The sequence below is a fragment of the Apodemus sylvaticus genome, chromosome 10 (genome assembly GCF_947179515.1).
Source record: "Apodemus sylvaticus chromosome 10, mApoSyl1.1, whole genome shotgun sequence".
NCBI lineage: Eukaryota > Metazoa > Chordata > Mammalia > Rodentia > Muridae > Apodemus > Apodemus sylvaticus.
Window position 1 is genome coordinate 29,693,626 of NC_067481.1, and position 1,153,433 is coordinate 30,847,058.

At 39.7% G+C, this 1,153,433-nt stretch overlaps 1 protein-coding gene, 1 non-coding gene and 2 pseudogenes across 2 annotated transcripts; 1 reads left to right on the top strand and 3 right to left on the bottom strand.

The window, feature by feature from the left end:
• Positions 1–99,766: 99,766 nt before the first annotated feature.
• Ca10 (carbonic anhydrase 10) lies at positions 99,767–620,229 on the bottom strand. The gene is made up of 10 exons (XM_052197168.1): positions 619,881–620,229; positions 618,332–618,973; positions 520,266–520,340; positions 389,103–389,245; positions 206,106–206,291; positions 123,181–123,276; positions 119,107–119,179; positions 103,746–103,900; positions 101,575–101,749; positions 99,767–100,673 (listed from the first exon to the last, which is right to left on the bottom strand). The coding sequence occupies exons 2-10, from the start codon at positions 618,390–618,392 to the stop codon at positions 100,651–100,653; spliced, it is 987 nt and encodes a 328-aa protein (XP_052053128.1). The 5' UTR covers positions 618,393–618,973; positions 619,881–620,229; the 3' UTR covers positions 99,767–100,650.
• Positions 620,230–820,149: 199,920 nt separating this feature from the next.
• LOC127695704 (small nucleolar RNA SNORA48) lies at positions 820,150–820,287 on the bottom strand. Its single transcript, XR_007980072.1, has one exon. It is a non-coding gene; the product is annotated as a small nucleolar RNA SNORA48 (small nucleolar RNA).
• A 140,251-nt stretch (positions 820,288–960,538) lies between these two features.
• LOC127695332 (synaptobrevin homolog YKT6-like) lies at positions 960,539–961,133 on the bottom strand (annotated as a pseudogene).
• Positions 961,134–984,154: 23,021 nt separating this feature from the next.
• LOC127694781 (60S ribosomal protein L15-like) lies at positions 984,155–992,389 on the top strand (annotated as a pseudogene).
• The last annotated feature ends 161,044 nt before the right edge of the window (positions 992,390–1,153,433 follow it).

Genomic DNA, 1,153,433 nt, shown 5'->3' on the forward strand with positions numbered 1-1,153,433 from the left:
TGTCTCCTATTTTCAAATAAAAATTGAATGACCTACTCCGAACGTCAAGAAATTTCTCCCCATTCTAATATTTTATGTGAGAGTTTGAAAAGCTTTTTTTTTCCTCCAGGTTTATTCATATTAAATCTTTGGCTGTAAATTCTCAGCAGTTTTGCCAGTGGATTTGAGGAGCTTCCTGTGCTAAACGGTTGAACTGTGAATGAATATGAATGTGAGTATGCAGGAAACGGGTTTTTGTCTGACACATCTTAACCATTCCTCAGCCTCGTAACAAGGTCAAATTCATACTGAAAAACAATGACTTATTTATTAGGTTATCTACATTGGGAAGAAGGACAAAGAGATCCAGCAACCTACCCTCACTCACTCTCTTACACCACCCCCACCCCAACCCTAACACTACCCCACCCTCAGTCCCTTACCACTGCTACCAAAACATCCCCATGACACCATCACCCCTACCCTCACCCCCAGTAACAAAACCATGTAAGTGACCTGATATAAGGTTAAGGTAGCAGTCCTGGTGAAGTCATGGTCTCACCCACACCTGACCCCTCAGAGTCTATTATCCTGAAATGTGAACTTAAAAGCTGTCAAACTCTCTCAGGGAGAAAAAACTTGACGTTCTACCTGGTCTAGGTTTCTGGATTTGTCTTCTCTCAGGATGATATCTCTGAGGAAATTTCAGACTTTTGAGGTCCATTATTTGGATATTCCAGAAACTAGAGGGAATGGTACAAAGTCCTTACCCGCAACCCCAAGACTGGTTAAAGCATCTCTCTATAGAAACTCATCTGAAACTCACAGCAAAAAAACAATGTTTGCCTAACCTTGCATTATTTACATTTAAATATTTATTACAGTTTTCTCATTATTCTTTTAAAAATAAAACTGAGGTTATTGAGAGGAAACACTACCTAAAAAAAAAAGATTAAAAATAGTAACAAAAGACATCATTCTAGTACATTCTTTACAGAGAAACCCTGTCTTGAAAACCAAAACAAACCAAAGCAAACCAAAACAAAAACCTGAAGTCCGAACAAATCTAAAAGTATAATATTAATATTGCAAATTAATTACTACCTTTTATCCCGGCATGGAACTCAAATATTATGTGACCTGTCAAATGCCTGGCACCTGGCCATTCTGGCCAAGGAGAATTGAATGAATTTGTTTTTGACCTTGTACATTTATTTCCACGAAACTCCCAGCATTTCCTTCTTTCTTCAGCTAAAAGTCCTTCTAGGTTTTTAATTTTTAAAATTTTAATAAATTTCCATTTTTCAATCATTTTCCTGGCAAGAGGGAAAACTGGGGATTGAACCTAAGGCCTCTGTGTGCCAGACAAACACTCAACAACTGAGCCACATCTGCAGCCCTAAAACCCCTCTATCCCCTTGGGTACTTAGCTTCCTCTGGCTAGCATTTCTCCTCCTCCAACTCCAGCATCCAATCAGTTCTCAAATTTTCTGTGGATGGAACACAGAGGGACGTGTCCAAGAGTGGCATTACCCGGTTGTTCTCTGTGACCTCAGTCGCACGTGGTTTTTGCTCTTGACCATTCATTAGATGCTTGTGTGGAAAATGTCAATTTGTATGATGGTGACATTTGAGGCTTATGTGGTTGCTTTGATGTATTAGTTTTGGAGACCAAGCACCCAATTATAGCCAAATAGACCACTTTTAATTGGGACACAGAGGTAGCAGGACTTCCCGTTGTCATAGTTTCAGAGGCACATATGTGGTCAGCTGTCTAATGCTGGATTTATTTTCAGATGTTAGATGCTACCGACAGTGAGCCCTGGTGACTCAGGGACATCTGCTGTTCTGGAAGGAGCGGCGTGCAATTTGCAGTCCAGCAGAAGCCCAGTTCTTAAGCAGAGCGTGTTCTGGAATGGTGCTGCTTCTCACGTGTTTACTTACAGATTCTTGACTTGTGAGCCGCCGACTAAAAAGGCAATAGTAACCTGTCCCTGATGAGCGCTGTGGCGCCTGTCCCTTAATGAGAGCTTTGGCAATAGATTGCTGTTCTGAGTGGCAGGGGAGAAGAAAGGAAGAAGAAAAAGGCAAAGGGGACTTAAAAGCAGGTTAGTGATTTCGGCACCTGGATCCACCGAGGAATCTCATGGAAATGACCAAAGGCACAAAAGGAGGGAGAAATGTGCACTGGACGCTGGTAATGAAGATTGGCGCATAAACGCCAGCAACAGAGAGCCCCTGATGATACAGCTTAAAAGGGCCGATTATATCTGTTACTCCTTTTATATTTAAATCCAGCTTACCTGGAATGTGAGTAGGAGAAACTTTATCTGAATTCAGTAACTTTTTCCTTCTGAGGGGAAAAGGAAAGGAATACCTTCCCACTGTGGCATCCTGGGCACTCTAGTTCCATGTGTATTTTCATCATCCCAGAGACACTTTGGTGCCCTCTTAGTTTCTTCCTCATTTACTCCTTTTATTGTGTCTTTTTTTCCCCTCTGGGGAGGTATAAGGAAACACCTGTTTACCCAAGATAGGGCACAGATAGACCAAAGAAAGGATTCTATCCAAGATCAGTTTGGTGAAGCAATGAGTTTTATTAGGGCTACTGAGGAGCATGGCAGACTTGAAAAAAGTACAGTATGAGGAAGTTCACATGCAACTTATAGTTAGCTACACCCTAATGTGTGTGTGTGTGCACAGGAATGTGTATGTATGGCAGGGAGTGTGTGTGTGTGTGTGTGTGTGTGAGAGGTATGTATGTAGGTTGTATAGGTGTGTATGTAGGTTGTATAGGTGTGTATGTAGGTTGTATAGGTGTGTATGTAGGTTGTATAGGTGTATATATCTACATGCACATTGAGGCCAGAAGACAACTTCTGGTGGTGTTCCGGGTGCTGTCTTCCTTGATTTATAAGACAAGATCTTTCACTGGCCTGGGACTTATCAAGAGGACCAGGCTCTTTGTCCAGTGAGCCCCAGGAATCCAGCTGTTTTCACCTTCCAGAGCTGAAATTACAAGTGTTCATCAAGTCCAGGTTTTTTATTTTCAGATTTGATTTTAACATTGTTTCTTGGGGATTGAACTCAGGGAAGGAGCAGCCGTTGTTTTCGGTAACTGCTTCTTGGCTTGCTCTTGTATCTGTAGCCCAGCACAGTTTCTGGCTTATAGAAAGTGTCCAATTAGCAGACATTTGTTGAATAGATGACTATAGAGGGAATGTGAGAAGGGATATCTTGGCTTGGAGATATTTTCCAGAACAACGCCAAAGCAGTAGTTTACAGGATAGGAAAGACAAGGTTCTCTTCCATTTCCCTGTCACTTAGGAACTCAAAGCTGTTGTTAGAAGTCTCCCCTCATTTCCTAGGTTCTAGCTCTCACTAGTGACATTCAAGGGCATATGTGATAGTCAGTTCACTGGTGATGTGACAGAATAGCTGAGAGAAATGAACTTAAGGAAAAAAAATAATTATTTTGGTTCATGGTTTCAGTCTCTGGCCACCTTGCTCTGTTATTTTAGATTAGGATCAGATGTAATATCATTGTCATCATAGATAGGGGAGGGGATTATGCAGCCCTAGGCATCTCTTAGATGCTATTGGTATGTAACAGTTGCCAAGGAAGAAGGAGGAATTTCTGCCCCCCACCCCCACCCCCTAATGTTGTAGTCCTGCAAGACTCATCACAATAAAAGACATGAAAGTAAGAGGAGGATTAGTGGTGAAGAAGGGGTCGTCAGAAGTGGGGTAAGAGATGATAATGGGGGGCAGAATAGGATCATAATTCATTGTGTAGATGTATGGAATTGTAAAAACAAAAGAAAATTAAAATGAAATCAATGTTTCTATTTTCATGTCTCTCCTCACTTTTAGCTCATTAAGCAATTTGCTTGTTTATATGAACCAGAAAGGCAGATACCGCTCAGTATTAAGGAGCCTTCTGGGTTTCAAAGAAGCTTTGAGACAGTGTGGTGGCACTGGAAATTGATAGGCAACTACTGTGAGCTTCCATTTGGTGGATGTGTGCAGCCGAGTGGAACAAATAATACTTTTGTTTTGGAAATTGTCCAGTCTCCCTCCCTCATTTTTAAATTTATTAAAAATAGCTGGAGGTTAGAGAACAAACCACTTAAGAGACACAATCTATAAATAGTCTCTTAAAGATGGAAATGTAAGCTAATGTTTATTAAAGATTTATATTTTCCAGTTTTTTTGTTTGTAATTTGAACTTGATTGAATATTTGCATCTATTTTAAGATCTAGACTTAATTGATCAAAAATGCTATTCCATGTACAATTTGAAGTCCAAATGGTCCCCAGACACTTACAAATCTCTTTGGGACTTAAGTTTTCTGAGCACCCTTTTTAACACTGAAGAAGTTGAATGATTGAACCATCATGTATTGAAGTAGATTTGAAATACTTTTCTCTATAGTCTGCTCTAAATCTGAACCTGATGTTAGGAAGGGCTTTTAAGCATGTGCAGCTGGCCTCACTGAAGGCTGGTGTATTAGTGTTCTTCAGAGAAACAGAACCAATAGATACATAATAATATAGATAAACAGGAAGATATTTATCATGCGGCATTGGTTCACATGGACCCAAAAAGATCAGTGATCTTCCACCATCAGTCTGTAGGATAGAAAATTCACTGTTACAGTTTCCAGCCAAAATCTCAAACTCCTAGAGCTAGGGGAGCCAGGGTCATAGGTATCAGACTGAGTATAAAGTCCCGAGGGCTGGCATCTAGGCATTTAAGCCTTGAACTAAATCTAAAGGCACAAGAACCATAAATGCTAACATTCAAGGGAAGGAAAAGATGGATGCCTTAGCTCCAAGAGCAATCTCACCTTTTCTCCACTTACCTACTTGGTTTCTGTCCTCAGAGTATTGGATGATCATATGTGTTGGTGAAGGTGATCATCTTAACTCATCTCTTTAATTCCAATCATATTTTCTAAAACCAGCTCCACAGACACACCAACAAAAAATTTTTTCACTAGCAAAATGGACATCTCTTAGCTCAGGAAAGTTGATACATAACCTTAGGCACCACAGTTAGGGAGGAGTTATGTGTGGTGTGGACTACTTCAATTATAATATTAAATTCTTATTTTTGTCTTTTGTTGTCTCTTTAGACATTACTAAGAGTTTGATAGTCAAACCAGATCATGTTGCTCCTGGAAAGCTCACTGACTTGTCTCTCCAAGAAAATTTCATTCAATTAAGTGGTTTAAAGTCTATTATTTCCCCAATTAAATTAAACATATACTAACATTATATCCTAGTTTTATTTATGTTGCTATGATAGAATACCACAACAAAACACAATATAGGGAAGGAACAGTTTATTTGTCTTGTAATTCCAAGTTACAGTCTATCTTCGTGAGTAAATGATGAAAGAATTTCAGTCAAATTAAATCCATAGTCAAGAGCAGAGAGAAATAAATGCATGAATCTTCCCTTGGCTCCTTGTTTGTGTTCTGCTTGATTCCTCAACCCTCATATAATCCAGGAACCTCTGCCTAGGTAATGGCGCCACCCACAGTGGATTAGGTCTTTGCACAACAGATGATTCCAGGCAGTCTTTCACAGACTAGACTTGTCTAGGCCAAGGCGGACAATCCCTCATTGTGACTCTTCCTTGGTGATTTTAGATTCTGACAAATAATGCTAACCATCACACGTACCAAATACAAGAAGAATTATGTAAAGCCATTGTTTGCATTTTCTAGGAATTAATTGGAGTCTGGAGAGGGTAAATGTGTTAACAGAGGTCTGATACTTGATTTTTGAAAAACTGGATTTCAGACAGCTCTGAAGTTTGCCCTCCTTCTGTCTTTCTTTACAAGTTACAAGTATAATTGCCTTCAAAGCAGTCAAAAGAAGTTAGAGCTTCTACCCTAACAACACAAGGAAGCCTGGTCTTCGAAGTCACCATATTCCTGTGTTGACTCACTTGTTCGTTGTTGTATCCATCCAAATGTAGTTCCTGAGCACCTTTCACTACGTGCTGAGCTGTGTGATGCGTGTCAAATACCACAAACACTCCAGAGATAGGACTGTGGAGAAGGAGGTCATGGGTGGGACAGTTGTTACTTAGTTAGCTTCTTCTGACCAACCAAAGATCAACTCCTGGGGGTCTCCTGTCTCTATGTAAGACTCTGTGTATTCAGAATAGATCACATGTGAGGGGAGCTCCTTCTTTAGCATGTTAGTTAATCTTCACCAGATCGGGTACAATGGGACAGTGGAGAAGTTGATTTAGGGACAAACATGAAAACTCTGAATGGAGCCGCACCTAAGTTTTTGGGTCAACCTGTGGAGGAGGGTCTCTCAGTACCAACACATCTCCTTTTTCTCCATGTATCATAGCTACATCTTAGCAACCAGGCATTGCTAAGAGAAATTTCAGAATGCTATAATCCCTATTAAGTTGTGGACATAAAAATGGATGAGCTATTGGGCATCTGTACCTTGGGGAACTTAAAGGTGAAAACAGAGTTCCTAACTAGGCATGCTGGCACAGGCCTTTAGTTCCAGTGCTAGGGAGGCAGAAGCAGGTAGATCTCTGAGTTCAAGGACAGCCTGGTTTACGGAGCTAGTTCCAGGACAGCCAGGGCTATTCAGAGAAATCCTGTCTTGAAAAAAATCCAATGAGAGAGAGAGAGAGAGAGAGAGAGAGAGAGAGAGAGAGAGAGAGAGAGAGAGAGAGAGAGAGATCCTACAGGAAAACTTATACAAGTATACAAAAAAGCTTGTAGGAAGTGAGGTTGTTTAGCTTGAGGAAGACCATGGTTCCTTTGCTAGTTGTTTTTTGCTGATGCAATACAGGCCAGATTAGACCAGATTAAAATAGATAAAGGCAGGTTTATCAGATGCTGTTCCTGGTGGATTCACCAGTCCCAAATGAATAGACCACCTGGGGCTAAGGCAAAGCAATTTTGTAGTCTTAGGTGAGGGATGATGATGTGTCAGCTAGGAGCTGGGATTTTGTTCATGTATGGTCAAAAGTTGAGCTCATGGGTGGGTACTCTTGGGTAGTTGCCAGAAACCTGGAGGAGAGGGATATATTATTCTGGGGGCTTTCCCCCAGTGGCAGGATTGAGGGAGGGAAAGCAGACAGGGCGTGAGCACCAGCTTGTACAGGTGTGAGCAGGGCTTCCAACTTACCAGTTTCTTTAATATAGTTGGCCAATTTTTTGGTCTTAAGCTGGGCATAGTAGCACACATCTGTAATCTTAACATTCAGGAGACTCAGGAATTAGAGGCCAGTCAAGGACCCATAGTGAGTTCCTGTTAAGTATGGGCTGCAAAGTGAGACCTGGTCTCAAACCTACCCCCTCAAATTCTTATTCTCCACCTTAGTTTTGTTTGCAATTCATAAGAGAGTTCTGGGTTCTTCTAGATCTGACATTTTCTAATTCTTCCACAAATTCTAGAGACAAATCCTTGTCCACTGTTGCCTGGGAAGACTTGGTGCTGTGGTGTTACACAAAGACATTTATTTTCCTTTTTGGTTAAGTTCTTAGCTCTGGTCTTTTTCCCACTTGATGGATTTCTTGTCTCTCTGCTGGACTCACCTTCCATTTATTTCTCCCCCATGTCTTCCTATTTTGTCTTTCTATTGACAATTGATGGAGAAACAGCCCCATGGCCAGAAGCGGAGTTGCCTGTGACTCCCAGAAGCTCTGCTAAATCGCTGTGACATCCTTCTGTGTGCCATTGGGAATATTGATTTTGATTTTATTTTCTCCTTTTGGTTAAGAATCTTAATTGAACTGCAGGGTAGCCACAATTACCACAGGCTCACCCCTATTAAGTCCTAAACACAGTTTCCTGAAGTTTCTACTCAATTAATACTACCTAGTTTCTATGAGACGAGAAAGGTTACAAATTTTATATATAAAAGTGGTATTGAAAAATTCCTCTGGTCAGCTTCAGGTCAACATTCAATTCACAGTACTTTATGAGAGTAAATCTTTCAGAGTGAGTTTTTTTTCTCTTCCCCAGCCTCGAAGTGACTTTTAGAAGCAATGGGGGCAAGTTGGGATATCAGTTGGAAAAATTCCTCTTTTTGTAAAAATCTGGTGGGGGTAGGAAGAGGCAGCCAGTCCTACCTGTATTTGGCTGGAGTTGGAGGGAAGAAGGGTTTGGTAATGCCTGTAGGAAACCTGCTCACTGCTCCTTCCTTTTTTCTTTTTAAACTACTAGTCTCTATACTGGTCATAAAACTTTATTTCATTTCATGTACTCAATAACTGCTACATACATACTACAAGCCAGCGTATCCAGTGGTGATTTGACCATGTCAGGCAGCTTAACTCCTACAACCTTTTATGTTAGTTATTAACTTCATCACCATTTCCAAGACTCGGATTGCTCTCTGTCCTGATTAGGGTTTTATTGCTGTGAACAGACAACATGATCAAGGAAGGCATCTCTTATAAGGACAATATTCAATTGGAGCTGGCTTACAGGTTCAGAGGCTCAGTGCATTATCATCAAGGCAGGAGCATGGCAGTGTTCAGGCAGGCATGGTACGGGAGGAGTTGAGAGTTCTACATCTTCATCTGAAAGGTGATAGGAGAAGACTGGCTTCCAGGCAGTTGGGATGAGGGTCTTAAAGCTCACACCCACAGTGATACACCTAATTCAGCAAGGCCACACCTCCTAATAGTGCCACTCCCTGGACCAAGCAAATACAAACTATCATACTCTCTTGTGTTATATTTGGGAGTACTTCATTTCCTCAGTAAGATGTGTTTATGGGGACTCTTCAAGAAGCAGGAGCCATGGGAGCTCACGAGGGAAAATAGCAATGGGAGAAAACGAGAAGGACATCAGAGAGGGCTGAGTGAGCCATCCGACTGTGTCCTGGCCCTGAGAGGGAGAAGTCCCAAGAAGGAAGGAAGAAGAGAAGAAAGGAAGGATCAGAGGAAAGAGGGGACAGAGGCAAAAAGAAAGGCTATTATGCCAAAGAAGAGTCACACAGGCAGAGAATGCAGAGTCACGAGCCCTGCCTCAGCTGTGAACAGGCTGTGTAGGCCTTAGGACTACACGCAGTCAGAGTGGGATCCACCCACACAGTGTGTAACTATGGGAACATCATTGTCAATTGCAGCATATAGCATCAGTGTTCTGGGTCAATTACCCTCCCAGCAGGAGAAGATCTGAGAGTCAAGGCCTTGAACTGAATATCTGTTTCGCCTATGATCTAGGCCATTATAAGCAAGCTAAGTGATTTCTCTCAGCTTTCTTTTTCTCAGTTTCAAAGAAAGAGAATTCATATTTCATGAAATCCTATGAAGGAACAAGTAGTGTGATGCTTATATAGACTGCTTTGAACAGTGCCTGGCAGACAGTGAGCTCTCAGCGAGTACTAACTGTATACTTACACATTACATCATTGTCTCAAGCTTCAATGTTTACAAGGGAAATATTCCCTAAAATTAATTATGAAATACAAATGAGAGTGGAGATTTCTAGCTTAAGGGAAACAGGAAGTCTTATTTGGTTTCCACACCTCTACCCCAACCTTTTTCTGGTGCATTTCTGGGGTAACCTGGGAACTGAATGAAACATAATGAGGAATCACATCACACATATTTCATGTTAATCACATCACACATATTTGAATTTTTATGATGAATAAAAACTTATTTTATTTATCTTAATAGTATTCTTCTCAATATTATTAAGAGTATATAGTTTTCTATATTTAATATACGTATAGGTTTGTTTCAGTTTTTGAGACAGGTTCTCACTATGTTGCCTAGGCTAGCCTCAAAGTTGTAGGCTCAAGAGACTCTTTCTGCCTCAGCCTCCAGAGTGGCTATGATTATAGACGAATACCACTACATCTCACTGTGGATTGTGTGACTGCTACCACAGTGGAAATACTATACAGTTTTATCAATTATTCCTATACTGCCACACTCTCTGCTCTCCTATGTCTGGCAACATCTGATCTCTTCTTATCATCATAGTTTTGTCTTCCTGAAATTTTTGAATAAATGGAGCCATTCAGTCCTCTGGGACTGACTTCTTTCATTTAGCACAACAAGCACAAATTGTCTATCCAAGTTTGTCCATTCTTAACTGGCTCCTTGAATTGCCAAGAGCTTTCCCATGCTCTGGATGCATCACAGTTTGGGTAAGTAACATTGGGCTGTTTCCATTCTAGAAGGTCACCTGGCACATAGTTACAAGTAATCCGTAAATGCATGCAGTTGTTATGGGGGGCTAAGACTGGGAATCTACAGTTGGTGTCCTGCAGAAGGTTCTTCCACATCCTCTCCTCCTCTTCCACTTCCTCCTCCTCCTCCTTGTCCTTCTTGACTCTATACTTCAGTTTTCTGTTACATTTTTTTTCTTATAAATCATCAATGGCAATGTGTTTAAATTCATTTTCTTTGGGCCCCAGTAAGCAGTTAGTGGATGCAGTCACCTAATATGTCACTTTCTTGCTAGTTCCTTGCCCTCAGGACAATTATGTCTCCTCTGTGTAAGCCCCCAACTCCCAAGTCAAAAGCAGCGGCTTCAAATCAGACCCGTATAGTTGACTGTCACTGAATGTGGATAGAGGGCTGGAGCTTCGCAAGCCCGACTTTCTCTCAGATTCTTGTACTTAATATTCCTCAGTCACTCATCTCCGCTGACACTTCTCACGCGCCTGAGCAACGCTGACCTCGTTCTTTATTTAGCGAATTCATAATTCTAGTCCCAAGCTGTTAAACATCCACCTTCACTAATATCAACACCATCAGGATCAGTTTGAATAATGAAGGCACAAGTCCTACTGACACTACAACTGGCCTCAAAGGACAAGGAGCTGCTTAAACTGAAGGCTGCCCATGCCACCAAGTCCCCAGAGGGAGTCGTGTAGAGATTGTATGACAGCCTGGTACAGGGTTTATGCTTAGGGAGCTGAGGAAGCTGAACGCCTAGGGAGCATTCCTAGAGGATGTGGCACAGAAGGAACAAAGGAAGAAAAGCAACAGATGAGGTACTAGGTTGGGACCACAGGGTTCATCAGTGAAAAATCCCGGGGGAGGCATTTCTACTGCTTTCCCAGTGTGTGTGTGTGTGTGTGTGTGTGTGTGTTTTAAACTTAGGATCTTTAACACTGAAGGAACTCCTTTAGTGATGTGAGAGACACAAACTGGATTCACAGTTTATTGCTTATAGGTCCTTAGGGTATGCACAGCACACCTGAGACCATACACTGAGGGTCAAGGAGTCCAAGCAGGGAAAGGGCGAGAGAGGAGAAGGACCTATGGGCGTAGGCCTTGTTTAAGTACAGAGCCTTATTCCAAGTGGCCTGCAGAGTTCTCCCTATGAGTTTAAAGCGAGCAGGCAGGAGCTCCAGGTTGTGCTCCGTGTAAGGTCCGAGGGTGAGCAGAGCGGTTCAGACAGGATTCACCTGGTTGCCAAAAGGGAGGTAGGAATAGAGGCAGTGGTACGCATTCTTTTGTGGTGTTGAAAAGATGAGCTATGATGTACCATTTGGTCTGCCCTCGGGGCTCTAAGTGGTTGAGAATAGATAGTCGGAGTCAAATGTGCTAAGACTGCTCTCCTGAGAAAAAGAATGTCTTAAGTTGTTCACCCAGACTCCTCTTCTGTGCTTGCTGACCTCAGATCTCTTAGTAGCATCCAGTAGCATTCACTCTTGCGGCTTCTGAGAATAATTTCTCACCCTGGAAGACACGTGGTCGGTTCTTATTTCTATACCAATAGCAGTGGAACAAAGGGAGTAGGTGCTGGAAAGGGGACACACTGAGTAGAGTGACTCGGTGTAGTGAAAACAGGGCTGTCTCTCTAATCACTTCCTCATCCCCAACCGCCTGCCTCACCTTGAGGAAAGATGAGGGATTTTCCAGACTGAACTGTGTTTCTTTAGAAGTCAAGTGTTACAGTCTGGATCTGTCCTCTTTAGATTGTGACTGTATTGGGAATAGGAACTTAAAGAGGTCATTCATATTCAATAAGATGGAAAGGGTGGGCCGCTATTCCATAGGATTAGTGTCCTTATAGGGAAAGGAAGCCATATTGAGGCTGCATGGACACACTAAGAAAGAAGATACCCTCAGGTCACAAGAGAGACCTCAGGAGAAACCAGTCCTGCTGGTACCTTGGTGTTGGACTTCTGATCTCTGTAGCAAAGTGTCTTCTGTGAGGAGTGTGTTCTGCTGGCTAAGTTACCAGCCTGTGGCATTCTTCCCTGGACATTCTTATGTCTTCCCTGGACAACAAATACAAGTGGCTGGGCGATCTCAGTTGGATGTCAAGAGCCAGGAAAGACTCAGCAGATACCAGGGTGTATTTAGAAACAAATGGTATCTCCATTACATATTACATAGAGTATGACAAAGAAGGGGCGACTGGGGTGCAGAGGCAAAGCACTGAGATGTGGCTGCTGACTCGGCTGGGGCCTGCTGAGTCAGTAACCTTGGGCAGCTATCTTCCTGAGTCTCAATGTCCTCCTCCAGCAGCAGCAAGTGGGCAGTAAGCCTTGATGACTGTTTATGGAGCTATCCGGACACATAGAGCACACATAGACTTTTTATCTGTAGGAAGGTGTGGTGGCTTGAATAGGTTTGGCCCCCATAGACTCCTGTGTTTGGATGCTTGGCCCTCAGGGAAAACCCTATTAGGAAGTGAGGTCTTGTTAGAGGAAATGTGGAGGTGGGTTTTGAGTTTTCCCATGTTCTAGCTATGCCCAATGTGGAACCAGAGTCTCCTCCTGGCTTCTTTTGGATTAAGATTTAGAACTCTCAGCTCCTCCAGCACCATGTCTGCCTGCACGCTGCCATGCTTCCTGTCATGATGATAATGGACTGAACCTCCAAAACTGCAACCACCCCCAACTAAATGTTTTCTTTATAAAAGTTGCCTTGGTCATGGTGTCTCTTTACAACAATAAAACCCCAACTAAGACAGAAGGCATGGGATGACTGATAACTTTTAAAATTTCAGTTGTCTCCTACTTAGGATCTGTTGGAAACATTAGATTGTTGGATGAGGAATAATTAGAAGCAAAAGTATCATATTGAAAATGACCAACTTTGGTTAGACTGTCGTCCCTCTTACTTCTAAACTGTTGTTACCAGGCATGGATGTTTTGTCTGCTTTCATAAATAATATGGCTTCTTTTGGTTAAAAAAAAAACTTTTCCAAGAAGCAGTTTGAACAAATGTATCAAGATCTTTAAAAATAATCATGTTGCTTGACACAGCAGTTCTGTTTATAACAATTTATTCTAGGAAGATAATTTGAAATGCAGAAAGCTGTCAGCTTAACACGAGGTGTTCCCTTGCAGCTTAGTTAACTATGGTATAAATTTGAAAAACTCCTAAACCCATACTGTGAGGGGCGGGGTTAAATAAGTTGTGGCACATTCGTGTGATGAGAGATTATGTAATCACCAAGCTATGTAAGCAACCCATCAGTAATTGAAAGACACAGAACACAAACCAAACTGGACTGGATACAATGTAACAATTGGCGGAAACTAGGATTTCTGACCTTTCTCTTTTGCTTTCTGCTGTATACTTCTGATTTTGATAAATTTTCTGTGGTGAATATGCCTTAGATTTGTAAGCTGGAGGAAGACACAAGGAAATAATAGTCAAACAGGAAGATGGAGAGGATAAAGGATAGTGCATTAATAATGTCCTCACCGCTGGGCAGAGGCGGTGTGCGCCTTTAATCCCAGCACTTGGGAGGCAGAGGCAGGTGGATTTCTGAATTCGAGGCCGGCCTGGTCTACAGAATGAATTCCAGTATAGTCAGGGCTACACAGAGAAACCCTGTCTCGTAAAACCAATATATATATATATATATATATATGTATATATATATACTGTATAGCATATAGGAAATATGAAATTTAGTTTAAATGAAATAATGCATAAGATATGTGCTCTGTCCCCTTGTCCTGATTAGAGCATAAGTTGGGTAGTGCCTATGACTCTTTCTTAAGTTTCAAGTAGCTTTCTTGTGACTCACAGACACAGGGGACACTTTACACATTGACTGCAAAGAACAGGGGAGGACACATGCAGTATGGGAGGGAGGGGTAAGGCAAGGCAGGTAGGAGGGGTGGCGGAGCCCCCATGCCTTCTCAGTAGTCCCCACCCACCTGGAACCCCCACATCTTCAGCTACTAGGAGTTTTTCTGATCGAATCTTTTTGGGTTTCTGACAGAAGCTTCATAACATGGGCAAAATTAGCAGAATCACTATTAATTGACTTATTATTAATTAGCCACTGGGATCAATTCAGCCTTAAACCCTTCTCTACTCCTGACGGCAGAGAGAGAGTTAGCCTTTCCCATAGTTGAGCTTCCTGATTGGTTATGCAATACAGAGTGGCCAGCCCTGAAACTCTATACACACAAACAGTGGAAAGAAACTTAGAAGGTTGTATTTGTGTTTTTGTGTATACACACACACACACACACACACACATCAATGATAATAAAAGGGTATCAATTTGAGAGTATTGGGACATGGGAGAGGTTGAAGAGAGGAAAGGTATGAGCCAATGTGATGTAATTATATCTTAATTAAAAATATAAAAAGCAAGCAAATAAAAATGCTGTTGAATAGGTAAAAAGAAACAGGGACAAGAAGCCAGGGTCTGGGTGGTGAGAAACAGCCTTCTAACTACATGGCTGGCCCTCCTGACCACAGCTTCATTCTATGCGACCAGGAGCCCATCAGTGTCAGACACTAGGACAAAGGGTCCCAGAAAGTTTCAAGTGATTTAGGAACACTGTATTGTCAGAACTTGGGTCAAAGACCAAATATCTGTGCACAAGATTATTCAGTAAGATAGCATGGTCACAGATTATATATCTATTACCTACCTACCTACATGTCACCTGCCTATCTCTCTCTCTCTCTCTCTCTCTCTCTCTCTCTCTCTCTCTCTCTCTCTCTCTCTATCATCTATCTATCTATCTATCTATCTATTTATCTATCATCTATCTATCTATCTCTATTTACATTTATTTATATAGGTCCCAATATCGCAGACAGGAGGTAGCACTCTTGAGACTCTAAGATGGAGTGATCATTTGGGAAATGTTACATGAGACTAGAAATGTATACTGGGGTCCTGAGGGCTGTGCTAATCACTCCGACTTCTGTCCTAAAACCATCCTTACAACCATTAGAAAATGTATGCAAAGACCACACCTACAGTTCAGTGTCTGAGGGAGATGCAGGTGCCTGTGTTCTGTGTGGGCGCTCAGCCTATTGGCTGTACGAACCCAGACAGCACAGCAACTAACCCTTTCATGCACTGCCTGCTTTCTCCTATGTGAGAATTCTCTTCCATCTCTACGCCTCTTTTATCTCTGTTCTTTTCTTTCTTTCCTTCCTTCCTTTTTCTTTCTTTCTTCCTTTATTTCCTACTTCCTTCCATTCTCTCTCTCCTCTCTTTCTCTCTCTTTCTGTCTCTCTCTTCCCTCTCTCTGCCCCTCCTCTCTGTCTCTGTCTGTCTGTCTGTCTCTGTCTGTCTGTCTCTGCCTCTCTCTCTCTTTCTCTCTCTCTCTCTCTGTCTCTGTCTCTCTGTCTCTGCCTCTCTCTCTCTCTCCCCCCCCCTCCCCAGAAATTTAAGAAAGAACTGAGCCTTCACAAGCAGAACACCTAGTAAGGCTGTCTCCAGGCACACCTGTCAAGTGGTTATTTTCAGTGATACCGTCAGCTTCCTCCTGCCTTGTCACACTTTAGGGTCTCCTCTTCTGGCTTTGTAAAGACATTTCACAGTTTTCCTCTACCAGCTCCTTCTTTGAGGGAAGTGGAAAGGCTGCCCTTTCCACTGGGACAGAAGCTGTGTCACAACTGAAAGTCTTGCTGCTTCCTGATGAATGTGTTTTCCCAACAAAACAAAACAAAAAACAAAACAAAACAAAACAGAACAAAATCCTTAAGCTAGTCTAGTGAGTCAAGCGTGATGGTTGGGCCTGAGCCGGTAGGTGACAGAGAGAATCACTCAGTCACGGAAACATTGCCGAGGTTCTTAAAATCACAGTGCAGACTGCTGTCTAGGCTGCTGCTGCCTGCATGGGTCCCACACCATGGTGTGAGTGACCAGGTATGCATGTAGCATGAGCGTGTGCTGTCCAAGAGCAGAATCTCTAGGGGAGATGTTCCCATCTGTCTTGTGTACTGAGTTGGTGATAGCTTTTCAGAATTCCTCTGATGTTCCTGTCTGTCTTGTGTACTGAGTTGGTGGCAGCTTTTCAGACCCGATGAGTATGGAGAGTGAGGAGGTCCAAGGGATGCCTTGTTCCTTCTCTTCTTCATCCCCCTCCTCCCTCTCCTCTTCCTTTGTCTGAGCAAACTCCTCTGAACTATCACCAAATGCTCCTAGAAGAGCGACACCAATGTAAATGTGCCTTTGAGCTATTGTTTTTGGAATACAACCTTATAGGCCCTGGCTACACACATTTCCTTCTCGGTCTATTTTGTCAGATTTACAAAAACAAAAAACAAACCAAGTACCAGCTAGGTTCAGAGAAATATGCTAGATGCTTAGGACACCAAGATAAATAAGGTTAACAGATGCCCATGAAGGTGTCCTCATTCAGGGTGATTACGTGATTTTGAAGTAGGCCCAGGGCCCAGGAACTCACAGAAAGGGCATCTTCTAAGAGTCCCTTGGCTTGACTTTGGCACTCTGAAGGTCTGACCCAGGAGAGGCAATTTGTAAGGAGTGAGGAGAGGAGGTGTGTTAAGGGGTTGAAATGAGAACAGAATGAGGGAATTAGAGGACAATTGTAAATTACTCTTTTGAGAGCTTCAGCTGAACAAGTGCAGTGAGACTGGTTATTAGCTGGAGGAGCACCATATTCCTTGTGCATTTTAATTTAAACCTTAAGAACCTAGAACACTTGATCAGCGATGGGAGAGACAACAATGAGAGGTAGATTTTATGGCTTACAGGTAGTAGTGCATACACAGACATCTGAAGACACACACACACACACACACACACACACACAAAAGACTCAGGATGGGAGAGGGAGAGGAGGAGGGACCAGTGAGACAACCTTGGCTGAATCTGTATCCTTAGTCAAATAGGTTTCGAGAGGGTTTTCATTGTAGATTTAAAGCAAGCAGGCTTCAGTTTTCAGTCACACGGTGACCGAGAAATGTCACCACGGTCTGTGTGCATTGTCCATGTGGGATGTGAGGTCAACAGGACCAGCCACCCAGGCTTCCTTCTGTTGCCTGTAGCAGGGGATAGGGGATGTAGGTGAGTGTGAGGGGTGGGGGTGAGGGCAGCAAGGAAGCTGTCCCCGGAGATATTTATGCTCACACTTTATTATGGTGTTACAAACACAAGGTACAATCTACCACTTTGCTCTTACCATGCAAGTTGATGGACATTTATATTATTTTTATCATTTTATATTGTGAATGATCAAAAGTGGAATGGCTGGATCATGCGGCTGGCAATATAGAATTTTACTTTTTGAAGGAGCTTCCAAGTTTGCCAACGGTGCCATTTTACACCCTAACAGCAATTCTCCAGGGACTCTGGTTTTCCCATCCTCGCCAACGTTCATTATTGCCTGTCTTTTTTTATTGTGGCCATTAGTGGGCATGAAATGCCATCTCATTGTGTTTTTAATTTGCATTTCCCAAGTGACTAATGGTTTTGAGCATTTTTATGTGCTTTACATTTTTAAAATTAAAGATATTCATTGTAGAAAATTAAAAATACCCAGAAAAAGTAAAGAAAAAAAACCCTCTTGTGTTTCCACAATCTAAATATAAATTCTGTCATGTTCTGATGTGGCTGTTTTTCATGTATGTGTATGTGTGTGCTGTGTACAATGCGCGTGCATATTTGTAGACATGTTTGCATATGTGTGGGTGCTTGTTACATCCATGTGAAGGCCGTAGGTTGATGTTGGATGGTTTCCTCAGTTGCTGTAACCTGTATCTATTTAGGGAGTGTCTCTTACTTGAACCCAGAGCCTATTCATTCGACTCAGTTAGTCTGGCTAGCCAGCTTCTTCTGGGGAATCCCTGAATTTGCCTTCTACCTGCTACAATTACAGGCAGGTTCATGTGCCCACCTGGTGTTTACGTGGGTGCCAGGGATCTAATCTCTGGGTTCTATATTTGTGTGGTAAGTGTTTTACCTTCTGTGCCATCTTCCTAGTCCTGGTGATATGTGTTGTATTAAAGGTTACATGTGGGCTGGAGAGAGGGCTCAGTGGTTGTGAACAGAGTTTGATTCCCTGTACCTACATAGCTCACAACCTTTGTAACTTCAGTTACAGGGGATCTGACCTGTTCTTCTGACCTTTCTAGGCACCAGGCATATGTGCAAACATGGTATACATAGTTATAGGCAGGCAAAACACCTATAAACACACACACACACACACACACACAAACACACACACACACACACACACAAAACCCTGAAAAAAGCCTCATGTATGTGATCTGTGTCTTTTCAAAAATGAAACGAATGAAGTTAGGGTCTTGGTGTATGTCCTATTTTGCAAAGATTTTCTCTATATATTTCCTGATACCTAAATTCTTTTTTGAAACATTTCCTCCTATGTACCGTTCAAGTCATCTTTATAGTTGAACTCTGCTGTGAACCCTGATATGCAGAGATGAAGAGTAGGGCCGTGGGCTGGGTTCTGGCCCTGACCACTCTGTGTTGCTACTGAAGGGCAGTTTTGAAGCTGCTTTTGTGTGTGTGTGTGTGTGTGTGTGTGTGTGTTGAACCAACTCTCTACTCTTGAGAATTGAGATTTAGAAGGTGTTAAGAAGAGAAGAGGAGGTGGGCTGGGGAGATGGCTCGGTGGTTAAGAGCACCTGTTGTTCTTGCAGATGACTCAGGTTTAGTTCTCAGCATCCTTGTTGGTAACCACCTGTAACTGCAGCTCTGGGTGGATCTGGTACCTCTGTCCTCAGTGGAGACCTATATGTATGTACATCCCTCATACCATACCACATATCCATAATTACAAACAAAAATACATCTTAAAAATATAAGGAGGCTGCTGGCACTGGAGTCTCAGCTGTACTGTGTGTTAGAATGTGTTTCCTGGTGTCACCTGCTCAGGCTTGCTGTTCTTGTGTGAAAGATGGTGATAGTGACAGGGCCCACTGCTGTGGAAGAGCAGTAAAACCCCTCAATCACATGCAGAATGATTTTGCCTGCCTCAGTTGTGAATTACTTAATTTTACATTTGCATAACATCAGATTCAAAATGAGCAAGTTTGAAAAGGAACCTTTAAGTGAACACAGCAACAACCATTGTTTCCCTTGCTAGACCACTCTGGCCAGTTTATGTTGGGGGTGAGGCGGGGTGGGGGTGGAAATCAGTTTATGTTGCCTCAATATAGATATGAAATGTGGTTTTGCATCATCTATCTTTAGTGTGATGAAAATTTCCGCAGAAGCACTTCTCTGGGTGATTTTATGAGGTAAAATAGTTAAGAAAAGGCCACCAAAATGTTTAAATTCAGAAAAGACATTGAAAATGTTATCTACAGAGCCCTAAGATGACATTTTGAAGATGAGTCCCAAAACGCTCTGGTGTTTCTGCAGAGTTTATTTTCTTTTCTCCCAGTGTGTTATATAAAGATATGTGTACTCGTTTGTGTGAGCACATATGTAGACCATGGTCAACCTTGAGTGTCCTTATATGTTTTCCTCTTTGATTTTGAGACAGGATCTCTCCCTAAAACCCCAGGGCTTATAGAGTTGGATTGTCTAGCTGGCCAACAACAAGCCCCAGGGTTGCTCTTGTCTCCTCTTCCCCAGAGGTATGTTTATGAGCTCATGCCACCATGTTTTCTCTGTGGGTCCTTGAGGATCAAGCTCAGGTTCCCCAGCTTGTTCATCCATACTTGATGACTGAGCCATTTCCCTGGACCACACAGCAGGCTTTCTTAAAAAATTTCCATAAAAATATTTTCTCTTAAAGAAGAATTTTAATACTAACACATATGCCTTGGCACAGAAGGAAACAGATTCTCCAGTGTTGACTCAACATCCTTTATATGATGCATTGACATCTAAGTCATGGCTATCTTTCTGGTTGACTTCTCCTTATCTTTCGTGAGACAGTTGTTTAACCAAAGTCTGTTGACTGACTATCTTATTCCCTCAAATCTGTTATGTCCCTTTATAAGCATCTACTGCTTCTGATATAGAAATCTTGCATGTTTGCTGTATTGGTGGGCATTGTATAATTTATTATTAATGTTATTTACCAATATTACTATAATTGTTATTATTGGAAAAAGGATTACAATTTTTTTTTTAATTTTGTGTGCATATCTGTGTACTACCTATATGCCTGGTGCTCTTGGAGGCCAGAAGAGGGTGTTGGACCCCCTGGAACAAGATATTAAGACTGTTGTGGGCTACCATATGGGTACTGGGAATTGAATCTGCATTCTCTAGAAGAGCAGCTAGTGCTCTTAACTGTTGAGACATCTTTCCAGCCCCTAGAATATTATCCTGGGTCATATCACTGCATTTTGGTTGTTTATTTTTGGTATTTACATTCAGGTAAATCTCAACCATCATACTTCAGATTTTAGCAGTGGCCCACTTAGCAGAACACAGGCTGCTATATCAAAGCATCCAAAGAAACAATCCAATGATACTTTTTCCTAAAGGTTCACAAAATAGTGTGGGGGAAGTATTATGCTGCATAGCGCTCAGTAAAATAGACCAGATGCCCATTATCCATTTTATGCGCTGTGTTTGTTATGTGCCCTTTTCTCTGAATTCTCTTCAGAGATAGATCTGAAGATCTATCAGAAGATCTATCAGAGGTAGATCTCTGCCTGCTTTTGGCACTCACACTACTTAGTCCTACTTTCTTCCAACTCTGCTGTCTACACGTCACTCTGATGAGCACTACCCAAGCTGCTGAGTGCTTGAGTGGGGAGCATCCTAGCGTAGCTATCTTGAGGAGTGGCAGATTGCCCTAACGTTAGGGACCTGATATACTTAACTCACAGAGGAGCCTGGGAGCTGCTTTGCTGCTGGTCCACAGGAATGGTGTCAATTTCTATGTTTGCATTCATTTTCTTGCTTATTAACTTTTTATTAGATCCCACAGTTTCCATTGAATTTCTTTGCACAGGGGTGGGGGGTGGGGGGGGGGAGGGAGGCAGGGACAGGGGGAGTTCTAAGTATATAATACAGTCTTTCCTTTCTTATGACATTTATCTTATTTTCCCCAATCATTGACTAGAATTATCCAAATAATGAATAACAAAGACAAATAATGGTGGTGTTAGTTTTGTTGTTTCGTTCCTCAGTTTAATGGGAACGAATCTCATTAATCAGAAAAATCTAAGAGCCTGTAATGCTTAAGTATTACAATAAAACCAAGCTCCCCAAAACAGGTAGAGCTAAATATCTTGGTGAGCCACCATGCGAGGGTACCCTGCCAACACAAACTAAGAACCATCATTCTTCCTGATGATACACTGAAGACACACCCACAGGAGGGTGTGTAAGTCTACCTGCTTACTTTGTGTGTGTCTGGGTGTGCATGAAGGCCATGGGTTGATGTCAGGTGTCTTCTTCAATTCATCTCTGTCTTAATTACTTTTTGAGAGAAGGTCTCTTACTGAGCCCAGTGCTCATTGCTTCATTTGACCTTGCTGGCCAGCAACCCCAAGGCACCTCCCACGTCTACCTCTCCAGCACTGAGTTTCTAGGTGTACATCACTAAGCTTGGACTTTTATGTGGATGACAAGGTCCAAACTCAAGTCCACATGACTGTGAAGGAAGCACTTCATTGGATAAACCCTCTGCTGAGACTTGCTGCTCCTTCTTTGAGGCTCTGATCCTTCGTAGCTGATGTCTATTTCCTAGGGTGTTGGTGATGTTTCCTGGTGACTCAGGCTATTCCATAAGGCAAGACCTTTTCTAGTCAAGACAGTGGTCAATGGGTGTGCTTTTACTATTGTCTTAGGTGATCAAGGCAAACTGGAGAACACCTGCTTACTAGTGGGCAAAATGGACTTCTTGGCGGAGTTTTCCTCTATTGTGACAATATCTCATAATTAAGCAGAGGCTATCTCTTTGAGTCTCATTCTTTTGGCCTTGTTTTTTGTCCTTTGTCATTTTCTTGGCCTACATCCCGTTTTCCTTTCCTTCTGTGATAAGTGTGCCATTTCAATTTGCAATTTCAGCATGGGACAAGGAATTTGCAAGTAAATCTGGGTTTAGTGAGACAAATTAAAATCCAATTAAAGAAATAGAAGAGTGAGCGGTGGCATGTCTGTGAGAGGCTGGTGCGGGCTGGGCTGGGGATTGGTTTGAGCTCAGAAAACATCCGAAAATTACCCACGGGAGGGAGGGAGGATGAACTCCACTGTGAAGGCTTAGGAGGCAAAGCTGAAAATAGGGGGTAATTATATGAGTCCGCAACCCACTCGGTAGAGAAGATGTGAGGAACAAACGGGTTGCAAGGGAAATGCACTTGATTAAGAAGCAGCTTAAGCCCACTAAGAAGCCTGGATTGAAGAAAAGTCAAAAGCAAACTACAAAAGCTACTGGTCGACCTCACAGGAGAGACCGAAGTGAATGTGGCTGCACTTGTATGTTTTCCCAGGGACTCTTAGGTGCATGAAAGCAAATTTGACTACACTGTCTGAGACTGTCTTGTTGCAGGCATTGGGCTGAGGGGTGCAGCCACCAGGAGAGGAAAGGACATTTCCTGCAGGTCAGTGGCAGAGGTGGCCAGCAGCATGGGGAAGAAGGCTGCCATGATAACGTACCTTGGAGTAAGTGGCTTACAGACAACTGGTATTTATTCCTCTTGGTTCTGTCCAAGTAGGGTAGCAACATGGTCAGTGGACCATCGACTTCCTGCCATGTCCCCAAATGGTCGAAGCAACCTCTTCCTAATTAGTGGGGGTGAAGCCCTCCCTTCCTAAAGGCTCTGCTCGGTCTGCTTACACCCTGACATCAGAGGTTAAGATTTCAACATGTGTATTGGGACGAAGAAGGAACAAATATCCTACCTATAACAGTTGCCTCGTTACCATGGCCTACAAGGGCTGGGGAGGGTGGGCTGATTCAGGGGCCTGTTCTTTCTGATGAGCATGTGGGACCCAGTTATCTTCTAGGGGAAGCTGCACAAAGATCTGTATCTTAGTTACAATTTTATTGCTGTGGAGAGACACTATGACCAAAGCAACTCTTATAAAGTCAAATATTTAATTGGGGCTGGCTTACACTTTCAGAGGTTCTCTCCAGTATTATCATGGTAGAAAACATGACAGCATAGAGGCAGACATGGTGCAGGAGAAGCCAAGAGTTCTACATCTTGATCTGAAGGCAGCTTGGAGGAGACTATCTCCCACAGACATCTAGGAGACTCTCTTCCTCACTGGGCAGAGCCTGAGCATAGGAGGCCTCAAAACCCATTTACACAGTGACACAGTTCCTCCAACAAGGCCACATCTCCTCTAATAAGGACACACATCCTAATAGTGCCAATACCTATGGAGCAAGCACACGAGTCTGGCGGGGGAAGCATACTTATTTGAACCACTATAATCTGAGAGGAGGAGATTTGGGGTATATTATAACAAATTCTATATTATAATATATGGCATTTATATATTATAATACACATAATATATAATTATAGACACATTGTATATTATATGTAACATGCAAAATATAATATAATATATGATACATGATATATAAGAGGAATATGTAATATACAATATATAATATGCAATATGCAATAACTAATATATAATGTATACTATATAATATATAAATATTTATCTTGGTCATTAAGTTTTGTGCCAATACATTATGATTTGTATAAGTCCAGCCTTTTTGGAGAGTGACAGTGTTTGTCCTCCAGGTAGCTCTCTAGGCTTCTCTGGGGCTGTCTGGGATGGGAACAGATGTCATTAGAGGCCAAGGGATGATTTAAGTAGGGTTTGGGGAAGCAGAGTGACAACAGGCCCTGTGGTAAAGGGTGACAGAGCCCTGAGCAAGGGATGTTGTTCTCATTTGACTTAGGAAACTCATGGTAACTTCATATAGTAAAAAGGCATCATGGGGGTTCTGGGGCTGGCAGCTGTGCAGCCTCTTCAGAGCACAGTCCTGTGCAATTTGCGCATGGGTACATTCCAGCTCAGTAGCTCCATTTCTTAGTACACAAAGACACTCATTATTCTTAGAATGAGAGGATAGATCCAGTTCATACATGTTCTGCCTGTAGCTGGTCATCCTCGAACCCATAGAGGAGATTTGGGAAAGATCTGGTTACTGTGAAAACCTGACAACCCCCTGGTCTCTGAAGTACTGAGAATGCTTTCTTACTATATTTAAAGTTGTGGTGAAATAAACTCAGCCTAAGGTGAGCCACTGTAAGCACACTTTTGAGCCACTGAATGGCATTGACTACATTCATATTATCATCCAACCATCACCACTACCATCCATCTTGAGAAAGATTTTGTGTTCTCAACCAGAATCTCAACAAACAATTGCTTGCCAAACACGAGCTTCCCCATTCTTTCTTCACACTGACCCCTGGCAATTGTCATTGTGCCATCTTTCATGAACCCCACGACTTCAGATACCTTGTGTAAGTGGAAGTAGCTATACACTATAATTCCACTTCTAGAAAGCACGTAGATTGTAGCTGTTCCACTTAGCGTCTGGTCCTGTGTCTAGATTTTCTTCCCATAGCATGGGTTTTTATGTTCCGTTGTACCACAGGCCTCCTTTATTTACTCGTTCACCCAGCTGCTTCCATATTCAGGCTGCTAGCAAAACTGTTGCTGTGAGCACTGTCTCATTTACTCTTGAGACAGGAGAGAAGATGATGACCTTGCAGGGCAGAACTTAAATTCGTTCCATGTCACTCTTTGTTCATAGACTTCACCTTAGGAGCAATCAAGTAGGTCACATATGATTCCTTGAAGACTTACTGCGTTCTAGGTACTAGGCTTGGCGATGCATACACAATATTAAGACAGGCCCTTTCCTCTTTTAAAAAAACTCGACTTAGCGAGAAGCGCTTGCTGTTAGGAGCCTGGTAAAGCTCTGTCTGAGAGGCTCTGCCAAAGGCTGGCCAATACAGATGCGGATGCACACAGCCAAACATGTGACTGAGCATGGAGAACACAATGGAGAAGTTAGGGCAAGGACTGAAGTAGCCGAAGGGGTTTGCAGTCCCATAAGAAGAACAACAATATCAACCAACCAGATACCCCAAAGCTCTCAGGGACTAAAGCACCAACCAAAGGCTACACATGGAGGGACCCATGGCTCCAGCTGCATATGTAGCAGAGGATGGCCTTTCAGGCATCACTGGGTGGGGAGCCCCTCGGTCCTGTGGAAATGCTAGGGCGCTGAGGCAGGAGTGGGTGGGCAGGTGAGAGAGCACCCTCATAGAGGCAGGGGAGAGGGAGGGAGTTCGTGGAGGGGAAACTGGGAAGAGGGATAACATTTGAAATGTAAATAAATAAAATAACCAATTAAAAAACTCCAAAACAAAAATCTCTGCTTAGAGGGAGGCAGGATAGAGGAACAACAAATGATTCTTTCCAGGTCTACAGTCAGTCAGAGAAACAACTGTTCATTATTTTAGTCCTTGGGAGTGGAGAATTCTCCCAACAGAAGTAGATTTCGCTCAAGGAGGCATTGTAAGAAATGTGGACTTGAGGGAGACTTTGGCGACTTGGTCAATATCTCCCTTTAAATTTACAGACCATTCAAAAGAGGTGACTATTTCCAATACTGTGACTTAGAGGTTGTGATCATTGACTTTGGCACCTTGTGTCTCAAGGTTCCCAGGACCAGGAGACAAAGAAACGTCTGAGGAGAAGACTCTGTGCATTACACTTCCTCTCTTGCTCATCAACACACACCTGTTTCCTGGAGCAAGCTGGGCTTCCAAAAGTCCTTGAAGCTAATGAAGAGCCCATTGGCTGATTCTGCCTGAATGCCCCACAGCCGCGAGCAAGCCATCCAGCCCACTGAAAGTCCTATACCCCTTTTTAATGTGGATGATAAAACTTTAATTAAAGTGGTGATTAGAAACAGAATAATAATGACCACTAATAAAGTAGTTTATAGGGATCGATAGCTTTATAAAGAGCAGCCCATTTGGTTCAGGAGGGCGGTTGCAGGCAGCCCTAAAGCATGGGCTCTGGGCAGGGTAAAAGGATTAGGGGAAGGGTTTACTGGAATAGAGAGATAACATAAAAGGCAATTTATAATGTGTGACTTGGAGCAATGAGCTAGGGAAAATGGAACGCTGCGATGTGGATGGAATTCGTTGTACCTTTGCATTATGAATGAGCATTACAAGATTGCAGCTACAGCATGGATTCCGCTACTTATGTAGGAGCAATGCTATCTGCATTGTTTTTCCTTTCTGTTGTGGTCTATGTATCTTAGGATGAAGAGAAGCGGGCTACATAAAGGCAATGTCTGGGAAAGCCTTTAGCAACTGGTGCCCATTAATCATAGTAATAATAACAAAGGCTTGGCGATGATAATAACAATAACGACGTAGCAATAACGAGCACCTCCTGGGCTCCGTGTTCATATTTCATCCTGATGACTTCTGACAGGGTAAATAGGATCACGTTCCCTTCCCTAGATCCTGTAGACAGAGAAACAGGATTGCAAAAGAAACCCGGAGATGTCCTAGAGGGTAAAATTTTAATTTAGAATGAAAAGGCAGAGAATAACTTGGTTCAGGAGAAGGATCAGAGACAGGCGATTTTCCCGCTGGAGAAAACTTCAGGAAGATACCTCTGACTTTTCCTAAGTCTTCCCACCTAAATCCCTAGATTATAAATGCAGCATAGAGATTATTGAGAAAGTGTCTGACTATGTAGAATTAGGAAGATGTGAAGTCAGAGGGTAGCTCTGACAGTCACTGCCTGCCAGACCTTGGGTGACTCTTAGGTTCCTCAAGCCTCAGTATTGCTGCCAATAAAAGAGGACTACAATTTATCTCACAGGGTTCTCAAGAGGATTAGATAAGGTTTTAGTAGGAGACCGTGTCTCAAGCATCTATTGGATGGATGTTACTTGAAAAATACTATTTTCACAAATTATTTATCACCTCAGGAGTCAAGGTTCATATCCAAAGTACCAAGACAGGATTTACATCACTGGGCTGTGGTGACTAATATCTTAATGGCTTTAAAGACAAGGAACAAGAGGAGCTGCAGAGAGACTAGGAAGGAACCTGGTATTTGGAGTGAGCTAAATGCTGCTGGGAGACCCAACAATGTTATCTCCGGAGACTTGACCTTTGTCTGAAGTTGGCCGTTGTCCCTGGTAATTTGCCATAGCTAGTTTCCATGGAGAAATAGAGACAGCCACCTAGTTGAGGAGTCATGAGAAGAAAACAGAAGATCTTAGAATGGTGAGTAGAGACCTCTCTGTCTTCTCATGAAGAGAAACAAAGGGATGGGTTAAGAGTTTGAAGATGCTAGGGTGCTGGGAGGATGAGATCTTTGTTCTGCTATAAAGGTGAATGACAGATTCACCTTTATGTTCTGCTGGATCAGGCTCCATAGACACAGACAGGTATCAATCATAGACATAGACTATCAATCAGGTAGAGGGAAGTGGGTAATTGATGCTTTAAGCATCATACTTGAAGAAGCAAGGACTGAATAGAAGTCTCAGTCTTGTGTCAGGTCAGAGTGACTCTGACAAGCTCATTTCTAAAGATTAGTTGGAGGGTATGTTGGTTTGAATACACTTGGCCTAGAGAGTGGCACTATTAGGAGGTGTGGCCTTGTTGGTGTAGGTATGGCCTTGTTGGAGGAAGTGTGTCACTGTAGGCATGGGCTTTGAGACCTTCCTCCTAGCTTCCTGGAAGCCAATATTTTCTTGTTTGCCTTTGGAACAAGCTGCAGAACTCTCAACTCCTCTTGCGCCATGCCTGCCGGCAAACTGCCATACTCCTGCCTTGATGATAATGGACTGAACCTCTGAACCTATAAGCCAGCCCTAATCGAATGTTGTCCTTTATATGAGTTGCCTTGGTCATGGTGTCTCTTCACAGTAATGGAAACACTAACTAAGACAGAGGGAAGGGCCACAGACAACACAATGGCTCCAGTTAATAAACAAGGATGTTTATAAGAGCTAGATAAGAGCTAGAAAGAAGCAGAACAACGCAGCCAAGACTGAGAAGGCACCTTACAGAAGACAGCCCCATCTTTCTCACTTCTCAGGGGCAAACCCTGAGAAAGAACTCTTGACACACTTTCAAAAGCATTAGTATAAACCTATGGACTCTTTTTTTTCAGTTTGCCCATGCCTCGTAGGACCACCCAGCACATGTCATGGCTGTTCCTTGCTGGAGTCCACCTCATGGTACTAGAAATCCAACTCAGGGTCTTACATATACTAGACAAGTGCCCAAGCACTAACCTATGCTCTGGTGCCTTACAGGATGCTCACAATGGCCTCCCAGCAGGTCTCTTCGTCACCATTTCTTCTTCTAGCCTTCCCCTGCCCATCTTCCATAAAGTAGCTAGAAGGGATATTCCAAAGTAGACATTAGATCATAACAACTTCTCTGCTTAATGAGGTGGTTAACACACACACACACACAGAGAGAGAGAGAGAGAGACAGACAGACAGACAGACAGACAGACACACACAGACACACACAGACACAGACAGACACAGACACAGACACACACAGACACAGACACACACAGACACAGACACAGATATACACAGACACAGACACACACAGACACAGACACACACAGACACAGACACACACAGGCACAGACACAGACAGACACACACAGGCACAGACACAGACACACACAGACACAGACACACACTGACACAGACACAGACACACACAGACACAGACACAGACACAGACACAGACAGACACAGACACAGACACACAGACACAGACACAGACACAGACACAGACACAGACACAGACACAGACACACCCCTCTGTTCTGTTTCATGATTTCATAGCAGGCTTCCTGACATGTAGTCCTTGCTCACCTGTCCAGTCTCACCTATCTGTTTCCTGTTGCTCACCCACACTGGCTTCTTCCAGACCCTCAGAGGCACTAAGAGTCCATTGCTGCCTTCGTTTGCTGGTGGGACTTCCTCCTCTGTCAAAGATCTCCTCATGGATCTGTCCCTCACCCCTCAGCTCTTGACTCAGTTGTCACCTCCTTGGAGAGAGGCCTGCTCCATCCACCCTGGGTAGCTCTTGTTCTCTAATCCACTTCTTGTCTTATTACCCCATTTTGTTTTCTTGATTGTACTTAGTGCCCAAAAATACTGTGTTTATTTCCTTTTACATATTTGGCTTCCCATCCGTAAACTATATAATCCTGGAGCTCTATGTCCCTGGGATCTGTAATATTTATTACCTTGCATACACCAGGGGGTTCAGTAAATACATGTGGAATGCATGAATAAAAGACCAAAGAAGTTGCTTGCCCTCTCATGCAATATAAAACTCCCATTTACCTCGACCTCCTCCTCTCCACTCCCCATGTCTTTCCTGCCCTTCTTTATTCACTGAATATAAATTTCATAACCATTTGGATCATGGTATAGACCGGCTTGGGAGGAAACACTGTTTAATCTAGTGGTTTTTAAGAGTCCCCAGGTTCTAATTAGCACGGTGCATGGCAGTGATGCTAAATGAACTGTAAGAGTCTTACCAGGTCAAACCCCAGCTTTGTAGGGCAGCCTAAAATAGAGGCTGTGCTCTTTTTGTCTTGAGCAGGGCAGTCTGTTGAGTCTCCAAAGGTACATGAAAGTTTAATAGACAAATAATGTACTTGGTAGACTTGTGTGCTGAGAGAGGTACTTCCTAGCTCTGTGGCGTGGCTCCCGGATATTAAATTTTCCTTCAGGTGCACTTGGGGCCTAGATATACGGTTTCAATTAGAGCTCAATTAGCATCAATCAAGGTGAACTCTAGGGGCAGCCAACTTATCCCAAGTGCTCCTACCCCAGTTCTTGCCCAGGCCTCCCTTCTGTCTGGGCAGTTTGGAAGCATAGCTCAAGTGTAAGAGCAGAGATGAAAAGGGGGTGTCCTTGAGTTAGTTCAGTGTGGGAAAGCATGCTTCATCCTCACAACCATTGTCATTTGGGAGACCAGCTAGCCCTCATCATGACACTTTGGGTTGCTGGGTTTATTCCGGGTTGCTCAGCGAGCAGCTAACTTCTAGCATTGTCTTCTTATCCAACCCACTGGTTCTACACCTTTTAGCAATGAGCTGCCCCCTCACTTCCCCCAAATAAAACCACCTGATGACAATCTTCCCCAAGTGTCCCACTTAACTATTTTGGCATCACTGGATTTGACTCTGAAACTGCCTCTCATCACTTGATGTCTCTACGTTTTTCTTTTTTTCTTTTATTTATTATATGTAAGTACACTGTAGCTGTCTTCAGACACTCCAGAAGAGGGTGTCAGATCTCATTACAGATGGTTGTGAGCCACCATGCGGTTGCTGGGATTTGAACTCAGGACCTCTGGAAGAGCAGTCAGTGCTCTTAACCGCTGAGCCATCTCTCCAGCCCTCTACGTTTTTCTTTATCTAGTCATAAACACAATGACATTACTGTGTGTGTAACTATATTTAAGCACAGTATGGTTTTGTGGGAGGAACTTAATCTACTTGCTCAAGTGCTGCCCTTAGATCAAAGGAGCCTGTCTACAGTGTGCTACTTGCCTGGTGATTTTGTAGATTTGTTGGGAGATTTTTGGAAGAATACTTTGAAGACAATGGTTGGAGTTGAAAAAACCAAAATATAGCCTCTGTAGCGAGGAATGGAGCTCTATTTTCTACCCCCAGAGATGCTCTTGGCATGACATAGAATTTCCCCTCGAAGTAGAAACCTGTACTGTCTTGAGATACCAGATGGTTATGAACACATGGGTGTGGTATAGAGTATCATCCAGTCCAGCTTCAGAGAGGAGCTTGCTTTGGGTCCCTTAGTGAAGAGTAGACACAATACCCTCTTTTCGGGAGTTCAGTTCTCTCATATTACCCCAGGAAGAGAAGACTCAGTCTCCCCCATCTCTGTGGGGTCAAAGGGTATGAGGACAGGAACTTGGGTAGTTGAGGGGTCTACTGGTGATGGACCAAAGGACTTCAGAAGCTCCCTAGGGAAATCGTTAGGAGAGAGGCCCTAGATAAATGAATGTACTTTTATTTGAAAAAATATAAAATGGCAAACTTCCAGGTTCTTTCCTACCCCTAAAAAATTGAGTGGCTTCCCCAGAGCAGGAACTTCTGGGAAGTGCTTTTGAGTTTCTTACAAGCAGACTCTTTTGCCAGAGGGAGGAATTAGATACCTATCTCATATTCTAAACAGAAGTTCAGTCCCTCCAGAAGGAACATGGACTCTGGCTCGGGATCCCTTCTCCTTGCTGGTAGTATGTTTCTCTGTGTACTGCATACACTGCCTACTTTGTCTTTTAATAAACGTTGAGTGCTGTGGCTGCAAATTTCCCAACTTTTAATTATTTAATTTAGGAAGGAGAATGAACCTATTTCAAGACTCTCAGATGGCAACACCAGTATCAACAGTGTCAAGTGATTAAAATACCCTTCAGCAGAACAGTTGTGCACCCCGTCCCCCCACAGAAGAAGTGCGTAAAAGATAAAGGGTTTCTGTGGCCATGAGGGGATGCTTCTGGATGGAAAAATTTAAGGACTGTGCAGGTGAGGGATTACAATCCTACTGGATTGCTTTGTCATCTCCCTTCTTAACCATAGAGTCTACAGATTTCTTTTTATTTGCTTGTTCATCTTTAACCAACCTATCATCTCTCTGTTGCCTTCCACAATGCCTTTGCAGCCATTGCTGCCAGCATAATGCTGAAACAAAAGCAGCTACATGAACTAGGGCTACTGGCTGAGACTGAGGGCACTCTAGGCTTCCTGAGCAAGTTCACCATGTGGTGAATGGCGTGCATTTCAGTCTTTGCTCTTCATTGAGAACCATGGCTCTGTCACAAAGCCTGTAAACACAGAAAGACATAAGACAATAAACCGAGGTCAAAGGCAACTGCTTTAGGCTTAAGCTTTCCCCTGCTAGCCAGTACTTGAGAAAACTCCCAGGATGCCAGGATCTAGGGGATCATAAAATGCTAGTAGCTATCTGGTTTGCAAAGATGAGTCAGCTCCATAGAGAAGTGGGAAGCATGGACTAGCAATTAAAGAGAAAATGTCAAAAGAGGCAGGGTGTGCCAGAGGCATCTTGGACTGGTAGCAGGTACAATGATGAGTGAGATCTTTATGGAACCCCAATAGTTTGGCTTATGTATCAGCTGGTTTTGTAGGTCAACTTGACACAAGCTAGAGTCATCAGAGAGGAAGGAGCCTCAGTTGAGGAAATTCCTCCATGAGATCCAGCCTTAGGACATTTTCTCAATTAGTGATCAGTGGGGGAGGGCACTACCCATTGTGGGTGGTGCCATCCTTGGACTGGTAGTTCTGGGTTCTATAAGAAAGCAGGCTGAGTGACACCAGTCAGAATGGCTAAGATTAAAAATTCAGGAGACAGCAGGTGTTGGCGAGGATGTGGAGAAAGAGGAACACTCCTCCACTGCTGGTGGGGTTGCAAATTGGTACAACCACTCTGGAAATCAGTCTGGCGGTTCCTCCGAAAACTGGGCACCTCACTTCCAGAAGATCCTGCTATACCACTCCTGGGCATATACCCAGAGGATTCCCCACTATGTAATAAGGATACATGCTCTACTATGTTCATAGTAGCCCTATTTATAATTGCCAGATGCTGGAAAGAACCCAGGTATCCCTCAACAGAAGAATGGATGCAAAAAATGTGGTATATCTACACAATGGTGTACTATTCAGCCATTAGAAACAATGAATTCATGAAATTCTTAGGCAAATGGATGGAGCTAGAGAACATCATACTAAGTAAGGTAACCCAGACTCAAAAGGTGAATCATGGCATGCACTCACTAATAAGTGGATATTAACCTAGAAAACTGGAATACCCAAAACATAATCCACACATCAAATGAGGTACAAGAAGAAAGGAGGAGTGGCCCCTTGTTCTGGAAAGACTCAGTGAAGCAGTATTCGGCAAAACCAGAACGGGGAAGTGGGAAGAGGTGGGTGGGAGGACAGGGGAAGAGAAAGGGGCTTATGGGACTTTCGGGGAGTGGGGGGCTAGAAAAGGGGAAATCATTTGAAATGTAAATAAAAAGTATATCCAATAAAAAAAAAAGAAAAAATTTTGAAAAAAAAAAAAAGTAAGAAAAAAAGCAGGCTGAGTAAAGCCATGTGAAGCAGGCCAGTGACAGCATTTTTCATGGCTTCTCTATCAGTTCCTGCCTCCAGGTTCCGGCCCTGCCTGAGTTCCTGTCCTGACTTCCTCAATGATGAACTATGATCTGGAAATGTGAGTCACTGAATAAGCTCTTTCCTCCGCAACTTGCTTTTCATTGCAGCAATAAAACCCTGACTAAAACAGGTTACTTTTTTTAATCATTCTTATTGGATGATATCACAGTGTGGAGCAAGGTCACCTACCAGATCAGTGTATTTAAATGTTGACTCCTGATAGCTGAGTGATGGGGGTAGATGTACACGTTGAGAATCTCTTTCGTCACGTGTAAAATGGGGACAACAATGCCTCTCATAAAGAAAGTGTGATAGCGGGGAGGGAGGACATCCTCCCATCCTCCCTTCACCATCTTCTCTGTTATGCTTACTGTTATGACGGTTGACTTGATCCAATGGTGAGATTATCACCTTGGCAAAACTTTGTCTTTTTCTGGGACCAATGAACTGTGATTCTTGTGTAGTTTTCTCCAAGGTTAGAACCTTCCATCTTGGAGGGAAACTTCTTAAGACATAGGATGTAAAACAGAAGTGAAATGAGGAGATGTTTTAGGTCAGATATTCAACTTTTTGCAGTTAAATAACAGTATGTTCTAAGGGGAGGTGAAACATTAAGATGGGAAATAAGCAACTCAAAACAGGAAGTCCCTGAATCCAACCAGTTTTATTAGGGCACTCTGCTCAAGGGTATATAAGCAATAAAGACTGAGGAGTAACACTCTCAGACCACCTGAAATGCTTGAGAGAGGCTGATATTGAGCAACTTGGAAGGAGCAGAGATTAGCCACACAGCCTGGAAGAGAGAGAAACAAAGATCAGCTGAACTGGCTGGGAGGGGCTCAGCCCAAATGAGTCACCGGGAAGGGACACCCTCCAGCCTGTTGAGCTACCTGCAATCCATTCAGTGGGCTCCAGGTCTTTAGCTTGCATGAATTGTCTGTCACCCATGCTGAAGTGTGTTTGGTGATGGAGCTGCTGCTGAGTCGTTTCTCTTCTTGTAAATAACCCTTCACTCACATTTTTATAATTAGCTCCAGTAAACCTCATTGGTTCACTAAGTTGGACTTCGGTAGTATCTGTACTTCGGTCAGTTGTTGGTTTCCTGTCTGGGGAGAGTGACATTTTTTCCATGTTTCTCCAGGAATATTGTTAGATAACAGTAATCTATTTTATTGTCTGCCCTTACATAAAAAATTAAAAAGAAAAACTGGTAGCAGCGTTGCCATAGAAACCCCCATTGTTTGAATGGGTGGAGACTAAGATTCTTCAGCAAGTTTGTCATGGTTAGTAATGATCCTTGCAGTTCGTGATAAATTTCTGTTTTCCCTTTGAGCTTCTCTGGCCCTTCTCCTCTATTTTCTGTTCACTAATCCCTATCAGAGAGGACTTGTCCTAGCTTGCCTGATAGCTTACAGGGGTTTCCACTAGGTTCATCGCAGGGACCTAGCAAAGGCTTACATCATCATTTGCTGCTAGCTAGCACCTGCGGCTGCCTGGAGCACTAGGTGTGGACTGCCCGATGCCATTGCAACTCACCCATGCCCCACATGTTTCTGCCTAGCTCTCCCTTCCTTTCCCTCTTTGTTCCACCCGCCTAGTTTGCCCTAATAGCTCTGCTCCATCTGTCTACCTGCCTACAAGTCCACTCGTCTACTTCTACCCCTTCTCAGGTCCTCACGCCTCTCCCTACCCCGACTCAGCCTCCCTTTATACTAGATCTGTTCATTGAAAATTAATGAGTAAAGTGGTAGACATGTAAAACATTGCTAAATTAATTGAAATATGGGATACAAACATCTTATGATAGAATTGAAGATTTACATAGAAAATATTTCTGATAAAATTGTAGAAAAATATAGAAAAACATGTTAGAATAGAAGATTGTCATGGAAAATTTTATATAGATATAATAATAGTATTCTTAAATTGATTGAAAGTGGATTTATAAACATTTTCTGATAAACTTGAAGATTTACATGGAATATATTTCTGATAAAATTGAAGAAATATATAGAAACACATGTTAAAAATTAAAGATTATCATGGAAATTATACAGATAAAATGATAGGAATAAAGATAATTCTAGATAAGTTGATTGAAAGTAGAATTATAAACATTTTCAGATAAGAGTGAAGATTTACATGGAAAATACTTCTGGTAAAATTCAAGAAATATATAGACAAACATTAAAATTGACTATTTCATGGAAAATTTTACATATAAAATGGTAGATATAAAAATTTTCTAAATTAATTGAAGGTGGAATTATAAACATTTGTGAGAAAATCAAAGATTTACATTGAAAACATTTTCTGATAAAGTATGTAGAAAAACATATTAAAATTGAAGATTATCATGAAAAATCATGCAGATAAAATGTTAGACATAAAAAATTACTAAATTAATTAAAAGGGAAATTACAAACATTTTCTGATAAAATTGAAGATTTATATGAGAAATATTTTGTTAGTCTTTGTCATTTTATTGGGGAGTTGAGTCCATTGCTGTTAAGAGATATTAAGGAATAGTGATTGTTGCTTCCTGTTATTTTTGATGTTATTTTTATGTTTGTGTGGGTATCTTCTTTTGGGTTTGTTGGAAGATTACTTTCTTGCTTTTTCTAGGGTGTAGTTTCCCTTCTTGTGTTGGCATTTTCCATCAAATATCCTTTGTAGGGATGGATTTCTGGACAGATATTGTGTAAATTTGGTTTTATCATGGAATATCTTGGTTTCTCCATCTATGATGATTGAGAGTTTTGCTGGGTATAGTAGCCTGGGCTGGCATTTGTGTTCTCTTAGGGTCTGTATGAGGTCTGCCCAAGATCTTCTAGCTTTCATTGTCTCTGGTGAGAAGTCTGGTGTGATTCTGATAGGTCTGCCTTTATAAGTTACTTGCCCTTTTTCCCTTACTGCTTTTAATGTTCTTTCTTTGTTTAGTGAATTTGGTGTTTTATTATGTGCCGGGAGGATTTTCTGTTCTGTTCCAGTCTGTTTGGAGTTCTGAAGGCTTCTTGTATGTTCATGGGCATCTCTTTCGCTAGGTTAGGGAAGTTTTCTTCTACAATTTTGTTGAAGATATTTACTGGGCCTTTAAGATGTAAATCCTCACTCTCATCTATTCCTATAATCCTTGGGTTTGGTCTTCTCATTGTGTCCTGGAGTTCCTGGATGTTTTGGGTTATCAGCTTTATGTGTTTTGCATTTTTTTTGACTGTTGAGTCAATGTTTTCTATGGTAGCTTCAGCACCTGAGGTTCTTTCTTCTATCTCTTGTATTCTGTTGTTGATGCTTGCATCTATGCCTCCTGAATTCTTTCCAAGGTTTTCTATCTCCAGAGATGTCTCACTTTGTGATTTCTTTATTGTTTCTACTTCCACTTTTAGATCCTGGATTTTTTTGTTCAGTTCCTTCACGTGATTGTATTTTCCTATAATTCTTTAATGGATTTTTGTGTTTCTTCTTTAAGGGCTTCTGCCTGTTGACCCATGATCTCCTGTATTTCTTTAAGAGAGTTATTTAAGTCTTTCTTGAAGCCCTCTGTCAACATCATGAGATACAATTTTAAATCCAACTCTTATTTTTCCAGTGTGTTGGGGTATCCGGGACTTGCTGTGGTGAAAGAACAAGGTTCTGATGTTGCCATGTGGCCTTAGTTTCTGTTGGTAGGGTTCTTGTGCTTACCTTTTGCCATGTAGTTATCTCTGGTGCTAGTTGGTATTGTTGTCTCTGGCTGGAGTTTGTTCCTCCTATGGGCCTGTAAGCCTGTGTCTTTACTCCTCTGAGCTCTAAAGAGAAAGCACTGCTGGGAGATCTCTCTCTCCTGGCGGGCTATGCACAGAAGGCTACGGTGTTTTCCGGATCTCTGGTGCAAATGGCAGTGGGAAGACTTCCGTTCTGGCTGCTCCACTGATCTTATGCCCTGTGTGCTCCTAGCTGGTACCCTCCAGAGAGAAGGTGGAGATCTCACCTCTCTGCCCTCAGAAGTGAAAAGTAAAGGAATGTGGGAGACATCACTGTTCAGTGTCCTTCTCGGGATCTGCTCCTTTATGAACTCTCATTGCCTGAGGTTTGTAGTCCAAGGCAGAGTCAGGGTAGCCGCGGGAACCAGACAGGCCCCATCCTTACCCTCCTACTCATGGCTACTGGTACTTGAATTATGAGATAGAACTGTGAAACAAATGTTGAATTTTAAAGACACAGCATGGAAAATATGAACACAAATTATCCTATTAGTATTTACTCACACAGATATATAGACATGATAATATTTAGCTGTATTAAGTTGAATAAAATATATTCCTAAAATTAATTAATTCCATTTATTTCTTTTTGTTCCAGGATAGCAATGGAATCTGGGTGGATTTTTTTATTTTTTGTTTTTTTAAGGGGGGGGCACATCTCACAATTCTAATCACAGAATTTTAAAGCACATCTCACAGTTCTAATCATTTAATTTTGCTGAATTTGTATGAGTATGGGTTAGTCAATAGTAAGTGTGAATTGATATTATTAACCTGATTTTTCATAAAACTGAGACCCAAAGAACTTATGGTAATTATTTAAATTAAATTAAATTTAATTTATTTAATTACATTTTTAAAACGAATTTTAATGTTAGCACACAGAACAATGGGTTTTATTACGACTTTTCCCTACACATGTATTATTAGACTTTGTTCTCTTTTATTCTCATTCCCCACTGGCCTCTGATGTCCCCCTCACCTGCTCTGGCTGATTCTCTTCTTTCCCCCAGGTAATCTCCCCATGTGCCCATTCTTTCATGTCATATGCATTCATCACAATCTCTTTTATTCCCCTCCCTAATGATCTGTTCTCCCTTTAGTAATTTCCCTCTAGTATCATGATCTCCTATATATGAATCATACATGTATATATATGTGTATATATGCATATATATGTACCTATAGACACACACACACACACACACACACACACACACACACACATATATATATATATATATATATATATATATATATATATATATATCCATTCACATGCAGATCTAGAGTGTGCTATGAGAGAAAATGTGGGACTTGTCTTTCTGAATCTGGCTTTATTCGCTTAACATAATGAATTGGGGTTCCATATTTTTTGTACATGTGATGCTTTCATTTTTCTTCACAACTGCAGACAATTCCATCACATAGGCCATTTCTTTACTCACCTATTTCTTAAAAAACACTTAAAATATGGCTAGGTTGAGTGAAATGACTCAGTGACTTTCACATTTGCTATGTAATCTAATGATCTGAGTCCTGCAAGTTGTCCTCTTCTTGACATAGACAGACAGACAGACACACACACACACACACACAGATACACACACACACACACAGATACACACACACACACACAGAGAGAGAGAGAGAGAGAGAGAGAGAGATATGGATATATACAGTCACAGACAGACACATAGATACACAGATATAGAGATACAGATATAGAGACACAGATACAAAGACACACAGATACAGACACAGAAACAGACAGACACAGAGAGACACAGAGACACAGACACAAAGACACAGATACAGACACATAGACACAGGTACACACATACACACAGACATGGATACATACAGACACATAGACACAGACACATACACATACACCTACACATACACATACACACAGACATGGATACATACAGACACATAGACACAGGCACACATACATACACATACACATACACACAGACATGGATACATACAGACACATAGACACAGACACACACACACACACAGACATGGATCCATACAGTCACAGACAGACAGACACATAGACACACAGATATAGACACACACTGATACAAAGACATACAGATACAGACAGACACAGAAACAGACACAGAGAGACACAGACATACAGACACACAGACATACACATATACACACACACACACAGACATACACATAGATACACCCAGACAGACACCCAGACAGACACCCAGAACACAGACAGACACAGAGAGACACAGAGACACAGACACCTAGACACAGATACACATAGACAGACACATAGACAGACAGACACAGAGAGACACAGAGAGACACAGAGAGACACAGACAGACACAGACAGACACAGACAGACACAGACAGACACAGACAGACACAGACAGACACAGACAGACACAGAGACACAGACACATAGACACAGAGACAGATACAGACACACAGACACTCACAGACAGACACAGAAAGAGAGAGACAGAGACAGAGACAAAGAGAGACAGAGAGGACGCTGGTACCTCTATACCCTAACATGCGCACACAAAGTATAGAAAAATTAAGAACCAGGGATACTAGAAATTTAAAAGTTATACATGGCTAGAATTTGTTTGCTTTCTTTTTCTCTTGTGTAGTATTATATTCTAAAGCAGAGTTTGGTAAATGTGTTTATGAGCCAAATCGTGTCTTCTCTCTATTTTAAATCGTATGCCCTAAGAATGCTTTTAAATTTTTAAATTGTTGAAATAATTAAAAATAACATCTCACAAAACAGTACATAGAATTTGAATTTCAATATATCTAAATAAATCTTTATTGGGACCTAGTCATGTCCATTTATTTCCTTATTGTGTATGGCTGCTTTTATGCTATAATGACTTGTAAAGTCATGGCAAAGATCTGTCTCACAAAGCCCAAGATGTCTACTCTCTGGCTTTTTGTTGAGTTTATTGACCTCTGTCCTGGACCACTGTCTCAGGGTTACACCCTTTCCTCTCTCCTGACATCTGGCATCTGGATCGCCCTCTACTCTCCCGAGCGTCCTGTTGTCTGTACCTTGGTTTGGATGTCCGTAGTACTCTGGTGACCCCGCCCCCTTTCTCCCCCACCCCCCACCCCACCCCCCCACCCCCACCCCCCCGCTGCCGTTCTTTCTCAGTCACGCATAGCTATGGAGGGACTTGTGTGTGATTTCTAAGTGAGCCAGTCTGCTTGGGCAGTTGTCACAGATGCCGTCTTGGTGTTTTGCTTTACGTGCGTTGTGGCTTTCCATAAACCGAGCACAGACATGTTGAAAACACTATGTTCACAAATCGCTGCGGAAGACAGACAGATTGCCGCCGTGATGGGGATGGCCATCTGCTGTTATCAGTGTGGAGGAGATTGCTCAGAGAGTGCAATGCAAATGTGTTTTTAAGCTTGACTAATGCTCCAAAGAAAACCCTGCATGGTGACAAGCAAAAAGGTTCTGGGTTCTAAGAAAAACCTTACTTCCTCTCTCTGTAGCTTCTGACCAGAACATCCACCCTTTCTTTGAAAAAAAATATTTTTAACGAAAAATGCATAAATAAATATAATCACCATTTTTAAAAAGGAAGCCATCTGGTTTGGGCAGGTAGGATCCTGGGACCTGGTTCAAATTTGCAGGTAGTTTGTACTGACGCCCAGATTGTCTCTGCAAGTCATCAAAGGGTCCACCAACAGCACTGGCTTGTTTCCTCATTCTATTTCTGTAACATAGATTCTTTCTCAGGAGGTTTTTCCCCCCCCCCTTCAGACTGACCCTCCCCACAGCTCCCATTCCTTGCCTAATCCCTCTGGATCCCAGTGGTAAGCAAAAATTAGGCTTCACGTTCATTTTGTCCAGTTTAGCTTTGCAGTTCTTGGGATTCCGAAATTGCAGATTCAGTGTGGTATCTTGATGTCTAATACAGAGCCTGTCTGTGTTGCAGTAAGTACTCCTGTATATGAGTCTCTTCAACAACAGGTGACTTAGCGACAGTCAGTCAGTATCCTGAAACAACCCATATCATCTTGGCTCTACCCCCTCTACTTCTTCCTTCAGGTTCCTTTCTCAGCTGTTCACAGCCTTATGTTTCGGTTCCTTCTGGCCATTCCTCTTAAGCCTCTGTTCCTCTGAAAGTGTCCCTTGACTTCTTGTAAAACCAAACTTACCCCCTGCCCCATGTCACAGTTGCTCAGAGCCAAGGTCATAGCTGTGATAATAGGAAAATCTTCCAGGAACTAAGTTGCTAGAAGCCAAGAGGAGTTAGAAAAACAGACCTATCTAGTGCCTGAGAGGTGGGAAATGAAACCTGTGTCTTAGCTCCGAGAACCCTTAGGTTTCAGATGGACTATTTGGACCTATAGAGTAAACTCCCTCCTATTGGAATTATTTGAACTTGGTTTGCTCCTTGGCACTCCATGCACCTTAGCTAGCACAGCAGGCCTGTTGGCATTTAGTCTGGTAATAGCCAGGTCTATCTGACTATAAAATGGGCTGCTTGTCCCTCCCTGCCTCTCTCTCTCTCTCTCTCTCTCTCTCTCTCTCTCTCTCTTTTTCTCTCTCTCTGCCTTGCTCTTGCTTTCTCCTCTTGCTCCTGCTCCCGGTCTCTCTCTCCCCATTCCCTTTCTCCCTCTCTCATGGCTAGCTCTTCCTTCTCCACTTCCTCCTCCTCCTCTTCCTCCTCCTTCACTTCCTCTTCCTTCTCTACTTCCTCCTCCTCTTCCTTCTTCTTTTTTTTCTTCTTCTTCTTCTTCTTCTTCTTCTTCTTCTTCTTCTTCTTCTTCTTCTTCTTCTTCTCTCTCTCTCTCTCTCTCTCTCTCTCTCTCTCTCTCTCTCTCTCTCTCTCTCTCTCCTCCCCTCCCCATGTCCTGAATAATAAACTCTATTCTCTACTATACCATCTTGTGATTGGTACCTCAGAGGGAAGGGATGCCTCAGTAGAGGCCCACAGAAGCACCCCCTTATCCCACACTCTACTACACCTACACCAAACACATCCCTTCTTTCTTATCTTTTTATAAAGCACAACAAGGCCAACAAGGCCTTCTTCCAGAAAACACACAGACAACTTCAGAGGTTCCTTTGTAGTTTTAGAAAGTTTCACTATGGTCAATTCCCTTAAGAAGTAGGAACTAATGGTCTTATGTTGTTGACCAGGTAAAGAAAAGTCACTTAGAGACTTATTTGTGTATTATATCTCTGTGACTCAAAGCAAACTAATGAAAATCCCATGTTATTCTTTGGGAAAAACGGAGAACTCGGCTGTTTTAATCTGGATTCCTCATGACCTCAGGTCTTCCTTTATTCTTTCATCTCCTCTATTCCCTCAATGAATATCTACCAACACACACTATTTATGTGTGGCAAAATGTGATGAGACTGGAGATAGTTTGTGAAGAAGATTCCTGCTCTCACAGACACACTCTGCTAATTGATGGCGTACGATAATTAAGCCACCAGAAAAGCATTCTGTACAAAAAAAAGGCAGAACAGAGAATTAAAGCAGAGCGACCTACTTGGGATGTGGCTATTTTGGACTGAGCTGTCAAGGAAGTCATTTTAAGAAGTTGGCATTGGTTTAAACCCTGGGCAGCCTCTTAGCGTACATCCAACGCCTGTTCCGAATAACCTTTGGCAGGGAGGAATCCTCCTGATTAAAGCCTCTGACCCCAGAACTTCATACTTACTGGTTGTTGGCCACACTAAGCCTGAACTTAAATCCTGAGAAAGGGACCCAGATAGGAGTAGACTTTATCAGAGCAATTCTGTCCCATTTTCCCAGCCTGCTGCAGAGCAAAAAGGTGAAGACAGAAGCTATTAGGAACAGTGAAGGGCAGGCTTGTCTGAATGTCGGTGGTGAAATGGGATCTTGTCTCTGTCAGATAAAACTAGGAAGCCTGCTCTGTGAAAGAATCAGAGGGGTGAAAGGCTGCCAAAGCGGAACAATGAAGGGCAGCTGGCACACCTAAGCACACAATGACATCAATAGTGTGCCTTTTAGGAGGGTAAATTAAACTGCACAGAGGGTGGCAGAGGCCCTTGGAGAATAGGTGTGGCCCACCAGCCCACTGAGACAAGAGGCCTCAGGCGTGGAGATATTATCTGGTGTAGGCAGCCACCCTAGGTCCTTCAGTGCAGCAGAGAAAAACCATGAGCTTTCTGGGGGCTGAGTCAGACCCTGGTTTGGATATATAGATTCTGTGGGAGGAGTGTTTTCAAGAGGCCCCTGCAGAAATATTCCCTCTTAAAGGGGGGAGGGGATAAATGGTGTTTGATCCCCTTGCCCGTTCCTGTTCTATTATCATCTTGGGTAAATGTTCTAACACAGTGCACGATACAGAACAACTTTCTGTTGTTGCTGCTGCTGTTAGACATTTCTGTTGTGACCCGTCCAGCAGGTCCAGTTATTCCCGGGTCCCGAAGGGGTACTACCTGAGGGTCAAAAATGGGGGGAAGAGAGAAAGGAAGCCAAGCACGCTAACAAAGTCAGAGTCAGTCTGGGTTGTGTCAAGGCTTCATTCAATGTCGGGGAGGTAAGTGGGTTTTAAGGCTTACAGAGAAGGAAATAACCTTCATACCAGACAAAGGAGGGAAGGGCAGAGACACTCCTATCGATGGAAGAGATGGAAGCGGGAAGTGAGGAGGTCATCTGGTCATCTGGAGTTAACGCAGGCAGGAACATTCCGCGGTTAGGGCAGGAACATCTTGTGGTATTCTCGGGAATCTTCTCGCACCGCTCATGAGGAACTCTCTAGTTACTTGTTCTCATATTTTAGCAGCCACCACCTTAGGGCCATGAGTAAGCATAAGTCCAAATAGCTCAGGATGGCTTCCCACACTGTTGGCCTTGGATGAAGCTGAAGTTACAGACTATGGCAGGAATCTAGGAGCTTAGAGACCGAGAGCCAGCTCTGTTGTTATCTGGTGAGTCAGATTAATCATCTAAGCCTTAGCTTCATCTAAAATCATTTGGATTACCTTTTAATCTTATGCTTTGAGACAAAGGCTCACTATTTAGCCAAGGCTGGCTCAGTGGTGATGTACCCACTGAGTGTTTGATGCATTTGTGGGGAGGGCCTTGAAGGTGTATTGAAGCATACAGTTTGAAGCTATAATAGCAACACAGGGCAACCAAGGACTGCTTGTATCAAAAGACTTAGAATAAAGTAGAGTAGACACGGCATTCTAAGTATACAGGGTAGATTATATCCTGGTTCATGATAAGGAATAGTTGCAGTATCACAGAGAGAAGGAAATGGCAGAGAAAAACTAAACAGACGCTCAAAGCCACTCTCCAGGTTCTAAAGTAAAAGATAGGAGTTGAGTGTTGTTTAGCGGATGCATTGAGGTGTTTTGGATGACGCAAAGATTTGGGAGTCCCAAATAAGCATTTTAAAAATATTTATTTAATTTTTAAGTATTGTGTGCATGTGAGTGCAGATACCCAGAGAGGCCAGGGATGCTTGGTCCCCTTGGACCCAGACTCTCAGGTAGTTGTCAGTCACCTGACACTGGATACTGAGTACCAAATCCAAGTGCTTTGCAAGAACAGTATACATTACTCACTGAATGCTCTCTCTTGCCCTGAAGTACATTGTTTGTGTAATGGTAAAATGAGAGACAGTTTCAGGGGGAGTCAGAGGGGGAAGGGCTGTAGGAACCAAGAGAGGGGTCTCAATACTCAGGTATAAGCAAACGTTTTATTTGCTTGGTATTTTTAAAAATCTTATTTTAGTCATTTTATTTTTTTGTTCAGATCTTCTGATACACACGTGCCACTTTCTCCAGGGATTTGAAAAATTTCACCTGGGGGGTTTTGGGGGGTAGATGGAAGAGAATCACCAGAGAAAAAAAGAGGATGATTTTTAATCAGAGACGTGTAAAGAGAAGAGACACTGCAGGTGACTGGAGCAAAGCCAGAATTCCACTTCACAGCATCATAGCATTGTAGCATTGTAGCCTAGGGACTGCTCAGGACTCTGCTAAGCACCCAGTGTTCATGACCCAGGAATGCCTGAACAAATGAGGCTGGGGTGGGGATAGGAGTGCTCAGTAGGTTTAGATGGCTGGGCAATGTTATTGGTCTCTCTCTGGTCATGGACAGAAAGAATGGAACAACTCAAAAGTCTCTAAGGACAGGATAGCATCTTGTGCGCTTGACTGTTTAGGTTAATAAAGTCATTTAATTGACAAAGGGGGCAGAAGAGGCCGAGGTCTTACTGTCTTCTTTGGTATGGACAAACGTTGCCAAATGTTGAAATTTACTGGGCTAGAAAAGTAACTCCAAAGTTCCTTCTTATCTGTGGCCTTCAGGATAACAGAGCAGCTTGGATCTATGCAAACTGGTGACCAAACACAGACAAGCCCTCTCTCTCCGTTAAGCTCCCCGAGGACTCTTCACTTGGAGTTTTAGAGGAGCTTTGAGAAACAGAGTAGTTTAAAACCTCAACAGCACCCTAACACTATCAGTTGCTATCATTTAGCCATTCATGTTATGATGTATGGTCTCTCTATACACACTCACATGTATGCTCACACACGAATACACATACATGCTTATAAGGTTTACTGGATTATTTGATACTAGGTTACAGACATCACACCCTTTTCCTTGTAGTTGATGTGTTTCCTAAGAATAAAACATGAATCTTTGATCATATGTCAACGTCAGTAATTCAGCATCAACATACATTTGTGAACCATGCATATTTTAATTTTGTCAATTGACTCGATAATGTTCTTTCTAGAGCCCCTATCCCCCGCCTCTCTCTCCCCCTCTTCATTCTCTAATACAGGGACAAATGGAGGACCAAGCGCTTCATTTGGTTCCAGTCTCTTTCAACTTGTAATGCCTTGCAATCTCTCTTTGCCACTTATGACACTGGTGTTATTTATAAATACAATTCCAATTTTTTTGTGTGTATTTAATGGAAAATTCTTTGCTTTTAGGGTCTTGTGATGTTTTCTCTTGGCTAATCTATCTCTACACACTCTATGCTTGATTCTGTGTGCCGTTCATGCCGTCATATCTGGAGGTACCTGATGTCCACCTGCCCATCATTGATGTTAACTTTTACCATCCAACTTTTACAAAAAGAATTTGTCTGATTTCTGCTCTGCAGAATGTAGTTTTTCTTTCATGAACATTATTCTTCATTCTAAATCTAGATGTTAGCCACTCCTGTGACTTCAGACCTGTGTTCTCTGTGCGGCCATGAGCAGGCAGAAGGGTGGCTTGTTTTGGTTCTATTTGCACTTCAGGAGAAGGCTTTTCCTGATCTTAGTTTTATGTCAGACTTCATTTCTGGAACCAAACCAGTCTCTGAATATTGCTTGGTACTTGAGTAAAGAAGTAAAAATAAATGAATGAATGAATGAATGAGTGAATGAATGAATGAATGAGTGAATAAATATATTTATAAATAAATAAATAAATAAATAAATAAATAAATAAATAAATAAATAAAAAAAACCAAGAGCCCAAAAAGCAAAACAAAAGTCCCAGAAGCTGTCTTAGTTGCTCTGTTTCCTTTGCTAGATGAGATGGCGGGCTTTCACGGAGTCAATCACCCCTATGGCAGTATCATGCTGCCTGCATTTTGAAGAGAATTTGATGGAAAGATCTCTGTGAAAATGAGAAGAGAACAGACTAACAGCACAAGGATTGAACAGCAGAGGAAAGAAAATAAAATTCCCCAGTTGTGTGCTCCCATCCAGTGCATCCCGCAGACAGGCAGGGTAGTCTTAGAAATGATGTAAATACAGGGACGGAATGTGGGAATGCCAATGGCCAATCAAAACAAGCTTGAGACAAAACAAGAAAGTAAGTTTGAGCTGTTTCTCAAGGACCAGCCCAGGTATAGGACATGCTCAACATTGTAAACAGAGACCTATAACCATTTCTTATACTTCATAGCCTTTCTGTATTTACCTCTTCTCTTAGCAAGTTTCTCCTCTACCAGATACCTTAGCTTTGCAGTGCTCTGTGGTCACCTTTGATCTTGTGTTTTGGTGCCAATTCAGGCCTTTTCCTATCTTGGTATAGAGTTTTCGTGTAAACCCATCACTGATAATGAGCCTCCTACTTGTCCTGCTTTTAAGACATGTAGACGTTGGTTGATAACCTTGCGAGAATTCCAACCTTACCCTGCGGAGTCAGGAAGGGAGGCTTTTGAAATGACCGTGTTGAGAAACCCCATGACATCTTAATTCCTAACATGAGTGACCATGTGTAAGGCTCTTCTCCCGCGGTGGATGTGGACAGGGCAATCCACGACTTGGTGCCTTTAGGAATCATGTATACAATAGAGGCAAATGTGTGGCCCCTAAAGAGTGCTAATCTTAAGTGTGGAGTGTGTGAGAGGAAATGCAAATGAAGGGACTAAAGTTTGCAGTAAAATGGGCCACACAATGGCAGGAGATAAAATGGAGGAGAAAGCAGAAGAGGAGATGAGATTTCTGCAGATCAAATTAGTGAGCAGGATGTTGCTTGGATAACTTTTGGAGATGGGGCTATTAGGTTGAATTTCTTTTCTACAATGCCAAAGTACAAGTTGCAAGATTAGGCTGGGTCTATTGAGCGGATTTTTAAATGCTGCACGGAAGTTCGGTGATTGATAGATGTGAGCGGAGAAGCTAAATGAACAGGGAGAAGGCAAATTCCTTTGTGAGGCTTAGGAGTAGGATGATTATAAACCATCTTGCTGATGTTGAAATGTACCATGGGCATGGCGGAATGTGTACCTTTGATCCCAGCAACACTGGAGAGACAGAAGCAATCTGAGATTTGAAGGCTAGCCTGGCCTATACAGTGAGTTCCAGGCTAGCCAGGGCTGTGAAGTAAATCTATAGCATTGGAAGGCTGAGAAAAGTGGATTCTGGGAGTTCACTGGCCAGCCAGCCTAGCCAAAAAGGTAAGCTTCTGGTTTAGTGAGAAACCTCCTTTTCAAGGTAATAGTGCAGGATTGAGAACTGGCATATCCACTGTCACTAATGAGCATGCAACACACACACTCAACTCTACCCACACATAGATACCCCCCACAGAAGCACACAAACATACCCAACCACACACACACACACATACACACACACATACACACACATACACACACATACACACATACACACACACACACACACACACACACACACACACGTGTGTGTGCAATCAAACACACAGAAACATACACATATACACATATACAAACACACAGGTGCAACACTCACATCTCTTAACACACATACATACACAGATATACCCAGAGATAGCCCCCACATATACAGTACACACACAGATATACACATACCCAGACATATCCACACATCCATCCAGATACTGACATATATTCACCCACCAACACATATACCCCCCACATATACACATACACACACAAATACACCCAGACACACCCACATATATACATATATACCTAGACGTTCTGAGACATACACACCCACCAATATACAGACACCCACCCCACACACTCCCAGACATGCACCCAGATATACTCACCAGACACACAATTTCTTACTTTAAAATTCTGGAATGTTGGATGAGTGAGAGAAACATACACTAAAGAAGCAACATTATCTTAGTCTTCCCAATGCACTGTGGGAGATGAACAGCCAGAGACAGAGGCGGGTAGGGGGAGAGGGAGTGAGAGGTGGCAAATCACCATCAAATCCACAAGTGTCCCTAACACTCTGGCTGAGTTGGGAATTTGGAATGCTCCAGACCTTTTTAGGAGCCCAGGTCACTACCAGTCATGCCTCGTTTTCACAGAACCAGGACCAGGTTGTGCTGTTTATCTATTTATTTATTTATTTATTTTGGCATGGGTCTCATATTATTCCAAAGAAGTAGGTACTATCATTTCTTTTAAAGATGAGGATGTGCTTAATACAAAGCCCCGTTTCTCTGCTGTGGGACTCCTTTGTCTTTTGAGCAGTGGAAGGATCCTCAGACAATGTTATGCTCAACATTTTATCTGAAGATCCTGTGGGAGCCCACAGAAAGACCTAACAATGTGGATATCTGAGGGTCTTTGCTGGAGATAGCCCTTTCTAAGTTTGTTACAAGTTTGGGAACCATTTCAGCCCTCGCACATGCTGTGTCTGTCTCCCTTGGAGTTTTCTTGAAATCCTTTTCATAGTTGTCTTAGGGTTTCTATTGCTGTGACTAGATGCCATGGTAACTATTATAAAGGAAAACATTTAAGTGGGGCCGTCTTACAGCTCAGAGTTTCAGTCCATTATCATCCTGGTGGGAAGCAGCACACAGGCAGACGGAGCTGGAGGAACAGCTGCGAGTTGTTATGTCTGGTTCAGCAGGCAGCAGGAGTGGGTGACACCAGTCCTTGCTTGAAAACCTCAAAGCCCACCCCAGTAACACACTCTCTCCAACAAAGCCACACTTCCTAATAGTGCCACTCCCTATGAGCCTTTGGGGGAACATTTTCATACAAACTACCACAATAATTGATGACGCCATATAATATATATGTACATATCATAATGTTATCTATCTGTCTGTCTATCTATCTATCTATCTATCTATCTATCTATCTATCTATCTATCTATCTAGCAGTAATTGCTTTAATTACTGTTGGAGTTTCTTTCTCCTGACTCTATCCTGAGTGACACAGAAGTGTCATAGAACAGGCTGATGGACCAGTGCAGGACAGAGGGACCTAGGATGTTTGTGGACATTTGTTGATGATAAAGTTCACCCCGTAGAGCGGTGTTTCCAATATGCAGAACTAACGTCTGACGGTACCGCCTTCCCCGGCCTTGCCTTCCTCTATTCCGTTGCTAGTGTGGCTTGGTGTGCTATGCAGCAAGCATGCTCAGGCCTCAGAACTTCAGTGGCTGCTGTCCCCTTGGGTGAAACTTAGCCATCTGCCCAAATTCCATTCCTTAGAGGAAAATTTCCTTTAGAAAGAAATAAATCAAAAATATATCCAGACATTCCTTAGTCCCTTTTACCATTTTATACTTCCTCAGAGTTCCTTTAGCACCAAACTTTAAATATTTATGCTTGTTTATTGGTTGTCTCCTTAAAAATGTAAGATTCACCAGGAGACAGAGTTTTGCTCCATTTATTCTGCTATGCACAACACTGAATTTTCTCTAAGTATATGTCAAATGAATGAATGAATGATATTGACATGGGTCCAGGGGGCCCTGGGATTTATTTGGGTTACAGACACACGTTCTCTAGGTGCCTGTTTTAGTCACTCTCTAAAGGAACATCTGGTGTTTACCGGCATTGGGATTTTCTCTAAGAACATCTGTCGGGCTGACTTCCATTATGTTCATGATTTTAAAACTTGACTTTGAAATTATAAGTCAAAGTCTTGCTTTCACACTTAAAGCCCCAAATGACTTTCTGTTATGTGGGATAAAACTCTAGCTTCTTCCTCTGGCTGCAGCCTTTCTCCCCTCCTGCTTTGCTTTTCTTTTCTTTTCTTTTCTTTTCTTTTCTTTTCTTTTCTTTTCTTTTCTTTTCTTTTTTTCGAGACAGGGTTTCTCTGTGTAGCCCTGGCTGTCCTGGAACTCACTCTGTAGACCAGGCTGGCCTTGAACTCAGAAATCCTCCTGCCTGCCTCTGGCTCCCAAGTGCTGGGATCAAAGGCGTGTGCCACCACTGCCCTGCCCCCTCCTGCTTTTCTGACCCCTTTGCTAGCTTTACTTTTATTCTATTTCCTCTGGTTACATTTGGGTTCCTTCTGTGCAAACACCCCCTCCCCATCAGTTCATCCCTAGTGCTCACAGCTGAGGTCTCCTTCTGCGCAATGCACGGGTCTGGAGCTTCAGTTTTTCTTCATTTTCATTCTTGTATAAGCTCGACCGACCGTGCAGGGAGCTCTACCCCCACTCTGCAGGCCTCGCTCATGCTCTATGCCCTGCTTGATCCTCTCCCCCTAGCCCTCATCACTGCCTAAAATGATCTTCCTTATTTAATTAAAAAATATTAGATTTTCATTGTGCATATTCATTGCATACAATGCTGCATTACCTAAGGACACTTTTATACAGATAGATGTTGCATGTGCAGTGTATTTCTCTCCACACCTCTGCTTCCCTCATCCCCCTCTGCCTTCTCCTGTTTGTCCTATCTGTTCCCTGTGGAGATTTGAAGGGACAACGTGCCCCAAAGGCTCATGGATTTGGATCCTTGGCCTTGGTTGGCAGTGCTGTTTTAGAGAACTTTATGGAACCTTTAGGAATGGAACCTTGAGGGAAGTTTGTTACCTGGGGCAGGCTTTGAGAGTTTCTGGCTTAGCTCCACTTTTCATGGGCTTTCTCAGCTTCATGTTTACCACTGAAGATGTGGTCCCTCAGTTTCCTCCTTCTGCTACCTACTGCCATGCCAAAGCCCTGCCATTTTGGACTCACCTTTTGGAACCATTAGTCAAAATAAACTTTCTTTTATAAGTTGCTTTTCATGGTGTTTTATCACAGCAATACAACATAGCTCATACATCTGTCCAGACATTTGTGTTTGGTGTACACACACAGACACACACACACACAGACACACACACACACACATGACTTGGATGTCTAGGCATATATATATATATACATATATATATATATATGTATATATAGTATACATATATGTATACACACACAAAATCTGGGAATCAAAAGGAAAGAAGACACAGTATACTTTATTTTCATCTTCCTTTTTGAGTGGGGTTTTATTTTGTTTTGTTTGCTGGCCCTTTCCTAGAGCTTGGTACTTAACAAGAACTCACTCGGTCAGTATTGCTGGATTAATAAATATTTCATTCTAATGTCATTTGCAGGGTGAAATGGTAGCCTTGGGGGTATGGATTCTCTCAGAAGCAGGGTGAACACTTGGGAACTTTCAGTTTGCAGTAATATAATAAATTGACTTTCTTCACACTTGCTCCTCTGTAGAAGCCCTTCTTTATTAAAGAAAAAGAAGGCATTAATTTCTAGCTGCCGCTTATAAATAAGGTGCATTTGTCTCTCGTGCTCTTCCTTTGAAGACGGCTGTACTCTGTTCTGTCCTCATGTGAATATTACCTTTCTTTATGATTGAAAGATGGCTAATGCCTGCCTCTCATCCACCGGTCTTTTCACTTGGCTTCTGGCTTATCAACTTCAGTCTGTCTCTGCCACTGTTAAGAGGGGGAGTACTAATCTTTTTTATTTATTTTATGCATTATTTACACCCCACCTGCTTCTCAACCCCATTTGAGGCTGCTAACTTCTCTTAATTACTTTCTACTCTTGTCTTTTGAAGCTTCCTGGCTCTGTAAGGGTTCTCAGCAGCACCACTGGGACTTTGATTCCCTTTCTTTGAAAACCACAGTGCTGGTGGGTGAAGTGGATGATCTCTGGGCTCCTTTATAGTCGTGACATTTGAAGCCACCCTTCAGAGTACAGGCAGTGATCTGTTTTCTAGGGATTCTCCATTACCTACACACCCACTTCTTCTGCAGTGTGTGTTTTCATCATGTCCAGATGTGCTTCTTACAGATGCCCATTTTGAAACATGATGTATCTGTAGTCAATCCTCCATGTAAATGAATTTCACATCTGTGCTGTCAAAAAACCATAGAAAAACACATTTGTAAGAACAAGGGGAAACTCTTGGAACTACATTTTTTTAAAAGATGTATTTATTTATTTATTTATTTATTCATTTATTCATGTATGTATGTATGTATGTATGTATGTATGTATGTATGTAAGTACACTGTAGCTGTCTTTAGACACTCCAGAAGAGGGTGTCAGATCTCATTACGGATGGTTGTGAGCCACCATGTGATTGCTGGGATTTGAACTCAGGACCTTCAGAAGAGAAGTCAGTGTTCTTAACTGCTGAGCCATCTATCTCTCCAGCTCCCTGGAACTACTTCTTAATTAATGCAGTATAGCAGCTGCCTTTACAGTATCTTGGTCTGTTTTATACTGTGGTAACAGAATACCTGACACTGAGTACTTTGTAAATAAAAAATGTTTTATACATACATATATATATATATATATATATGTTTAAACTTTGTTTCTTTGTTTTTAGTTTACAGTTCTGGAGATTCAAATCATGGTGCTGGCATCTGCTTAGCCATTGGGAAGAATCACTGGGACAGTAACACAATGGTGGGTCAATGTGCAGAAGAATGGCCACATAGCAAAGCAGGAACCCAAAGAGAGCCAGGAGAAGAGTCAATTTTGCTAACAATGGCCACTTTCATGACACTAGGGAAAGCTTCAATCTTGTTGAAGACCTAATTGCCTCCTATTAGTTACCACCTTTTAAAAGTCTCTCAATATGGCTACCCTGGGGATCAACTTTTTAGCACATGAACCTCTGGGGGACACTCTCAAACCATGTCCAGACAATGCTTCATAGTACTCACATCATGTTAGTATTGAAAGTAACATGGACATGCTTTGAAACAAACAGAAACATACAACTCAGCGCGCGCACGCACACACACACACACACACACACACAAATAAGCAAACAAGTGTCACGGTGTGTCCCACAGAACACTCCCTTTTGCCCACACATTATTACTTGCAAATGTTTGTTGCGGTGAGTCCTTGGTCTGGTTTGAGGCCTCTGCTTCTGCTACATTATCAATACTGGATCCTTACCAGGACTCCTCTCAGATCTCCTGCTGTTGTCCTGTGTCATGGAGATCCTGCAGCTTTGGATCTGCAGGACACGCCTCTTCCCATGCTCCAGCAGTTCATAGATACGATAGATGTTGGGATGGGCCAACTCAAGAGTTTTGAATCTGGGCCTGGGTGGTAGCTGAGCTGGTCAACACACTGGCTCTCCTGCACTCACACCACCAGGGTGAGCTCTCCAGCACTGTCCTGCTAGCTCACCCAGTGCCACAGCCAGCAAAGGGTAAAGCCAGGTCTTCTGGACTCACACCCTTGGGGCCAGCTCATACCCTTTTTTTCATCCCTGCTACCAGGGCCAACTTTTGAGCTATATAAGAAATGTTTACTACTGTTCATTGAACACCCATTGTATGTCAGGCCGTTTAGTGGCATTACATAAATTATGCTAATTTGCATACTGTTTCTACAAAGTATCTATGAATGATCATAATCTTTGTAACTTATTGTAGATGGAATAATAATAAAGGGTGGGGCTAGGATTTGAAACCACAACTGTCTGGTCCTTAAATCAAACACTCACAGGCTGGCCTTTGCAGATTTATTTACTCCTGTAGATGCAAATCATAGAAGAAAAGTGTAACCTGGCATTGATTTAGAGATGAGTAAGGGAGGCCGAAGCAGCTGTAGCAGAAATACCTTCTCAGCTTCTGGGTTACACATATGTATATGATGATGTTGATCATGAGGGGGTGCGTGTGCATGCATGTATACATGTGTGCTTGTGTGTGCATGCATAATACAACTGTTATGAGGTAGGCAAATAATGGATGGATGGATGAATGGATGGGGTTCACATTTAGCTAGAGATTTAAGGATTGAAAAAGGACTAGCCTTGACAACAGTGTGCCATTTGAGTTGACGGATTTGCTTTCTAGACAGAACAAATAGCTAGCACAAATCCCGAAAGACGTGGTGCACTTGAAGACCGTGAGTTCATATGGAAGGTCCATCTGTGGATTGGAGGAGGCTTGGGTGTGAGTCTGGAAAGGCCAGCTGAAGACAGCCTTCTTCCTGGGTAAGGAGTTTAGAATGAGTCCCACAGGTGATGGAAGACCACAGGAGAACTAAAGAAGGGTGACGAGATCTGGTTTTATTTTAGAAGTTTGCTCCCCTGCATATTATCTCTAACGTTTGTGACCTGTCATTCTATTATTGTTCAGATATGCAGAGAGAACTCCTTCAGGGAGAATACCTTATTCTCTTGTTGGGCTGGGACTTTCCCAATGGTACCCAGCATGGTGTATGGAGGGTCATACATCCAGGACAGATGCTGTCAGAGATTGGGTGGAGTCCACCACAAGAGGGGGACCCCAATGCTCATGCTTAAAGGGTGTTTTACTCTTCTTCAGATCAGAAGAGAGTCTGTCTTTGTCTCAAATGCTAAGACATTCTGTGGGTGAATTGTCTGCAGAGGTGAATCGATGCCTATTTGAATTCACCTAGTAAGCTCTAGAAAGCAAAATAAAATTAATTATTGGCCTTCTTTCCCCTAGCTGCTAAATGGAACCCAACATTGTTGCCTTGTGTTCCAATGCCTGGAAAAAAACACAAAACTTTGGGGGGTGACAGAGAAAGTGATGGGAACCCTGAGGCAGAGGATTTGTCTGTAACTTCTCAAGGTCCAGGCAGGCTCGGAACACTGCGCACCACTCTGCAGGCAATGCTTTTTTCCATGGAAGTGCATCATTTGTAAACTGCTTGCCAGTTAGGACAACATTTTTCAAGTGAGTAGCCTACGCTACCTTGCACAACGCTCATCAGTTATCAGCTACTAGAAAGTGCAGTTGGAAACCCTTAAATAATAAAACCACTCATTGAGACTTAGAAAGAAATCAAAACCTATTTTTTACATACTTTAATTTCACATTATAAATTTATTTATAAAATAATTTTATTTATTTATTTATTTGGTGCACATGTGCACATAGATGTGGGTGTGGGTGTGGAGGTAGAGGGCAACTTGTAGGAGTTTGGTTTTCTTCTTCTATCACATAGATTCCAGGGATCAAACTCATATGGTCAGGCTTGGTGACAACTACCTTTATGTAATGAGCATTTGCATCAGCTTGTGTGTGTGTGTGTGTTTGTGCACACGTGTACTCATGCACACACATGTACATGTGCATGCATGTGCGTGTATATTAATACATTTTAATTGAAATAGAACTATATCACTTTCCCCTTCCAGCTATACTCTCTGTTGATCCCCTCCTATGTTCTCCTATTCTCAAGTTGATAACTTCTTTTTCTTTATTATTACACACACATGCATGTGTATGTATATGTATATGTATAAGTATATGATATATTTATAATACAAGTCTATTTTTGTTGGTAGTGTATATGTGGTTTTAGGTCTGACTATTGTGCTCTGGGCAGCCATTAAGGGAGTTCATCTCTGGGAAAGACTAACTCTCCTTTTCCCAGCAGTCACTAGTTGCTTATAGTTCTCTGTCTAGGGCGCCCTACTGAAGTGCCCGCCCCACTGATGTGGCCATTGCTCTGGTCACACTTATGCCGCCATTTCTAGGTGAGATTGTTTCCCAGCAGACTTTCCTCTATTCTGGTTCTTACCATCTTCTTGTCTCCTCCTCTTCCATGTTCCCTGAGTCAGAGATGCAAAGGCCAGCTGATATATTTAAAAGACTATATTTAATATTGTTCATGAGAGTGCATGCTATGCGTATGTGTGGGTCTGCAAAGCACAGTAGCATGTGGAGGTCAGAGAGCAACTTTGATGAGTCTCTTCTTTCACATTTCATGGGGTCTGGAGCTCAAACTCAGGGTGGCAGTTTTGCAGGTAAGATGTCTTTACCTGCTAAGCCATCTCATGGACTCTTAGATTCCATTTAGATTCAGAGTTTGAGGTTACAGAGCAGCAGGGTTTTGTGCAATCTATTTCCAGGCTGGTGAACATGTTAGTTGTGTGGGAGAAGCTGTGTGTGATGGGTATCGGGATGTTTCAAGGTTTTTATGGGTTTAGGAGCCAGACAAAACTGACTTGGGTTTGCTTCTCTAAACTCCAGTATTCTTCTGCATGTTACTCCATCTCTGTAAGCATTGGTTTCCACCTTTATTATGGGGTCAGCTCTACATGTGTCATAAGGTTCTTAGGACTGGATCAGAGAGATGGGAAAGCTCTCGGTGTTGTGTTTGGCGTGGAATAACCACTTGATAATAGACTTTGCTGGTGTGGTTGGTGCTTTTAAAACTCAGGTGCTCTAGCAGCAGCCCTGTACCAAACTGATTCAGGGCCCTGTGCCTTGACTCTGGCTCTCTCCTTAAGCTGGCTCCAGGTCATCTGCCCATCCTCTCCTGTTAAGTACTTCCAGTTTTGCTACCAGCTTACATGACCAGCCCTGGGCATTTATCTTCCTGTCGCTTCGGTTTATTCTTCTGCTCTGAATTCAGAGTTCATAGATGTCCTGATAATGAATGTCCCTTCCTCACCTACACCCTGCCTCTTTTCTGGAAGGTTTGGGATATAGAAAGGTTTGCCTTCCTGTATAAACTGCCCAGGCGTGTCCAGGTTGTAGTTACCAGAACCTATGAATATGCTGGTGTACAGTACAGAGGCTCTACTGCTACAGATGGAATGGGGCCAACAATCAAGGTTATCCCTGGAAGAAGGATTATCCTGGATCACATGGTAAAACCAGCAGAAATCCTGAAGTCCAGGCAAATGAAAGGAGGACAGGACAGCAAGGGTCACAGTGTTGCTCATGGACAGAGAGCTGGAAAGGGGGAAGTGGAATTGTTCCTTTAAACCTCCAGGAAAAAAACACTTCTGCTAATGTCTTCGGTTTTGCAGAGGTGGGACACTTTCTGACCTCCTGAGTGTAAGATAATAAATACAGGTTGTTTCAATGTAGCTAATTACAACAGCAATGGGAAGCTAATATTATACCCCCAAAGGCAGGCTGTGGGCCTTCTGGAGGTTCAGCCTAGACTTAATGACTCAGCAACAAAGTGAGGAAGATTCCAGAACATTTCTAGAAACATGGGTGGGCCCACAAACAGTCATGGCAGACAGCACTGGTTCCAACTCAGTCCTCACTACCGTTTTTTTTTTTTTTTTTTTTTTTTAATCTTAAAGTGGAGAGAAACACACTTTTCATCGTTTTTCACTGAATACCTTCATATTTTCCCGGATCCATTCTTTTGATTTTAATACTAGGCACTTCATTTTCATGGCAAAGACTTTTTAAGGTGATTTAAATAATTTTCAAGTTGTAGAAGCATGAAATAGTGATGAGGATTTTCACATTTTTTTTTATCTCCTTAATCTATGGTCCTTAAATTATGATCCAAAAAAATGACACTTGGGTAGGAGATGTGTAAACAGATGGGGAGACACTGCTCAGAAAGAGATGAATTTTGCCCACAGGGATTTTGCCCTCAGTGTTTGGCCTCATTTCTGGGCCCTTAGGCATCTCCCTGCAGTTACACCAAAGCTCGTGTCCTCACGAGCTTGTATCTGTGAGATGGGCGAGCAGTGTTCTGTTAAGAGCAGAGCAACCACAGGGGCACCATGTGAGGAATTAATGCCAGGATGAAGAAATGAATCAGCTGTGTGGGGCTGGTTCTCAGGCATCCCTTTCTCTCTTCTTCCTCCTCTTCTGCTTCTTTCTTCCTCCTTATCTTTTCTCCTTTTTTTTATCTCTTCTTCCCTTCTTCCTCCCTCTCTATCTCCCTTCTCTTTCCTTTTCCTCCCCTCCTCCTTCCTCTCCTCTTTCTTAGAAAGGTTCTTACTATGTAGCCTAGGATGACTTTGAACCTGTAACCCTGTCAGCCTCCTGGATACTCTGTTCCAGGAGTGTACCACTGTGCCTTACTCAGCTGGGTTCTTTGCACCAAAATACATTGGCTTAAAAAAAAATTCTTGTTTTGTTTTAGCAGTTTGTCAGTGGTAAAAAGAGCTACCGACAGGATGGGTAGTCCTCACCCAGGAAGTTCAGCTGCTACAACTATTTGTTCTGCTGTACTCTTTCTATAGGGAGATTCAGAAAGGTTAGAATACCGCATCTGTCCATTCTCAGCTGGGACTTTATCCCGCATGCAGCTCTTCTCATTAGAGGCAAAGAGAACCTTTTCTTCTTTCATAGTATGGAAATGGATGCTGCCAACCTTTGCATCCTGGGGAAAAATGAGTCAGAGAGATAAGACTGGTGAAACACGGATACTCAGCATTGGATGTTTATTGGAATATAGCAGAAGAAGTGCCGTCTGTGGAAGTCAATGAAAAATGACTAACCTTGTTGGGGGATGGTTTATGCGCTATGTATTCAGGTGCTGATTACTGTGCCCAGACATCTGGTTGCAGTCCCCACAGTTGGTATTGTCAAGTATCTTCTGTTTTAATGTTGAGTAAAAATTGTTTTCTGTCACCTCTGATTGGTTAATAAAGAGCTGATCAGCCAATAGCTGGGGAGGAGAGGAGGAGGAGGCGGGACTTCTGATCCCAGTGAGGATTTCTGGTGGGGCTCAGAGGGAGAGGCAATTCACTGTGAGGTTGCATGGGAGTGTCTTGGGGAGGAGACTTATGGAGCAGGAGCAGCCGGGCAAGACCAAGCGGGCAGGTAACACCATGTGGCTGGGAAGAAAGCCAGGCCAACATAGTTGGGTTGGAATAGCTCAGTGTCTGCCCAGTTATAGTGCAAGAAGATCATTCATAAATATACCAGGGCTCCGTGTCATTATTTCAGAGCAAGGGCAAGTGTAAAAAAAGCCCTGGACATTTACATAAACTCTTCAAGGTTTCTCTTTGGGAAGGTGGGATTAGACAGGAGAGCGTATAGAAAAAAACCACAAACGGTTCTCAAACCCGCAGGAAGGTGGATCCATCCTAAGCCAACAATGAGCCATCCTGGGCCCTTCCTGGTGATCATGGATACGGGAACTCATGTTTCCCCCTCCCCCAACACCTGCACATTTAATACACGCATGCACAGAAAAGCAATTCTATCCCAGCCTGAGACTCTACTATACTATTTCCCCCTAAATCCACCCAGGCATTGCTGTGCCTCATGTTGGAGCAGGTGGTACACAGGTATGGCTGTCCAGCAGGCGTCTGTTCTGACTGACGGGGGGTTGATGCTATGGCTACAGCTGTTCCTGGCTGTTTGGAATGCTATCACTGATAAAAATAATACCAGAATCAGTCAAGGTTCTGATGCTTCCAGCGAGTCACACCAGGTAAGCTGGGTCGCTGATAGAATTTGTTCCTAGTAAAGTTCATTTCGACACAAATGTACTTGGAAGCGATGGCACAAGATTCAAAACCTCCTCTCCCCGGCCGTGCTGCTCTGCACTTTTTAGCCCACCGAGCTGCTTGTGCCTCAGGTGATGAGAAGCATTTTTCAATTTGATGGGTTTCATCTGCATTTTATTAGTCTATTTCTGGAAAAAATACCATTTGTACATCATTTTCTTTGCAGACTTGTCTTTATTATGCCCTTCCCCATCCCGGGTGGTGGGACCAGGATTTGATTTTCTCTTAGTGCTCGGTACATTTCTCATCCTCAGAGCAATTTACCCTGGGTGACAGTCCATCTGTCTTTCCTTTCCCCACTTAGGGATCCTCTGCCTTCTCCAGCGTTCCTTATTTCTTCTTTCATAGCCTCTACCTCATCTCCCCTGACCTTTCTCAGCCCTTCTATTCTTTATTGAGGCTGCGTGATGGGTGGGAATCTCCCAGATCACACCAACAGCATTTCTCCTATCTCTTGCCCTGTTCTTTGCCTTAATGATCTTACTGAACAGTAGTTGAATTTTAGTGGTCTGTGGTTTTCTTCTTGATATATATACATCAAGAAGATATATATATATATATATATATATATATATATATATATATATATATACACACACACATATATATCAAGAATATATATACACATATATATGTGTATATATATACATTACAAACTCGAGCATGTGTCATAACCTGAATATTCCCATTTGAGAGAGTAGCTGCACATCCGTTAACCCCTTTGCTATATGACTGAGAGCGTGGATGGTAGGGCTTGCATAGGCTTGTGGCTTTTAGAGGCTTCCTCTTAAGCTTATGAGGATGGGTTAATAGCTTTGGGATTGAGGTCACCAAAAAGGGAAAGTACTCATCTTTTCACCATGAATCAGCAAACTTTTTCAATAAAGGGCCAGATCTTAAGGATTTTCAGTTTCTCCCAGCCATGTCGTCTGTTGCAGAGATTCAGTTCAGCAATTGCAGAACTGAATTGCACAAAAACAACCAAAGGCAGCATGTGAAGATATGGCAATGACTTGTTCCAATAAAACTTTATTAAAAAAAGTTTGTTGTGGGTTTTTTTTTTTCTTTTCTGTCTGCCATATTATATTTTCCTATATATTTGTTTATTTCTTATTTATATCAAGGTACTTTTTGGAAATGTTAACATTGGTTATGTGCTTTAACATAAGATCCCCTGAAAGGCTATTCATTATTTATTTTGGTGTGTGAGTGTGGAATATGTATGTGGTATATGTGTTTGTGGGTTCATGTACCTGTGCACGGGTTCAGAGGCCAGAAAAGGATGTTAGGTATCCATCTCTATCACTCTTCATCTTACTCCCTTGAGACAGGGTCCCCTGAGTAAACCTGAGATGAGACTGGCAGCCCGGAAGTTAAAGTGATGCTCTTGCCTGTGCCTCTCACGACACTGGGTTTTTACATGCTAAGTATTTGAACTCAGGTCCTCACTCTTGTATATCAAGCGCTCTCATCACCCATCACCTCTCCAGTCCAGAGTGCCAAAGTGCTGAAGTCTTTCTCCCAGCTGGTAGATCCAACCACCCAGGAGTGATTGGGTCATGCAGGATCTGCCTTTTTTAGTGGTGTATTCCATGGCTTCACAAAGTGCTGGCATTACTGGAAGTTAGAATTTGGAGGAAGTCATGGTGAGTGTTCCTTGGAAGGGTGCCTTACCCCTGTCTCTGATTCGCTACTTGCTGGTCATAGAAGGTGAGAAGCCTCTTCCACATACTCGCACCACCATAATGCTCTGCCTTATCATGCCTTAGAAACAACAAAGCCAGCCCACTTGAGGCTGAGGCTGCTGGAGTTATGAACCTGAATAAGTCTTTCCTTCTGTAAAGCCGTTTGCTCAGGCATTTGCTATGGTCTAATTGGTACAGCATCCCATCTTGGGCTCCTTTAAGAATCCATCTTGGGAGGGAAAGAGATGGTGGCCTAGAAAGGGGTGTTTGGGGGAAAGATGTTAACGTGCATTTGTAGCATTGACAAATTAACCTTCATTTAGGCTTTTTGTGGGAAAATGGCTGTGTTGCAGGTTGGTGATAACTTGAATAGAGAGATGGGAAATATGCTGCTATTTTGCTTAGGAACTGGGTGATCTTGAATCACTTTATGTTTTTAGATTTTAATATTCTTTTCTGAAAATGAGATTATTTTTATGATTACTTTATCATTAACTTTACTCTTCTACACAATGTCATCCCACAACTCTGGTATCAGTTGGCTGCTGGCACACACATTTGTATCTTCAGGGAATTGTCTTTTAATGTCTTTTGAAACATTTTAAAGATCCACTTTATTTTTAATTACGTGTATGTGGATATGTCTGTTTATGTTGGGGAAGTGTATACACATGACTGGAGGTGCTTGTGGAAACCAGAAGGTATTCCCCAGAACTGGGTGGCTGTGAACCACACAACATGATGTTGGGAACTGAACTTGGTGCTTCTGGAAGAGCATTACAAACTCTTAAACACATCTCTCTAGCTCCTCTTTTAATACCTTAATGATATTGAAGATTATGAATCATCATGAAGTCAACATGTAGTAAAAAAATCTAAATATTAACAACTTATGATATGGGTGCTTATTTTTCTTGTAGTTTGTCTCATCTTGATGTAATCTTCATAATGTCAACAGAGACCCAGAATCTTGCGATCTCTCTGTTTTCCTAGTCTTGATATATAATTTTTTTTTAATCTTTAAAGTCTCTCCAGAGTCTTGATATGGCCACTTCTCTGCAGCCATCATATCTATCTGCCTGGTACCAGGTCATAGAATGTGTTAAATGCAAAAGAGAGGCTTTTTAAATAACTTCCTTGGATATCCTATCTAATAATTTCCACTTATGCACCATTAAACTCCTCATCTTCAAGTTAATATAGCATTTGAGCTTGTCACAGTTCTGCCACACACAGATTTATATAGTGGCCCCAGGTGAGAAATGCATAGTTGTCTGAAACCACATCTCTTATTTCTGTCTCACCTTAGACATTTCCCCCACAATAATACAAGTAAATGTATACAATAGGCAGGTGTGATGGGTAAGATTAATTGTCAACAGGATCTGGAAACACTGAAGAGTCAAAGCTTTGTGCATGTGTGTGAGGAATAATCTAGGTTAGGTTCATTGAGGTGGGGCAATCCATCTTATGTGTGGGTGGTACTATGCCACTCTCCGGTGTTCTGGGCTTCATAAAAGGAGAAAGACAGCTGTGCACCAGCATCCATCTCTCTGCTTCTTGAGTACAGAGGTGAACTATGTCACAGATGTGTACAGATGTCACAGTATGCAATGGGACTAGCTAGCTGGCTTTCTGCTCCTGTTGCCATGTCTTTCCCCACCATAATGGACGACATCCCCTCAAATGGTAAGCATGAACCCTCCTTCCCTTAAATTGTTTCTTGTCAGATATTTTGTCAGAGAAATATGACCATTAACTATTACAGAAGGGCAACCACATTATTTTTTAAAGAAGTCATTTTATAAGTGATATTGCAAAATGCAAAATGCAGAAAGCTTGTAACCTAAAACATCCAGGAAATCCAGGACAGAATGAGAAGACCAAACCTAAGGATTATAGGTGAGAGTGAAGGTTTACAATTTAAAGGGCCAGCAAATATCTTCAACAAAATTATGGAAGAAAACTTTCCTAACCTAAAGAAAGAGATGCCCATGAATATACAAGAAGCCTACAGAACTCCAAACTGACTGGACCAGAACAGAAATACCTTCTGTCACATAATAATCAAAACCCCAAATGTACTAAACAAAGAAAGAATATTAAAAGCAGTAAGAGAAAAGGCCAAGTAACATATAAAGGAAGACCTATCAGAATTATACCAGACATCACACCAGAGACCAGGAAACAAGTCGGAGTAGCCACTCTAATATCAGATAAAATTGACTTTCAACCTAAACTCATCAAAAGAGACATGGAAGGACACTTCTTACTGTTCAAAGGAAAAATCCATCAAGAAGAACTCTCAATTCTGAACATCTATGCTCCAAATGCAAGGGCACCCTCATTCATAAAAGATACTTTACTAAAGCTGAAAGCACACATTGCACCTAACACAATAATTGTGGGTGACTTCAACACTCCATTCTCATCAATGGACCGATCAGGAAAACAGAAACTAAACATGGGCACAGTGACACTAATTGAAGCTTTGGACCAATTGGATTTAACAGATATATATAGAACATTTCATCCTAAAGCAAAAAAAAAAAAAAAAAAAATCCTTTTTCTCAGCACCTCATGGTACTTTCTCCAAAATTGATCATATAATTGGTCACAAGACAGACCTCAACAAATATAAGAAGATCAGCCTAATCCCATGCCTCCTATCAGGTCATTATGGAGTAAGAGTGGTCTTCAATAGTAACAAAAACAACAGAAAGCCCACAAACACATGGAAGCTGAACAATACTCAATGATACCTTGGTAAATGAAGAAATGCAGAAAGAAATCAAAGACTTTTTAGAATTTAATGAAAATGAAGGCACAACATACCCAAATTTACGGGACACAATGAAAGCAGTGCTAAGAGGAAAACTCATAGCCCCGAGTACCTCCAAAAAGAAAATGGAGAGAGCATACACTAGCAGCTTAACGGCACACCTGAAAGCCCTGGAACAAAAAGAAGCTAATTCACCCAGGAGCAGTAGAAGACAGGAAATCATCAAACTCAGGGCTGAAATCAATCAAGTAGAAACAAAGAGAACCATACAAAGAATCAACAAAACCAGGAGCTGGGTCTTTGAGAAAATCAACAAGATAGATAAACCCTTAGTCAGACTAACCAAGGGGCACAGAGACAGTATCCAAATTAACAAAATTAGAAATGAAAAGGGGGATATAACAACAGAAACTGAGGAAATTCAAAAATCATCAGATCCTACTACAAAAGCCTATACTCAACACAACTGGAGAATCTGGAGGAAAATGGACAATTTCCTAGACAGATACCAAATACTAAAATTAAATCAGGATCAAATAGATCATCTAAATAGTCCCATAACCCCTAAAGAAATAGAAGGGGTTATAGAAAGTCTTCCAACCAAAAAAAGCTCAGGCAGGACCAGATGGTTTTAGTACAGAATTCTATCAGACCTTCAAAGAAGACCTAACACCAATACTTTTCAAACTATTCCACAAAATAGAAACAGAAGGAATACTACCCAACTCGTTCTACAAAGCCACAATTATGCTGATACCAAAACCACACAAAGATCCAACAAAGAAATAGAACTTCAGGCCAATTTCCCTTATGAATATCGATGCAAAAATACTAAATAAAATTCTTGCCAACCGAATCCAAGAACACATAAAAAATGATCGTTCACCAAGTAGGCTTTATCCCAAGGGTGCATGGATGGTTCAATATATGGAAATCCATCAGTGCAATCCACTACATAAACAAACTCAAAGAAAAAAACCACATGGTCATTTCATTAGATGTTGAAAAAGCATTTGACAAAATTCAGCATCCTTTCATGCTAAAAGTCTTGGAAAGAACAAGAATTCAATGCCCATACCTAAACATAGTAAAAGCAATATACAGCAAACAGGTAGCCAACATCAAACTAAATGGAGAGAAACTTGAAGCAATCCCACTAAAATCAGGGACTAGACAAGGCTGCCTCTCTCCATATCGTTTCAATATAGTACTTGAAGTTCTAGCTAGAGCAAGTAGACAACATAAGGAGGTCAAAGGGATACAAATTGGAAAGGAAGAAGTCAAACTATCACTATTTGCAGATGATATGATAGTATACTATGTGACCCAAAAAAGTCCACCAGAGAACTCCTACAGCTGATGAACAACTTCAGCAAAGTGGCAGGTTATAAAATCAACTCAAGCAAATCAGTAGCTATCCTATACTCAAAGGATAAACAGGCTGAGAAAGAAATTAGGGAAATGACACCCTTCACAATAGCCACAAACAATATAAAGTATCTTGGAGTAACTCTAACCAAACAAGTGAAAGATCTGTATGACAAGAACTTCAGGCCTCTGAAGAAGGAAATCAAAGAAGACCTCAGAAAATGGAAAAATCTGCCATTCTTGTGGATTGGCAGGATTAATATAGTTAAAATGGCCATCTTGCCAAAAGCAATATACAGAATCAATGCAATCTCCATCAAAATCCCAACTCAGTTATTCATAGGGTTTGAAAGAGCAGTTCTCAAATTCGTCTGGAATAACAACAAACCCAGGATAGCTAAAACTATTCTCAACAGTAAAAGAACTTCTGGGGGAATCAGTATCCTGGACTTCAAGCAATACTACAGAGCAATAGTGTTAAAAACTGCATGGTATTGGTACAGTGACAGACAGGTAGACCAAAAGAATAGAATTGAAGACCCAGAAATGAACCCACACACCTATGGTCACTTGATCTTCGACAAAGGAGCTGAAATCATCCAGTGGGGAAAAACGATAGCCTTTTCAACAAATGGTGCTGGTTCAACTGGAGGTCAGCATGCAGAAGAATTCGAATTGATCCATTATCTCCTTGTACTAAGCTCAACTTCAAGTGGATCAAGGACCTCCACATAAAACCAGACACACTGAAACTAATAGAAAAAAATTGGAGAAGACCCTTGAGGACATGGGCACAGGGGAAAAGTTGTTGAACAGAACACCAATAGCTTATTCTCTAAGATCAAGAATTGACAAATGGGACCTCATAAAATTGCAAATTTTCTGTAAGGCAAAGGACACTGTCAAGGGGACAAAATGGCAACCAACAAATTGGGAAAGGATCTTCACCAACCCTAAATCTGACAGAGGGTTAATATCCAATATATACAAAGAACTCAAGAAGTTAGACTCCAGAGAACCAAATAACCCTATTTAAAAATGGGGTACAGAGCTAAACAAAGAATTTTCACTTGAAGAACTTCGACTGGCTGAGAAGCACCTTAAGAAATGTTCAACATCATTAGTCATTAGGGAAATGCAAATCAAAACAACCCTGAGATTTCACCTCATACCAGTCAGAATGGCTAAGATTAAAAACTCAGGAGACAGCAGGTGTTGGCAAGGATGTGGAGAAAGAGGAACACTCCTTTACTGCTGGTGGGAATACAAGTTGGTACAACTACTCTGGAAATCAGTCTGGATGTTCCTCAGAAAACTGGGCATGACACTTCTGGAGTATCCTGCTATACCACTCCTGGGCATAAACCCAGAGGATTCCCAGGCATGCAATAAGGACACATGCTCCACTATGTTCACAGCAGCCTTATTTATAATAGCCAGAAGCTGGAAAGAACTCAGATGTCCCTCAGTGGAGGCATGGATACAGAAAATGTGATATATTTACACAATGGAATACTACTCAGCAATTAAAAACAATGAATTCATGAAATTCTTAGGCAAATGGTTGGAACTGGGAAATATCATCCTATGTGAGGTAACTTATTCACAAAAGAACACACATGGAATGCAGTCACTGATAAGTGGATATTAGCCCATAGGCTCTGAATACCCAAGACACAACTCACATATCAAATCATTCCCAAGAAGAAGGAAGGAGAGGGCCCTGGTCTTAGAAATGCTTGATCCAGCATGGTAGGGGATTACCAGGACAGAGAAGTGGGAGGGGTTAATTGGGGAATGGGCAGAGGAAAGAGGGCTTATGGGACCTATGGGGAGGGGGGAACTGGGAAAGGGAAAATCATGTGGAATGCAAACAAAGAATATAGAAAACAAAAACGTAGTAGCTAAAAAAAAAAAGTGATATTGCTTTCCTTACTATAGATGCTAGAATCTTGAGTAATACCAGTATTCATATGAATGTTAATAATGAAAAGCAAAACTGTATGCTAACTCAAAAAATAAAAGAATTGAATCAGACTGATACGTATGTCCACATTTATGTGATGAATACATATGTATAAAAATTTGGTGAAGGATAACTTAATTGGAAGATATTTATATGTTGCAGAATTTATCTCTGGAATAAAGTTATATATGAAAACCAAACCAAACAAAACTGATAGACCCTAGCAAACAGTATTTGTGAAGAGTGAGTCTTATTCTGTAATAGAACCATTCACCATACATGTTTACTGGAAGACATACCATTGCCGCCAGCTCTTAGAGCAGTGGTTTTCAACCTTAACACTGTGACCCTTTAATACCTCATGTTGTGGTGACCCCTAACCATAAAATTATTTCATTTCTGCTTCATAAATGTAATTGAGCTATTGTTATGAATCATAATATAAATATCTGACATACAGGATATCTGATATGTGACCCTGTAGGGGTCATGGCACACAGGTTGAGAACCACTGGTCTGAGTCTCTTCTCAGAGGTGGTCTGTTGATGCTTCTCCAACTGTGTGTGACAGATCCTTCTTCCTTCAGGGAAACATGATTCCTTCTGCTGTTACAGTGATCTTACCTGCTCTATAAGGCACCTGTAAGCCTCTAGTCGTTATGCATTGATTTCTGTGGAAGGGGACACTTTCATGTGTCCCTGGGAAACACACAGTGCTAGCTAGAGAATCCTGTTTCTCTGACTCTTCTTCGTCAGATGTTCAGGTTGGTGACAGTAGTCCCCATACTGTGCAGATGGAAGAGAGAGATCTTTGTTATTCCATGTCTGAGCTGGCCATGGAGATCCTTTCTCACAATCCCATCACCCCCCCTCACCATCTGCACACAACATTGGCAGCTGTGGTTTAACTAAGCATATTCTACTGAGGGAGCTGAGTCAGCTACCTGTGTGGATACATGCACATATATTATGTATAGTTATAATGCCATATGTGTATGTATATATACCTATGATCATGTAAGGACTAATCCTTCACCTTTCCCTTTCTGCCTTAATGTGAGTTTGGCTGTGGAATCAGGAAACTATAGCTAGTGTTGAGAAGGGCATGGGAGAAAAGAAGAAATCAGTGCTAGGCTAAGAGTTGGAAGGCTGGGCATGGCTGGGAGTAGAAAGAAAGGCTTTTAGAAGTAGCCATTCTAGAGCATGCTCTCTGAGCTGACTCAGATAGAGAAGGCACGCGAATGAATGTTTGGCTTTTGCTTGTTCGATTGTTCTTTGGAACATGATACTTTCCGTGATCAAACAAACTATGAGGATAATGTCTTAACAGAAAGTAAACTTTTAATCAAAATGCAATGCACATTCATAGCAGAAAAATTACTGGAAAGGAGTATTAACTCATGTTCTGTGGTTAATAACATAGCACAAGGTGGTTAAGTTTTAACAAAAAGAACGTGTGGTTTCTGGAGGTTGAATCTGATGGCCGTTCTGTTGACAGAGTCCAGAGATAATCCAGACTGCAGTACATGTCAAGAGACAGTGATGTGCCTGCAGCCAGTGCCTGTGGGTCCTCTTAGTTTTTCTGTCTCTCAAAGTAAATTATCTGGATTCAACCATGAGGGTTCTACCCTGATAACGTTATTTAATCCTAAATGCTTCTTGAGGCTCTGTGGCTAAACACTATAGCTGGATTAAATTTAAGCTCTCTTAATACCTTACAATGGGGATTAAACTCCAGTAGAAGATTCATAGGGGACAGACCATATTTGAAATGAACCGTAGAAAACAGTAAACTATTTTTTTCAGATTTTAAGAAGTTTCTGTAGTTTGTAGTTTTCTTGTTTGTATGGACAGACAAACAGACTTGGAGTAGATTTTTCTTTAAGGAGGAGTTCCTCAAGTAGAAGATTGATGATGTATTGATTGAGTTTGTTGTTGTTGTTGATGATTTTTTTTCCATTAATTTGTCATATGCTCATTTAAGAAGAGGGAACTTCAACTGGGAAAGATGCCCACCAGCAGACTGACCTATAGGGAATGTTCTCGATTGATGTGAAAGGGCCCAAACTGCTGTTGCTGGTGTCACACTTGGGCAGGCAGTCCTGAGGTGAATAAGAAACCAGATTGAGGGGGCTTGGGAGATGACTCAGTGGTTAGGAACATTTGTTGCTCTTACAGAGGTCTTGGGTTCAGTTCCCAGAACTCACATGTTGGTTCATAACCACCTATAACTCTAGTTCTAGTTGAGGATCCAAAGCTCTCTCCTGACCTCCATGGACACCAGGCATGCACATCATGTACAGACATACAGGCAGGCAAAACATGCATACTCATATAAAAAAATCTACAAAATGTTTAAAAAAAGAAAGGAAGGGAGGGAGGGAGGATGGGAGGGAGGGAGGGAGGGAGGAGAGCTGAGCAAGCCAGCAGGAGCAATCCAGGAAGCAGCATTCCTTCATGGCCTCTGCTTCAGTTCCTGACTCTAGGTTCTAGCCATGGCTTCCCCTGATGACTGTAATCTCTAGGTCAAATAACCCCACTCCTCTTCAAGTTTCTTTTTTTTTTTTTCTGTGACCTTTACCACAGCAATTGAAAGTAAACTAAGACAGAGGCTGTCTTCCACCCTCAGGAAGGGAGGTAAGGCTCCTCCAGGAAGTAGCCTTAAATCTTCATAGCTGGCACTATGAAGAAGGGGTTCCATTTACATGGGAGCTAAGGCATCACTGGGGAGAAAAAGATCCAAGGACCAGCACTTTCCTTTTGAGGTCCCAAGTTAGCAGATACTCCCAGATGCATTGCAGTGGGTCCCAAGACAATGTGCCCACTGGGGAAGGGAATGGGAAAGCTGGAAAGCATGGCTAGGAGAGGCACTGAGCCTGGAACAAAGGCTCTGCATATGACTGTGACATTCCGAGCGCCCTCCAGTGTAAAATCCAGCTGAGCCTCAGTGGAGTTATCAACCATGACATCCAAAGGTGCCCTTTGCTTGGGGTCAGGGTCTCTACCAGCAAGAGGGACAGCCAAAAACCATAGAGTTGAGCAGGCCATGAGCACAGAGCACTGTTGGTCACTGGGTCCGGTGGCTGTCCGTTTTCTTTTTATTTAGCATCTGGTGCAGAACTACACAGGCAAGTCTGAAGATTCCTAAGTCATTCAGGAAGAGGGTTTCTAGTTGAAGAATGGGAAAAATAAGCAACTTGCTAATTCAAGCCTTTGGCTTACTTGTCTTTCATGGTGGTGGGGGCTCATATTCACTATATTAGCAAACAGGCATCAATTCAAAGAGCAGGAAAATGTCTTTGTGTACTATAGCACAGCAGGATGACTATGGTTATTAATTTTTGGATATTTCTTTTCTTTTGGGCATATATGTGCTGTGCACAGTGGTGGGTTTGCTCAGAGGCAATCTTTCTGGTCCAGTGATCATTCAGTCATACGAACAAGAATCACAACTGGGACTTTGTCGGAAGGGTTATAGATATGCATACAATAAGCTCTTATCTTGAAGGAAGTGCAGATTTCCTTATTACTTTTGCTATCCTAACTCTAATACTGAAGGAGTCTCGAAGGCTAAGAGTTCTGCTGGTATTTTTAGTCTGGGCTTCTCTGCAACGCAGGCTGACAGCTTGTGGGTGACAGTTCCTCTGAGAAACAATAAGTAATTTGAGTGTATTCCTTATTCAGACATACCCTGTGTAGATAGCTAGAGAGGCTTCAGGGACAGCATTCTAAGTGGGTTGGTAGAACTTTAGTTTTAAAAACACCTTGCCAGGGCCTTTCTTCTAAGACATTTTTATCCCCGGCAGTTTGGGTTCTAGGCTATATTTTTTCAAAAGGCTTTGGGAAACACACATAGGTCCTTTGGGAGGCTCACATAGGTCCCTTCTATGTGTCACATGGGCCATTGCTCCTATCTCAAACATTCCTTCCCAAGGCCTCTATCAGAGGGCCTCTGGCCTCCTGGTTCCCAGGAGTCACAGATCTTGCAGGTCAGGTCTTGGCACTGACTATAAAAGTAAAAGTTAATACCGTGGAATTCCAGACCTGGAGAAAAAAACACAGCCAAATCTTTTGGGACCCACGGTGTGGGGATTGATGGCTAGATCACAAACTGGAAGGCTATTCTGAAGGGGTTGAGATCATGGATCTGACACCATGCTGCCTGGGTGTGAAACTAGGGCTTTACTATTAGCAGTGGGACCCTGGGGAAGGAAGTGTTGGTTGCCTAAGGTGTAAAATACTGTGGATCTAGGACAGGACATGGCACTAACGATTGAGTATGGGCACATTCTCCACTAAGAAGCAGTGATTTGCAATAGTTGCAGACCAACTGCTCTTCCCCTCTCTCCAGAGCACCATTCTCTGCATACTCAGCTTGCATGTGACTACCAGTGCCTGGAAATTTGCACAACTACTGGCCCGAATGCATGCATGCATGCGTGATTTCTGAGACGCTCCTCAGCCCTCTCAGCCATTCTATCTGTTCGTTCTACATTGGTTGGGAATGTATACATACCTGGTGTTATGTTTGGTACTCAGACAACAAATAAGACATGGTGGATTGGCCAGCCTAGGGGATGAGAACTCAGCAATTACAGATGAGTGCAAAAGAGTTTGTGATACAGATACACACAAGGGAGGGATGGGAGCTGATAGCCCTATTGGGAAGTCATGGAAATGTGGAGAGGTGTGCTTAGCTGGGGGAAGGTGTGTCAGTGGGGGTGTGCCTTTCAAGGAGATTTTGAAACCCTGGGTCCCCTCTACTCTACTTCCTAGCTGCTGTGGTTTGAACAGCTTCACTCTTTCACAGCCCCTGCCATGCTGTTTGATAAAAGCAACAGATCCAGCTGGTTGTAATCTCTGGAACTGTGAGCCAGGGAGCGATAGGGGGAAGGGAGGAAGGCAGGCACAGGAGATGCTGCCTGTGGTGACATTGTTCTAGAACTATAAAGGAGCATCCCAGAGGCTCCTTCAACCAGGTAGCTGTTTGCCTCTGCAGCCAGGACATGAGGCAGCACTCTCTCTCTCTCTCTCTCTCTCTCTCTCTTTCTTTCTTTCAATACAAAAATATAAAGGAAAATGTCACTTACACTCTGATGAATGTTTTGCCCAGGGCAGAGCTGGCTGTCAGGCTCAGAGACACGATGCTATATGAAATGGGATGCTTGGTGTGGACGGGCAATTACTGGTCCTAACTGTATCATAGAAAACTCAGAACCGCAGACCGGGACTCCTTCTGGGTGTGTGTCCCAGTTCCTAGGTTAGACCCCTGCTTTTTGCACTGGGTGTTTTTGTGTATCTTGTTGGTTCTCTATTGGAGTCCTGACCTGTCTGGAAGCAGGCACAGGTTCTCAGAGAACCACAGAACATTGTAGAGTCTCTTGTGCATGGTAGATGCTTAATTAATATGCATGTTGCGAAATTTGGTTTACTTTTTTTAAAATCTCCCTCTTTTTAAGTAAAGAATTTAAGAGTGAGTTTAAGAATATAAGAGAAGAGTTCTCTATGGAAATAAATCAGAAAGAGAATGGAAGGTGGTATCTGGTCCTTTATCGGAGAAGCCTGGATCTCTTAGAGATGAAGAGCTGTGTCCACTCAGTTGGCTGGTGAGATTAAGAGCCACAATAGGAACCCACCTTTAAATCCCCTTCTCTGTTCTCTTTCTTTCACTTGTAATTGCAGTCTCCTTATTGTAATCATCTCTCTATGTCTTATTTCTGCTCAGTTTTCTACATTGATGATATATCCATTACTACATTGATGGTTATACAATGTGATGGCCAATCTGGGTTGTCAACCTGACTAGATCTGGAATCAACTAACAGACAAGCCACTGTGCACACCTGTGATGGACCTGTGCTGATCTTGCCTGCTGAGCCTGAGATCTGAAAGAATGGGGCGGACTATAATCTGGTGCTGCAGGGGACCTGGCTTCAGTTTCAGTGTATCTTATACACAAATCTACTGAAGAAAGCAGTGGTACAGGGAAGGTTTTCTGAGTTCAGAAAAATAGAAATAAATGTCAGTGAGCACATCCATGATATTAACAGAGCAGCCCTTTCCTAGAACTTTCTCAGGACTGAGCAATTTCAACACAATTGCTTGGCAAGTACTATAGATTGTATCTGGGAGAGCAGGAGAGCAAGGCAGAAGGCCGGCTCCAGATTCAGGACACGCTGACCAGATTGGGTTCGACAGCTATGCTCTGGCATCCAACAGGAATAAACATGGCTTATAAATTGAATGTAAATGTTCGTCACAGGAGGCATGGAATCGCGGCCAAGAACAATTCAGGGAACAGAATGCACCTAAGGTCACAGGTCCTCTGCCTTGTTTCCCGGCACCTCTCCCACAGTTCCCCCAAGGCATTGATCACCATGCATCGTTCTTTTGATATACCAGTGAGGGTTTTGTTTGTTTGGTTTTTGGTTTTTGATCAGGTTCTTTGAAGTGGGAGGACAGACCCTAAGTATGGGTGGCCCCTAATTGTGGAAGCCCACATCAAAGCAGACCCAAAGGAAGGCTTTGCTTTTTCCTACTTACTCTGTTACCAGTGTAATCATCTACTTTGCTGCTGCATCCAACCGTTTCTGTACCAAGCTCCATTGGGTTTCCAATGGCTGTGTGAGATTCTTTTAGGTCTTCAGTGCCAGATTGGGACTGCTCTGGTATCCAGCCTCACGGGCTGGGGCCTGAATCTGTCTAGTGGGCAGATAGTCATTGTTGAGCTACTCAGACCATTCTATGGAAGCCATTCTAATACATTCCCCATTGGTTCGGTTCCTCTAAGAACCTCAGGACTGAGAAGCCACCCATATACCAGCAGTGGGATACCCAAACCTCGGGACTGGGCATACATAACTGGTGTACAGGGTATTGGCATATAGATTTCCAATTTTGACTCAAATTAAGGCCATACCTATTTTGCTTCTAAAAGCCACAGATTTAATAATTGTTCTTTCTTCAAAATCATTAACTCTTGTAGAATGTCTTTAAGAAGTCCAAGTACCAGCGGGAGAGATTGGTGTGCTCCAGTGAATCCAGCGGGCCCCAGCAGGAGCCTTCGAGTGCCTGCTTTGAGATCTGAACAGCCTGGGCCACAGCACTCGGTCTCCAGGAAGTGCGGGGGACCTGGTGTGTGCCCAGAGGCAGTCTGGGTGCTCACAGCACAGCTCGGTCCAGCTTAGGCTTCAGTCCTGAGGCCTCTGGCGGTAGCCCTCGGACCTCTGCGCTTCCGGATCCAGATCGGCCTGAGCAGCAGCGCCACATCTCCAGGTCCTGAAAGAGGCAGGTGGGGCTTCCGGGCGGCCAGCGGGAGAGGTCGGTGTGCTCCAGTGAATCCAGCGGGCCCTAGCAGGAGCCTTCGGGTGCCTGCTTTGGGATCTGAACAGCCTGGGCCACAGCACTCGGTCTCCAGGAAGTGCCGGGACTTGGTGTGCACCCAGAGGCAGTCTGGGAGCTCACAGCACAGCTCGGTCCAGCTTAGGCTTCAGTCCTGAGGCCTCTGGCGGTAGCCCTCGGACCTCTGCGCTTCCGGATCCAGATCAGCCTGAGCGGGAATACCACATCTCCAAGTCCTGAAAGAGGCAAGTGGGACTTCCAGGCGGCCAGCAGGGAGAAGTCGGTGTGCTCCAGTGAATCCAGCGGGCCCCAGCAGGAGCCTTCAGGTGTCTGCTTCAGGGTCTGAACAGCCTGGACAACAACATCCTGTCTCCAGGCAGTGCAGGAGGTAAGCTGTGCACCAGAGGCCACCTGGGAAGGGGCAGCTTGCACTGGTGAGTCCAGCATTGACAACACCAACTAACACCAGTGAGAACTAGATGGCAAAAGGCAGACGCAGGAACGTCACTAACAGAAATCAAGGCAATATGGCAACATCTAAACCCAATTCTCCTTTACCAGTATGTCCTGGATACCCCATCACACCAGTAAAACAAGATTTGGATTTAAAATCACTGGTCATGATGCTGGTACAGGAACACATGAAGGACATACTTAAAGAAATTCAGGAGAAAATGGATCAAAAGTTAGAAGCCCTTGCAAGGGAAACACAAAAATCATTGAAAGAAATCCAGGAGAATACAAAAGCCAATAATGAGGAAACACAAAAAACACTTAAAAAAATACAGGAGAACTTTGGTCAACAGGCTGCGGTCATGAAAGAGGAAACACAAAAATCTCTTAAAGAATTACAGGAAAGCACAAACAAGCAAGTGAAGGAGCTAAGCAAAACAATCCAGGATCTAAAATCAGAAGTAGAAACAACTAAGAAAACTCAAAGGGAGACAACTTTGGAGATAGAAAGACTTGGGAAGAAATCAGTGGACATAGATGCAAATATCAACAACAGAATACAAGAGATAGAAGAAAGAATCTCAGACGCTGAAGATACCATAGAAACCATGGACTCAACAGTTAAAGAAAATGCAAAAAGCAAAAAACTTGTGACCCAAAATATCCAGGAAATCCAGGACACAATGAGAAGACCAAACCTAAGGATTATAGGCATAGATGAGAGTGAAGATTTACAGCTTAAAGGGCCAGCAAATATCTTCAATAAAATTATGGAAGAAAACTTCCCTAACCTAAAGAAAGAGATGCCCATGAATATACAAGAAGCCTACAGAACTCCAAACAGACTGGACCAGAACAGAAATACTTCCCCTCACATAATAATCAAAACACCAAATGTACTAAACAAAGAAAGAATATTAAAGGCAGTAAGAGAAAAAGGCCAAGTAACATATAAAGGAAGACCTATCAGAATCACAGCAGACTTTTCACCTGAGACTATGAAGGCTAGAAGATCCTGGGCTGATCTCATGCAGACTCTAAGAGAACACAAATGCCAGCCAAAACTACTATATCCAGCAAAACTCTCAATCACCATAGATGGAGAAACTAAGATATTCCATGACAAAACCAAGTTTACCCAATATCTATCCACAAACCCAGCCCTACAAAGGATAATAGGAGGAAAACACCAATACAGGGAGGGAAACTTCACCCTGGAAAAAGCAAGATAGTAACCTTTCATCAAACCCAAAAGAAGTTAACCAATCAAATTTAAAAAATAACGTCAAAAATGACAGGAAGTAACAATCACTATTCCTTAATATCTCTTAACATCAATGGACTCAATGCCCCAATAAAAAGACATAGACTAACTGACTGGATATGTAAACAGGACCCTACATTTTGCTGCTTACAGGAAACACACCTAAGGGTCAAAGACAAACACTACCTTAGAGTAAAAGGCTGGAAGACAATTTTACAAGCAAATGGTCTCAGGAAACAAGCTGGAGTAGCCATTTTAATATCAGATAAAATTGACTTTCAACCTAAAGTCATCAAAAGAGACCTTGAGGGACACTTCTTGCTGGTCAAAGGAAAAATAAAACAAGAAGAACTCTCAATCCTGAACATCTATGCTCCAAATGCAAGGGGACCCTCATTCGTAAAAGAAACTTTATTAAAGCTCAAAGCACACATTGCACCTAACACAATAATTGTGGGTGACTTCAACACTGCACTTTCCTCAATGGACCGATCAGGAAAACAGAAACTAAACAGGGACATAATGAAATTAATTGAAGCTTTGGACCAATTAGAGTTAACAGATATATATATATATAGAACATTCTATCCTAAAGCAAAAGAATATACCTTTTTCTCAGCACCTCATGGTACCTTCTCCAAAATCGACCATATAATTGGTCACAAGAAAGACCTCAACAAATATAAGAAGATCGAACTAATCCCATGCCTCCTATCAGATCACTATGGAGTAAAAGTGGTCTTCAATAGCAACATAAACAACAGAAAACCTACATATACGTGGAAATTGAACAATATTCTACTCAATGATACCTTGGTCAAGGAAGAAATAAAGAAAGAAATTAAAGACTTTTTAGAACACAATGAAAATGAAGACACAACATACCCAAATCTATGGGACACAATGAAAGCAGTGCTAAGAGGAAAACTCATAGCCCTGAGTGCCTCCAAAAAGAAAATGGAGAGAGCATACATTACCAGCTTAATGACACACCTGAAAGCCCTGGAACAAAAAGAAGCTATTTCACCCAGGAGGAGTAGAAGGCAGGAAATCATCAAACCCAGGGCTGAAATCAATCAAGTAGAAACAAAGAGAACCATACAAAGAATCAACAAAACCAGGAGCTGGTTCTTTGAGAAAATCAACAAGATAGATAAACCCTTAGCCAGACTGACCAAAGGGCACAGAGAAAGTATCCAAATTGACAAACTTAGAAATGAAAAGGAAGATATAACAACAGAAACTGAGGAAATCCAAAAAATCATCAGATCCTACTACAAGAGCCTGTACTCAACACAACTGGAGAACCTGGAGGAAATGGACAATTTCCTTGACAGATACCAAATACCAAAATTAAATCAGGACCAAATAGATCATCTAAACAGTCCCATAATGCCTAAAGAAATTGAAGGAGTCATAGAAAGTCTTCCAACCAAAAAAAGCACAGGACCAGATGATTTCAGTGCAGAATTCTATAAGACCTTCAAAGAAGAGTTAACACCAATACTCTTCAAATTATTCCACAAAATAGAAACAGAAGGAACACTACCCAATTCCTTCTATGAAGCCACAATTACGCTGATACCAAAACCACACAAAGATCCAACAAAGAAAGAGAACTTCAGACCAATTTCCCTTATGAACATCGATGCAAAAATACTCAATAAAATTCTTGCCAACCGAATCCAAGAACACATCAAAACGATCATCCACCATGATCAAGTAGGCTTTATCCCTGGAATGCAGGGTTGGTTCAATATACGGAAATCTATCAATGCAATCCACTACATAAACAAACTCAAAGAAAAAAAACACATGGTCATTTCATTGGATGCTGAAAAAACATTTGACAAAATTCAGCATCCTTTCATGCTTAAAGTCTTGGAAAGAACAGGAATTCAAGGCCCATACCTAAACATAGTAAAAGCAATATACAGCAAACCGGTAGCCAGCATCAAACTAAATGGAGAGAAACTTGAAGCAATCCCACTGAAATCAGGGACCAGACAAGGCTGCCCCCTTTCTCCTTATCTTTTCAATATTGTACTTGAGGTACTAGCTCGGGCAATACGACAACATAAGGAGGTCAAAGGGATACAAATTGGAAAGGAAGAAGTCAAACTATCATTATTTGCAGATGACATGATAGTCTACCTAAGTGACCCAAAAAACTCCACTAGAGAACTCCTACAGCTGATAAACAACTTCAGCAAAGTGGCAGGTTATAAAATCAACACAAGCAAATCAGTGGCCTTCCTATACTCAAAGGATAAGCAGGCTGAGAAAGAAATTAGGGAAATGACCCCCTTCACAATAGCCACAAACAGTATAAAGTATCTTGGGGTGACTCTTACCAAACATGTGAAAGATCTGTATGACAAGAACTTCAAGACTCTGAAGAAGGAAATGGAAGAAGACCTCAAAAAATGGGAAAACCTCCCATGCTCAGGGATCAGTAGAATCAATATAGTTAAAATGGCCATTTTGCCAAAAGTAATCTACAGATTCAATGCAATACCCATCAAAATTCCAACTCAATTCTTCACAGAGTTAGAAAGAGCAATTATCAAATTCATCTGGAATAACAAAAAACCCAGGATAGCTAAAACTATTCTCAGCAACAAAAGAAATTCTGGGGGAATCAGTATCCCTGACCTCAAGCAATACTACAGAGCAATAGTGTTAAAAACTGCATGGTATTGGTACAGTGACAGGCAGGAGGATCAATGGAACAGGATTGAAGATCCAGAAATGAACCCATACACCTATGGCCACTTGATCCTCGACAAAGAGGCTGAAAACATCCAATGGAAAAAAGATAGCCTTTTCAACAAATGGTGCTGGTTCAACTGGAGGTCAGCATACAGAAGAATGTGAATTGATCCATCCTTGTCTCCTTGTACTAAGCTCAAATCCAAATGGATCAAGGACCTCCACATAAAGCCAGACACTCTGAAGTTAATAGAAAAGAAAAGGGAAGACCCTTGAGGACATCGGTACAGGGAGAAAGTTTCTGAACAGAACACCAATAGCGTATGCGCTAAGAGCAAGAATTGACAAATGGGACCTCATAAAATTACAAAGTTTCTGTAAGGCAAAGGACACCATCAAGAGGACAAATCGGCAACCAACAAATTGGGAAAAGATCTTCACCAATCCTACATCAGATAGAGGGCTAATATCCAATATATATAAAGAACTCAAGAAGTTAGACTCCAGAAAACCAAACAACCCTATTAAAAAATGGGGTACAGAGTTAAACAAAGAATTCTCACCTGAAGAACATCGTATGGCGGAGAAGCATCTTAAGAAATGCTCAACTTCATTGGTCATTAGGGAAATGCAAATCAAAACAACCCTGAGATTTCACCTTACACCAGTCAGAATGGCTAAGATTCAAAATTCTGGAGATAGCAGGTGTTGGAGAGAGTGCGGAGAAAGAGGAACACTCCTCCACTGCTGGTGGGGTTGCAAATTGGTACAACCACTCTGGAAATCAGTCTGGCGGTTCCTCTGAAAACTGGGCACCTCACTTCCAGAAGATCCTGTTATACCACTCCTGGGCATATACCCAGAGGATTCCCCACCATGTAATAAGGATACATGCTCTACTGTGTTCATAGCAGCCCCATTTATAATTGCCAGATGCTGGAAAGAACCCAGGTATCCCTCAACAGAAGAGTGGATGCAAAAAATGTGGTATATCTACACAATGGAGTTCTATTCAGCCATTAGAAACAATGAATTCATGAAATTCTTAGGCAAATGGATGGAGCTAGAGAACATCATACTAAGTGAGGTAACCCAGACTCAAAAGATGAATCATGGTATGCACTCACTAATAAGTGGATATTAACCTAGAAACCTGGATTACCCAAAACATAATCTATACATCAAATGAGGTACAAGAAGAAAGGAAGAGTGGCCCCTTGTTCTGGAAAGACTCAATGAAGCAGTATTCAGCAAAACCAGAACGGGGAAGTGGGAAGGGGTGGGTGGGAGGACATGGGGAGAGAAGGGGGCTTACGGGACTTTTTGGGAGGGGGGGCTAGGAAAGGGGAAATAATTTGAAATGTAAATAAAAAATTCCTGAATTAAAAAAAGGCAATATATAATAACTTAAATGATGTTTTACTAAGGTATAATCATATTCAACAGTCCTCATATACAACAGAACGGGGCTGTGTTTTGAAGAAAAAAAAAAAAAAAGAAGTCCAAGTAGTAGTTTGAGTCTTTGATCTCAAATATGGGCTGAGCTGGCTGGTTGCTTACAAATAATATTTCCTTCTTGAGGTTTCTTAGAGGCTGTCTCTGTCTCTATCTCTGTCTCTTTGTCTCTCTGTCTCTCTGTGTCTCTCTGTCTCTGTCTCTGTCTCTCTCTCTTCACCCCCAGTAGGTTCTGCTCTACTTCAAAGATTTTCTCAGTGTCTCTCTCTAGGGCAAGCCTGGGTTGTTTAGCACTTGAGTGACGGCTGAGCTGTGTGGGTTCCTAGATATAGACTATATTACTACCATTTTCTCTTGTTGGTGCCTGCTTTCCTCCTGAAGAGATTCATTATTCCTTTTCTGTCCTCAGCCTAATGTGGGTGTTTGATAGATCTTTCCTTGCCCTTCTTTGTTTCCAACCTTTGGACACTGCGGAAAGGAGTCTGAGCTCTCTCTCTCTCATGGTTAGCATCTTGCTAGAATTTGGTCTGGGTATTTATCATGCAAGGTTCTTTCTGAATAGTTCTCTAGTCGGAGTCCTGGAAATGGCCACCAAGACTTGACAGGTATTTTAATTTACTGGAAACAAAAAACAATTGCTCAGAGCACTGGGGATTGTTTTTTTTTTTTTTTTTTTTCCTTTTCTGGTTGGTAGAGAACATTAGCACGCCTGCGCAGACTGCATTTGCTTGCTATGGCTGTCAACCAGGGAGCTTTAGAGACAGCTACTGCAGAGCTTGCTCTTGCCTTTCTCTGTCCAGAGGACTTAAAGCAGTGTTGCTGAGATGCTGGCAGTAATGGTTCCCTGGTCTCAACCCTGGTGTTAGGAGGGACTCTAAATTCAGGGATAGAGAAAAGAAGGTAGTGAGACTCAGCGTCAAACAGCTTGAGAGTTCTGAGTTTGAATCCCAGATCTGTCACTGAGAACAGGCTTATTGGGCAGTCATTTAAACACTTCCAACCTCTGGCTGGATCATGGTGCTTGGGGAATAACATAGTCATGTACAACAGTTAGGATGTTAGATAAGTTGTGCCTGAAAGCTCATCTCATAAGGCCTGGAACATGGGATGTTTTCAATGAGAAGACACTTCCGTTTACTGTGTTTCCCCGCTAACCAAGTAAGGAAGGCAGCAAAATTGGTTTAAGGAACGCTCTGAGTCATGGGCCAGAGTCTGATGATATCTATTCTCTATCATTCCCTATATAGGCTCCTCTGTCATGTCCTCCTCTACAGCAGGCCCTTCACTGGTAGCATTGCCGATTTTGAGTTTTTAAACGAAGACAAGTTCCCATCATATAATGTTAGCCATTTGAAAGTGATTAATTCACGATGTTGTACAACGTCTGTCTCTGTCTGGTTCCAACACATTTTCCATCACTCCAAAGCCAAGCCAATGCTAAGTTGATTTGTAGTTATTTATTTCCCCTTTTCATTTTCATGTGTGCCTGTATGTATGTACATACATTTGCATGTATGTGTGCGTGTGCATGTGTGTGTAGGTGTGTAAGTGTATATGCATGAGTGTGTGCATGCATATAGAAGTCAGGGTTGATATTGGGAATCATCCTCCTTTACCTCATTGGTTGAGGCAGGATGTCTTAAGCAAACCCTGGAACTTGTTATGTGGCAAATCTCCCTAGCCAGAATCCTCTGCAGATCACCTTTCTGTTTTTTGAGAGTGGAATTACAGGTGAGCAGCCATGGCCATGGGGCATTCATGAGGTTCCTGGGGACCAAACCTCTGGTCCTCATCCTTACATAAGAAGTGCTTTAACCACTGAGCCATTTTTCCAGATACTCAAATTAATTTATATATTTATTATATATAAATGTATATGAATATATACACATATATGGTACATGTGGCATGAAATTGAAAGGGTACACGTTGGGGAAGGGAGGGAAATGAAGATGAGAAGTAGAGACAAACCAACAAAATATTATGTATAGAAATGGCAGAAATGAAACTTTACTTCTTGTACACTAATTACAAAACAGAGCAGAAACCCTGTACCTGAGCCTTCTGGTCGCCACCTCTGGATCGGGAGCAGCCTGGGCCACCTGCCCCATCCCCAAGCAGTGCAGAGGGCCAGCGGTGCATCTGGAGGCCGGCTGCAGGGAGACAGCTTGCACTGGTGAGTCCGTCTGACCCGGCAGAGCAGAGGATCCAGTCAGAGGCCTCTATTGGAGCCTTCCGGTTGCCACCTCTGGATCGGGAGCAGCCTGGGCCATGCACCCTGTCCCCAAGCAGTGCAGAGGGCCAGCGGTGCATCCTGAGGCCAGCTGCAGGAAGGCAGCTTGCATGGGTGAGTCCTGCATTGACAACAAGTCCAACCAACACCAGTGAGATCTAGATGGCAAAAGGCAAACGTAGGAATGTTACTAACAGAAATCAAGGCAATATGGCAGCATCTGAATCCAATACTCCGTTAACAGCAAGTCCTGGATACCCCAACACACCAGAAAAGCAAGATTTGGATTTAAAATCACTGGTCATTATGCTGTTACAAGAACATATGAAGGATATAAATAAATCTCTTAAAGAAATTCAGGAGAAAAATGATCAAAAGCTAGAAGCCCTTACAAGGGAAACACAAAAATCACTTAAAGAAATTCAGGAGAATATGGGTCAAACGATAGTAGCCAATAAGGAGGAAATGCAAAAATCACTTAAAAAAATACAGGAGAACTTTGATCAACAGGCAGAAGTCATGAAAGAGGAAACACAAAAATCTCTCAAAGAATTACAGGAAAACACAAACAAGCAAGTGAAGGAACTGAGCAAAAACATCCAGGATCTAAAAACAGAAGTAGAAACAACTAAGAAATTGCAGAAGGAGACAACTTTGGAGATAGAAAACCTTGGGAAGAAATCAGGGGCCATAGATACAAATATCAACAACAGAATACAAAAGATAGAAGAAAGAATTTCAGATGCTGAAGATACCATAGAAACCATGGACTCAACGGTCAAAGAAAATGCAAAATGCAAAAAGCTTGTAACCCAAAATATCCAGGAAATCCAGGACACAATGAGAAGACCAAACCTAAGGATTATAAGTAGAGATGAGAGCGAAGATTTACAACTGAAAGGGCCAGCAAATATCTTCAATAAAATTAAGGAAGAAAACTTCCCTAATCTAAAGAGAGAGACGCCCATGAATATACAAGAAGCCTACAGAACTCCAAACAGACTGGACCAGAACAGAAATACATCCTGTCACATAATAATCAAAACCCCAAATGTACTAAACAAAGAAAGAATATTAAAGGCAGTAAGAGAAAGAGGCCAAGTAACATATAAAGGAAGACCTATCAGAATCACACCAGACTTCTCACCAGGGACTATGAAAGCTAGAAGATCCTGGGCAGATCTCATGCAGACTCTAAGAGAACACAAATGCCAGCCAAAACTACTATACCCAGCAAAACTCTCAATCACCATAGATGGAGAAAACCAAGATATTCCATGACAAAACCAAGTTTACCCAATATCTTTCCACAAACCCAGCCTTACAAAGGATAATAGGAGGAAAACACCAATACAAGGAGGGAAACTTCACCCTGGAAAATGCAAGATAGTAACCTTCTTTCATCAAACCCAAAAGAAGATAACCAATAAAATATAAAAGATAACATCAAAAATGACAGGAAGTAATAATCACTATTCCTTAATATCTCTTAACATCAATGGACTCAATTCTGCAACAAAAAGACATAGACTAACAGACTGGATAAGGAAACAGGACCCTACATTTTGCTGCATACAAGAAACACACCTCAGTGTCAAAGACAAACACTACCTTAGAGTAAAAGGCTGGAAGACAATTTTACAAGCAAATGGTCTCAGGAAACAAGCCAGAGTAGCCATTCTAATATCAGATAAAATTGACTTTCAACCTAAAGTCATCAAAAGAGACACTGAGGGACACTTCTTGCTGGTCAAAGGAAAAACACACCAAGAAGAACTCTCAATCCTGAACATCTATGCTCCAAATGCAAAGGCACCCTCATTCATAAAAGAAACTTTACTAAAGCTCAAAGCACGCATTGCACCTAACACAATAATTGTGGGTGACCTCAACACTGCACCTTCCTCAATGGACTGAAAACAGAAACTAAACAGGGACACACTGAAACTAATTGAAGCTTTGGACCAATTATATTTAACATATATATATATATAATATTTCATCGTAAAGCAAAAGAATATACCTTTTTCTCAGCACCTCATGGTAACTTCTCTAAAATCGACCATATAATTGGTCACAAGACAGACCTCAACAAATATAAGAAGACTGAAATAATCCCATGCCTCCTATCAGATCACTATGGAGTAAAAGTGGTCTTCAATAGCAACAAAAACAACAGAAAGCCCACATACACATGGAAACTGAACAATACTCTACTCAATGATACCTTGGTCAAGGAAGAAATAAAGAAAGAAATCAAAGACCTTTTAGAACACAATGAAAATGAAGACACAACATACCCAAATCTATGGGATACAATGAAAGCAGTGCTAAGAGGAAAACTCATAGCCCTGAGTGCCTCCAAAAAGAAAATGGAGAGAGCATACACTAGCAGCTTAATGACACACCTGAAAGCCCTGGAGCAAAAAGAAGCAAATTTACCCAGGAGGAGTAGAAGGCAGGAAATCATCAAACCCAGGGCTGAAATCAATCAAGTAGAAACAAAGAGAACCATACAAAGAATCAACAAAACCAGGAGCTGGTTCTTTGAGAAAATCAACAAGATAGATAAACCCTTAGTCAGACTAACCAAAGGGCACAGAGACAGTGTCCAGATTAACAAAATTAGAAATGAAAAGGGAGATATAACAGAAACTGAGGAAATTAAAAAAAATAATCAGATCTTACTACCAAAGCCTATACTCAACACAACTGGAGAATCTGGAAGAAATGGACAATTTCCTAGACAGATACCAAACACCAAAATTAAATCAGGATCAAATAGATCATCTAAATAGTCCCATAGCCCCTAAAGAAATAAAATGGGTCATAGAAAGTCTCCCAACTAAAAAAAGCACAGGACCAGATGGTTTCAGTGCAGAATTCTATCAGACCTTCAAAGAAGACCTAACACCAATACTCTTCAAACTATTCCACAAAATAGAAACAGAAGGAACACTACCCAACTCGTTTTATGAAGCCACAATTACGCTGATATCAAAACCACACAAAGATACAACAAAGAAAGAGAACTTCAGGCCAATTTCCCTTATGAATATCGATGCAAAAATACTCAATAAAATTCTTGCCAACCAAATCCAAGAACACATAAAAACGATCATCCACCACAATCAAGTGGGCTTCATCTCAGGGATGCAGGGATGGTTCAATATAAGGAAATTCATCAATGCAATCCACTACATAAACAAACTCAATGAAAAAAACCATATGATTATTTCATTAGATGCTGAAAAAGCATTTGACAAAATTCAGCATCCTTTCATGCTAAAAGTCTTGGAAAGAACAGGAATTCAAGGCCCATACCTAAACATAGTTAAAGCAATATACAGCAAACCGGTAGCCAATATCAAACTGAATGGAGAGAAACTTGAAGCAATCCCAATAAAATCAGGGACTAGACAAGGCTGCCCTCTCTCTCCATATCTTTTCAATATAGTACTTGAAGTTCTAGCTAGAGCAATTAGACAATATAAGGAGGTCAAAGGGATACAAATTGGAAAGGAAGAAGTAATTATCACTATTTGCAGATGACATGATAGTATACTTAAGTGACCCAAAAAACTCCACCAGGGAACTCCTACGTTGTTAAACAACTTCAGCAAAGTGGCAGGTTATAAAATCAGCTCAAGCAAATCAGTTGCCTTCCTATACTCAAAGGATAAGCAGGCTGAGAAAGAAATTAGGGAAATGACACCCTTCACAATAGCCACAAACAATATAAAGTATCTTGGTGTGACTCTAACCAAACAAGTGAAAGATCTATACGACAAGAACTTCAGGTCTCTGAAGAAGGAAATCGAAGAAGACCTCAGAAAATGGAAAAATCTGCCATTCTCGTGGATTGGCAGGATTAATATAGTTAAAATAGCCATCTTGCCAAAAGCAATATACAGATTCAATGCAATCTTCATCAAAATCCCAACTCAGTTCTTCACAGAGTTAGAAAAAGCAATTCTCAAATTTATCTGGAGTAACAAAAAAACCCAGGATAGCTAAAACTATTCTCAACAGTAAAAGAACTTCTGGGGGAATTAGTATCCCAGACCTCAAGTAATACTACAGAGCAATAGTGTTAAAAACTGCATGATATTGGCACAGGGACAGGCAAATGGACCAATGGAATAGAACTGAAGACCCAGAAATGAACCCACACACCTATGGTCATTTTATCTTTGACAAAGGAGTTGAAATCATCCAGTGGAAAAAAAGATAGCCTTTTCAACAAATGGTGCTGGTTCAACTGGAGGTCAGCATGCAGGAGAATGGGAATTGATTCATTCTTATCTCCTTGTACTAAGCTCAACTCCAAGTGGATCAAGGACCTCCACATAAAACCAGACACACTCAAACTAATAGAAAAGAAACTGGGGAAAACTCTTGAGGACATAGGCACAGGGGAAAAGTTCCTGAACAGAACACCAATAGCTTATGCTCTAAGATCAAGAATTGTCAAATGGGATCTCTCATAAAATTACAAAGTTTCTGTAAGGCAAAGGACACCATCAAAAGGACAAAATGGCAACCAACAAATTGGGAAAAGATCTTCACCAACCCTACATCTACATCCGATAGAGGGCTAATATCCAATATATACAAAGAACTCAAGAAGTTAGACCCCAGGGAACCAAATAACCCTATTAAAAATGGGGTACAGACCTAAACAAAGAATTTTCACCTGAAGAAATTCGGATGGCTGGGAAGCACCTTAAGAAATGCTCAACATCATTAGCCATTAGGGAAATGCAAATCAAAACAACACTGAGATTTCACCTCATACCAGTCAGAATGGCTAAGGTCAAAAACTCAGGAGACAGCAGGTGTTGGTGAGGATGTGGAGAAAGAGGAACACTCCTTCACTGCTGGTGGGATTGTAAGATGGTACAACCACTATGGAAATCAGTCTGGCGGTTCCTAAGAAAACTGGGCATGACACTTCCAGAGGACCCTGCTATACCTCTACTGGGCATATACCCAGAGGATTCCCCAGCATGCAATAAGGACACATGATCCACTATGTTCATAGCAGCCTTATTTATAATAGCCAGAAGCTGGAAAGAACCCAGATGTCCCTCAATGGAGGAATGGATACAGAAAATGTGGTATATTTACACAATGGAATACTATTCAGCAATTAAAAACAGTGAATTTATAAATTTTTTAGGCAAATGGATGGAACTGAAAAATATCATCCTAAGCGAGGTAACGCAATCACAAAAGAATACACCTGGAATGCAATCATTGATAAGTGGATATTAATTAGCCCTGAAGCTCTGAATACTGAAGATACAATTAGCATATCAAATGATTCCCATGAAGAAGGAAGAAGAGGGCCCTAATACTGGAAAGGCTTGATCTAGCATTGTAGGGGAGTAGCAGGACAGAGAAAAGGGAGGGGGAGAGATAGGAAAATGGATGGAGAGAAGAGGACTTATGGGACATATGGGGGGGGACTGGGAAAGGGGAAAGTCTTTAGAATGTAAACAAAGAATATAGAAAATAAAAAAATGCAATTCCCCCCCCCCCCCAAAAAAAGAAACCCTGTACCTGTTAAGATGGTGTCCTGGTTCCCTTCTCTCTCTGTTCCTGGCAACCATGAATCCTCATTCTGTCACTGTAGATTTCTAAGCTCAAGTGTTGTATTAATGGGATCATAGAATTGGTGGCCCTTTGTGTCCAGTTCCTTTCTAGCTTCCTTTCATAGTGCGCTTTGGGTTCACCCATGCTGTATCATAGGCAAACAGTCTGTTATTGTTTATGGACACACAGTGGCCCATTGCATGAATATGCGACTGTTCACTTATCCCTTTGCTGGGCGTCTTTGCTGTTTCCTCCCTTTGGCCCTTATGACCACTGCTATTATGGACACATGTAGATGTGTGCTTGTCTGAACACCTGCTTTTAGTTCTTTTAGAATATAGTTGTTATTTATTTTAACTCACCTCACCTCTGCCCTATCTTTTTTTTTTAATTTTTCAGCACCTGGTGAGGTGTGAGGGCCCTAGCTACCACAGACTTGCTTTTTCATTGCTAGGTGAATCATAATTGACCTCTGTAAAATGGAGCCTAAAATGACAGTCCCCACCTTATAGGAAGATCATACAGTTCCATGGGGATTGATCCCCCTTGCTTCTCTCTAGGCAAGGACATTGAGAACCTGGACCGTTGCTTTAACTCATGGGTCCTCTGGAGTCTGGATGGTCAGGGTTTTGGAAACAGGAAGAAGACATCAACCTACTATAGACTTCTGAATGAGCAATAACCCTGAGCTTCCTTTTTCTTCCTTCTGTAGACCCCCAGTGCCTACAACATTTATTCCAAGACAAGATGCAATGCCATCTTCCTGCTCAGACTCACAACAGACTCCTATTGTCTGTCAGGCTAAGAACCCAGGGAGCAGACAGTTCTCTTTGCTACTGTATTTCTGAGTATTCACTTGTAGATGGGTTAGGGAATTTCCTATTTTATTTATTTTTTGTCATAACAGTCTTTATTTGAAAGTAGCAGAACATCACAATGGAAATTCATATGTTTCATGAGCTACTAGCAGACTCAAGGAGGCTGAAACAAAAGGAAGTATTTAAAGGCCATTGCAAGAGAATCACGTAAGATATTTTGAAACAAACACGAGCAATAATGGTTGGCTACAGGGATCAATCGCAAGAGCCTATCACCTCAAGATTAAATAGGATGCTGTTGAGCAGGTATCCTTGGAGAAGTGTGTGTGTGTGTGTGTGTGTGTGTGTGCAAGGTTATGGTGGCCTTCATGGAAGGTTGTGGTTCCAGTTAGTCTTTGGAAAACAGGTTTGTTGTCATCTATACAGGCATGGAATCCCCTCATCTACAACATCCTTGTTCTCCATCTCCATCTCTGTTTGTATCCCCTATCTCCCATTAAGGCTTGACAAAAGGGACTTCCTTTGGATTCTGATGGTTTTCACATACAGTTATCAGATTTGAAGCGTGTATTGGTACTTTGTTCCTATTTCTGATCAATAATATTCCATTATACATATATCACAATGGGGTTAGCCGTTTGTCTACCATTGTCATTTGGGTCTTTTTTTTACCACTTGCCTTCTATGGATCCCATAGAAGTGGTTTTTATGTATAATTTTTATTTATTAATATTTATTTTTCAAGACGGGGTTTGTCTGTGTAGCCCTGGTTGTCCCAGATCTCACCTTGGAGACCAGGCTAGCTTTGGACTCACAGAGATTTGACTGCCTCTGCCTCCCAAGTGTGCCACCGCCCAGCTACAACTTTTGATTTTTTAATGAATGAAAAATCTCAGACTGAGAGGCAGAAGATCATTGCTAGGTGCCGCAGACACAGGAATTGTGGAGCTCAGAATTTATCAGGCCGGTCAGGTCTAGGAACACTCAGCTCTTCTGCTGGGTACACTGCCATTCTCTTTGCTGTCTGTGCACACCGCCACCCTCCTTGCTTTGCAAACCACCAAGCCTCCTGCTTTGCACACTGCCACCCACTCCCACCCTGGATCCCTCCCACTTTCATGTGATCTGTATGGAGACTCCTGAGTGTTCATTATCCCTAGAGTCCCTGCTGGGCTTGTTGTAACCTCAGCTCTGAGCCTGGTTCTCTTGCTCATCTGGCTGGCTCACCATTCGGCCTCCTACTCACTCCAATCCTGCTCCCCGTGGATCTTATTGAAACCCAGTTTCCTTTACTAAAGCGCCCCGCAGAGCTTTTCAATCAAGACCTTGTTCTTCATTCCTGAATTTCCTATCATTCTTAAAGTCTCTGCTCAAGGCCTCACCTAGCACAAGTGGCCTCTTGTGGTGAATTACAAGAAGGTGTTCATTCCCTGTAGGCTGATGAATTGCAAATCACTGTCCTTAGCCATCCCCTCAGCTGGACACTTTTGTGCTGTGCGCAGGCTGTACAATCGCACTCAGCCAACTTGCCTGGGGGTTCCTAAACAATTCTGACTTAGACATCTCCAAGTCACAGGTGCCAGGAGCTCCGTGCTCATTCATAACCACTCCAAAATGGACCTTAAACTTCTTCAATGCCAGGAACTGAACTGGGGCTTACTCTTTAGCTTTTCACCATTGTCCCTGGTCCAGGGTCCAGCACAGAACCTCCAGCATCCAGCAAATGAAGTAAATTAGGGGAAGGGTTGGGTCAGTCCTCAGCGCTGAAGGGACACAACAAAATTTTTGCAGATGAGAGCTAGCTGACTTTGCAGGGAACTCGGGCCACATTGACCCCTATGGCACATGACTCTGCTGATCCTTTACGTGGTTTCTCTCTGGAGTGCCAGCTTCTTTCTTTTTTCACTTGACCACACTTTGAGGTTCATCAACTCAAGTGAGCTTGTTAGAAGTGATGGGGTGCATTCAGGGTGGTGTGTTATAGCAGCCTTCTCTCCCAGAAGCCTCTACCAGAGCCAGTTTTTCCCTTGTACAATTCCCTACAAGGTTTGTTCTCTTCAATCCCCAATCCCTAGCCCTTAAAAACATTTCGTGAGACAGTGCTAGTTTTCATCTCTAACATTTGTACCAGTGAGGTATTTCCTAAAATAGGCTGTGGCTACATCTCCTCTTTTATTCCCGCTCCTTAGAGGATGTGGTTTGTGCCTAAAACACTGGGCGCTCACCCGATGGCTGTAGAATCAGCGTTTCTAGATGTGCATGCCTCCCTCTCTATTCACAGCTGCAGAAGCATCTGCCTTCTTTCTCTTAGCTCTTTCCGACATTTGTTTAACACTCTCCCTAAGCTTTTTCTCACCTTGTCTCTGGGTTTGTTTTCACAATCCGTTAGGATATGAAAAGTAATGATTATATCCATTTCACTCGAGAGGCACCTGAAGACCAGGAGGCTGGAGCATCTTGTCTTGTTGTCTTGTGATGGGGTAAATCTGCCACTCACTTGGGCAGAGCGCTTTGGACAGAGTGACAGCTTGCCTGTTCTTTAATCCTTTTAACTTCTGCCTAAAATTAACTATTCATGATTCTCAGAATCCTGATGAGTCTGAACCCTGGGGTGAAGAGGCTGCCTTTCTCTGTCCTCCCCAGGTCCCAGCATCCAACAGTGAGGAGTTTGCTTATGTATGTATGTATGTATGTATGTATGTATGCATGCATGTAAGTATGTATGTAAGTATGTATGTATGTAAGTATGTATGTAAATATGTATGCATGTATGTATGTAAGTATGTATGTAAGTATGTGTGTATGTATGTAAGTATGTATGTATGTATGCACACATGTATGTATGTATTTAATCATCTCACTGTCATTAACTACTCTGTCATTCTAATTGAGTGTTTGTTTGGGGGTCAGTTGGCTTAAACATACCTGGATGTGGCTGGCAAATTTCATGGTATGGAATAGTGGCATTCAGGTTTATCCAGAGAAGATTTAGATCTAGCAACACCTATCCAGGTGTTACTATTATAAGCATACCTAGATGACTCAGATGGGTGGCCAACACTGCAGACAGCAGCATGGACTAACTGGTGGCTTTAAATATTCCCCAGATGGCTTGGATTCAGAAACTTTGATTCAATTTGCTGTGAGCCATTGACACAGTTCCTGTTGAGTCCCACTGGTAACTATTTGGACAATAATATCATACACTGGATGCTTTACAAGCTAAGGAAGTTCAAGGTTAAGGTTGATTTAATTTTGTTAAGACCTACTTTCTGGTTTATAGATGATTCTTTTTTGCTATGTCTTTCATTGTGGAAGGGCAAGAAGTCTGTTTTGGTCTTGTATCATAGGAGCAGGCATTAATTCCATTCATGAAGACCCACACTCACGACCCAACCATTTCCTAAAGGTCGTACCTCCTGACATCTTGAATTTGAATTAAGAATGTAATTTAGGTCAGGGGCCAAACATTCAGATCATAAGCTGGTCTGCTAGGGTGAATTGCATGATGCTAGCCCTACATGGAAGAATCCTTCTATTCTAGCATCAGCCAAGAGTATGTTCACCTGAGGTTTCTCTAATCTCAGCTGGAAGGCTTCTAAGCCATCCTTTTCCGTAACTTCCTGGTTCCAGTCCTCTCCAACTCTGTGAACCTGGGTATGCATTGTTAGTTGCCCGATCCTTAATTTCTTTTGTTAAATAAGCCCAGAATTGCTTGGCAGATCTTTGAGACCTTCTACTAGAATAACCTTTAGATTAGTCTCTATCCTCCAGGAATAATCTGTATATTGTACTTTTGCAATACCTACTATTTGCAGAGCACTATGACTGATTTATTTTTCTGTGCATAGGAATGAGAGATGCAAAGATGAGTAGAGAGCTTACCTCTGCCTTTAGGAAACTTCAGTTTGCTACAGAGACAGACAAACATAGGACCACATGTAGTTCTTTATTTTATATACACACACACACATATATATTTCTTTTTAAAATATTTATTTTTATTTTGTGTGCACTGGTGTTTTGCCTCCTTGCATGTCTGTGTGAGGAACTGGAGTCACAGTTCCTGAGGTGCCATGTGGGTGCTGGAAATTGAACCTGGGTCCCCAGGAAGATCAGCCAGTGCTCTTAACCACTGAGCCAGCTCTCCAGCCCAGTTGTATATATTTCTAATATTGATATATTGAAGGTGCAATCTATATGCTATGAGCTCAGATGATGGAAGAATTCTTCCAAGTACATCTTGAGAGACCAAGAAACCCTTAATCTGACATGTGAGCTGTCTTTTCAAGGTTGTGTAGCATTTTCACAGATGAAGAAAAACTGGAACAAACACTGGAACCTCAGTGGTGACATGAGTCCAGGTGGCTGGAGAATGTAGGTGTCTGGAACACAGTCAAGAATATGGGATCATTGGCCTTCTGCATAAAGGGACCTAAACTTGTATTTATTTAGCTTTGCTGAGAACTCATTAATGAAGACTTTGCTAAAGAACTTGGTTTTTTAGTCTGAAAACCACTGGGGACCACTGAAGTTATTAGTCTTGGAAAATGTGCTCAGGTTGAGGGTTTTGGCTTATTGGCACCAGGTATTGTGTGGGGGTAGGTTGGCAATGTCTAGGTGGGGATATGTCCCTCTGACTTCCCAGAAAGTTCCTGAGCGACTTCTCGTGCCAGTTTAGCTCTAGATCCAGTGTGACCCGTGTGTGCTATACCTGAATCTGTTTCACTACCAAATTGATTTCAATTACCATTCCCCAGATTTTCTGTTTAGTTTTGTATTCATGCCAATAGAAAATGTTTTGTTTGGTTAGCTACTCAGGCCCCAGCCCAGCCTACATTTCTTACAACCTCTTTTCAGTGTGAACACAAGTTGTTTCAAGCAATATTGGTATTTTTGAGTTGTTGATATCCAGAGACTTGCCCTTACCTGGAAACTAGAGGCAGCAGACCTGCTTGGTGGATATTGCCATAGTTTGGGCCTGAAACAGGGAGGGGGTAGGGCAGGACGTGACACAGGGCTGCAGTGATATGGGCAGGGCATGACACAGGACTACAGTGATACAGGGTGGTAGTGTTGCCTGGGAAAGGCACAATAAAGTAAGAGTTGGCAGGGCTGTAACGTGCCCATGATTTTATTTAATTATGAACATATCTCATCTTCTCAAGCACTTGACTTTCAGCTTGTTTTTATTTGTTCAAAAACAGCTTGAAGAAACCTGCAAGCTAAATAATTGAGAGTGATGATCTATGGTGCCTACATGCGCACACACACATACACACATACACACACAGATGCTCACACAGACACATATACACACACAGACACACACATCACTATAGTAGAAATGGAGAAATAAAAGGGAAGGAAGAGATCTAAGGTGAGAGGTGTCTTATTTTTCTGTTGTTGTGACAAAAACAAAATACCAAACCAAACCAAACACAGACCAAGGCAAGTTATAAATGAAAGCATTTGATCTAAGGCCCATGGTTACAGAAGATTAGCATCTCTAATCACCATGGCAGAGAACATAACAATAGGAAGGCAGGCATGGCAACTAGAGAAGTAACTTAGAGCTCACATCTTGAAACAACAATCATGAGACATATATGTATATACATATACACATATGTCTCATGATATACACACACATGTATATATATAAACACACACAAACACACACACACACACACACACACACACACACACACACATATATATATATACATACATACATACTGGGAATGGAAAGCTGCCTCTCAGTAATATATCTCCTCCAGCAAGACCACAACAACCATAAAGAACAGTGAGGAATAAGAAAGGATTATGGAATACATATGATATGAAAGTAGGGGGAAGGACTAACTGGGGAGAGGAGAGGAAGCTATGGGGGGGGGATGGAACACAGTGTGTGTGTGTGTGTGTGTGTGTGTGTGTGAGAGATGAATAAGAATAAACCTTGTGGCCTATGCATTGAAGCCATTGAAGCGCCCTAGTGAAATCCATTGTTCTGTATGCTAAATAAAGGGAAGGGGCTCCTTGCAGTTTCTGTAACCTGGATGGAAGTGGAGGGCATTGAGAGTAAGTGACTCTAGCCTGTACCAAGTTGAGTCTTTCTAGAGCGGGAGTTAGCAAGACTGAACGGGTCTCACTCGTGGCTCACTAGGATGTGCTCTGCTTCCCCCTTAGAGTGTGACCTGCTCTTTGGTGAGCTGATGAACTGCAGTTTTCAGCAGTCCCAGCGGTCGATGGTGGTTGGAAGCATGTTTTAGAACATGTCTGGCTTTCCCACTGATGAGCTACATCCCTGACTTGATCATTTAATCTCTAAGAAGCCAGTTCTGCATTTCCAGTATGGGAACAGCACTGGGGATTATGTCTCAGGTCCCTGAGTGTGTGTAATAAGGCCGATGGAAACACTTAGCACGTGCCCTGGGCTATAGGAAACGTGCTTTCTAGGATGCGAGGTATAAATGCTTCTTTTTCTGGAGTCTTGGCAGATCTTCCTTTACATTTAAGCTGCTAGTCATTGAAGGTATGAGAATGAGTTTGGACTCCCAGAATCCTACTCTTAAGCTTTCTGGAGCAAGAAAACTAGGGCTTCAGCACAGAGGGTTTACTCCAGGGATGTTGGTGATGTCTTAACTACATGGTCTATCAGACTCCAGCCCATGGATAGCTCTCCTGCCTGGATTCCGGGTCACCATCACACAGGAACATTTAGTACATCCAGCTGTGGTTGTCCTGTTGTTACCATGGAAACCGAACTGCTACCTAGAGAGATGGGACCAAGGCCTTAATGGCTTTAGAAACACAACATGTGTTCACCAGAGACAACTTCAGATTTTCATTTCTTTCTGTCACTCAGTTTTCTCCACTTGCTCTTGTGTGCATGGTTACCCCTTCCCCCCGCCCCCTCCATATGACTGAAGGAGAATGATAGTGCACCCCGAGTTTCAGATCCCTTCCAGGAGAGAGGGACATCCGTACCATCCAGGGCTCTGACAGTAGAAACCAGATGTCGGGCAAATTCCACAGAACACAGCACAGTGTGCTCAACCCACCCTTAGCTTCCTAGATGACAAAATGTGTTCATAGGCTTGCTTCTCGACATTCCCGTCAGGACAAGTTCTAGGAACTTTTATATTTCAAACACTTTTGTTCTTGGAGATCAGCGCGGTGTCTCAGGCCTGTAATCTAACCACTCAGAGGACACTGGTAACAGAAAAGGGCCTGGGAGCCCAGGGTCCCTACTGTCCAGCTTTCTCGTGCTCCTCCTTGGCACCTCTTTATCCAGTCTGCAGAGCACCTGTTTATCTTGATGTTAGTCTAACATCTCTAAGTGATCCATACCAACCCCTTCCTGAAAGCTAAGGCAGGAGAATTATGAGTTCAAGGTCAGCCTGGGCTACTTGTGTCAAAGCAAACTAAATCTGAAAAAAAAAAAAAAAAGGTTTATTTTTCATGTAAGTACTCATGCAGCCCAAACTCATAAATGGATTCCCTGACTTCCACCTCCCTAGTTGGTGCTATGACAGGAATGAGCCACACTGTCCAGGCTCATTCTGTTATGAGGTGCTGGAGATCGAAACCAGGGCTTTGTGCATGTTTAGGTAAAAACCAGCTAACTGAACTGCATCACCATCTGGCTAATTTTCATTGCTCCCATGTGGTTTGAAGGTGGAATTGAAGGCTCTCTTGTCTTATACTTTAGGACCCCTAGGGCATGTGGAGAAGGTCTTTTTTTTAATTGGTCTAGAAGATAGAAGACAGAGACCACTTAGTTTGTCCTATTACAAGTTCATTCAGTTGAGGTAAAATTCTCCCAAGGGTTAGGGGCATCAGGGACAGCTGGTGACTTGGGTTTTCTTTAATCGGCCCCCACCTTTGACTAAAGGACCGAGAGAGAGACAGCTGGGTTGGGGAATGTCTTTATGTGAAGGTCATGGAGGATGTTCTGTCTCAGCCTCAGCCCTGGGGAGAGGAGCCAACCTGCTCAGGTTCTTAGACAAGGACCTGGGAGCCCAGCTCCCTGTAGTCTGCCTTCCTTGAGTTCCTCCTTGGCACCTCTTTGTCCTGTCTGCAGAGCACCTGTTTCTCTTGATATTTAGTCTAGTATCCCCACATGAGCAATACCAACCCCTTCCTGTGAAGGAAAACATCATATGCTTTTAATAAACTTCTGGTGAGCAGGACACACCATGGCTCCCTGGGCATTGCATGCAGGGCAGTCAGGTGCTGGCACTGTGCTGTCGTGGGTAGATATATAAGATAAGAGCTGTGTCTTCAAAGACTGATGGCTTGATTGGAACAGCAGTGGTGTTGAGTAGTTGGAGAGCTTGAAAGGTTGCAGGTCCAGGGCCCAATTACCTTGCCCTTGGGCTAGCATTAGCCCCCCTAAAAAACCATTCTCTTCCCACCTGTGTGTCAGAACTAACATCTTGTGACAGACAGGTAAAACCCCTTTTGAATTTGTCAACTTAGCAGATCACTAGCTTCCACCAACGCCAAAGCTAAGAGTGCCATCAGATAGTACCTGAAACCTATAGGAGAGATTCCTTCTTCTGGCTGTACCGCCTATGAGACACACCCACCCATGCATGTTACATTCTGTCTTACATTGTACCTTTCTTTGGTCTGCTGGGATAGAACTTCATGAAGCCGCTTCTATGTGGTGATCCAGGCCTGTTTCTCAGGCCCTGGCCACTCAAATTTGGCTCTAGAATACATGATCTCTTACTCTGCTTTTGGTAATAGCTATGTTGTTGTGGTTTGTATCATCAGAACTCACAGAACTAATGTCTCCACTGTACAGATCAGAAAAAGAAAGTAGCCTACAGAGGCTCATGTGCTAGGCGGGTGACAGGATACAGTCAATTCACTTGTGTATTTCTCAATGTCATTCTGTGTCACTGGCTCCTGACACAGACTAAGGGAGACTGTGACCCAAGAGCAAGCGACCAGCCATGCAGTGCAAGGCTGCTTCCTTCTCACCCTAAACCTTTTGTAATTATTCGTCTTCTGTAAAAATGCAACTGCTTTCAAGTAGGCCTAGATTGCCGTATGGCTCAGGCTGTCCTATAACTATCATTAATGTAAAAAGTGGAGAGAAAGATTCAGCTTAGCGCAGCATTGTAATTATGAGAGAGCTGATTGTTTGAAGTTTTCATTACCAGCGTACCTTGCCCCTAGGTGAGGTTTCCAATACACCTACCCTGTTGGTGCTGTTTGTACAAGCCTACCTGTCGGTGCTTCCTCTCTTGTTGGCGATTGTGACAGGGAGGAGAGATGAAAGTTATTTTTAATTTGGCAACCAACCGGACATCCAGCCTGTCCCTTCCAGCAGCAAAGCCTATATGTTTTCTCAACAGGGTATTAATTATCTGGTTCTGGGACTGGCCAGACAGCCTGTTCCAGGGGCTCTGGTTGCCCTGCTGGCTGAATGCAACTGCAAGGTGAACCCAGCAGGACTCAGGGAACTTAGGCAGGAGGCATCCTCTTTCTCAATAAATTCAGACATGGGCATCAGGCAACTTGTTAAACACATTTATTGATTTTTTTTTTTGACAGTAACCAAACACAGTGAGTGACCATTATAAACAAGAAAAGAAAGGCATTCTTTTGTACTTTGTGAGATCTGGCTGCACCTGGAGAGAAAAGATACCCCAATTTCCCAGGAATTTACAAGGCAAAGTGCATTCCTTTGGGAGCATCACAGGGGTTGGGGGAGGGCGGGGAATGGCAGTTTTGAAACGCAAGGAATCTGTCGCCTGCTATGTCAGGCGTAGCTCACCTGGGATGAAGTATCAGCCATGGAGTGGAGTGAAGGATAGATAGATATACCTGCTTAGCAAATGCATTCCTGCTTGTCACAAACTCAGTAAAACTGGCTGCAAATGAACAAAACATGGAGATGAAGGGACACAGGAGGGAAATCCAAGAAGACAGCTGTGTGGGGCTAGGGCTTAGCCTGGCAGGAAGGAGAACAGACCAAAGCCAGAAAAATGAAATCAACGCGTTAAACACATTTATTGGGCTGTTAACAATAACCAAACACAATCGATGACCTTCGGAAAACAAGAAACAGCGGATGGATCGATTCTGATCTCGGGCAAGTCCTAGTACAGTTATGTGACAAAGAGGGAATTAATTCCATTCTTATAGTCTGCGGTGATAAATATATACAACGTATAGCTCTTTGATGTCTGTCCTTTTATTTATTTATTTTTTTGAAGATTTTCTTTTTAAATCATTGAGTAAACAGAAGAATCGTAATCTAGAAATAAGTGTCCTTGGTCAGCTTTGTCCTGCTTCACCTGTCACAGCACCCTCGGAGCAGCCTAGGACACTGTCAGGGACGGTGAGATGCCAAGTCCACTTGATGCTTTTAGAGCAGTGTTTTTCTCCCCACTCTCTTTTGGAAGAATTTTGTATATACAAAGGCTGAGAAGTCCCATTGGGTTGAGTTATTAGTTCAGGAAAACAGTATCAAAATTGTAATCAGGTTAACTGGTTGTTTTCTTCTAAGACCTTTGATGAATGAACCTTTGTTTCTGAAACTTGGCTTTCCCATCATGGAGGTGCTGTGTGTGTGTGTGTGTATGTATGTACTTGTGTTTACGTGTGTATGTGTGTGTGTGCGTGTGAATGTGAGTATGTACTTGTGTTTTCATGTGTATATATATATGTATGAGTGAGTGTGTGTGTATATAGAGAGAGAGTTGCACTCCTCTGAAACATTTTTGCAGACAATTTTCATGAAAAAGGGGCCAATCCAAAGAGTGAAAGGCTTTGGGGAGGAAGGACAGGGAAGGGGGGGGGCATTCTGGGTTACGTCAATTCACAGTTGTAGAATTTCACTGAGGTGGGATTCTTCTTAGCTTGGTTCCCTACTTGAGGAGCCATTCGTTTACTGGAAAGAGAGAGAGAGAGACAAAACCGAACACACACACATACACATAACACAAAACAAGGCACAACTGAATTAATCGCATACAGTGCAGGGGACTTACTCCAACATATTATTCCCTGCCCCAGGGCTTTTTAGACTTGTGCTTTCCAGGAAGCCATGAGCTTTTGGTGGCTACTATGAAGTCAAATGGGTGAGAAGAATAAATGTACTGGTGTTCTCATTCATCTACTCATACTTCAAAGGACCAGGAGCTGAGAGAGGTATAGACTATTTTTGTCAAGTACAAAATTCCAGTCTGGGATACTGGTTTAGACCAGAGACGGGAAAACTTTAGTTCATAGCCTCAGACTAGCACATACCCCCTTTATTTGCATGTCATGCTACCTCATTTGCACGCTACCTGTGGCTGACTTCACACTAGGTCATTAGAGTTGAACAGAGAATATCTGATCCACAATGCCTAAAATAGTTGATCGCTGCTTCTCTATAACAAAAGTGCCAAACCCTACTTTAGGCTACAAACTCTCTATGGTTAGGGTCATATCTATTTTCATTACCACTGTACCATGACCACTAAGTGTGCCTGAATCACAGTAGGTGCCCAATAAATCAGTGAGGAATAAAGGGAAAGGTCAATGATAGAATTGGGTACTTGTCCAGTAGTGGTGGCTGGAAGGGAACAAGGACTCTATTGTGTAGGTATCCTATGAGTGTCTAAGAGAGAAAAGGGATGAAAAGAACCCAGGGGTAAGAGGACCAGCGTAGTAGTTAGGGTTTAGGGGCAGCAGTGGTATCAGGTGTGGCAGTGATTTTCCTGTAAGAGCTCCTCCCACGGGAGACAGGCCTAAGCTAAAAGTTGGACCTCTGGCCTGGGTGCTCTTCCTGGGGCCACTGCACTCACCTCTGTACTGCAGCTTCTGGGCCCTGTTGTTAGGACAGTCCTTCCCCTGTAAACTGAAGTTGATGTTGGTGCGGATACAGCGATTGTTGAGTGGCTGGACAGGCCTGAAGTTGTCACTCATGCTCAGAAAGATCTGCGATGGCTGATTCTGGCTGAGGAGGCGTAGAGAATGCATCTATGAAGAGAAAGAACGGTGAGATCCAGCCACTCTGTAGATGTGCTGGGGAAGAAAGGCCAAGTCGCCTGTTGCCTGGCCAGGCAGCATTGACTATGTGCAAAAGGTCAGAAGTTCTCAGAGCTCCTTTTTGCAGCTGAGCTGAGCTGAAGGACCATACATAGATGCTTCCAGACACCCAGTGTGCATCTGACTTGCTAGCTCATGGATGTCAAACAAGTCACTGATTCTCATCCTTGAATGAGATGAGTTTCTGTAGCGTGAGTCTCCAGTTGGCAGTTTTGACTTTCTCTGATACCTTGACTCTTCCTGATTACTACCCAGTCCATAGTGGTTGGTCTATTAAACTAAGCTAGAGCACTTCAATTTCTTTCTTGTGAAAACCTGGGCTGTTTTAACACAAGACAGTGAAGAAAAAAAAAGAGTAAATCAAATATGCTGGAAGGAAGAGGAGGAGGGAGGAGAAGGATTAGTAGGATGAGCAGGAACAGGGAAGAAGAAGGGAAGAGGAAGGAGAGGAGAGGGGGAAAAGAGAGGAGGAGGAAGATGGGAGATAGGGAGGAAAGGAGACAGGGGAGGAGGAAAAGGGGGAGGAGAGCTCTGACATTCTGTCTAGTGAATCCCTCATATCAGTTACTGATCTTGAACTCTGAGATGCTCCCAGTATCTCTTGAATATGTCCCATTTCTGAGCTTAAGTGATCTGGAGGGAGTTATTGTTTGTCTTCCAACAAATATGATCCAATAGGATCAGGGACTGGGACGTGCATGTTGTTAGGCTGTGAACATTAGATCTTGTCAAGGAGATGTGTTTTGCCTCACTTGCTCACCCTCCCTCGGAGGCTTTCTTAGATACTGGCGATCAGGTCCTGGAGCTGGGACAGATGTATGCAATCCACCCTCATCACAGGGGAGGGGAGGAGGGCAGCAAACCTGGAGTGAGTCGCTGAGCAGAGCTGGCACAGGCTGCTTCCCGTGCAGTTCTTAAACGGTTCCCACATTCAAAACATGTTTGTGAAATGCTATGTACTGTCTTACCTCCACTTGGAGAATAACATATATATATTTTTTAAAAGTTCTGAGAAGTCCCTGCATAATGAAATGGACATAGGTTATTCTTCTCATCTGCAGTGCTGCAGGATGAACCCTGGGTCTTGTCAATGTCCGGCAAGCACTCCAACACTGAGGTTTATTTTAGCTTGTATAGGTTTTAAAAAAGAAATGTGGCTTAAAAATTGTTATGTTTTTGGGACAGGCACCCATTCTGCAGCCTGGGCTTATCTAGGACCTGTGGTGATCCTCCTGTTTCAGCTTCATTACAGGAGTGGGCCATTATATCCATTTGCATCTCTAGCTGTACACTGTCTATAGAGTGTGATTTTGGAATGAACTCTGCTATCTTATTTCCCTCAGGCAGGTGGAGTGTTTTCATAAGCAGTTCATGTTAGTCCATTTCATATGCTGACTCTGTAAACATAGGTGCTGTGGGTTTAATTGTGTGTGTAAATTGGAGACACTGGCAATCTGTAATACTTAGGATGTGACCTCACTTGGAAGTGGAGCTCCTTCTGATGCAATCAGCTAAGTTAATATGAAGTAATGGAGGCTAGTGTTTTCGTTCAGTGTGACTGGAGTCGTTTTAAAGAGGGCAGATTTGGACATAGATGCAGTCACACAGAGAACATCAAGTAACAATGACGGCAGAGTCCTGGGGGTGCTACATTTCATGCCAACGAACACCAGAGATTTCTGGCAAACCACAGAAGTCAGGGAACAGGCATGGAGCAGATTCTCACATTCCTCTGAGGCACCCAACCCTTCTGACTTCTTTCTTGGGGTTTCCGTGAGGCAATCATGTTTCTGTTGTTGGTGCCACCCAGTTTGTGCCTGATGGTTGCACAAATCCTAGTCGATCAACACAACAGGCTCAGAACTTTCTCTGCCAGTCCTCACACTTTCTTCTCATTGGCTAACAAACTGAATGAAGGTAAGCTTACCTGCATCCTGGTTATGTACACAGGCTTGTTCATTATTATCCAACTCGCTGTCTCATAGCAGGGTGGGATAGTCATCGACCCATCGTAAGTGATGAAACTAGAGGTCTCTGGATACAGTTCCTCTATATTAAGTCCCTGTAGTAAATATGCATCATCTGGAAAGGAAGGTAGTCAAACCAAAGCTTAGTATCTTGATAGAGCCTAGCTGATACATCTTTATTATATATAATGTTAAAATATGTATGTTTTCAGAAGACTGTATCTGCTAACATCTTCAGTAACAGTTTCCTTGCTATTCTCCTCACATAGCTAGTGTTTGATCCTTTATTTCCAAAAATAGTTTTAAACTACAGAACTTTGTTTATTGTTCACAAACAGTCCAGGTGGCTGAAGGCTCCCTTCTAGGTCACAAGTTGTTCACACTTGTGACTCAGACCCTTCGAATGGCCATTGGCTGGTTGCACTGTGGTTTGGAGATCACAGTGATTGAATGAGAAGTCATATTGCACAAGGCCAGAAGCAGTACATACCACTCACGTAGGCACACATTTTGGTGGTCAAAGGAGTCACATGACTAAAGCTGATGGCAGGGATTTAAGGGGGAAAAATTAGACTCCCCTCCCCCTCAGTCCGATTCCATCTTACTGTGGCTTCTGTGCATGCACCAGAGAGTACAGGTCTGTCTCCAGAGGTGGTAAATGTCCCAGTGTGCTGGGAGCACCTACCATTAGAGCCAGTCCAGGAGCCTGGAGTGTACTCAGTAGGGCACCAAAGCCTGGCTGCCAGAGAAAGATGAGACCAGCTTGCCCCTGATCCCCTCTGGATGTGTCCAACTCCCATTGGGAAAGGACTCACTCGATAGTGGCTGGTGTCATCACTCAAATGGTGTATAAGAAGAGAAGATGTTCACCCATAGCTAGAACCTCATGCTTCATATAGTAAAACATTCACATGGATGGGGAGAATAAAGACCAGAGAGACACAGTCCACAGCCATAGAGGAAGTTGATGCCTGCAGAGTCAGAATGGGAAAACTGCAGTTTTCCTGACCTATAAGGGAAGGCTCATTCATTTGCCAGATTATTCGCTAAGTACCTATTTGAGCTTGGTCCAAGGTTGGGCTCTTAGGACACAGCAATGGACAGGGAGATACAGTGCCTGCCTCATTCTAGTTGAAGACCCAGATAGCACAGGGCAGTGCACGTATGTAGAGGTCAGTGCCAGGGTGAAGAGCACACTGACTGCTGCTGGGTAGGCATTCACGCTGTCCATCTATTTTTATAGGCAAAGACTCTTCTCCACTTCTTCCTCTAAGAGTTGTTTAAACTTTCTCTGATAAGAAAGAAACATCTTTGCTGAGGGCTTTGAATTTTCCTGCTCCCCGACTGTCAAGGGTGAGCAGACCAATTGAGTTAGTAGTTTAAAATAATGTAAGTAAATCTACCATTTACCTATTCCATCTAACACCTTCTTGTAGTGGGTTTGGTCTAATGTTGTTTGTATTCTTATGTTAGTTTGGATCCCCAAACTGGTTTACATGAGAGTCTACACATCCAGATGTAAGACAGTCAGGGACCCTGCCTCTTTAAATTAGTTGCCAATAGCTAATGGTTGGGCAGGGCAGACAGAGGCGGGACTTTTAGGATTCCCAGGCTAGGGATCAAGGGATGAGAAAGAGATCTGGCATGCTGGGTGAAGGGGAAGGAGAGAAGAAGATGCCATGTCTGAGAAGGTGCAGGACGGGGAGGCATAGCTGCCGTGTAGTAGCCGGAAAAATGTGGCCCAAGAGGGCTGCCCAACTGGGTCCAGGGCAGTCCAGGTAGAATATGAAATGAAGTAAGTGATAACTTGGGATTATTGAAGGGAGGTGGGTTAGCCGTGTGGAAGTTAGGTGGTGGCCCAGCCATTGAGCTGATGAAGGCATCTCAAAATATAAAGGTTGTATGTATATTTTTCATTGAGGAACCCAGAACGCTGGAGCGGGGGGGGGGGGTGGTAGTGTGGACCGCACAGCCAGGATTTATTTAATTATTTTAATGCTATACCTTCCTTCCTCTACTGTGCTACAAGCACCCTCTCCAGATCTCCATCAATGTACCAAGAGAGATCAGTCAACCTGGGCTTGGAGAAAATCTTGACTGACCCTTAGATGAAGGATTTCTCCCTTACTCTCTTCTACTTTTCCTTTTTCCTCCCATTCTTCCTTCTTCCTCCCCCTTCTTCCTTCTTAAAAATGATTTAGTTGAGCACTTAACATCATTAGTCATTAGGGAAATGCAAATCAAAACAACCCTGAGATTTCACCTTACACCAGTCAGAATGGCTAAGGTAAAAAACTCAGGAGACAGCAGGTGTTGGCAAGGATGTGGAGAAAGAGGAACACTCCTCCACTGCTGGTGGGGCTGTAAGATGGTACAACCACTTTGGAAATTAGTCTGGCAGTTCCTCAGAAAACTGGACATGACACTTCCAGAGGACCCTGCTATACCTCTCCTGGGCATATACCCAAAGGATTCCCCGGCATGCAATAAAGACACATGCTCCATTATGTTCATAGCAGCCTTATTTATAATAGCCAGAAGCTGGAAAGAACCCAGATGCCCCTCAAAGGAGGAATGGATACAGAAAATGTGGTATATTTACACAATGGAATACTACTCAGCAATTAGAAACAATGAATTCACAAAATTTTTAGGCAAATGGTTGGATCTGGAAAATATCATCCTAAGTGAGGTAACCCAGTCACAAAAGAATACACCTGGAATGCAATCATTGATAAGTGGATATTAATTAGCCCAGAAGCCCTGAATACCCAAGGCACAAATCATATAACAAATGACTCCCATGAAGAAGTATGGAGAAGGTCCTGATCCTGGAAAGGATTGATCTAGCATTGGAGGGGAATATAAAGACAGAGAAAAAAAAGGAGGGAGATCATTGGAGAATGGATGGAGAGAAGAAGGTTTATGGGACATATGGGGATGGGGGATCCGGGAAAGGGGAAATCATTTGGAATGTAAACAAAGAATATAGAAAATAAAAATATTTATAAAAAAATTATTTAGTTTTGCTTATGTGTCTACGTGTATGCAGATGTGAGTGCAGATGCCCATGTAGGCCAGAAGAGGGTGTCAGATCCCCTGGAGTTAGAATTATAGACAGCTGTGAGCCATCTGATGTGATTTCTAGGAATGAACTTGGGTTCTCTCCAGGAGCAGCAAGTACTCTTAACTGCTGTCTAGCCTTCTTTTTTTTTAATTAATTAATTTTTTTTTTAAAGACATGATGTCATTCATGCAGCCTGGGCTGGTTTTGAACCACTAATCATCTACTTCTCAAGTACTGGTTGGGATCTCAGGTGTATTCTACCATGCTTGGCAACTCGTAAACATTCATCCATTCAAATAGAAGTAAACACTTTATGGGAACCCTAAGGACCCAGGACAAGCCAAAGAGGGAAGTGGTAACTGGAATCTGCCTGGAAGAATCTTTACTGTGCCCGAAAATATCAAGGGTTCCTATCACAGAGCCATGGTGTCCCCAGCACACACCCAGCCAGGTGGTGGTGGCGCACACCTGTAATCCCAGCACTCTGGGAGGCAGAGGCAGGCAGATTTCTGAGTTCGAGGCCAACCCGGTCTATAGAGTGAGTTCCAGGACAGCCAGGGCTATACAGAGAAACCCTGTCTCGAAAAAAAAAAACAAAACCAGAAAAACAAAACAAAACAAAACAAAACAAAACAAAAAACCCCTCAGCTCCCCCCCCCCAATGCTGATCCTTCTGAGTTTGACCAGTCAATAACATAATGAGATGGGTATCCATCTCATCTTGTCTGCAACAGTTCCTAGGATCTGCTGAACCTGTGCTCCTAGCACCAGGCTCAGAGCAGAGGAATTGAGCATAATTAGGGGAGTGCAGGTAGGAGTCACAGTGATGTAGTGATGTGCAGGCTCAGAGAGAGGCTGTCAGCTTTATCTGGAGTGGGGGAAGGGCACACAGGCAAAGATGAATGGAGGAGCTGCCTTGAACTGCATCCTGAATGACAGGACATAATCACTGTGTGACTAGCAGGGGTTGAGGTGTCAAGGGTACTGCAGATAGACTGAGGGAGCTGAGGGAGGTTTGAAGGGCTACGGTACATAGAGACTGCTTGAGTGTGGGCAGGATGGAGGGACATTGTGGGGAATGAGGCTAGCGAGATCAATGCAGGCCACATCCAGGAGGCCCTTGCCTGTGCTGTTGGGAGTTTGGGCTTCAGCCTGGAGGCAGTTTGAAACCACTGAAGGCTTTCAAGCCAGAGACTGGCATGATCAGATTTGGACTTAATGAGGCTTGCTCTGACGGTGGTTTGGCCTGAAGATTAACATATTGAATGAGAGAAGGAAGCGTTCGGCACATTTTTTTATTAAAGGTCAATGTGATTTGTTTAACCAAGCTTGTATGAGGAACATATTGGGTACTCTAGTGTGCTGCTATTATTATATTTTATTTTATTTGGGGCGGTGGGGAGGAGGGAAGGGTGGATGCAGTAGACATCAGGGATATTCTAGGCAGAACTGGAGCCAAGATAAAGAGCATTTATATTTTCCTGAAATTAGACCAGCCTCTAATGTTACAGCTATATTTGAGGAAAGGGTTGAGGAAAACATAGGCTAGAAACAAGAGATATGATATTTTATGTGTTTATCCTCCTTGTGGGGTACCAGCCTGTCTACAAAACACCATAGCATTCACATTCCAGTCTTGATCTGCTGGGGTTCTGGTGGGAAAGTCCTTTTGGTCACTCCTCTGTCAGACACAATGGCAGCACTCTGGCCATTAGCAGCATACTAGAGGACCCAATATGCTCCTCATACAAACTTGTTTAAACAAGGTGGCCACCATCTTGAGATCATCATCAGCCACTGTTCTAACAATCCCTTTCCAATAATCTTTTTAGTCTGTATGCTTACTCTTAATTTCCCTCTACAAAAATTGAAACCATCCAGCTTGAAGAATCTGGGCTTGGGGCCCGAGTTTGAATAGTTGCTTTGCTGCTTGTATCTGTAAGATCTTGGACCCGTAGGTAATAAGAGCCTCTGTTCCCATGTCTACAGCATACAGATAGAACACTTGCCTCACAGGCTATTAGAGGAACAAATAGAACCATGCTTTACAAACACTGTCTACTACAAGGCTCGATCCAGGAAGGCACTCAGCCATGTTGGATTGCATGTTACCTTTGTGACCCACAGTGTCCTTGCCTAGCTTCCCTGGTAAATTCACTGTCATTCCCAGGACTCTGACTTTCCCAGCTAAATCATCTTCCCAGGAGTTACTTAGCTCTCTCTTTCCAGGAAACTATGAGCCTCAGAGGGATGTGTTTGCTTCTTTTATTGTGGATTCCAGTCTGAGGTCTACCATATCAAAGACTGTTCAGTAAACATAAAACTAAATGATCAAATATAATGCTTTCTGCTCAGAATTTTTACCTGGTGATGGAGCTGAGTAGAAATCAAGTAAGGAGTAGCCAACATTGGACAGGTAATAGAAAAGCAGGCTGAACCATTAACTTTAATGTAATGTATACTGCACCTGCCATCTCTTATACACCACACCCAAGACATCAGCATGAGGCTGTTGGCCTTGTTTCAAGCTTTATATAGTGACATCATGTTTCTACATCAACCATGAATGAACTTTTATAATTATATTGCTGAAATTGGCCTGAACTTAACATATAACATTGTCTCAAAGACTGATATTAAAACAGTGCTCTTTCTTCTAGACATTGGAATTTGAGAAGTATGGGCTTGCTCGATGAATTTGATAAGTGTGGTAGCTTGAGAGAGCATGGTCCCATAGGCTCATCTGTTTGAACAGTTGATCTGCAGTTCATGAAACTCTTCAGGAAAGATTAGGAGGTGTGGCCTTGTTGGAGGAGGTGTGTCACTGAGGAGGGGGGCAGGATGTGAGGTTTCATAACCTCAGTCCAGCTTTCTCTGTCTTGTAGTTGTGTCTCAAGATGTGAGCTCTTAGCTGCTTCTCCAGTACCATGGTAGCCCATTGCCATGACAGTCATGAACTCTAATCCTCTGAAACTTTTAAGTCCCAGATAAACTTTCTTCTATAAGTTGCCTTGGAAAGGTATCTTATCACAGCAATAAAAGAGTAACTAAGACCACAGGAGAGAGGTAGTGTGAATACCCAAGAATAACTATGGGTAAGTCAGAAAATTTCAGCCCCAGCCTTCAGAAATGTCTCTCAAAATTTCTCTTATGAGAAAATGATTTATAGAAGGCAAAGCCTCAGACTTCAAGATGGGAGTCATAATTCAAGTGTAAGTTATAATTATATATTTGACAGTGACTTACTGTTTCTTCATGGATAAATCAAATAACTTTTTCTTACCTGGAGCAATGGACAGTTATGGATAATTACTAAGGCTTTCTTCAGGTAACAAAAACATCCCATGGATCCCAAAACATCTCTCAACATCAAGGAGCTTGTATAGTCAAATTTAGGCCAAGGTTTGGCCTGGAAGCATTGCATTGTTAACCTGTCTGATATTTATTTGGAAGGACAGGAAGATCACCCTTGGACATTCAATATATAGCCTTCTACTGTTCTGGATGACTGTGGAAGTTGACCACTGTGCCTTTGGTTTTGTGGAACACTATGTTGAATCTAGAATTTATCTTATTCCGAGTTCTCAGAGTTACAACCAAGAATCCCCCAGCTTCTTGGGGGAAGTATTATGGGAGGGGTTGACTGGGAGGGGGCAGTGAGTGGTATGTAAAGTGAATAACAACAACAAAAAATCCCCAGCTAACTTCTGATTTTTTTTTTTGTTGTTGTTGTTCAAGAAAAACATTTCATCGTGATGAAAGGTCTCAGCCAACACAATGGGGAAACATTTTTTTCAGTCTAAGCTTTCACTGGGTGCCTTAGCCAAGTGCATGGGGCTGACTCACAAGGACCATTGCTGATAGTCAACATCTCCTGCTTCCTGCTTATATGGACCCTATCAAAGCAGACCATACCACTGAGAAAACATCACAAAAAATCAATACTGGCTTTGATCAATATTAAATTACCAGGCAATTTTAGTATATGGAATAAATAACATTCCCCCTTGTAATCTGAGGCAAGTTCAACAGAAACAGGAAAAAAAGGCAATTCAATAGAATAGAAGTAATCTCATGTTTTTGTTTTACACAGACAACAAATGAAGAAAGGGGCCTCTGAGAACTGTGTTCTTAGAGGTAAGTTCTGTCTCATCAGTTTCTTACTACTGTGTCTACTGAGACAGCAACATAGAAATAGGTGGGCGGTACTTCCCATTATGTGAAAACACTCCCAGGTCTGTTCCTCTGAAATGAGAGTACACATTCACTTGAGCATTGAGAAAGGCACTGGGGGCAATAGGCTTAAGCTCTTCGGTGATCCTTCAACACACTTAGCACTGGGTTCTCTAGGGAACTGTGCGAAGAACTCTCCCTGAGAGCTGTGAAGTAGAAAGCAGTTACAGGATAGTCTGTGCTTGCCAACACATCCATATTTTACTAGGAAATTCAGGAGGAGGTGTGACTAACTTGAAATTATAAATAGGCTAATAAAAGCACCTTTTAAGGGGCTTGCTCTGTGTGACCAATGGCATGTTTATAAGCTCTCCTCCATATACCTCCAGTAATGTGTCTTTCCTGCTTTGGGGAGGAGGTCTGTTAACACAGTAAGCTGATGTCTTTATATTTGGATGTGGTGGTCCCCTGCATTGTTTGTTATATCTAAGCTCTCCTATCCATGACTTAAACATTGTCTTAGTTACTTTCCCTCATTGTGATTGCAAACCTGGGAGACACAACTTCAGGGAGAAAGGATTTCTTTTGGCTCACAGTTTGAGGGACTATAGTCCATCCTGGCAGGAAAGACATGGTAGTGAGAGTGGCTCATAGCTCTGACAGCAGAAGGGTAATATAGGTGGGTTCATTGCCTCCACAGTCAAGAAACAGACAGGTCAGGATTGAACAAGGGTTGGGCTAGAAGCCCTAATAACCTAATTCCTGCAGTGAGGTCTCATGCCTAACGATTCCACCACCTTCCAAAACCGTGCACAGACACTCAGGCCTGTGGGGATGGTTGACATCTAAGACATAACAAATGAGGACAGGCAATTGAGAGAAGATAAAGTCACCAGACAAACAGACTGCCGGAGGATTTGAGAAGAGAGTGTCCGTTTCGGCACTGCTCTGATAACTACTCCTTGTTATCCATTCTAGGATTCTTTGCAATCCATTAATCATTAGTTTTGTCTCTTGAAAATACTGTAGGAAAAGGTGCTGGTTCAATGAAATCAAGTGGTACTAAAATGATACAAATGTTATCTTTCATGTAATTGAGGTGCCAAGTCTACTAATTAATTAACAAGGGAAACGGGCTTATAAACACCATACCCGCACAGTGCATTAAAAATTAAAATACTTCGGGCTAAATTACCAATATCTCCTCAAGAGAAACCTTTCTGAAAAATCCATTTTTTAATGTCATGCTTTGAGTCTTGACCCTCACTCTGTTGAAGTAGAATTTGACTTTAATAAAATGGATTTTCTTTAGAAGACTTTTAAAATTCAGCCTGAAATTAATTCAGGCTGGTCTTTTCTATTGTCAGTCATGGTTAGTGAGAATATTTTACAAGTTCCATTCAGATGTATGAAATGTAAGCTTCTGGGGCTGGCTCAGAAGTTAAGAACACTTGCTGCCCTTCCAGAGGATCTGGGTTCTACCCCTAGCCCCTACATGATGGCTCAAGACCAGCTGTAACTCCAGTTCCAAGGGATCTGACTCCCTCTTCTGAACCTTTGGGGGCACTGCACTCAAACGATGCACAGACACGCTTGAAGGCAAAATGCCCATGCTCACAGAATAATAATTTAAAAAATGAAATTTAGGTTTCCATGGAAAACAGTAACATCTCATGAAGTCCTTGTGTGTGCTACTACAACATGTGTGCTTCTCTGAAAGCAAGCACCCTCTTGCCACTGCCTGCATGGTCTATACTGGGCTCATCTTTAGAATAAAACTGTTCTTGGCATGACAATGACTTGCCGCTCAACCTGAAGGAGCTAGATTCAGTAGGCATCTGCCTTAAGACAGTGTGGGATCACAAATATATTGCACACTGAGTTCATATTAGTCACTGTCCAGGCAACTGACCTTATTTAGTCCTCACCCAGCCCTTTGAACATTAGCTTACTGAGGTACATCAAGTTGTGCTCCAGACTTCCGCTGACATCAGAAAGCAAAGACAGTACTAATGCTAGGAGCCTAGTGTGATGGCTAACCTTGGCAACTTAATGGGATTTCAAATCATCATGGAAACAAACATTTGACTATGACAACAAGGTGGGTTCTAGAATGGGTTTATTGAGATGGAAAGAACTACCCTAAATGTAAGTAGCATCACTCCGTGGGCCAGGATCCTAGAGAAATAGAAGAAAGAGCTGAGCTCAAGCATTCGTCTCTCTCGGTTCTTCTGACTGTGCAAAGTGTGGCAAGCTGCTTCCAACCTTTGCTGCCATGATCTCTCACCCACCATGGGACCATGAGCCAAAATCAAAATTTCCATACTTAGGTTGCTTTTGCCAGTCATTTTATCACCACAATGAGGAAAGAACAACACACCAGGTCTGCTCCATTTTATCTTTTTGCAAGAATGCATTGTTACCCGTGATAATGGTGTCCTTTATCAAATGGCATCCAAAATTCTTCCATACTTTGGCAAGAGTACCTTTGCTTTTAAATATATCATATATAGTATAAATATATAATATATTATAATAACACAATATATATAACAACATAATAATGACATAATATAATGTATATGATGTATATGTATATATAGTACATCTTGAAAGAATGATTTTTCCCAAGTTTCCCTTTTCTCAGTTATTCCTGCCATCGACAAACTGTCCTCAGCTTGGTGGACTGTCTCTACTCCTTCCATCTTGTGCCAACTGGCTTCTGTGATTGTTCCTTCTTCCCTGTACCTCCTCATCTGGCTGGTGAGCTGACCACAGAGGAGTCTTTTCCATAATAGGGCCATAAAGAGATATATTTAGAAGTGGTTTTCCATTCCAAGTCATGAAGATATGAGTCGCCCTTTACAGAAGTGAGGACTTGTCCCTCCTCTCTCTTGTATTTATTCTTACTCCAATGACTTCACCCAAATTTAAATGCCATCTGGATGTCAACATCGTCCACATTTGCAGCTCTGGTTCTCTCTCCTGAAAACCAGACTCATACACCCAACTGCCTACACCACACCTCCTCTTGAATGCCTAATAGAAATCCCAAGCACGACATGTTCAAGATCCCTTCTCCACCCACAAACACGCTTCATCTGAGTTGTCCCCATCTCAGGGGATGGAAATATCTTCCTTCCAGTGACTTGAACTAAAAACTTCATGGGAATCCTTGGCTCTAATTTCTCTTGTACATTAAAAGAAGATTTAGCAAGAAAGCTTCTGCTGCTGATTTAAAATTTATCCAATCACTCATCACCGCCTTCTCCCCATTGACCTGGTCACCTTCAGTACTGTTGCTCCATCATTTGATGGTTGCAACCACCTTCAATTTTTACCCTTGCAACACTGTAGTCTATTTAAAAGGTTTTCAGACTTTTTAAAATTTTATTTTATATGTATGGATGTTTTGCCTGCATGCATGTATGAATACTGGGTGCCAGCAAAATCAGTCAAAAGAAGGCTTTGGATTCCCTGGAGCTGAAGTTATGGATGGCTATGAGCCATCATGTAGATGCTAGGAATCGAACCAGGGTCTTCTACAAGAGGATTAAGTGCTCTTAGCCACTGAGCCATCTCTTCAGCCTTTGTCTATTTTTAATCAAGAAATCATAGTATATCTTTTTTCTATATGTATGGTAAATGTATATTATATGTGTATGTGATATGTGTGTGTATGTATGTGTATGTGGTATGTGTGTGTGTATGTGTGTGTGTGTATGTGTGTGTGTGTGTGTATGTGTTGTGTATGAGCATGCATGAAGACGCCATTGAGTGTTTATCTTGCTTTATTATTCTCTGCTTTACTTCCTAACATGGAGCCAGGCTAGCAGCCACCAATCTTCAGTGTTCTTCCTGTCTCTGACCTTCACAGTGATGGGGCTACAGGTGAAAATGCAGACATGCTTGGCTATTTTTATAGAAGCTGAGGATTCAAGTGCTTTCACCCTCTGACCCATCTACCTATCCAGAGTGCTCCTTTTGGTAGAAGATGGCAGTCTGCTTGAAGGCTCGGAATGGCTTCCAGGCTAGGATGCCTTCTCTGGCCACTATGTGTGCCAGTTATGACAGTGTCCTCTGGAGGATGCCAATTTCCATAGGAGATCTTTATGTAAAATAACATGCATGTAGGAGTTGGAGATAACTTAGAGCAGGATCAGGCCGAGCTGGCCTAGTGTCACTGTGTTCGTTCTGTGGCTAGTTGACGGCCCTTCTAAGTGGAAGCAATTGTAAGAAGTGATGTGGAAGCTCAACCCAAGCTTCAGTTAAGAGAAAAGCATGCTGAAAGGTTTTCACCGTGTCAAAATTCAAAAATTATAATTAGTTTTAAGACCTCAGAGTTTATCCTTTCTTGCTTCCTTAGGAGAGAAGCGTGAAAGGACGTGACATAAGAACGGTGCCCAGGAATATCCAGGTGTGAAACTATGCTCTTAGTATGGAAGGATGGGTTGAGGCTCAGGAAGTTCCTTCTCCTCAAATCCCTATCTCTGTGGGAGGGTTGTGATGTTGGGCATCTTAGTCATGGGGCAGGTACTGGGTAGAGCAAAGATAGTGAGAAAGAACATATTTCAAGACCAAGCCTTACGCAGCATCGCATGAATTCCTGGGCTGATGACAAAGATACTTGTTCTTTGTTCTTCCAGTGCTGGAAAGATGAGACACATGTGGATCCTTCTGCCTTAGCTGACCTGGGGAGCTTTGACTGCTGAGAGAAATCTTGCCTAACCTGCACATATAGCAGTGAGAAGGGAACACTTAGTTCTGAGTGTTTGTTCATTCATTATATAGAAGTCCTTGACTGTACTGCTACCTTCCATCGACCTTGGTCTCATCTGTGTACTGTGGATAGCAAACATGCCCACTCAGCAGGCTCAGGTGAGGACCACATACCTAAGAAGCTACATTTACAGCCTACATTCACAACAGAGGTGTGAAGAGTGACCATTCCACATCACCTCTACATTTCTGATGCTCAGTATACTGCAGAGTGGCTACTTCATCTAAGTGAGCAAGTCAAACTGGAACTCTGCATTGAAATGGGTAGTTTAGCGATCAGGGAGGGATGTATTTGTGCACTTCTGGATAGAGTGGTTGAAACAGTAGCATAGTAGTAGTAGCACAGTAGTAGTGTGCTGGATAGTTTTATGTCAACTTGACATAAGCTAGAGTCATCTGAAAGGAAGGAACTTTGGCTGAGAAAATGCCTCTATAAGATTGAGCTTCAGGAATTTCCTTAATTAGAGATTGATACATGAAAGCTCAGACCATCGTGGGTAGTGTGATCCCTGGTCCTGGGTTTTATAAGAAAGTAGGCTCAGCAAGTTGTGGGGAGCAAGCAGGTAAGCAGCACTCCTCCATGGCCTCTGTGTCTGCACCTCCGGGTTCCTGACCTGGAATTCCTATCCTGACTTCCTGTGATGATGAATAGTAATATAGAAGTATAAGCCAAATAAAGCCCCCTCCCACCCCCGCCATGTTTCTCTGGTCATAGTGTTTCATCACAGCAGTTGTAACCCAAATTAAGACAGAGGGAGAGGGTTTACTTTTCCCTGTCATTTAGTAGCATGGTAGCAGGATAATATAATAGGTGCATGAAGCAGGCTGCAGCACCATCTTCACCCTGACCTGAGTTTGTAGGCTGATGTCAGAATAGCCCTGCTACCTCCTACAGAGACTCAATGCTAGGAGATGCCTAGGCTGTGTGCTTGAGGGGTGATTCCTGTTTCAGGCCCCCTACCTGCCACAAGGCCAACCTTCCTCTGCTGGAGGCTGTAGGAAATTTAACTGGAGGGAAGAGAGCCCTGCTTTCCTGCTGAGCAAATCATTCCCTTTCCGCCAGTGTTCCGGACATGGTGGTGTCTGGGACAATTCTGTATATCAACCCATCATTATCCCTGTGGTGAAATTCCTTTCAGGTGTGTGACAAAAGTCACCATGGGGGACACCTCTCTCATAACATCTGCTCTCAGAGAACCCATTATCGTGTCTCACCATGAAGATCACAGTATCTTGCTTAATTTCCCCAACACCTTTTTTTTTTTTTTTTTTTTTTTTTTTGGCCAAGGTAGATGTATTCCTCTTTCTATATTTCTGCTTCCATGGTGGAAACATTATAAGCTCCCGATCAAGGCATAGAGACTTGGCTCTAGAATCCTTTTCCTGCTCCCTCCATGATTGTGACTGAAGAAGGATGTTTGTTTCTTAAGAGACTCTTAGATGAAGCATTGATGGTACCAGATTCCCTCTTTGAATGTTCAGAAAGTTTTTTAATGCTGATCCTTTGCCTCAAGTAGTGTATTGGCTTCTTCCTTTTGGCTTGCCTTCCTTCCTTTCTTCCTTCCTTCCTTCCTTCCTTCCTTCTTTCCTTCCTTCCTTCCTTCCTTCCTTCCTTCCTTCCTTCCTTCCTTCCTTCCTTCCTTCCTCTCTTTTTCCTCTTTCTTTCCTTCCTCTACCTTCCCTTCTCTGTCCTGTAACCACTTAATATTAATCAGGTGGGTGTAGGGGGAGGGGAGGGAAGCAAAGGACCCCTAATGATCCTCTATGCAAGTGGAAATCAGACAGATTGTGTGTTGGGGTTTAATGTGCAATTTCATGGCTTTTCACGGTCTCTAAACTGCAAATTCAAGATGATTTGAAAACATTTTATTTAATTTTCATGCTCTTTTTTAATCAAAAAAGTTAAAAGAATAATAATCTTTTATGGGCAGTTATAAATGTGCTATTTACACACAAGACAGAAATATCTCCCTTAGCTGAGCAATCTGAGTGTGTGCTTTAAGAGAAGACCATGAGAATGCTGATGAGGGAGGGAAAGGCCTGTGCAGAGAGGATGTAAGTCAGTCTTACAGGTGATGGGTATTGAAGTGGAATGATCTTGGGTTCACCAGTAGGTCAACCCATTGGTTCCCAACCTCTTTGTATATAGGAGTGACCTGACTGTGCGCCTCTTGTGGGGTCACAGGTGTCTCAATCATTTTTATGGGTCAACTCACAGAAGGTGTGAGTTGAAAGAAGGAGCCAGTGCTCTCTATTGTGCCTTTCCCCATCACACTGGAGACATAGGGAACAGGCACAGCTGAGGTACAGTCTCAGGTACAGGAAGGACTCAGCGGGTATATGTGGGAAATAAAATGTCCACATGTTCTATCTTCCTTTGGTGAAAATCATTACGTACCTGTTGTTTGATTCACAAATCTACACCTTCAAGATTTCAAAAACCCGAGGATGAACTTTTTCACTGTGAATGAAGCAGCAGCATTGAAGCAAGGGGCTCCTCAACAAAACAAGTCCAAAACAAGACTTGAATTCTAGTTTCCCATCCACTCCTAACTAGACACTCCTATTTTTCCATCTGGACTTTTCATCTCTTGGTATGTGAACCAGTCACATGGTTTCCCCAAGTCTTACAGCTTCTAGGCTTACTGCGCATGGCAGCAGAGCCCGCTAGGTTTACTGCGCATGGCAGCAGAGCCCGCTAGGTTTACAGCGCATGGCAGCAGAGCCCTCTCTGCTCTTTCGCTTCACCTAGGCACAATTTCTTCTTTTCTGATTAAGGAGTTTAGGATGAAGCAATCTGAAAGTCTGGGAAGTTGGCAGAATCCTACAGATCCCCAGGGCATGGAGAAGGAAGGAAGATGCCACCCAGCCCCCTCCTATAAGGAGATCAGACTTGGTTCAGGTGTGGTTCTGAAAAGGTCACATTGGGTCCAAAGTACCTGGTGGATTTTTTTTTTTCATCATATAGTTGGCAAAGCCTCAACGATGGACAGCTGACACAGTAGAGTGAGTCAGGCAGTAGAATCCCCCAGCTCATTACCAACCCACGGGCTAACGATGACCACATCATCATAATCGTTATTGCCTTAGACAGGCGTGGATGACAAAGACACTCTGGGGACTTGTGCTTAAAATGGGCTGCTTCTCAGCCAGCCCTGACTTTCCAGAGTGACTTTCTACAGAATTAAAGGATCATGAAGCAGAAAGGGGCCCACGGAGCTCATCTGTTCTGGCTTCTTGCCTTCTGACAGGACTAACCTTTGTAGAAATAGATGCTGTAAAGGAAATTGAACCAAACTTACTTTTATATGTTATTCTTGTGATAGTATCTCTGTTGAGCATTCGATTAAGAAATGGGTTTGATGAATCAGAAACCTATAAGAGAAGAGAAAGTGTTGATGACTGGGTGTCACTCTCCCAGGGCAAACATTATGCATTCCTTCATTCCTTCATATTCATGGATTGCTGTGGGTCCAAATCTATGATGGCTGGCAATTCAGAGATTAGAGACACACATTCTACTCGGTATGGACACCTCATCTTGAGAAGGAAGAGAGGTGGACAAATATATTGTCCTTATGTGGATTAAGGAATGCTCTGATAGAGACGTTACGGAGATACCAACCTCTGTCTAGGGAGTCGGGGCTAAGTCTGGGTTGGATTGGAAGGATGGGTATAGGAAAGGAGGAAAGGCAAGAAGGCCAGATATAGCATCCATGCTGAGGACCTGTTCAGGAGAGGCAGATGCACATACAAATATCTAGTGGAATTGAAGGCTTTGGGGAAGGCAGGATGGGGGGCTAGGCCATGTTAAGCTTTGAATGCCAAGCTAGGATATATTTAATCTTTATTCCTCAAGGATGGGGAATCATCAAAGGTTCTGAGCAGGGAATATGGAATGAAATGCCAGGAGAGGGGTATGTGTCTAAGTAGAAAGAGTATCTAGAATAGGGGTACCAGAAGAGGGAGGAAAAAGAGAACCTTGTAATTCCACTGCTCATTAGCATATGAATATTATAAACCACAACATTCAATCTTCCTTCCATCCACCCATCCATCTACCTATCTTAGATATATTTATCAAGTTCCTATAATGGGCTAAACATTGTACTGGAGATGAATTCCCATTTTCGTACTTATGTTCTTCCATGTCCAGATTCTTCTTCTCGGAGAAGCAACTGAGTGACAAACAGGCAAGGATCCGAGAAGCAGTCTTTATAAGACCATGAGGCAGCCTCATGCAGCCGTGGAGTTTCCTTAACAACACCCCCTTTCCTCAGTCTTTCCTCAGGACCACCATTCATCTTAGTCATTTCTCTCCTATCTTGCTCAGCAAGGCTGTGCAATTTGCTTCTCAGCTGCTAATCAGATGCTGTGATACATCAACATTTTAAATCTGATTTATTCCGTGGGTTTGGGGGGGGGATCACAACAGATGAACATTGCTATTAGATAAGCAACAGGTAACTTTAGTTTGGAGAAAGCACAGACTGTTTATTTTGCTTCCAGCTGGCTTTTTACAGGGTTTCCTGGGCGTGTTGTAGAGAGACATACAACTGACAGGTGCCGAGAATGAGGGTGCTCAATGGAGGTAAAAACCCACCTCCTATGGGGGACAAGTCCCAAATCAAACACTGCTGCTCCCTGGAAACATACACGCCAGATTCGGCTTCTGTTGTGACATACTCTCGAGCATTCAAAGGATAGCTCTCCGAGGCTTCTGTTTGGTCTGTGTACTCTGTGACAGCGGGAGAGCCATGAAGGTGTCTGGCAGAATCGGAATCTGCAACTGGCTCCTAACTGCTGGAGGCGCCGGCCTTCTGGTACCTGACAAGCTAGACGATACTGAGGTTGAGCGCAACCCCCATTTGGATCTGATTAAAGATTATTGAAATATTTCCAAAGTGCACACAGATGATTTGTGGGCACAAGTGTGCTGGCCGTGTGGGTGAGAGGATGGAATATGTACTTGATCTAAGTGAGAGTATGTGGGAAGTAAGTGGTGTGTGAGATCAAACAGCTATTACCGCCAATCTCAGCTCCCTGTGGTCATGGGAGGAAGGGGGTGTATGTGTACCCATGTGTGCCTGCATGTGTGTCTCAAAGAATGTCTCGTGCTCAGAGGCCAAGTTGTGCGAGGCAGTTCTCTCTTTCTACCCAAGTCCCTGGGATTGAACTCAGATCGTCAGGGTTGTTAACAAGTGTCCTTAACTGCTGACCCATCTCCTTGTACCCCCAAGCCTTCATCCATCTTTGATCAGGGTGACATTTGTTCAGGTGAACTACTCTCATGTGAGGATTTCAGCTACAGGGAGCTGGGAGAGGGAGGCAGGGGCATCATAAGAGGGACTGGTGAGTATCAGAGGCCACACACCGTTAGAGACTAAGGATTCAGTTCCTCTCATTTCTGGGTATTGATGTCTGGCAGATGGTGGGCCTCTGTCCCATGCTCACTTGGAGTTTGGAGATGAATTAATGGCAAGCCAGAGCTCGCTCTGGACCTGGCAACCTGGGAGTTGACTTTGTAGAAGGAAGAGAGGCTTATTCTGAGACTGAGCCAAAAAAGTTTCTTATTTGCTCAAGGAGAGAATGGGAAACTCTCCAGGGTCCAAACTGGCCTGAGAAGAGTCAGGAGCTGACCCCTGCCATTTATTGGCCTACGGCTTTAGAATAGGTCCTTTTCCCCTGGAGCTGCAAGCCTGACTGTTGGCTGGGATGTCAGTGTAGTACACATTTCTGAGTGAGCCCATGGAACGCCGGCAGTTTGCAGTGGAGGAAGTTGGATGCCGGTCACTCCATCAGTCACTGTCAGGTGTTACACGCTTCAGCTTCCAGGACGGCATTTACTGACTAAGAAACTTTAAGCAAAGGGAAGCAAAGTCAGGGACTGATGCTGAGATGCTCTTCAAGGGACAAGAAGCATTGGGAAAGGCAGGCTGGCCTCTGGATATCACTCGCAGAAGGCTTGGCATGGGGAAACCACAGGAAGAGGTAACTCCTTGTCACATGACAAGATGCGACATACCCCTAGGCTTCACAATGCGTTTGGACTAGACTGATGGTGTGGATTGCCCGTATGTGTTATAACTGGGATAGGAGTAAGAATTTGCTCCAGGCTTGTGGGTACCAGTGGGACACGGCTGGGGGTGTGTGGTTGTTTAAGTGGTACCTTCTCTCTTCTTATGTTCAGTTCCTTTCTCAGCTCTGTTGAATTGACACACAATGGGGATACACTAATGAGCACTAAAGCCAGGCAAGGCTTGGGGTGTCTTTCCTGGCTGGGCTATTACAAGCTCCATGAATTTGGCTAGGCTCAGATGAAGGTTAGGAAGTTAGCAGGAGACATGGAGGCTGGGAAGAGGGCAAATACCTGTAGCACGGAGTCTGTTTTGGTGGGGGTGGGGTAGAGTGGGAGATGGGGTATGTGGGTGCTTTTATCTAAGGGGTCCACAGAGACTCCCATTATTCCAAGAGCTCTGTTAAAACTCCTTGGTGGCGAACGCTAAATTTCTACTAAAATTCTTCATCACATTTCAAGTTCTGGTTGGTCTAATTTTCTTTAATGATTTATGCACAAACCTCTCCAGCAGTCAGCATAGCATGGCACATTTCACCTTTGTAACTAACATAGTTACTGAAATAAATTTTCTTTCTTACAGTTGGAAAGGAAATCTTACTTTTTAATTAAAAAATGGGCATATCTGCATCATTTTACATCTGCTAAAGTATTAAAAGGTAATTAAAGAACCAAATCAGAATTTGTCCACTTTGACATTTCATATTGTTCTTGCCTATTGGCTATCTGGGGACCGTGGCTGAAGATCATACAGTCAGCATGAGGATTTTCATCTTCATCCCCTACACCAGGATTATGGATCAGCCTTCGTGTGGGAAAGGAAGATGAACTTTATAGGCACTGTGGGGAAGCCCAGAGGTTTATGGTGCAGGGCCTACGGGGGAGGATCAGCCCACACTTCTTACTCTCTGGTGTCAGCAAGTGATGGACAGTCCTTCAGTCCTAGAGGTATCAACTCTGTAGCTCTTCCGCTGCTGTGCCCTTGTTCCACTGTACTAGGTGGGGCCTAAAGCCTGCTCCAGAAAATAGCAGTTGCTTTCTCTCTAGGATGGAGGTCACCCAAACCTTCATGCCCCAAAGCTCTGAAATGGAACCGGTCTCTTCTGCACCATGCTTTTGGAGCTCCAAATCTTTTACAAATCTCACGGTTATCAAAGTCCTAAGACCCCAATGCTATCTCAATTCTGGACGTGAATTGACATTACTTCTTTAACTTTTTAAGATTCCAACAGAGACTGTAGAATGATGCTCTGGTTTGTATTGGGATGTGGCAAGCAGAGTCAAGAAAGGCAAGACTTACTTTTATAAATATAGAAACTACCACCAATCCGTTCGGGCTCTTCGCAGCTTCTGTGACATTTGTGTAGAGCTCGTGGTTATAGTGGATGAGCTGTACCTGGCAGGAAGGGAAACCAAGAGTAAGAACAACCATCCGGCCTTGAAAGGTATAGGCACAGCTTATCCTCCAACACAACGGTGAACTACAGACAGACAGACAGACAGACAGTGGAAGACTGTGCTTTTTCTTTTCTCTCATATATTACATCCCAACTGCAGTATCCCCTCCCTTCCCTCCAAGTCTCTCTCCCTTACTTCCTGCATCCCCTAGTCCACCCCTCCTCTGCCTTTCTTCAGGTAAGAGCAGCCTTCCCGGAGACATCAACCAAATATGACATAACACGCTACAAAAAGACTAGGCATGTACCATCACATCAAGGCTGGATGAGGCAACCTAGTAGGAAGAAAAGGGTCCCACAAGCGAGCAAAATAGTCAGGACAGCCCCTGTTCCCACTGTTAGGATTCCCACGAGAACACCAAGCTATTCAGCCATAACATATATTCAGAGGACCTAGGTCAGACCCCTATAAGCTCCCTGATCTCTGTGAGCCTCTATGAATCTGGGTCATTTGATTTTGTGGGCTGTGTTCTTGTGGTGTCCCTGACCCTGTTTGGTCCCTCCAATCAGAAGGATGTGCTTTGAGCTGGTGAAATTTCAGAGGGAGGTGTAAATAGAATCCATGCATATAAAAATGTATATATATTTATTTATATTATATATACATATATAACGCATATATATATGCACAGATATGGACATAACTATACACATTTGCAAACATGTTGAGGTAACAATGATGCTTTTAATAAAATTAGTACCCATCTGTTTTTTCCTCCCTTCCAGGACAATTCTCCTAAAGTGTTCTTGAAGTGAATTTTCCACATTAGGAAATGGAACAGCCCTTCATGGGTGGACATCTCCCAGCAGCGCCAGCAGTTACCACTGGCACTGAGTCAATCTTCTTGGTAGCCTTGGGTGAGCAAGGAACTGTTAGGCCCAAGCCAGCCCCATGGCTCTGGGAGGAGATTGGCAGTGCGGAGGACGCTTGGCTCTGCAGACGGGAGTGTGGATGGATCTGTCTCATGACGTGCCAGCCCGTTCATCTGGTTCACTGGGTTTTGCAAAGTTTTGTTTCCCCATTCTCTAACCCAAACCTGTGACTGCCTGTTAAGACTGGCACAGAAGGAGTCCTGGATTTGGGCTGTGGTAAATGGGTTTCCCTCCACTACCCTATTCTTTAAAATTCCCATTGTAGAATATGGCATGCGCGTATGCCTAAATGAACACACTACAGACTTTTATCCATATGATCAAATTTTTACCATTTCACCTATTCTCTTACCACAAATAATTAATGTGATTATCCCTTTTAAGGTATAAGGTTTATAAGTGTTGTTTAAAAATATATTTTTATAATAATATGAAAGTACACTTTTGGTAACAAAATTAAAAATGTAGATGTGACTAACATTTTCCTTGTTCTCAATCTAATCCTAGCTTACATAATAGGAAAATTAGCAATTCAGTGTAAATCCTTCCAGACGGTTTTCCTTGCTTATAAAGCACAGAGTTGCACACATGTGAATAACCTTAAAAGAAAGAGGTATGGACACAGCTCAGTTGGTAGAACTCTTGCTTGATTTGGGTTCACGATCTAGCACCATATAAACTGTACTTGGTGGTGAACCCCTGAAATCTCTGCACTTGGGAGGTGGAGGCAAGAGAATTGGGGTTCAAGGTCATCCTCAGCTATTCAGTGAGATTGAGGTCAACTTGGGATACTCAAGATGTGTCTCAGAAACAGCAACGGCAATAATAGCAGAAGCAATAAAATGAAATAATTTACAATTGCGAATCTAAAGTTTATTTCATACTGCCTTTCATTCAAGTCCACACATATAAATCTACCCAAGCTCTCTTAGTAGCGCCAGCCTCCTCCCTGCATGGAAACTCCATTACGCACTGGCCAGCTCTCATGCCTTTCCATAGCTCTGCCCTTTACAGCACTGTCACAGCAAAAGCATCATGGGTTTCTCTGTGATGGCATCAGTGCTTCCTACTGACTGGTTTGAGAATCTAACAAGGTAGTGCCTGGAAAAGGATTTGTGACTCAGAATGACAACATTCATTATTGTCAGTATCCCATTAAAGGGGAAGGAGTAAAGTTTTCAAAGTTAAGAAAGATAATGGGCTAAATAGAAACTTTCCTTTGAGAACAAGCCATTTTTTTTTTTTTTTTTTTTTTTTTTTTGGTAGTGGTGTGCAGGTGTTGCTGGGCATCCAGGTCACCCGGAGCTTTGAAACTCTCCTGCGTGTGCTTACACCACTTTAGTTATGACAGTTTGGGGGAGGAACCAGCAGGTGCTGTATTGCTTAAAGCTCTCCAACTAGAGGTCCGGTGGGGTTGCAAACCACAGAAGCATCGGTGGGCATCAATAATGCAGTCACGCCCTCTCAGAGGGTCCCAGGAATCTGAACATCCGAGTCCACTGGGGCAGGTCACAGAGGGGGCGGTCACTATGGCTGCTGCTGGCCTTCTCATTTGCTTTTTAACTTCTTATACATTTTGCCAGTGGGGCCAGGTGGTTACACTGCAGTTACTCTCCCATCCAAAAGACAACCAACCACCAGCCAGGGCTGGAGGACCATTTGCCTGGGCAGTGTTCTGTCTAGCCTATGTTCAAAATTTTAACTTACAAAGGAAAAGGCAGTGGTGGGAAGAATGGGGTGTGTATAGGACTGGAGGGAAACATCTATTAGTATAGCTAGTGAAAGGCTTTTTGCAGAGAGGATATTTGAGCTGAGATCTAATGGTGAAGGGGACTGAGGCCTGGGAGATCAGAAGGAGGCATGTCAGTCACAGAGATCACAGATTACAAAGGGCCCGAGACAGTGACAAGCAGCTCAGAGGGTTAGGGGTGGATAAAAGTGGCTCAGGGTGGGACCAACTCACGAAGGACTGTGCAGACCATGGTGAGGGTCTTGGCAGCAGGAACTCGCTGGTGTGAAGCAAGTTAACTGACTCCAGTGTATTTTGAAGACATCTCTTTGGCCACCGAGAGGAACATGGTAGAGACAGATTGCCTACTTTTCTTTACATCATGGTCATCCATTTTCACGCCTTCTCTAGGACACCAGTGACATTGACTGTCAAGTTCTTCTCTGTTCCCATGGTGTTCTCACTCAGGATTTATTGTGATGGTAAACTAGCTGGCAATGATTGATTTTATGTGTCAACTTGATTGGGATAAGGGGTGTTCAAATAGCTGGTAATACTTCTGTCTATGTCTGTGAAGAAGTTTCTGGGCAAGACGGATTAGCATTTACATTAGTACACTGAGTAGAACTTATCTACCTCTTCAAACATGGGTTTGTATCTGCCCATAGAGAATAAACAGATAGAGGTAGGGCAGATTTGCTCTTCTTGGGTTAGAACACCCATCTTTATCTGCTCTTGGAAATCATAGCTTCTGGTTCCTGGGCCCTCAGACTTTAGCATCTAGGATTCATACCACAAATACCACTTAAATGCCCATGGGTCTTCAGACTTTGTCTTTGTCTTGAGATCATGCCGTTGAATTCTTGGTTCTGCAGCTTGAATATTTCTTACCCACTATAGTCAGGTGGGCCAGTTTCTGTAATAAATCTCCTTTTATAAATATCTCAATGTATTCTGTTGATTCTAGCTCTAGGAGACTCATGACTAATGAAAATTCAAAGTATCTTACAGTCCAAACAGCATGAGTGATCAGTATAGATGCAAACCTGGCACAGAAATGTGGGAGCTGAACATCACTGTCGGAGTTATTCATCATTATTATCATCATTTATTGATGATAATCATTAACATTTTTGAGCACTAATCATCTACAATAAATGTAGGAGTAGAATTGTGAAGCTTGTTGCAATGGATGAAAGGTAAAGCACTTGGAGAATGTGTCTGGAGATCTTTCTCCAGAGCATCCCTTCAAGCAGAGATGTACAAATACAACATTTATACATAGGACATAGGCATAGAGATGTGTCAACTGCAATGCCATCTCATTTACCTCTCAAAAACTCCATGAGTTAATGTCATTATCTGCTTTTGATTCATAGAGACACCAGAACTCTAGTCTACCACTTGGTCAAGGGAGATAGGAGGTTGGGGGGAACACTCCAGAATGCACCAGAGACTTGGGAGGTGAGAGACTCACAGAACTAAAAGGGAGGGACCTTAGATGAAATGCCTAACAGTAGGGAGAGGGAACTTCTAGAGCCTACCTCCACAAGGAAGACAGGGCTTCAAATGAGGGAGAGGGAGGCCATCCCACAGTCATAACTCTGACCCATAATTGTTCCTGTCTGAAAGAATTACAGGGATGGAAATGGAGAGGAGCCTAAGGAAAAGAAGGTCCAGTGACAGACCCAAAGTGGGGTCCAGCTTAAGGGGAGGTCCCAAGGCTTGACACTATTACTGAGGCTATGGAGCGCTCACAAAAAGGGACCTAGTATGACTGCACTCTGGAAGACCCAACAAGCAGCTGAAAGAGTCAGATGCAGATATTTGCACCCAACCCAATGGTCAGAAGCAGCTGACCCCTGCTGTTGAATTAGGAAAGGTTGAATTAAGCTGAGGGTAACCCTGTAGGAGGACCAGCAGTCTCAATTAATCTGGATCCCCAAGATCTCTCAAACACTGGACCACCAAACAGGCAGCATACAGCAGCTGATATGAGGCCCCTAACATATATACAGTAGAGGACTGTGGGGTCTGTATTCCTTCAGAGATGATGCACCTAACCCTCAAGAGACTGGAGGCTCCAGGTAGTTTAGAGGTCAGGTGGGGTGGGAGGTAGGGACATCCACATGGAGATGGGGGAGAGGAGGAGGTATGGGATGTGGAACAGTTGGAGGGGGTACAGAGGTTGGCAGGGTGGGGAATAAAATATGGAGTATATAAAAATAATTAATTTATTTAAAAAAAAGTAAAAAAAAAAAGGAAGTGCTGATTGGTAATTATGCTCAGTTCTTATATAATTCAGACCAAAATACCATGTTACTTCAAAACTATTGGCTTTATATCTGTTTCGACATTTAGGTAAGCATCTCATGTAATGGATGCTATTCATTCTCTTGCTCCTAATGGAATCTGGATCAGTGTAGAGGGTTAGCCAATGCTTGCTGAATGAATTATTCTACTCATAGAGTCTGAGTCCTGGGAAGAGCCTTAAAGAAAACCAAGACCAGCTCATTTCTTTTAAACATGAGGAAGCTTAGGATCAAGAGGGTCTATGTCTTGCTTATTACAATATGGTAATTCATGTTCCATTCATCAGATGCGTGGTAAAGGAGACATGGGATGGGATAGCAGAAGACCATGGGGAGTCTCACAGGCACAGGTAATGATGAAGTCTTATGCCCATGGTTTTCAGACATTTTGCTCTTGGACTGAGCCTCTTGCAATCAGATGCAGAACTACATTCACATTCCAGAATTTTCTAAGAACCAAAGTCAAAGCTTTCTCAAAGCTCCATACTGAAATTCAGCTTTAGAGCTAATTCCCAAGTATTTGTCTTCGCTGAATGAACACTTGCTGTGAGCAGGCCTCTGAGTCCGCAGCAAGTTGTCCCGGTCATTGATCCAGCTGGGAGCAGATTCGGATAGGAAGCATACTTTTCCCTTTCCAGGAGTGTGAGCCACCAGCATGTGGGGGGCCATGTTCACTCACCCCTCATGTCTTGGGAGAGTGACCACACATCTCTCAGGCTTTGTGCACATGCTATAGTTTACCTATACTCTGTTCCTTATTAAACCTGAGTCAACTTGTGTGTGTCATGTGTCAGCATGACAGGGCACTACATTAACTTCTGTGTGGCTTTCACTGTCTCTAAGCTAAAGGCCTAATCTGAGCCCAGCCATTGTACTGGGCCTGACTTTTCTAAACGTCTCAGTGGTTACAATGCCTTACCAGCTTTCTCCACAGCACATATTGCATGTAAATTCTGGTCTTTCTGCATGCTATATCCTGTTCTTCTCTCTTTATCTGACTTTGGTGAACTCCTTTAGAACTCAGTTCAAGGGCCATCCATGGAGAGGGATCCCGAGAAGTTATTATTACAGTCCTGTCTACTTGGAAAATGCATTGCAGCCGTTTCTGTATTTATTGTGAGAACAATCAGTTCTTTACCACTAGACCCTAAGTTTCATCGGGTAGGACATGTCCAACATCCCCAGTACTTGGCACTCTATCTATTTACAGTAGAAGTGGAGAGAGGAAGCAAGACAGGCTGTGATCAGACCATAGAATGTGATGTCATGAGAAGCAAGGAGAGAGGGCTGCTTGGCTGAACTGATAGGAAACAGTCTGCATTCCAGAGGGATCCCCCAGAGGGAACCAAGACCTTTAGCATCACATAGGACTGTACAGATGTCAAAGCCCGGCTTCATCACCGAACCCCTGGGCAAGCCAGGGTCCCATCTTTACACAAGGACTGTAATGCTACCTACTTCCTAGAACTGTGGCTGTGCTTTCATGAGCTGGAATGTAAAACATTTAGTGCAGGTTCTGGAATGCAATAGGTACTCAGTAGTCAGCTGCTAGCACGCTTGCTGTTGTTGATCCATGCTTGCTTGTGCAGTAGACAAAAGAGCCTTGGCTCCCGCAGAAATAACGGTTAGCTGTGTGCAGTTCCTTCTTCTGCATCCCATCTTTGATGAATGAAATGATGTCTTCCTGAGAGACCCTGAGAAAGGTGCTACCTATGGGGGAGAACTCTGCGTACTCCCTGCACTGGATGAAGTAAGAGCTTTAAGGGGGAGTGTGTTCCCAAAGTGGCTCAGACTGTGATTTAGCAGGTAACAGGCATTTAATGCAATGAGTTAGATAGCGAGTCTTCCCATCCTCGGGGTCTGCAGAGCTTCTGTCACAGTGATTAACTCTGCTTTTTGAGCATTAACCTAGTCAAAGGGTGAGGGTGGGGGTGGGGGGTGAGGGAGTGAGGGGGGGGGAAACAGAAATGGATGGGTGTGGCTAGAGTTCAGGAAAGCTTTATTTGCAACAACACACCGTGGGTTGGATTTGGTTTGTGGCTCTAGCTTACCCACCATGGCTTAAGTTGAGAGCCAGGCAAAGAACTTCCATGGTATTCATTTTCCAGTTAGTGGATACAGCTGGGAAGAGATGCAGGCTGGGAGAAGATGAGCATGAGTCTGTGCCTCCCCCTCATACAGCTGCCATTCTTATATTTCTACAGTCCTTTAACCTTTCCAAAGCACCATCAACTCAAATGAGTTTATTTCTGTCGACACTTATGTCCCAGGTGCCCACCCTGTGCTGGACCCTAGGAACACAGAGATGAAATCCACAGCCCCCATATCCCCGAGGCACTCATACAATGTATCTGTTTGTTCCTGAAATAGACAGAGGATAAAAACAGAGGCTCGGGGAGGTGACACAGCCAGTGACAGCATTTCGGGTCCACTTCACTTTCTCATAAAACAGTGCAGAGAAAAGGAAGGTGTTTGATTCTTGAGGGTAGATTACATCTCAGCAGCTTTTGCTGGAACAACAGTTATAAGCGAGAACTTATTTATAGAAGTCATTAGCAAGTTTGTCTTTATGTGTAAGAGCACACAGTCTGTAGAGAGGAGCACGGCTTGATGTTTACCAAGCGCCACATTCTCACCCTAAGCTTTGGCAATTATCACTGGTCTGTCTGGTGATGATGGTTTCCTGCATCCTAAGACATGCGATGGAATTAAAGTTGCAGATGAAACGAAGCATTTATCATTTCATTGACTGGAGACCCTAGATGTATCATGGCAATGTAGAACACTCAAGTAAGGGGATATTTCCCCCCCAGAAGAGAAACACTACTTAGATTATTAAAGGTGTGATGCTTTGCAGTAAGGTATTCTGCAGTCTGAACAAGTGCAGGGTGTGACCCTTGGGTGCAGGGCAGTGTAGGAAAATTTGAGGCTTGGCTTATCCAGAGAAGTCATCTGTCTGGGTAACACAAGGTGAGATACTTGACCTCTCTGTGCCATCCTTACTTTCTTAGAGCGTCAAGAATGCATCTGAGAGCTGTTACAACAAGGAAACAAGACAGTTTACAGCATCCTCTTTTGGAGTCTGGGCAGAGTCTATGCAAATAGTCACAATAGATGAGGTGATACCATGGAAGAACTGGAATGTTCCTCTGGTACCCATCCCTATGACATAGTCTAAAATAGCTGCTTTCTGAAGCCAAACTATCCTTCTAGGGTCCTTTCCCCCAAAGTATTTGCATCCCTTCTGCCTCTCAGTAGTGAAGCCACTGAAAGCCAACACAGGATATGCCTCCTGTAAGACATCTGCCTCCTTCCAGATCTGACCTCTGGGCTGAGGCTGGAACCAGCTGGGATTAAAAGGTGAGGTCTGAGAGGGCTTTCTGAACCTTGTCTGTTTTGAGTGTGAGTTCCCCTCAGTAGCATCCTGAAGCTAGAGACTTCTTACTCCCATCCTTTCCTCTGCGTTCTATGAGTTTCCTCCCACCTCTCACCCCCATACTCACAGGACCCTAGTCTCCTCCTAGCATTGGGCCCAGGAAAGGGCAGCTCATTGATTGAGAGTTGAGCATCCTGGGTTCAATTCCTTGGTTATTTAGTCTCTTTGAGTTTCAGTTTCTTCACATATAAAATGTGATTGCAACCTGACCGCCCAAGGAATGCTTGTGCTGATTAAATAACTACAACATGCAAATGAGATCAAATGTACGGACGAGATAGAACAGGCTTCAAATGTAGCATCTGGCCCAGAATACATGCTCATTAAATGGGTGGTGTGATGATTCTTATTAGAGACGCCTGGCTGCTGGGGCTCAGACAAGGAAAATGAGGGATTTAGAGACTTTGAAGTCACTTAGAAAAATGTCAGGCCATCGACTTCTTTGGAGTGAGTGTGTGTGTGTGTGTGTGTGTGTGTGTGTGTAATTTGTGAAGTATCAATGGATTATTCATTTTTGTATCTTATTTTGCCTTATTATCATCTGGCTGCCAGATTTTGCTAGTTTGCTTCGTTTTGTAGTTGGTATTATAAAAACAGCAGCTCTACCAAGACACATCCTCGCAGGGCCTCACCTTTCTTCAGGTCGTTATCATAGCCACAGAAGAGACTGTCTCTGGATGACAACCATCCTATTGGCATGTCCAGATCATTTATGTCAGATAGATATTGATGGATATTCCAGAGCTCAAGGAGTCAGCATTAATGAAGGCTCACTTTGTTTTAATTAAAGTAGAGTCCAATGTTATATAGGTCATTCGAATTAAGTCAAGAATCATTTTCCTACTTCTGCTCGCAAAAAGTCAAGAGCAAGGTAATGTTACAAGTATGTTTCTGGGAGACTTTTGGGGGCCAGAAAGTCCACTGTCTCTTATAATTACATATTCCAAAGTTTATGTTAATATTAGCTGATAGTAATAATAGAAATAATTATTGCAATCAAGCAGGGCTCATACCAGGAGTTAGAGTCCATCATTACTGGAGAAAACTGCCGATGGAATTTCCTGTATTGGTTGAATGAAGGAGAATAAAAGAGAGCTGTGAACATGTCAGTGGGACTGCTTGGCTTTGGTCACAGCTGTAACACATTAGCGCCCATTCTGGTGGAATTTTTCCCATGCCAATAGGATGATTGTCATCCAGAGACCGTCTCTTTTGTGACTATGATGACCTGAAGAGAGGCAAGGTCCTGAGAGGACGTGTATTGGTAGAGTTGCTGTTGATGTGCATCTGCTACAGGGTGTGCATTGTTAGTCCCCGTCTATATAGTGTGAGTAGTTTGTGGGCCCCTCAAACAGTTGAAATTGTTTCTACTTCTCTGGTTTTGCATGTTTCAGCAATGTGACACCCTGAGTCATTGTGAAGCCACCCCAGGGACTATGATATAAGGCTTTATCCTCTTGCAGTTGTTTACAGGGCTGTATGAATTTGCTCTTTTAGATACCACTGAACTTAAAGGAGACAGCACTTGTTGACCACGCAGGACGGGGACTAACAATGCACACCCTGTAGCAGATGCACATCAAAGGCATGGCTGAGAAGACCCACCTCACCTACACTTGGTCATCAGTCTCCATCATGGAGGATGGAGGGATTAAGTCCTGATCTTCAGCTTGTCAGAGCCCTTACTTGTTTATTGTGCATTTATGTTAGGTGACTCGCCTCTTACCTGCCTCTCCATGAGGCAACAGGAACATCACTCCTCTTCTAAGCCAAGCTGTGGAACAATTTGAATAAAACATCCACAAAGTCAAGCTTGACTATATACTTCGATTGCCTGAAATGTGATACTTAATAACTGGCAACACACACCAGGTCCAATGCCATTAAGTACAATCTATCCACATGGACTGGTCTAGAGGAGAAGCGGTGTTAAGCAAAGAGTCAGGAGGACATATTTTAAATTTTTCTTGGGACAGCGTCTCACTGTGCTGCTTAGCCTGGTCTTAACTCCCCGGCTTTAGTGATCCTCTTGTCTCAGCTTCCTGGCTGAGTGAAGCAATAGGCATGTGTTGCTGTACTTGGCTAGGGACTGGAATGTAACTGATGTCTCTGCTACTGGTCAGTGGGTGATGCTGCTAAGTCAAAGGTCTTTGTGTGGAAAATGTGGAGATTTTAGGAGCAAGGTTTCATGATTCTTTGAAAAAATAAACACTTATCAGAGGAAGTATAGGATGTTGTCTGCTGAGCATCCCTCAAAGTAAATGGAATTGTGCTATATGCATCAAAGTTTCAGCAGGCAGCACACGGGTGTGGGATTGGATTGGACATGGGTCACAGTGGCATTGGACTGGACTTGTCAATAGAGGAGGCTAGGGCAGGTACCTGATTCAGTGGCGTAGATCAAGAACAGTCTCCGCCTCCTGACTGCCAGTTTATGACGACCTTTCTTCGCCTTTTCCATTTGATGGTGACCGGCTCAAATCAAATGAAGAACAAATCAAACAGACTTTCCCAGTGCTGAGGTCTGCCACCCAAGCCTTTCATCCCTCAACACAGACTTACTTGTGCTTCTTGGGTGCCAAGCGAAGCGCTGGTCAGGCAGAGCTGAGAGAGGGATAAATCTGCAAAGTGTGTGTGGGGGGTGCAGATGTAAAGCCCTGCCCCTGGGCATAATGGAGTGAGAGGAAGTGTCAGAGACCGGAAGTTATGGGTCATCAGGGTAGGGTGATTCTGGAGACAAAGGCAGGGACAGTCCACACTCAGTCTTGAACATATTGATGATAATATTGTCTTTAAGAATAATGAAAAGGTGACAATGGAGGTGTGTGTGTATGTTTGTGTGTGTGCGTGTGCGTGTGTGTGTGTGTATGTGTGTGTGTAAGGGATAGTGAGGAGGCATCAGTCTTGCTTTTAATATAGATCACTGAGCCCAAAACTACAGTGAGCAGTGACCCTTCACCTTGGAGTGTTCCTTTCTCACTATGGTGTCTAATGCTTTCAGAGATCAAATGGCTGACTACTGCCAGACTTCCCTGCCCTGCCTTCCTAAGCTTGCCTATAAACCACAGAGTCAGGCCACCTAAATATCATAGTACATCTCATGCCATGATGCTTGTCAAGTTAAAGGCAGTAAGAATATCTGCCAAAGTATTTTAATAATCAAAGAAATCCCATCAGTATTGATTTTTGAGTCAGGGTCTCATGTAGCCTGGGCTGGTCTTGAACTTACTCTATAGATGAGGATGACCTTGAACTTCTGATTCTCCTGCTTCTACCTCCCAAGAGCTTGGGTTATGGGTATGGACCACCACCTGTTTTGACTGGTGTAGGGGATTAAATCCAGGGCTTTATATATGAAGATGAGCTACTCTATCAAGTGAACTGCGTCTTCAGCCCCAGATCATAATTTATTTGGCAATATTTTTCTTAATAAAAACATAACACACAGATTTGGGCGAATGAATGGGAGATGCCCAACCAGGCTTCTGAAACACAAATGGGAAATTGTTAGCTTGTTCCAAAAAAAATGTGATGTGGATTGTCCAATTATTGGAAAACAAATGTCAAAAATTATCAAGAAAACCCTCCTAGTCACATGGAAAAGCATAAGAACATTAATCCAGAAACCAGGATCAATCCAGAGATGACCATAGGAATCATGGTCGGTGAGTGCGTTAGAGATGAAAGCAAAGGCTAGAGGGCAACAGGGTCTGTGACAAAATACCGAAGAGGAGGTGAGGCTTGCGGGAGAAGGAGGGGACTTTGAATTCTGACAAATGCACTTATGGGCTAATGATCCCAGTCAGTGGACAGTGTGTGACTGTCCCATGTACTATAAGGCCTTTGATTGTATACCCCTCCTGATAACTGTCTACAATTGTCTCATCACAATCACAATACCAAATGATGTCCATAAAAATTCAAACTCTTGTGAGATGCAGGTGTGTGTGTATATGTATGTGTATGTGTGTGTGTGTGAATGTGTGTATGTATGTGTCTGTACATGTGAGTGCAGGTGTGAGTATGTGTGACTATGTATGTATGTGTGTGTTGTGTGTGTGTGTGGTGTGATATGAGGATGTGTGAGTGTATATATGTGGTTGTAAGTGAATGCGCACATGTATAGTTTGTGTGTATGTGTGTGTGGCATCTGTGTGTGTGAGCAAGTGTGTGTGTGAGACTATGAGAGTATGTGTGGTGTATATGTGAGTGTGTGTATGTTTGTGTTTATGTGTGTGTTATGAGTGTGTGAGTATGTGTGTGTGGTGTATAGTATCAGTGTGTGTGTGGGGTGTGGTATGTGTGAGTGTATATGTGTGTGTGTGTGTGGTATTGTGTTTGCATATGTGTGTGTCAGTGTGTGGTGTGGTGTGTGTGTTTTTGTGTGGATGTGTGATTGTGTGTTTGTGTGTGTGGTGCTGTGTAGCAGGGACAGTCCATCAGTTTCCATATCTGTAAATTGTAGGAACTGTAGAGCTCTCAGGATGCACATCTGTGGTCTACATTTTCACATGGAGTCAAGCCAATGGCCTCAGGTAGGGGAGGTCCTTCCAGCTGCACCCCTTGTATTTTGATTATCATCCATGCCAACTCATTGCAGGATGTGACTAGCTCCCATGAATTTTGGTTTGTTTGCCTCTAAGAGGTGAGTGTGGGCTGACAGTGGTGAGAGGAGACAGAAGGCAAGAAAGCCAAATTATTTTCGCCATCCTTCAGGGAACTCCAGATGGTGCCCTTGTCTCAGGCTCCCAGAATACACTCTGGAAGAGGAGTGGAGATAGCATTTTGCTGACAGCATTTGGGAAGAGGCGTGTGGACAGTCTATATTAAGACTTTAGCATCCTTCCAAGCCTGTCTGTGAGCACGAAACAGCTCTGTGGTGTTACTTGGAAACCACTGGGCCTAATCTCTCTGGGGGCAGATGACAATGTGTTGTCTTTTCATCCTAGTCCTGGGATTGAGACCCAAGCATTCAGCAAGGGCTTTCCCCAAATGTCATGGCTCTGCCTTGGGACTACTGTCATTTACCAAGGAGAAGGCTGTTTCTAACAGAACAGGGTCAACCAGGGAATGGGTAGGGTCAGCAGCAAAAGTCTCTCTCCTTCCTATAGTCGGTATGGGGTGTTCCCAAGGTGTGTGTGGGGCACAGTGTGGTTCTCATCCGCAGAGAAGAAGCAACTTCCCTTCTGTACCAAGCACTGTGTTGGGGAATGGCAGTCAACATGGGGAATCAGCCTTGACCTCAAGCATTTCTAAGCACTGGATGGAGAAACTAGCTCACACTTGAGGGCCTTGTAATTGTGAGGTTTCTTTAGAAACTTCCTCCTTGGCCCACACAATAACCTTAATTCTAGGATTAGGCCAGAAAACTTTGAAACCTATCAAACAAGAGAGACAAAGGACCCATAATGACTCAGCTGCTAAACAGTGGATTCTAGAATTGAACCCATCTCCTCTTCCCAAGCACAGTTGCTTCCTAGCTTGAGACTTTTGTTGCCACCAGCCTTTCATCTGATATGCCCCACCTCCTTGTATCCCCACATCTCAATTTCTACTTAGGGAAATTATAATGCCTTCCAAGTAGTAAGAATTTCTCATGTGCTAGTGGGGTCCCAAATACTCTCCAGATGTCATCTCATCCAGTTCTAACAACTGATGTGCAGGTAGACATTGCCTTCCCATGACACAGGTATGAAGCTAGGGACCGGGCCATGCTTTTGTCAGGCTCTGTCCTACCCATAGTCCCCCAAAACTGATTTCAGATCCACATCGAAGCCTCGTCATCATCATCATCATCATCATCTGCAGCAGTAGCAGCAGCAACAACAACACCACTACCCAATATTATTGAGCCAGCGATGTGAGCCAAGACTGGGCCAGTTATATCCCATACACAACCTCACTTAATCTTCCCCCAAAGCCCATGTATGTCAACCTTATCACTACCTTTCATTTACAGAGAAGGAAACTGAGGCAGGGAGATGTTAAATAAGGCATCTGAGTGACAGAGTCATTTATACACATGTCATATGCCTGAGCTTGAAGCAAAGGGCTTAGTTGTTAAGCAACATAGTCCCCCTATAACTGTATATGCTCTGAGACTTGTAACTACCAAGAGACTTGAGGCAGAGGCCAAAGACACATCCCCCACTGTGGAAAGAGACCTCCTGCACTAGAGGGCTTTAGTTCACAACAGCTGTGTGTGTGTGTGTGCGTGTGTGTGTGAAGCCACCAGCCCACTGTGCCCTCTCCTCAGCAACAGCTAACATCGGTCCTGCTAGGCAAAGAGTCAAAGGAATATGTTTTATTTGTTTATTTTTTTTCCTGAGACAGACTCTCACTATGCTGTCTAGCCACTGAGCCTCTTGGGTGTTCCTTGTCCTGTGCCACTGAGTAAGGACCCCTGATGCCAAGGCTAATCCGAAGCAACCTCACACCTTTGTACTGACCGCTGGGGAGCAGGTCACTGTGTCTAAGGCTGGGAGACTTATGAACACCCATGACATTCTTAGCCCACCCTAGGTCAGGCCAAACTCCCTGTTCTGCCACCCTGAACTCTGAACTCAGATTGAACCTCACCTCTCCCTCCCCCTCCCCCCTCCTCTTCCCCTTTGACAATGCACTGTCATCCCAGATGTGTGCCTTAGGCACTGAAGGAGACTCTTCCTTTGATTCTTCTGGTGAAGTCCTGCGGGGGTTTTGCACCTGCCCCCTCCTCATCCCTGGCCTCCTTATGACCAGTGCTACCACGCTGGCTCAGTTAATCTCATCTGTGTTACTGGATAGGTTCCGACCTGGCTTCATGTTCCTCCGAGCCTTGCCCCCAATAACAACCACCGGGGTGGGTAAGTCTAGACATTTCACTCCCTGGCTTGGGGGCTCTTCTTTGTACACCTCACTCTCCCGAGGCAAACCGCATAGGCTCTTTCCCTTGGCCTGAAAATGACCTTTCTCTTCTCTGTTGTGTCCAGTGACGTGCATTAGCTTTGCCATGGCTTGCTGGCCAGACTGTCTGCCTGCACATCTGTATTTTGGAATCACTCTTCCTCATCACTTGAAATGTCTTTTATCCACGAGAAACATCTGGTGAGCTCTTATTTATCTTTCACAACCAGGCTCAAGCCTTACCTAAAGGAGGAGATAACCGCATTCACCCCTGTGCCACTGTCCTACCCCACATCTTCCTCTAAGGCCTTCCCTGTTCTGTCTTCTAACTCGTTTTGCTCAGAGGAACTTCTCCCCACAGCGGGAGAGCTACTCAGAGTGGGACTGTGGCTTTCAGAAACCCTTTTACCCAATGCCCTTGGCACACCATAAGTCCTAAATACAGCTTGTTGATGTGTAGGATAATGCTGGTTTCCCCCACAAAGCAAGCTTCCTCAGGGGGAGAAAAACAGTCCCCTTACTTAGGGGGAAAAATGACTTCATGTGTCTTAAAACTGTAAAACCCTGCAATGAGCCTCTTATTCTTGCTTGGCAGTTCTTTTGTCTTCTTTATTGTGTAGCTGTGGCCTGGATTAAGTTGCTTGTGTTTCTTTCATTTCCCACCTCTGATCCTTATCTGGGGAGTGTGTGTGTGTGTATGTGTGTGTGTGTGTGCATGTTTACTGGCTACAGTAGCAACAATACATTGCAGCTTTGTTTATTCCCAGAGATATATACAAAGCAGCCTCTGAAGCAGTCTTAGTATCAGGCCAATGCTATTATCTGCATTTTATTAATTAACCCATACATCTCCCTGCCAGTCTTCCTTTTCTATGGGCTTCCTCGAAGCAATGCTGTGTGCTTCTTGCTGTTGGTAAATTGGCACAATAAATCTGGTGAGGCCACCTCTATTTCCAGCGACTCACTTAACATTTTATCACAGGGCTGTGGTCTCAGGATTGAAGTCGGTTAAAAAGATTAATACCGCTTAATACCACCCAGAAGGAAGATGCCAGAAATGTGTTTAAGGTCCGGTTATTCATGTCTTCATTTTCTCTGTGCGTGGATCGTGATAAGCAGAGCTATCCTTTTTAGGCTGATGTTAATAACTACTTAAAATGATTAAGGTAACTAGTTATTTCCTGTAAGAAAATTGCTCTGCTGTCATTAACACAGAATTAACACTGCTCCCATTTCATCTTCTGGGCGTGGCCTTTTGCCCCCAGTTGCCTTAAATAAACAGAACACCTCTCTACGGGACTGTGAGCTCTTTCCTAAAAGATGGGCTGAAGAGACAAGAAAGGAAAATAAAAAGCTTTTCAGAGCCCATCGCCTAGGGGAGGCACCTGCTGGGAGTGGCCTTTGGCTTTGGGACATCCTCTTTGTATGCACATTTTTCTTATTTGCCCTGAGGGCTGGCAGGGGGAATTAGCATTCCTCCTATTACATCTGTATGGACTAAGCAATGCAGATGGCATCAGTGGCTCTTGGCGCTCCTAATCTCCTGGGGCAATGGTTCTAAAACCTTCTCTCACCTGGATACCTGGCTGAGACACAGTAGTTCCTGATAGGAACACAAAGCACAGATCATCAGTAGTGTCCTAATTGTAAATGGTCAGTCACTATCCAGCAATGGAGGTTGAAGGGTTAAGCACAATCCCATGATCACCTTGGTCCACAGAGGATGGACTGTTCCACACGGAGTCTCTGATCACTCATGTACAAGCTCCTGTCCTTTTCAGTCTTTTTGGGGAAATGTTTATGAGCAAATGTTCTGGTTCCTTGTGAATTTCGTGTTTAACTTCTTAAACACCAACACAATGATTTCCTGGGTATGTATACTGAACGTTTACCCACAATTGGCACCGTGTTAAAACCCACAGGGACACCACGTTTTTAGGAGTAGGATGACAACAGAGGAACAGAAGAGGTTCAGCAAGTCTTTGGGAGTCTTTCTCACACTCTGTGGCTACCATTCTCTCTATCCTACTGTGAGTGAGTGGTGTTGTTTAAGCCTTAGATGTCACCTGGGAGCTGATTAGAACAGGAGATTCCAGGGCCCTGGCTGACTGACTACATCAGCCTGTCTAGGTGCTTGATTTTTCAGATCTGCTAGTGTTTCAGAGGCTCACCGAAGCTTGCAGAGTTCCGGGCTGGTGCTGGGTACAGACACCCACTCTCTGTTCAGATCAGAAAGCCCACTGGCCACAGAGTGAATGAGAGATACTGTCTGCAGAGGACAGATGTGGATCTGCTATAACTTATAGAAAAATGCATCTTATATAACATGCTTTAAGGAATTTATATGTGTACCACTTTGCCTACAGCAGTACACCTACCAGTCCAGCAGTATCACACGAAGCATCACCTCTGTCCATATCATGCCATGGGCTCGTAGCTCATTACTGATGAATAACCTAGGATTTCTTTTTTCAGTAAATTCCCAAGCCTGGGCTTATCTTTAGGATCTAAGTCAACCTGCAGGAACTGGTCTACCACAGGATTCCCTACCACTGGTGAACCCTATGTTCTCCAACAGCCAAGAGTAGCCATGATATGGGCCATAGGGCACTTGTCTTAAGCCTTTACATCTCTGCTGGCCAAGAGGTAAACAATATTGAATAGCCTGATTCTGCCACTTGAACCTGAATATGACTTTTAATTTAGCAAATTTTCTATACGGAGCCTGCAAAATGAATAATAACATCTATCCTACAAAATAGCACTTGCACAATTAATAGTAGCTGTTATTAATCACTGCTAGAGGTGTGTGGAGAACTCTCCATGGTCCTTCCCTGATCTCCCTTTGCCCTCCCCCATAAATAAGTACACAAAAAGAGGCAGACAGTTAAGTGGGGGTATAGAGACCAAGAGAAATTGAGAGAGATTTGTGGAGGCAGGAGCTGTCACAAATTCCTAATTGACTTCAGGAGCTCTGGTCTCTCCTTGTCTCTGAACACACAGCATGCAAATGCATTTTGCAGTGAATGCTTTAGTACAGTATTTGGGGAAGGCAAGAGCTCAATTAAAATTGTAGGAAAACCATTTGGCAGCTCCTCAAGAAGGCAAACAGAATGGACATACGACTCTGCAATTTCTCAGCTCATATGTATGCATCCCAAAGAAGCAAAGACGTTAACCTAACAAAAACTTGTCCAACCATCCATGCTCAGGGTAGAATTGTTCTCAGCAGCCCAAAGTAGAAAGAATCTAAACATCCACCTCTGCCCGAGTTAATGAGTAGACAGACTGTATGTGCACTAGTTAGATGTGTCTGTTGTTATGATAAAGGTTGGGACCAAATGGGTTTGTTTGACTTACTCACCCCAATCACCGTCCCTCATTGAGGGAAGTCAGGGCAGGAGCTCAAGCAGGAGGACAGTTACTCACTGGCTATCTCTTCCTGGTTTGCTCAGCCTGCTTTCTATACAGTCCAGGGTCACCTGTCCAGAAGTTACACTGCTCACAGCAACCATCAGTCAAGAAAATACCCTAGAGACTGACCCACAAGCCAATCTAATGGAGGTGTTTTCTCACTTGAGGTTCCCTCCTCCCACATGACTTTATCTCGTGTCAAGTTATCAAACAAGCCAAAACCAAAACCAAAACATCTCTAACCAGCATAGAACATATTGTCAATAGAAAATGACTAAATTACACAAAGGAATAAAGTCCCTTGTTGGCATCAAAGGACTACTTTTGCAGATCAGCTCCAAACTCAGGATGTCACACCTAAGTGTTACCTGTTCCTATGGTTACCACATAACTTCCCAGAAACCGCCTCCCACACTCACCTGAGAACAGATTATGTCACAGCCTATATAAAAAGACAGACCTTTCCCCACTTTGGCCCTTCTTTTCTTTCCCCCCTCTGTCTCTCTCCCTCCTCTTGTCCCCAGTAAAACTCTTGCATGTAGAACTGTTTTGGCTCAGTGTGCTATGTTCAGACTTGAGCCACTATTCTAACACCTCAGTACTGATACTTGCTACAAGATGGAGGAACTGTGGACATATCATGTTAAGTGAAAGAAGTCAGAGAAATGCAAAAAGTAAAGTATTATAATACTACTTCTATAAGGCAGTCATGGCAGCCAAAACCACAAAGGCAGAAAGCAGGTTAGTGGTGACAGTGGCTGGGAACTCGAGTGGTGAGGTCTCTGTTTCATGGAGACAGGGTTTTCTCTGCAGGTGGTGAATGTTTTGGAACTAGATAAAGATGGAAACCACAGGAACCTGTGAATATACTGTGTGCCATGAAGTTATTCACTTTAAAGTGCTTCATTTTGCTATTAATTTTTTTAAAAAATCATATACATATGTGTATCGGGCAAAGAGGGTGAATGGTAGAGTTCTTGCTGACTGACAGAAGTATTCTTGAAGAACACAATCATTTAAAAGCGCTCTCTGTCTCTCTCTCTCTCTCTCTCTCTCTCTCTCTCTCTCTCTCTCTCTCTCTCCTAACTCTTCAGTCCATGTGGGGAAGTTAATATGCTTATAAAACAGCCTGGCTGGTCAGGGTTTTCAGATGAAGGTCAGGAACTATGAATGGTCTAAGACAGGTGAGGAGCATGTGAGACAGAGCCACAGGAATGGCTGAATGCCGCTGGGTGGTGGTGGCACACGCCTGTAATCCCAGCACTTGGGAGGCAGAGGCAGGCAGATTTCTGAGTTCGAGGCCAGCCTGGACTACAGAGTGAGTTCCAGGACAGCCAGGGCTATACAGAGAAATCCTGTCTCGAAAAATCAACCAGCCAACCAACCAACCAACCAACCAAACAAACAAATAAACAGGGATGGCTGAGTGCAAGCAGGAAAGAAATATAAAGGAAACGACACATAGAAGCTCTCCTAAGAGGCAAGTCCAGGGCCATAAAATGGATGATTCTTTTGCATTAAATGATTTGGGATGATCATGTCTTCTCTTGAGCTCCTATTTCTCTCTCTTAACAATTGTAATAAGTTCTACCTCCCATAATGGATTGGCCAGTAAATAGGATTTCTGAGGAGAGACTGAGGATTGAGAAAAAGATATATATATATATATATATATATATATATATATATATATATATATATATATATATATATATATATATATATATATATATATATATATTTGAACAGTTTATTACTTCATTCATTTATTCCTCACTCCAAGCACAATTGAATGGGGCCTGGGAGACCTGGAGCTATAGAGGAGACTTGGAGCAATGTCTAAAACGTGAACATCTCGTCTTGAGACCAGCAGGAGTAGGACCATTCCCTCCCTTCCCTGGGCCTGCAAGTCTCAGCATATACAGCCACCCTTGAGAGAGTCAGAGAGTCAGAGAGACTGGTGGCCAGATTACAGGTTAAATGTCCTCTTTTCTTATAAAGTTATGTCCACCAAGCGCCTGTTCATGCAAATAAGGCAATGCCAGCACCTTAGCCCTGGCCAATTATGAACACTCACCCCATAACACCTCATCCCCCAAAGGTTTAAATAGTCTCTGAGAGCTTCTCAACGACGCCTGCCTCCTGAGAGTGTTCTTGTAGTGCTCATAGCGGCTGGGCCGGAGGTCTCCGTCACCCCTGGCCGTGCTGCCTAGCTTTACTTCTCTGACCACTTGTCTGATGGAGGGTGACACACTCCAAGGAATCAAAGGTGCACACACCAGTGTCGTTCTTAGAAAATTACCAGGCAAATGAGAGCACCGTCAAACACTTGGTGCATACAATCCTATAGCAATCCTTTTTTTTAATTATATATTTTTTATTTTCTATATTCTTTGTTTACATTCCAAATGATTTCCCCTTTCCCAGCTCCCCCCTCCCCATATGTCCCATAAACCTTCTTCTCTCCACTCATTCTCCAATCACCTCTTTTCTTTTTCTCTGTCCTTATATTCCCCTCCAATGCTAAATCAAGCCTTTCCAGGATCCGGACCCTCTCCTTACTTCTTCATGGGAGTCATTTGATATGCTAATTGTGCCTTGGGTATTCACTGCTTCTGGGCTAATTAATATCCACTTATCAGAGATTGCATTCCATATGTATTCTTTTGTGCTTGGGTTGCCTCACTTAGGATGATATTTTCCAGATTCAACCATTTGCCTAAAAATTTCGTGAATTCATTGTTTTTAATTGCTGAGTAGTATTCCATTGTGTAAATATACCACATTTTCTGTATCCATTCCTCCATTGAGGGACATCTGGGTTCTTTCAGCTTCTGGCTATTATAAATAAGGCTGCTATGAACATAATGGAGCATGTGTCTTTATTGCATGCCCGGGAATCCTTTGGGTATATGCCCAGGCGAGGTATAGCAGGGTCCTCCGGAAGTGTCATGTCCAGCTCTTTGAGGAACTGCCAGACTGATTTCCAAAGTGGTTGTACCATCTTACGACCCCATCAGCAGTAGAGGAGTGTTCCTCTTTCTCTACATCCTTGCCAACACCTGCTGTCTCCTGAGTTTTTAACCTTAGCCATTCTGACTGGTGTGAGGTGAAATCTCAGGATTGTTTTGATTTGTATTTCCCTAATGACTAATGATGTTGAGCATTTCTTAAGGTGCTTCTTGGCCATCCGAATTTCTTCAGGTGAAAATTCTTTGTTTCGATCTGTACCCCATTTTTTAATAGGGTTATTTGGTTCCCCGGGGTCTAACTTCTTGAGTTCTTTGTATATATTGGATATTAGCCCTCTATCAGATGTAGGGTTGGTGAAAATCTTTTCCCAATTTGTTGGTTGCTGATTTGTCCTTTTGACAGTGTCCTTTGCCTTACAGAAACTTTGTAATTTTATGAGGTCCCATTTGTTAATTCTTGACCTTAGAGCATAAGCTATTGGTGTTCTGTTCAGGAACTTCCCCCCTGTGCCCATGTCTTCAAGGGTTTTCCCCAGTTTCTTTTCTATTAGTTTCAGTGTGTCTGGTTTTATGTGGAGGTCCTTGATCCATTTGGAGTTGAGTTTAGTACAAGGAGATAAGAATGGATCAATTCGCATTCTTCTCCATGCTGACCTCCAGTTGAACCAGTACCATTTGTTGAAAAGGCTATCTTTTTTTCCACTGGATGTTTTCTGCTCCTTTGTCGAAGATCAAGTGACCATAGGTATGTGGATTCATTTCTGGGTCTTCAATTCTATTCCATTGGTCCACTTGTCTGTCACTGTGCCAATACCATGCAGTTTTTTTTTTTTTTTTTTTTTTTACACTATTGATCTGCAGTCTTAAAGAGCAGATTCAGACCTGTCATGTGTGGTGCAGGGCTGAGAGTGTATTTCTAAAAGAATTGAGATGGTGCTCAAACTACATCTTGGTTTTGTGTAGATCACAACCTAAGGTTACATGTCCATGTATTGAGTTGAGACAGTCTTTAGTCCAGGCTGCCTTCAGACTCAGCACATAGCAGAATAGGATTTCCTCTTCTTGTCTATACCCTCTAAGTGCTGGGATTAGATGCATATACAGCCATGCCTGGTTGATGTTGTACTGGGGCTCAAATCTAGACTCTGTGCATATGGGGCACATTATCTACCACCCAAGGCACATGCCCAATCCTTAAACTACAGTTTAAAATGGTTAAGGAAAACTCCTCAGTATCGAGTAAGACATCTGCATGACAACATGCAAAACAAGGAAGATTCAGGTGTTGGCATCCTTCAGTGGGATGGATCCCACACCATCCATTTCTGCATTGTCCATCGAGGCAGGGTGGATTAGTTGCTGTGGGAAGCACGGTTGTTGACAAATTCTGAAATAATTACTGCCTGGCTCTTCACAGGTAAGAGTTTGTCGATGCCTGGTCTAAAGTTATTTGGGATGTAAAGAGGCAGGGCGAGGCCACTTCCTGCTGGGCTGAGCAAGGATGAAGTGCGTTCAAGTGTCACAGGCAGGGTGGGCTCGGAAAGGCATCTTCTGGGAGAGGAAAGAAACTCAGCAGGAGTACAGACTGGGCAGGAGGAAAGCAGGCTTTCAGAGCTTAGTTTTAAAGCCCTTAGCCAGCCAGCCCTCTCCACAGGCTTCCTGAAAACATCCTTAAAGCTTCCCTCTGAGTGGGTTGGAGAAATATCCCAGCACAAGCAAATTGCCTTCCTGACTGGGAAAGGGTGGGTCAGTCGTTTACCATGAATAATGAAGACGTCCAGTTAGGACATTGCAGCATATAACATCAATGATGTAGGTTGGTGCCTAGTGGTTCCTAAAGCTGGGGAATGATACTACTCTCTGGGGACATGTCTGGGCACATGTCAGGGTGCTTTGTATTGTCTCAGCAGTAGGGGAATGTCTCCTGTTGACTACTGGTCAGGGCATAGGGATGCTGAAGGGTTTGCTGTGAGATACAGAAGGCTGCCATGCTGCCTGAGGTTGAATGGTCTCTCCTAGAAGCCAACAGTGCCCCTCCGCCCCACAACAAGCTTATGTTAGAGGCTCTTTAGTGATACAACATGACCAGGAATGGAAGAATTGAAAGGTCTGAAGAAAACAGGCCACTCAGACACTGATGAATGGAGACCAAGCTTGGCTAGTTGGCTTAAATAAAGGTTCTTGTTTCCCCGACACATCCCAAGAAGGCTATGCTGTGAGTGTCCTGTACAAATCCAAAGAGAATCTATGCTTGAGGATATAGTGTTTATGAAAGGTATTGACTGTCATTTACTCTTGAATGCATTTTCAGCCTTAATCTGCATAGTAGCTAAATGGCTAGTTTTGGAATCAGGACGAGCTGGGGCTAATCAGCCATGTCTCTCCTTAGCTGGGTAACATGGACAAACTATTGACATATCCTTAACCTCTATAGTCTAGCCTGCAGAAATGATTGTAATAAAAGACTGCTATAAGGATGGATTGTGGTCATATTCGTGAAACCCATAGTGATGCCAGAGAGTGTGTATCGTTTTCTCTTCGCACCAGTGAGCACAAAGTGATTTTGCTATCAGGGTGTTGCCTTCATAGACCGGCTCAGAAATTAAAAAGGAACAAATTTTAGCCAAGCGTGGCATTGCTTTAGCTAAGCAGGTCTTCTCAACCTTGGCCCTGGTGACATTTGGGGGTGGGCAAGCTCTTAGTGGGGCTGCTGTCTTGTGTGCAGCAGAACCTGTGACAGCATTGTTGGGTACCTACTTCATAGACACCAGCGGCGCTCTCCACCATCCCTAATCATGACAACTCACACTATCTCTAGTGTTGCCAAATGTCCATTAGGGCAATATTATTACCCTTGACTGAGAAGCTCTGGGCTTATAATGGGGAAAACAAAGAAGCTGAGGTTTCCTTGGATGAAGGGCAAAATGTGAAATTGACTTATGTTTTGTCTAAGCAAAACTCTCAAACCATAAATCTCCGAACTCTATGACCTGCATATATCACAGTGTCCCAGGTTTTCACTCAGTTCCAGGGATGATCTGGGGTCTGGGGACAGACCAAAATGAGGCATAGCTCCTGTTCTTCAAGGGGGGAAACATATATTCTTTTATTTTTCTCTTTCCCCTCTTTTTCCTTCCTTCCTTCCTTCCTTCCTTCCTTCCTTCCTTCCTTCCTTCCTTCCTTCCTTCCTTCCTTCCTTCCTTTGCTCCTTCCTTCTTTTATCATGTGTGTGTATTTGTGCATGTGTGTTCATGTATAGGTATGTGAATATACATGCATGTGGATGTCAGAATCCAATCTTGGGTATGGTCCGCACCTTCTACCTTGTCTGAGACAAGCTCTTGCTATCCTCTACTAGATACACAAGGCCGACTGGCCTATGAACTTCTGGGGACTCTCCTGTCGCCACCGTCCATCTTGCTACAGAAGCACTAGAATTATAGGTATGTGCTACTGCACCCAGCCTTACATGGGCTCTGCAGATTCACACTGAAGGTTTCATGTCATGTGGCAAGCATTTTACCCAAACCCATAGCCTACATCTTGCAGTGTTGTACCTGGAGGAGAAGATTCTGAAGACTCTGGCCATCCAACAGACAGACAGCCCTCACTCTCTGAGTCAGGGTGCTGTTGGATCTCTGAGAATATGTGACTGGACAGCTGAACTGATAAGATGAGAAGCCGGGTGGATTTATGCAGTGTTTATTCTGAAAGCTGGGCCATGGCACAGATGAACCCATGAGCCAAATAAAAGTTCTCCTTGCCACCCTGGGGAGACTGGATTTATCTCCAGGGATGTTATTTGACTGTGGGATGTGTTGTTTATATGAGTGTGATATACTCAGAGCCCTAGATGGAGGTGCATTTTATAAACCAGCTGATATATAAAATAAAGGCATTGGACGAGGTAGTTTTGCCTCCTGGATAAAGGTGAAAGGATATAGGGAATGTGGCTACTCAATGCAGGGGAATTCGAGAAACTCACTGGATTCTCCTTTAAGCCACCATCGTTTGCTGCCACCACCGAAAGGCTCGCCCCCATCCCAGTGAAGAGAAGACCATGTTCTCTTTGAGAAAGCTTTGCAGCTCTGTAGAAGAGGAGGAGCCGCATTACTTGGGAGTAAACGAATGAAAAGACAAGGCCTTCCCATGAAAGTGGGAAAAACAGAAAGCCAGTGTGAAGAAACAGCTGAGTGTGTGTGTGTGTGTGTGTGTGTGTGTGTGTGTGGCGGGGTGGGTGGTGGGTGGGAGGGGGCAGAGCGGGGCTGGGCAGAGTGGGGCCAGGTTGACCTGTACAACCCATTGAGTCATGAAAACCTTTTGTGACCAGGTTTTTCCCAGGCTTGTTTGTCTATGTGAACCACCAGGTGTGCAGGCTACAAATCCAGGTGTCTTTGCTTTACCCTCAAAACTACTGAAGCCACAGGTTGAGGAAGCATGAACATTTGTACTCTTGTCTTTTAAAAAAGTAATCATCACACTAGGGGTTTCTAATGGCCAGGTTAGTTTGGAAGACACTTCATTCAACTGTAACTCAGCACCTCCAAGTTACAGATGTAGAGGCTGGGCTCATCTGTCTGACCTCTGCATCTAAATCCCTTTCAGGGCTTCCTGCTGTCTCCACAGATATGAGAGATCCAATTAAAGCTTGGGTGAGAAAGGTTGGAAACAGCTCCCTGGTTTGCATACAGTCTCCTCAGAGACTTCAGAATCAGTGCACGGAGAAGGCAGAACTGCTGGTGCTGATGTCCAAGGACCCAGGCCATAACTCCGAAGTTTATCAGTTCTGCGACCTTGGCTAGGCTAATGAAGCCCTACTGTCACAGTGTTTTCATCTGTAAGATGCAATAAAAATGATATTCCAGCTCCTCTCCATTCATGGTGTTGGTATTCTGTCTAAGCTCCACCCCACACTTACCTGGCAACAGCCAGGTATGCCCTGCCCCATACACCTGGCCCACTTAAAAGGGGCTACTTGCCCCGCCCCCTCTCTCTCATTGCTTTCTCTCATCACACTCTTACCTCTCTGCCCCTTGGGCTCTCCTCCCCTCCCCCCTCCACGTGGTCATGGCCGGCCTCCACTCCTCCACTTATCTACTCTCTACTCTCTCTCTGCCTTTCACTGCCTCTCTAACTCTCATCCTCTGCCCTGAATAAACTCTATTCTATACCATGTCTGTGTGCCTGTGGTCCCTCAGGGGGAAGGGGTGCCTGGGCATGGGCCCGCCTAAGCACCCCCTTCCCCCATACTGCTGTGCCACATTCTCTAACCCCCCTTCTCTCTTGTTATGACCCTTCACATGGTGTGGATGGAGAGAATGCTTATGAAAGAGGTTTGCAGATGGGAAGGCTGCTGCCTTTGTCTTATCACCATGTCCTGAAGAAGTTGATACCTAATTATCTGTCTAACTCTCCTCTATGTCTCTATGTCTCTGTCTCTCCCTTTGACTCCCTCCAGTCTCTTACCCCCTCCTGTGTGTGTGTGTGTGTGTGTGATATGCAAAGCTCTCACCTTTCCCCTTTACTTTGGGATGACTCTCCCATGAGTGGTTGCTATGAAGACATTGATGATTATTGACAGATTACCTTGAATAAGGTAGGAAAAGTACTTCTCCCCAGAAACTACACCACTGGTTCCAGTTGCCTAGGAATGTGAGTCTGAGCTCTGACCACTCAGAGTAAGGTAGGACTTCTTTGTGTTAGGACCAAGAACCCAGCAGAGCCTTGGTGGGTGTGCTAGCGAGCTTATTTGCCTTGTGAGGTTGTGTACCCTTTAACAGATGTAAAACTTGTTTTGTGAAACACTTTGAGTTATAAGGTTATTTTCTTGAGATGCCCCAAAGTCATTCTTACAAGGTTGGACCACCATCCAAAGATGTTTGTGCCAGTATGCTCAGACTCTCCTGTGGATCGGAGAGTGCTCCAGGGGATTAGTTTGGGTAACTGCTAACTGCATTACCATTTCTTAAAGGCATCCCTATCGTGTTAGGGTGCCCTCTAGGGTCTGATGCCATCAGTGCATCATTCAGACCCCTAAATATTTTACCCAGTGGATGCAGGCAGAATAATGGCCTGTTAACAAGGTTGACTTTTAATGCCTGGAGTCTTGATGAATGTGTTGCCTTACATGGGAAGAAAAGCAATTTTACAGACGTAACTAAGGATGTTGATTTGGGGAGGTGGCCTGCGATTATCTAGTTGAGCTCAATGTAATCACAAGGCTCCTTATGATAAGGGAGGGAGGTAGGCAGACAGTCATGGTGGCAAAGGTAGAAGTTGGAAGGCTGCAAAGTCTAGCCTTCCATTCCTAGATTTGAGGGATGTTTCCCCTGGAGCCCTCCCTACCAAATCCCCTAATGTTAGCCTCAGGAAGCCAGCCCTCTTTGGCTTTCTAGTCCCTGGCATTATAGGATTAATGTGTGTTAAGCTGCAGATGGTATGTTGGGGCAATCATGTAAAACTAGAGAAACACCTTGTTCCATGTTTGTCAGATGGGGGGACAGTATGGTGCACTGCAGGCACTAACTACTAGTCTTTGTCCCAAGTCATCCCAAAGGCTCTGTGGAGGCTGACATGGCCCAGGCTGGAGAGCATTTGGGGAACAGATTTCAGAAAGGTAGAATTAAATATCTATATCTATATCTATATCTATATCTATCTATATATACTTAAAGCTCATTCTTAATTTGAGTTTGTTCACTATGAGATAAGAATCTTTATTTTTATTTGTCTATCCCTCAACCTCAGGGCTGAGAGTGCACACCCCTGTGCCTGGCCTAGAGTAGGTGTTCTCTAAGTGTTTGTGAAGAAAATGAAGATTCTTTGGTTAATTGTTTCTCAGAATTCCCAGAAGGGTTTATGATGCCTTAAAGTATTTAAAAGTGTGAGTTGAAAAGAATTAAGTGAAATGTCATTAAAAGAAATGCCACTGGGGAAACAGCCGGACCAGTGGCATGCTCACTGTACAGGTGTGAGGGCCTGAGCCTGGTCCTCAGAATCCACAATTAAAACCAACAATGGCAGTGGGGGTGGCTTGCACTTCCAATCCCAGAGTTCAGGAAACAGAAACGGGTGGGGTTCTGTGGCCAGCCTATGTGAGCTCCAGGTCCATGGAAGTAGTCTGTCTGAAAAAACCATGAACAACAGAAGAAGGGGAAAAGAAGGAGGAGGAGGAGGAGGAGGGGGGGGGGAGAAGGGGTAGGAGGAGGAGGGGGAGGAGGAGCAGCAGCAGCAGCAGCAGGTGGATTGTATTTGAAGAACAACATCTGATGTTGTCCTCTGGCCTTCAGACATACACATATAAGTACACCCTACCCACATCCACATGTGCCTGTACACATAAGAACACACATACATACATGGGAGCACCTAGAGCCGGAGGAGGTTTGGACATTTAAAGGGGTAGGGGTGGAGTTCTTTGTGCTTCATAACTGTACCTTTGACCTTGGAATTCCTACCTGAAAAAGCTACATAATATCCTCATAAACACGTCTTTGCATCTCACATGTGGGAAGGCAAAACTGGAAAAGCACTGGTAGAAATCAATTGTTTACAGATGTGGCTCCCTGGAGACTCACACGTAAAAAATGTCAAGGGATGTTGGATCTCTAGAAATGTCCCTTGGTCACAGATGATTGGAGAAAACACACAGCTTGATTAGAGATAGCCAGAGGCATGCTATCATGAGTACCTTATTAAATTATTGATAATTTCTGTAGGCCACGAATGCTGGGAGGGTAGAGTGAACACTCCAGCTTGGAGACTGAGGATCATTTGAGATAACCTTGGTGTCAGTGTGTGACAGGAGGGGACATCCTGATGGCAGGATGAGGGAGGGGTGCTGGGGCTCTCTTCTTGGGAATGATTACACACTGCAAGTCATACCTCTCCCATCTCCTCCCTCTGCAGAGCTACCAGGTACAACTACTCCGTGTTATGGATGCTAACGAGCCACGTAATAGCCCTGCAAGAAGGATTTCAAATCCGCACATGACAGCTTTTGCAGGCACCACAAATCACTGAGCCTTGCAATCAAATGCAGAGGGGCCCAGATCGTTGAAAGACGTGGGATAATGGATGACAAAACGCAATTTAATATGGACAAATGTGGAATAATAGGCATTGGAACAAACAATCAGAAGGAGAAACAGCTGCTGAATGAATTGATTTGCATCCCACTGACCAGGGAACCGAAATGAGCCTGAGCAATAGCCAGACAGCTGAGAGAATGGGTGGGGGGGGGGAGGGAGAAAGAGGGAGAGAACAGAGAGCCAGAAGATAAAGAATTTCTTTCTTTCTTTCTTTCTTTCTTTCTTTCTTTCTTTCTTTCTTTCTTTCTTTCTTTCTTTCTTTCTCTCTCTCTCTCTCTCTCTCTCTCTCTCTCTTCCTTCCTGTCTCTTTCTTTCTCTCTCTCTCCCTTCCTTCCTTCCTGTCTCTTTTCTTTCTTTCTCTCTCTCTCTCTTCCTTCCTTCCTTTCTCTTTCTTTCTTTCTTTCTTTCTTTCTTTCTTTCTTTCTTTCTTTCTTTCTTTCTTTCTTTCTTTCTTTCTTTCTTTCTTTCTTTCTTTCTTTCTTTCTTTCTTTCTTTCTTTCTTTCTTTCTCTCTCTCTTCCTTCCTTCCTTTCTCTTTCTTTCCTTTTTTCTTTCTTTCTTTCCTTCCTTCTTTCTTTCTTTCTTTTCTTTCTTTCTTTCTTTCTTTCTTTCTTTCTTTCTTTCTTTCTTTCTTTCTTTCTTTCTTTCTTTCTTTCTCTCTTCCTGCCTTCCTTCCTTTCTCTTTCTTTCCTTTTTTCTTTCTTTCTTTCTTTCTTTCTTTCTTTCTTTCTTTCTTTCTTTCTTTCTTTCTTTCTTTCTTTTCCTTCTTTCTTTCTTTCTTTCTTTCTTCTTTCTTTCTTTCTTTCTTTCTTTCTTTCTTTCTTTCTTTCTTCTTTCTTTCTTTTGTCCTTCCTTCCTTCCTTTCTTTCTTAAATAAAGAGTCTTTTTTCTTGTTCTTTTTTAAGTGTAAGCTTACTTGCTTGCTTGCTTGATTTATTTATTACATATAGTGTTCTGCCTGCATATATACCTGCAAGCCAGAGGGCAGCAGATCTCATTATAGATGGTTGTGAGCCACCATGTGTTGCTGGGATTTGAATTCAGAACCTCTGGAAGAGCAGCCAGTGCTCTTAACCTCTGAGCCATCTCTCCAGCCAGGATTTTTTTTATTTTTATTTTTCATTCAGCCTCCAGGTGTTCAGGTTCCCCAGGGCTTGAGAGTTCTCTGCTCAGAGATGCTCAAGGCCTTGACTTTGTTTTTCTTCAGCCTAATGCTCTTGACAGACAAAATCTTAATTGGTTGTGTGTGTGTGTGTGTGTGTGTGTGTGTGTGTGTATGTGTGCATGTATGCTCATGTATGAATGGCTGTATGTATGTGTGGAGACTAGAGGACTTTAATATATGTACGTACATATGTATTCAAATAACAGGTCTAGGTCTTATTGATTAGGCTAGATAAACTGGCTAATGGAGGCCGCAAAGTCTGCATGTTCTGGGTTCTGACATGCAGGGATTACAAACTTGTGCTACCATACCAGGCTTTTTAAGGTGGAATTTCAACACAGTTCCTCATGCCCACACTGCAGACACCTGACCGACAGAGTTATCTCCCTGCCCAACTCCCTCATGTTTAAATATTATCTGTACTTTGATGATCATCTAAATGAGATATTGGCTTGCCTACTTCCTAGAAACAGGGAAGTAGGTGTGCCAGTTAGCTTTTGTCAACTTGATACTTGAGTTTGATGACTGGCCTAGTGAAAGAATCCAACTCACTGGGCAAGGTGTCATCCTTGGACAGATGGTTCAGTGTTCTAAGAAAGCAGACTGAGCAAGGCATGGGGAGCAAGCCAGCAAGCAGCATTACTCCACTGTCTCTGCATCAGCTCCACCTCCATGTTCCTGGTTGAGTTCCTGCCCTGAATTCTCTCAATCATGCAAGGTGACCTCAGAGTTGTAAAGCAGAAATAAACCCCTTTCTCTCTAAGTTGTTTCTGGTCATAGTGTTTTGTCATAGCAGTTGAACCCAAACTGATAGAGTGGGTCTCAACATTTTCTACATTTGAATATCACCTGGATGTTAAAAAAAAAAAAAAAGGCCCAAGTGTCCATACCCTAGGTCAATTAAGTCTGGCATGCTGTGTGTGTGTGTGTGTGTGTATGAATGCACACATATGCTTGCATATGTCCCAGGATGCGTTCCATCTCTGCAGGCCATTCCAATATGTCACAAAGGCTGAGAATAGTTGCTGGATGTGTCTGTACTCAGTGGCCTCTTGTTAGTGTCTGAGTGTGAAATGGTACCCACAGGCTCATATGTTTGAGCACTTGACCATCTTTGGTTGTCATTTTGAAACCCCATTTTGGGAGGTTGTGAACCTTTATGATCTGTGGACCACCAGGGAACAGAAATGGATTTCTGGGCTCAGGCTTTCTGGGATCATATCTTCCTCTGTTCCACCTGAGCTTTCTACACTTCCTGGTTTGTCAAGATTGAAAATGTCACTCTGCAAGTGTCACCCACTCCTGTGCCCCCAATGGACAGAACCAGTCCCTGTACCTTCTCTGCTGTGGTGGAATGAGTCCTCAGAAACTGCCAGCCAAAGTAAATCTCTCTTTGTCTCTCTTGTCTCCATCATGCCTTTCATCAGAGTGGCAAGAAATATAACTAACATGCCTCCTGCCTGCTCCACGCAGGAGTGTGATTTGTCTCAAATGTAATATGAACAAACAAGCTTGATCATCATTTCCACTTCACACCTCGGCCTCACAACCTTCTCACTTCCAGTGTTCAAGTCTCCTTGATTCTTGGAATCAAGTCTCGAGATCCTGGAATCTCGACTGATTCCAAGTTTCACCCATTCTCTCTTATTACCTCTGTCTTAAGCTAGGAGCAAATTCTCCAGCCCTAACTAAAACACCTAAGTATCTTCCTACCACCAAGCCCAACACCGATCCCTACACATTACCTCGTCTTCACTCAACTGGCTTCTCTTACATCCTATCTCCATCTGGTCTCCAAAGTGAGCTTAAATGAAAAGGATGACGTCATACCTCTGCTGTTTGGCTTTTTTCTTCTTTCTTTTGTTGGGGGTGTGTGGGTGGGTGGGTGGGAGGATAGGGGTGGGCCCAGGAGTACTGGGAAGTGAGTATGATCAGAGTATATGATGTGAAGTTTCCAAAACTCAATAAAAAGATGGAAAAAATAATAAAAATAAAAATAAATCTTTGTTACAAAACAAAACAACCTCAATGGCTCCATCTCACACAGTGACACCCGGGCTCTAGCTTTTTTGTATGGTGGGAATGATATTCATCCCTATGTCTTAGGCTGTTGCAAAGAATACATGATATAAATGATGCTAGTGTTGGGGACTGCCATGAGTTGTGTCACTTCACCCACTGTCATTACTTGTTCTACACTAGTGCTATGGATGGCCTGTGGGACGTTGATGAACTATTTTATTTTCCCCTGTCTTGCAGCCATTTTCCTCGTGCTTGCAAAAGTACTCTTTGTCATGTCTTCCTTAGCACCCTAGGGAGGTGGTCTTTTCTTCTTGGGTTCATTGATTCCTCCGTTAAAGGCACACCCCACTTCACATTTTCAGTTACTTATACTCCTCTCTTGTATCATATGAAGTCCTGTTGAATACTCCTTCAGCCTTGATTATGGGTCAGATGCTGTCCTAACACTTGAGTTGAATCACGGTTCTCTTATTAGGCCTACAAAACAGGCTGCTGGTATCATTTTAATTTTATAAATTATAAAAAGAGACATAGAAAGGGTAAGTGTGGCAAAGCTTGGACTCAGACCCAAGCATTTCGGGTCAAAACTATGTTTTCAATCATAGTATCATGTGCCTTGACTATAGAATGAGCCCTTAATGGACAGCGTGCTGGCTGATTTACTCCAGCCCTTTCAAGATCTCATAGAGTTTTCAGAGCATTGAAACTTGCAATCAAAACAGCAGCAGCCATTTACCACCTGGGTAGAAAACCACTGTGCTGAACTCTCTCTCGCTCTCTCTCTTTCTCTCTCTCTCTCAAAAAGAAGAAGAAGAAGAAGAAGAAGAAGAAGGAGGAGGAGGAGGAGGAGGAGGAGGAGGAGGAGGAGGAGGAGGAGACAGGGAGAGCTGAGAAAGAAGCCATAGTCCAGTCAGTCCAGGGCTACCTGACTCCAAGGGTCATTCTTTTCCCATAGCATTCTGTATCCCCAGTAATCTTTGAATGGATAACTACACCAAGGAATGCCATGTTGGGAAATGGCAACAGTAAGAAGTGGACGCTGCATGTGCACTTACTCCTACTGTGAGAGAATTATACTATGAAGTAGTGATGGAGCCTCTAGCACGTGAGGAAATGATATCCTAGGAAGGAGAGAATGGGCTGTGTGCTGCCAGCTCCTGTCATATGTGGTGCAGTGTGTGGCCGCGACAGTGTTCAGCACACAGGCAGGTCCAGTGAGTGAGCGCGCCCTGGGATCTTCTCACCTTCTGTGTCTCTCATGGAGCTCAGGGGAGAGGCCCACATGCCCTCCTCTCATTTTTCCTGCCCTCCTTGCTCTCGGAAGCAGTTGTTTCTCTCACCCTTTTGACTCCTCCAACCCTCTCTCCTTCCTTCCTTCTTCTTTTACATTATCGTAAGGTTATTCATTTTAAATGAATTTAAATTTAAATGAATTACAATTTTAAATTGTAAATGTACAAAGGCTTATCTCATAAGCATTTTTGAAATACATTGTATAATATCTAAACACATCTAACATTTTTGTGGGTTATGATTTTTTTTGTATTGAGATTACTTAGAATCTTTTCTTAGAAATGTTCTAGACTCTAGTACAAGTTACCCACCCTCACAGTGTTGCACTGCAGATCTCTTGGACTTAATCTTCTGTAGGACTGAAATTTTTACATTCTTTGGCCAACATCCCCCTAATACTCTCCTCAATCCTAGCTTCTGGGAACAATATTTTACTTTCCTCTTCTATGTATCTAATGCTCAAAGAGTCAACATGTAGGTGAGATCATTGGACATCGGACCGTCTGTCTATCTGTTCATTTACCATAAGTTCTTGTCTAGTGTGCTTTCTGTTGCTGTGATAAACATTATGACCTAGACTTAGGGGAGAACAGGTTTCATTTCATCTTATACTTCCTGATCACAGTTCATCACTGAGGGAAGGCCGGTTGGGAATTCAGGCAGGAACTAAAGCAGAAGCCATGGCTGAATGCTCTGTAGGGACTCCCTCTCAGGTTCTCTCTGTCTTACTCTTGCTGTTTCTCTAATATAGCCCAGATCCACCTGCCTATGGAGCCTAGGACCTTCTACATCGACCATCAGACAGACCTCCACAGACATGGTCACAGGCCAATCTGCTCAAATCTATTCTTCAATGGAAGAATCTCTTTCCAAGATGGTTATAGGTTATATCAAGTTGACTAACCAGTACAATATCCTCCAGGAGCATTCATATTGTTGCAAATGAAAACTATTTTCTTATTTTTTTGAGCTGGAACATGTGTGTATGTGTGTGTGTGTGTGTGTGATGTTTGTCTCTTACATGTGTATGTTTCATTATTTATACATTCTTCTGTTGATGGACACTTGGGTTAGTTACATATCTTGGTTATTAATGTGAGGGTGCAGATGTCTATTTTATACATTAATCAACTATGACAGTTCTATTTTAATTTTCTAAGGGATTTTTTGCACTATTTTCCATAATGCCTTTACTAATCTCCATTCGCAAGTATGGTATTCTCCACTTCCTCTTTCTCTATATCTTTACCAATAGTTTTTATCTTTCATAGTTTTGAGGATTGACATCCCTTTGATGATAGGTGATACTGAATGTTTCCTCATGCATCTCTTGGCCATTTATGTTTTCTTTTAAGAAACATCTATTCATGTGTTTCAGTCATTTTTTAATTGGATTACTTCTTTTCTTAGTATTGAGTTCCTTATATACTTTGGGTCTGAACCTCTGTCTTACTGGGGTTAATATTGTTGTGATGAAACATTGTGACCAAAAGGGACTTGGGAAAGAAAAGGCTTGTTTGGCTTATGTATATAATGAGTCTTGGTCCATTGAGAGAAGCTAAGGCAGAATTCAAACTGGGTGAAAACCTGGGGGCAGGAGCTAGGGCAGAGTTAGGGGTGCGGATTACTGGCTTGCTCCACATGGCTTGATCAGCCTAATTTCTTATGGTATCCAATACGCACAACCAACCCAGGATGTCACCATCAACAGTGGACTAGACCCACATCAACCACAAAGTAAGAAAATGCTCTGAAAGCTTGCCTATGGTCTGATCTTATTGGGGTAGTTTCTCAGTTGAGGATCCTCCTCTGTGATGACCGATGCTAGCTAGCTTGGGTCAAGTTGACATAAAATCTAGCCAGTACAACCTGTGTTCATAGATATCATTAGCCTGTCGAGTATCAATTATCCTGTTGATTGCTTCTCTGGCTTTGGCTTGATGATGCAGTCCCTTCTATTCTTGCTTATATTGCCTATACCTTTAGATCTGTGTCTAAAAAAAAATCATCACCTATACCAATAGCTTGAAACTTTTCCTCTTTGTTGTCTCCTAGTAGTTTCACATTCTGTTTGAATCTTTAGTATATTTAGAGTTGATTTTTGATCGCGATGTAAACAATTCTTTCCTTCTTCTGCATGTGGATAAGCAGTTGATCTAAGACCATTTGTAGTAGAGATTATCCTTTCCTCAACGTGAGTTCTTGGTACCATCAGTTCTCTTCCTTATTGGCCTTAGCCACTTTGAAATGTTGCTAAGGGAAGAGGTCCCAAACAAGACTAACAATGAAATGTGGCTTTATAAAAACATGATCTAAAGGCACCTATGTATCTGTTACTTTTAGCCACAAGGAACAGTTTAGCTAACCATAAGATCTTGATTGCTATGTGTGGGTAAGTATCCTGTAGATCATGTCTGAGCTGGACTTTCTATCAACTTACATGTGACATCCATGCAGAGAAATCGTACACTCTGCACTCATCTTCTCAGTGGTCACACTGGGATGCAGACACGCATACATTATTGTACAGATCAAGCCTGTGTGGTTCCACATTATCTGGATGCCGGTTCTTGGAGGGTAGGTTCTGTGATTCCTTCGCCAGTGTATATGCCTCTTTAGTAGCCTGGCTTGTCTAGCTATTTCTTAGCAAGTACTGCCTCAGGGAGTTTTGCACCAGCTCCTCTTTGTTTTCAGACACCTCGCCCTCAGATGCACATGGGTCAGCTTTTTAAGTTTCTGCTGTCGTAGGGACTTTCCTGACTCCTTTACTTTTGCTGTTAATGTTACCAGTCACTTTGCTCTTCTTATTTACATAGTAGCTCACATCTTCCTGTGTGCCAGACATTGCTTTTTATTTATTATTTATCTAGTTTTCTACTGCTAGAACGTAAGCTACCTGAGGACCAATCTATTTGATCGATTACACTGAGCTATCCCATGTAATTATTAGAGGCTATCGCACAGAAAGCATGCCATAAATATCTGTTGAGTGAATAAATCTACAAAGGAATGAAATGATTCATTTCAATATCTTGCATATTGAAGGCATACAATAAAACCTAGCTATTATTATGGGAAATTGGTTATCCATGGATCTACTTCATCCTGGAGTAATACATAGTATAAACACTTTAGTTTCATTTTCAATCCTGAACACTGGCAGGATGCCATCACCCTCCCCACCATTACCATGTCTCCCTCAGTCATGTATGTAAATTTCCCCCATTCAAGGGATCAGTACCCAGTCACTCCTGCTCTCCAGCTCAGACCTGCGGTGGCATCAAGTACCTGAAGTCATGTGAAGGTGTGCCCTGACTCAGTAGGTGATCTTTTCACACCCAGGAGGTTGCTTTTTTTTTTTTTAATCCCATGACAGACACAGAAGATGTCACTCCAGTTGATGGTATTCCTCTACTCTCTCTGCTGCTCTACCCAAGTACACAGAAAACATGCCCCTCCCGGTTCTCCATTGTTCAGATGTGGCCTGGGCACTCAGTCTCTGAAATCATGTTTGGTCAGTACCTGACAAAGGGATGCATTTCTGCCCTCTATATTTTTTCTTTCAGCTCCATTTAGGTATATTCTATAGGTCAGAACTACATTTATGGAAAATGTACAACTTGATACTTTGATATTTATACAGATGGTAGAATAAGCTCCACAAGCAAGCTAGTGAGAGTATTATTCCTCAGTCCACATTGTCTTTGTTCCTTCCTTTTCTTTAGATGGTGGCAGGCCGGTGGGCGATGAGAAGATTTAAGATCTACTCCGCTGGCAAAATTTAAAATGATTTTTATTATCTCTTTAATAATAACTTTTTATTAATTTCTTGCAATGTCTTTTGGTCATACTCACCCATTCCATAAATTTTAAAGACACATCACAGAATTGATAGTTGAGCCACACTGCTGTACCTTAAATTCCATAAACTTTTCCGCATGCACGTGGGATTGAGCAATATTTGTCTTTCTGTGTTTGGCTCTTTTTACTTAGCACAGTGCCCTACCAATTCATAGGTATTGTCACAAGTGGCAAAATTTCTGTACTTTTACATACATTTTAATTTAATTTTAGCTTTTGAAGCCCAAGAACAATTTTTAACATTAAAAAATAATGATTCGTACACATGTGTCTAGGGTTGTGCATGTGAGGGCAGTGTCTGAGTAACCAGAAGAGGACATCATATCTCCTGGATCTGGAGTTATGTGGGTGGTTGTGAGTTGCCTGATGTTAGGTGCTGTGAACTTAACTTGGGTCCTCTGAAAGACTGTGCTCTTTCTTGCCCATGGAGTGATTTCTCTAGTGCCACGGTTTCCTTTTGTTTTGTTTTGAGACAGGATATCACTATGTAGTCCTTTTTGGTCTAGAACTCACTGTATAGGCAAGGGTAGTCTAGAACTTATGGCCATCTGCCTGCCTCTGTTTCTCATCTTCTGGATTAAAGGCATGTGCTACCACATCTGGTCCTAATTTTAAAGGCTGAATAGTATCTTTTCTGTCTGTCTCTGTCTCTATCTCTCTGTGTCTCTGTCTCTGTGTCTCTGTGTCTCCACCCCCCCTTTCACACACACACACTCTTCTATGATCCACTCATACACTGATAGAAATTTAGGCTGTTTGAATGTCTTTGGTTTTATGAATAGTTCTGCAATGAGCAGAGGTATAAAGGAAATTTCATTTCTTTTGAGTTTATTCTTAGAAGAGAATTTGCTTATCATAAGGCAGTTCTATTTGGAATGTTTTAGGAATCTCCATATTATTTTACAACATCCTCCCTCTTCTCACAGCCCAGAGGCATGTGTAGTCCTGACCCTATCATATTATGTGAACATCTGTATCCCAGCAGGTTTTCTGGTTCCTTTTCTCAAATTCTTTTTCTTTGCTTAGCTTCAGCCAAGGCATCTTGCTTGAGCATAAGAAAACAAAGCCATTCATCATTTAGAAAAAGTATTATAGAAGAAGCAGATGACTTAATTTATGGCATATTGGCTGACTATGGTTCTTTCGGAAGGTCCAGTTCTGCATGACAAGGCTACTTGTACCACCCAACAGATGGCCCATGGCAAAAGAGCATCACTAATCTTGTCACAGTGAAATTGATTCAATGAAAAACTCCTCATGGCAGATGTATATATCAGTTTCCTCCCCACATGGGGATCAGTCCCTTCATGAGACATTGCTTCTGTTTATATTTATAGGTTAATAGTTGTTGGGTGAAGAGAATCTGACTCTTATTAGTATTAATTACAATCACTTACATTTATTTAGTGCCTTATGCTTTTTTAATAACTGTTTCACAGATGTTCCTTCATTTGAGTCTTGCAGCATTCCTGAGACCTCGTCATTACAGTTGAGGCAAAGAACCCAGGATGGCTTCTAATGCCTTAACATAAATATTGATTGATTGATATTGGTCATAGGTGCCACAGTAGAGAGAAAAACTCTCTAAGATGCTAAGCCTTTATTTCCTGAAGGAGAAGAGGGGTTCAGCCTTCTTAGAAAAGACTGACACCCAGCTCACTCACTCCAGTTACTTTATTCAAAGAGTATATAAGGTTAATTGAAGCTGGGAAATGTTCCAGCTACCAAAGTTGTCTTGCATTTGCTGCCCTTGAGAGCAGGCAACCCACACAAATCCCAGTCCATTTTGACCATGGCAGCCAGAATCAGCAGTAAGAGCTCCAGGTTTACTAGGGGTGTCTTAATATCCAGGTTGGTGTAGCTGCAAGCTCTCACATAGCAATGAGTACAGATTCCTGAGAGAGCCATTTCTTCAAGATTCAAGCAGTTGCAAAACAATTTCTCAGCCTTTACTGATTGACCCAAACATAGCAAAAGGCTTTGCCGAAACATTTCACTCAAAGTCAGACATAAAGACTTTGCTATACATTTCACTTAAAGCCAGACATGAAGGCTTTACTGTATACATCGCTACAAATATTCATCAAAGCTATGGTGTGTAGGGGGGTGAGTTGGTCTTTGGGTGGTATGCATGGAGGCCACTTGATGCTGTGGAAGAGAACCAGCTCTGTCTGCTAACCAGAAAGCATCTTTGGAAAGCTTGGGAATCTCCTCAATGCACTATTCTTAGCAGGACTGCAGCAGAGGCTCCCTTAGGAGGTCTTTCTGCTTCTGTCCTTGCTTTTCCATTGGTCTTCAATATAGCAGCCAGGAGGGGGACATTCTAAAACAGATTTCTGGTTGAATCATGGCAACGTCTAGAATCTTCTCCATGCTCTTCAGGCTACTCAGGGTGAAGGCAGAAGCTTGTGAAAGGCCTTCTGTGAACCCGCCCCGTGGTCCTCTCCAGCTGTCTCCTGCTTCTGCTGGTTTACTCTCTTCCTTGGTGTTCTGTGAACGTGGTGCATTCCACCTTAGGGCCTCCTGGGCAACTACTGCCTCCATCTGTCTGGTTGTTATTCCACTTTCCATTTGCTTTATTCCTTTGCTAGCTCCCCACCTTCTCAGTGAATCCTGTCTCCACTACTCAGAACCTCCCTAGCCTTCCCTCCTTACCTTTCTTGCTCTTTCCATACACGCTGGTCAAAAACACTTGCCTTTATGTATATACTGTATGCATTATATTCTTAGGGCTGCCATGAACAAATTACCATAAGCCATTTTAATGACTTAACATATCAGAAATTATTCTCATAATTTTAGAGGACTCCAAATTACGTTAAATTAAAAAATGGATGTGTGGGCAAGACTGGTTCCTTCCATAGAGTAACTGCCCCTTGTCTAATCCTAGTTTGTATTGGTTGCTGCTAACTCTTGCCCTTCCCCTTCTCTTCTTACAATTTTCTTTTTAATTGGAAGGTATTAGAAGGGTCCACCCTAATTCACTGTAACTTACTAGAACATATCTATACAGATCTTATCTTGCTTCCAAGTAAAGGCACAGTCACATGTACTGGGTTCAGAAACTGATGCCTTTCTAGATGGCACGATTTAGCCCACAACACTATATATTTATTTTCTTTCCTTTCCTTGTTTGAGACCCTTTGTTAAATAAGTTCTGTGAAGGCTTAGGGCTTTGGCTATGTGGACTAATTGAGTCCTAAGATACTCAACAAATAACTGTTTCCCTCCCTCAAATTCATAATCCTTTAAATATTATTCATATTCCCAAAGGATAGCTACATCATAGTTAATTTTACATTATTCCCCATTTTTTGGGCGGGGGGCGGGGATTCAGTCATTTTTCTAGTGTCTCACCAGGAGGATACCATTGTGACAAATTAGACAGTTTATCAGACTTTTTGGCTTACACATGATTTCCATTTCCATAGAGGCTGCTGCAGCCTACAGAAACTTATGCAACTTAGCTTTGCTGTCTCCACGAGAACCTCTTCTCTCTGTGGTGCTTGCAGTCAATGTACTGGCCTGGAACCACTCATCCTATCCAGGGTCTCACTTTGAGTTGTTCCCAGTCCTTCTCCAGAATAACTTAAAGGAGGATTGATCCAAAAGATAGCCATTATATTCCTCAACAGCACCCCAGCCTACCAATGGATCACTTCCTTACCTAGGTCACATCTTCTACAGTTCCACCATCTTCTAACAGTTTATTCAAATTCTAAATCTACCAATAGCTTAAACTGTGGATTAGGTTAAAGCTGCCACGATTTAATCACCTCTAGACTTGGTTTTTCAAGCAGAGCCAGAGGTGTGCTCCACTAATCCAGGCCTTTCTCAACCCAATCTACTTGACAAGATTAAATATCATAGTGTTGGAAGTTAAAAGGAAAAGACTATTTGATTGCTCTGAACTAAGCATTTGCTAGATATCCTATAAACAGTAGACAGTCAATAAAGGCTGGATGATGATAAATGACTCTTCTTTATTCACATTTTAGCTATAACAGTCATATCTTAAATAACTATAACCAGGAAGGAATGCCTCTTGGAATGTCATTGTCACTGAAAGCAAACTGGACAAACCCCCTATAGATTTGCTCCATAATATTGAAGTGAGCAAGGCATTTAAATACTATGGTCTCAGTCTTTCTGCTTATAAAGTTGGTATAAAACTTCCTCCCCAGTAGAGCAGTATGAATTAAAGCAAAGAATATCTTTTGGCAAAAAACCCTGAGCCATTTTCCAAGTACCCCTATGTGTGTCTCCGGAGATAATCTTGCATCAGTCTTTGATTTAGACCCCCTCCCCCTTTAATGAGGTGTGGACGAACAGGGGTTGTGGAGTTGCAAAGTATGAGCTCCCAAGGAAACTGGGCTTTCAGCCATTAAAAAAAAAAGCAAATCTTTATGGTGACCTAATTAGAGTTTTTAAAATTCAATTTGGACAGTCAGCAAGCTAGGCTCCTTTCCAAGAGGAATAAGGAGACAGTGCATGACCTAACTGATTCTGGGCTGCTCGCCATCCCAAACAACTAACATGGTTGTATCAGTTTCTTCTAGGACCAGAGACTGTCCAGACACTGACATAAGGAGGTCTTTTAGGGCCTCATGGATATTGTGGGACAAAAATGGTAGCAATGACTAGACATGATGTATATTTAGGGAGGTGGACCATGAAGTATGGCTCTCCCTAAGCTAGTGTAAAAGTAACTCTCTTTCAACTGCTGTATGGAAGTTTGTGGAGAACAGTAGCAAAAGCATCCATCCATCCATCCATCCATCCCTCCATCTATTCACCTATTCCTCCCTCCTGCAACCCACCTATCTGACACACCTGGAGTATGTCCTCCCACCAAATACCAGAGGTTTGATACTAAATACAACAGAATCTATATGTTGAAGGAGTCCCAGTTTTATACAAATGATGAAATGGTTACAAATTTGAGGAACTAGGTCAAAAGACTCAAATTTGATCCCTTGTGTAACTGCTCCTTTCGGTAACCTCAAACTTTAGCTCTTTACTTGCTACTCACAGCATACTAAATCCATGGACTGCTGTCTCTTTCTTCTGGATTTATTCAGGTCTACTGTTTCTGTCTTCTTCCACAGCTACTGCCCTGGCCTAAGCTGCCAGAATCTTTTCCCTGGATGACTGTAGTGGTCTCTTCTCTGGCCCTCCTGTTTGAGTCTTTCTTCCCTTTGGCCTATCAGCAAGAAAACTAGACTGAGACAGCTAAAGACTACTCTCTGAAGTGAACTTCTGATGGCTTCTGTCACACTAAGAACATAGCTCAAACCCAGATGTGATCTCAAATCTTTGGGGTCTGTTTCAGCTAAGAACTTTTCTGACCACACTCAATTTTCCCCAAACACACAAGATCTAGTAGCAACTTGCCAGGCACCAGGCATACTTCTGCATGAGGGCCAGTTGCCCTTTACCAAGAAGCCTGCAAGCTGGCCCTTCTTGTTCCTGGCAAACAGGAAAAGTCACCAAGCCTTTATTCACTTGCCACATTCCCAATGAGGCATTCCCTGGCTACTTTATTTAATGGTGTAATTCCTGTAAATGCTGACACATACTCAATACTAGACCTTCAAGGAAATAACATACCTGTGGTTTATTAAATACTTATGTGAATGAATGAATAGACACCACACTTCTCAGGATATGGATGCCTTCTGTGTACAAATGTTCTCACACTTAAGATGGTTCAATGCACAACCTTTTGAGTTCATGATGTCATAGAAGTATACACAAGCAGCCATTCTTCCTATTACTTTCAGTACAGTGCAAAAAAAAAATACCTGAGATGGTCAGTACTCTAATCTATATAAAAGCTTTTGGTTGATTTTGCTTGACTGTGGATTGATGTATATGTTATGAGCCTGTTTAAGGTAGGCCAATATAAATGATGTTCAGGCGGTTAAAGACATGAGAGGCATTTTCAGTTTGCAAGATTCTCAGCTGATAATGAATTTATCAGATGAAATCCATATCCATCCATACACATACTTAGGGACTGACTGGATTATGGGGTTTTTGTGAGTCAGGATCTCCAAGCCGTCAGTTTATAAGAGAATCTTTTGGGCTGTAGAGTCTACCTGTGACCTTAGATAGCTTTGATAGCTGCTCAAAATTCAGCCACTGTGACATACTAGCATTATAGTAGAGTATGAATCAGACTCTAATATGGGATAAATATTCAGCCTCCCACTTCCTGAAGGTGAATTAGCTCCCCCAGTCACCAGACTTAGTTTGGGTTCTGTGGAGCAGAAGTATACTTTCTGGTGGATATAAATAGCCAAGACAGATTTTAAAAAAGTAGCACAAGTCTCTGCTTTCCATCTTGGTCACTAGGCATTATGTCTCCTGGGCTAAAAAGAGGATAAATGAGTGTGTGGTTTGAATGAAAATACCCTTTATAGGCTCATATGTTTAAATACTTGGTCCCTACTTGTTGGAGCTGTTTGTGAAGGATTGGAGGTATGGCCCTGTGGGCGGAGCTATGTTACTGGGGGTGGGCTTTGAGGTTTCAAGAGACTCACACAAGTCTCTTTCTTTCTCTGTCTCCAACCTGTCGATCAAGCTGTGATCTCTCAGCAACTCTTCCAAGCCCTGCCTGTCTGCCTGCTGCCACATTCCCTGCCATGATGATCATGGACTGATCCTCTGAAATGGAAAGTCCCAACAAAATCTTCCTTGTATAAGATGTTTCAGTTATGGCATCTCCTCACAGATATAGAAAAATAGCCAAGACAATATGTTTCTCATGTTCTTATCCTTAAGTAGGAAAGTATACCCCCTTTTGGAAGACTTGATAGTCAGATCTGAGGCTGTGCCTCCTTTCTGGTTTAGAATGGAGTGTTTTGACATTGGTGGAACACCTCAAGTGGGCTCTGAGGAAAAGAATATGGGTGGTGTTGGTACCAGGAAAGCTCATCGGGCTTCCTCATGTTGAGATACCTGTTGGTCAAAAATGTGTTTGGTGTGATGATGACAATCTCAGATATAATAAGGAAGCATGAAACGCAGACGTGGACACAGAAAGGAGATGAGGGTAGAGGGAAGCGAAAGATGGCACTAGTAAAGATGCGCGGGGATCCCAGGAAATGCTTTCTCCATGATATATTTTTTTTTCCATTTTAAAATTTTATGTGTATGGGCATTTTGCCTGCGTGCATTTCTGATGCCTACAGAGAACAGAAGGACCACCAGATCCCCTACATAACTAGAACTTCAGATTGTTGTGAGCCACCATGTCAGTGCTGGGAATTGAACCCAGGTCTTTTGGAAGAGCAGCCAGTCCTCTTAACCACTGGGCCATCTTTCCAGGCCCTCTTTCCATACTTTCCCATTGGGAGTCTATCAAGTCCTTAAACAAAATACTTCCCCATGGGAGACTAGAAGGGAGGGAGGGGAGCGGTTGGGCATCATGGTGTAGTAAGGAAGGAATAGGACAGTAGAGTGTTGGCTTGCTGGCCCACAGACATGTGTCCGATGGGGCACATGAAGAATAGACCATAGATAATCTAGAATCTCATGAAATCCTCAGTACTGATAAGCAGCCTGTGAGAGTGAGTTGCAGATTTTCTGCTATTTATATTTTTACATCTTTCTGTTGAAAAACAAAAGGTAGAAGCTGATGGTTGTCTGCAGAATGGCTGTCTTTTCCTCAGGAGTGATAGGGGTGTCTCTCAGTAAGTGGAGTACAGCATCAACGATAGTAACCTAGACTCTAAGGACAGAAGTTTATTTACTCAAGCACCATTCTGTTCATTCATTCAATATATGTATTCACTTATTCATTCCCTAATTTAGAAACGACCTTTTGAGTGATTACTGTGTATCATGCACACATCCTGGTGATGTAGAAGTCAACAGGACTTGATCTCATAAGGCTTGGCTTCTTCTTGGGAACACAGATAATTATCTAATAAATAGAGGTTAGGGAAGATAATTTTAGAGAGTGATGAGTTTTATGGGGGTAAAGAGGTCAGCAAGTAATGTAGCATTTTAGGGAACAGAGTTCAGACTGCTTCAGTTGCAACGATGAGGGGCTGATTCTCTGGAAAAGGATGCTGGATTTGAGACTTGAACAACAGGAGGGCTCAGCTGCATAAAGGTGATGGCTCACAACTTTTAAACTGCTTAATACCACCATCCTGGGAGCTTTCAGTCAATACTGATGGTGGACTCCACCTCCTAAGGTTGTAATTTACTTGATCTAGCAATAGTGATAAAGTCTAAGTTTCTTCTAATATGTTCTCAGGCTTGCAAACCACAGACTAGAGGACTGTGCCAGGTAGGACTGTATTTGCAGAGAACCAGTGATAGAGAAAAGCTCAGGTTGGTCCCAAGGAAGAAAGGAAGTGGGTGTGGCTGGGAGGGAGTAACTGATGCAAACAGAGTTGGAGAAGGGGGCAGGGATCTTACTGATGAAGCTAAACTAAGAGCTGTAGGATTGACTGGAATCTCAGCAAAGGCTCATGGCTGCTTGGAGAGGCATTGTCTCAGCTTGGAGACACCGCCCACCCCACCCCCACCCCGCCCAGCATCCATCCTTCTTCTTCCATGTCACCTCACAGCAAACTAATCTCAATTGTAGAATTCTTCCGGTGATCAGCTGCCTGTTTTCCTGAGGTGATCAATCTCCAAAAAAAAAGTTTCCAAACTGTGTTAAAACTGCCAGTGTCTTAGCAAACAGCACAGAGTGTGCTTTCCAGGAAGAGAAGTTCAATAATTAAAATGAGCCAGCACCGAGGAACTGGAGGGCGGTTTGATCTAGTTTAGAAGCTGACATTTTCTTAGCAGAAAAAAAAATGCAATATCCATAATACATTATTTTGTGCCCAATGAAGTCAACTAGAACAGAATTGTCTCAGGAGAGACCAAGATCAGATTGCCAGAAAACCTTTTTGAAGGCAATAGGAAAGCCAGTCTTCAGAAGCCCAAACAGGGAGGGGGGCTCAAGGCCACTTCTCAAGTGCCTGCAGGGCGGAGAGGCTTCCTCGGAAGCCTTGACACTGGATCCCCTCCCTGTAAAACTTTAAAGGGCAAATAAACACAGAGTAACTCCTAGGTAGCCTGAACATCTGGACCTTGAAAGTCCAGCCTCTCTGCTCATTGCCTGAGGATAGACTTGCTCAACAGATGGCTGTATTCTAGGGATGAGGTTTGCATGTGCCTGAGGGGTGGGGTGCGGGTGGCTAAAGGAGGTACACTGTTGTTTTGCTTCTCTAAGATAGGAGTTGTCAAAAGAGAAAATCACTTTCTCTAGGTCCCTGAAAAAGATGCTCCCAAGTTGAGTTTCCCAGGAAGAGTGAAAACTGTCAGATTTGAAGTGGCTTGCCTGGAAATTCAAGTCCTGGTGATGGGGAAGAGGTTGGTAAGTGCTTACTCTCTGGGCCTGCTGTAGTGCTTTCTTCCTGGTGCTGCCTCTCTTTCTTCAAAGGAAGCAGAGAATTGCCTCCATTTGGGCCTCCCCCAAGTTCATGCAATTATGGGCTGAAGTAAATTTGTGTTAGATTATGCCAAAGACTAAGCAATATTTTGCTTTTTATTTGAACAAATATTTCTTGCCTCACTGACAATAGTCCAAGTGAGGAAGCCTTCAATTAGAGGAGCCGAAAATACTGATTAGAATCAATCAACACCTCTAGAAGTTTAAACACTTAAGTTAATTAAATGGTTCGGTAGACTTGAAGCTAAACTCACAAACAGAAATCTCAGTATATGAAAGGATGCTTGGAGTTTAAAAAAAAAAAAACCAAACAAAAAAAAATCCAGATAATTATCTGAGAAGCTCAACATTAGCTTCACCAAAGGCTCTAGGAAAATGATCAGGCAGGTGGTACATTAATTTTCAACGCAGCTCACATGCAGGTTAACTCCATAACTCAAAAGCAAAAGCCCGAGGCCCCCACCAGCAGATGGGATGTTCTCACGAAACTCAGAGATGTGCAGTCTGAAAAGTGGCAATGACTGGGTGTATTTAGCAGTCCTGAATATTTTAGGAGACCAGTTTCCTTACCCTCAATGCCAACAAAACCAGTACAACACAAATAGATCTTGTTGGTTTTAACTTCAGAAGACACATTCCCAATGGGCGAAGACATGACACGGGTGCTTATTTGAGAATCTGATATAGAAGAAAGACCAGTTGCATTCTCTTTCTTACAAGTCAGGAGATTTGCTAAGGTCGAGAAAGTCGACTTTCTCAGAGGAGGGAGGGTGGAGAGGGACAGAGCAGGAGTCAGTGTGCAAAGCAAAGCTCTCTACTTAGCCACAGATATCTGAGTCCTGTGGCAGCACTGGAGGAGGCAGAATGTATGCTAGTCCCACTTCAAACCAGGTAAGAAGCCTTGGTTTTCTCCAGTTCTGTGTCATGTAGTTGTTGGCTCTGGATTTCTGTGCTGGTGGTAGAGTTGTGTGTGGGGGCGTTGGATAGCCTTCCAGGCATGTACCATTATAGCAGTTTGCCAGGAAAAGGATGCTTTTAGGTTGTAAGGCATGACCAGAATCACAGCATGGATTCTCTTGGCCTAGGTAGGGGCGGGAGTTCTATAGTACTGCACTAAGTAACTCTTGCCTCACTGAGATTTCTGAGTGATTACTGGGGAAAATCAGAGTCCACATTTGCCTGGGATGAGTGAGGTTGATCTGTAGCTTGTGCATCTCCAGGCTCCAGTCCCTCTTTGGTTTACATATTAAGAAGGATGTCAACCCACGGAGGAGTACTATTTACTGGCTTGCTCCCATAGCTTGCTTCAGCCTGTTTTTTTGCCTCCTACTACTTCTTTTTAAAATTTATTTTGTTTTTTAAATCTTTTTAATGTGTATGGGTATATGTATGCAGTGCCCAAGAAAGCATCTGATCTCCTGTAGCTGGAGTTACATATAGATGGTTATGAGCCTCCATCTGGTTGCTAAGGATCAAACTCAGGCTCTTTGAAAGAGCAGCCAATGCTCTTAACCCCGCCATCTCTCCAGGATCCCAACCTTCTTTCTAATACAGCCTAGGACCAGTCCATGGATGGCATTACCCATAATGGGATAAGCCCCTTAACATCAATCATTAACCAAATAAATGCCCTGCAGACTTGCCTGCAGACCAGTCTGATAGGGTAGATTTTTCAACTGAGGTTCTCTCTTTCCAGATAACCTTAGCTTTTGTCAGGTTAATAAAATCTAGCCAGTATGCAACGTGTTTAATTGATAACAAACAGGTTCTGTATTGCGCTATCTGGGTACAGAAGTCTTTTCATGTCCCTTCCAACTGTTTTACCAACATCTTTTGAAGAATTTTGCTTGTGGTTGAGTCTCAGCAGAAGGTCTGGCTTTTAAAACCTTGGTATAGTTTCTCATTAGCTATGAAGCTTTGTATCTTAAAAATAGAGACAACACAGCTTCATAGGGTTTTTGTAAAAACTAGGAAATACAGCACATGAAAATGCTTAGTAATTTGGCTGTTTCCCCCCATCCCCCGAAATACTTTTCTTTGGAAGAGAATCTTGTAGTGCAGAAATAGACACTTAAAACTACAAGATTAGATGCCTGTAAGAATAAAAGTTTGCTTTGTAAAGAGAAGTTGAGTTCCAACTGGGGTTATGCTGTTGATAGGTACCATGGATTAGTATTGATCTACAGAACATTCTCTCAGGAATGAGGCTGCTACATAAAGCAAGGAGACTTAGTGAATATTCCCAACACAGTGTGTAGGCCAGGCTCTGAACTCTTAGCTGGGGAAATCATGAGCTGTGTACAAAAACATGTGTACAGTATTATTTCTAAGGTCTCTGTGCATAGACAGGGCTTACTCTACTATCTCTCACAGCATGTGGAGTAACTTCTCCTCTCTTGTGTTGGCCCAAACAAAATAACATAACCTACCATCTGACATACATGCAAAGGGAGAGAGGGAGGATTTGTCTGGATGGGACACAGAGCTTACTTTCTCCCCCACATCAGTGTCACAACTGCCTGGCGATCTGTTACCATCACCATAGACTCTGTCTTTCTGCTCAGGCTGGGCAGCTTTTTGTGGACTCAGAATAGGAGGTCGTTACAGAGACTTAGCTGAGCAAGAACTCAGAGGCTAGGTTCTAACTGTTTGGGAACACAAAGACTTCCCTTAGCTGGTAGGATGACTTTGTAAGGAGATGTTTTCCCATTTTAGAATTTCTGGAAGAATTGGGTGCTGCTTCTCACGATGATGCTCTCTCGATGAATGGTGTTATTGCCATTCTTGGTTAAGGGACTGAGCCAATGGCTGGGATTCAGGCATGATTAGAAGGAGGAAAGAGGCTATCACACACTTGGGCTTATTCGTGCACTGGCAGCAGCCTGAGGCCTCCACACAATGTATTTCTGGAATGTCGTGAGTTTGGGAGGCAGGGCACAAGATTCTGTGTTACCATCTCTGTCTCTAAGAGGAAGTGCTCAGTAAGGGATAAGCAGATTTTATAGAAAAAGGAGGTTTGCATTGGGCTCTGATTCCACACATTTGTTCTATATAACCTTTGTCAGGTTAGACATCCTCTCATTCCCCTCTCTTTGGGTGAGGACAGTGTCTTTTTCACAGGGCATACAAAACTCAATTAGGGCAACATATAGAGAAGGCCGAACATGGCATTTCAACCAAGAGAATAATTTGCTTCTTCCTTCTGGGGCTCTTTGGGATATCTTACAATGTCGGACTTTCTTCAGATATGTGACAGGGATAACCTTTAGTAGAGACTGCCATGGTTTCTACATAGGTGACAGGGTTGAGGAGGCAACAGGTGCTATTGTTACTGCTCTTCTCTAGTTCTGGGATGATGGGAGAAATGGAATTAAATGTAGGCAAGAGTGTACTTGGATAGAAAGCAAAGGGGTCAGTCCACCAACAGAGAAGATCTTCAGGGAGCTAACTAGGTACCTCTTATTTACACAATAAAGCCATAACACAGCCCGTCAATTCCAGAGCCCTCTCTCCAATTATTTATTTATTATCAGGGCTCTGGCTTTTTAGCCTTCTTATTCTCATTGTCTAAGTTCACTCTTGTAATGGGAAGTTAAAACACTTTGTGGAAGGATCCAGATTCTAAACTGTTGCTCTTAGAATTTTGTATTTTATAACAAATACAATATAATAAGCATACAGAGCAATATTAGCATGGCCGCCATTTTCTTTCCTTTAGCCCCCTGTGCTCCTACCTCCAGGATAGGTAGGCCACCAGGTTCACCTCACTCTGGGATTCTTCCTCTATATTTGATACAGAAAATGAGCTTGGGCCTGGGCTACAGACACCTTTGTCTCAAAAATGTGAACATTTTCCTCTTCCTCTTCCTCCTCTTTTTTCCCTCTTCTTCCTCTTCTTCCTCCTTTTTCTCCTCTTCTTCCTCTCCATTCTCTTCCTCCTCCTCTAGTAAATGCATGTTTTTTTTTAAATTTTGGGCAGCTGTTTTATCAAATTAAGTTTAAGGGAGTATTTGTAGAAATCTCATAGCACCAATCAAGCACAGATCACAATTTGGGTTTTGTGACTGGCATATGACATGGAGACAGTGTTGGGAGACCGAGTCCTCAATCTTTGGGATCTGGTATTATATCCATTTTGATATTATCATGACAGAACTGACCAAGAAAATGTCTGGCTGGCATCTGCTGTGGAACTGATTTCTCAGTTGCTGGTGAGGAGAAATCCCCTTATTATTTGTCAACCAGAGATCCCAAAACTTGATCCCATTAAGTGAGACAACAAGGAAAAAAAAATGGACATTTCACACAGTGGTGGGGAGGGAGTCTTTTGTTTACCGCAGTAGCCTGGTGCTGTAGACCAGGAGCTGTGGGTGTTTCAACAATCATCAGACCTTTCCCTCTGACCTCACGTTAGTCCCTGAGTGCTTGGCTCAGCATTCTACACATCAGCGTGTGTATCGAATTACACTACAGAGAAGATGGATTTGATGACTTGGAAAGACTTGCACAACACTGGGAAAAGTTCAGGATAAATGGCCTTTGAATAAAACAAATGCCACCAAACCCCCACATAAATGATGCATGCCATCGCTTGCAAATTGATGTATGTGAACATACATTTTTAAAATTTCAGATGGCTCCCTTTCTGCTCTTTTCAACCCATCCTCACTAGACTTGTGAAATCATGCTATTATTCATGCTAAGGTATCACTTAAACTCAGACTGTTGCTGCCAAGATGACTCAAAAGCTGAATCACCAAGAAGACTACAAGGCCAGGTCCATGCTGTTCTCCCCTGGTAGCTCCAACACCTAGCACGGGTGTGGGACACAGTCGGATGGAGGAGAGCTCCCCTAGCCCTGTCCAAGACCCACTTTCACTCACAGTGTCTCAATCTTACGTTGGAGGATTTAAGGAATAAAATACATGTAGACAGCAATGCATCTGGGCTTCCCAGCCTCTCAAGGAAGCAGCGAGGTGGGCTATGAGCTCAGACAGGACAGAGTGCGGATCTCAGAGCAGGACGGAGACAGACGTGCCATCTCTGAGCTCTGTTTTTCCCATCCCCGAGATAATAAGAAAAGCAGTAATAATTTAGTGTAATAGGAAATAACATTTGAGCTACGCCCCTGGTTCTTGGTGTATGACTCTTAAATCTTTTGAAATTTCTAGTTTCAAATATGAATATGTATAACTTTTAACTATTTTTCTACCATGTATTAATTAGATGTAATGATGGGTTTGGTTATGTAACTTTCATATAGGTATATAAAACAGTTTGATCACATTTATCCCAGTTACCCTCTGTGCCCTTTCCACTTGCACTGATCTTCCCCTTTCCACCTTGTCCCCTTTCTACTTTTGTGACAGCTTTGGCAACCCAATGACTTTCATTAGGCTTGCTTTCAAGAGTGTGGGTAAGAGGTTATTTATAGAAACCTGGACACCTCGCTAGTCTTTATGTCCCTGGAAAGAAGTGTCTTCCCATCCTTAGCAGCCATGAACTCCCTAGGGAGGGGACATTTAGAGTAAGTGGGGTGGAGTGTTGTGGAACTTGGTCTTACCGGGGTGCCATGGCCGTGGACCTCTTGATCTCACAGTTTCTGCTTCAAGATCCTGCCTTGAGTTTCTGACCAATAAACTCTTTTCTTCTCCCCAGGTAGTTTTTGGTTAGCGGTTTATCATAGCAACAAAAAGCAAACTAGGACAGTTTGTGACATTTCTTGTGTGTGTGTGTGTTTATGTGTTTTCGTCAGTGAGTGGGTATACGTACCCACATCTATTACAAGTGTATACGGAGACCAGGAAACAACAACCTTAGCTCTCCTTTTTCTTTTTGAGGCAGGATCTCTTGTTATCCTGGAACTCGTAGAATAGATTAGCAGGCTAGGACCCTTGTGTTTCCATCTTGCCAGTGCTGGGATTACAACATGAGCATACACACACACACACACACACACACACACACACACACACACACACACACACACACACACACACACACACACACACACACACACACACACACACACACACACACACACACAGCTTGTATGGATTGAACATAGGTTCCATCCACACAAGCGCAAAACAAGCACTTTACTGACACCCCTAGCTCTCCAGTCCACATTTTTCTTCTATCAAGTATCAGTTCATGTAGGCTTCCTGTGAATCTGGAAATACTTTGTATGCATTGAAAACATTCTTTAATTGGTCAAATGAGGAAGAGGAGTTCATATTCACAGTCACAGCTCATACAAGGAACTTCACAGAGGAGCTGCACGTTGCATGATGGCTTCAGGGCCTTCCTATTCCCTGCCCACTCACCCAAATTAACAATGTGCCCCGGAGTTTCATGCATTTTCTTATTTGACACTTACAATAGCCCTGAGAGGAAATTTGGACTAGACATATTATCATTATTTTCCAAATGAGAAAATGGAATCTGAGAAAAACAGACTTGTAATAAAAGATCAAAGTATATTAAATCTGGAGGGCATTTGGAAGATTGTGTGGTGCAACCTTTTCATTTTATGAATGGAAAATGAAGCCTAGATCAGCAAGTGACTTGCCCAAGGCCTCATGGTCATTGGCAGAGCTAGGATTTAGACTTATTTGCCTTTAGTTTTTGGTCCTTTCTCATTTGGTTACACCAGTCAGTTCTTAAAGACAGACTGTTGTCTTAACAAATCTGGTTACCCATCTCCCACCCAATTATTGTCAACTAGGAAATAAAAGCTCTGTATTCTTTTCCTGTCTATATAGACAAGCATTCTTGACTGATCAGGAAGATGTAGTTAGAATACCAGAATTTATTCAGTTTTTATTAATGAGTCATTAAGAGTTTCCACGCATAGGACTGAGACACATGAGAGAGTGTTCCAATAGATAGTGCAGGCAAATGATGTCAGGGCCCAGTTAACCCCAGGCACATGTGTTTTCAGGCTAACCCAGCACACATAGATGGTGAGGATGGCGGCTCAATGTTGGCAGAAGTATCGAACGTTAGGTCCAAAGGGTGAGACTGAATCTGATTGGTGAGTCATGACTTTGAAGCAAGAGGCCCAAGAGCAGGATGCATTCTATGGAGGCATACACAGTTAGTGAGTGCTCTTAGTGCGTGGGATGCAGTGTGGGACAGGCATGCCACTTGGTATCATGTGGGGACTGGCATGTTGTCCACTAAATGATTCTACAGTTATCTATGGAAAAGACACATATTAGGGAAGTGATGTCTTGTAATTTCAAAGAATTACCAATGTGTCTATATTTTTCTAGGTTACTGGGGAAAATTTTCTTTCTTTCCTTCCTTCTTTCCTTCCTTCTTTCCTTTTTCTTTCTTTCTTTCCTTCCTTCTTTCCTTTTCTTTCTTTCTTTCCTTTCTTTCTTTCTTTCTTTCTTTCTTTCTTTCTTTCTTTCTTTCTTTCTTTCTTTCTTTCTTTCTTTCTTTCTTTCTTTCTTTCTTTCTTTCTTTCTTTCTTTCTTTCTTATGAAATCCAGTCAGTTCATCTTTCCCTTGATGTGAGAAAAACAGGATCAGACCAAAATCTTTTTTAAACAAACTTGCCATTCATATAGTGTTCTTGCTGACCCTTTTATCTTCTCTGAAATCAGAATCCTTTATGCTTGACGAGCATGCTGGTGTAGCGCTAGCTGGGCCCTCCTTGTGAAGCTGTTTTCCCCCTCTGCCCTCTTCTCCATCTGTCCTCCTATTTCTGAGCACAGATAAAAAGCCTGGCACTCATTAGCTGGGCACCACTGCAGCCAGTCAGCTTGTGTTTACTGGGTGTCCACAGCATGCACAGCATCGCTCTAGGCACCTGGGAGACAAGCCAATGGCTCTGACATCTTTGCCCTGAGTCCCAGATTCCCGTAGTGCTGCAGGGCTGTGTGGGCCTGGGGCAGAAGGGTAGCAACAGGCCGGCCTGATGGAGTGTGAGATGGTGGGGAATTTGAGAGGTGGGGAATCTCCAGCCGGAGAAGAATGATAGCATTAGAAAATGGGAGGGATTTTGAAGAGGGCCACTTTAAATGGTAGAAATAAGTGTGGCCATATAGCTGTCCTTGCAGGGTGGTAGCCACACCCCATTCCAGTGAATTAATGACTATATAAAAGAATCCTCTGACCAATTAATTCTTTGGCTAGGACTTATGCTACCATCAAGTGGTTCTTTACACTTACTTTCTACTTAAAGATTTTTTTTTGTTTGTTTTGTTTTTTTTCTCATATGAACTAGGAAGGGCTACTGGGCTATCAACTAACATGAGTGTTTGGAATACATTTGGTTCTCTGCAAGCATCAGCTAGGCACCCACAATGAGATAGAGTGGGTCAGAGTTCCCATCTTCTGGGTCAGGAACAGGGAAGTCCTAATATCCCCAAATGAAGTATCATTATTCATTTTTGTCTTTGCCTAAAATACCTTGTAGCTGAACTTGGGAAATAAAAAAAGCAACTTGATTTGTTGAGTTGGATGTTCATGGGTAAATTTTTCTTTCTATTTTGTTTTCTCGTAATATTATCACGCTAGCTCCTCAACGTCAAAAAACAAATTCCGTACTCTCTAAAGGAATGAGGATTTTGCAAGTGAAAATACAACTTTGAGGGACTGACTTGAGAATAAAATCAAACCATGCCTGTCCCTTAAGACCCACGGGAACTCCATCTCCTCTATGAGATTCCAGTCCTAAGCCTCAGGTATGTTCCTGTTCTTTCCAAGCCTTCAAGGCTTGGGGAATAGGTGTTTGAATCTTCTGGTCTCTCTGCAAACACGTGATGAAGATGACAGGCATAGGAATGGCTAAAGATAATGGTGAGAGTTTTCACTTGAGTATTGATCAGAGAAACACTCCCTTGGGAGCTGCTTTAAGCATCAATTGTTAGGATTCTGTCTAAGCTCCACCACACAATTACCTGGCAACAGCCAGGAATGCCCCTCCCTACAGTTGCCTGGCAATAGCCAGGTAGGCCTGGACAATAAAAGAGGGTGCTGGGCCCCCTCCTCTCTCTCTTACCTCTTGGCACTCTCACCTCTTACTCCCCTCTTGGGCCCTCCTCCCCTCCCCTCTCTCTCCACATGGTCATAAACGGCCTCCACTTCTCTACTCTCTCCCTCTCTCTGCTTTTCTCTGCCTCCACTACCCCATTAACTCCCATCCTCTGCCATGAATAAACTCTATTCTATACTATGTCTGTGTGTGTCTGGTCCCTTGGGGGAAGGGATGCCTTCTGGGGCACCCCCTTCCCCCACACTGCCATATCCCATATTCTCTAAACCTCTTTCTCTTTTTATGAACAGTGGTGCTGAAACCTAGGGAAAAATATTGTCGAGCTATCTAGGAGCTGAAACTTGGGAAATAACATCAATAGTCACCATCTCTAACCCTCCTGATAAGCAAGCAGGAAGGGAATTTGCTCTAGCTTGTATCTGCAGTGCCCCCTACAGGCCTAGTGATTAAAGGCTTTGTTCCCAATGTGGCAGCAATGTGAAGCTTTAAGAGGCAGAACCTTCTGGAAGCTTTCTGGATAGCCTACCCTTCCCTCTGTCTCTTTTACTTCCGAGGTTATAGGTCATAGAATAAGCTGTTTCGTCACCCATTCCCATGCTCAGGTGCTGTGGTGTCACAAGTCCAGAAGCAATGTAGTTGATCAACCTTCAAATGAAACTTTGAGAACTGGGAGTCAAATAAACCCTCCTCTTTGTCTGTTGCTTATCTTAGCAACTTGTCTTTGTGTTGCAAAGCAGATTAGCACACATTATGCATCATTCTACAAACAGTCAGGCAAAGACTCAAAGACATGAAGCCTATAGCCATAGCAGCAGCAAGTGTCAAAATCAGACTCCATTCCACGTTCCTTAGATTCCAAAGCTCTGTTAGTCATCTCAGGGTATCAGTAGTTTTGGGGACAGAATAGACATTTGTAGAACTAGCTAATGTGACCCTCTTTCCTCTCACATGGAGAGACCAAAGATTCACTAGCATATCAGATCTCCTTTGAAAATAGTTCCTGAACCATCCACACAAGAAAAGCTATGTAAGTCCATTTGATTTCTTGGTTTCCCCATTGCGGGGGCTCGGGCTTTAACAGAATACAGATCTTCCTCCTTTCCGCTTTTAGTAAATGTCAAGGTTTTATTGGCACGAGCCATGCTCTTCAGGGAGTGCAGTGTAGGTGGCTGCCCAGCATATCAACAAGGCAAGGGAAGAGCTTTCCTGGTAACCTCTGCCCGATGAGGCCAGCAGCCCAGCCCTCCGCCCAGCAAGGCCAGCAGCACAGGTCTGCTGGGCATTCCTACACATCCTCAGGATGTGAACTGGACACAGGGGAGTGCCCAGTAACCACTTGCTGGCTGATAGGTGAAAGATAATTTTGAGTTTTTATTCCTCTCCCAGTATCAAAGGGAATAAATCTGTCTCTGCGCCAGAATTGTTGTTCCTTACAATTTCTACATGCTGTTTATTTCCCCATTGACCCTGTATGCCTTTTCTTCAGGGCTGAGTAGAAGGCAGACACCTATAGTTCTCTTTGGTTAGAGCTTGCTCCCGGCCATTATTACTGTGTTTATTCACTAGAGCATTAATTAATTAATTCGCTGATTATATATAGTCTCTATTTTCTGCTAGATACAGTGTTCTTTGTTATAGAGAGAAACCTGGATCAATCTTGAAGATGGAAGATACCTTAAGATGGAACAAGTATGTGATGCTCAATAAAAATATATTGTATGCACTGTGTGGGAGTCCCCAGGGTCATTCACCTTGCCTGGGGATGGAGGTGGTGTTTCTGGAAGGGCAAGGGCTAGGTGAGGTTTTCTGATGTACCATTCTTCCTCCATTGGCTGCCCCTTTCCATGTCTCCTGACAGTGGGCTTTCTCCCACCAGAGCCTCCTAGGAACACCTCTGTTAGAGCAGCTGGCATTTAGGTGAAGGGGAAGAGGAAGGGAGAAGGATGTAATTTCATGCTATTACTTTTAGTTCTTCTGGAAGAAAGGTCTCCCCTTGTCTTTAGTAGCTGTTTACAGAATTGTAACCAGCCATGAAGTAGGAGAGGTCTCCTACACATTTTTGAGTGAAACTAGATTAATAAATATCATCAAAGTGATGATGATGATGATTAAGGAAAACATTTGAATGATGTTTTTTTTTTCATCTCAGAATCATTCAAGAAATCTTTATAAATAGATGGATGCCGGTTGCTGATGATCAGAAATGATTTGCTCAGATTCAGTGGCTTATCCTAGCCCTGGGCTAAATTGTTACTTTTTGAAGTTGTGCCTCAGGAAATGGGCAGTCCTTCTCCCATTAAAATAACCAAATAGCAATGACACTCCCTTGTATTTGTAAATAGCTACTTGCAAAGTACTTTGCACTTGGCAAAGCGCTTTAATTGCTTCAATTATATTTTTTTAGGATGCCATTATTGAGTTTACTGAAGATCCACCCCATTTATTTATTGAATATTTATTAAGCAACTATTATTCTGAACACCAAAGAATCAGAACAGAAAAGGAAGACAATGCCCTAACACTGAAGGAAGCTTAAACTTAAAGAAATTAATTTATTATTTTATACGTACACGTGTTTTTCCTGCATGCATGCCAGATGATGTATCAGGTCCTCTGGAAATGGAGTTACAGATAGTTGTGAGCTGCCATGTGGGTGCTGGGAATCAAACCTGACTCCCCTGGAAGTTCAACCAGTGCTCTTAACCACTGTGTCATCTCTCCAGAATCCAGACTTTTATATCAAGATATTTTTAGATTTATAGCTGTTAAGGTAGTATAGGAAGCTGTATCCATTTCATTCACTGTCTTTTAGTGTTTAGTATCTTAAATTATGTTGCAATATTTTTTTGGTCAGGTTAAGAAATTAATATAGTGCTACTCTGTTAACTAGATACCGTAATCCAACCATGTTCCCAGCACCATGCTATCCCTGGTCAGGATCTACCCCAGTCTTCACATTTCTTTTGTTGCTGTCTCTCTCACACTCTCCATCAATGTGTGATAGGCATCAGCCTTCCCTTCATTTTCACAACCTTAAGACATCTGAAGGGTTCTTATCAGTCACGAAGATCCTCAGTGTGTGTGTTTTTCTGATGCTATCTCATGATCACACTGGCCTTGTACATGCCACAAAGGCAGAGTTCCCTTCACATCACACCGGAATCTGTCTGTCTATGGGCCTCTGCCTTGAGGCACTTGCCAGATCCTTTATAAATGTACTGTTTTGTTTTCTTTTCCACCTTCTTTTTTTTTTTTTTTTTTTTTTTGGAAAGGAGTCCCTATGTACCTTTCCCTTGTTAAAGGAATTAGTAAAGATTGTTTTTACAGGAAAAGAGATAGGAAAAATATTTAAGGAAATGGATAAATGGACAAGAACTGTGATCACTGAACAATCAAGGTTGAACTTATTGTAAAAACAAGGTGGTACAACGGAGAGTGAGTGGGTGGATATGGACAAGTTCAGCTCTGATTGCATTGGTCATGACAAGACCAAGGGAAGAACAGGGCAGGGAGAGGGCACAGCTTCCAGTGTTGGAAGAAACAGGATACTGCCTGGACTGTCATACCCGTTCTCAAATACTCTCACCCACCAAAGGGAAAGTGAGACTCCCAGTACTGGCCCAGAAAGATGAAACTCCCAATCCTTCCTCAGAAACACTGTCCAATCTTTCCCTGTCCCATTTCACTGTTCCCACTTCTCAAACCTCTTTCCATTCCAACTCCAGCTCTCCTGAGCATTTTGAACACATCTGATATGCTCAACACCATACTTAAGCCTGGCATTGGATTCTCCAAATAAGGATATCAGGTTCTCCAACCATGCCTTCACAATCAGCCACACCATGTCTTTTAATGTTATGATCAATGGTTCCTTCCAAGGGATGCCTAAATTGGACTTCTTATGCAAAAGAGCACTCCACCCTCACTTCTCATATCCCCCAAACTGCCTATCCAGTTAGCTCTTCTTCCCCTATTTCACTAACAGGGTCTTTAGACACTAGAATAGCAGCTCTTGGAGTAGGGGGAAGTTCAGAGTATATATTTATATCTTAGGCACTTTTTTTTTTTTTTTTTTTTTTTTTTAGCTAACTGGGTTCTTTAACAAGTGAATAGGCAACTGTGACCCTTTAGTGCCCATCCACTTGATGCTAATTTTTTCCTTAAGAAAAGAGTGTTAGCACTCTTAGGCTTATAGGCTTCTTCCCTTTCATTACAGGTTAGATAGTAGAGGATTCTATTGTCTTCTCTACATTGTCTGGTGACAAGAGAGCTGTGGATGTTGAGGCTACATTCTTTGTAGAAATCAGGAAAGGGAGGCCAAGTTACACCATCAGGGAAGGCGAAATAAGTTGGGGATAGAAATCTCTGACAAATAACCAAGGCATTGGGGCAGAAGCAAAGCCAGTGAGGCACAGACCGCACCACTATGGGGCTTGTTTTATAGAACAGGAAATGGTGATGGACAAGTGCAGGCAGGCAGGCACTCCCGGTGTTCTCACAACTCCTGCTGGCAGCTCCAGTGAGAACACAGCAGTTCCTGTCCACTCCCATGGCAGTCATCACCTTCTAGCCCAGTATGCAGCTGAAGAGACTCTGGAACGAAAGGTTTCCTTCTCAGGCCCTGGGCTGAACCTCATTCATGCATACTGTGAAGGTTAGCAGATTCACACAGTAGGAGCTCAAGCACGCTTTTCGCTTTTTATGGGGGAACAGATAGAATTCATCATGCCAAATGGTGGAATTAGGGATCCTTCTGGATTAGTCATTCTTTCAGTTCTTTGACAAAAGAGGTATTGAACACACTGCTCAGACTCTGGCAAACCCTAGGAGGCAGGAATGCATTTCCCAAATTGGATTATTTTTCTGAACTTGTTGGTCATTATTTCCTGGTTGACGTGTTTTTGTAAATCTGTCTAGAGAATCAGCAGGGACTTAAGGGAGGTTAAAGGGATTGATGCATGCTTGAAATGAAGCCTGTCATACTGCAGCGGAGGAAGCAGTGCTTTACAAACTTAACCTTGATCCCCAGCTTTTCACCCAAGCATTCGTTCTTTTACTTGTAGAAAACAAATAAAATACATGTCTATATTGAAAAAAAAAATCCGGCACCTATAAAATTAAAGATTCATTGCAACTGAACTTTCCTTTTAATTAAAATGACAATTAAAATGAAATAACCTTAAATAACACCTTCAATGTTGATTAAGCTTGGTCTTTGCTCAAGAAAGCCACGTGCTTCTAACCTGTTAGCATTTGTCAAAATATTAATAGTGAGAAAACTATCCTAGGGAGGCTAACGTGGTCTTAGCTACTGAAAAGGCTTCTAGAAAGTGTCCTATAGTGGGGACTTTGAAAAGACAATTCATCATGAGGGACAGAAGAATTCCTTGGGTTTTCCACTGCCTAGTTATGGTTGTTATAGATTTGTGACTTGTAGTCCCCGACAAAGGTGACCAAGAGGGAGCCGGTATTATTGTTTATACAAGATGGCCAAGAATGTGAAAATGGATTTCAGTCCACAAGTCACTGGGGGCAGCCAAAAATAATCCGTTTTGCTCTGAATTGTGGACTCTGACAGAGATGTGAAGTGAAGATATGTCTGGCTGCCACTGGTTATGGTAGAAATGTCTCTTTACTTTTCCTTTCTTTTCTTCTTCTTTCTTTTCTTTTCTTTTTTTCTTTCCTTTCCATTCCTTTCTTTTCTTTTTTCTTTTAGTCAGGGGAAGGTGGCACCCTCTGTTAAATCAAGTTGTCTCTTTCTGAGCCTGCTGTTTTTTTCTCTTCCTTTAAATAAATAAAAGTCTTCCAAGTAACTAACTACTGGAGAAGAAGACAAATAAAGAGGGAAGGGGTAGGTAGGTGGAGAAGTCACACTTGAAACCTCTTCTGTCCAGACACTATGCCTCTGTTCCATAACTGATGTCATTTCCTTTCATTCAGTCAGGAATCCCCAGAAGCTGATGCTGTTATAAATTATCATTGTTTTCATTTGGTGAAAGCCTGTGTTGTTAAAGGGCATACAGAAAATGGGAGAGTTGGTATCCACATAACTGCTTGACACTAACTCGGGGAGTGATGTATTTGGGCCAGCACTGGTAGGAAGGAAGGGTTAGACAATGTTAGTAGATAGGATGAGGTCAGGATGGCCAGTTATCCCTGTGATGAGTCATAAGACACTAAATCTTTGCCTGTTTTGGGTTGCCTGCATGTATGATTTCTGTACTAACAGAAGGTGATTCTGTTTGTCTGGGATACTCTGATTCTACGTCAGCCATGTGCATACTTCTGCCTTCAGATCCTCCCTAGGGGCTGGGTGATGGCTTCATGGGTAAAAAGCTTGCTATACAAGCATGAGGACCTGGGTTTGAATTCCCAGCACACATGTAAAAGCCCAGTGTAGTGATGTGTAACCTTGGAATTAAGGTCAGAGAGGAGGCAGGGTGGGATGGAGAATGGGATCCTGAGGTCTTGTGGGGATAGCTAATCTATTGAAATGTCAAGCTTTAGGCTCAATGAGAGACCCTGCCTCAAAAAGTACGATGGAGAAAAATAGTGAAAGACATCCAATATTGACCTCTGACCTCTCATATGCGAACATGCGTGCACATGCATACTCTCCCCCCCCTCTCTCTCACACACACACACCAGAAAGTTTTCTTTGTTTTTAACTTTTAGATCTGGATGTGATGTTTCCTATTTCAGTTTCTGAATTTTTGTCAAGTTAATCAGAATAGGGTGATAGATATACTTTTTTTTCCCACCATGGTTGGCATATTTTGGCATGTCAGCATAGTTTGTGGCATCTCTCTTTGCCAGATAAATGTCCTTCCCACCAGTCAGACAGGTCTCTAAGACCTGGGTATAGTCATTACTATGCCTAGCATGAATAGCTTATTGGGCAAAAGGGGATATTAGATATATGCTGGGAAATTCAAATGTCTTCTTTGAGGACTCTGGGATTGGAATGAGCAGCCAGCTAGCTAGCCAGCTAGTTCAGGAACTAGAGACGACCTTGTGTGAGGATCTTCTCTCAGGTGACTTCAAGGCTGTGTCAGGGTGACAATTAAAGCTGACTACTATAACAGTCCGTCACCCTGAGTCCTGTGGCTTATTTTAAAGGTCTCTCATCAAGTTCTTCTGATAGCCTACTGACCCTCAGCTGAGAGCATTTCTGTGATTTGCATATGCCTCACTAAAATACCTTTAGTTATATATGCTCTTAAAGGACAGACAAGACATACCACAGGCTGGCATTGTTTGTGGCTCAGAGTATTTGTTTAATCTCCCAGACTAGATGTAGCTGTTTCCTCTCTGAAATACAAGAGATACCACCTGATGGTCATCTCCAAGACTGCTGCATATTCCAGCACAGAAAACCTGGCTTATTGGTAGAATATTTGCCTGGGTAGAGGACATAATTACCTGGGGTTGATTCTTATTATCATAAAAACTCGCTATGGCCATGCTCACCCTAATCCCAGCACTCCTGAGGAGGAGGCAGAAGGGCCAGGAGCTCAGCTTATCCTTGGCTATACAAGAAGTTCATGGTTAGCTTGGTATATATGTAGCTTACCTCGTCATTTCATCTCTGCTGGGGATAATTTTATGTCAACTTGACATAAGCTAAAGCCATCCGAGAGGAGGGAACCTTAATTAAGAAAATGCCTCCACTGTATCAGGCTGCAGGCAAGCCTGTAGTGCATTTTCTTAATTAGTGTCTGATAGGGGAGGGCCCTGCCCATTGTGGGTGCTATCCCTGGCCTGGTGGTCCTGGTCCTGGGTCCTATAAGAAAGCAGGCTGAACAAGCAATGGGGAGCAAGCCAGTAAGTAGCATCATTCCACGGCCTCTGCATGAGCTCCTGATGCAGATTCCAGCCCTGTTTGAGTTCCTGTATGACTTCTTTTGATGATGAACAGTGCTGTGGAAGTGGAAGTTGAATAAATGTTTTCTTCCAGAACTTGCTTTGTTCATTCTGGGGTGTCTTCATTCTGGTGTGTCCTCACAGCGACACAAACACTAACAGGGACAATGTCCTTTCTGCTCTGAGGAGTCAAGTGCTGCAAGAATCTGAGAAGCACTCAGGAGAGAGACAGAGAGCAGCAGTAGGGAAAATGATGAGAGAAATGAAGATGGGAGGGGCGGGGCTCACTCTGAGTGCTTTGGAACCAACTTGTTCTTTAATTAAGGGAGGAAAAAAAAACCCAACACCCTTCAGGTAGTAAAGATGGCCCTAAGAAATTTAAAATACTGTAATTTAAGCTAAGTGAACACTCTACAAGTACCACAAGAGCTTGGTGGGATCCAGGGGTTTGGATGCCCCAGATGTTTTAAAAGAGGAGTTAGCGAATGCTTTCTGTAGCACGTGACCAAGAAGGCTAGATGCCCACATCAGAATGGATACAGAAAATGTGGTATATTTACACAATGGAATACTACTCAGCAATTAAAAACAATGAATTCACGAAGTTTTTTAGGCAAATGGTTGGATCTGGAAAATATCATCCTAAATGAGGTAACCCAATCACAAAAGAATACTCATGGAATGCAATCTCTGATAAGTGGATATTAATTAGTCCAGAAGCTCTGAATACCCAAGGCACAATTAGCATAACAAATGACTCCCCTAAAGAAGTAAGGAGAGGGTCCTGATCCTGGAAAGGCTTGGTCTAGCATTGGAGGGGAGTACCAGGACAGAGAAAAAGGAGGGAGGTGATTGGAGAATGGGTGGAGAGAAGGAGGTTTATCGGACATATGGAGAGGGGGTAACTGGGAAAGGGGAAATCATTTGGAATGTAAACAAAGAATATAGAAAATAAAAATATATAATAAAAAAGTAGGAAAAAAAAAGAAGGGAGGTACATAGAGTTTAAGGTGACGTCATCTGCTGCACTGCTTCTCTATAGACTAGAGCAGAAATAGCCTAATGAGTGATGATGGTGATTCCCTGGCTTCCTTCCTTGGGCTGCCAATGCAGAGAAATCAGTTAATTTGTAATTAAAACATATATAAAATAAAAGTGTTCAAAGGGAGTCCATTGTGCCTAGTGAAATACTCTATTAACCACAAGGGCAGTGAGTTACAGAGGTGTGATAGAATATGTGTATGTCTGTGTGCATGCATGCTAATAGCATGTTGATGGCAACAGGAGCGGGAAGAAGCCATTCACAAATTAAATAGTAGCACAAGATCACATGGTCAGGACAATCTGAGCATTAACGTCTGGTGTCGTATACAACGATGTAACCTCGAGAGTTGCCCTAAGGCAGGTATAAAAGTGACTGCTTACAAAGTGTATACCCAGTCCTCAGAGGAAGGTTTCCAAGGTAACACAGGGGTTTTATTACACAACGGTGGTTCTGTTGCTTCGGGTAGCACTGTCACCCTCAATTAAAATTGATATGGTGAGATTACACAAGAAGATTTTACCTCTACCATGGATGGTGGTAAATGTCTTTAACACAACATACAGAAGGCTGAGGCAGGAGGATTGTGAATCAAGGCTAGCCTGGGCTTCAAAGTGAGACTCTACTTCTATAAGCCCATAGGGGGACATGGGTGGACTACTCTAACTCTTTAAATTCCTGGGTGAGGAAAGTGAGAGGTTACCTGGTTTGCATAAGGCCATCTAGACCTAGAATTACCTTGTGCTTATCAACCAACTAAGTCCGAATACTTACTTACTCTAATTTATTTAAGTTTTGAGTTTTTATGCAAGTATATTTTGCACTTTGAGCACATCCTCCCGTCTCCCTCTATTCTCCCTTCCCCTCGCCCACTTCTCACTGGAACAGTTTGACTCTCTAGACCGTTTAACTTCTACTTCCTGTCATATCATAATATGTGATTGGATGTATCTCTATAAAATCTTAGGAACCATGGATGAGAGAAAACAGATGATAATTGTCTTTCCAAGACCGGCTTAATTCACTTGATACAATTATCAATTGCAGTTGCACCAGCTTTTCTGCAAACAACACAACTTTGTTCTTCAGGGCTGAGTAAACCTTTAATTGTGTACATTTATGTTATACTTTCTTTATCCATCCCTCTGCTGTTGAGTACTAAGATTGGTTCTAGAACTCTGCTATTGTGAACAGCGTTTGCAATAAACAGTGTTTGCGAGTGTCTCTGCGAACTATTGACTTGGAGTCCTTGATGATCATTGAAAAAACAAATAACGCAGGCTGGTGAGCATGTGGGTGAGGGGAACCCTTACACACCACTGGTGGAGTGAACACAAATGTGGTCACCATGGAGAGTAGTACACAGGTTTCTCAAACCAGGGTCCTTCTGAGAGTGAATGCAGGAGCTGTTACCATTAGTCTAGGTCCACCTGTTGCCAGGGGAACCAGGTCAGGTGATTATCCTAGTTCAACAGCTGAACTTGGGTGAGGTGGGGCCAGAGACTCTTCATTACTGCCATTTGTAAGAATAGCTTAACAACAGAGGGGATGGATAAAGTATGACATAAATATAAACCCACTGGGGACTTGGAAGGGCACCCCCTGGTGTCTGGAATAGGGAAGCACTTCCTCAACTGCCCTCCACCTCTAAAGTCTTCCTAGCACTCAGTCCTAAGTAAGTTAGTCCAGTTGTTCTGTTAAAATGGAATAACTGAAGCCGACTAATTACTATGAAAACTTCCTTTGGCAGTTTTGGAGGATATGGCATCTAAGAAGGAGGTTCTAATGAATTTGGTTGTTGGATAAGGGCTATATTTTTCAGAGATGGGGGAGGTGCTGTATTTTCTCATGGTGGAGGTGGAAGGGCAGGCAGGTCAACCTTTCCACGGTTCCTCCTTTATAAGGCTCTTATATTCGTGAGGGAGGAGTGTTCATGGCTTCACCATGCTGTGATACCACAGGTAGTATCGAAACTCTATAAAGCACCCCAGTGGGTATTAGGACAAGTCACAGTCCTGACGAAGACACATGCCCCAGCAGGAGGTGGCACCTTTTGCAAAGATGGTGGGACTTCTTCCTCCAGGCAGCATTGATGACAGCTCAAGGAAAATGTCAAGCAGCGAAGTGCCCTGAGTGTTGATGCAACTCACAATGGCAGGTGTGGTTCATAAGATGCTCACTTCCTGCCCGGGTGCTGCTCTGGATTCTTGTTAGATGGGGTGAAGGGTTGAAGGAAGTCTGAAGAAGCCTGCTGTGTTTGGAGCAGCTGCTGAAGCAAGGCCTTGGCTGGACAGACCATTTTGAATCTTGTGTTGCTGGCTGTTCAAGTGTTCTCCCTCTCTCTCTCTCTCTCTCTCTCTCTCTCTCTCTGTTAGAATTTAGAGACACATTCTCCAAAAGAAAAACAAGTCAACTTGACTATCCATGCTGTGTGATACTTCCTCCTGAGGAATCTGTGAAGAAACATCTACCCACCCAGACAGATCAAAGAAAGAATTCCACCAAAGTCTAGCTTGGTAAATCACCAAGTTTAATTGGGGTTACCTACAGGAGTATGGCTAACCACCAAAGAGTAAATGCCCCCTATCCCAGCAATCCTCAATGGGGAATATATCCCTATAAAGAAATGGGGTCTTATATGGTTAGTGGGCTGCCCTTTGAGCCTTCCTTCCTCTCTGTGATGGGCCCCGTCTCCCATGGATAATCACAGTTGCAGAGAGTCTAGGAGACAACAGCCACCTGGTGTCTGGATGACAGCATTCTACAGCAGTGTGCTAAAAATAAAAAAGTTTGAGCATGTTAAAGGTATAGTTATAGCTTAATTATCAGTTAAGTTGCTAGGGTCGGGGGCTTAGAAGGTTGATGGTGAGGTGCTACAAGCTCTTAAGAGTGATGGAAATATCTACATGGTTATGGTGGTATTAGTGGGAGTATTTGTGAGGCCACGTCACACTGTACCGTTGAATCGCTGAATAGTTTTTATACACCAAATTCATTAAACCTGTGGAGGGGACAAAAATCTCCTTATAACACAGGCATCGCTATTTGTTTTGTGTCATTAATGAGCAAACTCATTATTGAGGTACTAGGAAGTTGAACAACTTGCCCAAGTGTAGTAACCAGTAAGCAATGGAGAAGTTAAACCCAGGAACTAATAAGCTTACCCATTGGTACCTCTAAACTGTTAGCAGCTGCTCATGCAAGCAAGTCACAGTTCGGCATATAGGCCAGGGGAGTACATCAGCCCTCAGAGGCAGGTGCACTGGACAGGAAACATCTGACCCCTGATACTGGACCTTACAGAAACAGCATCTGTGCTGAGGTGGCCATTTGGGTCTATACACAATTAGTCATAGTGGTTTGCTTTGAAGATCTGGCACAGGAATACTGGGTCCTGGTGCAGAGTCCTGTGATCCCTGGGGAGTTTCCCCTTCTGGCTGGAAGTGTGATTTAAAAACCTCCAGGCTAAGCTCATTTTTGCCAAATTGCTCCTGCAGGATTTAGTTTCAAGGCCAACTCCAGGAATTTCTAGCTCAGCAAATACTATTCAAAGCAAGAGAATGTATCCATCCAAGCTACCTTCGAAACAGAGCAATACAGTTTCTTGTGCCTTGGCAGGAAGCAATAAACATGTTTATATACAAATTTACAGGTATATAAATACCTGTATACAATACCATGCTTATTGTATTTGAGCGAAGAGAGAAAATTACAACTGTATCTCTGTGCATACCTGCCTGCTTGCTATCTTGCTCCTCTGTATGGGGAACTTGGGAAGGAGCCACAGTCCTCAGAAGCACACACAAGGAGGTGGGTTGTATTTCATATCAGACTGTGCAATTCAGAGAGGTAGGCTCCTGTCTCACTTTACAGTAGGGGTGGGGTGGGGTGGCAGCAGAGGCTATCAACTGTTTTAAAGCAGAACTCAGAGGAACCAAAAGATCACGTCAGGCCTCAGAGTAGGACATTCAGTGTTAGAGAGATAAGACTTAACTGTAATCAGGGAACTACTTAAGAGTGAGAGCCAGAGATGTCTTCATTGTATAAGCTTGAGTCAGAGATCAGGGTTCAAATCCTAATTCTTCCCTGTATCCACCAGGGGTAGGGCTGAAAGCAACCCCTTTCGCTCTCCAAGTTACTTTTCTTCATGCATAAAATGGTATGAATGGGCACTAATTCACTCACTTATTACATGGATTGAGTATATTATATCATACCCAATAATATAGTATATGCTCAGTAAATTACAGCTAACACATGTAATTATTCTAACATATCTGCAAGAAATCTGAGCACTGTTAGACTGGCCAGTAAATGACTCAAACAGTCCTTTCTTTATCACTTAAATGGCCCCACCACAGGAAGGGCTTCTGTTGTCCTGTCATTGGTGCTCAGTAGATACCCTGAAATACATACAGGGCCATCATCATGATTGATTAAAAAAAAAAAAGGCTAGAGATGATTTACCTGGCTCTTCCTTTACCAAGACTGCACAGCCACCAAGTAACAGGACAGGCTCTTGAAATCAGATACTCTTGAGTTAAAATGTCGCCCTGTGTGGTGTGCATGACTGACTCATAGGTCAATGCCCTTTCCCCTTCGCCTGCGTCCCTCCAGCCTGCTCCCAGCAGAGGCTCCCAAGGTTCTTGGAGGTTGCCTTAAGGAGCAGAGCCAATGAATAATCATGAGTGTGATCCTAGTGTTACCGTTCAGCACTGAGCTAGGGATAGATTTATAGACACTGACTCTGGCTGGTACTTGGGAATGGATAATTACCTTCACTTACTATAGCCTACGCTGCTTTGCCTCAGTATTTACTGCCCAGAATTCTGCCCTTTTCCAACTGATTCTCAACAGGAGCATGCCGCAGGCAGCTAAGTGGCATAACTCATATGAGGTGACCATAAATCTAAGGCTTCCACCAGAAATGATGCAAAAAATAAAAAAATTAATGGAACATGAAATCAAGTAAATGGAATTGAGTACAGTAATTAGTTCATATTTTAATCCTCAGGTCTGTTTATTATCTGTCAACTGGTGAGCAATTAAGTCAGTGCCGTTGAGATGATTAGCTTTGTTTCAAAAGAGGTTTATCGATATGTCAGCGCAGATGAATCTAGGAGTTTTAAATGGCTTTATTTTGAATTGCAGAGCAGTACATTTACAAGGTGCATAGACAACATTAGTACCTAGATGACTTTTATTTACTGTCACAGAGCCATTCTGGAGGATACTGGTGCATGTAGGTGGGAACACTCAAACTGCACAGACACTATTTACAGCTCTAGGTTCTTTTATTTTCCTGAGCACAATTGTGTGCATAGTATGCATACATGTGTTCACATGTGTATGGCACATATGTGTATGTGAGTGTGCATGTGTGTGCATGTGAGTACATCTGCATGTGTGTCTGTATGTAAGCATGGGAACCTGGAGTTGACACTGGGTGCTGTGCTGGCTGGTTTTAATGTTAGCTGGACACAAGATAGAGTCATTTGGAGAGAGGAAATCTCAATGGAGAGAAAAAAATAAAGATTTTGGCCGGTGGGGCATTTTCTTCATTGATATGGGAGGGTCAAGTTAATGGCAGGCTGTGCTACCTCTGGGCCGATAGTCCTGGGTTTTACAAGAAAGCAGACTGAGCGAGCCATCAGGAGCAAAGGCAGCCAGCAGTAGCAGTGTTCCTCTTTGACATGTGCTTCAGTTTCTACCTCCAGGTTCCTGCCTTGACCTTCTTTGATGATGGACTGTGATGTGCAAGTAGAAATGAAGTAAACCCTTTCCTCCGCAAGCTGGTTTTGGTCAGAGCATTTTGTCACAGCAGGAGAAACCCTAAATAGTAGAAATGTCCTCCGTGATCACTCTCTGCTTTATTTACTGGGACAGGGTGCTTCCTGAGCCTGGACCTCACCAATTCTAGCTAGTCGAGTGAACCAGGGATTCCTTGTCTCTGCTTTCTAAGACCTGGAATTACAGATAACTACTACATCCAACACACTTTTATAGGTGTTGTGGGGATCCAAACTCAGGCCCTCAACTTCTGGGGGTGAAGACTTAGTGAGCCATCTCCACAGCCCTGTCTCTAATTACTGAATGCAACAGTGTGATTGAGTTTTCCTTCTGAGACCTGGGGAAGCATTACCATGGATTGCATTTCCTGGTTTGAGTTTTCTGAACTTTATTTCCATATTTCTTGCAACCAAATTCTGTTTATGGTTTGGCTTGATCCTGTTGGTCCTTTTTTCTGGAAGGGGTAATTTGGTGACTTCTGTATGCATCTTTTGTGGATATTTCTCATTGCGTTTGTGAATAATTGGCCCATGTCTTTCTTGTCTTGAGGCTGCATCTATAAAAATGGTGTTCTGCTTGCTGATGCAGGAAATATAATTTTGGGGGAATCTCCCTACTCTCTATTGGGTGGCTCACCTAAATTACCTAAAATGTCTCCTGAACCCTGGAGTTTGGTAGAACTGTAAATTTAATGTGACACATTAAAAATTGAAACATTGTGCCAGGAAAAATCAGGATCTGCTCCTAATTCTACCTCGGAATGTTGGTGACCTTTGGCAGGTCGCTTGTCTTCCCTGGCATTTGGTGATGATTCTGCAGGTGTGTTGGAAGAGATGACCCCACAGGTGCTCCTGGCACAGCCACCACACATGGAGACTGAGTCCAAACGCTTGTTTCAAGTCCAAGTCTGTACCTTCAAGTGGAAGACGTGATTTTTCCTTGAATCTCTTCAGGTTTTCATGAACTGTTGACATGGTTCAGAACAAGGAATAAGCCATTCAATGTCCAGTTTTGGAAAAGATTTGGAAGGGAGATTCTTCTTGCAAAGTCTGGCTGCTTCACAGCAGTGCTATGCACAGGACTCATCCCTTTAGGTGGACTGTCACCGGCTTCTTTAAAAGATTTATTAATTTAATTTATGTGTATGTGGCTGAGTACATTTATGTGGACTGCATGTGTGCAAGTGCCTGCAGAGGCCAGAGAGGGTTTCAGGTCTCCTAAAGCTGGAGTGGCAGGCAATCGAGTTGCCCGATGCTGGAAACAGAACAGAGTCTCTGCAAGAGCAGTGAGCGCTCCTAACTGCTGATCTAGTTCTCTTTCACCGCTTCCTAAATAAACCAAAACTTCATTCAACACTTGTAAAATGATGACAATGACAGTTGCCATGGTGATGGTCACATCTGAAGCTGAGCTTCAATCAGATCGCAGTTTTTAAAGTCTCTGTCTTTAAATTTTACCTTGTGCTACAGCAACTCCCTCCTTGCTCTGGGGCAACAATATAAAAGGGTATTGGAAGTCCAAGGGAAGAGGGTGGTAGCCATCATAATGTCATCTGAGTGGGACAGACCAGAACTGTAGGTTAGGATGGAGTGGGTGGGATACTTCTTTCAAGGCAGTAGTAGACTACCTTCAAAAGCCCCAATGTGAGCATCTACAATTGACAACCCAGGAAGTTGCTCAATGAAGTGAGCTCTCCTTCTCCAGACGTAAATGTGAAACTGTCCCAAGAAAAACTCCATGAATAGGGTACCACCCTTTTGTACTTGTGTTTATTCTGGGCGTGGTCAGCATCAGGGGTCTCCATTCCTGCTTGCTAGGCTTTTCAAAGGCCACCTTGCCCAGTCTGGGTAAGCTTGCTTCTCAGAACTCCACACTTTGGCTTCTAACACTGTCAAAGACAAGCTCCCTGCCTTGATCTGGGGAGCAATTCCAGGGCTGAGATGAAGAATTGAAATGAATTATTCTAACACACTTGCTCTCAGTTATTCCACTGCTCTTCCCAGGTGCCCTGAAGAATTCACTTACCTTGAATTTGTGAATAATTTAACATATAAATTCAAAAATCTCTGTTAATATTGACATTAACTTCATTAGGGTTGACATTATGACTATAGAAGTTTGATTATGACATATTGGGCATAATTTAGGCACTTTGAAAGCTCTAGTCTATATTATCTTCATTTACTCCTTCCATTTCTTTGTTCAGCAGTATTTACCCACAGCTCATTATGTGCACAGGGAGGTATTTTTAAGGAGTACAACCCACTCTGGGACTGCCAAGAATTAACAGTCTTATCGGAAGACAGGTTATTCTGCTAGATCACAGGCTCCTTAAAGAAAGTCCCCACTCACAACGGCCAGCTTTGCTGTCTTTGAATTTCCCTACTGAGCTCGAGCTAGGCAAATAGCCATTTGTGTGGAGCCAAAGTTTGCAGAGAAACCTTGGCCCACCCTAAGCATTGTCAGGATATCAGAAGTTCCAATTTAAATCCAGCCTGGACATTCTTGTTTGGATGACCTTGGACCTTCATCACCCCAGGTGAGGCGCTCACATTAAGAGCAAACTCACAGAACTGATGTTGGCCCATTAAAAGAGAATTCTTGTCAGTGTGCTTTAAGGAAGACTTTCGGTAAAAGCCAATGACCACACTGAGTCAATGATAGGAGGACCCATATGTTTTCTCCATCAGCCCCAGGACTCACATACAAGCCTACACAGTTTCTGCTACTGTGTAAGTGCTCATAGCTCTCTCCCACTCAGAGCTATTGTGCTCACCTAGGAGACTCTTCCCTTGGCCAGTCTTCCTCTCCCTGTCAACCTAACACATACTGTTTTCTCAGTGAGACCCAGGCTGGCCACCCTGTTTAGATTTGTATCTCATGTCTTCATGCTTGTGTCTTCATCTCCTCTCTCTGCTGTTGAAGTCCTCAGCCTTTGCTTCATTCTGATGTTACAGATGGGCTCGTTTATTCTTCTCATTATTTCTTATCTGTCTCCCCACCACTGGATGGGAAACACCTCCTAGATAGGGATCTGTAGCTGTCTTATTCATGGTGGTTTGGGTGGTTTGTGACAGATAGTCTCTCTATCTGTTCTTTGGATGAGATAAACGGGAGTTACTTTCAAAGCAGGTAGGTGACAGTGGCCATGTATTTTCAACCACATTCTGTGGCCATTTGTGAGTCATGTCTGTGCCTTGCCCCTCTAATGGATCTGAAATCCCTTCGGGGTAACACTGTTTAATCCCTCTACATCTTCCCCCCAAATAGACATAGATTGGTACTTTATAAATCCATTTTTAAAAATTTCACAAAGTATATTCTCCTAGAGAAATTCCTTAGTAATAATTACCAAAAATTCTACCTCTCTCCCACACTCTGATTTCTAAGGGCATTTGAAGCTTTCAGTAACTTTTATCCAAACATTTCATCTTAATCAATTAATTAATTAGTATTCTATACTTGGGAGTATTTGTCTTGTATGCATGTGTGTGGGCCATGTACAGGCCTGATGCCCATGGAGGCCATAAGAGGGTCTCATATTGCCTGGAATTGGAATTCTAAACAACAATGTAGATGCTAAGAATCGAACCTGAATACTCTGCAAGAACAGCCAGTGCTCTTAACTACTGGGTTATCTTTCTGGTCCCTCTAGCTTCAGTTGAAATGGCTTTATATAGTTCCTGTATAGTTAACACAGCCTAGGATTTAAAAAAAAAAAAAAACACTGCTAAAGTCTTTTTTTTTTCTAGAACACTGACAGTTGATTGAGTTGTTCATTCAGTGATTGACTCGTTTCACAAACATGACTACTGTATGTTGGACATTGCATTCAGCACACAGTGTCTAGGGCGGAATAGGTCTTTGCTTAAGAGGCTTACCCAGATGACTGGCCTGTGTTGACTGGCCTCATGTGCTCAGTGTATAAAGTGCTGGGAATACAGCTCTGGCCAAACAAAATTTCCCATCTGTTCCCACACTAGTGAGAATAAATAAATAGATACAAGACTCACAGTGATTGGTAACCTTATATTGGTTGACCCCATAGCTCCCAGGGACTAAACCACCAACCAAAGTGCACACTTTGGTGCTTAAGAGGCTTACCCAGATGACTGGCTGTGTTGACTGGCCTCATGTGCTCAGTGTATAAAGTGCTGGGAATACAGCTCTGGCCAAACAAAATTTCCCATCTGTTCCCACACTAGTGAGAATAAATAAATAGATACAAGACTCACAGTGATTGGTAACCTTATATTGGTTGACCCCATAGCTCCCAGGGACTAAACCACCAACCAAAGTGCACACATGGAGGGACCCATGGTTCCATCTGTGTATGTAACAAAGGATGGCCTTATCTGGCTTCAATGGGAGGGGAGGCCCTTTGTCCTATAAAGGCTCAAGCACAGGGGATCACCCTGCCGGGGGGAATGCCTTGGGGGTGAGCACTCTCATAGAAGTAGGGGGTAAGGGGATGTGATGGGGGTTTTTGGAGAGGAAATTGGGAATTGGACTAACATTTGAAATGTAAATGAATAAACCAATTAATTTAAAAAATTTTTAAAAGATGGAAAAAAAAGTAATATTTTAAACTTTTCCAGGTCATGCATGATCTCTGTTCCTTACTACTTCTGATACTCTCTTTGGTTATTTTTGTGAACAAACTTTTAAAAATTTAAACCATTCTTAGCTCCTGGGGTTGACTTGACCTACAAGGTAATACTTCCGCAAGGTCTCCCATTCAGGGATATACAACTTTCTCTGTAAGGCAAGAAGAGGCGGCACCCGAGTTGCTGGGGGCGGGGCAGAAGGGATCTTGGGAATCTAGAATAGGGAGACTGAGGTAGATGATGGCTGGAGAGATGAGTCTGACATTCACAGTGGAGGGAGGAGCTTAAGTGTGGCACACGCCCGCCACATGGCAGCGTTTTCATGTTTATTAGGCACATTCTTGTTATATGTTGGTACTCCAGTTCTTTTTTTTTTATTCGATATATTTTTTATTTACATTTCAAATGATTTCCCCTTTTCTAGCCCCCACTCCCCGAAAGTCCCATAAGCCCCCTTTTCTCCCCCTGTCCTCCCACCCACCCCTTCCCACTTCCCCGTTCTGGTTTTGCCCTATACTTCTTCACTGAGTCTTTCTAGAACAAGGGGCCATTCCTCCTTTCTTCTTGTACCTCATTTGATGTGTGGATTATGTTTTGGGTATTCCAGTTTTCTAGGTTAATATCCACTTATTAGTGAGTGCATACCATGAGTCACCTTTTGGGTCTGGGTTACCTCACTTAGTATGATGTTTTCTAGCTCCATCCATTTGCCTAAGAATTTCATGAATTCATTGTTTCTAATGGCTGAATAGTACTCCATTGTGTAGATATACCACATTTTTTGCATCCACTCTTCTGTTGAGGGATACCTGGGTTCTTTCCAGCATCTGGCAATTATAAATAGGGCTGCTATGAACACTATGGCCACTTGATCCTCGACAAAGGGGCTGAAAACATCCAATGGAAAAAAGATATCCTTTTCAACAAATGGTGCTGGTTCAACTGGAGGTCAGCATGCAGAAGAATGCGAATTGATCCATCTTTATCGCCTTGTACTAAGCTCAAATCCAAATGGATCAAGGACCTCCACATAAAGCCAGACACTCTGAAGCTAATAGAAAAGAAACTGGGGAAGACCCTTGAGGACATTGGTACAGGGAGAAAGTTTCTGAACAGAACACCAATAGCATATGCTCTAAGATCAAGAATTGACAAATGGGACCTCATAAAATTACAAAGTTTCTGTAAGGCAAAGGACACCATCAAAAGGACAAATCGGCAACCAACAAATTGGGAAAAGATCTTCACCAATCCTACATCAGATAGAGGGCTAATATCCAATATATATAAAGAACTTAAGAAGTTAGACTCCAGAAAACCAAACAACCCTATTAAAAAATGGGGGTACAGAGTTAACAGGGAATTCTCACCTGAAGAACTTCGGATGGCGGAGAAGCATCTTAAAAAATGCTCAACTTCATTAGTCATTAGGGAAATGCAAATCAAAACAACCCTGAGATTTCACCTTACACCAGTCAGAATGGCTAAGATTAAAAATTCAGGAGACAGCAGGTGTTGGAGAGGGTGTGGAGAAAGAGGAACACTCCTCCACTGCTGGTGGGGTTGCAAATTGGTACAACCACTCTGGAAATCAGTCTGGCGGTTCCTCTGAAAACTGGGCACCTCACTTCCAGAAGATCCTGCTATACCACTCCTGGGCATATACCCAGAGGATTCCCCACCATGTAATAAGGTACTCCAGTTCTTATTTCACCTCAGTCTCTAATTGGGTCAATAAAGTGCCTTTACCAGGAGGTCCCAGTGAAGCAGCGAGTCATCAACAGTTTGTCTTTCCGTCCTCTCATCCTATGATGGCTGCGCTTACTGGGGCCCTGGTTCTCAGCTGTTGCTCCTTAGCACTCCCCACATTCTAGCGCATGCCAGGACAACTTGGTTTCAGTTGCTTATGCCTACCACTTTGTGTTGTTTATGTGAAGCTGTCTCTCAAGGATGCAGATAATTGGTTCCTTGAAGAGATTGAGCCTGCATTGTTTGTTTCTCTTACTGATCATGAAATAGTCTCTTTTCTGATTCAGAGACACAAAACATAAACCATCCTATATTTCACATATGGTTTTTAGTCTCCCTCTTTAACGAAAACTACAATCGACATCACCATAGCAACACCTATGGACTTTTTCCTCCCTGTCTTTGGAGCAGAACTGGAGACTCCAGAGATGCCCAAGGCTGAGATCCAGGAAGGCCAATGCTGCTGCTTCACCTTCAGAGGGAGCAGCGAGCGTGACGGTCTGAAGGGTCTGAAGGGCTGCTTGCTGTTCTTTCTTATTATGAGCCAAGACAGCTGCTTCATCATTTTCTCCTGGAATAAACCTTAAATATAGCCACACTACTAGTGTGTACAACCATGTAATATATATCTATATATATCAATGAAATGAGTTTGCTTCTGAAAATGGTGAACTCCTATTGCTCGATTTATTAAGCCCTGAACACTTCCTAAACAATGGGTGAACTATTAGCTTTAGTGTACCTTCTAATTACTAAACGCTACACAGTCCACAGCTTTCTTCCAGTTATATATATATAACATGGTTGTACATATATAACATTCTTTAGTTATATATATATAACATGGTTGTACACACTAGTAGTGTGGATATTATTTAAGGTTTATTCCAAGAGAAAATGATGAAATATATATATATATGTATATGTATATGTATGTATATATATATATACACACACACACATACATGTATATTCAACGTATGTTTTCCTCAATAGACTTGAGGTGTTTCTGAGTAGAAATTGGGTGCTGTGTGCTCAGAGCCAGCATATGGCAGGAACACAATAGCCACAGAGGGGAGAAAGCAAATCAGAGATCAGGCCAAGGATGCCCTGTGAAGTGCTGAGCACAGTTTTCAGGGCACTATGTTGTCTCTTGGGAATGAAGAACTCAAAGGAGGTTTTGAAGATGACATTGTCGGATTTCTCCCAAGTAAGGGAGAGATTTTTTTCTTGTCTAGGCTTACTATTGGAACTTAACCCACAAACATGATTCTTTTCTAATATTATCTTACATCCTACAAATAACCCACTTTATACTAGATATTAATCTCAGCACTTAAAATGATCAGCAAGCTAAGGAGCTTGATTATTAAAAACAGTTAATCCCTACCTTTTAAAAACTGAGACATCTGAAGCCCTGAATGCACTCATTTATCACCAACCTCCAATAAGGCATCCAGGAATTCTTCATGTAGGACATGAATAATTTTTACAAAAAATGCAGTTGCTAATGGTGGCTTACATCCACAGAGTTTTATACAACAAAGCAAATGATTATCATCAATTATAATAACCTTACTAGACAAGGCTAGGCTTAGTATACAGCTCTTCAGACAGTGGCCACTGCAGTCCGCCACAGAAAATGCCTGGTAGTAATTGACTCATCATAATCAGCAATGATAGATGGAGTAGAGGGCGATGTATTACTCACTGTCAACAAAATAAACACATGATTTGTTGCAAGAAGCGTCTACATGGATCCTCTCAAAGGACAGCTAGAAACAGAACAAGGGAGGCAGTACAAAAGAAATGGGAAAAGTTAAACTATGGTGTGATAAATATTTGCTTTTCTTGAGGCTAACTGGAATTTAACTGGAAGGAGTTTCTGGAAGAAAGTTGTGGATTGTGTAGAGTTTAGTAATTAGAAGGTACATTAAAGCTAATAGTTCACCCATTGTTTAAGAAGTGCTCAGGGCTTAATAAATCTAGCAATGGGAGTTCACCATCTTCAGAAGCAAACTCATTTCATTGATAGATAGCTCCCATTGCTAGAACATGTATTAAGCTGAACGTCTATTGTCTGCTGCTTCCACGGTTGGCCTTAGATTTTTCCCTTCACGTGGCATAGGTGTTTAACTCTTCTTGTTCACGAGGGCAGCTTGCATATTTCTAAAGACAACTGCGTGCACAGCAATCTTCATATGAGATTATTTTGGAGCCTCCAAAATTCTGGTTTCTAGCACTATTTACTGGTAAGCTTATAGATCATGCAAACTGAGGGACGTGGAAAGAAACATACTGATACTAGTGTGATCTGCCCAGGATGAGATACGCCTATACTTATGTGAGGGTGATGCTTAGGCCTACTCTGCAGGTAGGTGTGTGTGTGTGTGTGTGTGTGTGTGTGTGTACAGAAAGCTGTAGCCCAAGTCTCATTAATCCATATTGTACCCCAGCTTGCTATTTCTAAGTTAGTTACTATTAGAAAAGTGGGCCTTCTCAGGCACTGTAACTGACATGGTGGTTGCTAACCAGTATGCCCTGGGAAGTTTCTCAATTGTGCAGACCCGGAACACACTGCCCAAGATGCCGTTTCATCTGGTCTAGGGAAGGACACAGCATCAATTTTGACAGTACCTTCTACCCTTGTTACTTCTTATTCACTGCTCTGTTTAAATGTAATTGTTAATGAACATTCAAAAACAGACAAGAATGCTACATAAATCAGATTCTCCTGGGAATATTTATTTATTTATTTATTTATTTTCTGAGATAAGGAATTGCTATGTAGCTCAGGCTAACTTCAAACTTATGACCATCCAGCTTCTGCCTCCCTAGTGTTGGTATTCCATACATCCATCCCCATGTCTGTCTTTTTGGGAACTTTTAAACACAGATTCTTTGAAGCACCTAGTCCCTGTGGTCTGTAATATGTCTTGGAAAATTAATATGCTGAGATTAAATTATTATGTATTCGTTAAGGCTTTGAGATGTTTTCAAATTATAAGTTGTTAATGTAGATGTTACAAATCACCCTACTTAAACATTGAAGTAACTGAAGCAATGGCATAAAGATTTTAGCCTAATAGCCATCTATATTTTTACCCACTCACTTAAATAATGTTTCTACTTAGAAGCAGTGCTGTGACAAGCACTGAAATATGACAGTCCAGAGGGAGAAAAAATAAAAACGACGACAATGAGCAAGAAAGTCAACTGATAAAGTCACAGCAAAATTTAAGATAACACATATTATCGTAAGGAGGAATTTATCTTTAAAGATGACCTACTTGAGATTGAACCCCCCCCCCCCCCCCATTCTCCCAGTTGCGAGGTTTTGCCCTACTTTGGGTATATTTCTTGCCATGTTCTAGTTCAGGAGAGTTTTCCTTTACTTGGCTCCTTTGTAGCAGATATCCTTAATCAATCCTTACACATCTCCCCCTACAGAGAGAATCTCATACTGCAGGTGAAACCCATTGTCTATGCAGCCATTATTAATAGATGACAGATCTACGGGCACTGTCTCAAGAACACAGTGCCCTGACATGCCTGGAGGCCTTTTCCTCGTCCTAGCCCCTCATTCCCCGCTTTATCTTTTCTTTTAAGTCTATCAAGTATATATTAAGTATGCTCTTCTTACATCTAGGATCCCACTAAAACTTTAAAATATCTTTTCAAGGTGTCTAAACTGTGCCTTAGAAGGATCAAGTGATGTCCCAAGATTACATGGTGCATATCAAAGCAGGGGCTACAAATTCAGGTCCTTTGACTCCAAAGCTGATGTGTTAAAATTACTCTCCGTAGCTTCTCTCCACAGCTCAGTTCAAAGGGCACCTCCTGTGTGAGCCATCTCCTGACCCCTTCAAGTACAATGTGTCACGTCTTTTTCTTGAGGCTGCCAGGGCCTTTGTACATCTCTCTTTCAGCGAGCCATTAGACTTCAATGATATGAATACAGTTCCTTTTGAACTTCTCTGGGGTGAGAAATCTTTTCTTCCTTTCTCATTTTTAAATCCTTGCATCCCTAGTAATGAGTTGGGTCCCTAAGCTGACTCACAGTCAATGGATTTTGGATGCACATCAAAATCTGGCTAAGGGATTTCTTAAACTTGTGGCCTATTTGACAGCCTAGGACCTTAGCACATAAAAAAGAAATTGCCAGGTTTAACCATGACCTTAAATAGCAAAATAAACAGACCGTGCATAATCTACATTTCTGAAATTTTAAAGTCTTTTTTGACCTAAGTTAGTGAGGACTTTCAGTAGGAGCCTAGTTACCAGGTACTGATTATATGAGGACCCTGATCCTTAAGTTATAATTGTCCATGCATACAAAGTGACCTGGGTCAAGTGTCACCTCACAGATGAAATCTGGTTAAGCCTTATCTCTCATCTCATCTGAAACTGTGCTTAGTTGCATTTTTTTGTTTGTTTATCTATCTATCTATCTATCTATCTATCTATCTATCTATCTATCTATCTATTTATTTATTTATTTTTGGTCTGGGGCTGATGGTGACACATGGTCACACTCACCAATCAATGGTGTGACATAGTAGAATTTCCATTCTGTAGAATGTCGGGTAGACTCTTTAGTTCCTTGACATTGATTTCACGGTGCTTGATATACTTAGGCAAATAAGACCCACCCTACTAGAAGGGAAGCTATGCTGTCATATGGGAAGCAAGAGAAGTTGATTCTCAGAGAGGTAAAAGTAAAGAGGCAGAGAAAAGGCGAGGTTTAATAACGCTGTAGGAGAGTGGGTCTCAACCAGTGGGACACAACCACCACAGGGGCCAAATATCAGATAGCCTGCATATCAGATATTTACATTACAATTCATAATACTAGCAACATTACAGTTATAAAGTAGTGACAAAACAATTTTAATACATGTTGGGTCACCACAACATGTATTAAAGGGTCTCAGCATTGGGAAGGTTGAGACCCATTGCTCTAGGGCATGCCAGGGCATGAGCCCCAGAGACCTATGCTAGTGTTTCAGAAGGAACTATTGCTTCACTGTAGCCTCTTCTGGGAGACTGAAAGCCACTAGCAGGAGGCACAGGAAGAAAGGAGGCATGGATTTTCTTTCTCAGGTTCAAGGGAACTTTCCCATCTGTTATTCACTGTTACCGAGGCGGGGAATCCTACGAATCAGCCCTAATCCTTATCACTTTAGCAGGTGCACATACCTCCCCAGAGAAGGCCTGTCCATTGAGGAGGTGCTCAGACCCTTGGCTGTCCTCACTTCCAAAGTGTAGCCGGATCTCTTCTAGGCGGTGACTGTATGTCATGGGCCCTCCTGAAATATTGACCAAGTGCTCCTTGTCCAGGCGGAGGGACACATGCCTTCCAGTGTTGTACATGGTCCCACTGACCTACAAGGCAACGGGAGACAGGTTAGACAATGTTTCTTTCTATTTCTCCTCAAACCCAGAAAGGCGCAGAGCAGATCCATTTACATCTTCTGATGAAGACACACCAGGCTAAATCTATGTGTGCGGAAGGACGTTTTCCCTCCGTGCCTGGCTTCTAAGGTACTTCTGCTGAGTCATAAGTCACATTTATCATTCAGGAACCTGAAGGGAGGGACTCGAGAGATTTTTTTCACCAGCTGTGACAACTATTTTGTAGATTGCACCTTATAAAAATTAGCTTGTCTTTCTCATCATAGTTGTTTAGAGGGCAGAGATGGTGTAAAAATCTAAAAAGCAAAAACAAAAACAAAAAAACAAAAAACCATCTCAGGTGTAAGAAACCAGAGAAAGCCATGAGGAGAGTTTAAGGGATCCACGAGACAGCCCCTGTGGGTGACCAAGAGTAAACCCCAGGGGGAGTCTGCTGAACTGTCAAGTCCCAGGCACTCAGTCCAGCTGGTTTGGTCAGGTCCTTCTCCAGTCTTGGCTGCAGACATCATGCAGAGAGTTCAGGATGTCACACAGAGAACATAGCCTCAGGGCTAATCTTAAGGGAGTCACATGGGACACGGAGTCTCAGCATCTCACATTTAGAGTATTTCTCAGCCCAGTCCCATTTCACTTTAGTTCCGCCCACTACTAAACCTCTGTTTCTTCTTCTTTTCCCTCCTTTTTTTCCTCCTTGGACTCCATGCTCAGCTTGAGTTCCTTGTTCTGCTCTGATTGACAGGTGCAGAGCTCGCCACTATCAAGGGACAGTGGTCACAGGTTCTTGCAGCCTGATGCCTTGTATCTTTGCCATCCTGCACATTTCAAAAAACCCATTCATCACAGTTATCTACTGTGCCCAAAGCAAACTGTTGCATAGCTGAACAATACATCAATTAAAGCTTGTGTCTCACTCGCCTTGCTCATCTGAATTTCTTCCAGTGTTTCAAAACCAGACAGACACAAAGCAAGTGTAAGAACCAGAGTCGTTGGTGTCAAAAGATTCCCAATTTACTTCTTGTCAGCTATGTAACTTTGGAAGACTTATTTAATATTATAAAGCCAAAGTTCCATAAATATACAATGGACATAACACAAATTCCCTCCTGGGAACAAGGGCTGGGAAACCAAACAAAACTGTAAGCCATCTTCAAAACAGTGCAGTGACAGATCTCACTCCTAATTAGTAGTCACTCTAGGTATAAAGGAATCCCATTTATACGAGGTGTCAAAAGCAGAATAAATTATAGAGGCAGCAAATAGAATAGAGATTGCAGAGGTTGGAGTCAGGAAGGGAATTGGAAGTTAGTGTTTGGTGGACATGAAGTTTCAACTTTGCAAGACAAAGAGTTTGGCAGGTGGGTGGGATTGAAGGGTTTACATTGACATAAGTATGTTTAATCTTGCTTAGCTTAAAAATGGTTAGGATGTCAAAGTTTAAGGGATGTGTATCTTGTTCACAATGAAAACTGAAAAATCCCCCGTGAAGCTATATTATTAAGTATATAATATTTGTATGGGAATCTTTCTCACTAGAGATGTCATCTAAAAACTGCATTCAGTGTGCTCTGCTTTGGAATTGCTGTGCTTTTGTACCAAAACACAGCATGTCATTCCTTTCCTGTATTTTCACAGAAATATTTTACAGAAAACAGTACAATTCTTTACAGCAGAAAGAAAAATACTTGAGCGTAGACACTACACCAAACGCAGTACAAGGGTTACCTTCTGTGCTAATAACCAGAAGAGTGTTTCTTGTAGTGTTCACATGTACAGTAGTTTTAAATGTCTTATGGGGTAGATTGTAAGGTGAAATAAATCCTTTAACACCCCCCCCATCCCCAAATAACATTTGTATGGGTCAAACATTCTCCTTTTCTTCCTTCCTTTCTCTCTCTCTCTCGGTTCTTGTGCGCATGTCTTGCTAACACAGAAGGGTTCTCCCCCAACTCCCTTCCACTCATCGTCCCTTTCCAGAACCTGGCGGATGATAATGGCACTTGTGAAGCATCCTCAACCCCTGCTTCCAGGTGATCTGCTTGCCTCTCACTTTGGACTTCTGTGGACTAGGTGTGGGGAGCAGACCGCTCATCTTGAAGACTAAAAAGCAAAACAGAACTAGGAGAATCAAAACTAAATCATGGTGCCTTTTAGCTCTCTAAATCCTTCAGATTCCTTTCTGTGACACAGTTGTTTCTTTATTCATTCATTCGTTCATTTCATCCATTCCTCCACTCATTAGCAATCTATTCATCCATGTTCAAAAAGGGTCACTTATCACTGGCTGTGCTAGGAGCTTGGGATACCACAAGGAGCATGCCTGGTCTTTGCGCTCACAGAACTCACCCTTCCTTATGCATGCCCCCAATGTGCAGGCAGCTGGGGGAATATATAACATATACCATTATGTTGTTGCAATTAGATGCAACATCTCCTTATCTCTACCCTTTCCCCAGACAATGAAATAACATTAATTTGTATTAATCATAAAAATATGTGTAGCCAGGGTATGGTTTGTTGCACTTTAATTTAAAAATAAGGGCTTGACAATGTTATGTATGGTAACAGAATCTAACAGTACATCTGCACGGTAGTAATTAACACTGCACCAATGTCATTTTATCTGCAGTGCTAATTACTGTGTTTCCAATGAATGGCTTTGGTGCACAGCATGTTGGGAGAAGTTTGCTTATGAACACCAGGAAGCAGACATGAGTGGAGAGGCTGAAGCTGTGGGGGATATCCAGGTTGCTTCTGGCTGCCCGACAGCTCCCTTCTTTGTATGAATTCATTGCAACATGAGGCAAGAGGTGTGTGTGTGTGTGTGTGTGTTTTGCCCATTTTTAAAAATGAACAATTTCAGGGAGGTTGGCAAGGATTCAGTTACTTTTCCAGAATGAACACACAGTTGGCAGGAGACAATTTCATGTTCAAGCTTGATGTAGGAGGATGTTATTTCTTCTGCACTCTATAGGTAAGGCCTCATGTGGTTCTTGGGTGTGTGTATGTGTGGAATAATAGGATTGTTTTTCAAGAACATGGAAGACTCAGATTGGATGCTAGGCTGCTGTTCCTCTTAGGATGAAAACTGGAGAAGACCTTGTTTCCCCTACTATAGACATTTATACTGGTTTAGGACTAGTTGGAACTTTTTGTATTAATGGAAGCAGAACATATATGCCTATTGAGATGGTATGTTAATAAGTAACACCAATAACATAGGACCATATAAAAATAATGTACTTTTGTAAACTAAAACCAAATAATCAAACATAAAAAAGAAATTGAAATAAACAAGCAAAAAATTCATCAGACTCAAATCCACCATGTTTATTTCATAACATTGGATGGCCCTATAGAGCAAGCACAGTCCTAGCACAGTGGTTAATGATATGCCAGGTTTCTTGTTAGTGTGTTCATCTTCTAGCTCATTCTATGAACAGCAGTGTATTAGAGGATATGAATTTGGTCAGGGCATTTTAAAAGTAAGAGGCAGTTCACTCTTTGAAAGTTGGCCACAATCTGCTACTAGCAGATGGTGTCTCGGTGTGAATCCTTACTTGGTGTCCAAATGGGTGCTAAATTCTCAGCCTAGATTTCCTCTTTAAATCCCCACAATCTCATCCTCAACAAACCAGCACCACTCTTGGTATCATATTTAGGCCTGAGGCATTTGCTTCTCTTTGGGTAGGAAGATGTCAGGCTAACCATGTGTGGGATGGCAGCTTCTCACAGGGAAGACCATCTTTTCCTCTGTTCTTGGGTCCTTTCATGTCCTGAGACAAAGGACTATCCTTGGGGAAAAAGGGCCCGACCCCAGGAGTCTTTTGCTCTTTAACTCATGAATTTAACCAATGATCGATACCTTAAAAATTACTAGGTGATTACTTAGCAATGTGCTATCTCAGTGCTTTGATCAAGAAGCAGCTTGGTCATGGAGGGACCAGGCACTGGCTTGGAGTTTAAGATGTTTGCGATTTCCTCTAGTGTTAGTTAGGTTTCTCCAGAGAAGCAGAAGTGACTTTTACAGAATCATACAGTTGGCAGGTAGTATACTAAGGAGCAGTACCCTTGATCTCACTGAAGATGAAGCTCATATTCAACTAGGCTGTCCGGCTGATATGCTTTAGGGATCCTACCAGTTATATGCCTTCAGCACTGAGGTTCTAGGTTTGGGCCACCACCTGAAGTTTCTTCATGGAGTTCTGGGGATCTGAACTCAGGTCCTCATCTTTGTGTACTGGGCACTTTACTGACTGACATCCCCAATATGGGATGTATTAATCTTCTAAATGCCTCAATAAAAAGAAATAAACATGCTAAAGGTCCTTTGGACACTATGTGCATAGAGCTTATGTTGATTGTAGAAAGCTAAGCCTGAGTGAACATTGCTCTTAGAGGTATCATCTAAGATATGAGGTAGTTACTTGTTTTATGTAATACAAGGCTAATGTGATGTGTTTGTTATATTTCCTCACAAAGAGAGCCTACCTGAAGTATTCTGGAGTGAATGGAAGAATACTTCCTGCCCCATAAGTGGACATGCAATACCACAAATGGGGTCACCCAGAATAAATCGGATTCCTACTGTATTGATGGTAATGATGGCCATGAGACCTGTGCAGGGGCTGCTTTGTTCTCTGCCTCTGCCTCTCTCTTTGCTTCTGACTCTGTTACTGATTCTGTGTCCCCCACCCTTTTGTCTTTGAGACAGGGTCTTACTCTATAAAGCAGGTTGGCCTTGAACTCTCAATTTACCTATCTTCATCACTCTAGGGCTGGGATTATAGACACACACTGTCACGTCATGTTCATCTCCCTGCCACTGTCTAGATGAGGACACTAGGCACAACCAGGCTAAATAAATGCTCAAGGGCACAAGGGAGGAGGTAAGGAGACGACAATTCTTATCTTACTATAATTCAAGAGTCAAAAGGCTTCAAGAATCTCAGGAGGCATCTTTTGAAAACACCAGAGAGAGATGACACTTGCCTTCTCAGTGGTCCTGTAGATGTAAGAAATTTATACCTCAAGATCATTATGTTGAGTGACACAGAAAAGACAAGCATTGTATATTCTCATTCACATATGGATACCAATAAGTGTATTTTGTATTTCTATGACTTTGTAGAAATACAAAATAGAATGGTGTATACTTGAGTGGGTATGAGGATAGAGAGAAATTAAGAATAGTTTGGGACAGGGAAGGGTGCTGTAGGAATGGGGGGTGGGGAGGCTATGTAGAAGAAGGATTAAGGGAGATGACCAGCATTTAATGCAGAACTGACTCCTCTAACTTGTGTGCTTGCTACATGTCAAACATGTAGAGATTAAGAAAACAAGTTCATTGACATCTTTGTGTTAGTTGTATCACTAACACAAAATGTGAAACAACATGTTGGGGGAGGATCAATGTTGGCTTACGGCTTCAGGGAGCCCCAGTCCTTCAGGGCAGGGAAGGCATGCTGGTGGCCATGAGAGTGATCCCTTGTGACAGAGCATCTGCTTCTGTGGTAGCCAGCCAGGAAGCAGAGAAAACAGGATGGAGCTAGGGATGAGTGTGGCCATTGGAAGGCCAATCGCTGTGATCTGTTTCTGCTAGTCAGACTCCTTCTAAAAGCCCCACAGCCTTTAAACTGGTGCTTGGGAATGAGTGTTCAGAACAGGAGCCTGTGAAGGACACCGCAGATTCAAATCATAATGATCTTTTTATGTGTTTACATAAACAGTTCTGTGTGGAGCTGGCACACAGGCTGTGCTTACTGGGCGCACAGGAGTGCTGGTCTTTGCATTGCTGAGATGTGGCCTTACTCAGCAGATTGTGTCTTTACTGTTGCCATCAAACACATGACTATAATCACACTAGGTGGAGGATGTGCAAGACATCCCTGGCGGTGGAACTGACACATTCTGTGTAGTGTACCTGATAACGGTGCATTTATTATCTCATCTGATGCTTACACTGACCTTGTGAGGGAGGTTGGTTTATCTCTTATCCTTAGATGAAAAGCCTTAAGTGGGCTAAAAGACTGTACTTAGCATCTCTCCACGGCAAACCACAAGAGGTAGAATTGTCCTCCAGGATATTGGGATATACTACAGCTTACTCAGTGTTTCAGCAATAAATCAGTAGGAAGAGTTGGTGAAACCATGTAGTTTATATGTGGCTTCCGGAGTTTGGGACCAACTCAAACAAAAAGTGACATTGATGCAGATTCTCCTAATACTGGACAAACATCCCCCATACCCATTCACCTAGGTTCCAAAGCAATACCGTGCCCCAATGTCAGCATGAAGCAGCCAGATATCACAACAACCCTATTCCTGCTTTACCATCACCTCTTTCTAATTTTTTCTTTCTTAATTAGACCAAAACGGGGGAATGCTGTCTAAAATCCATCCCACAGTTACCTGGCAACAGCTAGGTATGGGCCTCCCCACCTTTACCTGGCAACAGCCATGTAGGTCTGTCCCACTATAAAAGCGGCTGCTTGACCCTTCTCTCCCTCTTGCATCTCTTACTCTCTTACTCTTGCCTCTCTTGTCCTCTTGGGCTCTTCCCTTCCCCTTCCCCTCCCCCCTCTCCACATGGTGGTCACGGCCGGCCTCTACTTTGCTACTCTCTCTGCCTTTCCTTGCCTCTACCACTCCCTTAACGCCCCTCCCCATGCCTTGAATAAACTCTATTCTATACTATACCCTTGTGTGGGGGAATAAACTCTATTCTATACTATAGTTCTCTCAGGGGTAAGGGGTGCCTAGGCATAGGTCCGCTGAGGCACCCCTCCCCCCACACCGCTGTAGAACATATTTTCACGCCTCTTTCTCTTTTTATGAGTACAACAATGACAGAATGTGTTTAATTTGCCCAGGCCTGGGATAGACACCTTTGGGGATGGCAGTGGTTCTAGACCTAGGGGAGCAGGATTTTAGTCCCCACCTGTTGAGAATTGAGAGATGGGTGTACATGTCCAGTGTAGGCTTCACAGCTGAATGTCTGATCCCATAAATGGGATGGCCATTGGTGCCAAGAAGGGTTAGTGAAGAGTGGCTGACAGCCTGTCATAAATTAGGTGTCTTTTCCTTGCAACTCAGCTTTCTTATTACACATCTTTGACTGCTCTGCTGAGGTGTGTAATAGTTCTTTGCAATATAATTAGTGAGTGTAAGAGATTTAAGAATGCTGCTTAGCCTGGTTTCCTGCAGAGCCTCCTGATAGGACAAAGGGATGATTTGTGAAGACTGAATGCAAATAGCTGGGGATGGGGGTGGAGTGGGGGATGAACAGACATTACAGTTCTCATGGCACAGTGGGGGGGGGGCATTGTTCAAGAAAGAGGAGCCACGTGGAAGAATCCGCTGTAGCCCTATCATGGACAACACTGCAGTGTAGTGAATACACAGGTGTGCAAACCGAGGGTCGGACTCTTGAGCTGAAAAGGACGTCAGAAATAATCAAACCCAGCAAACCAGAAAGCTGAGACAGATCCAAGCTGGCTGTCACTGCCATCACCCTCTCCCCTTCCCCACTGACTTTGTTCATTGATCAGTGGTTCCATCCCTCCTGGGTTTTCTTTAAATTGAGTTTTTAAAAACTCAGCATACAATGAATTAGGCTTCATTATGTCATTTTTCAAGGAAAGTTTACTTATTTCCACTGTTTGTCTTATGTGTTCTTCCTTCCCTATCCCCACATTCCTCCCCGGAGCCTTCTTTACATTTCTGTGTCATGAGCAATCTTTTGCTCCTGACCCCACATATTTCCGAATACCTTTTTCCATCTCATGATCTCCTACCCAGTTTCATAGTCTAAACCTACACGCACACCTTTTATTTTTTACTGTCAACTAATGCAGCCATGGTGGATATTCAGAGCACTCAAAGCAGACTAGCTCTACCACTTATGAACATACACAGAAGACTATATCCTACCACAGAGACCCCCTGCACTTCCATGGTTATTGCTGCATTGTTGTTTTTAAACAACAATCCCAGCCATTCAATCTTACCAGTGAAGACTCACAAAGCCACATGCTGGGGTGAAAGCCTGCTAGTTCAGAGAGGCGCCCAGCCAGCCGAAGGAAGGAGTTTTTTCTTCTCCAGGATGTCTTAAATACCTTCCAACTCAAATACCTTCCTTACTCTTTATTTCTGTTCCCTCCCTGTCAGCTGGTTGCTTGCTCCACCTCTTGATCTAGGGTTGACTTTGCTTAGCTCTTGGATTAAAGGTGTGTGCTAGGGCTAAGGTACATCACAGGGTCCTTCAGTTTACAACCTTGGGGTTCATCATGTGATCAAATATCCTGCAACATTGCATTATTCACAAAAGCAAAGGAATGGAACCAGCCTAGATATCCAGCAATAGAATAATGGTGAAAACATAATAAACACACACACACACACACACACACACACACACACACACACACACACACCTTCTTAGTAGAAGCAGGACATTATATGGGTGTCACCCTGGGGATTAATTCAATCCCAGCATTTGGAAGGTTTAGGCAGGCAAATCTTTGAGTTTGAGGCTAGCCTCATCTACAAAGAGAGTCCCAGGACAGCCAGGGCTACACAGAGAAACTTTGTCTGGAAAACCCAAACCAAACCAAAATAAAACAAACATCCCCTCCCCCTCCAGGAAACTATGAAATGTATAGGAAAATGGAAGGATTTGGAAAGTGTTACATGAAGTGAGGTGATCCAGACTCAGGAAAACAAAAACCACATGGTCCCCTTTCATATACTGACTCCTTTCTTTTTATTCTTTTGTTTTTCTTGCCCCTCAATGTTTATTTTAAGTTTCTAAAATAATTAGTTTTTGAGAACTTTGTACATAGATAATATATCTCCATCACTCCCGCCCTTCTTTCTCCCTTCAATTTGCCCAATATGGTGCTATATCTCTAATTTATGATCTCTTCATCTTCAATTATTATTGTCTAACACACACACATACACACACATGTGCACACACATGTGCACACGCACGTGCACACATACATGTATACACACATGTGCACACACACACACACACACACACAGTCCATTTAGTGTTACTCATACACACATATGTCCGTGGCTGACTACTTGGAATGGACAACCATGTGCAAGTTTGTCCCTGGAAGAAACAGATTGTCCATCTCTCAGCAGCCCTTGACATCCTGTAGTTCCTCATTTAGGAACAGGGCATTGTATACTTTCCTCAGCCCACACTGGCAAGGTAACTGGTGTGGTTACTATAGTGTTTCTATGCAGGGCAATTATTTCTGCCTATGCATACTGACTGAGTTTAAAGTAGTGCTAAGGACATACATATAGTATTGGAGGGATAAGTGCATAGACACAATATTGGTAATATTATGTAGAAAAACTATAACCCATAGAAAAATAGGAAGTCATTACCTTGATACTTTCAGATGCTACTTAACATGACATTATGCATCTAGATAGTATACAATACCTGTCCAAGTGTTTTGTGTTACATAAGTTTTACTATAATGGTTAGGAATGGAGAGATTGGATATTGAGAAGGCAAGGCTGTGGAGTTTTGGGAATGGGCAGGATCATACTCATCACTCTTAACCTGCAGGGAAGACAGAAAGAAGATCCTTCCTTAGCATCACTCAACTTAATTTTCCTCTTACTTGTCTGAGCCATCCTGGTTTTGGCCTGTGTAAAGACTAGGATTCTTTTAATCAGGCCTGGACAAAGAGATAAAACAATCATATAAGATGCTTACCACTATGTGAATTCTGTAGTGGGAATTATAAAAACAACAATAAAAACATCGTCCCACCAACTGTCCTGCCCTGCTGTGGTGCAATACCATGTCCCGGTGGGGTCCTGCTCCACCTGACCCCAGCTCCCCAGCAATCCTGCCAGCTCAGCTATATCTCTGGCGGGGTCCCGAGAGTTCCTGCGAGTTCATCTTCCTTCCACCCAGTGCTCACTCATTCCAATTACCTGGTAAAGCACGACTCTTAATCTTAAATAGTTTGCCAATTAGATTTATGTATATTAAACTCACAAATACAAGATGTCAATTTATCATGATAAAAGTCTTATTCCAATTTCTAACCTTTAGATAATCTAACATCTGATTCCATCTTGATACACTGACCTCTCCTGTGCTCTCTCTCTCCCACACTTCTGGGTTTGCTCTCTGACCTCCCAATTCCTAGCTCCGCCTCCTCTTTCCTGTCCAATCACAGGCCTCTCACTGCTTCAATGTGATTGGACAGGAAATATCCTGCAACGAATTCTACTGTTATAAAGAACAGATCCAGCTTAGGGTAATATTGACTCTTTAAATAAGGGATCATTTCTTCACAAACTCGAGGGATATGAGGCTGTGTCATCCCTGAAAGAACCTCTTGACCCTGATTGTTTTTTATGCTAATGAGAGAATGAATGAATGAAGAACAGGTGTGGAAGACAGTGCCTGTCCCACCAATTTCTGGGCTTAGCGAATCTTAGATTCCTCTCCTCCGTGGTCCTCAAGGGGACCATGAGACGGTGGGTAGATTCTACTAGACAGTGTTTTAAACATAAAATTATTGGCATCGCAGCCCTGCCCAAATCCTGAGCATGGAGGGAGACCTCATAGGTATCTAGAATGAGTTTTCGTACTATGGTTCTGGTATATGAGTTTCCAAATGGGAGTCCTATGCACCGCTTTCCAATTGTCACCTCGAGAGCCTACAGAGCTCTTGCCAAGTCTCTCACAGCTGGTTGTCTGGATTTAATTTTCTGAGTCCCCAGTGACTGGCTGGAATCCTCTGTGGATGCAGAGAGCAACTGGAACCAAGATGGCAGCATTTGGTTGTCAACAGATTGCTCCTAATTTCTCCATCCCACTAGCTCCAATCAGGTTTAAGTTGAACACAGGCATTCGTAGTATTTGTGTCTATTTTTACAAATATTTTAACAAACAAACTACATCTATTTAACAGTTTATTATATATTGTGTGTCTTCATATATTACAAAGCATACATTTAATAGCTTGCATTTTTATTCTTGTTTTATTCTTAGCATCTGAGCAGTGTAAGGTTTTTGTTTATTAAATAAGAAGTGATCAAATTTTGTCTTGAGCTTCATCTGGGTACCTAAGCCAAGTGAATTCTTTATGTGACTCAATAGGTATGAAGTGGGACAAGGATATTTGCTGGCTTCTTTGCAACTCCTGTCATGAGGGATTCTGGCCTGAATCAAACAGACATTCAATGCTAGGGATATGTGGACATAGCATAGAGTGATTTCTCTTATCCCATTTCTATGCCTTAAGGGATTACTTTAACAATTATTAAGATGTGCTGCTGAAGTTCTTTCTAGACATATGTAGAGGACTATACATTGATTCATTTAGGTGCCACCAGTTTTCTCTAAACTGAGAAAATCCAAGGTTAGGTCACTTTAATTAACACATTGAAACTTGTCTTAGAACAGTTATTTCTAAGTGTAATGCCATTTAATTCAATCCCTGATTCATAGGGCGTCAGGCAAATAACTCCCCATATCCTGTTATTCTATCTCCTCAGAGGAAAATGCCTCTCAGGAGTAAATGGAGCCCATGGACTGCAGTGGCATCGGCACTGGTGGTGGAACACATAGCTTGCCTCCTTAGCATCCTGCCTGTGGGCATCATCAATCCCACTGGTCAGATGTCAGAATCCTTGGTGCTTGCTTTTTTCAAAGGAACCAAAAACAGCAAATGCTTGGGGCATGATTAGATGGCAAGTCCCATTGCTTACTGATTGTTTCATTGCATGCAAGTTAACTATTTGGCATTTATCTCCTATGGCGCGGTTTAGATATGAAGCGCTGCTCCAGTAGGCTCCTGTGTTGAGGTTTGGTCCCTGTTTGCTGGTCCTGATGACCAAGAAGGGACTGGATACCAAGGCTGTGTCCTAACAGATGGGCCCATTGCTTGATACAGTCATAAAGTGATAATGTTATGGTAGGTGTTGTCTATGTTGAGGAAGTGTATCCTTGAGGGCGGGATTTACTTGTATTCCCTCTCTCCCTTCTTCACCCTCTCCAAATCAGCTCCTATGAGGTGAGGATGTGAGCAGCGTTGCTCTCCACACCTTCTACTATGCTGTTCTATTTTACCAAAGACTGAGAAACGACGGAGCCAGTTAGCCATGATTGAAACCTTTGAAACTATGTGCCAAATGTAATCTTTCCTACTGTTTCTCTCAGGGATTTGTCTTGACTGGCAAACATACCATGTTCTGGTACCTGTGGACTCTTGCTTACTGTGAGCTGCTAGCATCCATACTGTCCTCAAGTGGCTGGCAGATAATGTTCCCAAGTGAGGCAGGCAGGTGTGTAACAACAGGGAGTGGTAAGGACTTGGGGCTTGGCTAGGGAGCATTGTGCCTCAACTCTTAGGCATCTCTGAGATACAGGAAACTTGGAGATGGCCTGTAAACAGGAGAAGAGGGAGGACCATGTATGCACGACACACATTCTACTGAGTATCCTTTCATATTTTCACTTTTGAAATAAACAAAAGAGATCTTGCACCTGATGCACTCCAGGGGACAGAGTACAAAGCCCTGTCCAACAGCGAAACTGCCAATAGAAACAGACGGTGGTTACAAGCTGCAACTTCACCGTTTTCTAGTGCCTACATTAATAAGCCAATAAAACAGTGAAATTGACATTAAGAATATATTTTATCTAACTCAATATATCCAAAGTATTATTTCAACATATAATCGATACAAAAATTGTTCATTAGGTATTTTATACTCCCCCCCCCATGCAAATCTTGGAAGCTCAATGTGTCTTTTACACTTCAAAGCACATCCCAGTTTAGACACACAACATGTTATACACAGCCAGTTCACCCCATCTGAGGGATTCAACCAACAACAGGCTGACAGTATTTGAAACAAAAAAGAATCACATCAGTAGTAAACAAGCACACACGTTTTATGTCACTATCTCAATAGAATTGTAAGCACTGACATAGCACTTCCTCATATTAGAAGTTTTAAATGGTATAGAGATGATTTATAATATAAGGGGAAGTATGAAGGCTATATGCAAATACAGAACCTTTTGATATTAGGGATTTGAGTGTTCATGAGTTTTGTGTCTGAGAGTATTTCTTGGATCCTGGCAGAAGGATAGATGCAATAGCTATAGGAGGTTAGTGACCACCATACTGAAGAGGGTAGTTTGGCTCTCTTCCTTTAAAATCTGTGCTCTCTATAGAGTGGTCCAGTTGGGCTGTTGCTGAGGCTACCAAACTCCAAGGAGACTCAGTGCAGAAATAAATTAAGAATATGGTGCCATATTCTCCAGCCTGTGTCAAGTTGACACACAAAACATGCCAGTACACCATCCAAGTGGCCGGCTTTAATCTACCAAGCTTTTTAATGTTATTGAGTGTGATTGACATTGCAACTTTTATGGGCATACACATGCATAGATATTACAAAACTTATACAAATTATGAACCTCTTAATACTCCAGCTAAGAAAATGTTTGCATGTGAAAAACCATTAAATTAGTTGAAAGATCAGTCACATAAAAGTGGGAAACCTTTTGTTCACAGGTGTGTTTACTGGGAGATCATAAAGGAATTCCCAGATGCCTTCATGTGTTTCCTTCCTCCTCCCTGAAGGAGTGTGCAGGCTCTGTCCCTATTTTGAAGGTCAGACATTTATTCTTCATTCACCAAAGCTACTAGTCTTGCCAGTTCGTGACAGTACAGCTGATATTTCCCTTCATTGCCCAGTTTTTCATATACTTTGCATGGCTCAGAGGCTCTGTAAGTTAATGGACAGCCCCTGTGCTCTGCAAGAAAGGGTCAGGTTCTTAAGCAGAAAAGAAAATATCACTCACACCAAACAGTGCTCTGTTCAGATCCACTCGACATCAGACTCACATCTGTTGCTATCGACTACTGCAGCTTCGTGTTTGTGTGAGTTCATGTTCACTTGCATAGATGCATGTGTGTGTCCGGTGCATAGAGAGGCCCGAAGTTGACATTGGGTGTCTTCCTCAATCTCTTTATGCTTTATTTATTAAGGTGGGATCTTTGACTGAGGCTGCCGAAGTTCACCAACCCCGGCTACTCTGTCTAATTGGCTTGCACCTGGGATTTCCTGACTCTGTCTCTGCTGGCATTGTAGATTGATACCACACCTTCTCAGCTTAAAAAAGTTTGTTATAGCAACCCCCTAAGGTTCAGCACTATCTTGGAGTGGGGGACAGAAATACTCTAGGAGCCAGAATTCAGGCTCATCCAATGAAGACAAGAGCAAAGCCGTGTCTTCTGGCTACGTCTATTGCTCTCATGAACTCCCATCAGCTGTGGCTGCCTGCAGAAGAAAGGACCCGAGGGCTAATATCTAATATATACAAAGAACTCAAGAAGGTAGAACCCAGAGAACCAAATAACCCCATTAAAAAGTGGGGTACAGAGCTAAACAAGGAATTTTCACATGAAGAACTTTGGAGGGCTGAGAAACACCTTAAGAAATGTTCAACATCATTAATCATTAGGGAAATGCAAATCAAAACAACTCTGAGATTTCACCTCACACCAGTCAGAATGGCTAAGGTCAAAAACTCAGGTCAAAAAAAAGCAGGTGCTGGCGAGCATGTGGAGAAGAGGAACACTCCTCCACTGCTGGTGGGATTGTAAGATGGTGCAACCACTTTGGAAATCAGTCTGGAGGTTCCTCAGAAAACTGGGCATGGCACTTCCGGAGGACCCTGCTATACCACTCCTAGGCATATACCCAGAGGATTCCCCAGCATGTAATAAGGACACATGCTCCACTATGTTCATAGCAGCCCTATTTGTTGTAGCCAGAAGCTGGAAAGAACCCAGGTGTCCCTCAACGGAGGAATAGATACCAAAAATGTGGTATATTTACACAATGGAGTACTATTCAGCCATTAGAAACAATGAATTCATGAAATTCTTAGACAAATGGATGGAGCTGAAGAACATCATACTAAGTGAGGTAACCCAGTCTCAAAAGATCAATCATGGTATGCACTCACTGATAAGTGGATATTAACCTAGAAACTTGGAATACCCAAGAAATAATCCACATATTAAATGATGTCCAAAAAGAATGGAGGAGTGGCCCCTGGTTCTGGAAAGACTCAGTGCAACTGTATAGGGGAATACCAGGACAGGGAAGTGGGAAGGAGTAGATGGAGGAACAGGGGGAGGGAAGAGGGCTTATGGGACTTGTGGGGAGTGTGGACCCAGAAAAGGGGAAATCATTTGAAATGTAAATAAAGAATACATTGAATAAATAAAAAAAAAAAAGAAAGGACCCGAATCCTCCCAGTCAGCAATCCAGCTGGAAAGAAGGGCCTACAAGACCCCATTACCAGCTGTGAGCTATGGAGAGTTGATGGCTTTTGGGGGAGGGAAAAGCAGTTTTCTTTTAAGGGTTTGACCCTAGAATGTTGGCCTCACTCTAGTAGATGGCCCCAACCCCTAAGTAAATGGGTAATCATAAATAGGACTCCATGACTTTTTTTTTTTTTAAAGAGGAGACAAAAGTTGGGGGATAAGGAAAGTAAGGGGTGGACCTGGGAGGAGTTGAAGGGAGAGTGGGGGTGCTCAAAATACATGGTATGAATTGATAAAACATTATAAAGTTTTATTTTTAAGTGGGGTACAGATCTATATAGGGAATTATCAACAGAGGAATCTCTAATGGCTAAGATGAACTTAAAAAAATGTTCAGCATCCTTAGTCATCAGGAAAATACAAATCAAAGTGACTCTGAGAGTTCATCTTCCATGTGTCAGAATGGCTAAGACATCAGCCTCAAAGGATAGCTCATGCTGGCAAGGATGTGGAGCAAGGGAACACTCCTCCATTGCTGGTGTGAGTGCAAACTTGTACAACTATCTTGAAAATCAATGTGGTGGTTTCTCAGAAAATTGAGACTAGCTCTTCCTCAAGATCCAGCTATGCCACTTCTGGGCATATACTCCAAAGATGGTCACCATAACACAAGGACAGTTGCTCAGCTATGTTCATAGCAGTTCTAGTTGTAATACTCAGACATGGGAAACATCCTAGATGTCCATCAGCTGAAGAATGGATAAAGAAAGTATGTTACATTTATACAGTGAAGTATTACTCAGCTGTTACAAACAATGACATCATGAAATTTGCAGGCAAATGGATGGAACTAGAAAAGATCATCCTGAGTGAGGTAATCCAGACCCAGAAAGACAAATATGGTATGTGCTCACTTATAAGTGGATGTTAGTCATAAAGTACAGGATAACCATGCTACAAAACACAGACCCAAAGAAGCTAAGTAACAAGGTGTGTGTGTGTGTGTGTGTGTGTGTGTATGTGTGTACTTGATTCTCAATGAAAAGGGAAATAGATTAGACATAGGGAATTCTGGGAGGAAGCTGGGTTGGGGAAGGTATGGGGATGGGACCAGGAAGGTGGATGGAAAGAGTACTGGGAGAGACAACTGGATTGTGGAGGGTCTTCTCTGGGATGATCTAGAAACCTAAGACAATGGACACTCCCAGGGATCTATGAGGGTGACCCTAGCCAAGACTCTTAGCAATGGGGGATATGGACCCTGAACCACCATCTTCTGTAACCAGGCAAGACTTCCACGAATTGTTCTGTCTACAAGATTTACAGAGGTAAAAGATGGAGCAGAATTAGAAGGAAGAGCTGACCAATAACTGGCCTAGCTTGAGACCCATGCCATGAGAGGGAACCCACTGCAGACACCGCTAATGATACTCTGCGACATTAACAGACAGGAGCCTAGCCTAACTGTCACCCAGCAACAAATGGAAGCGGATGCAGAGACCCACAGTCAAACATTAGCTGGAGCTTGGGGAATCCCATGGAAGAGGAGCAGAAAGGATTGAAGAAGTCAGAGAGGTCAAGGACACCAGAAGAAAACCTGTAGAATCAATTAACCTGGGTCCAGAGGGGCTCACAGAGACCGAACCACCAACCAGAAAGCATTCATGGGATGGGCCTAAGACCTCTGCGCACATGTAACAGTTGTGCAGCTGGGTCTTCATGTGTGGCTCCTAAAGCAGGAGCTATCTCTGAGTACACTGGCTGCCTTTGGATCCCTTTCTCCTAACTGGCCTGCTTTGTCTAGCTTCTTTGTCTAGAAGAAGATGTGCCTAGTCTGATTGCAACTTAATATGCCAAGGGTGGTTGATATCCATGTGAGGCACTTGCTTTTCTGAGGAGAAGGGAGGGTGAGGAGGAAGGTGAAGTAAGAGGGAGGGACTGAGAGGAGAGGAGAGAGGAGGCACTGTGATTGGGCTATAAAGTAAGTAAGTAACTTAATAAGAAAAAGGAGAAAGCTCTGGGAGGCAGAGGCAGTTGGATTTCTGAGTTTGAGGCCAGCCTGATCTACAGAGTGAGCTCCAGGACGGCCAGGGCTACACAGAAACCCTGTCTCGAAAAAAACCCAAATCCCCCCCCCCCCCAAAAAAAATTGTATTTTGTTGGCAGTGGAATTCAATGTTAGGTCTAATAAATAATGCTAGTCAATCTCTCTACAACTAAACTATATCTCCAAGCCTTCTGCTTAATTTTATTTATTTATTTATTTATTTATTTATTTATTTATTTAGTGGGTTCTGGGGATTGGACTCTGGTCTTCATGTTTGCACACACAGCAAGAGCTGTGTCAGGCTCCCCAGCTCTGAAATCTAGGAATAGCAATGTGTCCTCTGTAGAAGCAAGCAACCAAGCAAATCCCATTTTCTGATGGGAGGTCACATCTAGAGATGGTGCTACTGATATTTCAATGCTATGCTAATTCTCTCTCTCAAGCTCCTATGGCTGCTTCTGTGCATACATTAGCAATTCTTTGCCTGCCACTGCCCTGGTAAGCAGGCAGCATTTTCATAATCATCATTTGAAGAAACTGGGGTTTAGTGAGGGTAAGTAGGTCACGGAGGGATGAGACAGAGATAGCCAGTGAGAGAGGCTTTGTGGACCACATGCTGGGCTGCTCAGTTAAGGAGAGATCACTCTTTCCTGGGAAACTGTGGTCATTTTCTAGAGAAGGAAGCATTGGAAATGGGTGGGACATGAACATCCAGAGGTATCTAGAACAGGGAAGGCATGGGAGAAGGAAAAGAAAGGCATTCAAAAGGAACAGCAGCAATGACCACTCGGTGTTTCTGAAGTACGAACACAAAAGCATCTTGAGGTGGCTGCAGCAGGTCATCTGTGGCAGTAGATAGTGGACATTTTGCAAGATGAGAGACTGTTAGTATTCCACACATGTCATCTTATTTTTCCCCCTCACCCATGACAGGTAGTTAGGATCCCTACCTCTAGTGTTACTTAGAAAGAGAACTGGGATCTAAGAAGTTAAATAAACTGTCTACACTGTACCGCTGAGTACAAAAGAGATGGAGGACTTGCATGTGTATCTGCCCGACTCTCTCTACTGCAATAAGAAATAAATCACGCTAACAAAGGATACCTTTCCTAAGAAATAATTCCCTACTGGCAGGCTCTGCTCTACTATACTGATTCTCCACATTTGCTATATTTTTATATTAGAGAAGGCTCCCCATCGTGTGGCCGATGCTCACCCCACCCCTTTTAACCTCCTTCTCCATCTTCCCCAGCCTTTGGCTAATAGCAATAAAAAACTGAAAGTCAACAACCAAGTAAAGACTGATGTAAAAATTTTCCAGTAAAGTAGCTGATGATGGGAGCTTGAATTTCACCTTTGGGGTGAGCAGACACACACTGTAATAGTCAACACTTCAGAGATACGCAGCTCCGATGGGGGAACTGATATTTCCCATCATGGTTTCAAAGCAGTGAGTAGGGTAGCTAATTTGTGTCTAGTAGAATAAAATGCCCACTGAGGAAAGGTAGAGCGAGGTGTGTGCAGTGGTATGCTTTTTTGTTTTGTTTTGAGCCCACGACCTGGGTATCTAACTGGGGAAAGTAAACGGTACCTTTTTATTTTCACCCATGACAAAAGTGTTGGGTGGCCATGAAATTATTTGTACAATTGATCCTGCTGGTACCAGGAGAGCATCTTCCCCAGTGGAGTTAGAGCCAATTAAATGTGGTCCTCTGCTCCTGTTTTCTAAGAAGCCGAAAATAGTTGTGAACGGAGAAGGGGCAAGAGGAACTATGCCGCCTGTTTCTACATCTCTGCATCCTCTCCTTTTAGAAGGATGCTTGGATTTCTCTTCATGACGTCAGCCTGTGGTGTCTTCATCAATGAGTTGGAAATGCTCCCGGCAAAGCATGGGTTTACTATATTTTCCAGTTGATCTCCTCTTCCCCTACCCCCACCTCACAGAAGAACAGTCTTTGTTTTGTTCCACTTCTTATAAGTTTTTTGGAATTTTTAAAAGAATCCATGTCTTTGAGTTCCCCATGGGCTGTCTCAGCGTCTCTGCCTCCGCAGTCTCTCATTTACAGTTCCCTCATCTAACACTACCCATAACTCTTTGTTCGTCCACAACTAGCATCTTAATTTCTCAAATCTCAGATGCTCTATATGGTAAAATGTGGCCTGACTTAACATCCCATTCTGCAAGGAAAAAGAATGCTGCTTGTAAAGTAATGACATACCATCCTTTGCAGAAAGCACTTCAAAGAGATGTGAGAAAATGTATCCTAAAAGCAATGTTTTTCATTTCCATGGAACAACGCGTAATTGTCTTCTAACACCACACACTTATAGTGGCATAACAGGTCTTGACCAGCAGAACCCAAGTGATACCTCCTTTCCGCTATGTAGATGCTCCTAATTCCTCAGGACCATCTCGTCCATCTCCATGGAACCCCACAGGCTGGATGATGAAGTTATCCTGTGATGCCAGGGCACTCTGAATTTGCTCATGTGTCCCAAATCTCAGCGTGCATTATAACTGCGTTCATGAATGTTTATTCCTACAGATATCATGAAGAATTGGTGATCACGGTGTGCATCTCATTTATCTCCAGATATCTGACAAGGGAAGTTCTAAACAAGGGATTGCTGAAAATAGTTAGATATGTAGGTTCTAGACACAGCCACTAGAGGGCAGTATGGAATCATCCCAGACAAAATGGCTGCTCCCCAAGAATCTAGGTTGCAGAGGTGGAAGAAAGCTGGCCTCCTGTGGGCAAACTGGCTGAGAGCCTGGAGCCTGTATCGCTCCAAGGGCACAGTGCCATTCTACAGAATCTACTTTGAGGATGCTCCTTGAGTCTTATATCCCCTGCCAGCCTGCCCACTAGGTGCTTTTGGGAAGCTGTCTCAGCGCGTTCCTTATTAAGAGTCAAAAGCTTTTCCCTGAGTCCCACCCGAGGCAGAGGAGGGTGGAGGCCACAGACAGGGAAAAGAAATGTCTCCCTAACATCCTCGAACCCATTCTAACAAAAGCAGGAATATTGGAAGGGCCTGCAGTATAATTGCTCCACTTTGAAGAACAACAGGTAACAGCATCAATATTTGATTTTTTTTAAAGGTTGTGTGAACAGTTTTAAATATTAAAGATGAAGGCAAAGACTTAGATCATCTTTTCATCTCCACAGTTGAAGCATTTTAAGAGGAAAACGGTGCTAATGAGCCCAGTAAGCCTGCCTACCCATCAAATAGGATTTAGTTGTAAGAAAGCACAATTGTTTCGGTGTGTGTGTGTGTGTCTGTGTGTGTGTGTGTGTGTGTGTGTATGTGTGTGTGTAGGACTGGAAGGCAGTATCTGCAGCAGAGAAGTTTTCTGTTCATTATTTCTGTAATGAGAGGAAAATAAAGCAATCGCTGGAGTAACTTTCTCCCAGCTCATCCTGGGCTGTTGTATTCTCTCAATGATTGGCCTGGGACAGGTTCTGAGAAGCCTCATAAATTAACTATCCAACTTCCTGGCTAATGAGCCCAATATGTCAATTTCCAGTGATCAAAATGATGCAATTCGATAAAGCACAGTTCACTTTGTAAGGAAATATACTTTTAATAGGGAGAACTGGAGGGTCATGGTCCTCCCGAGGTAATTATGAGCTAGTGGAATTAGAGGACTGGAGCTGCACTTACAGCCCGGTGATGCCCCGTGGGGTTTGTGTGGCAGATATTGTCTTTCAGGGACAATAAATTCCTTCATTATATTTCCATTACCACATTAATGCAGCAATGTCCGATTTACTTGTAACCAAGGCGCCTGGATTCCGGAAACTTGGCATTTAATGCTAATGAGAGCTTGCAAGCAAGGCAGTGTATTCTCTCTCTCTCTCTCTCTCTCTCTCTCTCTCTCTCTCTGTGTGTGTGTGTGTGTGTGCATGTGCATGTATGTGGTTTAGGGTGGGGGATCAAAGCCAGAAACACATCTGGCTTTGCTCCAATCAATCTATCTAGAACATCAAGAACCTGGAAGGGCACAGGGATATGCCCAGTGAGCTGAGATGGTTCTGACCCTACAAACACATAGATACTTGGAAGAGTTAACAGTAGATATTAGAAAGCAAGAGAGCCAAGATGAGACTACAGTGGAAGAGAGATGCTGAGAGCATTACTAGCTAAATGCTAGTGCTTAGTGTGAGCCCTAGCCTGCAAAGACAGGAAGTCCTGTAGGTGAGGCAGACAGGACTCCAGGCCCTGTATAACGAAAGTGTCAGGACATAGACACTTAGCTGTGCACTGTTGGACTGGCTGCTCAGTTTCTCTGAGCTGTAGTTTCCTCAATGGGTGTGTAATATGCTGGACTCACATTAGCAGAAAAATCTCACTATTAGCAGAAAAATAAGAAAATATATCAGTTTGTTTATTTGTATATTCTCCAACAACAGATATAGAGAGAAAAGAAACCCTTGGCATCAGAATTCTTTTTTGAAATGATTTTTAAGTCTATAATAGACCTTACTCAGGAAAGTGAAATTGTAGTTAGTTTGAATAACTTGGAATAATTGGTGTGAAAAGGGAAGCAGGTGTACAATGATAAATTGCTAACTAAGATGTGCTTACCTAAGATGAGAGATGAGCGTTACTGAGTCTAAACCCCTATTTGGGGTCCCTAATGGCTGATGAGGCTCACCCATTTGTCCCCTCCTTGAAAGGAAACTCCTGCTTGGCTAGATGTCGTAGAAGGTGTCTGACATGCATTTTCCACTTACAAAAAAAATCTCTTCCTTTTAGTTATTTTTAAAAATAAATTCAACTATTGTGCACTGAACGTTTCAAGTTCATTGCATGTATCAGATTTATACTTGTAATAGTTTTATGAAGAGGATTTAATTATTTCAGTTTTATCACATTTCTTTCTTTATTTCCATATGTGGATGTGTGTCAGTTTTCTTGTTCTACAAGTGGGTCCTGGGAATCAAACTCAGGTCCTTGGGCTTGGAAGCAAATGCCTTTACCCACTGAGCCAGCTTGTCTGTTTCTAGAGGTGTGCAAATGGAGGTTCTGGGAGTGTGCATATGTAAGAGTGTGTATGTGAGTGTGTATTCAAGTATGTATGTATGTGTATGAATGTGTATGTCAGTGTGCATGTGAGTGTCCACATGTAAAGGTGTGTATGTGAGTGTGCCTTTGAGTGTATGTGAGTGTGTATATGAGTGAGTGTGTATATGCAACCGTGCATGTGAATGTATGTATGTAAGAGTATGTATATGAGTATGTATGTGTGTGTGTGTATGTGTGTGTGTGTGTGTGTGTTAATAGTTAATCACAGGCACAGCTAAAATGAAGGGGGCCACATCTTCCTCCCATCTTTGGGTAGACTCCATAGCTCACAGTCTTTCAGTACTCCATGTTTTACAGCCAGTAAACTGTGGATTTAATCCTCTTAATTTTTTTAAAAATAAACTTCATATTTTGGAATAAATTTAGATTTGCAATAAGGTTGCAAAGACATTATCCCAGAGAATTCAGAGACATCTTTCAGCCAGCTTCCCCAAATGTTAACATCTTACATAAACGTTGTTTATTTGTCAAACTAAGAAGTTAATGTTGGCATGTTGGATTAGAGTCCTTTGGGAATAGCCTACAGAGATACATGCTCATACGTGCTTACTGCTTCACTTGTCACAACAGCCAGGGTCTGGAACCAGATCAGAAGCCTATTGCTGTGAATGAGTAATGAAAATGCACCATACACACACAGTGGAATTTCAGTTAGCGACAAAGAAAACTGAAAGTTGACATTTGTAGGAAGATAGAATTGCAAAATTATTATGTTAAGTGAAAGAAGGCATTTTCAGCAGTACAAATACCACATTTCATCCCATATGCAGAATCTATACTTAAAATTGTATGAGTGAGAGACTATGTGTATATGTGTGTGAATGTGTATATGAGTGTGTATTAGTGTATGCATGTGTATATGGGTATGTATGTGTATATATATATATATGTGTGTGTGTATGTGTGTGAATATGTGTGTGAATGTGTATGAATGTATGTGTATGTAAGTGTGTTTGTGAGCATGTATTCAAGTGTGTATATATGTGTATGAATTTGTGTATAACTGTGTGGGGCTGTGCATGTGAGCGAATCTACAATTGAGTTAATGTATGAGTTTTGAGTTTATGAGTGTGCATGTGAGTGTGCATGTGAGTGTGCATCTGTAAGATTGTGTATGTGAGTGTGTGTATATGAGTTAGTGTGTATATGCAAATGTTCATGTGAATGTATATATGTAAGAGTATGTATATGAGTGTGTATGTGAGAGTGGTGTGTGTGTGTGTGTGTGTGTGTGGTAAAACTAGGAAGGTGATTGCAAGAGGGAAAAGTGATCTTAAAGGAGAGGGGAACAAGGGTAAAGGGACACATGTGACATGAAAGCAGAAAAGGTTCTGTCCATCAGGAGGAAGGAAGATGTGATTTACTTTTTGCATTGATGTCACTTGATCTCTAACAAAACACAACCTAAGGGAAGACAGGTTGATTCTGGATTACAGGTCAAGAGGTCCCAGCTCAGTGTGATGGGGAAGGTCTAACAGAATGAGTATAGGGGAGCTGCCCCTTCTCTAGCAGAGAGGACTGTGATAAGAATCTTCAGGACACTCCCCTAGTGCCTCATTCCTTCCACCTCAAGGCTTGCACCAGACGGTGGGTGACACAGAGTCTGTGGGAGAGACTTCGTATTCAAAACACAATAGAAGGACCCAGCCCGAGATTTACAGGAACTCTGCCTGGGTGCGTTGGGGGTGGGCACTGGGATAGAAGGATGAATCAGAACTCAGTATAATGACAGAGATATGTTGAATGATGGAGCAAAAGCTGTTACTTTAATACTAACTTAAAAAAGTTGGAAAAAGGTTGGGCGGGGTTAAAGATTAAGGGCCAATGTGTGTGTGTGTGTGTGTGTGTGTGTGTGTGTGTGTGTATGAAGCTGTACTGCATATAGACAGCATAAATTAGCATAAACTGGGTATGTTTTTAAGAAAATGAGGACCAAAGTCAAGTAGTTAAGGTAAGGTGGTGGATCTGGGAAGAGTTGGAGGAAGAGTGGTAAATATGATCAAAATACATTGCATAACATTCTCAAAGAATTAATAAAACACATCCCGGTTTTCCTTTCGCTCTGCATCTGCTTTTGCATACAGTCTTTCACCCTCCCCCCATGCCTCCCACTTTGATTTCCAGCTCAGCATCTTGCCTTGTTTGTGCTCTGGCTGCAAGCTTTGGGATTGAGATTCGGTCTTTAAGAGCAATGTTCTGTCATTGTCTTCTTTCAAGGACAGGAAATTTCAAATCAACTTTGAGCTGTAGCATTTGCTGCACCAAATATTACTGAAGTTCCCATGATTGCCAATAAATAAGACATTCAATCATCTTTAAGTCAGGAAATCCTTTGATAAATTGAATTCCATAAAATATTGCTCTATTGATCTTCATGCTCAGCTTTCAATAAGGCAAGCCATCTAGAATCGCTGGCTGGGACTTTTCTTTAAGGAGGATGCTGGGTGCTTATATGAGGATGGACATTTCTGAGGCCAGGATCCTTGACTCTAAATTTTACTTCCTGGTACTACATCAAATCCAAATCAACCATAGTGACCTTTCCACCACCGAGGCCTTAACATTATGGTAGAATTTCATTGATAATGAAAAATTTGTGGAGAACTCCAGAGCCTACACAATGAATCACATGTTCTTTGGACATGGTGTGTGTGTGTGTGTGTGTGTGTGTGTGTAACCTGTGCTAATTTTCCCCTTTTTGCTAGAACAAGAGAAAATCAAGTTCCTTTCTGAATCCAGTTTTGAGTGCCAATCAGGTTTCCAGAAAGGAGAGAGGTGAGGAAGAAAGGTGGTGGTACAGTGAGAAAAGGCAAATGGCCAAATATGGCGTTGCTCCCCCATACCAGTTTTCATCGGGCTGATCTTGAAATAGACTGCAATGATATGCTGGTTTTTAGAATTTTTTTTTAAAACAAATAACATTTTTATACTTTCATCATGACAACATGTCTGGAACACCATCTGTTCTCTCCACGTTAAGGCAATCCAGTAAGAAAATAGTGTTTAAAGGACTAATATTTAGCCTGTTCATAGTTTTTCTAACTGAGTGGACTACTACGCCAGGGTCTATAGCAAGTGTGTGGGGGAGGAGGAGAGCCAAAAACAGGGTTTTGCTGCCATTAGATTGGGATGTTCGAGAGGGTAGGGAGAAAAGGGTCTCCATAGGGGAAGGTTCAGAGTATGCACACAATGAACAGCACCCTGGCAGAGGCTTGCAAAAGGTGCTGTGAAATACATCAAGTGATCTGTGATCCACAGAGAGTGTGACTCTCTCTCTCTCTCTCTCTCTCTCTCTCTCTCTCTCTTTCTCTCTCTCTCTCTTTCTCTCTCTCTCTCTCACACACACACTCACTCTCTCTCTCTCACACACACTCTCTCTTTCTCACCTGTGTTTGTGTATACATGAGTGTGTGAGAGTGTGTATGTATTTGTACATGTGTGTATGTGAGCATGAGATCTCTCTCTCTCTCTCTCTCTCTCTCTCTCTTTCTCTCTCTCTCTCTCTGTGTATGTTCATAGTGTGTGTATGTGCATAGTGTCTGTCTTTGGGGGTTTGTGGGTGGCAAAAGGATGCTTAGGAAAGTTTCAAGGAAGAAGATGCCAGCGTTGGGAGATATCCGCCATATAGAAGAGTGGTTAATGTCACTCGTCTGGTGCCTGTGAGGTCAATAATGTTAACAATGAGATGCGTCAAGGAGACACACCCAGTTATCCACTGCTGCAGCTGGACTGTGGAGGATGAGTATTCACATAACGAATAAGTGAAACCCATCTCCTGAGCATATTCTGAAACAGTTGATCAAGGGGAATTGATTGCTCATGTTCAGACAGAGGTAAAGTGGGGATACAATAGACAAAGTATGGTTTATGCTAGGAGGGCAAAAGCTAGTTCCCTATAGATCGTAATCAATTGGATGAGGGGCAAGTGGTGGAATATGAGAATCTGCTTGTGCTTAAGAGTGGCTATATCTTATGTCAGTCCGAGACCATAAAGTTCTTGCTCTGAGCCTTTTTTTTTTTTCTTTTTTTTTTTTGGCCAATTGGTGGAGGATCTGATTCAAGAAGGCTGGACAGGAAGCATTTTGGAGGCTTATTTGCAAGTCTAAGAACATATTTTTTTTTTTTTTACAGGATGAAAGGTAAAACCTTTTAAAATAGCTCTTCTAATTTTTTATGATTTTTTTTTCTCCTAAGGCTACTTGGCTTACCTGTCTGGTGTAATGTATACGGATGCACAGTAGTTGCACATTGAAAATGTGTTTGCCCCCCAGAAACCAAAAGCTTTTAGGGAATGGCTTCCTGCATGCTCTAAATCTTAGCTACCCATGGAGAACAGCGAGTTACCAGCTGAGTCTATAACATCCTGAGTTCCTCTCCACATTTGGCAGAAGAAACCATAAAACCAAAGACATATAAGATAACCCCCATCTGCCTCCTTGCAAGGTCAAAAGAAAAATAAAACAACCAAACCAAACCAACTACAGGGATGTTAGTATTTGTAAATGCCCCTGAATACTTCCTAGAGCCAGCACTGAACACATGTCAGAGGCTCAACTGCTTTTCCATGAGCTCTAGACAGCTCGACTGATGTTGTATTCACCCCTTAGATGTGAAACTTGAGGCTCAAAGTGGGCAACTGACCTGTCCATAGTCACAGAGCCTAGAGGTGATGAAATCTTGAAGTCACTAGGCTTGCCCACTGCAGAGCCTTCACCCTGTGTTATCATCTGGACACAGTCAGTCCAGGGAGTCGTTGCGTGCCTTGTGTGGAGTGTCTGCTCTGCAATGGCTGTAATGGATGTGCGGACCTGCTGACATTTCAGAAAACATACACTTGGAAGTTCTACCAATACCCCCTTTCCATGGGCAACTGTCCCGTATGTCACAGCCTTATCTGTTATCTTCCCTGTTTTAGATAGCCAATCCTAGCTCTTCCCTAGTTCCTTGACCACATTCTGTGTGGTGCCATTTTCCCAGGTCCTGGGTCTTGCAGCCAGGGGAGTAAAGGTTGAAATCAGCAGGGTGAGACTTGACCAGTGGAGCTGGTGAATATTAATATTCATTCTGGTTCCCCACAGGCGTCTCCGCAGCAGAAGCAGGCACTGCATCTCACCAACCCTGATGAAAGTCTCTCACAGGGCAGCTCATCAAGTGGCTCAGAATCAGGGATCTGTTACCATCCTGGTGGGGGAACCCAAAGTCTTAGCCTTCTGTTTATTGCCTTTCCTGTTTCGTTCTCAGAACAATACAGTGTGTCTGGTCCTTGTTTTCTTCTTCTATAACAAGTGGGGAGCCATGGTGGCTACAGCTTAGTGATGAAGTGAAATTAAGTGAGATAATCATGTGAAAGTGCTTAGAACAAAGCCCAATGTAACGTGATTACTACTGAACATTAGTCAGTAGTTGTTACTGATCCTTCCATCAGTAGAGTTCTGTTCTAGGATGCAGAAATATCACTGGATCATCAACATCAATCCTGTGGGCTTTTGTTCTTTTTTACATTAACTTTATAGATGTGCGAATGTAATAAATAAAAAAGCAAGTATAAATGAATATTTGGGGTCTAGAGAGATGGCTCAGAGGTTCAGAGCACTGACTGCTCTTCCAGAGTTCCTGAGTTCAATTCCCAGCAACCACATAGTGGCTCACATCGGATGCCATAATGGGATCCGATGCCCTCTTCTTGTGTGTCTGAAAACAGCTACAGTGTACTCATATACATCTATAAAATGAATATTCAGGGAAATGAACATGAATACCAGAGCTTGGGTACTAGTTCACAGAGAAAATGCTGACTGATACTGGATCAAAAAGTGGTGCAGAGTAAGGCTTCTGACCCTTGGACTTGAAACATATCCCTAAGTCTTGCTGTCTCCGTAATTAAGGGAGCTAGGATGTGGACTAGATGCTGGAAGAATTTGCAAATGGAGAAGAGGGAGAATCAAGCACATGGGGAAGGTGAACAGGCTAAAAGGAGGTAAGGGCTGAAACAACCACTGAGAGGGAGGAGGGAGGGGAAAACCACGACAGTGATTTTTTTGTATTACTTGATGATCGACTAACAGGTATGTAATTTAATTCACTTAACAGCCCCGAGAGAGGAGCAGTGCTGTGCACACCCCATATTGAGGACATCGAGGCTCAGAGAGGGTGAAGCAACTTGGAGAAGTCCCAGAACGCAATGGAACTTTAGATATTTTCCTCCAACATCTGTACCTTTTCTCCCTCACTGTTATCAACAGAATGATCTGGAGAGCATCTTGGGAGAGTGGATCAGGTTTTCCCTCTCTGAATGCTCACAGTACTTGGTCTTTCCCAAATTTCCACACCTGATACATTTGCAGCACATACTTCATTATCTGCACTACCTGGGTGGTCTCTTCCATGAAGCTAAACCTTTTTGAGAGGTGGGGTCAGGGTTTGGGTTGCTTCCCTGCTTCCTAGCTGTCTACCGTATTGCTTTGTACCCAGCAAGTACTGAACAACCTGGTGAGAGGCTGTGATGTCTGAGGCCACAGAGAAGCTGGGCCACCATAAACAAAATGTGTTTACTGTGGGGAATGCTCAAGAGGACAGAGGACCTCCATGTTCCCACTCCTGGCCATAAGGGTTCTACCCAACCATAGATCACAGACTGAGGCTCGGCTACTCTTACCACTTTGGGAATCCAACTAAAAGATTCAGTTTGGGCTCGCCTCTTAAATGTGTTGTCATAGTTGGGAGCCATGGGCTGGCTTTGCTCTATCTGAGAAGCAGAAGAAGGAACCAGACATTCAGATAGAAGCCACACACTCCCATGGAGAAGCCATGAGATTTCTGCATGGTGGTATATCACACACAGAGTCCATTGGGTCTATAGAACTAGATTGCATGTATCCAAAAGTCCAAATCTTGATTCTGTTCCTCAGTCACATGACAATGAGGTAACTGCTTAACATCTTAGTGCTTCAGTTTCTCCCTATCTGAAACAATAACAGTATCTTTCTTGGGCATCTCATGTTACATGCTTCTTCAGTATGATGGTTGTCTGATGTACCCCCAATGACTTGTAGATATTGCCATAGCTCCTGCTTCTGCTTGCCCAATTCCACAGTGGGTATTTTTTGTCTGTGTTTCAGTTGTCTTGGATCCATTTTTCCTTCCTCATGTCAGAACTCTCAGCCTTCCAGTTGCTACTTGTAACACAAAGCAAATCAAAGCCTGCTCTGTTGTTGGTAGAACGTTATATCTCTCTGGCAGCCTCTGCCCCAGCGACTTATCAGCTACTAGCCAAAAACAGACACCTGCTTTTTTCATGTGACACCACAGGCCCCAGCACATTTCAAAGCTCAGACCTTTCTCTCCTCCTATGGAGAAGGAGCCTTGCTTGTTTGTCCTCTTTGATGCCTGGAGCCTCTTATTAATACAGGGCTGGGACTCAGTGTCCTCCTGTCATCAGAACATTCTCCAAAGTCATAAATAATCATGTTTCCATGCCTGTGTGACTTAAAATACAAAAGGTGCATTTATGCACGTTTTAAAGTTACTTTTTCAAAGGAGTCCAGCCAGTGAAACTGTCAGGCTGTCAGCGCACAAGCACCAAACTGGATCCTTCACTATGACTTATGAATTTTCAAAGGACATTAACACATTTTTTAATTGGAATCCCACCTCTTGCCCTGTCCCACCAGCCTGCACATCAATCTGTTTAACGATCATGTTCCACGAGTGGAGTGGTAATAAGAATGTGGAGTTGGTGGGAGGCGTGGGTGGAAACCTTGTTTCATTCATTCCAGGCTATTTTATAGGATCAAGGCTATGGACAACAGCCCAGGTATTTTTGGTTTACTTTTTTCAGATCATGAATAATTTTTCTTTTTCTTTTCAAAAGAAGGATGAGGACAGAAAGTAGGGTGCCAGCCAGCAAAGGAGCAGTTAAGGTTCTTAAAAAGATGTAAGTTTCCTAGCATGACCTCAAGGGCTTACGTACACTGTATTCATTCAACCCTTCCATCAATGATGTTCAGCGCCAGTCTCTTAGAGGTGAGGGAGCACAGAGGAGCAACTTTCCCATGCCTCATGATTCACGAGCAAGGACTTTTTCCAGAAAAGATGCTCCGGTCTGACCTTGCTGTTCATCTTTTATTCCTGTATACAAAAAAAGTTTTATCATTTGACTTGGGACCCATGAAGTAGGCATTATATTCCCTGCCCATGGATGAGGTACCCTTTGGTTTCTTCTCTTGGCTGTTTGAGATTTTTGACAGCAAAGAGTTCTCATTTCTGAGGTTAGGGGCATAGTTTGGCTCCATCTCACTTGTGGTAATAATTAAGATGTTCTTTACTGTCTCTCTTTATAGAAATGTATTACATCAGGGTTCCCTAAACTTCTCTCCGTGTGCAGCAATATCACCTATGCTGACAAAAATCTTTTACCAGTCCTTGGTAAAGTGAGATATCCTAAGATTCTCTCATGATGTTGAAATTGTATTTATTGGGCAAAATTAAAGTCCTTTTTTGTGAGGACTTTATTGTTCCTACCATTCGATTGCTAAATAGTCATTCTTTTTATTGATAATAAGAGGGGAGGCATTTTTTTTTTAATACAAAAAGAAATACAAAAAAGAAAGGCAAGTCTGATTTGGACTTGGCAGGTGTTAGTCTCAAGTCACTCTGTGGCATAGCTATGCGCTCTAATACATTTTTATCCATGAATAAAGCTGGCATCTTGGTTCACAATTGACTTTTGGATCTACTCTTAAAAACTTTACGTCATGCAGAATACAAGAGGATGGGTAAGGAATACTCTTTGCCCTTAAGAGATAGTTAGGAAGGGAACCCGAGAGCTGAATATAGTAGCTCACATGTGCAAGCCCAGTGTTGGTGTTCTGTCTCAGCTCCACCGCATACTTATCTGGAAACAGCCAGGTGTGCCCCGCCCCATAGACCTGATCCACTATAAAAGGGGATCCTTGCCCCTCCTCTTGCTCTCTCTTCGCTCTCCCCCATCACACTCCCACCTCTCTGGCCCTCTTGGGCTCTTCTCCCCTCACCCCCTCTTTCCACATGGCCATGGCCTGCCTCCATTTCTCTACTTCTCTATTCTCTTTCTCAGCCTCTCTAACTCCCATGCTCTGCCCTGAATAAACTCTATTCTATACCATGTCTGTGTTAGCGTGGTCCCTCAGGGGGAAGAGGTGCTTGGGCATGGGCCCGCCTGGGCATCCCCTTCCCCTACACTGCTGTGCCACATTCTCTAAACCCCCTTCTCTCTTTTTAAGCCCCCTTCACCCAGCACTTGGGAGGTGGAGGCAGGAGGATGGAAGGTAGCTTAGTCTATATACCCTTCTCTTAAGCAAAGAAGGTCAAATGTAGCATAGAGACTCCGTTGTTATTTATTCTGCACATACTTACAGGCTATTTACTGTATGTCAGGCCATAGGTTTTAAACAAAGGGATTTTATCAAGAATGTACTTCAATGATGAAGAGAGGCAGTCTACAATTATATGGTACTAATAAGGATGCTAAGAATATCTCTCTAGGAGGTTTGACTTGGTTTTGTCTACAAGTTGAAGGATTTTTCCTAAGCAAGTGACACTTAAGCTGGAGGACAAATGGGGAAATCTGGGAAACGTATGTATGCAGACAACAGTAAATGTGACACCAGCTTATAGGACCTAGAAATGCACAAGGAGAGAGGTACCACTGATAGAGGTAAGGGAGGAGAAAGGGCAAGATGGGGCTAGTAGGACAGGTCAATTGTGTAGGATTTAGAATATAGTAGATGTTTTAGTGATTAGTTGGGAGACTTTGAAACTTATCCAGGAAGGTCTGACCATGGACCAAACATTAAGTGAGACACAGAGAACCACATTCTTCCAGTGAGGAAAGAGGTGTAGGTGTCTTAAGTTGTACTACCTCCTTAGCTGAGCCCTTGATTCCAACACAGCCATTCAAGTTCTCATGAACCATTAGTGGAGGAAGACTATGGGAGAGAGGAAGGGGAAGAAGGCCAGGACAAGATGGCTACTTAACCACTGTGGATAACTGGACTTTGATCTTGCTAGAACATACACCATACAGCAGCACTAACCTTCTACATAGATTGATGCAGTCAGTCACGTTTGCCCTTGGGAATTTTATAGGGCCATGTTACAGATGGCAAACAGGGAAAATTTTACTTCAATAATGCCTAAAGATTATTTGAATGGGTACTCACAAATTATTGATGAGATATTTTTTGCATGTAATTTTACACCAACTCATCAAAATTCAGTGCTTCATTCCCTAGCACATTTCAATTTGAGCACCAAACCTTAGAAATGCTTGATCCGTGTCTATAGTTCAAAAGTTTATAGTTGAAGGACAGATTCATATACTAAATTTAGAGTAATAACCTCCCCACAACAATGATTTAAATGAAAGCTTTTAAACTTGAACGTTTACACCCATGGACAAATTCCACTCTTAGCCTTCACTAGAGAAGCTTCTTTCTGCAGTGGACTGGCATGGATGCAGAGATGGGTGGCTCCTGAGAGTAAGGGATAGGTGAGTTCTCATACCTAAACGGGGCATTTGCGCCATTCTGTCTAAGGCTCAGAGAACAGGATGGAAGAAGGGATGGATGGAATGTAAGAACTGGAAGATAGGAGGAAGGGCTGCAAAATGCTACTTTATGGGCATGACACAGCCATTGCAGACATGATCTCTTAGCAGTAGGGCTTGTAAGACAGCCTGTCAACCGTCAATCGCAGATTGGGGAGAAGCCTGTGGGTCCCTTTCCCTCTCTGTTGATTTGTTTATAGGTTATTAATGAATTGGGGTGGGCAGTCATTACCTTTGGTTATGTTCCTACTGGCCACCTTACCAGGTTCTGGTGGTCATCATACAGATGGTCCTGGTTAAGATCAGTAAGTCGTAAAATAAAACATGAAGATATAGCAGTAGAGAAGGGAATTGATGGGCTGGCAGGTGGAGGGAGATGAGAGATTGTGGAGAGTGAGAAGAATCAGAATGCTTACCACTCATTTATGAAACTGCCAAGAACAAGTTTAATAAAAACCTATAAAAAAACAATAACGAACTTTAACAAATTAGCTAAAATTAAAATTTCAGTTCTTCTTTGTACCTGGAATAATTCAGGCACTCAGTAGCCTTATGTGGTAAGTGGCTGTTGCATCAGTGTTTGAGTATGTGGGCTGGGGAAAGGAATCAGGGCATTTCTATGCCAATTGCAGCCAATGAATTATGACTGTTCCTATCATTTTAGGATTGCCTGGGATTGGGTAGAGTGGATTCTGGCAGACAGAGAAAGCTCAAGGCAGTTAGTAATTAGATGGTCATGTACCTCGGTGTGGAGCTCAAAGGCAGAGGGCATGGCTACTGGACAACTCTTGTCAGTCACAGACTATGGGATTTAAAATGATAGAAGAGAGGGAGTGTGTGGGGATATTCAAGTGTTTTAGTTTTTGACCTTTTGGTTTATTGTTGTATGGTTAATAATCACATCCATTGTGGCAGGGAGATGGAAGGATACTTTGGTTTGAGAACGAGATCATTAACTTGGCTTTGAACACACAAATTTGTGGTTCTATGAAATAAATAAGTGGAGGTATTGAGTCAGCTTTTAGGGAAGTTTCCTGAGAGATAAAAACAAAACAAAACAAAACAAAACATTTCAGGCTGTTTTATGGCTTGAGAAATAAAAAGAACATATAATAAAGGATGGCAAAATATGTGCAGAGGCCCTTAAATATTATAAAACAGTCTTCTGACTAGGCATAAAAAGGGATAAAATCAGATTGCAGATAAGAGCATTTTTCTTGATAAGAGCATTTTTAATGAAGAAAGACTATTATGGCGGTGTCTTGCATGCTAAGGGGCAAAGTTGGCTGATGATTTGGAAGGAAAAGCCTTCTCAGGAATATACATTCACTTTGCTCAGATCTTGGCTCCTTGAGCACTTTTTTTGGGATAATGATAATGGAGAGAGGTTTCTTGGATAAAGAACACAGTATTTGGAAAGAATAGCCCTGCCTTGATGATGCCTGAAGCTTCATTTCTATGCTGCCTTATTGTGAATTTTTGGTCAGCTTGAGCCAGTCTTACAAGGAACTGTTAGTGTGGAAAATGCTTCCTCATGGGAGAAGCCTAGGAGGAGATTCTCTACCAACTTGGCTAATGAATCAGAAGGCAAAGATGGGGACTGTAGTCCTTCAGCCCCAGTGTGCGATGCAAGGTTGGCTTGGCCAGCTCTGTTTATGGTTGAAGACATGGTCCTAAGGATGAGGCCATTTAGTAAATGACCCAGGTAATGAAGTTTTATAGGATTTCATACTTAGTTAGAAGGTTTTTTTTTCCCACCAATTTAGGTGGAGTTACAGATAATATACCTTGACTGGGTAGTAATCGCCTTGGTCTCTGTAAATCACATCTAACACCTTTACACAGAAATGCACATAATACAAAGTTATAAAGTAGCTGTGGCTTCTCATTCTCTGTGAGGCACAGGAAATAGACATGAGCAGGACACCTGTATTTGCTCAGTAACGGAGACTCAATGAATAGACCTTTGATATAGAACATGCTAGAAGGTATAAAGGAAGGATCGTAGAAAAAAAGAAGCTTGCAGCAGAAACTGAGCAGGGAGTGGAAGGTGAGAAGCCTTCCAGTCTTGAAGCCAAAGAGAGGTTCTCTAGGAGCTGATAGATTATGCCAGCTGTTTTTCCTTTTCCAGAAGATAGGATAAACATAAGCAGACAGAAACCTCTCAACTGTCAGCCTTATAGAGAGCTGGGGCTCCTGGATTCTTCCTGCTGATCTGACCACCGTGTTGTCAGGCATCTCCCCAGCTAGCACTCAGTTCACAGATTACCAGGCTGCAGAGGGAGAGCAAGTGCCCCTCCTCTGTCTTCTCTCATCTTTTCCCTTTTTATATTATTCAGATCTAATAATCCCCCTCTAGAATGATTCATTACAAATTCCGTGTCCATGCAATACATTAATATTGATTAAGAAACAGGTGCTCTCAGATTCAATTAGCAAAACCACAATTATTCACAGAGGGTTCTGCTGGAAAATTAGGGGAAGGGATATGCAGGTGTGCATATGAGCGCAGCCGGAAGGAGTTGCTGCAGGGGTAGATAGATGCTTCTCACTAACAAACACCTTCTCAGAATCACTTTTTATTTAGATGACAGATGGGGTTATCCTATCAACCAAACAGTGATGACGAACCTCTGCGGTGTGGGAGCCAGCAGAACTGTATATCTGGAACCAGACTCCTAAATTTGGGTTCCCAAACTCCTATGGAAACACTTGGGGGAACTTATGAGGCATGCAGATCCCTTGGTGCTACCCTGGAGGGAAGCAGGCTCGGTGGGTCTAGGGAAAGAAGTTGGAAATCTGTTCTGGAGACAGGGACTCGCACGACTGTTGCTCTGGAACAGGTCTGGGGAATGGGTACCAGGTCAAGCGAGTAGAGTATAATACAATAAACAAGAAAATAAGGAAGCACTCTGATTGGTCAATAAACACTTATTTGAATAAAAGAGAGACGCGCCTTTAATCCCAGCACTTGGGAGGCAGAGGCAGGTGGATTTCTGAGTTCGAGGCCAGCCTGGTCTACAGAGTGAGTTCCAGGACAGCCAGGGCTACACAGAGAAACCCTGTCTCAAAAAACAGAGAGAGAGAGAGAGAGAGAGAGAGAGAGAGAGAGAGAGAGAGAGAGAGAGAGAGAGAGATCAAATGAGTTAGTTTTAGTTTTCACGGTGTTCTTTTAGATATTCATCCTTGAATTTTAAAATAGTATTGGGATCCTTTAAAGTAAAAATTTTTCTTGGTAATGAAGATGTGTTGTTGGCTCAGTCACCTACTTGGCTAATCATATTACTAAATGCTGAGCTTTGGTCAGAGCTGTTATGGGGTTTTTAGACAAGAAGGCTGCTTATGATAATCTAGGTGAATTCTTACATGAGGCAGATGAAGTGTGCAGACCGAGGGGTGATGGTCCTATACAAACGTAACCAAATGACAACATGAGAGACTCCAAATGGCTCAGCTTCCTGAATTCTGACTTTCTACTCCCAGTGCCCCTTTATGGCATAGTACGCTGCTTCTAGGGTCCTCTGATTCCATAGATGCCCCATGGTAGGATGCTGGGAGGGCGGGAAGGAATTCAACTGGCACCAACAAATATGAAGCAAGAACTCCAGATGTTCAATAAATTAAGTGACAGGGCGAGTTAGAGAAGATGTAAGCAAGGTCTGGAGATGTAGCTCAGTGATATGGAACTTGCCCAGTATGTGTGAGGCCCTGGGTTGAATTCCCATTATATACACAAGTGACGGGGAGGAGAGAAAGATAGGTGTGTGTGTGTCTGTGTGTGTGAGAGAGAGAGGGGGGAGAGAGGTGTGTGTGTGTGTCTGTGTGTGTGTGTGTGTGTGTGTGAGAGAGAGAGGTGTGTGTGAGAGAGAGGGGGGAGAGAGGTGTGTGTGTGTGTGTGTGTGTGTGTGAGAGAGAGAGAGAGAGGTGTGTGTGTGTGTGTGAGAGAGAGGGGGAGAGAGGTGTGTGTGTCTGTGTGTGTGTGAGAGAGAGGGGGAGAGAGGTGTGTGTGTGTGTGTGTGTGTGTGTGTGTGTGAGAGAGAGAGAGGTGTGTGAGAGAGAGAGAGAGGAGGGAGAGAGGTGTGTGTGTGTGTGTGTGTGTGTGTGTGTGAGAGAGAGAGAGAGAGAGAGAGAGAGAGGTGTGTGTGTGAGAGAGAGAGGGGGGAGAGAGGTGTGTGTGTGTGTGTGTGTGTGAGAGAGAGAGAGAGAGAGGGGGGGGGGAGAGAGAGGCAGGGGGAATGATTAAGTGACAGGACTTCTTTAAGCAACACAGACAAGTATGAGAACAACTGAATTTTCAACATGACAAATTTAAACATAAACGTGTACCCAAAACCACAAAACTCCATAAAAGAATCAACTAGCTCCTTGAAGCACAGGGAATTGGAGGATTTAAGACCCAAAGTCAAACCAAAGCCTGTCATGCTTTGATGAAAGACATGGGCCATGCGCCAGGAATGAAAGCCTGAGCAAGAGCTAGAGGCTCGGAAGCATGAGGGAGTGGCCAACAGTATTTCCCACGAAGATTGTGAAAGCAATGACTGTAGGTATACTGGGTATACTGGGTATACTGGGGGCTGTGGTCTCTGACATCCTTGGAGCATGACGTCAGCCATAGACAATAGGAAAGGAAGCTGGACTAATAAAGCTTTATTTGCAAGTCTAGGCAGCAAGTAAAATTTGACCAGTGGACTGTAGTTTATTGATCCTAGCACTAAAGTATTAGTATTAGAATGTCAGTTCTCCACCAGAGCCCAGATTTTAAAGGTTTGCTCATTGGCCTTTGGTGCTATTGATGCTTAGTGTTATGTTTAAGAGATGGGACTTTTTAGAAGTTAGGTCACTGTGGCACGACTTTGAAGGGGACATTGGTTCCTTTGTCCCCCCAGCCTTCCTCTGATTTTCCAGTTACAATACGATGAGGTTTTTTTCTGATTTTATTTTTGAGATTTTAATGTAATTATAATATTTCTTTCTTCATGCTCCTTCCTTCAAACTCTACCATATATCCCTCTACTTTTTTTCAAAGTCATGGCTCCTTTTTAAATTAAATACTGTTACATATATGTCTATATATATGAGTGTATATATATGAGATATATATTATATATATATACATATATATATATGTATATATATATTAATATAACCTTGTTAGACTGTAGAATGTTACTGCTATGTATGCTTTCGGGGCTTCCCATTTGATTTCAGATAAACAATTGGTGTGTTATTTCTTGGAGAAGGCATTACCCTGTCATATTATTCCTTAGATGCCCTTAGTTCTTTGTGTAGGGTTGAAGCCTCATGGACATTTTTTTTTATCTCTAATGTATACTTGGACATGTCTCTTGGTGTTATCCTTGTTCATCTCATGCATAGGCATTTATGTTGGCTAAGCTTCTGACATTACCAGGAGACACAATCTTACATTGAACTGCCTGGTCCTCTGCCTCTTACAACATTTCAGTTCCCTCTTCCACAATATTCCTTGAGCCATGATGCGGGAGTGTTTTGCAGACGTGTCTATTGGGACTAGGTTTGCATTCTTACCATGACATTCTAGCTATAGGTCCCAAAGCAACAGAGCACAGTGCTAAAACAATGAACCAAAAATAATCCTTTCCTGCTTATGAGTTGTGAAGCTCAGGCTTTTTGTCATAGTAGCAGAATGCTGACATACACAGTATGTATGTAACAAGTTGTACAGAATGGTTGGGGCGTAAAGGAAGAACAGGGAGGACATACGCAGTGAAAGATGAATCTGGTCAGCTTGATAAAGATCAGATCAGAAAGGGAAATATATGATTGGGTGTGTTCCTTATCTTCCCAGAGCCTCATATTCTTCTTTTGTGCAAAAAGAACAAAAGGAACTTCCCAGAAGGGCTATTGTAGATGTCATCTAAGACAGATCTGACCCACTCCTGGCACTTGGCAGGTATTTTATTGCAAAATGCTGGCTGCCTTTGAAGGTGTGTTCCTCATGATGAGATGCATTTAGAAATGGAGGATTCCATAGGTGACCTGCCTTATTTCCTGCTGCAGGTGAAATTGGACAGATCCTGTCTGGCCACAGTGGAAATTTTCATTGGGCTGTTTTCCTAAATTTCCTGGTCAAATGACCTCTCACTATTGACCTTCCTTAGTTTAACTTAGTGGTTCTATGTCATAAATCATTCCATACAATTTAGTATCTTTTCCCACCCAGACTATGCTTTCAAATATACTTTTCCTCACAATACTGAAGCTAATAGGAAAAGCTGACATTTATTAAGAACTTGTATAATTAACTTGAAAAGACCTTTGTCCCACAGTCACCTGGATTATTCCAGAGAATGACTACTGATTCATCCTGGCCTTGAGGAATTGTGGCTTTGACAGCCAGCAAGGATGAAAATATTCTTGTCTGTTTATAGGGCAAGCAGTATTATAACAGCTGCCTGAGAATTCAGTACCACCATAGATCACACAGGCACCTAGCTGCTGTAATGGTGGATGATAAGCCCAGAAATGCAGTCTCTCTGCAGAGCAATCTGCTTTCAGGCTCTTCTTGGAGAAAATGCATTCCCATGCACACTGAGATCTCACTCCATTGAACTGGAATCTTCCTTCTAGTGATAGGTACCAGTGATGCTTATTTATTTGCTAATAGATAAGACTAAGTCATCTCTAGATTCACGGTTTAAATGGATGACCAGAAGAAACAGTATTATAGCTATACATCAATTTTCTGATTGTCTGCAATCCAATACTCCCAACCAAATAGGAACTCTGTCTTCTCTAGAAAGGATGGTCTCAGCAGAAGAGCAATTTCCAGTGGCTGTCTTTTGGAAAACTTGGGTGCAGATGCTTCTTGTATTCATTGAGACAGCCAATAGGTATGGCATTGCATCTGGAGTATGTGATAGTAGTCAATAGGTTGGTAGAGGTCAGCTCAACCTGGCAACAGTGATATCTCAGAGCCTTTGATGTCATTCTGACCAGTAGGTGGTTATATCTACTGGTGCTTAGCATCCTTTGTTCCAAGTATGGGTCTCCAGTATCTCACCAGCATCCTCCCATTAAATCTCATGTAGGTTCTCAGCCTCTTACTAATCTTCTTCCAATAAATTTCCTTTTAGATCTACCTTGAGCCTCTGCTAGCATCCTTTCAGTAAATCTCCTTCTGGACCACAAGCTTCCCACTAGTATCCTTTCAATAAACGTCCTTTGTGCCCCAGACAATCACAGTTGGTCTTCTTTGCTGGCAGTGATGAATCCTGTGTAACATAGTACAGCCTGTAGATATGTAAACGTTATTGTCTGAATATTTTTTTCACAGAGCTGATTCACTTAATGAAGAGAACATGTTATTTCCTTTTCTTCCAATATTGCAGTGGTACTGCTACATAGGATGGTGCCTCCAAGGTAGGAATTGAATTTGAAATATTTACTTACTAAATGCCCCATTAGAGAAGTTTGGAAGCCAGCGTTCCTTTCACACGTTGTTATATCCTTGCCACAAACAACAGTGCTCCACACACGCTGTGTATGCTGACTGACTGATGGATTAATTGAAAGGCATCTGTTAATGGTTAGACAAAGACTCAGAGTTTTTGCACTTATTCTCATAACAAATATGGGTTGATCATAGCATTCTGCTCTGAAAACCTGTAGTCTGAGATGCTTCACAACTGGAAACTTTCTGAACACAGACACGATGCCACCAGTGAACAATCCCACACCTGACCCTGTGGGACGGGCTATGGTTAAAATGCAGATGCATGAAGATGTGATCTGAAATTGCCTTTAGGCTGGAAAATAAATAGCTTTCAGGTTCAGCCTTGAGCTCCATCCCCTAGATATATCATTATATACACACATGAATATTTCAGAAAAAGTCTGAACTTCAAAACACTTTGGTCCCAAGCATTTGGGATAAAGGCTACTCATCCTTTAAGCAAACTGGGTACCATTATGGATATTAGGCAAATGAAGAGCCCCACACTCAGCAAGGTGAATTTCCCAGGGTCTCACAGTGCAGTTGAAATCCCAGCAAGGGCCATTCAGCCTCTGCCTTTTCTATTCCCTGTATTGAGGGAATAGAGATTCCTCTCTCACGTCAAGGGTCCACCAGGAGTCCAAATCTTGCAGTAATAGTAGCTCCTGCCAGCCCAGCTCTGCTGGGTGAACACAGGCCTGTACCTGACTTCCCAGTGACCTCCAGAGCTGCCGGCAATGAGAACAAGCCATTGTTCATCACATGCTTGAGTAACTAAGGAGTGGGCATCTAGGTCTCCTTCCAGGTGCTGGCTTTGAGATCTGTAAAAGCTGCAAGACAAGTCTGAGTTGCCAGAGCCAGGGTTCCTGCATTAATGTGCTGCTCCACTGAAGCCTTGGCCTCTGTTTTCCCTCGCTTGGCTGGGTCCGTGATGACTGACAAGGAGAGAGGGAGCAGGACAGGAATGTGACAGACTGATGTACCTGCAGCTGGAGCCCAGCTCCCGCCTGCAGCAGGATGGGTGCGGTTATAACAACTGTCCACTGAATTACAAGTCATAAATCTTGGATTTAAGTGAGAGGTGCCTGCGATTGGGCCTCTTGTGTTTGGTGAATTTATAATCATTCACCCTTCCTCCCTGCCACTTCCCTAGCTTGGATGAACAGTTTTTACTTTTGGCTATTTCTCTACCCTGAACACATTTATTTCCCTTCCTGAATTTATCAAACACTGGCTGCAATATATTTGTCTTCCGTACTAAGCAAAGGGTACCTCAAGGGATGGGAGTCTGCCTGTTTGTCTTTACTAGGGGAACATAGGGGGCTCAAGTAATGTTTGGGGCCTTAGATGTATGCTCTGGCAACCTCGTCTCAAATTCATTTTGTCATCATGAAAAGACGCGTAGGTGGATCCGCTCTGAAGGCCCCGCCATCTGTGCATCTCACTCATATTAATGTTTGTTAACAATGCACTAAATGCCACTTTAAAGTAATAACCAACATCTGGATAGAGTTTTGCAACACATCATCACTTTCATATGCATTATTTCCATTTGGGAGGCAAGGAAAATTACTCAGGAACCAATCAACATGGGGGCAGCATAACATATTAGTCAAGAGGAATTTGTCTAGCGGTGAAATAGACTACAGTGTAAATCAAGGCCCTACCATCTACAGAATACGTGACTTTGGGCAAACCACACGACTTTTTAAAGCCTCTGCCTTTGCATTTGTAGAGCAAGAAGCAAGAGATTTGGATGTCAGAGAGTTAAGAAGAATATGTTTATGTAAGCACACATGATAGTCCATCTGTCTATGCACTTCGTTGGAATACACAGCGCCTGCTTACAATGGGTGTTCAACTGATGCTTGTTAAATGAAAGGATCCTTTGTTGTTCTTGTAAGTGCCGAAGTTTCTAAATGGCTGGGACAGTAGATTATTGACTCGACTGTTTAGATTACCTGATATGCTCCCATTCTTTTTCACCCACAATGGGAACCGATGGTGAAAAGGAACCAGTAGATATACATCTGTGGTCCACAAGGAGATTGAATCCGAATCGTGAGCACAGCGATGCTTCGTACTTAAAGACTATACTTCCTCTAGTCGGTTATTTTCAATCTGTGGGTAGTGACCTCTTTGGGGGTTGCATGACCTTTTCAGAAGGATCATCTGAGATCATGGGAAAACACAGATATTTGCACTCTGATTCATAACAGTGGCAAAATTACAATTGTGAAGTAGCCAGAAAAATAGTTTTATTGTTAAGGGCCACCACAATTTGAGGAACCATATTAAAGGATTGCAGCACTAGGAAGGCTGAAAAACCACTGTTCTAGGTGCTTTATCACTATCACAGGTAATTCTCACTTGAGACCTAGGTGTAAATTTCCTAATTTCACCAAGGTGCGAGGCTTAGAGAGGTTAAGCAGTTTGCCCCAATAGCAAATATTAAAGCTAAAAACACAGCACAATTCTGTTTGGTTTCAGAACCTCTTCTGCCTTCTGTGCTCCCTCCTACTGCCTCTCACAGCACAGAGGCTCAGTAACCACAGACCCAAGACCCAAGAAACTCAATAACAAATAGAGGGTAGGCGATCATAGCTCGTCATAATCAAATCTCACTTAAGAGCTTCAAAGTAGTCGAGCAACAGAAGATTGCTGACAGAATGTTTGCCAGAATAACCCCATTAGGAGAAGTCAATTCACTTAAACAGGAAGCAAAGATCGAATTAATGAATTAAGCTCAGGGTAGAGGCCCAGCTTCTGATGCTGGATTTGTGTAAAACAATCACCATAGCATGCTATTATTTTCAAATCAAAAGGAAATTGATGGGTTGCTATTCTGCTTTCATGTATTTGAAAAGGAAAAAGCAATCAAAAATTAAGATCAGCGGACAGAGAGGAAACTGGTTAGCCTCCTGCGGCTAGGAGTCCAAATCATTGCAGGGTTTTCTGTGTGTGCCATAAGGCACATGGAGTGGTGTTCATGGTTTGGATTATTTAATTTAGGTCCTATGCGTGGCCCATTATGAGAATCCAGCATGTCTTGCATCAGAGTAGAGATGGTTCATTCATGAGCGGAATATTTATTCATGACCTAAATTAGCTGAGGGCAAAGGGAGTGAGGAGAGTTCTGGGCAGAGGACTTCTAGTGCCTGGATTTCCTGACAACTTCCTTAGAATTGTTGTCTATCTGGGGGAGGGGTGGGGAACAAAAACATCATGACTATTATGGAGAGCAGCATGAGTCTATGGCTTCCTGTGCCTAAGATTATTTTCCTGTACCTGTGGATTGACACAGACAAAAGAATGTGTGTGTGTGTGTGTGTGTGTGTGTGTGTGTGTTCCAAAGCTGAACCAGATCCCCACTTCCCCACTAACCTTGAATTTGCTTCAAATTTGTTATATTATTGCCTAGGAGCCTGGGTTGACCATAACCATAGAAGCCAGGTTTTACCTTGCACTGAACTATTGATTAAGATGGGAGGGTCAGAGCAGAGTGAGTAGAGATAGAGTGTAGAGACATCTACTATGGTGTGGTGGTAAATATTTCTTCCTGTACAATGAATACAGGGTGCACCGTATCATTGCTGACTGGTAAATTTGGACACAGACCCACATAGTACTTGTAGAGGAAAGACAGTTTCCTTTCCCCATGTGTCATTCAGACAGATGTTTGGTTCTCCTCACACTTCCCTTCCTTCTACCTCTTCTCTGATCTTTCTTGTCAATAGTTTATTCAGTGTGGGGTCATCATTTATCTACCCACTGTATCTCCATCTGCCTTCAAATGCCTGCATGTTTAGATTTTGGACCGTCCAGTGCACTCTGAAGGGCATTTGCTTTCAGAGTCCTTTTCTCTTTGAATACACTGTACTGAGCAGCAACCGGTGACTGTGGGGCTGACCTCTGCAGAGGCAAGAGCTGCCAGGCTCTTGTTGAGAGGAAGGTTGAATTGAACTAGGCAGGACAGATATTTGCAAATTAAAACAACCACTTTTCTGCCAGCATTTCATTGGGGTTCACAAAGCCCACAGAGAGAAGTTAATTATACTAGTCACCTTGAATTTCTTGAATGTCACAAGAGGAAAAGGTAGCCATCTAGTTTGTTTCTGGCTTCCTTATTAAGAATGAGCCTATAAACAAGGCTTATGTACTCTGAGTATCCACACATATAGACACATAGGACTGAGTTACAAGGAATGCTGCTAGAAAACTGAGGCCAGAGATGTTACACATCTGGTTCAAGGTCCTATAACTAATTGGTGGCAGAGGTGGAACTGGAAGAGAGGTCACTTCCTTGTGGGTTATAAGGCTCACCTCACTATTTCATATTAATTTGATTTTTTTGTATGTTATGCTCTTAGATAGCTCTTCCTAGTCAAGAAGCCTTGTTCTATATCTTCAATTCAATTGTACCTTATTTAATAATTGATACCAAGCAAATAAAACCAAATAGGTATAATGTATTTTATATACACACTAAATATATCATGCAGTCATATAAATTTTCTCATTCCTTCAATAAATATTTGTTGAAGACTTCTATGAAAGGGACCAGAATGGAGGTTGTCAGAGTTTCAAAGATAAATATAGGAACTTTAATAACTGAATGAAAATGTAGAGAGAAAAAGCAGAGAAATTAAGCAAAATAAAGAAGGCCACACAGGAAGTCGATATAACACGGTTTAACTCAGGATATCTCCATGTCTATAAAGCGAACCATCTAAATCTCCTCTGTCTAAACTGAATTTTTATTTACGTAGCTTTGTAGGTTGTTTTATGATTGATGCATAATACTTGTACAGTTTCTGGTGCATGGCATGATGTTTTGATGCACATACATTATGTGATGAGCAGCACGTCAGGGTAGCTAATCTACCTGTAACATTAAAAATTTCTTTCTTTGTGATGAGACTATTCAAAAGACCCTCTTCCAATTATTTTAAAATATAAAGTGCACCATAATTAACTCTATCCAGAATTTATTCTTTGTGCCTCACTGTAACTTTTAGTCCTTGGCCAGTTTCTTCCACCCTCCCTAAACTGTTCCCCCTTCCCTGGCATATTATAAGTTCTATGCTACTCTCAAGACTTGTGAGAGCGAACTTTAAATTCTGTACGAAAATAGATTCATGCAAAATTTGTCTTTCTGTGCTTATTATTTTGTTTGATTTCAATCCTCCAAGTTCACCCATATTACTACTGAACATCTTTCTGTTCCTTTCTTCTTAATTCTGAACACTTTCATGTTGTTACATTTTCCCTTGTGCATTTGCTGATAGACGCTTAGGTCAATACATTTTCTTGGCTCCTGATTATCTAGTGACCTAAACACAAGGGTGCAGATATCCTTGCCATGTACTTGTGTTATTTCCTTTGGAGAAATACCCAGCAGTGGGATACTGGCTTTACCAAGAAGGGGATTCCCTAAGACCCTCAGATTGTAAGAACGAGTTTGCTAGTTCTGCAGTGGGAAGGAGAGCAAAACCACAAAGAATAGAGGGTTCATAGGCAATGGGATATCTGGAGGGAACTGGGTTCAGAGCCATAATTTTCAGAATGACTAAATTTCATTTTCTGTACAGGGACACATGATATCCCATAGTGAGGGTGGGCTGATGAATGTTTGCAGAATATCCAGCCCAGAGTCTTAATTATCCTTACTTATTTCTTACTTATTTCCAAAGCTGCACTTCTAGAGGACCTTCTTGGGCCTTTCCTTTGATATTTAGAGCTGTCTCTGGTACCATTTATGTTATCAGATCAAGATCAATGTTTGTATCTATGGTCATGAGGTAGTGTAGCCATCTTTAAAAACAAAACAAAACAAAACAAACAAAAACATGATTTGATTCTCACCACCTAATTACCAAAGCAGAACAATGGATTTAACATATTTTGGAAAGACTTTGAGCCAGAGGAAAAGCTACAAAAAGATTTTCTCATGGCAGTGGCCAGGGGAGTTAGCTTACTATAATAGTTGCGGGTGCCTGAGACTTGGCCTTACGCTTACAGAAGAAAGGTGCCTTTGGATCAGGTCTGTGTTTCTTGGCATCAGCTTCCTTCAGGAGGGAAGGACCTGAGTGCCCTTACTAAAATTAGCTTCTCCTGGATCTGTTCAGTGCTGACAGAGTCCACGGCTGACCCCTGGGAGATACAAGGTGATTTGTGCCTGGCTTTCTCTACATGTACACACACTCATGGTGGTCACAGGGTGGCATTGCTTGGTACAGCTCCAAGAAGAAATAAGGGTAAACAGGTGCTAAAACTTCTGGATGTATCAAACCCCCTTTCCTTAAAATAGATTTTGGTGGGATCAATGAGTTGAGGACAATCTAAAGTGAAGAAAACAGTAGCATAACACGTGTTCTAGAAACCACAATATTTACAAATGTCTTGTGAGTCCTTTGTCTTACAAAAGGAAACTTCACTCTGGATGTGGACAGGTGTTTCTAGTAAACAGCAGCAGTGGGACAAATAATCCAGTATTCTTCCCACCACTACAGGGATGCCCTGGCATTGGCCTTATCTCTTCTAGGGCTACACTTGGATCACAACCAGGAATGATGGATGGAAGATGGTACAGTTGGAAGACAACAGACAGCTTGTTTTGAATCTGTTCTTTTGGCAGAGACTCAGTAAAAGAGACATGCCCTTTCCAAGATCTTATGGAAATTAGTGTGACCTGGACCTGAGCTTCCTCCCATCACAAACAGTGCTATCGCCACACACAGAGGTTGCAGCTAGACAGATTTCAGGTGATTAGTATGCTCCTGTGACCTGCTCCACGCCCAATCCCCTAGGAACTGCAAGTGCAAATGCCAACTCTGTGTTATTTTGAGGTGATCCTAGGGCACCATGGCCAAATTCCTGAATTCTGTGAGTTGAGGGAGATGTGAAGGAGATTTGGTTAATAGAATGGATAAGAAGATTTAGTATTTTCCTAATCTAAATCTCTTTTAGATCATTCAGGTGAAACTCACAAATCCCAGCTCCCTGTAGAGTAAGGTTAACCCTGAGTTCACTATAGTATACAATTATTGCTTTGGGTTTTCTTCACCTATAACCAGGTGCTTAGAGCTCTCCCAGTTAGGACAGCCGTTCTCAGACCTGCAGTATAGCAGATGCTGTTTCATACTCTCACCCCATCAACTCCTTGAAACATTGCCATGACCTCTGGCACCCATGCCAAAAGCATTGCTACTTTCACAAAAGCCACCAAAGTCTGGTAAGGTCACCACAAAGTCAGCTTCTACAGCTGTTAGAGACACCATATAGACCTATGTCTATAAGGCAGGGTGTATTTTTTAGAGTCAGAATTATGACCTTGGTAACAATGATTGTCTTTATGTAATATATAATTTTTTTCTAGAAGCGTCCCACGTATTATGATTCCTACATACAACATCTGCTCGCTCCGGGTGTCTGCTAGAACAGCTGCCTGCCAGAAGGAACATAGACCCAGAGAGCCCCAGCATGGTTCCGCAGTACATCTCCAGCATCATGGGGGCAGTAGGCAGGTTGCCACGGGCGGCCTCAGCTATTGGTGGCTGACACAGCCAGTTTGTGTGTGGAATGGATACAGAGGGCATCTGGATATGGATATCTGCTTGCCTTACACAGTAGGAAAAGTGCATTTTTCTGTGGGTTTTCCAGGCTCAAGCTTTAGATCTCATCTGTCCGAAACCACAGGGAATGGATGCACACATACACACACACACACACACACACTCACACACACACACACACACACACACACACACACACACCCCACACCAGCCTCATGAAATAGTGATGCTAGAAAGAAGTGACCTTCTCCAAGGACAACTTAATACAGTGCTTCCTAAACCCACTGTGCCTACTAACCACCTAGGGTTCCGGGACCCACCCTTAACCTGTGAAGAAATTGGAATCAGAAGACTTGAAGAAAGAAAGAAAGAAAGAAAGAAAGAAAGAAAGAAAGAGAGGGAGAAAGAAAGAAAGAAAGAAAGGAAGAAAGTAAAATATCTATATTGGCATACAGAGAATCTAGCATCTAGCACATATCCAGAGAGATGCACTCGGTTACCACAGATCAAACAGTTCAAATGCTTGCCTCACTTTGTAGTTGCTTATTTGTGTGTGTGTGTGTGTGTGTGTGTGTGTGTGTGTAGCCAGAGAACAGTCTTGACTATCTTTCCTTATGTGCCATCTCCCCCTCTTTTATTTTTTTAGACCGGTAGGTAGATTGTGCTTGCTGGCTAGCATACACCCAGATAGTCTCCTACTGTTTAGGGAAGGGCTATAAACTTGTGTTACTACATCCAGCATTTTTATTGATTTCTTTATTTATTTGAAATTGAAATATAATTACATCATTTCCCCCTTCCCTTGAGTCTCTCTAACTTTCTATCTTGCTCTCTTTCTGATTCATGGCCTCCTAGGTTCTGGTGACCATACTCAAACTGTTGTGCTTACAAAGAAAGAACTTGCCTGACCGGATCCAACTCCCCTGCCTTACAATTACACACATACACATATGCATGCACTTTTATTGTACTAGGACATATGGCCATTTTTATGCAAGTAGATAAGTGCTTGGAGCCTCTTCTCTCTCCTAGGACCCCATTCTTCTGTCTGTGTCCCCTCTCATAGGCCCCCACTCTTCTGCCCGTGTGTCCCCTCTCATTAATCCCCCATTGTCTTCTAGATACATAATTCTTTATGTCATATTGGGTCTTAAGTATGTAAAACTCAGAGTCCAGAAATGAAAGAAAATATATTTGTATTTCTGAGACTTGCACAATTCAAATCATATGACTATTTCTAATAGCATCTACTTTCCTTAAAATTACATAAAACTTCACTCTTCATTTTTGAAAAATTTCCACTGTGCATACAAACCACATTTCCCTTGCTCATTCCTCTGTAGTAGAGCACCTTAGTTTGGTTGTATAGCTTAGCTACTTTAAAAGATCTGTAATATACCCTAGTGTCCAGGTATTTCTATGATATTGGCTTTGAGACTTTTGGGCAAATACCCAGGAGTGGTATAGCTAGGGCATCTGGTAGGTCTGTTTTTTTTTTTTTTTTTTTTTTTTTTTTTTTTTTTTCAGGCACGTCCATACTGATTTACATAGAGGCTGGACCAGTTTTCATTCACAACAGCAGTGATAAGGGTTTTCCTTTGTCCATATCCTTACCAGTTCCAACTTGTACTGTGGATGACCCTCATTCTGACTGGTGGGTTGGGATCTGAATTTTATTTAAATTCTTATAATGAATTAGTGATATTTCACATCCCTGTGATTTCCTACTGAAGGCAACACAATGGTTATGGGAGGGAAGGCCACTTGCCTTGAGCCTTTGTCAAGACGCTGATAGCATTGGGACTGTGGACCTGAGTGTGAATTGCCTGAATCCGTACATTGTGTTGGTTTCTATGGTACAAATCATCCTGCCCAATACTGATGAAGAAACCCTTTTCCATATTTTCTACATATTCAAGTTACAACATATGCACCCTTGGCTAGACACACATACTTCTTAATCAAAAATGTTTACTCTGGCCCTTTCACAGTAGCAACTCAAAATCCTTCTAACGAGCTCATCAGGACAGGGTGTCCAAACGTTTAGACAGAACCTAAGGCTTTCAAGTTGGGCTTCTGGGAGTGTATGAATATTGCATGCATGCATCTGGGCTCGTTTTGGCACAAAGGCTCCTAGCTTTCCTCAGATGCTCCATAAGTGTCTCCATCCCCCCAATGGCTGACCCTCTCTCTGCCTTAGAAGATCCATGATAAGGGTTACTCACAGTTTCAAAGGAGATGATTTACAATTTGAAAAAAAAACAAAGGCATGAGAGAGTCTACTTTGGCGACCCTTCCTTCTTTCCTTCCTTCCTTCCTTCCTTCCTTCCTTCCTTCCTTCCTTCCTTCCTTTCTGTGGCTTTTAAAAACTGGGTTAAGTCTGCATTGTGACTAATGAGGAGCTGAAGTATGGCCGACCTAAAGCACCTCAAAGAAAATTGCAAGAGAAGCCAAAAGAAGCTTAAGGCAATGACTTGTGAGGATAGTAAGCCATTTTTTTAAATCAGGGTAGGACTTGAGAGGAATATGAAGCAGTAACTTTTAATTAAAGTTATGCTAGAACACTAATTTGGGCAACCAAGATACATAATTAAAAATTTATGCCAAGTCTGCGCATCACCAAACATTTTTAATGGCTCCAAGAGAAGGATGATATGGGTAGGAGATACACTACAGTGCACATCAAGGGAGACAGTGAAATACACCAGGTAGAGAAACTGGGGATGGGGGTAACTAGGAAGCTTTGTCCTTCAGACTCTCAAGGTCCCCTTCATTTGAAACACTGCAGAGATACCTTGTCAAAGAAGTGCCCAAATGTTCTTCATAGAAAACACTGAAGGCCTCTGCAAATGTACTGCAAAATCACCAAGCATACGTTCTCAGTAGTATGGGAAAAGAAACAGTGAGTCCTCAAGTCTTTGGGCTTAGGGTATTACGGGCTATATTTGCTGATGTATCTGTGATGAGCTACAAACCTTCTAGGCAGCTCTACCAAACTTCCTGGGTTTTGTTTATGTGTCAGGAGGTTGGCTGGGTACCGACTGATCTTGGATAGTCTTGGTTGAGATGCTATAACTATTTGGCTCAGTACCACAAACCTCCATCAGGCTTGCTTGGCATAGTCTCCAAACATCCTATTGCCCAAAGCAAGTTGTGGGAACAAGTTCAGAGACAGCAAGAGAGATTACTGTCAAATTACTTGGCAAAGAGTATGAACACAGAGAGCACTGAGAGAACTGAGGCCATTAATGCAATCAGCTTTCTGCATGGCTAGAATATGGTAAAAGCTCAAAGTCTGTTGCAAAATAAGAGTTGAATGTTCTCTGAATGTTTTCAGGTTAAGTGGTAAACTCATAAAAAAAGTATCATTAATCATTAGATAAATACAAATTAAAACCACAGTGGGATAGCCACTGGGATGGTTAACACTAAAAAGTCAGATAATCTCAAGTGTTGATGAGGAGATATGGAAATTGGAACCTTTACATGCTGCTTATAGGAGATGTAGGTTGATACCGCCACTTCGGAAAACATTTTGGTAGTCCTTCAAAATATTAACCATGTAGTTAATATTGGGTACATTGATTTAACTCTTACATGTATATTCAAAAGAAATAAGTACATTTCCACCATAAAAACCTACACCTAAGTGTACTTATACAATAATTATTATAGTTTTAGCCAAAGGGTAGAAGTGGGCTTGGAAGATAGTTTTAGTAAAGTATTTGCTATACAAACATTAAGTACTGAGTTTTGGTCCCTATGTAAAAGCTAGGTCTGACAGTATGGGTCTGTGACCCCAGGACTGAGGTGGAGAATACAGAGACAGGTGAATCCCTGAAGTTCACCGGCCAGCTAGCCTGACTGAAATGATGAGCTTCCGGCTCAGTGAGATACCTTATCTTAAAAAAAAGTGTGGAGTATTCAATGTACCCAAGATTGAATTTTGGCCTCTACATGCAACTTCCATAGAAACACACACAGGAAAACAGATATGATGCTGGAGAAAGAGGAGGGAGGGGAGGGGGAAGGGAGAGGGAGAGGGAGAGGGAGAGGGAGAAGGAGAGGGAGAGGGAGAGGGAGAGGGAGAGGGAGAGGGAGAGGGAGAGGGAGAGGGAGAGGGAGAGGGAGAGGGAGAGAGTTAGAAGCAACCAAATGTCAGCCATGTCAGTCATGGGACTTATGAATAAACAGAGTAGAGTCTACTGATATAACAGATATGATATTATTCAGCCATTAAAGAAATCATGTATTGATGGATGTTGCCCCATGAGTAAACTCTGGCAACATTTTGATACATGAAAGAAAACAGACATAAGAGGTTGTATAGGCTGTGAAATGTCCATCAGAAGAAATCTGTAGAACTAGAAAATAAGTGGGAGGTTCTTTAGGGCTGGGTGTTTTGGAGTAAAATTGTGGTAATTCTTAATGACCACGGAGGTTCACTACAGGGTGACAAAGCTGTCCTAAAGATGACAGTGATAATAGTTATACAACTCTGTGAACCTCCAAATTACCAAAACTATCTCAGTAAGCCTTCTACCAAAAGAGAAGAAAGAGAAGGAGAAGAAGGAGATGAGGGAGAAGAAGGAGAAGGAAAAGAAGAAAATCAAATGATATAATTCTTAGGGATGCATCCTACACAGTACTTGACCATGTTACTCATATTTTGAAAGTGTATGAGGCTGTAGATTGCAAGATCTATTATTTAATATATCAAGTAGAAAAAAATATTACCAACTTGGCCATGACAGGTTATCAATTATAAAATGCATCTTAATTTCAGAGATGTTAAATGTGAAAAACTGTCTTAGGATCACTCACATTAGGTGCGTATTGGGGAACCTTTTGTGGCACCCAGAAAGATCTCACAGTGAAGCACAGGTTCTCCTGTCTTCAGATTCAGGTTCAGGTTCCCACACCTCTGTCACATTTCGGTCTGGTTGTTTGTCTTGTATTTTTCCTCCATGTCCATTCCTGACTCCTATCCCATGTGCTCAGCTTGTCTAGTTTCCTTGGCCTGCCTTGCCCCACTGTCCCTCTAGATGCTTCATTAAGAGGACCCTGCTCAGCGAGGATCTATTTCTTTGTAGGAATGAAGGGCTTAGCCTGACATATCTCTGCATTTCCCTTGGGAACAAGAGGACATTTTTGCTTCCAGAGCCTTTCAGGCATCTTTTTCCATTCCTGTGATGGGATATGACTGGGAGAACCAAGGGGAACAGTTGTTGTGGTCAGAAACAGCTGGCCTTGTGTGGTTTGCTCTGAAGAGGGAATGAAAAGCCACACACATGTTCACTTTTGTTTAGGTGACAAGTGGTCACGGCTGTTGACTGACTGACAATCGAATGAATAATAGCGCAGCCCATCCATCTTTTAGTTGTCAGTAAATGTGTAGCGTCCCCTGTGGACTGGGGAGAATTCTTTTCTCAGTCTTGCAATTTATGTCCCATCTAGGAAAGATAGAAGAATAGTTTTATCATTGGCAGGCTTTCTGTGGCTTCTGAACAGCATGAATGTTCTAATTTTCACATCAGAGGAAAGCCAACAAAAACAGGTTCTTCAGCCCTATTTTCCACATACTCTTCCATGGGATTTTATGCGGCTTATTCTTGTAGGGAAAGGCAGCGATAAATAAAAGGAATAATCAGGAACAATGACAATGGACAGAGAGAAGCATTGTGGATACCTTGCCTGCACCATGGAGTTGTCTTGGGGGTGTCTGTATTTTATTTTCAGTTATTTCTTGGTTAGAGTAAAGTGTGGCAAAAGTATAGAGAGACAAGAAGCATTGCAGCATGAGATAGCTCTTTCTGTATGTAAATAGTCTGGCACAGAGATGCTGAGGCACATAGTCACGGTACACTTGGTGTGTTATCCTGGGCAATGTTTGTGTCTGACACACATGAGACTTTCGAGTCTTGATTTCAGTTCTATTGGACGATATTGCTCAGGAAAGGGTAGTGAAGTTTCATGAGGAGCAAGATTACAAAGACCATAGGGTCTGGGTCTGGATGCTTAGGTACTGAGTGTTACACCTTACAGATGGCAAAAATAGCTTCAGTTTTCATTCAAGCGGCCAAGGATGGGGAGTGACTGTTCAACCTTTCATAGGAAAAGGGACCTGCAGCTGTGTCAGAGCTTCCGGTGTGGAAAGTGTACTGTTATAAATCAGGTGTTCCTGGGTTTTAACTTGGCCAGGGATTAAGATGAGCTCCGACTTATCATTGTCATCTCATTATGCTCATGAGGCCGCACCCTAAAAGAGAATGATTAGGGGTGTGACAGGCCTGATTTCCTTATCAATGGACAGTGGGCGATTTGCTGAGCCCATCTCATTTTCTTAGGTGCAAATGGGAATGATAATATCAAATGATATCTTTCGAATAGCTTGCTTTCTGCTTTGGGGTTCAAAGGGGCTTTGCATATTTTAACTCAGGTGATCCTCCCAAAAGCGTGGAAGAGTCAATCCCTAGCTTGTAGAAGTAAGATACTTCCCACGTGAGAGATGTTTTTTTCTTCCCTGGCTATTGCCTTCACATGGGGTATAATGTACTTTGCAGGCTCTGCTCGGAGGATTTGTGCCTTAAATTAAAAAAAAAAAAAAAGAATGCTTCCCATATTTGAGCCACAGAGCATCTGGGGATTAAGGCTAAAGTGAGAGTAGGTCGCCGAGCATGGATTCTATTTGAGAGGCAGATGGCGAAGGACATCCACAGAGCATTCCCACCGCCAGCTCCTGTGCAGATGACACTGACAGCTGTAGGGGAGAAGAGACAGGCCTCGCCTCATCCATGCTCAATAGGACATGCTATCTGTCAACCTTCAACTCTGTAACCTGTGCCTGCTTCCATGAACCAAGCCAAGGATTCTGTCTTCCCAGCCTCTGTTAAAGCTGCCTGTATCAAAGCATCCTGTTCTCCACCAAGAGCAACAAAACAGTGATCTTGTTGGTATTCTGTGCAGAGTAACAGACAATAGGAATCTCAACATACTGCCAGCGCCTCACCACAAGACATCCTTCTGGCTGTAGACTCGCAGTCAACCTTTGCTTTAAACTGGGGAATTAGCTTAATGCAACCCAGGCTGCTTTCTCCCTTCTTTTCTCTGACTTCCTATGGAAGCTTCCTGGAAACAGAACCCTGTTTACGTCTCTGTTCTGTGTGAGACTGAGGGAAGTCTGGCTGGGAGCTATTTGGAAAAGGGGGACTAGAATTTTGATTGTGTAGAACTGGTGAGGCAGCAATGCTATATCCAACAGGTCTTCCAGGAGAAGTAGCCTTTCTTCACCCTCTTGCAATAGAATCTCTCCCTTTAGCATCCTGCTCCAGAGTGCCAGGTGGACAGCCCTCCCCCGTCTCTGCCGATGCAGCTGTGCTGTATCCAGAGGTTGGACATATCACCCCAACTCTCCAGCGTTCTCTCTCTCTCCCCCACGAAGCCTGACATCTCTGTCTCCATCCCAGATTTATAGTCTCATTCTGCCGTGAAGAATTTCTGCAGATTTAGAAATCCTGGGAAATCTTTGGTTTATATCCTCTTTCATTTTGGCGGGTGGGTTGGGGATGGGCAGAGCATGTGAGCAAACAAGCTAAGAAACGTCCCATTCTAGGAAAAGTAGACTCTATATGTGATGCTTTCTATCCAGATTTTATGAGCTTCGGAGCATAAAGGCTCTCCTCTGCGACTCACTTTGCTAATTAAGTGGTGATTGGTATATTAAAATTTAAAGTATAATTTAGTCTGACAATAATTACCACGGAACTAATTAAATTTACTTTCCTCGTGTTTTTCACTTCCTCCACAGAGAGAGCTGTAAGTAACTGGACTGTACGGGATCAACCATTTTTCCTTTTATCGGAGAATAAAAAGAATAAATGATAATGACAAGTTTCTTCCCCCTTCTGTTTGGCACGTGAATCGCATCAGGCAAGTCTACGACGAAGGTCTGGGAAGTCTCTTGAATGGAGACACTCTGTTCAACACTTAGACACTTAGGGACAGTGTGACTTCATAGAGCTGCTGTAAAGAATAAAGGAGGCTGTACTTAATAAACATTTGGAATGGTGCTGGTTGCTAAATTAGCTGTCGTTATGTTATTCTTAAAGCACTGTGCTTTCTAGGTAAATGCTCTCTACCACTGAGCTACACAGCTCCAGTCCTCAGTCCTGTGCTTTCTCGACGCATCTCTGATGTCAATCATATGCAAAAGATCAAAGTTCTAGTAGTGGATCTGGAGGTAAAAGGCAAGAATGTCAACTCCTTGACGCCAACGTCTGGCACGTGAGGTCAGTCAAGGAGTCTTCTGGCAGCTGAAGTTTTTTGCAAGCATTTGGAGCATCTGGCTCATGTCTTGATATGAGTCAGGCCCGGGCATTCTTGGAAATGTTTACAGAAGCCAGGAGACAGGCAGAAGCATTAAAATCCAAACTCCACTAAATAAGTCCCATAATGAACATTTTTCTTTCATAGGCTTCATATACATATAGAAGTTCTGGTATCGGCCAGAGAGAATGATTTTCCTCAAATCCAGGGTCACTTTCCCTGAGGTTTAAGAGCCAGAAGCATTATGGAGCAGCCCTGGCTTCATTCTGTGGTTTTGGGAATGGTACAAGTCCCCCCTGCACCAGATGTCAGCATGCAGTTGACTAATCACAACGCAGTTAATAAAGTCCCCTGGCTCTCATAAGAGTTCAAGGCCTTTCTGACAGGAAGGTGTCCTTTGCCAAGTGGTTCGCCCTCACTATCATGCTTGGACAGATGCCATGTATAATTTGCTCATCTTCAAAGAGGGTTTGGGGTTCACTTCCTACAGCAGGCTGGATATTCGTAGTACATGTTCATTATACCTAGATATAAAAATACCTAAAAATGTGATTTGCTATGAAGCTATAGCTCAGAGCTTCTCATGGTATCTTTCATAACAAGCAAGTGGGCTTCACACAGGGTGGGCTACTCTTACCCTGACGGCTGTAACAACCGCCATATTAAGCAAGAAACCTATATAGAAGACACAAAGTCTTTCTTATTGCAGCTTTCATTGACCTCTTCTTGGCCTTGAACTCAGCTGGATTGAGGTTTTAATGATAGATGATTAGTTGATGAATACTTAAAGTACATGGCTCAGTAGTAAAATAGACCCACGATTCTGCTGTGTAACAGCACATTTGATTCAGTAACAATCACATTGAAAGCTACAGCTACTATCTGTTGCGGATACCCTGCAAAGCTGGATTTATCTCGTTGAATTTGTAGAAGAGATAAGTTTGGTGTTGGCAGCCCTTGCAATCCTGCTTCTGAAGTTCCAGACTGACTGAGTAGTTTCCAGTAGTATGGAAGGGCCCAACCAACTTCCTTTTAAGGCAGGAAACTGGAGTGAGGCTTGCCCTATGGGAATTACACATTCGAAGGAGAAAGGCAGCAATCCCTTGTTGAGTTCTGGACACATCGCACTCCATGCTGCTTTCTTTGTGTTTGTCTCCAGAGATATTCCCAGCCTGGAGTATATTCCTGTCCACTGGGACATCTCTCATTTCATGTATGCTCCACATGGTGCATATATGCACGAAATGAATTAGATGCAGTGGGTTATTAAAAACAAAATGAGCAGCAGTTGGAAGGGGGATGGGAGTATGAGGTGGATCTTGGAGGAGTTAGAAAGAGGAGTGCATAGATTGATTTATGCATGCATGAAACTTTCAGAGAATGAATAAAAACACTTAAAAATTACAAAGGAAAAGGTTTTGCATCAGTAGACATCAATTATACACAATAATCAGCTCACTATGACATTTCATAGTGTACTTCAACCATTGCCATTCCCATTGCTGTCTCTTGCCTTCTTCCATTCTTACTAATGTCCCCCTTCCCAGACAGTCCCCTCTTACTTCCAAGTCTTCCTGTGTGAGTGAACCAATGAGTTTAAGTGGGGCTGTACCATGGACAAGGGGTCATTTAGTACAGCACAGGCAACTTACCAGTGACTACACGACTAAAGGAAATGTCCTCTCATCTCCCATTAGCTACCTATAAATCCTCAGGCAGGGCAGGGCCTTGTGCTTTCTCTCTGCTCCAATTTCATGGGCAACTTTACCTGAAGTTAGATACCCCATTAACCTGACTCTGTTTCTCTCTGTACTCCCAGTCTCCAGAGACCTCACAGTGGTTTCTAGCTTAACTCTCCCAACTTAGATGGGGCACCAGAGAGAAAAATAAAATAATTTGCCTTCCTGGGAGAACTACTGTTGAAGTACTCCACAGACAATGGAGGAAAGAAAGCCTGAAAACTTCCAGCCAATATTTACCAACTCATTATGTGTATTTCCTAATTCTATATGCACATATGATGCTATTTATAGTACATCATACAAGAATCTACAGTTGTTGCTGTATTTCAGTATATTCAAAAGCATCCATATGGGCTTGCATAGGTTTATAACACTTTCTTTAACTCTCTTGGGGTTTGCCATATATGGTCTTAAATTCCCCAACTGCAGATCCTCTCTCCAGCCACAAGAATGGAGGATGACGAGAACAGGGAGAGCCAGGGCTTTCTTTGAACTCTTGACTCTCATGGCTTGACTCTTCCACTAAACACTTGTGTTTCTAGTGCCTGGGATGCTTTTAGGATGTTGAAACCATTTTCATGAAACAATGACTTGCTCTTTGACAACTACCAGATTTTTTTTTTTACAGAAATATTTTATTTCTAGCTGTGTTTCTCACTCTGGCAGTGTATTTCTTCTGCGCATCACTGACGCGAGAGCACTTTCCGCTTATCCTTTTATTTTAAGATTTATTTTATTGTCCTATTCATTTATTTTAAAACACACCAAGCAGCTCCAGAGCACTTGATACAAGAGATTCGGGGGTGATGCCATGTAAGTCTTTCCTTTTAGGGTTTTTATTACAACTCGTGAGAGGGATAACAGTACACCTAATTACTAAAACAAAGCAATTACAGTGCTGTGAAGGCAAGGAAGACAGAGCAGTGGTTCTGAACCATGGCTCTGTGTCAGAACTGGCTCAAGAGTTTAAGACACATGCGCTCTTAGACTCCATTCTCAGATTAATTTAATTGGGAGGGTGTGTGTTCCCAAGTGTGGGTGTCTTACAAAAGCATCGCAGGAAAAGAGTAAAAGCAACTTACGGAGGTATAATCTACACACAAATCTCATCCGTTGTTTGTCAGTTACAGCACTGTGTAACCATCCACACAGTTCAGTTTCAGAAAGTTTCTGTTACTCCCAACCTTTCCTTCCCCTTGATAGTCACACCTCACACCCCAGCTCTCCAGCCCTGAGTAATCACAGACCATATTGTATAGATTTTCCCTTCCTAGACTTTTCATTCCTCAGGGACTTGAGTGTGCAGGTTGGATTAAGAACCTTGAAGATTCTAAGTGACAGGGAGAGATAGTTGAATTAGATTATAAGGGTTATAATGAACCAGGAATACAAAGAGAAGGGGCAATTCAGGTAGAGGGAAGAGCAAAGAGGGCAGGGAGGGAGGGAGAGAGAGAGAGAGAGAGAGAGAGAGAGAGAGAGAGAGAGAGAGACACGCTAGTTTAGCCTATCAGAAAGGGACCTGTGTATACAATGAGGGACAAGAACAGAGTAGTCAGCTAGATCTGGGAGTCAGGAATTTGGGATGCCCTGAGAGCATCTGTGTCTGCTTCTGAGAGCAATAGGGATCACTGAGGGTGCTTTTGTTGGACAAACTTTGCTCCTCCCTTTAAGAGGATTTCCAGTAATTTTATGGAGGCAGTTTCCTTCGCTCTTTGTGCTTACCTTTTAGCCTAGTGAAGGAACTATTGTGGAAGACCCTCTTAGTGCTCCTGCTCCAGAGCTCCTGGGCTTTGTTTACACTTTCATCAAGCAGCTAGTTGTGTAGGACTTTTAACAATCTGTTTATCCTTTTGTCTTCCCTGTAGGCTTCCAACGGGTTTGGTGGATTTCATTGCAGGGAAGAGACCCTCAGCAAATAAGAAAATTAATGGAAAATAAACAAACAAAAATGAGAAAAGCAAAAAGAATTATGTGCCACTTAACTTTCTAGTCCTGGCACCTGGCTCTATGCCTTGTGCAATAACAGGTGTTCCGGTAATGAGTGTTTGTTGACTTGAGTGATAGGTCTCTTCAATGCTGCCTGTTTGAATCTGGGCAAGTAGCATGGGTGACTGCACCAGTGAGGTAGTATGTAAATTCATGTTTTGTAAATGAACCCACGTGTACATTGGTTCCATCCATTTACATCCATCTGTAGAATGGTGTATAGCTTCTAGGAACCAGTTGCTAATTCTCTCTCACTGTTGATGTGCGTGGGTGTTACCAGGTTTAATGTGTGATCATAGAATCTTCCTGAGTAGGCCTTGCTTGTATTGTCAGAGGAAGCTGAAGAGTAGAGAGTACAACAGGTTAGATGGGGAGGTGCAATTCAAATCTCCTTACTCCTTACTCAAATCAGCTGAGATGTGAGCCAGTGTCATCTGCCTCCAAGTACCTTTGTTAGCTCATGGCCCTTGGGAAGAGCAGCTACACCCAGGACAATGGGGTTTTTCCTTGTGGAAAATGACAACTGATTATTGCATGTGCACCACATTCAAGTCTTTTGAGCCATGAAATTTGAAATTGCAAAAGACCTTGAGCACTAATACACTCAAATGCTTTGTTTTATAGGAAAGGAAACTGAACTAGTCAGAAAGTCAAGTCTACCTTCATTTTATTGTTGAGGGGATGAGGAATCAGAGACATGAAATGATTTGTATAACACTAATGCAAACTCACACTCTCACCAGGGTTCTTGTCGATCACTTAATGACTTATATTCGTGGCCTATCAAGTGATATCACATTCGTAGCTACTTTATTAATAACAGCCACAGAATAGAAACAATGACCTTGTCCATCAGTAGTAGAATGGATAAGGGCATTGTGGGATAGTCACAATATGAACCACTATGCAGAAATGAAAAAGAACATGCATGAACTATTTCTTTATAAATCCTAACACAAGTAATGATGAAAAAAGTCAGATAACAAAATAAAAAGAGCTGTTAAGAAAATAAAGATTAGGAGTCCACACCGAGATTTGGCTTACATGAAGTTCAAGAATGGGTAAGAAAGATAGACATCTGAACAGCATCTACAAGAGGCAGTTCTCCTCAGGTGATGGAAATGTTGAATGTCTTCAAATGGAGAGAGGTAACATGGGACCATAAACATCTACCCAAAGCTCTCCCCTCACGCTATTGAATATTTCTAAATATGTTATATCACAATACTTTTAATAAATAGAAACAAATATTTCTTTGTGTTCTCACCTGCTTTTGAAAGGGAAGAGGCCAGATCAGGTGGAAGAGTAGAAGGCCCAGAGGATTTGCTGACAAGTCCCACAGCCCAGGGAACATGTCAGCTTGGCTATAAGCTCTGCTTGAAAACGTTGCTGGATTTTAGTCAATAAAGGGAAGCTTTATGTTTCTTAGAGAGTTTATAAATGTGTTGATTACAGTCATCAAGATTATGTGTCCTAATGAACACTTATCTAATGGCTTTGTATCAGGCTAGTCACTTAGCTTACTTGTTATTTCCCAATTAACTTCTGAAATCTCCTCCAATGTTTCAACCTGCACCAAGAGAGCCTGGAAATGGGATGTCAAAACAAAACAAAACAAAACAAAACAAAACAAAACATCCCTGGTGTGATATATAGCTTTATTATTACTCTTTTACTATCCAAAAGTTCTGGAGGTGATCTCAGGCTTGCTTCTGTATTTCCGTTTCCTGAAGAGTTAGAGTGCTTCGTTTCTTTGTTTGTTTTCATTCACACTAATGCTTATGGCAGTGTTATTTACAAAACAAACTAAAAGAAGCAAATGTGTCTGATGATAGGGAGTGCTGGGGGAGTGCTGGGGTCAAGGATGATGCATCTGTTAGGTGGAATATAATGCAACTATTAAAGCCAGACCGCAGCCTGAAAGGGGCTTATGTCATGCTAATTTGGAAAAATGAACAAAATTGTTCATGCCACATGTTTCAACCAGGCAAAATTATGGTCATATGCAAATCATACCAAAATTATAAAGCAAAATCTACTCAATTATCAACTATGTTATTCTCCTTCCTTTTCTATATTTTTCCAGAATTTCTTTAATGTGCATACACCAGAGTGATAACTTTTATTTTGACATTGTAGGAGACAGAATGTTTGTTTTCAGTATTTTCAAGGCATTTTTTTTTTCTGTCTGCCTTTCATTTTTCAAAGCTCACATGGTGATTTGAAGGGGAGTGCCCCCCTCATGTGTTTGAGGCTCATATGTTTGGATTCTCGGTGTCCAGTGTGTAGAACCGTTTGGAAAGGATTATGAGGTCTGGCTTTATCTAAGGAGATGTGTCCCTGGGGGCAGGCAGGCTTTAAGGTTTCCAAAGAGTCATGTTATTCCTGTCTCCTGGTGGATGTGAACTCATAGCTGTCCCTGCAGCCATACCTTTGCTCTGCCAGCATGGGCTCTACACTCTGGGACTGTAAGCCCAATTAGATGCCTTTTTTTTTTTTTTTTTTTTTTTTTGTTGTTGTTGTTATAAGTTGCCTCAGTCGAGGCGTTCCTCCCCAGTAATAGAAATGCGGTTACTAATACTAAAACTATTGTATCATTAAACCAGCTAACTGAGGTTTATCAGCTCCAACATAATATTCAGGACTTGTTACAACTTTCTATGTAGAAAACAAGTAACAGTTCAAATACAAAGGGCAAGGTGTGCAAGGCGGCACATGCCTTTAATCCCAGTACATGGGAGATAAAGGCAGGTAGATTGCCAAGTTCAAAGCCAGAAGAGTTTGCAGTGTAAGTTTTAGACCAGACAAGGTTACATAGTGAGAAAATTCCTAAATAACAACCCAAACCAATGAAATGAATGCATAGGACAAAGGCAAGAGGGGCAAACAGAAGTTAGGGTAAGAGTGAAAATTAGCTCATTTTGACCTATTACCTATTAGATTGATAAAACCAGTCATCTCAAAAACACCTCTGATAAGGGTGGATATCATCACTCCATTCATTTAGTTCACAAACGTTCATAAACACTTGCTATATGTCAGGAACTTTTTTTAAAAAAAATGGGTTACAGAATAAGATACAGCCTTTATGGTCATATGCAAATCATGCCTGAAAAATAGCCTTTTATCTCAAGGAAGTTTGCCCACTGAACAGATGTGAAAAACAGATTCAGAAAGGTTAAATGATTTGTTGAATGTCCTACAGAATGACAGTGTTGGAGCCAGAATTTAAATTAAGGCCTTTCTGGCCTTTCCTAACACGCTTTCCCACTGCATGCAGTTGTTTCTCTGCAGCATTTGGTACCAAAGAGCATCAGTGATATAGGCTGTGGATGCTGCAGGCTTGATGCTCTGCAGTTTTTGGCCAAGGCTTCAGGACCAGGAACTCTATAGGTTGTTAAAATGAGTCTGGTTTGGACTTGGGATGGGAGGGGGACAGCTATGAAAGATGGCGAGGATACAATAGGCCCACAATTATGTTGCTGGGTTGGGCATGGTGGTCACTTCCCTTAAGGGGACCACAATGTACTTTACTGAGTTGGTTCAAATGTTGCCTGCAATGAGAATGACAATGAGCTCAAATATGTAAATCTCTAACTCTGGATAGGTGTGACAACAGTAATCCTGTACCAAGCTTCTCTGAATCCAACAGTCTCACAAAGGAAAAGAGCCCATAGTTAGGTAGTAGGGCTATCCTATGAGCAAGGTCTTATCATTTACATTAAAGCTTCATTGATCACCTACTCAAAGGGCTCAGGCTGAAGTAGTCAATTTGAGGACTCTGTCTCAAATCTACACAAAGTCTTGGCTGAATATTGGTTGTATTCCTTGTGTCATAGATTTTAAGCAAATTATTGTTTATTTACCTTCATTAGGGTTATAGGATTCCAGAGCACGTGGGCATTGTTTGCTCATTTCTTATTTGATCCTGAGATCAAACAGGAACCCAGAACAAACTGATAAAAAAGCTTTTATTAAATGTTTGTTGAATTAATCAATTAAAAGTTTTGTTATTATTATTATTATTATTATTATTATAATAAAGATTCTTACTTTGGGAATGGGGATAGAAGTCAAAGAGGGCTTCTTGTAGGAGATAGTAATAGAAAAAGAAGGGCCTCAAATGTTAGGTAGGTTCTGTCTGGCTCAGGCAGAGGTGAAACAGTAGAGGGGAGGACGATGATGTTCTAAATCAGGAAATCAACATAGGCAGAGACACAGTGATGAAGAGAGCAGAAAGACTGGGAAACTTCGAAGTGGCCATTCCCAAAGATGAGGCTCAAGTTCTTGCTGAGTCTAGACTTCAGAAGCACTGGGGACTTCCACCTTAACTTGAACCATAAAGGACCATATCTGGAGTGTTTAAGTAGAGCTCTGAGATGATTGTGTCTATGGTTTAGAAAACTGGCTATTATGGAAGACAAAATAAACAAAACAAAACAACAAAACAAAACCAAAGAAACAAACTGAGAGGTTGCTGACACAGGGATATAAGCCTGAGTGGAAATCTGGTTTGAGAATGAGAGGAATTGCTGATGCTCAGAGATAAGCTCTGCCTCTCAGGCAAACCATGGCCAGCTCACAGTGAAGAAAAACACATCCTCAGAGCACCACAGGCAGGGCTGCGTTACAATCCTGATGGGTCAGAAAACACTTGGAAACGTCAGACATAGACCCCTGTCTTCTGCCGGAACTCTCTGCTCATCAAGGAGAGCATCAAGCTTGCTCTATTCCCAGCCGCGTAGGGAAAATTTACAGGTGCACAGCCAGAGTCACCTGCTTCTCGACAGCACACTGCTTCTCTCAGCTGGTCTCCAGAGTCCCTTTACCAACTCACAGTCCAGTAAGTCTTTAGGATAAGTCTTGCTGAGGTGTCTTGTGGTACTCCCCGGTGCGTAATCACCCTCATTGCAGGGAACAATAAACAAACTTATTCAATTATAGGTTCATGTACGTGTGTGTGTGTATGTGTATGTGTGTGTGTGTATTCCTGGTGTGCTTTGTCTTGAAGGTCATGGTATGGCCAAGATAGTGAATGTCACATAGGATCCCACTTGGAAAAGCCCAGCAGTACTGATTGCCATTTTTCAAGGTCTGTTTGTAAGATAGTTGTTAAATATACTATGACTGGAAATCACATTAAATAAACTTATAATTAAGTAAATTTAATGTTATAAAGAAATCACCTCCTCAGACTTAATCCTTTTGCTACATTTTATTATTTTATCTGCTCTGGACACTCCTGGTATTGTTATATCCACGATGGAAATTGTTTAGTTGCTACTGTGTTTCTGTTCCCGCACACAACTGCAGCATCATGGCTTGTAGCTTGTCCTGGGAACATTTATATCCCAGAAATTGGCAAATTCTAGGAGTCAAAGCTAGGGAATTCACCTTCTCCCGAGTGGTAGGCAAACAGTTATTAGTACAGTGTTTGTTACACTGACACCAATGGTGAGGCTTTATACCAGGACCTGAGAACCAGGCTCATGAAGAATTCAGGAACTGTGTGGGTGACAAGGCAGTTGACAGGGAAAGTGATTAAATTATCATACTGCCCTGATGGGTAACGTATGTACCCCGATACTCTTTCTTTGCCTATGGAAGCCTGTCGTCAGGTACCAGTACATCCCTTCCTAGTGCTCTTCCCACTATTGTGGCCCCACCTGCTTCAAGACTGATGGCTGTCCTATAGATCAAATGCAAACAAAAAAGAAACAGCTCAGAGAAGTTGTGCTGACTGTATTAGAGACTAGTAAGAGGTACTGGGCCGAGGGTCCCTGCATGGGTATACCTCTACCACCCTTATCTCAGCATCTCAGGGTCTGTTTGGAACTACAGCCACATACATTTTATTTACTTACACATCTTTCCATTGGCATTTTAAAAATTCACTTTAATTAAGTCAGATAGTCCCAAAGCATAATGTATAGAGAAAACAGAATCCTAGATAAGAGATCCAACATGAAAACCAGTGGGGAGGAGCAGAAGAGTTGTTCTCCAAAGCTCTGTCCTCCAGTGATGGAGCCTGGCACATTCATAGTCTAGCTAATTAATGATTGTAGAACACTTCAGAAGCACAAAGAATTGCCTCAATGCTGAAGCATAATCATGCCATTGTGCTGGGATGAGGAGCTTTGTTATACACATTCACTGTGTGTGCACGTGCATGTGTGTATGCACGAGTGTGTGCGCGTGCGCCTGTGTGTGTGTGTTCTTATTTGGGAGATGGTTGGCTGCAATCTTAGTTGGCATAAATCCCAACTGGCTTTCCCCAGGCAGCAGTCTTCCCTACCTCTCACCCCCCACCCCTTGCTGAGTTTGCTGTAGTGAGAGGTGTGGAAAGGGCTATGTTTGTGTGGGAGGTGATCAGAGAATGCCTCCCCCTTCTCAGGGAGCCCTTTCAAACAACTTACTCAGAAGACTTACTTAGAATCCCAGGAACTGTCTACATCAACGCTTTGGGCTACTTTGGGTGAACATTATTTTGTAGTTGTTTTCAGTCTCCAGCCATACCTGCAGGATCATTCCTTTTGCTCCTCCTTCGTCTATAAAGGACTTTTCCCATCAGAGCAGCAGCATTGCTATGATCTCCAAGCATTACAGTTTCCCTACTGAATTACCTCTTCTTCCACACTCTAGGCTGACCTCACTAATCCTGATGCTTCGTGGAATATCATAATCTTCCCAACAACTCTGGAAGTGGAGTGTTGTGTAAAAAAAAAAAAATCTCATATTGTAGTCTGGAGACCAAAAACTCAACAAACAAACAAACAAACAAGCCAAACAAACAAACCAAACAAACCAAATAAAACCCAAACACCAGCAACAGCAACACAAACACCAAGCTGCCCCCACCAGCACCCAAGCCCACTCCACCTCCTTATCTCTCACATTTACCTCATTGCTTCTCGGCTCCTGGCCAGCTTGTGACACTTGCTGATTTGTATCATTGCCTTATTGGTCACAAAAATCACAGCCATCCCAACAAGGAAAAGAGCCAGTGCTGTGGAGAGAACTTTCCTGTTGTGGAGACTGCCACCATGCCTGTCCTCTTGTCTGCTATGTAACTGTGACTCCAGGTCCAGTGTGTGACCTTGAGCAAACCCTTTACCCTCTTGGGACCTTGGTTGCTTCAGTGATCATATTCATCAATTTGCCATCTCAGTGAGGCAGAGCAAGTTTTATTAGTAGTGAATTATTAATGAGTATGCATTAATAATGACCTCTTAAACTTTTATAACTCTTCAGAGTTTACAAAGCACTTTCTCAAGTGTTTCCCCGTTTCTCGTCTCTCTGAAAGGTCGTGGAGTGAGAGCATACTGCCCCATTGTGTGTATGGAGAAACTGAGGCCTGGAGAGGATGAGGAGCATCTTATAGAAAGTCTGTCTGGGGAATAAGTTAGTTCCTAGAACTACTCACTGGAGGAAGGGCTGAGACGGAAACACTGTGCACCCTGTCTCCACGCCAAGGCAATGGTTCACGATGCATGAAAGTCTTTGGATGTCTTGTGGCCAGGAAGCCTGGTCTGTGCTTCTTTTAAGGCTGTGCTGAAACATATAGCCATGTGCACATCTCTTAAACTGGTTTTGTTTTCCCTTTCCTGTAGTTCCTGTTTCTATGGAAATGACCTTTTGTGCTATCTGGAAGAACACCTGAATCAAGGCTGAGGTTCTTAGAGAATCAAGTCAGTCTGTGAGACACATGGCTGAGAGACGCATATCCCTACCCTGCGTCCATCATAAAGGGAGATGCCTTCATTGTTCACTGTCCTGGGTGCCTTGGCCTAATGGAGCTGGGCAAGCCCTTCAGTTCCTACTGACTTGCCTCCATTCCCAACAGAATGATGAATTGGCAACTCTAAGCGGGCTTCCCACCATGGTGTGAGTAGCCTAGACTTCCCTCATACCCCACAGAACACAGAATGAAACACAAGGGTGGGTGGAAGTTTAGAGACAGAGGTGTCCAAACATCACATCTTTGTCTTTCTGTTCTAAAAAAGATCATATATTATAAACATGGCTTCTGGGGTCTTGCTGCTCTTGTTTCTGAGTTGTTCTCAACATTCCAGAGTCAGCATTTTAGATACTGAATTCCAACAAGGAGACAAAGGGGCCCAAAATAGTATTTTAAACTAGGGGCAATTCCACTTCTATTCCTGCCCATTTGTTGACATGCAGCTGATAAGTACCAGTGCTTGGAGGCGGTGTTGGCTATCATGATTAGAGATGCTACTAGCTTCTCTAGTAGGACTGAGGGATGCCAAGTACCACATGGTACACAGGAGGAAGCCTTTAGAGCAGATTTATCCTGCCCTCAAAGTCAAAATTGTTACTGTAGAGAAAGCATGGACTAAAGGAAGTGAGATATTTTGGGCTGTGTATGACTTATTGGGACAGCGTAGATAAGCTGTGTAAGTACTGTTTAGTTGCCTGAAAATCTAGGCTCAAATCTTCCCTCTGTTGAGAGAGAATATCTATGTGGCTCACTGCCCTGTAACTTTCCCTCCTTCCTAGCACTCAAATAAGTTCCTATTTGTCCCTCACCCTGGTCTGGTATAGTCCTGTGACTTAGTACCTGGTGATGGGCTACAGATAGAGTCACGTGCACTGATGTGGGCTTGGCCTACCCACTGTCTACAAGACCTTATATCATCACCTGATAGCAAAGAACCCAATGGACAATTCTGATATTTGCTTTAGATCAGTGGTTCTCAACCTCCCTAATGCTGTGGCCCTTTAATACAGTTCCTCCATGTTGTAGTGACCCTCCCAACCACAAAATTATTTTCATTGCTACATCATTGCTGCAATTTTGTAACTGTTATGAATTGTAATTATATATGAGTTATATATCTATGTTTTCTGATGGTCCTATGCTTGTGACCTCTGTGAAAAGGTTGTTCAATCCTCCAAAGGGGTCATGACCCACAGGTTGAAAAACAGTGCTTTAGATAATGGATAGTTTCCAGGCTTAGCTTGTTGACCACTATGAGTTGAAGTCCACATTAGAGAAAGGAGATATCACCTCTTTCTTTTCATTAACCTTTAGCTGCAAGGTAGCATTTTCTTAGATGACAAGTGCCCGCACCAGCATTGTGCAGGGGCCATTCCCCCACTCTAAGTGCTAACCTTAAATTGCCTTCATGGGTGCTTCCTGAGGACAGCTGTGACCGTCCCCCTGCCACCACTCAGGTTAGATTGGTCTTTTAAATGAGACATGGTGACCCCTCTTGTCTTCTGGGCCTGAAGTACTCTATACTCCCAAATGAGTCCCTTAACCTCTCCGGATTCATTCAATTGTCAACACAGAATCAGAGTCCTGATTCTACCTTGTGAATTTGCAACTCATTTAAAGAAGACAGGAAAGAAATTAGCTTCTCACATGTCGCTTTTTAAAACTCTGAATTCTAATCAAACCATACCAAACCAAACCAAACCAAACCAAACCAAACCAAACCAAACCAAACCAAACCAGACCAAACCAAATTCACTTTTCTTCTCAAAAGCTACAAAACCATCAGCAGCCTAAATTAGCACTTGACTCTTTCCTTTAATTAAAAACACTGTGTTTGCTTCGTTTATATAGGTGCAGAGTCAAGTGAATTTTGACTAGAGGTGCTGGAAGGGAGTTTAAGTGCTATTTCTAATCTAGTCTTTCCTGTCCATTGAGGAAGCAGGAGCCCGTGGAGACATGTTGTCTTGTTCCAGATCATTAAGGAATTGCGAGTTAAGGGTAAAACTCCCAACCTAGATTCCTGAGGACCTACAGCCTCCACATGACTCTGTTGCCTCCTGGAGCTGGAACTACGTTCTCCAGAATCCTTGATTTCCTGATGATGGTTTTTCAAGTATGGAAATCAAGACTGATGTATTTTTTTCTCTTGGAGGTAGGAGTACATCATGCACATTTCTAGCTTTCTGCCACTGAAACCTTATGGGACTCTTGGACTAGGTTTGTAAGCTCCCCCAGGGCCATAGTAAATGATGAATGAGAAGAGCCCTTGCCTCAGAGGTGTGAGAGGTTGGAAGAGATGATGGAGTTAAAGCATGAAGTAAAATGTGGGGCTTAACAGTGAGATTGGCTACATATCATTACCTATCATTTCACATCATTACATATTACTACAACTGATTCATCAGCCTAATGCCAGGATTCTACACAAAGTACTACCTTGAACAGTTTTTGGTTGGGACATGGAAGAATTTATATTATTCCATCCTGAGATACCTAAAAAAGGATGCTGAAAAAGTAGGTACATTTGGTACCATGGCTAAATGTCTAGATCTGTGATCTTAACAAACAAACAAACAAACAAACAAGCAAACAAACAAACAAACATCTTAGGAAATTATGTCTAGTTGAGGTCTCTTGCTTGGTATCACTAGCTGTGAATTGAAATATACATTTAGTTCATATTCTAGTGAAGGAGTGTGGATATTGAGGGAATTACCCATAAACTCCTCAGTTCCTGAATGAAATCTCCTGTGGGTGTTTTTTTTTTTTTTTAATTTACACTCATTAGTTGGCTTTTGATTTAGTTCTCATACAGTTGAACAATCTCAGCATTTGGTGACTTCAGGAATTCAGGACAACCTCATATCCCTACTAACCATGAAATGTCTTTATTACTAAAGTCTGATGAGGTTGATGCCCAGAAACTAGGCCTCTTAGCCACTGACAAAGGTCAGAGGCTCATTGGCTTACACACAGCCACGATCTCAGTGGAGCCCTGCAGGGGTGGGAGCTGTTTAGAGCTAATTAGCCTCATTAAGAAATTGCTGATGAGCTAATGGAACTGAAATGTGGTCACCTCCTGAAATCACTTAGCAGATTTGCAACCTAAAAATAAAGTAACTTTTTTAAGACCCCAAAACTCCATATTCACATTTCCACTACAAGAAAGTAGTATAGAATGATGGGAGCCTGTGAACTAGAAGGGCTTCTGATTTCTTACTGCACTTTCCTTCATTCTGAATTGAGAAGCCTGGCCAAGGCAGTTCTGGCCTTTCTATTTGCTTGCCCTTGGGCCCAACCACAAGAACATTGCCCCCAGACTCAACTAACCAGGGCTCATAGAGGCTCACAGAGACTGAATGGACAACCAGGAAGCTTGCATGAGTCTGACGTAGGCCCTTTGCATATGTTATGGTTGTGCAGCTTAAGTGTTGTTGTGGGACTCCTAACTGTGGGAGTTGGGGCTGTCTCTGCTGCCTGCCTTGGGGACCCCTTTCCTCCTTCAGTGCTGTTTTGTCCAGCCTTGCTATGAGGCTATGTGGCTAGGCTCATTGTATGTTGTTATGTTATATTTGATATTCTTGAGAGGCCTGCTCTTTTCAGAAGGGAAATGGAAGAGGAATAGATCTGGGGAGAGAGGAGGTGGGGAGCAGGTACTAGGAGGATATGAGGGAGGGGAAACTTTGGTTGGTATGTAATATATGAAAGAATACTAATTAACTAATTAACTAACTAACTAAATGAATGAATGAATGAATGTTACTGCCACCTCAAAGGCTGCAGATGGCAGAGCCAGAATTCAAACCTAGTTCACAGAGGGCACTAACAGACTGAATGTTAGATGTTCATCTCCTAGATTCTGGATAGAAAACCATATATCTCAGAATTCCTGTTACACAGGGAGCCCATATGGGCAAGAAAGTGAACAGTGGAAGAGATAGTATATAGTGAACACCCATTAAATATTTAGATCATTACACACACACACACACACACACACACACACACACACACGCACACACACACACATATATATATATATACCTGCCTCTGCCTCTCAAGTACTGGGATTAAAGGCATGTACCACCATTGCCTGACATATTTAAAAAAAATATAGTCTTGAGTCATTTTTATTTGATGACAGACAAGCTTCAAGAGTAAGAATTTTTTGAGAATATTACATATGATCCTGCATTTATATCATTTCACCCTTTATTTCTCCCCTCTAACTCCTACATTGTCTCTCAAATTCATGACCTCTTCTTTGATTCTTTTTTGTTATACACACACACACACACACACACACACACACACACACACACACACACCCTGCCTAGTCCATTTAGTATTGCTAGAATGTGGGTATATTTAGTACCGATCACTTGTTTGGATCCCTATCAGAGAACTCCTCCCTAAGAAACAAACAAAACCTGTGTCTCTCCCCTGCAGCCGCTCTTCTGTGTCTCTGCCTGCAGCTCTTCATCCAGGGGCGGGGCTTGTGAAATTTTCCCTATGCGTATTTGCATGTCAGCTGGTGTCATTGTGAGGATCTTGTTCTGGCAACCATATTGTTGAGATATCATGAGACCATTGTTGATCTCTGTTTCCTTTACAGTTCATAGCCCATCAGCCACTCATGTTGGCCTCCTCCTAATACACTCTAAATCTGAGTCCGTCTAGATTTTCCCTCCCTCAAGCTATTACCTTACTTCAAACCATTATCTTCTCTCCCTAGCAGTATTTGAATAGCTTCCTAACTGGGTTTCTTATTTTCTTCTCCTCCCTCCCCCAGTCCTGTTTTCATCTGGGGATCATGAAGAACTTGGAAAGCTGTAAGCCAGAGCATCCACTCTTACTCAGACCCCATCCCCCATAGCTTTTACGCTCCCTCAGTGTAAGAGATATATTTTAATGCCAGCTATAAGGCCTTCTATCTTCTAACCTCTCTACTCTCACCCAATGCCAATCTCTGACTAGCTCTGCTCCACATTGGTCACATCGCTTTGCCCTGACTGCCCCAAGCACATATTCACCTCAAAGTTTTCACAGATACTTGGACATCAGTCTTTGTCCAAAGTTCCCAAAGTCTATAGATTTCTACATAGATTGTCTCCCGCTTTCTTCAGGCTCTTGATTATATCTCATATTTAAAAACCATGCTGGGAAGAACAATATCAACTAACTGGACCACCCAGAGCTCTCAGGGAGTAAACCACCAACTAAAGAGTACACATGGAGTGACCCCATGGCTCTACATACATAGGTAGCAGAGGATGGCCTTATCTAATGTCAATGGGTGGGGAGGCCCTTGGTCCTGTGGAGGCTTGATCTCCCAGCATAGGGGGATGTTAGAGTGGTGAGGTGGGAGTGGGTGAGTGGGTGGAGGAGCACCCTCAAAGAGGCAAAGGGGATGGGGGAGTGGGGGGATGGGGTGGGGGTTTTGTAAACGAATAAAATGATTAATAAAATAAAAAACATGCTGGACCATATTCTCAATATCATATCACCATGTCCGTGTTCCCTATTGCCACCCTTTTGTTTAAATTGTCTTCAAAGAACTTAGCACTACTGGAGGGGCATGGGTTGCTTAGTTTGCACACAGACAGAATCTGTAGAATGAAATATGGTTTGTTAGTTTTGCAGATGTAGAATTTAGTGCCTGTCACACAGTAGCTACTCAATAAACAGGACATAGAAAGGGTGGCATGCCAGAGGCACACAGGAGTATCTGACTGCACTCGCTTAGCAGAAGCAGGGTCCTAAATCCTTTTGGGGGAAGATTTGACTCATTCTCAGTTTTGAAAAATTGAAATAATTAGAAAAAAAGAAGAAAGAACATAGTTGTTAGAGGGTCTTAGCATCCTGTGTAGGGATTCAAGTGAACAAAACGCCATAATTCTTTTAGGGACTGCTGAATGATTCTAGATGGAAGGTTATCTTAAATTCCTTCCCAGTGGACCAGGAGAGAGGTAGCCTTGTTCAGGATGCTCTCCCCAGCATCTTTTCCACCTTAGCCATCTACTAGAGGTATAGGAATAGCATTTATAAAAACCTTCTCCTGCGCCCCGATTTTTCTACCCTGGGAGGCACTATGTTTTCTCTTCTGTTTTGCTTCATGTTCTCCAATGTTGTTAGTAGGCATAAAGAGTCCAAGCACAAGTGGGAAAACCTTCATTCCTTGCTTTATGCGCTACTTTGAAGGAGTCTGGGCACCATGAAATGATGTGTCAGCATGATCATATCATCGCACAGGCAGAAGGCTGAATGGGTCAGCCCAGGCCACATCACTGGATCCCTGCTGGCAGCTGCAGGGGTGTGTGCCTCGGTCTGCTGCAATCCAGAGCATGGGGCTGGCAGAAAACTCCAGCCAAGGGTGCCGGTTTCAGAGGTGCTCCCTACCCAAAGTCAGATCACCTTCTGAAATGGCATCTCATCTATTAAGGGATAATGGTCACCAGAGAGCTACTTTCTAATTCTTCCTCCTCATCTCTCCTACGTACCTGACTTCCCTCTTGTCCATAAGAACTAGCATGTAGGACAAAGCCCAAGAATGCTCACCATGAAGGGGTTGGGGTGGAGCCTTTCAGCTAATTCTCCTTTCTGGAGTCAGGGCTACATCATGTTCCTGGAGCTGACTCAAATGTACTGATAACTGTTAGGAACGTTTTAGGGTATCTTTGCAGTGAGTTGTAGAATATGCCAGAATTCTGCTTCTTAAGCATCAGGGATGGCAACACAGCTGTGCCCATGGGAAACTGCTCGCCGTTTTAAAACTCTTATCCTCCAATGAGAGAGATACAAACAAACACAAGTATGAGGGGCCTTACCAAACACATGAGAGATGGTGGTCTTGGATTCTTCTTAGCCCCCTTGTAGACATTGGCTCCATCTCCCAGTTCACCCCATTCCCCACAAGCCATTATTTCATGCTGAGTTCATGTCTTGAGATAGTTCCCTTCACTGTGCTATAGGATGTCATGACTCTATTCTTATTGGTCATTGATCTCCTCACTAGAACAAAAGAACCTTAAGTACAGAGACTCCTGTTTTGTTAACTGCCCTGCCTGCTGCACCTCTAACACACACTCATATTTAGTCTCATGCTCAGCAAGCATTTGGTGGTGGGTGAGTGAACGGGAGTTAGGCTTTGTTATTCTCTGACTGAGGAAAATATTCAGCACATAAGCAGGGGTAGGGTGGGGGTGGATTTGTGGTGCTGAGCCATGGGATATGTCCATAGTGTGGCATGGAGTTCACTCAGAACTCCATCCCCGGCCTTCTGACTTTAAAGACATCACTTTGAAACAGCCTTTGCAGGTGCCTCATACCGAAGCAGGGCCAGGTCTAGAGCTACAGAGGCCCTCACTTGGCATGCAAAATTTAAACAGGTACCCCAAATTCTGCCATTATAACAAATATTACATTTGCTCTATTTATGCAATAAGAGCTTTCAGTGTCAAAATTAATAGCGAGTAAATATCAACAAATTAAATAAGGACAAGATAAATAGAACTGTTTTTTTTTTCCTATCAGCTCCAATACACTTGGAGCCAGCCTGACCTCTGACCTCACCCTAATTTCAAATGTTGGTATTGTCTTCACTGAACTCTCACTAGCCCAGTTTTGTGTTGAATCTGTCGTTATGAATGCTCTTTCTTCCTTAGAGCCTTTATGTAAATAATTCTCCTGGACTTCTGGATATTGATCTTTTATAATATGTCCATTTTTATGCCTTGCGGCCACTCTGAAACCACAGTGGATGGATTATGTATTATTCATCTCTCATATGCTTTTGTTCAGTTGTCTTGGCCCATCACATTCAGGCTTCCTCATCTGGCTGACCAGTGCTCACAGCAGTGGATGGACACAGGGCCCACCAGTGTCTTCCTCAGTTTGTCTGTACCATTGTCTACCCTGTTCATCTTTGGCAAATTTGTCTCGTCTCCCAAACTATTTATGGACATGAATGCAGAAACAGTAAAAGGAAAGAAGCCTGAGTCTTGCAATTTAGCCTAATTGAAGCAGAATAGGGGCTTGCTGGGCATGCCTGAAGCAGTACCCCATCAGCTCCATCAGCTCTATGCAGCCCGTGTGTGGCGGGATTAAAGAATGCACTAAAAAGGCTGGAGACATATTGTAAGTGATAATGTCAAAACTGGTTTAAGCAGCTTTCTCTCCTCTCCCCCCTCCTCCCCTACTTTCTCTTCCAACTTCTTCAACTCTCTTGGGTCCATCCTTGCAGTAGCATTGCAACTGTTAATCCAGAAAATCCCCTAGACCAGACCTTGTCATCAGTACTTCACATGCATTAACTCATGCCACCCACATAAGAAGCTTAGAAGCAAAGGGCTGTTTTATTTTTTCTGTGCTGCTTATTATAGATGACGCCACAAGCTCATAGAGAGGTTAAGTCATGGGTCCAGCGTCCCTCAGCTCCAGTGCATCAAAACCAGCAGGAAACCCAGGCAGTGTGACTTTAGCCATCACTAACCAGGATAACGAGTCACTTGTGTGTCGTGCAGATCTATTGGACCTCAAGTGATTTACTTTGGCAAATGCTTGCTTTTGTTCTCATTATATACAGGGATTGTTAGAGCTGCTGGAGAGCAGAATATCATGAGGTGCTGAGGCTGCTTTCAGTGGGGCTCCAAGGACACCTCCTGGGACATTCTGCACAGCTAACAGTTCCTTGCAAATAAAGGTGACAGTGAGGCTAGGCGTCATATTCAAAGATCCATGCTGATACCTAGGCATTTCTTTCTTTCTTTTTTTTTTTTTTGATGTATTTTTATTTTATTCGATATATTTTTTATTTACATTTCAAATGATTTCCCCTTTTCTTGTCCCCCATTCCCCAAAAGTCACATAAGCCCCCTTCCCTCCCCCTGTTCTCTTACCCACCCCTTCCCACTTCCCTGTTCTGGTTTTGCCCTATACTGCTACACTGAGTCTTTCCAGAACCAGGGGCCACTCCTCCATTCTTCTTGTACCTCATTTGATGTGTGGATTATGTTTTGGGTATTCCAGTTTTCCAGGCTAATATCCACTTATTAGTGAGTACATACCATGATTGATCTTTTGAGACTGGGTTACCTCACTTAGGATGATGTTCTCCAGCTCCATCCATTTGCCTAAGAATTTCATGAATTCATTGCTTCTAGAAATTCCCAGGCATTTCTTTAGATGCTGCAGGTTGTCCAGCCCTCCTCTTTCAATGTTGTCTCTCTAAAGCTCAAAGAAAAGGCACTGCTTGAGCAAGGTATGCTAGTATAAGTTTGTTGTGGTAAATTTCCAACCCCAATAAGCCTGTGCAAATAACACACAACTCTGCTATAATATTTATAAGCTGCACGCCTAGATTGGGCAGACATACCACTACACGACTCTCCTCCCCAGCTATGAGCTCCCTTGCTACTTGTAGTTTCTCCAGGCCACATGGTTCTGCTCCAACTCCCTTCCACCTCCTCTTCCTCCATTTTCCTCTCTCTCCTCTGTCTCCTTATATCCTTTTATCCCCCTCCTCGTCCTTCTCTCTCCCTCTCTAAAACTTCCAGCCACACCTTTCCCTTCTACTGTTCAATCACAGGCTCTAACCTTTATTTGACCAGTTAAAATGGGGAGAAGGTTCACTTGAAATCAACCGAGTATATGATCTACAGATCATATGGCAGTACCTCTTGAGGAAGCAGAATTAACATCAAAATACAAACAATACCAGGGCAACCCACAACATAAGTTTTGACCCCGACACTGGGTTAGACACTGGGTTATCTGAGGCAAGTAGATCTCTGCTAAGGCCAGTGTGCTTTGCATAGTGAGTTCCTGGGTCATTAGCAGACATAGTGAAGGGTACTAGTGAGACCTTGTGTCAAAGAAGCTCCTGCTCCTGCACTGTTTCCTCTGACATCCAAGATAACTCTCTATTCTTCCTGAAAGTCCTTTAGTACTTTATCTCTCCACTTTATTGCCCCTTTACTCTAAACACAGAAGTCTCCTTTTAACAGACCACATGACCTTCATGTTCACAGTGTGTAAAACATCATAGTGATAAGTATTCACTAAATGGGGAACACAGGGGTCTGCCAGGGCAAAGGAGCTTTTAGCTCCATGAGGCCAGAGTAGAATGGCCTACTATGAAGTAGATGGTGAGTATAAAATGCTACACAAATATGGAAGGCTTGAAGGGTACTAGCTACTGAGAAGTGTAGCAAGAAGTGGCTAATAAAAAATGTCCTACTTTGGAGAAGACCATTCTGGGACATTACCAGCAATGGATGTCATGGACATAATGGAAATAGTACCAGGTTGGCTCCTGAGATTCTGCTTCAAGTCCTAGCATGCATTTTTCAGCTCCAGCATGAGAGAGGCATCGCTTTATGGATAAATGATGGACACTTCTACTCTGTCCACCTGATGGGCTGCTGGGGCAGCAGATGAAGAGCTAATTGGAAAGGCTTCCAAAATCTGGAATTAGCGTGTTACTAGGAGCTGGTGAGACTTTCTCTGGGCAGGTTTCATCACACCTCACACATGTCCTAGAAGATCTTAGAGATTAAATTCTGCTGCATTCTCTGATTGGCCCTGTTATCTGGCCACTACGTTTTCCCAGAGCCTAATGTTCTGGGACACTGCGCATAGTGGTTAGCGTCAACTCTCTTATTCTTTGGTGTTTGGTTAGGTTTGACCAAGGAACGGTCTGAAGCAAGAGAATGGAGCATGGACGCAGCAAGAAGCCAGCATGTCCCCATCTCAGCTGGGGTTCATTGGATGGGTTGTACCCCCATCTGAGGTTGGGTTTTCATGACAGCCTTTTCTGTATGACCCTTTCTTCCATCCTCCCCTTTAAGATAAGGGCAAAGACAAATTCTTCCAGATAAAGGAAAACCCTGGTATTAGGGTTGAGGATTGTCTTACTGGGTGGGTACTGCACCCAGTAGTTTTCTCTTGGTTTCTATACATTCTGCACATGTCAGGTCATACTGGGATCCCCACTGACATGTCTGCTCCAGACTTTACCCTGTAGCCTTGCATACAAGCTCAGACCCAGCAGAGAGCTGATCCACCTGATTTTGGGCCCCCAAACCTCTCTCTCTCTCTCTCTCTCTCTCTCTCTCTCTCTCTCTCTCTCTCTCTTTTAAAGTCTTCTCAAGATGAATATTATGAGGATATTAAATCTACTAGATGTTAGCAAGTGGTATTGAAGAAACTATGTTCTAAAATATTTGGGAGATACAAGGTTGAAAAGTTTATGTCCTCTAAATATTAACTTCCTTTTTTTCCATTTGAAGGATTTTTATATGTATACATATATATGCATAACATATTACTAAGAGAAGGACTATTTCTCTGTGTATGTTGCCATCTACTGCAAAATATACTACTATTTCAGGAATGGCAAAATATAAAAGATGCTGGACGTGGAATTGATAGAATATGCTATATCATCTTCCAAATGTTTTGTTTGTAGAATGGTTTTTGGACAGAAAACTTCATAGAAATATAGCTCTAAGGACATATTTTAAAAAGTGTCCAATTTATGTTGCCAGTTAACAATACACACAATACGTGCACATCTATCTTTTTTTTTTAAAATCACATTGTCCTTTAGCAAGAAATAGATGATTAAGCTGTTGCTTGGTGGTAAAACCTAAAATATTTACTCTGATCCTTTATCTAACCAAATGGAAATTTTGTGGCATTCTCTGCTCCAAGATAAAAACTCAAAGACTGCCCACCATGGACTCTTTCAGAACCTCTGCACAGCCCCTCGTAGCCTTCTTGTACTTTCTTCTTGGGATTCTTAAAGCTTTTGAAGTCCTCACCAAGGCTGCTGCTTCTGTGACTATAAAAGATTCATTATACATACGGGTTGTCAGAGCAGCTACAGAAGAGAGAGCAGGGAGGTGCAGAAGCTGTGCTTGGTGGGGGTTCCAAGGACACCTCCTGAAACATCTTGCACAGCTTACAGTTCCTTGCAAGTAATGGTAGCTGCTGGGACGGGCCTTGTAGCTAAAGCTTCATGCTGCCACTTAGACAAAGCATTCAGGAGGGAGCCTCACTGACAAAAGGTGACACAGCTCCAGGAAGCAGGATAAAAAAACAAAAGGGCATTTATATGGGTACCTACTATGTGCCATGCAGTGTTTTATTTGTCATACTAGCTAAGCATAGCACGGTGACACACATTGTATTGGTAAACTGTCATGTTGTTTGCGCAGCTAGTTCTTGAAGCAGGGTTGGTCCCTCCCCCTCACCACCACAGTCATGACAAGTGTCCACCAAAGCTTCTATTCTGTATTAGCCCGGCCTCCTGTTTCTGTAACAGGGAGTGGGAAAATCAGTGAGCAGCTAAAGGCACTAAAAATGTCGTCCTTGAGAACAGCTGGAAGGTAAACAAGCCAATTCCAACAGAGATTCCTATTTATGCTGTGATATAAAAATGTCTGCAGTAAAATGGGAAGCCAGAAGTTCAGCCGTGGGAAGCTTCTCCACAGAGAGAAAACTCAATCAGGAGCTCCAGCTGACTGCCTCAACTTCCCCCATTTGCACACTGCTGCTGGCTGTTGTCAGCCTCCAAGGTGATGGCGGTCTCTGTCTGCTCTCCCACTTGGGCTAACTGTGTCATCTCTGCCAATGTCCTAGACTCCTGATTTGATGATGTTTGCTCTCTGCTGCTTCTATCTATCTGCCACTTGCTCTTTGTTTATTTTTGTTTGCTACATACTTCATAAACTTACTCATTCAAAAGCCAAGTTACATTCTTTAGACTGTACTAAGTGACACTTAATGGTCAAATTTTACAAACTTGAATAGTCTGGTTCAGAAATGTGAGGGGTTTCTCCAAAGCCTGGGTCAGATAAGACTAGAATCCAGCCTAGGATGGGTTTTTAGTCCATTCAGGAGTGACCCCACTCCCACTCCCGCCCCGCCAAGTCTTTGCCTCCATAAGGAAGTTTAAGAGTGAATTTGCATCCAGGTGATTTAGGGTGAGGAGCATGCTAGGTTTCCCAGAGTAGTCTCTTAAAATGCAAAGGATTTATGTATTGTACAGCTTGGATATCTCTCGCAAGGGTCTCTGCCTTTTTCTCCATGGTCTAGTTCTACCCTTCTCTCTCTATTTCTCCATCTCCCTTTCTCCCTCTATCTACTATTAAAGAAAAACTATGATGTTTTCAAAGAAAATATACCTAGCCTTAAAATATATACATTTCCATATTCTCTCTCTCTCTCTCTCTCTCTCTCTCTCTCTCTCTCTCTCTCTCTCTCTCTCTCTCTCTCTCTCTGTATGTGTGTAAGGTGTGGTCTCCAGTGCTTGTGAGTCCAGATGCCTAAGGACATATCAGATGTCTTTCTCTATGGCTCTCCACACTAATGTTTTAGAGAACTTCTTCACTGAGCCTGAAGCTTGCTGTGTAGGCTAAACAGGACAGCCTGTTTCTGGTGTTTTTTTTTTTTTTTTTTTTTGATCATTTTTTAATTTTTATTTTAATTCTTTTTCTTATTAACTGTATTCTTAGTTAGATATTAGATATATATTAGAGATATTCTTATTAGATATGTTCTTTATTTACATTTCAAATGTTGTCCCCTTTCTTGGCCCGCCCCCATGAAAATCCCATAAGCCATCTCCCCTCCCCCTATTCCCCAGTCAACCCTCTCCTGCTTCCCTGTCCTGGTATTCCTCTAAGCTGCAGCATCCACATCGAGCCTTTCCAGGACCAAGGGCCTCTCCTCCCTTTGATGTCTAATAAAGCCATCCTCTGCTGTCTATGCGTCTTGAGCCATGGGTAACTCCATGTGTACTCTTTAGTTGATGGCTTTGTCCCTGGGAGCTCTGGGGGTACTGGGTGACTCGTATTGTTGTTCCTCTTATGGCGTTGCAAACCCCTTCAGCTCCTTGGGTCCTTTCTCTAGCTCCTCCATTGGGGACCCTGTGCTCAGTTCAATGGCTGACTGTGAGTGTCCCCCTCTGTATTTTTCATGCATTAGCAGAGCCTCCCAGATGACAGCTTTATCCGGCTCTAGTCAGCAAGAACTTGTGGGCATCCACAATAGTGTCTGGATTTTGTAACTGTATTTGAAATGGATCCCTAGGTGGGGCAGTCTCTGGATGGTCTTTCCTTCAGATTCTGATCCATACTTTGTATCTCCTTCTGTGGGTATTTTGTTTCCCCTTCTAAGAAGGACCAGAGTATCCATACTTTGTTCTTCTTCTTCCTTGGGCATCATTTGATATGTGAATTGTGTCTTGGGTATTCCAAGCTTCTGGGCTAATATCCACTTATCAGTGACTGCATACCACGTGTGTTCTTTTGTGATTGGGTTACCTCAGTCAGGATGATATTTTCCAGTTCTACCCATTTGCCTAAGAATTTCATGAATTCATTGTTTTAGTAGCTGAATAGTATTCTACTGTGTAAATATACCACATTTTCTGTATCCATTTCTCCATTGAGGGACATCTGGGTTCTTTCCAGCTTCTGGCTATTATAAATAGGTCTGCTATGAACATAGTGGAGCATGTGTCCTTATTACATGCTGGGGAATCTTCTGGGTATATGCCCAGGAATGATATAACTGGGTCCTCCAGTAGTATTATGCCCAGTTTTCTGAGGAACTGCCAAACTAATTTCCAGAGTGGATGTAGCAGCTTACAATCCCACCAGCAGTGGAGGAGTGTTCCTCTTTCTCCACATCCTCACCAGCACCTGGGACAGCCTGTACCTGTGCCCACCAGTGTCAGGGTTACAAAGGCACAGTTCCATGGCTGGCTTTCATGGGTGTCCTGGGTGCTTACACAGAAAGTCCTTATCCCACTGAGCTATCCCTTCAACCCTCCCTCCCCATATTATTATTGCTCTTCTTACTCATAAAGGGCTTACAAACCGTTGACACCAATACATTCTGTATGTTGTAAATCTGTGCATAGTTTCAGGGCTTCACCTCACTAAATGACTTCCCCACCCAACATTGAGTTACTAGAGATGGGCCCCAGGTGTTCCTGGGATAAAATGCTGATGCTTCTTAGCTCTGGGAAAGAGGACAGAATGCAACTTCTCTGCTTGCTTTACTGGACAGAGGAGAAAGCCAAGAAATATGAACTGGCTGACACTGGCTTAAGAGATGGTGGTGTGCGCTGGCCTCACTCTGCTGGCTGTTTACTGCCTGTGTCTGAATGCACTCCAATTGTAATTTGGTTACACAGTTATCCTTTCATATCTAGGAATTCCATACCTGGAGATTCCACCAATTATGGGTTGAAGATATTTGAAAAATAAAATTATGTGTATACTGAATAGGAACAGGCCTCTTTCCCTGTCATTCTTACTTAAATGATACAGTAGAACATCCATTTACATAGCATGTATATCCCATTAAATAGTATAAGCAATGTAGAGATGAAGTATACAGGGGACAGGTTATATACAAAACCGAGCCATTTTATACAAGGGTCTCTGCTGACTTGGCTATCAATGGAAGCAGGGGCAGGATGGGGAAGGAGTCCTATTCTGTGGGAACCAATTCTCCACTGATATTAAAACCACATGAAGAGCAAGATGAAGGAAGACCAAAGTGTGGATACTTAGATCCTTATTGGAAAGTGGATCACACGTGGTTCACAGCCAACCAGTAGACTGAGCATAGAATCCCCAATGGAACAGCTAGAGAGAAAACCCAAGAAGCAGAAGATGTTTGCAGCTCCTCACGAGTAACAAAAGTATGTATAAACCAGTACCCCCAGAGAGTACACATGGAGGGACCCACGGCTCCAGCTACATGTGTAACAGAAGATGAACTTTTCAGACATCATTGAGAGGAGAGGCCATTGGTCCTGTGAAGGCTTGTTTCGCCAGAATAGGCGAATGCAAGTCAGGGAATTCGGGGGAGGGAGACAGGGGGAGAGGTGATGGGATAGGGGATTTTCAGGAGGGGTAATGCAGAAAGGGAGAAAGGGTATGCTATTCAAAATGTAAATAAAGCAAATATCTAATAAAAAATTTAAGAAAATTAAAAAAATATCTGTATCTTATGTTAGAAGTCCTGTTTGACAAAAGAGAGACTAGAAAACCAGTCTTCCCAAACTTTATCATGAAAAGGACACAGGCTTGAGCCATGTATCCTCCAAAAGGGCTGGACCCATGGGACTTGGGTTCAAAAGTGACAATAGAGGAGGTGTCTAGGTGCAGGGCACTCACCGTTCTGGTATTTGTCATGGTGGTCACATATGCCTCATCAGGGGAGCTGGCACAGAGCTGTTAACATCCAGGTTTGGACAGCTCTAGGGCTGAGGCATAGTGGCTGTGACATCAATGCTCTACTGAAAGTTTCCACAGTGTTTTTGGACATTACCTCTCTGCCCTTGTACTGGGCACGGAACCTAAAGCTTGGATATACAAAGCAAATCCTAACACTGAGTTGTAACCTGGTCTTTCCTTTTTACTACTAAATATTCAGGCTGGCCTTGAACTTACTCTGAAGTTCTGGAACTTCGAATTCTCCTGCCTCAGCCACCTGAGTAGCTTTGATTCCAGGTCTGTAGTACTAGGAATGTTTCTAATTTCAAGGTCTGATTTTTCTGGGTTCCTTCCTGGAGAGATTCTGAGTTTCCTCACATGCTTTTATTTTCTTTCTTTCCTTTTTTCTTCATTTCTTTTCTTTTTATTTTGTTGTTGACTGGTTTGTTTTTCTGTGACAGAGTCTGGCCATGTAGCCTAGGCTGTCTTGAAACTCATCATATGACTCAGGTTGACCTTGAATGTGTGGCAATCTTCATGTTTCAGCCTCCCAAATATTTAGATTCAAAGCATGTGCCACCAAACCTGGCCCCTACCTTGCTTTTAAAATACATAGTTTTATATGGGCCATCGTGAGTATTCTTTGAATGCTACTAGGTGATAAAACCCCACTGTCACAGGCACTTCGGTTGCAGGATATAGAGAAATCAAGATGGAATACAGCCAGAAGTTTCTTCCCTGCTGGTCAGCTTTCATAGTGCCAGATGGTACAGTCCAGGCTGCTGAGGGAGAAAAGGCATCCACACTCTCACCTACTGTAAAAACCCGTGATCTACAGTACCACCCTGCCAGGCAAGGTGTGCACAGGTGAAATAATGGCATGGCCACTATGGGAGTGATCACCTACTTTCTGACTGCATTTGAACCCTGCTTTACATGAGGGTGTTTGTGTTTGTATTGTAAACTTGGTCAAAAGTCCATGGCTGGGAAGGGAATAGTTCCTGTGAAGAAACTTCTGCTTTTATTTTCCTAAATGTACACAGTCTCAAAATGTTTTTTAAATGTTATATTCATGTCCACAGATTAGCTTTGCTTTTGGCCTTGGCTAGAGAGGCTTCTGTGTACAGCAGATAATGCTTATCTCATAGACTCATAAGTTGTTAACATTCTGAGAATCAGTGACTATAGACTGTACAAAACCCTAAGTGGTACATTTATATTGCCCCCTTCAAGGCTCAGGGAACATTGTGGAAATCGGTGTGGACAGAATGTAAAGGCTGGAGAATAGAAAGGCATACATAAAATACTATCTTATGGATATGACATGTCTATTGCACAAAGCCTAGACCTACCTGCACAAAGCCTCTATAAGACAGGTCTACCATCCGTCCATCATGGATGGGGGATGGGCTTATAAGGCCCCGCTAGTCCTTTAAGGAACAAAGATTATTAATAGGTTTTTTTAAGAAGAGGGAGTCATTTTCCTTAGTTGTTGGTTAATTGTCCATGCTCAAGAAACTGAATTTTTATTAGGCATACTAACTAACATTTAAGTAAACAATCTTAATGAAGGTAATAGGTCACAAGTGTGATCACACACACACACACACACACACACACACACACACACACGACAAGAGAAGCAGAAGACTTTTTAGGAAGAAAAAAGATTTAGTATGAAACTGTGAAAGGATAAATAATAAATAAATAAATCTCTTTCCCCTTTAAAACTACCCACAGTGTGTGCTGTTTGCAGCTTAGCTTCCTGACCCTCCCTATTAAGTGATTATGGTTCAGGAATGGATAATTCTATACTCAGTGCTGTGGTTTAAAGTATTTTTAAAGTTTCAGCCCTTATTCTCCTGTCTTGCCTAATGACCTTTAATCCTAAATCTGATTTGTCACCTCTACTGACAGGAAATTCAATCCTCACTGAGACCCCTCACTTCACCTTTGCTTTGCTCAAACCAGCATCCATGCATTTCAGAGCTATCAGATGAACCTGTGGTCAGAGAGACCTGGGTTTGAATCTGGCTTTGCCATGTGACCCACTGTTACCCCGGGGAAGGGCTTGTTTATTTTTCTGTCTTCATTTATGAAATGTAGATAGTTACAGAACTGTCTAGTGGCAATTGTGAGGAAAAAATGCTATAATAAAATATGGCTCCTGGCATGAGACAAACAGCTACATAAACAGGAAAAGAAGTATGGGTGTGGAATATTCTGACACATGGTCCTAGAGCAGGTATTATATTAACTTATTAATAAGCCTTGATTTTAGACTAGGGATTGTTCAAAACCACTTGCAAAGTAGTAAGATTTGTAATTGTATGGTAGGAAAATATTACACACCTCATATTCTTTAATGTCATTCAATTTCTTTCCTAGTTGAAGAATGAGGGGTGTAAAGCTACTCTTGATTCATGTGAGGGTAAGTGTCTAGTAAGTGCCAGGGAAAAATTAGTCATCCATGTCTACTTGGGCTCTTTTTCATTCAGCAGTAGCACCTATGAATTCAACAGGAAGGTCAGCAATACATTGCTTGATGACCCTTGGATCTAGAGGGAGGAATCCCAAGAACTTCATGTTGCTGTCTTTAAATATAAGCAAGGTTGGCTTGTGAAAGAGCAGTTGTACAGTGGCATTTAGTCTCCAGAGACTGAACATAATAATTGTACCACCAGAGAGAAATAGGACAACAGAAAACCATACAGTATGTGCTAGGCAATAGAGGAATCACTGGTCTTGACGAGAAGAGAACTTCCTGTTAATGGGGATAATTAAGCAAGGTTAGTCTCCTGAAGAGGCAACTCTTGCACTGTAGTATAAAAATAGTAAGACTGGCTAAAAAGATCCTTCTGATCTTTTCAGTTCTGAGATCTCTGATTCTTTGAGAGATAGGGGCAGTGCTATCCTTACAGAAAGTTCTGGAATAAATAGAGCCTAGTGTTTTAGCATAGACAGGTACTGAATTTAGAGAGGTCTTCATGAACATGTTTCTGGTGTCAGGTGTCAGGTGTCAGGTGTCAGGTGTCAGGCATCAGAACTTGTGCTATTACTTTAATAGAAGTACTGAAGGAAATCGAGCTGACCATTCTCACTGGTCACCCTGGTAATGCAGCCACCCTTGAGGCCAGAAAAAAAAACATCTAAACATCTTACCCTCTGCTCAGCATTTTTTCTTCCAATGTGATACAGATGAGTAGTTTATTTCCTAATGGTCTTTGATGCATTTTTAAAAATATGTACTCCTGGGGAATTATTTCTCTTTTTTTCTCTCTCTTATTTTCTCAACATCTAGGCGGTTGATTAGAATTTCAGTTAAGTTGCAATACTCTTTCTGAGTAGGTCACTCAGTATTAAGAAAAAGGCACTGAACTCACTAGAGGTCTGGCACTGTTGATTAATCTTTAATTAATACATCACTCTAATTTTCAGTGCTACCTTTCAAACACAGAATGATGTGCAAACTACAAGCTCTTTATCTTATTCTGAAAGCTAGGGCTGTCTGCCACAGACTATAAAAACGATGCGGCATAGTAGTCTTTTTCTAGGAGTTTGGCTTTGCAGAAACTGCATGGATAGTGGTACTGAAATAGGTCTATGGTAGGCCTCTGTATGAAGGCAAGTGTGTTCTGAACTGGCTAACTGGATCCAACAGGGAGACAGACACTAGTTGTAACACAGCATAAGATCATATTGTGCTGTGTTAACATTAATTTATCTCTGTTATTTATCTTGATGACTTCATGTATTTATTGGTGTGTTACATTGCTGAAAACGTGCTGTATAATTTAATTTTCACCACCGAGGACAGAAAAGCCACTGGAGGCACTGTAATGAGCAAAGAAGAGCCGTGGTAGGACATGGAAAAGGCTACGGAGATGATTTATGTGTCTTTCTTTTCCTATTTGCAGTTCATTAAGTCACTGTCTTCCGAGATGACCGAGTGAAAATTAAAGCACTTCAGAGAAGAGCTCTGGGTTCAGCATCATTAGAGGAAGAGAAATGGGTGCCTTGATGGACTTGACTACAGAGATCTATAGAGCACAACTCAATCAGCCTCAGCATTGATCTTGGGTGCTCAGAGGCAGGTCCAGGATTGAGCAAATCTTTTTAATGCGTATTCTTTCCCTTTGAAAAGTGACATATGATATATGAGAATGATTTAGAGATTGCCCCAGACTTCAATTCATAAAGAGAAACTACACAGAGCCCTTTCTGAGTCTTCAGGAACAACCAGGAAGAGAATGGCTTGTCTTTGTGGAGTGTTCTCCTCCTTGGATTCTCATTCATGTCCTGGCCAGCATCATTTGGATGATGGCAATGGGAGAGGAGGAGGAAGAGAAGAAGGAGGAAGAGGAGGAGGAGGAAGAAGAGGAGGAGGAAGAGAAAGAAAAGGAGGAGGAAGAGGAGGAGGGAGGAGAAAGAGAAGGAGGAGGAGAAAGGAGGAAGAAAAGGAGAAAGAGGAGAAGGGAGAGGAAAAGGAAGGGAAGGAAGAGGAGGAGGAGGGGGAGGGGGAAGGGGGAAGAGGAGGAGAAGGGAGAGCAAACTGCTTGCTATCTATATGATCACACTGTAGTAGCCTGGCCCCTGATGTTTCCTCTTCTGTTCTCTGTCTGCATGTTGCGAGACCAGAAGTGAGTCTATGCACAGTGATGGAATGAACCCGGAGAAGAACATGTTCTCCGACGTCTCCTAGGCAAGAGAGCTGCCCTGTAAAGCACCGACACTTTGGGCTCAGACCAGCGTGGCCTGAGGTTTTGCTTCTTCACTTACTCTAAGGCCTTAAGCAAGTTGCTTAAAGGCCTGAGCTTCAGACACTTGAGGAGCTACTAAAAGGAGTTGATGAACCATTTGGGATGCTTATCAGAGAGTTAAGGGTAGTCACAGAGGACATCCTCAGACAATGGCCATCATCCCAGTTCATACAGAAGCAGGCTTGATTGGGAAGATTACAAGCAAAGGATCTATATGCTAAATGACCATTCTCTTGCCTGTCATTTGAGGGCTTCCACGGGCCAAACTGGCAAGCTTGAGGTTGTTTCTGGAAATGGGATTGAAGTTAATGGCACTTCTCTGTTTTGTTGTTGCTGTTGTTTTATTTCATTTTCCTTAAGAGAAGAGTGAGAGAGTTTCCACAAAGAAACAAATAACAACCTTATCTTGTGTCTGGGTACTCCACAAATAAAGCCTGCCTTTGGATTAGGTCAGGGAACAGCCATCAACTGAATGGGCAGAACTAGTACTAAGTGGCATAAGAGCGTATTAGATAGAATGATTGGGGCACAGAGACAGGCTTTGAGGAAGGTCACAGCCAGTAGCACTCAGTCTAGAAGAACGAGTAAGAATAGGCAACACAGATTAGGAGCAGAGAAAAGAACATGAATGAAGTTCACATAATAGTGGTGATGATGGTGGAGGGAACGAGAGAGAAGGAAATAACACACACACATACACATACACACACACATACACATACAAAAACACACACACATTCTCTCTTTCTCTAACATATGCACACTTACACAAACACACATAAGCTCACAGAAACACACATGTACAAATACACATGCACACATGTGTGCACAAACATGTGTACACACAAATGCATGCAAGCACAGACATGCACATACATGCATACACATGAACATACACACATGTGCACATATGCATGTATGAGTATACACACATATACATGCATGCACACGTGTGCACACACATGTGCACATAGCACATCTAGTACTTACAGCACTCTCTGCAGTAAAAACTCAACTACTAGGAATTGGTATGGTACAGGAAATACCCTCAAAAAATTGACATCCTTGAGTTGAATATCTGGGAGAGAAAAAATCTGACTCTTTGTTGTAATACATACTGTCTAAACATGTTATTTCCCCTGGAGGCTCTTACTGAGGCAGTATACCACTGTGGGGCGCAAAGGGGTAATGGAGGAAGGAAGCAGGTATAAGGGTATAAGGCTGGGGTGGGCCAGACTAGATTTTGAAATATTATGTGAATATTTATAATGCCAGAAAGAAATTGTATCTGCATAGTACTCAGAGATTATGCATACATGCATGCATGCACAGCACACACAGACTCACTCACACATACACAATATTGGCCAATAATAGTAAAATCAATAAATTTTTGGTTTTGTAATTTCAGAAAAATTATCAGGATTATAATATCTTTTGGTGGGCTTTTTTTGTCAGTTCCATTTCCAGAAAACCTGAGCCTTCTCCTGCATCATTGGGGTAACATGGAATTTAAAAGTAGGGCCTTTCTCATCTTACTGGTGATGAGGTTAACACTGAATTTCACTTTTGCATGTGTTTTATATGTAAGAGTCTATACAGAGGCCATAGGTCAACCACAGGTTTCACACCTGTGGTGCTTTGAATATGCTTGGCCCATGGGAAGTAGCACTATTAGGAGGCTTTAAGGTCTCTATGCTCAAGCGCCACTCAGTGTAGAAAGAGAGCCTCCCCCTGGTGCCTGTGGAAGAGAGGTCCTCCTGGTCCTCTTCTGATCAAGATGTAGAACCCTATGCCACGTACCATGTCTGCCTACATGCTTCCATGATTGTTTCCATAATGATAATGGACAGAACTTCTGAAACTGTAAGCCAGCTCCAATTAAATGTTTGCTGTTGTAAGAGTTGCCTTGGTCATGGTGTTTCTTCACAACAATAAAACCCTAAGACAATTCCTCAGGTACGACCTACTTTATTTTGGAGACAGTGTCTCTCACTGGCCTTTACGTCACCAAATAGATGAGGCTGGATGGCTAAAAGTCCCATTTGTCTCCACCTCCCTAGCTTTGGAAAGGCAAAAGCACAGGACCATGCCTAAGGTTTTAAAAAATATGGGTTCTAGGGACAAAACTCAGGTCTTAAGCCTGCAAGGCAAATGTCTGATCATCTGCACTGATCCTGCAGCTCTGACATTTCATTCTCAGGATCACCTCATGATGCTGGATATGAAAGGCTAGATCCATTTGTTAAGAACTGGCAATTGTGACTTGGAGTTGTAGAATCGTTTGTCTAAGGCTACAAGGCTGAAAGCGTCAAAAAGTAAACCCAAATTTATTCCAAAGCATTGGTCCTTTCCAACCTTGGTCTGAAAGTGACTTAGCCCCATTGCTTTCCCAATAGTGTCTTTTATGTGTGTATGATCAAATGTGAACATGTGAGAGATCTTATGTGCTTTAATGTATTATATCTGAACAAAGTCTTACTGTGATGACCTGCCACTAATTCAGTGTTATTGTGAAATTTTTATTATCTAACTTCTAAATTTTATTTTTCATTCTTTCCCATAGGAAGCCAGATCCCTGGAGTTTCTAACTAGGTAGTCATTTAATAAAATTCAATATAACACCTGTTTTTCAAGTTAACAATCCTTCTCTTCTGGTCAAGGGCAAATTTGGATGATGAAAGATGTTATATGCTTCTAGACTTTGAAATCAGTGGTATTTATCACCCTTGGTTTAAAAATAGGAGGCCAAGTGTCTTGAAGCATTTTATCTTTCCAATGTATAATTAATTGCCTTGTTTAAAACTCTTATGGAGTAGGTGTTTCTGTGTTAATATCATAACTTTATATTCATCCATTACTCTACTTCTCTTGGAGATATATATTAATGGATTAAAAAAAAAAAAAACCTTTGCTCCAGAGAGCTGCCTGTCTTCTCTCCAAGTCAAAGGAAGTATATAATGACATTTTAAAATGGAGGTTCCCAGCTCTAAAGTCCAAATTTAGGCTATTTCTCCCTGGATTATCTTGCCTGAATCTCAATTCTAGCTTTTTTTTTTTGAGTATATATTCTTGGTGCATTAGATGATTTATTTTATTGTGGGAAAGACCCAGATGGAACCAGCACTGTGTGAATTAACCTCCATTTGCATCTAAACTCCCCTTGGGAATAATGTGGGTTTTAGAACTGCTATGGCTTCACAATTCTGAGAAATAAATATCTGAGGTGGCTTGTGTGTTAACTGTGTCATACGGGATGGAACTAATGAACTGCTGCACAGAGATGAACATGGAACAGTTTGGCTTCTTGCTTTCTTTAAAGACTAGTAATTATTTCCAAAGATAACTTGATTCATCATCAAAACTTCCATAGAAATTCAACAAAGTAGAGTAAGTGCCCTTCTTTCCACATATCTAACACCTCTGTATAGTCTGTATTTTTTCAGGCTTGAACAAGACAGCTGAAAAAAAAAACACAAATAAATCCCATGCATTAGCCTTAAGGTTCTATTTATAACAGCTCCTATCCTTCCTGATACTTTGTCCATCAAATATTGGTGCATTGCTTTCCATTTGTCCATCGTGACCTTTATAGGTTTCTTAATAATACAATTTGATTCTCATTCTTATTTTTTTCTTTCCAGAGTTTTATGCCAACCAACATCAGGAGTAGATGAGAAGACCCCACTGCCAAAGGCACTTTGGTTGCAGGATATAGAGAAATCAAGATGGAACATAGCCAGAAGTATCTTCCCTGCTGGCCAACTTTCATAGTGCCAGATGGTGCAGTCCAGGCTGCTGAGGGAGAAAAGGCATCCACACTCTCACCTACTGTAAAAACCCGTGATCTACAGTACCACCCTGCCAGGCAAGGTGTGCACAGGTGAAATAATGGCATGGCCACTATGGGAGTGACCACCTACTTCTGGCTGCATTTGAACCCTGCTTCACATGAGGGTGTTCATGCTTCTATTGTAAAGTGGGTCCAAAGTCCATGGCTGGGAAGGGAATAGTCCCTGGGAAGAACCCACTACTATTGTTTTGTGAAATGGACAGTGCATATGATCACATGTTTGACCAACATCAGGGACAACACTTGTAGTTTTCGGTGTATTAGCGTACAAAAACTTGTTGGAAGAGACATAAATACATGAAGTTGGGTCTTTGGATATGTTCATACTTATCATTAAGAAAGAACACGCTTGAACATGTTCACTGTTCTCATATGAAGAACATTAAGGCTCAAATGATTCTACCTGGAAGAAGAGGGAAGCAGAGTGTATCACTGATTTGCTCATCAGATATGAGGAGTATGGGGCCAACATCTGCTGGTCACAGCACTAACCAATGACTATACATAGGAAAGAATGACAAGACACTGGGGTCTAGGACACTGTGGCCCTTAGAGCTCACTGGAAAGAGGTTGGTCTATGATCTGTTATCTAAAAATTGTAAATAGAGATCTAAATGGAAAGAGAAATACAATAGAAATTAGAAAACTTCAAATACAATACAAAGATAGTTCTGGCAGAAGAATCATATGAAAACCAATTCTAGGAATTAGCACCAAAGAGCTCGCTACTCAATAAGCAATGTGTTCCCAGTGCTTGCATGAAGCTACTCAGTGTAGAACAGGGTGGAGTGCATTGCTTATTCATTACAGTTACTCCAGAAGAGATCAACCAGACTCCTTTTATGGATTAAAAACTCAGATCCAAGGAGAAAAGGTAGCAGAATAGACAGAGGCTAGCAGAACTGGGTTGAAATCTTGGTTCTATACTGTAACAGTTTGAACCTAAAAAAAATGTCATATTAAGTCTCAGAATTTTATTTGGGATATGGATAAGGGTGGCATACACCTCAGTCTAGTTTAGAACACCTGATATAGAGCCCTAAGGTATTGACTATCTCTTTAGTTTACAGAGCCTTGAAGTATTGGCTATCTGTCTCTTTAGTTCAGCACAACATAGACATAAGGGTCAATCTGGATTTTATACCATTTATGTTTATTCTAAAACTGATGAGCTTATTTCCTGTCTATACAACTTGATACATATTTGTTACATGTCTGAAGGCAAAAAGGAGAACCTTGTAATGTACTTGAACTCTGAGTCTAATTATCCTCATTATCTATCTATCTATCTATCTATCTATCTATCTATCTATCTATCTATCTATCTATCTATCTATCTATCCATCCATCCATCCATCCATCCATCCATCCATCCATCCATCCATCTACCCACCTACCCACCCATCCATCCATCCATCCATTTATCTATCTATCTATCTATCTATCTATCTATCTATCTATCTATCTATCCATCCATCCATCCATCCATCCATCCATACATACATACATACATACATACATCCACCCCCACCCACCCACCCATCCATCCATCTATCTATCTGTCTGTCTATCTATCTATCTATCTGTATACACATATATGATATATAGTTATGACATCTATAAGTAATTTAACACAGCTATAATACAGAGGTATTATAAAAAGAGATAAAGAGAATAAAGAGATTAAAAAGAGGAAGAGGGATCCTGAGCTAGGCAGACATCTCTGTAAGTAAAGCACATGCAGTTTAATCATGAGGACTTGAGTTTGGATCCCTAGCATTATATGAGGCTGGGCACAACAGCATTTGCCTATAATTCCAGTGTGGACAAGTAGAGACACAAGGATGCCAGAATCAGTGAACTTGAGGATCAGTGAGAGAACTTGTCTTAAAAAATTAGGTAGCAAAGCATAGAAGAAGCCTGAGGTGTACCTCTGACTTCGTCTGAATATGTACTCATGTAATGCACATCCATATACCTATGCACACACACATACACATATAAACACATGCACACAGAATGTACACACAACACACACACACACACACACACACACACACACACACACCCCAAAACAGAACAAGCAAAACAAAAGAGAGATAGAACAAGCAAAACAAAAGAGAGACTGGGCTCTTTCCTATGTTTGCAAATTTGCAGAGTAGGTCTATGCTTGAGGATAGAAAGGATGTTGATTTCAGTTTCGAACAGATTGGTTCTTAGAGTCCCATGGATTATGGAGATGCAGAAGAGAGTACAAATGGGAACGGCAGCATAGAGGCATCATCAGCAGAGAACTGACTTCATGAAACACAGGTCCAGATGGCTTGAGTATGGAACTAAAACACCAGAATTACAGTCCCAAAATGTGTGGTTATGATTCCAGATACCTTAAAGCAAACAGATCAACACTAAAATGAAACCAGTGACAGGGCAGAATAGGGCAGAGCTTGGGAAGGCAGACTGCAGTTTATAGTCGAAAAGGAGAGAAAGGGAGACATCTCAGTTAGTAAAATGGTTTCCACACATACACGAGGACCTGAGCTTAGATCCTTGGCACCTATGAAAAAGCTAACATTTGTCTGTAATTCCAACTGGGAGAGTGGAGACAAACAGCTTTTAAACTCATTGGCTGGATAGAAAAGCAGAATTGATGAGCTCCAGGTTCAGTGTAAAGCTGTCTCAAAGATAAGGCAGAGATCTATTGAGAAAGACACCTGATGTCAGCCTCTTACTTCCACCTCCATTCACACTTACGTGCTGTGTACACATGCATGCATGCACACATGCAATGAATATATCCACATACATATACACTCACGGACATGCAAGCACATATATGCATTAAACCAACAGGAAGTGAAGGAGTTGGGTCTACTTGAGAAAGACGCGCATAGCTGTTTGGATTGGTCAGGAACTGGATTAACATTCTGGGAAGGTTCCTGATGGGAATAGGGCCAGGCAGAAATGACCTTTCACTTCCATTGGTCAGGCAGCAGAAACCTGCCTTCCTGGAGAGGTTAGTTTCCTGTATAACACAGTCCCCTTTGCCTATCCTGAGGAAGGACCCCCCCCCTTTCCATCTCCCTCCCCTCCCCTTCCCTTGTCTTCAGAACCTCATGGTCCTACGTCAAGTCCACAGTTCACATGTCACGTAAAGTTTCCATTCTGTGCAACGTTATCTACATGCATGTACTGATACTGGCAATTCACTGTCATAGCCCTCTTTTCTGATTGCTAATGGCCTCCACACACATCTATCATGCTGGCTGTGTCACTACATTAGCATGCGTGAAGGTTACCCCTTCCTCCCTGGTAGACATTCTAAGTCATGATGCCCTGACAGTGTTCTAGTGCAGATCTGGCTCTTCTCTAGGGAACTTCCCATGCATGTATGTGGAAACAGAAACATTCAAATATTCTCCTGTGGGTGAATATCAAAATGCACTGTACAAAGGCTCGTGGAAAATCAGATCAGGGAGTGTTTTGCTATATCCTGAAGAAAACTTGGACAGTTATCAAAATCATAGAAACACACAGGCAGAGGTTTCTTCTAAGGAAAACACTGAGTGAGGGAAGTTTTTTTTTTCATTATTTTTGTTACTCTTTTCAATATCTTTTGTATAAACAGACAAAACTCAAAACAAAAATGAAACAATGAAACCAGACAAACCCCCACATTCTAAATTTAGGAAAGTTACTGTCCCCACAGAGCCAATTCTCCAAGAGCAGGGATGCTGACCCAATCCACCGTGACCCTGTTTTCTCTGCAAGTTTTGCCTTGTCAGCATTTGATGAAACCATACCCTGACCAGAGGAGGTGGGATTTTTTTTCTTGTTCCTCTTTTCAGAAATACTTCCTATGTGCACCTAGATAGCCAATTGTATCAGCCTGAACAGGGTCACACATTTGCCTCTGATGTAGTCCATTATATGGGTATGAAATTATCATAACTATCTAGACTGAGTTTTATCCCCCAAGTGCTATAGGATCTCACTTTCTGAGAGTAAGTGGATAGAAGATGGGTCTTCTAGGGCTACTTTCTAAATATAATGATTTCATAAAAAAGAAATCTGGGCCAGGGAAATAGTCAGTGGTAGAAGACTTGCCTTACATATGTGAGGTTTTCAGAGAGAGGGAGAGGAGAGAGGGGGGAGAGGTGAGAGAGAATGAGAGAAAAAGAGAGAAAGAGGCAGAGAGAAGAGAGAGAAGAGAGAAGAGAGAGATCGAGAGAGAGGAAAGAGGAAAGAAATAATGAGAGAGAGGAGAGAGAGAAAGGGGAGAGAGAGAGAGAGAATAGAGAATGTGATTACAACAGGATCAGGTATAAAATGATTTGGGGCTAAGAACTCTAGCTCTGGCTATGGAACGTGTGGTACAATTACAGCAATCTGAAGATATGAAGGTCAGACTGTTTTGTGCCATAGCTGCAGAAACATGGAAGCAGCATCCCCTGTGTATCCATTAGACATATGGAAGTAGAGCCTTTTTGTGATGGGTCCCCCTGAGCTCAATTAGGAGGAACAGAGTTCTCGATGGGTAGTCATTGCAGGCTGTACCGTGTAGAGTTTTTAGGAGTCTTGGTCACCAGTTTTTCCTGCTGGAGATGGTCCTTGTAGACGATGAGATGACATTTATTGTTGAGCGCTTTCACAGCTATGCATTTACACAGAGGAAAGACATATATTATATATAAGATCATTTATTTTTCATGCATATTAAACCATTCCAGCTTTTAGTAAAAGTCATATCAATAAATCTATAAGTTATTAAAGTGGAAACAGTCAGTCCAAGAAAGTAACTATGTGTGGAGCCATCTAACCTAAAACCCCATCTTCGGCTGGCTTCTCAATTTTACAAATGAATATCTGACAAGTACGCAGAACTTCCTCAGTGCTGTAGAAAACACAGTGGAGCGGCAAGTGAGTTATTCTTAGAGTCCGAGCAAGGCGGGGATGCTTACACATCCAGCTTACTGAGTTGTTTAGAAATGCAAGGTTAACTAGAGATTACACCAGGGTCACCAACCATTGCGCTTGTACTGAAGTTGAAGTCGGAGTGGAAATTCGCAGATGAGCAGCCAAAACCCACCCAGAAACCAGTGACTGCGAAGGGGCAAAACGAGCTGTAAGAGGAGAGAGACACAGAGGCATTTGCACTTGCTCACTCTTCCATTCTTTGGAGATGCCAAAGAACTCCAAGGCACAAGCACATTGCAGCTGGGTAGACAAGCACTGGAATCAGTTCATTCTTTAATGGGCAGGGGAAGTTTACATGGCTGGGTCTGTAACATGGTTCAGAAAAAAAACGTATCTAACTGAAGTTCTCTTATCACATAGCTTTTGAATAGATATTGCATTTGTAACACAGGATAGCCTCTCATTTTATCACACTGCCTTCCACACTGGACTCCATAGGACAGAATTTTTTGTTTTAAATTTTGTACATGTGTAGGTATGTGTGTGCATACACACAAGTCCACATAGTATATGTATAGATATATGTGTTTGGGTACATGTTTAAGAAGGCCGGAGGAAGACATTGGGGGGTCTTGCTGATATACTTACTTCTGTATTCCTTATTTTTTCACTGACCTAGCTAGAGTGGCAGCCAATCATCTTCCTGTCCCAACGCTTCTCAGTGCCAGGGTTATAGACATTGATGGGTATAGCATGGGTACTCTGTGGGTACCGGAAATTAAGCTCACATCTTCTTGTACAGGAAGTGCTCTTAGTTAGTCACTGAGTCATCCCCCCAACCCTTCCACAAGACTCTTAAAGAACAAATTCCTAATGTTTGCTATAGGATAGCTTAAACCAGAATCATCCAGTGCAACTTTTCTTGTTAGCATTTGAAATGTTTCTTGGCATCAAGATTCAATAGTCTCTTCTAGTTATCTGAAGTGATCTGAGCATATTCAGCAAAGAAGCTTAAGTTGCAAGAACCCAAGGAATTATTTCTAATCATATTTACCACTTTTTCCCTACAACAATAATCTTCTTTCAAAACAATTTTGCCTAGCTATTATTATTATTATTATTATTATTATTATTATTATATTTTGGCTTAAATGATGGAGAGAAATATTCTAATGCTCTTTTTTTTAATGAGATAGGGATGGTGCTCTAAGGGATGGGGAGAGGCCTCCCTGGGTAAAGTGTCTGTTATGAAAGCAAGAGTACCTTAATGCATTTCCCCAACACATACACACAAGCTGAGAGTGATACACACAGCTAGTCCCAGTGCTGGGAAGGCAGAGACTGGAGCATCTCTGGGGCTCACTGGACAGGCAGTCTAGCTGAATAAATGAACTCCCAGTTAAGAGACCCTCTTTCAAATTATGTGGTAGGAAATAACTGACAAAGTCACCTGATACTGGTTTCTAGACTCAAATTACTTCCATACACATGCATGTATCTGTATCTTTATCTGTACCTGTATATACAAACACATATACAAAAGCATACATACACATGAACATGCAGGCACACATGCACAAGAGAAATGGAGCTGCAGAAAGAGAAAAATTCATGGAGTCTGTGTTATCTGGGTTTTCATGATTGGAGTTTGCACAGTTGAAAGGTTTTCAAGAGAACTAATTTCACAACAGTCAGAAAACAGTCATCCCTGAATGGGGTACTTATCAAACCAATCCCGTCTCAAAAATCAGCCAAACTTGCCACTAGAATCATAGTCAATGTCACTCCCGGTCTCTGATCCATTCATAAAATGAAATCTTACAAAATTCCCTGTAAACTGATTGCAATGTCAAATTTTGATTTTTCTCTAGAAAGTAGAAATAGGAAAGTTTTATTTTAAGGTTACACTAAAGAAGAAGTGAGAAGTAAGGCAGAGTTATTGGTAACCGATGTGGTGGTAAAATTATTGCCAGAAATATTCAAGAAAAATCACCACCTGGAAGTCACAGAAGATCTGGCCGTGGATTCTACAGACAATGATGTGGTACTGGGGTTTTCTAAAACGCCTTCTGTATAATTTTGTTGAGAAGGTCCAGCTTAGAGTCAATGATGAGTCATGTGATTTTAGGAAGGGGGATATAACTAGATCATTTCTTTGTTCTTTTCCGTCCCTCTTTCTCCTTTTTTTATTTTTTTCACACAGGGTCTCACTATGTCTCTGGCTTTCCTAGAACTCATTATATAGACCAAGTTGAACTTGAACTTTTGGTAATCCTCTTGTCTCTGTCTCCTAAGAACAATTATAGGTGTGTACTGCCATGTCTGCTATGATCACTCACTCTTTGCCCCAATTAATAAATGAACTAATAAAATGAAAAGACAGTTCTCAAAAGAGGAAGTAGAGTCAGTCAATAAAATAGGAAGAAAGTATTTACTAGCTTGAACCACCAGGAGACACATATTTACATTCAGCATTGCCCTAGTCAGAATGGCTATCCCCAAGAAAACAGATGGACCACAAGTGCTCATAGGAATATATGGAAAGGAAAATCTGAGCAAGAATGTAAGTTAATGTAGCCACTATGGAAATCCTTCAAGTAAACACAGAACCGCCCTGTGATTTGGCTATATAATGCTTGAATTTTTACCTGAAGGATTCTATATCAATCAACATATCACAGAGGTCCTTGGACACATGTTTTCTGAAGTGCCATTCCCACTAACTAAGGTATGGATCCAGCATTGGTGTTCATGAATAGATGACTGGATTAATTAATGCAATGTGTTGTAAATAAACAATGGAGTTCAATCGTCCATGAAGAGGAATGAAGGTGGTTGAATCTTAGACAGACAAGCGCATGTGTGCATGCACGCACAGGCACATACACACACACACACACACACACACACACACACACACCAGCATAAAAACACAAGGGAAATTGTCTTGGAGAGGAAGGGATTAGTGGGGGGGGGTGGTAGGGAGAGAAGAAGGTGTGGAAGGGTGAATATGATAACATCTGTGATATACTTGAATGAAAATGTCTTCATGAAAATATCACTATGCAAAGTGGATATATACTACGTTTGCAAATTTTAATTAAACTAATGACATAATTCCTCTCTCTCACTCTTCCTTCCTACACCTCTCCCATCTCCCTTCCCAGGCATATATGTGGTGCATAGACGTGTTTTGCCTGCCTGCATGTTTGTGTACCACATATATGTCTTGTACTTTTGGAGGTTAGAAGAAGAGGTTGAATCTCCTGAACCTTGAGGTATATAGATAGTTTTGAGACACTATATAGGTGCTAGGAATTGAACTCTGGTCTTCCTGAAGATTACCCTATGCTCTTAATCCTGAACCATGATGTTGAACTTTTTTGCCTCAAAAGTGTAAGAGAATATCACTGCTGAAGCCAGACACTTTGTGGTATTTTGATTAGGAAGCCTAGGACACAGACATAGCATCACTTCAGAGACTACAATATAAGGTTGCCATATTTTTCTCCCATCTAGGAAAACGCAGCTCTATCCTGATTTGGCTACTCACCCTACAGAGAAACCCAATAGCTTGAATGTGACCTTCTGATCCTATTCAAGATATCACATGACTGGTTACTCCAGAGAGAATATCCCATGTCATAGTCCCTCTAAGAGAAGATGTCACATAATGGTAACCTTGCTTATGTACTGACCACTCTACTTGAGAAACTCTGGACCAGAATTACAGTTAAGCTGCTTCCAAATTCCTGACCCACAGGGTCTGTGTGTTGATAAATATTCATTGCCTAAATCTCTGAGCTCTGGCTTGGCTTTCTACAGTAACACACTGAATACAGTCTCCTTTGCTCCTCAGACCCAATTTCCCCAACTCCTGAGTTCTGGAAGATTCCACGACATTAAGACACCCTGAGAGCTGAGCAGTGAATTCTTCTCCCAAGCCTCTGATAACTCTTTATAACTTCATTCCTACTCCTTATCTACCTCTTTTCTCTGACAGATTAAAAAGTGGGCTTCTTTCTTTCATGCGACTCACGGTCATAAAGGCCCATTATCCTGAGATTGTAAAGATTCTAAATAAAGAATGACTGCCACTCTCACAAATGAAATTTATCGGTTTTATTATTCTGGAAATTTCCAAAATGATCAGAGGCTTCTCTGGTCCCACAGTGATGCTCTGGGAGGTGGGCCCCAGGCTTGCCATCTACCCAGTAGGCTTTAGAAGATGCTCAGGGGAGTATATCTGCATGCATGCATTCCATGGCTTCCTGGTACCTTTGAAGTTGCATGTAGTGGTTGCTCCCATAGCTGAATAAGTGAGGACAGAAAGGAGGGTGAATATTACTGACAGTGGGGCAGAGAAGATAAGAATCATGTTTACACAGGCAGGTACTGGTTACTGCTTGATTAACACAGATATATTAAGTATCCTCTATATACTGCATATAGAACACTAGGTCCTAGGTGAGCCAGGAAGGATAATATAAGGGTCAAATATTATCTCTTAGGGGATCCATCAAGAAAATCACCAATTCCATATGATTAGAATACTACAAATATGTACAAAGTGAGATGAGAGCCCAGAGGGGATGCAAGACCTTGCCATATATATATATATGTATATATATATATATATATATATATATATATGAAATTTTAGAATCTGTTTACCTTTCAGGCTTGATCACTATTGAAACTTGCACAGGAACCACACTCAATGTCTCAATGTGATAGCTACATCTGTTCAGTGTTGGAAAAGAAGAAGACCAAATATGGAAGGAGAATCGAATCCACTTGCGTGGTAAACACAGAAGTGGAAGGTCCTGCCCTTTGGTTGCGTGGGTTAAGTGCTGATGACTGTCTAAGCATAGGAATCCTGATCTGGGGCCACTGATGATCAGACAAGGAATGAATCTTCCTTACTAGGTGCTGGCAGGTGTTCGTAAGTATTAGTTCATTCAATTCTCATTCCATCCTTAGGAAATGGATACCATGATTATCCCTATCTTAAGAATAAGAAATTGGGGCAGAGTAAGAACTGAGCTGAGTATTTCCGTTTCAGCTGATGTTCCTTTCATATTTACCTCTCAATAGTACAGATCATCAATGCAGATATTTCACTCCTCTGTGCAGAAAATTTTAGAGTTTCGATTTGAAAAAATAGTATAAGATAGCATCGCAAGCTCTTGGTCTTGGAGAAGAGCACATGGATTTAGCACTGGTTTATGTATATGCTTGGTAGATACATTTTAAAAGGTAAACCATAGAAGGCAGACTCATCTGTTTTTGTTTGTGTGTTTTATCAAATCATAGTAAGGATGAGAAGTCCATGACTGGGCTGGATCAATGCATCACTCTGCATTTTAAGTCTAATCCATTTTGGAATGCACTAACCTGTGATCATTGTTGTGGGGTGATTGGGAAAGTTAGTTGGATGGAGAACAATATGGATTGTTTGTGTGGATCATAACCCTGGGACTAGTCTTTTAGATTCTGTACACAAGCTGAGAAATCATTGCAGCTTCTCATAGATTTACTCTAAATGGAAATGGCTAAGGCAAAGAGATTTTTGAGTTTTATGTTAGCTGTTGTGTTGGTTTGTTTTTATGTCAATTTGACATATGAGTCATCTGGAAAGATTTCTCAATTGAGAAAATACCTCTACAAGAGTGGCCCATAGGCAGGTCTGTGTGGCATTTTCTTGAGTAAGGGTTGATATGGGTGGATTTAGCTCATGGGGGACAGTACCAGCCCTGGAACTCCCATTTTTTTTCCTGAAATTCTCCACAATCATCCTGCATAGCTCTAGAGTTTCAGGTACATTAAACTTGTAACATGGGTACTGGGATTTGAACTCAGGTTCACAAGATTGTTCAGCAGTTGCTCTTAACCACTGAACCATGACTCTAGACAAACTCTTCCTTTCTTTAATTTTTTAAAAAGTTATTATATTATATATATATGGGTGTTTTGCCTGGATGTATGTCTGTGTATCATGGAGACCTGAAAGGTACTGGATCTCTTGGAATCAGAGATTCCAAGTTGCCATATGGTTGCAAGTTGCTATATGGGTGTTGGGAATTGAACTGGGGTCCTTTGGAAGAGCATCAGGTGATCTTAACAGTTGAGAAGTCCTCACCCTTCTTTTTTTTTTTTTTTTCATCTCTCTAAGTAACTTTGTAAGTGGATGGGATTCTTAATCTCTCCAAGAATAGTACATCTATGCAGTAAGGACTGCAATCTTCCCTCTCTCTGGAGACAAATGGAGCAACCTCCTTCCTAAGGGGAAGTAGTGTCTCTCCCTTGCCACTGGTTTGAAGTTTCTCATTGTAGGATGGATGGGTAGCACCTTTGGATGGGATGGAAGTGGTAGATAGACTTGTAAATATTTAGAGATATGCACAGCACTCAAGTGTGTTGTTCTTATTGTCACAGCATACCCTTAAGTAGAATTTCTGTCTTTTCTTAACATCATGGAATAGAATGAATTTCAACACTTGGAATAGAATGATAATGCATCTTTTTTTTTTTTTTAACCATTCCAAAATGCACTTCTTAAAATTTCACATTACAGAATCTCTGAAATTGGAATGTATCTTACAGTTGTTAGCACCTGAAAATTGCTGTTATCTTGGTGGCACAGGGACTGGAAACATAAAACCATGCTGCTTCTGATAATGGTTAGAATTTAGAATTCACTGGAATATAATGTTTCTGTCGCATGTTGGGGTAAGTGCATGGGGCTTCTGGCAGGAGGCGGCTGTCCTATGATCTCCCCCCCCCCACATACCAAGACCCTGGGCAGTACCTGTTGGGGGCTGAGAAAAGCAATATCTAGGACACATCTGCGATCTATTTGTGATACCCCGAGCAGGCAGTATTGGGTCCTCATATTTTAGCCATCCTATCTGTGAATCTTCCTGAAGATAGGCTTCTGTGAGCTTTCCGTGACTTTTCTTACACAAAGTACATCTCCTATAAACAGATACCCAAGAATTTTCAATTGTTAGCGTTGGCTTTACAGAGCAAAAGGCAAGGCAAATGAGAGAAATCCATCTTGGATATAAAATTTAATCTGTGCCATGATTCTGGTGATGGAAATAAACACTGTTTTGGCACATTTTTTCTTTTTAAAAAACAAGGTTAATGTAAAACAGGAGTGAAAAATAAAAATTTTAAATAAACATGAGATATAACTTTTCATCTTATTGTCATATGCTAATCTTTGGTTTTGTCAGGTCCTATTTTGATTATGTAAAATATTGCATCAAAAAATACTACTTAAGCTGATTGCTAAGGTTTTTTTGTATCAGTTTAAACTTTACTCTTTATATATATATATAAACTTTACTCTCTCTCTCTCTCTCTCTCTCTCTCTCTCTCTATATATATATATATATATATATATATATATATATATATATATATATAATATTCTTTGTTTACATTCCTAGTGCTGGACTCCCATTTTCAGGTTTCTCTACTCTGCCTTTATTTTGACACTACACTGATCATTCCTAACCATGCCCAAATTGCCCCGATATTGCCTTGCCTTTCTCTCATATATTCATATATCAAGCTCTGATTTACAGGGAGTACCCTGCCAGGCACTTAAGAGTCATAGATGACAAAGTACAGCACTGGACTGTGAGGGTTGCAGTTATGCAAATAAATGCATATAATGTTTTCTTTAGCTATGTTGTAAATCTACCCATTATTGATTCATTCCAGAATGTTCAAGGGGCACCTTGTCTATGTGTGTCATAGACAACTAGAAACAGAGAGACGAATTTGTGTCTCTTGGTGTTTAATATTTCCTTACAAAGCAAAACCACTCATTTACAGTAACCTCACATGATATTCTTATATATAAAAGGAGATAACACGAAATCCTTCTGTAACTCAAACTCTACTGTGCCTAGTTCAAATGCAGTGTCCAGTGAGCATAGTCCTCAATGTATAGGGCACATTCATTAATTAAATGCTTATTTAGTGACTGTTCAAATGGATGACACGCTACACATAAGGAGAAGGGTGTCACCCTTTGGTTCGTCTGAATCCCTTTGTGAGCCCTGGATACTGGTGGGTTTAACTGCTCAGTGGCCCCATCACTCAATAGCTCTGTGTAACCTTGGTCCAGTTCTTTAATCTCCCTGCAACAACTTCCTTTAATAAAGTCAAACTTTTCAGATGTGTAGACCTTAAGCAAGACTAACTCTTCAAAGTATGTAACAAATCTGGCTTATACGAGGTATTCAGCAAGTGGTCATGTCTTTCTCTTCCATCTTACTTTGATGGAGTTGCAGGTCAGGAAGTCTGAGTCAACTCCAGGTGAAGAAAACTACTTAGGAAAAGGACCACAATATTTCACCGCTGTTTTCATGCCAGGGGCTTGGACCACACAGAGAATGGGACCAGTCTGCATCTTTATATCAATATCCCATAAGCAGCTAAGATATGGGATTTGAATAATTCAAGTCCATTTTTTGCAACACACATAGAGATGGATCGGTTTCTCCAGGAAAGAGGCCGACCTGGGGTCTTTAGCGATAGCTTTCTGAAGAAATGAATTAAGGACTAGAGGGGCACACATGCCACAAGCAAGGGGGAAGAAGGCTACAGCAGGGATGCAAATTGGAGTTGTGTCATGAAAACACAAGTGAAGCCATAAAATGTCACTCACATGTGATTTAAGAGAGATCTATGTGAAATAAGCTTTAGAAAACTGTTCACATACATCAGCATATTACAGGTGCCTAGCAAAACATTTCTATGAAAATATATAGTGCAGCATATGAATAAATCTGTCTGGAGTTTTATGGTTCCATATACAGAGTCATAATGTATATAAAATAGAGGAACATGGAGAACTAGTTCACTGCTTTAGCCCATGTTGGCTAAATGGACTTGGAAGCATCCATTAAATTTATATAGCATCAACAAATAGACTTTACACATAAGGACACAAGCTGCAAAGTCAGACTGGATTGCATTCACTTTCATTGGGTAGCTGGTAAATGAGGGTGAGATCAAGCTTTCTTGAACACCAAAGCAAGCTCTTGAGATTTCTCCAGGCAGATGCTACTTTCCTGACCTCACAGAAGGGGGAATTGATACCTGCAGAGGCCAAGGCACACGTGGAAGGAGCCTCACGAAAGCAGGAAGCTCCCACACCACTGTATCCTCAGCTCTTAGAGCAGTGCTGGCCATAGAAAATACTCAAGAAATACCAGCTTAGCTAGTGGGTGAAGGTGAGAGACCCAGGTTTCTCTGAACTTTTCCCATCCAATAGGGGTTTTTGCAGTCATGGAATAAAAAAGCTCCTCTGTGCAGAAGAGAGTGGGTCCTGGTTAAAGAGGGAATGCCGTCAGTTCTGAGAGGAAGGATTATATAGTATGCCCAGGAACTCCTGTAGCTTGAGGAGCAAGCTTTACTTTGTTCCTTGACTTCACTGACAAATGGAATGCACTACACCCCCCTTCTTTGCTCTTACATGTCATTCTGTGAAGAACAAAAGACCTCGAACATCCAAAGCCACCCCAAACCAAAAGAACAATGCTGCCATTATCAGATAACTGACTTCAAAATTTACCACAGAGCCGTGACAACCAAGACAACATGATACTGGCACAGAGACGAGCGTGAAGACCAGTGGTTCATAACTAAAGCCTCCCTGAAAGGCATGAAGTGGATGTGCCCAGGACACCTGGCTTCTCAGGTTCGAGGCAGCACTCTCCACTGCAGACAGCAGTGGACTCAGCCCAGATACTCATTAGGGAGGAACACATACAGAGAATCTGGCACAACACTAACAAGTGATATTGAGCTATAAAAAAACAGCTCAAGTCATCTGCTGGAAAATGGGCAGAGCTAAAAGCTGTTATATTAAGCAAAATAAATCCACTGCCAAAAGACATGATTTCTCTCATATGTGGAGATTAGAAGGGAAAAGATGAGTAGATGCAAAAGAAAGACTATCTGGAGGGAAAAGGGAACTGGAGGAAGGTAGGAAAGATGAGAGAGTGATAGACAGGCAGATAGTAGGAAAGGCATATGTGAGTGTGGAAATGTCACTGAAAGCCACATTAACATGTATGATTAACACACATGAATAATTTTACAGTGAAAACTACTGAAAATATCCTCTTAATTTTACAATATCATTTTACCACTTTTTTGGTTAAGTTTTAAGATCATAGTTAGGCAGTGGTGGTGCATGCCTTTAATCCCAGCACTTGGGAGGCAGAGGCAGGCAGATTTCTGAGTTCAAGACCAGCCTGGTCTACAGAGTGAGTTCCAGGACAGTCAGGCTATACAGAGAAACCCTGTCTCAAAAAGTAAAAAAAAAAGATTGTATACAAAGTAATGCTGTACTCTACTCTTACTAATTCCCGACTCTTCTCTTTTTATGCCCCTCCCTTCTCATCTTCTCATCACATGTTCCTTATTTATCTTCTTCTTCTTTACTTTACCTTACAAAAATCTGTACAAAAACAACTTACTTTAGGGCCAGTTCTCTAGATTAGACTGGAAGTTTCTGGAATCAGTATCTGTCTACCTGCCTATCTATCTATCTATCTATCTATCTATCTATCTATCTATCTATCTATCAATCAATCAATCAATCAATAATTTATCTATCATCTATCATCTATCATCTATCTATCATTTATCATCTATCTACAGGCATGTGTGAGTATACTTGGGTGCGAATGCCTACGTGTATATATGGAAAGCTAATGTTGATATTGGGTATCTTTGATAATCATACGCCTTGTTTACTGCAGTGGCATCTCTTAAAGAATCGACTCAGCCTAACCTATGGATCCCCTGTGCTTGCCACATTAGTCCGAGGCTTACATGCAGCCTCCATACCTGCTTGGATTTGTTTGGATTCTAGGAATCTAAACTCCTATACTTACACTTTCATAACAAGTGCTTCACCACTGAGCAATCTTCCTAGCTTAGGCTGGAAACTTCTAGAAGTCTAGGATTATGTCCACTTATCCACCACCCTTTTTCCCACTATTGGGCAAAAATACTGGGTCACCAACAAATATTTATTGAACTAGTAAGAACTAGCTGCGAAAAAGAAAGTCTTGAGTCTCTTTACTGTCTCCATTCTTAATTTCATCTCAAATCTGCTTAGTCTGAGAGAAATTAAAGAAAATCTTCCTATCTGGTTGTGAGTCAGAAATTCACACACAATAAACACTCCTACTTGAAAATGTTTTTTAAAAAAATTCTATACTTCTTTGGGTCATGTCATAATAAAAGAAACACAAAGCAACGCTGTCTATGCAGGACCCCATAGAATGCAATCCTATGCCATCTAGAGCCCAAGATAGAATCCAGGTCATATAGCTCCTGTTGCAGTCCTCATTTGTCTGTAGGTATGAGGCTGCATGCACATGTGTAGATGGTCTATGAACATGGTCTAGCCCTCTTCAGTCAGATCCATCTTCAGTGAATTAGAAGAGAGAAGACAGAGCCCACCAGTGATCTTCATTCTACCACAGTAAGTGGAAATGATCGACTGTCATTGAAATTTCAAGGTAAGAGTAAGAAATGGTATTGTAAGGATCTAGATTAAGCTCTAGATATGCCTCCCAAGAGCTATACTGCACTGGAGAATCTGTTTATCTCCAAGTCTCAGTTTGTGAGCATTACCACATACAGAATGAGAACACCCTTCTTAGAGTGACTATGAAGGCTCAGTGAAGTGAGGCAGCTTCCTTCAGCACAATGACACAAAGTAGGTGCTCAGTCAAGTTCACCTCTTTGTGAGTATTTTCCAAATTTGGTACTTCTGTATCATGCTACCTATACAAGTGGATATTGCCTATCACTTAATTCTTAGGAGAATAACACTATATAAGAAAAGTCAGAAACTGCTAGATAGAGAGCAGAGTGATGAAAACTGTGTTTATCTCTTCATGCTGGATGTCTTGATGCTGTAGGTTGCTTTGCTTGTAGATGGGCAGGACTGGCCATTGGGGGATGATTCTGGCTGCTGCCTCTGGACTAGTTGGTAGCCTATTCTATACATGGGTGCCTTTGGCTGCCAGAGATGCTCATCTTACTGAACCATTAAGTAGATGTGGCTTGTCTTCTCTGGAAGATTACTGCTCCCCAAGTCCAAGAGAGAAGGTTCTCTATACTCATTAACTCTTTGTATCCATGCTCCCCTGCTTTAGGTGACTTGATGTGTCAATCTGTTTTCTGGCTCTGTTCCTGTACGGCTCTTGCACACACTTAAGATCTCCAGCCTCTGGTCTTCTGCACTTGACTAATGTGAGATGTTCCTTCTTCTATCGGATTCTGAATGAATGATTATCCAGTTGACCAGTTTACTAGTTTTCTCTTAAGGAGGGAACTCTGGTCTGTCTGTGATCTACAATTAGAACCTGAAGCCTAGGCAAATGGACTTACCTAAGAAGGAGAGGCAGTAGCCTTACGTTTATTGGGCATTGCAAATGTCACAGGAGGACTTCTGCTTACTTAAGAGATAATAGAATTATGCAGGCATTGAAAAGCCATAGCGCAGTTGTGCCTGGGAAATGTTCTTTCAGGGAAGAGTGAAATGCATTCTGCATGGGAACCATGTCAAAAAAAAAAAAACTTTTGAACTTATTAAGAGTGTCAAAGCACATTTTTAGGGGCTGGTCCTGTGAGTGGATTCTATTTTGTCTGGGAGGTGTAGATAAGTAAGGATAGCCAAGGAGTCATTTCCTAACATCTTCAGACTCTGAGGAAGGTAAGCTCTGCTCAAAACATCTTCCTTGGCCTTTGAGTATCAAGGACTCCTGAGACTGTGGCCCTCCTTCATAAGGAGGCCTATGATATAGGTACTGCAAATGCTTCTGGGCAAATGGTGATTTAGAAGAAGAAACTAGAGTCTATTTAGGTGGCTGAAGGGTTTTAAAGTGGAGGGGATTCAGCAGACTAAAGCTCAACATAGTCACTAATTGAGCTCAAATTATTGGCGAATATTGGGTTAGGGTTCTAAGTGTTCTCCTCTTCACAAATGTCTTATGATATTTCACAAATCCTTATGATATGAGGAGAAAACAGAAGCAAAGAGCGGCCCAGAAACTGACTAAATGTCATTCTCGTCTATGTTCACGTGAAGTCTATCTTACTACTCACTACTAGGATAGAGGGGAGATTGAGAACAAATTTTGCCAAAAGTAGAAGTGGAAAGAACATCACCTTGGGGTTAAAATCACCCCACATTTAAGTAAGAATATGACTAAATCTTCTGTGTTTTGACTTTAGCAACACTGGTATCCCTTCATCTCATCTATAAAATGAGGATACAGCCAGCTTGAGGACTTATTATGGAGAGGGGAGAAATAATTAGTTCAACCAACAAAGCCCACAGAGTCTGACTCATAACAGGAACCCAATGGAAGGTGTCTTTCCTTTTACTATTCCATTAGAAATCACCTTGTACAATTTGAATTATCATAACATTTAAAATATACAATTGTGAGACTATAAATATTATTTTTAAATTTTGAAGATCAAACTATTCAATACCATACAGACCTTAAGGTATGTCTGTTTCAATGACATTAAATCCAAAATATAGTGTGTTCTAACTTCATACAAAAAAAAAACCCCAAAGGCATCTGTGATCTCCTCCTACCAACCTGGCAAAGAAGACAGCAAGTATGAAGAAGGAGAGAGCTGGTGTCTGGATCACACAGGATTGAAGGACTGCACACATAGAGGACTCGATCTGAGCTAGACTGCTGCTGGGAGGTAATATATGCAAGGGTAATTGAGTGCTGGCTGCTTGCCTTTTCATTTCTAAATTGACAGCATTTAATAATGTTGAAATCTGGTGCCATCTTGAAATAAACAGAGGTGATGACAAAATGATTAATTCCTTAAGCAGACCCTTAAAATGACAAAATCTGGACTCTATGGCTAATCAGTAAAGGAGAAGCTGCCATGATTATAGGAAACAGCAGGATACACTGAACCAGAAGACTGTGCTGGTGCCTCTTCCCTCCCTAATTGCCCAAGGACATGGGCTACCCATGGAAGCAATTTCCCCATTTCCCAGTGAAAGGATGGAGGGAGGAGATGTAAGGTGTTTCTAGTCCGAAACAAGTAGGTGCCCACGCCTTGGGCACATGTCCGAGGGTTAGGCTGCAGATGAGACTTGAAGTCTGTACCAGCAGGTGCTCCCTGAATTTCCACCCCCTCACCTGAATGGCCTGTGCTGGCCCTTTCCTGCTAGAACTTAATACCTGCAGAGGGAACAACATAGTTTTCCAAAGTGTTTTCCTAGAGTGTATCAAGTTTACCATTTTAGGAAGTTACATTTAGTCCCTCATACTAGCACCAGCACCAGCACCAGCAGACGCTTTGCAACCTGACCCCCTACTTTGTTTTCTGATGTCAGTTCTGGGTATTTAAGGGTCTTTCATACAAAAATAGGTAAGAGAGAGATCAGCAAAATGATGATGGCAACTCCCCAGCTCCCTGAATGCTTTGTCTGAGACCACAGGGAGCCTAGAAACACTTAAAATAAAAGGACAAATAGCTATAAATTAAGTGGCCGCCAAGGAGCACAAAATAAACACTATGATACACAAGTCAACAACTATGAAATGGAGAACCATTTCCGGCAGTGTGAATGTTGCACTGGCTCCAGGCAACACCATCCGACTTGGCCCGCAACAGGGAGGGAAACAAAGATAAACCTATCACAACTCCTGTTCCCCCTGGCACCACCCATTCCTATGGGGCAGAGGAAAAGATGCAAAACCTCTTTCCATGGCATGCTGGGGTCCGGGCACAATGGAAGGTTAGGTCCAAGGAACTTGAAATTAGGGCTTGTTTAAAACAAACAAATAAACAAACAATAAAAACAAAAACAAAACAAAACAGAACACCAAAAACAGGCCCTAGAGTAGGGAAGGTAGTACGAATTTGGACAGGTGGATAAAATGGCTCAACATCTGGAGAAAGAAACTAATATTTTAAGGGTCTGGATTGGCATAGGAAAAGTTCAAAGTTTGGGACAATAATTTATAGTGAATAATTTATAGTGAGCTAGACTATGGCCTGCATATGTGTATTATTGTAGACAGAAATAGCGTGATTGATTTTATTGTATATAAGTGTAGAGCAACACATTAGGTTTTGTGGAAGGAAGATGTATTTTGGTAAATAAAAGCTTAAAAGAATTATTATACTCCAAATTAGCTTAAGTTACTGATTTATATCTGTAGTCCATTCTAATATTAGTGGCCACTGACCAACTGCCTGCTGTCACTGTGCATTTTCCAGTTATGATATCACTTGCCTTTATCACATCCCTCCTAATATCATAAGAGAGGGGTAATATTATCCCCATTTTAGAGTTGAAAACATCAAGGTTATGAGGATCGATGGCGCTGTGAATATCAAGACAGAGTGAGGACTAAAGAAAAGATGGTAGGATTTAAAAAGCTGCCTTTCTCCCACATGTAGTACACGCCTTTAGACAGCATTGCCCATTTTATCTACCAATAACATGGCTTTCATTTACATAGCATTGTCATGGGCATTGCTCACCCAGACTCAGTCCTATGTGCTCAGCATCCCACTGGGAATGTTTTATATATATAAATTATATATATATATATATATATATATATATATATATATATATATTAACCCCCCACAGACAATTCCTGACCAATCTTCCTTCCTTCCTTGCCATGTATGGCCAGACACAGTTCTCTGTGCTTTCTCCTTATTTTTAGTTGCAAACTACTCTTCTATTTAGGGGAAGAGAAATATTCTGACATCTTATTCCCATAGCCGTCTTTATATGAAAGTGCCCAAAATAGAACATTCTGTCTTTACAGTCTGAACTGTATCAGCGATGGTGGATGATACAAGCTCAATATTCTGTTTTCATAATTTTATGACTTCTTGGACCATCTGCAGGAAAGCCTGCATAAGAACCATCTTGGTGATTTTGTGATAGTGTCTGCCCTTAGGAAATGCTCATTTTTAGTACAGTCGGGGTTGATATTAAAGGGGAAATTCTACAGTTTCTCTTTAGCCTCAATCATGCTACCTTCGGGAGAGGCTTGCCCTCTGAAATTCAAGGGAAGAAGAGCTGGGCAATGCTCAGAACAGAACCACAACTGGAACTATTTGTACAGAAATTGGGAGGCTGAGGAGGAAGGGACCATGCATCTCTCAGATTACCTTCCTTAGCATGCAAACCTTGTGCCTTGTTGAGTTTTGGGTGGGCCCCTGGAATGTTCCATTTGAAGTTTTCACTGAGGAAGATTAAAAGCAAAGAAAGCCATGTGTTCTGGTTTCAGGAGCAAGAGTGAAGAGACATGGGTAACAAAAGAAGCAAAATGAACCCAGAGGAGATTTTCATTCCACACTGAGAAGTCACTTGGATGAGTCACCTTGTGCTCTTTCTGCTTTCCTATAAACCAATCTCATGGAGGGAATGAGGAAAAGATGACCATGCAGAGACGAGAAGTCCCCATGGCCTAACCACTCTGCTAGTTCTCAGTGTAGCCCTGAACAGATTTCAAGCTACAAAATACTCAGCTGCCATATAATAGCCCCAGTTTCGGCTGCAAATGTTAGTCATTTCATTATGCATTCTCCAACAGGGTATATAAAAGTTGTTTACAAGGGCAAAGCCCTAGCCCTGAAAACTGGCTCTTAGAGTGCCTCTACCTTGCCATATTTTAATTCTTTGAACCTGCAGCAACAATTACATTTTTATAACTGCTAGCAGAAGAAGTTATTAAAATACTTGGCTCCAATGTGCCTTGGTCCCTGCCTCTGCTGGAATGCTGTAAATTGTTATGACTTGCACATTTGTGCAAACCCACTGAGAAAAACATCATTTTGAAATCATTCCAGTGGCTAGTGAAAAGAGGCTGATGGTAGATTTTGAATTTAGGCCATATGATGGTAATGGATAGATGGAAGGATGGATGGATGGATGGATGGATGGATGTTGGACTCTGAGGGACAAGGACTGAATCCCACAGCTGCCTCTAAATTCCTACAGGAGCAGTTAACAGCCTCTTAAGGTTTCATTATTCCTGTCTACAAAATGGGAACACAAAAATGAGTGCCCAGTAAAAGTTAGTTATTATCATAATTGTTGAATTGACAACATTTTTTTTTCTCCCACCTCAGGGAAGGTTTTCAAATCTGTGGCAGAATGGAAATTTCATGACCATATCTATATGAACAAAGGATGTGGCTGTTTACTGGCACCAGATACTCTGTCCTTGTCCTTCTTCAGATCTCCATTCTATAATAAGATGTGCCCTTGCCTAGCCCATTTGTGAGAGCATGAAGACAGGTTCGTAGTTGTCACATGGTGGACTGGTATGAGGCTGTCTCCTCAGCTGCTTTGTTATCAGCTTTTTTCCCCCTCTTTATCCTGAAATCATGGCTTACAGAGGTGACCATGGTTGTAGTCTAGGCTGGAATTGGAAATAAACTAGGAAGACCCAATCATGCAACAGGACACATGATTCTGTATGCCACATGGATCTGGTCACATATGACCACAGGAAAGCTTTAGGTATTGGAGTCCAGGAATCTAAGTACAAGTCCTGACCTGTTAAAAGAGTTTCTGATTGTACCAGGTGTGGTGTACATGCTGAAAACTTAGTACTTGGGAGGCTGAGGTAGGAGAGTCAATTGGAGCTCAAGGTTAACCTGGGTCACATAGTAAATTACAGGACAGAGTAGGCTATAGTATGAGACCTATTTCAAGCAACCACTACCAACAATAACAATAACAATTCCAAAATAAACAGTATCCGCAACTGATGAGTTCTTTGACTCAACACAAAAATCCTCTGAGCTCCAGTTTCCTCACACGGAAATGGAAGTAACATTATTATTTCTTGCCCAGAGATTCTAAGAGCATTCAAGATAATTCAAAGGTACCTTATACAGTCTAAAGAGCTTCTTAAATAGTTACTCACTAATTTGGGGAGCAATCAGTATCTGATGACTTACTTATTTTAAGGATTCTGAGGGTTGGGGAGACTGGGATATAATGATACATATAGAACCAACGTGTTTTTTTTTTTATTTAAAAGGTTTATTTATTTATCTCATGTATGTGGGTACACTGTAGCTGTCTTCAGACACACCGGAAGAGAGCCATCAGATCCCCATTACAGATGGCTGTGAGCCACCATGTGGTTGCTGGGATTTGAACTCATGACCTCTGGAAGAGCAGCCGGTGCTCTTAACCGCTGAGCCATCTCCCCAGCTCCGAATCAACGTGTTTTTAATCAAAGTCTAGAGCTGTGGTCTGGATACAGTGAAAGATGATGAACAGTTCCTACACGACCATGCCAGGCTCCAGGGATGCAGGAAGTGAAGTCCGCTGGAAGAAATCAAGGTGGCTTTATTCTAATTTATTACAACCTAACTTCCTTATCTGTTTCTTTTTTCTTTATGAATGGATTCTATTTACTTCTTACATCCCTTCCAATCCCAGGTCTCTTAAGATTCTTTGGACTTAGCACTCATTGAGCATCAATTTTTAAATGGTAGATGCTTTTATAGGAGCCAGCACTGACCATATGAAATAAGCCCTTCCTTCCTATTTAGAAATATCAAATCCTAGAGAGGTTTGAACACAGATCTCCAATTCCCTTTGCTTCACCAACCAGTCCTAAGGCTTCAATTATAATATTCTCTTGTTTTCTTTCTCAGAAACACCCAGACAGAAATTGGTAGCTGGAAGTCTCACTACAATGGGGGTAGTAAGAAGATGTATGCTAAGGATGGAGGTGGTAGGTATGCCATTGTATGCTATAGACCTGCACAGAAGATAGAATAGGAAAGAAATGGTGGAAGATGATTGGCTGGAGAACTGGTGGAAGATGATTGGCTGAAAAACTGTTGGAAGGTGATTGGCTGGTGACTACTCTCCTAGAGGTTGCTGGAGTGTTCATGCTCTTCCAGGTTGAGTTGTCTTTATTCTCAATGATACTGGGTTTGGAAGATCAGCAGCAAGTACGTTCTTTCCTCTTCCTAGACTTACCTCACCCATGCAACAAAGCAGGCTACATAATGATATATATATATATATATATATATATATATATATATATATATATATATATATATATATATATATATAGTGATAAATAAATACAGCACAGCAGCTATTGATTTTTCCCCCATTAAAATGCTTTTGGGTGTATTCACAATAGATGCTATGACAGCAGCCATTTTGATAAAGTGAGGTTGGGGAAAAAATGAAAAGAACATGAGCGTGGGACTTAGGTATTGCACTAAGCACTTGATTTACTTCTTCCTACTCTCTTCTCCTTGTGGGGTATATTGAGGAAATCTCATACTGTGTCAGCAAAGATACAAAATTCTTTTAAATTTTAATGTAGAGTGTCACTTATGCTACTTATGGGACAATTGCCTTTTGGCTTTAAATCTAGCTTTCAATGTTTTATTTTGTTTTTAATATTTATTTATTTATTTAGTATTACTTTTATTTTTTTTACAGTCCAGTCATTGCACCCCTCCTGGTCCCCCCTCCCATAGCTCCTCATCCATTTCTCCTTCCCCTGTCTCCAAAGGGATGTTGCCCCTCCCCTGCCAGGCCTCCCCACTCCCTGGGGCCTCAATTCTCTTCTCTCACTGAGGCCAGACCAGGCAGTCCTCTGCTGTATAGGTGTCAGGGGCTTCAGACCAGCTCATGTATGCTGCCTGCTTGGTGCCTCAGTGTCTGAGAGATCTTTGGGGTCCAGGTGAGTTGAGACTGTTGGTCTTCCTTTGGGGGCTACCCTCCAATTCAACCACAGGGGTCTGTGACAGGCCAAGACTCATACACTTTTGCTTGGCCAGCTATATCCTTGCCACACTAAGCCACTGGGAGGCTCGCAATGATTCTCAATCTGTGGGTCACAACCCCCCAATCAGACATCCTGCATATTACATATTTACATTATGATTCATAACAGTAGCAAAATTACAGTTATGACGTAGCAGTGAAGTAATTTTATGGTTGGAGGTTATCACAACATGGCAAACTGTATTAAATAGTATTAAGAAGGTTGAGAACAATTGTCCTGGAGGGACCCTGAGAGGGAGGGGTTGGCAGGGTGGAGGATGCCTTAGTCACTGGCCTGCATTCCATTATTGGCCTGGACTTTTTACGTTGGCCGTGGCAGCATGCAGCTTACACAGCTTGTTGCTTTTCCAGCATGGCATAAACAGTTCATCATGATCCCACAGTGATCAGAGACATGGCAACCAGAAAGGCTGCTCAGGGGTTTGTGTCCTCTCAACACAGAGATACCAGCCATGGCCAAATAAGATGCCTGTTGCAGATGTTGGCATCTGGCTACCCTGGCCATGTTCCTTGGGGTTGGTTCACAGCTCTTCCTTTTGTTCTCTCTGACTTAGAAGTGGTGCCAGTCCCTTGCCAGTATCACTTTGTGATACCTTAATATTATCCACACCTTTCTAGAGCCATTAAAACGCTTGGTGCAGCTACTGCCCCCTGAGCATCCCAAGATAGGCTGATTTTTTTAATATCTATTATGACTGGCATTGGGAAGCAATAGAATTTCTCTTTAATCAGAGGCCCAAAAGCTGAAAACACATAGGAATTGCCCATGTTCCTGTAAATAATCTCTCAGCTGTGCTCTAGCATGTAACCCTAAAGTCCTTGGTGTACACATACATACATGCATACACATGCACACACATACACACAAACACACACACACATATACAATCAGCACCCTCCCATAACAAGAAAATAGAAGGCAACTAGTTGGGAACAGGAAGAGAGTTGTGGAGAGGGGAAGGGGCAGGAGTGGGGAAGAATATGATCACAATTAATACATATCTGCTAATGTCATAATGAAACCCATTATTATCTATTATTAATATATGATAATAAAAGGTTTCAAAAATTTCAACTGAGGAATGATGAGACTGGGAAAATAGTATTCTCCAGGGAAGAGCCTCTAAATTTGTTATTCAATATTAAGTGGCTAGCCCTGAAAACATATACATACAAGTAACAAACAGACTGGACAAGTTTTATATATATATATATATATATATATATATATATATATATATATATATATATATATATATATATACATATATATATGTATATATATATGTATATGTATATATATACATGTATATGTGTGTATTATATAATACATGTTAATATATTATGTTAATATAATACATATTAATTTAAAATAGAGAAAAGGGAGGCCATGAATTTGAGAATGGGCAAGGTTGGGGATAAATGGAGAGGTTGGAGGAAGAAAAGGAGAGGGAGAAATGATGTAATTATACTTTCATTTAAAAAATTTAAAAATAAAAAAAACTATGTTTGGATCATGCAAATTCAGTCATACACCCAGAGCAATTAAATAAAATACTCATAAGATTATGACTGGTCAAAACATACAATATAATTGTGTGTAAATACTATTACTAGCAAGAAAATGCTCATGCCATTTCCTGCAGGGTTGTTACAAAAAGGGGCATCTCAATTTATTTGGAGGTCTAAAAAACAAACAGTGGGAACTGTCTTCGTCTTCCTGATTTTTACAAAAGTAGAAAAGAAAGAGGGAAAGAAAGGCCATTCCTTTTAGCCAAAGAGGAAGGAATGAAGGGAGGGAGAGGCTGAGGCTTGCTCAGTTTCCCTTTTGGAACTAGGCAGTAGATAAAGAATGAATTGGTTTGCAAGGACTGATAGGAGACCAAATAATTTATGCTCAGCATAAACATGAATTTTATAAAGGTAAAAAATATTCAGAGGATTTATTACCTGGGAAGGCAGTCAATTTTCCATCAGATAAAGTGATTAACCAGAGGCAGGGGGTTGCTAGTTTTAGAGAAGATGGGTTTGCAGCATGGGCAAGAATTACTTTTAAACTTGCTTCCATACTCAGACTACCTAATTTTCTTCATTTTTCTTTTGCTTTTGGTCCATATTTTTTTAATTCACAGGTTAAAACCACAAAGGTGAAAATAAGCAGGTGTGTGTGAGAGAAACACAGACACAAAAACATATATTACGAAAAGAGAGGGCGAGGGAGGGAAGAGGGAGAAAGGGAGGGATATCTATAGGTGTGTGTGTGTTTGTGTGTGTGTGTAAGGTTGGAAAGACACTAGCATAAACAACACCTGTGAAAAATTCTCCCCCATTCTCCTCTATTACATTTTAAACCTGCTGAATTGGGAGAAAAAGAGAAATAGGTCATGATCACAGATGTGTGGTTTTTCTTGTCTTAAATGAGATGATTTGGGTCAAGTTTCTATACACCAACTTTACATACCATTGTTTCAAAGGCAACTTTCAACAATGAAAAGAAACAAGCATAATAAAAAATTCATGGGGAAAAAAAAAGCTGCAATCAATGTAGAATAAGCCTTTGAAAATTAGCCAATTAATCTGGCTTTGCTTTGTTTCCCTCATATCGAGGGACTTAATTTACATAAAAGAAGTTTAATGTGAACAATGAATGCATACACAGAAAATAAGGGTTGAATAAAAGATCATTTATGTGTATGACTAGACACTTCAAAGACTCAGAGAGAAAGGCGAGTCAGCAAAGGCTACATCTGAAAAGAATTCCAGATTCGATTTGTGACTTTCTTAAAATGAGCCATGACAGAATCCACAGGGCTGGAAAGGGTTCAACACAGAGTCACCCAGACAGTACAACCAGTTGTATACAACAGGCACCCTTTAGCTTTTATTAATTTCTATCCTTTAGTGATGGAGCCAGAGTCAATGAAAATAAGACATCCAGGGGTGTGGTTTTAATTCTCTGAATTCCAAATCTATATGAAGGAGCTGTCACCTATGCAGACAGGCTGCTTATTGCCTATAGTAAGTGCTAGTAAGGCTTTTTTATTGGGTAGTCTGAATCTACAACAGCTGAGGAGGAGGTCCCTTCTTGCTCTGAGACTCTTTAGGATGCTTGTGTATCCAGTGCAGTGAGCACAATCACTCTTATTGGTAAGAGTTCACCTCACTCTTCCAGAACCTCCATAACACCACAGTTTGGCAGGAGGAGGAAAGGGCGAGAAAACCCAGCAGAACTAGCTCCCTTAGAAGAGTGTTAATTCCAGGTTGAGGGTTCTACTCTCATAATCATATCTCACACATTATTTCCAGAATGGTCCATCTCCAAATATTCTAAATTTAGGGATGAAGGTATCAGTATGTTCATTGGACAGAGAAGGAACCACAAACATTCAGGCATCACATAAAGAAGGATGTGTTACAAAGCGTCAGGAACCTATAATTGGGTGGCGTTCTCCAAAGCGCAAAACCTTTCTGTCAGATACTTAACTGGAAAACATAGAAACCTCAGCTCTGTCACTGAAATGACTTGGTGAACACACTCCCCAAAACAAGTAGCTAGAGGACTTTAGCTATGACGACTGTTACTAATATCAGCACAGGAGGCAAGGGCTGATCATGAACTCATTCACTGTGCTGCTGCCCTCCCTGCCCCCATTACTTTGCTCTTTGGGCATCTTCAGCTGAAGTTTCACCTTGCCCAGGTCACTTCTGATTCTCCTGGATTGTGATGGGATTATCCAAAGCAGACTTTTGCTCCCTGCCCCTTGTGTTGTCTTCTAATTCTCTGACCCTTTTTAGCTCTGTTTCTAAAGAGAAGCCCTTCCTTAGGTTCTGATCAATTACTGGGAGATCAGAGTCCATCGTGAGCTCCCACCAGGAAAGTAAAAACAGCCCATGGACAAGAAGACTTCCCTAAAGCATGGTCTTCCTGCTCACTGTCCCTCAGTTTGCCATTTCTCCACATCTCATAACAGTTCTTTATGCCATGAAATCCCTGAAATAGATTTGTAGTGGATAATCCCCTCTAGGACAGCTTTGAACAACCCTGTTTTCTATCCACCAGACTTTGCTTCCCAGGACTTTAGTTGTAACAGAACATCAAGCAATGCAAGCACAGACTCAGGTGCCACAATGAAGCAGATGGCACCTGCTTTCCTCTCCGTGACACATCTGTGTGCAAACTGCTCTCACTGCACTGAGACTGTGGTTTCTCAGATCTATTTCTAGACTAAGATCTGTGAGGAACTCACATTAATGAAAGTTAAGCCAAATTTCAGAGTAAAAGACTTCATTCTGTCAAGACATCTACTTTGGCACCAAGTCACCTGAGTTTTTGGGAGTCTCCTCTTTCATTTTTTAATCATCTATTTGCAAATTTAGCTTTCATGATGATTTGAGAATTCACTAGAAAGATGTGAGAAAGAACTGTATATGTGCTTGGAACACAAATTTAGCCATTCATCACCGCCAAACATGCAATCGTCCTTTGCATAGAGTACTGGCAATTTGAAAAGCTTACCCAACTTTCAGTGTCTGGAGTTTTTACTGGCATTCTGTCATTCCTGCCAGATTGCTTAAATAATTGGGCAGGCAATCAGCCTTCATAACCAATCTCTCTTCCTCATGACTAGATTGAGATCAGATAGCTCAAAACCTTAACTCTTTAATGACATACTTGATCTTTCTTGTGTGGTCAGTTCCTACAGCTGAGTCATCTGGCTAGTGTGTCTGGGAACAATCTAGAGTTACCCCATAGCAAAACCCATCAAGTGTATGTTACCCTCATGGTTTGGATCTTGAATGCACCTGTTATGAAGGATTTAAACAATCCAGTGGCATTATTCTGGGGTTATGGATAGTTGAAGAAACATGGCCTTTTGGGAAGAAGTTATATCATTGGGGAATGCTTACTATAAATGGCAATTCTAGTTCTATTGCTTAGAAAATTAATGATTACTGACTACTATGTAGGAGCAGGTGCCAGTGGCCAGCCATTTTTTTCTTGCATGAAGACAGAGATTATGCACCTTGATTAATATGTAAATACTTAAAACTAGGTATGCTGTCAGCAAATATTTGCTGAGTTCATCAGAGATTAAATAATCAAAGTTTTTTTTTTTTAAGGCCATTGTCTTAACCCCAGGGAAGAAATACTTGGCCAACTGTATTCCTTGTTGCACCTATGAGCTCTCCTCCACCCTTTTCAGATTAGATTATTTATGGCATTGTAACCCTCAAATCCTTTGGTCTTTCTCCTTATATAAAGCTTTTTATTTTTTAATCTCTTGTTGGACTCCTTCCATTATCACTATTCCTTCCTATTGCAGGAGAGACTATGCATTCCAACACAAAGCTGTATCATTGCCTTCACACTTTTTCAGTTGGGATTTTGCAGTTCTGGATGCTGAGGAAGTGAAACAGAAAACATTGTGCAAGAAAATCCAATTCCTTGCTGAGTGGCAGAGGCGCCTTGATGCATGAGAGGATTCCAATCCTGGCACTCATTCCTCTCTGCATGATATTAATGTCACTTCTGTTGCCACTCCATTACTTATTATTAGTCAAATCAATAAGCAACCCGCAGGCTGGAAACTTACTGCCTGTCAAACTGAAGCATGGAGGTGGAACTGTTAGCTCAAGCTGATATTGTAAGTGTCAAAGGGTATACTGGCTCTCCAGAGAGGGTTGACAAGTGATGTTTGGTTCACCAATCACTGAGTGCCTAGTTCTTGTGGCAGGTGATGTTCTGGGTAGGGCTGGAAAGACCAGCATGAGAAGGCATAGTTTCCTCCCCTAGGACCAAGCACCTAGGGGATGGTAAAGATGAGCAGAAGTAGAATAGAAATTTTTTTTCCTATTAGGCCATTACTAACCAAATGCCATCAGGGTCTGTATGTCTGTTTCTGATGAATAACTGGAATAGTTAGCATAACAACCATTCTGCTGTAGCCTGATGTTCCTAAGTGTAATTCCCTGACTCATTTTCTCTAGGCCTTCACTGACATCTGACATACTATGTAAGTTATGCATTTGTTGACATGTTATCTTTTCCCACTAGAACAGAAGCAAGGAACTTTTGTGTAGTTTGATTCAAAGCAGTATCTCTAGGGTCTTAAGCTATGTCTGCGTGCAGTAGATGTTCAGTAGAAATGTTAATGAATAAATGAAAGAATCTACTAAATAGCGCCCTTTCCTCACCCAACTGTCTAAGACTCTTGACTGTTAGTGAAAAAATAAAATTATATTTATAGTAATATGATTCCTCCAGAGTAGGTTAGATATAGTCCCTAACCTGACAGGCTATGTAAGAATATCTGTTGATAAATAAGGCAAAGGCAATTCTTGTTAGAAATCAAGTGAGGAAAACAAGTCAAAATGCTGGGGATATGGTTAAGACAACAAGTTATTTGCTGTGCAAGAAAGAAGACAACAGTTCAATTCCTAAAACCCATGTGAAAGGGGCAAAGGATGTGCATGGTGGTGTCCACTGCTGGGAAGCAGAGACAAGTGGGTCCCTGGGGCTTGCTGGCCAGCTTTCCTAGAGCAATCAGTGAGCTCCAGATTCCAGAAAGAGACCTTTTTTCAAAAAAGGAAGGAGTATTGTTCTTGAAGATTGGCATTCAAGGTTGATCTCTGGCCTCTTTATGCCACATGTATGTACATGTAGGTACACAAGGACACACACACACACACACACAAATATGACAAAAACATTTCACATTTTATTATTTCACCAGTGACACTCATTAAGGCCAGGACATCAGTGTCATCTGTCGCCATTATCTGTGAATGAGATGTACTCTTAGATCAGATTCACACCTAGAAGCAATTCATAACCTATTCGTCCAGGACAGAACCCAGGGTCGAGGCTTTCAAGCCCAAGCTGCAAATAACACAAAAAGCATCTTTCCAGAGGGAAATATAATTGAGAAATACCAGTCTCACATAATTATTTCCAACACATTCTGAAGATGTCTCGAAATGAATTTTGCATAAAAAGTATATCAAAACAACATGATGATTGATGGTTTCTGCATTATTCAGTCTTTAAAAATAAATAAGCCAGAGTTTCCGTTAAACATTCTATTACAGGATTTAAGTAAAACAAGTGTAACTAACACCCCCCCCCCCACACACACACGAGAGAGAGAGAGAGAGAGAGAGAGAGAGAGAGAGAGAGAGAGGGGGGGGGGGGTAGGAAAATATATTTGTTTATCTGGAAGGCATTTGTCTTAGCTGTTACCCTTCCCCTCCCCCACTCTTTTTTGGGTAAACATTAATCCACACAGATGGCAAATCATGGTAATCTCTGCTACCAGCTGCAGAGAAGGATTTTTAATGAAATGGGAATTTAAAGGTTTTTACTGGAAGCACTAGAGTCCCTTCGACTGTCTAATAATGTTCAAATTATTTCTACTGCCATGGGTTATAAATGTGTGATTGTGGGGTTGCTTCCAGAAGAAACTGACCGACTGTCAAGGGAGCACAATGTCCTCAGTCTGCTCTGTCCTTCCCTGTGTAAGTGTATAATGTGCCTAGAAAGCACTTGATGTCTAAAATGACTGGATTTAGCCCTTAAACCAACTCTATGCTAAAGTACAACCCTGTTCAATGTCTGTCTGATTGTTGTAGCTATCTTTCATGATCATCTGGATTTCATTCAAATAAACTTCAAAGAATTGTGATACTGATTTAGCTGATTGTCCTCTTGAAACTGTTAGTTTGCTGTGGTTTTCTCCTGGCCAAGGGCTACTTAGACTGATCTCTTGGTATTTTGACAAATATGGCTTTTACTTAAGATGTCCCCATACAGAGAATGCCTATGTTCTGGCTAGTCTTGTGTCAACTTGACATACAAACTAGAGTTGTCTGAAAGGAGGGAGACCTAAGACAAATACCTCCATAAGATCTGGCTGTAAGTCATTCCTCTTCTTTTTTTTAATGATTGATTCCTGCGAGGGTTTCAGGACCATGGACAGAGCTATCTGACTGAATGAGGTAGAAGGGGAGAGTAGCTTACTGGGCAAAGTTTCTGCAAGGCAAAGGACACTGTTAAAAGGACAAAACAGCAACCAGCAAATTGGGAAAAGATCTTCACCAATCCTGCATACGACAGAGGGCTAATGTCCAATATTGGATATTATATCCAGAGAGCCAAATAACCCTATTAAAAAATGGGGTACGGAGCTAAATGAATTTTCACCTGAAGAATTTTGAATGGCTGAGAAGCACCTTAAGAAATGTTTAACATTATTGATCATTAGGGAAATGCAAATCAAAACAACCCTGAGATTTCACCTTACATCAGTCAGAATGGCTAGGATTATACAGTCACTGATAAGTGGATATTAGCTCAGAAACTCTGAATATCCAAGACACAATTCACATATCAAATGACTCCCGAGAAGAAGGAAGGAGAGGTCCTGGAACCTAAAAAGGCTTGTTCCAGAATTGTAGGGGAGTACCAGGACAGAGAAGTAGGAGGAGGTTGATAGGAGAATGGGCAGAGGGAAGAGAACTTAGGGAACTTATGGGGAAGGGGGAACAGGGAAAGGGAAAATCATTTGGAATGTAAACATAGAATATAGAAAATAATAATAATAATAATAATAATAATAATAATAATAATAATAATAACAATAACAAAACCTCAGGAGACAGCAGGTGTTGGCAAGGATGTGGAGAAAGAGGAACACTCCTCCACTGCTGGTGAGATTGCAAGCTGGTACAACCACTCTAGAAATTAGTCCGGCGGTTCCTCAGAAACCTGGGCATGACACTTCTGGAGGACCCTGCTATACCACTCCTGAGCATATACCCAGAGGATTCCTGGGCATGCAATAAAGACACATGCTCCACTATGTTCATAGCAGCCTTATTTATAATATCCAGAAGCTGGAAAGAACCCAGGTGTCCCTCAATGGAGGAATGGATACAGAAAATGTGGTATATTTACACACTCAGCATACTGAGTAGAATACTACTCAGCAATTAAAAACAATGAATTCATGAAATTCTTAGGCAAATGGTTAGAACTGGAAAATATCATCCTAAGTGAGGTAACCCAATCACAAAAGAATACACATGTAATGCAGTCACTGGTAAGTGGATATTAATTAGCCCAAAAGCTCTGAATGCTCAAGACATAATTAATCTATCAAATGATTCCCAAGAAGAAGGAAGGAGATGTCCCTCGTCCTGGTAAGGCTTGATCCAACATTGTAGGGGAGTACCAGGACAGAGAAATGGGAGGGGGTGATTGGGGAATGGGCGGAGGGAAGAGGGTTTATGGGACTTACGGTGAGAGGGAAACCAGGAAAGGGGAAAGCATTTGGAATGTAAACAAAGAATATAGAAAATAAAAAAAGAAACTGTCCAGATAGCCAATAATAGAGACTAAATTAAATAATGATACAGCCTATGGGTAGAGGGTTGTAACCATATGAAATTTTATGTGCAATAATATAGGAAATTTTATATATAAGGTTAATACCTTAATTATGATGGCTACTGTCAGTATCCCATATTTGTGAGTTCTGTTTGCATAACCTAACAGATCCAAAAACACTTAGAAAAAACATTAAAAAAACAAATATTTGTAATATTTTGTTAAAAAAAAAGGAAAAAACAAGGATGCCTGCCAAATCTTGGGAGAAGACTGGCTTCAAGTATCGTAAATGAAGCTGCTTATTACATTGTGTTCCCACAGCACTCTAGCACTCGACAGAGGTATTGATCAGAACTCAGCATGTTAATATCCCTGGTAGGATCATGGGCATCTTGAAGAAGGGACTCCTGAGTGCTCACCGGGGCTCTGCTCTCTTGAGTCCCATGTCCAGGCAAATGTATGTTCACCAGCATTCTGGCCATTATGCCATGCCCAGGTGTTGGGGAGGACTTAAAGACAGATCTCATTAGTAGACTTAGTACTCATTACTACCGCTACTAGGCAGACAACAAAATAATGTTAACAGTGTGTATGTGCTGAATTAACAGAAAGTTTCTGGTCCTCTGACCCATTGTAAACACCAAAAGCTCTGTGAAGCAAGTTCTACAGGCATCAGGCAGATTTAAACAGACTATCACCAATACAATATTTAAAAATGAACAGTGTCTCAGTCCTTCCCGTTACTGTTATAAAACACTTTGACCAAAATAAACTTAGTAGAAGAAAGTTTTACCTTACACCTCTAGGTCATAGCCCATAATTGAGGGAAGACAGGGAAGGAACCTATGTTAAGAACCTGAAGGAAGGAGCCATGGAGGAACACCACTTGTTGATTTTCTGTCTGGCTTATGCTCAGCTTTCTTATATAATTCAAGACTGCCTGTTCAGGAGTGTAACCTTCTATAGTGGGACCGGCTCTCCTTGGCCAGAGGTATGTGGACAGGACAATATGAAAGAAGCAATGCTTCGGGTAAGGTTTCTTCTTCCCAAGTAACTCTAGGCTGTGTCAAAATTAAAAATGAAGACTAAAAATCATACTCACCTCAGACCACCTCATCTAGGTCCGGATGTCCAAGGCTAACAACATTATAGAAAGAATGAACATTCACACTAATTCTAAATAGCACTTCCTGTTCTATGATGCAATATAATGACCCGAGTCAATGAATTATAGGGCACCATAAAGGAGGAAGATAGACACCCTGAAATTTAAGTCTGCATTCACCAAGATGAGGAAGAGGAGAAGAATGTAGAAGTTATTAAACTCAAGCCACAGTCTTTCTTGCCAATTTGTCTGTGTGTGTGTGTGTGTGTGTGTGCACCCGCGCACGCGTGCGTGCACATGTATGGGAGGCTAGAGAGACATTTTGTTTCTTCCTCTAGTCTTCGCTTTATTCCACTGAGACTGTTTTTCTAGATACACCTGGAGCTTAACTTTTTGGCTTAGCTAGTAGCCTGTAAACCCCAATAATCCTGTCTCCACTCTCCCCTCCCCCCACCAGCACTTTTACAGGTGTGTGAGGTAACACCTGATTTCTTATTGCAGATGCTGAAGATCCAAATTCAGGCCCCATGCTTCTTCAGCAAGTGCCCTTCTCATGGTGCCATCTTTACAATCCCATAGGTCATTATTCAATTAATCTTATTAAGTGCGACCTATTATTTCACATGTTTTTTGATTCAGGAATGTGACTTACAGTCATAATACTTTGTCCTACCCTTTCCATATAAGGAAGTTAAAAGCCAGAAAAGATGAAGTCAATGGTGCGGAGCCAACGATGTAAAATTGATAATAACTGACTGTACTTTCATAGTTAGCAGCCCTTCCTTGGAGACTGCCCCGCTGATCCAGGAACTGCCAATAGCTTTTTTTTTTTTTTTTTTTTTTTGGTTCATGGCTTTATAGGGCACGCTATGCTATTTTGCCCATCATGAAAGAGCTGGCAGTTCACAAATTACCTGAGGGCAGGATCACACTCTAAAGTGACTTGAGCAAATGATTTGTGTGGGTTAATGTGCACCTCCTATGGCCACGCTGTCATCAAAACACTGGGTTGAATCAAATAAGTCCATCAAGGTAGTATAAAATATGCATGCAAAGAGGATGGATGTGATGTTGTTGAGAATAATAAAACAGCCCATAAAAGCTACAAAATAAATCAGCAGTTCTTTCAGGCATGGCATACCAAACACCACATACATCCATATATATTATATATGCTGTAAGCATACATATATTATATATGAGCACTTATTGACATGCTCGGAGAAACACAAAGTGATTAAGGTGTTTGCAGTATAGAAGGACCTGCTACAGAGGAGGTATTGGCAGCATAGGACTGAAATGAAGCTATGGTCTCTGATCAATGGCCTTGCCAAGGGCATCTCTCTAGAGAATGCTTCTTGTGGAGAACATGTGTATCCCTGGAAAAGATGAATTATACGTAGGGAACACAGGGCAGATTCTTCTTAGTCTATGACTCTGGCAGGTGCTTTAAAGGGATTTTGTGTTTTCGTCCATATTGTGTTTTTAGCCTCAGGTGATGGGGAAAATATATCCCCAGACTTCAGCTTACATAGTCAAGGTGTTAGGAGGTGGAAATTCCTTCCCTTTCTTTCCTCACTCTTTTCATCCGTCTATCTCTGTCCTTCTTTACCTTTCCTTCATTTTTTTTTAATTTTTTTTTATTCGATATAATTTATTTACATTTCAAATGATTTCCCCTTTTCTAGCCCTCTACTCCCCGAAAGTCCCTCAAGCTCCCTTCTCTCCCCCTGTCCTCCCACCCACCCCTTCCCATTTCCCTGTTCTGGTTTTGCCGAATACTGCTATGGTTAACTCAGAGGTGAAAAGAAAACAAATAAACAAACAAACACTACCTCAAACTCATTCCCTGAGACACTCTCAAGCCAATTTTGTTAGATCTTGCCAACTGTATGCTTTCTTTTTCTTTCAGAGATTTATTTTTTCTTCTACTGCCTTCTCTCTCTCAAGAAATTTCTCCTGTTTGAACATCTCAATATGTGGACAAGATTACAATCTAGGCAAACAAGGACTATGAAGTGTTCTCCTGGAACTGGTCATTCTGTTTTGCAATAGCCAGTTGATAAATTCTCAGAAATTCTGTAAGCTGGTTGAGTTGATATAATATTGGTAGCTATAAAATGGCCATGATGGGGGGGGTGGATTTGTAGCACAGAAACTGGTAGAAGCTACTAATCAAGGCCCTTATTGCGATAGAGTTTGTTGTTAGATTTTTATAAGCATTACATAGGGAATTTTGGTCTTGAGTTTCTACAAATATTTCAAGTTAGTTACTCAAGGAGATACAAGTAGCTTTGAGATGGTTATCAGCTCACTCCATAGGTATTGGGATCTCAGGAAATATGACAGAGATTGGCAATGATGCTGATCAAGTATCTACCATCAAGAGTGCTACATGCTGCCAGCAAAAGAGAAGCAAGTGAGAGTAGCACCTGTGGGGCTTTGAGTGAGACTGGCCCCCATTGGCTCATAGATTTGAATGCTTGGTCATCAGGGAGTGGGAGTGGTGCTATCTGAAAGGATTAGGAGGCATGCCTTTGTTGGAGGAAGTGTGTCAGTGGAACAGGCTTTAAGGTTTCAAAGAGCCAATTCCAAGCCCAGAGCCCTTCCTTTCTTTTTGCCTATAGATGTAGAAATCTCAGCTGATTCTCTAGAACCACAACTGCTTGTCTGCTACTATGTTTCTTGCCATGCTGATAATGAACCAAATCCCTGAAAATATAAGCAAGCCCCCAATTAAATGCTTCTTTTTTAAAAAAATATAAGAGTCACTGCAATCATAGTGTCTCGTCACAGCAATAGATTACCAACTAAGATAGCACCTGAGATTGTGATTTTAATTATTATTGACTATGTTAATGCAGTTCATTTTCTATAAAAATCAACCAGCAAAATGAAAATTGTAGCACTTACACAATAGAATTACAGGGAAAATTAAATAAGGTCATGTTGAAGACACTTGCGATAACGCACATAGAATAAAGTACTCATTAACTGGTGACCTTGAATACAATGCAACTTGAAATGACAGGACTGCCCTCTAACTGGTAAGACTTTCCTAAATCTATCACCATTTCCTGAGAGTCTATACAAAAATTAGAGTACCCTGAGCTATCTCATAGAGTGGAGGATGCTATGTTTTTGGCATTTGCTAACCATTCTACCCTCTTCTAATTTTCTCTGTACCACACCTAGGAAGATAAAGTTGATGCTTCTCAGATTCCTTGCACCTAGATGTTCTGAGTGACTCAAATTCCATCAACAACAAGCCCCGGTTTGGATACAAGATACAAGAAAGAAGCCAAATCTTTCCTTTTACAGCTGGTTTTATGTTGAAGACTGTGGAAACACTAAGCTTTTCTTCAGCACAGTTCCCAAGTCTATACTTGTCTGCCAGGGGCAGTGGGAGGCACCTGTGCCAGCTATGGTGAGCCTCTTGTAGTAGGAGACACTTCTATGGTATGTACATTTTACTAGAATTCAGACTTGGTGATTCAGATGTGATACCTCTTCTAGAACTTTTAATCATGTATAAAGCATTCACACACATATGGACACACATGCACATCTGTGTGTGCACACATATTCCTAAATATAACTTGTTCAGTCCATATAATCCTACCTGTAATTATGTTTTCATGGCTGGATGTTTGTCAGTGGACAACCAGTTGCTGTACTTTCCCCTGGAGAAGGCCTTTTCTCCCATTCCCCCAGCTCTCAGGTGCCTATACTTCTTTGTGTAGCATTGAAAACAAAGAGTAAAAGAAGTCTCGGTGAAAACCAGGATATTATTGTGGATACCAGGAAGTTCTTGCAGATGGAAGCTGATATAGCTGTCTCCTGAGAGGCTCTGCTAGAGTTGGACAAAAACAGAGAGGGATGCTTGCAGCCAACCATTGAACTGAGCTTGGGGATCCCAGATGGAGGAGTTGAGCGGGTTTGCAGCTCATGGAGGCAGCAACAGTGTCAACAGACCAGAGCTCCCAGAGCTCCCAGGGACTAGGACTGCCAACCAAAGAGAACACATGGAGCGACCCATGGCCCTGGCCACATAGGTGGCAGAGGACGGCTTTGCTGGACATCAGTGGGAGAAGAGGCCCTGGGGCCTGAGTGTTTTCGATGTCCCAGTGAGGGGAATGCCAGGGCGGAAGGAAGGGAGTGGGTGGGTTATTGGGGGATCACCCTCATAGAAGCAGGGAGGGAGAAGGGGGGATGGGATAGGGGGTTTCTGAAGGGGAGACCTAGTCTGAATGTAGGAAAGGAAAAGAAGAAATGTCATTAAATGATAGTCTAAAAAAATGGTCATTGCTTAAAATGGCCAGCGATAAACTGATGCTCTATTCCCAGACCTTAATTGATAAAGAGGATTGGAAGAAGAATTATAGAGACACATAGGATAATGCACCCAAAACACCTGACCGTGCTTGGCATGTGACAGGCTTTTAACAAACATGGGATGTCTTTTCTTCCTAACTCATCTTCTAGCCTTTCTCTATGAAAAAAAGAAAGGTACACGATTTATGATTAGCATGAACTGTTTTGCCTTTTCTACATAAAATGTTTGGCAACATATATTCTGACCCTGGGAAAAAAAAACCACAATCCAGATTGCTATCCTAAGTCAATTTTATACATGTAAATACTCAATGGAAATCAAAGAATATTACTTCCTGTGGCTATCACATATACAATTATGTGGTAGTTGGTAACTACGACATTTTGGAGGTAATAATAGCCTTCCTAGAGACTGATAAAAAGTGGCTTTTATTGTTAAGGTTTTCTTTAGGATCCAAGAGCTTGATGTATATTCATTAATTGATTTTTAGCAGAGATAGAGTCCAGCCAATATCAACTTATTACTTTAAAGTTGATTTTTTTTTGTTAACTTTAAAATGATTTTTAAAGTCATTTCCAAGATGAACATTTATTTTTAGAGTGATTATTTAGAGGACCAAACTAAACATTCAGTTCTTTCTTTGCTTTTTTTCTTTTTTCTTTTTAAAGCCAAATTCTTTTCGAGTTGTTTCCTAAGCAATTGTAGTGGCTTCTCTGAATTAAATGTCAGGAGACAGCACGATTAGGATAGCCTCTGACCCTTATACCAAGAAAACCATGTGAGAGAGCATTAGGCATCCTCATGATAAACCAGGCACCTTATATTAACCTTGTTTCAGATGATAACAAGAAGACATCGACAGCTTTCCCAGTCTTGTTTCTGGTACCCCAGGCAACTTTTCATGTTAGAGTTAGGCACTCTAGATGGAGGTTTGCAAGAGAGAAATGTAGCTGTGAGTTAAAGAAAACTACAGTTCCAAAGTCACTGCCTGCCTCTTTGACTTCCATTGGCCGTTGGCTTTTCCTGATCCTAGCACTTTTTGAACTGGGTTTCTGTGCTGACAGACATGTCTTTTTATTATTATTATTATTATTATATTTTCTTTATTTATATTTCAAATGTTATCCCCTATAAAAACTCCCTATCCCATCCCTTTTCCTTCTGCTCATCAACCCACCCACTCCTGCTTCCCTGTCCTGGCATTCCCCTACACTGGGGAAATGAGCCTTCACAGGATCAAGGGTTTCTCCTCTCATTGATGTCTGACAAGACCATCCTCTGCTACATATGTAGTTGGAGCCATGGGTCCCTCCATGTGTGCTCTTTGGTTGGTGGTTTAGTCCCTGGGAGCTCTGGGGGATACTGTTTGATTCATATTGTTGTTCCTCCTATGGGGTTGCAAACCCCTTCAGCTCCTTGGGTCATTTCTCTAGCTCCTCCATTGGGGACCCTGTGCTTAGTTCAGTGGTTGGTTGAGAGCATCCCCCTCTGTATTTGTCAGGCTCTGGCAGAGCCTCTCAGAAGACAACTACATCATGCTCATGTCAACAAGTACTTGTTGGCATCCACAATAGTGTCCGACAGGTCTTCATACTTGCTTGTGGGCATCCCATTGGGTGAGGTTGGTCAGAGAATGTACTGTAGCTTAGACCTAGGTCTGCATCTGTACAGAGACAGAGCTGTTGTGTCATAAGAACGCCCCCACTTAGCAATTTTGAAAGAACCATGATCAATGAAGATAACATATGCCTTTAACCTTAATTACAGCTCAGTGCTCTGACCACTGATAGCTTCACAGAATGAAGACAAGCACTGCCCCTACAACCTCAGGAACCTGGGTTATCCTCCTTGCATTGCACTTCAAGTCAGCATCTCAGCTCTTATTCTCATGTAATCTTACAGTCATTTAGTTTTAGAATATGATATGATTTATGTATAACAAAGTTTACCTTTGGGGTGGATTTTAGTGAATTTTAACATGCAATTGCACCCATATGGCCAGCAACAAAATGTAACTACAATGCAATCCAACCATCTCCGTCATTTCCTCATGGAGTTAACCTGGGTGTAAATTCTTCATTCCCTCTACTTGTCTATCGTTGGTTAGTTATCCATCACATTGTCTTCCTTGCCTTTTCTAGAATGTTATTTCCATGGGATCACAGAGTATGTAACTTTCAAGACAGGTTTCTATCACTACAGTTTCTGACGCTGTAGTGTCAGCCCCTAAGGTTTAGCTGTGGTGCTGCTCTGATTCACTGCAGTGTGCAATCAATTCACTCTTTTTTATTGTCTATTATATGGAGTACCAGAATTTATTCATCCATCCATTCAAAGACATCAGTGATCTGCCTCAGCCAGTGAAGGATGACTTCCTGAGTTCCATCCCTAGGACTCTCATGGAGGAAGGAGAGAACTGATTCCCACATGTTGTCCTCTGACCTCTCCATATCTGTCATGTCAGAGAGAGAGAGAGAGAGAGAGAGAGAGAGAGAGAGAGAGAGAGAGAGAGAGAGAGAGAGGAAGAGAGACAGACAGACGACAGAGAGGGGGAGGGAAGGAGAGAGAGAGAGGAGAAATAGGATATGCATTCTCAAGCACATATACAACTAGACAATCACATAACTGAATACGTAAGTGAATAATAAAAAAAGTCATTGTAGTTGCAGTTGCTTTCAGTTTTCAGTGATTATGGATAAAGTTGCTACACACTTTCACATGTAGTTGTCACTGCAAGTCTTCATTTCTTTGGTACAGAATTCCTCAGACTTGAGTCTTTGAGGGGGAGCATCCTCTATTGTGAGGCATTCTCTGATCGGCAGCATGCTCACCAGAATCACTAGATTTACTCATTAGATCCCAATAGCCGCTTCTGGCTAGACTCTAACAACCGAACACATTTTCACATTGCCAAATGCTGCTGGAGGGTCAAAACTGCTTTCAGTTGGGAAGCAGTGCATTAAGATAAAACACACATGGGACTAGGATACAGGTCAGTTGGTAGAACTGCCTAGCATGTAAAGAGCTGGCTTGATCCCAAGCTCAGCACATAATGATTGTGGTAGCACTCCTGCAGTTTCAGCAATCATGAGGCAGAGACAGGAGCATCACGAGTTCAAGGTCATCCTCAGTGACATAACGAGTTTGAATTTAGTATAGGATACAGAGACCCTGCCTAAGGAAACACACACAACAAAGACAAACACATAGACACACAGACATACACAGAGACACGGATACATACATGATAGGGCAATTGTCAACATCTAAGAGATTAAAAGCAGGTAAGGATTTTAATACTGTTCCTTGCTTAAGACCAATGACCAGTAAATGGCTGATGCTATTATAATAATTAAACCTTCTCAATTAACCTGTTCTATCTTTATTTTCATTTTAAAAACACATAGCATTTATTCTTTGTAATATATTAACAGAACTTTTCAGCTCTTCCATAAACCCTAGGGAAAGACTGGACTCAAAACATGTGGACTGGGAAAGCACATATTTCATTGGCCAATTGCCCCTCAGGTGTTTTGGTAAATCATTCAGGGGTTGAGGAGGCAGCATCTGTCTATAAACATATTTTTGAATGACAACATTAGAAAGTTGTTTGAAAACCTTCCTCTCATGGGTCTTTTTTCATTTAGTAGTTGCATTTTGTTTTGCAACCTTTTCTACTAGATGCTTCCTAAGAATGTGGAGAGAGGTGAACACACCCACAAACATGATTCTTGAAGTTGTGCTATGTTGAAGTGCTCTGTAGAAGCTGGAAAACTCACTCCAGTTTCTGAAATTATTCAGCACTGTATTCATGATAAGGGCTAAGAATTAACACTTAGGAATGTTCCTCATACAATTCTGATGAGCAGACAAGCTTAGAAGCGACTGCTTTACTTATGGAAGAAGGGAAAATATAACCCAGGGAATCTTAAACATCCTGAAACCAGTCACTCTATAGAGATGCCAACAGTCACCGCCGCTGAGCCCATAGGGCCTCAGTCCCCACTCCTATAGCCCAAGGTTATCTATTTTCCCCTGGAACAGCTCTCACTGGTAAAGTGAGCTGTGTCAGAGAACTGAGTTCTGTAGGCATCAGAGTCTCCATCTAAAGCATGGGCAAGTACCCACTAGTTGGCTTTTTCTCTATAGAAATTTTTGCCTCATTGTCCTCTATGACCTGAACATTTAGTCTGATTACTCCATTATGATGAAGGATAATTTGGATAAAGCCTTACTTTAGCCAGGATTTTGATACAACATATGGGCCAAATAAATGTTTTTCAAATTTATTCACACAGTAACAAGTTCAGTGCTCTTCCCAAATGAGGGTCCAATCAGTTAAAAATTTGTTTTGAAAATATTTAATTTTCCCTTCAAATACAATATGTGCTCATGATGGAAAATATCAAAGGATATATCTAACAACAAAGTTCTATAAACTCCCAGTCTGAAAACAACTACTGCTAATATTATAAAAACAACTACTGATAATGTTTTAGATTGTTTTCTTTGTTTTAAAATGAAATGCAGAAGGTATAGCTCTTAGTTCTTTTATATTTTCCATCACAGCATGAGAGTTTCTCCTTGATTTGATTTCCTTTTTTAAAAATTCAATTTCTACCAATAATACTTAAGTACCCGCAAAGTATTTTGTTAGATAGTAATTGGATTTTGGTTGGCATTTCTCTCTCTCTCTCTCTCTCTCTCTCTCTCTCTCTTTCTCTCTCTCTCTCGTGTGTGTGTGTGTGTGTGTGTGTGTGTGTGTGTGTGTGAGTATGTGTGTGTGAGTGTGTGTGTATTTGATTATTGGCATATTCAATCACTTTTGGTATATAAACGACTTATGTAGAAGTGTGAAGAATATAAAAAAGGAAATAAATACACCATACAGCCTTGATACACAAATAGATAAGAGAAACTTAAGAGAAAGAACAGTGAGTGGAGAGTGGGGAGACAGTCTCTAAGAACACTTGCTGTTCTTACAGAGGACTAGAGTTTGATTCCCCAAATCCGTATGTGGCTTAAAACCATTTATTATTCCAGTTCCAGGGTGTAAAATGCCCTCTTCTCACCCCTCAGGGCACATGTGGTACACATACATACACACAGGTACACATCCATACACATAAAATTAAAATAAAGTAATTTTTAAAAGAGCACAAAAGACCCAAACACATTCAGGCACTTAGTTGTAGTTCAAATTAGTAGTGATGGGATTTATTTAATAAATTAAGAAACTGGAAAGATCTATTTATAATATAACAGAATAAATTTTAAGGTGGGTTATAGTCATGAATCTAAAAAGTCTACAGTCATTAAATTAGTGGCTTATAATTATATGCTACAGAAATCTTTCAAAGCAAGAAGAAAATCCAGAAGCAAAAAAAAAAAAAAAAAAATTAAAAACATTTTACATTTTATAAATGGAAGTTTCCATATACCATAAAAGTCAATGTAAGCATACTAGAACTACTGATGATAAAATAGAAAAAATATAACACTTAAACAAAAACATGGTTAATGTTCACATTTTATAACAAAGTCCTAAAAATGAAAAGGTAGCCTGCCCTAACCACTCTCAAAATCAATCTGGAGGTTCCTCAGAAAATTGAAAATAGTTCTACCTGAAGTTCTGAGGTAATGCAGACTCAAAAGAACATGTATGCAAGTATCCACTGATAAGTGGATATTAGCCAAAAGTGCAGAATACCTAGGATACAACCCACAGACTGTAGGAAGTTTAAAAATCAGGAAGGCTTAAGTGAGGATGCTTCAATCTCATTTAGAAGGGGAAAGAAAATAATCATGGGAGGCAGAGGGAGAAAGTGATCTTGGTGGGGCAGGGGCAAGGAAAAGAGGACCTGGATCAGGTATGGGGGCTGGGTAGGAGAGAAGCCAAAAGCACCAGGAGAATGATTGGAAATATGCAGCCTCTGGGAATGGGAGGTAGGGGACCCTCTAGAAAGTACCAGAGACCTGAAAGGTGAAAGACTCTCAGGAATCAATGGGGTGACCTTAGTCAAAATGCCCAACAGTTGGAAGAGGGAATCCTCCTCCAGTAATAGACAGGGTCTCAAAGTGGAGGGACAGGGTTGCCAACCCACAGTCAAAATTTCGGACACAAAATTGTTCCTGTCTAAAAGAACCACAGGGACAAAAATGGAGAAGAGATTGAAGGTGGTCCAGTTACTGGCCTAACTTGGGATCCATCTCATGGAGGCGCACAAGGCCTGACACTCTTACTGATGCTATGATGTGCTTACAGACAGGAGCCTAGCATGGCTGTCCTCTGAGAGGCCTAACCAGCAGCTGACTGAGACAGACCCAGATACTTACACACAACCATTAGACTGAGGTCGCAGACCCCTGTGGTTGAATTAGGGAAAGGTTGGAAGAAGCTGAGGACGAGGATCATTGCATAGGAAGACCAGCAGTTTTAATTAACCCAGACCCCTGTGAGCTCCCAGATACTGAGCCACCAACCAGGCAGTACACCGGAGCTGGTCTAGGCCCCTGGCACATATATAGCAGAGGGCTGCCTGGTCTGTCCTCAGTGGGAGAAGAGGAGCCTAATCCTCAAAAGAATTGAGGCTCCAGGGAGTAGGGAGGCCTGATGGGGGCAGGGAATGTCCTCTTGGAACAGGGGGAAGGGGGAATGGGATGGGGAACTGTGGGTGTGGGATCTGGGAAGGTGGGGGGGAATGACTGGGTTGCAAATTAATAAGAAAGGGAGTCCACAGACCCATGCTCTACCAGTTATTTCTTGCTCAATTAATTTAGCTGCATTATTGAATGTATCTTCAGTTTTCTCTTCTATGAACTGCATGCATTACCTCTTGGTTTGGTTACCAAGCATCCAAGGCAATTACTATATGTGTGTTTGCGGGGTGTGTGTGTGTGTGTGTGTGTGTGTGTGTGTGTGTGTGTGTGTGTGTGTTATTGCCTAGTATGACACCTCACACTGAAAAATTTCCTAAAATAAGATTTCTTTTTTCTCTTTATTACCCTCCATAAGGTATAGCTGGAATTAACATTGATTTAAAAGGGGGAATAAAGGGAGGAATGAAGAGCAAGTGAGAATGTGAGAGAAAGAGAATATGAAGGAGAGAGAGAAGGGAAGGGAGGGAAGGTAGGAGAGAGAGAGAGAGAGAGAGAGAGAGAGAGAGAGAGAGAGAGAGAGAGAGAAGAAGAAGAAGAAGAAGAAGAGGAAGAAGAAGAAGAAGAAGAAGAAGAAGAAGAAGAGGAAGAGGAAGAGGAAGAGGAAGAGGAAGAGGAAGAGGAAGAGGAAGAAGAGGAAGAGGAAGAAGCCAGAGAGAAAAGAGGAGGAAGAAAAGAGAATGGAAAAGGAAAGACAATAAAAGAAAAAATAGCCTGTCTGATTTGCAGCTATAATAAGCAACCTGCAACCCCAAAGTCTCAGTGCCCACTCCAATTAAGACCCTTAAAGGGCACAGATGCCACTGCAGAATCCACTGCATAGCTAGACGGGGAGATAAGGACTATTTTCTGTAGCGCAGAGTGACATAATATGAAAAGCTCTTAAAGCATCCTAAATTGTTTTTCCTTCCTTCAAATGTCAAAATACCTATCTCAACAGATATTTTTAAATTGTGTTTTTTCTTTCAAGATTTTCTGTCCCTAGTATGTCGCTTAAGAGTAGAATGAAAGAAATAACTTGACTGCAAATGGCACAATCTTTGGCAGGATGGGAAGAAAGTTCAAATAAATTCCACTTTGACCAGCTTCTAGATCTCGGTAGATATTGATTATCGTTCTCCACTGAGATTTGTAGGAACTTGTGGAGAAAATAAACTTTTAGTATGCCCTACTATTCCCAGTATTATACTTTGCTCTGTAACAGATTGCTTCACAACATAGTGACCTAAAATAGGGATGTATCATCCTTCAATTCTATAGACCATTGGTATCAGTGGGAATACCTGGGCCTTTCTTGTGGGTATTGTCTGAAGGCTCTTTGGGCTGGATGTTATTAATGGCATACTCTCAAGACTGGAAACTACTTTTAGATCACTTGGTATACTGGTCAAATTTGCGGTCTTCTTGTGACAAAAAGACTGGGACAATCAACTTAAAAGAGGACAACCTCTTATGGATCACAGTTGCAGCAATTTCAGTCGACCGTCAGCTGACTCAATGGTATTTAGGTCTGTGGCAAGTCAGAAGCATGATGGTGAGAAGGCATGGCAGAAGAAAGCTCTTCACCTCGCAGTAGACACCAAGCAGAGGGGATTTTCTTTACCCATGTAGATCCAATTTCCTTACTCATTGGCTGGGAACCAAGCCTTCAACACATGAGCTTTGGGTGGCATTTTATACCCAAACCCAACATCTAGGAACTCAGCTTTAGCTGCCAAATCCAGATACTTCCTCTCAGCTTCTCCAGAGAATTTGGACTTCTTGGACATAGTAGCTAGATTCTGAAAGGGAGAATCCCAAACATGGGCCCCTACAGACATCTCAGGAGAAAGTGAACATCTTCATATCACATTGTGACTCTGAATTCAGTCTCTTCTCTCATAGTTTGGTGATTATGTATGGCTAATCAATAATTAAGTACACAGGTGTTCAGGTGGATGGCAAGGTAACTTCCAGACAGCATGGGTCATTGGGGGACTACCTTTAATTAGAAAACTGTACTTTCTAACTAAGCTTACTCCCTCATAGGAGCATTTTCAGTTTTTCAAGAATAATGAGACACTTACTATTTAGCTGTACACCCAAATGGAAGTTTCCTCATGCATCATTCAAGGAAGGCTACTACCAAAGTATCAAAACATGTGACCAAGCATTATTTGCAAGCATGCACATGGATGTCTAAAAAAGAGCTGAGAATATCTACATGTACTAATACCCTTTCATTACAAGTGAAGTTCTGAGGACCTGGGTGGGGAGAGGGCTATGTGGGGATTGAGGTAGGGTATGCACGCAGAAGAGGGTTCTGGTGAGATGTATCCCAAAAAGAAACTAGAAGATGATTCCCTGAGAACTGTGACCTTTGAGACTCTTTGATTCTGTTCCCAGAGACTAAGCAATTCTGAGAAAGTAGCCTTAGTAAGGATTGTCTTAGGAGGGCAAGTTCTCCCAATTTCTTCATCTGAATAAGAAGAATGGTACAAAAGGGTTCTAGTGTTCCTTCTCTCCTATCATTCCATCTGTGTGTCACTGGCTTAAGGCAACTTCCCCAGAATGGGATATCTCAGTTCCTTTGTGCTAGTTTTAAGCACAATCACAGATCGGTCTCTTTTTGGTGATATGGCTCATAGCCGTGAATAGCATGGGCAGGTGAGTAGCACCCTGCCTCTGCTGTCATCTGAAGCAGAGGGAAGGGGAAGACTACAATGTCAGTAGAGGATGCTTTGAGTCCTGGGCTCTGAAATTTGTCGGTGTAATATATGTTGCATTGTGTCAATCTTCCTGACCCTTTTCTATTTTTCTTGAAATATGAAATCTATAGTTTAATGGAAGAATAAGTGTACTGAACTTTAAAAATCTGATTCTCGTTCCTCCTACCATGGTAGTGCTTTTGTTTTTGGATTTCATCCTGTTTCACCTCACATGAGTGATAAATCAGTTATGTTGTACCTGCAGATTTTAGTTACCACAAATCTCTTTGAGAAGTCGTCAGGGTATGAATAATCTGCATAAATAAAAAATGACTGAGCAGTATTTCAAAGTAAAGCATGCCTACATGAAAATGTGAACTCAAAATCGTTTCAAATGGACAGGTTTCGTGTGTGTGTGTGTGTGTGTGTGTGTGTGTCTAAATATATAACAGCATTAAAGAAAAAGGAAGTCATGAATGTGTGAGGAAGAGCAAGAGGAAATTATAGAAGAGGTTGTAGGGGAACAAAAGAATGGGAAATGATATAATTATATTTTAATTTTAAAAGTACAAATAATTAAAGTACTTACTGGGTGACTGGCACATAGCAGACAATGCACTGGACCGTGTGGAGGAAGTTTCATGATTGCTCGCTGTTTGCAAGCTTCTCCATTTCACTTAGAGGTGGTTGAATTTGAAGCTAGTTGGCAGCGAGGCCAGAAGCACAGACCAATCTGCCTTCCTGCCAAGGAGAGAATTAAAACTTGCTCCTGTTCAGTGCACAGCATGCGGCTTGGAACTAGTTCTATAGATCAGTCTGGGTAAACAAGGGTGTTTCTCTTCCTTTCTGTGTTTTCATATTTTCCTAAGAAGGTCAACAATAGCTTGGGAATGATGCTCTTAAAAAATCTGTTATGATTGACAACAGTGTAAAAGATAATAGGGATAAAGCAAAGAAACGGAAAACTATTTTTGATGATTAAAAAAAAGATATTAGAACAGGTGAATATATTGTTTCCTATTCATTATGCCAGGCATACTGAAGACTTACCTGGGCAAGGTGCTTAGGGGGATCAAAGTCTGTGTGCATTAGAAGTGCCGGTGGTGTTGATGGTGAGTACTGAAGCTTATGGAACTCACAGAGGTAAAGATGGGATAGATAATTAAGTGTAAGCAGACACTAGAAGTGCTGAGTGTTTTGGAAGATTAAAACACTAAGGAATGAAAAAAGGCACCAGTCAGGAAACCTCGGTTTAATTCTGCTCTCTATTATCTCAGAAAGAGAGAAACCATCTAACAAGTAAAAAGGAACATGAGTTCAGAGAAAGACATAGATGACATTAGAATTTCAGCAGTTGATTGACTAATAGTGTGATTTTGATTAGTGTGAAAAATTTAGATTTTAATAGTGTGAAAATAAGGACGAAGCTATAACACTACTGGGACAACATAGAGTACCTGTGTTAGTTACATATATTCTCTAACCCTCATAACTTTTACGAGAATAATAGAGGTGGATGAGTAAGAAATAGAATATGGTGAATGTGGTAAAGATGCAGCCATAGTTGACGTGACCTACCATTTTCAAGTTCCTTCTCCATAGTCAAGTCAAGCCAAGGTGTAGAGGGAATCTCTTACAAGTACCACCTATCAATAAAACAGCTGATGTCCAATGAGCTGAGGCAGGGAATAGGAGGTTGGACATTGGCAGGAAGAAAGAGGATTCTGGGAAATAGTAAGAGACATATCATAGATGCCAAGAGAGCAATGGGGATAAGATGAGAGATAAGATGAGGAGACAGATGTAAACAATCAGGTAGGTTCTGCAGGGGTAGAAACTGGCTGTGTAGATACTGAGACAATACACTTTATAAACCTAAAGCTGAGATGATAGTAGACGGTTCTTGGTCCAGATGTAGTAAGAACACTTACAGCTGGGCATGTGGGCAGAGAATCCTCTTCCTGGGGGACTCTGAGTGAGGAGTGAAATACTGTGCAGGAGGCATTCTGTAACATGGACTTAAATCAAGTGTTAAGTGTTCATGTGGATCAAGAATGATCAAACAGAAAGTGTGTGGCTTTCTGGTAGAGAAGTTAGAAATCAGGGGAGTCCAAACCATGGAAACGGATTTTTCTCAACTTCTGAATTCTCTAGCCAACTTCCAAATAAGATGAATTGTAAACAGGTAATGGGTGTGAATTGCTTGCGGTCAAGCCAAAGTACAAAACTGAATCCTACAAACAACAGAAATGACAAAGAGTGCAAAGGCTACCTTAAAAACAGCAGCACCAACAAACCAAGTGTGCCCCTTCACTTTCATCATGGACATGCTCAGTAACAAGTTAAATATCATATAAACAAGTTAAATATCATATAAACACCACCTTGATTCTAACACTCATAAACCCTGTATTTATAAGGCTAATAGGTCAGCATTTGTGTCTATTGTCTGTATAGTTTTATCTGCACGTTTGTACATGTGTTACAGTTCATCAAAGAACACACACAGCAGAAGAATGAGCAACAGAGAAAGGAATTTGGAGTTTACAATATTTGGTTGTACAGGACTACTCTCAGGGTCACCAGATATACGAAAATAAGGGCGAAGCTATAACACTACTGGGACAACATAGAGTACCTGTGTTTGTTGGAGCAGGATATTAAGAATTCTTAGAAGGTAGAAGGTGAATGGTAACATACTAAGACTATTTGAAATATAGTGCTTCACAATGAAAACTGGTGTAAAGGTGAACCAAGAAAGTATTTTTTTCTTCTAAAATTCTAGAGGAACCTCAGTCAGGGGTAGGGAAATGTCTGGGACAGATGGACAAGGAATTTCAAAGAAACTATTCTATTTAAAAGGCTCCTGGAGCATCTTACCCCTTGTGTCAAGCTGAAAGAATGGCTCTCTGAGAATCCCCCAGCATGGGTTCTCAGCGGGCATTAAGATAAGAAAATATTACATGTTACATTCTCATGGGGCTTCGTCATGGGGACCCTCTTGAAGAAAATACTTCCTCCCACCTGTGCTTGGTGTAGGAGGGGAGTCAAGGCCTCTGTCTCCAGCGTCCAGATCCATTTTAGTACAAACTGGAATCACCCATAATTTATGTATGAGGTGAGACTCTTATTATATACTGCAGAGGCTAATTTTATATATTATATTCTGACTCAAAGGTGAGCATATAACCTAATCTCAAATAATGTATGGAGATAAATAATCTAAAAATAATTCACAAGAGGAACAAACCAAGTTAGTAGCCTCCTAGAAAAAAAACATTGTTGGTGAAAAGAGAAACTGAATTTAAATAAAATTAGTGTGTTAGGTATGTGATAGTGTAACTAGAAATATGACATGCCATTGTGGTCTGTACAAAATATTGTTTAATTAAGGCTGACCTCCTGAAAGCTGAGTTCATTGTTTCTCACTGGGTTTTTTAGGCATTATGAGAAAGGGGACCAAACTTTCCTTCTGTTAATGAAAGTGTCTGTTTCACTAAAACAAATTAAAGAAAAAGAGGCCATGGATTTGAAAGACAGCAAGAGAAGGTCTGGGGTAGGAAGGGGAGAGGGTTGGAGAGGGAAAGGGAAGGTTACAATCATATTATAATCTCAAGAAGGTGCCCATTAAAAAAGTCCTTAGATTCCTTATCTCCTTCACCCCATGGGTTGAAGAACTAAAAGCTATATGCTAAAATAAAAGTTCTATAAAAAAGGAGGAAAAAGTATGGGATAACATTCTGAAGTCTTAGTTAAATGTTTAAAAGTTGAGTCATAAATCTTAGAAATTAAAATAATCACAGCCTATATAAAATACATGCATACCCATTGGGGAGGAGACATAATTTTCTTAGCTCTACACAACTTTCTGCAGAGTAAAGAGGAAGAACTTTCCCTCATAGGATAAAAGGAACTTTGTGAGTTGTTGAAGAAGTTTGCAATGGAAGGCTCTCCAATCCCAGGCCTCCTTACACCAGAGTGGAGGACACACAAGTATGCGTATTGGAGATTTAAAGATACTATGCTGTTGGCTTTGGAGCCAAAGAATGCAATCAGGAGACAGTCACAGGAGGCAGCTTCCACAAAATGGAGAAATAACTGGAAAAGTTTCTCCTTGTAACACCCCACAGGTGCTACTGTTTTCATATCACAGCTTTAGCTCAATGCAACACTTTTTCAGATTCTGATCTTCAGAACTATATGCTCCTTCGTGTGGCTTTAAACCACTAGATTTGTGGTGATCTGTGATAGCAGCAGCAATACAGTAGCATGCTGGAGATGCCTCTGAGCTGAAAAGGGTCTTGAGTGCATGTGTACACATGCATGGGTGCACACACACGCACACACACACACATGCAAACGTGCAGATGTACACACATACATGGTCTATATAAAGGAATGATTCTCATTACAGCATGCTTTATTTGTGCTAAGTATTTATTTGCCCCATGGATGTCTAAGACCTATGACCTTAATTGTTGCCACTGAACTTCTCATCTACAACATAACCAGTAGATGAATGGAATATTATCTCTAAAAAGGCAAGAGACATTTTGAACTTCTAATTCCATTCCTAAAGTGTAGGTCTTGTGTAATGACATTTTTAGGCACTGAAGAATGTAAAAAGTTTATCACCTACATGGACAGTCTAGAAGAAAAACACTGCAAAACGGTCATGGTGCAGGCTGCATTTCCTTTAGCAAGATAAAACCCCAGACCAGAAGTTTATTGCATACAAGCAAATTGAGCAAAGACATCAAAACCTAAAGTTAATACTGAATAATTGTTGAAAATATGGCTATGAAACTTAGTGCGATGGCTAAGCGGGCAGTCATAAACAAAAGTGGCACAAAGTAAAAACTTAACAGACCAGAACCACAATTTAAGGTAGTTTTTAATGGCGCCCAGGAGGGAGTAAGAAAGAAACGAAGCCCTAGCTTCACAGAGACTTGGAAGTGCCAGGGTGGGGAGGATACCCAGGAGGACCTGACAGCTCAGAGGAGAAGCAGAGGAGGGAGGGAGGAAATAAGTGGGTTGTAAAGTGAATAAGTAAAAAAACAAAAAAAAAAAAAAAGGAAGAAATGAAGGAAGGAAGAAATGAAGGGAAATTATAAAATGTTTGCTCAGTGACGCAATCCTCAGGTGGTTTCATTAGAGGTTTGGACATGTTATTTCCTTCTTGTGGAGACAGAAAAATAGTTTTTGATTATAAAGGGTTTATGAATGTCCACTAAAGAAAGTACATAAAAACAAAGAAGACATCTTGATAAAGCAAAGAAATAGCAATAAACAGTGAAGATATTATAATGAAGTACATCAGATGGATTTTTTCTAATTTTAAAAAATTTTTAATACAGCTATTTATTTTGTTGTTTTTTGGGGGAATGTCGTGTGTGCAGGTGGGAGTGAGACAATCACTGTGGGAATCAGTTCTATCTCTCCGTCATCGGGTCTCAGGAATTGAGCTCAAGTTGTCAGACTTGGCAGCAATCACCTTTACCCAACGAGTCATCCTGCTGGCCCAGTCAACGGAATTTTTGATTTAAGAACTCTCAGTTTGGAAAGAGGCGAATAAACAAGCAATACCACTCCATGGAAGGAAAAATATGTAAGATACAACACATGAAGAAGTTTCAGAGGAAGCCCTGGGCAGATATTCATCAGGCCAGTGAGGGAACAAAACCCACCCAGGAATTTAGACATAGTTCAGTTCAGGACATCAAACATTTTTATACAAGTTAGAGCAAAACTCCCAGTGACAAAGACATATGTGCTAAGAATATGCATGGTGCTGTGGATATTAATACCTTGGACAATATATAAAGAAAAGAAGCATAGTGGGAGAAGGGTTTTGTCTTAAATATTATGCTAGGAGATTTAAAATAATTAAATAGATGCCAAAGAAAGGATCTAAGGGATTAAAATAACAGTAACCAGTAAACAGAGAGAAAAGGAGAGAACAAAGGAAGAGAACCAGAGAGAAGAGAGGAGGAGCAGAGGAGCTAAGAAGTTAAATTTTATTGCGTCCTTACTGAGAACATGTGTATGCCTAGGAGATATTTATGGGCAGGTATCGTGGAGTTTGGTAGCAAAATCTTAGAACATTTTACACAATGAAAGTCACAGACTGGTAAACAGTTATAGTCTATTTAGTAAAGATTAGGTACCAATCACATACTGAGAACATGCCAACCACAGATAGAAAAATGAATAGGCACAAATAAAAATGAGTGCAGGACCTAAATAAACCATTCATCTATGAAGAAAAGGCCAATCAGCAACACCACAACTGCCCCACAGGGGATGGAGAAGTGCAAATCAAATCAAATGACGGATTTTGTCTAATAGCCTGGAAAACAACCTTTCAGTCTGCCAGGGACAAGTTTAGCTGGGTTGTGGAGAAAAGAATATCTTTACATCGTCTTGGCTGGTATTTGACCCAGTTTAGATTTGTGTAGGGAAAATGGGCAGTATTTATCAAGGACTTCAAAATGTATATCCGTTCAACTATCAAAACTATATCAAGTAATTTTCAGTGAAAGGATATTGAGACTGTGGTGACTTGCAAAGAATAATTGAAAATGTCTTCACAATAACTTGGGTGAAGTACAGCAGTTATCCCATGGATATCCATACAATGTTAAAATAGTGCATTTGCTCTTTATGCTGAGAATTCACACCTGCCGAGTGTGTGAGAGTGGGCATGTGTACACGCTCACACACATTCCTACATGTATCCTGGATACACACATGAACCTGTATACACACACATATACATGTACACAGAAACCTGTACATACACACCACTCACACAGACACACAGACACACACAGACACACAGACAGACAGACAGAAGACAGACAGACAGACACACACACATATGCACAAGGATGATATGTATTTGTGTTTAAAGAAAAGTCTAAACGCTGCAGAAGGCTAAACCATCAAGAACAACTAACTTAATTATCACTTTGACTTAAGTAGACCATGGTTGCCTTTAAGTCCAAATGTGTAACATTATTTTCTATACTTTATATAGAAAAGGCTAGTCAGGGAGATAGTTAATCAGATAGAAGACAGATTTAGATTTGGGAGCAGGGAGTAGGAAGGTTTACATTACTCAAAAGGCTTTGGCTAGAGTTATGTATACCACAAACCCAGCCCTGAGCATTCTAGCACTCAAAGCCAGAAAGAAAACATTACTAGTATAATGGCTGTCCTGCTAGAAGAGCCACGTGAAACAGTGACTTCATTTTCCACAGGTACCATTTCTGCCTTTACCTTTTGGTGTAACCAAGTGAGACCTGGCTTCAGAGACTTTATACAAAGCACACACACACACACACACACACACACACACACACACACACACGTAACCTAATGACCCTCCCAAATGAGCCCCGGCATGGACTTTTTTTTTTTTTTTTTTTTGGTAAACAGAAATTGCAGAAGTTTATTATGAATAGTAAACACAATTTTTTAAGATTTGTATTGTTTCTGAATAAGTCATCGCCTTCTACATTAATAACAAAGCACAGTCGATCTTTCCTTAAGGATCAGCCTGGTTCCTCTCAATCTCTAGGCAGTCTTCTTCATCTTTTTTGTTTTTTTGCATCTAAAAATAATGAGTTTATTACACATGCGAATCTAACTGTCTACTCCCCTTGAAACCTTTCTGTGTTCAGATCTCATTTTTTTAAAAATTTTTATTAGATATTTGCTTTATTTTCATTTTAAATGTTCTTTCCTTTCCTTGTTAACCCTCCAAGTTCCCTATGCCATCCCCTTATTTTTCAAGCTGATTTTTAAGTTCACCTTTTAAGAGATCATCTATCACTATAGCCTTAAAGAGGGGCAAGTCATCTTTTTAAAAATACACCCAAGAGAAATTCTTCAGCTAGAAGCGTCAGCAGTGAGACCATCATTGAAAACAATAGCAGGTTGCCAAGAAGCCTCACCAGTACCAACATGTGCTATGTAAGCCTGAAGACCCAAGCTCCACACCTGGAACCATGTGGAAGAGGAAGGAGAGAACTGAACAAGGTTGTCTTCAAACCTGCACCACAGGTACCATGGACACATGCTACAGGTATACCATGCACACAGACAGACAGTGATAATAATAATTAAATGTAAAATGACCAATATCAATTTGTATAGAGGAAAGAATGAAGGTGTGAAGATCTAAGGGGGGAGGCATCTGAGATGAAGGAAAGATTTGATTCTACATAGTTCTTCTTCTGGCATTGAAAATCAAACTCAAGGCTAGAGCTGGATACTGTGTAATGACAACATGGGATGAAGAAAATATTCCCGGTCCATTTGTATGTACACACATGTATATCTTGGTTCTTTTACGTTAACGAGTAGCAGATCTGCTTTTGAGCAGGCAAACAAAATGTAGCCATCTATGACGTATAATAGGATCGGGCTCATAAATCCCAACAAAGGACTTCTGCTATCTTGTAATGTCTGTCTGCAGACAGTTGATGAGCAGGTGGCACAAAGAAGTTATGCTTCATGCGTAAGTGCTACGGAGTGTTTACTCTGCCCTTTTCTTGGGGGGTGGGGTGGAGGTGGGATGTAATTATTACTGTCAACATCATATTTGTTCTTTTTTGCCTTCCTAGTTTATGAATCAAATTTGCCACTTCATGAAGCATGAAATTATCTTTTCAATAGTAATTCAATAAGAACATTGACTAAACCATGAACAACCATCAGCTAAATAAGGAAATGTTTTCCGCCTCCTCCCCACCCCTGTCACCTTCCAGTTACTAACAATGGTGCTCTCTGTTCACCCTACAGAAAGAGACGGAGCAGATGACATGAATACAGTGTTTCCAAATTGAGGCAAATGAGAACATTCCAAATGTTTAGAATGTCAAACGCTCACAGATGCTTACTCCATTCTTGAATTTTATTGGAACAGTTTATAGTTCTGTCATATTTGCTAATCTAAAAAGCCCTTAAGCCATCCCTGGGGAGCAGACATTACAAAGGGGATCGAAAATGGGATTTGTGGTTGCTGTCTAATATGAGCTTACACTTTCAGTAGCTAAGGGGTTTCATGTAACCAAATTGCAGGATTCTAAACAGAACAGGAATAATAGAAGAGTAGCAGGCATTTGGTAGTGATCATAGTCATGCTAAATACTAAAATGAATAGCTCTAGTTTGGATCTCAAATGTCTTCAGAAGGCCTATGTATCACAGGCTTGTTTTCAGAGTGGCACTATTGGGAGGCAGTGGATTCTTTAAGATTCGGGAGCTAGTAGGTGGTTTCATTGTGTCCTTAAAAAAGAGAGGAAGGTACTAGCCTTCCTTCCTGAAGTTTAAGTGGCTCTGGTCCTGTCACACAAGCTTCCAGTTGATCACCAATTGAGGTCTCCAAAACTAGGATGGAAAGAACTTTTTTTTTTCCCCACTCTGTAAGATGATTACCTCAGGTAGTTGTTCCAGTGAAGGAAGGCTGACTCCATATAGCTTTTGGTGGGACCTAATTATTTGGCAGATGTTTACCAATTGTTCAGAGTGGCTTGAGTTAATCCTCACAGGAATCCTACTTGATACAGGTGATCAACCCAAGAGAATGCAATGGACAGAATCAAAGTGTTCCTCCAAATATTTATGTTGATGGACTCATGCCTAGTAGGATGGTGGCAGTAGCACCTTTGAGGGTTCATTAGGTCATACTCATAAAGATGAAGAGAAGTTCCAGAGAGTTCTCTGTCCCTCTGCCAAGTGAGAACACAATGGGAACATGACAGTGTGCACTCTAGAAGTGGGGTTAACCTGGTTGTACTGGCTAGTTTCATGTGTCAACTTGACACAGGCTGGAGTTATCACAGAGAAAGGAGTTTCAGTTGGAGAAGTGCCTCCATGAGATCCAGTTGTGGGGCATTTTCTCAATTAGTGATCAAGTGGGGAGGGCCCCTTGTGGGTGGTACCACCTTTGGGATGGTGCTCTTGGGTTCTATAAGAGAGCAGGCTGAGCAAGCCAGGAGAAGCAAGCCAGTAAGAAACATCCCTTCATGGCCTCTGCATCAGCTCCTGCTTCCTGATCTACTTGAGTTCCAGTCCTGACTTCCTTTAGTGATGAACAGCAGCATGGAAGTGTAAGATCAATAAACCCTTTCCTCCCCAACTTGCTTCTTGGTCATGATGTTTGTGCAGGAATAGAAACCCTGACTAAGACACTGGTCTTGAGCTTACAGCCTGTGGGGTTATTGCCCATAGATGCTCAGTTTGTAGCACTGTTATAGCAATCCAAAGTTATTAAGAGCAGGGTGGAACCCCAGTCCCCAGTGCTATGTTATAGTACAGCTGATATTTAAACTGAGATTGTCTGTGTCCTTTTCATTCTTTCAAATGAGCAGAAAAAAACCCACAGAGAATGCCAAGTTCATAACCTTGGAATGAGAAGAGCTTGAATTATAGATATAAATGGAAGGTCATGTTAGATTCATTTTCATACAATTGAGCCTAGATTTTATTTTTAAGGATCATTTTTTTCTTCATGACAATGTGATGGGCTCTTTACCCAACTATATGAATCTTAACAGATTTTGAATCTGTTTACTAATTATTTAAAAAAATACAATGAAGTACAATGTGATTTTCTTTTTCTTTTTTCTTCTACGTGAATCTGGTCAAAACCAAGTTTTAATAGCATTACTTTATAATTGAGAGAGAGCTGATGTTTTCTAGTGAATCTCTCTGACTATAGTGAGAAATATAAACCATAAGTTGCAGTCTTTATCCAAGAAAAATGAGACACCACTGGGGAGATTTTCCTTCATTCTTTCAGTGGCTTGTGTCTATCCCACTACTTTTCTCAGATAATTAAACCAAAGCCCCCATGTTGGATGTTCTACACAGAACTCATATGAATTCCAGGCTATTTCACAGTGTCTGGACATGCTGTATCTGGCTAAGCCATCCCTGAAAACAAAACAAAACAAAACAAAACAAAACAAAACAAAACAAAACAAAAGGAATTACTAGAATCTAAGGCCAAATTAGTTTTAACCGATAAGCATCATTTAAAGGCATCACTGTCTACTTAGGTTCAGGTCATATCTATTTTTTTTATCTTTTGTTCTAATATAGATTAATGGATAGATCCATCCATCCATCCATCCATCCATCCATCCATCCATCCATCCATCCATCCAGAAATAAAAGTATAGATATTGCCCATGAGTAGTAGGGTTTTTAAGGCAGTGGGTCTCCCTTTCTGAGGAGGTAAAAAAAAAAAAACCTGTCAGATAAGAGCCCAATTTGGATAAAAGTTTCTTATACCTTCTTGGACTTAACTTTTTTTTCCACAACCAGATACCTTTACTCATGTGCTTAGTTATTCTCTTAGTACCACATTAGAGATTTTACACTTAGCATCACTTTGCACGGTACAGTGCAACCTCTTCTTTGTCACAATAGTGTTCTGGTGGAAAGATGCTACTTTTTGACATTCGGAGAAGGAGGCAGAAGGGAAAGAGAATCAAGAATGGCTGATGATAGCTACAAAGGTTAAGAATACTCACTAAGCTACTTATAGCACTGTGGCAGTACTGAGCACATGGCTACAAATTCTCATTGTCCTGTGAGGGAAGTGCTTTTATTATCCTTATCCTAGACATCAACATTTGAAGCCTAGGAAGGTTACATGACTTACTCCAGGCCCCATGCCTAAGGTACAGCATGGAGTTTTAACCTGGGTCCATGTGTTTACTGGTATTCTACCAGAATGAACTTATCATCTGATTTACCCCAGAATTCCCAGTCCCTCTGGTTGGACCATGATAGTCCTGTAGAATCCAGGTGAGCAGGAGCCATCTTTATAGATTTTTGTTTGTACAATTACACCTAGTACAGAGTTGACTCCTACTTAGTGTTGCTTCTGCTTAGTAGTGACTTCAAAAAGGCAAGGATGCACAGCCAGGATAGATGCCCTCAGCTACAAATACTAGTGGGAACATGGAGAAATAAGCATGGGCGACTGGATAAGTTCTCAAAGGCATTTGTATGTCCAAACTGCAGCACCCATGCGCACTATTTGTGAGTCCTATCCAAACTTACAGGGAATAAGAATTACTAGTGTCATTGAACATGTAACACATAACATGTAACAATAACATTTCGTTATCTGGGAGGGCTTTAGATCATGACATGGCAACAGCCAAATCTCAAATGAGCATTGTAGAGTAGCATTTTGAGGGAGGATTGAGTAACCCAGAACTTACCCTCAATTTCCAAAATTCAAGAAACTCTATACATTTAACATAGTACCCAGTAACTAAACCATGATGATCTCAGTGAGGATGATGGGGCCACTGATGACATCAGTACCTAGCATTTGGGAATCCTTAGGAATATATTTGCTCTCTCATTTCATCCTCCCAGCAATCTCAGGATGCTGGCTTCCATCATTAGTGGGAGATGATAGTATCAATCTTATAATAAAACAAAGAAATTAAAAGAGCAAGAAATAAAATATTATTCTCTGCAAGAGATGGTGAACTAAAGAACTGGGAAGAAGTCCTGCCTATTATCAGCAGGGCTGGCTTTTCAAAGGTCAGGTTCTCTGCACGTTTTCTTTTCCCGTGCTCTTGGTTTCTTGTTTTACCTTTATAAGCCCTTGTTACTTTTACAATGTGAAAACACAGCAGACGGTATACCTAATAAACAAACCATGTAAAATTGCTCTTCTGGAGACCACTAACTAGGTGTTGTGTATGCTTAAATAGGTCTTATGGGGCTCTAGGACATAGGTTATATTTGTTTTTCTTCAACTAAAAAAAGCACTTCCCACTGATCTTTCTTGGAAGAACAATTTCAGAATTCATCAAAAGGGAAACATGATTACAGACATCTCAGAAACAGAAAGACACCTCCTATATGAATCATCCAGGCAAGGAAATAAGTCACTCCAGGGATCTGAGGTGATTTGTATTTTCTTGTTAACATGATTTCCATCCTCCTCCTCACCCCACACACATTTGTTCCTCACAAGAGGCCTCAGAGGCCAGGATGCTAGGTTATATCAATGCCTGTATGATAGAAAATGAGAGGTGATGAGGACAGTTACCTCTCAAGGCCACACAATGAGCTCATAAAAATCCTAGCATGGAACCAGATCTCAACTCAATGCAGTGATTTCCTTAATGGCAACGGCTATCTCTACGGAGTCATGATTACTCACATCAGGAGAGGCAAGCCTATCCATCCACCAGATGGCTAAAATATTGTGGATGAATGTCTTGTATAATGCTGGCTATAAATTCAGTGTCAAAGGAGCAAAATCAAAGGAGTGTCAGTAGTGTTATTCTCTGGCTCTGCCTTTTGTGAAGCCCAATAGATGGCACATCAAACGCAATGAAAGCTAGGAATTCAGAGACGGTTGGCTTCAGTTAGCTTGAGGTGGGTTATCAGACAATGAATTCTTATCATATATGATGTGATTGTGCATAAGTACAATACGGTGTCTAAATAATGCTGGAGGAACAAGATGAAGTGGCGGCCTCCCAGAAGAGGGCCATTCTGATCTCCATCATTGATTTATTCTACAACTCCCCAGTGTCTTTTCTGTCATGCATTGTGGTGGGGTTTGGGGAATGCATGGTGAACAGAAGCATTTTATCTTTATCCTTGAGGATACATTTTTTAGTGAGAATTCCAGAATAATTAAGTCAAATAATTGCAGAAGTAAGAACTGTGGCAAAGGATACTTAATTTGAGTTACAGAAACACACGTGTTTTACTGTTTTGCCTAAAGAGGAGACTTTTTTTTTGCAACCCTCTACTAGAAATTGAGACATTTTGCATTCCCCTGCAGGCTCAGGTATTCACAGCAAAGCTTTTCAAATGTTGATTAGAGGAAGTCCTGCTCAATAAGATCAAGCCCTTTACGACTTCAGTTTCATAGGTCACTTCTCAGTACCCTGAAGGACCCTAATCCTCCTTTACTGCACACAATCTGAGCTTATGACATTCTCAGCTCATGCACATAAACCAGTTCCATCATAGTATAGACGACCCAGCCTCCTGAGATTGTAATAAGATACCTAAATCTTCATGTGTTTTTTGGTACGGATTTCCAACATTTAAACATGGAACTCTTGCATCATGTTTTTTTCTTTTTTGCAACAGGAAATGCACTCAGCAGTGGAGAGAAGCCTACAGTCATCCTGTTATCTCCCAACCTGAAGCACCTTCTCCTGAAGGGAGCGATGGCCTCGGGCATTGGGGTGTTGGTGTGAAACAAAAACTCAAATTGATCTTATTCTTCACCTTTCCCCTGCTGATGTGAACGTGAGGTGTGGCTCCCTTTCAGGTTACAAGGATGTGTTGGAACTTAATGCAAATTGTACTTTCCAGAGTAAGCATTCAAAATCTGCTGGTAGGAAGAGACTTCTTAGGGTAGAGAGGAAAGAGAAAAGTAAAAGGAGCTATCTTACTTTACCAAGGCCCTTTGACAAGCATGGAAGAATGAGGATGCTCTCATTCAAAACTGTTTTATTCCTTGGTTTTCAGGATACACTAGAATGGAAAAATATTTTTATGCAATTGAGGAAATCCTGTTACCTCGAATGCATGTGTAAATTCATAGCCTGATTTGCATGTGTAATGTCTAGCCCATTTTGAAATAAGTTCAGCTCCTATTACATATCTGCAATGCAATTACAATGTGGGCAGCCATGTCTATGTCCTGGGCATTGAGGACTTTCTAGGGTATGAGAATTCCAGTTTTAAAACTTTGGAAATGTGTACAAAAATATATGAAGATGTATGTATCTTATTATAACCTTAGGTGATCAAATAATCTATACTTCTTCATTGGTAATGCCAGCATCTTACTACTACACTGGCCTAGAACTTATTCCGTATCCCACAGTAGCCTGAAACTCGTGATCCTCTTAAATCAGTCTCATAAGTACTGGAATTACAGGCATGTGCCTCTGCACTTAATTATACTATGTTATACAATACACTTTGGACGTAGTAACACCAAAGACTTCTCCTGTCCGCGGACTGCCTCTTCCACCCAACCTCTGCTGCATTCTCCTATTGCCACCTTTCTTCTCCTTGGCTCTTCAGTGTCCTCAAGGCATGGAGGAGGCTGCAGACAGAGAGGGCAGCTTCCCAGCTTCACCCAGGCCTTGCCCATGAAACAGATTCAGATTCCCGTGTATATTTCCTAAAGCGTTTTAACCATGGGTCATGAATACTATGTGCTCACTTCATGACCAATAGGGAATAACAAATCTTATATTGAAAATATGCACGTGGGATTTGCTTATATACTTACAGAGAAAGTTCGATTAATCTTTTTACTAAGTGTATGCCAAAGACAGTGAGCCCAATCTCAAATCCATGCCTAAGTTTTCTCTGTCTCTATTATATTATGGCTTGATGAAGGAACCTCTGACTTAGGCTTCCTTTGTTCCTGTCACAGTGCAATGAGAAGCACATCAAGTTTGGATTCAGGATCTCAGAGCTGCTCCTAGGTTTTACTCTGCCACTTGGTGATTAGAAGTGCTTGATTTGTCAGTAAATCCCTCCAAATCTCAATCTACTCATTATCCCTTCAGAGATTTTAAAAGGTTAAGGAGTACTACTCCCCATTTTTATTTATGTATTTTTTCCCATTGGTGGATTGAATTTTCTTTTTTCTTTTCTTTTCTTTTCTTTTTTATTTATTTTCTAAATTCTTTGTTTACATTCCAAATGCTTCCCCCTTTCCCAGTTCCCCCCTCCCCATATGTCCCATAGGCCCTCTTCTCTCCACCCATTCTGCAATTACCCTCTCCCTTTTCTCTGTCCTGGTACTCCCCTACAATGCTTAATCAAGCCTATCCAGGATCGGGCCCTCTCCTTACTTCTTCATGGGAGTCATTTGTTATGCTAACTGTGTCTTGGGTATTCAGGGCTTCTGGGCTAATTAATATCCACTTATCAGTGAATGCATTCCATGTGTATTCTTTTGTGATTGTGTTACCTCACTTAGGATGATATTTTCTAATTCCAACCATTTGCTTAAAAATTTCATGAATTCATTGTTTTTAATTGCTGAGTAGTATTACATTGTGTAAATATACCACATTTTCTGTATTCATTCCTCCATTGAGGGACATCTGGGTTCTTTCCAGCTTCTGGATATTATAAATAAGGCTGCAATGAACATCGTGGAGCATGTGTCCTTATTGTATGCAGGGGAATCCTCTGGATATATGTCCAAGAGTGGTATTGCCAGGTCCTCTGGAAGTGTCATGCCCAGTTTTCTGAGGAATCACCAGACTGATTTCCAGAGTGGTTGTACTATCTTACACTCCCAACAGCAGTGGAGTAGTGTTCCTCTTACCCCACATCCCCGCCAACACCTGCTGTCTCCTGAGTTTTTAACCTTAGCCATTCTGACTGGTGTGAGGTGAAATCTCAGGGTTGTTCTGTTCTGCATGTTTGGTGTGACAGATGATTCTAAGATATTCAAGAATGTCAACCATCAGCAATACAACTTCTCTGTGTTCATCTTGATATGGGAGGAAAATGGTTGAAGATATTTCCTAGCACTGGAAAACAAAAGAGTTACTAACTAGTACCTCAGAAATTGCAATTGATTTTTCCCTGAGTCACAGATAGAAACATGGATTTTGACAATGAAGTCTAGACTCAGAATTAGAAAGGCCTACACAGTTGGACATTGTTTTTCCTTTGATTTATTTTTGAATAGAAGTTTGCTACTACATTGGCCTAGAACTTATTATGTATCCCACCATACATACATAAAGACAACACCAAAAGTATTTAAAATTCAGTAGCCTGAAACTCATGATCCTCCTAAATCAGTCTCTTAAGTACTGGAATTACAGCCATGTGCCTCTGCATTTAGTTTTGCCCAGGAATTTCTAACTTCAAATTTGAGACCTGGTTCCAATTGAAATTCTGCCCTTGTTTTGGTACACACTCAGTAAGTACCTGATGAAGATTGCAGTCACCTAAGGCATGGAGATTAATTGAAAAAAGTCATCCCCACACATGTTGAACCTGGGAGAGCTCATGTGTGACGGTGTAATTACTTCGGTGGTGGCATCAAGAGATCAGATGGCCCCTAGAGGGCCCAAAGTTTCCATCTTAAATTTGAATTTCTTTGGGTCTCTGTCACTTGAAGTCAGACAACATCATTTTAACAAATTTTGAGCATGTGAATAATTTCTCCTTTTCGTCTGCTCTGGTATGTAAACTGATAATAAAAGCTGGAATATTTATCATGTTGACAGCTCCTGCTTGGTAGATTAGATTTTGTTAAGCAGCAGAGTTTTCCTCTGAGAGAGAGTCTGACTGTGTCTTCCTATACTTGACTTGTATTTTAAATACTTTTGGTCTTGTCTAACTTAACACCAAATAAAATAGGAACAGCCCCTAGGAATAAGTGAGTCTATTGGCCACTTTATTTTGTAAATATTAGGGAGACACAAAATGCACTAAATAAAGTCAGTTCAGTTAAGGAGTGACTCTGAATCTCCCAAATGACTTCTGTCTCACCCCCTAGATTAAAACCTACAGCATAACAGCTCATATTCCAGAGACATGTTTAGTACCCACTTTACCAAATCACTAGGGAGGCTATGTACTGTGACATCTGTCCAAATGGAGAGAGACCCAAGCTCTGATTATGCTAATCTGCTATGAACATAAAGACTTTACTTAAAAAGGTCACTCTCTCAGAATAAAATGTCCTTGGTTTTTTATAGCTAGATGTTTGACTTGATTTCATCTAACCCTCTGTAGAACCCACCATCACAATTGCCTTTATGTTACCAGGGTAATCATTATATGAGTGACAGCATGAGCCAGCACACACATGTTACAGAGTAACTTACAGAATAAGTTACTTCCAAAGCCGGGGTCAATGTGTAGGTAGTTCCTCATCAAAGATGGAATAGAAAGTAAAGAATGTATTGAGATATCTCTTTTCGGCTCTCAGTTAAAGATGAAAACTCTGATTCTCACTTTGCAGATGTTTCTGTGGAAGTTCCCTCAAGGGCCCATGGAGCTTCCACAGAACTGGAGGTCAGGTTTAGAGCTGTTCCTGCGACCATTCACCTGGCAACCAAGCAGTTTCCCACCATGACATCAAGGAAACGAAAACCTCACAAGTCAGGTGCTGTTCAGAGGTGACTGCTTCAGGTTAGCAAGGGAACGGTCTGTCTGCTGTTCTTTCTGTGGAGTTATTTTGAGACATGGTAAGATACTGAAGCAGTATAGAAAATATTAGAAGTGAAAAGTAGCACTTTTTCATAAGAACAAAATTACCGTGCTGAGACAGGAGCAAACGTGTCAACTTCTAATTGTCCATTCAAAGGACAAAGACTCTGTTTCAAAGATCTTCCACAGACGTCCTTTTCACAGGTTTTGCTTGGATGCCTAGCTTGATGCTTAGTTGTTTATACTTTAATTTCCTAGAAAAAGCTTCCTGTTTCCTTAGAGGACCATCTTAGGGATTTTTTTTAGGGGTTTGCTCACTCCTTGCCAATATAACAAAAGGGTAGAGAAGGATCTCTTTCCTCAGTAGCCCAGAGGACAACCTAGAGCCCCTAGTCCATCTTTGCTTTACTGATATTTATATCAAATACAGTATGTGTTTCACTGATTTTTATATCAAATACAGTATATGTGATGTGTGTGTGTGTGTGTACATCCGTGCATGTGTGAGTGCACGTGTGTATGCGCTGTTCATGTATGGGGTGTTCAAATGTGGAGACCAAAGGACAATGATGGATGTTGGCACCTTACACTTTTTGTTTGAGGCAGAGTCTCTAATTTGCCTGGAACTTCATTGACTATCCCAAGGAACCTGGCAAGTGGGCTTCAGAGTGTGCCTCTTTCTATCTGTCATCTTGACATCTCTGGTTTGACAAACTAGCACCACCACAGTTGGCTTTTTATACTGTGTTAAGGATCTAAAATCAGGTCCTCATGCTTTTGAGGTGTTTTAATGACTGAGCCATCATTCTAGCTTTGGCAAAAGCTTTTACATAATAAAGACCTATCCTACTGTACCTGCAATTCAAAATATATTCCACTTAATATTTAAGAATATAAAACAGTAACCACCCAAATAAAACATTCAGTACTGTTCTGTTTAATCTATTTGCTCCTGCCTATAGTATTTTTCTTGTTTTTGAAATCTGGGTGACTGGAGCTGTTTAAAACAGGACCATCCTGAAATATACAATGATGGGAATTAAGAGTGAAAGGGGGACAGTCATGTCTTTTTGTGGGTTCAGGCCAGATTCAGGCGGGGGGAGAGGTTTAGAGAGGGGGAGAGTGTCAGAGGGAGCATTAGAGACAATGTGAATCCCCTCTGATCCTGTCCTTAAGCTCTTTTAGAAAACTTAATCTCCAAAAATGTGATTCAATTTTGATTATAAAGAGAATATCCATGTACCAATGGTAATTAATAAAAATGGCAGAGCAATAGAGGAGCTGATTCCCTTCCTAATCAGATGTTCCTGAGAGCGCACAGCTTTGTTGAATTATTTGTTTTGTTCTTTCTTGCATCCTGTCTCATTCCACAAATGACTTGATTTGTCTAACAACAGAACAAAATACAACATGGTGGCTATTGTGTGTAAGAGCCACTAGAAGGAACAAAGGTGGTTAGAGTCAAATCAGGATGAACTAACGCGAGATGATGGGATCTGGAGAGAAATTCAATATGCTACAAAGCTCTTCCAGTTTTATCATAAGTTAAAGACTGGCTATGAATGTCTAGACACTAGAAGGGGAGAGGACAGCAGAGTTTCTATGGAGGGAAAAGCACATCTACTGTCCAGATTTGAAAGGGTTTTCTCTAAGTCTAAGTCCCTAGGCTTAGAGTTAAAGTTAATCACTCCTGGAACTATGTTAGGAAACCTGCACACATCATGCTTTACTAAATGCCATTGCCATAAATTTGAGCTTCTTAAAAGCAAAATGAGCTTAAAGGTATTCGCTATCAGGTGGAGGGGACAGATTTTGGTCTAATTGTTGCTCTCTTTCAAAGTTAACTTCAGAAGGTTTTCTACTAAGTTCTCAAGATCAGTTTGAGGTTTGGGAAGAATGAGGATGGAAGTCACACTTTGATGTGCGTTTTGACCAGGGAGATGTGGCCACATGACTGAGCCTTATATGTTTCCATATTCTCTTCTGAAAACTTTTGATCTCAGCCAATAGAACATGCAGTAGGTAGCTTGTGTCCCTTCATTCTGAGCCTCAGACTGCATCTAACCTGCTCTGAAATGAAGTCAGACCTGTCACAGCAGACCTGAAGACTCATAGGCAAGACGTAAAGCATGTTCACATTTCACACCATCAGGATTTTGTAGTTAGCTGTTGACTATCGTCGTGGTGACAGTATCTGGCGAAGAGCCTGTCTTGACTATCTCACAGAGTTGGTGTGAAGATTAAATCAGAGAATGAGCATGAGTAAAATCTAAATATCCAAATTTAATTAATGAATTATAATTGCTCATTTTTTGATGTCTATTCTCACATATACAGCTTCTAGGGTTTACAGAAATCCTGCTTTTGCTCACTGGAAGATTAACTGATTCTGGGATAATAACAGATCCAGGGAAGAAGTATAAGAAATTTGAAGTTAAGTGTCGCCGAGATAGCTTACTCTATAGAGCATCACTGGACCTTTGCTTTCATGTCACATGGACCCTTCTGTATTGGAACAAATATTACATATGTTTTTGCTTCATGATGAATGTGGGAAGGATGGGGGCTGAGAATATTAATTGGAATGATGCATAAGAACAGCCTAGAAGAAGCTCAAAGAGAAAGAGAAAGTAGAAATGGATGAATAAAAGAACCTTGGAAATGGAAGTTAAGAGTCTAACTCATCCACAGTTAAATGCTACTTAGTATATAGGTAGAAATATCCCTGTAAATTCTGTAAAAAATTTGAATGACCTTGTTCTCATTTTCTATGGAGCAGTATAAAAGTTTTAATTTGAAAATCTGGTTCTCTGGATACTCCTCCTTTGATAATGTATCCAAATAATATAATAAATGTTTATAGTGTATCTGCAAACAACTTTAATGCATATTTAATTGGCAATCACCATATGTCAAATAAAAGGAACACGATCCATTAACCGTGATTTCATGTGGTATTATGGAGTACATGAGCAATTACACGATTAATTTACATGAGTTTCTGCGTTACATCAAGAGTAAGAAGTCTAGGTATTACAAAGAATGCATTCTGTAAAGTCCTCAGACACAGTATTCCTGGCAATTGTATGGATTAAAAAGAAAGGCTATACTGATAGCATAAATAATATTGGCTTTAAAGTGAAAGCCACGGATTCTTAGTGGCCTTGCTTGGTATGATTTCCAGGGCCCGATACTTCCAGGGCCCGATAAGTTGTGGAGCTGAAGTGATGGCTCTGTGGGTAAGAGTGAACTAGGCTCTTGCCTAGGGACTGTGTTAAGTTCCTAGCACTCAGGTTAGGCACCTCCCAACTACCTATAACTACAGCTCTTAGGGATCCAAAGCACTCTTCTGGTCTTCATGAACATTATACTCATGTGAACAAACCCAAAGACAGATACACCCATGTACAAAGGATTAAAATTCCAAATAATTAAATCTTAACCAGGTGTGGTGTCACATGCCTTTAATTCCAGCATTTGGGAGGCAGAGGCAGGCAGTTCTCTGAGATCAAGGGCAGTCTATTCTACAGAGTGAGTTCCAGGACAGCCAGGGCTACACAGAGAAACCCTGTCTCAAAATCCAAAACCAAGCCAACTAACTAACCAAACAAAGAAAAAAAATTAACAATTAAGTCTTAAAATAAGTTGTGGAAACATTATGTGGTAGGCATACATATGAAACCATTTTCCCCTTCTTCTGTCTTAGAGTTACTACAGCTATAATGAAACATCATGGCCAAAAGCAAGTTGGGGAGGAAAGGGTTTATTTGGCTTACACTTGCGCATCATACTCTATCATTGCAGGAAGTCCAGGGAAGGACTCAAGTAGTGCTGAAACCTGGAGGCAGGAGCTGATGCAGAGGCAGTGGAGAGGTGCTGCTCACTGGCTTGCTCATCAGGGCTTGCTTAGCCTGCATGCTTTTAGCACCCACGACCACCAGCCCAATGGCTGGTACTACCTGTTATGGACTGGCCTCTCCCCCATCGATCACTAATGAAGAAAATGCCCTACAGGCTTGCTTAGAGCCAGATCTTACAGAGGCAGTTTCTTATTTGAGGTTTCCTCCTTTTAAATTACTTTAGCTCGTGACATAAAACTAGTTAGCCAGCACACCTTAGAATATGCTGTGAGTCTTACTAAAGGTCAAAGGCAGGCTGAAAGAAGTAAAGAAACCTGCTGACGAAGCACCAGAGTCCAAGTACATCCTTTCTCCGATGCATCCTGTCACCTCCACAGTTTATTTTCTGTGCTCCACGTGGTACAGTTACTAAAAAGCACATGGTAACTGCAGAAAACCTTGCCTGCCATTTCTCTTCTTCATAGCCAGAGACAGAGAGAGTTTACTAACATCAGTGTCAATGATCATAAAGCAAGAATGTCTTAAGCCTTAAATTTGGTTTTCAAATACCAGCATTTCAGGGGCAGATTAGCTGACTCCAATAATACGCCTCAATCGCTGCTCTGAAAGGGAATATTTTCATCCATTATAGAAAACTGTCAGAGGAAAACATTTTCCGGATATCACACCCAAGAGAATGGCGTGTGCAGTAGCATTATCATATTTTACTGAACTTTCATATACTCTGTGCAGTATAATATATACTTTATCTTTTCAAAAGCCTTGGTAACAAAAGGATACAATACTTATCCACACCGCACAGTCCATTCTTATAAGGCTGCAGTCATGTAAATAGCAGGAAAAGAAAAGGCCTCGTAGGCAGCCCAACTGTCTGCATTATCATTGGCTCCTCAGCTAGGGCATAAAAGCTCAAGCCAGCAGCTTTGACCACTCATAAGAGGTGGAAGCTAAGGGCCAGAGGAGAGGCAGCCATATACAAAGAAAGGGAGGCCAGAGAGCTATTTCCTTCCTGTGCACAGGAAGCCAACAGAATTTACCCTGCTATTCTTCTGAAATCACAAGGCAGTGACTCTGGCCTTTAAGAAACTCATTTACGTAAAGGTTTCTGAACACTTTCAGGAAATAGCCAAGAGGACTTGGGAGCCGACTGAAAGAACTCTAAGAAAAGCAGAGAGAGGAGGCATACCAGTGTTTGGTACTTGAAGAGACAGATGCAGTTGGATTGCATGGCACAGAAGATGCTATAGGTGTATACCTAAGAGCAAGCATCCATTTGTTAGTGACTGAAAACTTTTTGAGCCCTAACCTGGCAAGGACCCTCAAATGGCTTCTGAATAAGTCCCCAGGGATCTTGATTAATATTTTTTCTTGGTCAGAGGTTTCTATGAGATAATAAATAAAAATAAAAAATACCAGCCCCCAAACAAACAAACAAACAAACAACAACCAGAAAAACAAAACTGTCCTGCCAGGACATTCAGATCCCTCAGGCACTGGCAGAGGGCCCTCAGCTGACTTGCAGGACTATTATTGCTCAGATGGGAGTGACCGTGCCCTGTTTTGCAGCTAGAGGAAAGTAGTAAGCTAGTAGGTGAGAGAAGCAGAAGAGACCATGTCTCCTCCTTGGTCAACCCTCCAGGAAGCATTTGTAACCTGGGGCTAGGCTGAGGCAACGACCTGGATATGCTGGCACAAAGTACTTGTGAGGACACCATGCCTCTGATAGGATTGCCACACTTTAGTAACACTGGAGAACGGAGGGTCACTCTTGCATTCCTTTCTGTCTTAACACTGGACTGGGAGAAGAACGACCCTAATAGTTTTATTCATCATCACCATTACTAACCACAGAGAAGTGAGGGCAGCCTGGGAAATGAATGGCAGAGGCACGTCAGGCTTCCGTCCTGTTAAACTATACACATCCTATGAAATGACTTCAAGGATGACTGCCTAGGAGAAACAGGCAGAGGCCCTTTATGCTGGCTAGTCCTTTGAGGCTTGTGGCATTAAAAGTTAATTCATGATCGGCCCTGAGCTCCATGGAACTTGGAAAGGTATCTATCAGAACATCTAAAGTGTAGCATATGTTCATGGGGGGGGGGAAGCTATGTCAGATGTGGAAAACCAAGATGATAACATAGAAAAGACAGCAGAAAAGAAAGTCCTGGAAGACACAACCATGCTTGCTAGTGAGGGCAAGCATAGGCACCCTGTCTGAGATATCAAGACTGCTTTCCTCTGGCTTGAACTGTAGAGCTGGTGGGGTGATGACAAGAGCTCTGCTAGGCATTTTAAAGATGAATGAAGGGCGTGGGAAATTAATTCATCAATGCATTTAAGGAATGTTTGACAACCATGTGTGGGATGAGATTAACAGGCAGGAAATCAAGCAAACCTATAGCACTGTCCACCAGGATAGAACATGCATAGTACTGGGCTGCACAACTACCATTAACATCTTGAAAATTGGCACATGTCTTTAAACCCAGCACTTTGGAGGCAAAGCTAGACAGACTTCTATGAGTTTGAGGTCAGCCTGGTTTCTCTGTGTCTCTTGTCTCCCTGTGTCTGTGTCTGTGTCTCTGTGTCTGTCCATCTGTCTCTCTCTCATACACACACACACACACACACACACACACACACACACACACACACACCCCTAGGTCAAAAGGTAACCAGACTGCAGGCTGAAATGAAACATCCCCATACAGCCTCTGTACCATCTGTCAGTTCTTTTAAGCACAAATCCATGTGCAAGTACCAGACAACATCTTAACTGGCAGACACCATTAGTTCATCCAGATTCTGTTGCCCCCACTTGAATGCAGGCATCAGAGAATTCACCTTGCAAAGGCCATCAACATCTACTTATTCATTCTTCCTTTCATTGTTCCCATCTTCTCTAAGGCAAACTAAAAGCCTTCCCAGATGTGTGAGCCACAGTGTTTGTGTAACATTTGACTTTCTCATGTCTTCAGTAGCTTTCCATTTTTCTTTCTAAGATATAGAGGGCAGCAACACAGGACACACAAAACAGTGTGACTACATTAATACTGCTACTTGTTTATATATTATCTGCAGCCGCTTACTTTTCCCCATTATATTCTTCCAAGTGGATAACTTACTGTCATTAACTTTCAGGAGCCCCTATATATCACAGCATCATAGCATTAAGCCTTTTGGAAATTCATCACAAATCAGTATACGGATGACATTGATGTCTTATTGCTATTCATTCCTTCTGGGCTGTTTTTAGCAGTTCATTTTTTTAGATCCCTGCAGTGCTGAAATATGGCTTGCTCCACTATCTGTCCTTTTTTTGTAATCACAAAAGGAAACCTTGGCAGTTGTCATATATTATACTCTTGAGGAAAATACCCAGTAATCTTTCCAATTGATTGAACAGCATGGACTCAAAGCTTTCTGGTGGAGGGTCCTTCCCCCACTTCCTCAGAATGTTTTTAATCTTATTTTTTTTTTTTTGGACTCAAAAGATATGAAGTAATCATTAAAAGACAGTGTATAAGATAAAGATCACTTGCTTAGAAAATTCCAAGAGATTCCTCCCTCTTTGTTCTGTGTGTTTCTAACATGCCTAAACCATGTGTTTACAGTGTGGCACGCCATGCTGTAGGAAATACAGTGTCACTGAACGGAAGCTTGGGAAGGGATCGGAGTGGGCCCTTGAGGTTACAAAATAGCCCAGGAGCATCCAGGTTAGGAGTAGATAAAGCTTAAGTTAGAAAAGATATTGGAGGACTATGGCTTGTAGGAGGTAAAGAAATAAAGAAAATTTTAATGAGAAATTAGAGCCCAGGTGTGAAAAGTGAGATTCCCATAGAATCAAAGGTTCCCTATGCACTTGAAACTTTGCGAGGCAGGCCACAGGAACTGTAGGCGGAGAAAGCTGGATCTGGGATGTATGCGACTCACACTGCAGCATTCTGCAGTAAAGCCATTCCATGGCTCCTAGATGCATTTCCAGTAAGAATATTTCTAATAAATCTAAAATAGTTTTTCAACTCTAGCTACAATCAATATTATTGGTGATTCATCTGGGTGGGCTCCCCAGCCTTTGTAAGTATCAAGTGCAGTAAGAACTGAGGACTATCCTGATTCCTAAGAGCAGTACCGTGCTGGGATATTTGAGTCAGAATATTCTGCGTGGCAGAATAAAACATGCCATGGGATGTGCAGTGCTCACAGATTCCTATGGCGTGAACACTCTTGCCATGATGGGTTTAAGTTGCCAACCTGATATCACTGAACACAGAAGTAGCAAGATACCCCAAAATGGGCATAGGATCATTTAATTACTTTTGGTGTGACTGTGAATGACGGGCCCCTGATTTCCAGATGTGTATTATGAATATATAAGAAGGCTAGGAGCAATGTATATTAACTGTGTATCTAATACTTTGCCCAATGTGTTTATCGGTGCTGAGAGTTTTCTGGTGGAGTCTTTAGGACTATATCTATAAACAAGGACACTTGGCATTTCTCTTTCCTGTTGCTAGTCATTTACTTTGCTTTTCTTGTCTTACAGCTCTAGTTAAGACTTTCTGAGGACATCATACACACTGGATCCAGGATACAGAGAAATCAAGCTCTAGCTGAGCTGGGCACATCTTCTCTGTTGGCTGGTATAGAAAGGGAGAAGGGAGGTGCTCTCTAGGTTGCTAGTAGAGGGAAGTCATAGAGCCATCGAGATCGCTAGAGGAAAAAAGTCCTCAATTGCCATTCTGAAAACCCTGCATGCTGTGGTTCTGATGTGACAGTTAAGAGGTGCCCACTGGTGCAATGGTGTGCCATGACTCTTGGGGATACTGAACCACTTTCACATTGGATTTGAGGCCTGGTACTATAAATCTGCTCACAAGTCTATGGCTGAAGACACAGGCTCCAGGGAAGAATATATATTAATAAGGGAGAATATAGGAAAACTCATAACATTTGTGATTATATCCATCATTCAGTGCTACTGTTAGCTTGGGTCAGAGAAGCTTCTTTTTGCATAAGGTAATATTTAATATGGTCTTGCAGTTGGTCAAAGTGGTGAGACCAAGTGCTCAGCCTTAAGTGGAATGTTTATATTACCTTCTCTAAGGCCTAGGGACCATAACCGAATATGAGGCAGAAAGACCGAGAGCCAGAAGATGAGAAAGAGTGCCATTAGATGCTGCCTTCTAGGTGAAGTGTGTCTATCACAATCACAAACACACACCAGATGAGCCTACTTGCACAAGACTTGCATCAGGAAAAACGTACAGGAAGAAAGGAAGGGAACAAATCTAGAAAAAGTGTGCTTAGCAAGACTAGGGGAGGCATAAAGATGGGGCTAGGATCACAATATGCTCTGTTCTTTTATAAAAATTTCAAAAAGTTTAAAAATAGAAAAATATTAAGAAGCAAAAGACAATCAATCAAACAACAACAAAATCAAAACAAACAAAAATCAAGAAAAATGGGAAAAAAAGAAAACTATAAAATTACATAAACTTATAACAGACTCCATTGGTCTCCCCATATGTAAATATCACTGGCTTGTAAATACTATCATATGGGTATTGCACCCTCATAGAATACACTGGCGCTCTCTAGCTCCTCGGCATGGGGGATCGTAGCTCTATGATAATATTCACACTCAAGAGGTGGCTGTGCATTGACACTCTGCCTGGACTTGGATTGAATGCCTTTTTTTCCTTAACTTTTCTCCGGACTCACTTCCTCTGTATCCATGCAGTTTTCTCCTGAGGAGAGTTCTTTACAGCATTGCTGTAAACTGGTTCTATAAAGCATCAGACTGTGGGAAAAGTGAGACAACACTAATTTTGAATTGATAATTCTGCCAAATCTTACGATATCCTATCTTACACACTGTGAATGAATAATTCCAGACTAATAATTTCAGAATGATAATCAACAGACACTCTGGCTTTTTTTTTTAACATTCAATTTTATTTAGAAGCCAAGTAATAAATAGCAGCATGCTTCAAAGAACACTGACTTCTCTCCTTCCTGATAGCCCCAGTTGTGTGTATTGGTTGTACTAGAAACCAATGCACATAGATAGTTGGTTAACAGGTAAATGAAGAATGTCTATTTCAATAAAAAAAGTAACTCTTTGGGAGGCTGAGAGATGACTCAGTGGTTAAGAGCCCTGGTTGCTCTTCTAGAGAACCTAAGTTCAACTTGCAGCACCAACGTAGTGGCTTACAGACTTTTGTAGCTCTAGTTGTATAAGATCTCATGCCTTGCATGGATCTTTTGGCTCCATGGGTACCAAGAATTTTCTTGGTACACAGATACATATGCAGGTAAAATCCCCATACATACATTTTTTTAAAATGTAAATTTCTGAATATTACAGGGGAAAGTAGAAATAAGGAAACTCAGGTTCTTAGATGTGATAGCATTTTTTCATTTTACTATTATAAAAATATTTGGGGGGGGGTTAGGGAGATGTTACTAATTTGGGAGATATCCATCAGATACACCTCAGTAAAGTGTAGTCACCTATTGGTAAAAATGAGATCACATCCACATCAGATGACATTATATGCATGCATGCACTTGTTTTATGAATTACTTAGAATTTATGTGCTTCAAGGCTATGGGCCAGAAACAACTAATGCTGTAGTAAATGTTACACACGAGAAAGGTCTAAGCCAAAACAGCAGGTTTTGACATCATCAGAACGAAGCTGTGGACCTACAGAACAGATATTGTGCATAGAGCTGCTGTGCTGAATGGCTAATCTTGACGTCATTTGGAGTTCGGGTCTTGTTTCCACCATCTTACAACGTAAGAATGATGCTAAAACCGACTACAACGAGGTGGGCTGGTACTCTCCTTACTCTTAATCTTTCTTCTGGCATTGGCAAATTTTTATCTCCATGACATTCCATTTTCATAGGTAAGTTTAGTCTGACAGCCTTTCCAATGCTGGGTTGTTTGTGTTGTCTGGCTCAAAATTGTATTTTTCAACCCCAGGTTTTCCAGCATCAGTCTGGTTCTCTATCCCTCAGTCCTTATCTGTCTGCTTTGCTCAGAGAGTAGAGGGGCTTTGTTTATGAGGATGTTACTTTTATTTGCATTTTTCAAATATTTCCCAGAAATTGGGTACCATTTAATAAGATCCTAAGTGTCTACAATTCATGTGGAACATTTTCTCTGGTTTAATCCATCCAAACAATCAGGCTTTCTGGGAAGAGACTGGTGCCTTTCAGAGCTTTCTTGGAATACATGTAGAATAAATAGCATTTTTTTAATATAAAAAGTTTAAATCTTTTTACCAGTGGCTATTTCTGCTGCTGTCCAGGTACTCTACCATTTTTCTTTTCTCTCTCTCCATTCCTCTCTCTTTCCCATCTTTTTAAGATTAATTCTTGCTTAAGCTGGCCTGGATCTCACTATGTATTTTAGGCTGGCCTCAAATACATGATCCTTCTGCTTCTTCCTCTAGAGCGCTGGGATTACAGATATGCACCACTACAGCTGGATCCAGATACTTTTCCTTATCTTGATTGTTATAGAACTACTTCTCCTTGGCTTTAGAGAGATGATAACTGGAAGAAAACTATAAAAAAATATACTATATGTAGAGTTGAGGACTCACACCATTTGTTGTCAAATGCTACATGGTCAGCCTTGAAAACACATACGAATACAATTATATTGATTGAGAGGGTTGTATTTATTTGTTTAGAAATACATATGTTTATATATGTGTATATGTGTGGGGGTAACAACACATTGAAACCTTATTGAAAAAAGGTCATAGGTTTGAGGGAGAGCAAGGAGAAGTATTGATGTAATTATAATGTCAAAAAACAATAGGACAAGTTTGTTTAATGGGCTATAGACACACTTATCTCCTTCTGTTCCCTTGCTTCTGTAGAGGGATGGTAGGGGAGTTGAGGCTCAAGTAGAGTGGCTGAATAACACATTTTGTTGCTTAGTTCATTTTTTAATTTTATTTAGTTTTGTTAATAGGTATGTATCTTGCATGATGTCAATGAATCATGTGCATATCTGCCCCTTGAGGAGGCCAGAAGTTTTCAGAGCCCCTGGTTCTGGAGTTATAGACAGTTATGAACAGTCAGGTGCTGGGAATAGAAACCGGACTGTCTGGAAGCACAGCTGACCCCCTTTAACTTTGGACCCTCTTTCCAGCCTGATTTGTTCCCTATTTATAAAGGCTATTTAATTTATAAAATGCTAGTTTCACCTGTGGGATGATATATGCAGGAACCTAATGCTGTGTTATGTGATGGCTATGTAAATATACTTCTCCTTAGATTCTATTCATTCCAAAATATTTCCTGCCTACAAATTAAATATTTTAAATTAATAGTTACCATATTATCTGAAAGAAATTATGCTTAGTTTTGGATAAGTTGAATTTCTCCCACTCAAGTATCATCTCTCACGCTACACAATTATTGTTCTTCACATGTTTAGTTACATACAATGTTCTGTGAAAGAAAAGAACTCATTCCATTGTGATGCATAAAGGAGGAGATACAGTTTCCTTGGTCACATCTTTTCATGACCAGAAATGAAGGAAGAAGAGAGTTTGGAAAAGATGAAAGAGAAAGCAAGAGGATATTAGAGAAGAAAGAGATGGATGTGTGAGAAATAGTGTAGTGACAGGGGAGAAGATGAGACGCACAGAAGGAATGAAGGATCAAGAAACAGAGAAGGGAAGTAAAAATGACTGATTGCTCACCAGAGGAGCAGAATGAGAATTAGATACATTTATAAGCCATGAAAGCCAGCAGCCAGGTGTTTTCTTGGGAGACCTGCCTAATGACTACACTGATTTCCTGGATGCTATCAAAAGGTAAACATTGTAAGGAGCTGCCAAGACAGTGAGTAGCAATCCTTAGCCCAAACCTTGGGAAGGCAATGGTACCCATCACAGAGCAACTTTGCACTGAGACTATATTCTGACTTTGAACACAGCATCTGAGTCTTCCCTCTTGGGCACATCTTTCATTAATATATTGGTACCCACTGAGAACTTGCACTTCTGGAAGCACTGCTTCAAGAACAAACACAATTACCTTGGCCTCATTTCTTTATCTTTAATCTGAATTGTTTTTTGTGTAGCATTCATTTTGCCCCAAATTGTCCACTCTTGGCAACCCAAAGAAAAATATGCTCAAGCACAGCATTCTGCAATACCAACTTTGAGAAGCAATTTTGATAGGGATTGAAAGTGAGCAATGCAAATTTCTTCCAAGCCCATACTAGTGCTTCAAAGGGAATTTCCTTAAGGAAGGGGTAACATCGTCATTATATACTTATTTCAGGGACAGCTTCAGGAAAATGCATTTCATGGGCCCTGTTATCACTATATAGGGTCACAGAATTCCATATGGGAAGGATGAAGTCAAAGATCTCATCTGAATCCAGCATATTCTACAATCTCAAGTAGCCCTTTGTGCTTGTCAGAGTTCTTATTTTCTGTGGTCTCAGTGTAACAGAGGACCATTTAATTTTCACATAGATCTGATTCCTGTTTTGAACTGAAATCTGGCGTAAACCACTTGTAAATACTGGACTACTTCTGTATATTGGAGGCTTCATGGGAAAAGGTCAGTTATCAGGCAGATGAAATGACTAAAGATATTTTCCTTTCTGACAAGTTGAGGATAGGTAGGTAGATAGGTAGATAGATAGATAGATAGGCAAACAGATAGATAAGATGAATGAATAGATTGATGGATGGATGGATGGATGATGGATAAATGGATGGGAAGGTAAGATAGACAAAACATAAAGTACAACATACATTTTTTTGGTTAATATATGTTTCTTCAATTCATTATGCACTTTACATCCAAATATCTGGTCCCCTTCTCCTCCCAGTTTACCCCCTCCCAGCATACCTCCTCCACGACCGACCCTCCTCTTCTCCTCTGGGAAGGGTCCTCTCTGCACCCCCACCCTGGGTATCACTCTGGCATATCAAGTCTCTGCAGGATTCTTGTCTTCACTTTGCTCTCTTTCTTGTTTACTTTTCTCTCTTGATGACTTTCCCAGAAGTGAATCCTACCCCCAGCATTGGAGGTTCTGATTTCTGGTTTGTCCCTTCTCAGTGAAGGGTCACATCTATGGCCCCGCTCTTATAGGGAGCGGTGCTCCATTCCCTAAACAGTATGCTGAGTTCTCCTGGCGTCTTTCCTGTGCTCTTCACTCAGAACAAGTGTGCCGCCCATGAGCTTCCCCTATATTTCTCACACGTACTAATTTGACAGCCAATCCCGCTCAGCCTAGATCTGCAACTCTTTTTAGAAATACATAACGAGGGGGAAATGTCCCCTTTCATGTGCATGGACCTTCATTCTCTAGGGCTGGGCGATATTAGTGAGGTATCTCTGAATTCTTTATTAGCCAAAGATCTTACCGCAAGGGTAAGATCAACTCTATCATGAGTAGTAGCATCTCTGACAGAGAAATTCAAATGTGACTAAGTTGTCTTTTTCCGCTAACATCCATGACAGCATCTATGCTATCAAATAACAGCTGTAGAGTATGCGCTCGATTAGTTATTGACATTTGATAGCTTACATTCCAGCCTGTCTAGTGTTTTTTTTTCCCTTGTAAAAGGTGTTAGTATGACTCATGAAACTGAGAGAAGGCAAGCTCTCACATGTGCCAGATGGGTGGCAATATGACATTCAAACCCAGGTCTTAGGATTTACCTATGGCCCTCTGTCCACATCACCTCCCCCAGTGGAAACCTATCTGGTTTCAGGGCTCCTCCTTCCTCTAACTGCGGCTTCTTCCTCGTTTTCTGCAAGCCTCCATTTATCCCGGACCTTATTCACTGTGAGGTTGCTTGCATGAGTCATTTCTGCCTCCTTCCTCCTCCTCGGCTCTTCACATCTCTTACATGCCATTCAGAAACGTTATTCCTGTCAAAACTCCCCATGCAGCCACTTCTATACCTTCCACTCCCACCCGATCCTTTATGTGCTATCAGTCCTTGCAATCACATTACTATAATTTCTTTTTAAGAGCCTGCCAACCCTCTAGTGTCATCTTCTATGAAGCCGCAAGATCCTGTCTCCGTTTTAAGTATGATATTTTTAATATTCTGCCCTTTGAAGTTTCTGTATCCACATCTGACTAAAAGCATAGCATTTTCTGGTACCCTGACTACCTTGCCTTCTAGGATCACAGACCTGTACTGTCTACTCCAACACTGCTTGCCTGTTCCTTATGATTAAAGCTAGATTTCAGTAAGTAGACCCCTTATTGCTTTCATCAGAGAAAGGAGATCATGATGTGTCAAATCCACAAAATATGCATGAGTAAAAAGTGAAAGCAGTTGTTCAGCAGGGCAGGTACTAAAGACCTATTCTACATAATAAATACACACAAAGCCATATACATACCATTTCCATATCAGCGTCTCAGTGGTGGTGTTTCAGAGCAGCATAATGAGTTTTATATAGGTGAGATCTGTAGCCTGTAGAGGTTTACCACCAGTTACACAATAAAAAACAGCACCCCAGTATCATATTCAGATGAAATCTGATCTGCCCTTACACTTTCCTTTAATTTTGACTCTTTTAATGGGGTCAGAGTGTCTGACATTTAAAGACCTTTCTGAAGGCTTTATTTCATTCTATTTGCCTCTTTAGTGTCGTCTCTTATTCTAAGACCTCAATTAAGCTTGGTTGTTTAACTAACACAACTTCTTACTCCCCCATAAAAATTAATGCCCAAATGGTTAACGTGTTAATAATTTTACTTCTTTTAGTGTATTTCACTATTATATCAAATAGTTTTAAAAATAAGTTATTGCCATAAAACTCTTATAAATCTATATTTTCTCTTCATACTTATGCCTATATGGAAATTTAAAAAATTATAAACACATGCACACACATATATGTGTATATATAAATTTTTCTTGGTGGAATGGAAGTGCTCACACAAAAAAGGATTCAGGACACAGTAATGCATATATGCCATGGATACCAACAATTAATTGTAGCCAGCTCCATTGGGCTATGAGCTTCATGGGAAATTTAAACACTGGAGAGTGATGAAGGTTTTACCTACAAATGCAATTCTCAGCCCATATGTTTTTAACTTATTCAATATCTCATGACAACTATTTAAGTTTAGTTTCCTTGGCAGATTCTGTGGATGACATTGTTTCCATTTGTTATAGATACATCCCATATTTTTCCCACTTTGAATCATAATAACTCTTGAATAATTTCACATAAACCTTTTCACTGGCAATCAATGATAATCTTACACCAATCAATCATAGGGATCTAAAATGAAAATATGAACATCTATGAATCCCAAGAAGGACGAATGTACTAAAGATGATAATGCAAGTCCTAAAGGAAATATTAGTGAAGTACTTAAGCAAAATGAAGAATGATTTCATCCTCAGTCAGAGATCGAGGGAGTTTCATAGAGGAGGTGGCACTGAAGTTATAGGGAGAGGATATTAAGAAGGTAGAATAGAAAGTTTGGAATCATGTCAAGTGAAGGGTAAATTTTTGCTGAATCCCTGACTCCAGGGAAATATATTCAATGAGAAAAAAAATGTACTATAGCACTATAGTCTCACTTAATACAAGAGAGACACAGAAAGTATATACAGATTTGTCTTCAAAAAGGAGATGTGCAAATGGATTGCAAGTGTAGAATATAGCACATTGAAAGGTTTGATGTGTGTGTGTGTGTGTGTGTTTTGTGGGCGCATGTGCACAAGACAGACAAAAAAGACAAACACATATACACAACAGAGAAAGAGATAGAGTGGGAGTGGTAGGGAGGAACAGAGAGAGAGAGAGAGGGAGAGGGAGAGAGAGAGAGAGAGAGAGAGAGAGAGAGAGAGAGAGAGAGAGAGAGCAGAAGACAGCACCAAGAACTTTCTTCTATTGCTTTGGATAGCATCGCACCAAGCCATTTCAGCTGAGTTTGCTTCCAGAATCCACCCACAATGCTGGAATTGCAGCCACATGTAAATATACCTGGCTTTTTATGTGTGTGTTGAGGAGTCAGACCGAGGTCCTAATGCTGTATAACAGGTAATTTTTACAACCTCAGCCATTTCCCTAGGTCCTGTTCAATTTACAGGTGATGGCGGACTGTATTCCCTTCCACTTCCATTTTCTTCATAGGAAACACGTCTAGACAGGGTGACACAGACACTCGTGCTTTGTGCCATTTGTTTCCTTTTGGTTCCCTTTCCTTGTTCTGTAGTTTGCAAGCTGCTTTACATACACTGGATCAACAATCTTCCTTGGCTTCCTTCCAAATGGGATCTGCCCAAACAGGGAAGGCAGGGAGATTGGTCAGGCTCTTCACTCCCCAGTTCCACCTCTATGGGTTGCATTGGTACGTTAATTTTGCATGACAGTAACCCCTGTACTTATGGAGTTTAAAGAAGGAAAGATTGATTTGGGCTTGTGGTCATGAAAAGTTTCCAGCCCATCATCATGGGGAAAACATGACACAGCTCAACTCATGCTAAGAGAAGTATGTGTCAGGGCTGCTCATATAGGCTGGATCAGGAAGCAAGGATCATGCAGGAGACAAGGGCTGGGCAACACTCAAAAAGGCTGACCTTGTGTGACCTACTTTCTTCCATCAGTTAGACTCTAACTCCAAAAGTTTCCACAGTTTGCCAAGATATCATCAACAGCTGGAAACAAGACTTCAGAAGATGAGTTTGTGGGTGCATTTAAAATGCAAAGGTGAACAACGAAGCCATTCACATCTCCACTAAAGGTCCTCTCTCTCTCTCTCTCTCTCTCTCTCTCTCTCTCCCTCCCTCCCTGTGGTTTTGGTAAGTTCTTTCCCCTACTTCATTTTGGGACTGCTGGTGATTTGAAAAGATCCTTTTGCATGTTTCATGTCTGTGGTGACTTGACCCATACAAATCTAAGTAATAAGCAGTTAAAAGAAAAGACTGAATAGAACACCAATAGCTTAATAACTTATGCTCTAAGATCAAGAATAGACAAATGGGACCTCATAAAACTACAAAGTTTCTGTAAGGCAAAAGACACTGTCAAAAGGCCAGATCAGACCAGATTCAAAGCAGATAAATGCAGGTTTATTTGGTGATATTCTTGGGCACCTTCACCAAAGAACCAAAGAACCAGGCTGGGGAAGTTGCATGTCTAGGCTAAGGCAGGGAGGTTTTATAGACTTTAGCGGAGAGAGGATGATAGTGTGTCAGTCAGGAGTTGGACTGTGCCCAAGTATGATCAAAAGCTGAGGCCCTGTGCAGGCACTTAAGTTGGCTTGCTGTGTCTAAAAGGTGGGTTGCATAGGCTCCCAAAAATGCCGAATGTAGCTTTAGCACCATTCCATTGCTCAGAGTTGTTTTTTTTTTTTTCCAGTGCAGGTAGGGCTGGGGCCTGGTGTAGGGGTGGCGGGCAGACAGGGTTTCCGAGGGTCGAGCAGGGGTTCTAGCTGAACAATGAGGTTGGTTGTTCCCACTACCCATCTCTAATTGTGAGATTCCACTTTTATCGGGGCCTGCCCACATGCTTTGAAGTGGATTTGATGTCTTGAATGATCTGCCAGTCTCTTTTTCAACACATGAGTTGATTAAGTAACTTTATCTAGAATGAATCTGTTAGGTCAAAACATGTTTAGGGGGATTGTATTAAAAATCACTCATTAATTTTCTTCTTTGCCAATTTCATGTCTTTGTACGATGTATTCTGATCACCCTCATCCTTGTCAGTGTCCTTGGCTGTCATCAGTGTCTCTTGGCATTGTCAGTGTCCCTCGCTGTCCTCAGTGTCCCTTCCTCCTTACTGGCTTCTGTCTCAATCCCGTGTCTTTAGGCTTTGCCTGTGATCCACAGAGTTAAGTTGGAGCCATTTGTGTGATCCTAGTCTTTGATTAAGCTGGAGCCATTTATATGACCCTGAGTGTCCAACTAGTCACTGGAATCTGGTATTTCATACCCATAGACAACCAGCAGTTACTTTGGTTTCATATTTTAAAATTGTACATATCAGGTATGACGAGACAGATGGAAAAGTACTACCTTTCATGAAAGGAAAACTATTTCTTCAATCTAAGACTCTCCCAACTAAGCTATTTTGGGTTAAGAAAATTATTTCTTAAGAAATATCACTGAATAAGCACATCAAGAGGTGAAAAAAACCTATTACATAATAAAAAATATTCTCAGGAACTGGGTAAAAGCTCAGTAGGTTAAATGCTTGCATGCTTGCTGCACAAACAAAGGGACTTGAATCCAGCTCCCAGAACTAAAACACACACACACACACACACACACACACACACACACACACACACATACACACACACACACACACACACACACACACACACACACACACTGGTGTGCCCATGCATGCTTGTAATCTCAATGCAGGGGAGATAGATGCAGGTGAATCTATGAGGCATGCAGCCTAGCTCCTGACCAGTGAGTCTGTCTTATAAAACAAGAAAGGCATCTCCCAGAAAATGGTACCATAGATTGACCTCTGGCCTGAACAAACACATGCACACATGTATGCCTTTACATGCATGTGCATGCATAAACATGCACACACATGTATTAACACACATAAGTAAAAGTTCCCTATTATAACCAAGTTATAGAACATTTTGATTCTCATCTAATCGCTATTATTCCTGGTTGTTCTTATCTTGCGGATGCTTTCAGCTCTTGCCTATACTAATAAAAACCCTTATCCCATCCATCCAAGCTCCATGTCAGGTCAGAAATGTTAAAATAAACACAAAAAGACAAGTTGGGGCTTTGGCAGAGCCGCTTCATGGTTTTGTGCAAAAAGACACATTTAAATGCCAGAAAGAATAATGTCTACAGATGAAAATGTAACAAGAAACACACTTACTGGGGTGCATTTAACCTACTGACATCCAACTGATCTCAACCTTCAAAGTGTGGTACCTTCCCCCCGCCCCCAATTCTACAGAACAATCTAACAGGGTGATTTTTCAAACCTTTTGAATTGGACATTTCTTTAAGGCAAAACTCTAAAATCAGAGCAGTGTGTTGAATCCTTACTTCCAAAACACACCATTAAACGCCAGCTTTCTAAACCTTGAGACACAATTTAGCTATTGTCTGTCAAGTTCAGGTGCTTCATCTCCTGCCACGATCTATATTTTTATTTTCTGCCTTACATGAATGTAAAGGGCACCGCCAGGCAGCTCTGAGCTCATCAGACCCCTGACAACACAAATCATGCCAGATATAAATATTTTCATTGTCAAAGCAAATGTTCCCCCAAATCACAAACTGTGATGCCTTTGCAAATTGATTTGGAACAGGCACAATGTACTGAAGTGGAAAAGGTAAAGGAAAAAACTAACCAACCAAACAAAACACTTCCTGGAAAATAAGCAAAGGAAAGGACCAGATCCACAACAATATCCTAACATTTGAGGGACCTTTAATGTGAGCCTATTTCCCAGCCACAGACTTCCTCTTTCTAAATACCCTTTAAGTAAATGGTCCTCTCTTTGTTTCATACCACTGCTTTCTTCTAAGAGGACCTGACAAAAGGTAGAATATGAGTTAATTCTGTGTCAAGTTGCCATTTTGCCCATTCTACTCTCAATGCATACTTTATCTAAAAACCCTTTGAAGATATTCAGTTACACATGCCTACTGATTTTGAAACTAGTATTTTAATTAGCATACAAATTAATGGGTTTCATTATGATTTGTTCATATATGCAAATTGTTGTCACTTGAGCATGCTTGTCCTATTCCACTGGACCTCTGCCTTTACTAAGTATCTCCCCCTAAACATGTACAACTTCTAGCTGCTGCATTCGTGAAAAAACACCATGTTTTTCTGTCCTTCCCTAATGCCTCCCCTTATATTTCCTTCTTATATGTTCCATCATATGCAACAAATCTATTGTCAACATTAGACTCTGAGAAAGACTAAAAACATTTTGTTTTACACCAAGGAGAAGCCAAAGGTGTCTACTACTTCAGAGTTGTGCTTGGAGTCTTAGCTAGAGCAATATGGCAAGAGAATTCAATAAGTAGGAAAGGAATCAGTCAAAATATCTTTATTTGTATATGACATAATCATATACTTGGAAGACTCCAAAGACTCTATCAGAAAATTCTTATAAACCCATTCAGCAAAGTCTGGACATAAAAACCAGCATCTTTCATTGATACCAACAATGACTGTGCTGAGAAAGAAATGAGGAAACCAGTTCCAATAATTTGGAAAATGATCACAGTAGGTAAACTGAGACAATATTTGAATAGACCTAACCCAGGAGGAGAAATAGCTGTCCGACTGAAACACTGAGCATTCTGCAGCTCTTCAGAAAATATCCATTTCCTTTACTAGCATTAGAACTTGGTGTCCCATTGCTGTCTTCTACCCCACCCAGTGCAGAAGTTAAAGCTTCTGTATGGCTGACCACTTTCCTGTGGTTTATGAAACCCAGGCGTTTTATGCAACCTCATTCTGCACTGGGTGGTTTCATTTATTTTACTGTTTGTCTAGGATGCAGTTATGCCCCCGTCATCCTCCCCATCAAGAAAAAGATAATTCAAGGTCTATTTAAACTGAAACTTTCACTTCTAAATGCTGACCAGGAAACATAGGCATTTGCAAATATTAGATAAGTAGTCTGTGTACTGTGTGGTGTGTATATCCAGCTAGATTAAGTTTCTTTTAGATTTTGTAAGATAAAACTGCCAGTAGAACAATTATAATGGTTTTGTTTTCTTGTTCTTTTAATTAATTAATTAATTAATTAATTCTCTCTGTGTGTGCATTTCCCCCAACTCTAATATCTTAGCCAACAGTAAAAGATAGTGAAATAGAAGCAAGTGGAAAGAAAATACCAGAGTCTAGCAGTGAGTGGCCCCCAAAGGCACCATGCCCTTCACAAATTAAGGAGGTGCTCCGGGCAGGGTGATTCTGGTCTAAGACTCACAAAGCACAGCTCAGCATTTATGGACAGAAGGGAGGATTCTTAGCCAGAGAGATGCCCCTAGGAAGATTAATTATTGATTTTCTTATAAATCATCGGAAGGGGGTTGTTGTTTGTTTTCCTTCCCAGGATGATAAACGTCTGATTTTACTTTTGTTAAAATAAATTCCTTCTGCTTTGGTGCAGTTAAATGAAGACGAAGTGAAGAGTCTCAGATGAGGAATTTTCTAGCATGGTAGATAGGTGAGTCAACTATGCTCAACTGACCTTCATGGGGAACCAAGGAATAGGATCTCAAGCAACTCCTGGGGTCCTGAAGGGCTCTAACAGTCCCAAGCACGACAACCATGGCTCTGGAAGCCTTTTCCCTTCTCTCTTGTTCCCTCTGCCTTGGTAAACCATTAGATTATATTCCTAAAGCTAGTCACCAAGGTCTGTTTCCTTATTTGGCTACTTCCTCCCACCTGAGGCTGAACACCAAGGTTCAGCTATCAAAGTACTGAAGTTCAGACGTCAAAAGTCCCTCTTTGGCCATCTTAACTAACATGCCCAATTAAAATTAAACACCTTATCCTAGTATGGGGTTTCCCTATTCTCTTTACAAACTGCCATTTGTCTATGGGCCAAGTCTGACTCTTCTCTATACAGAGGCAGTCCTTTGTCTCTCCCCTACCCTCTTGTTCCTTTTCCCTTCTCTCTTATCCTCTGTCTCCTGTCTTTGTCTCTTATTCCATACCCTTTGGCTCTCTGAGGCAAATAAATCACCTTTGTGCAGGGAACTTGATCTTTGGGTGTCTTGTGCCATTCCTGATCTCTTCAGGTCCTAGAGTTATAAGACGTATTTTATGAGAGGAAATTTTCAAATTTTATGAAGAAAAAGTAACATTATTTGGACATACCTGTATTTGTCCAGAGTAATTTTGAGGCCTGAGATTATTGCTATGCATCACATCTCACAGAGACTAAGAGCCAGAAGCCCAGCTTCCACAATGAACGTCACCCATCCTCACAGAAGCAAGGTGGCAGCTTACCTTCCTGCCCCCAGTGTTGATGCGAAGAGGTGTCAGGAAGGGGTCGAAGATCATGTGACTTGTCTCTATGTTGACAGGGGACTGACGCTTCCCCACAGAGCAGAGATTCCAAGCCGAGTTCACCAATCCCCAGAAAGAAGGAACTAGGAACAAAATGAAATTGCAGAATTAGGCTGGGTGGAAGGGTGGGGGAATAATGTCTTAAAAGACAATCTAAGTTATGAGGTGGTAAAACAAAGACTGCCCCCTGATATTTCAACAAAGTAGGGAGAGCTCAAGGTGTTGCAATGGTATTTTCCCAGGCCTTGATTTTGGTCAATTTCTCCAATATTGTAGTCATGATTTCTGAAGGTCAGATTTTCTAACTTCATGCATCCTGTAACCTCTTTTTTGGGGTTCATGCTTTGGTAGGAACTTTTAAGTTATATCCTCATTGCCACAAGCTCAAAGTACACCAAGTATTTAACAACTCCAGAGTGGATGTTCTGTTTCCCTCTTCACAGGAATGATGTGAGAATCAACAGTATCCAGTCTTGAAGCTTATCAAAGCAAGTGTCATTTGACACATACAAGGTGTTTTTCTGTGGGCTGTCAAGGCCTAACTGAGGGAATGGTTTATTTTTATGACACCCCCCCCCAATCAAAATTAGACGGGAGCTTGGCAACTTGACTCTATCATTTTTTTTTTGTTGTTGTTGTTCAGCATTGTGTGATTAACCTAATGTTCCAGCAACTGAAGAATGAACATGACCATTTGAAAGACAGCGAAAAATATGCATCAAATACAGAGTGCAAAGATGCAAAGGAAACCTGTCAGCTCACTTTCAGTGTTGCAGTAAAACACCTATCAGTACAATTTTTACAAGATTTCCGGTCTTATTTCATTGTATTTAACAGTTGGTGAAGTAATAGGAAGGCTTCTCACTTAAGAGGTCATGTTTACAAAGAAACACTATCTTTAGCATTTACTGGCACATCAGTGCTTTCACTAAAGTATAGAATCCACGTTTCTCCTCCTTCTCCCCCTGCAATTATTTGGCCATTCATCCACTACTCTACCCATAATACATGATGCTCCTACCATTGTCTTCTGCCCTAGTTTAGGTTGACTATTGAGGAAAAACTGAAAGCACTGGGGGGTGCTGTTATACTGTTGAAGTATATCCAGTTCTGCCTTGGAGGAGTAGAGCCAGAGAATGAATACTGATGAACTCTACAATCATGTCATAATCTTCTCATGGGCACCTACCATCTCAGAAACTCTAGTTGAATATAGCTGTTAACTTACAACAGCCATTGTGCCTGCCCAGATCATAATGGCTAAAAGCCAAATCTGGAGAGGAATCTGGGAAGCACTAGCCAAACAGTTGTGTTTCACCGAATAACTGTGATCAATGGAGTATTTAGTCCCATGCAAACCCCAAATTCAATGGCCTTATTATTAGTTCTAGTCAACACTGGGCAAAAGCAGATTCTCAAATACTTCAGCACCAATGTGTGATAAAATTCATTTCTAATGTGACTTAATCCATTCTAAGGAGCCCCTGGAGGCTCTGTTCCCTTTAAGAAGTTTGAATTGGCTTCCTCAACATGAGGAATTTTCCAAATGGCAGCAATGGCCAGAAGGAGAAAGAGAAGGGAGTGAAGAAGAAGAAGAGCAAGAGGAGAAGCAAGGAAACCTACTCATGGATTTCTGCTTCCTTGATACTCCCATTTCTTATTGTATAAAGTTTATCATCACTGAAAACTGCCTAATGTGTTTACAAGATATTATATCCTAGCAAAACTATAGTACTTAATAAAATTCTTGCGTTAAAAATGTACTTTCCATCTTCAGTGTTCCTCGAGCCTTAGCTGTGGGGATTGTAGATATGTGACTAGGTACATCACCATGAGTTATTCTTCGCACTTTGAACAGTTGCGCCAGCTGTGGCTTTTTGTAGTGGCCCGCATCTGCTGTGAAGAGAAGCTTCTTTGATGATATGAAAGCTATACTTCTCCATGGGCATAAAGCTAAGTATTTAGAATGACGTTAGGAACTGCTATGGTTTAGTAAAATGGCAATCGTGGGTTGTCCTCTAGGATCTATGACCTCACTAGCTGTGGAGAGTTGGCTAGCTTTCCGTTACTAGGCATAGTTTCCCTCCTGTTGCATGGGCCTCATGTCCAATTAGACAGTTGTTGCTTACTGCCAAAGTGTGAGTACCACTTTTGCACCTGTGGAAATGTCTTGCCTGCTGGTAAATGTAGTTCATAGGTGTCTCATTTGGGTAGGGGTTTGCTTCTCTCCCTTGACAGCTTGCATAGCACCTTCTGGTATGATGAGAGATGGTCTTCAGAGAAGGGCTTCTAGATTTCCTCTAGCTCAAAGTTTCTGGGTCATGTGTCCAAATGCATGGTGTCTTCCATAATAGAGACTTACTTTCAACTTCTGAGATGCTACCAAGGACAATAGCAATAACTTATATTGTTTTGGGAGTCTCTTGGAATCCCCGGATCAACAACTTGAAAGGAGGTTTCTCATGGCTAGTGATCAGTTTCTGCCAGATAGTTTATGGCTTGGCTTTGAGGGTAATCATTATTCCCCAGATGTTACAACTTCATTGAAACTACACACACACACACACACACACACACACACACACACACACTAACACAGAGAGATGTGTAGTATAGATACATGTGTGTATACACACTTTATATGTATTATATACTATTTTAAGTCAACATAAAACAATATGATTTTCTATGACTTTTAAAACATCCTACTGTTATTTGTCCATCATATGTCTTCCCAATTAAAGGCTTCCTCTTTCATTTTTCATAATATCACCCATATCCTGCTATTACCTTCTCTAGAACTCCCCACCATGGTTTCATTTTACCTTCCTGGTTTCTGTGATTACTCCAGTTTATATACTCTTTGATAATCAAGACATATATCTATAGTGTGTGTGTGTGTGTGTGTGCCTGTGTGTATTTTCTTCTTTGTAAGGCAGCTGCATGATAAACATAGTTACAGCTGGTGCACATTGCATTTCATCTACTCCCATGAAAATCATTAACAAAAATAATTCCAGCCCCATAAACGGTCTTTAAGGCTGTCTTTGTATGACACCATCGGTGAGCAGATGCTACCGTACCTTGCTAATAAACTCCATACCCCAAAAGTCCCCCAACAAAAACACAAACAGCAAAAACTTTATGAGAACATCTGCCTTTGCTTTTACTGGGTACGACATTCTTTATGACAGTTTCAAGGCTTTATATCCCCTCTTCACCATCAAGGCCCCTGCCTCTCATTCTAACCACCTGCTTAGGAATTAGAGAATAACCAAGAAACAATGTCCTTTGCTCATTGTGTCCCTCATTGGCTCAATACCTCAAAGGGTAGTGAGTTTACTCATGACTAAATGACTGGTTTTTAAATCAGCTATAATTTCTGCTTTTTGGAATTAGAAGCCATGCTAAGAGATCATTTTAACTATGTGTATCCATGGCATAGAGACCACAGAGAATAATAGTAATCCATCTGAAGTTACACTTCCAGGTAAAGGTCAGAAAGCACAGAGCAAAGACCCAAATCAGCTCCGAAGACTCCTTTTGCCACAAAAGCTCCACCTCCCAAAACATATTTCTATACAAGGTTCCAGGTCAGAATCTGGGGATCATGTCCAGGGAAGTTCAGAGTTAATTACCACCCTGACCCTTGCAAGACTTGTGCTTCTGTTTCTCTTTTGGCAATACAGGAATAACATCAGTGTCTATTTTACAGTTTAAGCAAATATCTAAGGCAAAGGTCTAAATGAAACTACTTCAAAATGTAGCTATGTCAAATAAAGGCAGGATTTGAAAGCAACTGAACAATCTGAGATAACATAGACAGAATGGTCTAGGAGGATATCAAAAATGTTGAGGTGTGCTTTGGGGTTTTCTTTTTAGAGCCTCAGGAAGTTGTGATGGAAATGCTGCTCCAGAGGGTGGAGAGAGATGTCTCAGAGGATAAGAGCAAACTCTACTCTTACAGAGGACTTGTGTTTGGTTCTCAGTAGTCAAGTTCACAATTGTATATAATTCTGGATTTAGACTAATCAAATGGTACCCTCTTCTGGCTTCTGTGGACACTGCACTTAAATACATACACACACACAGACACACACACACAGACACACAGACACAGACACAGACACACACACACACACACAAAGTAAAAATAAAGTTTATGTTGCTCTAGTTAAAGTGCTTAAGGTCTGAATAACTGGATTAGATTTTGGTCCCCATAGCAGGAGGAGTCAATGATTGCTATTAGAAGTAATGTGAATGCTAATTAAAATATAGAAGTCACTCCAGGGACCTTGCCAGAAGATCAAGGGAGAGGTCTTCAAAAGCAATGCAAGGGAAATACTTTAGGATGGAGGCTTGGAGGATGGGAGAACAGAAATGGATGTTCCAGGAAGCTTGGGAGAGAACTTGCTGGTTTTAGGGGTGCAGAACTGGGTCATACCCATGAGTCAGGATGCAAGGTTTGGGTTTATGCAGAGTCCTCAGTTATGCCCATGGTTCTAACCATCCTTGATAGCATCACCCTTCGGAACACGCAAGACACTTTCAGAAACATAGGTAGAGTTGTAGAATGTGGAGGTATCACTCTTGTTTTTCAAATGTTGAAATCTTGTTGAATTCTTCCACTCTTATTTGCCATGGCCATCTCAATAAATCAAGATTTAAACTTTCTTCCTGAAGAGAAGATGATGACTCATCTGCTACTGCTGTCTTCTAGCTTGACCAATACAACTTGGTGTGGGAAAAATGTAAATGAAATGAAATTGAGTGAGAAACCATTTTAATTAATTAATAGTCAGCTAGTCTGAAAATGTTGGAATTCCATCATCCTTGGCATCTCTCGCATACTCTTCTAATTTACATATAAACTAGAACACACAACAGACCTGAATATCTTTGCAAATTAATTTTCACAGAGACTAAACAGAGGAACGTAACTGCTGCATCACAACTATGCATCTATCTTGCCAAAATATTTCCCCTGTGGCAATGCTGTCATTCTTTGTGTGAACTCCAAATCCCCAGTGGTCCCTTGGTTCCATGTGCAGTGAGCTATGGAAAACGTGGAATTTCTCTGATTTCAAATGCTTAAATCATGAACCTTGGCAAGATCAAAGCAAAACCTATGAGCATCTGTTCAAACCACGGAAACAATAAGGATCCAGTTTAACCTGTTAACATCGCTTGACAACTCCTATACAAACATACTGAATATTTTATCAAAACAAAAAGTTGTCATCAGAGAGGCTTCATCTAGCAACTGATGCAAGCAAATGCTGAGATCCACAGCCAAACATTGGGCAGAGCTTGGGGAACCCTGTAGAAGAGAGGGAGGATGGATTGTAGGAGTCAGAGGTATCAAGGATACTACTAGAAAATGGCCCAGGGCCCATAGGGGCTCATAGAAACTGAACTGAAATTAGAAAAAGCTGACCTAGATCTTCTGCATTTATATTATGGTTATGTAGCTTGGTGTTCTTGTGGGCCTTCTAACATTGGGAACAGGGACTGCCATTGAGTCTTTTGCCTGCTTTTGGGACCATTTTCCTCCTACTGGGTTGCTTCATCCAACCTTAATATGGGGGATGTCTCTAGTCTTATTAAAACCTGATGTGTCATGTATGGTCAATATCCCTGGGAGGCCTGCCCTTTTCTGAAAGGAAACATAAGAGGAGTGGATCTGGGATAGAGGGAAGGTTGGGGGACTGGAAGGACAGGAGGGTGGGGAAATTGCAGTTAGGATGTAATATCTGAGAGAATAGAGAAACCAACAAAACCAAATGTAGAACCAGAGAGCAAGAGATCAGCAGAATCCACTCTGATAATAAAAGTAAAATTTGCCTTCATGGCATTTGCATCCTGAAGAGGGTCTTCTATATCCATGCTGCCCTGCCTATCTATTGATGTGTCCAGATTCAGCAGAACTCTAGAGATGCTGTAATGAGCAGAGTGCTGGACCCCTGCAGCTAACTTATAATTTTCCTATGACTTGCTAAACCTTACAGAACCAAGATAAACTGAATTTAAAAGTGCTGACTGTGAGTCTTTGACATTTCAGATATTAGGCTTCACACACTGCGAATTTACTGAACAAATATTTGGAAGACCATCTATGTGCTACAGAGTATCTTCATTTCTGGTTTGTTGGAAGTGAATGAAACAGATAAGGCTTGTGTTATCACAAATCCTTTGGTATAGTACAGGGCAATAACTGCTAAGTTTTGATGTGTTTACCTATGTTATTAAAATTAAGACAAGTTGGTAGCGAGTTACAGAATAAAGCTGTAACAGGAGACATAGCCTAAGCAGAATCAAAGTATAGCCAAGACAATATTTCCTTTCTTCATTTTTTTCAAATAATAAACTAATCCCCCAAATTTTGGCCAAATGAAGGCAAATACAGTTCTGGGAAATGAGCACTGAAAATGATATATACCAACCAGACCTTTGAAAAACTGGAATAATGGTTTCAGAAGAATTTCAGAGGAGGTTGTCTAAGACAGAGGGTGGAAACAAGGGTTTTAGGGAGCTAGATGTATTCAAGGAACAGAGGAAGTCATGTGGCTTGAAATTGGTTGCCCAGATGAGAACAAAGAACAGACAGAACAGGGCTGGAAGATTAGATTAGAAGAACAGATGACTTGTTACCCTTGAGTCCCATTAAATAGTTTGCATCTTATTCGTATGTGACTAGAACCTGCCAGGGGACAATAGAGTACAATGCTCTAAACTGATTTATGAGTGAGAGCCATGAATCTGTTTTGTCTGGAAGAAAGCTAAGGGTAAGGGTAATTGTTCTTGGGGTAGTCTAAAAAGTAAAAACTTGGTCTCAAACAACAGTTGGAGACATAGAGTTTGTTGTTGTTGTTTGTTTAATCTTATCATGTGTGTTTAAGTTCTATCTCAAAGGCAGAACTAATTGAATGCTTTAAAAACTATTCTCTTCAACATATGTGCCAATAAAATAGCATTTTCTACATATTCAGACAGTGCTTTGCAAATTATAATTTAGATTTGAAGCAAGGAAGAGACTTAGTTGAGACAATCTTTTCTTTTCCTTTTCCTTTTTTTCCCTCAAGTAATGAACCAAGCCCCCAACTTTTTGGCTAAAGGAAAGCAAATACAATTTTGGGAAAGACTATTGCCACAAAACATATTTGTGATGAATTCAATCCACAAATGAAGTCTTCTACATCAGTGGCAATCACTACTTTGTAGCTACAAACATAGGAATACATCTTAAATAAGAACTCCTCTCTCTCCCTTCTCTCAGCAGTCCTGATTTACTGCCTGTAGCTTTCAAATGTAATAAATCCATGCTCTGAGTCATCATTAATGAGCATGATTAAAATATCCATTGTTTCAGGCTTTTGCCCTCTCTGATTCCAGATTTATTTCATGGAGGGTATTGGCCTTGGTAATAACCTCTTCACTGTGGACGTTCTCCATGGTTTGGACTCAGGTTCAAGGCACACAAGAGCTTCTCATTTTCTCTCATGGGAAGCTCAGAGGAGTTGCATATATTCTATTTAGCACATAATCATTAATTTGTGCATTCATTAAAGAAATTAATGGGCCATCTCTAATGAATCAAGGCTAGAGAGATAAATCAAATGCCCCCCAAGACAAGCTAGTAAATAGTTACAACAAAACCACACTAAGTATTATAATGGAGGTGTGTGTGCATTAAAGCTTGAATAGAGAGGGGATTCTTTTTTCTCTTCTCATAGCACACACAGCACCTTCTAGCACATGAAATATAGCCAGGAGGTATGAAGTTTGCAGCTGGGTCCCAAGGTGATTTCCCCATGTTCTGTAATTGAACTACGTGGTGTCCAGCAATAGGGTCTTAGCATTACATTCTAGAGGGGAACCAAGAGGATTGGCAATAGCCATTAATGCCTAGGGTCTAACTGGTCCCATTGACCAGTTAAAAAAAAAACCAGACTATTCCTGGGGTTTCTACTTTGTTAGTGTGAAGTACCTACTATTGAGCCTGACCCCACATGTATGGTAACTCTATTAAACTGTATTATTTTTTATATGCATACAGTTTAGGAACTTGTATAGCAGAAGGTTTCTATACGTTTTTTTAAAAAGCCTTTATTGTTAGTTATCCTTCTTTACATTCTTCCCTTTACCCTACCCTCCCACCCCTACGCAATTTAACTCCTAGTCAACTGTTGCTCTTTTACTCTTTATATTATTGTGTTCTATCTCTGCTTTCTTGAAAGCCCCTCCACTCAAGACACATTATATAAAATTCTCAAGAGTCCTGTTCAGGAACTTTTCCCCTGTGCCCATGTCCTCAAGGGTTTTCCCCAGTTTCTTTTCTATTAGTTTCAGTGTGTCTGGTTTTATGTGGAGGTCCTTGATCCACTTGGAGTTGAGCTTAGTACAAGGAGATAAGAATGGATTTATTTGCATTCTTCTTCATGCTGACCTCCAGTTGAACCAGCACCATTTGTTGAAAAGGCTATCTTTTTTTCCACTGGATAGTTTGAGCTCCTTTGTCGAAGATCAAGTGACCATAGGTATGTGGGTTCATTCCTGGGTCTTTCAATTCTATTCCATTGATATACTTGGGACCTCATAAAATTACAAAATTTCTGTAAGGCAAAGGACACTGTCAAAAGGACAAAACAGCAACCAAAAATTTGGGAAAAGATCTTCACCAACCCTACATCTGATAGAGGGCTAATATCCAATATATACAAAGAACTCTAAAGGTAGACTCCAGAGAGCCAAATAACCTTATTAAAAATGGGGTACAGAGCTAAACAAAGAATTTTCACCTGAAGAATTTTGAATGGCTGAGAAGCATCTTAAGAAATGTTCAACATCATTAATCATTAGGGAAATGCAAATCAAAACAACCCTGAGATTTCACCTTACACCAGTCAGAATGACTAAGATTAAAAACTTAGGAGACAGCAGGTGTTGGCGAGGATGTGGAGAAAGATCACTCTTCCACTGCTGGTGGGATTGCAAGCTGGTACAACCACTCTGGAAATCAGTCTGGAGGTTTCTCAGAAAACAGGGTATGACACTTCTGGAGGACCCTATTATACCACTCCTGGGCATATACCCAGAGAATTCCCCGGCATGCAATAAGGACATATGCTCCACTATGTTCATAGCAGCCTTATTTATAATATCCAGAAGCTGGAAAGAACCCAGATGTCCCTCAATGGAAGAATGGATACAGAAAATGTGGTATATTTACACAATGGAATACTACTCAGCAATTAAAAACAATGAATTCATGAATTTTTTAGGCAAATGGAACTGGAAAATATCATCTTAATTGAGGTAATCCAATCACAAAAGAAGACACATGGAATGCAGTCACTGATAAGTGGATATTAATTAGCCCAGAAGCTCCGAATACTCAAGACACAATTAACATATCAAATGGTTCACAAGAAGAAGGAAGGAGAAGGCCCCTATCCTGGATAGGTGTGATCCAGCATTGTAGGGGAATACCAGGACAGAGAAAAGGGAGGGGGTGATTGGTGAATGGGCAGAGGGAAGAGAGCTTATGGGACTTATGGGGAGTGAGGAACTGGGAAAGGGGAAAGCATTTGGAATGTAAACAAAGAATATAGAAAATAAAATAAAATTCTCAAGAATCAATAAAGCCATTGTTTTCAAAAGATACTGAGAGGTGAGCAGACCAACTCAAACTCTTTCTTCTAGTGTTAGGTTAGGTATGCCTTCATTTTAGAGGGGCTTTGTTGCAAAATGGAAACTTCTCAGTACTAATTAAAGCACTGATGCATTTCCCTATACAGAGAGACAGAGAATCACTAACAGCTGATACAGAGTGTCACTAGAAACAGAATGCCATTAAACTGGTAGCATCTAAGCCATGGGGTCTTCTGACTCACCCAACTTTAGAGAAATATTGTCTATGTCCTTCCAATGGAACATGAATATATGACTTAGATTCTATGGCCATAACTTCTCAATCTCCACAGCAGAATGGTAACTACTTTGTGTGGTCTTTGGGAAGACTGAGAGTGTGTCAATAAAAAGGCTTGGTGCACCATTTGGTTCTATGGCAACTGTTTAGAAACTGCTGGAAAGGGGGACAAGGGAAGGGATACTGGGAATTCAACACATTGACCATACTTTAATAGTGTTCCTTGGGTAGAAAGAAACGGGTAAGAAGAGGCAGCTTGCAGATGCCCATGTAACCCAGCTTGATTTCAAAGGGAGTTCTGTAGAGAGCCTAGGTAATATGTTGGCCTCTTAGTTTCAATGAGGCATATGAGGTTTTTTCCCTTGGATCTCTAGCTTTTAACATATAGATTGATGGAGGGAGCGAGCAAAGGGCCATCCATGAGGGTTTCAATTCCAGAGTGAAAATCACCTCAGTTTGTCATTCAGAAGATGTCAGAGTGCATGCTTGTACAGCAGCTTTCTCCTCCCATTTATGCCTCATCTGGAGTCCCAGCTGACCTGCATCCCTGAGAATGCATCCACAGAGAGCCAAGAGAATGGAGGGAGAGGACGCTGGCATCAAGCACCATTTAATTAGTTCTGTGCTAGAAACCTGATGTATCTTATACCTGACCCAAATTATCAGATAATGCTATAATTATCTTATATGAAATGAAGGAGATTCTAAGAGGCTCTTCTGACATCAGTTATTTATTTATTTATTTATTTGTTTGTTTGTTTATAGGCACTGGATAGTTAACCCAGGGCCTCACAAATGTATATTCCCAACCCAAGGTGAGTAGGCAGGGGATTATGAGAGGGGAGAGAAAGTTCATGAGGAGTGGAAAGAGAAACAAGTCAAGTAATGGAATATATGTGACATGAGAGCAGAAGGGGGCACTGTCTGGGGGATGGCAATGAATAAGAACAAAGTCTAACTGCATCCATGTTTGGAAATTCCATAATGAAACTCACTATCTTGTATGGTAACTTAATTTTTAAGAAGTCAACATATTACCTATGTGGAATATGAGAAGCTGCAGGAAAACCTGTAGGAGATGGAAGGGGACCATCTTCCTTTTAGTAGTGACATGTGTTGAGTGGCAGGTCAGGTGGCATTCCTCTAATTCACTTTGCTTATATGTACACACCCAAATGCACATACATATAGTCTAAAAGGTTTTCCTTGTCTCGAGTACCATTACTCTATCAGGGTTGCTTCACATTAATGCTAAGAGAGCTGCCCCTTATATTTAAGATTATCTAGGGCACCCATCATTTGAGTGGTCTTTATATTTTACAACCATTCTCTCAGTGAAAGACATTAAGATTATTTATATCTTATTTTAGCATTCTAGTCAATGCTTGTGATAAATATATTCTCCTTTTGTAGTGGTGCTTTCATTTCAGTGGAAAAGATTTGTAAAGGTAGTATTGTTCTGTCAAAGTACCCACCCACTGTATTTTAGCAGATGCGTCAGGGCACATTTAAAAGCTGTGGCCTTGTCTATAACTACACAGCCAGGCTTCATGATGTGTCCATTTCCTCTCTATACATAGCCTCCCATGAATTCTGGTCACTATTTTGGGTAACAAGGCAGTTAAAATGGAAACTCGTTGATTTAATTTGCATCCTGTAACTAGTACTAAAATTAAGTATATTCTCATACGTTCAGTGGCTATTTGCAACTCTCTTCTGACTCTGCCCTTCCCATTTTTTCTCTGAGTCATTTAGTTTTTATATCAGTTTTTAGCTGCCATTTGCCTGTGGAGCTATAAATCCTTGTCATGTATTATAAATATTTTTTGTATTCTTTTATTTAGCTGTTAACCTTTTCCATTGGTATTTTGTTATGTAGATATATTTTTTATAGGATTGAATTTATTGATTTGGGCTTTTTCTTTTATCCAAGACGTCCTATTCAACTCGTCCTATTAAACAAATTTCCTTAAATGTTTATAAAATACTTTTATTAGTACTCTATATTTGATTGTTAAAATAAACCAGGGACCAGTGCCACTGATATTTTATATAGAAGATGAATATAGTGTCTGTGCTGGCCAGTTTCTTTTTAAAATTTGACACAAACCAGGGCTATCTAGGAAGAAGGAACCTCAACTGAGGAAATGCCACTATTATGATGGCCTATTGGCAATTCTGTGCATTATTTTCTTGATCAGTGATTAGGAAGGCCCAGGCCACTGTGGGTAATGACACCTCTGGTACCTGGTATTAGATTGTGTAGAAGAGCTGGATGAGCTATCCATGGGATGCAAGACATGGGAAGCAAGCCAGTAGGCTGCATTTCTCTCTGGTCTCTGTTTCAGTTTCTACCTTGAGTTCCTGCCCTGACTTCCCTCAATGATGAACTGGAATGTAAAACTGTAGTCAGAAATCAAACCTTTCTTCTTTTGGTCATGGGACTGTAATCAGAAATCCAACCTTTCTTTTTTTGTTCATGGGACCAAGTTGCTTTTGGTCATGGGACTTTATCACAGTGATATAAAGTAGATAAACAAAGACATTTACTTATTTATTTATCTGTTATGTATATGCATATATGATATATGTATATAAACAATCTGTGTGTGCATATATGAAGGGCATATGAATGTATGTGCACATAGGTGAGGAAGTCAGAGCTGTACACTGGACATTTCCTCATTCTTCATTATGTACTGATGCACGGTCTCTTGCTTGAACCCACAGCTCATTGATTTGGCTAAGCTACCTAGTTGACTTGTTCTGAGAATCTCCTGTCTCAACCTCCTATGTGTTGGCATTATAGACCAGCTATCATGGCTGCCTGGCAATTGTGTGAGTGCTGAGAATTTAATTTACAACACATTTGTGCTATAAGCAACCTCCCCAGGCCCTAGAAGCAAGTTATATATTGTTTACTTTGATCTTTCTACAACTTCCTATTTGTATAACACAACATCAGTGCTATGCTGTTTGAGTATAATAATATTTATACACTTTATCAGCTTAGTCTTCCTGGTTAGGAGATCTTACTTTAGTCCTCTGGTAGCATTAAAGAACCCCAGATACCTGACCTCTAGGGAAATCTGCCAAGTATGGTGATTATAGGAACCTTGAAGAATTGCAGTGTTCTTGAGAACCGAAAACTTACCAGGCCTATTCCTGGAATTTAGATATTTATATACTTGAATAACACCTGATAGGGGACAACGCTAGCTCCTTTTCTCAAAGGACTATTCAAAAAATTTCATTCCTAGAAACATTGTTTCTAATATAGAATACACATCAGAGAAAGTTCAAGGCTGGCCCATTGGTAGACGGTGCAGTGAAACCAAAATGGTGAATAGGCCTCACATCCGGATTTACTGAGCATTTACTCTGTCAGACACTGCCCTAAGTACTTGTATATATGCTCTCATTTAATAATCTCTAAGGTAGACTTGTTATTGTGTTGAAGTCCTATGAGAATCTGAGATGCATGGATGTTAAGTAACATCTCCAGTATATACAGAAACTGGTATGAGGAAGAGTCAAAATGTAAATCTGACTCTTCATCTCTTGCCTCTATCCACTGTGTAATGCTTATAATGTTTCCTGTCTATCCTTCTGACTTGATTGGCATCAACTGATTTCTTTCTTTTTAGCATTGTTTGCCTAATAAATAAAATATAACATTTTAATGAATAAATTTATCTTCCAAAGTTATACTTTTTTTTTTTGCATTTGCCAAAGCAATAAAATTACCAACAGACATACCTAGGAGACACAAACTCAGAGCACCAAACACCTCTAATCCTCTGGCTCTTGTACTCTTCCTGTTCCTCTTTCCCAATGATCATTGAGCCTTGGGTGCCAGAGTTGCATTTGTAGATGGATCAGATGGAACTGGATCCACAATTCTATATTTGGATTAGTTGTGGTTTACTGAATGGTCTCCATTTAGCAGGAGGCTATACCCATAAAGTCTCACTAACATGACTGCCATGAACATAAGCTGAACTAGGACAACAGCCATTGACATGTGAATGTGAATGATGGAACAATCCCTTCAGTCCCTTCAGCCCTACACAAAGAACTTCAGGCAAGCAAGGAATGCTGAGAGTGGGAGAAAGAGTCTTCCTTAGGAAGAGCACACCATCAGTTATCTAATAACAAATAGATGGTTTGAAAACATATGTACAAATAACGTTATGCAGACTAAGTAGGTTATAGTGAGGAACATAAATATATTTACGTGTATGTTATAACAATTAATCTAAAATGAGACCATGAATTGAAAGAAACCTCAAAAAATGGAAAAACCTCCCATGCTCATGGATCAGCAGGATTAATATAGTTAAAATGGCCATTTTGCCAAAAGCAATATACAGATTCAACGCAATACCCATCAAAATCCCAACTCAATTCTTCACAGAGTCAGAAAGAGCAATCCTCAAATTCATCTGGAATAACAAAAAACCCAGGATAGCTAAAACTATTCTCAACAATAAAAGAAATTCTGGGGGTATCAGTATCCCTGACCTCAAGCAATACTACAGAGCAATAGTGTTAAAAACTGCATGGTATTGGTACAGTGACAGGCAGGCAGATCAATGGAACAAGATTGAAGATCCAGAAATGAATTCACACACCTATGATCACTTGATCCTCGAAAAAGGGGCAGAAAACATCCAATGGAAAAAAGATAGCCTTTCCAACAAATAGTGCTGGTTCAGCTGGAGGTCAGCATGAAGAAGAATGCGAATTGATCCATCCTTGTCTCCTTGTACTAAGCTCAACTCCAAATGGATCAAGGACTTCCACATAAAGCCAGACACTCTGAAGCTAATAGAAAAGAAACTGGGGAAGACCCTTGAGGACATCGGTACAGGGGGAAAGTTCCTGAACAGAACACCAATAGTTTATGTTCTAAGATCAAGAATTGACAAATGGGACCTCATAAAATTACAAAGTTTCTGTAAGGCAAAGGACATCATCAAAAGGGCAAATCGGCAACCAACAAATTGGGAAAAGATCTTCACCAACCCTACATCAGATAGAGGGCTAATATCCAATATATATAAAGAACTCAAGAAGTTAGACTCCAGAAAACCAAATAACCCTATTGAAAAATGGAGTACAGAATTAAACAAAGAATTTTCACCTGAAGAACTTCAGATGGCGGAGAAGCATCTTAAAAAAAATGCTCAACTTCGTTAGTCATTAGGGAAATGCAAATAAAAACAACCCTGGTATTTCACCTTACACCAGTCAGAATGGCTAAGATTAAAAATTCAGGAGACAGCAGATGTTGGCGAGGATGTGGAGAAAGAGGAACACTCCTCCACTGCTGGTGGGGTTGCAAATTGGTACAACCACTCTGGAAATCAGTCTGGTGGTTCCTCCGAAAACTAGGCACCTCACTTCCAGAAGATCCTGCTATACCACTCCTGGGAATATACCCAGAAGAGTCCCCAGCATGTAATAAGGATACGTGTTCCACTATATTCATAGCAGCCCTATTTATAATTGCCAGAAGCTGGAAAGAACCCTGGTATCCCTCAACAGAAGAGTGGATGCAAAAAATGTGTTATATATACACAATGGAGTACTATTCAGCCATTAGAAACAATGAATTCATGAAATTCTTAGGCAAATGGATGGAGCTGGAGAACATCATACTAAATGAGGTAACCCAGACTCAAAAGGTGAATCATGGTATGTACTCACTAATAAGTGGATATTAACCTAGAAAATTGGAATACCAAAAACATAATCCACACATCAAATGAGGTACAAGAAGAACGGAGGAGTGGCCCCTTGTTCTGGAAAGACTCAGTGAAGCAGTATAGGGTAAAACCAGAACAGGGAAGTGGGAAGGGTTGGGTGGGGAAACAGGGGGAGGGAAGGGGGCTGATAGGACTTTCGGGGAGTGGGGGTCTAGAAAAGGGGAAATCATTTGAAATGTAAATAAAAATATATCGAATAAAAAAAAAAAACTGGAAAAAAAAAAAAGAAAGAAAGCCTGAAGAGGTACATGGGAAGGTTTGGAAGGAGAAGAGGGAAGGGAAGAATGATGTTAGCATATTATAATTTCAAAAAATTTAAAAAAATAATTTAAACTAAATTAGCAACAGAAATCAAAGCAAGTTCAATCTACTGATTGGTAGACTGGAAAGACTATAGCTTTGTATATAGTTACTTATCACCGTGATCCAAGAAAATGATACTGCCTGTGCTTTTTTTCTGTGAGAAGCTCAGAGAGTTGAGTAACTCATAAAAGGACATTAGGCTACTGTGTAGTTGAACTGTCAATTTAAACCCAGGTTAAATTTACATCCTTATCTTACTCCGGGTATTGGGCAGTCATAGCACAGATTAAGCTGCCTCCTCTTTCTCCTAACATCATTCTTTCTCAGAATCAAGGCCATTGTGAATGATAATTATAGAATTACATCTATAATTCCAATCTAGGCTAGACAGTGAGACTCTTGACAGATAACAAATGCGACTCTTAATAAATACAAGAGAGTCTTGATAAAAATAAATAATAAGCAAATACACACCAGTAAAGCAGGTGTTCTGTTTTAAAGAATTTCACAAAATGAAGAGTGATTTTTGTCTCTGGCTTAAAATTTAGCCTAATGATTGTGTTAAGCCTTATCAGATTACATCTTGTAATTTCTCTTGTCCTGTATAATTACCAATGCTTCAGATATTATCTGAAATTAGTTTATTGAAGCTGGGAGTCATAACCACAATGAGAAGAATATTTCGAAGTGTGTTCATGTAGTAACTCATTAACTCATTATCTCCACCCACTCAACCTGAAGAAAACGACTAGGTTGATGATCTTCCTAACCACATGCTCCACTTAATATTTCCACAGTGGCTGGAGCCTCTTGTCCTCTAGGAGCTCACATTAGCAATTCTGGAGTTATCTGGATTGTAAGAAATATGTATCAGATAAATATAACAGAGCCTCTGAAAACCGGTGATTTTCAGGCACTGGAGGTTCTAAAAGTTGTGTGTGACAAGGTACCAGGGAGTGGTTTCCTACAAATCCAAACATCTGGCAAACTTTGAAAAATCTTCCAAAATACAAAATTGTCTTTAGAGGGCATCACCCTTGATCTATTTGTGTCACTACATATTTCATTTCCTTCTATTTTAACTCTGACACTCTCCAAACAGGCATAAATGTCAAAATTGGACAAATGATAGAAGGTTAAATAATGCAAGTCTTACTGCCCAGATGTATGTTGTGGTGATCAGCTGAGTCCTGTCTCACAGACTATTCCAGCAGAGAGTATTTCAAGTTTTGCAGTGTGCCATTTCCTTCACATTTGTGTGGTCCTACAGATGCTTCCAGCTGTTCCAGATTGCCTTGAAACTGACATGTATTGAGGTCATTTTTTATTTTTATCACTTGCAACATTAACAGCTTAGTTATCTTTATGAGGCATCAGAAGACAGAATCTTCATGCCATTATAGAGTCTTGGAACCCAAACAGAATGCATTCAGTCACTAAATTGGGAACCAAACCAAGCAAGTGATTTCAAAAAATCTTTTACTTCTGGCTGAATTGTCTAATAAGGTTGCAATATATTTTCTATTGAGATGTAGTTTCTATCATGTAGTATATTTACATTTTACTTGTCTTCATAACTTTACTATTTAACTGTTAAGTAATGATATTTTATATTATTCTTGGGGTAAATTACATCCATTTACTGTAGATTTTTATTTTCTGCAATATTTTGTTTTGTTCAAAGATAAGGTCTGGCTCTGTAGCCCAGAATTCACTGGAATTGACTATGTAGCTCATTTTGTTCTTAAACTTTTATCAATCTTCCTATCTTACCACTTGTGATGCTAGGACTACAGGCATAACCTGTTTACTGCTCTTATTGGCACATGAACCTGGGAGAGTGGAGCCAAAAAATGAAGCGGACTAAAGACTCATTCCATAGCCAACTTTATTCAGAGCACCGGACAATATATATTCTGAGGGTTAATATTTGCCCAAGTAAAGTATACATACCACAGGGACAAGCTCCACATCGCACACCCATGTTTTCCCATAGAGGCATATAAACAAAAATAGCCAGATGTAATGAATACTCTAAAGTGAACTCTCTCCTATCTACTACACCTGGGCTGAAAAGCACATTCCAAGAGCACCCATGATATGGAGTAACAGATATTGCAAAACTCCTGTCCTGTTTACTTGGAGTTTTATCACAAAGTCTCAGAAATCTTCTCACAAGGTTTTGTTTGTGGACTGTATTTGGACAACGATCCACAATGGTGAGATTTCCATTCCCTCAACATGTTTCTGTATGTGCCTGTGTGGAAACCAGAGGTCAATGTTGGGTATCTTCTTCTATCACTCTGTGAGGGTGAAGCTGTCTCTCACAGACACTGGTGCTCACTGATTCTCATTCTAGACAAGCTGGTTGTGAGCTCCAGGACTCCTCTTGTCTTTCCCTATCCCAGCATATTTTCTGTGCATGCTGGGGATATGAACTTAGTTCTGTAGGCTTGCCTAGCAAGGATTTTATTAACTCAGCCATTTACCTCAGATCTGTAACTTCTAGGTATTTTTTTCCAAGACAGGGTTTCTCTATGCAGTCCAGGCTGTCCTGGAACTCGCTCTGTAGACCTGGCTGACCTCAAACTCACAGAGATCTCTCCACTTCTGCCTCATGTGTGCTTGGATTAAGGTATGTGCCACCACCATTCAGCTATGCTGTGTATTATTAATGACAAAATCTTTGTGATTTCTTTAGCTTGGAATACTTCTTTAGTCATTTCCTACTTCCATGTACCTTAGTGCCTTTAGAACTTCCTTAAGATCCCAGCTCCAGGTCAGCTTTTCATTAGAGGGACAGCAGAGTTGGACAGTCAGTACCACAGCTGAAAACCAGTGCAGATCTGTGGTCTACAAAAGACTTAGGGTATACTAAGGGTCAGGAATCGGTTATGGTAGACTCATGTTCCTTTCTTGTTCTAGAGTTTTGATTTGATACCAGCATTATATTCCCCACTTCTATTCTGATGCTTAGCACAGAGTATCAACCCAACACTGTTCTTTGAAGAGCTTAGTGGAAAGGAAGGCAGTTGAGGAATTATGACCATAATTAATGACTGCTTTTCCAGGGCTTAACATAATTCCATTCTTCAGTACAATTTTTGGAATCAATGGACAGGATTTCTTTTGATTCAGCTCAATTCCTTAAGTGCTGCAATCTGTTCATATCTATGTAGGTGCCTCTGCTTTTATTCTTTGCACGTACTACTTTCCTTATCACACCTACTTTAAGTTGCAACTCCTTTGTTAAGTCATGATTTATTTAGTGTTTTCATCCTTCCTCTGGATTCCTGTGGCAGTGAGTAGATGCTAGGCAATTTGAACTGAATCTCCATGGCTATATAGCTATTGTTTCCCAAATGTGTGAGTACCATTTCCTAGGTAGAAGCAAGGTCCTCATAATCAATCAAAACAATATTGGACCTGACTCTAGAGCTGGAGCTGTGAAAGGTGGTTCTTGAGGTTGTTGAATGAGGAGCTTTCTAAGGAGCTTTCAAAGGAAATTATTTTATTTTATTTTTTTGTTTTTGTATTCAAAATGACACACACAGGGAAATGGACACTGTGAAGTTTTCTGTCCTTATCACTGGGTACCCAAATATGTTTAACCCCAAAGAGCACCCTTCAATGCTACCAACACACAAGCCCTCCAGGATTTCATGACTTAGAAGAAATCACCCCAGTTAACTTTACAGATATTAATTCCACAGATACGAGGAGAAAGACTATTCTACAACTGACCAATCACAGCAAGATTTTTTTAAAAGGTGCACTCAGGAACAGAAAATCAGCCATCTCACTCTAAGTCATGATTTGAGAGAGTAGCATTAGACATGAAGAAGATAAGCTTTTCATAGTTCAGGGATAAGGAGACAGACAAATAGGCAAGGTTACAGAAATATAAATATAAGTTGGTCCTAACAACCTTTTGAAATAAAGGCATGATTGCAAGGTGGTTCTCAGGTAGTCATAACAACAGATGATCATAATCATCTTTCAAAATACAGGCATGGTTGCTGTTGCCTAGGAGAGGTAGTGCAGAGCCATTTGTACTTAAGGTTACAGGTAGGACATAGCCCAACCCTTGAGAAACAGGTTTAATCATGAAAAGGAATGAAATCTAGCTTGCCTTTACTATAAGAAGGCTTTAGAGCCTAAAATGGAAGCAGGGTGGTTCATTAATATGCAGCCTTAACTTTCAGGGTGTAGGTAAAGACTCCTCAAAGAATCTTTCTCTCTCTACCACTTTATTCCTCATTTCCTCCAGTAGAATCTTTTATCTATCTCTGTAATCCTTGAACAGTTCCTCAATCCTAGTAATCACATTGTGTCATGATTTTCTACATATTTTTCTCCACAAGAATGGACATCATTCTTAAGTATAGTGCTGACTATGCAGCCGATTTGAAGCCAATATCACTTAAATTATAAAAGGAGGATAAAAATTGGTTTCACCATGGTATGCTTTTGTGGAAGAGAAAGAGTGCAGAATAGGAAGACTGTCATCACACTGAGCCTTCTGCTGTGTGAAAGGCACAGTGGTGGCCATTTATGCTCAGCCTGTCTGATCATTGCCTCTGGGTGACCTGGGAAGAAAGAACTAATCCTAGCGACTTATTGTTTACCTATGTTATAAAGTATTCATATTAAGGAACAGTATGGGTTTGATGGCACTTTGAGCAAGGCAAGAGAGTGGTGGATTCAACTTTAATTCAACTCATGCCTTCTGCATTTGGTCCCACTTTCAGTGTCATTCCAAATACAAAAACTTTTCCTTTGTAAGCTTCCCAGTCAACCAACTCTCCCACCATCTTTCACAGGTATCATGCCAGAGGCAAGCAGATTTCTGAGTTCAAGGCCAGCCTGGTCTACAGAGTGAGTTCCAGGACAGCCAGGGCTACAGAGAGAAACCATGTCTCAAAAAAAAAAAAAAAAAAAAACCCAAAAAACAAAAAACAAAAAAAACCAAAAACAAACAAACAAACAAAAAACAAAAACAAAAACAAAACCATAACCAAAACTAAAACCAAAACCAAACCAAAAACCAAAAACCAAAAAAAAAAAAAAAAAAAAAAAAAACCCAAAAAATCCCACAGGTATCATGCCTTGGAATTATGAAACTCCTGGTTTGAAGAACTAAATCAAAGCATTTGATAAGCAATGCATTAGTGGGGTGAAATTTGCTGTCAGTAGGAATGTGAGCAGAAAAGTTTCATGAGTAGGTCTGCAAGCAGAACAGCACTTCACTTACTCTTACATCCAAGGCACAATGTTATCTGAGTTTTCAAAGGCCACCCTTTATTTAAAATAGGAGCTTCTGTACCCATGGATTCAAGCAACCCAGGCATGAAGAGATTAGGAAAAAAAGCACATAGTTGTTGATGCTCATTATATAGTTAGGCCTATAGTAAATGTGCCAACTGAAGATAATTATAATAATATCTAAAGCTTTCTTGGTATTACTATATACAATAGAGTAACACAATTAGTCATGGGGCATTTACAGTTCATTGGATATTATAACAAAGTGAATGTATGGGTACATTATATGAGAATAGTTTATGTAGAGAATTGAATGCATGGGATTTCAGTATCTAATGGGGGTCCTGCAACTAATCCCCCACATTTCCTGAGGACAATTGTATATCCCTGGGGAAGTCATTTGACCCATTCTTGTACTATACATAAAAGGAAGAGTTAAACGTGTACCAAGTAATCAGACCAGAGGGTAAAGAAATCTAATGCTACCATTTCAATAAGGAGTGGAGTGGGTGAGGGTGGGAAATTCACCAATTGGTTATTTAATGCCAAATGGGTACTGTTGAAAACATATTTACATGTAACATTTTACAGATAAAGCAGCTTGCATATACATGTTTAAGAATATACATGTATATGTATATATATATATATATATATATATATATATGTATATATATATAACAACAATTAATGAACAACAGAAGCCAAGAAGTTAGGAGCAAGAAGAGATACATGAGAAATTTTGTAGGGAAAGAAGGGCTATATGAGAGAATTTGAAGGTAGGAAAGGAAAGGAAAGGGAAAATGTTGCAATGAAATTCTATTAATTTCAAAAATAAAAGAAGTAATTAAAAAAAGAAGAATGCCTACCTGCTCTAGTTTTGTTCACTCTTTCAGAGATATTTCTCATTTGCATACAAAGAATCCATGATACATGAACATGGATGTACTTTATAAAGCACTGCAGTTATGGGATTTTTAATTATTCATGTTTACATAGCAATATGCTTATCAGTGACCAGTTATCTCCCAGTAGGGTCTCTGTACTTTAGTATAATTTTGCTTCTTATGTAAAAAAACAACCGAAGTTCTGGTTCTGAATATGAGGAGTGTATTTCTTTGTTGTTATACTTGCTCACACAGATAGCTGCGCTGCTGACCTTTTTCTTTATTGTTGCTTCCTAAAGAGAAAGTGAGGTGCTTAACAACCCATACTTCAGTTTTCAGATTCCCCAGGAGAACACCCCTGCCTCACTGCCCCAACAACATAACCAAAGGAACTCATGCTGATCTAAGCTAACCCTTCTCTTAGCCACTGATCTTGCTTGGAAGATTCTCCCAAATCAATGATGGCTCCAGACATTGTTGCCTTTTTGAAATACTGAGGATCTGAAGCTTTCTCATTACAGTTGGCAGTTCCCTGATTCTCACTGAGAAGCACTCAAACTGCCCAGAGGAAACACAAGCTCTTTGTGACAAGAGATGAAAAGAGCATTTGAGTTTTAAAGCCAAGATGCTTAGGAGACTTAGTGGGGACTGATCTGTGATTTAATCAGTGGTGACCATATTCTGGAAAGTTAAGTCTGAAAGTGGCTTGTGTGTGCACAACCTCCAAACCATAGGGACTGTCTCTCTCTGCTAGTGACCTGTACTTATTCATGTGTTTATACATGTTTTCACTGGGAAATCTGTGTGCATAGAAGGCTACAGATTTTTCTGAATGGTTGATAAAGCCCATTCACATAAATCATGCCACATACACCATTATTGTACAGCTTACACTATTTCTGAATTTAGCACATATGGAAACTCTGGATCAAAAATGCTTGAGAATTAAAGTATTTCAGATTCTTAAAAACATCTGCACAGATGTTAGCAGTTGAGCATCTTTGTTCTGAAAATCTCCAATGAAAAGTGTTCTTAGTCTACAACTAGTCAAATGCCATGTTTATGCTCCTAAACCTTTGGATTTCAGAGGGATTTGGATTTTCAAGTTTTTGGACTAGGGATGCTCACATTATTGTAATGTCCAAGAACCCAGCTTGAGGTGGCTCAGTTTCACTTCTAAGAATCAACTCTTAGATCTCTGATCTAGAAACCAGGAAGCAAATATCCCACTCTAGAAGCAAGCAGCACTGATGGATTACTGATAGCTGTAAACATGTGCCAACTAAACTCTAATATAGTGACAAAGCTCTCATTTCTGGGCACAGCAAAAATCTACAAACAGTGGAAACATAAGTGGGGAAAATAATGAAGTAAATTACTTAAATGAAAAGACATCTAGGAAAGATGGCCAAAAAGTCAAAAGTCTTTTCAGAATGCCCTCAGCATCGACTTGGTATGATATTGTAGTTGAATAATTTAACATTTAATAAGTGCTACATCCATTCTAGGCTATGTTCTAAGTCTTTAAAAGTGTATATTAGTTCATCGAATTCTCACAACACTAAAGTATGGACAGGAAGCTGATATGAGTTGTGCAAGAATATTGCTAATGAGCATTTGAGGGAGAGTTCAAAGACAGGCACCTGGCATCAGAGTCTGTACTGTCTTTCACCACTACATCATTCCATATCACTTCACTTCATGAGATATTAAACATTCATATTAGGAAGTTATCACAGGGGCATCTGGACTCACACCAGAGATTTTGTTTAAAAATGGCTTTGGTGAGTGTGAGACAGCCATATGCATTATTCCACAGAAAGCCCAGGAGCTTCTGAAATAGATCTTCATAGACCATAACAAGAAGAAAAAGTAGTGGATGAGATTAACATCTATTGGAAGACAGTATGCCGGCCTCATCAGGTAAGCAATGCGACCTTATCAGTGATAGTTAAAGTGAAACCCATACCACTTAAGAGTTCATAATAGCTATAAAATGGAGAAACAAATATCCAGGTCGTGCTTTTCATCCTGCCTCATTAGAGAAGCAAGAACAGGAGTCTGTTGGTAGGTCCCGAGATGCTTTGTTGGGTCCATGGTTCTCAGTTTTGTTCACCTTTATTCTGTTCTCCTCACCTTTTCCCATTCACTCTTCTCACCAGGAGTCCTAGCTAACTGTCATTCTCAACTTGAGGCAGTCTAGAGAGTTCTTAGGGGAGAGGTCTCAACTGAGGAATTGTCTTAGATTGATTTGGTCTGTGGACAATATCTGAAAGATTATTAATTGATGTAGAAGGCCCTAGTCCACTATGGGCGGCATCATTCCTCAGGCAGGCATTCCCAGGTTGTATACGAAATCTGGCTAAGCAAAAGTCAGAAGGTGAGCTAGAGAACAAATAAGCCTGCAAGCAGCATTATTTCATGGTTTCCGCTTTTGCTTCTTGCCTTACCTTTCCTCAGTTATGGACTGTCTCTTAGGAGTGCAAAACAAATCCTTTCATCCTCTCAGTTGGTTTGGTCAGAGCATTTTATGACAGTAACAGAAATAAACTAGAACAGCAAACAACCCTTGGAAAAGGTGCCACAAGCATTCTCATTTCAAGACAGCAAAAAGTTATCTTTAGATGGTAGGCATTTCCCATTCCTCCTACTATAAAGTAAATGGCCCTAAGGGACTTCTCTTACTCAACATTTTGTGCTATTTTAATGGTTACTAGTCATCTCCAAGGAGTGGCTAATCAGTAGACATACCAAGAATATCCTCTACTTGGGTTGACTAATCTACTACTCAGACACGGGGCCCGTGTATGGGCTCCAGGAAAGTACTGTCAGCCACCAGACCTTGCTTTTTTTTCAATGGCCTAACTTTTAGGTTGCTACTTGAACTTTAGCAGAAGAGATTCACCATTATGTGGAAATGATAAACTGTATTTAAAAATCCAAAATGATCATGCACAGGTATGCAGTAGAATATAATTTATAATCATGAAGAACTGAATATAATCAAAATGTATAACAATAGCAGAAGAATGACTTAATAAATTAGATACATCCACATTAAAAATGTTTCACAGTCGGCCGCCGCCATTTTGCCTGCAGGACGACAGAGAGCTCTGGCGGGCAGACCTGTAACAGGCATAGCCTCAGGCTAACAAAGCGGGGGTCTAGGCCCCAAAAGGCACAGGACTGACCCCAAGAACTGGGCGGCTTGGTGGGCCATCTGTGAGTCAACCCGCCCAGGAGGTTGTTAGCAGAGCAGACTCTCCCGGCTCTTTCAGGGAGCACAGGCGCGCACGCCCGCCATCCTACTCACCTGGCGGACCCAATTAACAGACATAGCCCTAGAGGAACTTTGCTCGGACCTTGGCCTCCCAGGCTTTTGCCTGGACTCAGGGACTGGGCGGCCAGGCTAACCTTGTGTGCGCCAGCCCGGTTGGCGGATCGACTGCCCAGCGGAGTGAGCGGAACACAGGGGAGGTCACAGCAGCATACACCTTTGGCACTCCCTGGGGGTGCTCACGGGCTCCATCTGGTCCACAGACACAATCTGGGGCAAGGCCTCAGGCGGAAGCCCTCAGCTCTACTCTCTCCGCTTCCGGATCCAGATCAGCCTGGGCGGCAGCACCACATCTCCAAGTCCTGCAAGTGGCTAGCTGGGCTTCCGGGCGGCCAGCTGGGAGAAGTCAGTGTGCTCCAGTGAATCCAGCGGGCCCCAGCGGGAGCCTTCGAGTGCCTGTTTTGGGATCTGAACAGCCTGGGCAGCAGCACCCTGTCTACAAGCAGTGCAGGAGGTAAGCTGTGCACCAGAGGCCAACTGGGAAGGGGCAGCTTGCACTGGTGAGTCCAGCACTGACAAGACAAACTAACACCAGTGAGAACTAGATGGCAAAAGGCAAACGCAGGAACGTCACTAACAGAAATCAAGGCAATATGGCAACATCTGAACCCAATTCTCCTCTACCAACATGTCCTGGATACCCCATCACACCAGTAAAACAAGATTTGGATTTAAAATCACTGGTCATGATGCTGGTACAGGAACACATGAAGGACATACTTAAAGAAATTCAGGAGAAAATGGATCAAAAGTTAGAAGCCCTTGCAAGGGAAACAAAAAAATCATTGAAAGAAATCCAGGAGAATACAAAAGCCAACAAGGAGGAAATGCAAAAAACACTTAAAGAAATACAGGAGAACTTTGGTCAACAGGCTGAGGTCATGAAAGAGGAAACACAAAAATCTCTTAAAGAAATACAGGAGAACTTTGGTCAACAGGCTGAGGTCATGAAAGAGGAAACACGAAAATCCCTTAAAGAATTACAGGAAAGCACAAACAAGCAAGTGAAGGAGCTAAGCAAAACCATCCAGGATCTAAAATCAGAAGTAAAAACAACTAAGAAAACTCAAAGGGAGACAACTTTGGAGATAGAAAGCCTTGGGAAGAAATCAGGGGACAGAGATGCAAATATCAACAACAGAATACAAGAGATAGAAGAAAGAATCTCAGATGCTGAAGATTCCATAGAAACCATGGATTCAACAGTTAAAGAAAATGCAAAATGCAAAAAGCTTGTAACCCAAAATATCCAGGAAATCCAGGACACAATGAGAAGACCAAACCTAAGGATTATAGGCATAGATGAGAGTGAAGATTTACAACTTAAAGGGCCAGCAAATATCTTCAATAAAATTATGGAAGAAAACTTCCCTAACCTAAAGAGAGAGATGCCCATGAATATACAAGAAGCCTACAGAACTCCAAACAGACTGGACCAGAACAGAAATACTTCCCGTCACATAATAATCAAAACACCAAATGTTCTAAACAAAGAAAGAATACTAAAGGCAGTAAAAGAAAAAGGCCAAGTAACATATAAAGGAAGACCTATCAGAATCACAGCAGACTTTTCACCTGAGACTATGAAGGCTAGAAGGTCCTGGGTAGATCTCATGCAGACTCTAAGAGAACACAAATGCCAACCAAAACTGCTATATCCAGCAAAACTCTCAATCACCATAGATGGAGAAACTAAGATATTTCATGACAAAACCAAGTTTACCCAATATCTATCCACAAACCCAGCCCTAAAAAGGATAATAGGAGGACAACACCAATACAAGGAGGGAAACTTCACCCTGGAAAAAGCAAGATAGTAACCTTTCATCAAACACAAAAGCAGTTAAGCATTCAAATTTAAAAAATAATGTCAAAAATGATAGGAAGTAACAATCACTATTCCTTAATATCTCTTAACATCAATGGACTTAATGCCCCAATAAAAAGACACAGACTAACTGAATACATAAACAGGACCCTACATTTTGCTGCTTACAGGAAACACACCTCAGGGTCAAAGACAAACACTACCTTAGAGTAAAAGGCTGGAAGACAATTTTACAAGCAAATGGTCTCAGGAAACAAGCTGGAGTAGCCATTTTAATATCAGATAAAATTGACTTTCAACCCAAAGTCATCAAAAGAGACCCTGAGGGACACTTCTTGCTGGTCAAAGGAAAAATACAAAAAGAAGAACTGTCAATCCTGAACATCTATGCCCCAAATGCAAGGGCACCCTCTTTCGTAAAAGAAACTTTATTAAAACTAAAAGCACACATGGCACCTAACACAATAATTGTGGGTGACTTCAACACTGTACTTTCCTCAATGGACCGATCAGGAAAACAGAAACTAAACAGGGCACAATGAAACTAATTGAAGCTTTGGACCAATTAGATTTAACAGATATATATAGAACCTTCTATCCTAAAACAAAAGAATATACCCTTTTCTCAGCACCTCATGGTACCTTCTCCAAAATCGACCATATAATTGGTCACAAGACAGACCTCAACAAATATAAGAAGATAGAACTAATCCCATGCCTCCTATCTGATCACTATGGAGTAAAAGTGGTCTTCAATAGCAACAGAAACAACAGAAAACCCACATACACGTGGAAACTGAACAATACTCTACTCAATGATACCTTGGTCAAGGAAGAAATAAAGAAAGAAATTAAAGACTTTTTAGAACACAATGAAAATGAAAACACAACATACCCAAATCTATGGGACACAATGAAAGCAGTGCTAAGAGGAAAACTCATAGCCCTGAGTGCCTCCAAAAAGAAAATGGAGAGAGGATACATTACCAGCTTAATGACACACCTATAAGCCCTAGAACAAAAAGAAGCTATTTCGCCCAGGAGGAGTAGAAGGCAGGAAATCATCAAACTCAGGGCCGAAATCAATCAAGTAGAAACAAAGAGAACCATACAAAAAATCAACAAAACCAGGAGCTGGTTCTTTGAGAAAATCAACAAGATAGATAAACCCTTAGCCAGACTGACCAAAGGGCACAGAGAAAGTATCCAAATTAACAAACTTAGAACTGAAAAGGGAGATATAACAACGGAAACTGAGGAAATCCAAAAAATCATCAGATCCTACTACAAGAGCCTGTACTCAACACAACTGGAGAATCTGGAGGAAATGGACAATTTCCTTGACAGATACCAAATACCAAAATTAAATCAGGACCAACTAGACCATCTAAACCGTCCCATAATGCCTAAAGAAATTGAAGGAGTCATAGAAAGTCTTCCAACCAGAAAAAGCACAGGACCAGATGGCTTCAGTGCAGAATTCTACCAGACCTTCAAAGAAGAGTTAACACCAATACTCTTCAAACTATTCCACAAAATAGAAACAGAAGGAACACTACCCAATTCCTTCTACGAAGCCACAATTACGCTGATACCAAAGCCACACAAAGATCCAACAAAGAAAGAGAACTTCAGACCAATTTCCCTTATGAACATCGATGCAAAAATCCTCAATAAAATTCTTGCCAACCGAATCCAAGAACACATCAAAACGATCATCCACCATGATCAAGTAGGCTTTATCCCGGGAATGCAGGGTTGGTTCAATATACGGAAATCCATCAATACAATCCACTACATAAACAAACCCAAAGAAAAAAACCACATGGTCATTTCATTGGATGCTGAAAAAGCATTTGACAAAATTCAGCATCCTTTCATTCTTAAAGTCTTGGAGAGAACAGGAATTCAAGGCCCATACCTAAACATAGTAAAAGCAATATACAGCAAACCGGTAGCCAGCATCAAACTAAATGGAGAGAAACTTGAAGCAATCCCACTGAAATCAGGGACCAGACAAGGCTGCCCCCTTTCTCCTTATCTTTTCAATATTGTACTTGAGGTACTAGCTCGGGCAATTCGACAACATAAGGAGGTCAAAGGGATACAAATTGGAAAGGAAGAAGTCAAACTATCATTATTTGCAGACGACATGATCGTCTACCTAAGTGACCCAAAGAACTCCACTAGAGAGCTCCTACAGCTGATAAACAACTTCAGCAAAGTGGCAGGTTATAAAATCAACTCAAGCAAATCAGTGGCCTTCCTATACTCAAAGGATAAGCAGGCTGAGAAAGAAATTAGGGAAATGACCCCCTTCACAATAGCCACAAACAGTATAAAGTATCTTGGGGTGACTCTTACCAAACATGTGAAAGATCTGTATGACAAGAACTTCAAGACTCTGAAGAAGGAAATGGAAGAAGACCTCAAAAAATGGGAAAACCTCCCATGCTCATGGATCGGTAGAATCAATATAGTTAAAATGGCCATTTTGCCTAAAGCACTATACAGATTCAATGCCATACCCATCAAAATCCCAACTCAATTCTTCACAGAGTTAGAAAGAGCAATTATCAAATTCATCTGGAACAACAAAAAACCCAGGATAGCTAAAACTATTCTCAGCAACAAAAGAAAATCTGGGGGAATCAGTATCCCTGACCTCAAGCAATACTACAGAGCAATAGTGTTAAAAACTGCATGGTATTGGTACAGTGACAGGCAGGAGGATCAATGGAACAGGATTGAAGATCCAGAAATGAACCCACACACCTATGGCCACTTGATCCTCGACAAAGAGGCTGAAAACATCCAATGGAAAAAAGATAGCCTTTTCAACAAATGGTGCTGGTTCAACTGGAGGTCAGCATGCAGAAGAATGCGAATTGATCCATCCTTGTCTCCTTGTACTAAACTCAACTCCAAATGGATCAAGGACCTCCACATAAAGCCAGACACTCTGAAGCTAATAGAAAAGAAACTGGGGAAGACTCTTGAGGACATCGGTACAGGGAGAAAGTTTCTGAACAGAACACCAATAGCGTATGCTCTAAGAGCAAGAATTGACAAATGGGACCTCATAAAATTACAAAGTTTCTGTAAGGCAAAGGACACCATCAAGAGGACAAATCGGCAACCAACAAATTGGGAAAAGATCTTCACCAATCCTACATCAGATAGAGGGCTAATATCCAATATATATAAAGAACTCAAGAAGTTAGACTCCAGAAAACCAAACAACCCTATTAAAAATGGGGTACAGATTAAACAAAGAATTCTCACCTGAAGAACTTTGGATGGCGGAGAAGCATCTTAAAAAATGCTCAACTTCATTAGTCATTAGGGAAATGCAAATCAAAACAACCCTAAGATTTCATCTTACACCAGTCAGAATGGCTAAGATTAAAAAAATTCAGGAGACAGCAGGTGTTGGAGAGGGTGTGGAGAAAGAGGAACACTCCTCCACTGCTGGTGGAGTTGCAAATTGGTACAACCACTCTGGAAATCAGTCTGGTGGTTCCTCTGAAAACTGGCCACCTCACTTCCAGAAGATCCTGCTATACCACTCCTGGGCATATACCCAGAAGACTCCCAACCATGTAATAAGGATACATGTTCTACTATGTTCATAGCAGCCCTATTTATAATTGCCAGATGCTGGAAAGAACCCAGGTATCCCTCAACAGAAGAGTGGATGCAAAAAATGTGGTATATCTACACAATGGAGTACTATTCAGCCATTAGAAACAATGAATTCATGAAATTCTTAGGCAAATGGATGGCGCTAGAGAATATCATACTAAGTGAGGTATCCCAGACTCAAAAGGTGAATCATGGTATGCACTCACTAATAAGTGGATATTAACCTAGAAAACTGGAATACCCAAAACATAATCCACACATCAAATGAGGTACAAGAAGAAAGGAGGAGTGGCCCCTGGTTCTGGAAAGACTCAGTGAAACAGAATTCAGCAAAACCAGAACGGGGAAGTGGGAAGGGGTGTGTGGGAGGACAGGGGAAGAGAAGGGGGCTTACGGGACTTTCAGGGAATGGGGGGGCTAGAAAAGGGAAATCATCTGAAATGTAAATAAATTATATCGAATAAAAAAAGAATATTTCCATCAAAAAAAATGTTTCACACTCATTAACATAAATTCTAGCTTAGCTATATAACCATTGTTAACATGGAATATTGTCTCAAATATATGAAACACTGTGTAGGACAGAGAATTAACACAGCCAACATATGGCTAGAAACTGTCTTTAGTCTAAGGCCAAACCACTGTGAATGTGTCCAATACCATTAGATCTTATCTTAGATAGTGATTAACATTATAAACATCAGTGTATATTCAAATGAGGTTGGATGCTCCAAGATTTTAGCAATGAGCAGGTAAGTAATTTCACAACGAAAAAATTATTTGGAACAAAACACACCATACATACAAAATGTTAAATTGCTTTAATATTTTTTATCATCTCTTCACTGGCAAGGAAAGGGTCAATAACGTCTATCGTGTACCACCTACCCACTCTCCAAATTTCTGACCCAGTTAGAATAGTCTGGGTGTGTATAAAATAAAATTCTAAGAGAGGAAACAGGAGCAGTCATATTGAACAATCTGCAAAGAGGGGCCATGGGAAGTCTCACTACACTGAGAATTCTCTTTTCGTCCCTGCCCTTGGTCATGAGAAATTAATAGGGATTTACTTAATTGGTTGATTTTCATCCTAATTGGCTAAGGAATCTACTCCAATCTCAATGAAAATCCAAAGAGGAGGAGACAAATAACAGAAAGGTTTAGCTGATGATTGGTGTTTAAAAGAAGCTGCATTTTGTGTGTCAGGAACTCTTGAGTCCTAGGGCTCAGACTATTAGCTTTCCTGGGGATTCATGGCTCTAAGAAAGAAGCTGTGCCTGTCTTTGTTGAGACACCCACCCTAGGCCTTCCTATGTCTTTGAAGAAAAAGAACTGATGACACACATCTGACTCTGTCCTCTAGAATTGGATTCTGCATGAGCAAATGTGGAGTCTTTCTGGGCTGACACAGAAGACTGTGGAGCTGAGGCTCTTGAACCATGACTTTTGGGATTTTTGAAGGTGGGAGTTAAGCTCCTCTAAGCTGAGTTGCTCCATGTCTCCCCTCACCAATTAGTTCTGCCATTTAACACAGGGATTAGCAATCTCATTTCCTGGGACTGTTGTCATAAGATATGGAAAAAACCCACTTAGTGCAGCTAGCATTCTGCAAAATGTTGAGGGGAGACTTAATTGGTTTTCTATACCTTTCACCTGCCTTCTAGGTAAGACTCTGTTCCCTCATTTTCCTTACCATGTGGGTTGAGTTTCCATTTGTCCCCTTAAAAATCCGTCCTTATACATATATTACATGCCTTACCATCATATAATCTAAGCTACGCACAGGCCTCTGTGGTCTGACATATGTATGCACATACTCACAGGAAAGATAGTGACATGTTTAAAACCTGTGTTAGACCAGAAATTAAAGCCATCTGAAGACTACTTCCAAACTATCTGTAAAAAGCTGGCAGGAAATTCTGGGACAACAGTGATAACCCCAGAGGATGTTCTATTCAGTGAAGTAGTCTGAGTATAGAATGATATGTACTGCATCATCTGACCTATATGTTTAATCTCACATATCTGAACTCACAGTAAGAAAGCAGAGTTATGATTCACATGAGCTGGTGGCATATGTGTGCAATAGGTATAGGTATAGGCATAACATTATGCACTATTAGTCAAATGCTGATTTCTGTGCCTCCAAATCTTGTTGCAAATCATTGCTCCCCAATTATTCTCCAATTGGTCAATAAAGAAGCTTCTCAGCCAATGACTGAGCAAGGAAGTGAAGCGGGTTGAATTTCCTCCCAGCCAGGGGATGGGGAAGAAGAGAGATCAAGAGGGAATTCCCAATGGGATTGGGAGTCCAGGAGACACCATGAGACAATATCTGGAGCACAGAGAGTAGATCAGTATTAAAATGTAAATATCTCTGGGATTTTGACTAGGAGGTATCCAGATTAAAGTATGAAAATGGAGTAATACTGCTTAGTTGTTGTGCCCTTAAAGCTCATTAAATAAATATAATAGTCCAGTCTCAATTATTTGGGTGCTAGCTGGGTTAAGGGGAAAACTGCAAGAAACACTTTATAAAAAAGCCCCTAACACAGAAGATAATAAATTTTAGAGAGAGGAAGGAGCTGGAGATTACTGTGCAATGTGGGGACTAAAGTTGAAGAGAAGGCATTATATAATTGAAAAATTGCTGGGAGTAGATTTTGTGCTTTAAGCACACAAAAATTACTATTTGTTAATATACGTGTATTAAAATGTCCTATTTTATAGTATGAATTAATATACTTTTGTCAATGATAGTAGATAATAAAATGATAACAGAGAAGGTAAAAAATAAATGCAGAAGTTAAAATTGGCAAGGTAGAGAGAATTCAGAAAGAAGGAAGATATGATAAGAAGAACTAACAAGTCACCAACTCAAGACCAGCTGACTGTGTCTCCAGGCAGAAGGCATCAAGATGAATGTGTCCTAGGACAGGCCAGACAGCACTTAGGACTGACAACTCTAGAATGCAGTCTCTTTAGCTTCTCCATTTTGCAACTGTGTATTTTATCCTTCTATCAGTCTAATGGAATCACCTATTCTTACAGCTTATGGTTTCTGCTTCCTTTTATTGGCATCAGATCCGACTGCTTCCACCTATTGATCTGATACTTTTAGCATCTCTGGAGATTGAGACCTTCCAATGGCTCCTCATTGCTATGGGAACACTGGGGTCTTTGGTTTGTCTGGCTCTCCAGACGTTGACCTTATCTGGCAACAGTCTACTTCTGGGATATCTCTCCCATAGCCCTTCGTATACTTGGTCTCCAGATGAAGGACAGGTCTGCTATTCTACTATGTTCTGGGCTTCTCTATTTTCAACACCCAGGCTCTTGTACCTGCTCACTAGAATCTCACCCATTCTCTTAGGACAGAATCCAGTATTGCTTCCTTGGAGAAGAAGTTTCCTCAATGTTCCTTTATGCCTTATCATGCTACCTTCTTACTGTATGGTGTTACCTGTGCCCTGGACCACCCGCTGCCTGACCCTATTTGCCCTTGAGGGTAGGATTGTTGTACTATATGCCATATCTCATGATACATCTTACACTAATCATGTTTTGATGTCTTCTTATTCCTCATAAGCCAATGTGACAAAGGTGGCACATTAATCATCTGATGAATGAAGGAGGAGCCAATAATTTCCATGAGTCCTGAAACCAAACGGAGTAAACAGCAGAGCACCACACATGGGTCTCCCCTATTCATGTTTATGTATAGTTGCTCTTGTATACTTCTTTTTCATCAAAACAATTTAGCTCTGGAAAAATAGCTCATTGGTTAAAGCACTTTTCATGCAAGTAAGGGGGGCTGAGTTCAAATCCCCAGAACCCCCATAAATATTTAAATGGATGTGGTATTCCTCCTTTAATTCTAGACTGAGAAGGCAGAGCAAGCTGGCTGTGTAGATAAGCGATAGAAGTAGTGAATGAGCTCTGTGTTTGATTGAGAGGCCTTGCCCTGATAATAAAGTAGAAGAACAACCAAAGGAAATTCCTGACATCACATGTGGGTCTCCACACACATATGCACCAACATGTAGGCCATGATGCATACATGATCACTCATATACACATGAAAATGAAAAAGAAAGTAAAATATTGATAAAGTTAAATAAAATAGTAAGAAAATGACAATGATTAATGTGTTTATTATGTCAAAATGAGATATTTTTTATTTTTCCTTTAGAATATAGTTAAACATTTTGTATGTAGCCTACAGCTCATTTCATAGAAGCCTCTGGAAATTCTAGTATAATAAAAAAAACTTTGAGATACATCCTCATGTGGAAAAAATTAAGCGAAGACTTTGTCTATAATTCCCAAACCACATTTCTTTGTGTAGCGGTGAGAGGCTAGAGGCAACCTAAACTGCTCCCAAACAGCAAGTGGCAAAGACTCATAAAATCCAACTGAAGCTCACCTACCTGTGGTTTGCAAACACAGCATATGTTCCTGCCAGTGTAGACATGACCTTGTGGGTCTCTTTGCAGACTATATTAGTGCTGTGTAAATATTCCTACTTGATTGTAAAGGCACATTATACTCAGGGAAATTATTCTCCCAGCAAACAGGCAGATGTTTAACTTCACTTAATATGGCATTATAGTCTGAATTCTTAATGGGAGACAGGGGTCCTTTTGGAAGGAAGGTACACTTGAGCACGACAAGCTTTAGCAGTGCAGAGCTTTGTTGTACATAGGTGAAGCCCTCATCTCTTTGGCACTGGAAATGTCCTGTTCTTTCAGCAACATCATTCGTTGTGGCCACAGTGTACACAGCACATTTGGTAACCACAGGCGGGTCCAGCAAGCAGTTGTGATAGCACAAGCCTCTCTGGAGAATGTTAAAGTGTTTACAAATCCAGTTGTGACCACGCCCACTTCTAAGGTTTTTACTCCTGGAAGAAGGTGAAACATTGCAGAGATATTGGGAATGTCGGAAATTTATGGCAGAAGGCAAGGAAGGATGAGATTAGACCCAGCACATATACCTAAATTCAGCAACCTTCAAGAAGATGGTTATTACTACAGGTAATTGTCCCTTACGTCTTCAAGGAAAAAAAAATCCAGGGTGCTAAACTATACCTGTGTCTTAGTTTGGGTTTTATTGCTATGAAGAGACACCATGACCACGGCAACTCTTATAAGGCAAATATTTAATTAGGGCTGGCTTACAGTTTCAGAGTTTCAGGTCTTTATCATCATGGCAGGAAGCATGGCTGTGTGCAGGCAGACATGGTGCTGGAGGAGCTGAGAATTCTACATCTTGATTCAAAACCAGCCAGAAGGAGACTGTCTTCTGCAGGCAGCTAGAAAGAGGGTCTCTTCCACACTGGGTAGAACTTGAGCCTAGGACCTGAAAGGCCACCCCTACAGTGACATGGTTCCTCCAACAAGGCCACATCTCCTAATAATGCCACTCCCCATGTGCTGAGTATTCAAACACATGAGTCTGTAGGGGACAAACCTATGCAAACTGCTACAACTTGCATTTATATGCCTTGGAATTTCCTTTGCTATTGGACCTTAGCAACAAAACTACCACCATAGTGAAGTTCTCTCAGTTTCACTTTATGCCTCTTCAAACTTCCTTGGAGGCTGGCACTGGGCCTTAACAACAAGCATCACACTTTGTCTCCCTAGGCTCTGTCCACACACTCTGCCTTCGGGGAAATATAAAAGCGCCCCAGAACACTGATGCACAGGTAACGGACCAGCTCCTACCATACGCTTCCTGCTTCTGTGGGTATCATCTGAACAGTGGGTAGGCATCCTGCAGCTGCTCTTCGTTCCATTTTGAAGACGCTCCTACCCTCAAGCCCCAAACCAGACTCATCACAGCCACATGGAGACACCAGAACCAGACACTCCCCAGAGGTTCCCATTATCTGGAGTCTTGTTCAAGCCGAAACTTTCCTAGATTCTTTTGATTTTTTTGGGAGGTGGTGTTATCTGTTTCTGCTCATTGCTACTCTCATGATATACCAGTGTAATTTTCTTTGTTTTGGGAGAGAAGTTTTATTTTTATCCTTTGACTTTCTGAGTCTGATTAAACAATTATTTTATATTAAATTATCTCAGTCAAAATAATTGCAAGGTTTCCACTTTCCTGACTAGACCCAACCGATATGATGTATTACTTATAATAGAGTCACAGAGGTTTGACTGCATTGTTGATGTTATGTTTATTTTGGTAAACACTGAAAATGTATGGTTAATCTGAATTCATTAGAGAGAGAGAATGAGAGAGAGAGACACACACACAGAGAGAGAGAGAGAGAGACAACAAAATCATACTTCTGGAAGATGTCCAGGATACATTAAGAGCTAAAAATAGGAGCTTTTAAAAATATATAAGCACTAGATGTTTGTTTAATAATTAGAGAAAAAGAAACTAGATTGTTAGAGTATAGGAAAAACCTGATTCTGTGATTCTACAGAAAAATTTTATTACTCATGAAAGTAATTCTTACATCCCAATATTTATAATCAATGTAGGATGATTCTTCTGCTCAATATTTAGCTGGGGTTATAATAACTGTTGTAGTTTATTTCAATAAATTTATTGCTTAATTAATTCATATTAAATATTCAATTTAATAGTATTTCTTAGTTGTTTTTCAATTAAGATCTCCACTTTTGATGTTTTTTTTGTCCTCATTCTCAAACCCTTTTATAATTTGTGTGATTCAAACACATACATTGTATCGTGATTAAAAATGTTATCTTTTTAGCTAAATATATCTAAAACCAACTCACATTGAAGTCCACAGCCGTGAAGAATTAACAAAACCTTTAATTATGGTCTCATCCACACTTCTAATTTCAAGGCCCTTCATGAATTAATCTTAACTCTGTCTCTGGTTTCAATCAAGCTGTAAATACCTGCTAGAAAAAGACAGTGTTTGCGTATTTGCCCATATGCTTGCAATTTCTCTATATTGGATTCTTTTGTTAGAAGTTCCATCCTCAAACCTTTGAGGGTGAGCTTTTAAGACACAGGCCATGAGGTCAGCATTAGAATGTGCTTGTGAGTCTTCATGCATAGAATGTTCACTTGGTGCAGAAGCTAAAGCAGAATTCCTCATTAAGGCAGTTGATCTCCAGTACATGATAAAGCAGGAGGTGAGGATAATTAGGGAAGCGAGCATTGAGCAGGGTCTATGGAGGTGGGAACTAGGCTGATGTTTGATGGCATGGCTTTGGGCTAATCTTTGGTCTGTGATGTTGGGCATTGAACTAAGAGAGCTTTGTTGCCCCTCTGTAATCTATCACATAATACTATATTTCTTAAACACAGTGGCTATAAGAATTTGGACAGCATGATGTAATCAGTGAAGAAGAAATGATAGTATTTAGTCTCTTTGTATGAATATTCATAGAAAAATTACTTAAGCATATTTTTACCTTTTAAAAGATACTAAATAACAACCAATACCCTGTTGTTTTGTTTAAGCCACATTGATCTCCTTACTGGTACTTCTCTTAGTCAAGTATGCTCTACATAACAGTCTGAATACTTCTCTATTAGCTAACAACTTAGTTCATGTCTTTACATACTCCAGAGTTTTGCTTAAAAAACACTTTCTCAGATGACCTTCCTTGACTTACTATGATACTCTCCATCCTTCCTATTTTGCAGAACATACATATTTGGACTCACTGTTTAATCTGTATGTACGTACTCTTCCTCTCTATTGTCTAGGAGGCTGACAATCAAATACATCCACTGGGATATCAAATTGTCTAATTGTATTTGTTCGCACAGGAGTTTCTAGATGGTGAAAGGTCGCATCAGGGTAGTAAATAATGAAAGAAGAGAGAGACTCTCGGAGCTTATTCCGCCAGGAACTATCTACCAAGCTTACAGAATTAGGAATAGGAGTTCGCTTCTTTCACTTCTCAGGCCAGACCTCTTGTTGAGAATATTTCTATACTCAGTCTAGTAGGGTTTTCCTTGGGGGTGGGGTGGATAACTGTTTCTTCCTTGGAGGAGGAAGATCCCTACTTTGGGGAGGTCAGGGTCCTCCCCCATTCCTGTTTCTTTTTCTTATGCTACATCTACCTTTCTGCAAATAACTCTTCATAAGCTGTCCTCAGATACTTTGAGCTGGCCATCTGTTCCTTTTGACTATAAAATCCCTGATGGTAGACATTTATCATCTGCTGTTGCTCACAATTATATCCTTTGGTCTCAGCATAGAATATAGCACCCATAGGCACTCAAGTAGATGCCGGATACCTAGATGAATAATAATTTCCATCTGGGCCCCTAGGCACAGTCTTGAGCATTTCACTCTCAAGTTACTTTCGTACTGGTTGTTTCGTCAACCTAACACAGGCTGGAGTAACCTGGGAAGAAAGAGCCTCAGCTGCGGAATCGCCTTCATCAGATTGGCTTTGGGCAAGTCTTTATAAGATTTTCTTGATTTATGGTTGAAGAAAGAGGGCCATAGCCCACTGTGGGCAGTGCCATCCCAGAGCAGGGAGTTCCAGGGTAGATAAGAAAAGAAACAGAGCAGCCCTGAGGAGCAAACTGGTAAGCAGCATGCCTCTGTGACTGCTTCATTTCTTTGAGTTCCTTCCCTGACTTCCTTCAGAGATGGACTCTAAGCAATAAGCTATGATGAATGATTTCCTTACCAAGTTGTTTCTGGTCTTTGTGTTTATCACATCAAAAGAAAGAAAACTAGAATACTAGCTTAGAGCATAGGCTATTCCGTTTTTTTCATCTGATTTTACTAAGTCCCAGACTAAGTTAGACAAATTTCATCTAATGTAAAATTCTGATTATTTTCTTCTTTTTTTGGAATTGTTTTTTGTTTTTGTTTTGTTTTTTGTTTTTTTGAGACAGGGTTTCTCTGTGTAGCCCTGGCTGTCCTAGAGCTCACTCTGTAGACCAGCCTGGCCTCGAACTCAGAAATCTGCCTGCCTCTGCCTCCCAGAGTGCTGGGATTACAGGCGTGCGCCACCACTGCCCAGCTTCTGATTATTTTCACATCACAAGAAGTATGTTAGCATCAGATGATCTTATTTTGTAATAACAGCCTCACGAGAAGAGCAGCCAGTCATGGAAAAGACCTTATTGGTTCACCTTTGGGTGTGAACTTTGAATTTAGAGATGCTTCTCTCACGCAATTTCTGCCTTAAGAGTGAGTTCCCACACTCTCCTTTTTCCCAATAAGGAAGATTAAAAACTGCCCAAGGAAGCAAAGATTTGGCTCATTCCGGTTTTCTTGATGCAGAACAGGAGAAAATCAACCAAACCCGTGTTCCTCTTGTTACTTAATTTGGATATAATGGTCCATCATTTAATTAGCTTCTAACTCTGGGGCTTAGTTGCCCAGATCAGATTTAATAATTGCCTTTTCTTTAGTAACAATGTCCCTTATAGTAGATCATGTAATAAAAAACAAATTTGTTTTTTAAAATCAGGAACACACATATGAGTTATTTTTATTTATTTTTATTTGTCTTTGTTTTCCACTAAACATGCTCCACACTTAACTTTCTGATAGCCTGTATCATTTTCCTCCTGCCTGGGTTTTCTTTCTCTGCAGAGTAACTACTGTCCTAAATAGAACCTGATCTTCAAGGCAACCTCTTAAAAGCTGCTGAGGCTGCCTCAGGATGGGTGAGAGCAGAGTGCTGAGAAACCAATGACTCTCAAATCCAGGAGGAATTCTGTAAACAGTGACTTTCATGTGCTAGTGGCTCCGTTCTCAAATGCTGTGTTCATCACTGGCTATATATAGCGACATGAGTAAGATTTTTTTCATAAAGTGTTAAGTTTCTCAAGCTCTAAGTCAAAACATTGTGCTGTTCAAACAGTCTTTGGGAAGGAGAAAGAATTCATTGCCAACACCATTAAAATGAAGCTCCCCTTTCTGTAGCAATCAGAATGGACTACTTTTATAAAGAGAGAAGCAAATAGAATATTGCTGGTTTTTTTTTTCATGTGAGCTGCATTTTTCTTTTCCTTTTGACAGTGATGGTTCATATCCTAGGGTTGCATTTGTTTTGCTTGTTTGTTTGTTTGTTTTAAACTGCATTAACAACTGCTACAGAAAGGGAGGGTAAAACAAATGGAATTTACTCTCCATTGTCCTAGAGGCTAGCTGAAGTCAGGCTAGCAACGGGGTTGGTTTTCTCCAAGGATGCTGAAGGAGCATCTGTTCTGTGCTCTTCCTTAGCTTCTGGTCATTTGCCTGCAGTTTGCTGACTTTCCTTGTGTTTTCTCCACACACCTTTCCCAAGCCAGTCTGCTCTCACTTTTACATAGTTATCAAACTCCTCTTTTCTAAAGAAAACATGTGATGGATTAGAAAGCCACCTGACTCTTGTATAATGCCATTTCAGCATACCTAATTATATCTACTATTTCCCAATAAGACCATTTTCTTTAGAGTCTTTGACAATTAAGACCTCCACACATAAAAATTGGGAGAGGAATGCATTTCAATATATACCATCATATTACCATATTTCACATGGTAAAAGGCGGCAAACTCAGTCTTAAGAAGATACTAGGAATACATCCACTACAGACCTCCTTTATCTTCTAGAGACACAGTGACTCGTCGAGGCCAGGTTGGCAGAGTAAGACTGATAGCAGACCCATCCCACGGGGGTGCATGGATGTGCTCTTGCTGACGTTCTGTAAGCACATCCTCCCTCCTACCCCCAACATACAGAAAAGTAGCAGTAAGACTCATTGATGGGCTATGTCCTTATCAACTAGTTCTATAGAATCATCTGCACAAAACACCACCACTTGACTATTAAAGACTAAAACCCTTAGAAATTTAAATGTCAGCCCTGGTACCCAGCACCTGGTCTACGCTCTAAAGCCATTTGAATTAAGATTCAATTATCTGCTGATAAATGAATGGATTTTAGTAGCAGTAAATATTACATGGGCTCAGAACTTCCATCCTATGAAGTGTTAACAGATATCCACTCTCATCTGTTCCCTTTAAATGCTACGTGACAGCATTTATGCCATTGGACAGAAAAAGAGACTTGGAACCCAAGATGAGTGACTGTTAACTAAGTACTCCAGCTCTGCTGATAAAGCGTGTGAGTTATCTGAAGTTTGGGTTCAAATTCCAGTGCCCTTTCCTGCATTCTTACAGCAGTAAAATCAAATAAAACAAGCTTAAGTTCAGCGATTTTTTTTTCCTGCATCTCTCTTGGGAGACTCTCAAGCCAACCATCTTTCCCTAAGCTTCTCCAAGTACTTGAGGTACCGTACACTCAACAGATGGTCATAAAATATGAACAAATGAAGACAGTTCATCTTCAGACCCTAGGGAGTCACAGAGCCACAAAAGCAGAGGATTTGAATGGGCTTAGAGGATTTCTAAATAATGCCCCTTGCTTTACAGATAAGAAATCTAAGGCTTTAGGTCCCAGAGAGAGTTAAAAACCCAGATAGCCTGACTTCAATCCAGCATTCAGATGGCTTGCAGGATCTGGCACTGATTCAATCAGAGAATGACCAGCTGGAAAAATGTTCTGACCAGACGCGTTCATCCCCCTTTCTCTGAGGGCTAAGAAGGTCATTAAAAATGCAGGAGAGAGACTGCAGAGGTGCACAGTACTGTGCACAGCATTATTCAAAATCATTACATTGGAAGCCCTCGTGCCTGTGGCAAGCAGAATCGCTTCTGTGAAAGAGAATGAAAAGAGGTCGCAGGTTCCGAATGTGTCTTTCTATAGAGACCCCATTACAGCGCCAGAGGAAAGAACATCCTTACCTTTCAGGGAGTCTGTGTAAAAGATAATATATGCTTCGTCTCTGTCCATCAAGGATCACAAAAGAGATAGGGAGTTGGAGGCCCTATTACTGATGACCTCTCTCTAGAATCCAGTGCATCTCATTTTTAAAAATAGCCTAGCTCCTGGGTGGAGTTTTTGATGGGCTTCATAAGGGAACTGAAAGCTTTAGGGGGAAGACTTGGTCTTGAAAAGAATAAAGAGAAAAAAAAAAAGAGAGAAAGGGAAGAAAAATCTTGAAAAAGAAGCTTGTCTTACTACTCCTCTGAGTATTAATCTTTCTGTCCTCAGAGTCATTTTTGAATTTTTGTACCTACTCACTTCCAGATGTGTTACTTCACGGTTGCTCATCACAAACATTCTCCACAGTGCTGGGCAGGTCGGATGCCCACCCCTCATGGAGGCCCCTGGTATTTCCAGGGGTATTTCCTGTATACTGAGGATGCATACTCACTTGCTTGGCTTCGAGGTACTTTTAGGCAAAGCAGCCTCCTACCCTGCTCCTTTCCTGTCTAGATCGCTTTCTTGTCTTATCCATGCCTCCTGCTCCTCAGTCATGCCACTTGCTGTATACGTCCTCAGTCATGGTCCCCTTTACTTTGCTAATGTCCATCTTTCAAATCTGCGGTCAGGTTAGAAGCTTCATCTGTGAGATTTATCCTGATCTGAATAAATCACTTTCCACCTGGGTGTTTTCTCTGGGCTTGAGGTAATCTTCTGTATGGTGTGCTAATGTTGCTTAAATTGAAACTCAAAGACATTTATAAACTGATGCCAGATCTAATCACTAACCTTTTTGAACCAATTTTATATTCATAAATGAAGCTCTAGAGATATTTCAGAGACTTCCCACCTAATGAGCTTTAGAACTAAGAAATATTTTACAGATTATAAAACTATTATAAATATTTATACACTTATTTCCCACTTTCACCAAATTTTAATATTTCCACACTTTCTCATATTTTTAAATGACAGCTTTGAAAATGTATATAAAGCCTTACCATTATTTAGGGTTCATTGTCTATATCTTCTTGATCCTTCTTCTCTTCCCTCATAATTCATCATTCTACACATGTGGTGTTTATGGTTAACTATCATGTCTTTATGTATCCACAAAGTAGGTGTGTATCCTAGGAGTTACATATGGTCATTCTATATATTGGCACACTCCATGCTTATAATATTTTCCTCTACATACCCACCAGCTGTGCACAGTCTGTTAGTTCATCCAACATTGTGCTTGTGTTCTCATAGACCAAGTTCATTCATCACCTCTTGTGTACAGTCTTTAACTGAGTGAATATATCTTTAGGAGCCAGACATTTCAGCCTTTTTCTTTTATTGTATGACCAAAGAGAACCATGAAACCATGCAAAGGGTGACACTGTACTTATCAACAAACTCTGAAAACAGAAGTGGATGGATTCACTAAATGTTAAACTTTGCTACTCCAGCACCATACAGTCCCTCAGAGAAGCAATTAAGGAGACATCAAAATATTATCTTCAGTTGTGATGGGAGATGTTCAGCTCCTTCTGGTTTAGCAGAAAACCTTTAAGAAAATTTCGATCTGTAAGGAAGTAGAGAGTGTTTTTCTTTTAAAGATCCACACCAGAGGGAAACAAACCAGCCCATTTTTAGGGAAATACACGTGTCACATGGGTCCCCTAAACCTCTGCTGAACTCTTTCAGATCTTAAGATAGAGGCAGGAGATGCTGCTCATGCTGTTACATAAAAGGGTAAAATTAAGTCCAAAGGGAAGTTTATCTCTCCAAATCCCCGTTTTCTGTATCGAGCCATGGTCCAGGTTGCTTTAATCTGTCCTTGAAGTAATAAACTCTTAAATAAACAAACCCAGGCTGCACATGACATGATTATTTTCCCCCTGAGCAGATTTTAACTGTGTGTATAAAGATTTCTGCAGAATAAAGAAAATAGCCCAGCTTGACTCTTTTGTAAGCTAATTTAAGTAGAACGTAGACTTTTATTTCTTAATGATTTTATACAAATTGAAAAGCATGTGTGAATGTTATTAGAAGGGTTCAGATCGGATACAAGATGCCTTGTACTGACTTAGTTCCCTCAGCTTTCACCACTACATTTTTAATTAAAATTGTTTTCTTGCTGTATATTATAGAAGTACATATTCTCATAGGCATGGTGGTGCAACACAAAGGGGAGAAAGAGTCTCCTCTCTTTAGATGCTGCTTGCTGTTACTTCAACAGCTGTAGTGGTGGTGGGGGCATGAGAGAGAGGGAGAGCAAGGGGAGAGAAACAGAGAGATAGCTCTCATTTCTGGAAAGAATATTGGGCTGGGTGTGGAAACATGAAACAGTAAGTGCATTTGCACACTTAGAGGCATATGAGCTGAGGTATCAGGTGGTACCAAGTTCATTGTTTTCAAGAGAACCCAGCAACTTCAGATCCATAGAATCCAGTTGCTATAGTTTCGTTGATTCTACCGTTGCCCAAATCAAGTGAATAACAGTCAGTTCAATGCAAAGCAAAAATGGATTTCACCACATACATGTGTGCTACCCTGACATATTTTCAACTTCCCAAGCATGTCACACATTCTCAAGCTTTGTTCCGGCTGCTGTTTTGAATGGCACTCCCTGCATTCTCCTCTTGTCTTTAAACTAATGAGTCCATACAACCCACCTAAAACATGAGCTGGTCAAGACAAAAAATACCAAACCAAACCAAACCAAAACAACAACAACAACAACAACAAAACATCCCTTACTGTCCTTCAAGGGTGAATCATCCCAGTTAACCAAAGAAGGCCTTTTCTGCCTGGATAAAATACAACACTCAGTACAGTCTGACAAAGAACCTTGTAAATTGTCCGTGTGTGCCCTCTCCCCTTAGAAGACAGGGACTCCACTCACTCATCTTTGCAGTCCCCTCAGTACCTGCCAAATGACACTACACAGTAAGTGTTCAGTGTGGATTCATGAGCTCGGTAAGTGATGTGCTTAGTTGTAAAGGAAATGTAACATTAGGAATTACAGTAATCAATGGTTCCTGGTAGGACAATTGCCTCAAAGTGAATATAAGTTTGATTCTATTTCAAATAGTGCTTCGCTCTCCCTCCTCCTCTGCTTTGTCCTCTGCCTTCTCACTCCCTCTCCCTCTTTCTTTCTGCTTTCTCTTCCAAAACCCTAGTCCTCCTTTTCCCTCCTTTTCCTTGTCCTCAGTCCCTTTCCTCTCCCTCCTCCCTTTCCTCTCCCTCCTCCCTTTCCTCTCCCTCCTCCCTTTCTTCTCCCTCCTCCCTTTCCTCTCTCTCCTTCCTTTCTTCTCCCTCCTCCCTTTCTTCTCCCTCCTCCCTTTCCTTTCCTTCCTCCCTTTCCTCTCCCCCTCCCTTTCTTCTCCCTCCTCCCTTTCCTCTCCATTTCCACATTGTTCATTCTTCTTCTCCATGTCCCTCTCCCTCTGTCCCTCACTGCCATTAATTTGCTTGGCTCTACCAAGAGAGCTTAGGCTTAGTTCGTTGGGAAAGATACCAAATCTTGTCCGTTTGAGTGGGAGTGCGAAAATATTCCTCATTAATCTCTTTCAGGAGTTGAGTTGAGAGCAGGCAGTTAGTTCTCTGCCAGACTCGTAACTGATCTAGACAGAACCAGGTGACATGTTTGCTTTTATTAAGGCAAGTAAACAGCACAGAAGTGTGCCCAGGAGAGAAAGCCGGAAAAGAAGGAGAAGAATGCCAGATGTCGAATTTAAATTGGAATTATCATTTTCTTAACTTCATGGCTCTGTATTGCTTGAGTTGTAAATGGCTTTCTTTAGGTAAAGATTTCTTTGCCCCACTTTCTTATGTCATTTATATGAAAAGACAAACATAGTTGATTGAGGCAACCTGCAGAGGAATTATTTAAAATCTCAAAACTATTTGAACACTGTATAATGTGCGATGCAGACCCCAAGCAGGCACACACACAGATGAGCACATAGAAGCGAATAAGAGAAGGAAGGACCGCGAGTGTCAATCAAAAGAAACATACTGGTTCGTTTAGCTTGGTTCCAATTTGGGTTATGAAAGAGTACGTGTAACAATCACCTTCTACTTCCTAGTGATTACAGATGACATGTGAAGAGTCCTTTGAGGACTCAGGAGAATAAATAATAATAGATGAATTTGGAAAAGAAATAAAAATAGGCAATGCAACCAGTATGTGTTAATCCCAAAGACGGGAGGAAAAAGTTCATTGACCCAAATCATCATGGCTAAATTAATCAAAGCAAACTCTTTTTTTTATTCAGTACACTGACTGCTGCCCCCTAAGGTGGGGTTTGAGAGGTCATCATTGGATATGTGGCAAGACAAGGTTTTTCTCGCTTAGGGGTAAAGGTTTCCACTTGGGAGATTTGGCTGGCAAAATATGTGGGGTTATGAGGACAGAACAGAAGCATAACACGATACTCATAGTGACCTCTTGAAACAAAGATGTGGTTGCAAGGAAGTCAAAGCAATGTAGCCATAACAACCTCTTTGAAATAAAGGTAAAATTGCAAGATAGTTATTAACTTTTTGAAACAAAGATATGATTGCCATTCCTGGAACAGGCAGTACAGAAATATTTGTAATTAAGGTCTCAGGTGGACCATAACCCAATCCTTGAAAAACAGAAGTTTAATCATAAACGGGAATGAACCTAGTTAGTCTTTACTATAAGACGGCTTTTAAGCCTAAGATGGAGGCAGGCTGGTTCTTCAGCGGTACTAGGTTTATTGATATTTTCTTTTTCTTCCTATTTTCTCAACTTAGATTCCAGAAAACCCAAAATACCATACATACATACCAGGTACAGGGAGGAGAAATCCTTAAAAGAAACATACTTTGTTTTCTCCTTAGAGGACCAGGAAGATTTAATGAGAGGAAGATTGGAGGGAAATCTCCCTGCACCCTGAGCAGTCCCATACTCCAGCATGCACTAGTGCAAGCAGCAGATAATACAATTGAAAAGTTGCAAATGTGTTCTTTCTTAATTGCAACACCAGAAAACAGAGTCCTTAGGGTAGTGAAGCATATGCGTGAACACCCCAATTCTCTCTCTCCCCCTCCTGCTCCCCATCTCCCTCTCTCCTCACAGTTTCTCTCAATGAATCAAATCATGAAAACTGAATGGGGAATGGCAGCCTTGGGGACTGGATAAAGAGGCATCATGGAGAACAAGGTAGAGAAGAGCTTCTCACTATGTGTCTAAGAGTCTAAGAGTCCCAACTGAACTGAGCTTGCATCAAAATGACACAGGAAGCAGACTCATGCTCTAACAACGGAGCTGTAGCAAAAAGGCACCTGTTGTTTGTTTGCAGTGATGGGATTAAACTGTCACATGCAGCACCTCGGATAAATTGGAGATAAATTATGCATTTGAGGAATGCCAGAATGAAAAGGTTTATGTAGTTTTAGCTTTATGACTCTGTGGAATATGTAACAGATGATAGAAATAGACAGGTAGTTGTCAAATGTTATTGGTTAGGTGCTAATTATGCACACAAAGGGATGGTGGTAGGGGATCAGGAGGTTGTGAATGGATTGTTCTATATAATCTTGATGATAGTTTTATGACTATGGATTTATCAAAACTGACTGACAGAACTATATACCACACACATGAGCCCATTTTCTTTTACTACGAAGAAATACCTAAGAAACTTATATGGAAAAGAAGATTAAGCTGGTGATGGTGGCACACACCTTTGATGCCAGCACTTGGGAGGCAGGAGTTGGTGGATCTCTTGAGTTCAAGACCAGCCTGGTCTGCAGAGTGAGTTCCAGGATAGCCAAAGCTACACAGAGAAACCCTGTCTTGAAAAAAAGAAAGAAAGTAAAGGAAAGAAAAGAAAAGAAGTTTATTTAGCTCACATTTCTGGTCCTGAATCTGCTCTGGTGAGGATCGTGTGGCAGAATATATCATTCTAAAAGCATATATGAGAAAGAGAGAGAGAGAGAGATCATGTGGCAAGAAAGGACTCCATTTCCTCTAGAAAGGTTCTACCTCTTAAAGGTCCTACAGCCTTCCTAAACTGTACCACCAGATGGGGAACCAAGTGTTCACATATTAGAGCCATACATTCAAATGTATGTCTACCACCGACCCCCATGATATATATACACATATATATATATACATATATATATATGTATATATATATATATATGTGTGTGTGTGTGTGTGTGTGTATACATATATATGTATATATAATATTTTACATATGTCATGGTATCTCACATAAGCCTGTTATTTCTGCTCTAAATTGCTACTCATTTCTATACAGGAATATCCTCAAGTTCGAGTACTGCATAAGCTGAGAGGTGGGATTTGACACTATGAATTGGAGACGGCTTTTTGCTACACTGCAGTAAGCTTTGGGTTTGCTCATAATTTGGGGTCATTTAAAATTTGAAATGTGTAGCTATTTACATGTCTTAGAAGAGAGCAACGCCCTACAGAGTGGCTTTCCTAGTCTGCAGAGAGCATATGGAACAGAAGTAGATAGGTGAGCTCTGAGAAGGAGCTCCATTCCTATTTGAACTCAATTATGCGTGTTTCCTTCCCAGATGGATATTTACTGGATAACTCCTGTGTCCCAGCAGACAAGTTAATCTCTATTGCTTAATACAGCATTTAAAAGAAATAAAGGCATCTTTAAAGGCCAGTCTCTCTCTCTCTCTCTCTCTCTCTCTCTCTCTCTCTCTCTCTCTCTCTCTCTCTCTCTCTGTGTGTGTGTGTGTGTGTGTGTGTGTGAATATTGTAAGTCAGGAAACTAACAGAAAGATCTATTCCAGACAGAGGGAAATAGTGTGAACAGGAAATGAGCTGGGATGTAGTAGCTCAGTGGGTAGAACCTGTGCCTAGTTTTCAGGGTTCAATTCAAAGCACTGCTTAAACCAGGTGTGATAACACGTGGCAGGTGAAATAATGCACACTAGGTGAGATAATGCACACCAGGTGAGATAATGCACACCAGGTGTGATAATGCACACCAGGTGTAATAATGCACACCGGGTGAGATAATGCACACCAGGTGAGATAATGCCCACCAGGTGAGATAATGCACACCAGGTGTGATAATGCACACCAGGTGAGATAATGCACACCAGGTGAGATAATGCACACCAGGTGTAATAATGCACACCAGGTGAGATAATGCACACCAGGTAAGATAATGCACACCAGGTGTAACAATGCACATGAGTTACAGGCACTTGAGATGTAGAGACAGAAGGATCACAAATTCAAGGCCATCCTAGGTTACTCCCTGGGGAGTCAAGTTGTGTGGGATACAAGGGGGACTTGTCTCAACAGAAGCCACAACAAAATAAATGCAAAGAAAGAAGGGACAGGGAGGAAGAGACCAAGGGGTGTCCTACAGTGGGGAGAGGGAACTTATAGAACCCACCTCTGGTAGAAAGACAGGTCGCCATCATTGTTCCTATGTGAAAGAACTGCAGGGATGGAAATGGAGAGGAACCTGAGGAAAAGAAGGTCCAGCAACAGGCCCAATGTGGGATCCAGCTCAAGGGGAGGCCCCAAGGCCTGACACTATTACTGAGGCTATAGAGCGCTAACAGAAAGGGACCTAGCATGACTATCTTCTGAAAGACCCAACAAGTAGCTCAAAGAGTCAGATGCAGATATTTGTACCCAATCAAATGGGCAGAATCTGTTGACCCCTGTGGCTGAAGAAACCTGGAAGAAGCTGAGGAGAAGGGGGACCCTGTAGGAGGACTAGCAGTCTCAATCTGGACCCCAGAGATCTCTCAAACACTGGACTACCAACTAGGCAGCATACACAGCTGATATGAGGCTCCCAACACACATACAGCAGAGGACTGCAGGACTGGATTTAGTCAGAGAAGATGCCCCTAACCCTCAAGAGTCTGGAGGCCCCAGGAAGTTTAGTGGTCTGGTGGGGTGAGGGGTGGGGAGTGGGGACATCCTCCTGGTAGGGGAAGAGGAGGAGGTATGAGCTGTGGAACAGTCAGAGGGTGGACTGGGAGGTGAATAAAATCTGGATTTTAAAATAAATAAATAAATAAATAAATAAATGAATAAATGAATAAATAAATAAATAAAAGATTAAAAAAAATGCTATGCTTTGACAAAGCTACCCTTTGGGTCCCTTCTTTTCCCTGGCCTCCCACTGTGGAGAGGTAATGGGAGGGACTGTGTGTACCTTCAAATCAGCAGCAAAGCATAAGAAGGTGTAGGCTGTTTGCAGAATAATAGGAACTCACAAAAAGCTGGCTGACAAGTAGAAAGGAGAGAGATGGAAAGCACACTTCAGGCCAATGCAGATTTTTGTTCTACAAACTTTATAGACTCTTTAATTAAAAATGAGACTGTGCAAGGCTGGCTGAAAACTTGTCCAATTCCAAGCTACCCAGGCTAAGTCTTCACTTCATTTAAATTCCATCAAAGAACAATCTTCTCAAATATCCTTTTATGATATCTACAAAGTCTTATTCTTCAACTTAATCTTATGGGAGTGCGGATTTAAAATACATATCGAAATCAAAGTGAATTACCCCAAAAGTCCTTTTCTTGAGAGGGGGGAGGGCTCACTCCACAAATTAAAAGAAGTATTTTATTTATATCAGCTCCAATTTTTTTCCACATGTATAAGGAAGTAAAATGGGAAGCCAACAGTCTGAACTAGTAATCATTCCTTCAGTATGCTTTAAACTTCATTCGGTGTAGTTTACACAGAGGGCAAGCTGATTCTATTTTCCTCCTGGTGATTTAGTTGTGTCCCTACTCTCATGGTAAGGCAATACAGTATTTGTGCTATTGAGTAGTTTGGACATATTATCTCACAAAGATGGTGATGGTGTTAAGAAGTGCTTTCCTTAGTTCAACCATCTCAAGGATGAGTTCTACCTTGCCTGGCAGGATCAAAACTGAATACATGTTTGGAAAGCCAACTTCTACCCCATTTCTTCAGATGCTTCTTGTTTGTCTGTTAACCAGTAAAGGATGCAAAGAGGGAACATGCTGTTATCCTGTTGTCTAAACTAAGGCACACAAGTCGCAGACGCATCAGCTGTTTTGACTTCATTGGCTACATGTAGCTGTGTAGCTTGCCTGTTCCTTTCTTCCTTCATTACTCTAAAATTCCAGGCCAGACTCCAGGAGGGGACCTGCCTGCAAAAGCTGACTCAAGGACTCTGAAACCAGGAGACCCAGGTGAGGCTCAGTCACCAACATTAACTTCCTTGTTTAACCCTTTGTGTCAAAATATAATTGGTCAATGCAACAGTCCAACCAATTCCCCTTGCTTCATGTTCCCATTTGATAAAAATTTGCAATCTCCCTTCCAGGAGGCTCACACCCCAAACTGGCTGCTTCCTCGAGTTCTCAGAACATAATGCTTCCTTTTCAAGCTTCCACAAATGAAGTGAGTTTTTTCAAATTCCACCCAATAATAGACATTACTGGGTAAGGTGGCACGCACACCTATGATCCGGTCACTAAGGACAGGAGGATCAGAAGTTGGCTGTTATTTTCAGTTAACAGTGAATTTGAAGAATGAATTCCCCAGCATTTCCTAAATTACTACAGGAAATTCCTCAAAATTTCTTTTAAGCTTTACTATAAAATAAACTGAGACCCGCCCACATTCCAGAACCAGGTGATCCCCCAGTCAACTATGAAAGACTCAGCTACCAGGGGCCATGTCATCACCAGCTGCCAAAGAACACCCAGGCCCACTGTCACCAAGGGTCCTTTATTTTCCCTATACACATAACCCTCTCTGTTCCAGCTCAGAGGCAGCCTTCGTATATACCTGCTTCCCCCCAACTGCACACCTTAAATCTATTCAGTGAGGTCCCTTGCATGGTGTGATTTTTGGCCCTTGATGCTGCAAAAACCCTTCCAGAAAGGATTCATGGTTTTCTCTATATATTTGATCTCAAGCCCACTAGTTTCTCTTAAAATAAAGTAACATTTCTTCTTTACTTGTGTATGTGTGTGTGTGTTCATGTATGTGCATGCATGTGCGGGTACATGGACAGGTGAGGCCAGAGGTCAACATTTGGTGCCTTCCTTAAATGTGCACTACTTTTTTTTTTGAGGTAGCACCTCTTACTGAGCCTGAGACCTCCCTATGAGGTTAGACTGGCTGACCAGGAAGCCTCAAGGACCCTGGCGTTTATTTATTAGTAGGTTGGTATTTCAGATAGGAATTCTAGATCAGCTTGTCAACATTGTTAGACAATTTCCATAAATAATATAGTATCTAAGGACTTAGGACAGTACACTAACCTTTGGTTAGTAATTTGGTTAATAATCTCAAAACAATAAGAAGAGTCTAGAAACCCACGACAACACGTCCATGTACCCTTTTCATAGGCAGCTATGAGCTGACGGTTTCATATCCATAAAGACTAATATTGTATTCATGACCTGCATAAGCTTAGGAGTCAAAGATCATATCATACTTCTACTGAGAAATCTCATCCTAGAAAAGCACAAAATGCTTAGAGAGATTATATTTGAATCTGTCCTCGAGCATGAGGAGGCAAAACTACATCAGTCTGTGAAGTACAACTCACTTACGTTGAAAGACTCTTTAGAAAAACTAGCCTTTTCTTATTGCATGAGAAAGAGTGAAAATTCTCTGGGGGGGAGGATCCATCTGACTGTAGCTATGAGAAATTTCCACTTGCTTAGCAGGATTTGTGCTTTCCAGACAGTGCTGGCGGGAGAGGGAAAGGTTCTCTTTAGTCATCATCTTTCAATAACAGTAAAAACAGAGACTGGCCCTATGTTTTAGCTCTTTAAAAGTATTAACATAGTTTTGAATTTTCCCCTTCCACCACTTTTAAAGAGTCTGTCCTTGAGACAGTATCCCTGTTGATTAAAACTATGCTTACTCATTTATACACAGAATAAAAGTGTACTCGAGACCTGTTTTAGCAAGTCATCATGGAATAATGCACATTAAAAGAATTCTTCTTAAAAAATTATAAAAATTAAAAGTGCAAATTTCATGATTTCTTACTTTTAGTGAATTGTCTTTCTTTCACCAACACAATTGTGTTTCTATATATTTTTAAGACTTATTAATATGTCTAACAAATTGATGGTCAATGAAAACTCTTCTAAATGAAATTATTACTATCATATATCTTATAGTCTTGTGGGTATAAAAATATATAGATTCCTGATTCCTAGGAAATAAAATGGAACAAAAAAATAATAGAAAAGTGTGATACATGAATCACATGAAGAGTATGACATTTGGAGAATGGTAAAAGTACAGGGTTAGAGAGGAGACATGAGTGTCCATCACTACTGTGAGCAATAGAGAGGAATGTGATGTGGAAAACATTCAGAGAAGCCTCTGAAATTAGAGGTCCAACTACTAAAAGGCATCAGCTCCTCAACAGGCAAATTAAATTTACCATGATGAAGCACAAATTACTTAAGCAACAAAAGAAAACAACTGTTTGTAAACATCCTGTGTTCCTAAAAATCATGTACTAAACTAAGAGAAAAAGTTGAAATATTTAGTATGGAATGTTAATATATTTTTACCTTCAATGACTATAGAAAAGAAAAGTTCAGTAGAGAAGTAATGAAGAAGAGGAGGAGGAAATGGAAGCAGAGGAGGAAGAGGAGGAGGAAGAGAAATCAACTAAAACAAAGATGAAGATGAATAGCAACATGAAGTGGGAACTGAAGAGTATATGCTTAGAGGTTCCATTGTGTAGAGGTATTGGAAAGAAAAAAACAATTCTATAATAAAAAGGACAATAGCTTTATTTACCTCTAGAAGGGGTGATGAACTTGTAAGGAATGAGTTATACCTTTTGGAGGGATAAAGTGTTCCCTAAATTGATGGGGCATATTCCAATGTAGCATATATAAATGATTGCATATATGCATATGTATATATATGTATATATATACACGATTGTCAAGATTCACTGAACTTTATATAGTTGATGTGTGTACCTTTTAGTGTAAATACATCTTTACCTCCATTTGTATTTCATGGCTATACTTGCAATTAGTAATAAAAGCTGATGTTTCCTTCTGCCTGTCCCAGATAGTGAGCTTTTTTTTCTCTCCTGCTGCTGAAAGATGATGGAATTGGTCTGATCACTATGATAAGATATTTTAAGACTAATGCTCTGTCTCCCTTACATAATAATTTTTTTAGCTAGGAATCAATTTTGGGGAACAGAGTGATGGCTCAGAGTTTAAGAGTGCTTGCTGTTATTCTAGAGGACCTGCATTCAGTTCTCAGCACCCATATTGGGTAGTTCATAGCCATCTCTGATTTCCACTCCAGGAGGTCTGAAACTCTCTTTTAGATTCAGCAGGCAACTGAACACAAATGGCTTGTAGACATGAGTGTACACACACACACACACACACACACACACACACACACACACACACAATCTTAAAGGAGTAAAATGATATCAGAATAGAACCTGAATTTCTAGGTTTATTTTTCATCCTAAGATATTTCACAGTTGATCTGAACATACTTTATAAAAGTATTAGAAACTCAAGACATCCTTGGAAAAATTTTCATTCTAGATTATAGATCAAAGAAATTGCAGCTGTGGAACCCAATTCCTAAGCATGAATTTTCAACCTAAAAGTTATTTCAGGCAATAAAAGACCTTAGAATTTTCTCCCTCTTATTTCAAAGCTGAAAGAGGACTTTGGTAGTTTGATGGACAGCAAAGAAAAATCATGCATAAGATAGGTATGGTTCTTCAGAGAATGTTAGTTTTTAGCATTTGCCAGCACATCTACTAGGCATCAAAGTCCTATGGAGTAGACACACCAATGGTAGATTACCTTGCTTTCTTTAGTTATCTTTTTTAAATTCATTTTTTATTATTTTCTTTATTTACATTTCAAACTTCAAACATTATCTCCTTTCCTGCTTTCCCCTCAGAAACTCCCCTATCCCAACCCCTCCCCCTGCTCACCAACCCACCCAATCCTGCTTCTCTGTCCTGGAATTTCCCTACCTTGGGGCACTGAACCTTCACAGGACCAAGTGCCTCTCCTCCTATTGATGTCCCCCTAGGCCATCCTCTGCTACATATGTGGCTGGAGCCATGGGTCCCACCATGTGTACTCTTTGGTTGGTGTTTTAGTCCCTGGGATATCTGGGGGTACTGGTTATTGTTCCTCCTATAGGGCCCCAAACCCCTTCAGCTCCTTGGGTCATTTCTCTAGCTCCTCTACTACGGACCCTGTGCTCAGTACAATGGTTGGCTGAGAGCACTCAAATCTGTCTTTGTCAGGCTGTGGCAGCACCTCTCAGGAGACAGCTATATCAGGCTCCTGTCAGCAAGCACTTGTTGGCATCCTCAATAGTGTCTGGGTTGGTAACTGTATATGGGATTGATCCCCAGGTGGGGCAGTCTCTATATGGCCTTTCCTTCAGTCTCTGCTCCATACTTTGTCTCTGTATATCCTCCCATGGGTATTTTGTTCTCCCTTCTAATAAAGATTGGTTTATCCACACTTTGCTCTTCCTTCCTGAGCTTTAGGTCTATGAATTATATCTTGGGTATTCCAAACTTTTGGGCTAATATCCACTTATCAGTGAGTGCATGCTATGTGTGTCCTTTTGTGATTGGATTACCTCACTCAGGATGATATTTTCTAGTTCCATCCATTTGCGTAAGAATTTCATGAATTCATTGTTTTTAATAGCTGAGTAGTAGTACTCCATTGTGTAAATGTACCACATTCCCTGTATTCATTCCTCTGTTGAGGGACAACTGGGTCCTTTCCAGCTTCTCGCTATTATAAACAAGGCTGCGATGAACATAGTAGAGCATGTATCCTTATTCCATGTTAGAGTACCTTCTGTGCATATGCCCAGGAGTGATATAGCTGCATCCCCAGGTAGTACTATGCCCACTTTTCTGAGGAACTACAAGACTGATTTCCAGAGTGGTTGTACAGGCTTGCAATCCAACCAACAATGGAGTAGTTTCCTCTTTCTCCACATCCTCTCCAGCATCTGCTATTACTTGAGTTTTTGATCTTAGCCATTTTGACTGGTGTGAGGTGGAATCTCAGGGTTGTTTTGATTTGTATTTTCCTGGTTATCTAAGGACGTTGAACATTTCCTTAGGTGCTTCTCAGCCATTCAGTATTCCTCAGTTGAGAATTCTTTGTTTAGTTCGGTACCACATTTTTAACAGGATATTAGGTTCTCTGGAGTCTAACTTCTTGATTTCTTTGTATATATTGGATATGAGCACTCTATTGGCTGTAGGTTTGATAAAAATCTTTTCCTAATCTGCTTGTTGCTGCTTTTTTCCTACTGACAGTATCCTTTGCCTTACAAAGCTTTGCAATTTTATGAGGTCCCATTTGTCAATTCTTGATCTTAGAGCATAAGCCATTGATTGGTGTTCTGTTCAGGAAATTTTTCCCTGTGACCATGTGCTTGATTGAGGCTCTTCCCCACTTTATTTTCTATTAGTTTCAGTGTACCTGGTTTCATGTGGAGGTCCTTGATCCACTTGGACTTGAGCTTTGTACAGGGTGATAAGAATGGATTGATTTGCATTCTTCCACATGCTGACAGCCAGTTGACCCAGCACCATTTGTTGAAAATGCTGTCTTTTTTTTCATTGGATGGTTTTAGCTCCTTTATCAAAGATCAAGTGACCATAGGTGTATGGGTTCACTTCTGGGTCTACAATTCTGTTCCATTTATTTACCTGCCTGTCTTTGTACTAATACCATGCAGTTTTTATCACTACGGCTCTGTAATACAGTTTGAGGTCAGGGATGGTGATTCCCTCAGAAGTTCTTGTATTGTTGAGAATAGTTTTCACTATCCTGGGTTTTTTCTTCAGTTATCTTAAAGGTATGTGCCCATGTCACTCATTTTTCCAAATGACTGGGAACTCTTGGAATAGCATACTTTGTAGTATAAATCTTTGTGCTTCTGGTTTCGCTCTTAATAACTGCCAGATAACTGTTTGGTGAAGAATTGGTAGACTGGGAGAAACAAAAATTTGGAGATATTTTCCAAATATTTGATTCGGTGTCAACTTCATGAAAATACCTTGGGCTTAAGATTCTCTGATTTACTGGTTGCTTTCTTTCTATGACCTTATGATAAGGTGCTTTTGCTGAGGACACCACTTTCTTATGACATCAAACACAAAGATCTTGAGCTGCTGCCTAAATAGAAGCTTTATCTATACTGACTTTATCTATGGTACTGGAAGGCATTCCATACATTACTGGATGAGAAAAGTAATCATAAATATTACACATTATAAATGTTGTGACCGAAAATAGTGACATGCCAGCAAGGTATATTGTTACAATAGTGGCACAAATGTTATATATGTAATCACCACACCCTTTTAATTTTTTTTTAATTTAAGACCCATTCCATAAGATAGAATCCATACTGGACATTGTTCAAGTGGCAAATAACCTGAGACCAGATCGGCTATGAGCCTAAGAGGAAGTATAATACTATTATTTTGCTGATGTAGCCATGTAAAATGACATACGCTTATACTAACAGTTAGCTTATACTAACAGTACTTCACTCAGCCCACGTCAAAGACGCTTCATCTTTCAATAGATGGAAATTAACACAAGAGACCCACAACAGGACAATGTGCAGAGAGTGAGAGACTTTGGAGCACTTAGTACCAAGTGTGATGTAATCATCAAATCCTTCCCTCAAGGCTCAAGGAGTTGTGAAGAGGAGATGGACAGACTGTAGGAACCAGAGGTGATGGATGACTTCAAGGAAGCAGTGTCTTCTGGACATTACTGGAGTGGCATACATGTGAATTCACAGAAACTGTGAAACCATTCATAAGCCCTAAACTGGTTCAAGTAAGGCAGGGTCTTAGCATAAAGATGGGGTAGTGGACACAAATTCCCACTTCTAACACAGAAGCTATCTGAAATTGATACCTAAATAAGGGGAAATCAATTCCCTACAATGGAATTTCAGTTCTAAAAACCATACTTTAGGGCAGAAGTAGTTGGCCAATGCAGAATGAACTCCATTTTTGTGTGGTGGACAAGTAGGTGGGTGGGCTTCTATCTCATCTTTCTTTACCTTTTTCCCAGTTTTGTCTTATTAGTTCTTTGCTTATTGTGTTTTGATTTTCAATTTCAAGGGCTTTTGTTTCTTTTATCTTGTAGGTTTCTGGTGGGATTATTTTGCAAACAAAGTGAGAAAGAACATAATATTGAACAGATAGGGAGATGGGGAAATGAGTATCTGGAAAAACTTGAAGCAGAAATACATTAAAATATATTGTATAAATTTTTTTCAATAAATAAAACCAAAAGAAAATTTAAAAAGTATTTTCAGCTTGGTTTGAAGCAAGGTTTCCTGTTTGATATGTGAGTTGTCCTCCATAGTAACACTGCCTTTAACTCTGCCTTAGTCTGGTTTCACACCTTTGAATGCATTCTCAATTTTGCAATAGGCAATGATAGGTTGTTTTTTCTATTTCTTCCATACCAAAGTCTTTTGAATTTTATATTTAGTTTTCCTTAATAGAGTGTACCATTTATCTACGGTGAAACTAAATGTCCAGATTACTCATTGTTTGATGTTTCCTGTCAGCGCTCAAGCCATGGGTAAGGCTGCATACTATTCAATTTGTATTCCATTCAGGGACATCCATAACAGTGTATTCACTGTCATTATGGACACTGTGTCTTTCTCTTTTATATACAAATGGGAGAGTGGTATATTCAATCTCTCTTACATCAGTCTTTTTGATTGGTTTGATTGATTCATTCCAGAATACCCTGCAATATCAAAAGCACCATGGAAATCACAATAAATTATCTGCAGTGAATATACCTCCTTCTTGTCCCTGGAATGTGATAATATACTTTACTTAAAGAACTCTGACAATGGTGATTGAACTTACTTGCTTTCATGGTTCCCAGCTACATTAGTTTTTCGCCAAGTGGCTGTACATATATTTCACCTTTTATGTGTTTGCTTTTTATTGATTCGAAATCTTATACACAAGCAAGATGAGAATAAGACACTGCCTGTGACTATACATCAAACATGAGAAGAATACTATACCTAGATAAAATTCTAGCAAGCAAAGCCCCAACTGCAGGCCAGTTTAGCTACTGAGCAGTGCAAAGCTGCTACTCACTCTCCCAACTGAAAATAGAACTTTTACAAGATGCTTTAGCAACAAATAAAGAGAACTGAACAGCTGTGCCCTGCTAGCTAATGGGAAGTTTGCCAGACAACAAGGTGAATGCTCCCTTCCATTGCCTTAGTGAGGGTGACCTGACTTATTCTCCTCGATTCATAATCCAAACTCAAGTCTCTATATGATGGCAGAACTTAATTATTATGAATATTACATACTAATACTCTGTTGTATTTCAATGAGTTCTCCCCGAAATTATTCTTATTCTGCTAGTCTTAAACTTTTTTAATTAAATCTACCCTGCACAGAAGTTTGCTCATGTATGTGCATTTGCATATGTGCATGGAGCACATGTGGCAGTCAGAGGTCAAGACTGTAAAGGAGATTCTTTCTACTATGTGAGTTCTGGAGACTGAGTTCAGATTGTCAAGCTTAGTACCTTTACCCTTAAAGTTATACCTCTACCCCCCTACAACTCTTTAACCCTTAATAGATTATGACTTTATAAGACTACCAGTTTCATGAAATCACTGTCTATCTGCCTGCCTGCAATTTGACATACACCTTTAATGGAACATCATGATAGGAAACTATGCCGAGAAAAAAACCAAAGAAAATGTTAAAATGTCACAATATAAAAAGACAAATGAGTTAAATGTGAGCAGATAAAACCCTCACTAAACTCAAACAGAAGATAATCGCACATGCATACACAAAATGAAGATCAGACTTATGACTCCTTTCAACTTTCATGTACCAAATTATTCAACACTGAGGTTTCTGCAGCAAAATGACAAAGACACAGGTGAGTTTGAGGAAGAATAGAGAAAAAAATTTGCTCGATTTTTTCATACCCCTTCTTAAATTTGAGTGAATAAAATGTAATGCAAGGGATGAAAAAGTAGCAAATTAACAAGACAATGTACTTGGACAGTGGAATGGCTTCAGGGGTGAAAGTGTTTGCTACTAAGCCTGGCGGCTGACCTGCATGTAATTCCCTAGAACCCACAGTGGGAGAACAGAACTGACTCCCACAAGGGTTATTTCACCTCCACAGGAACACCATGGTCTATGTGCTCACTTAAAACACACATAAACAATAAATATTAAATATTTATACATGTAATATATAATTTATATATGTACATATAAAATTAATAGACTTGACCTATTATATGTGTTTGTATGTACATATTCTCTATCCTGAAAATGCATTCTACTGTGTACTAGAGTAAAATCTTTGCAAAGCTTGACTATAATGTCTTGGTCACAAAAACCTTCATTAAACTAAAAATGATAGAACTAATTAGGACAGAAACAAGCATAACTAGCTGCTTAGCTTTAAAATCCCTTTGCTCTGCTAGTTCTTTTATCAAAAAGGAAATTAAACTCACTAAAAGCTATAAACGACTAAAGTGTGGCATACTTAGTCCATGAAATACAGCCTAAGCTCTGCTTAATGAGAATTTAGAAAAATTAAATTAATAAATCATAACCTAGGAGTGTTTAGGAAGAGTAGAAAATAGAACGAGTAAAGACTTGCTCCAGATACTTCATTTATTCAGTCAGCATTTCCTATCTGCTTAAGGAAACCAAAAAATAAAACAAACAAACCTATATTTGAACAGCAAACCACTGCTTTATTCTATGAGAGAAAATTACTGATAAAAATAATACGAAGATGAAAGAATGATATCCTAGTCATATTCCTAATGAAGTATCAGAGAGAGAGGCACAGATAATAGAAGCTGAAATTCAAAGGCACTTGATATCCCAAAACCTAAAAAAAAAAAAAAAAAAAAAAAAAAAAGATGAAATAGGTTCTTCAGAACAAGGAAAATGTTTCTAAATAAGGAAAGAGTATAGAAGCAATAGCTAATAAAAATATAAAACACTCTATTTCATAATCTGAAGTACGTTCAGAGATGATCGTTCATTTAACTAATAAGAGTGAGGCGGTGTTTGCTGATTGAATGAAGTAAAATACAGTGATTTTGTGGGGGACAGGAAGGAGGGAGGGAAGGAGGATGCTTTAAGGATGGTGTACTACCTGCCGAGTCTTGTTTGAAAATTGACCTGTGTTACTTGTAAATCGCGATGTGAACTCTATAGTGTAACTATTAAGAAAGTAAAATGATTTTTAAAAGAGACATAACTTATAAAGTGGGTTTATGACAATAATTTTGAGAAACTTTGTAAACACAGAAGTCCAACAAACGAGGAAGATGAGGAGAAGTCAGGTAATAAAATAAAATGTAGCAGCCATGTGGGAGGGGTCAAATAAAAGGAGGATAAGGTGGATTCCAGATTCTGGTGAAGACAGATTGAAGAAATGTGTTTAGAGCTGTATTAATGGCTGCAGGCACATCTCAGCAGTGACGTGTTGGTCTAGGCTGGGCAAAGCTTGAGGTTCCTTCGCCTCCAGTGCGATCAAGCAGGCTCCAGCACTGACTTACGTGGTTAACTGCAAGGCAGAGTGTGAATAGTGGCTGTTACAGTAAAGTCATTTCACGGGTGATTTCATCTCTGCGTTCTCTTTCTACCTTCCAGATCTATTTTTGCAGCCTCTGTATACAACATTGCTGAAATAAATGAAATGAAAATTGTTTGCAAGATCTCAGGACCCTTCCTCTTATTCAAGTATATTCTTTCCCTGTTCCTCATTTTTCTAAGTAAGCCTGCCCCCAAGTACATCCTTTAGGAGAGCCATCTTACAGAGGAACATGCTGGGAAAAGGACCTGACTGCAAAGCTGCCTCATAGAAATACAATTTAGCTGAGTGTGTAATTTAAATTTTCTAGTGAAGTACAGTGAAGAAAACTTAAAAGGAATAGGTGAAAGTAATTTTAATAATTCATTCCTCTTATTAATAATATTAACATTATAATAATATTTTACATAGAATAGCCAAAGATTTTCAGTTTTGACATATATCCAGTATAAAGAACATTAATGAGATATTTAATTTTCTGATGTTTCAAATCCAAAAATAACATGTTTTAAATTTAATTAATTAATCATACATGTCATGTGTGTTTGTGTGTGTGTGTGTGTGTGTGTGTGTGTGTGTGTGTGTGTGTGTGTGTTTATATGCTCATGCACAATTACTCTTGTTTCTGTGTGCTGTATACTCCAGGATATCTGGCCTTCTATTCTCCTCTGTCTACCTCCTATATCCTATAGGAGTGCTGGGATTGTAGTTGCGTCTATTTTTTTTTTTAATTTTATTCGATATATTTTCTATTTACATTTCAAATGATTTCCCCTCCTCTGGTCCCCCACTCCCCGAAAGTCACACAAGCCCCCTTCCCCCCGCCCTGTTCTCCCACCCATCCCTTCCCACTTCCCTATTCTGGTTTTGTCCCATACTGCTACACTGAGTCTTTCCAGAACCAGGGGCCACTCCTCCGTTACTGGCTTTTTATGTGGGCTGCCAGGATCAAGCTTAGGTCATAAGGCTGTGTGGCAAGCACTTTTACTGGCTGAGTCATCTTGTCAGCCTCCATAGTACATTTCAATTCTCACTCATTTCAAGTGCTTCTTGGCTACATGTAGTTGGTGGCCACCACTGTGAACATTGTAGTTCTGGGCTATCGCTATTTACAGCATGGTCCATAGTTCATCAGCACTGGGATTTGTGAGAAGCATAGAGTCTCATTCTCCATCTTGTCTCCTACTCAATCAAATGATTCTAACAAGCAGACAGTTGTTGCTCATGCTGCTAGTTCTCAGATCTCACTGTTTGAAGTGGTGTGATGAAACTGGGCAAATGGTATCTAATGGTTCAGCTTATGATCAGGACATAGTACATCAAAGTTTGAATTAGGATCTTCCCCCGGATAAAGAACAGGATCTCTGTCTTAATGACAGATGATCCTGTGAAGCCTCAGATCCCAGTCAACTCTATGATCATGAGAGTGAACAACAGACACTCTTGAGTCTACAAGGTACTCTGATGCGGAGCTAAGATATCAGGTGTAGGTGGCTAGTAGCATTTTATTCCTTTGTTTTCTTTTTTTAATCTAGCAGATGCATGTAGCCCATGCTAGCCTCAAACTTGCTAGGTTGATAAGGACAACCTTGGACTCCTGATCCTCGGTTCCACTCCCAAGTGCTAGGGTTACAGATGTGTACCAATGCATCTAGCTCCTAGGATCATTTTTGATTTTGAAGATTTTCAATCTATAGTGGGTTTACTGTAATGAAATGGTATCAGCAGCATCTGCACGTGTCCAACTCAATCTCCCTTAAGGCGTTCTGCAGTGTGTCCCTGACCTGCTTTCTGGCACTGCTCTATCTTTCTTCATCTGTATCATTTCTCCAAACAGCTCTATTATGTGTTTGGCACTGTGAATGATTTTTTGAAGGGTTAGGTTAGCCCCATGTTACAGAAACAAAAACAGAGGGATGAATGAAGAATTCAGCTTCTCAAGAAGGGCTAGCTAGTCATCAATAGAACGAGTTTCAGAAATCAAGGTGGCCTGTTTCCAGAGTCTGATATGATTTTATTTAACAGCAAATTGATTTTACTCTGGTTTTCTTTGTCTATTAATTCTCTAAGATTTCATTTAGTCTATTTTGATCATATTATTCCCAGTCTCCAACTTTACCTAAATCCTTTCCCCCACCCACTTGTCCGATTTCATGTTCTTTCTCGCTCTCTTAAAGAAAGTACAACCAAAACTAAACCAGACAAAACAATCATTTAAAACAATGAACCTATGAAAACTCACAAAAACTATGGGGTCCAATTTGTGTTGCTCAGCTGCTTTTGAGTATGGGTCCTGCCCCGAAGTGTGATTGATATGCCCAGACTCACCCTGATTGAGAAAACTGCTTTTCCCTTTCCTAGGATCTATTGAGATTAGGTTTTTGGCCATATTCCTCTCCTGCATACTTAGATTTCTTCTGGCTTGAATTTGTGAAGATTTTCTGTAAGTGATAATAATCTCTGTGAATGTATATTTGTATCTGCACTGATGCATCCGGAAAATGGTGTTTCTCTAAATTATCTATCACCTCTGGCCCTTCCAATTTTCCTGCCCCATTTTCCACATAGATGCTTGAGACTTGGAAGATTTGTGTTGAGGATATTCTAGTTCAGCCTGAGCACTCCAAAGACTTTCGCTCTCTGAACTGCACAGTTGTGGGTCTCTGTTAATTGCTGTCTATGGCTGAAGCAGCTTCTCGGATGAGGGTTGAGAGATGCATTGATCTATGGATACACCAATATAACACTGGGATTCATTCTATTGCTACATTCATTTAGCAGAATCACAGCAGAAGGTTTTCATCTCATCTCTGTAGTGAGTTAAGGCCAGTCTGGACACATGAGATCTGTCTTTAAAAAAAAAATGTTGTTTTCATTCACACTCATATCCAGTTTCTAGTGTCATTAATTAGTAAAGAAAGTGAAAAAGTAAAATAAAACAGGACAGATCAGTGCAGTGCATATTGACATTCTGTTGCAGTTATTTTTCCACTTAATAAGGTGCTCTGAGGCCTCAACATTATATCATCACTGGCTACGCTTTCCAAATTCTACTCACAAATGTGGATATATTGCTTTACTTCAAAATACAATTTCCCTTCAAATCCACTTTATGGTAAAACATGTATACAATATTCTGCTCCATTTACTTATCCAAAACTATAACGAACATCTCTTGACAAGTTCTGGGCCAGTTTAATTGCTTTCTTGGGCATCTAATACAATGCCAAGAACAAACAGTGTTTAATAAAGGTTTTATCCCCATGACAGATGGCCTCAGCATCTCTAGAAAACATTGCATGAGAACCACTCATTCTAGCTGTTCAGTCCTGTCTTTGTATCCAGACTTCGCAGACAATTCCTCACATCATGAAAATGGCATGCTCTTTAGTTTTTACCATAATGTGTTTCAGTCATACCCAGGATTAACATATCTGTGTTTCTATTGCTCATATTCCAGGGGTGTTGATATGTTATTTACTCTGCAGTTTTTAAAGATGTTCGTTCAGACTTTTGTGAATTTTCCCATCCTGACATTTCTATCCACTATCCAAGGTAACCACCGTCCTGTAATTGATTTCTGGGTGTTTCATTTCACCTTCCATAGAAATAGAGTTTAAATCTCTCTCTTATAGAGTTACAAGTGAAAAAACTATATAGTGCCCTGGTAGTATGTGAAAGGAAAAATGGCGGGGGGTCTACAATCCTTATCAGCAACACAGACAACACCATCACAAATATTATTATTATTATTATTATTATTATTATTATTATTATTTGTCAATCTTTCTGTCTTTCATCTCAATACGTCTAGGGTAATGATCTCTCTCCTCACCTGTATTGTTGTTCAATATTTTCCTTTAGGAATGAATAGGACAAAAATGAAAGTACCTAGTTCACAAGTTGAACAGTAGTGAAAAACTGAACAATATTGTTGAATGTAGATGTACTCTCTCTCTCTCTCTCTCTCTCTCTCTCTCTCTCTCTCTCTCTCTCTCTCTCTCTCTCTCTCTCTCTCTCTCGTGTGTGTGTGTATGTGTGTGTGTGTGTATAATTCAGAGTTTGACACCGGTCATCTTCCTCAAATGCTTCTCCAGCAAAAGTTTTAAGACAAAGTATCTCACTGAACCTGGAGATTGCTGTCATGGCAAGACTGGCTAAGCGTCAAGCTCAGGGCACTCTATTTCTGTCCCCTTAGAGCCAGAGTTACAAATTCATTTTCTCTAGCTACATTTTTGTGAAGATGCTTGTGATCAAACTCAGGTGTTCCTGTTCGTGAAGTAAGCCCTTTACATATCATTTCTCCATTCCAATACCAGGCGTCATTCTTGTCTACCTAAATAAGAACTTGATCAGAATATGCAGTCAGTCTTTCATCTTAAGATCTGGTGTAAAGATCTCCCTCATCCTCTGTATTCTTTTTTCTCATTTATCATTTTATTCATTTATATTTCAAATGATATTCCCCTTCCTGGTTACCCCTCCACACCCTCCATCCCATCTCCCCTTTCCCCAATTCCCTTTGCCTCTATGCTCCCTCACCCACTCCTGCCTCACAATTCTAGCATCCCCCTATGCTGGGGCATCTTGTTTTAATGTTGGCCTTTAGGAGAAAATAGGACAAAATTTAAGGTCCCTAGCTCACAAGCTGAACTGAAAGGTAGTGCCAAGCTGTGTACAATTTTTCCTCCTTAGTATCATTCCAAGATCAAACCTGCCTTTTAGATTAGCATAGGCCAACTAGCTGCATCTTGTTCAATCACTGAGATTCATAGGACTTTTTTTTTTAAAGGTGAACTTGCCACTTAAAACTATTCACAATAAAATTCGATTCTGTTTACTTGATGTTAAATACTGATAGTCAAAGTAGGCAAGCAATCCTACTCATTTTCCCCCCATACACTAATTAAACATTTTTGTGCAGATATCAGCATAATTAAAGAATTAGGAAACAATGGGAAGTGCTAGGGATAATTTGTAATATCAGTGCACTGATGCATTGGGTCCAGATACTGGAGTTTGATTGGCAGAACTTTATTAAGTTTTGGCAGCACTTAGGTAGACTGGGAGCTCCTTTATGAAGCTTTTGCACATTAATCCAGGCTCCTGTTCTCGTTAATACTGATGAGTGAAGGCAGTTAATTGAATTATGTATGAAGCAGTACTGATTAAATAATATTTCACTCCCCACTATAGAATTAGCCCTGCTGGATTATCATGCTCTGTTGTTTCTGACACCAAATGTCATAAGGACCTCTTCTCAAGCATGCACTTTGATTCTGCCCCATCTGTTCAGGGGATAGAGCTTCTCTGTTACCACTGGAACCAACTACTCTCCAGCTCTGACATGAGGTCACTTTGGAAAACCAATTACACACACACACACACACACACACACACACACACATACACACACATGGTTATTTATTAGAATCTAGAATTTGGGTAACCATGTGCAAGAGTCTTCCCCAGTGCCTCCAGAGTCCTAAGGGTACTGCTATTAAAATCTACCAACAACTATAAAAATTTTTAATAAATTTGTTATTGCATTCAGCTTAAGGCAATTAAAAAGAAAGATAACTCAGGGCATCCAAATAAACTTTGAAAATTAAAGAATTTTCCAGCTGTGCATGGGGTCCTGTTTATATTCTATGTGCTTCTTTTCTTTTCATATAAATCCAGATGTTCAAAAAGAAGTCTCTCTCCATGAAAGATTCATCAAGTTCCTACTTTCTTTTCTCCTATCGATCTCCCTTATATCCTCTCATTCGTTGTTCCCCTTTGTTTCATCTTTTTTTTTTTTTTTTTTTTTTTTTTTTTTTTTTTTTTTTTACATAGAAACTTGCTATACAGTCCTAAATATCCAGGAACTTGGTGTGTAGCCTAGACTGTCTCTGAATTTTGTCAATCATCCTGGCTCAGTTTCCTAAGTGCTGGGGTTATAGGCTGCACTACTATGTCTAGCTTCTTCCTTCTTAAAACTATTTACAATTATTATGATGATGATGTATATAGCTGCATTTATTCCATGGTGTGTGTGTGTGTGTGTGTGTTGTCAGAGAATAAGACTGTAGAGTCAGTTTTCTCCTTTCACATTTATGTGAGTTCTGCTTAGGAATCCAATTCACATGTCAGGCACATAGGAAGCACTGTACCTGCTAAGTCATCAATACATTAGACTGGTCTGTCCCATCTTTTCTTTTTATCCCTCTTTTTATTTTATTGGCAAAATTCATGTGTGTCTGATACATGATGGGATCTTGGAGATAATTAGATCTGATAGACAATTAGGCAATAAATAGGTACTATTTAATATTATGTGATAAGTACACAATAGAGATGAGAATCACCAGATGGAGACATGATTGGTCATACTTGGTATTTGGGAAAGTTTGAAACTGGATATTAAAAATAGAGTGTATCACAAAAGGTAAATAGGGGTGTTCCTGATCCTTCAGAAAGAGGAAAAGAGCAGAGGGGATTGGCGAGCATACAAATGCAGCAACCACTGGGTTGGACAGGTAAAGAATCCATGAGGCTTTGGTACCCCTATGTTTTGGATGAGATTGCTAAATTATCTTCAAAGTTTTCCAAAGACTATTAATGGCACAATGAATAAACCATAGAACTGACAAGAGAACAAATCTTGCTGTTACCCTAGTTAAGTCACAGCAGACTTTGATTTACTTGACTACAATGTGAGGACTTTGGTCAGAAGACCTCTACCACTGGCTTTTAGAAGACTTGGCAGAGAATTGCCAATGCCCACAGCCCATCTTTTGGGTTATAATTGAGCAAGTCTACATGGTCTGCGTTCTTACTACCCAGTGAAAATTGGACTTGGGTAACCTAGTTACATAGTCGACAGTTAGGACTTTAACGAAGTGGTCCTCAGGTATGTGGGTTGTGGTCCCTTTAATGGTCAAACAACCCTTTCACAGGGGTTGCCCTAGACCATCAGAAAACAACGATATTTATATTACAATTCTTAATAGTAGCAAAACTGCAGTTGTTAAGTAGAAACAAAAATAATTTTATGGTTGGGGGTCATTGCAACATTAGGAACTATATTAAGGGTCACATCATTAGGAAGATTGCAAACCACTGCTTGAAAGCATATAGCTTGATATGTTGATTTTTAAAATAAGTTCTTATTAGTGTGCCTGGGAGTTTTTCGTCTTATAGAAACATGGTGGGGAAACTATATTTTAGTCCAATGTTACTTAGATATGGGCTCAAAGAAAAGGAACTTGAGAGTCTTAAGTATTTTATGATCTCAGGTCTGTAATGTATCTGTCTTTAAGATAGAGCTTTATCTGGAGAGCACTGTGCTTCTTTAAATAGTCACTTTTAGAATTAATTTTCTTCTTAGCTCTTGTCAATAGAACCTTTTCTTCCCTGTCAATGTCTACAGAAAATACATGTTGATTTTAAGCAGCATGTGATCCATCACTAGCTCTCAACTACCTCTAGAAGCATTTCCCAGATGGCTGCCCATTTCTACAGGTTGAGGAATTGATCTGATAGTTCCATTTGTACTGGGAAATGCTATTTCTCCCAAGTTCTTAGGGGCTGCTTTCTAGGCTGCTGACTCACCTATATATCTTTCTATTCTTAAATTCTAAGACAGGTAGCAAGTTATTGTATCACGATTTGCAGATGTAAGTCCTACAAAGATGCTCAAATTGAAGTTGAATGTGATGAAAACCCAGACATCAGCACATGATCAAAGTCAGTTTAAAAGAAGCAAAATAAAGTTGATAAAATTTCAAGGTCATGATGGACACACAAAGTTGTCAGAAAGGAATGAAACCATGCAACAAATATTTGTTTTCTAGCTCTCAATCTCATAAAATGCTTAATATATAGGAAACAATGAGGAGAGGAAACTAAAGCCCAACACCCAGTACTTGGATTATTAGAAAAGCATCATTCTTTAATTAAATTGTTAATTGCTTTCATGTTGTGCTTCGCTTATTAGAAATAAGTAAAAAATTATTCAGAAATAGAATGCTTGAAACGCAAATGTTGAATTCTCAGTTAAGAATTCCATTTTAGTGCCCATGTATTAAAACTATATGCAAATAATGATTTAGCTCAAGTAATTGAAATTTGATCAATAGGAGAAAATATTGTTCAACCATCACAATTTTCTTATTACTCAACATGGCAAATAAAAATTTTCATAAAATTTATATTCAAGCTCATTCTCTAAAGAAAGTGAATTGGATTTAACAAAGGGAATGTAAATGGAGAGAAGGGTAGCTGGGGTTCATTCCAGAACTTTTATCATATCTGAGACAATGATGTGTTCTTTGTGCAAAGGTTCTCTGTCTCTTCAGGACTAAAGATGACTCAACTGAGATGGCTAGATTTTCAGAACTCATTTCCTGTGTTATTCTTGCTTTCAAGCCTTTCCCACGGCTGCCATTTAGCAGTGGAGCTAAACTGGGTCAGCTATTGTGTCCCTCACATATTGTATTTAGTCTTCTCTCAGGAGCTGTCACTTTTCTTCTTCTTGAAATAAATTCACCTAAAGAGTCAAAGCCATTTGTCTCAATCAATTTCTCATCTTCCTCCCTGGAGTCCTCAGAACTCACCATTACACTGTCAAAAGGGTGTCATCCATGCATCCTCTAAAGCACAACCATTGAAAACCTAATAATAATAATGATAGTGCTTACTATTTACTGAACTTCTCAAATGTGTCTTGCCAGTTATGCTGGGAATCCAAGGATAAACAAGGCTTTCTTTTGCCCTTGAGATGCTCCCATCAATCAATAGAGGCAAACATGCAAGTGAGTGTACCTGTTGCAGGATGAGCTCTGTGCTATAGGAGCCTACGGGAAGAACAGCTCACTTCCTGTGTCTCTGTTCATAGTGTTACCACTACCTACACCTCAACACTTCAAAATCATTCACTGACCTTTTCATGGCCAATGGTGGTCTCTGTTTAGACATGTCTTTGTTATTCCTTCTTATTTCCAGTGAACTGCTCTGTTAACATCTCCAATATAGATAACTATAATAAGCATTTAGTCAGTACTGATGTTCCTCTTCAAATTATTATTATTTTGAGCAGCATTGCTTAAAAATGGCATTGGATTAGGGATGTCCACAGGGTCACTGACCTTATCTTGTTTCTGTAAACATAGCATGATGTTTATGCTGCCAGAAGCTTAAAGCATGTCCTTTTCTATGACAAGGATAAATTTTCTTTCTTCCCCAATTTTTCTTCTCATCGATATTTTCATCAAGTAGATAAAAGTACAAATTATACCATTTGGTCTTTTTAGAACTCCATGCTGAAAGGGCTACCAGATGTCAACTTCCAGTGTCTACTCAGCAATGCAGGCTATTCTACAAAAACAAAAAACCTAAATTTGAATCTAGAGAGATCTCTCAGAAGTTAAGAGCATGTATTGTGTTCAATGGATTTCAGTTGACTTAAATTTCCGGCACCCACACAACTGCCTCTAACTTGAGTTCCAGGGGGGGTCCAAGGTCCTCTCCTAGCCTCTGTGACTCTCACTGTACTCATTTACAAACTCACACATGGACAAACACAGGTACACATAATCAAAGATACTTTTTAAAGAATGAGACAAAATTTTGACTTTTAAATAACAATTGAAGACCATACTAGAACAAGGTGCAAGACAAATACAATAATCAAAATGGCAAAAGAACTTTCAGAAATATACTCAGATATTTTTAAAAATTATAATATAACTGTATCATTTCCTCCTTCCAAAGACTCCCATGTAACCCTTTTTGCTTTCTTTCAAACTCATGGCCTCTTTTTCTTTAGTTGTTACATACTTGAATGTGTGAAAACACAACTTGATCAATCTATAAAATAATAAGAACAATTACACATATATTTGCAACAGACAAAAACCATTACACAAACCCACAACCAATAATTTTAAAATGTAGAGCAGAACTATGGAACCTAGTACCATAACACACACATAGCATATACTTATGTAACATTTACATGTACAACATAAACAACTTTTGCATAAACAACATTTGTAGCATAGAGCTTCATATATATGTATATATACACATATATGTATAGGGTTTAATATATATGTATATATTTGGGATTATATATAAATATATATGTTTATACACACACACACACACACACACACACACACACACACACACACATATATATATGTAAAATCCACAAATTTATGTCTTAGAGAAAGTAAACTGTGGAAAAGGAGGTGGAAAGATGTGAGATTCAGAGGAACAGGAAGTTTGTTGTGAACTTGTGTTTCCTAGAAATGTCATAAGCTACACCCATATAATTTTACCAACATGACTGTCCAAACATGACTTGAACAAGATTGTACCAATAAACATATTGGTACAATCCTTGGAAAGGAAGGAAAGCTCATGAGACATCAATTCCTTACAGGTAATTAGCTGTCTCCTGAGAGGCTCTGCCAGAGGCTGACAAATACATAGGTAGATGCTCACAACCAACCATTGGACTGAGCACGGGGTCCCCAATGGAGGAGTTAGAGAAAGGACTGAAGGAGCTGAAAGAGTTTGTAACTCCATAGGAAGAACAACAATCTCAACTGACCAGAACCCCCAGGGCTCCCAGGGACTAAACCACCAACCAAAGAGTACACAAGTACCATGGCTCCAGCCACATATGTAGCAGAGGATGTCCTTGTTAGGCATCAATGGGAAGAGAGGCCCTTGGTCCTGTGAAGGCTCAATGTCCCAGTGTAGGAGAAGGTCAGTGTGGGGAGGTGAGTGTGGGTGGGGAGGTGAGTGTGGGTGGGTGGGTGGGGAAACACCCTCATAGATGCAGAGGGGGGAGGGATGGGATTGGGGATTTAACAGGGTCCTGGAACCTGGAAAGGGGATAACATTTGAAATGTAAATAAAGGAAATATGCAAAAAAAGAAAAGAAAAGAAAAGAAAAGAAAAGAAAAGAAAAAGAAATGATGAGAACAATAGCTTTAGATCTCCCTAAGGAAGAGCACACACATTGGTTAGCCAACATATGCAAGTTTTTCTTAGACAATATATGCAGCATAGGGTTTCCAAGGGATAGATATATTGCATGTTAGACACCCTCATTTCCAGTCAGTCTCTATGGTAGTTTCCTAGTTTTCTTTAAAGCCTGTGCTTTTTAAGAGATGTTTCTTGTTTGTATACCTATATGGTTTCCATCATTCTTTTAGGATGTGTTTCATTTCCTCCACAGAGCCTTTCCCAACTTATTACTAAAACCTCATTGACATTTTACCATCTTCCTTGCGTAAGTTTTTACCCTTAGAATAGTAGAGACTGCTTTTGTTTATTTCACTCGTACATAGCAGGCATTAGCTTGCCACAGAGCAAAAGTCACTAAGTATGTGTTGAAGACAAAGTGGTCCATTATCCAATATTCTGAATAACAAAGAATATGGTAGATACCAGGTAGCCAGCTTAAAGAGATTTGATCTAGAATAAAGAGAAATTAATTATCTATGAAGATCTCACTCAGGATAGCTTCAGCAATTTGTCCCACATTCCTGCACAAATGATCAAGAGAACCAACTTTCAAAGAAAAAAAAATTTAGCTCGTGTTCTCAGAGGTTTCAGTCTATGGACTGTTGGACCATTGCTTTTGAGCCTGTGGATAGAAGCACACTGTGATGGGTAGGCCATACTGGGTGAAAACTTTATGTCTTAATACAGCCAGAAAGCACAACAAAGAGGAAAATTGAATTGTGAATGTCTATCCCAAAGAGTACACAAGTACCATGGCTCCAGCCACTTATGTAGCAGAGGATGTACTTGTTGGGCATCAATGGGAAGAGAGGCCCTTGGTCCTGTGAAGGCTCAATGTCCCAGTGTAGGAGAAGGCCAGGGTGGAGATAATACTCTTCAAAGACATTCTCCTATTAGTAGGGTATGGGTTAAAGTGATGGAAGGAAATTAAATAAACTGATCTGACAATAGAAGCCTCTAGTGCCAATCTCGGGGAACCACAGAGGGACATTAGTAAATAGAAATTATGGCCATCAAATGGCAATAAGAACTGGAGTAAATTACTGTTTTATCTGCCAAGGTGGAATATAGGTGGTCCTTGACTAATCTCATTGGCAAGGTGTTACAAGATCAATTGCTCCTCTAGTAGTCTCACATCAATGTCTGATACAGTTTTTTTATATAAATAATAAACAAATATGTTTCAGATGTATTTACTTATTCTTTGCCTCACAAAGAATGAAACTTCATAACCAACTCTTTGTTCAAGTTACAAACAAAATGAACAAAATTGTTTCTACACCACATTAGATGTTAGGAAAAAATATAAAAAGCAGTTACAAGCTGGAGGCCACCTGTGTCCTATATCTTGGTGAACAAGATTAAAATGTCATGCAATAAGAGAAAATGAAGGAAAAACAAAAAGGGTGAAATAATTTAAGGCTCAATTATATGCTTCAGTTGCAGGTGCTATAGATACTATGAGATTAGAGAAACAACAGCCAGAAAATGATGGGAAACAAATGTCCTCTCTTACAATTCATCACTTTGTGAGTTGGTCAAGGATAAAAAAATTTAACTTTTCTTTCATTTAATCCTGTCTCTGGGAATTCTTTATTCCATAAACACCGGCCTCATAACATTATAATGCTAACTCCTCTTCCTCTGATGCACCTTCCCACTTTTATTGCTATCAATTAAAAGATGCAGTCCTCAACCCCATCAGTACCTCTTTTTACTGTGCATATTTTTCAAGTATTTTCTATTATGTGACAGACTATAAGGAAAGAAGCTGGCATTAAAATTGCACTATGTGGTTTAATTTCAGTTTATCAGCATGACTCTGGTGTTAACTTATTTTAGTCATAGAATACTTCTCAGCAACCATCTAGTGGTTTCAGACAGGCCATAAACTGAAGGTAATCAAATGAGTCTCGTAACCCTATTTCCCTCTCTCTGACATATGGAATAGTACATTTCTTCCACTCCACGTAGACTAGAGCTAATGTCAGTTTCTAAATGGTTCTGCTGAAATTGTAACTGACTCTCCTTATGAGTAATGAGAACCAAAGTATGGAGTATGGAGTGGATAATCCAAAATAATGGATGGTCCCAAATTGATGATACTTGTCACGATAGAATGACAATCTATATTTCTATTTTTCTGGAGCTTTACCTTTCTATTAAATTATGCTTTCTTGTCCCATATAAAGGCACAGAAAGACATAAATAAATAAATAATAAATAAATGGGGTAGCATCATTTTAAATTCCATGGTTTCTTTGGGGTACATCATGTTCATATATGTACAATCACTCCACATGGATGGCTTCATTCTAGTTGACAAAGTAAGAAAATCATAGACAGTAGAACATTGCAGGAAAATCTAATTCTGGTGCTAATGTAGAAAATAGAATTTTGGATTATTACCTATTTACTAAAAATAGAGGATACATACCATGATGATTTAACTAAGTTGAAGATTATTTTTACAGATTTGTTTTATTTGAGGTTTCTGTATCAATGTGATATATGAGAAATACTTTGCATAGAATTTGGAAGGCAAGAAGGGAGCTGGTCACCTGGTCTTTCTAGATGATTGAGAAAAGGACAAAATACAGCACACTGTTGTAACTCGCTTATTGCTAGGGGTTGGCTGTCGTACTCCAACAAGGATGAACACAGGTTCAGAAGTTGAATTTGCATTTTCCTTAGAAAACTTGTATGAGAATAGATGATGAGGGAGCCTGGTTCTATCAGTATTTTGTAATTGGCTATTCAAAACTACTCTGTCTAAAACTAATATTTTTATAAGTTTCTATAATTAAAATATCTAGGGTAGAATTTCTGTTCATGTAAAACATGGAGAAACTTACTGGATCACTCTGAACACTCTTCTGTTGGGTAATCTTGATGGCAATAGCATGCTGAGGTTCTAGATTACATGTGGTTTGTTAGTATATAAGTATTTGATGAAGCTTTACAGCACTATTGATTCCACACAATAAACACACACACACACACACACACACACACATTACATCTATTTGCTAAATTTTGCATGACTAATCTTATTTAACTCTTAGATCCATCAATGGATTGTTAAGCTTTTTAAATTAGGAAGAAAATAGGAAAGTTATTGATTAGGCAACTTTGTTGTATAAGACTACATGCATGTCTCTACGTCCTCTCATCAATATTATGATAACTCTGTACTTTTTTTAACCATTACCTAGTCCCTTTTACTCTTGTCCTGTAATATTTGAGACCATTGAGGCCGAATATTTAAAGTAAGGTCTCTCACAAGTAAAATGTTCTAAATTTGAAATTTAATTCTGTGCCTGGATGGAACCTTAACCTCATTTAAACATGTAGTTTCTTTGTTAACTGTGGAAGCAACAGTTATATGCAGGATTATCAATCGTTTGGAAATAAGGAGAGAAACTTACACAAAAATTAGAGGTGCTGTCTCCCAGTGTCTTTTCATTCCTTCCTTTCTTTTCCTTCCTTCCTTCCTTCCTTCCTTCCTTCCTTCCTTCCTTCCTTCCTTCCTTCCTTCCTTGCTTTTTCTTGTGTGTGTTTTCTTCTTGTTATTATTTTTAATAATTTTAATTTTTATTGATAATAGACTTCTTCATAGGAAATAGTCTGGTCACAGTTTCTTCCACCCTGAACTCTCCCCAGATCCTCTACATCTTTCCCAACCACCAAAATCCATGGCCCTTCTCTCTATCTTTTATTAGAAAAATACCATGTAACTAAGTCAACCATCCAATCAACCAACCAACCAACCAACCAACCGATCGACCAACGAACCAACCAATCAACCAACCAACCAACCAACCAGCCAGTCAGCCAACCAGCCAGCCAGCCAGCCAGCCAACCAACCAACCAACCAACTATAATAGAAAAATAACAAACAAGCAGAAAAAAAGAGCCAAAGAAAAACTCTAAGAAACACATATAAACTCATAAACACACGTATACACATACATGAGAGATCATTTCCATCAAAACAAAATTGCAAATCATATTATATAAGCAACAATCTGTAAGTTTAAAAATAAAATTCCAAGATAAAACTATATGAGACAAAAATCCTTCCAAAAATATCACTGGGTTATTTTGTATGGGACATCTATTGCTGGTCATAGGACCTGCCCATAAGAATGGCTTGAATACCAAGTTAGACTTGCTTTTAGAATGCTTTTTTCTTTCTGAATAGGTTCTTGTTCTTTGTTGAAATCATTTTATGCTCTAGGGAACATTCTATACCTTCCAGCATTCTGATATCCTCATCCATTCCTTTTTTTTGTTGTTGTTGTTGTTTTTGTTTTTATTTATTTATTTTTATTCGATATATTTTTATTTACATTTCAAATGATTTCCCCTTTTCTAGCCCCCCCCCACTCCCCGAAAGTCCCATAAGCCCCCTTCTCTCCCCCTATCCTCCCACCCACCCCTTCCCACTTCCCCATTCTGGATTTGCCCTATACTTCTTCACTGAGTCTTTCCAGAACAAGGGGCCACTCCTCCTTTCTTCTTGTACCTCATTTGATGTATGGATTATGTTTGGGGTATTCCAGTTTTCTAGGTTAATATCCACTTATTAGTGAGTGCATACCATGAGTCACCTTTTGAGTCTGGGTTACCTCACTTAGTATGATGTTTTCTAGCTCCATCCATTTGCCTAAGAATTTCATGAATTCATTGTTTCTAATGGCTGAATAGTACTCCATTGTGTAGATATACCACATTTTTTGCATCCACTCTTCTGTTGAGGGATACCTGGGTTCTTTCCAGCATCTGGCAATTATAAATAGGGCTGCTATGAACATAGTAGAGCATGTATCCTTATTACATGGTGGGGAATCCTCTGGGTATATGCCCAGGAGTGGTATAGCAGGATCTTCTGGAAGTGAGGTGCCCAGTTTTTGGAGGAACCGCCAGACTGATTTCCAGAGTGGTTGTACCAATTTGCAACCCCACCAGCAGTGGAGGAGTGTTCCTTTTTCTCCACACCCTCTCCAACACCTGCTGTCTCCTGAATTTTTAATCTTAGCCATTCTGACTGGTGTAAGGTGAAATCTCAGGGTTGTTTTGATTTGCATTTTCCTAATGACTAATAAATGCACTGCCTTTAACCTAAAGATGAGAAGCATCACTCTGCTCTATATGTCTCTCAGGTCAAACTTAAGGACCAACTTTTGGAACTTTTCTTTGCTGTCTTTTTCACTATGGATAGAATCCTGGTCTTCCAAGGAGCCTCTATAGTGTAGCTACCTGTCCTATGACTGCCTGATCCTTGTATCCTCAACTAAGTACGTATCAGAGCCAGTCAGCATATTTATTAAGTGTACATCAGTGGGATCTTGAAAGCAGCCACTATGCTGTGTTTAGTCTATCCAGAACCTTGGGCATTGTTTCTTACCTATAAGCCTTCAGTTGATATCTGATTTAGGGACTTAGTAGATAAAATTTTTTTCTTCTTGAGTGTGGGTATCAGTTTATAGGCTATAGGTTTAGGTATAAGCGAATGAAGAAGACACATGGATGTTTGTTATTCTATATCCTTTCAATTGTATCAGTGTAGGAGACACTTAAGACAGAGGGATTTAAGATGAAACTTTGCAAGTTGAGTAGACAAGAAAACCCCATTTTAAGAAAAGCGAGTATAGACAAGTTTAATAGTATTCTTTAAGCAAAAAGCCAAGAAAGGCCCCCTAACTGCCCTGTTGAGTTTCATGAACTTTTAACTGTGTTTGGGTACTGAGCAAACCAAATTAGCATCCATTCTCACATTCTAAGGGGATGAACCATTTCCTAAAAATATTCAGAGTACTTGCTTATAAGGGAAAAAATACAACACAACATTACACATAAACAAGTTAGCTGTCTTCTACCAGGACGACCACTGAAAATAACAGGCACATCCCAAGGGGCTGCTTCTCAGTTATATTAATAAATCAAAATATCTACTTATGATGATTTATTTGTAGATCTTGATGTTGAAAGCTCATTTATCATTTGCAATGCAATTTGCCCATCTCTACAGATCATAAAAATTCATTGAATTATGCTTGTTCTCATGGTATAATTTAATATCTTGTTTTTCAGTACCAGAATAAATCCCCCTGATAAGTATATAATTTCCCTATGTTATCCTTTAGCAGTCAATCACAAATAATGCAATTTATATACTTATATGCACACATGTATTTAAGAGTTAATGAAACAAATTTCTCATAGCATCATTTCTTAACTGGAACTCAACCCAAAAGACAAGAAGAAAACAACATAATCTACTTAGGAACCAAAACAACAAAATTTCTCAAGTTAATAACAAAGTCTGTTGTATACTTCTGGAGAAAATGCAATACTTGCTGATCCCTCTCAGGACATAATTTACAGCAAGTACTGTGGAAGAGATGCATGCAAGTATTTCCTTAGAAGTTGGCAACATTGATTCTCAGCCTAGCCATTCGTTACCTCAGATAATAACATAGTAATAAAATAATGTGACAGTCAAGATATGGAATAAATGTATAAATTTTAGATTAAGCGATATACTACCAACTTACATTACTGTTATAGCAGTCTATAAACATTATGTAATTTTTAAATTGACAAGTGTAGTTTTTATATAACAGTATAGTAGACAAATTAAAGATATATACATTCTATCTAAAGACTTTCTTTCACTATAAAATTATTAAAATACTAGATTAATTTTATTTTTACTTTATTTTAATTTTAAGATATATCAATATGTATTTTGATTTAAGAATATAGTTATATCATTTTTCCTCTTCCATTTCCTCCTTCCTACCCCTCTTTATATACATCCCTTGATCTCCCTCAAAATTATGGCTGCTAATTATTTAGTTGTTATTGTTTTAAACACACACACATTTAAACATATAAATATAAACTGCTCAATCTGTTTCATATTATTTGTGTATATCCAAATCTCAGAGCTGCCCATTTGGTATTAGATAACAAAACTGGCTTATGTGTGAAGAAGACTATTTCTCTTGCTTTTAGTATTTCTTAGTTGTCTATAGTTCTTTGTTAGCGGATGGGATCCCATAAAATCTCTCCCATTCAACTTAATCTCTAAAGAAATTTGTTAATTCTCCTTAGATACCCTTAAGTCAGGTCAAGGCAAGAGTTTTTTGTTCTCATTAAAATCCTTATGTTTTCTTACAAAGCAAATGAAAGGCTTAAAAATGTTTCAAATTCATAAATGTGTTTCACTTCTATAACATGCCACTCAGTTATTCTGAAGCATGTAGCTAAGAAAATTAGAACCTGAACTATGGTAACCCCATGACACCCTGTTAGTAGGCATGACATCTCTCCCATAAAATATACCAAAGCAAAAGAACAATATGGTTAGTCTGTCAGAATTCTACAAATACTCTAATACAATTATCAAACCAACAAAATTAAATTCTATAGCCAAAAGAAATGCCATACTTTGTTATATCTGTACACTGCTGTAGCATTGACTGTGAACTCACTGGAATGTTACATTTTTATCTATATTAGGCATTGACCCCTGGAAAAGAATTCTCTAAGCAATGAGAAGGCTAAGTAGAAAATAATTCTCTAAGCAATATCCAAGGCTCACTGAGATAAAAGAGAGAGAAGTTCCATCAGAGACACTCACCAAGGGATTGGCTTCCCCACTAGTTCACTACGAATTTTCAGGATTTGCCTCAGAATCAGCTTAGTCATCAAGTACTGGGAACTTTGCTAATGGTACACATTATGCATGTTTCATCTTGACTAGAAGCACTTTGACTGGTTGAGACAGTAACTATCAAGGACGCTTCCTTGATGGACAATTCTGTTAACAGATTTCCCAAGTATTAGGTAGCAGAAGTATAGGCTGTAGATTTATTCTGTTGCCACAGCAATGATAAACTTTTCCTAAAAACCCTCTTGTATCTCCACAAACCCTTGGTTTAGGAGACATCATTTCAATACAGTAATCACTTTGCTCTACTTAGGCATACTCCCTAGACACATGAGGGAATAATGCCCTATGAAAGGGCATCATAAAGCAGACTGGCTTTTAGCATTACAGCATGAGGAAATATTGGCCAAGGAGGTAGGGAGGTAAGAGTAAATAAATTTAAGTGGTCAATGAGAAGAAAGATCCAAATTAATTTTCCACAATGAACAAATTTTTCATGCTATACAGAATATCTTGGGTGGGAGAGCTGATGTTAGACCTACCATACATGGTCAACTGTAAAATAAGTAGAGAACCTAAAAAGAGAGTATGCAGACAGGCAATGTACTCCACAGTCTTGGACTTGTAGCAAAATGATGATGGAGCTTTGTCTCTGTCATAGCAGAAGGAGCTGACAGCTGATCCTTTGGCTTCTACCTAAACCTGATGCTTTATGTAGATAAAACATAGGAACAAAAGGAATGATGACATCCGAGATGCTCAATGTATTCTAGTCTTAGTCCCAATTAGTTGAATCAAAAAGGAAATGGGGATGATTGAAGATTTAAAAAAAACCTACAGTAACAACACTATACTAATAAATAAACGATATGAAAATATTATGTACTAAATTGTTAAACTGTTAAATGTTAATTGTCTTTGAGTCAATCTTTATGTGAGAAAATTGCAGACTGTGAAAAGTCCATTTCATCACACTATGCCTGTTTCTCTTGCATTTTGTTTACTGGTAGTTTATTTAAGACTTGCATACATAGTTTTATATGATTTCTTACTCTTCTTTTTCTTGTTTTAATCTCAGTTGTATCAAAAGTATAGAAACCCTATAAAGTCAATTGACCAGTAGTCCTTATTTTTCAATGATTTTCAAAGAGCTTGTGTTACATAGTGTTACATATATGTTATCAACTGTAAGTCCATTTCAATACATGCTTTGTAACAAAATATTTCTGTAACATTTATTGGTGCATTTTTGATTATCAAACTTTTTGAAGAAAATGTAATCCTCATTTATATTTCTCTAGGAAATCACCCATCTCCCAAAGTTTAAAGTTTTGGATTAAATAAGGCATCAAAACAGGATCAACTTTCTTTGTTCTGTCCACAGTGACTATAGTTATCTTATACATACTGTCTATTCAGCCTCTTATTTATACATCACTACAGGTTCTGCTTTAAAAAAAAAAAAACACAATCTGGTTTGCTTTGCAAAAAAACACAATCATGTCTACTTTTGGTTTTATTGGCCACCTCCTGCATGGAATTTTTCCCCTAATTTCACTACTGTTTCTTTCTGAAGGGTTCCAAAGAAAGCCAACAAAACCAATGGTTAAGAACTGAATATACTGTGGGTGGAAACAAACCCACAGAGGAAAATCAAAATAGTTTAAAATGAGAATGTTCCAAATCCATAAGGAGATGAAAATATTATAAGAATTATTATTTTATTGAAGAGATAAGGCGATACACAATAATTCCCAGGGAATCAGGGCACAGAAATGTCTAATGCATACTTGTCTTTTGTGGGAACAGGGTAAAACACTAAATAATTTACACATTGGTTAAGTAAGTGTGTTAATAATTTAGAGAAGTGCTCTGTGTAAGCCCTTTAAATTTCATTTTTATATTTTTTTTGCAATCGCAATGTGTCTGAAGCAGAAAAGGGGCTTAAAATATGAATTTATAGTGTCATCTTGACTTGAAATCAGTAGCAGATATTACTGAGTTTCTCACCCTTCAGTATCTCCTTTTCACTTAATGAAATTTTGGAAGATAATCCCAGTTTCAAGTGCTATGTAGACCTTACATGCACAATAGCTCCTTGGATTTGCTAAACTGCAATAATGACACAGCTAAATTCAAACGTGAATACAATGGCATTTGAGGTGAGTTTATTTCTTGTTCTGCTTCTTTGGATTGCTTGCCTTCCTCTAGGGAGCATCCTGAAGACTCAGCATGCTTCTGCCTTACTGTGTGGTGCACAGCCTTTACCCCAACTCCCTAACTCCTGACCCTGAACATTATGCTATGAGCTGTAGGAGACAGAGAAGATGGGAAATATTTAAGTGCTTATTACAGTGTTTGACACAGAAGAGTCATCAACTGTTTCATAGGTACAATAGGCAAAAATGTTTCAATCACCCATTGGTACCAACTTTCCTCATGTACTAAGAACCAATAGTTCATTTCTCCAAGAATCACCAGCCTTCAAGTTTAAAGTCTTCTTTATATTTACAATTAGACATTATTTCTATCTTCTTTGAATTTAAAAACTATTTATGCCAGTTACTATACTATATTAGCTTCTTTATTAATATATACTATGTTATATTAACAAATAAAAGTTTTTTCCAGACAGGGTTTTTCTGTGTAGCCCTGGCTGTCCTGGAACTCTCTCTGTAGATCATGTTGCCCTCAAACTCAGATCTTGCTGCCTCTGCATCCTGAGTGCTAGATTTAAATGTGTGTGCCTCCACTGACCAGCTTTTTTATGAATTATATAACAATGATTTTAATACTTTCTTCCTTTTATAGGAAGAGTGTAAACTCTCTTATACCAGGACTAACTCAATCCTGTGGTATGCACAGCAACACAGATTATAAATGTTTACTGAATTAATATAAAAATAAACATTTTAAATAATTTTTATTGATGATTCTTTAACAAATTTATACATCATGTGTACTGTATGTATCCTGATAATTGTAAACCTAATATACTTCTCACTCCTATTATCTCCTCTATAATGTTCTTTATTACATATATGCATATATGCGTGTATATTCTTTTGAGACTCATTGAATTAAATTGGATTATTTGTGTTCCTGTGGGTTTGGAAGCACCCACAGGAGCCTGGTGGGCTCCTCAGTGGGTATACAGTTGCTGACAATGAAGGTTCATCTCCTAGAACTTACCAGTAGCTAATGGCTATTCACGGCTTCATTCATCGTTATGTCCATCAGTATACTAAGGACATTACTGTTCTATCGTTTCAAAATCACATACATAGTCCAGGAGTTACTACCTATCTTTTAATCCCAGAATTTGGGAAGCAGAAGCAGGCAGACCACTGAGTTCCAGCCTGATCTGTAGAGTGACTTCCAGGACAGTTAGAGCTACACAAAGACAGGGTTGTCTTGAAAAAAAAAAAAAAAACAACAAAACCTAAATAAAGCAAAAATGAAATCGCATATGTAGATGTTCCAAAGGCATGAAATATTGTATTCTTCCTAGTGACAGACAATCCCTTGATGGTCATTTTGTAGCATTTCCTGCATAATCCTCAAGCTTCTGAAGTCCTCCAAAGTAATGACCCATTACAACTTGTAAAAGAATTTCTTTCCTGTGCTTATAATTTTGAGATGCCAAAGTTTAGGGAGATAAGAAAAAAACTATGATACAAAACTCATTTTTAAATTAATATGTTAACATCTCTGGGAAGTTTTTGTTTTATTTAAGATGTGCTTATTAATACACCTTAATTTTAGAAAAATCCAAGCAAGTACAGCTTGAATTAGATTAGCTAAGCTGATGCAGTATCGTAAATACGAAGACGTAAATTCATTCTGACACAAGACATGTTATTAATAGCTAAGTCTAATGGACAAAGCATCAAGACAAGTTTCCTTGCATTTGGAAGTGGGAATGAGGGCTAGTAGAGCCTAGAGTTAAATATCACTTACAAGCAATGGGAATAAAGCAGGAACAGCCTAGCCACTCCCTGCCACTCCCAGCCACTCCCTGCCACTCCCAGCCACTCCCAGCCACTCAGGGAAATTTCCTTCATGAAAAAAAGTTTTCCCATTCTGCATAGGGAGCACCCAGCACCTTTAGTGAGTAATTTGAGGTCAAGCTCTTCATAGTAGATGGTTAGATAAACAAGGCAGCATAAATCTGTCAGAGGTAGAAGCACAAAGAGGGTGAATTTGTTCTTGAAGTGACATACACTTTACTAAGTGAGGAGACAGCCTCATTCACCATCTCAAGAATACGTATGATACAGTGTATATTGCTTAACAATATCAGATGTACTGCTCTGTCACATGTGGGTTGTTCAAAGTTATTTAATAGCCAATGTGCCAATCAGGGTAAGAATCTACCTCTCTTTCCCACCCTGAGAGTTGCTCCCTTCTCTGCTTAAACTCATAAAAAAGAATTTGAAAAAAGAAGTAGAAAGTCTTAGGTCACATGCTTGCTCAGCCTGCTTCCATTCTGTAGAATGTAACTTATGCATCTATCTGCTTAAAAAAAAAAGGGGGGGGGGGAGAAAAAGAAATAAGAAAAAAAACCCCTCTATCCTTTGAGGTAATATGGGCCCAGGCTGGGTAGACTTTCTTATGGTGTCTTGGCCTTCCTAGCTCCTTTAATACTTCTCCCTCTGCCATAAGTTCCCCCAAGTTCCACCTAATATTTAGCTATGGAAGACTGAACCACCAACCAGAGAGCATGTGTAGGATGGACCTAGGCCTACTATACATATGAGACAAATGTACAGCTTCGCCTTCATGTGGAACCCCTAACAGCAGGAGCAGAGGCTGTCTCTGATTCTGTTGCCTGCTTCTCTTTTTCCTAACTGGGCTGATTTTTCTAGCCTCCATATAAGATGCAACTAGTCCTGCTGCAACTTGATATGTCAAGGCAGGGTGATATCCATTGGAGGACTCCCCTTCTCTGAGTAAAAAGGAAAGAGGGATCGAGGGAGGGAGGGGAGACAGAGGGACTGGGAAGAAAGGAGGGAGGGAGAGCTGTGATTAGGATGTATAATTAATTAATTTATTTATGAAAACAACAACAGCAATTGTTATTTTCACTATTGATAAGGCTATGCCTTATCCAGTTCATTGTTCTAGACACAAAGAACCTGGACAGCCTGCCGTGGGATACTTCCTTTTGTGGAACATAGGAACATAGAGATCAAATTTCCTATACTTGCTTGACCTACTACTAGATTACAAACATCACTTAGCTCTTACGATCTTTGCTATATTTAATGGAAAATGTGACTATGGTAATTCTGACCTAGCAGAGTGCTGGTGAGAGCTACAGAGAGGATGCACATGCTTCTAATAACTTATTCTACAGCTATCATTTAAAGTATACTTATGGCCAGATATCATGGTTATTTATCATGGAATTAATGATGATGATGATAATTTTTTAAAACATCAACAATACCTCCTGGTTTCAAAGTTCCCTGAACTTAAGAACTTTTTGTCCTCAGATTTACAAGCATGACAGTATTCACTGTTGCAAATACTTTGGGCAATTTCAAAAATTACATTCTCAATGGCTTAGACATTAATCTTTTATAGATAATCATGATAAAGTGGACTAGTCCATCATAAAAAGAAGATAATGCTAAATAATTCTATGCAGTTATATTAAGCAATATATAAAACATGAGATTCTTTATTAAAGCAAATGAGAAAAATATATTTAATTTGCCAAAAGTACATTTCCCTTCCTTTTTGACTTCACCATATATCAATGATCTGTACTGTGAAATAGCTACTTTTCAACTCTATAATGGAAAATCGATGACATGCAGTCTAAATGGAGAATAGGACCTGTGTTTTAAGTGGCACAGTCCATGAAGACCCATAGGACACAATGAAAAGGGCCTATCCCTTTGTGAAGAAGAGAGGTTGTCTAGAGAAATGAGGATGCACTGATGGAGAGATAACTCCAGTGACCTTGAGAAAAGGAACAGAGCCTTAAAGAAAACTGGCACCTTTCCCCCAGAGGGCTACCTTGCCACATACTACTTGGGTTTAATGTTACCCATGGTCAAGAAGGCAGAACTACATGGCCTTCATTCCCATTCTTTGTTTTAACAAATAGTTACCAAACACACTGAATTTAGTGCAATGTAGTGCACAGGCTACAACCCCACAGTGCCGAAGGTGAGCAACAGACATGGGGAGAAAGAGGAAAGACATCTGACTAGATGGCCATCTTTTCTCCTGGCCCTACTACACCATGACAGAAGCAACAATCATTTCATACAAGAGTAACTGTATCTTAGTATTTATGAAGCACAATACTAAGAAATTCACTGCAGTTCCTCCTATAAAAATTATGATTCTATCCTAGTTTTATAGATGAGGAAACAGAGAAACTGAAAACCAAGAGCTTGTACTTTCTTGTAAACCTAATTCTCGTAAGAGTCCTAGCAGATCAATGGGACTTATTTTCAGGCAATGAAACTGAAATTTGTAAAGGAGAAGTGACTTAACAATTGCCACATTGGTGACAGGTAGAAAAACCAAAATTTAAATCTACATCTACGAATCTAGAGTTGTGGAGCACAAAAATAAAGTGTGTACATGTATGTATGTGCATTTGTGTGTGTGTGTATGTGTGTGTGGACACACATGTATGTGTGTATACATGTATATGTATGTGTACTTAGAAAACAGCACTTCCTCATTCTTCTCAAAGAGCTCCAAATGTTGAGAGGTATATCCAGATCAATAGGCCATGTGCAAAGCTCATTCAATTTTAGAACAAAGAAACCTCTAGATATCTATGGAAAAATTTTCCCTGCCCAATCACTTTAAATATTGCTACAAGAAGCCTTTGATTGGACAGGGAAAAGGGAGGTGGAGCTAAGAGTTGCAGAGACAGGGAGCAACACGGGAGAAGGAGAAGAAAGGAAGATGGAAGGAGAGAAAGACAATCCAGATTCTGTAGCATTAAATAGCCACAGGTAGTTATGAATATCATAAAAGCTTAGTATAATTGGGAAAACTTGTTTATTCTAGGTGTGCAGCTTGTATTATTATCAGCTGGTTCTGAAATTATTGTGTGGGTATCTTAGGAATTGAGAATTTATTGATATATAACTCTGACTGGTTAACTATAAGCTTCTAGAGTTTTAATTTACTGGGTTACTAGAATTTGGTTCTGCCGAACACAGTGAGTTCATGGCTGAGAAGGTAGGGGCAACACTGCGGCAGGCAAACTGGAGAAGGGAAGACTGCTAACTGGTACAAGCTAGAGGTGGCTAGACCGCCGGGCAGAGAGTAGTTGGGCATAGCGTGGGAACTTGTCAGTCTTTTTTATTTAATATTTCCCAAACAGATGCCATTTATTCCTGCATCCTTATTGTGGAAATATACTTCAGGAAAAGTAGATAATTCAAAATTTCACTAAATTCAATATGTTTGTTAATTATTTGGGAAAACAAAGTATGGGAGCCAAGCCCATGTGAAGAGAAGGTTTATAGATGTGAGGGCTGACATTTAAAAAAATCAGTGAGATATCAAATAAGGAGCTTAATGATGTCTTTCAAGGTCTTAGGAAACAAAACTGAGCCAAATTCTATAGCAACAAGTGGAAAAATAAAATAAGATTCAGTCACATCAGAAATAACAAAATAGAAACTGAAAGAGCCATTGAAGAAATAGCGAATCAAAGAATTAATTATGATAAAACAACTGAGATTGTCAAACACTAGTCAAATAAGCAAAAGAAAGAGACAAGACAGCCGGGCGTTGGTGGTGCACGCCTGTAATCCCAGCACTCTGGGAGGCAGAGGCAGGCAGATTTCTGAGTTCGAGGCCAGCCTGGTCTACAGAGTGAGTTCCAGGACAGCCAGGGCTATACAGAGAAACCCTGTCTCGAAAAAAACAAATCCAAAAAAACAAAAACAGAGACAAGACCCAGATTAATTAAATTAGGCATAAAAAGAAATTCTAGTGAAATCCAAAGGATTGCTAGGATGTATTTTTAGAACTTCTATTGCCTAAACCTGGAAAAACCACTTAGAAAGCCAGTAATATATGTATGTATATATGACCTACCAGAACAACATCAAGAGGAGGAGACAAATTGAATGGATCCACAGCAAGCAATGAGATGGAAGCAGCAATTATCCAAAACTGAAGAAAAGTACAGGACAACACCAATTCACTGTTGCGTTCTACCAACTCCTTAAAGAAGAGCTAACAGCACTGATTCAAACTGTTCCAGAAAATGTGAAAGGAAGCCACATCAATGATCTCATTGTATGAAGCCAATATTACACCAATGGCAAAGCCAAAACAGAAGTTGGCAAAAAACCTCTAGACCACTTTCCATAATAAATACAGACACAAACATTTCTGATGAGATACACTTGCAACCAAAATTCACAAACATCATTAAATCATACATCACAACTAGTTCATTTCATCTCATTAGTCTGGATAACTTATCAGGGATTAGACTTTTATAATCCACATCTCACCAGCTATTTCTTCTCAGCCATGGTACTAATGCTGTCCAGTATCAGACTATTTCTGAAACTCTAAAGGATGCTTAAGAGATTCTCTCCCAGAAATTGGAACATATGTATTGGCACATATACTCTCTGAAGCCCAGAACCTGAGATATAGGACATATTTTCTTCACTGACCCTATGATGATCCACACGGTCCCAGCCACATGTGATTGGACCATGACTATAACTTGAAATGTTCACTGGTTAAAACAAAGCAGCTACCTTGGATCTGAAGAGAGAATGGCTTAACAAAGAAGCCTGTCAGAACTGGTCCATACTAGGTGGATGAGGTGGACCTGGGATAGACATGCAAGTGAGAGTTTGGCAGAGGGCAGTGAGAGAAGAATTTACTGAGAGAAGTATTGAAGCCTCCCTTGCTATGGTCCAGGTTAAGTATCACAGCAGGCTAGGGCTTTCAGATACTGGGACACAAAGGTTCTCATAGCCTGTCCATGTGGCACATCCCAGGGTTAGCACTTCTCAAGATAAAGAAACTCCCTCTGACTCTGAAGTGCCTGATTTGCACTAGATAATTAGGAGCTAGAAAGAAAAGGTTGACACTACAGAAGAAGGCTAATCATCTGGAGAAGCATCATCTACCATTTTTCAAACTGTATTTTATATTTCCTCCATTTGTTTAAGCTATATTTAAGTATGTTGAAGATTTTAACTATGTGAAAGATTATACATTCTCAGTGCATCTCAGGGTCTGACATTACAGTCAACACCACATAAACAGTGCATTGATTAGAAATAGCTAATTCTAGGTCCCACCCCCAGATTCAGGCATTTTAGTGGATTTGAAAATGAGGATCTGTTTTCTCATTACCATTATTCTCTTTAAAGTCATCATGCCCCTTCCTAAGAAATCAGTGTAGCAACATTTTTTTTTAAGATTAGTTGCTAAATATTTTTTTATGGATTGGGCTGTCATATCAAAAGGCTCCTTCTCCCTGTTTTGGGCACTCTACATACTAAGAGGAATTTGTTTTGTCTCAATCATTCAATTTCCATAAACAACTTTGAGCAGATGAAAGCAATTTGAGGATTTTCTTACTGGGAACCATCAGGGCATATACGTCATAGTAAAGTCAGCTTAAATTGGTTTATAGCGTAAATACAGGAGACCGCACAGATGGTAAGCACACAGTCTGATGGATTTACAAAAGCTGGTCTCCCAGTGTACTTACTCTTAAAATTTAGGTCCTATATCAAGATGCAGGTCCCCACTAGCACCTGGAAATCACACATAGAAGCAGGATATGCTTGAGATATTTCATATTATAAAAGTATGGTTTGGTTTTCTAATATTGGAGGGTTTCCTTATAGAATTTGGTTGTGTATTAACAATGGAATGTCACTTGTAGAGTGAATAGATGTTCAGTCTTCTGAAACATTTGCTTTTGAGTTATTAACTGCCATGGTCTCCCATTTCACACTGTAACTGCACACTCTCTATTTTCACTTTTGTCAGTTTCTGCCTTATTAACTTTGAAACCATGTCCTCAAGTGAGCACAATTTTAAAACTATTGTATTTTCCAAGTGTCCACTATTTTATAAAGTTACAATTTTGTCTTTAATAATGATTTTGCATTAATACCTAATTATTTGCCATTGAACTATTTTAGTGGTATGTGCTACACACTTTTGTGTATAGTCTTTAAAAAAAAGTTTTATAAAAGTTGAACACAATCATTCCTTTAGTTGTTGACTGCATAAAGACAATACTTGGCTTCTTAAAACATTATCCAAAGCAGCAGTTTTCTGTCATTCTGAATGTATTAAACCCCATTTTACATTATTGTTTCAAAGGTATGAAAGTATTTTAAAGTTGCATGTACTTTGATCTCAATTTTCTGGGACAAGCTGGCTGGCTATCCTAGCTGAATTTTTGAGCTCTGAATTCAAGTGAAAATCCCTGCTTCAATATATAAGATGTAACGTGATCCAGGATAACATGCAATGTCAATGTGTGGCTTCCAAACACATGGACAGTGAAAACACACGACAGCATGAATATGCCCCTGCATACATACATCATACACACACATGCAAATGGTTTGTTATCTAAAATGTCTTTACTGTGCCTTTATAATTAGAAGTTTTGCTTGGTAAAGTATATCAGGATTTCTGTGATTCTAAGATTCTAGCACTTGGGGTTGCTTGCTCAAGACTTACACAATATCAAGTCTGTTGATATTCCATCATGGATTGGGGGAGGGGCTCACAAAGCCCCACCTTAGTCAAGGAGCTATTGGCAGTTGATGGCTACTGGGAAGGAAGAGTCTCTTTTCTTCAGAAATGATGCCCATGCTCCAGTTGTTGGCTCTACATTCATTCCCAGATGAGATTGTTACTTTTTTAAAGAAGACATAAGTTGTGGAGACTTGAGAGGCTCTGGGAGAAGTTGGAGGTAAAAACAGGTTGGATATAATCAAAATGCATATTGGTATTAAATGTTCAAGAATTAAAATGTAATATATATTTTAAATTTTCATTCCATTTATTCTCCCTTCCATAATTTCCATGTTATTTTTATTTTTATTGTGAGACATGACTCTTTTTTTGCTTTGTTCAACTTGCATGTTTACCAGGGCTCTGTTTAGTTAGGCTGTGGTATCTCTAGGTGGGGTCTTCCTTGCCCTTGATATGATTAGGGGTGATGCATTTCTTGGAACTGTGGGTTGTACACTTACCAGAGAAGACTCTGGCCTTTGTCTCACTCAGCTCGGCAGCTGCCTAGCACTTCTGTCTAGGCTCATGGCTTCTTAGGGCTTTGTGAGCTTACTGCTCTATGATCCTTTCCCAGCTATAATAAAACTCTTTTATGTGCGCTATTTTCAGCAAAGGGATCATCCTGATAAGAGCCCATCCCCCTCAGGCAGATGGAGAACAGCCCTTCAGAGCTAATATTACCAAGATTTAACCATCCTCAGTGAGGGACTGAAAACACAATGTTTATATTTTTATTTAGTGAAATGTTTCAGATATTTATTTTTATTTTTTAACACATAAAATTTATATAAGAAAAGTAATAATCTCTGGCCTGGTAGCTTTGCTTAGGGCTTAGTGTCAACGGCCTGCCAAATACCTCCTAAGGCCCTTGGTTTAACCCTCAGATCTTCCAAAGTAAATAGCAAGACCATTCAATTGAATTTAGAATTCTTTATGTCCTAGTTCCCAGGTTCCTTAAGAAAGAGCATGAAGCCAATGTGAGTTTTACAGCCAACTCATGAGTGCTAAAGGAGCTACCAGATCATAAACTGAGATCAGAGATGGCAAAGAAACGACACCAAGAAGAGGCAGAGGAAGGTGCTGGGGCTACCGAGAAACATAGGGGAGCATCAAACACATTCAGCCTCTTCCTCACCCACAGAAGATCCTCAGACTTCTTGCTGAAACAGATGACTTCCTGTCTTGAAGTTCCAACCTTCTTAAAATGACAATAATCATGAACAATTATCTACAGGCTGGGAGTGATTGGAAACTATAAATATGCAAAGTGCTTAGAATAGCATCTAGTTCATAGCGATTGCTCAATAAGTCAGAGCTCTGGTAATGGTGCTAATGATGATGACTGTGGTAGGGATGCTGATAATCATAATGATGATCATGAAAGAAAATGATTGTCACTATTATCAGGAGGATGACAGAGGATGTCAAAGATCACAGCCAAGCATGTCACAGAGCTCTCTCTCCCTCCCTCCATGCTCCCCCCCATATCCCATATCTCTTTTTGCCTCTTTATCTGTCTATCTCTGCCCTCCCTCATGTGTATGCACATGTGTAAGTAAAATTTGGTATCTTTGTTGCTCTAATAGATATTTATTTATTTATAGTTATTTATTTTTATGTGTATAGGTGTTTTTCCTACATGTATGTATGTGCACCACATACATGCAGTGTCCTCAGTGACCAGAAGGTTTGACAGGGGAGTTACACGAGGTCATGCGCTGGTATGTGTATGCTAGAAATCTAATCCAGGTCCTCGGCAGGAGTAGTCAAAAGATTTTAACCATGGAACCAGCCATCTCCCATCTCCCCATCCCAGACAGTCATTGATTTTAAAATATATTTTATACTTTCTTCTCATTATACTGGTTATGTTCTACATCAAAGACATCAAAGAGCTAGAACTCCACACTGTTGTGTGTGTGTGTGTGTGTGTGTGCGCGCGCGCGTGTGTGTGTGTGTGTGTGTGTGTGTGTGTGTGTGTGAGAGAGAGAGAGAGAGAGAGAGAGAGAGAGAGAGAGAGAAGACACAGCCATGGGTTTGGTCCATTGTTCCTCATAACTCATCTCATAACTAATAGTGTCAGGGGGAGAATAAAACTAAGTCACTCATTGTCATAGAGCTTGAAGAAGGACTCTGAGTTACCGTTTAAGGCTCAGAATATTAGGATGATTTATAAATAGGGTCTCCAAAGAGAAATAACACACTTCAGGGGGGGGGGGACATATTTTACACTCTGACTCATGATAGAAAATATTGAGACTAGAAAACAATTTTTCTGAGGCTCAGTCACTAGAATTGAAATTTTCTCTTTTGCTGCAAATATACGGATTTTTAAGAGTGTAGTTTTAAAAATCTAATGAGAACTTAAACCAAATGGATAAGGCACCTTGGTGGGGAAAAGATTTAATCAAAGCACTGCCTGTTCTGTTCACGTATACTTTTCTCTTCCTTGTTTATTTTAAAATATTTTTGATTGTAGGGAAGTGAAACATACTTAAACTGCTAGCCAGTGCAGCGTGCAATAGACAACTGTTTCAAAAGACTGGTTTTGACGGGTACTTTCAAGCTGTGATAAAGAGGCAGGAGGTACTCACAGAGAAGAAAGAGAGTTCACACAGGTAGAGCTAAGAATAAGTAAAAGCAGGGGATATCACAAACCAGGCTAGAAAGTACTTTATGTTTTTTAGTGTAGAAAGAAAAATACAGTATATGGCTACATAAGTAAAGATGTATATAAAGAAAATTATATTTTAAACTGAGAGGACAGTAACCATTTGTTTGTTTGTTCCTTTGTTTGTTTTTGGTTTGCTGAGCTGACTGAGGTTACGAATTTGGAAGATATGGCCTCCAGTATAAGTTTACCATCTTCCTGAGTGAACTTGTCTCAGTGAAGGCCAAGGAAAGCCTTAGAAATCCAAAGTGGTTTTTGGCTACATAGAGCAGAGTGATGGGAGTCAGGAGGTCAAATGTAGGTGGGGATTCTGCTTCACCATGGGGTAGTCCACCAACACGCATTTAAGTCAAAATGGCATTAATTGGTCTTCGAGTCACCTCTAAAACTTTCTCCAAACATGGAAAATCTTATCCTCCTTTCTTATGCCAATCCTTTCACTATCTGCTCTATGGCATTGTTCCCTTTTCCTAGCTGAATTATCTCAATGATGTCATGTTTTTAAGAAGCAGTTTTGATCGACAAATCGAAATACATTCCAACAGGTTTTTAGTGCTATTCTAAATTTTAAAACAGTACCCAAACTTGACAGTAATCTTGCTGAGACTTGACACAGACTTTCTTAAAATCCCAAACCATGTCAGGTTGTAGCTCAGTGGTAGAGTGCTTACCTAGCAAACAGAAGCACCCAAGTTTGATTCCCAATCAAAAATAACTGCCTCTAACCATAAAGCATTGTGTAAGTTGCTCAACATATTAAGGCTATAGCTGTTTATTATCTGTGAAATACCAGAGAACTAACACTTCCATATCCTTGCTTTAGGAGACCAGCAAGGACCAGTATCCATTCATACACTCCTCAGTGGAATGCCAATCACCTTGAATCTGAGTTTTCAATGGCAAGTAAACTGGACCCCAATTGCCAATATTATAATAAATTCACAACTTTGGAGCCAATTGAAATCCAAAACCAACCAACCAACCAAAAAACAACAACAAAAAAAACTGTGATTGAACTAAAAAGCAGATCCATTCTACTTTATTAGGTCATAAATTCTATTTATTAGGTCATAAATAATGTGTAAGTATTTTGTACTACATATTTATACTCTTAGAGGAAAAGACTTTTGGATAAGTCTTGAGATTTAATGTCAAGTAGGGGTACCTGCTTATTTGTGTGGAGTGCATACAGTTTCGTTGGAATACAGAGGAAGGGCTTGATCTTTTCCCCCTTAAAACTGAGTCTCCCGGGCTTTGGGCAGCGGAAGCTGCTGTCTTCTAAGCAGTAAATCCTGGTTGCCCCCAATGATCACAGGGGCAGGGTTTTGGTAATAATTTTGATGTCATTATCCATCTCCAAAAAAATGCATGGATGATTCTGGCCTTTAAAAACAGATTTAAGAGGCTGCATTCGTCTTGACATTACCAACCTTTTAAAGATCATGCAGTGGAGCCTGCTGACCTTTCAGTCTTAACGATGTGTTGCAAAACAGTTGGATAACATTAATGGAATGAAATGAGAAAGAGAGTAGACAGAGGAGCAGCCCATCGAGAGGCAAGAGCACATGAGGGACTTCAGTCAAAAATGGAACCGTGCTTCACCCCTATGGGAATTGTGGAACTGCTAGTGAATGGGAGCAATGAAAGTAGAGATTTGGTTCCATATCTTACGTGATCCAAATATGTGGGTGCATATCAGGGCATGGGTAAAGGGGAAGAAATTAGTATTTTGCTTGGGAGTAGCAATGACTGTATCTAACTCTTGGCTACGTAAACTCTTCAGAACATTCACCTAACTGAACCCTATAATATAATTTCTATACTTAAAAAGCAAACAAACATGTATCCTCATCAGCATGCCTGGTATGCTGGGAATGGCACTAGAATCACAAATAATATGAAGGGATTCATATGATTCCCTATACTCTACTGGAATTCCGAGCACTATATGACATTTGAAACATTTCTGTATTTTAAAGACTAAGACATTATGCCCCAGACAATTCCCTGGTCATATCATGTGTCCACTAAATGATAGTATTCATCCCTCACCCGGTCATTGCCTCAACCTTTCCTTTTGTACTAACTTGAGCAATTCTTAAGTCAAATAGTAGAACACACTGATAGAAAAGAGAAAAAAAAAAAAACAAGAAAAATAGTGGATGCCTGGATCTTTGTGCTCTTTAAGATACAGTAAGGCCAGACCACATTTTCAGTATAACAGAGATTTAACAGAGGAACCAGATGTAAATTAGAATCACTCTGGAAAAATGCAAGAGCTGCCACATGCAAGCGAACATGTATAATCTCTCATACACAGATAAAAAGGATTAAGTGTAGAAACACTGAATGTTGTGCTTTCTTAAAACTGATGGTGGGTCATATCAATGCACAAACTGAGATGCATAATTCTTTGTTAAGTCACAACCCAGTGAATGCTTCAAAATGCAGACATGGTTAAAAAAAATACCATAGGATATGTGGGGTTTTTTTTTTCTGTTAAGCCTAATATGGTAAAAAGAATCACAATACTTATCAGGAAAGGTGTGTTCATATTTCCATGGCAACCAAAGACTATCACTATCACTTTATTATTATTATTTTCATTTTGCAAGGCACCTTTCTTGAAGTGCAATTCCTTTTATGCATGGGTGTGCTTGATAGCTCCCTGAACACTTCTAATCTGCAAGGCTTTGCACCACATTCTCATGCTGGAAACACAATGACTTATTGTAATTATATCATGAAATTCAACTCTCAACTAAAACTTGAAGTGAAAATAGTAATCAGCTCCCTCCTCTACTGTCAGTCAAGATTACATGGTGCCTTCTCCTCGGCAGGGTACTCATAAGGAAAGAGTATAGGCTCTTGCAGAGAAAGGGTTTCTTTCATTATCCTCTGACATGGAAGATATGGGTCAAAGTCAATTCAGGTCCCACAAGAAGAGAATAAAATGTAAGTAAAGGATAAAATGCAACCCTTCCTACAGGAAAAAAAAACCCTGGCTGGCTTGAAATTGATGACAACTGGGAAACGCTGGAAGTGAAGAACTTTGGATGCAGAGATTAATAGTCTAGGAGATGGGAGATTTGCATGGGGAGAAAAGGGTGAACATGAGTTGTCAATACACTAAATGAAAAAAAAGAAAGATACTGTAAAGTTAGTATCAGGGTTACCATTGATTCATTATCCAAATAGGGTGGGCAAGGGAAGTATAAATAATCAGCAAAAATGTCTCACATAAACTATATCCCAGTTAGGAATATAGTGCCTTGAGAAGAGTATCAAAATGCATCTAGGAGTAAGGTGAGTTACTAGGAGATTTAGAGTCATTTGATGGTTGGCTCATAAAAAGGGAAAACCCTATCAGATGTTCTTAGGTGAAAAAAATTAAGATATTCTTCATATAATGTAATATGAGTACAAAGCAGTGAGTTTGCAATGAAGTTCACATACTCAATCATCCCCAAGAAACAGTTAGCAATATTAGTCTGAGAAAATATCACTGCTTAATAACATCAAACACTACTAAAGATGTGAATTAGATCCCAAAGACGAATACAGCCTACATGAAGAGAAATACACAGGATTCTAAGTAAAGTAAAGATGCATAGACCATGTAAAGATGCAGGATAATTTCTGATAAAATTATCATGCATACCCATGAAGATGTGTAGAACAATGTTAAATACACATTGTTTAACATAGTGAAAAAAATTAGAAATCACAGAAGTACTCAGTAATAGTTGAGTAGAAAGGTAAATTTTAGAAAATCTGTTTAGTGGACTAGTATTCTATGATCCTTGCTACTCAAACCCAATGTATGAGTTGAAGGGAGTAAATCTCACATACCTAATTAGCAGAATAATAAAATTAGTTGCAGGTTGATATGAATTACAGGTACCATATTACTAACAGCATGAACATAAAATCACAGATTGGGGTGTGTGTGCGTATGCGTGTGCGTGTGTATGTGTGTGTGTGTGCATAATGCAAAACTATATGGGAAATGACCTATAGGTATTTTACACAATGTTACATTGAATATAATGTGTGAAAATATAGACCATGCAAACACAACAGATATTATCTCTCTTTGAAAAAAAGACATCTGTCTTTTCACAGTGTTGATGATATTGGAAGATACTATGTGATGTGAAATAACCTAGAAACAGAAAAATAATATGTGTTCACATAGAATTATGAGAAATCCAAATATTACATGTTCTCATTGTCTAGATATAGAATATCAAAACCCCACAATCCAACCAGGTTTATGGCACATGACATACTTTTGTCTCTTAAAGGGCTGACATAGCACTGTTTAACTCCAGACACAAAAGAAATGAAGTAACCAAATTTGCAGAGTCACAGAGAGACATGATGGTTGTCAGGAGCCAAGACTGCCAATTAAATGGAAGACATTAATTGAAGGTACTAATTTGACTTTATGTAAGATGAATGATTCCTAAGGGTCAACTGCATAGCACAGCAATTATAGGTAACAATGTTCTGTTAAATACTAAATAGCCCTTCAGTAGAATGATGTGGTGCTAGGTTCTTATTCTACATTCAATATCCATAGCAATAATAAACAAAGCAGGGAGAACTTGGGAGGTGATGACAGCTGTGTTGATAGATATCTCATCTCAATTTTTTTTAAATTGTATTCATGTGCATTTGTGAGTATGTGCACACGTGTGTAGGGACTCTCAGAGGTCAGAAGAGGTGCTTCTGGATCCCCTATAGCTGGACTTACAAGCTGCATGGGTGCTGGGAACTGAACTCTGGTCCTGCAGTAGATCAAGATCCCTCAACCATTGACCAGTCACTCCACCCCTATCCCTCCCCATTTTAAAGCATTTGTGTAAGTATCCTGGATAGAGAATTTCCTGTAGTGGTTTGTTCTAGGTAGAAGAGGAAGAAGACTGAGGAACACAAAGACACCTTTACGTCAGGGAACTGAGGTTTACAGAGTAGACTTAATATGCATTACAGGGTACAAGCAGATTGTGAGGCATCTATGTCTACCTGTTGGCTATGCATGATCAATCAGAACACTCACATAAGGACTTTATGTGCTTTTATGTCATTTAGTGAGGAGTTAAGAAAAAAATCATATAAAACCAGGACTCGAGAAGGATTGGAGCAGTGGATCCTCAGACCTGTTTGTCAACTCAGTGTTCATTGTCAAATGTCGCCTTGCTTCACACCATTACTGGGTACACTCGTCCACACAATGTGTCTCTTCCCAGGAGATACTGATTTAGAAGCCCTGGATTTACATTTCCAACAAGTCCCCAGGTACTTCTTCTTCTAGGCACAAACTGCATTTGGAGAAACCTTTGATGTAATCCAATTTTCTTATTTTATGCTTCAGGAGAATGAAGACAGAGATATTTCAGTCTTATAATGTGAGGTCACGTAGCAGGTGAAAGAATTGAAGTTTCATTCAAAATCCTATTAATTCTCAAACTGCATATGAAGTTTCAATTGTATCATGGCTGCTGTGCTGGGCACAGGGTATGAAAGGATGAATATGACATGGTTTGCACTTTCCAGGAGCTTTCAACCTGGTGGGCAGAATAGGCGATACACTGTTTACAACTCCTGAGAGGAGAGGAATCTATGTGACCACTGAAAAGCATCTGCTTCCTGACTGAGGTGAGCTAAGGTGTCTTAAAGGCTAACCTGTCACCTGTAAGAAAAACAAGCAGGTAGGGAGGAGATATTTCAGGAGAGGGGAACAGCTTGCGAAGAGCATGACCAAGAGAATGTGGCATCATGCTGAACTGTGGGAATCTTGGCTGTATTCCTAGCTGGAATGCCAGCAGAACAAATATCTTATCACCAAACCTCATTGTCCTCTTCCAAAAAAGAAGGCATCAAAGACCATATGATTAATATGTGGATTGTGTAAAACGATGATTGTACAGAGATATTTGGGATCATTCTGGAAACACAATTTACCCCTCGTATGTGATGGCCATTGTCTACTGTTATTAGTCTTATCATAGCACTAATCAGAGCCACTAAGTGGCTCATCAGAGCATGGTACACTTATGGTCATTAATAAACTGGAATGTGAGGTGCAGGTGTCTGAATTATTGTCTGTGATGCCTCTCTCCTCTCCCCTCCCCTCCCTTCCTCTCCTCTCCCCTCCCCTCTTCTCCTCTTCTCTCTTCTCCTCTCCTCTCCTTTCCCCTCCTTTCCTCTTTCCCTTTCTCCTCTCCTCCCTCCTGTCCCCTCCTCTCTTATTTTTCTCTTATTTTATTCCCCTTTCTTCTTCCTTTCTTCTTCCTTCCTATCCATCCATCCTTCCTCCACCCCTCCCCTCCCATTCTCTCTCTCTTCTCTCCCCCCTTCTCTTTCCCTTTATCTTTGTTTTGTAAGACAGGTCAACTATTTAGTCAACTCAAAATGACCTTCCTGTTCTATACCTGAAGAATTGAGATTATTAACATGTTTCATTTATGGTTCTCAGGGCTGTTCCCTTCCTGTTGGAGAGCACTAAAATCTTAGTCATATCCACTGGGCAGCTCCATTGGAACTTCCCAGCACCTTCTAATGCAAACACAGTGAACCTATAGGAGAGAACTTAGGCAGAAGAATGCCATTCCCAAGTGTCTGCATTACAATGAAGGAAGATAGAAAAGCAGAGGAGCAGGAGAATCAAAGAAAAGATGAAGAGATCAGTTTTGGAAGGAGGTAATGTATCTCTGTGGTTATGTTTAGAATTGGAGAGAACAATATTGCCTATGCAAATCATGAATACCCCAGCTGGAAGTTGAATTGAAGGGAGCAAAATAAATCACCCAGTGACATTGTGCAGGGATAGCAGATCTCTGAGGAATAGGGAAGGAAAGAGACAGGAGCAAGTGTCCCAGTGTCTGAAAGAGAACCCTGGTGGTCGGATGTGGTCAAGACAGAATACTCCAGAGAGCAGATGGGTAAAGGACCCCAGAATGACAGTTTCGCATCCAGGAGAGTGGAGGATGCCATGTGTTCCATGAATCCCACACTGAAATTGAGGTTTTCATAGAAGGACATCAAAGGAAACAGGAGTCAGGTCAAGGAGCAAAGATCCTCAACCCCTGTTGCATACTCAAATACAAAATTCCTCTCCTGAAAGCCTTAAGAGCAATAGCGTTTTCAATGTTTTATCCTAAGCTCCTTCCAGGGCTTGTATAGAATCACTAGTGCCCTGTGGCCTACCCTGAGCATCATGAAGTGAAGGGTTTTCATGTCTCAGTTTTTGGCCATTCTCTCCTCTTGCCTTGCAATACCCACCCATTGTTTAAAATGAGGAGCTATTTATAGGAGCATTATACTCACACACTAAAATTTGATCCCTTAGTCAGGCCAGATCCTCTTACCTTACACATCCTCTGCCATGCTCTATCCAGGACTTCTCACAGTGCTCCCCATAATCTATGCTCATTCGTTTATTTACCCCTTCAACCCCTGAAGAAGCACATGGGTCTCAGTTGACCCAGGTTCTATCATAGTCTTACTGCATTAAAATGCCTGGCATATAAGAGTCTAATACAGTTACTGGAAGAAGAATGGGGAAAAACAAGACAGATGATATTCTAAAGTCATTTAGGGAAAGCATGAGAACTGGAGTCGCATCAGACAGGCAGACCTGAGATGTGAGGTGAGCAGGCAGTCAGGGCTGCTTGGAGGAAGTCATGGGATTCTCGTAAGCATACTTGGCATTGACAATGTTATCGTAACTGAGCAATAGAAGAATGTTTCTTCTTTTGTTGTGAATGAGGGCACAGCAGTTTTGAGAGGCAACTAATTTGTTGTGCAAATCGCGCAGCACATAGGAGTCAGTGTTGGAATGAGTCAGATTCCTGTAGTCTCCAGTTACTCTGTGAAACCTGTGGCTTTCATGCATAAAGTGAAAGCAATAGGCCACAGAGAACTTTGAAAGGAGATGAGAAAATAGACTCTCATCTATTAATAGAAAATTGATTTAGGAACAAGGGTAACCATGCTGCAGAAGCAAAAGAGGCAAAAACATACAGTAGTTAGGAGGGGGGGTCAGAATTCATCATTATGTATGTAGAACTGTATTGAAAATATGACCCAGCTATAGTTCTAATCACCCAGGAGTTGACCCTGACAGATGATCTTGTACAAGATCCTACAAGATCCTCACACACTTTTAGACTTAAGGAAGACTCTGCTCATAAAGGAGAAAAAGCAAGCACATTGTGTCTCTCCTCAGAACTGTGGTGAGAAATAGAACATCAATTTTAAGTATTTTGCAAAGCAAAATAAATTACATATTCCCTAAGAGATATTAATTGCCAGTCCCTGAAATTCTTCTTTCTTATACTCTGATATATTTCCCTCACAAAACTGTTGCTTCTCATTTTCTTTCTGCCTTAATCATAATAATGTGATTGCAATTAAGTCCATGGTATTATTTCAAGTCAAAGAGAGAATCAATTTAAAATAGTTAATGTCCTTCATGAAATATGAAATAGGGGAGGGCAACCAAGGTAGTTCAGTGGGTAAAGAGCTTGCTACCAAACTGATTTGAATTTAGTCCCTGGGATTCTCACTCTGTGGAAGCAGAAAGCCTACTTACTCTCTTCTGACTTCCATAGCAGATATAATATGCAGCACACCCGTGCTCACAAGTAAGTAAGTAAGTAAGTAAACAAACAAATAAACAGATACAAATGGAAATATCAACTAGTGAAGTAATTGTGTTCCCCTCCCCACCCCAACCCTCCGCCTCTCTCTCACTCAGCAAAAGGACCAAAATGCTTGTTTCACCATATATCAACTCTGAGGTCACATAATATTCCTTTGCTTAGCCTCAGTTTTTTTTTTTAAAGATAAAAGATAAAAGAATGATATTAAATAATTTTTAAATCTTTCGCAACTCATTCATTTCGTAATTCCTTACTATCTAAAAGTGGTAACGAGGAAGGAAATGTGCCTTAATTATGTTGCTTTGTTTCCACTTGGTTCTTAGGGATCTGGATGTGCCTATTTTCTTGTTCCAGGGTTGATTCTTAAAAAGAAAATAGCATCAGGCCATGTCCTCAGTATAAGCGTTCTTTACACAGCCATGAAATCCAGCCTGGGTAACTCTCTTCAGTGCCTTAGATGGTCTCTGCTCTCTTTCTGTTGATGGGAATTATTTTAAAAAGTCCTTTCTTTCTCCATGGTACCTTTTTATCAGCTGGAAGCTGAGAGGGAATTTCAGGTGGTAAGTGACCATCTTAACAGCAGGTATTTACTTTAATATTAGAGAATGAAGCTTACATTGTTGTGGTTGGTTGTGTTTTCTTTCTACTTTATTTTTTAATCATCTGAAACCAACAAGAATCACCTTCAAAGCCCAGACAGCTGGATGAGCCAGCAGATTCTCTAAGCCTGTGGTTGCTACTTCTGTATCAGTGAAGTGGGAAACAAATGTGTTTTAAATTACCTAGAAATTAAATCTCTCTACATTTGAAAAAAAAAGTTAATACAGTCATGAGCCACATTAATAGAAGAAGCCTACAGTTCTGTCCTGGCAAATAATTGACTCATTCAGTTTGTATTTAAATTAGAGTATTCATCTCTGGCGATGGCATGCTAAGTGTAAAAGCAACACATTAGTTTATCCAAAGAATAACGGCTAGCTTGGTGAGAGGGTCTGAAAGCCATGTGCTCTGTGTGGATTTTAATCCAGATAAAAATGACTTAAGTGAGACCTTATAATGGTAGTCAATTATTTAGTGAAATAAATTCTCTGTTTTCAGGAGAATGGAGGGAGATATACATTCGATTGAATGGTTCAGGGAAGATTTCTAACAGCAAAGTCCTCTTGTATTAGATGCAGGGCTGAGTGGATCTAATGGGTGAGAGGAGAGGGGAGCCAGCCACTTGTCAGAGATGATGGTTAGGCTATTAGTAAGGTTCTTTATTGCATTAAGACTCAAGTGTTGAAAATTGTTGGAATCATTCTGAGAATCAGTAATATAGAAAAGGCACTGCCTCTACTGGAAGAAAGCGTGGCTTTCAATTCTCATTTGTAAATGTGGAACTCTAATGCCAAACCCAACCAAGTTCTTGCTCTGTGCTAATACTTGATCTGGCCATGTTTGTTTTAGATTATTGAGAGCTTTTCTTTTGTAGGCTCTTGCACCCTGGTTCCTTACATTATGACAGAGATCGCCTTCCTGTCTTCCACTGAAATTTTTGCATCATTCATCTCAAATACAGGGAAAGACTGAAGAAACATTCACCATCACAGAATTACTAGTTCAAGGTACCCTTCTGCCTCAAGCAGCTAGACAGTTAGAACAGGTGTAGAAAACAGTGCTTCCAGATATGATATAGCAGCTGTACAGGGCAATGACTTCTGAAAGAAAGACAACCAATCAAAGGACCCCAGGAGTGACCCAGAGCATTGCCTGAACAATGTTTTCAGGCCAAGAACAGACAGGGGAACCTAAGTAGGGACTACTTCAAAGTCAAGAGAAAGATAGAGGAAAGTGCTATTTACAATTTTTGAAATTCAACAATGGCTGGGAGAGGTTTGTATGCTCAACAGGCTAACTAGAAATGTCAGATGCAGAAAACATGAAACTTTCTTGAGGAGAAAAGATGGTAGAATCTTTGGGGGAGTACGGGCTCAAGGGCAAAGCTACATCAGCTTCAGGATTGAGACTTCTTGGTTCCTCATTAATAAAGAAAGACTTGAAGCCACATTGAGCAATTAGAATAAGAGCCAGTACTAGGCAGGCATAGCACATAATCCATCATAAATTAAAACAAACAAAACCACTCATGATATCTGATATTACTTTAAAGTGACACAGCATACAAGAAGTGAAGGACATCCTAAGTTCAAGGGGAAAATCATTCAAGGAAACAAAAAATGGAACAAACGGGCTGGAAAATGGGCATGGAAATTATTTCCTACATGCTCAAAGAAGGAGAGGAACTATAAACAAGATGGGAAGAGAAAGGGAAGCCTTCTCCCACAGCTCTTTAGAGGTACAGTTGACAGATGTCTGTATATGTTAAAGGTCACACTGGTGTGATATGCACATATAGTAGATTGTAAACCAATTGCCATGGTTCAGCTAAGTAAGTCATTCATTATCTCCATATTTACAACTCTTAGCGAATCCCTGTATGTAAGGAAGTATGGAGTATAATCACTATGGTGAGTATTAAGTATGTACAAATTATTCCGTTTATATTGGAATATTTATGTCCTCGACAAGCATGTCTCCATTTTCCTTCTTCCTCCTACAATCACCATTTATTCCCTGCTTCAATAAGCTTGACTTTGAAAGATTTTTGCATAAAAGTAGATACAATGTTGCATTAGTCTTTCTGTGCCTTCTTTTTTATTCTCTTAGCAAAATGCCTTTCTGGTTTATTCATTGTGAATGACCCAACTTTGTTGTTTCTGAACAGCATCTTACTGCTTGCCCACGTTACACATACGTTCATACATATACACACATACATTTATACATATATACAAACATTTTCATTCTCGTCCTTGGCATCTTCTATGTCTCTGGGAATTTATTCACAGAAATGCAAAGGATAAAAGTTTACAAAAAGGTCTAGAAATAATTTTTAAAAAAGTGTCTGATATGGAAAATTTGCTTCAGAGACATTAGGAGACTGAAAGAGTGGAGACGTAAGGTTAGATAAGGTTGGGCTAAGTAGAAAGACCCTATCTCAAAGAAATAAAATCAGAAGAAAAAATTACGAACTTGAGGAAATTGTAAAAAAAAAAAACTATCAAATTTTAGCCACATAAAAAAAGGGGGGGTGGTTAAAATGGAAAAGAAGTTTGAGGACTTAGGATGCATTAGAAAGTAGCCTGAGACACATGCCACAAGAAACCCTAGGGAGCTAAAGCAGAAAAGCATGTATAATAGAAAAAGGTATAGAAGATTTTGCCCAAAATCGTTTTCAATGTTTACAAAAACCAACCAAACAACCAAAATAAGCAGCAACAACAACAACAAAATATATATCTAAGAAATTATGTAACAAGTTGCCAGGAGAAGGAACCATATATGAAAATCAGCAGAGAAGGACAGACAACTTTTTCAAGAATCTGAAAGTCAGTACACAGAGATGTGCATACACATACTCATATACCATGACTCATAGCCACACTTTAGAATCAGTCAGTTTAAGTGCCTCAGTCTCAGTAGGTGAATGGGCCAAAGAAACTGTGATATAGATACACAGTGGGATTTTATGCAGTCGTATAGAAGAATGAGACTATGTTACTTACAGGAAGTGGAAGTAGTTAGATATCATCACACTGAGGAAATAAGTCAGTTCCAAAAATTACATAAATATTGCATGGCTGGCCTCAGAGGCAGTAGGGAGGTACATGACAAACAGGGAACTATTTGAAATGTCAGAGGGGGAAAGATGGAGGGATGAGAAAGGGTTAAAAGGAAGAGAATATGATCAAGCTATCCATGTATGGCAACATCATAATACAACTTCTTACTCTGAACAGTTAGCATATACTAATAAAATTATAATGAGTTGGCTTAATACTAACAAGATTGTGTACATTAAAATTACATATGAAACAACATTTAAATATTAAAGAGAAAAACTGACCACCTTTTGTTACCAAGTGTAGTGGATTGGTCTAGTATTGCTATATACTCAGATGCTAAATTCTGTACCCCAAGATCTAGTTGCTCCAAAATTAGGAAATCCTCATATGTACAGCTTTTATTGTGTAAACCTTGTCCCCCAAGTTATCCCAGATCAATTAATAAAGATGCCCATAGCCTGGAATGTGCAGAAGAAAGTGGGCTTAGTCAGATTCCCAGGCTTGGGGTCTCAGGCAGGGACCATAAGGAAAAAAAGAAAGGACACAAGGAAAGAAGGAAGCCATCACAGGGTAGGCGGATCATGAGCGCATGGCTATGAGGGCCAGTCTGTCGGAGTAGGAGCAGCCCAGGTGGAACATGGCAAGAGATAACTTGGGGTTACTGACAGAGAATTAGACAATGATATTGTTGATATCTGCCCAGCTCAAATACTTTAAGGCTTACTATAAACATAGCGATTTTTTTAAGATCTCTCTCTCCCTCTCCCCCCCCCTCTCTCCCCCTCTCCCTCTCTCCGTCTCTCCCTCCCTTTCTCTCTCTCTCTCTCTCTCTCTCTCTCTCTCTCTCTCTCTCTCTCTCCCTCTCCCTCTCCCTCTCCCTCTCCCTCTCCCTCTCCCTCTCCCTCTCCCTCTCCCTCTCCCTCTCCCTCTCCCTCTCCCTCTCCCTCTCCCTCTCCCTCTCTGTCTTTGCTTATGTGGATGAAGCTGGCCTAAAACTCACTTTGTGGTGCAGGGATTACAGTCATGAACCACCAAACCCAGCTCATTCATTTTTAATGTCTTTGAAAGAGAACTGGTGACTGCTGGGAAGGGCAAACACACCAGGATTTAGAACACACACAGGAGAGAGCTGTTGGCCATCAACATCCCACCGCCAGGAAGTGGAGATGAAAATGTATTTTTGTAAGTTCTCACTAACAGCATAGCTTTGAAATTACATTTTAAAAAAGCAGATAAAATTGAAAGACAGAGCACATGAATGCAGAATTATAACTCGGAAGAGGTTTCAACACTTGTCTGCCAATGAGTGACATACAGTTAATGAGAAAACCTATTAATATATGAAATATTTCAGTAATACTTGCAAGTAATGGGATATAAATGACATTTGAAAAAACACTGCACTGAAGAACAGTAGAACACACATTCTCCAAACACACAAGGCACACTTTCTAAATATAACATTCTGAGGCCAAACCAAGCCATATTAATTCCGGTAGATTAAAGATAGACAAAAGAGTTTCTGTAAGGCAAAGGACACCATCAAGAGGACAGATCGGCAACCAACAAATTGGGAAAAGATCTTCACCAATCCTACATCAGATAGAGGGCTAATATCCAATATATATAAAGAATTCAAGAAGTTAGACTCCAGAAAACCGAACAACCCTATTAAAAAATGGGGTACAGAGTTAAACAAAGAATTCTCACCTGAAGAACTTCGGATGGCGGAGAAGCATCTTAAAAAATGCTCAACTTCATTAGTCATTAGGGAAATGCAAATCAAAACAACCCTAAGATTTCATCTTACACCAGTCAGAATGGCTAAGATTAAAAATTCAGGAGACAGCAGGTGTTGGAGAGGGTGCGGAGAAAGAGGAACACTCCTCCACTGCTGGTGGGGTTGCAAATGGGTACAACCACTCTGGAAAGCAGTCTGGCGGTTCCTCCGAAAACTGGGCACCTCACTTCCAGAAGATCCTGCTATACCACTCCTGGGCATATACCCAGAGGATTCCCCACCATGTAATAAGGATACATGCTCTACTATGTTCATAGCAGCCCTATTTATAATTGCCAGATGCTGGAAAGAACCCAGGTATCCCTCAACAGAAGAGTGGATGCAAAAAATGTGGTATATCTACACAATGGAGTACTATTCAGCCATTAGAAACAATGAATTCATGAAATTCTTAGGCAAATGGATGGAGCTAGAGAACATCATACTAAGTGAGGTAACCCAGACTCAAAAGGTGAATCATGGTATGCACTCACTAATAAGTGGTTATTAACCTAGAAAACTGGAATACCCAAAACATAATCCACACATCAAATGAGATACAAGAAGAAAGCAGGAGTGGTCCCTGGTTCTGGAAAGACTCAGTGAAACAGTATTTGGCAAAACCAGAACGGGGAACTGGGAAGGGGTGGGAGGGAGGACAGGGGAAGAGAAGGGGGCTTACGGGACTTTCGGGGGGGGGGCTAGAAAAGGGGAAATCATTTGAAATGTAAATAAATTATATCGAATAAAAAAAAAAAGAAAAAAAAAGATAGACAAAAGAGAATTTTTATCCAATGGCGAGGCACACTAGATACCAGCAACAGGAATATACCTAGAACAATCATTTAAGTATTTTGAACAGTATTCTTCTGATAAGCCATAGGTTAAAGAGGAGATTAAAGACAAGGAAACGGAGAACCAGATGAACTGAATAAAAATCATATGACAACATTAAAATTGGTGAGCTGCTAAGTTGGCATGCAGAGAAAAATATGGTGTGCTCTTGTGTTCTTATATCTAAAAATAAAGACTATAAAGAAGGCTTCTGGATTCTATTTGGTATAAGTTTATTCCCCAAATAAAAGAGAGACCATAATAAAGATGGAAAGTCCCTGAGATGTAGCCTGAGGATGAAGCACACGACTAGTGCATATGAGGCTCTGTGTCTCAACCCAGAACCATGCCGAGAAAACAAGAGGAATTAAGGGAAGCCAATGAAAGAGAAAGCAGAAGGAAAGAAAGTAATGATTCCAAGAGCAGTTTCTGTGAGAGTGAAGTACATTTGATAAACTTCTAGCCAGAGTACAGCGAGAGGCAGACAGATGGATGAGAGAGACAAAGAGACAGACAGACAGAGACAGAGAGACAGAGACAGAGAGACACAGAGACAGAGAGAGACAGAGACAGAGAGAAGGAAGGAGGGAAGGAGGAAAGGAGAGATTCCATTAAATTTGCATAATTATCAATGGTATTATAATTAGATATTATAAGTGTAAAGAAATTCACTGAGTGACAATCCCCTAAATTTTCTTTCCTTTCCTTTCCTTTCCTTTCCTTTTCTTTCCTTTCCTTTCCTTTCCTTTCCTTTCCTTTCCTTTCCTTTCCTTTCCTTTCCTTTCCTTTCCTTTCCTTTCCTTTTCTTTTCTTTCTTTATTTTCTGTCTGTTGTGAAAATATGAATGAGTTTCTTAGTGTAAATAAATTTAACAACCTGGTTGGAAAAGTCAAATCCATCGAACCGCACTCAACTAAAGTTTGCTATAGAAGCAAATTTATTAATTGGGTAACTGTTCAAGATATTGAATTAGCTGTTAAAAATCTTCCTAAAGAAATTACCTGTATTTATATTGGGGTTTAAATATGAAATGTTCCTTATAGACCCATGTGCTTGAACACTAGGACCTCAGATGGGCTCATAAATTGTTGGGGAAAGTTCTGGAACATTTAGCAGGTGAAGAAGTGTGTCCTGTAAGAAGGGTGTCACGAGGGACAGGCCTTGAGGATTATAATCTGACGCCATTTACTGTGTTCTAGACAGTCAGGCTGGCCTCATGGCTCTGATGCTATGTTTTCTCTGCAATGAGAGACTCCATCCCTCTGGAACTATAAGACAAAAATAAGATCTTTCTCCTCCAAGCTGCTTTCTGTCAGGGTGTTTTCTCATAGCAGCAGAACAGTAACTAATACAGCTTCATTGATGAGTAGCTATTTACTCTCCCATAAAGTAGAAAAGAATGAAGAATTTTTCTCTTCAGTCTACGATCTAGCTAAACTTAGTATCACCAGATAACAAAACTAGATATAAGACATTAGAAAATATACCTCAACCAAATATTAGAGTTCTTAATGAAATATCATTAAATTCAATAAATAATCATAAGATCACTATTTCCTGATCAAGAGAGTTTAAATCAGGAACACAAGTTAGTTCAACATCTATAATCCGACCACTATATTCCATCACATTAATAGACAAAATAAATTACTATGAAATCCTCTTAATAGATTCAACAATCCCTTTCTTAGAAATTAATCAAGACAAACATGTTTTTGCCCACATGTGAACTTAGTATTGAGTACTCACAGTACCTTCACTTCAGTTAGCAAAACCAGCTCAAAATAGATCAGCAATCCAACCATCATCCATAAGTGATCATGGTATAGGTACAGTCATTTTACGCCTACATAAGGAGAATAACTATTGATACACTCAACAGCATGATATGAATGAACCTTAAAGACATCTGCTAAGGGAAAATGTGCCCTAATATGTACATCTAGTCTTACAGATATAAATCTGTAGAAAATACAAATTGTATTGACAGAAGGTAAACTAGTGACTTTTCAGAAGTCAAGAGGTAAGACCATTTTAGCAACTACAACTGGGTTCAAAGAAACTTGAAAATTTTATTTTATGAAAATTGCATATAAATAAAAAACTTATAAGATTTTGTCATTTTTATATGCTACATTTTGTATAGGTCCAACAAAACTCTCAGCAATATCTCCTTTCCAAAATTCTTAGTTTAAAATAAAATCCATATTTTAATATACTTTCATGGCAGCCTAACTATTAAAATATGTAGAAATGCACAGAAAAAGAAAATTATCCCTTCATCTAGAGAAGAACACATTTTATATTTTGTAATTTTTCTCCCAGGATTTTGCTCATATAGTTATGAGAACATATAAAAGAAAATTGAATCATACTGTACATTTGATTTAATATCTTGCCTTTATTACTAAAACTATAAAGTTAAAATATACAGTGTTTATTTTTCTGGTCAAATAACTCACACAATCTTGACTTTAAGTATTATAACCATCTAGTTCATAACTCTCTCTCCAACTGAATAAATTCTTGATATAAAATATGTAGTTTTCTTGGATATATCTATGTGTGTGTGTTTGTGTGTGTGTGTGTGTGTGTGCACATGTGTGCATATGTGTATAAAGCACAAAATGCATGTGTACATGTCTATTATGTATATTCATGTGTGGTGCTTGGAGGGTTACTTCACATACATGTAGGCATGTTTGAAGAACAGAGGCTGACATCTAGTATATTGCTTTCCATCTTTTTTATTTATTAACTCATTTATTTAGTGATTGAGTATTTCCATGTGTGGGGCTCACAAGTGCCTTTCCCTGCTTACTCACCTTGCTGTCCATCTCCATCTTTGAGAAAGGGTCTCTCAGCAATGCTGGAGCACACCAAATCGGCAGGACTGGCCTGCTTGCACAGTACATGTCCTGTCTTGGTTCTACCTTCCTAATGATGCACAAAATTGTTTATGTGGATATCACTGTACCAAGAGAGTTAAGTGAGTATTGGCATTTCGACTTAGATGATCAAGCTTTTTACAGGCTATGCATCCTCCTAGCCTAGAAAATATGCTTTATGGCAAATAAAAACAATAGTAAAATAAAACACTGCAAAGGTTCTATTCATTTCTATTTAGATAAAAGCAAGTAAAATTTCAGACCACAGTTCTTACATATAAGCTGATAATTCCTTTCAACATCACCTAGCATAAAAAATAATCAGGGAGGGCAGTGTATTTATTTTACTGAGGCATCTGAAAGAGTCTGCTGAGAACTACCCTGGGAGGAACATCTGGATCCAGGATCATTCCATATGCAGAAAGTTTAACCTTGTATCAGTTAGTGTGCCTCCCTGCTTTTAGTGTGTGTTTGAGCAATAGATATAATCAATCATTCCACCATGTCAGTGCATTTGGGAGACAGAATCACTCCACTGGAAAGATGAGAGAAAGGGCAGTGCTCTGCAGGCAGTGGTGGGGAAGCAGAGAGGGAAGCCTGCATAATTGTATCGAATGTGGAAATACTTGAAGAATCAATTGTTAGTTAGGCCTTACAGAGAGTAAAAAAAGATACAGGTAACTTTCCCAACAGTGCTTGACAGTCTGAATGCCCCTATTTGTGAATCATGATAGCTGATGTGAGGACCATGTGGTATGTGATTTCAGAAAGGAATGTGATCTTTTTCAACTGAAAATCAAGAAGTCATGAAAGTGAGTAGGGTCTGGACCTTGGATTTTCTAGGATCACTCACATTCCAACCAGCAGAGACAGGATCTCTAAGGGTCATCTAAAGAAGAAAAAAAGATCCAAATGTGCTGAAAGGTAAAACAGAACTGCTGATCTGATGATGCTTAGGGCACAGTGGAGAATAGTTACCCAAAGCCTCAAATGCTCATGCAGACCTGTGTTAGCATGAAGTGTCACAGTGAGCAGTCTCTGTCTCTATACATTCTTTACATGTTGCCTTCTGTATGTTCTTCATTTCTCTCTGTAAAGTTCCATTTACTCTGTGGCTTAGTGGAGCAATGGTATATAGGCAGAAGGCACATATATATATCTTCTCAAACTTGTCCTGTCAATGTGACGATTCCTGGTGTACATTCACAAGAGTGGAAAGAGTAACATGGTAAAACTGATTTGACTCTCTGCACACCAAACCCTAATCTTTCATAACTCCTCAATCCAGATGATGTTGTGAGTTGCCAAGTTGTTAAAACAACAACTCAGGACTCAGTTATTGATCATCACCTTTGCTCGTATTTATCCAGGTATAGGCAATATTATTGCTCACATACATTTGAGTACAAGTATTTTTTTCTATCTCATTTTCATTACCATTTTTCACGTTTAAACTTTTCATGAAGACAGAAACCTACTGCAGAAATATGTACATTTTCAGAAAAACCACACCGGTTGCCCTTGTCAAACAACAGGGTCTCTTGTTTGAAATGGCAACAAACAGCCAAGGATAAACAGACATATGAAGGAAATCAAGTGCAGAAAAGAATCACAAGGAGAACAGAAAACTTACAATTTAATTATTAACTCTGTGTGTTTGTATAGGCGTGTGCCTACAGTATCTCTGTGTGTAAGTGCACATGTGTGTAGGTCTCTTGCCTGTGTGGACATATGTGTGGAGGCCAGAGGCTGACACTGAGGTTTCCTCAATCACTTCTCCACCTGATTTTTTTGGAGACACTATCTTTTACTGAACCTGCTTTCAGTTTGACAAGCTATAGAGCTCATGCTTCCCCGATCTGCCTGCCTCTGCTGCCAAGCTCTGGGGTGACCAGCACATGCCCATGAGTCTGGCTTTTATGTGGGTTCTGGTGACACAAGGTCAGGCCCTCACACTTGTTCTGCAAGCAAACTTTCTCAGCTCCTTAAGAGTTCTTAAGTGACACAGGAAAAGCAACATGTCTAAAACAAGGCTATCATCATTAAAATGACAAAGCAAAATAACACTTTAAGTATCAAAATGAAGTCAAATAAAAAATAACAGAAATCCCTTACCAAAAAAATATTAATGAAAGTCAGAGTATATATATATATAGAAGTTAAGTAAAGGACATTTTCTAGAATTCAGTAGAAAAAGACATCAGAAGTTGTAAGAGGAAGGGAAAATATTAAAATGAGGGTAGAAACAGACAAAGAAGGGTAAGAAGACAGCAACATATAATCCAAAACCTGTCCAGAATGACAAAGTAAATACATAAAGAAAACAATTAAATAATAGCAGAAAAATTTCCCAGAGTGAGTTGGTTATTATATTGGTCTATTAGTAAGATCTGGTAAGGGTTTACACTTTTTTCGGGCCAGTTTTTCTTACCATTATAAACTAGTGGACCAATTCAAACAAACAAAAACAAATTTCTGAAAACAAAAGAAAACAAAACAAAACTGCCCCCATTAAAACCTGAGATTTAAGCATATTAACCACAAATAACAATAATAAAACAGTTAATTTAAGCATGTCCCAGTGACATTTCTAAATGTCCAGGGTAAAGATATTATCTTAAGAAAGCTGGTTTTAAAAGAAAGTATTGTAAAACTCAACATTGGGCTCATATTTATTCTCACAAGCATCATGTTTCCTACCTGGGACATAGCTTTTGGAGCTGATTGTAAAGTGGTACCAAGAAAACCAGAGACCTCTGAGAATGCCTCCAAGAAAATACAACTGACGTAACACAAAATGCATGATTAAAAATGAAGAGTGTAAATACACTACAATAATGATTGCTGATATCTCACAGAACAACATACTAGAAGAAGTAATATGCTAACATAATCCATTACAGATGTTTTATACTGATAAAGTGAAGCCATATTTTCTCCTGAATAGGAGAAAATTGAAAAGGTATTTTTTTTTCCTCCAGGAAAAACAAATATAAAAATTATATGCTCTAAATATAAGATATATGTTTTAAATATAAAATAATATAAATGAGCATACTTCTGGGCTATGGATGCAGTGGAATATTCTAGGAGAGAAGACCTGAGTCTTCGAGAGTAATGCAGACAGCCTCAGATGCATCTCGACAGGACTTGTATGTGGTTTTGGTCTTACCCCGTGAAATGGGAGGTAGAGCAGTTCACAAGTTTGGAATGCAGAATGGTAACCAGGAAGCCCTTGGAACTAGTATTGGAGATATTACAGTCACATAAAGCGAGTGAACGCTAGGCTGTCAGAAGTGCTGAGAATTCACAGGAGGAAGTGGAGGAAACATTTACTTTTTAATGAGATGACACAAGGAAGAACAGACACTGCAGGCTGCGAAGGGGCTCCCTGTTCGAGAAATGGTAGGTCTACAATGTGCACTGTTTTAGAAAGGAAACAAAAACTGTCAAGAAGAATCCTAGGTGATTGAAGTCAGGGCCACGGTAGGGCAAAAGGCTGATAGCACTTCCTAGTTACTCTGAAGAGAGCATCAATCAACAGGAATGTGGGAGGGTCTCTGAATAGGCTGTGGAATCTATTGGTTGTGTGCCCAGTAGGTATAGCTGTGTTATAGCTGAGGCTTATTTTTTGGTTTCTGTGAAGCCCTTGCACTGAATTCCGCAGTGGCTGAACTAGTTGTTGAACAATCTCAAAAACAGAAGCTATAAGTTCCCTATTCCTGCTCCATCAATAACATTAGTGATGGTCGCCATTCTGGTAGGATTGTAAGACCATTTTAATCTGAATTTATCTGACAGCTAGTGACAATGAGTAGTTCTAAAATTATTTATTGCCCATTTCCATTTTTTCTTTTGAGGACCATTTGGTCAGATCATTGGCTGATTTACACATCGGCATGGGCTTCCCTGAGGGGTATTTCTACAGTCCCTTACATATTCTGGATACTAACTCCTTGTTTGAATTACAGCGGGCAATGATGTTTGCCTACCCCATAAGGCTATTTTTTCTATTCATTTGAGAGTTTATTTTGCTGTGAGAGAACTTTCACATTTCATGTACTCTCATTTTTCAATTCTTGCAGCTGATCCCTATACTACTAGGTTTCATTTCAGGAATTCAATGCTTATACTGATGTTCTAAAGTATTTCCATTGTTTACCTTTAGAAGGTTATGCATATCTGATTTTAAATTAAGGGCTTGGATCTAGTTAGATTTGTTTGTTTGTTTACTTGTTTTCATAGTTTTAAAATATTATTATGTATGAATATGCCATGAAGGTGCCATGTATGAATTCAATGTGTCTTGATCATATCCAATACTCACTCTCCCCTCCATTTTCCCATAGGTCACCCCCCAACATATCTCCATCTAAATTTCATAACTATTCCTTTCCTCCTTTTCTCTTCTCCACATTACTCACCGAGTTCAATTAGTGTTGATCTTAAAAACATGGTAGTGGGACCAACCAGTGGGGAATAGGGAATACCAGTGACCACACCCTCAAGGAAACACAATATTTTTCCCTCAGCCAACCCTTAACTCTGGGTGGCTTCTCAGCTAAGGATGGAGCCCAGAGAGTTCCAGTTCAAACTGCAGTTAAAACTTACTAAATATTGTGTAGATTCAATTAACTCTTGTTCATGATGAGAGATTCACAACTATTTCTTTCTTTCTTTCTTTCTTTTATTTTATTTTCTTTTCTTTTTTTGGTAAGAGAATATCCAGTTTTGCTAGTACTTGTTTGTTAAAAAGATTGTCTCCCCGCCCCGCCACCTGTACATGTTTTTGATACCTCCATCAAAAATTAGGTGTGTGTAGCTGTTTTTGTTTATCTCTGGGCCTTTTATTATTGTGTACTGTTCTGCATCTCTGGTTTGGTGCTGCTCTCACTGTGGCTCTTCACTAAGGTCCCAGGAAAAGGAACCTGATGCCTCGGGCTCGCCCTTTCTGCCTAGAGTTGCAATTGCTTCGCCTGCCTTGGATGCTTTGTGTTTCCACGTGAATCTTGGAGTTGTTTTGTATAGTTCCGTGAAGATCGTCATTGGAAGTTTTATGGTGATTGCACTCAATCGGTAGATGGCTTCTAGTGCAGATGAGTGGCTGATGAAAGTGTAGTACATATACACAAAGAAAAATGAAATCTGCCCGGAAAATGGATTGAATTGGAAAACATATTAAGCAAGGTGACTCAGTCTCAGAAAGTCGCATGCTATTTGTTCTTTTTCACACTGGATCCTAGACTCTAAACTGTCCAATAGGCAGTTTATCCAGAAGGGGGTAGCTTGGCCAAATCCCAGGAAACAATAGAAAGGCCCATGAGTCTGGAAATAAAGAGACCTTACACTGGGGAAATGGGAGGTAAAAGAAGCAGAGGAACAAAGTAGAAATGTACAAGACAGGAGTTCAAAGAGGTACAATATAGAAAGTGGGCACTGGGAAACCTAAGGTGGGGATACCATTGACGGAAATAAAAAGGTACTAAAACCCATATAGAAATACAATACTTTGTAAGCTATGTTTTTAAAATGCAGTAAAGGGCAAAAGTCTGACATTGGCATCAACCAGTGACCCAGTTCTGTCCATTGAGGGAGAAGAGAGCTGGCAGAAAAATTTGGATATTGTATTATAAAGCATCACAGTCACCAGGGGTCTTACAGAGGGTTGGTGAGGAGAAAGACTCCAGCCATTTCTCACACAAGCCAGGCTAGGTTGAGAAAGGAAGTTAGCCCATTCAGATCATCAAATGTCCAAGTAAAAATGTCCCACCTAGAAGAGTTGATGCATAGAAGCATCTGTTCCAGTTTGTCCTTTTGCGAGTTAATACTCTAGAATGCTAGATTTCAGAGTACACAAGAATTGTCCTGGCATGCTTTTGTAAAAGTAGTAAGATTCCTGGCTGGAGGTTATAGTCTTGATGGCTTTGATTATCTTCCACCTGACACAGAGACAAACCTGAGGTTAAAGCATCCTTCTGGGTGCCCTGTAAACAGTCACATTCTCACACAACGACTCAGTGGGCACTATTTACTACCAGAGCACTGCAGTGCAGTTCAGTAAAACTATGCCTCTGGTTTGTGGAAGCAACTTGGGTATGCCTTGCAAATGGGCTTTGCAAAGAGAGAGCTGATGGATTTTCATGTAATTGGGAAGTCAGGACTTTGAGACCACACCGTGGTTATGGGCCCACTTAACTTGACTTATGGAAACCAAGCATATTTATTCCATGGTTATTAAACAGCCACAGCTCTCCTTTTGAGTTTTCAGTGAAGGGAAAGGTCCTGAGCCCAAGGCTGTATATAATACCACACCTAAAATATTTGACCTCAAATAGATGCTATACTCCCTTCATGCAACACAACTATTTTCTGTAGTGGCCACACAATAGGCACTTAAAAGAAAATAATCATTGTTCCTGATCTATCCTTAACTTCAGAGGAATTTTAAAAAGACTCAAGTATTTAAGGTATTATTCACAATAAAATATTATGTGTGTGAGTTGAAAGCTGCCAAAGAAAAATATATTCTTTGCTGTGTTTTAAGATAGAAGGCTAATCCAAACTCCAAATAGTCACATGAGATGATATATCTAAAATAATAGTTTAAAATATCCTTCTTTGTGTTTAAAACTATAATTATATTTTTTTTTAGTTTATATTAAACAATTTAAATTCTGGAATCCAGAGGAACAGGGGTATGAAAAGAAAGCTGCCCCCCAGCCAACCACAAAATGGAACCTTCAGGAACGTGATCCGGAAGCGAACCCAGGGAGATAATTTTCTGTGTTGGAGACTTTCTCTTAACTGAGGGATCCTCCAATTAGCTTCCAAAAGTATTCATGACTACTAAAGGACTAAGTAACAAAAATGTGCTAATTAAAAGATTATACATATATTGCTTGAACTCAGTAGGGTGTAAAGCAATTGCTTAGAAGTTAGAGCAACAAAAGACTTTGAAAGGAAGGGATTTTTTTTCCCCTAGAAAATGAGAATTTCCAGCACCTGAGGATACCAAAATATCAGTCAAACCTTAATTAGATTTCATTATTTTTGACTCAGTTTTGTACAGATCATGAACCCCTACTACCTATATCCAGCATGGGCCACCATGACTGTGCCTCTCTTGATAAAGCAGAGCCTATATGTCTTAAAATACCAGAACTATATCTCAAGGAGTCCTAGGATCACCACCTTGATTGTCCGGGTATTATTATGTGAGATAAGAAAATCTGTATGTTTCAGAAGAACATGTAGAAAAGCCATCACACAGGTGGCATATGTCATTGCCATGACAGAATACCTGTCCAGAGCGATGGATGAAAGGGTTTAGTTTGACTCCCAGTTTGAGAATATGTCCATCATGGCAAAGAAGGCAGAGTGGGTAGATGCTTGAGGCAGGTGGTCACATGGCATCCACAATCATGAAGCAGAGGGCAATGAGTGTTGGTGTTCAGTTGGCTTTCTTATTTAAATTCAGTATAAGACCACAGTCTATGTGATAGTCCTGCCTACATTTAGAGTTTGCCTTTGAACTTCAATGAACTAAATCTAGAAATGCTCTCACAAACATGACCAATAGTTTGTCTAACAGGTTATTCTTGATTCTATCAAGTCAATGATCAATATTAACAAACACAACAAGCATACAGGAGCACTCCTTATCTGAAGCTATGCAATGGCCTAAACAAACTTTTCCTTAACATAAGCAGGCAGGTATGTGCATATGTTCACTGAAGTTGTATCTCTATATGCACTATGTTTTTAGAATTCATATTTAAGAAGATCTTTGGATTAGAAAGCTGTCTTAGGAACTCAATGTAGTGTTGAAGCTGAGGAAGATTCTTCTCTTCCTATGTATATGGTCATGGCTTAGCTGTGAACTGTGTCTGCAAAAGGTTGTGCATGGAAACCTTAATCCCCAGCCAGCATTAAGAAGGCAATAATTTCACCAATGGATTAGCTTATCCATTAGCTCATTGATCAATAGGATGGCGACAGGTAGGGTTCTTTGTAAGAAGTAGGTCATTGTAAGTGTAATTCTGAAAGATATATCTGTCCACGGTTTCTTTCTTGCTCCCTCTCTCCCTTCTCTCTCTATTCTCTGGTCACCAAGAAAGGAAAAGCTCTCTCGATCCCTTCTCTCCCCTCTTCTCCCTCCTTTTTATCTTCCCCCTCTCTCTTTCTCTTTCTTCTTCTCCTCTTTCCCACTCCATCTTTCTCTTTTTTTCTGGCCACTAATAGATGAGCAGTCTCCTTTGCAGCATATTCTTAGTGTCAGAAAGTTCTCCCTAGCCACAGGCTCATTGCAGTCAGGAGACCATGAAGTACAATGTTTTAAACCGTGACTCCAAATAGCTTTAAATTAGTTTTACAAGTGTACAAAAACAACAAAAAAAAAGCAAAAAGAAATTTAAAACTGTTAGTGTATTTTTTTCACAACAACAAAGGTTTATAAAAATGCATGTCAAAAGTTATTAAAAAGCAATTAGTTCTGGTATTGCATTTTGCATTTGAGAAAATCATCTAAAATATAGTTGTCATTATCCTCAGTTTAAAAATAGGGGATGTGAAGCTATAAACAGTTACGTGGTCTCCAAACATCATGGAGGTAGTACTTGGTGGACTGGGACTCAGAGCTCCCAGTTGGATTTAAGAATCCAATGCACTTTCTGTTACCCAGCTCTGAAGTGAGATAATAATTGGGCCCACTATAAATGAACAGAAATGCTTACTACTAGCAGGGAGGTTATCATCTGTTATTCAGTAATAGTTTAGATCATATTATGTTTCACGCACCAGCATTGCTCATTTTCACCTTCTCTACCTGGCAGAGACCTTCATGTTTGAAAAGTCCTGTCTCAAGAGAATTGCTCATCTGTGAAACCTTCTCAAAGACAGAATTAGTTGTCTTCTCCTTTATGTACCCAGTCGATCTCATCGCATATACTACCCGCCTCCCACACATTATCAGGCTAAATCATATGTCTCTACAGCCAACTGTGAACTCCTGAGACCATGAACTGCAGTTTATTCCAATTTGTATTCCTAGTAGAAAAGTGAGTGGCAAGTTGCAGGCTCACAGTATATTTTGAACAATAGACATCCTATTTCTGGGAGGAAACACAAGACTGAAACTATTCACGATTGAGGTCCAATCAGTGTAGCATCCCCTTTCCAGGCAGAGAAAAAATGATCCCATTAAGCTCTTGCTTCCTCTTAGAGATAAGAGATCAGAAATTGAGAAAAAGTTACATCATTGATTCCACTTCACAATACCAATATGCAAAACATATAGTTATCCTGTAATGAAATCAATATTCTATTTCTTAATACTGCTAATATCTTCTAAGAAAACCATATATCACATTAACAGACAGAAAATATTAGAGATAGAATGAATCTTTGAAATCCATGTTGCTCAACAGTCTGATTTTACATGCAAAAAAAATCAAGATTCTGGGAGCTTAACTGACTTACATGGAATTTCCTGTTTTGTCAGTGGGAAGGCCAAACCTGTGAGTATATTCTAATAGCCTCTAGTCTTTCTATAGTCTAAAGGAGGGATGGGGAGATAGAAAACCAAACAAAGGGAGAGATCACCTTAAGGAGAGCATACTTGTGTGCTTATCCACCCAGTCCATGCTTAGCAAGATATGGTAGGTGAAGCAAGAGCTCAGCTTTTGGTTACACTGACTACTTGATATGCCCTTTCCTTGACCACACACTGTGCCATAGATCTCTGTTTAATGTTAACTCCAGATACTATCCTGGAAAGAAATTCTCCTCTTAATCATCAAATATCACACATAGTTGCAAAGTAAAGAAAAAGATTTCTCAAAGCTCTGGGTCAGTCAGGGCTTTAGAGAAGTCTGGTTGGAGAAATACTACAGGCCAACAAAGAACCTGTGTTCTACAGCTAGAGGCATTACTTGCCTACTCTGCCACCATGGGTAAACCTCTCATTTCCTGGATCTTTCTATCTGTTTAGTAATAAGCATGTGGATGAGTACAACCCAGGAAGTGATAATGTACTACTAAGAGGATTTCATGAAAGCGACAGTGTTCCTGTGTAGAACTGGCCATCTAAAACTACAGTCCCAGTTCATACATGAGCAAATCATCAAGCAAACTCAGACGGAAGGATGTTCCATCAAGTGACCAGGGAGCACATGACAACACTAGCAGTCCAGAAACATGGAGACAGGAAAGAAACACTGAGAGACACCCAGGGACTAGACTGGACTAAGGAAACATCAGGATCATGCAAAGGGGTACCCCAGATTGGAAGAAGGACTAGAAAAGGAAATTTATTGCAAATAATGGGATAGTCAAGACAATATGTAAATCAGTTGCTAGTTGCACACAGCAGTTCATTCTAAGTTGTGATAAATGCATTGTATATAATAATGTAAGATATAATGGGTGTGTTGAAATTTCCAGCATTATCTTTGTAACATTCTGTAAATCCTGAAGTCTCTGAAATAAATTGTATTTTTAAAAGATGACAATTATAGAAGGTTCCTCAAATGAAATAGATCACATTTAAATGTGATATACTTGGAGATAAGATAATTTTCTGCACGAGTTTTAAGTGGATTTATCTGGTATAGTATTTATTTAGTTAGCCTGCTATCCAGTTTGTTTCTTACACAAAAAATAAAGGAAACCAAAGTATATGCCTTCTAGGAAGCAGTACCATAACAACAGTCTAACAGTCTGGGTGGAGGGGCACCTTGATGGAGAAGAGTGTGTCCCTCTCTAGACCTGCTGCTACTACCTTAGTCAATAACATCACTTGTCTTAAGTTGTTCTCTCCTCTGAAAACAAATTATAATAGCACAAATGTGGCTTTGGTTAAAAGAAGTAATTGACTATTATAAAATACACATGTGTGTTGTATGTGATCAGTAATTATGTACCCATGAGCTTTGGAGATGACATTTAAAGAAAGAATAATTGTTTTCCCAAAACATGGAATGTATTACCTTAAATGGCAAAAAGAGACTTCAAAAGTATGATTACGTTAAGCATTTGTAATTCATAGATGGTACCAAGGTTATGTAGATGGATTGGATACAATAGAGTGTTTTCATTAATGTTCTTCTTGTTTTGAGACAGGGTCTCACTATGTAGTTCTCCTAGTCTTGAATTCACATTCATCCTGCCTCTGAGTCCTGAGTGCTAGGATTATAGGTTTATGTCAACATGCCTAGCAAGCATTCATTTGTAAGAGGCAGGAGCTTCAGAGTCTAAGAAGAGGTGATGATAATAGAGGTGCAGGCTAGAGTCCTGGAGAGAAAAGGGATTCCAGAGACTCCAAATGCTGTCAAAGGATATTGCTTCCTTCTTTTACTAGTTTCCTATTTCAGATAGTCTTCAGTAAAAGAAAGGAAGGCAATATCCTTTCCAAAGGATATTAATTCCCACTTCAAGATTTGAAGATAGTGTTGAAAACAATGTCTTCTACTTCATTTTATAATGCCATGATACAATGAATATAGAATTCATTTTATGTGCATTTTTTGAGATATTCATATGTGGACATTATTTTGAACATATCCAACTCTATTTCCCTCAGATTTCTCCAGTGTCTCCAAAAGTCCCCCTCTCAAATTTTTCTTCTCTTCATGTGTGTCTGTCTGTGTAGGTTTTTCGGTGGCTCCAATTAGTGTTACCCATATACACGTGTGTGTATAGGTCTGAACACTGGGGGCATGGGCAACATTTTAGGGGGCTCATTTCTGAAGAAAAACAGACCTGTCCTCCCTCAGAAATTGCCAACTGTCAATGAGTCCTTGACTATGAGTCCCCACCTATGCTGAATTACTGACTGGTATGGTCTTGTGTGTGCAACTGTAGCTATTGAGAGTTCATGGGTACAACATTCCTGTTATTTCAGAAGATACTACTTTGTAGCAGTCTTCCAGGATGGATGGTCACCCCCCAGTCAACTATGCTGGGCATTTTAGAAACAGATTATGTGGTCATCTGCACAAAGAAATGAGAGTCATTGTGTTTGGCCTAATTTTAAGCTAGCCCCAGGACCCTCAGCTTCAATAGGACACAGAGCTTTAGCTTTTAATCTGATGGGATTTTACCCTTCCTATGCATAGAAGAAAATAAATTTTACCAATGTGAATAAAGTTCTCCATCAATTGACTATGAGTTAATCCAAGGGAACATTACTATGAATGGGTTTGATCTTCAATGAAAGACAACATAGAACTCAAAGTTCCCAGGAAGAGATTCAAAATGAGAGAGCTACCTTCTTGCTAGCTTTGAAGCAGCAGTCCATATGAAGGAACGCCACTCCTAAGTCTGAGCCCAGATCCCTAAAGAGGAAGTAGAGGCTCTTTATGAGCCTAACTTTATTTTAAATAATCATGAGTCAGACTGTTGCCTTCAATGGAGCAATCCTCATAGAGGACCCAGCTAAGCCATACCCACATTCTGACCCATGGAAACTGCGAGATAGTAAATATGTATTGATTAAGTATGTAGGGACTGTTAACACTGCAATAGAACACTGTAGATCCTGTTTACTACAGGAGGAATGATGGGGCGGGGGGGGGGGGGGGACAAATGACCCCAAAGGCCATTCTAGATCAGCAAGAATCTTGTCCTCTAGTTTGTTTTGAGAAAAGAAGTGCTATTTGTAACACAAGTATCAAACCTAAGCCTTTTTTAAATAAAGGAAACAGACCCCTTGCAAAACACAGTTAATTAGACTTCAGTATGCAACCACAGGTGGTTGAAGATAATTATATTCATTTAGCAGTCTTGAGATTTAAAGACTATCCAGCAAGGAAATGCTGAAAAATAGCAGTCTGGAAGAGTTTAGTGTCCAAGATGAGCCATTTATAGTTGATTTTTAGAGAAAGTGTCATAGGATGGCTTGGTGAGCTAATTAAACCTCTTGGCTCCAGTCCTGATCACAAATATAAACAACAGTGACAAGTTCTTCTGTCAATCATTCCAATGGCCAAGGACTCAGTTTCTTGATCTTGTGGTGATTTCTAGATCTCCATGGAGAAGTAATAGCCCATAACTGTTTCTCTGTCCTCCAGTTATTCTCAGGACCTTAATTCAAACATTAAGTATGGTCTGTAAGGCCTTCCACAAGTCAGTGCCTGACTACATCCACTATCAAAGTACCTGACATCCGTCATTTTTCACTCACCACAATGAGCTTTGTCCTGCTTCTTGTGTATGGCTTGCCCGTGATTGTCATCACACAGACTTTCTTTAGTGGCTAGAATGATGCTCTAAGTCCATTTATAGTCCTTGCTAATCTCTGGTCCTAGCTTTCTGTGAATTTGTAGGCAGGCACACCCTGATATCCAGACGATTTCTACCAGACTTTAAAACCTGCAGTGGTGAACCAGAAAGATGGCTCCCCTGATGACCCTGTTTTAATTTGAAGAGCTCACATCAAAATGCAAGGCAATCTTTCACTCTACAGAATTGTTTGTTCATTTCAAAATAATGGAACACACATGCCTGACCGTATGCTACTTAGACAAATAATAAAATTGAGAAAAACAGTGACTTCTCTTTGTATTGTGCACAGGAGTTTATACTGCTATGTATTATTACAATTATTGAGATGATAATTATTATTACTATTATTTATTATATTCATTATAGTAATCACTTCAGGGCTGAGGAACAGTTGAGCCTTTCTTTTTGTCTTTTTTTTCTTATGTGTCTATTCTATGTAGGGGAATTTTAATCCAGGAACATGGCTGCTTTGGCCAGCATCACATCCAAAGATATAGACACACCCTGGAGTACAGCATGATCTGGCTAGAATATACAAATGCCCTCCTTACCCACTTTAACCCCTAACAGTTAAGGTACAGTTAGTTTGTAGAAGAAAACAGCTATGTTTAAAAGTGATGTCTAATTGAGCGACAAAGTGACAAATCACAGAAAGATTTGCTAGAATGGGTCAGAGACAGGATACACCCAACTCACAGGAGAACAAAGAGGAGGAGAAGCTACTTAAGAGCAGGGAGAGAGTAAAACAAGGTGTGTGCAGAAAGGGCTGGGAGTGAGGAGGATGGGGAAGAGGTGTGTGTGTGTGTGTGTGTGTGTGTGTGTGTGTGTGTGTGTGTGTGCGTGTGTGTGTGTGTGTGTGTGTATGATAGTTTTATCAGGACAATTTTATAGAGACAGGCATCAGATAGACCATACTAGCTATACACAGCTATAGACAGAAAGAACAAGAGAATGAGAAGAAACCAGAAGATTTTAAACATATTTCCAAAGTCTATATGAGGCCGGACAGAGCAATTCAGTCAGAAGCCAAGAGAAGCTGGATTGAATCAGTCCATTTGAAAGATTAGATTGTATGGAGGCTAAAAGCTTCAGGCCTAGGCCTAGGGATAGTTAGAACAGAGGAAGAAACAGTCTGGGCTCAGTCCAAGCCATATATTCACACAGCTTTTGTAAGATTCTCATCTTTTCTCTTCATTTGAAAAAATAAAAGCAACTTTTACAGTTTTGACCTAAGTCAACTTAGTGAAGCTGAGTGCCTGTTATAGGGAAGGCCTGTGCTATATCTTGGTGGTGCAGGTGATGAGAGGGGAGGAGGACCCCATCCATAAGACTGGGTTATTCTAATAATCTTCACTGTTCCTATCTTAGCCCACACAACATCTTTTCACTTGAAGTCTGAAATACTTGGTTCTTCAAGGGCCTTTAGAGTCCAGAGTATCAATTGCTACATCACTTCATAATCAGACCCTGCTGCTCTGTGGTCTTAATTCCCAGATCTCTTCTTGCTCACATATATTTTCCAAACACTTTTGAGAGGAGTCCTGGAAATACTGTAAGATATCATCAATTTATGTTTTTCTTCAACTGCTTCCAATGACTGATACCAAGCTAAGCTCTTTAGAACCATATAGCAGGGCCAAATAAAACTTTGTAGAAAGCAGATCTAGGGTAAACATTCTGGATCAATGTGCTGAAGAGACCCAGGCATAGTGATATGGAGTGAGCCTTCACAGGTGTCAGACTCTAGGAGAGATTTTCATCTCCTCCAGAGCTTTACAAGGTTGGAAAATATGTAATCCATGGATTGTCATCCATGGCTTCAGAAGGGAAGCAAGCTTAGATTCTTTTGTTTTAAGACAAATAGGAGACTTCCGTGTAAACATTAACCCATAAAGCAGATACTTGGGAGCCCAGTGACTATATGTTACCTTTATCAGGTGACTCTCAGACCACATTCCAAGCCTCAGAAGTTATATCATCTCTTTATTATTAACCACCCAATAACAGTTCATAGTACAGCGTTTCCTCCAAAGGGAAGATTCTCATCTTTGTCACATAAGTAGAGTGTGAATAGGCAGTATTTGGCACATATTCCAGAAGTATGTTAAAGACATGTGTGTATTTACACTAAATTAAAAATGTGTTATATACATGTGATATATTTATAACACACACTTTATTATTTAATAAATATAGTTTAAATGGTACTAAACAAACTCTCTGTTAATTCCCCAACAGAACAGTTAATTTAATAGTGTTTGTTTTGTGTGTGTGTGTGTATTAACATATATTTCATTTATTTTGTTTTTGTTATTGAAGTTTCATACATTTATGCAATTGGATTTTAGTCACTTTCATTCCCCCATTCCTCCCCTCATCCCCTACCCTTCTCATAGGAATACTTTTTTTTAATAAGTCCCTCTCCCACTTTTATGTCTTCCTTTTGTGTGTGCTGAGGGCAAGTGGCTTGTTACTGAGTGGAGACTATGTAAGTTGCCTGTGGCTACACCACTGAGGAAAATGGCATTTCCCTTTCCCTAACAACCTTTAACTGCTAATAGTTTGAACCCATCAGCCAAGTTAGACATATTATCATTCTTCCCCTTTAAGAAAGTAGTGTCTAAAGCTCTGTGTGGCAAACAAAACTACATTGCTGTGGCTTGTGGCACCGAAGCATTCTGGTCTCTTCACTAGTTCTACTTAGGCTCTGATTTTTAGGAGGACAGAATCCACCACTCTCAAAGGACAGGTAGATTTCACTCGTCTTTGAACTGTCAGACTTATTTTATAGTCTCATCCTTCTCCCCACTGAGTACTGCAGAGCATTGCTAAGGCACCCAGCTTCCTTGGACTCTTGAATCTATGAAACTACTTTGAACAGGAAATAACAGAGAACCCAACACAGTGCCTCTAGGAGTCAGAAGTTTATAATCTCACTGAACAAACCGAGTAGTGAGGCAGGGTTAAGTAGATAGACCTAAGGTGGTCCATAAAAGACAAGGGTTTTGGACCAAGTGAGATGGCTCAGCATATAAAAACATTTATAAACCCAAGTTTATGTTCAATCCCTAGGCACGATGGTGGAAAGGGGGAAATCAACTTCTAAAATTTGTTCTTTGTCCTCTACATATGTATCATATAGCATGCATGTGTCCACATATATTTTTTTCCCTCCCTCCTTCTCTCTCTCTCTCTCTCTCTCTCTCTCTCTCTCTGTGTGTGTGTGTGTGTATGTGTGTATGTGTATGTGTGTGTGTGTGTGTATGTGTGTGAGAGAGAGAGAGAGAGAGAGAGAGAGAGGGAGAGGGAGAGAGGGAGGGAGAGAGAGAGAAGAGAGAGAGAGAGAGAGAGAGAGAGAGAGAGAGAGAGACTGCAGAGAGTATAATAATAAGATGGTTTAAATAATAAATGGGACCTTCCTAGATTTCTATTCTACTGTTTTTACTGTGTCTTAGTACTTTAATACTCGTGTGTGTGTGTGTGTGTGTGTGTGTGTTGGTCAGTTGTTCAGAGAAATAGAACTAATGGAACAGGGAAAGGAAAGATGTGGAAGTGAAAGAGAGGGAGGGAGGGAGGAAAGAAAGGAGAGAGGGAATATATGATTTTTTGAGATTGACTTAAAAGTTGTCCTCACCTAGAAATAACTTCAACAGCAACACCAGGGTACCTCTGACCAAATGTATGGTAGCATACTCTAGCCATTGTATAAATTAGCCATTACAATGTTGTTGGCAAAAATAAAACAAAACAAATAAAAACAAAACAAAAAACCAAAACAAACCAGAAGGAAACTACTGTGGTTGATATTAGCTGTAGGGGGGAGAGGGAGGGGGAAAGTGTCAAACAAGCTGGCCTTTGCCTGTGAAGCAGAGCCTGCTGAGGTGGGGTCTTGTCGACAGCATGCATTGAGTTGGTTAATAAAAAATTCTGATTCACACCATAGACGCAGAAACATGATTATCAGTCCTGTGACTGCACTGGTTCTCCAGAGCCATGGTCTAGCTTGACCTTTAAATGGTTAATTTAGTTTGATAAGATCTATGTGTCAGTTCCTCTTCATTAGTCCCAAGCAAGGTGCTCTCCATCTTGGAAGTGTTGCATAGATGCCACAAAAAAAAAATGGCCAACGTAGGGCATTCTGGCACCAAATGAACCATTCTTTTGCCACTGCTGTGGCCTTTGTGTGTGTGTGTGTGTGTGTATGTGTGTGTGTGTGTGTGTGTGTTTTCCATCATAAGTTCTATAGTCACAACATGCATGCAAACCAAGCTGAAAATGAAGAAAAGTAGAACTCTTCAGTCAGCAGCAAATGAAGCAGCAAAAGAATTCTTTCCATGGTTGCCTTAAAAGCATCATACAGTCTGACTAGGGCTTTGAACATGTATAAGAAAGAGGATAGAAATAGAAACCTAGAAAGGGAAAGCAGCCAAGAGTAAAGTGGCTGACCTAGGGCATGGCACATTTGGCCTGTCACCAAATTCAGAACCCTCAGTTGGTTCTTTTGATCTTTTGTTCTGTGCACCAGGATCAGCGGGCACCATACACCAATACTCTCAAGAGCTTCTTTTCTGTTTCTTTCACATCTAGTAAGTTAAAAATACTGCGGGATATGCCATTCTTCCATGCCTTTTCTCCTTTAAACTCTCGCTCTTTCCTTTGCTTCTATCCCTTCTGATGTCTTGCAGGATGACCTATGATTTTTATGGTTAATACAGGTTAATACAGGGCCCTCTGCTCTCCTTCTCAACTCGAGTCACAGTGTTTCTGGCTGTGGCCTGTCTTTGCTTCTCAGTCCAGTGCCTGCATGCTGACAGTGTCCAGTCCTTTTCTTTTATTTTTAGATGATGCTTGGCTTGAAATGCTGAGTCTTGAGCACACATGCTACCACAGTGACGTCAGTAACAGCGTGCATTCCAGCCCGCTTCACTGCTGTGCTCAGTCCCTTCAGACTCCCTGTTTCATTAATGTGGAGAACAGTCCTCACTTAATCAAGTGTGGACGAACAGCGTCTGCTCCCAGTCTTTTATCCTCCTCCTTTCTGGAAGAGGCTTCTATTGATGGAGGAAACCTGGCATCGCTGGTTTACATAGAAGAATAATGGGTTCTGTTTAAGTTGCTGCTCACATAACAAAACTTCTCTTAATGTATAGATGTCCATGCTTAATTAAGTTAGACTACATTGACTTTCACCATACATTTCAGACCATGTAGTGAGCGTGACATTGTAGAAATAACATTGGTGTTTATCCAAATTCTGGGCTTTTATTTGTTTGTTTGTTATTACTTTATTAGTACACAGGAATGAGGTACTGTGTGATAAACTGATGAATGGAGTTTTGAGTATTTCTATCTCTTTAAAAATGTTTAAGGAATACATTTCAGTTTAAATACAGATAAAATAAATATGGATTTACCTGGAACAAAGCTTCCCTGGACCACCTCCTTGTATGCCCACCAGCCTTCATGGATTTTTGGTGAATTCTGTTGAGCTAAAGGAGAAACAAACAAGAAGGTAGATTAAGATGGAGCACAGTAGTTATGTGGGCTGTTAAGGGAAAACAGTAAATATCCAAGACATCACCTTTTCCTACTTCAAGGCCACAATTCTTAAGAATCTCCTTTTTTAATTTCAAATATACCACTAGTATGTACATTTCTTGTTGTGCTTTTTTATAGTCATTTGGGTATTTTTTAAACATTTTTATTTAAAAGGATTTTTCATACAATAAATGTTGATCATATTCTTCTCTGCTCCTAACTCCTTTACATCTCAGGAACTTCTACTCCTAAGATGCTTTATACCTTTCTGTCCATTCATGTTCTCTAGGTCAAAAATAAAATAAAATAAAACAAAAAAAAAATCGACAAGAAGAATAAGAACAATAACACCCCAAAACTGAGTATGGGTGCTTCCCAAAGTTGTACACTTAGTAGAGGATGGTGGCCTGCCTCAAACAAAGGAGGGCCCATCTTCTTAGGTCAAGGACATAGAAACAGCTGTGACTTTCTGCTAGAGCCTTCTAACAAGCCCTCAAGGGATTTGTATAATCTTCTGGTAGTAAAGACACAATGTTCGATCGTGTATTGGCTTATTTAACAGCTGTCTTACTGACCTCTACACACATATACACAAACATGTGCAAGAATACATCTATGCATACACACATCACTTGTTGGATACATGATCATATAAATCTCAGAGAGTATGTAAAACTATGTCCTTGTTTTTATCAAACAGTATTTATTAAACATTAATTTTTACTAAACTGTATTCATATTTTAGATCTCAGTATACTGAAGATAACTCAGGAGATACAACCAAACTGGTAATTTGACTAAGCCAAACATTAAGCCTTTATTTATTGTCTAAGTTTCATTCATCCTCCCTTTTAAAACTCCCAACTCTGAGATGCATCATTTCGTGTTAGAAAGGATGGGTCCATGGCATTGGATTTGAAAACAAGGCTTTGTGTAGACAAGGGACTTGATAAATCCCTCTGAGTTCCTGATTCACTTGTAATGTTTTCACCTGCCTATGAGAGTGCAACCCTGCAGCTGGCAGCACCATGGTTGAGAAATAGTTAATGACACAAGACAAATAAGAGAGAATTCCAATCTGAGACCAACAGTGGCCTTAGGGACTTTGGAAACACACAGAAGAGTGACAAAGAACCCATTCGTAGATCTGGACCATCATCAGTCCAGGGTGTTCAGTGGGAACCTAGGGAGTGGAGGTAGCAGCAGGCACCAGATTCCCTGGACTCTGAATTCCTGTGTGGTACAGCGTCTAGATGTTTCTATTGCACCTGATGTTCCATGACCAGCTCCAGAAAACAGATCCAGAAACCATGAAGTGGATTGACAAAGAACATACCTCTGTGCTAGAGAAAAATGGGTTAAAATTCAGAAAGCACTTTGATGTCTCCCCCATCCCCCTCTCTGAGCAATACATTATAGCCAGCACTTCCTTCTCTCCCTGAATATATTGAAGAGTATGACTGACCATAGGAGCAAGAGGAGATGCCAAAGGCTTTATAACTTAGGACATGAATATAGACTATAAATGATACATAATACTGCCAAGCCTGATAGCTTTTTTTTATATACACTTTTATATACTTAAGCTGGGTGCAGATTAAGTATAATTCACAGGTAATGCAACCTATCAAAAGAGATCAAAACAAAATCTTGATATTTTATTAAATGAAATTTGATTTGGACCCTGCTGGTCCTGTAGCAAGCCAGGAAAGGATGTGCATTTCCACAAGTTTGAAAGCAGTGAACCAGAACTTCATCTACCTGCTTTGCATCAGATAGAATTCATGTTTTCCTTATCCCAGACAGCAATTTCTCAGTCTTATCAAAACTTACACACCTTTATCTTATCAGGACTAAAACAAACAAACAAACAAATCACAGCCTTTTTTCTTTACTCTGAGTGTCAGTTGTTAGGGATTATCTTACATGTCTCTCGTAATTTAAATAAGGATCGTGGAGAAGACACAACAATTTGTGTCTTAATATATTTTCCCAAAGTAATTTGAGTTTGTTTTTAATTTATGTTTATATGTCTCAATACATGACACCTATGTGTTACACCATGGGGTCCAGAAGATGGTATCAGAGCTGGAGCTATAGGAGGCTGTGATCTGCCAGTGTATGTGCTGGAAACTGAACTCATATAAGCAGGAAAAGGCATGAGTTCCATCAAGTCATCTTTCCAGCCTATAACTGCAATACAGGGTTTTTTTTTTTTTAAAAATAAGAAGAAGAATTGTCTTTGATGATATATGCAGATCCTGCCTTTGTCCCTTTCCCAACTCCTCCCATATCTCTCACCCTCTCTATGAACTTTATGTTATCTTTCTCTTTTAAAAAAAAGGGAAAAACAAAAGCAAAACAATTAAGACAAAGAAAAGCAAAACAAAACAATACAAAACCACAGATACACACAAGTGGATAATGTACAAGGTGAGAGACTTGGGGGCTCTCAATCTTTTTTTATTTGATATATTCTTTATTTACATTTCAAGTGAGTTTCCCTTTCCTGGATCCCCCCTCCCCAAAAGTCCCATAAGTCCTCTTCCCTCCCCTGTTCCCCAATCCACCCCTTCCCACTTCCCTGTCCTGGTATTCTCTGACACTGTTGCAATGAGCTTTTCCAGGACCAGGAACCACTCCTTCCTTCTTCTTGGGCACGATTTGATATGTGCATTGTGTCTTGAGTATTCCAAGTTTCTAGGCTAATATCCATTTATCAGTGAGTGCATACCATGAGTGTTCTTTTGAGACTGTGTTACCTCACTTAGGATGATGTTCTCCAGTTCCATCCATTTGTCTAAGAATTTGATGAATTCATTGTTTCTAATGGCTGAATAGTACTCCATTGTGTATATATACCACATTTTCTGTATCCATTCCTCCGTTGAGGGACACCTGGGTTCTTTCCAGCTTCTGGCTATTATAAATAGGGCTGCTGTGAACATAGTTGAGCATGTATCCTTATTTACATACTGGGGAATCCTCTGGGTATATGCCCAGGAGTGGTATAGCAGGGTCCCCTGGAAGTATCGTTCCCAGTTTTCTGAAGAACCGCCAGAATGACTTCCAGAGTGGTAGTACCAGCTTGCAACCCCACCAGCAGTGGAGGAGTGTTCCTCTTTCTCCACATCCTCACCAGCACCTGTTTTCTCCTGACTTTTTGATCTTAGCCATTCTGACTGGTGTGAGGTGAAATCTCAGGATAGTTTTGATTTGCATTTCCCTAATGACTAAGGATGTTGAACATTTCTTTAGGTGTTTCTCAACCATTTGATATTCCTCGGGTGAAAATTCTTTGTTTAGCTCTGTACCCCATTTTTAAGTGGGATATTTGACTCTCTAGAGTCTACCTTCTTGAGTTCTTTGTATATCTTGGATATAAGCCCTCTGTCAGATGTAGTGTTGGTAAAGATCTTTTCCCAATTTGTTGGTTGCCGTTTTGTCCTTTTGACAATGTCCTTTGCCTTACAGAAACTTTGTAGTTTAATGAGGTCCCATTTGTCAATTCTTGATCTTAGAGCATAAGATATTGGTGTTCTGTTGAGGAAATTTTCCCCTGTGCCCATGTCCTCAAGGGTCTTCCCTAGTTTCTTTTCTATTGGTTTCAGTGTGTTTGGTTTTACATGGAGCTTCTTGATCCACTTGGACTTGAGTTTAGTACAAGGAGATAAGAACGGATCAATTTGCATTCTTTTGCATGCTGACCTCCAGTTGCACCAGCACCTTTTGTTGAAGAGGCTATCTGTTTTCCACTGGATAGTTGTAGCTCCTTTATCAAAGATCAAGTGACCATAATTCTGTGGGTTCATTTCTGGATCTTCAATTCTATTCCATTGATCTACTTGCCTGTCACTGTACCAATACCATGCAGTTTTTAACACAATTGCTCTGTAGTACTGCTTGAGGTTGGGGATACTGATTCCCCCAGAAATTCTTTTACTGTTGAGAATAGTTTTAGCTATCCTGTTTTTTTTGTTTGTTTGTTTGTTTGTTTGTTTGTTATTCCAGATGAATTTGAGAATTGCTTTTTCTAAGTCTATGAAGAATTGAGTTGGGATTTTGATGGGGATTGCATTTGGCAAGATGTCGATTTTTACTATATTAATCCTGCCAATCCAAGAGCAAGGAAGATTTTTCCATCTTCTGAGGTCTTCTTTGAATTCCTTCTTCAAAGACTTGAAGTTCCTGTCATACAGATCTTTCACTTGTTTGGTTAGAGTCACCCCAAGATACTTTATATTGTTTATGGCTATTGTGGAGCGTGTCGTTTCCCTAATTTGTTTCTCAGCCTGTTTATCCTTTGAGTATAGGAAGGCTACTGATTTGCTTAAGTTGATTTTCTAACCAGCCGCCTTGGTGGAGTTGTTTATCAGCTGTAGGAGTTCTCTGGTGGAGTTTTTTGGGTCAGTTAACTATACTATCATATCATCTGCAAATAGTGATAGTTTGACTTCTTCCTTTCCAATTTGTTTTCCTTTGACCTCCTTGTGTTGTCTAATTGCTCTAGCTAGAACATCACGTACTATATTGAATAAATATGGAGAGAGAGGGCAGCCTTGTCTAGTCCCTGATTTTAGTGGGATTGCTTCAAGTTTCTCTCCATTTAGTTTGATGTTGGCTACTGGTTTGCTGTATATTGATTTTATTATGTTTAGGTATAGGCCTTGGATTTCTGTTCTTTCCAAGACCTTTAGCATGAAAGGATGCTGAATTTTTTCAAATGCTTTTTCAGCATCTAATGAAATGAGCATGTGGTTTTTTCTTTGAGTTTGTTTATGTAGTGGATTACATTGATGGATTTCTGTATATTGAACCATCCCTGTATCCCTGGGATGAAGCCTACTTGATCATGGTGGATGATCGTTTTGATGTGTTCTTGGATTGGTTGGCAAGAATTTTATTAAGTATTTTTTGTATAGATATTCATAAGGGAAATTGGTCTAAGGTTTTCTTTTTTTGTTGGAACTTTGTGTGGTTTTGGTATCATTGAAATTGTGTCTTGGTAGAATGAGTTGGGTAATGTTCCTTCTGCTTCTATTTTGTGGAATAGTTTGAAGAGTATTGGTCTCCTTTGAATGTCTGATAGAATTCTGCACTAAAGCCATCTGGTCCTGTGCTTTTTTTTGGTTGGGAGACTGTCAATGACCACTTCTATTTCTTTAGGGGTTATAGGTCCATTTAGATGGTCTATCTGAACCTGATTAAATTTTGGTAATTGGTATCTGTCTAGGAAATTGTCCATTTCCTTCAGATTTTCCTGTATTGGGGAGTATAGGCTTTTGTAGTAGGGTATGATAATTTTTTTTGATTTCCTCAGTTTCTGTTGTTATATCACCCTTTTCATTTCTGATTTTGTTAATTTGGGTACTGTCTCTGTGCCCTCTGGTTAGTCTGGCTAAAGCTTTATCTAGCTTGTTGATTTTTTCAAAGAACCAGCTCCTATTTTTGTTGATTCTTTGTATAGTTCTTTCTGTTTCAACTTGGTTGATTTCAGCCCTGAGTTTCATGATTTCCTGCCTTCTACTCCTCCTGGGTATATTAGCTTCTTTTTGTGCTAAAGCTTTCAGGTGTTCTGTTAAACTGCTAGTGTATGCTCTCTCCAGCTTCTTTTTATAGGCACTCAGAGCTATGAGTTTTCCTCTTAGCACTGCTTTCATTGTGTCCCATAAATTTGGCTATGTTGTGCCTTCATTTTCATTAAATTCTAAAAAGTCTTTGATTTCTTTCCTTATTTCTTCCTTGACCAAGGTATCATTGAGTAGAGAATTGTTCAGCTTCCATGTGTATGTGGGCTTTTTGTTGGTTTTGCTGCTATTGAAGATGACCCTTATTCCATAGTGATCTGATAGTAGGCATGGAATTAGTTTGATCATCTTATATCTGTTGAGGTCTGTTTTGTGAACAATTATATGGTCGATTTTAGAGAAGGTACCATGAGGTGCTGAGAAGAAGGTATTTCCTTTTGATTTAGGATGAAATGTTTTATATATATATATTAAGTTCTTTTGGTCCAAAACTTCTGTTAGTTTCACTGTGACTCTGTTTAGTTTGTGTTTCCCTGATCTGTTCATTGAAGAGAGTGGGGTGTTTAAGTCCCCCACAATTATTGTGTGGGGTACGATGTATGCTTTCAGCTTTAGTAAGGTTTCCTTTACAAATGCAGGTGCCCTTGTACTTGGGGCATAGATGTTCAAAATTGAGAGTTCTTCCTGGTAGATTTTTCTTTTGATGAGTATAAAGTGGCCTTCTGTATCTTTTTTGATGACTTTTGGTTGAAAGTCTATTTTATCTGATATTAGAATGGCTACTTTGGCTTGTTTCCTGGGACTATTTGCTTAGAGGACTGTTTTCCAGCTTTTTACTCTTAGGTAGTGTTTGTCTTTGACACTGAGATGTGTTTCCTGTATGCAGCAAAATTTTCGGTCTTGTTTAAGAATCCAGTCTGTTAGTCTATGTCTTTTTATTGGGGAATTGAGTCCATTGATGCTAAGAGATATTAAGGAATAGTAATTGTTGCTTCCTGCTGTTTTTGATGTAATTTTTATGTTTGTGTGGTTATCTTCTTTTGGGTTTGTTGAAAGGAAATTACTTTCTTGCTTTTTCTTGTGTATAGTTTCCTTCCCTTTGTTGGTGTTTTCCATTCATTAACCTTTGAAGGGCTGGATTTGTGGAAAGATACTGTGTAAATTTGTTTTTGTCATGAAAAACCTTGTTTTCTCCATTTATGGTAATTGAGAGATTTGCTGGATATAGCAGTTTGGGTTGGCATTTGTGTTCCCTTAGGGTATGCATGACGTCTGCTCAGGCCCTTCTGGCTTTCATAGTCTCTGGTGAGAAATCGGTATAATTCTGATAGGTCTACCTTTATATGTTACTTGACTTTTTCTTTTACTGCTTTTAATATTCTTTCTTTGTTTAGGACATTTGGTGTTTTAATTATTATATGATGGGATGAATTTCTTTTCTGGTCAAATCTATTTGGCATTCTGTAGGCTTCTTGTATGTTCATGGACATCTGTTAGGGAAGTTCTCTTCTATAATTTTGTTGAAGACATTTACTGGCCCTTTCAGTTGGAGATCTTCACTCTCTCCAAATGAGGTCTTCTCATTTGGTCTTCTCATTTTGTCCTGGATTTCCTGGATATTTTGGGTCAGGAGTTTTTTGTATTTTTCTTTGACTATTGTATCAATGCTTTCTATGGTATCTTTTGAATCTGAGATTCTCTCTTCCATCTGTTGTATTCTGTTGTCGATGCTTGGATCCATGACTACTGACTTCTTTCCTAAGTTTTCTATATCCCGAGTTGCCTCCCTTTGTGATTTTGTTATTGTTTCTACCTCCTTCTTTAGATCCTGGATGGCTTTGTTTAATTCCTTCACCTGTTTTTTTTGTGTGTGTGCGTGTGTGTGGGTGTGTTTCCCATTAGTTCTTCAAGGGCTTCTCACTGTTTACTTGTGTTCTCTTGTATTTCTGTAAGGGAGTTATTTATGTCCTTCTCGAAGCCCTCCATGATGCCCTCCATCAGCATCATGACCTGTGATTTTAAATCCAAATCTTGCTTTCCTGGTGTGTTGGTGTATCCAGGACTTGCTGTTGTGGGAGAATTGGGTTTGTATGGTGCCATATTGCCTTGATTTCTGTTGGCAACATTCCCACATTTGCCTTTTGCCATATGGTTATCTCTGGTGTTAGTTAGGCCTGCTGTCACTGACTGGAGCTTGCCCCTCCTGTGTGTGTGCCATTAGGCCTATCTCAGCAACCTTGGGTGAGCTGCTTTCTCCTGGCACAAATTGCTGTGGTGCTTCAGAGTTCCTGGGTGCAGGTGGAGTCCTGGTGCAGTGTGACTCAAGTGATCCTCTACTCTGGTGAAACCTGCCTACCAATCTGTTGCACAGTCACAGAAGCAAAGATGACAGCTGAGACCCACTCTCTTGTAGTTGTATTTAGGTACCATTGTAGCCCCGATCAGCTCTGGATGTAGGCTGTGCTGGCTGTCTCCTCCTCACTGGCTGCTGGGTGTATAGCTGGCTTCCTGCACTGCTTGGAGATGGTGCACTTTGGTGGAGGCTGTTCCCAATCCAGAGGCTGAGACCGGAAGGCTCTTGCCAGAGGCCTCCGGACTGGATTCTCCGCTCTGCAGGACCGGGCTCACCTATGCAGACTCCCTCTTCCTAGCTGGCTGCTGGGTGTATTGCTGGCTTCCTGTACTGCTTGGAGATGGTGCACTGTGGCCAAGGCTGTTCCCAATCCAGAGGCAGTGGGGGCTCTCAATCTTAAATGAGATGTCTTCATCAAGTCCCTCCCTGGAAGGGTGAAGGAACTATGAGGAAGAGGAGCTGGAAAAATTGTAAGAACTAGAAATTACAGATTACTCCAAGGAAACAGGGACTTCTGGATACAACAGGATAGATACATGACAGACAAACATAAACAACAATAACAAAAGCAGTCCATATAAAACAAAAACATGTCAATTTTGTGTGGCAAATTACTGATCATAGGACCAACCATAGTGTGTGGTTGACATACCCCATGGCACTCCTTTTGAAAAAACTGACTTTTCTCTTTGCCAATAGATATCAATTGCAAATAACTTCTTAATTAGAGTTGGAGCCCTGTGTCCACTTCCCTGTATAAAGGCCTGGAACCTCAGCTGGCTGAAACTTGTTGCAACCATTTCTGAAAATTCATATTTGTATCAATCCTGATATATTCAGAAGATACTGCTTCCTTGGAGTTACCTGTAACTTCTAACTCTTATAATCTTTGCACCTTCTCTTCCTCATAAATCCTGAGCCTTTTTGGAAGGTATTTGACAAAGATATCTCATTTAGGACTGAGTGCTCCAAAGTCTCCTACTCTCTGCACATCATCCAGTTATGTTTGTCTCTCTTAATTCCCATCCACTGTGAGAAAAAATGATTCTGAAAAGGGTTGAGTGTGGTACTCATGTGGGCCCCAACCTATGTAGCCTTGCCAACTTTTTGTTATAGTATTTGCACATGTTCCACAAGTTCAATAAAAAACTTTAACTATAGCATAATCAAGAAATTAAAGAAATACAGTTTATCACAATACCATTTGAGTGTATAAAGCTTGGATGCAACACTCTATAGAGCAGTGATTAGGAAACTATCTCTTATGAGGAAGACATGTCTTACTGCCTATTTGTGTAGGTCTCAAGAGCCAAGAATGGTCTTGCATTTTTAAGTAGTTGAAGAAAATAAACAATAGCAATTACATGTGATGTGAAAATTATAAAAAATTTAACCTTCAATGTTCACAAATCATTTTGGCTTCTCACTGTGTTCATTTGTTTACATATTACCTACCAGTTCCTTTCTTGGAAAAATATATGTTTGAAAAGCTGTTAAGAGAAACAATTTGGCTCATGAACCCTAAAATACTTCCTCTACTATTCCTTATTCAAAATAGAAACTGGTGGCTGTTAAATTACACACATAAAATTTACAAAAAAAAGAATGAAAGAAAACTACTATGATGAATGTAACATTTTAATTACAGTTGCAATTCCATAAGAAAGTGAATGGCTTATACATGGCTTATAATAAAATATTGTATGTTTTAACATGTATACAGCTGGGCATGACACACTTGAATATAAAGTGAAGAAATTGGATGCTGGATTGAAACATGTACAGATAATGCCATGGAGTTGTATGGGAGCTTTCAGAATCATGACCTCAGTGATAGAGGTGATTTTCCAAAATAATGAAGAACACACCTTATCCTTATTCATGGAGAGTTTGTGTTGTTAAAGAAAGGCAGATAGTAAAACTAAAAAGATACTTTGTGTTCATATGTGAAGTGGAGCCTATGGCTTCAGACAAATAAAACATTTTCTTACTCACTTGAATGTCTACTGGGACATGGGATCATTTATCATTATTTGGAACTGTCTAATGTACTAGAGAGCACACAGCATCTAGGCCACCACCACCCACCTTTGTTGGAGCTAATTATACCTTTTTATTATAACACTCTCAAGAGCCCTCATTAATTTCCAAAATATTTCTCTAGGAATGGTGACACCCTGTTGACAATCTCTGACCTATGGGACTATTTATAAACTTATTTGTGTCTTCTAAATAAGCTACAGTGAAGTATTATATTGAATGCTAAGCAGAGGACAATGTTTTATCTAAATAGATGAAAGTGACATCTTACAAAGGGAGAGGATGGCAGCCAATACCCACACATATCCATATGCAGGCAGCTAGAAGCTCTAAGGGATAATGTGAAGACAGTGGGAGAGAATTCATCCCCTGAGGTGTAAGACTGAAGAAAGGAACTAAATTTTCAGCAGAAGAAAAATTAAAATATATACACAGACAAAGAAATTGAACAAGAGACTGTCCACAGGCTCTGTATGAGGTGACTGTGCTTAGCTCCAATACAGAGCAGCACTGCAGCTGCCTGAGATCAGAACTGAAGTCAAAGAGAAGGCCTTAGAACATATAGACTATATTTGAGTATTATAATCTAGCAAGGAAGTGGGGGTGGGGTAGTCATGTCAGGGACAAATGTCATGTAGCAAAGACCAGAAAGGGAGGGCGGGACCCAAAAACATAGCTAATGATGAACTCATCCCTGAACACAATCCCAGTCTAGCAAGCAAGGAATCTTGAGAGCCACACACCATAGGATGCCATGGAAAGGTCCTCCTCCCCTTCTTAGCCTTCAGCTGTGATCCTTGAGAAGTCAACTTATTCTGGCATCAATGGGAGGGGAGGCTCTTGGTCCTGTGGAGGCTTGATGCCCCAGTTTAGGGGTATGCCAAAGTGATGAGGTGGGAGTAGGTGAATAGGGGGAGGAGCACCCTCATAGAGGAAAAGGGGAGGGGGGATGGGATGACGGGTTACAGAGGGAAAACCAAAACTGGGAAGGCAGGGGTTGGGGACAACCTTTGAAATACAAATAAAATAACTAATAAAAAAGAAAGGAAGAAAAATAAGTCAACTGAAAACTCTGCTGAGGGAGTGGCTAAGCAACTCTAGAACAAAGGATTTTCTCTGCATAGCCCACCCTGGGAACTGAGGGTGGGAGTCAGGGAACTATATTCTGAGGTCAGACCTGTAAAATCCGTCCAGCTAGAAAGGAGAACCTTTGAGTCAAAGCTAAACTGAGTGTCCCATGAAGCAGATGCCTGATCTGAGTCATCGGAGGGAGTCTCACTGAACTACAAAGTGGGAAGAGAATACAACTTACCATAGCTCAACCTAGTCTCACTGGAACACTGTAAATACTTCTGCCCAAAGAATACAGTGAGTAAAAAAAACCTAACCAATGATCCAATTATAAATTCCCTATGTAGTCCTATGTATAGACACAAGAAACGTTAAAAACAGCCAAGGAGATAAGACTCCCCTAAAAATGATCCATTCCATAATAATAGATGGAGCATATTAGATGAAATTCCAGATAAAGCATTTAGAACAATGATAAGAATATTGAAAATAACCAGTGGGAACATGAATCAGTTCTTGAATGAACTCACAAGGTAGATTCAGTAAAGAGGGAAATATTGAAAAAAATCAAATAAAACATTTTAAACTGAAGCACTTAATAAGAGATTGAAGTAGGTAAGAATGTCTGCTGTAAACATGAGGATCTGAGTTCAGATCCTGACACTTACATAAAAAGCAGCGCATAGTGGCACACGTGTGTATTTACTCTCTGTTCTGTATGTGCACATAAATAGAACCATAGCTGGGGTTCTCTGACTAACACAAAGACCCTGTCTCAAAAGAATACAGGGGTCATTAATTATTAATTCCGTTTTCTGACTTAAGAGAATCAGATGTTGAAGAAACAGATAAGCATATGTGCCAGGACACAAGAAAAACAAACTAAGACACTTGACAACAGAAGATTAGGAAGGCACTAAATATTATAAAAGCTAAATAATAGGAATTAATACATGACTTCCAATAATGACTTTGAATGTCAATGGTGTCGACTCTCTGATTAAAAGACAAGAGACTAGCATATCAGACTAAGACACAGGTCGCATCTGTTTGTTGCATGTAAGAAACACACCTTAGTGGCCAAGAGAAACCCAGCTCCAGGGGGAAAGGACGGAAAGGAAAGCACACCAGGAAATGAAGCTTGAAAGCAAGCAGGTGTAGCCATCCTGATACCTGAGAAAGGAGACTTCGAACAAAAATTAATCAGAGGAGATATCAAAAGTCATTTTATATTGATGAAAGGAACCATTCACCAAGAAGATACGGTAGGTTTGGGGAGGTGGCTCAGCTGTTAAAGGCTAAGGCTCACAACCATAGCAGGAAAAGACATAGTTGGCTAGTAAGATGGCTTAGCAGGTAAATGCCTACCAAACCAAGGCATACCAAACCTAGTGCTCGGAGTATGACACCTGAATTCCTCATAGTAGAGAGAAAGAATCAACTCAGTTGTGAGTATAAGTATGTGTGTGTGTGTGTGTGTGTGTGTGTGTGTGTGTGTACATGTGCACCATGGCTCACATGTAGTGATGAGGATACAGTGGGAGTTCCTTCTCTCCCATCATGTGGGCTCCAGATATCAAACTCAGACTGCCAGGCTTACAGGAATTGTGCTTTATCCCCCAGTCATTTTTCAATCCTGGAAACTATGTTTGACTTGCATGTTTTAAAGGACCAAATTACCCTTCAAAAATCAGTTAGATAGCACAGAGCTCATCTGATGTCCATCAATTTCTCTCTCTCTCTCTCTCTCTTATACATATATATGTATGTATATATATATAATACACACAAATTGAAAGTATATATTTTATATAAATTACTATATTTTATGTATTACTATATTATACTATATAAAATAGGTTTGTATTATATAGTAAATATAATATATACTATATGCTATATATAGCAATATACATATATATATATATAAATAATATTTTTAAATGACTATGGTTATTGAGTGTGGATTCATAATGGTTGGAAATTTAGAAAGACGGGATACCCATTTAAAAGCCACCTCATTTAAAGTTCTGCTCTCTGCCACAAGAGGTTTATTTTAGATGAAACACCTACAGAAGTGCAGGGTTCCCATTTAACACCTCCCGCCAGATAGAGGCTGGCAGTCATCTTGTTGTTTGCATCTGATTTTCTCTGACTGAAAGGATGATTGAGAATTCCTCAGAGCAGACAGGTGGACAGAGAGCAGTCTCAGCTTCTAGAGTGTCTCTGCTCCTCTGCCTAAAGATTGAGATTTCTTTGATTTCTTTGTGTAATGTGCAATCAGCCCCCAGAAATAATAATAATAATAATAATAATAATAATAATAATAATAATAATAATAATAATATGTCCTAACAGTAAAAGCTGCCACTCATGTCAGATGAGATGAGATATTTGCAGCCAGAGAATTTTTTTTGTTTCTTTGCCTCAGTTTGAACTTGTGGGTTTCAAAAGAATACCCAGAACCTCAGATTGTCAGCAGAGATGGGATGATCTTTGATCTTACCCCTTTTTTAAGGATTAAAGAAATTGGAGCACAAAGACTTTCTTTTCATATGTATCATGTAATTTTAATATTCATTTTTTAGTTAATCTTTTTTTATACATCAGATTTTATTCCCCTCCCAGTCTACCCTCCAAGTGTTCCATATCCCATACTTCCTCTCTGTCTCCTGTCTCCACAAGGATGCCCCCCACCCCTCACCAGACCTCTATACTCCCCAGGGCATCCAGTCTCTTGAGACTTTTAAAAGACCAAATTTTCAAAAAGGCTATAGAATGGATGCTTGTGTCTTTAAAAACAAAAACAAAAACAAAAATCACATTTGCTCTGTCCCAAGTGCTGAGTTTGCCACTGTAGGACAAGAACAGGGAGGGTAATATGTACATATGTGCATATTACCCTGTGCCAATAGCCAAAGCCACAAGCTACAGTTTTCTGAAACTCGCTTTACATCTAGAAAATGATTTTGTTTTCTGGTCATATGATTTTAGTTCTTAGTCAAACATTTAGAAGCCACTTTAGAAAGCAGAAAGCTATGACCATATAGTGAATGCATATGGTATTTAATTAACAGCACTGTGGGATACATGTACAACACTAAATACTTTCCAAACTTCTGAAATTTGCCACCAGATTCTATGTCACATTCAAGATGCCATGGTCCCTACTTTGTTTCTGTTGGAATCAAACAACAAAATTGGTAGAGATTCCTAAGAGCGGCTGAATCATCTCATACTGTTTGTCCCACCAGTCAGACGGAAGCTGAAACTCTCCCCACCACCACCACCACCCCGCACCTTATTCCTTCCGTAAGTGGACAGCGCATGCTTCTGAATGACTCTGGGGAATCTCGCATGTCACCATGGACAAAATAATTCCACTTTCATGTGCGAAAGCTTTCTCATCATCTTTTGAGATCAACTCTTGAAATCCCTCTCTTTTGTGAGCTGTGAAATAATACAAGCAGCTTAGCTGACTTAGATTCAGAAAAATAAAAGAAGAGTAGGAGAAAAGAAAACTGAAAAGACATCCATGAGCAAATTATAGTAATCCTTTGGCAATATTCAAGACCCAAACCTGAAATCGCGTAGAGGTGAGGCGATGTGAGGAAGGGTGTGGTCCCTGAGGGAAGAGAATGGAAATGACCTGGCCAGCCTGGGAGGAAAGATGCTAATAAAACTGCAAATTCAGTCAGAACCTACTCCACACGCCCTGAGCACGCACACTGTAGGGATGCATTTTCATACTCTGGAACTCAGTAGGCCACACATACCCTTGATAGTTCATGTTTAGAAAGGATGGAGCCAAACATATGGAGGAGACATTTAGAAGACACGCTACCTGACTACGTCATAATGATGTGACAGTAAGAGCCATGAGTGGTTGTCTGAGAAATTTCTTTTCTCCATGCAAGGAAGTTACTTAAGGAAGGAATCATGGTGTCCACTGACTACTATGTGTTGGAAGTCAAAAAAAAACCAAAATCCTTCTGACATTCTATGCATGGTGCAAAGTTATATATTCCAATACTTTACTGTTTTCCCTTTAATGTTTAATGGGGGTTCTGCCTTCTACATGGGAAGCAGAATATCTGAGAGGGCATATCTCACCACAGGACACAGTTGCCTGTCTCAGCACACTTCAGTGCACCGTATGGACTGGCAGGGATAATTTCCTTCCTCCAGAACTCCACCTTTATAATGCCCTAGCAGGCCCCACTCTCTTTTATGTATATCCAGTGTTATGTGTTATTATACGTGTTAGCATTAAGACCTCACTCAATGATACATCTGTTTCTATGTCAGTCTTTCATATATGAAATTATAACTTCCTTCAGGACACTGATGCACCTGATTTTATAGCCCCATGAGTAATACAAAGGTTGGCACAGTACAGATAAAACTTAGGTGAGTCCATAATAAATACTTGAATTAAATGTCTATTATGCAATCTTCTAAGATGCTCTAGCCTAAACTGTACGATCGCTGGGTGATTTCAGTCTATCCAAAGGCTTGTTGGTCTGATGCCTATATTTGTACCAGAGAGAATGTAGACAAAAGTGTTTTCAAATTGGTTGACAGGCCCATACCCTCTTGACAGATGGAAAAGCACCAGGAGCTGACACTCTGCCTGGGGAAATGAAAGCCAGGACAAACCCACTTTTATTTTACACAGTGTGTTTCATTTAAAACGGAGAGGGAAAATGCCATATCGGGACTGTTTACAATTTTATTTTTTACAATTCCATTTTTTTTTAATTTTGAAAGACAAGTATAAAACTCAACATTTTTTTTTCTCTTCACATTTCAGAGATCTGACCTCTGACCATAAAAATGAGACAAAACACTCAGAGCATCATGTACTGCTATTGGGAGTGACAACGCAACCGCTCCAGCAGAGAGGAAAGGCATGCCCTAGAATCACCAACGCCTCAAGCCAGATGATGTCAATAATATATTTGTGTTGGGTGGATAAGGAAAAGGAGGCAGTGTGGGACAGTCTGCATGGAGATCACGGTTAGCAGGTCCGAAGGTAACCAGAGCTGAAAATCAATGAGGAAATCACTAATGAGGCTGATTATTAGCTTGACTTCTAAAAAACCTATTCATTTGTTTTTAAGCAACATAGACGTGGAAAGTATGAGTGCTCAGTAAAGATGCAAAGAGAGATTCTCCTTGAGATGTAGGACAGAGCAAGCAAAACAAGTGATAGCAGCTTCCACATGGGTGGTGTTGGTGAAGATGCTGACCATGACCTGCGCATGACTGAGTGCAGGAAAATAAGGCCGGTCTTCAAAGGCAACTGGTACTTGTCTTTTATTTTTTGGCCTGGGTGAGTAGAGTTAGGAGTTGTCACTATTGCCTAGTTGTGACTAAGGAGACAGGGAGTCACAGGCTCTAAGTGTAACGTGAAATTGAGTGTTCTATTCAAGAGGACAGTGCACAGCCACAGGAAGATAGAGTCAGCGGTGGATTTAGATGAGCCCTCTGAAGTGCTAAGATGAGACACATCCATGGTTCTTTGACTCACGGGTGCTGTACAAAGCCACAAGTTTCAATAAGCTCACCTAGGGGAATGCAAAAATAAAAATAAAATAAAAATTAAAAAAAACCCTGGGCAAGGTCCAAAAGGGACTCAGACTGAACCTTGGAGATGTCCAAGATTTAGAGGTGTGTAGAAGAAAAATCTTCAAAATGAGACAGAGAAAGAGATTCCAGTAAGAATAAAGGGTAGAGTATCATTTCTTATATCTATCTTCTTTATCTCTTCTATATCTGGATTTTTCTGTTTTTCTCTCTCTCTCTCTAAATATATATATATATATATATACATGTATATATATATGTATGTATATATATGTGTGTATACATATACATATATATTACAACTGCTTTATATTTATAGAAGCATTACAGGTATGCTATAGCTATAATAATTATTTCATAAATAATCTTTCCCTACTATTTTTATCTTGTATTGTATGGTAGTTTATTTTATCAATAAACTAGTATTAATTCAGTTTTACTACATATATATCTTATACATATCTTATTTGCAACCCATATGTTTGTAACCTACTACTCTCTTTTTTCTGTTCCAAGATCCCCTACTGTGCTTATCTGGCATATAGTCTAGGCTGTCGAATGACTGTAACAATCTAATTACTTTAAATATTTTAAATTTGTACTACCAGTCTGTTGGCCTAACTGAATTAGACATTTTACAAAAGTAAATGTTATGCCTTATCTATCACAATAATAGGCACATGGATGTCAAATAAAAAGTGTGTTTAATAAACTCAGAAGAGAATTAAAGATAGGGAAAAGAGCACTTAGAAATGTTCTACAGGACTTAAAGGAACACCCACACTTCACAGCCTTCTCTACTCCTCCATTTGCTGGGTTAATTTTATGATTAACTATCTTCATAATTTAATATCAGTATAAGACAAACAATAACATTAGTAGAACACAAAAGGAAATGGACAAAATGATGATCTTTAATCCATTCCATTGTAGGAGGAAGCTATAATTTTCTTTCCCACATCTTTTGCAAACATCTCTTTAGTATCTCACCTATTCTTATTTTTAATGTGTCATAATAGCTCTTTTGCAATTGGCCAATTTTCCATTTTTATTGGTCATTAGACTGTCCTAGTCCTGTAATTAACTTCATCAAATGCAGGATTCATTTACCTGTTCTCCCTGCTTTAGAATCTTCCTTTAAAACCAAGAGAAAAGACATAACCCTGATTGGCCAAAGGAGAGTTTAGGAGCCTCAAAAGACATCTCTGACATTTGTGAATCCATGTGCATTTGCTAAGGAAACTTTGGGGATAGTACCTGGGCCTAGAAACAAGAAAATAGCTAAGTTCATAAAACTCATACAACGAGGCAGCAGTGCCCTTTGCTAGAACAAAGCCTGAAAAAACCCAGGTAAAGCTGACACAGTGACTTATTGCAGTCAGCCCAGGTGGACGTAAGGTTATTTGCAAGTCTTACATAGTTATTTATTATTGTTATTATTATTATTATTATTATTAATCTTTACACGTTCTATTTGCTCAACACTTCTTTGGCATTTGTGTGGGTTATGATCCACTTAGAACATGCTGAGCCTGCATTGCATAGCAGATGCAGTCACACTCTTCTAGATCGTGATAGAGGTAAATTAGGAGCATGTCTTGACATGCCAAAATAGGATGCCACAGCGGGAATAAGCAAGACTATAGGAAAATGCAGAACTTGAGTTATCTGCACAGTCAAACCTGGGAAGACTTGACTCTTGTGCTGTTGTAATGAGGGCACTTACATTTATATTCCTTACCTGGATTTTTTTTGTTCCAGTTTTCATCAAGCTTTCTGGCAAGTCACTCACAGAAACCATTACTACTACAGTGCTCACCCAGTGCTTTTCATGAGAACAATTGCCTTTTGTGCCTCTACACATCCCTCAATGTCTATTTCTCCTTTCTCTAGATTTTTAGTAAGGCACATGACTTCTCAGAACAAAGGATGTCCTTTTTTGCTTTGGATTTTCATAGAAACAAATGGCAAATTTCTGACCAGTGAGATGGGAGAGACATGTATTATGTTTCTAGTAATATTAAAAGGAGTTTCTAGATCTCTCTTCCTCCTTTTAGCAAATTAGAAATCTGCACATCAAATAGCCATTGCCAACAACAGCCTTACTTCAAGGAATCAGGTAGAAGGAAAAGGACTTTATCTTATATTTACTTATTTTGATGCCAATGAACTTAAGACTATTAAGACTATTCTACTGCTATATACAAAAGATTTTCTGTCCCACACATTTATTCTGTCTACACAACAGACCCTAAGTATAGGCTCATAGTAATTGAATAATTATATCAATTGGAAATTATAACTACCCTACCTTGTAATTGGCTATTTGCTGTTATTATGAATCTTTTGTTCCTTTCACTTCCCTACCCCCATGAAGATTCCTGTGTTAAAGCAAAATTCTGCTCGAGTCTTTCATTGTCTCTTCAAAAGTCCCCACAACTATGTGCAATACAACTTTCAAACTCATTGGCCATTTTTAAGTCTCTCCAGAATAAACATTCAGTGGCTCCCTTTTGATCACAGAATAACATGAAAGTCCCTGAAAAGGGTTTTGACCATGTGCGAAGAGTAGTTTTTTTCCCCCTATTTTTCAAACCCCACTCTTAGACCTGAGCATAGAACTCAGAAGTACTAGTCAGCTGATAGTGTAAGATGGGGTTTGAGCCCCATCTCTGCAAAGACAAGAGCAAATCCCCACCTAGTCTTTCTGTAGATATCTTTTCTCCATGCTCGTTACATTTATAATAGTTTTTGCTTTATCATATACATCCTTAATCACCTTATCATGCACTTTCCTCTTATTAGAAGAACTGAACAATTAATATATCAAAATACCATCTTACTCACATTATTTCCAAAATTAAGTTAATTCTTTTAAGTGTCAGCTAAATAACATCTTCCCCAAAACCTATAATGGGACTGGAATGAAGAATTACGTTCTTTGAAGTTTGTTTGTTTGTTTTGATACAGTGTTTTTCTGTGTAGCCCTGGCTGTCCTGTAACTCTCTCTGTAGACCAGACTAGGCTTGAGCCCACAGGATCTGCCTGTACCTGCCTCTACAGTGCTGGAATTAAAGGAGTACACCACCAGTGTACTGGCTGTTTCTTTGTGTTTTATACAGTTTATTTCATCTTAATCTAATTCAATGTGATTCATTGAAATCTAGAAAACATTTAGAATACCCTTATTCTATTTAAATATATTCTTTCTGTTCTAAAGAAGTTAACAGTGCAATGAAAAAACAGATTTTTTTAAAAAAAATACATATTTAAAATGTATGTTCATATTATATGCAACTTAAGACAATATTGTGTTGAAATCACTAGCTTATATAGTATAAACTAGTAAACTCTAAATATTTGTTCATATAGGGAAAGTGCTTATTTCATACAGGCAAGATCCCAAAGTGGAGCCTATTAGTATAGAACTTGTTTTGGCCTGGCTTCTTACTCTTTCAGCTTGTACTATCAGAGCCAAGTTTGCCATCATATCTACCATAGAATAGATTCTAAATGTTTAAATCTCTAGAGAGATTCTAAATGTTTTAAAACACAGAAGAGCAAGGAGTCTTTTATAAGCTGTTCTGGTGTAAGCCTAGAAGTACTACCCATTACTTTTTCTCTTATTTTCAACTAGAGCTTACTTTTATGAATGCACCTACTCAAAATAAAACTAAAAATGGCATTCCATTTTTCAGATCCACTATGTCTCATACAATATTTGATAGCATTTGGAGACTTTCCACTTATTCTTTTAAGATAAGCCCAGAAGAGGTGCATAGTATATTTTGGGCAGCAAATACAACTTATACTTTGCTTATGAGATTACTGACTCACACTTATCATCAAATTAATAATAAAAATAATGAATAGTTTCCAAGTTAGATGACACATTTTTTTGCTTCTCCTCCTAATAGCATCCATTGTTAAAAGTTTCATCCATTTTGAGACTCTGTATAGGGTAATTACAATTCACATCTAATATTGATCACTATCTTGTGTGTCTATTGTCTAAGTTGACCCAGGAATGGGAACTGCTACCTCCCTTTCTGTTTTCATCATTACCTCTTGACAGTTGATAAATCAATAATATAAGTAGAAATGATGCATTTACTAGACACTAGATGATCCAGATACACTTTTTTGTTATTTAAAAGTTAGACAAGAAGATGCAAATAGCAAAGAAATGAGTTTATTGGATGCACCAAAAGCTTGGCTGTGGACTGTGTGGGTAGGATTCTCTTTAGGGTAACTTTCTTCATCAATGAACATCCAATGCGAGTCTTGCCTGGTACTTCCCTCTGCTCTGTCTCTACACAGTGAGAGTGTTGCTAACATGAATTGTTTGTATTATAGGATATTAAAAATGAAGTGTAATTACTTTATAAATAATTACTTAATTATATTTAACTTTCTTCTAATTATGGATCAGTAGAATCAGTCAAATGAAAATAACACAATTATCCATGTGAAATGAGGGTTTGATATTCTGCTTTCTCTCAGTTATCAGTCAAGTAAACTGAGATCACAAGGAAGCAATACTGTGATTCAGGGATTCTACTGTGATTTGTTTTCTACTCCTTTAACCACAGGTGAGAAGTTTTTACAAGAAAAGTTGTAGAAGGAAAGATTGTCAGTTAACCAGAATATCCAACATTTATAATAACATATGCATTAATTCTAATAAAAGAGTTAATAACAACTAGATTTTTATATTGTTGGCACATGTCAAGGGATCTTTAAGCATGACACATCTTGTCTCTCTAGGAAAACAGAGTAGAAAATGAGAGTTTGCCAGTTGCAGAATTTTAACTATGACAATTGCCCTTTGTTCTTCTGTCATCTGATTGCAGAATTCAATTATCCCAAGTCTAGTCATTTCATCATTTCTACTGAGGTGCTTTAAGTTTTGAGATATTATTGATTTTTCATCTGTCAGGAGGCAAAGGGGAAATCAGGAAGGGAGGGGGTGGTTCATGTTCCTGGGTCAAGTTAGACAACAGACACACAAGACACATAAGACCTATCAAATACAAATAATCATTAAAGAATTTGATCTTTCTTTATGAGGCTCCAACTGAAAGTTAATCTCTAAAGGAACAAGAGCAATAGTGTTTTAAGAGCTAGTTTTCTCCAGACCATTTGTGTTTTTCATATTTCTGAGAATGTAGAAGAACAGCCTATTTCTGTCATAGGTGTTGCATTCAGGCATATGCTTATAAAAGCAAAAAATAAAAGGGAAAAAAACAGGTTTGTTTTTTTTTAACACCAATAGAGATTTGTCACAGAGGTGAGTCAGTCACCACTCTTGAGGTCCACTAGAACTCCACTTAAAAAAAAGAATTTTTTTTTTAGAAGAGCTGACAAGTTGCATGAATAGGGAAAAGAAGATGATCTGGAAGGATTTGAAAAAAGAGAAGAATATGACCAAAAGTATATTTAAATTGAAAATTTGTTAGAAATAATAAAAACACAACAAAAAAGAAAAATTTGCTAAGTCCAACAATTTATTGTAAATACACCAAGGATTAAGTAGAACTCAGTCAAGAAAATGCTTTCATCATCTGAGCCAGAGTTCTCTAAATCTTACTTTGTTTGGAAATAAAGTAAATGCTCTTTCATCATTAGGTTAAAACCCTGTAATTCTACAGGTCTACTTCCTTTCAAACATTTAGGATCATATAATCATGAATTTCAAAAGGTAGACAGAACCAGAAACAGAAAGTTCTGCATTTGCTGAGGCATATTCTGTGTTCTGGTTTTCAAGGTCACAAATATAGGAAGATTGATGAAGGTGTCAATATTGTGATCATGTGCTGGCAACATTTGGTACTTGAGTTGGATTTGAAGATATTCTTAGCAGCCAATAAAAGAAATAAGATTTCTCACAGTGAAGATCCTTAGAGATCAGCAGTCATTTAACTCACATCAGCTCTTATATATTGCCCTGTCTTACACATGAGGAAATTGAAGGTGTTTGGATAACTGGGTCAAGGTGAAAATCTTTCTTAGAGTAAATTAGTAGAGCTGAGACTTGTGATCAAGAAGCTTGGCTCCTAAGTCTGTGTGTTTGACCAATATGTGCATTTATTGTCTCTCAATATTAAAATGGAAAAAGGCCAGAGAGATATCAGGTGATTAAGAATATTTACTATTCATCCAGAAGACCAGGTTCTGGCTTCCAGCACCCACATTGACACTTTCATTGTAATATACTCACCAAGCTCATCATTTTGTCATCACGGTATCCTAGTGTCAGAAAAAGTTAGACGTGGCCAATATCCACACATTTTATGCAAACCTCATCCTTGCTGTCACAACTAAGGCCAGGATTATTTGAAAGCTCAGTCATGGAGAGGAACAAGGAAACAAACCATACAATAGGAAATACAATAAGCTGGAGAAATAAATATATCTATTGGTCCTCAGTACTGTAAATAGATCAGTCTCAACTTGTATTATATGCAGACAATCCCATGGGTTTAAAAGAAACTGAATAGTCTATTTTGTATCAATATGCCTAAATTTAAATGGCACAGCAGATGGGAAGTAAATGTTGGAGATAATCTATTATTAATTGGTGTAAGAAAATTCCCCAAATATTTAATAAATAATGAAATGAGGTTTATCTGCATTAGATTCTGCTCCAATAATTATGTGTAATTATTATGTATCAATGAAATGAGATGAATTACAGAAAATGCATTAAAGATATATATATATCTAGCTATAAATTAATAAAATATGCTCTTTCTAGTATTCATAGCAAAAGTCTTTAAAAAGCTATACAATTGATATATTATTGGTAATTGGCAGGTAGATCAATAAGAGAGTATGGACAACATTGGAACATTCCTTGTTAACAAGACATAACAATAAAACTTCTAAAATTTATGACAATCAGTTTCTTAGTAATTATTAAGAATTATAAGACTAATGCAGAGAAATCATTAGCTTTCTCTGCCAAAATATAAATTCTAGATTAATGTAAGAACACACATTTAGAAAAACACACACATTTAGAAATAAGGAAATGGAGTTATAGAAAAGAATTAGATTCAATCTGGTTATCTATCAACAGATGGACAATGCAATTTGGTATATCATAAAATGGAAGACAATTCAGCTCTAAAGAAAAATGTAACCAGAAACTTTACAGGAAAGTGGATAGACCTAGAATATATAATATTAATTGAGATCATGCAATCTCAGAAAGAAAATAATTGCATGTTCTCCTTCATATGCAGAATCTAGTCAATAATATATGTACACATGCAAATAAATAGATGATCATTTGGATTTTACATAACATGTTAAAAGGAGAACAAGAAAGGTTTGATATTGGGGGATAAGAAAAGACTGAATACAGGCAACGAATAAGTTAGACAGAGAAAATCTAGCTTATTGTTTTTCTAGTTCTGATTCTGTCACAGACTTTTCATTTTTTGCTGGTAGATAAATACATAAAAGTATACTTGATAGTGAAAGCACAAAGCCCAATGTGGAGCTCCCCAGCATTCATTTTGAATGACTAACTCTATAGAGATTCATTGACTTGTAGCCATTGGGTCTGTTTAATTTCAGTATATGATTATTTTATAATCTGCAACAGCTTTTATAATAATATTTTTAAATAAAAATTTTAAAAGTCGGGAAATAAAATAAGGGAACATTTTTCCGTGAGTCAGAAGAAAAGCAACATTAATTTAATATTGCTACCCTCCTCACCTAAAGGTGCTAATGTATACATTGAAGGTAGAGCAGTAGCCTAATTCTCACAGGGCATTCAGAGACAGTGAAGGGAATGCAGGCTACATCCCTGAAAGATAATGTCATAGTTGGGGTTTCTATTACTGTGGATAGAAACCATGGCCACAGCAACTATAATAAGAAAACATTTAATTGGGACTGGATTACAGTTCAGAGGTTTAGTCCATTATGGTCATGGAGGGAAACATGGCAAGATACAGGCAGACATAGTGTTGGAGAAGTACCTGAGACTGCTCCATCTGGATCAGCAGGCAGCAAAGAGAAATAGTGACATGGCACGGGGCCTGGTTTGGCCATCTGAAACCTCAAAGTGACAGACTTCCTCTGAAAAGACCACACTCACTGCATCAAGGCCATACCTCCTAATAGTGCCACTACCTATGCATCTACAGAGGCCATTTTCATTCAAACCACAATAGATGTGAATAAGAAATATATTTTAAGTTGGATTATAGGGAATATATAGCTAATACATATTATTTTTGAAATGGGTGTCCATGAAGCACAGAAAAGATAAACAGAGTCCTTGGAGGAGTCAATACCGTGTAAGGACTCATGAAAATGACCCTGAATATATTGTTACAGAAGACTGGACTTGTAACTCAGTTGGTTGATCCATCCTCTAGCATGAATAAAAACTTGGGTTTAATTCCTAACGCTATACAATATAGGCATGGTGGCACAAGCCTGAAACCCTGCCACTGAGGAGATAAAGTTAGGAGAAGCAGAATATCATGACTATCTTTGGCTACATAGGGAGTTTGAAACCCAATGGGTCCCTGCCCACCTAAACATTATAATAAATAAATCACAGAAGAGAGAATATTGACTAATGAAGTATTAGCTAAATTCATCATGAGATGACCAGATGAAGAGTTATGAAATCAAGTTTGAGGATTAAAGACAGAAAAAGTCTTGAAAAAGCAAGATTAAAAACATTTTGGAAAAAAAATTTATATATATGATGTGGTGCTAACCCAAACAAAAGTAACCTAAGCAACTGTTACAAGAGGGTTTGCCTCCCCTGTTTTAAGTTTTATAACATTAATTTTTTAAATTAGGCAAATGTGTTACACAAATAAAAAGAAAACAAAATCCCACATTGTGCTTATTAACATCTCAGTAATAATGACCCATATTTCACCAAAGACTAAAAATGACTTTTCTTCTATGTGAAATAATGAATTTCTCCAACATAAATATTTAACTTTCAGTCCCATGGTTGGGAACCAGAAAACTCAAAGGACAACAATGGTCCTCAGATATAATTCTTTCTTTCTCACATATTGGTGACTATACTGTTGTCTGGACAACTTCCCATTCTTACTCATTTTGATTCATGCATAATAGATATGCATCAAATCAGAAAAACCTCTTTAAGGCTGATTATTAAGGTAGGAGCCTGGAGTACTTCCTTAAGCCCTTCTCTCAGGAAACTCATTAACAGTTTGGACTCACTTTGACTTTCCCACTATGAAAAACAATGGACTCCACAGAAAGGAACCTCACTGTTAGAGGTAGAAAATTTCCAGGGAATCTCAAACACTGTTAGGGAACCAAAGACCACCTCCACGGAGCAGGGGATCCCTAATACAACAACCCCACACTTGTTCTTTGCACACTAATTGCAATTTCATGAGTTACATGGGGGAGTGGGATAAGAGCTGCCTTGGTAAGGCAAATGCTGCTCATGTGTTTCACAGACTCTGGTGCTTCTAGAGCATGGAACATATTTTCCAGCTGACTGTCACCATGGTAGAAATAAATTACATTCTCTTTCTTCTTCTTTTATCCCAACCTGTCACCTCAGTGTCTCTTGATTCTCTTCTGGGTTTATCTGTCACACTTTGAGTTTCTATCTCCCTCTCTAAAGTTTCCTTCCTTTTTAGTCCATGAAAATGTTTAAAGGATTGTATTCTGCTACAGTGGTTGTATTTCATGATACTGTAATTGTTACTACTATGCATTATTTAATTCAGGGCATTCAGCAATCTTAAGAGAAGGAAGCCAAGGCTCACAGAAAGATTCTAAGGACTGTCTATTCACAAAAATGCAGAGCTATTTGGGAGGGAATAGGAACTTCTTTCTTTATATGTGCACATGCTGGCATGAAGGTATCTTTTTTGTCATACAAGCCTTAGTCTTCCCAATTAATAGTTAGTCATTCTAAGCATGAGCTAAGTATTAGGGCAGCTGGGCAACGAGCTTTCTGGCCTTTCTAAGTCCATACCCTTTCTATCATCCTTATCTTCTTCCAAGCTTATTTAAATACTCCAAACACTATAACCTTATGACCTTTGCATCCAAGGGTTTCCCACTGCACACAAACCAATGACCACCATCTTAACTCTTGTTCTACCTTCTCTCTGAGAACTGAGCAGCATGGCAATGTTGATTCTCAACTTGCCTTGCATTTTTCGTCATTTGTTTTGTTTTCCTTAGCTTGTGTAATATATTACATCCAAGCTCTTTTCCTTTACTACATTTAATGTAATTCAATGTACTCAGAAATAAAATTAAAACCTAAAAGAGCGCTAAAGGCAATATGTGTCACCTATGTGCTCTGAAGTTTTTCATGCGCATCCCTCCAATGAGAACACAGCAGAGAAAATCAGGACCAAATTAAATGTGGTGCTTGTCACACCAGCACTAAGGAGGCTGAGGCAAGATGGTAGTATGCTTTAGTTCAGAGTAGCTACACACCACTGAGTTCCAGACCAACCTGGGTTATGAAGTGAGTGAGCCTCTTACTACAAAGATTAAAGAAAGCAGCAGACAGTTGGGTTTACAGCAACGGTGCTAAAACACGCTATTGAATCAGTAAGTTAACCTACTCACAATACTATCTCCAAATCTTCACTTTAACAAATCTTTTACTGGAGCCAACAAGGATAAAGTGGTCCTTGCCCATGCCATTTGTTTACTGTTCCTGTCATTTGATAGCATCTGAGATAGCTTCTCCCCCACAAATGTTATTTACTTCCTGCCTGCAACCATCTTAGGCCCAAGGGAACATTCCTTTATTGCTGTGGTCGGGGACCATACATCATTCTTTGTGGAAGACTTCACCTGTCAATGGATCCTTTACTCATCTGTGAATACTTAATAATCAGTGTTTTGATTATAACTTACTTTCCTATTGTCATTTCCTTCTCTGTTGCCACTGATGGTTAACTTAGTGATGAAAAGCTTTTTGTCTTTTCTGAACCCCTCTAACAGCAGATTTTAGCAATTCTTAATTTATTAATATTTTGAGTGCAAGAGATGCTTGCTCCTAATGGTTGCAAACATCTATTGACAGTGGGGAAGAAAGAGATAACTACCTTTCTACACATCCCTAGTACACTCCAAGCTTTACCTGCAGGCTTGGTTCCACTGTCAACTTGACACCAATTAGATTCACCTGAGCAGAGAGCCTCACCTGAAGAACTGTGTCTTAGTCAGGGTTTCTATTCCTGCACAAACATCATGACCAAGAAGTAAGTTGGGGAGGAAAGGGTTTATTGAGCTTACACTTCCACGTTGCAGTTCATCACTAAAGGAAGTCAGGACTGGAACTCAAGCAGGTTAGGAAGCAGGAGCTGATGCAGAAGCCATGGAGGGATGTTTCTTACTGGCTTGCTTCCCCTGGCTTGCTCAGCCTGCTCTCTTATAGAACCCAAGAATACCAGCCCAGGGATGGCACCATCCACAAGGGGCCCTCCCCCCTTGATCACTAATTGAGAAAATGCCCCACAGTTGGATTTCATGGAGGCACTTCCCCAACTGAAACTCCTTTCTCTGTAATAACTCCAGCCTGTGTCAAGTTGACACACAAAACTAGCCTGTACAAACTGATTGTCTTAAGAGATGGCCAAAGACCCAGTGAGAGGCTCCTTTTGGTAGAGGTCCATATGAAACAGGAGGGAGCTTATTTGCCTCTTATTTGAGTCTCTCCCATCTAGTTGATACCCCATTGTTGTCGCCCATTCCTTAGCTCATTCCAGAACCAGCTTTTCCAGCTGTCCATCAGTGACTGAGGGACAGCAGCTCTCTGGGGAATTTCTAGGTTTGTTACACCAAATCAAGGCTGCTAAGGCAGCCACCCTCCTATTGGATTCTTAGCTTCTCAAGTAGGAGACAATTATTATCATTTTAACATAAGCTGATTTAATAAACTATTTTACTATATGTGTATATATTAATCCTATCCATTTTGCTCCCCAACAGGACCCTGACTAATATATGTGCCTCCTTTAATACCAACCCCATGCGAGTTCATTAGGAGTATTTCATCTCACACATGAGAAAAACGAATTTCAAAATTACTTCATTTGGCTTATTTTTCTGGCAAGTAGAGAAGACGAAACAAAGACTCAACTCTTGGTTTATATGCTTAAGAAACATAAACCTGTATAAGCACCTCTGGTATGTATCAATTAAAAATAAGGTGGATACAATCAGGAGCGGCGGTGGCAGCAGCAACAGCAGCGGCGGCTGGTCCAGAGGAAGGGCCATCAGCTGTGGAATCAAGCTGACAGGGTCCAGGCAGACCCTGCGCCCACGACCACTGGCCATCGCTGACCAGTCAGGCTGCAAGCAGTGGAGGATTTACGGCGCCTTTCACCACACAGAAGCCACATCAGAACTCTGCCTCCCGCCAGTCAGATACAAGGCCTCCATATTGGTTCTCGGATGCCAGAGAAATCAGACAGACTGAGGTACGCAAATACAACCCAAGACCAACATCCCAGGGGTCTAAGCCCAACAGGCATTAGCCTGCACCCAGGCACTGAGCTGGTGGGGGGGGGGCACCGGTGTGCAAACACGGCCAGGAGGTTGTTTGCCCAGGCCAGCGCGAGCGCCCCCGCCATTTTGCCTACGGGAAGCCAGAGAGACCTAGCAGGCAAAACCAAACCGGCTAACAGGCATAGCCAGAGGCAGACACAGCAGGGGTCTAAGACAGTAGGGCCCTGAACTGCCCCCAGGCCCTGGGCTGCTCGGTGGGCCATCTGTGTGGCAACCCAGCCAGGAGGTTGTTAGCCCAGCAGACTCTCCCAGCACTCTCAGGGAGCGCGCACACGCCGCCATCCAGGCCACCTGACAGACCCAACAACACTCACAGCTGAGGGGAACTTTGCTCAGACATTGGCCTGCCAGGCTTTTGCCTAGACTCAGGGCCTGAGCAGCAAGGCTAGCCTTGTGTGTACCAACCCGGTTGGGAGTTCCGCTGGCCAGCAGAGTGATCAGCACGCAGAAAAGGTCCCTGCAGCATACACCCCTCAGCACTCCCTGAAGGAGCAAATGGGCACCATCTGGTTCACAGTCACAATCTGGGGCAAAACACACACACTAGGGCTGCAAAAGCACCCAAGAGGAGGACAGCACATCAGCAATCTGCAACAGGGGAAACCCTGCCATCCAGTGTTGCAGAAATAGTCCTAGAGCCTCTCTGGAGGCTGAAACACCAGCCAGAGACAAGACCAACTAGCTCCAGAGAACAAGATGGCAAAGGGCAAACGCAGGAACGCTACTAACAGAAATCTAGACAATATGGCAGCATCTGAACCAAACTCTCCAACATCAGCAAGTCCTGGTTATGCCAACACACCAGAGAAACAAGATTTGGATTTAAAATCACTGTTCATGATGCTGCTAGAAGAGCACAAAAAGGGCATGAATGAATCTCTTAAAGAAATACAGGGGAACATGAATAAGCTAGAAACCCGTATAATGGAAACACAAAAATCTCTTAAAGAAATGCAGGAGAATAAGGCCCAAGAGATAGAAGCCAATAAAGAAGAAAGGCAAAAAAAAACTTAAAGAAATGCAGGAGAACTTGAGTCAACAGGCAGAAGTCATGAAGGAGGAAACACAAAAATCTCTTAAAGAATTACAGGAAAACACAAACAAACAAATGATGGAACTGAGCAAAACCATCCTGGATCTAAAAAGAGAAGTAGAAACAACTAAGAAATCACAAAGGGAGACAACTTTGGAGATAAAAAACCTTGAGAAGAAATCAGGGGCCATAGATGCAAATATAAACAACAGAATACAAGAGATGGAAGAAAGAATCTCAGATGCTGAAGATACCATAGAAACCATTGACTCAACTGTCAAAGAAAATGCAAAATGCAAAAAGCTTGTATCCCAGAACATCCAGGAAATCCAGGATACAATGAGAAGACCAAACCTAAGGATTATAGGTATAGATGAGAGTGAAGATTTACAACAGAAAGGGCCAGCAAATATCTTCAACAAAATTATGGAAGAAAGCTTTCCTAACTTAAAGAGAGAGATGCCAATGAATATACAAGAAGCCTACAGAACTCCAAACAGACTGGACCTGAGCAGAAATACCTCCCGTCACATAATAATCAAAACCCCAAATGCACTAAACAAAGAAAGAATATTAAAGGCAGTAAGATAAAAAGGCCAAGTAACATATAAAGGAAGACCTATCAGAATCACACCAGACTTCTCACCAGAGACCATGAAAGCTAGAAGATCCTGGGCAGATCTCATGCAGACTCTAAGAGAACACAAATGTCAGCCAAGACTACTATACCCAGCAAAACTCTCATTCACCATAGATGGAGAAACCAAGATATTCCATGACAAAACCAAATTTACACAATATCTTTCCACAAACCCAGCTCTGCAAAGAATAATAGGAGGAAAACTCCAATACAAGGAGGGAAACTACATCCAGGAAAAAGCAAGATAGTTACCTTCCTTCATCAAACCCAAAAGAAGATAACCAATCAAATATAAAAAGAACATCAAAAATGAAAGGATGTAATAATCACTATTCCTTAATATCTCTTAACATCAATGGTCTCAATTCCCCAATAAAAAGACATAGACTAACAGACTGGATAAGGAAACAGGACCCTACAATTTGCTGCATACAGGAGACACACCTCAGTGTCAAAGATAAAAAAAGGCTGGAAGACAATCTTACAAGCCAATGGTCACAGGAAACGAGCAGGAGTACCATTCTAATATCAGATAAAATTGACTTTCAACCTAAAGTCATCAAAAGAGACACTGAGGGTCACTTCTTGCTGGTCAAAGGAAAAATCCACCAAGAAGAACTTTCAATTCTGAATATCTATGCGCCAAATGCAAGGGCACCCTCATTCATAAAAGAAACTTTACTAAAGCTCAAAGCACACATTGCACCTAACACAATAATTGTGGGGGACTTCAACACTTCACTCTTCTCAATGGACCAATCGGGAAAACAGAAACTAAACAGGGACATAGTAAAACTAATTGAAGCTTTGGACCAATTGGATTTGACTGATATTTATAGAACATTTCACCCTAAAGCAAAAGAATATACCTTTTTCTCAGCACCTCATGATTCCTTCTACAAAATCGACCATATAATTGGTCACAAGACAGACCTCAGCAAATATAAGAAGATCGAACTAATCCCATGCCTCTTATCAGATCACTATGGAGTAAGAGTGGTTTTCAATAGCAACAGAAACAACAGAAAGCCCACATACACATGGAGGCTGAACAATACTCTACTCAATGACACCTTGGCCAAAGAAGAAATAAGGAAAGAAATCAGAGACTTTTTAGAATTTAATAAAAATGAAGGCACAACATACCCAAATCTTTGGGACACAATGAAAGCAGTGCTAAGAAGAAAACTCATAGCCCTGAGTGCCTCCAAAAAGAAAATGGAGAGAGCATACACTAGCAGCTTAACGACACACCTAAACGTCCTGGAACAAAAAGAAGCCAATTCACCCAGGAGGAATAGAAGACAGGAAATCATCAAACTCAGGGCTGAAACCAATCAATTAGAAACAAAGAGAATCGTACAAAGAATCAACGAATCCAGGAGCTGGTTCTTTGAGAAAATCAACAAGATAGATAAACCCTTAGCCAGACTGACCAAAGGGCACAGAAAAAGTATCCAAATTAACAAACTTAGAAATGAAAAGGGGGATATAACAACAGAAACTGAGGAAATCCAAAAAATCATCAGATGCTACTACAAGAGCCTATACTCAACACAACTGGAGAATCTGGAGGAAATGGACAATTTCCTTGACAGATACCAAATACCAAAATTAAATCAGGACCAAATAGATCATCTAAACATTCCCATAATGCCTAATGAAATAGAAGGAGTCATAGAAAGTCCTCCAACCAAAAAAAGCACAGGACCAGATGGTTTCAGTGCAGAATTCTATCAGACCTTCAAAGAAGACTTAACACCAATACTCTTCAAACTATTCCACAAAATAGAAAGAGAAGGAACACTACCCAATTCCTCCTACGAAGCCACAATTACGCTGATACCAAAACCACACAAACATCCAACAAAGAAAGAGAACTTCAGGCCAATTTCCCTTATGAACATCGATGCAAAAAATACTCAATAAAATTCTTGCCAACCGAATCCAAGAACACATCAAAACGATCATCCACCATGATCAAGTAGGCTTTATCCCGGGAATGCAGGGTTGGTTCAATATACGGAAATCCATCAATGCAATCCACTACATAAACAAACTCAAAGAAAAAAACCACATGGTCATTTCATTGGATGCTGAAAAAGCATTTGACAAAATTCAGCATCCTTTCATGCTTAAAGTCTTGGAAAGAACAGGAATTCAAGGCCCATACCTAAACATAGTAAAAGCAATATACAGCAAACCGGTAGCCAGCATCAAATTAAATGGAGAGAAACTTGAAGCAATCCCACTAAAATCAGGGACTAGACAGGGCTGCTCTCTTTCTCCTTATCTTTTCAATATTGTACTTGAGGTACTGGCTCGGGCAATTCGACCACATAAGGAGGTCAAAGGGATACAAATTGGAAAGGAAGAAGTCAAACTATCCTTATTTGCAGATGACATGATGGTCTACCTAAGTGACCCAAAAAACTCCACTAGAGAACTCCTACAGCTGATAAACAACTTCAGCAAAGTGGCAGGTTATAACATCAACTCAAGCAAATCAGTGGCCTTCCTATACTCAAAGGATAAGCAGGCTGAGAAAGAAATTAGGGAAATGACCCCCTTCACAATAGCCACAAACAGTATAAAGTATCTTGGGGTGACTCTTACCAAACACGTGAAAGATCTGTATGACAAGAACTTCAAGACTCAAGAAGGAAGTGGAAGAAGACCTCAAAAAATGGGAAAACCTCCCATGCTCATGGATCGGTAGAATCAATATAGTTAAAATGGCCATTTTGCCAAAATCAATATACAGATTCAATGTAATACCCATCAAAATCCCAACTCAATTCTTCACAGAGTTAGAAAGAGCAATTATCAAATTCATCTGGAATAACAAAAAACCCAGGATAGCTAAAACTATTCTCAGCAACAAAAGGAATTCTGGGGGAATCAGTATCCCTGACCTCAAGCAATACTACAGAGCAATAGTGTTAAAAACTGCATGGTATTGGTACAGTGACAGGCAGGAGGATCAATGGAACAGGATTGAAGATCCAGAAATGAACCCACACAGCTATGGACACTTGATCCTCGACAAAGGGACTGAAAACATCCAATGGAAAAAAGATAGCCTTTTCAACAAATGGTGCTGGTTCAACTGGAGGTCAGCATTCAAAAGAATTAGAATTGATCCATCCCTGTCTCCTTGTACTAAGCTCAGATCCAAATGGATCAAAGACCTCCACATAAAGCCAGACACTCTGAAGCTAATAGAAAAGAAACTTGGGAAGACCCTTGAGGACATCGGTACAGGGAGAAAGTTTCTGAACAGAACACCAATAGCATATGCTCTAAGATCAAAAATTGACAAATGGGACCTCATAAACTTACAAAGTTTCTGTATGGCAAAGGACACCATCAAAAGGACAAATCGGCAACCAACAAATTCGGAAAAGATCTTCACCAACCCTACATCAGATAGAGGGCTAATATCCAATATATATAAAGAACTCAAGAAGTTAGACTCCAGAAAACCAAACAACCCTATTAAAAAATGTGGTACAGAGTTAAACAAAGAATTCTCACCTGAAGAACTTCAGATGGCAGAGAAGCATCTTAAAAAATGCTCAACTTCATTAGTCATTAGGGAAATGCAAATCAAAACAACTCTGAGATTTCACCTTACACCAGTCAGAATGGCTAAGATTAAAAATTCAGGAGACAGCAGGTGTTGGCGAGGATGTGGAGAAAGAGGAACACTCCTCCACTGCTGGTGGGGTTGCAAATTGGTACAACCACTCTGGAAATCAGTCTGGTGGTTCCTCTGAAAACTGGGCACCTCACTTCCAGAAGATCCTGCTATACCACTCCTGGGCATATACCCAGAGGATTCCCCACCATGTAATAAGGATACATGCTCTACTATGTTCATAACAGCCCTATTTATAATTGCCAGATGCTGGAAAGAACCCAGGTATCCCTCAACAGAAGAGTGGATGCAAAAATGTGGTATATCTACACAATGGAGTACTATTCAGCCATTAGAAACAATGAATTCATGAAATTCTTAGGCAAATGGATGGAGCTAGAGAACATCATACTAAGTGAGGTAACCCAGACTCAAAAGGTGAATCATGGTATGCACTCACTAATAAGTGGATATTAACCTAGAAAATTGGAATACCCAAAACATAATCCACACATCAAATGAGGTACAAGAAGAAAGGAGGAGTGTCCCCTTGTTCTGGAAAGACTCAGTGAAGCAGTATTTGGCAAAACCAGAACAGGGAAGTGGGAAGGGGTGGGTGGGAGGACAGGGGGAGAGATGGGGGCTTATGGGACTTTCGGGGAGTGGGGGGCTAGAAAAGGGGAAATCATTTGAAATGTAAATAAAAAATATATCGAATAAAAAGAAAAAAAACCAAAAATAAGGTATAACTAGGACCTCTTATAACGTAAGTAAATCTCAGAGATTGTTGAGTAAGAAAGAGAACACATTCTGAAGTGAAGTTAAATCAGCTTTGTTTGTTTAAGACAGGTTATCATGTAGTTGAGGCTTGCCTGAAGTCACTGTGTAGCTAATGATGGTCTGAACTTCTGATTCTCCTATTCCTAGAGGATGGTATTACAGGGGTCATACTGTGAGACTTAATAATGAAATGTTGGGGATGGATCCCAGAGTTCTGTGCACTCTACCAACATCTGTTCAGGCAATGAGAAAATAGGCATGAATGTCACCACCACTTCTTTGGAAGAGAAGAGAGAAGTTGACATTTTGCTGTGTGTGTGTGTGTGTGCGTGTGTGTTAAGACAAAACAACATAATTATGGTGTGTATGTCCATTTGGTGTATACAGGTTAACATGATCTCTCCTTTTTATAATTAAGGTCCAAAGAGATGTTGCTTTTCCACACTGGAGACCATGATAAACTTACTTTGATCATACAGTTAACCTATATGTCCTCTATCTCAGTTGTAGTGGGCAGTAATTCAATACTACTCTCTTTCTGGCCTGGGATTTGGTATATCAACTTCTTTATGCTGTTATACCACAACCCTGTCTCCATTCTTATAACCATATTGTTGTCATTTCACAACCATGTTGGATAAATGGACAGGCACCACATAAACAGTGCAGTTAAAGAGTAAAATACTAAAAGGTGAAATATTCAAAATACTGAAAAGTGTTATGATAAAGGTATTTATCTGCTGTTCAGATACAATCAGAATACTAAGGCCAGGCATGTCAGATAGTCCCAGTGTCTTAGTTAGGTTGACTATTCTATGATGAGGCACCGTGACCAAAGAGCAAATTGAAGAGGAGAGGGTTTATTTGACTTACATCTCCATGTCACTGGTCCTTATTGGAGGGAGTCAGGACAGAAACTCAAGCAGGACAGGAACCTGTAGGTAGGAGCTGATGCAGAGGCCATGGTGGGGTGCTGTTTACTGGCTTACTTATGATGGCTTGCTTAGCCTTCTTTCTTATAGGACCCAGAACTACCAACCCAAGGATGGCCCCACCCACAATGGGCTGAGTCCTCCTCAATTGATTGTCAATTAAGAAAATTACTTACAGCCAGATCTTAAGGAGACATTTTTCTCAATTGAGGTTCCCTCCTTTCAGATAACTCTAGCTAGTATCAAGTTGACATAAAACTAGCTATCACACCCAGTGATCATAAAGTTGAGGCAGGAGGATAACAGTTTCTAGAGTAGAGATTGGGTTACATAGTAAGACAAAAAGAGAGAGGGATAAGGAGAGGGAGAGTGATAGAGATAGAGAGAGAACACATGTGTTAGAAAACAGGTTCATGTCCTTTATTACCTTAAATTGTTAAATTTTCACCTCCTCACTTCTGAAGTCCATGACACCCTTGTTGATATCAGGGGTGTTGTGGGGTATCTTATGACATAATGCAAGCACATGGACATCTTCTGAGCTAGAACTCAGAAGAGGAGCTCACCCAGTTGCTAGTGTGGGGGTAAAGAAGCAAGCCCGAGTCTCCAGCCCAGCTTCAGGCGCTCACTGCCCTCCATCTGCCACTTTTCCTCTGACCTACTTATCCTTGCTGGGGCTTGGTAGGTGATCCCACTAACGAGCCCAACCTTCTGCTGCTGTGAAGAGGAGCTGAACAAGAACCTGGGAATGTGTCCTAAGAGGCTTTCTCAGACAATAACCAGGAGCTCAGGTCCTCAGGTCTGCCTCCTTGTACCATCCTTAGAGATAAAAGTTCCAGGTTACTCCTCGACATTTGATTCCATCCCAAACAGATGGGAACTGGCTCAGAGAATACAATCTTCTACCCCTCACCTCATCAACTACCATGGAAACTGATTTCCTTTACTTATTTTTATTTTTTTCAAAGCTGGTGACCTAACCTAGGGCCTTATACTTGTTACACAAGTGTTGAACCCCTGAGCTAACTTCCCACTCATCTTTCAATTTTAAAAACGTAATTATTACATAAGACATCAATAATCCAGGCAATGGGAAAATAGATGCCAATGTCACCGCCACCTGTATGGAAGAGAAGTTGGCATTTTGCTAAATATGGTAAATTTGCTAAATATGGTAAATCTTTGAACAACATTTTTGAAAGTGTGACTTACCGTTTGCCCCTCCACCATTTCTCTGTACTGCATTTCCAAATTTCAACCCAATCATGTGCATTTCAGCCTTCTCCCCCTATTTACAACCTCATAGACTGATTTTGGGGTACTATTCAAGTTACACAACACACATCCTAGCTCTCTTGGTAACTTGCTTTTCTCACTGGTTCAGTTCATACATTTCAACTATTGTATGGAATCTACTGGATGAATGACCACTGATTTGTTCATTCCCATACTTAGAGTTAGAATCTTTATTTTAAGCTACTCTTCATTGTGCTACATTGGGTTCCTCTGCATAGACCTCATTGTTTATGCACTAAAATACCTCATATAGAAGAAACTTAGGAAAGAGAATGAGAAAAGGAATTGTTGAATTATAGGGTATGCCTATCCAGCAATGAATTAGATATTTCTAAGGTGGTCACAACAGTTTAAATCACCAAATCTTTTGGCCACATCCTTTGATGCAATCAGATTTCAAAATGTGCGCTGATAGGATAGTTTGAAATGTTATATCACAGCAATTTTAATCTCTGCCAAACCCCAGTGAGGGTGAGTAAATTGCTCATGCACTTATGGCTGTTTGAATTTCTTCATCTTCAATCAGTCTTATTGATGTCCCCTAAATTGTCTTTAATTTGATCAATTCTGGTCCCAGAGACTTGGACTCTTCCTAGCAAATAATTAATTACATCTGCCTCTGGTTTCCAGAAGTTTCCTCCCTAAGTTGAACCCAAATGTGCACTGTTGCTATTTCCTGCATGGTTGTGCATTATAAGATGGCATCACAGCTGACCTTTCTTCTTTATGTTTACTTAGCTCCTCCATTTCTTCATTGATTTGCTCCTCACTGGAGCCATGAATGACATAGGTCATGCCATCAAGGGGATACAGACCTTACAATGTACCATGTAGCCATTTAACAAGAGGTGTCTGAATACTTGCCTGGACCCAAAGTACTGCTCTAAGTTAATGTACATAAGAACAGGGGCAACACCCACAAGCTGTTGATGATAGTAGCCGTAGAGGTATGGTAGGGAGGCAAGTCTCAACAGATGGGTAGAGAGAACAATACCTGTGAGGAAAGAGTCAATATGGACAGGCTGATAAAGATGTTTCATGAACAGAGTAAAGAGAGCAATGCTTTTCATGGAAGATCTATGAGCACGTTCAAATGCGAATAGGGATGAACCAGTATAGATGTAAACATCCTCATGTTCAGTAATAAAGGTGTTATAATTGAAGAAGCAGAGGCCATTAAAAGTTGAGAAACTGAGACTCGCACTCAAAGCTTTAGGACTGGTGTTTCATATCTGCAGCCACAGTATCCCTACATAAACAGAACGAAACAAAGAGAGTTCAGACGCAGAAAAAGTGTTCTGGCCATGAGGAGTCATAGGAATTCCCACCTGCCTCAGTTTATCTATATTTCCAATGAAAAAGGCATTACCGGCTCCCAAGAAAAAAAGTCAAGCCCATAATTGGTGCAATCCACTAGTTACTAAAGAAAAAGATAGCAAAACTCTACATGAAAATGTTCAAACAACTTGTATACAGCATAAAATTTTAAGAAGCCTCTTAAAATTTCTGAACCATATCCCACCCCACCCCACTCCCCCACTACCATTCCCACCAGTTAAAAGGGGTCACTCTTCATCCTGTACTCTTTATAGCAGTGTGAATGAGAATGACCCCTATGGGCCTATGTGTTTGGTCCCCAGTTAGTTGAACTGTTTGGGAAGGATTAGGAGGTGTGGCCTTGTTGATGGAGGTGTGTAGCAGGGTTTCAAAAGCCCAAGCTAGACCAAGAGCCACCCTTGACCCTGGCCTGCTGCCATCAGATTAAGATCCAAAGCTCTTAGCTACGGTTCCAGCACCATGCTTGTCTGCTTTCTCTATGATGATCATGGGCTAATTTTCTAAAACTGAAAGCAGGCTACCAGTTAAATGTTTTCTTTTATGAGCTCCCTTGGTCAAAGTGTCTCAAGACACTCTGCCTCTCACTTTGTATGTGTGTGTGTTCACTTATGTGATTGTGGGTGCTCACATGCCACACATGTGTATGCAAGATAGAGGACAACCTCAAGTGTCAATCTTCATCTTCTACTTAGAGTCAATGTCTCTTGTTCAATGTTGGGTATGACAGTCTAGCAATATTTTTTGCCTTTTCCTCCTATCTTACCCAGAACAACTGGAATTATAGGTACACGAACACTGTAGAGACTGGCATTACATGGCTCTTAGGATTCAGACATGAGATCTCATGCTATATGGTAATTGCTTTAGGCACTGAACCATCTCCCTATGTACCATCTCTAGTCTTTAATGCACTCACTCACAGACACATACACATACAGATAGTCATGCATATATATACATACACACACACACACACACACACACTCTGCACCATGGAAGGGTTATTTCAAATAAATGTAGCAATAGTATTGTAGCCCATCTTCCTGTTTAGATTGGATACAAATCTACTAGGTGACAGAAGCTAAAACTTGAATAGATTCCTAAGCTGAGGCCACTATTGTACCAGGAATAAATCTTTTGACTTTACTAGATCCTCATACTTCATTTATCAATGGGCCAATATGGTGATTTCTGCCTAGGCAAGTATTTTGGATAGCATTCATTTCAAAAACAAAGAATTGTTTCTGGGGCTGGAGAGATGGCTCAGTGGTTAAGACTCTTCTAGAGGTCCTGAGTTTAATTCCCAGCAACCACATGGTGGCTTACAACCATTTGTAATGGAATCTGATGCTCTCTTCTGGTGTGTCTGAAGAAAGTGACACTGTACTGTCACTGTTTCCAGTGTCTCTTACGCTGATCAGCAAATTACTTAGTTTGTCTAGACATAGTGAGTTGACTACTTGTCATGCTTTGATCTGTTTACTCATAACCAGTGTTTCTCAAATGCTACCCTCAGATGTGTATATTATTTTCCAAGGCACTTAATTCTTAGATGTTCTTAGGATACATATAACATTAACTTAAATATGTACTATATAGCAAAGGGTTTAAACCAGTCATTCTCAACCTTCCTAATATTGCAGCTTTTTAATATAGTTTCTTGTGTTGTAGTGACACCCCAACCATAAAATTATTCTTGATGGTACTTTATAACTGTAGTTTTGCTATTATCATGAGTCATTGTGTAAATCTGTGTTTTCCATACTGCGACTTCTTAATACAGTTCTTCATGATGTGGTGACCACCTCCACCCCCAGGCATAAACATATTTTGGTTCTACTTTGTAACTAGTTTTTTTACTGTTATGAATCATAGTATAAATCTGTGTTTTTCAATAATCATAGGCAAACCCAGTGAACTGGTCATTTGACTCCCAAAGGGGTCCAGGCCCACAGCTTGAGAATTTCTGGTTTAAATAGGGATATTCTTGTGCAGGTTTTATGTAGGTAACAGCAGCTGCTATGAGTTTATAAGTACAACAGTCATAACATGCACAGAGGACAACATTTCATTTCACCACACTTCCATTGTTTTGTTATGTTCCCTTTTCCTTGATGTTTCTTGGTCCCTAGGGAGTAGTGGGGTGATATATATATATATATATATATATATATATATATATATATGACTGCAAGATTTTAAGTCCTCAAATACCCCATGTATATTTAATTTTGGTTTAGCCTGCTTATATGCCCATATTTTTACATCTCCATCACTCTACCACCTGCCTGAACACCTCTGCTCTGAGTATTTCCCCTCTATCTACTATCATGCCACCTATATTCTAGTATCCCTTTCTAAAAATTCACCCTTCCTTAGATCAATCAACATCTCCTTTCTAGTTTCTTAGATTTCATGTCACGAGAATTAAAAATCCTAGCAGGGAGTGGAGGGGTCTCCTGAGGCTCCACCCCTAACTGAGGAGCTAGTGGCCAATGATGACTATAGCTTGGGAGAGGGTCACTTTTCTTTAGGAATATGACCTTTGGTATGTTTCTTCTGCCCCAGTATATGACATCACACACATGCACATAAGAACAGCACTAATTGGACGCAGAGAATTAAAAAATAACTACTTAGTTAAAATTTTATAAAAGGCTGATTTGGAAAAACATAAGCAAAATTTTACTTTAAGTGATTTTTGTACATGCCCATGCTAAAACCAAACCCTAAGCTTGGGTAATAAAAAGCTTCCATAGAACTGAACTTTCAGCTCAGTCCTAATGGGGATGAGCCAAAGAAGCCAATCTGCAGCAGTATAGAATGAGTTCTATTCCCTGCCTATTTTCTGTGTTTGCTAGAGAAAGACCTTTCTCCTGTCGCTTTTGCTGACAAATTCCTGCTAGGTTATTTGCAATCAAATCTATGAATCACTAAAATTTCCTTGTCCCTTGATTTTTCCTTTAAGAGTGTTCTTCTCAAGAAGAATTTCAGTGGGTTGAGGATGCGGCTCGGTTGGTAGAGTGCTTATCCGGCTCGCATGAAACCCTGCATCAGTCTCAAGCACTCATAAACCTGGTATGGCTGTACATGCCTGTAATTGCAGCTCTGGGAATGGAGGAAAGAGGGTCAGAAATTCAAGAAATCCTTCTAGAACATGAGATTGGGACCAGATTGGGATACATCAGACTGTGATAGAGAGGAGGGAAAGGGAGAAGAAAGTGGTTATGGTTGTAAATAAAACTATTCTTAACCCCATCAGCATGATTAAAATTCACACAAGGAACTGTATGTCCTTCCATATATACCCTTGAGTCTATGTGGGAATCATCCACTGTGACAGGAGTTTGAGAATTTCAGGGCTTTGGGGTATTGATTATACTGGGTAGTGGTTTTTACCGCACTATCCTCACCTCCTTATGTTGTCCTGGCCTTTACGGCTTCAGAATTACAGGGCTCAGCCTAAGGTGATCATTAGCAAGATTTATGTTTTTTAAAACTACCAAGAATCTTCTTGGACTTTGTATAACAGAATCCAGGAAAACACCAAAAATCTGTGCTTATAAAACTATTCCCTATTATAAAACTATTGTAATATACCTTGAGTAAGACTGTGTGTGTATGTGTGTGTGTGTGTGTGTGTGTGTGTGTGAGAGAGAGAGTGTGTGTGTGTGTGAGAGAGAGAGAGTGTGTGTGTATGTGTGTGTGTGTGTGTGTGTGTGTGAGAGAGAGAGAGAGAGAGAGAGAGAGAGAGAGAGAGAGAGAGAGAGAGAGTTTGTGTGCTTGCACACATGCACACACACACACATGCTTAGGGTCTAACCCTAGGCCTCAGACATAGCTAGATACAAATTATACAACTGAGCTATATTCCAAGGCTATCTTTATGGCTTCTTTATTTGGGTGTCAGCATTGCACACACTGTGGGGAGATAGAGATTTTACATTTATCAATGATCATAGGATCTATTTTTTGCTTATTTATTAACTTCCTGTCGATCATTTTCCAATCTGTATGTAGTCCAGTAGCTTCTAAGGTCTGAGAGCCAGGTGTGTGCTTGTCTGCATCTAAAACTACCATTGCATGGTTGTCACCCTAATCTTACTTTATCCCTTCCTTAGGGGCCTGGACAGTTGTTCTCAAGCTTGAGGCTAGATAAGTCCAGTCTTACCTCCAGGGACTCAGTGACTGGTGCTTCCAGATTAGTTATCTTCAAATTAGGGATTTCTGGCCATTGCTGTTTCTCCAAATGAACAGTTGATTTGATGATGTACCCTGATTGATGATGTTTACATGAATTATGGGGATTTCTGCTTTTAAGGTTTTCTTTAGCCACAGCCTTATTGACTACGTGGTGGATGATTCATGTATACAAATCAAAAAATGCAGTTCCTTGCATTTCATCTTCCAAGACTGTCTTGTTTGTTCCAGGCACATAGCTCAATTTACCTAACAGGACAATGTGTTATACTTGGCACTTATTTGGCTGATTTGGTGACATGGCTATTGTCTGGCGTGGGTGCTTGGTACATCATACCTCAAATGGTTCCAGGGGTCTATCCTGGGGTAGTGGCTCAAGATTTGAGGGCATACTGACCTAAGTTCAAACTGCAGGGTTTTTGTTGTTGTTGTTGTTGTTGTTTTTATTGTAAGATCTAAGGCTTTGGGATAATGGACATTCTTAACTAGCTACTGAGTTCCTGCAGGTAAGACTGGACTTACCTAGCCTCGAGCTTGAGAACAATTGGCAAGATCCCTAAGGTAGGACAAAATAAGATTTATATGCAGACAAGCACACACCTGGTTCTCAGATCTGAGAAGTCACTGTACTGTGTACAGATTGGGAAATGATTGACAGAAAGTGGATAAATAAGCAAAAACTAGACCCTGTGGTCATTGTTTACCATAAAATGTGAATAATAATAAAATAGTAATATTTGCCTTAAGAGTGAAATAAAATTCAATAAGATAATGCTAGTGGATGCCATAGACAGATAACTCAGGTTTACCACTCATTTGCTTCCATTGCAATGAAGGGGAAAGTCCACAGCACACATCTGATTTCTTTATATCTTATCTTAACAAGAGCACTTGTGGGACTTCCTGGAAGAGGTTTGTCAGAGTGTGTATTTCCCCAACTCTTGATAAAATCTCCAATGTTGTCTCCTCTATCTGTGCCTTCTCAGAATGTTTCTGTTATTAGTAGATTCAGGCAAGGTGAACTATCTAGAGGACACGTGTTTTGAGACACTCACTCCCACCATCCTGAGCTGGCTGGTCCTGGGCTCCTTGTCTCCTTTGCTTTTGTCTTAGTCTTGGTATCTTCACCTCTTCACCTCCGCATCCACATGTCTCTGCATTTCTATCTCTCCCTCTCCCTCTTCCTCCTTCTCTTTTCCTCCCTCTCTCCCTCCCTCCTTCCCTTCCTCCCTCCCTCTTTCTCGCCCACCCTCCCTCCCTCCCTGTGTGTCACTCCCCCTCTCCTCTCTTGCTTTCACTCTCTACTGCAGTGTTAGGACTGATCCCAAGTCCTTGCACACATTAGACCCTTGTTCTAAGGCCGAGTCATATTTCCCAGACCCCTTGCTATTTTTCTCATTTCACCAATTCACCATCTGCTGCACAAACTAGTTCTTTTCTCTCGGTAGCTAAGATGTAGTGATATAGCTGAGATTAATTAAAAGAAGAGACCTTTAGGCAACTTTCCTTGCTAGAGTGTTTGAAAGAGATACATATTCTGCATATAACTGAGATGCCTGCACATTCATGCTTATTGCTACACTATTCAAAATTGCTAGCACACTGAATTAACCTAGATGTTCATCAACAGCTGAACAGATAAAGAAAATGAGATATAACACATAATTGAATTTTATTTGGCCACAAGGAAGAAAAAATTATGTTATTTTTAGAAAAGTGAATGGAATTGGAGATCCTCATGTTAACTGGAATAAAACAGGCTCAGAAAGATAAGTATATGTTTTCTCTCATGTGTGGAATTTAAATTTATAAAAACTGCATTTAAGGCGTGAAAGTAGACTGGCAGGAAAGGGTAGCATGGACAAGTGAGGATTAGGGGGTGAATGTGATAAAAATGAATAATATACACATGTGAATCAATGCATGTGATGAATATAGCTTTAAAATATTACAAAAAAAGAGCTTGGGAGTTCCATCTAAGAACTCTTGTAGGTATAAAGCTTTGGTACACTGTGTAAAGTTTACTCTGTGTAATTCAAATGTTGATTTCTCTGCCCTCATCTGTTATTGCAATCTAGACAAGGCATTATAATGCTTATACCAAGAACCTCCTGTTTCAAGTTTGTGTAAACAATTCTTACCATTTATTTTGTCTTGTCAATAAATGCTGATCACCCAGGGCCTGGGCAGTATAGAGAACAGAGCAGGACATATGCAAACCAGAGGATGGTGAGGGAAGAGAGGGGAGGTTCAGATCATCATGGAGGGTGGAGGATTTGTAGCCATAAGGAAGGGGTCTGGAGAGAGATCATGGAAACACACCTGAAGCCCAAAGATCCAGATCACTAATAATATGCGAGTATCATGGGATGGGGCTTGGAGGTAGCCAGATTGTCAGAGGAAGTAAAAGAACATTTAATTGCTCAGTTATTCATGTGTAGTTTTAAATAAATCTTGGGGTGTTTTTTGTGGTTATTGGGGACAAACATAATGTTAAGAAATAGAGCCAATGGATTAGTTTACTGGTACATTTATATTAAAGATTATATTCATTTACAAACTATAAAGGTTGTTTGCCACCTTGACTGCATGAAAGCCAAGACCTCACCCTGCAGACCTTGATTGGTTCACCTGGGGTGGAGCTAATGGATATTTTTATAAAGCTCCATTCTGGCTTTCTTTATGACCGGGACAGAATCACTAGAGCAGGGCAGAAGGCTCTTCATTGAAGATCCTAGATGATTTTTGACTATTGTTTTGAGATTATAATATAATTATAACATTTCCCCCTTCCTTTTTCCCTCCAAGTGACACACATCACACTGTAAAGCTTTGAGTGCAATAGTGACACACATACTTTGGCCGTAGCCATCAGTTCTACATTTTTCTTAAACATGAAAGTTAAACCAAATCCATTGCCTCCCAGTTAAACCCCACCCGGAGCTCTGGAGTGAGATCCAGGTTCAAATCTGTATTTTTATCCTACTCCCTCTTCACTTGGAGCAAGATAGTTGGCTGGTGTTTTGCCTATAAGATAGGGATAAGTATGGTCCTTCCACAGAAGCAGAATCTCCGTGGATTCAAAATATGTACATCATTCAGGGGCTGGAAAGATGGATCCAGAGTTAAGAATGCTCGGTGCCCTTGCAGAGAACCTGGGTCCAGTTCTAGTACCACCAATATCAGGTGGCCCACAATGGCCTGTAACTCCAGTTCCAAGAGATCCGAGGCTCTCTGGCCTCTGTGAGCACCTGTACACACACAATGCACTTTAAGTTGTCTTTTGACTTCCATGTATGCCATGCTCATGAGCTCTCTCTCTCTCTCTCTCTCTCTCTCTCTCTCTCTCTCTCTCTCTCTCTCTCTCTTGTTTTTTTGGTATTTTTCGAGACAGGGTTTCTCTGTATAGCCCTGGCTGTCCTGGAACTCACTCTGTAGACCAGGCTGGCCTCGAACTCAGAAATCCAACTTCCTCTGCTTCCCAGAGTGCTGGGATTACAGGCGTGCACCACCACTGCCCGTCTCTCTCTCTCTCTCTCTCTCTCTCTCTCTCTCTCTATATATATATATATATATATATATATATATAATTAAATGCTACCTATTATATCTACAGGAAAAGGTTGACTTTCAAGAAAAGTTGACAAATCTTGAACATTTTAATGTTTCTTGTTCAAGAATGTAGTCCAAGTGGTTCCTTAATTGGAACCAAATATTGTACTAGAACTTACTCCCCCAGCTTTGGGTATTGAGTTGACAGGCATAAGGTGTTAAGAGATTGGATGCCCAAATGCATAAATGAACAAATTTCCAAGGAATTTGTATCCGCCTCTGTGTTTCACATCAATCTTAGTCATGTCTCAAGTCTATACAAATCTTTTGACCATGAGACTATCCATTCTGTTTGCAGATGCTGCAAATGTACTAGAGGCTTTAAGTTGCCTGTGGAGGAAGCCAGGGAAATAGAACCCTCTAATGCGGATTAGTTTATTGCTGGGTCCTCATAAATCTAATAGGGATAAAGAGCAAAATATGAGAAATGAATTTAGTGCCACTCCCCATCACATTTGTCCTTTCAGAGTGAAGTGGTCCTTTCACTGTGGCTGGGCATCACATTTTGTCGATGCTGACATGAAAATTCTATTACAGTTCTGAGAAAACACATGCCAAGTCCTATACTGGTCTTCTACTCACAGCACTGAGCCTTGACAGTGATGGAGTAGCCAACTGCCTCCCTTTCGGTGGCTTAATGAAGTCTTATAGACTACACTGTCACTACAATACTCCTTCACAAAAACTCTAGTATACAAAGCAAAACATTCCCCACCTACCCTTGTTTAACGGCTATTGATTAAAGAGTTTATTTTAAAACATTTAGGTAAACTTGGTTCTTTGTTTTATTTATTCATACCCATGCTTTGAGAGCCTAACTACTCAAAAAGATTATATTAACTTGTTCGCCCTCTACTGGCCATAACTGGAGTACAACACTATTTTTGACCAGATCCTATAAAAGTGATGACATTGTACACAAAGTCCCAGGCTTTAAAAACTCAAACACATTTTCTGAAAGTCATTTATGACAATCCCAAACTGTTCGCTTTATTTCAGCATGCTACATTTCTCAAAAAGAGATGCGATTTCAGAAATTTGTGATTGATGAAGAAACATGGCCAGGAGATAAGAGTTTATATGGGCTTATAAGATTGGAGGGAGAAAATTATGGGTACCATTTCAGAATTTCAAGATGATATGGTGTATGAACTGTAATAGGACATTAAGAATCCCAGTACCTATGCCTGATTCCCCTTTATTCTTGGTGTGCTTTTGAGTTTTGACATGTTGATTTCTGACCTAAGTCATACTAAGCCTGAATACCCCTATATGACTTGAAGATGTTTTCAGAAGTGTAATTTTCACAAATATCCTCTTGGTTCATTCTGCTCAGGAAAACTTCCTAGGAGACACAAGATTTATATCCCTCTCCTACTTACCCAAACTTGTGCCCAACACTAACATGCCCACAGTCTAAATAAATGTGAATGTTTTTTTCCTGTCTAGAAACCAGAGAAAATAATGTAATGTATCAGGAGATTCCCAATCCAAATTCTTCGGCATATATTTGTAATTTGAAAACAAAAAAATGACAAGACCCTTGATGCCCAAGGGAGACTAGCCAGCTGCCCGTGAGCTCCTAATGAGAAATAATTTCACACAGCTGATGTGCTCTGTGGCCAGCAACCTTTTAACTTCCATTAGTTTGTGCTCTCCTTCCTCATCCCTGGGCACAGTTCAAAGGAGACATTTTCTCAGACAATGACTGCAGAGTAACCTTCCCGTCCTTGAGACAAATGCTAAGAGCATTTAAGAAAGTCAGGGCCAAGACATCTTTTCCTATCGTGAGGAAAACTCAGAAAACACCACATAAATCTGATCTGCCTTAGTCAAAAGTCACAGAGTTTCATGAATGAAGAGAAACTCATAACTTCTTCTACATGTAATTAAGCACCAAGTCTATCAGGCCCTATCAAACACATCATTTCATTTGTTTCTTAAGGTGATGCTGGAGAGGGGGTGGAGATAGGACCATTATAGAGCTCATTTTCGGATGAGGCTGGGGAGATTACAAACCTTATGTGAAAAGACTGAATCACATAGATGATGACTACTCTCCCTTAGTGATTTAAGTATTGTTGGGATGGATTTCTGGAGAAAATCTCCCAGTCATTCTAAAGTGATCTAGCTTGATATGCACGTGTGATACGCATTTCCAAGGATAACAAGCACAAAATAAACCACGCATCACTGGGAGGAAAGACAGAAACGCAGCAGAGATGGAAACAAATGTTTACAAGTGATTCTTTGCTATTTTTCCAGTGTATAAGTCATATTATGCAGCAAGATCAGCTCCAACAAAGTGCTGTATGGAAGAATCATCGCATTTTAGGAGACCATAATCATGCCAGTCTATAGCCTACCCAGGGGATAAACTATGTCAGATTAATCTATTTTGGATGAGGCCTGCAGACAAAATAAAGGATGTTAATTCTTAGAGGCAGGAAAACAATGGGAAGGAGTTTAAGGGAGGCCACAACCAATCCCCACACTTATGTAGCAGTTGTGCAGTTTGGTCTTCATGTGTGTTCTGAACAACTGGAATGGGGTTTATCCCAATAGTTGATGCCTATACATGGAATATGCTCTTCTAGCGGGGCTACCTTGTCAGGCCTCAGTGGGATAGGATACACCTACCCCTGCAGAGACTTGATGTGTTAGGGTGGAGGGTTACCCAGGGGAGAACCTACCTGCTCAAAGGAGAAGGAGAGGGGGAGGGGAAGGGGGAAGGATTGTGGGAGGGGGTGACTGGGAGGAGGCAGTGAGTGGGATGTAAAGTGGATAAGTAGTAGTAATAAAAATGATAATAATAATAATAATACCAAACAAAAATAAATGAATTGCAACACATAAAAAATTCGATCAACACTAGTTCAAAAATATGTTTCCAATTCCATCAACCTTTTTCCTATTCTTACTATCCTACATAAGTTCCCAAAAGGTAGGAGGAGAACCATCTAAGATGTGGTTTATGACCTCCAGGTGGCTAGCTTCATGAATAGAAGTAGCAAAAAATATTCCTCTTCCTTTAAGACTATGAAGGGATAAGAGACCCTGTTCTTTTTGTCCTCATCAACAGGAGGAAGTACACCCCATGCTGTCTTTGGTACCATTCCTATAAACACATGTCAACAGGCACAGAGGGGGCCGATCTAATGTACCTGTGCATGTAGATCCCTCAGTCTCCTCAAAATAAATCATGAAATAAACCAGTCCAGACACAAACAAGCCCATCTGGTAAAACGGAAAGATCCTCATGGCCTGCATGCAAGCATTTGATAAAAATCTCCAAGGGTCATAATTCTCAAATGGATGCAAGAACCCTTCCCTCTGAATGCCCATTGCCTTTCTTGCATCTCTGGGATAATGGCTTTTCATGTGTTTTCTCTGCCGATTAAACCCTCAGATCCTGTGCATAGAGTGTGCACGATTAGGCATCTCACTCACCTCTGACAGTAAGAGGCGGGTGAGGGGGACGAAATCTCTAGAGTCTAAGAGCTCCAAAAGCTGGCTCCCCTGTCTTCTAGACTCACAGCACTTAACCTCTTTGAGCCTTATTGCAACACTGAAACACTAATTGTAAGGCTTCCATGAGATAATGCATAGAAATTGCTTAGCTACTGCCTTGCCTCTAGTAATTGACACAATCAGACTCTGTACTCCTGCACTTCTCCTTTGGGCTGTCTGGAGGTAAAAATCTGAGGCTGGGATTTACATGTCTGAGAAAAAACTAAGGGAGATCGTCAGAGAGAGGAGACGAGAATGGGAAAGCAAGATAGAGCAAAGGGAGGAGCTAAGCTGAGCTTTAATGGGTATTCTAGATTGCTTCTCTGTTAGTAGGATAGCAACTTGGGGAAGAAAAGGACTATTTGGCTTACAGCTTATTTATAGTCCATCATCAAAAGCAGCCAGGGTAGGAAATTTAGAGGCAGGAACTAAAGCAGAGACCATGTTGAAATGCTCCTGACTGGTTGCTTCCCCTGGTTTACTTGGTTACCTTCCTTAGATAACCCAGGACCATTGACTAGGCACGGTACCACCCACAGAGGGCTGAATCCTCTTACATGAATTAGTAATTTAGAAACCATCCCACAGACCAATTTGATGTAGGCAATCCCTCAGTTGAGGATCTCTCTTCCTTGATGTGTCAAGTTGACAACTGAAACTAATTATCAAAGTTGGCTTTCACGGAGAGTACTGAAAGATTAATTGCATCAGAGAGTTAGTTCTGTCTTAGAGTAGGAACATTCTGGATTAGGTACTACATGACTTCTCACCTTCCAAACACACCATGTTAGTTGAAGGAAGAGAAGGACACATCATGCTTCACAGAGAGACAGCTCCTCTTTGGCTATGAACAATTCTCTGAAGAGACAGCTGGTAGCAGGCACATTGCAAACATGGGAAAGAGATCTGGGCAAGACACCAATGTCATTCACCACTGTATTATCATATTTATATCATTTTATGCCTTATGGGACTCAATAACAAGGTGTTACATCAAGCTGAATTCAAGGACTAGAGTACAGGAGCTTGTAAAACCAGCATGCATCTCTCATGCCTTGTCCACAGATCCAACAACTTTGCCAGTCGCTTTCGGTTTTCTTCCCTCCACTGGTCCTTGTAATTACCAAGACTGCACAAAGTTGTAGCACATCCCTAAATTCCCTGGCACGCTGATTATGTCTGAAGCTGACTTAACTGTTAATTTCCTTGCTTCTCTTGTTTCAGAGATTTTCTGGCATTAATTACACCTACGCTTACATCCAAATATTTCATTGTGATGCAGATTGTACTTGTAAGTGCATGAATTATTCTTAGAAGGCTAAAGGAATTAATAATGTTTCACCACTCACCGTGACATGTTTCCAAGCACATAAGTGACAGATGCACTTTTTAAATGATGTACTTTTTCTTCTCTTTGACTTGCCGGGACCCAGATTTGAAGAGACAGAAGATGTAAAAGTATCACCTATTGGATCTACAGATGTCCTACTTGGGCTTCTATCTCCATCAGCAACTGCATGAAAAAGTAATGAGCTTATCTTCCTACCTGCTTGAGGAGATTGTATCAGCAGGCTTAACACTCTGAAACAGCATTAGGACAAATCCCCAGGCATCCATGGAGGGGAGGGGAGATCTGGATTGACTTTTAATAGGAATAGGGTAAGTATTTTGAAAATGATCAGATACTTTATAAAGGTTAGTGATTAGTATTAATTCCTCTGACATCAACCTTATGTTCAATGGTTCTGTTTTCACATTTCCTTGTGAGCTATCAGTCTTTTCCAGAGATTTTATTTGTGTTCTTTATCACTGTGGACCAACATAAGTAAACCTAATTTGGTTAAGGGTACAGGTCTGTTTTTTACTGGTGGCCCTGACATATGACTTAAGAGTTTTTAACTTGATAGTGGTACAAAGACATTAAGCACAACCTCGCACAAAACTTTGAATTTTGGTCTCATGCCAGGCTGGCATGGTACAATACATTCTGGTGTTGCTAGCCTATAGCAAACAGCTACAGCTCCCATTCAGACACCTGATAGTGTTAGAGAACTGATGCTGTACAGTTTATAGAGTTGCTCAGCTGTGATGGCCAATGGTTTAAATTTATTAACTACACCTTTGGCTAATAATATTTTTAACTTATAATGGTCTTAAGCTCTATGGTAAGTAAAGGAGATCCCATAGTTTCACCAAGTGTTCTCTCTCTCTCTCTCTCTCTCTCTCTCTCTCTCTCTCTCTGCCCCTCTCCCTTGGTTTGTATTCAAAAAACACGTTACCAGGAGACAGAAGAACCATTATAGTGAAGAACCAAGATATATATGAGAAGGAAACTGGGGTTGTGAACACTGTCATAACCATCACAAGATCATAGAAATGGACATGGAACAACTAACTTCTTAGTTTGAGAAAATTTAATGTAACAGATAAACTGACTGGCTCAGTGCATTTGATTTTATTTTAGATCAGTGAGGATGATAAATCATTTGGCAAAAAAAGCAAAAACGAAAGTTACTACTTGGCGTGGATAATTTGTACAGTTATTAAGGTATTATATACAAATCTATATTAATATAGAAGGCAAAATAAAAGGACTAATTTGGAATAGAATGCAGTTGATCTCTAGTGCTGGCAAAGTGGTCAGTTCTGTCTTGCCTGCTTCTATAATGTCATAGTGAAACATAAGCATGCAGGATCAGTTTTTCATTGTCCATTTGTTACTTGTATAATATAAATAGTAGAGCTGAGCTATCAAGACAAAGACAGCCCTGGTAGCCCTGCCTCACAAAGGCAGACATACTTAGCATCTGGCACCTTACATAAGATGCCATCACCATCCATAGCCTTCATCTTAACTTAAGATATTGGTACTACAGGATCAGGAGTGAAGGCACGAGAAATAGTCTCTGCCAAGGAAGAGTGTACCAATTGATTACCCAATTCTAAACTGTTAGCCCTGAAACCATATCCACACAAGTAACATTATACAAGTCATTTAGAGGTGGAAAACAGACAAAGGAAGAGGATAAAAAGGAAGAATAAAAGGAGAGGAAAGAAAGAAAAGAAGAAAAAAGAAATAAGAGGAAGTGGAGGAAGAAAGGAGAGGAGGGAGGGAAAAAGGAAGGGGAGGGGAGGGGAGTGAAGGGAAGGGAGATATTTTCTGATGTTGGCTTTCTCTTTGGGATTAAATGCTGACTCTAGCACTGATTTGTTGTGGGTTTTTTTTTTTTTTTTCCTGAAAATAAATTCAGTACTATACCTACAAAGAACCTAACATTATTTTCCACTTTTCTGTCATAAATAACGGATGAGTTAAAATATGCAAAGTATCAAGAACAGTGTCTACTACAAATTCACAATTTATATCTATTTCGCTAATGTTCTCATGTACAGCAAGAGCAGATTGCCCTCTCACAATGGATCACTGGCTCTTGTGCGAACAGAAGCACCTAGATGCTCTCCTGCTGTCCCCATGGGAAGCTCTGGCATGTGACCACACACTGTGAATGCAGACTGACATTTTCTTCAAAGTAGTCAAGCAGAAGAGAAGCCATTGTCTCCTTTCTCTACTCTAGTCTCAGAAGGCAGCTTAAGTCTAAACCTCATGCAGATATTACAACCCTCTTCCCGCCTCTCCATGAAAGACCAGCTTAACAACTTTGACAGAATAACAAGTTTGTGTTTTCACTTTTAAAATCATTTAGGTGCTCTAAAGAAGACCCAGAGACTGTGGTTTACGACACTAGCCTAGAATTCCTTGGAAAATGTGTATTTGTTTGTACAAATGCTCAGCTCAAGGTTAGAGGTCCATGCTCTGAGGTAGAGATGGAAAATTAGGAGAGATGAAAAAATGAGTCGACATGGTGAATAATTCATGTCCTTGAAAAATAACTCATGTCCTTGGATGAATGGAATATACTTTTTTCCTGTCTCTTACATTGTGTGTGTACGTGTGTGTGGGGGGGGGCGGGGTTGGGCTGTGTACACATAGTGATACCCAAATGGTTGGGTATTGCCATAGGGCTATAGAAAAAATTAATTATGTAAAATTCCTACCCAGGGGAGTGGTGACCCACTTGGGAGGATAGCAAGTCCATTACCAGTTAGATAGCAATGAATGAGTTCAAGGACAGAACAAGACAGCAATGGGAAAGACCTACATGTAATGACTAATTAGCTACTAAATGCTGTCTTTAGATAGCTAACATTACAGAAAAATCAGAGGAGAATTAGATCCACATGACACATGAATTTGTTGAGCAAAACACAAGAAAATGACCCTCTTCCTCCTCCTAAAGGGAGATTAAAAACATTAAAGCTAAATATGTATTTACATTTCAAATGAGTCATTTAAAGTGTTTTAGTTTGAAATGAGCATTAATGAATGAGCTTCCCAGGCTCACAATGTGTCTTACTCCGCCACTGGATGTTGTTTCCTGGCAATTTCAGTTATAATGTATTTGGCAAAAATGAGTAGACCAGACCAAAAGGTTCAGATGGGGATCAAGACACACACTATGGTGATATCTTAAAAAGACATGTGCCAATAAAGGAGTATGGGATGATGCCCTCAAGTGTGTCAGTGAGGAAGGTGGACCAGGTGATACCCTGACCAAATCAATGAGAAGAATGGGATGACACCCTGACCTGTGCTCTGAGGGGAATAGGATGATGCTCTGACCTGTGTCAATGAGGAGGGTCAGGTGATGCCCTGACCTGTGCTGAGCAGGATGGGGTGATGCCCTGACCTGTGTCAGTGAGGAGGATGGGGTGATGCCCTGACCTGTGTCAGTGAGGAGGAGGGGGTGAGACCTTGACCTGTGTCAGTGAGGAGGAGGGGGTGAGACCTTGACCTGTGTCAGTGAGGAAGATGGGCTGATGTTCTGACCTTGTCAATAAGGAGGATGAGGTGATGCCCTGACCTGTGTCAATGAGGAAGATGGTAAGATGCCTGAATTGAGTCAGTGGAGCCAAGTGGACAGGCTATAACAGATCCTAGGAAGCTTCCTTGAGTCAGACTGAATGAGTATGTGGTTCAGTTCTTATATATTATGGAAAGACCAGTCTGACACACCTGCAACAGAGCCTCCTTAAGGAAGTTTGGTTATCATGTTCATGACATTCTTGAGGTCATCCTTGCTTCTCAGATGACCGAGGAAAGGGATTCTTCCCAGGTATGTCACTAAATTGAGGTCAAGCATATGTCCAGATATCTGTAGATCACATGAGCTTTTTTTTGGTACTCTGTTATCTTCTTGTACAGACTCCCCAGCATAGTGGTAGGAAACGTATTTCAAAACCATAGCCAGAGTTCAAATTCCAGTTTTACCATTCAAATCTTGATCAAGATGTTTATGGGTCCTCCAAGGCTCTGTACAGTGTGGCTCAAACCAGAGTATGTGGATATGCATGTGTGTATGTGTGTGTGTGCGTGTGCGTGTGCATGTGTGTGTGTGTTTGTATATTTGTATATAAGTACGTGTATGTATATATGTATGTTTGTGAATATGCTGTATTGTGTATATATATTTGTACAATGTGTGTATTTGTGCATGTGTATGTATATATGTGTGTGTGTATGTTTGTGTAATCTCTATAAACTCACAATGTCCTTTGAGCAAATGAGCTACTATATATAAATGTTTTAAAGCAATGCTCAGTAGTGATCACTTAATTAAATATAAGCTGTCATACTTTCTTCTAATTACTTAACCTGCCAGCTGCAGGTATGGCTGTGTCTTCTTGTCTGAGACCCATACAAGAATATATAAAAAGTCAAAGTTTATCCACTTGATAATCTTATTTCTGTCTTTATGCATCTTACCTCACCCTTGCTTTCACCAACAGGACCTGATTTTAGTAACTGAATTCTAACCTTATACCTACATGGTCTTTTTGCTAGATCCAGTACTTTCATTTATAGGTATACTTTAGTCCAGCCAATATTAGTGATCTACAGCCCAGCTTTTTCATACCATTTCCCTCTATCTGTTGAGTTCAAATGAATGCTCTCTGCTTTGCTGAGAACTTGTCTATAGCAGGCCGTCTTGAAAGATGACTGCATGTCTACCTGGAGATCTTCCATGGTCCTCCAAACCCCGCTCCACCTATCAGTTCATGTGCATAGCTTGTTGCTTTTGACGTCTTTGTTACATGTGGTTTTTCGTCAAGTTTACACAGATGCTCTCAGAGTTTTTCTTATGGCAAGTAGCACCCAACGACCCAATCACACACCCTCCCACAGGTGCAGAAAATAGGTCAAGAATTGCTTCTAAGGACTCTCAAAGATTTCATCTTCTTTGTGTTACCTCTTGCTCCATTTATTGTAAAACTGAGATGGCAGGGATGCCATTCAGAAATCCTGAGTGTGCTATTACTAGCAAAACTGTCTCATCAACATTAAAATGGGGGGTCCTTCCCTACCAGGGAGACTGGCAGCTCTACGGCTACCTGGGCACATATCCTGTGGGGAGTGTCTGACCTGCAGGAAGTCCCATCATTAGACTGAGCCCCCACAGTCCAAGGTCACCAGCCACCATCTTGGCTCCAGCACCTCAGCCAGGGAAACGCCTGACCTGCAGGGAGTCTTGTGGTTAAACTGAGTCCCATGGTCCGAGGTCGCCAGCCACCATCTTGGCACAGGTAGCTCAACCAGGTACGCAGAGGGCAACAGATTGAAGGATTGCCCAGAACACAGCCTGCCTGGGTTCCTTCCCCACCAGGGAGCAGGGCAGCTCTACAGTTGCCTGGGCATGTAAATCAAGGCAATATGGCAGCATCTGAACCCAATTCTCCAGCAACAGCAAGTCTTGGATACCCCAACACACCAGAAAAACAAGATTTGGATTTAAAAATCACTGGTCATGATGCTGTTAGAGGAACATAAGAAGGACATAAATAAATCTCTTAAAGAAATGCAGGGGAACATGAATAAGTTAGAAGCCCTTACAATGGAAACACAAAAATCACTTAAAGAAATTCAGGAGAATATAAGTCAACAGAGAGAAGCCAATAAATAGGAAATGCAAAAATCACTTAAAGAAATGCAGGAGAAATTGAGTCAACAGGCAGAAGTCATGGAAGGGGAAACAAAAATACATTAAAGAAATACAAGAAAATACAAACAAACAAGTGAAGGAATTGAGCAAAACCATCCAGGATCTAAAAACAGAGGTAGAAACAACTAAGAAATCACAAAGGGGGACAACTTTGGAGATAGAAAATCTTGGAAAGAAATCAGGGGCCATAGACACAAATATAAACAACAGAATACAAGAGATGGAAGAAAGAATCTCAGATAATGAAGATACCATAGAAACCATTGGCTCAACAGTGAAAGAAAATGCAGAAATCAAAAAGCTTGTAACCCAAAACATCCAGGAAATCTAGGGCACAATTAGAAGACCAAACCTAAGGATTATGGGTATAGATGAGAGTGAAGATTTTCAATTAAAAGAGCCAGCAAATATCTTCAACAAAATTATGTAAGAAAACTTCCCTAACCTAAAGAAAGAGTTGCCCATGAATATAAAAGAAGCCTACAGAACTCCAAACTGACTGGACCAGAACAGAAATACCTCATGTCACATAATAATCAAAACCACAAATGTACTAAACAAAGAAAGAATATTAAGAGCAGTAAGAGAAAAAGGCCAAGTAACATAAAGGAAGACTGATTAGAATTATACCAGACTTCTCACCAGAGACCATGAAAGCTAGAGGATCTTGGGTAGATCTCATGCAGACTCTAAGAGAACACAAATGCCAGCCAAGATTACTATTCCCAGCAAAACTCTCAATCACCATAGATGGAGAAAACAAGATATTCCATGATAAAACCAAATTTACACAATATCTTTCCACAAACCCAGCCCTACAAAGGATAATAGGTGGAAAACACCAATACAAGGAGGGAAACTACACCCTGGAAAAAACAAGATACTAAACTTCTTTCATCAAGACCAAAAGAAGATAACCACTCAAACATAAAAATAACATCAAAAATAACAGAAAGTAATAATCACTACTCCTTAATATCTCTTAACATCAATGAACTCAATTCCCTAATAAAAAGACATAGACTAACAGACTGGATACATAAACAGGACCCTACATATTGCTGCTTACAGGAAACACACCTCAGGGCCAAAGACAAACACTACCTCAGAGTAAAGGGCTGGAAAACAATTTTACAAGCAAATGGTCTTAGGAACAAGTCGGACTAGCCATTCTAACATCAGTTAAAATTGACTTTCAACCTAAAGTCATCAAAAGAGACACGGAAGGACACTTCTTACTGGTCAAAGGAAAAATACACCAAGAAGAACTCTCCATTCTGAACATCTATGCTCCAAATGCAAGGGTACCCTCATTCGTAAAAGAAACTTTACTAAAGCTCAGAGCACACATTGCACCTAACACAAAAATTGTGGGCGACTTCAACACTCCATTCTTCTCAATGGACAGATCAAGAAAACAGAAACTAAATAGGGACACAGTAAAACTAATTGAAGCATTGGACCAATTGGATTTAACATATATATATATATGTTATATATGTTATATATGTTATATATGTTTTATATATATATTTAAAACATTTCATCTTAAAACAAAAGACATTACCTTTCTCTCAGCACCTCATTGTACCTTCTCCAAAATCAACCATATAATTGGTGACAAGACAGATGTCAGCAAACAAGATCGAAATAATCCCATACCTCCTATCAGATCACTATGGAATAAGAGTGGTTTTCAATAGCAACAAAAACAACAGAAAGCCCACATACACGTGGAGTCTGAACAACACTCTATTCAATGATACCTTGGCCAAAGAAGAAATAAAGAAAGAAATTAAAGACTTTTTAGAATTTAATGAAAATGAAGCCACAATATACCCAAATTTATGGGACACAATGAAAGCAGTGCTAAGAGGAAAACTCATAGCCCTGAGTGCCTCCAAAAAGAAACTGGAGAGAGCATACACTAGTAGCTTAATGGCACACCTAAAAGCCCTGGAACAAAAAGAAGCTAATTCACCCAGGAGGAGTAGAAGGCAGGAAATCATCAAACTCAGGACTGAAATCAATCAAGTAGAAACAAAGAGAACCATACAAAGAATCAACAAAACCAGGAGCTGGTTGTTTGAGAAAATCAACAAGATAGATAAACCCTTAGTCAGACTAACCAAAGGGCAAAAAACTCCACCAGAGAAATCCTACAGCTGATAAACAACTTTAGCAAAATGGCTGGTTATTAAATCAACTCAAGCAATTCAGTAGCCTTCCTATATGCAAAGGATAAGCAGACTGAGAAAGAAATTAGGGAAATGACACCCTTCACAATAGCCACAAACAATATAAAGTATCTTGGTGTGACTCTAACCAAACAAGTGAAAGATCTCTATAAGAAGAACTTCAGGTCTCTGAAGAAGGAAATCGAAGAAGACCTCAGAAAATGGAAAAATCTTCCATGCTTGTGAATTGGCAGGATTAATATAGTAAAAATGGCCATCTTACCAAAAGCAATCTACAGATTCAGTGCAATCCCCATCAAAATCCCAACTAAGTTCTTCATATAGTTAGAAAGAGCAAGTCTCAAATTCATCTGGAATAACAAAAAACCCAGGATAGATAAAACTATTCTCAACAGTAATACTGTAGTACTGCTTGAGGTCCAGGGGAATCAGTATCCTGGACCTCAAGCAGTACTACAGAACAATAGTGTTAAAAACTGTACGGTATTGGTACAGTGACAGGCAGGTAGATCAACGGAATAGGACTGAAGACCCAGAAATGAACCCACACACCTATGGTCACTTGATTTTTGACAAAGGAGCTGAAACCATCCAGTGGAAAAAAGATAGCCTTTTCAACAAATGGTGCTGGCTCAACTGGAGGTCAGCATGCAGAAGAATGTGAATTGATCCATTCTTATCTCCTTGTACTAAACTCAACTCCAAGTGGATCAAGGACCTCCACTTAAAACTAGACACACTGAAACTAATAGAAAAGAAACTAGGGAAGACCCTTGAGGACATGGGCACAGGGGGAAAGTCCCTGAATAGAACACCAATAGCTTATACTCTAAGATCAAGAATTGACAAATGGGACCTCATAAAATTACAAAGTTTCTGTAAGGCAAAGGACACTGTCAAGCGGACAAAATGGCAACCAACAAACTGGGAAAGGATCTTCACCAATCCTAAATCCGACAGATGGCTAATATCCCAGATGTCCCTCAGTGGAGGAATGGATACAGAAAATGTGGTATATTTATACAATGGGATACTACCTAGCAATTAAAAACAATGAATTCATGAAATTCTTAGACAAATGGTTGGATCTATAAAATATCATCCTAAGTGAGGTAACCCAATCACAAAAGAACACACATGGAATACAGTCACTGATAAGTGGCTATTAGCTCAGAAACTCTGAATACCCAAGACACAATTCACATATCAAATGACTTCCAAGAAGGAAGGACAAAGAGGTTCCTGATCCTGAAAAGGCTTGATCCAGCATTGTAGGGGAGTTCCAGGACAGAGAAGTAGGAGGGGGTTGATAGGAGAATGGGTGGAGGGAAGAGGGCTTAGGGAACTTATGGGGAAAGGGGAACTGGGAAAGGGAAAATCATTTGGAATGTAAACATAGAATATAGAAAATAAAAAATTATAATAAAAAAAGAAAAAACATTACAATGGGGAGAAGTAAGTGAGCAGGTGTTCTACATTTTTTTTTAAAAGATCCACAAAAATAAATGACTACTGCTTGACACACAAACTGAAGCCACTGCTTAGTATGTAATGCAGAAGAAAAGTTGCTAACTGGCTCTTCCATAAATCAGTCTCTGAAACATAGGTATGTGAAGTCATGAATCCATTCACTAATCCTCTGTAGAAAAATTGCTTCAACAAGAAGAAAAGCATGGCAGGGACTCTGCTTTGTAGACAGCACATAAAGGGAGACATATCAAGTACACACATGTACACAAACATGCACAAGCACATACACAATTAAGTGTCAAAATGGAACTACCCTGTAAGGGGCAACAATGCCTCTACGAGACACCAAAGACTAACTAATCAGATGCACAGTGCCAGGAATGGTATCCTATTTTGATTTGTATGGCTGTGATAAAGACCATGACCTAAAGCAACTTGGGAGGGGGGAGGGTGTACTTAGCTTACAAGTTACACTTATTAGGAAAAGCCAAGGTGGGAGGGAACTCATGGCCAAAACAGAACTAGAGCTCATGGAGTAATGTGGCTTACTGGTTTGTTCCTGTGGTTTTGCTCAATTTGCAATCTTATAAAACCCAGATCTACCTGTTCAGGGTTGACACTGCCTGCAGTAGGCTGGGTCTTCCCACATTAATCATTAATCAAAATAAATGCTAAAGAGACTGGAACATAGGGATAAAGGCTCCACACTGGCACCAAATTGACCTCTCTATTCAATGGGCTATGCAGATGTTGTTCTCAGTAATAGGACCCTATGGTTGCTTTTCAGAAAGCAAGACTCTGTCCTAACATTGCCCTGGGCTGTTTAGGGATCTCCATGAGACCCAGTCTGCCAACAATTCAATTGACTGTAACCTTGCATGGCTACTAAAGATGGCCAGTTCAGACTCAGTATCCTCTATTACAAGGATACCTTTCTAGAGTCACCCTTATAGATCCCAGAAACTTCCTACTGCACTAGGTTACCACACTACCCCAATGTTACCCAGTTGCAGCTGTCTCCACACTCTCTTCATCTATTGTCCCTTTCCATCCATTGTCTTTCCACCCCTTCTGCTCAAAGTCCTACCCATCTCTAGCCTACCCACAAAAATCTACTCTATTTCCCCTTCACAGGGAGACCCATGAATCTCTGATAAAGCAAACCTCCTTACCTAACCTTGCTGGGTCTGTGGATTGTAGCTTGATTATTATTTACTTAGCAGCTAATATACACTTATAAGTGAATATACACCATATTTGTATTCTGGGTTACCATACTTAAGGTGTATTTGTTCTTAATTCTATCTATTTTCCCACAAATTTCATGATGTCATCTTTTAAAAAAGCAGTTGAGTAATACTACACTGTATAAATGCACCGTATTTTCTTTATGCATTCTATGGGGGAAGGACATCTAAGCTTGTTTCCAGTTTCTGGCTATTATGAATAAAACTTTTGGTAGTGGTTAACTAATGCCTGGTTTAACTTGAGGCTATGCCACAAGAGGAAGACATGCCCTACAGTGCCTGAACGTCCAGAAACCAGAGACTGGATATCCCAGAGACCTAAAGTAGAACCAAACACAACTCACAAAGAAAAAAAAAAGAAAAGTTTGAAATGGTATTCTGCTATACTCATAGTGTGGTGCCTGTCTAGTCATCATCAGAGAGGCTTCCTTTATCAGAGATGTGTGTGGGTTGCAGAGACTCACAGCTAGACATTATGTGGAGAGTCTAAGCTGGAGATCTCGGTCAGATACCTCCTCTCAGAGTTTGAGGGACCCTGTGGAAGAAGGAGGGGAGATTATAGGAGTCAGAGGAGATAGAGAGCACCTGGAGAACATGGCCCACTGAATAAATCAAGCAGGGCTCATGTGGCCTCATAGAGACTGAAGTGACAAGCACGGGGCTCACAAGTGGCTGCACCAGGTCCTCCAAATATTTGTCATAGTTGTTAGCTTGGTATTTTGTGGGACTTCTAACAGTGGGAATGGTATGTGTCTGACTCTTTTTGCCTCCTCCTGGAACTCTTTTCCTCTTATTAGGTTACCTTGCCCAGCCTCAATGATGGCATTTGCCTTGTCTCATTGTTTCTTGTTTTGTCACATTTGGTTGTTGTTTCTTAGAGGCCTTCTCTTTTCTGAAGGGAAAAGGAGGAGGAGTGGATCTGATGGAGAGAGGATTGCGGAGGAGGTTCAGTAAAGGAAGGAAGGGAAACTGTGATTGGGCTGCATTTTAGGAGAGAAGAATCTATTTTCAATGAGAGAGAGAGAGAGAGAGACAGAGAGAGAGAGAGAGAGAGAGAGAGAGAGAGAGAGAGAGAGAGAGAGAGAGAGTCAGAGACAGAGAGACAGAGAGAGACAGAGAGACAGAGAGACAGAGAGAGACCCACAAGCTTGCCTACAAGCTAATTTGATGGGGCATTTTCTCAATTAAGCTTCTCTCTTCCAGGAGAGGCCCCTGGTCATGGAAAGGTTCAGTGCAGCAGAGTAGGGGAATACCAGGACAGGGAAGCAGGAGGGGGTTGATTGGGGAACAGGAACAGGGAAGAGGACTTATGGGACTTTTGGAAAAGGGGAACCAGGAAAGAGGAAATCATTTGAAATGTAAATAAAGAATATATCTAATTAAAAGAAAGAAAAGAAAAAAACCTCTCTCTTCCAGATTACTCTAGCTTATGCAAGGTTGACAAAAACTAACCACACAAATGGGCTGCTTCTTCTTTTTAGAGTTGTTGGTCAGTGAGTTTTATAGTGAGAATTCTAAACAATATAGACTATGGCCACTGCTCTTGATTACTCTTCAGAACTTGATAGAAAGACCTTATTTCCTAAGACTCCACATACTTGAGTCATAGAACATGAAAATATTAGGCTTCTGCTGACCCAGAAGCTTTATGTATACCAGCTAGCTTTTACATCATTGGAAGGTGGTATGTGTACTTCTGGAGGGAGAACAGTCACCAGTCTTCCTTAGCTGTAAGCCATGGAAACTACGATGAAGTCTGGCCTGAGAAGGCATACCCTACTTGTGAAATAGTGGCATGAATGTAATAGGTTTAACCAACCACTTTTTGATTGGAGTTAAGTCTCTCTTCACAAGACAAACCCAGTATGTGGCACCATTATTAGGCCAAGAAACTATGGCTAGACAGGTCATTGATCCTGGGAGGGGGAATCTACTATTGTTATTCTGTTAAATAGTGTTAAACTAATGATTTACTGATACACTTCTATATCAATGACTATCTCAACCCTCATCAGAGAAGCTTCTGTCTGCAGTAGATGGTGATTGACATGGATATTCATGGCTGAATAAGAACATGAGAAACAGCAGAGTGTTCAGCCCTAAATGAAACATACATACCACACACCCCCTCCTCCCAAGGCACAGGAATCACTGAGGAAGGGGTGGGGGAAGATAATGGAAGTGCAAGGGGTTCTGGGTGATTAGGAGGAAACAGTGTCATATGGATTCTGTGGAAGCTGGTATTCTGTTGAAAAAAATGAATAAGATATGAGAGAAAACTAAAAAGAGGAATGCTAAAGATGCCAATATCTGAACAAGTATCCATGGATAGAAAGGCCATGTGGAATGAGCTCAGAGGTCAAAAGATGTTGAATGAAGCTTGACAAAATATACTAAACCAGTTCTCTACTAGAATTGCAATTCTTGCAATTTTTCAACTCCTGAGTTGCAGAGCTACTCGTGGGAACCCACAACCTGTAGGAGCCTTCCTGGGGTAGATTCAGTAAATATTGATCAAATACATGGATGAGTGAGTATGATCATTATTGGTATTTTGACAAGAGAATTCACTTTAAAAGGTACCAAATTAAAGAAGTGTGCCTTTAAGACAGATGTAAGTTTTCTATAGGAGGAGAGTCTTAGACATTTTCCTGTGAAAAGCATCTTGTCAAGAGAAATGAGACATTGCGGAGCACCTCATTTGTTCATTCACACCCACTGACAATGACAAGTGATTTGTTGCATGCATCTTCCCAAAGCTATCTCAGTTGGACTTTCTTATCTCTTGCTCCACACACTGTCAGATTCTAACATCACTCTCTATTTTTTCTAATGTGCTCTATCTTGTATATCTGCCACTCAATACTCCAGGTTATGTGAAGTGGAAATTTCTGGTTTCTTTAGAGAGAGACTCAGCTGTGTCATGAGATATTTTTCTGGAAACTGTCTTATGAGAGGATGTTTTTGCTGAAGCAGATATGTGGGGGGATGTTTTGCAGAGAAAAGACATGTGGTGTTTTTGTGGAAGCTACCTGGAAAAGGGGCATGTGATATTTTGCTAGAGCTTTTGCTAGAGCACACACTTAGAACATATAATGTTTGGAAAGAGTATAAATACAACCCAATAGACAGTGGAAGATGCTGCGTGGCATTAGTTCACCTTGCTACTCTTTGCTGGTCTGGTTGGGCTTGGCTGACACTGGTCTTCCCTGATGATTCTGTGGCATTGGTTTGTTTTGCCTTCTTTGCTGATCATTGTCATGGCTTCCTAGAGAGAAACACATGAAAGAACTTCTGGTGGTGTTTCCTCGGCTTTTTGCTGATTCTGTGGACTTGAGCTGATTGGCAGAGCCTCACAGTTTCTTCTAGATGGAACTACTATTGCTGATTGGTGAATGGTGTTTGCAGATGGACCAAGCTACCACTGCTGATTCATGTGAACTGAACTGATGCTATCTGGCAATGAAGATTGGGATCACCCCAAAGCACTATTTCTAAAGAGGTTCATATCCTCTTTTGCCCTCTTAACCTTTCCTTCCCACCACCTCTGGCGGGTGGACTAGAAGGCAGCTTAAAGTACTTAAATACCCTTATTAAAGTAGGCTTTGAAAAATGTAAGCCTACAGTTACCCCCATCTCTATCCCATCTTTCATATGCCTATGGTAGGATTCAGAGTGGATGATTTCTTATTCATTTTAAGGCTGGCTCTCCCAGAAATGCAACAGTTGTCATTGGTCTCATTATGGGAACAAGGAAACTGAGGAAAAGAGAAGTAATAGATATAGGATTCAGAAACTGATATCCTTTCTCCAAATAAACTATTTCTCACTAGCTTAATAGGTGTATAAAATTTCCTTATACTTCTGAAGCCCTTGGTCTCATATATAGCATAAGTGACATAGACCACACAGGAAGTTGTAGAGAGACTCAGATTCCTATATCTTTCTGTACTACAGAACACTACTGGAATTTTTTTAGTATGATATAGTAATAGTCCCTGATTCATGATTTCAGTTTCTATGTTTCCAGTTGTCTGTGGTCAACTAGTTTGAAGATGTGAAGCAGAGAACTTACATAATTTTTTTTTTCTAAATTTCACATTCCATGTCTTTCTGGGTAGCATCACAGAATCCCACACCATCCCACTCTATCGCATCTGGGCCATGAATCATCTCGTTGTTCAGCATATCAAGACTATGTACAGAATCTACCCTCTAATCACTTAACTGCCTCAGTCATCAGACTGATTATTGTGTTATTGTGGTGATTGCATTGAAATAACTTTCTTTTAATTAACCATGGCCCCCAGGTGAAGCTGGTAATTTGGATATATCTACTAAAGCACTTCTAAGGTGAGAGGTGACGTAGGCTGTGCATCTGAGGAAAAGATAGCTTTTAAAGACTTTGGTTTTATCTGATCTTAAGTGTATGTGGGGATGTCTAACTAGGACCTTCAATGTCTGTCTGCCTAAGCAGATTCCCTATTGTTCATACAGTGCACACAGCCGCATTAACCTGACAGGGATATCTGCTGCCCTCTATCCTTATGGCTCTAACTCTTTGCTGATGTTGTTTCCTATGACTCAAGATTTTCCATCAAGAGGCTTGCTCTTTTCCCTGTCCCCACACTTAATCTTTGCAGCTTCCTATACTCTGAGGATAATGTTGAGGTTGGTCTTTGTGGTCAAGTTATTTCATGATTGGATCTTGCTTATGTCCTTAGTCCTATAATTTCCCACACCTATCATGGATTCTTATCCTGGTTTCATCTAGACAAAACAAGGCTATCTCTGTCACAGTCTCCTTTGCCATGCCTTTTTTTTCTGCTTTATTAGAAACATTACAACTCAGTCGTCTATATGAGATAAGCTGACAACATGTCACTTTTTTTTAGGAATCTCCTTAAATCATCATTGATGCTCCCTATTTCCTTACTGTGTAAATACTTTTTATTAATATGTTACTGTATCCAGTGCCACACGGATAACTTATTGCCCCTCTTAGTGGATCCTTAGGATTTCTACTTTGATACTTTCCCTCCATGTCTCCGAAGACAGTCTGTATTGGAGTTTTCTATAGCTATGATAAAACATCATGTGTAAAGCAACTTGGGGAGGAAGTGTTTATTTCATCTACAGTTTAGAGTTGTCATCTAGGGATGTCAGGGTAGAAACTTGAAGTAGGAATCTGGAGACAGGAACCGATGCAGAAGTCATGGTGTTCTGTTTGCTGGTTTGTTCCTCATAACTTTCTCAGTCTGATTCTCTATACCATACAGGGCCACCTGCCAAGGAGTGGCATCATTCACACTCTCAAATCAAATGGTTAATTATGATAATGCCCTTCAGACTTGCTTCCAGACCAATCTGGTGGGGCACTTCCTCAACTAAGGTATCCTCTTCCCAGATGACATTTTTCTGTGTCAAGATGAAGAAGAATTAACTAGGATACAGTCTATGATGGAATTTTTCTTAAGTTACAGATCCACCTTCATCACTACAAACACCACTTTATAAGATTTTGGTTGCTAACTCAAGTTAGAACTCCTGTCCATCCACTGAAAACTTCATTCTTTCAAAAGCTAGAGAATACTTTTTATGTGCTAGATACTCTCTTTAAGTTAATGAAAAGAACAAGGAAAACCACCATGCCTTACAAACTTTCATTTTAGTTACGGTGTCAGACCATAATAAAAGAGATATATTCAAAGTGATAGATTTGGTCAGTGCAATGGAAAGAAATGTGGCTGTAATATTGTCAATGGCATTCTAAAGAAGACCATTAAACATATCTAAAACTCAATATCATAAATGGCATTATAAAATGCTGTAAGTAATATCTAGTCTAACAACTAAATAACTGAGTTGTAGGAGGCACTGGAAAGAAGGCATATAAAAGCATTGCTTGAAAACATATCGAACCTATGGCTTTATTTTGATTCTAATTTGCATGTGATGTATTTTTATCTACAGTCAACAGATGACTTTGCAAAAAGTCCCACCCATCATCTAAGGATGTAAAAATGAGCAAATGTTGGGCTGACCACTTCAGTCTTCATGTGAGCACTAAGTTAACTTATCTGCATGCTGTGCACTTGAACACTTCAACCTCTGGCATTATTATTTTTCCTTCTGTTGAGATAATGGTAATTTTTCCTGTCTAAATGTAAATTTTAAATGGGCATTTCCATGCCCATTTTGGAAACCAAGCTGAGCAAGACTGCCCATCTCACACAATGTTATTTATATTTCTATGCAGTTCATTTTTATTTGGGACATATGTGAATGCCAGCAATGTGTGGGAGAACGTTAACTCATTCCCTATGAAACTTAGGAACAAAATTAGGAACTGCTTACAAAGTTGAAAATAAAAGGAAGCATACTTTTTAAAAACAAGCCTTCTGAAATCCTAGTACAGGAAAAAAACTAAGCCAACCTTTTTCTACATTATATTTGCAAAGAGTATCCACCATTTTGGATTGGAATAAAGACATGATATGGTAAACAAGAGCAAGGATAGGCTTCTTTAATAAAATCTGTGTGTATTTGCTTGCAATTACATAATGAAATACATTATTCCTATTTTCCTAGTGGTATTTCAGAGAACACTGACAGTTTGAAGTCCCCTTTACCTCTCACATACCTATCCTGACCTGGAAGTGATCACCGATATTGATTTGGCCCTTGTAGACTTTTAAATATGTAATAATAATTATATGTACATTTTATATAAACAGCACAGTATATATATTTTCTAGAATGTTATTTTCTTGACCTACATCCATGATACTCCACTGTACATGAACATGAAGTTCTAACATATTACAATATGTTATATTTTATCAAACTTCTATAGTTTATCTACCTAATCCTGATCAGTGGGCATATAATCCTATTGCCAATGGCTCCATGTTGCATATGGATTGTGGTGCATGTTTGACTGAAGGTTGTCGCTTTTCCTTCTGAGGTATCTCATTCTTCTCCACTTAAAACAGACACTGAAGGTGTGTTCTCTGGCAAGAGAGTGATTTGTTCTTCAACAGAACCCATTCCAGTTAAAGGAATCTCTACACTATAGAGATAACCTCTATTCCTCTAATTTCTGGAGTTATGAATGATTACACAAGTCCTCAGGAATGAAAGGAGTTTGTTAGCCAACACATTCTCATTTTCATTTTTCTGGAATTAGTTCACACTTCATATTGCTTTGTCATTTTTAATTTAAGGTTCTACTTGTCCTTAGATTTCTAAAAGCAGATATGAACTGGACTTATAGTTCCTTTGACCCCAGGGAAGTAGTTCTTTAGAAGAAATACCAACTAGTTGTATTAAGTTACAAAAAGTTTGCATGGACACACAGTTAATTCTAACACAGTTACTTCTTAGATTTTTATTTCCACAGGGTGGGATATAGTCAAAGATGGATGTGAGTCCATCTACAATTACAATATCTATCCAGCAAAACAGAAATTTGAACTTGATTTTTAATGCTAGTTCAAGAACTATGGGCCACTGGGTGCCACTATAAGTCATCGATCCCCCTCTTTTGCCTATTTAACATTCTTTAGCCTTGTGTCCTTTGTATTCTACACTGATATCTAGTTACATTGGTTATTTGTGAATAACTTGGAGCCTGCTAGTTTTCAACTGAAAGATGTATAATGGAATCACTTTTGTCTATCATAGGTTCAAAAAATGTAGTATGTCAAATACAGTAGGAACTCAATAAATGCACTTTGAAAGGGAACCACATTTACTATTCAACCTCAGAACATTTCTTCCAATCAATAAATGTCATTGAGCATCCTCAAACTGAACCTGACAATGACTTGCTTGAGTGACTGACTGCAGTTATCTTTCTAGGAGCTAATTCTCAAAGCAGATCAGAACCTCTGGACAGGAGAGGTGTCTAATTCCATAGCTGTTATTTGGAACTATCTGATTATGGTCCGTTCTCTTTGGACTCTAAAACTTCAGAACTTGATGGCAACATGAATTAATGTTATATGGTGCCTTTATAAGAAATTTTTTGCCTACATGTATCAAGTGAAGCCTAGTGAAGTTTTCTGTTTCTTATCTCCATACCTAGAGCCCAATTGTTTGTTCCAAACCTTTTTGTTCTGGGTGGTCTTTTGTTGTTGTTTTGATTTTGTTTGTCTTCTACCTCAAATATTGGGACAACTGTCATGTGACTGCCTTGCTTTCCTGCCTGTTTCAGCTCTGAATCATTTCTTGAATCAGTTCCCAGTCCAGAGTCAGATCCTTAAATGTGAGTCACCCCTTACCCATGACTAATGCAAGCCCTAAGACTGCAACTTACATCCAGAATTCTTGGTTCTAGTTTATCAGAAAACCTCATGGCAATCACTCTAATAATGACAACCACTGCTTTATTGTTAGATGCAGTCTCTTATCAAGAAAACTCAACCACTATCTCCCTGTTCCTTTATTTCTGGTCCATGCTACTTATCCCAAAAGCCAATATGGCTTTCCAAATTGTCCTTAACAATGATTGTGAAGCTTATCAATTTTTTTTCATATTACCTATCTATAATAACATAATTTTATGAGGCTTGATTTTTATGGGATTTTTCTCTTTCCATTAATTAGATGAATGCACTGCCACATTCTCACTCGTCACCATAATCATCCCAAATATTATTTAGTTACTATGTGCAAAATAGTTCATGTGAATCAATGGCTTTACTTTTCACAAGGATATTATGATACAGTTGATATCATTATCTCTGGTTTTCAGGTAAAGATACTCAGACATTGGGAAGATAAGTGATTTGTACAGGACTCCATGGATTCTGTGTAGTAAAGCAGGTATTTAACTGTTCTAGAATCTACAAGCTAGACCACCAAGTCCTAGTTTTCCACATGTTCACTTTATGATGCAAGTACTGCACAGTAAGTACCCACAAGCTAATTGATAAACAACTTGACACTCGTGGTCCTTACAGTGTCAGCAAGTACCCTCTCCAACCACAGCAAGATTCCATTATGCATGATTTAATTATATAATACAGGCCTGGGAGAGCAGGAAGGGGTCAGAGTAGAATAATATTTACTCACTATTCTACCCAGACAAGCAAAAAATTAAGATTACTGATAAAAATCTACAGAATAAAATTAAATGTTTGTAAACACAGTATTTTGAAAGTAGTAGTCGGAAGTTGTGTTCAAAGTATGTAAGAAACTCAAACTCAATTAAAAAACAAAACAGAAAACAACCTAATTAAAAATGGACAAATGACACAAATAGCTAGCTCTATCCAGATATTTCAAGGACATGAAAATCATTCAATAAAGATTTCTCATTAAAAAAATAAAAATTAAAACTTTAGGGAAGGCTCGCCTTACTCCTATTACAATGGTTACTGTCAGTACAGCTAAAGATAGTAAATGTTGATTGAATTAAATAAAAAGGGAACCCTGTTCACAGATTGTGAGATGTAAATTAGTACAGCTGTTATATAGACAGTATGGAGTCTCCTCCAAACAACTGAGACTAGCATGGTCCAGTCATTAAGATCCAGAGATCTGGCTTCTGTACACATCTAAAGGAGTATGTTGAAGAAGCATCCGTATGCTAATGCTCACTTCACAGTTGTCCAGAGTAGTCAAAGACATGGGACCAGCCTCAGTGCCCATCAACAGAATAGATAGAGGTGTAGCCTATACACAAGACAAAAGACTAGCCAGCCTTAAATAAGGAATACATTATATTATCTTCCACAACCTAAATTTTCTAGAGAACATTAATAAAAATAAATCAGGCACACTATACAGATACCACTTACCCTCACTTACATGCGGAACCTAAAAGCCAAGAGAAGAATGGTTGTCATCAAAGGCTGAAGGTACAGGTTGGGTTCATACTGACCAAAGGGCATGACTATTTTTTTTCCTACTTAAATAGGTAGACCATGTTCAAGAGATCTATTGTTCATGATGGTGACTCTATTTGGTACATGCAAACATAAAAGACTGAATTTAAGTGTCCTAATCACAATAAAGATTAGTAATATCAGTTGGTACAGATGCTAATTAACTTAACTTAGCTATTCAACAGTGTTTACTACACTGAAAAATCAGGTCATATACAGTCCATAGAGGCGTTGTTTTGTCTGATGATAAAGTAACAGACATTGCCCTGAGAGCTTCAGAAGCATTGGAAAGGCAGACTGGAGAAGATGCTAACAGAGAGGGGCAGGATTAAAAAGACATTGAGCAGTATTCATTGTGTAAATATACCACATTTTCTGTATCCATTCCTCAGCAATTAGAAACAATGAATTCACAAAATTTTTAGGCAAATGGTTTGATCTGGAAAATATCATCCTAAGTGAGGTAACCCAATCACAAAAGAATACACATGGAATGCAGTCTCTGATAAGTGGATATTAATTAGCCCAGAAGCTCTGAATACCCAAGGACAAATTGCATAGCAAATGACTCCCATGAAGAAGTATGGAGAGGGTACTGATCCTGGAAAGGATTGATCTAGCATTGGAGGGGAATATAAGGACAGAGAGAAAGGAGGGAGGTGATTGGAGAATGGATGGAGAGAAGAAGGTTTATGGGACATGTGTGGAGGGGGGATCTGGGAAAGGGGAAATCATTTGGAATGTAAATAAAGAATATAGAAAATAAAAATATTTTTTAAAAAAGGCACTGAGCATGCCAGACAACAGGGTCCAGATGGGACAGGAAAGCCAAGGACATGGGCTTTTGAGGATAATTGTCTGGACCGGAATTCAGGTGCTACAAAATGCTTTATCCACAGAGCTGTTGTAAAGTTATATGGGCCAGGTCCAAGGTGCCTGGTGCAGTCATAGGGTGTGAAGAGCACCCTCTCATAAAGCGTGGACAGTGAGTACCCTCTTACAACTAAGTCCAGTTAATCTTAGTGAGGCTGGTTCATTGGTAATAGAATTAAATTTAGGGAGGGCATTTGGCTTTTAGCCTAGAAAGTCCAGGTTCCCTTTGTAGTTTAGACCAGAAAGACTATATACTTTATACAAAAAGAGCTATCCTCCCCCATCAGCACTAGGACATGAGCTGGGGCCTAACTATAAGACTCAAGTATAATCTTATGACGTAGTTGAGGCCTAGGGCCACACTGAGAGATCAGTAAAGATGCCTTGGAATAGACCCTAAAACACAGGGTGGGGTGACTTTTAACTCAGTCCTGCAGCTGAGGCTCAGGGTCTCTATCCCAGAGAGACATGAACAGGCTGAGCACAAGATACAGGTTATGTGATACCAAAAGCTTCCGATTGCTGGAGTCAGCCTAATCCTGAACTATACTGCAAGGCATTGCCTGCTCCACTGCCTTGTCCACACCTGATCCTGTGGGACAGGAGACAGCTGGTGCCATGCCCTTTGCCAAAGGCAGGCACACAGTAGGTGACTAATCCGAGGGAACGGAGACCAAGCTGTCCTGTTCAGCACAGCTCATGGTGCAAATTCTTAAGGCAAGCGTCAGAGTCTCCAGGGTCCTAGCAGTGGGGTACCCGTCCTCTGGGCAGGTAGTCTTGGTTCACACAGCATGACAGCCATAACGTAGCGGGAGATCCACAGAAGGCTTTTAAATGTCTATTTTTTAAAGTGGTTAGCAAGGCAGGAGAGGAGCTGTCAGGGGTCCACAATGAAGAGTTTAATCCAGAGCCTCAGCAGAGAAGTGAAAGAAAGTAGAAAAGAGGTAGGTAGCAGCAGAAGAGGCTTTGGGATTTGGGGAAAGCAAAATGTGGTAAGGAGGAAACAAATAAAACCTGCCTGTCACATGTTAGAAACCGCTCAAGTCAACATTTCCATTTTCCAAGTAGCCACTGAATTGTTAGCAACATTCATTTCCTCTGCTAGAAAAACTCAGCTCCTTCATGTCCTTGAAATTCGGTCTTGTTCAGAACTCACCTCCTTAAGACATAGCCCTTATTATCAAGTTCCTGTTTTCTTTAGTTCCAATGCTTATAATAGTGCAATGAATATAAACCATGCATTATAACCTTCTCTCACTTCTCAATGATGTACTTCTTTTATACAGGGGGCTTAGGACAGTACTCAGAACACAGTAGATGCTCAATTTATAACCAAATAGTGGAGAGTAACTGTGACAATGGAGGATGAAAGGCCATAGGGAGAACTGTTTGGATCAAACAGTATTGGATGTACAGAGGAAGAGGGACAGCAGGAAAAGAGACTATACTATACTACAATACTATACTATACTATACTATACTATACTATACTATACTATACTATACTATACTATACTATACACACATCTTGGTATGTTGATGTTAGGTGGGAAGGACAAGCTAAGAGTTTGCATTTTATCTCATTTGCAAATCAGAATAATCAGAAGTTATAAAGTAAAATGAGGTTTAAAGAGCTATTTTCTGAACCATTGTCCAGGTACCCTCTTCATCCTCAATGTTGTCAATTTCATTTATTTTATCTCTGCTTTAAACGAATTCACTTGCACCCAAAATTGTAAGTACATGTGTATCTATCATTCAAAGTCAACAGAGCTATACTTCATCAAGAACTATTACCATGACCTCCCAGTGCATTCTTAATATTTCATTGCTATGTTCAACCATTCTACTCCTGTACCTGCTCAATTGTCACTTGAGCTAATGCTTTGCTCAAAAGTTACGATCTTCTCTTTAAGGCCAAGAGAAAATTAGGTTCAAATCCTAGCTTGGCTACTCATTAACTTTCTAATTTCACGTCTATGATTTAGTGCCTCTGAATCATAGCATGTTCAACTCTACAGGGATGATTTGTGATGTGAAGGCTGGTGAATGCTTTATAGACATAAGCAGTGAATGTTAGCTTATTGATATTAATCAAAGTGGCAATAGTAAATTCGCTTATTTTGCATGTTTTATATTTCCTGGGAAAAGGTTCTTACTTCCTTTCTTTGTTTTACTTCAAAATCTCCCTGTAGGTCCACATTTTCATTTTCTTCAAAGTGGCTCTCATAATTAACTGTTATATTGAGTCAGTGCAAATCCATTCTTTGTACCAGGGTTTCATCTTCTATTGTGCCTTGCTCTTGGGACACCCCTGCCATCGATATAATTTGTGAGCCAAAACATAGGCTTCATTTTACCCTCACCAGAAGCAACCCAATAGGTTCTTCTGATTGTGTCTTAAAGGTCTGAATTCTGAGCCAGGCATAGCGCGGCCTCCCTGTCCTCCATCACTTGAGAGGCTGAAGCAAGAGTACTGCCTGAAGTTTGAGGCCAACCGCATAGTCTTTCACACAAAGTGAAGTTCTGATTCTATCCGTCTTTCTCTGTATATACTACAAATTTCATGAGGTGGCCTCCATCTTTAGCCCAGACTTCCACCAGAGAATCCCACTGGCCTGTCTTGGTGTCAATGATCTACTTCTTTCTTATTAGCAGTCAATTCTTCATGGTTACTACATTGATGAGCACATGTTACCAGCAGTCAAGGGTTCACTCATGGCTCTTAGGACAAATACAGAACTTATTAACATAGTTAGTTTGAATACAACTTACCTGTGCTGAACCATCTTGGCATCATATCAGTCCCCATCTTTGCATAGACTCCTTTCTTTCACCAAAATCTCCAGAGAAATTAATCTTGCTTAAAACTGCTTCAAAACCAAAGTTGCACTGGACTAAGGAGGTTTTTTTGGGGGGGGGGAGGGAGTGGGGAACAAAATGCTGTATGCCACTGACATAAAAGACTACTTGAAGATGTCTCAAAAAGAAAAAAAAAAAAAAACAAGAGCTAGGTTGTCGTATTACAAGAGAACGTGATGGATGGAGGAGCTGGTGCCTAAAAGCACTTCACTTCACTTTTCTAAATGTTTCCTGTCAACAGGAAGGGAATGGGCTCGGTAAGGCTTAAGTTAGTGGGTACGCAATAGAGGAGAATATTTATCTTTTGCTCTTGAGCTGTAGACTATTCAGCATTAGAAAATACCACCAACTCTGTCTCCTAACATGCCTGGGGCCCTTGGAGTGAGGAGGATTCTGATTTAATGAGCAGCTTCCACCATCTGTCAACAGGACTGCTGAGCACGAATTACACAAATAGCAGCTCCCCAAACCCAAGGAGCAGAACACTTGAGAGCCATTTGCACAAGATGCAGCCCTGGGATCATTGGTCAAGAAACTGTGCGCATGCAAACTGCTTCAGTGAGCAGTCAGTGATTTTCTGGGGTCAGGGTTTCCAATCCAGCTAGCATTTTCTGTGTGGTCAATGAGCCACTGCAGAGGACAGGCTTGCAGAGGTGATCCTAGAGAGTAACCTCGTCCCTTCTCCCTGATTTACATGGTTTCTAGAAAGATATCACTCAGATTGATGTAAAGGACACCATTGATCAAAGCACAGACACAACTATGGGTGAAGAAGGGGTGAAATTGAAGGGCCAGACTTATGTATATCCCTTATATAATACATTAAAGACAACATGAAGTTATCCAGAATAATACAAATAGCAGTGGAGCACCTCCTGTTTTCACTGTGAAATAATAGTCATTGTCCAGACACACTGATAAGCATGTCCAAATCAAAGCATATCCTCCTCCAAATCCACCAGAAGCAATGCAGTGCGTTATATCGCTATAGCTTGTTTTACATGTAAAACCTCTTAAGTTCGCCCTCTAAATGGAGACTGTTTCTTACACACATCAGTCTTTATATTCAATATGACAGGCAGGTAGGCAGGGTGATGACGTGTGTGGAGAAATGAGTCAGATGCCCTGAGACTCAAAAATATAGCTTTGTACATATCCATGGGAAAGTGATGATATTTTCTAAGCTTGAAATTCCTTCACCTGTAAAATGAAGATACTAATTTTCCATGCTTGGGACTAATATGACAAAATTGTTCAGAATCACTCCTTTGGCTGCTGCTATCACGCATATTCAGCTTAGAGTGTCCACTCTGAAGTGCCTTTAGGTGTAAATTGTTGGAGCTGTTCTTCTAGAATCATTTTGCTTCTGGTATTAGCTTATCTATCCTTCTCAGGATAAACCCCTTTGTGTATATGCCCGTGCACTTTGATGAGCACATGCACGTGTGTGTGCGTGTGTGCGTGTGTGTGTGTGTGTGTGTGTGTGTAATTTGATAAGTAGTAATAACTTAAAATTTAAGTATGGTATATAGACTTCTTGAATTTTAACTTTTTAAATTTGTATTATTAATGTTTACATCCTGACTGCCGTTTCTCCTCCCTTCTCTCTTCTCCCCCAAATCTCCCTTCTCCCCCCTCCAATTCACTCCTGTTTCTCTTCAGAAAAGGGCAAATCTCCAGTGGATATGAACAAAACATGGCATATCAAATTGCAGTAACACTAGGCACCTCTCTCCACTTGTAGTAAGGCTGGACTAGGAAATCCAGTTTGAGGGAAAGGGCCCCAAATCCAGTCAAAAGAGTCAGAGACAGCCCCTGTTTTCACTGTTAGGAATCTGAAGCTACATACATGCAGAGGGGCTAATCGTTCCCATGCAGGTTCCCTGCTTGTTGGCTCAGTATCTGTGAGTACCTCTGAACTCAGGTTAGATGATTCTGTGCGTTTTCTTTTAGTGTCCGTGACCAATCTGGCTCCTACAATCCTTCCTCCCCCTCTGTATAATGTTTGGCTTCAGGTCTCTGCATGTTTCCACCAGTTGCTCGATGAAGCTTATCTGATGATAATTGGGTAGGCACCAATCTATGAGTTCTATCTAGAGCAATAAGACAAAGGAAGATGATCAAGGGTATAAAAATTGGAAAGAAAGAAGTCAAAGTATTGCTATTGAAGATGATATGACAGTATACATAATTCAAAATTCAAAAGGGAACTGTGAAAGCTAATAAATGCCTTCAGCAAAGTGGTTGGATGTAAGATTAACTAAAATATAAAATCAATAATCTTCCTATCTAGAAATAATAAACAGACTGAGAAAGAAATAGTGAAGCAACACCTTTTACAATAGCCACAAGTAATTTTAAATATCTTGGTGTGAAGTCTAACTAAACAAGTAAAAGACCTGTTTGACAAGAACTTCAAGTCTTTGAAGAAACTGGAAAAGATATGAGAAGATGAAAAGATCTCCCCTGCTCATTGATCAGTAGGATTAACATAGTGAAAATGGCCATCTTACCAAAAGCAAGCTACAGATTCAATGCAGTTCCCTTTAAAATTTCAACACAATTCTTTACAGCCCTTCAAACTACAATACTCAACTTCATATGCAAAAGCAAAAAATCCAAGACAGCTAAAACAGTCCTGGACAATAAGAGAACTTCTGGAGGAATCTCCATCCCTAAAAACTACATGGTATTGGCATAAGAACAGACAGGTTGATCAACGGAATCAAATAAAAAGACCCAGATGTAAATCCATACACCTGTGGACACTTTCACCTTCTTACACATAACCTATCTTATGTGTACTGATTTTTCCTATTGATCTTAGGATAAATTAGAAAGATTCTCAATTGGAAATAAACAACAACCACAGAGCACAAGTGTCTATGGGATGTTCAGCCACACATAGGACATCAATATCACACCTCCTCTCCCAGCAACTCAAGGAACAATGCAGAAGAGGAGGCAGATGACTGTAAGAGCCAGAGGTCAAGGAGGACTGGGAGAAACAGTGTCTGCTGGACTTGACAGTACATGAGCATTGCACTTTGAACTCATGACAACTGTAGTTCCCTGAATAAGACCTATGCAAGGACAAGGGAATCAAGAGTCCCTCATGGAGAGGGGAAGAGTACCCAAGTTGAGAAGCTACTGACAGCAAATGGCTGCTAGAGGAGGGAGAGTCAATTTTCTTTAGGAGTGTGGTTCATGGTAAAATAACTATTGCCATAATGGCCGTAATCCTCTGTGTATATGGGCAGCACTAACTGAACAATTCACTTACATGTGGGTAATATCTGTTAAGTCATTGAATGGCTGGACCCCTTTGAATTACACTCTTCTGTAAAACGTTGATGCTCTCACAAGTCAACACTGTAGGGAACACTGGATCAAATGTGGTATGGTGACAAAAGTTAAGACTATAGATTCAGGTAGATCAGAGTTCAGTTCTTAACCTTTAAAAGACATATGACTTTTATTAAATTAAATGAGGCATCTATAACTTCTCTCAACATTAGTGAAGTGGCTATTTACACTTTATGTATATGAATATGTGTATGCCAACTACCTTTCTTTTCAGACGGAGTCCTTCATTGGCCCAGACCTCACTAAGTTAGATAGTTGGCCAGCAAGGCCCAGAGGTCAGTTTTAACTTCTGATGTACTAGAATTGCAAGTGCAGTGTACACACTCGTGTCTGGCATTTTCTCACGGATTCTGAGAATCAAAGTCAGGTCTTTTTGCTTGCAAAGCAAGTGTTTTGCTAATTGAACCACTACTATCCCCTAACTAGGTTGTTTTTTTTTTGTTTTTTGTTTTTTTTTTTTTTTTCCATTTTACAAAATAGAAAGCTGCGGGTTCAGAAGGAGGTCACTTGTCCTGAGCTTACCACCTCATCAAAACTGCCGAGCACAGGCTCAGACTTAGCCTCTAATTACTCTGAGTGTAAACTCTGGCTTCTGGGAGCACTTAAAGAAATGTGCATTCTTTACCAGTCTAAGTGGATCATGAGTTAGAAGTGCTTCAGTGGGTTAAAGGATCCAGTGAGGTAAGAAGAGAGCTCTTTGCCCCGTGCCTGTTAGCTTTTACTGTTAAGGCAAAGTGGCTGTTTGGAGTGAATTGAGGAATCATCAAATGGAAGAAGGAAATCAGCTTCAAGTTTTCACACCTCCACAGAACCCTCCCTCAGCAGTCTCTAGCCTTCTGAAAGGCTCAGGAAATGGGCACTGTGAAGCTGTTTTTAGTGATAGAGATCTGAATCTTGATTGCCATAGAGCAAGGGTACAAAAAGGAAAAAAAAAATTCTTGTTGATGGAATGTTCTCTATCCCAATAGTGATGGTGATGGAGGGTAGTTAAGGGAACATATTCTTTTTTCAAACTCCTCAAACAGAAGAGAAAACAGTTGCATTTTATCTTATCTATAGTACGCTTCTATACAACTGTTTTTAATTGTTATATATTCTTATTAATATATTATATATTATATTATAATATATAATATTATATAATTATATATTATTATATAATACATAATATTATATAATATATTATATATATTGGATATATTTGCAAATATTCTTCTGTAAAGGGCTTTAGAGAAAATAATTTAGCCTTTTCCAGTCATGGGCCTCTTCACAAATACTTGCCCCTGTGACACTGTGAAAGTAGCCATGGATAAAAGACAATACATAAATAAATAATGGTAAATTACAGTAAAATTGTATTTATGGACAAAAATCTGGTTTTGTAAGTTTTTATGTCACGAAATAGTTTTTGTCATTTGATTCTTTTTACAAAACCATTTTGGAATGAAAATGTCACTCATTCCTTCTTAGGAAACAGGCTATGGGCTGGCTCTGGCCACTCGCCTGTCACATGGCTGCTTCTGCTTTAGGATTACAAGTTCTTTTGCTTTAGGATTTTAGTACAAATGCAGACACTAAGAGGGCAGGGGCTCTGGCCACCGAGGGTCCTTGCCAGAACCCATGCCTTCCTTTACTTGACACCTTCCCCCACCCCACCCCTGCCACACACACACACACACACACACACACACACACACACACGCACGCGCGCGCGCGCGCGCGCGCTGCGCGCGAGCCCTGTGTATCCAGGAAGAGCCACAATCTCTTCCCAGAGTCCTGCAAACCTCATTCAGCCTTATATTTAGGAGAAAATTCTCAGTGCAAGTATAGGGGGCTCATGACCCGGGCGATATGTCAGTCCAGTCTTGGTCACCAGGGGAGGAAGTTTGATTTCTCAGACTGTTATTTCTAAAATAGCTTAGTCTCCAGGTGACTCTCCCATTTCTGAATGTGGTCTGACCTTCACTCTCAAAATACCAGGGTTAATTCTTTTTTCTTTTTCTTTCTTTTTTTTTTTTAAGCTAACAGTACAGCAGTAGATTCAGAGAGACTCCTGCTCCCTGTCCAGCTGGCATCCAGAGCACACACCATCCCTCTGGGAAAGATGACTCCCACCAGAAGGTTTGCTGGGGCAGGACCAGAGCAACTCAAGCTCCTCCTACAACAATGCAGGCATCTGCATCCGAGGTAGCAGGGGGGCAAGATAACCCTTTTGGCTTTCTGACCCTTGATAAGTTGCTCTGAGGGGTAAAAGCCACCAGAGTTTGCACAAAATGATTCTGAGTTTCCTAAAGCCTAGAAAATCTTTTTGAACGCTTGAATATCTCATCTAAAATGTAACCAATCCATTCTTTGAAGAAAGTGGTCTCTCCAGGTATTGAGTTTACTCATGCATCTCGGGAAGCCTTTGGTGCCATGGCTGGTGTCAGGGTTTGAATCTGAAATGCTCCTCCGGGGCCTCAGATTTTGCATGCTTCTTCCTTGACTGATTCCATTTCAGGAGATTGTAGAATTACTAGGAGGAGGAGCCTAGCTAGAAGAGGTGAGCTATTAAGGGCAGACCTTTGATAGTTTGACCTGGCCCTTGGTTCCTATCACACTCCATTTCCTGATCTAGCATGACACGAACAGCCTCTACCACATGCGCCAGTGGCCATGTGCTGAACTTCTTCAGAACTTCCCCATTGGACACTGTAAGCCTTAAACTGTTTTTGTAACAACTGTATAACAGGGTGATTCCCACACATTCTCTGTCCAACATGAGTGCAGGTGCCTACAGAGACCGTTGACAACAGATTCTAAGTGAACCACCAGAAGTGAGTGTTGGGCGCCTAATTTGGATCCTCTGCAGAAGAGGTAATTGGATGCTCTGCAGAAGTAAGAGCTCTTACCCACCAAGCTATCTCTCCCTCCCCAATACTATTACTTTTAATTTATGCACGTGAAAAGCATTCTTTTCTTTAAAAAAATTAAGATAACGAAAGAAAACTTTGGGATTTAGTAAACAATTGCTAAGAGAAGTATCACCCAGGTGATGATGTTCTACAAGGTTCCCAGGTCCTCACATTCATGTCCTTTAAAGCTCTCGGAACTCATTCCATCACACAGATCTAACAGAGGATAGTTGGTGTGGGTCTGTCTTTAGCTTCTCTAAATTCAATCAATTTAAGAGAAACAGGAGTGGAGGTTTAGTGGATTAGTCACAACAGGCCATTAGTGTCTGCATTCTCAGTTGTAATCCAGCCTCTGCCAACATGGCTGGGGGAAAACAATCTCACACAAATCCTGAATGTTCAGAAAAATCTCTAAAATAGACTCCCTAGAGAAATACTCAGGGCACAGTTTACTTGTCTTTACTTAACAGCAACACAGGCAGCATTTATCATCTGTCCTTTTTCATGTTGGCTTTTCTTTTAAGCCTTTTCACTAAATCGTTCAGACCTAATATTTAAAAATGAACCATGTCACAATGCCAGTACCAGCCCAGCATTTAATTATCATTTAAAAAGTCCTTCTCCCAAGTGAATATTAAACCAAATCAAAGCTATGTTTTCATTTGCAAACCCATTGAAGAAAACAAGGTTGAGGTTGCCAAGTGCACAAATTAATGCTTGGAGAAAGCCGGCAAGACCGATCCACGAGCGAAATTACAGAAGTCAGTTTGCGAGAAACCTGAGTGGCAGGCTCTGAGCGTGTGAGGTTAAGTATTATGTTTTCTACTGAAAATGGGTTGGCATTGATACTTAATTTTTTATTGTTCTGGTCAATATTTACTAAATAATAATAATAATAATAATAAGGAAGAGGAGGAGGAAGAAGATGATGATGGTGGTGGTGGTGATGATGATAACAGGAGTTCAGTTTATGCCTCTCCTGCCAAAGTTGGGTTTTTACAGGGTTACCTGAGACAACACACGCAGGAAACCTGGAAGTTTAAAGCATAGCTAAAATTGAAAATGTGTCCATTAAATAAACGAAAATAAAGAAAAATGTGGTTAGACCCAGTACATTGTCTCTGAAGATCCTTCTAGGGAAAACCATAATTAACTTCCCTCTTTCTACCTTTAAAATTCCCCAAAGATCCTAGTTCCCCTGAGTGAATCAAATTCAACCAACCTTAACTGATTATGTTCTATACACAGCCACTGCTAAATACCTTCACATGCATTGGCTCATTTAATCCCCATGTTTTACACAATATTGCCAAATTCCTAATTTTACCCAGCTTGTCTTGTTCTTTTAGCTTCCACCATAACAATTAGCAAACCTTACTATGTACCAAGTGCAATCTATAGCTCAAGCCGCATTCTACATTTTTTTAAAAAATATCAATCTCCTTTAATATCACAGACAGATACTATCGACTGCAGTAAATGATGTCATGAGACTTACTAAGAGATGAGGTCACACAGTTACTATCAGCAGAGTTGATAGTAAATTAAAAAAAAGAATATACATTTTCAACAAATATTTTTTTATGTAGCAGCCAGTGTATATACCCTTACTTTAGTCCCCAGGGTCTTGCTAAGAGACTGCAATGTCACACAAAATCACCATCCTACAAATATAATTTAGGCCGTCCTCATACACTGCTCCCTCATGCTTTTCTCTCTAGAAATTCACTTTTCTGTCTACAATCTCATGGTTCTGCATGGGGCTGAGGAAATGGACCAATGGGTAAACGTGCTTACTACACAATCATAGGGACACGAGTTCAAATCACCAGAATTATTTCAATGTTGGCCAGGTAGTACATATATCTATAGTGCTTGCATTCCCATGGCAAGATGGGAAGTAGAGGCAGGAGAATCGCCTGAAGTTTGTAGGCTGGCTAGCCTGGTATATGAAACAGACAAACAATAAAAAAGGCCCTGTCTTAAACAACATGGAAGGTGAGAACTAATAGGCCAAATTGTCTACTGACATCTACATCATGTGCACGTCATACCCTCATTCATACACACCAACACACACACACACACACACACACACACACACACACACGCACACACACACACACACACCCTATTGCACCCCCCCACACACACACACACTAGAGGTATATCTACACTTTAAAACTTGCTACTTTGGCTTTTCAAGACCTAGAGACATTTAGTATCAATGAAAACTCTGTAAAATCCTCTTAGCACTCTCCAGTGCCCAAGTTAGGGAGGTTAGGATTGTGATTTAAAAGGAGAATACTGAGAATCAAGGCAGGGGTGGGTGACTGACTCCACCCTACAGAGCTAGCAAGATAATAGTAATTATGTCAGGTCCAAACTCCCATCCCAATATTTTCTGCAATCGGCTTATTCTCTTGCCCCCAGTATCTTAATAAAAATAAGTTCCAGGAATATTACCCAAGTCTCAAACTTCAAGACCCCAAGAGAGGCCTGTGCTCTTAGATGCAGTTTTCTGTCTCTGGTCTGATTTGCAAATTACAGTGGCATCTTAATGCCAGAGCTATTTGGTTTTGGTTAAGTAGCTTTCAGGGAAGGGGATATCATTGTTAAACTAAGAAAGTTCACCATAGTATATACACATTCAGGCCAAATATAAATTTGGGTGTATATCTAGAAGCTTATAAACTCATAAAGAGTTCATAATTAGGTTATCATGGCAAAATCAGATGAAATTTTGTGAGGGAGAAATTACAATTTGTAAGAATTAGTTTAAGGAAATAATTCAGCAAAAGTAATGATCTATGATATGAAAAGCTAACAAAAAGGCATAAACTTGAAACAAGACATCATTAAATAGCAATAGATAATTATTAAAAAGATGCTATTTTAGATGCATAGATTTATTTTTAAGATATAACAAGAAATAATATTAGCTAACTGTGATGATATGAATAAAAATGGTCCCGATAGGCTCACAGGGAGTGGAATTATTGGGAAGCGTGGCCTTGTTCAAGTAGGTGTGGCCTTGTTGAAGGAACAGGGCTAGGCTTAGAGGTTTCAAAAGGCCAAGCCAGGCTCTTTTCCTGCTGCCTGCCAATCCAGATAAGGAGCTTTCGGCTGCCTCTCTAGCACTATGTCTGCCTGCATGTTGCCAGCTCCCTACCATGATGATAATGGACTAAACCTCTGAACTGCAAGCCAGCCCCAATTAAATAGTTTCCTTTATAAGAGTTGCCATGGTCATGGTGTCTCTTCACAGCAATCTAACCCTAACTCAGGCATTAACTATTCATCAAACCTTTGCCCTGAACTGGGCACAAAGCTAGGCTAGGCGCCTCCAGGCTGTTACACATACATGCTGACAGCTGCCGGGCAATTCATATGAGCAAGAAACTTCCAAGTCTTATGTCACTGACTTTGGGATTTATCTGAATCCAAGATTTCCTTAACTGCTACAGTAATGAAGCCACGTGAGAAAATACTTGAGAAATAAAGTTTTCAGAAGCATGTAATGTATGAAAGTTGTAATCTTCAAAATTTGGTAAAAACCAATTTTGTCTATAGGGACCGAATATCTTTCCTAAAGTTTTTGAGACTTAGACACTATTTGCATTAAAATAAGCCTAGTGGGTTGCAGTGTAAATCAGGTTTGTGGCTGCAAAACACTTCTATAATTTCTGCCTTGCAACCAACAGAGATGAAAGAAGAACATCTCATTTGAATACACAATTAGCCTAAATAGTAGGTGCTTAACAAGCATTTACTCATTAGTTTCCTCCACATGTCTTACCTGTAATTGTAGAACAATAAAACACTTTACTTGATGTAGTCCCAGCAATTTCAAAAACAGGAGAAAGAGCATCAAAGACCACACCCACTCATATATCCAAGACTGCAGGTAGCTGTCATTTAGGCACAATACTGCACTAATCCAATTTATAGAGCCAAAAAGAACTTCTCCAAGAGGGAAAATCAGGGATTGGACTTGTTGCAAATATAATGTGTGTGTGCGTGTGTGTGTGTGTGTGTGTATGTGTGTGTGTGTGTGCATGTGTGTGTGTGTATGAGAGAGAGAGAGAGAGAGAGAGAGAGAGAGAGAGAGAGTTTTCACTTTATTCTACAGGTGTTTGAGTCATAGCAACTGAGGGCTGGGTTATTATGGTGAATTAGATGACAAGGCAGCACATCACTGTTCATATCCAGGGCAAGCAGTGGAGCAAGAGGAACCTCAGATGCTTTGTCACCTGACCACACACATACTCTAGGGATCAGATGCTAACAAGAAGAACATTTTGTCTTTAAACTCTCCCCTTTCTTATCATTAAAATAGCAAGACAACAAAATGATCCAGGTGATCATTTCCACACACTTGCAAAAATCAATCAGGGGAGGAGAATGCCCTTCCCTTTACAGCTGCTCGACTCTGCTACTCCGGCTCCAAGGCCCTCAGTAGCTCTCTCCAATAAGAGGTAATCGGATACTTCACTCTTGTTTACAAAATTCATATGTTGGTTAATATCAATCAGCTTGACAAGATTTAGAATAACCTAGGAGGAAAACCTCAGATGTGCCTGTGAGGGAGCATTTAAAGTCTGGATTAATGGAGGTGGGACAGTTTCTTATCCTCCTTAATGTCCTTATCCACCCTGAATAAGGACAGCACAGTGAATAATTCCAACACTTAATAAAAACAAAGCAACAAGCTGGGCACCAGCATTCATTGTTCTTTGGTTCATGACAACAGATGAAATGTGACCAGCTGCTTCATATTCCTATTTCCATAGCATCCCAGATGCAGGGGGCACTTTCTCAGTACCACGAGCCAAAAAGAACCCCGAGTCAAAAAGAACCCCGAGCCAAAAAGAACCCCTCCTTCCTTAAGTTACTTTTGCCAGGTTTAAACATGGCAGAGTGGGAAATAAAGTGAGAACTAACATTTATTTTTTGGACACAAGTCTGAAAACACCATAGCCATCAGTCATTTTCTGTAATTCTCTGTATGAAGGGTCAAATGGGGGGGGGGCTTGTATACTCCCTTGAAGTACTAACTAAAGGACGGTGAGCTCCCTGACTTATTATTTTCTCCCATGATGGAAAACATGACATACCCTGAAATCCCCTATACCGGGGACAGAGAGGACACCAGCAAAGTAACAATACTGAATCCCTGCATCTAGATGTTTATGTCTTTGCTCTGGTGTCACAGGACACAAAAGAGCTGAAATACAGCGTTAGTGAGTGCCCACCTCAAATAAGGATGGTTTGTCTTGCAAACCTATGAGTTCGGGTTGAGAAAGAAAGACAAAACTATCCAACAGGTTGCCCATTTTTTCTCTGACTTCTTGCACGATTGAAAACCTACCAGCAGAAGCACATAGTTGAAGTAAGAGGATACCTGATGCAGGGATCTGATCTACCGTTTCTTCCTACAACATTACTTCATATCTCTTATTCTCTTATGAAGTCAAGAAGTAAAAGAAGGTTTATGGGACATATGGGGAGGGGGGATCCGGGAAAGGGGAAATCATTTGGAATGTAAACAAAGAATATAGAAAATAAAAATATTAAAAAAAATTGAGGATGGGATAATATACAGATATTTCCCAGAGAGTTAGCAGTGGGTTCCTCGGCTTTAGGGACAGTGGTGGCAGCCTGCTAGGAGTTCTCCATACAGGTTAAATGAGGATGTGTTTGTAGACAGAGGGATGGCATCCGAAAATTATAGACTGCATGGTCAGCAGTATGACCTCATGTTTGACCTTTTATGAAACAATATTGTCTCATATATGTCTGAAAGATACTCATTTTGTAAACACAGTACTGCTGCCCCCAACCTCACCAGAGACTGGTGGTCGGGAGATATAAAAAAATTGTGCTTGCTATAAAATTTTTATGTCTGAAATTGTATAGTTCCCTTTTTTTTCCCTATTCCAAATCTGTACTATTCTGCATCACAAGAAAATGTTGGCACAGGAAAATAGAGAAGCATTTACCCACCCCACCCCTAAGAATTTTGTAATCCAGTTTCCTTGTACAATTTCAATAAAAGACTGGGGTTGAGTCAAAAAAAAAAAAAAGAAGTAATTCTAAATCACTCCTTTCTGTTCATTTATGTATTAATTAATTAATTCATATCGGACCTCTTCTAAATGTCAGGCACTGGACTGGACAATGGGAAGTACAAACTACAATGCTCGTATGTCCTGACATGAGCATTCTGCAAGGACCAGTGTCAATGTATTGCGTTCACTACATTGTACCATAGCTTGGACCATTGCCTACATTACAAGAGGGATCCTTTCATTACCTTTTGTTTAATGAGCAGTCAAACACATTAAACACTGGGAAAAGAAAGCAAAACCAAAGAAGCCTGCTGTAAACATATTTCCTTATGCATTCATTGACTTTAGAGCCCTATGAGTCGTTCATTGCCAATCCCAACTTCAGAGGAAAGGGCCGTGCTCACTCAGTAAATTCTGCTGTCCCTATTATCTTTGCTGACGGTACAAGGTAGCAGTGTATGTAGTGAGGACACAGAGGGGAGGAGCAGAATGGAAATATGTTGACTCATATCCTCCAGTAAATGTGTTTATTCCAACTCTGACATCACTGCCAAATGTGCTGCAGAGCCAGCAAAACTTGGCTCTGAAAAACTGAACTGAAAGTCACAAGCTTCATTTCCTACTGCCAGCCCCTTGAAGCCACTGGGCATGAAGTATTGGACAGAGTTAAGGATGAATTCTGCATCTGCTATGACAAAACTGTCACCTTTCCCAGACCATCAGGTGAAGACATTTGTAGGCTATCTCCTTCATATCCATGGATAACATCTCCCCTGCTGATAGCTCCTTTATGCAAATGTAATCAACCCTAAACCTTGGATACCTTATTAACAGTGAAATCCCACTAATAAAGAACAATCATTGCTTTGTAATAAAGGCATCCCCAGTCTCCTTGTTATTACGAGAAGATCCTTCTCCAAACTTTACATGCCAGAAATCCTTTAAAGTTGTATTTCAAATTATTTGGGATGAAAAATGCAAAAAGAAAAAAGAAGGAAATGTTCAATAATAAAATAAATTGTGTGCTGCTTGAGATGTTCCAAACCATGGGTAGACAAATAGATTTCTGAATGTTTTCCCTAAAGTATAAAAGCTTAGTAATAAACTGTATAAGGAGACTGAACACTGTTCTCTGTACCTGAGTTTCTTCAAAAGGTTCTGGGAAACCATCTGGAACCAGAAACAACATTGGAAAATGCTTAGTGATCTCAGCCAAATGGGGCATGGCCAAACCAGTACCATAAACATTTTCTTGACCGGTCTCTTCCTAATGATGCGAGTGATCAAACACCACACTCTCCTGGGTGCCAAACAGAGACCTTTCTGACACAGAGTAGCACTGGGAAGTTTTCTCCATCATTATTATTCACCAAGTGTCACTGTTATTGAAGCCACGCTTTCTGAGCACATTTCCCTTTGACCTTGTCCACTTTCTAGTTATCATATTGCTCTTGTGACATCCACTGAACTCATAATGACCCATTTCATTGTTCTGCTTTTGTAGCTATGGCTCCAGTACAGCTGCTCCATAGCACCCTTCCTGGTCAATCAGCACAAAGCTTCCAAGCCAATGTTTAACATCAAGACTCAGCCCAAGCATCCTAATGGTGCCTACCCTCTTCCTCCTATCTGCCCCCACCTGAAAATGAATCAGATATTCCTTCTCTGTTCTCACTATTTTTATCCTTATTACAATATTTACCACACAACTTGAACATTTATCTCTTAGTGTATAATAAATTCTTGCAGGGAAATTTCAGTATTTGACTCATTCTGATTGATTCCAAAAGCCTGGAAAGATTAGCGCAGGCTCAACAGATATTGTGTGATAACGTGAACAAGAAAATTATTTTATTTTAGGTCTGTATATGTATTTATATATCTGTAGATAAATAGATAATGATGATAGATAGATGATAGATAGGTAGTTAGAGATGATAGATAGATAGATAGATAGATAGATAGATAGATACATGATAGATATCCTCTTCATAGTAACTGTACTATTAAAAGGATACAATGAGCTTGTATTTGGTGGATCATAAACATGTTTTCCCATGTGAGCATGCAGTATACTGGAAACAAGAGTTGTGTATAGTTAGGTAAAACTGATGCAGAATATTGAGTAGTGGCTTGACCACCTGTTTCATGCATGGGTAGCATCTGTTGTATAACTTAATGTTTCCTGACACAAATGTACATGTAGTTATATCCTTCTTTGCCTTTATCTAATTAACAGCAAGATATCTTCATTTGTTTAATATTCAAACAACAAGGGTTAAAAGCATCAAGGTAAGGCTGGGTTCCAAGAGTTAGGAAAATGACTCTTTGTGTGTGACCTGCTCCTTGGAATGTTCCATACTGATATGACTGATTTAGGAAGCTAGGAGTTTTTGTTGTTGCTGAATTTGGGGCTTTTTGTTGTTCTTGCTTTGTGGTGTTTGTTTTGTTTGAGGCTGGAACTCACTATATTGCTAATGGCTGGAATTTTAAAAAGATAATTCTGTGTGTTCTATCAAGAATAAAGGTGGTGAGGAGTGAAGAGAGTTTGGTTTCTAGGCTATTGCTTCCAATATTCAAAGTACAAATGTACGGTGTCACACACAAAATAGATTACATTTTTCCCCTGTGCTCCTTGTAACAAAAATACTGAGGTCTCAACATTTCATCTTGGCTTGGAAGACCTTCCTTGTGACTGCAGCTTGGTTTGTGACCCTAGTTCCAGCCAATTATTTAAACCCTTGAGTCCATATGCCCAGTTCACTTCACTCTTGACATTTTTGCTTCATGTTATGAACATATTATTATTTCCTTATGGTTTTCCTCTTCTATTTTGCCCTTTGCTTTGAAAGTTCATGTTTTTTTTCTAGTTGAGATATTTTCATTTTTATAAATCTTTCCCTTCCTCACTTTCATACACCAAGAGCTAACTGCTTTTCCTTCATACTCCCAGTATAGTCTATAAACTTCTATCATGCAGTATTCATCATCATATAAAACATTTAAAACCAGGAATTGTTCAGAGTGTGTGTGTGTGTGTGTGTGTGTGTGTGTGTGTGTGTGTGTGTGCTGAACAGTATTGAACTCAGAGAAAATGACTGAAGGATTACATGGCATTTAAAAAAAACATTTTCAAGCATTAGAAATAATGTTTATTATTTATATAAGTCATCATGAAGTAGGGTTATTTTGGGGGATAGCTTCAATTCATTGTGCAACTACTGCATGCCAGACACAAGGGCAGATTGTGCATGTCTCCAATCTTTACATTATAGATGAAAAAGGGTTGTCCCACTGAGTTTACTTTATTTCTCCAACACCACCACATAATAACCTTCTAGATAATGACTGACAAACTTGTCCTTCACATGTAAGCTACTATTTGTTCCACAGCCTGTGCTGATTCTCTCACACTCACAAGTTGGCCCATTGCTATTGTAGTCCAGATATTATGCTAGGCATTCAACCAATACTGTTTTGTTATCCTCATCATTTCCTTGTTGTAACTACAATGTCAGGTAGTGTCAACTCTGCATTTCTCCATGTAGATGAGAAAGCTCAACTCTCTCCACATCATAAACCCTGAATTGTCTATGATCCCAAATAGGTACAAGCCATGCCAAGTATAGCAGAAACCTGAAGTCATCAACAGTCAACAGTAACTTGGGACCGAAAGCAGTTTGATTCGAGAACTGGTATGAAATGAGTTCAACCCAATGAATTAATGCAAAGCTACATATTATTAAGAGAATCCCAAATGGTGTTTTTACACTGTATTTTCAAGTATTTTAGCTTCCTAAGACATTCCAGTGTCTCTCAAAGCAAACCTGGGATTTCTGCTGTGGTATTTCTTCCTGAGCATTCCCTCATACCTGCTTCTTTACTAATGTGATCTGCATTTCATTGATTCCACACTCAAACATCAATCTACCATCTTCATTTTCTTTCACGGTCATGTGCTCCCCATCTATAGTATTTATACTATGTATTAGACAATTGGATATCATTCCTACTGTTTTCAAACATTAGACATACTAATGCATTACACCAAACTACACCTAAGCAATTAAGCAGTTTCATATAGTTTTATGCCACTCCATATTCTCTACATGCCTCTCAACTTTGCTTTTATAACTGTGTTTTAATCTTGTCTCACCCAATAATTTAAACACTTCACATATGCAAAGCATGAAGGATGCTTTATTTCTGATGTTGGTTCAAATAATCTTTTAGAAATAGACAAGGCAAATAAATACTGTGTTTTACAGGCGAGGAACCCAAGACTAAGAAGCTAAGGCAATTGCCTATACCATGTATGTAACTAGAGTACAGTTAGGTTGTAACATACAGCTAAGCCTTCTAGCATCCATATTCTTTCTTTAAGGACTTGATATCTTACAGACTTATGACATTTGGATCTCCTCTAAAGTGAAACCTCAAATTCAAATATGAAATACTTATTGCAGGTCATGAGACAGGTGTTTGGTCCTGGTGTCTTCAGATGTCAGTTAATCAATCTCTGCACCCAAGGGAACATTTCTCCACATGGGCATTTCTCTTCCACTCTTGGGATTTTCTGTTTCTTGGTAAGGTTATCTCCATTCACTGTCTGGAGACTTTTGTCTAGGATGATGGTTGTCTGTTGTTGACTATGACATCTCACACAGCAACATACTTTAAAGCACTAATTCTCAACCTATGGGTCATGACACTCACAGGGGTCACATTATCGACATCATAAAAGTAGAAAAAGTAAAGTTATAAAGTAGCAACAAAAATGCCTTTATGGTAGAGGTCAGCTCAACATAAGGAACTGTCTTGAAGGTTCAAAGCATTAGGAAGTTTGAGAACCACTGGTTTAAAAAAATCATTTTGGTAATGACACAATTATCCTGTTAGAGTGGGGCTTAATTTTAGTTAATAGAATATTATATTTCAAGTCATCGGGAATGCATACACAGTTTTCTCATTATGAAGAACTTTAAAGAGGAGTTTATACTGATTTATAATATATAATATATAAGAAGGATGTGGAAGAGGAATGTAGAAAAATCTGTTGATCTTGGTAAGGACTTCAGGTGACTGGGTGATATATACGACTCCTCAAGACTTGTCTCCTTCAATACTAAGTAAAAAAAGAGCAAGTGTAGAACATTCCTGATGATGCACTAAAATCTAATGCTACTAGTCTTGTTTGTAGAAGTTCAATCAAGATACACTTCTGGTTTTCTCAAGATTTTCTTTGAATGTGGGATCTGTGCTCTATGTTACAAAATAAGTTGGCTACTGTGTGTGTGTGTGTGTGTGTGTATGTATGTGTGCGCGCGTGCATGTGTGGAAGGCCCGGGTATGTATGGGTGTTATATGTATGTGTATATTTGTGTGTGTTATATATATGTAAGTATGAATTCATATGCACATGAATGTTTATGTATATGTATGTGGATATCAGAGGTCAGTCAACATTGGGTGCCTTCCTCAATGGCTTTCCATCTTGTTTTTGGAGAACTGGCCTGCCTCTGACCATGGACCTCACTGGTACAGCTAAGCTGCCTGTGAACTCAGGGTATTTGCTTGACTCATTTTCTCACACGGGAATTACTGTCCCTGGCTTTTTACAGGATTGCCGGAGACCTGAACTCAGCTCTTCATGCTTGTGCAACAAGGACTTTGACGAGTAAGTCATCCTCATAGTCCCTTGACTGATAATTCTTATTGCTTTTAATGGAGCCATCAGGGAAGTAAGGAAAGTTCTCCTCTATGTGGATCAACTCTAATTATGGTAACACTTGTAGGAAATAAATAATAGTTGACATTAGTGTCTGCTTGCTAGGTCCCAGAAACTATGTTAAGTGAAAAATGATTAAACATCATTTATCATCTTATCTAAGCATATAAAAAAGTGGCGCCATACTATTACTTCTTTTCTGTATATAGAACAAGTTTAGCTTTTAAGTTAGAAAAGGAGTATATGAAGTATCCTTTCCTTATAGTACATGATGATTAAAAAAATTCCAGAGCTACTTGAGTAATAGTTACATCTGATGGACAGATTTAAGTCTAATTCAAGTGCTATGCTATTACAGTTTTAGCTTTCCAGTATAAACTTACAGTATACATTGCCTTAAACTTTTACTTCCAAGTTCTTGAAGCATAACATTAATTTGGCATGAATTATTCTTTCAATTAGACAGCAAACTTTTAAAAAATCAAATAAATAGAAAAAAAACTTTGAAAAGTAGTGAACCAAAACTTAAAAGGATATATAGATATTTTTACTCAGACCTGGATGCGAATTCTCCAAAATCTCTGTGGATTTTGCTTGCCCCACCAAAATTACCCTTCACAAATTCTAAGAAGAAACAAATCAAAGCATCTACATTAATCTTGAAATGTGTGGTGCTGTCCCATCATTAAATGGGTCTTGCTGTTTTCATGAACAAAGCAGCACAGGGTGGAGTTACATAAGCAGGGAAGCAGAGCACAACCTATGAATTCAATCAAGCTTTGGACCAGGAAATCCCCTCCTGTGCTGCTCAGCATCCATTCTCAGTTAGCTGAGCTGCCTCTGCAGAAAGGGAATGGTCCTCTCCTAGCACAGAGGAAAAACACATCCATTCTCATTTTTCTCTCTCCTTCCTTTCTTCTCTTCCTCTCAACCTTCTTTCCCCCTTCGTCCCTTCCTGGTCTCTTTACAGATCCCTGCTACCTTCCATCTTTAGCCAAAGGACATCTACATTTACTTTCCAGACCTTGGCTGAGCCCTGTTGTGCTGTCACTAACTTGCCAAAACTGGTATGATCCCTTCAGTGGACGATATGCTCTCTACTCAGCAGCAAGGCAACCCTGGCCAAATGGGCTCTTCGTCCTTTTGCCAACCAGATTGTTTCAGCAGAGCTACAAAACAGATCAAGACCAAGCATCTATATTTTATATGGCATAGCCAAATAAAGGATAGAAAGAGGAAACTCTTTCTCTCTCTCTCTCTCTCTCTCTCTCTCTCTCTCTCTCTCTCTCTCTCTCTCTCTCGCTCTCTCTCTCTCTCTCTCTCTCTCTCTCTCTCTCTCTCTCTCTCTCTCTCTCTCTGTGTGTGTGTGTGTGTGTGTGTATCTATGGATCTACGTGTCTGTGTGTATGAAGGGTTGGAGCTTGGGTTAATAAAAGGCTGAGTTACAAAGCCCAGAGTGTCCCTGAAAGCAAAGGCTACCAAATGAAATCCATTACACAGACCTTCCATAGGCAAAGTTACCACCAGCATTTTCTTCCTGCAAAATGTTTATGCTGCAGATTTTTACTGGCCTTTCCCAGACTATGCTCCTCAGTAATGAAGTCGAGCCTAACAATGCCTCATCCTTCACTGTGTGGTAATGTAATATGGATTACATTAGCACCCATTTACTGGTCAGGGAAGCTCGCCCTAAGATGGTGAAAAAGTGCCCCCACCCCATACATATTTCAAAACGTATAATAGTGGATTCTGTGATCCGAGGATTTTGTTCCTTTTGGTAAAACTCATTCATGAGTAAATTAAACCTGCAAATCACAGAAAAAGAAATGAAAGACCCAGGAAGGCCTCTCGGAGGCATCATTACTCAACCTCAGCACATCGCATTCCTGCTCATCCTCGGGCTGTCAGAAGACAAGAGAAGAGCTGAAGTCCCCAAACTGTGGCAATTGTGAGTCATGACTTTCTCACTAATCACAATTCAGAACTTCCCCAAAGAGGGAGCTGTGCTGCTAGGAAGAAAAACCCTTGGCTTCAGGGACCGAGGGGGCTTTCGGAAGTCAGCTGTGCGATGTATAAACACACTCTGCTGCATCTTTGCCTACACATCTCCACAAAGTGCACATCAGTGCAGATCCTAGCTGAGCACTCGGCTGAGTGGAAGCCTGGTTTTCTGTCTAGTTAATAGCTGCTGCTTTTGCTTACACTTTTATCTTCCTCATTACATCACAATGATGATTATTTGGTAAATACAAGTGAAAGACCACACATTCCATACACACTTCTTCTGGGGTGGAAATAACCTCCTCCTCATGTTTCTAGCTGAATAATTTAGCTGCTGACACACCAAATCAAATGCAGCCATGACAGGTATCCCACTAATAACTCTGAGGCTAAAAACAGACGATTGCCCAGTTTATTTCTCCCTATCTCATTCCCTGGGCACATTAAGGGTTGAGGTTGGGGACCTAGGAGGATTCTTAAGGAAGTCCAGCCCCTCACTCATACTTTATCCAGGCTTACAGAAACTCAAGTGCCTCTTTTGAAAATGATTATGATACCAGAGAGAGGTAGTAAAAGTATATTTTCTAGCTAGTGAAATGATATGGAACAAGAGAAAGGGAGAGATACAGTAAAAGATGTGTAATATGGTCTTGTGAGATGTCACCCAGTCTATCCCTGGCCATAGGACTCATAAATCCTCAGAAGTCACTTCAGTATTTATACTAGAAGATAGAGTACAATAGAGTAAGAATCCCTACTGTGTGCAATACAGTAAGAATTCCCACTCTGTGTGAAAGGTAATGACCCCAGACTCCCTTGTCTACTATATGGGCATAAGTCTCTAAAACATGGACATGTTTTTAGTAGGGTGGCCAAGCTCCAAACATGATTTTGCATAACAGATTCCCGTTCTGTCTTTGGAGAAGATTGAAATTAAACAGCAGTATTTAGAACTGGGTCCAAAGTAAAGAAAAGACAGAAGGGGCTTTAATAGCCAGGTTCAGATGTGATTTAGGAGGTGGGGACTGGCAAAGCTGAAGGAGAAGGCACAAAAACCAGTCCTACTCCAAAGCTGCTCAAGCATGTCCTCTCCAAGAGGCGGGGCTCCTGCTCATCTACCTATGGAGACTTCATGGGAAGTTGGCTCAGTCCCTAATTCTGCAGAGGGAATGCAGGCAGAAGAGAGAACGGCAAATGGGCTACACCCGAGAGCTTAAATGGCAGGTGCAAGGGAATGGGAGTGAGAGTTGGTCAATGGGAGGAGCCCAATGACTGGGGAATATCTACATAGTTCCCTCCAAGCCTACATTCCTGCACCAAGAAAGATACATCTTGGAAATGATCGTTCCTCTCAACACAGGATACATAGATACAGGCAGGCACAAACCCTGCCTTAGTCACCTCAACACCCACCCTGGATTCTCATTTGGAAAAGAAAAAAGAAAAAAAAAGCCACAAGCTGGCACAAGTAGCCTGTGATCGGCAACTGAGCCAGCACATCCTTGCTACTGGGAATTAAGACCTTAGTCTAAAGCAGCATTTCTAATATTGTGTTGTTTCAGGTGTGTTTGGGCTGGGAAGGCTGTGCCACTGGGTTTCAAACACCAGGATACACTCTTCAGCATCTGGGAAAGGCGAATGGAGGGGGGGAAATTCCCCAGTCCCGCATCTCCCTGCAGTCTCTTTAAAGTGCCTAGATACCAAACCAAGGCTCTGCATCCATTTTGCCAGCCAGGAACCACTGAGTTTGGGAACTTTGGAAGCCAGGGGTTGGGGGTGGGGGATACCAAGGCTCAGATTTCGGCGCCAGAGTTCTCAGCCAGGAAAGCAGTTGAAAATCAACACCCATCTGCCTCCTCTTTTTCAGTCTCCATCCCTTCTCCCTTCCAGGACTCCACAAAGATCCTACCCATAGCAGCACACCTACACTAACACACACACACACACACACACACACACACACACACACACACACACCATGCACACACCCTTGGGCTTAGAAGGTCTTTGAATCATTAGATAGCAAAGCTACAGAATGGAAAAAGGCCCGTGCCACCTCCTTGCTTCCCGCCCTAAGTCTGCACCCCAAGATAAAACCCCACACATTCCAAACACCACCTTAGAACACACCACCCGCCAGTAACCCCAGCACGTCCCGTACCTGATATGCAGACGATGAAATTGGCTTGAAGAAGAAAAAGCACCTCCCAGACTATTTCCATCCTCTGATTCTCATTCCAGGTGCATCACTCGACGGGAAAACAGGGGGGAAGGGGGGAGCCCGACACGGTACACACATACACACACGCACACACTCTCCAGAGAGCGCACACTTGCGCTCCCACCCGACAGCCGGCCAGGGACAGTCACCCCCAAGATCAATAACGCAGTTTGAATTGTTTCGGCAAATCTCCCCTCGGGCTCTTCGGATGTGCTCCCCAGATGTGCTGACACATGTCCGATGCCTCGTTGCCTCGGAGGTCTCCCCGCTCTTGCTTCTCTGCTCCTCTCACCAGCGGCTGAAACGGCACTTGCGGCGACCGCGGCGGCGGCGGCAGCAGCCACCTGAAGCCAACAACGCTGAGCTTTTCCTGCAAAATCGAGACCCCGATCCGCCGGGCGCCCCAAGAAGACATAGACAACAGCCCCCCGCTGGGCCGAGCAATAGAGTTCCGGGCTCTTGGCTCTCTTTCCGTAGGGTAGCTGAACCCAGGTAGTCCGCGACAAGTTGCCCTCGAAGTCCGCCCCCCTTCACCGGGGCATGGTCAAAGGGTAGCTGCTGTCTCTGATCAGGCCGGTTTTCCTGCTTCCGGAGGGGTGGGAGGAGCAGACACCGCACACAGAGAAAGAAAGAGAAGCGGGGATTATTGCCCGAAAACACAGGTCACCAGCTGCCTCCGTTGACCCTCCCTGCTCCCCAAGTCCTCGCGCCGCCTGCAGCCTCCAAGCTGGGCTCTAGCGATGCTTCCAGGGCGCCGAGCCCAAGGCTAGGCTCCCGGGACTGGGGTGTGTCGGGAGCCTCACTGACTCCCCTCGTTGCACGCGCGCTTTCCGCTTTTCTGCTATTTTCCAGGGCTCCCCAGACCCCACAGTTGCCTCGCTTCCATCGCCCGCAACTAGCACTGCCGCCGAGATTTTCCGCAATGCAACTGCAGGGGTCGTTATTTCCTCGCCTACGGATCCCGACGCCTTCCCACTTGGAGAGGAGGAGGGCAGGTGGGGGCGGGAGCATGAGGAGGAGGGGGAGGAGGAGGCTCGGCCAGGTGAGTGTCCCTGCCGCCGCCCGGAGTCCCCACGTCAGCGGGGCGGCCAGGCACCCGGGGGCGGAGGCAGGAAGTCCGTCCCGGGTAGGGCGGTGAGGACAGAAGGAGCAGGAGCTGGGCGTCAGCACTTCGGGAGGCTGCCTCGGCCGGGACCCTAGGCGCCAGCCTCGGAACTCCGCCCCGCCCGGCTGCCCCGCTTCCCCTCCAGGAGCTTGGAGTTTCTTTTGCTTTAAAAAGAACTTCTCAGCTGCTCGCTCACTACTACGGAAAAGCCGTGCGGGACTCATCTTGGAAGGACTGCGCTGTGCTCATTCCCTCTGCAGCGGAATTTGAAGGATTTTTTTTTCTTTCATAATCCATTCCCTGCCCTCTCCCTTTCGTCCCTCTCCTGCCCCCTCCCCCTTCCCTCCCCCCTTCCTGCTCGGATGCCAGACGAAGGCTACTTACCCCCACAGTTCTCTTCGCAGCCTCCCTGATCAGGTGCAACTCTTGCCCGCAAGTCCCTCACCTCCCTCCTCTCTCCACGGACGCTCTAAGTCCGGGTACCAGCGGCGGCTAAGCGTGTCCCTGGCAGACCAGCTACGGGAGGATCCGATACCATCCGAAACCCAGGCCTCCCGGGAAACGGGTTTCCCTTCTTGTTTTTCATCCACCGTTTTTCTTTAGAAAAGCTCTCAAACGCTTTGGTGGCTTGTGATGGACCCCGGGATACTCTCGGTCAGCGGCACTCAGCAGCGTCCAGGGAAGATTTCCCCAGCAAGCCCGTGCGCGCGCGCGCACTCTTGCCCAGCGCGCGGCTCTCTCGGGTCCCAGGGGAAGGAGGGGGCGGTGAGAGCACCACCCACCACCCAGGCGGAGCCGGAGCTGCCGGGTCCGCAGAAGGTCCAGCCCTGGAAAGGCGGCCTGGGAATGCCGCGAGGATGCAGGGTAAATGCTAGGAAACCCTGTGCTCCGGACTGTTCGCCTAAAAGGGCTAGGGCTGAACAGGGAAGGAAAAAACTGCAGCAGATTTGTGTGCGTCTATCAAGGCTGGCGAAAGCCCCAGACCTACCTCTTTGAAGGGTGCTGAAGAAGAGGAGGGTAGGGTAGAGGGAATCCCTGGAAAGATCTGGGATTTCTCGAGGAGCTTGTCCGGATACTCGAGTGTGACGTTGGGAGGTTTTGCATAAGCGCGGATGGACACACACAACAAACACACGCACAACCCACAGGGAATATTTTTGTACTTTTAAATTGCTGATGCTTAGAAGCCGTTTCACTGTGAGCCTCGGTCTAATAAGCACAGAAAGGGTGGATAAGTGGAAAGGAAGGAGGTGGCAAAGAAGCATGTTTTTGATCTGCACAGGAGATCCAGCGAACATAGTGAACGAGGCATCCAGACTGTGTGGCATCTAAGGGTGCGGCATAAGAGCCAAAGTAGTTACACCAGAGGGCTCCCCGGATTCTTGAATGGATCTAGGGAGTCTAGAGATTCTTTGTACTGGGAAGTCAGGCCGCGTGAGGCTGGGGGGGGGGGCGGGGGGCGCCTAGAGAGGAAGGAAAACAGCTAGCTGACTGCAGGAACCAGAGTGTGCGGTTCTGCAGCCTCCGGGAATCCTAAAAAAGAACCGCTGGCAGACTTGCCTACTCTTTAAGAAGGAGGTGTGGTCAAGGGATTTTTTTTTCTCCCCTCTGAGACGACAGCCAAGGACTCCAGGTGGCCAACGCATTAAAAATCGAGGCTCAGATGAAATAAATCCACGCTTTTTAGGTAGAAAACTTTGAGACTCAGCAGGAAAGACATCGAAACTTGAGAACATTAAAAGAATGAGAGATGGTGCGAATTAGCCCATTTGGGAAACATATAGGGGAGTGTTTGTCTCCGTGCCTTGAAAGTAGACTGCATGAAAGGGATTTTTGAGCGGAGAGAGAAGAAAGCAATTTGCCAAATATCCCAGGTCAGCACCGCGGATAGCGACCTACCTTCTGTACTTTGGAGCTGATTTACTGCCCGCAGGAGAGCTTTCTCTCTGGAAGTGCAAACAAAGTGACTGGTTTTTATACCACACATCCATTCACTTATTAACGGATTATGCAAATATCAAGTGACTGACTTACATATATCAAGCATTGTAGTATAGTGTTGTGGTTTTAGAACTGAAAAGCATAATGGGTGTTTTTCAAAAAGCTTAGAGAGTGTGCCTCCCTCTACATTTTCCTGAAAACCAATGCTAGTAAATAATATTTCTTCCCTTTCTTTTCTGCCTAAACATGCTTCTATCACTGTAAAAGTTTAATTTATCCTTGTTTATAATGCATTTTTTAAAAAATAAGCTCATGAGATTATTTGTTAATTAAAAAATATGTATTGATTGATTTCTATAGACCATGTATTGATGAGTTGCTAGCATGAATTATCTCACTTAGTCATCATTAACATCCTGTCTTAATCCATTTGTGCTGCTTTCACAAAGTAACACAGCCCACAAAATTTATAAATAATTTCTTACATTCCTGGAGGCTGGGAGAGGGCCGAGGTTGGGACATTCCACACTGGGAGGAAGGGTTCTTTCCATACCCTTATATAACAGGAAATAGAAGGACAAAACATTTTCAAGCATTTCCCATGATAGCTTTATAAGGGTAAATCCCTCCATTCATGAATGTAGAATCCTTAGGACCTAATCATTTCTCTATAGGTCTGCCTCTCATATAAGCACACTGATGGTTTGATTTCAACATGAATTTTGGAGGGCATACATTTGAGCTACCATAGCAGATCCCTGTGCAAAATGTATCTTATAAAACAATCTCAGAGTCTCTATTTACCTCACAGGTACAAACAGGTAGTATAGAGATTACTGGAAAGATCTGGAAAGTCCAAACATTAACTTCACTACATGCTTTATAAAATGAAATGCATCACCATGGGGGAAGTGTTGAGTGCTTAGGAAAAGTCTAAGTGTTCATACCATACACAGAGACAATCAAAGGATAAAAACATATTGGCAGATTATGTAACTTCAAAGTTACTTACATTAAAATCAAGAGAGAGAAAAGATTACTGGCAACTGGGAACAGCCCAGAGCATTTCTAACAAGGAATCTAAAGGCCGATTGTCTTACATTTGCAATCTGGCTATATGTCCCCAATGTTTGGCTCCTTACTAGTGTCTCTTAAACAAATAACAATATTTTCTTAAGTGTTATCTAGGCTTGATTTATATGTTTCTTTTAAATTGTGAAATCCTCTCTTAAATCTAAATAAAAACTCAGTGAGAAAATATTGAGTAGGAATCTTTAAATTATTACCTTTATTCCTGAGTGAGTGCAGTGCTCTTGACAGCCAGAAGAGGGCATCAGATTCCCTTGAGCTGGAGTGATGGGTGATTGTGAGCCATTGGATGTGGGTGCTGGACACTGAATTCAGGTCTTCTCAAGAGTAGTATGGCACTGAGACATCTTTCCAGCCCCTTATAATCATATCTTGATGTCTTTTCAAATCCTCCTCTAAAACTGATCTCATTTTATCTCATTTCTAGTCCTTTAACTTCTCCATTAGAAATTCAGGGCAAGTGTTTTACCAATTGAATAGAGCTTTGATGAAGCTCAACTATGAGAGCCTTATAGACATTAGAAGAAATACGTTCCCACTTTCCAGGAGGATATCATTGAATTTGGTGGTGGTGGTGGTGGGGTGCTATCTTCTCTTTTATTCATCTTGCTAAAACAAGTGACTTGTCTGATTGGTCAAACTTGTAAAAACATAGCACTTGTTTGGGCTTCTTAAAAGTAGTCCATATGGAATTAGAAGGTGAAGGCAATCATGTTCGTTCTTTTTGCTCTCTCCAACGAGCCCGTATTCAAACACAAAAGCTCACTGTGTCCGTTAGGCTCCACCCCATCTCTCTCTCTTTGAGATAATGTCATGCTATGTTGCTCACATTGGGCTGAGACTTGCTTTGTATGTATGCTTCATTCTCCATGTCCTATCTACCACCTTGAGAAGAGTAGTGTCAGAAAGACCTTTGTTCTGTTGCAGCAATCATATTTCTGAGGTCAATCATGATCAACCGTGTGTGGAAAAGAATATTTAGAGCCTACTTTACATAAGTAGCCATAGATACAGGTGATTTTCTAGTTCTGGATTTGAGGGAAACAATTGGAAAAACATCATTTTAACTTTTTATTCAATTTTTTTAAATCTAATGTGCATATACATACAGAATCTCTATCAAAAGTTGAAATTGTTTAAAGAGAAAAGGTATGTCATGTTCATGGATTAAAAAGAACTCGATAATATTAAAATAATGGCTTCATCCAGGTGTATTATGAGTTAATATGGTATCAACTACAATCTCAAAAATTCAGACATGATGGTACACACTTGTAATCCCAACATTCCAGAGGGTGAGCCTAGGGTAGTTTGAGTCTAAGGGCAACTGGGGATATCTCAGCAAACAAAGCCAGACTCCAGCAAAACATCTAAAAATTGAGCAAGCTGTTTATAAAATCTATATGAATTTGCAAAGGACCTAAAATATACAATGCACATTTGAAAACAAAGAAAATAAAACTACAAGATTCAAGCTATGTGACGTCAAGACCTATAAAACTCCAATGATCAAACAACGAGGCAGTTGCATCAAGACAGAGAAATAAATCAACGAAACAAGAGAGCAGAGAGTCCAGGAATAGAATGTCACACATTAATTCAGCTGATTTTCACTGAAGTGCAAAGTCATTTCCTTAGAGAAAGAATGATTATTTAGGTGTGGTGAGCCAAGGGTGTTCTGAGTGGATGTGTATGGTGTGGGTGAAACGAGTGTGCATTGTTGATATGGGTATGCTCGTGTCAAGGATCAATGCCTCAGGTGCGTAGAATTTGACAACACTTAGTCACCGCTCCTGGGCGTAAGACTCTGAGGGACAGCAAGTTCAAATGTTAGCAGCATGTGCAAGTATGAGTGTTTACAGATGATTGATCACTGTGTGCCAAAAAACTAGTAAATGCAGCTTCTTAGATGTTTACAGCCGGAAACTTGATTCTACAGAAACCTCCTACTAAAACTAGCCTCTTGCCTGTGCTATACATAATACACTCTCTGAGCATCCGGGCCCCTGTATAGTCTGTGCCACTCAACCAGAGTGCACATGCCACACCTGGCTCCAGATCTCCTGTATGTGTCTCTGTACTCATTCCCTTACGGCCCTGTTATGTCTCACTTGAGGATGGAGCTCTTAGGGATGATGTCTTTATCATGGTTCGATATCTATAATATATATTTTTTTGCACCAAGTAAAGTGACATATGTCAAAATAACTTTTAACCAGGACATACAAAGTAAGACAAAAAAGTGTGTATAGTATGATTCCATTTATATGAGATTATCCAATAAATGTATGTTATGCCAACTGGAATTGGGCTTAGGTAACAAGGGAGAAACAGGAGAGAGAGATTGCAAAAGGAAAACATTTTAAAAATAAAACACATTTTATTTTGATTTTATCAATAGATTATGGATATATATGATACAGGCCAACTTTTCTGATTATATGCTTGAAATATGTTTAATTTGCTTTATGATCATTATAGGTTAACATTATCTACCCAAATGATTCAACGTTTTGGAAAAGTAAATAAATATGATAATAATAAATAAACATATTAACAAATTGTTGGTGGACTACGCTTAAATTAATTGATTACACTCTTGTTCTATACCAGTTAACATTGTCTTACCCTCACAAATATGGAAAATTGGAAGAGTGGCTCTAAGTGTTAAGGTTTTCTGTAAAGAAATATATCTGATACTGTGGCTCAATGTATTTTACTTGTGTTAGATTGCTACATTATAATTATCCTTTGAGTTCCTCACAATCTTCTACCATTGGTTAGGGTGATTTTTCTTGAAAATACAAGACACTACAATGCTAGTCACATTTGGGAAGAGGCCAGTTTGGGGAGAGAAATGAAGTCTTGAAAGATGAGCTTTGGGGTAGTTTGGGCAAAGATTTTTCTCCATGACTAAGGATGTGGGGATAAGGAATCTACATGTTGAGGGTGCTGAGAAACCTGGATTCTGTTGCTGACCCACGTGGTGAAGCAAGCAAGGTGTTAACCTTGTGTTAGGCCAGAAGATATATGGAGAGGTCTTTAGAAAATTGGCATGCTGTCCTATGATCTAAGAAGAATCCTACTGAAGAACCAGTTAAATGTTAATCTCTGAATGATATTTGCTGCCACATACTCTGTGAAAATTCCTATGACAGTGCTTGGGCTGCAATGATAAAGGATCTTTCAGCAGATCCCAAATGTATGCTTGTGTGATATCAGAAGCAGAGTCAACTTCTGATGCTTTCTCAAAATAAAGTGTAGACTAGACAGTGACAAATGGTGGACTCATATCAGAACATAATGCATGGTGGGTGGTGATGAAGATCCTGGTAAGAACACAAGCTTAAACAGATAGGGTACTCCTGCAGGCACTCTCCAAGAGTTCACAGGAAGCAAAGAACCTAGAAGGCAGGGCTAGAGGTCTGTGTTCTACATGCAGGTTGTGGATGTCAAGCTGTGAATCAGACTCCTGCTTCTGCTTTGACAAATTGTTACAAATTTAGTGACTTAAAACAGATGTATCATTTGGGAGTTTTCTAAGTCATACATCTAAAATTGAGCAGGGAGATGTTCTTTCACTATATTGGCAACTTTTCCAATTTTTAGGGCTACCTCTGTTCCTTGGCTTGGGGATCACTTTTAGAAATATGTTCAGTTCAACCTCTGCTCCTCCATCCTCATGTCTACCCCAATTCCAAGGAGGGGGATTTGAGATACAGATTAGTAGTGCAGTAGTTGTGTAACTTGTTGAGCCCCCAGGTTCTATCTCCAGTAAAAATAAATGAAAGTCTCACTTTCCACATTTGTAAAATCTGTTTTGCCATGTAAGGCAGCATGATCCACATTCCAGGGATTTGAAGTAAACATCCTTAAATGGGTATTATTTTGCTTATCGTGGGCAGATAGATATAGGTCTCATGAAGAATGGAAAATAAACATGGAGTTGTTTGTGAAATAATAGGAAATGGAAACCTTGCTGCTTTCCAATTTCTATAATACTATACTTTATATCTTTTTTCAATAGTGAGTTCACGTGGGTTCTAGAAGCTTTGGTTGAGTCAGTCCATCAAGAGGGACAGGAAGTTATTAAAGAGAATGCAGCTTACTTATCCAGAAAAATGCCAGATGTTGAAATGGACATATGCCACCAGAATGCATTATTGTCCTCTCTTTACTTAGAGGATTCGTGACCTCCAGAACTCATTATATTTCTAAAGGAAACCTTCTTCTTGTCCATAATTAAATTTGTCATTAATCTAGGTCATTTTTTCCTTAAAATAAAATAGTAGGGCTTTCAGACATATTAAAAACTGTGGTATTAGGTCTTCTATGAAGGTCTGATAGAATTCTGCACTGAAGCCATCTGGTCTTGTGTTTTTTTGGTTGGGAGACTTTCTATGACCCTTTTTATTTCTTCAGGTGTTATGGGACTGTTTAGTTGATCTATTTGATCCTGATTTAGTTTTGGTGTCAGATATCTGACTAGGAAACTGTCCATTTCCTCCAGATTCTCCAGTTGTGTTGAGTATAGACTTTTGTAGTAGGATCTAGTGATTTTTTTGAATTTCCTCAGTTTCTGTTGTTGTATCTCCCTTTTCATTTCTAAGTTTGTTAATCTGGATACTGTCTCTCTGCCCTTTGGTTAGTCTGGCTAAGGGTTTATCTATCTTGTTGATTTTCTCAAAGAACCAGCTCCTGGTTTTGTTGATTCTTTGTATGGTTTTCTTTGTTTCTACTTGATTGATTTCAGCCCTGAGTTTGATGATTTCCTGCCTTCTACTCCTCCTGGGTGAAATAGCTTCTTTTTGTTCCAGGGCTTTCAGGTGTGTCATTAAGCTGGTAATGTATGCTCTCTCCATTTTCTTTTTGGAGGCACTCAGGGCTATGAGTTTTCCTCTTAGCACTGCTTTCATAGTGTCCCATAGATTTGGGTATGTTGTGTCTTCATTTTCGTTAAGTTCTAAAAAGTCCTTAATTTCTTTCTTTATTTCTTTCTTGACCAAGGTATCATTGAGTATGATATTGTTCAGTTTTCACGTGTATGTGGGTTTTCTGTTGTTTTTGTTGCTATTGAATACCACTTTTACTCCATAGTGATCTGATAGGACCAATACTCTTCAAACTCTTCCACAAAATAGAAACAGAAGGAACTCTACCCAACTCGTTCTATGAAGCCACAATTAAGCTGATACCAAAACCACACAAAGACCCAACAAAGAAAGAGAACTTCAGGCCAATTTCTCTTATGAATATTGATGCAAAAATTCTTAATAAAATTCTTGCCAATCAAATCCAAGAACACATCAAAACGATCATCCACCATGATCAAGTAGGCTTCATCCCAGGGATGCAGGGATGGTTCAATATAAGGAAATCCATCAATGCTATCTACTACATAAACAAACTCAAAGAAAAAAAAACATATGATCATCTCATTAGATGCAGAAAAAGCATTTGACAAAATTCAGCATCCTTTCATGCTAAAAGTCTTGGAAAGAACAAGAATTCAAGGCCCATACCTAAACATCGTTTAAGCAATATACAGCAAACTGGTAGCCAACATCAAACTAAATGGAGAGAAACTTGAAGCAATCCCACTAAAATCAGGGACTAGACAAGGCTGTCCTCTCTCTCCATATCTTTTCAATATAGTTCTTGAAATTCTAGCTAGAGCAATTAGACAACATAAGGAGGTCAAGGGGATACAAATTGGAAAGGAAGAACTCAAATTATCACTATATGCAGATGACATGATAGTCTACTTAAGTGACCCGAAAGCCTCCACCAGAGAACTCCTACAGCTGATAAACAACTTCAGCAAAGTGGCTGGTTATAAAATCAACTCAAGCAAATCAGTTGCCTTCCTATACTCAAAGGATAAGCAGGCTGAGAAAGAAGTTAGGGAAATGACACCCTTCACAATAGCCACAAACAATATAAAGTATCTTGGTGTGACTCTAACCAAACAAGTGAAAGATCTATATGACAAGAACTTCAGGTCTCTGAAGAGGGAAATTGAAGAAGACCTCAGAAAATGGAAAAGTCTGCCATGCTTGTGGATTGGCAGGATTAATATAGTTAAAATGGCCATCTTGCCAAAAGCAATCTACAGATTCAATGCAATACCCATCAAAATCCCAACTCAGTTCTTTACAGAGTTAGAAAAAGCAATTATCAAATTCATCTGGAATAACAAAAAACTCAGGATAGCTAAAACTATTCTCAGCAACAAAAGAAATTCTGGGGGAATCAGTATCCCTGACCTCAAGCAATACTACAGAGCAATAGTGTTAAAAACTGCATGATATTGGTACAGTGACAGGCAGGAGGATCAATGGAATAGAACTGAAGATCCAGAAATGAACCCATACACCTATGGTCACTTGATCTTTGACAAAGGAGCCAAAAACATCCAGTGGAAAAAAGATAGCCTTTTCAACAAATGGTGCTGGTTCACTTGGAGGTCAGCATGCAGAAGAATGCGAATTGATCCATTCTTATCTCCATGTACTAAACTTGACTCCAAGTGGATCAAGGACCTCCATGTAAAACCAGACACACTGAAACTAATAGAAAAGAAACTGGGGAAGACCCTAGAGGACATGGGCATGGGGGAAAAGTTCCTGAACAGATCACCAATAGCTTATGCTCTAAGATCAAGAATTGACAAATGGGACCTCATAAAATTACAAAGTTTCTGTAAGGCAAAGGACACTGTTAAAAGGACAAAACGGCAACCATCAAATTGGGAAAGGATATTCACCAACCCTACATCTGATAGAGGGCTAATATCCAATATATACAAAGAACTCAAGAAGTTAGACCCCAGGGAACCAAATAACCCTATTAAAAATGGGGTACAGATCTAAACAAAGAATTTTCACCTGAAGAAATTCAGATGGCTGAGAGGCACCTTAAGAAGTGTTCAACATCATTAGTCATTAGGGAAATGCAAATCAAAACAACCCTGAGATTTCACCTTACACCAGTCAGAATGGCTAAGGTCAAAAACTCAGGAGACAGCAGGTGTTGGTGAGGATGTGGAGAAAGAGGAACATTCCTCCACTGCTGGTGGGGCTGTAAGATGGTACGACCACTTTGGAAATCAGTCTGGCGGTTCCTCAGAAAACTGGACACGGGATTTCCAGAGGACCCTGCTATACCTCTCCTGGGCATATACCCAGAGGATTCCCCGGCATGCAATAAAGATACATGCTCCATTATGTTCATAGCAGCCCTATTTATAATAGCCAGAAGGTGGAAAGAACCCAGATGCCCCCCAAAGGAGGAATGGATATAGAAAATGTGGTATATTTACACAATGGAATACTACTCAGCAATTAGAAACAATGAATTCACAAAATTTTTAGGCAAATGGTTTGATCTGGAAAATATCATCCTAAGTGAGGTAACCCAGTCACAAAAGAATACACATGGAATGCAATCTCTGATAAGTGGTTATTAATTAGCCCAGAAGCCCTGAATACCCAAGGTACAAATTGCATAACAAATGACTCCCATGAAGAAGTATGGAGAAGGTCCTGATCCTGAAAAGGATTGATCTAGCATTGGAGGGGAATATAAGGACAGAGAAAAAAAGGAGGGAGCTGATTGGAGAATGGATGGAGAGAAGAAGGTTTATGGGACATATGGGGAGGGGGATCCGGGAAAGGGGAAATCATTTGGAATGTAAACAAGGAATATAGAAAATAAAAATATTTTTAAAAAAAGAAATACTATGGTTCATTTTTTATTTAAATTTTTGTAGGTCACAATATACAACAAGGCTATAATATTTGTGACTTCTTTTAGGGCATCATTTTGGAAGTATTAAAATTAATTTTCTCTATTTTCCTGTCTTTCATTATTGTCAATGTCTTTCCATTGTTTATCTGGTCAGACCGAAATTCTTACAAAATAGAAATTTTTTTGCAATAAGTAAATAGCACATACTCTGTAAATGATGATTTAAAAATAAGAAAAGGCATAATCACTTTTATTAGTGAATCCAAATCTCTTGCATTTGAGTCATAGTTTTGATGACTAATTTTTATAGAACTTTGGGAAAAATTAGCATATACACCTAAGTGTCCACAGAGGCTTGGATTCAGACAATGTGGTGTACATACATAGCAGACAATTTTTCAGCCATAAGGAAAACCGACGTCATGAAACAAAATGAATGAGCCTAGAGATAAGCATATCAAATGAACTAACCTAGGTTCGGGTATCATATCTGTTCTTTCATTTGTGGCTGCTTGATTTCATATTGTTACATATTACATGTATGTATATATGATATGAAACTAGAAGTAAAAAAGGAAAATGTGAAAGGTTCAGATTGAGGAATGTGAAGAATGTCCTCTAAACATATGTGTGGATTAAAGCATTAAAACATAAATAAATCTAAATCATATGCATCCATCCCTGATCTAACTCAATCCCCCAATTTCTAAAGTTGAGAATGAAGAAATGTATGTGGAGTCAAATGATATGTAAAGTTTAAACAGAGGCAAAAGCAGAGGCAGATTGGAATGTGAATCCAGCCTCGTTAATGACTCCTCCTTTATAAATACCTTCCAATAAAACCATTATTTTTCTTCTTACATAGTACATCATGGTGCTGAAACAGAAGAGAAATGCATTACTAAAGCCACACATTTTAGTAGAAAATTCTTTTCTTAAATCTTTCTGCTTTTTGTCCAACAAGGCTTCAATTCTTTGCTATCATTTGTGTGTGTGAGTGTGTGTGTGTGTGTTTCATATGTGTATCTCCATAGGTGTACCTCCATGTATGTCTCTATGTGTGATTATGTGAATTCATATATGTGCACGTATGTACATTTCTTTTAAAAACACCTTTCCTGTGGAATTTTATCCCAACAGAGCCCTTTCTATCTTCATGAACTAGGTGCAACAATTGTCAACTTGCATTTATTGTCAATACAGAGGATTTTAGTCTGATAATGGCTCTTGGTTTTAAAGAAAGGCTTTAATTAGGACAACCGTCTGCTCCCATCTCAGCTTCTATAATTTTGCAGTTAACAGTTACTGCATTAGGCTTTTAAATCATTTGTTAATTTTTTTTGCATTGCCATTTAATGATTAGTCTGCAAATGACAAACATTTCACTTTTTATTTTATACAAGAAAGGTACCTTCCTGCTCTCTACTCAGAATCTTCTTCATACTAGACTCTAGAGTCCTGTGTCTTATCCTCTAGACTGGAGCCCTTTGCCACATCCACCTTCTCTTTCTAACTGCTAACCTCTGTCCCCTACCACCAAGTGCTTCATCTGAGGTCTTTACTTGATATCTTTCTTGCTTGTTTATGAACTATGCTTGGTACCACTAATTAGAAAAAATAAATAAGTAAAAACAACAACAAACCCAGGAGGCTGGCTAGGTCGTAGGTCCTAAGGGAGACAGCAGCACAGATATTCTGCTAAATCATCATAGTATTAAAATGCCCTCTAAATTCTTATGTTTATACATTTAAGTTAGTACATCTCTCAGTCCTCATAATAAAAGCTATTTATATTTTTTTGTAGTGGCAGACATTGATACAGAGACTCACAACTGGTCAATGTAGAAAGAACAAGATACTACGGAGTGCTCATCTCTAAATGGAATATCTATATTACCTTCCCTCTGCAAAAAGTTCAGGGATTATTTTCAAAAAAGAGGGCAGAAACACTGAAAGAGCTATAGCAACACAGTATTGGTTGGACACAACACACCTGTTTCATACCCAGGAAGCCCCAGTCCTATCTGAACTATTAGTGATTGATGGAATCTAAGGAAGTAGAGGGTCAATTTTCTTCAGGCATGTGTCTGCTGAGAGGTTACCCATGCTCAAGTAAATGTTCTAACATCCATACATACACTAATAGCAATAAGTAGTAGACTCAGTGATGAAAAAAGTGTTTATGAAGTTGAGAGAAAATAGTGAGGGGACAGGGATTTGTTGGTTAGTCTTACAGCAAGTTTGCATATGCTAATGTCATTTGGAAAGAAAAACTCTCAATTGAGAAAATGTCTCTGTAAGATTACCCCATAGGCAAGTCTATGGGGAATTTACCTGATTATTGACTGGTTTGGATTGTGTAATCCTGGGCAGCTAGTCCTGAGTTGTATAAGGAAACAGGCTGGATAAGCCATAAGGAACAAGTCAGTAAGCGGCACTCCTCCATAACTTCTTCTTCAGTTCCTGTCTTCAAGTTCCTGCCTTGAGTTCCTGCCCTGACTTCTCTTAGTGAAAGAATGTGATCTGAGAATTGTAAGCTGCAAGACTCTATTCTTTGTTTTTGGTCATAGTGTTTTATCACAGCAATAGAAAACCTGACTAAGACAGGGAAGGAATTGGAAGGAGAATGGTGCTACTGGATTTGATCAAAACACATTATATACATGCACAGCATTATCAAACTAAAAAATAAATACAAGAAGTATAAAAGTCATACATTTTAATTAATTTTTAAAATAAAGCTTGACTAAAAAGGAGCTACCAATTTAAATACAATGAAGCCTCATAGGACACATTTTACAGCTTTCCTAGAAAACTATTGTTTTGTGAAACTGTATTTCCCTGGAAAACAAAAGACATTCCCAAAATTTCCTACATGTACTTTCTTTGAGGCAGTATAGAATGATGAAGGTCTTTGGACTGAATGTTTGACAAATAATACTAAATAAATTTCTCAGAGTTGAGTAATATATAAAGCATATGACTTAAAATGTTTAATAAATTAAACCGTAACATTGTTCAACCATAAAAAAAAAATGTTTCAAAGCCACTTGTGCGACAACCATGGTGCTTCTACCTACATGTGGTTAAACATCCATTCCTTGCTCAGACCCTCAGTCCTGTGTCTTTGTGATATACTCTGGTGGAAAGGATGTAAGAACTACCCCTCACATATATGCCTAGAATCCATCATCAATGCTGCCTAGGGATATCATGCATACCTATTTTTCATTCAAAATACTGAAGGTTTCAGTAAGTGAGGCACGTTTCAATTGGAAGGCGTTAAGACAAATTCCTCGTTTAAGTCAACACAAATTCAAATTATTTACATTTTTCACCATGGATTTTCAAAATTTGTATGCACCTTCAACAATAAAAGAAGAGTTGAGTGGCCATGGCAGGGAACTCTCAGCTCTCTGTGTCTATCTTCAGACTTCAGCTACACAGAGCAAACTCATTAAAACGGGAGAATGTCCTTCCAAGCAGAACACAAGAAAGATGCGTAGCCAAGACCCTATGACAGAGTTAGCAATAGGGAAACCAAAGGACATCCTAAAACAACAGATTTTCTTTCGATATAATTTATTTACATTTCAAATGATTTCCCCTTTTCTAGCCCCCCCCACTCCCCGAAAGTCCCGCAAACCCCCTTCTCTTCCCCTGTCCTCCCACCCACCCCTTCCCACTTCCCCGTTCTGGTTTTGCTGAATACTGTTTCACTGAGTCTTTCCAGAACCAGGGGCCACTCCTCCTTTCTTCTTGTATCTCATTTGATGTGTGGATTATGTTTTGGGTATTCCAGTTTTCTAGGTTAATATCCACTAATTAGTGAGTGCATACCATGATTCACCTTTTGAGTCTGAGTTACCTCACTTAGTATGATATTCTCTAGCTCCATCCATTTGCCTAAGAATTTCATGAATTCATTGTTTCTAATGGCTGAATAGTACTCCATTGTGTAGATATACCACATTTTTTGCATCCACTCTTCTGTTGAGGGATACCTGGGTTCTTTCCAGCATCTGGCAATTACAAATAGGGCTGCTATGAACATAGTAGAGCATGTATCCTTATTACATGGTGGGGAGTCTTCTGGGTATATGCCCAGGAGTGGTATAGCAGGATCTTCTGGAAGTAAGGTGCCCAGTTTTTGGAGGAACCGCCAGACTGATTTCCAGAGTGGTTGTACCAATTTGCAACCCCACCAGCAGTGGAGGAGTGTTCCTCTTTCTCCACACCCTCTCCAACACCTGCTGTCTCCTGAATTTTTAATCTTAGCCATTCTGACTGGTGTAAGATGAAATCTTAGGGTTGTTTTGATTTGCATTTCCCTAATGACTAATGAAGTTGAGCATTTTTTAAGATGCTTCTCCGCCATCCGAAGTTCTTCAGGCGAGAATTCTTTGTTTAACTCTGTACCCCATTTTTTAATAGGGTTGTTTGGTTTTCTGGAGTCTAACTTCTTGAGTTCTTTATATATATTGGATATTAGCCCTCTATCTGATGTAGGATTGGTGAAGATCTTTTCCCAATTTAACAACAGATTTTCTTAAAACAATATGAAGAGGCCATTGTTAGGTAGCACAAGACATCCAGGCTGCCTTAAATGTCCGGTAACTCATCACCAAGTAATAATTCTCATCTTACTAGTTCAAATGCTTTCTTCTAACAAAACTTGCAAGACTTTTACAAGTTGACTTGACCCAATGGCTTATTTCCTCAGAGAGGGGAAGGATATAAATAATGCATTTGAAAATAGATTTCATTTTAATCTCCCATAAATTATTATTTCTTTAGGAACATGCATATTAATGAACAAGAATGAAAATTTTAAGACATTTTAAATGATTGGTTATTAAAATAAATTGTATTCTTTGCATCTGAGGTCACCAACTTTTCTCATAACAAAATGAAATTTCTAGTAAGTAGTTCTCACTTCCTTTCCTATAAAGTGAAATAGGAAACAAACTGGTAACACATCCTTTGCCCCTTTACTTTATATTTTTTTTATTGGTAAGAAAATGATAAGAACAAGTTCAGTTTTCTCTTGTGCATAAGCAAGGTACTGGTTATTTTGAAGGTAATTCTTTGGTGATTTGAAGATTCTCAAAATCTCAGAGATTCATCAATCTAAGAGAGACAATACCAGTTCATTTAAAGGTGATCGATTCTAGCTTTGTTTGTTTGTGCATGTGTGTATGTGCATCTGAGCAAAGGTGCCCTTGGAGACCAGAAGAGGGCATTGGATCTCCACTGGGGTTGGTGTTACAGGTGCTATAGGTACCGATAATCACCTGCTATAGGTACCGTGTGATCAGAACTAGAATATTCTGTGAAGAGCAGCAAGTACTCTTAATGCTGAGTCATCCATCTTACCAATAGCAATCTACAGATTCAATGCGATCCCCATCAAAATCCCAACTCAGTTCTTCATAGAGTTAGAAAGAGCAATTCTCAAATTCATCTGGAATAACAAAAAACCCAGGATAGATAAAACTATTCTCAACAGTAAAAGAACTTCTGGGGGAATCAGTATCTCGGACCTCAGGCAGTACTACAGAGCAATAGTGTTAAAAAACTACATGGTATTGGTACAGAGACAGGCAGGTAGATCAATGGAATAGGATTGAAGACACAGAAATGAACCCACACACCCATGGTCACTTGATCTTTGACAAAGGAGCTGAAACCATCCAGTGGAAAAAAAGATAGCCTTTTCAACAAATGGTGCTGGTTCAACTGGAGGTCAGCTTGCAGAAGAATGTGAATTGATCCATTCTTATCTCCTTGTACTAAGCTCAACTCCAAGTGTATCAAGGACCTCCACATATAACCAGACACACTGAAACTAATAGAAAAGAAACTAGAGAAGGTCCTTGAAGACATGGGCACAGGGGGAAAGTTCCTGAACAGAACACCAATAGCTTATGCTCTCAGATCAAGAATTGACATATGGGACCTCATAAAATTACAAAGTTTCTGTAAGGCAAAGGACACTGTCAAGCAGACAAAATGGCAACCAACAATTTGGGAAAGGATCTTCACCAGCCCTACATCTGACAGAGGGTTAGTATCCAATATATACAAAGAACTCAAGAATGTAGACTCCAGAGAGCCAAATAACCCTATTAAAAAATGGGGTACAGAGCTAAACAAAGAATTTTCACCTGAAGAACTTTGAATGGCTGAGAAGCACCTTAAAAAATGTTCAACATCATTAGTCATTAGGGAAATGCAAATCAAAACAACTCTGAGATTTCACCTTACACCAGTCAGGATGGCTAAGATTAAAAACTCAGGAGAGAGTAGGTGTTGGCGAGGATGTGGAGAAAGAGGAACACTCCTCCACTGCTGGTGGAAATGCAAGCTGGTACAACCACTCTGGAAATCAGTCTGGCTGTTCCTCAGAAAACTGGGCATAACACTTCTGGAGGACCCTGTAATACCACTCCTGGGCATATACCCAGAGGATTCCCCGGCATGCAATAAGGACACATGCTTCATTATGCTCATAGCAGCCCTATTTATAATAGCCAGAAGCTGGAAAGAACCCAGATGTCCCTCAATGGAGGAATGGATACAGAAAATGTGGTATATTTACCCAATGGGATACTACCCAGCAATTAAAAACAATGAATTCATGAAATTCTTAGGCAAATGATTCAATCTGGAAAATATCATCCTAAGTGAGGTAACCCAATCACAAAAGAGCACACATGGAATAAGTCACTGACAAGTGGCTATTAGTTCAGAAACTCTGAATACCCAAGACACAATTCACTTATCAAATGACTCCCAAGAAGAAGAAAGGAGAGGTTCCTGATCCTGAAAAGGCTTGTTCCAACATCATAGGGGAGTACCAGGACAGAGAAGTAGGAGGGGGTTGATAGGAGAATGGGTGGAGAGAAGAGGGCTTAGGGAACTTATGGGGAGGGGGGAACCAGGAAAGGGAAAATCATTTGGAATGTAAACAAAGAATATGAAAAATAAAAATTATAATAAAAAAGATCTTATTAAGCAGAAAGTGTGTGATTCTACCAAAGACTCCTTATGTGACTTCAGATATGCTTGTAAATTTTCACATAAAAGCTAATTTTATTTTAGTTTGATATTAGTGACCTATAAAGTTATGCAGAATGAACACTTCTGAGATTAAATGTTTGATATTTTTGACAAGGCTTGCTGATACAAGATAGTTGTATGTATAACAATTTAGAGATTGACTTTGGCATTTGGCAATTGAGCTCCGTCAAAGCAGCCACTTTGCACACATCTCTGCCAGCTATATACTTTAAAACAGTGGTCTACGACCTTGAGAAAGCTTTGTTTCCTCTGAATGAATAAGCAATGACCAAAGTTGAAATGAAAGTAAACAAAATATATATATTTTGTTTAAAATCTAGAACATGATCCTGGCAGGCACACAAAACCAATAGTAATTTTACTGAAATAATTTAACATAAATAATTGGCTAATTAAGCATTATAGCACCAATAAGCCCACAGGAAACATGAAGGTGACACAAAATCCCACTAGAAAACAGTTGCCATCAACATATCTGGGGAGATCAAACAATGATGTAAGGATTATGACAAGCTGGAAGCCTGCTGGTGAGTACATGCGGAAGAGCTAGGATACAAGGTCAAGAAAGCTTGGTTCAACTAGATGCTGGTTCCCTGGAACTCCGAAGAGGAGCTATAACTCAGAGGTCAAAGGTTGGTGCACTGCTTAATGGTATGGATGTCTAGCAGAGTGCTGATAAAAAGGACTGCAAAGTGGAACCAAACACACCCATTGATTCCAACAATGATAGGACTTGGGAAGGGACAGAATGATCCAGCCTCTCATCCTGTTGTGGTTCAGGATTTTGAAGATGGAGTGCTTCTTATATGCTTTGTATAGTACTTGGTGAGACTGAAAGGGTACTTTTCTTCCATTCAGTAGTTCTTATGGCTAACCCATACTTTGATGTGTATTTGACATGCCAGAAGCTGAAAGAACCCAGATGTCCCTCAATGGAGGAATGGATACAGAAAATGTGGTATATTCACACAATGGAATATTGCTCAGCAATTAAAAACAATGAATTCATGAAATTCTTAGGCAAATGCTTGGAACTGGAAAATATCATCCTAAGTGAGGTAACCCAATCACAAAAGAATGCAAATGGAATGCAATCACTGATAAGTGGATATTAATTAGCCCAGAAGCTCTGAATTCTCAAGACATAATTAGCATATCAAATGATACCCAAGAAGAAGGGAGGAAAGGGCCCTAGTTCTGAAAAGACTTGATCCAACATTGTAGGGGAGTACCAGGACAGAGAACTGGGAGGAGGTGATTGGAAAATGGGCAGAAGGAAGAGGGCTTATGAGACTGATGGGGAGGGGGGGAACCTGGAAAGGGGAAAGCATTCGGAATGTAAACAAAGAATATAGAAAATAAAAAAAATTAAAAAATTAAAAAATATAGGTTTTTCTATTAAACTCTTGGTAATGTATGAGCTAAATAGCCTAACTCATGGTATCTTTTACCTTTTTCCAATCTTGTAACTCCTACACTGAGCCTGTTCCAGCATAGGCAGTTATTAGGTTTACCTTACAATCATGACTGAGATTCAAATAGCTGATGATACCAAGGATATTACCTTTTCCTCTATGTTGTTAGATAACAACAATATCTGTGAAAAAACGAAAAGAGTTGTATTTCTTATTTATTTATGTATTTGTCTAGAGACTTGATTCTGAGGTCACTTGAGTTAAAGAAATAGTACAGCTTACACACTGGTTTAGAAACCATGATAGAGATTCGGAGAAAGCATGCTTAATACAAAATGTAAGACAGGCCAAGGCTTGATGACAACAGTAAGTCACCTTAAATTTAAGATGTAACAACCTCAGGCACAATAGAGAACACTCTGCTCTGAGACAGAAGGCAGGTGTTTAAATGTGAAATCTACTGTTCATCAGCTCTGGTGCGTCAAGTCCCTAAAGTGAGTGCTGGGGTCATAATTTCTTTTGACAATCCACAAGGAAAATGTTTTTCAAATACATTGTTGAGTCAGTGACACAGAGTAATATACATAAGATGAATTTAAAGTAAAGTGAGTTCTTAATAATGATTAATTAACTCAAAGTTATAGTGAGTTGTAATTGGAAATGTAATTTGTTGATAATTCATGGCCACCAGAAAGTGTGTGTGTGTTTTATATATATATATATATATATATATATATATATAAATTCTTTTGATAGTTGATGACTGTTTGGGGAAGACGAGTCATTGTTCCTTGGGGTATTGGCTCTGGTAGATTGCCCAGGTACCGGAAGATGGTCCCACACCTGTTTGTATATGGGCCATGCTAATTAGACTCAGTGAGATGCCTAAACATATGGAAATGAAGAGGATATGAAATTGGCAGGGAAGTTGAGAGAGGTTCCGGAGCAGATGGAGGAAGGCAATGGGGACATATATGATAAAAAAAATGCATTGTATATATCTATGAAATTCTCAAAGAATAAATAAAACATATTATTAAAAATTTTACTTAATGTTCACCAGGTTATTGTTCTAATGCATTTCTTTTTAAGTCCCTTTTTCCCTAGCCAAGGCAATAATGTTGTCTAAGTAGGTAAGAATGGAAATAGGGAAGGTGAAGTCAAAGGTAATATCTCAATTGAACTGTTTTGAAAAATAAATAAGATAACACATGACAATTACCTGGTACTGAACAACCTTTGAAGTTATCAAGGCCATTTTGAACAGCTTGTGAATACTCATGGAGTGAACTTTGCCATCAGTGAGGTCAGGATTTCTCCTCTGCCTTTACCATTTATTTCCCGTGTGATCCTTAGCACTTAAAATCTCAGGTGTTTGTGCTTCATCCTTACAATGAAGAAGTACCAGCATGCACATTCACGTTTATCACTGCTTTATTCACAGAACAGGAAGATGGAGTTAGCTTGATGTCCATCAGTAGATGGACGGATAATTAAAATGTGATGAATATACACAATGGAATTTTATTCAGTCATAAACAAAATAATGTTATAAAATTTGCAGAAAAGTTGGTGGAACTGGAAAAATACATTAAATGTGGGAACAGAGGCTCAGAAAGACGAACGCCCTCTGTGTACTCTCAAATGTGGGTCTTTGCTTTTGATTGTTATATCGGCATGTTTGTGTGGAAATGTGTGTGCATAAGGTCACAGAGAGGAAGTGAGTTTTAAGGAAGGGGAGGAGACTGATAGGACAATTTCTCCTGTGTTTGACATAGAAGAGGAAAGGAAAATATAGGGAAGGAAGTGAGCAGAGAGGTGTAACCACAGTTAGGGCAGGAGGCGGGGAAGAGGAATAGCGGAGTAGCAGCAACTAAAATGAAGCGTATATGAAAATGTCATAGTGAAACCTGGTAAGTTATAAGCTAACATTTTTTGAATGGAGAGATGCTGAGTCTTTCTACCTTACAAGATTCCTGGGACATGGCCCTGATAAAATACTGCACATGTGTATGTGCATATTGGTGTATGAGTGTGTGTATGCATGTAGTAAGTGTTGCTGCGTGTTTGTGGATTGCTGAAACTATTAAAAATCAAGCCTGCCAACACTCTGTGGTGCTGGACTATGCCTCCTTGCTCCTGCTGGCACTGGTATATTCTTGCTGAGCTACTTTCCCCAGCTATCTCACCCCCCTTTTCCTGTCCAATCATAGACCTCCTCTGTACTAATGTAACTGGACATGGAAAATCCTGCAACATATGTGCATTTCGTGTGTACTGTGGTGGTCTGAATGAGAAGGTCCCACATAGGCTCCTGTATTTTAACACTTGGTCACCACTTGGTAACACTGTTTGAGGAGCTTTCTGAATGGTGGCCTTGCTGGAGTAAGTGTGTCACTGGGGGGGGGGGCTGGGCTTTGAGGGTTAAAAGACTTTATATTTTCTAGTTCACTCTCTCTGCTTTCTGCTTGTGGTTCAAGATATTAGCTGTCAGCTTGCTGCTGCACTTTCCATGCGTGCGTCTTCCCCATGATGGTGATGGACCCGTATGCCCTTGGATCTCTGTCTCTCTCTCTTTGTCTCTGTCTCTCTGTCTCTCTCTCTCTCCATAAATGTGTGTTTTCTTTTCTATATTTCTTTATTGTATTATGTAACTTTGATTGAGTGTTGTATGTCTATATTATATTTAAGTCATGAGACACTAAAAGACTGAGCAAACCTCAAGGGACTTTGCTACCTGTTCTGAAATAAGGAATGTGTTTTTAGGTTTTTTTGTAGAGAGGTTATAAGCATACAGGAGGAGTTTGGCTGTTGTTTTCCTTTAAAAATCACTTACAAAATAAAAAGATGTGATTGCTTGAAATTGAGATGGGATGAACTTGTGATGGCTACTTTTGCTTGTCAAATTCACTATACCTGGAATCTAGTGAAACCCAAACTACGAGGCCCTCCTGTGAAGGATTTTCTAAATCAGATCATGTAAAGCACAAAGATCCACCTGAATATTAGCCACGACATCTGGTGTTGCTCAGATGAAAGGGTGTGGAAGAAGGGAACTTTGATTTTTGCTGCTTTATCTTCACTTATGCAGCCAAGAGCATCTTCCTGTTGCTGTAGCCACTATTAAACTCAACTTCTTCAGAATTACAGTGTAAAGATAAACAGCTCTTCAGGAATTCCTTCATGACTCTAACACCAAATTAGGACAGCTGAGATATCCAACCTTGCTGATTCTCAACCCTTCTGTCATGAGACAGCCATTGTTGGACTACCCAGATGATATCCTGTAAGACAATAATAAAACCTGCATATGTATATGTATGTATATGTGTATTGTATGTATATATGCATATGCATATATATACATATGTATATATGTTTTCATTCTATAATGTCTGTTCCTTAGAGAGCCCTAATACACATGTAAACTTATTATGCACATGTATATGTTTGTATATTCACATATTATCTACATATGCATGCATTCATATACTAATACATGATATATATATATATGCATTCATAATTATACATACACATCTTTTAGTATTACATAATGTATTGCAGGGATTGGGATTTGCTGAAGTCAAGGAATGGACACCCACACACAAAGTCTGCTGTGATAATTGAAAGAAGCAACTGTAGCTTTTTATTCGTTACTGATAAACATTAATATCTTGATTTGACTCATTAATAATTAACTGGACCAGGCTCAGATTTTTATGTAATTGCACCTTATGAAAGCCCATGGCAGAGAAATACTGTGCAAAATGCAAAACACCAATTTTATCATGAGTAATAAAAATTCAATTAAAGTTAGAATAAATGTGCGAGTTAGTAACCCAAGCTTAACATAAAGCCATGGAATGTAAATAGATTTTTTAGCAAGCAGAATAACAAGGGTGTGACAATTTATAAAGCATATTGAAAATCCATCATTGTTTTTCTTATGCTGCTGAGAAAAGGCCCACATTACAGGAGAGAAGAATAATTTTTGACACTTTTATTGTGCTTTATAGCTGGAACATTCCAACAGGGAGGGTGAATAGGAAGTCTCCCTTTAGAGGAAAGTTAAAGCAAACATTTAAGACATTATTTTTCCTCCATGTACCTTTAGGAAGCTTAGGACTTAGAAATGCTGGTGCAAGTTTCACTCTAGAAGATGCAAGTAACATGGTACTGACTTGAAACTGGAACTCGCCACTTGACCCGTAGACTATCTTTTACTTGCTTTTAAACTATGGGCCAAGCCACCTAACATCTCTTATTTTTAAAAGATCAGAAGATGACTGGAGACATGGTTCATCGGTTAAGAGCATTGACTGCTCTTTCAGAGGTCCTGAGTTCAATTCCCAGCAGCTACATGGTGGCTCAAAACCATCTGTGATGGGATCTGATGCACTCTTCCTGTGTGTCTGAAGACAGCAACAGTATACTCAAATAATGATGATGATGATGATGATGACGATGATGATGATGATGATAATAATAATGATTCAGAAAAGCAGAAGAAAACTTTATACTTGTGTTAGTCAGGGTTTCTATTTCTGCACAAACATCATGACCAAGAAGCAAGTTGGAGAGGAAAGGGTTTATTCAACTTACATTTCCACATTGCTCATCATCACTAAAAGAAATCAGGACTGGAAGTTAAGCATAGTGGGAAGCAGGAGCTGATGTAGGGGCCAGGGAGGGATGTTCCTTATTGACTTGCTTCCCCTGACTTGTTCAGCTTGCTTTCTTATAGAACCCAAGACTACCAGCCCAGGGATGGCACCACCCAACAGGGGATTGGCCCTCCCCCCCTTGATCACTAATTGAGAAATTGCCTTGCAACTGAATCTCATGGAGACCCTTCCCCAACTGATGCTCCTTTCTCTGTGACAACTCTAGCCTGTGTCAAGTTGACACACAAAACCAGCCAGCACAAGACCTTAATGGTATTTAATGCTCAAAGACATAACAGGAAAGAGTCAAAGGCAGATGTATACATTCAATGCTTTGCACTGTAGTGGGATTAATAAATGCTGAGCAAGGGATAAGACCACGATGCAACCAGTGGATTTAAGAAGCTTTATTGCATCTTCCCTTTTTTCTTCACACAAATCACAATGTGTGAGTTCAATTAATTTTCTTCCTCAATGGGAGAACCCCAGAAAAGATTTTTCAATAATTCTATCACATCTTAAAATAATATTGGAATTCTTTGAAAAAATGGATTTTAAAAGTCTTTCCAAATAAAACAGCTATACTAAAGTCACACTATTAGTAGAAAATGTTTTATCAATTACTCTCTTCAATAAATTTAAATTGGTCAACATTAATATAATCTAAGGAACTGGGAATAGACTTTGAAAGTGAGTTACAAAAAATTCTCCATAAAAATGTTTTGAGGTCATAAAAACGGCCTGCATTACAGGTCCTTGGTATTGGACCAGGACAATCAGTCCATTCCATGAAGCTACCTACCTAGAATTAAAGTACATTCCAGAGCTTGAACCTATCAATATCTAGCTTACACATCTGGAGAGAAGAACTATGAGGAAGAGGAATTCCTCATGGTATCCAAGTCTGTCTTTGGTTATTTATGTTAATTGAAACACTTTCCTACAACAAAACCAAAACTCTCTTTTCTTACGTCTTCCAATCCATAATTCCATCCACTTTCACTATTCCTCCTTTCTATTTACTCTTCTTCCAAGAAACAGGAACTTTCAAACTGGAAGTAACCCAGATGTCCCTTAACTAAAGAATGGATACAGAAAATGTGGCTCATTTACACATGGAATACTATTCAGCTATTAAAAGTGAGGACATTGTAAATTTTGCAGGCAAATGGATGGAACTAAAAAATACCATCCTAAATGAGGTAACCCAGACCCAAAAACAACGTGCATAATATTTACTCACTGATAAGTGGATATTAGCCAAAAAAAAAAAAAAAAACCAGAATACACATGATACACCCCACAGACCCTAAGAAGTTAAACAAGAAGGAAGATCCAAGAGGAAATGCTTCAATCCCACTTGAAAGGGAAACAAAATAATCATGGGAGGCAGAGGGAGGGGGGAACATGTGTAGGGAAGGAAAGGGAGAGAGAAAAAGTGGGTACGATCAGGTACAGGAGAGACAGGAGCAGAGCCCAGAGGGTCAGGAGGATGAATGGAAGTGTGTGGCTACCAGGGGCAGGGGGTCAGGGAATCTCTAGAAAGTCCCAGAGACCTGGGATGGGAGAGGGTCCCAGGACTCAATGTGGGTAACTTTAGCCAAAATGCCTAAAAATGGGGAAATGGAACCTGAAAACACCGCCTCTAGTAGCTGGCCCAGGGCCCCAGTGGAGAGACAGGGACACCAACTCACCTTCAAAAATTTTCACCCAGAATTGTTCCTATCTAAAGGAAATGTAGGGACAAAAACAGAGTAGATAATGAAGGAAGGGCAAACCAGTGACCAGCCCAACTCGGGATACATCTCATGGGCAGCCACTAAACCCTGGCACTATTACTGATGCTGTGTTATGCTTGCAGATGGGAGTCTAGCGTGGCTCACCTCTGAAAGCTCTACTAGCACCTGACTGTGACAGATGCAAATACTTACTGTAAACCATTGGACTGAGGTCAGGAACCCTCTGGAAGAGTGAGGGGAAGGACTGAAGAACTAAAGGGGATGGCAACCCCATAGGAAAACCAGCAGTGTCAACTAACTTGGGCTGTAGGCTTAGATTCTTTAAACCTACTTAAGCCTAGCAAATGCGTCAAACCCCACTTCTAGCCTACTGTCCAAAAGTATGTGAGAAAAGATGGTAAATAGGACTAGGGGATGTGGGCTTAGTTAGAAGTAGTGCTTTGGGGAGTGATTCCAATCTCCGTTTGTCATGATTCCAGCAATCCAGTTCAGTAGTGTCAGGATAGCAAACACAAATCAGCAGCAATGTCACAATCCAGCAGAAACTGCCAGGCTTCCTAAGGAGTCAACATGAGTCATATGGGTCATCAGGATCAACCAGGACCAGCCAGGACACTAGGAGAAATTCTCCTTGATGCCTCTCTCAATAAAATGAAGATCAGTGAAGACAAATATTCAAGAACAACAAAGCATTGCAAAGCTAGCTATGTAAGCATGCTGCCACTGTCTGATGAGTCCTAGTTATATTATACTCTCTCCACACATCATGTGTCCTCCCACGGATCTTGCCTCAGCAAAAGACCACATGAATCTCTCTTAGCAAACACAATGTGAATCTGTACCACCTGATATATCCAGAAACTTCCACTTTACTGAAACCCTGGGAACTCTCAGACACTAAACCACCAACCAAAGAGCACACAGGGGCTGTCCTATGCTCCCAGCACATATGTAGCAGAGGACTGCCTTAACTGGCCTCAGTAGGAGAGGATGCTCCTAATCCTGTAGAGACATGATACCCCTAGGAAGGGGGATGCCTTGGGGAGTACCCTCTCCCAAGCAAAACAGAAGGGGAATGGGGTGAAGAACTCTGGGAGGGGGGGCCCCATGAGAGAGGGCAACATTTGGGATGTAAATAAATAAAAAAATTAATTAAAAATAGAAATATTCTTCACAATTCAAAAAAAGGTTTTTCAAAAATATTTTCCTTACATTATCTCTGAATCAAAGTATATCTAGAATTAAATGTCATAGTTTTAAGTGTGGTCTATGTAAAGTGTGTGAGTTTGCTTTTTCCAGACAATGATAAAAACAACAATGGTGTTTACCTGTTCATTGAAGATATACTAATTAAAGTCTTACTATGTGACAGATACAGTCTTAGATGAAACACTATTAAGTTATCCTAATGGTTTTAAAGGTCAACTTTTCTGCCCTTTTGTTCTCATGAAGCTTATATTGTAGCTATCAAACTGATCAATGCTGTGGAGAAGATTAAATTAGAATAAAAGAAGAGGGTGTTGGTCTGGTGAGGAAGATCTGACTCTTTTTGCTGTCATGTTTGCTGCATGACATTTAGATGAAGCAACTGACCAAGCAAGACAATGAGCCAGATAGGACTCAAATGACAGTGGAGAGGAGAATGGAGAATGAAGAGTGAGAGGCAACTGTGAGGAGGCATGGTGACAGAACAGGGCAACAGATGCTGACACATAGGATGAGGGAAGGCTGTTGTATTTGAGATTTATCTCAAGGGATTTATCTGCAGAACTTTCTGGAAGATACTGGGGGGAAGAGTAAATTGATTTATCATAGAAGATAGATTAAATGGTTTTGAAAACAAGGCATAAACAGATCCAAATTAAAAAGTTTTTTGGAATGTGAAAAACATGGCCTAAGAAGTCAAATAAGTTTCTGAGTTTTGCCATTTCAAAGTTGACTTGAGTAAGAAAATTTCCCATCTCTGAGAACCTCAGTCTCTTTATTTATACAAATGAAAGAGTTAAATCAAGTGCCTTCTAAAGGTCTAGTCACTGAACTATGTCTGTAGGAATTAAACAAAACCTGTATTTACTAATAGATGCTATGAACCCATTAGTAAGTGACACCACAGGAGACATTGTTTCATGGGGTTCTATAAGGGAAATATTCCACACAGGAATAATATAAAATTCCATTAGAAATATGCTCAGTGAATTGAAACGTCATTTACAGCTTACAGAAAGAAGCCTGTTTCAATGACCTGACCTTATAAAACACAGCAAATGAGCATTACTTTGCCTTACTAAGTGTCAGGCAGAGTGAAATTGTACAATCTGGTCTTTATATACGAGTGCGTATTTCACAGAGATTTGAGTCCCTTTGGCCAAAAGAATCATCTACAAGCTCACCACAGGAAAGAATTCCATGGCAACTGAATTACATGTTATGGCATCATTCATTGACAGCAAAAGTACAGGACAGCAAAAGTTCTGCCTTGAAGTCTGTCTTATGTAGAAGAATAGAGACACATGGGAACCTTCTGTACTGAGTATGTTTGTACCCCACTGCTATTTAAAATGTGCATTTTCTCCATTAGGAGGGGAGAAATGCCTGTATAGGAACCTTAATTTGTCATATTTAGGACATATTATTCCAAAATCATGTGGTACAAGACAGGAAAATGACAACAGCCGACATGAAGTGAAGGACAAACACGGGTACATTTGGTTTCGGTGGGAGAAAATCCTGGGGCAGACTGGAGAACATGTATGAGGTCATGCTTCCCAGTCCCTCTCTCCTAACAGTATGGATTATTGAGAAAGGAAGGAGGAAAGAGTATTACACAAATATTGCCAAATTTCTCTTATAAACTTTTTTCATCCTTTCTGGAAAAAAGGGTTAATTTTTATGCTCTCCTTTCTAAATCACCTGGATGCATACTCTTGAATTTAATTTCAAGATGCCTTGTCATTTGACTCACAGCTGTAATGATCATGTGACCCATACGTGGAGTTTGTTGAGAAGGCACTAGGGTGATTCTCTCTAGGGCTTCAGACTCAGTATGCCCCAGGTGAGGCCTTCTGCCTACTTTTTAAAGGAGTACCCAGTTGATTACCCAGTTGATTCTGACACAGATGATTTGTAATCCACACTTGAATCATTATATTTCAGGGCAACAGAGTAGCTAGCCAGGATTTTGTTTTTTAATTCCATCACAATATACTTTCTGTGAGAAGTTTCTGTTGTCTGGTTTGGAACATCAATCCTGCAGAAACTCTACAGACAGAGAGAGGTTGTCCCTGAAACTACATCATTACATGTGCTGACTGGATGAAATGCAAAGTTCAATCATAAGCTATTTTAAAACAATGTATAAAGAAAAAGGATGGCAGAGGTGACGATTTTTATTTTAGCCAGGAGGATTTCAAGAAGTCTTAAATGAAAAATAGGTGGTAATTTTACACTGCCAAACACCAGACTCCAAAACTGGCATGACACCTACAAATAAAGCACGACATGAGATGCAGTTTAAAATGTAACTTTTAGAAATGAACACATTTATTTTAATTACTGCTTGTGTGTATTTGTTCACACGAGTGTGTGTGTGTGTGTGTGTGTTGCAATGCATATGTGGAGGAACATGCGTTGTGTGTACGCACATTTAGCAACCTAGGGTCAATGAGTAGCTCCTTCCTTTACTCTACATTTTGTTTTATATAGACAGTGTCTCTCTCCAAACCTGCATCTCAACAATTTGGATAAAATGCCTGGCCCGCAAGCCACCTGACCTGGTGCCTTCACTTGGGTGTTTGCATTCTGTCTTGGGTCCTATTTCTTATATAGAGGACAAAACCAATCTCCCAAGGTGCCCCAAGATTTCATTTCTAATATCACAATCTTTAACATACCATACATGTGCTGTTTTGCTATATAATTGAAATACTGTATTCTGACTATACTATATTTTGTCTACATTTCATTTCTATTGAAGGCAATGTGTATTTTATTGATTTTACTAAAGACTAAACACTACTTTATGCTTAGTTAGCTTGGTATTGAAAAGAAGAAAATACTATGTGAACAAAACCAAAATTTAAAAAAAAAGATCATTTTAATTTGAAACAAAAGCTAGCATAAGAAGCTAATGAAGTCTTGAAAGTAACCAAGGCTTCATTAATTAATGGCATAGTGCAGTGATTTGATATCAGAGTGGACTTCAGCAGGTTTTATATTAATGAATAGTTTTTATTTTTAAATGGATTTTGATAATTTTCCTCTTATCTTTCTTGAAATTCAATGTTGACAGTTTTCTATAATACATTCTTGGATTGTGTGCATATTGTGTGTGTCTGTGGCCTGTGTGAGTTCCAAAGAGGAAGAAACTAGTGTTATTAAAAATAGCCTCTGGAGACAGGGCCTAGAGGAAGATCTCTGTTCCTTGTGGACATGCCTCTGATAGAGTTTAGCCCTTCCTTTTCTCTCCTTTTTTTTTTTTTTAATTTTTTTTATTCGATATAATTTATTTACATTTCAAATGATTTCCCCTTTTCTAGCCCCCCCCACTCCCCGAAAGTCCCGTAAGCCCCCTTCTCTTCCCCGTCCTCCCTCCCACCCCTTCCTTTTCTCTCCTTTGATTCCTGACTTTGAGGTGAACAATCTACAACAGTGTTTCTTAACCTAATGCTGAGACTCTTCAATACAGTCCCTCCTGTTGTGGTGACCTCCAACCGTAAAACTATTTTCCATGCTACTTTGCAACTGCAAGTTTGCTGCTGTTATGAATCAGGTAAATATTTGACAGGCAAAATATCTGGTATGCTTCCCTGGAAGGGTCATTCGACCCCAAAGGGATGGTGACCCACAGGATGAGAACCACAGCTCTTTAACATGCAGACTCCCATTGGGCTTGCACTCCCATCAGGAGCCAGAAACAATAATGTCAGGCTACCATAGTCAGGAGCCTTCAGAACAGGTAAGCCCCCAAAAGCCTTTTTAACAATGGTGTTTATTTCAGGTGTTTCCTTACAAGGACTACATCTCTTTCGCATAAGGATTGGACACAAAATAAATTCATAGCTCCAGTGAAAATGTAGAGTGTCTGAATTTTAACTTAACATCTCCTATTTTGACCTTTGTTTCAGTCTCTCACTAAAACTTTGGGTCTTTCAATACTACTAGCAAAATTACTAATTTTTGAAATTCCAGAAATCGGCAGAAGGTTCAGCTCTAACCAAAACAGCATTATCCCAAACGAATGCTTGGCAAGATGAAAAGAAGGTATTTCGTTGTCCTTCAGATGTGTTTTACTGGTGACATTAGGATAACCAACATGCTGTAAAATCACTAGAAACATATTTTCTGTATATGGCTATATTCCCAAGTCCTGTACACACATCTTTTCCACTATGATTTTAATTTTTGGAAACAACATTTTATGTTCTTATTTTCTAATTATTTTAAATACTTATTTGATCCTCAAGTTAAACATCTAAAACAAGAAATTTCCAACTTCTGTCTTTAATTTTGTATTTCCTCCTATAGTTTTCTCTTAAAAATGTAATTTATGTATATTTTTAAAGTAGTAAACCATTGTGTATGCATCCATACACCATCCATTTGATATCATACATACACACTCACATACACATATATACCATGCACAAACAAGCACACACACATACACACACAAGATATAACATACACTACAATCACACACTCAAAACACCTACACTCACACGTATACACACAATCACATAATTGCACCCATACATACTCACACACATTCACACAAGCATTCACACACATACACTCACAGAAGCACAATACTCTTACACACATACACTCAACACTCACAGAGGTATCACACAGACACACTTTTATATACACATACACTCACACATACTCTCCCATAATCTACTCACATACTCACAGAGACATTGCACACTCACAGACACACACACACACACACACACACACACATACACACTGCTACATTTTCATCCTTGCCTCCATTTTTGTTTTTGTGTTCACTTAATGATATAGGATAAAGAACTCCCTAGCCATATGTAGTGAAACTACTGCATTGGATACACAGAATGTTATCAATTCTTATCCACTGTCTGGGTCTAGTGATTCATTCCTTAAACCTCAGCACTCAGGAGAGAGGTAGAGTCAAGTGGATCTCTGGAGTTCAAAGCCAGCCTGGTCTACTTAGAGGGTTTCAGGCCAGGCAGGGTAACACAGTGAGACCCTGTCTCAAAGAACCAAACACAATTTCCTTTATATAGTGCAAATTAATCTCAAATCACCTATTTCTTTTCATCAGGGGGCTCTGAATAAATTCCAGACCTCAGGCATTTTGTAATTAATAATGAAACTGCATTAGAAAGGATCAAGCCCTGTTCTGAGATTCATGCCAAGAAATCCAATCCAGTTAGTAAGCACTTTTACAAATGCGCTTTCTACTCACTAAGTCCTCCTTACTTTCTCTAGCATTAACAAATATTAACTGAGAACTTCATGCCAGGATTAGCTACATAGGAACACACAGGATGCTGTGTTGTGATATAGGAGTTAAAGATCCAGCAGATGAAACCTAGTCATCAGCACCTTTACTGCCATATAGTATATGGTATATGCTAAGTCCCTTCTGACTCGTTCTCTCTAGCTGTTGCCCTTGATGGTCTTGCTGATGGCAAAGGTCACAGAGGCCTTTGGTAAATTGGGATCCCTCCAGTAGAAATCAGCTGTTGGCTGAAGGTCAATCGTTATGTGTAAGACAGCTGGGTTAAAAGTATGGTGAAAAATGCAGGGGAGACATTTAATAAATATAACCAGTTCTCTCATCAACTCTAGGTAATTTCCTTCCTGCAGTTCTAAGTGTTAGTTATGTCACCCTCTGACTCACGCTTTGGATTGTAACAGTCGCAATCTCTGTCCTAAGCATAACCCGCTCAGGCTGTCACCATCCCTGTTACTTTATCATTTTTAAATTTCTCCTTTGAACACTCCTACCCCCTGCCTTCCCCTCCCCTATTGCTTCTGTTTTATAGCTTCCCAGTCAGCCTTACTGTTTACTCTTTTATCCTGATGTAACCAATCCTCCTCAGACAAACCCAATTCATCCTGAAAGGAGACTTAATGTGCCATGAAACTAACAGGGAGATTGCTCTCAAGGTGGGCAAGAAGCTGACACAGCACACAGGTGATATTTATACGGCAATCCAACTTCAGGAAATACCAGCCAGTGCACTGCTTGCAAATCACAGGGTAATTATCCGCTTTAGGTCCTTAATCACTGGAGCAGAGCCCTTCATAAGTAAACACAACTCGTGAATGTGAATCTAGATACAAAAGAACAATGAGACAAGGGAAGACACCTTCTTCACAGAGCTGAGGAGAGGGTGGAGGCCTCTTCCTGAGTCCTTATACAGAACATGATGGCTACTGGTCAGTGTTGGGGGTCTCTCATTTCAGATTGGCACAGATCTCAAGAATGTGATCTGAAGCCTGACATATAACCTGTGTGTTTTGTTTTGGTTACACAGAATATGGTAAAAATACATTCTAATCCTCACATTTGCTACAGGGAAATTTCTGATATTACCACTATGGAAACTAATATGGAGATTACTCACAAATACTGAATAGACAAGTGTCATGTGACCCAGCTGTACCACTGATGATCTTACGCCCAAGGGACTCTATGCTTTCCCACAATGCACTTATATATTGTGCTTATCATTCCATCTCCTACTCAGCTTTCAATGACTATGTTAAGATATTGAACAAACCATCATAGGAAAAAAAGAGTTTATTCCATCTTACAACTTACAGTCCAGCATAGAGGGAAGTCAGGACATCAACTAGAGTCAGGAACTGAAGCCAAGACTCTGGAGGAACATTACTTACTGGCTTGAGTCCCATGGTGTACTCAGCTTACTTTCTTAGAATACCCAGGACTACTTGCCAAGGGTGGCATTGCCCATAGTAGGCTGGGTCCTCCCACCTCAGTCATCAATCAAAAAAAATGCCTCACAGGCTTGCCTCTAGGTCAATTGATATAGACATTTCTCGATTGAGATTGCCTTTATTCAGATGGCTTTAACTTGTGTCATGTTGGTAAAAACAAAACCACAAAACAAACAAACAAACAAACAAAAAAAGAGCACACTCTACTATTCAAAACAGCATAGATATCCATCACATTTGTAATATTTGTTGTGTGTCAGGCTGTGTACCAGAGTTTACTGTGAGCTCATTCATTGTTCCTCGGGTTCTTGGGTGTTGGCTATTATCATTGTTCTTATAATGTTTCTCTGATTGAGAAACAGGAGATGAAGACTAATTGGGTGCTGGTGCACCAAGCCCATGTCATCCAGAGCCAACAAGGCCTGTTTAGTGATAATAGCATGATATTTCCTTTTCTGCAGAGTCAAATATGTGTGCTCTCATTTTGCAAAGGTCAGTGAAATAACCAAAGATGACCCAAGAAAAGTAAAACATGATTTTCAATAGCTAATAGCACAGGTTACCATATATATGTTTAGATATGAAAGTAGAGGTGTTCCATGAGTTCCAAATTAAAGTGGGAATGCCAATAAAATGAGAGACTTCACGTAGCTCTGCCTAAAGCGCTGATATAATAATCATGGGAAATCATGGGAGGTGATTGGAGAAGGGATGGAGAGAAGAAGGTTTATGGGACATATGGCGAGGGGGGATTGGGGAAAGGGGAAATCATTTGGAATGTAAACAAAGAATATAGAAAATAAAAATATTAAAAAAATAATCATGGTGACTTACAGATCTAAGGTAATATTCTCTCCCATCTTTCCCACTCTACAACTGAGGAAGTCTGTAGACTGTAATGATGCTTCTAAAGATTCCTGAGTATTAATGGTAAGGTAAGAAGAGAGCCATGTTCCCCTCATCCCCAGCGCTCTCCTACTCATTCACTTTTCATGAAGGGCTGATGTTCAATAAATCAAGCCATAGTGCACGTAGCTTTAAAATAGATACAGACATTGAACAAAATTAATCTGGTAAAGACAGCTTTAATATTTAAAATAAATTGTGTGTGTGTGTGTGTGTGTGTGTGTGTGTGTAAGAAAGAGAGAGAGAGAGAGAGAGAGAGATGACAAATTCCTTTGGAACTGGAGTTATGGCTTATGAACTATCTGATGTGGGTGCTGTGAACAGAATTCAACATTGTTCAAAAATTGCAAAGGCTCTTAACTTCAGAGCCATATCCTCAGTCTGATCGTTCCTACACAAGGCTTAAGAAGCTATATTTGATCAATTATTTGTTAACACCACTACTCTCAGACCAACCAAGGGGCTGTCTCTGACTCTGTTACCTACCTTTGGATTCCCCTAATGGGGCTGCCTTGTCTAGCTTCTACAGGTGAAGATGCTGGTGCCTAGTGCTACTGAAACTTGATATGCCAAGACTGGTTGATATCCATGGGAGATCTCTCCTTCTTTGAGGAAAAAAAAAAGGCGGGGGGTGGGGGGAGCAGTGAGGTGAGGTGAACTCAGGATGTAAAATAAATAATAAATTGGTGGGGGCAAAATGAAGCCACATTTGCTGGCTATGTCCAGTTAAACTGAATCTGGAGGCAGGACAGTTGTCATTTGCCAGGCAAAAGAGAATAATTCATGGGTATTTGCTTCAGTGATCTAAAGTGAATTCCCCAACTATGACTTTTATGCTTCAGGGAAGAAAGGCATAAAACTTTGCTTGGTCATGTGACACAGTGTGCACTGTAGATGTCATTCAGAGATAAAGATGGTCTTAGTAAAGAAGAGTGTATTTACTATAAACATCAAACACTTAGTTGATTTGGGGACATTGGATGTAGCTACTGTTCATAAACATTCCTCATTTCGATTCCATTTCTACAGCACGTGCCATTAAGGTTCTGGTAGAAGTTAGAGTAGTGATACTGAGGATGGTAGAATAATAGATCCTCAAAGATGCATCCGTAGTGTGAACTTTAAAATCTGTTAATATGTTAATGTATATGGGAAAATGCCTGTATAGCTCTAATTAAGGCAACTGAAATGGCCTGGGATTATACAGGTAGTCTTACCTCACACTGTGGAGGAGAACAGGAAAGCAAGCCAGAGAAGGAGGATTAGAAAAAGAACTGAGAATTTCCAAGTATAAGAGAGAAATCAGTTTCTGTTGCTTGGTTTAATAACACATGAGGGCTTGGTACTAGGAAAAAGACTCCAGAAGCTCAGAATGACCTCAGATAACAGAGAGCAAACACATGGAGACTCCAGTCTTGAAACTATAAGCGAACGAAGTTTGATAAATTTTGAATGAATAAGGAATCAGAATCCCCCTGGAGCTTCTACAAGCAGAAGAACCCTTATTACTTGTTCTTTTTAGTCTAATAAGACCATTAGGTTTCTGACAATGAAGCTGAACAACAATGAATCTCTGCTGTTGCAAGTCATTAAATTTATGTTGTTATTGGAAAATAAGGAACTATACAAACTCTTACCAGTGAAGCCTTCTTTTCATACTTTTATTGAAAGTCAAAACTGGAAGATGATTTATTGGCGTGATCTGTCCTTCCACACAGGTCTCTTTCCTTATTTGCTTGTGGCCCCATTTCTTAGCATATGCTTTATGGACAAGGGTACTTCATATGCCCAATTATAGCTTGTGTTTCTGTTTCAGATGGACACACACATTGTGCTTAATCACCACATTTGTCTTTATATAGAAATCATTCAAATAATTTTTATAAAGCATAGACCCCCAAGACAAATAAAACTTTAGCCACTTTTATTTCCTAGAGACAGATATATGCTGCACAGAACTATATAGAGATGGGCATCTCAAATCCTACTTTGCCCCCTATAGTGGAACTTACTTTGTTGACTATATCAAATTATCAAGAACCTACTGAACATGTGGGAGATTAATCCATATGATTGAGGAAGGGAAGTAGGTAGATTTGGCAAAGAAAAATTATGGTATTATATTTAGAAGGGCGCAGTTGGATGTTGAACTGGTGTCCTAGTTAGGGTTACTATTGCTATGATCAAACACCATGACCAAAACATTTTGAAGAAGAAAGGGTTTATTTGGTTTATGCTTCCATATCATTGTTCCCCATTGAAGTAAATTAAGATAGGAACTCAAATAGGACAGGAACCTCAAGGCAGCAGCTGGTGCAGAGGCCGTTGAGGAGGGCTGCTTACTTTCTTGCTCCTCATGGCTTGCTCAGCCCTTAGGTCAACCAGTCTAGGGTTGACACCATCCGCCAAGAGCTGGACCCTTCCATGTCAATGACTAAGAAAATGCTCTACAGGCTTGTCTACAACCCAATCTTATGGAAACATTTTTTTTTTAATTGAGATTACCTCCTCTCAGATGACTCTGGTTTGTATGAAGTTGACAGAAAACAGTCCAGGACAGCTGAAAACAAAAAGATGTTTCTGGTTGTACATTATTTTCTCTGTAAAACACATCTCTATGTTATTTTTCCATTTGCAAAATCCAAACAGTGGGAGCATGTTCAAATCAAAGATTACTTCTCTCATGGTGTGTAATTCTTTGGATCACCTTATGATAAACCACTTTCTTGTCTTGATAGACACCCGAATTATGAGTACATCCAGATATAACTTGATAAAGTCACTGTGTGAAGAGAGAGTTTAAAATTCCTCTTTGGGGAAGTTTCAATTGGCAAGCAATAGTGGCCATATAACCTTAACAATGATCATATCTTGTAGGTCAGAAAACAGGAACTTTGATATCTGGTAGAGGAAGGGATCTCTTGGTCATTCAATCTTACTCTCAAACATTCTTTAACATGGCTATTGGCTAGGCTTCCTTCTCTCTATGTATGAATACATGTCTTAGGCAGCCCGTATGAGCCAAACAGCACAGGAATTTTCTTAGGTAATACACACTCAGATAATTGAACAAGCTTGTGTTTTCTTTCATCCCATACTTATTTCAAATGCTTAATTGCTTAATTTCAAATGGTTAATTGCTTAGTAGTCTCTTTCACAACAGAGAATGGAGTGAACTATTTATTCTCTTTAAGTCAGTTTCTGTAGCAACCAACCTTAGACTCAGTTTCCTATGCTCTCTGTGTGTGTGCTTGTGTGTGGTATGCTTGTATCCTTGGAAGGCAGAGGACTATGCCCAGTGTCATTCCTCTGGTTCCTACTTTCTACTTTAGTTTTGAACCACAATATTTCACTGAACCTGGAATTCACTCACCATTTTCAGGTAGATTGCTGGCTATAGCCATCAGGATAGACTTGATCTGCCTCTTTCTTATCCCATCCTCCAGTGCTGGGTGTACAGACATATACTGCCATGTGTATTCCCAGACAGTTTTATGTGGGTACATGCTTTCAGTGGGAAGAAGTCAGCCTTCTCTTTTTTACCCACAGTGTTGTATGATAATCATCTTGCCCCAGAGCATAGGTAATCTAACAAAAGCTCCAATGTCAGGCTGATGAGTAACAGTTTCTTTCAATATTGAAACGTTCCATCCTGAGTAGAACCCCTTTAAACAAAAAGATAAATGTTGGAGGATATTTGATCATGTTGTGAACTCCAAGATTGTGTTATTTACTGAAAAAAACCCTATTTCTAGTTGTGGTGAACTTCAGTCTTCAGCACACACCTTTAATATCCTTGGCTGGAATACAGACATGACCTTAGTATGTGCTTTTAGTCAAACAGTGAAGGTAAAGTTAGTTTGTAGAAGGAAGCACCCTTGTTTAAAACTGAAGTCTAATTCAGTAGCAGACAAAGTGGTGAACCAGAGGAAGATTTGACAGAATGGGATATACCCAACTCTCACAAGAAGAAAGAGGGAAAGAAAGAAAGGGAGATTGGTATAGGAAAGTAGGCAGTTTTACTGGGCAGTTATGGAGAGATGGGTTGCAGAGAGAGAGAACAAGCTAGACACAGGTAAAGAGAGAATGAGCCAGAGAATTAACAGGAGCTAAAATATTAGAATAGATTGCCAGAGTTAGTATAGGCCAGGCAGAGCAATTTGGTAAGAAACCAAGAATCTATATTGAATCAGTCAGCTTGGAGAGGAATTTGAGCTGAACAGCTGAGTTGAATCAGTCAGCTAGCACTCAGAAAGAACTAGAAAGGGGTGCATTTATTCAGCAGTGAGTCTCAGAGGCCGAAGATATTGTAGGCCTAGATTATGTTGTACAGAGGCTGGAAGCTTCCAAGACTAGGCCTAAGTTAGCAGATGGAGCCAGTAAGTCTTCATATGACAATTAATTAGGGAGAATAAATATACTTTTACAGGTATACAACTCAAAGTAGCATGAAGTCCCAGAAACTGACCAGATTCATCTGGCCCCTCCATGCTAGAGTAAACAGAGCCAAACTGCAAAGAAGATGCTTAGACTAGCCAAGATGCCAAAAAATCTCGAGAGAAGCTCCGTTGCAAGGAAGACTCAGGCAAGCTGCATGAAAGATGCAGATACAAGCTGAGTTGCCTGGGAGGGGTTTATACTGACTGAGACACCTGAAAAGAGCACTGTCTACCTGGAGCCAGCCCCAGTGGGAGGTTCTTTATTCTTGTCAGTTCTTCTTGAAGTGGGGGCAGGGTTTCGGTGGGGGGGGGTCAGCGAAGGGGGTACGACTTGGTCTTACAAAATTCTGGGGTAAGACTTTGTCTTAGGAGATATTTAGGGTTGCTGTATAATAAAAAGTTTACTTATATATGTCTAAGATACTATGCTATTGTACTAATATACTATGCTATTGAAGATACCTGCCTTCTGTATTCCTCTGAGGCCAGAGACCATAGTTTCAGGTACTTAGCACCTCATCCTAAAACTGTAGGAGAGTAAGTAAAGGATTAATTGCAAGAGCCTTCCCTGTTATCCAGATGCCCCTTGTTTGTCGGGCTAGGAAGAAGTTTGGATCAATAAACTTTTATTGAACCAGGAGAAGAGAATAACACTCCCAGAAGAAAAAGATTTACGTAAGCAAATATGTATAATGTCACACACATTCATACACAGCTTCAAGCATGCCGGGTTCTCATTTATACATTTCCATACAAATTCAGTTGAGCCCAGCTTGCATGCATTCTCACAATTACATACTTACAGACACATCCATACTTACATATACATATGGAGCAAAAGACCAAGAACTGGTGCAGAAAGAACTCACTCATTCTGGATGAGAAATGAGCTCCCATCATTATAGAGAAAGAAAAGGCTTCCATCTTTTCAATGCTAAATTAATTAAACCCACATTTGCGAGAAAAAAGCTTTGTTCTTTTTAATAAGACTAAGCCTGCCTTGTCCTTACCATGGGACCTGTTCTGTCCCATGGTAAGGAGAAGCCTGCCTGCTCCTTCTGTTCTCTGCCACTTTTTCTTTTTTCCTCTTTCCCTCTGCATTCTGCACATTGCTCTCTTAGTTTTTTTTTTATGTTACTTATAGTTTCTAAGTTCTGCATTATCTTTCTAATCTTGTTCTCTCCTCCTACTCTGAAGACACAATAATGCTCTTATTCTCAATGCCTTTTCTCTGAAAGCTATGCCATACTTCTAAGTTCTTCTTGAATTCAATTATGTCTAAAAGGTGTTCTGACTAAAAACTTCTCAGTTCAGTTTCTCTCTCAGCTCAGTTCTTCTCACCTCTGTTCCTATCACCTCAGTTCCTCGGTTCTGACTCTTCTCTTTGTCCTCAGACCTTAAACATCTTTCAGAATACATGATCACATGTAACAAAGTTCATCACAAGTTCACACAAAAGATCAAATCATAAATTGAAATAGAAGCTTACAACAGAGAATATTTACATGCTTATCCATTAGAAGTAATTATCTAGCTAAACATTTGTCATGTATTTCTGTTCCACAGGTTCACTGAAGGTTTAAAACCATAACTAAGTTATTAGTAAAGTTTTGTATAGATAAATCCTTTCAATATTTTATCTTCTGTTCTAGCACCTCTAATAAACCATTAGTTCCCTTTTTTTATGACCTTTGTTTAATTGTTTTACAACCTCTTGGAATGTGCTCTGAGTAGGATAAAGTTTGGTTATCATCTAAGAGCAATTAACTGGTGACACTTGGGAGACAGGCAGAGTTCTCATTGCAGTTTTGATTGCAGAAAATGACCTAATATCAGTCCCACTACAAAAGAGCTTAATAATCACAGATATAATTTTAGGAATCCTTATAGGATTATCATTAAAACTTAAGTCATCTATTTGTCTACATAGTAACACTGCAAGTCAGTTCATCTTCATGGATCTGCAGAGATCTACTCTAAAGGGGTGTGCTACTACTTATTGATTATTATATATGTTTAATAACAACAGGAAAAACATATTAAAATGAGTCCCTTACAGCCTTGCTTAATAAGGGCTCACCTGTCACAGATTTTATAATAATCCAAAGCAGGCCATTTCAAGATGATCACCTGCTAGTACATTAGCTTGTCCCATAATGGCTCCTGACAACTGTCCAACCTTTTGTGCTACCTATAGGCTGTGAAATGTGCTCTACATTCCCAGCTTTGTGAGCTGTCACCCATGTTAGGGCTTGGCTTTAGTGATTGAGCTATCTTAGAGTCATTCCTCTTCTTGTAAGTAACCTTTTGCCCATTCTCCTAAAAGTAACTCCAATAAAACTAATTCATGAAGTTGGGCTTTGGTGGCATCTGTATTTGGTCTGTGATGGATTCCCTCTCTGAGGTGAGGAGTCTCCCAAGGAAAAGTTTTGTCATACAACACTGGCATGGAGTTTTGAGTTGGTCAGCATAGATTCCTAAAACAACATAAGTTATTGCTGTTGCCCTTATTTTCTTCTCCCAGAAGTTGAAGGTTAGGTTCTATTGTTAACAAAACAAACAAACAAAGCCATACACTTTGAGAATTGGGCATGGAGGAATCCAACTGGAACTGACCTGGTAACCACTTCCCTGAGGACAATCTCTTATAGCATCTGAAGGTGCTATGCAAGCTGCCAAAGGAGAAAAGCAAAGCAACCAATAATCCTACCTAGCTGTTAAGCCTAAAATCACAACAATGATCAGCACAACAAGATATTGCCCAAGGGGTAATAGTGACACTTTTATCTTGGGGGTAACTAACAGCTGTTTAATTGGATTAAAGGTTATTAACTTTTAGATTACCCTCATTATTCTAAAGGATCCTTGGTTTCATTAAATTGAAGAAGTTTCATCTTTCTCAGTTGTACTAGGTTTTCAGCTGTTACCATTTCAAAGGCTACATCTTTATTATCTCCTCTATCTGGAAACCCTACTGAGTTTATAATGATGATAGCTATATCTATACTTTTATATTCTCTGCCTTTTAATTTTCCGTATTTCACAACACAGGACTTTTTCTTATACATTTTCACCCTTCTTTAATTGTATCTAATCTACCTCTTCATCCATTCATTGAATTCCAACTCAATTGATACCCATATATGCTTGCATGCACAGAAGTGGACTCTGGGACCTGGTGTGTTATTTTCTTCTGTCCTTTTCAATGTGAAACTTCCTCTTTAGATTGGGTTTTACTGGGAAATACTTTAAGACATAGCTTAGGAGTATATTTTTCTGAGGTACTTCAAAGTTTTTTTTCCTAGAGCTTCATTGTAAATTGGGATCAATTTTCATATTCTCTCCCCTGTTTAGAAGTCCACACATCATGCATGTATATAAATCTGGCTCCAAAGTCAAGTGTGAGATGATTTTATAATTCTGCATTTTAAAGGAAGACCTGTTTCCACATTCAAATGCCAGAGACAAAGTCTTTTGTTGTGTTTTACTAATCTGTTTTATGTAGAAGTTAGTTCTAGCTCCCTAGCTCCCATTGGTCCATGATTTCATCTCCTGTAGTAATAAAATGAAAGAGTATAAAGGGCAGATTTTCAAGGTTGATGGTGTCTTCTGGGGCAGCAGCAACTTCTGTTCATCTGCTTACTGCACTTTACAAGATTCTGTTTATATGGAGTTCCTGAGACTATTACTTGCATTCTGAGATTCTTAGATGTGAGTTTAAAAGATATTAAGTATATATATATATATATATATATATATATTAGATTTCCTTGGTGGTTAGTGTAAGTGTTACAGCTCTGAGGGGAAAGGTATTCTGTCAGTTGGGATCCAAGGAATAACAGAAAGTCATACCAGCACAACAAAACTCACACAATGGCTTTACTGGGAAAAGCACAGGAGGGTGGATGCCTTTGCTCCAGTGAGATGCAGCACAGAACTGAATGGGAGGCAGCTTAGATAGGATTTCTTGGGGGCAGAGTTTTCCAAAGTAGAGAATCCAGGGTAGGGATTGGTGAGATTTCAGGTCATAAACTTGGGGCAAGCTCATGGATGGTTTTTCCGAGCTCAGGGACTGGTGGGATTTCAAGCCTTGGGATTGAGCTTGGCCATTTTATCCCACACTTAGTGAGGGCATTTTATGGTTACTTAGTCTTTCATTTTTGGCAGAGTTAGAAGTCTGAGATATTAAAGGCTAATTTTTGGCTGCAGGAACATATTCAGATCTGTCTATCTACAAATGCAATGTTGTTGCTACCATTTGAAAAGAAAGTGTATTGATTTTTTTCCCCCGAATCTAAAAGGGAAGTAACTCACTCTGGAAGGCTTATTTTCTGATGTTAGCTATGATGTGGGTTCTTTCTGAAATGCCACTTTTTGTGTTCTTTTTTTTTCTGTTTGTTAAAGATTATTTTATTATTACTAATTTTGTTTGTATGTCTATACCAGTGAATGTAGTTGCCCACAGAATTCAAAAGAGGGTTTGGATCCCTTGGAGTTGAGGTTACAGCTGGTTGTGTACAGCCATACATAGATTCTGCAATCTCTGTTCTTAACTTCTGAGCCATCTCACTAACCACTCCCATATGTTTTCTATGACTTGTACCTACTAAGGAAAATTAGTTCTATAAAAAAAAAATCTGTATCCTGTTAGCATCAAGGCAGGGTTGTTGTTTTCTGGGGCTAGTACCTGTCAGTGTCAAGGATCCCAGTGCCTTCAGTGTGGTAAGTGCTATCTCTAGTCCACCCTTCATCAATTGACTGTTGTTTGAGAATTCTTTTTTACCTTCTCAAAAAACCCATTGAACCCCATGTTCTTATAGCGTCAATGGTTTGATTCCTTTTAACCAGAGCTCTGGAACATTAGATGATGTTGTCCTTTTGTATTTTTATGATTTTTCTAAGAAGGAATAGAAACTATTTAATTATTAATAAATAATTAATTTATTTTTATGTTATAATTCATAACATAAAAATACAACTACCAAAACATTAAAAGTGGCTCTGTCAGCAAAGATGGACCCTTGCGTTACATAGAAATTTTCATATTTCAAGCATAGATCTGCTTGATTAAGGTGATAAAGTTATAATTATCATCTTATAAATATAGTAAAAAAATCCCAAATATTTGAAATCTTATAAACTGTTGTAACAGACATGAAAAAAAATCACACACAAAGAGTAAAGGATTCTAGAGGTATTTGGGATTTTATGGTTCATGGGGAAATTTCATGGGCTGTGTGCTCTGAAGGCTTGTGTATGTGTGGCTTCATAGAGACTGGTGTCAGACTCAGAATCCTTGCATTTTAGAACAGTGACTACGGTTATTTTTTCTACCCAGGAAATAGGAAAGAGGAAGCATCCCATCTATCTGCTCGAGCATGCCTTCTGTAGGTGATCTCCATAAGTGCCTGGATGTAGCCAGAGTCAACTGTGAGGGAAAAAAGATATAAACTAATGACTATGAAGCCTACGAGTCCGGATTTCATTCTCTCTCATAGGTAAAGGCAATTAATCTAGAACGGAGTCTAAAGCCTGCTCTTGAACTGAGACCTATTTGGACTTAAACAGGTGGATCACAAAATTGTTCTTTTGCCTCTTGAGGGTTTCTCCTTTTTCTATGACCCAGGTTGTCTGTAATTTTATCAGCATAATTTTCTGAGGAAATTAACAGAGCCATGAAATATACAAACATCTCAAGGAAAGAGTACAAATGGAAAATTGCTAATGATGGAACAAGTTACAGAAATTTTGAGCAACGTCTTTTCAAAATTGGTGAACTTGAATGCAGATGTTATCTATATACACCTGCTCACAGAGACAGAACAAACAACAAATCCTGGGAGCAACTAGGAAATGTGGTAATAAGCCCAATTGAAAGGAGCTATATACTGATTTACAAAAAGGATAAAGAGTTGAGCAAAGGGACACCGCAGTGGGCTAACTGGAGTAGATTAAACACATCTGAAGAGAGAATTAATGGAGCAGAGGAAGAGCACTGATAAATTAGTCTATGAGATGAATCAGAAATATGACAAAAAGACAAGAAAATTAGATAAAGACTGTGCCAAATCGGAAAGAAACAACATAACACCTCAACATAATTTTAATGGCATCTTAAGATATGAATCCCACTTTAACTTTTCATAAAGGGTCAGAGATAGAATTATTTGTAATTAAATTTTCAGCTCCCAATAGTTTAAACTTAGTACCTTAGGCACCATGCTCTCAGTGCCTAGCAAAAGAGAGGGTTGCTGTTATCTTATAGAGAGGGAACATTTTGATGACAATCTCAGAGAACAACAAACATGAGTGTTGACATTTTACACCTATATGACTCTTTTTAATTTTCAAAAAAGCTGATTAAGTTTTTACAAGAATATGTTAAGCTTTTTATAAAAGAAAACTTTTTGTTTTTTTCATTTAAAATAGGCCAATATAAAAATTTCTGAAAGAAAACCAAATATAACATTTTTATTTCATTTAATGCTATGTATATCTCATTAAGTTATTTGATGATCTTAACCTTCATTTTTAAGATGAAAGTACTGAAGACAGTAAAGGTACTTTAATTCTCAAAGTTATACCCTCTTGGATACTGAACCTGTTTTGAATAATGGTATTATGAGTTTAAATATAAAGTGTTTATGAGACTATTCCTAGTACTACATATTACTTTATCACTTTTTCCACATTTGTGGAAATCATCCATTATGTAAAATTCCATCCCCAAGTAGATCGATGTTGGAAAGACAGTAACTAAAGATACTAGTAAATCCAGGTTACTCCATATTATGGTTAAATGGATGTTACCCACTCAACCTGCGCTCCCTCAGGAAGCCTGGTCAGGAGTCATCATCTCCTTCACATGATATAAAAGTGAGTACTCCATTAGAATGCTTATGCACCATTAGGTCAGAGTTAAATTACTGCTAGAAATCATATACTTATTTACAAATCCTTATCAGTGTACATGGCTAGATACAGGAAGTCAGCTTGCAATGGATATGTCTACTCTGGTATATGGGGAGAACAGTGGCTAGAGAATAGTTGATGGGTGCGCATACCACTTCTGCCACAATGTGTTTGTGGGTCCTTAATTCACTAAGTCACAGAGTTTCTTTTATCTCTTTTTTCAACAGGGGCATCCATATTATTGCCTCTATGAAGTATTGTGAGGACAGGGAGAATTCATTTTGGCTCACAGTTTGAGGATACCATCTGTCATGGCGAGAAAGACATGGTATCAGGAACAGAAGGCAACTGGTTCCATTCCATCCTCTATTAGGAAGACCTGTTTAGAAATGGTTCTTTGGAGCAACTCCCATGAATAGTCAGATCTGGGTTTCTTATTTTAATGCAGTCTAGAACCCTAGTTCACAGAATGGTGCTACCCACTTTCAGAGTTAATCTTCCTTTCTCAGTTAACTTAATTTGGGTGGTTTTTCACTGGTATTCTCAGAGGTTAACCTAATCCTAACTAGTCTTAACAGGCCTGCCCGGGGGAATGTCACCTATATCCTATTAGGTGGTGTTACCTTACCATATCTTATGTTATTTTCTGTGTCCTGTATATTAGTCTTATTTTACCAGCAATGCTGTAAAACATTGTGATTATGTTTTAATTGTTTCTGTTTTGCCTCCAGCAATACTGAATTATTCTAAATTCTGTACTTAATACAATGCAAGACAAAATTTTGAGCTCTCTTATAAGTTCACTATGTATATATGTTAATGTCTAACTTCTCCACCACCATATATGTGCCCCATGAGAGATGGTGTAACTTTAATTTTTTTCAGAGCCTACTTTCAATGATGGTTCTTAAATGCTTTAACCTCCCTTCTAGCTCACCAGCCATCAGAGATAGTAGAAAAGAAAGGATATAGGGGAAGTTGACCTGTTTAGAAATGGTTCTTTGGAGCAACTCCCATCTGCGTTGTCAGGAAATCAGTGGTTCAGTTGATGGGTCAGCAGTGGCAGTTCGATCTACTTGCAAACCCTTCACAGATGTATCAACAGCCAAGTCCAGTAGTGTTCGGATAGCAGCAGTGATGGCACGACCGAGTAGGAACAGCCAGACCTCAATGGACTGTTGCATGAGTCAGCAGGTGGGACCAGGGTCAACATAAACACTATGAAAAGTTCTCTGCTGTGCCTCTCTCAGTGAAGCAAAGATCAGCTAAGACATGAGACCAACAAGCATTGCTCAGATAGCTCTATAAGCAAGTCTAGCCCAGTCTCCGTCACTGTCCACTGAGTCCAATTTACACTCCCTCCAAATCCCACATTTCTTGTACAGGTCTTGCTTCAGCACTTGAGTCTGTCTCAGCTACATGCTCTGCCAATTGGCCTGAGTCTGAGGAAGTGGCTCAACACCAGAAGTTGCATTTCTCTCTATGGAGTCCTGACAAAAGGAGCTCAACTATGCAGTGTAAGACAGACCAATACATTCATGCCATTAGCAAAATATCCTTCATCATATGTCCTTTCACAAGTTTGCTTTAGCAGAATATCCTTCCACCTGTGCCTACATCAGTGAAACATTTCTTCAAAAATCTGCCTTAGCCTTTCACCTGTGTCTGCTTCAGCAAAATATTCCTTCATATATTTGCCCCAACAAAACACCATCTGACACAACTGACTTTCCCAAGAACCCTTAAGTTTCCAAGTCAAGATGGTTTTCTATTGTATTCTTTGCTGAGTTAAAATCACTTAGAGCTTCAGTGGGAATGTATGAATAGCCAATATATCATTAAATATTTGAATGGATGAAGATATTCACCAAATGATGAACCTTTTGAATAGGGAATTAGGTATTATTATTCTTTATATTTTTTGCTGCCAAAAGCACTTATTTTCCTCTTTCTTTCCTACTGACACATATTGTCATTGGTTAAATTTTTATAAGTTCATAAATTATAATTTTTCCCTCTGTTCACCTCCCTTGATGCCTCCAGGATCTTTGCTCAGATGTAAGTCACACTGTGTTCAGATGATCCTTGCAGTTTCTCATACTCTGTCTTTAGCAATTCTTCTGCAGCCCATAGTATAAAATTTACCTAAAATACTATTTCAACTTGTTTCCTACCTGAACACTTTCAATGTGTGCATATCATACACATCTCATTGTGACATCCAAAGCCTTCCACAGTATACTCATGACTTGACTTTTAGTTTTTTTCCTATTGACTCCATCTTATATCTGAAACTTCCGGTCTAGATAGATCTTCTATCTCATGAGTCTAAAAATTTTTAAGATGGTACTTTTGACTATATTAATGAGTATATGAAATAATCTTTCTCCACATATAATAGATTTATTAAATACAGTAATATCTATACATGCACCCTCGGTCCAAATCTTATAAAATGCATTCTATAGTCCTTTTTTGGTTTAATATTTTTCATAATATGAAATATGGCAAAAATTTATACTTTACATGCATTCTATCTATATTTATAGGTATAAACTTTTTTTAAATTTTTTTATTCGATATAATTTATTTACATTTCAAATGATTTCCCCTTTTCTAGCCCCCCACTCCCCGAAAGTCCCGTAAGCCCCCTTCTCTTCCTCTGTCCTCCTACCCACCCCTTCCCACTTCCCCGTTCTGGTTTTGCCGAATACTGCTTCACTGAGTCTTTCCAGAACCAGGGGCCACTCCTCCTTTCTTCTTGTACCTCATTTGATGTGTGGATTATGTTTTGGGTATTCCAGTTTTCTAGGTTAATATCCAGGTATAAACTTTTAAAATCAGTTGAGTTATAGAAAATCATTTGAGAGTTTTAAATAGAAGAATAACATGATATAGCTAAATTTAACATATTTAATATATTATATAAATATATTATAAATATAACAGTATGTAAATTGTATGTATTTATAGTGTGTGTGTGGCATAGCTTACAAGTGGAAGTAAGAGGACAGTTGCAGAAATCAGTTCTTTTCTATCACATGAGTTCTGAAGTTCTGAACTTAGGTCATTAGACTCATAGCAGGTGCCTTTATCTGCTAAGCCATCTTGCTGGTCTATATAATTAAAATTTTAAAACTAACCTTTTCAATTTCTGTCTTGTTGGCATTTGAGGTCTGAGAAATTCTGTTTGGAATGATTCCCATTCATTGAAATTTGCTGAGCTGCACCCATGTCTCCTATTGCTAGAAGATGTTACATGATAGAGTCCTCCATTGAAATGATCCGGTTGTTATTATAAAATGTCTTTTGGAGGACAAAGTCCTCACATTTGAGAATTATCATTTTAAAGGATCAAGGTTGTTATGTGATAAAGAGAACATAGGAGAATGAAGAAGAGCAGTGGTTACAGAAATTCCATCTGTTTTCCTGTCTATGAGGCACAGGGACAGAGAAGAAATGCTCACTAGGTTAACGGAGCTTTGAGAAGACACAAATAATGCATTGAAGGCCAGGTCTTCTCTGAAAGACAACGAAGAAGACTATAACAGGTCCAGCGATGTAATTAGGTTTGTGCTGCTGTGTTAGGTCTGAGTATTCACAGACATAACCCTATAATTTGAAAAGAGAGAATACAAATGTCACAAGCGTTTCTTTTTCCATCTTTGAAATTAACATTTATTCATTTCTGGAATCACACTGGGATTCAAGAAGTGGGTTTAAAAGTTTAATTGAGAATAAAGTAGCAATAATACACATTCAAATATGTTTTGAAAGTACCACCACTATTGCAATATTCAGAATCCAAGGTTTATCCTTAATTATTTTTGAGAAATAAGATGCTCCTATCTTTCTGACATCAGTGAATAAGAAATTTTGGTTAACATAACGATAGTAATGCTGACTTTCACTCCTTGCAGTCTAAGGTAAATCTCTCTTTAATCATAGCCTGGAGCCTGACTCTAAAACCAATCCTGGCTCCAGGCACAGGCACTAGAACACGCTCCACATCATTTAATTTTTGGCTTAGTTTTGAGTATTCATTGCTTTCAGTATTAATCCTACTGTAGAATCAGTTTCCCAAGGATCTGGTCCCTGATTTGTTTTTCTCATCCCCTCTTAATGCCTGGACTTAACATGTTGTCAACCAGTTCTCCCTACCTTGCTGAGACTTTTTCAATTATATATATGGCACTGGTTTCTGAGCTAAGTTATAGTTTGAAAATGTGTTGCCTTCTTTTGCAATCAGAAAAATGCTTTTTAATTATTCACTGAAAATCAAATGGAGACTTATGTACTTATGACATCAAAACTTGAAATGCAAGCACTTCTTCCTTGTAACTTTTGCAGTCTGAATAGAGAACTCCTCTCTTCAGTCCCTATCATGATAGATTCTAACAGCAGCAGCGTCATGAAGAATCTAATTATCTTTTCTTTGCATCTTCTGGGATTAGAGGTATTCAGTCAGAAAGCAAAAAGAAGGGCTTTCAGAAGAAGGACTGTCAGTTACAACCCCCAGTATTGGGTCTGAAATGTTTGGCTTGTCTGAAGTGTGGTATTCTCTGGACTTTGGAGAGAGCAAAAAAGTAGAAAAAGCTACAGTGTTATGGAGAAAAGGGAAGAAGTAACAATGGAAAGGACTGCCTTGTACTAACCAGATATTTGTTAGTAAAATATGAAGGCATTTCATTTTACCTCTGGTCCCGTGGAATTCACATTTGCCTAATTGTGATTTTTCTTCATAATAATAGATTATGACTCTCACATTCTATAAGTTAGAGTCACCAATCACAAACTCCACCATTTTTCTTGTTGTTTCCACTAGAACTGATTTCATGCTGCGTTGTAAAGGATGAAAATGGATATTCTCCTCTCATTTGTGATATGCTTATAGCTGTGCCTTTGTCATTTATGTTGTGGCACAGTCCATTTGTATATAGTATGTTGAGAATGTTTACTTTGAAAGAGTATTAAATTTTACACAGTAAGTTTTAGGGGGATGGCATCCATTGAGACAATCATGTAATTTTAATCCTTCATTATATCAATTTGGTATATCATGATTAATGATTTTCATGTGGTAATCTATTACTTACATGTTTGGTATAAATTCAACTCAGCATAGCTTTATAAATCAGTTTGCTAGTACAGTGAAATGTTATCATGCTTTGGTTGATATAGACTGTATATACAAAGATTTTATATATTATATATATCATGCATATACAGAATATATATATATATATATATATATTCCAAGCATCATATAGTAGACCATACCATATAGTTTTACATTAGTATATCATGACCTTCACCAATAATGTAATTGTTTAACAGTCCTTAGAATGTTTCTGTTGTGGATTGCCCTGGTGCTGTTTGTATTTTGATGCTAATTCTGTTTCCTCAAGAGGAGCTGCCTGGGATGAGTGTAGCTGCCAGCAGCCACATGTAAACCGGGTTACCTGTTGAGAGAATTTTGGGGTTATAGGGAAGAGGGGCGAAAAGAAGTGCGGCTAAGACAATGTTCACTGATCAAAGCCCGAAACTTTAATGGCGCCAGACCTTTTAACAGTTTGGGCAAACCCTTCCCCCCAGACTCCAGGCTGAGTTCCGGTGGAAGTTGTCTAGCTTCTCTTGGAGGTCCTCGTCTTGACTGCTCCGGCAGCTGGGTGGGTCACCTGCTTAATTCAGGAATTCCTAGACCTGGAGGAACAATGAACTTAACCTTTACTTCGAGCACTCCACCCTAGGTGGAGAAGGATCCTGGCTTTCTGGGAGAAGTTAACCTTGACCAAAGTCAAACTCTGACCAAGTGCAAGACTGCCCCAATATGGCTCTGTACATGTCCTCCCTTTTTTTATTAATTTGAACACGAGGAGGTAGAAAACAAGTGGATAAATATCCTTCATAAGAAGGCGGGCCTTAACCAGGAGGGGAAGCATTGACCGTAATTCCTCTTAAATATTGTATAACGTCTTTTTCAGAGGAGGGGTAATAGGCTCCCTTATTATTTTAAGGACAGCCTCTCGACGTTAACCCCTATGCAATTAGGTGTACTTCCTGGGGACTCAGAAGCAGAAATTCACCTCCCCATGTAGTGCTTTGCCTCGCACGTCTCACTGGTACCCATGTTTGTTCATAAACAAACACACATAGATCTGAGTTCTATGTGGCTCTCTCTTTGGAGATCCACTTGTGTAAGTTTTGAAGCCAGGGGGGGTCTGCAAGTGTCTTTAACAGACATGCAATCTCTCCATCCAGGTGAGCCTGGGTGGAGACAGCCAGTCTGCTTAACAGACAAGGTCAAGAGTTAAAGGTGGAATAGGATTAACTTGTCCCAGAAGTATCCAATTCAGTTGTAAATTAACAACTTTAAGTACCCAAAGCTTGGCCTCTGAGGTGGGAGAGGTAGCCTAGTGTATCAAGAAATAAGCTGTTACTTCTCAGGAAAAGTGGAGACTATATGTTAAATTAACACAGCTGGCTGAAGATTGTTAGCCATCTTTAAAATTGGAATCTTCAATATTGGAATTATTTCTAGACCAGTCTATGGTTAAGTCAGCTGAACACAGTAAGGAGAAGAGTCATTTTAACTCTTCTTTAGATTAATTTTTCCTAAGCTAGCTTAACAGTCTCCATGTTCTGTCCCACAAAGTCTAAAAGCTTGAAGCTAGGCAATTTATCTAACCTGGGACATTTGACAATTAAGGTAAGTCAAGAACATATACCCAATATAGATCTTATGTTACCATGGTCTGGGCATTCAGCAAGCACACAGTCAGCATATCTTCTGCAGCATTCTGTGGAAAAAACATAGGGGACATGCCTTCCCCAATATTAAATCAGGATCATGGCATATGTCAATAAGTGAATTCTTTCATTTCACCTAGACATCAATATGTCTAATTACAAGATGTTATATACATTTAGCAAGGAGTTTCTTGGCATCCAAATTGGGACACGATTTCCCCTCTCTTCTCTCTTCTAAGAAGATATTGTTTTATTAATTTAAGTTGGAACACAAAGTATAACCCATAACATAGGCAATAACTATGTAATTATATAAAATAAACATAGCATTTTTAGTTGCTTTTTCTGTTAGAGCAGTTGTAACTAGACAGCCTAAAAATGAATCATTAGTCACATGTACATATTTTTTAATCTTCTAAATTAGAAATGAGTATCATTTATCTGTAATAACTAAGTCCTCTAGGATTAACACCATTACGTGGTAGAGGTAGAAATTGAGGACATAAAGAACAAATCTTTATAATTTGATGTGCACAAAATATAAAATTATTTCAAATACCTAAAGGACAGTCATTTAGAGAACATATCCTTTGTTCTTAGAAATTTGAATCACATTTGTATAAACTGTAGAAATTAAGAATTAGCAGTATTAAGAATGGACCAATTTTAAGCAATTATAAACCATGAGCTATATATATATCTACTATTATTAAAAGCTTGACTTTTAACATCTTAAAAATAGCTGCTATAGCACCCAATTCAGGTATCTGTGTTGAAGCAGGGAGAAACAAAGGAATAAACATGTGATCTGAGAGTACAAATTATCTTTTGGATAACAATTATTAATTTTGCCTAAAAATGCTTGCCATGTAATAGACCAACCATTAATAATAAATTTGATTGTTGCTTGAAGCAAGGAACAAACGTTTCCTACCTTGAAAACAGAGGTTTAAGACCTTCTGTGGCAAGCTTAAAATGAGGTAAATATGATAAAGCCAATTAATATATCCTAACAACCTTTGAAAGCCATTTACCTAAAAATTCTAAAATTCTATAGGAGCAAGGGCCTGTAACAAACATTCTATGAACATTATACACTGAAAATTTTAAGATCTTAACTTCTAGTATTGAAACAGAGACAAAACACATTTTTTTTATCTGCCCTAGGATCCACCTTTAGTCCTTGGCAAGGACTAGATCTGAGCCTTTTAACTAAGACCAGACCCAAACCTGTGTTTTGAGGATTAAACAAAAGAAACCTGTAATTCCATGGTCGAAGGAACCTACTTGATATCAAATACATTTCCACAGAGATCTCCTTTTTAATCTTGGAGGGTTAAATTTTGCTCTTACCATTGTAGCCTATAAACTTGTGGAAAAGTGGCAATGGGCCTCTAAAACCCATAGCTGTATCACTCTCAAAATTATCTTAATTATAAACTGTTAACAATTATGAGCCTGTAAACTGAAAACTGTAGCCAATGACACACTGATTTTTATTGTAACTCAATGTTTTCTTGCAATATTAGAGCACAATTGCAATTTTGGAAGCAAATCTCAATTTTAAACAATCTATTTTCTTTAAAATCAATGGCAAACACATATTTACAGCACAAGGTTTGTCTGCCAGTTCTTATGTTCAAGTGTATGACAGTGTAACTTATTAAAGAGACATTATTTTAAATCTTAATCTTCATTAAGTCCAATCTCCAGGCCAAGATTCACATGAAACACCATGTCAATTTAGGAGCGTCTTAAAGGCCTGTATTTCCTGGATTGCTTCATGTCACGTGTTGTTTAAAAATGGCGACTACCCTAAACTACCAGCTTTAACTGTCATGCCACGTGTTGTTTAAAAATGGCGACTACCATAAACTACCAGCTTTAACCATGCCACGTGTTGTTTAAAAATGGCGACTACCCTAAACTACCAGCTTTAACCTAACTTTTGTTAATAACACTATACCTTTTACATAATAACCAATTAATTTATAACTCTTTAGTCAAGAAATGTAAAGCCTTATATCATTAAAACCAATTAGAAACAAGTATAAAGCGACTACATGAATTTCACAAGCCAAACCAAAGTCTTCCCAAATCTTGAGGTTTCTGGGCTTTTAAAAGCGGCTTTTTCCCCAGCCATGCTTGCCTCTTGGGTGAGTGAGCTATGCTGCCGCGGCGTGGCTTTAAATCAATCTCCACACAAACTGTGGCTGGCTCAAGAGGTTGCCAGCAGATGAAATCCTTACCAATTTTTCTTTTTAACATGAAACAGTCATTCACACAAAGACACAGAGAGGACATAAACATACACATAGACAGTCGGTGCACTGGGACAAACACGGAAAGATACACAGAAAGTTAAGCGTGCTTGTTAAGTAATTGCATCCATTTTCCTCTTTAAACAGCTCTTAGAGGCTGTGGACATATGCCTATTTTTAAAAACCCCTTTCTTTTCGCCGAAATCAGCTCTTACGAGCTTTGGGCAAATGCCTACCAAATTCCTTCCCCATATTTCCCTATCTTTTCAACCCAAGCAGCCACTGTGCCGGGCCCGCACAGTTTGCTTGAAAAACCGTATCCTTCCTGCACTCACAACAATAGACACGAATTCACTAGCGCTAGTTTTGACCTCTATGTTGCTTACCGTGTGGATACCATTTATCACCTTTCTTGCAAAGCTTCGCTGGATAGGGTTACCTCAGGAAATTCTCCCATACCAGGTCGCCCCACGTTGGGCGCCAATTATGTAGCTGCCAGCAGCCACATGTAAACCGGGTTACCTGTTGAGAGAATTTTGGGGTTATAGGGAAGAGGGGCGAAAAGAAGTACGGCTAAGACAATGTTCACTGATCAAAGCCCGAAACTTTAATGGCGCCAGACCTTTTAACAGTTTGGGCAAACCCTTCCCCCCAGACTCCAGGCTGAGTTCCAGTGGAAGTTGTCTAGCTTCTCTTGGAGGTCCTCGTCTTGACTGCTCCGGCAGCTGGGTGGGTCACCTGCTTAATTCAGGAATTCCTAGACCTGGAGGAACAATGAACTTAACCTTTACTTCGAGCACTCCACCCTAGGTGGAGAAGGATCCTGGCTTTCTGGGAGAAGTTAACCTTGACCAAAGTCAAACTCTGACCAAGTGCAAGACTGCCCCAATATGGCTCTGTACAGATGAGGAGTGAATCATGTACCTCAGGTGACTTCATGTGAACCTTCTCTACATTTTAACTTGTAAAATAAAGGCTGTTGATTGGTCAGTGGAAGAGAGGTTGAGCTAAAAAAATTTGAGGAGAGGAGAGAAAGGAGGAGGAGATGAGGAGAGGAGAGAAGAGGAGAGAGAGACAGAGGGGGAGGGGGAGGGAGAGGGGAGAGGAGGGGGAAGGAGGGGGAGAGGGAGAGGGAGAGAGAGGGGGGAAGGAGGGGGAGAGGGAGAGGGAGGGGGGAAGGAGGGGGAGAGAGAGAGGGAGGGGGGAAGGAGGGGGAGAGGGAGAAGGAGGGGGGAAGGAGGGGGAGAGGGAGAGGGAGGGGGAGAGGAAGAGGGAGAGGGAAAGGGAGAGAGAGAAGACTGAAGGGACCTCACAGCTGGGGAATATAGTAGTATAGTCGTAGATCTGCCCAATCTAGGCACACAGCTAGTATTCACATTAATTGAGTTGTGTTTTCATTGCATAGGATTATTTGGGTTGAAGATTTACTACAACATGTGTCTCTACTGTTAAAGTGGTAATTGACTTTATTTAGTTAATTTATTTTTAAAGTTTTAATATTGTGGCTTTTAAATTTATCCTTAATATTTGAAACTAAAATGTAATTAAATTATTCCCACTTTCTTTCCTTCCTCCAGTCCTTTCCATGTATTTTAAATTCATGGACTCTTTTTCTATGTTGTTACACACACACACACACACACACACACACACACACACACACACTTAAATTTGTAAATACACTATTATGCTCAGCCCATACAACATCCATGTGTACATGGATTCATGGCTGACCACATTAGGTCCTGCATAACATGCAGGAAGACTATATTTCTCTCACTGTCCGTGTTCCTTATCTCTGGTTCTTTGTTTAAATTTGCAGTCCCAGGAAATTTCCCCTTCCATGCTAACATTTCTGATGGTGTTGTCCTTGCTCAGGTGTTGTTTAGTCAGAGACTTCATGTTCTAATGAGGTCATGGATCTTAGAGAGGAATTTACACCTGCTGATTTACTAAGACAGCTTAATTCCTAACTGCATTCTAAATATGTATTCTTATATGTGCAGATAAGTGCAAGCTCTCACCCAAGAAAAGGAAACTTTGCTTTGCATCAGACAAAGACCATTACAGAAAACAACTAAACTGCAGAGAAGAATAGATTATTCATGTGGTACCAAACCCTGGAAAAATTGGTTGAGGTTCCTATTTAACATATCAAAGTGCACCTGACTACCAGGTTCTCCCAGCATTCCTCAGTTCCTACCTGTTTCAGAGCCCTCCTGGCTGGTACATACCTTCCTCTACCCCAAAATCTCCATCCCAGGCACTGGGCTGCTCCTCTTTGAGAGGCTCTTTCCTGTATAATCAGACATTTTGGTTACCAGGCCCTTTTGTGCCTTCATCCTCTTGGCTACTGCACCTGGTTTCCCTCTTTCCCCTCTCCCCTCTCTTCACATGGTTCAGGCTCATGTCCATTCTGGACTCTCCCAGATGCTTTTTCTTTCATCTATAATAAACTTTCTTCTCCACTGTACTTAGGAGCTGTCATGTCCTTTCTTTTTTTATTTCTTTCTTTATTTTTCATTCAGAACCCATTCCCAATTGATCCATTTACAACACAACTCCTGCACCTAAGACCAAGTGAACATCATGGTAGAGGCATAGAAAGAGCCCAAGAACCAGCAGAGCAGGGTGTCTGCTTCGAGTGTGCTAAATATTGCAGTGAAGTTGGGTAAAGAAGCATCTTCTTATGCAGATGAGATGGCTGCACATATTCAACCTGCTTAAGGCTTTTATAAAAGAAAAAGCCTCTTGAACCAATAATTGGACTCAGGAATTTATAGTACACAAAATCAAATGATGGAAATCAGTTGCATTTCAAAACATCAATTATGTTCAAAAAGGATATTATGAAAAGAAACCACACAAATTGCACCAAAATGAGTAAGACACATACAAGATAACACTAATTAAAGAGGGAACAACCTGCATGGGTAAAACAAATAAGAAACAGTGAAAACATCAAAGGAGACATAAATAAGTAGAAAGACACTCCATGAAACATCAAATGTTACCATTTTCAAAAATGTTCATAGCGCCCAAGGTAATACACAGACCATCTCTATCCAGTTCATCATGGCATTATTCACAGGAAGAGAAAGTTTCCAAAATTAATTGAGCACCTGTAAAAACCTGGAGTAGACAAAGTGATCTTGAGAAAGAAAGACAAAGTTGGAATAATCATACTAATTTATTTTCAAAATACACTCTTGAGCCGTAGATACAAGTGGATCAGAAGTTAATGGTCATTTCCATGTACATAGTGAATTTTGGGTCAGCATGGGCTTACGCGTGTCCCTGTCTCAAACACAACCCAAAACAAAACAGGACAAAAAACCAACCAACCAAACAAACAAAACCCAAAACCAACCAATAAATAACCAACAGAAAAATTGAGCAGATATTTCTTCAAAGGAAATATATGAATGACAAACAATTAGGCTGAAAAGGTGTTCACTCTCATTGACTAATCATCAGTGAAGTGAAAATAAAAACTCTAAGGACACACCCTTCCCACTTGGGATACCTTTTGAGAACTAAAATCTCTAAGGACACCTCATTCACACTTGGAATAGCTATTGCAAAAGAAATAAAAAGAAGCTAGCAAGATGGGTCCATGGGTAAGGTGTTTGCCCAATTAGCTCCAGGAGCACACGTGGTAGGATATGAGAACTTACTCCCACAAGTTGTTACCTGTCCTCCATATATGCACATAGATTCATTCACAAACAAATAACAGCAAATACAAATGTAAAACAGTAAAACTGAAGATCAGCAGCATTGGTGATAACATGAAAAAATGTTATCCTTGTACAGTCAGATGAAGTATATAAATGTATAGCTGGATGCAATACAAAAAATTCTAGGTTTAGAACTATTATATGATCTGAAAGATCAAAAATTATGACCCCAAAGAAATGTCTCCTCTCTCTTCTTCACTGAAGCACTGATTATTCACAATGACTGACATATGAGAACAGAGAGAGGGAACAGGACAGATGAATGGATAAGGGGATGTGACAGACACATAGCGAAATAACATCTAGCTTTAAATAAAAGAAACTGCATGGGCGAAATAAGTCAGACCTGGGAGCAAGCAGTATCTTAACCATTCAAATTCATAGCAGTGAGACTTCAAGATAGATGTCGGCAGCTGGTGTGAAGCATATGTGCAATTGTTCTTTGGGATCAGAGTCTCTGTTATTATAGGCGAGTGCATTCTAGAGATCTTTCATGCAACACAGTGCCTATAGGGTCCTCTCTTTCTCTCTGTCTGTCTCTGTCTCTGTCTCTCCCTGTCTGTTTCTCTGTCTGTCTGTCTCTGTCTTTCTCTGTCTCTCTGTCTCTCTCTCTCTCTGTATGTGTGTGTGTGTATCTGTATGTCTCTGTGTGTGTCTGTGGGTGTGTCTCTCTCTGTGTGTAATAGCCCAGAGCTTAACAACTAGGCTACCATGGTTGGTCATCAAACCCTCGAGGCCAAGAAGGTTTCAGCCTCCCCAGCAGTGGGTACACAAGTCTATGCCACCACAAGAGGCTGCACAGGTCCTAGGGATTCAGCTGAGGTCCTGATGTTTGCATGGCAAGCATTTTACCAACTGATATACCTCCTAAGTCCCTATCAATTAAGCTTTAATAAAGCAGTTAAAAATGCCTAAGGTATGGTAGAATGGTAAGCAAAATTGTTATTGTAATGTCAGCAATTCATCAGTCTGGTAAGATTAAAAACATAATTATAGTGAAATACATAAAACAACTGACATTTATTGAAGACTTCTAGAGGCCAGCACCCTGGGAAGGGTTTGCTAAGCCAGCCTTTCTCTGTGCCCTTACACTAACTAATGCTTTGCAAGCTTCTTTCTCAATGAAATGGAAAAACCAGTGCCAGCTGCGAGTACAGAAATACCTTGCAGGCACCGTTGCCAGGGGAGTTCATGAGCAGGGACCAAAATAGGGCAGACTATTTTTTCCTGGGAGTCTGACTACCCAGAGGGCTGCCTTCACTGCACTGAAGCTGCTTTGTTCATTTCTTAGTGACAAGAGCCTGCTGGCTGTCAGGACAAGATCCTTGAAAGCCCAGAGCTGAATTAGAAGACACCCTCCCCTTTCTAGGCTCTAATGGGAATCACTGCTTTCTGAAAGTTGTTCTTAAGCAAGCTCCCAGAGATGACCACTGGGCTGTGATACTTTGTGGTAGACCAGAAGGCTAATAGAAGGTGAGCTAATGATAGCCGGAATGGGCAGTAGATGTTTTCAGTCAATCCTGGGGATGCTTCCTCTTCTAGATAGAGAACTGCATGTGATTCTCTCCTCATCTGTCTCTCCCTACAACTGCTTCCACCCTCCATCTCTCACCACCAATCATTCCTTTGAAGTGTCATGACTTTCTACTGTTTAGTGAGTTACACATGAAGGGAAAAAAGTCCTCAGAGCAAAGGCAATTTGTCAGTGCAATATTAAAACAAAGTGTGGGGAAGGAACATTTCAGCAAAAGCCAAGCTCACTAACCTTTATAAGATAACTGTATTTAATTTGAGCTGAATCAGGGAGACCATTTGGATGTCTTATGTATTATAAAGTTTATGTGCAGGAGCCATATTACTCCAAAGACTGCTTGCAATCTCAGCCCCTCTGCACAACATCGTTTCCAGCTGTAAATTGAATTCTGAATTGCATTTCATCTGTTGATGGAGCTCCAGTCACTCAAGTGAGCAGGTACTCAATACTTGCTCGACCCAGCAAGTCGAGCTTGGTTTCCTGAATGTTACTCCCACTCTCCATTCCAGCAGTCCCACACCCCAAAGGAAGCTGCTAAAAAGGTCTCAGAGAAGTACATGTATGTTTGTGTGTGTGTGTGTGTGTGTGTGTGTGTGAGAGAGAGAGAGAGAGAGAGAGAGAGAGAGAGAGAGAGAGAGAGAGAGTATGTGTATGTGTTGGGGTAGGACATATATGCATATGTGTGCATATGAGTGTGAAGGCTAGAGAACAACCTAGAGTATTTATTGTTTGACAGGAGTTCCTATTAGTTTTTGAGTCTTCGGTTAGGAACTGGAGATCCCCAATCAGGTCAGTCTGGCTCAACAATGTGCTATAGAGATCAACCTGTCTATGCCTTTCTGACTGTGGGATAACAAGCATATACAACCACACTTAGATATTTTATACAGGTACTGGGGACTAAATTCAAGTCATCATGCTATGTGATAAGCACCTCACTGACTGTCCCATCACCCCAGGCACAGAGATGAGATTTTTGATAGTATCCTAACTTACTCATCCTGTGTCAATTTTCTACCTCCCTGCCTACAGGTCACAAACTTTTTTTTCACTTTTTTATTAATTATTTTGCTTATTTCTCTTTCAAATGTTGTCCTCCTTCTTGGTCTTCCTTCTGCAAACTCCCTAAACTCTACACTCCCCTTTGCCTCTAAGAGGGTTTTCCCCACCCACTCCCCCACCCACTTCCACCCCACCCCTCTAGCATCTCCCTTCACTGGGGCAACACACTTCCACTGAACCAAAAGCCTTCCCTCCCACTGAAGCCAGATAATGCAATCCTCTGCTACGTATGTAGCAGGAGCCATGGACCCATCTATGTACACTCTTTGGTTGGTGGTTTTGTCCCTAGGAACTCTGGGGCTCAAGTTAGTTGACATTGTTGTTCTTCCTATGGGGTTCAACTCCTTCAGTCCTTCTAACTCATCCATTAGGGTCCCTGAGGCTCAGTCCAATGGTAAGCTGTGAGTACCTGTATATGCCTTAGTCAGGTGCTGGCAGAGCCTCTCAGAGGACAGCCATACCAGGCTCCTTGTCTTATAGACACTTCTTAGTAGCAAACTCTTAACATTGTCATCAAAGTGATATTTCAAAAATTATGCTCATCTCTTTTTGAAGAGGAAATTTCTGGGTGTTTTGGAAACTCAGTTGTGTCACCTGATGCTTTTTTAGAAGCTGTCTAGTGAGAGGTCATGTGATCTTTCAAGAGGATGTTTTAGCAGAAACAGACATGTGAGAGGATGTTTTGTAGAAGCTGCCACCCGAGAAGGCAAGTGATATTTTGCTGGCATAGATTATAAGTAGAACTCCATAGCAAGCGAAAGGACACTCTTGTGTTGCTATGACTTGCAACACTTCACTGGTCTTCGCTGGACTTTGCTGGCTTTCACTTTGTAGAGAGAAAAGCCCCAACAAACTTCCTGTGGTGTTCCAGATGCTTCTTGCTGTTTCAGCTTACTCATGGTGATTCATCGGAATCTGACCATTTCTGCTGCAGCTAGCTGCTGCTACAGATCTGTGTTTGGTGTTTGCAATGGGACTGGGATGCTTGTATCCTGAGGATGAAGAGTGGCATCACCCCAAAGAACTAATTCTAAACAGGTCCACAATGCTCTTTACCTATAAACCTTCCTTATCCCTTACCACTGATGGGTGGGTTAGAAGGAAGGTTGAAGTGTGCTTGAACCCTAGAAAAAGTAGGTTTTGAAAAAGGTTCTTGTGTGAAACTTCTCTGGTCCATAGAATCAAGTTCACTTTAGTGAAAGTCATGGTCGTTATTTCTCTGTACACACAGCCATGCTGCCCATGGCTTCTCGGACTCGTGTTACCTTAGTCATAGGTCTGGAAAGTACCAAGTATCCTTGAATTTTAAAATATTACAACTCAATAGATAGAAGAGGAAGTAAAATCTTTGTTAATAGAGGAGAAAACTAAAGCCCAAAGGGACCAGGCAGTTGGTCCAAATTTATACAGTAAATGACAGTTTCAGCACTCAATTCTATATTTTTCTATCACCCTGTTACATTACTTGTGTGACTATTATAGTTTCAAAGATGCTTATGTCTAATTTGTGATAAAATGTAATAGCTAACTAATAACAAATTTTTCTAGTAGTATTTAACTAAGAAGCTGAGAACATCATTTCCCCAAACCTTCTTCCCCTAACCTAAACACCACAATCTTCAGTACCCAGAGCATAGGAGGGTCTCTGCCATATTCTGTAAGGTGCATAGATGCAAGAGATACACAGTCTCAACATTTGAAGACACCTGTAACAATTAAAGACACGAATAGCAACTGGAAATTTAATTTGTGAGGAGAGGCTTGCTTAGACATTGTTGGAGTCTTACTCATGTTTTCTAGGCCTCCTCACTGACAACCTATTGACTCTCTTTCCTAGAATTCACATTCGTAATGGGACACATATCTGCCTATTAACAAGAATAATGGAAGAGAGCAGGATTTTCTATGTTTCTATTTGGTGGATAAATATCTAGTCTCTATGCTTCTGCAATGAGGAATATCAATCCAGGAGTCTGCTTGGCACCATCTCTTGAAGTCCAAAGAAATCCAGAGAAGAAGAAGTTCAGTTGTTTATATTGAAATATGATGGTGTGTCCCACATTTGCCTTCCTCTGTCCAGCCACAATTTTTTTTGTTCCTTACCTGTTGTGACTTCTTGGATACTACCTCAGCAATCCACTGCAGTAAATTTCTTTAATCTTGGATTTTACTTCCAGGGGAAACTGGCTTACTGACTTAAGACTGACCTTCTCAAAGGATGGCCTGAAAGGCAGGATGGGGCACAGGGAATCAGGAAGAGGAAAGAGTGAAGGGTGAAGGAGGCAGGGGTAGGGGTGGTTGGGGGAGGAGAGAGAGTCAAAATATCAGCTTGAAATAAGAAGGTAACTGTTCTATATAAACTGGTTTTGCACCAGAGGTGAGTGTCCCTGGAGACCAATGGCCAAAAGAGCATTGAGACTGGAGTTTAGCCCATATTGTTAGATGCACACTAATTCAATTTTTTGTGTCTCTCTGCATCAAAGTCTGCAGTTGTTCCCATTGCCTTGCCACAAATTCTCAGAGAAAGGTATGTGACTTCCTCTTCAGAGCCTAATTTCTTTCTTTCTTTCTTTCTTTCTTTCTTTCTTTCTTTCTTTCTTTCTTTCTTTCTTTCTTTCTTTCTTTCTTTCTTTCTTTCTTTCGTTTGTTCGTTCTTTCTTTCTTCCTTCCTTCCTTCCTTCCTTCCTTCCTTCCTTCCTTCCTTCCTTCCTTCCTTCCTTCCTTTCTTATTAGATATTTGCTTTATTTACATTTCAAATGGTATCCCCTTTCCTCTTTACCCCTCCTAAAACTGCCTATCCCATCCCATCCCATCCCATCCCATCCCTGCTTACCAACTCCCCCCCACACACTTTCTTTATCTGACATTCTCCTACACCTGGGCATCTTCTGATCCTTCCCTATCTCACCTTCTTAGGGATCCTGGCATGTCACCTCCATCCTCCCTTTGTTCTTGATGTTTCTTCTTTGTATTCTTTCTCAGTAGCTAGGATTTTTATCCTGTTTTAAAAATGACCCCTGGGGAGTTCTCTATTTCCAGAAGAGCTCAGAATTAACAGACTTCTCTTACTGCTGTCAACTGCTTTCTCTCCCACTGTCTTCTCAGCCTACTGCAATCTGGCTTCTTCATTCACCACTTGAAGGAAACTTTTACTTCTATTACTTTTTTTGTCAAAATTGTCCGTGTCTGAAGGGTACCAACTGATGTTTCCTACATTCATGTTTTGCAGTCTTCAAACCATGCTAAACCTTTCTATGTCTTCGAATATTTCAAATTTCGTTGTGATGAAATTTTCAAAATCCTTCCTTCTAGCTATTTAATGTATACATATTAATACATTGTCCCTTAGAACAATAGAACTTCAGAGCTTATTTCTTCTGACTATATCTTCCATTGATCAAGCTTTATCCATTCCTCTTTGATAGTTTTAATTGTCAACCTTATGCAGTCTACTATAATCAGGAAAATAAGTCTTAATGATTTTCTATTGTCTTGACTATGTCGACTTGTAGCCATGACTGTGAGGTATTATTCTGAGTGACTTAATTGAGGTAGGAAAACACACCCACTGTGGGTGGAACCAATCCCAAGGCAGAGGATGCTGGATTGTGTTAAAGTCATTGAAAGAGAGATGAGTACAGACATGCAGACATTAATTCATTTCTCTTTTTGACTGTGGATGTAATAGGATTGGCTGTTTTAAATTCCAACTGCTTTGGCTTTTCCAAAATGGTGGGGTGTTACCTGTCAATGTAAGGCAAATATACCATCTCTCCATTGTTTCTCCTATCAGACTATTTTATCATGGCAAACAGGAAGCAAAAGAAGATATTCTTTCTCTCCCTTTCTTCCCAACCTCTGAGAACTATCATATTCTCAACTCCCCCAAATCCAGCCTATTCAAATGTCTTCTATAAGTAAGCTCATGAGAGATCTGTTAATTATTTTGTTTGCTAGTTTTTTTGAATCTAGGACCCAGGACTTTGTGCACCCTAAGTAAATGTGCTAGCACTGAGCTTTATCATGTGTGAAAGGATTCCATTCATGTTATTAGCAAATTGTTTCCCACTATGAAAATCTGTGACACATCACTATTCATTTATTAGATGTTGGATCCTTGGGTCATTCCATTTCTTGGATATTGTGGATAGTTCTGTAATAAATGTAGAGATAGGGGTCAGATGTTTCTTCTACATACTGATTTAATTTTCCTTGGATAAATACCCAGTAGTCTGATAGCTAGACCATATGGTAGTTCTATTTTTTGCTTTTCTGAGGGACTTCCAAACTGTTTTCCATAATGGTGGTACTAAATTTATACTTACACCAACACTGTAAAAAAACTTTTTTTTTCACATCTTTGCCAGTACTTGTTTTCGTTAATCTTCTTGATGGTGCTCCCTTCTTACTGGAGGAATATGGAGTCTGAGATTTTCATTCCTGTTTCCCTGGTGAGTAAGTACGCTGGGTATGTTTTCATAGATGCAGTATCCATTTATATATCTTCTTTTGAGAAATGTCTATTTAGGCCTATTTCTAACTTAACCAGATATTTTCTAATAAGTTGAATTTATATAACCTCCTTTAGATGTACAGTTTACAAATATTTTCCACTGTTTCCCAGGTTGACTTTCCACCTTGTCGATTGCTGGTTGCCTCTTTTCTGTGTGGAAGGCTTTTTCTGTGTGCTTTCCAGTTTTTACATTAGCTTTTTCCCTTCATGCTGTTTGGGTCGTATTCAAAACTGCCTTATCCACTTTAATGGTATAAAATACTTTAGATTTTTAAAAGTGCTTTTGTTGCTCTAGGTGTTTTATTCAGGCTATTGATGTATGTGGTGAAAGCTAGAGCTCTATTGGCCTCATTCTTTGTGGGGATGTCCAAGTTTCCTGGCATTATTTGTTGAAGAGATGGGCATTTCTTTACTGTGTATTCTTAGTACCTTTTCAGATGACCAGCAGGTTGCAAATGTGTGTGTTTTCAACAGGCTTTCTATTCTCTCCTAGTTTTATGCTATCACCATGCTGTTTAGATTATTTAAGTTTTGGAGTTCTTTGTTCTCAAGGTTCATTTGGTTGTGCAGCTGAGGATCCTTCTGAATTTTAGAGTTTGGATTTGCCAGTTATATGTCTGATCTCCCTTCTACCATCTGAAAGCCTTCCATTTTCATTTCAATAACAAAATTTACTTGTTATCTTCACTATAACTAACAATACAAGCACAAGCAGCAATGCTGCATACAATGAAAATGCTCACCAATGTTTCCTATTATCCACCGAAATTATGATTATTCATTCTCTTAAGATCTATTCCAGAACTTTCTGGGAACATTGTGCACTTGATTTGTTTGTTTGTTTTCTGATTTCTCTTACCTTATTTCCTTCTTTGTACCACATGCTTTTGTTGCAATATTTTCATCTCTTTAAATTCTCTTCTCTTCTTTATCTCTAACACAATCTCTCAGTGAGATTTTATTTACTTCCATAATTTTCAAAGCCATTTTCTCTAATTCATAATTATTTATACTGAATTACAGTTTCTACTTTATCTCCTTATAAAAATATCTCTGGATGTTTTTAGGAGCTATGGCCCACAGCTTATACAATGTAAAGTTGATTCCATTTCCTGCTTTGTTTCCCTTTTCATTTATCTTCTAGAATTTTCTTTCACAAGAGATATTACATCTTTAGGAGTTCAAATCAGAAACCTATGATTAATCTAATTTTCTTCCTTCTATCAGCCACTCCTCCAATTGTCTCTGTCTTTCCATGCTAGCCCATAGATGGCATTATTTGAATAGCTCTCCTATCTGCTTCCACCCACAGACATTCCTGGAGTTTGTGGCCTCATGCCGTGTTGCTTGGATGATTGCCCTAACATCCTACTCAACTCCAGTTTAAAGCTTGGTTGGTGCCAGAGAAGTATTCAAATATATATTATGTAGAACTTGACCTTGTTTAAATCTTTCTCTTGATATTAATCACCCACATGCATGCAAAATACTGAGGCCAATAGGAGATTTTATGATCTAGACATGACAAGCTTTGGATCCCCATAAATAATCACCCTCCAAAAATACCAGAACCTTAAAAATAGATGTAATGATGTGACTTGTGTGTACTTCCTCTGAGTCCATCCTTTGTCCTTCTCTCATGACTGCTTTTCTCAAAATTACTTCCAGGTGACACGAGTATAAACCCTTTATCCACACTCAATCACATATTTGAAATGTGTTTGTATGTTTGTCTTTGTAGTATGTCAATCTTCATATGAATTAGATATTGTATACTCTGTTCAGCCGTGAACTTATTGGAATACCTTAGTTCACACTAGAGTTTAACAATTCAGTAATTAAACAAGTTTATTCTTTATATTTTCTGAGACACTGTGTGTATGTGTATATAAACACACACACACACACACACACACACACACACACACACACACGAGATTGGCCCTGAATTTCTGTTCCCCCTGCCTCTACTTCCCTAGTACTAGATTCTAAGAATGCATCCCAATGCCTGCCCTATATGTTACCTTTTAAATTGCAAATCACTAAAAGTATAGTAACTATGCAAAAATAAAAGTTTAACTTCCTACAAGAGCAAACTGTACTTCATTTGGAACTGGAGTCAAAGGGCAAGGATTTAAATAATAAAATGTGCTATATCCTTATCTGTGCATCTGAGCAAGTTATTTAAATTCCCTGACCTTAAATTGACTTGTCTTTAAAGTTATGATAATGATAAGAATTTCTGCCTTATTATCCTCATGTATATATTAAATGAGATAATGTATGGAAGAATAACAGCTCTATAAGATAGGAAGTGATAAACAAGTGTAACGTGTGTTATATTTACCTCATGTAGATTATTAATTGTGTATCAGAGACTTAAGTGCTCTACAAATCAGAAAGATTTTAATTACAAGAATGCCAATTAGAAAAATAAAATAGCTTAAAGGGACTTTTTCCTTCATCAACTAGACAGACAATGGTAAGTAGTTAGTTCAGCTGGGTTAGCAATGTGATCAGACACTTAGGTGGTGTCTTTATTTTAGGACTGTCTTCTTTAGCACACTGGCTTTGGATTTAGTAAGTTTTGCCTTGAGGCTCGCAGCAATAGTTAGACTGCTCTCACGCTTGAATCCAAGGCAGTAAGTCGGATGCCCAGGCTTTGTTTGCTCCGTACACTGGGGAACCACACACTTTCCCACAGTTTCCCCTCAGATTTCTATTCATGTCTCATTGCCTAGAACTGTGAGACCTATTTGCAGCTCTGGGGACCAGCAAAAGAGTGCTTACACTTTTCGAACAAGAACATTTAAGGAGGACGGCTAGAGACGCACTTTTGGGTTTGTCGGTTAACTGTCGGCATGAATGTCTTCCAAAAAGGATTTTCAGCTTTGTATCAATGACTGAGCAATAAAGCCCAGAATCCTGTCCTTGGAGCTGTCACCAATAGATGAAGGATTAATCATTAAGACTAATTAAGTGTCAGCATTTTTTAATGGTGCCTAGTCACTCTCTCAGATATCAATAAACTTAAATAAAGACCATAGAGTCTTGTATTTGGTGGACTAAAGGGTCACCTTAGCTATATAATTTGCCCTTGAAAAGTGTGTTTTTTAGAAATTGAAGAAAAGCATAAAAGAAGTCATACCTTGGCAAATGCTTGCAGAGTGTAGAAAGACAAACAGGCGGTTAAATATAGGTGAAGATGTAGCCACAGGACATAGATACAGGAAGACATTACAAAAGAAGAACAAAGGAAATTAAAATAGTTGCATTTGCCTCTCTACTCAAGTCCCAACATAGCATTTGCTTTATAAAGAGCAAGGCAATTTCCTCTCTAGTCCCACCTGTGAGCCGAAGTCACAGTAGGGAGATCCAGACAGTCTCCTGACTAGTCAGATCACTGGGTTATTTTTATCTTCTGGTCTAGAAAAGATAGCAGTAGCTTCTTTCTGTTCATTAACATGGCCAAATAACGACAGAGGACACTTTGACTGAACAAACCCTCATCATTAAAGCTCTAGGGACCATGACTGTTGAAGCACCAGTTTGGTCAAGAAGTAGCCTCCGGCTGTGCCTGTACTGCTGGTTGGTGCAGCTCTTTAGGGTAGAACGACTACGCAGGCCCAGCAAGCAGATGGCTACTTTCTGTTTTTAGAAGAGGCAACTTGGAAGGCCTTCTGCTTTTTATCTTATTGAAAGGCATTCTAAAGTCTCGAAAGCTATCAATTCCTCTTCATCCTTTCCTTTTAAGCTAGAACAAAAAAATACATTAACATTAATTTATTATTTAAAAATGATTGGAGTGGAATGTATAATGCCCCTCACCGAAAATGTAGGAATTAATTCCAGCAATAAATCTGGAAGACTGCAAAATCATGGTGAACAGTTCTAACCGTCTGTACCCGTGGTTATGTGAAAAATTACCTAGCTGCGCATTTTATTATATCTTCTGTCCCAGGCTGTCCCAGGCCCCGTCACTTTCATTCATTATTCCCTCTCTCGTCATCTATGAAGACCCTAACACAGATTGCAAAAGCAGCAAGATAGGTGACTTTATAACAGCTGTCCACTTGAAACATCCCATCACTTCCTTATCATAAGCTCTGCAGATGTTATTATATACAATAGCTTGTATTACTGTTACATATGGCAAGCGCTTTGTGAAGGACATGATAAATTTCAACTCTTTTCTTTGGGGCTGGGCTAGAACTTCCTACATAGACAAGGTTGACCTCAAGCTCCTGGCAGTCTTTCCCTGATGACAAGAATGCAGGTTTGAGCCACCCTGACATGCAACATAATTCCATTCCATTCCATTCCATCTCCAGTTAAAAAACAAAAACAAAAACAAATAAACAAACACAAAACTTCAATTCATCTAATGGCATTTTGATTGTCAAAATTAAAACACTAGTTCATTGAACTAAATTGTGTATAAATTGTGTTTTGTTGATGCCAAGGACATTATTAACTGTCTGCCTTCTATCCATCTAATCTATCATTGTTCTTTCCATTGGTCTATATCTATCTATCATCTACCAATTATCTCTTTATCTAAAAATCCATCTATGGTCAACAAGGCCTCAAATATCGTTCAGTGGTCAGTTTTAAGTAGTGTACTTGCTACTTTAAGTGGTAAACAAGTGAAGTTGACTAAATTCGGCAGATAGAAGATACTTGAGTACTTCCTTTAAAAATGTGTCTGAACTATCTTCCTCTTATGACTCTTGTACAAAGGTCAGTATGGGGGCCGGAAAAAGAGAGTTCAGAACTTAAAAGTGCTTGATGCTCTTGGAGAGAACAGTCATTTGTTTGCATAGTGTTCATATCAGACACCCATAACAGCCTGAAATTCCATCTCTGTGGATTGTACACTCTCTTCTGGCTTCAATGGGCACCTGCCTGAATGTCTACATACTAACATTCAGACAACACTCATACACACAAAAGCAAACAAAAAACCAAACAAAAAATCCTAAAAGTAAATCTAAAATAATTCCTCAAAGTTCAATATGAAAAATATATAAAGTAAGTTATTATTAGATGATTGAATAGTTGACCAGGGGAGAAGAAGAAACTCTCAAATCTTCTTTATGAGTTCACATTCATTTTACTAAGGACATTTTCCCAAAGAAGGCAGGGCTTCACAAATCATGTTACTCATTGGCGCAAGATCTCAAATGTGTTTTTAATCAATGCCCATTCTCATAAAGCTATTTTAAGGAATTAACTTGTATAAAAATATCTTGAATATGCATTCAAATCAAACTCAGGTTGAAGGAAAAAGTTAATGTTGTAATTGGCCATATTAAAAAAACGTACAAAATTATATTAGAATGAACCACCCTTTCAAATATTTCTCCATGAACTACATTGCAAGGTATACATATTTGTGAGTCTGTAGATGAAGTTTTGTATCTAAACTCTGTATTCAAACTTTGAGAAATATAATTACATCTTTTAGGGGAAAAGGATACCTATTTCCTCATTGGTGTGAGAATTGGTTTTGTATCTGAAATATTGGGCATAAGTCTTAAAAGGCAATAAGTACTGAAAACACAGAAGCTTTTATCAAGCAACTTCAAACAACTTTTATGTAAGTTGTAGTGAAGGTGACATAATCTAGGAAAACAGGAGTCTTCAGACTTTGTAGGCATGTGTGTAAGAATAAACTGATAAAATCCAGTTTATGTAAATAATAGCAAGTACACATTTTTAGATTTTACCTCTGTGAACATGAGTCAATTCAAAAGCTGGAGGACTTTTCTGCAACAGGTGCACATTGCCTAGGCATTAGCTAAACCTAAGTAAAAGAAGGGATGGTTATTAAAATCAGAGCCCAGCATGATGGTACCTGGCACCGTTCTCTGTAAACCTTGCACTATTAGTTGACATGCCTACCCACGCTCACCACTTTATTGGTTTTAGATTTATTTACATTTTTGTTTCTGTGTCTCTCTGTTCATTTCTATGTATATATGAATGGAGATCAGAAATGGGTGTTAGATCCCCTGGAACTGGGGCTTTACATGGTTGTGATCCTGTTGACAGGTATTCTGAGGAGCATCAAGGGACCCTTAAGAATGGAAAAGGCCTTGGAACCCCTCTCACTACCTTTTTCTGAAGTGTGTCCAGGTTTGCTCCTGAACTTCGACTGTGGTACCATGATTCCTATATTAGGACAGTTTGTTGAAACATAGGCATGCTACCCAGTCATTTACTGCCTATAGACATTGAGTTTTGTAACCCTTGATGATGACCCTCTTCTTCTATGTGGACATTTCATTTTTAAGCAGAATATTTCCACTGCCTGGAAACTATTTCCTAAAAGAACTCCAGCATTCTACATCCTTCTGAAGAACTGATTGCACTGGGCATTCTTGCCACTAGTCTTGAATACTCATTTTAATTCATTTATTCATCTTGGTTTATTCCAATGAGGGCTTTCCCACCTTTCTTCTATCAAGGGCTTTCCATTAGTCCCAAGCTTCTCTGCATGAACTAAAAAGTCTTTAGATGAGCTTCAAGTAAAATAATATGTTTATAGACATCATGGATGAAGCTAAGTTTAATAGAGTTTTGATGTTCTCATGTAACATGCTTACCTTGAGCTAAAAATCTTGTGATTCTTTAATGCAAAACTATTCTCGCTTTAAAGTTCTCAGAGATGTACTGGAGAGTTTCATAGATAAAACTATTCCCTTCCTAAGAGATTCGTAGACCAGGCAGTCACTGGTTAACATAGCAATGGCTGGGACACCTGCCTGGCCTTCTGGTGTTGACCCCTGCTGCTTAAACAAGGCTTACACACCCTCAACTTTCACTTTTGTCATTTTTTTAAGAGCTAAGGAGCTTTGTAATCAGGCCTTCAAATACATTAAATTGCAAAAGTTAAGTCTATCAGGAGTCACTTTATGGAAACTTAATTCAATTATGGAAATAAATCATGTTCCAATCTTGATATTTATTTACACACACAAGTAATATCAAAAACCTAAAGAAATCTTGGTTGCAGTCTGGGTCCCAAGGGAACCCTTGGATGAGAATGAGTGGTACGTAGAACAGACTTCTTTGCTCAAGACTATGTTTAGGATAGTAGCTCATGTTTCTCATGTCTCTGTGGGAGACAGAAGCAAACATTACCAATAAAGCCTCCTGAGTGAAACCCATGTGCTGTTTCCAGGATAAAGATGCATTGCTCATCAATAAAGTTTCTCAATTTTGATGTATTCTATTCTATTTTCTGGAACTTTAAAGTTAGAGAAGCAGCTTTATAGTCCATTATGTCATTAAACAAACAAACAAACAAACAAACAAACAAACAAACAGATAATAGGCCCAATTTTGATGAAAGGATTGAATTCTTTCAATTCTTTAATCCACTTCCACCCCCACCTGGAATACAGGTGAATTCTACCTTAAACTTTACATTTGTCTCTGAATTTTCATTGATATTAATGATATGATTTAATAATAAGTATGTGTACCCTCTTTAGTCATAAATTACACAATTTCAGGTGTATTAAATGACTAGAAGAGTAACCAACAAACACTAGGACTACAGAGATACTTACATGTATTAAGGTCTTCTGGGTCACATGCAAAAGCAAGTTACCCTGAGGAGCTTGGGCATAGTAAGTGATATTATACAATATCTTACTGAAATGTAACAAGTTAGGCACAGGAGGAAAGAAATCAGAAAAGAATAAAAACTTTCCCAGCAGGTGTTCAAGGCATTTGCTTGGTGGTGTCAACAAATAAGCTCATAGCACTCCTGGCTTTATGTTTTTCATTTAAATTGCCAAATTTTTCTGGTTCAGATTCTTGAGGTGGAATTAAAATATCATGATCTGTAGGAAAGGTCACATAGAGAGAGCAAGTCTACTGGAACTGAAGCCTATATCCTGATGGTCAATCTCAGAGAAATATATTATTTGTTCAGAGAAGAGCTACTTCTTATAATTGTCCATTGTGCCCCTCAGATTCAGATAGTGATCTTGCCATTACAGTCATCTTGGTGCTTAAGTAGAGGCTGCATGGAATAAAAACAATCTGCACATACATACGTGCACACAATCTGAGTCTAAAACATAATATGGTGACAAAGCACAGGTGATGACATTTTGGTACTATGGGGAAGGTGTGTACTTTAACTCAGAGAATATTGATTTGGGGGTAGCATAAGATGCCTCCAAATTTCCTATGTTGTATTTCCAAGTCTTCCTATTTCCAAATATGACTATTTAGAAGTACCATGTTTTAGGGAGATGAACTAAAATGGGTAAATTAGGACTTAATCTACACAATAAAACTAATGTTCTTATGAGATGGAGACATCTGGGGACTGAGAACACAAAAGAAATGTCTTGTGACGATAAGGGCAGAGAGCCAAATGAAGCATTTATGAACCAAGGTATATTAAAGATCAACAGAAGACGACCAAAAGCCAAGTCAGAGACATGAATAGGGCTCTTCTGCATGGCCTCCAAGGAAGAGCCAGCTCTGGACACTCTTTGATCTCTGAACTCAAGATTCTAAAACGTGTGGCTAAAAAATCTCCATTATTTAAATCCCAAGTCAGTGTTTGGTACTTTCTTTCAGCAGTTTTAATGACCTAATAGAATATTATGCCCCAGACATGAAAGGGCAGTGGCTACATATAAAAAAATGTCTTTCACGCCAAAGTAGACAGGGGAAAAGCATATAGGCCTCAACTCCACACAAAGAACTAAGGCAACTAAGGAGTGCTGAGAGGAGGGGAAATAGTCTTCCTCAGAGAAGAACACAACAAATGGTGAGCCCTGGATGCACACAGGCAAGCAACAGGACACAGGCTGAACAGGCTTTTTCCATGGATATACACGCATATACATAAACACATATGCATACAACAACAGATAATGAAAAAAGAAGCCAGGAATTTGAAGGAGAGCAAGGAGGCTGTACTCCTGGGAAGGTTTGGAAGGAAAAAAGGGAAGAGGGGTGTTATATATAATTTTAATCTGAAAAGTAGAGAAACAATGTCTCAAAGACAAGTTTTAAGAAAAAGCAGTTTCATAAAAATCTTTTCATAGGGAAAATTAATACCATATATTCATATGCATAAGGAAGAGAAATTTAAATGGTGTGGCCCAATAGTGGGGACTTTGTGTTTGTTTGTTTGGTTTGGTTTGATTTTTGTTTTTTTTTTTATTGAATATAATCTTCATTTACATTTCAAATGGTAAAACCTTTCCCAGTTTCCTCCCTCCATGAAAACCCCAACCCCTCCTCCCACCTGTTACCTCCAAGTATATGCCCCTCCACCCGACCCCCTCCCACCTCCTCCCACCTCAATTTCCCTTTGTTTGGGTATCTATTGAGCCTTCACCTGACCAAGGACCACTCCTCCCACTGATGCGCAACAAGGCATTCCTCTGCCATATTTTTAGCTGGAACCATGTGTACTCCTTGGTTGATGGTTTAGTTTTTGTTTTTGCTTTGTTTTTTGTTTTTGAGATACCATAGGCTATCATATAAAACCCCACTGGTAGCAATGGGTTACTTCTTTCCAACATTTTGTTCATTGGCATCCCAAGGACTGCCTTAAACATTGCAGAGGACTGTCTCTGTTCCTAGGGGTCCTAGGTGTCCTGACACCCTCTAGAACTTACTGGTAAGACCTATTGCTGAAACCAACTATATAGTGTGCCAACTGGGAAGCTTCATCCCTATTGTCTTAACTTTTAAAGTACTAGGAGATGATGTACTCTGCTGTGGGTGAAATAATCAACAGATATATTTAGCTATAAATTCTGTGAACTACAATAACAACTGACCTTGCAAGAAATACCTGCTGGTATAGTAATGGCATGACATTGTAGATGTAACCAACCACTTTTATATTTGCTTTAAACCCTACTTCACAAGATAGAACTCAAGCATTTTACCTTTAACTGTCCTCCTCCCCTACATACACCCAAAACCCCCCAAACCCACTGGGTAGATCATAGGACCTAGGGGATTACCTAATACAATTATTCTGCTAAAGGATATGATATTAAAATACCCCCTGAGTTCATATCTTACCCGGAGATGAGTAAATCTCTCAACCCTCCTCAGAGAAGCTTCCTTTTTTAAGAGATGGCAATTAAACAGAGACTTACAACTGTGCAACATGCAGAGATCAAGAGACTTTGAAACTCTGGATAGCACCTGTTCTCTACCACTTCACCCTTTGTTCTGCGATCATAGCAGAAGAGGAAGCAGAAGCACGTGGGAGCCAGACATAGTGGACATATGCAGAAAACCAATATTTACTGGACATGACATACCCATTGCATACATGAAGTCATAAGAGCTGTGACTATGCATAAGACCTGTACAAGATCAGTCCATTCTGAAAATCACTGTGAATGAAGGACAGGCTCATATTACTCCACCCTGACTGAGTTTCCAAGTACTGGAAGGTTATGCGCATTGTATTGAGATACTGATGGTGATGATTACTGAGAAGGAGAATAGGTTTTCTTCAGGAATGCAGTCCCTGAGAGGCTATTTATGCTCTAGTTGGTGGTCTTATACACATGCACATTCACGAAGACTAAGTGTATTCAGTAGGCTTAAAATAAGTTGGGAGGGGAAGGTTGTAGTAGGGGACAGCAGAGAAATTTGAGGGGAGGGAATGGTTGGGGAATTGGATCAAAATTCATTATATGTATATATGAGAATTCAAACAATGAAAACATTTAAATATTTCATGTTCAATGGTTAAGTTACTTTTCACTGAAGGTAACCTCCTCCTTCATTCCTGTGGAATGTCATGTGAGTTTTTAATTAAATTCTGCAATGACACAGATCGGATAAGATTGACTAAGTGAGCTGTTAAGTAAATGCCCTAACAGTCATATACATAGAGAGATGTGGTGTAGTATTTATGTTCTTAGGACAATCTTAAAGGCTATTCTTTAATTCTATCATAACTAAGACTTAAGGTAAACAGTCACCAGAAGACTTACAAAGGAAGAGAGTCTGCTGCATTTTCAAGTCAAGAGTGGACTGTGTTTTCTCTCCAATTACTAACATTAGCTAGGCCATCTGTCCCTTTTCACCAGTGAGCCCATACATTTCAAAGCCTCCAGCTGAGAAAAGCCCGAAGGTTTCTCTTCTCCAGCAAAATGCAATAGTTCTCAGCAATTTACAAATGTTTAGAAAAGAAAAAAAATTTCTTGCTGATATCACAATGCTTTATGTTGGGGTTACTGAACCCCTACATTCATTGGTAAATGGCATGTAGCTAAAAAGGAAACTGTAGTTCTGCTACTGTAGTGAAAGATAAACTTCATTGAGCCTGGTAGGTGTGAGGTTGGTGACCGGAGTCTGCCACTGAGCAGCTGTGAGCCCCTGCAGCTCTGTACCCTGCTGGTGGAGAATCACCTGTGACTGTGACTGCTTTCACATGTTTCTTGCTTAACTCCCTTAGAGAAAGTATAACTCTCAGGGGGGCCATGTCTACTCTTCTCCTGGTTACAATGTGTCTCAACAAATCCAGCGCAGTGCAAGGATTTCAATTTCTTCCAACTGTAAGAATCATTAAGCATGAAAATAAACAAACCAGTGATAAATAAAGAATTACCAGTGAATCTTTACCTGGCTGGGCAGACTATCAGTTTGTTATAAAAATATAGAATTATGTTTGTTACTTTATTGATACTTAATCTTTTCTTGTGTGTTTATCAACTTTTACATGTCATATCTTTTCATTAACATGTTTAATTGGCTTCTTTTTATAGCACAACGTCTATACCATAATAATCATCTTTATGATTTGTCCACATCCATATTCTTTTCACTCAGGATACTTCTCTTTCTCACTCAATATGCTTTTTATGATGGGGCCGAAGCAGGTTATTCTCAACCCCATATGCTCGCTCCATGTACTTTCAGAACGACATGATGAGGATCCAGCCCAGCTTACTGTCACCTCTGTTTGCTGAAGTCTATTAAGCTTGCGGGACGTGCTTCACTTCCTCTGTGGAAACATCCACAAATCCACCCATTTCGTTTGCATTATTAGCCACTGCTTTACCCTGCTCCAGAAAATGGTCTTCATTCCTTAAAATTATGACTTGATTTTCACATGTTCCTTGCAGTTGAGAATTCCTTCAGGAAATGTATTCCCCAAGCCTAAGAACACAGGTTAGCATGTGGATCAAGTGTGGATCAAGAGTGGCTGCTTAATTAACATTAAAAGGGCTCTTTTTTTTTTTTTTGGCTTTCTAGACTTTTTAGTTTTAATTTCAATCTTTCAAAAACATATAGATGTCTATCTGGCTAACCTCTTATTCATATGCTAAACTCACAGCTGATACTGGTCTGTTTGCTTGGTTAGGACTGTCCTAATCAAGTATAAGGGTCAGACTATTGAACCTTCACACCTTCTGTTAAATTAGTTGTTTGCTCAAGAATCCTGTATTGTGCAAGTAGCTCCAAAGTGTCTGGCAGAGATAGAACATCTCAATGCTGTGGGACTCTTCACATTTTACATCCATCTCTTTCTATTTTTACAAAATAATCAAGCTAGTGAAATAATACAGCCTTTCTTTCCTATTATACCCTTAGTCTAATTGACTTGGATTCTCCAGAGTCAATTAAAACTGAATATGTAATCCCACCCAGGATTGGGAAATGGATGAAGCTTCCTATTTTCTTTGTAGGTTAATATAATCTTCTGTGAGAGGGATGCTCAAGGCATGTATATATCTGCAAATACAGTCAATTTGGGGAAGAAGTGTGTGGGAGTAGGGAGCTAGGATTACTGCGGCTCACTGGGGCAGCTCTAGTGCCAGTACCACAGGGTACTCCCATCTGGCTGCCGATGTGCTGGTTGGGACTAAACACAGTAAAACCTCCTTGGGCTAATGGAGGCTCCACTTTGGTTTTGGCAGTTGCCTTAAAAAGTGTGCAATCAATCAAAAAAGGATGCAAATTGGTCTATGCCTCTTTATTACTGAGCTCTCATGCACATGGTCTAGGGTTGTTATTGATGATGCCCAGTTTCTGCTGCATCTTTAATGACCCCTTGATTTGGAAAAGACTATTTTAAGAGCATCCTAACACAAGCAGAATTGTTGTAGAAAGGTGGGAGAGATACATCTGGCATGCCATTTTGGCAAGAGAAGTGTTTCTTTTGTTGGTGAAATGAGTTTTCTTACTATCACAAAACTAAGAAAACACCACTGCTGTTACATCAGCTGGGAAGTATCTTTATGAGTTTTAGAATATAATAGTATATATTTATGCCTAATATCAACCATTTAGCCATTTTGTATTACAGTGTTGACTATCAAAACTATTTTCCTACACATTCAGTTTTTGAAATTTTATTTCAAAGTCCCATGATTTTAGATGGGATGCAAAAGAATGAGGGAAAGTTTCAAATAGTCAGGAACCCTTCCAGATTCCAAAGAAAAGATAAGCTAGACAACATCTCACTCAGAGGGAAGGTGTAGCTCCTTTCACTGGCCCCTGGGCAATCATGGCTGATCCCTCAGGCTTTTGTAAGGTGACATTTATGTCTCTGCTCCTCCATTATTCAGTGCCTCTGGACTCTTCCTAGAACTTCCTGTGGCTAACAGTTGCTTCTTCTGTTTGTTATTCAGATTTTCCAGTTGTCACTCAGCAAGGTCTCTGGTCCCTTTAGCCATCCTCCCCCTCAGTGCCCTTGCCTGCCCTTTTGCTCCTTGTATTTCTGCTCCCCTGCCATGCTTTGTCATTTACTACATAGTATAAGCGTCTCTAAATTGTCATTTAGTTAGCTAATATTCTACAATGGGATGACTTATTTTTGTTGTTATTGTTTTGTTGTTTTGTTTTGCAGTGTATTCTAATCTTACCGAAGACAGAGCCCCTCATTCTTTCAATATTTGTTGAATAAATAAAATGCATAGATTGAAGCTTTTTCATACATAGAAATTCCATTACTCTTATTCCCTTCTGGAAGTCATCATTTTACTCTGTTACTTGTAAGTGAAGAAATGTAAGTAAAGGAGGCAGAGAGATTGTTCAATGGTTAAAAACACTGGCTTCTCTTCCAGAGATCCAGGGGTCTTCTTCTGGTCTCCATGAGCACACACCACACACACACACACACACACACACACACACACACACAGTGCACAGATTTATATACAGGAAAAAAACATTCCTATACATACATATACACATAAGACATACAAAAACTTAATTTGATGCAGAGGAGGGTGACAGCGGCGGCAGCGGCAGCTTGTCCAGTGGAAGGGTCATCAGCAGTGGAACCAAGGCGGCAGGGTCCTGGCAGGACCTATGCCTGCTACCACTGACCATCGCTGGCCAGCTGGGCTGCAAGCGGCGGATTTACAGTGCCTTTCACCACGCAGAAGCCACATCAGAACTCTGCCTCCTGCCAGTCAATTACTAGAGACTCCACATCTTGGCTCTCAGATGCCAGAGGGAACCGAAAGCCCAAGGTACTCAGACTTAGCCCGAGGCCAACATCGCGGGGGGGGGGGGGTCTAAGCCACCCCAGGCCCTGGGTTGTTCAGGGGGCCATCTGTGTGCCAACCCGGCCAGGAGGTTATTGGCTCGGCAGTCTGTCCCCGCACTCTACCAGACAGAACCAGGTAACAGTCATAGCCCAATGGGAACATTGCTCAGGCCTAAGCCTTCCAGGCTTTTGTCTAGACTCAGGGCCTGAGCAGCTAGGCTAGCCTTGCGTGCACCAACCTGATTAGGGGAGTGGCTGCCCAGCAGTGAACTGCACTCTGCTGATTACCAAAGAAAAGGTCCCTGCAGCATACACCATCAGCACTCCCTAAAGGAGCAAACAGGCACCACCTGGTTCACAGACACAATCTGGGGCAAAGCACACTAGGGCTCCAAGGCCACCCAAGAGGAGGGCAGCACATCAGCAATCTGTGACAGGGGAAATCCAGCCATCCAGTGTTGTAGAAATAGCCCTACAGTCTCACAGGAGGCTCAAACATCAGCCAGAAACAAGACCAACTAACTAGAGGGCAAACATAGGAATGCTACTAACAGAAATCTAGGCAATATGGCAGCATCTGAACCAAACTCTCCAACCTCAGCAAGTCCTGGATACACCAACACTCCAGAAAAACAAGATTTGGATTTAAAATCACTGGTCATGATGCTGCTAAAAGAACACAAAAAGGACATAAATGAATCTCTTAAAGAAATACAGGATAACTTGAATAAGCTAGAAACCCATATAATGGAAACACAGAAATCACTTAAAGAAATTCAGGAGATTAAGGCTCAAGAGATAGAAGTCAATAAAGAAGAAATGCAAAAAAGACTTAAAGAAATGTATGAGAAAGTGAGTCAAGTGGCAGAAGTCATGAAAGAGGAAACAAAAAAAATCTCTTAAGGATTAAAGGAAAACACAAACAAACAAATGAAGAAACTGAGCAAAACCATCCTGGATCTAAAAACAGAAGTAGAAACAACTAAGAAATCACAAAGGGAGACAACTTTTGAGATAGAAAACCTTTGGAAGAAATCAGGGGCCATAGATGCAAATATGAACAACAGAATACAAGAGATGGAAGAAAGAATCTCAGATGCCGAAGATACCATAGAAACCATTGACTCAACAGTCAACGAAAATGCAAAATGCAAAAAGCTTATATCCCAGAACATCCAGGAAATCCAGGACACAATGTGAAGACCAAACCTAAAGATTATAAGTAGAGATGAGAGTGAAGATTTACAACTAAAAGGGCCAGCAAATATCTTCAACAGAATTAAGGAAGAAAACTACCCTAACTTAAAGAGAGAGATGCCCATGAATATACAAGAAGCCTACAGAACTCCAAACAGACTGGATCCGAGCAGAAATACCTCCCGTCACATAATAATCAAACCACAAATGTATTAAACAAAGAAAAAATATTAAAGGCAGTAAGAGAAAAAGGCCAAGTAACATATAAAGGAAGACCTATCAGAATCACAGCAGACTTCTCACCAGAGACCATGAAAGCTAGAAGATTCTGGGCAGATCTCATGCAGACTCTAAGAGAAGACAAATGTCAGCCAAGACTACTATACCCAGAAAAATTTTCAATCACCATAGATGGAGAAAGCAAGATATTCCATGACAAAACCAAATTTACACAATATCTTTCCACAAAGCCAGCTTTACAAAGAATAATAGGAGGAAAACTCCAATACAAAGAAGGAAACTACACCCTGGAAAAAGCAAGATAGTAACCTTCTTTCATCAAACCCAAAAGAAGACAACCACTCGAATATAAAAATGACATCAAAAATGACCAGAAGTAATCACTATTCCCTAATATCTCTTAACATCAATGAACTCAATTCCCCAATAAAAAGACACAGACTAATACACTGGATAAGGAAACAGGATCCCACATTTTGCTGAATACAGGAGACACACTTCAGTGCCAAAGACAAAAACTACCTTAGAGTAAAAGGCTGGAAGACAATTTTACAAGCCAGTGGTCTCGGAGTAGCCATTCTAATATCAAATAAAATTGAATTTCAACCTAAAGTTATCAAAAGAGACATGGAAGGACACTTCTTGCTGGTCAAAGGAAAAATCCACCAAGAAGAACTTTCAATTCGGAACATCTATGCGCCGAATGCAAAGGCACCCTCATTTGTAAAAGAAACTTTACTAAAGCTCAAAGCACACATTGCACTTAACACAATAATTGTGGGTGACTTCAACCCTCCACTCTCCTCAATGGACCGATCAGGAAAACAGAAACTAAACAGGGACACAGTAAAACTAATTGAAGCTTTGGACCAATTGGATTTGACTGATATTTATAGAACATTTCACCCTAAAGCAAAAGAATATACCTTTTTCTCAGCACCTCATGGTACCTTCTCCAAAATCGACCATATCACAAGACAGTTCACAAGACAGACCTCAACAAATATAAGAATATCAAATTAGTCCCCTGCCTCCTATCAAATCACTATGGAATAAGAGTGGTCTTCAATAGCAACAAAAACAACAGAAAGCCCACATACACATGGAGGCTGAACAATACTCTACTCAATGTCACCTTGGCCAAAGAAGAAATAAAGAAAGAAATCAGAGACTTTTTAGAATTTAATGAAAATGAAGGCACAACATACCCAAATCTTTGGGACACAATGAAAGCAGTGCTAAGAGGAAAACTAATATCCCTGAATGCCTCCAAAAAAGAAACGGGAGAGAGCATACTCTAGCAGCTTAATGGCACATGTGAAAACTCTGGAATAAAAAGAAGCTACTTCACCCAGGAGGAGTAGAAGACAGAAAATCATCAAACTCAGGGCTGAAATCAATCAAGTGGAAACAAGGAGAACCATACAAAGAATCAACGAATCCAGGAGCTGGTTCTTTGAGAAAATCAGCAAGATAGATAAACCCTTAGACAAACTGACCAAAGGGCACAGAGAAAGTATCCAAATTAACAAAATTAGAAATGAAAAGGGGGATATAACAACAGAAACTGAGGAAATTCAAAAAATCATCAGATCCTACCACAAAAGCCTATACTCAACACAAATGGACAATCTGAAGGAAATGGACAATTTCCTAGACAGATACCAAATACCAAAATTAAATCAGGACCAAATAGATGATCTAAACAGTCCCATAATGCCTAAAGAAATAGAAGGGGTCATAGAAAGTCTTCCAACCAAAAAAAAGCACAGGACCAGATGGTTTCAGTGCAGAATTCTATCAGACCTTCAAAGAAGACCTATCACCAATACTCTTCAAACTATTCCACAAAATAGAAACAGAAGGAACACTACCCAACTCCTTCTACAAAGCCTCAATTACGCTGATACCAAAACCACACAAAGATCCAACAGAGAAAGAGACCTTCAGACCAATTTCCCTTATGAACATCGATGCAAAAATACTCAATAAAATTCTTGCCGACCAAATCCAAGAACACATAAAATGACCATACACCACGATCAAGTAGGCTTTATCCCAGGGATGAAGGGTTGGTTCAATATACAGAAATCCATCAATGCAATCCACTACATAAAAAAATTCAAAGAAAAAAATTACATGGCCATTTCATTGGATGCTGAAAAAGCATTCGACAAAATTCAGCATCCTTTCATGCTTAAAGTCATGGAAAGAACAGGAATTCAAGGCCCATACCTAACCATAGTAAAAGCAATATACAGCAAACCGGTAGCCAGCATCAAACTAAATGGACAGAAACTTGAAGCAATTCCACTAAAATCAGGGACTAGACAGGGCTTCCCCCTTTCTCCTTATCTTTTCAATATTGTACTTGAGGTACTAGCTCAGACAATTAGTCAACATAAGGAGGTCAAAGGGATACAAATTGGAAAGGAAGAAGTCAAACTATTATTATTTGCAGATAATATGATAGGCTACCTAAGTGACCCAAAAAACTCCACTAGAGAACTCCTACAGCTGATAAACAGCTTCAGCAACGTGGCAGGTTATAAAATCAACTCAAGCAAATCAGTAGCCTTCCTATACTCAAAGGATAAACAGGCTGAGAAAGAAATTAGGGAAATGACACCCTTCACAATAGCCACAAACTGTATAAAGTACCTTGGGGTGACTCTTACCAAACATGTGAAAGATCTGTATGACAAGAACTTCAAGATTCTGAAGAAGGAAATGGAAGAAGACGTCAAAAAATGGAAAAATCTCCCATGATCATGGATTGGCAGGATTAATATAGTTAAAATGGCTATTTTGCCAAAAGCAATATACAGATTCAACACAATCCCCATCAAAATCCCAACTCAGTTCTTCATAGAGTTAGAAAGAGCAATTCTCAAATTCATCTGGAATAACAAAAAACACAGGATAGCTAAAACTATTCTCAACAATAAAAGAAATTCTTGGGGATTCAGTATCCCTGACCTCAAGCAATACTATAGAGCAATAGTGTTAAAAAGTGCATAGTATTGGTACAGTGACAGGCAGTCAGATCAATGGAAGAGGATTGAAGATCCAGAAATGAACCCACACACCTATGGCCACTTGATCCTCGACAAAGGAGCTGAAAACATCCAGTGGAAAAAAAGATAGCCTTTTCAACAAATGGTGCTGGTTCAACTGGAGGTCAGCATGCAGAAGATGCGAATTGATCCATTCTTATCTCTTTGTACTAAGCTCAACTCCAAATGGATCAAGGACCTCCACATAAAGCCAGACACTCTGAAGCTAATAGAAAAGAAACTGGGAAAGACCCTTGAGGACATCGGTACAGGGGGAAAGTTCCTGAACAGAACACCAATAGCGTATGCTCTAAGATCAAGAATTGACAAACGGGACCCCATAAAATTACAAAGTTTCTGTAAGGCAAAGGACACCATCAAAAGAACAAATCGGCAACCAACAAATTGGGAAAAGATCTTCACCAACCCTATATCAGATAGAGGGCTAATATCCAATATATACATAGAACTCAAGAAGTTAGACCGTAGAAAACCAAATAACCCTTTTAAAAAATGAGGTACAGAGCTAAACAAAGAATTTTCACTTGAAGAACTTCGGATGGCTGAGAAGCATCTTAAAAAATGCTCAACTTCATTAGTCATTAGGGAAATGCAAATCAAAACAACCCTGAGATTTCACCTTACACCAGTCAGAATGGCTAAGATTAAAAAATTCAGGAGACAGCAGGTGTTGGCAAGGATGTGGAGAAAGAGGAATACCCCTCCACTGCTGGTTGGGTTGCAGACTGGTACAACCACACTGGAAATCAGTATGGTGGTCCCTCAGAAAACTGGGCATGCCACTTCCAGAGGATCCTGCTATACCACTCCTGGGCATATACCCAGAGGATTCCCCAGCCTGTAATAAGGATATGTGCTCCATTATGTTCATAGCAGCCCTATTTATAATAGCCAGAACCTGGAAAGAACCCAGGTATCCCTCAATGGAAGAATGGATGCAAAAAATGTGGTATATATACACAATTTCAGCCATTAGAAACAATGAATTCATGAAATTCTTAGACAAATGGATGGAGTTGGAGAACATCATACTAAGTGAGGTAACCCAGTCTCAAAAGATCAATCATGGTATGCACTCACTAATAAGTGGATATTAGCCTAGAAAACTGGAATACCCAAAACATAATCCACATATCAGATGTGGTACAAGAAGAACAGAGGAGTGGCCCCTGGTTCTGGAAAGACTCAGTGTAGCATTATAGGGTAAAACCAGGACAGGGAAGTGGGAAGGTGTTGATGGGAGAAGAGGGGGAGGGAAGGGAGCTTATGTGACTTTCAGTGGGGGGCCTGAAAAGGGGAAATCATTTGAAATGTAAATAATAAATATATCGAATAAAAAAATAATAATTTCAAAAATAGAAAAAAAATCTTAATTTGAAATAGAAAATAAATAACAAATGCTATCCACCTAGATATCTTGATGGAAATTCATAAGATCAGTCTATTGAAGATTTTTTTCTTGACTTACTGAATGATTCAAAATGGCAATGAGAAGGAAGGATTCAGATCCTGCTTCCTCACAACCAATATGGGTACTAAAAGTAAATTAACAAACATGGCCAGTAATTATGGCCATATTAATGTAACTCTGATGAGTCATTTAGCAACACTGAATCGAAAATTTAAAATGGATAGAAAGCAGAAAAAGAATCAGGGGCATTTAAGGGAAAAACTATACTACTGAACCACAGAAAACACAATCCCTTACAGGAATGAGTGGTACAGTGTTATTGGGTGAGATCTCCCAGCAAGCTAGAGCAATGGGAACACGGGATCTGCTCTCATATTGGAAAACAAGCTACTTAAGACCTTTAATTGATGGAACCCTGTGATGATGTCTTCTCATTTCAGCTAGCAGCAATGGGATAGTTGCCAAAAACACTCATTCTGTGGATCACCCTCCATTTAGACTAAGACATACTTTTGATAGCTCTTTTCATTTAATCAGTTTTCATTGATTTAACCATTTAACCCTTTTAATGCCCCCTTTCTCTTTGATCTTATCATTGGAATTATAAAAATAATGCATACTCACTCCATAACTAAAAATAAAAATGCAAAAGTTATTTAACAAATTATCTTTCACCTGGGATACCTCTCTTCAAGGGAACTACGGCTACTATTTGCATGTAAAAAAAATCACATATGCACAGATACACAGATAAAGAACTGCATGTGTGGAATTACAGAATCAGAAATTTTATTGTTAAAATAGGGCATATATATTTTTTCTTGGACTTTTCTTCTTAGATAATTTTAGCTCCTTGGAAAATGCCCTGTAATGTACTCGTGTGGACATGGACATTTGGAAAGCATTGATGTGGGGAAGAGATACAGCAAACCCAGATCCATCATCTGCCTTACACCCTTGCCTTACCACTTGCTAGCTATGTAGCTCAGGGATTGAAGTTGGTTCTTAGCTACAGTGCAGAACTGGGCTTGACATTTCTAAGTTGTAAGGGCTTGAAGAGGCTTAAACATATTTAACCAATTTGCTTCAAAGGTGCAATGGAATATTTATAAAACAGCAGATGCTGATGAACTTGTTTTTACTCCCCCTACCCTTTTGAAAACTTCCAGGATTTAACCATACTGTTCTATTAAAGAATTAATTTTTAGGGTCGTCTAGGAAACTTGGTCACCTTGCTGTGAGCTCAGAGAGAAACCACAATTGAGAGCTTGAGAGTGTTGGGACGATAGGTTGGGGGTGGGGAGCCTTAAGGAAAACTTCTGCCCCTTTCTTTCATCATTTACATAATTGAGATATTTGAAATTTTAATGCTTGGAATTTAAATGAGAAAGGCATTTAAGTTTTGGCTACAGGTGTTTAAACTGCAATTAAAAAGATTTAGGATTCTGGCCACAGAGAAAGAATGCACCATTAAAGTGGAGACCATTCATAACTTGAGGTGAATCAGGCACTACTCTGAATTTTATGAGTCCAAAGTGAGACACATTTTTTTTGGTTTCCCCTTTATCCTAAACTATATGCATTAACTGAACCCAAGTGGTATTTGAACAGATGGCTATTTGCATAATTAAGAAATACCATAGTACATGTCACAGTTGACCTAGTGTTTCCCCTGGGGTCCAGTGGTCCTTGGGATGAAATGATCAAAGTGGCTCTGAGATCCTTTTCCTGATTAAGATATAAAGAAGAAGACACAATGAATCAGTGGAGAAAATTCAATATATAAATGAATTTTTGTTTAATTTTTAATGAGGCATCCATTGATCCATTTAAATATAATAATAATAATAATAATAATAATAATAATAATAATAATAATATTTTGGTTTCAGGTAGCCCAGGCTAGCTTTAAACCCACTATGTAGTTGCTAATGTCCTTTATGTTTTCTTGCCTTTGAAGTCCTACTTCTGCCTTTCAAAGGCTAGGACTATAGGTGTGTGCTACCCTACCCAGCTTCACAGGTTGATTTTAGCAAAGGAAAATTAATGTTCTTCATTGCTTGTTCATTGAACATCTTTCAGATATCTGCATTATATTAGGCCTTGGGCTAGATCTTTGGAATTGATAAGGACAAACATAAGGACAGGGAATGGGTAGTCTAGATTGTTAATGGTGACATCTGCTTTAAATCTACAAGTTCATGAAGTTACAAACTCCCATGCAAGATGACTTTGTGCTTCTAAAGAGGAAGTTTCCCACATTTTTGAGAAGAGTGGTAAAGAATGATTCCACATAGCATAGACAGAGTACCTCTTCTTTCTTTTTATTCTTTGTCCTTCTCGCCTTTCTCCCTCCCTTCCTTCTCGCTCTCTTTTTTATTCTGCTTCTGCTTGTTCCTCCTTCTTTAGCTTCCTCCTGCTTCTCTTCCTTCCTTATTGAGTATTTTAACAAAATATACAAAGTCACTCCACTATAATGCCATTGTCAGTTTTTCTATTTAGGTGTCCTTGGGTATAAATTTTTAGAGGGATAGACACATTTTACTTGAATTTAATTCTACTTAAATATTTAAGAGAAGAATAATGAGTTGAGGAGGGTGATAATTGCTATATGGTTATGTATTTCAAACTATATTTTGAAGAAAATTCTGGGTGGTATGTTACATACACATGTGCTTGCATCTCTCTCTCTCACACACACCCACACACACATACACACCCACCCACCCCCCACACACAAAAACCTACCACATGAGAACTGAGAGGGAGATTTGTGGAAAGTGTGTGTAAAACAGCTGATATGTTTGCTGGGGACATAGAGAAAGATTCATTTTGAGTGTGGTGCATAGTAACTTCTATAGATTGCTCATCGACATCTTCTGAACATTCTCAATGGAAGACATATATTAATATTTGGATTTTATCAGTGTTTGGAGTAGTCCCTCACATAAATTAGGCATGTTCTACCTATTTGATTATTAAAAGAATCTAACAAAAAAGAAAACAAAAGCAATATGATCTTTGTGATGCATATACTCAAGAAAGGCACTTAGGGACAGAGGAAGATGTGCAAACAGGTTGTATTCAGTAGTCTTGTAGTCTCTTGGGTGGGACTCGAAGATAGGATGGAGTCTGAGGGCTGAGGATAAAACTGGGAGACCAAAGACAGGAATGGAGGAGTGGGGACTGCTGAGGACTTGACTTCTGCTAAGGCACCTGAGGCTCAAGGTTCTGTGGGAGATGTAGAGCACTTTCACATGAGGTTAGACATTCAGAGATGACTGGCAGAATTCTGAAGAAGGCCTAGGAAGATGTGAGCAGGGCAAATTCTCAGGGTATTCCTAGGGAAGCTATATCAGAGAAAGGAACCCTTTTCACTCTACCTGTTTGAGTTCTTCGCTGAGAGCTAACTCTAAGACAGAAGACAGATACATGGGAGAGATCACTAACACCAGGATTTGATATACCCCCGAGAGATAGCCACCTCAAGAAGGTGGCTTTGAGCTCTAGTGTAGGTAGCAAATTCCACAAAGAATGGCACTTTTTGAGAAATATCAAGATGAAGGGAAAGGACCCAAGTTTCTAGATACGGCAGATTATAGGAGTTTGACCAATGGCAGTGAAAAAGCTAGCTAGTGCTGCTTGCTAAATGGATACCTCTTGGGCTGTCTCCACAAGGTTCTGAGTTGGAGTAATAAGCAAGTTCATTTTTCCCTGGGGTGGAGGGGATACCTTTATGAATTTTGATCTCGCATTTGGGAGGAAAAAAGGCACACAGGTGACTTTATGTCTTAATTATGTCTCCTCTCAAATGCCTTCTGCTCAAAGTATCTCTTCACCTCTGAGGCCTATTTATACAGTGATGTGTGTGTTTATGTGTGTGTGTGTCTGCGCGCCCGCATGTGTGTGTGTGCATGTGCACATGTGTACATATACGGTTGCCCTTCAGAGTACAGGTAACATATGAACTCTTCTTTCTAAACCTTTCTTGAGACTCCTGACATTTTTCTCCTTTTGGGCATTTTATGGGATATTGCTTAGACCATCTCCTATTTCTCCTGAGTATACTGGCTGGCAAGTGTGTAAGGGTCAGTCATTACCAGTACAAAACAGGTAATACATAGGTGCATTCTGGCTCCTCTAAAAGTAGAAATACAAGGAGCACAGGGCATAAAAGACAATGTAAGTAGGTTGTTGTTAGTGAGCAGAACAGTTGAGACTTGTCTTGTCTCTGAATAAAATGAGAGACAAAGGGCCACAAAAGAAACACAAGACAGTGCTGATGTATCCAGACACAAGGCCCCAAAGAACCTTGGCAGATGAGAAGGAAGTAGGCAGAGGGGAGAGAACAGTGGGTTTGGAATCCTCACTTTTATTTTAAGAAACCTAAAATGGTCTGGTGAGAGACACCAGGGGAAGAAAAAGTCCAATTTTTGTACTGAGAAAAAAACAGGAACACACAAGTAGAACACATTTATGCTCCCGTCTTCCTCCCCCACCATCACCCTCTGGGAATAAAAGAATGTAATAGGGGCATTGCATCCGTTCTGCTGAGTGTGTGTGAAATTAAGGGAAAAAAAGGGAAAGAAGGAAAGCAACTATATTTGAAACAATGCCGTGTCTCTGTAGCCGGGCTTCTGACATTGTCACCCTGCAGGGTCCCGAGGAGGACAGATGATGAGTACAATGTCCCGTGTTAACCAGGACGCCAGAATCTTCTCCAAAGATGAAAGGTTTTCATTTAAAACACAGAGGTCCAACTCTCCCGTGGCTCACACAGTGTGAGACTAGAATTTTCAATTTCTTGCCCCCTACTACTCTCTCTGAACAAGTTCATATATTTTATTGAAAGTGTATTATGACATGCAGGCTGGTGGTGTCGAGAGCTGCGAACTTATTGTACAATGTACTTGAAAGCACAGAGCCCTGGCATATGTCATGGACAAGAGGCAGTTACATTAAGTTAACTGGATGGAAAATAAACCAAACAGTGAAGAACCTTAACAACTTATATTTTAAAAGGCCAAGGCATGGGAGAGGAGCCTCTGGTGATTGTAGCCATTTTAAAGAGCTCATCGCCAAAGTCTTGTATCTTCCCAATGGTTTGAAAAGGATGCGAGAGCACTTGGTATGTAAAGGCCACCTCTGCTGAATTTGGACTCGTCCTTATTTCAGCGATCCACTGGGTATTTGACTCTTAATCATCTCTAGCACATTTGGCCGGTGTATCTTCTCTTGTGAATCTGACAATCTTGGAACTGGGAAAATCCTTAGATATAATTGGAGTGGTCTCTATAAAGAAGGAAATTGAGGCCTGGAGAGACACAGCTAATTTTGAGGGCTTAATGACTGATAAAACATTATCCCATCCAGGCTCAATATTAAATCTTAGTATTATGTCTTTGGAACTGGTGTATACACACACACACACAAACATATATATATATATATATGTCCACATATAAACACATATATCATATACATATACTTACACATGCACATATTCATATATATTACATACATAATCATATACCTATATATGTATGTTATAGATGGCTCTGTGTTACTTGCTCTCCTGGGAGAGGTTGTCTGGAATGAGAAATGAATCGTGTTCTCAGGTAACTTCTTATGAACCAATCTCCTAAAGAATAAAGGAGCCAGTCTCTGGACAAGTAGGCAGGACTTCCGGGTTGGACAAAGGAAGAGAGGAAGGAGGAGAGAGGTAGGTCTTTTTGGAACAGGGACAGCATAAGGGTCAGACATAGTTGTTAGAGTTTGCCGATATCATGGTGGATCCACAAGGATTCACGACCAGAGGAATCAGATTTTAATAAGGCCTACAGGATTAGGTTTTAGTTGTTGAGCCCAGAGATTGAGTTACCATTGTTTCTGAACTAAGTTTGTGTTATGTTCTCCTTCAAGGGGCGGCTCATCTGAGTCCAAGAGAGAAAGGTAAGGCAGCAAAGCGTGGGTTTGCCAGATGTGCACCACAAAGGCCGTGGGAGATTTAAAACATGGGGGTGGCATGGTAGTGACCCACCAGAGGGAACCTAGCAAGCTGGAAAGAGAGACTGTAGAGTTCTGAGAGTCTCCCTGAGATAAAAAACAGGTTGGCCATTGCCTGACAGTACATGGCTGGCCAAGGCACTAGTGCAGAGACAGAAGCACGGCTATGTGCTGGTTGGTTTTTGAATATTTCCCATAACATATGTACACTGCAGTATACATACAACACACATTGATCATATACACATACATGATCATGTATTCTTTGTCTTCTTAAGTGATAATCTACTCATCTGAAGTAGTAAATTGGAAGGAAAATGGTGGGTTAAACAGATTTATCTGGCTGTTAAGAGTCGGAACTAGATCCTGAGAAATCAAAACTGGCTGTGTGGGTCACTTTCAGCGAGAAATTGTTCTCCTAGCTTAAGAGGAGTGTAATCCTTGCTCGCTTGCTTACGTTCATGAGAGCATTTAGGGAGCTAAAACTTTATTTCAGGCCAAGAAACCAGAATGGTGCTTAGGGGATACGATTATGTCCCTTTAGGTTACAATGATTAAGCATGCCGCCAGCATTTCTGAAAGAGGGGGGATGAAAACAAATCCTCTTCTCAAGATCTTCTCTCATGCTTTAGTCTTCATAATAAAACATGAATGAGGATAAATTATGCAGGACTTTATTGCTTTCTTAGTTCTTTCATAACTCCCAGTATTATCGCTGAAATGTACCTAAAGTACTTTGTACACTATTAAAAAAAGGAGAAAAGCCGTTGGCAGTCGACATTAAATTGTTCCTGCTATTGACATGCAATTTAATGAAATCCCATTTCCAGTCATTGATGAAATCTATTACTATTCTCACAAACTACTACTGTCTTTACACTTTCAACCTTGCTTCCTTGCATGTCATATGAGGGTTCAGTTCACTGACGAAAAGTGAGTGACCTGGACTCATTCGTGCAATTACGAAAGATGCCTCATTTGTATTTGAATGCAAACATTTAACCATATCTTGCTCCTCATGTGCTTATTTACCAATTATTTGCTGAGTGCTCCTTGTGTCATAATTATACTTCTCCTCACTGCCTGCTTCCCTTCCCTCTGAGCAGTCATTGGAAAAGTCTTTTGAAAGTGTAGTGTTATGACAAAAACCTGACTTCAGCAGTCTCAATGAACTAGATTGGTAACCCATCCCAGTAAATTAATCAATGGAACAGGTAATGGTGAAGGAGGTTCCGTTCACAAGCACAAAACAAGAGAGGAAGAAAAAAAAAAGGATGTTAAAAACTTACTAGTTCTTTTGTATTTATTACATGGTATAGTTGTAGTATCTTTGATACACTGACTTAAGTAAAACACAGTAAAATTAATTTCATCTGTTTATTTTCACTTTGACTAACATAGCTACTAGAGTATTTTAAACAGTGTTCTGCAGTTTATTTCTGTTGTAAAGCTCTACCACAAAGAAGGCATTTCTTCTTGGGGATGCACCTTGAGACTCACTGAACTAATTGGGCTCCTTGAGTCCAGCATTACCCATTACACTAATTTGTTCTTTACTGTGCTACTGAAATTAGCTTCCTTAAAAACAAATTTTACTTTGCTCTCCACCCACTTCATTGGTTTTCCTTGACTGTTGGATAAAATATATCCCAACCTATACACAGAGGAGAGTTCATTAGACTTCAGTCTTTAACTTCAGAGGACATCCCCCCCCCATCCCCATTTGTATGTTTCCAGTCACAATGGGGAATCTATAATTTAGTATTCAGACAACCTGGGGTATTTTTAAGACAAAGAGATGTCACTGTTTATATTACACTGGAAGAAACTGAGTTAATACTAGCCAGAGTCCAGTTCTACCGACCTATGTGTCATACATTTGTATATGTTCTTCCTTTTACTTAGAATGTTCTGCATCCTTCCTCCTACAATGGTTCACTCCCAGTAGTGTCTCAGGTTCTGTTTTAACCATTTGTCAACATTTCTTGAATTTCAACAATCTCTAAATTGTAGTGTTCTAATTGACTTGCATGCTTGAGTGCATGTGCCTACCTGCCTGTGTGAATGTGTGTGTGTGTGTGTGTGTGTGTGTGTGTGAGCATTTGAAGGCCAGAGGACAACCTTGAGTGTAGCTCCTCAAGAATTCTCACCAACTGGAACTCACCAAGTCACTAGGGCAGCTGGCAAGTGAGCTCCAGGATCCATCTGCCTCTTCCTCCTCACACTGGGCTCATGGGCAAGCAGGACCATATCCAAACTTTTTATTTTAATGTGGGATTCTGGGGAATCCAACTCAGGTCCTGCTGGTGTTTAGAGGGGAGCACTCTCGTGGCTGAGTCTTCTCTCTATTTTGTCTACTTTTTCTGGCATGTCAAATGGACATTTTTAGTATTGCTATCCTAGCACCTTGCCTGTGGCATTGCCTAGAATCAAAATTAGAAAACTTCTTCTAAATGAGTATTAATTACCTCTTACCTCTTATTGCAACTGTGATCCATGGGCACATGGGCACCACTGTGGAGCTCGCTGACTGACAGAAGATTTACAGTTTTTCATCAGAGTTTCTTCAGATGTAACTTACCTCTGTTAAGTCTGTAGGTCCTTCTCTGTGAGTTTGAAAGCATTTGGCGATATGGATATAAAGAATTTCGAGTCTGCATTTGCATGACACTGGGTCATGCAGGAGAAAACTAAGCAGGAGCTGTAGAAGAGAGCTATGTCCTGTGGCATTTACAAAACTCCTGCCTCTCCCTCCCTGGGCACTCAGGCAGGGGCTGCTCTGCTTCCCAGTCTTTCATTAAGGTGCTGTGTGTGTAGGCAAAGAACAGCATTCCTCTGCAGAATTCCTTATCAGGTCTCAGGCAGCCTCTCACACCAGGCATCCGTTTGTTCTGGGTGCCCCATGGAGAGGCCCTAGGATCTTTCCTCCTGGCAGAGACACATTTACAGTGTAAAAATGGTATTTTATCATACCTGGAAATAAGAAACTATAATCATTAATGAGATTTATGAAATTATGGCCCTAGCAGACTTTGACTTTTGTAATAAAATACACTCTTACTTAGACTGCCTACAGCCATTGTCATCTCGAAAGACTCTGGAGGCTAAAAGATGTCCTCTTTTGAATTATGGATTGATTAAAAGGACCACGATGTGTTATGTGAAGGTTGTGTGAAGGCTAAATAATCCCATCTGTGTAAGACAGGATTCGATATTTTACAGTGTCTGTAGAGATTTGTTCAATTATGTTTTATGGTCTGGACGCCAAGATTCCAGTTTCTTTCTTTCTTTAACTCTGCAGGTGAACATTGGAGAGGATATCTACTCCCTCTGGGACAGAGATGGGGGATGTTGGATCCTGGAGTTATGATTTAGCTATAAATTTTGGTTGTTTGGTGAGGTTGATGCTCCCTCTGATGTTCTCCACTGTTCCAGACAAGAGAGAAAAATGGTTCTGACCCTGATCTGCTCATGGGACTTTATAGGATCCTTTCTACTTCATGCCTAATGACCTGAACTGAAATTTCTGTGCACACCCTCAAAAGAGTTCAAATGGGGAACAATAAGGATTGTGGACAATTGTGGTCCATTTCAGGGACCTTCGACTTTATAAACATGTCAGCAGACATCTTTCTTCTGGCCACCTCATATTCTCATCTGCCATTATACCCAGAAATTTTGAATCACTCAGATCATATGTTCATCAGGGCCAGGCTTAGTCCTCACAGGAATTCATGAAGAGTTTGCTCCAGAAATAGCAGAAAAGCTGGAGAAGGTACAGGTGTACATGTGGAGAGCTTTTCGTGCCTCTTCCAAGGATTTGGCCTTTGTCACTGGGCTAGGAAAGACAAATAGACTCAGATAAGAATATTAGAAACAGGGACCATGGTACTCTGTTTACTACTTTACTTAATTATTACCCTGTGTGATTCTTTTGCATATGACTTTACTTAACCATTATTGTGTGTGATCTTGCTTCCTACTTTGCTTGATTTTGATCTAAGAACTGACCTTGTGTTTTGGATGTACCTAGAATGATATAAAAGCAGACTGGGGAAGAATAAAGCTGCTTTAGCCTCAGCTGGAGTCATGTTATCATTTTATCTAATTGTCTTTTCTTTCCCTTTTTTCTTTTCAATCCTCACTCTTTCCCTCAAGACCCAGTTGACTAACTGAGCTGGCTTGGTCACATGCACTGATTTTTATCTTTGCCTAGGCATGCACCTTTCTGAAGCCAGGATCCAGGAGCCTCCCTTTTATTTTTGGCAAGGTAGGAAGAATGCTTCTTGGTATCTTTGGAGAAGCAGAATAAACAATATCAAATTTTCCCAAATATTCTTTTCAGCCTTCTCAAACGAACGGTGTGCTCCATTTTCAACATAAATTGTTGAATGAATAATTAAATGTGAGTTACTATCTTCTTAGATGTTTCTTCTGTGCCAAGAATGAGTTGATTGAGAGTAAATGACTTGAGCCAGGCAAGGTCAGGCTAAGCTCTCTCTCTTCTCAGTCTTTTGCATTTTGGGAGTAAAGAGTATATTTGGGAAGTCTTCCAGGAAAGTGAAGTTGAGTGATGGTCATTTGTGGAGAAAGATACCTTATGTGAATGATGTGAGCTTGTAGTAGAAGAACTGTGTGTGTGCTCGCACATGCATGTGTGTGAATGTGTATGCAAATGTACATGTGTGTATGCATGTGTGTGACATGTGTGCATGTGTGTATGTGTGTGTGTGTGTTTGTTTGTGTGTGCCTGTGTGTGTGTGCATATTTGGAAGAAAGAGAAGGGAGGGACCTAATTTCTCTCCTTTGGGATTTTAGTTTTATTACTGATCTTCCTTTGAGTATAGGAACCAATTGATCTCTCCTTTTGTTTTAGCTCATCAAAGTCTAGTTCTGTCATCTGTGAGATCCAACTTCTGAAAACATGAAAGAATATTTGCCATTAATTCTCTCTTATAAACCAATTGTTATTACTATTTCAATAATAACTTTTAAGTGTATATATGTCTGTTGAGTGTATATTTACATATGTGTGTGGAGTATATATGCTTGTGCATACAGGGACAGAAAAAGAAAATGTTGTGCATCTTCCTCCACCAGCCTTTGCCTATTCTTTTTGAGGCAGGGTCTTTCCCTGCATTTGTGGCTCATATTTTCTTGGCTAGGTCAAAAATCATCAAATCTGTCATTTCTCTCTGAGCTGGGGTTACAGGCATTTTCAGGATGCTTTGCTTGTTATATGAGTATTGAAATCCCAACTCTGGTTATCATGATTGTGAAATAAATGTCTCCTTCTCTGAACAATCTCTCCATGCCACAATATTATGATTATTTTTATAATGCTATTTCTTTGTCTGTGTAACCTGTAATCTCTCTGTAAAAGGATTCTCCAAACCAGAATAATCGCATATCTAAGGAGTCTCATATCTAAGGAATAAGCACATTTTCATAATATATAATCTATGTCTATAAATCACAGGGTATTTAAAGTTTTTTTCCAGTAAATACTTTTATTTAATGATGACTAGGATAGATTCTTATTAAAAATTGTGTAACTGAGGCATTCTACTTCAATGGACATTCGTACTCTAACTCTGTAAGTTTTTTAAATGCAAAGCTCCAAGTACAGGTAATGAAGCTTAATGACTTTTGCTTTGTAATGGGTTTTGGTGTGTTTCTCTTTTTGTCTTTTATCACAGTTTAGCAGTGTCAGAGTTGTCAAATAAAAACAGACATGAGGCTTCTCTGCATGCATAGTTCAAGTCCTTCTCCCATTACTCTGCCAACTCTTAGAATACTGGTTGAATTGTTTTCCTAGCCAGTACATTTTCTGGGTCATGTGGGTTTGAGAAAAGGATAAAGCTCACATTGAGGGCCAATGATTTTAAGGAAGAAAGGGGAAAAACTGCAGATGTTATTTCTAGTCTATTGGTGATATTTGCTATACTGGGGACTGTAGCAAAGGAGTGGGGGATATGCAGCGTCTAGCTGCTTACATTTTCTTGTTACCATAAGGAGAGACTAGGCATTGGGGGACAGTCATCAGTATCTAGGAGGGGTTTTAGACTGATATTACTATGAATTAAATATGGCCTCCTCATCAGATGACAGGACCTCCCAATAGCCCTGGTTTGTTACTCCTGCAAGGACGTTCTTATCTCAATGCCAATATTCTGGAAAACAATAATTTAGTATTAATACTGCATGTACTTACTTTGTAAGTCAACCCTCTGTAGTATATGTGGTTAGATCTTCTACGAGAAAGCTTTCTTAGGGGCAAGAAATGGGTCCATATTTTGCCTTCAACACTCCCTCATTTAACTATCCTGCCAAAACTGTAGAAAAGTCCTTTCTCCCTGCAGATGCTCTGAGAGATGTCTGACTCAGCATTATTCCCCTTCTTCTATTTCTCCAATCCTGGCTCCTCTCTTTCTGTCCTGTTTACATCTTGTACATTCAACAAATGCTGTTTGAATTTTGTTGGCAAAAATGTTTCAAGGGGGAAAAAGGTAATAGTTTGGTGAATTTGTGCAACCCTTGCCCCGAGACTGTAATGCAACAAAAGTTCTGTTTCCTTGTCATCTTCATCTATATAAGATAGAGAATTCATCCATCTATCTGTTCTTTGTTGGGTTAGTTGGCTACAAATATTCTATGTAATGCTTAATTGGCCTTGCCAGTTCATTAGGAACCCTGGAGCAGAGTCACAGCCTTCCAAAGGAAGATGGATTGTGACCTACTTGCTCACATAATAGGAAGCTGAATTTCAGCTGAAAAGAGCAGAAAGGAAAGTTTCCTGGCTTTGTCTGGGCAGGAGAAATGTTTTGGTTCAATTTGAAGGAGCCTTGAGAAACCTCTCTGCAGGGGAATGCTGTAGAGGACTCTAGGAACAATGGGGGTGTCAGGAAGATTGGAGAATGTAGGAGAGATTAGGTCCTCACTCTTAGGACTATTGATTAGATTTCTACTGGATGAAAGCCACAATGTCCTACTGGTTGGGTTTTTATGAAACTTTGTGTTGAGAAAGGGATAGTTGTTTGGATTTCTTTTAATCTTAGCTTCTAAATCCTACACATGAACCTTGGAGAAAGGCTGCCATGAATGGAGACGGGACAAAGTTTGATGCTATGGAAATAGGATAATTCAGTGAGTGCGGAGCAAAACTCAACTGCACACTTTAGTAAAAGCTGGAGTTTCCAGTACTTCTTAGAACAAGGCATAAAATTCTCATGGAGCAGCTGATTGTTATGTTGACTATGAAGGCACCTAGAACCAGAGTCCTGCCTGATCACAGGCTCATTCTGTGTTTCTCACTAGCACATTCCACTTAAAGAAGGCTGAAACCTTTTACCACACAGGGTCTGTGAAATTCTGATATCTTTACTGTGAGAAAATTTTCCAAGTTATGAAAGAACAAAGTCATGTTGTTCAGCTAAATGTGCATACATACACACACGGAATCATGTATATACATATGCATGGACACTACATGTATAACTAAAGAAATTTTTTTTACCACAAATAAACAAAACTATGCAAATTTTATGGAAAAAGCAAGGTGTACCAGTCAAGGTTAAATCAGAGAATCATTGTGTATACATGTGCTCACATGTTACCAACTCCAGTATATTTTTATGCATGTTTGCATAGGAATGTGTGTATGTTTAGGAATTGGCTAGGTAAACATGAAATCTACTCACAAGGCCATTGGAGAGGCCAGGTTGGAGTTTTCAGGCGTGAGCTAAAGTTGCCCTTGAGAGTTAGAATTTATTTTGTGAAGCCTGAGATCTACATTTAGCACTACCCACTGAGAGAATGAAGCCCATGTAGGATAGTTTAGAATATTTCCTTTACTTAACTCATTGTGGGTGTTACTACATTATCACATCCACACAATGCTTTCATAGCAAACACAAAGATTAGCATCTAGTTAAATAACTGAAAACTCCTATTTAAACTAGTTGCAACAGAAAGAGCGTTCAAATGATTTAGTGATCTATAAATTGCGGTCAAGTAGACATTAGCATCCCATTTCCCTTTATCACCACACCAAGTATTTTGCTTAACAACATTTTTGATTGCTATCACTTCCAGTTTGTACGCATGTAGTCACTGTGCTTTCTAAATATGTATTAGCGGGTTAAAAATTGCACAACAATGTGCAATGGATAGAAGTAGGTGTGTATCCTTCAGGACACAATTAATGAAACTCAACCCCCGCAATGCATTGGCATCTGGAAGTGGGCTCTTTGAGCAGTGACTGGGTCAGAAAGCTAGGGCTCTTATACATGAGAGAAATGCTCTTTTAAAGGGACCTCAGAGAGCTTGCTTATGGCATTCTGTCACATGATGACAGGACAAGAAGATTGTATTCTGCAACTGGAAGAAGCTCTCTCTAGAATATTCTAGTATCCTGAGACAGACATTTAGATTCTACAAGTGTCAGAGTTAAATTTCTGTCATGTATAGACCATTCAGTCAAAAATACTTTATTAAACACTCTGAATAAGACAGTATGCTGGATAATTTAGATGAACTTCTTCCATTATTTGATATGAATTACTTAATGTGTGTTATCTTATATATTGCTTTGCAAGTGACTTATATAAAGAAAGTAGTGCTTATTGTGCTAATTGGGGAGTTTCATATATTATTTAATATTCTAAGTAGCAGAGATGTGGATTATTATTATTATTATTAATATTATTATTTTGTTGTTGGACAAATTGAGGCTCATGGAGGTTAAATAACATGTCCATGTTTGCTGGGCATGGTGGCACATACTCATAATTCTAGCATTCAGGAAGCAGAGGCAGTAGGATTGCTATAAATTTGAGGCTTTCTTGGTCTACATGGTTAGTTCCAAGGCCACCAAGGGCTACATGATTATATATGAAACAAATAAATAAGTAAAGAAAAGAAAAACAAACAAACAAAAAAACTTATCCAAAGTTACAAATCAGTAAGTGGCTATGCTTCGTAGTTGAATGCTATCTGGCCCACTCTGAAACTTGTGCTTTTTCAGCTTGACTGCCTTTGGCTATCATCACGAATTCTCAAGCATAGCATGATTAGGCTCTCTAGTCAAAGACCAGCACTAATACTGACTCTTCATCTTCACTTTTTAAATATCAGTCGAATTGAATTTCATGTAAAATAGCATAAGCAGATGCTAAAGTCAAGTCCATTTCCACCCCACCCACATGGGATTTGACCAAAGATGGAACAGAGGGACGTGGAGGTAGATGGGAGGAGCATAGTGTCAGCTGTATCTGAGAGTAGTTAAGGAGGGCTAGCTCCTATCACATCTTAGAACTGAAACCCTGAGCAGCAGAGACCTGGAGATGCCCTAGTTCTAAATTTATTCTCTTAGGTGACATTGCGCACACCATTCTCCCTGCCTTTGCCTTCATTTTCTCCACCCCAAATGCTGTGAATTTTATTCAACCTGGTCTGCATAGTTTCCAAGGGAAGGTGTGTGGATAAAATAAAACTGAAAGCTGTGAAAAGTCTGTAAAAAAAAATTCTCTTCAAGAGCTACCCCAGTGCAGAGGGTGATTATGAATGCGTGACAGTGGCCTCATTTTTTCCCCCAGGTTGAATCACTTTGGGTCACATTGTCTGACTGTGCTTCCTCTGTTCCTTTGTGACCTTACAGATTGCCCATGACTTGGGACTTTGAGCTTTCTGATATCATTACTAGCAGGGTATCCATTTTACCTTGATGTTTCTGGCTGGGGTGAATTCATAACCAACTCCCTTGAAAGTAGAGTCTGGACTGATCACTGAAACATGGCGCCTTTATCAGAATGTCTAGCACATGAAAATCTGCTAAGGGATAGCATACACAGTGCTTGCCTTTCTTGAAGAAGAGCTGAATTTTCTAAAGAGAGGTCTGGATCTCTCTGCCTTTTTCCAGCTAGAAACTCTCTGTGGCTATGTTATTAGAGTGAGAGACAAGATCGTGAGGAGTACTGTAGTCTCTTTCATCTACCTGTGTATTCTTTTAGTTCTTCCAACAAGTTTGGGCTTAGTATCAATCTATTTGAACCAAAATTTTAGTGCAGGTCTCTACTAACATCCAATTATTCATTAAAACAAAACTCTAGACAGGAGACTTAATTTCTACAATAGCCAAGTTGTGGAAAAGTCTTACATTAATATTGCATTGTGATTCTAAAGTATGGGTCATAGATTTTTATCTCCACAGTACTTTGTAATAATATTCAGTGCAGGATGATGTAACTTTAAAGAAGTTTCAACTCCCGAGATATCCAGCAGTAGCATTTTAGGGTATATCTTTGAACACTGAATCTTAAATGTACCAGTGCTTGATAAATTTTCGACTGTAGACTTTTCAAATATATGCTGGTCTGTGGACACTATAGGTAAAGCATAACACAATTTGTTGACTTGCGAAAGACCCTTTAACTGGAAAAGCAGAAGAATTAATAATAGAATGATAGTTAAAAACATACTTCTCATTCTTGGGTGAGTATGGGGCCAGCCTGTGCTTGAAGATACCTACAACCAAATGAGACTTTTTCTCCTTTAACTAGTTAAAAAGGAATTACTTCCTGAGGTCCCAATATTTTAATTGTTAGCTTTAATGTCAGCATTCTCAGGATCCTATTAAGAAAGTCTGTTGCTATGCCAGTGACTCTAATTGTATCCAGCCTTTTTATTTTATCAGAACCACGGCATCATGTCTTATTTTGTGGTTCTTGATCCATTTAGAATTGAGGGTTTTTTTTTTAATTTTTTTAATTCGATATATTTTTTATTTACATTTCAAATGATTTCCCCTTTTCTAGCCCCCCACTCCCCGAAAGTCCGCAAGCCCCCTTCTCTCCCCCGTCCTCCCACCCACCCCTTCCCACTTCCCCATTCTGGTTTTGCCGAATACTGCTTCACTGAGTCTTTCCAGAACAAGGGGCCACTCTTCCTTTCTTCTTGTACCTCATTTGATGTGTACATTATGTTTTGGGTATTCCAGTTTTCTAGGTTAATATCCACTTATTAGTGAGTGCATACCATGATTCACCTTTTGAGTCAGGGTTACCTCACTTACTATGATGTTCTCTAGCTCCATCCATTTGCCTAAGAATTTCATGAATTCATTGTTTCTAATGGCTGAATAGTACTCCATTGTGTAGATATACCACATTTTTTGCATCCACTCTTCTGTTGAGGGATACCTGGGTTCTTTCCAGCATCTGGCAATTATAAATAAGGCTGCTATGAACATAGTAGAGCATGTATCCTTATTACATGGTGGGGAATCCTCTGGGTATATGCCCAGGAGTGGTATAGCAGGATCTTCTGGAAGTGAGGTGCCCAGTTTTCGGAGGAATCACCAGACTGATTTCCAGAGTGGTTGTACCAATTTGCAACCCCACCAGCAGTGGAGGAGTGTTCCTCTTTCTCCAGACCCTCTCCAACACCTGTTGTCTCCTGAATTTTTAATCTTAGCCATAGAATTGAGTTTTATACAGGGTGAGAGATAAGGTTACAGTTCTTGCTTCTACATGTAGCTATCTAGTTTAATAAGTATCATTTATTGAAGATGCTGTCTTCTCTCCAGTGTATTCTTTTGGTCTATGTATAAAATTAGGTTACTATAGTAAGTGTGGAGTTATATGTGGATCCTCAATTACACTCTGTTGATCATTATGTCTGTTTTTATGCAAGTACCAGGTTGTTTTTATGACTATAGCTCTGCAGTTCAATTTGAAATCTAGGGTGGTGCTATCTCCAGGTGTTCTTTTACTGTTCAGGGTTGTTTTGGCTATCTGGTTCTTTTGTGTTTCCATGTGAAATTTTGGATTATTGCTTTCAGTTTCTGTGAAGCACTGTGTTGGAATTTTGATAGGGATTACATTGACTATGTAATAGAGGAGAATTATTGACATTATGTCATCTCTAAATATGTAACCATACAATGAATGAGTGACCACTGTTGGATGTGTAAGGTATCATTCTCTTTGAATGTGGGAATGACTAGTGCTACAATGTTCTCAGGATGACAAATTGGATGAAATTTGACCTAGGCTTACTCAATGGCATCAACAGATGTATTAGTTAACATTTGCAGTCAAAATACCTGTTAGAAACTCTTAAGTAAAGAAAGATTTATTTTGACTTATGGGTTCAGGACTCATAGTCCATTATGTTGAAGAAAGCATGGCAGAATAGCTCCAATCTCTGTGTGATAGAGAGTTATTCACTTTGTGGCCACAGAGTAGGATACAGGGTAGAATATTCAGCAACCAGAGTGTGTATGACCTTCAAAGGCTCACCCCTAGTGCTTCCCTTTGTGAGTCAGGTCCCATCTCTTAAGGTACCCACAGTCTCACAAGTTATTGCCACCTTTGTATATAAGTCTCTGAAGTATGAGTCTATTCAGTTCTGTCAAATGGAAACAATCCATCAGAGGAATGTGCCAAGCAAAAGGCTGAGGGGATTAAATTACAGAAATACCCACGACTGAAGAAATAGCTCTGCATCCTTGTAATTTAGAGTATACCTTTGCAGCTTCCTCTCCAGCATGTGTGTCCTTGAATGTAAGCTGAACTTATCACCTTTGTCAGCCCATAGAATGTAGAAGTATGATGAAAACCCAATAAACCAGGACACATTAAATTTTTAGTGGAATAGATGTGAATTCTTGAGTTGTGTGCTTAGGAGTTTGCAAAAGATTTAAGAAATTATATTATCATAGGGTGAGCAGGGAAACAATGAAAAGACTTGACTTTATATGACAAAGGAGGAACAGTAGCCTTAGTTGGAACATCTCAGTGGAAAGGACCTAGGTAGAGGCAGAGACAGATTAGACTAGTTGAACTTAAGATTTGTTCTATGTATAGAATGTTGTGTTTTGGTTTGCTTGCATGGGAATGGAGGGGTCTGCAGCTGCTGCAACCTGATGACTTTCTTGTTATTTAACTGTGTGTCATTTCTACACACCAGCTTCAGTATTTCCACTGCTGTCTTGTGATCATGCCATGCGAGCATGCCCAGGCTAGCTGCCTGGAAGAGAAGCTCATGGCTCAGTGCCACACATCACTCTGGTTCATAGCCAGCTGTTAGACGTGTGAGTGAGATCATTAAAGGCATGTCAACTTTCAGCCACCCTGACAGTCTACCACATACACAATTGCAGCTCCAGCCAGGATCTGCCAAGTCTATCCTTTGTGAGATCTGTGAAATCACTCAGCCAGTTGACCTATAAACTCGTGGAACGTTAATAATAAATGCTGTTTTAATCTACCAAGTCTCAGGAGTGTTACATGTAATGATAGGTACCTAATATAGAGGCCATTGTTTAAAAAATACAATGAGAAGTCAGTGCCACCAGTATCAGTGCAGCTCTTTCCTAAAAGAAAGTTTGGAATGTTCAAATAGTCCAGTTACTTGGACTCTCCTAGAATTTAAGTGAGACATCATCCAAATTCTGACTGCTGGCCAGCATGGGCAATATAGCATTGCTAGCACTGAGAAAATACAGCTATGTTGTTCGTATAAGCTTGGAGTTTTAGTCTAATGTGAGTTTGACTGATCATTGCAATTATGGTGCAAAATTAATGTGAAGTTGACCTTCATGTAGAAATTTGTCAAGACAATCATCTCTGCCAGGTACCAACATCTTCCCAGGGTTAGATGCATGAATATGGCCTCTTTAAAGTCAGAGATATTTTACAAATGCAATACATTAAACTTAAAGTAACATCTATATGACAATATCATTGGATTGGAGGAAGGACTATGTGTCATGTGGATGAGTAGACAGCTCTAAATTTACTTTACCAAAGACAAATATCTTAAATTAGGCAAATTTTAAATTTCTTCCTTATGTAACATTTATAATAGCATCTAATATTAGTGAATCATTTCTGGTCCTGACCATGATATTATAAGATGGACTTTGAATAAATGCTAATAAACCTTAGTGTTTGGTAATAAATGAAATACATATATATATATATATGTATTTCATTTATATGTATATATTCATATATGTATATATATATATTTCTTTTCTTCTTACTATAAGAATACAAATCTAATAAATTCAAAGGAAATTACAGTTGTGTATGGTTTTAAATGATGGTTCACAAAGTTTAAATGAGGCCATCCCTTTTTAGTATCACCATGGTTATATCTAAAGTGTTAACCACATGAAATGATAAGGTCCCATAGGAGTTCTAGGTGAGAATTCTCAAAGTGGTGATGCTCATATTGGCTACTGAAATATGCCTGAGAGTTCATCAGGGCCAGAAGAGGCATAGAAGTCTCCATGAAATTCACATGCCAGGAATGAACACATCCAAGATAATGCTTAATTGAACTACAAACAACAGTGTTTTGAACACAAGCTATTTTATATGTGTATTTATGTAAAGAAAACACAGGAGTGGGGACTAACACAGCATGGTAGGTCAATTAGCTCTTTTATTAATCATGATATTTTTAAAAAGAAAAATGTGTTAACTGAATGAAGCCAATAGGTACTATCTTTGTCATTCAAGGGCTCCAGCTTCTATGTCAGGGACCAATGGTTCTCAGCCAGTGGTTTACAGTCCTTTGGGGTCTCCTAAGATCACTGGAAAGCACAGATATTTACATTATAATTCAAAATTGTAGCATAATTACTTTTAGGAAGCAGCAATGAGAATATTTTATGGTTGGGGTCACACAACATGAGGAATTTTATTAAAGGGTCAAAGCATTAGGAAGGTTGAGAACCAGTGGTTTAAACAAGCTCTTTAATTATTCAAAGAAGAGGAAATATCTAGCAATGCAAATCCAAGACTTACCGCTAGCTATCTCTTTCACTTTCTTTGAGGAATTAATCAGATATAGTATTGGAACAGAGGGTACTGACACTATTATTGTTTAATGATATGAATTGTGGGAATTTAATCATTTCCCTCTGAGTGACTGTAAATCATTATTCCATTTGAACTTGGACACTCACAATCTGGCCACATTTGCTGCAAACAGACTTCAGAAATAATACACAATGGTATGACTTTGAGGAATGACAAACAGCCTATCAGAAGTCTTATGTACAATGATTCGATTCGTAGACTTAGGCAGTAGAACTCAAGTCAGAAAAAGACAGATAATAGAAAGCAAACTGCTTTCCTTAAAATCACTCTGTCTTCTACCCCACATTTTCTTGCATATGGTTCAGACTCTCTCTGACATCATGTGTAATTCAATGACTATAATTTGTTGCCTGTTTTGCCTCCACAAGCTATGAACTTAAAATGACCTACAAAGCTCGGTTTGTTCTGGGCCTTGTCATTTGCTGTGAGAAGTTGCCTTATAGTATTGTTAGTTACTGAATCAGGACAAACAGGCTTGGAACTTAGACTAAAATCATCTGGAATGTTGTGACTTGTTGTTAATATGTTTCCTCCCTGTGTGGCCGTGCCAGGAGAGGTCCAGGTGGTATGAATCTTTCAGGAGACAGAACTTGGGTATAGAGGACATGTGAATCATTTGATGAAAAACCAAACCGAACCAAGCAAACAAGCAAGAAAGCAAGCAAGCAAACACATTCCAGGCACATGCAAAGGGAAACGCCAGTGTTGAGTTGAAGAGCATGCCTAAAGAAAACAGTACTTTAAAAATGGTGCATCTCAGAGAGGTAAAGCCAGAGAAGATGGGAGTTGAGCCATCAATCTACAGGCTTGATGTGGTAGGTATTGGCACCAAAAAGAACAAAGAAAGGCAAGAGACAAAATCATGTCGTGGATCATCAACTCCTTGTACTCTAGCACACCCAAACCCATGTAAAGAACTGGATACAGACTGGAGAGATGGATCAATAATGAAGCACATGTGATGGCTAATCTTACTTATCAGTTTGACATACCAAGGAAGATGGAACCTCTATTGAAGAATTACCTTAATCAAAATGATCAGTGTCTGTGTGGAATTTTTTTTGATGCTTGATGTAAGGGGAATTTGTTCCAGGTTGTAGGAGGTCCCTGCAATCTTGGACAGAGCCACCCTTCACAGGTGGGTCTGGTTGAATAAGAAAGGCAGTTGAAGAAGCCAAAGAAAACATTCTAGTGCACTGTGTTCCTCTGCTGTTTCTGCTTCAAGTTCCTAGCTTGATTTTCCTTGAGGATGGCCTGTGACATGGAAGTGAAAACCAAGTAAACTCTTTCCTCTTCAAGATGTTTTTGATCATGGTATTCATCACATCACCAGAAAGCAGAGTAGAACAGAGCACATACTGTTTTCGAAGAGGATCTATGTGCAGTTCCCAGCATCAGTTTAGTTCCAGAGATCTAATGCCCTCTTCTGACCTCCTTAGATTCTGCACTTGTATGCACATGATGCAGACACCCCCCCAAGGGTGGTGGAGAGAGATAAAAAAAATTAAAACAGATATTTAAAGGGCTGGACAGGGTTTTTGAATGATTCTACCATTTAACCATGCCGCGTAGGAAATTGTATTATAGTCTTCATTGAGAAGAACTTATTTTGAGTAAAATAAGAGTTGTTATTCTGATATTGCAATCTATGGTCTGGGACCTTCTGTTTAAGTTCTTTGTTATTATGCAACTTATTTTTCCTCTATCTGTTAAAAGAGGAAGAAAAATGATGCCTGCTTCATTTGACTGTTGTATTTATTGAGATTTGTTGTGCAAAAATATTTAGCAAGTGTCTTGCATGTTGTTAATATTGCATATTTATTAATGGCTATTATGATTATGGTGATGATGAAGATGTTGATAAAGGAAACTTAGTATCTGTGAAAACAAATTAGACCAGGAAAACTAGCAGAACTCAGCTAAAGCATCCAGCTGTGTTACCAAGTTCTGAGGTATGGATTTACCTTGGACAAGACCTTTCATTTATTATAGCAGAGTCAGTTCTCAGGCATAATTATTTTTACAAGTGAGTCATGCTTTGGGCCTTTTTCTTGGTAGTTTTGAAATCAATTTACAATGGCCCAAGTCATTTGTAATCAGAGTGTTCTGTGGAGCCTCTCATTAGTAAGTCCTGTTACTTCCCAAAACAGAGGGAAGGAAGCCTGGCTCTGCGGGACCATGGTGCTGATGCTGGTCTCTCTCAGACTCCATTGCATCTACGAATACAGATCTCCAAATAGTTAAGTCACAAAGCCTGGGTCTGCTCCAACATTCGGTTTCTCAGTAGACATATAAGCTGATGTGAGGTAGATTGAAGGCACGGAGGGAAAGACAATGGGTCGTGGATAATTCCTCCCTATCAATGGGGGTAAAAAGGATTTGAATGTGAAGCCTCCAACTTCACAATTGTGACTCTAGTGGACTTATTTGCTTTCAAATAATCACAGTGCTGACTTTTATAGCTTTAGGGCAAATACCAGCAAGTATCGTGCTTTTTTTTTAAATGAGAATTTGAATTGCTGTAATATTTGTAATATAATTTTTTCCTAGCTCATTTGGTCTCAGGCTTCCTTGTTAATAAGACAGGTGTACTAACTTGCTCATGTGTGAAGATTCCTATTAGGCAAATCTAGTCTTCGCACATTCATCAAAACTCCATTTATGGAGAAGAGGTCTCAGTCTGTTACCCTTATTCCTTAAGTAATTGTCCTCAATAAGAAATTGGACCTGTTTTGCCTTCAGTCTTCAACCTCATAGCTCATTCTTCAAATAGTCCTACTTGAATAAGATTGAGACTGAGTTTCCTTTGCCTGCAGCAGGTACATTCACTGGGATCTGAGCTTGAGTTTCAGTCAAGAAACATTTGCAAATGGTTCCTGACCATATTGGGACCACATCTCTAATTATAGGTGACTGTACTCTAGAAATCATCTTCCTTCCCTAAATACAGAGTCTGACCACTTACTTGGTCCCCTTCATTTCATTAAATGCAAACTGTATCACTACCAGGCTCTCGTCTATATTGCGAGATATTTTACTCACCCTCAGGTGGCTGATTAGCACCTGCAATTCTCAAATGAGAAAATGGAAATATCTAATGTAGGTCCAGTAACAACCTTACTTTCTTCCCAACAATGACAACCAGCAAGTCTGTGGAGTCATTTTCTTTATAGGTGGTGTGCGTATTCACTGAGCCTTTGTGTTCACACTTGGATGTGCCTAAATGGGACCATGAGTTCATCTCTCCAAACTAGTCCACATGATTTGACTCTGGGTCCCATCTTGGTCTGTGGTTCTAAGTCTGTTTGAAATCTGGCAACTTGCTAACTCTGAAGACTATTCTTCCTGGGTCAGTCAAGTACTTTTGTTCTTTGGACATCATCTTCCTCTTCATCACCTGGTTGTGCAGATAGCTAGGTAAGGCCTGTGTGCTTATTACAATCACTATTTGGGACCTTCTCAGATATTTGATATTTATAAATACATAAAATCTTTCCAGCACACACTCACTAGCATTTCAGATAATGCTTTCCATCAGCTATCTTACTGATGAATCAATTTCAAAGTCCCAATGAAGTACATTCCACGTCCTCTCCCCAACTAAGCCATTGCAAAAAGTTTTAGCTTGCTTTACAGAAGAGCCTGGTGAATTAGACAGGGTGCTAGCACATGGATGTGGCCTGGCTTTCCCCTGTTGTGTTTCCCTAGAATATCCTGCACTGGTCATTCTCCTCAAGCCTTTCCAGAACTTGGCATCTTCCTAAACCTAATATCTCACCATGCACCCTGTGCAAGCTCCTCCTGTTTGTTTATTTCATTAGAAAACACAACTTCTAACTGTTTTGTGTGATGGAAGAGGTGGGAGGAGACACAGGCTGAAGAACAGACAAATATAATTTAAATGAAAGTGATTGGGATGAGTGTGCACAGATGAGCGAACCAGAGAGGGAGGGAGGGAAGGATAGAGGGAGGGAGGAAAGAAGGGAGGGAGGGAGGGAGATAAATTTGGGAGTTGAAAAAGTGAGAAAGGAGTTAGTATCCAGACCATTCAGGTTCCTAGGCTATAGCAACAAATTGGAATTTACACTAAGTGCAATTGAAATTTCAGGAGAAAGGTGGTTATCAGTTTTATGTTGAGATGCTGCTTATCAGGCTAATGTTTCAAGAATTAGGAGGCAAATGGGAGAGGCAGAAAGATTGCCAGGGGTAGGATTGTATCAAGAGATGGCTTGATTTTGAGGAACAGCAGAAGGACTTGCTGAAGAATGTGCACACGCATGTGTGTGCACAGGCCCTTCTATGTGGGGTGGTCAAGGGAAAGGAAAGGGCAGAACAATAATATCGAAGCCATATTTATCATGCATCAAGATTTGTACTTATTAATTCACTTGGTCCATTTAACAATCCTGTACTTTAATTATGTTCATTATTCAAGTGAAAAGTCAGTATATCCAGGTCAAGTAGTATTTCCCAGTCACACAGAGGGGAAGCCAGAGCTGTTATTTGGCTGCTGATCACAGGCATTCTGAGTCCTTGTTCACTTTTCCTGAGTAGCCCTGTCTATTGATGTACAGGATTTCATTGTTTCTTGAACCAGTCCTTTGGCCCAGGGCTGTAGACAAGCCCATAGGATGCTGAGAGAGTCACAGTAGGCTTGAGTGGGGAAAACAGTAGGACCTTTGAACATGTGTAGCAAAACAGTGCCTTTGTCAAGAATACTAAACAATGGACACTTTATATTCTCATATATTTGGCATTATTTCATCACCTTTTAATCTGTGATCACTCATTTTTAAGCTAATATTAATTATTGATTAATTCACTGAATAGGAGGCTCACAGAGAAAAGACACGCCTCTTCTCCCTTGTGTCATTAATATTATTTGGTTCTAGTAAATGCATTCAGTAGAACTATAGGAAAAACAACTTTGATATGTAAATCTTGAACTTTGTATGTATGCATGTACATATTTATTTTTATTTTTGAGGTATAGTATGGCTTTCTACTTATATTTTAACAATCTGATTATTTAAAACTTATCAACATTGCCCACAAAACTTCAACTGAAGCATGAGCATTAATTTGAAAAGACTTACCAAGATGGCCTTAGGTTTAACCATGTAGCTCAAGATGATTCTGAAAAAAATATGATCCTCAATGTTTCTGGTCTTCATTTATAGCTAAACTTCTAAGCTCCAGGTAACTAGCATCAATTGTCCCAGAAAAACCAAAGGTTTCATGTAGCCTAGAGCAGCCCTGACTTACTTTGTTGCCTTGCCTAGTCTAAACCCATGGTCATCCTGCCTCAGCCTCCTGCCTACTATGATTACAGTTGGGTACCAGCGCATCTGGTTTTAAATTTTAGAAAGTTTCTAGGAACCATCCTCTTACTTTCCCCCAACATTTTAGTAACTTACGCTCTAGCATTTCAAATATATTTTCAAGTTTAACTTTTAAATTTGATATAATTTTTAAAGTTACAAAATTGCCTAAGACCATTTATCGGACTGAGTGACCCTAAATATTGACATCAGCAAACCCAGTGGGACTATTTATCAGAGATGTGACATTTGGGAAGTGACATGATCTTATTTGCAATTTTAACAGTTTGTCCCAATTTTGTTTTTCAAATCCAGGATCAATACAGTATCACACACTACATCTAGTTGTCATCTCTTCCTCATTTCATTCTGTCTGGGATGGTTCTCTTGTCTCTATCCTTCTTGTTACTGACACGTGTTAAGTGGACTGGCTGGTTATTTTGAAGAATGCTCCCTCTGAATCAGGTTTGTGTGCTGCTTCGTCATGGCTGTGGTTGGGTTATAGATCTGCAGAATGAATAACACAGAAGCAGAACTATATTCTTTTCATTACATCACTTTGGAAAAGGTACATGTTGTTAATCTGATCATCATTGATTAGACCGGATTTACTTGTTACAGAAACTCATCTCACATCCCTTTGACATGTCTTTAGACAGTGCACACTGTAGTTTCTTCTTAACTCTGGTGAGCCAATATCCTCCTACTTATTATTTCTATCAGCTATTGGATGCCAAGACCTTGTCATTCTCTTTAAACATAATATTTCTGGCTGATGAAATAAACCTAGTTCACACATTTTACATCAACTAAAAGCAAAACTTCCCCTATAATTTTAAAGTTCAGTTATTTGTCCCAGATCACAAAGTAGGTGACATGAATTCAGATACCAATGATGTTGGAAACATTTTTACCCACTATACAGTTTTGAATATTTTTAAATCCAACCAAAACACTGCTTTTCATTTTGAAATTGTTATGAATTTTTGTATTCTTATGCATACCTAACTACTCTTTAAAATATTTTGTCATTACTTATTTATCGGCTAGAGGGTGACATGTGAGCATGAAGATCAGAAGACAACTTGTGGGAGTCGTTCTCCCCTTCTCCCCAGTGAGCTCTGGGGATGGATCTCAGGCTCTCAGGCTTGACAGTGCTTAAGGCAACAGGTGTGTTGATCCACTGTGTCATCCCCCTGGACCACATTAAGTTTCTTATTGATGAAGAACACACAATTATTTACATGTAAGGAGGAAGATGAGGACCCTTGCTGATGAGTGGAGTGTGTAAGATGTCTCTGGCACCTCTGATACCTCTGGAACCTCTGCCAAAAAGAAATTGGGAGGCATTTTCAATGTTTTGAGACGTTTGTCTTCTTTTTACCAGGGTGTCATCTTTGGGTTGATTAATTTTTGTACATGACAAGAAACTAAACAAATGCACTAAATATAGAATCCTTAGTGAAAGGACTGAAGAGCTATTGAGTTCTTCTCTCCACGGGGCCACAGGTGACTTGCTCGAGATTCCCAGCAGTTCTGCTCGAGGACTCCTTTGTGACTCTAAATCCTCATGGAGATTTGGTCTCACAAAGTGACTCGGTGAGTTCTCAATATGCCCTGCACCTGTTTACTTCCCTAGGCTTCTTTTCTTTCAGGGACTTCACATGTGTGGAGAAAAAAAAAAATGCATCAAGTCATTTCACCTGTGAGTTTGCAAACCTCAGCTGCAGTTGCAGTGGCTACAGTGAGGGTGAGAACTTGTGTAGCTCCTGAAAGTCACATCATTTTGTGGGCTGAGTTCCTTAGTCTTAAATTGCAGCAGTTGGAATAGACCTCCCAGTCCAAGCTCTGTTTAGTAAATTCATATCGAGATAATGTGTATCATATTGAATAGCTACATGAAAAGCTCAATTGATTTTGTATATAGTATATTGGCTTCATATATAGTAACACACATATATATGTATCTATATACATATATGCACATATATATGTATATGTGTATATATGCATATATGTACACATATGTCTATATATGCATATATGTACATATATATGTGTGTGTGTGTATATATTCAACTTTTGTTTTCTTAGATGACAAATCATTAAGAATGTTTTACTCCAGTTGCTTCCTGTCTTCTCATCAAATCAGTAACCAACATAGTGCCTGGTAAGAAGTAGGCATTCAAGACACTTGCGAAGAGTGAGTAAATTTTAAACTTTACCTCACCAGCTAGTATCTGACTTGACTCACTTGTAGTATGCTTTAATCTCATGAGGATGGTTGCCTGAAGTGATTTATGGTATATGGTGGTGGTAGTAATGGTAGTGTTGTATGTGTGTGTGTGTATGTGTGTGTGTTTGTGTGGTGTATGTGGGTGGGTATTTGTGTGATGTCTGTGTGGTATAGTGTGTGTGTGGTTTGGTGTGTGTGTATGGGTGTGTGTGGTGTGATGTGTGTATATGGTACATGTATGTGTGTGTGTCATGTATGGGTGTGTGTGTGGTGTGGTATGTGTATATGTGGTATGTACATATAAGTGTGTGTAGTGTATTGTGTATGTGTGTGTTGTGTGCGATATGTATGTGCATGGTGTGATATGTGTGTGTATAGTGATGTTTGTGTGTGTGTGTGTTTCTTTCACTTTCCTATTAAAATTGTGTTATAGCTGTAAGGGGAAATGCTATGAGAAGCTCAGAAACCTCGTATGGGTCTTTAGTATCCACAGGAAATAGTGAGGTTAATTACTATAGTGGGAAATAGTCTATAGCCTACACCACAGTCCCCACCTTTTCTTTTTCCACTTGTCACTTCAAACTGCATGTGAACAGCATTGAAATAATAGACCATCTATTGCACTGCTAGTCTTTACTCTACTTACTCTTAGAGTGCCCTGGAGCTTGACAATGGGTTTCTTCCTTGAGCCTTATTTCTGATTCTGAAATGTATATTTTAGCTAATTTTTAGAGCACTCAAGTGCCCATTTTCTCTCTTTTTTGGTTGGTATGAGCTAATTGACAATTTGCCTTTATACATTGTTAAGTAACAACTTTCTCCCCTTTAGATTGTGTGTGTGTGTGTGTGTGTGTTTGTGTAGGCCAGAATATAACTTTGGTCAGGAGTTTGTACCTTGTTTGTTGAGACAGGGTCTCTAGATTGCTTAGAGGTTACCAAGTATGTTCGGCTTCCTGGCCAGTGAGCCCTCGGGATCTATCGACCTGTCTCTGACTCTTCAAGGCTGGGGCTACAGCTTTGAAGCTTTGAACTCTGATCTTTATGCTTGCGTGTTAAACACTTTACTGACTGAGCTATCTTCTCAAACTTTATAAAATTAATTACAGAATTGCATTTAGTGAAATGCATGCTTGTTCAGTAACCAGCCATTTCCCAGAACTCGTGTTGTTCTGCTGTAGGACCAACCTCTTGATCTATTTTTTAAAATCCTTATTAGTTTGACCATACTTGGGGATTTTATATAAATAATATATATATAATTATATATATAATGAAATGTCATGTGTTTCTGGCACAAACACGATGCCTGTATACACAATAGATTATGTTGTGTATATTTATGTATAATACTTTATCATTCTTGGCTACTGTATAGACCAGAACAATAAAAATTCTTAACTGGTAAATGGTTGATAAATGACAAACCATTGGGAGTTGCTCAGCCATGGGCATGATTCACTCGTTTTGTCCTCAGAATCCCAGACTTTTCTTGATTGTCTTAGGTTTTTTTATTGTTACTCTCCAACATGTTAGTGTCTTGGAATTTCTCAAAATTTCACTGTAGCCCCTTTTTATTTACGTTAATGACAGTTGTTCCTTTGATGACATTGCCCAGACTCATAATTTTAAATATAAACTATCCACTAAGCCCACTGAAATTTACAGCCACCATCTGGCATTTTCCCCAAGCTCTGGATTCCAAGATCAGTTGGACTCTTGTCATTTTTGCTGGGTTGTTTAACAGACAGCACATATTAGACTTATCAAAACAACGCATTTGAATCCTTCCTTTGTTGCCTACCAAATTATATCATCCCAGGGTTTCTCATTTCATTAAGTGACACCACTGTTCACCATGTGATTCAGACTCTAAGCCTCTTCTTGTGTGTCGATATATGCGGAGAGTTTTTCTAGCTGTCAAATATGAATAACCAGATAGTATTATTTCAAGGTGACTTAACATCAGTTCAGTGAATGAGAAGCCATTGTATAGCTTCGCCACTGCCTAGCACACTGCCTGTCATATAGCACTGATATTCAGAAATGACTGACTATGAATAAGTATGCATATTACAACATGAAATTCTATATTCTAAAATAAACCTTAGCTACATTAATTGTGTTAAAATCTTTATGAACAAATAACTGACAAGAAGCAACTTAAGGGAGGAAGCATTTTAGCTCACAGCTTAAACTGATAAAGTCCGTTAAATAGATGCGGGGGTGGCAATGTATGTAGCAAACAACATGAGGCAGTTCATCACACTGCAGTGAAGAATCAGTATGAAATTGTACTGAGCCACAAAACCTCCTTTCTTCATCAAGGCTCCACTTTCTAAAGGTTCCACAATTTTGCAGAATAGCCTAACCATCTGAGGACTAAGTATTCAGAAGCATGAGTCTAAAAAAGTTATTTTGCATTCAAACTTTATGAATGGGGATTTTTTGTTTACATTTTTGAAAATTCATTTTTGTAAACAATGTCAAAACCAAGTATATTAGCAGCAAATAATTTTGAATTATCTAAGAATTCAATGTAAGGTGAAATTATATTATCTTCTATAAACAGATAGTTTAGATACTTTGTTTAAGGCCATGAATACTATTCTCCTAAGATAATAAAAACTCTATTGCTAGCAATGAATATAAAAATAAACCATTAATGGTAAAACATTAGAAATGTTACAATAAAAGTAGTGATTATTAAAATTATCTTCATACTACATTTCCTGGGGTTCTAGGGAATTGTAAAGGGCAACTCTATATTTAGGAAGAGGAGGAGGACCAGAGAGAATGCTGGAGTAGGGAATAGGGTAATGATGGGTGAATACTATCAAAGTGTAATTATTTATAGGTATGAAAACATCAAAATGAAATCCAGAATTTTATATAGTGTATATATGACCAAAAGGTCAACAAAAACAACAAAACGCCATATAACTTAGAGTCTAAGAATTAGGAAAAAAAACCAGTATTTCAAAGGGTTGGGGGGAGATCCAGGGGCAAAAAATTAAATAATTACAGGTTTGTGTTGTCTTCAAGAGATTATGATGTTATCATATTTCCAGATTTAAAGAGACCATTGAGTAATCATAAAAATGGGTAAAAATCAGGTCATACATCAGTGTGATACTTTGAAATGTATAAGACAAAGAGGACATCTTGAATGCTTCCAGAAGTATCACAGGAAGTTCAAATGAAGGACCAAATGAATATCATAATAAGTGGCGATATTCCTCACCGGAGACCCTGGAAGCTTAGAGACACTGGAAAAATGCCTTCATACATTTGATTGTCAATAATGTCTAAGTAAGTATTCTATACTTAGTTTATCAGTATCAATCAAATTCAAGGGCAGAATGAAAGCATCTATGGACATACAGACTCTTGCAAAAACTCATCTCCCCTGTGTATGTTTTTAAGGAAAATGACAAGAGGATACACTTTTTATAATAAATTAATGAAGCAAAGAGAGGAGGAACTAGAACATGAGAAATATTGGATATATCACAGTGGAGAAGTCTCTTCTACAAAGAAAAATCATACATGCCTTGCTCCCAAAAGACCAACGTGATGGAATAATGTTTTATAATATCTTGATCTAATGTCTTGAAAGGACTTTTGTAACATGGGAGAACAATACAGTAAGAAATTAAAGAGTAATACTTGGAAAACTATTATACTACACACACACACACACACACACACACACAGAGAGAGAGAGAGAGAGAGAGAGAGAGAGAGAGAGAGAGAGAGATCCATCCAAGTAAGCTGAAACAAGTCAATGATGTCAGGAAGAATAATATTTTGATCATAAAAGCTAAATTCTACTCAGCTATCTGTGATCTTTACATAAAAGTGATAATATAAACATTGATTTAATAAAAGTCAGAGGCTTAGGAGGATTGGGCTATTGGTTGTAAAAAACAAAACAGAAGGAATCCGAGGTAATCTTTAAAAGTGAAAAGCAATAAATGGCAATATAAACAGATTATTTGGAAATGCAGAAGTAAATATCAGGAAGATCAGTTTAAACTGTCGACGGGGGCTACTGCTAGAGACCAACAGAGTTTGCATGCATGCATGCATGCATGCGCGTGCACGCACGTGTGTGTGTGTGTGTGTGTGTGTGTGTGTGTGTGTATGGGAGGAATGTGCCAGGAGTATTCTGTGCTGGTACCATACCTACTTAACTATTGTCTGCTTATGTCTAAGTTTCAATGAAAATGCAAATTTAATTGGAGAGGAGTATATTGTGGTAATAATAAAAACAGAAATACCACAAAGATATGGTTCTTTCATATGTAGAAAAAATGATAAAATTGTAGCTAAAAGAAAAACCCAAATATAGACAAGCAAAGAAACATATATCCCTGATCAGTAAAATTAATCTTAAGGTACTTTTTATTTAAAAAATATAGTTTTAAGAAAATATCACTGAAAATATTGTGAGAAAGTTTGGAGACAGTAAAATTATATTAATTTATAAATGCATATACTAATTTTGAAAAGTAAAACAGCAAAGGACCTGCCTTTTCAAATATTAGGAACTACTTTAAACTTCAGGTAAAATAGGACTGAAATTAACATATCAGCCAAGGGATGACTTATATGAAAGAAATGAAATAACACCTTGTGGAAAAATTTGTATAAAACACACGTGTATGTACGTATGTATGCATGCATGCATGCATGTAAGTAACAACAAAAAGAACAGATAAGCCATGGACTGGAAAAAAAGACATGATAAGGGAGGATTTGGAAGAAGGAAAGGGCTGGGAGAAATGATGTAATTATAAAATCAAAAGTAAAAGAAATAATTTTAAAAAAACACTTAAACAGAATAATTTACATCACCAAAACTAATGTTTGCTAATTTATTATTTAAAATAATGGTTGGGCACTGTGATATTCTAAAATATATATTTTTGAGGGATTATATTGCTTCAAAGACCCACAAGTTGAAAAGAATGCGAATTGATCCATCCTTGTCTCCTTGTACTAAGCTCAAATCCAAATGGATCAAGGACCTCCACATAAAGCCAGACACTCTGAAGCTAATAGAAAAGAAACTGGGGAAGACCCTTGAGGACATCGGTACAGGGAGAAAGTTTCTGAACAGAACACCAATAGCGTATGCTCTAAGAGCAAGAATTGACAAATGGGACCTCATAAGGTTACAGAATTTCTGTAAGGCAAAGGACACCATCAAGAGGACAGATCGGCAACCAACAAATTGGGAAAAGATCTTCATCAATCCTACATCAGATAGAGGACTAATATCCAATATATATAAAGAACTCAAGAAGTTAGACTCCAGAAAACCGAACAACCCTATTAAAAAATGGGGTACAGAGTTAAACAAAGAATTCTCACCTGAAGAACTTCGGATGGCAGAGAAGCATCTTAAAAAATGCTCAACTTCATTAGTCATTAGGGAAATGCAAATCAAAACAACCCTAAGATTTCATCTTACACCAGTCAGAATGGCTAAGATTAAAAATTCAGGAGACAGCAGGTGTTGGAGAGGGTGTGGAGAAAGAGGAACACTCCTCCACTGCTGGTGGGGTTGCAAATTGGTACAACCACTCTGGAAATCAGTCTGGCGGTTCCTCCGAAAACTGGGCACCTCACTTCCAGAAGATCCTGCTATACCACTCCTGGGCATATATCCAGAGGATTCCCCACCATGTAATAAGGATACATGCTCTACTATGTTCATAGCAGCCCTATTTATAATTGCCAGATGCTGGAAAGAACCCAGGTATCCCTCAACAGAAGAGTGGATGCAAAAAATGTGGTATATCTACACAATGGAGTACTATTCAGCCATTAGAAACAATGAATTCATGAAATTCTTAGGCAAATGGATGGAGCTAGAGAACATCATACTAAGTGAGGTAACCCAGACTCAAAAGGTGAATCATGGTATGCACTCACTAATAAGTGGTTATTAACCTAGAAAACTGGAATACCCAAAACATAATCCACACATCAAATGAGATACAAGAAGAAAGGAGGAGTGGCCCCTGGTTCTGGAAAGACTCAGTGAAACAGTATTCGGCAAAACCAGAACGGGGAAGTGGGAAGGGGTGGGAGGGAGGACAGGGGAAGAGAAGGGGGCTTACGGGACTTTCGGGGAGTGGGGGGGCTAGAAAAGGGGAAATCATTTGAAATGTAAATAAATTATATCGAATAAAAAAAAGAATTGATTTAGCAATTAGGATACATCATATGAGTATAAATACCCAAAAGAAGCAATCCCACAAGCTACACTAATAGATTGCATTCCCTAAACTATAAGAACACTTGACCATCAAACAAGACAAGAGAGCAAAACAGTGCCAAGTACCTAGTATCTCTCAGACCTGACTATATAATGAGCGGGTAAACAGGCACAGTAGTAACTTCACATCCCAAACTGTGACATTCATGTACACTGCCTTGATACATCTCACAGCCACAATCCCAGTTAAGGAACGTGAATGCTCTATCAGTTAACATAATATTTCTTTCAATAGGTTCACCTCCATTTGCTTGTCTGGGCATTAGCACCCAGCTGACCCTTACTGTACATTAGCACAGGGATGGGCTAGAGTGTGGGTCAGAGGACTTTCTTAAAAACAGACTTAGCTTTCAGTCTCCTCATCACCAGAACCCTCTTCAGAGGTCTGCAGAGCTAATGGACTCCATTCTCAGCTTACCTCCCCTCTGGCTTTTTGAGTAGTTTGTGGTATCTCGTATCGCCCCTCTGGCTTAGTGGGTTCTCATTATTCTTCCTCCTCTATTTTATATCCCGAACACTGCTAAATTGTGTCTTCATCTAGTCCTCCCATGTGTGTTTCCCATCGTTGTGATTTTGCTACCCTGGTGACTACTGTACCATCATATTAGTGGGACCCACACTAATGTGAGCTAGTGGCACCCACACTAATGTGAGTTAGTGGCACCCACACTAATGTGAGTTAGTGGGACCCACACTAACGTGAGTCAGTGGCACCCACACTAACGTGAGTCCGTGGGACCCACACTAACGTGAGTCAGTGGGACCCACACTAATGTGAGTCAGTGGGACCCACACTAACGTGAGTCAGTGGCACCCACACTAACGTGAGTCTGTGGCACCCACACTAATGTGAGTCAGTGGCACCCACACTAACGTGAGTCAGTGGGACCCACACTAATGTGAGTTAGTGGCACCCACACTAACGTGAGTCAGTGGGACCCACACTAATGTGAGTTAGTGGCACCCACACTAACGTGAGTCAGTGGGACCCACACTAATGTGAGTCAGTGGGACCCACACTAATGTGAGTTAGTGGCACCCACACTAATGTGAGTTAGTGGCACCCACACTAACGTGAGTCAGTGGGACCCACACTAATGTGAGTCAGTGGGACCCATACTAATGTGAGTCAGTGGGACCCACGTTAATGTGAGTCAGTGGCACCCACACTAATGTGAGTCAGTGGCACCCACGTTAATGTGAGTTAGTGGCACCCACACTAATGTGAGTCAGTGGCACCCACACTAATGTGAGTCAGTGGGACCCACGCTAACATGAGTCAGTGGGACCCACACTAATGTGAGTCAGTGGGACCCACGCTAACGTGAGTCAGTGGGACCCACACTAACGTGAGTCAGTGGCACCCACACTAATGTGAGTCAGTGGCACCCACACTAATGTGAGTCAGTGGCACCCACACTAATGTGAGTCAGTGGCACCCACACTAATGTGAGTCAGTGGCACCCACACTAATGTGAGTCAGTGGCACCCACACTAATGTGAGTCAGTGGGACCCACGCTAACGTGAGTCAGTGGGACCCACACTAACGTGAGTCAGTGGGACCCACACTAATGTGAGTCAGTGGGACCCACACTAATGTGAGTTAGTGGGACCCACACTAATGTGAGTTAGTGGCACCCACACTAATGTGAGTTAGTGGCACCCATACTAATGTGAGTTAGTGGGACCCACACTAATGTGAGTTAGTGGCACCCACACTAATGTGAGTTAGTGGCACCCACACTAATGTGAGTCAGTGGCACCCACATTAACGTGAGTTAGTGGCACCCACACTAATGTGAGTTAGTGGGACCCACACTAATGTGAGTTAGTGAGACCCACACTAATGTGAGTTAGTGGCACCCACACTAATGTGGAAGAGAATACTGTGTGCTTAGTTGCCTGCAGTCAGTAGTCTTTAACCCATGTTGTGTGGTGTTCTCCCACTGAATTAAAAAAAAAGAATATTCTGAAACAGTTCAAATAATAAAATTGAATGGGTCATAATATATTTAATGATCAGTATAAGAATCAGAAATAATTCTCTGAGTGACAGAATTATATATTCAAAGGAGTATATATGAATGTTCTAAAACTTGCTAGTAATCAAATAAAGGTAAGGACATCAAGGGAGAAAGCATTAGTTTTCACATATTAGACTGATTTTTTTTAAAATTAAAAATACTATTGGGTTGCTTGTCATAAGGTATCAAGTTTGGATGTTTGCTGGGAATGAGTATAGCAGGAATACGCCCTCTCTCATTTGTGGCTCCTAGGTATCACACAGTCACAAAAGTCACATGTGTATGTATGTGTTCAATGAAAGTAGATATTAAACTATTTAGAGACAGAGGGAACAAATGACAGGAGGGCTGAGAAAAGTGTGGGTGGAGAATATAAGGGAGGATACTCTAAACTGGATATATATGTATATGTATATATATATATATGTATATATATGTATATATGTATATGTGTATATATGTATATACATGTATATATGTATATATATGTATATGTGTATATGTATATATATATGTATATTTATGTATATATATACATACACACACATATAAGAAGTTAAGAGAAGAAAAATTAGCATGAAAAGCAAGGCAGCTACATTTTTATGTTGTTTTATACTAGGGGGAGTGTTTGAATGACCCTCATGCCCTGTAGACTGCCAGCAGGTGTGTACATGTGAAAAGTTTTAGTAAGATGTATCCAGGACACTGTACATGGCTCATTTATCTAGTTCCAGGCATCTGTTTATAGTGTATATTTACTGTATATGCAAATATAGTGTAAAATGACAAATCATTATATCCTTGCTTTTTATGAGAAAAATGTAGACATTTTTCAAAGACAAAATTCAGAGGATAGAAAAAGGTACACCTGTCAGGATGGAATGCTTTGTTTATGCCCCCCCCTTAGCCCTGAATATCTAGAACTGGTAACAGTTCGAATTGCCGCATATTTATCTGGTTGACCACAAGGTATGTGGTAGAAAGGATATGCAACATTATTTCTGCATTTGAGATTCTTATCAAGAGATGGTTCATAACTCTGGAACATCTGAATCACTAAAGGGGTTAGGGATTGATGGTGGTTGATTGATTGATAGGATAAATAATAAGCATGCATCTCTAAACATGGGGAGGGTATCTAACTTGTAGTCTCGTACAGATACAGTAGGAAGGTGAGAAGAATTCCTGTTGGACAGAATAAATGTGAAGAGGGATATATCAGCTAAGGCCAAATATATACTAAGACATAAACAAAGAGGTCAAGGAAGGATGACAGAAACTCATTATAAGGTCAAAGAAGGGTCCTGGACTTTTAAGGCAGAAACATCTGGAGCTTAATCTTAGGCTTAGTTCTTAGTGTCTATGAAAGTATAGAAATGATATAGCAAAAGCATACACAATAAAAATTTTCCCTGGTTCTGGAAAGACTCAGTGAAACAGTATTTGGCAAAACCAGAACGGGGAACTGGGAAGGGGTGGGAGGGAGGACAGGGGAAGAGAAGGGGGCTTACGGGACTTTCGGGGAGTGGGGGGGGGCTAGAAAAGGGGAAATCATTTGAAATGTAAATAAATTATATCAAATAAAAAAAAAAGACAAAAAAAAAAAAAAAAGAAATGGAAAAGAGATGAAAAGTATCTGATCCTGCTCATTCTTGGTAACAAACTGGGTCAGATACTTAAAAGAGAGTGGCAAACTCAAGGAAAGAAAGCAACAAGGAAAGAACAGATTTTTGTTGATTGCTAGTATCAAACTCAATTATCAGAAATGTATTTTGTTTTAGGGGAGAATTAACTAGGAGAGACAATATTTCGAATAGTAAGTAAGCATCTAGGCTCTGTCACTGTAGTGTTCCATCCTTAGTTTATTGAAGAACATTTAAATTATATAAGCATACTTATATAGATGAAATATACATTTACCAAGCCTATCAAATAATTCATCTAAAAGAGATTTAATTGGGCGGTGGTGGCACACGCCTTTAATCCCAGCACTTGGGAGGCAGAGGCAGGTGGATTTCTGAGTTTGAGGCCAGCCTGGTGGACAAAGTGAGTTCCAGGATGGCCAGGGCTACACAGAGAAACCCTGTCTTGAAAACAAACAAACACACAAACAAAACAAAAAGAGATTTAATCATCTATCACTGACATTCCTTTATTGACATGATATCCATTGATGGATTATAAATAATTATGGAGCCTTGATTTATTTTATGAAATCTGGTTTGGTAATTTTGGCTAATTAAAGAGCTGTGGAATGAAACAAAAACATATCTCCTTGGTTTATTTATATTTTAGTCAAGGAGTAAAGAAAGTATCTTGACTTAAGCCTCATCTCTATCAATGTGATGACTTGGTTGCTTGAAGAACATGAAGATGGATGGTCATGAGTTCAAATCTCAATTGTAATGTTTGCTAGCTCAGTAACCTTGGAACTGACTGTTAATTAAGCCGTGGGAGTCACATCATTTTCAACTATGAGGAAAATTAATGATAGGATTGGGTTAGAAGCAATGATAATGTATGTAGTTTCTAACACATTGTCTCAGTCAGCAATGATAGGTTTCATAGATTTTTGTGGATTCAGGGCTGCTAACAGGCATTTGAAGAGAAATTGCTTAAAAATGCTTTTCAATGTGCCATTACAATTGATGTGTTTCCGAGATTCTGATCTATATTTTTCTGAGCAAGACAGCGAGCGATTTCTACCTCCTCTCCTAGGGCTTTATGATAACAGGTTAGGCTTGTTCTCGATTTGGGCTGGAGGTGGTGAAGTATTTCATGGGGACAGAAAGCACAGCCTTCTATTCTGACAGCCAGCAATTCTCTTTTGCAGCACGTCTTTCAGACAGAAATTTAGAGAAGCACACATACTTCATTCATCATAGCTTCCAAGAGGCAGATTCTATCACTTTAGAATCAAGAGTGAACATTCAACCCCAGAAGAAAGAGAGACATCCATTTTACCTTTGACATCACAGCATTGTAAGAGAGAACCAGAGGCACAAGGTGAGACCTTGTGTTTTCTTTAAGTTGAGAAAGCTGAGTTCCCAGCTTTCATGCTTGGAAAGAACATTGATGATATTGATTGGGAAAAGCCAGTGGAATGTTAAAATTATGCAGCACTTCAGCTGGTCTGCTGCAATCCATGCACATAATGGGTTACTACCTATGCATTGTTCTGTGGAAGATAAAAATAAACTAATTGCTTCTCCAACCTCTTCCCAAAAGGCTGATTGGTGATTCATCTTTAAACTTACTGCAATGACTCCTCTCATTATTATTATTTCTCTTGTAAATTTTATGTTTTTTTGAGAGTCAAAAGGTTCTTTTTAGTTAATAAAGAACTATTTGTTTTTATGAATCCTTGTTGGGCATGGCTTCTGCAGTCCAGCTAGAATGACTCATTTCAAAGCACTCTCTGGCCATTCATTCACTGCTCAGATTTCTCAGAAAGCAATTCAGTTATTTGTGTGGAGAATAATGGAAAGGAGGCTGTGCTTAAGAGTCTACAGCTTCAATATTTATCAATGTGTATCTGCATCAGGTACACATACCAGTTATGGACTAGGTATGAGTAGTGTACCCTACCTGGATATATGTTAAGGACTTGATCCCCAGGTGAGTCCAGTTGGGAAATGTTGCTCTTTAAGAGATGATGTTTAAGCCCAGAACATAGCTGAGCAGGAATAGTGTTTACTTAGCATTCAGATTGTCCTGGGTCCATTCCATAACATTGCATAAATCAGGCATGGTCATGTATACCTGTAATTCCAGAGAGGTCAAAGAAGAACCAGAAGTTCAAAATTATCCTTGACAACATGATAAATGCAAGCCAGCAAAGAATTTATGGGACTCTGATTCATAAAAGGAGCTTGGGCCTATTGGGAAGTTCTTAAGTAATTAAAGGCCAAAAGAACACAAACCCCAAAGAACACAGGAAATTTTCCTGTCCTGTCTTTCTCTACTTCCTGGCTTGCTATAACACCCACCACCACCATGATATGGCCCCCTATATCCATGACCCAGTGAAATATTGCTACTTGGATTAGACTCTACAGAAATGCAAATTAAAGAATTTTTTCTTTTTTAAAATTATTATTATTTTATATCTATTTACAATCCAGCCATTGCCCTCCCCTCCCAGTTTCTCCTCTCACAGTTCCTTAAACCATTCTTCCTTCCCCTGGTCTTGAGAGTGGTTCCCTCCACCATCAGGCCTCCCTACTCACTTGGGCCTCAGTTCTCTTCAGGATTAGGCACTTCTCCACGGAGGCCAGACTAGGCAGTCCCCTGCTGTCTATGTGTCTATTTATCAGGGGCACGGACCAGCTTGTGTATGCCGCCTGGTTGGTAGCTCAGTGTATGGGAACTTCAAGAGGTCCGGGTTAGTTGAGACTGCTGATCTTCCTCTGGGGTTTCCCTCCTCTTCAGCTTCTTCAGTTCTTCCCCTAATTCAACCAGAGGGCTCCCAGACTTCAGTTCAATGGTCGAATGTACGTATTTGCATCTGTCTCAGTCAGTGCTGGTTGGGCACTCAGAGAAGAGCCATGCTAGGTTCCTGTTTGTAAGCACACCATAGCACTAATAATAGTGTCAGGCATAGGGACCTCCCCATGAGATGGATCCCAAGTTAGGTCAGTCACTGGAATGCCTTTCTTTCAGTCTCTTCTCCAATTTTTGTTACTGCAGTTCTTTTAGACGCTAACAATTTTGGGTCAGAAACTTTGACTCTGTGTTGGTTGCTCCATCCCTCCACTTGAGGCTCTGTCTATCTACTGGAGGTAAACTCTACCAGTTCCCTCTCCCCACTGTTGGGCATCTCATCGAAGGTCACACCTGTTGAGTCCTGTGAGTCTCTCACTTCCCAGGTCTCTGGTACTTTCTAGAGGTAACCCCCCTCCCCATCCCAGGCTGCATATTTCCATTCATTCTTCTGTTCCACTGGGCTTCTCTCCTACCCTGCATAGCTGATCCTCTTCTCCTTTTCTCCTTTCCCACCTTTCTCCCATTCAGTTCTCTGCTTCCCTCTGCCTCCCAGTGATTATTTCCTTCCCCTATCTAAGTGGAATTAAAGCATCCTCACTTAGGCCTTTTTGCTTGTTAAACTTCTTAAGTTTTGTGGGTTGTATCCTAGGTATTCTGTACTTTTGGGCTAATGTCCACTTATTAGTGAGTACATACCACACACATTCTTTTGGGTCTGAGTTACCTCACTCAGGATGATCTTTTCTAGTTCCATCTGTTTGACTGTAAATCTTATGATGTCTTCATTCTCGATGCCTAAATAGTATTCTATTGTTTAAATGAACCACATTTTATGTATCCATTCTTTGTTTGAGGGGCATCTGGGTTGTTTCTAGCTTCTGGCTATTACAAGTTAGGCTGTTATGAACTTAGTGGAGTATGCGCCCCTCTGGTATGGTGGGACACCTTTTGGGTATATGTCCAAGAATGATATGCTGGGTCTTCAGGTAGATCTATCTCCAATTTTCTGAAGAACCTCCAGACTGATTTCCAGAGTGGCCGTAACAGTTTGCAGTTCCATTAGCAATGGAGAAGTGTTTCTCTTTCTCCACATCCTTGCCAGCATGTGCTGTAAAGTTTTTATCTTAGCTATTCTGATTGGTGTAAGGTAGAATCTCAGAGTCATTTTGATTTTCATTTCCCTGATGACTAAGGACTTTGAACGTTTCTTTAAGTGCTCTTGGGCATTCGAGATTCCTCTGTTGTGAATTCTCTGTTTAGCTCTGCACCCCCTTTTTAAATTGGGTTATTTGGTTTTTAGGATGTTAGCTTCTTGAGTTCTTTATATATTTTAGATATTGGCCCTCTATCAGATGTGGGATAAGTGAAGACAAAAGGGACCTCATAAAACTGAAAGCTTTTGTAAGTCAAAAGACACAGTCAATAGGACAAATCAGCAACCTACAGATTTGGAAAAAAAATTTTTCCTTTATGTGTTAATGCCTACAGTGTTTGGTCATAACAACACAGCTTTGATGAAGACAGTTCAAATATTGTTATTTCCTTCAATACCAGAGAAACACACGGCACCTAACTTAGCCTGACTCATGACAGTTTTCCTCAGGATGATTTCAGAAAATAGCTTAGTTAAGTATTTACTATAAATCTGCTATTTTCACTGCATTCTTCAAAGAATCTGAGCCAAAGTTCATTGTACTGATCCAAGAGCTCTTTATTGGAGTCCAAGGAACAAACTTTTCCCTGTGGACATCAGTTCTCAACCAGAAAGTACACAGCAGAAAAGTCTAGTAAGTCTCCCAAGCAAATGTGCCACTTCACATAAACCAAGTGACATTGGTAGGGAAATGGAAAAAGCATTTTTTTCTCTGAAAAATGGCTTGTGGTTATTTTCTATGTATTGCCTGAGAACTCGTTGTCTTTTCACATGTATTTATGGCTTTGGAGTCAATTTACAAGCCTACCTCATTTACATCATGAAATTCTTGAAGCTAAAGTTTATATGTTATTGATTTTTATAAGTTAAGGGTATTTTTTGTATGATTTGTATGTTTTAAACTCCAAAATGGTTTGAAAATTGAATGCTAAATGTCAGTCATGTTACTGGAATTCATAGGCACAATGAATTAGCCCTGGAAATGACTAGATAGTCCATTGTTGTTAAGTACAATAAAATATTTAGTTTCCTAGTGATGACCAATTTTTACTGTTAAGATTAATAATGTACACCTGTGTTTGTTTTTATGTTTTTGAGAGTTTGTTTGGTCATCTCTGTAAGTATATTGTTGGGTATGGGGATTAGAGTTTATGATGTCACCATGCATTACTACAAAGATCCCCAGCAGGTCACAAACAAATGGGCAGGCTGTCTATTTCTTCATATTTTTCTGTAATCAACATTAGGTTCTCTAAACAATTTAAATTTGTCTTTCAATCTGATGAACACAAATGTTAACTTGCTCTTTTTATGTGTATTTTCAGAGTTAAGATAACTACACAACTATATCTATCTATCTATCTATCTATCTATCTATCTATCTATCTATCTGTGTATGCGGTATATAATAACCATATAATATATGCATTAACATTTTAACATTTCATGACTTTGTATCCTCTACCAAGTATTTCTTTAAAAATTGTATTTATCTAATTCCTACTGATTGATTGAGATATACAGGACAACACAACAGTTTCTTTGCACAGGCCTGGCTGCCATAGAACTGTCTCTCTTGTCTTGTCTTGTCTTGTCTTGTCTTGTCTGTCCGTCTTTTTGTAGAGCAGGCTGGCCTAGAAGTCACAGAGATCTACTGCCTCTGCCTCCTGAGTACTGGGATTAAAGGTGTTCCCTACCACCACCCAGGTGTTTGCACTTATTTTACAAGGTATTTAGTTTGACTACAAAATGTCCTCTATGGGGTCCTGTGTTAAAGCTTAGGTGCCTAGCTGGTGGTACTACTTCAGGAAGCAAAACTTTAGGAAGTGGAACATCGGTCACAGAGGACAGGTTCTTGGGGAGTATCTTATTCTTGGCTCCTTGTAGCCTGATGCACTGCTTCAAGTATGAAGAGTAGCTGAAGGACTCTTCTGCCGCACACACCTATCACCATGGTGGTTTTCTGTACAAGCTAATGAGATTAAGTGATTTTGGGGTAAACCACAAAAACTATGAGCACTTTCCTGTATCCTTCCTCTCCTGCTATTCCTCCTTCTTCTCTTCTTTTTCCTTCTCCCCTGACATGTTTTGAAGTATGGTATTATATAACCCAGGCTGACCTTGTTATGTGTAGCTAAGGATAACATTGACTCTTGATGTTCACCTCCCAAATCCTGGGACCAAAGATATGTTCCAGTATACCAGGGTTTTCTTTGCATAATTTTCGATTAATATTTTTAGAAACATTCAGGTGATGAGACCATATGGGGTATATGTATTGTCGATAGCTTGTCATACTGTGTGGTGACTCCTTGGTCAGTTTTGATTGGCAGAGATTCTTTCACAGTCTTTTATGGTTAAAATGTGTGTTTTTAATTTCGAAAGTTCTACTTACATCAGAGTCATGGAGATATTCTCTTTTATTTTCTCAAAGGAGCTTTACATTTTTAGTTGCCATGTTTATGACTGAAATCTGGTTTAACTTAAAATTAAGGTTAGGCTCAGGATTGATTTTTCCTCTAAGAAATTCAATAGCTCTGAGTATCATTTTTAATAGTGAGTGGCATTCCTTCCCCCAGTAAGTTGTGGCAGTAAAGTCTTAATAAATCAAGAGATCGTATGTGTGTTTGTAATTTTCTGGACTTAGCATTGTCTTCTATTGGTTTATCTGATGCTGTAGAACAGTACTCTTATTTTTATTTTCACTTAGGTGTAGATGTGACTGTCTATATGTGGCAAAGTACATCTGCATGCAGGTGCTGTGAGGGCCAGAGGTGTCAGATCCCCTGGAACTGAAGGTAGAGCTGGCTCCTAGTCACTGTTGTGAGTGCTGGGAATCAAACTCAAGTCCTTTGGAAGGACAATAGCGCTCTTTTCTGCTGAGCCATCTCTCCAATCCCATGACGTTATTTTAAATTGTTCCCTTTCTACTGGATTCTGATAATCATTGAATCCATCTTTTCAAATCATCTCAACCTCACTATTTAGGATGTTTGTCTGATAGTGAGTAACTGATATATTCTAAGTTGGTTTAAAGTTTTTATTTATTTATTATTAATTTATTTAAAAATTTAAATACAGTTTTTTGAGAATTTCATATACACGAGCTATATTTACATCATTTCCTCCATTCTCTCCTCTGTCCCCCCTAACTAACTCCTAAATTTATGACCCATTTTAAAATTATTGTTACATATATACATGTATATGAATATGTAAATAGAAATACAACCTGCTGAGTCCATTTAGTATTCATATATATATGTTCCTAAGAATGACAACTTGAGATTTGATGATTGATGGGGGGGGGTCTCATTCCTGGAGAAAACCCATTAATTGCCTGTAGTTCTTCATCTAGGAATGGGACTTTAAATACAGGCATTCGATTATGAACATAGACACACGTTTTACAGTTAAGTGCTTGCTTCACTTGGTATTTTACTCTAAGGAGTGACATTCTACCTTTATCTTTCTCCACGTGAGTACTTTCTCTGCTCCCAAATACCGAATAATCCATCTTTCCTGTCATTTTCTTCAAACACTAAGTGCCCCGTTTGTCTTGGATCTATGTAGACTATTCTTTCTCATTTAGATTATGTAGTCTATTGTTAATGCTTTTTCACAGTAATAAATCTTGCTACAAAAACTCCCATTTTCAATGGAAAAATATATGCAAACAGAACAAGAGTAGATTGCAGTTATTTAATAATTTCCCATTAATTGGTGGCTGAAATGATTCATTTCTAAGTTTACAAAGAACTTTCTATTGTAGCCTGTATTACTAATTAGAAGAAAAACTTCAGAATCTTGCATCTTATTACCAAATGGTAGAGATTAAGAATATGTCTTTATTTTAAGGGGAATTGCTGAATACTGTTAGAGAAATTAAAGGTCTTTTAAAATACTGTCATTATCTATAGACCATTCTGGTTATTTAGCATAATCTTAAAAAGTGTTGCTGTTACAAATGGTGCTGGTTCAACTGGAGGTCAGCATGCAGAAGAATGCGAATTGATCCATCCTTGTCTCCTTGTACTAAGCTCAACTCCAAATGGATCAAGGACCTCCACATAAAGCCAGACACTCTGAAGCTAATAGAAAAGAAACTGGGGAAGACCCTTGAGGACATCGGTACAGGGAGAAAGTTTCTGAACAGAACACCAATAGCGTATGCTCTAAGAGCAAGAATTGACAAATGGGACCTCATAAGGTTACAGAGTTTCTGTAAGGCAAAGGACACCATCAAGAGGACAGATCGGCAACCAACAAATTGGGAAAAGATCTTCACCAATCCTACATCAGATAGAGGGCTAATATCCAATATATATAAAGAACTCAAGAAGTTAGACTCCAGAAAACCGAACAACCCTATTAAAAAATGGGGTACAGAGTTAAACAAAGAATTCTCACCTGAAGAACTTCGGATGGCGGAGAAGCATCTTAAAAAATGCTCAACTTCATTAGTCATTAGGGAAATGCAAATCAAAACAACCCTAAGTTTTCATCTTACACCAGTCAGAATGGCTAAGATTAAAAATTCAGGAGACAGCAGGTGTTGGAGAGGGTGCAGAGAAAGAGGAACACTCCTCCACTGCTGGTGGGGTTGCAAGTTGGTACAACCACTCTGGAAAGCAGTCTGGCGGTTCCTCCGAAAACTGGGCACCTCACTTCCAGAAGATCCTGCTATACCACTCCTGGGCATATACCCAGAAGACTCCCCACCATGTAATAAGGATACATGCTCTACTATGTTCATAGCAGCCCTATTTATAATTGCCAGATGCTGGAAAGAACCCAGGTATCCCTCAACAGAAGAGTGGATGCAAAAAATGTGGTATATCTACACAATGGAGTACTATTCAGCCATTAGAAACAATGAATTCATGAAATTCTTAGGCAAATGGATGGAGCTAGAGAACATCATAGTAAGTGAGGTAACCCAGACTCAAAAGGTGAATCATGGTATGCACTCACTAATAAGTGGTTATTAACCTAGAAAACTGGAATACCCAAAACATAATCCACACATCAAATGAGATACAAGAAGAAAGCAGGAGTGGTCCCTGGTTCTGGAAAGACTCAGTGAAACAGTATTTGGCAAAACCAGAACGGGGAACTGGGAAGGGGTGGGAGGGAGGACAGGGGAAGAGAAGGGGGCTTACGGGACTTTCGGGGAGTGGGGGGGGGCTAGAAAAGGGGAAATCATTTGAAATGTAAATAAAATATATCGAATAAAAAAAAAGAAAAAAAAATAAAGAGTGTAAAAAAAAAAGAAAAACAGAGAAAGCAAGGCAGTCAAAAGCATATATTTTTAGAAAAAAAAAAGTGTTGCTGTTAATTTAGGTGTTTATGTGTTTTGTGAGTGGGTGTGTCATCTATATGCTTTAAATGGATGCTCTTTAGGATCTGAAGAAAATTCTGTCTATATTGAAGCTTAAGTTTTAACTTCTTAGCTTACACCTAGGCAAATTGTGAAATCTTTTTCCCCCTAGGCAATTTCAGCATTGTTAGCTAAACATTTTCATTGAATTTAATTATTCAGATCGACAATGATTATTTTTATTGGCTACATTTGTTCTGTGACCATTTCATACCTATAGATAATGCAGTTTGGTTTACTCACATTTCATTCATGGCCATGTGACCATGCACACACCCTCTGTCATTTCATTGCTTACATTTTCCTACCCTCTCTATTCCCCTTGGCCTCTTGTTATCCCTGTGCCTCTAATCCGCTGATTTTAACTTGGACAGCTTGTGTGTCTATGGGCTTGAAAGTATTCTTTGGAGTCTGGCATTATAAAACAGAAGGCAAAGACTGTCCTTCCCCAAAAACCCATCAGTTTCCAAGAATTCAGCCACCAATTCTTTCCTGATCTATGATTGATTGTTGGCATGACTTGTCTTATGTGTGCTTAGTGCGAGCAACCACAGCTGTTGTGAGCTCATGTAGGTAATGTTTTTTAATTTGTTTGTTTTGTCATTATATAACTAATAGTTTATTTTTCAATAACATAATCTCTCTCTCCCCCCCCACATACATACATACATACATACATACATACATACATACATACATATATGAGCTACCATGTGGGATCTGGGAACTGAATCCAGGTCCTTTGTGTTCTTACCTGCTAAGCCTTCTTTGTAGCTCCAAGACATTGTCCTTTTTACGCCTTAAGTTCAGATTTCTCCCCATTCCTGTGCAGGGAGATAAGAACTCAGTTGTATGTGGAAGATGAACGGTTTTAGTTTCAACCTTTGATTTTTAAATCATGTATTATTGGCTCTCACCTGTTTATTATGTTTTTCTACATGGCACATGGATCATGCTTGTAAATATTATTCAACACTATGGTTGCTATAGCTTCACCATTTCTCTTAAGGCTGCCTAATTATTTCTACATTCTGCTGCATTCCTGGGACACATTTTGCCAATCAAACCAACACCTTGCACCAAAGCTTTGCCAGGTGCTAGTAATGCGATCCACATGGCCAGCCAGGTCTGAGTGATATAACTCCAAATTTTCATCTTTTCACCAACATCCTTGGCCATTTTCAGAACCAACTGGTGTAAAGTAGATACAAAAGAAGACACTGGCATGTACGAAACCTACAACTGATACCTATAAAACAAAAATAAACAAAGAAACATAAAACAAAAATCAGGGATGGCCAGAAGGTACAGGATTGAAAAGTCAGTCTACTGGGATGTTCCAGAGTTAATACAATTAGAGGCTATTTACTTATTTACGTATTTATTGGCAATGAATCAAAGTGTCTAGGTCTTCATATCTCTACTTCATTCAGCTGCCAAATGCTGGTGGTTGACTTAGTGAGGGGATTGAATTTCTGCAGGTAGGACAGATCCTTGAGGAGCTGACAGCTGGGAGGGATGTGCTGACTGTGCTCTCTAAGGTTGAGTGGAAAGTACTTCCTGGAAGGTGATGACTTCTGCATCTCTGCATTATGCCTGCATGCGGGCTGTGAGGCCATTATTGTCCAATCTTTCTAGCATCTTCTGTACTCAGCATTGACTTAAAAATGCATCCGGTAAAATACACATTCACAAGAGTAAGAGTCATTCATTTCTCCAGCCCACTTTTCCATGAGAACTATCTATGTACGCCAGGACCTCAGGTTTGCTTTCTTTCTTTCTTTCTTTCTTTATTTATTTTTTTGTCTAATAGTTTGTATGTTTTCCCACCTTCTATCTTTAATATGGTAATGCTCTCTGACACACACATATCCTGCTGACTGGTTGTGATAATCAAATGAATAAAAAGTAATTTCGAACATGCACACTTGGTAAATGGCAAACTCCTATACCAGTGTCACATGCTAATGCTAGAGATAATTTCCTTTTATCCTGATTTATAAAACTAGGTATCTAGGCGAAGAGGGAGAGGTATGTTTTTCTTAACTTGAACTTATTTTTGCTGCTAGTTTTGTGTCTTGGAAACAGCATTAGAGCTGTGAGGTGGATATAAGCCTTTTTTTCCTCCTGTAAAATTCTCTTTCTCACAACTAAGAAGACATTTCCGTGGGGTGAAGGTACTCATGCTCCCCCAAATGAGCTATATGAGAGAAGCAACTACAGGCTTCTATGCCAGTCAGTGAATTTCTGCACCTCGGAAACCCTGATGTGGTTAGCATCTTTCCATGGTGCCAATAAAATCCAGGATGTCTCATGATAGAATCCTTCTAGTCATCATAAAGGGACTCAGGACCTTCAGATACCATATGCTGGCAATAAGTCTAGCCTAACAGCCACACTGATGGTCCCTTCATTGCTTTTAAGTCACTCCTTAGCATCACAGAGATCCCCTCAAAACTACCATTTAGCTGTCACGCATGTTGGCAGAGGCAAGCTAAAAAATGATAGATGATCAACTGGACAAGAGTAACAAGTGTCCTCATGGTGTCTGGCAAGGCTTTTGCTCTGAAGATGGAGGCCTCACATAACATTAGCATGAGAGAGACCAAGGCAGTATACACAGTGGAATGTCCTCTGTCTCTGTTGTTTCTTGTAACCATGATCCTAACCTATTTGGCTTATAGGAAATCTTAGTCTTGAAAGGGCTAGTACAGAAAAAGCTACTGGAAGGACAAGCCTTGGATTGGCCTAGCAAAACAGTGACAAGAAGTCAGAACTCCCTGGTAATTCCTATATAAGGTACTTAAATTTGCCTGTTTTAGGCCTACTATGCTTGATATCACCAGAGTAATGTGTTATAGATTATCTTGAGGTTGTTCACATTCTGTTATTTCTTTTTTCATTTGTTTGTTTGTTTATTTAGCAGCACTACAGACTTTAATCCTCCATCCCAGTCTACCCTCTGACTGTTTCACATCCCATAACTCCTCCCTACCCCCTGTCTCCATGAGCATACCCCTCATCCCCAACCCCTCACCCAACCAGGCCTCTAAACTCCCTGGGGCCTCCATTCTCTTGAGGGTTAGGTGTATCTTTTCTGACTGAACCCAGTCTCAGCAGTCCAATGCTGTATATGTGTTGGGAACCTCATATCAGCTGGTGTATGCTGCCTGATTGGTGGTCCATTGTTTGAGAGATCTCAGGGATCCAGGTTAATTGAGACTGCTGGTCCTCCTACAGGGTCACCCTCCTCCTCAGCTTCTTTCAGCCTTTCCTAATTCAACCACAGGGGTCAGCAGCTTCTGTCCATTGGTTGGGTGCAAATATCTGCATCTGACTCTTTCAGCTGCTTGTTGGGTCTTTCAGAGTGCGGTCATGCTAGGTCCCTTTTTGTGAGCACTCCATAGCCTCAGTAATAGTGTCAGGCCTTGGGACGTCCCCTTGAGCTGGATCCCACTTTGGGCCTGTCTCTGGACTTTGTTTTCCTCAGGTACCTCTCTATTTCCATCCCTGCAGTTCTTTGAGACAGGAACAATTATGGATGAGAGTTTTGACTGTGGGATTCCCCGCTCCCTCATTTGATGCCCTGTCTTCATGCTGGAGGTGGGCTCTATAAGTTCCCTCTCCCTACTGTCTGGCATTTCATTGACGGTCCCTCTGAGTCCTAAGAGTTTCTCATCTCCCAGGTCTCTGGTGCAATCTGGAGGATCCTCCCAACCCTCCTACCTCCTGAGGTTGCCTGTTTTCATTCTTCCTGCTGACACTCAGGGGTCAGGACCCTTCAGTCCTTTTCCCTCACCCAATACCAGATCAAGTTCCCCTCTCCTCCTGACCCCCATCCACTTTCCGTCACAGGTCCCCCCCTTCCCCACTTGTGTTTGTTTTCTTTCTTCTCCCTCCCAAGTGGGATTGAAACGTCCTCACTTGGGCCTTTCAGCTTGTTGACCTTTTTGAGTTCTGTGGAATGTATCTCAGGTATTCTGGACTTTTTTTTTTTTTTTTTTTGGCTAATATCCACTTATTAGGGTTTGAGTTACCTCACTCAGGATGATATTTTCTAGTTCCATCCATTTGCCTGCAAAACTCAGGATGTCTTTGTTCTTTTTTTTTTTTAAATATTTTTATTTTCTATATTCTTTGTTTACATTCCAAATGATTTCCCCTTTCCCAGATCCCATCTCCCCATATGTCCCATAAACCTTCTTCTCTCCATCCCTTCTCCAATCACCTCCCTCCTTTTTCTCTGTCCTTATATTCCCTTCCCATGAAGAAGTATGGAGAGGGTCCTGATCCAGGAAAGGATTGATGTCTTTGTTCTTAATAGCTGAGCAGTATTCCACTGTGTAAATGAACCTCATTTTCTGAATTCATTCTTCTGTTGTGGGACATCTAGGTTGTTTTCAGCTTCTGGCTATCACAAACAAGGCCACTATGAACATAGTTGAACAGGTGCTCCTGTTGTATGCTGGGGCATCTTTTGGATATATCCCAGCAGTGGTATTGCTGGGTCTTCAGGTAGATCTACTTCCAATTTTTTGAGGAACCTCCAGATTGGTTTTCAGAGTAGTTGTACTAGTTTGCAATCCCACCAGCAATGGAGGAGTGTTCTTCTTTCTCTATATCCTTGCCAACATGTGTTGTCACCCAAGATTTTGTTCTTAGCTATTTTGATTGGTATAAGGTAGAATCTCAAGGTAGTTTTTATTTGCTTTTCTTTGATCACTAAGGATTTTGAACATTTGTTTAGGTGCTTCTCAGCCATTTGAGATTCCTGTTTTGTGAATTCTTGGTTTAGTTCTATACCCCATTTTTTTATTGGGTTGCTTGGTTTTTGGGTGGTTAGCTTCTTTAGCTCTTTATATATTTTGGATATTAACCCTCTAGCAGATGTGGCTTAGTGAAGATTTTTTCCCCAACCTGTAGGTTGCCAATTTGCTCCCATACTCATGGATTTGCAGAATTAATATAGTAAAAATGACCATCCTACCAAAGGCAATCTACAGATTCAATGCAATTTCCATCAAAATCCCAACACAATTCTTCAAAGACATGGAAAGAACAATTCTCAAATTCATCTGAGAAGGCAAAAGAACCAAAATAGCATAAATAATTCTCAACAATAAAAGAACTGTTGGGGAAATCACCATCCCTGACCTCAAGCTTTACTACAGAGCAGTAGTTATAAAAACTGCATGGTGTTGGTACAGAGACAGACACATTGATCAATGGAATAGAATTTAAAACCCAGAAATAAAACCACATACTTCTGGACACTTGATCTTTGACAAATACACCAAAAATATACAATGGAAGAAAGAAATGGTGCTTAATAATTATAATTAATTAATAATTAATTTATCTTAATAAATGATGCTCGTCTAACTGACTGTCTGTATGTAGAAAAATAAAAATAGACCTGTATTTGTCACCTTGTACAAAGCTCAAGTTAAAGTGGATCAAAGACCTCAGCATACAACCAGATACACTGAATCTAAGAGAAAGCGGGGAAAGAGCTTTGAACTCGTTGGCACAGGGGGAAATTTCCTAAACAGAACTCAAATGACTCAGACTCTAAGATCAAGAATTGAATAATGGGACCTCATGAAACTGGAAAGCAAAGGACATAGTCAATAAGACACTCTGTTATTTCTGCGAGCTGTGATGGTTTGTGGCTCTGTGGCCTAAACTGTTTTTCTCTATTGCTTCAAGATCCACACACCTCCAGTGTCTCCCTGACCTTTTCTCTGCTTCTCATCAGTTACAAACACCCTGGCTTCTTGGTGTTCACCAAATCTACCAAACTGTTCTTTTATTCCACCACCCAACTCTGCCTGGGTCCCTACATCTCTGCACACCCAACTTCATATTCTTCTGTCTTTCTTTTTCCTATGTTTGTCTTTGACTTTGTTTCTGTATATGTCTGTGTCTGTCTGTCTGTCTGTCTGTCTCTCTGTCTCTGTCTCTCTCTCTTTCTGGTTCTTTCTCTGTCTGTCTCTCTCTCTGTCTCTCTTACACTCCTCCCCCCCAAAACCAAACATACAAAACAAACATGGAGTGTACTTTGTGTTGGCCTGCTATCCTTGGGCTTGGTGCCTGCCCACGAGTGTGGTCGATATACCAAGTCCCATTCTTTTCTTCCTCTTTATCTATTTTACTTTCCTTCATAGCAGGTACCAGCCCATGTTTATTCGATATGTGCTCAGCAATTTATCTGTTAATCATGTATTTGCCACTCTCCATGGAATGGAAACTCTATGGTGCAAAGATCCTGACTTTTTTCAGTGATTCTGTGAGGTGACAACTCAAATATTATTGAATATTAAAGTCTAGGCAATTTTCCCCTCAAGTCCGATTAAAATGTCCTTCATTCCATGTAAGCTCTTTCTCTCATCACCAAATTCTGCATTAGACTTTTGATGTCTTATATCCCTTAAGTATTTCTTAAGGCAATGGACACTCAGCTTTTCCACCCAGTTGGAACAGGTGGAACAGCCAATGTCATTTCAGCTCAGACACTGTACTCCTTGGGTGTGGGCTATGTCTTAATTTTGAGTTCCCTGTAGTAGCAGAATTATGCTTTGTACTTATAAAGCATTTTGGCAATGAGGGCATATCTTAAATGTTAACAAGTTTGTTCGTTTGCTCATTTGCAGAGCCTGGTACTTAATGCTCTCAGCACTGGGGATCCTTTGCAAGTAAAACAAAATGGAAAACAAAATGATAAAGGTACCACTGGTAAGTCATTTTCTATTACATTTCATTTTAAGTTAATATTTCACATAAGTTAAAATTACACATGTCTAATCCCATCAATAGTTTTTCATGGTAGATGTTACTTTTCACAATTAAAGAATGAATGGGCTGGATACAGGGGTTTTGACATTTTCTTTCTCCTGATTCTGAATCTTCATCTCTCTAAGCCATCACGCTTGTCTTTAGCAATGTGCCATGTGTTCTGACTTTGCACAAGATGCTACCATCCAAGAATGACAGCTTTAGGACAATCGTTGCTTATGTTTGTATGACACAGACACACATGTTATGTGTAGTGGAGTCTGCTGACTTGGGGTGGTTGTCTCTTTCCATCTGCCCAAGGCCCCTGTGAAGAAGGTCAATTGAGGGTCATCATCAGTCCAAATGGATCCCTCCAATGTTTTCCTCCAGACAGGTTTCTTCTACCTGCTTAGCCCGTGTTGGTCTTTTATGGTCTTTTGTCTTCAGAGATTGGTTGAATCTGTGGTTCTTCCTTGAACATCACACTCAGGCTACTGAGCCACTTTGCTTTTTACATAAAATGGTGGGAAACTAAGAATTTTGTCACCTTTAGCCACTTACCCATTTGGGGGATGGTTCCTTGCCAATAAATACCAATGAGCTTGTAAATTCAAAGACTGGCTTGTGTCTTAAAGAGGCCCAATGCCGAGGTAGATTGCTCTGTGGGATCAAGTTATTTTGGCTCTGGAAACTTTATGTGAAATTCCACATGTGAATGATCATTGACTTCTTCCTCAATGCTTTTTAGTTGTCCCTATTCACTTAAGAGTTTTCAACCCTAGATTTAATAAATCTATACTTACACAGACCTTCATCTCAAAGACCTTTATGGAATCTAACTAGAGATGATCTTCTTGGAGAAAACATTAGTTAAATCATTTTCTATCACTAGTGAAAAGCATTTTCCAACTTGTCACTATTTCCCATTTTTAGTACTTGAGGTTGTGTCATGGATACCTCTTAGAAGGAGGTTGTAACTTTTCAATCCTCGTGGTCGTATCATAGATACCTCTCAGATGGAAGTTGTAGCTGAGTCTAGAGTGGAAAGAATAAAAGGGCAACAGAGTTGTTTAGGCTGAGTTTTTTCTTTTTTCTTTTATTGGATATTTTATTTATTTACATTTCAAATGGTATCCTCTTTCCTGGTTTTCATCCTCAAACTCCCTATCTCTTCCCCCTTCCCCTGCTTCTATGAGGGTGCTCCCTCACCCACCCACTCACTCCCACCTCCCTGCCCTGACATTCTCCTATACTGCAGCATTGAGCCTTCACAGAACCAAGGACTTTTCCTCCCATTGATGTCCAACAAGGCCATCCTTTGCTATATATGCAGCTGGAGCCATGGGTCCCTTCATGTGTACTCTTTGACTGGTGTTTTAGTCCCTAGGAGTTCTGGGGGCGTCTGGTTGGTTGATATTATTATTCTTCCTATGTGGTTGCAAACCCCTTCAGCCCCTTCAGTTAGGCTGATTTTTGTATGTGGCCGCTCAAACTATTAGCACATTCTGAACAAAACTGAGCAAGTGTGAACAATTTATATTTAACTTCATCCATCAGTGTTTATTGAAGCCTCAGTATTTATCAAAAATTCTTCTCTTTGGGGATTTTACTAGAGTCTGCAAACAAAAATAATACACAATTCCTTCCTTTCTTTGTGGAATTAGCAGTGTGTAGAGCATGACAGATAATGACTAATAAAAAAAAAGCTGATTTAGGTGGAGACTGACTTCATAAAAGGTTAGTGTGAAATGAATGGAGACCAGAAGAGGGAGCTATAGAGTCTGATAGGGAACAAAAAAGGAGAAGAAATAGCAGGTTTCTCTAAGGAGGTGTTTTTGAGTTGGTTTCCAAGGAATAGAAATTACCAGGCTAATAGTGTCCTAATAAGAAGTACATATTTAATTATTTCTGAAATTATAATATAATATATCACTTCCTTTTCTTCCCTCCCACCATACCTTCTCTTTCAAATTTATAGTTTCCTCTTCTTACGAATTATATATGTATATATACATAAATATATATACAGTGTGTGTATATATATGCATATGTATTCTTTAATAATTATATACAACCTGAACAATAAAGATATAACTTATTAGGAAATTAACCTGTGTTTAATTACTGTTACCTCTCTTATAATATCTCCTTTCCATTTTGAAATGATCATCAGTGCAATTGATCCAGGCATTTAAATGCTAAAACATATAACAGTGCCTTTGTGTGATAGTGAGACTAAAATTCCTGGTGAGGTGAGGAGCAAGGTGGAGTGTGTGGGCAGAGGGGTCGCAGCTTGGAAGCTGACAATGTCTGAAAACCTTCTGGATTTGGAATTACCTGTCAAAACAGGCATATGGAAGACAGAAGAGGCATCTTTCGAATGCTCTTCTCAATATCTGATTTAAAGGAGTATATGCGAAGGAAAATGGTAGAAAGAGAAGTTCAGAATGGCTTTGTCTGAACAGGTTTTCAATGTAACAGCACAGGTGAAAATCAGATTTTATTTGATTTAAAGTATACAGAAATAAACTTTCTGCTTCCTCCTCTTCTTCCTCCTTTTTCTCCTCTTCCTTCCTTTCCTCCTCTTTCTCCTTTTTATTCTGCATTCCAGGGAATGCAAAGTAAAGCATCATATTTATTAAGGGCAATATGAAGCCTTTGCAAAACCTCAGGGTATAAGGGAAGGAGCTTATAGGGTGCAAGGGAAGAAGTGAGCTGTGGTCAAGATGAGAACTTAGCTTGTGTGTATTGAAAACCCTCGCTTAAATGAAAAGGTAACCAGTTTGGAATGGAGTAAAGATTAAGTGGAAGTTTTTCTATGTATTCACAGCGATGGTGCTGGTGATGGACAAACTAGATTCTATCCTTGTCTCAAGAGTTCCCATTGATTTCTAGGAAATATGATTCACTATAAAAGAGGAATTAGTGACCTCACCAGATTTATTCACAGCAGAGACTACTTAGCTCCTGGTCTTTTGCTTATATTTTCTCTCTATTCTTATGCTTGGCCAGCTAGGACAGGGTAACCTCATGATTCAGATTATTGAGATAGTAATGTATCTACTCCTTAACTTGTCTAGATGTTTGTTAACCAATCTATGACATCTGAATTCTCATGTACCTTTCTATAACCTTTTGCTTTTCTTGAAATTAACCTAGACTCCACTGTTGATGGGCAGTGACATGACCCCACATTCTCATCATCTTTGTCTCTTGAATCAGTTCTATCCTTTGGACAACATCCTCCTTCCTACTTCTGAATTAGTTAATTTTTGTTATTATGATAAAATAAAATGATCAAAGATGACTTATGAAATTAAGAATTTATTTTTGGTTTGTAATACCAGAATCAGAATCCATGTCACAGAGGCATGGTGGCAGGTGGCCAAACTTAGATATCACATCTTCAAAATTAAATATACTAAACTGAAAGTTGGGTAAATCTATAATATGTGGTTGGAATTCTCGGGCTCATTTTAACTTTCCTTTGAGTAGTAAAATATGCATTCCATGTTATTAGCATGTTTTTTGATGTCTTGACCCACATAGGAAAATTCTTTATATACTGCAAATATTAATACTGGATTCAAAGTTTCTAATACTGTCTTGATTTTTGGAGTATCCTCTTGGTGTGATTGATGTCTTTTAGGATTCTACAAGTGTCATATAATCATGCGCATGTTTTGTGGTTTGTGTTTCCAAAGCCTCCTTCTAAACCAACTAGATATCTTGCATATTCCTTGTTAATAATCTTGATATTGACCCTCTAAAAGTTTAAGGATATGGGAAGGATGTCAGTGGTGGCTGAAGAGACATAGGATGAAGGTTGTGTAGAAGAAACTGAAAGAAAATGATGAAGGAAGGAAATGCTATACCATTGAGATTCCCAATAAATATCCATTCCATCCCCAGTACATATTAACAATAAGATACCAAGATTCTTGAGACATGTAGGATTTTGCAGAGTTTAATGAGGCTTTTTATTATACTGGGAACTAGTTCCTGCTGAGGAACTACTACAGCTCATAGTGATAGCATGAACAGCCGAAGCTGTGGGGTTGTGATGAGTGAGAGAACCACTCAGAATGCTTAGAATGTCCCAGTAGTCAGGTTTTTCCACTTTCACAAAGTTTGAAGCTGACTCTTCAATGCAGTAATTTTCTTTTATTGAAAATAGTTTCCACAGCTAACCATTGGACTGAGGTCAGGGACCTCTATGGAAGAATTAGGGGAAGGATTGAAGGAACTGGAGGATTGCATCCCCATAAGAAGAATAACAGTGTCAACCAACCCTGACCCCTGGCAACTCCTAGAGACTAAGCCACCAATCAAGGAGCATATATAGGCTGGTTCATGGCCCTGGCACATACACCAGAGGACTGACTTGACTAGCCTAAGTGTGAAAGGATGTACCTAGTCTTGTAGAAACTTGATGCTCCAGGAAAGTGGGATGCTGGTGGGGGTGGGTTAGGTGTGGATGTGTGGGGGAGCACCCTCTCAGGATCAAAGGGAATGGAGGATAGGGTGAAGAACGTGGGGAATGGGGACCTGGAAGGAGGTCAACATTTGGAATGTGAATACATAATTTAATAATAATAATAAAAGAAAATAAACTCCTTTATCATACAATATATACTGATTATTGTTTTGCCTCTTTCTACTCTTCCCACTTACTCCCTGTATTCCTTCCACTCTAGATCCAGTCCCTTTCTGTGTCACATTAGAAAGGAATAGGCTTCTAAGAGATACCAAACAAGGCAAAATAAAGTATAATGAGGAGGAAAAAAACCTATCATATTGAAGTTGTACATGGCAACTCAACAGAAGAAAATAAGTCCCAAAAGCAAGCACAAGAGTCAGAGTCCTACTTGTTCTCACAACCAGAAATCCCCTAAAATACTAGTTAATAGCTATAATATATATGCAGAGGACCTGGTGCAGACCTATGAAGGCCTCCTGCTAGCTGCTTCTGTCTCTGTGTGTTCTTATGTACCTTGCTTAGTCAATTCTAGTGAAGTAGTTTTCTGAATCTTAACAATTTTGCACTGAGGCTTTCCTGTCAAAGAAGGCCTTACAAAGAATACTGATACAGAGCTCAGATACAGCTATACCTGAGGCTGACAAAGCTCTTGTGTGGCATCCACAGAGCAGAAACTATCAAGTACCTTCCTAAGGACTGACTATGGAAAGTGACTAGTTCAAATCTTACATTGGATGAACATTTGAGTCATATTTAGAAACAAAATAATTAATAGTACATTTTTACTATGTTTTTTCCTGAGTAGCTTGAAGTGCACTCAACAAGGGCCATGCATTCTCACAAAATTTTAGTTTGGGAAAATTCAGAGTATCAGTCAAGTGCCATTATTGAGATTCCTCAGGGAAATACAATCGATGTGATATAGAGGAGTTATTTATTTTTACACACACACACACACACACACACACACACACACACACACACACACTGAAGTTTCTATGGATTTGTGCTACATTTGCTGAATTAAATACATCAGCATCTAAAACACTGCTTTATATAAATACCCTTGAAATTATTTGACAAAAGAGTCTGGACACCTCACCCTAGCCAAGTTGATGTATAAGACTAAATGTTATAGGAAGTTGTTCTGCTTATTTTACTTTTAAAGAATAATCCTGACTTTTAAAATAAATCCAATTTAATAATAAAGTTTTTGAAGTAATTATAAATATATAGAAAAGCAGAAGAAAAAATGTTTTTCTTGTCAATCTGATGTGCCATCTCTCTTGAATACTTTGGGTTAAAGATTTTGCAAATCTGTTTTTGTTTTCTTTTCTTTTGTTTTGGTTACATGTGTTCCATCTAATGACTCAAATCAGGAAATTAAAATGGTTGCCTCAGTATTTGCAAATTGTGCATCACTCTGCTTTGACAAATATCACCATCTTGTTCTGCATGAAAAGAATCTCACTCAGATACATAGTTTCCATTGATTTATGTTTCTCTGTTTCCAGATCATCTTTTTACTCTTCTTGTTTACTTGTTTTACTCTTGCCAATTTTAAAGATCATAACTGTTATTTTGTAGACTATCCCATTTTCAGATATGATCAAAGTCCTAGGATCATCACACTTAATTCTTGCATCTTTGGGAGGAATGCCAATACCAGCGCTTGTTTTGGTGTGTGTGTGTGTGTGTGTGTGTCCTATCAGGTATTTTACAATTTTGACTTGATCAATTACAAGTAATGTATTAATGTTCAATGTAATCATTTGTTTAAGGTAGAATGTTCTAGGTTTTTACATTATAAGTTTATGTTTCTCAACAATTAGTTGATAAACAGTTTGTAAGGGCATACTTGAAAATTATGTAAATGTCATATTTTTATTTTATCAAACTTTTAATTAAATTAAATGACTAATTATAATCTTCATTTTATTATATTTTATGACATTAGTAATAATCATTTATATCATTATTCATACTTACATCTTTCTCTATGAAACAAGTTTGGCCCCTTTTATTTCAGCTTTCCATCTTCCCTCTTCTCTATGCTCTTCCTTTCTTATCTCCTATTCTTTCCTTCTCTTCTCTGCACTGTCTTTCTTTTTCTTTTTCTTTTAACGGAGACAAAGTCTTGTAATATGGTCTAGTCTGGCCTCTAATTTCTGGGATCAAATAATCTTGTGTCAGCTTTCCAAAAGCTGAGCATATAGCTGAATACTTGGTTCTTAGCTTCTTGCTGTCCTTGAAGAGTGCCTTGGTTTCTGGTGGAAGTTATTTTGTGTTTTTAATGTACTCTGTCTCAGTCCTAAAATTGCCTGGGTCCTGGGTTTCTTCAAGGTGTTCTAGTCACCTTTTAAAAAGTAACTCAATATCTTGGCTGTAGCTAAGTTCTTTGATGAAATTTCTCTCTGAATTCTTGGTGGATCGAATTTGGTAATATATAAATAAATGACATTTTTATGCATATTTTATTTCTATGTTTATAATCAAAGGTAAGCACCAGTGTCACCATTTCTAATTGAATACAACAGTGGTGTATTATACATATTTTCCCCTCGAATATGTGTACTAGTATCATGTCATGGCTTTCAAATACTATTTAAAAATTCGTCAATGGTCAAAAGAATATGCATCTGGCAGGAGTCTCAGTGGGTGATGCCTAAAGTCCTTTGGTTTATATAAATGTAACACTCAAGATGTAGGTCTTTTAAAAGTTTTCATTAGGAATCTTTGGAGGTTCATCTTTGGGAATTTTCATTCAACAATTCCAGAATCCCTTTGTATGAAATCAAGCAATGAAAGTTACTTCAACATATGCCCAAATGAAGTAGACATTGATAAGGGAAATATACAATGACAACAGCAACATATATTTCTTTGTCCATAACAGTTCGTCCTTGTGTTTGATAACCACAGTGAACTTGAGAGATAGTTATTATCTCTATAGAGTACATTCTGTAAAAAATGTACTGAAATCAGAAGAAATAAAAAGGCCAACTTAATAGCTGGCAAGTGGTAAACCTACATCTTAAAGCTAATTGTATTTATTCCCAAAGCTTTTCCATGAATCAGTATGCTTTAGTGTTACTTGATTGCCAATCCCAGGTCCTCTGACTAAACTGATCATTTAAACCATTTTGAAGGATTTAAGTGGGTGAGGAAAAACAGCCGATTAGTGCTACAATTACTAGCAATTCAGCAATTTGCAAAATTGACTGAAAGAAGTTGACCTGCCATTTCCAACCTACAATTTTTGTGCATGCATTTCTGTGAGCGACTAGCCAAAAAGGGAATCAACACAGACTCAGAGACACTCATTGATGCCTATTGTGACTTTCTGAGACAGTAGACCTCTTTACTCAGTATCCACCACATCAAGGGTTGCCTGGTATTGTTGACAACAAATCCTGCTTAGTCTCTCCTGTTTTCTTCTGGTTCCTGGAAAGTGACCTTAACAATCTGTTTTTCTCTCTTGAATTCAGAATCCATGTTTCCAAGATATGACTTTTTGGCTCTATTGTTTCAATATCATTGAGTTAGAATAGAATATATCATATATAGAACTATCAAGAAATGTTTCCTGTACTTACCTGTGAACCCTAGTACATATTAGAATGTATTGATCTTTACTCTGCTCTACAGAAGAGCTATTAACCACTCTGTTCCTCATTTTCTTTATATTTGAGCCAGAGCTAGTGGTACATGTCAATTAGAGTTAGTACACTCATGAAATTAACCACTCTATAAAAAACATTTAAGATATCACACAACACACAGTAAACTGTTCTATGTATGTTCTTTGCTGTCCCAGAACTCAATGGATGCTATATTATTGAATTTAGCTGTGTTTCTCTAGTCAGCTTCAGTCTGTGAGACCTTTTATGATCTTTGCATTTTTGGTATTTTTTCCTCCCCGTGTGTCCATGAGAGTGCTTCATCACCTACCCACCAACCCACTCCTGCCCTATTGCCCTAGCATTCCCCTATGCTGGGGCATCATGCCTTCGCAGGAGCAGGGGCCTCCCCTCCAATCAATGCCAGATAATGCCTCTGTTACCTATGCAGCTGGAGCCATGGGTTCCTCCATGTGTACTCTTTGGATGGTGGTTTAGTCCCTGGGAGCTCTGGGGGTGGGGTCTGGTTGCTTAACATTGTTGTTCTTCCTATGAGGTTGCAAACCCCTTCAGCTCCTTCAGTCCTTCCGCTAACTCCTCCATTGGGGTTCCGGTGCTCAGTCTGATGGTTGGATGCAAGTATCTGCATCTGTATGCTCTTTGCCCTTTTGGATCCTATTATTAGATGTTTTAATAAATATGCACCCCCCTCAATTTGGATGTCTCTGGATATATTCTCATGAATTTGAAAATCATAGGAATGAAAAACTCATTCACATGTTGATATCCACAAATTCCTACCAACATAAACTGATGTTTTAAAAAAAACAAATAGCCATGAATGACAGGATAAATTTTTTTTTTTTTTAAAGATTTATTTTATATACGTGAATACACTGTTGCTGTTGGTTGTGAGTCACCATGTGGTTGCTGGGAACTGAACTCAGGACCTCTGGAAGAGCAGTTCATGCTCTTAACCACTGAGCCATCTCTCCAGCCCCGATAAATTTTTACAGAAGCATTCTGATCAATACGTATGCAAAACTGAGAGAGCAATCATCTCAGTACACAGCGGTAGTAATTTCTACAGATTAGATTCATTGCCTTCTGCAGAAGTTCGTGTGCAAACATTTAAAGAGAAATGGGGATATTGACACTGTTTCAAAACATCTCCTCTAAATATTTAAAAATTCCACAATTATTTTAGTATTTTCCCACAAATCATTTATAATCTTCCAAGAAGTTAAACTTACTTATTTTTCCTGGACAGTGCTGGTATGGGTAAAATATTGCAGGAAAAAATAGTTATTTTATGCTGGAGACATTTTGCAGCTTTTATCTTAAACAATAATGCCTACAGCAGTCATGGTGCAATATGTACAGGTAGTTATTCTCTGATAGGACTTGGAAATTTTATTTTAGAATGCTTTGAAAAAATATCACATAGAAAACATCAGAGGACATCTAGCAAAATAAAATTGAGGTAGAATTATCTGGTTAAAAGAGAAAAATTCAGGAAATCAATAAATATCGTTTCATATTAATATATACCTTAAACAGCTGATAGTCATGCAAATATTGCCATAATTGTAGTACTTTCTTTTGAGCAGCACCAGAAACTTGAGGTCAAATGGACACTTCCAGGACAGTGGCTCAAAAAATATTGTGAAATGGCAGATGGTTTGATATTTGCAATCAGATCTCTGAAACCATGTGATGGGTGTGTCAAAGTGTACAATGACCTGAAGCAGGCACTGATGTTTGAAATCTGTGTATGTTATGTGAATTTCTACTAAACTGTGCTCACCTTGGTAGATCTTGTGTTTCAATTAATATTTCTCTCAGATAAATTCATATATAAGCAAATAATGCCATCTCACCCTGCAAATATGCTTTATACAACAATGTATCAATTGCACCACAATAAATTTGTTCTCATAAGTGTCTCAGCAAATCATTGTAAGTTAAATGTGATGATATTTGCTTGTTTTTGCCATATTTGACACTATTATTCATGGTAGTGATTTGTAAAAAAGACAATATTGGTGTGGTACTAGAATCAGCCAAATGATTTCCAAAGGGTATAATAATGTCCATTAACAGGAAAGACTCACGATTTCCATTGTTGTGTCTCTATCATATCGTCTTGGTTCTTTTTTTGGGAACATTTTGTGACCATGATCACTCTTTCTAGGCTACCTAACTTAGATGTAGATAATATTTGCAAAACAATCCTCCAGCAACACATTGTGCCAACCAGCTAAAAAATACATACCAAAGAAAAAAACTATAGCTGCATAACAAACAAACAAACAAATAAATAAATAGGAAGAGACGAAACATTGCTGCCTAAAAGTATTTGTAAAGTAGAGGGAGTTTTGTGAAGAATTTATCAGTTATAAAATGTTTAGAAGACAATTTGCTGCCTTATAGTTGGGGTTCATTAAAATACATACTTTAGGACAACACATTGATTTCCAAATCTATTCAGAAATACAATTTTATAAATACAAAAGGAAGCAGTAGACATGTAAACTTTTGTTGAGTTTTGATTTGTATAGCAGATCTGAGAGTTTCCCTTTTCTCCCTACCAGCTGATCTCAATAGCCCTGTCTTCTCTGTGCATTTTGACAGGTGATGAGTCTGAGTATTGCTGACAGCCCGCAAGCTTGGGTTTTACTGAACAAAGCAAGGTTCTTGCTGAGTTACTAAATTTCATACTTAGAGCTTCCTTTGGTAGTGAAGCCAGTTTGGAGGTGATGAGAGAGTTGGATTGTTCTTTTAGCACCTACATCCATCTTTTTTTTTTTTTTTTAACACATCAGAGTTCTCTTGAACAATAAAAAAAAATAGAATTTATTTCAGGTTTAGGTCTCAGTCCATCCACCATATGGCATTTTTTAAAAAAAGCACATGTCTTCTCTCCTATTAAAAAAAGAGAGAGGAGTTTCATAAGTCTCTTGGACAAAAAGTTCACTTTTGAAGATCAAATTCAATGTGGAGAGCCTCATGTCATCTGGGTCCTCTCACACCTTAAGTCCAGTCATTGAAGAAGTCACAGATACGCTCATCGAAATGTAATAGATTACAGGAAGAGGGTATGGAAGGAAATTGAGTTATCTATGGAGAGAGTATTGTTTCCCAATACAATGATACACTCCCACTTAATATTATGTATTTATTTACATAGAAAATATTTCAAGATGTTTTAAGTAGAATACAGAAAATCAAACCATATAAATAGGAATTGTGCATTTGTGTGCATATATATGTATACAGAAATGCCTAAAAGTATGTTTTCAAAATACTGATGGTAATTAGCTCTGATAAGAATTTTTATTCAACCTTTATTTTCATTTATTCCAGTATCTTTTGACTTTAACACTCATTTATTTCTCCAATAAGAATAAAGTGTAATTATTTTCTAGGACAGCAAAAGCATATTCATCTATTCTCCTTGTAACACTAGTACATACCTTATGGAAAGGGATAAACTCCACCAGCAGTCATAAGAGAAATTATTGAAAAGAATTCCTTGGAATTTAGTTAGTGACTTTTGTCTACAACCAGTTTAGCTTATGGCTTGGGAGCTCATATTGGAGAGGAGAGAACTCACTAGTAATATTGGTTAAAAAAAAGCATAGCATCAAATTGCTTTTGTTATATTTATATTATAATGTAGCTCTCATTCAACACCAGAGAAATTTCCTATTGCAGTAGACTAAAGTTAACACAGACTCACAGTCGAAGTGCAGAGAATAAGGGACTGAGGACTGCTCAGCCTTGGATGGGATAACCATCACTCCTTCCCCTCAAGTCACAAGGAAGAACATGGAAGAAGTGACAGATTTAAAGAGTCAGTGGTCAGGGTGTATCCTAGGTACTATTGATGTGATGAAACACCATGACCAACTGAAGTTGGAGAGGAAAATATTTATTTGGCTTACACTTAAGACATCATAGTCCATCACTGAAGCAAGTTAGGGAAGGAACCTGGAGACAGGAGCAGAGGCCATGGAAGAGTGCTGCTTGCTGGCTTGTTTCACAGGGCTTGCTCATCCTGCCTTCTTTTATTTATTTATTTATTTATTTATTTATTTATTTATTTATTTATTTATTTATTTATCTATCTATCTATCTATCTATCTATCTATCTATTTATTTATTTATTTATTTATTTATTTATTTATTTATATTCTTTACTTACATTTCAAATGATTTCCCCTTTTCTGGGTCCCCACTCCCGAAAGTTCCATAAGCCCACTTTCCTTCCCCTGTTCCCCCATCTACTCCTTCCCATTTCCCTGTTCTGGTATTCCCCTATACTGTTGCACTAAGTCTTTCCAGAACCAGGGGCCACTCCTCCATTCTTCTTGGACATCATTTAATATGTGGATTATGTTTTGGGTATTCCAGTTTTCTAGGCTAATATCCACTTATTAGTGAGTGCATACCATGATTAATCTTATGAGACTGGGTTACCTCACTTAGTATGATGTTCTCCAGCTCCATATATTTATCTAAGAATTTCATGAATTCATTGTTTCTAATGGCTGAATAGTATTCCATTGTGTAAATATAACACATTTTTTGTATCCATCCCTTCATTGAGGGACACCTGGGTTCTTTCTAGCTTCTGGCTACTACAAATAGGGCTGCTATGAACATAGTGGAGCATGTGTCCTTATTGCATGCTGGGGAATCCTCTGGGTATATGCCCAGGAGTGGTGTAGCAAGGTCCTCAGGAAGTGTCATGCCCAGTTTTCTGAGGAACCACCAGACTGATTTCCAAAGTGGTTGCACCATCTTGCAATCCCACCAGCAGTGGAGGAGTGTTCCTTTTTCTCCACATTCTCGCCAACACCTGCTGTCTCCTGAGTTTTTAAACTTAGCCATTCTGACTGGTGTGAGGTGAAATCTCAGTGTTTTTTTTTTTTTTGATTTGCATTTCCCTAGTGATTAATGATGTTGAATATTTCTTAAGGTGCTTCTCAGCCCTCCGAAGTTCTTCATGTGAAAATTCTTAGTTTAGCTCTGTACTCCTTTTTAATGAGGTTATTTGGTTCTCTGGTTTCTACCTTCTTGAGTTCTTTGTATATATTAGATATTAGCCCTCTGTCAGATATAGGGTTGGTGATAGAACCCAGGACCACCAGCCCAGGGATGACACTGCCCACAATGGGCTGGGCCCTTCCACATCTATCTGTAATTATGAAAGTGCCATACATTTCACAGACTACATGAAGCTCAAGAAGAAGGAAGACCAAAGTGTGGATACTTTGGTCTTTCTTAGAAGGGGGATCAAAATACCCATGACTCACAGCCAACCAATGGACTGAGCATAGGCTCCCCAATGGAGGAGCTAGAGAAAGGACCCAAGGAGCTGAAGGGGTTTGCAGCCCCATAGGAAGAACAACAATATGACTAGTACCCCCAGAACTCCCAGAGACTAAACCACCAACCAAAGAGTACACGTGGAGGGACCCATGGCTCCAGCTACATATGTAGCAGAGGATGGCCTTTTCAGACATCAGTGAGAGGAGAGGCCATTGGACTTGTGAAGGTTCGATGCCACAGTGTTTGGGAATGCCAGGTCAGGAAAGTGGGAGGAGGGCTGGTGAGCAGGGGGAGGGTGGATGGGATAGGGGGTTTTCAGAGGGAAAACGAGGAAAGGGAATAATTTTTGAAATGTAAGTAAAGAAAACAATAAAAATTTGAAAAAGGGCAGAGTCAAAATAAAAAAAAAAAAAAAAGAAAGTGACTTACTGGATTGCTTACAGCCTGTTTTTATGAAGGCATTTTCTCAATTTAAGTTCCTTCCTGTCTAATGGATCTAGCTTGTGTGAGGTGGACATCACTCTATTGAGCACAGGGAGGTTTCTAGAAAGGAAAATTGTGTGCTGATACATTCATGAGTGTGTTGTTACACTCATGAATTCAGTTATTGTACCTACTTGCTTAAGATCTACAGAAGATCAAGTCAGTCATCATTGCAGTCTGGCATGAGGAAGGGCTCATGTAGCTCCACCCCTAGGTGATGAGCTTTGGTTGTTGAAAGCTGCCTGGAGAGAGATTCAGTTTTCAAAGGGTCTGGTAGACTGTTGATATCTGGCCGATGGCCCAAACCTACGTGCACAAGGGCAACACTAATTGACTGGACTCACCTGAGGCCATGTGATTCAGTCTGTGATCATAATCATGTATAAGGGGTAGATTTAAGAAACTAAATCCATAGTCCAAGCTGTTGGGAGAGATCTTGATAAAGCAAGGTCTATATAGAATGACATCTTTATTTATCAGGTTTAGAACTGCTAGAAAATGGTTAATAAAATACTGTTGGCTCCTGATTTGTAGTAATTAAGTAGAATAAAATAGATTTTATATCATCTATTTAATATCATCTATACAATTAAAATAGATACTTTATCTATATCATTAAAAACTTATAAGCTATATACATTCACTAATTAGTGCCCTTTCTGACAGATACTTTGACCCTTACTTAAAAATAGAGCCTCCTAAAAACTGAGAGGCAGGATGTTCACACATAATTTATTTCTGTTACTATAAGGCAGTATTTTAAGTTAAAAAGTTCAGAGATGCCTCTTACAATTTATTTTATTTTTACCTGTTTTTGAGAAAATAGTGGTTAATAAAAACGGTACTTTCACTCTTAAAATACACAAGCAATTATAACATAAAAATGGAAGTAAAATTTTTAAAATGTAAATGTAAATTAATCTTGAAAAAATTTAAAAGTAACTAAATAAATCTTGAAAATAATTATTTAGTAATAAAAGAATAAGTTAAGTAAGCACATGTTCAAGAAACTAAATACTTAAATATAGGCATTTAGATAGTTTTTTAGGAAAAAAGTAACAAAATCATAGAAAGCAAATTAGAAAAAGCAAATTAGAAAAAATTCTGAAAATTTTTCAGAAACAAGGTCAATTGATATATGAAAAAAACCCCACAAAACATGTAGATAGAATTTGAATACATTTGACCTTTAATACAAAGTCTTATACCTGGCAAAAGTGCTGAGAACTTATAACTGCTGAGAATGTACCCCTAAAGAAGACATCAGTATCGCTCTCTCCAAGGCTTAGGAAATTCTGTAGAAGAGGGTCCAAGAGTAAGATTCAAAGGATCCTGAGGAATAATATGGTCAGCTTGGGAGTTTTGACCTACTCTCTTTCAGACCTGGGCTGCTTTGTCCTTATTAGGCAACCTGGCAATGCACTGATCCTCAGAAGTCACCATATTGACGCTGCACTCGGTGCAGACACCTAACCTTCATTGCATTCTACAGCACAGAATTCCTGGTCTCAAGATGTCTTCTTTCCTCAGCAACCTTAGTAGCTGGGACTACATTCACCAGCCCACTCACAAGGTGGAGTGGTATGAAACATTGTCTTCTGGATATGACATAACCATTGTATTCATGAACTCCAAATACCTGTGGTAACTTGCAATCAATCTGTATATGATTGTGCCTGTCAAAAGTGGAGGTCCTATCTCTTCTTGTGTTGTGGACACTCAATTTTTACTGGAGGAGGAAAGTCAATGTTTTTTTTAGTGATGTCACAAACTGATAAGTTGTTCAAGCTGTAGTAAGTGGGTTCAGACTCTGAGCAATAAAATGGTACTCATCATTAAAAATATGTCAACATTGAAATTAGACTTCAGAATCCGTATTAGTTTAGCATATAATGCAATTATGGGATTTACAATATCAAATATTTTTGTGTACTTGATCAAAACCAAGAGAAGAAATATGCAATAGGTAGGAGACATTTGACAGACACTGCCCTTACCATTTTGGAAACAGATAATGAGTTTGTTGAATGGACAACTAGATTTTAGGTGTGTTCTTTGTAAATTAAAAGTTATTTAAAGGTCAATTCTAGAAGACCTCTAATTTTATTTTTTGTTTGGTTTTATTTTTTTACTTTATTTTATTGGATATTTTATTTATTTACATTTCAAATGTTATCTTCTTTCCCAGTTTCACTTCCAGAAACCCCCTATCCCATCCTCCCTTCCCCTGCTTCTATGAGGGTGCTCATCCATCCATCCAGTTGTAAAGTTTTGAATTATTCAAAGTGGAAAAAAGGCAAAATACAAGGACCAAAAAGAGAGGTGTACCGTGAAGCAAACATTGAAACCCAAAAATACCTATTAAAACTAAAACAAAATCAGGTGCATGAAAATTACAGAAAAAAGTTTCTCTTTAGGAAGTCTTGAGTCAACGCAAAGGTATTCCAGGGCCTTAACCCCATGACCACAGTGGGTTTTGTTGGTGGTTCATTTAGAAAACATTCTACTGTAGTATAAGAAAGAAACATTTTCTCCTCAGACCTCTGTGCCTCAGGCTCACAATTCTACTACCCAGAAAAAGCTGGAGATTGTACTCATGAATCTGATGGAACTCTCTTTAGTAATGACTGGCTGAAGAAATGGTCATATGACCTAATTTTGTCTAACAGTACAGTGGTGGAAGAGAAGGCATAATAGTTATCTGCAAATGTTCTTTGCTTTGGAATGAAGCAAAGAATGTTATTTTCAAATGAAACAAGAGATCAGCATAGTAATACTGCAAAGGGTACCACCACTCAAACTATAATATGTTCTGTGGATCACTGAGTGAAGACTCACAGAAAACACGGGTCCCTGAAAATATGGTTTCTTTTTAACAAAACAACCCTGAAGTCCACTCTACACTCTAACTTTTTGTTAGGCAAAGCAACACATCTTATATTTGGTGAATGTGAAACTTCTTTTGTTTGTTTATTTTTTTGCTGCTGTTGTATAGAGTATCATTTATCTGATTGAATAAAAGTATAAATGGTAAAGAATAACATGCATAGATTAACCAGTTAAATCACTACCTGAACATTTGTCTGCTTCTATACTGTGCACGGCAATGCAGATGTTTGTAAATATGTGAAGCAAAAAGTACACATAAATATACATGGATATTTAAAGCAAATATAATGATTTATGCACATAAGGAGAAAGACAACTACAAGAGGGAGGAAAGGCTTTTAAATAATACATATATATTCATATATAAAACAAATATATACATTTTATGTATATATATAAGCTACTTTAGCACTAAATATATATGTATATATGCCATATGTAATATTCCAGAGTAATTCTATATAGGCACATACCACTTTAACAACAAAGGTTATTTAAAATTAAAAAATAATCTATTTTCATAGATATCTCTGCTCTTTCTAATATTACGGAATAAAGAGTCAGCATTATGTCTTTGGCTATAGTCCACTGTTGAGAAACTCTCAGCAGGAATACAGTACAATTCTGTAGTCTGGTGAGGCTAGATTTCCTATTTCATTATTAGAAAACAAATGGTAGAACAAAGTGCTGCAATAGCTTAGCCTTTCTGGAAAATTCATATACATAAAATAAAGGGATCATATGTGATTTTCAAAAGAAAAAAGTCCATCAACTTGGTTCATTCTGCAGAACAATGTTTCAATAGGGTTATTGTACTGGTGCATAACAAAGATCTTGTTTTTCAAGACAACACATTTTAATGGCTTGGGAATTAAAATCTGGTTTCAGCAACCCCTTTGCCCTGATGTAGTAAATTAAATTTAATGCTGACAGGAGTAATACACATTAGACTTCAGAGCAATAAATTTAAGCACCAAATTAATGCAACTGGACTGAAATGGAGGGTCTTGCAAGAACATTATGGACAGAACAGGTACCTGTAGTAATTGTTTTCTTTGTAATGGGGAAGATCAGATCTAAGAAGGAGAAATACAAAATCAAGCACTGTCCCTGAAGACTCTGGGATTGTGGGAGCTGGATGGTATGTCTCCATTCAACTTTCATTAGCAGTATTTTATGAACACCTTGTTAGTCCATGGTTCTACAGCAATACCATTTTGAAAGATGATCAATAAAGGGACATTGTGAACATTGACTGGAAGGTTGTGAAATCTGGAAGGAAAATGCATACTTAGCAAGAGGATCCATTTTACTTTTACTTTTTTTCTGCATCATAAACATAAGCCATTTTTAAAAACACATCTTTGGTTTTTAAATAATGTAGATTTATATTTTTGCGTGGATTAAATGCTCCACCAAACACAGTGTATTCAAAGCAGTCATCAGTGGAGACAATCATTTTGCTTATCTTACTGAAATAGTCCCTGTATTTTGTACTTGGTATTCTACTGTACTACCAGAGCCCCTTTTTAATGGTAATAGTGATGATGCTCTGCAGTAGACATGGGCTCTACATTGGCAGGATAAATGTTAGTCATCTAAGTTGACCATAGTGGCTCTTGAGCTGTTTCTGATATCAGATGTGAGCAAGAGACTTAGTTATGATGAATACAGCATAAAGTGAGGTCTGATGAGGTTCTGGAATTCTTGTTTTAAAGCAGCATTTCATGGTGGGCTCTTACTGGCTTTGAAATCACTTAATATTAAAGAATAGTCTTAATTTGATATTTCTAGGCTAGGAAATGCTAGGATCACAGGTTAGGGCCAAAATGCCCTTCAGAAATATTTAAGCTGACACATATCTTAATGAATATTGCAGTTTTTATATATTGCTTAGAATTATGTTCATCTTCCTAGGGCTGGCAGAGAGGAGAGTCCAAGAGGAACCTTGGCTCTTAAAAATGATGTTGCCATCCTCTATAATGCTTTTTCTTTCTGATTCCTGATGTGTAAAAGATTCCTGTGTTACTTGATATTTTAAAATTATTCTTACTTAGTGTCCAGATCTCAATTATCCCAATCAGTCAGCCATATTTTTATTTGGTTCTTGTTAAATGCCATTTACAGTGATTGTTGATGAAGATATGACAGTGTCAGAGATTTAAGATGCATATGTCACATCTCTGTGTAGCCTAATATGAAAGCAATACTTTTAAGCATAGTGTCTCAGACCACTAACATGAGGAGCCAAAGGTAACTCAGTATATGTTTACCTGAAGCATGCCACAGTATTGAAGTAAGAAAACCATGGAAATGGTGAACAGATTAGTTATTTCTAGAGCATGCAAAGTAATGTGCCTATAAAGGGGTGGCACCATGGAGTCCTGTGGTGAAAAAACAATCCTGTATTTTGACTGTGGTATGAGTTACATAAACTACATGTATGACGCGCACGCGTGCACACACACACACACACACACACACACACACACAAGTATGCAAATGTAATACTGGGGCCTAAAAGCTCCCTAATATTCTTTACAGTAGGATATTCATGTTAAATTTAGTCATGAATATTGTTCTGGCTATGCCAGATGTTAGCTGAGTGAAAGGTCCACCACATCCCAGTTTTTGCATATTTTCTGAAGCTATCTGTGATTCTGCAATTATTTCAAAAATAAAAATGAAAAGAGGTTAGTAACAATGCTAATCGGAAGTTCCCTTTGAGGGTGGCATTTTGAACTTTTGCATGTAATTCTGACTTACTTGTAATTTTATAATGTCTAACCTTTACAAAGGTATCATTAGAACTATTAGGAAAATATTCAGCTTTTTTCTTTTTCTTTTTTTTTCTTTTGGGGTCATATTTAAAAAGTGCAGGCCAAATGGACAAGAAGACAAGCTCATGATATGCTGGCCCTTTCTGCTGTGTCTCCTTCCCTTTCCAAATGGATGGATACTTGCTAAAAGTATTAGTGTTGCTATCCTTTTTGTCCATTTTCTCTGCTATCAGTGGGCACCACCTGGAAGAAAAGCAGCAGGGCAGCCTCATGTACAAGGCTTTTCCATTTTACCAACAGATTGCTCTCGAGCTTTGGGGGTAAGAGCGACCTTAGAATGATGAATGCTTGTCCTATTAAAAGCTCCTCCAGCACAGGCATTATTGATAGTGTGTAAAAAAAAGCCATCCATTTTAGAGCAAATGAAAATTGAAACAGAGAGAACATCATGTCTCCCCCCCCCCCAATATATGATACTGGCTCATGAGCAGTGTGATTGTTGTGAGCTGAAAACAGCTGTCCAGAGTCCTCACGACCTTCACCTACCTCCCACTGGTGATCACAGGGACACTGGATTGGCAAGAAAAGCCAGCTCCCTGACATTGTCATAATAAGCCCACAGCTGTTAGCAGAGCAGTCAAGCTTACTCATGGCCCAGAATCATTTTACCCCTCAGATTTGTCGTCTCTCTTTCGGTACCAAAGGGATTTAGTAATCATTTAAATTATTACCATTATTATTCTCAGATCAAGGTATATTTTTCCTTTATCTTTATGTTTATGTCATTTCCTCTACCTTAAAATTGTGTCCCATCTTTTCTGTAATTCTAAAGTTCTGTTCCTTCGTAGTTTAGCTCAGTTTTGCCACCAGAACCTCTCCACATTTCCATTCCTCATGCTTCCTGCTCTGTGCATCATCAAAAAACCTATAATGGCTTTACATTTGTGAAGGACGCTCATACAATGTAGAAACGTCTGTTATATGCATGCCTTGTCTCCTCGTCTGGAGAAAGCATTTCTTAAGATCAGAGCCTGGAACTTTTTGTATCTCTGGTGTCTAGTGCCCTATTTAGAAGATGTTATGCAGCTAATTGTTTTCTTACAGAAGGAATGTAGACACGTAAGGTCAGAAAACTCCACGTTCTTGATTATTGCCTTAAGAAGTCTGGTTCAATATTACCCATCATTCATGCCCAGGAATCAGGAATTGGGAGCATCTGACCCTGGCAATAATCTCACTTGCCAAAGTTTGTCAACTCTGTAACAATATTGTGGTCAGGTTCTACTAAGTAATGTAGTGCTTGCCTTAAAGAGCTTTGTCTGCAAAAGTAAGTAATGCATTAATTCCAGGAGCATGACAGAGCACTTGAGACCCTCCATGCAAGGCAATTAACATTTATGCATTACTCTTTTTCTGTTGCCACTGGGATAAAACCCAGTATTGTTGATCATTGCCTCTTGATAGAAGAACTCCAAAGTAAATCTGCCATTAGTTTAAGAGCCCCCAAAAGTACTGAGAGTAAAGATATCAGAATGAAACACAGATTTCTTTGGAAAAACTCAACGATCACAACTATTTTGACATCTGGTTAAGGATGTAAACCCTAAAAGGGGAAGGATAAAAGTGCAACTGAATTGTGATTTAGCTCAGACAGGGAACCATTAGGGAGGCAGTATGAAAAAAGTTAACAGGGTTATTAAGCTTAGAGACAGGCAGCCAGGGCTCTAAATCTCAGGTTCATTCATTCTAAGTGATGACATGTCAGCCTAATCATCTTTTTTTCTTTTGTCTGTGAACTGTACATATTAATTTCCACATTACAGCATTGTTAAAAATAAAATGAAGCAATGTGTCAGAGATGGCATCTAGTTGCTGCTCAATAGATATCTTTGCATTTCTGTTTCACAATGAAGCATCTCAAGAGAAGATTTGTTATATTTCTGTGATCTTTCAGAGCATAGGAAGAACAGGAGATTTGGAAGTGGAGATGGAGAAGAAGAGACTATATATGAAGAGCTAAGGTCACTTAGGAGTTTAGTAGACCACACCTGACTTATTTCAAACCGTGAGTAAACAGGGGTTCTATGTAATCTTACCTCTCTGCTGTGGCAGATTAAAACCGATCATTCTAACATACCCATGCACATGCAGGCAGTGCTACAGAATGAACACATGACGTTGAGAATGGATGTTGATGAAAAGGGATGGAGGAGGAACTGAGGAGTGAATTAGATTCAAATACATGTTATACATACATAAATACTAAGACAAATACCTTTAGAAACTATATATAGCTAATGTGAAGAAAGTATAAAAGTATAGATCATAGTGACCCTAATACTTGGATGCATACCTCAATCTCATAGCTATAGAAAGACCAGGACTTTTAGACCCAGCAGACATAAGCTTAAATTCTGATTCTATTACTTTTTAATTTCTTCATCCTGAAAAACATTTCATCCCTCTGAAAGAAATAAACCCATTATTCTGAGTCATTTTGTGGGTAGTTTGGTATATAAAGCATATCTCACAGAGTAAGTTACTATATTTGTTAATGCACAGAGACAGATCACACAATGATCTATTGGCTAATAGGGCATTATTATTACTTGGTTTCCAATATAATTTGGATGTTAGGCTTAGTTTTTCATAGCAGACAAACCCATTACAGCAATGTAAGGGATGAACATGTCCATGTAATAATCTCTTCTGGGGGAGGGTTGAAATTATATTATTTTTACTCCTAATATTTTTAATGTTGTCTTCATTGCCACCTGAGGGATAAAAGGAGAAGGAGTAAAACTGGGTCAAGATGTTCAAATTTAAGCTATTTAATTTTTTTTAAATAGATGCTATTAAGCAACTAATTATCAACCTAACAAATGGCCATATAGTGTGGAATAGTTACCTATCTTGAAACTTTCCTTTTATATTAGAGAAAATAGACATCAAAGATGGAGAAGGGATGGCCTGGTGATATGGTGATATCTGCCAGTGATATGGATACCTGAGATATGTCACATGCAGTTGTTTCATGTTCCAATATCCAGGTCATGGGAGATGCATGGCTTGTGATACCCAGGAGAGAATATAGCTGTTTCTCTCCACATAATCTTACCATTTGCCTAAAAGTAGCTATATAAAGCAATTTGTTTCAGAGTTCCTTTAGTGTCTTTATCCTGAAAGGTAAAGCCCTATCTGTCATGGATGTATTGGAACGATAGTAATGGGCATCAGAGTCTGAATTGAAAGATACAAGAGAGGGAGAGGGGAAGGGGGGAGAAGGAGGAAGAGGGAGAGGGAGAAGGAGACTGAGAGGGAGAAGGAGAGGGAAAGGGAGAATGGAGAGGGAGAGGGAGAAGGAGAGGGAGAGGGAGAGGGAAAGAGACTTTCCAAGTGCGGTGGTGATTTGATTGACAGCCCTGTCTCATATGCTCCCATATATGAATGCTTGGTCTACAATTAGCACTGTTTGAGAAGGTTAGAGAGTTGTAGCCTTGTTGTAGGAAGTCTGTCACATGGGGTAGACTTTGAGGCTACAAATGGCTATGCCACTCCTAGTTACCTCTGCCCGCTGCCTATGCATAAGGATGTAAGTCTATGCCTGCGTTCCAGCTGCCATGCTTTCTACCAGAGCATTATGGACTCTAAGTCTCTGGAACCATGAGCCTCAATAAACTCTTTATTGGTTATGTCTTGGTGTTTCTTCACAGCAATAGAAAGGTAACTAAACCCCCAAGGTAATTGGTAATGTGTTGTATGGACCATGGAAGATTATTAACTCAGAAAGTTCATGCAGATGTAAAAGTATTGCATCTAGGCTTCCAAGCTAGAGATTGAGGTCTGCCCTGCCTCTCAATATGTGGACATTGAGCAAATCATGTTTCTTTTAGATCCCCTTACTTATAAAGGAGATTTCCTGAATGGATATTTCCTTTGTAATTTCAGACTCTAATATTCCTAAGTTAGCTGAAAATAATGTCATTCCTTTCCACATATTCTGTGTATATTGAGAACAGGATGACCTAACAGAGGTCTTCTCTCTTGTTTATTCACTCAAGCTATTTAAAATGCCATTATTATTTAAGTACTTGGCTATGTTACTGGAACATTGGTTCATAAGGGGGCATTGCCTCTTGACCCTTGTTCTGTCCCACATGCCAACCACAGCACTAAACTGGGTCAATCAGCCTGTGAAAGATATTTTATTGAATTTGCATCAATATCCACATAGTATTTGGCATCCAGATCCATTTCCTTTCCCGACAGCTTTCATCTCTCATTTTGAATGCCATGAGATTTTTTTCCCCATAACTGGAATTAGATGTCCTGATTCTATCCATGCACCGAACTGTCTGCAACTTAGCAAAGATTTGTTTTTTTTTTTTTTTTTTTCTGGGATATTTCACTACATGGCTAGCAAAGAAGGCACTATTATTACTGATCACATTAAATATTTAATTTAATGATTATAGGATGAAAATAAATTATAAGGCATCGATATATTATCTAATGATTATTTGGTATTTTGTTCAGTGGCAGATACTACAAAACTGCTGTTTGCAACATAGATGCATTAATTGCCATCTCTCTTGAGATTAACAAATAGTGGAGAAATAGCTGCTTTGTAAAGGTAACAATATTTGCTTTACTGGGGATACTCTCCTTTCATTCACTAGGCACTTTGGTAGGTGAAAATGTGTCTTAAATAATTTTGTTTAGAAATGAATTTATTTTCTAGCTGTTTGGGGAAAGTAAGAAAAAGAGCATAGATGTTCAATTGTCTTGCTTCATGGACATTTAAATTTGCTCATTCAAATGCCATCTGTAATCATATCTTATGATAAAAGCAATCTATTTTGGAAGGCAGGAGTGCTGGCTTTGTGACTTATAGTCTTAACAGCACACTCTGAATCTTTCAAAGAGAGTTAAACGTCCTAAACCATCTGCTTCTTTCTTCTTGATTTTGTCTGAATTCATTCTTGGTTTCTCCTCCATAATAAAGGATGTTTGCCATCCCCAGAGTGTCCTGTCTCCCATTCATACAAGACCCAGACTATGTCTGAACAAACTCTAATCATTAACTCCAGTCTCAGGTAGTAAACAGTCCTTGATGTCATTTATACAAGTGTTGATCTCTCATTCCTGCCTTCCTTTCTTGCATGGCTATGTGCTTTGCTTTTATGTAACTTACTCTGTACAGTTCACATATTTATATAAATGTGGACTCTCCCCTCTCACAGTGATATAACCTCATGTACAACAACCATTTCAAGGATCATGCTTATTTAGCCTTATCTGAGTCTTTCATTTTATATATAATAATACTTAATAAACTCTGTGAGTAGCTAAAATTCTATTCTATTTCTCTGCTTGTACAATTCTTCTAATTTAGCCTATTAAAATATGGGCTTGGAAGGTGATGAATTATTATAAAGAAAAGATGACAGATATTTTTTAAAATCTCACTATATATTGATCAAATTAATATTCATTTACTTAATTTCATTTTATTTCAAATTATTTATTCTGCAATGGGTAGAATTATGTGGAATGCTGTAAGAATTGGAATAATACAAAAACTAAGGGCAGACGTGAGTCTTCATTATGAACTCAACTTTGCTTCCAGAGGGCAAGGAAAATATCTACTAAAATTACTGTCTTGTTCACTGTGCTCAGTGAACTCTTTTTGCTAGATAGACATTTGCAGAAGATGGATGCTCCCACATACAGTGCAAGCTTTCATATGGTATTCATAGCTCAGCATGTCATTAATACTTTGCTTGGAATACCCAAGATACAACTCACAGACCACATTAAGCTCAAGATGAAGGAAGATCAAAGTGTGGATACTTTGATCCTTATTGGAAAGTGGATTAAAACACCCATAGCTCACAGTCAACCTATAGAATGAGCATAGGGTCCCCAATAGAGCCTCTAGAGAGAGGACCCAATTTGCTGAAGAGGTTTGCAACTGTGCAGGAGGAACAATAATATGTACCAAACAGTACCCCCAGAGCTCCCAGGGGCTAAACCACCACCCAAAGAGTACATATGGAGGTTTCCACGGCTCCAGCCACATATGTAGCAGAAGATGACCATTTCAGACATCAGTGAGAGGAGAAGCCATTGGTGTTGTGAAGGCTCAATTCTCCAGAATAGGGGAATGCAAGTCAAGAAATTGGTGGGGGAGGGGTGAGTAGGGGGAGAGGCCGAGCAGGGGGAGGGGCCTAGGATAGGGGGTAATGTGGAAAGGGGTTAACATTTGAAATGTAAACAGAGCAAATATCTAATAAAAAAAGAAAAAAAAAACAATCTTAAGAAAAAAGGATTTCAGGGTGAAAACAGTGCGAAGTAACATGATTATTCTTTCTTCCAAAGGCCCAAATTGTTTGAAATTTGACAGAAGATGGGGGTGGGGGGAAAATGCATCTATTTTATTATTTGTTAAGGGCATGGTGTAGAATGTCTTAGTCTGGGATCTAATATACTTCCTAATTCTTGCCTATCTTGCCTGACTCCACACTATTCATCATTGAAGTTTAAGCTCACTCTCAAATACGGATTGATGAAGATGCCAACTTCAGAATGAATACTTCAAGGAATCACTAACTTTGACCTTACTTGAAATCTGGATATAAGAAAAAAATATGGTGAAAAACGATCTGATATTTTTTTTTGATGGTAGTATAACCTTGCTACTAAAATCAAAGAAAAGTGTGAGACAGAGTTTGTGCTGATTTCATTTTATAGCATAGATAACACAGTTTTAAACAGAGATTTAGCAAAAATTGTCAAGCTATTCTTATATAGAAAGTTAGATTTACCTTAAGGAGCATAAAATTAAAGACTCTTCTTCAGTTCGTAGATAATGTCTAAGCTGGAACTCTCTTTGAATCACATTAATTCGGGTATGTTTATTTATTATTTACAGAGAGAGAGAGAGAGAGAGAGAGAGAGAGAGAGAGTATAAGAATGAGGAATGGGGTATGAGGTGTGGCGTGTATGCTCTGGTGTGCATGGTGTAGGTCTGAGGACAAGCTGCAGTCCTGAGTCTGTCCTTCCACCATATGGGTCACTGGGCTTGGACTCATTCCATTAGACTCAGAGGTAAGCCACTCTACACACTAAGCCATCTTATTAGCCCCATGCTTCCATACTTAAAATTCCACAACATAGATACAAAACATATCTCAGTAGTAGACTAAGGGAACACAGTGGCTTTCCAAATACCCATGCAGATGAAGGCTGATGGTTTATCAGACAGACAACTGCATAAACTTGTGAGAAAATTAGACTGTTTGGACTGTGATGATAGGGCTATTGAGCAGATATGTGGAGGAATGTTTGACTTCTTTCTCCTATGAGATATTAAAGTCACTTCTAGGTGTATCAAATATACAAATGTGGGAAGTAAGGCATCAAGAATACATACACACACATATACACACTACACACACATATACACACACATACTCACACACATATATAGTACACCCACACAATGTGTGTACAATATAATACACTGTGTGTATTATATATATATATATGTGTGTGTGTGTATGTGTGTGTGTAGTATGTATATGTGTGTATGTGTGTGTGTATGTATGTGTGTGTATATGTGTGTTTGTGTGTTTGTGTGTATAATCTTGGGTAAACCACACAAAGAACAGACACAGAGGAACAGAGACACATCTGGCGGAATCTGAATATGAACGTTTATATATCAGAACATAGAGTAGAGTTGAGGAGCCATGCTTGTGAAGGAGATATTTGTGTGGCTAATATGCAGTATGTGAATGGTGACGTGGATATTAGCTGTGTTAAGCAAATTCTGTGTGGCTCTTTGGGGCTTGGGAGCTCTCTATATGTGAGTTTTGCTTCCCCAGGGCAGTAACCAGCAAGGCTATTGACAGAGGACCTGGTTGGTATCAATGATCATAGCCACCCAGGGAAGGGTTTGATTAGGAAAAAAGCCCCTGGCTCTGGGAAACAGGACATAGGATTTCTTGCCTTCAGACTCAAATTCATTAGCAGTACCAGCAGTGTTGGTGCCCAGCTGTTCAGTGGCTGGAATTTTGCTGGGGCAAACCCACAGTGTGATTTGAAAGAACCACAGTGCTCCAGAGTCCGACTTTCCATCCTGTCTGTCCTTTTTCATATATGGCTTTTCTGCTTAAACTGGCCAGAGTGTATTTGCTTGCAAGTATGAACATCGGAGAGTACATTCCATACTTGGACTGTACAAAGAACTGTTCCCAAATCAATAAGACAAGAGAGCTTAGAAATGAGGAAGCTATTCAGAGGAGAAAACTTGAATGGACTTGTTACGGAGTGTATGAAAAGACACTCTCTAGATCCAGTAATCAAGAAATGCGAATTGAATAACTGGGATGGTGCTTCATGCCCGACAGATAGGAGGATGCTGGACATCTACTAAGATTAACTGAGGGAGAGGATGCGAGGATTGAGAAAAGATAAGTTGTCATTTAGCTCCAAAGGAATGAGAAATTCGTGCAACCATGTGGCCAGGCATGGTTAGATCAAGTGGAAGCTGTGCAGACCGGGGACACACAAAGATGTACGCAGCAGATATCCTTTCTCATATCCTCCAGGAGGCAGTTACAAAGATGTTTCCCAGATCTGCTTCTATTCTCAAAGGTTCAACAACTCAGAAAGTCAAAAGTAAAATTACATTTACTCTAACAAAGTTTCACATAGCAGTTAAAATGAACAGACATAATAAATGTAAACCAGTGATAAATACTAAGTCAAATTAAGTAGCCTAAGATGGTGTCACATCAGCATCTATATTAATAAACACACACACACACACACACACACACACACACACACACACACACACACAAACCCATACACAGTATCTGGGTAGCCATATATGTATTTTAAATATTAAAATAATGTGCTGAATAAGTACTCATCAATTTTGAGATAACATTTATCTCTGCAGAGAGGGAGTGGGATTGAGATATGTTGGCTGGGCTACTGTCATATTATTGCCTTAAAATAGTCCTGAAGTAATTATGCCCTAATAGTAAAGTACCAAATCAAGGCACGAGTATACAAGATTCCAATACACTATCCCCCTTCCTGAGTACTTATTTTACATAGTTCTTCTTAAAATTTATTATTAAGAACCATACACATACTGAAGTATGACAAAAGGAAGGAATGGATAGACAGAGAATAACAGTTGCAGAATCAGTATCTTCAAGAGGTTTCAGTGCATAGAGCATAAAAAGTGCAGCAAGCATACCTTGTCAGCCTCTGCTTATTAGTGTCTGAGGGGATGGGCATAAATCCTCCAAATCAACTACACTGGGGGACAGCATAGGAGTTTGTGTTATGAATATGCATGCCCCTCAAGAGGATATCAGAGATATTCAAAATTGCCAGGTCACTGACTGGCCCAATGTATCACTATCTTAGTTGACTCAATCATAAAAAATATTGGCTGTAAATGTCCTGCATGGTGGAGTTACAACTTTAAATGCCAAAGTACAAAGTGATTTTAAGATATGAGTGAGCAAATTGTATTTAGGAATATATGCAGTATTTGTGTATGATACATACACACACACACATATGCATGTAACAGCAATTAATGAAAAGAGTTTGAAAGAGAGCAAGGAGGGATGCATGAATAGGTTTGGAGGGAGGAAAATTAAGGGGAAAGGATGTAATTATAGTATAATCTCAAAAGGGAAAAATATTTCTAAAAAAAAGAATGACTAATACTCAACATTACCCTTAAGAATGCTTTGAAAAACTCCATGGGAAGTTAATCTCACTGAGGTTGAATACAATATCTTCCCCTTTTCCTTTTTTTTCTTTTAATCTATTAAAGGTATTACAATAGTGTTTAGAAAATTGCCTTACATTACTGGATGAAATTATAAGTGTATAAATGTAAATCTTACAATCACACCCACAGAAGCAAAACGTCTGTACAACCAGAAGTATGACCTCAAATCTGAGTGCCTGTGTTGAGGTCATTGTTGCATGCTCAGTAAGGATTGAGTGAAGTGGCAGATATGTGTTCTGTGCTGTTATGTGCTGTTAAAGTAATCATTTATCTCGTCTCTGTTGTTACAGGCTGAGTGTGCACAATCCAATTCACATAAGTTAATTGAGAGTATGTGATTCAAATTTAAAATTGAATAGTTTCCCTCTTGCAAAAATAATAGTAAACAGCTAACACATGCCAGAACCTGCTGTTCTTTACCACCACAATGGCAATCTCAAATTAATGTCTTCTGGTCTATTGGTTTATATTGGATCAATCCATGGGAGAAGAACTTGCTTTTTCCCTCACCTTGTATGAACAGATACACCTATGCCTGAAAAAGACTTTATTTATGCTAATTCTCCACCGTGTGCCTGCCTGACATTAATTTTATCCATGGTGGAAATCTATGGAGAAGACATTTTACAAGCAACATACAGATGTTGTATACTTACAAGAAAAAAATATTTGCAAATTCCCCCATCCCAAACCAAACCAAACAACAGAAAAACAAAAGAAAGAAGCAATGACTGCTCAAATAACCAAGGTGAAATGTAAAATAAATTAATAAATACAGAAGCCCAAACCCGACTTGAAAAATTAATGGCTTGAAAATGAAACTGAGTGAAATATGTGTTGGGAACAGACATTTGAATAATTTCAAATGTTGATATTATGCTCATCAGAGTAATAGAATGTTTGGACATTAGACAGAAAACAAACATTAGAATGGAAAGGAATGAGTTCAGATTCAGGAGAGTGCTATAAACTATAATGACGATGCTAATTTAGCCATATCTACAAGGTACAATTTAGAAGAATTACACAGTTGCATTTCCATGTAAACGTTTTAGATAAATAAATTAATATAACAACCCATGCCTAGGAGAATAATGCTTCAGTTACCTACTGCTGTGCAACAAAATCAATTAAAACCTAGCGTCCTAAATTTATTAGTGTTTACATTTTGGTCGTCTGAGAATTTTGTTTGGTTTCTGCTGGATGTTCTACCACTTCAAGTTAATTTCAGGCTTTACAGGTAATTTCATATTTGGTTTTATTTAGCTAACCTGTGGCCTGGGCTACATAAAATTCATTGTCTTCAACTTATGTGCCTGTGGACTCAGTGGCTTATCCCATGGCATCTTCTCCTCCATACACTGTTCCTTCAGCATTCATCATATACCCAAGTGTCGATTTCTGCACTATTGACTGTTTGGCCAGATTATTCTGGATTATGCATTTTTTTCAGGTATATTTATAGACTCCCTGCTTTCTACTACCAGATAGGTAAAAGCCATGTTTCCCAAGTTTTAACTAAAATTTCTCCAGATATTACCTTATCACCAAAAGTTTCCTGAGGCAAACTTGTCCCAGGTGAATAACCAATGGTCGCTAACTTTCTTAAAGCATGACAGCTGGCTTCCCAGTCAACAAAGAAGAAACTCTCATGTTTTAAAGACCAGGGCACAGAAAGCACAGATCATATTTATGTCATTCCTTTAGTCAAAGTCTAAAGGAATATGTATTCAAAGTCTAAGGTCTATTTTTTATGCCACTTCAGCCTGATGAGAGAAAAAAAATGACCCCTCATTAAAGGGATGAGAGATTGTGAATTCATAGCTAATGTTAATCCATAACATAGCTTTTCTTTGACTTTTGGAGGAAGTTTTGTTCCCTATCTTGTGATTCTATGGTGTGTTCCATTTTATCCTAATTGTACAAATATCCATTTTATCCTAATTGTACAAACTACTTCTAATATAATATTGAGAATTCATAATGACAAATAATCTGTCAATGTGTTCAGGATAAATGGACTCAACCTTATATTCTATCATGAAACTAATTGTGAACTTTTGTCAACTTTAAAAACACTTATTTATTTATTTATTTATTTATTTATTTATTTATTTATTTATTTATTTATTTATTTATTTTACACTCCAGATTTTATTCCCTTACAGGTCCACCCTCTGACGATTCCACATACCTCCTCCTTGCCCCCTATCTCCATGAAGATGTCCCCACTCCCCACCCCACCAGACCTCTAAACTCCCTGGAGCCTCCAGTTTCTTGAGGTTTAGGTGCTGCTTCTCTGACTAAACCCAGACCCAGTAGTTCTCAACTGTATGTGGGTTGGGAGTCTCATATCAGCTGATGTATGCTCCCTAGTTGGTACTCCAGTGTTTGAGAGATCTCAGGTGGTACAGGTTAATTGAGACTGCTGGTGCTCCTACAGGGTTGCCTTCCTCTTCAATTTCTTCCAGCTTTTCCCTAATTCAACCACAGGGGTCAGGAAATCCTGTCCAGGTCCAAATATCTGCATCTGGCTCTTTCAGCTGCTTGTTTGGTCTTTTGGAGTGCTGTCATACTAGGTCCCTTTAAACACTATTTCTTTATATTCACATATTTAAGTTATTCATATACTGTATATTGCCACCTGTTCAGCCTATTACAAATCTTAAATGAGATATAAATGATAACCCCTGTGCGTAATTTCTGGCCTTAATTCTTGTTATTATTGATATCAGGCAACTATGGAGCTGTTATCTTCATATTCTACTTATGAATTTGCACAAGTCCATTCAAGTATGGCTATTCTGAACTGATGCCTATAGATGTTTGTAGTATTATTGTTGTCTACAAAATACATACATTTATATGTTAACCTGGAGTTGACTTCTCTTTCAGGATTTACTAGCTACCATACCTCTTTCCTATTTTCTACTATGCCAGAATGCCAATTACCAAGTTGCTCATATTTTTACTGCCATCCTAAAGATTCCTTTCGTTAAGGATTGCTTTTTTTTCAGTTTGAAATCAGTTAAAATCAGAGTTTCCCTTTTGACAGTGTCCATTGTCTTACAGCACTTTTCAGTATTGTGCAGTACCATTTATTAATTATTGATATTGGTAGCTGAGCTGTCAGTGTTCTGTTCAGGCAGGTGTCTCCTGTGTAAAAGCATTCAAGACTATTCCACATGATCTATTCTACCAGGTTTAGTGTATCGGGTTTCATGTTGGGGTCATTTATAAACTTGGTCTTGAGTTTTGTGCAATATGGATCTATATGCATTCTTCTACTTGAAGATATCATTAGCCCAGCACCATTTGTTGATTTTCCATTGTATAAATTGGCTCCTTTGTCTAAAATCAAGTGTTTATAGGTGTGTGGATTTACTTCTGGGTCTTTGATTCAATTCCATTGATCAACATGTTTGTTTTTATGCCAATAACATGTGGTTTTTAATATTACTGTTCTTTAGTATATGGGAACAGGATTGAGGATGGGGGCAGGTGAGAGGCAATAGAGTCTCAGACTCTGGAGAACAGTATCAGGGTGCAAATCTAAATTTATTGTGCAGTACATATGCTTATATACAGTATTTGACCCAATCCCAAGCTCCTAAATCCTTGGCTCATTATATCTTGCTATACCAACACTGTGCTCTCATGAAAGCCCTGACAAATGAGGTTACTCAGAAGGACTGAGGCAAGCATCGACACCTGTTAGGCCTTCTGTGTCAATGGGAAAGCAGCCATCAACTTGGCCTAAGTTCCTTTTTGCTGCTTCACCAGTATTCTGGGAGCTACCTTAGGTAAAATGTAATATTAGAACTCTTTGAGAACTCTTTGCAGTAATCTGTAGCAACTAGCTTTTCCATCCCAGTTTTTCCTTCACTAGGTTGAGCTCCACAACACCCCAGCAGTAAAGCCTCATTCCCCCATAAGTTCTTTTATTGTACAGGATTATTTTCGCAATCTTGGGATTTGGGGTTTCTATATGAAGTTGAGTATTGTTTTTTCAATTCTGTAATGAATTGTGTTGGCGTTTTGATGGAAATTGCGGTGAATCTGCAGAGTGCTTTTGGTAAGATGATCATTTTTACTATGATAATCCTATCAACCCATGAGCATGGGAGATCTTTCCATCATCTGATATATTCTTCAATTTCTTTCTTCAAGGATTTGAATTTATTGTCATGCAGATATTTCACTTGCTTGGTTAGAGTAACACCAAGATATTTAGTATTATTTGTGGCTATTGAATATGAAAGGTGTTATTTATCTAACTTCTTTTTTAGTCCATTTATTATTGTTTATAGGAGGTATACTTATTTTTTGAGTTGATTTTATATCTAGCAACTATATTGGAGATGTTTATCAGCTGTAGTAGTTCCCTAGTGGGATTTCTTGTGCTTGCTTATATATACTATCATATAATCTGCAAGCTATACTTTGACTTTTTCCTTTCCAATTTGATCTCCTTTAGTTATGTTATTACTCTAGGTAGAACTCAGAGAATGGTGTCTAGGCCAATTGTCATTAGAGAGGCTTTATCTAGCAACTGATGAAAACAGATACAGAGACCCACGGTCAAACATTAAGCTGAGTGGGAGGAAAGATAGAAGGTACCAGAGGAGTCAGGGATACCAGAAGAAAACCCACAGAATCAACTAACCTGGGACCAGAGGGGCCCATGGAGACTGAAGCATCATCCTGAGACCTTGCATGGGACTGACCTAGCATTTGCACATATATAGCAGTTGTGCAGCTTGGCCTTCATGTGGGATTGGAATGTCTACTACTGAGCGATGTGAACAGTGCAGGGGTCGGGTGAAAGGCAGTGAACATTATACGAGGGAAGAGAAACCAGACCACGAAAGAACAAATACAAATACAAATACAAAAATAAAACGAAAAACAAAAAGCAAAAACAAAACCCAGAAATAAATGAAGGTAAAGAATCTTCAAATCACAAAAACACATTTTAAACTATCCTTTTACAATATATTGATGGTGCTAAGAAAAGTAACCAACTTTTTTCACTGATTATCAAGATGATAGCAATATTATGTATCAATAATGTTAACAAACTAAGAAACTCTTTTTTGGGCTATTGCAGTAAAATTTCAAAGTGAAGCTTTTTGATCCTATCTTTTATTTATATAACTTTTATGAAGGAAGTTTACTTCTAGATACTGTGGTGATTTGAGTAGGAATGGGTTCAATAGGCTCATATATTTGAATATTTAGTCATCAGGGAACGGTACTGTTTGATAAGGAGTAGGAGGTGTTGGCCTTGTTGGAGTATGGTCGTTTTGGAGGAAGAGTGTCACTAGGACTGAGCTTTCGGGTTTCAAACCCTTAAGCCAAGACTAGAGTCTCTCTCTGCCTGTGTATCCAGATGTATAAATCTCAATTTCTTTAGTATGCAGGCCTGCTTCCCACTGTGATGTAATGGACTAACCCTCTGAACCTCTAAGCAAGCCCGATTAAATGTTTTCTTTTATGAGTTGCTGTGGTCATGGCGGCTTGTTACGGCAACAGAACATAGATTAAAACAGATTCTAAGCCAGATTAAATGAATCTTAAATACTATGATACTATAATTTTATTTTAATTCATGTATAATTCTCAAGGTTTATTAAGATCTACCAAGAATATGTAGGAATGGATATGTAGAGGAGAAATGCAAATTGCAGTTTTTAGTCTGTGAGGCAATATTACTTTTTAAAAAGTTTGCAAAGAATGAAAATTTATGCAAACATAATTTAATGGCCACCAGTCTTTGAAAGGCTGTGCTTAATACATACATGTGTTATTCATTAAAATTGACATGAACTAGAGCAATAAAATTTCAGTATAAACACTAGGTAACTATTTACATGAAATCTGTTTAAAATTCAGTCAGAAGCAGCCATAGACACACTAGGCTTTCAGCCATTCTTCAAATATGTGGACTAAACCTTAGCTAAGTCAAAGCAGTGGAAAAACAGTTCACAGTAGGGAATGTGACAAGGTTGCAGAGCTGGCCAGCAGTCTGGAGATGTGACTGGCCCGGAAATGATAAAGCACAGAAATGTGATTAAACTGAGTCCCTCAAAGGCATCTTAGATGTGGCATAGTCTGGGATTAAAATAGATGAATTTGTTTATATAATCTACCATAAGATAAGATGAAAAACTATGAGCAACCTGCAGTTGGACAGATAAAAGGGCACATCAAAGCTACAGTTAAGTCATTTCATCCTGCATATTTACTAAAGAAATGTGGCAAGAAGACAGGTTTTGGAAGAAGGAAATGTGTGGATTGATCTAGGCACCAAAATTGGAAGGTAATTGAAAAGCATCAACAAAATACAAGGCAGCCTGTAGATTGGGGGAAAATCTGCAAACTACAGGTAGAAAAAAGAAAAACTAATAATCAAGAAATCATAAAACTAAACCAAAACAATACAAAAGAATACAGATGGAAACAAGTTTTTCTAGAGTACAGAAAAGGACCAGCAGACATTGAGAAAGTGTTTAATATTGGTATATATCAGAAAATGCAAATAATTCCACAATGAAATACTACCCCACACCTGAGAGACCAGTATTGTGAAAATCCATGAGCTAGTGAGTGTTGGAGAGGGTGTGGATCAAATGCACCAATCCTATGATATTGGTAAGAGTATAAATGGAGGCAGCTACACTATGGATAGTAGTGTGGAGAGTTCTACAACAATAGAAATAAACTTACCTAAAAAAAAAAAAAATCACCATTTTACCCAGAAGTCCTAGATATATACCCCAAGGAAATGAAACAAAATATAAAATCCAAAAAAAGATATATGAATTTCCATGTTTATTGTAGCCTCATATTGATAGCTGAGATATAGACATCTGTTTCCATTAAGGGAAAGTCAATGGAGAAGAAGGAGGGGGAGGAGGAGAAGGAGGAGGAGGAAGAGGAAGAGGAGGAGGAGGAGGAGGAGAAACAGAGACAGAGAGACAGAGAAACAGAGAAAGACAGAGAGACACAGAGAAGAATATCAACAAAATTACTTACAGAATTATAAAGAATGATTTGGGATATTTTCAAACACCATGCTAATTCACCAAGGTTTCTAAATTGCTTACCATTAGTATCATGTTAAATATGCTCATGCAACACCTACAGGGGCCCGTAGACATTTAAGAAACACCATCTTCTGTAAGAATATTGCTGTTTTGTGAGTGATAAACTGAAAAGGACATTTGAAAAAAAAACTTTGAGTTTTGGAGCTGATTTAAACAGCAAAAGCAACCCCAGGGAAACAGAAAGCCTAGAATCACATCCCAACTGTGCTACTGACACTTTGTGACCATGGGCTCTCCAATGAATCTCCTTACACCTCAGGTTTCTCATTTGCAAAGTGACAAGAGTTGGACCGGGTGATTTCTGAGGCCCATTTGCAATCTTCTTTGCTGTAATTTTTTCATCATTGATATTCATTGTGATTTGCAAAGAGATGAGAATTTTGAGCAAAGCTTTTGATTTAAAGTCTTCGCTCAGAGGTATTGCTCACAGGTTTAGTGAATACTAATTAGGGATTTGGCTGTTTCAGAAGATGAACTGCAGTGACCACCACATTCTTCCCTCTCCTGAGTTCCAGATTCAAGACTATTCTCTTTCAGATCAACTCCTCATTCTTTAGGGTGATCTCAGATAACAGACAGTAACACTTTTTGTTTCTTTTAAGCTCAAATATGATGTAGTGCAGCCTTGCAAATATATTTAGTAGCTTACTAGAAATGTTTTTGAATGTCTTTTAACCCAGGCATGCCTAGAAATGGAACAATCAGGTTATCTGTGACTTGTGAAATGTTTAATGTCTATTAAAAAACAATAGCAATGCAAAGGAGCTAGATATATCTGTATTTCCTGCTTATTAAGCATAGAAGAAAAGTCATTGAAACTTTGTTTTCTCCCTATGCCACTTATAATTCTTCAAGGTTAAGGATAGACTCTAAATAGTTGTTGTTGTAGTAGGTGCTGAGGTTAGCACTGGTAGCAAAATCCTACTTTGAATACCTCTTTTCTAGAGAACAACTCAATTGTTTTAATTTTGCACACAGTTTTTTTCTATCAGTAAATATTTGCTAATTCATAGGAGATAATTAGACATAAGTAAAATATTTTCTGCGAGTACAAATTAGAAGTAGAAACAGAATCTGACTGTCAATTTCCTCATTTAGAAAACGACTATAAGAGAATCTCTGACTTTTACCTCTTGTAATTGGTAAGATGGTGTTTTTATTTAATTACGTGTATATAGGTGTGTCTGGGTGGGAAATTGTATAACCAAGTAGTGTGTCTGCCATGATTTTCAGAGGGTGTTGATTCCTTGGAACTGGAACCCTAGACACTTAGTGAGCTACGTAGCCTTTGAGCTGATAACACAACTAGGGTCCCCTGCCAGAGTATTTGGACTTTTAATTGCTCCATCAGTTATCCAGCCCCAAATATTATACTTCTGTTAAAGACAAAGCACATTATTTCATGTGCAAGGAGCTTTGTAAAGTCAGAAATTTTGCCAAGATATTACTACATATTGTAGTAATTTTTAACATTAGTTGAAGCTGAAATTAATGACACTGGTAGCACCAAGAAGTGTGAATATTGAGTGGGAAAGTGAGTATTAAGTTGGATACAGGGTCTAAGTAGGTTATGTAGCAGTTCATCTGGATTGAAATATCCTCTTCAGGAGGGGGTAAAAAGCTCATGACACTCAGGAGGTAAGCGAACTTCACAGGTCTAGGAAAGCTGAGGCTTGCAAGATTCTGGAGGGTCACTCTCCAGGGCTATAGAAGCAGTAAACAATTACTGGAGGTGGAGACTCTGTCCAGCAGAGAAACTGAAAATTGAGTTTCTAGGACCTGTGGAGCTGTCTGCTAGTTGTATAGAGAGCTAGGGTTGCAGCTCTATCAAGTTGTCATCTATGGGGGATTGGATGTTTTTCATGATGCAGCTTCTTTTGAATTATCGTTACTCCTGAATATAACCCCTCACATATATTCTTGTTAGTAGTTGCAATTTGGTGGAGTATTTACTTTGGTCTATTGGGAGTTGTCTTTCTGGAGTGAGCAGGTAGAAGTGTGTGTGTGTGTGTGTGTGTGTGTGTGTGTGTAGCATTTACCCCACAGAATCTGTCACCCAACAGAACCAACTTAGAATTACTTTCATGGATAAATGCACTCCAGCTCCCAGGATTAATATTTAGAGCATATCTACTTATAAATTTTAAATATATAATGCTATGATTGAAAACACAATTGTAATTTTATTCTGAAATAATTTATAAATAGGCCAGAGGAAAAGTTAGAGGAGTCCCTTTTGTGCTAGATTACTGGAAGGATCTCTTAAAAAGCTCCTATTTATACATAGACAATAAAGTATTGATGACACACAGAGAGGATAGGCAGATAAATTATAGACAATAGATGGCAGAATATACTATATATCATATATGTACATCGTGGATTGTTGTAAATGTCTATATTTTCTAGCTCTAGCTGCTGATAGTGTCTGTTAAAGGGACCCATCTATGGAGATATGAAAACCTAGAAAGGAGATTCTGTGTTCTAAACATCTTGCTCAAATCAAAGAAGCTAGAAGTCCTTGAAGAAAAGGCTGATACCAGGGTTATGAAAACTTAACTGTGAATGGGACTTCTTAAGATACAAATTATCAGAAAGAAGACATTTAAACACATGCAAACACATATACACATGCACACAGAAACATGCCAAACAGACAGGAAATCTGAACTAGAACATGAAAAGGTTGCCAAGGTTCACACTGGAAACAGTTTGACCACTGATACGAAGATGGAAGTCCTGACTTGTAGACCAAGTATTAAAATAAGTTAAACTGACAACATTTCTTTTAAAAAGACTTATTAATCTTTTAGAAACTTTTCACAACCCCAGTGGAAGTCAAATATTAGTATTGTATGTTGGATAAAGGATTTGAAGTCAGAAACCTTAATCTAAAATTTGTTTCTGATACTAACATATATCCTTGAGCAAGCTGTTTAAGCCAAGACTTAATTTCCCAGTCTGTACTACTCCTTGTTTGAATTACAATGAGAATTATCCAAGATAATAAATGTGAAAGCACAGAGCATGGAAAAATGACAGAAAATATTAGTTATTACCTATTTGTTTCTTTGGCCCATTGGTTTTCAAAGCATGGTCAGGATTCCCAGGGACCCGCAAGCATTTTGATAACGTTTGTGGTGCCAAACTGTTTCCGCAGTAATTGTAAAAGGATAGATTGAAATGAGATTTTAAGGAAGAGAAGAGGGACAAGTTTGGAATGTGGGGTTTCATTTCATAATCCCCAACACTTCAGAATCAGAACGATACCAGACAAGAAAGGAGCAAACTTGCTTAGGCTTATCTTGACCAGTTCTCCCAAATGTCTCCCTTTGTCTTTTGAGTTTATTATTACTTTGTCTGAGTTTTCCCACTCATGTTAGAATAGATGTTCATGAATGTTATGAGCATAGAAATAAAAACAGACTCTCCTTAGGGGGAAATTAACAAAGGGAAAAGAACTGCTGTAAGGAGCCCTCATTTTCCCAGCAAGATTCTCATATTTGCTCTTTTATTGAAAGTGCTTGTCATAGCTGGTTCGGATGAGCCATCTTTGATTGTTTGCATGCTTTCCTTATCACAAATTGTCTTACACTGCAGCTTCGCAGCTCTATTTCTTTCTTTCCTTCCTTCCTTCCTCCTTCCTTCCTTCCTCCTTCCTTCCTTCCTTTCTTCCTTCCTTCCTTCCTTCCTTTCTTTCTTTCTTTCTTTCTTTCTTTCTTTCTTTCTTTCTTTCTTTCTTTCTTTCTTTCTTTCTGTCTGTCTGTCTGTCTGTCTTTCTTTCTTTCTTTCTTTCTTTCTTTCTTTCTTTCTTTCTTTCTTTCTTTCTTTCTTTCTTTCTTTCTTTCCGTCTTTCTTTCTGTCTTTCTTTCTTTCGTTTTATGAATTTGTTTTTGTTTTTTTGTTTTTTGTTTTTTCCCGAGACAGGGTTTCTCTGTATATCCCTGGCTGTCCTGGAACTCACTCTGTAGACCAGGCTGGCCTTGAACTCAGAAATCTGCCTGCCTCTGCCTCTTATAGTGCTGGAATTACAGGTGTGCGCACCACCGCCCGGCATCGCAGCTCTATTTCTGTTAATTCTATTTAGGCACTTGGCAAAGACTTCAGGCATTCATCTTGCAGGCAAAAACCAATGGACATTTCATTACGCATCGGAGGAAGCAAATCGCCACGTGGTAGTAAGCAGATTGCACACGTCTGTGGAATAAAAGTGCTGCTTTTCCTTTTTCACTGAATGCCTAAACTTAATCATCTTGCTAGAATTCCAAAGACTTTGCTTTGTGTTGGGTAATAATCATCCATCCTTTGTTTTGAGAATACTGTCCCTCTCTTGGAATCATGTTTACTTTATTTATTCAGATTTCCACATTTTTAGTATCAATGATGATTTTTAATCGTCAGATACGTGACTTGATTATAAGACATTTTGCCCAGAAATTTTGATCTATGAAAATGTCTCACTCTGGTAAGGAGAGGGTTATACCCAGGACTTATGTGGCTTTAGATTTCCTGGCTAACTATTTTGTAGATTTGGGCACAGAGTATGGACTTTGAGTAAAAACTATTTATCCAGGACTTTGCTCACTTCCCCGTTCTGGGGATGAATCCAGGGCCTCCTGTGTTCTAGGCAAACATGTATCACTGAGCTATCCTTAGCTGTAAAACTGTGTGTCATTATCTTTACTTTCAGCTTTGGTCATGAATACTGACACACACTAAATTTCAAATGGAGTCTTTCCAACATATTTAAGCATTTACGGACACAACTAAATAGGATAGCAGGCAATGAGAAAAAAAAATATTATTTGGGGAGTTTCACTTTTCTTTCCTTTCCAAATTGATTATTTGCCCTCATAACATCATTACGCTACACAGCTTCAGCAAGAAAGCCAGTGACCTGTATGAAATCCTTGATCCTGAAAAATGCAACTCATTGATTTTCAGATTGCTGTTGACAATTCAAAAACAAATGCTTTAATAAAGCAAGTTGTTTTTTGAATGTTAACACAATCACCATGATAGGCAGCTCTTTATAATCAGAGGCTAATCATTATTAATTCTTTTGACATTCAGGGCTGTGACATTAATTATAATGAACTCTTTTCAGTAAACATCCATTGCTGTCCACAGCTCTATGGCAAACTACTGCCATCTGGATTCACTGTGGCAGTCACTTGTGAAAAGGGTTGTATTATACCATTTTATGGTGCTTGTAGCGTGAGATACCATTATGGACCAAACTGAATTTGTGACTTTCCAAAAAAAAAAAAAAAGAGAGAGAAAAGAAAGAAAGGAAGGAAAGAAGAAAGAAGGAGGAAAGAAAAGGAAGAAATCTTAGTTTTGAAATGTCAATGACTTTGAATTATTTTCTTCTGTTGGAATCAGCAATTTTGGAATTTCATGTGACCTGGAAGTTTCTGTTTCCCATTTCTTGATTTTCTTTCTTAACCCCACATTTGTCCATTTTCATTTTTTTTTCTGATTTTCTCCCTAGTTCATGTATGCTTTTAAATTAGGTGTATTGAGCATATTTATTTTCTGATTCTTGAATTTGTATAAGTTGGGGGTGCTTCATCTATTACATTTAACAGATTGGTGGCGAATAGCAGTGTGAATTATTTAACAACATTTTTGTGTGTTGTGCTGGAGACTGAATCGAGAGACTCAGGTGTGCAAGGGACACAGTCTGCTGCTAAGTCACATCCCCACAGTCCTATTTTAACTATTCATTTTTGAGAGTGGATCTCCCTACTTTGTGCATGCTGGCTTTATCTCAAACTGGCCATGGTCTTCACCTTCTGAGTAACTGATATTACAAGTCCATCCATTTACTAGCTTTTCAAATTTAGTTATAGCAAGAAAATAACCAGCCATAAAGATAGGCATCCTCTGTCCTCATTTAGACTTCTGTAGCCCAACTACTGCTTGTTCAAAGGTAAAGCACTTTGAGCCACATTGTTTTATTTTGGGGATAGGAGTGTTATTCCATTTCATGCTGTCTAAGGATTGACTTTCATGCTGAAAATATAAACTAGTTCTAATTAATCGTTCCAATTGTACAAATTTTTGTATATCATTATGTTGTACGTGATTTTGGTAATTGTTTCTTTGGTGTGTGTGTGTGTGTCTGTGTGTGTGTGTGTGTGTGTGTGTGTATAGCATTGTAAAAGGCATGCAAACTTTGGAACTAGACCACTGGTATTTATTTTATGATACTGAAAAGAAAAAAAGACCAAGCTCAATATGATGGGAAATTTAGGCTCGTAAGATTAGCTGTGATAGAATTAATAACCTGTGGTCGACATTCCATTCACTGTAGATTGAAGACTCTGAGTCAGACACAAATGCTTGTGTAGCTGCTGTCAGCTGCTGTTTAGCTTACAAATCCATCTACATACCAGGGCAACAAAATACAGCAAACAATGTCACTATCCCCACTCTGCAAATTAATCAGCAAAGAAGAGACTGAGATTCCACCTAAGATCGTCCAGCAATTATTTTCCCATCATGTACCAGTTTGAGCCCTTGTCCACAAGCCAAACTACATAAGAGAGCTAAGCCAGGTGAAAGATTCTAGTGTCTGAATTTGCTAACCAGAAAATCGATATACTCATGGGGGACGGGGGAAGCATTGCTGACAACAGTTTTTCCTGAAACTTGAAGCAACATGGTTAGATATGTCATGTTTTTCATAAAGGGAATGAGTTAAGTTCAAACCCTGTGTAATTCTTGGCATGCTTGTATCAATTAGGGCTCCACAGTATCTCCTAGCCACTGCTATAGCCTGATCATCTGAGAATATGATAGCCAGAGAGGAAAGAGACTGAAGAATAAGGAAAGGCATAGGAGGTACCACAGAGACAAGAGTTTTGGAGCTTTGTGCAGTGGTTGCTGTGGGAAAACTCAATAAATTCAGAAATCAAAAGACTGTACTCAAGTCATTGTCCCCAGGCCAGAGATTACAGATGGAGCTTTTGGGCCTGACTGACATCTATACACAGGAGAGCCAGAGACAAGTTTTCGCCTACATCCCTATTACTGGAGTAGCCACTACAGGGCTAACGTAATTTAATCATATAATCTCCCTGTAGGATTAAAACTTAAATTCAAGGTAGATTAGAATGCTCAGCTCTCACTCAAAGCCAGAGGTAGATTCCATCTGTTTTCACCAGAAGAGAATTGCATTCCCTCTACAGGTCTTCAGAGCCATTGTAAAACCGCTATGTGTGGAGGCTTCATTACTCAGATATATTCTAATATAAGATATTGTGCTCCCTCTGTTCTTTCTCAGCATTCTGGAGTATCAGAGATGCATTTATTAGCTCTGAAAAGTCAAAGAAAGACTATGCACAAGCACAGTAGGAAACCATAGGCTTGAATTTGAAGATGAACTTTGCATTCGATACCAGAGGGAGCTTCAGTAAGAAGTCTCAGTCTCCTTGGGAGGTAGAAAGTGTTAGTGCTTAGTTAATATTAATTATTAGTCTAATGTTAATAATTATTACAATTTTGTACTTAAGGAATACGGAATGTTAGGCTTTGTGATATTTTAAATTCTAAATCCAACTCTTTGTTGTCAAAATAACTAAACAGCTGAACTTCTAGTGTTTTATAAAACTATCACCTCACATTCAAATGGAGTATGGCATGCTACTTGTTACCCAAGACAGCATTCATATTTATGTCTGTGTCATTAATATTGTTTTGTTTAATCCTGTATGAACTGATATATTATTTATGGGGGCTGGTAATTTGTTACCTTTGTCCATTATCATATAAATCCCATAGTTTTTTTTTTTTTTTTTTTTTTTACCAAATTCATACCTAAAGGATGTCAGACTCATCACACACACACACACACACACACACACACACACACACACACACACTCACACACACACACATATATATGCACGGCTTTTTCTGGCTGTGTAATAAAATATGCCACAGTTTGGAAATCTCATTCAACTAGAACTGCCTTCTTCCTGGACACACATGAAGTAATTGTTGCTCAGAACAAATAAAGAATGTGGGCAAAGAAGATGGTTTAGTGGGTAAATTACTTGCTCTTCAAAATTAAAGGCTTGAGCTTGAATTCCCAGCACACAAATAGAGCACAGGATTGCATGTTCCTAATCACTGCGATGCTTTGGAAATGTGGAGGCAGAAACAGAAGAATTCCTTGACAACTGAAGGGAGGCCCTGTCTCAAACAAATTGAAGGGGAGGACTGACGTGTGAGCAATCTTCTGACATCCACAAGAACATTTTAGGACATGTGTGCCCACACATATATGCATATACATGTTTACATGCCATCTACACACATAAGCACACATTTAAAGAATTAAAGTGTGTGGAATACATAAAGTATTTCTATATTCTTCTTTGGCTTCTCCTTTTAACCTAAATTATTATATTTTAATAAAAATGTAATTTATTTAAATTACATTTAAATAAAAATTACTAAATTTTATTATGCAAATCATAAATTCAGCTTGAAAACATGTAGATTAAATTTAAGGAAGAATAAAGTGATGAACGGCTGAAAATTCTCTAGCATTTTCATAGGTATTCCTTATGTGATATGTGTGATGTGGAGAACTCCACATCTCCAACAGGTCTAGTTAAAATCAAATCTAATTATAGGCTTCATGACCTGGAGAAGTGTCAAAAATTTGCTTGACTCTATAATAACTTTTGAGAGCATCTGCCCTTTTGCTCTGGGCTGAGTAATTCTCATTTTATGGAAGGCATTCCAGGTATCTGGTCAAGCGTAATTTCTGCGTTTGTCTGTGAGTGTTTTACTAAGAAAGATTGTCACTGAACAAGTAGACAAGGTAAGGAAATTCAACAGTCTACCCCAACAGTGGGGAAGCAAATGCCAAATCTCATTTTTTTTCTTTTTCTCCATTTACCTCTTGGTCTCCCTTCCTACTGCATAGGACTTTGGACACTACGTTTCCCCTTCTCTTTAGCCATCAGAAGTACAGGTCTTTGAACTTTTGATTTCAATTTTTGATTACTTGAGCTATCACTTTCGTGGTTCTAACAATTATAATTTGAAAGCCACACTACTCATTATCCTGGCTCCTCAACTCACAGAAACCATACTCTGAATTTTAACCTTCCATAGACACTTCAGACACTTATTTTGATAATAGGCACACTCTTATATATCTATCTAATTTCATTTATATATCTTTTGATTTTATCTATATCTTCTGTGCCATCAGAGAACCACAGAATATAACCCCTGTTGCTTCATTATTAGTGTGTGCAATCCTATTTTAATATTCACACATACATTTTCGATCTTGCTCCACATCAACCCCAAGACAAAGCTCTGCTCTTCGATAAATTTCTCAATAAATCCATTCACATGCATCCCCTGGTGAGCCTGTTGGATTTCCTATGGATTCCACTATGGGGAACTGGAGAGGACTTAGCCCCATATGATCTCAACAAATTAGAATTGTTCCCTTTCATGCCTTATTACCTATCAAAATGGTTTCCAGTTTTCTCCATATTTACCACAATTATTTATCTTCTCTTAGCACTTAACTTCAGACTTACCCACTGAAGCTCACCAAAGAAAAACAAACGAGTCATTCAGCACCCAACACAGCTTTATTAATCCATCTTTAAAAGTAATTAGAAGTTGTCCTTTGTTGTAGAGTGTGTGTGTGTGTGTGTGTGTGCAGTGTGTATATGTGTGTTACATGCATTTGTGTGTGTGTGTGTGTGTGAGGGCAGAACAAAGAGGCAAGTGTCTTTCTCTATTATTTTTCATGTTATTTTTTGAGACAGGGTCTCTCACTAAAGTGGAAGCTTTCTACTTCAACTTGACTGGATGGCCAGTGAGTTATCTAGACTACCATGTCTCTTGCCTTCAATGCTGTGTGTATAGGCAGGTATACCATGGCAGTTTAAATGTGGGTGCTATGTCTGCAGTCTCCCCCTCCACTTACCTATCTTCCCTTTTCTCTTTTTCTCCCCTTCAATACCTTTGCCTGCCCTGTGGGATGGATGGCATAGAGACAAAACATTTTTTTCTTTAAACATAAACAACAGGTGTCTCGATTATCCTTGTTGCACAGGGTACAGCGAAAAGCCTTAAGAGTTACACATACGATAGCACAGCTAGAAGCCCGAGAGAAACTAATTCTAAGAGAAAGGGTAAATAGAAAAATAGCAAATTTGCATCCTTTGTCAGCATGCCGAGCCTTCTGTTTTATTTCTAACACTCATTACTTGCACGAACCTCAGTTCCTTCCTGGTCAGACGTTCATTGCATTTGGGTGAACCCAGATATCTAGATCTGCACATTATAAGTTGATGAGTGCAGACATTTAGTGGAAATTAGTTTACTCATCGCTCTGACTGGCTCTCTGTTTAATTCACAAGGCCAGCAAGCCCTGGAGCACTCAATCCATAGAAGTAATTTGGAACCTGTTAAACAGAAGCTAGCCTTGGGTTGGATCAGTTGTCATGGTGATATTGTGGGCCACTGAAATACCTGTACTTGGCCATACTATAGGGAAAAATATTTCTAAGGCTTAAAGAGAAACTTTTTGTTCAACAGTCTATAAAAAGAACAAAGACATTTGGAGTTTAAAATATACCATAGCTTAAAATCAACTGTACCATGTAAAAAAATATGTGATTAAGAGAGTATAGTAACTAACCTACTTCTCTATAAAATGTATGTGAGCGTGTGCATGTGTGTGTGTGTGTGTGTGTGTGTGTGTGTGTAGAACCATACACGCATTTTCTTTTGTTTCAAAACATTTGAGCATATAGTAACAAGATTAGGTCTTTATTACAGTGTCATCTGTTATATACTTATTTATATTTCTTAAAGAGTTATCATATTCCTGTTATTTGATCCTGAGACCCAATAGCATCAGAGAGAGCAAAAGTAATAGAAAGTTTCAAGAGTTTCCACAAGTGCTAATAATTAATTGATATTCTAAAATTAATTTCAGTGTTCTAATAAAGAAGACTCCATACACTTCCTATCCACAAGGTGTGCTCACACAAAGATGAGAGATGCTACTTTTGTCAGTTGAGATCCAATAACAATGTTTATGATGTCTCTTAATCAAGGTTTTGAAGCCATGTAGAGCTAGACATCTTTGGAGGCTGCTTTCATTTAGTCTTGACTGGGAACAGTAACAGGCACACTCTGTTGACAATGTAGTCAACATTTTCTCTTGCTCCTTTCATGGGTCGACATGAATTTTTTGAGGACAGGGTTCTCTTCTAAGGCACTGTTCTCACATTCATGTATTTAGATGTAGAAATACTTTACTTGATCTCTCAAGACCTTTCCTTAGTGATTATACTCAGGCTCATCCCATAGTTTATCTATTGATGAGAAACAAACTTTCCCCAAACACATTTCCACTGAGATAACTCAAACGGAAGGAGTTGGAAGAATGAGGGGCCTGAATAATCCTCTTTCTTGTTTGATAGTTCTTCATTATCCATATAGGCTTTCTCACAGCAGGACAACATTGGAGTAGTGGAGACTCTGGGTTCTCAAAGTGATCCAGGGATGGGTTACGCTACAAGTTCCTTTGGTCTAGCTCCAAAACCTGGCCATGGCATCTTCCTGTTGGCCAAAGAAGTCTTCTTCTGTTGGCCCACAGTCTTCCCAGATTGAAGACATGGAGGGAGACCTAAATGATGCCTCTAGGTAAATGGTATGTTCCAAAGTTTGTGGTGAACTGTTTGTCCCATGCTGCCTCGCTGCAATTTTCTCTCCTTACAGACTTGCAGTCTAGTTTTGCCTTGTGTCTCATTACAGTTAACAAGATGCTTTTGAGGTAGAGTTATCCTTGTAGCACAGTCCCTTATTTCCTAACAGAAGGTACTTTCTTTCATGGTCGAGGTTCATTCACATATTAAGATGTTTCTGGCTATCACATAGCCAAATATTGTTTTCTAGCACCGAAAGGATCTTCTGACTTCCCAGGCTTCGAATTGGTAGCAAGTGATGTCTTTATTCTGCTATGATATATTATTGTCCTTTGAGAAACTAAATCATTAGTGTTTTTGTTTCCCAACCTCATTTTTATTCTCATTGGCTTCTACAGCTCAACATATGTAGAGTATTGACCAACAGAAGAATGCATGAATAAGAGAGTAAGTGTTGTAAAAGGGATGTAATCTGTTCCTTATAGAAGGGATTGTATTAGTTTTCAACATTGCATGTTTGCCAAGGTCAACATAGATGGTACTCAATCCTGAAGGGGCATAAGCTTGCATGGTAACTTTAGGCTAACATGCAATAATTCACATATAGTCTCTCCAGGCATGGAGTCCCAAGAAGGAGCAGATGGCATTGTTTTACTCCCATGATAATATGTCAAATGGCAGCTCATTGGTATAATGCAGTTGTTAATTCTTAGGTGGCAACCCCTCAGGCAGATCTCTTTAAAGTATTAATTTCTGAGAGAGTGCAAATCAGATATCAAATTGTACATTTCATAAAATTTCAATGAAACATCAAGCCACAGGCAGGACAGATGTTGCCCTTAAGAAACGATCAGCAGAACACTTGCTAAAAGTTCACTGACAGGGATAGCACTTTATGTAGAACACTTAGTTAGGAGTGCTTAGAATTTCTAGCTAGTGAGCTCCTGAATTAGTTTCTATGTCTGAAGTGGGGTCCTGCAACTTTTCCTTTTAAAATAAGCTCTCCAAGAAACTGCATTCACAGTGATGGCTGTGTCCAGGTTACACACACACACACACATACACACACCAGTTTCCAAGAAGACAGAAATGTCAAGTAATGAGAAATGTATGGAATGTGATGCTGAGGTGTTAGAGTTGAGAACTTCTGTCTCCTTACTGAAGTTTCTTTGAGTCTTCATTGCCACAATACTCACTATTCTGTACCCCAAAATTACTTTTAGTTTAAAACATTTAATACCTTCTTGTTACATATAAACCAAATCCAGCTTACTGACCATTACTTCTAACTGGGATCCTTCCCACAGTTCTCAATATATTGTACTGCAGTCCTATATGGCTGCTGTCTTTTGCTAAGCAAGTCTCATAGTCCTGTATTTTTGCCTTGTTTTTAATTTCCAGAAATGTTTCTTTCCTAATCTAGATTAAGAGATGGCTACACTTCGTACTAAAAGCCTACCCCAAATGACTGTCTTTTCCTTATATGCTTTAGGAGGAAAACTTGGGGGAAAATCTATGTAGAGGTCAATCCATTCAGTCTTTTGGAAAGGTTGAGGGGTGTAAATCTTTTTTTTTTAATTTGATATAATTTATTTACATTTCAAATGATTTCCCTTTTCTAGCCCCCCCCCACTCCCTGAAAGTCCCGTAAGCCCCCTTCTCTTCCCCTGTCCTCCCACCCACCCCTTCCCACTTCCCCATTCTGGTTTTGCCGAAGGCTGTTTCACTGAGTCTTTCCAGAACCAGGGGCCGAGGGATGTAAATCTTGATGCAAATCCATCATTATTGGAAATTACCAGAAGACAAGGTTATTGAAAAGCTTATGGCATCGAAGGACACTGAGACATTTTTAAGGATTAAAACAATTCTCATATCTTTAGGAGGAAAACATGGCTCTGTATTTATACATGTTGCCTCACCACATTTCGAAGGTTATTAAAAGAAAATCAGGAATTTCTATATGTGAGAAAAAATTAAGTGGTGTGATAGATCCCCCAAAATACCCTCTTGCCGGATGCTGCCAGCTTTGATGTTCTTTGTATTTATATCATTACAAACTTGTCTCTCTGTCTTCTTACCCACTCATCCATCAACCCTACTTATGTTCCATATACGTTAGAGCAAATGCAAACATCAGAGAGTTTTGTTCTTATCCTTTCCATCTTAACACAGATCCAACCCTTCCACCTGAGAGCTTGTCACTGTAAGCCCACGTGTTTCTCTTTAATCAATAATGCATAATGTCTGAACCACAATCTTAAATTGCATGTGGTTTGTTTCCTGTCAAAGGCATGGTTAAATTCAATAACATTTGAGCATGCTTGCCTGTTTTTGTGGTTTCTGGCTAGAGTCTTGTATCACATTCACAACATTGGGAAGCAAAACATTTTTTTTTAACTATATTACATTTCACCTTTGACATTTAACTTCTGAGGGCAAAGAATGCTGTTGAGTTTTTTCCTTTGTTTGTATGAAATCCATTAAGTGCTGGACTTAAATATAAACCACATGCCTGAGTTTGAACTTGGCTGAGTGCTCTCTTGCTCTACCCACTGGGTGGAGTGGTTAACTCTCTGTGTTTCAGTTTGTTTGTTTGTTTGTTTTATCACCAAAATTCTTATATCTCATGAGAACTTCCTTCTGAAATGTTCTTTTCTTTATTTTTTTGTGTGTTGATTAAAAATTAATGCTGTAAGAACTACAGACATCCCCCCAGAAATGTATTTGTTATCATTCATATGAGGTCAGCATAAATGATTGTTGAACAGTCTATATTTTTCACCTTTTGTATAATAGCTGATGATGACTTTCCTAATATAATGTATAATAGAAAGTTATCATATACAGTTAGGTTGCCCTCTGAGAGTGAAAGGCTCCTGCTTGGTCTCCTTCAGATCCCCATGTCCTGGGTCTGCCTGGCTCTGTCCCTGGGAGAAGGAAGAATAGCAGTGATTATTAAATTGCCATGTTCTGGAGAGCAGTGAGAATATGACCCATCACCAACAAATAGCTCTATTGTTATTCCCCGGCATAAAACTGACCTCTGTGGGAATAGGAAGCTTGAAGATCATCCATGGAAGGAAAGCTCAGCCCATAACTCCATCTGATGATGCATCCTTTCCAGTCAGCTTCTGCTGGATATTTGTTTGTTGCATGCTTAATAATGTCACCAACTCATTCAAAACCCCAAAGCTCAGATATTATAGATCATTCCCCTAACTTTACGAAACACTTAATATAACTTATTATCCTTAATGTACAAGTCAATGGATGTTGTTTAAATTGAAGGACTAGGCAAAGAGTTTGGTCCTTGAAGCTGTAGAGTTGTTCTGTGAAAAATGGAGAGTCAGGACCTGCGAGTGGGTAAAGAAAAATGAGGCAAAGTGTGGAAATATTGATGTCAAAGATAAAAAATGTCATTTAATTCTATACAATTAATAATTGGAAAGATTAAACATGAGTAGCTAAAAATGGGGACCTGGATTTGAATCTCCAGGAGCCATTAAATGAATTGTCATGGTGGCCCACTTATGTGGAGAATACTGAGACAGGAAATCCCTAGAGTAAACTTGCTAACTGAGGTAGTCATACTGGTGAGCTGGGTTCAATGGAGACACATTGCCTCGAAGAATAAGGTAGAAAATATTTGAGGAAGACTCTCTACATCAACCTCAAGTTTCTATGTGCACTCACACACATATCAACATGCATGGATGCTCTCACACATAGAAAAACATACATACACATGTATACACATACACATAACATGCTAGCATAGATAAATAAACCAGAGGGGTTCACTATGGCATTTCTGTACACATATGGCATTATACTTCGGTGTCATCCATTCTATTTTCCCATTGCCCTGTCTGTGCCCTTGTCTCCCAGCTTGTGTTTATGTCTTCTTTCCTGTACATAGCCCTTCGTCTGTGCTTTCACTGCATACTTTTCTGCTCCCTGTTTTCTCTGAATGTTTTTAGTACTCAAAACTGTTATCGTGATACTAATAATGCAATGAGATATAAAAATACAAAATAGAAAAAAACTTTGTTCAGTACTTTTCCCAAAGTGATACAGTTTGGCATTCCAAATTAAACTTTTGTAAAACAGATGAATTCTGAGTAGAAAATTTTAAATGTATCAAGCCAGTTTTGCTTTCTCCTAAGATATGAAGGTGTGTGTGCCTTCTGATTTCTCAGTTGGTTAAAGCTTTCATAAGAGGACCCATATTTTTTCTGATCTAATTTTTGAACAATTATCCCCCTTGAGTAAATATGTGCTTTGACATTCTAGTTGTCTGTCACTTTTTTCTATGGATCATTAAAATGTAATTACCCACATATCCTTAGACATGTGAGGAAAGCCACTTTGGGAAGAATTCAGGAAGCCCATAAGTCAAAGTCCCATGCCTTTGGAATGATCTACCATGTATACCACGTAACTCTCATGCCAAACAAGATCACAGCAAAGTAAGCTTTTAAAGTCTCCCCTTAAGGACTTTATCCTGTCTTGACATACAGTATTATCTTTCTCTACGACCAGCATGACTTTCCGTCGTTAGAACCAAGGTGAGGCATGACAATGCTATTATTGAAGCTAAGGGGGAAAACTGCTGAAGCATGTAAGGTCGCAACTCAATCTGCCTCAGAATAATCAAGGGGAAATCTCATGACAACGCAGCAGGACCAGCTCCTAGTGGAGTCAAAATATGAGATGAGAGCAGCTTCCCAAGTATGTGTGTATTGTGGAGAGGAGGACCACAGCACTCTTCTTAGTGTATTAATGGGAAGAAATCTCAGAGCTACAAATACAATGGATGATTTTGAGGTATGGTTATGATAAAGCTACAAATACAATGGATGATTTTGAGGTATGGTTATGATAAACCAACCATTACCTTTAGGAAAGTATTGTTTGTTAATAAAGTCAATACATAAAAGTTTGCTTCAAAGAGAAAAAAAGAGTTTTGAAGTTTCTCTTCAAAAGAGAAAAAAAGTTCAACTGAAGGTCAGCATGTAGAAGAATGCAAATCTATCCATTCTTATCTCCTTGTACTAGGCTCAACTCCAAGTGGATCAAGGACCTCCAAATAAAACCAGACACACTGAAACTAATATAAAAGAAACTGGGGAAGACCCTTGAGGACATGGGCACAGGGGAAAATTTCCTGAGCAGAACACCAATAGTCTTCATGTAGAGTTTCATTTTGGGCTCTTTAAGTAAGAACAAGGGGATTAAAATGTTTTGAATTTCTACCCTACATTCTTTTATTGGGATTTAGTTCTCTTTCACTCCCACAATACTCTTGGAAAGTATGTATTCATTACCTCCCTGTTTACTGCATGACAAATCAGACAAAGAGAAGCAGCATAACGCCTGTATCCAGTTAGTAACTGATGGGAGTGAGATTTCAAATAAGCTTTTCGCCCAAAGCAACACTTCTTTCCCTATACTTTGGCAACAGTCCTAAGTCTATCAATTAGATGCATATCTTGTATAGTTGCTTTGCCCAAAGTTGAAAATAAAAAAGTCACATGAAATAAAACAATATGGCAAACATGGTATGGATATGTCATGTTAGCCCAGGATACATATGGTGGCTTGATCATGTGGATTAACACACCAACCCTGGAAATTTGGTGACCACATATTTAGCTGTTAAAGACCCAGAAATGAACCCACACACCTATGGTCACTTGATCTTTGACAAAGAAGATGAAACCAACAAGTTTCAGGAAACTGGAAAAAAAAGGAAAAGGAAAAGGAAAAGGAAAAGGAAAAGGAAAAAAAGATAACCTTTTCCTGGAAAAGGAAAAAAGATAACCTTTTCAACAAATGGTGCTGGTTCAACTGAAGGTCAGCATGTAGAAGAATGCACATCTATCCATTCTTATCTCCTTGTACTAGGCTCAACTCCAAGTGGATTAAGGACCTCCAAATAAAACCAGACACACTGAAACTAATATAAAAGAAACTGGGGAAGACCCTTGAGGACATGGGCACAGGGGAAAAGTTCCTGAACAGAACACCAATAGCTTATGCTCTAAGATCAAGAATTGACAAATGGGACTTCATAAAATTAATAAATTTCTGTAAGGCAAAGGACAAAACAGCAACCAACAACTTGGGAAAAGAACTTTACCAACCCTACATCTGACAGAGGGCTAATATCCAAGATATACAAAGAACTCAAGAAGGTAAACTCCAGAGAGCCAAATAACCCTATTAAAAATGGGGTACAGAGCTAAACAAAGAATTTTCACCTGAGGAATATTGAATGGCTGAGAAGCACCTAAAAGAAATGTTAAACATCCTGAGTCATCAGGAAAATGCAAATCAAAACAACCCTGAGATTTCACCTAACACCAGTCAGAATGGCTAAGATCAAAAACTCAGGAGAAAACAGGTGCTGGCGAGGATGTGGAGAAAGAGAAACACTCCTCCATTGTTGGTGGGGTTGCAAGCTGGTACAACCACTCTGGAAATCAGTCTGTCAGTTCTTCAGAAAATTGGGCATGATACTACCAGATGACCCCTCTATACCACTCCTGGGCATATACCCAGAGGATTCCCCAGCATGTAATAAGGACACATGCTCCAATATGTTCATAGCAGCCCTATTTATAATAGCCAGAAGCTGGAAAGAAAGCAGATATCCCTCAACAGAGGAAAGGATACAGAAAATGTGGTATATATACTCAATGGAGTACTATTCAGCCCTTAGAAACAACGAATTCGTGAAATTCTTAGACAAATGAATGGAACTGGAGAATTTCATCCTGGGCAAGGTAACCCAATCACAAAAGAACATACATGGTATGTACTCACTGATACGTGGATATTAGCCTAGACGCTTGGAATACCCAAGACACAATTCACATATCAAATGATGCCCAAGAAGAATGAAGGAGAGGCCCCTGATCCTGCAAAGGCTCAGTGCAGCAGTGTAGGGGAATATCAGGACAGGGAAGCAGGAAGGGGTGGATTGGGGAATAGGGGAGGGGAAGGGGCTTATGGGACTTTCGAGGAGAGAGGATCCAGGAAAGGGGAAATCATTTGAAATGTAAATAAAGAATATATTGAATAAAAAAAGTCATTTGGTTTCTTTGATTTGCTACAAAACAAGGGATTTTAAGCTTTGATTTTGTTTTAAAACCACTGGATTGTGAGAGAGTGGAAATCAAGCAATGGATTTCACTTTCAGAAGTGTTAAAGTTCACGATAAAAATGAAATTGTGTGTGTGTGTGTGTGAGAGAGAGAGAGAGAGAGGGAGAGAGAGAGAGAGAGAGAGAGAGAGAGAGAGAGAGAGAGAGAGAGAGAGAGAGAGAGAAATGATTTGCCCACAATATGTATTTGAGTTCAGTGGGTAGGAAGAGCAAGGAAGTAATCAGTTTGGCTGCTGTTTCCATAGCCTAGACCATAGGTGTTAATGGAATAGATTACAGATTGGAGGTGGGCATGGAGAGAGACACGAATTCCTGGTACAAGTTGTAGACATACAAAATGGACAGGATACAATGTTGATGAATTATATAAGCGAGGAAATGATAAAGAGCATATTATTTAGCTATGTCATCACTGTGACAAGTATCAGAGGGAAAAAACTTGAAAAAGGGAAAGATTTATTCTTATCTTTCCATTTCATGGGGTTTAGCCCATGGTAATTTGGCTCCTTTACAGTGGACCTGAAGTTATTTAAACTACATTTATCACGGAATTGTGCTTCTTCCCACTTTCATAAGATGTTTCTTGTATGGGTTTCCACATATTCCTCATATTTTAAGATGAACCAACATTTAAATATTTAGTATTTCATTTATTTGCTAAGCTTCTGACAGAAGGAATAAGCATGTTTTATGCTTTTAGAATTCACCAGTAACTAGAAGCATAATTACAGTTGGAAGAACTGAATATTGTGCTTGAGAAGAAAACAGATGTTCTACAAGCTACAGAACTTATCTCTTCTTTTTTTTTGAAGTCTAGTCAGTAATAGTGGTAAGTGTGCTCTACCATTTTTTATAACGATGATGATATATTTTTTTAACATAGTTTCTTTGAAATTCATACAAGAACAGCAAAACACTAATATTTCTTTGATTGTGGTGAAATCCTCATTAGATATTAGTGTCGCTACCCTAAGCATGGGTCTGTGTATGGACTCAATAAATATTTGTCTAATAAGTGAGAGCCATTATCTTTAGACTGTCATTTACTGTGGGTTCCTAATAGGACTCACATTTGGGGTCAAAAGAATACCCTGTCAACCCTTCTCTATTAGATGTTAAATAGCTGTATAGTGTCACAGATCACAAAATTACACTTAATGCTTGTTGCTATTATCAATCAGTACAGTTGAACACAAGCTCACATAATGTAATTGCACCAGATTAATTGTAATAACTGAAATGTGAACATTAGCATTCGTGGAAATGGGAATAAAATTGTTCCCATCATAAGTTAAATTACTGCCGCTGTTCATAAATTTTAAAATGGATGACTCCGAATCTCCACCTGCACCTTTTAAAATGATCCTTCTGTCTTCCCATTATTCTTTTAATAGGTATTTAGGCAAAATTTCATCTAAGCCTGTGCTTAGAATAAAGCCGGAAGGTTGTTGAGGAATAGCTTTCTTATTGAACTTCTTGTATTAATAATACCAAGACCTAAGTAAGAAATCAGAGGAGCTCAAAATCCCATTGTCCTCAAATATGTTCAAATGTGGTGTTTTATATGACCTTTAAAATTTTCATTTTTATGTAGTTTTTGTTTCACTTTCAGATTATAATATAATCATTTTCCCTTTTGTTTCTTTCCTCCAAAACCTCCCAGATACCTCTCTTCTCTTTCAAAACCATAACCTCATTTCTTTTATTATTACATGCATATATGTGTAAGTATATATGTGCATATATGTGTAAGTATATACACAAATTTACCAAAATACAACCTGCTTGGTCTGTAAAAAGTTACTTAAATGTCCGTTTCCAGTGCTGATCATTTGTATTAGATAACTAGTTAGTGTACCCTTCCCTGAGGAAAACTATTTCTCCCCTTCCCAGCATGCCTTAGCTGCCTGTAGTTCTTTGTGTAGGAATGAGGACTGATGGCTGCTCCCCCATCCACTTTGGCATGTCTATTGGAGATGTCCTTGTTGAGCTCATGTTTAGGCAGTCATTTTGGTGAGACTTTATGGACTTGACTTCTGACATTCTTATGTGACACAGCCTCGGTAAATTTCCCAATCCTCTGGCTCTCACCATCTTTCTGTAATGTTTTCTGAGCCTTAGATGTAGTAGCTGTTTGGTGGATACATCCATTGGCAGTGGGCTCTGTGTTTCTGCATTTTAATTGGTTGTGGTTTTCTGTAAAGGTCACTGTTCTTTTGGAAAGAGACATTTCCTGGATCAAGGGTTAGGGTGGCTCTGAACTGTGGGTGTCAGGTCAAATAATGGGTTGCAGTTAGAGATTATGCTGGCTTAATAATGGTGCTGTCTTGCCATGATGGTCACTGTGCCTCATAAGCTTCGTAGCTGTGTAGGACTCATTACTTCTCTGCTTTGGAGGTTTGCATTGCATCTTCGGATATCACATTCATGGTTGGTCTTCAGGGAAAAAAAATTGATGTCAAGAACTGCTCAGGAGGCTCCAGATCACGTGTCTGAAATACGTAGTGTACACAGCATAGTTTGAGACAAGGTGTCTATGCTCTATATGTCCCATGCTGGCCTTAAGGTTGTCATGTGGGAGTCTCCAATTCTTATTCTTCTTGCTTTTTTCTTTCCAGTGTTGCACATGTAGATAGGAACCCATCATGTTCAGATTTTTCATATGATATTGTACCCCTGAAATATTAATTCACAGAGATTCTTGTTATTGTAACAATATTAACACACTATTAAAACTCCAATTCCTGACAGAAATTTTAGACCCATTTGTTAATAAACAAATAGTTAGATTTTTTTATATGGTGCTTTTATGCTGCCATAGAAGTTCTTCATTTTGAACTTTGGTATTTTTTTTTTCCTGGCTGTGGTCTCATATGTGCTAGGCAAAACTTCTACCTCTAAGTTTCAATTTCTAATTAGTAAAATATATTCAATTAATTTTACATATTTCAGAATGATTCTATGTGAGTTTCACATCATGCATCCCAGTCCTGAGTCCTGCCCATTTCCCTTTCCGTTCATATTCACCTTTCTCCCTCGCAACCTCTCCCCCCAAATAACGGACCCATACACATACCACCACCACCATCAGCACGACCATCACCACCATCACCACTACCGCTGCCATTACCACCGACAACAATGAAAACAAAGCATAGAAAACATGTGGCAACTGTAGTATGTCACAGTGTGTCCCACAATATATCCCTCTGTCCACACATCTTTACTTGTAAGTAAGTGTTCATTGCAATCAGTTATTGCATGGCCCGCTTTGATACATCTGGCTTCTATGACACCAACAATATTGGAACCTCATTTGGACTCCTACTGGTTATACTGTTGTTGCCCTGTGTCGTGGAGATCTTGCAGATTTAGAACAGCAGGACTGGCTGTTCCATGCATCTCAACCATTTGCAGATGATATGGATTTTGGGGTGGGCGAATTCAGAGCCTCAGATCCCGGCCTGCGTGGTAATGGAGCTGAACAGCCTGCAGGGTCTGTCTTATTTTCACCACCAGGGGGCGCTCTCCAGCACCGTTCTGGCTAGGCCACCCAATGCTGCCATTAAAGGAGCCAGTGTGGGCTCTGTTGTTTTCCTGCCACACCACGCCAGATGAGTGCCAAGGCCAGCTCTCCAGTGCTCTTGCCCATGCGGTTGGCTCTTCTGCACCCCTGCCACCCACCACCAGCTTTGCTGTGTTGTCCAGACGAGGTCCAGGGCCCGCTCTCCTGACTGTTGCAGCTCTTGAGGGACAGGGATAGCTCTCTTGAGCTCATAACCCTGTGGGCCACTTTCCTGATTGCCAGAAATGGTAGTGGTGGTGGTGGGGAAGCAGCTCGGGGCTGGGCATCTCCTCTTCTCCCATGCCAACCCTCAGCAGACACGTGGCAGAGTCAGTTCTCCCACATTCATGAGCTCAAGGCCGGCTCACCTCCACCCCTGCCATCAAGGCTGTCTCTACTAAGCTGCCGGGACCAAGCCCAGGGCTTACTCTCCCGAGTAGGTGCAATATGGAGCTAGCTCCCTTGTTGAGTGGTGAGGCCAGTTACGCACTGCCCCTGGACATCCATGTGGTCCCTGGGGGCTGCCCTGACCAGGGACATCTCCATGTTCTCTAGTGATAATGTGAGCCACGGAGGTCTACACAGACCCCTGCTCCTACATAGCCACAGGCTCAGACATAACTCTCGGTGGCAGTTCGGGCTGTGACCTCGCTCACCATCCCCCCAGGTGGTGTGGCTGGCCACTCACAACCAGCTACTTCTTTTCACTCTTAAGTCTCTAGTTCTTTCTCTCTTCATGATGCTCAAGTTGCTCTACTTCTTTTTCTCTCCCATCTACCAACACACACACACACACACACACACACACACACGGTGGCTCTTGCTGCAGGCTGGCTGTGGCTAGCATGCCCCTTTGTGCTAGTAGGCAGTTCTCCTGGTGGCACAATCCACAGATCCCTGTCTCCTGTCTGTCTTACTCCTCCTGTCTATGCTGCCTGAATTTGATTAGATTTTTGGATGTCCTAGGCATAAGAGCTTTGGCAGTCATGCCACATTCCAAGCTAGGAGGAAAAAGGACTGCCATCTGCTCTGCCCCTGACTGCTAGAACAATACCAACATCAAGGTGTCTCTTTGCCCAGTGCCAGGGGTTGTGTTTAATTCTTAAACGTATAAGTGTCATTCCTGAAGGTATTTATCTATTATTCTTGTGGTAAGAATATCTGAAAGTTAACTATGTGATAGGCTTGTGTGTGAATGGATATCCCAAGAAGATCAAGGATTTTAGAATTTATCAACAAATGTAATAATAATTAACGATTTAATTTTAATGTCATTCTTTTTATATTACTTCCTATATAATATGTGGGACAGTGAAAGGGAGCCTTTTTTCTGGTGGATTTAAACCCCAGTGACTCAGCAGGTGTTGTTCTGGCAGGGGACAGAAAGCATTTGCCACGCTCCTAGGCACCAGTCTCCGGACACAAGGCCTCAGCTCTCCATAATTCTGTGGCCATCAGTCACCATAGGGCAATGCCCCAAGCCCCTCCACAGGTAGAGGATGTGACCACAGATCACATAGCTGCAAGACAGATCTCCATTTTAATGAGACACCTACAGGCCTGAAGGGCTTAGCCAATTAAGCTCTCCTTCCCAGACACTCTGCCTGTAAAAGGTATTTAACCTCAGGCCCGCCCTGAGAAAGTGGGGTATGGTTTCACACATCACAGATCTCCCACAATAAATGATTTAAAACCATGGACTGCCTCTTCTCATCCGGATCTGCCTTGTGTTAGAGCAATGGAGCAGACCTTCCTTCCTCTAAATAGCCATTGGTAGTCTCAGGAAGACTGCCTCCCTGCTCTCTCCACCAAGCCAAGCTGCTTGCCTGAGCAAGCAAAGGGCCGACTCTCTTGTCCCCAAGGGAAGCAGCCAGAGCACTCCCGCCCCCTCTTTTCCATTTCACCCAGGGCTAAAGGCAGCCTGAGGCCCCTGCTCCTTTCCCAGCTCTTCCACAGCATCCAGCAGCAACTAGGGTGTCTGAGAGTTAGAACCTGTCTTTCAGACTGTGCTTCTCCAAGTTCAGAACCGAGTCCTGAGGCTTCACATAGCTTAATGCTATGTTCCCAGTGAGGGGACCAGCAGTTAAACTTCCTACATCATGCCTAACCCAGTAACCCGAGCCCTGGACCCGACTCAGGCCAACACTCTAACCCACAATAATATGCAAAGTATCTTAGACGACTGAGTCAGAAAAACAGTAAAAAATAAAACATAGCAAAGTATAATAATGTAGGGGACATTAATATTAAAAAAATTTAAAAGTATGTCTATCATGAAAGTTTAACTAGAATAGATTCTATAGTAGCAGATGACTGAAGAGGAAAAAGTTCAGAAACAGCCTGGAGCAAAGTTTAGAGATTTAGACACAATGAATAATGAGATATGATATTTTTAGGGAAATGAACAATGGATTACATGGCTAATTATTTGTGTAAGATAAAATTAGATATTCTTTTTGTTTAATCCAAGTTTAAGAAATCTATGAGCACTAGAAGAAAGTATTAATACATGTGTAACAACAAAGGAGAGTGGTATGGAAATCAGCCACTGAAGGGATGCATTTATTATTTAACCACTTAAAACTTGCTAAAAACCAGTAGCTTTTGTACACCATCTCATCGCTTCTCTATCCATATTAGCCTTTCTACAAGAAGCCGTATTCAATTGAGTATTCTACTCTGTGTTGTAAGGGTGAATGTTAATGAGCCCAACCCCCCCCCAAACTGTGAATTAAAATGGTAAGTAACTTCTTGTTATTAAATAATTGCTCTCAGAGTTACAGGGAAATTGACATTTCACATACTTCAATTGGGCACATATGCTTGATGCCCTTAAGGAAGCAATGTAAAAATGAATCGCCAAATAGTTACATGCCTTTAACCTTCAGATTCTGCCTCTAGAAATTTGTATTAAGAAAAGGCAGACGTGTGGATGTTAAAAACTTGTAGATGTATGAATCTGACTGGGTCTTCTGCACATATGTTATGACCGAGTAGCTTGGTATTCTTGTGGGATTCCTAACTGTGGGAGCAAGAGCAGTCTCTTACTCTTGCAGGCTCTGGGACCATTTTCCTCCAACTGGGTTGCCTAGTCTGCATGCCATGTTTGCTTGATGTCTCTTGGGAAGCTTGATCTTTCAGAGGAAAGGTGGGGCTACCTGGGACAAGGGAAGTTGGAGGGAGAAACTGGGAGGGAAGGGAAGGAGAAGAAACTAAAGTCAGGATGTAATATATGAAAGAATAATAAAAAATTAAAAAGCAAAAAGATAGGAGTTAAACATTCTTACTGTACTGACTGGTTTTGTGTGTCAACTCGACACAGGCTGGAGTTATCACAGAGCAAGAAGCTTCAGTTGGGGAAGTGCCTCCATGAGATCCAGCTATGGGGCATATTTTCAATTAGTGATCAAGGGGGGCGGGCCCCTTGTGGGTGGTGACACCCCTGGGCTGGTATTGTTGGGTTCTATAAGAGAACAGGCTGAGCAAGACAGGGGAAGCAAGCCAGTAAGAAACATCCCTCTATGGCCTCTGCATCAGCTCCTGCTTCCTGAACTGCTTGAGTTCCAGTTCTGACTTCCTTTGGTGATGAACTGCAATGTGGAAGTGTAAGATGAATAAACCCTTTCCTCTCCAACTTACTTCTTGGTCATGATGTTTGTGCAGGAATACAAACCCTGACTATGACACTTACTCAAACAATCTGAAATCCAAATGCTACAAAACAGAAAATCTTTTGAATGTCCACATGGTATCTCACGCCCGTGTAGCATGTTGATGTATACAATTCAGGGACACTAAAATAGAGCTTGAAATTATCCCCAGGCTGCATGCAAAATGTATAGAGGAAACATAATTTTGTGTTTGGGCCTCTATCCTCAAGATATACTAAGAAATACACATATATTTAAAATGCCTGAAATCAAAACTCCTCTCCTCCTATATATTCTTAATAGGGGTATTTATATGTTAATAAGTATTTTAAACTTAACTGATATAGTAATCTGAAGGATACAACACTCAAGAAACTCAAGGGCTATTGAATGGGTATTTATAGAGCAAATATAGATGAAAATGATTATCTAGACTTGTACTGACTTAGGGGCACACATGCCTTTTATATGAATAAAAGATGGCATAAAACTGTGTATATCATGATACCATGATTTCTAAATAGGGAAGAAAACTATAGAACATGGTCATGGAACCTCTGGAAGGTTCTACATCAAGGGTTAGTAAGCTACAGTAATCATACGTTCTGATCATGCAGGGCACTATACTGAGTTGCAGTAATTATTAATAAATTTGGATCTTTATTCTAAAAAGATTCAAATTGGACAAAAAGTAATGCAGACTTAACAGTTTGGTTCTGTTTCTTTTTTACCATCTCAATTTATCTCTATCTTAATTTAAGTTTTGAAATAAGCATGTATTTTAGAGCCCAGGGATGGGAAGTGCAACCATATTGCTATTTCAGCATGTAAGAACAGAAAGTTAGATTCTCCCAGCAAGGAATATTCTACAAGAGCTAGGTATGGCTTTCAAAAGATACAAACTCTCAAATCAAAGGGACTGGTGGAAAACAAACTCTTTTTTAATGTTTTTCTATCCATTACACTTTAGTATTTCCTTGCCGAGTAGTTTCCAGGAGGCAGAAGATAAATTAGCATCCTTTGCTGTGTTCCGGAAATCTGACCTTGTGGTGCAGCAACTGTGAACAAATTTTGAAACAGAAAGTGGGTTTGTTGTTTTAAAGAAAATTTATTTTTTTCAGTGAGGGGAGGTAAAGGGCTTCTTCCCCTTTCAAAAGAAGATAGGATGATAAAATCTCTGAAAGTTAAAGGAAGACTTGCAGTACGTGATTAAATATTAATCAGGGAATGGATACCCCCAAGCAGAGAAACAGGCTGGGAGGAGTCAGGGCATAGAAGTCCAGGGATTTGTTTTTTGTTCATAAGACAAAGGATTCTCTGGCATGCAGTAAAGACACATGCTCCATTATGTTCATAGCAGCCTTATTTATAATAGCCAGAAGCTGGAAAGAACCCAGATGTCCCTCAATGGAGGAATGGATACCGAAAATGTGGTATATTCACACAATGGAATACTACTCAGCCATTAAAAACAATGAATTCATGACATTTTTAGGCAAATGGTTGGATCTGGAAAATATCATCCTAAGTGAGGTAACCCAATCACAAAAGAATACACATGGAAGCAATCTCTGATAAGTGGATATTAATTAGTCTGGAAGCTCTGAATACCTAAGACACAATGAGCATAATAAATGACTCCCATGAAAAAGTAAGGAGAGGGTCCTGATCCTGGAAAGGCTTGATCTAGCATTGGAGGGGAGTACCAGGACAGAGAAAAAGGAGAGAGGTGATTGGAGAATGGGTGGAGAGAAGAAGGTTTATGGGACATATGGGGAGGGGGGAACTGGGAAAGGGGAAATCATTTGGAATGTAAACAAAGAATATAGAAAATAAAAATATATAATAAAAAAAAGACAATGGAGGTAGAATTTCTCTGCTTTGGAATCAGTGTCTGTGCCTCGTTGTAAATGCTCATTTTTATCATGACTGACATGTTTGTAAAGAACTGGAATGAAAATGGCCTCTGGTAGATGGGAACAGGTGTAGGATGAGGGGTTCCAAGGTGGTTGTAAAGCTATAGTTAATGAAGCTCTGTAGCTGCTGGGAAGGGGTCGAGCACTGGGAGAGCTTGTCCTTGCTGCTTGGAGTAGAAGTTTGAATCAGCAAAATCCAGATTTCTGACCTTATGGAAAGCCCCTCACTGAAGTTCAAATACGTCCTTGGAAATACCAGAGTTATATTTAATAGGAACTGGTATTCAATGAATTTTAAGATTTAAAATGTACCAGCAAATGCTTGGAAAGGAGCCCTAAATGTTGGGTGCATTTTACTATGTGGAAGTCAGACTGTCTCCCCCAGGTGATGATTTCCACAAGTGCAAGGTGCTCCCTATGGAGTCAGAAAATTCCTAAAGAGTTTCTGTTTAGTTATATATTTTAGTATTTTATTCTTAGTATTTATTAATTTTAACATATAATGAGTTTCCCCATGGTTTTTATACATGCATCTAACATGATCTGAGTTATTGCTCAAGTTTATCATCCAACTACTGACTCTTCCTTTACACAAGACTTCACATAACACTAAGTTCTTTAAAATGCACACCACAGTACCCCACATCCCTGTAACTAACATACCAAGGCAGTGCACTGAGGGTTAGGAGTGGGGAGAGATTTATAACTACATCAAGATTTGAAACAGTTTGATGTTTGACTCTTGGAATTTTTCGCCATTGTAGCCATTTCTACAAATTTTCACTCTTTTCTTTCCATTTTTGAAACCCCCCCCCTCTCTCTCTCTCTCTCTCTCTCTCTCAATATATATATGTGCGTGTGTGTGTGTGTGTGTGTGTATGTATGTGTGTGTATGTGTGTTTGTGTGTGGTATGTACACATCTTCTATCTCTTTTTTTTTATTATTCGATATAATTTATTTACATTTCAAATGATTTCCCCTTTTCTAGCCCCCCCACTCCCCGAAAGTCCCGCAAGCCCCCTTCTCTTCCCCTGTCCTCCCACCCACCCCTTCCCACTTCCCCGTTCTGGTTTTGCTGAATACTGTTTCACTGAGTCTTTCCAGAACCAGGGGCCACTCCTCCTTTCTTCTTGTACCTCATTTGATGTGTGGATTATGTTTTGGGTATTCCAGTTTTCTAGGTTAATATCCACTTATTAGTGAGTGCATACCATGATTCACCTTTTGAGTCTGGGTTACCTCACTTAGTATGATATTCTCTAGCTCCATCCATTTGCCTAAGAATTTCATGAATTCATTGTTTCTAATGGCTGAATAGTACTCCATTGTGTAGATATACCACATTTTTTGCATCCACTCTTCTGTTGAGGGATACCTGGGTTCTTTCCAGCATCTGGCAATTACAAATAGGGCTGCTATGAACATAGTAGAACATGTATCCTTATTACATGGTGGGGAGTCTTCTGGGTATATGCCCAGGAGTGGTATAGCAGGATCTTCTGGAAGTAAGGTGCCCAGTTTTCGGAGGAACCGCCAGACTGATTTCCAGAGTGGTCTTCTATCTCTTTTTTACTCACATATGAAACCAAATATTTTCTGTATTCTCATTTTGCCAAATGCACAGGATCTTGTTACATCCTTCATGGGCTTAGCTTTGGCCCTTTTTGTGAACCTAAGCTATAACACCACCCAAGTCTAATTAAATTCTTAGATATTGTGTCTCATTTCTCCATTACTTTCTGGGCAAGGTGGATATTTTATTTTTACATTTTTAATTGTATTTCTCAATTTTGTTACCCATCCACAGATATTTTACATTTCCTATAGCAGGGAGTTAAATAATTCATACTCTATTTTATTAAATAGCCCATTATAATAAGGAGTTATTGAAAGGAGAACCATTTTCATTTAATCTCTTGTAGTTATTCAAGTTTGGAGTAAGTCTAAGCATTTTGATTATATTTTAAAATTCAAAGCACTATTTGTCTACCAGTGATGTTGAGCTATATTTTAGATAACAGAGAAAGTTTGGGTCCGTAACTAAGATGCTGAGTTGCAGAACATCTGTAAGATTCCGAACAAGCTGGTGCCTTCATTTACAGGCACATACCAGCCGGACTCTGGCACTCCAATTTAAACACATTTCTTATCTGATTTTATATTTGTTTATTTGATTGTTTGTTGTCAGTTTGACACAAGTTAGAGTTACCTAAGAAGACAAAAAAATCAATTAAATTGCCTCCATCATATTGTCGATAGGTAAGACTATATAAGGCATTATCTTGAGTAGGGATGGATGTAGGACACCTCAGCCCATTGTGGACACTGCTACTTACACTCTAAGGAGATGGTCTGCAGCAGGGTAAGAAAGCAGACTGAGCAAGCCATGAGGAGCAGCATGGCTCCCCTGTGGTCTCTGCTTCAGTCCCTGCCTCCACTTCCCGCCTTGGCTTCCCCTGATGATAGACTGTAGCCTATAAGCCAAATTCAATAAGCCAAATGAACCCTCTCTTCCTCACATTGCCTTTGGCCACGGTGCTTTATCACAACAATAAAAACTGTAACTAAGACAGAAATCGGTATTAGGAATGTGATAAATATATTTTACACTAGTTTTGCCGTTGCTGGTTTAAAATAAACAAATCAGTTGCATATATTTGAGCTCTTCCCCACTCAGAACACGAGCGCTGCACTTTCATGATTTCCATTGATCTTGGTGATAAGGTTTTTTTTGTCATCACACCAGATTCTTTGACTTTGTCTCTTCAGTTATGGGGTTTATCAGATGCTTGCATGCACTTCCTGTTGTTTTCTTAGAGCCCTTGTCACATATGAGGACTGTTAATAGTATTTGGTCAGGCAGGTGACAGCAGAAGCTAATGTCTTTCCACTTAGCATCACGCCAGTGTGGCTTTGCAAGTTTCCTTTGTGCTAACTCACTCACAACTCACAGACCATTAGTTTCCATCTGTTGCCAATTGAGAACAGTCTGCTTTTAGCATGTGACACACACGCGCCACCCCACCTCCTTTATCTGCTTGACAGTCTTCTTAGTTATCTTACTTATTGGGAAGTGCCACACATCACATAGACCACAGGATATAGGCTCATTTAGTGTTGGATTTGAGGCTTTTCAGCGATGGACCCTGACATGCAGATGAGTGAGTCAGATCTTATGTAAGAATGCTCTACAGATTTCACAGTGATGCTTTCCCAGCGGGTTCAAATGACCCTTGAATAGTGTTTTGGAGTGAGATGGCTGTGTGGATTTGTTCTGAGTTAAAACAAGAGGATGAGGACTTTTTATATGGGCATAGAATAATCATTGGATGTTGGCTTCCCATGGAGGCAGACTGACCTAGGATCAGACATTTTTTATCAGTGGAAATTCCTCAAAGATGGCAACTAGGGGTGTTCTTGCAGCATAATTCTCAACAGCTGGGAGAGAAATTTCCTAATTCTGGAAGAGCCAGGTTTGGTTGTGTATCATAGCATCTATCATATAATTTAAATGTCATTCCCTTTAGATCAATGGGAAACACACGTTTAATCACAAAAGTAACACTTTTTGGTCCAAATAAAATCTTACTTCAAACATGCAATTGGGAGAGATTGAGACAGGGAGGGAGAGAGGGAGGGAGAGAGGGAGAGGGAGAGGGAGAGGGAGAGGGAGAGGGAGAGGGAGAGGGAGAGGGAGAGGGAGAGGGAGAGGGAGAGGGAGATGTTCAAGACATGACTCACAAAATGTTTCCACAAATACTCAGATTCCTTTGGTTTCTGGGCCTGTGTTTTAAAACCTGCCAGATGAGTACTTGTAGACTTTGGCAAATCATCAAAATCAGCTAACATACAAGAGAAAAAAAGCAAAGAGAACATAGATAGAGTCTTTGATTCTTTAGGATAAGATACTAAGTGATCTCACATCAATGGGTATCGTGATATATATATATTTATAAAGCTATGTATGCAAACTAACAAATATATGCATGCTTTTAAATGCACACACACACATACACACACACACACACACACACACACACACGTACATGTCTGTGCTTCTTGTATAGTTTTCCTAAGACTTAGAATTCAGGTTTATGATCTTGGATAAGGGCTTAGCACAGTTTTGTTTTTTCTAGTGGGATAAAGAAAAGATGGATAGGTATGTTATTACTTATATCTGAATAATGAAAAAATGGGAAAGGATGACACTGTGCTAAGCAAGGTCAGGGTAGGGGATCTTCTCTGATGTTACCATTTTCTGCCAATCTTCATTCCTGTCACCGAGTTTCATGCATATATACATCTTATGAATTTCAGTGACTTCTCAAGCAGAGTTCTGTGGGTCTTTTCCTAGTTGTAGAATTTATCGGCTTACATAGTTTGGCGATGAGGAAAGGGAGTGTTGTGATGATTCAACCTCTCACCCTTGTATCGACACCCTTGAAACGCACATATTCAAGTCATAAACCACATTTTTCTTCAAATGACACTATTCACCAGAAATTCTTAAGTGATCCTGTGATTTTGCACATCAATTAGCACTTGGGATTGTTTATTCATTTATTCAGTAAATATTTATTGATTACCTGCTGTGTGCTGAGCACTACACTGCTGTTGTAGATATATCAATGAACCAAACAAGGCATTTTAGAACACTGATAATAAGTAATACAGATGACACACGCCTTTTGATTATAGTTAGAAGAGAAGTGTTACATAATAGAAAACACAGAATAGGGGAAGAGAGATCAGTAGTGTTGAGAAAGAATAGAAGCAGCTTTAAGAGGGTTCAGATGAGACTTACAATGAAGGTGACATTTGAATAGTTCTTTTCAGGATTGGGGACAAAGTATTATGCCTTGGGGATTCTGCTTTATTTTGATCTGGGCTTCTTGGTGATTACCCTGGTTTTGTCATAGGGGCATGGGGAATTGACTTCTGTTCTATATATCGCTTCATTATGTTTCTGGTTTCTTACCTTTAGGTTCCAGTACTGTCTTATTCTCCCTGTTTTTACAACCCAAAATGACTTCAAATATCTCTGTGGACAAACGTTGCGTTAATTGAGTTTATACTACTGGTCATGAACTATAAAAATACTTTTGAAAAGTATTTCTATATAAATACTAACCCTCTATCACTCTTTACATAACCAATGCCCTTGCTGAACTGTAAAATGTTGCTTTTGGTCTAACATAAAATCATTACAGTATTTGTGAAGATCAGAAACCAGGCTATTCCATTCTAGAGGTTTGTTTGTTGGTCTTTGACTCCTTATTACTTTAATTGATGTAAGATTGTTAAGATTGGTCACCTTGGAGAGACATTCTTTTTTTCTCTATTCTTCGAAAGTGATGTGACTAGTTAGAGCTATTTCCTCTTTCCATATGCATCTTCAGCTACTGTCTAAACAAATAAACAAAACAAAACAAACGCTGGGCGGTGGTGGCTCACGCCTGTAATCCCAGCACTTGGGAAGCAGAGGCAGGCAGATTTCTGAGTTTGAGGCCAGCCTGGTCTACAGAGTGAGTTCCAGGACAGCCGAGGCTACACAGAGAAACACCCTGTCTCGAAAAACAAAAACAAAAACAAAAACAAAAACAAAAACAAAACAAACAGAACAGAACGGAACGGAACGGAACGGAACGGAACGGAACGGAACGGAACGGAACAGAACAGAACAGAACAGAATAAAGTCTGTGATAGGGTTGTTACAGGAGTTCAAAAATTATTGATTAATTTAGAAAAATATTGGTACCTTTGTGAAATTAATTTTTCTCATCCATGACCATTTACTTAGGTTTTCTATTTTAAGTCTCTTGGAGATAGCATAGCCTTAAACTCTACCCTTACTGCAAGAATTTCAGGCATAGCCATCAAGCTTAGTTTTGATTGCCTGATTTTACAGATTTATTTATTTTTATTTCATTTGAATGAATATTTGTCTTTTTATCTGACTGTATATATATATCCCATGGATACAGTGATATCAAGACTGATAAGAGTATGTCATATCACCTGGAACTGGAGTTATAGGTATTTGTGAGCTGCCATGAGGGTGCTGGGAACTGAACTCTGGGTGGATTCTGTCTATAAGAATAAATGCATAAACTATTTGGCTTAATGAAGGTATACTACTCAGGATGATAATGCACCTACAAGAGCCATAGAACATCTAATGAAAGCCCCACTTCCAAGCATTGGAAACATCATTTCATGTTGCTTAGGGATGTTTAAGAGACCCATAAGTAGTGTAGGCTATTGCTGTTGCCTTTGGTCACATCCAAGTTTTGAAGGTAAAAACCTATTTCTGAAAACACCCTATGCTTTGGACACAGGGTTTGAGAAAGATGGCTGGAACTGACTAAGAAGTGTCCTCTGTAAAGATTATCTTGATGATGCCAAAGGATGATATGCAAGCTGCCTCGAGTTGGGGGAGCAAACATTATCCCCACCCAGCTGTAAAGCCTACAAACCACATATCCAACATGGCATGATATCCCCCAATTATGCAATAGTGCCACTCATATCTTGGGGGTAACAAACAGTCCCCACATTGGACTATGGTTCATTTAATATGAAATAATTCATATTTGCTACTGTAAACCCAGAAACCACTGGTCTCTATGGATGTGATATGATTAGCTGCTTAAGGTGTCTCTATCTTGACTTCTCTGGAATGACTGACCAGGAATAGTGAGCCAAATAAACCCTTTGATATTTTAAAAGTTTGGCCACGTATTCTTTATTAAATCATCTGTTGTTGGTTCTGTGTTTTAAAATATTTTCCATGTAAACCCTGGACTCACCATGTCCTTTGTTGTGAACACCAAATGTAGATTTTAAAAAAAATTATACGCATTGGATAGCTATTCAGAAAACATGAAAACTGCAAACTCCTTCACATTCAGTTTCTATGCTTTCTATTTCTGCTGAAGTCTGTTCCCAAATAAATGCCCAGAGTTATGATAAGGTCTATTTTGTAGAAGGCACATAAAGATATGAGCTTTTATTATCTCATGTATTATGACAAGATAAAATCTGTTTTATACAGGCATAGCCAAAAAAAAAAAATTCTGCTTACAATCATGTCCATAGTATAGTTGAAAGAAATTTCCAGATAGAGCTCTGGCTGCATGGAATTCAAACTTGTTTTGTCTCCCAGTGCTCAGATAATGGTGTCAGTTAGACCTGAGGTAGAAGCCCACACCCCACTACCAGCTTCCTCCTGTATATTTTCATCACATCCTAGTGATTCTTCACTCCAGGCCATAGGATTACTTCAAGGTGCTCTTCATATGATAGCAGTAGTTCTCTGGAAATACCCTTCGAATGCATAGACTCCAAACCGCATAATTATACCTTGCTAAATGCAATATAAAAATAGTGCTTAAACTCCCTACTAAGCAAGATCCAAAAATGTTTATCATTATGCTATATATGAGTTTAGGAAAATCAAAGTGTAAATGAAAGCTGGTTGTGTTTGAAGAAAATTAAACATCACAACATATGCATTTCATTTCATTTTATAAATATATGTGACCTTGTGTCTCTGTTGCCAATCCCCAAGGGCTCCGAGAAGTGCTCTAATGAAAATGGTAGGTGTGACGAAGCTTGACTTTGGTTAACTTAATTTTTAACCTGCATCTGGCCGCATATAGGAGTTTTCATGAAGAAAAACAAGTAAAACGTAACATATGGCATTAATAAATTTGTGTGACACATTTCAAATTGTGTTTTCCATGCAACCCTTCAAAGTGGGGATGTGTACTCAACTTTCCACAGAACATTTACCTCCAGACTGCTAATTAAAATAAGATACCCATAAATCTTCCCTCTCCTGGAGAACTTGCACACTGAAACAAAGGCAAGGGAAATTAACTCTAAGAAAACGTCTGATAATTAAACTTTAATTTTCCTTCCCACCCTAGATATTTGCTTTCTTTTCCTACCGTTAGTTAGCTTTATCCTCTCCCCACACTCACAGAACTCCCACTAATATTCTCTGCTAATGAAGTACGCATGACTGAATGTTCTTGTATGCAATGGCTCTCCACTTATTCACAGAAGGGAGATAAACACAGCTCTCTGAGCACTCTGAGGTCCAAATCATTAATCACTCCTATGTTCATACTGAGATCTTTGTAAATTTTGAAAAGATTTTCTTGAACTTGCCCTCTGTTGGAAAACATTTCTACATACTGAAAAGCTGAAACATCTGCTCCAGGTCGCTCTCCCCAGAATACGTTTAGATTTTTGAAAAGTAGTAAGGAACTCTCATGTGTCTGGGTGCTGTGATCATCATAAGGAATACTGGGATATGCGATGTTTGTCATCTTTCTCTTCTTTTCAAGGGCATCTCCATTAAGATACCCACAGCACTCCAGGTTTTCTCAATCTGATTTTAGGAAAAGCTCTGATAGATTTCTATGCAACGAGGAATGGATTTCTGATAGATTCATCCCAGTTGTTTGCTTTTCAGTGGTATTTCAGCTTGGATTCTTGAAGCTCAGCACAATGCAAACGAAGAATGATTATCTGTGAAAATGCTCAGAACAAGGAAATAAATGCCCGTTCCATGGATGCACGGAGCATTTAAAATAAAATAGTTGTGATTTATTAAGGACAAGATAAACAATGAAAAGGCGTATTTAACAGAGAGTGGGGGAGAAAATGAGAAAGATACAAGGTAATTAGTTTTGTGTCTCCCCCACCCCACATCAGAAGAGATTTAAAGCTGCAACAGGCAAATTGGCTGTAGTTCGGAAAAAAATCAGGATGTCCGTGGAAAGGAAAGCTCTAATGGACTCTGACGTTAGGAAATTCAAGCAAGGAAAAGGAACTGGCTTTGCTCATTTGGAGAAAAGACTGAGTTAAGTGCACAGAAGGCCATTTTCCCTGCCTCCGCTCAATAGCATGAGGGCATACATGGCTCTTCCCACCTGTAGAAGGTAAGAGAAACTCAATGCCAAGTGCCCTGTGCTGCGGACCAATGCCTAATAGAGGGAGATTAAAGGAGGCAGGCACAGTCAGCCATGGAGAACTGGTCTTGGTTTTATTTTTAATGAACTTGTGATCATTGGGTAAAATCACTCTTTTTCATCAAGATCATAAATCTAGCAAGGCCACCAAGGTAGTCATGGAGCAGATTCTGGGCCTTTGCTGCTAAGCTTTGCTCAGTAAAGATGTCTCTCATACTTAACACTATCCTTCATGGAGACAGGTCCACATAAATTACCATATATTCATGGGAATTAAGAGTGAGGCTCTTAATTCTCATTTCCCTGTTCGCTAAAGGAGCTGAACATATTTTAAAAATTATATATATATATATTTTGTGTGTGTGTGTGTGTGTGTGTGTGTGTGTGTGTGTGTGTCCCGACTGCAGTTTCTCTTCTCCTCTTAGTACCACCTCCCTGCCTCCCATCCACTCCTCTTCCCTTTCTCTTCAAAAAAAGGGCAGGGTTCCCATGGATATCAATCCGAAGCTGAACACTTTTGAAAGTATTTCTTAGCCATTTTTATTTCCCCTTCTAAGAATTCTCTATTCAGATCCATAGCCCATTTTAATTGAGTTGTGTTTCAGAATCTTTATTGTTTGAATTCATTATATATGTTAGATATTAATTCTGTATTGTGTGTATAGCTGGCAAAATGCTTCCCCATGCAGTGGTCTTCCTCCTCACCCAACTGATTATTTCCTTGGATGTGGAGAAGCTTTTAAGTTTTATGAGGATGCATGTGTTAGCTGTTGACCTTAATTTATGCATGAGTGGTGTCCTATTCAGACCTACAGAGGTCCACAACTAGCTCAGACGCAGGGAGCACAGTGCACAACACAGAGAGCACCATGTTCAACATAACTCTTATGACTAAGGCTTACAAATCCAGGCAGCATAGCAAGGGAGGAGGAAGATCCTGGAGACTCAAGGGTAGAGAGGAGTACCCTCTTCTGAGTGCCAAGCTGTGCCACATGGGGGCCACAGTGTGGTCCCAGCCCAAGCTGTCACTAAGGAGCCATGTCTGAGTCCACAGCTTTGCATCGGTGGGGCTCAGTGTCCATGTCTGGCTCAAATCACTACTAGAGAACATGGGGATGTCCCTGGTCAGGGCAGCCACCAGGTGCCACGTGGATATCCAGGGGCAGAGCATAACTGGCCCTAACCCCCCCCCCCCTACCCCCACGGATGCAGTGTTCTAGAGAACTGGTCCCATCTCTCACTAGTGGCAGCACTCAGGATAGTGGACCCTGTGTCTAGTCCAAGCATCACAGTGGAGCTGGCCTGGTGACAGAGGTGTGCCTGAGCTGCCTGGAGGGCATGAGTGTAGGAGAGCTGACCCTGGCATTCATCTACCATGAGGTGGCACAGGCACAGAGGTGATGCACACCCCACTCCTCCCCTTATCACCTTTGGCAGTTGGGAAAAATTGCCTCAGGGTCATAAGTTCAAGTGCTTCTTCCCAGCTGCAGCAGTGGGCAGAGTAGGCCGACTCTGATGGCAGGGGCACAGGTTAAGTGAGCCCAGAGGATGAGAGTGTGGGAAAGCTGGATCCACCATTCATCTTACATGAGATGAGGGGGTACGGATGCAGATGCAGGGTTGATTCCTTCCACCCTTATTACCCGTGGATGCCAGGAGACTTGGCCCTCAGGTCATAGGAGCTGGTGAGCTGCCTTGGCCCTAACTGCCTGCAGCACTCAGGAGAGTGGACCCTGCACGTCCTCTGTGCATCGCAGTAGAGTGGTCCTGGTAGAGGGGCCACAGATGATCTAGCACTGGGGTCAAGAGCACCAGAGAGCTGGACCCACCACCCATACGGTATAGCTGCCTCCCTCTCTTGCCACCTGTAGTAACCAGGAGGTCTAGCTTTGGGGTCATAGAGCTGGAGAGCTATCCCTGCCTCCTCACCATCTGTAGTCCTCAAAGAGTGGGTCCTGCATATCTGCCTGGGTAACACAGGGGAGGTGGTTCTGATGGCAAAGGACCATGGTGCACCAGCCCGGAAGGTCTGAGAGCAGGAGAGCTGGCCTGGCCTCTCATAGGCTTCAACACTTGGGAGAGTTGTCCTGGCACTTTGGGGAGCACAGTGCAGCTGGCTCTGGAGGCATGAGTATGGGTGAGCTGGCTCCTAGGGCAAGAGAGCAGGAGAGCTGGCCATCCTTCCTGCTGATGGCAGCACTGGGTGTTCTAGCAAAAGCAGTGCTAGAGAACTCACCCTGGTGGTGTGGATAAACTGACCAATTCAGACAACCACCAGGCCCAGATTCTGGACTCTGATTTGCCCCACCCCATCTGAATCATCTGCAAATGGTTAGGACACACGAAAGGGCCAATCCCTCCTGATAGTAAATTGCAGGATCTCCATGACACAGGGCAACAATAGAATAACTGGGAGGAGTCTCAATGTGGATCCAATGTTAATAGAGTCGCAGAAGCCAGAGATCTTGAACTAGTCAAATGCCTCATTGCAATGAGCATTTACAAGTGAAGATGTGTGAACAGAGAGATATACTGTGGCATGCACTGTGACACACTACAGCTTCCATGATGAGATATTTTCTCTGTTGTTGTTGGTGGTGGTAGTGTATGTGTGTGTGTGTGTGTGTGTGTGTGTGTGTGTGTGTGTGTGTGTGTTTTGAGGGGGACAGGAGGTTGCAAGTGTTAAAAAGCAGATATGAGGAGGCAGGGAGATATGTGGGTCTGGGTTGCATGATGTGAAACTCACAAAGAATAAGCTAGGGAAAAAAAAGAGATTTGCCATTATTCTTTATTTAATTATATTAGAGTGAGTGAGTCACCATGTAGCAGTGCAGACTGACCCTCCCAAACCTTTGGCTGTGGTGACTGTTGATTATGGAGGTAAAAGTACTGATAAGATTTTTGTGCAAACTTGCAAACTTGGATCATGGTAGAAACTTACTGTTCCTGGGGTGTTACATTAGGGTTGCAGCTGCTCTGCTTCCAGTCATTCTTTTAGAGTCTAGTTTTGATCCTTTGTCATTTTTTTTAAGCTTGCTCACTATGTGTGTCAATTTTGGGTGGGGGTGTGTCCCAAATGCTTTTGAAAAGTTATATTGTATGGAGGCAAGCTCTGCCATTCATCAGCTCTCAACCTTCTGAAGACAGCTGCCTATTACTCAACAACACCAGTGGAAGGGATTCGCCCTCCGGAGGCCATCTTTTGATTGCTATTAGAGTTTTAGTTTCAGCCATTGCCTTAAGAAGAAAAATCCGAACCACTTGGTTAGCCTGCAGTTTTTCATTATTGTCCCCACGTTATTCATTGAGATACAGCGAAGGGGTTAGCAATGTCATCTATCCCAGTCTTATTTGACTTAAGAATAAAACCTGATGTCTCAAATCCCAGTCTCTTGCCTACCTGCAAGCAAATCCATCAATCTCCACTTTCAGCAGTTCTAACAAGATGACAGAGACAGACTTTTTCTCCACACTTTCTGTGAAAGCAACTGAACAGACTGTTAGGCATGACAAGAACATCACATTGCATCACCACTGTGGCTCTTTAACTGGTTATAGAGCCAACTGATTGTTGGTTCTGTATACAACCTTGTTTAGGACGGACCATTTTCTGCTTTTAATACCACAGATCACTCAAACGTTCTTGTATTGAGCCCTCTTCATTCTTTTAACATTATAAACTCTCAGCACTGGAAATAAACATGCATGGAATATTAGTATTTTAGCTTTAGGTTCAAACTGAAGCTGTATCTATACCAAGAAAGGACCATTATCTGGTTTTAAGCCTTGAATAATTATTTTCTTACAAAATATGGTAATGTGTAGATTATTTAGGCCTCTAAACTTTTATGGTATACATTTCAAGTAGATTGACTGGGAAGTTATTCTTGGAAATGATGGAAGCTCTTCTAGGCAGAATACTATTTATGCATAGACATGGCGCAATAACTCCATTTCAGAATTCTCAAATATCTAATGGTGTAGGCCTAAAAGTGGTTCTCAAAAGGCGATGAAGAAGTGTCCAAATGAAATACAAGTCTAGAGACTCTTCCAGGCTTTTTCAAATTCTGCCTTCTTGAGACTCAGGCCCTATTTTCAGTTAATGGAGATGTCTCAGAGGCCAAGAGGCATCAAAACCTCAGATAAAGCTGAGCCTGGGAAGCCTTAATATGCTTACCCCTTTGTCCCAGGAGAACAGTATTCATATTCACAAGTCTCCATACATACGTCTTGGAGCTTTTCAGAATCAACTTTAAAATCCACTTAAAATAGATGTTGGCAGTACTGGGACCTGAGCTCATAAATATTGTTATATAGAAAGAATATCAGAGAACGGACAGATGAACAAGATAGTGTGTCATATGCATATAAGGCTGTCTGACCATAAAGTAGACAGTTAAATGTGGCAAGCACGGAAGAACTTATGAAGTTTTTCACACAACTAAAGATATGTCTGCAGTCAGTGATTGCTGGGGGAGACAAGCACAGGTTCTTCTGAGGTACAGATATTGGTAAGTTGCAGTGCTAGTAAAATTGAATTGATAGCTTGACACAAGCTAAAATCACCTCAGGCTAGTTTTCCTGAGGGTTTATAGAGACTTGCTTGTCCTATGGGCTTATCTTTAGGAGATTGTCTTGATTGCCTTAATTTATACTGGCATACTAAGGCTTGAAAGTGGGCAACACCATTCCCTAGTTTGTGGACCTAAACTGGATAGGGGTAGACAAACCAAGCTGAGTCTGGGATACACATGTGTTTATTTCACAAGGTTCTTGGATATAAAGTGATTAGCTACCACTAGTCCATATCTCCTCTTCCCTCTGAGGAGTCATTTCTCCTTTTAGTAACCTTTTGTCAGGCGATTTTATAACAGCAACAGAAATGAGACCAGTTTCTTGTGCCCCTGTAAATAATGCCTTAGGCAAGGTCACGTAAGCAACCATAATGGAACTTATTGGGATTCAAAAAGAAAAAAAATGTCATGGAAGTAGGAGGAGGATTATTGGAATGGAGATGAGAGTAACAGAGGGTGTAAACACAAAACACAACAGATACGTATACATACATGTTTATACACATTATTATGTACAATTAAAATAGTCTAATAAAAATTTAAAAGATCATACAGAAAGTGTCAAAAAATGTACTCCTTGGTGGGGACAGGATGAGCTAGTGATGCATAGTGCAGGCTATGTGACCCTTCACAGCATTTCCCCAGGTGAGAGAAAGCCGGGCATCAAGGTCATGCTTCGTGTTTCCTCTGACATGAAAGATCTGGGAGAGAGAAGTCGGTGGGTGGATGCTGAGGACAGGGATTGGGTATGAAAATGAATACTCAGAAAGGAACAAAGTTTCCTTTTGGCGTGAAGAGACTTTTCTTTTAAACATAATTCTTATTTATCTTTGAATACACGTGTATGTTTCCATATGAGTGAGGAGGGTGAACGGAAGCTGGAATCATGGGCACTTGTGGGCTGCCAGATGTAGGTGCTGGGCATTGAACTCAGGTCTTCTGCAACAATGGCATGTGCTCTTAACTCCTGAGCCATCGCTTGAAGAAAGCCTTCTTAAGGGCGGCTGGCTTGATGGTTGCAGGCTTGTGTAAATGTACTGAAAATACTGACTTATTTAAATAAAATAAGAGAAATGTATACATATAAATTGTCTCTCAATAAAGCTGGTTAATAAAAGATAGCCAGGGGCCATTGCAAAGGAGACGGAGATTTGATGAGCTCTGAAAAGCACAGATATTTGCGTCATTAAGGGATCACGTGCCCTTGACCAGATACACATGCTCCAGGCATCAGATTACTGCATTATTTTTTTTTTCAGGAGAGGAAAAGGAGACCATTCCTGTTTGGACCCCTTAAACTTTTTTCTCTCCTGTTTTCAGATTATGTGATCTACTTAACACCTGAGAGGCTCAGCCTAAACACTTAGATTTGTACACATTTTCAGCAATAACAGGATAGAAAAAAAGAAAAACATACGAAAACAGGCACCTTTTAAATATACCAACAATGAAGCTTTTCATTGATTACATTATTTATTCACTTTCCATCCCAGTCAAAGTCCCCTCCCTCCTCTCCTCTCAGTCCCTCCCTCCTAACTTTCTTCTCTTATTTTCCCCTCCCAGAAGGGGAGGTCCCTACTCTGGGCACCAACCTGCCCTGGCACATCAAGATTTCATCAGGACTAAGTGCAATCTCTCACACTGATGCCAGAGAAGGCAGACCAGCTAGGTGAAAGCAATCCAAAGTTAGGCAACAGACTCCAAGTCAGAGCCGGCCCCTGCTCCTATTGTTGGGGGACCCACATGGAGCCCAAGCGGCACACGTTACATATGGGTAAGGGATCTAGGTTGCCTTGGATGCCATTTGGTTGGTGGCTCAGTCTCTGTGAGCCCCCATTGGCCCAGGTTAGTTAGTTCTATGTGTCTTCTTGTGGTATACTTGACCCCTGACTCCCTCAATCCCTCCCATGTCTCTGCTACAAGACTTCCTGAGCTCCTGCCTAATGTTTGGCTGGGGGTCTCTGCATCTGTATCCATCAGCCTCTGGCTGAAAACTCTCAGATGACAATTGTGCTAGGTTCCTGTCTATGAGCATAGCAGAGTATCGTTAATAGTGTTGAGGTTGTCTCTTTCCCATAGGGTGGGTCTCAAGTTAGGCCAGTCAACTTTCTTAAAAATCAGTCAGAAAATGTTTCCATTCCCTTTATGTTCAAAATACCTAATCAAAAATGTAATCAAAGGTGTTAAAAGGCTTTTTTATTGGATATTTATTTACATTTCAAATGTTATCCCTTTTCCTGTTTTCCCCTTCAGAATCCCCCTACCCCATGCCCCCTCATTCTGATTCCAGGAAGGTTCTCCTCCACCCACCCACCCACTCCTGCCTCTCTGCCCTGGTATTCCTCTACACTGGGGCTTGAGCCTTCAGGACCAAGGGTCTCTCCTCCCATTAATGTCTGATGCCAAGAAGTGTTAAAAGACTTTAAGAAAAGCTGATAAAGAAGCAAAAAGGAGATTCTATAGAAAATACTAGAGACTGGATGATTTAAGTTCTTGGATACTTTTAGAGTGGCAACATTTCTAAAAGTGATCTAAGACTCCACATAATTCCCATCAAATTCCAGTAATATTGTTCAAAGAAACAGAAAACTTCTACCATTCTGTTGAAACACAAACAAGATAGTAGAGAAATTAAGTGCAAGAAGGGCCAAGTTGGAGGTAACCCAACATTTACTTTTAACTGTACTGTACAGTCACAGTGACAGTGATGGTTCAAACATGGAATGAACACAAAATAGATAAATAGAATAATGGAATGATTGGAAGATCTAGAAGTAAGAGGAATACACCCATCAAAATACAAAGGTGGCAAATATAACGTACATATATATCAGCAAAACCTGCTGCAGTACAAACTAATGCTGGGCATCAAATCTAGAAGATAATCAAAATCCTTACATCATACCTTGTGTCTTAGTCAGGTGTTTTATTCCTGCGCAAACATGGTGACCAAGAAGTAAGTTGGGAAGGAAAGGGTTTATTCAGCTTACACTTCCAAATTGCTGTTCATCACCAAAGGAGGTCAGGACTGGAATTCAAATATGTCAGGATACAGGAGCTGATGCAGAGGCCATGGAGGGATGTTTCTTACTGGCTTGCTTCCTCTGGCTTGCTCAGCTTTCTTATAGAACCCAGGAATGGTACCATCTACAATGGGCCCTCCCCACTTGATCACTAATTGAGAAAATGCCTTACAACTGGATCTCATGGAGGCATTTCCTCAACTGAAGCTCCTTTCTCTGTGATAACTCCAGTTTGTGTCAAGTTGACACACAAAATCAGCCAGTACACCTTGTATAAAAATAAACTCTAAATTGATCAAAGATCTTAATGTACGTTTGAAAATTTGAAACTACCATGGAAAAACAGAGGAACCAAATCTAAATGTAGGCATGGAAAACAGCTTTCTGGGTTTTTTTTTTTTTAAGAGGACTCTGGTTTAATTTCCAATTTGGTAGCTATAAGACTCTATGCGACTCCATCAAATCTCTTCCCTAAGAGCTCAGGGAACTCTCTATAAGAAAAGGCAGAAAGAGCCACAGGGAATGGAGAACAAGTCTCTCTAAATCAACATGAGCTGGGCTCATATGAACTCACAGGGACTGTAGAAGCAAGCACAGGATATGCATGGGCTTGCCTGAAGTCCTTTATGTATTTATTATAGCTTTCAGTTTATTAATTTTATGGACTCCTGAGTGGGTGACTGAGTGGGTCTCTGATTCTTGTGCTTTCTCTTAGTCTCTTCTCCTTCTGCTGAGTTACCTTGTCCAACTTCGATGGGAGGATTTTTGTTTTAACATATAATTTAATTCATTATGATCTGTTGTTATATTTGAGAAGCCTGTTCCTTTCTAATGAGAGACAGAAATGAAGTATATCTGGATGGGAGGGGAGGAAGGGAGGAACTGGGGAGAATAGAAGGATGGGAAACTACAATCAGGATATACTGTATGAAAAACTAACCTATTTTCTTTTTTGTTAAAATTTTTTTAAACTTATTCACTGTACATCCAGTTCACTACTCCCCTCCTAGTCATTCCCTCCCACAATCCTTTACCCACCTTCTCTGAGTGGGTGTTCCCTCTGAGTGTCCCACCCCCACAACTTGGCATTTCAAGTCTCTGTGAGGCTAGGTACTTCCTGTCCCACTGAGGCCAGACAAGGCAGCCAAGATTAAAGATCACACCACACTTACAAACAACAGCTTTGGGGATACCCCCCCCCCCATTCCAGTTGTTCAGGATACACATGAAGGTCAAGCTACAGGTCTGCTACATGTGAGCAGGGAGGTCTAGGTCCAACCCATGTATGATCTTTGGTTGGTGGGTTAATCTCTGAGAGCCTCAAGGTTCCTTGTTAGTTGATTCTTTTGGTCTTCCTGTGGAGTTCCTATCCCCTTCAGGGCCTGCAATCCTTCCTCCCATTCTTCCATCAGAGTCCCCAAGCTCTATCTACTGTTGGGCTGTGGGTGTCTGTATCTGTCAGAGTCACGCTCCTGTTTGTAGGCATAAGAGAATATCATTAATAGTGTCAGGGTTGGTGATTTCCCATGGGATGGGTCTCAAGTTGGGCTCTTGTTTTTGGTTTGCCATTCTTTGTTTGACACTGGTCTTTAACAGATCTAGGAAATGCTGGGATATGCAGACATATTGATATCCTTCACTTTGTCCTTTCTTTCCTTTTTTAAAAAAATTATTTTGTTGTTATTTTATATTCCAGATGTTGCTACCCTCCCATTCCCCCTTCCTAGAGTTCATCATCCCATTTCCCCTCCTGTTTGCCTCTGAGAGGGTGCTCCTCCACCTTTGGCCATCCCCCTTCCTTGTAGCCTCAAGTCTTTACAGGATTAAGGACATCTTCTCCAACTGAGGCCATACAAGGAAATCCTCTGCTACATAGGTGCTGGGGGCCACAGACCAGCCCATGTATGCTCTTTGATTGGTGTCTTAGTTTCTAGAGCTCCCAGTGCTCTGGGTTAGTTGAGGCTGTTGGTCTTCCTATGATGCTGTACATCCCTTCAGCTCCTTCAGTACTTTCATTAACTCTTCAAAAGGGGTCCCTGGCCTGAATCCAATGGTTGGCTGTAAGTATTTGCATCTGTCTCAGTCAATTGCTGGTAGAGCCTCTCAGGAGAGCCATGCTAGGCTCCCATCTGTAAGTACAACATGGCATCAGTAATAGTGTCAAGCTTTGGTGCTCACCCATTAGATGGATCCCAAGTTGGATCAGTCACTGGACAGCCTTTCCTTCAGTCTCTGATCCATTTTTATTCCTGCATTTCTTTTAGATAGGAAAAATTCTGGGTCAGAATTTTGACTGTTGGTTGGTAACCCTGTCCCCCTACTTGGGGTCCTGTCTGTCTACTGGAGGTGGCCTCTTCAGGTTCCCTCTCCTCAGTGTTGAGCATTTCAGTGAAGGTCACCCCCATTGAGTCCTGGGAGTCTCTCATATCCCAGTTCTTTGGGACTTTCTAGAGGGTTTCCCACCCTCACTCGCAGAAGCTGCATATTTCCATTCATTCTCTTTGCCCCCTGGGCTTACCTCCTTTTCTCCCATCCACACCTAACACTGCCCTTTTCCATTCCCCCTTCCCTCTCACACCCAGAACTCTCCCTCCCTCTACCTCCTATGATTATTTTCTTACACCTTCTAAGTGGGATTGAAGCATCTTTACTTGGGCTTTCCTTCTTAAACATCTTATGGGCTGTAGATTGTATTATGTGTATTTTGTACTTTTGGACTATGAAAAAAACCTTTTAAAAATAGAAAAAATGACTTACTGAATAAGATTCCATTAGGTCCAGAACTAAGAGCAAGCATTGGAAAATAAAATTACAACAGATCACAAGGCTTACATATTATACTCTGATTTATAGTCACATCATATCATTATTTTTCCTTTTATAGAGTTTCTACACAGAGAAACAAATAACTAGGAAAGTGAAAGGAGAGATTGCACAATGAGAAAATTATACAGAATGAGGATTAATATTAAGCATATACCAAGAACCAAAATTTTAAACACCCAAGATTAAATCATCCAGTGAACACATTGGCAAATGAACTGAACATACATTCTAAGAAAAAAAATGCATGTGGCCAATAAATACTTTAAAACTTTTTACATCAGTAGCCACTAGAGAAATACAAACCAAAACGACACTGGGATTCTACCTCATGCCACTCAGAGTGATGATTTTAAAGAAAACATGCATTCCTAAATATCAACAAGGATGTGGTCCTTCTTCATGGGTAGTGAGATGGGAATTAGTGAATTTATGATGTAAATCAGAATTTAAATTTACTACAAGAAAAATGAAAGTACATTCATGATCCAGCTACAGTTAGCTCATGGGAAATATATCAAAAGAAGCAGAATGGGCTCGCTATGGGGATAGTTGTTTTTATGGCTACATTATTCTGAGCAGTTAAGTTATCAACAGCTAGGTGTCTGTTGATAGATAAGTGGATAAATAAAATGAGACATATGTAGTGGAATTTTATTCAGGAATAAATAAAAAAATATGCTTGCCGGAAAGTGAGTGAAAATAGAGAGAATAATGTTAAGAGAAACAAGCCAGCTGTAGGAGATGGGTTGCCTGCACCTGTCCAATGAAAGGAAAAATAAAATAAACACATCAACAACAAAAAAACCAAAAGATATGGGGTAGGTGGTGTTTTAGGAATGTGGGAAGGAAAGGGGGAAGAAACAGAAGGGTAATACATGAGTGAATGATGAAAATTGTTATATACACTTATGGAAATGTTACCAAAAGCTCTTATCTTCATATAATGCCTATCCTCTCATGAGAAAATGAATATAGATAAACAGAAAGCAAAATGAAAAGAAGATAAAGGGGCACAGAATAAACATCACAGCCAGTGGGACACAGTTTTCTTGTCACTTGAGGGCACTATTGCGCCATCAGCCTTTAAACCACTCCCTGGTGCAGAATGCAGGAGCACAGCCAGCTGACTCACAAGTCACTTCCACCTACCCTGGACTTACCTCACAGCACTGTTTGCTGGACTTTAGATTGTGTTGGAATGTATTAAACAGGAAAGGGTCATAGAGGACTAGGGTATCTGTCTCTTGCTTACATTGCAAAGAAGTATTCAAGGAAACATTATCCAACCTTTCCACCCAGGCTACAGTGTGCTTTTGAGCTCTTGAACTGAAATAAAAGGGAGTTCTGGAGAACTCAGACATTCATGAGCTGATTATAAGTCTTCATTGGGTCTTGATAGGTCTTAGGGACAGGGCCATGGGAGACATGTTCTTGTGATACAAAGCATGGAGCAAGGTTGAGTCTATCCTTGTTCCTGAGCGCAGAGGTTCATAGTCTGCAGCTGTAGAGGTCAGGATTGAGAGAATAAGGTATTCATGACCTGAATAAAAGTTGCCTATGTGGTCATGGAAGAGGGGCAGGACTGAACACTTGGATATGTGGTTAAAAAGTTACCATATGCCAAATGGAAACAAAGGGAAAGAAAGGAAACACAACCAGACAAAGGCATGCTCAGTCCTGCTCATCCAGAAAACTGAAATCCACATTTCTGTAAAATCTGAACTTGCTTGGAGGTTGGAATTGTTGCTACAAGGGGAAAACTCAGTCTGAGAATGGGCTGAGTAAATTATTGGTAAAGTATTGCTATTACTTTCATCCTACTTGTTTAAGAATTCACAATATGAATGTTTTATGCAGTACAAACTATGTGTTTGGAACTTGGCCTTCTAGTTGATAGTTTTTAATAATATGAAAATATTTCAAAATTTAAAAAGGAACTTGAAATCTATACTACTTCTTGTCATAAGGACTTTTAATAAGGCATGGTCAGTCAGTAAATGAAAATCAGAAAGCTCAAAAACAGACTTTCTAAAGGCCAAAATAATTTGAGTCCCAGCAGATGCACCTAACTCAGAAAATGGAGATTGGTTTTGATAAATGTCTAAATATAAGCCAGATGCATGGGAAACTTCTGTCTTATGGCCTGGGTAGGTTAGCAGTCGTGTTTCAACTTGGGCATAACAGAAGTAGAATCAGCTCATCATTCATAACTCCTTACAGATTTACTAAGTTACTAAGTAACTTACAGAGTTACTAAGAGACAAGTTGCTAGAAGAATTTGTTCTGTATGATTGCATAGCTGATGTCTCTTGCTATCTTAAAACGTTAAAATTTTCTGTATTTAGAGTTCTTTGAGACTTCCAGATTTGGGGAGAAAATAATCGGCTGTAGCTTTAATTTATGCAAAAGAAATTGAAATTGGAATTGTTCTGAGGAATACACAATGGAACAGGTGCTAGTGTGACTGATGGGCCTACAAAGCTCTACAGGAAACATGCAGGCAACATTCTGATAGCATCCATGACTTCTCAAAAGGAGACATAAAGGAGTCTCATTTATAGCTGGCTAGAGGGTGATTCAGTGCTGTTGACCTGTGGTCTGCAGCTACAAGAGGTTTATGATGTCCACATATTCTCTTGCCCGTTTAAGTTAAAGATTAACAGATTTTATTGGTACTGTTACGGTTTCTGTTTCTCCCGGCATTTTTTGTTGGTCACTGAATTTATTTCAGTGGAAATTCTCCCATGAGTTCAAGGGGGCGAATCTTTCCATGTAGTATGTGGCTGTTTGGAGGGCAGAGGATGAATGTGGGAAAGGGCATGCCCATCTCTATCACCAGAATACTCTTTAAGAAAAAAGTATTAATCTAATAGAGCTTTCAACCTAGAGATCAGAGAAATGCTGTCGAAAAAGCATTGTGTCTTCTGTTTTCTGGAAAGAATTAGCTTCTTTGTGTCTTGTTAAGATGGATTTCATAGGCTTTCAGTCTCTGCTTATATTATTGCTACTTCAGAGATAGTGTGTTTCCAAAAGGCAGAAACTTTAAGAGAATAACAGAGTAGTTCATACTTTTAACAACACCTATTTGGCAGGAAAAAAAAAGCACCAAGTCCATGTCCTAAACCTTATGTGCCCCTTTCCATATATCCCCAAAGGAGAGACATAAAATGAAAGCAGAGATGTGAAGCTTGAATCTCGCTGTGAGTTACTTTGTGACAAGTAAGGAGCTGATGGCTTCAGCTAGTGCAGCCTCTGAAGGTGCACTAGTAAATGGTATAGACAAGCACAGGCCACTCGAGTAGTTCCTCTCAGCAAAGTACTTGCCAAGGGCCAGTACTCATAGTTCTTAAATGAAATGGTGAGATACTTACCAGAAAAAAATGGTGCTCTAAGTCTCTGTCTGCCAGAGGGCTATTTGGCTTTTGGCTGGGTCATTTCAAAACTATATGAGACTCTCAAAAGTTCTAGGCTCTGAATAAGTGGAGTACACAAGGAAGACATAGTTCTTTGTCTGACTGATTTGCAAGATGTTGCTTCCCCTTGAAGGGGAGGGAGTAAAAGGAAAATACACAGGGCAACCATGAACTTCGGTTAATATGATGTCAGAAACCTGAAAATCATCTGGATGCCCTTAGGATATGATGAAGGCACACGATTGCTTGGGCAAGCTAAAAATGACATGTGGTTCATGAAGAAGAATATAGTGCTAATGTCTACGAGAAGACAAAGGGCTCAAGAAATTCTTCAAAGTCAGTGTTTCTTTGTTTTGTACAACTTCATTTTTGGATTGGTTTTGTTTCCCTCATTATTCTGGCTTTTTTTTTTTATTAAGCCCAAGGATCCCTTAGACAGGTATATAGCAAGGTAAAATAAAAGGAGAAAAAAATATTTGATACTTAGTGGAGAAAGAGAAGAAAAAGATTGCCTGCTGTGGGAAGGAAACCTCAGGTCTGTATATACATGCCTGCTCTTTCATGCCCACCTCAGGTCTCACAAGTAGGGATTATGGGAATTAGAAACCTAAAGGGGAGGCTCAAAGGAAAGGCTGGGAACCCTGCCTAGTGTGCCAAAAAGATCCTTGGGCGTGTGGGTCAAGTGAGTTTTTGGAGACACATCTGGACTTTAGAACTCCACAGTGAAACAGTCCAGGGGTGAATCTGGCCTGTCACATCCTTGTTTCATTCCTAACACGAGAGCAAGAATCAAAAACTTCATGCACCATTTTCAGGGTTGGGTAGAGTAACTTTAAAGTATAGAATACTTTGCATAGTATAGTAAACACATAGTGATGGATATTAGTTAATTAGGGACTATCATTATTGCCAGGATACTTCTTGGTGCAACAGCAGGCTCAGTTGTGTCTATGTGGTTGCATCAGTGACAAGAGAGAGCAGAAAGTGGAACAGAATTCATTGCTTGGCCCCCAGAGCATTCTGTCTTAGCTGGAACGTTTTCCAGTTGAATTTCACTGAAAATTTTCCTAGAACTTTCTATATTTCAGTTTCCATGTCTGTGAAATTAAAAAAATATACTAAACCCTTATATGAATGGAAAACTGGATTAAAAATTAACATACTGAACTATTATATAGTAGGTGAAGAACCATGTCTTATTACAATAATCTTTCCCATTCTTTCCTCTTTACTTTTGACTCGTGTGTTTTTAACCTCTGAAAGTCATTTTCAGTATGCTGTGGTGCGCTCACCATCATGAAGATAGAAACTGATTGCTGCTTTTGAATTGCTTGTTTTGATGGCCACTAATGAATTTATTGTTACTACCTACTTTCTGCAGAAGGGGTAGAGTCACTCACTTTCCTGACAACCTTTCTTATTATGTCTGCAGTATTGCAGCAGCTTGGGGACACAGTTTTGCAACTCAAGAAGCAGACTTGTCACTTAGAAAAAAAGCTTCAGGTCACTTAGGAAACCAGGAACAAGAGAGTCCATCCAGTGATTACAGTGGGGTGGCCTCAGGTCTCCTTGGCTGATTGATGCTTTCTCAAGTGGACAGATCTGTGTGAGACCCTGAGAAGGAGAATTAGAAATAGAGAAAGCTTTGTAACCTAGGGGAAGAACTGTACTGGTGGGCTGTGAGTCTGTCTACTATTCAAGGAAATATCTTGCCAGCCAGGTTGAACCTGTTTTTGAAGGCCCTCAGTTCCTCAGAGGCAGGTCTGCAGGGTTTCATCTGTCACAACCTGCATCTGACATCTTGAATTGACTATAAAATACAGAGGCTACTTTTATAACACATATCTAGAACCCAAAAACCCATAAAAAACAGATGTTATTGGAAACTAGTATTTGGTCCTCTGCTGCTAATCCCCATTACTGCTGACTCCCATCATGCAGAATACTGGGAATTCTTTCGGCATGGCTCCAGAGGCAATTATACGTTACAGCCAAAAGCAGGCCTCTTACATTTGGTTGCCAAATTGTATTGTTCAGTTTTATCAAACATGTAATTTACTTTTTCAGAAAAAAAATAGATAAAATGTATTATGTCTGTTAAATCCCTGAACCATGTTGTATGCAGCTGCTCTCAAGGTGGAGACAGGTATCATGGGGATAATCCTTGGGTTTTGGTTGTCATTCCAGTAAGCTTCTCAGTGGAAATTTACACTCAGAATTGTTTAATTCCAAAGTCAATAAACTTTCCATTAAGGCAAAGTGATTGTTTCCAAAATTTAAATCCATCTTTAAATGACCAAAAATATGTCAGAAAATGTGCTGTGGGAAAACTTAAAAGTGTTTTGTGAAGGTAGAATCTAGTTTTGTATTTAAAAATTAACCAAAGCCTATTGGAATAAATACATATACTGACATAATGTACAAATATGTATAAAGAGGCCCTGACCATGTTTCATGTTCATTTGGAAAAATGTTTTTCTTCAACCTTAATCTATGAATTTCCACTTCTGCCTCATTTCTCTTATGTCCCCTCCTTTTCCCAAAGCATTTATGCATGTTGCTTTTAAAGGCTGTGTTTAGTTGCTTGCATAATTCTCGATTGGTCAAAAAAAAAAAAAAAAGAAAAAAAAAAGAAAAAAGCTGCCTGAGCCTTCATTAATTCTGTACAGAAGTAGGCCAAGCACATGGTATATTTGATGTGATCTAGAGAAGAGTTTGAATCCTTGAGCCTTCTTCTAGCCACTGCCATGATGTTTGGCTAGTCTTCCTCCTCTAGGACATCAGTGACGCTCTTGTTGCTCATCCATAGAAGGTCAGGCTTTATGAAGAGCTTCAGTGAAATTATACAGATAAAATGGTAGGCATAAAAATAATTCTAAGTTGATTGAAAGTGGAATTATAAACATTTCCAGGTAAAATTGAAGATTTACATGGAACATAATTCTGATAAAATTCAAGAAATATATAGACCAACACATTAAAGTCAACTATTTCATGGAAAATTTTACAGATAAAATGGTAGCTATAAAAAACCTTTCTAAGTTAATTGAAGGTGGAATTAAAAACATCTTGTGATAAAATTAGAGATTTGCATGGAAAGCATTTCTGACAAAATAGAAGAAATATATAGAAAAACATGTTGAAGATTATCATAAAAATAATGCAGATAAAATTTTACCATGTTTTTCTATATATTTCTTCAATTTTATCAGAAATATTTTCCATGTCAATTTTTAACTTTATCAGAAAATGTTTATAATTCCACTTTCAGTCAACTTAGCAATACTTTTATGCCTACCATTATTATATCTATATAAAAATTTCCATGATAATCTTCAGTTTTCAGTTTTCTACATTTTCTACAATTTTATCAGAAATATTTTCCATGTAAATATTCCAATTCCATCATAAAATGTTTCTATTTTATTTTTCAATTAAAAAAAGAAGAAGAAGCTCAAAGTGATAGAAACTGTGACCCAAGGTGGAACTTCAAATCCCAATAGGTGGTATTGCCAAACTCATGCAAATGTATATGAAGGGATATGTGAAATGATTATCTATACTGATTCAACACATTTCCTATGTCAATCATTTACTTTGAGACTCATGCAAACATGGGGAATATAAAGTATCAGCTTAGATAAAATAGTCTAAAGGAACATGTGAACTATTCCTGTAGATACTCTGAGCTTTCTCTCAGAATCACTTACATAGATTTTAAAGTTCCATAAGCAGTCTCTAGAGCAGTGAGTTTCTCTGCTCCATTAAACTCTCGGGCTTTATAAGTCATCTTCCAGAGTTTCCTTAAGGGTTTAGTGGTTTTAAAAATGATGATTCTTTAATCTAGCCCTTGACATTAGGATAAAAAGCATACATGCTACATTGGAAAGACAATGAGTCTAGGGCATGCGTCTGAACCTTGTGCCAATTCCAGGTTGATGGCTTGCTAGATGTTTGATCCCACGAATGTCATTATCCTTGGGAATGGTTAGTTTTAATTGCCAATCTGACAAAACCTATTGTCACTTGAGAAAAGTCAGTGAGGTTCTATTTAGATCAGGTCGGCCTGTAGATATATCTGTGTAAGCTGGCCTCAAATGCTTCAATTGGTGTGGGAAGACCCAGCCTGAAAGTATGTAGCATAAATTCCTGGTTTGGGACCCTAAATCGTGTAGCAATAGGGAAAGCTAGGCAAGTACATCACATGTACAGCCCAGAGTGGAGAAATAGATGTATGCACTGTGGCTAGCCTATGAGTAGCTGCTTCAAATTTCTCGTTTGACTTCTCTGCCAGGTATGTGGAATTATGAGCTAACTCAAATCTAAGAGGTTTCTTTTTTAATATGTTTTGTAACAGCAGCAGAAATGAAACTCCTTTTTACACACATACACGTGTATGTCACAAGAAATATGACAGTGTGTATGCATATATATGAACATACATGGAAATATATACTTACATCTACATATTGAGATATTTGCCTTTCCTAATGACACACACATGCACACATACAAATATATATACATATATATTCCATACACACAAATACATATTCCATACACACATATATATATATATTCCACACACACACATATATGCCACATATATATATTCCATATACACACATGTACACACACATATATTCCATATACATATAATACATATACACATCATATATATATATATATATATATATTCCATAAACACACATGCACAAACATAAACATTCTCTCACACACACAGACACACACATGTGTGTATATATATAATATATATATTATATATATATATATATATATATATATATATATATATAACATATTCCATATACACACATGTACACATATAGCATAGTCCTAATTTCTTTTCACATTACTCTAATAAAGGGGAACTGTTTATTTAGGCTTATGATTTCAAAGGAATTTTAGCCCCTATGTCAGTGATGGCAGGAGTGTGAGGTTAGGGTTTGTTTGTAGAACATTAGAGTGGAGGCAGGCAGCTTAGACCAGTCTAAGGGCTGCGCATACCTTCAAAGGCCCACTCCTACATTCACTAGCTCTGCTGTTAACTTGACATGAATTGTACTCATCTGAGAGAAGAGAGCCCCAGTTGAGGAAATGCCTCCACAAGATTGTACAGCCTTCTGGGTCAGAACATTTTCATAATTAGTAACTGATGTTTGAAGGCCAGTGCATGGTGTGTGGTGCCATCTCTGGGCTGGTGCTCTTGGGTTCTGTAAGAAAGCAGATATGAGCAAGTCATGGAAGCCAGCCTGTAAGTAGCACTCCTTCATGGCCTCTGCATCAGCTTCTTCAGGTTTTTACCCTGCCTGAGTTCCTATCCTGACTTCCCTCAGTGATAACAGTGATGCAAGGGTAAGAAAAAACAAAAGAAAACAAACAACAACAACAACAAAAAACCGTTTTTCTTCCCAAGCTGCTTTGGGCAATGAGGTTTTATCACAGTAACAGGACACTAACTAGGACACTTGCTATCCTCACTGTCTAAAGTCATGACAAAATTTCAAAATAATGTCACAAGCTAGAGATGAAGCAATCAGACCTTGGGTCTGTTGGGGAATACTTCCTAATCAAACCATAAGGAAAGAGGGTGAGAATGAGAGAGAGGGGTCGAAAATATAGTGAGGGTAGGCATGCTTATGCACAAATCAACTAAAACATCTATTAACTGTTGTTTAGTTTGTTTTTTTTTCTGTAAGGTTTTGAGTTTCATAAATGTATTTAATGTATTTTAGATTTCCTTCAGACTTCAGAGGAAGAAATGTCCTCAGTATGTGTAACTAGGATTATATTATTTATTTTATTTTCTATATTCTTTGTTTACAATCCAAAAGCTTTCCTCTTTCCCAGTCCGCCCCCTCCCCCCCCATATGTCCCATAAATCCTCTTCTCTCTATCCATTCTCCTATCTTTCCCCCTCCCTTTTCTCTGTCCTGGTACTCCCCTACAATGCTAGATCAAGCCTTTCCAGGATTAGGGCCCTCGTTTTCCTTCTTCATGGGAATCATTTGATATGCTAATTGTATCTTCAGTATCCAGAGCTTCAGGGCTAATTAATATCCACTTATCAATGATTGCATTCAATGTGTATTCTTTTGTGATTGGGTTACCTCGCTTAGGATGATATTTTCCAGTTCCAACCATTTGCCTAAAAAAATCATGAATTCATTGTTTTTAATTGCTGAATAGTACTCCATTGTGTACATATACCACATTTTCTGTATCCATTCCTCCATTGAGGGATATCTGGGTTCTTTCCAGATTCTAGCTATTATAAATAAGACTGCTATGAACATAGTAGAGCATGTGTCCTTATTGCATGCTGGGGAATTCTCTGGGTATATGCCCAGGAGAGGTATATCAGGGTCCTCCTGAAGTGTCATGTCCTGTTTTCTGAGGAACCACCAGACTGATTTCCAGAGTGGTTGTACCATCTTACAATCCCACCAGCAGTGAAGGAGTGTTCCTCTTTCTCCACATCCTCACCAACACCTGCTGTCTCCTGAGTTTTTAACCTTAGCCATTCTGACTGGTGTAAGGTGAAATCTCAGGGTTGTTTTGATTTGCATTTCCCTAAAGACTGATGATGTTGAGTATTTCTTAAGGTGCCTCTTGGCCATCTGAATTTCTTCAGGCGAAAATTCTTTGTTTAGATCTGTACCCCATTTTTTAATGAGAGAAGAGAGAGATGCAGCATAGTCTTCATAACAGGAAAAGACAATCCATGCTAGGTGACTTCCTACCCCTTGTAACCACTCTCCCATGGAATCTTCTGATCATCTCCAAGTGGTGAATGAGAACAAAACTCGTTCCACGTTTCATGGTGATCTGCTTGATATTGAAATTAGAGAAGTGGTGAGAGTCTCAGGTTGTTTTAGACACATCTGTCTCTATGCAATAACACCTTTTAAAAGTGTGCTCAGATATATTCCTTTTAGAGTAGCATGTTACTATTGGGTAATAGAATACCTTTTTTTATTTAAAAGGCCTCTTGGTATAACCCATGCTATCTTTGAACTTGCAATCCTCTGTCTTCAATCTCCTAGTGCTGACATTACAGGAGTGCTTCTGATTAATTTTTATTTCTAACTACCCTCTGCTTTGATTTAGTATACCTGAGTGCTTCCTTTGATTCTTCATTCCCAGGATCTCAATGCATGCAGCCATGAGCACAATATCTTCCTAGTGTAGAATATATGTTCACTGGAAGACATTTATAGCAATCTTTACAGTCAAATTTAATCTCCTTATGCAAGCAGAGGAAACATGCGTTTGACATCTTATGTTTAACAGTAAAATGTAAGAGCTAGGGCTTTAGTTCAGTCAGTGGAGCACTTGTCTAGAAAACACAAAGCCCCAGTTTTGATCTCTGGTGCCTCCTAAAGTGAGTATGTTGACTCACACTTGTAGTCCAGCACTCAGGAAGTAGAAACAAGGGGAAAAGAAATTCAGTGTTATCCTTGGTCACATAGCAAGATCCAGGCTTGCCTGGATTCCATGAAAATCTCAAAATAAGGCCTCACATGACATTTCTTTATTCTTTCCTCTGTCTCCATTCATTTTCCCTTCCTTAAGGCCCTATTAATTTGATGGAGTCACCTAGTTAAAATTGTTTTCTAACTTTCCCTTCTTACTCCACAAATTCTTTTTTTTTTTTTTTGGAGACATCAAAAGTATCATTTCTTAAAGTGTCATTTTTAATGATCAATATTAAATATAGAGTTTTTTCTCAATGTGACTCAAAGTTCTCCAAACCATGCAAATGTAAGCTGTAGCCCCAGCAACCACATTCCATCTTGTATGTTGTAGTCTGTGTGTATGATCACATGTCATAGTTCTTGGAAAACACAGTCAGATGCCCAGAAAGCAAAAGAAAGTCTATCTCAATGTATTGATAAAGAAGAAGGATGGGGAATTCAGCAGATAGACATCACAACAGAATGGCCACTGGGAGCCCAAAATAAAATAAACCAATATTCTTTCTTACTTGAACCAAGAAAACAGTCCATGGAATATCATAGACAAACTGCTAACGAGTAAGTAAAGGAGCTCTGTCAACTTTGTACAGAGAAATTTCTCTCTCTGAGGTGAATTATATTTTTTTCTGCTTTATATACCATGGTATAATATGATATTCAGGATTACAAAGGACAGGACTAGACTATGAGTTTCTCACATGTTGTGTCACTATCAGGAGCAGTACTGAGCAAGTGGTAGCTATTTCTGCACAGTTTTTAGTGCTTGTGTTGAAGCTAACTTTTTTGGTTCTTAAAGGCTTTTGAGAATGAAGCTTGTGAAGTTTTTTTGATGACTGTGGAAAAAGGATGACTGGCCCAGAGCCTACAGCCACATCCCTGCGGGATTTCCATGAGATGTTTCCATAAATGGAGAGCTTGAGCACATTCGTTCTATTACATTCTTTTGTTTGAAAAGCATGTTCTTTTACTGAAAAAAGAAGTAAGGCCATTTTATTTTAAAATTAAAGATTTACATGGAAAATATTTCTGATAAAATAGAAGAGATATATGAAAAAACATATTAAAATTGACAATTTCTCATGGAAAATTAAAGAGTAAAGTGGTAGACATAAAAACATTGCTAAATTAATTGAAAAAGAAAGTAGAAACAATATATGATAGAAGTGCAGATTTATGTGAAAGATATTTCTGATAAAATTGGAGAAAAATGTAGAGAAACAGGTTAAAATTTAAGATTATCATGGAAAATTTTGTATAGATATAATGGTAAGCATAAAAGTATTCCTAAGTTGATTGAAGGTGGAATTATAAACATTTTCTGTTAAAGTTTAAGATTTACATGGAAAATATTTCTGATAAAATTGAAGAAATATCTAGAAAAACATGTTAAAAATGAAGATTATCATGGATAATTATATAGATAAAATGGTAGGCATAAAAATATTTCTAAATTGATTGAAAGTGGAATTATAATCATTTTTAGGTAAAACTGAAGATTTACATGAAAAATGTTTCTGATAAAATTCAAGAAATATAGAAAAACATGTTAAAATTGACTATTTCATGGAAAATTATACAGATAAAATGGTAGACATAAAAAACTTTCTAAATTAATGATGGAATTAAACACATTTTCTGAGAAAATCAGAGATTTACATGGAAAACATTCCTGACAAAATAGAAGAAATATATAGGAAAACATGCTAAAATTGAAGATTATCATGAAAAATAATGCAGATAAAATGGTAGAAATAGAAAATTACTAAATTAGTTGAAAGAGGAATTACAAACATTTACTGATAAAATTGAATATTTAAATGAAAAATATTTGTTAGTATATGTCTTTGTATCAGGGAATTGAGTCATTGATATTAAGAGATAATAAGGAATAGTGATTGTTGCTTCCCGTTATTTTTTATGTCATTTTTATGTTTGTGTTGGATATCTCTTTTTGGGTTTTTTGGAAGATTACTTGCTTTTTCAAGGGTGTAGTTTCTCTCCTGTGTTAGTGTTTTCTATCTATTATCCTTTGTAGGGATGGATTTGTGGGAAGATATTGTGTAAATTTGGTTTCATCATGGAATTATCTTGGTTTCTTCATCTATGGTGATTGAGAGTTTTGCTGGGTATAGTAGTCTGGGCTGGCATTTGTGCTGGCATTAGGGTCTGTATGAGATCTGCCCAGGATCTTCTAGCTTTCATCGTCTCTGGTGGGAAGTCTGGTCTAATTCTGATAGCTCTGCCTTTATAAGTTACTTGCCCTTTTTCTCTTACTGCTTTTAGTATTATTTCTTTGTTTAGTGCATTTTGTGTTTTGATTCTTAAGTGCCAGGAGGACTTTCTGGTCTGGTCCAGTCTTTTTGGAGTTCTGTAGGCTTCTTGTATGTTCATGGGCATCTCTCTCTTTTGGTTAGGGAAGTTTTCTTCTATAATTTTGTTGAAGATATTTACTGACCCTTTAAGTTTGAAATCTTCATTCTCTTCTATACCTATCCTTAGGTTTGGTCTTCTCATTGTGTCCTGGATTTCCTGGATGTTTGGTGTTACAAACTTTATGCATTTTGCATTTTCTTTGACTGTTGAGTCAATGTTTTCTATGATATCTTCAGCACCTGAGAATATTTCTTGTATCTCTTTTCTTCTGTTGTTGATGCTTACATCTATGACTCCTGAATTGTTTCCAAGGTTTTCTATTCCCAGAGATGTCTCACTTTGTGATTTCTTTTTTTTTTATTCTTTTTTTAATTCGATATATTTTTTATTTACATTTCAAATGATTTCCCCTTTTCTAGACCCGCACTCCCCGAAAGTCCCATCAGCCCCCTTCCCTCCCCCTGTTTTCCCACCCAACCCTTCCCACTCCCCTGTTCTGGTTTTGCCCTATTCTGCTTCACTGAGTCTTTCCAGAACAAGGGGCCACTCCTCCGTTCTTCTTGTACCTCATTTGGTGTGTGGATTAAGTTTTTGGTATTCCAGTTTTCTAGGTTAATATCCACTTATTAGTGAGTGCATACCATGATTCATCTTTTGAGTCTGGGTTACCTCACTTAGTATGATGTTCTCCAGCTCCATCCATTTGCTTAAGAATTTCATGAATTCATTGTTTCTAATGGCTGAATAGTACTCCATTGTGTATATATGCCACATTTTTTGCATCCACTTTTCTGTTGAGGGATACCTGGGCTCTTTCCATCTTCTGGCAATTATAAATAGGGCTGCTATGAACATAGTGGAACATGTATCCTTATTACATGCTGGGGAATCCTCTGGGTATATGCCCAGGAGTGGTATAGCAGGATCTTCTGGTAGTGAGGTGCCCAGTTTTCGGAGGAACCTCCAGACTGATTTCCAGAGTGGTTGTACCAATTTGCAACCCCACCAGCAGTGGAGGAGTCTTCTTCTTTCTCCACATCTTTGCCAACACCTGCTATCTCCTGAGTTTTTAATCTTAGCCATTCTGACTGGTGTAAGGTGAAATCTCAGGGTTGTTTTGATTTGCATTTCCCTAATGACTAATGAAGTTGAGTATTTTTTTTATTCGATATAATTTATTTACATTTCAAATGATTTCCCTTTTCTAGCCCCCCCACTCCCCGAAAGTCCCGTAAGCCCCCTTCTCTTCCCCTGTCCTCCCACCCACCCCTTCCCACTTCCCCGTTCTGGTTTTGCCGAATACTGTTTCACTGAGTCTTTCCAGAACCAGGGGCCACTCCTCCTTTCTTCTTGTACCTCATTTGATGTGTGGATTATGTTTTGGGTATTCCAGTTTTCTAGGTTAATATCCATTTATTAGTGAGTGCATACCATGATTCACCTTTTGAGTCTGGGTTACCTCACTTAGTATGATATTCTCTAGCTCCATCCATTTGCCTAAGAATTTCATGAATTCATTGTTTCTAATGGCTGAATAGTACTCCATTGTGTAGATATAGCACATTTTTTGCATCCACTCTTCTGTTGAGGGATACCTGGGTTCTTTCCAGCATCTGGCAATTATAAATAGGGCTGCTATGAACATAGTAGAACATGCATCCTTATTACATGGTGGGGAGTCTTCTGGGTATATGCCCAGGAGTGGTATAGCAGGATCTTCTGGAAGTGAGGTGCCCAGTTTTCGGAGGAACCGCCAGACTGATTTCCAGAGTGGTTGCACCAATTTGCAACCCCACCAGCAGTGTAGGAGTGTTCCTCTTTCGAAGTTGAGTATTTTTTAAGATGCTTCTCCGCCATCCGAAGTTCTTCAGGTGAAAATTCTTTGTTTAACTCTGTACTCCATTTTTTAATAGGGTTATTTGGTTTTCTGGAGTCTAACTTTTTGAGTTCTTTATATATCTTGGATATTAGCCCTCTATCTGATGTAGGGTTGGTGAATATCTTTTCCCAATTTGTGGGTTGCCAATTTGCCCTTTTGATGGTGTCCTTTGCCTTACAGAAACTTCTTGAGTTCTTTATATATCTTGGATATTAGCCCTCTATCTGATGTAGGGTTGGTGAAGATCTTTTCCCAATTTGTTGGTTGTCAATTTGCCCTTTTGATGGTGTCCTTTGCCTTACAGAAACTTTGTAATTTTATGAGGTCCCATTTGTCAATTCTTGATCTTAGAGCATAAGCTATTAGTGTTTTCTGTTCAGGAACTTTCCCCTGTACTGATGTCCTCAAGGGTTTTCCCCAGTTTCTTTTCTATTAGTTGGGTTACCTCACTTAGTATGATATTCTCTAGCTCCATCCATTTGCCTAAGAATTTCATGAATTCATTGTTTCTAATGGCTGAATAGTACTCCATTGTGTAGATGTAGCACATTTTTTGCATCCACTCTTCTGTTGAGGGATACCTGGGCTCTTTCCAGCATCTGGCAATTATAAATAGGGCTGCTATGAACATAGTAGAACATGCATCCTTATTACATGGTGGGGAGTCTTCTGGGTATATGCCCAGGAGTGGTATAGCAGGATCTTCTGGAAGTGAGGTGCCCAGTTTTCGGAGGAACCGCCAAACTGCTTTCCAGAGTGGTTGCACCAATTTGCAACCCCACCAGCAGTGGAGGAGTGTTCCTCTTTCGAAGTTGAGTATTTTTTAAGATGCTTCTCCACCATCCGAAGTTCTTCAGGTGAAAATTCTTTGTTTAACTCTGTACTCCATTTTTTTAATAGGGTTATTTGGTTTTCTGGAGTCTAACTTTTTGAGTTCTTTATATATCTTGGATATTAGCCCTCTATCTGATGTAGGGTTGGTGAATATCTTTTCCCAATTTGTTGGTTGCCAATTTGCCCTTTTGATGGTGTCCTTTGCCTTACAGAAACTTCTTGAGTTCTTTATATATCTTGGATATTAGCCCTCTATCTGATGTAGGGTTGGTGAAGATCTTTTCCCAATTTGTTGGTTGTCAATTTGCCCTTTTGATGGTGTCCTTTGCCTTACAGAAACTTTGTAATTTTATGAGGTCCCATTTGTCAATTCTTGATCTTAGAGCATAAGCTATTAGTGTTCTGTTCAGGAACTTTCCCCTGTACCGATGTCCTCAAGGGTTTTCCCCAGTTTCTTTTCTATTAGTTGGGTTACCTCACTTAGTATGATATTCTCTAGCTCCATCCATTTGCCTAAGAATTTCATGAATTCATTGTTTCTAATGGCTGAATAGTACTCCATTGTGTAGATATAGCACATTTTTTGCATCCACTCTTCTGTTGAGGGATACCTGGGTTCTTTCCAGCATCTGGCAATTATAAATAGGGCTGCTATGAACATAGTAGAACATGCATCCTTATTACATGGTGGGGAGTCTTCTGGGTATATGCCCAGGAGTGGTATAGCAGGATCTTCTGGAAGTGAGGTGCCCAGTTTTCGGATATCTTGGATATTAGCCCTCTATCTGATGTAGGGTTGGTGAATATCTTTTCCCAATTTGTTGGTTGCCAATTTGCCCTTTTGATGGTGTCCTTTGCCTTACAGAAACTTCTTGAGTTCTTTATATATCTTGGATATTAGCCCTCTATCTGATGTAGGGTTGGTGAAGATCAGAAGGCTGTGGAGTCCCCCAGCTCCCTGGTGCAAAATAACTGGTACATCTTTATGAAACCATTCCCAAATTTTCACTATTACATTCTTTATGGAGGAAGTTGTGTAGTTAGTGAGGTGCCATTCTTTTTCACTTCTGTTTTTTGGGTATATGAAGGGACAAATTCTTGGGTAATCCATATGTTAAATAGACAGAGTATGAAAATAATTGTTAAGAAAAGGAGCTCAAGAAAGGAAGCATGCAAGTTCAACACGTGGAGGTCCTTGATCCATTTGGAGTTGATCTTAGTACAAGGAGACAAGGATGGATCAATTCGCATTCTTCTGCATGCTGACCTCCAGTTGAACCAGCACCATTTGTTGAAAAGGCTATCTTTTTTCCATTAGATGTTTTCAGTCCCTTTGTCGAGGATCAAGTGGCAATAGGTGTGTGGGTTCATTTCTGGATCTTTAATCCTGTTCCATTGATCCTCCTGCCTGTCACTGTACCAGTACCATGCAGATTTTAACACTATTGCTCCACTTTGTGATTTCTTTATTGTTTATACTTCCACTTTTAGATCCTGGATGGTTTTGTTCAGTTCCTTCACTTGATTGTGTTTTCCTGTATTTCTTTAATGGATTTTTGTGTTTCCTCTTTAAGGGCTTCTTCTGCCTATTGACCCATGTTTTCCTGTATTTCTTTCAGGTATTTTTGTGTTTCCTCTTTAAGGGCTTTTACCTGTTGACCCATGTTCTCCTGTATTTATTTAAGGGAGTTATTTAAGTCCTCCTTCTTGAAGCCCTTTATCAACATCATGAGATATGGTTTTAAATCCAACTCTTAGTTTCCAGTGTGTAGGGGTATCTGGGACTTGCTGTGGTGGGAGAACTGGGTTCTCATGTTGCCAAGTAGCCTTGGTTTCTGTTGGTAGTGCTCTTGTGCTTGCCTTTTGCCATCTGGTTATCACTGGTATTAGTTTACCTTACTGTCTCTGGCTGGAATTTGTCCCTCCTGTGAGCCTGTAAGCCTATGCCTGTACTCCTGGGAGACCAACTCTCTTCTGGCAAGTTTGTGCACAGAAGGTTGTGGAGCTGCCTGGCTCCCTGGTGCAAATAGCGGCAGGAAGACTTCTGTCCCAGCTGCTTCACTGATAGTATGCCCTGCTTGCTCCTAGCTTTTCCCCTCCAGAAAGAAGGAGGATATTTCACCTCCAAGCTCAGAAGTGAAAGTGCTGCTGGGAGATCACTCTCTCCTGGCAGGCTATGAACAGAAGGCTGTGGAGTCCCCCAGCTCCCTGGTGCAAAATAACTGGTACATCTTTATGAAACCATTCCCTAGATTTTCACTATTACATTCTTTATGGAGGAAGTTGTGTAGTTAGTGAGGTGCCATTCTTTTTCACTTCTGTTTTTTGGGTATATGAAGGGACAAATTCTTGGGTAATCCATATGTTAAATAGACAGAGTATGAAAATAATTGTTAAGAAAAGGAGCTCAAGAAAGGAAGCATGCAAGTTCATAATTCAATTGGGAAATTATTTTTATCTTAAATTTATTTATTCCAATATAACTCCAATGTCATACAAATGTCCATGGTTTTCATGCCATATATACAATGCAATGCATTTTAGCGCATTAAGAAAGGTACATGTTCATAAAGTCAGTCAACATTATTCTAATCTTCCCCACATAAACCATGCAGACTTTAGCTACTACCCACTAATTCTTTAACAGATCTCTAACCAGCTCCAGTGCTGGGCAATGGTTAGTCTACTTTCTCTGTTTATAGATTTCCAGTTTTACACATTTCGTCCTATATTAAATAATAAAGTATGTTCTCTGCTATGGATGCAAGTGGATATTTTTTTTACTTTGCAAGATTTTTTCAAAAGCTTCATTCATTTTCCCAAATGTATTAGTACTTCATTGATTTTTATTTCCAAATAATATATTCCATTACACAGACATACTCAGATATTTTATTTGCTCATTCTTTAGTTTTGAGCATTTGTGATATTTATACATTTTTGTCTCTTATGAACAATGCTGCTATAAACATTTACTTGTGAGTTTTTGTGTGATCTTATGTTGAAATTTCTCCTAGGTCTGTATCTAATAGAGTGTGTACGGAACTGTCAGATAATCGTTCAAAGCATCTGTTTTTATATAGTTCTCTTTATCTTTTATTTTTGAGATTATAATATGATTAAATCATTTCTCCTGCCCCTTTTACTCTCTTTCAAATTCATGGCCTCTTTTTTTTTAACTAATTATTGTTACATACATGTATGCATATAATTTGTATTCCTAAAATATGTATATTCATTAATACATATATGTATACATCTATTTATGGATATGCATATATATTTATGTATATTCACATATTTAATATCTGAAGGTTAAGTATCATCTTTGATAAAATTCATCACAACTTTTTCATAGTTTCCAGTAATGAACACTTACTAAATGATTAGACTGGATTTCAAACTCTATTGGGCATGTTTATAAAGTTTTCTCCAACAGGTTTCTGTGTTGGAGTAAAATTATCCTCTAAATATAATTACTGCGAGTTACATATCTTCCTTATACCATGACCACATCTTCAAGGGATTGTTTATAGACAGAATGAAAACCAGAGTCAACAAGGCATGTTGTGTGGGCTCAGCAACAGAGTGGCAGATTTGCTAATGAAACCACCAAAGCCTGACTCATTTAGCAGGATTTTTCTTAATTATTATGAGCTATTGGTCCTTTTTAACATGCACATTACTTAAACATCTACACTGTTGTAATGCTTTACCACTCCAAACCAAACAAGAAAACACTGGGTAAACTTGTGTAACTCAGAACACCCTATAGATGATTATAAACATTAGCAACTTTATAGGAAATGCCAAGGCATGATCTCTATTTAGAAATGAATTTGTTAAACTTTATTTTACAAAAAATGCAGTTAGGAGAGGTGCTTCATTATCTGAATTTTTAACTAGCTCCAGGGGGTGTGGATATGTGGCTTGGAATAACACAATTAGATTAGTTCAAGATTATGATCCACAGTCAATGCTCCTTAGGCTACCCCCTTATTAAAATTGATTTAAGAACATCTGAACTAGTTCTCCGGGTGTGCGGAGGCACTTGAGATATGCCAACTCCCTCCTAAGTGTATTATTGAGGGTGCTCATTTCATTTTGTCTGTGGCATCCTTAGCATATAGAAGACTGTCCAAGAAACAGTCATACTATTTGTTGAGTGACTAAATTTACACCTAGCCACTCTATCTCTTTGAATTGAAATGATAGGAAAACTTAGAAAGTGGGAATAACTTATGAAGATCTGGTAGTTAATATATTGGGGAACTGAAAGTTGACCTAAAGTTATCTTAAGTGATCATAACTTTCATATCCCATCAAGGTTTGCTTTATTTTATAACTGCAATTTCTAATTGAGATCTGTAGCTGATATAATACAGTTGCTGGTGAGTGTGTTCTGAGCAACTACACAGTTACACTCATCCCTGGTTTACTAAAAACTCTGAAGATTCTGTGTCTATCAATGGGAGTGACCTTAGCTGTGACTCACCACATTGGGGATATGGAACCTGAAGAGGCCACCTCCTATAGCCAGAGAGGAACCACAGCAGAGCAATAAAAACATCAACCCATGTACAAAACTTTCAACCCCAAATCTATCCTGTGTAAAATTAATGTAGGAACAGAGACTGAGGGAATGGCCAACTAATAACCAGTCCAAATTGAGATCTATCTGATGGGCAAGTGGTTATCCCTAACACTATTAATGATACTCTCTTATTCTTGCTGACAGGTGTATGCTCGACCCAGCTACTGACACAGACAGATACAAACACCCTCAGCCAAACAGTGGATGGAGCTTGGGGACTCTTACAGAAGAATAGGAGGAAGGATTGCAGGCCCCAAAGCATGGGAAATCTACAGCAAGACCAACAGAGTCAACTAACCAGTTGGGGCTTGCAGAGTCTGAACAGCCAACTAAAGAACATGCTGGCTGGAACCTATGCCTCCCCACTCATATGTAGCAGATGTGCAGCTTGGTCTTCATGTGGGTCTTGAACAACTGGAATGGGGGCTATCCCAAAATCTGTTGCCTGTCTGTGGGTTATGTTCTAGTAGCTGGGCTGCCTTGTCTGGCCTCAGTGGGAGAAGAAGCACAGAGCCTTGCAGAGACTTGAAGTGCCAGGGTGGGAGGGATACCCATGGTGACCCACACCCACTCAGAGGAGGAGGGAAGGGGAGATGGTAGGATTGTGGGAATGGTGACAGGGAGGGGGGAAGTGAGCTGGATGTAATGTGAATAAATAAATAAAAATGAAACAAATAAAAAAGATGCTGCATCTATCTGTGGAGAGGGCCAACTGTGTTATAGTTAGTGCCTTCAGATGAGTCTGACTCTCCAGAGCTTAGTCATTCCCGGCTTCATCCTGTGCTCTACAGTCATGCTGCATTGGCATCAAGCCCCACATATTCTGCATCCTAACATTTGTCTCTGTATTTCTGAGAACAAACTGTTCAGAAATCTAAGCACGCAACAATCAGATCATTATGTACGGCAAATACAAGTGGCCTCTGCCACCTGTATTGTGAAGGAGAAAGCAAATCATAGAGAGAATATTCCCCATGAAGAAGGAAAATAATGTAATCCAAAAAGAGGCTAAAAAAAGATACTAAACAAAACCATGGTGATTAATATGGTTCTGTGATGCCGAAAGAATTCTGGCATACAAGAACTCAGTAAACAAACAAACAAAACCTTTCTATGCTATGAACTCTGCTCCAGCTCTCCTCTCTTCTCTCTCTCTCTCTCTCTCTCTCTCTCTCTCTATATATATATATATATATATATATATATATATATATATATATATATATATATATATATATTGCGCACTTGTGCGCGCACACACACACACACACAGAAGCTGATATATAAAATTTTGTTAGCAGTTCATCTAGACATGCCTAGGGCATACAGGCTAACGTAATTGTTGGTAGCTTACCATGTTTTCTGAATGAAAGGTTACTTACCTAAAAGCCACATGTGGGTTGAGAAGCAAAGGAATTGACCGATAGCACCTGTAGAAGCTCCCTGAGCTACTCCACTTAACAAACCTGCTCCACTCCTTCCAGACTACAGCAAGGCTGACCTGCAGATCTATTTTTCCATCCCCAAAGTTTCCCCTCTTCTAACGTATGAGACCGTAACCCCCCTGCCATGTGCATATAGCCTGCATTCCTTGGAGTGACCATGGCCCATCAGTTGTTCTGAGTAAAAGAACAATTTTGCTTCTGGAGATGCACCTCTGTTTCCTCTTACTTCCAAGTTGCTTCCATCAGTCCTGACCTATGCGATTAATGTGATAATGTGTTTTAAAATTAGAAACGCTCCTGATGGGAGGAGGTGTGTGATGCAGAATGCATAAAAACATAGTCTCTTCTCATCAAGAATAATTTTTTTAAAAAAATATTTAATAAATATATGGCCCCAATTATTCAACTCAGTACTAAAATTAACTTCTTTTGTCACTGAAGTTTTAAGTTGTTTCCATCAAAGCAGTAGGGCACTGACATTGGGCACTCACTCAAATTTGGCTACAGATTGGTGACTTATTTGGACAATTGGATATTAACATGGGAGATGTGGTCATTGAATTAGAAATCACTTATAGGATGGGTTTACTTGACTTTGTGTGTTGTTGTGAGTAGACCATTCATCGGCTAATTGTCCTTCCCAGGAAAAGGTTGGGCATGAGAAACAGCACTGTTCTGAGTCCAGCCTAGAGCAGGTCACACACATTGGTATGTGTGTGTGTGTGTGTGTGAACACATTCTTCTTCCTCTTCCTCCTTGTTTCTTTTCCTTCATTTTTCTTCTCTTCCTCTTCCTCCTTTCTTCTCCTCTTCCTCCTCCTCTTTCTTTCTTTCTTTCTTTCTTTCTTTCTTTCTTTCTTTCTTTCTTTCTTTCTTTCTTTCTTTCTTTCTTTCTTTCTTCCTTCCTTCCTTCCTTCCTTCCTTCCTTCCTTCCTTCCTTCCTTCTCCTCCTCCTCCTCTTCTTCCTATTTCTTGTTGTTATTAAAAGCTGCTTAGATTTTATGATCATTTTTTTACATTAACCTTGGTCCCTCACAGAGATTTGGAAGATAGTCTTAGTTGTCAAGATTTTAAAGTAGTTGTGGCAGGTGAATGTGGTACATACAGTATTGTCACCATTCCTTGTTCGTTTTGTTTACTGGGTAGTTATTATCCATTCTCCATACCATTCCACACTCAGTGTTCTGACCTCTTTAAACTGTATTAACAGCATTCTTCTCTACTCAGGTGGGTATTTCAGTTAAGCCAGTGTGGGTAGTAGAGGGAGAAAGTCATGTTTCAGGCCTGACAGTGGTGTGGTGCGTGCTTTAGCTCCTCTGAGTTGGTCCTGTCCCCATGCTCTAAGCTTTGGCTGCATTGATAACATTGCTCTTTCTTTTTAGTCCTTTAGAGAAGGTATGCCTGCAAGATGGATATGTATATGGTATGCTTGTGTGATAGCTTTTATGCAACATGCACACATATACATCACAATCTCTGCTTTATTCTATGAAGCCTTTGGATAACTCAACACGTAGTGCTTTGGTTGCAAAGATTTTGATTGTTAATTTTTTTGTCTGATGTTAAATAATTTCAGTTTGGACCATTTTCATGCATCCTTTAAATTAAATCTACTCCTAACAAGAGTTTCATAGACAACCACTAAAGTAATTACTAGAAAAAATAATTACCAGTTATTTGTTTCCATGCTTCACTATATAATTATTTATTTTTCAAATCATACTGAAACAAATAATTCTACTTGGGGTTCGTAATAGAGATTAGTTTGACCTTAATCAGTGAGTTTGGCAGTACAATCATTTTCCTACATAGAGACATATAATTAAGGAATGGCATTTGTTTTTTAATTACTATTACTTTTATGATTTGATGTAGAAATGAGACAAATGAGCCTGGGTTACATAATTTCATTAACATTTTATTAAATGTATTTATAGGATGTGTGCATGTATGCACAAGCCATAGCACTTATATGGAGGTCAGAGGACAAATTGTGGAAATTGATTTTGTGCTTTAGCCATGTGAATCATGTGAGTTAAACTTGGATCATCAGGTTCAGTGACAAACTTTTTTACCCACTCAGCCACTCTGGTAGACTGACATATATTTTTAAGTTCACATTATAAAATTTGCTATCAAATATAAACATTATTCCACTGCTAAGGATATTTACATTACTGTACAGCAGACTTCAGATCTTTTTTAAAAAATCTTCCAGACCTGAAAACCTGCATATATTAAAAAATAACTTTCCCTTTAGCCTTACTTGTAACCAAACCTCTACTTTCTGTTTTATTTATTTATTTATTTATTTATTTATTTATTTATTTATTTATTTATTTATAAACATAGTAGAGCTAAGGGATGGGTTGGCCAGTAAATTTTTGCAAACATAAAGACTTTAGTATAATCCTTAGAACCTTTGTGAAATAAACATGATGGTATATGTTTGTTATTATACTGCAGAATAGATGAAGACTTTCCATAGCTGCCAAGTCAAACCAGAGTGATTTGTGAACTCCTTCCAAATGATAAACCATATTTTGAAGGCTGTTGATGATGTTACTGTGGATGATATTCAAAGTTTTTCTCTAATTTCTATACATTTGCCCACATATCCATGTACTTGAATACTGATACACATACAAACATGCACACACACATTCACACACACACACACACACATACATATACATACACAGACATATAAAAAGACATCTATACATGGAAATTATTTCTTGGGTTCACTTGTTCCATACAGCATATACCCTCCTTTAAAGAGGTCTCTGCCATTTCATTGTGGCAACTTACCTGCACCTCCATCTCACAGCTGGATATATTACATAAACATTTACTTATCACTGAACACCCACCATCTCTGGATACTCTCTGCAACTTTGAATTTAGGCATCATGTGAATTCTTTCATCAGTAGAAGACAGGTGGAGGAATTTGGCAATTTCAGCGTAAAATGTTTAAATGCTGGTGATCATCTCATTGAATCTCCTTTCCAAGAAGAATGTGTACACAGTAGACTAACATGTTCCAAGCAGCATGAATCATTGCGTCTTTATGAGCAGGGCTGCCTCACTACAGAGTTCTTTTTTTTTCCCAACTGGCATCAGACTTTGCATGAATTAGTAGTAAATATTGTGCTAAGTCACAGAAATTACAGGACTAAAGGTCAACCCACCCTGCACTAAGGGATGTGGTTCATGAGATAGTACTATCTTGGTTTGCTACACCAAGTTTTCTTAGCTCTACTGACTTTGTTAAAGAGATGAGCCTATCCCAATCTTCAGTGTGCATTATACTTCAAAAACATCAGTTCAAGATATACCCTGCCTGTTAGGTATTTTTAGTGAGTTAGGTTTAGAAACTACACAAAATTATGAGGGATTGTACTCCATCCGTTGCAGACTTGACTTAGCATCAACCACATAACTTACTCTTTTATTCTTGTCTTCCTCCACGTCTTGATGCTTGCTGCCTTCTATAATTCTACCTCCAAATTACAAATAAAATTTTAAGCTGGGAGGATGAATCAGTGTGTAAAGTGCTTGTTGTACAAGTCTGATGACCAGGGTCTTTATCACTGGAACACACATAAAAGTTGGATGAGTTATTATTGCAAGCATCTTTGATCTGAGCATGAAGCCAAGAACAAGAGAAAGATGGTCTCAAACAAAGTAAAACAGCAACTCCTGAAGTTACCGTCTCACCTCCACAAGCATAAGTGGAACACATATTCATGAAATACTGTGAGGACCAGAGAGGGTGGAAGACTATAAGGAAACTGTTTTCTAGGTATAAATTGGCAGCTATACATAGAAACTCACAGTAGTTGTGACAGCTCATTTAAGATATGATCAAACTCATATGATCAAACTGAAGACATATCAAATCTCATCATGTAGACAGGTGTTAGATTTAATCCTAGCTGAGATATCATTGGAAATTGATAGCTTCTGGGAGCCTGAGAATCACCTTTGTTTAAAGGTATAGTCCTTTAAAGATATGGGTAAGGGTATTGATCACATTTCATTCAAGCATCTGACAGTATAAAAACAAATACACATTGGACTTAGGGCTCTTAGAAAATGAAGACATAATAAAGTTGTGTGAACAGAAAAGAGGAGTTAAACCTGGAGGAGTTGGGAAAAATGGGGTGGTGAATTGTTAGGTCCGGCTAATTAAGGTCGAAGTCTACCATTGCCCAGACAGCTTTCTGAGCTCAGGGTAAAATGGGGGAAACCCTTTACCAGTAGGGCTTCTCTTTCTCTGACTTTTCTGTGGATCCCAAAACCCCCATCCTTTCTACCTGTGAAATGCTGTGTAGACTTGGTGAAACTGAAGGTCTAACTCCTCCCACCCTCCACATAAAAACCTGTTCAGCAAGCAACTGAGATACTTAGAATGCTTCCCTATACTAAGGAGGCCTCTCTGTACCTTAGCCTTTAGACAATTACTTTTGTCTACCCTGGATATTCCAAACACCTTCCTCAAAACTATACAATCCTTGCTTCACCCTGAATAAAATGTATATGTATGAGACAATCCCAAGTAAAGAAATGTGTTCCAGCTAAGATTTTACTCAGAGAGCTCTTTCATTGAATTCCTTTGGAGAAGGCCTTTGCCTAAAACAACTGAAACACTAAGATTCCCTGAGAATGCCTTCTCCTCCTCAAACCTTTTTGCCTCCTGCACTCACTCCCAGCTGAACCAGAATCCTGAAGAATGCCAACCATTCTAGACTCTGCTTCACCATTCAGCACGGTGTTCTACAGGGTCTGGATACCCTGAGAGGAAGCAAAAGGACGATAGTAGAACCACAGCTCCATCCAAAATCACGTATCACAGTGAATATGACCAAAATATGAGATTCTTATATTTTAAGATTCTCAAAAAGTTGATCAAAATATTCTTAGAGTTTCTTTTCTTGGATATTTTAAGCAAGATCACTGGAGCCTGAAGAGTTGATTGTACAGTACATATTAAAATTTGTATATTCTGCTGATTCGAGAGATACATCCAGCAATCAGTTCATTTTTATAACTGTGGTTAGATATTGATATATGCCTTGGAGAGAGTAATGAGTATGTTGAATTAAACCGGGAAACCCGTTCATCTTTTATTGACTGATTTACCTCTTGGGGCAAAAAAAGAGAACTGCCTTACTTATTTTTATGTTCTACACAATATCTTGCTCATATTAGAGCCTTCTTAATGATTTAAGTTTAATTATCAAGTGAGTAGGACGGTATTAGAATTGCAGAAGGTTAGCATTTGGGCCATGAGATAGGCCGAGTGAGTCATTATACATTATTGACATTTTAAATTAGCATTGGAGAACCATTCAGCAACATTCTAGTGATTCATATATTCACTCTATGTCATGCTCTTCTTATATTCTGTATTTATTCACACTTACTGATAATAAGAACAGCAAACAAATATTTAGAGTCTGTAGTTGCAATTTTGCTGGCTTTTGAAAATTAACACAATGCATTTTAAGTGTCATTCAAACCAATACAGATTCAAGATGCATAATTACCCTTCATAAGATGCAATTAGTGATGAGCAAATACTAATTTTATGTGTATATGTGCTTGTGTGTACAGAACATATAAACACATTTATTTTTAAGATAAACTCATTATGCTTTATGTTTATTTTTATTGCAAAGATTATATTGCACCTTTGGTATTTGGGGTGATTTGCAAATTATTATGATTTATTGCTAGTGAAGCTGAAATTTTTTGGTGATATTTTTCTCATGTTACTGTAGTTATTTTCCTATTCATTTATCTACTGAATGGCCATTGCTCTGTTGACAAGAAGATCATAATTAACTATCCAATACATCTCCTTTATCTATAATCAATTAATTACAGCATTTGGTAATGTGCCTTACTCCATTATGTGATATGCTTCCTGATTGATAAACAGTAGTTACAAAAACATAGATTTCTAGTTTTTTCTCTATTCTCTACTCCAAAAAGCTTTTATATCATATTTGTATGTGACTAACAAGAGTCTGAATGCACAAGATTATATTACTTTGAGGACCCCTTTGGCCAACAACTCAATTAGATGTAACTTATTCCATTTTCTGGAAGCTTTATTTGGTGACAAGAGATGTCTATAAGAACCCCCAAATAGCTCAGCCTGTCTTCAGGGCTCTGCTTCTTCTCCAGTCTTCCCTCATGTGCTGCTTGGTTCACCCCTTCTTTATTTCTGTCTCTAGTTAGCCAACAGGTGAATTTTCTTTTACAGCATTATAAGCTTGTGCATATCTCATCAACAGCTTCACTTTGGATTCTTTTCTACTTTCTCAAGGAAATCTAGCATCTTATGGGTAGCTAGAAAGTACTTACTGAATATCTGATTAAATCATTTCAAATAGAGCACTTAACTAAAAAAAATTTAAAACACTAGAAAATTGTAGTTTCCAATTTTTAGTTTAAAAATCAATGTCATATATCCATACTCTTAATACTCACATGAAATTATGATGACTTGAAGAGGATTGCACCCACATAGGAAGAACATCAGTAGCAATTAGCCAGAACTCTTAGAGCTCCCTGGGACCAAATCTTCAACCAAAGTGTATACATGGACCAGTCCTTGGCTACTGCTATATATGTAGCAGAGGATTACCTCATCTGACATCATTGGGAGGAGAGGTACTTGGTCCTGGGGAGGCTTGATGCCCCAGAGAAGGGGGATGCTAGAGGGTGAGGTGGGGGTGAGTGGCTGGGTAAGGGAGCACCCTCTTAGAGACAAATAGGAGGGGGTGGGGTGGAGGACTAGTGGAGGGGAGACTGGGAAAAGCAATAACATTTGAAATGTAAACAAATAAAATGATTAATAAATAAAAAACAAATATTTTGTAAGTAGGGGATAGAGAAAAACCTAGTGATCTATGTTTTAACATGTAAGGTACCTTCTGGTACCAAGAACTTTGAAGGTGTTGTCTTCAGGAATAGAATCTTTCTGTCAGTATGTGGAGAGCAACCCATATATTTGTAGAAGTCAATGAACACAGACAAGTAGAGCTGATAATTACCTAGAGTCATCACCCCTATGTGGATAGTGTTCTTTGTACCAGAAGGTACTCTTCATACTACTAAAGCAGAATCATAAACAACAACCCAGCTACAAAACCTTTGATCTACAGTAGTGTTCTTCCTTCAAGATATGCTAGTTCAATGGTCACACAAAGCTTACAGGAATGGCCAAGCAATATCTGATTTGACTTAAGGCCTACTCTATGAAATGGAACCTATATCCAATGCTGCCTGGGTAATCAAGATCCCGAGACTAGATAGCCCACAAACCTAGGGGAAAACAAAATACCACTATTCTAGTAAAGGAATTCACTAATAAAATGACCCCAGTGACATTTGGCTATGCTCATAAACCAATGTCTTGCTCAGTCATCATCAGAGAATGTTCCTCCTGTAGCAGATGGGAAAAAATACAGAGACCCACCTCTAGACACAATGCAGAGAAGGAAAGACCTTGGAACATTCAGTTCTAAATGGTTGTCTCCATTTAATTCTTCCTCTTGAACCTCAGGGAACCCTTTGGAAGAGGAGGCAGAAAGAGTGTAAGAACTCAAGGATATGTGGAACAGCAAGAATTCAAGGCCTTCTAAACACAACAGTAACAATATACATACACTCAAAGAAACTGAGGCAGCATGCACAAGACCTGAATGAATCTACACTAGAATCCTAAAGCTGAAAGAGATAGATGTATGTTCCCAATGCTATAATCCAGAATTTATCTCTAATTAATAACTTCTTGCAAATGAAAATTGAGTTTTCTCTAAGGAAGTGTCACTAGGGAATCAAATTATTCTGAAGGAGAGGTGGCACTTCTGGCAATAGATGCCAAATAAAAAATAAACTCAATATCATCTTTGGAAAGAATGTACACACACTCACACACACACACACACACACACACACACACACACACACACACTTCCCTACCAGTAATTTGCATATATATTGTGTTTTTATGGGAATCCTGAGTGTGCTAACGAGTGGGTCTCTGTGTCTTTATATTTTCATGCCTTTTCTTGGGTTCTTTTTGGTTTTTTTTGTTCTGTTCCTAAGTGTTTATTTTGTTTTATCTTATTTAATTTTATTTTTATCCCTTAGAAGCTTGTTTGTTTTCTAAAGAGAGTCAGAAACATGGTAGATTCAGATAGGCAGACAGGTAAGGGGGGGAGGAATAGAGGGAGGGGAAACTATAATCAGGATTATATGAAAAATATTTTGAATTAGAACAAGAAAATGCAAAATATGCCACTGAATGGAGAACACAAGGGCTCATATCGTACTACAGGCAGAGGACAAGGGGAAATTTAAAGCGTCATGCTGTATGGTTGACATATATCTAGATTTTCTTGCCCCTGCTTTAAGATTCATGGAAGAATGTCAAAGAAATTGCAGTTTGCACGGATCAGGTTACAGAACTATCACACAGCACGCACACACCCACCCACCCTCTATGCACACACACACATGCACATGGGCTAACTGTCCAACACAATCCAAGATAGCACATAGGGAGTATACCTTCCAAGGAGGTATACTACCAGAGAAACCAGTTTTATCATCTGGAAACAGACTCACACAGGGAATTATTGTTACTTTCAGATCTCTAAACATGAATAATGGTTGTTATCTTCATTTGTATTTCTAATGATGTAATAAAACACCATAGCTGAAGCATTTTGGAGAGGAAAGGTTTTATGTTGACAACTCTCAGGTCACACTTTATAATTAATGGAGTTTCAGGGCAGGAGCTCAAGGCAGGAACCTGGAGGCAGGAACTGAAACAGAGGTTAGGGATGCATGCTGCTGACTGGCTTGCTCCTTTTGGCTTGCTCTTCTTCAAAGCTTGCCTTGTTATATATAGAACCTAGAACAACTTGTCCTCTGGTGTTCCATCACTAGCAGTGTGCTGGTCCTCTCACATCAGTCAGTAAAGAAGATATGCAACAGATTTGTCTATAGGCCAGTCTTATGGAGGGATTTTCTCAATTGAAATTTTCTCTTCCCAAATTATTCTAACCTATGCCAAGTTTAAAACAAACAAACAAACAAACAGCAACCAACAAAACAATGAAAGCATTGGTGAATATTCATTCAATACTCTCGACTTTATGAGATGATGATGGACTCCTAGCAATAAGGCTTTTATTTTCTAAATTTTCATCTGCTAATACTCTTGGTGAGTATATTAGAGTTTCTATTGTTAGGAAAAGACACCATGACCATGGCTACCTTTATAAAGGAAAACATTGAATTGTAGGTGGCTTATCAGCTCACAGGATTAGTCCATTATCATCATAGCAGAAAGTATGGTGGTCTACAGGCTAACATGGTGCTGGATAAGGAGGTGGAAGTTCTACATCTCTATCAGCAGGCTGCAGGAAGAAAGAAATGCTGGGCCTGTTTTGAGTATTTGAAACCTCAAAGCCAGTGATATATTTCTTCCAACACAGATACTCCAATTCCAACATAGCCAGACTTCCCAAAAGTCCCACTTTCTATAGGCCTATGGGGGCATTTTAATGCAAACCACCATAGTGATCCTGAAGGTCTTTAGATACTCTGTCTTAGGACTGGTTATGGCTGTCTTCTATTGAGTCCTCTGAGATTTAGTAGAGTACTGGAACATGTTTTCCACCAGTGTTAGTGGTCAAACCCAGGGCCTCATATGTTTGGCATATGTTCCCCATCCTTATGGGGACATATTACTAAGCTCTGCTCTGCCATTTCTCCAGTCATCTGTTTACCATTGTGTGCTGATCTCAGGCTGCTCTTCCCATGACTGCTCTCTCCTCTAGAATATTATCACCTTGAGCATCCCCAGAATGTTTTGTTTTCCCATTTCTGCATTGCTAAAATTGTCTTATAACTGTCTCTGTTTTTATTTATCTATAAAATCTCTCCAGGGCTTAGAGCAGCTATAACTTCATGTCATAGTTCTCTTCGATTGGACACAACAGAAGGGCATAGGAAGTACTGATGTATTCCAAACCCAAAAGACTATTAAACATTGATAGAAACTGGAGATGGAGGTGTGGATGACTGGCATTCATCATCACCACCTTGTTGATGTTATGATGTGACATCTACTCAGCCATATACTCCCATTGCCATGGTTTTCTGCCTTGTGTCATGGCTCAGATCAGTGGACCCTGTGATCTGAGCTTGAAATTCCTGTAATCATGAACCAAAAAGAATAGTTACCCACTTTAATTTTGTTTTTCTGGTATTCTGTCACAGTAACAAAGAAATAACTAACTTACTCCTCTTTCCTGAATTTTCTGAATGAACTACAGGCAATGCTCCCAATTTGTGACTGAAACAATGAAATAGTTTTAAATATGATCAATGCCAACATCTTTTGGGTATATTTTTAATATATTTTGGAATGTTCTCGGCTCCACACGAATCCTAGGGGAGCTATAAATCATGAAACCCAGCATGTTCCAAAGATGAGAAGGAGGATGGTGTATTGGTAACTCATTCATTTCTCCAAGCCCTGAAGTCTGATCTGAAGCTCTTCCTTCTGCAGTCACTTGTGATGAAATATACTTGACCACTCACTCACTCTAGCTGATGTCCCGCCATGAACCAGCCTTCAATACATAAGACATTAGAGGTGTCACTTTGAAATTTACTTTCCCAAAGATATACATTCTACTTCATAAAACCACTGCCAACAGACCAAACCTCTATTTGTTTTGTCCATGATAACTGGTCCAAATGCTTACCTGTAATCTGTGGCTAGTAGTATGACTACAAAGAGGGTAAGGTTTAAAGAAAACTTTTATTTGTGGAGGTTCACTTATGGATGACATTCTTGCTGTCAGTCATGAGGCAGCGCAAGACATAAAGTAAGAGACAGAAGGTATTAGGTATTATGTATGTGTTCTATTTTTTCCTATATTTTAAGTATGTGTTTGTGTGTGTTTGTGTGTATGTTTGTGTATGTGTGTATGTGTTTGTGTGCATGCATGTGCACATATATGTGTGTGTATGTGTGAGTGTGTATGTGTATGTGTAAATATTAACAAGTGTCTTCCTCAACTGCTCTTTTCCTTATGTTTGAGGCCAGACATCTTGCTGCTGAACCTAACATGTATTCATTGGCCAGACTTGTTGGCCATGGTAGCTCCAGGGATTCTTCTACCTCTGCTTCTTCTATCTGCACACATTATGGAAGAGCAACAGAAGTGTCAGACCATGCTTTGCTTTCCTACACGGGTGCTAGAAATCCTTTGGAAAGCCTACATTTTTAAATGATAGGCACCCTACCTCTTTTTAAATGGTAGGCCAACCACGCTTCCTCTCAGTATAAAGCTACATATATTCGAGTATGGAAACTCATTGCTGATACCCTTAACTTATTACTTCTTTTTTTTTATTCGATATATTTTTTATTTACATTTCAAATGGTTTCCCCTTTTCTAACCCCCCACTCCCCGAAAGTCCCACAAGTCCCCTTCTCTCCCCCTGTCCTCCCACTCACCCCTTCCTACCTCCCTGTTCTGGTTTTGCCGAATACTGCTTCACTGAGTCTTTCCAGAACAGGGGGCCACTCTTCCTTTCTTCTTGTACCTCATTTGATGTGTGGATTATGTTTTGGGTATTCCAGTTTTCTAGGTTAATATCCACATATTAGTGAGTGCATACCATGTTTCACATTTTGAGTCAGGGTTACCTCACTTAGTATGATGTTCTCTAGCTCCATCCATTTGCCTAAGAATTTCATGAATTCATTGTTTCTAATGGCTGAATAGTACTCCATTGTGTATATATACCACATTTTTTGCATCCACTCTTTTGTTGAGGGATACCTGGGTTCTTTCCAGCATCTGGCAATTATAAATAGGGCTGCTATGAACATAGTAGAGCATGTATCCTTATTACACGGTGGGGAATCCTCTGGGTATATGCCCAGGAGTGGTATAGCAGGATCTTCTGGAAGTGAGGTGCCCAGTTTTCAGAGGAACCGCCAGACTGATTTCCAGAGTGGTTGTACCAATTTGCAACTCCACCAGCAGTGGAGGAGTGTTCCTCTTTCTCCACACCCTCTCCAAAACCTGCTGTCTCCTGAATTTTTAATCTTAGCCAATTCTGACTGGTGTAAGGTGAAATCTCAGGGTTGTTTTGATTTGCATTTCCCTAATGACTAATGAAGTTGAGCATTTTTTTAAGATGCTTCTCCGCCATCCGAAGTTCTTCAGGTGAGAATTCTTTGTTTAACTCTGTACCCCATTTTTTAATAGGGTTGTTTGGTTTTCTGGAGTCTAACTTCTTGAGTTCATTATATATATTGGATATTAGCCCTCTATCTGATGTAGGGTTAGTGAAGATCTTTTCCCAATTTGTTGGTTGCTGATTTGTCCTCTTGATGGTGTCCTTTGCCTTACAGAAACTTTGTAATTTTATGAGGTCCCATTTGTCAATTCTTGATCTTAGAGCATATGCTATTGGTGTTCTGTTCAGAAACTTTCTCCCTGTACCGATGTCCTCAAGGGTCTTCCCCAGTTTCTTTTCTATTAGCTTCAAAGTGTCTGGCTTTATGTGGAGGTCCTTGATCCATTTGGATTTGATTAGTACAAGGAGACAAGGATGGATCAATTCGCATTCTTCTGCATGCTGACCTCCAGTTGAACCAGCACCATTTGTTGAAAAGGCTATCTTTTTTTCCATTGGATGTTTTCAGCCTCTTTGTCGAGGATCAAGTGGCCATAGGTGTGTGGGTTCATTTCTGGATCTTCAATCCTGTTCCATTGATCTTCCTGCCTGTCACTGTACCAATACCTTGCAGTTTTTAACACTATTGCTCTGTAGTATTGCTTGAGGTCAGGGATACTGATTCGCCCAGACTTTCTTTTGTTGCTGAGAATAGTTTTAGCTATCCTGGGTTTTTTGTTATTCTAGATGAATTTGATAATTGCTCTTTCTAACTCTGTGAAGAATTGAGTTGGGATTTTGATGGGTATTGCATTGAATCTGTAGATTACTTTTGGCAAAATGGCCATTTTAACTATATTGATTCTACCGATCCATGAGCCTGGGAGGTTTTCCCATTTTTTGAGGTCCTCTTCCATTTCCTTCTTCAGTCTTGAAGTTCTTGTCATTCAGATCTTTCACATGTTTGGTAAGAGTCACCCCAAGATACTTTATACTGTTTGTGGCTATTGTGAAGGGGGTCATTTCCCTAATTTCTTTCTCAGCCTGCTTATCCTTTGAGTATAGGAAGGCCACTGATTTGCTTGAGTTGATTTTATAACCTGCCACTTTGCTGAAGTTGTTTATCAGCTGTAGGAGTTCTCTAGTGGAGTTTTTTGGGTCACTTAGGTAGACTATCATGTCATCAGCAAATAATGATAGTTTGACTTCTTCCTTTCCGATTTGTATCCCTTTGACCTCCTTATGTTGTCGAATTGCCTAAGCTAGTACCTCAAGTACAATATTGAAAAGATAAGGAGAGAGGAGGCAGCCCTGTCTAGTCCCTGATTTTAGTGGGATTGCTTCACGTTTCTCTCCATTTAGTTGGATGCTGGCTACCGGTTTGCTGTATATTGCTTTTACTATGTTTAGGTATGGGCCTTGAATTCCTGTTCTTTCCAAGACTTTAAGCATGAAAGGATGCTGAATTTTGTCAAATGCTTTTTCCGCATCCAATGAAATGACCATGTGGTTTTTTTCTTTGAGTTTGTTTATGTAGTAGATTGCATTGATGGATTTCTGTATATTGAACCAACCCTGCATTCCCGGGATAAAGCCTACTTGATCATGGTGGATGATCGTTTTGATGTGTTCTTGGATTAGATTGGCAAGAATTTTATTGAGTATTTTTGCATCGATGTTCATAAGGAAAATTGGTCTGAACTTCTCTTTCTTTGTTGGATCTTTGTGTGGTTTTGGTATCAGAGTAATTGTGGCTTCATAGAAGGAATTGGGTAGTGTTCCTTCTGTTTCTATTTTGTGGAATAGTTTGAAGAGTATTGGTGTTAACTCTTCTTTGAAAGTCTGATAGAATTCTGCACTGAAACCATCTGGTCCTGTGCTTTTTTTGGTTGGAAGACTTTCTATGACTCCTTCAATTTCTTTAGGCATTATGGGACTGTTTAGATGATCTATTTGGTCCTGATTTAATTTTGGTATTTGGTATCTGTCAAGGAAATTGTCCATTTCCTCCAGATTCTCCAGTTGTGTTGAGTACAGGCTCTTGTAGTAGGATCTGATGATTTTTTGGATTTCCTCAGTTTCCATTGTTATATCTCCCTTTTCAGTTCTAAGTTTGTTAATTTGGATACTTTCTCTGTGCCCTTTGGTCATTCTGGCTAAGGGTTTATCTATCTTGTTGATTTTCTCAAAGAACCAGCTCCTGGTTTTGTTGATTCTTTGTATGGTTGTCTTTGTTTCTACTTGATTGATTTCAGCCCTGAGTTTGATGATTTTCTGCCTTCTACTCCTCCTGGGTGAAATAGCTTCTTTTTGTTCCAGGGCTTTCAGGTGTGTCATTAAGCTGGTAATGTATGCTCTCTCCATTTTCTTTTTGGAGGCACTCAGGGCTATGAGTTTTCCTCTTAGCACTGCTTTCATTGTGTCCCATAGATTTGAGTATGTTGTGTCTTCATTTTCATTGTGTTCTAAAAAGTCTTTAACTTCTTTCTTTATTTCTTCCTTGACCAAGGTATCCTTGAGTAGAATATTGTTAAATTTCCACGTGTATGTGGTTTTTCTGTTGTTTTTGTTGCTATTGAAGACCACTTTTACTCCATAGTGATCTGATAGGACGCATGGGATTAGTTCAATCTTCTTATATTTGTTGAGGTCTGTCTTGTGAACAATTATATGGTCGATTTTGGAGAAGGTACCATGAGGTGCTGAGAAAAAGGTATATTCTTTTGCTTTAGGATAGAATGTTCTATATATATCTGTTAAATCTAATTGGTCCAAAGCTTCAATTAGTTTCATTATGTCCCTGTTTAGTTTCTGTTTTCCTGATCGGTCCATTGAAGAAAGTGCAGTGTTGAAGTCATCCACAATTATTGTGTTAGGTCCACTGTGTGCTTTGAGCTTTAATAAAATTTCTTTTACGAAAGAGGGTGCCCTTGCATTTGGAGCATAGATGTTCAGGATTGAGAGTTCTTCTTGTTGTATTTTTCCTTTGACCAGCAAAAGTGTCCCTCAGAGTCTCTTTTGATGACTTTGGGTTGAAAGTCAATTTTATCTGATATTAAAATGGCTACTCCAGTTTGTTTCCTGAAACCATTTGCTTGTAAAATTGTCTTCCAGCCTTTTACTCTAAGGTAGTGTTTGTCTTTGGCCCTTAGGTGTGTTTCCTGTAAGCAGCAAAATGTAGGGTCCTGTTTACGTCAGTTAGTCTATGTCTTTTTATTGGGGCATTGAGTCCATTGATGTTAAGAGGTATTAAGGAATAGTGATTGTTACTTCCTGTCATTTTTGACGTTATTTTTTAAATTTGATTGCTTAACTTCTTTTGGGTTTGATGAAAGGTTACTATCTTGCTTTTTCCAGGGTGAGGTTTCCCTCCTTGTATTGCTGTTTTCCTCCTATTATCCTTTGTAGGGCTGGGTTTGTGGATAGATATTGGGTAAACTTGGTTTTGTCATGGAATATCTTAGTTTCTCCATCTATGGTGATTGAGAGTTTTGCTGGATATAGTAGTGTTGGCTGGCGTTTGTGTTCTCTTAGAGTCTGCATGAGATCAGCCCAGGATCTTCTAGCCTTCATAGTCTCAGGTGAAAAGTCTGCTGTGATTCTGATAGGTCTTCCTTTATATGTTACTTGGCTCTTTTCTCTTACTGCCTTTAATATTCTTTCTTTGTTTAGTACATTTGGTGTTTTGATTATTATGTGATGGGAAGTATTTCTGTTCTGGTCCAGTCTGTTTGGAGTTCTGTAGGCTTCTTGTATATTCATGGGCATCTCTCTCTTTAGGTTAGGGAAGTTTTCTTCCATAATTTTATTGAAGATATTTGCTGGCCCTTTAAGTTGTAAATCTTCACTCTCATCTATGCCTATAATCCTTAGGTTTGGTCTTCTCATTGTGTCCTGGATTTCCTGGATAATTTGGGTTACAAGCTTTTTGCTTTTTGCATTTTCTTTAACTGTTGAGTCCATGATTTCTATGGTATCTTCTCAGCGTCTGAGATTCTTTCTTCTATCTCTTGTATTCTGTTGTTGATATTTGCATCTATGTCCACTGATTTCTTCCCAAGGCTTTCTATCTCCAAAGTTGTCTCCCTTTGAGTTTTCTTAGTTGTTTCTACTTCTGATTTTAGATCCTGGACGGTTTTGCTTAGCTCCTTCACTTGCTTGTTTGTGCTTTCCTGTAATTCTTTAGGAGATTTTTGTGTTTCCTCTTTCATGACCTCAGCCTGTTGACCAAAGTTCTCATGTATTTCTTTAAGTGTTTTTTGTGTTTCCTCATTATTGGTTTTTGTATTCTCCTGGATTTCTTTCAATGATTTTTGTGTTTCCCTTGCAAGGGCTTCTAACTTTTGATCCATTTTCTCCTGAATTTCCTTAAGTATGTCCTTCATGTGTTCCTGTACCAGCATCATGACCAGTGATTTTAAATACAAATATTGTTTTACTGGTGTGATGGGGTATCCAGGACATGCTGGTAAAGGAGCATTGGGTTCAGATGTTGCCATATTGCCTTGTTTTCTGTTAGTGATGTTCCTGCGTTTGCCTTTTGCCATCTAGTTCTCATTGGTGTTAGTTGGTGTTGTCAATGCTGGACTCACCAGTGCAAGCTGCCCCTTCCCAGGTGGCCTCTGGTGCACAGCTTACCTCCTGCACTGCCTGGAGACCCGATAGCTGTGGCCCAGGCTGTTCAGATCCTAAAGCAGGCGCCTGAAGGCTCCTGCTGGGGCCAGCTGGATTCACTGGAGCACACTGACTTCTCCCCGCTGGCTGCCCAGAAGCCCCACTTGCCTCTTTCAGGACCTGGAGATGTGGTGTTGCTGCCCAGGCTGATCTGGATCCGGAAGTGGAGAGGTCTGAGGGCTACCGCCAGAGGCCTCAGTACTGAAGCCTAAGCTCTGTGCCACAGGAATGAGCTGTGCTGTGAGCTCCCAGACTGCCTCTGGGTGCACACCCGGTCTCCTGCACTTACTGGAGACCGAGTGCTGTGGCCCAGGCTGTTCAGATCCCAAAGCAGGCACCTGAAGGCTCCTGCTGGGGCCTGCTGGATTCACTGGAGCACACTGACTTCTCCCCACTGGCTGCCCGGAAGCCCCACTACCTTATTACTTCTAAAAAGTATTCTAAGGTCCATAGCCAGGTTAATTTTTTTGTTTCTTCCTATCTCATTGTAGGGATCAAATTTACAATGAAAAATTCAGAAGTGACATTCAAGCCATGACATTCGAGAATCAGGTACACAAGTTTGAACATGACTGATGGACACTCTTTGTTGGGAATGCTTTGTGTAGATGCTTGCAGGCAGAGGGCCCTGCCTTTCCTGTGGAATGAAGGGCTGTGAGCACAGGATTGCCTTGAACATATTATCATTGATTTTACTCTGAGAGAGTGAGAGAGAGAGAGAGAGAGAGAGAGAGAGAGAGGGGGGGGGAGGAGAGGGATAAAGGGAGGAGGAGAGGGTGGGAGGGAGAGGGAAGGAGGAAGAGAAAATGAGGGAGAGAGAAAGTAAGATATGAGAAAGTAAGAGACAGAGAGAGAGGGAGAGGGAGGGAGGGAGAGAGGGAGAGAGAGAGAGAGAGAGAAAGAGAGAGAGAGAGAGAGAGAGAGAGAGAGAGAGAGAGAGAGAGAGAGAGAGAGAAAGTAAACAAGGTACAGATGATGCCAGAACCAAGAGGGGAAGACAGAAAATACTGTTGACAATTTGAAGTCATATATCCAGTTTTGCCTGGTCAGATTAAGCCCTCTGGGATTTTATGATTATGTAATCATCTGAGTTCATTTTTATATAAGTGAATTTTAAGTTTGAATTTCTGTCATTTTCAGGCAAAAACAATTCTCATCCTAACGAATAAAGAATGTCTTAGAATAGGGAATTTATATTTTTGCATTCTGAGAGAGGAAAGTCTAGAAAATCTTTGGGGACCTACATAAGGATGATTAGAGTTACTTTAAATAGAGGGTCTGCATAAGAAAAACCTAAAATTTCCTTGGGAAACAAAACAAGAAGGAGAGCACAGAGCAAGAGGTGGAGTGGTCCAGGCCCGAAGACCCTAGAAATACCATCAGTCAGGATGAATGAGGGGCTGGTGCTATTTCACACAGGGATGCTGTACTCTTTTTAAAAATCCAATTTTTTTTTTTTTAATATAGGGAAGGGTGATGACAGTCTCTTGGATTTAAAACTCAAACCTACTTCAAAATTGCTAACCTTTATACCACTCAGATTTTAAAACAATGTACATATTTAATTCCAGAATATTTCCAAAAGACCACATCCTGTAAGGAAGTAAAATATTAGCAAGGCATGACTCCAGTCCTCAAGGCTCTTTTTTTCAACAACAAGACTAATTGAGAAGTAGGAAGTGTTTTGTTGGAATTTTATGTATTCCCAAAAAGGCTTCCATGGTAAAGGCTGGGTCCCCACTTCAGGTGTTATTAAAACCTAGTGGGTCATTTTATATAGCCTTAGTAGACAGAAGATGGGTCATGAGGACATGCCTTCAAGGAGTCATTGGAACGCTTTCCCTCATGATCCCTTTGCTTTGTAATTTGCCAAGAGGAGGGCATCTTTGCTCCATCACACATTTCCACTGTGATATCCTGCCTCACGATACTCTTGAGAGTAGTAACTCCAGATCACCATAGATGGAAAGGGATAAAAGCACGAGACAAAATAAATATCTGACCAATGAATAGTCAGATTACTTATTAATGGCACAAAATACTAGACAGAAAGAATTTAAGGAATGAAAGACATTTTTTTTTTCACTTCTAGTTTTACAGCTTTCTGTCTATAATCCTTGACCCTGTTGACTCTCAGCCTGGGATTGAACAGAATATCATGATGGTAAAATATATAACAGAAGTTCTTCAGCTCATGTTAGACATCAAAGAGAAAGAAAGAAAGAAAGAAAGAAAGAAAGAAAGAAAGAAAGAAAGAAAAAATACAAGTAGAGATTCTCCATGAATATATTTTCATGATCTAATTTCCTCCACATCATTCTCATTTTCTTTATACCACCTCTGAAATAATCAATGCAAATTATGACTCAATGGATAGATCAAACATCTATTAAATCAGAGTCCCTTTGGAGATGTCTTCAGGAACATATTCAGAAGCATGCTTTGTTGATCTCCTATTAGTCTGATTCCTCTCTTCCAAATGTCTCTGCCTGTTTCCTACATGTGCCTGAGCTCCTTAAACCTACGGCTTGCATTCAAGATCTAATTCTCTGCCCTGGTTTAATAATACAGACTATTTAATGAAATTTCTTCCTCCTACATGAAGAATAACCACAGTGTTTTTATCTCTTTTAGTTTGTTATAGTAACAGAAAATAAGATGGATGAATAGATAATGATGGATGGAGAGATAGGTAGATAGATAGATAAATAGGTAGATCGATTTTATATATATATATATATATATATATATATATATATATATATATATATATATATATATATATATATATATATATATGCTAGATCGATATATATATGCTAGATCGATAACCAGGCAGATATTCATCTATTGCGAAAACATTGTGCAGAGGAAACATTGTACCCAGGTGCAGTACAGAGAGATATGTAGAGAAAAGAATGTTTCATTTGAAAATAGAAGGGTGTAGAGAAACAGAAGTTATGAGAGAAGCTCATATAAAGAGAGTGCCTATGTTCCTCTACAATTTATATGTAAAAATTCTAATCCTCAAGATGTAGAATTGTAGCCTTTGGGAGGTCATTATATTGTGAAGGCAGAGCCACAGTCAACAGGAAATGTTCTTTTAAAAAAGGCCTTAAGGAAGTATTTTGGTGACCTTTTATGTGAGGTTCTTGTGAGAGATGAACTCTCATCTGTCACTGTATTTCCTTTGTCTTAAATGCTCCAGATTCTAGATGTGTCAAAAACAAATTTCAATTTTGTATAAGCTATACAGCTTAAGATATTCCATTGTAGTAACCACAGTAATTAAAACAGCCGCACTGGCTTGCCTATCATTTGGTATATATTCTAGTTCCTAGAATACAAACAGTGCATCGTAAAGAAATGGGTGTACTGTATGAGGGAGTACAGGTGATAGAAGTTCATGGGAATCATTCAGAATTTAAATTGTATCTAACAGTTCCAAGGACAGGTTGGCTACTAAAGCCAACCTTGTGAAATTATTTTGGCCCCAAATCTGATTTGGATAGGAATGAAAAACAGGCAAGTAAGGACAAAGGTTTCTAACAAATTCTGTAACTTTTGCTCAGGGGACAGTATGTGGCTGACAGTCTAAGTATTGACTGGTGTTTGAATGTATGATATATATATAAAAGGCACTATGTCTAAAGTTTCGATGTCTGTATTTATGATCCCTTTTGAGCATTGATGTTATCTTGTGGCAGAGAATGACAGCCCAATGCTCTCTATCCTGCAGAAATGGCAGCAGAACAGATAAGAGGAAACAAATGATGCAGTTACCTAATGCTTAGACCTGACTGCTGCTCGTGCAACCCAGGGATTTGTGTTCATTTGGTCTTGCTTTGGAATGCTGACTCCCTTACTTATAAGTTTTGTTTCTGCAAGAAACCCTGAATTTCAGCTTCTTCACCCATAATAAAATAATTACACCTATTTGATAGATTGATGGCTCTCCTATATATTATTCATGATATTTTAAGGGACAAGACTAGGTTTCACTTCTTTAAGATGGAATTGTTAACATGCCCATATCTACAGAAACTCTCTCTTGATTTTTCTTTTCTAGTGAAGTTTTGATTTGGGGGAAAAAACCCCACCACCTCATGAAAAACACTCATAATTTTGAAAAGAGGCCAGTAGCATGGAAAAGTACCAGTCAAAGTCTGGGACTGGGTAATAATATATATCACTGGATGCAGAGACTTTTTGCCCTAGGGGAGAAAAACAGTGGCTTGATAATGGGACACAGTCAGACCCCGAGGAAGGAAAGTTAGAAAGGCTAGTATTAAATTTCAAGTTTAACAGGATGTAAGAGAGCAGGCAAGAAGTATAGAAAATGGAAAAGTGACTAAATGGCCAATAATACTTACCAGACAAGAAAAATGCCATGAAGTGTGTAACTCTCTCACAATCCCGCCTCTACCTTTTATCTCATACAGGGGAAGTTCATACTCTGGGATGCTATGATCTAGACAAAATGATTCTGGCTTGAAACCTGGTGGCAAATGGAGAGGAAAGAAAGGATGCATGGGCGTGGGAGTTTCCAACAACTTCCTCCAACTTTAACCTGAGTGCTTGACTTTGGGTAAAGTTCTGAAGGTTAGTTGATATTTGAATACATGCAACAAAACCGTTGTGCCTAGTATCTATGTGTCCATTTGAATACATCCAGCAGAGTATCTATATGTCCATATCTGAGTCCTTGTGCATGTTAATCTCATGAAACAATTTAAAGAACAAGAGTCTAATCCCCTAAACTTGGCATCCAGAAGACAAGAACCCTTAGATGAGTAGCAAACAGATTATCTGCCTGGAGGACTGGGGTAGTGGTACATGGTCAGTGAAACGTCGCATTTTGTGCTCATTAGTTTGGAAACAGTGCCTTAAGAAGAATAAAGCTAGCATATGGGTTGTATGGTTTCTCAGATACTTATCATATATTTGTCAATATTTATTATTAATCTTCTAAGAGGAAGGGTTAGGCAGAGGAAAGACAGGATGCAAAGTTTGTGTAGCCAATCTAATGAGAGAGAGAGAGAGGGAGGGAGAGAGAGAGAGAGAGAGAGAGAAACCCCAACCAGAGTAATAGTTTGTGAATACTCTGTAGATTGGCACAGCCACATTCTCATTTGACCACCTTAGATCTCAGGCCCCAAACTAAATCTTTGATCTTACCTTAGCTACATTTTCTTTTTTTTGTCCAGCTAACACCACCAGGATTTTGCCTAATGACTAGACTTAAGGACATGCTAGGGAGTAACTTAATCTAACTCCTGTCCCTGTGTTAGGCTGAGGAGCAGTTCACGTTAGTATTTGACCCTATGTTTCATGAGTAATCCTTAGAGCTCCTAGTTTCAACCTGGATTTGTAATCCAATGCTACAATGAAGACAAAATAGGAGCTGTTTCTTTCAACTACAGAAAATCCATGTATAGAAGGATATGTGCATAAGCTTAGTGTGTGTGAATATGTGTTTGCATGCCCACGATGCACGTGGAAGTCAGAGGACAGACTTTCAGGAATGTTTTCTCACGTCCATCTCATTGACCTATCTTGCTTCTCTCTTATGCTGTGCCTTACAAAGCTATCTGGTCCACAGGCTTTGGGACCCTTTTTTCCAATCATTCCCTCTTCACTTTAGTATTACAGATGCATTATAACCACATCTGTCTTTCTGTTTCTGTAATGTGGGTTTCAGGGATGAAACTCAGATCACCAGCCTTTCTCAGCAAGACCTTTACCAATTGATTCATTGCCTCGGCCATTAAGTACATACAATTCTTAGTGCATGATGGTAGGAAAGGAAGAAACCTTAGCTCTTACCATATTCACTTCCTCATTATCATTTTCAATGCCTTAATTTCATAACAGATATTCAACAAAATAAGTAGGTTTAGACATGACTGTCACAAAGCTGCCCAGTATACACAGTGTATAACTTCCCAGTGACTTACAATAGTGTATGAAGTGAACAGGACCCTTTTAACAAGCTATACAAACATAGATGACCTTGGATTATGCTTATCAGTATTTCTGGCTTCTGTCTAGAACAGACAACTGCTCCAAAGAAATCTTAGAATCAGAATTAAATTGCAATCATTGAAAAAATATAAAACTTGAAGGATGAAAGGCATATTATGTCCCTAAAACACAATGCTTCATTGTAAAATAAATTACTTAGGATGAATGCCCCATTATCTAGTAAAAACCTGAGTCAGAACCCTAATTTCAAAACTTTCCTGTCTTTACCTAGTCAGAGATGGCAAAATAACAGAGAAGGAAGTCATGGACAGAAAGCAGCATGATACTGAGTTGTTTAAGGAATATAGAAACAAAGAGAAATGTACTGAGCTCATGGAAATATAAGTATCATAAAGAAATATATATATATAAACACAATGGTAGGGTTATATAATATGACCTGATGAGTCATCTCATGTGGTTTGAAAAGTTGCAAAAAGAATAACCAAAGCTACTCTCTTTTTAGAAAAGAAAATTGAAGAAAGGAACATTTTAATGTGTTTCCTGACACCCCTTGGAATCAGTTTCAAAAGTGGTATCACAGGGAGCAACCCCAATAAATCTTAGTCTCATCCATTGCAGCTATGGTGCTACAATCTGTTTCACCTGGCTTGGAGAGGCATGAAAAAGCATCCAGGAGCAACATCTCTGTGCTCTGGACCACTGTGAGGTTTACACTAGAGAGGCAGCAGCAAGGCCATGAGCAAAGATGAGACTGGCAAAACACTATTGTGACTGTTTTCCTTGTTTCCTTGTTTTGCTTCTCTTTCTTTATAGAACCAGACTGCATTGAATTTCAGGAAACTGTATTCTGCCCTGAACTGCACCCATTCCTGAGTGCTTGTCACACAGCAGACTCTCACTAAATAATTGTTGAGGCTGGAGAATAGTTGCTTCTTTCATCCGTCAACTGAGAATCTCAGCTCCAGTCCCTGTGGCTAGCTGTTCATGCTTATTCCCTATGCCTATTAGTATTTTATCTGGTCCACAAGGCTTTTTTAGCCAAGAGAGATGTTTGCACAGATATTTCCCTGTCCTGGCAAGTACAAGAGTGGACAGTGCTATTATCCATTCTGGATCAAAACCAGGAGTTCCTCTTTGCTTAGGCTTCAGGGCTAAATCTTCTTCTACATAGAAATGTATCAAGTTGAGGCTCCTGATGGGCAAGCTGCCGAAAGCTTCATTGAGTTATCAATGTTTCTACTTGATCTATTGACAGTGAAGGCTTGAAAGTAAACAGCTCTGCCAACTCCAAATAGCTGGTTTGAGGGCTGGCAAGCAGGAAAGCTTTGCACAAAGCTAAGAGTTGGCATAAAGATTGAGGCTTGCAGTGAGTTTATGCTGTTGCATGTAGGAGGAAGGAATTTCATTAAAAAATCTGTATTCTAAAACCAGGGCAGAGAATTAGACCTTGAATGCAAGCCATATGTTTAAGGAGCTCAGATTCGTGGAAGAAACAAGGCAGAGTTATTTGGGAAGGGAGGAAATGGAATTTAAGTTTCACTTTATGAGTCATTGTCTTCTTGGCTATAATATTTCTGTATCTGTAAGAGAGATAAGGAAACATCAATGTCACTTGTTAGAAAAGCAGGTAGGGTCTACTGCCCCTGCAGCTATGGAAACCTAGTTGCCTCTCATCCATGAACCTATGAAATCTTATCTATCAAATCTTAAGATGAGATTCAGCCAGAAACAAACTAGGTTTCTGCATCTGTCAATTGGTAATAATACCAGGGAAGTTTAGTAAGAGATTGAGCTTGCTGTTAACACAGAAACACAGAGAGAGTTTATATATTTAGCACTATATGTGAGAGGAGAAAATCAGAATATAAATACACAAGTGAGTGGGCATAGTTAATACACACAGTAAACACTGATGACATAGTCTATGGTAATTAAAGCATGCTGGTGGGGAAGGAGTGGCTAACAACAACGAAAAGATTGTGACTCTGAAAAATTTGTTTCACATTGCATTTGAAACCAACAAAAAAAGTGTGTGACATAACCCATAGCTAATTTTGGTCTTTATTAAGTGATAGTTCAGTCTCAGTCCTTCTGCTTCCTGTTCCTTAAGTTCTCAGTAGTTTTAGTCACATGAGCCTACTGCCAAAGAGCCCCTGATGCCATCCTTCCCCCACTGTGATCAACTGCATTCCTCCAAATCATGATTGAATAATCAGCCCCACCTACTTTTCTGTGATTGTGTACAATGATTGTCAACTTGATGAGATCTAGAAATACCTAGGAGACAAACATCTGAGCAAGTGTGTGTGGTCCTTTCTGGTTGAGATTGTTGAGATGGGGAGAAATTACCTAAATGTAGATCAAAAACTGTGAGGCTGCTGGGCATGGTGGCACATGCCTGTAATCCCAGCACTTGGGAGGCAGAGGCAGGTGGATTTCTGAGTTCGATGCCAGTCTGGTCTATAGAATGAGTTCCAGGACAGCTAGGGTTACACAGAGAAACCATGTCTCGAAAAACCAAAACAACAACAAAACAAAACAAAACAAAATACAAAAATAAAAACAAAAAACAAACAGTGTGAGGGCTGGGATTCTAGACTGAATGAAAAGGAGAAACGGCATACAAAATCAACACTCACAATCTCACAATTCAGTGTTTTCTGATTATGGATGCAATGTGATTGCTTACCTTAATCTTCTGTCACCATGACTATTGCAATATGATTGACGATACTCTCAATGTTAGCCCAAACAATCCTTCCTTCCCTAAGTTGCTTCTGTTAAGTATTTTCTCACAGTAACAGCAAAAGTAACACTCTCTGCCTTACAGAAACTGTAATTTTGTGAGGTCCCATTTGTCAATTCTTGATCTTAGAGCAGAAGGTATTGGTGTTCTGTTCAGGACCTTTTCCCCTGTGCTCATGTCCTCAAGGAGTCTTCCCCAGTTTCTTTTCTATTAGTTTCAGTATGTCTGGTTTTATGTGGAGGCCCTTGATCCACTTGGAGTTGAGTTTAGTACAAGGAGAGAAGAATGGATCGATTTGCATTCTTCTTGCTGACCTCCAGTTGAACCAGCACCATTTGTTGAAAAGACTATCTTTTTTCCACTGCTTGGTTTTAGCTCCTTTGTTGAAGATCAATTGACCATAGGTGTGTGGGTTCATTTCTGGATCTTCAATTCTATTCCATTGATCTACCTGCCTGTCACTGTACCAATACCATGCAGTTTTTAACACTATTACTCTGTAGTACTGCTTGAGGTCTGAGATACTGAATTCCCTAGAAGTTCTTTTACTGTTGAGAATAGTTTTAGCTTTCCTGGGTTTTTTTTCTTATTCCAGATGAATTTGAGAATTATTCTTTCTAACTCTATAAAGAACTGAGTTGGTATTTTGATGGGGATTGCATTGAATCTATATATTGCTTTTGGCAAGATAGCAGCCTTATTTATAATAGTCAGAAGCTGGAAAGAATCCAGATGTCCCTCAATGGAGTAATGGATACAGAAAATGTGGTATATTTACACAATGGAATACAACTCAGCAATTAAAAACAATGAATTCATGAAATTTTTAGGCAAATGTTTGGAACTGGAAAATATCATCCTAAGTGAGGTAACCCAGTCACAAAAGAATACACATGGGATGCAGTCACTGATAATTGGATATTAATTAGCCCAGAAGCTCTGAATAATCAAGACACCATTAACATATCAAATGATTCCCAAGAAGAAGGAAGAAGAGGTCCCTGGGCCTGGAAAGGGTTGATCCAGCATTGTAGGGGATTACCAGGACAGAGAAATGGAAGGGGCTGATTGGAGAATGGGCAGAGGGAATAGGTCTTAAGGGATTTATTGGTAGGGGGGGGAACCAGGAAAGGGGAAAGCATTTGGAATGTAAACAAAGAACATAGAAAATTTAAAAAAAGGAAAAAAAAAGTAACACTCTCTCCTAAATAGCTTTCAAAAGCTATTTATCAGGACACAATACTGTGCTTGTGTGTGCGCACGCCTGTGTACCTGTATAACCTATATATTAGAGTGAGTTTAACTGGTGTGAATAAAATCAAAAGGTGATGATAGTAATAGATATGGTTAGGGTAGATTTAATCCAGTGTTAAAGTGAGATATGGCTAGCACAAAGAAAAGGATGTTCTAGCTCAAAAAGCCATTACACCAACACACCAAGAAGCCCTGAGACGGAAGAAGGAGGAACAACATGTTTAGGAAGAACCTTAAGTGATACATGAGTCCAAGCTATGCATGGCTTTCCAGTCCACGTCAGTATGCTTCATGATAACCTAATGCATGGAGAGGCTATTGACGGTTGCTTAGAACCTAAGCTGCTGGTAAAGGTAGTAATGTCAAAAAATTAAAAGTTTGTGGCTTTGTCAGATTTTTTTCCTGAGTTCTATAAGCCCTGTCAGGGAGCCAAAAATGGATGCAAGCAGATCTATTAAGAGCTTTTTGCAGTAGTCCAGATGGACTGTGGGGGTGATTTGGACAACAATGTGGACACTGTGACTAGAGCAACTACTCATTGGTAGGATAACATGGAGAAATTATCAACCCATTATATACATCTGATAAGCCAGGCTTGGAAGACATGATGAAGGTATTCATATATCCTCTTCCTTTATATTGGAGTATTACATATACCTTTTTACTTGGACAGCAGAAATAGCCTCGTTAATACGATGGGATACAAGAAATTAGACATTCTTGTTGTTTTTTTCTCTCCTTTTCCTATGGTATGATACCAACAGTGTGCTCACAAGAGATGCCTCAAGCTCTGTGTAAGGGTGACCAAAATGCAGAGCCTTAACTGACCCGGAATAAAATGAACAGGAGCTAACTTTCTTTCTCAAGTGTACATCAAGTGTTTGTTAAGATACCATCTGGCTACCCATAAAATGAATCTCAGTGTGTTCCGAAGGAGAGCATCACACCAAGATTGTTCTTTTATAAAAATGGCATTAAATTTTAAAGTAAAAAAAATAAAGTCGTAGTTCAGTCATTCTAAGTTTGAGACTGTATTTCAAAATTAAACATGTTACTGGAGGGGGTCACCTATGTGTCAAATGAAAACAGAAAATGAAATCTTTAAAAAATAGATAAAATAAAATTGAAGACAAAAATGTTGAGCTTATGGAAAACAGCTAAGAAAAATGCGAACATTAAATATATTGATGGAAATTTTTCTTTTTTAAAAAATAATGCCCTGTAATTTTTCCCTTAAGAAGTTAGGAAGATGATAACTATTTCAATAAAATATGTGTGAAAAAACAAAAATATCAAAAGCAAAAATTAACATTTAGAAATGGTAAATAAATTAGTAAAAGCAAACAAATTTACTTAAAGTCATTACAATCAGAAATGAGACAAGATATCATTCCAGTTTCTGGCTATTATAAATAGGGCTTCTATAAACACAGTGGAGCCTGTGTTCTTGTTATATGTTAGAGCATCTTTAGGGTATATGCCCAGTAGTGGTATAACTGCATCTTCAGGTTGAACTATTTCCAATTTTTTGAGGAACTGCCAGATTGATTTCCAAAGTGGTTTTACCAGCTTACAGTCCCACCAGCAATGAAGGAGTGTTCCTCTTTCTCCACAGCCTCCCCAGCATCTGCTCTCATCAGCATTTTTTGATCTTAGCCATTTTGATTGGTGTGAGGTATGTTTAAGAGGATGGCCTTATCTGATGTCAATCAGAGGTGAGCCCTTGGTTCTGTGGAGGTTTGATGCCCCAGCACAGGGGGATGCTAGAGTGTTAAGGCCAGAGTGGGTGGAGGAGCACCCTCATAGAGGCAAAAGGAGGGGGAGAGAGAGGATGGGATGGGGGGTTTGTGGTGGGGTAACTGGGAAGGGGGATATGTTTCAAATGTAAACGAATGAAATGACTAATAAAAAAAGATATCATTCTAGGTCCTACAAACATCAGGTGACAAATGAAAGTAGTAAGCTGGCAGATTTATTGGAAACCAGGGCTTGTTGAAACTGACATGAAAAGTAAAACCAGGATAACTTATTCATCTAAGAAACTAAACTCAAATTCTAAAATCTTTTCAAAAAGAAAATGTTAAAAATTTATCTTCTAAAGTTCTCATATGAGGATGCCAAAGACCCTAAAATAGACACCCACCAAAAGCAATCTCAAAAAGGAAGAAAAAAATGGGATTACTTATGCAATATGGTATAAAGCTAATGTCCTCAGAGCCATCTGGTACTGTTAAAAACACTTAGAGGGCTAGCAAGATAGCTTAGCATTTAAGAATACTCATTGCTTGACCTAGGTTTGGGTCCCACTACCCCTACATATGGCTCAGAAGCATCCATAACTCCAGTTCCAGGGGATCTAGCTTCCTTTTCTTACTTCTGTGTGAACTGAGCATGAAAAAGTAGGCAAACATTCATACATATTAAACAAACAAACAAACAAACCAACAAACCTATAAACTGATATTCAGGTAAAAGAATTGAATAGAAATGTAGAACAAAAATATATATGTGAACATGCAGATATGCTTTGCCAGTGCCATGAAATCAGTGTTTATAATGGGCAAGGACTAAACGGAGATGAAGGGCGACTGGACTTTGCAAGAATAATTGTAATAATACTAAAAATCTACATTGTGCCATACAATACAATTAGTTCAGGCCATTCTTTTGCCCCTTTCTATTTAGCAAGATAGCTTCATCTGAACTACCAGTAACACATTGTATCGTCCATCTTCACTATCTATGATGTGAGGCTTGGAGAAAGGGAACTTTGTCCTTGTCACAATATCACAGCTGCCTTTCAAGTACCATGGGAGTCATGGTTGGTTTTGTATAATGGTTTAGAAATTACTATAGATATTATTCAAGATCAGTTCTTGAACTGGAGAATACTGGATTACTGCATCTTTCATCATATGTAAAATGAAAGCATGTGACATCACACTATACACCCAAAACCCACATTCATTTGTTGAGTACTCCCTATAAAATAGAACCCATTTTAGGCATTAGGAACATAACACTGAGAAATGTTAATCAACTCTGAGTTCTTATCCTGGAACTTTTAGTGCACTGAGAGTCCACCAATCACAAGGAAAGAGATGGATTAATGAGGGTATTGTATAACATGCAATAGGAAATCTACACAGAAAATGTACAAATAGTGAGCTTTAATTAGAGATTTTTTTATAACACATGATCAAACCTTTATTAGTCCTTAAATAAAAGCAATAATGGAATGATTCTAGGGAAAATGGAGAAAACCTTATAGAAAAAATATAGTCTCTTTAAAAAAATGTAGATAAGGAAGGAACAAGGAGAAGGGGGAGGGAGGCAGGGAGGGAGGGAAGGAGAGAGGAGGGAACAAAGTTGGTATCAGGCTTTATTTCAAAATTTTAAGGATAGTAGATATCTCAACATGCTGTCTGCAGGATCAAGGGAAGAAGCCATCCATAGGAGGAGGTTTGAAATATCCAACAGACAGAATAATTGATGGAGTGAAGCTTTAGAGGAGGAAAAAGTTGCAAGCATAGATGGGGGTTTCAGCTTCAGGGGAAAATATCAATATATTCTTTTGGAGAGGCAAGAAAAGTAATGTAAAGTTTAAAGAACCGTAGACCAGAGGGAGCAGGATCCGGAAGATCTGCTGGCTTTCTGGAGATAGACCTGCTGATGAGAGTGAGCAGACAGTGAGAAGAATAGCTGATAACTGGATAACAGGGAAAAGAAATGTCTTATGAAATGCATGCAAAGAACAGGAGGCAGCCATGCTTTGGAGAAAGATTCCATAGATATCATGGCAGCTACATCAGGGTGTAAGTCACACGCTCCAGAGCATCTTGAGGGTAAATCCTCTGGCTGAGAACAAACTCATCAATCTGTTCTTACCTAGGCATGGTATGACTTACCTATAGCTTCCTTAGAAATGCTGATTTTCAAAGGATGGTTTTGGAAAATTATGAAACTTGTTTTCTAGTATCTACCAAACAAATCTGGTATGCCAATTAACAATGTATGAAGCATTATCTGTTACCCTGATTTCTCTCTCCTTCTGATTCTGTAAACAAGTCTTCCTTTAGAGTTAGGAAGGCACAAATTTAACAGAATGTTATGAAAAATCCCTATAATTTAGTTTAAAATTTATTTTAACAAGCCTTATCTACCCCTGAATTGCTGTTTTTTAATGGTTTGATTGGTTGCAACAATCATTTCCTCCAGGAACTTCTCCCACTTTAAGAAATCTCAGGATTGGTGTTGTGAGGTGATGCTAAGTAAACATGCTTGTTTTCAAGACTGGAAACCTCAGTTAAATCTTTGGACCCCTAATGGTGAAGGGGAGAGAACTTACTTCATCAAGTTTTCTTCTGACAGCAAACATCAAACACAGTAGCACCCCTGTTGTATGCAGGCACACATGTACACACACTCATACACTCTCATACACATACATTCACACACGCGCGCGCACACACACACACGCGCGCGCGCGCGCGCACACACACACACACACACACACACACTTTCATAAACACACATTCAAATATTGGTTTCTCTCTCTCCCTCTCCCTTTTTCCCTCCCTTCCCTCCCCCCATCTTTTCTCTAATATAATGTGATTGAAAAAGAAATCTCAAGATTGAGGTACTTTGTCATCTGGAGTTTTGGAAAGATGAAGTAATTGGAATGAAGCAGAAATGGAATGAAAATAACTGATTTTGACTTCCCTTTGCCTTGGTTCTGATATTAAAGCTACTGCTCCAGTCCTTGATCTGATAATTATCAATGGTAGCAGAGTCCAAGATGTTTGAGTCTGAAAGTTTGCTTTGGTCTCAAGTTTGTATCATACCTCTCAAACTCATGTTGATGCTTGTTCCTCATGCAGGAATATTAATATGTAGGTCTTATAGAAAGTGATTAGATCAGGAAGACTCAATCTTCATTAATGGGATCAATGCCCTTATAAAAGAGGCTTGAAGCAATGTGGTTTCCAGTGACTGAATTCCTGGTACTTGGGAGGCTGAAGCAGGAGAATCGTGAGTTGAGAATCATCTTGATACACTATAAAGTCAAGTACTAAACTTTAAAAGGCTTTGAAGGACTTCTTTCTAGCTGCATTGGGACCTGTTGTATGTCTTGTGGACATAGAGGATCTTTGGCAGATGTTGAACATATTGGGCTCTTGATCTCAGACTTCCTTGATTCCAGAACTATAAATCATACATTTCCATTGTTTATAACTTATTCTGACACGTTGTTGTAACTGCCCAAAGAGATAATGAGAGGCTTTCAAAACAAAGTGTCAGAGACTGAGAAGCTTAAATTGCATAAATGTGTTTTCTTTCAGTTCAATATACTAGAAATTCAGGATCAAATCACAGGCATTGGTGAGTAGACCTTATGATGTAGAAGACTCTCCTAGGAGATATTGCCTCTCCTTCTAGCTTTCTTGCAGCATAATCACATGATCTGTTGTTTTTGTGCATAGAATGGTGGTCTTGGGGAATAGTAAGGAGAGGGAGAAAAAAGAGAGCAAGAGAGGGAGAGAATGAAACAATGGTGAGTGAGAGAGAGGGAAGCAGGAGGAGGAGAAGAAAGGAGGAGGAGGAAGAAGAGGAGGAAAAGGAGGAGGAAGAGCAGGAGGAAGAATAGAAGAGGAAGAGAAAGAGGAAGAGGAGGAGAAGTAGAAGTAGAAGTAGAAGGAGGAGGAGGAGGAGGAAAGGGAGAGGGAGAGGGACAGGGAGAGGAATAATAATAATAATAATAATAATAAGAAGAAGAAGAAGAAGAAGAAAAGAAAGGTGTCTGGTGTTGTCCTGGTGTCATTTTAAATAAAGATGCTAGTCATGTTGGATTACAGACCTACTCTTATCTTCACTGAAACTAATTGCTTCATTACTGGTTTTATCTTCAGAAGCACCCAAAAGCACCCTCTGGTGTTTATTTTTGTTAATTTGACACAAGCTGAAGTCACTTGGGAAGCAGAAATCTCAATTAAGGAATTTTCTTTTTTTTATTGATATATTTTTTATTTACATTTCAAATGATTTCCCCTTTTCTGGGTCCCCACTCCCTGCAAGTCCCATAAGCCCTCTTCCCTCCACCTGTTCCTCCATCTACCCCTTCCTGCTTCCCTGTTCTGGAATTCCCCTACACTCTTGCACTGAGTCTTTCCAGAACCAGGGGCCACTCCTCCATTCTTTTTGTACATCATTTAATATGTGGATTATGTCTTGGGTACTCAAAGTTTCTAGGCTAATATCCACTTATCAGTGAGTGCATACCATGATTGATCTTTTGAGACTGGGTTACCTCACTTAGTATGATGTTCTCCAGCTCCATCCATTTGTCTAAGAATTTCATGAATTCGTTGTTTCTAATGGCTGAATAGTACTCCATTGTGTAAATATACCACATTTTTTTGTATCCATTCCTCCGTTGAAGGACACCTGGGTTCTTTCCAGCTTCTGGCTACTACAATTAGGGCTGCTATGAACATAGTGGAGCATGCGTCCTTATTGCATGCTGAAGAATCCTCTGGGTATATGCCCAGGAGTGGTATAACAGGGTCCTCAGGAAGTGTCATGCCCAGTTTTCTGAGGAACCGCCAGACTGAATTCCAAAGTGGTTGCACCATCTTGCAATCCCACCAGCAGTGGAGGAGTGGTCCTCTTTCTCCACATCCTCGCCAACACCTGCTGTGTCCTGAGTTTTTGACCTTAGCCATTCTGACTGGTGTGAGGTGAAATTTCAGGGTTGTTTTGATTTGCATTTCCCTAATGATTAATGATGTTGAACATTTCTTAAGGTGTTTCTCAGCCCTCCAAAGTTCTTCATGTGAAAATTCTTTGTTTATCTCCGTACCCCTCTTTTTAATGGGGTTATTTGGTTCTCTGGGTTCTACCTTCTTGAGTTCTTTGTATATATTAGATATTAGCCCTCTGTCAGATTTCGGGTTGGTGAAGATCCTTTCCCAATCTGTTGGTTGATGTTTTGCCCTTTTGACAGTGTCCTTTGCCTTACAGAAACTTTGTAGTTTTATGAGGTCCCATTTGTCAATTCTTGATCTTAGAGCATAAGCTATTCAGGAACTTTTACCCTGTGCCCATGTCCTCAAGGGTCTTCCCCAGTTTCTTTTCTATTAGTTTCAGTGTGTCAGGTTTTATGTGGAGGTCCTTGATCCATTTGGAGTTGAGCTTAGTACAAGGAGATAAGAATGGATCGATTCGCATTCTTCTGCATGCTGACCTCCAATTGAACCAGCACCATTTGTTGAAAAGACTATCTTTTTTCCACTGGATGCTTTCAGCTTCTTTGTTGAAGATCAAGTGACCATAGGTGTGTTGGTTCATTTCAGGATCTTCAATCCTATTCCATTGATCCACTTGCCTGACATTGTACCAATACCATGCAGTTTTTATCACTATTGCTCTGTAGTAAAGTTTAAAGTCTGGGATACTGAATCCCCCTGAAGTTCTTTTACTGTTGAGAATAGTTTTAGCTATCCTGGGTTTTTTGTTATTCCAGATGAATTTGAGAATTGCTCTTTCTAGCTCTATGAAGAACTGGGTTGAGATTTTTATGGGGATAGCATTGAATCTGTAGATTGCCTTTGGCAAGATGGCCATTTTAACTATATTAATCCTGCCAATCCACGAGCATGGAAGATTTTTCCATTTTCTGAGATCTTTTTCAATTTCCTTCTTCAGAGACCTGAAGTTCTTGTCATATAGGTATTTCACTTGTTTGATTAGAGTCACTCCAAGATACTTTATGCTGTTTGTAGCTATTGTGAAGGGAGTCATTTCCCTAATTTCTTTCTCAGTCTGCTTGTCCTTTGAGTATATAAAGGCTACTGATTTGCTTGCGTTGATTTTGTAGCCAGCCACTTTGCTGAAGTTGTTTATCAGCTGTAGGAGTTCTCTAGTAGAGTGTTTAGGGTCACTTAACTATACTATCATATCATCTGCAAATAGTGATAGTTTGACTTCTTCCTTTCCGATTTGTATCCCTTTGACTTCCTTATGTTGTCTAATTGCTCTAGCTAGGACTTCAAGAACTATATTGAAAAGATATGGAGAGAGGGGGCAGCCTTGTCTAGTTCCTGATTTTAGTGGGATTGCTTCAAGTTTCTCTCCATTTAGTTTGATGTTGGCTACCAGTTTGCTGTATATTGCTTTTATTATGTTTAGATATGGGCCTTGAAATCCAGGGATGCAGGGATGGTTCAACATAAGGAAATGCATAAATGCTATCCACTACATAAACAAACTCAAAGAAAAAAACCACATGATCATTTCATTAGATGCTGAAAAAGCATTTGACAAAGGAATTGTTTCTATCTTAGCCATTCTTATAGGTGTAAGGCGGAATACAGGGTCATTTGGATTTGCATTGCTTTGATCACTAAGGACTTTGAACATTTCTTTAGGTGCTTCCCAGCCATTCAAGATTCCTCTGTTGAAATTCTGGGTTTAGTTCTATACCCCATTTTTTTGCTTGGAATTTTTGGTTTTTGGTGGTTAGTATCTTGAGTTCTTTATATATTTTGGATATTATCCTCAATCGCCTTAGGTGACAACATGTGTTGGTAAGGATGTAGAGAAAGAGGAATACTCTTCCATTGCTGGTGGGTTTGCAAACTGGGACAACCACTCTGGAAATCAATATGGAGGTTCCTCAGAAAATTGGAAATAGATCTATCTGAAGACCCAGCTATACTACCCCAAAGATACCCCACCTTGCCACAGGTGTACGTGTTCCACTATGTTCATAGTCATCTTGTTTGTGATAGCCAGAAGCTGGAAACAACCTAGATGTCCCATGACAGAAGAATGGATACAGAAAATGTGGTTCATTTACACAATGAAATTGTGACTCCACTAATAGGAACTAGGACATCCTGAGGTTTGCAGGCAAATGGATAGAACTAGAAAATATCATCCCGAGTGAGGTAACTCAGATCCAAAAGGACATGCATGGTATGTGCTCACTAATGAGTGGATAATGAGTACAAAAAATGCACAGAAAACCCAAGATAGAGTCTGCAGAACTCTTGCTCAACAAGCTGAAAGGCCCAAGTGAGAATGCCTCACTCCCACTTGTGAGGGAGAAGAAAGCAATTACAAAGGGGGGGGGAGGTTAGGGGGAGAGAGGATCTGGGAGGGATAGTGGATGGAGAGGTGGGGGAAGAGAACATGATGTGGTACTGGGTGGGGGAAAAGGACTAAGGCACAGAGGGCCAGGAAAAAGAATAGAAACAGGCAACCTCCAGAGGTAAGAGGTTGGAGGTACCCTCCAGAATGTACCAGAGACTTGAGAGGCGAAAGACTCGCAGGAATCAAAGGGAGGGACATTAGATGAAGTGCTCTACAGTAGGGAGAGGGAGCTTGTAGAGCCTACCACCAGCAGAAAGTCAGGGCATGAAGTGAGGAATGGGGTTGCCATCCCACAGTCAAATTTCCGACCCATAACTGCTCCTGTCTGAAAAAACTTCAGGGATGGAAATGGAGAGAAGCCGAGGAAAAGAAGGTCCAGGCCCAGACCCAGAGTGGGATCCAGCTCAAGGAGAGGCCCCAAGACTTGGCACTATTACTGAGGCTATGGAGCTCTCACAAAAAGGAACCTAGCATGACTGCACTCCCGAAGACCCAATAAGCAGTTGGAAGAGTCAGATGCAGATCTTTGCACCCAACCAATGGACAGAAGCTGCTGACCCCTGTGGTTGAATTAGGGAAAAGCTGGAATGTGTCGAGGAAGAGGTCAACCCTGTAGGAGGACCAGCAGTCTCAATTAACCTGGACTCCTGAGATGCCTCAGACATTGGATCACCAACTGGGAAGCATACGCCAGCGTATATGAGTCGCCTAACACATATACAGCAGAAAACTGCTGGGTCTGGGTTCAGTCAGAGAAGATGCACCTAACCCTCATGGGACTGGAGGCCCCAGGGAGGTGAAAGGTCTGGTGGGGTGGGGGATGGTAGGTGGGGGCATCCTCATGGAGACAGGGGTCTAGGGAGGAGGAATGGGATGTGGAATCGTCAGACTGAAAAGGGAATAACATATAGAGTGTAAATACTAAATGAAAAAATAAATAAATAAAAGATTTTTTTTTTAAAAAAAGGAATTGTTTCCATTAGATTCTATAAGATTGTCTTATGGGAATGACTGTGTTATATTTTCTTGGTTAAATGATTGATATGGGAAGGCCTAATTCACTGCAGGCATGCCTGGGTGGTGGCTGTATGTTCTATAAGAATGCAAAGTGAATGGCCTTTCCTTTGGTCTCTGCTCTACATTTTGACTCTGTATTTGCTCCCACGGATATTTTGTTTCCCCTTCTAAGAAGGACCAAAGCACCCACACTTTGGTCTTTTTTCTCTTGAGCTTCATGTTGTCTGTGAGTTGTAACTTGGGTATTCTGAGCTTTTGGGTTAATATCCACGTATCAGTGAGCGCATACCATGTGTGTTCTTTTGTGATTGCGTTACCTCACTCAGGATGGTATTTTCTAGTTCTACCTATTTGCCTAAGAATTCCATGCGTTCATTATTTTTAATAGCTGAGTAGTGCTTCATTGTGTAAATATACCACATTTTCTATACCCATTCTTCTATTGAAGAACATCTGGGTCCTTTCCAGCTTCTGGCTATAACAAATAAGGCTACTATGAACATAGTGGAACATGTGTCCTTATTATACGTTGGAGCATCTTTTGGGTATGATTGCCCTACCTAGGGACCCATTTAATATACAGTCACTAAACCCAGACACTATTGTGGATGCCAACAAGTGCTTGTTGACAGGAGCCTGATATAGCTGTCTCCTGAGAGGCTCTGCCAGAACCTGATATATACAGAAGCAGATGCTCACATTCAACCTTTGAACTGATCACGGGGTCCTCAATGGAGGAGTTAGAGAAAGGACTGAAGGAGCTGAAGGGTTCTTTTTTAATCGCACAGGAAGAACAACAATATTAACCAACCACAGCCTCAAGGGTTTAAACCACCAACAAAGGAGTACACATGGAGGAACCAATGGTTTCAGCTGTATATGTAGCAGAGGATGGCATCAATGGGATAAGAGGCCCTTGGTCCTGTGAAGGCTCGATGCCCCAGTGTAGGGGAATGTGAAGATGGGGAATCAGGAGTAGGTGAGTGGTTGGGGGCACACCCTCATAGGAGCAGGAGGAGGGGAGGATGGCATAGGGTGTTTCTGGAGGGGGAAAAAGAAAGCAAACTGAGGAAGCCATCGAGAGCAAATCAGTAACCAGCACTTCTTCACTGTCTCTGCTTCAGGGCCTTCTCTGACTTCCTTTAATGGTGGACTAAGATGTGGAAATATGAGTCATATAAACCTTTCCTTTCCCAAATTTCTTTTGATCACTCTTTCATCACAACAACAACAAAAAGCAAATTAGCATTTCAAAACAAAACAAAACTATGTAGTCTGGGTCTACATAGACATTCAGTCTATAGTACATCCAATGGTGCATGATACAGATTTATACCAAGGGCCTCCAATAAAGAAATGGCCTATTATTACTGTGGTGTAAGTCCATTAGCAGACTCTTTCAGCTGGTGTCTTAGAGTTGGTACTCAGGTTCACATGTAAATTGGAAAGATATAGAGACAGTGCCATGTCCTCTAGGCAGTAAAGAAACCTCTATCGATCAGGAGAATTTCATGAGCCCCAAATATTTCCACACTGCTGAGGCAGAGGTTAGAGAAACAGCACAGCAAAATTAGAACTGACAATGGATCTGGCACATCTACACATAAAATCACGTATAATTTATCACTGAAATTCTATTAGAGAAGGGCTGGTATACCCTCTTGAGCAATTCACTCCCCATGGAGTGGCTGTGTTGCTTTCATAGTGTGTTCCTTACTTCTAATTCATGTCAGAGGCAGGAGCAGAAAGATGGAGATTGAGTTAACCTGGCTAAAATCATACAGCCAGCTAATGGCAGACATGTAAATGAAATCTAATATCTTAAATTTCCATGTGTCTAATTCCCTGCTCTCCCTCTACTACACCTTTACTTCAGTGTAAGAGCAGAGACCCTCCCTTCTGTACATCTCAAAGAACTCTTAGTGCTTAGTGTGCGAAGTAGCTTTGGCAATGTTTATAGGTGCACACAGCCTGTAAATGTTTCTTACCTGCCAAACACTTTCAACATATGGTGGATTTGATCCTCCAATGAGCACTGCACACACAGCACTACAAGCATTATCGTTTTCCACATGGAGGAAGAAAGGTTTGGGGACAGAGTTGTCACAGCTGTGCACCAGCAAATCCATGGCTGAACCCCAGCTTGGCAGAGTGAAGAATCAAAGACTGTTTCTAGGGAACTGATGTCTCTCAGAGAACAGAGAGGAGTTTTTATTTTGATTTTTATTGGTGCTTTTATAATATTTATTATGTTTTTATTAAGCAGAAAAAATGTAAATTTCTTAAGGAAAAGTGGGACAAGGACTCCTGAGGAAATGAAAGGTTTCAAGGGAGAAATACCCAACACTCATTCTATCTTAATAGTTTATGTATTTTTTATCATATACTGATATGATAGAATCAGATATGAGAATGTAATCATTCCTCCTTATACACTGTTACAATCCTCACAGTATTTTACATAACCTATTTAAAGAACATTTGTATTTTCTCATTGTGATAAACAAAAGTAAAAAAAAATGTCTATTCTCTGTCTTCTATACAGACAAGATTTTGGAAACACATTCTTTACAGAAGCAAGATGAGATGTTCTTACATGAATTTTTTCCTAGGGCATAAAAACTAAGGTTTTGCCGAATACTGCTTCACTGAGTCTTTCCAGAACAAGGGGCCACTCCTCCTTTCTTCTTGTACCTCATTTAATGTGTGGATTATGTTTTGGGTATTCCAGTTTTCTAGGTTAATATCCACTTATTAGTGAGTGCATACCATGATTCACCTTTTGAGTCTGGGTTACCTCACTTAGTATGATGTTCTCTAGCTCCATCCATTTGCCTAAGAATTTCATGAATTCATTGTTTCTAATGGCTGAATAGTACTCCATTGTGTAGATATACCACATTTTTTGCATCCACTCCTCTGTTGAGGGATACCTGGGTTCTTTCCAGCTTCTGGCAATTATAAAAAGGGCTGCTATGAACATAGTAGAGCATGTATCCTTATTACATGATGGGGAATCCTCTGGGTATATGCCCAGGAGTGGTATAGCAGGATCTTCTGGAAGTGAGGTGCCCAGTTTTCAGAGGTGGGAAGGGGTGGGTGAGAGGACAGGGGGAGAGAAGGGGGCTTATGGGACTTTCGGGGAGTGGGGGGGCCAGAAAAGGGGAAATCATTTGAAATGTAAATAAAAACTATATTAAATAAAAAAATAAATAAATAAAATAATATATTTTTTTAATTTTTTTTAAAAAAGAAGAAAAAAAAAACAAAACCTAAGGTCTGTTAATTCCACCTGAAATTAAAGCCTGACCAGAAGAACAGCTCCATCCAAGTCTAGCTTACAAAAGCACTGAGTTTATTTGGAGGGGTTCCAACCACAGCACTGGTGAGAAACTACTTACCAGAGTATAGGTGACACCCTAAAACATCACCCAAACGTCTTACTCCAGCATGGATGACAACCTTCTGGAAGCTGTAAGTTTCCATCCGATGAGCTTGTCCTATGCTGTAGTAGTTGTCCACACCTCATGCAGCTGGGACAGAATTATAAGCGTCTGCAGGGGGAGTCCCATGAGGGAGGGAGTGGACAGAATCTTGAATGAAGATTTAATGATCCATCTCAACCCCTTCCTTCTATTAAGTAATATTAATAGTCACACAATGGTATTGAGGATTTTATGTGGGTAATCATAGTTACTCTGATTCCAATGGTAGTAGTCATGTTATGTTCAGAGGACAGTGTTCCACAGTAGTCACTCCCTAAAAGAAAAAGCTAGTCCATGTCTCATCATAACCTGAAACAGCCTGTTGATTTTATTTTATGATTATAATATGATTACATATTTTCCCTTCCCCTTGCTCCTTCCACACCTTACATGTATCCCACTTGCTCTCTTTCACATTAATGGTCTCTTTTTTTTAATTGTTGCTGGTGTGTGTGTGTGTGTGTGTGTGTGTGTGTGTGAGAGAGAGAGAGAGAGAGAGAGAGAGAGAGAGAGAGAGAGAGAGACAGAGACAGAGACAGAGACAGAGAGACAGAGATAGAGAGGAGAGAGATTGTGTGTTAGAGAGATTATGTGTGTGTGTGTGTGTGTGAGAGAGAGAGAGAGAGTTTGTATGTGTGTGTGTATGTATGACTATGTGTATATGAGAGACTATGTGTGTATGTGTGAGACTGTGTGTGCATGAGAGATAAATACATAAATACAATCTGGTCAGTCTACATAATGTTACATGTATTTTTGTGTTTTCATGGTGAACCATTTAGCATTGGATAACCAATTGGTGTGCTCTGCCCTGGAGAAGATTATTTCTCTTCCTCTCAGCATTCGTTAGTTGCCTATACATTTTTGTGGGGGGGTTGAGAGATCATAAACTTTCCTTATTTATTTTAGCATGTCTTCTGGTGCTATCTTTGTTCAGTTTCTCAAAGCCATAGCGCAGCTAACAAAAAAACAAAAACAAAAACCAACACCAGGCTTAAGAAGTCCTCTTTTGAATGGCTGATTGCAGTTGTCCAAGAGACTCTCAACTATTACAGGCTATCTTTTATTGCCATGCAGATGTGAGAGGCATCATGCACTTCAGACCTTCAGGCACAGAACCCAAAGGATCCTGAGCTGGAACTGACCAGAAAGCCTCCTCCCTGAGGACTGACTTTCATAGTCCTGAAAGATTCCTTGAAGGCCTCCACAGGAGGTAGGCAATCGATGGTTGTGCCCAGATTTGATGCCTATGAATCACAGCAGCATGACACAACCCTAAGGCACGCATGACTTGGTGGTAATGAACAGCTTTCTAGCTGGAGTTGAGACATGCTCAACAAGAGGGAAATCATGTCTGTACCAAAACCTGGATGATTACACAGGGCTAGTGAAGCCATGAATCTTAGAGAAGAATCCCTAACCAGGGAATAGCTTTAAAAAGCTTGGGGGGAGGGAGGAAGAAAAGAATAAAAATGCAACTGATGCCTTCAAGCAAGAGAAAGAATGAAAATCCTTAAATTATCCATGTTCCAACGTTTCTGAGCCATCAAGTGTAGAGTCTATGCCATTCCCTTAGCGGCATGGAAGTGTTTCAGTTACTCTCAAAGACATACTGACCTGCAGTGCCGACGAATAGTATCAGAACTTACAGACATTTCAACCATCCCTTCTTTACTGCTGGCTGACTCACTGCACGGTTTGTTGAAACCCAATCTGTTCACTCACTGGGAAGAATACGAGGAATAACATTCCTAATTTGTAAAGCTGTGAGCAGACAACCATGCTATCAAGGCTCAGCAGACATGAGCAGTTTCGTATTGCAATCAAATAAAACAAGACGAAGTCTGACACCCAGCTAACGATATGCTTCCCAGTGATTTGACTGCATTGTAATTTGACCTAAATGCTGAGCGGTTTGTGTAAATTACTGTATTTATTAGCAATGACTATCAGCTAATGTTTCCCGGGCACTTTAAAGTTTATAATGCACTTTAGATTATCTCATTATCTCACACGAGATGATCTAATGAGTGAAGTAAATGTTACTTTCTTCTAAATCACTCAATGACATGTTAGAAAGCCCGATAGAGACTCCTGTCTCCTTTTATGGCTGAGGAGATGAGGAGTATATATAGGACACACAGGGTTTCTAGTGGAAAATTGACTATCCTGATTCTCAGTGATAACTTTTCTGTCTTTTACTGTGTCACCTTTCACGTAGCTAGATATAGTGTTTTTGGTTTTTTATCCAGGTAATTTCAGCCTAAGGGAGAGGTGGAGGATAGCAGCGTATCCTGAAATATCAGCATCACTTTATAGTTTAGATCCTTTTAAGTCCTTCAAGAGGCTTATCCATAACTTTCTTAATGCCAATCTGGGTCTTAAGTTACTGGAGTTTCAAAAGTAGAAGGAAGGAGGGAGGAAGGAGGGGAAGGACTGTAGGAAGAGAGGAAGATAAAAAAGGGCTGAAGAGTTGTTCAGATCTACAACTACCTATGAATAATAGGAAGGATGCTTCATTTCTGCACCTTGCTTCTTATACTTCCAGGCATTTTTGTTTAAGTAAATGACAAATGAACAAGCAATTCAGCTTTTCATAGTAGGCTTTTCATTACCTGGTCCTCAGAGTCAGTTTCTCTTGGCTACAGTGGCACATAACAAAACTCATCTGTCCTTGACTAGTGTGTAGTCACAGATGTTCATGTATGTTGCTGTCTTTGTTTGACTGCATAGCCCCTACTTGTTATCTAACAGCTTCAATGCCTCAGATCCATTCCATAGGTATCTGAGTGCCTTGGGGGTGGTTTTAAGTAAATATCCAGAGGTCCCATCATAGACCAGTTATAATCAACCTGTATATAATCTCCATCCCTGTTTGAGCCTGGTGTCTGTGAATGTCAGGTGTTAGTTAAGTTCTGAGAAAGTAAAGTTCTGAGTGAATGTATTTCATTTGACATGGGCCAGCCATGTCAAGGACCCAGGAATAAGAACTGTAGGAAATTTGCAAAGCCTTTCCCTATGGTCATGTTTGGAAAGACAAAGACTTCTTCTATCCAAGGATGGCTGGTGATTCCTCTATCTGAAGGATTTAGCTGATGATCTATTGACACACAATGGTAAGGGCAATTTATAAAATATTTAATTGATGGCTTACTTACAGTTTCAGAGGGTTAGTCTACTGTCATCAAGGCAGCTGAGTGTGGCAGTAGGCTGGCATGCTGCCCAAGGAGCTGAGAGTTCACATCTGATTTGGAAGTTGCAGGCAAAGAGACACTGGACCTGGGCTTGGGCTTTTGAAACTTCAAAGACACCCCTCCCACCTGCAGTGACACACCTCTTCCAGGACCACATCTCCTCCAACAAAGCCCCACATGCCATCCTCATTCAGAGCAGCACACCAAGAACAAGTGTTTATGTATAACTGATCAGTGTGTACAAAACCTAGCAGTTGCAGCTTCTTCCTCCAGGAATCTCTTCCTCCACAGATGACCACTTGTGACTGCTGTTCTTCAGAGATACTCTACGAAGACTCTCAAGCCCTCCCACATCCCACTGTGGTGTACAATGCATAAGTTGAGCCTCCAGGTTGTTGCTGAGTTGATGTGGCTCCATCAGAGTGACCGTGACCTACTTGACTCAAAATTTTCTGTATGTGTGTCTTTATGTCTCTTCCTTCTTCCTTCTGGCCGAGTCTTGGGTTTCCAGTCCCAAGCCATGCAGAATGTGTCAGTAATTAATTTTCTTAACTATCCTGCTAGCTCTTCAGTTCTTTAAAAGGAATAGATATTATTTAATGCATCATCTACAGACCATAGCATAGGGCCTTACTCAGTTATTAGACATTGACTTATCTCAGACACAGGGATTTTTGGACTGGCCAAGGGCTGCTGGAGTTTTAAATTCTTGTCTTGAAAACACACCATTGTCATAGTAACAGTCACCTAATTAGACTTATGGCCAGATCAATAGGAGCAAATTCATTCCTAGCCCTATAAATTTAGTCAAATACATGTGGTCAGTGAGGTCATGGGTTATGGAGGACAGACTACTACTTCCAGGTTCTGAAATCAGTACAATCTTTACTCCACTTTAAATATTCATCCATTATACATACATTATTCATCCATTATTTTTCTCATCAAAGAAGATACATTTTGCAGAAGATCAAGATCATCATGGATAGCCACTCTGGTCAAAGCCCAGAGTTCAACTAACTACGGCATGTCTGTCCCAATGAATACATTTACAGCACAACCTACACTTAAAGCTCAGGAGACATTAAGGAAGAGAGAAGGGAAGATTCTGTAAGTCGGTGGACCTAGTCAGATGCTTGGAGAATAACATAGTATCTTATTAAAAAATAAGAGGACTAGAAAATGAGGGAGGGAGGTCTGGGAGGATATAATGGAAGGATCTGGGGATAGATAGATTTAGATACATTGAATGAAATTTTCTAAGAAATAATTAAACTGCATTTTGTTTTTATACTGACACTAAATTCCTGCACCTAATAATTCCTTGTTCAGGGGAATCTATATATTAGAAAATAATTAAGCAGTCTTTATTTCAGTAAAAATTTAAAGACAATTGTTTTGATTTTTCATATATTTTTAATTAATTAATTAATTAGTTAGTTACATTAAATCCTGCCTTCCTTCCAGTCCTTCCTCACAGAGATTCTCTCTCCATTACACTTTCCCTTCTCTGAGAGGGTGACCTCCCATCCCTGGTATCTGTCACTCTGGTACATTAAGTCTCTGCTAGGGTAGGCACATCCTCTCTCACTGAGGTAAGGCAAGACAGACTCATTGGGAAATAGCTATCACAGTTAGGCTACAGCTTTAGGGAGAGCCTCAGTTCCAGGTGTTGGGTAGCCCACATGGAGATTGAGCTGCACATCTGCTACATATGTTCCATAGTACTTGTGTAAGCCAGTGTGTGTGCTTTAGTTGATGGCTCAGTCTTTGTGAGCCCCCACAGGTCAAGGTTAATTGACTCTGCTGGTGCTCCTGTGGGGACTTCATCCTCTTCACATCTTTCACGGCTTCTTCCAATGCTTCCATAAGAGTCCCAGACCTCTATCCAATGTTTGGCTGTTATATCTGCAACTGTTTCAGTCATCTGCTGGGTAGAGACTCTCAGAAGAAAGTTATGCTAGGTTCTTGTCTGCAAGCAAAACAATTTTATTGAAAGGTCAGGGATTGGTGTTTGTTCATGGGATAAGTCTCAAGTTTGACTGGTTATTGGTTGGTGGCTCCTTCAGTCTCTGCTCTATCTTTGTCCCTGCATTTCTTTTCTATAAGACAAATTTTGGGTTAGAAGATTTATGGTGGGTTGTTCTCCCTATTGTTCCACTTTGGGTTCTGCCTAGCTATAGAAGGTGGTCTCTTCTGGTTGCATGTCCCAACTGTTAGGCATCATGGCTAAAGTCACCCACATTTACCCCTGGGAGCCTTTCTCATCTCAGGTCTTGGCCTGGCACCCTATCTCCAGCAACTACAGATTTCCATTCATTCACCTGGCCCTCTGTGTCTCTCTCTTGTCTCTCTGCACATCTGACCCTAACCCCAATCCCTTCCTCCTTCCCTTTACTTACCACCCAATTTCCTCCCTCCCTTGGCCTCCTATGATTATTTTGTTTCCACTTCTAAGTGTGATTCAAGTATCCTTGCTTGGAACTTCCTTCTTGTTTAACTTCTTTGGCTCTGTGCAGTGTATCATGTGTATTCTGTACTTTGTGGCTAATATCCACTTATCAGTGAATATGTATCATACATGTGCTTTTGTGTCTGGCTTACCACACTCTAGGTCAATCTATTTGTAAAGTCCTTGTTTTTAATAGCTGGATATTATTCCATTGTGTAAATCGATCACATTTTCTATATCCATTCTTCAGTTGAGGGACATATGTGTTGTTTGCACTTTGGGGCTACCATGAATAAGGCTGCTATGAACATAGTAGAACATATGGTATGGTGGGGCGTCTTTTGGGTGTATGTCCAGGAGTGGTATAGCTGGGTCTTCAGGTAGAATTATTTCCAATTTTCTAAGAAACTGTGAGATTGATTTCCAGAGAGGATGTTCAAGTTTGCAATCCCACCAGTTATGGAAGAGTGTTCCCTTTCTCCACATATTTACCAGCATCTATTTTCACTTGAGTTTTTGGTTTTCACTATCCTGACTTATCTAAGATGGGATCTCAGGGTTGTTTTGATTTGCATATCCCTGTTGATAATGGATATTGAATATTTCTTTAAGTTCTTCTTGGCCATTTGAGATTCCTCTGTTGAAAATTCTATGTTTGGCTCTGCATCCCATTTTTAATTGTGTTATTTGGTTTGCTGGAGTCGTAACTTCATGAGTCTTCATGGCAAGCTACTGTATGAGCCAGAGCTTTACATCTGGGTAGATGAGAAATCATCATATCTTTGGATCAACCAATGAAAACATCTTTTTCTCTTTTTATCTTTCTGACCTGATATATCTCATTTCTGTTTTTACTTTTCTCATCTCCAAATATGTTTACATTTGACCCTCTTCTTCTGTCTAGACCATGCCACTCTCTTCCATGTCCATGACTGCTATAAGTAGTTGGTCATTTCTTCATCTCCAACATAGTTTAAGCATGAAACCAGATTCCTTCTTAACCCAGAAACCAGAAGCAATATTAACTAAATTAAGAGTATTAATATATCTCAAAAGCTATGATTCCTAGTTTGAGACCTTGATTTGAAGACATGAATTGGGGTTTGGCTTTTCTGGCTAGACTTCCTTCACTGGTAAGGAACTTCTTATTTTCCCTGCCTTCCAAATGCTTTGGTAGAAAGTGAATATACTGTATTGCATCCATTTCAGATCTTGATATAGTGCTCATTACATGGAAAGAAATGAGTCATAATTGAATTTAATGTGTTATCCATATAACCAGTATGTTTGATCTCGGGAATTGTTGATATAGTAGCACTGATATATGAAGGTATTTTCATTCTAGGTTGTTGCTACAGGTCATTATCAAAAGTTAAAAACCTGTATATTTTGTGCTCCAAAAGTGATTGGGCCCAAGTTCTTCAATCCATCCACCATCATGAGAAAAATATTTCCCAGAAAGCATGCTGGTCCAAACAGTAGTGTGAGACGGGGGAAACTGAGCTACATCTAAGCTGTTGATTAGAGATGAGCCTAGTGAGCTGGCATCTTTTAACTCTATCATCTTCATAATTATTACCAACCTACAATAATCATATATGATCATAGGTATAATATATTCTAATACATGCACACAATATGTGATAATGCAATGAGGATATTTAGAATATTAATGTCTTCAAATACTTATTATTTTTGTCAGGTAGACAATGCAATATTTTCAAGATAATTTGCAAGAGAAAAATTGCTTAGATATAAAGGAAACATAGGAACAGAACATGGATGGAATCACAGGTACTATGTTAAGTGAAGTGAGTCAGACATGGAAAACCAATCATTTAATGTATACATCCTCATGTGGAAACTAAACTAAAATAAAAAGTCATTGTATTTTTTCCTCAAAATTTATTTATTTTTCTGAGGAACCTCCAGACTGATTTCCACAGTGGTTGTACCACCCTACAGCCCCACCAGCAGTGGAGGAGTGTTCCTCTTTCTCCACATCCTCGCCAACACCTGCTAGACATGAGGCTTCCGGAGGACCCTGCTATACCTGTCCTGGGCATATACCCAAAGGATTCCCTGGCATGCAATAAAGACACATGCTCCGTTATGTTCATAGAAGCCTTATTTATAATAGCCAGAAGCTGGAAAGAACCCAGATGCCCCTCAATGGAGGAATGGATACAGAAAATGTGGTATATTTACACAATGGAATACTACTCAGCAATTAGAAACAATGAATTCACAAAACTTTTAGGCAAATGGTTTGTTATGGAAAATATCATCCTAAGTGAGGTAACCCAATCACAAAAGAATACACATGGAATGCAATCTCTGATAAGTGGATATTAATTAGCCCAGAAGCCCTGAATACCCAAGGCACAAATTGCATAACAAATGACTCCCATGAAGAAGTATGGAGAGGGTCCGGACCCTGGAAAGGATTGATCTAGCATTGGAAGGGAATATAAGGACAGAGAAAAAGGAGGGAGGTGATTGGAGAAGGGATGGAGAGAAGAATGTTTATGGGACATATGGGGAGGGGGGATCTGGGAAAGGGGAAATTATTTGGAATGTAAGCAAAGAATATAGAAAATAAAAATATTACAAAAAAAAAGAAATGAAAAAAATGAAACATTTCTACATATTCCTGCTTCTGAAAAAATTATTTATTTATTTTTATTCACATTACATCCCAATTGCAGCCCCAGCCATCCACTCCTCCCAGTCCCAGTCTTGCAAATCCCTCCCCCACTACTTCCCCTTCTCAGATCTCACCCCACCCTGGGACATCTAGTCTCAGGAGGACTAAGCACTTCCTCTCCCACTGAGGCCCACCAGACATTCAAGGTAGGGGAAGGGGATCCAATGGCAGGCAACCGAGTCAGAGACAGTTCCTGCTCTAAGTGTTAGGGGACTCACATGAAGATCAAGCTGCACATGTGCTATGGATGTGTAGGGGGCTTAGGTCCAGTTCCTGTATGTTCTTTGGTTAATGAATGGTTCAGTTTCTGTGAGCCCCCATGAGCCCAAATTAATTGACTCTGTAGGTCTTCTTGCAGTGTCCTTGACCCTTATGGCTTGCTCATTTCTATCCCACATTATCCTGACTCCCTGCGCTCTGCCTGATGTTTGGATATGATTCTCTGTACCTGTTTCCATCTGCAGCTGAACGAATCCTCTCAGGAGACAGTTATGCTAGACTTATGTCTGTAAGCATAACAGTATCATTAATAGTGTCAGGGATTGTCTCTCTCCCATTGGATGAGTCTCAAGTTGGGACAATAATTTGGCTCTTCTCTCTGTCTCTTCTCTATCTTTATCCCTGTGCTTCTTGCATGCATGACAAATTTGGGGTTGAAGGTTTTGTGGGTGAGTTGATGTCTCCCTCCTTTCATTGGATGTCCTGCCTGGCCACAGGAAGTGAAACTTCAGTCTCAGCAAGGGTCATCTCCTTGCTCTAGCTTCCTGTGAAACATGTTTCCAGCTAGTCCCAAATATGTTCCCTACTCATTTCCATTCTCAGTCCCACGCCACCCCTGCATTTTTCCACAGCTGACTCCCATGCCCATATACCTCTCCACCTCTCCCCTACTCAGTGTCCTCTCTCCCTGTGTATCTGAGGAGTATTCTTTACCCTTTGAGTGAGATTAACAATCCTCCATTGGGTCTTTGTTTTTTCCCAGTTGATTTGGGTTTGTGAAGTATAGCATAGATTCCATGCACTTTGTGTTTAATGTCCAATTATGAGTGACTACATACCACAGGTATGTTCCTGTGTCACCTCACACAGGATGATATTCTCAAGTTCCATGTATTTGCCTGAAATTTGCATGTTTTCATTTTTAATAGCTGAATAGTATTCGATTGTGTAGATGTACTACATTTTCTTTATCCATTTTTTTCAGTTGAAGTAATTCTATGTTGTTTCCAGTTTCTGGCTATTCTGAATAAAGCTGCTATGAACAGAGTTGAGCAAGGGTCCCTAAGGTATACTGGGGTATCTCTTGAGTATATGTTCAGGATTTGTATAGCTGGGTTTTATGGTGGAACTATTCTGTATTTTCTGATAAACAGGCAAATTGCTTTCCCAAGTGCTTGTAGAAGTTTGAACTCTCACTAGCGATGGATGACTGTTCTTCCATGCTCAACATCCTTGCCAGCATGTTCTGTCACTTGAGTTTTTGATCTTAGCCAGTATGAAGGGTGTATGATGGAATCTTGGAGTCTTTAGACACAAACTAAACAGAGAAATAATGAAACTAACCGATGCTATGAATTAAATGACCCTAAAATGTTTCCCAAGAAGTGTAGACAACAGGAAATAGTCAAACTCTGGATTGAAATCGATCAATTAGAAACAAAGAGAACAATACAAAGATAAACAAAAACAAAAGATGGTTCTGAAGTAGAAACTTAAGTAGATTCTCTAGAAAGTCAATTTGTTTGGTGATGTTTTACTGGGACAAACACATGATGGAGTGTTTTTTCTAAAATGGACACAAGTAAAAGGACATTTTGCTAAAGCAGACACAGGTGAAAAGATCTTTTTCCAAATCAAGCAAATGAAGACACGTGACAAAGAATTCTTCACTAAGGACATATGTGCCTTACACAGCATAGTTGAGCTCCTTTTGTAAGGACTCCTTAGAGAGAAATGCACCAAAAAACTTTTGATGGTGTGCTGACAGCTTCTTGCTGCATCCTAGGGCTCAAGCAGATTGACAGAGTCTTAGCTTTCAGCTAAGACAGAGTCACATGCTGAGGCAAGACCTGTGGTGAGGTAGGACCCATGAAAGATAGGTGATGTTCAAAGAGAGTATAAGTAAGGCTCAGTGGACTGTGAGAAGGGCTTACTGGTAGAGCTATATAGTGCTTGGCCTTGCTCTTTCTCTGATCTTCAGTTCAACTGAGGCTTGGCTGTTTCTTCTAGGTCATGCCACTGCTACCGCTATCCTGAACCTACTGAAGTGGACTCCTGAGATATCTCAAACATGTGAAGTATTAGCGAGTGGACCAAGACTCGACAAACTCAGACCAGTTTCCCTCCTGAAACGTGATAGACAAATACCCAATAAAATACTGACCAACTGAATCCAAAAATGCATCACAAACATCATCCACAATGAGCAGGTGGGCTTCACCCCAGGGAATAACCTGGTCATTCCTGGTTTGTTGGAGGGCCACTAATTTTTATTATCATACAAAGGAATTGGATTTGGAATTAGTAACTCAGATAATTGTGCTTTTTGTAACCAGTTTAAGGACTGAAGCTACTAAAGCCGAAGATTCTATTTGTGCCAACACTAAATCTGATCTAATTTCACTTATGGATAGACAAAAAAATGTCAAATATATCATGTAAATGAGAGATATTGGTCTTTTTTATTTTAAATAAAAGGGAAGATTATTCAGCCAAGAGGTGATGTCAGAATTAAAATACAGAAACTTTATAAGATCACAGACTGCTTTATTTTCACATGGATTCTAGTGAAATATCAGGGTTTCTTTTCTTTTCTCTGCTTTAGAAAGCCAACTTATTAACACTAGAAAATAGAGGCTTGGGGATGATGAAGAAGGACTGATTGAAAAGTGGTTTTAGAGTTTATAGTGCTTTTGGGCAATCTGGACGTGGGCTGAGCCCAATGGAGGCTTCTAACAACACATATTAGTTTGTCTTAGTTTTGACACATAAATAAATATGATTAGTGTTTCAGTTGTACAAAAACAGCCAACCACAGCTAACGGTACTGAAGAAAACAAGAAAGAAACGAATCTGTGATTGTTCAAAATACAATTTATTGGTGACTCACTGACAAGCATGTCTTAAGCAGCTATACAGTAGAAAGATCTCTACACCACAAGGCAGGGCATTTGATTAGATAAAAGTGCCCCTACCCTCAGCCCATGACTCTCCTCACGCACCATTGGCATGCCAAATGCAAATTGAGAAATAGCTCCCTTATCATGGGTAGTGAGCATGGAACATTGACTGTATTAGCAGCTTTTTAACCTTTGAGTTTTGATACATGCCAAGGTCATATGCATGCTACAGTGGCCTTGATAATCAAGACAGTCACAGTCACCTTAAACTGGATCCCTACAGTTATTTTATTTAGTTTTGTTTGTGAGTTTCTGTTATACTGTTTTATGTTTGACTAATTCATTCTATAATAACACTTACTATTTCTTCCCATGTGTTTTATTTTTCTTCCAATACTTCACTTTTTCTAATATTGGATTCTCTTGACTTTTAACAGCATAATACATTATTGGGATTCTGGTGTACAGCACTTTGCTTATGATTTGTTCTTCTACTCCTGGGGGTTTATGCTTTGCATTGAATATCATCTCTGTTTTCTGCTACCCAAGCATGGCAGCCATTGTCTCGCTTCTCTTGAGCCTCACTGTTCAAAATGCCCCATGAGTAGAGTTATATATAGTCTTGTCCTTCCATGAACTCTTGTTTCATTTGAAGAGCTAACTCAGGTCTGCCATGTTGCTATGATTGGCAAATCTCCTTTGTATAAATGTTGAGTTACAGCATTGCTGATGAAACACATTTTCTTCATCACTTTCCTATAAATGAGTCTTTACATTGTTTCTTTACTTTGTCTACTGTGATGTCTTTTGGCATTTTACCAAAACATGCTGTAGTTGTATCACATATCAGTTCTATATGAATACATTTTTGTGAAATTTTTACTATCATTTCCATTGTAACTGTAGCAACTTACATTCTATCAGCTTGATCAAAGATTTCACAGCCTCAACCACTTTTCTGAACACTTTAATACACACACACACACACACACACACACACACACACACACAAACACACACCACACTGGACAGGTACGGACATTTTAAATGGTGGTACTCCCAGGAAGTGTAGGGTGAATTTCACTGTGTATTTCAGTTCTACATTTCCTTCTGATGATTGATTGTGTTGCTACTTTTTGGATAATAATTGATCACCTGGCATTTGCTGGTTTTAAAATTCCAGTTCAAATCCTTTGACCGTTGTTTGTTCAAGTTACTGTTTTTACATTTTGCATTTGTTCCTTTTCTTATTTACTTTTTAATGTTGAAATGTAGGAACTACTATATTGTCTGCAAACATTTACTTTTATTCTGAAGATCGATTGACAGTCTGTTCTGAAGTTTCTTTCTATTGCCTGGCAGAGCCTATTTAGTTAACTGACCTCCTCACTGTACTTTTCTGAATTTGTTGTTTGTGATTTTCATGTCATAATAAAGAACTCATTGCTGAAATCACCATGAGATGTTTTCTTACATAATATTCTTCTAGGTATTTGGTCTTCAGATCTTATGTTAAATAACTCAGTTTGTTTTGTGTGGAATAAAATATGGTTTTAGTATAGTCTTTCTTGTGAGTATTTTGTTTTCTCAACAACATGCACCGAAGATATTCATTTCTTATTGTATATTTTTCTTCACTCACTTAGAATAAAAATTTCTCATGTAATTATGAATTTATTTTATTCTTATAGTTGGTTGTTTTAATGTTAGAATGATAGTATTTTAATTACCATAGATTTGCTATAAATTTTGAAATCAGTATTATGATAACTGAAGTTTTACTATTTTTAAAAATTTGTTTTACTATTTAGGCCGTTTATAGTTACATATGAACTTTAAGATTACTTTTTCCTTAAGTCTATTTGGTGTTCAAAGTGAAGATTTTTAGGTTTCCGTGTTTGTAAGTATACTTTGATTTTTATTTATTGTTTTATTGATTTCTGCTTCCTTTTTTGTGGTTGAAAAACAAAACAAAACAACCTGAATCCTACCTTTTTAAAAAGTGCATTTAAGGGGAAATCATTTGAAATGTAAATAAAAAATATATCGAATAAAAAAAAGGAAAAAAGTGCATTTTATTTCATAGCTTACCTCAGTTCATTTTAATATTGCCCTTATATTGCTAGTCATTTAAGTTGATTTTATTTCTAAATTCTCAATTTTTTTAAAGATATCAATGTGTGTATGTTTCTGTTACAGGAATATTTATCATTTTAGGATAGGTTCCCAGAAATTAAAGTGGTTCCTTATGTGGTTTAAGACTTGGCCAACAATCACTGTTAAGTATCTGTTAGAAGTAACTCAGGTAAAGGAATGATAGACACTATCTGCTGTAATCTAAATTCTCATTCTATTGAAAGATGATACAAAGACTGTTAGAACCTGAGCAACTTATGCTAGTCATCATGTGTTCACATGAATCATGGCTTTTGGTTTTAACAGTTGTACTATATTTTGATTAAAATATAATTATATAAATCTCCCTTCCCTTCCTTCCCTCCAGACACTGTTAGGTACCTTCTCTCCAACCTATTTATGTCCCCTTAAATTAATTGTCTTTTGGTTTTATTATTACATATAACATAGTTACATATATAATATGTATTTGTTATAATATGTATTATATACAATACTACATAACAATAATTTTTTACATAATAATTTTATGCACATATATTTAAATACAACCTGATGAGTTCCATTCTGTTGTTTGTGTGTATGTGGGTATATAGTTCCAAGCATGAATCCTTTGTACTGTACTGAATTACCAAGAAGGGAGCTCATCTCGGGGAAAGGCTAGTTCTGCCTGACTCTCAGCAATCACTGACTGCCTGTACTTCTTTGTCTTTGGCAGGGACCCTGTGAATTTCCCTTGTTCCACATTAGCATGTCTATTGTTAATGCAATTGTTCAGGTCTTGTTCCTGCAGCCATTTCTAGGAGAGATTGTTTCCCAGCAGACCTTCTGCTATTCTGTCTCCTGCACCCTTTCTATTGCTGCTTTGGTAACCAGCCAGTGTAATGCTTACTACATTTTAGGTATTAGTTTTTACATGAACTGTGAGACAATTCTCATGGTTAGAGAATTCTATTCATAGGCTTAAATTTTTTTTTTGTTTAGAATTTATTGTTAAATTGATTAAAGCACAAACTTCAATCATCTTTAATTTTTCTTTTTTATCTTTTTTCTTTCTTTTCTTTTGAAGCTCTTCTTATAGACAGCATTTTCCACATAAGCCTGGGGAAACTCAGAAATCACATGCGAGGGGATTATGCCCAGTGTTCACTTCCTTTTCCAACCTTATATTAAATATCTTCAAGTATTATAAAATATCCATAAATTTAATAAGCAGACACTTTATTTAATTAATCTTAATTTTTGACAGACAAATCTTATAGCTGCTTAATATCAGAAACTTAAAAATCAAACTTATAAATATGCTAAACCATAGGCCTCTGTTTAGTATCAGAAATATAATTGATTTCAACTTAAATATATATCTAAACCAGCCAATTACTCATTTCAAATTAGAATTCAAAATTCAGTCTCTTATTCTAATTGGCCAAGTTATATGAAACATTAATGAGAAAATATAATATCTAACTATGCATACTTTTAAATTAAAACATTAATATTATGGGGATGAATGATCTTAAATATATTTATAATTCATTTTGCATCACCTAAGAATATCCAGGAACTATTAAATACCAGATTATTTCATGAAATTTAAGGATCAAGTTTCTATTGCTATTTTGTTTTAAATCTCAGATCATTTGAAGTCCCAATAATGATTGTGAATTTTTGATATGATGCTGTCTGATATTTTGTTCGTGATCATCATGGATGCTCTCAACCTTGTGTCTTCATGATATTGATATCTCTGAATGTAAAGCAAGCTCTTCAAACTTGGAGTCAACTTGAACATTATACAATGACAGCAACTTGTTTGAAATTTCCATGTTTAGAGCATTGATAGATATCTTACAAATTAACCCCAAAGATATTTTAATGTTTGACTAATAATACACAATTTTAATTTTTCAATGGCTAGTGAATATTTAAAGTATGCCAATGAGTTTTCTGAACAAATACTTTTTTTTTCTAATTGCAGAATAACACCTGGTAGCTACTAAGATCCAGTTTTTTTAATCTTTTCTTTTTTTTTATTCGACATATTTTTAATTTACATTTCAAATGATTTTCCCTTTTCTAGACCCCCACTCCCCGAAAGTCCCATCAGCCCCCTTCCCTCCCCTGCTTTACCACCCAACCCTTCCCACTTCCCTGTTCTGGTTTTGCCCTATACTGTTTCACTGAGTCTTTTCAGAACCAGGGGCCACTCCTCCGTTCTTCTTGTGCCTCATTTGATGTGTGGATTATGTTTTGGGTATTCCAGTTTTCTAGGTTAATAACCACTTATTAGTGAGTGCATACCATAATTGATCTTTTGAGTCTGGGTTACCTCACTTAGTATGATGTTCTCCAGCTCCATCCATTTGCCTAAGAATTTTATGAATTCATTGTTTCTAATGGCTGAATAATACTCCATCGTGTATATATTACCACATTTTTTGCATCCACTATTCTGTTGAGGGATACCTGGGTTCTTTCCAGCTTCTGGAAATTATAAATAGGGCTGCTATGAACATAGTGGAACATGTAACCTTATTACATGCTGGGGAATCTTCTGGGTATATGCCCAGGAGTGGTATAGCAGGATCTTCTGAAAGTGAGGTGCCCAGTTTTTGGAGGAACCGCCAGACTGATTTTCAGAGTGGTTGTACCAATTTGCAACACCACCAGCAGTGGAGGAGTGTTCCTATTTCTCCACATCCTCGCCAACACCTGATGTCTCCTGAATTTTTAATCTTAGCCATTCTGACTGGAGTAAGGTGAAATCTCATGGTTGTTTTGATTTGCATTTCCCTAATGACTAATGAAGTTTAGCATTTTTTAAGATACTTCTCCGCCATCCAAAGTTCTTCAGGTGAAAATTCTTTAACTCTGTACTCCATTTTTTAATGGGGTTGTTTGGTTTTCTGGAGTCTAACTTCTTAAGTTCTTTATATATATATTGGATATTAGCCCTCTATCTGATGTAGGGTTGGTGAAGATCTTTTCTCAATTTGTTGCTTGCCGATTTGCCCTTTTGATGGTGTCCTTTGCCTTACAAAAACTTTGTAATTTTATGAGGTCCCATTTGTCAATTCTTGATCTTAGAGCATAAACTATTGGTGTTCTGTTCAGGAACTTTCCCCCTTTACCGATGCTCTCAAGGGTCTTCCCCAGTTTCTTTTCTATTAGATTCAGAGTGTCTGGGTTTATCTGGAGGTCCTTGATCCATTTGGAGTTAAACTTAGTACAAGGAGATAACGATGGATCAATTCTCATTATTCTGCATGCTGACCTCCAGTTGAACCAGCACCATTTGTTGAAAAGGCTATCTTTTTTCCATTGGATGTTTTCTACCCCTTTGTCGAGGATCAAGTGGTCATAGGTGTGTGGGTTCATTTCTGGATCTTCGATCCTGTTCCATTGATCAACCTGCCTGTCACTGTACCAATACCATGCAGTTTTTAAAACTATTGCTCTGTAGTATTGCTTGAGGTCAGGGATACTGATACCCCCAAAATTTCTTTTATTGTTGAGAATAGTTTTAGCTATCCTGGGTTTTTTTATTATTCCAGAGAAATTTGAGGATTGCTCTTTCTGACTCTGTAAAGAATTGAGTTGGGATTTTGATGGGTATTGCGTTGAATCTGTATATTGCTTTTGGCAAAATGGCCATTTTAACTATATTAATCCTGCCGATCCATGAGCATGGGAGGTTTTTCCATTTTTTGAGGTCTTCTTCCATTTCCTTCTTCAGAGTCTTGAAGTTCTTGTCATACAGATCTTTCACATGTTTGGTAAGAGTCACCCCAAGGTACTTTATACTGTTTGTGGCTATTGTGAAAGGTGTCATTTCCCTCATTTCTTTCTCAGCCTGCTTATCCTTTGAGTATAGGAAGGCTACTGATATGCTTGAGTTGATTTTATAACCTGTCACTTTGCTGAAGTTGTTTATCAGCTGTAGGAATTCTCTAGTTGGTTTTTTTGGGTCACTTAGGTAGACTATCATATCATCTGCAAATAATAATAGTTTGACTTCTTCATTTCCAATTCGTGTCCCTTTGACCTCCTTATGTTGTCTAATTGCCCGAGCTAGTACCTCAAGTACAATATTGAAAAGATAAGGGGAAAGGAGGCATCCCTGTCTAGTCCCTGATTTTAGTGGGATTGCTTCAAGTTTCTCTCCATTTAGTTTGATGCTGGTTACCGGTTTGCTGTATATTGCTTTTACTATGTTTAGGTATGGGCCTTGAATTCCTGTTCTTTCCAAGACTTTAAGCATGAAAGGATGCTGAATTTTGTCAAATGCTTTTTCAGCATCCAATGAAATGACCATGTGGTTTTTTTCTTTGAGTTTGTTTATGTAGTGGATTGCATTGATGGATTTCCGTATATTGAACCAACCCTGCATTCCCGGGATAAAGCCTACTTGATCATGGTGGATGATCGTTTTGTTGTGTTCTTGGATTCGGTTGGCAAGAATTTTTTTGAGTATTTTTGCACCGATGTTCATAAGAAAAATTGGTCTGAAGTTCTCTTTCTTTGTTGGATCTTTGTGTGGTTTTGGAATCAGCGTAATTGTGGCTTCGTAGAAGGAATTGGGTAGTGTTCCTTCTGTTTCTATTTTTTCTTTTTTTTTTATTCGATATAATTTATTTACATTTCAAATGATTTCCCCTTTTCTAGGCCCCCCCCACTCCCCGAAAGTCCCGCAAACCCCCTTCTCTTCCCCTGTCCTCCCACCCACCCCTTCCCACTTCCCGGTTCTGGTTTTGCTGAATACTGTTTCACTGAGTCTTTCCAGAACCAGGGGCCACTCCTCCTTTCTTCTTGTACCTCATTTGATGTGTGGATTATGTTTTGGGTATTCCAGTTTTCTAGGTTAATATCCACTTATTAGTGAGTGCATACCATGATTCATCTTTTGAGTCTGAGTTACCTCACTTCGTATGATATTCTCTAGCTCCATCCATTTGCCTAAGAATTTCATGAATTCATTGTTTCTAATGGCTGAATAGTACTCCATTGTGTAGATATACCACATTTTTTGCATCCACTCTTCTGTTGAGGGATACCTGGGTTCTTTCCAGCATCTGGCAATTACAAATAGGGCTGCTATGAACATAGTAGAACATGTATCCTTATTACATGGTGGGGAGTCTTCTGGGTATATGCCCAGGAGTGGTATAGCAGGATCTTCTGGAAGTAAGGTGCCCAGTTTTCGGAGGAACCGCCAGACTGATTTCCAGAGTGGTTGTACCAATTTGCAACCCCACCAGCAGTGGAGGATTGTTCCTCTTTCTCCACACCCTTTCCAACACCTGCTGTCTCCTGAATTTTTAATCTTAGCCATTCTGACTGGTGTAAGATGAAATCTTAGGGTTGTTTTGATTTGCATTTCCCTAATGACTAATGAAGTTGAGCATTTTTTAAGATGCTTCTCCGCCATCCGAAGTTCTTCGGGCGAGAATTCTTTGTTTAACTCTGTACCCCATTTTTTAATAGGGTTGTTTGGTTTTCTGGAGTCTAACTTCTTGAGTTCTTTATATATATTGGATATTAGCCCTCTATCTGATGTAGGATTGGTGAAGTTCTTTTCCTAATTTGTTGGTTGCCGATTTGTCCTCTTGATGGTGTCCTTTGCCTTACAGAAACTTTGTAATTTTATGAGGTCCCATTTGTCAATTCTTGCTCTTAGAGCATACGCTATTGGTGTTCTGTTCAGAAACTTTCTCCCTGTGCCGATGTCCTCAAGGGTCTTCCCCAGTTTCTTTTCTATTAGCTTCAGAGTGTCTGGCTTTATGTGGAGGTCCTTGATCCATTTGGATTTGAGCTTAGTACAAGGAGACAAGGATGGATCAATTCGCATTCTTCTGCATGCTGACCTCCAGTTGAACCAGCACCATTTGTTGAAAAGGCTATCTTTTTTCCATTGGATGTTTTCAGCCTCTTTGTCGAGGATCAAGTGGCCATAGGTGTGTGGGTTCATTTCTGGATCTTCAATCCTGTTCCATTGATCCTCCTGCCTGTCACTGTACCAATACCATGCAGTTTTTAACACTATTGCTCTGTAGTATTGCTTGAGGTCAGGGATACTGATTCCCCCAGATTTTCTTTTGTTGCTGAGAATAGTTTTAGCTATCCTGGGTTTTTTGTTGTTCCAGATGAATTTGATAATTGCTCTTTCTAACTCTGTGAAGAATTGAGTTGGGATTTTGATGGGTATTGCATTGAATCTGTATAGTGCTTTAGGCAAAATGGCCATTTTAACTATATTGATTCTACTGATCCATGAGCATGCGAGGTTTTCCCATTTTTTGAGGTCTTCTTCCATTTCCTTCTTCAGAGTCTTGAAGTTCTTGTCATACAGATCTTTCGCATGTTTGGTAAGAGTCACCCCAAGATACTTTATACTGTTTGTGGCTATTGTGAAGGGGGTCATTTCCCTAATTTCTTTCTCAGCCTGCTTATCCTTTGAGTATAGGAAGGCCACTGATTTGCTTGAGTTGATTTTGTAACCTGCCACTTTGCTGAAGTTGTTTATCAGCTGTAGGAGCTCTCTAGTGGAGTTTTTTGGGTCACTTAGGTAGACTATCATGTCGTCTGCAAATAATGATAGTTTGACTTCTTCCTTTCCAATTTGTATCCCTTTGACCTCCTTATGTTGTCGAATTGCCCGAGCTAGTACCTCAAGTACAATATTGAAAAGATAAGGAGAAAGGGGGCAGCCTTGTCTGGTCCCTGATTTCAATGGGATTGCTTCAAGTTTCTCTCCGTTTAGTTTGATGCTGGCTACCGGTTTGCTGTATATTGCTTTTACTATGTTTAGGTATGGGCCTTGAATTCCTGTTCTCTCCAAGACTTTAAGCATGAAAGGATGCTGAATTTTGTCAAATGCTTTTTCAGCATCCAATGAAATGACCATGTGGTTTTGTTCTTTGAGTTTGTTTATGTAGTGGATTGTATTGATGGATTTCCGTATATTGAACCAACCCTGCATTCCCGGGATAAAGCCTACTTGATCATGGTGGATGATCGTTTTGATGTGTTCTTGGATTCGGTTGGCAAGAATTTTATTGAGTATTTTTGCATCGATGTTCATAAGGGAAATTGGTCTGAAGTTCTCTTTCTTTGTTGGATCTTTGTGTGGCTTTGGTATCAGCGTAATTGTGGCTTCGTAGAAGGAATTGGGTAGTGTTCCTTCGGTTTCTATTTTGTGGAATAGTTTGAAGAGTATTGGTGTTAACTCTTCTTTGAAGGTCTGGTAGAATTCTGCACTGAAACCATCTGGTCCTGTGCTTTTTTTGGTTGGAAGACTTTCTATGACTCCTTCTATTTCTTTAGGCTTTATGGGACTGTTCAGATGGTCTAGTTGGTCCTGATTTAATTTTGGTATTTGGTATCTGTCAAGGAAATTGTCCATTTCCTCCAGATTCTCCAGTTGTGTTGAGTACAGGCTCTTGTAGTAGGATCTGATGATTTTTTGGATTTCCTCAGTTTCCGTTGTTATGTCTCCCTTTTCATTTCTAAGTTTGTTAATTTGGATACTTTCTCTGTGCCCTTTGGTCAGTCTGGCTAAGGGTTTATCTATCTTGTTGATTTTCTCAAAGAACCAGCTCCTGGTTTTGTTGATTTTTTGTATGGTTCTCTTTGTTTCTACTTGATTGATTTCGGCCCTGAGTTTGATGATTTCCTGCCTTCTACTCCTCCTGGGTGAAATAGCTTCTTTTTGTTCTAGGGCTTTCAGGTGTGTCATTAAGTTGGTAATGTATGCTCTCTCCATTTTCTTTTTGGAGGCACTCAGGGCTATGAGTTTTCCTCTTAGCACTGCTTTCATTGTGTCCCATAGATTTGGGTATGTTGTGTTTTCATTTTCATTGTGTTCTAAAAAGTCTTTAATTTCTTTCTTTATTTCTTCCTTGACCAAGGTATCATTGAGTAGAGTATTGTTCAGTTTCCACGTGTATGTGGGCTTTCTGTTGTTTCTGTTGCTATTGAAGACCACTTTTACTCCATAGTGATCAGATAGGAGGCATGGGATTAGTTCGATCTTCTTATATTTGTTGACGTCTGTCTTGTGACCAATTATATGGTCGATTTTGGAGAAGGTACCATGAGGTGCTGAGAAAAAGGTATATTCTTTTGTTTTAGGATAGAATGTTCTATATATATCTGTTAAATCTAATTGGTCCAAAGCTTCAATTAGTTTCATTGTGTCCCTGTTTAGTTTCTGTTTTCCTGATCGGTCCATTGAGGAAAGTGCAGTGTTGAAGTCACCCACAATTATTGTGTTAGGTGTAATGTGTGCTTTTAGTTTTAATAAAGTTTCTTTTACGAAAGAGGGTGCCCTTGCATTTGGGGCATAGATGTTCAGGATTGACAGTTCTTCTTTTTGTATTTTTCCTTTGACCAGCAAGAAGTGTCCCTCAGGGTCTCTTTTGATGACTTTGGGTTGAAAGTCAATTTTATCTGATATTAAAATGGCTACTCCAGCTTGTTTCCTGAGACCATTTGCTTGTAAAATTGTCTTCCAGCCTTTTACTCTAAGGTAGTGTTTGTCTTTGACCCTGAGGTGTGTTTCCTGTAAGCAGCAAAATGTAGGGTCCTGTTTACGTATCCATTCAGTTAGTCTGTGTCTTTTTATTGGGGCATTAAGTCCATTGATGTTAAGAGATATTAAGGAATAGTGATTGTTACTTCCTATCATTTTTGACGTTTTTTTTAAATTTGAATGCTTAACTTCTTTTGGGTTTGATGAAGGGTTACTATCTTGTTTTTTCCAGGGTGAAGTTTCCCTCCTTGTATTTGTGTTGTCCTCCTATTATCCTTTTTAGGGCCGGGTTTGTGGATAGATATTGGGTAAACTTGGTTTTGTCATGAAATATCTTAGTTTCTCCATCTATGGTGATTGAGAGTTTTGCTGGATATAGTAGTTTTGGTTGGCATTTGTGTTCTCTTAGAGTCTGCATGAGATCTGCCCAGGACCTTCTAGCCTTCATAGTCTCAGGTGAAAAGTCTGCTGTGATTCTGATAGGTCTTCCTTTATATGTTACTTGGCCTTTTTCTCTTACTGCCTTTAGTATTCTTTCTTTGTTTAGAACATTTGGTGTTTTGATTATTATGTGACGGGAAGTATTTCTGTTCTGGTCCAGTCTGTTTGGAGTTCTGTAGGCTTCTTGTATATTCATGGGCATCTCTCTCTTTAGGTTAGGGGAGTTTTCTTCCATAATTTTATTGAAGATGTTTGCTGGCCCTTTAAGTTGTAAATCTTCACTCTCATCTATGCCTATAATCCTTAGGTTTGGTCTTCTCATTGTGTCCTGGATTTCCTGGATATTTTGGGTTACAAGCTTTTTGCATTTTGCATTTTCTTTAACTGTTGAGTCCATGGTTTCTATGGAATCTTCAGCATCTGAGATTCTTTCTTCTATCTCTTGTATTCTGTTGTTGATATTTGCATCTCTGTCCCCTGATTTCTTCCCAAGGCTTTCTATCTCCAAAGTTGTCTTCCTTTGAGTTTTCTTAGTTGTTTCTACTTCTGATTTTAGATCCTGGATGGTTTTGCTTAGCTCCTTCACTTGCATGTCTGTGTTTTCCTGTAATTCTTTAAGAGATTTTTGTGTTTCGTCTTTCATGACCTCAGCCTGTTGACCAAAGTTCTCCTGTATTTCTTTAAGAGATTTTTGTATTTCGTCTTTCATGACCTCAGCCTGTTGACCAAAGTTCTCCTGTATTTCTTTAAGTGTTTTTTGCATTTCCTCCTTGTTGGCTTTTGTATTCTCCTGGATTTCTTTCAATGATTTTTGTGTTTCCCTTGCAAGGGCTTCTAACTTTTGATTCATTTTCTCCTGAATTTCTTTATGTATGTCCTTCATGTGTTCCTGTACCAGCATCATGACCAGTGATTTTAAATCCAAATCTTGTTTTACTGGTGTGATGGGGTATCCAGGACATGTTGGTAGAGGAGAATTGGGTTCAGATGTTGCCATATTGCCTTGATTTCTGTTAGTGACGTTCCTGCGTTTGCCTTTTGCCATCTAGTTCTCCCTGGTGTTAGTTTATCTTGCCAGTGCTGGACTCACCAGTGCAAGCTGCCCCTTCCCAGTTGGCCTCTGGTGCACAGCTTACCTCCTGCACTGCTTGTAGACAGTGTGCTGCTGCCCAGGCTGTTCCGATCCCAAAGCAGGCACCCGAAGGCTCCTGCTGGGGCCTGCTGGATTCACTGGAGCACACTGACTTCTTCCAGCTGGCCGCCCGGAAGCCCAGCTAGCCACTTGCAGGACTCGGCTAGCTGCCGAGTCGGCTATGCTGCCGCCCAGACTCGGCTATGCTGCCGCCCAGACTGATCTGGATCCGGAAGCTGAGAGAGTAGAGCTAAGGGCTTCTGCCTGAGGCCTTGCCCCAGATTGTGTCTGTGGACCAGATGGAGCCTGTGTGCACCCCCAGGGAGTGCCGACGGTGTATGCTACTGTGACCTCCCCTGTGCTCAGCTCACTCCGCTGGGCAGCCGATCCGCCAACCGGGCTGTCGCACACAAGGTTAGCCTGGCCACCCAGTCCCTGAGTCCAGGCAAAAGCCTGGGAGGCCAAGGTCTGAGCAAAGTTCCCCTAGGGCTATGAGTGTTAATTGGGTCTGCCAGGTGACTAGGATGGCGGGCAGGCGTGCGCGCCCGCGCTCCCTGAAAGCGCCGGGAGAGTCTGCTTTGCTAACAATCACCTGGGCGGGTTGACTCACAGATGGCCCACCAAGCCGCCCAGTTCTTGGGGTCAGTCCTGTGCCTTTTGGGGCCTGGACCCCCGCTTTGTTAGCCTTAGGCTATGCCTGTTACAGGTCTGCCCGCCTGAGCTCTCTGTTGTCCTGCAGACAAAATGGCGGCGGCGTGCTCGCAGGCCTGGGCAAAAAACCTCCTGGCTGGGTTGGCACCCCGATGGCCCCCCGACCCGCCCAGGGCCTGGGTGCAGGCCAACGCCCGTCGGGCTCAGACCACAGCGGTGTTGGCCTCGGATTATGTTTGTGTACCTCAGTCTGTCCGTTCCCCGGAGTCCGGAACCAAGATAGATGCACCTCTCCTGACTGGTGGGAGGCCGAGTTCTGAAGTGGCCTCCGTGCAGGAAAGGCACCGCACAACTGCAGCTGCTTGCTGCCCGGCTGGTCAGCGAAGGTCAGTGGTCGTGGGCGCAGGGCCTAACTGGTCCCTGTGATGCCTTGGTTCCACTGCTGATGTCCCTTCAGCTGGAGCAGCCACTGCTGCCGCTGCCGCCGCAGCCGCTCTGTTTCTATTTTTTCAATACCTTTTCTTTGCCTTCCTTTTTTGATAAAAGACATCATTTCCTGATGGCAACCACTAATTCTAGTTAAGTGGTATTCTCCCTATGCTCTTGGTAGAAATAATCTATCGGTTTCAGAAACAAAGTCTTCTAAGTCAGCAAGCCCAAGAATGTGAACAAAATGTATACCCTCTGTGCGAGTGTTTTTATAAAATATATTTACATATATGCATATATATATATTGACATGCATGCATATGTGTGTATACATGCATGTGTGTTACTGATTTTATTCTTGAAGTCAGTGCTGTAAGACTACTGATGTCCATTTGAGCTAGTTCCTTAGCTGAGTTTAGTAGGATATTTTCACATTATTTTTTTACTAGATACACATCCTTGGTGTGACATGTTTTTAAACCACCTGATTCTGTGATATGTTCCTGGTCACATAACTTTTACTATAAAATAGTTTCCTAGTTCTGAAACAAGATTCATGGTATTCGTGTGTGACACATTTATGATAAAAACTTTGACAAAATCTCCATGAAATTTAAAGGCAAATGGACACAATAGATAGGTTTCTAGTTTTAGTAGATTTTTCTTTCCCCTTTTTATAAAATCTGGTAGCTAGAAGCTCTCTTCAAGGAAGAGATTGGAGGTGTATACTACAGGCAGCATTTCTCTAACCACTGGATTCTTACATTGTTGAGAAAGAATTTACACGTTGGGGATCTCTCTCTCTCTCTCTCTCTCTCTCTCTCTCTCTCTCTCAGTAAGAATACACAGACATAATGCACACACATAAAACATACACACACAAACCACACACATACACACACATATATACTCACATACACCCTATTGCTCTGCTCATGGAGCCATTATATCAGTTCTTTTTTTTTTAAAATATTTTTATTTTCTATTTTCTTTGTTTACATTCCAAATGATTTCCCCTTTCCCGGATCCCCCCTCCCCATATGTCCCATCAACCTTCTTCTCTCCATCCATTCCCCAATGACCTCCCTCCTTTTTTTCTGTCTTTATATTCCCCTCCAATACTAGATCAATCCTTTCCAGGATCAGGACCTTCTCATACTTCTTCATGGGAGACATTTGTTATGCAATTTGAGCCTTGGGTATTCAGGGCTTCTGGGCTAATTACTATCCACTTATCAGAGATTGCATTCCATGTGTATTCTTTTGTGACTGGGTTACCTCACTTAGGATGATATTTTCCAGATCAAACCATTTGCCTAAAAATTTTGTGAATTCATTGTTTCTAATTACTGAGTAGTATTCCATTGTGTAAATATACCACATTTTCTGTATCCATTCCTCCTTCGAGGGGCATCTGGGTTCTTTCCAGCTTCTGGCTATTATAAATAAGGCTGCTATGAACAGAATGGAGCATGTGTCTTTATTGCATGCCGGGGAATCCTTTGGGTATATGCCCAGGAGAGGTATAGCAGGGTCCTCTGGAATTGTCATGTCCAGTTTTCTGAGGAACCACCAGACTGATTTCCAAAGTGGTTGTACCATCTTACAGCCCCACCAGCAGTGGAGGAGTGTTCCTCTTTCTCCACATCCTCTCCAACACCTTCTGTTTCCTGAGTTTTTGACCTCAGCCATTCTGACTGGTGTAAGGTGAAATCTCAGGGTTGTTTTGATTTGCATTTCCCTAATGACTAATGATGTTGAGCACTTCTTAAGGTGCCTCTCAGCCATCCGAATTTCTTCAGGTGAAAATTCTTTGTTTAGATCTATACCCCATTTTTTAAATAGGGTTACTTGGTTCCCTGGGGTCTAACTTCTTGAGTTATTTGTATATATTGGATATTAGCCCTCTATCAGATGTGGGGTTGGTGAATATCCTTTCCCAATTTGATCGTTGCCATTTTGTCCTTTTAACAGTGTCCTTTGCCTTACAGAAACTTTGTAATTTTATGAGGTCCCATTTGTCAATTCTTGATCTTAGAGCATAAGCTATTGGAGATCTGTTCAGGAACTTTTCCCCCATGCCCATGTCCTCTAGGGTCTTCCTCAGTTTCTTTTCTATTATTTTCAGTGTGTCTGGTTTTACATGGAGGTCCTTGATCCACTTGGAGTGAAGTTTAGTACATGGAGATAAGAATGGATCAATTTGCATTCTTCTGCATACTGACTTCCAATTGAACCAGCACCATTTGTTGAAAAGGCTGTCTTTTTTCCACTGGATGTTTTTGGCACCTTTGTCGAAGATCAAGTGACCATGGGTGTGTGGGTTCATTTCTGGATCTTCAGTTCTATTCCATTGGTCCACTTGTTTGTTACTGTACCAATACCATGCAGTTTTTAACACCATTGCTCTGTAGTATTGCTTGAAGTCAGGGATACTGATTCCCCCAGAATTTCTTTTGTTGTTAAGAATAGTTTTAGCTATCCTGGGTTTTTTGTTATTCCAGATGAATTTGAGAATTGCTTTTCCTAACTCTGTGAAGAACTGAGTTGGGATTTTGATGGGGATTGCATTGAATCTGTAGATTGCTTTTGGCAAGATGGCCATTTTAACTATATTAATCCTGCTGATCCACAAGCATGGCAGATTTTTCCATTTTCTGAGGTCTTCTTCGATTTCCTTCTTCAGAGACCTGAAGTTTTTATCATATAGATCTTTCACTTGTTTGGTTAGAGTCACACCAAGATACTTTATATTGTTTGTGGCTATTGTAAAGGGTGTCATTTCCTTAACTTCTTTCTCAGCCTGCTTATCCTTTGAATATAGGAAGGCAACTGATTTGCTTGAGTTGATTTTATAACCAGCCACTTTGCTGAAGTTGTTTATCATCAGTAGGAGTTCTCTGGTGGAGGTTTTCTGGTCACTTAAGTAGACTATAATGTCATCTGCAAATAGAAATAATTTCACTTCTTCCTTTCCAATTTGTATCCCCTTGACTTCCTTATGTTGTCTAATTGCTCTAGCTAGAACTTCAAGTACTATATTGAAAAGATATGGAGAGAGAGGACAGCCTTATCTAGTCCCTGATTTTAGTGGGATTGCTTCAAGTTTCTCTCCGTTTAGTTTGATGTTGGCTACTGGTTTGCTGTATATTGCTTTAACGATGTTTAGGTATGGGACTTGAATTCCTCTTCTTTCCAAGACTTTTAGCATGAAAGGATGCTGGATTTTGTCAAATGTTTTTCTGCATCTAATGAGATGATCATATGGTATTTTTCTTTGAGTTTGTTTATGTAGTGGATAGCATTGATGGATTTTCTTATATTGAACCATCCCTGCATCCCTGGGATGAAGCCCACTTGATCATGGTGGATGATCGTTTTGATGTGTTCTTGGATTCGGTTGGCAAGAATTTTATTAAGTATTTTTCCATCAATATTCATAAGAGAAATTGGCCTGAAGTTCTCTTTCTTTGTTGGGTCTTTGTGTGGTTTTGGTATCAGCGTAATTGTGGCTTCATAGAACGAGTTGGGTAGAGTTCCTTCTGTTTCTATTTTGTGGAATAGTTTGAAGAGTATTGGTCTTAGGTCTTCTATGAAGGTCTGATGGAATTCTGCACTGAAGCCATCTGGTCCCGTGCTTTTTTTTGGTGGGAGACTTTCTATGACCCGTTTTATTTCTTCAGGTGTTATGGGACTGTTTAGATGATCTATTTGATCCTGATTAATTTTGGTGTCGGATATCTGTCTAGGAAACTGTCCATTTCCTCCAGATTCTCCAGTTGTGCTGAGTATAGATTTTTGTAGTAGGATCTAATGATTTTTTGAATTTCCTCAGTTTCTGTTGTTATAGCTCCCTTTTCATTTCTAAGTTTGTTCATCTGGATACTGTCTCTGTGCCCTTTGGTTAGTCTGGCTAAGGGTTTATCTATCTTGTTGATTTTCTCAAAGAACTAGCTCCTGGTTTTGTTGATTCTTTGTATAGTTCTCTTTGTTTCTACTTAATTGATTTCGGCCCTGAGTTTGATGTTTTCCTGCCTTCTACTCCTCCTGGGTGAAATAGCTTCTTTTTGTTCCAGGGCTTTCAGGTGTGTCATTAAGATGCTGGTGTATGCTCTCTCCATTTTCTTTTTGGAGGCACTCAGGGCTATGAGTTTTCCTCTTAGCACTGCTTTCATTGTGTCCCATAGATTTGGGTATGTTGTGTCTTCATTTTCATTAAGTTCTAAAAAGTCTTTAATTTCTTTCTTTATTTCTTCCTTGACCAAGGTATCATTGAGTAGAATATTGTTTAGTTTCCACGTGTATGTGGGTTTTCTGTTGTTTTTGTTGCTATTGAAGACCACTTTTACTCCATAGTGATCTGATAGGATGCATGGGATTAGTTCAATCTTCTTATATTTGTTGAGGTCTGTCTTGTGACCAATTATATGGTCGATTTTGAAGAAGGTACAATGAGGTGCTGAGAAAAGGGTATATTCTTTTGCTTTAGGATAGAATATTCTATATATATCTGTTAAATCTAATTGTTCCAAAGCTTCAATTAGTTTCATTGTGTCCCTGTTCAGTTTCTGTTTTCCTGATTGGTCCATTGAGGAAAGTGCAGTGTTGAAGTCACCCACAATTATTGTGTTAGGTGCAATGTGTGCTTTGAGCTTTAATAAAGTTTCTTTTATGAATAAGGGTGCCCTTGCATTTGGAGCATAGATGTTCAGGTTTGAGAGTTCTTCTTGTTGTATTTTTCCTTTGACCAGCAAGAAGTGTCCCTCAGAGTCTCTTTTGATGACTTTGGGTTGAAAGTCAATTTTATCTGATATTAGAATGGCTACTCCAGCTTGTTTCCTGAGACCATTTGCTTGTAAAATTGTCTTCCAGCCTTTTACTCTAAGGTAGTGTTTGTCTTTGACCCTGAGGTGTGTTTCCTGTATGCAGCAAAATGTAGGGTCCTGTTCAAGTATCCAGTCGGATATTCTATGTCTTTTTATTGGGGCATTGAGTCCATTGATGTTAAGAGATATCAAGGAATAGTGATTGTTACTTCCTGTCATTTTTGATGTTATTTTTTAAATTTGATTGGTTAACTTCTTTTGGGTTTGATGAGAGAAGGTTACTATCTTGCTTTTTCCAGAGTGAAGTTTCCCTCCTTGTATTGGTGTTTTCCTCCTATTATCCTTTGTAGGGCTGGGTTTTTGGATAGATATTGGGTAAACTTTGTTTTGTCATGGAATATCTTAGTTTCTCCATCTATGGTGATTGAGAGTTTTGCTGGGTATAGTAGTTTTGGCTGGCATTTGTGTTCTCTTAGAGTCTGCATGAGATCTTCCCAGGATCTTCTACCCTTCATAGTCTCAGGTGAATAGTCTGCTGTGATTCTGATAGGTCTTCCTTTATATGTTACTTGGCCTTTTTCTCTTACTGCCTTTAATATTCTTTCTTTGTTTAGTACATTTGGTGTTTTGATTATTATGTGACGGGAGGTATTTCTGTTCTGGACCAGTCTGTTTGGAGTTCTGTAGGCTTCTTATATATTCATGGGCATCTCTCTCTTTAGGTTAGGGAAGTTTTCTTCCATAATTTTATTGAAGATATTTGCTGGCCCTTTAAGTTGTAAATCTTCACTGCCATCTATGCATATAATCCTTAGGTTTGTCTTCTCATTGTGTCCTGGATTTCCTGGATATTTTGGGTTACAAGCTTTTTGCATTTTGCATTTTCTTTAACTGTTGAGTCCATGTTTTCTATGGTATCTTCAGCATCTGAGATTCTTTCTTCTATCTCTTGTGTTCTGTTGTTGATATTTGCATCTATGTCCCCTGATTTCTTCCCATGGTTTTCTATCTCCAAAGTTGTCTCCCTTTGAGTTTTCTTAGCAGTTTCTACTCCTGATTTTAGATCCTGGATGGTTTTGCTTAGCTCCTTCACTTGCTTGTTTTTACTTTCCTGTAATTCTTTAAGAGCTTTTTGTGTTTCTTTTTCCATGATCTCAGCCTGTTGACCAAAGTTCTCCTGTATTTCTTTAAGTGATTTTTGCATTTCCTCCTTATTGGCTTTTGTATTCTCTTGGATTTCTTTCAATGATTTTTGTGTTTCCCTTGCAAGGGCTTCTATCTTTTGATCCATTTTCTCCTGAATTTCTTTAAGTATGTCCTTCATGTGTTCCTGTACCAGCATCCTGACCAGTGATTTTAAATCCAAATCTTGTTTTACTGGTGTGATGGGACATGCTGTTAAATGAGAATTGGGTTCAGATGCTGCCATATTGCCTTGATTTCTGTTAATGATGCTCCTGTGTTTGCCTTTTGCCATCTAGTTCTCACTGGTGTTAGTTGGTTTTGTCAATGCTGGACTCACCAGTGCAAGCTCCCTCTTCCCAGGTGGTCTCTGGTGCACAGCTTACCTCCTGCACTGCCTGGAGACAGTGTTCTGTGGCCCAGGCTGCTCAGATCCTGAAGCAGACACCTGAAGGCTCCAGCCTCTGGGACCTGCTGGACTCACCAGAGCACACTGATTCCTCCCAGCCGGCCTCCAGATGCCCCTCTTCCCTCTTGCAGGACCTGGAGATGTAGCGTTGCAGTCCAGGCTGTTCTGGATCCTGAAGTGGAGATCTAAGGGCTCCCGCCAGAGGCCTCAGGACTGGAACCTAAGCTCCATGTTGCCAGAGCAAGCTGTGCTCCCAGTCTGCTTCAAGGTGCATACCAGGTCTCCTGCACTTCCTGGAGACCCAGTGCTGTGGCCCAGGCTGTTCAGATTCCAAAGCAGACACCTGAGGGCTCCTGCCACTGGGACCTGCTGGACTCACCAGAGCACATGTACTCCTCCCAGCCGGCCTCCGGATGCCCCTCTTGCCTCTTGCAGGACCTGGAGATGTGGCTTTGCAGCCCAGGCTGTTCTGGATCCCGAAGCAGAGATCTGAAGGCTCCTGCCAGAGGCCTCAGGACTGGAACCTAAGCTCAGTGCTGCCTGAGCAAGCTGTGCGCTCCCACTCCATTATATCAGTTCTATGTTGGTTAAAGAAAAATGTTGGTTGATAGTTCTTGGATATGCCATATCATTGTGGTGTTTCTAAATTCTTACAATCATATCAATATAGGATACAAAGTTCAACATGCTTCCTTCCAATTACCAAGTACCTAATTAAAGATTCATTCTAAGGACTTGTACATTTCCTTTAACATTACAATTCCTGGTTGATAAGCAGGCTATTTACCTCTCTTAAAGTCACTGTACATCTTAATCTCAGGCCAAGCTCTTCTCATATGACTTGGATTAATTCTTTGCAATTTTTCTACATTATAGTACTTAATGAAATCATTAATTAAAATCATTTAATTAAAATGCATTTTCAATTATGCTCATACCCGGATCCATTTGTTGGTCACAAAGTATACCAAGGTTGCTACAACTGGTATATAATCTGAAAGAAATACCTGTAAGCCAGAAGAAGGGAACATAGACCACCTATTACTTACTTAAATGTAATTTAATCATTATATATATATATATATATATATATATATAGTGTGTGTGTGTAATACATATACATATGTGTGTGTGTGTGTTAAGACTTGTCCCAAATGTACTATTCCTAATTTGTCACAGAGTTTTATAATACACTAATTTTATTTGGTTTTTTTCAAATTGTATGCATGCCTTTTCTCTTTCTATTTTTTTATTTGATATATTTTGTATTTACATTTCAAATGATTTCCCATTTTCTGGCTTCCCACTGAAAGTCCCATAAGCCCTCTTCCATTCCCCTATTCCCCCATCCACCCCTTCCCACTTCCCTGTTCCGGTATTGCCCTATACTGCTACATTGAGTCTTTCTAAAACCAGAGGCTACTCCTTGGTTCTTCATGGACATCATTTGATGTATGGATTATATTTTGGGTATTCCAATTTTCTAGGCTAATATCCACTTATTAGTGAGTGCATACCATGATTTATCTTTTGAGACTTCGTTACCTCACTTAGTATGATGTTCTCCAGCTCCATCCATTTGTCTAAGAATTTCATGAATTCATTGTTTCTAAATTTTATTTGTTAAGATGGACTTACTAGCATGCAGGCCAATGGTCTGTCCTGGTCATGTAAATTTTTGATATTCCATATTAAATATCTGATCTCTCCTAGTTCCCAGGAACATGCAAAGATTAGTTTTGAAACAGATTGATGATTTGGTGATATTTAATAAGTGGATATGTTGTTGCTCTACAAACTAAGAGATATATTATATAATCCATGTGTTCATATATGTGTGCAATTATTTTATTCTACTTGGGATCACAGTTGATAAAAATGATTACTGATACTCAAGCATTAATGTTTTTAACTGTGAATTATTTTTCTCACATTTTGCAATGTCCTCAGATACTTTTGGTAGCCACACAGTTGGTTGACAATTGCTATTGAACTCTAGCAGAAAGAATCTAGGACACTGCAAAATGTCATGACATATTCTGTTCATTGTTTACAGCAACACATTATCCACTACAAACTATAATATTGTTCTGAACTTGAGAAATTAACTAGGATCACTGGACTAATGCCTATTCATAGATTATTCAATTTTATTGTTGAAACATGATGAATTTTAGAGTAAAATGTGTCAATACAATGGAGAAAGGTATTACTGCTCAGCTGTTTATGCATTTTAACCATACCAGCATCCAAAAGATGGTGAAGATGTTGCAAAGACGTTACTGCAGCTTTGTCCAACCAATGATTTTTTGTTGTTGTTTTTGTTGATTGTACTTAACACTGGATGCCTTCTAGGTCAAACCACCTGTGATAGAAGAGAATTTAAAGTAAAACTTTTTTTCTTTTTTTTCAATTTTTTTTATTTGATATATTTTTTATTTACATTTCAAATGATTTCCCCTTTTCTGGTTCCCCCCATTCCCTGAAAGTCACATAAGCCCCCTTCCCTCCCCCTGTTCTCCCATCCATCCCTTCCCACTTCCCTGTTCTGGTTTTGCCTTATACTGCTACACTGAGTCTTTCCAGAACCAAGGGCCACTTCTCCGTTCTTGTACCTCATTTGATGTGTGGATTATGTTTTGGGTATTCCAGTTTTCCAGGCTAATATCCACTTATTAGTGAGTGCATACCATGATTCATCTTTTGAGACTGGGTTACCTCACTTAGTATGGTGTTCTCCAGCTCCATCCATTTGCCTAAGAATTTCATGAATTCATTGTTTCTAATGGCTGAATAGTACTCCATTGTGTAGATATACCATATTTTTTGCATCCATTCTTCTGTTGAGGGATATCAGGGTTCTTTCCAGCTTCTGGCTATTATAAATAGGGCTGCTATGAACATAGTGGAACATATATCCTTATTACATGCTGGGGAATCCTCTGGTTATATGCCCAGGAGTGGTATAGCAGGATCTTTCGGAAGTGACGTGCCCAGTTTTCTGAGGTATCACCAGACTGATTTCCAGAGTGGTTGTACCAGTTTGCAACACCACCAGCAGTGGAGGAGTGTTCCTCTTTCTCCACATCTTCGCCAACACCTGCTGTCTCTTGAATTTTTAATCTTAGCCCTTCTGACTGGTGGAAGGTGAAATCTCAGGGTTGTTTTGATTTGTATTTCCCTGATGACTAATGAAGTTGAGCATTTTTTAAGATGTTTCTCCGCCATCCGAAGAAGTTCTTCAGGTGAGAATTCTTTGTTTAACTCTGTACCCAATTTTTTAATAGGGCTATTTGGTTTTCTGGGATGTAACTTCTTGAGTTCTTTGTATATATTGGATATTAGCCCTCTATCTGATGTAGGGTTGGTGAACATCTTTTCCCAATTTGTTGGTTGCCGATTTGCCCTTTTGATGGTGTCCTTTGCTTTACAGAAACTTTGTAATTTTATGAGGTCCCATTTGTCAATTCTTGATCTTAGAGCATAAGCTATTGGTGTTTTGTTCAGGAACTTTCCCTCTGTACCGATGTCCTCAAGGGTCTTCCCCAGTTTCTTTTCTACTAGCTTCAGAGTGTCTGGCTTTATGTGGAGGTCCTTGATCCATTTGGAGTTGAGCTTAGTACAAGGAGACAAGGATGGATCAATTAGCATTCTTCTGCATGCTGACCTCCAGTTGAACCAGCACCACTTGTTGAAAAGGCAATCTTTTTTCCATTGGATGTTTTCAGCTCCGTTGTTGAAGATCAAGTGGCCATAGGTGTGTGGGTTCATTTCTGGATCTTCTATAGTGTTCTATTGATCAACTTGCCTGTCACTGTACCAATACCATGCAGTTTTTAACACTATTGCTCAGTAGTATTGCTTGAGGTCAGGGATACTGATTCCCCCAGAATTTCTTTTGTTGTTGAGAATAGTTTTAGCTATTCTGGGTTTTATGTTATTCCAGATGAATTTGAGAATTGCTCTTTCTAACTCTGTGAAGAACTGAGTTGGGATTTTGATGGGTATTGCGTTGAATTTGTATATTGCTTTTGGCAAAATGGCCATGTTAACTATATTAATCCTGCTGATCCATGAGCATGGGAGGTTTTTCCATTTTTTGAGGTCTTCTTCCATTTCCTTCTTCAGAGTCTTGAAGTTCTTGTCATACAGATCTTTCACATGTCTGGTAAGAGTCACACCAAAAATTTTATGAATTTATGTGAGAGATGTGAAGTGTAACAGTTGCACTGAACTTAGAAAGAGCATGTCAATGTGAATCACCTTACTCCTAAAATCCCCACTAGGATGATGAATTACTGAATCTTCAGAGGATTTTCAAGACCTTAACCACCCCACGTTTCTTTAAACCATGGTCTCTAAACTAAAATATTCAGTCTTTATCAAACTTCCTATAGACATGAGTATTTTTTTTTTTACAATATTAAAAGCTCTAGTGTTAAATTACCCTGGAGATTTACCAAAGACCTTTTAGAGGTCTTATAGTGACCTTATAGACAGTAAATATTGACTGTCTATACTTGTATTGTATGACAAACTTTTTCAACCTGACTCACTTTTCACTTTGAACAAGCTCTGCATTTGTAAATTGACTTGTTTCTAGAACCTTCGTGCACACAAAACATTGCAGGTAGCTTAAGCCTTCTGCTAATCAAGACTCTCAATGTATTATACACTGATCAACATCCCAATTTGATGCTTTTCTATATCAAGACAAATAAGCTTCATAATTAGCTATTTCCTGTAGCTATAGGATATGAGAGTCCTATAAAGCTGACATGAGGATTAGCTCTGAAAGCATGTCTTAATATACTTTTATAGCTAGAATCTGCATTCTTCAGTTTGCTCTTCAACTCTACTCATTCTGATTCTTCAGCACTTAAATGGGATTGTCTCTTAAGGTCTTATGCTAGTCCTTGCCCTTGTACTAATTAAAGGCCTTAGCTCCTAGGTTTCCCAATGCTTTCCTTGTTATTCCAAATTTAGAATTCAGAAAAAAAAAGGTTGTCATGGAGATAGGTGGAAGCATGTTTTTCTTAATTAAAAAATAGAGTAATTTAAAAAATAGAAAATATACTTATATCCTTTGTGACATAAAACAAGTCTTATTTGACTATTTGCTTTTGCCATTTAATTCATATGCTGACATTTTTCATAAACCAAATGAGCTCTATGTTCAGCTCTAACATTGTCTGAAACATATTTCACACACAAAATGAAAGCTTTAAAATCAAAATATAATATATTAAACTTAAAATCAACATTATTTCATATTTTTCAAACACTCGATAATAAGCAAGGTGCTTCTGAATTAAAAGTTAGTAGAAAAATTAAGAGGTCTATATGTTTATTTTGTAATTTTTTATGCGCATTTCAGATAGTGAGACAGTATGCTCTTTTCTCTTTAATAAAGAGTTTTTTAAATTGATCATTTAAACTGATTACAGTTTCTTGTAAGACTCGAGGTCAATACCACAGTGAAGTAAGTAGGGTATCATGCAAGCAATGTTTTAAAAAGCAGTGCCTGTCTTGTTTACAAAAACAGTCATCCTGTGTTTTTACCATCCAGGGAGGGAACACTTCTTTATTACCTCATTCCCTTCTGGGTGTCTTTCATTCCAGTGTAGTGAACCACCTGCCATGAAGAACAGGCCACTTTGTGCTTAAAACTTAAAATGCAATTCTGTGGTAAAATTAGCAATGAATCTTTTCTTCATTCTAGCAATACATCAAAATTGGCCAACAATAAATGGACACACTTTTGTGTAAAAGATCTGCACTATTTTTTTTAGCTGCTCCAATAAATTAGAACAAACATAGCTGCTTAAAGAACATAAACTCAACAACATATTTAACAGGCCAGCCATCTGAAAGGACTGAGGAAAATCAATGTGTTTGCAATGTTGTGTGCTCTTGACTCTTCTTGGTGATAAAAGTGCATCATTTTAGCCTCTGTTTTGTCATCATACCTATTTTTTTCTCATGTATACCATTATGATTCCCTTTTATAAGGACTCTTGTGACTATATTGGATCTACCTGGATAATGCAAGCAATGTCTTCATCTCAGGACCTTTAAGATTATTTACACAGTAATGTAAAATAATATATCCTGAATTATCAGACAAATATATGTCCACCAAGAGATGGTTGTGATGTAATATATTTTTATATTTATTCTTAAACCCCCTTACTAGCATGAAATATTTTGTCTTGATAATTCAACTTTGGTGAATTATTCAGCTTAGTGATTAATGGCTACAAAACAAAACAAAAGAATACAATACATGAAAGAAGAGTAGATACATGAATTCAAAGTGAAACAAAATAATATGTAAGGTTTCCAAGTGTTTCATGTAACAAAGAAATGCATGATGGTACACACTGGATCTCAAGGTAATTAGATTCCTTCAGCGATATTGAAATTCTAAAGACAATTCTTTAATTGAAAATAAAACTATGCCAGAGGTTATTTAATTTAGAGATCAGTTCTAGTAGAATGGAATTAGATGGCAAAACAAAATTATATTATAGGCTGTATAATTTCAAAATTATTTATAAAAAAAGATGAGCTTTAAAATGCTGTGGTTATCACACCACACTGAAATAAGTGTTTCAGGTCTACAGCAAGCCTATCAGGCCAGCAACCATTGTAAACAAAATTTGATGCATAATCACTAAGTGACCTATTTTTCATTTCCGGGCTCTCTATTAGAGAGACCTAAGACGCTCATGGCAGTAATTCCACAGAATGCCTTCTTAGGATTATTGTTGTTAATAAAATGCCTCATTTTCCCATAAATATATGGAGTAAATTAGAGATCTTATGAGTGCTTCATTTTATGTAATTGATAATCATTATCCAAGCTTCTGTCTTTAGAAGAGAAACCCACCAAGCTCCTGTTTATAAGGAGACCAAAGAATTGAGTAGATGATTTTGACAAATGTTCTACTTCATTAAATTTTTCTCATGGGGTGATTTCAATGGGGATGGTTGATAACTGTTTACTGAGTTGCAAAAGTTCAGGTCTTTGGAGAGTTACCTTTTAGACACAGTCTTTAAAGGGGACTTTTAAAGGTTACATTGACATATGCCATCCTAACCCCTCAATCTCCATGCCTATGACCTCCGAGGAACACTGATAACAGCCTTGTGAAGGGAATTTGTTACTCAATAGGGTATATTGGCAATAATGGCTTAGTGGGAAAAACTAATGATTTTCTCACAAGAACATGGGAGCCTTCTCTGGTTGTCATCCTTTTGGTAAATTGAATGGCTTTTCTTATGGTAATGGAGGAAATGAGTGAGCTGCACATTAAGGAGCTGTCTTGATAGGAAAATGTATTGACATTTTAGCATTATTTGAATTGTATTTTAAGACCAGCTTTGTCAAATTAAAATGAATGACATGTCAAAGCAAAAGTTACAAGGATTCTAAAGATTCAGAATACCTATTAAATATTCTTTAGGTTTAAGTGTTCAAAACACAGGAGATAATTTAGGTTATGGACACATACCTCCTTTATGGAGTTTGTGTAGGATAATTAGAGGTTTTACCTCTCATTTCATCAAACCTTTAGCCAAGTAATTCTTGCTACTTGAAACCAGCTTCACATTGCAAAGAGGGCAGCTTTGTGGTGATAAAATGGCTCTAACTGATGATTCCTGAAAATCACATCCATTTTTTTTTTTACCTTTAAGTTGTATTGTGACAATTCACATTTATTCTTTTTTCTCAGTTGCAAGTGTCCATTGACAGGGCATGATCCACAGTTTTAAAACCAACTCACTAATATTTTACAAGCAGCTTTAAAAGTCCCAATCATAAGCCAACTCCCTTGGACTTGTATTCAAGATTCAGAAGTTATCCAGCACTGATTTTACCAGAACAGAGCCTCTTTTATAAATAGACAAATTTACAGTTTGATTTTTGAAAACAATCAGTATCCAGGTGAAATATTATAGAACTAAACTTATATGTACACTCCTTTTTTTTCAGTACAGATGAATGAATGTGCCAGCCAATTAGCTATTTCTAGAGCTCTTTATTTTTTTAAAACATTTATTTATTTTATTTGCATGGGTATTTTGTCTGAATTCATATACACTTGCACCATGTGCATGTCTTGTGCCATGGAATGCCTGGAACTGGATTTACAGACAGGTGTGAGCTGCCATGTGGATGTTGGGAATTGCACCTTGGTCCTCTAGAGGAATAACCAGTACTCCTAACTGATGAGCCATTTCTCTAGCCTCAAAAGCTCTTGTTTTTTTTAAATATATAAAGTTTGAAAATGAATTGGTTGAAAAAGGAGTAAGATATACATTGAGGTGTAAGATAAGTTTTCCAAAGACAAAGGATCTCTGAATATTGCCTTGTAAATACAATGCCCAGTGTCAAAAGCTGGGAGATTTGCTGCAATGATAAGAGTTGGTTTCTTTGATATTAGAAGGGTTGAATTTGAATAGGGGAGAAGTAAAATAGAATTTTATTAAGGAAAACAAAAGGTAACTTAAGGTCTCTAGACCCTTCAGGATACTTGCAACATCTTTAATGTCTTTTTTTTTTTTAAACAGAAAGTCATTACCCAGTGTTTCTATAAACTCAGCATTAATGAGGGGCACATTTTAATACCTGGCTGACAAAGAATGGTTATGAGAATTTTGCTGCATTTGGTATATGCAGATGTAAAATGTTAATGTAAGAATCCATGTTATTTCCCGGGCTTGATAAGACACACTGGATTTGGGATGAAAAAGATCTTGCCAATGTGATTGCACAGCCTGTCCTAGTGAGAGGTTTTGACCTCAGATCCGACATTATCTTGGTTCTTAGACTTTAAAATGAAGGGTTTTTTTTTTTTTTTTTTGTATATGGATCAAGGCTGGAATGTTTGTTGAGAATATCCTGATACCATCTTATTTCCTTATATGTATGGATAGAGTTGGAGCACAGTTTCTTTGGAAGATGCCTTAATTTTTCATGTTTGTAACTTAAAGAATATATTTGATACCATTATAGGTTGTGATAACATTCACAACACCTTCACAAGCTCAAGCCAGACAAAAATCCCAGCATGAAGAAAGGAAGTAGGTACAAAATCCTACCTCTACCTAAAGAACTATTGACAATTGATAGCTATTGCGAGAGAGAGAATCACTTGTTGAAGGTGTGTACTCTGGTGATTCAATAAAACTCCAGTGGGAGAACATACATCCAAGAGTATAGACAGACACAGAGCTATCTCTACTTAGTGGGAGAATAAAGAAAATACGAAGGGCAAAAGAAAGAGATGCAGATCTTGAAAGAGTTGAAGGAAATGGGTGGAGGGTGTATATAATTAAAATGCAGTACACGGAATTCTCGAAGAACTAATAAAATGAGAAAATCGTGTTTAAATGCCAAAAGAAAAAGTGAGCAAGTTTGAAACAGATACTTTTCTTCAATGATGGCCTTTCCAGTAAGATCTGTTTCCAAACTATGAACCATGCCACAGGCCTCAACTTTCACTCCCGGTCTCACACCAATGCATTTCTTCTCTTAGTGTCTTGGAGGAAAATGTTCATTGCTGCTTCTTGGACAAACAACAGAGGTTTACACAGTTCCTTAGGAATAAGATTGTAAGGTTAAGTTGTCAATTTCAAGAACCTGGTTGAACTGTTTTTAAAAACCACAGAGTCTCATCAGGAATATTGTAGATAAGCCATTGTCCCTTTCACCTAGATGATTCCAGAAGGAAACTTTTGGCATGTGTCTCTTTGGGGATTTTTCTTTCTTCTGATACAGATCTCTGGACAAAACTAACTCTCTCTCTCTCTCTCTCTCTCTCTCTCTCTCTCTCTCTCTCTCTCTCTCTCTCTCTCTCCTCTCTCTCTCTCCTCTCTCTCTGTGTGTGTTTCCCTCTCTCTCCCCTCTCCCTCTCCCCCTCCCCCCTCCTTCTTCTTCTTCTTTTCCTTCTCCTTCTTCTTCTCCTCCTCCTCTTTCTTCTTCTACTTTCCTCCTCCTCCTCCTCCTCCTCCTCCTCCTCCTCCTCCTCCTCCTCCTCCTCCTCCTCCTCCTCCTCCTCCTCCTTTTCTTCCTTCTTCCCCTCCTCCTCCTCTTCCTCCTCCTTCCCCTCCTCATTCTCCTCCTCTTCCTTCCTCTGGCTTTCTGTGCCCACCTAAAAAACTCTGATTCTTTCAGAAGTGTCCCATTGATTATAAAATCTTTTGGTAGGAATTCCATTTCATCTTTAATTAGCATGATGCAATCTTGGTCTCCTTGAGTACATCTCTTTTCCTTGGCTGTAGGTTCTTTGGTCCTGGGAAAAGATTTCTTATCAGAATATTGTCAATGAGAGAAATTTAAAATTCAGATATGGGTTAATGAAAAGAGTAACAGAGGCTGCTCAGTTTGGTTGTCTTCAAATTTTAAGACTTGGTAGAAGCCAAGTAAAAATATTGAAGGAGAACAAATAAAGTAAGAATTACTTCTGTTTTTCTTTTTGATACAATGACTGAAGAATTGTTTTTGAGGTGAATGTGAAGGATGTAGTGGAGAAAGAGCAGATAATCAGAAAATGTATAAAATGATGATGGTGAAGGTACGAATATCACTGTTTATTTTCTTTGTTCACTTACATTTTTGGGAGGAATGGCTAGGTTAGTGTGAACAGCCAAGAACATAAAATCAAGAACCACAATTCTGAGGCACACTGCCTCTCCCCTAGTGTAGCTTATTCTAAACATTAACACTTTGACTCCAAATCTCATCCCATTGAACAAGAAAGAGCCTCACTTCATCAACATTTTCTCTACTTTCTAATTCTGGCTTTCTTTTAGATTTTTCTTTTATTATTTTGAAAACTGATATGTGTCAGGGGGAAAGAAATGCCAACACAGGTCATAGGCAGTGGATTTCCTTGGGACTAGAGTTACAGGCAATTATGACCCATAGGAAGGAGTTGCTGGGAACCAAATTCAGCATTCTGGTGGAGCAGTCCTGTGGTTTACTAATGAGCCACCTCTGCATCTCGTTTTCTGATTCTCTATTCCTCACCGTCTCTTCTAGCTTTCTTACATTTTAGCCTATGTTCATACTCAAGTTATGTTACTTATTATGCTAAACCACCTACAAAAATGAAGTTAGCAATGCCACTGTACTATGTGGATTGGTAACACTCAAGTACATGAGACAGTTCTAGTAGTTTCGAAACTCAAAAGTATCAACATCAAAGTACAGTCAAGCAATAAATTTTGCAAATTAGTGGCATATGCTAGAGTATATTTTGATTTTTTCAGCAGATACATGCCCTCTCTAGTGGGTTAGTGGTGTTAATACCAAAACTCTACATCAAGGATAAGGGCCCAGGCTTCAAGAAGTATGGGTGTTATAAATTCTGACCTTTGTCACATGAAAACTGGGCAGGGACCAAAACCTAATGTTATTCCACATGGGGCCAGAAAAATATCCTCTGGAATGTGCAGTGTCTCTTTAAGGAGTTAATAGCACCTGGTGGATTCTGCTGATACACTCTTTAAAAGGACTTGTAGCCCCAAACTTCACAGTAGTTCATCAAGAATTAGAACCTCATTGGAATCCTAAAGTTATTTTCCAGGACTTTATAATCATTTCACCAAGTTCACTCTGTTCTTAAAATACTAGGCAACAGAAATCCTATGACTGCCTGGGGAGACCTTCTACCCAGAAAATGGTCAGTCTTGTCACACGCTGAAATAGAGAAGTCTGTTAGCACCTGCAGCAAGCTGACATTTATGTTTGAAGGTACCTGAAGTACCATCAAACAAGCTCTGAATGGAAACCCTTTCCATTTGTGGAAAACTATGAGTCTCTGAGGGAGAAACTGGTAAAAATTAACTAGATTACACCTTACTGACACAATTGTACAATAAGTTACATAACAAAGATTTGAATGAGCATTCCTGAAGAGATTTACCTAGAGATAATAACTCATGAACTGGGATTGAATTTTTGCTTGGCTGTAACCAAGCTAACAGGAGCAGAAGGTTGCAGTAGAAGGTGTATAGTTCTAATGATTCTCGGATTCACGGACTTCTAACATGTTGCAGAGGAACCAGAATGTAAGCAATGAAAACAAGGATGTGGATGGTGAAGAGAAAAGGACTTCAATAGGTTGGCGAGTAGAACAGGATAATGTTTCAGTTTTAGATCTTACTTTACAAAGCATACAAACAGTGATTCCATGGGTCACCAGACAGACAGATTCTCAGCAGTAGTCCTCAAAGCTTTTGCAGATACCGCCGAACAGAACTGTTAGCTTGCTGCAGGTGCCAATAGACGTCTATTTCAGTGTGCAACAAGACTGACCAATTTCTTGGTAGAAGGTCTCCCTGAATAGTGGTAGGATTTCTGGACTTTCTGATGCCTAGTAGTTTAAGAACAGAGGGAATTTGGTGAAATGATTATAAAGCCCTAGAAAATAACTTGTTTTTGTTTCTGTTTTTTATGTGTTCTTAGTGATGGATTTGCATCCTTGAAGATGTGCATTTTCTGTGCTTCTATGCCTAGAGTACTGATTAGTAGCAGAGAAAAATCATGCAGCCTGACTGATTTATGTCTCAGCAAATGCATGGATTTCAAGCTTGGTTAGGCCCCTGGACTGTCTGCTAATTCATGACTATTTATCTTCTCTTTTATTCTTTACAACACTTTTATCAGAAGAATTTCCCTCATACAATTCACTGTGTTTTGAAAACAGCATTTTTATAACAGGCTACTTTCTATTCCATAGTGTGGTTGTTTAATAATGTATTTAAACATTCTCCTATTGTTAAGCATGAAGGTTGTTTCCAATTTTTAGCTGTTATGAATAACGTTGCCATGGATATCTTTGTACTAAATTCTCAACAAATCTCTTATTATTTCTTTACAACAGAATCCTACATGTAGAATTACTAAAGTAGAAAAGAACAAAATTCAAATATGTGTGTATACTTAATACACAGATGTATGATTATGATATAAATAATGATAGGGTATAATAAAAATACATTAGTGTATGGATAAACATACATCATTCACAATACCAAAATTCAAAAGTTGGTATAGGTACACACTTTAGTGCATATTACTTAGAAATGCTTTGTGCATTCATTGTCAGGAGCTTGTCAAATGGCTTCTTACAGTTCTTGTCAAAATGCTGTCCAGAGAAGCATGCTAATACCCACTCTAACTGCTACCTAGGAGTACCTTGATTGTTATAATTAAATAAAATCAATATGTCAGGAAATACTATTCCTTTGTTCTTTTGTGATAGTTTATATAACTCTAGTGGAGGAGTTGATTGTACTTTTTTATGTTGATTATATATTTCTTTCCTTCTAAGTAGATTTTCACATTCATTTTTCGCCATTCCATTATTTTTGGAGAACAAAGCTGTTTAAAGTGTAGGAAATTGCAAATAGCAATGCAGTTGAGGGCAAGAGAAGGTATGTAGAGGAGTTTGAGCAAAATTCAGTATACATCTGATATCATCATAGTATTTAGTGAGTATCTGCTAGTAAAAGTAAATTTAAGGTGAATGTAACTAAATACAAATCACTAAAACTAACCTCTGTTTTAATTTTCATAAATTTCTTCTTGGTCTTTCTAATGTTTCTTCTGGGTATGCTTGTGAAGGATTTATCTTGACTGGATTAGGAGAGGTGAGGAGAGCCAAGATCAATCAGGGCCACACCTGCTTGTGACAACCTGGGGAAAAGGAAGTGCTTGCTGAGGTCTGCTTGCCCTCACACATTCCTTCACTGGGATTAGAGCCTACTTCTTTGTGAAGCTCAGATGACAGATACAACTAACCTCAGAGACCACGCAAATATTGGATTCTTGGACTTTCTGTCAGGTTCTGTTGGACCAAATCCTATAAGCCATTCTTGTGTGTTTGTGTGTGTGTGTGTGTGTGTGTGTGTGTGAGACACACACACATTCATTCTATTAGTTCAGTTTCTCTAGAGAACCCTGAGAGATATATCAAAGTAGTATATTATTGCATTTTCTTATTTAAAAGTACACTACAAATTAAACCAGAATCTTACAAATGTGACTTCTCTATTTTTATTTTTTCTACCCCAAAGAGAAAATTAGCCTATACTATATACAAATGCACAAATGTATTTACCTGAGATGCATATGATGTGACCTCATGTCTACATTGATCTTCAATTCTTTTATCATTCAACATCTTCTTGAAATGTTTACAGTCATGGCTGGAGAGATGAATCTATGCTTAAGACCATTTGTTGATCTTCCAGAGTGCCTGGGTTCGACTCACAGCGCCCATATCAAAGATCACAATCTTCTGTAACTCCAGTTCTAGGGTATCTGATGACCTTTTCTTGTTTACATAGGCACCATCCCCTCACATGCTGTATAGAGCTTTATGCCATCAAAACACTTAAATACACAAAAACTATGAATAAACCTAATCAAGAAATACTTATAATCAATGATAACATACCATGTCTTTATTTTTCTGAATTCGTGCTTATATATACTCTACAGACTTCGTCTGTTTTTATTGAAGGTCATTTACTTTTATAGATACTTAAAGGAGTCTCAGGTTTCAGAGTATACAAGAAAGCTTATTTTTTCTCAATAACTCCATATGTTCTCCTCAACTGCCTTCCTATCCCTTCCCTCCTGCTGTGCAGTTGTTTCCCTTAATATAGCTCATTTGAATCAGTAAAGTCACTTTCTTTTATTAAACCAGTCTCATGTCGGTTCTTTAGAACTCAATGATATAAATTTCATCACTACATTCTCATATTCTGTAAAAGCAATGTCTCCTTTCTTTCCCAGTTCCTATGCTGTGGCTGTGCAGGGTTGAAATTGGTGTAGAATAGAATGATTTTTGTTCTCCAATTCTTGTTTTGCTTTTTTGCTTCTTCGCTTCTTTTTCTTCTTCATTCTTGCCCAAACGAAAAGGAGAAACAAATAGACTGCTTTTATAATGATTGAATTATAGTTCCTGTCCCGGGAGGGTTGTGAGTTCATTGTGGAGCACCAGCTAGTCAGTTTCCATAGAAGAATAGCTGTTGATATTATCTGTAGAAGAAGTTGTGAGTCTCAGTGCTGCAGTCTCCAACAAGGTAGCAGAATCGAATCGCTAACCTGATAGGATAAAAATGTGAGCAAAGTGGTGCCCCTGTCAATGTGTACCTTTGCCCTGAGAAATTACACCATGCAACAGCAACAGGTCTAGTGTAAAAGGTTACTAGAGAGGAGAGTGAAAGGTCTTCTTGGAGCATGGGACATGAAGGAGAGATAGAGGCAAACAGTGAGATGGAGAGAGGAGACTGGAAACACACACACACACACACACACACACACACACACACACACACACCCCAGAGGGGAGGAAATACAGTGAGAAAGCTGGGGTGTTTGGAGTCTTTTTGATATGGAGCACACACCTGGAACACCTGGTGGAGGCAGGTGATGACCCAAGCAGCTTCTAGATTCTTGGGAGAAGGCCAGTGGGACAGAGCCTGTTTCTAATATTAACTTCTTTCCTCTGATTTTGGGGAAAAGACTTTGGGTTTAGTGGCAAAAGTGGGATTTATTGTCTACACCTCACGAAGGTAATAAATGACTAGCCCTACTTCTTCGGCTTATCACTTTATAGCAGCTCTCACTAAACACACACCATGTTCTCTCTAATGTCAAAATAGTATTCTAACCAAACACAAGATTTCAGTCCAGGTCGGTGCATTCAAATTATTTTTGGTTATTCTTCTGGCCATGGGAAGTAGAAAAATGCTATCCTCCAGAATCTCATCATAGTCGTTCTTTGTCAGGAAAGGGGTGACAGGGATGTGGCCACTCAGCTGAGATGCTGCCTTTGAACAGATTCCCAGGGGAGAGGGCTGTAGGAGTATTTCTAATGGAAGATACCCAGGATATGCACATTTTAAATTCTACCAGATGCTGCTGCATTCCAATTCATATCTCACAGCAGTACCTGAGATTATTTCTCTCAATCCTCAGCAATTTTGGCATTACAAGCTTTTTATCCCATGGATTAAAAAGTAGCCTGTCATTTTAAATTTACAGTGCTCTGATTATATATATTTTTTTAAAAAATAAAAGGATATATAATCATTAGTTTCCCTCATCGGGTTGATGAATTTTCCATTTTATTTACATTTTGAGATAATATCATCATTTTAATAGGATTTTAGTGGTTTTTTTTCATGTGCTTTCCAACATCCCTGTAATGACTAGTTGTCTTGTCAGAATAATCTTTCTAAATTTTAAATATGATGTCGTACACTCCTACCCAACATTTTGTGCTACAAATTGAATTAAAGATAAACTTTGAACTGACAGGTGTGCAAACTCCTTTATGATGGGGTTTCTGTGTACTGCCTCGGGCCATTCATCCTCATTGCCTGCCTCATAATCAATGTGTCAGATGCAAACTGAGCCACCTGTGGCTAATCAATATCTTATTCTTGCTCAGGACTCCCTGCTTTGACACCTTTCTCCATTTCTTTCTGCACTAGTTCTTTGCCTCTCAACTTCTATTGTTTGAGGAGACTTAATTTTTGTTCCATCCACCCTTTGAACTGTCACTGTGTACTTTCTACATGGGTTGTTAATTATTTCTTAATTGTGGGATCTCTTTGTGGGCAGGGATAGTTTAATAAGCTTTGGTGTTCTGGAATTTAGCCTAGTGCCTTGGATATCGTATTGCTGAATTGAAAAATAAAGTTTTTTTTTTTTAATGAATCATTGAATGTGAATAAATATAAAACATAAGTACCACATTAGCATGCTGTTAACTACTTAAACATGCTTAAAGAGCGGTAGTAGCCATATCTCAGCTAATAGAATTAGTATCTGGAGACTGAAGGAACAGATTTTGAACTGAGGCACAAGGTGGGTAAATATTAGGGATTCAAGAAATGAATCATTTTAGGATATGGTATTATGCAGTTGATTTTTTTTAGAATATAAACAAATAAATATACAATGGTAAAATGAGCATGAGGATTTTTTCTCTTTTTTAAATTTTTAATGAATATTTTCTTTTTTTATTTCTTTTTTTAAATTTTCTACATTGTTTATATTCCAAATGATTTCTCCTTTCCCAGTTCCTCCCTCCCCATAAGTCCCATAAGCCCTCTTGCCTCCGTCCACTTCCTGATCAAACCCCTCCCACTTCTCTGTCCTGGTACTCCCCTGCATTGCTGCATCAAGCCTTTCCAGGACCAGGGCCCTTTCCTTCCTTCTTCTTGGGAATCATTTGATATGTTACTTGTGTCTTGGGTATTCAGAGCTTCTGGGCTAATATCCACTTATCAGTGATTGCATTCCATGTGTGTTTTTTTGTGATTGGGTTACCTCACTTAGGATGATATTTTCCAGTTCCAACCATTTGCCTAAGAATTTCATGAATTCATTGTTTTTAATTGCTGAGTAGTATTCCATTGTGTAAATATACCACATTTTCTGTACCCATTCCTCCATTGAGGGACATCTGGGTTCTTTCCTGCTTCTGGCTATTATAAGTAAGGATGCTATGAACATAGTGGAGCATGTGTCCTTATCGCATGCCAGGAAATCCTCTGGGTATATGCCCAGTGGTGGCATAACAGGGTCCTCCGGAAGTGTTGTGCCCAGTTTTCGAAATCAGAGCATGGGGATTTTAAATGGGAGTCTTTTCTTTTCTTTTCTTTTCTTTTCTTTTCTTTTCTTTTCTTTTCTTTTCTTTTCTTTTCTATTTCTGATAACTGGTGGGATTCATATTTCCACTAAGAAAATTTTAATGGCTAAGCTCGGAGTTAGACATGATAAAGTTGTAGTGGCGGAATGACTCTTCCTTTAGAAGACTTTCCCAATAGTTCTGCCCTGAGCTGAGGCTTGAATGGGGGCAGTGAGTGGAAAGACAGAATAGTCCTCAATTTTAAATATTTTTGGATTTTGAACTTATGGATAACTGTGTATTTCAAATTTTTCAGAAAAGCAATATTTTATAATGCAGGAATTATCACAAATATTTTGAGATGTACTTGAGTTTTCTTCACATACAGGAAAAGACTTCTAGTAGCAAATGATTGAAATGGTGAAGCACAAGTAAAGTGGCTTTGTGATTTCATGTCACACTTCTTCATGTCAAATGAATTTTCTTTGGAGCCTGGTAATCATGTACAAGGCAGTAGCAGTTACCCTAAGCATCTGCACTAAGTTCGGCTATTTTTGTTGTTGCTGTTATGTGATTTTCTTTTCTTTATTCTCTTCAAGTATTATCTTAGATACAGGAACTGTCCTGACTTTTCAAACTCTTAATTCACTTATCTGTACACGATTTGCACAAATTATTTAATAGTTATGTTTAGTACAAAGACTTAGGCACAATTATAGCTAACTTTTAGTTTGTCATTTTCAAAAGAACTTTTACTGAATTATTCATTAATAATTTCATATACGTATGTAATAAATCTTGATTGTTGTGCCCCCATTTTACAGAGCCCCACCACCCTTATTTGCCCAATCATTCTCAAGTATTCCTTTCCCACATTCACGTCTCTGTTTAATTTTGATCCTGATTGAGTTTAAGTGAAACCATCTGCATCACCATGAATTTGGAACTGTTGTCTGTAGGAGTTTTGTGTTCTAGCCAATAGGTATACAAATGAATGCGATGACTGTCCTTACCCTAGAATCCATCGGTAACCAGTAGTGTATCAACCAGGAGTGATTGTGTCCTCTAGAACCCTGCCTTACCCATTGCTGCTGCTCTGGAATAAGGACTGCCTTGGATGTGCTATGCTAAGTAGAGACCATTTCACAGCACTTCTATCTTTTAGCTTTTACATTCTTTCTGTTTCTTCATTCTCAATGATTCCACAAGCTTTAAAGGGAACGATAAAAATGTACTTTTTAAGGCTAAGCACAGGATCTTCATTGATTCCCAGCACCTAGGGCAGACATGCATTCAGAGAGGCATTCATTCCTAGTTCACTACAAAGCCTCTCTGATAGAGGCTGAGAGGAGCATCTGCCTGTGGGCATATGTATAAATATTTAGAAGGCAGCTTAGTACCATATCAATTTAGCTAAACAGTAATAAGTTCACCCTCAGGCCATTAGACCTTCTCAGGTATGTATCTCATAATTTTTAAATAGAATCAGCTCAATTGTATTTTATAGACATCAAGTTTCCTTGAAATATTTTCTTAGCTATTCAGGTTCTAAATTCTTGCCTCTGTTTTCTGAAATCACTTTCTTCAACTTCCTAAGCACAAAGATGCATATCTGATGTGCTTACTCAGATGAGCAGGAATGAACTTTTACATTCTCCCATTATGACATCTTGGGCAGGATCGATGCTATTGATTTGAGTAGTGGAGTTGGCCAGACGACTGATATGTTAAGAATAGGATCCCATCAGTCTATTGATGACAACTCACAGGAAGACATGGGAATGCTGTTAGAAAATTTCATAGAATTTTCTAGACAACCCAGATTAACAAATCTATTGAAGGCAAGCCTCTCCCCTGTTCTTAGAATCTATTCTGGTGTTAGATCTGACACTGCTCCCTGAAAGAAAATTGATGCTTTAAAGGGGATGGGAAAGATACTCTTGGTAGGTTGATGTAACCGTTAGAGTTCACTGGAAGATGACCCACAGTAATAATATAGAGAATTTACAGTGCAAATTAGACTTTACATATCTGAGAATGAAACTGAAGAGTTGAAGGGTGGTGTGTGTGTGTGTGTGTGTGTGTGTGTGTGTGTGTGTGTGTGAGAGAGAGAGAGAGAGAGAGAGAGCACCTAGTATTGGTGAAAGTAGGAGTCTTCAGGAAAATATGGAAGATAATAAGGTGGAAGATCTAAAAATGAAGATAGTTCAGTTGCCACAGGGCTGTCAGGTCTGGGAGTTTGCAGCAATGTATCTGATAGTATGGCTGAGATGTTCTTGGCCAATGGAACTCATAGCTTAGAAGAAAAACTAGATATGGTGGAGGAAAGACCTTGGACCAGACAAGATCTGCTATGATAATGCATCTATTTCTCAATATTTCTGAACTTGCAGAATGATGGTGGCTTTTCTGCCTCTTAAATCTCTCAAAATTTACTTTTGGATATACTCCAACCTTTAATTTTACAGATAAGGGAACTTTGTGTAATATATTTCTCAATATAAGCAAATGGACAGTACAACAGTCTCTTACAGTCTACCAATCCTTTGCCAAGTTATCAAACACACACATGTACTCTCTCTCTCTCTCTCTCTCTCTCTCTCTCTCTCTCTCTCTCTCTCTCTCTCCCTCTCTCTCTCCAAGTAAAAGCAATAAGAAAAATAAAGTGTGTAACATGATCTAACTCTCCCCTTGTAAAACTGCAAATATACAGGACTGGAGAGATGGCTCAGTGATTAAGAGCACTGACTGCTCTACCGAAAGTCCTGAGTTCAAATCCCAGCAACCACATGGGGGCTTACAACCATCCATAACAAAATATGATACCTTCTTCCAGTGTGTCTGAAGATAGCTACAGTGTACTTACAAATAATAAATAAATAAATCTTTTAAAAAAGTAAAAAGACTACAAGTGCACTATCCTTCTTAACAAAAAAATTTACATAGTCTCACCTGTACCATTTTCTAGTTGCTATTTTTTCCTCTTCTAGAAAAAGCACACACTTGGTTAACATTCCATACCTTAAACACCTATCTGTACAGTTACTTTTGGAAAAGGAGATGGAGAGCAAGTGGGGAATTAAAAAGAATTATTTGTTATTTAAATTAATATGTTCAGTTTCTTTTTTGAATTTCAAAAGACAATGTTATTTGGACAAAAACCTTCAAACAGAACATAGAAAAATTAGGCATTATTAAAATACACCCTTACCAAGTGATTTAGCTTTAGAATATAATGGAGGATGGGAAACACATGACAACTCATCCACTGCAGGGCAAATGAGACCCTGTAGGACAGCCATATGCAGGCAAAGGTCACCTTTGCCCCATAAACTTCTACTGCCACCCACCTCTATTCTTCCCCAGTACCCTCCAGAGCAACAAGAGAAAAGAGGCAGCATCCAGCTCCTGTTTATTATTATTATTATTATTATTAATTATTATTAAAATTATTATTATACCTCAAGTATTAGCAACACACTTAATCTGTGCTGTCCAGAGGCCCTGGGTTAGAGAGGTCTTTGGCAGTGGGAAGATTACATAGGCAGACCACTCCAGGGGGAAGCCGGAGCCCTCTGGCTAGCAGTAAGCAGAGAAACAGACAGTTACACCAACTAGTGGGGATTTTTGGCAGCCATAGAAGATATTCCCTCCCCATATGTTCACTCTGAGGGTAGCTCAACAGGCTCAGGGTAGGGATCATCAGAGTAAGACAACACTGGCTCAAAAATCAGAGGCTAGCATCTTAGCCGTGGCTTTTAGGGAGACAGGATCTCTCAGATATAGTTTGTGCACAGCAGAATAAGAAGAGATGATGTGGAATCTGGCACATTCTATGTTCACCATGTAGTCTGTGCTAGTAGTGGTACCAGCTCAGATGAACCCCTCAACATCCTCCACCTTGCAGCCGACTCTGATTGGGAAGGGGGCTTATAGGCCAGTACTGGACAGACCACAGGTGGGTACTGGAAATGTTCAGGCTACTGGCACTTGTCAGGAATACCCACAGGAATGACTTGCCCCTACATGCATGCTCCAGGCAGTTGCCAAAGCAATCTTAAGGACACAGACAAATAAAACCAGCTTTGAGAGATGACAGCACCCACTACTTTGATCTTGATGTTCCAAGTAGCCCAGGTGAGTGCTCCTCCATACTGGACAGCTGAAGGCACCTGTGTCTGCTTCTTCCTTAAAGATGGGCACTCCCAGCTGACCCTCTCAACACCAGAACAGCCCCAACCTGCACTCAGTCTGCTAGCTGATAAAACTGCAACTTACACAGCCTGCCCATCTTAACCCATTCTAAATACCTCTCACAAGTCATCTTTGTGGTACTGGATAAAGGTATTTAAAGATGGGCCCTGTCCCTGCCAGATACCAGTCCTACCAGACAGGCAAGCTAAACACATGAGACCCAGTGATAACTGCCTTTTTCGGGCCATGGTGACATCCTCTCATCTCCCACAGTGCAAGGCAGTAGAATGTTGGGGTGTTCAAACGCTGCCTACCCCAGCCCTATCACCAGAGACCCTCCCCTAACCCCATTCACTAGAGAATTAATATCATTAATGCACAAATGAAATCCCAAGTCAAAGCACAGATCAGGAAAAAGATTGCTTCCCACAGAACCTTCCAGGGTTAGCCGAGAATAAGGCCTTCAGCACCTATAAGAGTCACTTAGAATTTATGGTTTCATTTTCCCAACATTACATCTTTGAGGACCTCAAAATCTTTCCCAAAGTCACAACCGCACATAGAAACTTCAATGTTTCCACCCTTAAATCAGCCCTCCATTTCTTTTGGGAACTTCAAAATAAAGGCAGCTGGTCTGCCAGGCTCCAGATCCTCTTCTAGGACATTGCTTGTCTTCAGGGGCTGATGTGACATGACAATCCAGCTCCTGCCTCTGTGGGCTATGTCACATGATTGCACAGAATGAGGTTTGCTCCTGGGGAGTTTTATAGAAGGCTTTCGACTGTGCTCCCAGTACTTCTGATTGGATACCAGATCATCAAGCTTCTTGCCTTCCTTAAACAAAGACTCCATGGTGTTATGCAGAATGATTTTGCTCTTGCCAGGTTCAGCCTGTACTTTACTCATGGAATCAGCTTCTTGGGGGGTTCTGGTAGCTACTAAGGTGACCATACAGGGCTGTGCACTGGACTATATCAGGGGATCCTACTGGTCAGTCTATTCTATCAACCCGCTTGGAGAATTAATCTAGTACATTCTTGAGCAAGGCAGGTCACTCTGGAAGGGTATTCACTGTCAGCAATGACCACACCTGCCAGACTGTCTCACCAGACGTAAACATGGCAAAGATACTCTTATCCTTTGACAGAAGTTCTGCTGCCTTTCTCTGAGTGTTCCACAATCAGTTGACTTGTGAAGGTCATGAATTCTTGAACATTGGACTTCTGGGAAAAACTGAAGGAAGACACTTTGTATGTGGCTTTGAGCAGCCCCGCTTTTGGTTCGCCTCTGTAGAGGGCACTAAGGCTGTGCAGCTTCATGGCACTACACCTTCAGGCTGCTGGCAGGAGCCCAGACCCGCTCACAGGAACATGGCCACTGTCCCTCAGAACAGCCTCGGCCAGCTGCTGATGGGGCTGGGCTGACTTCTTCAATATGCCCTTTCCTGCCCATAGCTACTCTAGTTCATTTATTTGTAAATGAATACTTGATTGTAGGTTTAGCTTTTCTCTTGCATATATATATGCATATATATTATCATTCACAATCACTTATTTCTTAACATTTACTTACTTAAAACGATGACCCATCCTTTATTTTTATATGTTTTTGTTATCATTTTCTATTCAGTTTGACCATATTGAATGGAGGAAACTACAACATGGAGTGAGGAAGCCCATCATTCTCCCTTAGTTTAATTTTTGACTGATAGTCAGGACTTAGATAACATTTCAACTTTTATTTTTTCCTTTCTCAAGGAGATCAAAGTGGCTAGATGACAATTATAACTTTTGATAAAATGTTATAAATACTGCCTCTCCTGTGAATGTTCCTTGGTTTCCTAAAAAACTAGGGCCTGAAAAATGAGAGACCCCAAAGTTATAAAGCAATGGTGACGGTTTGTAAATGAGCAGTAAGAGGAACAGAGAATATAGTCTGCACAACTTTCACCTACTGTACCCTAACGAGTGAATACTGGCAAAGAAAAACAGCAGGAAATATTAGTCGCAGAGAGAAGCATATTTGCCACATCTGGGATGAGATCATCCTATTACTGCCAATGTTGCCCTTTAAGCAGCATAAGTCTATAAAAGTCTCTTCTAGAATTCAGCTAGCCCAGGGTACCCAGGGCCTTCCAGACAATTGTTGACAGAGTAGCCTGCAAGAGGGAGGAATGAGTCAGACACCAGTGGTCAGGGAAATATGTCTTCAGATAGCTTCTTTATACAGGTTTCACACAACAAAGACAGACAAACGATTATCCAAGAAGTACAGATTATGTGTTTGGCTTTTTTTCTTTTTTCTTTCTTTCTTTTTTTTGGGGGGGGGGGGTTGGATTTGTTTTATTCGAGACAGGGTTTCTCTGTGTAGCCCTGGCTGTCCTGGAACTCATTCTGTAGACCAGGCTCACCTCGAACTTAGAAATCCACCTGCCTCTGCCTACCAGAGTGCTGGGATTACAGGCATGCGCCACCACTGCCCAGCTGGCTTTTTATTACATGCCTGTGGTTACAAGTTCAGTCAAAATTAGAAAGTACAAATAAAATAGATTTAATTTTTATTATCAGCACTATAACTTGAATTTAAGGAATCTAAAAAAGTCTCCTCCTAAGTAAACACATTTATTATATGACAGCCTGCTTTTAGGCTGGCATTATCTGCTGTTTTAAAGCACTCCAGAAAAACAAAAAATATCTAGATCTGTCTTTTTGTGAATACCGAATACTAATACCTAACTCCTTTGCTCATATTGTTTCATCATCTATACTACAAAGCAGGAAAGATTATTTTAGTCAAACTATCTTATTTACTGAATTATATTCTTCCAGGGGTGTACCCTGTATGACCCACTACTTCCAAACTACACTTTCAGAGAGCTCTAAGCATTTTGGAAAAAAAAATAAAGCTTAGAATATGTTACTATTTTTCCTGGCCAGTCAGAGTTTGTTATGATAGTGTTTGAGTTTGCTGAGGGGTGGATACCCCAAGAAGATTCCTACAGTAAATGCCACTTAAATTTCTAGTTATGTTCTTATCCATGCTTAGGGATCTCCAATCTCTGGGGCATAAAGAAGACTTCCAAATGGGTCCAGATAATATCATTTCCCTAAAAGCAGACGTTTAAGACGTTTCCAAAAAACCACAGAAAACAAGCAAACAAACAAAAAAAAAAGCCTCAGACATAATTTCCTTGGGAAAAAGACATAAAATTAGTCATAATGTAGAAAGTCCCCAAGAATGAAAGTTGCCAAGACTCAAACCTAAAGGTGAGAGACTGAAGGACAGTGATTGGAACTTTCAGCTCGGCTTTGCTGGACCTGTGCCAAACAGCTGGGCTGGCTTTATGACTTTTGCCATTTCCAGTTGATACAGCTGTGCCACCAGGGGACATAGATGCTCTATGTTAGTTACTTGTCTCATAGCTGTAATAAAATGCTTTGCAAAATCGGTTTAAGAAATAAGAGGTTTACTTTGTGTTATAGTTCTGGGCTGTTAGCCATCACTATAAAGAAGTCCTGGGTGCTCTAGCCTGAGGCATCTGGTCACATTGCTTCAACCATCGGGAAACTGAGAGAGGAATGCTGGTGCTCATTTGGATTCTCTGTTTATGCAAATAGTTAATGAATATTGAGGACCCTACTTAGGGGTAAGTCTGCTCACCTCAATGAATCTTCTTAGAAAATTCTTCACAAATAGCCCCAGATACTGGTTTCCATGGTGATTCTAAATCCTACCACATTGGCAACTAGGATTAACCATTACAAAACAATAAATTATTTGAGTTTGAAGCCATTGTGCTAGTTTATTTGCTAAACATGAATTCCATGCTCAGAAGCAAAACTGTTTGGTAATATCATTGTGGTTGATCAGAGCAAGTGAAAAAAATAGAGTTCATAGATTCTGTAGACATATTAAGACCATGTAATCCATTAAATATGGACAACATTTTGAGTTAGTTCAGTGACATTGTCAGATGACAGCAAATTGATTTTGCTGTCTATTCTATTAGATGAACAGGAAAAAATGGCAGGGAAGCATGTGCCAAGAGATGTATCAAGGTACTTGATCATCTATAATTATAGTTACTATAAAGGTGAATGCATAATAATACTTTAGAAGGTTTTAATGATTCACCTTCTTTTTCATGAGTCAGTTAAGTGAAGTGGAGTTGACATATGTTCAAAGCGACTGCTCTTTCATTATGCATCTTTATTGTACAAGTAATATTTGTAATCCTTTAATGATATATTTCATAAGATTATTATTTTGCTAAGTTCTGACAAATCTAGTAAGCAGATTCTATGACACATTCTATGTAAACACACTTCTTGCTTTATATGACTGGAAACCAATGTAGGGAGTTCTGGTTTCTGAGTAGACCTGCTAATCTTTCCATTATGGAACAGAGGAGAGAATTACAGGCTTGGATGGAACCTACTGTTTCCATTGAGATAAATCTGAATCAAACACCATAATCACATGGCTTCCATAGGGCATACTCTGAATAGCAGATCACAGTGATATTTAAGTCTCAAACATTTAGTATCAAACCAAATGCAATGCTCAGTGTTCCCTGGAATGTTGAGATGTGCCTGCTTCCATCAAAATTACCCTATTTGGTGGTCACTGACACATTGTTGCAGAATTACAGTATTAACTCTGTCAGTAGAGTATGATCTTCTATCCAAAGCAATGGTGTTAATGGTAAACTGGCTCAGGTTGGGCATTGGTAGTGAGCTGCAAATCCATTTGACAGTACAAATAGACTTATCCTTGACCTAAATATTTCTTTTGCTTATACATAATAAATCTCCCAATTCTTCTTCTATTTTGTTGTCAGTGGACAACATGATCAAAGTGCTCTATGGTTTCAACTATTTCTTTATTTATTTTACTGCTTTGGTTCTAAGCCTCATCAAAATGCTCTCTGAAGACAACAAACTGATATTTTCTTAGACTGAATTGTATAATACTATTTAGGATGTAGAATATTACAGAGCAGCACTCTTGAGAGTCACAGATTTATTTGGGAACTTTAATTGTACACTTTTATTTCTCCAGCCCTCAAGACTTTCCTCAAGTAAGACATGTGCATTTTTAGGGCCAAGACAGAAGCCTGGCATGCTGTCTGTGCGGCTTGTGAATCATTTCTTCAACAACACAATTGTTTGCTCCATCAAAATTCCTCATTTTCACAAGCTGTGACATTGCATGATTCTGATGCATCCTGGCTGGATTATATATGCATATTTTCATTGACTCAGGTGAATTTTAAGTATTTGAACAGAAGATGAATTTTTCACCTAGAGCAGTAAGCCTATGCTTTAGAATTTCTAAGTTTGACTAATTGGGTAGATGATATCAGCCTCTGGATCCCAGCTGAATTTAATGCCTGTAATAAATAGCAACAAGTTCCTACTATTTGTTTTTCTACTTCCTTCAGAGATGTAGTTATATGACGTCATGAACAATGAAATCTGAGCTCCTCATTGCTTTTCCTTATGCAGGTACTTTAGATGCTTGGTAATCCTGCTAATCACTAGTGATTGAAATCAACATCCCTTCATCATCTTCCTTGACTTTCAGAACTTCATTCCCCATGTTATTCTGCCCGTTTAGTTTGTTTTGTCAAACTTAAATATGCACGTGGTTTTTGTGGTTTTCAAACTTGAGGCTCAGACTGAAAATTTCTGATATACAGCCCAAGATTTTCAGATATCTGGTAGATATTTTAGCTGAAAAATAATTCTGGTTCTCAAAAAAACAATACATTTTGGTTGATATGATCAGTTTTTCTCTTTCTCATACTAATGCAATTCATAATACATTCTCGCATCTCTTAGGGTTCAAATTTAGTATCAGTCTTGACTCGCCGTATCCATTATTTCTTTATACAAAATGTTTTCAAATTTTGTAACATCTGTTAGCTTGATTTGTTATTATAAGATTGGGCCCATCTCCCCTAAAAGACCATCAAGGAGCCAACTCTGATGCAAGCACACTAGGGTCTCTTTATCACTGCCTACCTAGACACAGCAGGACGGGCTGGTGAGGCAGGCCTCAGCCCTCAAGCTAGACAAGGTTTTATACGAAATGGCTACCAAGTGAAGAGGTTTCTAGCCTGGTACACAACTGTTCCCCTCTAACATAATTGGCTGATGCAGAACCAAACCATAAGCCTAATTTCTGTTTTCTTCCTGATTGGTGGTTGTTAGAAAGTGATGTCCTGGGGCAGTGGTGACACACACCTTTAATCCCAGCACTTGGGAGGCAGAGGCAGAGGCAGGTGGATTTCTGAGTTCAAGGCCAGCCTGGTCTACAGAGTAAGGTCCAGGACAACCAGGGCTACACAAAGAAACCCTGTCTCGAAAAATAATAATAATAATAAAAAAAAAAGAAGAAAAGAAAGTGATATGCTGGAGGCAGGTTTGTTAGAGAGAATAACCTGGAAACTGGACTTGTTTGGGAGCAAGCCGGGAACTAGTGCTAGGTGCTGGCTGTTAGTTAATGTGAGTTTAACCTTAGATCTGGTTCTCTAAGGTGGAGTGTGAATTCAAGATCTGGTTTCTCAATAAGTGACATTCTGTGACTACTCTATTGCAGAATATACAGTATTAAGCAGATATGGACAAAGAGAGTGGATTATTGAGGGTCTGATCCAGCTTTGGAGCACTGACTTTGTTTAAAATAGTTCCAAGGACTGGATGACACTTCAGATGTGTAATTACATGTTGCAATTAACTCTTGCATATTGACTTTATTAAATGACCATGTTTTTGTTAAATGACTGTATCTTTGGTTTAACTGTCAGTGTTAACTGACTGGACCCATTTAATAATTTCATCTGTACTTCTTCATAGAAGGATAGCAATAACAGTTTCGACATTTCTGGTTTTCTCCCAGCCTACTAGCTGTAATTCATTGCTGTGTTTGTTTCACTGGTTTCTTCTTTCTCCTCTGTGTCCTTTCCCATTCATTCTGTTCTCCTCCCATTTATGCCTGCTGTTTGCTATCCCAACCCAGGACCTAATAAATTCTAAACTCTTTGTCTTCTGCTTTTAAAACCTTCATGTGTGCATATATGTGAGTGAGAATGTGCATGTATGTGTATACACAGAGGTGTAAATTTTTATAGTGAGAGAAAGGAGAGGAGATCATTCTTGATCTTTCGTGAGGTTTTAAAGAACATTGGTTAAATGCATAAAATTTCCCTTCTAGGAATAGGAAGCTAAAATATACTTATGTTAGCCTATTTTGCAGTCGTTTTCAGTATGTATGATCCTGTAAGCACAATACTATCATACTGGGCCATTGTTGTTTCGATATTAACATTCTTATAGTGAAGGCATAAGTGACTCACTTGAAATAATAAAGATGAGCAAGTCTAGACTCTTTGCCTTTCTTTGGGGTCTATTTTCCCCCCTGCAATCTATTATCATAAGTTAGCAGGTTGATTCTCAGAGTTTTGAAACAACATTAAGTTCTTCACTGTTATAGCTTAGAAAAGTAGTATGAGAGCTTTTTTGAAACAACCCAAAGCAAAATACCCCAAGTACTCTCCAGAAATTTTTGCTCTCACTTTTCTCTGAAGAGCTGCTTATGCTAGCCTTTATCTTATCAATAGTCCTTGTGTCTTGTGCCAGTCTTCAAACTCTGACCACTTTTTCCCACATTGTTTTCCTTGTATAAATACATACAGCCCTTAGTTTATCACAACCAACATTTTCCCTCTTTATCTCAATTGTTAGAGTATAAAAATATGATCTCCGCATTGTTCAGAAAGGTCCTATATCTTCTTCAGAAAGAATGGTAGTAGAAGAGAGGCAAATGATGAAGTTAAACATTATTCACAAGTCACTTGAGAACTGCATTTAATATTTTTATAGCTAAATAAAATTGAGATATACAGCTTAGTAGTATCTTCACCTAAAATACATCATTCAATTCTATTAAAAATATTTGCAAGCTCATTAACAGACATAAACAGAGTTTAAGTTAATCTTAAATATTTAAAAGTATATGTCAAATTAGCAAATTACATTTATACAATATTATTTGGTAAACATGGAGATCATAATAATACCCACTGATTGGAGTGGAAATTAAATGTGTATGTAATGTAATGAAATATTTCAACAAATATTTCTAGAGAATTTATTCTATGCAGATACAGAATGATGAAGGAGCTTAAAGTATATGCTGAAAACAGCAAATTTACCTCAATGTATTCTTATGGAGGTTTATAAAATGTATTGAATCTCGGAATTATTGACATTGCTGGATGCTGAGAATATTTTAGTCAATAATTTATATAGTTGTTGTCTATCTGTGGAACATATACAAGGTAGATCAAAGTAGAACAAGCAGAGACAGGATAAGGGGAAACTAAGCATAGTGCATGTAATGGAAAAGAGAAATGTAAACAAGCAGGTTATTTTATTTAAGACCATTAAATAGATGCTATAATGAGAATGTCAATTAAGGGCAGTTAAGATTGAGGAAATCAGGCTGGTGAAAAGGGAGTGATTATATTGACAGGGTTGTTCATGCAAATCCTAAGGACTGAGGACTTACTGTACAGCCAGTGGATACCTACAGAAAGTATGTTCCATTGTTAGGTAATGCAAGATAAGTTTTATACATTTTAAAAAAATATTAACTTTGCATTCTTCTCTAAAAGATTGAATAAGAAGGCAAAGATATAAGTTAGGGAAGCCATTGTTCAGATGAGATAAGTGTGGAAGATAACACAGGACAAGTCAGTGCTTGATATGTAGAAGGTTCATAAGAGGGACTATTTTCCGTTTGCTTGTTTGAGAGTTCTCTGGGATTATGATGGCAGATGTCATTGTCATCTTATGACATGGGTAGTTGAGTTGTTAGCTCAAGTGACTTTAGTTGCGGACTCAGATTCTAAGTGCTGTGGTGAAGATACTACTTTCTGTGGTTCTTCTTAAAAGTGATTTTTTTAAATGTCCAAGAGTCTTGAAGATACAAATGAAATTTACAGGCTTTTAAATATAATAAAATTATGCTAGAAAAGGCCTTGTCTTCTGTTCACAAATTTCAAGGTATGTTTTAAAAGATTATTTGATCAAGGTGTTGGGAGTGCAATGGAAAAAGAGAAAGAGGTATCATTTCAATAGAGCTAAAATTCTTATGGTGCTTATGTGATACATCTACCCATCACTAAAATGAATAAGTAAATGAATCAAATAATTGCAAAGATATTAAGTCATACCACATATCTAGAATATGGTTAAGGGATGGGAATGAAGGAAGAGACTGTATGAATAAGGTAATCAGGGAAGAACTTTATGACAACGTGACAGTTTAGTAAAAATATGAAGGAACAAACACATCATGATACAGGAAAATACCCAGAGACTGCCCCACCTAGTGATCCATCCCATATGCAGTTACAAAACCTAGACACTATTGTGGATGCCCACAAGTGCTTGCTGACCGGAGCATGATATAGCTGTCACCTGGGAGGCTCTGCCAGTGCAGGGCAAATACAGAGGGGGACACTTTCAGACAGCCATTTAAATGAGCACAGGGTCCCCAATGGATAATCTAGAGAAAGGACCCAAGGAGCTGAAGGGGTTTGCAGTGCCATAGGAGGAACAACAATATGAGCCACCCAGTACCCCCAGAGCTCCCAGGGACAAAAACATCAACTAAAGAGTACACATGGAGGGACCCATGGCTCCAGAAGCATAGGCAGCAGAAGATGGCCATGTTGGGACATCAAAGGGAGGAGAGGGCCCTTGTCCTGAGAAGGCTAAATGCCTCAGTGTAGGGGAATACCAGGACAGGGAAGCAGAAGTAGGTTGATTAGTGAACAGGGGGAGGGGGGAGGAGGATTTTGGGGGAGGAGAAACTTCGCGGGGAGGGATCAGGAAAGGGGACAACATTTAAAATGTATATAAAGAATATATCTAAGAAAAAAGAAAAAAGGAAAATATCATTTCAGGGAGACAGGAAGAACATGAAAGTTAAAAGAATATCAAGGATCAAGGGTCTGGGATGCAATGTTTTGTAATGAAAGGTAAGAGAGATGGAGTTATCTGAAAAGAAGAAAGAAAGGTTTACATTTGAGTTTAAAGAGTAAGTTTATTTTCTGAGAGAAGATGTAAATACTGATAATATTCGCCAAAAATCCCACCTTAAAACAGTCAAACAAAAGAAACAAAAAAATCAAACCAAACCATCACTATCACAGCTGCCGCCACAACCATCGCCAACAAACTGTTGGTAACACTTCATAGTCAAAATTAAAATCAAGATGAGATAAGTGATATGCCAGCTTGGAACCTAAGTAGAGATATCGGTGACTGCATTAGTAGAGACTTCAGAACTTGGAGCACCAGACATGTGAACCTATGAAATCAATTACTTCTAGCAAACAGATTTTTCTGAACTTAGCAGCAACTATTAATCTGGAGCTATTTCTCTCTCTCAGTAGAAGCTCATCACATAGTAAACAACTACAGTTGAAAAGCCTATTTAGGGCTCCTGAGCTTTAGATGTGAGCGTTGCTTTGAAGATGTATCATTTAATGTTGGGAGCCTTATTGTCACTTTTTCAATACACTTTAACTAGTTCTAGATTTCTCCATCCTTTGCAAAGAAGTTTATTTGGTGAAGGGTGAGATGTGCACGTAATGGTGAATATAAGAATAAGTATTTAGAATAGAGATAGACTTTACAAGTTACTTGACCTTTTCCCCTTACTGCTTTTAATATTCTTTCTTTGTTTAGTGCATTTGGTGTTTTGATTATTAAATGACAGGAGGACTTTCTGTTCTGGGTCCAGTCTGTTTAGAGTTCTGTAGGCTTCTTGTATGTTCATGGGCATCTTTTTCTTTAGGTTAGGGAAGTTTTCTTCTATAATTTTGTTGAAGATATTTACTGGCCCCTTAAGTTGTAAATCTTTACTCTCTTCTATACCTATAATCCTTAGGTTTGGTCTTCTTATTGTGTCTTGGATTTCTTGGATGCTTTGGGTTATAAGCCTTTTGCATTTTGCATTTTATTTGACTGTAGAGTTAACTCTTTCTATGGTATCTTTAGCACCTGAGATTTTTTCTTCTATCTCTTGTATTCTGTTGTTGATGCTTGCATCTATGACTCCTGATTTCTTTCCAAGGTTTTCTATCTCCAGAGTTGTCTCCTTTTGTGATTTCTTCATTGTTTCTACTTCCATTTTTAGATCCTGAATGGTTTTGTTCAGTTCTTTCACTTGTTTGTTTGTAATTCTTATTTGTCCTGTAATTCTTTAAGGGATTTTTGTGTTTCCTCTTTAAGGGCTTCTACCTGTTGACCTATGTTCTCCTGTATTTCTTTAAGGGAGTTATTTATGTCCTTCAAGTCTCTATCAGCATCATGAGATAAGATTTTAAATCCAACTCTTGCTTTTCAGGTGTGTAGGGTGTGTAGCTGGATCTTGTACCTCCTGAGGGCGTGTAAGCCTGTGTCTATATTCCTGGGAGACCAACTCTCTTCTGGCATGGTCTATGCACAGAAGGCCTTGGAGCCCTGGCTCCCTGGTGCAAATGGTGACCAGAAGACTACTGTCCCAGCAGCTCCACTGATCCTATGTCCTGGTTTACTCCTAGCTGTTTCCCTCCAGAGAGAAGTTGGAGATCTCACCTCTGTGCTCAGAAATAAAAGCACTGCTGGGAGATCACTCTCTCCTGGTGGGCTGTGCACCGAAGGCTGTGAAGCCATCTGATTCCATGGTGCAAATGGAGGCTGGAAGACTCCTGGCCCAGCAACTCCACCAAAATTGCACCAGATTTCTCACTGGAGATAATGAAAGCTACAAGATCCCGAGCAGATCTCATACAGACCCTAAAAGAACACAAATGCCAGCCCAGACTACTATGCCCAGCAAAGCTCTCAATCACCATAGATTGAGAAACCAAGATATTCCATGGTAAAACTAGATTAACATATTATCTTTCCATAAATCCAGGGCTAAAAATGAGAATAGATGGAAAACGCCAACACAAGGAGGAAAACTACACTGTAGAAAAAGCAAGAAAGTAATCTTCCAAAAAACCCAAAAGAAAGTAACCACACAAACATAAAAATAACACCAAAAATAACAGGAAGCAAAAATCACTATTTCTTAATATCTCTTAACATCAATGGATGCATAGACTAAAAGAAGTACTTTTCATGTAAATCTTCAATTTTATCAAAAAAGTGTTTGTAATTCCTCTTCCAATTAATTTAGTAATGTTTTTATGTCTATCATTTTATCTGCATTATTTTCCATGAGAATCTTCAATTTTAACGTTTTTCTATATATTTCTCCAATTTTATCAGAAATATTTTCCATGTAAATCTTCAATTTTATCATAAAATGTTTCTACTTCCTTTTTCAATTCATTTAGTAATGTTCTTTATGTCTACCATTTTACTCTTTAATTTTCCTTGCCAATTTTAACGTGTTTTTCTTTATATTTTTTCAATTTTGTCAGAAATATTTTCCATGTAAATCTTCAATTTTATCATAAAATGCTTTTACTTCCTTTTTCAATTAAAAAAAAGAAGAGAGATAGACATTATTTCGGTTCAGCAAAATTGCAGCCAGTTTCTACTCTCAGGTCTATGACCCCTCCTGTCCTAGGTATTTGGATATGTTTACTGTGACAGGCATAAATCCCTTTCCATGGTGTAAGCTTTAAGTTCGGTTAGCTAAGTATTGGTTATTTTTATCCTAAGATAAAAGTGCTGCAGTGGTACCATTAGGCATATCTTGCTTATCTAATCATTGATATGGCTCACGGGCTTCACAGCTTTGTAGGATTATTGATTGTTTCTTACCTTTGAAAGAACTTACATAGTACCTTCCAATACTATGAAGACAAGGAGCTTACTTCTCTGTCAGGTCCAGATTGATTCCTCTAATTCCTGTCCCTGAAGTGCATTGTATCTTCTGCAATTGTGTCCTACTTTAAAGTTCTGGAAAGCCATGGCAATTACCCATAGGTTTCAGGAGACTCTTGTATTCATTACCCAATACCCCTAAATCAATAGATATAGGTAGGCAATGGCTGCTAAGAGATAAATAATCGACTTTACCCAGGAACAAGCTCCTAAGCAGTGTCTCAAATCCCAAGTATATTCAAGCAAGGCTAATGAGATGAAGTAGGGTTTTTATCTATGTATGGATATGTGCATGCACTCATTTGCGTAGGTGTGCACATATACAGATGTGCTGCTCATGCATGAGCCTCACAATTTTTTTAAAAAATTATTAGAGACCTGTCTACATGGAAGAATATGGTACAAATGATAGTTTCAAAAATTTATATTTGGGCAAGATCAAGTCCTGAGAAGTACCCAGTGGGGAAGGAGAAACATGAGGGGGGGGGGAAGTAAATTCACCAAGCACAGTAACTGAACTGATTAAAACTATAATTAACTAGCAATCTCAAACATTACCTAGAGAATATCGGTAATGAAGAGAATAAAATGATGACAAAGTATTACCAGTTGCATTGGGCATGCTGAAGATTGAACAGATGACAGGAACCCACCTGGATTTGATAGTGGTAGAAGTCAGGCACAGAAGTGGACTAATGAAAACAAAGGAGACAGCATCTACTCTGTGGTAGCTCATAATGTTCCAAGGAGTGTACATGGGGTCTGAGTAATAGGAGAGTAGCTAGGAAGATTGTAAGGCATTAGTGGATAAGCTTGAGCTTGAGAGGAATTACAATTTGTTTATGCAATAATGATCTTAGCCAACAGATTGAGAGGCAATTATAAGGTAGTTGAGAAGAAAATTCATGTTGGCAGAGTTTGGACAGGGAAAGTCTTGTAAGATACATTCCTGTTAATACAACTAGTGATATGAATCTACAAATGCACACACACACACACACACACACACACACACACATACTCACTATGCAAGAAATCCACTAACTTCTGCATGTAATACACCACAGTTGTGCAGGGCTGATATTATTATTCTTTCCAATTTATGTGTGAGAAAAAATAGTTTCAATGACTTGACTATACTAACACTAATAAGTCATGAAACTTAAAATTGGGTCTGCCCTGGTTGTTCATTGAATTATTCTACTGTAATCAGATATGATGATGTGTTTCTTAAGAGTCAGTGCTTCTCAGAAACATTATTAGCATACCAGTATCTTAATAAAAGTTTAACAACTTTGATTTGGTTAATACCAATTACAGAACTGTAGGGTGCCTGGACTTTCAACTTTGAGCCCAGCATGTCACAGACACTGTCCTAAAGACAGCTTCTTTAAGCATGTACCATACAGTGAGATTTGGCTATTCTGGCATGTTTCCTGTAATTACTTGATTTAATTAAAGCAATTCTATCGATCTGTATTGAACCAAAGGGTCTGCTAGTTGGTCGACATTTGTCTATGAGCAAGATGAAAATTTTGTCCTCAAATGCTCAAAGCACAGGGTGGAATCCTTGATGGCCTTGCCTCCTCTAGGGAAATGTTGTCCAAAGAATTGGACTGGAGTCTTGCAACCTGCCACATCATTTTGCTTGCACAAATGTATTACAAAGTCTTGGAGTTAGGTAGCAAAGAGATAAGTCAGAGAAGTAATGAGTTTTATTTTTTAGTTTTTGTTTTGTTTTGCTTTGTTCATTTTTTTAAAGCAAGGGATGAATTTTTTTACTCATTTAAAAACCAGTGTTAGGTAGTTCATGAAGGTATAGAATGTGAGCTCACATTAAGGACAAAAATTGGACACATAGAAAATATGATAACTTCAGGCCAAGGGTGGATACTGAATGTTTCCCATTTCTTGTGACGATCTGGCCAAAAGAAGGGAAAGAATTCATCTACAAACACAGAACAGATGGTGTTTAATTGGATAGAAATGGAATAATTATGTTAATAAGTCCTTTTTATAGTCAGAGATGGCTTTTAATTCTTTTTATGAGTCTGAAATTAAAATATGTGCACATTATTTGGACTTTGACTCCATCCGTTTCTTTCCATGGGCCAAACATGCCTCATGCAGCAGAGATTTGACTCATGAAGATCAGGTCAGTAGGTACTCTACCTTTTCTGCCGCTCATGTGTGCCCACCTGGCTGCTGGGCAGATGTTCTCCTGTAGGGTACAAAGATCTCTCAACATTAAGTTTTAATTGCATTTCCATAATTGTTGTTTAAATGTTTGGAATTCATTTCTAGGAGCTGATTATTCTATGCTAATCAGTGCTCAATTTAAATCAGAAAAAAGTCCAATAAACAACCACCACAACAAGAGAAACAGAATTCTCCATGTATTTATAGTCAGTGACTAAAATTGTTAGTACTCTAAATCATGACTGTGGATGAATAATCTCTTGATGTCTAATGCAGGACCAACACAGACTCCCTGTAATCACACAGCTCTACTCTGATTTGTTTTGGACTTGATTTGATTTGAGAAGGCACTGGAGCTCTATCAATAAGCAACAGACTACAATTTCTTTGAATGGAATTTAGGTTAAGCTTTGAAGACTTGGTTTCTCTTCTGTGTAAGAGAATGAAGGAGAATGCTCAAGAACCTTCCCCCCCCCCCCCCCCCCCCCCCCCCCGCCATGGCAAAATACATGTACAGGAACTTGCTACTCTGAAACTCCAATTCTTGAGTAAGTAAAGAAAGTAAAAGAAAGAAATTTCTCAACTTTTTGAAGAATGTGATTAATAAGAGCACAGACAAGTCAGCTTAATGAAGTGTAGTATGTTTGGGATTTGCACACCAAATGGTTTGTTTCTGGTGTGGATTTATCATCAAGAGAATGAATTTTAGTAAAGGTTTCCACAGTAATTTCGGGCAGCTTTAGGTCTGCAATGAATCTCTAATCTTCTGCTATAAAAACACTATGATACATGTCTTAGTTAGGGTTTTACTGCTGTGAACAGAAACTATGATCAAGGCAAGTGTTAAAAATGATAGTAGTTAATAGGGGCTGGCTTACAGGTTCAGAAGTTCAATCCATTGTCATCAAGGCAGAAACATGGCAGCACCCAGGTAGGCATGGTGCAGAAGAAGCTGAGGGTTCTACATCTTTATCTAAAGGACGCCAGGAACAGACTGGGCATGCTCATACATCTAAGAGGAATATCTCCAAGCCCATCCCCACAGTGACACACTTCCTCCAACAAGGCCACACCTTCTAATAGTGCGACTCCTTGGGATGAGCATATGCAAACCATCACAATGAGTAAATCACAAATGTATAGGATAGATGTTAGCAATATGCCGAAGACACGGGTAAGAACTGCATAGATGCCTGTAGGTTAAATAACATGGAAACCTTATGTTCTAGATAGTATTAACTGTCAACTTGACATAGTCCAGAATCATCTAACAGAAGAAAATTTTCAGCAGAGTAATTTTCTTATTCCCTAGGCTTGTAGATACATCTATGAAGCAGGGAATCTCTTGACTGTTTTAATTGATTTAAGAGCCCAGGTCACTGTGGTTGGTGCCATTCTCTAAGGAGGTGGATCTGGTAAGAAATCTATATAAGCATGAACCTCTGAAGCAGCCAGATATTTACCTGCCAAGAGGTTCCTCCACGATTTTGCCTTTGGCTTCCTGCTTTGGATATTTGCCCCAGTTTCTCTCAATGGTAGATTAAAACATGGGATTATAAGCCATATAAACCTTTTCCTTCCCTGGTTGCTTTTGGTTAATGTCTTATTAGCAGAATAATGAAAGTAGAATGCCATATCTCCATATCTGCTGCATACATTGCCCTTACAAATAATAGTATTTTTTTTAATTCATTACCCATTTAAACTTCATTTTGTTTAGCATATATTAATTATACACATTAAAGGGATTCATAATTTTGACATAAAATTGGATATTTGAAATCTCTTGTTTAGAATAAATAAGATTTCTCATGTTTTAAGCTTCAGATTTGCTACTCAATAAATTATAGATTTGCTTTTTTCTTATAGTTAAAGGAATTTGATCAGAATTAAGCACTAATCTCAAAGATAGTTATTTTCAATCTCTTTCCCAGTTGATTCTCAGAGAGATCTTTCATTTTATTGTTGGGTCCTCAGATACCTAGATCTATATCCCTGAGTAGGTGACTTGCATTAAGAGCTATGCTCACTGTTGGGTTCTTATTGCCAATAAATAGATAGGCAATAAATAAATAGAAATTAAATAAGCAGTTTTATTTCTTATTGTCATTGCATAAGTTAACGCTTTTCCATCTTCCAGGGAAGATCTAGTTGTAGAAGACAGAACAGGAGGGTAGAATTTTGTCTACAAATACTAAGATTGCTGCTATGATAGCAGAACTGATACTGAGCTGGCCATAGGCTGTTCAAATGTTCCATCTCCATAGAACAGAGCCTTTACAGAACAGTCTGTCCAGCTTTGACTTCCACTCAGGACGTTTCTGCCTTCTGGCGGCATTCTAACAGTTCTTGGTAAGGTTCCTAGTCATTAAATACTAGGTTTCCCATCTTTTTTTATGAAGACAACCATTTTTACACCATTTCAGACAAACTCAAATGTATATGTTTAGGACTTGACCTAACATCAATATAAATCCTCTAGAATGATGGGTTAAAGCTAGAAGGTCAATTGGAGAGTGACTGTAATACTCAAAATATCTATAGGGGAACTTTTAAAATGTTAATGTCAAAGAGGCCTCATATGGACATTTGCTGCCATGTGCATTCTAGTAAGATGAGGCCTAATTCTGCTTTCCTTCATGTCCCTAGTAATGTGACCACTCTTGGTTTGTGGAGCACACCTGAGTGGCCTTAGGACCCTTTGCTTTGCTCTTATTTATCTGCCTTTGTCTTTCCACTGGACTCACTATAGCAATGGTTTTGTATACAGGTAGCACATGAGTCCAATAGTATTAAAAATATTTATATTAGATCTCATGTCTCAGAAATTCTGATTCAATTATTCTGATGGGAGGATTATCCTTTCATATATTTTTTAAAACTCTTAAAAGCTCTAATGCATGGGAAGAATGGAGAGGCTGGCTCTAGTTTCTTTGGCTTGATCCCAGCTTCACCATTTGATACTGCTTGCAGAACTTTCTGGGCTTCAAGGCATGCTGATTCGTTATCTTCCAGTTCATCCAAAAATTATAGTTTAGTGATTCATCCTGACTTATCAAACTAAGGAACTTCAAACAACTGGTCGGAAAGCATCATCCCATCTCATTTGGCATTTCTAAAGCATCCTTGCTATAATCATCCCTATTACGATTGTTAATTAATTATGATGACATAGTTTTTATCTTCTTCAGTTAGCTACAAATTAACACAATGACTACAGTATATCCATTCTTTACATTATCTGGCCCCAGTACAGGCACCTGCATTAGGAAAGCAATCTGTACAAAGGTATGAGATAAATTAGCTAAATCATTGCAGTGTACTTGGTGGGCTCCCTGAAGATCTCCTTAAAATTCTTCAATGAGACATTCATGTATAGAATGGGGAAGGTATGCATAGATGTCTCCATTTCTCACAGATGAGCAAGAAAAATGCAGTTAAAAATGAACACAGACTAACACAAACCTCATTAGCTACTCAATTTCTTATAGATACACATAGCCTTGAATTACTGAAAATTCCAAGATGAGTATTGGTATAATTCCTTTCTTATGTATAGAGTGTATTGATATATTACTGGAATGTTTATTATCTATACTTATATATTTAAGTTTTCAGTAAAATAGAGTATTGACAACCCATGTAACTTTCAAAACAAGATTATCCAGTGCTATTGTAGCTCAGTTATGCTAGTAAGGTATTTCTCACACGAGAAACTCATGCATGCAGCTTGGTCTGACTTTCACAGGTAGGAACTAGCAGCCATAGGAACTAGGGCAGACACAGTGAGTTTTATCATATCACTCCTTAAACAGATCCTGATTCTTCATTACTCTCTTACTTGCTAAGGTGTTTTAGCTGATTCTGAAGTGGCATATCCCAGCCATTCTGCAAATCCCTATTTTGTTGCTTCAGATTTTACTTTTATGTCATGTTAGTCTTACAATAATCTTACATGGACCTGTCTAATGTCAGTAGGTCAATTATAATATTCCTAGATATGTTTAATGATTAAAGATGATGACTAGGTTTCTTCATAGCAATTTAAAAATACACTTGAAGTTTTATAATTAAAAATGTCCAAGAAGACAGAAAATATTTTATAGATATAACATTTGACATCTGCAGCCAACTGATTTCCACAAAGGTGCTGAAAATGATAGGTTATTCTATGCTGGCAGAATGAGCCAATTCAAAGCAAATTAAAGTATATAAAGGCGGGTTTATTGGGAAACTGCTCTCAAGAGGGTTCTTTGGTCCCCAAACCAAAGAAGGGAGACAAAACAGAGCAGGAAGAGAGAGGAAAAACATGCAGAGAGAGAGAGAGAGAACAAAGAGAGAGGGAAAGAAGGGGAGCTGAGACCAAAATGACTGGATTATATAGGGAAGGGATTCTGGGGGAGGGGAAGCCCAGCCCCTGGACTGGGAAGGTCAGGAGAGAGGCCAGGTAGGCCAGGTTGGGACTGAGGAATGCTGGGAGCACGTGAGGCCAGGTCCACTTTGGTCTGTTAAATAAGTACCTCAACCCCTTGTTAGGGCCTGAAACCCAACAGGAAGTGTGCAGTGGAGAGAGGACAATTTCCTTAATGAAATGAATAAAAGATGTTGGGAGGGTGGGGAAGGTGGGGAGGAGGACTGGGTAACTAAGGAAATAAGACTATCATTTCTCACTGGTCATCATGCGACTACTAGAAGAAAACAAAGGGAAAATGTTGGAATGGGCAAATGATTGCTTTTGGAAAAGTATGTGAATAATACAGGAACAGAGAAGCCAGACAGAGCTTTTCCATGATAGAAGAAGCAGTCTACACAGCAGGAGAAAATCATTGGAAATTACATATCCTATAAGGAGTTAATAGCCAGCTGTCTCCAGAAGCCTCTAAAGTTTTCTTCAGCAGTACTTTTTTATTTATTCCCATGATGCCACACTGTTCTGGTTTTCATTCTGCTACTCTGTCTGCTAACCTCTTTTACAGACACATCTTCCCCCTATGCAGCAGTCAATGCAATTTTTTGTCTTTACTTCCAGTTTCTCCTTTTCTTTTTCCCAATGCTGTCTTTGTAAAGGGTAGTCCTCATTGTAAAGAGCTCCATAATGGTAAATTGTCACCTGATGTTTGAGCTAGGTCTTCCCGTCCCTCATTAAAATCTCAGGCTTCTTTATCTCAGTGTCCTGTAGGGCCATTTGCCTAGTCATGCCTTTGGTCCCCTAATTCTGTCACAGGAAGAGAACAGCAAAACAGCCAAAGTAAGAACACCATGTCCTTGTAAACATTTGGAAGGGAAACCACTTCCAACAGGGGTTTCATTGTTTACCTTATAGTATAAAAGGGCGTGTAGTGAGAATACATAATGGGAAGTTCAGTCATGGAGATATAGCTCAATTGGGAGCGCCAGCTGGTTACCACAGTCCCCAATCAGTATCTCTTGGATCTTTCAAGCGCCCGGTTTGATGACATTATCTCTACCTGTGACTGCTTGGGATTTCACTCAGAAGCCTCCAGTCTTTCCCAAGTGGGCACTCTGGTTCACTGCAGACTGTGGAGAGCTTTGGCTTACTGCCTTAAAGGTGCCTTCTTACATTTTGCTAGGTTTTGGTTAAGATCGCAGTTTGATGATATTACCTTTCCCACGGTGCTTTTTCTCTCCCATTGGAAGCATCACCCTCAGGGGCATTCTGCTCTGCCTGAGGCTTTCTCTATTGGGCACTCAAGCTGATATCTAAACAGGGCTTCCCAGTTAGTTCCTGCAGAGGGTTTAGAGTGCTTGATTTGATATTTCCCATTTTCCCCTCTGCCCTGTTATCTTATTCTTTTACTTTATCTTGCTAGAGACTTGAAGAGTCTCACATATTCAAAACTGGAAGAATAGTTGTCAAAATTTATTCTGTTGATGAAAACAAACAAACAAACAAACAAACAAACAACAACAACAACAACAACAACTCCCCACCCTTAGATTTTCTTTTCCTCTCTTATTTCTAGACATCATCCCGAATGTCTAGAATTTCTTCCCGCTTCTGGCATTATCATACTTCTAATAGCCATGCTTGCAATAATTCATATCTGTCACTTTTCTTTTCCACACAGTATACATTTTTCTAAAATAGAGTATTTCTACTTTGTTTTCTATCAATTATAAAATATTCATTAATATATGACTATACAAAATAATGCAAAATTCTCCCTACTTCACTTTCAGCTAAAGACTGCTTTTATAAGTCTTAGGACAAAAGGTAAGGAATTTAATGTGAACCACAACAAGGAGCCCCTTCCCTTTCCCTTGCTCTTGTGTAAAATCACAGGTTTTCTTTTCTTCCTTTTCCCTATCATTCTTCAGCACTCCATTTGCTTGAAATTCAGATGCTTTACTTATCAGTGTCTATGTACCTGCCTCCCTCCGTCTCCGGTCTGTAGTGTCAAGCTGCCCAAAGATTCCCTGGCTCATTTTCTTCTCTAACTACTCTTTGTTTTTTGTGGTCTCACTTCATTGTTATCACCTTAAGAAACCATTCTGCTCTCTTACTTTCTGGATCATAATAGCAGCTCACACACACTCTATTTTTCAATCTTAATATAGATCATAATTTCATAGAAAAATTAAGCTCCTTGTGAACACCTGTCTTTCTCACCTGACCCTAAGCTTAACCAGAACTAAGCCCCTTTATGAACCTTCCCCGGCCCCCACCTCCAAACTCTCCTAAAATGGCAGGCACAAGAAACTGCTCAACACATTCTGGATATAGCGCTTGAAAAGGTGACAAGAATGCTGCCTGTTATTCAGAGAGTGATAAGGCTTTCTCTGCTTATGAAGCTTCTCTGCCACTGGATTGTACTTCTCTTCATTTTGTAGAAGTTAAGTCATTATTCCAGCCGGAGACTCCAAAACAATGTTTACTTGAACCTTAACTCTTGGTTTTCTCAAGCATGTTTCCCTCTAAATTACACAATGCTGCATCCGTAATCTAAATGTTGATACTGGCTCTTGAGATTCAGTCAGGCTTTCCCACTGCAGAATCTAATTTCCTTTCTGTGGCTCAGCCAGAATCTGCTGAAAACTGCAAACTGCTCCCCTGACTCTCTTTGGGAGCTGAGGAGCTGATTCTGGGAGAGACAAAGAACAGGGAGGCTTAGAGTTTGCTCTTTCCACCTTGTGCTTGTTGATAACTGCTTGGGTGTGTTCCTTGTCTCCATTTTATTATTGTGGTTTCTAGGGAATATTTAATGGTTTTATTTTTTTCAAGCATTTTAGTCCTTTTCCTGTTGGTTTGCTTCTTCTCCCCTGCCTGGCACACACAGTGTACAGACTCACATGCATCTGAGAGTCGGAGATTCATAACAGCCTCTTACCTGAGTGGTAACAGATGCTCACTGTAGAAACCAGCTTCACACTGCTGCACACAGAATAATCATCCTTCTGAAGGAAGATTCCCTGCAGCAGGAAAAGTCTTCAGATTAGAGCTATGTAATAAAGGGAGTTGAACCACACAGTTAAGTGACAGACAGTGTCAAGATGTCACTATCCAAGCTGTCCCCAAACAATACAGGTCAGTTGTCTCTTCTATAGGCAAGGAAACTGAATCCTGCAAAGTTCAGTCAATTTCCTGCTGTATGGAAATTAATTATTATAGTACCAACTACCTAGTGCTTTCCCACACTATTTACAGATAGGGCCCTGTGGCTGTCAGATGCTGCCTGTTGACTGTGCTGAGTATCAGCCACAAGCTCTTCCCTTTTCACCTCCCTCCTTTCATCTTTGGATTAAAGTTGTAAGAAAACAAATATAAAGGATACACAATCATAAGGGGCCTTTGTTTATTTCTCTGTGCAATTTTCATCATTGACTTTAGAGGCTATTTTATTCCTACTCCCATGTAATCTTATGCAAAACAAAGGTGCCCAAAGTATGTTTGACCATCCACTCATTATACTGATTAGACTTTTTGCCTTTCTTCAGCTGCTATTCAACTAATATTGGGAACTCAGTTCTCAGTACTGGGGCAAGATAGTAAGGATCTAGGTCATGTGGAGGGAAAAGGGAAGAGTGTATTAATATTAATATTGAACATAGAAAGGTTATGTGGTCACCTCAAAAAAAACAGTATTACTATGGTTAGTTAACCTGAATTCTTAGATAATACTAGAGAGCTATATTCTTTTTTATTAGATATATTCTTTATTTATATTTTAAATGATTTCCCTTTCCTGGTCCCCCCTCCTTGAAAGTCCCATAATTCTTCCCTCTGCCTGTTCACCAATCAAACCCCTCCCACATCCCTGTGGATGTGTATTCCCCTACACTGCTGCATTGAGCCCTTCCAGGTCCAGGGGCCTCTCCTTCCTTTTCCTTGAACATGATTTGATCTGTGAATTGTGTCTTGGGTATTCCAAGCTTCTGGGCTAATATCCACTTATCAGTGAGGGTGTGGTATATTTACACTACAGAATACTACTCAGCTATTAAAAACAATGAATTCATGAAATTCTTAGACAAATAGGTGGAACTGAAAAATATCATCCTAAGTGAGGTAACCCAATCACAAAAGAGAGCTATATTCTTACCTACACTACCAGTTATTTTCCCTCGTCATACCTCTGTGATGAGCTCTGGTTTGAATCTGCATCTGTGATAGCAATATGCTCTCACCATATTTCATACCATCCAGTTACTAAGATGCTTCTTGTTTTCTATTACTACACTCTCTTACAGTATATTTTCTTTTGGATACTGGATACCTTCCTCCTAAAAGTAGCAGATTTTGCCCGTTCCTTCTTAATAGACTCTTACTCTCCAGATACATCTAATTCATAGCCTTAATAACCTTACTAAAATAAACTACTTCAGCAAGTCATGTTCTGAGCTGGGCTATTTGATTATCATGGTACTCATTTGTCACTCATTTGCTTCTGTTGTTTTGACTATTCCTTGCTCAGGTGAGGGTCTGTTTGCCTTCTGTTGGATTGATTCTAGCTCTAATCCTTCTTTCTGCCAAAGAAAGGTCATAGTTAACTTTTAGTGATGACTTCAGAAGTGCAGAAACCTACAATTATAGAGATATAAATTGTTAATTTAATGTTTTCAAGACAACCAATATTGATAGTAAGACTGAATATCTGAGTGTTTTGAAGTGTTTTTAATTTGTTCCCCATAAAGTATTAATATTGACAATCCTCAGGGACCTTAAAATTGTATTAGATAAGCATTTACCCTTTCCTCTGGCGGCAGTCATCAGGTGAGCCAAGATGGGTGCATACAAATATGAAGGAAGAAGCAGTCCGATGCCATGCCCTTTCTTCTGAGGGTCCACTGCTGGCAATACCTCCAGCTCTCTGTGCTGCACAGGGCTTCCCGCCCCACTCGGCCTGATAAAGCAGGAAGACTGGCGTACAAGGCTAAACAAGGTCATGTCATTTATAGGATTCGTATCCGCAGTGGTGGTCGCAAAAGCTTGGTTCCTAAGGGTGCAACTTTACCGCAAGCCTGTCTTCCATGATGTTAAATAGCTGAAATTTGCCTGAATCCTCAGGTCTGTTGCTGAGGAGAGATCTGGGTGTCATTGGGGGTGGGTGGGGGGGTGTGAGAGTCCTGAATTCCTACTGGGTTGGTAAAGATTCCACATATAAATCTTTTGAGGTTATCCTTATTGATCCATTCCATAAAGCTATCAGAAGAAATCCTAACACCCAGGGTATCACCAAAACAGTCCACAAGCACAGAGAGATGCATGGACTGACATCTGTTGGCTGAAAGGGCCCAGTCTTGGAAAGAGCCGCAAGTTCCACCACACTACTGGTGGTTCTCGGGGCTGTGCAGCTAATACAGGTGATTAAACTTCATATCCAATAAACAATTTAGGACAGTCAAAAAAAGACAAAGAAAAAGAAAAACATATACAACAAAACAAGGGCAATGTAAAACTTGCCCTTGACTAGCTCACAAACAAAAATGTCTGACGCACTGAAGCACTTGTCTTGGGACCAGAACAGACCAGGACTTCCTGGAGTTCTCCCCTGTTACACACATGCGCTCACACTTGCAGATAGTGTGCAAGTGGAACAGACGCAGTTAAAGGGAAGAGGAAGCAAAAGTCATTTAATGATCGTCACAAATGCAGTGTTACCTGAATTTTACCATGTTTTGACGAATCTGCAAACATAGAAGGGAAGATGTGAGGATCAATGGGCTTTTCTGTTTACATCTTTGAGTAGCTTAAAATTCAGATTTTCAGGGAGCAGTCCTGATAGAGCCTCCCTGAAACAACCCTCTCTAATAATTCCAGATCTACACATTACATGCCAAATACTGTGTTTATATTGTTCACCCCCAACTCAGTGTGGCAGATATTAATGGCTCCAATTCATAAATGGGGAAAAAGCAGTCAGACTGATCAGGAACTGATCAGAGAATTTCACCTAGAATCATGTCACTAACAGTCACAAAAATTGTATTTGACCCCAGAACTTCTTGGCTGCAGGTCTATAGTCTTTGTAATGCATCTTCCTGTGTCTTCATTGCATCCAGAGACGTATGGTTTTATATGTTGATTCTGATTTCAACTCAGGTGATCCTTGAATCAGCCAACCATTATAAACAGTATATTATGCCGATGCTTTGTTTCAAAATAGGCTACTACTCGTATGTTGATTTGGAGAGCATTTAATTCACCCGAGTTGGGCTCCAAGCATAGCCCAATCACTGATATAATAGTGATAACTGATGTAATTTTAAAATCAGGGAAGCCAGGGAGGCTGTATCAATTTGAACATGTGTTTTTGTAGGATGGCAAAGCAAAGGAAAAAAAAAACGAATAGCTACCAAAGGCTTCTTACAAAGCCCCTTAAGCTGGGAGATGCATTACAAGGAATGGATGGAATTTGTCTTTGGGGGAAGGTAGTAGTGTGAATAGTTAGCTTTGAACTATCCTAGTTCTAAAGCAACAAGGCCCATCATGCTCCTCTTGCCAGTGACTGGATTTGCCACTGTGGTAATCCACATTTAGAAAATGAAGCAAACATAACTGATGTTGATGATAGTAGCTCAATAGTGATAAATCCACACTTCAAGTTCCAGTATTGTAAACATAATCTTGGAGAGGGTGTTGCAGGTAAAGATACTAAAAGGACATCATTTTGCATTAAGGAGATGGCCCTTATACCCACTGAAATGTAATCTTTTAAATGATTAAAGAGGAAGAGACAGAATGAGAGAAAACAATTGAGAGAAGTTTGGAAGTAGAGTCTGATGCCTTGCTGCCAGGAACCGAGATCATCTGCTGTTCCCCAATGTGGGAATTAGTAAGAAGAGATTCTCTCCGATAGCATGCAGATGATTCTATGGTCAGTTTAGTTGTAGATGTCAAGATTCCACAAACGACAGAAGATGAATTTGTGTTCTTACAAGTTCTCTAGCTTGTAGTGGTTTGTGCAGAAATGTATACAGAGTCTTCCTCTTTGGCATGCTAAAAGGAAAACAGCACCTCACCCTTCTCAGCAGCACACAAGGACGCAGGACAAAAACCAAAATGAAATTTCCCATCTCTCACTGAGGCTCCCAACCTTACAAAGAAGACATGCATACATTTTGTAGGAGGAGCTAAGGAGCTGTATTGATTAACCTTGGTGGCCAACTTGATTTGAGCTGGGATCAACTAAGGAAAACTTTGGGTACATCTGAAAGGGTACTTCTTAGAAGGATCAAACGAAGGAGGAAAATCTTCTGTGAGAACGCCAACATACCCATATATAAGGAGGATCAATGTTTTTGTTGGTTTTTTTTTTTGTCTGTCTTTATTCTTTATTGCTTGTCTCCTTTTGCCCCTTGCTTGTGAGTACATTTACTCTGTTGCCACCACTGCTGCTTCTATCACTGCTGTCCTTCACTGCTCTGGGAACCTCACTTGCCTGCCTTCCAAGCACACTGAGGAGAAGGGACTCTACAGAAAATTGTCCAGACTATCAGAGGCTGGTTGGGATGGCTGTGTCAGCCCATCTTGTGAAATAATCAGCTATGCAGCTACAGGCATTTTAGCCTCCCTGTTTTGCAGATACCTACTCTTATATATCCATGACATATAACACAAGCCAGTTGTCTCAGTATCTTTTCCTGGTGTTGGAATCATATAGCCCTACAAAATCAGAGAATCATCAATTCTTTTCTCAGTTGTCACTAATTGCCTATAGTACATCATCTAGGGCCTTATTTTATTCCTTCCTTCTATGTTGCCATGTCAACTGATAATGTGTAAACCTGGCACTGGTCCTATTTAGGCAACCATGTGGTTGAGATTTAGTGCACATAGCTTCCCTGCCATATATAGATAACACTATCTCAAAGTAGAAAGTCTGGTCCTTTGTTAATTATAATCTTTCTGACCCATCTTCTAAGATGTTCCCTGAACCTTAGATGTAGGAGTTGTGTTGAAGATCTTCAGGTTGAACACTCGACAGTCAATTGATTTCTGAATTTTTATCAATTATGATTTCATGCAGTGGTCTCTTACTGCAAATAAAAACTTTGGTCAGCCATGAAAACATACATATGAACAACACTAATAAAATCTGCAGACTGTATTTATATATACATATGTACATAGCAATAATAATTGAAGAGTAAGTCATGAATTTGAGAAGGGATTGGGGAACATGAAAGGATTTGTAGGGGGACAGAAAGGAAAATGATATAAATATAGTAGTCCTGTAGGAAATTATCAAAATAAAATATAAAAGACGCTTAAAAGACAGAGAGTTTATTTTAAGTTCACAGTTCAGATGTGCCATGGTGGGGATTAAGACATCAGACCTCTGGAAGAGGTCAGTCATATTGCATTCCCAATCCAAAATAAAAGGTGATGCTTGCTAGCACCACTGTTCCTTCATTTTATACAGTCCAGGATACCTTGGATAGGGTGTGGCCCTGCCCAAAATTAAGACCCATCTTCACACAACAATTAACATAAACAAGATAGCCCCTACAGTCATGCACAGAGGTCCTTGACCCAGGTACTTGTAGATTCTGTTAAGTTGACAAATAACATAGCAATCATAAATCCCCTTTATAACTTACTGACACTCTCCCAGTCTTGTTCCTCCAGAGAACCTGTGTAGAGTAAGGCTGTGTGGTGATTACTTCCTTCTTTCTACTTACCAAATTTTCTGCTTACCAAATGTGTCTGTAAGACTGATTCCAATAATCCTGTGGATGAGAGTAGTCATTAATTTGTATATTTTATACAATTGATACTCAAAATTACTAAGAGTTATAAGATATAGAGTTAATATTTTAATCCACAAAGATCCCGATAAAATCTGTGAGTCACACTCTATGAATGTTTTTATATCTTCAGATAAGGCACATTGAAGGGTTTGGGGGTGAAGTTTACAAAATAACATTATTGAAAACAGAAAGACTAGTTCAGAGAGTATCCTTGGGACTAGATTGGATATTTGGGTTTTGATTTGTATTATAGATATTCAGTAGGTTCTCTCTGTTCCTTCTCTGCAGACCTCCTTCTACTTAGATATCCAATATATTTAGAAATGAAGTATTTGCTCTAATTTAAGAGTTGAGCAGATATCTAATCAGTTGAGAATGATGATATGTTTAATATGTTGCCCCTCACTTTTAACTATCAATTTCATTCTAGATAATGAGTCAGCATTATGAAACTGCAAAATATGACCTGACTTTATTACAAAAGAGTAACTGTATTTATTGCAATAGCTTGTCCTGTTTCTTAGTAGACACATAGCAATGCGGCAAAGTGTTTTCCTGCTGAGAAATTCATGCTCAGGACAATAAATGTTGGCTGTCTCTGCTCTTACATGATTCCTGCACTCATATCCCTAAACAAACCACACTCCAAACAAAAAGTTTGCATAAGGGATGCAATTCTTTTTTTTTTATTTGATGTATTCTTTATTTACATTTCAAATGATTTCCCATTTTCTGGGTCCCCACTCCCTGCAAGTCCCATAAGCCCTCTTCCCTCTCCCTATTCCTCCATCAACTCCTTCCCACTTCCCTGTCCTGGTATTCCCCTATACTGTTGCATTGAGTCTTTCCAGAACCAGGGGCCACTCCTCTGTTCTTTTTGGACATCATTTAATATGTGGATTATTTCTTGGGTATTCCAAGTTTCTAGGTTATTATCCACTTATCAGTGAGTGCATACCATGACTGATCTTTTGAGACTGGGTTACCTCACTTAGTATTATGCTCTCCAGCTCCATCCATTTGTCTACGAATTTCATGAATTCACTGTTTCTAATGGCTGAATAGTACTCCATGTGTAAATATACCACATTTTTTTGTATCCATTCCTCCATTGAAGGACACCTGGGTTCTTTCCAGCTTCTGACTACTACAAATAGGGCTGCTATGAACATAGTGGAGCATATATACAAAGAAATCAAGAAGGTAGAACCCAGAGAACTTCAGGGGGATGCAATTCTTGAAGATGGCAAGTGATATTTTAGTAGCTGAGGGCTTTAAATGGGGGGACCTTTTGGCAAATGACATGGAAGGCGGAGCTTAACCCACACATAAGAAAAATACACAAAAACTAAAAAGAAAAATACACATAATAGAGGAAACTACTCTGCATGCAAACATCTGATGCCCAAAGGAAACCAAAGGAAAGTCATCCTTTCTTGTCAACTTCCTAAATGGTAGCACCTTTCAGGGAAGTCTGCAGGCTGCCGTTCTTAGGTCCACATTCACGTTATATCTGTTGAATGTCTACAAATTTCCAGGTATTGTCAGGTAAGTTACATGCTGTATCTCATTAAGTGCTGGAAAGTATCAATGTAAATGAAGAGATTTTTATTCTAGTGTGGGACACAGAAGAACTTAGCTTCATGTTAATTAAATTACCTCTCTTAAATTACATCTTGAATGAATCATGAAGCTAGGATTTCAGTTCTCATCTTTAGTCTTAGGTTTATCATTTATTTCACCTTCCTTTTGAATTCATCATGAATTTCTTACTATACCTTAAAGGCCATGTGTATAAATGCAGATATCCTCAATGGGCATTATTTCACAGTAGCATTTACTGTGACAGTAACTGCAGAAAATGAGTTCCTCAGAGTAAGTTATAGTAGCAGGTCATTATGTACTAGGAGATTTAATTTTATAAAAAACAAAATTGCCCTTCAAACTGCAAGCATTTAATTTTTAATGTGCTAATTTTAATTAAGTTTAATTAATGCTGCTGATCTTGGTAAACTTAGAGAACTTCAAATGACACCCTCAGAAGCCCTGGAACATCTTTCTTCCTTGTCAAAAATCAGCCTTCTGGCTCCATCCCAACTCATGCTTCAGCAGAAATTGCTTACTCTTTGCTCTTTCTGAAGTCGTGCTATCATTTATCCATTTGTTATATGAAATCCAATTTGTAATTGAATCTTCATCCAATATTTTATCAGAGAAAGAGAGAGGAGAGAGATGAGCTAGGAGACCATTCATTATCTCAAAGAGTGTGACTGTGTTCTGCTGCCCTCCCTGAGTTAGTTAATAGCCAAGCTGTTTCTTTAAGGTTTGCTCCCATTCAGTATTTAGCAACACTCTATTACATCTGGTACATCTAGAATGGAAGCTTTTCTTCTGCTCCTACCTGTGTAAATCCATGTTAAGAGAAATGCATGGAAGCTTAGCTATTATTCCTACAGCTTTTCAATATTCTGGTTCTGGATTTTGGAGGAAAATGCAGAGTTAAATACCAACAAATGTCCTTAAAAACCCTATGATCTATCCCACAGACCAAAAGAAGTAAAACAAGAAGGCTGGCTCAAGCAAGGATGCTTGAATTTCTCTTGGAAGAGGTAATACAATAGTCATAAGAAGCAGAGGGAGATCAGGAATAGGGGCTCAGGATCAGGGGTGGAGAGAGGCAGGATAGAGGACCAGAGGGATAGGATAACGAATGGAAATCTACAGCTGCTGCAGGTTGGTTGGGTAGGGGGATTCTCTAGGGATTTCCAGAGATGCTGCTGCTGACTTTGGTAAACATAGAGAACTTCAAATGACACCCTCAGAAGCCCTGGAAATCTTTCTTCCTTGTCAAAATCACCATGGGATGGAGGAGGCTCCTAAGAATCCTAGCCTAGATGCCTAACAGTGGAGACATGGAAACTGAAGAAGCCACTTTCTATAGCCAGGTAGTCACCCTGTGGAGGGAAAAGGACACCAACCCACCCACAAAACTTTTGACTCCAAATTGGTCCTGTCTAAAGGAAATGTAGGGACAAAGATTGAGCAGAGACTGAAGGAATGGACAACTGATAACTGTTCCAAATTGAGACCCATCCCATGGATAAGCGCCAATCCATTACACTATTAATATCTGTTATACTTGCAGACAGTGGCCTAGCATAACTTTCCTCTGAGAGCCTCTACCCAACAGCTGACTGAAACAGATGCAGATACCCACAGTCAAACATTGGTACTCTTATGTATGAGTTGGGAGAAGGATTAAAGACCCTGAAGGGGATAGGAACTCCATAGGAAGACCAACAGAGTCAAATAACTTGGACCCTTGGGAGCTCTTAGAAACGGAGCCACCAACCAAAGAGCCTACATGGGCTGGATCAAGGCCTCGAGCACATATGTTACAGATATGCAGCTCAGTTTCCATAAGAATCCCCCAACAACTGGAATGAGGACTTGGGTTGTCCCTAAAGCTATAGCCTGATTATAGAGTCCATTAGCCAACAGGGATGCCTTGTCTAGCCTCAGTGAAAGTGGATGAGCCTAATCCTGCGGACTTTCTGTGCCAGTGTTGGGGAATACAGATGAGGAGTCCCAACCTCTCAGAGGAGTAGGGGGAGCAGGAATGGAGGGAAGAATTCTGTGAGGAGGGTGGGAGCAGGAGCAGTGTATAGTATAGAAAGAAAGACAGACAGAAAGACAGACAGAAGAAAGAAAGAAAAAAAGAAAGAAAGAAAGAAAGAAAGAAAGAAAGAAAGAAAGAAAGAAAGAAAGGAAAACGAAGGAAATCTCATAAACAAGGCTTGAACAAGAATGCCTGAATAAGGATGCTACCAATCGAAAGGCTTATGTAGCAGGGGGAAATATCAGAGATCTCCAGCCATAGATAAAGAATTACAGACAACTTAGGAAAGCTGAAACTGGAAGAATGGAAGAGCCCCTACTTCTTGATAGTCATCCATTACCAAAATCATATACATATAAGTAACATAAACAGACTGAGAAGGTTGTATTTATGTATTCAGGAATGTGTGTGTGTGTAAGTTGTGTGTTGTGTGTGTGTGGGGTGTGTCTTAATTAGGGTTTTACTACTGTGAACTGACATCATTTCTTATGGCGGAGAAACATCTTAAAAAATGCTCAACTTCATTAGTCATTAGGGAAATGCAAATCAAAACAACCCTGAGATTTCACCTTACACCAGTCAGAATGGCTAAGGTTAAAAATTCAGGAGACAGCAGGTGTTGGCGAGGATGTGGAGAAAGAGGAACACTCCTCCACTGTTGGTGGGGTTGCAAATTGGTACAACCACTCTGGACATCAGTCTGGCAGTTCTTCCGAAAACTGGGCACCTCACTTCCAGAAGATCCTGCTGTACCACTCCTGGGAATATACCCAAAAGATTTCCCAGCATGTAATAAGGATACATGTTCCACTATGTTCATAGCAGCCCTATTTATAATTGCCAGAAGTTGGAAAGAACCCAGGTATCCCTCAACAGAAGAGTGGATGCAAAAAATGTGGTATATATACACAATGGAGTCCTATTCAGCCATTAGAAACAATGAATTCATGAAATTCTTAGGCAAATGGATGGAGCTGGAGAACATCATACTAAGTGAGGTAACCCAGACTCAAAAGATGAATCATGGTATGCACTCACTAATAAGTGGATATTAACCTAGAAAACTGGAATACCAAAAGCATAATCCACACGTCAAATGAGGTACACGAAGAACGGAAGAGTGGCCCCTTGTTCTGGAAAGACTCAGTGAAGCAGTATAGAGCAAAACCAGAACAGGGGAGTGGGAAGGGTTGAGTGGGAAAATGGGGGGGGGGTGGAAGGGGACTTATGGGACTTTCGGGGAGTGGGGGTCCAGAAAAGGGGAAATCATTTGAAATGTAAATAAATATATCAATAAATTTTAAAAAAAGGACAACATTTAATTGGGGCAGGCTTACAGGTTCAGAGGTTCAGTCCATTATCATCAAGACAGGAACATGACAGCATCCAGGTAGGCATGGTGCAGCAGGAGGTGAGAGTTCTACATCTTCATCTGAAGGTATTTATATATGTGACACAAAGAAATGCACACCATGAATTTAAGAGAAAAAGATACATTAGAAGTGTTAGATTAAGGTGAAGGAAAGGGGAAAATGGTGTAATAATAGTTCAATTAAAAACATAAAAATAGACATCAGAACTCTGCCTCCCGCCAGTCAGTTACGAGGGCTCCATATTGGTTCTCGGTCGCCAGAGAAATCAGACTGAGGTACGCAAATATAACCCGAGACCAACATCGCGGGGGTCTAAGCCCGACGGGCGTTGGCCTGCACCCAGGCCCTGGGCTGATCGGGGGTCCACCAAGGTGCAAACCCGGCCAGGAGGTTTTTTTCCTCCCGGGCCGGCGCGCGCACCACCACCATTTTGCCTAAGGGAAGCCAGGGAGACCTAGCAGGCAAAACCAAACCGGCTAACAGGCATAGCCCGAGGTGGACATAGCAGTGGTCTCAGACGGTCAGGCCCTGGACTGCCCCCAGGTCATGGGCTGCTCGGTGGGCCATCTGTGTGCCGACCCAGCCAGGAGCTTCTTTGCCTGGGCCGGCGCACACCGCCGCCATTTTGCCTACGGGAACCAGAGAGACCTAGCAGGCAAAACCAAACCAGCTAACAGGCATAGCCCAAGGCGGACATAGCAGGGGTCTCAGACGGTCAGGCCCTGGACTGCCCCCAGGCCCTGGGCTGCTCGTTGGGCCATCTGTGTGCTGACCCAGCCAGGAGGTTGTTAGCCCAGCAGACTCTCCCAGCACTCTCAGGGAACTCGCGCACACCACCATCCTAGCCACCTGACACACCCAATTAACACCCACAGCTGAGGGGAACATTGGCCTGCCAGGCTTTTGCCTAGACTCAGGGCCTGAGCAGCTAGGCTAGCCTTGTGTGCACCAACCCAGTTGGGAGTTCTGCTGCCCAGATCAGCCTGGGCGGCAGCACCACATCTCCAAGTCCTGCAAGTGGCTAGCTGGGTTTCCGGGCGGCCAGCTGGAAGAAGTCAGTGTGCTCCAGTGAATCCAGCGGGCCCCAGCGGGAGCCTTCGGGTGCCTGCTTTGGGATCTGAACAGCCTGGGCAGCAGCACCCTGTCTACAAGCAGTGCAGGAGGTAAGCTGTGCACCAGAGACCAACTGGGAAGGGGCAGCTTGCACTGGTGAGTCTAGCACTGACAAGACAAACTAACACCAGTGAGAACTAGATGGCAAAAGGCAAACGCAGGAACGTCACTAACAGAAATCAAGGCAATATGGCAACATCTGAACCCAATTCTCCTCTACCAACATGTCCTGGATACCCTAGCACACCAGTAAAACAAGATTTGGATTTAAAATCACTGGTCATGATGCTGGTACAGGAACACATGAAGGACATACTTAAAGAAATTCAGGAGAAAATGGATCAAAAGTTAGAAGCCCTTGCAAGGGAAACACAAAAATCATTGAAAGAAATCCAGGAGAATACAAAAGCCAACAAGGAGGAAATGCAAAAAACACTTAAAGAAATACAGGAGAACTTTGGTCAACAGGCTGAGGTCATGAAAGACAAAACACAAAAATCTCTTAAAGAAATACAGGAGAACTTTGGTCAACAGGCTGAGCTCATGAAAGAGGAAACACAAAAATCTCTTAAAGAATTACAGGAAAACACAAACATGCAAGTGAAGGAGCTAAGCAAAACCATCCAGGATCTAAAATCAGAAGTAGAAACAACTAAGAAAACTCAAAGGGAGACAACTTTGGAGATAGAAAGCCTTGGGAAGAAATCAGGGGACAGAGATGCAAATATCAACAACAGAATACAAGAGATAGAAGAAAGAATCTCAGATGCTGAAGATTCCATAGAAACCATGGACTCAACAGTTAAAGAAAATGCAAAATGCAAAAAGCTTGTAACCCAAAATATCCAGGAAATCCAGGACACAATGAGAAGACCAAACCTAAGGATTATAGGCATAGATGAGAGTGAAGATTTACAACTTAAAGGGCCAGCAAATATCTTCAATAAAATTATGGAAGAAAACTTCCCTAACCTAAAGAGAGAGATGCCCATGAATATACAAGAAGCCTACAGAACTCCAAACAGACTGGACCAGATCAGAAATACTTCACGTCACATAATAATCAAAACACCAAATGTTCTAAACAAAGAAAGAATACTAAAGGCAGTAAGAGAAAAAGGCCAAGTAACATATAAAGGAAGACCTATCAGAATCACAGCAGACTTTTCATCTGAGACTATGAAGGCTAGAAGGTCCTGGGCAGATCTCATGCAGACTCTGAGAGAACACAAATGCCAACCAAAACTACTATATCCAGCAAAACTCTCAATCACCATAGATGGAGAAACTAAGATATTTCATGACAAAACCAAGTTTACCCAATATCTATCCACAAACCCGGCCCTAAAAAGGATAATAGGAGGACAACAACAATACAAGGACGGAAACTTCACCCTGGAAAAAGCAAGATAGTAACCTTTCATCAAACCCAAAAGAAGTTAAGCATTCAAATTTAAAAAATAACGTCAAAAATGATAGGAAGTAACAATCACTATTCCTTAATATCTCTTAACATCAATGGACTTAATGCCCCAATAAAAAGACACAGACTAACTGAATGGATACGTAAACAGGACCCTACATTTTGCTGCTTACAGGAAACACACCTCAGGGTCAAAGACAAACACTACCTTAGAGTAAAAGGCTGGAAGACAATTTTACAAGCAAATGGTCTCAGGAAACAAGCTGGAGTAGCCATTTTAATATCAGATAAAATTGACTTTCAACCCAAAGTCATCAAAAGAGACCCTGAGGGACACTTCTTGCTGGTCAAAGGAAAAATACAAAAAGAAGAACTGTCAATCCTGAACATCTATGCCCCAAATGCAAGGGCACCCTCTTTCGTAAAAGAAACTTTATTAAAACTAAAAGCACACATTGCACCTAACACAATAATTGTGGGTGACTTCAACACTGCACTTTCCTCAATGGACCGATCAGGAAAACAGAAACTAAACAGGGACACATTGAAACTAATTGAAGCTTTGGACCAATTAGATTTAACAGATATATATAGAACATTCTATCCTAAAACAAAAGAATATACCTTTTTCTCAGCACCTCATGGTACCTTCTCCAAAATCGACCATATAATTGGTCACAAGACAGACCTCAACAAATATAAGAAGATAGAACTAATCCCATGCCTCCTATCTGATCACTATGGAGTAAAAGTGGTCTTCAATAGCAACAGAAACAACAGAAAACCCACATACACGTGGAAACTGAACAATACTCTACTCAATGATACCTTGGTCAAGGAAGAAATTAAAGACTTTTTAGAACACAATGAAAATGAAAACACAACATACCCAAATCTATGGGACACAATGAAAGCAGTGCTAAGAGGAAAACTCATAGCCCTGAGTGCCTCCAAAAAGAAAATGGAGAGAGCATACATTACCAGCTTAATGACACACCTGAAAGCCCTAGAACAAAAGAAGCTATTTCGCCCAGGAGGAGTAGAAGGCAGGAAATCATCAAACTCAGGGCCGAAATCAATCAAGTAGAAACAAAGAGAACCATACAAAAAATCAACAAAACCAGGAGCTGGTTCTTTGAGAAAATCAACAAGATAGATAAACCCTTAGCCAGACTGACCAAAGGGCACAGAGAAAGTATCCAAATTAACAAACTTAGAAATGAAAAGGGAGATATAACAACGGAAACTGAGGAAATCCAAAAAATCATCAGATCCTACTACAAGAGCCTGTACTCAACACAACTGGAGAATCTGGAGGAAATGGACAATTTCCTTGACAGATACCAAATACCAAAATTAAATCAGGACCAACTAGACCATCTAAACAGTCCCATAATGCCTAAAGAAATAGAAGGAGTCATAGAAAGTCTTCCAACCAAAAAAAGCACAGGACCAGATGGCTTCAGTGCAGAATTCTACCAGACCTTCAAAGAAGAGTTAACACCAATACTCTTCAAACTATTCCACAAACTAGAAACAGAAGGAACACTACCCAATTCCTTCTATGAAGCCACAATTATGCTGATACCAAAGCCACACAAAGATCCAACAAAGAAAGAGAACTTCAGACCAATTTCCCTTATGAACATCGATGCAAAAATACTCAATAAAATTCTTGCCAACCGAATCCAAGAACACATCAAAACGATCATCCACCATGATCAAGTAGGCTTTATCCCAGGAATGCAGGGTTGGTTCAATATACGGAAATCCATCAATACAATCCACTATATAAACAAACTCAAAGAACAAAACCACATGGTCATTTCATTGGATGCTGAAAAAGCATTTGACAAAATTCAGCATCCCTTCATGCTTAAAGTCTTGGAGAGAACAGGAATTCAAGGCCCATACCTAAACATAGTAAAAGCAATATACAGCAAACCGGTAGCCAGCATCAAACTAAATGGAGAGAAACTTGAAGCAATCCCACTGAAATCAGGGACCAGACAAGGCTGCCCCCTTTCTCCTTATCTTTTCAATATTGTACTTGAGGTACTAGCTCGGGCAATTCGACAGCATAAGGAGGTCAAAGGGATACAAATTGGAAAGGAAGAAGTCAAACTATCATTATTTGCAGACGACATGATCATCTACCTAAGTGACTCAAAGAACTCCACTAGAGAGCTCCTACAGCTGATAAACAACTTCAGCAAAGTGGCAGGTTATAAAATCAACTCAAGCAAATCAGTGGCCTTCCTATACTCAAAGGATAAGCAGGCTGAGAAAGAAATTAGGGAAATGACCCCCTTCACAATAGCCTCAAACAGTATAAAGTATCTTGGGGTGACTCTTACCAAACATGTGAAAGATTTGTATGACAAGAACTTCAAGTCTCTGAAGAAGGAAATGGAAGAAGACCTCAAAAAATGGGAAAACCTCCCATGCTCATGGATCGGTAGAATCAATATAGTTAAAATGGCCATTTTGCCTAAAGCACTATACAGATTCAATGCAATACCCATCAAAATCCCAACTCAATTCTTCACAGAGTTAGAAAGAGCAATTATCAAATTCATCTGGAACAACAAAAAACCCAGGATAGCTAAAACTATTCTCAGCAACAAAAGAAAATCTGGGGGAATCAGTATCCCTGACCTCAAGCAATACTACAGAGCAATAGTGTTAAAAACTGCATGGCATTGGTACAGTGACAGACAGGAGGATCAATGGAACAGGATTGAAGATCCAGAAATGAACCCACACACCTATGGCCACTTGATCCTCGACAAAGAGGCTGAAAACATCCAATGGAAAAAAGATAGCTTTTTCAACAAATGGTGCTGGTTCAACTGGAGGTCAGCATGCAGAAGAATGCGAATTGATCCATCCTTGTCTCCTTGTACTAAGCTCAAATCCAAATGGATCAAGGACCTCCACATAAAGCCAGACACTCTGAAGCTAATAGAAAAGAAACTGGGGAAGACCCTTGAGGACATCGGTACAGGGAGAAAGTTTCTGAACAGAACACCAATAGCGTATGCTCTAAGAGCAAGAATTGACAAATGGGACCTCATAAAATTACAAAGTTTCTGTAAGGCAAAGGACACCATCAAGAGGACAAATCGGCAACCAACAAATTGGGAAAAGATCTTCACCAATCCTACATCAGATAGAGGGCTAATATCCAATATATATAAAGAACTCAAGAAGTTAGACTCCAGAAAACCAAACAACCCTATTAAAAAATGGGATACAGAGTTAAACAAAGAATTCTCACCTGAAGAACTTAGGATGGCGGAGAAGCATCTTAAAAAATGCTCAACTTCATTAGTCATTAGGGAAATGCAAATCAAAACAACCCTAAAATTTCATCTTACACCAGTCAGAATGGCTAAGATTAAAAATTCAGGAGACAGCAGGTGTTGGAGAGGGTGTGGAGAAAGAGGAACACTCCTCCACTGCTGGTGGGGTTGCAAATTGGTACAACCACTCTGGAAATCAGTCTGGCGGTTCCTCCGAAAACTGGGCACCTCACTTCCAGAAGATCCTGCTATACCACTCCTGGGCATATACTCAGAAGACTCCCCACCATGTAATAAGGATACATGTTCTACTATGTTCATAGCAGCCCTATTTATAATTTCCAGATGCTGGAAAGAACCCAGGTATCCCTCAACAGAAGAGTGGATGCAAAAAATGTGGTATATCTACACAATGGAGTACTATTCAGCCATTGGAAACAATGAATTCATGAAATTCTTAGGCAAATGGATGTAGCTAGAGAATATCATACTCAGTGAGGTAACCCAGACTCAAAAGGTGAATCATGGTATGCACTCACTAATAAGTGGATATTAACCTAGAAAACTGGAATACCCAAAACATAATCCACACATCAAATGAGGTACAAGAAGAAAGGAGGAGTGGCCCCTGGTTCTGGAAAGACTCAGTGAAACAGTATTCAGCAAAACCAGAACGGGGAAGTGGGAAGGGGTGGATGGGAGGACAGGGGAAGAGAAGGGGGCTTACGGGACTTTCGGGGAGTGGGGGGGGCTAGAAAAGGGGAAATCATTTGAAATGTAAATAAATTATATCGAATAAAAAAATGTATTCAAAACAACAAAAAAAACCATAAAAATAAAAAATGGTATCTCAATCTCAGTGTGATTAATACTTTGCAGCAGATAATTCCTTCTTGAGAGTGTGGGGCTTCTATGTACATATCATACACTGTAAGACATTAAGCAATGACGGCTGCATATCCTTGAGTTGTAGGACACACAATAGAACAGCAAACTTCCTATTCCGCAGTCTCTTACAGTTTTATGTTTTGATACCTGAGCTTTAGGAGCAGGAGCTGTGTATCAATTGGGGCTGGTTACTTTTCCTCTGAATTTAGATATGTTGTGGGAGATACCATTTCATAACTTGAGAAACTCTGAGGTTTAGAAATGTGAGGTTTAGAAAGCCATTTATTTAACTTATATGTTCAATATATGGATTTTTTTTTTACCTCTAGTTCTTTTATTTGTGGTCTCCTAGAAAATGTCAAGTTCATCTATGAACATAGACTTTTATCAAGATAAAGTTTCCTTTGTATTGTGTTGCCTTTTATGCCTCATTGTCTTTCCCTGTCATTGTCTGATATTATAAAAAATAAACATGACTGAATTACTTTTGAATCTATAGTTTAACTCTCTATTACTTCAGCCTGATAAACAAGATGCTTATATACCTAAAGACCATCCAAACACTGTGCAATGCCATGGCAGCTAGCTTTCTTTCTTCTGAAGTTAGTAGAGAGATGGAAGACAACCTGAAAGCTCTTAGAACTGGCTCTTACAGGAAGATTAACATTGTGAGTGTGACTTGGTTTCACAACTTACTTTCGGGAGAATTGGCCTAATTTAGGTTCAATTTGCTCCTGAGCTTCTCTGTAACCAAATACTGAACTATGGTTTTAGGTCTGAGGGTGCAGAAAATAGTAGAGGATTTCCTGACATATGCAAGACCTTTGGTTTGATACCTGGAACTACAGTAAATAAAATTATTTCCAGTTATTGAAAAAAAGAAGAAGGAAAGAAAGGAGAACAATGATAAAAACAAAACCCTTTAACTAGAGAAAAAATAGGAACTCTGATAGCTTACACTTAAGGTAGCTAAAATAGCCTAGATATTGTTAGAGGCAGGAATTTTGGATATTTTCAGAATGAAGCTTCTAGAGGAACTGAAATTCGGACTCTAAAATCCAGTGCTGCAATTTTTCTTGATGTTGCCTCAGACATCCAGATGTCCCACGACATTTCAAAATGTCCAGGGCTCAGTGTGACCAGCCTTTTCTTTGTAACGAATCTCCGGTTTCTCTAGTGGTTTCAATGCTCTTCCTTCCTGCTACCAAAATTGAGCACTTCCTTTTCCCACTTCACACTAGTACCCAGCACTGTACACTAGAGTTCTGTCCTCACACCTTGTCAAGGATTTTGCTCTAGTAATTCTTCCTGGATCACACCTGTATCTCTCTGTTGGAAGATACAGGTGTGATATATTGATATATTGATATAGGGACCTGTTGTCTTCCTTAAAAATTCTCCAGCTAAACCTAAAAGAAGACATCTTTTTTACTTCACCTTTTTATTAGCTCCTACCTCATTTTCGAAGGTCTTTATATCGAACAACTATTTTAATGGCTTGATACTCTCTATATATTCTTTCCATACCCATTATCTTTTAGTTTTGCCTCTCAAGACTGTATTTCCAGCAGCAATTTGCAACTGCTTTACCACCACAATGTCTATTGTCTCTGGTCCTCATTTCACATGTTGTATATGATGGTCTGTGTTTCTGTGTGCACTACATTCCAATGACTTGTCCGGTGCATAACAAAATCTTCTGGTCTTTCTATAACAATCACATTATTTCTTGTTCATTTGTTCTGATGATTTTCTATGTTGTCTCTAGTGAAGCTCTTTCCTTATATTAAACTGTAGGATTATATATTCAACTTCTCATATATAATATTTATTTTGTTCAATATTAAAAGCCTAACTAAGCTGTTGGAAGTCCTTGCCTTTTTATATGCACCTATGCCACTTGCAGTTTACTTATTTCAGTGGGTGGCAAGTCAATATGTGGGTCTTATAGTTCTATATAAATATCTTTACTTGGGCTCCTCCAATTTCTTATATATTACTTTAGGATATCCTGTTTCTTCTGCCATTGGATTATAAATACAGATCCTATATTCTTCTTATGTACCTCATCATAATGCCTAAGATAAAAAATTAACATTATTTTAAGCTTTTACTATTCCAGTATCTGTCTACTTGTTCTTACTTTAACCCTTGCTCTCCTTTTGTGTGTTCTCAACAAAAAAGCCATGGGTATCATTTTAAATCACAAGTCATTTTATGTCCTAGGTCTCCAGCCTCTTACTGGCAGTCTATTTTCAATTAAATCCCACAGTCATGAATTTTATAAAAATGATTGTCATACCACAAACACTTTTTTATGACATCAGGTAAACATTTAGTTATTATGAAAAGCAAAATATACCTCTGGTAGGAAGATCCTAATTATTGTAATGAAAAAGAAAACACATGGAGTGACACATTAAGGTTGGAAAATATACACATTTTTATTATTCAATAAGCAAGGGATAAGTATTAATAAGTATCAGTATGTTAGATGAGTTGGTAATTTAAAAACATAGACTAGTCCCTTAAAGGCTTATAGGGAAAAAATCCATGCAGACACACATCACATATGTCAGTCTGAGATATGTGAGAGCAGAAATATAAGTTGCCAATGGAACATAGAGTAGGGTCTGAGAAGAAATTGGCATCTATGGTTCTCAGCACTGAGCACTATTCAAATCCATATTAGTAGAGAGGGTTGCGGTTAAACAAAGACATGAAAAAGAAATGAGAACGTAAGATGATTTATACAAAAGAAAAAGCATGTGCCAAACGCACGACATTAAAAATGAATACTCAGAATGACTGATGGATTTTGTCCTTTGTTGGGAGTGGAGTGCTGGTGAAGTTGTGTAGAACAGAGGCAGAAAGAAATGATATAAAATTAGAAATGGCCCAGGGCTGTTGATAAAGGATCTTGAATTTCAAGCTGAGAAATATGTGGGCTTCTCTTTATTCCAAGGGGAGTCATTACAAGTATTAAGGGAGTGTTTTACTTGATTCACAGCTTTAGTTTAATTAAGTCCATTATCATTTATTAAATATCCAATCTGTCTACATTACTGTCCTAGATAGTTTGCTATTCATAAAAATCACTTAGGCATAGGACAAAAGTATATTTCAGGTCCTAGGTCCAGTTCCAATCTGGCAAGTCTAGATCTCCCTATGTACCCACATTTAACACAATTCCTAGTGTAGGCAATAAGTGAAGACAAATTTGGTGCCATGCTGATATATAGCACACAATATAACATATGTTAATGCTGTGTTAGCTACTAGCTTGTCTTTCATACTGAAAATCAAGAATTTCTTTCACAGATGGATGTGAGGTAGGTAACTTAGAAGCACCTCATTTAAATAAATAAATAGAATAATAGAGATGGAATTAATTATTCTATCTCTATGCCACTCCTAAACTTTTATTGAATCAACATGGTTCCCCTGACCTTGTGTGTTGTATGAAGGTAGAATAAACAGGAATTTATTAGATCAGGTTAAATGTTAGAGACTGAATAACATATAATACCTGTCTTCACACTGTACTTTCTCAGTGAACGATGCTGGATGTTTAGCAATTCCAATTTACTGCTGAAGAACTTAGGATTCCTGGATAGCTGTAGATTCTCAGTCTACATTGGAAAGACATGAACTTAAAATTTGATGTAAACAGAGAGCAGCAGAATGCCTGCAGCAGTAATAGGGATACTCACCTAGGAAGACCATGAGTGTGGACAGCCACTAGGCTTTTCCTCCTGAGTGAATCTGTGCAGATTTTATTCCTCCTGGAAATGCTCTCATAATCAAACGTCGAAGCTTGTGATTTTGGTTGATTCTAAATTTCTTTTGGCTGGTAATTAATACCAACTATCAATGAGGATATTGAATGTAAGAAATTGCGTTGGTTGGGCTATGGAAATGTGTGTGAAAATGGAGAAAAGGTGATGAATCTGAAAGTCTGTATCAATCAAGGATCCTCTGTGTGTGTGTGTGTGTGTGTGTGTGTTTGTGTGTGTGTGTAAGGAAGAGTTTAGGAGGTTGTAGCATAGAGGATCCAGATTTTGTCAGTGGGAGACTGCTATCACTATTGAGGTGGTCAAGCATAGGGGATGACTTATATACCCTGTGCTATACCTTGTTTGGGTTATGTATCCTGTCCTTTCTTATGATGATGCTCCTGGCATCCTAACTGTTACTTTCATGCACTAGTTCACACACTCTTTCATACAGTGTTCCCCGCAAACTCAGAACCCTTTAGACCTACCTAGTAACGTTGACCTAATTGTGGAACTCTCCCTAAAAAAATAGCATATACTTCATTACAAGTAACAACAATCAAGTTTGGACAGGTTTTATTCAAATATGTGTCCAATGTATTCCATTATGAAGTATTAAAAAAGACCCAATCTGGTCTGAATTGACTTTGGATGAATGCAAGGACAACAGAAAACTGTGTTCCCAGGTGAAGTTTTAGGGAGAATCTTCTTTTCATCTTCTTATGATGCATAATTGGACAAGCATATGATTAAATTAACTACATTATAGCAAGAGATATGCACAGCAGAATCTATTAATCAAATAGAATTCCACCCAAGCTATGGCCCTTAGTAACCAGTTCCTCCTTTCTTTAGACTCCATAAAAAAGATGCCCCAGGCTGAGACCTGGTGCTCATGAGAACACTAAATCATGTGGGCCACTGTCAGTCTTATGGTGTATTCCTCTCTATGCTATCATTTCTCTTCAAATAAAATTACCTTTGTACCTTTGAAAACACTTTCCCTATTTACAAATACAAAAAAAATTCAAATATAGTATACGTGTGTGTATGTGTGTATATGTAACAATAATTAATGAAAATAAGGCCATTAATTTGCAGGGTTTGGAAGCAGGAACTGAGAGGAGGAAAGTAATAAATGCATGCTATAGAACTATATGATATTGACATAAATATTTTCTTTGATAGATTATTTTTTAAAATCTGTCAACTCAATTGTATTAGCTGTATGAATGTTTTTTACATCCATATATGAAATTTTATCTTATTCTAAAATATAATTTATAGGGCATTAAAATCTTCTCAGATTGGATTACATGTAAGGTGGAATATAATGTTTTGACTTAAATTTTATCATCATAATCTAGTAATTTTTACCAATAATTTGTAAAATAGAGCCTAATGTCTAAATCTCATTTTTTTCTTATTTATTCTAGGAAGTTCCATCAGACTTAGCTGAAAATATTAATGTATGATTCATTATTTTTTAAAATATTAGTCCAGTAGTCCAAGACCAGTAAAAGATCAGAAGGGTCAGCACTGATATGTTCTTTCCTTCAAGTTATTAGCTGTGCTGTGGATTAACCCTAGTCTCCAGCGATGCCCATTCATCTGAAGGACAGGAAGGAGGACAATATTCCTAAGTTGGGACAGGGCTCCTCATGCTGTGTTTGTCTGAATCTTTTCTCAGCAGTGAGAGATGCAGCACAAAGTGACTCTGGACATGGTGAAAATTCCAGATGTCTCCTCTCCCATGCATAACTTCAGAGACTGATTTGCGCTCTCAACTTCCAGTGCTTAAAGCATTAACCATAGGCATCTATTTTTATTTAATTCTAATGTGGAGGAAATGATGGATTTGATTGAAAGAATAAGCCAGAATGGAGAAAATGCATTTAAGTCAACAACCTGTGCATGCCATATAGGCAAACTAGGTAAAGAAAAGAGAACGGAGGAGTAGAAAAAGAGGGACAAATGAAATAAGTAGTAAAGACTTAAGAGATAGTAAGGTAATATAATAGGCGGGGTGATGATATATTATAAAATCCAAAGTAGTGAATAAAAAAAATACAGCTAAATTGAAAGTGAGCCAAACATGAGAAAAGGCCCTCCCATGTCCTAAATATGTGATTGATGATACCTAGTAGCAAATCACTGGTTCTTAAGTGCTGCTACCTTTGTGTGTGGTGTATATTGTGATCTAAATGAACACATGACTGCTGTAGAAATTTATGTTATACATGATACATGCTGTAGAAAAGTCTGATGGTATTTTACAACACATAAGATTTTAAAATATGTGATGGGTTTAACTCCTCAGTATTGGAGAGTAGAATCATGGATATTGCATGCCTTCTAGAGGAGGTTAGCAGTGATAATAAGAAAGATACCAACAGGAAGCCAGAGAGAAGATTGCCTTACTTGCAAAATGTAGGGTTGACTCGCACAGTGACTGAGTGACTAAGTTACACATATTGAGGTGCAGGCAATTGGTGGAGGCAGACAGCCTAGATTAGTCAATAAACAGTGTCCTTTTCATTCTGTAGCCGCTGACAGAGGTCCAACTGGCAGAGTACTCCTCAGATGAATTTCTCTGCTATCCACTCCTCTTCTGTTATGTTTGACTAATTATGGGGTAGCAAACATCCAAATCAAAGTTTCATGGCTAATTGGTGGGTTAACGAGCCCATAGAAAGCACTTTAATTAATTCTCCTCATTGTAGTGACAAGAGGGATGGGACTATATCTGATCATTTGCATTGAAGATGTTCAAAGTCTTAATAGTGCTACACAGACAACACTTCACAGGGGAAACACAGTCTACACTCTGTTTGGGCTTAGAACTTCCATTGGACAATCAACAATTAAACCATTTAAAATGTATATTACATTAGATCAAATTTTAATTTAATCCCTTCCACAATCTTTCTCTTCATGCTGTAATCCACAACTCTAATAATTCCAGCAAAAGCAAGACTTGATGAGCTGTGGGCCATCATCCTTTATTTCTCCTCCTGAAGGTCAATGACAAAAAGCAAAATGTTAGCAATCATGTACTGAGAAATAATTGTTGTACATTGTCCTAAATTATATACAAAATATTAGTAACTATTAGAAATAAAGACTAATAACAATGAAGTCATATATGCTAGTCTGTGAGCCTAACCATTCAGAAACAAATCTCCCCAAATAAGTATATATATATATATATATATATATATATATATATATATATATATATATATAATTTATTTTATTATTTGTTGTATATAATATGTGTCATATAACAATCATATTCTTTTATTGTATTTATATTCAGAAACAAAAATATAAATATTTTATTAGATAATTCTAAAGGTCAAACATGCTTACTTTTTAATACATATTTAATTGCAAGTAGATCATATTATATGAAATCTGGTAAATAAGACTTAGCGAATTTACCAAAGAGATTGTATGAGAGTCATCTGTGTAACTTGGGAATTCTCAATACTGTAGTGATGAATTCCTATTTGTTTTCAAATCTTAAAACAAAAACAACTGTTTAGCTATAATTGAAAAAAAGCCATAAAATGAAATGCTTCTCACATTATGATATATGACAAGGCAGGTACCTTAAAATCAGCCTGAGAAACCATTTTGATGTTTCCTCCTGCTATTTCATACATTCCCTTTCTCAAATGTAAATGCCACCTTACTTTTCTATTAATCATACGTTTGCATTTAAATCACATTAGAAGAAGGAGAATGGGAGATAGAGTGGAGGGAGGGGATATGGTAAGAAATAACTAGAATTGAGGGGCATTTGAGGGGTAGTATGGAAGCCTAGTGCAGGGGAAACTTCCTAAAGTATAGGAGGGCAATCCAAAGGAGGTCTCCCAAAAATGAGGGACAGGGAATCCCAACTGTCTATCTCTTGTCGCCAAACAAATCTTCCAGTACTAGGACTGAGTTACTTCTAATTGAGTTATTGGACAAAGGGGTTCTACTGAAATCCCATGCTGTTGATAAGACAATATCTTGCTCTCCACAAAATGATAGGAAGTCTCCATTGCTGAAAACAATATCCACACGACTCATTGAAGACAAGAGACAGAGCTTGTAAATGGCTACATTCATCCCCACATTCTAGTGACCTTGGTACAGGAAGGCATCTTGCAGGCTACCAAAAGAGAAACTTGAAGATCAGTTTCTGACCCAGACAATATTGTAGAAATTTCCTCCTGTAACAGAAAACAAAAACAAAAACAAAAAAAAAACAAACAAACAAATACAGAGACCCACGACCAGCCATTACACTTGAAAGTGAGATCTTGGAACAGGCAACTCTAAATTGTGTGCCTATGGTTAGTGAGTTGGTGCTGACTGATGATAGGAAGAGTCCATGTTCTTCTTTACATTGGCCTTCCTAGAAGAAAAATGAAAGAGAATAGATAGAACTTTGGGTATCTCCCATGTTTTAGTCTTGGGAGTCACTTGCCACAGTTTCCATCCTATTCTGGCAGTATTGTGGAAATGTAGGAACAAACAAACAAACAAACTGGTAGAGTATCAGTATTTTAAGAGACATGATGAGCCTTTGCTGTCCACCCTAAATGTTGATATCACATCTTTATGTTAGAAGTAATTAAATCAATATTATGCATACAGTATGGTTTATATATCATATTTAATACAATGCTATTTGAGCTCCATTTATTACTTTTGTTAATTCTGAAATGTGGTATTGTTTTCTTTCCTATCAGTTTCTTAATTTGCAAACTCCGTTCAAATGCATAAAGTTACTGTTTTGATCTATTTTTTGAACAAATCTTACACATTGCTATATTTATAAAAATGTTACTTTGTTTTCTATCTGCATTTACTTTATGACACTTTTTCTTTACATTTGACTATGGCATAATTTTTTTGCCTATTGATAAGAAAATGGCTTTCTTACATTTCAGGAAATGTGGCTATTATAATTTCACAGAGATTTCTTTTGCAATCCCAGAGTGTTCAAATATATGATGACTTACTTTCTAAGATATTTGCATCCCATTCTTCTCCTCAGTGTTTAGCTAGACAACTTTCTATTACATTTCTGCTGGATTTTGATTTCACTCCTGGCAGTTTCTTCTAAGCATAAAACTCTTATCAGAAATAAATGCCTAATGGGGTATCTAGAGGACTCTTAAATATTCATTGATGTAGGCGCCCCTAGCTCTTTCAAGTGCTTGTCAGTGACCTCTCGCACTGATGAAAAACCTCTTCCAATTTTACTGCCTTGCTTAATGTAATACTCTATGCTTTCTAGTAAACACCTGTTGCATATTTGGAAATTATCTTATACTTCAGGTTATTAGATCTTAGAGCTTCACCATACATAGAGAAGTTTTATGCCTGGGTTAGATGTGTTGGTAGTTTAGATTTATCAGTTATTTTTGAGTTGAGGGCATATATTGCCACTTAAATTTTGAGTAAATTGTCTGTAGCTTTTCAATTTGTTTGTCTCTCTGTGTGTGTGTGTGTATTTAAAAGTTTTTGTTATTTAAAATTTTTCATACAACATAATTTGATCATGTATTACTCTCTCCCCAAACTCCTCTCACATCCTCCTCTATTCCCCTTCTACTCTTCCTTTTCTCTCTCTTTCCCTCACCTCCTTCAGTAAAAACCTGACCTATAACCAAAATATGAAAATTAAAGCAAGTAAATGAAAAATACAAAACAAATGGCCAAGCAAAATAAAATAAATCAAACAGCCCACACAACAACCAACCAAACAAGCAGATCATTTTGTGTTTGCCAATTACTCTTGGGAATCTGGCCTGCCCTGAAGTTTGGTTTTTATACTCAAAGTCACTACATTGGAAAAACCTGATTTTCCTCTTTCCTTATAGGTATCAATGGCAAATATCCTTTGATTAGGGAGTAGAGGACTTTTCATTGTCTTTGCCATTTCAGTTTTCACAGATGTCTGAACTGCCTGTATTTATGTGAGTACTCAAAGATCTTTAACATTATGTTGCCACAATTTACTATATCTTATGTCAATCTACTGGCTGTAATTTAATGTGAATGCTATAATTCTCAGGGTTTTCTCTAGTGATCTTGCATATTTGTGTCACCTTTCCTGGGTTTCTAAACTCATACCCTAGTTTTTCATTACCTGGCTCCTGACTATGTGGCAAACTGTGCATATAAGATTATACTAAGTGCATTTTCCTTACTGTTTACATTGCACCAAATAGATACACAGGAACAAGTTTCGCAAATGTCTCTTATTTCATCTGTAAAATTAAATATCTCAAGTTTTTATGAATTGATATGCCAAGAACAAAACTAAAACTTGAAGTAATAATTGTCTAGAAATTTGAAATCAATACTTTGAAATAATAAAGAACTTATATTTATATTATAATATAAACATATATTTTATATACACCTATATTTGTAGTTCATTTAAATTTAAGGCTACCTGTTAAAACCAATTGTCAGCCAAAGTAATGCATTTTGTCACAGAATAAAATTTTAGTCTACATAAACAGATTTAGGTGTTGGAAACATGGGTTGGTGGGAAAACTGCTTGCTAAGCATGGATGAGGGCTTGAATTAAGATTGTCAGCACCCTGGTTCAACTGGAGGTCAGCATGCAGAAGAATGCGAATTGATCCATCCTTGTCTCCTTGTACTAAGCTCAAATCCAAATGGATCAAGGACCTCCACATAAAGCCAGACACTCTGAAGCTAATAGAAAAGAAACTGGGGAAGACCCTTGAGGACATCGGTACAGGGAGAAAGTTTCTGAACAGAACACCAATAGCGTATGCTCTAAGAGCAAGAATTGACAAATGGGACCTCATAAGGTTACAGAGTTTCTGTAAGGCAAAGGACACCATCAAGAAGACAGATCGGCAACCAACAAATTGGGAAAAGATCTTCACCAATCCTACATCAGATAGAGGGCTAATATCCAATATATATAAAGAACTCAAGAAGTTAGACTCCAGAAAACCGAACAACCCTATTAAAAAATGGGGTACAGAGTTAAACAAAGAATTCTCACCTGAAGAACTTCGGATGGCGGAGAAGCATCTTAAAAAATGCTCAACTTCATTAGTCATTAGGGAAATGCAAATCAAAACAACCCTAAGATTTCATCTTACACCAGTCAGAATGGCTAAGATTAAAAATTCAGGAGACAGCAGATGTTGGAGAGGGTGCGGAGAAAGAGGAACACTCCTCCACTGTTGGTGGGGTTGCAAATTGGTACAACCACTCTGGAAAGCAGTCTGGCGGTTCCTCCGAAAACTGGGCACCTCACTTCCAGAAGATCCTGCTATACCACTCCTGGGCATATACCCAGAGGATTCCCCACCATGTAATAAGGATACATGCTCTACTATGTTCATAGCAGCCCTATTTATAATTGCCAGATGCTGGAAAGAACCCAGGTATCCCTCAACAGAAGAGTGGATACAAAAAATGTGGTATATCTACACAATGGAGTACTATTCAGCCATTAGAAACAATGAATTCATGAAATTCATAGACAAATGGATGGAGCTAGAGAACATCATACTAAGTGAGGTAACCCAGACTCAAAAGGTGAATCATGGTATGCACTCACTAATAAGTGGTTATTAACCTAGAAAACTGGAATACCCAAAACATAATCCACACATCAAATGAGATACAAGAAGAAAGCAGGAGTGGTCCCTGGTTCTGGAAAGACTCAGTGAAACAGTATTTGGCAAAACCAGAACGGGGAACTGGGAAGGGGTGGGAGGGAGGACAGGGGAAGAGAAGGGGGCTTACGGGACTTTCGGGGAGTGGGGGGGCGGGCTAGAAAAGGGGAAATCATTTGAAATGTAAATAAATTATATCGAATAAAAAAAAGAATGAAAAAAAAAAGATTGTCAGCACCCACAGAAATGTGGGTGACACATGACTGCGACTCCATAACTAGGGAGAAAAGGGAAGGCTGACTGATCCCGAGAGCTTGATATGCAGACAAATGAGCAAAAATTAGCTTCAGTACCCGTGAGAGACCCCAACTCAAAAATTACGGATGTGAGTCATAGAGCATGGTATCCAAAGTCGACTTTTGGGCCCCACATATTTATGCAAAAGCAAGTGTACCCACACATGTGAACATGTACACGATAACCCTCATGGTCAAACTTCAATATTACTATTAATATAAATATTATTCAAATTTTAGTATTAAACTTTAATGGTCAATTTGTATATGCTTAATATTTGGTGCAGAGACAAAAGCATTTCAGCTATCTGCTGATCCACTTCTTATATATAAGATTTTAAATAGATTTTCATTTCCAGCTTTATGTTCAAGGATGTTCCTTTTAAATCTAAGTCTTATTCATTTCATATTCTTCACATTCTTATATATGCCTTGATCAAAGATAATTCACAAAAGACATGGTTGGGTTTAATACATCCTACCACTTCTTTTGAAAATTTTAAAAAAATAAATTAACAGTCTGCTTTGAATTCATCCTTACCAGCTGCCAACAGTTTTCAAATAATTGCATAAAAAGTACTATTCCAATAAAATATTCTGAAATATATCTGTACAATTTCATTATATATAAGATTTATATATAAAATTAATATAAGATTTGGGTTCATTGAAAACAAATATTCTCCAATTTCTATTACACTTTTTTTCGGAATACTTGTTATTCTGATTAGAAGCTATCTCTTCATTTTATGAGTTCATATAAATAGTCTATCTGCCTTGCATTGTCTGTTGGTTTAGTTTAGTTTTTTTTTTCATTTTTTTCAGGTGGGGGTCTTGCTGTAGTCTGACTATCCTTGGACTTTCAATCCCCTTGTCTCCTTGTAGGGCTGTGGGACTGCACTGTCATGATCAGCTTTCATTTTCATTCGTATTTATTTTCTCATAATTAGTAGCTTCTATAAGTAAGGGAATACTGAGTCAGACCACCTAACATTACAAGACTATTATCAGCTAACATTGGAAGAATTAGAGAAGTTCAATCTTGTATTTCATAACTCTCATAGTAGCATCAATAGATAATTCATCCTACAGCTTCAGATAGAAGAAGCATATGAAAGTCAATTTCTACATTTATGCTTTTCTTAAGCAAGTCTCTGTAGAAGCAATAGATTATATATAGTGCAGAGAGGATTTGTTTGCTTGGCTTAAAAAGGATCTGGGCTGGGTAGTCTAACAGCGACCATTTGTATCTGCCTACCAGATTGCAAGTAACTGCCTCCTCTGTGCTGCAGATCTGTAAGTAGTCCTAAACCTCTGATGAAGGAACAGAGTATACAAGTGTTCATTCCATGAGGGGAGGCCAAAGGAGGAAGGGTTGACCTAACCTTTTGGTCTGAGGGTTAGGACTTCATGAGTTTCTATGCCTGAGTTTTGATTGGTGTAAGCTTATGTAGTTCATGTGCAAACAAATACAGCTGCTGTGAATTCGTGAGTATCAGTGGAGCAAAGTAGGAAGAAGGAAGTGCAAGTCCTGACACATTCCCTCCAAAAGGAAAGACAAGGCCCGTTTTTCCTCCAATGGCCCTTTGGAATGTAGTCCATATTAATGCTAGGTTTTTCAACATCTGTTAGTCCTTTCCAGAAATGTTCTTACAAGCATGCCTAAAGGACGTGCCCTTATAGACATGGCTATAGGCATTTCCTAGGATGGTCCTAAATCTTGTCAAGTTGAAAATTAAAATCAATTATTAGGGTAATTGTGGTGTGTTCAGCCCTAATTGAGGCATTATAGCATGGTAACTATTCACTCGGCTCAGGGAACATTGCAGAAGTGGAGGCAGAAATGTTTTTAGAACCAGAGGTAAATGAGGACTTCTAAGAAGCATGTCTTATGGACACAGACTGTGATTCTCATGAATACACAGCAGCCATGGTTGTTTGCACAAGAACTTCATAAGCTCATGGCTGGCGAAAATCCAGTAAGATGGGGTAGAGACTCTGGAAAACCTAACCCTAGCTGAGGAACTTTGACAGTTCAAGGCTACTGCGGTAGGAAGTCAGTCTTCTTCAGGGACATATGTTCTATTAGGTTGTCAATGCTCCAGTCAATGGTCCTATACCAATACAATATGGACAGCACAGTATATGACTCAGTGGGCTACTAGAAGATGGCAGGAAATTTGGGGTTGAATATGTGTCCATGAGTTTGGTTGGATGCCCTCAGGAATCAGAGGTGTCAGATAGATCACCTATCTATACTTACAGCTAATTGTGACCTACCCAACTTGGGTACTGGTAATTAAATTTTGCTCTTCTGCAAGAGTGCTAAGTGCTTTTATCCTCTGTGCCATGTCTCCCTGTCCCATATGGTTTTATTCAAGTGCAGAAATATAGATCATCTTCATTTATTTGACTTAAAAATAGAAAAATATAGTAAGTGTAAAAAATAAGATCAATTAAAATAATCATGACCAACAGGTATGAAACAATTGATCCTTATTATATGACAACCTTTGCATAATTGTTTAATGTAATTTCAAAATATGTTTATTTTATACTTTAAAAAAACTATAGCTCAGAGTGATTACATACATCAAGAATCAACTCATTTCTAATTTTGAAAAGCCATGTTTATTGTCTACAACCATTTTGCATTCTAAAGTAACAGAATTGAGAAATATAACCAAAACTGTACAAAGCCCAACTAACATATTTGCTATGTTTCCATCACAGAAACAATTTTGCTAATTAAGCTCTTAGGTCTCTTCAAAGTTAACTGAGTAGAAAATACTATAGATAAAGCTCAGCATGTCTAGCATCTTAAAAAACAAGTTGCTTAAATTCCAGTAACACTTACTAATGGTATTACACATAATTGTAGTAGAACTTAGTCAAATACTTATACACACACACAACACGCATGCACATACACACACACACAGAGTGACAGGGAGAGAGAGACAGAGACAGACAGAGAGACAGAGGCAGAGATTAATTGAGAATGTGATCAGCAGGAATGGAAGGGAGATTATAAAGGTAGCAAAAACATGGCCATAATTAATTGTATACATGTATACAAGGTATATATGTATAATATTTTCAAAAATATTACAGAGAAAACAAATGACAAAAAGTCATATTCAGGAAAAGGAATCAATATACAATACTGGTGGGAATGTGCACTTGTATGGGAGCTAGAGAAATCAGTACTTAGATTTCTCAAAAATCTAAAATTTATTTAACCTTACAATTTTCTTTCATCCCACCTGGGTGTAAACCTAAAGCAATCTAACTCTAAATTTGCATATGCCAGAAACATTTTCACATTCCTGCTTACTGCTGCAATATATACTGTAGCCATAACAACTGTGGAGTTTTTACTATCTGTTTTGACAAGATGATGTTCTTGCTAAACATCAGAAACAAGAACCATACAGTCTTAGCAAAACCCATATGCTTTCGATTTGTATACACTTGTATTAGTGGATTACTGGCATAGACTAGGGATTAGATGTTAGCTGAATTAATATTAAAGCAGTCTTTACAAGTCTCACTCATCAGCTAGGGATAAGTTCAAGAGACTAGTTTGTTTTATAGGAGAATCAAAGGAAATAGTTGTGTTTTTTTTTTTACCTTGGAGAACGAATCAGTGAAAACTACCTTTATCTGGTACCTTAGGTCTTAATAACCCTGTTGTCTCTGCTCTCAGACATATTGCATTCCTAACTATTAGTGAATGGCTCACTTTCTTGTTACACATACTTGGCACTCTTTACATTTAAACACCTAAATGTATTTTCCATTTAAATTATTTTCTATACAAATACAATTGTGGGGGTATTGAAATTTCATGATAAAGTAGCCAGCTCTAGTTGAATTAGTTAGCTTTCACAGTGCAAAGTAAGCTGACATAGAATAAAACAGAGGCAAATGGAGAGTCGGGGAGCCTGGTGGCTTCTGTGGTGTTTACCAGAAATGAATAGTTGTTAGGTTTTGAATCACAGCAGTAGAACAACAAAACAGATACATCTGCAGACACTTGCATCTACACTGAGAAGAATATTGTAAGACAAGTGGACCACGACTATGAGCTTTACCTTTTCCAGAAGGACTTTGATGCAGATACAGGATACAGTATACAAAATAACTGCAAAATAACACACAGCATTCTGGTGATAGAATTTTTATATTATTTTATTATTTTATTTTATCTATTAACAAAGGGTTTTTTTCATCTGAAGTCTGATTGCAGAATGTAACTATCCATCAAAAGACTTAGATAATTAGGAAACAGTTAAGTGTTTATCGATTTTGTATGTTTGTTTTTCATAAAACCAGTTGACCAGAAGTGAATATAGCAGGCAGTGACTGTTGGCACATGTATATAACCCAGCACTTGAAAAGCAAAGGCAAGAGAAAGGCAAGCTCAAAGCCACATAGTGAATTTGAGAACAGCCTGGGACACATACCCAGACGGTCTCAAATGCAGAAGAACACAAAATGCTTGAACTTGAACGTTAGGTAGCACTGTAATTCAGTGAAAGCATTTCTTACTGCTGACTGCCTCAATCCCTTTGATCTATTTATTTGCTAATTCTAAAATGCACTGTGTGATAAATACTGAACAGCCAAATGTGAAGGAGGGATAACGCTTAATCTAAAGATGACAAGTTTTGTGAGTCCTACAAGTAAACAGAGAGTTGTGTTTGACACATGCAGTGGTAGAGGGCTGTGCCAGGAGCCATTTTCACACAGATCTCAAAACCTCCTCCTTTCAGCCACCTTACATGCTCAAGCCTGCTTTTAGAAGGAAAAATACTAGCTTTCAGGTTTGCCAAATAGCAAGTTGGTCAGCACATACAGAGCTCACCTGAGTTGGTCAGCACATATAGAGCTCACCTGAGTTGATTAGAACAAACAGAGCTCACCTGCAGTTAGGTTAATACAGCAATCTCTTTCCACTTCACTTCCTCGTGGTCATTTTAGTTAGCCAGCTTCCTTGAAATCCAGCAAGTTTTCCCATGAGATTCTGAGAGACAATTCTGAAAGACTACTCCCTAGAGACAATGTTTAGAGATAATGCTTGCCCCTAAGAGACTGTTCCTGGGAGAAAATGTTTGCCCCCTCATAGCCCCCTACATCCTGCTTGCTTTCCTTAACATTGCAGTGTGTAAAACAATAAAATTTGACCGCTTGATCAGAATCCTGTCTTGCTGTCCATCTCTTGCATCTCTTGTCCCCCATTCTCCCCTAGGTGGCCTTAGGGAACCCTATTGATTTTCCTGTGGGTCAGGACAGGGCTGATATTAAGGTGAGCACAGAAACATAGCAAAGGGAAAGAGAGATGGAGGTCATGGCTTGTGAATAAAGGGATATAATAGTAAATTCCAAAATCTCTTCTCAATCTAATATGAGGCTAATCATGATTTCATAAATGATTAAGCTACAATTTGTTCTTTTTCTGAGTTTAAAAAATACATGAATAATTATAATTTATTTATTCTAGTAGAATTTGCCAATGAATCAATTTCAGACTATAGTTTTCTTCTGTAGGTAATTTCATTTTTTGTCTTTGTCTCTCTGTCTCTCTGTCTCTTTTGTGTGTGTGTGTGTGTGTGTGTGTGTTAATGTGTGTGCAGACATGCATGTCTCTCTGTCTCTTTTGTGTGTGTGTGTTAATGTGTGTGCAGACATGCAATATATAAAATTTACCTCAATCACATAAGACAAGCACAAGCTCAAGTCAGACAAAATACTGGAACAGAGGAAGAGAAGTAGCACAAAGCCCTACCCCTACCCTAGAAGGTATTTGCAATTGTAACTTATGGATGTATCAATTGCACTTCAAGACAAACTCACCATGTTCATGAGTAGTTGGGCAATACAATGTGGGTTTTATTCTTCCATTAAGTGGGAGAAAGAACATGACAATGGTTGGGTAGTGGGCTGATGAGGATCTGGGCGTATTGGGGAAGAAAAAAGAATATTATCAAAATATTTTGTTTAATACTTTCAAAAAGTAATAAAATAAGAAATAAAAGATCAACCTTACTAAATAGTCATAGGTTCACCTCTAGGGCCTAGGAATTCCTCAACTCTAGGTTCTTGGACAGATTTTTAGTACCAGGTATATATAGTTTTCTCCTGTGCAGCCATTGGTTATCTCACAGTAGCTGTTCCACTGCTGCACACAACATGTCTTCCATGTTAATCAGTATTTCAGTTCACAGGGTTCACAGCTGGTTAAGACTGTTGATGCTTCCCCCCTCCAACAGCGTACACAGAGCCTTCTAGTATTATGGAAGCTACTGACAAAGAGGAAGGGAGCCTCTTTGTTAGTAACCACTTAACTTTTCTTTGCCCTGAAACCAATATATGTGTTATCTTTAGCAAGAAAGTCTCACCATTAAATTCTGTGGGCAACCAAGAACAAGGACAGTAGCCTGCATTGCTTTATGTGTCTCTGGATAATTATGAACAACAACTTAAGGGAAATCTTTCATGCCTAGAATTTGGCATTTTACTTGGCAACTTAAGACTTAAGGGGTGAGAATAATCCTCTGCATACAGTAAGTCCACATAAGCTCCTTTAGATATATGTATGAAGGGTACGTGTTTGTTTGTGTGTGTATATATGTATCTATGTACATATGTATGAAGCTTATAATACCATAAATTATAAATTATGCCTTTTAAAGTATCATTAGAGTTAATTATTCCTCATTTGATTTTCTCTTTCCCCCTACCTTCTCATTTCTCTTTCTTACTTGAATCTCTCATTATTTCCCTTTCCTATTCATATTATCTGTATTCTTCCATTTTCCTCCCCCTTAAGATCTTTCTTTCCTATCCCCAACAATGGTGTCTTTTTTAGTTTCTTGGATTCTATAGATACTCTAAATTAAACATACAGATCTCAGGATTTTACGCACAGATCTGTTACATGAAATATTAAAATGACCTGCTTCCAGCTCTCCTGCCCCAGCCTGACCATCTGTCTTGTGGTCCTGCTGACCTGCGAGCTCTCTAGCCCCTGCCAGCAGGGGTCCTGAATACCTCTTGCTTCCACACATTGCCCCACATACCCCACGATCTGCCACCTCAACACATAACTACCCAGTAGAATCATGACTCTTAAAGCTTAGTAGTTAACCAATTAACTTTATGTATCAATAATATCGCAATTTACAAGATGTCAATACAATAATTTTAGAGCCAGTTGATAATGATAAAAGCTTTAACCCAATATTTCTAACCTTGTGAAAACTTATCTACTTGTGGCTGGAAATCGCCACACATGTTCACATCAATGACCATGGTTCTTCTCCTCCCCTCTGGCATGCTCCCTCTCTCTACAGTTCATAGCTCCACCCCCTTTCCCCTGTCCAATCACAGACCTTCTTTACACTAATGTAATTCGACTGGGAAAATCCTGCAACACAGATCCACATGGATAAGAACATGTTAGATTTCCTTTGGGTTTAAATATTTAAAGGAATGTACTCAGTTTACATATATTCTCAAATTTATGGACATAGTTTTACTTGTCAGTAAATATTCTGTCAGTTTCTTTTAGTTTCTATGGATTTATAGTAATTACTTTTTCATTCCTAATATTGTTCATTTGTGTGTCATATTTTCTTTGTAAGTCTAGCTAGAGGAGAATCGATTTTATTGAGGTTCTTTCAAGTTTGTGCTGTGTCAATTTATGTAAATACTATCAAATAATGTTATTTCCATGAATTTGTTTTAACTTATGCATAAAAACATGAAAAATGTATATTTACCTAGATCTACATGATGTCTTGACACATGTAGTAATTAAACATGTTAAATGTTTCTGTTATTTATCATTTCTTTAGTGTGAAGCAATGAAAAATTCTTTATCCTAATAGGCTTTTAAGTACACAATAATATTTGTTATTTACAAGTGTATATGCAGTAAAACACCCAAACTCCTTACTTCTGTAAAATGAGACCTTACTCATTGATCACCTTTCCCCATTTCTTTCTTGCCATCTTCTGGTTGCCATAATAAATTTTATTGTTTTATAAGCAAACAATCAACAAATAAATAAGAATTTTAAAATGGGTCTTGGGTCTTCATCTGTAAATCATATCCTGTGCAAGCATAAGGGCTGCTTTCAATCCCCCAAACAAACTAGCACAACCACGACCATCTACTACCACCAACATCACTACCACCATGATTACCAACATCACCATCACCACCAGTACCCCCCCACATTCACCACCACCATCACTACCACCACTACTCCCACCACCACCATCACCATGACTACCATCACCACCATCACCACTACCACAACCACCACCACCACCACTACCATCACCACCTCCAACTGAACAGCAAGGATTGTGCTCACCTCTATTCTCAGTGCTGGGAGAGGCAGAATAGTGAGCCCAGGCAAATTATGAGCTGAACTTTGTCTCAAAAAGTGAGGTAGAAAACCACTGAGGAACATAAACCATAGCTACTAGCTTCAGCATGTGCTTTTGCATGCACACACATGAACACAAACATAAGCACAAACATACAACATATCCTGGGTTTATTGTAATTGATTAATTCACTAAGTTTGGCTCTTTATTTCATGAATTGATACTTTTGTCTTTACTAATTCTTTCATTGCCAACTTGATCTTAGGATGGCATATAAATGAGGAATTTATTCATTTTCTAATTTACTCATTTTCTAATACATGTACTTAACTCTGCTGTTGCTAGACTTCCATGATTTTGACTTACTTTATTTTCCTTGAAGTTGAAATATTTCCTGCTTCCGTTTTTCGTTTCATTTTACTCCTGGCTTACTTGAAAGTGTTTGTTTGTGGTTGAGAATTTAGCTCAGTGGTAGAGCATTTTCCTAACAAGCATAAGATCACAGGTCTTCTCTCTAGCACCAAAAGTATATAAGTATGTACGTAAATAAATAATAGTGTTTGTTTAATTTATAGATATTTTGAATTGATATTCTGTATTTATACAGAAAATATTTTACTTGACGTCAAAAACCTATCAATTTATTCAACTTTTTTTGATCCTAAGGATGAACCTTGTGTGCTTAATTTAAAACAAACAGTATTTGACTATTGTAAGGTAAATTATTCTAACTTGTTTTAAATTGACTAATAGTGTTAAGTAATTCAATATCCCTTTAATTTATTCTCAAATTCTATAAGAATATATTATTTACTGCTTTAAGGTTTCTTAGTTATTGAGAAAAATATTTTTCCATTTTTGTTTGATTTTTAAAAACACTGTTAATATTTACAGTTTTACCTCAATAAGTGTCTGCACATTTACAATCTTCATGTTATCTTAACAAATTGTGCCTTTGTTTTTATGAAAAACTTATCTTTATCCCTCATTAAATTTCTTTGCCAGTTTGTTTGTCTAATGTTATTGTGCACGCAAGATTTCCTTTGAGTAGTGTTTATGTTTTCTCTCATTTTTAATTTTGTGATTATAATTATTTTTTTCCATTCCATTTCCTCCCTCCAAACCCTTCCATATACTCATTCTCCTCTCAACTCTTCTTCTAATTCATGCTTCCTTTTTCATTAGTTGTTATTGCATGCATTGTATTTCTAAATATAACCTGTCCAGTCTATATAATGTTACATGCATGTGTATTTTCAGAACTGACCATTTGCCAGTGGACCAACCACTTGACATGCCCTTGCCTGGGGGAGGACCACCTCTCATATTCCCAGATTTCCTCAGTTGCCTATAGTTTGTACACTTATGGGATTGAAGCATGAGTTGGGTTCTCGTTGATAATCTATACTTCTTCTGGAAAGGTTACTTATGTCCTATGCGCCATTGTTTTCTTTTCATACTGAATGAATGGATTATCCTGGGGTCCACTGATTTTTTTTTTGGCCAAGCATCACTGCTCTCATTTTTGAAATACATTAGTGCCAATTTCATTCATTTGTTCAATCTTCAAATATGGATATAACATAATTTTTGGAGATGAAAACCTATGCTAGAAATTTTTCTAGTTGCTAAGATTATTTTTCTCCAAATCATTTCCCAGATGTATCACAGAGAAGTGAACTTATGCTTAAGGCATAGTTCAGGGAAGCAGAGAAAGCTGATTAGGGACGCCTGGAATAGATTTTGGGTCATAGCAATGAGTTTTTGCTTAAGATGGTGTAAACTCATAATCATTTTCAAAGTTCATTATCTTCCACCACTGCATTAAAGCAAGTCAGAAATCCAGAATTTTCCAACATATGGGTGGAAAGAGAACAATGTTTGCCAAATATCTATTGTGGGCTTGTTTCTCAGGACAGGAATATCCATTTTCTTTTGCCAGCATCTATGTAGAACACTGCATTGTCTCTGGGAGTGTCAATACAGGAATTACATTAGTGATTAAATAGTTTTTAGACATAGTTTGAAACTTAGACATGAGTAAGTATATCTCTTTCATAAGTCTCATAAACAATCTTATTTATCTATTTTTAAGACAGAGCGTTATGGACTCTTAACAGCCAAGGAAAGCCTTAATCTCACAGTATAGCCAAGAATGACCATGACCTCCTAATTCTCCTAAATGATGGTATGTACCATTGTTCTTGCCTGTGTTGCATTATATAATTTACAGTTATACATGCCTTATCTCTCTTAAAAATAGACTGTTATTCTTATATCATTCTGGGAAAATAACACTTGGTTCAGAAAAGTTATAATATTTTATAGTAGTTATACAGATAAATAATGAGAAAACGGATTGTAGAGTAGATATGGGAGAGAGAGATTAAGGTGGATATTCAAATATTGAATTTAGTCAGTTCTACAATTTTTAGTGTTCAGCAAATGATGGGCAAAGGTTGTTCCTGTTCGCGGCTGTTTATAAGACCTCTTAAGTACTGTGGTGCTACTTTCCCAATCTGGATAGTTTTGGCAAACTACAAACAGAACCTATTTGGGATGAAGCTTCCCCACACTGACACCCATCCTTCCCCTTACTTTTGTCTTTGCCACGGTGATCTCAGAACTTCTAAACTTCACACTTTGAACTTCTATACTGCGTGACTGAAAATGGACCTACCAGCCCCTACCAGATCTTTATGCTTGAAAAATAATGGCTCATTATTGTTGGCATAATATTTCTAATCATTTTATCTTTAGATATTTTGAAGCAAATTCTTGTAATATAGCACAATAAGACCCCAGATTTTACCTTGGTCCTCACAGTATTGCCTCTTCTTCCTATCCAAGATGAATTCTCAGTCACCTGACTCATTTACCATGATTCCCTGTATTCCTGGCTGTGTGAAACTCTCTCCTCTATGCAGGAATCTGAGAATAGATGACAGAATTATATTCAGGTACCCTTCGATCTTTAGAAGACTGGGGCAGGGTCATGATTTCTTTGTCCTGGGTTGACAGTTTGAGTAGGTCAAGATGCTCCTTAATACCCTGAGGCTGAATTCAGAGGATATTAGTGTTCATGTGGTCCCACCCTGGGGAACTGTCAGTACAGTACAAGCTTGCAAAGTGGGCCTGTGATGACAGATGATCTGGGCTGGAATTCTCAAATGTCACCCTGTTAGTAACTCAGTCAGCTTATAGACAGGTCAAGTGAGAACACAGTATCACTTGTCACTTTATTGAGCACTGAAAAACTGGGAAGATTTAACTCAACCCGGTAGTATTGCTATACCTGAAAGGTGCTTCCAGTGCACAAGTAAAACACCCTTGTACTCATATTTTGCAATAACACTATATAGTAGGCAGATCACTGTTAAGATCCATATCATAATTTGCATTTTATTTTTAATTTAGAATGATTAAACATAAAGGAACAACCTCAAAAAAAGGAAAAAAGTTTTTTTTTTTAATTTTTAATACTTTTAGCTGAACTTTCCTCTCCTTTTTCATCAAAAGCCATAGCAGTTTGACTTTTTATTGGGGTCTGCAAGTTCAATGGCTCATCTTGAGAAAACCAAAAAACTAAAACCAAAACCAAAACAAAACTAGCACTGAACAAAGCTATTGGATAGGAGAAAATGACCCACAGTGTGAAGTCTTCCTATCAGTATCTCCTGTACTAAACTCCTGGAATCTTTTTTTTTTCTCTCCTTATTAGATTTTCTTTATTTACATTTCAAGACTTATTACCTTTCCTGAGTAACTCCTGGTGTCTTAAGCAGTTGTTTAGTTGTCCAGATCTCTAAAAGAAAAAAAAATTACAAGCTCTAGCCAGCTTTACCAAGGCACCCCTGAAGGCATTCTGACTTTGAATTGGATCCACCTTTACACAAAAGGCTTCCATCCATTCCTTAACTGTAATACTGACATAAAGCAGAGACTGCCTAAAAGTGAATGGCTAAATGTGTTTATCAGATTCCCACAGCAGCAGGAAGCCACAAAGAAAGACAAAACGCATTTTTTTCTTCTTTTGAAATTCCATCCCTTCAGTGCCTCTGTGCTTCCTTTTCAAAGGGCAGACTTTAATTCTGCCAAAATCTTTGCAACAGCGCCAACAAAATTTATCTCAAGCTTGGCAGCCAATATACATTATCCACAGGTTTCTGGCTAAACTATTAAAATTAATCAGGTGGCAAACCTTCATTTCGGCAGCTCTAATAAACAAGAGAACCAAATTCCCTAGGAGTGGGGTGAGGAGGGTGTGCAAATGTCAGTAAATATGGCAGCTTTATGCGGAGGAAATTCCTCAGAATGTTGGGGGTTGTACTTAAGTCTTAGGCAAATGATCCTAAACTACATTTACCGAATAGACAAAACCATTCATTTTTATTGAGTCATTACTCAATGCAAAAGAAAGCAAGTCTATTCTAAACACAGCCTTTCAAAAATATGTTCAGATTTCATATGAAGTAGTGGTGGGAAAGAATCTAGGTGAAAATTTTCTTGCGCTAACCAAAATAACCAAAATTCCAAAAGTTGTCTTGATTTGGAGTTTTAGAAACAGAAGCTTATCAATATTTTCCATGAGCCTTGTGTTTGGTCATAGGCATGGTGTTTGGAACATATGCACACATATGTTGCTCTGAAGTGGCATGGCAAGCTTCACCTCTAGACTGAAGTGCGGAAGACCACTGGCAACACCCAGGCACCTCGTCCCCTATAGCAGTGAGTAATTCCATTTTACATAGCATACCTTTACTTAGATCTCTGAGAGACCCTGTGGAAACCACTTCCCACTGAACTGCGCATGCAATGGTGAAAGAAATAAACATCTCTGTGTTAAGGTATAGACATTTAGAACACAATTGGTAGGTCCTTACATCTTTCTGGAATTGAGTAATAAAATTAGTATCAGTGGTACTAAAACTGAAACTAAAAACACTAAAAATGGTAGAAAGCAAGACATATCGATGTCTTGTGTTTACAACTGAGAATAATTTGATAAAACTATTCCCAGTAGTAGCCAGGAAGGAAACGTTTGGGTTTCAGTACTGGGGGAGCAGGAGAGAGGGCACGCTGACTGTGTATATTTGTGGTTATTGTCTACACTTAGAGATAATCTATGAAACAATAGCCTAGTTGCATGTAACAGTGTCAGGGAACAGATAAAATAATCCATAATTGTATGATCAGACAAGGCTGAAAAATGGTGTTATTGTTCTGAATGACACCAATAAGAACAGAAAATATTAGAGTAAATGCCTGGGCTTTGCATGCTAAAACATGTTCATAGATTAATACAGGATGATGAAAAGATAAGATTAAAAATACGTTTACCAGCAAAATATTTCCATTAACTAATAGAATTAGTTAATTTCCATTAGTTAACAGGGCAAAGGCCATATTAAGAAGTTTCTACCTTCTATTTTAGGAAAATTCAATGGTACCACGAACAGTGAGACACAAGATTTGGTGTCAAGATAGCAAAGAAATGAAAAGGGATGTGAGGACAAATTATCTAAAGGAAACTCATGTTATGGGAAAGATAAATATAGCAATTTTTATCCACAGTTATGAATGGAAGCACATAGACACTAACTTTACTAGATTTTGAGATAGCAACAAAAGTATTAAGGGCTTGGACTGGCTCACCATAAACACCAACTTCTCCAGGCTGAAAGTGGCAATTCTAGAAATTGCTCTTGTGAACATCAAGGAGGACAAGGAAGTATGTGGACTAGTGAATCAGGGATCTCAGAAGCAATAGACAGGACCCCAGGGGCAGTGCCTAGGAATGCCCCTCTAAGAAAGTAGACTGAATCAACCAAGCCACTCTATACCTGCTCTTTTCATTGCCTGCCAAATAGCAGTAACTATTGAATGGAACCTAATTACCCTGTGACTCTACATTTTACTATTTATTAAGCTTATATTGCACATTATATTGGTAATAAGCTGAACGAGTGAGCATTTATTGACTAATAGTTTCCTAGATCAAGGAGCATAATGATCCATTTTGAATACAGATTATTAGATTAGATTATTTCAGAGATCTTACATGTTATGGTGAAATATTGATAAGGGAAGTGTTTTGAGTTCTGTAGTTGTATTCCTGGTTGTCAACTTGACTGTATCTGGAATGAGGCTGAGAGATTCAAGTTTCTGGCCAGAATCTTGGCATGGAGATCTTAAGGCATATTGGCTGTGAATTCCAGAAGATTAAGACAGGCAGACCTCTGGTGGTACACGCCTTTAATCTGGACCACACCCTCTGCTGGAGACCTACATAAGGACATTGGAAGAAGGAAGATTTACTCTCTCTTCATCTCCTGCTTGCCTTGTATGACTGAACAACTGCTAGATCCTTGGACTTCCATCCACATGCTGCTGCTGACCATTCTTTGGGAGTTGGACTAAAGACTGTAAGTCATCAACAAATTCCCTTACTATATAGAGACTACCTTTACATTCTGTGACTCTAGAGAACCCTGACTAATACAAGTCAGGGTGTGTTGAGAATTTGTTCTAAGTGTAAGAATGGAAATATATTGTATGATCATGAGAAACAATTATGGTTGAAAAGATTACAGTAATGTTTTCAGTGTTTCTGCCATAATGAACAGTGGTCATGGGACAAAGGTTCCACTGGGTAATGCAGACTCCAGTTAAAACTCTCATCCTCTGCTAGGTGACCATTGTTATTCCAAAGTGCAAACTTCTATCAATATATGCCCTTCATTCATTATATATAGCAGTTTTTATAATTGTTCTCATTTAACCACATTTTATATAAACAGGATACAGAAGGAAACTGTAGTTAACTTCAATACTGAGTTTCAGTGGATATGTTACTGAACATAACTGAACATACCCTGGTTTAATGTAACTAATAGAAGAATATAGATGAAATATACTTTCAAGTGATTGGGAAAATGTGGAATTAAAAACAAAGAGTCTGCAAAATAATGATAGTTTATCCCTGACAAAAGTATGTGGGGAGACCCTAAATTTGGACTAATTTGAGAACATCCTTTTTCCGTTAAGTTCTGTGACTTTAGATACTATTTAAATTATTGTTACTCTCGTTTCATAAATTGAGGATAGAAATAAAAGCTGTCATGCATAATTGTTTTGTCTTACAAACGTAATTTTTAAGAAATTCATACATGTGTACAATGCTTGTTTATCATTGATTATATCACCCCTCTGCTCCCTCCTTGCAACTCCCTCTGCTTTTCCTGCAACATCTTCCTATAACTTCATCCTTGTAACCTCATGCCCTTTTACTTTTATAACCACAAAGTACAACAGGCATCTACCATGGATATGGGATCATCTGCTGGAAACACTGGAGTTTTCTGAAGATCAGTCTCAAAATATTATATAAAGAACCTTCCAAAAGTCAGTCACTAAACAAACATTTGATTTCCTTCTTTTCCAGCCCTGTTTCCCTTATTATAAAGTGCTAAGAAAGATATCGAAGGAAGAATGCCTTAATAAATTGTCTGTATTTCAGAAAAAGCTCAGTCAACTCACATAAACTTTTAAAGCAGAAAACTTTAAATGTGATATTATGTACCATGCTATGGTGAATTACACACACACACACACACATACATATGTACATGTATATGTATATATGCAAATGTATATAATTATGTATATACAAGCATATGCATAATTACACTTTTAAAAAGGAAAAAGGACACAAGAAAAAACCAACACTCCTTGCAGGTTAAATACAATGAATAACAATCTTGAAATTTATGATTACATCATGGATATTTCAAGTTCTATATAAGATAGAGAAAAATGTATCTTGTCTGATGGACTGGGCTCAAATCCCAGTTAGTCTACTGATTCTAGAGAAGTGTCTGATATCTCTAATCCTCAGTTCCCTGTGTATAAAGTCAGAAGAGTTGTTAACCCCATGTAGTGTATGTGGGGAAAAACAATACCTACAAGTCCTAATCCTCATGGCCCCATAATTGTTAGTCTTTATGACTATCAATATCCTCATCAATAACCTGCTCATTATAACTGTAAGCTGTCAATTTCAAAGACTTCTCATAAGTGAAGAGTGTTGTAAGAATAGATATAGTCATTTCAGAATATGAATTTCATGAGCTTATCTTAAAGTTTAGTAAGCAATATAAGCTAAGACTCTGGTTTGTCATGCCATATTAAATAAGCAATGTATGTTCAAATCCACTCCCATGAGAATTTCTCAGGTTAAAAGTGTAGATATTGAAGGATCTAATTTATCAAGAAGTCTTTCAGTCATCATTAGGGATGTATGTTTGTAATAGCTTCATTTTTGTTACTATGATAAAATACTATGGAAAACAACATAGAGGAAGAATGGCTTCTTTTAACTTACATGACCAGGCTATAGCCCTATTTTGCAGGAAAGTAAGGAAGGGCCCTAAGGAACTATCCACAATCAAGAACAATGATAAATGAATGCATGTTTACTGCTTGTCTATACTTCTCTACTCATGTAGTATAGGATCAAAATAGTACTGTCCACAGTGAGCGGGGTCTTCCCCACTCACAGCCCAGTGTTGTAGAGAAATTCAAGAAACTGTTCTGTGAAAGGATCACATCCAAAGGCCCAGGTCTGTCTGTGTGTGGTCCATCTGGAATGCAGACACACAACCTTTAAATACACCTTTAAGGTAAAATTAGTGTATAGAAGGAAGCAGTGTGTTCATAAGTGATGTCAAAATGAGGGGCAGAAAAAGTGATGAATCAGAGAAAGATTTGACAGAATGAGTCAGAGGTAGGTTATGTCCAACTCTCATGAAAATAGCACAGAAAGAGAAGCTATGTAAGAGAAAATCCTATGCAAGGAGAGAGAGCCAATCAATTCAATCATTTCTGATAGTCAGTAGAATTCAGTGCAGTGGAGTTCAGCCCATAGGTTAGGAGTTAGTGCAGTGAGTGCAGTGCGGTGGAATTGGGCTCATTTGTAAGTCTGTGGGTCAGTGCAGATCAGGAGAGACAGACTATAGGAAGCTATTTATAGGTTATCTGTTACTGTTTAGTTTGCTGGATGAATATTTAATTATTTTTTTATCACATGCCAACCTAGTCAATAAATACTGTGTTTTGTTCTGATAACATAATTATAAAGAAAATAGAAGATTCTCTTTTGTTTGAAGTATATAATCAAGTATTGTAAAAATTTTTAATCCCAGTCTGGGTTTTCACCTCGCCTTTGACCATTTAGTTCCTGCATAAAAGACACACAGCTTTTATTATTTACAATAAGTCTTAAAGAGCACAAGAACTAGGCAGACATCTACTCTCTATGCTACAAAATTCTACTTCCTATTGATAAGCCCTAGTTATTACTTACTATGTCTCCTCTGGGCTGCTCTTAACTCCTACTGGCCAGCCCTCAGAGTCATGTTTGCTTGACTCCTAAGCCATGATGACTTTCTCCTCACCTTCTTCTCTCCTCATGCTCTTTCTCTGACCCCCAAGCTCGGGAACCCTAAAACCTGCCTATGTCTCTTCTGCCCAACTATTGGCTGTTGGCCTCTTTATTCACCAATCAGAAATAACATGAAGGCAAGTTCCCATAGCCTCACTTGGGTCTGTGGTGCAGACTCTCATCTCTGGGCCAACCAGGTCTTGATGAATCCATATGAGCATTAGAATACAACCAGCATCAGGCCATCCCACCACAATCAAGTCTCATAAAATATTGGAACTGTTCCATGAACTTGTCATTTCTGTCACTGCTCTTAATAGTTTACTTGGCTATGATTTTTTTCTCTGACAGTGTGATTGTAATGTCTGCACTTCCTTTGTAGGCACTGGGAATGGCTTTGCCATATTTATACCAAAAATAGGTAACATGGAGCTAGATTTTAGATATTTAGCTAAATCTTGCTGAATGAAATAATGAGTAAACAAAAATCACTTTGGACTAACCACTAGCCTCATGTCTTTATATCATGAATTTTATTTAAGCTAAATCTATAAATGTAGGAGATATTTTAACTTGTAACATATTCTGGAATGGGTTAAATTTTTGTATATGCGATACTTTCAATGTTTAAATTAATTAGATAACATTTGGTTTTCTCAGTCTTGAAAAGTTGCAATTTTACATTTTTAGATCATACTTCTTGAGTTATTAGACATCAAACAAAACTAAAGGCATTTTCCATATACATTGAGAATATTTTCTTTTGTATTTACAATGCACTCAACACATATGAAGGTTGCCATAAAGATGTCCTCATGAACCACTGGGTATAAAAGATAGGTAGGTATAAGTTTAGGTTCTGAATTATTATATCTGGAACATAAATTCTTATTGAAGTCTAATTAAAAAAGCCACTGTGGAAACTAAATAAGCATGCAAACTAGGTTAGGTTACTAAGATCAGAATGTGAATATATCAACAAGCTATCACATAGTAGGATGGATTTCTGCCTTGTAATCTGTGCTGGGAATAATTTGCCTACCTTATATTTATTGAACGAGTTGGCCACATTAAGCTCTCATGCTTGTTTCTCTGTCAATTTATTAGGGTGAAATTTATTAGGGGGGTTGTCAATTGCACACTTTTACCTGGCAATAAAGTTACTTGCTTGTTTTTCTATTGAAATCAATGTAGCTGCTATTTTTCTTATAGCTGCATTTTTATGTAATTTTAAATGAAATCTACGACTGTCTTAGTATGTGTATATCTATATATCTATATATGTATCTATCTATCATCTATCTATATGTATATCTATTAAGTATGTGAGATGACATGTATGTCTGTTTTAGAAAGTCATTTACCAATAGAAACAAAAGCTTTAATGAAAGCATATCTTTGACTTTAAAAATGGTTTATTTTAGGGAGTTTCCTATTAACAGCTGCAGTTAAGTATTTGTTCATAATATTTTTATTATAGATTCACTCATAATGTGGAAACACTTATAATTTAAGTAGTAATTAGAGAAATGGTGTGGGTATGTGAAAAGACATTATGTAGTCATCAAAACTGGTTTCACAGAATGCTTGAATTATGTTGAAATAATTGGCACACAACATTACAGGAAAATAGCTGAGTATTTTAGGGTTTAGGTTTTGCTTCTTCATATGCATATACATTTTTGAGGCTACACTTGTGAAAACATTAACAAAAGGAATGTTCTGTTGTTTGCTTGTTGTTTCTGAAAACTTGAGCCTGGGTATGTTATGGAGAATAGAGGTTTATTGAGATCATAATGATGTGTGTTGGCAACTGCTTTGTTTCTGGTGGCACCCTTCTGCTGCATCAGATTATGGTGGGAAATAGAATGATGGGGTACCCAATAAAGAGACTGAACACAAGATATGAATATCTTTATTTGTACCCCCAGATAGCTCTACTAAAGATCGAACTCCATTTCTGTGTGAGAAGCACTGCTTATATCATTCCTGTTGACCCTGCCCATCTTTCCCAGGCCACCCTTGCCTCCACAAACTACCAGGCTAAGGAATTCAAGTCTAAACACATAAACTTTAGGGGAAACATCTTCAAACCACTGCAGAAATATATCAGACATTAAAGGATGAACCTATTGTAGGTTATGCAGTATCTCTTAAACTCATATCTTGAAAACTTCACATTTGATATGTCAGAATGTGACTTTATTTTGGTGTGAGTTTGCTCATGATGTACCATCATGTCACCAGGTTTGGAATCTAACATAGAATGATGAGTATTCTTACCCAGAGAAGAAGGTGAGGGTAGGGATACTATATATTAGATTCCAGGAGATAGCCATCTAAAAAATCAAAGGTGAATGAATCTGCAAACATAACCAACTTTTCTGATATCCTCCTATGACATTTCAGTACAAAATGATGACAATATACATCTCTATTGCTGAAATCACTTATGCCATATTACATTTTGCTTTGTTAAGGCAGTTGAGTCACACTAGTAGGGTACCTGTATAAGGTAGGTTTATGAATGTGTTTTTTCCCATTCATTGTATGTAGCCCCAGAATTTTAATAAAGGATAATATCTGGGTCCAGACATATTTGCCTCACAGGAATAGTGTTTTCTTCTTTTTCTTCTTCTTCTTCTTCTTCTTCTTCTTCTTCTTCTTCTTCTTCTTCTTCTTCTTCTTCTTCTTCTTCTTCTTCTTCTTCTTCTTCTTCTTCTTCTTTTTACAGAGCATTATGGGTCCTGTTAATTCTCTATAGTTTTAATCTCCCTAATTTGACCATGACCCCTGAGAGTCCAGAACTTTAAATCAAATAAACTTTGCAATCTATTTGCTTATTACTCATATTGGAGAACTGGAGGATTCTGAAGTTTTATGACCACACTGACATTTAAATTGCCCTGATTGGTACTTTATACTGTTCTCTGGTGTTATGGGTACAGTTTGCACTATTTCTATAGTAAAGATTTCTGGTTATTCCTATCATCTCTGAAAAGCATTATTCTGAATACTAAGTGGAGATTTTGTGTATAAGGAAAATTTAGATGTTCCATTCTTTTGAGTTTTTGGAGTGTTCCCAGCATCACCCCTTTTCAATCAGACATATTTATCAATCATTTTCTCCATGATCACTTTGTTTCACAAACACATGTAGTCTTCTATAACACATGACTCAAAGGAAAAGAATTAAACATAAGAGAAAATCGGTCTATCAAATAAATGTGTGTGTGTTGTGTGTGTGTGTGTGTGTGTGCACACATGTGCGTGCGTGTGTGTGTGTGTGTGTGTGTGTGTGTGTGTGTGTGTGTGTGTGTAAAAAGAGGAATTTGGTAAAGAGTAAAAAGCCAGAGAACATGCATTAACAAACTCCTCTTCTTCATCTTAGGAAGTAAAATTTATATCTTACAATCAAAGGAGCAGCAAAGACTCTGTGAAGTACAATGAATGCTGATTTATCTGTCACTGAACTTGACCTTAAGTATGAAATTATTGAAAACCATTGATATCTCTCTCTAGATTCTTTTGATTAGCTACTAAATTTCTGGTACTTTGAATGTGCCATCTCTAATCTAGAAACTATGCACTAAAAGCAGTGGTATCACTGTGAAAGAATTGTATCCTATGGATTAACTTGGCTACTAAATATCACAGGAAAATAGTTCTGCATTATGTAGTTTGTGTGTGTATGCATGTGTGTATGTGTGTGTGTGTGTGTGTGTGTGTGTGTGTCTGAAGGTTTCTTAGAAATGTTGGGTCCTCCAAAATACATTTCAACAGAAAAATATCAGATCTTGTTCAATATGTGTAACATTGCTAATAGGTAGGAATAAGCATTGTGATTTTACTTGACAGAATATTGAGGCTAATAAAGTTGGAGAAACCATGAGATGAGCCCAATGTTAAATAACAAAACTGAGATTTGAATCTAGTATTGTCTAGTTCAAAAGGAATAAATCCAGGCAATAGGGATTTTTTGAGGAAGCCCCTATCTAATAAGTATTTTTTCCTCACATTAACTCCATTAGTTCCTTCAGGTTTGCAGTTAGGATGAAAGAAATATCCTGCTGCCACAATGACCTGATCCTTAAAAGAGTGTTTACAACAGGACCAGAGGCACTTCATTCTGGAGTTATTTTTCTGGATGTTTTAAAAACACAATTATGTGTTTTGAAGTACCAAACCATTAAACACAGGGCACATATTTAATCGAGAAAAATCAACCACATTCTCAGGGATCTGCATTTGCCTTTGGATAAGAGTCTCTTTCCTATTTGTTTACTTAATGTCTTTCTCCTGTCTTTCTGCATTTTTCTCATGCTTTCTTCTTTACTCTGCTTTCCCCCATTAATCTAATGTTTCTGATCTCTATCTGATGCATCTAAAAGCTTTTAGTTCAAGGATCTCTGACTTCATGGAAATCTGTTACTTTTCTCATGCATTTAGGTAGTTCCAGTGAGATTTTAAAAATATGAAAGAAGGAAATGGACCCTGCCTGCTACCATGAGCTCAATAATAGCTGTATCTTTTCTCAAGTTCAGCCTTGGCTTGTGGCATCTACGATTCTCCCTCCGTGTTCACAGGGAGAATGGTAGCTTGGTTACTTTTCTACCGCTGTGAGAAGACACAATGGTTTCCTGAGGCTTTACAGTTTCAGAGGTTTAGACATCATGACCATCATAGTGGGGAACATGGAAGCACCCAGGCTGCTATGGTGCTAGAGCCGTATCTCAAGAGTTCGAATCTTGAGACATCAACCATGAGGCAGAAGGAAAGCTATGGAAGAATGGCGTGGAGGCCATTTGAAACCTGCAAGCATGGCCCCAGTGACCTCCTCCACAAAACCACATTTCCTAAGGCTTGGCAAACAGATCCACCAACTGGATACAACACATTTAAATATATAACTCCCCTAGGTGCCTTTCTCATCCAAAACACTACTGGAAAGAAAGATCAAATTCCGGTATACTGTTTTGCTATATGAAATGCAGTGGCTCACTGAGTCTTCATATGATCCAGATATTTTGGAATGAATGATGAGAGTAAATGAAATCAAAGAAATTATCTGATTATAAAAAGGAAGAAAATGTATTGCTACCATAGATCTGATCCTTATAATAAATATACTAGGTAAAAAAAAAATCAGTATCAATTTTATCTTACGGGAAAAATTTGAGAGAACTGTCATTCAGGTAAGATGAGAGAGCTGGTGTATTGTCCTGTATCCTCTCATGAGCTCTTAATTCCTACAAAGGCTGAGATTGAAGAGCTTAGATGATCTTTTCTATTGATTTATTTCCTTATTTTCCCCAAGTTGTGTATTCTTAGAGGTATTGGCTAATGGATACAGCAGTTTGGAGATGGAGATATGGCTCTGCATTTCTATCAAACTCCTGGATATGAGGATCCTAGCGGTTTCTGGATGACACCCAGTGAAGGTAATTGAAGTCCGAGTTAACTACCAATGACTTCCATAGACTCTCATACAATGTAGTTTCAAGCAGCATCAGAGGCTTAAATCTCCCTAAATGATATATTTTAACCCTATACCATTGGAGTTTTATACAACTTTCCATTACTTATAAAAAGAAATCTTTAAAAATTTCAATAATTACAATTCTCTCTCAGATTGAATTGCTGTAGATATTTCTGGAATGTTTTCATGAATATAAATTAATTTTTCATTTTATACTTTAGAAACATCACATCTTCAATATATTTGTGATATTTATTTACGTCATTACAGTTTCAGATTTTGGGCGCTCTTCTTTGGCTTTTTTCTTTCTGACTTCTTCCTTCCCTTTTATTCTTTTCATTCTTTATTATTATTTTTTGTTTTGTTTTACTAGGAGTCGAAGCCACAACCTCTTGTCTGCTTGGAAAGTTATGTGCAATTATACTACCCTTTATGTATACTTCTTTGTATTTAATCTATGAATCTTTATTGTCAGCGCATGATTCATAACGCCTGTGAAACCAATCTGCTTCCACTCTCAGTGGCTGAAGGGTCCAAGCAGATGACCTATCAGTGCATTGGGCAGTAGTGTGTTTTATGTCACTTTTACTCTATCATTTTTGATCTGGTCATGCAGAATAGGTGTGGCACTTTCTCAAGTCATGATTGTATGCCTTCTCATGTCTAGATAAAACGTGCAGCCCTTCCAGAGAGCATTTGTGAAATTATTATATCAAAATATATTGATATTTTATTATCAGTGACCAGGACTGCTAAGTCTGTAATCCAAGATATTTCAAGAAAAGAATAGGCCTGAAAGACACACAGAAGGCTGCATTGGTGTACCCTAAATCATCATCTGGAAGCTGTTACATCAGCTGTTTTCTAGGGATGATTTGATTTATGTCAGGAGTCAGAGGTTGAACAAATGTTTATCAGGGTTATCCCTGGATCAAGTGCAAGCATGCTATAAATGCAGAAAGGCTTTCATATGTAAATGACAGTTTTTACTCACTTCTTGATTACAATGACCCATCTTAACCTTAAAGGAAGTTTGATGCCTTGAGGATCTATCTTTCTCCTTAAACCCAGGAAAATATGTATTCCCTTGCTTCTTTTGGTGCTTAAGTGAATTATGCAGAAGCTAGCAGGAGTTGGTTAATTATTCAGAGGTGCTTATTATACATAAGCAGCATGTTGGTTCTGTCTCTATTTGTGCATATATATTTATTTTTTATGAACCTCCTTCCCATCAGTGGAGATAAGAGAATAGAATTAGCACATTTGTCCCATTTATTGTTACAAAATATGACTTATGTATATTGATTTAGGGAAGCATTTTCTTAGTAGTCCATGATGAGCTATGGTAGAAGAAAATTTAATAACAAATACACTTCTGGGATTCTCCATTAAACTGCAAAACCAGGGAAAAGTGACATTGGTCTTTTGGAATCTTTTAAAAATACAATTTGAACCAAAATAAGGACACATCTCTAGAGAGATGGAGGTTTGGGATAAATCATCTATTGGAAGGGGTAGAGACATAATGGGGATGAAGTTTTTCTATGCCATAGCACCTTGAAGGAACCAGAGTGTTGAAGGCAACAGGGACAGAGGAGAGACTATAAACCCTGCTTTAGGTAAACACTCTAACTGTAACTGTAATGTTAACACTGCTTCAGGGAATTATACAGAAATCTTTATGTCACTTTGAAGAGGAGCAAAGAATGGGCTGCTCTTAAAGGTGTTGAGCTAATTGCATTTGCTAATTACATTCGCCTGGATTGACACTCCATCACCTCCATCACCCGGAGGGCTAGCCTTGCCTAGAGAGGACTACTGTTTTCAAAGGCAGGCAGGAGGAGGGCTCAGAGCCTGTGCTGGGCCTTTCACCACTGTATAGAATGTTTATGTTCCTTGCAAACCAGGAACACGTGCTATACACCCCAGGCTTTTTCTATTCAGTTGTAATTAGAAGTTAGCTTGAGCTTGTTTTTTGAGACATTTCTCAATTTGTCTATACTGATGGATCCACCGTCTAGCATACATTAGGAATATGTAATGTGACTTTAGTTAGCACTCGTGAATGATATCTTAAGATGTCTACAGTTTGTGGCTTTCCTTATGCAAAAGCAGTTGAAACTGTATGTCCATTCGACGTGTCAATATAAACAAAAAAGTACCTAAATCAGATTACTAAAATAAAGCTATTTATCTAATTAATGATTATTTCTAAAATAATTATATCACAATATAAGGTCAATACACAATATATGATATTTGTGAAGATAGCACTCAGGTGATAGACATTTGGGGGTCTCCAATATGTAGCGTAATGAGGCAAAAAAGAGATAGGTGTGGATTTCAAAACATTAGTTTCTTTGCTTGAGGTAGAATAATAAAATTCCAAAGTTTGCTATGTATGCTAAGGCTTATGCCCCTGATAGATTGTGACTCTTTGCATTTAAATACCTTAAAATGGAATAAAGCTAAGAAGTCACTTCCATGGTTACATTTGACATATTTCGAGTGCTCATAAGACACACGTTTCCAGTGGGTCATGCACTCAGCATCACAAGTACAATAAAGCTTGCTGTCATCATTGCACGGAGATATATTAAACAAAGGTGCTCTGGAGATCCTGGAAGGAAAGAGGTGAGTTTAATACTTCTCTGCCCTGGGCTTGAACCGTGGTATGATTCTTGACTTTTTTCTACTTCCTATCACTTTCTTCTGTGTATATTTCTTCTATAAATGTTTTGCACTTAAACCATAAAACTCCAAAGAAGTTAATTGGAAGAGCTTCAATTATTGTACTTAACCATTGAAGTGGCCATGATTTGAAAGAGAGCAAAGATGGGAATACAAAAGGATGTGTGTGTGTGTGTGGGGGGGGGACAATAGAGAGAATTATTGTAATTATATTATAACCTCTAAAATAGCATACTTTTTATTTTTCTCATTTCAGGTCTCTGTGGTGGTTCTTTTTGTTTTATTTCAAGCATTATTTGAAAACTAGCTAGAAGAGTTGGTATTCATGACCAATTCTGTCACTAAAAACTTAGTGTTCTATTATAAGGTGGCCCCCTCAGACCTGCATGAATGTGCCCTACCTAGAACTTAGTATGTATATATTGTGGAAATCAGGAGAGGATTGTCCTCTTGTTCCAGAATGATTTTGAAGGTCAAGCTGTAAGCGAGCTTTTTCACATGCTGGTGGGAAGTTTCATTATAGCCCTGCCAAAATTTCTATTATACTTGTTCAAACCAACTTGACAGATTGTTGTGTTTGGGATAGGAAAGGTGTTTGGACACTTGGGAGATGACAATCTCACTTAGGGTATTGTTTTAGTGGGTGGAGATAGATGCTACTGGAACAGCCCATAAAGTTTTGATGCCCCCTCACTACAGCCTGCCCCGATCTGCTTTCTGTTCCTTGACTGTAGATTCACTGTGACCTCAACTACTTCATGCACCTGCTGTCAGGCTCTCCTTGTCATGGTGGACTGAAACTGATCTTAATCTATAGGACAAATACATTCCTCCTCCTTAAATATGTTTCTTGTAGGGGTATATGGTCATAGGGATGAGATAAGTAAGTAATATAAGAAGCCAGACTCAGTTGTCATCATTATCAATGATAATTTGGTTAGCTTTGCCTTATGCTAAGTTTTTACAGGCATTATTTAGTTCAACATACATAACAAGTCTCGGAGCTGATGCCATTACCATTATTTTCATTTTATATATAAGCAGGGGAACGTAAATAATGAAAATGTGCAGTATAGGCAAAGCATGCATCACTTAATAGTTATATTGTGAGAAAAATGTTAGGTAAGCTTGTCACTATGGAAACATCACAGAACACATACAGAAACCCAAACAGTCTAGGTCAGTTGCTCAACATTGTTTCATTATCAATCAACACACAGGGTAAGAGACTACTGACAACAATGTATGGAATACTCTTTTAGAATACAATTTTATAAATGTAGATTGAATTCACTCTAAAATAAGAATTAAAGAGTATAGAGTAGTACATGCACACATTGAGGGTGATCAGTTATCAACACTATCGAGGTGATAAACACCTCACATAATTGTATATGTTTTGTATCCCTGACTGGCAGTGTAATTGGTCCTGTTTAAAAACACCAACTCCATCACAAACATGAATAATGCATGGAGCTATGGTGATACCATGATATCTATGATGGCCTGAAGGGAGAGAGATTTCTTTTAAAAAGTTAATCTCAAGAGACTCACTGTTGATCTAAAATGCTGATTTTATAGCACATGGCTGTAATTATATAGAGTACAGTTTATTTCCTTTTCTTCATGATCTGAATTTAACGAAGTTTGGAATGTCAACTGGGGAATTGTGAGTCTTGCTTAATGGCACTCGGGCTTGTTTCAATGTGCCCTTTTCTATTTAGCCATGGTAAATAGAAGATGAACCAGTTGACTGAGAACCAGGAAGCACAATGCTGCTTTTCTCTCAAAGTTCTTTCCATCTGCCCACCTGGAAACTAAACATGAACACATATTATTCTGCTACATAGAAAGATGCATGTGGATCCTTTCTTTTGCCTTCCAGCAATCTGATATTCCTTTTTAAAATTGAGCTAATTACTATACAATACAGCACTGCAATTAACTCTTCTTTGTTCACATATTGGCTAGGCTTTGCAGGCTTATCCTAAAAAATATTTTTCATAGCATTGGGAAAATAATGAGCTTTATTCACTTTTAGCCTGAACCATATCTGAACTCATGACCTAGAAGTGGATGGCTCAGAGGCCCATTACCATCACCTACAGCCATCTCTTGTGACAAGAGTGGCCATAGATCCAGCTTAATGCTGCCCAGATATTATCTCTGCATCCTAAGCAGAAAGACAAACCATGGCTACAAGGTAGATATAAAAATCTCTTGCTGAGATTTATAGAAAACTCCATCATGTTAATTAACACGCTCAATAATAACCACCATTCAGTGCTGCAAAACTAGCCACACAAAATGCTAAATTTCTGAGTGTTTTAAAACAGAAAAAAAAAACATGCTTTTTTTGAGAATGGAGAGGAAATGGGTTTTTCAGTTTGTAGACAGGAAAGGTCAGATCTAAAGTAGGATTTTTTTTTCCTGTCTGCCTTTTTCATGAAAATTGCTGGTTTTAGCTACACATCATTCTTCTCTTGTTAATTTGCCCCCTTGACATGCAGCACCCTTGCAAAAATTCTTAGAATGGATTAAAATTGCATTTTTATAAATGAGCTTGAGCTTTTGCATTTTATAGTCTGCAGAAATACAAGGTAATTGGAAGCTCTTTGCAACTTGGAAGATGAAATCAATTTTTTTGTAAGAGATTAACTTTTTCCTGTGAAAGAATGCAAAGCTAACGGCATCACTTTCTGTCCTTACTCAAGGCCTCGTTTCCTGTTCTCTTAGAAGCACTAATTTGTCTCCTATGTCAATCATTGTCTCCTAGTCTCCTCCAAAGAGACAGTGTTTGGACACAGAAGAGCAGTGTTTGACATTTGTTTTGGCTCCTTAAAGTTGTTCACTGCGTTGACTCTGAGTTCTTCTTTGCTAGATATTCCTGTCTTGGTTGTCTGATGCTTCCCTACTCAGCTATGGTCTGGACTCTACGTCCACAGGATCAAGCTCATAATTCCACACATTCATTTTCATCCAGAAAGAACAATTTCAGATTCATCAGCCAATAGGGGTGCAAACATGAATGAGGGCTAACACATTCAGCTGTGTTTTGTTTTGTTATTTTTAATTTTTGTTTGGTTTTATTGCTTTTTCACAGGTGAAGTTCACTTGATCCTTCCAGCAACAATAAGAGACTCCACATTATCATGGTGAATTTACTGGGGAAGGAGTTCAGACAAGAGGTTATCTAAATAATCGAGGAGGGAGGGATGGGGGAAGGGAGGGAGGGGAGGGGAGGGGAGAGGGAGAGGGAGAGGGAGAGGGAGAGGGAGAGGGAGAGGGAGAGGGAGAGGGAGAGGGAGAGGGAGAGGGAGAGGGAGAGGGAGAGGGAGACGGAGAGGGAGAGGGAGAGGGAGAGGGAGAGGGAGAGGGAGAGAGAGAGAGAGAGAGAGAGAGAGAGAGAGAGAGAGAGAGAGAGAGAGAATAGGTCAGGATCATAACAGAGTCAGGCTGCATCTGTGTCTTCTAACTCCTATTATCTGTCCTATTTTTACTGGACATACATAGGACTCACTTTGATCACTTCACTGCCCTTCAGTTTTGTTTTTATTTCAAAGCTAATTTCTGTGTTTGCACCTTATGGTGCTCTCTAGATTGTCCAGGGCACCAGGGGTCTTGTCCTGTAGCTTGAACTTTGAACAATGAAAAGCTCATTGGAATTTCTTCTCAGTCTTCATCAATCTCTTAGTCTCTTGGGCCCAGAGATTTTAGAGAATTCCAGCTTTTCTTCATTGTCTGACTTAAACTTTGCTCTGTTGGACTGGAATGATGATGGCTCAGTGATTCAGAGCACTCAGTGCTCTTGCAGAAGTGCTGAGTACAGTTGTCCACAATGACATGTGTTTAAAAAAACTACCATAAGCCTAATTCCAGGGCTTCGGCTGCTCTCTTCTGACCTTCCTGGACTTAAGGAGGACATGTACCATGGGTACATGAATACATGAAGGCAAAACATTAATAAAAATAAAATAAATGAGTCTTATAATCTTGATATGACTAAACTGATCATCTGTCACCATGCACATATGTGTTCACTGTGAGTTGGCAGGTTGGGAGGGTTTTAAGCCCCTCTTGATCCATCTACCTTATTCGGTTTCTACTAATTCCACATGCCTGTTCTTACTCCCTTATGACTTCACACTGTCTTCTTACTCCACGAGGTCAGCATAGCATCCTTTATGGTTACCTGGCTTAACTTATAACCAAGACAATTTATTTTCTAAGTTGCAACAACAACAACAAAAATCTATCAAGCACAAAAGCCTGGATCCTTAAAAACCTTTATAAATTCCCAGAGCTCTTAAGATCAATCTGTGAGTATCTAAATTCACTTTGGCCTTGTCTCCAGCCAGGTGTTATTGGTGATGTTCAGCAATAAAATCTCCTATACTCCGTGCCATGTAGAATATTCTCTCCTACTGTAGAGTATTTACACAAAGCTGCACTGCCTTGAAACATCTCTTCTCCATGTGAGTCAATGGCTGATCCTCACACCTTTGCTAAATATTTGCTTCAAATAAAGATTATAGTTTCATCACGGATAAACTCTAGCCCCCAGGCTCTTCCCTAAGTTATCATATCATCTTTTTTTGTCTGAGTGATTAATTGTGTATTGAACCCTTACAATCTGCCAGACCCAGTTACTTATTAGCAGTAACTTGTTATTAAATCCTAGGACTGAAGAACATAAAAATGCATATCTTATTCATAGTTATGTTCTCTGTGTATGCACAATGAACTAACTGCCTAGTCTTTTACAGATACTGGATGTCCAAAGTAGGACACAGGAATGAGCCAGTGTAGCTTCTAAAAAAAAAAAAAAAAAAAAAAAAGCATTGCTATTAGCTGATGAAAAGGCTTCTAGTAGACAAGTTTGTTGAATGCTTGGGACATGAAAAAGATTATTAAGAACCTTCCTTTTTTTTAGCACTGTTTAGATTCCCAATAGGCTAATAAATTAGTCGTGGTACCTCATATTCCAGTTGTGTAAAGTAACTCAATGATAAAGATTGGTTTTGAATCTAGGCAAGCTACAGATATTTAATACTTAGCTGAAATAATCTCTCTCCTCCTCAGGGTGTGGAGATATACATGTATATATACACAATATGTCTATGTATTTCAATTATGTGTAAGACATATATGTATATATGAAAGCACATGAAAAACAAAAATACTTTTATGAAATTTTAATACCTCTCACAATTTAGACAAACGCACACACACACACACACAGAGAGAGAGAGAAGAGAGAGAGAGAGAGAGAGAGAGAGAGAGAGAGAGAGAGAGAGAGAGAGAGAGAGAGAGAGATTACATTTTGATTTTTGGCTCATGCCATCTTGTTTCCACATTTAGACCCAAGCTCTGGGTGAGGATGAGCACCTGAAGGATGCATGTTCAAGGGTGTTCTGTGAGACTTCCTCCATGGATCTGACTTGGAAAGCACTTGCTGCTCCTCTTTCTGTCTTTTTGTATTGTTGCAAAAATCTTTTTTCATACAATCTAATTTTTCTAATCATGGTCTCTCCTTTCTGCCCTCCTGACAGATCCATCCTCCCACCCCTTCCACCAAAATTCACGCCATTTCTCATTCTCCCTTTGGAAAACAAATAGGCAAACAAAACCATTCCAAATAAACAACAGCAGGAATACACAAGAAACAGAGAAATTCCCACACACAAAATCCATAAAAACATAAAATCAGAAGCCATAATATACAAGCAAAGGGTCAATAAGAGTTTAAAACATAAAGAAAAAAAGAAAGCAATATGAGACAGTGTCTACAAAAAAAAAATACAATCTGCTCCTAACCACTGATCTACCCTTAAGTGTGCTTAATATACAATGTGAGATTTCACTGGAAAAAATTGTTTTCTTTTAACCGCATATCAGTTGGAGAGAGCTTCTTGGTTATAGGGATGTAAACTCATTTCCACTACTCCCTTTCAATGCTATAATCTCAACTGGCTTGAATTAGTTAGTGTAGGCCTGTGCATACAGCCACAATGTTTTTGAGTTCAAATGTGTATCTGTGTTGTTCTGTCTGGAAGACATTGTTTCACTAGGGACACCATCCATGTTGGCTTACAATTTTTCTGTCTCCTTTTATGCAAAGCTCCCAGATCCATGTGGAGGGGATTTAAAGAAGACAGATTTAGAACTGTGTGTTATAAAATCTCCCACTCTTTATTTATATCTCCAGTTGTGAGTATCTGTGCTAGTTCTTGTCTACTACAAGAGGAAATTTCTCTGATGACAGGTAAGAGAGGCACTGATTTATGGGGATATCAGGATGCCATTAGGAGACATTTTATTACTATATTTCTTCAGCAGAGCAGTAGTATTTGTTTTGCACATAGGACTATGGTCTATCCAGTCTCATGTTCTTGGCCACTCAAGTGTTGGACATGAGTCCCATCCCATGGACTGGACCTGAAATCCTATCAGAGTGGTTGGTTATTTCTACAATGTTTGTACCACTATTGCACCAGAATATTATACAGGAAGTTTATTGTCATAGATTGCAGAAAATATAGCTAATATGTGGTTACCTTTCTCTTCTGATAACAGACAGAGTATGTTTGAGGACCATGAACACTAATTAGTGTGGGTGAAGGATCTAGTTAGATACCACCTCAATTCCTTTATTGTTGTTATCACCAGTAGTGCCCAACTATCAGTTTTTGGGCCACAACCAATAGCCTTATCAATAGCCTGAGATGTCCAGGGGTATATATTGGATTCCTTAGACCAATGACTACACTAAAGTAACCCGTTTATGATACTTAAGTTTTCCTTAGGAGCAAAAGATGTCTAGTTGGGGCAATGTCTGTTCAGTGACTATTTAGCTTTTATTTCATCTATGTACATATTTTACAAAGTTTCTATAGTACTGGGTTTCCATATGACCCCATAAATGGACTGTATTGTTAGTTGTCCCTTAACCCTTCTCTGATCCCTCCCTTGTGTCATCTTTTTGTTTCAATTGCCTCCATCTCTCTACAACTACATGTTCTACTTACCCTTGATTAATTCCCTTATCATGCCTGTAGAAAACGAATTCCCTGTTCTTATTATTATCTTAGCTCTATAGTAGTGTCAATGGGTAGACAATAGCAGTATATAAAAGCAGGGTAAAGTATCTCTGCTTTTCTACTTTATACTATTCATATTTACTTTAAGCAAACAAGCTCTGTTTGAATACATGTCTAGAAAAGGACATCTTTCCTTTCCTTAGGCCTTCTGAGTAAATGTTCTCAGCTTTGCTGGCTATCTTTTGTGATTTTTAGCACATATGTGCTAAAAATATGTTTTGTAAGTACATTCTCTATCAGCAACTTTAAAAACGTATATGAAAGTAAATCACATGATTTCTATGGATATTCCGCACACAACGAGTGTTCCAATTATAAATTAGATTGTTTAAGCTGGCATGGTTCAACAGGAAAAAAATGCTTGTTGCCAAGCCTGATAACCTGAGTTCAATACCAAGGACCCATGTGGTGCAAGAAAATAAGCATTTCTTAGCCTCTGACCTACACAATACACATAGCACACGTCATGTACTCAACATAATGATCAATAAATGTGGCCCGAAATTCCTATGTCATGTGGCCACATGGGTCCATATTGATGTGAGCGTCCTGCACTGCCACCTGAGACCATAGTAATGTCTGGGTCCATACTACTGCCAAGGACCAGTCTGAGTCCCTGGTCCTACTGCAGCAGTGGTTTGTGTTGATGTCTGTGGTGACCCATGTTATCAGCAAAAGCCATACAAACAGATGTACATGGTCTAGGCTGCCATCTGAAGACATATTGATGCAAACGGACCATACTGCCACTGAGGGAGATGCTGATCTGTGTGCCTTGGGCTGCCACCTGAAACCACGTTGATGTCTAAGGTTTGGGCTGCTTCTGAGGCTAAGTCTCTAGTGTTACTGAAGCCAGGAGTTGTGTTTGTGTTTTGTGCTGTAGCTAGAAACCATGTGGAAACTCAAGATTTGTGCTCTTTTGACTGTGTAAGGCAAGGAAACTATATTTGCTGTGATATTGATGGCTCCAGATGCACAGTTGAGAGGAAAGGACATAGAAGGCTTCTGTGACAACCTCTACCCTCCCCCTCATACAAAAAGTAATAGCCTAGACTATATGTGACCAGATGCTGATATATAGATTTCTACCATTGATAGATTCTGATGGGTTTGAAACGGTAGGACTTAGATCTATTTAAGGAATGGACCACTGAGAGTTTGACTGTGCTCCAATGAGTGAAATGCATTTTTTTCCTATTTTTAATTCTAGTTTTTTAACAATTTTTTTGGGGGGATCACAAGGATGTGAGAAGCATGGAAAGACTTGGAAGTCAGTGTTATCAGCATACATAATGTGCAAGACTCAGAAAATCAATAATAATGTTATGTTAAAAAGATAACGAAATGCAGTAAAAATAGCACTCAAAATTTACTAAAGCATACAGCATTTGAATATAATATTTAAATATTTGGACAGATCTTGTGCATGTGTTTTGTAAGCATTTCTGCTGTGAGTTCATGATTGTGTTCCTTTCCCATCAAGAAGACAATGTTTTACTATGCTCTTCTTGACTCCTACCTCTTTCAATAAATTTGGCCCCATGTTTGACAATGGGCTCTAAACCTTTATGATATAGATGTAGCACTTGCAGTTGAATACATTATTCTATAAACCCTGATCAATTGAATACATACAGCAACACAAAAGAAAGAACTATAGTTCAAAATATGTTTTCTCATTATGGGACTCGACCATCTCAGAAGCACAGAACCCGTTTTTATTGTGTTGTTTTGCTTTTTTGTTATTCCTTGGGTTAATTAAGTTTTATAATCCAGAATTTGGAAATTATCAAACCGTGGCACATGTGCTAGAATTCCCAAGCACATTTTAAAAACACATTTGTTTAATTTTACAACGTTAAGATGAGGCTGGCACACTTTATTGTGGAGTCAAACTTTCTGTTAGCAAGTTTTACTTTAATAAATTGCTAGATTTTTGTTTTTGTATTTTTTTCCTTGCTGTAAGCTGTATTTTCATGTTGTGGCACCCACTAATTCAGTCACCAGATAATGCCTTAAAGTATAATCTGACAAGATAGATTCAAGCCAGCATGACAGCTAGGAGGATGTGACACGCAATTAAATTACATCTGACAAAGGACTCATAGCTTCCCCACAGTCTGAAATGATTGGGCAACTTTGCCTATGTTTTATTATTCATCTGTGTGCTGAAAAGGAGGTCAGTGACTCTTCTTGACCAATGTGAACCCATGACTTTTTCCTCTGCCTTAAGTTCAAGTTTTCTGAGGTAATTTTTAAAAAATTCTTGGTCAATTTTATATTCAGTAATTATATATTTGTCAATCTAATGAATTCAATTTATGAGTGAATAGAATTCATTTTTAATTATTTTTGAAATAAAATTCATACATGCCAGTGCTTCATTCTCAAAGGATGTATTATAATTTCTTTAAGTCCCACAGGGTGATTTGAATATGTAATGTTATGTTTCCATTAAGTTGATGCAGGAAGGAAAGAGAAAGCATTTGTTAATACAATCGATGGAAAGATCTTTAAAGAAGAGGAATAAAATTAGTGTATACTAACCAAGATTCCTTGATAATAGATGTGACACCACGTTATTAGAGACAGAGTCCTTTCCAAAGCCAGTTCTTGCAGCATAATGAAACACTTTAAAAGCATATAGAGATCTTGCAAGGAGGTAAAAGGATGAATTATTAAACATACTGCAGCTTCTTGATAAAAATTTTATGATCACTGCATGGTATTCACCTAACCTTTTTAGTAGTATGGAAACAAGAGCTCCACGTATTTCAAGATGTAAATGGGTTTCCTCTTATTGTCTCATTTAGACAACATTTACTAGAATAGACCTAGAGATTCCAAGTAATTCAAACTTTTTAGCTATAACCTATGGGATGTTTTGTTTGTTTCTGTTCTCTCAGAATTATTGGACCAAGATGTCAACACCCTCCCCTCTATAGAAAGGCATCTTGAATTTATAAAGGATATAAAGATTCTTTAGAGTAATATAAATGAATAGTACATGCTGATAAGAAGGTAGACTTACCATTTAGTAGGAAACATCTACAAGTACAGAATTTAGAACATACAAAATACAAAATTTCTTACCAATACCTCAATCCATGACATTTTCAGAGGTGGCTGGTGAATCAGAAAACATGATGCCCATCCATTTATTTCCATCCTTTATTAGTTTATACCCAGAAAGAAGGTGAAAAAAAAGAACATATGTCCTTTGGGCATTTTTATATGCAGGCAATACAAGATACAATTTTTACTTCAATTTGTGCTCGGTGGCTAGCTCTAGGCTTGGCAAATCTTGGCTGCAGGAGTGTCCCTTACTGAATTTACATATCCCAGAGAGACTGTAACCTGATATCATAAAAAGGAGATTATCCCCACACTTCCACTGTAGCTGGGTCTCACTTAGTCTTCCTCTATTGCTGTTTAAGCACAAGCACTTAGAGCACAAAGTATTAAACTCCAACTGCCTGGATCAAAGCTGACCAATAGCTGTATTTTGTGGCTAGAAACGGACTAGAATGTACCTTACTGAGGCATTAGAGAAACAAATGGAATTTAGAGACCCCAGCCAGGAAACCAGGGCATTGGTCACACTATTATAACTGATTCTTGAAGTCATTTCACTCCTTTTATAGACTGCTATCTTTCTGTGTAGGCTGTAATTGAGATGAGCACATTTAAAAGTAGATAAGTGGTACATAGCTTAGTGGGCTGTCTTTCACAGAGTTGATTCTCAAGGAAATAAGTTAAAGTCACTTCTTCTGAGTTTAGCTGTCATTTGTTATGTGAATTGGTATGTGTTAATTTTATTCTGTAATCATGCTGATTTATTGGTCAGAAAAGCACCCAAAGCTTCATGTAGACTTCCAAGGCATTCAAGGAATTGCTCACAGTTGAGAAATCACAATACGTTGCATTAAGGCAAATTATGTGTACTATCTTATCTGGTAAATTTTTTTTTCAATCATGAAAGCTTCAGGCTTATAGTATGGTTTTGGCTCAATTTTAATTGCCAATAAAGGCATATAGGCTGTATATCCATTTGTTTGAAGAGAAAACAAGTTTCAGTGACCTAGATATAATTAAAACTTAGTTTTATTATGAAAATATGAAGCTGTTGACCCTGTAAACTGTCTCTTGGGGTTTCATACTGTTTTCTAAATCTCTATAAGAGGAGTCATTGATAGTTCTATGTGAAGACTCAAACAGGACTGGATTATCCTTGGTTCTAGGAATTGCTGCCTAGGATGAGTATTTGGCCATTTGGTTTTGAAAGGAAGGTGATATCCAGGTACAGATGACTTTACATAATGCTCGCTGCATAAGGGACATTCGGAATTGGTTTTTATTCACTTTTTTTATCTGCTTAGTTCCTACACTTGGACACAGAAGAATTTTCTTCCTGGAAAAAAAAAACTTAGTAATTAGTATTTGCAGACGGTTTTAGTGTCCTCATTTTCTGTCTCAGAACTGCTCAGGGAAAATGGTTATGGGATGTAGCTACCCATCCAAGTGAGATGGCTCTTGTATCCCGGTACAATTAGTTGTAGCTCTCCTTACAGAATGTTATTTTTGTGCTTTGACAATAATGTGTACAGTTTTCCAGTTACAAGATGTACATAAAACTCATCTATACTATGAACTATGGGTGTCTCTCTGAGAACTTGAGGTCAGTTATTTCCTTGGTCATTTTTCCTACACACTCAGATGTTCGATCTCCTTCTCAATTTTGACAACCTCAGGAGCACTTAAGCTTGAAGTAGAATGAAACACAATAAAATAGTTGAGGACTTTTCTCCACTGTATTCTTAGAGGTCATGCTTTTATGTAAGGCATTTCCATTTGTATTATTTTCATAATATTACCCTTGTAAAAACAATAAGTAATCCTATGAGTAGTACCAAGGATGACAACTACATATAGTCCTCTATAGAACTCATATAATTATGTTTCAGATAAGGATAACAATCAGTTTGCAGAAACTGAAATTTATTTTGTACTTTAAAGCAAGATAGAAATAAAGAGTATCTAATATAATACACATATAAAATATTATTTTGAGAAAGTTTTGCTTTATAGCACCATGTGTGTACAATAAGTGCATATGCATAGGAGCAGCTACAGTTAGGTGAATGAGTGGATACATAGATTAGATAAAGATTTCAGGGCTGGAGAGATGGCTCAGTGGCTAAGGGCACTGACTATTATTCCAGAAGTCCTGAGTTCAATTCCTAGTCAATCACATGGTGCCTCACAGTCATCCGTCATGGGATCTGATGCCCTCTTCTGATGTGTCTGAAGACAGTTACAGTGTATTGTTCTAAATAAATAAAATTCTGGAATGTTCTGCAGTGGTCTTCATTTGCTTCTTGTATGCATATATCCTTGCAGTTTCTTACCATGCCAAGTTGCAACTGATTGGTTTTATCAACAGGACATTGAAGAGGTAGCAGTGAATGATTTTTGATACTAGGCCATGAAGAGCTTTTCAGGACCTGCTTTGATCATTACCTCTATGCAGATCCATCTGCCATGTGTGAGGCTGCACAAAAATCTGGGTATAAATGTTAATGTGAGTTCAGTGTACCGATCCACCAGAGCCTACCACAAACTTGCTGTGGTCACCTCAGAAGTAGATTGTTTCACATTTACCTTTGCACAATCAAAGCTCTGCCTCTCTCATCTCTGAAACTTTACAAAAGGCAAAAATCCAGAAGCATCCATCCAAGCAGGTCCCATATACTTGATCTCCAAAAACTGAGAAATAAATGCTCACTGGCATCTTCAGCTCATGCTTCTGAGATGACTTTTATGAGGCAATGGATAATGATCTAACTATAGTCACACTTGGAACATATGAACATACATAAAATACGTATAAGAATACTTTCTGTTGTGATATCAAGTGCAATTTTTTTCTGGGCTTATTTTTGTGGTTGCTCATGTTAAAATATTTTAAAACAACTATGTATAAAAAGGATAAAAGGAGACAAGGGGCAGGAGACATGTTTTAAACACAGTTTATCTGTGCTGATTCATGTATTTCTATTCTTCACATATTATTTTATATAGACATTGTCAAGCATTTTCCATTAGTGAATGACTTAAATCAATAAGCTTGTCACGCAGTAAAGTCTTGCCATTAACTGTCTTCATTGCCTTGGATAATATTTTAGTTACCCATCTTGGTGCTCACTGCAGCGGTTACCTCTCAACAACTTATAGATAATTAACTACTGCTTCCACACTGTGATGTTTTATTTAGATTCATTTACATTGTTTTCATCATCCTAACAATTATATATTCTTTTAATGCTGCACACACACACACAAAAATATGTAGCAGCCATATTTAAGGGCTGGAGAAAATGAATGTATGTTTAATTCACAACTTTTAATAGTTATATAAGTTTTATTAGATTTTACTCTTAAGTATGAAGCTTAAGTATGAACACCAGACACAGGAGAATTCAGAAGTAAATAGCCTGGGATAGTATCAATAATGATACTATTACTCCTTCTAATGTTTTAATCTCTGTTTCTCACTTAAATGTCCAGGTGTTAAAAGCTTGGTTCTCATGGTTACCACAGTGGCAGTTTGTAATGGCAGTATTGAGAAATTGTAGAACATTTCACATTCAGAGCCTGGAAGAATATCCTTACAGTATCAGGGTGCAATATTGAAGAGGATTATGGGCCCCTATTCCTCTCTTTGCTCCCTGTCCTTGGAGGAGCAGTACCATTTTCCACAAGCTTCTGGAACACTATGAGTCTTCATTGTGTCCCCAAAGTAGCAAAGTAAAAAGGTGAACTAGGATTTCAGAACTGTGAGCTAAATTAATCTATGGATTGCTCTCTATATCTTGATTAACATGGATATTTGCTGTAGTGACAACAAATTAACAGTATTGTTAACTTGAATGCATTTGAATAGTGGGAAGCATTGCATAGAAATTTAATAAATTAAATTTGGCATTGATATTTTGTGGGGAGGAGTCACAGGCTTTATGCGGAATGTCAGAAATGTAGGGTGATAGTGCTATGATTTGAGGTACTTCAGTTGCTACCCCTTGTAAGGTAAGAAATTTCAGAGTCCACTGAAGAAAGTTCACAGGCCAGAAGGAGAAGATCAGAAGGCAGAGACATGAGAAAGTACATTTGGTAAAGTCTGACTTTGCATGGCATGCTCAGATTGTAGTCTCATAGTTTCTTTTAACTGAATTTCAATTAATTAATGAACTAATTAAATAAACTCATTTAGTTAATTATTTCAACCAATTAATAAATTAATACAATTAATTAATTAATTTGTTTTTTAGATTTAGTTTATGTTTATGAGTGTCTTGACTATATGGATGTATGTGTACCCCATGTATCTCTCCTGCCTGCAGTGGTCAGAAGACAATGTCAGATCCCCTGGGACTGGAATTAAGAATAGTTATGGACTATCATGTAGATACAGGAAACTGAACCCCAGGCCTAACAAAAGCAACAGTTACTCTTAAGTACTTAGTCAACTGTCAGGAGCCATGATGGGACAAGTTAATAACTAGCAGGTGATCATCCTGAAATGGCCTGCTTCGGATTATTACATAATCTGCGACAGGTGAACCCTTATTAAGCAAAGCTGTAAGGGATTCATTTGAGGAAAGATTACTGCTATTTATATACTTTTTTTGTTGTTACTAAACATACATAACTGTCCTTAAGTATTACTAGACCACTTTGGAGCAGATCTCTGCAGATCCACAAAGATGTACTGTCTTGTACTGTTGCTATGTAGACAAATAGATGATTTAAGTTTTAATGATGATCCCATAAGAATTCCTAAAATTATATCTGTGATTATTAAGCTATTTTATAGTGGGACTGCCATTAGGTCTTTCTGTAATGTCAAAACTGCAATGAGAACTCTGCCCATCTCCCAAGTGTCACTAGTTAATTGCTCTTAGATGGTAACCACACTTTCTCCTACTCAGAGCACATTCCAAGGGGTTGTAAAACAATTAACCAAAGGTCATAAAAAGGGAACTAACAATTAATTATAGGTGCTAGGACAGAAAAATATTGACTGGGTTTATCTATACAAAACCTTCACTAATAACTTAGTAATGATTTTTTAACCTTTTATGAACCTGTGAAGTGGAGATAGGTTATGGATGCTTAGTTAGCTAATTGTGCCTAATGGATATTCATGTAAACATTCTCTGTTGTAAACTTCTTTTTCAATTTATAATTTTATTTTATGTGTGAACTTTTGATGAGCTTTTTAACATGTGATCATGTATTCTGAAAGGTGTTTAAGGGCCGAGGACAAGGAGAAGAAGAGTCAGAACTGAGGAACTGAGGTGAGAGGAAAGGAGGTGAGAAGAACTGAGATGAGGGAAGTTTTTAGTTTGAACACCTTTTAGACAGAACTGAACTCAAGAAGAGCTTAGAAGTATAGACACATCGTTGGAAGAAAAGGCATTGAGAGTAAGGGCATTATTGTGACATCAGAGCAGAAGGAAAGAGCAAGATTGGAAGGAGAATGCTGAGTGGAATAACTTAGAAACTATAGGTGACATCAAATACTAAGAGCAATGTGTAGAATGCAGAAGGAAAGAAGAAAATAGAAGAAGCTGCAGAGAGCAGAAGGAGCAGGCAGGCTTCTCCTTACCATGGGACAGGACAGGTCCTTTCTTAATAAGAAGGCAGGCATATATATATATATATATATATATATATATATATATATATATAAAGTATGATATATATTATATATCATATATGATACATAATATATATTATTCGATATATTTTTATTTACATTTCAAATGATTTCCCCTTTTCTGGCTCCCCACTCCCGCGAGTCCCATAAACCCTCTTCCCTCCCCCTACTCCCCCATCCACTCAGCATTCTCCTTCCAATCTTGCTCTTTCCTTCTGCTCTGATGTCACAATAATGCCCTTACTCTCAATGCCTTTTCTTCCAACGATGTGTCTATACTTCTAAGCTCTTCTTGAGTTCAGTTCTGTCTAAAAGGTGTTCAAACTAAAAACTTCCCTCATCTCAGTTCTTCTCACCTCCTTTCCTCTCACCTCAGTTCCTCAGTTCTGACTCTTCTTCTTAATATATTTTTATTTACATTTCAAATGATTTCCCCTTTTCTGGCTCCCCACTCCCGCGAGTCCCATAAACCCTCTTCCCTCCCCCTACTCCCCCATCCACCCCTTCCCTCTTCCCTGTTCTGGTCTTGCTTCACTGAGCCTTTATTAAAAGGAACAAAGCTTTTTTTTAAAAAAAATACAAATGTGGGTTTAATTCATTTAGTATTTAAAGAGTAGAAGCTTTTTTCTCTCTTTATGCAATAAAGATTGGAATTCATTTTTCATCCAGAATGAATGAGTTCTTTCTGCACCAGTCCTTGGGTTTTGTTCCATATGCATATGTAAGTATAGATGTGTGTGTAAGTATGTAATTGTGATAATGTATGCATGTGTGTGTAAGTATGTAATTGTGAGAATGCATGCAAGCTGGGCCCAACTGGATTTGGATGGAAATGTATAAATAAGCATGCATGAAGTTGTATATGAACTTACGTGAAATTATGCAAGATTTTTCCTTCTGCAAGTGTTATTCTCTTCTCCTAGTTCAATAGAAGTTTATTGCTCTAAACTTCTTCCTAGCCCAATAAGTGAGAGGCATCTGGACAATAGGGAAAAGGCTCTAGCAATTAATCTTTTACTTAGTCTCCTGCTGTTTTAGGATGAGGTGCTAAGTGTCTGAGACTGCAGTCAGTCTCTGACCTCAGAGGAACATATAAGGCAGATCAGCTCTAATAGCATAGTAACTCAGACTTAGAAAAGTAAACTTTTTAATCTACAGCAACACTAAATATCTCATAAGACAAAGTCTTACCTCCGAATTTCCTAAGACCAAGCCCTACCTTCTGCTGAAGATCTTCCCCCTCTGCTGCCTCAAGAGGAACTGACAAGAAAGAAGAACCGCCAACCCCCTGCCAGAAGCTGGCCTCTAGCAGTTAACTCTTTAGCTCCAATTTAATTTTTCAACTATGTAGTTTATATATTTTAAGAGAGACAGAGAGAGAGAGAGAGAGAGAGAGAGAGAGAGCATCTCTGTCTCTGCCTCTGTCAGTCTGTCTCTCTTTCTCAGTGTGTGTGTGTGTGTGTGTGTGTGTGTGTGTGTGTGTGTGAATATGCCCTTAGAGGTGTTGGATTACCCATGAAGCTGTAGTTGGTAGGCATTACTGAGCTACCCATGTGGGTGCTGTTAATTAAGCTTGGCTCTGGAGAAGCGTAACAGCTGAAGCATCTCTGCAGCCCACTAGTTTTATTTTATTTTAGAGACAGTGTACCTTATAGCCCAGACTGAATTTAAACTCACAATGTAGCAAAAGCAAGGATGACCTTAAACTTCCTATCCTCCTCCCTTTGCCTGCAGTAGAGTTGGGTTTATAGGCCTGTGCTGCAACAGTCAGCTCTCCATTCATTCACTTGCTGCTACATTTGAATGGCATTAACTGCAGTGAAGCCATTACATCTCCCTACACCACCTCTTGTTACGTTGATATTTTCATAGGTTTTCCTGATGATGGTCGTTGTAAGAATGTTATGTTGAATCTTTCCACATGTTAAATCCAACTCTGACTTGTGGGATCTGACCTTCTGAGGAAGCATTATCAAGTCAGTTTCTATTTCTTCATTATTGTTCATAATAAAGACAGCAGATTTGATACTAAGAAAGTATCATTTGGGATCTGTCTTAGCCTATACTGTGAAGAGTTCTCATGTTCACAGCAATCCTTATAAAGGACAACATTTAATTGGGGGCTTCCTTGCAGTTTCAGTATCTTAGTCCATTTCCATGTATCATCATGGTTGGAAGCATGGTGCCATGCATGGGAGAAATACCTAAATAGTTGACTGCTATGTCTTGATCTGCAGGAGAGAGAGGGGAAGTGGGAGGGGAATAATACAAGGGGACATGGTGAGGGAGAGGGAGAAAAAGAGCAGAAGAGGGAGAGGGAGAGGGAGAGGAAGGGGAGGGGAGAGGGAGAAAAAAGTTGAGGGGGAGAGGAAGTGCAAGAGGGAGGGAGAGGGGGAGGCAGAGGGAGAGGCTTTTGAAGCCTTCAAACTCATCTCCTAACATATACTCCTCCAGCAAGGGCACACCTAATCCAAGAAGTCCACACCTCATCTTCCAAATCTTTCCTCTTATACTGCTATTTCCTGCTGAGTATATATTCAAATATATAAGCCTATAGCAGCTACTCTTTTTCAAACTTCCTTAGTCCTCAACACACCAAACCCTTTTCCTGAAGTAGAGAAGGTCATTATGGATTTACAACAGTGGTGCTCAAGGATGGCCGGCTCTGCAGGAGAAACAAACAGAAACTGACGGACAAGCCCACCACATGTTTTCTACTTCTCTGTGTTATTCACTGTACCTGTACTTTAAAATAACCTAATTATTTTACTGAGAAACATGACATTATGACATAAAACTTATCTCACATACTTAGAAATAATATTTATTTTAGCTGGCACACAGTAATAATTGTCATCTGAAGTAATGTCATACTGCATCCGGGTTTCGCCAGATCCAGGGTGTATCGATGCCATAGAGGATGAAGTTGACAGCTTCCTCATTAAGGTTTACAATCCAGTAATTCTAAAATGGGACAGACCCTCAACCTTGCTGTATATGCTATACATCAACGGTTCTTCATAATGGTCATTCTCTTTTCCTTCCATCTTTTTTATTGCAAAATTCCCACCAGATCTCACTCCAGACATATTTTTCTTATAAAATTTCATATTACATCTAACTTATCTTCTTCTAGATGCCTTTAATTTTATGTAGTTTCATAACATCCATATCTACTGATAATATGAATTAATGACCTTTGTGTCTTAGTACAGTATTAGGCTGCATTTCATAAAAATAGGAAGATAAAAAAGCCTTATGTATATATTCATGTGTTAGAGGGAAGATATACAGTAGGCAATCTATAACCTTGTGAAATGAAATACAATACCTTTTACATAATTGTTCCACTAAAAATTACATCATCAAGTATGCTGGTTCTGTCTAGCCTCTTAACTACCTACACTGTGTGAGAAAATCTGTGTGTTGCAAAAATGAGAGGGCTTTTATTCATGTTTAAACCACTGATGCTCAATTCATTCACATCAATAGTAAGTATCCAGAAACTTGAATAATACTGTGAAAAGAGACAAGAAAAGATAGCCCTGCTCTATTGCTCTTAGGTGCAAGAAGAGGAAGGTAGGTAAACCCTGAATGTAAATACACATGCTTTCCTGATAACAACTATACAGTTGCTTTAAAGAATGATCAGGAGAAATTTCACTGTTGCATTGAGCAAATGCCACAAGATTTGCCATCCATTTGTAAACCAAACTATTTTAAAATTTTTATTGAGCATTTAATCCTTTGCATAGGATTTTATGACGCAATTTATGGTTTTGTGCCTGAAAGAACTATTAGAAATGCGGGATAATAGAGTTTTGTGAATGACGCCATTCTTGTCTGTTTTCTATGTGTACTTGGACTCCTTCATCCCTCCCCTCTGTCTGTCCCCTTTCCCTCCTTATTCCCTTCTTTCCCTCTTTCCATGCATCCCTTCCTGTGTCCTCTCTTCTCCTTTCATTCTTCTCGCCCTTCTTCGCCTTTCATTCCTTACCCTCTCCTTCTCTGCCTTCTGTCTTCACTTACCTCCTTCTCCAATGCCCTACCTTCATTTTGAAATGTTTGTTTCCTTTGTTCATCCTTTCTATGAATCTGAAAGCACTCTGGGCTCTTTTTACTTCTTTAGTCCTTATACTCACTATATTTCATCATTGTCCTGAACACTAGTAAGGCAAAAATCAATAATCTACAGTTCTTCTCCTCAGGGCACTGTGAGTTTTATGAGGCAGATAGACAAAAAGCAAACAACAACAACCAAAACTGTGGCCTTATATGTTAGGTGTGAAAATAGATGTATGGCAAGACACGGTGAGAACACAGCATATCAAACACAATTTCTTGTAACATGTAGAGCCTCTTAAGAGGCCAAGCGAAAGAACAGAATCACTGCGCTGTTCCACAGAAGGTTTTCTTCTGTTTTTCTAGTTAGCCTGTTTTCTTCTTGTGCATTTCCTCACCAAGGTTTCATATATAACTAGACAAGGTGACATTGGCAAGTGCCATCATTTATTTAGATTTGAAAGCTAAGAGTCAGAAAAGTCATGCGACTTTCCATAGTCACATGTAACAATGCAAAATTTTCTTGTCGTAAATTGCATTGGTTTTGTTGTTGTCATTTGCAGCTTTGAGGAACTTTATGCTATCTTGTATTTGGTTTGTTATTGAAGACAAAACATAACAACATACATCAGGTACATTTAAAAAGTGAAATCTGTGCCAAGTACTGTGTTAATAGTGTACAGGAGCCCATTAATGTTTATCTAAAACAGGTATGGCAAAATGAACCATATAGATGTATTGACCATTTATTTTCATTTTCTGCCACTGTAGTGAATATCAGAGAAAAAACAATGTCTAAAGTAAAGGTTATTTTGAGGTCATCTTTAGAAATTTTCCTTAATGACCTCATTGCTTTGGCTCTGACATTGGAATATCACAATGGGAGTGGGATTGCAGAACTGTCCCACCCGGCTCGTGACTGGGAAGGAGTAAGAGAAAAAAATATAGGATGGGATGTTATTATATGAATTGATAGATCAGGGGAGGGGGAGGGGACGGGGGTTTCAGAGGTGAAACACGGAAAGGGGATAGCATTTGAACTGTACATAAAGAAAATATCTAATAAGAAATAATAAAAAAGATTATCTTACCTCAAAGTCTCTTACAATTTTTCCCATCTTAAAAGTCTCACCACTCTCTATTACATAGGCTTTAAGGGCATTTAAGATGCAAATTACAGGACTTTTAAAGTGATTTTTTAATAGCAGCATTAGATGATGAACTCAGCTATTCTTGAGCCAACAACTCATGGGAAACAGTAGCGATGCAAACCTCAGGTAGACACAAATTGCAAGTCCTACATGGCAAACAGGTGATGCAGACACCAAGTGCTGTAGACCAAGGATCTGCATATAATCATACTTTACTTTTTTCATTGTCCTGGTGAGTAGAGGCAGAAGCTGAGTCTTATGAAGATTCTCACAGGTATTTGGAGGCAGCCTAGAGTTCCAAAACATCTTTTGCACTAGCTGGTTTGATATTGGGTAAATGACTCACCTCTCGACACCATGAGTTATTCATTTCTTTACCTGGACGATTCCTAAACATTTCAAAGGATTGGACAAATTGGGCTGTCAATCAAAAGTGACCTACGCATGATAGGTACTCATTTTATCATTGCTTCATCTGAATCCAAAATATCACTGAAGTTTCAAATAATCAAGGAGGGTTTAGAGAATCTTATCAGCTATCTTTTAAGTCCCTTCCATTACCACAGTGGGCAGATTTTTTTCAGTCAAACTGAAGATTAAATTTTTGTTATTTTTTTTCCCAAAAAACCCTACACTGTCCTTGGCTTCTTTTTTGCCTGCTCTGCTTTGAGAATGGGGTATGTCATTGTCTATGTCTCTTCTCACTGTTGCTGATGAATCCCTGACACTGTTTCATAGAACTTTGTATTTGGTGGAGAGCATCTGAGGACAGATAATGTTTTAATTCTAATCTTCTAGTCTCTAAAACAAAACATCTCTCATTCTTAGACTTATGGACCTGTAAAAATAAGACATTGTTAAATAGAGCCTCAAAGTGAAATAATAGTGAAGTGAAATTTGTAGTTCAATTTAATACTGTTAGAATATAAACCAGTTGACCAGTTGCATTAACTTGATAGGATATATTTTTTCACACACGGGGCAATGACTGTGGATAGACACCAAATCTATACCTATGGTTCTATAGGTTTACTTTTATCTCTGTATGTTCTTCTATGCAGTGTTTTATTTCTATTTTTGGCTCTTGTCTCATGGCATAACCTGAAATGGCACTGGGACTCTCTCATATGTGCATATGGTAGCCCATTACAGCTTTGGGAACCAGCAGGTGGAGTATCAGAGTAATGAGTCCTTACATAACAGTGCAGCATTTGCTGTTCCCAGCAGCTCTGTTCCTTGCTAAGGCAGTGTGGGGAGCAATTACTGCTACCATATACAGTCTGAATGTCTTAATCATTCTTGGAAAAAACAATTTCAGCATGCTCATTAGAACCAAAAGTTCTTCTCCAAGGGGGGCTTCTGAAATGGGAATACTGAAGCAGAATTGGACATAGGCAGGGACGCCAGAAGGAGGAAGACACAAGAAAACTACTTTGGTGAGTATCACTGATATGAAACAAACCCCTTTGGGTCTGGGTTGTTATGGATTTCATCAGAAAAATCCACTTAGATGTAACTCAGATTACTTTGTTTGTCCATAACAAAATGGTAAAACTAAGAACCCATCAGGGAGAGCACACAAAAGCCAACAAAATATTTGGGATGTTTTGAGGGCATCATGGAATTGAAGCAGAATTTTGTTTTCTTTTTTTTTTTTTTCCATTTTGTTCATATGAAGGTAAGATGTGGTCAGGCTAGATGTGACTGGCTTCTGGGATTAGATAATTCTGGAGGAGCTTCTGATAGTTTAAAGATTATGGAGAAAATCAGTAATAAATTTTCAGTCTATCTTCCCTTCCCACTCTCCTCTACTTTTTGTGCTAGCAGTGTAAGGGATCTAAGTTTCATCAAGTTTATATTTAGTCTCAGGCTATTCCAATAATAAGAGGAATAAAGGGTTACTCTTCATTTTAAAGGAAAGCAAAGAATATATTAATACTACTAGAATTCTGTCCTTCCTCAATTCCTACTTTTCTGGACCTTTTAGCCTATCTTAGAAACATTGTTGTAAGTGTATGAGCAGGCATTTTTAAACAAGAGGGACTTTTGATATAAATAAATATCATGCTAATTCTAAAGTGCAAACACAGAATGATATGTATTTTTACTGGGGAGGAGGGACTTTTTTTTCTTTCAACTTAACACATAGACACACAGACACACACAGACATAAACACATCCACCACACACACACACACACACACACACATATACACCATAGCTACTCTGCTGGGCTGGAGAAGGCAAAAGAATTGAGGCTTCATCTCACAAGTATGAGTTTCTATAAGATGTTAGCACGCAAATGTATACATAAATTTTTCTGTAAGTTTCATTATTACTTCATATCTTTCCACCTTTGAAAAACTAGGACTAAGCTAAGTTCCTAAAATCTATAGTCATATATCAAGTCTAGGGCCTTCAAATTAGGAAAAAGACGCACTCTGATGGACCCATAGTATAATTTAACTTACATGGTACAATGAGATATCACTATGAAGCATTCATTCACATATGTTGTTTTTTTTAATATAAATGGAGATTTTAGAATTCCACATATATTAAAGTAAAAGAGAAATGTGAATGTGAAGAGATATGAAAATAACAATGGGGTTTATGCTGTGGGCAAATCAATTAAGCTTTTTGAAATGATAGGTTATTCACTCCTTCTGACACTACTGAAATACATTCAGATCGGGTCTCTTTACAGATAAAGTTCTACAAAGTTATGTAGTTTTCCAATAAACAATATGATGCCTGGGAGGTAGATATGGAGTATGAATTTAGAGATCCCTTGCATCTTGTGTGATGGTGAGGATGAGGTAAAAGAGGTAAAGGGGATGGGCTAGTTATAGATAAAGCCAGAAGCAGAAATCTAATGCCAGGCCTGACAGTGATTGTTCTTTGCTGTCAATAATCAATTATGTTTATTTTGCCATCTTTCAGATCCTTTCAGAAAATGAGGAAAAATAGTCAAGTCACAAATTAGTAAGAAGAAAGCTATATTTTCTTAATAGAAATATGTCAATCAGTTTTTTTCTTCAGTTTAAACTGAGAAATTTCTCAAAGGGATTAACATTTTCATCCAGTTTGGCATGGTTCCTAATACCTACAAAGCATTTCCCGCTTTCTATTTTGGAACAAGAATGATAAATTGGATAAGGTTGGTAGAACTGAGCAGTGGTGCATGTGTGATGTGTCGCTGTCATGTCCTCAAATACAGTCTTGGGATGTAAATCTTACATTCTTGTTGAAAATAAATCATCTATTGCAACGCAGGTGTGCCTGTTAAGTTTGACTCATTATTTCTCTGTGGATGTTGATGCATCTCTGTGATTGTCATCTTGTTAGGGGCTTTTGATCACCTTTTGATTTTTTTTTTGATGTCCTGGGATATTTGAAATACTTTTCAATAATTTGGATTGGGTGAGCGTTTGTATGTGTGTATGTGCATGTGTGAGTATATGTTATAAGTGTCTCTGGGATATATGTACATGTCTGGGAGTGCATGACAACTATTAACCCTCTGTAGCACTTCATTCCGCAGTAGAACCCTATGAGCTCTCCTCCAGAAGCATTAGCTTGTCAACTGATTTTGTCAATATTCAGATCTTGCTAGCCACCCATATTGTTGAGATTCTAGGCTCTTTCAAAGATAAAAGTCATTCTCACAGCAGATGTCCTGTCCCTGTCCCCAGCTCTTACAATCTCTCAGTTCTCTATTTTATGATATTCCCTTAGATCAAGCCACTATGATCATTCATCGTGAATAATTTTCTGATGTAATTTGTTAGCAATTTTCACATTTATGTTCAGAAAGGATATTAGTTCATACTTGTCTATTTTATTTTTTCTTTCCCTGGTTTGGTATTAAAACAACATGGGCTTTGTGGGTGGATTTTTGAAACTTTCCTTTTATTTCTATTTTGTGAAATAGCTTGAGCAGCATTGGTTGTAGTTTCTTTTAAAGTCTATTAGAATTCTGCTCTGAATACATCTGGATCTGGGCTTTGTTTTTAAATTTTAATTCAGAGGTTTTTTTTTTTCACAACTTTAATCTCTTTATTTGTTATAGCTCTGCTGTCTTATTCAGGGTTTCTATTCCTGCACAAACATCATGACCAAGAAGCACGTTGGGGAGGAAAGGGTTTATTCAACTTACATTTCCAAATTGCTGTTCATCACTAAAGGAAGTCAGGATTGGAACTCAAGCAGGTCAGGAAACAGTAACCAATGCAGCAGCCATGGAGGGATGTTTCTTACTGTCTTGGCTCCCTTGGCTTGCTCAGCCTGCTTTCTTATAGAACACAGACTAGCAGCCCAGGGATGGCACCACCCACAATGGGGCCCACCCCCCATCACTAATTGAAAAAATGCCTTATAACTAGATCTCATGGAGGCACTTTCCCAACTGAAGCTCCTTTCCCTGATAACTCCAGCCTGTGTCAAGTTGACACCAAACCAGCTGGTACAACTGCTTAAGTTATTTTTATCATTAGACTTAAGTCAGTCAGATGCATCTAGAAATTCAGCCACTTTTCTTAGGTTTTCCAATTTACTTGAGATTTTAATTTTTCCTTAACCTTATTTTATGTAGAAGGATGTTTCATCTGCATACTGAAGTCAGAAAAGGGCAGTAGATTGCCTGGAACTGGAGTTACACATGATCGTGCTAGGAATCAAACCTGTGCCCTACAGAAGAGCAGCCAGTGTTTTTACCCTCTGAATTATCTCTTCAGCCCATAAAATATTGCTTTTAAAGTATTGTCTTATAGTTTTCTGAAATTCTTTTGTACATATTGTTCTATTGTAAAGTGTCCCCTTTCAGCTCTTAAGTTTTACTAGTTTGGCTTGTTTCTCTCTTAGTCAATTCGGCATAGGGGTTGTCGAAAGAACTTGTTTACCTTTTTAAGAAACAACCTTCTGATTCTTTGACTAGTTTTTCATTTCACTTTTTGTTTTCACTAGTGTTTGCATTAGTAGTGATTATTTTTTCCAATCTATAGATTTGGTGCTCCATTTGTATTTTTTCAAACCCTTAAAATAAATCATTAGGTTGGTTATTTGCACTGTTTCTGTTCAAACTTGAAAGAGAATCAATGCCTTTAGTTGCATACTCATTGGGAACTCCACCAGACTCTGAAAGGTAATTCCAATCTAGTGGCTACACAGACAGCTCTGTGTGAGCTACATAGGTCACAAAATCAAAGCAAAAACAACGAATCTTGAAAAGGGATTGATCAAGAGAGGGGCATTGATGGGTAAGTGAGTGCAGTGAGAAGCTGTGTGGGGGAGAGAAGACTCAGAACATGCTCTAGAAATATCTGAAATTGTCAAAATTTAATCAATAAAACAAAAACATTAAATGTCATGGACATTAATTATTGACCCACCTTTAGTTCAATGCCTAAATTCAATTTTTAAATAGCTAGAAATATTTTTCAGTCACCTCCCTATATCTAGTATCTATACCCTTCTTTAGATTTTTTTTTACAAATCCTACATAAATTTATTTTTATTTTTGTTCTATCCTAAGTAAAACTATGTGTGTTCTCTGGATGTGGTCCTGCTTCTAGTCCTATGTTATTAAAATATTTCATATATATATATGTATATGCATATAAATATGAAATATATATTTACAATATATTTTAGTATTAATTATTGGTCTGTCTGTGACTGTGTGTATGTGTACACAGAAGTATTTCAGGTACTAGCTGAAGCCAGAAAAGGGCGTCAAATTCCTTACTAAGAAATAATAGCAGCTTTATTTGTTATAGCCAGAAGCTGGAAACAATCCAGATGTCATGCAACAGAAGAATGAATGCAGAATATGTGGTTCATTTATACAATGAAATAACTACTCATCTATTAAGAACGAGGACATCCTCAGTTTTGCAGGCAAATGGACAGAACTAGAATATATTATCCTGAGTGAGGTGACTCATACTCAAAAGGACATGCATGGTATGCATTCACCAATAAGTAGATATTAGCCAAAAAAAAAAAAAATGGTAGAGAATACCCAGGATTCAATACACAGAACTCAAGAAGGTTAACAAGCCAAACAGAGGCTTCCACTTGTTAGGGAGAACAAAGCAATCATGGGTACAGAAGAAGGGAGAGAAGTGTGGCAGAGGGGACAGAGAGGGCAAAGGGGGAACATGATAAGGTATTGGGATGGGGGGGGAAAGGAGTGAAGCCCTGAGGGCCAGTAGAAATAATGGAAACAGGCAACCTCAGAAATAGGAAGTGGGAGATCCTCTAGAATATCCTAGAGACCTGGGAGGTGAGAGATGCTCAGGATTCAGAGTGAGGGACTGGAGATGAAACACCCTAGAGTGGGGAGAGGGAACTTATAGAGCATCAGATGGAGGGCATCATATGGAGGGAAGGGATTGTCATCCCAAGGTCAGAAATTCTGACGCAGAATTGTTCCTGTTTAAAAGAACTGTAGGGAGAAGAGACTGAGAAAAAGGAGGTTCAGTAATTGACCCAAATTGTGATTAAGCTCAAGGGAAGACTCCAAGGCCTGACACTATTTATTATTGATGCTGTGGTGTGCTTATGGAAATTCTCAATTTCATTTTCCAACTTAATTTTTTTAAAAATTCAGATAGGCCATTTCAAACACTTACATCATGTATGCCCCTCCCTCTCATCCTTCCAAATCCAATATGATCTCTTAGTTGCCTACCTCTTCTCTAAAGAACACACACAGGCAGAGATATTCTTCCAAATTCATTTAGTGTTGCTACTACATATATGTGTTTAGGGCGGAACACTTGGGAGTGAATGAGTTAGTTTCTTGTCCTCAGAGAAGAATGATTCTTCAACACTAAGCAGCCATTAACTCTCTGTAGCTCTTCATCTAGCAGTAGGACCTGTGACTCTCCTCCATGAGAACTAGCTTGTCAACTGCTATTGTCCTTATTCAGGCCTTGATAGGCATCCATACTGTTGAGAATCTATGCTCTTTCAAATATAGAAGCCATTTTCACAGCAGATATTATGGGCTTCTAGCTCTTACTGTGTTTGAATTCCTTCTTGTATGATGTTCCCTATCCTTAGCCATAGGGATTACATTGTGAATGTATTAACTGGGACTCTGCTTCTGAAAGTCCATTTCTTTCTGCATTTTGAGCAGTTGTATATTTCTTCTATGGCCTCTATCTTCTGCCAAAAAAAAGTTTCTTTGATGAGAGGTGAGAGTTACACTTATCTGTGGATTTTATAAGTATTCTGAATGCAATATAAATTGTATTTGTTTAGGAAAGTGGTGGTCATAGGTTAATCTTTAGGGTCTATCACTTCATCAGTGATGGGTAGTAGGCTAAGTATCCAGTACCAAGTAAGAAATCTCTGTTGAATGGGATCTTCAATTCAATTAGATAACTGTTGTCTACAGACAAGTTAAAAATGTCTTTGGAAATATTTTGCTGGATGATCATTGCTGTGTTAGTAAACACACACAAAATTGACAGTAAATTAGTTGAAAAATAAAATAGCAAAAAAGCCAAGTTATGTTATCTTAATTTATATACATTAATGAATAATGACATCCTAACTTGATATGGCTTACCTAAGAATATAATTTCATTGTTTATGAATTATATACATACTACTTTGTCTTAGAAAATTATAAGAGATAAAAACAGAGATAAAGTTAATAATGTTTTCAGGGAAAAGAATGACAAGTCAACAAGAGGCCAAATGCCCACCTTTAAGTATTCATTTTTTTTGTCTACATATATACAGCACATTATTAAACCTGAGTTTGGTTATGAAAAATCCAATTCAGTACACTCTAGAATTAAACTGCAGGTATCATGAGTAACATTTTAATCTACATTCTACTTACACGCTTATAATCTATGCACAAGGTGACTCCCCATGCTCAACTATAGAAGATTCCTCATGAATAAATAATTTGGTCACTCTTTACTTCTCTTCTAGGTGCTTTTGTCCTTCCAGTCATTTAGAACCACCTGCACATGCCACACATGTGCTGTGAACATTCATAGAGGACTATGTTTGTTCAATCGCACTCTGTGTAGAATAACTACCATGGAATTACTGACCTCACCCTTGTTTATTCCTTGAGGCTTGTGATGAATATCAAATTTCAAACACAGCTTTTCTATCTCCTGTATCCTGTTGCTGATTCTCCCTTGGAGCTATGCACGCAGTGTTCCTATCACAGTACTATCTTCATTGTGAACTTTATACTAACTTTCTTGAAGATAGGGGGCAGGGTTGCCTTTTCCTCCAAGAGCCCTGACTTGAAGAAAAGGCATGGCAAATGAATCAGAAAAAATTATTCAATTAAATTGATCTTTAGCTATAGAGCACATATTGCTGCAGAAAATTGTTTCAAGTTATTATAAAATTGCAGGCCTCAAGCACATAAAATAAAAAGTACATTTGTGGCCATTAGATGAAATAGACAAATCTGTAAATAGATACCATACAGTAGCTATCTTGTTACATTTCTCATTGCTTTAAAGAGTAGATTGCTTAACAGTAGAAGGCAAAATAATAGAGAAATGTTCCACTCTTTGCATCCCATTTGTGTTTTGGTAGTTGAAGATAAACCACTGGAAAAATGGCAGTAATGATAATAAAACCATTGAGCCTAAAATGACTGGGGTGTATGATCACAGAGGCTATATGCCTTGTTTTTCCAAAGATACAACTAAAAAATGAGACTCTGATATGCTGTACAGTTTACCTTGAAAGTTTAAAGTTCCGAAGCCATCATAAAGACTGAATTATGAAAGTTTTAAGCTCACAAAAACAACCCAAAATATTTGAATGTGAGAGGGATCTTTTAGGGAAGAGGGGACAATGGCAGGGCTTAAAGGAATATCATAATACAGGGGAGTTGAAAGCATGAGCATACATTATATTCATGTTTGAAATCATTGGGGAGAGCATTTAATAAAATTGCAATAAGCATTAAAATATATGATAAATGGAGGAGATTTAAATCACATATAATTTTCATGCTGTATTTTATGTTAAGGACTTCAAATTTTAGCCAGTTTTACAAATCAATATGCAGAGGGCCAGAGAATACTTTAAAAATTAGCATATCTTCTCACTGTTTATATTTTTATTCCTTTAAGTATAATTATGGGATATAAAACTGCACCCTAGTCCCTTTATAGCTACATAAATGCTTTGGGTTAAATTGTCCAATGGTATATGTTGCAACTACTCTATACAAACAAATACTGTCTATTTGTGTAGAATATATAAGCATTGTGTATGTCAAATCAGGGGTTCTATTAGTACTGATAATCATAAATTCATTTTTATCCAAAGGACAACCATTTTAAGAAGGCAATTTTTATGGTTTCAGAAGAAAAGTAGTGCCAATGACAGGACTCAGGGTCCTAAGATCTTTGCCTTTCAGTCCAGCATGACTAAAGCTCTATCTAGGGCCCAATATGAGGAGAAAGGCAGAGAGCTCATTCCTATACATTATGGATATGCATGTTAGACATCTATCAGTCCAACCTTCACAATGCTAATATATACATAGCACCACAAAACAAAATAAAAACATGTTTTTGCCCATTGGTTTCCTATCCTGAAAAGCAAATGTAGGATAAAATTTGGAAGTTGTGAAGGTTACACAGTGATGTAGCTAATCAATGTCTCACACTGCCTGGTGGGCATTTTGGAAATATAAGATATTACAGTCTTAAAGAGTTTCAAAACTGGGCATGTACTTTATGATACTTTCCATGCCTGAATTTAAATTTTCATGAAATACAAAATTCTTACACTCACTGCTCATCTTTGGTAAATAAAAAATCAAGCAATCTGGCTATGTACAACATCAAAACTCACTGATCCCTGTTGGCCTATCAATCCTTCTCCTTTGTAGCTTGTGACATGAAAGAAGTTTTTCAAGATAAAAGATTTTGTAATAATTATCAACAAAGACAAGGTGGCATCATATTATGTTGTAGTTTATGTATAAGTAATTATACTCTGTGAAATTTTATAGCCCATTTAAACATTTTATGTGTTATTATGATTTTCAAATGCTGACTTCTAAAAATCTGGCTGTATAATAAGTTGGCACTTTGGTACTTCCACATCTATTCTGAATTAATGTACTAAGGAAATGCTTGTGGAAGTTAGATATACTCCTTCAGTTTGAACATAGTTTAGTTAGTTTTAACAATTAAAAGTAATGGGCATGATCAACTATAAAAAACTTTATCCCTTATCTTTGTTGTTCCTGATTTAATGAACTTCTTGCTTTTATTATATTTAGCTATTCTATGATGATACCTGAGATACCACTTTGGTATTCTGATCTTCTGTGAAAAGATAGGCAAAAATAAGTCATTGTCTAACCTGAAATCTGGCACACACTGGTGTTAGCTGAACATGTTTGGTCATATTATCCTCATTGTTAGTGTTAAGTTATGCTTTTGCTTCTTTTGGTGGCAATCTTGGCAGTATGGTCAATGCCTAATAAATTTGATTAAACCAACAGATCTGAAATTCATCTAGAACACAGCATCTGTTACTGTTCTAGTTCTAAAACACTTTTATTTACATCAACCCAGTCAATTCTTTCCCTTCTCCTTAAGAAATGTTATGGATTCACCACTTTGAAATATCAACACTATATGGCCTGTCTATTTACTCTTGTAGAATAACAATTAGTAAGTAATCCATAATTACTTTGTATATATTTATAAAAGTTTAAATAACCCAGTTGCTCAATAACAAAGGATATAATACATTAGAGACAAATACATAATAGAAGATAATGAAAATTTTGCTTATGTTGATTTATTCATTTATTGTATATATGTGTGTATATGGAGTGTGTGTGTGTGTTTGTTAGCTGTTTGTGCCCTTGCTTGAATGTAACTGAGGGTATGTCCCTCTTTTATTCTTCACCTTATTCTTTGAAAGTCTCTTACACTCTGAAGCTAATAGAAAAGAAACGGGGGAAGACCCTTGAGGACACTGGTACAGGGAGAAAGTTTCTGAACAGAACACCAATAGCATATGCTCTAAGAGCAAGATTGACAAACGGAACCTCATAAAATCACAAAGCTTCTGTAAGGCAAAGGACACCATCAAAAGGACAAATCGGCAACCAACAAATTGGGAAAAGATCTTCACCAATCCTACATCAGATAGAGGGCTAATATCCAATATATATAAAGAACTCAAGAAGTTAGACTCCAGAAAACCAAATAAGCCTATGAAAAAATGGGGTACAGAGGTAAACAAAGAATTCTCACCTGAAGAACTTTGGATGGCAGAGAAACATCTTAAAAAATACTCAACTTCATTAGTCACTAGGGAAATGCAAATCAAAACAACCCTGAGATTTCACCTTACACCAGTCAGAATGGCTAAGATTAAAAATTCAGGAGACAGCAGGTGTTGGTGAGGATGTGGAGAAAGAGGAACACTCTTCCACTGCTGGTGGGGTTGCAAATTGGTACAACCACTCTGGAAATCAGTCTGGTGGTTCCTCCGAAAACTGGGCACCTCACTTCCAGAAGATCCTGCTATACCACTCCTGGGCATATACCCAAAAGATTCCCCAGCATGTAATAAGGATACATGTTCTACTATGTTCATAGCAGCCCTATTTATAATTGCCAGAAGTTGGAAAGAACCCAGGTATCCCTCAACAGAAGAGTGGATGCAAAAAATGTGGTATATCTACACAATGGAGTTCTATTCAGCCATTAGAAACAATGAATTCATGAAATTCTTAGGCAAATAGATGGAGCTGGAGAACATCATACTAAGTGAGGTAACCCAGACTCAAAAGATGAATCATGGTATGCACTCACTAATAAGTGGATATTAACCTAGAAAACTGGAATACCGAAAACATAATCCACACATCAAATGAGGTACAAGAAGAACGGAGGTCTGGCCCCTTGTTCTGGAGAGACTCAGTGAAGCAGTATAGAACAAAATCAGAACAGGGAAGTGGGAAGGGTTGGGTGGAAAAAATTGGGGAGGGAAGGGGACTGATGGGACTTTTGGGGAGTGGGGGTCCAGAAAAGGGGAAATCATTTGAAATGTAAATAAATATATCAATAAATTAAAAAAAAGAAAGTCTCTTACAAAAACTAAAGTTTGACTTTTTATTTATACTATCTGGCCAATGAGCTCCAAGAATCTTCCCATCTCTTTGTCCATTCCTCTCCAGCACTGTGGTCTTAGACATGTATTTCCACATAGTATGGGGGATCTGAATGTAGCTCCTTATACTTGCTCTGCAAGTACTTAATCCATTGAGCAATCCTCCTGGCCCCTAGGTTGTTACATTTGTAAAGAATGATCAGAAATGCAAATAGAGGGAATTAAATAAGAGGGATTCACTAGAAAGTTGTTTAATGACCTGAAAACTGGCAAGTTACTGCTTTTCCTGAGCTCATAGGAAAAAGGAAGAAGATGAGAATTCATATTGGTCTATCTAAGGAACTGAATCCTTACCTGGAGGTGAAATTGCTAGTGTGTTGGTTTGTACTCACTATTAATACATCATTGATAAGAATTTTATTCGTGTTGAAATTTAAATAATGTGTTTTAACATTGATTATTTAGCATTCAGATAATGATAAAGACAGAATGAAATACAGAAACCAGTAGAATAGGAGTTCCTTGAGTCACATGCCCAAGAAGACTGTGCCATGGACAGTGCTAGCTGTACCCTTGTTAGTGAATAAGAAATGTATCCTGGACACACACTAGCAAAGGAAATTACATGTATTCCAAATTCCATTTAATGAGTACTTTAGCAAAAGTGTACCCACATAGCCAACACAAGAGAGAACTCAGATAGTTCTTTAGATCACATTGGCAATAAAGGTTATGGTGGTCACTATTGTATATGTGGTTAGAGATTATCCATCTGTAATATAGAAGTTCAAAGCTGGGCTGTGGTGGCGCACGCCTGTAATCCCAGCACTTGGGAGGCAGAGGCAAGTGGATTTCTGAGTTTGAGGCCAGCCTTGTCTCCAGTGTGAGTTCAGGACAGCCAGGGTTACACAGAGAAACCCAGTCTCAAAAAAAAAAAAAAAGTTGGAGTTATTTCAAGTCACAGTAACATTCATCCAATATGTAATCAGATATTTGTCATTGACATATGTGTGTATTGGTTAGTTTTTAATTGTCAAATTGGCACAAACTAGGATCACGGGAGAAAACTGCCCAACTAGAGGAATTGTCCAGATCAGGTTTCCCTGTGAGATTGTATGGGATTGACTTCATTGTTAATTGATAAAGGAAGACCCAACTCATGGTGGGTGGCACCATGATCTAGGTTGTATCCTTAGGAACTGAATGAGTGTGAACAAAGCTAGCTGAATACAAGCAGCGAGCAAGCATGCAGCCTGGGTACAATCATTTCTGTTCTGTCAAGTCACATACTATCTGCCTGAGTTCCTGTCCTGTCCTCACCAGAGTGAAGAGCCTAATGCAGAATTCTAAACCAAATAAGTCACTTCCTCCCCTAAATGAGAGTAATTTCAATTACAGAAATTTGAGTTTATTTCATTCATAATGATTTGAATTAGTTTTGCATACAAAGGGGAAAAAGTAGTGTCCAAAACATTCTATTGAGAAGCCAATGCAGTCAGTGTTTTTATACCAGCTTTATAGACAGAATAAGCTGAGCCTTGGAATGTAAATTTCAAATTTCTGAGTCTTTTGGTTGAATTAACAAATAATTTCTTTGTGTTAATGATCCATCTCCATTTTCAACCTGTCTTATTCTCAATCAAATATGTTATATAGCTTTAGCCCAAGCATCCGTGGATGGAAAAACAACAAAACCAGTGACCGTGTCAACTTATTGAAGTAGATCAAAGACAGATAGCCGAGAAGCAGCTAATTAAAATGAGATGTTTTCATTTTCCAGCTGCGTGCATTATTTACAATTAGGGCTTGGGGTTCTATTGAAGACTAGTGTTAAGATTCCTCCCTGTACCCGGTCACTCACAGAACAGTGCTTGGCCAGTTGAAAGAGGATTTAATCAAAACTTCTTTTTCATTGTTCCTGGTCTCTATGTTCAGGTCAAACCCCAGAGCTTCTTCTATGTATATATCTTCTCAGTATATATCTGTGCTCTGATTTGAGTGCTAGGTGATTGTCCAATAGGGAGGGAATGGCAGTGTCTCCATGGGCTTCTGAGTGATCTCTAGGCTTGGACTAGCAATCTCTCAATCTTTTCCTTTTCTTTTCTTTTTCTTTTTTAAATGAATTTCTCAGGCAAGCATTAGAAGTGAAAAGAAAATTGCATTTTGGCTTTCTCCAAAATTCTAGTAATTTGTCCTATGCCACAAAATGTATAGGGTGAAATTCCATGACTAATTGGACCCTATTCAAACAAGATGAAAGCAGAAACAGGCCTCTGTTCACCGACTATACTTCTCTTCTTTTGAATGCTTTGGTAAGCTTTATTTTTAAGACATGGAATTCATAAAGTTAATGCTTCCTAATTCAATATTATTCCCAAATAAAAGAGTGCAATTCAGTTTGTCCTCACAGCATGCAAGAGGAAGACATGCCACGTAGAAAGTTAACTTATACTAAGGTAATTCTGGATTTGCCCTTGAAAACCAAATTCCATTATCTCAATCAATACCAGTTTGTTTTTAAAATTATATCTCTTGTTAGATATTTGACCATAATGACTCAAATAAAGACATTCAACTCATTTAACTTTACTAATTAATTTAGATTACAGTTGGAAATGTAAATTAAGTAAACAATTTAACTGGTTAAAAATAAGACAGTTACATCAGTTAATTATTTTTCTGTGGTGATAAAAAAGCTAACTTAGTAAAAGAAATGTCAACCTTCACCACATCAGTGGGTTATAATCTAAAAGGCACTTGGTCTCCTGGTCAATGGGCCATGGCTTAAATTTCCAAAGACTTTCTTATCAGGGAGAAAGATGAGATAGTTTTCAGTTCTTTATCACTAGGAATTACATAGAATCAGAGAAACACCTTATCTCATTTGATTACCTAAATAATGTAGATGATGTAAGTATCTTTAGTCCTTTTCCTCAAGATGAGAGAGAGAGAGAGAGAGAGAGAGAGAGAGAGAGAGAGAGAGAGAGAGAGAGAGAAACCCCAAACATCTGTTCAACTTTTAAACATTTGGACTATGTCACACCACAATTAAGGGTCCTAAGACAGATGAGATATAGTGAAGATGACAAATATATTTACTAGGACCAGAACTAAATGGAAAATGGAGGTCTTGCTATAAAATGTTTTAGTTTGTCACATGATCTGCCTCCCTAACTAGTTTCCTAATAATGGCCAGGACTCTCCATAGAGGATTGCTAGCCATATTTATAGATCTGATATTAAAGTCAAGGTGGAGAATAGCACTTAAGCATTCAATCTAGTCAATTTGCTTTATACTGCCAATTTTCCTTATTATTATTTTTGCTAAAATTTTTAATTTTGTAATAGCTTTAATTATCCCTTTTATATCTTTCGATTTTTGAATGACCATTAACTTTTGTCTTTATTAGAATACTGAAATACTTTTATTTATGTATGTATTTATGTATTTATTACTTTGCTATTTTCAGGGATTGCAGGGTCTCATTATGTAGCCTTGATCATTCTGGAACTTGCCATGTAGGCTTCCCTAAAACCATATTTTCATGTCCAGTGGTCTGGGTGTGCCTGCACGTCTGCCTAAAACTGATTTTTAAATGTTTTATTCTTTAAGTCATTTTTGTGTCTCTTATGGGTCCAAGGTGCTTATCTCTCCTATTAGTTTTGCAGCATAGCAAGAAGCTTAGTGACTATCTTCTAACATTGTTGGTCATCAGATAAGCGTTATATGTAATTATGCTGCATGCTGATTGAAAATTTTGTGGGGGACACAGTGATAAGGAAGGCTCTCATCTTATTTAGATAGTGACTAGACAAAAGTATTTTATGGAGGAAGTTCCAATAGTTCAGCACCTATAGGTATTTAACTGGATGACCAGAGGACAACATTCAGATAGCCTCACTGGAGGAAAACATTGCATACTTAGTGTTTTACACATTGAAGTAACAGGAAGGGATCATAGTCATTTGTAACATGATGTCACTGAGATTCAGGCATCTCCTTTTGTTTGTATAGGACCACTTTTTTGATCTTTGTTATAAAAAAAACCCTATAAGGAAAAATGATGATCTTTTCCCTGGAATTAAAAATAGTTGACAATAAGGGAAGAAGAGAAACAGGAAGAAGCTAATTACTATAGATGCAAACCTTCTCTTGCTGTTCTCTTTCCATTCAAGCTTATATTTGTTGTTTCTACGCTTTGCTTCATGTCACTAGCCTCAGGACCTTTCAGAATTTTGTCCAACTTGTTTTATCTGGAGTTATCTGGATTACTTCTTTGGGTTTCTTTCTTGGGTCTTATATATATAATAAAGACATACTAGATATAAGGAAACCTGATTTGTTATTCTGGAAGACTATAAATTTTATTTCTGTATTTTTGCCATTCAACTGAGTTCTAATAATGACATATGGTGGTGGTAATGCTGGCATGACCAGGAAGGACCCCTAACGGCATTCAGGATTTTGTTTTATTTTTTCATTTCATAATATTTTTGAGGAACAAAAGTGATTGAATTTTCCTGACCTTTTCCCAAAGGGAAATACATGAAAGATTTTATCCTCAGCAATTTGTTTTAGAGAAGAGGCCATGTAGGAGGAAAGTGAAGATAAGTAAGTCCTTGCTGATGCCCTTAAGTGAATTAAATCAGTTATTCCTAAGTGAAATCCAGAAACTCCTTTCTCTACTCGTGAGAACACTGCCCAGAGGCCCCATATCTTGCCTCTATACCTGTATGTCTACTTTTTAAAACAGTCATTTGTGCTTTATTATTGCAGGGCAAAATGGCTGATACAAGTCACCATGTGATGGAAAGCATCTGTGTTTCTGAGCTCTTCCTTCTGGGAGGATTGGAAGCCTGTTAAGAATGTCCATCAAGAATATTTGTGAGGGAAAAGAATCCTTTATAACATTTGACAATAAGGTTATGAGTTTTTCATTTCTAACAGCACATCTATCTCAAAAGCTTAGAGTTCTTTTTAGTGTTGATCATTTTTCCATTTTTTTCTGTTCAGCCACACTTTTGAACATCGTCATTTGAATGGCTGAGTAAAAAATAAATCCATGTGTGTTAAGTTACCATTTTCTATGTGTTCAGGTTGAAATAATTTTTTGCAGTATTTTAGTTTTAGACATAGCAGTTTCCTAGTTATCTAGTTATCACTATATCTATCTTATATATTTGAGCATCTCCAACACTTGATGTAAGTTCTACTTCGCTGGACACTAGCTATAAAAAAACAGCATTATATTTTACCTTGATTTAGACTATTTATATGAGGAACTTATTTATCCCAGAGTATGAATGTGATTATTTTAAACCTCAAGGTCATATTATATTGCAGGGAATTTGGTTGTGGGTATGAAAAGAAGTAATGATTAAAAGCAATATTTTGCTTTTGGTCTCCATATGTACCCTGGAACTAAGACTGTCCCACAGCCCTACCCCTGCATATGCATCCTACCAGGAAAGAGCTAATCTTTTTTTTATTGATATATTTTATACTTACATTTCAAATGATTTCCCCTTTTCTGGGTCCCCACTCCCCACAAGTCCCATAAACCCTCTTCCATCCCCCTGTTCTTACATCCACCCCTTCCCACTTACCTGTTCTGGAATTCCCCTATACTCTTCACTGAGTCTTTCCAGAACCAGGGGCCACTCCTCCATTCTTTTTGGACATCATTTAATTTGTGGATTCTGTCCTGGGTATTCGAAGTTTCTAGGCTAATATCCACTTATCAGTGAGTGCATACCATGATTGATCTTTTGAGACTGGGTTACCTCACTTAGTATGAAGTTCTCCAGCTTCATCCATTTGTCTAAGAATTTCATGAATTCATTGTTTCTAATGGCTGAATAGTACTCCATTGTGTAAACATAACACATTTTTTGGTATCCATTCCTCTTTTGAAGGACACCTAGGTTCTTTCCAGCTTCTGGCTACTACAAATATGGCTGCTATGAACATAGTGGAGCATGTGTCCTTATTGCATGCTGAAGAATCCTCTGGATATATGCCCAGGAGTGGTATAACAGGGTCCTCAGGAAGTGACATGCCCAGTTTTCTGAGGAACCACCAGACTGATTTTCAAAGTGGTTGCACCATCTTGCAATCCCACCAGCAGTGGAGGAGTGTTCCTCTTTCTCCACATCCTCGCCAACACCTGCTGTCTCCTGAGTTTTTGACCTTAGCCATTCTGACTGGTGGGAGGTGAAATCTCAGGGTTGTTTTGACTTGCATTTCCCTAATGATTAATGATGTTGAACATTTCTTGAGGTGTTTCTCAGCTCTCTGAAGTTCTTCATGTGAAAATTCTTTGTTTAGCTCCATACCCCACTTTTTAATGGGGTTATTTGTTTCTCTGGGTTCTACTTTCTTGAGTTCTAGACAAGGCTGCCCCTCTCTCCATATCTTTTCAATATAGTTCTTGAAGTCCTTGCTAGAGCAATTAGACAACATAAGTCAAAGGGATACAAATTGGAAAGGAAGAAGTCAAACTATCACTATTTGCAGATGATATGATCGTATACTTAAGTGACCCTAGAAGCTCTACTGGAGAACTCCTACATCTGATAAACAACTTCAGCAAAGTGGCTGGCTACAAAATCAACGCAAGCAAATCAGTAGCCTTTATATATTCAAAGGATAAGCAGACTGAGAAAGAAATTAGGGAAATGACCCCCTTCACAATAGCTACAAACAGCATAAAGTATCTTGGGGTGACTCTAACCAAACAAGTGAAAGACCTATATGACAATAACTTCAGATCTCTGAAGAACGAAATCAAAGATCTCAGAAAATGGAACAATCTTCCATGCTCGTGGATTGGCAGGATTAATATAGTTAAAATGGCCATCTTGCCAAAAGCTATCTACAGATTCAATGCTACACCCATAAAAATCCCAACCCAGTTCTTCATAGAGCTAGAAAGAGCAATTCTCAAATTCATCTGGAATAACAAAAAAGCCAGGATAGCTAAAACTATTCTCAACAGTAAAAGAACTTCAGGGGGATTCAGTATCCCAGACTTTAAACTCTACTACAGAGCAATAGTGATAAAAACTGCATGGTATTGGTACAATATCAGGCAAGCGGATCAATGGAATAGGATTGAAGACCCAGAAATGAACCAACACACCTATGGTCACTTGATCTTCGACAAAGGAGATGAAAGAAAGCATCCAGTGGAAAAAAGATAGTCTTTTCAACAAATGGTGCTGGTTCAATTGGAGGTCAGCATGCAGAAGAATGCGCATCGATCCATTCTTATCTCCTTGTACCAAGCTCAACTCCAAATGAATTAAGGATTTCCACATAAAACCTGACACACTGAAACTATTAGAAAAGAAACTGGGGAAGACCCTGGAGGACATGGGCACAGGGGAAAAGTTCCTGAATAGAACACCAATAGCTTATGCTCTAAGATCAAGAATTGACAAATGGGACCTCAAACTACAAAGTTTCTGTAAGGCAAAGGACACCGTCAAAAGGACAAAACTTCAACCAACAGACTGGAAAAGGATCTTCACCAACCCTAAATCTGACAGAGGGCTAATATCTAATATATACAAAGAGCTAATCTTTAAGGATTGCTGTCATTCCCAAACCCAGAGGTAAGATCACAACTTTCTCTCCAACAACTGTCCAAAGCAGGACTGGCCAAGAGAGCACAGGGCACAGGAACAGTGGAGCGACTGGGGGCAGGATCCTTCTAATCTCCATCTGCACCACAGCACTAAGGCTGTTCCACAGCCCTCTGCACCCAAAGCTCATCCAGGAGATAGCTGATCTCCCCAAGAGTGATGACACACCTAAAATCACAGGCTTACAGGCCCACAGAAGGGACAAGCTCCAGTCAGAGACAACAAGACCAACTAACATCAGATATAAACAGATGGGGAGAAGCAAGCACAAGAGTCTTATCAACAGAAAAACATGAAGCAATCCCACTAAAATCAGGGACTACACAAGGATTCTCACTCTCCCTACCTATTTAATATAGTACTCAGAGTCTTAAGAGCAATTAGACAACAAAAGAAGGTCAAAGGGATTCCAATTGAAAGGAAGAAGTTAAAATATCACTATTTTAAGATGATATGATAATATACTTAAGTGACCCCAGAAATTCCATCAGAAAAGTCCTAAACCTGATAAACAACTTTAGCAAAGTGGCTGGATATAAAATTAATTCAATCAAATCAGTAGCCTTCCTCTACTCAAAGGATAAACATGTTGAGAAGAAGTTCAACAATACCCTTCACAATAGTCACAGATAATATAAAATAACTTGGTGACTCTAATCAAGCAAGTGAAAGATCTGTATGATAAGAACATCAAGACTCTGAGGAAAGAAATCAAAGAAGATCTCAGTTGATGGAAAGATCTACCATGCTCATGGATTGACAGGATTAAAACAGTAAAAATGGCCATCTTGCTGAAAGCAATCTATAGATTCAATGCAATCCCCATCAAAATTCCAATTCAGTTCTTCATAGAATTACAAAGAACAATTTTCAAACTCATCTGGAATAACAAAAAAAAAAAAAAAAAAAAAAAACAGGATAATGAAAACTATGCTCAACAATAAAAGAACTTCCAGGGGACTCACCATCCCTGATCTTGAGATATATTACATAGCAATAGTGATTAAAAAACAAAACAAAACTGCACAGTATTGGTACAGAGAGAGACAGGAAGATCAATGGAACAGAATTGAAGACATAGAAATGAAACCACACTTCTATAATCACTTGGTCTTTGACAAAGGAACTAAAACTATACAGTGGGGGAAAAAAGACTGCATTGTCAGCAAATCCATTTTCAACTGAAGGTCAACGTGTAGAATACAAATCTATGCTTTCTTATCTTCTTATACAAAGTTGAAGTCCAAGTGGATCAAGAACCTCTACATGAAACCAAATACATTGAAACTAATAATAGAAAAAGTGGAGAAGAGCCTTGAATACATGGGCATGGGGAAATTTTCCTGAACAGAACACCAGTGGTTTATGCTCTAAGATCAAGAATTGTATATATCCAATATATACAAGCAACTCAAGAAGTTAGACTCCAGCGAACCAAATAACCTAATATAATTTAATAATATTAAAAATGGATATTCCTAGGCATATACCCAGAGGATTTCCCACATGTAATAAGGATACATGCTCCACTATGTTCATAGCAGCTCTATTTATAATAGCCAGAAGCTGGAAAGAACCCAGATGTCCCTCAACAGAGGAATGGACACAGAAAATGTGGTATATATACACAATGGAGTACTATTCAGCCATTAGAAACAATGAATTCATAAAATTCTTAGACAGATGGATGGAACTGGAGAATATCATCCTAAGTGAGGTAACCCAGTCTCAAAAGAACACTCATGGTATGTACTCACTGATAAATGTTTATTAGTCTAGAAGCTTGGAATACCCAAGACACTATCCACATATCAAATGATGCCCAAGAAGAAGGAAGGACTGGCCCCTGATCCTGGAAAGGCTCAGTGCAGCAGTGTAGGAGAATACCAGGGCAGGGAAGTGGGAAGGGGTGGATTGGGGAGCAGGGGGAGGGAAGAGGGCTTATGGGACTTTCGGGGAGGGAGGACCCAGGAAAGGGGAATTCATAGACCCCATGAAGTTCAAGAACAAGAAAGACCAAAGTGTGTGTGTGTGTGTGTGTGTGTGTGTGCTTTAGTCCTTCTTAGAAGGGGGAACAAAATACCCACAGGCAGAGATACAGAGACAAAGTGTGGAACAGAGACTGAAGGAAAGGGCATCTAGTGACTGCCCCACCTGGGATCGATCTCAAATACCATCCCCAGACACTATTGTGGATCCCAACAAGTGCTTGCTGACAGGAGCTTGATATAGCTGTCTCCTGAGAAGCTCTGTTAGAGCATGACAAACACAAAGGTGGATGCTTACTGTGAACCACTGGATTTAGCACAGGGTCACCAATGGAGGAGAAAAAGGGCTCTAGGAACTGAAGGTGTTTGCAGCCCCATAGGAGGAACGACAATATCAACCAATCAGATGACCCAGAGCTCCCAGGGGCTAAACCACCAACCAAAGAGTACACATGGAGTGACCCATGCCTTCAGTTGAATATGTAGCAGAAGATGGCCTTTTTGAAAATCATTGGGAGGAGAGGCCCTTGGTCTTGTGAAGGGTCAGTACTCGAGTGTAGGGGAATGCCAGAATTGGAAAGCAGGATTGGGTATGTGGGGGGTGTAGCACCCCCATAGAAGCAGGGCGAGGGGGAATGGGATCAGAGGGGAGACCAGCAAAGGTTATAACATTTGAAATGTAAATAAAAAGATATCTAATAAAACATTTTTAATCTTTTTTCCTCTTTTTTTATTGAACATATTTTTTGTTTACATTTCTATCATCCCTTTTCCCAGTTTCCTCCCCCTCCTGGATAGCCCATATCCCATCCTCCCCCCCCTTATCTCTTTGAGGGTGTTCCCCTCCTACTTCCCCGGCCTCAATTACCCTACACTGGGGCATCTATCGAGCATTCATAGAACCTAGGACCTCTCCTCCCATTGATGCCTGACAAGGCAATCTTCTGCAACATATGCAGCTGGAGCCATGTGTACCCTTGGTTGATGGCTTAGTCCCTGGGAACTCTGGGAACTTGATATTGTTGTTCTTCCTATGAGGTTGCAACCCCCTTCAGATTCTATAGTCCTTTATCTAACTCCTCCACTGGGGACCCCATGCTCAGTCCAATGGTTAGTTGTGAGCATCTGCCTCTGTATTTGTAAGGATCTGGCAGGGCCTCCTAGGAGGTAGCTGTATCAGGCTCCTATCAGCAAGCATTTCTTGGCATGCATGACAGTGTTGGGGTTTGGTGGCTGTAAAAAAAGTAATCTTTCCATGGATGATAGCTTACTTTTAGCTGTGAAACAAGGTCTCTGTTTTTATTTGTTTCTCAGAGGTAATAGTAGATGTATGTTCTTAATTTGTATGTTTCATGCCTCTAACCCTCTATCCCCACAGGAATGATCACAAGGAAAAAATATCTGATTCTCATACTGTATGAGTCTGAATTGGTGTTGTGTGATATTGTTTCTGGTAAGTTGTGAAGAAATATTTACTTACCTTAGATGGGAACCAATTGCAGACCAAAACAAAACAAAACAAAACAAAACAAAACAAAGCCATTAAAATACAGCTTAGTGAATCAATGAGTTTATTGGTTTTAAATGTTACTTTCAGGAATATGGTTAATTAAGTAGCAGCCATATCACCAAAAGCTCAGCAAAGAAATTCTAGAACTTGCTGAATGACTTCTAGGTGACTTTCAGAGTTTCCTCTCCTCAGCAGTCTTTGCTGTTTATAATTTTCAGGGACTTCCTGAGACTAGTGAGTTGTTTATTGCTCATGTCCTTTGTTTTAAAAGACATATTTTAATATTTTTGATGATGATTATGTGTGTGAGGATGGATGGGTGTATGCACATGAATGAAGATACCTGTAGAGGCCAGAAGAAGGATCTTCTGATCTTCTAGAGTTAGAGTGGTAGATGATTGTGAGCAGTCTGAATTGGTGCTGAGAACTGAGACTGGGTTCTCTGCAGGAGCAGTTCTGGATCTTCATCCTGCTAAGGCCTAGGTTTTTAATTTTAATGAACATTGTTTTATAAATGTTTTAATTCAGAGAAGTTGCTATTGAATGATTATATACTGTTCTTATTTCAAGGTGCGTATGTTATACTGTTCTTATTTCAAGGTGGGAATGTGAGTGTACACACACACACACACACACACACACTTAAACAGTGAATACTTGTAGCTGAATTGCTTCATTTGTTAAGGGAACTTATTTTAAACAGTTTCCTGATACTGTGTGGTGTTACTTTCTTTCAGGGTTCATAAGATTACAAGATCCATTCATCATGCCTCCCTTTAAAACATCTCTCAAAAGTGTTAAAATTGAGACGATAAGTAAATTGATCCTATCCTTTACTATTCGAGATTGATCATACAGATACGTTAGAGTGTCCATTTGCTCTGGACCTTTTAGCGTTAGCCTTACCCAAACATTCATTAACTATAGGGCTTCTAACCTTAGCTATATGATTCATTGAAAGTTTATCGCTTCAGATAAAACACTTCTAGAGTTTTAGAAGAGCTTACTTCATCCTCAACTTTGCTTTTTGCATCTTGTCAACATTAGAAAGATCTTGTGTTAGGAAATGAAGACATGCCAATAATAGAATTATTCAAGTTTTATTCATTTAGTAGAGTTTTCATATTCACTTCTCAATGATATATTTTCCTGATAGTAGCTTTCTGAGCTGTAAATATTATTGCCAGAACAAACCTTCTGCATTTTAAAGCAGAAATTCGTTAAGAGAATACAACTGTATATTTAGCTTCAAAATAATTGGGTACACAGTGAATTCCTGAAGGGTCTAAAGCATCCATGTAATGCTAGAGCAGGAAAAACTCCTAATCATTCAGCCAAGCTCTCCATTCTCATTGCAGAGACATGAAGAAACTTTTGCATATTTTACTGGATCTTTATTCACAGGGAATTTCTCTGTGAATACTAGAAGTAGATTGAACTTCCACCCTATTGTACTAGCAGACCATAGAAGATTAGAAAGGAAACAGCTGGATGTCTAGTTTTGTTGAAGCTTCCTTTCACACCCATTCTCACCCTTAAGCAGACCATAAGTTAAAGCTTAAGATGGAGAAATCTTAGGTACCTTTTAAACTTATATAATGCCCCAAGCCAAAAGTTCCTTATTAGGTATGCACAAGATAACTTATGCAACAAGATGGAGACTGAGCTCTATACTGTACTTGAGAAATTAATAGTGGGAGAATTTTATTAATTACTCCTCCCTTAATTGTGGCAAAATATGTGACGTGAACAGTGTAAGGGGAGGAAAGATTTGTTTCTATTTTAGAGTCTTTTGCAACAATGGAGGCATAACAGAGAAGAAGAACTGAAATTCTTCTTCTGCCTGCCAGGAAGCTGGATGAAGAGAAAGAAGATACGGATGGGAAGAAGGCAAGATGAAACTCCCAAACAACACCCCCAATGACCCATTTTATCAAGTGAGGCTCCACCTCCTACTTTTCATGGTCTTTCTATAATGCCATCACACCAGGAATCCATGACTGGATTAATCTATTGATGAGATAGAGCTTTCAAGATCCAGTCACTTCCAAAAAGCCCATCGGCAGGCATGGAATCGCACCCCCACCCCACCCCATGTATGGTATTATTTGGACGAGTTCACAGTCGAACTCTAACAGAGATATTCGTACAAAAAATCCTTGCAGTGATGCTGGTAGGCTATGGTTAAAATGTAGTATGGAGTGGGAATGTCAGCAGATAATGGAGGTGACAGTGTAAGCAGAAAAACTTAATGACAGAATCACACAGTGGTGGTAAACTATTGTGGTAGTAATAAGTCATCTCCAAACTTGCATTATGAAAATATAATCAGCATTCCAAATAGAACTTTACTATAACACTGTTCAAAGTATTAAAGGCAGGGACATAAGATAACCCATTCTATAACAGTCTATTATCTATCATATCTATATCGAAATGAGCATTATCAGGCTGCCAATAAAAATTAAATCCTGTCACTGACAGCACAATGAATAGAATCAGAAAATACTAACTTAAGTCAAATAATGCAGACATAGAAAACCAAGGACCACACATACTTTCTCATTGAAGTAATCTAACAAAATAATGTCTTGCATGTAGAACACTGTAATGAACTCTAGTAAAGGGTTGGGAAAAGTAGGCATGGTGGTTAATAAAGTGAAGTTAGATTTGTTTTGATCAGTGTGTGTTGCAAGCATATGCTAAGGTGCCACCCTGCATCCTCATTAATATGCACAACTAATAAAAATCAATGAAAATATTTCCATGGATTCTGTTTAGTCCATGTTAGCTTACAGCCTCCAACCATGTTTCTATGGATGAATATTAAACTCATACATGCTTATCAATGAACTACTTATTTAGACTACTTTTGAAATGAGCAGGTGAGGTGCAGTGTGAGTGGGTGGTAAGTGAAGGTATCAGTCTGCTGAATGCCCTGTGATGTGCATTCACAGTGGAGAAGGCGGTGTTTAGAGTGTCTAGTGGAGGATTTGTTATTTTATGGCAAGATTTAGCATTGTTCCATGTCTGAAATTGATTTTCTTTCAGAAATTCTTGTTTCTCAAATCAGTAATGTGAGCAAGTACATCGTGCCACTTTGATAATGCATAAAGTGCCTGATTCCACTCCTCAAATGGCACACGGGAGGTAAAAATAAACAATCGATTGTTTCTGACATTTTTGACTAAATTTTATATGCTGAGTTTAAGTTACCCAAGGAAAAAAAATACTTCAAACTGGTGCTTAGCTCCGTTCCTCCCTGGCCTCAAAAGGAATGAGTTCATTTGTTTAGCTGCTACCAGAGCTGTTTCTTTGGACTGTGGCCAACAAACCCAAGGAAATAAGAGTCTCTTGCTGCAGATGGAGGTGGCACATGCTCCCCATCCCTTTATCTTGTCACAGTGTACCCAGAAGTGGACAGTAGTTTAGCATCACAGGCTGGATGCTGATTTCTTTCATGGATCCTTTACAAAGCTTTGTGATCAGATAAGAAGATAACCTAATATTAATATTTATTATTTATTTTATTGGTGTTTATTATTAGTGGTATTAGTGTTACTGAGTTTTCATTTCATTTTTACTGGTTATTCTCTTTACATCCCACTCACTGCTTTCTCCAAGTAACCCTATTCCACAATCCCTCTCCCATCACCCTCCCCTTCTCCTCTGAGCACGTGGGGAATCCATAGGTATTACCCCCAACCCTGGAACATCAAGTCTCTCCCATTAAGGCCAGAGAAGGTAGCCCAGCTATAAGACCATGTTCCATGTACAAACATCTTTTGGGGCAGACCCTGCTTCAGTTGTTTGTGACCAACATGAAGACCAAGCTTCAGATCGGCTACTTTTCTGCAGGGATGCCTGGGTCCAGTCTGTGTATGTCCTTTGGTTGGTGGATCAGACTCTGAGAGCCCCAAGGGTTCAGGTTAGTTTTCTCTGTTGGTCTTCCTGTGGAGTTCCTATCTTCTTCCTGCAATTCTTCTTCCTATTCTTCTATAAGAGTCCCCAAGCTCCTTCTACTGTTTGGCTGTTGGTGTCTATATCTGTCTGAGTCAGCTGCTGGGTGGAGCCTCTCATAGGACAACATGTTCCTGTCTGGAAGTATAGAGTATCATTAATGGTGTCAAGGATTGGTGCTTACCCATGAGGTGGGTCTCAAGTTTTACCAGTTATTGTTTGGCCATTCCCCCAGTCTCTGTTCCCTCACCCATGCCTACATTTTTTGAAATAGGATAAATTGTGGGTTGAAAGTTTTGTGAGTGAGTTGGCATCTTGTTATTGGTCCACTAGGTTTCCTGCCTAGCCAGGAGGTAACCTCTTCTGGTCCAATATCCCCTATGTAGTGAGTCACAGCTATAGTCACCCCCATTGATTGCTATCCCAGGTTTCTGTCATGTTGTAGAGATGGACACTAACTCCACGTCCCTCTCAGTTGCAGATTTCCATTCATTCTCATGGCCATCTAGCCATCTCTCCTGTTCCTTCCCACACTTGATCTTTTTTTTTTTTTTGCTTTGTTTTGTTTTTTAATTTTTTTATTCGATATAATTTATTTACATTTCAAATGATTTCCCCTTTTCTAGCCCCCCCACTCCCCGAAAGTCCCGTAAGCCCCCTTCTCTTCCCCTGTCCTCCCTCCCACCCCTTCCCAGTTCCCCGTTCTGGTTTTGCCAAATACTGTTTCACTGAGTCTTTCCAGAACCAGGGACCACTCCTGCTTTCTTCTTGTATCTCATTTGATGTGTGGATTATGTTTTGGGTATTCCAGTTTTCTAGGTTAATAACCACTTATTAGTGAGTGCATACCATGATTCACCTTTTGAGTCTGGGTTACCTCACTTAGTATGATGTTCTCTAGCTCCATCCATTTGCCTAAGAATTTCATGAATTCATTGTTTCTAATGGCTGAATAGTACTCCATTGTGTAGATATACCACATTTTTTGCATCCACTCTTCTGTTGAGGGATACCTGGGTTCTTTCCAGCATCTGGCAATTATAAATAGGGCTGCTATGAACATAGTAGAGCATGTATCCTTATTACATGGTGGGGAATCCTCTGGGTATATGCCCAGGAGTGGTATAGCAGGATCTTCTGGAAGTGAGGTGTCCAGTTTTCGGAGGAAGCGCCAGACTGATTTCCAGAGTGGTTGTACCAATTTGCAACCCCACTAGCAGTGGAGGAGTGTTCCTCTTTCTCTGCATCCTCTCCAACACCTGCTGTCTCCTGAATTTTTAATCTTAGCCATTCTGACTGGTGTAAGATGAAATCTTAGGGTTGTTTTGATTTGCATTTCCCTAATGACTAATGAAGTTGAGCATTTTTTAAGATGCTTCTCCGCCATCCGAAGTTCTTCAGGTGAGAATTCTTTGTTTAACTCTGTACCCAATTTTTTAATAGGGTTGTTCGGTTTTCTGGAGTATAACTTCTTGAGTTCTTTATATATATTGGATATTAGCCCTCTATCTGATGTAGGATTGGTGAAGATCTTTTCCCAATTTGTTGGTTGCCGATCTGTCCTCTTGATGGTGTCCTTTGCCTTACAGAAACTCTGTAGCCTTATGAGGTCCCATTTGTCAATTCTTGCTCTTAGAGCATACGCTATTGGTGTTCTGTTCAGAAACTTTCTCCCTGTACCGATGTCCTCAAGGGTCTTCCCCAGTTTCTTTTCTATTAGCTTCAGAGTGTCTGGCTTTATGTGGAGGTCCTTGATCCATTTGGATTTGAGCTTAGTACAAGGAGACAAGGATGAATCAATTCGCATTCTTCTGCATGCTGACCTCCAGTTGAACCAGCACCATTTGTTGAAAAGGCTATCTTTTTTCCATTGGATGTTTTCAGCCTCTTTGTCGAGGATCAAGTGGCCATAGGTGTGTGGGTTCATTTCTGGATCTTCAATCCTGTTCCATTGATCTGCCTGCCTGTCACTGTACCAATACCATGCAGTTTTTAACACTATTGCTCTGTAGTATTGCTTGAGGTCAGGAATACTGATTCCCCCAGATTTTCTTTTGTTGCTGAGAATAGTTTTAGCTATCCTGGGTTTTTTGTTGTTCCAGATGAATTTGATAATTGCTCTTTCTAACTCTGTGAAGAATTGAGTTGGGATTTTGATGGGTATTGCATTGAATCTGTATATTGCTTTTGGCAAAATGGCCATTTTAACTATATTGATTCTACCGATCCATGAGCATGGGAGGTTTTCCAATTTTTTGAGGTCTTCTTCCATTTCCTTCTTCAGAGTCTTGAAGTTCTTGTCATACAGATCTTTCACATGTTTGGTAAGAGTCACCCCAAGATACTTTATACTGTTTGTGGCTATTGTGAAGGGGGTCATTTCCCTAATTTCTTTCTCAGCCTGTTTATCCTTTGAGTATAGGAAGGCCACTGATTTGCTTGAGTTGATTTAATAACCTGCCACTTTGCTGAAGTTGTTTATCAGCTGTAGGAGCTCTCTAGTGGAGTTTTTTGGGTCACTTAGGTAGACTATCATGTCGTCTGCAAATAATGATAGTTTGACTTCTTCCTTTCCAATTTGTATCCCTTTGACCTCCTTATGTTGTCGAATTGCCCGAGCTAGTACCTCAAGTACAATATTGAAAAGATAAGGAGAAAGGGGGCAGCCTTGTCTGGTCCCTGATTTCAGTGGGATTGCTTCAAGTTTCTCTCCATTTAGTTTGATGCTGGCTACCGGTTTGCTGTATATTGCTTTTACTATGTTTAGGTATGGGCCTTGAATTCCTGTTCTCTACAAGACTTTAAGCATGAAAGGATGCTGAATTTTGTCAAATGCTTTTTCAGCATCCAATGAAATGACCATGTGGTTTTGTTCTTTGAGTTTGTTTATGTAGTGGATTGTATTGATGGATTTCCGTATATTGAACCACCCCTGCATTCCCAGGATAAAGCCTACTTGATCATGGTGGATGATCGTTTTGATGTGTTCTTGGATTCGGTTGGCAAGAATTTTATTGAGTATTTTTGCATCGATGTTCATAAGGGAAATTGGTCTGAAGTTCTCTTTCTTTGTTGGATCTTTGTGTGGCTTTGTTATCAGCGTAATTGTGGCTTCATAGAAGGAATTGGGTAGTGTTCCTTCTGTTTCTATTTTGTGGAAGAGTTAGAAGAGTATTGGTGTTAACTCTTCTTTGAAGGTCTGGTAGAATTCTGCACTGAAACCATCTGGTCCTGTGCTTTTTTTGGTTGGAAGACTTTCTATGAATCCTTCTATTTCTTTAGGCTTTATGGGACTGTTCAGATGGTCTAGTTGGTCCTGATTTAATTTTGGTATTTGGTATCTGTCAAGGAAATTGTCCATTTCCTCCAGATTCTCCAGTTGTGTTGAGTACAGGCTCTTGTAGTAGGATCTGATGATTTTTTGGATTTCCTCAGTTTCCGTTGTTATATCTCCCTTTTCATTTCTAAGTTTGTTAATTTGGATACTTTCTCTGTGCCCTTTGGTCAGTTTGGCTAAGGGTTTATCTATCTTGTTGATTTTATCAAAGAACCAGCTCCTGGTTTTGTTGATTTTTTTGTATGGTTCTCTTTGTTTCTACTTGATTGATTTCGGCCCTGAGTTTGATGATTTCCTGCCTTCTACTCCTCCTGGGCGAAATAGCTTCTTTTTGTTCTAGGGCTTTCAGGTGTGTCATTAAGCTGGTAATGTATGCTCTCTCCATTTTCTTTTTGGAGGCACTCAGGGCTATGAGTTTTCCTCTTAGCACTGCTTTCATTGTGTCCCATAGATATGGGTATGTTGTGTTTTCATTTTCATTGTGTTCTAAAAAGTCTTTAATTTCTTTCTTTATTTCTTCCTTGACCAAGGTATCATTGAGTAGAGTATTGTTCAATTTCCACGTGTATGTGGGTTTTCTGTTGTTTCTGTTGCTATTGAAGACCAATTTTACTCCATAGTGATCAGATAGGAGGCATGGGATTAGTTCGATCTTCTTATATTTGTTGAGGTCTGTCTTGTGACCAATTATATGGTCGATTTTGGAGAAGGTACCATGAGGTGCTGAAAAAAAGGTATATTCTTTTGTTTTAGGATAGAATGTTCTATATATATATCAGTTAAATCTAATTGGTCCAAAGCTTCAATTAGTTTCATTGTGTCCTTGTTTAGTTTCTGTTTTCCTGATCGGTCCATTGAGGAAAGTGCAGTGTTGAAGTCACCCACAATTATTGTGTTAGGTGCAATGTGTGCTTTGAGTTTTAATAAAGTTTCTTTTATGAAAGAGGGTGCCCTTGCATTTGGAGCATAGATGTTCAGGATTGAGAGTTCTTCTTGTTGTATTTTTCCTTTGACCAGCAAGAAGTGTCCCTCAGAGTCTCTTTTGATGACTTTGGGTTGAAAGTCAATTTTATCTGATATTAAAATGGCTACTCCAGCTTGTTTCCTGAGACCATTTGCTTGTAAAATTGTCTTCCAGCCTTTTACTCTAAGGTAGTGTTTGTCTTTGACCCTGAGGTGTGTTTCCTGTAAGCAGCAAAATGTAGGGTCCTGTTTACATATCCAGTCAGTTAGTCTGTGTCTTTTTATTGGGGGTATTGAGTCCATTGTTGTTAAGAGATATTAAGGAATAGTGATTGTTACTTCCTATCATTTTTGACGTTATTTTTTAAATTTGATTGCTTAACTTCTTTTGGGTTTGATGAAAGGTTACTATCTTGCTTTTTCCAGGGTGAAGTTTCCCTCCTTGTATTGGTGTTGTCCTCCTATTATCCTTTTTAGGGCTGGGTTTGTGGATAGATATTGGGTAAACTTGGTTTTGTCGTGAAATATCTTAGTTTCTCCATCTATGGTGATTGAGAGTTTTGCTGGATATAGTAGTTTTGGTTGGCATTTGTGTTCTCTTAGAGTCTGCATGAGATCTGCCCATGACCTTCTAGCCTTCATAGTCTCAGGTGAAAAGTCTGCTGTGATTCTGATAGGTCTTCCTTTATATGTTACTTGGCCTTTTTCTCTTACTGCCTTTAGTATTCTTTCTTTGTTTAGAACATTTGGTGTTTTGATTAGTATGTGACGGGAAGTATTTCTGTTCTGGTCCAATCTGTTTGGAGTTCTGTAGGCTTCTTGTATATTCATGGGCATCTCTCTCTTTAGGTTAGGGAAGTTTTCTTCCATAATTTTATTGAAGATATTTGCTGGCCCTTTAAGTTGTAAATCTTCACTCTCATCTATGCCTATAATCCTTAGGTTTGGTCTTCTCATTGTGTCCTGGATTTCCTGGATATTTTGGGTTACAAGCTTTTTGCATTTTGCATTTTCTTTAACTGTTGAGTCCATGGTTTCTATGGAATCTTCAGCATCTGAGATTCTTTCTTCTATTTCTTGTATTCTGTTGTTGATATTTGCATCTCTGTCCCATGATTTCTTCCCAAGGCTTTCTATCTCCAAAGTTGTCTCCTTTTGAGTTTTCTTAGTTGTTTCTACTTCTGATTTTAGATCCTGGATGGTTTTGCTTAGCTCCTTCACTTACTTGTTTGTGCTTTCCTTTAATTCTTTAAGAGATTTTTGTTTTTTTTCTTTCATGACCTCAGCCTGTTGACCAAAGTTCTCCTGTATTTCTTTAAGAGATTTTTGTGTTTCCTCTTTCATGACCTCAGCCTGTTGACCAAAGTTCTCCTGTATTTCTTTAAGTGTTTTTTGCATTTCCTCCTTGTTGGCTTTTGTATTCTCCTGGATTTCTTTCAATGATTTTTGTGTTTCCCTTGCAAGGACTTCTAACTTTTGATCCATTTTCTCCTGAATTTCTTTAAGTATGTCCTTCATGTGTTCCTGTACCAGCATCATGACCTGTGATTTTAAATCCAAATCTTGTTTTACTGGTGTGATGGTGTATCCAGGACATGCTGGTAGAGGAGAATTTGGTTCAGATGTTGCCATATTGCCTTGATTTCTGTTAGTGACGTTCCTGCGTTTGCCTTTTGCCATCTAGCTCTCACTGGTGTTACTTGGTCTTGTCAGTGCTGGACTCACCAGTGCAAGCTGCCCCTTCCCCGTTGGCCTCTGGTGCACAGCTTACACCCTGCACTGCCTGTAGACAGGGTGCTGCTGTCCAGGCTGCTCAGATCCTGAAGCAGGCAACTGAAGGCTCCGGCTGGGGCCCCGCAGGATTTATTGGAGCACACCGACTTCTCCCAGCTGGCCGCCCGGAAGCCCCTGCTAGTCTCTTGAGGGACCTGGAGATGTGGTGCGGCAGCCCAGGCTGATCTGAAGCGGAGAGAGTTGAGCTGAGGGCTTCTGCCTGAGGCCTTGCCCCAGATTGTGTCTGTGGACCAGATGGAACCCGTGTGCACCCCCAGGGAGCGCCGAAGGTGTATGCTGCTGTGACCTCCCCTGTGTTCCGCTCACTCCGCTGGGCAGCCGATTTCCCCAACCGTGCTGGTGCACACTAGGTTAGCCTTGTCGCCCAGGCCCTGAGTCCAGGCAAAAGCCTGGGAGGCCAAGGTCCGAGCAAAGTTCCCCTAGGGCTATGACTGTTAATTGGGTCCGCCAGGTGACCCGGATGGCCGGCGTGCGCTTCCGCGCTCCCCGAAAGCACCGGGAGAGTCTGTTGTGCTAACAACCTCCTGGGCGGGTTGACACACAGATGGCCCACCAAGCCGCCCAGTTCTTGGGGTCAGTCCTGTGCCTTTTGGGGCCTAGACCCCCGTTTTGTTAGCCTCAGGCTATGCTTGTTAGCCGTCTCTGCCCTCCCGAGCACTCTGGGTCCTGTAGGCAAAATGGCGGCGCGTGCGCTGGCCAGGGCAAAAAAACCTCCTGGCTGGGTTGGCACCCCGATGGCCACCCGAATAGCCCAGGGCCTGGGTGCAGGCCAACGCCCGTCGGGCTCAGACCCCTGCGGTGTTGGGCCTAGGATTATGTTTGTGTACCTCAGTCTGTCTGATCTCCGGAGTCAGAAATCAAGATGGAGGTGAGTCTCTCCTGACTGGCGGGAAGCCGAGTTCTGAAGTGGCTTCTGTGCAGGAAAGGCTCCGCAGAACCGCAGCTGTGTCGCCTTGGTTCCACCGCTGATGGCCCTTCAGCTGGACCAGCCATTGCTGCTGCCGCCGCCGCCGCCACCAAAATCCCCCACACTTGATCTTAAACCACACCCTCATTTCCTTCTATATCCCCTCTTCCATCCAGTTCCTTCCCTCCCTCCTTTTTCCTCTTATGACTATTTTATTCCCCATTCTAAGTGAAATTCATTCATTTGCTTGTGCCTTTTTTTCTTGTTTAGCTTCTTTGGATTTGTGGAGTGTAGCATAGATATCCTGTATTTTATAGCTCTTATCCATTTATAATTGAGCACATAGCATGCATTTATGTTTGGAACTGGGTTACCTTACTTAGGTGATATTCTCAACATCCATCCATTTGCTTGCAAAATTCATGATTCCTTTGTTTTTCAAAACTGAATAGTATTCCATTGTGCAGTTGTACCACATTTTGTTTGTCCATTCTTCATTTGAGGGACATCTAGTTTGTTTCCAGTTTCTGGCTATTATGAATAAAGCTACTATGAACATAGTTGAACAAATGTCTTTATGGAATAGTAGGGCATCTTTTGGATATATGCCCAGAAGTAGTACAACTGGATTTTCAGGTAGAACTATTTCAAGTTTTCTGGAAACCACCAAATTGATTTCCAAAGTGACTGTACAAGTTTGCACTTCCATCAGCAATAGTGGAGTGTTTCCCTTGTCCTCACCAGTATGTGCTATCTGCATGTGCTAAGAAAGCCATTTTTACTATGTTAATTCTACCAATCCATGAGCATGGGAGATCTCTTCATTTTTCTGAGGTCTTCTTTGATTTCTTTCTTGAGAGACTTGCAGTTCTTATCATACAGATCTTTTACTTGTTTAGTTAGAGTTACTCCAAATATATGTTATATTATTTGTGACTATTGTGAAGAGTGTTGTTTCCCTATTTTTTCAGCCCATTTATCATTTGCATAAAGGAAGGCTACTGATTTGTTTGAACTAATTTTATATCCAGCCACTTTGCTGAAGTTGCTTATCCGATAGAGAACTTCTCTGGTAGAAATGTTGGGGTTGCTTATATATACTGTCATATCATCTACAAATAGTGATACTTTGACTTCTTTGCCAATTGTGTCCTCTTGATCTCCTTTTTTTTGTCTGATTGCTCTAGCTAGAACTTCAAATAATATCTTGAATAGATACAGGGAGAGTGGGTATCCTTGTCTTGTCCTTTATTTTAGTGGGATTGCTTCAAGCCTCTCTCCATTTAATTTGATATTGTTTGTTGGTTTGCAGTAAATTGCTTTACTATGTTTAGGTATGGACCTTGCATTACTGATCTCTCCAATACTTTTAATATGAAGGGGTGTTGTTTTTGTCAAATACTTTTTCAGCATCTAATGAGCTGGTCATGTGATTTTTTTCTTTGAGTTTGTTTATATATTAAATTTATGTTGATGGATTTTTGTATATTGAACCAACCTTGCATCCTTGAGATAAAGCCTACTTGAATGTGATAAATGATGGTTTTGATGTGTTCTTGGATTTGGTTTGTGAGAATTTTATTGAATATTTTTGCACTGATATTTATAAGCAAAATTGTTTATGAAGGCACTTCTTACATGAACTTTCCTCTTAGCACTGCTTTCATTGTGTCTCACAAATGTGGATATATTATGCCTTCATTTTCATTGAATTCCAGATGGTCTTTAATTTCTTTCCTTATTTCTTACCTGACCCAGATACCATTATGTAGATGTTAAATTTCCATGAGTGTGTAAATCTTCTGGTGTTGCAGTTGTTGTTGAAGTACAGCTTTAATCCATATAAAATAATCTCAATATTATTTTTGATGAAAGACAAAAGTGTTTATAGGAATTAGAGAATTGACACTGAAGGTTATACTCTGATATTCATTTATCTGCTGGGTACACACACACACACACACACACACAGAGAGAGAGAGAGGGGGAGAGGAAGAGAGAGAGAAGGGAGGGGAAGGGAAGGGAAGGAAAGGGAAGGGAAGGGAAGGGAAGGGAAGGGAAGGGAAGGGAAGGGAAGGGAAGGAAAGGAAAGGAAAGGAAAGGAAAGGAAAGGAAAGGAAAGGAAAGGAAAGGAAAGGAAAGGAAAGGAAAGGAAAGGAAGGAGTTAGAGATGTTGGATATCAGTGGGAGAGAAAGAGATATTACACACATGCTCAACACATACATAGAGAGGGGGAAGGAGGAAGAATGAAGAGGAAGGGGTGTTGGGCAGGAGAGAATGAGACGTAAGAGAACACCCTGCATAACACGAATTCACACATATATATGAATCTATACACACACACACACACACACACATATATATATATATATATATATATATATATATATATATATACCTAAATACATACACACAAAAATATTAGTAGATTCATCATATGCTCTGTGTTCTATTGAAAGTAGTTCCATATTTCTCCTATGTATTTTTAATTGGTATAATGAAAATAATGAGTAGTCATTTTCTCAATTGAAAACATCATCTTCTGGAGAGAAAAGGGGACACCTAAGACTCAGGAAAGTCAGTTCACTTAGTAAGCTCATGAATGAAGCTGCCTTGTCACTGTACAGGAATCAGTGGTACAATTTTTGTGTCTCAGCCTATGCTGGGGCATACCTTTACAGGAGTGCAGCTGCCCAAGAGTCACTTAAGCTCCTGTAAGTTACCTGTCCCCCATGATACTGCAAATAACCCTAAAAGACTCATTGGCTCACCAAGCTATCCTTCAGTGACATCTGATCATCTATTGACAGTGCCTCATTGCATGATTGGATATTTAGTTCCTGCCCCATTCAGGGAATGTGATACTGTACATGCACAAATGAAATTTCAACAACAAAAATAGATGTATATTTGATCATGTTTTTGTCACGCTTATTTTAATACTATATATATATATATATATATATATATATATATATATATATATATATATAATTCTTAGGTGGACATTTGTTCTTCATCATTTAAAGGAGACATTCAAAATATTCATCAATCAGTTCAGTTCCAATTTAGCAATCTACCACTGAGACTAGAATCTAGCTGTCTATAATTCTTAGGGAGTCACTTATAGTTTATAAAATGCATGTCAAATTCATATTTGTTTTGTCATTGCTAGACAATAGAGAGAGGAAACACATGTGACTTACATTTCAATTATGCCTTTTTCAAGACCAGTTTACTCTGCTTTGTGTTATCTCTGTTTTCTATATCTGAGAAGAGATCCATAGAATCAACATGTCCTTTGTGTTCTATCAAAGATAGTTTCTTATTCTCTTGTACTTTTAATTGGTTACAATTCAATAAAGCAGAGTACAATACCATACAATACACAGTAGTACAATAAAATACAGTACAATATTACGAAGTACAAAATTTTCTTGAATTTTCCTTGAGTGATACTTTGTATTTTGGGACCAGTATTATCATCTATAATGTCATTTCCCATCCCTCTCTGATGCTTCTAGTTGATTTATAACTTGTCCGTCTTTAGAATAACCTAGGAAATGTGGCTGTGTGAAGGTTACTAAGACAGGCTAAACTGATGAAGAAATATCTGCCCTCAAAGTGGGTTGCACCTTCTAATTGGTGGCTAATATTATGGTGGCACAGGCAAAAGGATAGCCACAATTTAAGACCAGTTTGATTTACTTCTTGATTTCTAGATTAGCCTGCGCAACATACTGAGACTCTGTCTTGGACAAATCAATCAATCAATCAATCAATCAATCAATCAATCAGTCAAACAAACAAACAAACAAACACCCAAACTATATATATGAGAAAAATGACAAAAGGAACAGAAAGATAATATTTTTCAGCATGAAGATTTTTGTATACTAAACCTCAGGTGCATTGCTTGGAAAGAGAAAAATAAAAGTTTGACTCAATTAAATGAGCATCAAAATGCTACAAAAAATTTCAGCCGTTTTCTATGAATTCTAGAGTTAAAATTAGTAAGTCTTCAATGCATTCCTAGTCCATTATCATAAAATAAGTTTATTCCAGGTGCATCAAGAATTTAGATTCAAGTGATCAATGCTGATGCAAAATGATAAAGTCTGGGCTAATAAAATGCACAGTACGTTGGCACTGCTTTCCTGTCCCCTTAATTAAGGCCATTGAAGCCAGGAGAAAGAGAGGAGAATGACTACATATGAAGTTCCTAGGCTCTAGCCTTATGACATTTTGATTTGTGACTTACCCTACAAGCTAAAATTAGCAGTGTTTTCCTTGTAACAGCAGAGTTCAGCTGTACCCAGTGCCTATTGGAGTGCTTTTAAGGTAAATTATTTATGAGTCATGCCATATTTGTAAGTGGCTGTTTGCCTGAACCTCAGTAACTACGGCCAGAGTTCTGGAAAATTCTCCAGTTTGACGTTCATTCCTTTAACACAAAAATTCTGAAAATAGCTTAACCTAGTATAACTCCTCCCCCCATACCCTTCTCTTTCTGAAAAATATTGACATAGGATATGCAAGGTTCCTACATTTGTAAAACTATTTTCCTTATGTCCATTTTTGTGTGGGGGATTCTTTGATTCTCTGATTACATGCTCCACTTGATAGGACATTTATAGAGGCAGTCAGCACTCAATCTATCTCCTCCCTGCCAAGCACATGCATGATTATTGGGGCCTATTATAAGTTTGCAAGACCCCCAAAATCTCAATATCTCTATAATTATACTTTATATCAATCACATTACCACATCTTAATTCCTGTCTTCAAACTATTATGTTGAAACACATTTTATTGAATGAAACAAAATTCTTTCAAGTGCTTAAGATGACAGTGTGATTAAAATGTACTATTTTTTCTTTAAAAATAATTAGTAGCATTGGGAAGGTTAGAGAGATTATTCAGTGGTCAAAAGTGCTTAATGCTATTATAGATGATATGAGTTGCTCAAACATACAAATTAATTGCATATAACTATTATTCCAGGGATTTGATTCTTTTTGTTGTTGTTGTTTTCTTTTTAACCACTGTAGGCTCCTGAACACAAACACACAAACACAAACACTAACACATATGAAAAATAGTAAAATATTTTTAAAAGATTATTTTTATTGTTTGAAAATTCCATAAGTCACACACAGTCATATATGCATATATGTATATATATACATATATCCATACTAAAGCACACAAAACACATACACATAAAAATAATAAGGTAGATAGTTAAAAATGAGTATTTTTATTCTTGAGAATCTCATTAGAGGACTTAATGTATTTTGATCAAGCTAACCCCCTTTTTCTTTTTCGTCAGTTCTTCCTTAATTCCTTCCACCAACCACTTACTCCCAATTTCATGTGCTATATATTTTAATCTGTTAACTCCATTTAGTATTGATTTTATAGGTGTGGGGTCATCTGTGGGAGCATGGGGAACCTTTTATGGACTATATCCCTGAAGTGAACTAACTCTCCCTTCGTTAGTAGCCATCAATTGGTAATAGCTCCTCAGCTGGGTGTAGGACTTTATGAGCCCCTTCCCAATCCAAGCTCTTGTTTTGATTGATTTGATCATCTTCAGATCAATTTAAAGATATTTAGTATATCTTCTACAGTTATATCTTCTACAGTGTGGGACCTAGTACAGGATTCAAGTCATTTATCTTGATAGTACATGTTTTTCCTGATGAGATAACTTAAAAAATAGGTTATTTAATATCCAGTAACTAATTTATAAACTCCTAGACTTTAGAAAGCCCATGCTTATTGATGTGTAATGTATATAAATACATCTTTAATGTACAGTTTAATGATTTTAAACAGAAGTGTGTAGCTACCCATGGAATGAAGACTAAAACTATTTCTCCCACTTCACTGTTTCTTTTAAGAAAAAAAAAAACTTTTTCTCCTAGATGCATTCATCAGAAAAGGATAAGGCAAGAAGAATTACTAATTAGACATTATCAAACACTGAGACCTTGTGAACACTCAGATTTGTTTCTTTGTTACAGGTATAGGAATTATTAGGAAGTTTTGAACCTTTTAGGTCATAGTTTACATTAGAACTCAAGGAAGGTAAGTAAGCTAGTGGAGGGATGGATAACATGGATAGCAATGCAGAACAAGTCTTAGATGCTGCCTTCAAATTTAGCAGTTTTCAATGAATGTTCACCTTACTTCAAGAGAATTAAGTTTCTGGTAATGAGAGGAACCCACTCATAGAAGGTGTGATGTCTGCAAATTAAATTTCAAATACTGTGGTTAAAACTTCACTAATATTTTTCAGTTTTCCATAGATACCTTTGTCCTTTGTTTAGTCCCATTAGCCCCAATGTACATAGTTTTGTAATACTGAACAACGTATTGTTCTACACACCCTGCTCTCTCCCCCCTCTCTCTCTCACACATACACACACACACATGCACATAGACACACACACAATTACAGATCCATTAAGAACTTAATTGGAGTTCTTTGAGAAATCTACCATTCTCTTTCATTTCCTTCTGTACAGTTCAAATGTCTGCAAGTCTGTGAAATGATAAGTTGCTTTGTCTTGGCAAAATTTTCATACAATATTTATGGACTCTAATACACAGCTTTTATTTCCTGGGTTTAATTTTTGCCCTAGACAAATGGACTTTTCTTTCTTACTCCCCTTAAGCAACTTGAAAGTAAAAGAACAAGAACAAAAACAAACAAACAAACATACCCAGCCTGCCAATAATGGAAACAAAGGCTTCTATTATCTCAAAGAAACTGTTCTATGATATCCATGCTTAATAGATTTGAATCTTCATCCCTTTATGTATAATTCAGTGCTTCCCTAGGCCTACTAAGTTTTCTTGTGTTGACCTTGAGAATTAAATACTTAGACCTCTCCCCTTCTTCTGTCAGAATCTAATGAACATCAACCAAAGCCATTTTGTTCTTCTAGGAGGGGTGTGGTAAGAGGACATTGATTTCTTATCATTTTATGTAGGAAGCCTATGTAATCCATTCCTGGAATATTCATGACCAATGGACTGTCACTTTCTTTTCAGAGTTAGTGTCGGGAGTGATATTCACTCAGAAATTTGTCAGTCACACATTTATCTTAAACTAATTAGCTTTGTTATCATTGTGAATTTTTATAATCAATACTTGTGCTGGAAAGGTTTAAGTCCACTTGACACAAGCTGAAATCATCTAGAAGGAGGACAGATCAATTAAGAAAGATTGGCTGTAGGAGTTCTCTAGTAGAGTTTTTTGGGTCATTTAAGTATACTATCATATCATCTGCAAATAGTGATAGTTTGAATTCTTCCATTCCAATTTGTATCCCTTTGACCTCCTTATGTTGTCTAATTGCTCTACCTAGGACTTCAAGAACTATATTAAAAAGATAAGGAGAGAGGGGGCAGCCTTGTCTAGTCCCTGATTTTAGTGGGATTGCTTCAAGTTTCTCTCCATTTAGTTTGATGTTGGCTACCGGTTTCCTGTATATTGCTTTTACTATGTTTAGATATGGACCTTGAATTCCTGTCCTTTCCAAGACTTTTAGCATGAAATGATGCTGAATTTTGTCGAATGCCTTTTCAGCATCTAATGAAATGATCATGTGGTTTTTTTTCTTTGAGTTTGTTAATATAGTGGATTGCATTGATGGATTTTTTTATATTGAACCATCCCTGCATCCCTGGGATGAAGCCTACTTGATCCTGGTAGATGATTGTTTTGATGTGTTCTTGGATTCAGTGAGCAAGAATTTTATTGAGTAATTTTGCATTGATATTCATAAGGGAAACTGGCCTGAAATTCTCTTTCGTAGTTGGATCTTTGTGTGGTTTTGGTATCAGCGTAATTGTGGCTTCGTAGAAGGAGTTGGGTAGTGTCCCTTCTGATTCTATTTGGTGGAATAGTTTGAAGAGTATTGGTGTTAGGTCTTCTTTGAAGGTCTGATAGAATTCTGCACTGAAACTGTTTGCAAAGTGGCTGGCTACAAAATCAACTCAAGCAAAGCAGTAGCCTTTATATACTCAAAGGATAAGCAGACTGAGAAAGAAATTAGGGAAATGACACCCTTCACAATAGCCACAAACAGCATAAAGTATCTTGGGGTGACTCTAACCAAACAAGTGAAAGACCTATATGACAAGAACTTCAGATCTCTGAAGAAGGAAATCGAAGAAGATCTCAGAAAATGGAAAAATCTTCCATGCTCGTGGATTGGCAGGATTAATATAGTTAAAATGGACATATTGCCAAAGGCAATCTACAGATTCATTGCAATCCCCCTCAAAATCCCAACCCAGTTCTTCATAGAGCTAGAAAGAGTAATGCTCAAATTCACCTGGAATAATGAAAAACCCAGGATAGCTAAAACTATTATCAACAGTAAAAGAACTTCAGGGGGATTCAGTATCCCAGACCTCAAACTTTATTACAGAGCAATAGTGATAAAAAGTGCATGGAATTGGTACAATGTCAGGCAAGCCGATCAATGGAATAGGATTGAAGATCCAGAAATGAACCCACACACCTATGGTCACTTGGTATTCGACAAAGGTGCTGAAAGCATGTAGTGGAAAAAAGATAGTCTTTTCAACAAATGGTGCTGGTTCAATTGGAGGTCAGCATGCATAAGAATGTGAATCGATCCATTCTTATCTCCTTGTACTAAGCTCAATTCCAAATGGATCAAGGACCTCCACATAAAACCAGACACAGTGAAACTAATAGAAAAGAAACTGGGGAAGACCCTGGAGGACATGGGCACAGGGGAAAAGTTCCTGAATAGAACACCAATAGCTTACGCTCTAAGATCAAGAACTGACAAATGGGACCTCATAAAACTACAAAGTTTCTGTAAGGCAAAGGACACTGTCAAAAGGATGAAACGTCAACCAACAGATTGGGAAAGGATCTTTACCAACCCTAAAAACCCTAAATCTGACAGAGGGCTAATGTCTAATATATACATAGAACTCAAGAAGGTAGAACCTAGAGAACCAAATAACCCCATTAAAAAGTGGGGTACCGAACTAAACAAAGATTTTTCACATGAAGAACTTCGGAGGGCTGAGAAACACCTTAAGAAATGTTCAACATCATTAATCATTAGGGAAATGCAAATCAAAACAACCCTGAGATTTCCCCTCACACCAGTCAGAATGGCTAAGGTCAAAAACTCAGGAGACAACACGTGCTGGCGAGGATGTGGGGAAAGAGGAACACTCCTCCACTGCTGGTGGGATTGTAAGATGGTGCAACCACTTTGGAAATCAGTCTGGCGGCTCCTCGGAAAACTGGGCATGGCACTTCCGGAGGACCCTGCTATACCACTCCTGGGCATATACCCAGAGGATTTCCCAGCATGTAATAAGGACACATGCTCCACTATGTTCATAGCAGCCCTATTTGTAGTAGCCAGAAGCTGGAAACAACCCAGGTGTCCCTCAACAGAGGAATGGATACAAAAAATGTGGTTTATTTACACAATGGAGCACTATTCATTCATTAGAAACAATGAATTCATGAAGTTCATAGACAAATGAATGGAGCTGGAGAACATAATACTAAGGGAGGTATCCCAGTCTCAAAAGATCAGTTATGGTATGCACTCACTAATAAGTGGATAATAACCTAGAAACTTGGAATACCCAAGAAATAATCCACATATTAAATGATGTTCAAAAAAAACAGAGGAGTGGCCCCTGGTTCTGGAAAGACTCAATGCAACAGTATAGGGAAATACCAGAACAGGGAAGTGGAAGGAGTTGATGGAGGAGCAGGGGGAGGAAAGAGGGCTTATGGGACTTGCGGGGAGTTGGGAACCCAGAAAATGGGAAATCATTTGAAATGTAAATAAAGAATACATCGAATTTAAAAAAAAAAGAAATAAAAAAAAGAAAGATCAGCTACCAGTTAAGAGAACTGACTGATCTTTCCGAGGACCCAGGTTCAATTTCCAACTCACAGTTATCTATAACTCTAGTCCTAGAGCTTCTGACACCACACACAGGCACACATCCAGGAGAAAAACCAATGAGCATAAAAGAAAACAAATTACAGAAGGAAAGAAAGAGGGGCAGAGAGAGACAGAGAGGGAAAGGAAAGGAGGGAGGGAGGAATGGAGAAAGAATAAATAAAAGAAAGAAAGAAGAAAGAAAGAATGAATGAATGAAACAAAGAAAGAAACAAAGAAAGAAAAGGAAAGGAAAGAAAAGAAAAAAGAAAAGAAATCAAACAAGCAGAAATTTCTTCCACAAGATCAGCCTGTTGGACATTTTCTTAATTGATGATTGATTGGGTAGGGTCCAAATATGGGCTGCAGGCCTGGTTTCTGTGCTGAGCAAGCCATGGGAGCAAGCTGATAAGCAACACTCCTCTATGCCTCTGCATCAACAGATGCCTCCAAGTTCATGCTCTATTGGAGTTCCTGCTCAGACTTCCCTCAGTGATGAATTGTTACCTTGGAAATGTAAGTTGAAATAACCCCATTCCTCCCCAAGTTGCTTTGGTCATGATATTTTATCACAGCAACAGTAATACTAACTAGGACAAAACTATAGATATATATTTGAAAACTCCTTTGTGTGAGTTTTCACATATTCTGAAGTATCAAAAATAACTATCAGTGCATGACAAGCTTCCAGATCACAATGATGATTCAAAGAAATGAGGCCATTGCTTGAAACCTTCCTGCATTCCAGTTGAAGTTTAGAAGATCAGTTTGAAATCACATAGTCCATCCTATCACTTTCCCATTTAGATGAGGCTTTCAGCTACCTGCTCACAGAGTAGAACCAATTAACAAGTTTAGTCTCCTTCTCAGTCCAAATGTCTTTCTTCTGCGTTGCATTCCCAAGACCAGCTAATAGTGATCAAAAAGGAGATATTTAGGACACAAAAGAAATGCAGTTATTTATTTTAAAGGCCAAAGTAATCCTTGTAGTTTATATTAAAAATAATGCTGACAGTGAGAGACCTGTTTAGTTTTTATTTCTTCTGGAATGGCTAACAGATGTAACCATCTCCTTATGATCCTTTCAGAAAGCTGCTGGTTTTCTCGTTGTTGATTTTGCTTTGTTTTCATCTGGCTGAAGTAGGTCCTTTCATTCTTTCATTTATATGAATCACTTTCTCATCTGATGTGGTAGTCATTCCACCTTGATAATGGAATACAGCCTTTTTTTTTTTTTTTTTTTTTGGTGTTGCCTTTGTTTCTGCCAAAAGACCTTCATGATAAATTGTTTGAGACACCTTGTACTACACATCAAAGCTAGGGGAATTATTTCTTCCAGAGCACTAATGCTGTTGAGAAGGTCAAAGGGGTGGTGGATAAAATATAAATGGGGAATCACTTGGCTGTGAATTGCTGCACTTATTCAAATACAATATTCTAGGAAGGGATACAGGGGATTAAAGCTTCATACAGTTACTTACTAGGAAATAGCAGGTGATAATGGCTATGCCCTGGTTACCGAAATATTAAATGAACAAGGTGGAGTTCAGCCTCGCTTCAATTCACAACACTCTCTCTGCTCCTCAGACAGGTGAGAAGTAGAAATTGGAAGAGAGAGAGAGAGAGAGAGAGAGAGAGAGAGAGAGAGAGAGAGAGAGAGAGAGAGAGAGAGAGAGAAAGAGAGAGAGAGCAGGTGCTCTTCAGCATATAGGTACATCAAGCATTGTGCTAGAAATGTTACAGAAAGAAGGCTAATATCATATTCTAAGCTTTCTTTGCAAGATACCTGGATTATCTTTAAATAAAACCGTATTTTCCTTAAAGACATATATCCACATAGTCACAGATATGAAGAAAGGAAAATAATATAATTTGGGTGTCTGTGAGGAACTAGGCATTTGTAGAGGCAATATTTGCCCAGCCTTATTTAAATTTCACAGAAACCTGCAGAAGAATGTATCTAAGAGAAATAACCTACAGAGAGACAAATAGAAAAACAAGAACAGATATAGAATATAACTTCAAGCATTTCTGACTTGTATAAGTTAGTGGGTTATTTGTATTTTCAGGGAGAACAATGGATAAAACGACTATTGGGCAGAAATATTCAGTCTAGCGTATAGAACACAAGAGTGTGGATGCAGCAGCCCTGATGGCTGCCTTCTTTTTCTCAGCTCCCTTTCTCAGCTTCATCATCATCATCATCATCATCACCCTTATTCATTGGAATAATAGCAATGCCAAGTATTGTACTTTAAAAGATTTTTGAACATTATTTTTCAGAGGTATATTTGACTTTCCTAACCTCTGTTAACTTGCTATCACATCACAGAAAAATCAATGCCAGATGTGAATAGTGGAAGAGCAGAGTGCCAGCCAGGTTGATGATGACTATCAATACTACAAGCTGAATGTGTTGGAACCCCTGGGGAGAGTCCTGATCAACTGACCTCCAGAATGAGTTCCCTTCACCCAAGTCTCCTGAGAGAAAAGCTCATGTGGCTGGAGTTCCCTTACTTCTGCTAGAAGCCTGCCTGAGTCTGAGTCTGACTTCAGACACAGGCAGGGAAGATAGAGTGCTGCCTATAAGCATGACATGATCTCTCTGGATGGTGTCCCTCCCATTGGAGCTCTGTGCTCGATATTCTTCAGATAACTGAGGTGACTTACTCTCAGCATCTTGGAAAAGATGGAGCATTTATGTGGTCAGTCCCCTCCAACTAAGTTAAGGCAGTTACTTGTCTCAAGACTCTTGCCACTCAGAACTGAGTCAGGTCTCTGCTCTTAGAGTATATCTAGACTTCTGACTACTTTATGGGTTTCTTTTCCTATACCCCTTCTCTAACCATATTCTACCTTCCCAATCCACCTCTAACGCTAGGTAGCAGAGTCTTCCCCAGTTTCTTTTCTATTAGCTTCAGAGTGTCTGGCTTTATGTGTAGATCCTTGATCCATTTGGAGTTGAGTTTAGTACAAGGAGACAAGGATGGATCAATTCCCATTCTTCTGCATGCTGACCTCCAATTGAACCAGCACCATTTGTTGAAAAGGCTATCTTTTTGCCATTGGATGTTTTCAGCCCCTTTGTAGACGATCAAGTGGCCATAGGTGTCTGGGTTCATTTCTGGATCTTCAACCCTGTTCCATTGATCCTCCTGCCTGTCACTGTACCAATACCATGCAGTTTTTAACACTATTGCTCTGTAGAATTGCTTGAGGTCAGGGATACTGATTCCCCCAGAATTTCTTTTGTTGTTGAGAATAGTTTTAGCTATCCTGGGCTTTTTGTTATTCCAGATGAATTTGAGAATTGCTCTTTCTAATTCTATGAAGAATTGAGTTGGGATTTTGATGGGTATTGCATCGACTCTGTATATTGCTTTTGGCAAAATGGCCATTTTAACTATATTAATCCTGCCGATCCATGAGCATGGGAGATTTTTCCAATTTTTGAGGTCTTCTTCCATTTCCTTCTTCAGAGGAAACTGGGGAAGACCCTTGAGGACATCGGTACAGGGGGAAAAGTTTCTGAAGAGATCACCAATAGCATATGCTCTAAGATTAAGAATTGACAAATGGGACCTCATAAAATTAGAAAGTTTCTGTAAGGCAAAGGACACCATCAAAAGGACAAATCGGCAAACAACAAATTGGGAAAAGATATTCAACAGCACTACATCAGGTAGAGGGCTAATATCCAATATATACAAAGAACTCAAGAAGTTAGACCCCAGAAAACCAAAGAACCCTATTAAAAATGAGGTACAGAGTTAAACAAATAATTTTCACCTGAAGAACTTCTGATGGTGGAGAAGCATCTTAAAAAATGCTCAACTTCATTAGTCATTAGGGAAATGCAAATCAAAACAACCCTGAGATTTCACCTTACACCAGTCAGAATGGCTAAGATTAAAAATTCAGGAGACAGCAGGTGTTGGTGAGGATGTGGAGAAAGAGGAACACTCCTCCACTGCTGGTGGGGTTGCAAATTGGTACAACCACTCTGGAAATCAGTCTGGTGGTTCCTCAGAAAACTGGACACCTCACTTCCAGAAGATCCTGCTATACCACTCCTGGGCATATACCCAGAGGATTGCCCAGCAAGTAATAAGGATACATGCTCCACTATGTTCATAGCAGCCCTATTTATAATAGCCAGAAGCTGCAAAGAACCCAGGTATCCCTCAACAGAAGAATGGATACCAAAAATGTTGTATATATACACAATGGAGTACTATTCAGCCATTAGAAACAATGAATTCATGAAATTCTTAGGCAAATGGATGGATCTAGAGAACATCATACTAAGTGAGGTAGTCCAGTCTCAAAAAAATCAATTATGTTATGCTCTCACTAATAATTGGATATTAACCTAGAAAACTGGAATACCCAAAACATAATCCACACATCAAATTAGGTACAAGAAGAACGGAGGAGTGGCCCCTTGTTCTCGAAAGACTCAGTGTAGCAGTATAGGGCAAAACCAGAACAGGGAAGTGGGAAGGGGTGGTTGGGAGAACAAGGGGAGAGAAGGGGGCTTATGGGACTTTGGGGGAGTGGGGGGAGCCAGAAAAGGGGAAATCATTTGAAATGTAAATAAAAAATATATCGAATAAAAAAATAGATCAAACCGGGAAAAATAAAAAACAAACAAACAAAAAAAACTAGATCGGAGGGAAAGAAGGCTAGAGGGGAAAGGGCATATTGATATTGATACTTTATGCTGATTAGGGACATGAAGTTCCTTGGGGTAAGTTTGATCTTCACAGTTAGGTTATCTACCTTTTTCTCAACTCTTTGCCTATAAAAACCTGACAAACTGCAACAATTCTCAACCACAGTGACCAGAAAGAGCAGCAGCAAGAGGAGCTGCAGCAGAAGCTATAGCCCTCTTCTAGCTCTAGCATTTACATACCTTTTCTAAAGTCCCAAGAATTCCAAATGTCATATACTTGTAGAAACTCTCTGCAGCTGGCAAAATCACACCCCTTCTAGAGCACCAGGCAAATCATAATCAATGCTATGGACAATCTAAAGTTGTCCCATACCCTACACCTGGGATATGGAAATTTCATGTTCCTATGACATTTCTGTATTTTCAAAGAAACTAAAATTCTTACTACAGAGGAGTGTTGTACACACAGCCAGATTACTAGGGTTGGAGACAGGTTTCTGGGATCTGTAATATCACCAAGTCAAGACCTGGTTCCTATGGCTACTTAACTATCTATTTGGGGACTTGAGGACAGGGAAGGAAAAAAAAATACTTCAAGTTGAATTTTCCTTTACAAGGCTAGTCAATAAAGGTATGGAGTTGCTGTTCAAATATGTTGTATTATGTTTCTTTTATATTAAATATACTTTCTATGTGATGCTGTGGCTATTCGAAATCAATTTAATTGTGAAAATAAACCTTTTGTAAATCTTGTTTAAAGGTATGTTTATGATAATTTTAATCAATGAAAAGTTACTGAAAATAAATGAAATTATTGTGTAGGGTTTTAGAAATGTTAATATACAAAAGTAAATAATCACATATTTTTCTAGAAATGTATGCTATATTTAACAGTAACAGAGTCTTGCATTTATAGAAATCTTTGCAATTAATGTAATTCTTGGACCATGGAGTATTTCTTAATGAGATATTTACAGACACAGAGTAAGCCAGTTGGGGTATGCTGTGTGTGGAGAAATTTAAATATTCAGTTAACTGTAGTCATGTCATTTCTGATTAACAGGAGACTCTGTGGATAAGGTTAGCCATCATATTAAAAGGAGAAATATATCTAAACCTTTTAAGAATAGACATTTATCAGTTTTTAACTAGAGAAAAGATGTTATTAATTGTACAGTTATTAGAAATGGATCACAAGAGAAGAAGAAAATAATTCAGAAAAATTGGGTTTGTTTGCTAGCCCTCAAATTCTACCTATATACATTAAATGACACTAAAGTTTTTAAACTATCAAAACATATAAATATATTAAATTTATTGTTCTGAAGTAAGTTTAAGGTGATAGATAAAGTGTTCTTTAAAGCTAGTCAGATGGTTCTAATGAATATACTGGGATGCTATCTGTCAACATTGGTTTCCAACTTGCTATTTCATCTCAGCTTCCTTGAAAAAGCACTAAAAGCCCTTAACTCGTGTCTCATTAAGTCTGTACTGGTCACTAGGATTTGGCATTTGTAAAACTTTTGAGGGACTGCTACTGATGCTACTACTGACATGAGGACCACATTCTTAAGAACTGGCTAGAGAACCACAGGCAGGATTCATTTATTGACTACGTGTATTCATTCATAAGTGACTGAGTGCCTGAAATAGATATGGAGCTCTGCTAACAACTAGGAGTTCATAGATAAATAATTGTAAAGATCCTGCCATTTGGGTTCATGCAGCCCTACAGTGGATTCCAGTACCAATTTTATGTGGAAAGTACAACACAGAATTGGAAGATGGTTTAATGGAGGAAGTGTGTAAATAAGATAATCTGAGGTTGAATCCTCAGAACCCACTTCTGGACATGATAGTGCACATGTGCGATCCTAGCCCTGTACAGAGCCATATTGGGGCAGTCATGCACTTGGTCGGAGTTTGACTTTGGTCAAGGTTAACTTCTCCCAGATAGCCAGGATCCTGCTCCACCTAGGGCCGAGTGCTCGAAGTGAAGGTTAAGTTCATTGTTCCTCCAGGTCTAGGAATTCCTGAATTAAGCAGGTGAGCCACCCAGCTGCTGGAGCAGTCAAGACGAGGACCTCCAAGAGAAGCTAGACAACTTCCACCGGAACTCAGCCTGGAGTCTGGGGGGAAGGGTTTGCCCAAACTGTTAAAAGGTCTGGCGCCATTAAAGTTTCCGGCTTTGATCAGTGAATATTGTCTTAGCCGTACTTCTTTTCGCCCCTCTTCCCTATTTATTCCTCAGCTTCTGTTCCAGAAACCCACTTCGTAATAGCTGCAGGCAGCTATAGAACCCTACATAGCCCTCCTACAGTGAGATGGGAAGTAGAAACAGAAGAATCACTGGCTGCTAGTAGCCAAGACATCCTGGCATTTGTCAAGAAAATAATAAAATTAATTTCAAACAAAATGGAAGACAATGACAAATAGCTAGGTTTGTCCTCTGAGATCTATATGCACTGTGACAAATATGCACCTGCACAATACATACTGTGTGTGTGTGTGTGTGTGTGAGAGAGAGAGAGAGAGAGAGAGAGAGAGAGAGAGAGAGAGAGAATAAATAGGAGGAGGAGCAGGAAGAGGAGGAAGGGGAGGAGAAGAAGAAGGAGGAGAAGGAGGAAGAAGAGGAGAAGGAAGAAGAAGAAAGAAGAATATTTTGTGTTATAGTAGAGCCATGTACCATGTCTGTAAATTGAGCACAGGGGAAAATGAAGGTAGGAAATTTTAATTTCTGCTTTGAGCTCCTCTATCTGTAAACATACATGTCTCTTCTTTCTGGTTGCACACTATGGCATGAAAAAAGAGGCACAGATCCAGAAGAAGAAGGAGGAGGAGGAAGAGGAGCAGGAGGAGGAGGAGGAGGAGAAGGGGGAAGGGAAAAGGGAAGGGGAAGGAGGAGGGGAAGGGGAAGGAGGAGGAGGAGGAGGGGGGAAGGGGAAGGGGAAAGGGAAGGGGAAGGAGGAGGGGAAGGGGAAGGAGGAGGAGGAGGAGGAGGAGGAGGAGAAGAAGAAGAAGAAGAAGAAGAAGAAGAAGAAGAAGAAGAAGAAGAAGAAGAAGAAGAAGAAGAAGAAGAAGAAGAAGAAGAAGAAGAAGAAGAAGAAGAAATGAATGATTCCAGATCAGAAAATCAATGTTTGGATACCCTAATAGAATTGAGACTCAAGAAAGTTCTAAAAGTCTATCAAAGTGAACTCCACAATATGTTTGGATGAATTTTGTTGTGTGTTCTGAGTTCTGTTCTCAAATTCCAGTAAATTTTCCTGTGTAGGAGCCATTTGTATTCTCATAGGGTTTGACACCTTCTGACCCACTGTGATACAGGACAATTCTGATATTCTCAATATTCACAATTGAATATCTTCTCTGTCTCGATAAAAACATAAGTTTGAAGTTGCCTTGCTAATAGATATTGTGTTTTATGTGTAGAACGTAACAATAACTTAATATTCCCAAATGCTTACAGAGAAAATCCATAATATACCTTCTACCCGAGAATGTGAGAATGTGTCTTTTTGGTTTTCTTCTTAAATTACCTCTAATATTTATTTATTTTTAATAGAGGAGAACCAAGCATATGGAATTGGTTCAAAGTAATATAAAATTTGGGAGAATAGGGTAAGTTTTCTTTATCATATATCTATCTATCTATCTATCTATCTATCTATCTATCTATCTATGGCATTTATTATAAAAAATGACCACATTATCTAATACATTTGATGATAATTTTATTAAGAGAAGTAGTGATTCCATATAAAGATTGAAATTTTTTCACAATAGTAAGGAATCATAATCTATTACTCAGGAGATGTATCACTAATCAGGAACTAGGATAACTTGTTTAGGAATCTCTTTTTGTAGTTAATTAATTAATTAATTAAATTTTTTGCACTCCATATTTTATTCCCCTCTGCCCACCTTCCAACTTTTCCATATCTCATACCTCTTCCCCACTCCCTGTCTCCAGGTGGATGTCCCCACCCCCCCATCCCACCTGACCTCTAAACTCCCTGGGGGGCCTTCAGTTTCTTGAGGGTTAGGTGCATATTCTCTGAATGAACAGGCCCAGCAGTTCTTTACTGTATGTGCATGGGGGACTTCAAATCAGTTGGTGTATGCTGCCTGTTTAGTGGTCCAGTGTTTGAGAGACCTTGAGGGTCCAGTTTGAGAATGCCAGTCCTGCTACAGGGTCTCCCTTTTCCTCAGCTTCTTTCAGCCTTCCCTAATTCAACAACAGGGGTCCGTTGCTTCTCTCCATTGGTTGGGTACAAATATCTGCTTCTGACTCTTTCAGTTGCTTGTTGGGTTTTCTGGATTGCTGTCATGATAGGTCCCTTTTTGTGAGTACTCCATAGCCTCAGTAATATTGTCAGGCCTTGGGACCTCCCCTTGAGCTAGATCCCACTTTGGGCCTGTCACTGTACCTTCTTTTCCTCACGTTCCTTTCCATTTCCATCCTGGTAATTCTTTCAGACAGGAACAATTATGGGTCAGATTTGTGACTGTGGGATGCCCCCCTCTCCCTCATTTGATGCCATGTCCTCTTGATGGAGGTGGGCTCTATAAGTTCCCTCTCCCTACTATTGGGCATTTTATCTAAGGTCCCTCCCTTTGAGTCCTAAGGGTATCTTACCTCCCAGTTCTCTGGTGCATTCTGTAGCCCCTCCCCCCAACCTCCTATCTCCTGAGGTTGCTTATTTCCATTCATTCTGCTGGCCCTCAGGGCTTCAGTCCCTTTCCTTCACCCAATACCAGATCAGTTTCCGCTCTCCTCCACACTCCCTGGGCCCTATCCACTATCCATCCCAGGTCCCTTCCTGCCTCCCCACTTGTGAGGAATCTATATTCTGAAATAAACCATTATTTGTTTCTGGGGGGGGGTCCTTATCAGAAAATGATAACCTTGACTTACATAAAAATGGAAACCCTAATCTCAGACCTAACTTCAAATATTTCCCAGAAGAGTTATTTATATGGGTATGTAAAATTTATTTTATATAAAGGAAAGATAAATAAAATAGTATCCCTTTCAACAGTAGTATATTCACAAAGGAATGTATTTTTCAGTTACAGAATAAAAAGAAAAACAAAATCTGTCCTGAAACACTAAGAAGCTGAGAAAGTCTACATATGCAGAGAAAATAAAGGATTTAATCAATCATTTTGCTGTTTTATCCCCCAAGCATTGGTATTAGTGAAACCCATGGAGTATTCTGAGAACTGAGTTAGCAATTGTGTTTATCACCCTGATAAATGATTGGTCATGCATTTCACTGTCCTCCTTGAATTTACTTTGCAATGGCAGGTAACATTCTCCCTTGTAAAGTCGACAGCTAGGGAAATCACTTTGGAAGAAGAAGAAAGTCCAAATTTCTTAGAGGTGTTAAGAAAAATGAATCTGGAGATCACAGTGAAGTCTCTGAAAAATGGATACATTTTTAGTTCAAGTACACTGAAAATGCCAGTGGGGTCTCTGATTATAAATCCATGTGTGTGTGTGCGTGTGTGTGTGTGTGTGTGTGTGTGTGTGTGTGTGTTTATGGATGCCTTTAACTACCAAGACACAATGTCTACAGGACCACAACAGAACAGTGTTGTTAAAATGATACTGCATGAGTCTTATCATTTCATAGTTTGTTCAAGAAAACAATCCTGCCTATTTCTTTTACAAGGCTGACCTTCCCTTTTAAGCTGATGTATGAAACAAAATCCATGCATATAATTTAGAGTACACCATGTGCTGCTTTCATGCATGGATATATACTATAAACTACACAATTTTTCTCTTTTTTATATTAGTTTGTGACATATTTTCTCTGTGCAGCCCAGGCTGGCTTTGAACTTGAAATCTGTCTCTGCCTCCATCTTGAGAGTGATGGTATTACAAGTGGGTGCTAACATATTCCCTTTAGAATATTTAAATCAAAATATGGCAGAAGACAAAAATATATCATCCCCATATTTCTAACAGTTATGTTTTGTGAGTTTTGTTTCAGTCTGTTTTTCTGGAATTTTACCTAAAACTTTATAAAAACAATTTGCTAGAAAAATGAGACACTTTGTTAAGTTGTAGAATGACTGACATCTCTGGTATTTCTGGTTGTACTATTCCACAAGAAGGGATAGTAGGAAATACAAAAATATAATTCTTAGTTTCTGGTCAATTATGGAAAATGAAAAGTGTCTGTATTTCAGTCATGACAAATTATTCAGAAACACGTTGGTTCTAAAAGTTCTTTTTCTATTATTATTCTTTCCTTACTTTTATTCTTTAACAATTTCATATTTGTGTATAATGAATTTTAGTCATTTGCCTAGGGGAGACATAGTCATTTTTTCTAGTGGTGTAACTACTGATTCATTGCTTAGGCTTCAGTCCACCAGTAACTAACATTCCATACATGCACATGTATCAAAGCTCCATTTTTATTTGGTACTACTAATAATAACAAATCTGATTATGACATTCAAATTTAAAAGATTATCTAATGAAGACTTTTGTCACCCAAAAGTGACAAGTTAAAGCCTTTAATACCAAAAATTAACATCCTTGTGGGAGAAAAAAATTAAACGTGGATTCATGGAACTTTTGAAACTATCACTTTTAAAATCCAGATTAATTTTCTAGCTATGCACTTTAAGTTGTATGTGGACATTCTTAGAAGATTGCTTATCAGTGTTTCTTAGGTATCACAATGCTGAGGAAGCAGTAGAAAATACAGATAAATATTGACTGCTTTTAATTCAATAGGTAAAATCTGTGAGGTATGGCAGGAGGTGGTTTATAGTCCCTGGAATATTTCATCCAGTTTTTGACTATGGGCACTTGCAGACAGTACTGGTATGTTAGGAGATGAAATCAGACTTAGCAGCTCAAGATGCAAGTCCAATGTGATGCTGACAGAAAAATTACTGGTCTTTTGCAAGCAAAGGATAGGAGCATTGTTTTAAATTATAAAGAGCCATGCTACTTAAGTTTTCACTCCATCTAACACAGTTCAGAAAACAGTGACTCTCACAAAATATTCTCAACAGAAATCATCCATTGGTAAGGGTACTATTTGTGGAGTTTTTCCCCAGAACTAACCAAGTAATGTACACTTAACATTTGCTGGAAAACTCACCAAGAGTATACTTTGCCAAAAAAATGTGTTTTCTGCACATAATATTTCCCTGGTTGAGACATTTAGTTTTGATTATTAAACTGTATTTTAAATGAATGTGTGGTACATTCATTTATGTCACATATATCACATATGTCACATGTCCCCATGTCTGCTATTATTCTCTGCCTTTTTCCTTTGAGATAGGGACTCTCCTTGAATCCACAGCGTGCCCATGGATAGACAGTTTTGTCTATGGAGGCGGTCAGCAAGCCTCACCAATTCTCCTGTCTCAGTCTCCACTGCACAGGCCCAGCTTATTATGTGAGTCCTGGGGTTGTGAATGAAGGTGCTTATGCTTGCACAAGTGATATAGTAGCCACACATTTTCCCAGCCCATGTCAGAACATTTAACACAATCACATCAGTGTGATTTTTCACATTCAGTTACTTTTTTTTAATATATATTTTAATTTTCTATATTCTTTGTTTACAATCCAAAAGCTTTCCTCTTTTCCAGTTGACCCCTCCCCATATGTCCCATTAAGTCCTCTTCTCTCCATCCATTCTCCTATCTCTCCCCCTCCCTTTTCTCTGTCCTGCTACTCCCCTACAATGCTGGATCAAGCCTTTCCAGGATTAGGGCCCTCTTCTTCCTTCCTCATGGGAATCATTTGATATGCTAATTGTATCTTCAGTATTCAGAGCTTCAGGATTAATTAATATCCACTTATCAATGATTGCATTCCATGTGTATTCTTTTGTGATTGTGTTACCTCGCTTAGGTGATATTTTCCGGTTCCATCCATTTGCCTAAAAAATTCATGAATTCATTGTTTTTAATTGCTAAATAGTACTCCATTGTGTATATATACCACATTTTTGTGTATCCATTCCTCCATTGAGGGATATCTGGGTTCTTTCTTTCCAGCTTCTGGCTATTATAAATAAGGCTGCTATGAACATAGTGGAGCATGTGTCCTTATTGCATGCTGGGGAATCCTCTGGGTATATGCCCAGGAGAGGTATAACAGGGTCCTCCAGAAGTGTCATGTTCAGTTTTCTTCGGAACCACCAGACTGATTTTCATAGTGGTTGTACCATCTTACAATCCCACCAGCAGTGAAGGAGTGTTCCTCTTTCTCCACATTCTAGCCAACACCTGCTGTCTCCTGAGTTTTTGCCTTCCTTTACTCAAAGGATAAGCAGGCTGAGAAAGAAGTTAGAGAAATGACACCCTTCACAATAGCCACAAACCATACGAAGTATCTTGGTGTGACTCTCACCAAACAAGTGAAAGATCTATACGACAAGAACTTCAGGTCACTGAAGAAGGAAATTGAAGAAGACCTCAGAAAATGGAAAAATCTTCCATGTTCCTGGATTGGCAGGATTAATATAGTTAAAATGGCCATCTTGCCAAAAGCAATATATAGATTCAATGCAACCCCCATCAAAATCCCAACTCAGTTCTTCACAGAGTTAGAACAAACAATTCTCAAATTTATCTGGAATAACAAAAAACCCAGGATAGTTAAAACTATTCTCCACAGTAAAAGAACTTCTGGGGGAATTAGTATCCCAGACCTCAAGCAATACTACAGAGCAATAGTGTTAAAAACTGCATGGTATTGGCACAGTGACAGGTAAGTGGACCAATGGAATAGAATTGAAGACCCAGAAATGAATCCACACACCTATGGTCACTTGATCTTTGACAAAGGAGCCAAAAACATCCAGTGGAAAAAAGATAGCCTTTTCAACAAATGGTGCTGGTTCAAGTGGAGGTCAGCATGCAGGAGAATGTGAACTGATCCATTCTTATCTCCTTGTACTAAGCTCAACTCCAAGTGGATCAAGGACCTCCACATAAAACCAGTCACACTGAAACTAATAGAAAAAAACTGGGGAAAACCCTTGAGGACATAGGCACAGGGGAAAAGTTCCTGAACAGATCACCAGTGGCTTATGCTCTAAGATCAAGAATTGACAAATGGGATCTCATAAATTTACAGTTTCTGTAAGGCAAAGGACACCATTAAAAGGACAAAACAGTAACCAACAAATTGGGAAAAGATCTTCACCAATCCTACATCTGATAGAGGGCTAATATCCAATATATACAAAGAACTCAAGAAGTTAGACCTCAGGGAACCAAATAACCCTATTAAAACCTGGGGTACAGACCTAAACAAAGAATTTTCACCTGAAGAAATTCGGATGGCTGAGAAGCGCCTTAAGAAATGCTCAACATCATTAGCCATTAGGGAAATGCAAATCAAAACAACCCTGAGATTTCACCTCACACCAGTCAGAATGACATTCAATTACTTTTACCAGGACTGAAAATATATCTTTTCATTTTTTTTGTTTCATAGATATTTTGAAGACAAATAAATAAATAAATAATCCACCACCACTGAACAACAAAAATGCATTATATTACGTTAGTACACATTGTTAAGGGGAGGGCAGATGCTTAATTGGAATGATTGATTTCTTTTAGGATTCAATGCAATGATAATTGAAGAGATGTGCTGTTCCAACTGAACTCAGAAGAATGAGTTTCTTCTGCCGTGTCAAGGAATATTTCAAACATAGCAAAATGTATGTGTCTTATAACACTTTCTGCAGATGCACGAACAAAATGTTTTCCACCCCAGACAGAAAGCGAGAATAGTGCTGGAGTCCTACCTGGTGAACTAAAGAATTTTACTGTCGTTCCCTACAGGTATGGAAAGAATTCAAGACAACTGTATCACCAAAGCCTGCCCCAGCATAGGTGACAGTTCATGAAAGCTAAAAATCCTGGAATTTATAAAATAACCTGAAGGCAGCTGAGCAGGTTGGTGAGTGTCTCTTTCATGGGGCAAAGCTAGTCTGAGCCTCCTCTAGGCAGTTCAGTGCCTCTGGGAGCTTCTCTCAGCAACCATTCCTGGTTATTCTCACTTGGAGAGGAGAAACCTAATGATTCTGGTTAGTTTCAAGGGTTTCCTAAAAGTATTGTCTTGTTAAGTACCCGAGTTCAATGAATTTCCCAGCCGAATGGAATATTTCACCCTGTTTTTCCATCTCCCTCTTTTTAAACATTTTGTGTTTTAAGGAGCTTCCTTCCAAGCCTGCCTGCTTTATATCAAAGGACACTGCTACACAGCAAATCCTTCTGAAGCAGGAGGAATATAGATAATTCAGTGGTCTCGGAGAAAGCCTAGAGCTTAGAAATTAATAGACAAGCAGGAGAATCTCCTTACAGAAGTAGTACTGGAAAGATGTGGAGACCTCATTCTACAATGAGGAATAGGGTTTATTTTAAAAGCAATGGACAGCTATAGAATGCTTTATGTAGAAGAGTTCTACTGAAAGGGTAGGAAATAATAGTGAGTTTGGAAAAGCTAATTTAGAGACGATAAACTATAGGTGGTAGTAGAATGGATGGCAAAGGAATCAGAATGGAGTGTATTTGAGTAGTTGCCACGTACATCTCCTGGGTACCAGGGTATATGTGACATAAGAAATCTTTGTGGATGAATGACATATAGCACAAATGGCTCTTCATCTAGCAGAACTAAACCATGGGAGCAGAATCTATGGTGGGTGAGGGGTGTTGGAAGCCAAAAGAAGAGATAAGCACACATTTGTACAGGGCTTGGCCATCTCAGTGAAAGACTCAAGTGCAATAATCAAGCCGACATTTATGAAACTGGGACCGAAACTAAGGGGAGACATTTAGATTTGAGTTCAATAACACCTACTATTTCCAAGGTATTCACCAAAGGTCAGAAGTGCTAAAACCCAGCAGGTTCTAAGTATTTAATCTTCATATTATTATTCCAAATTCAAATTATTATGGCAGGGGAGGAGAAAATCAGAGCACTTCAGCTGCCTGTGATCACTCCATGAGTGAAATAGATAGGAAGGCAAAGGTTATCAGCTAACCTGCAAATCAATTCTTTTTCTTCACCAAGGAACATCTCAGTAGAAACAAGGAAGATACTCCAATAAAAGCTCCTTGTAAATTCAGTGACAACAGATGCATCCCCTGTCCCGTAATCAGCCAGTAGTATTGGCAGACAGCAAAAGCCCATAGATAAGTGATATTTTTGTGAGATGCACCTGATATGACAAGGACCCCAGAACATGTGTATGAGCATAGATTCCAAGAAAAACTATCAAACAGATTCTGTGACTGCCTACATGAAATAGAGAATTTTATGACTTCTTTGGTAAATGAAACACAGTATATGCACATACACACTAACACACACACACACATACACACACACACACACACACACACACACACACACACACACTCGGACACAGACTGATTCATCCCATATTACTATAGAGGCTAACACATGGTCTTGTCTATCCTAATTCGGACCAAAAATCATGGGAGTCTTGTATTCTTCCCAGCTCTTCTTTGTGATGAACCACATACTCAAACCTAGGGTCTAAGAAGAACCAAAACAAGAAGACAACTGGGACTATGGAAATTCAGAGCATTGAGAATGAAGTGCCCAAGGAATCTGAAGAGCAATCATCACATAGATCAGAAAGCAGGAGTTTAAATGTAGTGAAAGAGACACCACTCACTTTCACCAGGGCCAGATCCCCATGCCATGCTGAGCCTCTGTCTCTGTTTGTGGTGCGTAAATGTAGGGTGTGGGAAGATGCAGGGATTTGGTTCCATTCTTGTTAAACCAAATGCCAATAAAAGACAGACAACAGCAGCTTAACTCAGAAAAGCCCTTCAATCATTTTAAGCATAGTGTTTGCTCATTTTCTAATAATCCCCTGATATCCCAAGTGGTTTGTCTCTCATCTTTAATTACTCTATAAACATTATGATGGTCATAGCTATTTACTTTCCAGTAATAATTTTAAGACACTAATGGAATTTATTGTGCCTTCCATTTGAAAATCCAGACAATGGAACTGTCTGCTTTTGTAAGCTAATTGTGGTAATTTTATTTGATTATATTAGAAATTGAGGTACAAAAGGAAAGGGAAATTGTATGAGGCTCTAAAAAATATTGCTTACACTCACTGTCAGCCTAATAGTCAAGCCACAGTTAAATGTTATTTTAGTTGGTTTTTTGCAGTAAAATGACACACATATTTTTAATTATTGTTTTAAGATAATGAACTGAAATCACACTACATTTTTAAGTTTATAAAAATAATACAAACTGATAAAAATTCAAAATATTATAGAAATAAGTAAAGAAAGTGAGTTTGCAGTGGTTGAGGGTCAGAGATATGTTAAGTGTGCTAAAAGGAAACAGTAGCTCTCGTGAAATGCATTGAAATATGTCACATGCTATATTCATTTTGAGAAATGCTGCATACTACCAACTTCCTTCTACCGACTTACTTTTCTTTAAAGATTCATAGTGCTTGCTAACATTCAAAGACACTGTAAAATATTTTATAAACTACCTAAAGCTCTCTAGTTTTCCCAAAGCTAATTTGACCACAATCGTCTAAATGTGAATGTTTGTAAAGTGGTTCTGCTCTTTACTGCTCTTTTGTCTTACCTAGGGCACTATTTAAATGTTTTATGTAAACATAGTGTTTTGAATACATTTTAACCAATGGGACCAAAGTTACATCTATTGCCATTTTGACAAGAAGATGGATAGGCACAAATACTCTCTTAAATTGCTAATTCAGGAACAACTCTCTGAGACTAAATTGGATTCAGGTTTCACAGAATCTTTGACTTGGCTTCTTAAACAAGACATTGTCCTGAAAGCTAAATTTAAACATTTTTCTGCATGTGAAACAGCTGCTGAGAGGTACATTATTTCATATCAGTTATGGAAAGAATCATTAGTCTGGCCTTATATTTCTCTTCATTCATTTCTATAGTGAAGTAGATTCTACAGTTTTATCTTGGATTCTTTATCTCAGCTAACAGCTGCTTCTGTAATTGGCCCTAGAGTCAATGGCCACTCTAGATCCTTATCAAAACATCTGATTTCCAATTTTCCCACTTCTGCAATCCAACTTTCAGTCTAATTCAGTTTAAGGAACCACCTGCAGAATACGAAATGTATTTCTTCTCAGTTTTCTGAATGATGACGATTGGCTAGACCCAAAGACAGGGATCTTTTCTAGCCAGTCATTCTGAATTACATTTGAATGACAGCTACACTTTTAATGTGCATCGAGAGATGTTATTGAAAACAATTATTCAAAGATTGCTTTTGCATTTGTTCTAGAATTAGCTGATTAACACCCATTTTATGCAATGATCTATAGTCATTGATTTACACAGAGACTAGGAAATCCTGGAAAAGGAGATATTTGATTGAGATTGAGGTCCAGACCTAAGTGAAAATAAACAGAAGAATAATCTTAAGGTTCAAGGAATGAGACTAAAAACAGATGATAGGAAATTGCTGGATCCTTGAGTCATCAGGAATTCAGAGAGCCAGCTTGGACCTTTGTGTTGGCTCAATGGAATCTGTGTTTAGGAAGACACACAGGAAGTGGGATATTAATTAGGATGCCACTTGTATATTGAATGCAGCTCACTGCAGAGCACAGCATAGGACAGAGAAATGACTTGGCTTGCTTCGACATAGAGAAACTATTAAGCAAGATTTCTGAACGGCAAGCAGAATGTCTCCAAATACTTGAGGGAGGGAGGCATGTTTATGAGGATTAAAATTCTAATAGGAAGCAAAAGGGAGCTTAGATTAAAATTTACTGCATGCGATGCTTGTGTTGGTAAGCACTGAGAGCCAAATATATAAGAATGTGTATATAAACAATAAGTACAGAATACCCAAGATACAGTCCACAGAACCCAAAAAGGTCAACAAGCTGATGGGCCCATGTGAGGACAGGATGCCTCAGTCCCATTTGGGAGGGAGAAGAAAGCAATCATAAGGGAGGAGGGAGAAGGGATCTGGGAGGGAAAGTGGATAGGGTCAGAGGAGTGAGTGGGGGTGGGGAGGGGAACCTGATCTGCATTGGGTGAGGGAAAAGGACTGAAGCCCTGAGGGCCAGCAGAAAGAATGGAAACAGGCAACCTCTGGAAGTAGGAGGTTCAGGGGACACTCCAGAATGCATCAGAAACCTGGAGGGTGAGAGACTCTCAGGGCTCAGAGGGAGGAACCTTAGATGAAATGCCTAAGAGTAGGGAGAGAGAACTTATGGAGCCCACCTCCAGCATGAAGACAGGGCATCAAACAAGGGAGGGGGGCATCCCACAGTCACAAGTCTGACCCATAATTGTTCCTGTCTGAAAGAATTACAGGGATGGAAATGGAGAGGAGCCTGAGGAAAAGAAGAGTGCAGTGGCAGGCCCAAAGTGGGAGCCAGCTCGAAGGGAGGTCCCGAGTCCTGACACTTCACTATTACTGAGTCTATGGAGTGCTCACAAAAAGGGACCTAGCATGACAGCACTCCAGAAGACCCAAAAAAGAAGCTGAGTCAGATGCAGATATTTGCACCCAACCAATTGAGAGAAGCAACTGTACTGGCTGGTTTTGTGTATCAACTTGACACAGGCTGCAGTTATCACAGAGAAAGGAGCTTCAGTTGGGGAAGTGTCTCCATGAGATTCAGCTGTGGGGCATTTTCTCAATAAGTGATCAAGAGGGAGGGCCCCTTGTTGGTGGTACCATCCTTGGGCTGGTAGTCTTCGGTTCTATAAGAGAACAGGCTGAGCAAACCTGGGGAAGCAAGCCAGTAAGAAACATCCCTCCATGGCCTCTGCATCAGCTCCTGCTTCCTGACCTGCTTGAGTTCCAGTCCTGACTTCATTTGGTGATCAACAGCAATATGGAAGTTGTAAGCTGAATAAACCCTTTCCTACCCAACTTGCTTCTTGGTCATGATGTTTGTGCAGTAATAGAAACTCTGGCTGAGACAGCAGCTGACTCTTGCTGTTGAATTAGCAAAGGCTGAATGAAGCTGAGGAGAAGGGAAATTCTGTAGGAGGACCAGCAAGACTCAATTAATCTGGACCCCAAGGCCTCTCAAACGCTGGACCACCAAACAGGCAGAAGATACCAGCTGATATGAGGCCCCCAACACACATATAGTAGAGGAATTCTGGGTCTGTGTTCATTCAGAGATGATGCGCCTAACCCTCAAGAGACTGGAGGCCCCAGGGAGTTTAGAGGTCAGGTGGGGTGGGAGATGGGGGCATCCGCATGGAGACAGTGGGAAGGGAGGAGGTATGGGATGTGGAACAGTAGGAGGACAGGGGCAAGGGGGGATAAAATATGGATGGGTAGTGAGGAAAGGGGATACCATTTGAAATGTAAATAAAGTAAATATCTAACAAAATAAAAAATTGCTTCAAAAATATGGAGTGTAAAAACAAACAAATAAATAAATAAATTTAAATAAAAGAAATAAACTAAAACAAACTGTAGCAACCCTATTAGAGAGATGTTAGTGTGGGTATTGCTTAACTATGCAATGTTATATTAAAACAGTTTTGTAGTAGAAAATGCCTGTACTTCTTTCTAACTTTGTATGTTGCATTTTAGTCTCAGGTTGGTCAACTTTACATTTTGCTTTCCATTATGTGTTTCCAAATCTATAATGCACAGTTTTGTGTGCACCATTACCAAAATCCAGAGAAATGTTAGAACCCCACACATTTGCCATGCTACCAATTCATACTCGCTGTTGCCTCAACCCTGCCCAGCCAACTATTATTCCATTCTATGTAGTTTTCTATAGCATTTCATATAAACAGGCTCAAACAGTCAGATGTTTTGAGATTTGATTCTTCAGTTTAATGTAATGGCTTGCAGATTCACTGAAGTACTTGTATAGTTATTGCTGATCACGATTCCCTTGAATGGATAGGCCACAGTTTGTGTATGTATTCATTTATGAAAGGCATCTGATAATGGAGCTGATACAGCTAGCGATCTACCTTGTTGGTAATCAAGAACTGGGCATGCACAAGGCCACCGGCTATAAGTATGCACAAACACATTCACATACTCACACACCCCTCACACTCACAGGCACATTAACATTAACATGCATACACAAATGCACAGAGACATAGGTATGTGCACATAGACATGCATTTACACCCATAGCAGCTAAGTAAAAATAGTCAAAGTTCTCATGAGTTTTGATTTTCTAAATTAATGCCTAGGAAACAGATGGATGCATTATGAAAGGTGGTTTTTATTAATTTTTAAAGAAAATTGCTAAAAGTTGTTTTTCGTGATGTCTTTATTCCTCTGGAGGTTCCTCAAAAAATTGGATGTGGTATTACCTGAGGACCCAGCTATACCACTCCTAGGCATATACCCAGCAGATACTACAACATGTAACAAGGACACATGCTCCACCATGTTCATAGAAGCCTTATTTATAATAGTCAGAAGCTGGAAAGAACTCAGATGTCCTTCAACAGAGAAATGGATACAGAAAATGTGGTGCATTTATACAATGGAGTACTACTCAGCTATTAAAAATCATTCATGAAATTCTTAGGCAAATGGATGCAACTAGAAAACATACTGAGTGAGGTAACCCATTCACAAAAGAACATACATGGTATGCATTCACTTATAAGTGGTTATTAGCCCAAAAGCTCAGAATACCCAATATACAATTCAAAGACCAAATCAAGCTCAAGAAGAAGGAAGATCAAAGTGTGGATGTTTCAGTCCTTCTTAGAAGGGAGACCAAAATACTCACAGGAGGAAATAAAGAGACAAAGTGCACAGCAGAGACTGAAGGAAAGGCAATCCAGAGACTGCCCCACTTGGGGATCCATCCCATATAAATCCACCAAACCCAGACACTATTGTAGATGCCAAGAAGTGCTTGCTGACAGGAGCCTGATATAGCTGTCTCCTGAGAGGCTCTGCCAGAGCCTGACAAATAGAGAGAGGTGGATGCTCACAGTCAACCATTGGACTGAGCAAGAGGTTGCCAATGGAGGAGATAGATAAAGGACTGAAGGAGCTCAAGGGATTTGCCATCCTATAGGAAGAACAACAATATCAACCAATCACACCCTCCTACCCCAGAGCTCCCAGGGACTAAACCACCAACCAAAGAGTACACATGACAAGACCTATGGCTCTAGTATTGTATGTATCCCAGGATGGCCTTGTCAGGCATCAGTGGGAGGAGAGGCCCTTGGTTCTGTGAAGAGGAATTCGAGGGCAGGAAGACAGAAATGGGTGGGAGGGTGGGGGACCACCCTCACAGAAGCAGGTGGAAGGGGGATGGGATAGGGGATTTCTGGGGGGGGGGAACTGGAAAAGGAGATAACATTTGAAATGTAAATAACTAAAATATCTAATAAAAATCATAATAAAAAAGAACAATCATGATTTTGAAAACATCTATGTTCTTTTAACAATGTATTATTACATTTGGGTTTTTTTTTAACACAGTTGAAGGATTTGTGCTATATTCCATTCTAACTCCTTTTGTTTTATGATCTTTCCTCAATGACTAAGACACTAGGTTAGTCAATACTCTAAGTTTCCTCAGCCTAGATATTCATTTACTCAATTTTTATGTACAGATTTGATTTATACTATAGAACTGCACACATGCACTTAATAAACACCTCTAAATACTATGTAGTGATCACTTTTTTAGCTAATGATGAATATTGGTGATACAAATAACAGCAAAATCATTCCTTCCATGGAAGTATATTATATGTAATTATACATACATATATATATATATATATATATATATATATATATATACATGCTTGTTCATGTACGTGTGTATGTGTGTGTCTTTGTGCATGTGTGTGACTAACATAGGCTCAAAGACAAGAGAGACAATTTAATTTTGTCATTAGTCCATTTAATTAACCTATGGTCACAAATATTCTTTAAATGGCAATTGTAAATCAGATATTTGTTTCATAAGTATTGCCTCTGTATTTTCTAAAACAGAATTAGTCTAAAAGTCAAAGCTTTATATAAAACAGTACAGTACTTTGGTTCATAAAATACATTTTTAAAAAATTTATTCGATATATTTTTTATTTATATTTCAAATGATTTCCCCTTTTCTGGCTCCCCACTCCCTGAAAGTCCCATAAGCCCTCTTCCTTCCCCCTATTCCCCCATCCACCTCTTCCCACTTCCCTGTTCTGGTATTCCGCTATACTGCTGCTCTGAGTCTTTCCAGAACCAGGGGCCACTCTTCCATTCTTCTTTTTTTTTCTTTTTTTTTTAATTCGATATATTTTTATTTACATTTCAAATGATTTCCTCTTTTCTGCCCCCCCACTCCCCAAAAGTCCCATAAGCCCCCTTCCCTCCTCCTGTTCTCCCACCCACCCCTTCCCTTTTCTCTGTTCTGGTTTTGCCCTATACTGCTACACTGAGTCTTTCCAGAACGACGGGCCACTCCTCCGTTCTTCTTGTACCTCATTTGATGTGTGGATTATGTTTTGGGTATTCCAGTTTTCTAGGTTAATATCCATTTATTAGTGAGTGCATACCATGATTGATCTTTTGAGACTGGGTTACCTCCCTTAGTATGATGTTCTCCAGCTCCATCCATTTGCCTAAGATTTTCATGAATTCATAGTTTCTAATGGCTGAATAGTACTCCATTGTGTAAATATACCACATTTTTTGTATCCATTCCTTTGTTGAGGGACACCTGGGTTTATGAATTATTTTATTTATTTACATTTCAAATGCTGTCCCCTTGCCTGGTCTCCCACTTTATGAGTTCCCCCACCCCATCCACCCTCTCCTTCACCTCTAAGAGGGTGTTCCCCTACTCACCACCACACCACTAGCATCCCCCTTTTCTGTGGGCATCAAGTCTCCACAGGACCAAACACACACCCTTCTACTGAGGCCAAGCAATGCAGTCCTTTGCTACATATTTAGCAGGGGCCATGGACCAGCCCACATATGCTCTTTGATTGGCTGAGTTTCTAAGAGTTTTGAGGGGACCAATTACTTGATATTGTTGTTCTTCCTTTGGGGTTGCAATCCCTTTCACCTCTGTCAGTCCTTCCCCTGACTCTTCCATAGGGGTCTCCAAGCTCAGTCCAACAGCTGACTGTAAATATCTGCATCTGTCTCAGTCAGGTGCTGGCAACCTCTCAGAGGACGGCCATGCCAGGCTCCTGTCTACAAGCACAACATAGCATCAGCAATAGTGTTGGGTTTGGTGCCTGCACATGGGATGGATTCTATGTTGGGGCAGGCTCTGGATAGATAACCTTTTCTTCAGGCCCTCCTCCATTTTTGTCCCTGAACTTCCTGTAGATAGGAACAATTCTGGAAAAAAAATTGAGATGGGTGGGTGACCCCATCACTCAACTGGAGCCATGTTTATCTACTGGAGGTGGTTCCTTCAGTTTCCTTCTCCCCACTTATTGGGCATTTCAGCTAAGGTGACCCCATTTTTTTTCAACCAAATATTGTTAGGCATTATCAATATTTTGTGTCATTCATCATTATGTATTAACTATTTTACTAAAAAATCACGGTCTTTTAATATATATGCATTTACATCCTCATGGTCTTCCTTTTAATTGAAAGATAATTACTAAAAGAAGCTCACTCAGTGGTGACTCTTCCTGAAAACCTGAATAAATTTTCTACCTCTTTCAACCATACCTTAAAAATCCATTTTTAATTTTAACCTTGTCATTATAAAACAATTCCTTCACTTGATTATATAAGTGTGTGTGTTTATTGGCAGATATTTATACAAATTGGTATAAAATGTGTCTTATACTAAATATGATTTTAAATTGTTAGTAAACATAATGTATAATAAGACAGTGTACTTAGTTGTTCACAATTTGATGCATGACTTTTATTCAACAAGAAGCACAGTGCTTATATGCTTCAATAAGAAAAAAATGGACCATGAATTTACAGTTTGATCATGATAATTGCAATGTGAATGGAATAGCATCAAGTACAAGATTCCAAAGATTGAAGACAGAAGCAGATAAATAAAAGTTGAATGCTGTAGGTGAGGACAGATACTTGCTCCCTCTAATTTGCAACACAGGCATATTCCTGGGTTTTGTGTTCGGAAGGAGACTTCTCACTGGGTCACAGGTAGAGTGAGCCAATAATTGAGGTGATTTTTCTCCATCAGCATGTGAGAAAGCAGAAAATTACAGAGCCTTCAGATTGGAGGGAGAATTGAGCCTAGGAGCAACAAAGAACTGGCCCTGAAATATAGACAGAGGATTTAGTTTAGTAGTTAATCATGTTTAAATGCTGGCGACTTCATTATTAAACTTAAGGGTATTTTGAATCAAAGAATATAAGACAAATCTTGGCAGTAGATTTCTAAAGAGAGTAACATATGACTGAATAACATTTGATTTGATGTGCAAATTGAAATTAACATGATTCTTAAACTGTTGCATGTAAAGAAAGCAACTTCCACTTAGGGATAAGACAAGTCTTAAGGGAATAGGAACCCAGCTATGGACTTAAGATATGAAGACCTCATCCTCACAACTGTGACTTTGCTTCCCTAAACCCATTCCATCCATATCCCTCTAGGGTCTGTTTAATACTTGGTCCTGTTAAAGAAACAACCTCTAACTAGACTAAGATAATTAATTGTATTCCATTTCACTTGATGATTCTTGTTTTTTGGGGGACCCAGATATATGTTAACTGAAGCAAATTTCCTATTGGAAGTATTGAAGCAAGGATAGATATGTCATAAGTGGATCCATTTGGGAAAAAAAAAGTTACAATTGTTTACTTGCTTCATGAAATTCCCTCAGTAAGCCTTTCTAAAATGCTGCTGGCAGTGTAACAGTGTATCCCTGATCATTAGAGAAAGGACAAGACAATGGCACAGAGGGTTTCAAAACCTGAAGAAGTTTCCTTGTCTCAGTTGTTATAGGAGTGTGGAGTAATCCCGGCTAATCTCAGTCTACTTTAGGCTCTATTGTCTGTATCTGAAAGTGTCCTGTCATAAATGTTAGAACTGCATTCACTGGTGAGGATAAAAAAGAATGATCAGGGAAATTGATATCATATTTGTCCCCATTCCTTAGACACAGTGATATTGAAAAACAAAATAAAACAGAACAATTCTTTCCTCTCTGGTGGCTTTCAGGCACCATGGTGAGAGTACTAAAAATCACATATCAAAGATTCAATGTGTAGGAATGACTGTAGAAATTTCAAGGAGAATAAATTCTTCAAATAAACAAGGAGGTAGTTGGGAACATATATTAAATACAATGGTGCCCTAAACAATGGTGGGTTAATAGAATAAATGTTACTTAATTTGACATATCTGGTTAAAACTTATAACTTATAGCCATGTGCCTCATCAAAAATGAAAATGAATATTGAATTATTTTTTCTTAAACTATTTTTGTAGTGTTAGATAATGAGTCCAGGACTAAGTGTTCTCAAAATCTTACTACAATACTAAATCTGAAAGAGAGAAATGCTTAGTGCTTCCAGTTAATGGAAGGGTAGTCTCCTAAATTACTCTAATTACAAATGCTTTGGGGTTGACTCACAATCTAGGGAAGAACTGAAGACTTGCTTGTAAATGCTGGGAACATTGGAGCTTCTGTGTGCTGGGTGGCAAGGCTACTGCTCTGGAGGGGCTTTAAGAGCCCCCTTAGGGGAAAGCTTTACGTGTGTAGATGTCAGTTCAATTACTTCATTTCATCCTTGTAAATGGAGATTGGCTGCCCAGCAATTTCTGTGCTGTGTTAAGTATGTTAAACAGGATTTTGGCTGCCAGTGGCCTCTCACACTTTCTGCAATCCTTGAAGTCACTGAACAAGTTTGTTCCATGCCATGACTTTACTATTCCTTATTACTTCGTCTTTTTCCTCACTCTGCCTCTTAAAGTGTGATATCCAAACCAACAGCAGCATCACTTTCTTCACTTAAGGACTTTTCTAAGTTCTTAAAAGAATTTGGTCCATGTGCACCATGGAGTATTTGGGGGGAGGGGGGCGTTAGAAGTCTGTGTTTAATAAACTTTCATACATTAACATTTGAGAAACTAAGATTTAGTTTTAACTTTCAAGTGTATTATGTTTTGGCCAAAGACTGTAGAATGCTTTTCTAGACCTTTGGCTGTTATACATTCCCCAGAAGTTATTATTTCTTCAAATCAGCCTAATTCAAATGCAATACTACTTATGGCTGAGTAAATAAAAACTCAAACCTACTTTCTTTTAAATACTATGCAGAGAAGTTTTCACTATGAAAATAAGACACCATTAATATATATCATTCTTCCTAACACACAACTTTGTATTCTGTTTCTCTGTTCCAATCCCTCAATTTGATCCCTAGTGCTTTAACAGAACATCAGCTAAATCTTTCTTTCACCACTGCCTACATCTGTGAATCCCACAGAGCATCCTATCTTAAATTCCCCCCTACTCTTCAATGTATCCCATCCCTCAACTCCAGCCGCTGCCCCATGCTACACCACAGCTCATGCCTGCCAGAAAACCAGAAAGGCTGCCTGCAGACCTGTACTTCTCTCCATGGGTCCGCAGATATTATTCTCTAATCTTTTCCTCAGCACTGCAACAGAGCACCAGTTGTGGCCTTCTTCCATACTGCTCCCATCTCCTGTGGATCGCACAACCCTTCCTCTTCTAACCTCCCCTTTCCCACCTGTTGGTTTTTCTGGGACTCCAACTCCGGCAGGGATCCTAAGGGCCACTCCTAGGGCAACGAGTAGACTGAAGGCAGATTCATACTTCTCTTATTGATCTTGAGATTTAATACCCCTAGTCTCATTCTCAGTGCTGTAGCAGGAAACCTGCTGTGGTCTCTGTTTCCTCTCTGAATCCATCCCCAATGTATCCCAACTTTCCTTTTCCCAACTCATTCTGGTATCCCAGCATTCAACAATAACAGGTGTTCCCTGGCAGCATATCAACTGAACAGACCAGGAAAATAGGCAACACATAGCCATCACACTCTTTGAAAATCCAGAAAAGAATCAGAAACCAATTTAAAAAAACCACTCGTCCAATAAAGAAAATTTCAAAAATCAGCACCCAGATCTATAATGATCCCAAAGCCAATTACCTAGGTATATCTGTGTTCACTAGAACCCAGCTATCCTACCATAGCAGGCCATGAATAGCCTAACATGGCTAAAGAACAACAAAGTGGCCTTAAAACATCCTCTATGAATGTGACTGAGGTCCTTTAAAGAGGAAACAAATAAATACTTTAAAGAAATCCAGGAAAACACAAACACTTGAATGAAATGAATAAAACTGTTCAATATCTAAAGTTGGAACTAGAGTCAATAAAGAAAAGCCAAAATGAGGAAATTCTGGAAATGAAAATTTCAGAATTAGAACAGAAACTATAGAGGCAAGCATCACAAACACAATACAAGAGATGGAAGAAAGAATCTCAAGTGTTGAATGTGTGATAAAAAATGGACAGATCGGACAAATAAAATGTTAAATCTAAAAATCTACTGATGAAAAGCATCCAGGAAACCTGAGACAGTATGAAAAGACCAAATTTAAAAATAATATGTATAAAGGAGGCAAAAGAAACCCACCTCAATGTTCCAGGAAATATTTTAAACAAAGTCATAGAAGAAAAAATGTCTAACCTAAAGAAGGAGATGCCTATACAGGTACAAGAAACATATTGAACACCATTGGACCAGAAAAACATAATAACCAAAACACCAAGTTCAGAACAAAGAAATAATACTAAAAACTTCAAGAGAAAAGAACAAAGTACACCTAACTTCTCAGTGGATATTCTAAAACCCAGAATGGCCTATGAAGATATGTTACAGACTCTAAGTGAACACAGATGCTGGCCTAGACTATTACAATCAGAAAGGCTTTTAATTACCATAAATGAAATATAAGCTATTGCATGATAAATATAAATTCAGCCTAACAGAAGGTACTGGGAAAAAAACACAACAAACAACCAAACAACCAACAAACAAAAAACCCTCCAACCTGAGGAAGTTAACTGTCCAGTCAAAAACACAGGAAATAAATAATCTCTCACCAGCAAAACCAAAAGAAGGGAAAAACAAACCACCACTATCAGCCATGGCAGCAGCACCACCACCAAAATAACAGGATTCAACAATTATTGGTCATTGATATCTTACAATATCAATGGTCTTGATTCTTAAATAAAAGACACAGACTAATAGAACAGATGTGAAGTTAGGATTCATTCTTTTGTGTTGCTCAAGAAATATACACCAACATCAAGGATAGACATTAAGTAGAGTAAAGGATTCAAAAATATATTCAAGTAAATAGACCTAAGAAACAAACTGGTAAGGACATTCTAATATCAAACGAAATAGACATCAAACTAAGACTAATAAAAAGAGATAGGAAAGGACACCAACATACATGAAAGGAAAAATCCATCAAGGTGACATTTCAGTTCTTAACATCTATTTCCCAAGCACAAGAGCACCCAAGTTTGTAAAAGGAAACATCACTACAGCTTAAGTCACATATTGATCTTCATATACTGATAGTGGGAGATGTTAATGTCTCACACTCACCAATGGGCAAGTCTTCTAGAAAGAAAAAAAAAGTTAAATAGGGAAATGTTGGATATAACAGATATAACAAACCAAATGGGGCTAAAAGTATTTACTGAATATTTCACTTAAACACAAAAGCATATACCTTCTTCTCTGAACCTCATGGAGCTATCTACAAAGTTGACCATATACATAGTCATAAAGCAAATCTCAACAATATAACAAAATTTACATAACTCCCTAAATCCAGTCAGACCACCAGGGATTAAAGCTGGATATTAACAAGAAACAAAAAAACAATAACAAGCTTCAGACCTAATGGAAACTGAAAACTCTCGCCTGAATGAAAAATGAGTCAGGACAGAAATAAAAAATGAAGTAAAAATCTTTCTCGAAATAATGAAAAAGTGTACATAACACACCCAAACTTATAGGACACAATGAAAACAGTCCTGATAGGAAGTTTCATAGCTCCAAGTGCCTCCGTAAATAAATTAGAGAGATCTCATACTAGAAACTTAACAGCACACTTCAAAGTGATAGAAGAAAAAGAAGCAAGCACACCAAAGAGAAGCAGACTATAAGAAATAATCAAAGTGAGGGCTGAAATCAATAAAATAGAAACAAAGAGAATAATACAAAGTATCAACGAAACAAAGGGTTGATTCTTTGAGAAATCAACAAGATACTAAAGAGAAAACCATGTAGAAAATACAAATTAGCAGAACCTGAACCAGAAACAACAATAATTATCAAGGAAATCCAGAGAATCTTCAAGCCATACTTTAAAAACCTGTACTCCACAAAATTTGAAAATCTAAAAAAAAAAAATTGTTCCATAGATGCTGCTTCCAAAGTTTAATCAAGATTATTTAAACAATGCAAACAGACCTAAATAAATCCCCAGTGAAATAGAAGTAGGCATTAAAAGTCTCCCAACTAAAAGAAGCCCAGGGCCAGAGGGTTTTAATTGGGAATTCTACAAGACTTTCACAAAAAGGCAACACCTATACTCCTCAAATTATTTCATAAAATAGAAAGAGAAGGGATATTGTTAAATTCATTTTAGAAGGCTACAGTTATTCTGATAGCTGCACCACATAATGACTCAAAAAAGAGAATTTCCCAACAACTCAATTTCCCCGATGAACATAGATTTAATAATATACAATAAAAATACTTGCAAACAGAATTCAAGAACACATTAGAACTATCATCTACAATGATCAATTAATCTTCATTTCAGTTATTAAAGGATGGCTGTTGCTAAGCACACAAAAATCAGCACATGCAATCTACCATATCACCAAACTGAAAGAAAAGAAAAAGGAACAAGATCAATCTCATTAGATGCAAAAAAGACGTTTGACGAAATGCAAAACCATTTTATGACAAAAGATTCGTGATACAAAGGACATACCTAAGCATAATAAGGGCAATTAGAGCAAACCTATTACCAACGTAAAGTTAAATGCAGAGAAACCCAGAGGAATTTCACTTAAACCAGGAAAAAGAAAAGGCTATTCTCTCCATATCCATACCATATAGTTTTTAGTTTTAGCTAGAGCAATAAGACAACTGAGGGAGATCAAAGGAATACAAATCAGTAAGGAAGAAGTCAAAGTATTGTTATTTGTAGATGATAGAATTGTATACATAGATGACACTAAAATCCTTACCAGGCAACTCCTACAGCTGATAGTTTCAGAAACATGCCTAGATATAATATTAACTCAAACACTTGGTAGCTCCTTTCTATACAAATGGCAATTGGGCTAATAAAGAAATAAGGGAAATATCACATTTCACAATAGCCCCTAATAATGTAAGATATTTTGGGGCCACTCTAAGCAAGTAAGCAAATGACTTGAAAAATAAAATTTTCAAGTCTTTGAAGAAAGAAATGGAAGAAAATCTCAGATGAAAGGTTTCCTATGCTCGTGAGTTTTTCCTTCTTTTATTTGGTTATAATTTGGTGAGTTTTTCTTTGTTTATTTGCTTGATTGCTTGCTTGTTTGTTTTTCCTTTTTGGGTTTGTTTTATTTTTTGTCTCGGTTTTGAAAGGGGTTTTTTTTTTAAAAAAAAAAATTGGGTTATTGATTGTTTTCTTTAGAAATACCTTAAATTTTGGTAGGTATGGAAAGGGGGAAAGATCTGAAATGTCTACAGGAAGGGGAAGAATATAATCAAAATATATGCAAATTCTTTTTAAATGATAAAACATTTATAAATTAGACATCTGTATGTATACCCTATGCATTAGGCTTTTCATCAAATTAAAATATTTACCTCAAACAATCCAGAAACAAAACAAAAGAAAAACATTGTGTGGTATTGGCATAAAAAAAAAGCACATTGATCAATAGAATGGAACTGAAGAGTGAGACATAAATTCACACAAATATAGATACCTGAACTTTAATAAAGAAAAGTTAAAAAAGAAAGCATCTTCAATAAATGAATGTCTACATGCAGGAGAATGCAAAAAGATTCACACTAACTTGTGATACCTTTGCACAAAATTCACATCCACGTAGATAAACAATCCTCCACATAAAACCAGATACACAGAACTTGATAAAAAAGAAAGTGGGGAATAGCTTTGCATGCATTTTTATAGTAGACAACTTTCCGAACAGAACAGAACATCAAACCAGACACAAGGTAGCCCAGAGATCTTGGGTAAAATTGGAAAAACAATTGTCAATAGAATTAGTCCTAAGGATGTTCTTTTATATGCATAGTTCAGTGTTTTATCCAGTCACCTTCAAAGAGGCATTGTCTAGCAGTAAATGGGTACAGATGCAGAGAATCACAGACAGACATTATTCAAAGAAAGAATCTAAATTGGAGGTCTCCATCATCAAATCCTTCCACAAAGAGTTCATGGAATCCTGTGGTCGAGAAGGCAGAGTGTGAGAGCCAGAGGTGAGAGAAAACACTAGAACAAGAACCTCTGAATCATCCAATCAAAGCACATATGATCACATATAAACTGAAGCATCAAAGAGAGGGCCTACACATGTCTGCCCCAGGTCTTCTGCATGCATACTATAGCTAATAGCCTCATACTCTGATCCCTAATTGTTCCTATCTTAAAGAATTACAGGGATGGAAATGGACAGGAACCCAAGGAATAGAAGGTCCAGCATCAGCCTCAAAATGGGAACCAGTACAAGGGGAGGCCACGAGTCCTGACCCTATTACTGAGGTTATAGAGAGCTCACAAAAAGGGACCTAGCATGACAGCATTCTGGATGACCCAACGAGCAGATGAAAGAGTCAAATGCAGATATTTACATCCAACCAATGGACAGAAGTAGCTGAACCCTGCTGTTGAATTAGGGAGGGTTGGATGAAGATGAGGGCAACCCTGTAGGAGGACCAGCAGTCTTAATTAATCTGGATCCCTGGAATCTCTCAAACACTGGACCACCAAACAGGCAGCATACACCAGCTGATATGAGGCCCCTAGAACACATACAATAGAGGAATGTATTGTGCTGCTGGGTCTGTGTTCATTGAGAGATGAAAGATCTAACCTTCAAGAGACTGGAGGCCCCAGGGAGTTTAGAGGTCAGGTGCAGTTGAGGGTAGGGACATCCACATGGAGATGGGGAAGGGAGGAGGTATGGGATGTGGAACAGTCAGAGGGTGGACAGGGATTGGCAGGGTGGGGAATAAAATATGGAATGTATAAAAATAATTAATAAAAAATTAATGAAAAATTTAGAAAAAAATAAAGAACATTTTAGAAAAAAAAGTGTGAGAGTCAGAGGTGAGAAAAAACACTAGAACAAGGCCTTTTGAATCATCCAATCTAAACACATATGATTTATTATAAAGTGAAGCATCAAACAGAGGGCCTACACATGTCTGTCCCACGGTCTGGGACCTGTCCCAGGTTCTCTGCATGTATATTATAGTTAATAGTGGACTCCTGACTGTGAGAATAAGTGCGTCCTGACTCTTGTGCCTGCTCTTGGGATTGCCCTGTCCTTGTGGTGCTTTGTCCAGCTTCAATTTTATACTTTTTACTTCATCTTGGTATATTTTATTTTTTCATGTTTGGTTGCTATATATTAGATGCCTTTTCTTTTCTAAAGAGAGGCAGAAAAGAAATGGATCCAGAGGGAAGGGTCTGGGGAGATATTAGGAAGAGCAGAAGGAGGGGAAACTATAATTAGGATATATTGTATGAGAAAAAAATCTATTTACAATAAGAGGAAAAAAATCCCCACAAACTTCTGGGAATTGCCTGCTTCCAAATTGTAATTGTAAGCCAGTTACATGGACCTGACGAAAGCAGTTTTCCAAAGTACACGATTCAAAAGAAACCAAATAAAACAAATAAACAGCAGTACCAAATAATTTGTATTTTTATAAATTGAAATGTATCCCCACGTGTTGACATAGACATACTATGTGGGTGTGGGGTAGGAGAGAAGATGTAGAAATATGCACATATATCTCTGAGTTGCATCTCTGAGATTCTTCACAAGGAACAATTTATTGCCCAGCCTATGAGGTGTGTAGTCAGCAAACAATCTCCTTCATCAGATCTTTAGGGTTCAGCTCCCCTGAGGAGATCAACCCTGACTAAAGTCAAACCCTTCCTAAAGAAGTTAGGATCTTATGATGGAGAAGGTAAAAGTGCCTCATTTTGGTCAGATGTAAGACACTGTAAATATTGTATACATCACCAAGCAGACTATGTCTGTCTTGGGTCAGAATCACAACTTTTCTTTTTTTCTTTTGTTCTTTTGCTCTGTCATTTTTTTATTGGTTTGGTTTGGCTTTTTTTTGAGATAGGGTTTCTCATGTAGCCATGGCTGTCCTGGAATTTGGAACTCTCTCTATATACCAGGCTGGTCTTGAACTCACAGAAATTCACCTGCCTCTGCCTCCTGAGTACTTGGATTAAAGCCATACACCACCACACAACCACCACTATCCCAGGAAGAATCACAATTTTTAATTTGCCTGTGCTCAACCCTACCTTTTCAATGTTGAACCACAGTAAACAATTAGACACAAGAACTCCCATATAATTACTGTCTGCTTCTGAAAATGTTAAAGATGGTGTATGTACATTTCCATATGGACAGACAGATAGATGATAGCGATAGATAGATAGATAGATAGATAGATAGATAGATAGATAGAAAGATAGACAGACAGATAATATATAGATAGATGAATAGAAAGATGATAGATACATAGCTATATAGATGATAGATAGTTTCTGAGATTCTATAAATGTGTATGTGTTTATAATTTACATCAAGTCCATGTGAGGAAACTCTTAATTCTTTTGGGGGGGGGGTTCGAGAAAGGGTTTCTCTGTGTAGTCCTGGATGTCCTGGAACTCACTCTGTACACCAGGCTGGCCTCGAACTCAGAAATCTGCCTGCCTTTGCCTCCCAAGTGCTGGGATTAAAGGCGTGCGCCACCACTGCCCAGCATTAATTCCACTACAATTAGAGGCTATAATTTTTTTTAAAAAGTTGCACTAAAATTTAATTTACTTATATGAAAATTCAGTGATCAAAAAAGTTAATGATTTGATTATAAATCTGTCCATATATGTGTTTGTGTGTGTGTACATCTGAAGATATATGTATGAAATATATAGACTGAAATATGACTGCATATAAAAATATATAATTGCATACATACATTTCCTTAAAAATTCTTTGTTTGTGTACATGTTTGAGTGTTGGCATGTGCGTATTGCCCTGTGTGAGTAGAAATCAGAGAATAGCATCCAATGTTAGTCTTGAATCTCTACCTTGTCTGAAATAGGGTTTTCTATTATTTGCTACAGTGCATTTCAGACTAGTTGGCTTGCAAAGTACTGGATATTTTTCTGCTTCTATTTCCCTTCTATCAAATATCATTAAGATTACAGATGTGCACTCCTGCATCTGGCTTTATATATGTTCTGGGGATCCATACCTAGGTTCTCATGCTTGAGGTAAGTGATTACTCACTGAGTTGTATTTGCATCTTTTTATATTCTACCTGTTGGTGAACATCCCAGGAATATATGAAACTTCATTTATGCAAATTGCATTCTAGTATGTACTGATTACTACTAAAAGCTGCTGGTTTTCAATGCATAGAACAGTTTGTTGACAAAACTCTCATTTCCATATATAAAGATCTCTGTTTTTCAACAATATAATCATTCTAATTTCAAATATAATGCATCTAACAAGCTACTCTTTATTAATTCAGTAGTAGCTGAAGATGCTTCCCACAAATAACTATAGCGAGCTGTGTCTATAAAGAACTTCTACCTGTTCATATGGGCTTTTTATCCACCTGATCACTTCTCATAGCAATCTGTTCTCTTTAAACCTGTGTGTTTGTATAGAGAATAGGTCCTTACTGGAAGTTTCATTCACAAAATTCATTTTTAAAACATGCATAAAAATAGAATTCTAGAAAAACGTGAGTCTGATACTCAATTTTGTCCTGGCTGTCTTTCATGTCAGTCTTAAGACAACTTGAGTCATCTCAGCAAAGGGAACTCTATTGAGAAAATACCTCCATATCTCCATTTGATCTGAATTGGAGTGAAGCCATTTCCCCACCCATCTTATTTGCCTGCTGAGTCTTCAGGAGCAAGCCAAACTGTCCTGTGCAGCCTGCTATCCCAGGGGAGCCTCCATTCTCTCCCCAACTCTCTGCCAACCTTCATCAGACCTGGTGAACCTGAACCATACTGATAAACTACCTTACCCCAACCCATATTCACTCTTTGCTGAGTCCTCTCAAGCAAGTCAAGCTGCCCTGTGCAGCCTGCTAGCCCAGGCGGGCCTTCACTCTCCCTCCAACTCTCTGGCACCTTTATTGGATCTGCAGCTCCTTAACCATACATACCTGCAGATCCTGATACATACAGCCCAAGGATACCCAGAGGCCTGCCACACCAGGGCCATCAAGCTTACTCCCCTTCCCACTATCTACTACTATAAGAACATCCAGGGACCAGTGCCACACAGATGGCTAAAAGCCCTCCAAAGAACACAAAGAACACAAGCTAGTGTAATCTGAAAACTTCAGAGCACAGTTACCCTGCTACAGCAAATCCTGGAAATCCTAACACAACTGCAATAAGAGAAAATGACCTTAAATCCAATCTTATAAAGCTGATAGAGTCCTTTAAAAAGGAAATGAATAAATCTCTTAAAGAAATAGAGGAAAATACAATCAAATAGGTAGAGGTCTTTAAAGAGGAAACAAGTAAATCCCTTAAAGATATACAAAAAAAATACAATTAAACAGATGAAGGAATTAAATAAAACTGTGCAAGACCTGAAAGTGAAAATAGAACCAATAAAGAAAACACAAACTGAGGGAATCCTAGAGATGGAAAACCCAGGAAATAGAGAAGGAGCAACAGATGGAAGCATCCACAACTGAATATAGGAAATTGAAGAGAGGATCTCAGGTGTAGGAGATACAATAGAAGACATTGTTATATCAGAATCAAAGACTCAGAAATTAATACACACACATACACACACACACACACACAACTATGGACACTTGATTTTTTGATAAAGGAGTCAACCCTACAATGAAAAAAAGAAAACATCTTCATCACAAGGTTCTGATATAATTGGATGTCTACATGCAGAAGAGTGAAAACAGATTCATATTCATTATCCTGCACAAAACTCAAGTCCAAGTAGATCAAGGACCTCAACATATAGCCAGATACAGAAATCTCATCGAATAGAAGGCAGAATGCATTAGTACAGAAGACAGTTTCCTGACTAGAACACCAAATGAATGGCTCAGGCTGTAAGATCAACAACTGACAGACTGGACCTCATGAACGTGCATAAGTTTCTATAAGGAAAAGGATACTGTGAATAGGGCAAATAGCAACCTATAGTTTGGGAAAGGATCTTTCCTAACTGTACAGAGAACTAATATCTAAAATTTATTTAAAAATCAAGTAGTTAGAGACCACCAACCCAGATAAACCAATTTAAAAAATGAGGTACAGAGCTAAACAGATAATTTTCAACAAAGGAATCCTGAATGGATGAGAAGCATTTAAGGAATACTCAAAGTTCTTATTCATCAGAGAAATGCAAATCAAAACAACTCTGCTGTTTCATCTTATGCCCTTTGGAAGGGCTAAGATTAAAAAACTCAAGAGATGCTGACAAGGACTGGAGCAGGGGGAACACTCTTCCATTGCTGGTAGGAGTGCAGATTTGTACAACCACTCTGGAAATCTCAGAAAATTATTCTTAGAAAACTGGGAATAATTTATCTCAAGAACCAGGTATATCACTCCCGGGCATATACCCAAAAGATGCTTCACCATCCTACAAAGACACTTATTAACTATGTTCATAGCAGCTTTATTCATAGTAACTAGAAACTTGAAACAACTTATATGTACCTCAACTGAAGAATGGATAAAAAAAAAAACATACATCTACACAATGCAATACTGTTTGGTTATGAAAAAAAAGACATCATGAGCTTTGCAGGCAAATAGATAGATCTTGAGAATATCATTCCAAGTGAGGTAACCTAGCACCGAAAGTACTTTGTATTGTATATACTCACTTAAAGTGGTTATTAGCCATAAAGTACTGGATACCCATATTACACTCCACAGACCCAAAAAGCTAAACAAGAAGGAAGTCACAACCAAGGATGTTTGAATCTCACTTAGAAAGGGGAATAAAATAGGTGTAAGAGATAGATAGTGGGAGGGAAATGGGTGGGAGTTTGGATGGGAAGGGGAATGAGAGTGTCATGATTAGGTATGTGGATGCACAGGAGGGATGGGGCAGATGCTATGGGAAAGAATGGAAATCTGCAACAGACAGGGATGGAGAGGTACAGGGCATTTCTAGAGCAGGACAGTGACGTGGGATAAGGGATGTGCCCCAAAATCAATGGGTGGTATCCTTATCTGTGACTCAACAGCATTTGAGATATGGAACCTGAATTGGCTACCTCCTGTAGCCAGGCATGATATAACAACAGTAGAGCAACAGCAGCACCAACATACTCATAAAACTTTCAACCTAAAGTTTATACTGTCTAACAGAAATGTGGAGACTGGGGAAGGAACAGAGACTGAGGGAATGGCCAGCCAAGAACTGGGCCAATTTGAGGTCTATCCCATGTGCAAGCACCAATTCCTGACTAACACTATTAGTGCTCTTCTGTTATTGCAGATAGGAGCCTAATATGCCTATGCTCTGGGAGGTTCTGCCCAGCACTGATGCAGACAGATGCACATACTCACAGTCAAACAGTGGATGGGTCTTGGAGACTCTTATGGAAGAATAGGAAGGATTGTAGCCTCTAATGGCAATCCATAGATTATTAATGTAGAAATGCAATCTAATCTCTGTGTTGTACATGTACTACATGAATCTCTAACAACAGCTTTCAAAAACAAACAAACATACATGCAAACAAACACCAATAAAGAGCCCAAACCAAAAGCAGATACCAAACCAATCAGGCTACAGGAAGACCAACAGAGTCAACTAACATGGACCCGTGGCGATCTCAGAGACTGAGCCAGCAACCAAAGAACATACACAGACTAGACCCAGGCCTTTCCACAGGTATGTAGTCAATGTGCAGCATGGTCTTCATGTGTCCCAAACAACTGAAGTTGGGGTATATACCAAAAGTTGTTGCCTGTTCATGAAATACGTTCTTCTAGCTGAGCTGCTTTGTCTGTCCTCAGTGGGAGATGATACACCTACCCTTGCAGAGACTTGTGTGACAGGATCGTGGGGGCAGGAGTACCCAGGAGGTCCCCACTTACTCAAACTAGAAAGGGAAGGAGTTTTAGGGGAGAGATTGTGAGAGGGGGTGGCTGGGAGGAAGCAGTGGGTGTAAAGTGAATAAGTAATAAAAAATAATAATATCTAAATAATCAGAGAGTAAGGAAGCTTTTTAGTGTATTTTATTAACTAGTGATACTGGATGAGGGCACAGACTACTGTGGGTGGTGCCACACTGGCCTGTTGGTCTTGGGTACCAAAAGAAATAATAGTGAGCAGGCTGTGAGGAGCAAGCCAGTAAGCAGCATTCCTCCACGGCCTCTACATCAAGTCTTGTAGGTTCCTGTCCCGTTCAAGTCCCTACTTTCATTGCTTTTAAAAAATCAACTGTTGTATAAAAGTATAAGAGAAATAAAACCTTTTCTCTTCAAGTTGCTTTTGGTTACAGCATTTCATTACAATAGAAACCACAGGTCAATGGTCTATTATACTTTTTTGAATTCTTTCACCAGCCAAAATGAAGAAGATGTTTACCTAGCATTCTCAGTTTATACTGTGAGCCTGTTTCTACACTAGGAATGTTCTCATTCACAGTTGCCAGGCCATATTCATTAGATTATCAGGGAATAAACATGATATAATTTCACTTGTCCGGGACTCATTGTGCTCAGCAAAACTTCTAATCATTATTAATAAGTATATACTACTACTACTACTACTACTACTACTACTACTACTACTGGTGGTGGTGGTGGTGGTGGTGGTAGTGGTGGTGGTGGTAGTGGTGGTGGTGGTGGTGGTGGTGGTGGTGGTGGTTGTGGTGGTGGTGATGGTGATAAACTAAATGCAATGGGCTTAGAGTAGTGGGAGAACATGGAAGGCTATGAAGTCAGCACAGGAATATCACGTTAAACCATAACATGTCTGTCAAATGCTCACCTTTTTACAAAAGGACACAACAACTAGATTAAGCTGCTTCCCCAGATAATTGTCATTATCCTTAAAAGACAAAACCAGCAACTAGATTCCCTCAAAAAAAATACATTCTGAAAGAACAACATTCAAATTCCCTAGCTTCCTCCTCCTCAGTTACCATAGTTGTGTTTGACTGACTGGATATGAATGGTACTTAATGTAAGCATCATCAACCCGTCTAACATTTTAGTATATAATGATTATTTTAAAGTAACACATTCTAAATTACATTACAATGCTAGTTTGTAATGTGTATCTTGTATATTGTCAATGCTATGAGATGCTTGAAAGCAAAGTTCTTACCAGATTCACCTTCATAATTACAGAATTTAGCATATTAACTATAATGTAGTGCTGAGTCAGAATATCAGAAGTTTGTGATTACATTATGTCTTCAAATATCCATATGTGAAGTTGCCTTTTCTAATGAAGTAACAGGACAGCAATTTTTCAGAGATTACCCTGAATATTGAAGTTTTCTATACTTCTTCATGGTACATACATAAAAGTAAAACCTGGAAAGCATCATCTCCAACAACATGCATCTTGTTTCTTCAATGTTATATTAAAATAAACTCAGGATATTAGTATACAGTTCTTAAGCCAGCTAGAGAGAACAGAAACTCATATTTTAAATTTAAGTAATATATATTATAGCAGCAAAATTGTAACTATCAAATTTATTTAAAATTCTAATAAACATACATACAAGGAGATGCTAAAATATGCATATAGCTTCAATTCAATAATTCATACCTTAGTCCCTGGATAATGTAACATTTGAACTGTGTGTGTTGCCAGTTGACTTGAGTGATCCTTCTGCTTATATAATTAACTGGAATCCCAGGTGTAGCAAGATACTGTATTTCCAGAAACTATGCTGTTCTGACGCGAAATTTTAAATTGTTGAGCCATGTAAATAATTCATGTGTTAAATTTATTTAGAAAGCAGTGAGAAAAGGGCACTTTCAGCTTTTTCTTATTCATTTCTTTTCCTTAACCCAATGGAGAGGGATCATTATATAATACTTAAATATTCTATAGGAAGCATGAGACAACTTATCTTGATGGAATTATACATTAAATTTTTGGAGTACAAAAATATTATATAAAGTTTATATATGCACTAAACTGATCATAGTTCACATAAATTGCAAGTTATACATGTACTAAACTTTGATCTTGGACTCCAGAAAGCAATGCTTTTCTATATTTTGTGCAGTTATTACAAACCCAGATGCATCCAAGTCACAGTGTTAGCAATAATACTTAAAAATAAGCCAATGCAGATACTTTCTTTTAATGAACAAAGGGAAAGGGAGGGAACATCAGCTTTAAACCACTCTTGTAAGCCAGAAATGGTGCTCTGTTGTCTGCGATCTACTGGGTTTGCTCAGTCTCCTGAAGTACTATATGCCAGTCTGAAGAATGACCAAGCCAGCTAACTGATTTAATGAGGTTGATTTATTGGGGAGACATAGAGGCAAGAGCTAAATCACAAAACATTTTTTCTTCTTTTCTCCTCTATGTCATATTCTACAGTTAAATGAGAGAAATGATACAGATATGAGATACAAAATATCAACTGCCTAATGGAGGAGTCCTGATAAAGTAATATGAGAACACTGGAGCTTTATATTTCACACTTGAAAAGTTGAAGGGCAGGAAAGGAATTTGGAAGCTAACATTTGATTTAGCCACCGATGCCTCAAATCTCAGGCAGGGGCATTAGTACACTTTACTAGCTTAAAGCTGAGAACATTAGGAGCAACCAGATAAACACAGTATATTTGGAGCTATTACACAGTCCTCACAATATTAGATATTTCTTTGATACTTTAAAAATTCATTTAAAAAATTAGCATTCTACTCCCTTTCCTTTGAAGAGGGTCTCTAAAAGTCATTCCCAAGTCATTAAAATGCATGAAGTATTCACAGCCACTGGCCTCTGACTCTTAAGATGGTGATAACCACAATTACAAGCCCAGGTCACAACCTCTCAAATGTCCCTACAGCTTTTGGTGCTTTAAACTCCATAACAAAGCTTCCGATTCCCAATGTTACAGTTCAAACCAATCTTTTAATTATGATGTTATTAGTAATCAATCTTTTTCTTCACGGCAACTGGTATTCATAAGAACTTGACACAACCCACATCCACTGTTGTAACTGCTCTAAGCCTTTCTCCATTATTTTAGTTGCTTCTGCTTTTGTCTTTAAACACAAAACATTTGTTCATTGACTATTTACTATGAAATCTTATCTGGCTCAGAGAAAAAGGCATTTTATTGGTACTGGACACTCAAGGGCAGAAAGTTCTAAAGTGACAGGTAAATAAAAATAAGAGAGACATGGTTGTGGTCCTCAGGCCACCCCCAAGGTCATGGCTTGTCTCTATGAAAAATGAGCACTAGAGTTGAAGGGGAGAAACATTTGCCTCTGGCTCCATTAGGACGCAGTAATGCAATGTTCTTTCAGTCCCAGTACGGTCAGAATGGGGGCTCAATAGGGAAAGCTCTTTTCTCTTGGTCACGAGAAAGGAATCTACTGGCCTCAATGGAGAGATACCATTCCTAGATATCCAAAACCTTAAGAGCTAAGCCAGTTAGGCCATTCAGTCACCTGACTAAGAAACCAACCAGCAGAAAAGTAATTCAACTAATACCATACAAAAGAGATGGGGCAGGGGCATAATTAGCTCCTTAATGAATTCATGTATTCCTACTTAACAGAATTCTTGCTCTTTGCTTAGCGCCACATTTTCTTCTCTCCTCTTTTTTTTTGAACCCTGGCTACAGTCTAAGTATGTTTTGTTTGTTTGTGTGTTTGTTTGTTTGTTTCATTCTTTCTGGTTCTTATACTTTTATTTTGTTTGTTTTTCTTCTTCTCTGCTTTTTTGCGATGTAGCTGTTTATCAAACCTCTATGCTTCACTCAAAAGACTACAGATATCTTTGTTCTTCTCCTTCATCTTAATCTTCCAGGCAGCCAAGACTTAAACATTCCCTTTACTATATGTATTTTTTTAAATTCTAATAAATTTGTCCTCATACTTCATGAGTCTCTTCTTACGATTTTATTAATGAGAATAAGAATCCTAAGAAGGGACCTTGATTTCCCAAGTAACATTGTGAAATTTCTGGGAGACCACATTTCATAATGTGAGCAAAACACAGTAGCATCAGCTGTTGAGATGAGTGTTTGGTCAATTTTGTGGCGAAAGGGATAACAATATAATAAGATGTCAGCATCAGCCTGGGCGGCAACACCACATCTCCAGGTCCTGCAAGAGGCAAGAGGGGCTTCCGGGCAGCCAGCAGGGAGAAGTCGGTGTGCTCCAGTGAATCCAGGAGCCTTCGGGTGCCTGCTTTGGTATCTGAAAGGCCAGGGCCACAGCGCTCGGTCTCCAGGAAGTGCGGGAGACCCTGTGTGCCGGTGTGCGCCCAGAGGCAGTCAGGAAACTCACAGCATGAATTGCTCCTGTAGCCCAGAGCTTGGGTCCCAGTCCTGAGGCCTCTGGCTGGAGCCCTCAGCTCTCTCTGCTTCCGGATCCAGATCAGCCTGGGCAGCAACACTACATCTCCAGGTCCTGTGGGAGGCAAGAGGGGCTTCCGGGCAGCCAGCTGGGAAAAGTCGGTGTGCTCCAGTGAATCCAGCGGGCCCGAGCGGGAGCCTTCGGGTGTCTGCTTTGGGATCTGAACAGCCTGGTCAACAGCACCCTGTCTCCAGGCAGTGCAGGAGGTAAGCTGTGCACCAGAGGCCACCTGGGAAGGGGCAGCTTGCACTGGTGAGTCCAGCATTGACAAGACCAACTAACACCAGTGAGAACTAGATGGCAAAAGGCAAACGCAAGAACGTCACTAACAGAAATCAAGGCAATATGGCAACATCTGAACCCAATTCTCCTCTACCAGCATGTCCTGGATACCCCATCACACCAGTAAAACAAGATTTGGATTTAAAATCACTGGTCATGATGCTGGTACAGGAACACATGAAGGACATACTTAAAGATTTTCAGGAGAAAATGGATCAAAAGTGAGAAGCCCTTGCAAGGGAAACACAAAAATCACTGAAAGAAATCCAGGAGAATACAAAAGCCAATAAGGAGGAAACGCAAAAACCACTTAAAGAAATAAAGGAGAACTTTGGTCAACAGGCTGAGGTCATGAAAGAGGAAACACAAAAATCTCTTAAAGAATCACAGGAAAGCACAAACAAGCAAGTGAAGGAGCTATGCAAAACCATCCAGGATCTAAAATCAGAAGTAGAAACAACTAAGAAAACTCAAAGGGAGACAACTTTGGAGATAGAAAGCCTTGGGAAGAAATCAGGGGACAGAGATGCAAATATCAACAACAGAATACAAGAGATAGAAAAAAGAATCTCAGATGCTGAAGATTCCATAGAAACCATGGACTCAACAGTTAAAGAAAATGCAAAATGCAAAAAGCTTGTAACCCAAAATATCCAGGAAATCCAGGACACAATGAGAAGACCAAACCTAAGGATTATAGGCATAGATGAGAGTGAAGATTTACAACTTAAAGGGCCAGCAAATATCTTCAATAAAATTATGGAAGAAAACTTCCCTAACCTAAAGAGAGAGATGCCCATGAATATACAAGAAGCCTACAGAACTCCAAACAGACTGGACCAGAACAGAAATACTTCCCGTCACATAATAATCAGAACACCAATTGTTCTAAATAAAGAAAGAATATTAAAGGCAGTAAGAGAAAAAGGCCAAGTAACATATAAAGGAAGACCTATCCGAATCACAGCAGACTTTTCACCTGAGACTATGAAGGCTTGAAGGTCCTGGGCAGATCTCATGCAGAATCTGAGAGAACACAAATGCCAGCCAAAACTACTATATCCAGCAAAACTCTCAATCACCGTAGATGGAGAAACTAAGATATTTCATGACAAAACCAAGTTTACCCAATATCTATCCACAAACCCAGCCCTACAAAGGATAATAGGAAGAAAACACCAATACAAGGAGGGAAACTTCACCCTGGAAAAAGCAAGATAGTAACCTTTCATTAAACCCAAAAGAAGTTAAACAATCAAATTTAAAAAACAACGTCAAAAATGACAGGAAATAACACTCACTATTCCTTAATATCTCTTAACATCAATGGACTTAATGCCCCAATAAAAAGACGCAGACTAACTGACTCGATACGTAAACAGGACCCTACATTTTGTTGCTTACAGGAAACACACCTCAGGGTCACAGACAAACACTACCTTAGAGTAAAAGGTGGGAAGACAATTTTACAAGCAAATGGTCTCAGGAAACAAGCTGGAGTAGCCATTTTAATATCAGATAAAATTGACTTTCAACCCAAAGTCATCAAAAGAGACTCAGAGGGACACTTCTTGCAGGTCAAAGAAAAAATACAACAAGAAGAACTCTCAATCCTGAACATCTATGCTCCAAATGCAAGTGCACTCTCTTTCGTAAAAGAAACTTTATTAAAACTCAAAGCACACATTGCACCTAACACAATAATTGTGGGTGACTTCAACACTGCACTTTCCTCAATGGACCGATCAGGAAAACAGAAACTAAACAGGGACACAATGAAACTAACTGAAGCTTTGGACCAGCTAGATTTAACACATATATATAGAACATTCTATCCTAAAGCAAAAGAATATACCTTTTTCTCAGCACCTCAAGGTACCTTCTCCAAAATTGACCATATAATTGGTCACAAGACAGACCTCAACAAATATAAGAAGATCGAACTAATCCCATGCCTCCTATCAGATCACTACGGAGTAAAAGTGGTCTTCAATAGCAACAAAAACAACAGAAAACCCACACACGTGGAAACTGAACAATATTCTACTCAATGATACCTTGGTCAAGGAAGAAATAAAGAAAGAAATTAAAGACTTTTTAGAACACAATGAAAATGAAGACACAACATACCCAAATCTATGGGACACAATGAAAGCAGTGCTAAGAGGAAAATTCATAGCCCTGAGTGCCTCCAAAAAGAAAATGGAGAGAGCATACATTACCAGCTTAATGACACACCTGAAAGCCCTGGAACAAAAAGAAGCTATTTCACCCAGGAGGAGTAGAAGGCAGGAAATCATCAAACTCAGGGCTGAAATCAATCAAGTAGAAACAAAGAGAACCATACAAAAAAAATCAACAAAACCAGGAGCTGGTTCTTTGAGAAAATCAACAAGATAGATAAACCCTTAGCCAGACTGACCAAAGGGCACAGAGAAAGTATCCACATTAACAAACTTAGAAATGAAAAGGGAGATATAACAACGGAAACTGAGGAAATCCAAAAAAATCATCAGATCCTACTACAAGAGCCTGTACTCAACACAACTGGAGAATCTGGAGGAAATGGACAATTTCCTTGACAGATACCAAATACCAAAATTAAATCAGGACCAAATAGACCATCTAAACAGTCCCATAATGCCTAAAGAAATTGACGGAGTCATAGAAAGTCTTCCAACCAAAAAAAGCACAGGACCAGATGGTTTCAGTGCAGAATTCTATCAGACCTTCAAAGAAGAGTTAAAACTAATACTCTTCAAACTATTCCACAAAATAGAAACAGAAGGAACACTACCCAATTCCTTCTACGAAGCCACAATTACGCTGATACCAAAACCACACAAAGATCCAACAAAGAAAGAGAACTTCAGACCAATTTCCCTTATGAACATCGATGCAAAAATACTCAATAAAATTCTTGCCAACCGAATCCAAGAACACATCAAAACGATCATCCACCATGATCAAGTAGGCTTTATCCCGGGAATGCAGGGTTGGTTCAATATACGGAAATGCATCAATACAATCCACTACATAAACAAACTCAAAGAAAAAAACCACATGGTCATTTCATTGGATGCTGAAAAAGCATTTGACAAAATTCAGTATCCTTTCATGCTTAAAGTCTTGGAAGAACAGAAATTCAAGGCCCATACCTAAACATAGTAAAAGCAATATACAGCAAACCGGTAGCCAGCATCAAAATAAATGGAGAGAAACTTGAAGCAATCCCACTGAAATCAGGGACTAGTCAAGGCTGCCCCCTTTCTCTTTCTCTTTTCAATATTGTACTTGAGGTACTAGCTTGGGCAATTCGACAACATAAGGAGGTCAAAGGGATACAAATTGGAAAGGAAGAAGTCAAACTATCATTATTTGCAGACGACATGATAGTCTACCTAAGTGACCCAAAAAACTCCACTAGAGAGCTCCTACAGCTGATAAACAACTTCAGCAAAGTGGCAGGTTATAAAATCAACTCAAGCAAATCAGTGGCCTTCCTATACTCAAAGGATAAGCAGACTGAGAAAGAAATTAGAGAAATGACCCCCTTCACAATAGCCACAAACAGTATAAAGTATCTTGGGTTGACGCTTACCAAACATGTGAAAGATCTGTATGACAAGAACTTCAAGACTCTGAAGAAGGAAATGGAAGAAGACCTCAAAAAATGGGAAAACCTCCCATGCTCATGGATCGGTAGAATCAATATAGTTAAAATGGCCATTTTGCCAAAAGTAATATACAGATTCAATGCAATACCCATCAAGATCCCAACTCAATTCTTCACAGAGTTAGAAAGAACAATGATCAAATTCATCTGGAACAACAAAAAACCCAGGATAGCTAAAACTATTCTCAGCAACAAAAGAAAATCTGGGGGAATCTGTATCCCTGACCTCAAGCAATACTACAGAGCAATAGTGTTAAAAACTGCATGGTATTGGTACAGTGACAGGCAGGAGGATCAATGGAACAGGATTGAAGATCCAGAAATGAACCCACACACCTATGGCCACTTGATCCTCGACAAAGAGGCTGAAAACATCCAATGGAAAAAATATAGCCTTTTCAACAAATGGTGCTGGTTCAACTGGAGGTCAGCATGCAGAAGAATGCGAATTGATCCATCCTTGTCTCCTTGTACTAAGCTCAAATCCAAATGGATCAAGGACCTCCACATAAAGCCAGACACTCTGAAGCTAGTAGAAAAGAAATTGGGGAAGACCCTTGAGGACATCGGGACAGGGAGAAATTTTCTGAACAGAACACCAATAGCGTATGCTCTAAGAGCAAGAATTGGCAAATGGGACCTCATAAAATTACAAAGTTTCTGTAAGGCAAAGGACACCATCAAGAGGACAAATCGGCAACCAACAAATTGGGAAAAGATCTTCACCAATCCTACATCAGATAGAGGGCTAATATCCATTACATATAAAGAACTCAAGAAGTTAGACTCCAGAAAACCGAACAACATTATTAAGAAATGGGGTACAGAGTTAAACAAAAATTCTCACCTGAAGAACTTCGGATGGTGGAGAAGCATCTTAAAAAATGCTCAACTTCATTAGTCATTATGGAAATGCAAATCATAACAACCCTGAGATTTCATCTTACACCAGTCAGAATGGCTAAGATTAAAAATTCAGGAGACAGCAGGTGTTGGAGAGGGTGTGGAGAAAGAGGAACACTCCTCCACTGCTGGTGGGGTTGCAAATTGGTACAACCACTCTGGAAATCAGTCTGGCGGTTCCTCCGAAAACTGGGCACCTCACTTCCAGAAGATCCTGCTATACCACTCCTGGGCATATACCCAGAGGATTCCCCACCATGTAATAAGGATACATGCTCTACTATGTTCATAGCAGCCCTATTTATAATTGCCAGATGCTGGAAAGAACCCAGGTATCCGTCAACAGAAGAGTGGATGCAAAAAATGTGGTATATCTACACAATGGAGTACTATTCAGCCATTAGAAACAATGAATTCATGAAATTCTTAGGCAAATGGATGGAGCTTGAGAAAATCATACTAAGTGAGGTAACCCAGACTCAAAAGGTGAATCATGGTATGCACTCACTAATAAGTGGATATTAACCTAGAATACTGGAATACCCAAAACATAATCCACACATCAAATGAGGTACAAGAAGAAAGGAGGAGTGGCCCCTTGTTCTGGAAAGACTCAGTGAAGCAGTATTCGGCAAAACCAGAACAGGGAAGTAGGAAGGGGTGGGTGGGAGGACAGGGGGAGAGAAGGGAGCTTATGGGACTTTCGGTGAGTGGGGGGCTAGAAAAGGGGAAATCATTTGAAATGTAAATAAAAAATTATATCGAATAATAAAAAAAGTACAGGAAGAAAATATACTTGATATAAATTTACCTAATGCAGCTATTTAAATACAGATGATAAAGGAATATGTAATTTAAAATAAAACTATATGAGCTACTTAAAAAAAAAAAAAGATGTCCGCATCAAGCTGATTCAGATTGCTCCAGAACATGAGTGAACACCGACTGGGAATTATCAGAGATATTTGAAACAGAAAGTTTTTCACAGGGTCATAGATTTCTGGGTGAGCAGAAAATGTATGGTTTTAATGTTCTTAGGCTTATTTGCATAAAAAAGGAGTAGATAATACAAAAATTGATTGACTTTCTAATGCATATATAATGTCTAGATATCAGTTATATAGATTCATACAGGAATTGTATATGCCTTGCTGTTTGACTACTGATATCTGGCATAAAATAGGTACTTCTGTGTTTTCTGATGGGATGACTGCATATCTAGGTATTTGGGATATGTTCATGTACATGATACAGAAATAGACATAGGTAATAACAACATTAGCTATAATTTCACATTTAGGGACCATAGGCCAGATGATCTCTTAGGTTTTTATAGATATTACAAATTCATCCTCATACTAGTCTGAGAAAGAGCTATTTGGGACTGAATCCTATATTTGATACTTCCCTACTGGTGATCTTGGGATAATTGCTTAATTATCAGAAGATGTTAAACACGTGTGTGCGCACGTGTGCAAGCACACACACACACACACACACACACACACGCACACACACATGCACACACACACATGCACACGCACACTCACACGCGCATGCACACCTGCACGCACAGGCACAGGCACATGCGCACACGCACATGCACTCCCCCCACACACACACAGTTCTAGGGCAACTAGACTATGCTAAGTGCAGGCTATGCATGATGACCTTCACAGAGGAGACAGCCATGGCCATGCTCATTTCTGCCTTTGTGTTCCTTCTCTTATAGTCCCCTGGCCTCAGAGGATAATGAATCTGTAAAGGAGTACCAGACTGATGCTTATTTAAAAATGACCTATGAATTCCCCATATGCTTTCTTTTTATTTTGTTACTGTTATAACAAAAAGGGTTCTATGATTTTGGTGAGTATGACTCTTTGCATTCCTGCTGCAGATTGCTTTATGTGCAGTTCCTCATTTCCCATCCCCTCGCAGCTGCATGTTTGAGGCATCAAAGGTCGCTGGGGAGAGTCATCCATCATTTTGACACCTTTTATGAGTTTACTGCTCCTGATGGTGATTATAGGAAAGGCTGCTTAAAAGTGATAACTGCCAGAGGCACTTGATGCACGTGGTATTGATAATAGAAATATGTCTTAAGTTTAGGGCAATGGAAAAATAAAACAAACGAAGGGCAAGCTAAAG

Coding starts and splice junctions, on each gene's coding strand:
- Ca10 (XM_052197168.1), bottom strand. CDS start 618,392: ATGGAAATAGTCTGGGAGGTGCTTTTTCTTCTTCAAGCCAATTTCATC. Junction 520,341..618,331: donor TTTCATCGTCTGCATATCAG/GTACGGGACGTG, acceptor TTTCTCCTTTAG/CTCAACAGAATTCACCAAAA. Junction 119,180..123,180: donor TAGTTTCTATATTTATAAAA/GTAAGTCTTGCC, acceptor CTTCTCTTATAG/GTTTCTGATTCATCAAACCC.